Genomic DNA, 1,138,350 nt, shown 5'->3' on the forward strand with positions numbered 1-1,138,350 from the left:
TTTATCTTCTTGTAGGACCTTGCCAAAAGCTGCAAGAAGCAGCCAGCATAACCCAATATCTTCAGTGTTTCTCACCATTTCCCTTCACACTGTAGCCTCACTAGGCATGTGCTTATGTTGCAGCCTGGCTGGGTCCGAGGACCCAGAGGCAGTCCTGCAGGACCAGCCAAGAGGATCCTTGGCTTCATGCAGGATGGAAATCAAACATGAGCCGAGGGAGAGTGAGAGCAGAGTTTATTGAGGACGTGGAAAGAAAGTACAGATACAGACAGAGCATCTGAGAGACTTGGAAAGGAAAGTGACTCTCATCTTTGCTCAGAGGCTGGGGTTTTACTGAGGATGGTGGTCTGGTGGTGGTCTGGTGTACACGTCCTCTCAGGCATTCAGGAACACAGTCAAGTGTTTAGGTGTTTTCCATAAGTCACTTATGCCCTGGAGCCAGGGGTCTTCATGAGTCAGTTGTCTTGAAAAATGTTCGTGGTGACCCTGCCTGGTCACTCCTTAGGTGTTACCTACTGTGACGGAAGACTCCATATAAATCGTTAATTCCTTGACCTTTACAAGGAGGACCTACTTCATCTGTTTTATAAGGCTTGTGTAAGGTGGGATGTAGGTCCTAAGCAAGAATGGAATCAAGAAAAGGAGGAAATAAAGCAGTTTTTCATGGGGTCCCTTTAGTTTCCCTGTTGGAGTTTGAATCTCAAGGCATAAAAATCAAGAGCCTGAAATAAATGTCTTGTCACTACCTAATAAGTGTTACCAAAATCCCAGCCTCTAATAGAAGGCCCCACCGCCCTCTTGACTCCATCATTCTGTATTTTCAGATATATTATTTGTGCTGCTCTGTTTATTTCAACTAAATTTAAAAAGAATGTGTTTGGCTACAAGAACAGAAAAACCTGAAATGCGGGCCTTAATAAATATGTTTTTTTTAACTTAACGAGAAGTCTGGAGGTAGGTGGTTGCTGGGTAAGTTTAGCATCTCTTTGCCATCAAGACCCCAGATTGTCATCTCCTTCAGTTTTTGGCCCCTTCCTCATGCTCACAAGATGGTAACCACAGATCCAGGCACTATATCCTCACCTAACCATGTCCAAAAGGCAGAAAGGAGAGTCGCATAAAAGTGTTCTCCTTGTGTGCCTCCCACCTCCTGCCAGGGAGGAAAATTCCTTCTAGAGTCCTCCCAGTGTAACTCTGTCAGCACTACTTCAGTGGCAAAGGAGGTTTAGAACATGAGTCTCTGGCATTTTCACTCTTTAGAGTGGGAGAAGGGCAAAACGGAAGGGGGATTTGGAGGATAGCCAAACAGCAGTGTTTGCCATGGGGTCATGCCTATTGATCTTAGTCCTCCAACCTCCAATTTGAAAATAGAGATGAACCATCTGTTTTCCCTTCCTGGGGAGTAGCAAGTTATGAATAAATTATGCGGCCAGAGCCCCAGAGAGTCCTTAAAACAAAGTACTGTCAATCCAAGGCCCTCATTTCATTAAACCCATATTAGTTGCTATTGCTCATTTGATGGCATCTGATTGTTCCCTAGGATAAGAAGTATTGGCAATATAGGAGAAAGGAGAAAATTACCTCAAATCTACTCTATCACCTCCGCACCTCTCCCCAATGCAGAATAGTCATGGGACCCCCACATGCTGCCGTCGTTTCTGCATAACCAGCAAGCTAAGGCTACAAATTCAGGGCGGGGGATTGACATGTTCCAGAAATCTCTGTGCTAGAATCCTGAGAAGGCCATTGGAGAGGGCTACATTATCGATGGAGTGAATTTAGCCACCAGTGATGCAGGTGGGTTATTAGGGAGCACTGTGCCATTATATGTCCCAGAAATGACACCTTTGTAAAGCTGCCCGTCCTCCTTCCTGCCCACAACACTAGTCTCAGCTCACTCAAATTTCATCTTCCCAATTTTCTTAATCTTTGGAGTTTTTTTTTTTAATCTCAGGATTCTTAAAGGGTTTGAAAGCAGTTCTCTGGCTTTCTTGAATGAAAATAGCTAAATGTATTTATTTATAGTTTAAAATATCTTTGTGTTGTTTTCTTATCAAAGTGATTTCAGTGTTATGTATTTAATTTGTGGTTCGTTTTGTCTTGCCTTGTAATCTTTTACTTAGAGAACTGGCTCTTCTTATCTGGGGCACAGTCTCTAGCCATCATGATGGCTCTTCCTGGGACAGTCCAGATCTTTTTTATTTCAGGAGAGCAATGGAGGGCCCAAAGCCAGATGCCCCTCCACTTCCCTCCTGTTCTCAACTCAATTAAGAAAAAATAAAGGTCACTCCTTCCAAAAAAAAAAAAAAAATCCTTTCTTTTTCAGAAGACACTTCCTTTGGCAGTAGGCCTGGCTGATGGCTGATCATGGACCCACAATGCTAAACTAGAAAGCTTGAACATGGAAGAGGCCTTCAGAGGTGCCCTGAAGAATCAAATGTAGTCATGTAATCATTACCGTCACTTCTGACCTGAGTCCTTGCAGTTTGCCCAGACTTCCTATGCCAAAGGGTTGGGACCGCACAGACAAGAGCTCTGCACCCCTGCACTTCTCTCTCTCGTGGTCCACCTACCACTCTTGTTTTCCCCTTTCCTTCTCAGGTCCTCATGGCTTTGTTGGCCTAGCTCAACTATATCTCTCTGACACAATGTGTTTCTTGCTCCCTAGTGCTTGTGGGGGTGGGGGGCTGGGCACACACAGGGGCCCCCACCAAGTGATCACTCTAGGCTCCTAGGGACCCATACTGCTCTGGTTGGCCTATCAGCTTCCCCAAGTCCATCACTCCAACCCAAGAAAAGGGATCCTAGCTGTGAAAACTTCCTGGATCTTGGAACTTGAACTGGCTTCCTCAGGAGTTTATTGGATTTGGTCTACATCTTTCCTGAACCATGGTCAGTTCCTCTGCTCCTCACTCATACCCTAGCCAGTGCTGTTCTGAGTCCCAGAAATAGAAATGCTGCATGCCCTTCATGCCAAGGCCATCCCAATGGGCTCTTACCTCCATGGGCTGCCAAGGCTTGCTTGTGAGCCCTGATTTGATAACTGGTTTCCAAGAGTGCCAGTAGACTCACAATACCATCAAAACGGCACAGCCCTGAATCCATTAGTTTGAAAGGTGAAATACAAGGAATTTGCTGCCCAGATGTCAACTAGGATCCTTGTGCCTTTGAGATTCAATAACACTGGCTTTAAGGCACAGTGAAAAAAATATGGGCCCTAAAACCCATCTGCCCAGATCCTACAACTGGGTACTCTTTTTACTTACTATGTGATCTTGTGCAGATGGCTTAACCTATCTTTTTTGTCTGTAAAATAGGCATAATAATACCTTTATAAATGTGGGGTGACAATTCGATAACTATTGCAAGTAAAGCATTAAGGAGAGAGCCAGGCACACAGTGTTACTGTTAGCTCTGCCTCATGAGAAAGAAAGACCTTGTGAGTGAGGTTACATTTCTTCTAGTAACCATGGCTCCAAATTTCTGCTGTAGCTACAAGAGGCCACGTCCAGGGACTGTCTGGTCATCTCATGCTCTCTGGTTGTCTTCTACACTGCCACGCCTATGCTCCATGCCACCTGGATTTCTTTTGTGCCTGATAACCTCTGATCTATAAGGCTGTGTACGCAGAGGACTTCCTGAAGTCTTAGGGCAGAGAGGGGGATTTATAATGCAGTGCTACACAACCTACATGTAAATATCAGATAGCCAGTTCTGAAAAGTTCTTTCAACTCCACAGTTCCCAGTCTCCAGCCCTCTCCCCATCTCTTTACTGAGTGCCTCTTTTCTTCACTTTGTTTCTCTGTGTGCCTAGGGCAAAGTCCCTGGGTCTTACCTTCTGCACGCAAAATTCCCAGTATTTTCTTGAACAAAGATACTTCTGTTGTCCTAAGGGGAACTCAAGTTGTAGCTTTTTAAATATCAAAAATTCCCCTCTTTATATGTTGATGATGATAACTAGTTGTGACAAGTAAAGATTTAAATGGTAAGCACTAATAACAAAATGGCAACTAACAACTACCATTAGCATGTGTTTTACAGTTTACAAAGCACTTTTGAATTCTTTATTGTCTCATTTGAATAAATTTCCTATTCTGTTTATGCCTGGAGGGTTTACGTGAATAAGGGCTTCATACCAGAGGAGAAACACACACAAGTACCCATAAACACATGCATCCATGCACATGTGGACTCTGTGATGCTCACATAAAGCCCCATGAGGGACAAGGCCCCGATCAATAGATAGACAAAGTCACTGGTGCAGTGTCTATTGATCCCAAGTCCAAGGCTGGAACCCCCTGACACCGTAGGCCACCACAAGAGCTATTACAACTCTGCTCTATTAGTGGATACATGTATTGAATTTTTGAAAATTCAGAGAACAGATAGGCTCATCTTCCTCTGAGATTATTGGGTCATTTCTCAGCATGTCTGCAGCCTGAACAAGAGTGAGGCTTTGATGAATCACACTCAGCATCTACAGTTCAAGCAGGAGAAATCTGAAGTTTGAACAAAGATTTAAGTATTTCCAAGTACACAGCCTTTCATCTTTAAGGACTAATTCACAGTGTGCATTTTACACATCTTTATAGGGTTATGTTGCCATTCCTGGACCCCTATTTCTTAGCAAATGGGGGATGGAGTGACACGTATAAGTGAATGCGTTCAGTGGAAGAGCTTGCCTTGACGTGTATTTCACTGGGAGAGGCCATAAATATTTTCCGCACATGTGTCTGTATCCGTGTGATACTTCATTCTGGAAAACAACAATAACAACTGCATCGTTAAGCAACAGAGAAGCTAATGTGTCAGCTGGCCTAGTGGGAAAGACAAACAAGGATCGTCTTGTCAAGTCGTAAAATGGATTGTGCTTTGGCACAAGCTACCTGCTGTTTCTCTGTTCCACAGTTCAAGGACTCGAATTTAACCTGTGGCTGTAACACAAGGTATCACCGTGACCTCAGGCCGCTGACCAGCTTCCTTCTGCCCTCAAGGGCCTCTGCCACGGCTGGGGTGGGAAGTTGCTGGAAGTCTGCAATGTGGACCAGTCATTGCCCAGGACTTTTCAAAGTGTCCTGAATGGAAATGGAGCACAATGATTTGTCAGGCCTGTCGCTAAGGTCTTTGCCACCATCAAAGCTTTTAAATATTGTAATTGCTGATCACCTCTCAGCCTCCAGCATTAGATCAAAAACTCCAAGCAGAGACTGCCCTATTTATCTCCATATATCCAGCATCTAACACAACGCCTGGTATGTAGTAATTAACTAATAGGTTTCTTGATTGAATAGATGAATGGTCCTGTGCCAACAGGACAAAGGAAGTACTTTTCGTCTGAACTAATGATTCTCTTATGACAACGCTCAACTCCCCCAATTTCCTTTGAGTCACTTCATGGCTCTTGTGTTGCATGTAGGTAATGAGTATTGAGAACATTTACACTTGATTTACTCTCTCCTGCAATCAGGAGACGATGAATAATCCTACCATAAAATCAAATAAAAGGTCAAAGAGAGGTATGGTGGGTTGGGAGCGTGGGAGAAGGGATGCCTAAGCTTGTCCTGAGGCCAGGTTTGATGGAGATGTCTAAGCATCTTTAGCTGAGGTAAGAGTTAGTGGCCCTTAATGCGTGGGGTCAAGGGTGCTAAATATCCTCTAACACTTGGGTCAATCCCTCTGATGAATACTATTCTGCTCAAATGCTATTTATGCCCAAGAGGGAAGTCATCTTTTACATTGTAAGTTAATTTAATTTCTGGATGTGATGTTTCTTTTTTTTTTTTTTTTAAAGATTTTATTTATTTGACAGAGAAAGAGACAGCGAGAGAAGGAACACAAGCCAGGGGAGTGGGAGAGGGAGAAGCAGGCTTCCCGCGGAGCAGGGATCCTGACATGGGGCTTGATCCCAGGACCCTAGGATCATGAACTGAGCCGAAGGCAGATGCTTAACGACTGAGCCACCCAGGCGCCCCTGGATATGATGTTTCTTTCCTTCCTCCACCCTTTCCTTCCTTCCCTCCCGTCTTTCCTTCCTCCTTCCAATACTTATTGAACATCTACTACAGGAAATGTATGGTGAGCATTATGAGGATAAATCATCCATGGACTTGGCCTCAGGGAGCTCAGTCATGCAAGGGAAGACAAGACATGTGCTCGAAAAAACAAGAGAACTAGGCAGAAAACCATAACTGGAGAGCAAGTAAAGGGAAAGTGTTATAGGAGATTGGAAGAGGTGTGCCTGACGTTTTCAATGAAATGCGTCTTATAAATCAAGATCTGGTCGTGTTGTATAAAGCTTTATGGTTACAAAAGTCTCTCCTATATATTTTCTGGTTTTATTAATCCTCACAATAACCCTATAAAGGTACTTACTTTGCTCTCAGATTTATTCCTCATTGGTTCTCTGCTCTGCTCTGTACTGCCAGGGCCCTGACCCTATAGGCCATGCCCTCTCCCTTGTTAGCAGGTTCCAACGTGGGGGGAGGGGAGGGTTGGCTAATGGGAAGCCCTGGTGGGAGGTGGGGGCTTCTCCATTTAAGCAGTAGGTGGCTGTTCCTACTCTGGGGCTCCACCTCCCACCAGACATGCCTTCTGTGTCTGGACTTGAGAACTCTGTATCCTTGCCCTTTTCTCTTCCTTATGTTAAAATCTGTGGTTTACCTTACATGGTAACATCACTTGGGTCTCAGAGCCTCCAGCACCTAAGTAAGCAATTCTTCGCATTAAAATCCCTTGGTTGTAAATATTTCAGGGGGATTGTGTTTTCCTAATCAGATTCTAATTAGAAGGAAAACATTATTTTTTAATCTTTAGAGATAAGGAGAGAAGAATTAGATGACTTTCCCAAGGTCAACCAGGTACACGAGGCAAAGCCCAGGCCTGGCCCCTGACTAAATCCACTGCCTGTCCTGCCTCCCATAGAGACAATAGCAAAGAAAAGTTATATAAAGAGTTTACCAAGGTCATATGAAAGACATATCTGATTGGTTTCTACTGTGTGCTTTAAATTTGGAAGAGCTTTAAGCTTGTATGATATGGCCTTTGTTTTCATTTGTTCTTGAAAAAGTTAACATACTGGCCAGATTAGGGGAATGCACACAAATGCTCATGGACATTATTAGCCTGACATTCGACAAAGTTGTTCATGATAGCCTGGTGGAATAATGCATGTTGGTACAGCCACATGGATGGGTAAAATGACGCAAGATAAAAACCAGTCCTCAGAGGACTTTATGCTATAATATAATATTGTTATGATTATCTTGATTATTTCACCTCAAAAGAAAAAAAAAGTAAAAGTCATACTGAAAATGCTCTGGCTTTAGAAAAGCTTTTATACACATATGAATCAGACATGTTACTATATCCTGGCTATAAGAATGTTTTAATTCTCATTGTCACTAAATTAATGACTAAATGTGGGGCACCTGGGTGGCTCAGTCGGTTAAGCATCTGCCTTGGGCTCAGGGCATGATCCCAGGGTCCTGGGATCAAGCCCCTCATTGAGCTCCTTGCTCAGCAGAGAGGCTGTTTCTCCCTCTCTCTTTGTCCCTCTCCTCTTACTCATGTTCTCATCTGCTCTGCTCTCTGTCTCTCAAATAAATAAATTAAAAAATCTTTTAAAAATTAATTACTAAATGTTACAATCACTTAATCAATTGATTTAATAATAATGAAGCCCTGTTCTCTGAAAAGGCCTATGAGGAAGGGCCCCAATCTGCAGTATGGGCCTTAAGGGAAATGGGCCAGTGGGGAGCTGGCCCTAGAGAGATGGACAGGAAGGGGGGCTCTGTAAGAATGCTCAGCTGGGGGTGCTGCTGATTCAGAAGGCTCTTTTGGGGTGGGGGCTGTTTGTTCAGGTGATGCCATGACTCGACTCCTTTTATTTCTCCTATAGAATAAACAACTGAAAATAGGAATCCAGAAGCATCATATCACAGTTCAAGAATGGTCACTTACACCACATCCATCAGCCAGCAAATCTATTTTGTCTTGAAGGCAGAGAGGGAGGAATAGGAGAAAGGCATTTGATGGTGCTGTTTCCTTCTTTGCACATGAAACCAAATAAATAGCCTCTTTTCCTTTTTCATATGCATGGTATTGAAGGCTAAAGTATCTGTGTCTTTCAAATACTGTGTGATCTCACTTATATGTGGACTTTAAAAACAAATCCCAGCAAACTCGTAGAAAAAGAGAACAGATCTGTGTTTACCAGAATCAGGAAGCTGGGGAGGGGGAATCGAAGGAAGGTGGTTGAAAGGTACAAACTTCCAGTTATTCAGTAAGTAAGTACTAGGGATGTAACGGTACACCATGATGACTATAGCTCACACTGCTGTATGACATACAGGGAAGCTGCTAAGAGAGTAGATCTTAAGCATTCTCGTCACAAGGATATTTTTTTTTTCTCTTCTTTTTATGGGATCTATATGAGATGCTGGATGTTAACAAACCTTCCTGTGGTAATCATTTCACAAGTTACATAAATCCAACCATCATGCTGTATACCTGAAGTATATACAGTCATGTATGTCAATTATTTCTCAAAAACACTGGGGGAAAATGTATCCACTTCTTTGAAGGGTTGGGTTTGGGTAAATTCGCATATAAATCCCAGTGATTCTCAGTTGTGGATCCTCGGACACATACGACAATCGTGGAATCATTTTTGTTAGACTCAGTGGCTGAAGCTGTTTGGGGTGCATGTCATGTTGGTTGTTAGGACAGTTCCACACAACAAAGAATTGTCCTAGAATCATCCCCCTGCCCCTAAGTGGAACATGTGGTCATCTTATGATTGTCCTGTTAAGACCATACAGGTGAGACTACATTCCTTGTGAAGCTGGGATTGGGATGTCCCCCTAAAAGAGAAGGGCCTCCCAGATACTAAGTTTTTGGAGATGAGGTGATTTATCAGGAAATATTCTCATAGTTCTTCAGGGCAAGACATCTAGGAGTATTTCTGTTTAGAACAGATGTGGGACCACCTGCAAGAAAGAGTCAATGTGGGATCATATTGTTTTGTTGCCTGGAGGGGCCAAGAATCCACAGCAGAGAGAACTTGTGAATTGGTGGAGTCATCACCAAATTCCTTTGGACCGTGGAAGGAACAAGCTGGCCTATTTCGTCTAACTCAACTGATGAAAGCATCTCTTCCATATTGTTCAGGTTGGTGGAAAGTGAGTCTCTCTTCGGTGGGCATATTTTAGGGGTTTCAGCAGCCCCTGACATCTTGGTGGTGATGGCAGTAATGCAAATGAAAGAGCTCCAAAGGAAGGGAGATCCTAAGGAGAGAAGAGTAAGTCATTCACCCTTTCCCACTCAGGAAGTCTCCTGTTATTGCCAACTTTGAAAGATGGAGGTTTTATTATATTAAGGAAATTATGGCTAGATGCTCATCAGTACTATTTCCTCTTCCTGGGCACATGGAAAGACTATGTTTCCCAGCAGTTATTTGGAGGCCATGTAACTGATACAGCCCATAGGATGTGGGCAGAAGTAATGTAGGCCACTTTCAAACCTGGCTCATAAAATCTCCTGTGAGAATCTTGGCTCACTCTCTCTGTGCCCTATCCACCACATGCATGGTTTAGAGATGGAAACCAGCCCAGTTCCCTGGGTAGTGCATAGAGGCAAACTGCCAAGGAGAGTTGCCCAACCAACACTGGACCAAGACATGAATAAGAATTACATTTCTGCTAAGTCACTGATATTTGAGGGTTTATTTGTTACAACAGCATATCCTAGTTTATGTACAAAAATGTTGAAAGAGCACTAATCAATGAACTGTTGCCTATTATCTGGAGAAAGGGGTACGGTGGTATATGACATGGCTCTGGCTTTGCTCTCTACCTGTTAATGATCTGGATGAGGGGGCACCTGGCTGGCTCAGGCAGTAGAACATGCAGCTCTTGATCTCTGGGTCATGAGTTTGAGTCCCACACTGGGCATGGAGCCTACCTTAAAAAAGAAAAAAAAAAAGATCTGGATGAGGTAGTATGTTGACGAAATTAGAAACTGATAGGCAACAGGAAGGGATACCTTGTGTACCTGATGGTAACACAGGAATCTAAAAAAATAACTAAAAAATGTAGAATAATGGGCCAAAATAAAGATAAACTTTTATACGGCCAAATGGAAATTCCTACACTTATATCCAAAAAGTCAATCTTACAAGTATAGAATGGATGACATCTAAAAAATAACTTCAAGTTTTAACATGACAGTAAGGTCAATATGAGTTAACATGATAAAAGTATACAACATAATCTTCAGCAATCTTAAAAGGAATACAGAGTCTGAAACTGTAGATATAAGTCCCATTCTATTTTATACTGATCAGATCAATACTACACTCTTTAGTTGCCTCAGATTAAATTTTAGGAGTATCCCCAAAGAAAAACAGTCACCATTATGTAGAAGTTTGAATTAATGGTATGAGGAATGATTGACAGGACTGGACATGTTTACTCTGGAGAAAACTTACAGAGACCTTGATAACTATCTAAAAATTATACATTTTTGAGATATAATTTATGTATCATAAAACTCACTTTTTAAAATTATGTAATTTAGTGATTTTTTTAGTATATTTATATTTTGAAAATATCACCACTATCTAATTTCAGAATATTTGCATCACCCCAAAAGAAAACTCCATATCCATTAGCAGTCACTTCCTGTTTCCTCCCCGCCATAGTCACTAGCAATCACTAATCTACGCTTCTGTGTATTTGACTATTTTGCACATTTTATGTACGTGGAATAATATAATTTATTGTATGATGTGTCTAGCTTCTATCACTTAGTAAAATTTTTTCAAAATTCATCCACTGTGTAGGATTTACCAATATTCATTGCTTTTTATGGCTGAATAATATTCCATTATACGGATATACATTTGCTTATCCCTTCATTAGTTGATGTACATTTAGATTGTGCTCATCCTTTGGCTATTGGAAATAATGCTTCAGTGAACATTGACCCACAATTTTTTTATGACATATGTTTTTAGTTCTTTTGGGTATATACTTAGGAATGGAAATGCTGGGTCATATGGCAATTCTGTTTAATGTTTTAAGGAACTGCTACACTGTTTTCCAAAGAAGCTGCACTGTTTTACATTCTTACTAGCAATGATGATGACTCGAACTTCCCACAAACTGACTTATCATTGTCCATTTTTAAAGTTATAGGCATTTAATGGGTATGTAGTATCTCACTCTGACTTGATTGCAGTTGCCTAATTAACGATACTGAAAATCTTTTCATGTGCTTATTGGCCACTTGTACATCTTCTTTGGAGAAATGTCTATTCAGATGCTTTCCTATTTTAAATTGGGTTGTCTTTTTATTGTTGACTCACAATGGTTCTTTCTATATTCTGGACATTAGGCTCTGATCAGACACACAGTTTGCCAATATTCTGTCCCATCTTGTGAGTTATCTTTGCAATTTCTTGATAGTGTCCTTTTAAAAGTTTTCAATTTTGATGGAGTCCTATGTTTTTTTTTCTTTGATTGCTTGTGAATAGCAGTAGTGAGATTGGACATCCTTCTCTTGTTCCTAATTATAGGGGGAAAGCGCCTTCACTGTTAAGTATGAGGTTAGTTGGGGGGGGGCTTTCCCCTTAGCTTTATTGTAGTATAATTGACAAATAAAAATCGTGTATATTTAAGGTATACAATGTGATGTTTTCATATACATATACATAGTGAAATGATTACCACAATCAAGCTAATTAACATATCCATCACCTAACACAGGTGAGAACACAAGATCTACTCTCTGAGCAAAGTTTAAGTATGCAATACAGTACTCTTAACTATAATCACCATGCTGTGTATTAGATCTCCAGAACTTACTCATCTTGCACAACTGAGCTTTGTATCCTTTGACTAATATCTTGGCCATCTCCCCCATCTCCCAGATCCTGGCAACCACCATTTTACTCTGCTTTTATCAGTGCAACTTACAAAAATTTCACATACAAATGAGATCATGCTGTGTTTGTCTTTCTGTGTCTGGCTTATTTCACTTAGCACAATGTCCTTCAGATTTATTCATGTTCTCATAAATGGCAGGATTTCCTGCTTTTTAATGGCTGAATGGTATTCCATAACAAACCAACCAAACATTTATTACACACACACACCCACACACACACCCACATGTTCTTTATCCATGCGTCTATCAAAATTAGGTAAGTTTCTTGAACTTGGTTACTGTGAATAATGCTGCAATAAACTTGGGAGTGTATACATATTACTTCAAGGTAGTGATTTCATTTCCTTTGGATATATACCAAAAAGTGGGATTGCTGGATCATATGGGGGTTCTGTGTTTAAGTTCTGAGGAATCTTCATACTGTTTTCCATAGTGGCTGTACCAACTTACATTTCTACCACCAGTGTGCAAGTTTCCCTTTCCTCTACATCCTCACCAACACTTATCTTTTACTTTTTTGATAATAGTAATTCTAACAGGTGTGAGGAGATATTGCATTGTGGTTTTGATTTGTATTTCCCTGACGATTAGCACCTTATCATATACTTGGTGGCCATTTATATATCTTCTTTTGAGAAATGTCTATTTATGTCCTTTGCCCATTTTTAAATTGGTTTATTTGGTTGTTTTGCTATTGAGTTGTTTGAATTCCTTAAATATTTTGGATATTAATCCCTTATCTGATATAGGATTTGCTAATAATTTCTCCTGTCCTTTAGGTTGTCTTTTCACTCTGTTGATTGATTCCTTCACATTGCAGAAGTTTTTTAGATTGAAGCAATCCCACTTGTCCATTGTTGCTTTTGGGGTAATATCCAAAAAAAAAAAAAAATCATTACCCAGACCATTGTCATGAAGATTTTTCCCTCTGTTTTCTTTTAGTGCTTTTATAGTTTTAGGTCTTACATTTAAGTCTTTATTTTTAATTGATTTTTGTACATAGTATGAGAAAAGGATTCAATTTCATTCTTCTGCATGTGGATATCCAGTTTTTCCAACACCATTAATTGAAAGGACTATCGTTTCCCTATTGTGTGTTTTTGGCACCCTTATTGAAGATCAGTGACCATAAAGAGTAGATTTATTTCTGAGTTCTGTGTTGTGTTCCATTGGTCTGTATGTCTGTTCTTATATCAGTACCATACTGTTTTGGTTTCTATAGCTTTTATAAATTTTGTAATATATTTTGAAATCAGGAAGTATGATGCCTCTAGCTGCATTCTTCTTGCCTCAAGATTGCTTTGGTTACTCAGGGTCTTTAGTTCCATATGACTTCTAGAATTTTTTTCTATTTTTGTGAAAAATGCTGTTGGAATTTTGATAGAGATTTCATTAAATCTGTAGATCACTTTGGGTGGTATGGACATTTTAACAATATTAAATCTTCCAATCCATGAACAGGGGCCATCTTTCCATTTGTTTGTTTCTTCTTTAATTTCTTCTATCAATGTTTTGTAGTTTTCAGTGCATAGATATTTCATCTCCTTGGTTAAATTTATTTCTTAAGTATTTTATTCTTTTTGATATTATTGTGACTAATTGTTTTCTCTTTTTTAGCTAGTTTGTTCTTGATATATAGAAATGCAACTGATTTTTGTATGTTGTATGTTTGTATGTTGATTTAGAATCAAGCCACTTAATTAAATTCATTCATTAGTTCTAAGTGTTTTGGTGGTCTATTCAGGGTTTCCTATATAGAAGATGATGTTATCTGCAAAGAGAGACAATTTTACTTTTTCCTTTCTTACTTGGATGCCTTTTACTTTTTTTATTTTTTAAGATTTTATTTATTTGACAGAGAGAGACAGCGAGAGTAGGAACACAAGCAGGGGGAGTAGGAGAGGGAGAAGCAGCCTTCGCACCAAGCAAGGAGCCCGATGCGGGGCTTGATCCCAGGACCCTGGGATCATGACCTGAGCTGAAGGCAGACACTTAATGACTGAGCCACCCAGGTGCCCCTATTTATTTTTTCTTTGCCTAATTACTCTGGCTAGTACTTCCAGAACTATGTTGAACAGAAGTGGTAAGAGTGGACACCCTTGTCTTATTCTTGATTTTAGAGAAAAAGTCTTTAGCTTTTCACTGTTAAGTATGATATTAACTGTGGGCTTATCATATATGACTTTTGTTATGTTGAGCTACATTCGTTCTATATCTAAGTTTTTATCATGAATAGATGTTGAATTTTGTCAAATGCTTCTGCATCTATTGAGATGATCATATAATTTTTATCCTTCATTTTGTTAATGTATCATACAGATTGATTTATGGATGTTGAATCATCTTTATACCCCTGAAATAAATCCCACTCGATCACACTATATATGATGTTTTGTTGAATTTGGTTTGCTAGTATTTTGCTGAGGACTTCTAGCATCTATCTTCATCGGGAATATTGACCTGTAATTTTTTTTTCTTGTAATGTCCTTGTCTGGTTTTGAATGCATATGTTGGAAGAGAAGAAAGATCTAAAATCAATCATCTAACATTCCACCTTAGGAAACCAGAAAATGAGGAGAGAATTAAATCCATAGCAAGCAGAAGAAAAGAAATAAGCATTAGAGTAGAAATTATTGAAATTAAAAACAGGAAATCAATAGAGAAAATCAAGGACACCAAAAGCTGGTTCTTTGAAAAGAACAATAAAATCCATAAGCTCTTGCTAAGAAAAAAAGAGATGGGGCACAAATGACTAATATAAAAAATGAAATAGAGGATATGACTACAGATATCACGGAAATTAAAAGGATAATAAGGGAATAGTGTGAACAACTGTGTTCACAAATTTATAGCCTAGATGAAATGGACCAATTCCTTGAAAGACATAATCTGCTAAAACTTACACAAGAAGAAATAGACAATCTGAATAGGCCTATATCTATTTAAAAAATTGAATCAATAATTAACCTTTCAAAATAGAAAGCACCAGGCCAAGATGAGTTCACTGGTAAATTCTACCAAACATTTAAGGAAGCATCATACTAATTCTCTATAATCTCTGTCAGGGGATAGAAGCAGAGGGAATACTTCTTAATTACCTTAAGGCCAAAACTAGACAAAGACATTACAAGAAAATTACAGACCAATCTCTCTTATGAACATAGACCCTTCTGCTTTTGGGTCTCCTATTATGCATATATTGATGTGCTTGATGTGGCCCACATTTCTCTAAGTCTCTATTCATTTCTTTTTAAAAAGATTTTATTTATTCACTTGAGAGAGAGAGACAGAAAGAGCACAATCAGGGGGAGAGACAGAGGGAGAGGGAGATGCAGACTCCCTGCTGACCTGGGAGCCCGACATGGGGCTCGATTCTAGGACCTGGAGATCATGACCTGAGCTGAAGGCAGACACTCAACCATCTGAGCCACCCAGGTGCCCCCTATTCATTTTTTTTCTATTCTTTTTTCTTTCTATTACTCACACTGGATAATCTTCATTGACTTACCTTCAAGTGTGCTGATTCTTACTCTGCCTATTCAAATCAGCTGTTGAGCCCCGTACTGAAATCTCATTTTAGTTTTTCTGTTTTTCAACTCTAGAATTTTGTTCTTTTTGTAATTTTTGTCCTTATTGATATTCTCTATTTGGTGAGACATCATCCTCATTCTTTCCTCTAATTCTTTAGACATGGTTTCCTTTAGTTTTTTGGACACATTTAAAATACCTAATTGTAAAGTTGTTTTTTTTTTCTAATTAAGTGCAACATCTGGGCTTCCTCAGGGACACTTCTTATCGCTCTCTTTTTTCCCTGTTTATGGGTCATGCTTCCTTATTTCTGTGCATATCTCATAATTATTTGTTGAAAATTGGATGTTTTAAATAAAATGATGTGGCAACTCTGAAAATCAATTTTTCCCTCCTACTTGAGATTTAGTTTGGTCTTGTTGCTATTTATTACTTATTAAGATTTATTTCTTTTAGAGGGGAGAGGGGCAGAGAGAAAGGGAGAGATAATCCTCAAGCAGACTCCCCACTGACTGTGGAGCCCAATGTGGGGCTTGATCTCAGGACCCTGAGATCATGACCTGAGCTGAAACCAAGAGTTGGATGCTTAACTGACTGTGCCATCCAGGTGCCCCTGCTACTTGTTATTGATGTTGCTTGTGTATATGTTCCCTGACTTCTGAACTAATTTTGTAAAGTCTATATTTTTTTGTTATGTGTGGCCATGAAGTCTGTTCAGTTAGCTTAGTAGTGAGTTAAATGGTGCTGGGGAAGTAGGATGTACATATAGAAAATAAAACTTGACTCTTACTCACACCTCTCCCAACCCCCCCAACAAATCAATTCCCAATGGATCATAGATCTAAGTGTTAAAAAGATAACATAAAGATTCTAGAACATTGGATAACATCTACATGATCTTAGACAAAGATTCTTAGAATAGTAAAGAAAGGTACAAACCTACAAAAGTTCATGTCAACTTATTTTACCATATTCAAGAAGAAAAGAAAAATATGATTATCTCAACAGATGTGAAAATTCAACACTTTTTCAATGAAAAAACAAAAAACTCTTTGCTAACAGAATAGAAATGAATAGCACCACAGATCAAGTATACTTATATATGTAGGTCATCTCTAGACTCCCTCTTCTATTTCATTGGTTTGCTTATCCTAGCTCCAATATCACACTCTCTTAGTATTTAATATTCAATATCCAGTAGAGTAGGCACTTTAATATTTTTGCTGGTTAAGATTGATTTTTGATCTTTTGTATTTCCACATAATATTTAGAATCACCTTGTCAATTTATACAATAAGAATGGTTGGGATTTTGTTTTAGATTGCACAGAATTACTAAATCAGTTTAGGGAAATTCACATCTTGACAATATTGAGTCTCTTAGTATCTGTACGTGGTATATATCTCTCCATTTATTTAGATATTCCTCAGTTTCCCTTCAGTAATAATTTCATAGTTTTCTATGTAGAGGTCTTGCTTATCTTTTGTTACATTCTTTTCATAGATATTTTATGCTTTTGGACGTTATTGCAAGTGGAATCCCTTTTAAATTTTATTTTCCTTTTTCTGGGGGTGGGGCTGGTGTAAAGAAGTATTAATTGGTCTATTAGTCAGAGTTCTTCAAAGAAACAGAACCAATAGTAGAATATATATATAGATACATATGAGGAGATAAATTTTAGGAGTTTGCTCATGCTGTTAATGGAGGCCAAGAAGTCCTTTCATCTGCTGCCTGCAAGCTGGAGAACAAAGAAAATGGGTGTTGTAATCAGTCTGAATCTGAAAGCCTGAGAATAGGGGGGCCAAAGGTGTAAGTCCCAGTGTAGAACACAAAAACCGGAAAACCAGAAGCATTGATGTCTAAGGGTAGGAGAACATGGATGTCTCAGTTCAGAGAGAGCAAATCTGCCTTTCCTCCACTTTTTTTGATTCAGGCCTTCAAAGGATTGAATGATGCCTGCCCTTATTGGTAAAGGAGATCCTTAAGCAATCTGATTCAAATGCTAATCTCTTCTGGAAACACCTTCACAGACACACCCAGAAATAATGTTTTACAAGCTATTTTGACATCCCTTAGCCCGGTCAAGTTGACAGGTAAAGTTAACTATCACAATTGGCATACTTGCCACAAAGACTGCATCTTACAAATATGATTTTAATTTTTAATAGAATGCATTTGTACTTTGAACTTTCTACACATATAATCTTGCCTTCTGAAAAAAAAAAGAAAAAAATGTGAGAAAAAGTTTGTTTTATTTCTTCCTTTCTAAAACTCACGTATTTCCTTTTCTGGCTTCATTGTACTGGCTAGAACGTGTATTAAAATATGAATTTAAGTGGTAATACCAAGCATCTTTGATTCATTTCAAATCTCAAAGCCAAATCTTTAAAAAAGTAACCATTAACTGTGATAATAACTGTTGGTTTGGATAGATAGTCCTTTATAGATAAAGGATATTCTCTTCTATTCTTTGTTGACCAAAGGGTCATGTGTTTTTTTTTTTCCCCCCAGGAAAGAATGTTAAATTTCTGCATCTGTTGAGATGATCACATTTTGTCTTGTTTTGTTTTGTTTTGTTCTCCCCTCCAGGTCTCAGATATTTATTTCCATAACCCCTTGGGAAAAACAGTAACGAAGTCTGTTACATCTTTATAAGTGAGAAGGGTGTACCATACTTTAAGCATACCTGTTTAAAGAACTGCAACAAGTTACAGTATATGATGATATCCTAATTTTGAAGTTGACTGTTAAACTGCTAGCCTTTTATAATAAGAGTCTGCACCAGAGGTTGCAAACTGGTGACCTACAGAGAAAATGTGGCCTGCAGTGGTTTTGTCTGGCCTATGGTAGTTTTAACCCACCCCCATCCCACAACACACAGTTTGTTACTAGATACACAGAGATTTTACATTTACATCCGTGGTTTCTGCCTTCTTACAATAATCAGCTGGAGAGTACCCCTTTCTGACAAAAGAAAAGCATTTGTTCTTTAATTTGCCGTTGATGTATAATGACATACCAAATATCTACTTCTAATTTTTTGTACATATTGCATTCTTGGCAGACTACTGGCCATTTCATGAAAATGTTTAGTAAGTAAACAACATAAAAACATCTACATTTTACACTGCTCTAAAATGCTGGAATATATGATACCAAAATAGAAAAGGTAAATTAAAGGGGGTGGCGGGGCTGGAACTTGGAACTTGGACTTTTAAGATTCTAAAGCAAGCCAAACCATAGAAAATGTTATATGTAGTTTAGAAAATGTTATATGTGTACAACACAAGGTGGACCCTGAAGCTAACTTGAATATCAGCAGTTTGTAAGGGAAAATAAATATAATATTTGAAATCATATGAAATAATACGAGGTAATTCACATCTTTCTCAGGTCAGACTACACTAGCCACCTCAGTACTACAGATGCTTCGTTCATTTCAGCCGCCCAGTCCATGAGGCCCTCACAACATCCTAAACTGTTAGAGGCCAACTCTTGGGTTGCTATTAAAAAGGATCGCGGGACATTAAAAAAAAAAAAAAGAAGAAGAAAGTAAGAAAAGATTACAGGATGTTTATGTTTTTGGGGGAAGTCATCACCCAGTTTACAAATCACATAAATGGGGAGAGCCACCACTTCCCTTCCTGGATTACGTCTTCCAGGAGTTTCTAGCTTTTCTGCATCCCTCCATTCCAACATTCCAAGAGTTTCAAAGGGCTGGGTAGGGCATGAAGTAAACAACAGATGGCCACCTCCACTTGAGGCCTGACATCCAGCAACAGGTGGGGTGCCCAGAATCCCGAAGTCCCTTACTGTCGGTGCGGAAGCCTGCTCCTCCGAGCTCAGCAACTGCAGGGAGGACACTTGTCGGTGGTTCAGGAGCCACAGAAGGCTGTCTGGTCCTTCAGATTAGTCACATTGGGCCATTCCTCGAAAGCTGTCCAGTTGGGTCTGTGTTTCTGTAGCTGAATACTGCGGAAATGCCTCTGAAGGCATCTGTCAGACCGCCACTGTGAGGGCCCACACAGCAGTGATCTTCAGCACTTCCGGCATCTGCAGGCAGCCCAGCCCCCAAGTTACGACACAGAAGACCGCATCATCCATGCAGTTGGTCACTGTCTCCGCTGGAGAAGTCAGGAGAGACGCAGAGACAGCCAGACCAGCTGGTTGGCTATGATTTAGACCTGGAAGTGCCCGGCACTGGCCAACGTGGGAGGCCGGCTCTGGTCGGCACCTGTGTGTTATTAACCAGCCGGCAAGGGAGCACTCTGTCCGCAGGTGCTAGAGATGGAGTAGGTCTGCGGCTGCAATGGTGTCAGGGCCCGCGCACGGCGCAGGCACTCCAGGCCGATGTAACGCAGCCCTTGGCGGGCCCGGTTGCTCCCCACTATCAACTGGTAGTCGGCCAGGCCAAGGCGGCCCACGCCAAGTTGCCAGGGCCTGAAGCAGCGGGTGGCCCAACTCACCGCTGCCCACCACCAGGCGGCGGTCGCCTGCATGAACATCCGCGCATGCCCAGTGCAGGCAGGGCTAGCTGGGGGCCTGGCTCAGTCTCAGTGTGAAGGCAGGCCTTCCGGGGCTGCTGCGACACCCGAAGCAAATGGCTTCGGCGTTGGTTCCGCCTCCGGCGTTGGTTCTGCCTCCCGCTCAGGCTGCGGTTCTTTTAAGAGACCCTACGGGAGCCTCTGTCTCAGGGAGTTCAGTTCCTCCTCAAGCGCCGGGCGACTTCAGCTTACAAGGCGAGTACTTCTTCCGTGGTAGCCATGACTGTCTTTTCTGGAAGCTGTCAGTACCCTGATTTCTAAAAATTATGCAAATGAACTAATACGCTGTTACCAGATTACATCACTTTCCAGAGTTAGAGTAACATGACCTTGCAAACTAGTAAATGGCTTGACAAAACAAGAGTACATTAAGTCCTACATATATATTTTTGTTTTTTAGTGAGTCCACATCTCGTGTCTTAGGTGTAACATTGGAAAATTTATGGTACACTTAGGATGCTTGACCCACCATATCCTAGTTCGGAGTACACTCTGTCTTCAAAAGTGACGTATTCAACAGCATTTTAAATCGAAAGAGAGAGTTTGATGAGGTTTGAAAACAAGCATGTATTGAACCAATTTTAAGACAAAATATGTCAATTGTTTACAGCTTTGGTGGGAGAAGGAAGGTACAAATTCAAGGTACATTTTTCCTCTACCTTTAATATGTTTTGTACTTGAAGAGTGCAAAAGTTTTTAAACTTTTAAAAAAGCAAAATCAGCAGCCTTAATGTATTAAAATATTAAGTGTACAAAAAATAATGGAGAAAGAATACTGTAAAAAGATACTGATTTTAATAGAAGAATATGGAGAGCTTCTATAACATTCTGCACAGCCAGTTTCTTCCACAAATTTTCAGTACCCATAAAGATAAGCATAGGATACTCATATCCAAATACCCGCTGACCACAGCTCTCCAGTAAGAGCTAGCATACTGGATGGAAAGCAAAATTACTGTCTAATAATGTTCATATCCATTTCGCTAAGCAAGTCCCAAGATGTGGAGATTCTAAGAGGGACGAAAGACTGAAAAAACATACAGCAATGGGAAATGTCAGGAACAGCAATCTAGAAGGATAGAGTAAATGATTTGGCTTTGAGCACATTTCAGGTGTGCCTGACAGATCCAGCTTTGACTATGGGAAAGAGGACCCATTTTCATTAAAACCCTTTCCCCTGTGGGCTCTCATGATGAGCTTGTTAATCAAAGCTGTAAGTTCTTTAAATGATCAATAGTTCCTTAAGCCATGAGCACGTCACCTGGAAATAGATGAGCTGCTGATCATGCACCTGGGAGCAAGGCTGTTTTTATTCAAATTGGTTATTTTATACTTTATTAATGCATTGGTTTTTGAGTGTTAAAACATTATTATCTGTCTTAAAATTAAATTGTTCATGGTGTGTTATCCTTTCTCTATATTGCTAGATTTGATTTGCTAAAATTTTGTGAAAGGTTTTTGCTTTTATGTAAATGTGAGAGATAGACCTCTAATTTTCCTTTATGGTAATATCCTTGACAACTTTTGGTTTCAGTGTTATGCTTTCCTCATAAAATGAGTTGGAAAGTATTCCCTTTTAATGCTCTACAGAATTTGTCAGAATTTATTCCTTAAATATTTGATGGAAGTGACTGGTGAATTCTTTTGGATCTAGGATTTTCATTGAGGGAAGGCAGTTGATTATGGATTTATTCCTTTAATGGATAAGGAACTATTTGTAGTTCTATTTGGTTTTAGTAAGTTGAGCTTCCCTTAGGGTCTATATCATCTAAAATTTTAAATTAATTAACCTAAAGTTATTCATAGTAAGCTATTATGACTTACAGTTTTTCTAATGTAGGACTTATAATGAGGTCTCCTTTCTAATTTCTAATTTTTGTTTGTGTTTCACACACACACACACACACACACACACACACACACACACACACCATACATGTCTTGCCCTGGGCTCATCTTTAACAGGCTGGCCAACTACAGCTTTGGGCCAAATCTAACTGTGTGCCTATTTTGTACATTGTTTTATTGTGACACAACCATACCTATTCACTTATTATCTATGGCTGCTTTCCCACCACAATGCCAGATAAAAAGATGAACAGAGATCATAAGGCTTGCAAAGACTGAGAAAAGAATAGTCTGGCCCTTTACAGAAAAGGTTTTCCTACTCCTGTTCTATGCTATTAGTCTACTGAAAGAACTAACTTTTGTCTTTGTTTCTCCTTTGTATGTTTATTTCAATAATTTACCTTCTTGCTTTTATTACTTTCCTTCATTTGCCTTTTTTTAATAACTTCTTGAGTGTTTGCTCAGATACATTGATTTTCAGTCTTTCTTTACTATTAAGTGACAAATTTCACTCTACACAAAGCTTTAACTGCAATCCACAAACTTATATGTTTCCAATACCATTTAGTTCAAAATATTTTCTAATTTCCATTGTAATTTCTTTTTTGATCAATGGGCTATTTAGAATTGGATTTTCTAATTCCCAAACATATTTTCCAGTTATTTTTTGTTAATCATTTCTAGATTAGTTTCACAGTGGTCTGGCAATATAGTCTGTACAGTTTTATTTCTTTGACATTTTTGAGACCCTTTCTATGGCCCAGCAGATCGTTAGTTTTGGAAAATAATATGTGTGTACTTGAAGACCATGTGCATTTTGAAATTGTTATGTGCAATGTTCTAAATATGTCAATTGGGCCAAATTTTGTAATCCTCTTGTTTATATCTCTGCCCTTACTGATTTATTGTCTGCTTGTTCTTCAGTTATTGAGAAAGGTATTTTGCAATCTCTCATTATGACTGTGAATTTTTCTTAAAGATTTTTTTATTTTTATTTTTAAGTAATCTCTACACCCACCATGGGGCTTGATTGAACTCACAACTCTTGTGATCAAGAGTTGCATGCTCTACCAACTGAGCCAGCCAGGCACCCCTATGACTGTGAATTTTCTACATGTCCTTTTATTTCTGTCATTTTTGCTTTATATATAATTTGCCTACAAATATAGATTAGGTACATAAATTTTTAGGATTGTATATTGTCCTGGTGAATTGACCATTTGATCTTAGAAACATCCTTGTTTGTTTCCAGTGACGCTTCTCACCTCAATGCTTACCTGTCTGATGTGCAGCAAAGCTATAGCAGCTTTCTTTGCTTAGCATTCAAATGGTCTGTCTTTTTTATTCTTTACTTTCAATATTTAAATGGTCTTATAGTTGATAACTGCTTTTTATAAGCAGTATATGGCTGGGTTTGATATTCATTCTACAAATTTTTGTGTTTTAATTATTTAGTATAGATGTACTGTATTTACTGGTGTGTCTCAATGAAAGCTATTTTCTCACCTGCTATTTCTTTTTCTAACTTTTATTGATGCCTTTGAATTATTTCTGATAATTCAAATTTTCCATAATATTTACATATTCTACTGTTCTTTTAGTGATTGTATGTATGACATTAAAAAGTAAAAGAAATTAATGCCTTTACCCCTCCTCAGGTAATATAAGGACTTAACATACTTTAAAGCCCCTTAGCCTCTCTACTAACTTATATGATATTGTTGTTTTATATATTTTGATTCTATATAAATTTGAAATCCTAGAAGATATTATTTCATGGAATCTATATTCTTTTACAGTTACCCATATATTCACTAGTTTTTATTACTTACACTAGTCGTTGTTACTTTTAGCATCTCTTTGCTTCATTGAGCCTAAGAACACTTCAATATTTCCTGTAGAGTGAATCTGCTGTGATGAATTCTCTCAATTTTGTTTGATTAAAAATGTCTTTATCTTTTTTTTTTAATAAGGAGAATTTCTCTTTCTGCTTTTATAATTTCCTCTTTGATTTTAGTTTCAGAAGTTTTAGTGTGGTATATCCAGGTATGGCTTCCTTCATCTTTCTGTGGTTAATAGAACTTCTTGAATGTGTTGGGGATCAAGAATTCTGTCCCCTCAATGTCCTTCTAGCTGGACTAAGAATCAAATTGACATGAGACATATAAACAAAGAGAAAATCAAATTTAATAGCATACCTATGGGGAATCCACACAAACATGGGAATTCCAAAGAGAGTCAGGCGAACTGAGGTATATATGTCATTCTGAACCTAAGGAGAAGGGAGTAGGGGTCTGGGACTTGAGAGGAAAGGAATGTAATTCACAGGTGATAAAAAGAAGAGCAGATGTTTGGCAATTAGCTGTTTGTCCTGCCTTATAGATGGGTCACTCAGATAAAAATTTATCTTTGTGATAACGCTTATACTGGAAAGAGCCTTCACTTTAGATTCTTCTATGTAGTTAAGGGAGAAGCAGAAGTTTCTCTTGAGCCCACAGGATCTCAGTTGCCTTTAGCTTAAAATAATATGAATGCCAAAGTGGCACATTTTGGGAAGACCTGTCCCAAATCCCTTCAAATTTGTGGCATAATACTTGTCTTTTTGTCTGTTTTGATGAACATTCATGGTAATTATTTTTCAATTTTGAAGATTCAGGGTCATTATTTCTTTATATTGTTACTTTTGCTCTATTTTCTCCCTCTGAAACTCCAATTATAGGTATGTGAGACTTCTCACCAAATTCCGTATAATTCTTTAGATACCTTTCTGTATTCTCCATGTTTTTACCCGTTTTTGTTCAGTCAATACATTTTATTATATTTTTTTCGTTTTATTTTATTTCTCACCATGGTAAGTGAAATCTTTAATCCCATCGCCTATTTCCCCCACCTCTCCACCCCCCAACCTTCCCTCTGGTAATAATCAGTTTGCTCTCAATAGTTAAGAGTCTGTTTGTAGTTTGCCTCTCTCTCTCTCTCTCTTTCTTCCCTTGCTCATTTGTTTTGTTTCTTAAATTCCACATATGAGTGAGAGAATATGGTATTTGTCTTTCTCTGACTGGATTGTTTCACTTAGCATTATACTTTCTAGCTCTATTCATGTTGTTGCAACTGGAATGATTTCATTCTATTTCATGGCTGAATAATATTCCATTGTGTATGTATACACACACAGCATTTTTTTTATCCATTCATCAATTGATGGACACTTGGGCTGCTTCCATAATTTGGATATTGTAAATAATATTGCTATAAACATAGGGGTGCATGTATCCTTTTGAAGTGTTTCTTTGTATTTTGGGGGTAAATACAGGTAATGTGATTCCTGGAACATAGGGCAATTCTGTTTTTAATTTTTTTGAGGACCCTCCATACTGTTTTCCACAACGGCTGCCCAATTTGCGTTTCCACCAACAGTGCTAGAGGATTCCTTTTTCTCTACATCTTTACCAGTACTTGTTTCTTTTTTTTATTTATCTGGTTATTTGTTTTAGTCTTGTTTTTGATTTTAGCCATTCTGACAGGTGTGAGGTGATAGCTCAGTGTAGATTTGATTTGCATTTCATTTCCCTGATGATCAGTGACGTTGAACATCTTTTCATAGCTGTTGGCCATCTGGATATCTCCCTGGAAAAATGTCTGCTCATGTCTTCTGCCCATTTTTTAATTGGATTATTTCTTTTTGGGTATTGAGTTGTATCAGTTCTTTATACATTTTAGATACTAACCCTTTATCAGAGATGTCATTTGCAAATATCTTCTTCCATTAAGTAGGTTGTCTTTTCTTGATTGTTTTCTTGATTGTTTTCTTTGCTGTGCAAAAGCTTCTTATTTTTAGTTCCAGTGGTTTATTGTTGCTTTTATTTCCTTTGCCTCAGGAGATCTTTCTAGAAAGAAGTTGCTATAGCTGATGTTGGAGAAACTGCCTGTGCTCTCTTCTAGGATTTTTATAGTTTCAGGTCTCACATTTAGATCCTTAATCCATTTTGAATGGATTGTAAATGGATTTTAATGGTGTATGATGTAAGCTAGGGGTCCAGGTTCATTGTTTTGCATGGGGCTGTCCAGTTCTCCCAGCACCGTTTGTTGAAAAGGTTGTCTTTCTCCCATTGCATTTCCTTTCCTCCTAAAGATAGGCTTATTTGTGGACTTTCTATTCTGTTCCGTTGATCTGTGTGCCTGTTTTTGTGCCTGTACCATACTGTTTTGATTACTACAGCTTTGTAGTACAACCTGAAATCTGGAATTGTCATACATCCAGCTTTGTTTTTCGTTTTCAAGATTGTTTGAGCTATTTGGGGTCTTCTGTGATTTCATATAAATTTTAGGATTGTTTGTTCTAGTTTTGTGAAAAATGTTGTTGGTATTTTGATAGGGATTGCATTAAATCTGTAGATTGCTTTAGGTGGTATGGACATTTTAACAATATTTGTTCTTCCAGCCCATGAGCATGGAATGTGTTTCCACTTCTTTGCATCATCTTGAATTTCTTTTTTCAGTGTTTTATAGTTTTCAGAGTACAGGTCTTTCGCCTCTTTGGTTAAGTTTATTCCTAGATACTTTTTTTATTCTTTTTGGTGCAGTTGTATATGGGGTTGTTTTCTTAATTTCACTTCTGTTTCATTATTAGTGTACAAGAAATCAACAGATTTCTGAACACTGATCTTGTATCCTGTGACTGTACTGAATTCATTTATCAATTCTAGTAGTTTTGGGAGGGAGTCTTTAAGGTTTTCTATATATAGTATCATGTCATCTGCAAATAGAGTTTTATATCTTCCTTACCAATTTGGATGCATTTTACTTCTTGTCTCATTGCTATGTCTAGGACTTCCACTACTATGTTGAATAATAGTGATGAGAGTGGACATCCTTGTCTTGTTCCTGATCTTAGGGGAGAAGCTCTAAGTTTTTCCCCATTGAGTATGATGTTAAGTGGATTTTTCAAAAAAGGACTTTATTATGTTGAGATATGTTTTCTCTAGACCTACTTTGCAGAGGGTTTTTATCATGAATCATTGTTGTACTTTGTCAAATGCTTGTTCAGCATCTGTTGAAATGATCTTATGGCTTTTATCCTTTTTTTTTTTAATTGATGTGAGGTATCGTGTTGATTGTTTGGTGAATATTGAACCACCCTTGCATGGAGGGAATAAATCCCACTTGATCGTGGTGAATGATTTTTTAAATTTATTTTTGTATTTGGTTTGCTTTTATTTTGTCGAGGATTTTTGCATCTATATTCATGAGAGATATTGGCCTGTAGTTCTCTCTCTCTCTTTAAAAAAAATTTTTTTTTTTTATTGTGGTGGCTTTCTCTGGTTTTGGAATCAGGATGATACTGGCTTCATAGAATGAATTTGGAAGTTTTCCTTTCCCTTATATGTTTTTTGGAATAGTTTGAGGAGAAAAGGTTTTAACTCTTCTTTAAGTGTTTGATAGAATTAGCCTGTGAAGCTCTCTCTGGTCCTGGACTTTTGTTTTTTGGGGGTGTTTTGATTATTGATTCAGTTTCATTACTAGTGATTGGTCTGTTCAAATTTTCTATTTTTTCTTGCTTTAGTTTTGATAGGTTATATGTTTCTAGGAATTTATCCTTTTGTCCAATTTGTTGGCATAGAGGTTTTCATAATATTCTGTTATAATTGTTTGTATTTCTGTGGTGGTGTTATTTCTCCTATTAGTAATTTTATTTGGATCCTCCCCCCCCCTTTTTTTAGTGAGTCTTGCTAGAGGTTTGTCAATTTTGTTGACCTTTTCAAATAACTGTCTCCTGGTTTCATTGATCTGTTCTATTGTGTGTGTGTGTTTTAAAGATTTTATTTATTTATTTATTTGAGAGAGAGAGCACAAGCAGGGGGAGCGGCAGAGGGAGAGGGAGAAGCAGGCTCCCTACTGAGTAGGGAGCCCGACTCCGGACATGATCCCAGAAGGGATCATGACCTGAGCCGAAGGCAGATGCTTAACTGACTGAGCCACCCAGGGACCCCAGAGATTTTTTTCTTGCTTCTTGAGATAGTCCTGTATTGTTATAAACTTTTCTCTTAGAACAGCTTTTGCTGTATTCCAAAGGTCTTGGACCATTGTATTTTCATTTGTGTCCATGTATTTTTTTTTAAAGATTTGTTTATTTTAGAGTGAGAGTGCACATGGTGGGAAGGGGCAGAGGGGAGAGGACAGAGAGAATCACAAGCAGACTCTAAGCTGAGCATGGAGCTCGACTTGGGGCTTGATCCCATGACCCTGAGCTGAAACTAAGAGTTGGACATTTAACAAACCGCATCACCCAGGCGCCTCTCCATGTATTTTTTGATTTCCTCTTTCATTCTTTGGTTGACCATTCACTGTTTAGTAGCATATTATTTAACTTCCACGTATTTGTGTTCTTCCCAGATTTTTTTCTTGTGGTTGATTTTTAGTTTCATGGAATATGGTCTGAAAAGATGCCTGGTATGATTTCAGTCTTCTTGAATTTGTCAAGACTTGTTTTGTGGCCTAATATGTGATCTTCTGGAAAATGTTTCATGTGCACTTGAAAAAATTGTGTATTCTGTTGCTTTAGGATAGAATGTCTTGAATATGTCTGTCAGATCCATCTGGTCCAATTTTTCATTCAAAACTACTCTTTTCTTGTAGATTTTCTGTTTGGATGATCTGTCTACTGATGTAAGTGTGGTGTTAAAGTCCTCTACTATTATTGTATTACTATTGATTACTTCCTTTATGTTTGTTATTGGCTGCTTAATATATTTGGGTGCTTCCGTGTTGGGTGCAGAAATATTTATAATTGTTATGTCTTCTCGTTGGACTCTTCCTTTTATGATTATATAGTGTCCTTCTTTGTCTCTTGTTATAGTCTGTTGTAAAGTCTATTTTTTTCCTATGTAAGTATCACTACCCTTTCACTACCATTTGCATGATAAATACTTTTGCATCCCTTCACTTTCAATCTTCATGTGTGTTTAGGTCTGAAATGAAGCTCTTATAGGCAGCAAGCATATAGATAGGTCTTGTCTTTTTATCCATTCTGGTACCCAGTGTCTTTTGATTCAAGTGTTTAGTCATTAATATTCAAAGTAATTTTTGGTAGGTATGTACTTACTGACATTCTGTTGCTTGTTTTATGGTTGTAGTTCTTCTCTTTTCCTTTCTTTTCTTGCTCTCACCTCTTATGCTTTGCTTGTTTTCTTTGGTGATGTACTTGGATTCCTTTCTTTTTATTTTTTGCATATATATTACTGATTTTTGATTTATGGTTACCATTAGGTTTGTGTATAATATCTTCTGTATATAGCAGTCTATATTAAGTAGGTCATTTAAGTTTGAACCCATTCTTTACTCCTTCCCTCCCCACCCCATGTTTTAGGTATGTGGTGTCATACTTTAACATCCTTTTATTTTGTGAATTCCTTGACTAATTTTTACAGAAATATTTATTTTTACTGTTCTTGTGCTTCCTAACTTTTCTTACTCCTACCTTCTTCCCACTCAAAAAGTCTGCTTTAATAGTTCTTGTAGGGCTGGTTTAATGGTCATGAATTCCTTTAAGTTTTGTTTGTGAAACTTCTTCTCTCTCCTATTCTGAAAGATAGCCTTGCTGGATAGAGTATTCCTGACTGCAGAGTTTTTCTTTTCAGCACTTTGAATATATCCTGCCTCTTTTTTCTGACCTGCTGAAAAATTAGCTAATAGGCTTATGGGATTTCCCTTATATGTAACTGTTTTCTTGTGCAGCTTTTAAAAGTCACTACTACTTTTTGGCATTTTAATTACTACATGTCTTGGTTGTGTACCTCCTTGGGTTGATTTTGTTGGGGGCTCTTTATGGCTCCTTGATCTGGATTTCTGTTTCCTTCCCCAGATTTGGGAAATTTTCTGTTCTTTCTTTCTTTTTTTTAAGATTTTATTTTATTATTTATTTGAGAGAGAGAGAGAGAGAGCATGAGCAGGGGGAGGAGCAGAGGAGAGGGAGAAGCAGACTCCCCACTGAGCAGGGAGCCCGATGTGGAGCTCAATCCCAGGACCCTGTGATAATGACCTAAGCCAAAGGCAGACACTTAACCAGCTGAACCATTGAGGTGCCCCATCTGTTACTATTTCTTCAAATAAATTTTCTCCTTTTTCTCTATGTTCTCATACTGGGATCGCTATAGTATGAATGTTGTTACCCTTGATGGTGTCACAGGGTACTCTAAGTCTGTCTTCATTTTTTATTATTATTTTTCTCTCTCCTGTTCAGCTTGTTTTTCATTATGCTGTCCTCCAGGTCACTGACCCATTTTTCTGCTTTCTCTAATCTGTTTATTCCATTTAGTGTATTTTTAATTTCAGCTACTGAGTTCTTCATCTCTGATTATGTTTTTTTTTTTTTAAGACTTTATTTATTTGATGGAGAGAGAGTACAAGCAGGGGGAGCAGGAGTGGGAGGGAGAGGGAGAAGCAGGCTCCTGCTGAGTAGAGAGCCCGACATGGGGCTCAATCTCAGGACCCTGCGATCATGATCTGAGCCGAAGGCAGATGTTTGACTGAGCCACCCAGGCGCCCCTTATTTTTTCTATAAAACACGGTAAGGATCTCATTGAGGTCGTCCACTCTTTTCTCAAGTCCAGTGAGTATATTTATGATCATTACTTTAAATTCTCTATGAGGTATATTACTTATCTGTTTTGCTTATGACTGTTGCATGATTTTGTACTGTTCTTTCATTTGGCACATATTCAGCCTTCTCATCTTGTCTAAATCTGTGTCTGCTTCTGTGTAATAGGAAAGTCAGCTAAGTCTCCTGCTCTTGAAAGTAGTGGCCTTATGAAGAAGAGGCCCTGTCGTGCAATGTTCCCTGTTCACTAGAACCTGGTGCTTCAGGAGTATCTCCTGTATGTGTTGTCTGACCTTACTGTTGTGGCTGAGCCATGTTCTGTCTTTAGTCCAGTTGTCTGTCATGGTTCTCTTTGCCTGTTGTGGGCAGGGTTAGATCCCTGTGTTGTTAATGGGCCAGTCTGGGCCTGCCTTGGGCTTTAGTTGAGTCAGACCAGTCATTTGCCAGAGTTGTAGTAGTTGGAGTTTCAGGACACTTTCTCTGTGTTGTCCCCTGAAAAACTTTCATTGGTGGGTGGGGTCTCAATCACACCAGGTGTCTGCCCTCAGCCTACTGCTGGGTCCGCTGTTGGACTGGTGTATGTGGTTATCTTCTCTCCCGGGGGCAGGAGTCACTGTGGAATGGTGCTTGCCTCTCTTAGGGCTGCTTACACAGTATCAGACTTGTGCTGCCACTTTGGATGAGCTCTGGCCAAGGCCATATTAGAGGAGGCAGGTCTCTAGGCGAATGTGGGGGCATGTGGTGTTAGCAAGGTGTGTGCAGGTCTACTGTGAGAGGGGACCCTGAGCTACTTTAGAAAACCGCTGCTGCAAGCAAAGCTGGAGTGAGCAGATCCACAGAACAGTGCAGGTGTGGGGCACACTGTGTTGACAAGTTTTGCTGGGTCTGTTGCAGGAGGAGATCTGGAGCTGAGGCCTGGCTGGAGGAGCTGTGTCTGCAGAACGCAGGGGCAGGGTGTGCTGTTACTCAGTTAGGTGGAGGGTGTTGGTGCTGTGCTGGGTGCTGCAGTTGTCTAGTTATACCAGCTGGGGGGAGGGGGAGGGAAATGGAGCCTGCCAGCTTTTTTGTTTTTGGAGAAGTCTCCCAATGATCCCTGCCCCTCCAGAACATGTTTTGAGATTCATAAATAATACCACAATCATTTTTAGGTCACTTTTATAACCCCCCCAAGAAACCCTGTGCTCCCTAGCTGTCATCACCTAATCTCCCATCTTGCCTACCTCTAGGCAACCACCAGTCTACTTTCTGCCTCTATAGATTTGCCTATTCTGGACTTCTCATATAAATGGAATCTAACAACAGTATGCACTCTTTTGTGGCTGGCTTATTTCACTTAGCAAAATTTTTCAAGATTCATCTGTTATTCCATGTATCAGTGCTTCTTTTTATTTCTGAATAATACATTATGTAAATGTACCACATTTTATTTATCATGCATCTGTTGATAGATGTTTGGGTTGTTTTAGGTTCATTTATTGAGTTTCAAATTTCACTATATTTTTCAATTCTATTTGATTCCTTTTTAATATTGTCTAGTTTTAACTTTTATTTGTTTCATGAACATATCAATCTATGATATCTACAATTTCTGGATTTTTTTGTTGCTCTGTTTTTATGGTCTATCTCTCATTTTTTCCTCTCTAGTCTTCTTATATACTTAGTCATATTTTATTAAGTGTGAGACATTTTGTATGAAAAATGGTAGAGTTGATTTGTGGATCTGGATTATGCTGTCCTCCTTCAGAGAGGATTTATTTTGCTTCTATAAGGCATTTAGGCTAGGGAACTGATCACCTTAATCCAATCAAGCTGGATTTAAGTGTTTGTGAGGTATGGTCTATTTCTGGTTCACCCTTAAACCTTGGGCCTTTTAGGCTTCCAATCCTGTAAGCCTAGGATGTTTACTGGAGTCCCTCTTCCTTAGTCATTTCCAAGTTTTGACCCCTCAGCTTGAGACTGCTGTAGCTCTACTCTGTTACTCAGGCTCTTAGCTGACACTTTCACTTTCAATGTCAGTAATACCCATAACTATAAAAGTGACCCTAACTTTACATTTAAAAATTTTTCTTCTCTTGCATATCTTTTCCCTGCAAATTTCATTTTCTTGGTAGGTCTCATGTCTTTTTTATTTCCCCTGAAAAATTTATTTATTTATTTTTTATTTATTTGAGAGATACAGAGAAAGAGCAGGGGGAGGGGCAAATGGAGAGGGAGTCAAGCAGACTCCCTGCTGAGCGAGACATGGAGCTGGATCCTAGAACCCTGAGATCATGACCTGAGCTGAAATTAAGAGCTGGATGCTCAACCAACTGAGCCACCCAGGTGCCCCAGGTCTCATGTCTTTAAAAATATTTCTTTTAATATATTTTATCTAACTTTTCTGGTTATTCACAGGTAGAAGGTTTTTATAGTCTAGTCAGCCAATTGTGGAAGCAGAAGTCTACCCACAAATTTGTTAAGAATCTGTTCTCTCAAGAATCTGGTAGAGCAAGCATTCCTACACATGGCTGATTAGAATATAATTTAGTATATCTTTCTAAAAAGTAGTGTGTCAGTTAATCCATGGTCTTAAATTATACTCTTTCACCCAGCAATTTCAATTTTGTGAACAAATCAGAAATTATTAGAGATGTAGAAAAAAGATTTTTATGTAAGGATGTTCAGTATAACATTTAATAGATAAAATTGGTTGTAAACTATGCAGTGATAAGGACAGTAATTAAATTATGGTACATTTATAAGGTAGAATATGTGATGATTCAAAATCATGTTTTGAAAAGTATTTACTGATATGGGAAAATAAAAGGTAAATAAAGGAGAAAACAATATTTTACTTTTCAAATGGCATGATTTTAATTTTTAAAAAAGGCATGTCTTCAGAGATAAAATTCTAGAAAGATGAAAAGCAGTTTTTAATTTGCTTAACTCAATGGGAAGATTAAGGTTTTTTTTTTTTTAAACATGTTTTTATTTGTCAGAGAGAGAGAGAAACAGCAAGCACAAGCAGGGGGAGGGGCAGAGGGAGAAGCAGACTCCCTGCTGAGCAGAGAGCCCGATGTGGGACTCTATCCCAGGACCCCAGGATCATGACTTGAGCTGAAGGCAGCTGCTTAACTGACTAAACCACCCAGGCGTCCCAGGGTTTTTTGTTTTTTTTGTTTTTTTAATGGATTTTTCCCCATGTTTATTGAAATATAATTGATATACAGGACTGTGTAAATTTAAGGTGTTGCAGCAGAGTAATGACTTGACTTTTATATATTGTCATTTGGGTACCACAGTGAATGTAGTTAATATCCATTATCTCATATAGATAAAAAAAAGTTTTTTTCCTATGATAATAACTTTTAGCATCTAGTCTCTTAACTTTCAAATATACCACATAGCACTGTTAACTATGGTCATCATGTACATTACATCTGAAGGGTTGTTTTTTATATTTTCTTTATATGTTTTTGTGTTTTCAAAAGTTTTTTATGTTGAGTTTGTACTATTTTTTATAATCCAGAAAAAGAATCACAAAAAAATAATCCTAAAGCTCATCTTTAGTAGATTATCTAAACTGTTTCTTTATCACAAAGTGTTTAGCAAGCTAGAGATTCTTTACAGTTTAGAGATTTAGTTCCTATATTTCACACTATGATTTTAAGACAGAGACACTTGGAGGCATCCACCTAGGAGGTCATTGGAGAGGTGACACTGAGCATCTTAATGATGTTCCAGGGAACAGTCTGCTTCCTGGCTCTAGTTGTCTTTTCAGTAGTTGGTAGCAGTTTCTAGCCCTTACAGCTTTGGTGGTCCTCAGAGTTCTAGTGATTGAATCAGTTCTTTATCTATAGAAGTAGAATAGATTTTTTATTTTGTTTATTTTTTTGGTTTTTTTTGAGATTTTATTTATTTGAGAGAGAGCGAGCGAGCAAGAGAGAGCACAAGCAGGGTGAAGGGCAGAGGGAGAAGCAGACTCCCCGCAGAGCAGGGAGCCTGATGCGGGACTCGACCCCAAGACTCCGGGATCATGACCTGAGCCGAAGGCAGTCGCTTAACTGAGCCACCCAGGTGCCCAGAATAGATTTTTTAAAAGTCTTTTTCATTATGGAAGGAATGTATCCACCCAGATTCTATTAGTTAAAATTTTTGTTTTAAAAGTATCTGATGGCACTCAAGAATGCAAAAGTATATTTAAAAAAATAAAAGCATCTGAGTATTATTAGGGGAATTCTCTTCTTGAGAGCTCTCATAAAAAACAGTTTTTTCCCTGTTATTTATAGAGTAGGTCATTTGTGGAGGGATCTTATCTTCAGAGAGGAAGGCTGAAGAGGGACGATTTTGTAACTTGATGATTGTACAGCATCTCCATATGGGATGTTCTATTTCACATTCTTGAATTATCTGATGCCTTAGTCCATTTGGGCTGCTATAAAAAAGATACCATAGACTAGGTAGCTTGAACAAGAAACATTTATTTCTCACAGTTCTGGAGGCTGGAAAGTCTAAGATCAAGGTGCTAACAGATACCGTGTCTGGTGAGAACTCACTTCTTGGTTCATAGACGGCCGTCTTGCTATAACCTCAGGAGGCGGAAGGAACAAGAGAACTGTCACGGGTCGCTTTCATAAGGGCATTAACCCCATTCATGAGGGCTCCACCTTCTAAAGGCCTTACCTTCAAACTGGATTTTAGGACTTCAGCATAGGAATTTGTGGCCAGGGGCACAAACATTCAGTCAGTAGCATCTGGATTCTGTTATATTTCAAACGTTGATGAACTACCCCATCACTCCTCTTTTGTCTCTAGCTTAGTTTCAGAAAACTGCAGAACCTATTTTGTTTATTGCTTCAGGTATGGATGGCTTGGGAACTTTCCCAAGTTTTTCAGTGATCATCTTGGCTAAAAATTTTCCTGATATCCCCAGGACCCTGAATTCTGCCCTCATTAATGAAATGCCTGTTTTCATATTTAAATTTGGCTTGTAAGGGTAAGGCCTTTTTGATGCAGCTAGGGGGTCTACTACCCTGAACTGTCACTCAGAAGCATATTTCAGTTTTATTTGAAAGCTTTTTTTATGTGTATTCCCCCCAAAGCACCTTAGCTGAAAATCGTATTTTGGTTTAGAGTTTTATACAGACCAATGTCTCTTTCTTGTTCCTGTATTCCAATAAAATTGTGTATTTCATTTTAACCTCAATCTGCCTGTGCTTAAAATATAAAGTGGACATCTCACTTTCTAGATAGTGATCTTTTCTTTCTTCCTTCCCTTCCCCCTTCCCTTCCCCCTGCCCTTCCTCCTTCCCCCTTCCCTTCCCCCTTCCCTTCCCTCTTCCCTTCTGAGAGAGAATGAGAGATAGAAAGCACGAGAGGGAAGAGGGTCAGAGGGAGAAGCAGACTCCCCGCTGAGCAGGGAGCCCGATGCGGGACTCGATCCCGGGACTCCAGGATCATGACCCGAGCCGAAGGCAGTCGCTTAACCAACTGAGCCACCCAGGCGCCCTAGATAAAATCTTTTACAGAGACCTTTTTATTGGTTCCACAGCTCAATCCTACCATATATGCCAGTTTATCCTATTAATCCTTAGCTGCAAAAATACCAGAATCATTTATGAACTAAAGTTTGTTTTAGCTCCTTAGTTTTTTATGAGCCTTCTTCATGTTATTTTCATCAGCTTTGTTGCTGGGACTTCCCTTTCTCTCTTCCCTCTCCCACCACCTTTGTCTCTGGGTGGGGGAAGAGTGTCAGACTGTAAGAGGCTATGGGACTGGCTACCTGTTGCAGCCCCTTGGTATTTCTTGGTATCTCTTGGTGAAAAGGAGAGTGAGGCCTGCGAGGAAGAAGAGTGCCTCCTGGCCATTTCTAGTGGGCCTCCAGTGATCCTCTTTTGTTGTCAGAGGCTCTCCTGTCTTTTCTAGGGAGGAATATCCTGGGAGGCCTTCTCTTGCTAGGTTAGAGATTAGGGGTTCTGTGTTTGGGTGGCCTTCCTCTTTTGGGTTGGGAGGATGCGAGATGCCTCACCACTGGGTTGTTCCTCAGGTCCTGAGTTCTCAAATCAGCTGGCCTCCATACCACATTTTGCTCTCCTCGGTGCGTCTTGCACCATTTTCAGGATTTATATTTGTGCTTAGTAGGGAGGTGTCAGGAGAATGGGTATACACCATCTTGTCTGAACTTTTTTTTTTTTTTTAAGATTTATTTTAGAGAGAGAGCAGGGGGAGGGACAGAAGGAGAGAAACCTGAAGCAGACTCCCCGCTGAGTGTGAAGCCTTGACATGGGGCTTGATCCCAGGACCCTGAGATCATGACCTGAGCCAACATCAAGAGTCAGCTGTTTAACCGACTGACCACGCAGGTGCCCCTGAACTGTTTTTAGCTGTATAAAAGATTTTCTTTTATTCATACTTCTTATTTATAAAATGGCGCCCTATTCACAGAGACCTTATGTGATGTTCATGTCAGGAAAACTCCAGGACTTGTTCTCTGCTCATATACAATAGCAGTGATTGGGTTGAAATGCTATAGAACCCAGGAAATAATTGCTTGGACGAGGTCTTTAACTGGGACTTATGATGTCTTAGAACTAGGTTCCCGATTTCATACTCATATGGAGATTTAACATCATACTCATCAGCTGGGCAAAAATGCTTATTAAGTCATTTGGAATTAGGGGCTGGGGAACTGATGCCATACTTTCTGCCCTTTCATGTTAAACAAGGATACATGCAAGCTGGTTGCTAGGTCAGGGGTCTTTATTGCTTGAAAGATCTTGCCTCTCCTAGGTTTTTGCCTCCCAACACAAACGTGGCTGTGTCCAGGATTTTATTTCCCAAAGCAGGGATCTCAAGTTAAGCCTGGGCATCACAGCCACTGGGCTTCCAGAATGTGCGGTGGCACCTGGAGGACTGATGGAACAGAACTGATAGCATGAGGCATCTCCTGGGAAAGAACTTAAGCCAGAGCCACTGCTGGGGTTCAGGTAGAGGCACGTATTTTTCTTGACTTTTCTCTTTCCTTCACATTCCATATCTGACTCATCCACAAATCTCGTCAACACTACCTTCTAATATATCCCAAATCTATCAGCTTCTCAGTGTCTCCATCGCTGTCTCCCTGGCAAACCCCCCTCACCTCTCAGTTTACTGGCACACTAAGTGCTCTCCTCTCCCCTCTGGCTCCTCTGCCCCAGAAATGCGAGTCAGATGGTGACTCCTCTGTTTAAATCCCTCCAGCATTTTCCATCTCATTCAGGGCAAAATTCAAACTTCTTCAGTGGTCTCTAGGGCCCTCCACAATCTAGCTCTTGGTACTTCACTGACCTCATTTCCTTTTTCTTTGATCCCTGCTCATTCCTCTCCAGCAATGTCAGTCCTTGGGCTTACCAAGCACTCTCCCACATCAGCACCTGCACACCTAGAATCCCCTCTGCCTGCAGCACTCTTCCCCCACATATCTGGGTGGCTCCCTCTGTAACTGCTCAAATGGTTCCCCTGTCGGGTCATTGCTGCCACTGTGTATAAAACCTCCACTCCGGGGTTGCTCTTAATCTGTACTCGCCTCTGTTTTTCTTCGTAGCACTTGTCATCACTTCACATAGATATGTATTTGTCTCTTTACTCCTTCTGAAAATGTAAGCTCTGTAAGATATAGGATTTTGATGCATTTCTTCTCTATCGCCAGAGCCTAGAACAGAGCTTGGCAGGTGATAGACATTCACGGTTTAATGAATAAATGAATGAGTGAATGAATAGAAATGACCTGTACATCTCTTCAACGTGGAATTGGGAAGCCTCCTACAAGAACTTGTTATAAAGCAATAGGACCTATAGAGTTTGGGGTGCCTGGGTGGCTCAGTTGGATAAACATCTGCCTTTGGCTCAGGTCATGATCCCAGAGTCCTGGGATCAAGCCCTAAGTTGGGTTCCCTGCTCAGTGGGGACTCTGCTTCTCCCCCTCCCTTTGCCCCTTCTCCCGACTTGTGCTCTTTCTCTGTCTCTCCTTCAAATAAATAAATAAAATCTTAAAAAAACAAAACTGCAGAGTAGCTGAGAAGGGTAATTCTGAAGACTGAGTAATGATTATCTTTAGACCCAATACCCATTGGATACATGTCTGATTCTTGGAAATTTGAAAGGTCCATTTCCTGAACTGTAAATTATGGATGCCAAAGAACACTGCTGTGGGGCTCCTGAATAGAGAGGACTGTTTCTCCCTTTTGCCATGTACTAGTTTCATATTTCTTTGTAATATACTACTAAAATTTAGCAGCTTAAAACAATACTCACTTATAATCTCAGAGTTCTGTAGGTCAGACGTCCAGGCAGGCATGGCTGGGTTCTATGCTTAGGGTCTCACAAGGCTGAAGTCAAGGTGTCTGGCCAGTCTGGATACATACAGACTGGTTGCTAGGTCGGGGGTCTTTATTGCTTGAAAGATTTTGCCTCTCCAGCAATGTCAGTCCTTAGGCTTACCAAGCACTCTCCCACCTCAGGACTCTGGGGAAGAGTCTGTTTCCAAGTTCATTCAGGTTTTGACAGAATTCAGTTCCTTGTGGTTGAAGGTCTGAAGTCCTTGTTATCGGTCTGGCTGTTAGCAAGGGGCCACTTTTAGTTTCTAGAGGGCACCTGCGTTTCTCCCCCTGTTGCCCCTCCATCTTCAAGCCAGCAACAATATATCAAATCCTTCTTGTGTTTCATCTCTCTCTGACTTCTCCCTGTGCCATGAGCTGGAGAAAACTCTGCTTTTAAAGGGTTCAGTAGGTTAAATTAGGCCCATCTGGATAATCTTTCCTTTGCCATATAAGGTAACAGTCGCAGGAGTGACATCTCATCATGTCTGCAGATTCCACACACACTCAAAAGGGAAGGGACGCAAAGGTGACAGTCATGGTGGGTCATTCTTAAAATTCTATCTAATACACTCATTTCACTGCACATCTTAGCATAGCTTAGTACTGAGAAGTGTTACCTGACAGAGGAGCAGTGGTACCCAATGCGCTTCTAAGACAAATAATGGGACTGGTGGGGACCGTTTAGCCTTGACAAATTCTGGAGGGAAATGGGATACTTCTGGGAATGGCAGTATCGCCTAAGCCTGGCGGACCCGTGGCACTAGCAGGAACAGACCTACCCTGTAGAGACCTGTGGAAGGACTTGAGATGCGAAGAATTTCTAAAGGGCAATTGATCCTGCAACAGCAGATGGGGGCCACAAACTAACCAAATATGGGTCATTACTGTTTGGGTGACTGTGTTTGTGTGCATAGGATAGTGAGGATTGGGGAAATTTTCCTCTGGTCAGAGCAGATGGTAGTAACTTACTCTGATGGGGTCTTGAAGATCTAATGTTTGACCTTCCATGGCCTTCTTTTAATTTCAAGATTGTAACCTGGTAAGTAGCTAAGCCAGAATTCAACTCTAGGCTGTCAAACTCAAAAGCCAGTGAGTTCTCTTAAGCCCTCTGCCAGGGACGGGAAATGTGTCGCACATTTGCTGTGACTCACTACTCCCATGTCCTGCCTTGGGCTGACCACACAGACCTGCCTGCTGAGACCTGCGCAGTTTCAGAATCATCAAGGGCATCAAGGGTATGCTCTCAATCACCACTGCCAATTAAACAGAATTTAAATCCAGGACAGAACTCATCTCCCATCTCTGGACTCCACTGTACCTGAAATTCCAGCAATCTTAGAAACATAAAGATTTCTGCCTATTTCTTGTGCTGGCTACAAAATTGCGTATTGTAAATGTTAGAGGAACACCTCGTCTCCATTGTGTGCCATTAGCTGACTCTGACTAGAGAAGCGGAAGTGAAAAGAATTGAAATCCTTTTTTTTTTTTTTTTTTTGTAAGGCTATTACTCAAACTTGTATGAATTCTGGGATTCTCCCCTCCTAGCATTCCTCTCTTCTAATGAATGGGAAAGGAATTAAAATGATTAAATGGCAGGAGTATAGACCCAAAAAGGATATAATAAAGCCATTTGTGCTACTTAACCTTCTTAGAAGGAATGGATGATGTTAACATCAAGAGGCTGTGCTCTGTTCCCACAGAAAAGCAGGGCGGCCTTGGGAGAGCTGTCGGGAAGCTCAGGCTAATGGGAGATACTGGGAGCTATGTATTCTGTTGCCAAGAGAAGCAGAGGGGTCTCTTGGGTAGTGCAGCAGCTCTATTTGGAGCTGGGAAGTAGAGAGGGCTACTGGAGCCTTGTGTCATCCTGTGGTTTGGAACTCGAGAGTTTACTTTTTTATATTGGCATCTCTAGAATGGACCTACACGTTGCAGCCAGCTCACACACTAGAGATCAAGTATTTCTTTCCGGTATTTCTAGATTTAGACAACTGAGACAAAGAGAAAAACCATGACTCAGTCTAAAAGAGTAAATAGAGGTTACCCTTAAGTTGGCCTTCCAAAGCCCAATGATTTAACCCCTACATCTTCCCCGGTACTTCTCATGATCTGGGTGGGAGCCTGCTGGCTACATGGCTTTCTGCGTGGTGTTTCTCTCTTCCTGGTCTGCTTTCTCCTAATTCTTTTCTGGCTAACTCCTTTTCCGTTCTCCTATCTCAAATACCCCAGTTACACTAAGCCTGCCTACAGCCCTGTACTTGGGCTCAGTTACACTTGTGGTTACTATGTAATACTGCTTACTAAATCATTAGTTAATTGTGTCATTTTTTGTGTAACGGGACTGTAAATTCCTGGAGGGCAGGATTTACCTCTTTCTCCATCACTGCAATATCTGCAGAGTCTGACTCAGTCTTTAATACGCAGGCTGGGACTTAGTAAATATGTGTTGAATAAATGCTTGAAAGAACCAAAAAATGAGGACATGACCTTTGGGGCACTAGTTGTGATGAAAGCATGCAGCAAGTGGGTTTTATTTTTCGTACACCTCCCTTTCAGTGTCTCTCTTCCTGACAAACATCTACAGATTCTGGGCTAATGTGCATAGGGCTTAGCTCTCAGTAGGCTGTTAGGTATTTCCTCAGTTAAGGAACTGAACTGACAGTGACCAGGTCTATTTTAAGGTGTTTTTGGAGAATCTTAAAAAAACGTTTCTAAGTTCCAGTTGCTTGGAAGATTCTAAATTGGTAATTGAGGTGCTGATCTAGGAAATGTCATGTGCTATAAGGAGATTCTCCCCAGACTACTAAAGGAATCTCCCAAATCAGGCCACATGGCAGATGGGGGTAGGTGAGAGAGAATTTCTTTTGTGGTGGTGGTAGTGGAGGGGGTTGAATCAGATCCACTGTTTGTTTTTAACAGAAAATTATGATACTCAAAAATGCCTGATGAGACATCTGGCATTTTAATGACGTCTCTAGCAACTCAATAATATGTTCCTTAGAGGCAAGGGTTCTATTGATTGTTTGATGGGTGTGTGGGTGGGTGGTTGGCTGGTTTTCTTCTGGTCAAATGCTCAACTTTTCAATTGCCTAACAGAGTCATGAGACTTCCATTACTTTGCCTGAAGTGGGTCTTTCTGGTCAGAATTAATCATGTGTTCCTTGGTGCTCTCAGAGCAGTTGGTAGACATTTTCTTTTATTCTGTGCTCTCTGCAGCCGGCAGTAGGCCACTTGGGACAGGAAGCTGGTCACCCAGATTTGTTTCCAAGCCTTAACCACATGGTTCACCAGTCAGTCCTTAAGACAGGTCTGTTGATTTAAACTGAATTGAATATTTTAAAGTAGTTACCTGGCCTGGTTTCTCCATCGCTACCAAGCCTTGACTGGCCATGGAGAACCAAGTGTAAAACATTTGGCCCCCTTTGTCTGTCTCACTCTTTCTGGAGAGTGTCCCTTCATCTTCCTTCCCTCCTTTCTCTGCTTTTCCTTCTCTTACTTTTTTCATCCGTCCCTCTCCATTTCATCCTGCCTCTAAGCTTGTTTCTCTCTGCACGACTCTCTTAACCCTCTTTGTCTCTTTCTCTGCTTCCTCCCTTCTCTCTGCCATGTAAAGGTTTGTAGGTTGTTAACTGCACAAGGACACCTTGCCAAGAGGAGAAATGAAGGTGGAAATGCATCTTATACTCTGCTTGCTAGGGCATAAGTGCTGGCATGGGGCTTCGTCATGGGACGCATCTTGTTCTAATTCACACAAAGGCATTTTTGGGGGGCTAACAGCAGCTTTTTCCTCCCTTAGAATATTCCCAGGGGAAAAACAGTCCTTTTTATATTTTTCTTTTGACCCAGGCTTCCTCTGACTCTCAGTAGGAACCTACATTGCCCTCCTTCTCCTGCCTACTGACCAAACCTGGGCAGATTGGAATTGCGTTTGTATCACAAACATACGATTAAAAAGTGTTCCTGCACTCTTTTAGTGCTTTCGTCTTTTTTTCTGCTGATCCTTTTTGTTGGGATGCGAGTCAAAGAGCTGACCTTTCAATCATTTGCTTTAGATGTTTAGCTCTCCTTTTCTTTTCTCAGCTGTCTTTACGTTCATTGGCAGTGGTGGTGTTTCTTTAACAGTGGAGTTCGTCTCATAATCTCTGACCAGAGACATGAGGATGGGATACCTTTGATTATGCAAGCTGCCAAACAATCAGAAAACCATGGACTTAGTTCAAGTTCTGTGAATGCTCTCGAGATTGAGGTCCATTTCTAATTTTCCTTTGTATCTGTAGTGCCTGGCACATTGCTTGGCACATAATAGGCATTCAAGACTCCTGAATGCCTTAATAAAGAAATGGATAAGTAAGTCTTCCTCTGACCACAGGCCACCTGGAGATTCACCCTGGCACTAAAGATAGCTATTATAAATCCACATCAAGGTGGGTACATTGACCCTTACATTTAGTTGACCCAGGCTACAGTGAGATAATACCTGTGGTGAGATGCAAGCAACAGGAACCTACTGAGGTTAAGTCAGTTAAGAAATAGAAAATACACAGGGAAAGGCAGGGAGACTGGAAACCAGCTCACTGGCCATGGAGCAGGGCCTCATGCCAGGTCACTCAGTTAGGAGAGCAGGAGAGATTTTTCTTTGATCTGCTTTATCACTGTGGTGACAGCAAGTTTGGCCTGCCTCTGCTGTCCCATTGACTGACTTCTTGCTCTCTTCCAATTTCACAGCTTCTGCTTGGTGCCTGGTCTTGGGATATATCTCAGCGTCTGGAGTCCTTCCTTTCTGATGGCTCTTTCGGTAGATCCCACTGTCCAGCTTTTCAAGAAGGGCTCTAACTGGATTGGCTGGCCACATCCAGCAGAGGCCCCAGCACAGTGTGCAGAGAGCTTGTACTAGGCCGCATCAGGGACAGTGCTCCATATATGGCGAGCCCCTCAGACAGGGACTATGGGGGGGTAGGTATTCAAGGCTTGCCAGAAAGGGCCAGAGTGCATGGCCTACATGCTTCACGGGGATTACTGTTGTCTCTTGAGTGTCAAACCACAATGTTTTTTAAGGTTACAGTCATAAACTATTCAACACTGGCCCATTTAGTGCAGCTTATCCAGGAATACTTTTATGGTACCATATACAAATCCAGTATGGTCCTGAACCTTGTGTAGTCAGCAAAAGGACAGTGGAACAGGTCAACCAGTTGAGGGAACATCGTGGATGCTCTCAGCCAGTTGGCACTTGTAGGACCTAGCTTTCCTTGGTTTATAGTCACTTTTGCTGGGATGTGATTTTTCTTTATGTCACTGACTCACAGTGCCTGACAAAAGGTGCTATAGGTGCCTCAGAAGTGCCAAGGGGGAGAGTACCATACTGGAGTGTTTTACTGAAATCTGAGCCTCCTTCAAAAAAACAGCTCAGAAAACAGAATGGGGCCATTTGATGTAATGAAAGGAGGACATCATAAAAACTCACTGAAGCCTGGGAGGACTAACTAAAGAATATATAGAATTGGAAGAAATGGTGGTTGGAAGACTTGTCAAACCTCGGGAGATTTGATGAGAAGAGTCACCAGCTCTTTAAGCATTATGCTGTAATGCCTGTGTACCTCATGGATTCAGTTGGTGCTTCTATTTGGAGGAAGGCATTATCTCAACCCCTGCGCCATGCTGTTTCCCAAGAAATGAACACATGACAATCACCAGGAGAAGAGCCCCGATCCCTCTCCCATCCTCACACAACTGGCACTCACTGGCATTTTCTCTGTCAATGTGAGGAGTACACAGGGCTGCATCTGTTCTCTTGTTCCACAGTGAGTGTCGCCATGAGTTCAAATACTGTTTCCCTTTTGGAGACTTGGCAGCTCGCCCAAGCCTCCTGCCTGGGACTGGGTAGGGGATTATGGAGGGGCTGCCCAGGTCATTGTCCTTGTCTCCTTCAATCTCTCTTTTTAAGCGGCAGACTCAGTCACTGGCGCCATCAATCTAGCACATTTCATAAACAATAAATTCATTTTAAAAACCTGCCACTGAGCAGCCATCTGTCTCCATTTTTGTCAATCTGCTATTATAATAATGCTACTGTACTGTGAGGTTGTCTTTCACTAAAGACTCGTTGATCTGAAGGCAAACATGTTAAACATGGAGACAAGAGCTATGGGCCAGCTGACAGCATTTCCACCCACTAGCCTTTCATCACTAGAGCCTGGAATTTAAATCCTGCTTTTGACCCAAGGTGATGATATTGATGGTTTCTATATTTTGCTGTGCTTGATTTATATTCTTTAAGATTACAAAGTGTTCCAGCAACCTGATTTATTACTTATTAGGTAGAAGGCAGACAAATGTTATTACTGGTTGAATATTGCTGGTGGATAAACTGAGGCACAGAGTACTTGAGTGCCCAAAGTCAGATAGCAAAGGAAGAGAAATGGGAATATATTTTGGAACTATGATCTCTCTCTTGAATAACTGAGTCATCTTTTGTTGTTGTTTTTTCTTGTACCACTTAAGCATTTCACAAAACCACTACACATGGACATTTTGCTCTCCAGAGGCCAGTGTGAACATAGAAAAGAGAATTGGAACTAGCTCTGAGCTGAGTTGTAAGAAGAAGCTGACACCTGGATCCCAAGCCAGTTTTTAATACATAACACCCTAAAATGTATTTTTCCAGCACTCAGGACCTCTCTCCACTAATCATTTTTATTAGGGAGAAAACATTAAACAAAACCAAAAAAACCTCAACAACATAAAACCTCTGAAACCAAGCCAGGGATGCAGACAGCACTAGGAGGGATTGTAGGCAGTGGAAATCCCACTTGCAAAGGAAGCTTGTTAACTTATGCTCAGTCCCCACGTGCCTGTCTCTAGATGGAACATTTGCAAGAGCTCAGTGTGTATTTTCATGTGCTTACCATCAGTGAACACACTTAAAAGCCATTTGGGATCATAGAAGAGTTTTAGGTGGGAAGCAGGTTTTCAGAGCTCTTTAAAACCACATTATTTCCATGACTGTGCCAAACCTTACCTGTTAACATGGAGACTTACCTAAAATAAGTGGGATCTAATTCGCAAGCATGGATTTCAAGGAAGCCATACTGTTTTGCTCATTCCTGCAGCATCATGGGCTGTCACTTTTCTGAATGTGCTTGGCTTTCAACACATTGCTTCTAGTCTTTGTGCTAATCCTCTTTGTGCCTTTCAGGCTGCTTTGTTCTTGTCTTTGATGCATTGAGCACAGCGCCTCCTTCCTGCTGGAATTGAAAGGGCTAGCTTCCCTTTGAGCATTCCCTGGATGCTAAGAACAACACTGCTGCCTTATTCTTGTTTCATGGGGTGATGATGGTTAATTTTAAGTGTCAACTTGAATAGGTTGTTGCGCTCTGTCTAGACTAGTGCACTAGAGTTTGGGGAAACGCTAGTGTGGGTATTGCTGTGAAGGTATTATTTAGATGTATTAATGTTTAAATCGGATTTTCAGCAAAAGCAGATTATTATCCATCCAATCTGAAGGCCACAAGGGCAAAGACAGGTTTCCCAAAGAAAAAGAAATTTGCGTCAGGACTTCCAACATAGAAATTCTGCCTGAGTTTCCAGCCTGCTGGCCTGTCCTGCAGTTTTTCAGTGGCAAAACTGCAAACAATATCATCCTGAATTTCCAGCCCATTGACATGCCCTACAAATTTTGAATTTGCTAGCCTTCGTAATTGCATGGACCATAACTTAAACCAGATCTGCTTCCCTCTTCCTCTTATTCCTCTCTTATATATATCTCCTATCTATTGGTTCTGTTACTTTGGACAACTCTGGACCACTAGGTTAATACCAAACTCTCATTTCTTTCTGTCCAAAGGACTAGCAAGTAATTAAAGCATCCTGGAACTTGTCCGGTCCTGCTTCATAGTACTGTGTGATCTTGGTCAAGTCACAAACATCTCTGTGCTTCTATTTACTCGACCTTTAAATAGGAATAAAGAGCCTTTCTGCATTACCCCTAGAGCAGGGTCCATACAGAGTTGTTCTGAGTTTTCATCGTGACTTATTTGGAGCCCTTGATGTCCTACAAGTGAAGGAGGGGATCTCCTTAAATTTCTTACAGCAGGAATCCACTTAGACGGCACCAACCTTGACCTCCAAATGGATCGGTACATCTACAAAAGGAAAATGGCATCTACACCATAAATCTGAAGACGGCCTGGAAGACGCTCTGCTGGTAGCTCGTGCCATTGTTGCCCTTGTTGCCACTGAAAACCCGGTGATGTCATGTCACATCCCTCGGAATACTGACGAGCGGGCTGTGCTGAAGTTTGCGGCTGCCCCTGGAGCCACTCCTGCTGCCAGCTGCTTCATTGCTGGAACCTTCCGTCCATAACCCGATCCAGGCAGCCTTCCAGAGCTGAGACTTCTGGTGGTTCCTGCTCCCAGTGCTCACCACCATCCTCTCCAGAGGCATCTCAGGTTAACCTGCCTGCCCTCACTCTGTGTGACAGACTCTCCTCCACCGACGTGGACGTGGCCGTCCTGCGCAACCACAGGGAGGGAACTCGGTGGGTTTGAGCAGGCAGAGGCCGGCTGGGAAGTTCTGCGCACGTGTGGTCCGGGTTCCCGTGAGCTCTGGCGGGAAGTCACACCAGCTCTCTGCTTCCGCAGGGATCCTGAAGAGACTGACAAGGAAGACCTGGCTGCTGCTGGAAAGGCTGTGAGCAAGGAGGAATTTCAGGCCGAATGCACAGCCCCAGCTCCAGAGTTCACTGCTACTGAGCCCGAGGTGGTGGTGGGGTCTGAAGGTGCACCGGTGCCCTCCGGGCGCTTCGGGCCCTTGGTTCCCTGCTGAGGGCTGGTCTGCAGCTCCCACTGCTCAGGCCTGAGTGTGGGGACGACTACTGACTCTAAACAGAAAGTAGAAATAAGGTTGATGGAAAATAAACAGCTTCTGAAAGCTGCTAATTAAAAGGAAAGAGAGTATTTGCTGTTGGTTATTGTAAGGGTGTACTTGACACATGGCAAGCGTTATATGTTTTTTAGATGAATATCACTGTTGATCTGGTGTGTAGGCATATAGTCATGTCTGTGTGTACTATTGTGGGAGGAGGGGTGGGGGAAAATGTGAAATGCCTTTCATGGTGTTCCCAATTTTTTTTTTTTTTTTTTTTTAAGATTTATTTGACAGAGAGAGAGACGGCGAGAGAGGGAACAAAAGCAGGGGGAGTGGGAGAGGGAGAAGCAGGCTTCCCGCAGAGCAGGGAGCCCGATGCGGGGCTCGATCCCAGGACCCTGGGATCATGACCTGAGCCGAAGGCAGACGCTTAATGGCTGAGCCACCCAGGCACCCCGTGGTGTTCCCAGTTCTCTCTGTTTTTCCTGAAGGAATGCATTTGTGTGGTGGTGAAGGAAAGAGCCTGAGCATTTGAGGGTCGATAAACCCACCTTCACATCCTGGCTCTCCCATCCGCTAGCTTTATGATTTAAAACAAATGATATACCTTTTTGAGACTCCAGACTTAAGACTCTTAGTTTGACCCTAGCTCAGTAGGAGTGGAGGTCTTGAAGTGGGCTCAGCTGAGTCCATAGAGAATCCTCCCTGAAGGAGGAGGAACTGGAGGATGCATGTTTCGATACATTTCCCTGGCTCACCATCCTGGGAAGCAAGACTTTTGAATGTGATGCCATGACATGCCATGGGAGTCTTCCCCAATTTTGCCACTAAATGTGTCCCAAATTGCTCAAGATTGGTTGTCATTAAAACCTGGAGAATGTACTCCCTATTGGAAGCCCAATAAAGAGCTCAAAAGCCTGGTGTGTAGAGTGGCAGAAGATATTAGGGGGTGGAGGACAAGTGGAAAAGATACAGAACAGCTGCCAGATTAGGGTCTTTGATGTGAAGTTCCAACTGCACACGAGGGCTTAGAGGGAAGCTCAGGATGTTACTTAGAGGGAAGCTCAGTGGTATCCATTTTTCACACACACACAAATTAGGATTTCCTTCCCCACCATACTTTAGAGCAGTGGTTCTTATCCAGTAGAGATTTTGTGCCCCCCCCCCCCACCAGGGGACATTTGGCAATGTCTGGAGTCCTTTTTTATTTTCACATCAGGGGTGGGGGTTGTCATTAGCATCCAGTGGGCATCTAGAGCTGCTAAACATTCTACAATGCACAGGACCGCCTCACAACAAAGTATCCAGCTCAAAATGTCAAAAGTGCCCAGGTGGAGAAATCCAGCTCTGGAGGCCCTCCCTCCCTAAAGGAAGGAGAAGCAACCCTAGTATATACTGTTAGACTGGTGGCAATAAAAGGATAGTAATCATATTGCTTTTTCAGGAGAACAGGAGAGTCAAATATATTTTGGATATTTCCTGCAAGCCAAAGTATTTCACTGAATGCGTGGTGTGGTGCTGCGGGTGCTGCTGTACCAAACCAGACATTAGATCATAGAGTTGGAAATGATTTGGGGACCAGTTCACCTCATTGCCTCAGCACAATGGTGAAGTAAAGCCAAGATGGATTCCATAACAGTAAAATAGCTTCCCTGACAAAGTGACCTTGTTTCTCCCGTTCGGTTGGTACCTTCTGTGTGGTCTCCTGTTGCTCCAAATTTTATCTCCCCAGTTAGAGGGCAAGCTCAGTGCATCCAAGGGCTCTGGATTCTCCCTTTGTTGGGCCTCCTGCCATTCCTAACAAAGGGCAAGCCTTCAGGAAAGAAATGTTTAATAAAGGAAAGTCACCGCCTAGCTTAATGTAGTCCAACAGGCTGACAAACTGAAAAAAAAAAATTAGGACAGGAAGAAGAAAACCATCCTCAGTGATGAATGTTCTAAAATTAGTGTCTGCAGTACAGGTATTGTGTCTCCTCAGAATATTAATATGCCCTCAGTGGAATACATCACCGAGATTTCACTGGAAAATGAGAAAGGGCAAGGGAAGAGTTTCAGACTAGAAGGATATTTTGAATATCTTAAGTGATTGAAATAAACAGATTAAAAAATGAATTTATTATGTTCAGGACCAGATTAATGATAAGGCAGTAAGTTTTCGGTCATCTTTATGGTGGCAGATGGGAAAGCCTGAGGATTCTTGTGTCCCAGAGAACTGTTCATCAGAATATTTTCCAGATTCTTTGGGTTACAAGGGAGGAAAAATTTTCTAAAAAAATGGTATTTCCAATATACTCTGTTAAGAAGGTTGTGACCCACTCAAGATCACTTAGTGGCAAAGCCAGTACTAAAACAGATTTTTTCAAGTATAAGACTGTCAACATGTGCTGCTTCACTTGCCATTTGTCATGGTGTCTGACATTCCACCGTTGGCAGGTAGGGAGATAAAAAGATGATGGGAGTTTGGAAGCAGGCAGATATGGATATGCATCCCAGCTTTGGTGCTCTGCTCTCTTTCTGTGAAGCTTGCTTAACTTTTCTGATTTTGGTTTTCTCATCTAGGAACAGAGAGAATAATTACCATGAGCAGTTTATTTATCTCTACCATGAAAGCTTCTGGGTCTCCTAAATCTCTCTATTGTAATGCAGTTATTACAAGGAGTTTTCATAACTTAGACTAGTGCTTCTCAGACTGATTCAGGAATAGATGTTGTGTAAGCTGTGTTTGAGAGTTTTCTGTGGTTAATGTGTTTCATGATTAAATTAGTGTGGTAGAGAACAATTAAACCAGGGTGAACAGACATAGGAATTCTCGGAGTCTTTAATAACTTAATGAGGACTGTGACTCACCTGAGGAAATAATAAGCAGCATTTCACAAATCTGTATGACCACAGAATTCTTTTTCAGTGGAACATCTTAAAACATCTGTGGGACGCTGGTTTCCAGAGAAGATAGTTTAGGAATTATGGTAGGTTGATTATATTGATGGTCCCATTCCTTGTTTCTGGGCTCAATCATTAACTTATTTTGGCCAATCAGTTGTTAGCAAGAGTGATGCACACAGAGGGTTGAAAAATACACTGAGGCTTGCTCTCTTGCTGCTCTTCATAATCATGATCTTAATCATACTTTCTTCTTTCACCATCAGAATCACGACCTTATGCTAAGTCTAATCTCCTGGAAGGATGAGAAAAACTTGTGGAGGAGAGATTTGTCATGGCTGAGGTCACTTGAGACATGCTTGCCCCAAGCCAATCACCACTGGAAACATCCCAGCTGACCTAGAAAACATGCAAGTGAGCCCAACCAAGATCAGGAGAAATTCCCAACTTAAATCACAAACCCACAAATCTGTGAGCTAAATAAATGATTGTTGTTTCAAGCCATTCAGTTTTGGGTCATCTGTTATGTAGTGTTATGTGTGGCAATAGAACACTGATACAGAAATTGGAATGGAAACTGATACAGAAGTGAAGTGTCCACACTTTGGTCTCAACTATTCATTTTATTCCTATATGCAAAATATACTTCTTCCCAAGATCCCTAAAGATCCCATCAATCACAACATCATGCTCAAGGTCCAGGATCTCAACATGTATTAACAGATCCAAATGTGGCTCTTTGGACGCAGTTCCTTTGAGTTGAAGATCTATGAATGAAAAAAAACAAACAAACAAGCTATTTGTCCCCAAACCTAATAAACTGAGGTAAGAAAGAACAGGATAATTGTAGTACACTATTATCCCATTTAAAAAGAGGAAGAATGGAATACACTTATAAGGCACTAGTTTATAGTGACTCTGAAGTCTAGCCTTGCAAATGCTGCCGGGACTGCCAATTCAGAGGAGTGGAATGTTCCTTGATCAGGCCTCATTTCTCCCTGAGAGTGACTTTCCAGTCCATTGTTTTGTGTAGCTCTGTGCTCTAACATCTGGGATATCTTTACTTTTCTACCATGCCTAGCCATTTCTGTGTGCTTTGGACAGTATTCTCAGTCTGCTTTTTGCTTGTGGAAATGGAAAGCCTGGAGGTTTTCTTAACAATTTTGACAATCTCAGTTTCTTTTAGTATAAATTGGGGAGACTTTTGGCAATACAGTACCCTCAAACTTTTTGTGGGTTTCTTATAAATTGATGAGCCAAAAGCAACACCTACGATACTTTCAGAGCTAGATCTCAAAACTTAGTCACATATTTGGGCAAGTCAGATTGCTGTAGGACAATGCTCTTAAGATTTCTAATAGCCTTTTTGTCTAGCATAAAGGATCTGCTAGGTTCTTCTTTCTTTCAGAGGTCATAATAAAAAGTCTTAAAAATATTTGATTGGATATTTGCCCCAGGATGTATTTTACTTTGAGAACTTTTGCTAACTGGAGGACTTCAGATAAACAATTTTATTTTCTAGCCATGAGGTCCTGGCTAGGATAAGATAACATTTTATGTTATCCTATAACATGAGATAAGAAACAATTTTATTTTCTAGCCATTATAGTCCCTCTAAATTTGCTTACACACTGCTCAGTTACTTCTCTAAACCTTCTCTTTGTTGTAGAACCTTATCGATATGCAGGTAGTAAGAGCCACTGACACTGTGAACATTCTGCCTGGAAATGTTACTGCTTGAATCCCAAACTTCATTAGTACATTTTCTATCTTCTGAATGATCACATGAGGTAGTTTTACCATTGTTTTCTCTGCTGCTATATAACCCATGTCATTTTTTACATCCTTCTAGAGTAGTTTTCTTACTGTTTTTCTAGCCTCTGTCCAGTGCCTTGTCTCAAAGCCAATGCCACATTTTTTAGTTTAGGTTGTTACAGTACCCTGATTCTAAATGATTTCTGTGTCAGTTATCTGTTGCTGCAAATAATGCTATATAACAAGTCACCCCCATATTCAGTAGCTTAACACAGGCATTGATTTAACTCACAAGTCTATAATCAACAATTGAGGATGAATTGTACTTCCTGTCTTTAAGATGTTCTCTTGAAAGATCAACTGGCTTTCAGCTGACGTAGGATGACCTTGGCTTGGGCCACTTGCCTCAACTGCATAGACTGTTCATTTTCGGATGGGCTACTCTAGTGTGTTCTCATAGCAGTGTCACAGTGCAAGAGTGTCCAAATGCAGTCATGCATGAGGGCACGTGGAAGCTTGCATGCTCTTGTCAAGCTTCTTCCAACATCTCTTTTGGCCAAGGCAGGGCAAATGACCAAGTCCAGAGCTGGAGTGGGAGGAGATTACATAGTTATAGAGAAAGGGGTATGAGTACAGATTGGCCATTAAATGGGGCCTGTTAATAATCTCCATCTACTATAGGAATTATTTCTGTGGAAGTATTAGAATCTCTTGAGTTACAACCTTGCTCCAGTGCCTTCCTGGAACAGGGCTCACTGATGTCCTCAATGGTTAGCTGTCTCAGGTTCTTTGCCTTTTCTGGCTCTTTCATAAATTTGTTTGGAATATTTCTTGCTGGTATTTTCAAAGTAAGTGCCATATGTTTATTACCTACAGGGTTGAGTGGCACCTTCTCTTATTTGTCATAAGTTTATCATTCTCCTTGGAAGAGTATATAGCTGATAAAAAAAAAAAAAAAAGAGGGAAGAACCTGAGGGGAAGAAATGGTTTCCAAAAGCAGAGGGGTTTGAGTGTCAATGAAGTGAATGTGTATAAATGTGGCTACATGTGTGTGTACATTTGCATTGTGTGTACACAAATATCTGTTAACATGCATGTGTATGAATAGATAATATCTGTACACCTGTGCATAGTGCATGTATATATGCATGGGGTAGGTGTTCCTTTCCAGTCTACTAAAAATACCCCTGCATTTGATCTGATAAATCAATGAGACAGTGAGATGAGTACTCATGAGGCAAAGCCCAATGGGAAAAAAAGGAAATATGAAATAGGAATCAAAAGGGTTATAAGAACAAAGCAGGAGTTGAGGGCTCCTGCACCCCACCCTACACTTTAGGTTTGAGAAATTGCAGATGGCAGTTATGAGCAGTTTCTCATCCCTTCTCCCCTTCTGTCCTTCCTTAAACCTGGGTGCTAGGGAAATATGGGCAATACATCTGTGTTGTTGCCCTCTTGTAAAGTAATGTGAAACAGAGTACCACTAGATAGATTTTATTTCTCTGATTTTTCCATCAAGATGTCCCATCATTATTGGAGATAGAAGATTGGGAACAAGATATCTAGTCCTTTCTCTGTCTCAAGAGTGGGATATTCTATTTCCTCTGAAATATTTTATATTTGAGAAAACACACCAGTTTTGTCTTCACCAAGACTCTCTTCCAAGAGGCCTGTTTTGAGTTAGGAACTTTACTGGTTATTCATTCATTTCATGAGTCCCTCGAACTTCCCAGTGAGGCCACGGGAATCTGGAGTTCTGCATAGTGCACTGGACTCTTGGGACTGCAGGAGATTTCCTGTTATAATGTATTAAGATACTTGTTTTTCCAGGGAGGACTCAGGAAGGTGGTTCTATTTGATGTGTTAGTGGTAACCTCTCAGGGAAATACTTTTCAGTTGGCAGTGGCCTGTGTGAGGCTATGAGATTGAAAACTTGCTAGAAGCGTTGGTAATCTTAGATAACCTAGTAAGACCTAGTCAGTGGATAAAATTACAGGCTATGAGATAGGTATTACTACTATCCCTATTTCAGAGATTAAGTCATATGATTACTCACTTGGGAAGAGTAAAATGCTCTTGAATACCTCACTATAGTGTCTCTGTGACCAGGTGATCTACCCCTTCCATGACCAAAAGTCTGGAAGCTTCATTGACCAGCCCCTAGTAATAAGCAGCAATGCAAAATACTTGACTGTAGACTGGCAAGTCTGGATTTCACCGTCTCGCCTTTGCTACCTACACTTACCAGGCCCAGCACCACAAAGCCTATTCTTTGGCATGCCTTGAGCCAAAGTTACTTTTATCTGCTCAAGGAACAGATGATGAGGTGGCAGAACCTTATTTAGTCACTGCTCAGCTTAGAAAGTGACAAATATCCTAAGAATTCATAGCACTTCCTATGTGAAACTTGATTTACTGTGATTGTAAGTCGTAAAAATGATGCATGATATGTTGATTTGATGTAACAATCAATGTCTGTTTAATAAACGGCCCACAATGGTTTTCATACATTATCTCCACCTGAAGACAATGTTTGATTTTCCAGCCCATACCTCACATTCTAGCTCAAAACATACTAGAGAAACAAATCCTCACTTATGCATAAACATATTCAAAGGCAAAAGATTTATCTATTGATGAGAGCTTCAAATTGACCAATTTTTAGCTTTTTCTTCTGAAAATAAGAAAACGTTCCAAAAAGAGATTGCTACCAGATGTAGTGGATTACACAGCACTTGCTTAGATATGAAAAACAGATGAAATGGAATATTCTGGTTTCTGATTCAGCCCAATTCTTATCTACACATAGCTCTTCTTAAGTGAACTTGACAGTGTTGTGAGCTGATATTAAGATAGACGACTTTAGTAAACAAGAAAAAGGGTTTCACTCCCTACAATAGCAAATGGGCTTTATAATAGAAATTTCTTTGTGCAGGGGAAGATATTACAATTTTCAACACACAATAAATATATCTGCTAGACAAAAAAAATGCATTTCATTACATGCAATGCACTTTCTATTGTACATTAACCACTTTTTTGCTTTGTGTAGAAAAGTACCATTTTCTACTGTAAAATGTCTGCAATTTATTTTTATGAGTCTGTTTTTCCTATGAAGTAAGAACATTCCATTACATAACCTTGTACTGATAAATGTACATTATATAAGAGGTGAAATGTGCAGTATAAACATCCAAGCTTTTATTGTTTGGGTGTCTGTATAGTTCTGAGGGCAGACAGAGTTAAAATTTTGGACCAGAGGAGCTAATTTTATTAATAACCAGCCTGTAATTACTAGGTTTACTGGAGTCATTTACTTTGATACTCTCAGCAACCATAATGGATACGTATGTTCTCTAAAATACTATTGCATGCTTCAGCTACACCCATAATTTTTCCTGATAATATCTCTGCTGGGTTAAAAAAACATAATTAATACTTTATTTAATCCTTGCATACTCTATACCTAGTTGACCATCATTCAAAGTGGCACTTGCCCAGAGCCATAAAGTTTCTTCACAGTTGAAGGTATTTGACCCTGATTGCTGTTTACTGGAAATATACCAAATAAGTAAAAATGGAGCTGTAACAAAGAATTCCTGCTCTCCATTTTCTCTGTGCTGAGGGTCACAGTGACTTTGACTGCCCAGTGGCCTATAAGAGTTACAGAAGTTTTTGCAGTTTAGAGAATTACAGTTATTTTGCTTATGTCAGTTTTATACTTGCACATATAAGATGGACTATTTGTGGGGATGATGCTTGCCTTAAACTTACTTTATTCTTATATTTAGAAACTTAAACATTGTTTATCCCTAAGGACAGGGTAGCAGGGGAAAGAGCTTGCCTCCTTTGCTTAGTTGGGATGGTGTATCTAAAGTACAATTTTTGAAGGAATCAGTGTCTTCAGTTGGCCCGGCTCTGTTAGGTGCTATATGCATACGATCTTATTTACTCATCACAACAATCCTATGAAATAGGCTTTCACATTTAGCATATCATGAATCTGGGACTAGCGCCTCACTGGGCAGTAAGTTCCATGCCTTTGTCACAAGCCCAGTGAATGTTGGGGCTGGGACTCAACTGCAGCACAGCCTGGATATTCTCCTATGTGGTATGAGCAATTTCTAAATGTTCGAAGCCCAGAAATGAAAAAGAGAATCCACTTGAAAGCCAAAGAAGAAATTTTGAGGTGGTGGAACGAAGATACAATATTTCTAGTGATCTAATATATAATTCACTCTAATTTGTTTAACTCTGAAATGTTCGTGTTTGGTGTGCTATACTTAGAAGTACAGGCCTATTTGGGAGATACTGTGGGTTCAGTGCCAGACCATGGTAATAAAGTGAATACAGTAAGTCAGGTGAATGTTTTGGTTTCCCAGTGCTTATGAAAGTTATGTATACACTATACTGTAGTCTATTAAGTGTGCAGTGGCATTATGTTTTAAAAGAAATGCACATACCTTAATTAAAGATACTTTATTGCTGAAACAGGCTAACCATCACCTGAGCTTTCAGCAAGTCATAATCTCTTTGCTGGCAGAGAACCTCTTGCCTCCATATCGATGGCTGCTGGGACTGATCAGGGTGGTTGTTGCCCACGGTAGGGGTGGCTGTGGCAATTTCTTAAACTAAGACAATGAAGTTTACCGCATCCATTCACTCTTCCTTTCGTGAATGATTTCTCTGTAGCAGGTAATGCTGTTTGATTCTAGGACTTCTATAGGACTTCTTTCAAAATTGGAGTCAATCCTCTCACACCCTCCCACAGCTTTATCAGCTAAGTTTATGTAATATTCTAAATCCTTCATTGTCATTTCAACAATATCCACAGCATCATCACCAGTAGTAGGTTCCATCTTAAGCACCCATTTTCTTTGTTCATCCATAAGAAGCAACTCTTTCTTCATTTGCTCTTTTCATCATGAGATTGCAGCAATGCAGTGACATCTTCAGGATCCACTTCTAACACTAGTTTCTCAGGCTCTTGCCTCCACATCTGCAGTTATTTTGTCTGCTGAAGTCTTGAACCCCTTTAAAGACATCCATGAAGGGTGGAATCAGCTTCCTCCAAACCCTTGTTAATGTTGGTATTTTGACCTCTTACCCTGAATCACAAATATTCTTAATGACCTCTAGCGTAGTGAAACTTTTCCAGGAGGTTTTCAATTTACTTTGCCCAGAACCACCAAAGGAATCACTGTTTATGGCAGCTATCACCTTATGGAGTGTATTTCTATTTTGTAGATTAATTTAAAAAATTTTAATTCTAGTATAGTTAACATGCAGTGTTATATTAGTTTCAGGTGTACAATACAGTGATTCAATAGTTCTATACATTACTCAGTGCTCATCATGACAAGTGTGCTCTTAATCCCCTTCACCTGTGTCACCCATCCCCCCCCACCTCCCCTCTGGCAACCATCAGTGTTTCTCTATAGTTAAGAGTCTATTTCTTGGTTTGTCTCTCTCTTTTTTGTTTTCCTTTGCTCATTTGTTTCTGAAATTCCACATATGAGTGAAATCATATGATGTTTGTCTTTCTCTGACTTATTTTGCTTCGCATTATACTTTCTGGCTCCATTCACGTTGTTGCAACTGGCACGATTTCATTCTATTTTATGGCTGAATAATATTCCATTATATATATACTCCATCTTCTTTATCTGTTCATCAGTCAATGGACACTTGGCCTGCTTCCATAGTTTGGCCATTCTAAATAATTCTGCAATATATAGAGGGGTGCATGTATCCCTTTGAATTAGTGTTTTTGTACTTTGGGTTAAATACACAGTAGTGCAATTACTGGATCATAGGATAGTTCTGTTTTTAACTTTTTGAGGAAGCTCCATACTGTTTTCCAGAGTGGCTGCATCAGTTTGCATTCCCACCAACAGTGCCTAAGAGTTCTTATTTCTCCACATTCTTTCCAACACTTCATATTTCTTTTTTTTTCTGAGCTTTAAATTTTTTTTAATTTTTATTGTTATGTTAATCACCATACATTACATCATTAGTTTTTGATGTAGTGTTCCATGATTCATTGTCTGTGCATAACATCCAGGGCTCCACGCAGAATGTGCCCTCTTTAATACCCATCACCAGGCTAACCTATGCCCCAACCCCTCCTCTCTAGAACCCTCAGTTTGTTTTTCAGTCCATCGTCTCTCATGGTTCATCTCCCCCTCCGACTTACTCCCCTTCATTCTTCCCCTCCTGCTATCTTCTTCTTTTTCTTTTTTCTTAACATATGTTGCATTATTTGTTTCAGAAGTAAAGATCTGTGATTTAACAGTCTTGCACAATTCACACCGCTCACCATAGCACATACCTCCCCAATGCCTATCACCCAGCCCCCCCATCCCTCCCACCCCCCACCACTCCAGCAACACTCTGTTTCCTGAGATTAAGAATTCCTCGTATCAGTGAGGTCATATGATACATGTCTTTCTCTGATTGACTTATTTCACTCAGCATAACACCCTCCAGTTCCATCCACGTCATTGCAAATGGCAAGATCTCATTCCTTTTGATGGCTGCATAATATTCCATTGTGTATATATACCACCTCTTCTTTATCCATTCATCTGTTGATGGACATCTTGGCTATTTCCACAGTTTGGCTATTGTGGACATTGCTGCTATAAACATTGGGGTGCACGTACCCCTTCGGATCCCTACATTTGTATCTTTGGGGTAAATACTCAGTAGTGCAATTGCTGGATCGTATGGTAGCTCTATTTTCAACTGTTTGAGGAACCTCCATACTGTTTTCCAGAGGGGTTGCACCAGCTTGCACTCCCACCAACGGTGTAGGAGGGTTACCCTTTCTCCACATCCCCGCCAACATCTGTCGTTTCCTGACTTGTTAATTTTAGCCATTCTGACTGGTGTGAGGTGGTATCTCATTGAGGTTTTGATTTGGATTTCCCTGATGCCGAGCGATGTTGAGCACTTTTTCATGTGTCTGTTGGCCATTTGGATGTCCTCTTTGGAAAAATATCTGTTCATGTCTTCTGCCCATTTCTTGATTGGATTATTCTTTGGGTGTTGAGTTTGATAAGTTCTTTATAGATTTTGGATACTAGCCCTTTATCTGATATGTCATTTGCAAATATCTTCTCCCATTCTGTCGGTTGCCTTTTGGTTTTGTGGACTGTCTCTTTTGCTGTGCAAAAGCTTTTTATCTTGATGAAATCCCAATAGTTCATTTTTGCCCTTGCTTCCCTTGCCTTTGGCGATGTTTCTAGGAAGAAGTTCCTGTGGCTGAGGTCGAAGAGGTTGCTGCTTGTGTTCTCCTTTAGGATTTTGATGGACTCCTGTCTCACATTTAGGTCTTTCAACCATTTGGAATCAATTTTGTGTGTGGTGTAAGGAAATGGTGCAGTTTCATTCTTCTGCATGTGGCTGTCCAATGTTCCCAACACCATTTGTTGAAGAGACTGTCTTTTTTCCATTGGACAGTCTTTCCTGCTTTGTCGAAGGTGAGTTGACCATAGAGTTGAGGGTCCATTTCTGGGCTCTCTGTTCTGTTCCATTGATCCATGTGTCTGTTTTTGTGCCAGTACCATACTGTCTTGATGATGACAGCTTTGTAATAGAGCTGGAAGTCCAGAAGTGTGATGCTGCCAGCTTTGCTTTTCTTTTTCAAGATTCCTCTGGCTATTCGGGGTCTTTTCTGGTTCCATACAAATTTTAGGATTATTTGTTCCATGTCTTTGAAAAAAGCGGATGGTATTTTGATGGGGATTGCATTGAATATGTAGATTGCTCTAGGTAGCATTGACATCTTCACAATGTTTGTTCTTCCAATCCATGAACATGGAATGTTTTTCCATTTCTTTGTGTCTTCCTCAATTTCTTTCATGAGTATTCTACAGTTTTCTGAGTACAGATCCTTTGCCTCTTTGGTTAGATTTATTCCTAGGTATCTTATGTTTTTGGGTGCAATTGTAAATGGGATCGACTCCTTAATTTGTCTCTCTTCTGTCTTGTTGTTTGTGTATAGGAATGCCACTGATTTCTGTGCATTGATTTTATATCCTGCCACTTTACTGAATTCCTGTTATGAGTTCTAGCAGTTTTGGGGTGGAGTCTTTTGGGTTTTCCACATAAAGTATCATATCATCTGCGAAGAGTGAGAGCTCGACTTCTTCTTTGCCGATTTGGATGCCTTTGATTTCTTTTTGTTGTCTGATTGCTGTGGCTAGGACTTCTAATACTATGTTGAATAGCAGTGGTGATAGTGGACATCCCTGCCGCGTTCCTGACCTTAGGGGGAAAGCTCTCAGTTTTTCCCCATTGAGAATGATATTTGCTGTAGGTTTTTCGTGGATGGCTTTTATGATATTGAGGTATGTACCCTCTATCCCTATACTCTGAAGAGTTTTGATCAAGAAAGGATGCTGTACTTCGTCAAATGCTTTTTCTGATCATATGATTCTTATTCTTTTGTTAATGTATTGTAGCACGTTGATTGATTTGCGGATGTTGAACCAACCTTGCAGCCCAGGAATAAATCCCACTTGGTCGTGGTGAATAATCCTTTTAATGTACTGTTGGATCCTATTGGCGAGTATTTTGGTGAGGATTTTTGCATCCATGTTCATCAAGGATATTGGTCCGGTAATTCTCCTTTTGATGGGGTCTTTGTCTGGTTTGGGGATCAAGGTAATGGTGGCCTCATAAAACAAGTTTGGAACTTTTCCTTCCATTTCTATTTTTTGAACAGTTTCAGGAAAATAGGTATTAATTCTTCTTTAAATGTTTGGTAGAATTCCCCTGGGAAGGGTATCAACTTTTCTTTGAATACTTAGTAGAATTCACCTGGGAAGCTGTCTGGTCCTGGACTTTTGTTTACTGGGAGTTTTTTTGTTTTTGTTTTTGTTTGTTTTTGATTACTGATTCAATTTCAGTGCTGGTAATCAATCTTTTCAAATTTTGTTTTTTTTCCTGATTTAGTTTTGGGAGGTTATATGTTTCTAGGAATTTATCCATTTCTTCTAGGTTGTCCAATTTGTTGCTATATCATTTTTCATAATATTCTCTCACAGTCTTTTCTATATCTGTGTTGTTATTTCTCCCTTTTCATTCCCGCTTCTATTTGAGTCCTCTTTTCTTTTTTTTATGAGTGGCTAAATGCTTATTTATTTTGTTGATCTTTTCAAACAACCAGCTCCTGGTTTCATTGATCTGTTCTATTGTTTGCTTTTTTTTAAATTTCTATTTTGTTTATTTGTGCTCTAATCTTTATTATTTCCACAAAGTATATTTCTTTTTTTTTTTTCATTTCACAGGAAACATTTATTGAAACTAATGTATTTCAGGGACTTTAATCAATTCTTCACAAAGTATATTTCTTAATAAACCTTGGAAGTCAAAATTATGCCTTGATCCATGGGCTGAAGAATGGATATTGTGTTAGCAGGCATAAAAATAACATTATTCTTGTTGTACATCTTCATCAGAGCTTTTGGGTGATCAGGTGCATTGTCAATGAGTAGTCATATCTTGAAATGAATCTTCTGAGCAGTAGGTATTGACAGAGAGGTTAGAATATTTAGTAAACCATGTTGTATACAGAGGTGTTGTCATCTGGGCTTTGTTCTTCCATTTATAGAGCATAGGCAGAGTAGATTTAGCATAATTCTTAAGGGTGCTAGGATTTTCAGAATGATAAATGAGCATTGGCTTCAACTTTATGTCACCAAATTCATTAGACCTAATAAGAGTCAGTCTGTCTTTGAAGCTTTGAAACCAGGCATTGACTTCTCTCTTTCTCTTATGAAAGTCCTAGATGGCATCTTCTTCCGATAGACAGCTGTTTTGTCTACACTGAAAATATGTTGTTCAGTGTAGCTACCTTCATTAAGTGTCTTAGCCAAATCTTCCGGATAACTTGCTGCAGCTTCTACATCAGCACTGCTGCTTCACCTCATAGTTTTATGGTTATGGAGATGGATTCTTTCCTTAAACCTCATGAACCAACCCCTGCCAGCTTCAGACTAATTCTGCAGGTTCCTTACCTCTCTCAACCTTCCTAGAATTGAAGAGTTAGGGCCTCACTCTAGATTAGGCTTTGGCTTAAGGGAATGTTGTGGATGGCTTGATCCTCTACCAGACCACTCAAACTTTCTCCGTATCAGCAATAAAACTGTTTGGCTTTACCATTCATGTGTCCACTGGGTTTTAATTTTCTTCAGGAATTTTTCTTTTGCATTCACAACTTAGCTATTTGGCAGAAAAGATCTAGCTTTTGGCTTGTCTTGGCTTTTGACATGCCTTCCACACTAAGTGTAATCCTTTCTGGCTTTTGACTTAAAGTGAGAGACATGCAACTCTTCCTTTCACTTGAACACTTAGAGGCCATTGTAGGGTTATTATTTGGCCAAATTTCAATATTCTTGCATCTCAGGGAATAGGGAGGGAGATGGGGGAATGGACAGTTGGTGAAGTAGTCAGAACACACATAACATTTATCCTTTAAGTTTGCCATCTTAAATGGATACAGTTTGTGATGCCCCAAAACAATTACAATAGTAACATCAAAGATTACTGATAACAAACATAATAATAATGAAAGGTCTGAAATATTGTGAGAATTACCAAAATGTGACACAGAGACATGAATGAGCAAATTCTATTGGAAGAACGGTGCCAACAGACTTGCTTTACACAGCGTTGCCATAAACCTTCAATTTGTAAAACATACAGTATCTGTGAAGCACAGTAAAGTGAAACACAGTAAAATGAGGTGTGCCTGTATAGTTAATTCAGATACTAATTGAATATTCATGTTAACCTTTTACCATTTTGATATAAAGTGAACCAAGCTGTAGAATTTTAAGCATCTCTAACATCTCTGTTTTCTCAGTTTATGAGAAGAAACTGAGTTATGGTAAAATAGTTCTTATGTTCTCAGAATAAAACATCTTTCATTGAGTGCAACAAACAGAGCAGCCATTTTTAGTAAAAGGATTTAAAAAAAATCTCCAAGTAAAACATCCCCAACCCTTACTAAGGAAAAAACAACTTGTTGCATATCACATTTGTCGCATGGGTATTTGTTTAAACAGTCTTGTTTTTTACACAATTACTGCCAGCTTTTTCTACTTTTGTCATTTTATTTTCATCACCCTTGATGAAAATGAGTTTATCCAGATGGAAACAAGTTTCTCTATACTTTCAAATGTTGGTTTTGATGTGGTATTTAATAAAAGTGTTTAAGTATTTTTAAACATAGACAACTGACTTTTCCTTGCTGCATTAGGTAAAGGATGCCTAAGCCAGAAGGAAGAGTTCTCACACAATGGCATGTTATTTAGCCTCAAAAAAGGAATGAAGTGGGGCACCTGGGTGGCTCAGTCATTAAGTGCCTGCCTTCGGCTCAGGTCATGATCCCAGGGTCCTGGGATAGAACCCCACATTGGGCTCTCTGCTCAGCGGGAAGTCTGCTTCTCTCTCTCCCACTCCTCCTGCTTGTGTTCCCTCTCTTGCTGTCTCTCTCTCTCTCTCTCTGTCAAAATAAATAAATAAAATCTTAAAAAAAAAAAAAAAAGGAATGAAGCTCCATACATGCTACAATGTGGGTGAGCACCGAAGAAATCATGCTGTGAAAGAAGTGAGACACAGAAGGACAAATACCGTGTGTTTCTATCTCTATTCTAGAGAGCTAGAATAGGCAAATTCAAAGAGACACAAAGTAGAATTGAGATTACCAGGGGCTGGAAGGAAGGGTGAGGGGAGTTATTTTGTTAATGGGTACCTTAAAGTTTTTTAGTAGGGACGATGATGAAAAATTATAGCGGTGATTGGCAGCATAACTTTGTAAATTTAATGTCGCTGAATTGTACAATTACAAATGGTTTAAATGATAAATATTATGTATAGTTTGCAACAGTGAAAAACATTTTGAAAAAGAAGGTAAGAATTCTGGAAAGATCTTACAACTGAGGACCAGAAAGTTCTAGCCTCTATTACTAGACCCGATGCCTGATTATGTTCTGGTTCAGCAAATTCAGAAAGTTTCTGTGTGGGCTCCTTCTTTTATTCATTTGGTTCATTCCATTGGTAAATATTTATTTAAAAATAAAAAGTCACGATATGTCATATTAGGCTAAGGACTGGAAAGGTGAGTAAGGGAGCCTACAGGACATGGGAGAAGACAGCCATATTCACATATGATTAAAATACAGTAGAAAGGCTGCAGTAGAAATGCAATGAGTGTGGTGGGAACACTGGAAAAGAAGTTCCTGAGGGGATCAGGGTGCATAGAGGAGTCAATAATTTATCTGGGTTTGAACTTTGTTGAAGGAATTGGTTGCTTTTTGTATTTTGGTAATATGCAGTACACGATCACTCACATTTTTATGCCTTGGGATCTTGAATCTAAGATATTTGCAGGCTTTTCGAATATTTTGTGATTTTTTTTTTTTTCCTCTAAGGGTACCAGCAAACTGTTTCCTGGTGGCATGAAGACATGTTGGTTTGTTCTCTGTTCTGCTTTCTAAAAATTATAAGCAAAACAACTTTGAGAAATAATTCAAAGTGAATGAGACACGTTCAGATCTCTCAAAGAGCTTGTAATCTAATAGGGAGATAAGGTAAAGACAGCTGGATGGTAAGTGTCTTAAGAAACAGTCAGTGTGGCAATAATACAATAATAGTAGGGGACTTTAACACCCCCCTCACTGAAATGGACAGATCATCTAAGCAAAAGATCAACAAGGAAATAAAGGCTTTAAATGACACACTGGACCAGATGGACTTCACAGATATATTCAGAACATTCCATCCCAAAGCAGCAGAATACACATTCTTCTCTAGTGCCCATGGAACACTCTCCAGAAAAGATCACATCCTAGGTCACAAATCAGGTCTCAGCCGGTACCAAAAGATTGGAATTATTCCCTGCATATTTTCAGACCACAGTGCTTTGAAACTAGACTCAATCACAAGAGGAAAGTTGGAAAGAACTCAAATACATGGAGGCTAAAGAGCATCCTACTAAAGAATGAATGGGTCAACCAGGAAATTAAAGAAGAATTAAAAAAAATCATGGAAACAAATGAAAATGAAAACACAACAGTTTAAAATCTCTGGAATGCAGCAAAGGCAGTCCTAAGAGGAAAGTATATAGCAATACAAGCCTTCCTCAAGAAACAAGAAAGGTCTCAAATACACAACCTAACCCTACACCTAAAGGAGCTGGAGAAAGAACAGCAAATAAAGCCTAAACCCAGCAGGAGAAGAGAAATAATAAAGATCAGAGCAGAAATCAATGAAATAGAAACCAAAAGAACAGTAGAACAGATCAACAAAACAGGGAGCTTGTACTTTGAAAGAATTAACAAGATTGATAAACCCCTGGCCAGACTGATCAAAAAGAAAAGAGAAATGACCCAAATCAACAAAATCATGAATGAAAGAGGAGAGATCACCACCAACACCAAAGAAATACAAACAATTATAAGAACATATTGTGAGCAACTCTATGCCAGCTAATTAGATAACCTGGAAGAAATGGGTGCATTCCTAGAGATGTATCAACTACCAAAACTGAACCAGGAAGAAATAGAAAACCTGAACAGATCCATAACCAGTAAGGAAGTTGAAGCAGTCATCAAAAATCTCCCAACAAACAAAAGCCCAGGGCCAGATGGCTTCCCAGGGGAATTCTATCAGACATTTAAAGAAGAATTAATACCTGTTCTCCTGAAACTGTTCCAAAAAATAGAAATGGAAGGAAAAGTTCCAAACTCATTTTATGAGGCCACCATTACCTTGATCCCAAAACCAGACAAAGACCCCCTCAAAAAGGAGAATTACAGACCAATATCCCTGATGAACATGGATGCAAAAATTCTCACCAAAATACTCGCCAATAGGATCCAACAGTACATTAAAAGGATTATTCCCCACGACCAAGTGGGATTTATTCCTGGGCTGCAAGGTTGGTTCAACATCCGCAAATTAATCAGTGTGATACAATACATTAATAAAAGAAAGAACACGAACCATATGATCCTCTCAATAGATGCAGAAAAAGCATTTGACAAAGTACAGCATCCTTTCTTGAACAAAACTCTTCAGAGTATAGGGATAGAGGGTACATACGTCAGTATCATAAAAGCCATCTATGAAAAACCCACAGTGAATATCATTCTCAATGGGGAAAAACTGAGAGCTTTTGCCCTAAGGTCAGGAATGCAGCAGGGATGCCCACTATCACCACTGCTATTCAACATAGTACTAGAAGTCCTAGCCTCAGAAATGAGACAACAAAAAGAAAGAAAAGGCATCTGAATCAGCAAAGAAGAAGTCAAACTCTCACTCTTTGCAGGTGATATGATACTTTATGTGGAAAACCCAAAAGACTCCACCCCAAAACTGCTAGAACTCATAACAGGAATTCAGTAAAGTGGCAGGATTTAAAATCAATGCACAGATATCAGTTGCATTTCTATACACAAACAAGACAGAAGAAAGAGAAATGAAGGAGTCGATCCCATTTACAGTTGCACCCAAAATCATAAAATACATAAATCTAACCAAAGAGGCAAAGGATCTGTACTCAGAAAACTGTAGAATACTCATGAAAGAAATTGAGGAAGACACAAAGAAATGGAAAAACGTTCCATGCTCATGGATTGGAAGAAGAAATATTGTGAAATGTCTATGCTACCTAGAGCAGTATACACATTTAATGCAATCCCTATCAAAATACCATCAACTTTTTTAAAGAAATGGAACAAATAATCCTAAAATTTGTATGGAACCAGAAAAGAACCCCGAATAGCCAGAGGAATCTTGAAAAGGAAAAGCAAAACTGGTAGCATCACAATTCCGGACTCAAGCTCTATTACAAAGCTGTCATCATCAAGACAGTATGGTACTGGCACAAAAACAGACACATGGATCAATGGAACAGAACAGAGAGCCCAGGAATGGACCCTCAACTCTATGGTCAACTAATCTTCGACAAAGCAGGAAAGACTGTCCAATGGAAAAAAGACAGTCTCTTCAACAAATGGTGTTGGGAACATTGGACAGCCACATGCAGAAGAATGAAACTGCACCATTTCCTTACACCACACACAAAAATAGACTCCAAATGGTTGAAAGACCTAAATGTGAGACAGGAGTCCATCAAAATCCTAAAGGAGAACACAGGCAGGAGCCTCTTCGACCTCAGCCACAGGAACTTCTTCCTAGAAACATCGCCAAAGGCAAGGGAAGCAAGGGCAAAAATGAACTATTGGGATTTCATCAAGATAAAAAGCTTTTGCACAGCAAAAGAGACAGTCCACCAAACCAAAAGACAACCGACAGATTGGGAGAAGATATTTGCAAATGACATATCAGATAAAGGGCTAGTATCCAAAATCTATAAAGAACTTATCAAACTCAACACCCAAAGAACAAATCATCCAATCAAGAAATGGGCAGAAGACATGAACAGACATTTTTCCAAAGAAGACATCCAAATGGCCAACAGACACATGAAAAAGTGCTCAACATCGCTCGGCATCAGGGAAATCCCAATCAAAACCTCAATGAGATACCACCTCACACCAGTCAGAATGGCTAAAATTAACAAGTCAGGAAACGACAGATGTTGGCGGGGATGTGGAGAAAGGGGAACCCTCCTACACTGTTGGTGGGAAGGCAAGCTGGTGAAACCACTCTGGAAAACAGAATGGATGTTCCTCAAACAGTTGAAAATAGAGCTACCAAACGATCCAGCAATTGCACTACTGGGTATTTATCCCAAAAATACAAATGTATTGATCTGAAGGGGCACAGGCACCTCGATGTTTATAGCAGCAATGTCCACAATAGCCAAACTATGGAATGAGGCTAGATGTCCACCAACAGAGGAATGTATGAAGAAGATGTGGTAGATATACACAATGGAATATTATGCAGCCATCAAAAGGAATGAGATCTTGCCATTTGCAACGACGTGGATAGAACTAGAGGGTATTATGCTAAGCGGAATAAGTCAGTCAGAGAAAGATAAGTATCATATGATCTCACTTATATGAGGCATTTGAGAAACAAGATAGAGGATCATAGGGGAAGGGAGGGAAAAATGAAACAAGATGAAACCAGAGAGGTAGACAAACCATTAAGAGACTCTTAATCTCAGGAGACAAACTGATGGTTGCTGGAGTCGCTGGGGGGGTGGTGGGATGGGTAGGTTGGCTGGGTGATGGACATTGGGGAGGGTATGTGCTATGGTGATCGCTGCGAATTGTGTAAGACTGATGAACCACAGACCTGTACCCCTGAAAAATATAATACATTATATGTTCATAAAAAAACTAAAAACAAAACAGTGTGGGATTGCTGTGTGGAGGCTGGACAAGTGACTTCGGGGAGGATGGAGCAAAGCTTTTTTGGAGGGGTGTGTTTGCATTTTCCCCTTAAGGCTCTGTAGAATTGTGGGAAGTAGATGTGAGTAAGGTCATTTTATTTGGATAGACAAATATGAGCAAAAGCAGAAAGGCAGCAAATACTTAGTCCTATTCAGGGAAGCGGCAAAAAAGCAAGCCCGAATGGCCCACTGGGGCCAGGTTACGAGGATCTCCAAACTTGCAATGTTCTGCTAATTCTAAGAGTCCATGATTTGTTACTAGTAGATTTGGAAGAGAAAGGCTAGAGCCGTCACAGCCATGGTCATGTACATGGGATAGCAGAGAAAAATGAGAGCAACAGCAGTGATGCAGAAGCACTGGATGGGCACTGGGCTCCTGGGAGGGGTGGGAATACATTGAACTAGAAACATGACAGAGTGAGAAGAACATGTTTGGAGTCAGTCAGTCATGGGTTAAAATCCTGTAATCAACATTTACTGTGTAGATTTGGCCAAATTAGAACTGCTGAGCCTCATTCTCCTTGTGTGACAAATGGAGATAAGAGTGTCTTTATGTAGGATTGTCTTGAGGATTCAAGAGAATGGGGTGACACACATATGTAGACTCCAGATGGCCCTAGGTGATCCCTGGGGTGCCTTCTGAATCTGAATGTCTGTGAAATAATTTAAAAATTTTTTCCTGCAAATATGTTATTCATGTAATTGAAGCTAAAATATATAAATCATATATTTCTAGACAATTAATATAATGAATTTCAAGTATCAATGAAAACACCACAGCCAAAATAGATTCTCCTGGTGCAGAAACTTATCTCTGGGAATTATTCAAATATTTTGGAAGCTATGTTAACCATTTCGGTCCTGTACGTTGCCATTCCAGGCTCAGAACCGTGTGTTTAGGATACGGTGTTTTCTCGTCAGATCTAATCTAAGGTCCATCTCATTCCTTTTCCTCATGGGAGCTCTGAGTTAGGGTTTTACTCAGTGAAATGTATCCTTCTACTAAGGTGGCTATGGGCAATACTTGAAGTGTGAATGTACTTTGCAAACCTCTCCCATGCTTTCCATTAGAAATAGTCTAGATTGTGGTACTTTGTATCCCTATTAGACTTTCTGTCTTTAGCCAGTTTACAGAAATCCTTTTCTTCTAATTATTCTTCAGGCGAACCTCTTAGGTTTTCTGTTTGATGATGACATTATTTGTAAATGAGGTCACCTCCTTTCTGACGGTTGGATCCTTATTTGTGTCTCCTGACCTAGAGACAAATATGTCAGGATGATGATGGTGGTGGCAACTGATAAGATGGTGTTGGAAAGGCCTCTAGTGTTTCAGTACTGAGTGTGACATTGACATTTAGTTTGAATTCCATAGCACCCTTGTTCTATCTTTCCTGTCCCTTGGCTCACATTATATAGAAACTTGGGGGAAAACGTCTTTTTCCCTATTGAACTCTGAGCCCATTAAAGACAGGGTCTTTACCTATTCATCTCCATGTTTGCAGGATTAGCACTGAGCCTGAATAAAACATGCAGATATTTATGGGAGGCATGAATAAGTACCTTAATTTATCAGGGCTCAATAAAAAGATCCTGAAGACAATAATTTCCTATTACATAGGAAATTATAAACATCTTTTCAGAATTTTGAAGAAGATGCACTGTTCAGCAGTCTTCCTAAAAAATGTTTCATTTAAAATTAATATCTTAAATACTTGTCTTTTTTGTGATTCTTATGTAAGAAAGCAGGAAGGAGATATAGTTTAAAGTTCTATCCTACTTGTAATTAAAAGAAAGTGAAAGCCCAAATTCTGACTAAATTGTTGGCTCAAGTGTGAATTCTTTAATTCCTTTTCTAACTTGCATGTTTTCCAGCATACGTACAAATAAATAAACCCAGGAATTAATAGTAACTAATTGGCTATTTTGTACTTACCTATGCAGACAAAAAACAAAGGTAATATTTATGTTGATTGTATTTAGATCGAGGTGTTGGTATTTTAAAATGATATATATACCCTAATGCTGTATAATCTCCTCTTCTTGGTACTTCCCACTTTAGTTTTTACAGATTTCTGTTTGAAATTATATTTTGTCTCAATGTCCTTCATGTAGACAATCATTTAAAAATGGTGGGATATGAGATGGGACTGAATAATGTGAAAAATACTTCTTAAAGGTGAAGTGAGGTATATCAAAGAATAATTTGCAAAACCTTTATGGCAGAAGTCATATTTATTGAAAAAAATTAATATCTTTGCTATAAAATTTATAACAGGAATATTTACTGAATGTTTATTTTGATGCATAAACCTGAATATTACATACCAAGTACAAGACAGTAGCACTAGCTTTTCCTTTATTTACATTTTATGAAAATCGTTACGCAGTCCATGTTAAAAGAACTTATGATGGAGAATTGTTACATTAGAAAAATAATATTCTTGATAAAGCATTCTCAAGGAGTCCAAGGAGTCCAATCTTTTCTGCCTCTTCAATAAGGCAAAAAGTCCCTGGAATAACATATAACTTAATTTACAAAATACAATAAATGTTCAGACACATATTCAAGTTTTCTTTTGGTATGATTTTTCCTCACTGTAAAATTATTTTTTATTTTTATTTTTGTTTTTTACTAAAACAGAAAGACTTTCAGGAAAATGTCATTGAATGATTTCAGCTATACATTACATATACAACTCTGTAGCCTAGCGACAACCATTGCTACACCGTCATTAACTTTAAATATTTTGCTGGGTGAGCTATTCTCAAATGTAGCATATTTTAAGATTTTGCCATCATTATGACTGTGGAATCGTTGGTGTTCATAGGAAACAGATCTGTCACAGTATGAAGCTTTGTTTTAGGGAACTGGTACACAATCACATTTCCACTCACAGGAGGACGCCACAGATGTAACTGAAGTCAGGCCCCGATGGCTCCACAGGGGCCCCAGGCCGGACCAACCCCAGCTTCCAGTGCTCACGCTGCACAGCCCTGGCCCTGTCAGGCGGTTTCGTTTCCAGAGATTTGCTGGGTCTTCACAGTTAAGTTGTTTTAATTCCTTCAAAGGCACACAGCTTCCACCTTTTTTCCAACGTTGCTCCCACGCCTGTGAATTCCTGTTTAAACATGCGTGGAAGCCTCATCAGAAGCATTTCGATTTCGTTTGCAGATATCTGTTAGAAAGGAAGAAAAGTCACTTTTGGGAACAAGACTCATCCGCAAGGAGGCAGGGGGTTGGGCAAGGATGCACTTTCCCAGGGAGATAAATGACATTACTTGACTCTCAAGTAATGTGCTGAGGAGAGGAGCGCTGGTCAAGCACTGGAAGTGACTGTCCTGGTCTCTAGCAGTTGGTGGGGCTGGGCAGGCAGGAGACAGAGGAGCGCGAATCCCAGGCTCACCTTCCTTTGGATGGCTAGCCTACTGGGTAGTGCCTTGCGTGAACAGCACTCCCCACCTTGATATAAAAGGAGGTGAGAATGGGTTTTAAGAGGGCTGAGCGCAAGTTCATCACCACTCCTGGTGCCCTCATCCTCTTCGACTAAGGGCAGTGCTTTTATCTAACTCAGGGAGGGCCAAAGGGCATATGGGCAGATTTCTGGCCACCCTAACTTCTCTTTCTTTAATTTTCACAGAGACCAGAAGACCATAAAGGTTTAGACCGAAATGAAAACCCAGAACCTACAACCATGAAAATCTCAACATCCATTCTTAAAATCCAGGTAGTTTTTTTTTTTTTTTAATTTTTTTAAAGTTTTATTTGTTTAAGTAATCTCTACACCGCATATGGGGCTCAAACTCAGGACCCTGAGATCAAGAGTTGCATGCTTTTCTGACTGAGCCAGCCAGGCACCCTTCCAGGTAGTTTTTTATTTTTTTTTAATTAAAAAAAATTTTTTTTAAAGATTTTATCTACTTATTTGAGAGAGAGAGACAGAGATAGCAAGAGAGAGCACTGAGCGGGGAACAGAGGGAGAAGCAGGCTCTCCACTGAGCAGGGAGCTCAACACAGGACTCAATCCCAGGACCCTGTGGTTATGACCCCAGCCAAAGGCAGACGCTTAATTGATTGAGCCACCCCCCCGGTAGATTTTTAATGCAGTTTTTTTTTTTTTCTTCTACCTATTTTTCTTTATTACATACATTTTTATACCAATAATTCATTTTACCTTAAATAAAGGACAAATCAACCATAATCCTTCTGCTCTAACACAGCCATTGTTCTCATTTTCCTGTCTTTGTTTCTTAGTCCATGTGCTTGCGTGGGGATCTCATATAGCAAGGTGGCTAAGATCCTGGAACCAGGGGGGCTAACATTTTTGTTTGAATCCTGTATCTACATTGCTATGAGCTAAATGACTCCAGCCAAGATAATTAGTCTCTCTAATCCTCAGCAAATGGGAATAACAAAGTGTAATAAGGATGTATGAAGACTACTAGCTTAGCATAGATTTGGTACATAGAAAGGTTTAATGAATCAGACCTATTATTATTTTTCATGGTACAATCACTGGATAGATACCATTTTAGAGTCTAGAGTTTCCATTTAACATTTAAATGTTAAACTTATTTAACATTTATTTTAAAGAGAGACCAGATAGACCAAGAAGTCAAATCAGCTTTTCATGTCATGTTCACATGGAAAAGATTTCACATATTCAGTATCAATTCACATGATATATTCAATATTCCAAAAAAACCAAAAACAAAAACCTTTCGAGGCAGTCCTGAAAGTTGAAATAAATTGCATTCTAAAATTTTCGTGTGAATTATTTTGAAATCTGAATGCATTTTCCCACAAATCCATGTTAAAAGGATTATTAGATTGCCAGGTCAGCCCACAAAAGCCTATTCAACAGATGATTAAAAGGTTCATGTGATTTTGAAACATTTCATTTCAATGAGCACTGTGCAGAATGCCTTCACCAGCATCCTAATTCCATTGTCACAACACTCCTGTGAGATACATGGGGTAAAAATGTTAGGATGTATTTTCGTTTTATAGCTAAGAAAACAGAGTGAGCTACAGAGAGTTAAGTGCCTTTTCAAAGTCAGAACTGGGAAAGAACCCACCGCTTGTGCCTGGGAACTAGGCATTGGTGTGCTTTCCGTGCTCCGCGTGATTTCAGCAAGCCGTGGGTGAAGAACCAGGAGTGTAGTGCTTTCTTTCGAAATACCAGTCACCTGGGGTTCCTGTTAAAAAACTCAGATTCCCTAGCCGCTTCTCTGGGGACTGATTCAGCTGATCTGGGGTGTAGCTCATATACTCTATTTTTGATAATCACCAGGTAATTCTTAAGATCAGGCATATTTGGGTTAAGAATGGGATTTTAAATCAGACAGGCTTGGATTTTAATCTGGGTTAGGCCAACCTGTGTAACCATGGGCAGCTCATTTAAGAGCTGTAATTCTCAGTTTCTTCATGTGTATAATAGGAGGAATCTCTCAGCCTAATCATGAGTATTATACATAAAATGTAACACGGTGGCTGGCACGGGATGCTTTCTCTCTCTATACATACTAGGCAACCGCTGACGCAATACGACGCTCTGTTACCAAACTTTCTGTGATAGGGGAGTCAAGCTCTGTGCCCCTAAGCCAAAGCGAACAAATACAGAAAAGCGTGTGGTCAAACCCAGTTTTCACTTGGTCCAGAAGGCAGTTTTCTGAAGCCAAGTTATCGTCTTCGCCTCCTTTCCTTCCTTTGGAGGAGGACAGCACAGGCTGTCTGCGGTGGGCTCCAGTCTCCAGTCAATTCAGGTGATACTCCTGAGAGAAGCCATCCTGCCCCCGATCAGGCCGAGCCACAGAGAAGCTGCCAGACCCCCAGCTTAACAGCCGGCCCATCCCAGGCTTGTTTCCAGGATAACCATCAGCTCCCTTGGAAAAGCAGGGAAAGGAGCTTTGTAGTGTTCTTTAGGAAGGAGAGAGAGAAGCTAAATTCTTGAGGGTAAAACAAAGGTCTAGTGTGAAGGTGACACCTATCTACACAGGAGACCAGCTGGGGTCAGGGCAGGCGGCGCCACCCAGCAGCCCCGATACAGAGAGGTGTGACGGCTCGGAGTTCTGGAAGACCTTGTCCTTGGCAGACGTTTGCACACACTTTCGTTAGTTCTCACTATACTCTCACAAGACAGGGAGTAGTTTACAAATGAGGAAACTTGAGGTCCAGACAGATTAGGTAACCCAGGCACTAAGTGTGGAGCTGGGCTGCAGATCCAGACTCTGTGGCCTTATTTTTGAACACTGATGCCACATGCCACGGGGCTGGGGACTGTGGAGTGAGGACTGGGAGTAGTGCTCTTGGTCACTGTCTCCCTGTTGGGGGACGGGGTCTGTGTACTGGAGGGCAGGTCTGTGATGACTAAGACTTTAGAGTGACGTCAACATCAATAACAAACTGAGAATTCCCAACTCGACCAGCTCATACACATTCCAGTGCTAATGCTTGGGTGCCCCTACAGCAACCCTTCACCAAAACAGCAAGCAAACCATGGGGAATCTTGTTTTCCATGATGTCTTTTGACCCGAGACTAGGCTTGAACCACAGAGGAAGCTGGAGTAGCATGCTGGAGGAGAGAGATAGCCACTCCTTCCTGAGTCCTCACTGCACTTTAAAGCCCATCCTGCACTTTAAAGCAACAAAACGGGGGCTCCTGGGGGGCTCAGTTGGTAAGCATCTGCCTTCGGCTCAGGTCAGGGTCCCAGGGTTCTGGGATCGAGCTCCGCATCGGGCTCCCTGCTCTGCGGGAAGCCTGCTTCTCCCTCTCCCACTCCCCCTGCTTGTGTTCCCTCTCTCGCTGTGTCTCTCTCTGTCAAATAAATAAGTAAAATCTTAAAGAAAAAAAAAGTCTTAAAAAGAAAATAAAGCACAAAACAAATGGCAACCAGCACTCAGTAGCACTTGCTGTGTGCCAGACACTGTCGTGAGTACTGTTCATATAGTAAGTCATTTAATACACAACGTAATCCATAAAAACCCATGTTACAGAGGGTAAAACTGAGGCACAAAGATGGTAAATAAGTCACCCAAGGTTCCACAGTAGTGAGACTGGGATTTGAAATTTTTATGATTAGTTTGGATGACCAATTAACCATTCCTCGGATTTTGACAGAGCCAGAAATTAGTATAATGGAAATGAGTGTCCTCAAAAGTAGTTAATGCTAATAAGTTTCCGTTGGTAGTGCAAGGTAACCACCTGAATGTGGACAGGGATGTGGCACAATTATAGAACAGACCACCTCAAATGAAGTCCTCTCTGAAATCTCCATTTAATAAGGCTCTAAGATGAATTCTAAAGCATTTCCTTGAAGATGTTTTGTATCTCATGCCGGAAGAAAGATCAAGGAGAAATTGCTTTCAAGTTAGTTTGATGATTTTTAAAACTTTCTCTACCCTGACAAAATACCTTTGATGATATATCACATTTTGGGATTTTCAAAACAAAGAGAATTGAATTTCTCTCTTTTTTTTTTTTTTTACCCTATGGCCAAAGAGTTTTCACTTTACAAATATTTTCATTTACTTTATTTCTGTTTTCTCCTCCTCCTAAATAGTCAGCTCTTGTAATTTTGCCTTGGCAATATCCTTTATCTTCCTACTGATAATTTCTTGATTTTGAGAACTGAAAGAGTCCTGGAGTGCTCACATAAAACAAAGCAGCCAGACCTTACTGGCCGAGCTCAGAGTGAGATGTACCCCTTCTGTCATCAGCTGTGCAGGGTTCCCTTCCCCAAATCCATTCTGAGGTCAGGGCTTCTCTCTGAGCACCTGTCTGTCCCCGATGGAAGCCACTGGGAGACAGGGAAGGGTGTGCTTGCCCAGCGGGTGCGTGGAGGGGCTAGAACTCGGTGCAGGGCTTTCGATGCCAAATCCAGCCCTGCTTTCACAGCACATGGGTGCTGTCAGCAGAATCTAATACATGTGGTTAAGAGACTTCTGTGCAGCATTGCTATCTAGGTTAGAGACATGTGCTGTGCCTGTAAAATCTCACTTACCGTACACCACGTATTTGTCGCTCTAGAAAGTGGGGAAGATTGTCATAGATGTGATGCTTTTATTACCCGCTTACTCAGCTGGCTGTTGTTTCAAGAAATGGGTGGTCTGTGTATTTTCAATCTTTGATGTTGTCAGTGGATCCCTGGCCACCCCTGTTTTGTTTAACATTTTCTAAGTCTGACATCTATTCTTTTAGAAAGGATTGATTTGTTCTAATTAAGAAAGAAAAAAAAAAAAAGATGAGAAGGGATAAAGTCTCCGTGTAACCAAGGGGCTTGTGTGCTGGTAACACTGCAGAGGTAATTTGTAAGATCTGCTTGATTTATTCTCTGATTTGCTGACTCCAGCCCAAGCCCACTGCCTCCTTGCCAGGCCTCTAAGCATGTATATAAATTGACACAGCAGACATAAATCAATTTTATTATGGGGATGGTTGGCTCCATGTCCCATATCGGTCAGGCAAGAGAAGCCAAGTGATGAGGGGTTCTTGTTTGAGGCACTGAAGAGACCTGGCATAGGCTTTGTCAAGGCTGGAGAGTCAGAGAAGCCAATTGCAAAACCAAATTTCCTTCCATAGGATCAACTGTTGGCTTTTAGTGCACATTTAAATCTTGTTCATTCTTCATATCCCTGGGCAACACATGGCATCAGCACACAGACACCTTGCTTTAAATAAACTTTTGCAGAGAGAAATGCGGAATATGGATGGGGAAAGAAGGGAAGGGAGGGAGGGAGGAATAAGGAAAGAAGCTAGACATAAATGGAGGAATTATAGGAAGACCGAAGGAACGAACTAGAAAGAAGAGGAACAGGGAGGGAGGGAAGGAGGAAGAAGATAAATAGAAGGAAAGAATTAGAAGGAGAAAAAGAAGGATCTGGATGGAAAATGAGAGAAGGAGAGAAGGGAGGGGAGAAGTGGGGAGATGAGGCAGCGCTGACGACAGTGCCGCAGAGGGAGGTGCGAGAAGGAGCACACACTCAGACTCAGAGCTACCTCCTGCTAAACGTGGGCTCACATGACCATCACCCTTTTCCAACTTCTGTCTCACTAAAGATCTGCCTGCCTGGTATAGCACTTCATTAGTTCATGTCTGATTATCCAGGTCTTTCATAAATATCCTGGCATTTCCTGAATTAGACTACAAACTTTTTGAGAGTAGTGTTCTGTCTTAGATTTCTCTTGTGCTCTAGCCATCCCTTGTTCTTCCCTGGTCCCTAGGACAGTGCTGGGTTCATGAAAAGTAGTGAATTATCCCAGTGTTCACTGGGTCCCTGGTAACCCTGTCAGTTTCTCTTGCTGTGTGTAAGCAACTTCCTTTTTATTCTTTATGTAGCCAAATGAAAGTATTGTTACGGTCAATGCTTCATTTATCATGTGCTTTCCAGAGGTGTTGTCATATCTAAAAAACACACTCATTATAGCCTAAGCAACAGAAAACTCACTTACTCATTAACATACTATGACAGGTGGTGATTTAGGAGAACACTGGAATATACATAATAATGAAGATTTTTCGGAGGTGGGGAGCCTTACAAACACCACTGAAAACATTTCATCTACCCTTAACTGCCTAACTATAGTCTAGGAAAGAATGCTCTCCAGTTATGGCCAGTTTGAATCTCCTTGGAAGTGACCAGATATTTTAATTTTGTGTTTCCAGTGGTATGCTTTTAGTACAGACATGCAAATGGCTTGCCCTTCTGGTGGGAGATGTACACATGTCTATGAGCACCCAGGCCTGTCAGTGAACAGTGGTATCATGTCAAAATGGCAGGTCTTTGTAAATCCTCCAGTATCAGCGGCCATATTATGTTGAATCTGGTTTTCAGAATCAAATCTACTTGGTGGGCCTTGGGAGGAGGCTATACATATGTAGAGGGGGCAGCCAGACACACCTGGGAGAACTTAAGTCCTAAAGAATACATAAAGTGGGGGAAGAGCAGAAGAATCTCTCCTCTTGACTGTAAGGCAGGAAATCCTCATCTGCTAATGCTCAACTCAATGTGACTTTCTTGCTGCTTAGGGTCAGGGAGTGGGCTTGAAGGGCTCTGGGCTGACCTGGGGGGGTTCTCTGTACTGACTGGAAACCATTTCAGTATAGTGCTGCCTGTTTTGAAGAGCTTACCTGCCTGCACCCAGGGCACAGTTTTTGATTCGGCAAAGTTTTAGGAAGCCATCTCACCCCACCACCCTTCTCCTGCCTTCCTCTGAGTGAACCTTTGTGATGTGGTCATATAATCACCCTCTGCTACAAGAGGGCTAAGTGAATGAGAGGTGGTGGTTTAGGAGAGGCTGAGAAGAGAAAAATATGCAAATATCATTATCAACAGCAGGAATAATATTTAACTGGAAAACGGCCTATTGCTGGGCTCTACAGTTTTAGGAGCCATGTGCAATTCACATGCCCAGCATAATTTAAATTAATTCCTGGCTCTCCTTCCATTTCTAATCATTCTTATACTCATATGTGGCCTTTGGGGAAATCCTAATAAAATCAGCTCCATTACAGGCTGGATTGATTGAGCCTGCTTTCCTTGCTGTCGTCAGCACTGGGGTAGGCAGAATCTAAATGTTATTTTACAGTTGTCGTAATGATGATGTTGTCTGATGTCAAACTGTGCTGTTCTAACCGGAATTTTAAAAAACCCATCCTACTAGAATCAGCGAACCCTCTGTGTCATGGAGGCTAAACTGAATCCATAGCCTTTGTGCAACATTAACCAAAACTTGGTGGGGGGCCTGGTGACACCCACCTCCTTCTGATTAACCAGAGGCAGGCGCACCGGGAGAGCCTTAGCATCAGTGGGCTGCTGGTGGCTCCAGGATTCAGAGCCTTCTGGCAGCTGATACCAGGACAAGGCCCTAGTGGGTACTTAAAGGGCAAACCTCTCATTATTTTGTTTTCTGCTTAAAGCCCTGAGGATATGGAATTCCAGTGTAGAGCAAGAATTTGGTCTTTGGATTAAAAAGTCTAAATATCCTTTCAGCCTCACTGGGATAGAAAGAATATTTGGTCTAATTGCTGGCACCTAGGAGTTTTAGAGCACTTTTTCTATAAATTTTTACTTCAGGGATGAGGAAACAATTTGACAGCTCTACTAAGCATTTCATTCAGGAGATGGAGGGCTGTCTGGGGAAGACCCTGTGTATTTCCTCTGTGAAGGAAATGCTTTCTTCATTATCTTCTAAAATAAAAGTACCAGTCTGAGATAAAATGGAATTTCCTTTAACTGAATCCCTTCCAGAAAGGCCGATCACCTATGGCCGGGAACCAGGTGTGTGAATTCTCTCCTCAGAGACTACTGAGGGAGACCACACAAATTTTGCCTGAACAAATGGATGATGGACACTCTGTCCTTAGGGTAAGAATAGAACACGATAATCCATTTTCACCCCCACCAGGTGATTTTACCGCCCCCCAACACACACACACACACACACACACACACAAACTCACGTATGTACTAAAACAACTGCTTCCCAACAAAAGCTTCCCACTTGGGATTTCCAGGAGGGGAAAGAAAGCAAACAACAGTACAAGGGAAGGATAATAGCAACGATAGGAATAATTTCTTGAGGACTCATTCTATGCCACGCCACACTGGTGAAGGCAGTATTTCATCTTTCAGGCAAAGGTAGGGTTAATATTATAAGAATGAAATTGGTGAGGGTAAAAAGCAAAGAAGCCCTTTAAGGAAGCTTAATTTCAACAAAGTAACATTCTATAGCTCATCCTTCTCATTTTATCTGAGTTAACATAAGCATTTTCTATCCCTCCCTGTCCATGTGATTGGAGGCCACAAAGAAGACAATAACATGAGCGTGAACTTCCAGAATCTTATAATCTCCTCATTTCCTCTCACTCTGTTTTGGTCTACCCTATTACCAGCTGCAAGGGAAGAAAAGGGCATGAATCTCTGTGACTGAAAAATACTTTTTTGTTCCAGATGATTCTCTCAGAGGGGAAGTATAAGACCCATTAGAAAGGTTAAGCAGTTGTGGGATCATGAATCGGTAAGATCATTTGACTCAAATTGAGAGCACAGTGTAGTTATTTAATTGATACTGGCCATTGAAGATTTAGAATGGTTTGTATGTGTGCAGTCAGGGTCACAGAACTACGGGCCGGGGGCCTGGTCCTACACATTTCATGTACTTCGCTGCGCTCTACGCAAGAGCTTATTTCCATTCCCCCCACAGCAGGACATCTAACAAGCTACCCAGCGGTCGGCTTCAGTTCTCTGCTTCTGTGTCCATCCCTTTGCAGGGCTTCCCCAGCAGTGCTGCTTAATGACATGACTTTATTTCAAGAAGGGCCCCTCTCATTGTTCACTGGATTTTGATACATAAATTGATACACACCTTGAGCTCTTTTTGTCCTTTCTCTTTTAGAATGCAAATACTGCAGTGGGTTAGGAGCATAGCTAATTTGCAGACAAGGCAAACTGAGCCCTGGAGAAATGAAGAGTGACGTCCTGACTCTGGGTGTCTCCCTTGGGGGGCACCGCTGAGAATAACTTTGCGGTCATTTTTTCCATTTAGAGAATAATGCTGAAAAACAACCATTAATAATACATTTTCTCGAGAGTCGTATCAGATCTTTATGTTATTTGAGGTGATTTTCCCTCTATCAGGTGGAGGCCTTACCATAGAATCCTGTGAGAATATGGTCTTCGGACAATGCCCCATTAGCCACCCTGACCTGATTTCTCCCTCTTTGGGGAACTTTCAGTCCAACCTGTAATTTTCAGTCCCTCATATGCTTTTCAGAGTAATTTGGCATCTGCTGAAAGTCACTGTCATTTTAGATAACTGCTCTTCTTTCTATAAAGACAAAAGCAAGTGAAAAGAAGACAGCTATCTGCCCAAAATGGAGGTCCTTGTGGAGAAGTACTGATAAATCTCCAAACGCCATTATATCCCCGATGCAGCTCACGCCGGGTCCACCTACAGCCAGCAATCAACATGCTAAATCTTAGCAATGCAAGTCCCCTGGAGAAAAAGAATGTACCTTGGAGTCCAGCTGCTGCATGTATGACCAGAGATACTCTATATTGGCTCCAAAAGGGTGGACGTGAAGAAACGTTGATATGATGCCTGAATTAAAGAGACAAACATTGGACATTACTGAAAGGCAAATAAGAGTCTGAGTCCAATAATGTCATTTAACCCCAGTAATGGTTTCATCAGGCTGAGTTATGGTCTCACCATTTTTAACAGCACTCAACAAGCACTCGGTAACAGTCCATTCTGAAGACAGTCATAGTAACGTGGCAAACAACACTCTAGCTTCTGGAATGGTAGTGGTTAGAAAAGCTAGACTCTGAGACAATATATAGATGAATAAAGGTATTTCTAAACAAAGACTCTTGGAAGCATTTCAACTACCAATTTTATGCTTGATTTACCAATATAAAATTGTAGTTTTGGGGAGGATAAAATTCTCTTTTCTTTCCCTCAGTGGACTGTGCAGCATGAAAATGGCTCATACAGCTGTGTCAGAGATCACATGGCCTCTGATTTCCCTGATAATTACAGCTGCTAGTTATAAAAAGTATTTAATCCATATTTCTCCTAACTGCCACTGAAGGAAGCCCAGGTCCTTTCTGGAACCTTTATTTCCCCCTGGTTTTTGCTGTTTAAACAGAGCCAGCTCACGCTCTCCTCCCCGATGCTGTAATTTACAAGATCGTTTTAAAAGGCCCAGGAATGGATGGTTTGGCTGGAGTCTGATTATAAATCGGAAGTCTTTTCCATTGTGAAATCAACTGTCAGCATTGTACTGACAAATGAAAAGGTGGGCGTTTGTGTCAGGGCTGAAGTAAAAGCATTCCCTTTCTATCCTCCCTGCTCCTATATCCAAAATCAAGGCTCCAAAGGCTGGATACAGCTGTTTGTTAGGAAACTGTTCAGACTGACTTTTTATTTTTTTTATTTTTTATTTATTTTTTTATTTATTTATTTGAGAGAGAGAGAATGAGAGATAGAGAGCACGAGAGGGAAGAGGGTCAGAGGGAGAAGCAGACTCCCCGCTGAGCAGGGAGCCCGATGTGGGACTCGATCCCGGGACTCCAGGATCATGACCTGAGCCGAAGGCAGTCGCTTAACCAACTGAGCCACCCAGGCGCCCCCAGACTGACTTTTTAGTTCTAAGTAGGATTCGAGATGAATTAAATCTGAGGATAAGCCCTCACATTGTTTATTGGGCAACTTTGATGCTTGACAGCCAAAGGTCAAAGGAAAGACACACACTTGTCTGACATGCAAGGGCAGGCCCTCAAGGAGCACATCGTTCTTGTACGAGGTCATTCTGGGAATTGCAGGGTGACCTTGGGTTGATCTGGGACAGGGTCTCGTGGCCTCCTGATCTCCTGTGTGATGCTTGGGATGCTCTAGGATGACTGTCAGTGTTTCAAGGAAAGCTCCCAGTTGAGCCTTCGTCTGAGGACGGAGAACTGAAGGGTCTAGTCCTCGCTCTCAAAGGCCTGTCCTCAGAACACTGCTTGTATGAGGTTTATACTGGTTAACAGAGAAATGAGGAAGATGGAAATAATTCATTATTTCTCCATAATGCCAAAACCTTAGTTTTCAGAGACTGACCCCATTTTTCTTGAGATATAAAGAAGTACCATTTTATTCTGAGATTGTTCTTCCTTTTTTGCTAAAATGCCCTTTGATGAAATAATGGCCATGGTAAAAGGTACTAATGGTAGTTTTAATATTTTTAAGTGGCAAACAGCTATTTTAATATACTTAAGTGTTTTGTACCCCTCTTACCACTTTATCTGTTAGTTTATATTTTAATTTTACAGACCTGGCAACTACTTCCCTGTGTCTTTGAAATTCTCAAATCCGGTGAGGTGGCACCTGTTACTAATGAGTTAAAACACAGAAGCTCATGAAGGACTTACTTTAAAAATATAAGTTAGAAGTATTTAAACAATAACACATATTTGCATTTATTAAGTGGGAGACAGGGGGCAGAATTCTTAAGGGGAAAGTCCTATTGCAGGATGGTGAATGGGGTTCTCCCTGCTGTCCCAGGCTGAGGACAAGTGGTGCTACGTCCACTAGTTTCCACAGGGAGCCTCCAACAAATGGTAGGCGGGACCTCCCCCCATTAGAGGACAAGGGGGAAGAATGAGTAGTCACCCCTGGTGACTTTGTGAGAAGGCCAGGCGTTCCTTTCTTCTGGCACACAGGTTCTCCCAGGCAGGGAGGGGGCACTCCAAGAGAGTGGCTCCTAGAGCCAGGAGGGGTGCTGCAAGACAGGGACAGTAGTCCCTTCCTTGGTTGGACATTGGCTTAGGCAGCAGACTGACTGATCAGCCTTCGGGGTGACAAGGATGTGTGTGTTTCCCATGGGGCGCAGGGGCATCTTAGAAGGCAGAGAGGTTTGAGCAGTCTTATGAGTAAACTACCCCAAGGGCACCAGCAAATAGAGAAAGACATTCTTCATATTAAAATCTCTACTGCACAGAGACTCCTCACCATCTCCTAGATAACCCACAGCTTCTCCTATAAATACCCATGGGAGTGTGATGTGAAGTTAAATGTCTTCGGTAGAATAAATAGAATGAGTCAGAAAAGGATTGGGGTGGGGGGTTTGGGGAAGAGGTTGATAACTTTTGGCCTAGGAGATGAAGTGCTGAAAGAGGAAATTTAGGGATACCAGTAATGAGAGGACCCGGAAAGGCTGCTCTTACTGCCTCTGTGAGGTTGGCAGCCCTCTGTATACATGCTCCCTCACTGGTTACTCTCCGAGCCTCAGGCCCAGCATTGGGTCTGTGCCCCCAGGGAACTCTGCCCTGACACAGTCTGTGCGTGTTCTGGTTCAGGATTGGGAATAGTTTACATTTACAATAAATGTGTGTTGAATGAATTTACCTTCTAGAAATAAGACCAGCTAGTATACTTGCTTAACAATTTCTACTGTTCTATAAATAAATGGGGATAAATAAGAACCTTAAAAATTGCACAGGACTAACCAGTGATGTGTAGTAGTCTTTCAAAAATCAGGTAACTTTGAGGCATTTTTCACTGGTAATTCCTGCCCTTAACTCATCCACTTTATGGATTCAGGACAGAGCAACCTGAATGTTTTGGGCATGGAAACTTTACTGAAACTCTTTTGCTCATAAAAGTAAAAAGAAAATGCTTATATGATTTCTATATATTTTTCTAAAATCAGATTAGAAATCCTGACCTAGACGTGAGTATCTTCCCTTAGGTAGGAGGGTATTCAGAACCATCACTGTGGTAGCTGATATTAATAAGCCATTAGCTTTTCTTTAAGAAAATTGAGCAATTGCCACTAGATCCATTTGGGGCCAAAGTATGTAGTTAAATAAAAACAAAAATAAATAAAAAGCCTTTATTTGACAGAGAACACAAGCACAAGCGGGGTGGGGGGCGGCGCGTGGCCGAGGCAGAGGAAGCAGCAGGAAGCAGGGAGCCTGAGGCGCGGCTCCATCCCAGGACCCTGGGATCGTGACCTGAGCTGAAGGCAGACGCTTAACCGACTGAGCCGCCCAAGTGCCCCCAAAGTAGTAGTTAAATAAAGGCTTCCAAAGCTTTCCCTATGGATGGCAACTAAGCTCTTCGGTATTGCCAGAGATAGAGCAGAAACGGGAAACAACAGTCACAGTCTCCCAAGTACTGCGCCCCTCCTCTTCCCTCCCCACACCCCTGCCGCTGCCCGTCACAGTGTCCTCACAGAAGCATTAGTCATGGCAGCTGAGAAAATGTAGTTTCTAAGCCCTGGCTTTGGGTTGGATTCATGGGCGGGGTGAGGTGGGCTTCCTGAATAATCAACTAAAGCCTCTTTGTAGCTCCTTTAAGAGAACAGGGCTATTTCCTGAGAATGGAAAGAAGGACAGGTGTAGCTCATAATCTAATGAGCAGCGCTGCAAACCCAGAAACTGCAGACTATTTTATGGTCCTCTGGGAGGGGCCTAAAAGCTTGGTCAAAAACACACCAGCAACTGAGGGTGGAGAACTTAGCTGTAACTGGGCTGGTGGGTCTCCAAAGGGATCGACTCAATCATTGGTCTTGGCTGTTTCCATGGAGAAGCAGAAGTCTCCATATTTAAGGATAGGTTTCCCAACCAGGAAAACACAAGGGTAAGTAGCTAATTTAAGAAAATAAAAAGAGGAATAGAGGAGGCTGTCCATACTCTTGAGCTTTAAAGCTGCATATTTCAGGGCCTTAAAAACTGCTTTAGAAAGACATACATATAGACAGACCAGCTCTGTGCAACCCGTGGCAAGCCCCTCATTAGGAAGGCCCATTTAAACAGGCATGTAAAAAAGCATTTTGAGCTTTCTCCATCAAAATCATTGAGTTTATTCCCCTTTTTAGTCCTAAGACCAAAGAAGCAGCAGCATTTAAATTAGCTAGATAGTGCTAGATTTTTACTGCTTCATTCACTCCTCTTTAAGCATTTCCTTAGCAGCAGTTAGGTGCTGGGGACATAGCACTGCACAAGACAGACAAGGTTCCTGCTCTGGGGGAATTTATATTCTAGGTAAGTTACAGAGGTAAACACAAAGATTAAAAATAAAGGAAATATTTTCAGGTAGTGGTAAACAGAGTGAAGAAAACGCAACAGGCTCAAGCTTGGTGGAGTGCTATTTTATACCGGAAAGTGGAGTGAAGGTAGATTTTCCTGTGTCAGATGGGAAGGAGCCAGCCACAGACAGCCTGGGGAAAGATTATTCCAGGTACAGTCAACGGAATGTGCAAAAGACTTGAGGTGGAAATGAGCTGGCCAGAACAAACTTGGCTGGAGAGGGGTACAGCATGCATTTTGGAGGTAGGTAGGGAGCCAGACCACTTAGGGCCCTGTATGACAGATTAAGGGGTGTGGATTAAATTCTAAATACAGCAGGGAGCCAACATTAGAGTTCTAAGTAGGGGCATGATATGATCTGAATTATGTTTTTTTTTTAATTTTTTATTGTTATGTTAATCACCATATATTACATCATTAATTTTTGATGTAGTGTTCCTGATCTGAATTATGTTTTAAAAATTTCATTCAAACTGCTGTTTGGTGAATAGATGAAAAGGAAACTGGGAGGCCATTCAGAAGTGTCTGCACAAAACCTGAACTGAAGTGGTAAGGAGTGATCTGGACCAAAGAGTAGTGGGCATTGAAGGTGGAGCTGGTGGAAGGCATGCGAGTGGTAAAAGGCTCGGGAGGAGGAGTCCTCGGTATTTGGCTTGAGCAACTGGGTGGTAGCATTTTCTCGGCTGGGAATACTAGGGGAGGAGCATGTTAGGGCAGAGAAAAGGGGGAATCCAGCATTCCGTTTTGGCTTTTTAAAATTTGAGATGTCCATTAGCATCTAAATGGAGATACCAAACGGCAGTTGGAGATGGTATAAATTTGGGAGTCGGTGGCCACCAAAAGGGACTCGACGCCAAAGTGTACTGTTCATTGAGATTATGCAGGTAGAGAAGAGTCCTCAAGACTGAACCCCGAAGAAGCCCAAAATTTAGAGGTTAGAATGAGGAAAACTCATCAAAGGGATCTGAGCGGGAGCGATCAGTAAAAAAGAATGGTGGCATGACAGCCGAGAGGCGGCATTTCTGCTCAGATGTGAGGGGCCCACTGTGTGAGGTGCACGTGACAAATGGAGGGCGTTGGCACACTGGCAACGTGACATTCTCTGGTCACGCTGACAGAGCGGCTTCAGTGTGAGGGTGCCAGCCATCCTGGAGTGGCCGGGGAGGGAGTGGAGGCTGTGAGTGTAGACAGGGCTGTGGAGAATTCTGCTTGGATGGGGAGCAGGGAGATGGGCTGTTGGCATCAAGACAAGTTTTCCTTTTCTTTTGTTTTCAAGGTATGCGATAGTAGAGCTTGTGTTCATATGCTGAGGGTCTGAGCATCTGCTTCCTTGTAACATCACTGCCTAAGGGGCAGTGCAGCTTTCCTGATGGTGCTCACAGATTACAGAGTAGTGAGGTGAAGAAGACCATCTAATCAGACCTCCTAACTTTATTCAGTATGAGGAATTAGATCCACAGTGGATCAGGGATTTGCCCGGTGAATCCAGTGCCTCCATCTGCCAGTACTCAGAATGGGCCTCCCTTGCTGAGGGCCGTTCAGAGATTATCAGGTACTGGGGTTTGTCACAGGCAAATCCGCCCCACTCCCATCTTTTTCTCTGATGGAGTCCTATTTTAAAAAGTTTACTGGTTACCTGTTGAGAACGAAATATCAGTTTATACATTCATTTTGGTCAGATGGAATCCTACCAGAATAGACTCCCCTTCCTCAGGCTGCTTGGGGTTTCACTCCAAGTCCTGGCTGAGATTGGCTTTCCCTACATCCACACTGGCTGATGGTCTCCTGGGCACTTCAGAAAACCCTGAGGCCTGGCAGCTTGCTGGGGGGAGAGGGCTTCCCAGGGAGTTCTAGGAACCTCAGCTCTGCAGAGGAACAGCTGTGTCTCTAGATGGTTCTGTCTTGCTGACAGCCAACAGAGGCCTGACCAGAAGCCAGCCTGAAATGTTCTTGCCTCTTGTTGCAGCCTACAAGGCTTCATGGACACTGAACCTGAGAGGCAGCCAGGAGCATGCCCTGTGAAATCTGGGTTTCTCACTAAAGCCACGAGCCTACAGTTTCCTGTGAATAGCTGCTGAACGCTAGAGTGTTTATGGGAACTGGGGAGAGGCAAGGCTGTGAGCGAGTGCTAGAAGGCAGACCCAACACTGTAACTGCTCTCGTGCTTCTCAGTGCGCTGGGATTCTAAAAAGCTTTAATTTTCCAAAAAGCAGTTTGTTCCACTTATCTGGTAAGTACCATACTTGATCTTGTACAGTTTTTTTTTTTAATTTAAAGAAAAAATTTAAAAATGTCTGTCAGTCTTATTTTAACTAACCCCCTGAGACTATATGTGGTCCCTTCAGTACTTTGTTCCTTGTGTCTGAAATGGCCTTGACAACTCCCTTATCTCTTTGGAGAAACTATTCTTCCTTTAGGACTCATTTGACCGTCCTTTCTTCTAACAAACCATCTGTAGTGTAAGTAGCCCTTTCTTGGGTTTCTGATTTTAGTACAAACCATATTTCGTCATTAACTGCTTTCTTTCTCACTAGTCTATGAACTTCTTGAGGGAAGAGATCACCTGATGACTACCGTCGGTGACCACAGGTTCGGGCATATGATAGGCAAGTAGTTCTCAGAACATGGTCCCATTAGTGCCTGTTTGACTATCACCTTGGATGTCAGTTTTAGAATAAACACAATCTGTGTGTGGGTGGTGGGGGGCAGAGAGTCTACCTTTTTAACAGGCTGCCCAGAGGATTCCTTTCCACAATGAAGGCTGGTAATTTTTATAGTAGGCTCTTGACAAATGTTTGTTGATTTATTGATATGGACATTTGTGTCTTGGAAACAAGATTTAGGTCAATGACTCATTCCTTATGGTCAGCTTTCAGAGAAGCACATATTTCCCAGATTACTTTGTTCAGGTGCAGCCTAAATATAGCCTCAACTCCTTTCACTGAAAACACCAAAACGTCACCATTTAACCTTCTTTAAAAGTGTATTTCTCTATAGTCCATTCATCTGCTTCCTAACACCTATGTATTAGGGGGAACGTTTCTGTTCAGATAGACTGGTTGTGCACAGATGCATGAACTGGTGGTAGTGATGGAGATGGGGCGGGGGGGGGGGGCGTTACGGGAAGCAGCGTCGTGGTTCCCTGTAATATGTATGTCCTGATCTGCAGAAGGGTCAGAGTCAGGGTGATCTGTAAAGAAGCTTGTCTTATCATTAAGAATTTGCAGAGGGTTTTCAGGGGTCTGGGGAAGTTCTGAAGCACAGATACTTTATAAAACAGTTGTTGAGAAGGTTTTGACTATATCTGGATGGGATTTGGAGTGATGACTAGCATTGACAGGGTGCCAATCAGGGCTGTTAGGATTGGAAATCTACTTTATTAGAATCATTTAAAAAGAAAGAGAAGGTGGAGTGATCAGACCCAGAGTTATACTGTTGGCATCTCTTCTGAGCTATTTGCCTATCAATAAAAATTCTTTTGATCCATTCTTCATAATAATAGCTAGTGGTTTCCAAAGCTTTGGTACTAAATCAAAAGTATTGTCTCATTCTATCCCATATAAGGTCAGTACATGCCAAATCCAATGTGCAGGCCAAATGTGAAGAGGACTAGGAGTTCGGGCTTAGATGCTAGGCAACATCAGGCTGACCTAATATGTAGCTACCGTGGAGTTGTGAGCTATAAAATAGTCCCCTGTATTGCCCTCCATAATCATGTAATTCTGTTAGGTCTAATTACATGTTAACCTGTCTTTACAAGGATTGATTATAAAATAATCCAGAAATCATAATAAAAAAGTCCTTCCCAAGGGCCCGTCTTTTTAGCTGAGTTGGAATATAGCACTTGGTCCCCGTTAATTGTCAAGCGGAAAATTTAGCAGAATGGTTGAACTCACAAGGGACTCAGAATCCAAATCTGCAAAACTCCAAATAATATCAATGAAATCCCACTGATCTTCTGTTATGTATCTACCTTATATCTTAAAGACTCCAGTTTTATAAAAAGGACATGAGAAAGAATATATACTTTTGCCCAGCTAGATTAGTGTCACAAATAATCACAAATAATTAGTATTACTTGTTGTTTAGGAAGTTCTAGCCTCAGTTTTATGTTCTCTATATATGGAATCTATTTGAATAGCTTATTTCTCACTCCCTGCTTCTCTTCCAGGAAATCAAGATTTATGCCACTGTGCATTTTTATATAACATTTGTGTATCCCAAGAGGGTGTTATCTGAATATATTTGCATATACTATAGGTACCCAGATGTGATAAAGATTTTGCTAATAAGTATTTCCAATTCAAGGGAGATTTTTGCTATGCTCCTGGCTTTCTTAGGCTGACTTGGAGCAGGCCCACTATACCCTATATCTATATAGGTTTAATTATTCCATGGGAAGATTCTGGGGAGACTGCAAAGAGTATTCCCGACCTCTCCAGATATATCAGAAGTCCAGGGGACTCCCAGAATCATTCTACCAAGTGTTCTTCAGAAAAGAGTATCCGCAGCACCAGAAACTCCTTTCTCTGTCTAGCCTGATCCAAAGCAGTTTGGAATCCATATTCTGTCATTCTGTCCCTGTCACAACATTTAACTAAATTCCAGAAGCTGCAGGAGAAGTCTTTTTGGTCTCAGCATTCAGGTTTCTACAAAATATGGATGGCCAAACTCACTTAGCAGAGAGGCACACTTACCGGCAGGATCCATTTTGCCAGTCTTAGAAACTCTTTTCTACCTTGTCATTCCTCTGGATGATTACTCTCTCTCTGACGACAGAAGTATAAGTACCTCAGTATTTGGGGGGAGGGCGTGGGTGGGGAGCACATCTGTTTTAAAATTTCCATTAAGGTAGATTAAGATAAAATATCAAGGTAGAGAGGTAATGGAGAAATGAAGGGGGAAAAAAACCTCCCAAGTTTATTTTAATCAAAAACTTGAGTCTTTAGCCTCCCTTCTCATATATTGATCAAAAGAAGTGTCAAATGCTAATATTGGTAAACCAGTTCAAAAGACCAAAAGTGAGGGGAAAAATCCTGGAAAACAGAGTTGGTTGTGCCTGCTTCTTATTGAAGATTCCGACTAAATTTTTTCTTTCTAATACACTTTTGAATTTTCTAATACTAAAGACCTCAGCAGAGATAACTTGTTATAAATTATCTACTCCGATTAACCTGTGTTGTGTAAAGCAGATCATTTCTTAAATTTTGAGGTGGCTGATTGAAAAAAATGTGTGTGTGATGAATAGTAATTATTTAGGAGACATTGTAAGTGAACTGTGTTCTCCAAGCAGAACATACAAGGAGAAGCAATCTTTATGAGAGGCATGAAATTTAAAAAATGGAGACTCACTCCCATTTTTTTAAGCTTCAAGTGGTCTGTATTGTTCATACCCCAAAATCATGGGGGAGATCACAACTTTGTCACACTGAGCAAAAGAGAAACAGTTGTCAGGGTTTGACACATTTTCCAATAGAAGAAAAATCCAGTTGCCAACTACATACAGGTTCATTTTGGGTTCCTGGAACTGATAACACATCAGCATGTCTTATGAAACTTTGTGCATGGCACGTTATTACAGCTGTATATCATCAGAGAGAAAAAAAATAATTGGTTTTCCTTGGAGTATCTCTAAGTTGATGTCATATTCAATAACCCTGTAGTTGAAAAATCTATATATGATGGATGAAGTTTGGACTATCTTGAATTTAATTCCTCCTCTGCCAGCTTCTACAGGCCCTGGTGTACCTGTCATTTTGAGGTGAGTGCATGCATTATTTAGAAAATGTAACCAGGTGTTACTTCTGCCAGAATACCAACTATAGAAGAACAATTTGTCTCACATGTACAACAGCCTCATTCTTCACTCTTAACTGTGCCAAGGAGGAGCCAATTTAAACTTGGAACCCCACACCAGGGTCAGTGCCAAGGCATAGCTTGAATGAATGCTGTGCATCACAGAGTGAGGAGGACAACTTCTCCTTCTCTAGAGAGGACTTTGGAGACAGCCCTTAAACATACCAGCTTTTAAAGTGGAGTCCCAGGCATGTCACCAACATAACCTCATCAAGAACTCTTCCTTGTGAGAATAAGTACTACTTCTGGATCTGCTCATGAGGACTCTCAAAAAGAGACCAGTTAGAGCTTTGACTCTGGTCCAGACCACCCCCCGCCAAGAAAAATGACAACCTAGATGTATTTTGTGGGGCAAATAAAGAACAGTAAATTTTTTCTTCCTTTCCCCTTCCTTTGTGGCCAGCTTGTTTTATTTATGTTGGTTAAATGGATCCAAACTTGGGCAGGGAAGCCTGGATTAGTCTAGCAGTGGTAGTCCAGATGTCCCTATATCATCAGCATTACAGGGATGACCTCAGGATGCAGCCTCTCTTGAGTCTGGGGATCTGGCTTGATTTGGAACTTTTGGACTGGACGCAACCTGGCCTTCAGTTGGAAGCTATGTGTCCAAATTTTGGAATTCAGATTTGTAACATGTGACATGCAAATTAATCCGTAGTCTTGTAATCAGTTTTATGTTGTACAGCCAACTAATATACATGGTTACAAAAGAGCAAAACCCCTTAGTTTGTCCCTAATTTGAAATGTAAGTATAATATAATCTTGACGAAGTTAATCTCACTTCTGACCAGAAGGCAAAGCTGTTTCAATTGTTAACAGGTTCGAGGTGAATTATTTTAATATTATTTAAGACAAAGGATGAGGAAAACAATTTCCTTACCAATTAGCAGAGCTTCTTTCTCTGATTTTAAGCCTTGGCTTCTTTTTTCAATATTGTTCTCTCGGTCTTGGTTGACCAAGGCGACTGTCAACACATTGATTTCCTGAGGTTAAAAAACAAAAACCATATAGGCATGCATGTAGATTTTGTGCATTTCAATAAAAGCCACCAGGTCTTTATTAAAAAGAGGTCATCACTTCCATTTGTAATTGAATATCAGCTTTTATAAGTAATTGGTCTATGTGCCCAACAACAGAAAAGTAATACTAAAACTTAGGTTCCTAGCTACTACTCCCAGCAAACCAGGTAACTGCAAGAGTGGCAAATTTGGCATAAATTATTTTAGGTTTTTGTCCATGTTTTGATTAAGCTCTGTTAGCAAAAACAATTTGATTGTAGCTACTTTAACATGTTTTTATTTCAAATATAAAAAACTTCCCCCAAAGCATGTACAAACTGATTTATATATCTATGCTAGTAACTTGTATGAGTGTGTGGGGAAATAGGGCCTATTTGGAAGGTGAGATAGGATTGTTATTAGAAGTGTTTATGGTGAATGAGTATATGTCCTTATACACAACTGCAAAAGGTAGATAAAGGGTGAGAAATTCCTTTCTTTGGAAACTAAAAATAAAGAATTGTACAACAAACCAATAACATGTGGAACACTGAAGTTGAACTATTTTTAGTTCTTTCTATGGTCTTTTTTATTTAGAAACAGAGAAAAACATTTAACTCATTCTCCCAGACTTGTATTAGGACTCAAAATGGAGAATGATTTAATAGAAAATCAAATGTAATGATCAGAGATGTTCATATATGGGTTAGAATCATTAGGGTAGTTGAGTTTTGGAGGAAGATTTCTCACTGAAAGATAGGTCTCAAAGAAGGATGAGCATATTGAGCAAAGAGTTAAGGATACTCCATTAGATGATGCCACAAATCTAGAGGTTAGTAGGGAGGGACAAAGGAGAACTTAGAAGGTCTGGGCAAAAGATTTGGCAGGTGTTACCAGGACTGGAACTGGTTATAGATATCGATCTCGTTAATACAAATCAATAAAATTGGCCAGATAAAAGAATATAGGAAATTGTTGGGAACATGTTGAGCATGTAAAAAGCACAAAGCCCCTCTGAAGTCATTCAAATAAAAGAAAAAAATAAAAACATCAGTGTACGCCAATCACAAAAGTTCTACAAGCTGAATTTTAAACTACGAGCTGCTCCTTTGTAGATCAGGGGTAATGACAAATTGCCAGGAAAGAAGGCTCTGCTAAGAAATTGCAATTGGCAATATTTGGTGAGCGTTTTGGAGGTTCCTCTAAAGGTCAGTCTTACCTGCTGAAGACAGAGTAAGGGGTGAAGATGGGTATAAGGTAAGGAATTAAGGGAATCACAGTGATGTGATAATAGACCAGAGGAAGATGCTGGTTGGCTAAGAGGGTACCACTGAGGCCTGAGGCTGATAGCAGTAGTGTGCCCATGAGGACAGGGGTCAGAAAGGGTTTAAGGAATGGTCCATAGCAATGCTGGAGCCGGCTGGACATAAAAGACCATTAGAGATGAAAGATGCTCTTACACTTCCAAAAAGGGATCTTGGGAACCAGCCCCAGGAGAAACACAATCCAGAATTTTAAAACCAAATAAACCCAATGATTTATGTAGATGAATTCAGAAGTTACAGGAAAGGTATAGGAATTCCCTCTGTGATGAAATACCAGATGGATGTATTTTAAGGGCTAGAAGAGGTCTAGGAGGAAAGAGATGGAAAGATATTACCTAGGATGATGATGGTATCATTTAAGAAATAACGAACCCAAAAAAGGGTGATCTGGGGTGGGGAAGAGCAAGATGGCAGAGGAGTAGGAGACCTAAATTTCGTCTGGTTCCAGGAATTCAGCTAGATAGGTAATGGTTCAAACCATTCTGAACACCTATGAACTCAACAGGAGATCAAAGAAAATAGCAGCAACCCTCTGAACAGAAAAGTGACCACTTTCTGGAAGGTAGGATGTGCAGAGAAGTGAATCCAAGGCGATATTCGGGAGGATAGACGGCGGGGGAGGGGGCCTTGGTCAGCCGCTACCAGCAAGTGATAGAGCAATGGGGCACAAAGTCAGAACTTTTAGAAGTCAACTCCACTAAGGGATGTTGCTCCAGTGGCTAAGCAGGGGGTGGAACCCTTGCTGGGACAGTGTGGTCTCAGGGTCACAGAAAGACCGGGGGTGCCTGAGTGCGGCAGAGCTCCCAGGTATAGGAGCGGGGAAGCCGGCTGCAGAGACAGAACCGAGGAGCAGGCTCTCAGCTCAGGGTGGCCATAAACTGTGATCCGCGGCACAGTCCGGCCACTGCTCTTCCAGCAGGGACCCAACAAGTGGCAGATCCAGGGAGACTCTCCCTCCCCCAGGAGGAGTGGCACGGGAGCACACGGCAGGGATCTGCTGGATTTGGAGACTCCACACGGGATCGTGTGCCAGAGATAGATCACAGGCCGGGTGAGTGTGGCTGGAGACCGGGGAGATGGGAGTGACTGACTGCTTTTCTCTGGGGGCGCACTGAGGAGTGGGGCCCCGAGTTCTCGGCTCCTCCGGGATGGAGACTGGGAGGCCGCCATTTTCACTCTCGTCCTCCAAAGCTATACGGAAAGCTTGCAGGGAACAAAAGCTCCTGAGAGCAAACCCGAGCAGATTACTTAGTCCAGACCTGGCAAGGGCGGGGCAGTTCTGCCTCCAGCAAAGACATTTGGGAACCATGGGAACAGGCCCCTCCCCCAGAAGATCAGCAAGAACAGCCCACCAAGACCAAGTTTACCAATCAATGAGAATGGCAGAACTCCAGCACTAGGGGAATACAGGACATAGAATTCATGGCTTTTCCCCCCATGATTCTTTAGTTTTTCAAAGTTAATTTTTTTAATTTTCTATTTTTATTGAATTGTTCTTTTTCCCTTTTTCAACCAACCTCTTATCAATTCCTTTTTCTAAAATCTTTAATTTTCATTTTTAGAGTGATATCCTATCCCTTCATTGTATTTAACCTTATACACACACACACACACACACACACACACAAGCTTTTCTCTCTTTAAAATTTTGGGATACAGTTTCTTCTGACCAAAATATACCCTAAATCTCTATTGTATGGCTTTGTTCTACTCTCCTGCCTGATCACATTTTTTTTTTCCCAACCAATTTATCAATTCCTTTTTAAAAATCTTTTTTACTTTTCATCTTTACAGTCATAGTCCATATCTTCATTGTACTTATCCTTATTTTTGTATATATATGTCTTTCTTTAAAAATTTGGGAGGCAGTTTCTTCGAACAGACCAAAATACACCCAAAATCTAGTGTGTGGCTCTGTTCTATTCACCAGCCTGATGATATTCTTTTTTACTTTTTTCCCTTTCTTCCCCCCCCCATTCATCCATTTTCCTCTGGACAAAATGACAAGATGGAAAAACTCACCTCAAGAAAAAGAACAAGAGGCAGTACAGACGCCAGGGACCTAATCAATACGGACATTAGAACGGTGTTGGAACTAGAGTTCAGAATGATGATTTTAAAGATACTCCCTGGGCTTGAAAAAAGCATAGAAGATACTAGAAAATCCCTTTCTGGAAAAAAAAAAGAACTAAAATCTAACCAAGTCAAAATCAAAAAGGCTATTAATGAGGTGCAATCAAAAGTGGAGGCTCTAACTGCTAGGATAAATAAGGCAAAAGAGAGAATTAGTGATATAGAAGACCAAATGATGGAGAATAAAGGAGCTGAGAAAAAGAGAAACTACTGGATCACGAGGGCAGAATTCGAAAGAAGTGATACCATAAAGTGAAATATTAGAATAATTGGGATCCCAGAAGAAGAAGAAAGAGAGAAGGAGGGGCAGAAGGTATATTGGAGCAAATTATAGTGGAGAACTTTTTTAATTTGGGGAAGGAAACAGGCATCAAAATCAGGAGGCACAGAGAACCCCCCTCAAAATCAATAAAAATAGGTCAACACCCTGACATCTAATAGTAAAACTTACAAGTCTCAGAGACAAAGAGAAAATCCTGAAAGAAGCTCGGGGAAAAGAGGTCTGTAACCTATAATGGTAGAAACATTAAATTGGCAACAGACCTATCCACAGAGACCTGGCAGGCCAGCAAGGACTGGCATGATATATTCAGAGCACTAAATGAGAAAAATATGCAGCCAAGAATACTATATCCAGCTAGGCTATCACTGAAAATAGGAGAGAGAAAAAGCTTCTAGGACAGACAAAAACGAAAAGAATTTGCAAACACCAAACCAGCCCTACAAGAAATATTGAAAGGGTTCCTCTAAGCAAAGAGAGAACTTAAAAGTAACATAGACCAGAAAGGAACAGAGACAATATACAGTAACAGTCACTTTACGGGCAATACAATGGCTCTAAATTCATATCTTTCAATAGTTACCCTGAATGTAAATGGTCTAAATTCCCCAATCAAAAGACACAGGGTATCAGATTGGAAAGAAAAACAAGACCAACTGATATGCTGTCTCCAAGAGACTCATTATAGACCCAAAGACACCTCCAGATTGAAAGTGAGGGGGTGGAAAATTATTTACCATGCTAATGGCCATCAAAAGAAAGCTGGGGTGGCAATCCTTATATCAGACAAATTAGATTTTAAGCCAAAGGCTATATATAATAAGAGGTGACGAAGGACACTATATCCTACTTAAACAGTCTATCCAACAAGATCTAACAATTACAAATATCCATGCCCTTAACATGGGAGCAACCAATTATATAAGCCAATTAATAACAACATCAAAGAAACACATTGACAATAATACAGTAATAGTAGGGGACTTTAACACCCCCCTCACTGAAATGGACAGATCATCTAAGCAAAACATCAACAAGGAAATAAAGGCTTTAAATGACACACTGGACCAGATGGACTTCACAGATATATTCAGAACATTCCATCCCAAAGCAACAGAATACACATTCTTCTCTAGTGCCCATGGAACATTCTCCAGAGTTGATCACATCCTAGGTCACAAATCAGGTCTCAACCAGTACCAAAAGATCAGGATCATTCCCTGCATATTTTCAGACCACAGTGCTTTGAAACTAGAACTCAATCACAAGAGGAAAGTCGGAAAGAACTCAAATACTTGGAGGCTAAAAAGCATCCTACTGAAGAATGAATGGGTCAACCAGGACATTAAAGAAGAACTGAAAAAATGCATGGAAACAAATGAAAATGAAAACACATCTGTTCAAAATCTTTAGGGTGCAGTGAAGGCGGTCCTAAAAGGAAAGTATATAGCAATACAAGCCTTTCTCAAGAAACAAGAAAGGTCTCAAATACACAACCTAACCCTACATCTAAAGGAGCTGGAGAAAGAACAGCAAATAAAGCCCAAATCCAGCAGGAGAAGAGAAATAATAAATATCAGAGCAGAAATCAATGAAATAGAAACCAAAAAAACAGTAGAACAGATCAATGAAACTAGGAGCTGGTTCTTTAAGAGAATTAATAAGATTGATAAACCTCTGGCCAGACTTATCAAAAGAAAAGAGAAAGGACCCAAATAAATAAAATCATGAACGAAAGAGGAGAGATCACAACCAACACCAAAGAAATACAATTATAAGAACATATTATGAGTAACTATATGCCAGCAAATTAGATAATCTGGAAGAAATGGATGCATTCCTAGAGAAGTATAAACTACCAAAACTGAACCAGGAAGAAATAGAAATCCTGAACAGACCCATAACCAGTAAGGAAATTGAAGCAGTAATCAAAAATCTCCCAACAAACAAGAGCCCAGGGCCAGATGGCTTCCCAGGGGAATTCTACCAAACATTTAAAGAAGAATTAATACCTATTCTTCTGAAACTGTTCCAAAAAATAGAAATGGAAGGAAAACTTCCAAACTTATTTTATGAGGCCAGCATTACCTTGATCCCAAAACCAGACAAAGACCCCATCAAAAAGAATTACAGACCAATGTCCCTGATGAACATGGATGCAAAAATTCTCACCAAAATACTAGCCAACAGGATCCAACAGTACATTAAAAGGATTATTCACCATGACCAAGTGGGATTTATTCCCGGGCTGCAAGGTTGGTTCAACATCCGCAAACCAATCAATGTGATATAATACATTAATAAAAGAAAGAACAAGAACAATATGATCCTCTCAATAGATGCAGCAAAAGCATTTGACAAAGAACAGCATCCTTTCTTGATTAAAACTCTTCACAGTGTAGGGATAGAGGGTACATACCTCAATATCATAAAAGCCATCTATGAAAAACCTAGAGCGAATATCATTCTCAATGGGGAAAAATGGAGAGCTTTCCCCCTAAGGTCAGGGATATGGCAGGGATGCCCACTATCACCACTGCTATTCAACATAGTACTAGAAGTCCTAGCCACAGCAATCAGACAACAAAAAGAAATCAAAGGCATCCGAATCGGCAAAGAAGAAGTCAAACTCTCACTCTTTGCAGATGGTATGATACTCTGTGTGGAAAACCCAAAAGACTCCACCCCAAAATTGCTAGAACTCATAACAGGAATTCAGTAAAGTGGCAGGATATAAAATCAATGCACAGATATCAGTTGCATTTCTATACACAAACAACAAGACAAAAGAAGGAGTCAATCCCATTTACAATTGCACCCCAAATCATAAAATACCTAGGAATAAATCTAACCAAAGAGGCAAAGGATCTGTACTCAGGAAATTGTAGAATACTCATGAAAGAAATTGAGGAAGACACAAAGAAATGGAAAAACGTTCCATGCTCATGGATTGGAAGAAGAAATATTGTGAAATGTCTATGCTACCTAGAGCAGTCTACACATTTAATGCAATCCCTATCAAAATACCATCAACTTTTTTAAAGAAATGGAACAAATAATCCTAAAATTTGTATGCAACCAGAAAAAAACCCCGAATAGCCAGAGGAATCTTGAAAAAGAAAAGCAAAGCTGGTGGCATCACGGTTCTGGACTTGAAGCTCTATTACAAAGCTGTCATCATCAAGACAGTATGGTACTGGCACAAAAACAGACACATGGATCAATGGAACAGAGTAGAGAGCCCAGAAATGGACCCTCAACTCTATGGTCAACTCACCTTCGACAAAGCAGGAAAGACTGTCCAATGGAAAAAAGACAGTCTCTTCAACAAATGGTGTTGGGAACATTGGACAGCCACATGTAGAAAAATGAACCTAGACCATTTTCTTACACCACACACAAAAATAAACTCAAAATTGATGAAAGACCTAAATGTGAGACAGGAATCCTTCAAAATCTCTGAGGAGCACAGGCAGCAGCCTCTTCGACCTCAGCCACAGGAACTTCTTCCTAGAAACATTGCCAAAGGCAAGAAAAGCAAGGGCAAAAATGAACTATTGGGACTTCATCAAGATTAAAAGCTTTTGCAGAACAAAGGAAACAGTCAACAAAACCAAAAGACAACAGAAAGAATGGGAAGAAGATATTTGCAAATGACATATCAGATAAAGGGCTAGTATCCAAAATCTAACTGAAAGTATATGGGACCACTAAGCCAGCCCTGGAAGAAATATTAAGGGGGGGTTCTATAAAGGGAGAAAGACCCCGAGTGATATAGAACAGAAATTTACAGAGACAATCTATAGAAACAAGGTCTTCACAGGCAACATGATGACAATAAATTCATATCTTTCAATAATCACTCTCAAAATGAATGGCCTAAATATTCCCATAAAACGGCACAGGGTGCAGATTGGATAAAAAGACAGGACCCATCCATATGCTGTCTACAAGAGACTCATTTTGAACCTAAAGATACATCCAGACTGAAAGTGAAGGGATGGAGATCCATCTTCCATGCCAACAAACCTCAAAAGAAAGCTGGGGTAGCAATTCTTACATCAGAAAATTAGATTTTAAGCTAAAGACTGTAGTTAGACACACAGAAGGACACTATATCAATTCTTAAAGGGTCTATCCAACAAGAAGATGTAACAATTGTAAATACCTATGCCCCCAGCATGGGAGAAGACATCTACATAAGCCAACTGTTAACCAAATGGAGTCATACTGATAACAATACATTAATTGTAGGAGACCTCAATACTCCACTCTCAGCAATAGACAGATCATCTAAGCAGAAAATCAACAAAGAAACAAGACCTTTGAATGACACACTGGGCCAGATGGACCTCATAGATATATACAGAACATTCCATCCTAAAACAACAGAATACTCATTCTTCTCAAGTGCACATGAAACTTTCTCCAGAATAGACCACATACTGGGTCACAAATCAGGTCTTGACCGATACTAAAAGATTGAGATTATTCCCTGCATATTCTCAGACCATTACTGGAACTCAATCACAAGAATAAATTTGGAAGAAATTCAAACACTTGGAAGCTAAAGACCACTCTGCTCGGTAATGTTTGGGTCAACCAAGAAATCAAAGAACTTAATTCATGGAACCAATGAGAATGAAAACACATCAGTCCAAAACCTATGGGATACTGCAAAGGGGGTCCTAAGGGGAAATACATAGCCATCCAAGCCTCACTCAAAAAAAAAAAGAAAAAAGAAAAATCCCGAATTCACCAACTAACTTTACACCTTAAAGAACTAGAGAAAAAGCAACAAAATGATGCCTAAGCCATGCATTAGAAGAGAAATAATTAAGATTAGAGCAGAGATCAATGAATTAGAAACCAGAAATATAGTAGATCAGATCAACGAAACTAGAAGCTGGTTCTTTGAAAGAATTAATAAGATCGATAAACCACTGGCCAGACTTATCCAAAAGAAAAGAGAAAGGACCCAAATTAATAAAATTGTGAATGAAAGGGGGGACATCATGACTAACACCAAGGAAATAGAAACAATTATTAGAAATTATTATCCACAACTATATGCCAATAAATTAAGCAACCTGGAAGAAATGAATGCCTTCCAGGAAACCTATAAACTGCCATGATTGAACCAGGAAGAAATTGACAATCTGAACAGACCAATAACCAGTAATGAGATTGAAGCTGTGATCAAAAACCTCCCAAGAGTCCAGGGCCTGATGGATTCCCTGGGGAATTCTACCAAACATTCAAAGAAGAAATAATATCTATTCTCCTGAAGCTGTTTAAAAAAATAGAAACAGAAGGAAAGCTTCCAGACTCATTCTATGAGGCCAGCATTACCTTAATCACCAAACCAGGCAAATACCCCATCAAAAAGGAGAATTTCAGACTGATATTCCTGGTGAATATGGATTCCAAAATTCTCAAAAAAAAAATCCTAACATTAAAAGGATCATCCACCAAGACCAAGTGGGATTTATCCCCAGAAGGCAAGGGTGGTTCAACATTCGCAAATCAGTCAATGTGATAAAACACATTAATAAGAGGAGAGAAAAGAACCATATGGTCTTCTCAATTTATGCAGAAAAAGCATTTGACAAAATATAGCATCCTTTCCTGATTAAAACTCTTCAGAGTATAGGACAGAGGGAACATTCCTCAAATTCATAAAATCCATCTATGAAAAACCCACAGCAAATATCATCCTCAATGGGGAAAAGATGAGAGCCTGTCCCTTAAGATCAGGAACGCATCAAGGATGCCCACTCTTGCCACTAATGTTCAACATAGTACTAGAAGTCCTGGCAAGAGCAATCAGACAACAAAAAGAAATAATGTGTATTCAAATTTGCAAAGAAGTCAAACTCTCTCTTCACAGATGACATGCTACTTTATGTGGAAAACGCAAAGACTCCACCCCCAAATTACTAGAACTCATACAGCAATTCAGTAATGTGGCAGGATACAAAATCAATGCACAGAAATCAGTTGCTTTCTTATACACTAACAATGCATCTCTAGAAAAAAATTAGAGAAATGATTCCATTTACAATAGCACTAAAAACCATAAGATCCCTCAGAATAAACCTAACCAAAGAGTTACTAAAGGATCTATACTCTAGGAACTACAGAACACTCATGAAAGAAACCAAAGACACAAAAAGTTGGAAAAACATTCCATGCTCATGGATCAGAAGAATAAACATTGTTAAAATGTCTGTGCTACCCAGAGCAATCTATACCTTCAATGCCATCCCAATCAAAGTTCCAATGACATTTTTCAAAGTGCTGGAACAAACAATGCTAAAAATTTGTATGGAATCAGAAAAGACCCTGAATTGCCAAGGAAATGTTGAAAAAGAAAAACTAAGCTGGGGGCATCACGTTGCCTGATTTCAAGTCTATATTACAAAGCAGTGATCACCAAGACAGCATGGTACTGGCACAAAAATAGACATATAGACCAATGGAACAGAATAGCGAGCCCAGATATGGACCCTCAACTCTATGGTCAAATAATCTTCGACAAAGCAGGAAAAAACATGCAATGGAAAAAAGACAGTCTTTTCAATAAATGGTGCTGCGAAAACTAGACAGCTATATACAGAAGAATGAAACTTGGCCGTTCTCTAACACCATACACAAAGATAAGCTCAAAATGGGTGAAAGACCTCAATGTGAGACAGGAATCCATCAAAATCCTAGAGGAGAACATAGGCAGTAACCTCTTCGACATCGGCCACAGCAGCTTCTTTCAAGATACATCTCCAAAGGCTAGTGAAACAAAACCAAAAATGAACTTTTGGGACTTCATCAAGATAAAAAGCTTCTGCACAGCAAAGGAAACAGTCAACAAAACAAAGAGGCAACCAACAGAATGGGAGAAGATATTTGCAAACGACACTACAGATAAAGGGCTGGTATCCAAGATCTATAAAGAACTTCTCAAACCCAACACCCAAAAAACAAATAATCAAGTCAAAAAATGGGCAGAAGACATGAACAGACACTTCTCAAAAGAAGACATACAAATGGCTAACAGACACATGAAAAAAATGTTCATCATCATTAGCCATCAGGGAAATTCAAATCAAAACCACATTCAGATACCACCTTACACCAGTTAGAATAGAAAAAATTGACAAGGCAAGAAACAACAAATGTTGGAGAGGTTGTGGAGAAAGGGGAACCCTCTTACACTGTTGGTGGGAATGCAAGTTGGGACAGCCACTTTGGAAAACAGTGTGGAGGTTCCTCAAAAAATTAAAAATAGAGCTACCCTATGACCCAACAATTGCACTACTGGGTATTTACCACAAAGACACAGATGTAGTGAAAAGAAGGGCCATATGCACCCCAGCGTTCATAGCAGCAAAGTCTGCAATAGCCAAACTGTGGAAAAAGCTGAGATGCCCTTCAACAGATGAATGGATAAAGAAGATGTGGTCCATATATACAATGGAATATTACTCAGCCATCAGAAAGGATGAATACCCACCTTTTGCATCAACATGGATGGAACTGGAGGAGATCATGCTAAGTGAAATAAGTCAAGCAGAGAAAGTCAATTATCATATGGTTTCACTTATTTGTGGAACATAAGGAATAGCATGGAGGACATTAGGAGAAGGAAGGGAAAAATGAAGGGGGGGGTATCGGAGGGGGAGACGAACCATGAGAGACTCTGGACTCTGAGAAACAAACAGGGTTTTAGAAGGGAGGGGGGAAGGGGGCTGGGTTAGTCTGGTGATGGGTATTAAGGAGGGCACGTATTGCATTGAGCACTGGGTGTTATACACAAACAGTGAATCATGGAACACTACATCAAAAACTAATGAGTGTATGGTGATATAACATAATAAATAAAATAAAAAACTTTTCAAACTCAACACCCAAAGAACAACTAATCCAATCAAGAAATGGGCAGAAGACATTAACAGACATTTCTGCAAAGAAGACATCCAGATGGCCCACAGACACATGAAAAAGTGCTCAACATCACTCGGCATCAGGGAAATCCAAATCAAAACCTCAATGAGATACCACTTCACACCAGTCAGAATGGCTAAAATTAACAAGTCAGGAAACAATAGATGTTAGTCAGGATGCAGATAAAGGGGAACCCTCCTACACTGTTGGTGGGAATGCAAGCTGGTGCAACTACTCTGGAAAACAGTATGGAGGTTCCTCAAAAGGTTGAAAATAGAGCTACCCTACAACCCAGCAATTGCACTACTGGGTATTTACCCCAAAGATACAAATGTAGGGATCCGAAGGGGCACATGCACCCCAGTGTTTATAGCAGCAATGTCCACAATAGCCAAACTATGGAAAGAGCCTAGGTATCCATCAACAGATGAATGGATAAAGAAGATGTGGTATACACGTATACATACACACACACACACACACACACACACTGTAATATTATGTAGCCATAAAAAAAATGAAATCTTGCCATTTGCAATGATGTGGATGGAACTGGGGGTATTATGGTAAGCGAAATAAGTCAGTCAGAGAAAGATAAGTATCATATGATCTCACTAACATGAGGATTTTGAGAAACAAGACAGAGGATCATAGTGGAAGGGAGGGAAAAATGAAACAAAACCAGAGAGGGAGACAAACCATAAGAGACTCTTAATCTCAGGAAACAAACTGAGGGTTGCTGGAGTGGTGGGGGGGTGGGAAGGATGGGGGGCTGGGTGATGGACATTGGGGAGGGTATGTGCTATGGTGATCCCTGTGAATTGTGTAAGACTGATGAGTCACAGACCTGTACCCCTGAAAAAAATAATACATTATATGTTAATAAAAAAAAAAAGTGATCTGTTCACAGCCTGGATGCTAACTGGAGCCAAGTGAAATTACTGAGAAGAGTTTAGCAGACAACAGGCCCACATTAACTGACAAAACTGAGTGGTGTCCTGGAGCTGTCACACAGTTGAGGATCCATGTTTAGTACAGGAGATGGACCACAGAGGGCAGGTGGGACATAAGGAACCAGCAAGAAATGGCAAGGACAGAGCAGACGGAGACCATTCAAAGGTGTTATTGGGCACTTGTCTCATATTCAGAGCTGGAGGGGGACGTTGAGCAGGTCCCAGCAAATTCTACAAGGAGCCAGATAGAGCCTACCACTGACTGTTACTCTGATGATGATTTAGGCTTGGGTAAATGAGAATGGAAAGAGATGAGTCCTAGGAAATATCTTTGAGACTGAATATTGTCGCATGTGGTGTTCTCCTACATGGTCACTGTCAGTGACTCTGGAGTGGACACACCTCTCTGCAAGGCTTCAACGACAGTCCACGAGGCCTGGGCCTGACAGAGACCGGAGCTTTGGCCATGCTTCCGTCTTTGGATACCACTGTGGGTTCTGCCCAGGGTAGATATGCTGCCGCTGTTCTGACTCCTTCCCTAGGGAGAACTGGGAAGTGGTACAGGACCTACTGAAGCTGATCAGGCAGGCTCCAGGTAGTGCTTGCAGCTGTAATAAGCTGGGTTCAAGAATCTGCAAAAGGGGAGCTGTCATTTCTGTGCCAGTGCAAGGGGTATCCAGGCAAACTGAGAGACCTGGGTCCACAACATCATCAGTAGAGTGGACCAGCCTGTGACCACTCCAGAGCATTACTACTGACCAGGTGCCCTGGAGCCTAAGCCTGTCACTGGCATGGTATGAAAGCTCAGACTTGGAGGTTCTGGTCCAAGATGGCAACAAAGAAAGACTCTGAATGCCCCTCCTCCAGGGAACACACCAAGTTAAACCTATTTATAGAACAGTTCCTCCTGAAGAAGAACTAGGCGCTGACTGAACAGCTGCCGCATAACAAAAGAGATCAGTAAGAGATAGGCAAGGAAGGGGGCCCTAATACCCCATGCTGGGAATGGCAGTGGGGAGGGAAAGTACTGAAGCACCCGGAACAGATTCTTCACAAACTCGGCATAGAAAAAAACGATGGTTTAAAAGAGTGACTAGCATATAAAAGAGCCAGCCCTTGAACTCCACCGAGTGGTCAAAAAGCTGTGGGAACACTCTCTGGGTCAAAGAGACTGGAGAACAACACAGTTTATGCTCTCCCTCCACCTTAAAAGCACAGACCAGATCCGGGTCCGGTCCCCATAGCTGGCTTGGCCACCTTAGCAAGCTCCAGGTCCCCTAGGCAAACACCAGCCTCAGATGCTGGGGCACAGAAAAAAAAAAAGCCGTGGTTTAAAAGAACATCTAGCCTATTAAAAAACCAGGTCTAGAACTCTGCCAAACGGTAGGGGTACTGCTGGAGTGCTCTGCAGGTGGGAGGGGCTGATAAACACAGTCTACACTCACTGCCCTTCCCACACACCTTGACAGCACAGAATGTTGCACAGTCCCGGTGGCCTACTGGCCTGCTGCCTTGGTGAGCCCTGGACCCCTAACCCACACCAGTACCAGCCAGCCCACCAAGATGGCCACAGGGCAGTGCACACTGGGACACCGTTGGTTAGCACTCACTACAGCTCTAGCCTTCATGACAAAGTCACAGGCAGAAAGCACCCCAGAACACTCAAGAGGCCCACACCACTTTGGCTTCAGATGGCTTGCTAGGGTGCCCCCAATGTAGAGTGCTCCAGAACCTTTTGGCTGACATCTGCTTGAGACCCAACAGCCCTGCCACGGTACCCTTGTCATGAAGTACCCCAGGAACCCCCAGCCCATGCCTCTATCAGTTCCAGTCATCCAACCAGGGCACCCCCTGTACAGAGCACCCCAGAACACTCTTGCCGACACTGGTCTTGGCTCCGGTTGCCTGGCCAGGGAACCCCCTGCACTGAGTACCCAGAGACATCCCAGCTTGCACCTAATTCAGCTACAGCTGTCCTGCCAGGTTGCCCTCAGTGTGGAGAGCTCTGGGACAAACTGTCTTGCAACTGCTTCAGCTGTCCTGTCAGGACATAGTTTGTGTAGACAGCTCAGGGACCACACCATCCCATGCCCACTTTAGCTTCTACTGTCCTGCTAGGGTGCCCCCTGCCGAGAACGCCCCAGAACCTGCTGGCCTATATACCCTGCCTCAACTCCATTTACTCCTTCAGTGCATCCTCTGTGCCAAGAGTCCTGGAACATCCCAGTTTACATTCACTTTGGCTTCAGCTAGCCTGCCAATGTGCCTTCTGTGCTGAGAGCCCCAGGTCCCCCTGGCTTATACCCACTTTAGTTTCAGCTATCCTGCCAGGGCAGCCTCTGGACAGAGAGCTCAGGGACCTCCCAGCCCACACACTGCCTCAGCTCTAGCTGCCCTGCTGGGGCACCCTGGCTTGCACCCACTTCATCTTCAGCTAGCTGGTCAGGTTGCCCTCAGTGTGAAGAGCACCAGGATACCCCAGCTTACACCCTTTTTAGCTTCAGCTGCCAGGGTGCCCTCAGTGCACAGAATCCCGGGACACTCTGGCCTGCATCCACTTCATCTAGCTGTCCAGGCAGGGTGCCTGCTACGTGGAAAGCACTGGAACCCACAGCCCATGCCAGCCACAGCTCAAGCCAACCAGCAAAGGTCGCCAAGTACACACAGTCTACCCAGAGGATGACCATATACAAGATGATTCCTTCAAGTTTAGGAGAAGTAACTGTTCTACCTAATCCACAGAAACAAACACAGAAAGTTAAGCAAAATAGACAAATGGAAGAATATGCTCCAAAATAAAGAACAGGACAAAACCTGAGAAAAAGAACTAAGTAAAATGGAGATAATCTTTATGATGCCTAATAAAGATTTTAAAGTAATGAACATAAACATGCTCACTGGGCTGGAGGGAAGAGGAGAAGAATTCAGTGAGGACTTCAATAAAGAGAAAGAAAATACAAAAAAGGATCAGAATTGAACACAATAACTAAAAAAAACAAAGTAGAGGGAATCAACAGATATCGGATGCAGAAGAATGTACCAGTGAGCTGGAAGACAGGGTAATGGAAAGCAAACAAACTGAACAGCAAAAGAAAAAGAATAAAAAAAAAAAAAAAGAAACCAGTAGGTTAAGGGATCTCAGCATCAAGCAAACAAACATTTGCATTATAAGAGTCCCTGCAGACGAAGGGAGAGAAAAAGGGGTAGGAAACTTATCTGAAGAAGTAATAGCTGAAAACTTCCCTAACCTAGGGAAGGAAATAGACATCTAGGTCCAAGAAGCATAGAACATTTCAAATAAGATGAACTCAATGAGGTCCACACCATGACACATAATTAAAATGTCAAAGGTAAAGATAAAGAGAATTTTAAAAGCAGCGAGAGAAGCAAAGTTACCTACAAAGGAAAACCTGTAAGACTATAAGCTGAGTTTTTCAGCAGACATTTTGCAGGCCAGAATGGAGTGGCATGATATATTCAAAGTGCTGAAAGGAAAAAACCTGTAACCAAAAATACTCTACCTGGCAAGGTTATGATTCAGGTTTGAAGGAGAGAGAGTTTCCCAGACAAAAGATAAAGGAGTTTAGCACACTAAGCCTCATAAGAAATGTTAAAGGGACTTCTTTTTTTTTAATTAATTAATTTATTTTATTATGTTAGTCACCATACAGTACTTCATTAGTTTTTGATGTAGTGTTTCATGATTCATTGTTTGCTTATAATACTCAGTGCTCATTGCAATATGTGCCCTCCTTAATATCCATCACGAGGCCAACCCATTCCCCCCACACCCCTCCCCTGTGAAACTAAATGGACTTGTTTAAGTGAAAAAGAGATGGTCAGATGAGATGTAATAAAATATGAATAAAAAGATATATAACAGGATATACATAAAATATGGAGAAGGGAGTAAAAAGGGAAGAGAAGGGGCGAAAAAAGTTTTTTTTTTTTTTAAGAATGTGTTTGAATTTAAATGACCATCAGATTAATATAGACTGGTATTTACTTAGGATGTTATATATTAACCTCTTGGTAACCACAAATCCAAAACCTGTAATAGATACACAAAAAAATAGAGAGAAGCCAAACATAACACTAGAAACTCATCAATCACGAGAAAAGAGAACAAGAAACAGAAGAGCTACAAAAACCAGAAAACAAATAACAAAGTGGCAATAAGTTCATACCTGTCAGTTACTTTAAATGTAAATGGCTTAAATGCTCCAGTAAAAAGGCACTGTGTGGCACAATGGATAAAAAAACAAGACCAACTATATGCTGCCTATAAGAGACTCACCTCAGACCTAAAGACATACAGAGTGAAAGTGAAGGGGATGGAAAAACATTTACCATGCAAATCAAAGGAAAAAACCCCCAAAACTGGGGCAGGCAATACTTAGACAATAGACTTGAAAACAAAAACTTTTAACAAGGGACAAGGGCATCCCATAATGATAAAGGGATCCATGCAAAAAGAGGATATGACAATTGCAAATATCTATACACCCAGCACTGGAGCACTTAAATACATAGAGCAAATGTTAACGAACATAAAGAGAGAAATTGATGGTAATACAATAATAGTAGGGGACTTTTAACACTCCACTCACATCAATGGATAGATTATCCAGGCAGAAAAATCAATAAAGACAAGTGTCTTTGAATGACACTTCAAACCAGATGGACATAACAGATATATACAGAATATCCATCCCAAAACAAGAGAATACATATTCTTTTCTTTTTAAAAAAAATTATTTATTAGAAAGAGAGCGCACAAGCGTGCACAAGTGGGGGGAGGGGCAGAGGGAAAGGGAGAAGCAGACTCCCCACTAAGCAGGGAGCCCGATGCGGGGCTCGATCCCAGGACCCTGAGATCATGACCTGAGCCAAAGACAGATGTTTAACTAACTGAACCACCCAGGTGCCCCATATGCATTCAAGTGCACATGCAACATTTTCCAAAATAGATCACATGTTAGGTCATGAAACAAGTCTCAACAAATTTAAGATTAAAATCATACTATGTATCTTTTCTGACCACAATGGGATGAAATGGGGAATAAATCCCAAGAAAAACACTGGAAAAAACAAACACATGGAAGCTAAAAAACAAACACATGGAAGCCAAAAAACAAACACATGGAAGCCAAAAAACAATGGGTCAGTGAAGCAATCAAAAAAGAAGTAAAAAATTACATGGAGACAAATGAAAATGAAAACATATAGTCCAAAATCTTTGGAATGCAGTGAAAACAGTTCTAAGAGGGAAATACAGTGTACAGGCTGGCCTCAAGAAACAAGAAAAAGGCTAAATAAACAATCTAACCTTACATCTAAAGATTAGAAAAAAGAAGAACAAAGCCCAAGGTGAGTAGAGGTATGGAAATAATAAAGATCAGGGCAGAAATAAATAACATAGAGACTAAAATGAATGAATGAATGAATGAAACCAAGAGCTGGGTTTTTTGGAAAGATAAAGATGATAAATGCTTAGTCAAACTCATCAAGAAAAAAAAAAGGACCCAAATGAAGGAAATCTGGTGAGAGAGAAGAAAGACTTAACACCACAGAGAGAAAAGGTGATTAAGAGAATACTATGAAATATTATATGCCAATAAATTGGACAACCTAGAAAAAAATGGATAATTTCTAGAAACAAAATTACTAGTAACCAAAATTGAACTGGGAATCAAGAAACTACCATAAAATAGAGGTCTAGGAGTGGAGGGAGTCACAGATGAATTCTACCACACATTTAAATAAGAGTTAATACATATTCTCCTCAAACTATTCCACAAAAATAAAAGAGACAGGAAAGCTTCCAAATGTATTCTATGAGGCCAGCATTGCCTTGTATCCAAAATAGACAAAGACACCACAAAAAAGGAAAGCTACAGGCCAGTATCCTTGATGGACATATATAAAAATCCTCAACAAAGTATTAGTAAAACACATTCAACAATACATTAAAAGCAGCATTCATGAAAATCAAGTGGGTTTACTTCAGGGATGCAAGAATGGTTCAATATTCACAAATCAATCAACCACATCAACAAAACAAAGGATAAAAATTATAGAATCATCTTAGTAGAAGCAAAAAAGCATCTGACAAAATTCAACATCCATTCATGATAAAAATTAGGGAACATATCTCAACATAATAAAGGGCATATATGAAAAACCCACAGCTGGGGCATCTGGGTGGCTCAGTTGGTTAAACGTCTGACTCTTGATTCTGGCTCAGGTCATGATCTCAGCATCATGAGACTGAGCTTCAAATCAGGCTCTCTGCTTGAGACTCTCCCTCTGTCCCTCCCCTGCTCTCTCTCTCAAAATAACTAAATCTTAAAAAACAAACAAACCCATAGCTAACATCATACTCGATGGGGAAAAACAGAGTTTTTCCTCTAAGATCAGGAACAAGACAAGGATGAGACAAGGATATCCACTTTTCCCAGTTTTATTCAACATAGTCCTAGGCAAGCAGTCAGTGAAGTAAAAGAAATGGGCATCCGTACTGGTAAAGAAGTTGAACTGTCACTATTTGCAGATGACATACTACTATACATAGAAAATCCTAAAGACTCTACCAAACACTACCAGAAGTAATAAATGAATTCAGTAAAGTGGGAGGATACAAAAGTAATAATCAGAAATCAGTAGCACTTCTATACACTAATAACGAAGTAGCAGAAGAAATTAAGAAAACAATTCCATTTATAATGGTGCCAAAAAGAATAAAATACCTAGGAATAAACTTAATCAAGGAGGTGAAAGACCTATATCCTGAAAACTATAAAATATTGAAAGAAATTGAAGATGACACAAATGGAAATATATTCCATGCTCATGATTTAGAAGAATATTTTTTAAATGTCCATACTACCCAGTGCACTCTACAGATTCAGTGCAACTCCCATCAAAATACCAACAGCATTTTTCACAAAACTAGAACAAATAAAATGTGTGTGGAACCACAGAAGACCTTGAATACCCAAAGCAGTCTTGAGAAAGAAAAAGCTAGTTTTATAATTCCAGATTTCAGGATATACAACAAACCTATAGTTTTCAAAATAGTACTGGCACAAAAACAGACATATAGGTCAAGGGAACAGAATAGAGAGCCTTCAAATAAACCCACACTTCTATGGTAAATTAATCTATGACAAAGGAGGCATAAATATACAGTGAAGAAAACAGTCTCTTCAATAAATGGTGTTGGGAAAATTGGACCACTTTCTAACACCATACACAAAAATAAACTCACCAGTGAATTAAAGACCTAAATATGAGACCCGAAACCTAAAATGTAAAAATCCTAGAAGAAAACACAGGCCGTAATTTCTCACATATCAGCCTTAACAACATTTTTATAGATAGGTCTCCTATGGCAAGTGAAACAAAAGCAAAAATAAACTATTGGGACTACATCAAAATAAAAAGCTTTTGTAGAGTGAAAGAAACCATTAACAAAACAAAAAAATGCAACCTACTGAGTCGGAGAAGATACTTGCAAATGACATATCCAGTAAAGGCTTAATATTCCAAATATATAAAGAACTTCTACAACTCAACACCAGAAATCCTCTAAATGGTCCTATTTAAAAATGAGCAGAGGACCTGAATAGTCACCTTTCCAAAGAAGACCTACAAATGGCAAATACACACATGAAAAGATGCTCAATATCACTAATCATCAGGGAAATGGAAATCAAAACCACAATAAGATATCACCTCACACCTGTGAGAATGGCTAAAATCAAAAACACAAGAAGCAGCAAGTGTTGGTAAGGATGTGGAGAAAAAGGAACCTTCATGCACCATTGGTAGGAATGTAAATTGGTACAGTCACTGTGGAAAACAGTATGGAGATTCCTCAAAAAATTAAAAATAGAGGGACCTCCGGGGAAGATGGTGAAGTAGGAGAATCCTAAGCTCACCTTGTCCCACTGAACAACTAGATAATACCCACATCAGTATAAATAACCTGAAAGATGACTTGAAGATTGGCAGAACAGACTCTCCACAGCTAAATGAGGAGAGGGTGCCACATTGAAGAGGCTAGGAAAGACAGAGACATGGTTGGGAACTAAACAGACCCATGATACTGTATGCAGGAGGGATGGAGGGACACTGTGGGTGTGGAGAGGGTAGAGAAAAAGACTATTACACTAGGCACCCCAGGCACAGGGAACTTGCACAGGAAAGAAGAATCCCTACAACATGGCTTTGGAAACCAGAGGGGCATATTTTCATAAGTTCTTACAATCAGAAAGACTTAACACCTGAAACTTTAAAAATCAGCGGGCTCCTCTCTGGGAGAGCCAGAAAGGTGAGAGGAAACTGAGTCCATGCCCTAAAAGAGACAGCATAAAAACAGCCCTGCTGAGATAGAGCACACAAGCAGTAGTTTGAAAAGTGCCTGGGGTATATGAGGGAGATTTGCTTACTAATCTCAGAGCATGTGCTGGAGGGGCAGGGATCGCTGGGAGACTTCTCCAGAAATAAAGGAGCTGGAAAGTACTATTGCCTGCCCCCCACCCCAGCCCCCGACACACAGACACCTGTGGAAACCATCATCATGCCTAACTCTCCACCTAACTTGCTAACAGTGCACCCCACCCCTTGTTCTCTTGAGGACATGCCCCCTCCAGCCAGGCCTCTGCTCAGGTCTCCTTCCACAAGCAGACCTGGGCATACCCAGTTAATATTGCTTTTCCCTGCCCCAGCTGTTTTCTGCCAATCAGGTCTCAGCCCTGCAGCAGGGGTTTTATAAAGCAGGTCTAGGTTCCCTGCCACAGTAGACCCATGCATTTGTTAACACCACATGCCCCACTCTGAATTATCCTGCAGATATGCCCCTTACAATACACCCTTGGTCAGAGCCCATTCAAAGCCATGCCACAAGCCTGGCAGTGTGTAAGCACTCCCAACAGGGGTCTGCACCACTCCAGAGTGACTCCTGCCCAGGGGAGAGTGGAAGATAACCACACACAGCAGTCCAACTACAGCCCCAGCAGTGGGCTGGGGGCAGACATCTGGTATGACTGCAGGCCCCACCCACCAATGAAAGCTTCTCAGGGAAACACCCATAGTTTGGTGCTACTGCCTCTCTAGAAAACACCTGGTCTGACTCAAGTCCAGGACAGGTTCAGACTGGCCCACTAACAACATAGGGACCAAACCCTGTTCACAACAGGCAAAGAGACAGCCATTGCAGGTGACTGGACTGACAGCATAATGCAGCTCAGGCACAACAGCAGAGTGCACACAACACACATAGGAGACACCCCTGAAGTTCGAGGTTCTGGTGAAGAGGGGACACTGCACTTCAAGGCACTAAAGGACATCTTCATCAGGCCACTACTTTCAAGAGTAATAGATGTAGCTGACATTCCTAACACAGAAACAGACACAGAGAGTCAGACAAAATGAGGAGACAGAGGAATATGTCCCAAATGAAAGAACAAAACCATAGCAAGAGAGTTAAAAAAACAGAGATAAGTAACATACCCCATAGAGAATTTAAAGTAATGGTCATAAATATATTCACTGGACTGGAGAAAAGAGTGGAGGACCTCAATGAGACCCTTAAGAATGAGACAAAACATAAAGAACCAAACAGAGATGAAGAACTCAATAACTGAAATTAAAAATACACTAGATGGGGAGTGCCTGGGTGGCTCAGTCGGTTAAGTATCTGAACCTTGATTTCAGCTCAGGTCATGATCTTAGGGTTGTGAGACTGAGCCCCGTGTTGGGCTCCATGCTGGGTGTGGAGCCTGCTTAAGATTCTCACTCCTTTTCCCTCTGCCCCTCCTCACTGCTCGCCCTCCCTCCCTCCTTTCCACCCTCTCTCTCTAAAAAACAAAACAAACAAACAAACAAAAAAACCCATTAGATGGAATAAACAGTACACTAGAAGAAGCAGAAGAATGGATCAGCAATCTGGAGGACAGAGTAACAAAAAGCAATCAAGTTGAACAGGAGAGAGAAAAAAATAATAAAAAATAAAAATGGACTTAGGGAACCCAGTGACACCATCAAGCATAATAACATTTGCCCTATTAGGGATCCCAGAAGGAGAAAAGAAAGAAAAGGGGGCAGAAAAGTTATTTGAAGAAATAATAGCTGAAAACTTCTCAAATCTGGAGAAGGAAACAAATCCAGATTCAGGAGGCAAAGAGACAAAAGTCTAGGACCAGACAGCTTCTCAGGTGAATTCTACCAAATATTTAAAGAGTTAATACCTATTCTTATTATACTATTTCAAAAAAACAGAGGAGGATGGAGAGCTTCCAAATCCATTCGAGGAGGACAGAATTACCCTGATACCAAAACCAGATAAAGACACTACAAAAAGAACTACAGACTAGTATCCCTGATGAACATAGATGCAAAAATCCTCAACAAAATATTAGCAAGCAAATCCAACAATAAATTAAAAAATAATTTCCCATGGGAGAAAAAAAAGCATTCACCATGATCAAGTGGATTTATTCCTGGGATGTAAGGGTGGTTCAATATTCATAAATCAATCAATGTGATAAATCAATGAGAGAAAGGATAAAAATCATATTATCATTTTCAATAGATGCAGAAAAAATACCTGACAAAGCACAACATCCATTCATGATAAAAGTCTTCAACATAGTAGGTTCAGAGGGAACATACCTTAATGTAATAAAGGCCATATATGAAAAACCCACAGCTACCATCATACTCAATGGTGAAAAACTGAGAGCTTTTCCCCTAAGATCAGGAACAAGAAAAGAATGCCCACTCTCACTACTTTTATTAAACATAGTACTGGGAAGTCCTAGCCACAGCGGTCACATAAGAAAGAGAAATAAAAGGCATCCAAATGGGTAAGGAAGAAGTAAAACACTCTTAGCAGATAATATAGTACTGTGTACAGGAAATCCTAAAGACTTAAAAAAAACAAAACAAAACAAACAAAAAAACCTACCAGAAGTGATAAATGAAATAAGTAAAATTGCAAGATACAAAATCACTATACAGAAATACCTTGTGTTTCTATACACTAATAATGAAGCAGCAGAAAGAGAAATTTAAAAAAAAGTCCCATTTACAGTTGTGCCAAAAAGAATAAAATACCTAGGAATAAATTTAACCAAGGAGGTGAAAGACCTGTAATCTGAAAAGTATAAAACATTGATGAAAATAATTGAAGATGATACAAATGGAAAGACATTCCATGCTCACGGGTTGGAATAACACATATTGTTAAAATGTCCATACTACACAAAGCAATCTACAGATTTAATTCAATCTCTATAAAGTAGCAATAGCATTTTTCACAGAAGTAGAGCAAAGAATCTTAAAATTTGTATGGAATCACAAAAGATTCTGAATAGTGATAGCAACTTGAAAAAAAAGAACAAAACTAGAGGTATCGCAATCCCAGATTTTAACATACACTGCAAAGCTGTGGTAATCAAAGCAGTATGGTACTGGCACAAAAACAGACACATAGATCAATGAATAGAATAGAGAGCCCAGAAATAAACCCACAGTTATATGGTCAATTAATCTCTGACAACACAGGAAAGAATATCCAACGGGAAAAAGACAGTCTCTTCAACAAATGGTGTTGGGAAAACTGAACAGCTACATGCAAAAGAATGAAACTGGACCACTTTCTTAAACCACACACAAAAATAAACTCAAAATGAATTGAAGACCTAACTGAGATCTGATACCATAAAAATCCTAGAAAAGAGCACAGGAAGTAATTGCTCTGACATCAGCCTCAGCAACTTCTTTCTAGATAGATCTCCTGAGAAAAGGGAAACAAAAGGAAAAATAAACTACTGGAACTACATCAAAATAAAAAGCTTCTGCATAGCAAAGGAAACAACAAAACTAAAAGACAGCCTACTGAATGGGAGAAGATATTTGCAAATAACATATTGATAAAGGATTAGTATCCAAAATATATACAGAACTGATACAATCAACACCAAATAAACAAATAATCCAATTAAAAATGGGCAGAAGCAATAAACAGATATTTCCCCAAAGAAGACCTCAAGATGGCCAACAGACACATGAAAAGTTGCTCAACATCCCTAATAATGGGGGAAGTGCAAATAAAAACTACACTGAGATACCACCTCACACCTGTCAGAATGGCTAAAATCAAAAACATAAGAAACAACAAGTGTTGCTTAGGATGTGGAGAAAAAAGAGCCCTCTTGCACTGCTGGTCTGAATGCAAACTGGTGTGGGCACTGTGGAAAACAGTACGGAGGTTTCTCCAAAGTTAAAAAGGAACTACCCTATGATCCAGTAATCGTGCTCCTGGTATTTACCCCAAAAAACAGAAAAACACTAATTCAAAGGGATACGTGAAGGCCTATGTTTACTGCAGCATTATTTACATTAGCCAAGATATGGAAGCTGCCCAGCTGTCCATCAACAGATGAATGGATAAAGAAAAACTGGTGTGTGTGTGTTTGTGTGTGTGTGTGTATACATACATACATACGTATATATATACAGACACATATTTACATATATGTATATGAATATATAATGGAATATTATTCAGCCATAAAAAATGAAATCTTGCCATTTGCACCAACATGGATGAAACTAGAGAGTATAATACTAAGCAAAATAAGTCAAAGACAAACATATGATTTCACTCATGTGTGGAATTCAAGAAGCAAGACAAATAAGCAAAGGAAAAGAGAGGCAGACCAACCAAGAAACAGACTCTTAACTATAGAGAACAAAGTGATGGTTAACAGAGGAGAGTGGTGGTGGGAGGGGAACAGGTGATGGGTATTAAGGAGCGCACTTGTGACGAGCACTGGGTGATGTATGGAAGTGTTGAATCACTCTATTGTACACCTGAAACTGATCTAACACTGGAATTAAAATTTTTAAAAGTGAAATAAAATATTAACTAAAACAAAAACCAAAGTAGTATATATGCAACACTGATTCCCTCTTTCCATGTTTTCACTTAGTGCCTACAAAATGATATTATCATCCAATATTTGTCACAAGAGCTCCATCATCATGACTGGGTAAGGTAAAGGGAATACAGAGAGAACGTGGAACTAAATAATTTCCCAAGCCAAACTTTTGTTGCATTTCAGCTAAGCCTGTTTTTCTTTTCAGCCATCTGATAAATACTTATGCTATATACATATATTACGTGCCTACTATATGCCAAGTAATGCTAACTTGTTAAGGGTACGGACTCCAGAGTGGCAAAGGTGTGTGCTTACCCTGGGATCAACAAGCAATTGTTTTATGAAAGGCCTGTAAGAAAACTCATAGGAAATGTTAGTAGATGAAGCTGGAGAAGTAGGTAGGTCATGAGAGGGAGTTTGCATTTTACCTGGAAAGCTTAAGTAGTGAAGAGTGTTCAGCACAGGAGTTACATGAGTGATTCCTCATGGTAGGAGGCAAATGAAATTTGAGGCAAGGACGCCAGGTTGGAGTCTACTGCAAATAGTCTGTTTATTATTTTTCATGATAAGGGTTCAAAACCAAGTCAGTGGTGTTCAGAGTACAAAACGTAAGAGATATTCAAGAGGCAGAACTAAAAAAACATCTGGTGAGCTGGGGGATGAGGTCAGTGTTGAGGATGAGTAAGTGCCTTGGCGAATAGGAACATAGAGAAAGAGGCAAGGATGGGAACCTCAATGAGATACCACCTCACACCCGTCAGAATGGCTAAAATTAACAAGTCAGGGAACGACAGATGTTGGCGGGGATGTGGAGAAAGGGGAACCCTCCTACACTGTTGGTGGGAATGCAAGCTGGTGCAACCCCTCTGGAAAACAGTATGGAGGTTCCTCAAACAGTTGAAATTAGAGCTACCGTTCGATCCAGCAATTGCACTACTGGGTATTTACCACAAAGATACAAATGTAGGGACCCGAAGGGGTACGTGTACCCCAATGTTTATAGCAGCAATGTCCACCATAGCCAAACTGTGGAAAGAGCCAAGATGCCCATCGACAGATGAATGGATAAAGAAGATGTGGTATATATACACAATGGAATATTATGCAGCCATCAAAAGGAATGAGATCTTGCCATTTGCAACGACGTGGATGGAACTGGAGGGTGTTATGCTGAGTGAAATAAGTCAATCAGAGAAAGACATGTATCACATGACCTCACTGATATGAGGAATTCTTAATCTCAGGAAAGAAACTGAGTGTTACTGGAGTGGTTGGGGGTGGGAGGGATGGGGTGGTTGGGTGATAGATATTGGGGAGGGTATGTGCTACGGTGAGTGCTGTGAATTGTGCAAGACTGTTGAATCACAGATCTGTACTTCTGAAACAAATAATGCAACATATTTTAAGAAAAAAGAAAAAGAAGAAGATAACAGGAGAGGAAGAAAAGGGGAGTATGTCAGAGGGGGAGACGAACCATGAGAGATGATGGACTCTGAAAAACAAACTGAGGGTTCTAGAGGGGAGGGGGGGAGGGGGATGGGTTAGCCTGGTGATGGGCATTGAGGAGGGCACGTTCTGCATGGAGCACTGGGTGTTATGAACAAACAATGAATCATGGAACACTGCACCAAAAACTAATGATGTAATATATGGTGATTAACATAACAATAAAAAAATTAAAAAAAAAAAAAAAAAGAGAGGCAAGGATGGGAGATGATGCATCCAGTTTTGGAAATGCTGAACTTAAGTTTTCTATGACATCTTGTCCAGATACTAAGATACATCTTGTCCAGAGAAAGTAGGATATAGAGGTTTTTGAACTTAGAAACAAGGCCCTGCCAGCTCTTTTTGTGGGCTATTTTTCAGATTTGTGTGTACAGCCAGCAACCCTGATGTCTCCTTCTGGAACAAAGAAAAGGCTTGCTTACTATTTGATATAAAAGAGGTGGATTTCCCAAGCTCAGTGTTCCTCTCCTGTCACATGACCCATTGCATGTGCTTCCATCTGGGCGCTTCTGTCAGAGGATGATCACCTTGTAAGATCCATGAGGCTAAATCTGGTGAAGCTGGGATGGCTGTTTGGTAGCACACAATAAAACCTCAAATGGGCACTGGCCAAAATCTTCTCTGAGAACAACCGATTACATTAGGGACCAACTGACCATAATATTAAACACCAAGAGAGCACATTTCAAAAAAATGATTTCAAGTATGTCAGGATATAACCAGTGTATGCTTCATCTCTTAACTCTGGAGAAAACATGAAGTCTATCTCTTTGCTTATGAAGTTCATATTCTCTACCCAGGATGTCCCAACTTGTCTAGTTAGTAATCAGGGACACTTTCTTACTGAGCCACTGGATCATAAGTTAGAAAGGCTTTGCCCCTTTCTTAAAAACATCACTGCCCTTCTTAGTCCTTCTCCTCCCAAATCTCTGGAAAATGGAAGGAACTTTATCAGAATGGGAAAGTTTCATCATTAAAAACATAACATTCTGAAGACTCTTTATCTTTTATTACATTAAAATCCTTTACCCTGATGATGTAATAAGCCCTGAAGAATTGTGTGTCTACTAGAAATTCTGGAGAAGGTGTTTTAGTTGCCTGGAGCTTGCAAACTGGATGTGGATAAGAGGAGATGGAACTGCGAGGAAGTTACTACGGACAAACTGTTAACGGTGTATGAGAAGGAAGGGACATTAGGGTGGGGATCAAAAGTTTCTTCACAGTGAGATCAACGGGATTATGAAATAATATTCCAAGGGAAGTGGCGGGAACACCATTCCCTCGACACAGTAAAAGCACTCCAGACTAGAAAATGCTTGAGAGGTAACAATTCTGCCCTTGGCAAAGATTATCTAACAGATCTTTTCTCAGTCTACCTTTTAACTCTAATTTCTGTGATACTTAGAAGGAATCATTAAAGAGCTGGAAGAAGAGATTTTTCAGTAACTGGAAACTAGATATCACAGACTTTTTCCAAGACTTCTTAAAGAGTCAGCTACTTGAAGGCAGAAATTTCCCCTCTAAGAGTCCTTATCAGTTACTTTGAGAAATGACAAAACTAATTTATCCATTTAGAAAAGCTCTTTCTCAAAAATTTACTGACCCAGAATCATCTTTGTTGTCGTTGTTTTGTTTTTGTTCCTGTCCTTCCACCAAGCCCCTAAGAACCAAGAACATGGCTTCCCCAGCTTCATCGACTCCTTCGGTTATTCCTTTCACTTCATTATTCCCGCAACCTCCTTAGCTTTAGTGCTATTTCCTTTCTACTACAAAGCTGCGTGAATAGGTGGCATATACTCACTGTGTCTACTGCCTTCCTATCTGAAAGCTCAACTTTCTCATCAATCTCCCCATTAACTCTCCTTTGAAAGATTTTCAGGGACTGAGGTTTCTCAGTCTCTTGCCATGTGATATTTGACATCATTGACGTCAGCCCCTCTTAAATCATCTGTCTCACTTGCTCCTGTTACATAAAAGGTCCTGGTCTTTTTCCTCCTAAATTTTGTTCAGTATTTACTGGCTTTTTAATTCCCTCTGCTGGTCCAGGACATAAGGAGAAAAAGGTTACTTTGTTCTTCTTCCTCTTATACTCTAACTTTGGCATTTGCCAGAATTCACTCACCACTCTTTCTTCTCTAGTCCCTTTTACCAGAGATCTTTCATTCTCATGGGTTCAACTATCATCACTCTTAGCTCTCTGCCTTCTGTTCCTTATCATCAGCTGACCACTGGGCTTGTCTGCTTGAATTTACCACTGCCCAGTTTGAGTTCAGAGTGAGAGGTGACCATGAGGTGGCACAAGACACACCCCATACTTGAGTTTTAGCCTTGACTCTTCACCTGACACATGCTTGACCTTGGGCAAGTTACTCAACCTCTTCAAGCGTTAGCTCACTTGTCTACAGAGGAGGGTGCTGGCTGGAGCCAGTCATCTTTGGATAATGCTCCAGGGAGCCCCATCAGCTCTACAGAGGTGATGCAGAAGGTTTGAATTCCCACTCCTTGACTGCTTTCTTCTGTTTTAGATACAGGACTTCTGTGTAAAGCTTCATTTAAGGAAATTTCCTAATCAAAAAAAAAAAAAGTCTGAACCTAGGTCCTGCCTAATGTGGTTCTTCTAAAATTCTCTAAAATCTAATTCATCTCACCTGTCAGACTATTGCCTCTTCTAACTTTCCCATTTCTATTAGTAGCACCATCTTTCTTCCACTTGTAGGGGCTTGAAATATTCATCTTATTTTGATTTATTCTCTCCTACTCCCTGAGGGCTTCTAAGACCTCTCTAGATCCAAATCCTGTCAGGTCTCTGTGAAATGTCTCCCATGGCCCTTCCCCATTTCCACCACTGGCACTCCGCTACAGTTCTGCTAGTTTCTTGCCTTGATTGCTGCAAGAACCTCCTACTTGGTCTCCTCCTCTGGTCTCTTCCTCTTCCAATCTACCTTACATGAGATTACCAGACCAGTTTTCTAAAATGCCACTTTCATCTTGTCAATCTCCAATTTAAAACTTGGATGCTTTCTGATAACCTGTGGGAAAATGCCAGATCAAGCCTGGCATTTCCGGCTCAATCCTACCAAAATAGCCTATCCCCTGTATATATTATGTTCAGGTATGTTCTCAGACAACCTCATCCCTTTTACCACATCTGGCTCACATTATACACACATTATATCCAAGTCCCATATCTTTCAGAGGCCTTTCTTGCAGGCTATTTGCAAGTTTTTCTTATCTTCACACATTTCCTATGTCACTTATGAGGCGGTTGATCATTTACACAGTTGGATAGAACTAACTCATCTGTGTTTGGTTCTTCACTAAAACTGCCAACTCCTTTAAGGAAGTCACCATTTCCAAGCCAGTGAGGCAGTGTGGCCAAAGGAACCTATGTTCTAATTCTGTCACTATTATTTATATTAACTTTAGACTCAACTCAGCTTCCTCTTATGTAAAACTTGGATAAGAAGCCAAGGTTGCTGCAAAGGCCAAATGTCCTATGTGAGACCATGCTTTTGAAAACTGTGAACTTTGAGGAAGATATTGTGGCATCATTTTTTTTAAGGTTTTATTTATTCATTTGACAGAGACACACAGCGAGAGAGGGAACACAAGCAGGGGGAGGGGGAGAGGGAGAAGCAGGCTTCCCGCGGAGCAGGGAGCCCAATGCGGGGCTCAATGCCAGGACCCTGGGATCATGACCTGAGCCAAAGGCAGACGCTTAATGACTGAGCCACCCAGGCGCCCCTGTGGTATCATTGTTATCATCATGATTTACTTGTATTATTCTCAGGGCTGACTGGATACAGATCAGGCGCACAATGCATACCTGGGTACTGAATCCCTGCAAGAATTCTGTACAAGACCTTGAGTGCAATTCTAGGAAAACATATATGCAGAAGTGGTAACTGTGACAGTGTTCAAATTGTGCATATTTTCTATTTTCTAAATGTCTGTGGCTGTGTTAGTCTTCTGCTATCCTTATAATTTAAAAGAAAGAAAAATAAGCCAGTGACATGCAGATGACATTTGGAAGAGCTATATGCAAGTACAGCCAGTAGCTGACTACTTCACTGAATACCACCCTGAGTAGATATCCCCACCCCACACCAAATAGGGAGACCTCCACCATGTGACTCCTCTGTGGCACTCTGAGGGCTGATGGCCTCTATGGCTACTAGTCCAAGGTGAGGGGGACTGTCATCAAGATCCGCATGGTACGGATTCCCCATGTCACCTCCCACTCTGCTGGCACCACACCATAAGGCCCCCATTCCTTCCCTGCTTTCCTTGTTCCACGGCCTTGTTTTGCTGTTTGCTCTACTGTTAAAATTCACACTGTGTGAAGTCAGGGGCCCTGGAGACCTTAGTTGAGATGCTAATCAGCTACTTCAATAGGCTTTACTCACATTTTTTTTTCAAAGTACCAAAAGTAATCCATCAAATGACATGACAGTCTCCAATAACTGTCAAGCTATTCCTTATAAGATTGCAGCTGTGGTCAGGGGAGGAAAGAGAGTGGAGATGCCTTTCACACTTTCCTTCATGAGCCAGTGACTGACCCATAGCAGGTGCCCAGTAGCTGACAGATGAAGGAATGACCCTAAGTGATGGCCTGGAATAGTAGGAAAAATGATGGGTCTGAACACAGAAGACTGGTTCTAACTGCTACTGACCTGCTGTGTACCCTTGTTTTATTATTTCCGTTTGTAAGAAGTGAGATTTGAGGCCCATGATCTCTTCAGTGCCCTCTTGCTCCAAAATTCCGTGCCTGCTCTGTGCCCTTTTCCCTGATTTGGAACTTCCCTTCCGAATAAGGCAGCCGACTCAGTACAGACGCTATGTACTTACCCTGGAACTCAATGGTAGTAAGAATTAGAAAGGAAAGAGGAAGCAGAGGGAGAAACACAGTGAAAAAGCAAATGGATGAGAAAAGTACTGATGAGAATGAATAACTAAATAAGCTTCCAACTTTCTTATGGTTCAAAGAAAAGTAAGAATGCATCCGTCTCCAAGAGTGAGCAGGATCTCAGAAATTTTCTGTGGGTAGGAAGCTGGAAGGCCTCACTAATCTTCCCAGTTGCTGAAGCTTGGTACCATCAGTCCCAAGGGTCATGGGCTCCCATGGCCCTGTGCCCTTTTCTCAGAAGCCTCTGGTGTTCAGGGTCTGCGTGAGGGGAGCCTCAGAGAGACCACGTGGGAGCGGACATGTCGGGCTCCTGCCCTCAACCGCAGCACACACAGTGCAACCCCATTTTACGTGCTGAGATGTTCCACCTCATTGAGATTCAACTGCCGGAGCCGGAGTACATGTGTTATGTCCTTAGACAACTCCACGAACTGTGTTTTCTAGGATTTCCAATTGCAAAGATGAAGATAGGTGAGAACTGCTTACAGGTTATAAAAGGGACCTTTTTAAGAAAGACAGGTGAAAGCTCAGGGTGGTTTAGGTGCCGGAGGCATCCAGATATAGGATTTCTCCTGGAAGTCTTCTTTTCAGGTCATTCTTGGTTATATTTATTTAATAAATACTTAGTGCTTACTGTGTGTAGGGAGTATTGTAAGAGCTTTATGAATATGAACTCATTGAATCCTTATAACAGCCCAATGGGGTATTATTGCATTCCCATTTTACAAATGAGGAAAGTGAGGAATACAGAGGCTAATGACTTGCCTAAGATCACACAACTAGTAAGAAGCAGATGCCATATTTGAACCAACGCTGTCTCACTCCAGAGTCTTAACTACAGTGCAAGGCTGCCTCTCTTAAATGCCCTCCTGGCACCTATTACAATCCTTGTCAGTTGAAAAATGCCTGCTGAACACCAGGATCAAATCCTCTTCTGAGAGCTGCCTACAGTGCTCGCCCACTCGGAGCCAGCACTGGCCCTTGCACAGTCATGAAAGCAGAGGGGAGCAAGGCAGAAAGCCAGCAGGGGCCTGGTCGAGAGGCAGTGTTAGCAGGGATGAGACCTGGCAGCTCGCTATTGTTAGATGGGGACAGATTTCCTTTGGACAAGTGTGCCTTATAACCATGGCCTGTGTCACAGGTAGGAATGCCAAAGGCAGAGTGCTGGGGCCGGTAAAGAAGAAGATGCAGCACACATGCTCTCCTGGTTTGGAAGATGTAGGGGGAAGAGGGCCGAGGTCAAAGCAGCACTCCAGACCAAGGGAAGGCCGCATGCAGGACTAGCTAACAGGGGAAGAGGCTCAGGCAGGGGGACCCAGGATGGAGCTCCAGCCATACCCCAGGTACATGATCATAAGGCCGAACCACTGAGGTGGCAGGAAAAGAGAGAAAAGGGGGGAGACACAGAAGCCATTCTAAAGAAAGGAAGGACAGATTCTGTGTGCGAAAGAAAGCAAAGAGGAGAGTTAAAAAATTTTTTTTAAACAAGCCTGGATGACTAGCAGAATAATTTTACTAGAATCAGCACAAAGTATGAGAAGTTCAGGCTCCAATAATTTAGAAATTCCGGATGTGAGGTCTTGGAAAGGCAGCTGGAAATCTGGCGCACGAGCTCAGGAGAGCGGTTGGGCCGGGAATGACCTTCCAGCCCATTTTCCATCTCTCTCCCTCCTGCACAGTCCCACAGCACCCCCGTCGTCCCAGTGGAAGTATTACCAGTGCTCCCTGTCACCTCAAGAGTTGCCTGGACTTCGTGGGACTGCTCTAGCAACAAGCATTTCTCTGCATGGGGACAATGTCCTTGGTACCTGGCGGAGTCCCTTGCACATAGCACATCTGCAACCAGTATTTTGGAAAGATTAAGTAGTAGACTCTCAGTAATGTTTGTTGAATTAAATCAATCGAATGGATCTGTTACTACACAGAGAGGATAATCATAGGTGAGACCGAGTGCCAGTGATAGGATTTGGTCAGGACCCCACACAAGCAGACCGTGAGGAGCGTACACAGTGGACAGTGAAAAGACCGGCACACTCACTTCGGCTGTTTTGCATTCTTTCGGTTCCTAAATGCATTTGCTGAAACATCATTTTCAAATAAGATCATTTCTTTACTATCAGGTTGAAGAAGGTAAAAAAGTTAATTTTTAGTTTATATCCATTATTAATGCTTCCAATATGTTTTTAATTTAAATATTAACTTTTTTTTGGAGACCACTATAAGCTTATAACTTTGTTCTTTTCCTTTCCTTTCCAAAATTGAAGACCATTCTCCAGTTCACTTTAATTCTTAGTAATAACCTTTCTTGGTTTTCTCATTACAAATCTAATATATATTTTTTTCAGTGCAGAAAAATCAAAATATAAAAAGAAAACAGAAATTAACTGAAACTTGCCTGTCCAGATATAAGCACTCTTAATGTTCAGATATTTACCTTTTATGTTTTATATATATAACCCTCCCCCCCACAAATACAGAACATGATATACACACACACATATACTTATATATTGTTATTGTTTGGTTCTTAATGAAAAATAGGAATCCTTCCACATGCACTTTTAAAAGAGAACAGAGACTTTGACAGGAAAGACTAATTTCAGTTTTGTAATGTTTCCCATTAAATAGTAAGAGCATCACTGCTGTCTGGATCATAATTATGGCTATGACAGTTCACACCATGCTTAAACTGTGCTCTCAAGCTGGCAAATGAATGACTTTCTTTTGGCATAGTCTTGTGACAGTCCTGTTAAATACACATGATCTAAAAATGAGAAAAAATTCCTTTGTATTCCAGTAACGCCATTCATTATTCAAAGTGTATGTTGTAGTATTTTGAGTTTTCCTATGTGCCATTTCTAGATGTTCCCAAATACACTTGATCTCAAACACAGCCTTGTGTTTCTCTTCAGTATGTAAAAAATGTAACCCACACTGCGATACCTACGCAAGTACAAACCCTTCACAGCCTGTGGAAGTACGGACATGAAAAATCTCCTTAACCAATAAAAATGGAGATGCAAACAGAAGAGACTAAAGTGAACTACTTTTAAATATATGTATGTGCATCCAGAATTAGTTGGTTTGATTTATCTCGTATGATACTGACTCTATTGCTGGTAAAGATTAATTGTATTATGGTGCTCTTGGCATGTTATTTTCCCAGTCCATTTCTCAGTATGACATTTCTTATTTTTCTCTGCTACGAAGCACCCACTATCATAATTTTCACCTGCTGAGTTTACATTACTAATGATAATATTAAAATTCAGAGGTTTTTTGACCTTTATAGCAGTAAATTAGGTCCTAAGAATAATGGGGATGGGATGGGATGCAATCTGATAAATGAGGAAGACATTTAATTATTATTAAAGTAAAATCAAATTTCACAAGGTTGGCCAGGCACACTATGAGAGCTCAGTAAATGTTAAATAGTCTCCCCTCCCCAACACACCAAAGTCCAGTTCTCTCCTCTGTGTTCTTGCAGACACAACATGAGAGATATTCCAAGAACTGTGTCTGGATTGCTGGTGCACGGTGGATGTGTCACAGGAAGTCCTCTGACTAACAAATAATATAAATAATGGTCATGACGATAATATTAATATGTAGCCCTTGCTGAACGCTTGGTAGATGCCAGATGCTGGGACTATTATTATCCCTGCTCACAGATGAAACAACTGAGGCACAAATATGGTGAGCAGCTTCCTAAGTTCAGGGACCTGGAAAGCAGTGGGTCTCTAAGACTGGGCCCCAGGCAGTCAGACTCCGGAGCTGTTAGTGTGCACTGCCTTCTGTCTGAGTCACCTCTCAGGGAATCACAGCTTCTCCACTTCATTCAGGCCCCTCGTCCGCCCCAAGCCCTCTTCCTTACTGAGAGCCAGTCTTTGGTGATTTCCCTTTTTTGTCAGATGGTGTCTCCTCAGTGGGCCACGTGCTCCTTGAGGACAGTGACGGGCTTGACGGCATATGTTCCCCACACGGCATCTGTGTGCGGATGGACATGGCTGGTTGTGAGTCCGCTGTCTTTTGCGTACTCTCCAAATGGATGTGCTTTCTTATGAACCCGAGTCTGGCAATTACTAATTGTACAGTCTTTTCTTTTTGAGGGTCGGATGGCAGAAGGGTTCAACATTTGGACGAAATGAAGTCCCTAGACGCCTCGGTTCAGCACAGTTTGACTGGCATTTATTGGGCCTCCACCACACTTACATTCATCAAATATTTTTTAAGCATCGACTCTATGGTAGGCTTTGGGCTAGACAAGATTCACAGATGACTGATAGTAGTTCCTGCTCTTGAATGTAAGCATCCAGAGGATGACAGGCATGTAGAAGATAGTGAAATATGGTGTGACCTAAGCTGTGACAAGGCTTGGCCTTGGGTGCTGTGGAAGCCCAGAGCAGCACGTGATCTGGGTGGGTGGAAAGCAGGTGGCAGTCATGCAGAGTGTGGCCTGGCATCCTGCGGGAGCTTGTCAGAAATGCAGATTTGTAGGGCCCAGCCCAGATCTGCCCAATCTGAAACTCTAGTATTTTAAGAAGCTCTCCATTAGATTCTGTTGCTTGCTAAAGTCTGAGAACTACTGCCTTCCAGAATGTAAGACTCACAGGCACACAACAATTAGGCAAGAAAACACATACTAAATTAAAATCCATAAAATAAGAGTTAGGTGAGGTAACCCCTACCACCTCAGTTCTAACTTTCACAGTCTACAAGACTTCTGTACACATCTTTTTTTTAAAATTTATGTATTTAGAGAGAGCATGTGAGCAGGGGGGAGGGGCAGAGGGAGAGAGAGAACCTCAAGAGGACTTGGCACTGAGCCTGGAGCCTGATGTGGGGCTCGATCTCACAACCCTGAGATCACGACCTGAGCTGAAACCAAGAGTCAGATGCTTAACTGACTGAGCCACCCAGACGCCGCTTCTGTACATCTTAATGTGAAGTGGAATGGAATAAGTTTACCTTCAAGATCACCTGCAGATAATACACACAAGGAAGTATGTGCAGCTCTCACCTAACCAGGCCAAGCAGATTCACAGAGCTGTCCTAGGTTGCCACAAATTCTATGGCAATTATACCATCAGTCGGTAAGTATTTTAAATGTGCTACAAATGTACCCACCTACGTAGGCTCATCATTATCGTAGGTTCTGTAAGGCATACACAGATCACCTGCCATTAAGGCACTTATGCCTGAGTTGAGGCGACAGGCCCATCATGGGTTGTTCAGAATGTTTGGAATGCTGATAAATACCACGGGAATATGGAAAAGATGCTAATTGATTTGGGCTGATCTTAGGATAAGGCCCCAAGAAATGGGAATTGAGCTGGGCTTAAACACAGATGGAATTTGCATGGCAGGCAAAACGTAGCTCATCAGCGTACACTGAACAGTCTGGAACTTGTCCAGACAACGAAAGGCAGTCTGTAATCTCATGGGGAAGCTGACATAACAATAAAAATGATGGTGATGCTGAACATCACAAGCCACAAATCTCCCCTATAAGGGCAATTTCAGGGCTGGGAAGGCTGAGGTTTATAGGATTTTCTTGAAAAAAAAAATCAAATGAACAGAAATCTGAAAAAAAACGATGAAATGTTCCAAGGCTGGTGAGTCTCTCCAGGGGAACCTACAGAGTTTTTGGAGAACGGCTGCCATATACCTGACCAGGCGTTCCTTGCAAGTCTCTGGGGGATGGGGCATGTTCATAAGCAGGCCGCTGCCTAGGTGGGGGACGGCAGAGACCTCAGTGCTCCTGCCAGAACTACTCCCTCATTTCTTCAAGCAAAAGTCCCCCAGGCTTTCTATAATGAATCTAACCCACGATGGCCTCTTCCTGCGAGCACCAGCTTGCCTCCCCAGTTCAGCTTGTGCTCTGCCCGAGTTAGGAGCACATGGAGGGAATTCACACTGAGGTTTGGTTTGCAAATTCTGAAATTCTGTGGTACCCTAAGTTAGATTTAAAGCCAGAGTGTGAGTTTTGCAACCTGCCTGGAGGTTTGAATACGATGCTTAGTTACCGGTGGCTACCAACAGGACCTCTGGCGCCTGGGAGAGCAGCTAGGCTGGGAGTCCCTCTGGGCATGTGCGGGGGCTGGGAGCATGAGGGGAGCCGCACTTGGCCGGCAGTGGACTCGCAGCGCGGTGGATTGCCACCTATTAGGCCCTAGAGAGGGAGGGAGGGAATGGAGAGAGGGTCTCCATCAAGGCTGGGAAGAGTTTTGAGGTTGAAGGATTAGAACACATTTCACCTGATTGTGGGTAGGTTGAACATTATTTGTTCCAAGTCCAACCTTTGTAGTTACCCCCAGGAAGCCCACTGGTATTTTATTTGCAGATTAACATCTGAGCTTTCCGCTTCCAATTCAAGAACCTATTTTTGGATAACGTTTTCATGAAGTGCGTATAGTCGTGCAGGCAGAGTCGGCTAGCAGAGCCGGCAGGGGCGTGTGGGCCGGTGAAGGGCGCCGCTCCGCTGCCTGCCGGGCCTGATTCAGAGGGGTGGCTGGCAGCAGCAGGGGATGGAACAGGAAAACGTCTTGTCGCAGCCCTTCCCGCCCCTCTCCCCTTTTTGCTTCTTCCCATCTCTCCACCTGCTTTTCTTCTTTGTCATCTTCCTACACATTTCCTCAAAGAGATGCCACAGTCCAGTGAGTTATGTGGCAGTATGATGGACGAGGTCTGGAGACGAGCAGTGTGTGTGGAAATGGGGAAGGCCCACCTGGCGCTGTGTCACAGCGCCCCGGGGAGAACCCAGTGTCGCAGATGGGGCGCTGACCATCTCTGGCCCCCGGGCTGGCTGCTGGGCTTCTTACCTCTCCCCTTCCTGCTCTCCTGCGCCATTTGCACAAACTAGGAGTGAGGAAGTCCCGTAGAACGTTTAATAGTCTAAGAGTCTCCGGAGCCGGGTGGCTCCACAGGAACATGGGACTCAGAACGGACCTTTCCGGACTTGTGACTCCCTGTTCCTTGCTCTTTTCAGACCACTAATCTTGGTGCTGTGTCAGCAGGAAGCGAAGCTGGTTGAGTAAAGGAGGCTCCCAAGACTCTCCCTTACTGTCTTTGTGAGGCACTAGAACAAACCTCGGCTTCTGTTCACCTTGTCGACTCCTGGCTTTTACCCACAAATGTTCCCAAACTTTCCCCCTGTTCATTTTTGATCAGCAGATCGGGGAGCACTAAGTTGTAGAGCTGTGATTAGGCCCTCTGGGTTTCTTTGACTTTAAAATGATGTTGCTTGCAATCAAGTCATGTCTGTGTGCTTATGCACGCATCTCTTGTTGATGGTTTGGGGCTTCCATGTATCTTCTTGGCCATATTAGAAATAAAAAATTTTCTATTTGGGATTATAACTCATTTTGTTTTTAATTGATCACTCTTCTCAATCTCATGCATTTTTCTCCAGAGGGTGGACAAGCCTCACTGGGGTAGGGGTGGCCTGGTTCTGTGAGCCTGCGTCTGGGGTCCCCCCCAGAGGACAGGCTCTGTGTTCCTGAGACCACCAAGAAGTCTGACCTGCAGTTCACAGCACAAAAACCCAAATAACATGTCTTGCTATTATTTTTCTAAATTATTCATGAAGTATATACAGCTTGCCTTTCTCTTCAGAATGCAAATATTCTTGGGAGTGTTTTCTCTCCTGTTGAGGAACTCAGTAGCCTCTCTATGTGGTAACATCCAAACGTTAGTATTGGCTGTGTATTTCACCACTTACCATGTCCGTGTTGAGCTCTAACAGTTTTAAAGAATCTGTGCATCTCCCACCATCCCTAAATCCCAATCAAGTGGGAATCTTCACATTTAAAAAGTGCTAGAACGGTAGGGTGAATTAACTAATACATTGTTAATGTTCACTGCATGCTGTCCATGACAGCAAGAACAAATATTTTGAAGTCCCATGGCAGGAAATGATTAAAACAAGAGCATATCTGTGGCATGAAGTATTAGGTGGTCATTAAAACTCATGTCAGAAAAATACTTAATACAATGGGGAAAGGCTAATAATTTATAAGGGGAAAAGCACAGGCTGGAAAACTGCCCATGTGATATGCTTCAAGTGAGGTGGAAGTGTGTACGTGTGCACACAAAGATGAAGGAGTTACAAACAAGTGGAAACATGAATTTCTCAGTGGTCAGACTGCAGGTCGTTTTCTTTTTCTTTATATTTTTCTGCATTTTCCAAATTTTTCATAAAAATAAATGGTGCTTTTACTTTTTAAAAATTTTTTTATTGTTATGTTAATCACCATACCTTAGATCATTAGTTTTTGATGTAGGGTTCCATGATTCATTGTTTGTGCATGACACCCAGTGCTCCACGCAGAATGTGCCCTCTTTAATACCCATCACCAGGCTAACCTATTCCCCTACCCTCCTCCCCTCTAGAACCCTCAGTTTGTTTTTCAGGGTCCATCGTCTCTCATGGTTCGTCTCCCCCTCCGACTTACTCCCCTTCTTTCTCCCCCTCCTGCTATCTTCTTCTTTTTCTTTTTTCTTAACATATGTTGCATTATTTGTTTCCGAAGTACAGATCTGTGATTCAACAGTCTTGCACAGTTCACAGTGCTCACCATAGCACATACCCTCCCCAATGCCTATCACCCAGCCCCCCCATCCCTCCCACCCCCCACCACTCCAGCAACACTCAGTTTGTTTCCTGAGATTAAGAATTCCTCGTATCAGTGAGGTCATATGATACATGTCTTTCTCTGATTGACTTATTTCACTCACATAACACCCTCCAGTTCCATCCACGTCGTTGCAAATGGCAAGATCTCATTCCTTTTGATGGCTGCATAATATTCCATTGTGTATACATACCACCTCTTCTTTATCCATTCATCTGTCGATGGACATCTTGGCTCTTTCCACAGTTTGGCTATTGTGGACATTGCTGCTATAAACATTGGGGTGCACGTACCCCTTCGGATCCCTACATTTGTATCTTTGGGGTAAATACCCAGTAGTGCAATTGCTGGATCGTATGGTAGCTCTATTTTCAACTGTTTGAGGAACCTCCATACTGTTTTCCAGAGTGGTTGCACCAGCTTGCATTCCCACCAACAGTGTAGGAGGGTTCCCCTTTCTCCACATCCCCGCTAACATCTGTCGTTTCCTGACTTGTTAATTTTAGCCATTCTGACTGGTGTGAGGTGGTATCTCATTGAGGTTTTGATTTGGATTTCCCTGATGCCGAGCGATGTTGAGCACTTTTTCATGTGTCTGTTGGCCGTTTGGATGTCTTCTTTGGAAAAATGTCTGTTCATGTCTTCTGCCCATTTCTTGATTGGATTATTTGTTCTTTGGGTGTTGAGTTTGGTAAGTTCTTTATGGATTTTGGATACTAGCCCTTTATCTGATAGGTCATTTGCAAATATCTTCTCCCATTCTGTCGATTGTCTTTTGGTTTTGTGGACTGTTTCTTTTGCTGTGCAAAAGCTTTTTATCTTGATGAAATCCCAATAGTTCATTTTTGCCCTTGCTCCCCTTGCCTTTGGCGCTGTTTCTAGGAAGAAGTTGCTGCGGCTGAGGTCAAAGAAGTTGCTACCTGTGTTCTCCTTTAGGATTTTGATGGATTCCTGTCTCACGTTTAGGTCTTTCAACCATTTGGAGTCTATTTTTGTGTGTGGTGTAAGGAAATGGTCCGGTTTCATTCTTCTGCATGTGGCTGTCCAATGTTCCCAACACCATTTGTTGAAGAGACTGTCTTTTTTCCATTGGACATTCTTTCCTGCTTTGTCAAAGATGAGTTGACCATAGAGTTGAGGGTCCATTTCTGGGCTCTCTATTCTGTTCCATTGATCTATGTGTCTGTTTTTGTGCCAGTACCATAGTGTCTTGATGATGACAGCTTTGTAATAGAGCTGGAAGTCCAGAATTGTGATGCTGCCAGCTTTGCTTTTCTTTTTCAAGATTCCTCTGGCTATTCGGGGTCTCTTCTGGTTCCATACAAATTTTAGGATTATTTGTTCCATTTCTTTGAAAAAAGTGGATGGTATTTTGATGGGGATTGCATTGAATGTGTAGATTGCTCTAGGTAGCATTGACATCTTCACAATGCTTGTTCTTCCAATCCATGAACATGGAACGTTTTTCCATTTCTTTGTGTCTTCTTCAATTTCTTTCATGAGTATTTTATAGTTTTCTGAGTACAGATCCTTTGCCTCTTTGGTTAAATTTATTCCTAGGTATCTTATGGTTTTGGCTGCAATTGTAAATGGGATCGACTCCTTGATTTGTCTCTCTTCTGTCTTGTTGTTGGTGTATAGGAATGCCACTGATTTCTGTGCATTGATTTTATATCCTACTACTTTACTGAATTCCTGTATGAGTTCTAGCAGTTTTGGGGTGGAGTCTTTTGGGTTTTCCACATACAGTATCATACCATCTGCAAAGAGTGAGAGTTTGATTTCCTCAAAGGTCAATGGATGCCTTCGATTTCTTTTTGTTTTCTGATTGCTGTGGGTAGGACTTCTAATACTATGTTGAATAGCAGTGGTGATACTGGACATCCCTGCCGTGTTCCTGACCTTAGGGGAAAGGCTCTCAGCTTTTCCCCATTGAGAATGATATTCGCTGTAGGTTTTTTATAGATGGCTTTTATGATATTGAGGTATGTACCCTCTATCCCTATACTCTGAAGAGTTTTGATCAAGAAAGGATGCTGTACTTTGTCAAATGCTTTTTCTGCATCTATTGAGAGGATCATATGATTCTTGTTCTTTCTTTTGTTAATGTATTGTATCACGTTGATTGATTTGCGGATGTTGAACCAACCTTGCAGCCCAGGGATAAATCCCACTTGGTCATGGTGAATAATCCTTTTAATGTACTGTTGGATCCTATTGGCTGGTATTTTGGTGAGAATTTTTGCATCCATGTTCTTCAAGGATATTGGTCTGTAATTCTCCTTTTTCATGGGGTCTTTGTCTGGTTTTGGGATCAAGGTAATGGTGGCCTCATAAAATGAGTTTGGAAGTTTTCCTTCTATTTCTATTTTTTGGAACAGTTTCAGGAGAACAGGTATTAATTCTTCTTTAAATGTCTGATAGAATTCCCCTGGGAAGCCATCTGGCCCTGGGCTTTTGTTTGTTGGGACATTTTTGTTGACTGCTTCAATTTCCTTAGTGGTTATAGGTCTGTTCAGGATTTCTATTTCTTCCTGGTTCAATTTTGGTAGTTGATACATCGCTAGGAATGCACCCATTTCTTCCAGGTTATCTAATTTGCTGGCATAGAGTTGCTCATAATATGTTCTTATAATTGTTTGTATTTCTTTGGTGTTGGTTGTGATCTCTCCTCTTTCATTCATGATTTTGTTGATTTGGGTCATTTCTCTTTTCTTTTTGATCAGTCTGGCCAGGGGTTTATCAATCTTGTTAATTCTTTCAAAGAACCAGCTCCTAGTTTCATTGATCTGTTCTACTGTTCTTTTGGTTTCTATTTCATTGATTTCTGCTCTGATCTTTATGATTTCTCTTCTCCTGCTGGGTTTAGGCTTTATTTGCTGTTCTTTCTCCAGCTCCTTTAGGTGTAGGGTTAGGTTGTGTATTTGAGACCTTTCTTGTTTCTTGAGAAAGGCTTGTATTGCTATATACTTTCCTCTCAGGACTGCCTTTGCTGTATCCCAAAGATTTTGAACCGTTGTGTTTTCATTTTCATTGGTTTCCATGAATTTTTTTAATTCTTCTTTAATTTCCCAGTTGACCCATTCATTCTTTGGTAGGATGCTCTTTAGCCTCCATGTATCTGAGTTCTTTCCGACTTTCCTCTTGTGATTGAGTTCTAGTTTCAAAGCAGTGTGGTCTGAAAATAAGCAGGGAATAATCCCAATCTTTTGGTACCAGTTGAGACCTGATTTGTGACCTAGGATGTGATCAATTCTGGAGACTGTTCCATGGGCACTAGAGAAGAATGTGTATTCCGTTGCTTTGTGATGGAGTGTTCTGAATATGTCTGTGAAGTCCATTTGGTCCAGTGTGTCATTTAAAGTCTTTATTTCCTTGTTGATCTTTCGCTTAGATGATCTGTCCATTTCAGTCAGGGGGGTGTTAAAGTTCCCCACTATTACTGTATTGTTGTCAATGTGTTTCTTTGCTTTTGTTATTCATTGCCTTATATAATTGGCTGCTCCCATGTTAGGGGCATAGATATTTACAATTGTTAGATCTTCTTGTTGGATAAACCCTTTAAGTAGGATGTAGTGTCCTTCTTCATCTCTTATTACAGTCTTTGTGTTTTTTTTTTTTTAAAGATTTTATTTATTTGAGAGAGAGAGAATGAGAGACAGAGAGCACAAGAGGGAAGAGGGTCAGAGGGAGAAGCAGACTCCCCACTGAGCAGGGAGCCCGATATGGGACTCGATCCCAGGACTCCAGGATCATGACCTGAGCCGAAGGCAGTCACTTAACCAACTGAGCCACCCAGGCGCCCTACAGTCTTTGTTTTAAAATCTAATTTGTCTGATACAAGGATTGCCACCCCGGCTTTCTTTTGGTGTCCATTAGCATAGTAAATGGTTTTCCACCCCCTCACTTTCAATCTGGGGGTGTCTTTGGGTCTAAAATGAGTCTCTTGCAGACAGCATATTGATGGGTCTTGTTTTTTAATCCAATCTGATAGCCTGTGTCTTTTGATTGGGGCATTGAGCCCACTTACATTCAGGGTAATTATTGAAAGGTATGAATTTAGTGCCATTGTATTGTCTGTAAGGTGACTGTTACTGTATATTGTCTGTGTTACTTTCTGATAAATGGTGCTTTTAAGATAAGAAGCATTCATATGTATGGATATTGGATCTACTTGTTACCAGTTTTCCATCTTAAACAATTGCTTTTGCTTCTACATCAGCTGGGATCATTCAACCTTTTGGGCAAAGTACATTCGGTCTCCAAAATCGAAAAATTTGTTTCAGATCTTGGCTGCAGCTATCTAGGCAGCCATGTCCATGTCAGGCTATTTTACATAGAGCTGAAATTTAGGTCCCTTTTGCCTATTCTTCTCTAACCTGTTCTGGTTGGAAAGAAGGCATTTCCACTTCTCTAAACCCAACCCGTCAGCTTTATTAGACATGTGCTTATCCCGTTACCTGCTCCAAATCCATTAAGCAGCTACTACCGAGTTGACTCCTATCCTGAGAAAAAGGACAGACCCGTAGCCCCCAGCTCCAGCTGGGGAAATACACTGTCGGTTGGGAGTGAGGAGCTTTCTAAGACAACTTCTCATGTGTGTACTGGAAACAAAAGCACCGACCATGAAGCCAGCCTCAGCCTGTTTTTGATGGCAGGAGCTGGGGCTCTGTGAGCCAGAAAGTGGTACAGGGCCTCTTCCAGGCATCGGTCCCTTTCGAGAGTGCAGGGTTGGGATGTGTTTGGGGTTGTTTTTAGACAGAATTATGGATTTCATGGTAATAGCAGGACATGTCGTTAATTCACAGCAGAAAACGTGGTAAGGCTGCTGGGGGTGTGGGTAGGAGGGGTAGAGGACGGGGAAGGGGGCACCAGCAGGAGAAAAGCAATGATGCTGCCGGAGCTGTAATTTGAGGAGAAGACCAAGTTCTGGATGTCAGCATTTAGTATATGAGGAGAGTCACATATTACAGGGTAAAGGAAATTTTCATCCACGACAAGTCCACCTTCTTGATTTTTAAACATCTACCGAGCAAGGGTGACCTCAGGCACCTACATATGTGGGTCCATCTTTCCCTGAAGAAAGACAAAGTGGCCACTAGTTTTCTAGTTGAGCTTCTCAAGCGTCCTAAAGCTCCTTATATATCTATGTATCACATCCCATTCCTGTCAGAATCTGTTCTCCATGGATCCAATCCTTCCGATAAAGGGCTCATCTCCAGAGAGTTACTGGAAACGTGCAAATAAGTTACCTTACCAAGTCTGTGATGCCCACTGTGATACTAACTTGATGGTGGAGAGTGAGGCCTGCTAGAAGGACACAGAGGACAAGCAAGTTTTGGTAAGGGTGGGGCGCGTGATAGGAGGTCAGCTCCACCTGGGCTAGAACCACGTTGACATGACTCACCGATGGATCTCCAGAACCTGGCACAGCCTCTGGCCTGTGGAAGGCCGGGGTAATAACAATACCTAACAGGTACCAATGGTGTCCACACCACTAAGCCATGCTCACAATAACCCTGTGAAGCAGGTGTGATTACCTTCATTTTAGAAATGAAAAAAATGTTGGTGCAAGGGGGTAGTTATCATTCAAGGTTTCCTGGACAGTGAGGGGCAGAGCCAGGATTGAGGCCAGGCCGCTTGGTGCCCAGACCTGATCCAAACCCCTACACTCTGCTGCCGCCTCCCTCAATGACTACTTAATTAACAGAGTGAAAAGAGGATGGCAGGACAAAGTGGAAACTCCGTAAGGCTGAGGGTGGCTGGACACGGTGAGAAGAGAGATTCCCAGGGCTGGAGGAACTGTGACGTCTGTAGTCTCACTCCCCAGTCCCGCTAGGCGCATGCTCGCCAGGTCAGAGGCTCATGTTGCCCTCATAGAGCCTGTGGGATGAGGTTTGGGAAGAGCGAGTCCTTTCCTTGTCTGCTCCCCTCCATTTCCAGGTTGGCAAGGCCCCCAAGAGCAGGTGGCAAGTTGTTATGGGAAGAAAGGATGGAGCCCAGTTATCTTTGCCGTTTGAGAGTACGGGCCCATTTTCCCATGGGGCTTTTTTCTTTCCTGCCTTGTTTACCACATCAGTGTATATTTTTACCTCTCCTGCTCGCCAGCCTCAAGGATGAAAGCCACGTTCTGAAACTGGGCAAAGGACCCAGCTCTTGCAGAAGTTCTGCCATAGACATCATTAAAATACATGGTTAAGAGTGGCTTTCCGCTGCGGGGTGCTAAACTTGAAGAATGTTCTTCACACAGTATCTCTTCTCTACACTCCTAACATCTTTACTCCGACAGATTTAAAGACAACTCTGAGGATTTACTTTCTTACAGAGGCAGCGTGAAAAACTGAAAAGTCTTTTCTCTTTTATGTTTTTGTTTTATTGTTAGGTGGGAAGGGTGTTGTACTTGACAGTGGGAAACTTCTCTTTACATGAATTAAGTCTCTTTACAGGTTGCAAATGATTCCTCTGACCCCAGTATGTGGGCCTGAACTGGGCAACCAGAAGATGTGGTGTCGCGGCTTTAGTATAGCACACACAGCGCAGGAGCAGTGGAAATTCGTGGAAAACTTTTAGACCAAACTGTTTATATACTGCAGGCTTCAGCTGCCACTTTACTTGATTCCTCCAACTTCCTACATTTCTCGCATCCTCTCCCTTCCCCTCCACGTTCTCACCAAACATTCACATGTAAGGATCACAGGTGGGGGGATAGCTCTCGGAGGAAGGTCATAAAAAAGAGATGCAAGATGAGCACAGATGATCTTTTTTTTTTTTTTTAGATTTGGGTATCTGTTATGCATAATTACCAGGGGCCAGGCTAGTTGTTTAGCAGTTCTGGGGATTACGAGATAGCTCAGAGACAAAAATAAAATTCATAGTTTGCATTTTAGGAAAGGAAATTGGGTCTGGCATAACTGAAATCTCTAAATGAACTATGATCAAGGCTAGTGTTAAACTCGGCTACACTTAGAAGGTTGGACTGCCCAGCTGTCATTAATGTATCCAGTTCCAAACAGAAGGAAAAACCTATTTAAATCAAAAATTAATTAATCAAAAATTAATTAAATCAAAAAACCTTTGCAGGTGATCTCAGTTTCTGGCTCTGATGGTTTTAAATCAGACCTCAGAAAACTTTTCTCATGTGCATGAGCTTGCCGATCTTGTGATAGGGGATAAGGGTAGGTTTTGTATGGCGCTTCAGTTTGGGGACCTCAGGTGGTGTTGGTCAGACACTGGTTGCTCAATAAAATGTAAAAAGAGGAGAAAAATAATAGTAGCACACCAAATCTAGGTGTGGTTAACATCCCATCAGCCTGACAACTCTTGGGACTAAGGCAACAGAGTTAGTAAATTTCAAGACTAGACATATTTTTTATGGGTCCCTTCAGGACTACTAATGGATACCATAAGTGGGCATCTGCCACACCACATTCTAAATGCTAAACAATTCTGTAAATCTGACGCTCCCTGCCAGACTTGATGACACAGCTATTAATATACGGTATCCCCCAGAAACAAATATAAAAGATGCAGAACAAGATTTACGGGCATGTTAATTACAGCATTATTTATAAGAGTAAAAAAATGGGAAGTTAAATGCCTAACACATAGGTCTGTGGTTCAGTTATTGTGTATCTACATTATGCAGTCATTAAGAATCACGTCTTTGAGGAACATTTGGTGACAAGAAAATATTTATGATATAATGAGAAATCAAAAAGGTACAAAACTGAAAACAATATGATAATATTTATTTATGGGTTTTTCCCTCTGGTCATATATATGCACATGACTGGAAAGGAGGAAAATAAAACATTAATGGTGGTTATCTCTGAGTAATGAGATACTAAGTGCTTTTCTTTTACCTCTGTATTTTTTTTCTGTAATTTTCCAGTTCCTTACAAACTACTTCCTTTACAATAAAATGTATTGTTTTTAAAAAGCACTTGTCAACTGTCACAAGAATATCCAGCTAAGCCAGGACCAGTCCTATATAATTGTTATTAATAAATAATATATAAAATTTCTGCCCATGTGAATAATTATAGTGAAAAAAAAAATCTGTATGTCTTTGTCAGTAACCTCTGGGTCAGAGGCTTTAAACCTCATGATCTGCATTAAAATTCATCCTGTCAAAATCCCGCCTTCCACATTAAATACTATTTATGTTGTTAAGTAGAGAGAGGGAACTGGTATGTTGAGTACGTAGTCTGAGCCAAGTGTTTATGTACATGGTTTCCCTGAGCACAATTATGGATGGGGAAGGTAAAGTTCAGAAAGGTTGAATAACTTGCCCTGGTCACATGGCTATTTGGGGGTCAAAATGGACTCAAAACCTCTCAGTCTGGTTTGAAAGCCTTGATTTCTTCTACCACTGCAGAGCTGATAGAAACTTTAGATGAGACACAGACTTCATTGCAGACATTTAAAAATATCTCCACAAGATATTGCACAAGTGCTTCTCATATGTGGCCAAAAAAACTAATTTTTGTTTCTTTTCATTCACATCACCCCAGTGAAGGTGGTAGGGAAACTGCCCAAGGGAGACAACACTACAGACAAAACAGAGAAAGACAAGTGAAGAGCCCACCTACTGGGAAACCTCTGAACGAACAGGCAGTGATTATGATGACTACCCTCACCTTCGGGCCGGTGAGGCAGTGGCCACCAGTGGTGACCAGCAAGTGTGGCTGGGCTCGATCTTCCACAAGTATCTCACCCACCTCTGGTTACGGTGCTGCTCCTCCCTCCTACTTGGCCTGAACCCCATCTCCCAACAGTCATTTCTTCTGCTGATTACAAAGCCCACATCCTGCATTCCAGAGAGGAGTTTTTCAAAGCTAAAAACTTTCCTTTAGGAAGGACAAAAGAACTCAAAGATGATCTTCCACTTTTTTCATTTAATAATGAATGGCTTTTGATGTTTCTCAAAATGAGAGCCTAGGGACTAGATATTGTCGTAGGCTTATCTTCACAAGTATCGTCAATTTAATTTAACCAACAGATGAGCTCATAATCATAACTAAATCCTGCTCAGAATGTCAGTTACAAAGTAATTCCATGTCCATTCTCTCATTTGCTTCTCACCATCAGCCTTATGGAAAGAAAGGCAGGTAACTCCATCCCCATTTACAGACCAGGAAACTAAGGCATACTGCCATTTTGGCTGGCTTGCTGGATTTGACGGAAGGCACAGAGGGACTGACTGAGGGGAGAGAATGTGAAGGTTCTGGTTGAGAATGTGGCAGCAGTGTGTCACTGGAGGACAGGACCCTGGAAAAAAGCTCTAGGGTAAGGATGGGGCTTATGAAATATTCAAGTGGGAAGAGAAACTACTTAGGTAGAAATATTGCCTGTGGAGAGCTCTGTATGAATGGCTTCCTCCTCTCCTTTTCTACTTTCTCAGTCCTCTCCATTCTTCAGAGCCAACCCAAATCTCACAGCTCTGGGAAGCCATTTTTTTTTTTTAAGATTTTATTTATTTATTTGATGCACACAGAGAGAGAGAGAGAGCGCGCGCGTGCACAAGCAGTTGGGAGGGGCAGAAGGAGATAGAGAAGCAGACTCCCAGCTGAGCAGGGAGCCCGATGTCAGGCTCAATCACAGGACCCTGGGATCATGACCTGAGTTGAAGGCAGACGTTTAAAAAGACAGCCACCCAGGTGCCCCCCGGAAAGCCATTCTTAATTATCCACCAGAAAGAAACCATAGTAATACCACCTTAAGGTTTTCACATGCCTTCGCTCATTACAACATCGTGACACATTTCTGAGGGTGGCTTTGCTATCTGTTTTACAAACAGGAATATGAAGCTCAGAAGGGCTCACCTGTCCCCAGCTGACACGGGTAATAACCTGCAAAGTCCAGATTTCAAACTACATCACGTCATAGCTGCCTCACCTTCCTGTACACTTATCACATCTTGTATATCACCCAAGTGTCCCCTTATTCCTCTACTCAGTTTTAAGTTCTTTTCTTTTTTTTTTTTTTTTATTTGACAGAGAGAGACACAGTGAGAGAGGGAACACAAGCAGGGGGAGTGAGGGAGGGAGAAGCAGGCTTCCCGTGGAGCAGGGAGCCCAATGCAGGGCTCGATCCCAGGACCGTGGGATCATGACCTGAGCCGAAGGCAGACGCTTAACAACTGAGCCACCCAGGCACCCCTCAGTTATAAGTTCTTTGAGGGCAGACGGCAAGTCTTATGTTTCTTTGTAACCACCCCCACTGCCAGCATTTAGCAGAGGTCCATGTACACAGTAGGTTCTCAATAAACGTCAGACATTAAATATATGTTTGGTAGGAACAGTAGTTATTAAGAGGGATTTTTTGGTACTTTCTATGTCAGGCTTTCTGCAGTATATAATTAAAACAAGAGTGAACATGAAGTATATAATTTCTCCTAGCTCTAGCTTAATCAGGCATTCATTACCATGTCTGATTCTGTGTTATATGAAAAGAACTGCTTAGTAAGCATTTTCTGTGATGGGGATAACCAAACACATACAGATTATCAGAGAGATTTTCAAAAAGACAAAAGCAAAACCATCAAACACAGGGAGGGACAATGATCTGCATGGCATAATATTTCACCTGGGACAAAGGACCTTCCAAGGCAAAGAGAGTACTTGACTAAGGTTGGGCAACTGGATACGCAAGGAACACTGAGATAGGAAGTCGGGGTGCTAACTGGGATCTTGTGTCAAGAAGATGGATGCACCACACTACTGCGTCAGAAACAAGAGAGGCAATGCTTTCAAGGGCTTTTCTGAGAGAAGGGGTTTGCTCTGAAACCTCTCCAGCATAACAATCATTTCATTACCATCTTCAGTGACAAGCAAACTTAATAAATATACATGCAATATACAACTTATTACCTTGTTTGGTCTCGTTCCATTTGTCCTCCCAACCCATCATTAGTATATAGCTTTGAAAATATAAAGGGCTCAAAGAAATTCGCTAAGATGAGAATTTTAACAATACAGATTGGCTCAAGTACCTTGAAATTGACGTTCGGTAATCTCAGCTAATAACAGCAGTGCCTGTCTACCATATTTTATTGCCAAACCATTCATAGTAATCTTAATAAGCCACTGAGAGGCAGGGCTTCTGACTTCCTCGGTGTTATAAATAAAGTGCCACATACCTGTGGGCATTCAACCAATATCAAGAAACAAGAGCAAATATCAGGTTAGTGGTACCTACATTTGTGTCCTCATGGCTGTGGCCATTGGTCTCGACCATTTCCTTGGTACCTTTTAACTGCAAAAGAAAAAACAAAAACAAATAAAAAATCCCAAATGAATAAGCAAGCGTATCTGTTAAGTATATATCATCCTGTTAACTCTGATTTATCTTGAGGTCACACTTTATAAAACTTGCGAGGAAAAAAAAAACAGATGGAGCACATAATTCTAATGAGTCTTATTGAAACCAGTTTGAGACCAATATTTTATAAAACTTGATGGCTGGCAAAAAATAAATGGGTCTTGATCATTATTTTTTAAATAATGAGATTAGAAAGCAGTTCCATAGGCATAAAATGTATAAAATTGGTTCTTAAGAATAACAAATGATTTCATTTCCTAGTTGTATTGCTATTAATTTCAACCCTGCAGTGTTTGCAAGTTGCCACCAGCTAAATGATGTTATAGAAACGATTACTCGTGAATGATGTATTTCCGGTTGTTCTAACATGCCGCAGGGCTACTCGACATGTCTTCCTTGAGAACATATTTGAATGACTGGCATTGTTTCTGGAGGCCTAAGAAAAAAAAAGATGATTTTCTTTTTGTAAAGGAAGAATTGGGGAAACATTTCCTTGGTCACTGAGGCATCAGAAGAAAAGCTATTTCTCAAATGAGATTTTTAACAGTGAACATTTGAAAACAGTCCTCTATTTACTTTCTCTCAGAAGGCTTAGGAGAGATCACTTATCAGGAGATTTCTGGAAACCTTTAATTGGCATTTTATCCTCGCCCGGCTCGAAGCAGACATTTGGAAGCAGAGAGCAAGGGCAAAGGGTGAGCAGACCTTGCAGCGGCTCACCAGTATTTCTTCCTGGCTTATTAGTGCTCAGGAAGCAGCATCTTTGTCATCATCTTTTTTTATGCCGAAGATAAAGTATTCAGGGCAGGAAATAAATGCTTAAAGTTGGAAAGAAAAGAAGAAAATAAATGTGGCTATACTGACAATGTGTCTGATCCAGAATACTTACTGGTTCTTTCTGGTTATTTGTACATACTAAAATGAAAGCTTCTTCTTTTCTTTTCTTTTTTTTTTTTCTTAAGACAATGTCCAATTCTCAGCAAGAAAGCCACATGCTCTCCATGCCATGAAAGGGGCTTTGCCAAAGGAGGGGTAACAAGGAGAAACTGAGGCTGGGGCAGCTGACTATGGACCAGAGGCTCTTTGGCTCATTTCCACATGGCTCCCGCTTGAGAAACAAGAATTCTGCCCACTGGTTTTCAGGGCCCCCTCACTGATGTTTCTGCACACAACAACTACAATGTGTTACAGACATGAAAAGCGAACGAGCCCCACAATGATAGCAAGACCAGCCATTATCAGAGGGCACAGAAGGACCTAAAACCCTCTCTGTGTTCCTCGCGGAAGGTTTCCGCTTGCAGGTGTTCCTCACATTTCTCCTCACCAACCCTCTCTGCTCTGCTTCCCTGACACAACGGGGAAGGCCTTGCTATCTTGCCATGGAAGTAAAGGATCATGTCGTGAAAGCCAGTTCCACCTTTACAAGTTTACCAACACAGACAAGCTCACTGCTCTCCTCCCTAGTAAAAAGATTCCATCCCGCTACTCCATGTCCTCCTGTCTTGGAACACTCCCGTGGGCTCTCCTCGTACTCCCTGCCCACCAGTCCTGTTCCCTCCCCTGCCCTCTTCTGCCAGAGCCACGGCAGGCCACCGCTCCCTCCTGCACCTGCAGGCTGGCCGCTGCTTTGCCCTCACTGGCCTCTCTGCCTGTCCTCTCCTCTAGCTGCTCCTCTCCTCCAGATGGAGCGGAGTGTCCTGGCTGATGATACCTGGGCTTGTGAAGAAGCTCCAGATGTCAGAGGCTGCCACCTTTGGAAAAGAGGTGAAGGGCAGGAGCCAGTGGGGCCTGAAGCGACCGAGAGAAGCTGCATCCTAGCAAACAAGGAAGGCTGGGAACCTTCTGGGGAGTCTAGGGAATAATCCTGCCTCCCCTGATGGGGATGGGGCAGGGCCTAATGATGGTAAGTGTCTGGCCTCATGACCTGTTCTTTCTTTTAGGATTCTCATCAAATGGCATCATTTTGAATAGCAAAGTACCGGGTCTTCAGAAAAAGGTGTATCTTTTCCACTGCGTGCGTGCGTGTGTGTGTGTGTGCGTGTGTGTGTGTGTGTGTGAATGATAGCAAAGCTCTAGGCGCATGCAGTCATACTTTCCAGGAGTGATGCTACTTGTTTAGGCCCTGTCTATGCAGGCACCGAAAAAGTGTTTAGATATGTAGTTACTCTACATAAGTCCAAAGAAAGCCTCACGGGACAATGCTCACAGAGGTATAGAGGTGCGTTTTCAAGTGTATGTCTGTGTGCGGGTGGCTGCCTGCAAGGAGATGGAAGGAACGTGTCCACTGTGTGCTCCCAACTGCAAGAATGACAGGGGCACCCGGCTAGGGGCTCCCGGGAAAACAGCCTGGGGGCGGCAATAGCAACCAAATGCGTTTGCTTGCAGTGTGTCACTGGCCTTCTCAGACAGACGTACTTTTGATGTCTTTGCTTGAAAAGAGCTATCCCATTTAAATGAGCACAGCAGATCTAAAAACGATTCCTTCCCAGTCGTATTTTCTAGCTCTTTAGTGATTTTAGTTGTTCTGGATCTTCTTCACGTTCCCCATTTTTTTTTTAAGTAATGGAGATGGAGTGCAATGTTGCACTACAGCCTGTGTGTGCACTTTCTCCTCTCTAAAAATGCAGGCCCTAACAAGAAGATTCCGGTGCTTTCTGCAAACCTCAGAATCTCTTTTTGTGATGGGGGCTTAGACCTCAAATCAAAATACAGGCAGAGCTCAGAGGTATTGTGGGTTGGGTTCCAGACTGCAATAAGGCGAGTCAACTGAACTTTTGGGTTTTCCAGTGAATATAAAAGCTAAGTTTTCACTATCCTGTAGTGTGCAATAGCATCATGTCTAAAAAGACAATGTACAGAAAAGATCTGAGTCATCTGGAAAAAGGAGAAATCCACCCCTCCCCATCCCAGCAAATCGAGGAGAGGGGGGAATGGCGGGGGTTGGGGAGGAAGGAGGGAGAGCACAGAACAGCAAAGCTCAGAGTTCTGGCTGATCAGGAGCAAATTTGGACCAAATCAGCGCTACTCTTCTGGAAGTCTTTCAGTCACGCACAGGAGGAAAGCCCAGTGAGTTTAGGGGCTCCTAGCTAGCCGGCCACTGCGAATTCAGTCAGTAGTTTTCGTCCAATCGTACGTCACCCAAAATCATACAGATTCAGCCTCAGTCTACATTACTCAATCTGTCCTAATCACATAATCACCAGTCTCAAAAAGCATTTTCCTCCAAAGCTTATGAAGTATCCAACATCACCACTTTTCACTCACAAGTCACCTAATACTTTCAGGGGAAAGGAACGAAAACTGTATTTTCCTGCTCCTAAGCCACAAAGATCTAAAAACCGCTTGTAAAGTGACTGAGTCACAGCTGGCTATATTCTCCCGATGACATATTTTCAGCAATATCATTTTTGATGTTATTTATATGGTACAAATAACCTTTGCATAAGCCACTGTGGGTGAAAAAAAATGTAAAACAAGCTAAATTTGATTACCCCAAAAGGTTGGGGTTACTCTGTGTGATTTTTTTTTCCCCTCCTCCCAATTACCATTCATTCCATCGTTGGCAGCATGGGAAGGCCAGAAATAGGAAAGCATTTCAAGAGCTCTCCTGTGTAGATACTGGGCTCAGATTTCACTCAGATTTCCCCCTGCTGCTGAGCAATCCATCTTACGCTGTTGTAAGACAATACTTCCAAATCCACTTATCAATGTCTGGCCACACTTCAGTATCAAAGAAAGCCGGGATGAAATGGTCAGATTTACAAACTTCATAGAAAAGGTTTGTTGCTCACTGTGGTTATTAGATAAGTGCCTTGATGCACGGGGATGATTTTTCTTTTTTTTTTTTAACGTCCCTATGAATCAGTCATTCCTCTTCATTTGTCTGCCTGAGTGCCGCAGGTGATGCTAAATGCATCTTCCTCGCTGTTACACTTAAGGGGAAACTAGCTGCTTGCTTTGACACACATCCGCATCTCCGATACTTTAAAACTTTATTTTATTATTAAAATAAATACTATTAAAAATTCATTTGTCTTTTGGAGTAAACTTTCACATGTCACTGGAGGGCTTGGGTGGTCCCCATCGGGGAAGGAGGGAGAAAGCTTACGAATTCCACGTAGTAGTGCTGCCGCAAAGTTGTGACGGGGCACGGGTGGATCAGACAGCAGATGGACTGCAGAAACAGCTGGGCGCCTGTCGGGCAGAAGGGGTGTATGTGCCCAGGATGGAAATGGTGCCCGAATCGGAGCTGCTGCCTCAGCTTACCTGTTCCTGGAGGACTTTAAGTAATGCCTGCGTGTGTGACTGTTCTTCCTTTGCTTGTTCCAGTTCTGACTTTTTGTTGTTTAACTCCTCCTGGATGGTCAGCAATTGCTGTCAACGTAAGAACATTTGAGATAAGTAGGCTGGAAGGCCAGGTGACTGTAACATTCCAATGCATGAGAAGATTTTTGCATGTCTTAATAGCTTAATCCAATAGCTTTGCATGTCTTAAAGCTTAATTAATTCAGTTAACTTTTGTGCCCCCACCCCCATGACTTAGTGTAACAATATTGCAGGGTTTTTTTTTAATATTTTATTTATTTGCTTAAGAGAGGGGGGAGAGAGAACAGAGGGAGAGGGAGAAGCAGGCTCCCCACTGAGCAAGGAGCCCAATGCAGGACTCCATCCCAGGACTCCGGGATCATGACCTGGGCTGAAGGCAGACACTTAACCGACTGAGCCACCCAGGCACCCCAATATCACGGGTTCTAACACATTATTAGGTTGTCGGGACCCTGCTGCACAATAAAACAAGTTTGTGCTAAGAATCTGTGAAGCCACCCTCAAAGTCTTTGGAATAAAGGCGTATTTGTAAAAATATGTGGAATAGTGTTGACAGACAACAGGTTTTGATAGATGAAGAAATTACATAATAAAAAAAAAACTGGATGTGATTCGTCAGGTTGCCCAAAGTCACTTCATTTGACGTCAGACAGGAGGGCTGGCCTTCCAGCAGTAGCCCTGCAGAGCTACTTGACCAAGTGGCTGGGACTGCAAAAGACCCTTTTCCTTTCTCTGTTATGATGGTGATGTTTTATTAGATCAGCAGGACTGAAGTCCAAACTGCAATCAATGTATCAGCCGAGAAAACTGCTGATATAAGCCGTCAAAACACTAAGCTATGGCCTACACTGCTGTTTTTAAGCAGGGCCCCTGAAGGGATTTTTGTAAGCCTTGCCTTGAGCTTCCCTGGCCCTATCAACTCATGCTGGGGCTTACCCCTTGTCTGCTGCAAGCACTGTGCTGCCTGGCACGAGTTCTCTGCACCGGGGTTTTATGTTAATATACACACATTCGAGAGGCTTCGCAACGGGCCGCAGAAACGGCTATATCGACTCCGAAGATTCTCAACAACACAGGGCTAGTGTGAACAGACAGAAGAGCCTCCCTTCCGCTGCCGCCCGTAACTAGCGCTGCGCAAGGGGCAGTGTTAGCGCATTCCTGCCGCGGAGGTAGTGGTCTCCAGCATCAGGCCTGCTTCTCTGGGGCCCGCCGCACAGCAGCCTGGCCGCTCTTAATACCAAGGCCGGAGTAAACCCTGGTGCTGGATTGCTGACACTTAAACCCACCAATTGGAAGGATTAAGTTAAATATTTAAAACCTCGTTTGGGGGGATATGGGGAGTAGGCAGCACTCAGAGAAACACGCTGTGCTTTCCCTTGGGCTTGCTTCTTCTGTTCCCTCCTTTGGCACTGGATAGACATGTAGGAACCTACTTTGGTCCCCTCCCCCACAACCCAGCATAAACAGTGATTTCCTCGCAGTTTCCTAAACTCTGGACCTCTGGTTTCACCACCTGCGCACGTGAGACTCCCATGTGAGGTGATACACACATCCTGCACCAGCTCCCTTAGCACCGTATGTGATTTAATTGTGCATCATTGATTAAAGTACAGAAACCAGAGAGCCCATATTGTACTTTGGCACCGTGACAAGTACCTAAAATGACTGCTTCCGAAGTGTGGGGAGGGACTCTGCTCCTTCGCTCTCATTCATGACTGGCCCCCGGAACTGGTCCCCCGGGGGGGGGGGGGGGAAGGCAGCGGCAGTGGGGGGGGAGGGGGCGGGGGGTGGTGGGATTGGGGGGGGGGGGGCTGGTGCTTGGACTTCGATGATGCCCGGGGAATTTTTACATATCAGACAAGTTTCAAATCCAGTCCTTAAGCCTCCTTTAAACAGGAGCCAAACGAAGGGCAAGAAATCGTCTTCAAAGGTAGGTCGCTTATGTCCGTTCACTGCAGCACGCGGGGCCACAGGATTCAGCTACAGCTAGTGTCCAGCAGAAGGGGGTTGGCTCGGTCAGTGACGGCCATCTGTACAGCGGGACTCCAAGCAGCCGGGGAAAACCACAAACATCTCTGCGCACGGAGGAAGCACACAGTACACTGTGTCCCCCACGGAAACGGCAGGTTACAAAAAGGTCTCACTGAATTTTGCAACACGTTCATAGACAAGGATATGGATACTTTCTACGGGTGAGTGGGTTAAGGATCTTTAGGTAATTTTCTGGTATGTCTGTAAGGAGCATATGCTGCTTGAGTAATGTTATTGCCGGCACTGAATAAATAAGAGGGGAAGTGAGAATTCTATTGGAATTTGTCATTTCATCCACACATTGACAACACCGCTTTATTCTATTGAAACACACACACACACACACACACACACACACACACACACACACACACACACACTCCCTCCCTGGACCTCATTTCTCACCGAGGCTTCTGTCCCATTCCATTCTTCCTGGGAATCACACTTTTTATTATTTTTAATTGTACTTATTTTACTTTTTATTTTTTAAAAACTTATTTAAGTATAGTTGACACAGGATGGTATATTAGTTTCAGGTGCACAACATAGTGATGTGACAATTATATGCCTTGCTCCATGCTCACCACAGTAAGTGTGATCACCATCTGTCATGATACGGTGTTGTTATGATATTACTGACTATATTCCTTATGCTGTACTTTTCATCTCTGTGGAATCACACTTTTTAAAATAAAATGTCTTCTCTGTCATCCCCACTTCCTTCTCCTACGTAGGCAACTACTTCCAAGGGTTTCTATCTTTTTTCTTGGAGTGTGTTTTTCTAAAATATATACTGTTTTCTGAGGATGCCTTTTTTGTGATTTTGTCATATTTCTTGTTATTTATGTTTTTACTAAGCACTATTTTTTAAAGACCCATCCATGTGAATATGTACATATCTAACCTGTTGCTTCCGAGGGCTGCGTAATATCCTATGGAGTATGTCCACCCAATTATACCTGATCCACTCTCCCAGAGAAAGCCACTCAGATGACCTGTGGTTCTCACCCTATCCAAGGTTGCAGTGGAACATGCTAGTGCACGTTACCTTACGGACCCGCAGGAGGATCTCCCTGGGATCCATATCCAGCGGCGGAACTGCTGCTCCGGAGGGTGTGCCTAAGATGTTAAGTTGCCAAACCTGCCCACCCACCGGGGTGTACAAGAGTCCCTCCCTGTGCCCCACAGCCGCACTAACACTTAGTGTTACCCACCCAGCTTTCTAATATTTGTCAGAGTTCTCATATGTCTAATAATATAGAGATTCTTCATTAAACCTTTTTGTACTTCTCTAACTCCTTGTGATTTTAAATATCACATCATATGCTTGCTAGCTGCTGAGGTTTATTTACACTTCTTAAAAGACTATTCAAGGGTAGTGGTCTTAAATATGGGAATCTTTTTTGAAGATTTTATTTATTTGTTTATTTATTTATTTGAGAGAGAGAGAGAGAGAGAGAGAGAGAGAGAGAGAGAACCCTAGCAGGGGGAGGGGCAGAGAATCTTAAGCAGACTCGCCACTGAGCCCCACGCGGGATTCGATCTCACGACCCTGAGATCATGACCTGAGCGGAAACCAAGAATCAAATGTTTAACCTGCTGAGCCACCCATGCCCCCCAAATATGGGGAACTTTTCAAAACAATACTGATTCCTGGGCCCTCAAGAAGACCAATTAACTCAGAACATCTAGGCAATGATACCTTAAAAGAAAACAGCAACAACCACCTTAATAGATAATTCTAATGTGCGACTGGGATGGAAACCACTGCTTCCATGAATGCTCATTTAAATCGCATTCTACTCCAGCGTGACTTCCATCCAGAGTGCCCTACTCACACTGTCCTCACTCACCGATGCTTTTCTCCTGGCCGGCCAGTTTGCCAGGTTCTTTTCTTCCTGCTCTATGCCTTCTCCAGGGGATCTGTTCACTCTCATGGCTTCAAGGGCACATCCCACATGCTTACGCTTTACAAGCGTGACTTTATAGTCTCTGCCTCATTCCTGCTACCCACTAGACCCTTAACTTTCAGTGTTTCAAGCTCTGCCTACGATACCTCCCTTCCCTGAGTCTGCTCCCCCGGAATCCAGAGTTAAAAGATTGAAGTCCACCCCTCTGTAACCTCTCTGCCCATTCCTCTGCCTTTTCTCCCTCCATCCTCACAGTCATAGTTAAGGCAACCCTTTCCTCCCCTCTGGGTTTGCTTGTTCCCCCAGTCATTCACCCTACACTCCTGAGAGAACCAACCATCGAAAAATTCAAGTGCTCCTGTACTTAAAAAATATTACTGGTTCAGCATTTTTCACAGAACTAGAACAATGATACTAAAATTTGTAGGGAACTACAAAAGACCCCAAAGAGCCATAGCTATCTTGAGAAAGAATAACAAAGCTGGAGGTATCACAACCCCAGATTTCAAGACCCACTACAAAGCCATCGTAATCAAAACAGCATGGTACCAAAAATAGACATACAGATCAATGGAACAGAAGAGAGAGCCCAGAAATAAACCCATGCATAAATGGTCAATTAATCTACAACAAAGGAGGCAAGACTATACACTGGGGAAAAGACAGTATCTTCAGTAAATAGTGCTGGGAAAACTGGACAGCTATATGCAAAAGAATGAAACTGTATCATTTTCTTAGACCATACACAAAAATAAATTCAAAGTGAATTAAAGACTGAAATGTGAGACCTGAAACCATAAAACTCCTAGAAGAAAAGGTAGGCAGGAATTTCTCTGACATCAGCCATAGCAACATTTTCCTAGATTTGTCTCCTCAGTCAAGAGAAACAAAAGCAAAAATAATCTATTGGGACTGTACCAACATAGAAAGCTTCTGCACAGTGAAGAAAACCATCAACAAAACAAAAAGGCAACCTACTGGATGGGAGAAGACATTTGCAAGTGATATAGCTGATAAGGGGTTTGTATCCAAAATATATGAAGAACTTACACAAGTCAACGCCAAAAAATGGTACTCCTGAAACTAAGGGAACACTGTGTGTCAACTATACCTTAATAATAATTTAAATATACTTTTGGTTCCCCAACCTCTACTAGATAAAATCCAAACCAATGATCTCATCCTTCCCTGGATGTGCCAGGTCCTTTCCTGACTCCGTGCCAAGCTCACTACCCAGAATTCTGCCTGGCAGATTCCTATTCATTCTTCCACTTAAAGAATGCTTTCAGATGAGCACCACCCATATGATGACTTTATAAAATAGAAAACAGCCACATCCAATAGGGAGCCATGACTCCTCACTAGGGCACACAGTTAAGCAGTGAAGCGGGGGCTCGATTTAATTCCCACTTGCCCATTCGGCCTGGTGCCTTTGTCTGTGGCAGCACCTGCACAACCACATGCGGCATCCTTGGGTTCTTCTGCAATAAAGACCTCCCTCCCTCAGTCACCCAAGCAAAGTTAATTGTCCTAACTTCTATGCTCCCAAAGCACTTAATATGCAATACTACCTTTCATAGGTATCTCCCTGACTAGACTATATCCACCAGTGGTAGGGTCAATAAGTAGGGCATCCCTAACACATAGTAGGTGCTGTATGAATGAATGAGTAAAGAAAGGAATAAATGCTTGCTCTGGTTTACCCACTTCTATGGGATTAAGCCAAGATCCAGTAGAAAAAAACAACAACAAAAAATACACACACATAGACAAAAACCAAAACAACTACAATAACAAAAACTACCTGAGGCTCTGTCACTGGGCGATTCATTGTTGTAGACATCGGGACACATGGGGGACACATAGGGAGACATATGGAGCTTTCTGAAAAGAATAGCAGTTCCATGGAAGACATTTTCATTCATGACTCCGGCAGTCCCAGATCTCCTCCTTAATCTAATGGGGATTATTTCTTAAAAGGCTAAGGCAATCTACTCATTGAATGTGTAATTCTGTAATTTCTCCCCTGTGTTCCATCAAAAAAAACAAAACAAAAAAACACCACTAGAGGAAAAATAAAATCAACACCCGCTAGACTGTTTTCCAGATTCTTCCAGATTAATGTTTTCTTTTGTTTACAAAGCATAAACTCGTGAATCTAATATTTACATATGCAAAACGGTGGTGAGTCAAAACTGCTATTCTTCATTTGACTAGATGTCCTGTAAAAACAACGAGCTAATCTGCCACTAGATAATTTAAGTCAGCCTTTCTGGTTCTTCTTCACTTGAAATGTATGAGACTGTCATCTTCTTTCTAGTTTGAATGTTTAAGTACTAAAATACCTCAATTACAGAAGTTCACAGTCAGCTAGAACTTAATCAGAAGAGTCTCTCGGTTGGATTGGCTGACTGCAGCATAATTTTAATTTAACACTGGAGAGTATGACATTAAACAGATGCACTATTACATTTTTTGGTGGTTACAATTGAGTGTGTTCCACTTAGACAATTATCCATATGCCAATCAAGAGCGAACACTCTGGCAGACAATAACAGGTAAATAAATGCCGTACCTGACACATCTTGGTATTTCCAGGCCACTGATTTAATAGGATCATTTGTAATGTTCTTTGGGGATGTAGACTTCAGTGTGTAATGGGTCTTTCTCTCTGACAAATTCAAAGAGCATTACAAATGTTATTTGGAGCCCCGGAATAAGTGAGGTCACATTTCCATTTCTACAGATGGGTGAATCATGGGCACACAAAGGTTAAGTCATGTATCCAAGGCCACACTGTCTGGGAGAGACCTACCACTTGCATGTCTCAATTTTCCTGCCTCAGACCGTGGTTCCCACCCTGACACACCACACACCGCACTGTCAGTTGAAAATGGAAATCAGGGCATGCCAAACTCGAAATCCTCCTAGCAACAACTTCTACCTAGGCATTCACCGTTTCCACTTAAAAGCGAGGTTGGTAGAGACATGCTTTTGTGTATACTTCTGTGAACCCTGTGATGCATTTAACTTCGCTTTAAAAACTGCAACTCCCGTCCTTGTCTTTTTTCCTTAAATTTTATAATTTTGCTATCAAGGTGAAGTTTTGCGATAGCTAGCAGATTAGGTAAGGTTAGATTCCCTAAAAGTCACAGACAACAGAGTAGATACTCTATATGTAAAGTATCCCAGCAACATCCCTTGATGAGCTGACACTCAGAGAACTGTGGTAATAGGAATCTCTGGCAGAATTGGTGCGCGGCTGGGGGATGGAGGTGAGGGTTAGCATAAAATTGAGAGAACCCATAAATAGCAGACTGATTTGAGGACAGCACAAGATACTCTAATAATGGCTACAACTAGTAGAGTTTCCCTAGGAGATTTTGGGGGATCAGTTTAGATATTAGGAGAATATCGGCTCAGGGGGTCCATTTTGAATCAGAATTCATTCTATTTATTAGAAACAAGCCACTGAATATTCATGCATAAAAGTCTGGAAATATTTGAACCCACAGAGGGTCATCAATTTAAATCTAAATGTGTTTTTGCTCTTTTGATTCAGCTTTAATAAATGTTATTCCATTTCCATAACTTTGCTATAAATTAGATGCCCTACTCAGTGGGTTATGCCTTTGAGGCCAGTAAAGTATCTCCTAAGGAAATGAGGTCCAGGGCCTTCCAAAGGCTGTGGTGGATGTGACTGTCTCTGGATCAACTGATCCCAGCAGGTGTTTTAATATCTAGGCTACATGGCAACACCTGCGAGCCTCCAGCATCACCCCATCTGTGCACCTGGTCTCCAATCTGATTTCTCTGGCTATTTTAGCCTGCAATCTGAAGCCCACCTCTGGCCAGCTCTGCCAGACCCTTGTCACCTTGTCCTGCGGTAAGGAGACAGGATGCATCCATTAATCTTTTCTCCCTTGGCGAGATCCTGCTCCCCAAACACAGTTTACTGCTTCTCCCACCCCCAGTACTCCCCACACCCTCCCCCCTCTCAATCCTGTTTTGGTTCTCACTGATTTCAGAACCACTTAGGAATGTTAGCCATCAGTCCTGCTGATGAAGTCACCTGTGCCTGCCTCTATCTATCACTGTGAATCCTGAGCCAATCCCTGATTGTTAGGGGAAGTTTGAGATGCGGAAAATCAAGTGCCTATGATCATAACAATAAGAACAAGGCTGTGCCTGAAGGCAAACACATCTCACCGTATTCCTGACAGAGGAGAGAAAGCTGGCTCAGGGGAAGGACAGTCACTTACCACCTGGTAGCAACAACTTTCACTTTTCTCCTTGGGAAAAAAAAAGATGGAATTGAACTAGCCTGAATTTTCTTGTCACACAAGGTGGTAAGACGACTCAAGATCTATTCTGGTTTAAAATGTCATCTGCTTCCACCTGGGAATGAAACTGTGCTTCGATTTATGGCAAGGTACGAGGGTAACCAAGCCTGTGGCCTGTTTTATCAATCGTGGTGCCTCCCTCTCTGCCTCCAGCACAGTGACCCCTGGGGGAGAAACATCTCTAGGAAAGAGCTCCACCGTTCAGATGACTGATAACAGGAACACTGGATCATAGAAATGAAATTGTGCTCTGAGCCTAATATCCTATTACACCAGGCTATACATATTTAATTCCTTGGGTCTTTCCTCATAAATCAATTCCTTCAGGCCTTAATCTCGTCAATATCTTTTCTGATATTGAATTTTAAATGCCATTCTCATTGCTAGGCAGAAAGGCAATCTCATGCTGGTGATGGGATCGGGCTTCATTTACAGCCAAGAGATGCCTAGAGTGTGGCCCTATTCCCCGACACTGCTTTTAAGATCCTAATGTCGACCAGAGCCAAACAGCCCAAGCACAGGCCTGACTGGGCTTGCCCTCTCAGAGGTCAAGACCATGAACTGGGGTCATGACTATCAGTATCCTGGGAGCCTGAGCCAGTTCTGAGAGACTGATGGGAAAGCGAGCGTTTTCAAGGGCTTGGGGGGTTGGGTCTTCAAGGGGGTGTCTGAGACCCTGAGGCATGAGGCACCCGGGCCATCCACCCAGGGCAGTGTGCTCTGGCAAAGATTCCTTTCTCTGAATGTATGAGTAAGGGTCTGACAGAAGGACACACACAGTATGCCAACATCTGAGCAAGATCTCACAAGGCACGGGTGGAGGGTGGGCACAGGCTGTGGATTCTCTAGAGGAGAGGAAGTACATAACCCCAGAGATCAGGGGTGTTTCCAGGCTCCCAGGGGCTGGCCCATAACGCTGGGATTTCCCCCGCTGTAGAAAAAGGGGAAAAAGTCCACAGATTTGTAAGTCTTGCAAAATTTCCAAAGGGAAGGAGTGATAAATAGAAGACTTCACCAGTGACTAAGAGGCTGGGGAACACGGGGAAGCACTGAGATGCAGAACTGGGGGCCTATGTCTGCAGTCTGTGGTGGGATATCAGGGGCCAAATCCCAAGAGCTATCTGCCTTAGGGCAGGAAATAAGTGGGGGCAAGTGTTCGAAATTTAACAATAAAAATCTAAAGGATCCATTTATCCATTTATTTTCACTGTGTACCAGCAATTCTACACAAAGTCAGTGATAAAATACTCCTCTCTGACAAAAAATCCTTTGTTGATCCAAAATTACTGCTGTTACTATTAAGATCTAATATACGTGGTAATCTTCAAATTAGCACATTTTCATTACTTACCCTTTAACAAACATATTCTGTGCGGAAACTAATTTGGAAAATGTCCAGTTTCTGCTCCCACTCCCAAGCCTCCCTGCCCCCCACTCCATCTCACGCACAGGACTCAGCCACACACATTGGCTTCAGAATCCCTGGAGCTTGCTTTAGACAGTGTCTCCAATCCCATTAGCATTACGTGTATTCCTACATTTGCACAGTAGATTTGAAATAAACCAAGATAGTGCAATTATTGCAAAGACTAAGAACTATACAACCTGAGCTACTTCAATTCATTCCACAGGACCCGTGAAAGAGTCTTTAGGATTTTAAACAACAGAACTTGGTGAGAACCATGAGTGGTATTATTTTTGGTAAATGAAAACTTTAGCTTCTATGTTAAGTATTCTTACTGAATTACCATATTTAAAAAACATGGAAATGCATTCTTTTTAAATTGTTTGCTTTAAAACTAAAGGACGAATAAAGAAAATGTTACATCAGTGGTACAACTAATAGTTGGCCTCAACTGAAACTTTTTCATTTGGTTTTAATAAAATTCACTCATTTACTGGATAATTATTTACATCCCGTGTACCGTAATCAAAGGAAAAAGGTTCAAAGTGTTACTTGGATTAAAAAACCTACCAAATAGACAGTAGCGATTTTTTTCCCCTTTCATTGTACCATTTTAGTTTTTCACATAATTATATGTGAAAATCAACAAGAAAATGTTAATGTCTGCATTTCTTTCCTGGTTGTTATTATTCACTTTATTTCATGATTATTACTGAAAATAATTATGTCATTTAGAGGAGGATGTTTTAAAAAAAATCCTTTCTGAGTTCAGATTACACTAGGCACCTTGCTGGCCAGCAGCCCAGTATCTGGGCAGGAGAGGGAGATCATGACCTTGGCTCGCTAGGTGGGGGAGAGGAGGACAGGTTTCATCAGACATGGTTTTTAGAGACCATTTCTTTCACTTGAATATCCTTCTGGGAGGGACTTGTATTAAAAACAGACACTTTTTGGCATTTTACAATCCAGTGGAGTTACTGGTTGTAATACCCTATATCTTAATAAGGCAACATTATTATGAAAAAAATATACATATATAGACAAGCATTGGTGAAAAGGCAAAAAATAAGTCACTGGTCAGCATTTCAAAGGCTAGCATCGTTAGTTCCCTCACTGTGTGACCTGTAGACTACTTTTCTCTCGTTTCCTTTTCTCTCACAACTGTCTCCTGAAGAATAGTTTATCATTTGAAAAGCAATACATCAATTAATTTCTTGAATACTGAATACAGGAAAAGCAGATGCAAAAGTGGTTTGGAAGGCTCTAAAACCTATTTTCCTTTCTTCACATGATTTTTCTCTTTTTTTTAAATATTTTTTTATCTATTCATTTGAGAGAGAGAGACCACGCCATCAACAGCAGAAGTGGGGAGGGGGAGGGGCAGAGAGCGGGAGCAGACTCCCCACTTAGCAGGGAGCCCCACGTGAGGCTCAATTCCAGGACCCCGAGATCATGACCTAAGTCGAAAGCAGACACTTAACCAACTGAGCCACCCAGGTGCCCAAATTTTTCTTCTTTAATAGTGTGATTTGCAGGCTCATTTCAGCTTTCTGGGTTTCACTTTCTTCACATGTTAAATAAAGACAACAGTACTCACCAGTAGGATACTATGAGACTAAAGAATATCCATTAAATATGTAAAGCTCCTTGAATGGCAAGGAGTACGAAGTTAAATCAAAGTGCTACTATTATCTTCTTTGCTGGAATGGAGAGACTAAAACCCAGCAAGGTCAAGTGACTTTTAACTTCCGGAGTGGGCAGTCCTGAGGATTAGTATTCAGAGAGAAAGGGCTGTGATTCAGCCCCACCCTAGCCATGCTGGTTGCCCTCCTTAAGCCAATTTTCAAAACACAGGGCAGCCAACTTGAATTAACACTGTTCATGGAATTCACAAGGGAAAGGTGTCAAATGCTTTGCCGAAGTAGGAGTGTATGTCAGTGATAATTCTCTCCATTGCCTTTGCTGGCAATTCCACTGCAAGTGATAATCCAATTTGCTGGGATTTATTTATGCCTATCACTTTTTTTTTGCAATTATATGAGGTGGTCATCACCCCGGCCTCCGGGCACATGTACAGCTATTAATGTAGAAATTTAAAATATTAACATGCTTTCCAGTCAGGTTGGCCCATTTACTTCAAACAAGAACTTGATTGAACAGCTGGGTCTTGCACTGGGCCCCAAAGGCCAATAGAGATTTGTTCTTTCTTTGCAGGGTTTATAACCCAGTCATATCAGAGCTTAGGCTAGAAAACCCTTTATGGGTGACTTTTGACCGAAGTCCTGTGGCCATCTTTGGAGATGGCTTATACAAAGCGATCTGGGCCTCATTCAGTTTAGCTCCTGGAGAGCCAAACCATGCTCCTTCTAGATTCATTGACATCAGACGTTACCACCATCACTGACCTCCTGGATTGCAGTTTTAGGAAAGCAGCTTTTGACTTAATGGTTATGGGATAAGAACATGTGTTTGGGTCTTAAGAGTTACTTGAATCCTCATGGTGAGAAGTTGTAATGATCTGACATGTTCTGCAGAAAAATGAAGTGGGAGAGTAGAGCGATAGGTTCTATCTCTGCATTAGTCCTAGATGACTAAGGATGGAGAACTTTCTCTGCTGTGGGCCTAGAAGGCCTCTGCCACATACATTACTTACCTGCTAGTCACCGCTGAACTTTAATGAAGTGAATTAATTCAATGATTACAATATTCCCACGTCTCCTTTGTTAACACAAGTTACCATTTCTTTACAACGAGGAGAGCAGGACATCTAGGGGCATGATGAGGGTGAAGAATAGCCCCTGAACTTACTAGCACTTTGAATCTTTAGGTGCCACTGGGACAAGCTCTGCAAATAAATGGGCACGGTCATCTATCACCGAAGAGGTGGGAGGCAGAGGAAGGCTGCTCACTTCCCCAAAGTCTCCAAGTTATTTTAATACATTTAGCCTGGTCTGCAAGCCCACGTGTTAGGTGTCTCACTGTAACTAGCACCTTTGGCGATCTCCAGGTTTCCGCCATTCCCTACTCCAGGGCTGAGCCCTGGGGACACAGGTGTGGCACAATGAAGAAAATTTCCCTGAGGGGATTTAACCACCGCAGGTGGTCCGTGTGGCAAATCCTCAGCCCTCAGCTAGCTCAGGTTTTCTCTGTCTCTGGACTGCAGGCTGTCTTAAAGGTAAAAGCAACAGCAACAACAGAAAGCCTCAACAAATCCAGTCACTGTGAAGTGTGGCATGTAGTCTCGACACCTGGGGCTGAACTCTAGCTGGTAAAATAAAATACAGCACCACCCATCTTGCCTGGATCTCAAAAGTGCGGACAGAAAATTACCATTTTAAACCAATCTTCTCTGCTATGGAAACATTAAACATCGGGAGGATTAAAGAAGCGAGCTGAATTACTCAGACCCTTTACAGTGAATGGTGTTAGCATGGCCCTGAATGATAACAGCAAGAAAGGCTCCCAAAGTATACAAATGAACAGAAATTAGAGCTGTAGCTTTATACTTAATATCAGCCTACCCCTTGAAGTGTTCCTCCAGCCTCAGCAATCCCCTCACTCACGATCGGCGACTGCACGCACTCTAACATTACTTGTGCAATCAGGCTACCCGTGTCCTTTTAACGAAAATTTCCATCACGGGTTTGCCAAAGTCAGCTCAAAGACCTCTCCTGACACTGATGGCACAGAAAAGATCATCACCCAAGATAAAAAGCTAGTTGAGTGAGCATCCTAGAAACACGGGATCATACCAAGATTAGTGTTAATGACTTTGAAAATTTTTCAAAAGGAAAGAATAGGGAAACCACATTTTTATGGTCTGCAGGTAGACTTTGGGCAGTAATCATTTTTCTGCTTCCAGATGACAATTTAAAAATGTAAATCATGATACAAAGCAAGTCATATAAAGCAGTTAAATCTAGCCCAAGTAATTATATCAAGATTAAGAAAGATTATAGTAGGATTACTCGGGGAGGGTTAGAAAATAATCACTTGTTTTGCCACTGAGTTCATAATCAGTGGCACTGTGGATAATCTTCAACCAGATAAGAAAGTTCTCTTTTAATCCAAGTTCTTAAATCTTCATTTTTTTCCTTTGGTTGTGTTAGTTTTAAATCATGAATGGGTATTTTCTAGTTATTAAACTGATTATTCTGGTTCAATCCTGTTAATGGGATATATTACATTAATAGACTTTTGACTAATAGACTTTTGTAAGGTTGAACTAACCTTGCCTTCCTGTGATAAATCCAATAGGGTGGTTTATAAAATACCAAATTAAATTAGCTTTTTAAAAGGAATTTTAAATCCATGTTCCTGAGACTGACTTACAACCCCCCTGACTGCCCCCCCTTTTTTTTTACTGTCCTTGCCCCTTTTTGGTATCAAGTATCCTAGCCTTATGGATTGGTGGGGACATGTTTCCTTCTTTTCTGTTCTCTGAATGAGTTTGTAAAAGATTGGCATAATCCTTGAATGTTTAGTAGAACTTGACTGTAAAGCCATTTTGGGTCTGTTGCTCTGATGTTAAGATTTTAATAATTTTTTTAAAAAATATTTATTTATTTTAGAGAGAGAACATGTGTGAGTGGGGGTAGGGTGGGGGGAGGGGGGGAGGGAGAGATAGAATCTCAAGCAGACTCCCCACTGAGCATGGAGCCCAACATGGGGCTCAAGCCCAGGGCCCTGAGATCATGACCTGAGCTGAAATCAAGAGTCACCCAGGTGCCCCAAGATTTTAATGATTTTTAATGATATGGCTCAGGCTTTCAATTTCTTCCTGATTTAATTTTGATAAGGTATTTTTTTCCTATAGGAATTTATCCATGTCACCAAAGTTTAAGAATTTGTCATAAAGCTATTTCTGATTTTCTCATATGTCTGTAGTTGTACCTCATTTTAATTTTTAATATTGTTTCTTTGGTCCTTCTCTTTTTTGTGATCGATATGACCAAAGATTTTCCATTTTATTAGTCTTTTCAAATAAACAGCATTTAGCTTTGTTGATCTTCTGTACTGCATGACTGCTTGCTCTTTTAGTCATTTCTATCCTTGTTTTTATCCTTCCTTCTTTGGGTTTATTATTTTTTAGAAACAGTTGGATGGGGCGCCTGGGTGGCTCAGTTGGTTAAGAGACTGCCTTCAGCTCAGGTCATGATCCTGGAGTCCCGGGATCGAGTCCCACATTGGGCTCCCTGCTTAGCAGGGAGTCTGCTTCTCCCTCTGACCCTCTTCCCTCTCATGCTCTCTATCTCTCGTTCTCTCTCTCAAATAAATAAAATCTTTAAAAAAAAAAGAGTTGGATGTTTACTCCTGTTTATGCTTTTCTTTTTCCCTAAACCATGCATTTAAAAAATTTTAATTTTTCCTCTAGGTTCTGTTTCAGCTGCATCCCACAAGTTTTTTTTTTTTTTTTTTAAGATTTTATTTATTTATTTGACAGAGAGAGAGATAGTAAGAGCAGGAACACAAGCAGGGGGAGCGGGAGAGGGAGAAGCAGGCTTCCTGCCGAGCAGGGAGCTCGATGTGGGACTTGATTGAGGACGCTGGCATCACGACCTGAGCCAAAGGCAGATGCTTAAGGACTGAGCCACCCAGGCACCCCGTGCATCCCACAAGTTTTGCTATGTTGTATTTTAATTATCAATCACTTGTAAGTATTTTAAAATTATATTTCTGATTTCTTGGGACTTGTGGGTTTAGATTTGTGCTTTTAAATTTCCAAATACATAGGCTTTATCTTAGTTATCTTTAGTGACACTGATTTCTAACAGTTTTGTTGTGGTCAGAAAATATGATAGCACTCCTCTGAAATTTGTTGAGATGTGCTTTAGGATGTAGCATAAAATAAATTTTTGTAAATGTTCCAGGTATATTTGAAAAGTACAGTTTTTCATTTATGTCCTACCTATCAAGCTTATAGGGGCTGAGTTGTATGGAAATGCTTCACAGACTGCAAACATTGGCAGCAACAGCAAGAGGAAGGGAGCAGCAGAGCTGCTTAGAAAAATATTTCCTGACATATTTTAGGGTCTTTCACTAAAGAGAGGGGTGGGCATGTTCCCCATTGTCGTTCCAGTCTCAATATGTCACATAATGTCACCTTCAACATTAGGAAGAAATGTTAAACACGATACTGCCTGGTTTGGAGGCTTCTTCCCTATGGTTTCTCATCTGTAGTTCCTTAATAAGCATGGTACAAATCAAAATATCATCTCCTAGGACCCATTAAAGCTGTGAGAGCTGGGCGCCTGGGTGGCTCAGTTGGTTAAGCGACTGCCTTCGGCTCAGGTCATGATCCTGGAGTCCCGGGATCGGGTCCCGCATCGGGCTCCCTGCTCGGCAGGGAGTCTGCTTCTCCCTCTGACCCTCTCCCCTCTCATGCTGTCTCTCTATCTCATTCTCTCTCTCAAATAAATAAATAAAATCTTTAAAAAAAAAAAAAAAGCTGTGAGAGCTTTCGGACCGTAGAAAGATGTTGTCTGCACGGAAATACTTGTGACTGCACACACACTCAGTCAGCATGAGTGGAAACTCCGTGCTTACTGCCCGGGGTTGGAGCCATTCTCTGGGAGCCTGGAGCCTCACTGGCCATGCTGGAGAGAGCTCAGGGACTAGCCAGCTCCCTGGGACGTACAGCGCTGGCAGAGAGCATTCATGACCTCTAAAGACAGAAGGACTTGATCAATCCTAATATGTCAACAAAGACTTCTCAGAAGGCCAGTTCTATTCAGTCAGTGAGATGAGATTATGACAAAGGGCTTGGTTGAGAGTTTTCTGTTACACAATAAATTGTGTGCAGTGACTAAAGAATGTGTTCTTTTCTTCATTCATTTATTCAGATGGTGGTTGGGGAGGAACTACTACATTAGCCCTAAAAGACTGGTCTCTTAGGTGCTAGCATTAGTTTCAGCTGTGATGTCAGAAGAAAAAAGAAATGAATACTCATTTAACCTGTTGGGGACAAAATGGCCCCTGTGCCTCAACTCATTTTTCAGGGGCATGGGAGACAGATAGATACAAATGAGTGTAAAAGAAAAAGGTTCTCAGAATGTAAGCAAGTAGGGGGAGGCAGAGTGAGGACCCAAGAACCAGAAAGTGGGAGCCCTGGGCAGCGGAGGGGACATGGTGGCCATGGGGCACTTAGCTCAGTGACTTAATCTGTCCATTTGATTACAACTAGGAAGTAATGCTGGACTAGGGGGGGGACTCACTAATGCCCTTCCTCGTTTTAATATTCTGTATTTTATGGTTCTCTTGCTGTAACGATAGTGGTAAAACTGAGCCCATATCCAGTCCAGATTTTGTATCTAAAACAGAATCCCCATTATCATCTTATTCTATCTTGCTTTTTTACCATGAGTAGACCCCACAGCCAAAGCAAAGCATGGGTTTTGCATGAGAAATGGCCAGAAAACTGTGGACTTAAAAGGAAGCCAGTCAGTCATCAACTGGGCAGAAAAGCTGACTGGAAAGACCAGCCTAATGACCTAAGACCTGAGGGCCCACAGGGGAAGGCTCGGACCTGGGAGTGCCCCTTCAATGACCTGGCGATTCTCTGAAATCAATTTGAGCTCATATCATCAGATGTAGAGTAGCAAAACTACGTTATGCCCCCCCTTTTCCTTCTCCCCAAATGATAAATAGGAGGATCACTGGGGGGGGGGGAGGATTATCTTGTAAAGAGAAAGTCAGCACCACAGCTTTTTAATGGACTTTAGTTAGGTCATTACCAAAACCTTCCTGAGATAAATTGTGAGTAGCACAATTTAAGAAATACAAACCCCTGGGGTCACCTGTGTGGCTCAGCTGGTTAAGCATCTGACTCTTGATTTCGGCTCAGGTCATGATTTCAGGGTTGTGAGATTGAGCCCCGTGTTGGGCTCCACACTCAAAGCAGAGTCTGCTTGAGATTCTCTCTCTCCCTCTGTCTCTTCCCCCCATTCATGTGCACGCTCACTCTCTCTCTCCAATAAATAAAATCTAAAAAAAAAAAAAAGAAAAGAAATACAAACCACGGGGGAAGAAATATCAGCCCAGGAGAAAAGAAGACAAGGTGTACAGAGAATTGGTGAAGGACGAAATTGCAGGGTACCACTCTGTGTTTAAATGGTTGAAATATGTATAATGCACTGGCTCAGGGAAGGACTTACTCAAGATAAAATGTAAATCATGGGTGAAAATACACACCTCTAACATGGCGAGTGAGAGTCCCCCTGTGCTCGCTAATGCAAGTCCTCCGACTGGAATACCTGAGCAATACCTGGTTTCAATGAATTAAGGTGGTGGCGGTGGCAGACAGAAGAGACAGAAGGTGTAGGCATGGGGGAGGACAGCAGAATAAATTAAGAGAACAAAAGGAAGAGGAAGAAAAGTGATAATACAGCTCTGAAAAGTCACTCTGCTTTCATTTATAAGCACTACTTGTAACACCCCTTCCTTGCAAACCTACAACCCGGGTTCAAATATCCTCTCTCCTTTTCTAGCTTCCCACTACTGCCAGAAAGCTGTTGTGGCTGTTTACTGTGTGTGTGTGTGTGTGTGTGTGTGTGTGTGTGTGTGTGTGTGTGTGTGTGTTAGAGAGGGAGGGAGAAAGGAGGCAGCACAGACACACACAGAAAGCACAAAAATGGGAGAGGTAACCACAACCCTGAGGACTCTGCATCAAGGTAAGAGCTGAGCAGGCAGGGTCTTTCCAGCGATCAATTGAATGAAGTGAGTGGTCTATCAAGTGAGGGCCAGATTGGGCACTAACTTTGTTTACGTTTCCCTTGATGACTATTCAGGGTGCTTTGTTAAACAGAGGAGAAAACACAGTCTTTAACTAACCGTCTAAGATCTCGGAGCTGAATTCCCAATCCCCCACTTTGGTGACAATTCCAAATATGTAAGCCGACCGAATGTGGCTGTTGCGCTGGTCAGTGGGCATGATCTGGGGCATGCTTACCACTGGCTTTGTGTGAGTGCTTTAGAGAGGAAGCCTGAAAGGACGGAAGTAAATGTTAACAACTGTTGTATCTGGACACTAGGAGCGATTTCTGTCTCCTTTACGTGCATCTTTTAGGTTTCCAAGTTTGCTGCATGGAGCGTATATTTTGTGAAAAGGAAAATAAAACAAAAATTAAAATGACAAACCTAGACCCAGAAAAACCGCAACTCCCGCCCACGTTTGTCTTCCTCGCTCTTTATGCTCGCCTCAGATAAAGAGGATTTTTTTTTTCCCTCTGACTCATTCCTCTCCTTCCTTCTTTGTCTCTGTGCCGTGTTGTCGTGTCCACCAGGATTCTCCCCGCGTTCTCTCCTCCGCGCTCCTTTCTGAGGAGGAGGAGGAGACTGGCTGGTCTTCCAGCCGCCCTCCTGTTTCCTCTTCTCACCAGCTGCACAGAGAGAGCCCCAGGGCCCTGTTCCCTCCCCGCGCTGCCCAGTTGGAGAGCCCGATAATGACAGCAGTCTGGCCGGGAGCGTGACACCTGCTGTATAGAGGCCGCGGCAGTGTGTGCCGGCCGGGTTTGGGGTGCCGTGGGCAGGGCAGGAGGCTGCCTCTGAGTGTTGGCAGACCTCAGAGAGACGTCAAGGCCAGAGCACGGGGATTCATTTTAGCATCCATGGCCGGAGGGGGAGATGACAACGGGTCCGACGGATGGAAAGGCCAGTGCGTGTCTGCCGCCAAAGCCCGTTTTGATTTACTACATTTAAGAAAAGATCCATTTCACTATAAATCTGGTACTCTTGGTGTCATAGGGCTTTGAAGTCAGGAGGCAATTTCCAAAGGAGGTGGTGGAAGAGAGGGTCGTTCAAAGGTCATCCAAGGGCTGCAGCTGACAGTGGTGGGAAAAGCAGAGTTGCTTTATCCTGGGGATGGCTGCAAATCTACGGGAGATTCGCTAGTTCCCATGGCAGATGTCGGGGAAAGCAGTCAAAGGTAGAAGCCAAACGATTTTAAATGGTCTGCAGGGCAATGTCATTATTTCTACCCCTGGCTCCTACATTGATTCGGCTGCTAGCCTCATTATTTTTCCGAAGGGATGATTACTAATGAGGATGCATTTGATGATCGCATTAATTAATGGAAGAGCAGGGTAACTAATTATGAGATGAAGCCTCCCATAGTTAAATTTTATTAGGGCTTCTTCTTCCCTTCCCAGAAGTGAAGAGATTTATTTTCCAAGTTCACATTTAATAAATAAAAGCCCCATGTATGTTATTTTCTTTTTGCTAGCTCTTACTCTGCTAACAGGAAGACCCAATCCAGGGCTACGACAGAGTCGGAAAACAGGCAGTGGGTTCTTGCCAGTAATATTTCTAGCAATCGACAAGCGTAGAAGGGCCGACCGAGCTTTCTACTCTTCTGCTCTGCTGACGACTACAGTTCTGGAGCACCACTTACAGAGTACCCTGTGGACAGCTTTGGAAGAACAGACAGAATGCCAGGGTTGTGACAGACAGACCTGGGTTGGCGTTCTGAGTCTGCCAGGAACATGCTGTTCCCTGGGAGAGCCACTGGACATCTCTCGGTCTCCATTTCCTACCTGAGAAGCTGAGATAAGCACTCAGAGTTCAAGTGCTCCTGAGCTGTGAGCACTGGGGGCAGTGATGTGAATCAGCAGTGGGGATGGGCCTTGCGGGGCAACAGCGGGGGGCCACCTGCTATCAGGAAACTCCCACTTGGATGTTCCAGGCTTGCTCTGCAAATCCCGTGTCTTCTCGTAAACCTCTCCATTTCTTCATATTTTTTTGTAAAATGGGGCATTCACGCTTTGTGTAACAGCTGTCCAAACTGTTCATATACCTGATCCCATTTGATTGCCCTGACTGAGGGTGGTGCACCTGTTGTCCACAGGAAGGGCCCAAGGTTCAGACGGGCTGACTGATGCAAAGGTGTACAGAATATAGGCTGGAGCCAACTCTTCCTTCTGCTGGTTCAGGGTTTTCATTTCCTCGTGAAAAAGCTTGGTGCTGCTCAGCGGGCACAGAGGTGGTTAGTGATCTCCTTCCTTATCTTATGGTCTCTGTCCAGTGAAAATGGCAAGATACCCCGTGGCCCATCCTCGTGTGAAACTGCTAAAAAAAAAACTTAAGGAGGTTTCCCCTCCCTTATCACTGCTTCCCGTTTTTGTATCTTGTCCAGAGTCAGATGGGAATGTGCTTTTAAGACTTCCCGACCCCGGTGTGGATGTCAGCTATGATTATTTCGAACAGGTCGGGCTTTGTAATGGCAAGTGTTGGGCCAAGAATCAGAGAATCGGTTTCTTTTCTTTTTTTTAAGATTTTATTTATTTTTCAGAAAGAGAGAAAGAGAGAGCACAAGCAGGGGGAGTAGAAGGGAGAGGGAGAAGCAGACTCCCGGCTGGGCGAGAACCCTACGTGTGGCTTGATCCCAGGCCCCTGGGATCATGACCTGAACCAAAGGCAGATGCTTAACTGACTGAGCCACCCAGGCGCCCTGGAGAATCGGTTTCTATTTCTGGTTCCAAATGTACCTAATGACCCTCCAAGAGTCTCACACCGAAGTGGGATGCACACACTCTTCAGATGTGCCAGGGACTGCAATCTGCAAATGCTAGAAAACACACATGCTCCTGGTGGGAACGCTATACATGACTTTTAAGAGCCTCATGAAAAGTGTCACTGAATTATAAATGAGGATTATCATCACTGTCTCATGGGCTGCTATCATAATGCATCACCCCAAGACACTTGGCTAAAAAATGGGTAGGGGATGAAAGTACACGCTCTGGGGAAGTGAAGTACCAAAAAAAAAAAAAAGGTAAGACAATAGTGGACCCCAAATTTGGCTGTGGTGAACCTTGATGTCCAGGCCTCAAAACTTTTAAAAGCCATACCATCTGAGAGATATGTATGTTTTATACGCTTTCTGATTCTAGTAAAATGTCAAAGACTTTTAACATGAAAGTGGGCAATGTTTTAGGAGTTGTTTTCTATTCAGAAAGAAAAAGATGTCAGTGAGGAAGTTGAAATAGAATCAAATCAACATAGGGTGTGTCTCTGTAGTCGTCACTTGTCTAGAGTCCAGATTTGTATGTGTGTGTTTATGTACATACATATTTTTTGAACTTTTTAAGATTAAAGGTTTTCTACTTACACATGAAAGTCTAAAAAAAAGAAAGTCTCTTTCTCTACACTGTAACAATGTGATTGTCTTTTGTTGTTGTTGTTGTTAATAATGTGATTTTCTGGCCCTGTCCAGTGATAACGAATTATTTTCTGCACTGATGTTCTCATATATTAAAGATATTATGATAATGTTGTTAAGGGCTTCTTCCTGAATGAGGAAACAACCAGATCATGATGTATGTGCTATTTCTTCCTTCTAACTGGCCATTTTTGAGGTTCATAAACCCTACTGAGAAGGAATCCCCATAATACGGGCGCCTGGGTGGCTCGGTTGGTTGAGCGACTGCCTTCGGCTCAGGTCATGATCCTGGAGTCCCGGGATCGAGCCCCGCATCGGGCCCCCTCCTCAGCAGGGAGTCTGCTTCTCCCTCTGACCCTCCCCCTTCTCATGCTCCCTCTATCTCATTCTCATTCTCTCTCTCAAATAAATAAAATCTTAAAAAAAAAAAGGCATCCCCATAATACATTGTAGCTGAAATTCCAAACTAATCAACCCTTAGTTCACTTGTCTAAATATTTCATAAAACCTCTTAAAATAGAATTTATCATTATAAAAATGTTGAATTTCTTCTTTTGGAAAAATGTCTTTTTCCCTTTTTCTTGTTCTATGTTTATGCTTGTGTCATTTTCCTTATTTTTTTTCTAACTGCAGAAGAACTGTTCTTCCCACTGGTCTTCCGCGACCTCTCCATGTCCTTCTCCCTCCCTCAAGAACAGCTGCTATTCTTCTACTCTGTGCACAGCCATTTGAGCTGATGTTTGCTCCCCCCCCATCCCATCGGGTCTTTTTCTCAATTCTCTGCTTCTTTTACTCCTCTAGGACAAAAAAAAACAAAAAACAAAAAACAAAAAACCAGAGTGGATAAAAAGTTAACCATTTCTCTATCGTTATTCCAGATTTCAGCCTCTTCCTATTTGTCTCCCTTTCCTTCAACCTAAAACCCTCCTAATTTGCGTATCTGCCCCCTTGTCCGGAAGCAGCTATCTTTACTCCTAAACATGCTGCTTTAAGTTCCCATGTCCATTCCTCTTAGATATCTGTAAAATGTGCCCGCTGTTCTTGCTTTCCCTATAGATTTCTGGACAGCCGGAATAATTTGCAATACCCTTCCCCTGTCCACCTCACGGGCCCACATCTTAACCAAGAATTCATGAGGGGCGCCTGGGTGGCTCAGTCAGTTAAGCGTCTGCTTTCGGCTCAGGTCATGATCCCAGGATCCTGGGATCGAGTCCCACATTGGGCTCCTTGCTCAGCAGAGAGCCGGCTTCTCCCTCTCCCTCTGCCACTCCCCTGCTTCTGCTCTCTCTCTGTCAAATAAATAAAACCTTAAAAAAAAAAAAAGAAAAAGAGAATTCATCAGAGGACTAAAGTTCAAAGCCCCTGAAACAGGTTCTTGTTCAAGATGTCAGACACAGAACATGTGTGTCTGCTCTTTGGTTTTCCTTCCTCTGGAAACGCAATTAAGCTGGCTGTCAGTGAATACACTTAAAAGAGCAGAAAGAATGGGAAGGGACTTCCAGGGAGCTCTCACATAAGACAGATTCTGGCATTTGTGGGAACCCCAACTGTTCCGCAAGTGAAGCCTGGCAGTCAGGGCAACACCACATGGGGGGAGGTGCCGTGGCAGGGAGAGGTAGTGGGGAGGAGAGCGGGACCCAGGATCGAGCATGGTCGCCCCCACGGCTCCCCCGGGAAGTCATCCCGACCTGCCAAATGGAAGCACACCAGCCAACACCACCCCATGAGAAGAAACCTGCAGCAGCAAAGAGACAGACTGAGACCCAAAACCAAAGACCCAATCCTGAAATAAATAGAAATGACTCAGGAACAAACAGAATTTTAAGCATCCTAATTAGTATTCTCAAAAAGATTTAAGAAGATACTGAAACCAAAAAACTAAGAGTGTACAAAGAGACAATAATGAAAGAAGACAAAGAACACTTGGAAATAAAATAACATGATGATCAAATAGAAACTGCGGTGGAAAGGATAAAAGATAGAGTTTAAACAGATTAACAGGAGAAAAAAAAATGGTAACGAGCAGGTAGCATCAGCCTCAGAAAGGTCCGTTATCTGACTGGTGGGCATTTCAGAAAGAAAATAAAAACGGAAAACAAAAGTGAAAAATTATTAAGGAAACAGAGACACTCCTGTTGCAAACTCCTGCTACATCTGTCTGTATTCTTTGCCTGCCGAATTTTTCCCAGGTTCTTCCCAGCACCACCTCTTGAAGCCTGCTGGGCTTCCGAGGATATTTGTAATTTTTAAGGGATGTGCTTCTTATGTTTCAGAAGTAAACTTTGTTTTAAATCCTCTGAAATTTTCTTGGATGTGCTCATTTTACCTGTCTTTCCCTAAAATTTTCTAATGGTCAAAAACACCACCATCCCCACCGCAGTGGCCTTCTGCCCCACGGCCATCAACACCACCACCTATGGCACCATTCCCGCTGCCAGGATCATCATCCTGGCTTTGACATGGATGCATAAGACTTTACTGCATGGGAACGTGGGAGAGGAAATGAGCACAAACCTTTCATTGTCTCTTTTCTTTCTTTCTTTAATGTATGTACTTATGTATATTTAGATTTATTTATTTATTTATTTTAGAGACAGAGAGCGAGCAAGCTGGGGGAGGGGCTGAGGGAGAGAGAATCCTCACGCAGACTCCCCACTGAGCACAAAGTCTGACGTGGGGCTTAATCCCAGGACCCTGAGATTATGACCTGAGTCAAAGTCAAGAGTTGGCCGCCTAACCGACTGAGCTACCCAGGCGCCCCTCATTATCTCTTTTAAAAAGTACTTACTAAGCAGCTGAATAGTTTAGAGAGGATTTCAGACAAGATGATTTACTTATGTGGTCAGAATCACTCACTGATGTCATTTCAACACACTTTCATTTATTTCTTAATATCTGTCCCAAAGATGAGTTCTTGAGCAACATTTGGCAACGCTAGCTGGGGCTACTATATATTTTAAGAAAATAATAGTATTATATGTCTCTGTCTCCTTCTGTAAAATTAGTCTAGATTAGTGAGGTTTATAATACATATACAGAAAAATCATACAAATATTCCTTTTCCAGCATAAGGAGAAAAACATTTGTCAGTTAATTTCTAAAATGCTGTCAATTATAATAATCCTCTTTTCCCCAGTTTTGTCCTGATTTTGCTAAATAAAAGTTGTCAAGACAGCTGACTAGCCCTGGTCTTTAACTAATGTCAAGCCAAGAGTGTTAGAAATCCACTGCTCTATATGGGCCAATGGTTTACTGGCCTAAAGACAGCTGGTCTTCAGATGACATTTGCTAACACTATTAAAAAGCATTGGCTCAAAGTATTTATGAGGGACCCTTCTGACATAATCATCATCAGTCACACAGTTTTATGATCAGCAGCTTATAATGGGATCCTGTTGTTATATGAATATTTACCAGTCCTGTCAATATGTTTTACAAAAGGCTTCAAAAGGAATTGATTTTTAAATTGGTTATTTAAAAATATGATATATTGACCTATCCTCATGAATGAAAATACAAGTACTATTTAAATTTAGGTGTGGTTAAAACCATAATGAGGCTAAAAAAGATAAAACAAAACAAAACAGACCAACCTTACCAAGCGCTGACTGACAAGGAGACAGAACGACTGGAATTTTCCCATATCCCGTGGGAATGATGATGGTAAAGACACTTTGGGAAACAGTCCAGCCATTCCTTAAAAAAGTTAAACATACTGACCATATGCCCCAGCAATTCTAGTCCTAGGTATTTACCCAAGTGAAATGAAAATTTATGTCCAAACAAAAAGTCTATAAGTGAACGTTTGCAGCACATTTATTCATCTTAGCCCCAAAGAGGAAACACCCATATGTACATTAACTGGTGACTAGATAAACAAATTATGGCTCTTCCTTACATTGGGATACTATTCAGCATAAAAAGGTATGAACTACTGATACATATGGCGAGGGGACGTGGGGGAATCTCAAAATCATTATGCTAGCTGAGAGAAGCCAGACTCGAAAGTTCATTCTATATAATTCTACTTATATGACATTCTGGAAAAGGCACAACCATAAAAGGTAGAAAACAAATCTGTGGTTGCTGGGAGTCGGGCTGACTACAAAAGGGGATAAGGGAATTTTTTTGGGGAGGTAATAGAACAATTTTATATATTGATTGTGGTAGTGGTTTCACGAGGGTATCAATTTGTCAAAATTCATAGAACAGCAGCCCTAAAAAGAATATTTTTATTATATGTACATTTTGCCTCAATAAATTCAGTGTGATGATTGGAAGATAAATGAGATAGGCATACCCTTTCCTTGTATACTTAAAGATACAAATGAAAGCCAACAACCTCGCTCTCCTTGTGGCAGAGACAGGTTGACTTCATTGCCAGCTTAAGATCAGGTAAAGGCTCCAGTGTTACCATGGATACAAGCTATTATTTCCTTTTGTGTAAAATCTCTAATATTAAATGGTGACTTACATGGACTATAGGGGTAGACTCAGAAACAACCAGACAAAGTCACCCAAGGGTTTTCAGCCCTAGGACCCCTGCCCATAACGTTTCCTTCATGAACATAAGAGAAACTATAATGTCAATGAAGATATCTTTAAGGGATTAAAAAAAGAAAGGGTAAAAACTTTTTGGCTAAACTTGAGGGCAGTTCTAAAAATGGCACGCTAGCGTTAAGGCTGTGAAAACTGTATTTTCTTTTGTTTGTTACAGAAATAATTTCCCATAGATCAGTTGCTAAAACAACAACATGTGGGAGGCGAACCTCTCCTCTAGCAGTTGACTTTCCTGTGAGATCAGGGTTTTCTAATTAAGACAGTGGATAGTGGGCAGATTGAGAGTAAATTTGAAAATCAGCAGAATTCTTTGTGGTAGGGCTCAGATTAGCAAGGTGTGGTAATTTATTCAAAATGATATGAAGGTAAAAATTGACTCTTAAAGGGCACTTATTTTAGAACTCTATTTAAGATGTGTTGCCACAGAGACTGCCATGCATCCACCTAATAACCACTAAAAATTAAAATCATAGCTGCTGCCGCCGAGTGAGTGCTTCCCACATTACTAGGAGGAGCTACACATACCTCTAGGACGTAGCCTTGCTATTTATGGTCCCCAAATTCGGAGCTCCCCGCAGGCTCCATGCTAGTCCTTCCCTCTGTGCTTCTGTCCATTATTCCGACATTTAACAAATATATTTACCTACCATGTATCTATTAGTGATTGAATTATGTCCCCTCAAAGTTTCCATGTTGAAATCCTAGCCCCCTGTGCCTCAGAATGTGATGTTATTTGGACACAGAGTCATTACAGGTCTGACTAATTAAGATGAGGTCATCCTGGAACAGCATGGGCCCTTCAGTCCTATACAAATCGTGTCCTTATAAAAAGCAGAAATGTGGACGCTGACACGCACAGCGAGAGCGCTATGGGATGATGGAAGGCAGAAAGCAAGGTGATGTGTCTCCAAGCCAAAGAACACCGGAAGCTAGGCGAAAGAACGGGGAGCAGGTTCTCCTCACAGCCCTCAGCAGAACCAACCCTGCCGACACCCTGATCTGGCACTTCTCACCTCCAGAACTGAGACAATACATTTCTGTTGTTCAAACCAAACTCTACGGAAACCAAATCCCACAAAACAAAACAAAACTGAAGTACGTTTCCTACTGACAAGAAGATTCTGCAAATGTCTGAAAGGCTGCCGCAGTGCAACACCTCCTTCAAGGGACTGGGGGTCCGTGGTGACTTCCGGCATTGCTCCTGTGTGGACCCCGCACGTCTCTCACCCAGGACCCGGCGCCAACCCCCTCGCATGCTCCTCCCTCACTGAAGGGCTCACCCCTACCTCCTCAGACTGCTCTCAGATTCAAATCTTTGAGCACCGTCCCAGTTTTATCAACTAGTAAAGCAACTGGGGCGATCGTTCCTACAGGAAAAGAAGGCCCATTGCATGAGGCATGAGATGGTAGCCATGGTCTGGGGGAATCGACAGACAGACTCCGTGGTCTCTGGGGGAATGGAGAGACAGACTCTGCTCCTGGCAGAGGCGCCGAGGCACAGCCAGCATCGGGGCATATGGACAACCCCAGGAGCCTCGCAAAGCAGCTGTTACACCCATTTCCAAGCACGGGGACCTGAGCGGCGACTGTAATGACATTTTCCTGGCTGGCTCTGACCTCTGAATCGCACTGATTTGTCTAACACACACTGTGAAACATCAACCAGTTAGGACTCAAAGCCAAGACTCAAAAATTGCTTTAAAATGGCAGGAGATGGTTAAGACATAATTTCTGTGACTTGGTCATTAACTTGTTTATATCCCGGTCTGCACATCTTTTTTTTTTTTTTTTTAATACCCTTTCCTCTCAATTATTTTTCCCTGCTTGGCTAATGTTTCTGTAGCAGTTACCTCTAATCATTAAGACACTTTTGCAGGGAATTCATGCTCCTGATCTTGGAGAGCAGTCAATATGGATGGGGGAATTAAAACAATATCTTACTCACTATGTAGTTTAGTTGCCCATCATTCTATTTACATTTCCCTTGTTTAAATAAAAACAGGGCTTTTTTTCCCCCAGAAAAGAGTGGTTAGGTTTGTACATTCCGACGGGTAATACAAAATACCCACGTGTGATGATAACTTATGCTATATTGTTCTAAGGTAACTCGAAGGCTCAAACACCGTAAGTCTATCACAGTCACTTGATGTTTTCAGAACTCGATCCCGCTATGAGTCTTTGATTCTGTTCCCCGACTGCTGTGCTGGGGTCTCTCGTCCCCTCAACCCCTCACCCCCACAGTCTGTGCTCCTTCTCCTTCCTCCAATGCCCCGCAGCTCCTGTCTCTTCCTAATGACTTCCACAGACACATCTTTAGCTTCGATGTGGGAGGCCGAAGTCTGGCGCCCCTTCACAAAAGCACAGACACCACCCTGTTTCCAAACCTGCGCATTCTGCTGCTTCATCCATTCCATCAACAAACATGTCTTAACTATGCACGGTAGTGTGTTCGTGAAAGCCCGCTAGATCCTCCGTGTAATCCAGAAGAAGTGAAAACAGCGGAGTTTACCTTTACACGGAGCTTGGAACGAAAGCCCGTCAACATGCTTTTAACTTAGAAGTTCTCAGAGGGCAAAACACTTGCGTCATGATCCGCAAGGATTTTCTGACCATTTGCCACGAGGCTAAATTCCATCCACAAACCTCTCCACCTCCTAGATTCTCTTCCTTAGCTTCCTATCTCGAGGGTGTATTTCTTCAACAGATTTCTTTGGCTTTGATGTTTCTCCACATTCTGCCTTTCTGCACCCATTAGCACTTTCCTTTCCTTGCAACCGAGCAACCGGTTGCCCGTTCTCCTCCTTCACCTTTCCCGGCAAATGGCTGCCATTTCACTTCCACTTAATACACACGTCCCTTTCCCTCAGACAGAAGAGAAAGAAAAAAAAAAACAAAAAACAAAAAATGGGGCCCGGGTACCTGCTGCATGCCTTGCATGGTCTGCTGCAGGAACTGCAGCTGCTGGTCCTTGGTGACGGTTTCCTCTGTTCGAAAAAGCTGTTCCTTCTCTTGTTTCAGCAGCTCCACCTCATTCCTGTAGGCATCCAGCTGCCAACGGAGACTGTCGTTCTCCTCTTTAAGAGCATAGGCCTGAGCGGCCAGGGCTGAAAGACAAACAGAACGAGCTCCAGTCAGTCACCTTCCTGCATAGATGGAGGGGAGGCCTTTCGTGGGAAGGGCAGTCTCTCGCCCCAGCTCGGAAACAAAACCCAAAGGCCTTGCCCCGGGGCTCTGCTCTTGCGTTTGGCGGGTATCACTGCTTTCGGCAGTTTTATCTATTCTATTTGGGGAGGAATGCTTGCTGGGGGCACAGGAGTCATTCCTTCCAAAGTCCTGTCTCTTGACCTCTCCCCCCAAACCCCCTCTCAGAAGTCGGCACGTGTGGCTAGGTGGTGACAGTGTCGAAAACTCCGGGCAACAATAGTACCCACCCTAGTACTGTCTCTACAGGCTGGCGTGGCGGCTCGTGGGGCCACTTTCTTTCCAACCGTCCCACAGGTTGAGGCCTGCAGCAGCCTCCCAGACAAGGAAGGAATCGACAGGCCCGCCATTCCTCCCTGCACGGCTGCTGGGATGCTTCGCACAGCTTGTTTGTTTGCTCCTATCAGAAGGGTAACTTGGTTCCATTTGCTTCACCCACAGATTAAAACTCTGCTTCCCTACAAGGCTGAGTGTTTACTCGAATACTCCTTCCTGAAACCTAAAACTCTCTAGGTGCAGATCCAGACCTCACACACATCTCCATCTTACCGAGAGACAGAGACCATTAATGCAGGGTCTTCCACATCTCAAAGTCTCAGAAACAGCAGAGACTGAAGAGAAGAGTGAATGGTACAGAACAACACTGAGGATGGTTTACAGCTTATTGCTTTGTGGCCTCTCCAGGGTAAGAACAGTCGGTTAGACGCCCACCATGTGACGACGCCCACCATGTGACAGGCACTGGGCCCAGAGCTTTGTATGGACTAAGTCACTGCATCCCCCATCAAGCCTGCTCTTAAAACCCCTCTTGACAGATGACAGAAGTGAGGCATAGAGAAGTTACAGAACTTCTCTCATCCCACAAAATAAGTAGCAAGAACAGCCTTGGGGTGCCTGGGTGGCTCAGTTGGTTAAATGTCCAACTTTTAGTTTCAGCTCAGGCCATGATCTTGTGGGTTGTAAGATCGAGCCCTGTGTCAGGCTCCTTGCTCAGTGGGGAGTCTGCTTGAAAATTCTCTCCCTCTGCCCCTACCCCCACTCATTCTCTTTCTCTTTAAAATAAATAAATCAATCTTAAAAAAAAAAAAAGTAGCATGAACAGTCTTCAAACCCAGTCTTCAAGTCGCTGGGCTGTTCTGCCAGTCCGGATGCATGTAGTTCTTACCAGGCCATTTGAAACTACTCTCGAATTCTCTCCTCCACTCCCCTACCAGTGTCCTAGACTTTCTCCCCCACCCGCAGCAAATTCACACTCTACTGTTGTAAGCAAGACAAAAGCAGAAAAGAAATATTAAAACTTATCAGAAACTTCTTCAGAGAAGAGGCTTCCAGTTTGTAAGGCCTACTGTACGGCAGGTTCTCAGTGTGTGCTCATTTCCACCTCTCACCCCCCAAAACCAATCAGAGAGCACTGGAGGTCAGCCCCCTGCATGTTCTACCTTCACATTATAGTACACTGACAATCGATCTTCACGGAGGTGCTCTGAGACCCCAGTGAATTCTCTCCTCAAATAGCAAACATCAAATTATGTTAATAATAGTTTTATAGTTGAGTGGTTTATGGTATTCTGCTTTGCAAAATGATTATGTATAGTACCCACGGAACGACTAATCAAATAGAACATGCAATTAACCAGAAAATTCCCTACCTCAAACCATTAGGGATCAATTAGTCAACAAGCATTTACTCCATACAGACTCTGTGCCCAGGCCTGTCTGGGCATCTTGGATCACAAAAGGAGGAGCCAGAATATGTCTCTTCTCTCAAGCAGCTCAGAATAGCAGAGAAACTGACACATTTGTAAAGAAACTAACACATTCCAGGGAAGAGAGAACAGCCTGATGCCTGGCATATAGTAGGCACTTAGTGAATGTTGGCTGGATGAACAAATAAATGAGCAACTTTGTGTCAAGGGAATACATCCTGTAGGAGCTCAGAGAAGAGAAAGGAAATAGCAGACCAGAAAAATAAAAGAGGGCTTAGAACGCTGGAAGTCCAAGGCTGGGGAAGGACATCTCAGTCCAGAGCAAGAGCATAAGCAAAAGCCCAGGGAAGAGAATGGGAGGGAGACTATTTGGGGCAGGAAGGAGAGAAGCTCGATCCAAAAGGCAAGTGTTGGGCTGGAGGTGATGAGAAAAAGGTGAGCCATGGCAGGTGATGAGAGGGGCTCGGAAGTCAGGCTAGAGAGTTCGATTCAGTGTGGCGGCCAGCCGAGAACCACTCCAGGTGCCTGGGCAGCGTAAGAACACGATGAAATTGGTGATTTAGTAAGATTAGTGTGGCAGTGGTTCGTGGAATGAACTGGAGGCTGAAGAGAATGAATGAAGGAAATTGTATTCGTGTACATGTGTGTACAAAACCAAGGAGCAGCCAATTTTACAGTTTCCGGGGACTTGTAAAATCAGAAAGGACCCAGAGTATGGCCAGGAGCATGAACTAGTGCTTTTTAACATCATACAGCCCAACTTCAGATCTTGTCCACACCCCGCGACACCAACTCCTGACAACTCAGTTTACCAATCCACGAGGAAATGGTTATGAGGCATCATTTGAGAGGGATGCTGTAATAGGGCAAAATTACAGAAAATGCAAATGATGGAAAAAGTGTTGGCACTACATAAGCACATTACTACATTTAGTAGCATTCAAAGACACTTAAGTCATTTCCTTAGGAAGCTCTATTTGGCCCCTTTTCAATTTAGAGTGGCATTTTTATTATCATAACTGATAGCAGGTGTTTGTGAAGAAATCGATTAGTATGCAGGGATGGAAATTACATTTTCCAAATGAATTGCATAGTCTGCAAGATACGCTGAAATCTGTGTAGCAAAATGCAAGCAGCTATAAAGCATGTGCCAGCAACATTATTTAAATAAATTATTTGAATGTAAATACATATAGGAAAGTGCACCATCCATTATTTCATGGGCTCTCTTAGAAGCTTGTGGAATGGCACTTCTTCTTGGCTGAGCCGAGGGACCACTATTTCTGCCAAGCAAGAGACAATGCTGTTTGCGTTTCTGGACTAGGAATGTGATATCATTATATTAAAAAAAAAAAAACAAAAAACCAGCAGTTGTTAACTCTGTAACTGCCCGCCCCAATCAATACCATAGCCAATCCCATCAACGTTTTTATAACTGAGGCATATAACTAATTTACATTCCTGATTAAATGATTTCAAGCTTGATATTTGAAAAAAAAAAGGTTACTCATGGCAGCAAAGTGGTGATTTCTAAAGGGTGAGAAATTGTATATTGACTCCACTTAACTTCAGGCCACCTGTTTGTAAACATTATTCAGTGTCATGCCGCAGCCCTGAATGCACCCTTCAGATGAGGCTTCCTGGAACATGCTACATTATGTTTCTAGAAGAAATAAAACCCTGATAATTCCTAACTTAATATCATTTTTTCAGTATATTAAAAACTCAGAAACTTGAAAGTTCCACTCTTTCATTTCTCTCTCTCTTTTTTACTCTTTAGTTCTTTCTGGGACATTGCATTAAACAGTTTTGAAAAATGTGTAATCAAGCTTCCATGATAAAATTTACCCTTGAGAGACCGCATAACAAATTCACTATTCAAATAAGTGTAAGGATTAAAAATAAACTACAGTATGCATCTTTTTATAAGAATCCCTGAGGATTGTACTATGTTCCAATAAATGGAATATTTAGCTAAGAGCCTCCACATGTGGATTACCAATTTTCAATAATAATAAAAAAAGAATACAATAAGACTTGAAATGTAAACTACTCTCCTGAATATAATTAAATCTTCCTTTGGTGATTACAAAGGTGCTCCTGAATCCAGTGGTGCCTCTGGATTACCATTAGTTCATTCACCAACCATCAGATTATTGAGAAGCTCTGCGCAAGAAACTGTGGCATGGGGCACCTGGGTGGCTCAGTTGGTTAAGTGTCTGACTCTTGATTTCCACTCAGGTCATGATCTCAGGGTTGTGAAATCGAGCCCCTCATGGGGCTTTATGCTCAGCAGGGAGTCTGCTTGAGATTCTCTCCCTTTCCCTCTGCCCCTCCCCCCTGCACACAGGCGCATATGTGTTCTCTCCCTCTGTCAAATAAAAAAAATAAAATCTTAAAAAAAAAAAAAGCTGTAGCATACAAAAGGGGAAGGCCAGTGCAGTTGTCAGTTTATACTTGCTCAGATCTTAGAAAACTTCTGTTACTGGGGTTTTCTGATTGGATCGAAAATGAAGTAACAGTGTAAGAAAAACTCTGCTAACCAGGATTAAATTACATTTCAAAAATTAGCACTGGACTCCTAAAATTACCAAAGTGACATTACTGTAGGAAAATTGATCCAAAGATTAAATTGCACTGCTGAAAGGAGAGGTTTAAAGGTATTACAGCAGTTTGCTGTACCCTTTACTGGATTCTATATAAACCATTATTCTTTATAGTAATTATGGTCAAAGTGACCTCTTCTTGTCTCCTGTATTACTTACTGTGTTTCCATGGGAACAGTGGCATGCTTAACTTCTTTAAGTAAATAATCTGGTGAAAGCCTGGAAATCTCTCTCTTACTGCCTAAGCCAGCCTCAGAAAAATAATTAGCACTATATGAAGAATGTAAGTTATTTTGGGTTATGTCCCAGTAAGCTGACAATATGTTAATATCTTTTTCATGCTCAGGCAAGATGTAACTAAATAACAAAACACTTTAACATATTATTTCTAATAATATCTGGATTTCTCAAGAACTGTTCCTCTCGGGGTCTTTGGGGAACTCTGTGTTTAGCATTCTTCCCCCGCTCTGCCAGGCATCCTCCTGGAATGCCTGTGGGGTGCTGCTCAAGTATGTGTTTCTTTCCCACACGCAAAGAGTCTCTTCCAAGGATTTCATCAGCTGCTGCCCAGCTAGGCAGTTGTGCTGATAGGTCCAGATCACAGGATGATGTGGATGGATCCAAGACCCGAAGATATCCCCACCATATCTGTTGCCTACCAGCCCCTGTGGGCTGGTGACTTAGCCACTCCCCAGGCTCCACCTGACCCTCTGCATGCCACCTCTTCTAGCAGGCTGCCTGGGGGGCAGGGGGCTTGCAGAGACAGCACACTAGGTACCCAGAATCATGCTTTTCTTGGCTTTGTGCAGTGCTGTTCCTGAGAGGTGACTGCCCCAGAGGCTGCCACGGAACTCGTTCTCACCAGTGGGGCACGAGGGAGTGAAGTGTGTCTTCTGAATAATCAGTCTCTTCCCGCTGCTGGAATGGGCCTGGGTCTCTGAATTACCCCATGGAGGAAAGGGGCCCAGAGATCAGCAATATCTGCTTTGAACTCTTCTGTGCTCAAGAATAAAATTTTTGTTGCTGTTAAGCCCCTGAAAATGTGGGACTTATTTACGAAATAGCTGGTGCTCCTCTAATCCCAGTAATGGCTTGCATCAGGATCCCCTGGTGGGCATGCTGAAGCCCAGACTTCTGGGCCCTACCTCCAGAGTTGGCAATTTGGTGTGTCCGGGATAAAGCCTGAGAATCTGCGTTCCTCCAAGTTCTCAGGTGGTGCCGATGCTGCGGGGGCGAGGAGCCCATTTTGAGAACTGCTGCTCAGACCAGCACTCACTCTCTCACTTGGTTCCTGAATTGGGGCGATGCTTGGCTTGTCATTCTGGTTTCATTTCTTGACCTTCGTCTGTGTGAGCCCCAGCTCCATGCTCTGCACTGGGGAGGGCTGTCCTGCCCCCGCCCCATCCCTATGCCCTAAGCACCTCGTTATGGAGTGAGGGCGAGAGTTCTCCTTTCCCCATTTCCCCCAAATAAAAGTAGCAACACCCCAGCAGCAGCAGCGGTGGTGGTAATAGCTAACAATTCTGACATGCCAAGCCATGGGCTAAGCATATTACCTGCACAACCTCCTTTCAGCCTCACAAAAACATGATATAGTGAATACAATTATTGTTTCTATTTTACAGGTTGATGGAGCTGGGTTTGAGAGACACGGCGGGTTGTGCAGCTGGGCAGAGGTGCAGGGTTTATACTCAGCAAGTGTGACTCCAGAACCTCTGGTACTGGCCTGGGGTAGCTTAGGTGCAGTTCAGAGCTGGAGCTGGAGAGAGGGGGAAGCCAAGGATACCACCATAGTGGCAAATTTGTTGCTAAAAGAGAAAAAGCATTCCATTTGTGGCCCTGTTTGGGGAGTGTTCTGCTTGAGCCCCTATTTTAAAATAGACACACATGCATCTTCTGCAGGAGAATCCCTATGGGATGACCCATCTGGCACCCTCTGGGCAGTCTTGAGGCCTGACTCAAACCACGTAGGGATCTTCTTTCTGCTCTGTCTCTCGCTCTCCTCTGAGATGGCCATGCTGATAGTCGCTAACTGCTGAGCTCCTGAACCTCAGTCAGTTAATAAGGCTCCATTAAGAGAGCTGTGTCCAAACCACTCATGCTGATCATGGGATTCCTCAAGGACCAAAGTTAGATGCCTCCCCCATCCATCTGACCTCACCTATGTGCACCTTTAGTTAAGAGTATAGATGGTGGAAAACCTCCCTTCCCGCAGAGTCCTGTCCCCAAGACTTCCTCTGAATGGGCTGAGGAAGCCCCAAGGCCCAGGCCGACCCTCAGCGGACCAGGGGAAGGACTGGGGTCCTCCAGTGTCCAGGCATGGAGCTGAAATGCACCGTGGCCGCCCGCCACATGGCCAGGCTCCTGCCAGACAGCCTCCTATGGTCCCAACAAACTGTGATCGATCTGTTTTTCCATAACACCTGTATCACCGCGGAAGCAGCAATCTTCCTCAAATTGCTCATGGAAATTCCTTCTGCTACATTTTTGCAGGATTATTATTATTACAACTTAGCATTGACATAACATTTTATATTTGCAGTGTGCATTATAGTCTGCACATTAGCTATTATTAGGGAGAGCTAAACAGAAGCACAATGCGGTGTCTATTTCCATCTTTGTGTGAGGCCAGTGGAATAAGAGTAATTTGGAGAGTGCAGTAAGCTAGATCCTGTTATTATAATGGCTTAAATGTGAGTCTGGAGGCACAACCGGCAGCAGGTGACTCAGGAAATAAAAAAAAAAAATCCTCTGTTTGTCCCTGCACACAGCTCTTCCTAACGAAGGGGTTTACGGCAGCAGCAGCGGCCGTGAGGTACCGCTGGTGCAGAAACTACTGAGAATTCACATCATGCCTTCCTGCTTTGCCACCGACCTTATAGCCTCTGATATCACCCCCAACTCCCCCTCACTGTCCTCAGGGCAAAATAAGCGAAGGAAAGAGGCTTGCCCACTTCTTTCAATGGCAGGCGAAGTCTGCCATTTAAAATACTGTTGAAGGATGCTCTGTGGCCTGAGGGATGCCTTTTGAGGCCTCAGGCAGGCACCTATCAGCAAACCCCGCAAATCTTAGCAGAGCGCCTACTCTGGGCTAAGCACAGCCCCGTCTGACCTCAGTAGCTCCCTGCCCAGCTGTGAGAAGAACCACTCCCTGTGTGGACGTGGTGGCAGCCAGAAGGGGCTCTCCATACCACAGGGTGTGGAAGGAGGCCCAAAGGAGAGGAGGGTTGGGAAAGGCTGCTGAGAGTGCCTCTGGCTGGGAAAGGCTGCTGAGAGTGCCTCTGGCTGGGAAAGGCTGCTGAGAGTGCCTCTTTCCTGAAGAAGGTGAGGCAGGGGCCTTCAGGTCAGGCTCACACATTGCTAAGCTGAAGGGAAGCCTGAGTAGAGACGGCTTTCACAAAGGACCCAGCAGTCTCTAGGAGAAGGCACCCAGGCAGCCAGGGCTGGACCAGGGGGAGGGAGAGAAGAGGGGGCTGGGATGTTGGAGGCCCAGATCCAGGCAGCAGGTGTATTGAGAGGGACATCGCCCCACCACGACTCTACCTTTTCTTTTGATTAAACTTCAATTTTCTTTTTCACTTCCAATCCCTATGTTGATTTCTAAGACTCAGGGCCACATTCCACCCCCCCCCCCTTAAAGGCTTTTATTATTATTTTTGTTAAGATTTTATTTATTTGAGAGAAAGAGAGAGAGAGAGAGAAATAGCACGAGTGGGAGGGGCAGAGGGAGAGGGAGAGAGAATCTCAAGCAGATCCCATGCTGAGTGTGGAGCCTGACATGGGGCTTGATCCCAGGACCCCGAGATCATGACCTGAGCCGAAACCAAGAGTCGGATGCTGAACTGATTGCACCATCCAAGAGCCCCACCTTCTGAAGTCTTTAAAGATTCTTTTTTAGAGCAGTCAGACTCAGACCAAGATAAATCACACAATAACACAGGTGTCTGGGGGTAGTCACCCCTCCCTCGGCCGTGGCCGCCACCCTTTCAGACAGAGCGCCTCCCTTGGGGACAGTACTGTACCACTGGGTTTTGCTCTGTGCAACTTCACCCTAACTATCAATTGGTCTTGTCCAAAGAGAGAAATTTTAAACAGCAACCCTTCCCTTGAAGCAATTACCATGTGGGGACCATTACCACTTTTTCTCCACCAACATGCGGATTCCTTTCCCTTTTAACAAATGGTCATTTCTAATTTTTTTCAAGAAACCTTCCTCTCGAGAAGTGATGATTTCCTGCTCCTACTAACAGCCTCTCCCCCAGACACACAAACACACACCCACATAAAACATACCCACACTCTGAAATGTGAAATGAAGGTCAGCCAGAACCTAAACAATGTTCTCAGATCTAGGCAACATCTTGGGCAAAGAATAGCAACTTTTCCCACAGTTTTTATTTTTATAACATCAAATACTTGGGATAACAAAGATGAGTTGTAAAGAAACCTTTTTTCTCCCCTCAGTTTTTATGCTTTATATAAACTTTATCCGGTCTACTACGAGAGAACCAACACGTAGCTCTTAAGCTCGGGGGGAAGTGGAGGCTGGTAAAGGCACATCCTCTCCACCATCCTGGTCACTAGCATTGAGATTCATTTATACCCACGTATTTGTGCCTGACATTAGGAGAGAAAGAATCCCATCCTCTCTAAATATATCACCACGGCAGAATGACACTGGTATGAATAACTAAGGCCAATATTCCTCAAAAGTTTGTTCCACATGCAGCCTTCATTTGTCCCACTTTGGTAACTCTTAAATGAGAATTCTTGGACCCATCCCAAACCTTCTGAATCTGAGCGTCTGGAATGGGCCCTGAGGACGTGCACTTCAGCCACTTTCTAGGGTGGGTGGAGTGCCTGCCAAAGTTTTAGAACCACTTCCCTGGCTTTTTAGGGACCAAATCCCCATTTCTTCATGCTTTCTTCTTTTTTCCAGTCTTATATTTTTCATTATTTTTTTGACACCTGCCTTCTCTAACAGCTTTTCTGTTCTTAAAAGGACCTTCCCCTGTCCAGCTCTGACCATCCAACATGGCCGTCCAGCCTCTCTGCCACCTGCCTTGCCTTCTCACATTTCATGAATCTATCTACCTGCTCCTCTCTGAATGCTACTTACTGCCTCTCCCGTGATGATAGTGTGACTGAATGCTTTCATAAATCCTCCAGGCAGTGTCTCCAAAACACATTTTTCTGATCTACTGGATGTTGTGTATTACTTTTCTTCGTAGCCATATTTCTGGAGAAAGTTCCAGCTGCAGCCGGTCTGTGGCTTGCACCCAGGAGAGGCCCAGCTCGACGTCTGTGCTCTGTGGGAACTAACAATCCCTGACCGGGCCCTCAGACCAGCTTCCCCCTGAGGAGAGGGGGCCCATCCTTTGTGCGTGCTCTCCCCAGACTCATCGCTGGATCCTCGGAGGCTTTTCTCTTTGGCATGGGGCCAGGCATCACTGCTTCCTTGTCTCACCCCTGATGGATGAGAAAACAGTCCCTGGCTATTCTCTTAGAGTCTGAGAAAAGCCGAGACTATGTTCCTGGCCTTCATCACATTTTTCTGCATCAGACTACCTTCATTTTTTTTTCCTTCCTCCCAACTAGCCTTTTTCCCACTAGCCGAAGGATATGTCACATGTTCGTCACATGGATGTGAGGAGGGGGGTTGCCCGCCTGTGTCGTGCATGCCATACTTAAACTAATAATTGAGCTCCCATTCATTTCTTCTTTCTTCGGTCCTTTATCATTGCCTATGTCAGTCACTTCCTTTCCACTAAACATTTTTATCTTTTACTTCATTTTTATTGTCTTTTCATATTTTATTACCTTACCTCAACCTTTTTTCCCTTTCTTTCTTACGTATTATTGACAGACGTCAATCCTCATGTTACATACCAGTGTTTCTCAAGCCTCTGTGCTGCAGAAATACCTGAGCAGTAATTTATAACTTACGTGAGTGGGACTGAACTCCGAGGCATTGCTAGGAAAGCTTCCCACGTGGAGGCAGGGCTGTGAACCACTCATTTACACCTTCTGTTATTGCTCCCCAGTATCCATTCTCCACATGGCCACGGTACCAGGTATTTGCAAAATGCCATGGAATACCTTACTTGGTTATTTCTTACAACCTCAAGTGAACTCTCTTAGGATGAGTCTTATGTTACTACTGAGAAGGCTGAGGCTCAGAAGGGACCCATCGTTTGCCAAGCCACACCAGAAACAAAACTCAGATACCTCCAGAGGCCTCTGACCTCATCTGGTTCCAAGTTATTCTTTACTATATTCAGTCTCTTCCAGGGACTCAAATTCTCACTCATGTATCCATTTCCTCAGAGCCTTTCTGGTGATTTTACCACCCAAATGACCCTCTCATCCAAAAAGCATCAAGGTGAGCTTGGCCTTCCTTAGGCCCAGGAAGTAAGAAGGAAATGTGGAAGGAGGCCTTCCAAAAACTCGTTTTCAGAACTCTTAATTTCTTCTCATCCATTCAGATGGTTCTAGTTCACATTCTTCAACTGGACACATCTTCTCATTACTTTTTTCATCCCCAGAGCTTGGGTGCTACAAAATCCTGTTTCGACAAACTTTTCATTCATCTTCCCCAAGTCCTTGGGCAGGGAAAAGTGCACATATTTTAAAAAATGCCTAGATGGCTAAATTATAGCAATTTTTCCCTGGGAGAGAGTTGTTCAGATATTAAAACCCTCTGTGTATTGAGTATGATAATTTTTCTTATATCCCCACAAAAAGCAGTTTTTGCTTTGCTCATTAAAATGATTTGTTTTCGGTTTTTGATGAGTGTAATTTTTCAGGTAGCAATGTTTTATTCTTACTAGCAACTCTTTAAAAACCCTCTGCGAGTGCTGAAGCCCCAGTTAAGCACTATTAATCAAACACTAAATGCTTTTAAACAGCTCTACCCCTTTTTCTAATTGAGAAATAGAGCTGTTTGGGCAAGTTTATGAGGTGACTTTGATTCAATTAAAGAGGTCAGGGATGGAACAGACTTCAAACTCATATTCAATGATTTTAAAGAAATGACTTCCCTCCAATTAAACAGGAATTAGCATGAAATATTTTGTTTCTGAAAGGTTAAAATAATTCCTCTGAGAAACTAGCTCTCTTGTTTGCTAGCTCTTTATTGAACATGAGAGAGAAGGCGCCATGGATAGTTTTATATAACGTGCTCTGTTAACTTGGTGCTGATGATCCGGCATCAATTATAACATTCCTAAGAGTCATAAATGTTGCATTGAAGGGGCAAAGAGTCCAATTTAAGTTTTAATTTCTATTTCAAAAGCCCAAAGACCCAACAATTTTCAATCACTAAAAAAATCAAGATACATTTTCCATCTGCGTTAATTTCAACATAGTTCTAGGGGGAAAGGTTTCAAATATTACCTAATTTCTTTGCTATTCCTCATTTTAGCTTCATCCCTCACCTTGCCATAGTCCCCCATCTTTTAATGACCTGAAAGGACATGTCATTCTTCCTGTTCTAAAAAGTAACACATAGAGTCTTTGTTGTAGAATTATGGAAGCAGGATCCTGCAGAGGAGGGAAAAGGGACTGACATGTGTGGTAGTCTGGGGACTCCAGGGTATTCTTTTTTTTTTTTTCTTAAGATTTGATTTATTTATTTGACAGAGAGTAAGAGAGAGAGCACAAGCAGGGCGAGTGGCAGGCTGAGGCAGAGGCAGAGGGAGACGCAGGCTCCCTGCTAAACAAGGAGCCTGGGATCATGACCTGAGCTGAAGGCAGACGTTTAACTGACTGAGCCACCCAGACTCCCCATCCAGCAGTAGTCCTGAGAACACCGGCCACGTTCTTTTGTGTCCCTGCTCCTGTCAATTTCAGAGGGTCGTGCAGAGATTATACACAGGAGGGAGGCAAAGGGGGTAGGACAGAGAACAAGAAGGGACTTAAACCCACATTCCTCTTACGAGATTTGGAGCAAGTTGGTAAACCTCCATTAGACCTCAGGGTCCTCATCTAAAAACATGGTCAGTACTATAAAGATTAAATAGATACTAGTTGTGGGGTTTTTTTTTGGGGGGGGGGGGTAGTGTCCTAAACTGAAAAAAAGTCCTTTAACAGATTAGAAATTAGTTCTTCCTAGTTCGAATTTCCTATCCCATCATTCCACACATTCTTTTTTTTTTCTTTAAGATTTTATTTATTTATTTGACAGAGAGAGACAGAGAGAGAAGGGGAACACAAGCAGGGAGAGTGGGAGAGGGAGAAGCAGGCTTCCCGCGGAGCAGGGAGCCCGATGCGGGGCTCGATCCCAGGACCCCGGGATCACGACCTGAGCCGAAGGCAGACACTTAACGACTGAGCCCCCCAGGCACCCCTCCACACATTCTTGTTCGCCTACTATGTACAATGCCATATGCTGGCCATTCAGAAAGGAAAGGACCTCAGACTAGTCTTTAAGGAGCATACGGGGTGCAAGATCCTCCCATGTCATCATGTTTCCACTCTTATTTGCTTGAAACAAAACATAAACCAGGGATAAGACAGAGTTAAGATGAACAGATTTATACAATCTTTTCACAGATAATCTCTGCTCCCATAGTTCTTTATGTCAGAGTGTACCTGCTCACTTAGGCTCTAACTGCTGAGGGTACTGGGGGCAGACACTGTATGGACCCATGACCCAGGCCTATTCCAGGAAAAGGAGAACTCTGATCATGTGCTACGACAATTCTTCAGAGTAGATAAGCAACACTCTCAGAGCAAAGACTGAGTCTCAATTAGTCTTAAAAAGGACTTTGCTGATTTTTCCCCTTAATCTGGCACTGAAAGACAAATACCATGATCCCAAATACATCATAAAAATTCAATGAATATTCATTTTATCACTGCTTTGTACTATGACATTGCTTGAGATAATTCACAGAGGCAAAGAGCTAATAAGGATAGACAAATGGATGGCTTTAGGATACTCAGATTATACAAACTACACTACAAAAGTCTGGGTATGGCAGGTGGAGACAATTCTTTAAAAACTGATAAATCACTAAAAGAAGAATAAATCTTATCCTACCTCCACAAGATTTGCCAAATTGTCACTTATGTTGTACCTGAAAACTTGTAATGACAAAAACTACCCGATATAAACTTGCAGAATTTATTTGGTATTTCAACTAATTATTGTTTTGGGGGTAAAAAAAAAAACCCCACATTTTTCTCATTAAATTAAAACATGGGATGGAGAGGGAGAAGACATATTACTTGTAAGATCTCTACTGGATCAAAATGTCCCTGAGTCTGTGCATCTCATTAGGATTGATATTATTGTAGACGCTGTCCCTCAGACTTCGAGATTTATTAAGCAGTACATCTCATAAAAAAAGAAAAAAAAAAGGCCCCAGGAACAAGGAAGCTGGGACAGTACTTCAATAAGTCTGAAATTAGATAGAGAGTCAATAAACTGGTGATCTTCTCGTTGGCTTTCCCAGCCCTTGGGGATGCAAAGGAAATATGGGATGAGATGGGAAATAAAAGGGCTAATATTGTAGCTCAGATCATTCTAGATCAACGATCAAGTCTGTGCCTGTGTTTTGAGAAGTACCTCAATTTTTCTCTTCACTTGTTTGGAGAGTTTGGGAATGGGAAACAGAATTGGGACAGTATGTGTGGTTCACCAAAGAAAATGCATGACAGGGCACACAGCTCCTTCCCCAATGTACTTCACCTCTTCAAAGCATTTCTTCTTCTTCTTGCCTGAAGCCACAGAACAGATTGCTTTTGAGGAAATAAGTATCACTCAACTAGAAAAGAGACGGTGCCAATTTCCTGAATATTTTTAAAAGCTGGCATTTCTGTTGGAATGGGTTTAAGAACAGTTTGCTGGATGCACTGCCTATGTTGAAGCCAATCTCTTTCTAGTTAGTAGAAAATACAGAAAATAATGGGAAGACTAAACATAAGCCCCAGTCAGCGTTGTCCAGAGTAATATTTTAAGGTAATAAGCTCTCCAATCTACCTTCGCCTCCCAAGTGGCATCATGGTGCCGTGCACATTGCAGATGTTGATTTTATTTGATAACTGACTCTTATGATGCCCCTTAAGGCATCTGAGGAGTTTTCTTTTTCCCATTAAACTTAGTGGTGGCATATGAAGGTCACTAACCTGGAAAGACGGAAACTAGCACTGAGTTCTAGACTTTCCACTTGCTACCTTAGGGAAATAATGTAACTTCTCAACATGTGACTGCACATTCCTATCTGTAAAAAAAAAGAAGGTGGTTGTACAAGATGATTTCTAAGGGTTTCTTCCACATCTGAAGAGACTCATCATTGCCACTCCCTGTGGGTGCAAATTCAACATGGCTGCCCGGTTTAGAACTTGAATTATTTCTTGACTCTTAATTTAATAGTTATGAAAATATGATCAGCCCTTGGAATAGGAAATTGTTAAGACAATATGGTCTGGAAATTAAATGTGGAAATTTCCTCATGTAAAGCAAAAGAAGGCAATTCAATAAACTTCCATCATCTGTTACTGGTTACTATTTGTTACTACTTTTAATTTTCCTGTATAATTGGAAATGGTTAGGTATTCCCCAACCAATGTGAATTTCACCACAGGTTCTCTTAGGTAATTTTAAAATTAATATTTATTGTAGTTTAATTATTAAAATAATACAGGTATATTTTGTGGAAATTTTTGAGATGCACAGAGAAGAAAACACAAATCACCTGTAGTTACACCATCTAGAAATAATCACTCTGAATATTTTGACCTATATCCTTACATATTTTCCCCTAACATACAAATTGTGAATACAATACATATATAAACCACTTGGAATGATCCATACATTGATTTGTAACTGATTTTTATCACTTAGCAATATACTGAGAACCTCTCATGCCATGATATAGTGTGCCAGAGTAAGATTTTTCTCAAGGTTGCTTATGGATATGTAATTAATTAACCCATATCCCAGTGTTAGATATTGACGTGTTTCTAAAGCAATTCTACTAACTGAAAATTTAGATAACTGCATCAAGTGGCAATGATGCATGTCCCTCAAGTGGAAAGCAAAGGCCTCTGGGACACAGCAGCTTTGGAAGTATAGTGGGCTCATTAAAGAACCTCCAACACCCTACCTGAAGCACCACAATGAATACATTCCATCTTGCAACTTCTGCTCCGGAGGTGTTTCTCCCTATTTCTCTGCTACTCCTGGGGAATCCAAAATAAAATTTCCTTTCTTAACCACTTCCCAGAAGGCTGAAGACATTGTGTCCTGGAACTGGAGAGGAGTGGCTGAGCCCTAAGTCCCTCCCTGGTATCAAGGACATTCACCCAAGGAAAAGAGAAGAGTCTCTAAGCTGTTTAGACATGGGAGAGCTTACTGTAATAATAATTTGAAAACTGCTATAAACTTCAAAGTCTAGGGGCTTCTAAGTATAAGTATCATATCATGCAGGTGGAATTTCCAAGAAAGGGAAGAGAGTAATTACTTCTTTCAGTTACTTTTTTCATTAGCTATGAGGCCCTCAACTGTGTATGGCTTCCTGGAATTCTACAGGATGTCCTCTTGTTCTGGCTTGCTGTATTCATGCAGTAGACCTAGCATCGTCAGGTCTTTGATTAATGAAGCTTGTGGGCAACAGTGTTAGGAGTCAAGATATAATAACTATGTCACCAACTGTGTTTTGATGAAAAAAGCAATATGAAAACATAGGAGAATTAGGACAATGATGTTCATAAATAGTACATCAGTGCTAAGAAGCTGGTAACAGCATATGTTTTAATATAGTCTGGTATTGATTCTTTTGGCCAATGTCCCACTTTAATAGTGTTATAGTCACACTTTAAAATTTTAGATGGAGAGGTATAGAAGAAAAATCAATAGATACTAACTTTCCACTACCAACCAGTCTCATATCTATAGCCTCTCTGCCACACTCACATTTAAGGGACCTAAAAGATGCTTTGGGGATGGCTGGTCCAGTTATCAGGCTTTTAATAACCTCAAGTATCCACTCTGACCACCTCAAAGATTATAGCTTAGACTCACAAAGATTCATGCAAAGAAGCCTATGATCCAGAAAAGATAATCACTCATTTTCTCTATATTTTCTATTTCATTGACATTAAAAAAGGAAGCTTTAAAAAAAAAATTCACTGTTACAGAAGGAGAGCTGTCTGAAAACAAAATCATGTAGAATTATTGTTTCTGAGACTTAAAAAATATATAGATAAGTACTTCTATAGTTGCACTGTGCAGGAGAAAAAAAGATTAAAAAACGAAACCATCTTTTGTAGTATTATAACAGTTTTCTTCTTTCATTCTTCTTAATCATTAGATTTTCCAAAATGACCAAGTATAATTTTTATATGAAAAAATTCATATAGGGGCACCTGGGTGGCTCAGTCATTAATCGTCTGCCTTCGGCTCAGGTCGTGATCCCAGGGTCCTGGGATTGAGCCTCGCATTGGGTTCCCTGCTCAGCGGGAAGCCTGCTTCTCCCTCTCCCGCTCCCCCTGCTTGTGTTCCCTCTCTCGCTGTCTCTGTCAAATAATAAATAAAAATCTTTTAAAAATAAAAAAAACCAACAGATTTTATTTCTAAAATGTTACATGCTGCTGGAGGGCAATGAGCTGATCTACTACAAGTATTTTCTATAAGCACCAACTAGAATCAGTTGATTCTAAGGGACACTTGACAAATTGTCAGTGTTGAAAAGGATAATCCCCGTTTCATGATCAGAAATTCCTATTTATTATTTACAAACTAAAAAAGGAACAATTAGGAATAAACACTACTAAGGAATTCTTTCTTATGTTTAGAAAGAAAAAAAAAAACTTACAAACTTACCCAGATTCTGTCATCTAAACTCCCTTGAAAATATTCTGATTTTTTCCAGAAGTTGTGCAAACCACACTTAAATTCCAACAACACTGTGTTAATTTTGCTCAAATGAAGGCTGAAAACATATTTTAACATCCTGTTAGGATGAGATACTAAGAGTGTCGATAAAATGACACTAAAATAAATGTAAATTTAGATTGCGGTTACAAGTGGCTGCCTGACTCCTGGAAGATGTTAGGTTGCTATAGTATTTTCCATAGCAACTTTGCATCTTCTTACATAAATATTCCCTCAGAGTCCTTACAGCCTACTGAGAAAACAGGATTAAATCTACTCTTCTAAGGAATGATCCTGCATCAGACCTTATCAGAATGAAATGCCCAGAAAACATAATAAACTGCAATCTATGGCGGTGCTTTGGCAGGTGAGAGGTGTCGGGGCTGTGGGCTGTGCCTGAGCGGCTGTGTGGCGACCTTGGGCTGCACGCTGGCTATTTGTCTACACCCTGCCCAGGTCCTGGGCTCTGCAGTTCTCCCTGTGTGAGGACGGGCTGTGAACTTCCTCACTTTTCTCCTCTGCCTGCCAACTGCCCATGAGCCCAAGCCCTTCACCAGGCCCCAGGGGCTTGAGCCACTAGGCAAGAAGCCAGAGCTTAACAGAGCCGCAGACTGCTTCCCAAATGCAGCTAGACCCTGTGCGAGGCTGTCACATGGGAAACCATTAGGAGAACCACCCCCAGCTCCGAGCTAGCATGCACCAGGTGTAGACTCTTTGAGATCCTCAGTGAGGGTTCTACTGGGTTTTGCAGGCGTGCAGCACAGTTGCATGGTTAGAGTATCGGGCAAAATCTCTGGTCTCCTAGACCCAACACAATTTCAGCAGAACAAATCAATTTTACACAAAACACATGGTTAGAGAGCATTTGTGCCTATGTGAGAGATGTCAGGAATATGACATTGCCAGGTACTATATACAAATCAGATTATAAGGGGGCTAAGCTTAAAGAGAGCTTAGGCTTCAAATGTGACTTTACAAAACACACAAACAGTCTTGTTGGACAGGAATGCTTCTATTACAAAGGAATCCTAGGCTCGAGGATCAACTTAATAGCATCTGTCTCTTGCATTTAAAAGGTAAGGCAATTTACAAAAAAAAAAAAGTATTTCTACACTCTTCAAAAACATGTCCTTTATGAAAAGGGAACTGTAACTGCACATGAAATCAGGGAACTGAAATATCTGAAATAAACATTTGTTTGATTTCCTTTGGTAAGATTAGCAAGATTTAAAAGGGAAGGAGGTTGGGGGGTGGGCAGCCAAAGCCTAGGCATCTTGAGAATGAAGTTCTATTTCAAGAGTTCAAGAATGAAGCAGGTTGCTCAGCCCACATCATAAGATTTCCTTCGTCATCTTTCAGCCATATTAGTTTTAATTAATCACATTTCTTTGTTTGGCACTTGGATTCCCAGAAGACATTCTGTTGTGGTTGAAAATAAAAGGCTCATCTTTAATTCAGTGGTAGCTGATGGACACACGCCGCTGCTCTTTCTCTCCTTTGGTTTGTCATCACATGTGAAAACAGAAGTCTGCTAACAGATTATCCTTCCACGCTTCCTCTCACCACTGGTGCCCCTGCCTTGGGGGTCTGCTGGTGCGGGGAGTTCAGCACGGCTGTGGCCTCACCAAGTCATCTCACTTGTCATGTCTGAGCACTCTTTTCCCTCTGCTGAGTTCCGAGCAACTCCAGAGTAAGCCTGCTTAGATCACATGCAGTGTTTCCTAAAGGCTTCTACCAGCTGTGGGTGACATGGCCCCCTTCAGTGGGCCCCCATGAGTAGGCAGCAGGACCCAGCTCTGGTGTCCAATGGCTCCTTCCTTCTGTGCCCAGGCTGGTGCCCAGGGCAGCAGTAATCCTCTTCTCAGGCTTGTGACAAATTGTAATCTGTCGGGCACCCTTTATGTCTTTCAAAAACACTCTTGTATAGGAAATAAACTAAAGCAGAAAAAACAATGGCAGTCCCAGTGTTCAAAGAGATCAAGGGGAGGGGCGCCTGAGTGGTTCAGTCGGTTGAGCTTCTGATTCTTGGTTTTGGCTCAGGTTATATCTCAGTGGGGAGGCTGCTTCTCTCTCTCTCCCTCTGCCCATACCCCCCGCCTTTAAAATAAATAAGTAAATAAATAAATACTTTTTTTATTTTTAAAGATTCATTTGAGTGTGAGAGAGAGAGCACGCGAGAGTGCAAGAGCAGGGGGAGGGGCAGAGAGAGAGGCAGATTCCCCACTAAGCAGGGAGCCCTATGTGGGGCTGGATCCCAGGACTCTGAGATCATGACCTGAGCCAAAGGCAGATACTTAACCAACTGAGCCACTCAGGTACCCCAATAAATAAATAAATCCTTAAAAAAAAAACAAAGAGGGGCACCTGGGTGGCTCAGTTGTTAAGCGTCTGCCTCCAGCTCAGGGCATGATCCCAGGGTCCTGGGATCGAGCCCCACATCAGGCTCCCTGCTCAGCCGGAAGCCTGCTTCTCCCTCTCCCACTCCCCCTGTTGTATTCCTTCTCTTGCTGTGTCTCTCTCTGTCAAATAAATAAAAAAAAAAATCTTAAAAAAAAAGAGATCAAGGGGATAGTCAGAGAGAGCGTAATTATTATTACTATTAATTTTTTTAACCTCAAGCTTTCAGCTACATGTAGAATTATTCAGAAAACTGAATACTGCTGATTCCAACTGAACTTTATTGTGAGTCCCTAATTTGATTCAGTTAGCTGAAAGATTCGGGAAATCCTTGCTGGACGTCTTATTGAAATTAGAAAAATAAATCTGTACCTACATGTGGTAAGTTTCCATGGCAAATCAACAACCAAGAAAACACTTTTCGTAATTAAAGGAGTATGTGCTCCTATAAAGAGCTCAGAGTTTAAATGAGGTGTAATCAAAATCCAAGAACACTTGTTTGTGAGTTATGAAATGTTTTAAGGGTGGTCTATTATGAAAAGATATTTTAGCTTTACTCTTCTAAAATTTGTGTTCAATGTACAATCTATACTTACCATATACTGGATAAGGTGCATACGCTAGATAGTGATATTCATTTTGGTTTATAGTGAATTTAAAGCAATGGCTTTAGAACATATTTGGCATTAGGCTTTTAGGCATTTAGGCACTGTACTTTTATTGACTTAAAATGTATATTTCTTTTTTTTTTTAAAGATTTTATTTATTTATTTGACAGAGAGAGACACAGCGAGAGAGGGAACACAGCAGGGGAGTGGGAGAGGGAGAAGCAGGCTTCCCACGGAGCAGGGAGCCCGATGCGGGGCTTGATCCCAGGACCCTGGGATCATGACCTGATCTGAAGGCAGATGCTTAACGACTGAGCCACCCAGGCGCCCCCAAATGTATGTTTCTTCTCTTCAAAAAGTATCTCACACTCTTGAGGGCAGGACAGACTATGTCTAGCCCTCTCCATATCTCCTGGGCTTACAGTGCTCTGCGCACAAGAAGGGCTTGACAAATGTTTGTTAATAATTAGAATGATGCTGAGCGTCAGCTCTCTGGGTCCTAGCCTATTCAGCACGTGGCACTGGATTCTGAATGCGTAAGAGTTTTGCACATTTTGGAGAAATGAATCATCCTTGTTTGAACAAGCTTCTTCGTGCTTGCCATTTAAATTTAGAGCAAATGTTCTCAGGGTTACACCCTTCCCATCAACTTATGGGACAAAGGCATCAAAAAGACCAGAAGAAGGCGAATATGCAATTGAAGTCAACAAAATTCACTTACTTGGTGAAAGGCCCAGGGCCAGGTGCTGGAGGGTGACTAAGGCAAGCAGAGTACACAGTGACTGAGCACTTACTATGTGCTCGACACTGTAAGTACAGTTGGGAGGTCTCTACCTGCACGGACTCCACAGTACTACACCTGATCGGGTTCTGCCACCCACACGAGGCCTTACACTCTGGACAGACTTCCTCTTTTCCTCCCTTTTCTCCCTGTGCACTTCTGCCCACCCCCACTGCCAACCTGGAGGAGGGAGGAGAAGAAGGAGCAATAGATCTGGCTTTTAAAGTTGGGCTTAATTCCAGTAAGAGGCAGACTTTGCGGCAATAAATGTGAATTTTTATCAAAAATTATCTTCATAGGCTTTGGAGCAGGATGCCAATCTTCTTGAATGAATGCTTTGATAAATCTGTCTTGAGTTTCAAATTTATTAACAAAACTCATTTTCATTTTTATCGGCATCTTAGTTTTGCTCCAGCAAACTCCGTTTCCCCCTTAAGAGTCAACTGATAAGGAACAGTGAGCTGCCTGCCCAGAATTAGATGGTAGTGGTGACAGTAGTGGAGAACTCTCTAGCCAAAGACACACTGCGGAGTTATTACGTGTGGTAAAAGGCAAAAGCACAGTGAAATCTTCTTCATAACCACAAAAGCAGAGATATGCTAAAAGACACGGATTTAAAAAATAAATAAATAAATAAACCCAAGCTATCACATAAGTCCTCACAAAAAAATCCTGTCTCTTCTAGAAACCAAAGTCGACTCTCTCTGCCTCCCCCTCAGAAATAAAACCCATGCAGGTTGGTCTCTGCTCTAGGAGGAAATGAAGAGCAAGGGAGGCCGTGGTAGACCCGCCTCACGCATCCTACAAGGAGGTGGCCTTGCCACAGTCCTCTCGGGCAGGAGGCTCCACGAAGGATGTTCTCCCCTGGCATTCCCAAGAAGTCTTGGGTCACCCAATGACTGGGAGGTTGGAGGCCAAAGCTCACTGTTTGAGCAGACAGGAGGAGGGCAAGAGATTTTTTAAAAGAATAGAGGCGTTTACTTCTAGGTGCCCTCGGCAATTGCCGCCAGTGAATCAGAGCACTAGGTTTTGAGATGTCTGCTCCTGGGTGATGGACAGATGCCAATTTGCACCTAAAATGAATGCGGAGTTGCCTGATGATACTGCTGAAAGGTGTGTTTCCCTCAGGTTGCAGGGCCTCAATCCCTCCCCTTCCAGCAGCCGTTTGCAGGGATCCAGCGGGAGCTTGGTCAAAGGACCAGATGGGAATTCTTGCTGTCAAGTGGTGTCCCCGAATATGTTGGGCTGAAAGAAAAACAGCTTCCAGCCTTTTGGCGGGATCTTCAGGGCCCACTGGAATAAAAAAGGTTAGCTGCTTTCCTTCCCCTCTAATTGGTCCTGAGCTTTCCCCCATAAACCACATGTTGCGTTCTCTGGTCCATCTCATTTTTGAAAAGCACGAAAAAGATTCTGAACTCCTGGGAACCTGGCATTTGAACTCCAGTTCTTCCATCTCTTTCCCCGGCACTTGGTATAGAACATGCTTGGTGCTGTGTTCATTCATGCCGCTGACCAAGGAACAAACCTGGAGAACTCAAAGTTCAGCTCCTGCTTAGGCTCTTACCAGATGCCTGGGGGAGAAATCAACAGAGATCTGGGAAAGAGGCTCTCAGTGAAGCTTCCAGAGAGGATCTCGTGTCCCTGCTGAGCAAACAGGACTTTGAGTTCTTCCGCAGCAGAGCTCAGGGACTGATCCTGGGGGTCTGGGCTTGCTGCCATGGTCTATAAGACTTCCCCATTGGAGCCGACTGTTCTGAGTCATTCTTATTCTTGTCCTCTTCCGAGCAGACTATGAAATTATACACATTCCTTACTTGGGAAATTGATAACTTGTTTAAAAAGAAATATCACCCCCAAATTAAAAAAAAAGCCACGGGTTCAAATAAGAATTTCTGATGGATTCCGTTCTTTTCTTCTACACCTACCTTGTAAGAATGTTAAAGATCCAAGTTTCATGTAAACTTGCCCCTCATCTAGAAACTTCAAAAATGACGAAAGCTTTCTTGAGAGGAAAAAACAATTATTTATTTATCGGAAGATCTCATTAAATTTAAGAAATTCACATTAAAACTCGCTCTTTTCTTTTGATAAGTGAAGGTTTGCCGAATAGAGATTGCTGTCCTCAAATAAGCAAGTCCAAGTCCAATAATCAAGCAGTCCTGAGAAATTTCATATCTACTTAATAAGAGACATACATTGACACATAAATGTAGGTTCATTTTTCAGACAAAGGATGTATGGCTTCAAAAAATAGTGGCATGGTGCCTGCTTTTATGCTAAGCTTCTAAAAGATTTAAATGAGTGGAATTTGAGGATGAAAGGGAAATTTTCTAAGGCACTGGTCCTGAAACTTTAGTACGCATCAGAATTTCCGGGAGGATTTAAATCACAGATTGCTGAAACTCACACCCCCACCACCTCTGCCTCCCCTAGAGTTTCTGATTCCTTAGGTATTGAGTAGGGCCCGAGGATTTACATTTCTAAGTTCCTAGGTGATGCTGATGTTGCCGGACTGAGGACCACACTTTTAAGAACCACTACTCTAATGAAATTAAAGTCCCTTCTGTATCTGCCTGGTGCAGAGCATTTTCTTGTGATCGTCATTTACGCCCCTGGCCCTCACTAAACCCTGGAGAAACAGAGCACTCTTACCACTTTGCAATCTTGCTGACCTGAGCATGTTGGAATCTTGGTTTTGGCTTCTACAAACATATCAGCAAAGATCCTCTGTTCCTGTTCTTGATTTTGTTAAAGAGCCTGAGATGGGTATTTTAGTCATGGGTACATAAGAGGAGACAGGTCAAATCTAAGCAATCCCTCTGATTTCCTTTTTTGGAAATGGTGGCAATTGTGGTCCTTCCCAGGCCCCTTAGACAACACTCTTCCTCTCAGACAAGCAGTCTCCTTGGTGTCTCCCACATCTAAGTGAGCATTTATCGTGCCTGCAATACTGAGAGATTTACATCTAATTTGAGGAGAGAGATTTCAATCAGCCTCTTGGTTCAGGCAGAGCACATAAAGCAAGGTCCTCTCTCAGCTTCTCTCCTTTTTACAACTCAAGGAGTGATACTCCTTTCTTGGTACCAAAAGGGGCCACCCCTTTGATTACAGGTTAGGCAACGTTTATTGGAAAACTATTCTAATTCTCCAGCACATTGGCTCAGAGGCTAGAAAGCTTCTTCTGGGATTAAACAATTCCCACGTAAGAAGTACACTGACTGAAACCAAATTCTATGTGTATTTCAGCATCAGTGGTGGCTGCCACGCTCTGGAAAAGGATTTTTATGGGAATAGGCAAATATCCCTGAGAAAAGTACAACAGCCCCAGATCTACGGATGGAGAAACAACTGGAGCAATTTAAATCATCATGTTCCTAAGAAGGAGTTTAAAGTTCTATTAATAAAAGGTAGAGTCACTCAAAGATGAAAGTTTAGTGTAACTCAAGTAAAAGTGAGTTATGCGGCCATTCCCAATACCTACGCCCCATCTGAGATCTGGAAGAGCGTGATGGTGTCTCACAGGGGTGCGCGTGTGGCAGTCGTCAGCATTACCTGATTCATCGACTCGCATTTTTTTAGTAGGGCTGTCACAATTCTCATCATCTGACATTTCCATTTCTTCTTCGCGGCGGATGCCCATGAGCTGCTCACTTTGAGCGTTCCGGAGCTCCTGAAAGCAGAAGATAGGAGGATGTCAGAGTCACAGACACACGTCAACATACCTTTTCCCAGTGGTCTTTTGGTGTATTCCGACTGACATATGAACGCTTAGAATCTGAATTGTTTCCCTCCCAGACACTGCCCCGTGTAATCTGGAATGAAGTTCTGAGGGGTGTAGGGAGTGGAAAGACCCAGGGATAAATCCTGGCTCACCAATGACTAGCCAGGGGGTCTTCAGCAAATTATTTCATCTCTTGAGTCTCAATTTCCTCATTTGCCAGAAAGGGTATAATAATATCACCTAGTAGGATTCCAGAGAAATGCCTCTTGCCATGACCGGCACACAAGGAGGGACTCTGAGCTAATGATAAGAAACATGCACGATGGCACTTATAAAAGGCCTTGTTGACCACTGACCCACTGTGTAAATTCAGGAATGTTTCTTCATCTCTCTTAACCTTGATTTACTCATTGGAATACTGTGATGATAACAGTTTTGAAGATCAAATAAGTTAATGCATGCAAAACTCCTTAGCATTACGCTAGACACTTGGTTTGCTAAGTTGATAACGTGGACCACTGGAATTCTTCATGCAAAATAGTGACCCTGCAGGGTGCCTGGGTGCCTCAGTCGGTTAAGGTTGAGCATCTGCCTTCAGCTCAGGTCATGATCCCACGGTCCTGGGACTGAGCCAGCATGGGCTCCCTGCTCAGCAGGAGGGTTTGCTTCTAACTCTCCCTCTGCCCCTCCCCCCACTCATGATTTCTCTCTAATAAATGAATAACATCTTAAAAAAAATAGTGCCCTTACACTGTGTGTGCACGCCCCTGTGTGATCATATGCACACACCATTCAGACATCCAAATGGCAAAATGCAAAAGATGCTGGAGGACAAAATAAAACCGATGCCTTCTTTTTGGTGTTTCACATCATCATGTAACGTTTAGTGTTTTTGTTGTGATGGTTGTTCTGACATCACTGAAAGACCGTAGATCATATCGTACTTTGTCTACTTACTAGAGGAGTGATTGCAGTCAAAGAGTGTATGTGAAAACTCACTGTAAAAAGTAACGAGTCACAATAAAGTTTTTACTCCCTTACCTAAAAATCAGGACACTCTAATTATTCATGGTAAGTAATTACATTATTTTGTATTACTGAATATTGTGTATTTGTGAATCCTTATCAATTCTGTTCTCTCACATGTACTGTCCTCAACAAAACAAAACAAAGGAGGGGAGGGACTACATTATTCTTTTTCTCCCTACTGAAATTGAAGTCTCTAAATAAAAGCCAAAGAGTTAAAATAATTTTGCTTTTAATAAATCTCTGAATAACAATAAAACTAAATTAGAACACCTAATGTATTAATGGCATGATTTTAAGCACAGTTCTAGTGCCCATTTGATAGATGTGCATATTTTATGGTGTTATAGGTTCTCTGAACTCTCCTCTCTCCTTAGCTCACAGATTTTAACTGTAGTGGGACAAAAAGAAAATTCTGTATTGCTAGCAGTATTTGCACGGTCAACTCTGAACCCTGGGAATGAGCACTGCAGATAACAGGGAAAGGGGAGGGAGGGCAGAGGGTCAGGGTCCCTGGGAGAGGGACGCCCATCACAGGGAGTCTTGAGAGGCCACGGAGGTGATGGGCAACGCCTCCTCACTTGGCCACACCAGCCAGTGGAAAGAGGTGCCAACTCCGCTGTAAATAACACCAGTGGCTCTTGGAGGCGGATGTCACGTGATTAGTGGGGATGCTTTTAGGTTGTGTACAGCTAATTTTTCTACTGACAAAGAACCCTGTTCCCAAAAAGGTGGCCTGAAAATACTAGAAACAAGGAAAAGTCAGGTGGAAAGAATAAAGAAGGGTGAAAAGGTCTGTTGTTGAGCTCCCACAACGAATGACAAACTGTCATACTGTAACTATTCAGTGGGGAAGAGTGTTGGAAAGAAAAAAAAAATTGGAGGGGAAAAAAAAGCCGAGGGTGTTTCCACAGGGTGCCTCTGGTTCAGCAGTAAATCGCTTGTACACTCTCATAAATCTGTAAAGGTGTTGCAGATAATTAACAGATGCTGTACATGGGAACGCAGAAAAAAATCAAGCCAATTATCAAGCTTATACGCAACAGAGAAATCATCCACAATGTTAAATTACCAACTGGTATTTAATCAATTAAGCGACATGTAGGAGAGAAAATCAAAGGTAATTTAGAATTCTATTTCCTAGAATATCAGAAGAGGTGGTAGGAGTGGCAGAGAGGCACAAAGGCCCTTTGCAGGAGCACCTTTCAGGACTGCATGCATCCATTTCTACTGCGCCGTGTGTGCACTGAGCAAAGCAAGCAGGCTTCCTTGGAACAAAGCTGGAAGCTTTGCATGCCCTGCTCAACAGCGGGGACCACAGCCCCCGTTCCTCCGTTCCTTCGGGGGACGCAGGGCTAGGGGCAGAGGACCAGGCAGGTGGGAAGCGTGATTTAGATCAATAATGGATATTTTCCAACACTCACATACTAATGGCAGCCTTTTTATGCCCAGATCATTAGCATAATGCCACTTGCCTTTCCCTTAACATTTTTTAATTATGTTTGGTGTTTATGTGAAGGAAAAAAAATAGATAAACAATTTATAGACCCATCGTTCCCAAATCTGAATCACAGTTTACGGATTTCAATTTGTGTTTTCATAACCCTTGATTTGTATATTTCACCCTAAATGAGGACTCTCTATCCTCCCGAAAATCAACCTTGACTTAGGGTCTCGATTCAGTGTCTGAGAGAGCAGCAGGTAAGCACCCTTTGTTTTTCTGGGCCCTGAAAAATTAAAGAGAAATCTCACTTCCTCCTTACTCATAATCCTGAGCATAGGAACAGAACTACATCAGTCACCAGCCACCTTCTTAAGTATTTGTGAACAAAATAAAAAATGTCCTTCTTAACAATAAATTGCACTAGCATTTTAAGTGTCCCATTATTGTGAAGTCATTCAGTATTCGCTATAATAAGAGTGATAATAAAGAATTCATTTGGTATTCATGTGGATGTTACATCTAGTGCCATTGGTATTCAGCTGTAATTTAGCATTAGTTAATCGGCACTTAAAATGCTACCCAAATGATTGATATTATAGTACTTTGTGGTTCCTCAAACTCCATATACAACACTTATTTTACAAGTGTAAGCCCAAATCATTAAATAAACAAACCTTACCTTCTATAAGTTTGGGGATTTTGAAAGAGGGGAATATCATTTAGAGAACTTTAATATTAACATGCTAGAGATGGAAAGGCATCCAAATGGAAAACATTCTCTCATTAAAAAAAAAAAACAAATAAGCAAACAAAGATAGTATACTTACTTTTAAGTGACAGGTTCAAAGCGTACACTACACTGTGGAGTTAAAAATAACAGCTGTACGACCAATGACTAATGACACATTCTGGTCTTTCTAGGTGGCAAGGAAGGTCAAGTTCTGGCCTCTTTCCTTGGGGGTGGATACTCACACTTCACACATGCATTGCTGCAGAAGGGTGGACCCTGGCTAGCCTGGACATTTGCGCCCCCGGGGAAAGACACTCTGGAGAGAGCTGTTACATACCCGGCTGGCTAGCACAGGGGACTAAGGCATTGTTTACGATGGGAAGGCACAGAAGAAAGGCATACTTGCCATTTCTAGCCCAAAGAGCAAACCATCATCATCACGTTGCAGAACACTGGAAAAAAAAAAAACCCTCCGTATTTATTTAAAAAGCCAGTTTTCTATTTTACATTACACTTTTCTTCAGAATAGGCAGGCAAAGTGTCTTGGCTTATTTCCGAGCTCTTTGCTATGAATGGGAGAGATGCTTTTCTCCCTCTGCAGGGGTAGAAAAGCACTCTGTTTTCTAAGCATTAAGTCAGCTGCTCTTTTGGATAAGGCACAAATCTGAGCTGGATTTGGGGCTGACAGTGCGACAGGACAATGGCACAACAGCTGCCCGTTATAACAAAAACCCGAAATGTCTGCAGCCACACTATTCTCTGCCAATCCAGCTGTGTGATGGCGGTTAAAAAGTAATAATAAAATCACCAACCTCAGAATGCTTTCGCCAAATGTCTATGTTCTTGCGCTGAGCTTTCGAGAAATGGTCCCAAGCTTTTTGTCTGGTAGAAGCGTTGAAAACGGCCACAATCTGCTCAACTTTGGTGAACAAGGAAGTCAAACAAGACAAGTAATTTATGTTGTGATCACTATAGGGAAGCAAAGCAAAGACACTAGGAGTCTATGGATGATGTCACAGTAGAAATAACATCATCAATATCCATCCAATTTGTGCCTTTTTGTACTTACATTTTAGCAAGGTTGGGGAGGTCTCCCTTCAAGTCTGTCTCCATAACTTTAGGTTAAAACAAATTCTAGGTATGACTGGAAAGAGTTCATGGGCATCTGCTTCCAAGCATTCTGCAGCTCTTGTTTAAAAATGTGACTTGGTATGTCTATATACCTAGATCTATAGATATAGATCTGGCGTTGGCATACAGATACAGATGTATGGATAAAGTAATGCCTGGGTTGGGGGCTTAGAGGTGAAGCCGGGGTGGAGTGGCTGAATGAGGAAGAGCCAAACACATATCTTTTTCTTTTTTGGTCTCCATCTCAAGGACTCAATTGCGCCCTCTGAAGATATTACTATGTCCAAGTTCCAAGCTGGGGCAATGAGTAGTTGCTTCATATTGCCCCTCAATCTCAAGAGCCATTTTTACTCCTCGGCTCCTTTCTCCTTCCCGCCCCTCCCCCTCCCAGCCCCTGCACCCAGTGCAGGCAGCCCTCCAGCCTCCACTTCAAGACAGACCAAGGCTCACCCAACCAGCTGCACAGGCTTGCAGATGGAATTTCAACACCATGTGGCGCCCTCTGTAGGTCATCACGACCACATACCATTCTGTTCTGCCATTTTCACTTTCATAAGGCTGCCCTCCCAAACCTCTTGAAGTCCTAACTCTCTCACTTTGACTTCATTTAGTACTTTTGTACATTTAGTATATTTAGTACACTCCCAGGCAGAGTGCTACTGGAATGATGAAATGTTGTGGGGCTGTGAACAAAAAGCTATATAGACAAAAGGATGAGCTCTTAGGAGTGGATATTAGGGGTGGGGCCAACCAACAGCAGATCCAATCTTGCTTAAACAGTTATTGATCTAATAAGCATGGGATTAAGGAAATTATAGCACTGAATTAACCATATGATTAAACCTGAATTTTTGAATAGTTAGGAAGGCACAGTTAGAATTAGCTTCTCATGGATGCTGATACTCTATCTAACATAAGTTCTTAAGTGATTCCCAAGGCTCTATTATAAAAAAAAGGGCATCAAAGCTCTTCCAAATCTTCCAGGTGTCCAAAGTATGGCAAAGAGTAATAGAATAATCCCCACAGAAGAACAATGGCTGGTGCCACAATTTTAAAAAGTAGCCCACAAAATAAACAAGTATGTGATGGAGCAGAGGAGGAAAGTAGATGCTGTTCACTTACCATATCTTATAAGGCTAATGAGCAACCACTTCCCAATCAATGCAAAATTCTCACAGAGGCTTTGATGTTTATTCTTTTCTACCTTGAGAGAATCCCAACTCCAAATCTCCTTATTTATCAAACTTTATCATCAGGTCACATGATGAACTGGTTGCACTCAATTTGTAACAGAAGGATGTGCTATCACCTTTGCCCACACTCTCCATGCGTACATGTGGCTCCCTTCCCCGACCTTGTCTGGAGGAAGTCACATATTGTGCTGCTCTTAGTGCTGACGTTCACCTGACCACCAGCTCCCAGGCCTCTGCTGGGCTCCACGGCAGCACAGTGGGTGGAAGAGGACCGGTTTGACCCCCTGCCCGGACTTCCTGTTGTTTCGTCTGCATGCAGGCTGGGGTCATGGCGGACTGTAAGCTACCTTCTGCATGGGCAACACAGAGCAGTCAGCCCGATAGGCAGTGGTGAAATCCACGGTCAGGTGAGATTATCTGGCAGGGGTGGTAATCGTGAGACTGTTAAAGAGTAACACACCCCCCTGCTTTAAGAGTAGAGCTTCTTAACAGGCATCATTTAGAAAAGTGAGAACTGTGGTATCCACAGGGGAAGAGGCAGTAAAGATTGAGGCCGAGTATTTGGGTGGTGATAGTCAAAATGCTGCCATCAATCAAGAAAGGCTGTTAATAAAGGGGATGCACTAGAGAGAAAATTCCCTGTTCATATGTGTGTGTGTGGAGTAGGGGGAAGGTAAGAGAGACCAGTAATACCTATGGAAGCATACAGAAGGGAAAGCACTTAGAAGAAAGACCCAATGGCCAAATACCACACAAGTTCAAGGGTAAACACAGATCCTCTAATATCTACTCAAGCCATATACCACTGCAGATATTTCCTGTCTGAGGCAAGGTGCCTCGTTATTCAGAACATGTTGTTACCAGATCCCAGGGCATACTTTCAGTTCAACCACCCATCCATCCATCCATTCATCCTTTCTCACAGCAAATATCTGAGATCCTCTAATTACCAAGCACTCAAATGACTGCTAGAAATACAATTAAGACAGGGCTTGTCCTTGGTGAGATCACAGTCTCTAGGGAGAAAGAAAGATAAGTAGTTAATTACCCTATGCAAAAGAAGTATGGATGATGGTATGGGGACACAGTAACTAACTCAGTAGGTGGAGTCAGGAAACACCCCCCCAAAGAAGGCATCATTATTGCTAGGTCTTAAATGACGAATCAGTGCTTGCTCCCCAGTTCAAAGGATGGTATGGAGTCATGAAAGGACATTGTAGGGTCAGGGCAAATGCTGGGTGAGGATGGATCAGGAAGGACAGTGGATCCTAAGCCACTGGCGAACCTTATATTGTAGCCCTAGGACACACAGCTGAGTAGGATTTGTTTGGGAGAAATGATGAAGGCTTGAGTTAAGACAGAGCACAGAAATAGAAGCAGGAGCAAGGAGTCATTTGATGGAGCGAGTTGACAGTACACGTGCCTGACTTGCTATGAGGAAGGAGAGGGGGAGACAAGGATGTCCCCGGCTTGGGAAGCACACCAGAGACTAGGAGGACAAGCACAGGTGGAAGTCTGAGAGAGAAGGTAAGGAATTTGCTCTTGAACATGCTGAATGTGACATGCCTGAAGGTCACCTAGAGAGAGCTGAAGCACTTACTGGGGGTTCAGAAAGAAGTCTAGACTCAAAAGACACAGGCCTTAAATTTCCTGGACTATTCTCAACTTCAGGCAATTGTATTCTTTTCAGTACGGTTATGAATTAAAAGCAAAACTAAATGTGGCTAACTTTATACTTCTTAGTAAGTTTTATACTTTCTCCACACATATTAACAAATAATGAAGAACCCCCCAAAAACCAAAAACTGTGGAACTCAGCTTAGGTTTAAAAAATACTCTCACAGTATTTCCAAGGCCCAGTTTACTTCTCTCATGTCTGCACAGACTGCCCCCAACCAGCCATCTGTCTTGCAAATGAAAGTTCTTGGGCACACAAAAGGACTCAGAAAGAGTGCCTGGATCAGTAGGAATTCATCATCATTAGGGAAAAACCACCTCAAAGAGTATGCTTTAATGAATGTGATTCAAAGACAGCAGATTTTCAAAATCATAAATCAGGATGACTGCTGGTGGTGATGTCATAAATAAAGACCATTCACTTTTTTTTTTTTTTTATATAAGATTTTAAAAGAGAGCACGCACATGAGTGGACGGGGCAGAGGGAGAGGGAGAGAGAATCTGAAGCAGGCTCCAGACTCGGGGCTCAATCTCACGACCCTGAGATCAGGACCCTGAGATCAGGACCTGATCTGAAACCAAGAGTCGGAAGCTCAACTGACTGCACCAACCAGGGTCCCCAGCGTACACTCTTCATTGTCTCCAGCAGGGAACACCAAAGAGCAAGTCCATGAATTTGACCACCACTCACTACTTCCGGTATATAATTCACACTACTTGTCCTATATACAATAAAACTACAAGTGGTTACTAGCTAAATTGAATGTTTAAAATTCTACCTAAGGGGCACCTGGGTGGCTCAGTCGGTTAAGCGTCTGCCTTTGGCTCAGGTCATAATCCCAGGGTCCTGGGATCAAGTCTCGCATCAGATTCCCTGCTCAGTGGGGAGCCTGCTTCTCCCTCTGCCTGCCGCTCCCCCTGCTTGGGCTCTCTCTCTCTGGCATATAAATAAATAAAATAAAAATAAATAAAATAAGCTCTCTAGGAAGGAGCAGAGCATCAAGCATAAAGCCTCAGATTTCAGGGCTGCACAAGGCTCCTGAACTCTGAGCTCTGGGCAGAAAAGCCTTGGAAGCAACAGGAAGGTTAGGCTCCTCTGAAGAACACAAACCCAGACCTTTCTCTTCCCTGTCCTCCTGTGTTCTTCCTCAGAGTCCCTGCACTTGTATGTTGTGCTCCAGCTAAATAGCTGCAAAAGAGCCTTCAATCCCTTCAGTGGCGCAAATATCTGGAGAAACTAAGTCCTTGCGGGCAGAAGGCTTAACTAAATAAAGCATCTCAAGCAAATCTTCCAAGCTCAACTTTTGTTTTTAATGTTATCTGGGCTCATCATAGAGCCTAGGTCTCTAGGGTTCTGAGGAAATTTGGTTTTCCTTTAAGGGATAACATTTTTCCACATCCTCCATGGAATAGCTCAGAAAAGATGTTCAAAGAAAGGCTCATAACTAATGAAACAGTTGACCTCCCTTCCCTGGCTTGTTACTGTTGCTTTTAAGTCCTAAAAGCTAGGGTAGAATTGATGAGTCTTGGCTCCTAACTGAAGAATTATAACGGAGGAAATGCAGTAAGTGATTCAGGCTCTCAGGACACCCCGAGGAGCAAGACAAAACCAGAGGAAGGAGCAGTTAGTGTTAGGCACAGACAGGGGAAGCTGCAAGAAGAGAGTCCCAGAGAGATCCCTGCCTACTCACTCTGGGTCCTGAGCACAGAGGAGCCTGCCAGTCGGCCTGGCAGGAAGCCCAGGACATAGAGAATTAACACGGTCAGACCCATACATTAGGGAGGCATGGACTGGAATTTCAAGTTGAGGAGGAAAAAGGGCACTCCGGGGTTTTCTCTGGAGATGAGTGAAAAAGACTATTGCTGCATGACACTGTGAATCCATTACAGTCCCGTTAAACCTGAGGCCACAACACCATGGGCAGGCGTCATGTTTCTTAACTTCTGGCTAGATGAGGCCAGATAGTTGCTTCTTTTATGGGGATGGGGATGGAGACAGAAAGAAAGAGAAACATGGTGATCAAATTATAAAAAAGAAAGAAAGAGGATGTTTGTAGCCAATTTTGAGTAAGCAGGGAATGGTGATATGATTCAAATAAATGGTAAGATATTAGGCGGATGGTGCCTTCTTAAGCTTTGTATAAATCCTGATACATTTCAGAAGCTGTAGATCCCCTTATTAATGCATCTATTCAAACATTTTGAGAAGTATCAAAACAAAAATCTATGAGAATATTACAATTTTAATGGTTCCTTACAATATGCAGCTTTTATTAGGCTTTTAAAATCCAGTAAATCCCCCTGCCTAGATTATCCCTATTGACTAAATAAAAGTAATAGATGTATATAAGAAAAAAGGGATGAAACAAAATGTAAAAGGCTACCTTCCCGTCCTGGCTCCCTCCCATCCAGTTTCTCTCTTTAAAGGTAATCACTTTTAACAGATTCTAGCATCTCCAACCAGAGAAAAACCTTATACATAAAGTATAGACTGTGTCTATTTTTCTACATACAACCTTTCTTTCTTTACACACAAGTGCTAATACTATATACACTGTGCTCAAACTTGTTCTTTCGCACTTAACATATCTTAGAAATCTACTGATATGCATGCGAAAGGCACACTTCATTTCATTGTGCTTCCCTTTATTATACTTCACAGATAACTGTGGTTTTTTTTAACAAATTGAACGCTTGTGGCAACTCTGTGTCCACCAAGTCTACCAACATCATTTTTCCAACAGCATTTGTTCACTGCATATCTCTGTGCCGTATTTTGGTAATTCTGGCAGTATTTCAAACTTTTCATCACTATTGTATTTCTTATGGTGATAGTGATCAGGGATCTTTAATGTTACTACTATAATTGTTTTGGGGGGCTGCAAACCATACCCACGTAAGATGGCAAACTTAATCAATAAATGTGTGTGTTCTGCCTGCTTCACTGACTGGCTGTTCCCCCATCTCCCTCCCTCTCCTGGGGTCTCCCTAGTTCCTGAGACCCAACAATATTGAAATTAGGCCCGTTACTAACCCTACAATGGCCTCTAAGTGTTTATGTGAAAAGAAGAGCCAATCAATGCAGCAAACTTCAATGCTGTCTTATTTTAGGAAACTGCCACAACCACCCCAGCCTTCAGCGAGAACCAACCTGATCAGCCAGCAGCCATCAACAACGAGGCAAGACCCTCCACCAGCAAAAAGACTATAACTCGCTGAAAACTCAGATGGTTAGCATTTGTAGCCACAAAGTATTTTTATTTTTATTTTATTCTAATTTTTTTAGAGAGGGAGAGAGAGGAGCTTAAGCAGGCTCCTTGCCCAGTGAAGAGCCCGACATGGGCTCTTCCATCTCATGATCCTGAGATCATGACCTGAGCCAAAATCAAGAGTCGGATGCTGAACCGATTGAGCCACCCAGGCACCCCAGCCACAAAGTATTTTTTAATTAAGGAATGTACGTTGTTTTTTTAGACGTAATGCTGTTGCACACTTAATAGACTACAACAGTGTAAATATACCTTTTACATGCACTGGGAAACCAAAAAATTCATTGGACTCACTTTATTGTGATATTCACTTTATGAGCTCGCAGTATCTTTGGGGTATTCCTGTATTAATAAGGCTGCAATGAACATCCTCAGACATATCTTTTGACATTTTTATATAAGTATCTTTATAAGAAATTCTTAGCAGTGGAACAGATAAAAGAGTATCTGAATTTTAAATTTTTGAGAGATATTGCCAAATTGCACTCCAATTTCATGCCCACTAAGTATTTTTCAGATTAACTGGAAGTTGGTACCTTTTGATGCCCTTCACCCATTTCCTGTACCCCTACCCTCTGCCTCTGGCAACCACCAATCCAGTGGACTGTTTTAACAAGCTGTCCAGGTCATTCCAATGGTGAAGCTTGAGAACCTCTCATTTAAAACATTATCCCATTTAAATTTCCCAACAACTCTCTGGGGCTGGTGTTTCCGTAATGCCCATTTCACAGATAAAGAAACAGATTCACGAAGAGGCAGAATTACTTGTCCAAGGTCATATACTTAGCAAGTGGTGAAATTGGGAATGGAATTGTATCCGCTCAACTTCAAATAACATATATCTGACCCTGGAACAATGCGAGAGTGAGGGACACTGACCCCCACCCCTACCCCCATCAAACATGGCATACAGCTTTTGACTCCCCCAAAACTTAATAGCCTCCCATTTACAGCTTACAAAACAGCTGATTAACACAAAGTTTGTATGTTATATGTATTACATACTCTATTCTTACAATAAAGGAGGCTAGAAAATCATAAGAGAAAATACATTTACAGTACTACTGTACTGTATTGAGAAAAATCTGTGGACCAGCATAGTTCAAACCCATGTTGTTCAAGGGTCAACTGTATTTATAAACATTCGTATATGGATTTATACTATGGGCCAAAGTATCATGAGTACTGCGGAATGTATCATGCCAGGCACTGTCCCAGGCGCTGGGGATAGGGCGATCCAAAGATGCTGCTGATTCTTGCAGCCCTGGGGGGAGACAGCCACAGACAGGACTGAGTCACAGGAGGAGAAGAAGCCTGCAGAGAGCACCAAAGGAGGCAGGAAAGGCTTGAAGGACCCCTGGGCCAAAACTTTAAGGCATGTAGAATTTTCTAAAAGGCAGAAGCTAAATAGTTGAGATTGTTATGGGGCAGGAAGCTGACTGACCTGTTTCCAAAAGTATACCGAGGAATCTGAAAGGCAGTGAAGAAGAAACAGTGTCTGCAAAAGGGCCCCTATTTCTTGTGTGTCTACCAGACTGGAACTGACTTCCCTCCGTGTGTGCCCTCAGCACACAGTCATCTAAAATCCACTCCGCCCTACTTTTGTTCATCACTATTGTTGGATAATAAACCTCAGCAGGGGAAACCTGAGGAGGTGGGGCCCGGCTGAGGGAGTGCTTTTAGGAATGCGACACTGTGGGGCTGCATGTAAGCATGAGCCGGGAAGGAGAGCGGGGAAGCCCTTGTTGTGGGTAAAGTCTTATAGCTCCACCACAAAGCAACCGTGTGGCCTGAAGAAAGCCTCTATGTTTGAGGCCCAAAGCAAAGGGGGATGGACGAGCCATTTCTAAATATCCACCCCAGCTCTGTGATCCTACAGAAGACGGGTCAGCAAGCTTTTTCCGCAAAGAAACAGGAAATATTTTTGGCTTTGCTGGTCATACAACTACCCTGCTAGAGAAGGTGTCTACAAACCTAAGCAGTTTATGTCCTTAAATAAAAGTGGCTACTCTTTCATGATCCTCCCTGGGCACAGTTTTCCTTTGCTTGAGCACAGACACCAACTTGTACTTCCTTTCTCGGTTGCACAGAAGAGTCCAGAACACATCATCTCTGCGTTGAAGTAACTATACCCGACACCTCACTTTTCCTCAGATCTAGTTTGAAAGTGTCTTGGCTTTAAAAAGTTCTTGTGAAAAAAAAAAAATGTTTGCATGCGGATTCTTCCCAAAGTAGCTCGGAGACAACTTCCTCATAGCCTGTCCCTGCCTCCTATACCCCCTCACACACACCCACCTTCCCACTTGGCGGTGGCTGCCATTGCGGTCCCTGCAGTGGGCTCGTATAAAGACAGCAGGCTTTCATCTCTAGCTCCCAAAAGTTCTGTCTCTTCTGAACTGCTGTGCTCTTCACTCAACACATACTATGTTAGCTCTTGAAGTCTAGCCTTCCACAATTCCTTATTATTCCAGAGTGTAAGGCTTAATTTCTGTCTCTTATTTTGCTAGCAGTAAAACATTTCTTTTCATGTCATTATCGTAGTGGTATTATTTGGCTCAGTACCTATATTTTCAGTGAGACTGAAAGGAGAGAGACCAAAAAAGGCTCAACTCACATCTGGCAAGCTTCCAGTATTCTCTCCTATTGCTTTTGGTATCCTGTGAAATAGGAACTTCTCTGTTCATTCCTGATTTGAAAGTTTTTATAAAAAATATTTTCTCTGGACATTTATTCCCTGAGAGCAAATAGGTATTTTTTTTTTTAATGAAAATAATGCTTCCAGAACTTAAAACACTGGCAAATACAGCCATCGGTATGATTTGGAGGAGAAACAGAAAACCTGCCGAGTTGCTAAAGCAGTTAAGGGGAATTTTTTTCCCATGGATGAACGATAGCAATGACGACCACAGACACGGAAAACATTTTAACACTTCATAAAATTCCTTTCCGACAGCAGGAACATAGAAGCCAAATTTCCCTTGGCAGAAATAAAAAAAAAAAAAATGTTTAGCTGAGATGTTCTTAAGAAGTAAATGGTTTCAGAAAGAGCTTTTCAGGCAGAAGAAATGTGGATGATGACACCCATCTGCCTGAAAGGGGGGGGTCACGGTCCACAGGAAGATCAGAGACCCCTCATCTGTCACTCCAGCGCTCTGCGCACTACTGGGTGCTTAACGGGGGCCCAATAAATATTTGTGGATGAATTTCATCATTTGTTCAAACACCTGAGGCTTTTACGATTTTAGTCAAGAAAACAGATGAGGACGTGACAGAGGAGGCTGGTTAGGGAAGGCGCAGCCTCCCCAGCAGGAACCCTGACCTGTCTATAGTGAGCAGCACCCAGCAGGGTGCCACGCACATGCTCTCAGGGTTCAAATGTGGCTTGAAATTTGCAGTGCTGCCCTGCAGACACGACCTCCAGAGCGAGGCAGAAACAGGGCACACGCCTGGGAGGATACCAGATCCACTGTTCTGTGATCAGCTAAGGAGCTCTCGGCATCCCGGCTGGGTCCCGGTAGAGAGGCTGGCTCTGTTTCAGATACTCAGAAAAAAAAGGATCAGAGTCATTGACATGATAAGGACTGCAGAATTTTTGGGATGGCAATGGGCTTTAGGGGCGGGGGTGGGGTGGGGGGTGGCTGTCTGGTCAAACTCTTCCACTTCCGAACAGATGGGGAAACTGAGACTTGGGATGCTCAGCAGACTGTCCTAAAGTCACCTGGCTAACTGATGGTCGAGTCGGGATTAGAACCAGGATCTCTTCAGGCCCAGTCAACGGCCTCTCCTCTGTTTGCCCTTTTTAAGATCTAAGACGAGGGTGGCGTTGTTGCCTATCATAAACGTACAAAGCAAATTTGCATGGTAGTTCTAAGCTTTCCCATCTCCAGGTTAAAGTAATATTAATAAGAGGACTGGGATAGCACTACTGCAAGGTTCTCAGTTGAAGAATATTCTGCGTGTTCTACTTAAGGAGGATGGCATACTGGAGCAAAGTCAGCTGAGATCATGGTTTATTCAAAAAGCCCAACATTTAGAGTATAAGTCTTGCAGTTTCTAGGCTCTAGCCCAATTTCCGATACCACATTCATTTCCATCTATGATCGTTGACCAGCAGCCAAGAGTTGTACTGAGGTCTCTGATAGGCTGCCGGGAATTGTGCCAGACCCGGGTGGGGTGCAGGAAGGCGGGAAAGGGGACCAGTAAATGGCCTCTGTGTCTCTGTGTAGCCTAAAGTCTTGTTAGAAGAAAAAATGAAGACCCCACAACCTGATGCACATAAGATAATGAGGAAAGAATGAAATGCTCAAGGGGGTAGGGGCCGTGTTAATAAGCATCGTAGAGGGGGGCGCCTGGGTGGCCCAGTCGGTTAAGCGTCTGCCTTTGGCTCAGGTCATGCTCCCGGGGTCCTGGGATCGAGCCCCGCATTGGGTTCTCTGCTTGGCTTTGAGCCCCACATCAGATTCCCTGCTCAGCAGGAAGCCTGCTTCTCCCTCTCCCAATCCCCCTGCTTGTGTTCCCTCTCTTGCTGTGTCTCTCTCTGTCAAATAAATAAATAAAATCTTAAAAAAGAAAAAAAAAAGTGCCGTAGATGGTAGGAGAGGGGGCCAGGGCCACGAGCTGTACCAGGAGCATGCGTGACCGAGGCTGGGCTCCGGTTCGGAAGACACTTGAGGCGAGAGAGCTAGCGTAGGCACCGGCATGGGGGGGAGAGAGGGCAGTGCTAGAGGCAAAGGCTTCACTTCCTAACCAGACAACAGCATTTACATTCCATGTGAAGCCAGCGCCGACTACCACCCAACACTCCTTCAGCTCCGCCCATATGCTACAAATTTACAGCTATAATATTCTCCTCTGCTCATTTTCACTGTTCATAAACACACACATAGGCAAAGCAGTAGAGAGGTAACCATACAGTGGGCCAAGGGTTCTGATCTGCCCCTAAACTGCTAAATGACCAAGGCCTGTCACGTCTGCTCTAGAACTTCTGTGTCTTCTTCTCGAAAATGAGAGGCTATGAAACAAAAGATCTCTGAGGTTCCCCTCCCGCCCTGACATTCTACAGTTTCTACTTTCCAGTCCTGCTCATTGTATTTACGGCACGTGTTCTTAAAATTAATATTAATCAACCCTTCTCACTGCTTTCACAATTGCCTTTCCCCCACGTTACTCCCTTACTTCGCTTCCCTCTTACTGGGAAGCGTGTTGGGGAAGTACCAAAGTGGGGATATCATGCAGTGTTTAAATGTTCATTAGATGAGTGTGTGTTGTAACAAGGCATGCACAATTGATCATCTTGGCATGCATATTAATAATTGAATGCTGTGGTACATGCTTCCTGAACTTTATAAACGGCTCCTCTATGAGCTTTGAAATGACGAGCTTTGCTCATAACTGAAAAACTGAAAGTGGGCAGACCTACGGGGAGTGCCTATGAAGTATACAGTTTTAAAAAGCAAAGAAGATCAAAACCCCAATGTCTCTAGGTCAGGAGAACTGGGGAAGTTTCCTGCCAAATGGACAGGTTAAGAAATGACATAAATATGAGTCACGGATGACCTAAGGATAAGATGACATAAGAGTGAGATGATTCACCTGTGCTGACATTTTTTTCTCTTTCTTCTATATCTAGCAGATGAGATCTACCCAGATGGCCGGAAAAGACGAGAGAGCCCCAGCTGCCACACCGGGATAGATGGCGTCCTCAACTAACATCTTTCGTAACTGCACATCCGTGGTCAGAAGTAAAAAATGATCCCGAACAGAAGTGAATGGATGCTGAACTCCCCAAACTCTTGGTTGGGTCAGGTGCTGCCCCTTGATGCTTAAAGCCGAGGCTTAGACAGAAACTATGCTTCTGGGGTGAAGACCAGAGATATGAGAAAGGTTAGAACTTAAACAAATGTTTGCAGGACTGAACATCAACAAGGCTGGAAGGTAACTACTGGACCTTGATGTAAACCTTGAAGTAAATCACAACCTTTTCTTTATGTTATTATTCATGGCTCTTGATTTCTGTTCCCCTTTGAGCAAATGCTATCTGCTCAGATAAGAAAGCAAGGACAAATATGACAAGCAAAGCAAGGATGGGTGCATCTTATGCTGTTTAATGGACTAACACTTAATGAAATTTCCTTCTCCTGTTACCAGTAACATCTATCTAGGGACCCAGACTTTTTTACCATGCTTGGAGCTTTGCAAAAGTATGCCTGAACTTTTCTGGAGGTTGTCAAATGAACCCTCCCTTCAGGACACCAGGCCAGCCCTACCTGCTGTAATAAGCCAGCTCATCAATATATTTGCTTTCAAATTGCCTCAGAACAATTTCCTGACCCTCGTGGCTTTCCAACAGAGACCATCATGGGATGTTATGGAGAAGGGTGCTGGCGCTGTGGACATCTTTTATGAGGGAGGGTGCACTCAGGGTTACTGCCACACAACCAGATCTCCAGCCCCTTAGGAGAAAGAAAACTGAGATGCCATTCCTGAATTTTCGTGCTTAACAATCATGATCTAATTCTAAATGAGAAAGCTGAAATGTGATTCCTGCGGTGTTTTCCAGAAGTATTAATGTGGACTAACGGGGGTGTGGCGGGTTCTGCTTTTGGAAAATGCAGTGAGTGTGCCAATCACTGTGGACTTTGGCAGTCATTATGTTAGAAGCCGCCCCATGTACTGATGCCAAACTCACCCCACCATACTAAAGGGAGCTGGGATAAGTGCAAAATGTGGTTGAGACAAACAGACGTAACTGCATCAGACATGAAAAGAGATGTATTTAAAATTCAAAGGGTGATAAAATGTGCACACACATAGCAGCTTAGCCAGGTTACTGCTACCACTGTCATGACGAATGGTAGGCTTTGGTTCCCCTTTGCAGCTGGGGAGTAGTCCTTTGTAAAAGCACATAGGAAAGAATGGAAAATTCTGAGGTTTTTCAGTAAGACATGCAACCTTCCTGTTCTCCCTCTAAGACTTAATTCCAGGTCATGCTCACATTTAAGGTCTTTCCCATCTTGAAGCTGTCCCGAAGGGCCTTAGCTATCAAGGCACACGATGGCCCCTTAGGCCCTCCGTGGCTGGGATGGGCACCACAGCACTGTGGGCTGTCAACACCAGCTGGGACTTTTCACCTTCTCTGCTGGCTGCTGAAACACTTCCCCAGAAGCAAAGTACAGGGCTGAGGGGGGTCTCTCACACAGCAACAGGTAGATGGGAAATGTGGTTACAACTGAGAAATGTCAACATGAGTTTTTCTGTTGACTCTTCCATGCTGACCCCCTAATACCCCTAGCCTGCTACCAGGGGTCTGGTAGAGTACAGCAGTTGCCAGCAAAGGCACAGCCAGTGAGCTTTCGGATGTGCTGGGTCACACAAGCAGAGTTGAAGGGCCGGGCCCCCCGGACCGTGCTGCCACCCACACCAAACCACTCTCAGAGGGCCCTGGGAACTTCTGAATTGTCTCAGGCTTCCTTCCTGCCATCCTTCCTATTTACTCATGTGCTCACTCACTCATCATCCTGAGTCTATGTTCCAGACACTTGGTATGCGTGCATGACTAATAATCAGGAGCAGACAAATCATGACATCACTGCACATTTTGGTAAGTGCTCCAAAGGACCTTGAACTGGGTGAAGCTACTGGGGAAGGGTGAAGCAGAAAGGTCTCCCTGAAGGGTGGGCTTTCGGCCAAGACCACAAAGGATGGGGAGGATTCATGCATGCAGGATGGGGGGCAGGGCACATCAGACAGAGGGACAGAGGTGCAAAGGCTCAGGGGTGGGAGGCGGTTCTGACAGGCTCCACAGCGGGGAGGCACCACGTGTCAAGGGAAAACTGATGCTAAAGAGGCAGGTATGGAGAGCTTGTAGTCTGGGGAGAGTGAATATTATTGTAAGTGCAGTGGGAAGCTACTTGAGGGATTTAAGTGGGGAAGCTATGATGTGAATTATATTAGACGATGTGTGAAAAATAGACCGAACAAGAATCAAAGTGGAAAGGGAGGGACTGTATACGGCAGAAACTGCACAAGGCCTCCCGGCAGCCCTCCTCCCCTCCTTCCTTCCTGTGAAAGCCCCAATTTTATTCTGGGAGCAACGGGCCCACCCCAAAAAAAGGGTATTTCCTGCTTTCCTGGTAGCTAGGCATGGACACGTGTAATCATTCCGCACGAGACGTAAACGGAAGTCTGTTGAGGATCTTTGGGCAAGCTTTGCTTTCTTGCTCTAAAGGCACAACCCTGTCCTCTGCTTTTTCCCTTACATGATTCAAGCGTGTCAACAAAATGATGTGATGGCAGGAGCAAGAGCAGTCGTTTTCGACCGTCACCTAGGAAAAGCTAATAGCCTCACAGACACCTCAGGCCTGACAGCCCCGCACCCCTGAACCTGTGCCAATACATACCTACGGCCAGATTTTACCAGGTATGAAAAGAAAAAAACCTCACTTTTTTAAGATACAGTTGGGTGGGGTTTTCTGTTACTCACAGGTGGACACCAGGCCTAACGGACGCACCAGGCCATTGCCATAGTTCAGGCAGCCTGCCCTTGAATGCTGGCAGTTAAAATGAAGAAAAGTGGGTCATTTTTGAATGCTGACGCAATGGGACTTCCTGATGCCCTGAATACGGGCTTTGGAGGAGGGAGATGATGAGGGTAAAGATTACTTGCAGGATTTGGGTCTGAGAATTCCTTAAAATAGGAAGGAAAAACCTAAAAAGGAATGGGCTTGGAAATTAAAAGCAAGAATTCCATTTCTGATATTTCACAGTGGAGATGCCAACGAGGTATCCAGAACAGGAGTCTCCACTCCATTTTTGATATTTCACAGTGGAGATGCCAACGAGGTATCCAGAACAGGAGTCTCCACTCCTAGGTTTCCACGAGGTGGACTTCCCTCCAACCTTCCCGGTCCTACTCATGCCCTCCGCTCCCTCCTTCCTGGGGAGGGAGCCACCAGCCCGCCTGCACCCCTCCTCATCCCCCCCTGCTCCTCCCCTCACTGTGCAGCGGGGTCAAGGGCTTCAGGGCTGCCTGCGGCCAGATGCTCCCCCTGGAGGCCGCGCAGTAGAAAGCCCACTGTTACAGCCGACCTCAACCTCCCGTTCCAGTTCAGCCTTTATCAGTAATCAAATGCTGACATTTGGATCCTGCCACGTGCCAGACTTCTTCATCTCTCTCTCCTGTGGTTTGAAACCGAGGCCAGCTCAGCCCCGCATCATGTCAGGCACGTTGCATTCTCTCAGCCACAAGAGCTGGGCCTCTTTTTAACAGGTGCTCCTCTCAAGGGATACGGCCAAAGGACACCGAATTTCTCCCCTATTCTAATGCGTGGCTGTCTTTCTACCTTCATTGTTAGGGTCAAGGGTTGAGTCTTCCCTGCCAGGTGGGACTGTGAAGTCACAGGAGTGAAAATGTTTTTAAATTGATGCTAGTGAGCAAAAGTTACCCAGTAATATCCCAGCGTTCATGCACTTGGCAGGGACTGTATCATTAGAGTTGAGTGGCCTTTCCCTCTCTTCCTTTTCTCCATTACCAAGCCATCCTTACCTCCCCTCCACCCACTAATCCATTCCGTGCTTCCCTCCTTTTAAAGGCGGAATCAATACTGGTGTTCTTTACCCTATCCCTAGTAACCCTAACCTCAGAACTGCTGGGTGTACATGGGCCAGGGAAGGGCCATTCCTCATGACTGGGCATCAAGGGAAAGTGGTCTGATAATGGTCTGATGAGACAGCACTTCTGTTTTTCCTATTCCTTTTCTATAAAGACAGGTGCCCAGGTTGGTCTCCTACTGGATATTTGGCCACTTACCAGAGTTCATGTTTGCGCATTTCTTATATATCTTATGCTGTTGCAAAAAATGGTCTTCTTACAACAAAGTCATATAAAACACCTTTCCACTTGAGAGCCTGGTTTTTCATGTCCCTCTCTCTTCCCATCCTAACAGATAGATCCATCATCCCTTGGGTTTACACTGATGAAAGAGGCGATCGACATTTTGGCACACTGTATCATTGAAAAAATCCCTCATTCTCAGAATGAATATGTAAATCTCATACGTCACCATCCCACGTGGCACCCTGCACCTGGTACCGAATGGAGCGGGGCATTGTTACACTGTCATTCGATGGCTTTTACCAACAACAGGAACATCAGCAACCGCAATGCATTATGCCACTGTGACGTTAACTACAGACACAGAGTGCCTGGAAAGAAAATATATGCCCTTTTTTTGAATAGAGCCCTGGGTAATTACCCTGACTATTGTTCTATGAGTGAGCCTATTTACACCCCTTCATCAATTTAGGGTCTGGACATGAAAAATCGCCAGCATTAAGCAATTAAGGCAATTTGCTTTCCAGATGAAAAAAGGACAAAAAAATAATACTGTAGAAAAACCTGGACTTCTGAGTTGCCCATGATGACAGCCAAAGCTCACCTCAAATAAAGGATCCTGAGGAGGAGTTTTTCTGATGGTGCCTTCATCCTAAACAGAGCTCAAGGACAATGTGCTCGGGGTCTGCTTCCTACTGTCGGCACTAGGAGGACATGCAGGTCACGTCCTGCATGGTAAAGGGCAGCCACCCCACAGGTGCCCTGCAGGTGCGGTGTGACCTGTGGTGGGTCCAGCAGGCACAGAAGCATTTGGCTGCCCTGCCCCGGTGGCCGGGTTTGGTGTTCTGAGGAAAAGCTACAGAAACGTTGCTCACCTTGAGAAGTAAGCTCTCAGGGCAGGGTCCGTGTTCCTCCAAGTTGCCACAGAACATGAAATAGGTAATGAGGTTTGCCATTCAATATGGAGTAAAATGGGAAATTACTGAACTACTTACCCCCAAATGAAAACAAAAATTAAATGAATGCAAAAGAAAAGGCAAAATCACAACAAAAACAGATGGCCCCCAAAATTTTACTTACATTGAGTGAGGATTCCAGTTAAGGCATTTTTAAAATTCTCCTTGGCCTCTTCCATCTCCTGTTCGTGGGTGGCTTTTTCGTTCATCAGCCGGCGGACGTGGCTGTTGGCTGACTGCACCATGGAATAGAACTGGTTTGCGGAACGCCGATTCACCTCCCCTCGTTCGATCCAGGAAAGGAGCACTGTGATAGCCTCTGAAAACTTGCTATCATCTGGAAATGGAAAACCACCAAGTACAAATCATGCCAAGGCAAGACAATGAACTTTACTTTGGGTTCTTCTCAAAAGACAGAACACAGACCATCTTCACGGATGCATTTTCCAAACTTGACAAATTAGCTTTCCTAAGACTAACTGCTCTAGCATTGCTTGGTTTCCCCTTCTGCCTCTAATTCCATGGTGCCATAGAGCCATCCAAAAAACAAATGGTGGGTCACTCTCCCATCTCCGAACCAGGTGAGTTCAGTTTTAGATTTGTTCTGGGCATTCTTGGTAACATGGTATGCCAAACCCTGATTTCTCTTTCTTAAGACTGGCTTGAAAAACAGTCATTAACCTACCTATCTGGTCTCCGCTTCTTTATTCTTTCATCAGATATATTACACAATACAAGTTTTCTGACTTAGAGTCAGCCGAGTTAGTGTCAAAATATGGATGACAGATTAAACTATTTTAAAACTGGATGTAATGGAAGATACTGTTCCCAAGGCGGCAGTAGGAATTAGTCAATGCTTTTTCTACTACAGTTCAAAACTAATTTCATCTTAGGTTTAATACAACATATTTAATTAGGCTGAAAAATAGAATATTTCCTTCTTTTCAACAAGAGGATTTGTTATCTGGGTGGTCAGTGTTTTCTCTGGAAGCCATCTAGAAGCCTATTGGAACCCATTTGAACTTGGTTTGAGGTATGTATGGGGGTTGGGAGGATGGAGTGGGGAATGAGGTTCCACCTGTAAATAAGTGATGGAGTTTATTTGAAAGAAACGAAATAAACTTGCCTGTTTGGGAATGGTTACTAGAACAGACCTGTGTTGCATGGCTTAAAAGTAGGAAAAAAAAAAAAGCAAGTTTGACGGTAATTAAGTTAATTGAACTGGTAGTTGTATGTCAATTATCACAACATTAATTGATCCTACTGCTGAAGGCTCACTGCATACTTCCCAGGCAAACTTGAGGGGAGACGTCTTCCACTTATATTTTTCTACCCCTGGAAAATGTGACTTAAGAAAAATATCCTATATTTTTCAAGAAAACTATGTAGGCTCTGAATTCTAAAAATCAGGAGCAAAATTAAACTGGAAAATTCAGATTCTTACTCATTTATTTGATAAATACCGAGTGCTTATTATGTTCCCTCCACTGGAGGAACATCAGAAACATTCTTATGCATTGTGTGTGTGCGCGCGCAAAAATTTTCTGTTATTATTATATATTTTTGTATATTATATATTGTTTATACACACACACAGATGACTGGACAGAGCATGATGCATATTCGGCAAAGGAGTTTTTTTTTTTAAAGATTTTTATTTATTGAGAGAGAGAATATGGTAGAGAGAGAGCATGAGAGGGAAGAAGGTCAGAGGGAGAAGCAGACTCCCTGCTGAGCAGGGAGCCCGATGCGGGATTGGATCCTGGGACTTCAGGATCATGACCTGAGCCGAAGGCAGTTGCTTAACCAACTGAGCCACATTTTATCTCACTCACCAGATGTTTTTTAATCAACCGCTGTTGTTGGTATGTTACACATCATACAAAACCTTCATTCTTGGGGCTCTTTGTGAATTTCATAGCACAGGATAGAAATATCTATAGTACCTTTTCTGCCAGAGGCCCCCTCCCAGACGGGACACAACTTCTTTGCTGTGGCTGTTGCTTGCCCAGAGGTGTGTGCACTGAATGAAGGCAGGATCAGCCTGACCCAGGGTGTGTGGGGTGCGCTCTGCTTTCTCCAACGTGGAAGCATCTATCAAACGCACGCTACTGATCAGCACCCAGCCAGGCCCTCCCCCACTGCGGCAGGGGCAGCTGGAGATTGGGGATCAGAGCCTTTTTCCAGTGCAAACCTGCCCCCTCCACCCTCACACCTTCACCAGAGGAGTTAAAGAGGCCCCGGGAACGCCCACAGGGCACCCCGCAAAGATGCCTTTCCTCGAAAATCTCAAAGCACAGGCTCAGAACACACGCGTGCAGTCTCACAGCTGGCTCATCCAATTTTGTTAACTCTGGAATTTCAGTCTGAGCTCAACCCTCTGTGAACTCCAGCTGCAGTGGTTTCTTATCTCATTTCACGGACCAGAGCGGCTTGTGTAAGATAAAATCCATCATACAACTTAACATTAGTTCAGCCCATGGAGAGGCCGATAATTTAGCATTATGTTTGTGAGAGGCCCACTGTGACCGTTACAGTCAGAATAAATTTTGCCTCCTGCACGCACTCTCTACCTCTCTCCCTGCCAATATATGTTAGGGGAATGGACCTCCCAAAAGACAGCACGAATAAACCTAACGCTGATAAGAAAGCTTCCCCCCACTTAAAAAATAACAACAATAAAAAAGAAAACACTGACTCCATGTACCATTTTTACCCTTTGCTGTGACTTTCATCTCTGTATAACACAGAGCAAAGAAAACCCTTCACGATTTTGTTGTTGAGCTTACTAGCAGAGAGAACAATGTTGTTCTATCTTTCCCTCCTATTACTGATTGTTTTTCCTTCTCTTGCTTGTGGTCACTGAGTTCATAAATACACTGACTTACTGTGAGGGAGAACACACTTCAATTTTAAAAATGTATGTTTGCTCAAATGATCTGAAAATCAAATTTTCTTGTTCTTCACTCCTAGATGGAGAGCCTAAGTTCACCAGCAGATCATAGTTATTTGATAGTTTTCAGAAAAAGAAAACAGCAGTTTTAGGATTAAGCAATTGGAAATACATAATTTATTAAGTGAGCCAGCAAGAGACTTGCTCACATTTTAACAAGGGTTAAAAAATAGGTAACAGAAGTAATTGTAGGCAGAATTCCATTAGCTTAAAATAAGTATATACTTTTGAAAACTCCCAATTTCATCCTCATTTCTGAACTTTCTAAAACTGCCAGGCCAATGTGAAATTGATGTACTGACATGCAAAATAAATGTGAAGACATTAGTTAAGGAGCAATTGGTAAGTTTGGTCAATATCTGTTGCTATGTAAGAAGTGACTTCATATTAAGTAAGAGTAACCCAGCAACTCACTCTGAATGGCTTACAGGAGCTATTGGGAGTGGTCATTTTCAATATCCAACTGTAAATTCAATTTTGTATTCAGTGGGAAGATCACTGAGAAAACAGAAGACAATATAGAACTAATTTAAATAGGATTTAGATTGCAGCATTATTAAAGCTATTCATGTGAAAAGAAATTAACACTGCTCATAAAAATCACATCAAAGATGCAGTCATAAAAATTCCAAATACTTTCTGTGAACAAGCTTAGGCATAACTCTGAGCATGGGTGCAGTTTAGAAACTAGAATGTGCAGATGTGCTTTTTCCACATTAAGAATTGGGAAGATCGGTGCATTAAGGAGTGACTATGAACCATTTGCTCATTAAAAATTGTGTAGTATTTTCTAATCAGGGTCTTCGGGATGTCACACCCAGGTTACTGCACGTTTACTCCGTGGCTTTTCTTGATTTGCATTTTCTTCTTCAATCCATCCCTCCCCCATTCCCTTATAGCTCTCCCCTTTGTTAAATAAATACCAGGGCCATGCCTTTGCCTGTCTGTGCACTCATCCTAGGAAGGAGCATTCAGGTTTCTGGTCCACCCGTTGTTTCCCTCAAGATTCAGTTTCAGTGTCTTCCATGAAGTCAGCTTTTCTGTAACCCTAACATGAATTAGGTGTCCATTTGCTATGTTTCCACAACTCCCCACATAACCTGCTACTAAGACATTAGTCACTCTATACCGTAATTGCTCATTTATGGCTCGGTCTCCAGTTTTGAAGGGCTAACATGAGAATAAAACTTCCAAAACATATTTCAATCTTCTGGTCATTTCGAGTTTTTCTCTTTGCAGTTTATATTTGATTACACTATTTCTAATAGGCTTGCAGTGATTAGTGCTGAGAGCCACAAATTCAGTGGTCAGAAGTTGGGAAACATCAGATGGGAATAAACACTTCAATTTTGTGTTAAAGAGTATTTTCACAGTGTCTCTCAGAGATAAATGTTCTCCTGGCAGTTAAGCTAGCTGGTCCTTTACCTTTCAGGCCTCTGAGGTCGTTACCACTGGCAACGAAAGTTAAGAATGATGTCAGATAATCACAGAGAAGCAGAACTTTCTGCAGTAAGGCACTAACTAACCAGCTTGTCAAATGACTCAAAAATCTTTTTGAAGGCATTTTTAATTCTGGGAAAATAATGACCAACTTTAGTTTTGTGAGGAATAAATAATATTATAATGGCTAGCATCCCTCAATGTCACTACCTAAAGCCATACCCATCTCATTTCGTTTCTGTTTACTTCGGACTTTATCAACCTCTCTCCCTCTCTTTCGTGTTTCTTGGGCACCTGGCACATAGTAGACATTTAAAAAATTGCACATGGGATAAATCTTTGCTATTCAAAGACTTAAAGCTTGAGCCTCACTTGGGAGCTCCTTGAAAATGCAGACTCACACTTACCCAGGCTTCCTGACTCAGAATCTGCATCCTACTCTAAGTGACTCATTTGCACATGAGAGTTTCGGAAGCACTGGAAGAAATCAGTCAATGAAAACCAGGGAAATTGGCTGCGAGCTCGTCTAAGTTAAAAGATAACAAAACCCTGAAATGGAAAGTAGCCGCTGAGATCGTGGAGAACACTGAAAGGATTTGATGTGATTCTTATGAGCTTTGCGAATCCCTGTTCCTGACCTCCCCCACACCCCTTTAAGGAATAGCTGCTTTAACACCTGCCATCCCCATCCAGGAAAAAAAAAATGTCCATGACTTGGAAATGGGCATAGAGACTACTGCAGATCCTTTCAATGAAATGCTGGCCGTGGCCTAGAGGACCCTCTCCACTGGCCTCCAGCCCCCAGAATTATCTGATTCTACAGGGGAGTGAATCTTTGTTTTTGATCAGGCTACCTTACAACTCTTTAGGGACAGAACATAAATTGTGGAGAACTGATAACAATGCAAATAATTCTCCATAACAATGTAGATGAATTTTTGTCCAGTAGAAAATATAAATTGTTACAGAGCAAATTCTCTTTTGAACCGGTTTTTAACGTCTTACTGATTCTCTCGTTAAATGAGTTAAATAAAATCGCTGGCACATGTTCATGTTATATTTGTAAGTCATGGTTCCACTGCCAGAATATCCTTTAGCCACCCTTGAACTGGTGCTGTTCAAAGGCCAGGCCCGTGCTGCCGTCATGTCTGAAACCCCAGGGCCATGACGCAGAGCCAACGGACTCAGCAGGTGGACACATGAACTTCAATCAAACTGATGAATAGATAATAAAGGGGAAAAGGACTCAAATGGGTAGGGAATTTTTTCTCCCCCTTTGTGTATGGAGGGAGATCTGGCCTTGATTTTCAGAACAATAGGTGGATGAGAGCCAGGCCATGAACACTGAATATGAAAACTTAGGTGGGCTGTAATACCCTTATTTACGGCTGGGTCTATAAAGGAATAACAGGAGAGGAGATTAATGTTTGAATAAAATGTCTTGAGAATGAGGTAAAAGGAAGATGTTCTACAACACATTTTTCCCCCTAAAATGGGGATACACACACATGTACACACACATACAAAGATGAATCGTGTGGATGGTGTGTCGATCTAGCTATCACTGATTTCTGGTTTCTATGATAGCTGGGAACAGCTTACAGTGTAGAGTCACATATTGACCCAAGCAGAATGGGATTCCAGGAGAGCCAAGCATTATTCCTACAACATCCCTAAAATTTCACTATGTGTCCCTCAACATTGGACATCCCTAAACAAGTCTCCAGTTTTTGGCTCCTCAATGAACCATTAAAAGGGATGTAACCTTATCTATCCTCCAAATTACAGGTAGCAGGAAAGGTGATACAAATGGTTGAAGCACCCCTTTCCCTCCAACACACACACACACAAACACACACACACACACACACACACTCCCCCAACTCTGTAGTACCTGTAAAAATTAAAAAAAAAAAAAATTAAGGGGGTGGGTGGCAATATGAAAATGCACCAGTTATTCCTGCTTTTGGGTCAAGCAAAATGTTTCTAGATGAAATGGCCTATCTTGCCTCTGTGAAGGTCAATAACGCCTAAGGAAGTGATTCTCAAACAGGCTCCTGCGCTTCTCATTTCCCTTGCCCTGAGAAGGAAGCCTGGCTTTTAGCTAATGGAACTCCCACTTGGCTTATAGCGCTATTGATTTTTACTTTCTCGGAACCATAAATATTGACAACCGTCTCAGCAAAACGCCAGCACCACTGCTACCCCCCTCTCCATCGTCTGGCAGGCTGACATAGGGCCATTCTGTATGCAAATCCTAGTCTAGCCCTCCGGAAATTAGGAATGCTGATCCCAGGAGAACTGAATTCATGATGACACGCCAGGGGGATCCCAAGGGCACTGCTTCAAAGCTTTGTCAAAACTTCACCTGATGCAGAGAGAAACTCTTCATTTCATCACATAATGAAAGATTACGTGAAGCTTTTCCAAAGGGGGAAAAAGTACACAAAAACTTTTAAATGCTCTTGCCAGGAGAAATCTCCAGTGAATTAGGATATAATCTTTCTCACCATCTAATCAATCTCTTCCTTCCACAGTCCAAACACAGGGCTCCTCCAGGGGTGGATGGTCTGTGTTAGACACGCTGAAATTCATTACCTCATCTGCCTGGTGCTACTGTTTCCAATAAAGTGTAATTATGGTGTTATTGAGCTCCTTCTCACTTTCTCAAAGCCATGCTATAAACTTTGGGTCTGTGAGCAGTTACTTCCCAGTCAGTCTTCATTCATTAAGTGGAACTGTCTCAGAACAATGTCTATTTAATCGGCATGGTGCCCGCTAATTTTCTTTTTTAGAATTTGTATTAACGTAACCAACACCGCCTTAAGACACTGCATAATTACAACTTGACGTCTCCTGCGCCTTCAAGAAGGCCCAGTGGCCACTGGATCTGGGGTTAGCTGGTCTCAGGAGATCCGCCCCCTCACCCTGCCGCTGGTCCAGCTGGGTTCCGGGTCCCTCCTGGGATAGCTCGCTGCACTTTTCACACACCACCACGGGAAGTACATGGTACTTAGTAATTGCCTCTACTGCGCTAGAAGCCTAAAGTCTGTGAGGTAGGGGTGCGTGTGCTGTTGCCCAACCCCCCCCACCGCAGTGCTTCTTAGCACAGTTCCAGATATATGGTAAAGAGCTCCATAAATATTTGCGCAATGCTGGCGCATCACCCCCCCACCCCCCCCCCCCGCCACCTCCCACCACCTCCCACCACGTCTGGTGGCACCAAAGGCCAGAAATACAACATGCTCAAAGCTCCAACTCATTGAGGAAGGGAGAAAGGAATTAAGTATTTACTATGTGCAGAGTTTTAACACCAGGCAGCATGTAGAGGGCCTTGTGGGTCATAATAAAGAGTTGGCTCGTGCAGATTTTGCTAGATAGAGCTGATTTTCAAAAAGAAAACTGCAAGAACAAGTACAATGTAAAACAGGGAAAAATGTTTGTAATAAACCTAAGATAGCATGATTTCTCATGGGAGGAAAAAAAAATCAAATTCAATTAGGTATTTTCAGATCGTATTTCCATCATCTTTTTTACTCAGGCTTCTTTACCTTGGGTTTTGACTGCATTTTTTTGTTTTTTTATCCCTACATCAATAAAGTCATCTTCAGGGAAGCAGTTTCCTTGGCCCCTTCAGTCTGGCTTTGCAGCATTATAAGGAGCATGGAGTAGATTTCCTCTCTGAGGCAGCCAATTTCCTACGCAATTAAATGCTGTTTATATTCCAAACTCTGAGCTTGGGTTGAAATTCTCAAGCTTGGTATTACCTGACTGGTTGCCTGCACTGTATGCCTAGCTAGTTCATTCTACTGTAACTGCCATCTCTTAAATTTTCCAATCTGTTCTCTCAACGGATCACACAGTACTTGGCGAAGGTGCAGCTCCTAAATTCTTCAAATTATACTCATCTATATAAATATATATATTTTTGAAAGGGCAAAGCTTGCAAATTACTTCACCCAATTGACATCCCAATCTGTGACCCTCCCACAGCAAAGGCAACGCCATGTTCCTCTTAAGTGCATAGACATTTCTGTGCTGGTTCCTTAAAAAGAATAGGAGGAGGCCAAACTTTTTGTGAAATCCCTCCAAGAGGTCACAGAACCAAGGTGCCAGTTTTTGTCATGTCTAAGTGGAGCGTGGAAGCCGATAATGCACAATGTGCAGGATATTAAAGAAAAAACAACTCGTTGCAAAATCAACATTCCTGGTTGAGGATGTTGCTCTTTCTCACTCTGGCCACTCCTTATGATTTGTAGCCTGAATGGAAAAGGAGATCATGCCTGTGTTTGCCTTTCATGTGTTTTTTGTTAAAGGGACACCCATGGCTTATGTACTTATGTCTGTAAGACAGGCCCTCCCAGAGCAGCGGAACATGGGCCGTTGGCAAAAAAGCCCTCGGTAGTTACAGTGGGGAGCTTTCAGCCACAACGGCAGCTGATTAGGGGCTCCCAAGGCCTGAAAAGGGCACCAGCGCTAGAAGCAGAAGTTCTTTTTAAAAAGAATTCTCTTTTAAAGAAACATAACGTCAACCTCCTATCCTCCTAAAATAGGTTTTGGGCAGCTTTCACACATTTCATTTAGTGAAAGCATCCGATCAGTTTACACGCTGCCAGCAATATACTAGCTACGCTCTAAAACACGCCAAGGATCAATCACATCTCTTTTCTCATCAGAAATCTTTAATGGTTTCTCCACTGCTTATGGAGTAAAACCCAAATCCAGGGGCAGCTTTCAGGGCCCGACCATCTGGCCCCGAAATGCTCTTCCAGCTCCACCTTGCTCTATAAACTTCCATGCCGGTCTCATGTGCGCTGGAACAGGCCCCTTGCCCTTCCCCTCCTGTGCCACCTTCCTCTCTGCTTCCTTGCATCTTTTTTCCTAGGGCTCCGGCCTCTGACCGGCATGTCTTTAAGGCCCTTCTTCTTCTGGGAAAGAAAAACCTTGTTTATCCTGCACAGTTCTCTGTGAAGATTTTCTCGATACCTTCATCAACACTTGCCCCCGTGTTCCCAAAGCACGTTGCTCCTATGTTGCTTGACAGTCATGCCATTGGCTTTGTACTACCTGAGACACCTGGGTGTGGCCAGCCACTCTAACCTGATGCGCCCAATGGCGCGAGGAAGGTCTGACCATCGTTTGCCCGTAAATGCAGGTGCTGCTCAGATTCCGTGACTCTGCTCAATAGTAGGAGAATTCACACATACACGTGATCCCGAGGTAGAATCTGGCCCCTCCCTCCCCAATCATCTGCTGTTCACTGGGGCAGGTACTAAAGCCTCCATATGGCTTTATCCCCCACTGCATCAAACATGTGAAAGGAGCACAGCAAACTTTAAAGAAATGAAATGTACTCCTTTTTATTCCTACTTATTCTGTAGGTGTCAGCAGTGTCCCTTCAACGCCATCTCTGAAGGAAGGGATGATCCCTTTCTGAATTTCGCTTCTACCCTCCACAGACCCCAGCGCCATTTCCCATGTGTATGAAGGGAGGCTTTGAGAAGGGTACAGGTAGGTGGAAACTCCAGGAGCTGGAGGCACACACCAGGACCCGCCTGCCCACAGGAGATGCCAGCCTCGCTCAGTCAACACACGTGCGAAGACAAGAGCCCGCTCCAGGGCTACTGCGCATGACTCACCCACCCCTCTTTCCACAAGCCGTGGTGAGTGGCCGTACACGCGCGTGCATGGAGCACAGCGGCGGGAAGGGGCAGGGCTCTGTCCCGACAGCAGGAGGAAGCCCAAGCGGCCCCTGCGTCCGGGTGACCTCGCCCGCAGGCACTCAGCACGCGGAGGGACGGAGACGTCTGGGTCGTTGTGGGGTGGGGTGGGGTGGGGTGGGGAGGGGGGGGTGGATGGCGGAGCTTCTCTGGGAGCGGGCCGTGCCTCCCGCTGGGGCGGAGACGCGCGGGCAGCCCCCTACCTTTCAGCTTCTCGGCCAGCAGCGCTGCCTCGTGCTCCGAGTAGTGCATGATGGCCGGCGGCGAGGGCGGCCGCAGCCGGTCTTCCTCCAGCTTGCGCCGGTGCCGCTCCTCGCGCGCGCGCATCCGCTGCTTGCATTCCCACTCGTAGAAGTCGTCCCTGGCCTGGGCGAAGTCCACGTGCAGGCGGCCCGAGTCCTTTTTGTCCGTGCTGGACCCTAATCGCATCCGGTAACCTGAAAGCAACGGAAAGGCCAGTGGCGTCACAATGTCACCGCCAAGATGACCACACCGTTTTGTCCAGGCCCTCAAGGCACCCTGGGGGTGGGGGAAAGGGGGCTTTCGCCTATTTCTTTCTTTCTTTTCTTTCTTTTTCTTTTTTTTGCCCAAAGAGGTGGGAAGCAATTACCCTTCTCCCCAGTGATAAGGAAGTACTGCCAAGTTCAGCTTATTACGGATTTGGAGATAAACACACTTCTGGGAGGTGTCTCGGACGGGTCACCTACCCATCTTTCAAGCCAATGTTACTAAGAGGATGACCTCAAGAACCAGGGCACTTACCATAACTCTTCCCTCTGGCTTCCAGGAAGCTCGGAAACAAATTTGGCATGTAGCATTTTCCCCTCTCTGCCTTTCTATGGCCGTGGTGTTATATTTTCAATTTACGGTAACTCTGTTGCATAACTGTTCTTAAACTCTTTTTCGAAAAAGGCAGAGTAGGGGTAAATAAAGAATATCTATGGTATTTAAAAAGACCTACAAAGTAAATTCCACAACACCTCACTCACAGGTTATTGCTTCATTCCCCTAGAAAATGCTGCTCCATTCTCTCTCAGCAGCTGCAAAAGCCACAATTACCAAGGCAATTTTGCAAGGCTGTTTTATTTCCACTTATCCTCTGGGGCACACAGGAGAATATTTTACCTTCAATCAAGAGGCCTCACCGCTGCCTTCTTGCAGCCCTGCAGCACCTCATCTGGCATGCGGCACCACACAAATTGTCCACGCAATCTTTGAAGGCCACGGGAGCCTGTACAAGAGCACAGAGCTGGACCAAAAAAAAAAAAATGGGCCTGGAAACCTTTGGGGGATTTACTGCGAGCTACCCAACTTATAAAGATGATGTGCAGAAACCTGATCTGAGAAATCAACACAAACAGAACTGAAACCAGATAGCCAGCCTCACTTCAAAATGAAGAAGGCTTGGCTTTGAGGCTGCTCTTCGGTTTGGGGTACTCAGATTTTAAAAACATAAATTCAGGTCCCAGCAGGATCACAGCTGTCGGGGTTGCCAGAGGAGAGAGCAAAATGAGCACTTTTGCCATGTAGGGGCTTTGCAAATGAGATACCACTGTGAGATGGTAGGCTGCACTACACTGATGTTCAAGATCTCCGTGCTAGATTTCAATGGATTATCTCGGCATTTGGGTTGAAACTCCGCTGAAAAATCCCTGCAGAGGCTGACTTCTTCCCTGTAGGGCACTTCACACCTTTGAGAAGTTACAAATACAAGACAGATCTCACATCTGATTCCTGTTATGCCCTTCTCACTACTAGGTTTAAGTGATGTTCTCTAAAAATAGGAAGATAACAACAATACCTATCAAAAACGCAAACATCCGATCACATATGAGCAGAATTCATGCTAAAGCAGAGCGTATCTTGGTTCTGGGCCATAGAAACTTAACAAGTCAGCAGGCCATGGTGACATACACTAACAGCTGAGCAGGCAATGCCGCCTAAGGCTGCCCAGCGGCCCTAACCGGCCAAGCATCTTTCTTCTGCTCGTGTCCAGAGCATCACTTTTCAGATATATCTGGTTCCAAAAAGTACCCTCTCGTTCACCAAAACATCATTAAGGCCTTAAAAGAGATCCTGATGAGGCTGAGTCTAAAATTAGCTTGGCCTTCAACTGTGAACACAGTCCTAAAATTAGGCCTTCCAGCTGGGTATGGGCTTGTAGGAGCTCACACACAGGATGGGCAGCCTTCCTTCCCTCCTGCCCCTCCAGTTAATCAGTCTTTCAGATCTTCCCTGGACTGATGTACAACCTCCCCAGGGTGGCTGATGGCTGTGCCACCTGGAGGTGAGGCCTTTGCTGTGGGTACCTGGCTCAGAAGCAGGACCAGGATCCTGGTTGGAAAGAGCCTAGCGTCAAGGAATAAAGACAGGAATACCTTTCCCGTGCCTAAATTTGGGCCTATTCATCTTTGGCAATATCTCACGGGGTTTCTGATTGTGTCTAAACGTTGTGTTACGTTGGAGCTGAAAAGCACTTTTGATCTACTCTAACCCTCTCGTTTAATCAGGTGGAGTAAAGAAATAGTTTTATGGTTGAGCCGTGGTTACAGTCCAGGTTCCCTGGGGCAGGTCTGTGAAAAATGAGAATCAGTCTTTCTTTACCATCTTCAGGATATTTGTGTTAGAAACATCCATTTGCTGAATGGTTCCTATTGTTGCAGGTGCCCTGCTAAGTACTTAATATCCATCATTTTGATTCATTCCTCATAATAATCCTATGAGTTAGTACTGTTACTACCTCAGTTTCGCAGATGAGAAAATGGAGGCCAGAGAGAGGTTATCTTGCCTGAGGCATGTGAGACCCAATGCCACGCACTCGACAGAATCCCCAACTGTGTAATAGATTACTCTGATGCTAAAGCCCAAGAATACATGACAAGTAAAACACATAGCTATTTGTGTGTTGTAAAATATTTTTTCTATGTTTCGTCTTCCATCTCTATTTTAGAATGCTTTCAAGTCCCCCTCCCCCCCCTTTGTAAGGTTTTATTGGAATAAGGGCTTTAAAGTTCTCCGTAGCACTACCTGGGCTCAGGAAAGTTGCAGCAGTGCTGGAATAACCCCAAGGCTTCTGGAGTTTGCAGGGAATTCCATGGCAATAAGAGCTGCCTGCAGAAAGTAAGTAAGCCTGGCAGTAGCATTCAGAGTTGTTGTGTTTTTTTTCTATTCTTTTCTCACCTTCCCTCATTAGCTTTGCCTCAGAATAGGGAGGTGGTGTGCCGAGTGACAGACCGAAACATGCAGAAGGAGAGCATGAGGGAATGGCAATGAGTTGATTCTAAGCGCACATTTCCCTAAGACCACATACCAATACCAGATCTATAGTTCTCAAATTTGGCAAAGGCCTCGAGGACAGCCTCCGTGCACTTGCCCCAACACCCACAGGCAGCACTGGGTCTAATTTCAACATCTGTAAAAATCTCCCTATCAGTTGGCACCAGAGAAGCAGGTATCCTGGGGTAGGCCTTCCCCTCTAAATGCACTAGCAATTGGGCAATGATATCAGGCCTTCCCCTAGGACCTACGGACTACTTTCTGCAAGGAAACTGATCTTGATTTGGTACCCTGGGGTCTAGAAAGTGAACCACTCTGAAAAACTGAAATTATGCCAAGAGAGTATTTTATTCCCCCAGGGAATTATATCCAATAATAATAATGGTCCTCAGTATTCATAATATTGCTTTTTATCTAATAAGCACTTGAGAACATTAATTAGAAACTCGATGGAATTCCTGAAGACTGGTAGTGGGAAACCCTTCCTGCCGTGAGGTGCACTCACAGACTTAACATACAGCTTCTGGCAGCCAGGGCAAAAGGCAGAGGTCCTCCTTTTCCATCCCCAAACTGTGAGGACTTTATTGTGCGTTAAGGCAAAAGGGAAATAAGCTCTTATTAACATCACAAAACATAACAAAAATGCCTCGAAAACCCCTTATGTAATGCAAAGTACCGGAAAGGTAAATGGCTTTGTCAACCATGAATTCCTCTGCAAATCGAATGTGACAAAAATTCTTCTTGCTTTTCCGAATGGCTGTAATATCACCGCACTGCTCAAAGACTTCTTGAATAATTTCCTCAGTAGCATTTTCTGGTAATCCTCCAACAAACACGGTCTTACACCCAGGAGGTCGTTCTCTTGTGGAAGGTGGTGGAAGATCTAATAGTCACAACAGAAACAGAGGGGTGTGCCTTTTATTTCGTTGCCCTCTTCCTGGTTCACCTGGCGAAAGTGAAACCTGCAGAGTAACTTTCTCCACTCTTGAGTCGTGATACATGTCTTCACCGACTCACACTGATGTTTTTACTTCCTCTCCCCTCCTCCTCCCAACCTTTACTTTCTGTGGTCCTTTCTACACAGGGTGGCTAAGCTTGTCCCTGAACAGAGATAAAGCCAATGTCAGCATAATTTCATTTCCCCTTAATAATACAGAAGCCCAGAAAATGGGGGAAAAAAAACTTCACAAAGTACAAAGCATGATGAGGTGACAACATGATGGAAAACTTGGGCTTGCTATCTGCTTTGTCTTGCTGCGGGATAACGGATCAGCAAGGCAGAGAACAGGACCTGTAAACATGTGTAGTACTTGCTGGGCTGGGGAAACACCGGGGCCTGAAAATACCACTTTTTTTTTTATTATTCACATTTAAATGAGCCAACGATTACATTTGGGGGAGGCTGTAGGAAAAGGTAAAAGGTACACTGTCACAACATTTTACCTAGTTTATATGTAGATTACTAAAGCAATCTCCTGAAAAGTCCACTTCAAAAAGGCAACACTGATTAATATGAATAAAAAAAAAAATTCTAGCTATTTAAGCCCATAAACTTAGTATCTGAAACTAAATTAAAAAAAAAATTCTGGCTCATTTATTTCATCAAATGTATGTTTCCTTCAAGCAAATGCCATTTGGCCCAGAAACTCTGAGATGTGGGCTCCCCCCAAAATTGCTAACTACCAAATTAATTCAATTTTCCATCTAGCAAAGCACATTTCAGAGTTTTTCTCCCACATTTGTGAAGATGGATAGAAATGCTCACATATTTCACACTATGTTCTGCAGCAACTGCTAGACTTCATTGCATGCAAAAAGATTCTTAATGCTGGGGATGTATCCCCACATCACATATACTGGCTTCATGGTGTCAATTCAGCTCCTGGATAGAACACATGGACACAGCCCCATACATTTATGCTAATCTAGAGACAAAAGCATCATGTCGAATGGATCCCCACTTTGTGCATCCATGTGGAAGAATTTTCAGTCACATCTGAAAGGGCACGCAATGCTACATAAAAAAAAAAAAAAAAGAAAAGAAAGAAATTTAAATTGAGGAGCAGACAGTTCTCACAGGTATCACTTACTTGGATTTTGAGGGAAAAGAGTACAACTTTTGCAGTGGATTATTTCTTTGACGACAGCCACTTCTGTTGGTGGTGGGGGTGGTACAAGCCCCAGGCCTGGTATCATTGGGTTAATGGGGGTGATCCCAGTCATCATGTTGAGGCCTGGATCAAAGCCTGGGACACAGATTGAGTCTGTAAAGTACACAAGATAACATTTTGGCTGGAGGATCTTGAATCAATTTTCATTGTTTTTTTTGCTGTTTTCCTGCAAAGATTATTTGACTTTACGCTTTTTTTTTTTTTTTTGGTTAGGAATTTCTCCCGGCATAAGATGTAGCATTATAGAAAGCTATTCCAGAAAGACAAAGAGAAAACAAGATGAACTTAAAACTACATGAAAAGGAAATTATATCACTTAAAACATTAACATGGCAGAACAGAACACAGCATATTAAAGTGGAAAACCATGCACCATGAAGCTTTGTTATTGTTGCGAATGTGATTCTCTGTTTCTTAACATCGGTGTATTGTTTACGCTCGCTGCCTTATGACCCAGAATGTGGGAAGAATATCATTTAACACTGAAGTGCCCTGTGAATCTAATTGTCAGTCTGGTTTTATCAAAAGAGCCTTCTTATCCAAGCGACCTAGATTTGGAAGAGTTCAATTTATATGTGCATACTTTATAATGATGCATTCAGGTCCAACCTAACCTATTTCCCCCAGGAAATATAAAACAAAAAATGATTACTATGGTTGGGTTAAGTACATGCAGGCACACAATTAGCTGTATACATTTCTGCATTCCATTGGATAATCACACTTTCTTCCTATAATTCAATCAACAAATAAATAATTGAGCAACCCTCCTGAAATCTTTATGCCCTATTATTTAAAAAAAATTTACACTCTGTATAAAAAAATGAAAGGGGCCAAAAGAATGGGTTTTCCAATATAAGCAATGAATTGTTTTTTTAGTGTGGTAATGAAACAAGTAATTTCAATGGTGATATGCAGGGATTTACTTTTCCTAAGTAAGTCAGATTTATTTACAAGCAGGGACTGTTAGAATACTGTACTGCGTATCTAAGAGTAGCTGGGAAGGGACCCCTCTCCAGAGAGTGCTTCTGTTTGCAGAAAGCAGACATTCTCACTGCTGGTGGGATGATGTTCAGGTAGAAACAGCACAGATACCACCAGGAGTAGCCACGGTGACCCTCCGCGACTCCTTGGCAATGAACTTCCTTTTCTTACTCTCCTATCTTTCCTCCCTCTTCCTCCTAGATCATTCCCATTCCCCCCTCCCAGCCCCTCTGCTCTGTGGCTCTCATGGACAGCCTCTGCCTCAGCCCAGGCGCGGCTTACCTGTGCTGAAAGGTAGGAGAAGCCCAGAGGCCAATGAAGTGACAGGGATACCCTTTGTTTACGAAGACACTCCAGAGCATATGAAGCACGGGCAAAAACTTTTCCTTTCTGGGAAAAGGCTTATGATAGCTTTCCCCTATACCCTGGATATTTCTGCTCTTCCTCTTGGTTGAACAGAATAAGCAGGGTGATCCTGATCTATAAGCCCAAGAGGACTGCTGTCCCATTTCTTAGGAAATCCATCTAACTTGAGAGTGTACCAGCATGACTTCAATAAAATGAGGTGGTTTTTTTTTTTCAATATTGGTTTTGTTAAAAAAAATGTAAATATAAATGCCAAATATGCACTCTCATTCAAAGGAGTCACCTTGACATTCTAGGTACTTCCTCTGTAATTATGGTTCTCAGTTTCTTCATCTGTAACATGGGACTGTTAGGCTGAATAATCTCTTGGGGCACAGTATTCCAGGATTCTGTGCTGACATTGCTCAAAACAAGTGATATAGAAAAGACATAAAAGCTGGGAAGTGACAGGGACAAGATTCACACTTTGGTTATTCATTTAAAATCCTCATAAAGTTTCACAGGTCTTATTCTCATTTTACAGATAAAGAAACTGAGGCATAAAGCAGTTGAGTAGAATCCCCAACATCACAAAGCAAATGGCAGTGTCCACCCCAGGGCCTTGGTCTCTGGCTCCATATGTAAACATGGCTCTTTTGACTACCTTAAAGTCTCACGTAGAATGACCCGACTTGATCATTCACCTGATACATGTCACTACTAAAATTTTACTCTGCTGTTAAAACAAAATCAATACATATCTTTCTGATCTAGACACCAAGTCTAAAGGGGGAAGTTCCAGAACAGAATGGCTTTCAGTGTCATCAACACTGAAATAACAGATTGGCTTTCAAGGTGAATATATTAGAAACTGAAATATTGGTATGCATATGCCTTTATTTAATCTCATTCCATGCATAAGATTCATCTGTTTCTTTCCTGGCCTGGCCCTCATTGTTGTTTGCCAACACAGGCTGATTTAAGGCTGAAACTGCTCAGGACAGCGAACCCTGTGAATTACAATAACCAGATGTTGCCCACAAATGAGATGAGAAGCCCAGCGCTTCCATTCTCTTTTAGTTGTAACAGACTTCTGTTTCCTTTCTGAAGGCCAAATAAATAAATACATCTTTAGAATGGGGACAAAACACACTACTCCTGAGCAAAATATTTTAATATAGAGCAAGGGTTACTTTGCTTTTTCCAAGACATCAATATGAAGAGACTCTGAGGTTTAATGAAATCTGCATGGTGAGTGCAGTAGCTTGAAAAGAGCTTAGAAAGGAATTAACACTTAAATTATGTTGGACCTCAAAGGATCTGAGATTTAGTATTTGAGAAGAGGAAGTAGGGAAGGATTAGACTTTTATTTTAAAAATAAGAACCCATTACTTTTTAACAATATATGAACAGATGGAAATTGTTTTCTCAAATAGCACAGGAACCTATTATGTACTAACTCATTAAAGCAAATGCACACTTTTTGGGAGTCTGAGAAAGACACATGCACAGGAATACAAAGGTGAGGGGAGAATGCAAGTTCGAAGAGTCAGCTCCTGGTCTTGCTTTTAGAAAAGCTGCCCCTGTGAACTTCAGAGATAATGAGTTATAATTCCACTCAGGGAAAGGAGAAAGAAGGCTTAAATTGCAGCAAGAAAGAATCCAATTAAGTACAGAGTGGAACTTTTCTTTCAGAAATTGTACTTAGGGTGCCTGGGTGGCTCAGTTGGTTAAGCGACTGCCTTCGGCTCAGGTCATGATCCTGGAGTCCAGGGATCGAGTCCCACATTGGGCTCCTTGCTCAGTGGGGAGTCTGCTTCTCCCTCTGACCCTCCCCCCTCTCGTGCTCTCTATCTCTCATTCTCTTTCTCTCAAATAAATAAAAATCTTAAAAAAAAAAAAAAGAAATTGTACTTAAACAAGAGGAACAGTTATTTATTTCCAAGACTGCAGCCCTGTTCAGCTTCCCCCCTGTGTCACAGACCATGAGGACAGAGGCACCAAGGCCAAAGCTCAGCAAGTATTTCTTTCTCATTGGCTTTTCCCAACTGGACAAGACACAACCAGAAACAAAAAACCTGCTTCCTGATTCATACGTAGTCTGGTGTTGTATGAGTTAGATGAGCAGGGTGCAGAGGGCAGGTTAGGGTTTTGTGTTCAGGACGTTAAGAGGCATGACAGTTTCTTTCGTTCATTCATTCAGCATTTCCTGGGCACATACTATTGTCGCGATATGGGGTCAGGAACTGTAATATTGTCCCTACTTAGGGAAATCACTGTGTTTAAGGAGAACATGAAGGATGGGCACCAAACTGAGCGGAAGAGTTGAGAAGTGTAAACTGAGGCTCACCGCGTGGCCCAGGAAGAGACGGGCCAGGGACAGCCTGATAGGCCTGGGGGACTCCAATCAATGTCCATGCTATAGCATGGTGAGCATAAGACACTGTGACCAGTGTCCTGAGGGGCCCTGAGAATCAGATTAGAGGAGAAGGGATCTTGTCATTCAAGCTAGTGCGTTCTGACTTTATTCTCACCGGGATGGCAGCCAGCGAAGGTCAGATGTGCACTCTGCTGGGCAGAGGCCCCCTGCTGGCTGTGCTGCCTCCCACCCCTCCTTCTCCATTGGTCTACTGCCCGAGCAGTGGCTGGCCCCCTTTATGCCCTTTCCCATCAATGCCTCACTGAAGCCTAATTATTGGAAGTGAGAACTTGACCCCACTTGGAAGAAAGCCAATAGAGGTCTGTCTCGGTCAAGGCCGGGCCTAACTAGCTTAAGCATGGGTGTGGATGCTGGGCTGGGCTGAGGTTTGGAGGACAGAGGTACGCTGTCAGTGCCAGGAACAAGAGGGGCCCAGAAGGCAGGGCGCCGCGTTCCTAGAGAATAGTAAGAGAGAAGAGGCAGTAATCAGGCCAAAGGTTAGCAGTAGGTCTAGTCCTGGGCAGAGATCCTTAGCAGCAGACAAAACACAAGAGCAGGGAGGCCAGCTTCGCTGGGGGACTGCGTCGGCAGGTCATTGGGCCTGAACCACCCTGATCCAGGTTCTGACTCAGTCCAGGTAGAAGTGAAGTTTGGCAGCAATGTAACAGGGTCAGAGGCTGAGAGAAACTGACAGTCGGGGAGGTTACCTGAGCTAGGACTCAGGCTGGAGAAGCAAGATAGGATCCAGACACCAGAACCAAAGCCTAGGGTTTATGGAAGGAGGCAGACACCCCAGTTATCAGTCCTGGGGCCTGGGTCACAGCCTGACCTGGGTCAAGCCCAGTTGGATGCTGAGTCTTAGAAGACAGGGCCCCAGGGCCCCTTCCTTGTACCTAAGGCCCAGACGGGAACTTGAGTCCAGGGAGATGCCAAGCTTCTGAGGCCCGGGGCAGAGAGACAGGCTAGAGGGGCTCTAAGAAACATGTAGAAGCTCCTCTCCTTTCTCCAGAGGAATCACTGCCTCCAAATATGATCCATCATCACTGGACAGAGACACTACGTCGTGATACATGGGCACATTCTGTTCACTGCAATCGACAACTCTATTCTTCTGCAACGTCAGTTAAATTCACAAAGTAAATGCTTTTCTTTTCATTCCATGTCCTTCTTTTCTCTAATATTCTTAAAAATCATTTCATGATCAACAAAGGAAAGCGGTTTTTAAAAAGGTAAACTCGAGCTAAAAGGATCTGGGTAACAGCTGAGGGACACTAAGGCTGACTAGTCCCTTAACCTGTTTGGGCTTCCATGTCTTCTTCAGGTAAATGTGAGCATAAATACCAGACATACCACCTCCACAGAATGGGAGCCTCAGAGAGCACAGTCTGTGTGAAAGCAGTGTATCAACGTGTCAGGAGCCTAAATCTGCAATCAAATGTACCTGTGATCAGGCCTTGGGTCTCCCACACACTGACTGTGCAACCTTAGGACATTGAGTCTTTCTAATATCTGCAAAATGGGATAATCATATTTAAATTTTAATATTCTTGTGAGGATTAAGTGGGATTTAAAAAAAAAATCTTAAGTGTTTAACATAACGTTCAGCACATGGTCAGTACACAACACATGGTAGCACTTATGTGCAATGTTAATAAATATGTATTTTATGTATAATATTTATGTAACCTTATATAAATGTTATTAATATTGTAGACACATAAAGGATCGTGATGATGATGACGAAGTATTTCTTTTGACAAACATCTGAGTGCCTACTAGGTGTTGGATGTTCTGCTAGGTACCTTGCCCATAAAGATATCATATGAGTCCCTCCTTCAATGAAGTGACAGTCTGGCGGTAAAAACTCCTGAACAGAAAATGACAATACAGTATGACAACTGTTGTGAGACATTTAAATAGGAGGTGCTAAGCACAGAGAAGAGGGGCACAGGTCTGGGATACAGGTGTGATGGTTTGAATCGTGTCTCTCTCAACAGAGAGGCTGAAGTCACGACTCTCCTGGTACCTGTGATGTAACTTTATTTAGAAACAGGGACTTTGCAGATGTAATCAAGAGAAGACAATGTCATACTCGATGAGGGTGGACTCTATCTAATATGACTGGTGTCCTCATAAGCAGGGAAGAGACCTAGGTGCACACAGAGAAGGCCATGTGACAAGGGAAGCAGAGATTCAGTTATGTAGCTGCAAGCCAAGAACACCAAGAATTGCTAACAAAAACCAGAAATGAAGGGAAAATCATGCAACAGATTCTTCCCTAGTTCTGTCCCAGAGGGAAGACAGCCCTGCCAACACCTTGATTTCTGACATCTTGTCTCCAGAACTGAGAGAATAATGTTTCTGTTTTAAGCTATTGCTCGGTTTGCAGTACTTTGTTAAGGCAGTTCTGGAAACTAATACAAGGGGACAGGGTCATGATAGGAATTCTGGGGGGGGGGGGTGACAGCTGACCTGAGTCTGAAAAAGGATGACTTCTATGGGTGTGTAGAGAAGATATTCTTGGGGCACCTGGGTGGCACAGTCGCTTAAGCATTTGACGCTTAGTTTCAGCTCAGATCATGATCTCAGGGTCAGGGGATCAAGCCCCGCGTCTGGCTCCACACTCAGCATGGAGTCGGCTTGAGATTCATTCTTTTCCTCTCCCTCAATCCCCTCTCCCACTTGTGCTTCTCTTTCAAATAAATAAATAAATCTTAAAAAAAAGTATTCTCAAAATATATTTATTAGAATCAAAAGATATTGCTAAATGTTCTCTTAGAAGAAATGCTCAAAACCAGTTCCCTGGAGGCAGGATCGCTCTTACATTTTCCCATTGTGAAAAAACCCAACCTTGAAGATGGCTACATATTTATTAAGAGCAAATCAACCTCACAGATTATAAGTTAACATTATAGTGTACTTTATAAATGAATGCCTACAAGTAGAATCTAAGAAAGTTAACATGATGCTTTTGTGATCTTTCTAAAGAGATCCAAAGGTGGTGAGGTACGTTTTCTATTTAAACACAAGATGTATACCCAAGGTGAGCTCCTGGAGCCTGGCTGTGCTCACGGTGTAAACAAAGACCTCATGCCATAAATAAAACCCTCTGTCTCCTTTGACTGGGGATATAATGCTGGCAGAACGGGGGAATGCAGCCGTCGACAGCTATTTTAAGTACTGTTGACTTGAGTGGGGAGATTTGTGTCCATGCTTAAGATCAGGCATCCTGCTAGCTTCACCACTGTGCATTTGAGTTCCCCAACATCTGCCCATCCTGCCTTCTAACGACAGATTATTCGCTACTTCCCAAGGCAGTCCATTCCCTTTTCTAACAGTTTCACAGCGAGAAATTTACCCCTCCTCTGTTGCCTCAGGACCTGATATCCTGTACTAAACCCATTGTCCTTATTCTGCTCTCCTGGGCTATTGTCAGAAGCCTGCTTCTCTGTCCTAGCACTGCTGGTCAGCTCCACGAAAAGAGCCCGCAGGAGTACCTGCGTCTTCTCCAGCTCGGCCTCAGTGGCACTGCTTCCCCTAGCCCGTCCACAAGTGACTTCCTCTAAAACCCACCTTTTCTGCAGTCTAGGGGAAGCCCCAGAAATAGGCCCTATAGAATCTGACCTATAGGATTAGCAGTGCTTTTGACCCTTCTTGATTCTGAAGGGTCCTTGTGGCTGACCTGGTACATTCTGACTAAAAAACAGTGGCCACACTCAAATGCTTGCTTTGTGCCAGGCCTGCACTGAAAGTGTCACATCAGCTTATTGCATGCATCTTCCTGGCAGTCCCATCATGGAGTTGACATGCATCAAATGATCTCCTTCGACTAAAATACCTATGTTGTGTCTCTGCAGGACGCTGTCAGGCAACTTTGAGGTTGATGTTTTAAAACTAAATAAAAGAGTTCGCATTCTCAATTGGATTTTCCACAACGTTTTTTCTTAGGATTTCCTTCTGTCTTGAGTTTTCCCTCCTTGGCCCTCAACATCTATACAATGGCAAGACAACTCTTTTTTTTTTTTTTTTTAATTATGTTATGTTAATCACCATACATTACATCATTAGTTTTTGATGTACTGTTCCATGATTCATTGTTTGCGTGTAACACCCAGTGCTCCATGCAGTACGTGCCCTCCTTAATACCCATCACCAGGCTAACCCATCCCCCCACCCCCCTCCCCTCTAGAACCCTCAGTTTGTTTCTCAGAGTCCATAGTCTCTCATGGTTAAGACAACTCTTTCGTAAGTTCCCACTGCTTCTGATTTCTCCTTGCAGGTCAGACTCAGCCACAGAAGGAAAGAAGACCCTCTTAGACAACTCTATAGGGACTCCTCCCACCTAACGTTTACTTCTCCCGAACTCTTGTTGATTTCTAGTTCTGAGGGCCAAGGCCACATTCTCTCTGCACGGGGGGTCACTCTGAGTTGCTTGGGTTGGAAGCCATGCTAAGTTATTTGCTCTGCTGTGTGGCCTACTGGCACGCTCACGCTTGTGTTTACGCGTGTTGGAATGTACTCCACAGCAAACTGCTGAGGGCCCAGGCCCTCTGCCCTCTACCTGGACAGTGAGTCACTTCAGGCCTTGCCTATTTCCTTTTTTTTTTTTTTAATATTTTATTTATTTATTTATTTGAGAGACAGAATGAGATAGAGAGAGTACATGAGGGGGGGGAGGGTCAGAGGGAGAAGCAGACTCCCTGCTCAGCAGGGAGCCCGACGCGGGACTCGATCCCGGGACTCCAGGATCATGACCTGAGCCGAAGGCAGTCGCTTAACCAACTGAGCCACCCAGGCACCCAGGCCTTGCCTGTTTCTTTCAATAATGCTTCCACTTCCTCAGTTGCTGGTTTAAAACCTTGGTAGGCAACCACATCCGGTCACATCCAAAACGTTTCAGACAGACCTAGCTTTGAAAAGGTCTCTCCATTATCGCGTTGGTTCCCGCTGCTATACGGGTTCTTATTAGCTCTCATCTGGAGGATTGCAAAAACCGCTCTGTATGCCCAGAGGCTGCAGCTTCTGTATCTCCCCACTCCGTGCCCTTCTCACACCCCTGAACCTGGGAGCAGCCAGCCGTGCCCACGGGAGACCCATGAGAATAGGCCCTAATTGGGGCCTCTAAATTACTTCTTTCAAACTTCTTTTCACTTCCCCGTCTCATTAGCCGATGATTAATTTTCTCTCTGTACCATGTTATGTGACTTTGTCCGGCAGGACTGTTACATAATGATAGAACAAAGAGGACTGAGTAGGCTGTTGGTGTCCTCTGCTTTGAACCCACTGACAGCCTTATGGCACAGAATGTAGCGGCAAAACATGGTGGAATCGTGGAAAATGGTTTTGAATATTCAGTCAAGCATAAAAGCAGCACTCTGTAATTCTTAGGTATCTACTATATCCATTTATCTATCTTTTTAAGGATAGGGACCCTCTGAGTACATACTGAAACACTAATTTATGTCAACACATTTCTTTTTTTTTTTAAGATTTTATTTATTTGAGAGAGAGAGAATGAGAGATAGAGAGCACGAGAGGGAAGAGGGTCAGACGGAGAAGCAGACTCCCTGCTGAGCAGGGAGCCCGATGTGGGACTCGATCCCGGGACTCCAGGATCATGACCTGAGCTGAAGGCAGTTGCTTAACCAACTGAGCCACCCAGGCGCCCTGTCAACACATTTCTTTCTGGCTTTAATGCCTCCTCGCTCTGCAGAGCTATTCTTCTTCGAAGTCAGGCTGACAGCCTGGCATCATACTGATGGAGAGCCCACTGTAGTCAGTGGTCGTGACTGCAGAGGTGGTATTCACAGCGTGTGAATGTCTACACAGGGATCTTCCCTTTGAAACCTGCATCTTCCCAAGATAATAATGCAAGGGCTAACATTTTGATTTTATTTATCCACCTTGGTTTTAGTTTACAAAGACATCGGGGAGAAAAGGAACATCTCATAAATTTAAACAAGAACAAAAGAAAAACTTATTCAATATTTAGCTTCAAAGAAAACATGCACATCATATTATTTTAAACAATTTATGTAAGTTTCAATTTAAACATACTGCTTGAAGGGGCTGAAGCAACACAGAGTTGGTCTCTTTAAATAAGATCAGCATATAGCTGTCGGCTGGGAGAGAAAATAGAGCCTTGTTTAGAAGCAAACACATCATGTGTACTCCTAAAGGAAACTTCAGGTCGTGTGTTGTTTTAAAATCACAGACTGATCTAATATTAATTTAATTTTTCTGCTTAACTGTGTGGGCAAGGACAACCAGCTGGGAAGAAATAAGAGTTGAAGATGGAAAGAAAAGAGACATCCAAGGGAGAGACAGCAACAGAGAGAGAGAGAGAGAGAGAGAGAGAGAGACCATCAGTCCTGGACTCAAGGGCAGGCTCACTCTCCTGCCCAGTGTCCCAGCCTCTTTACGCCTCGGATCTTAATCTGCCAAAAGAGGATTAAAAATATATCTACGTTGATAGGCTTGTTGTGAGGACTAAGTGAGTTAAATATATAAAGGGCTTAAAAGAGTGCCCAGCAGAGGAAGTACTCCATACATAGTAGCGGTCATTTGAACTACGAATATTGTATTTGTGCGTGTACCTGTATGCATGTGTGTGCTACACAGTGTACGGATTCAATATTACCTTAGTGTCCTTCCTTCTTAAAAAAAGTGTATCCAATTTTCTGTTGCCTTCTAAATTAATGTTTTATTTTCTATTCTGACTTCAAGAAGCAATTCTTTGGGTGGAAATCAGGAGGGTCTTCTAGATATAACTAACGAGGCAGTGCCATATAGTTTTGCCATAGGAGGAATTTCTCCAACAGTTTAATATTAGGAGAAAAAAAACCCCAAAAAACAAAAGACTCCCCTCTATCCCCAAAGGCCCAAGATGTTTTTCAGTGTCTGGAAATGAGAATTACAGAGTTCAGAGCTGTTTCCTCTCTGCTTTTTCTGCCAAGAAGATTAGGTTTTATACCCAGTTCACCAATTGGGCTCACTCATGTTTGGCATATCTGTTTTCCCCCTAAACTTAGTTCTTCTATTGCAATCCTATTGTATTAATTTCAGTGAATATGTCTATGTTATTAATCTTCTTTACACACACACACCTTCTTAATAAATTAAAGTCAAGCAGCACCAAATTTTAAAAATACTTTCTTACATCTGAGGCCCTGGCCAGATTTAGTTCTTTATATGTTGATATGCATTTTTTTAAGATTTTATTTATTTGACAGAGAGAGACACAGTGAGAGAGGGAACACAAGCGGGGGAGTGGGAGAGGGAGAAGTAGGCTTCCCGCTGAGCAGGGAGCCCAATGCAGGGCTCGATCCCAGGACCCTGGGATCATGACCTGAGCCGAAGGCAGACGCTTAATGACTGAGCCACCCAGGCGCCCCTGTTGATATGCATTTTAATTTAGAAAGAATCAAGGCCAAGTCCTACTCTCTAATAGCCTGACATTTCTGGCAAACCCCCTGAGTAATTCCAGTAGATAATTTTTCAGAGAAGTAAACAAAGGTGGAATGGTTCAAGTACCAAATTTGGCCTCTTTGGGCTGAGTATAGCAGACTTTGAGAAGCGTTTCTCAGTGGTTTGGAGTGGTAGTGTCTTCCCCCACAGGGCTGACCCCTCGATTCGAAAAACTCAAGAGAACTCATTTCCCACATGAAAAACATACCCCAAACATTGTTTTTTTCCTGGAGAGTGTAAGGTTAAAAACAGAAACTATTACCCAGATTTTCATTTAAAATTCATCTATTTCCGTCCAGTTGTCAATTCAAAGAATGTTTTTGTTCTTTGTTCAGGGATCTACATCTCCTTCTCGTCCCCAGAGGCATCCAGTTTTGAACTGTTACCTTTATGCAACGTTTTATTTTCAAAATCCTTTTTCAATCTTTCAATAAGCTAGTTTTCATCACATCTCTCCAAGGTCCCCCTACCCCCAGCCCCACCCACTTTGCAGGTGAGCGAGGAAGTGGAGGCTGGGGAGAAAAGAGACGTCTGTCAGCAGCATCACTGGATCTGGAAGAGAGGCAAACCGTGGTCCCCACCATCCTGGCTGTGATGAGAGCCCACTGGCCTGTGCTCTGCAGGCACGCATGGCAAAGAACCAGGATGCACCCTATCTGGGCTTTCGTCCCATCCACCTGAGGTTCCTTGTCTCCCATGTAAGGCTAAAACCTTCCATGCCCACTCTGCACTGTTATTACAGATGCCAATTATTTGGTGGGCATTTGTATGCAAGCAATTTACAAATGAGGAAATCAATCAATACACAGATGTAAATTATAGTTAGGATTTTTCCTACTGCAAAGGTCTCCAGGGCTCCACAATGGTGCTAAGTGCTAATTTTGTCAGAAAGAGAATTCAATATATTATTCTGTATATTATTTCGCTTTGGAGTATACACAAACATGGCAGGAGGGAGGGGAAGGAAGAGAGGGAGAAGGAGAGGGAGCGAGAATGGGTGTGTGTGTACGTGTGTGCAGTATATCCTTGCTCTTCTCATGGAACCCACGGTCTCCGTAAAACTATGCCATTCTCCATGTTAGGGTCATCCACTAAGTTTTATAGCTGAAAAAACTGAGGAGCTGAGTGGCATGCTGCCCTAGGTCCCTCTGAGGTATTCGCTCATTCCACATTACTAATCATCTACAAAGTTGCTAAGCAATGTGCTAGATGCAGGGGCCACGGAGCCAAGTCAGGATCCGTGGCCCAACGTGCACAGTACACTGTGACACAGACACACGGGCACATAGCAGCATTAGAAAGTGGCAGTGAAATTCAGGACGCATAGTCAGCACCTGTGCCATCAGCTCGAAAAGAGCTTGTCCAAGCTCTGAATTACAAGTGGCCCTCCTCATTGAAAGTATCTCTGTAGCTGAGCCACTGTGTCCTCAAGCCCGAGCACAGAGTACTTTGTAAATACACAGCCAAGTCAGAGAGCAGCTGTTCCTTGGGACTGGGGCCACGCTTCCAAAGGCAGTCATTTTTACTGCATTTATCAAATGACGTTTTGAGGGCAGAGGACTGTTGGGGTGTTTTATTTCTCTTCCTTTGGCTATATCATTACATATTTTTCTCCTCTCCTTAATACTGAGAGCATTCTGGGTCAGCAGGCTTTCTTCAGGCTACGTTTACATCAGAAGTGCCCGTGGTGTGGAGGTTACAAGGTACAGATTTGTCAGGGACAGAGTATAAGGCCTCCCTAATCTAGATCTGCTTGTCACTGAATGGGGGATTTACATTTGCCAGAAACGCCAGAATGGACATGTTAGCTTGGGCATTCATACCCTTAGTCAATTAGTGTTATTGTTATTTTTTACTATAACAATGACAGATCGTTACATTTTTTTTTTTTCAAATACATTTGGAAAGTCAGTCAAAAGAATTTGAAAACCTTATCACAGGTAGTTAACTTTCTTCCATCACAGAGTGATGGGACAGAGGCATGAGAGATGTGAATAATTTCAAGCAGAAAGTGTTTGTTGAACAAACAGAGCTAAGTTTAAATAAAATAAGATCGAATAAACTGGCAGGATGTATCCAGTGTGTATCAGAAGGATTTATCTTGGGGCCTTTTCTGCTCAATATCTTTATTCCATGTTTTGGACAAAGCACTCTATGACATGGTCATCAAATACTGTCTGTCATCAGCAGGCACTTACGCTCAGGTGTGCGGTAGGTGCTGGGGATACAAAAAGGTTGAAGAAAAATGTTTGAGCTTTGTGCTTCCAGAGAGACAGAAACTTTCAGAGAAAATCAAAGTGACAAATAAAAAAAATACTCGTACCCTAAAATGAATGAAAGGGCAGAGAGTATGTGCAGAGCTCCTGCCCGACACACTCACAGTGGATTATGAAGAGAAAGTCACATGTGTAAGAGGCAAATCCTAATCCTTGAGGAGGATGTCAGAGAAATCTAGTCCTACAAAGTGTCCCTCACACTGTCCCCCTTTGCCACCATTTGTCAAGGGACTATGGCAGGACAGCTCTGAATTGTTGTCACCTCAAGGAGCAGAGGTATGAGCTAGGAGGAAGCAGGTCAGACTGACTCCGCCATACCTTTCTGAATCTGGGTACCTGTTGCCCTGCCTTACCCCTCTCCACACCTGGGCGGGGCTGGTGTGCCTTGCATGGGCCTCTCCCACGGCTGTTGGTACCAGCTCCCATGGACCCACTTCACACCAGCCCAATGGGGAGGCTTCTTTCGCTGTGATGATCACTACACCCGTTCTCCCTTCCCTGGCACCTCACAGTGGAGTCTTTGGGCTCCCCTCCCTCATAGGCAGAGCTCAGAGGTATGGTCCTTTCTTTGTCCCAGGTAGACTGCCCTGTGAGTAAAACTCTGTTGTTGGCTGAGCACTGAGGAATCCAAATGGATCATGGAGGAAGGTTTGGGAAGGGGAAGGGTTCCCATTGCTACTGAGTATTCTAGGTGCCAGGCAGGATGCTAGGCACCTTCACATACATTACCCCACTTTACCTTTACTACCACAGTGAGGGGAAAATTAAGGAATGGAGGAAATTTAAGTCATGTGGTCAGCTAGAAATGTCAGAGTCTGAACTCAAACCCAGGTGAGTGTTATTGCAAAGGTCTTTTTGTCTCATCAGGACTGTCAGTGACAAATCCCTGAGTTGGATGGATTATGGGTCTACCACTACACAGGAGTGACCTTCAGCTGGTAAACATGGGTATGGACATATCACTGTTTAAGGCCGGCATCTATCTGTTCTGTTTGGTCAGTGCCCAAGTCCTAGCAATTGTTAAATATTTGGGTATCACTGTTGCCCTTATCAAAATGAAATATGTGGCAAATAACAAATGTTTGGCCGCTACTTCTGGCAAGGAAAGAGTAACAGCTCTCCCACCTCAAACAGCCAAAAACCTAGATAGAATATATGAAACATGGTTTTCAGATATTGGATCTCAGACAATGCAAGATAATGATTCCTGAGAGAAGAAGAGAAACAAACAAGGGGAGCCATAGGATTGCCCAGCCTAGAGAGATTATTGCCAAAAAAGAGTTTCCAGGCTATGGCCCAGGGAGGAAGAACCCCAGAGGGGCCTGGCAGTCTCCCCGATTAAAGATATAGTCGGTAGTTTGAGAAGGCCAAGGTCACTAGAGTGTGCAGGGCAGAGTACTTGAGAGAACTGCACGCACACATTCATGTGTACACATGTGAGCACACATGTACATACACACAGCTCAGAGATTTAAAGCAGAGAACTAATCAGTGTTTGCATGTGAGGAAACTATGCAAGGCTGGGGGAAGAACCACCCAAAGGGATTATAGGAACACTTCAGAGAGATCACAAAAGCTAGGAAGGGTTCATGTCCCCTTCAGCTGGAATAGAAAAGTCTCCTAATTCATGAGGTATTGTGTAGAATACTCATAATGGTACTGCCTCAGTAGTAGGGCAAAATTAGACCTAAACGCTGCTCTGGTCTCTCATAACAAAAAAGCAAGCCCCCAAATGTTCAAATTCTTTCTAGTAAACTTAAATCTGTCCTATAATAAGCCTCAAGAATTTTTTTTTTTTTTGGAATGCAAAAATATCCAGCACCTAACAAGGTGAAATTCAAGATGTCTGGCAACCACTGAAAAATGACCAGGTGTGATAGGGTCATTCCTACACCTGTGACTATGTTACTATGTGGCAAAGGGGGATTAAGGCTGAAGACAGCATTAAGGCTGCTAATCAGTTGACCATAGAATAAAGATACACTACCCTAGATTATTCCAGGGAGCCTACTATAATCACAAGAGTCCTTAAAAGGGGAGGAGGGAGGCAGGAGAGACAGAGTGATTTAATGTGAGAGCCGTTGCTGGCTTTGAAGATGGAAGGGGACCACAAGCCACAGGATGCAGGCAGCCTCTAGAGGTTAAAAAAGGCCTGGGTGGCTCAGTTGGTTAAATGTCTGACGCTTGGTTTTGGCTCAGGTCATGATCCCATGGGGTCATTAGATGGAGCCCATACACTGGGCTCTGCACTCAGCGGGGAGTCTGCTTAAAGATTCTCTCCCTCTGTGCCCCCTACCATGGGTGCGCACTCTTTTTCTCTCTCTCTCAAAAAAAAAAAATAAATAAATAAATCTTAAAAAAAAGAAGTTAGAAAAAGCCAGGAAGCAAACAGGAATACAGAGCCTGGAGCCTCCAGAAAGGAATACGACCCTGAGGACATCTTGACTGAGACCAGTGAGGCTTTCTAACCTACAGCGCTGTAAGATACTAAATTTGTTTTTGTTTTTTTTTTTTAAAGATTTATTTATTTATTTGAGAGAGCGAGAATGAGAGAGAGAGTACATGAGAGGGGGGAGGGCCAGAGGGAGAAGCAGGCTCCTCGCCGAGCAGGGAGCCCGATGAGGGACTCGATCCTGGGAGTCTGGGAACATGACCTGAGCCGAAGGCACTTGCTTAACCAACTGAGCCACCCAGGTGCCCCACTAAATTTGTTTTTAAGTCACCACGTTTGTAGTTACTAGTTACAGCAGCAGTAAAAAAAAGTGACCCATAATAAGGAAAAAAATAGAAACAAAACATAAATGACACAGATGACAGAATCAGTAGACAAAGATATTGAGATAGTCGTAACTGTGTTCCATATATCCAAGAATGTGGAAGAAAGAGTGAACATGTTAAAGAGATACATGGAAGACTCAAACTGAACATCCAGAGATGAGAGCTACACTGTATGAGATGAAAATATACTGCAAGCAATTAGATATTAAATAAAAAATTTAGTGATAGTGTAGACACAGCAATAGAAACTGTCCAAAGTGAAACGCAGGGATAAGAAATGACAACAGCAACACCAAAATGAGCATAAAAAGATCTGTAGGAAAACTATCAGCAGATTAAAATACTTGTAGTTAAATTCCCTGAAGAAAGGAGATAAGGTCAGAAAAATATTTGAAGAAATAATGGCTGAATCATCCAAATTTGATAAAACTATAAGCAGATACAAGAAGCTCAAGAATGTAAGGCACAAGGAACCCGAAGAGAACTATAACAAGACATATCCATGATAAGTTACTTAAAACCAGTAAAAACCAGTGATAAAGACAAATTCTTAAAAGTATCCAGAGAAAAAAGATGTATTATGTGCAGAGGGGAAAAAAAGATAACAATGAGAGCAGATTTCTTGTTGAAAATAATGTAAGCCAAAAAACACCAGAATGACACTTACAAGGAATTGAAATTTAAAAATATGTCAACCTAGAGTTCTTTAACCAGTGACAATGTCCAAAAGTGCAAATGACGCCAAGAATTTTTCAGACATAACTGAAAAAATCGATCATCAGCAGACCCACACAATAAGAAATATTAAAGGCAGCCCTTTAGGCAGAGAAAAATGATATAAAGTGTAAATTTTAATCTTAACCTATGCAAAGGCATGAAGAACAGTGGGAATAGTATGTCATTCAACATAAAAGACTTTTTGTTATTTACTTAAAAGATAATTGACAGAAAAAGCAACTGTATTTTGGGTTTATAACATATGTAGAAATAAAATATATGACAGCAGATAACATGGGACAAGAGGGGGAAATAAAATTATACTATCTATGGTTCATATACTATACATAAAGTGGAAAAACCAACAAAAGAGATTAAATGAGAATCCTACAAGATAATTCAAAATAAGGCACAAAAATAGAAAAGTTGGAATAAAGAACAGAATAGGCAAATAAAATCAGCTAATAAGACTTATTTTAACCCAATCATATAATCATACTAAATGTAAATAATATCTTAATTAAAAGGCAAAACTTACTAGATTAGATTTAAAAAGACCCAACTACATGCTGCCTATAAGAGACCTATTTATTTTATTTTTTAAGTTTTCATTCCAATAGAGTTAACATACTGGAATTGGTGTTGTATTAGTCCCAGGTGTACAACACAGTCATTCAACAATTCTATATATTACTCAGTGCTCATCAAGATCCCCATCACCTATGTCCCCCATCCCCTCCCCCACCTCCCCTCTGGTAACCATCTGTTTGTTCTCTAGAGTTAAGAGTCTGCTTCTTGGTTCGGCTCACTCTCTTTTTTTTTCCTTTGTTCATTTGTTTTGTTTCTTAAATTCCACATATGAGTGAAATCATATGGCATCTATCTTTCTCTGACTGACTTATTTTACCAAGGGAACACAACAATGCCAAGCATTTATGCACTGAATAATACGTCAAAATATATGAAGTAAAAACTAAAAGCACAGAAAAGTAAAATAGACAAATCCACACTAACAGAGATTTCAATAACCCTTTCTCAATAATTGCTAGGACAAGTGGACAAAAAATCAATAAGGATAGAGAAAACTTAAATAACACTATCAACCATTTTGACCTAACTAACACTTAAGGAACACTTCACCCAGCAATAGAAGAAAACACATTCTTTTCAAGTGTACAAGGTACATTTACCAAGACAGGCCATATTCTGGGCCTGAAGCAAACCTCAATAAAATCACAAAGACAAATCATAAAAAGTGCAGAGTATATTCTTGGACCACAGTGGAATTAAATTAGAAATTAGTGACAGAAGGACATCTGGAAAAATCACCAAATACTTGGAAACTAAATAACATATTTCTGAATAACCTGTAAGTAAAAGAAGAAGTCAAAAGAGGAATAGATAGTACTCTTAACTAGACAAAAATAAAAACAGCATACCACAACTCAAGGGAGGTGGCTAAAGCAGTACTTAGAGGGAAATTTATGGCAATAAATGAATGTATTAGAAAAGACTCTCAAATCATTGACTCTGCTCCTACCTTAAAAAACTGGAAAAAGAAGAGCAAATTAAGCCTATTATAAGCAGAAAAGGAACTAGTAAACATAAGAGGAAGAGTCAATGAAATATAAAACAGAAAAATTATAAAGAAATTCAGTGAACCCAAATGCCAGTTATTTGTGAAGATCAATAAAATTCCTAAACCTCCAGTCAGCCCTAGGAAGGAGAAGAAGAAGACAAAAATACTGACAGTAGGCATGGTAGAGGGTACGTAACTACAGGTACTATACCAATTATAGGTATAAAGAAATACTGGGAACACATTTATGTCAGTAAATTTGACAACTTAGATGATAGAAGAGAGTCCTGGAAAGACACAAACTACCAAAGATCACTAAAGAAAAAATAATCTATACAGCCCCTATTAAAGAAACGGGATTTGTATTAAAATCATACCCATAAAGTTCAATCCCAGATGATTTAACTGCGGAATTTTACTCTAGTAGAAATTAAATATTAGAGAAAAAATAGTAGTTATTCTATTATACAAACTCTTCCAGAACATTGAAAAGGAAAACGCGTCCCAATTTTTTTATGAGGCCAGCATTATCCTGATACCAAAACCAGACAGAGACATTAGAAAAACATTATAGACAGTATCTGTCATGAACTTCCATGCAAAATTTTAGCAAATTGAATCTCATGATCTCCATAAAGGGTAATATATCATGATCAAGTAGAGTTTCTCCCAGGAATGCAAGATTGGTTTAACAACAACAAAAAAAATCAGTCAATGTAATTTGCCGAACTGGCAGACTGAGAAAGAAAAAAACACCCATGATCATCTCCCTAGACACAGATAAAGCATTTTTAAAAATCTGATATCCATTCTCTTAGAAAGCTAAAATTCGAGGAAACTTCCTCAACCTAATAAAGATGATGTACTTAAAACCTACAGGTATCCCCATATTTAATTTTATTTTCCTAATAAGATCAGGAACAGGGCAAGGATATCCCTTTCACTATCTGTTCTGCTGTCAATATATTTGACAACATGGATGGATTTTAGAATAATTGTACTGAGTGAAATGGCCAGATATTGAGTATATTCCATATGATTTCACTTATATAAAATCCTGGAAAATGCAAAATAATTTATAGAGACAGGTAGAAGGATCCAGGATTTGCCTGGGGAGCTGAGTAGGTGGGAGGGAGAGATGACAAAAAGAATAAGAAAACTTTTTGGTATAATAGATATGCTCATTATTTTGATTGTGGTAAGCATTTCACGAATGCATAGATATGTCAAACCTTATCAAATTATACAGTTTAAACATGTACAGTTTATTGTAAGTCAATTATAGTTTTTGAAGCTATAAAATACAACAAATTCTTAGGTCAATGTAAGCCCTGTCAAGGTGAATCTATCCAAAGTCTTGGTCTCAGCCAGGGAATGCATTATAGGAGGGCATGGCCGTTCTTCCTGATGTGAACTTAAAAACATGAGTTGTGCATATGTAAAGCTTTTTAGTGTCCCAACAAGAGAGAAACTTAATAGATCCTGATTTAAACAAACACAGTCAATTTTATAATCTCAGAAGTCAACAAGAAGCAGACTGGGAATTATACATGAAGTGAGCAAAATTTGGCATGAAACATGGCTCCAGACCTCAAAAGGTTGTGAAAATTGTAGATGATTTGGCAGGGTGAGATTAATTCTCACTCCAACTCAATTTAAGAGAGAAAAAGGTTCCCAGGCAACATAAAATCTTGCAGGGTTTTACATGTCACTGTATGTTTGATTTTACTCCACAGAAATCCTCCCAACTTGTTCAATTTCGGGACTTCTCCTTGGAGCTATGAGCAGAATAAGAAAAACACAGATGGCTCAACCTCACCATAATCATGATTCAAGGCAAGCAAAGACTAAGCTGTTTGTATTTCAGATTAAAATAGAATTGAGGAGAGAAACATCATTATCTTGGGTGCTAAAAGGAGTATTAAGACGAAGCTCGTTTAGATTACTAATATTGCAATATTATTGTTTGAGGTTTACAATCCATTGGAAATCTATATATCCTTCTATTGCTTCTGTTAGAGTTAGTATTTTAAATAAATTCTACATGCTTAATAAATAAGGTCTATTTATTTACTCAAAGGCGACAGACCCTCTGGTACTATCAACAAAGGCTTCCCTCCTGCTCTCCTGCAGCTCGTGTTTCTAGGGCTGCAATTTCAGAAAACCATTTGCGGCAAAACAAGAAATGACACCATTACCATCGACAGGAATTCTCCTGGCACTGTGGAGATTCTTTATTGAAAGAAATACAAAGCTCGTTTGTTGTCAGCAGAAGGCATGGATTTTGTCTGGCAGTGGCTTTGCTCCTTACGGACACCACTCTGCGGGTTAATGACACTCAACTCTGGGCATCTTCCTTCTTCTCCTTCTAGCAGGTGTTTTCATGTCTGAGTTAAATGTCCCAGAACGGGATGGCTGCCACTCTAGGGGGCAGCCCAGCAACACATCGGGAGACTGCTGGGCAGGGGAGCCGGGCGCTGGTGTTGGCGTCCCAGCTGTGCCCCTCACCACCAGTCCGTCCCGGGAGAGATTCCTCAGCCTCTCTATGCCTCCACGTGTTAACCATAGCACCTGTTTCACAACTGTAAGATGCTTAGGAAAAGGCCTGGCACAGACACAAGAAAGGGAAGCAATTATTATTATTAACACAGCTTTGCTGACATGACAGCAGTTGGGGAGAATGGATTCTAGTGGCACCTCCAAGCTGCCTGCTCATGCAAGCACAGGAGGAATAAGAAAGACGAGTGCTTCCTCCACCAATGCAGCAAAATCTTCTGGGAAAGAGGACTGTACAAGCCCAGAATATCAAATAATAATTACCTAATGCCACCACTTACTGAGCGCCTTCTGCATAGAGTCCAACGTATAAAGGGCATCACAGACATTATCTTATTAATTTCAACAATGACCCCATGATGTAGATGACAGAACTCCCATATTCCAGGCAAGAAAACTGAGGTCCAAGAAGTCAAATAACTGGCTTCTGTTCACATGGCCGGTGAGAACATTTCTGCACAGAACCGTCTGGCCCTTAGCCCATGGTTTTTCCACTATCCCAAGTAGCTGAACTTTTCAATCCAGAAAGTGGTGGCATATTCTGAGCAAAGGCATTCAGGAGGAAAACACATCTGTCAGGAGGTGGAGTTTCCCACAGCACCCAGGCTTTCTGAAATCATTAAAAGGACGGCAGTCTTAAGCACTGCTGGGAGAAACACAGTTTCCTTGTCACCCGCGAACATGGAGATAACAATCACCATTGCTGGGTCATCTCTGTGTGTCAGGAGAATCTACTTGAAATGATAATCAAGTTTTTCCTGGTTTGTCCTTGGTCCCTACCTGGTACCATAATTCAAATTAGGCTGTTCAGTGCTCCCTTCCTCAGAAAAGGATATTATGCAGAAAGCACAGAGAAAAGAAATGTGTGGCTTGTTAGCAGTGAGGCATCACAGGGGCTGGAAGGGCCTGAGGCATGAACAGCTAGAGGAAGAAGGTGTCCCTGCTTCCCAGATGGGAGGGAGAGATTCTCTGAGGGCTGCTTAAATGACTACACTCTTACAAACATTTGGAATATTTCATGAATAAAAATTAGAAAGTAATTACAAGCAGGAGAAAATTTCATTTCATAATATCAATAGGCTCATAACTATCAGAATATCCTCAAGATCAATTTTTAAAGAAAACTTGTAATTAACTTTTAGGTTAAGTAACAATTCCGTAAAAGCACAGTAACCTAAATTAAACTCAAAGCATTACTACTAAAAATATTTCCAACATACACCATGTATAAAGGACAAAATCTTCAATATATAAAGGACCTTAACAAGTCAAAAAGAAAAAAAAAAAGAATGCTTAAGTAGAAAATAAACAGGGAGGGGCGCCTGGGTGGCTCAGTCAGTTAAGTGTTCAACTCTTCATCTCAGCACAGGTCTTGATTTCAGGGTTGTGAGTTAAAGCTCCACTTCAGGCTCCATGCCCAGCATGGAGTTTCTTTTTACTTAGAAAAAGAAAAAGACAGGGTCGCCTGGGTGGCTCAGTTGGTTAAGCAACTGCCTTCGGCTCAGGTCATGATCCTGGAGTCCTGGGATAGAGTCCCACATCGGGCTCCCCACTCAGCAGGGAGTCTGCTTCTCCCTCTGACCCTCCCCCCTCTCATGCTCTCTCTCTCTCTATCTCATTCTCTCTCTCAAGTAAATAAATAAAATCTTAAAAAAAAGAAAGAAAAAGACAAAGACACGGAAAAAGACAAGGAAAAAGCGAAAAGAAATGAAACAGGGAATTCATGAAAAAAGAGATATGGTCAATTAAGATTTGAAAAGGTTCATTTCTATACACTAACAACAAAGTCACAGAAAGAGAAATTAAGAAAACAATTCCATTTACAATTGCACCAAAAAGAATAAAATACCTAGGAATAAACTTAACCAGGAGGTGTAAGACCTGTACTCTGAAAACTATATAACACTGACGAAAGAAATTGAAGGTGACACAAACAAATGGAAAGATGTTCCATGCTCATGAATTGGAAGAACAAACATTGGTACAATGTCCATACTACCCAAAGCAATCTACAAATTCAATGCAATTCCTATCAAAATACCAACAGCATTTTTCACAAAACTTAAACAAGTAATATTAAAATTTGTATGGAACTACAAATGACCCTAAAGAGCCAAAGCAATCTTGAGAAACAACACAGCTGGAGGCATCACAATTCCGTATTTCAAGTTATACTACAAAGCTGTAGTGATCAAAACAGTGTGGTACTGGCACAAAAACAGATAGATCAATGGAATAGGATAGAAAGCCCAGAAATAAACTCACATTCATATGGTCAATTACTCTATTAATTTTACAAAGGAGGTAAGAATATATAATGGGTAAAAGTTTTTTCAGTAAATGGTGCTAGGAAACCAGGACAGCTATGTGTAAAATAATGATACTGGACTACTTTCTAACACCATACACAAAAATAAACTCAAAATGGACTAAAAATCTAAATGTGATATCTGAAACCATAAAAACCCTAGAAGAGGGCCCAGGCAGTAATTTCTCTGACCTCAGCCAAAGCAACATTTTTCTAGATATGTCTTCTAAGGCAAGGGAAAACAAAATAAATGATTGGGACTACATCGAAATAAAAAACTTTTGCATAGCAAAGGAAATGATCAAGAAAACAAAAAGACAACCTCCTAAATGTGAGAAAATATTTGCAAATGACATATCTGATAAGGGGTTAATATCCAAAATTATATATGCAACTTATATGCTAACATACAACTTATACAAGTCAACAACATAAAACCCCCAATCTGATTTTAAAAATGGACAGAGGAACTGAATAGACTTTTTCCAAAGAAGACATATACAGACATGTGCCAACAGACACATGATAAGTGCTCAACATCACTAACCATCAGGGAAATGCAAATCAAAACCACAGTGAGATATCACCTCACACCTGGTTGAATGGCTAAAATCAAGAAGATAAGAAACAACAAGTGTTGGCAAGGATGTGGAGAAAAAGGAACCCTCGTGCACCACTGGTGGGAATGTAAATTGGCACAACCTCTGTGGCAAACAGTATGGAAGTTCCTCAAGAAATTAAAAAAATAAAAATACCATATGATCCAATAATTCCACTATTGCGTATTTACCCAGGAAGAAGTTAAAACACTAATTTGAAAAGATATATGTACCCCTATGTTTACTGAGCATTATTTACAATAGCCAAGACATGGAAGCAACCTAAGTGTCCATCAATAAACAAATGGATAAAAAAATGTAGTACATATATACAATGGAATATTACACAGCCATAAAAAAGGATGAGATTGTGCCACTTGAGACAACATGGATGGACCTAGAGAGTATTATGTTAAGTGAAATAAGTCAGATGGAGAAAGACAATACCATATAATTCCACTCATAAATAGAATCTAAAAGAAAATGAATAGACCAACAAAAAGCAGAATTAGAACTATAAATATAGAGAGCAAATTGATGGTTGTCAGAGGTGAGGGGGGTGGTAGGTGGGGGGTGGGTAAAATGGGTGAAGGGAAGTGGGAGATACAGACTTCCAGTTATGGAATAAATTATGGTAATAAAAAGCAGAGCATAAAGAATACAGTCAATAGTCAATGACATTGTAATAACGATGTAATGGGACAGATGATAGCTATACTTGTGAACATAGCATAATATATAAACTTGTCAAATCACTCAGTTGTACACCTGAAACTAACATAACATTGTGTGTCAACTGTACTAAAAAAAAAGATTTGAAAACGTTCAAATAAAAGCCAGATATTTTTTACCCATCTCATTAGCAAAGATTGAAAACAAAGTAATAGCAGTTTTAGCAAAGATCTGAGGAATCGGCCAACAATATGTGTGGCTAAGTCAAGTACTTCGCATCTACAGAATATTTACTGACATGAGAAAATTGGGTCCTTTTCTCTCACTGGTAAGAAAAAGTGATAAGCCAAATTTTTAGAATTAAACACATGTGTTCTTACATTCACAGAAAAGCGACTTGAAGGAAATACATTGATATAAATAGTGGTTATTTCTGTGCCTTCAAATTACAACAATTTTTTTCCATCTTTAAGATGTAATGTATTAAAATTATTTCAATAAAATTATGCTATTAAGACTTTCCTCTGTACTTTCCAAGTTCCTTTTTTCCTTTTAACTCTATCTTTGATGGGAAATGGATGAGTCTGAATTCACATTACACATCCCTCCTTGTCATTACCAAGACATGCTGATGATGCATAAAATTTCTTTGTAGCAATGTTGTTGTCTTCCCAAGAGGATTATTTAAGATTGGATAGGTAAGTCTACTGAAAAATTTAACTTGATATAAAGTAATTTTTAGAACTCTAAGTCTAGTTCAGCATTGGCAGACTATTCTATGATAAAAGAATGAAGAGAACACAAATTACATTACTATATTAACAAATTATTTTTTCCAAGAAAATGCAATGCTTACTAGCTGCTTCCCATTCAATAAATCTATAACTGGCAAAAACTGATTAAAACTAATTTTCACCAAAGAATATTAATAAACCATTTTTTATCATCCATCGTTGACTTGGAGGTAAAATTTTTAGCTTTTTGTTTGGATAGTTAAAAAATTAGAAATAAAATTACTTGTAGGCATTTTATTTATCTATTTATTTTTTAAAGATTTATTTATTTATTTATTTATTTGACAGAGAGAGACACACAGTGAGAGAGGGAACACAAGCAGGGGGGTGGGGGAGGGGAGAAGCAGGCTTCCCACAGAGCAGGGAGCCCGATGCGGGGCTTGATCCCAGCATGCCAGGATCAAGACCTGAGCCGAAGGCAGACGCTTAACAACTGAGCCACCCAGGCACCCCTACTTGTAGGCATTTTTAAAATGGTACAAGAACATGGTGTCTTGGTGATTTGTTGTGGGAAATGAACTTTGAAATTTCACTTACTTCATTTTATTTTTATTTTTACTTTAAATTCTAGTTAGTTAACATATAGTGCAATATTGGTTTCAGGAGTAGAATTTAGTGATTCATCATCACTTACTTTAATAAATAGAAATTCTCCATACTGTTCCTTTAAAATGTTTAGAACTGATTTTAACATATTTTAGTTTACTCATTGCAGTAGCTTTTCACCATAAACTTTCAAATTCCTACCAGGAATTAGAGTTCAGATATCAAAACTTGCCCTGATAATATTAACTCTACAAAAAGCTTAGATAACACCTTTAAAAAAACTAGAATGTTAAAAAGTAAACCCCAATGAATTTAGAGGAAGGAGAAGAAAAGCATATGAAAGTTTGAGAGTCCTCTAAAGCTAATGCTCCAAGGATGCTCCCCCCCAACACACACACCCCCCAGCATATATTATTTAGTGTCTTCTGTGTGCCAGGCATTGTTTTAAGAACCGGAGACACAACTTGAAGCAAGACAGACTTGCTGCCTCCATTCCTGGAAACTCGCCTCCTAGCGGGAATCAATGGGACATGAACAAGCCAAAAGGAAAGCAGTTACTTCCTAGGAGTGGTAAATGCCAGGGTAGGGATGTAAGAGTTACTTGGGGGCTCGGGGAGGAGGGAGGAAGCCACTTGGCAGGTCAAGGAAGGTCTCTCTGCAAACGAGACTTTTGGTTTGAGCTTCTAGTAACAAGGAGCCGGGCTGTGAGAAGTGGCAAAGTCCAGGTGGGGAGGTTCTGGGCAGGGGGATGGGAAGAGCAAAGCCCCAGGTGCAAGAACAAGCTTATCAAGTTCCAGATATAAAAAAAAAGGCCAGTGTGGATGAAGCCTGGTGGGCAAAGATTATGCTGAAGAGATGTGATCAACAGCAGGGAGCAAATCATGGTTTTGAACAATGTCCCAAGGGCCTCCTCATCCCTACTATTCAACTAGATAATCACTACCTTTTATGCCTATTGACTCTGCTTGAGTGATCATTCAGAAGTGTTTTAAGGTTAAAGAGAAAGATTTGAAAACCCCTGTAAATAGTTTTTAATTCTATTCTAATTGCTAGAAGACATATAGACACATATACTCATATACACATATGTATGCACATCTGTATACACAACTATATAAACACAGTTCTAGAAACATATATGCTATAAATGTGTGTGTATATGTGTGTATATATATATACACATGTGTATACACACATAAACACAGACATATAGGTGTTTGACCATTTGATGAGGATTCATATCAGATAATCAGGGGCTTAGGAGTCACAGTACAGGGGGGAAAATTGAACATACATGGTTTGGAGATACTTTAAGCTGGGGAGGCAAAGTTAGCCATAGGTGGGTAGAAGCTCTTCCCTAGCTGGAGAAGCTCAGTATGTCAGTGAAGCCAGAGATTACTGACAAAAGACACATGAATGACATGAACAGGTATATTCTGAAAATAGCAGAGCTGGAAAATGCTAACATTAGAGATGGAGTCAATAATAACAATGAAGGCTGCCAGGATCAAGTGGATTGGTGTCGCTTAAGAGACATGATCCATCATAGAGAAGAAATTCAACCCACTGTGTGAGCATGCTTACAGTATTTTGTTTGAGGAGAAACTAATCTTGTTCACTGGAATATGCTAGAAGACTAAACAAGAAGAGACCATTAGGGAAAGGTACTGAAAAAGCAAACCAGAATGATAAAAAGACAATAATGTCTGAAAGCAAAGTATAATGATAAATTTGATCTGCCTGTTCAGGGTCCTAGGAACGGCTTATACTCTGTTACTTTTTGGAGTGAAATCTGTTTGGAGTGAATTCACAGTTCAGTGCAACTGATAACATTAATTAGGCTCCTCTTTGTGGCTAGCACTGTTCTAGGAAGTGTCTCCTTAGAATAAAACCTACTGAAGAGAAAGGGCATGGTGTGAACATCACCTCCCAGGTGGTGTATGCATTTTACAAAATCTTAAAAGCAAAGCAAATAACAGAAACAAATTGACTACAGCTCAGGGTCAAACCATATGGGAAGAACAATGATTGCCTTGGGGTGGGTGGGAAAGGGCATCACTGACGTTGGCCAGAGCTATCAGGGAAGGCTATTAGGATGACGTGGGACTTGAGGTGCCCTCAGAGAAGCTGGTAGAATTTACATAGGTGGGGAGGTAGGGGAAGGTGTTTCTGAATCATTAACAGCTCAGCAAGAACAGTTCAATCTGATCCAACTGTGGGCATGGAAATATTGCCTAATTATTAACCAGCAGGTGAAAGAACAGAAAATAAACCTCTGGTGTCACTGCCAGGCTTCCATCTGGCTACAGGACCATCAGGAGGCCCTTTAAATTATGGTTTCTGGGCAATCAAAAGGCAACATCTTTCACTTTTACTAAATTAGCAAAAATAATTTCAATAACACCCAGAATGAGCAAGGATGCTAAAATCAAAACATTGAGGCACCTCTGAATATTGTATATATGAATATATAGTGAATATAAATTGTAAAACTCTTTTGAAAGTAATTTTGTGATGTCTCAAGAGCAACTGAAATGGCCATATCATCTGTTCACTGGAAACTGATCTTAAGGAAATATTCCAAGTGGGAAATAAAGAAGCAAAGATACTCAAATGCAGAGTTATCCATACAATTGCAAATTGGGAAGAGCTAGTTCAAAGACTACCAACAGAGTAGTCAAAGCAACGCAAAGAGACGTGTGAGGTCATTTTTCACCCATGGAGGTAGAAAGATTAAACCCATTTAAAAATATCCACTATTGGTGTGAGGGTAATATGGGTTTAGCTTTTGTAGAAGACAATTTGGCAATATCAAAATTTTCAATATACATTCCTCTGAGTCAGTTCTAGAAACTTAAGAGAAGGTAAATGATCAGGTAGTTAAAATGCTTAAAGTGTGTAAAGGACTTTATTGATCCCAAGGCATCTCTTAATTTCCTGCTTTAAATTTCATAATACATAACACACTTGATCCTTAAAAGAAAGAGTGCAATGGATATTATCAATAGGCCAGTTTTCTAACAGGGAAACTGAAGGTCACAGAGATTAAGGGACTTACCCTTACTGGCCCTAAGTTCATACGCCTAGCAAGTAAAAGTCAAATCTTTTACTAGTTTTCCATGATGCCCATGGTAGGAATTTCACAAGGCTAAATGCAATCATCTTGTTTATGTGAAAATCTCTCTTTGTTCAGGCGTGGAACTGCATTTCATGGAAGCAAACCACAGGGGTCTGGGGGAAATAATGGTCGGGCTGGCCTCATCTTTCCTGCAGGATAACAAATAACATTGCTCTCACCGCATTCTGGAAGTGGGGTGGGGGAGGCCTGAGGGAGGAGGTGGGGAGAGAGAGAGAAGTGATTTGTTGGTCCTCTGACTTAGCCTGTGACCTGGCAAGAACAAGCAAAAATAACGTATATGCAAATATAAGATGCAGTGTGAATGCTTAAAAGGAGGCAAGGCCTGGGAGAGCTGTATTATTCAGGAGTGTGGCGTGTATTTGGACAGCAGGTTCCAACAGGGAGGGGAGGCATTATGATTTCACGTCAGGAGAAATAATAACTCTCCTCCTTTCCAAAAGCCATGTGGACCTCAATGGGTTTCACAATAATCAATTAATTAACCAAAGTAAATATTTAGAATGAGTTACAGCACAAAGAGATGAAATGAAGGCAAATAAATGTGCTTTAGATATGGAAACTTCACCCTTTTGGAGGAGAGATTACTCAAAAGGGAGCAGTGGGGTTGCACCAGATGGCTGTGCCCAATACTATCTTCTGTGGACTCATATAACTGTTCTCTTATTTATCGAGGAAAATGCCTGCAAAAATCCAGCAATTATATACAAAATTTTGGCAAGTACAAGACTGTGTCGATCAATAATGTATTTCATTTTGAGTTTTTTTTTTTAAAGATTTTTTATTTATTTGACAGAGATAGAGCAGGGGGAGTGGGAGAGAGAGAGAGAAACAGGCTCCCGGCTGAGCAGGGAAGCCTGATGTGGGGCTCAATCCCAGGACCTTGGGATCATGACCTGAACCGAAGGCAAGCACTTAACGACTGAGCCACCCAGGCACCCCTCATTTTGAGTTCTAAAACCCTCCCTCTCAGAGGCTCCTTATTTGATCCAACACCAAGCGTTCACTATCTTTCTACACTACAGCCTCACTCTGTGTACTTTGGACAGAAAAGCTTTACCCAAATCAGGTTTGGGATTCTTTCTTTACTTTTACACCTCCACATACTCTTTCCTTTCTGAGGGACTATTTCCAAGAGTGTATCGTCATGTCCCAGTTTGTCTTCATTTTCTCTTGAGCCCAAATCCCCAGCCCCCAAGTACCTCTCAATTTACCTGCTCCATTTCTAGACGAATATCTTCAAAGAGCTGACCCTATAAGATGTTTTACCTTTCATTTATCATTATTCTTTCTTTTTTCCTTCCCCTGCCCTCTATTTTTTGAAGGGGGTTTAATAGTTGGGCCAAATTTAAGTATGAAACAAAAATGACAAATAGTGAATCCAATAATATCACCAAGGTACAATTATTCATAATAATCTATTTTCTTTGTGTAGCCCTGTTTGGCTTTTCACAGGGCCTCCTTAAACACCACCTCGCTTGATCCTTAAAGTATCATTCAGTCTTTCAAACCTGGTTTCCATGTTCACAACTCTCCCCAAATGACCTCCCCGCTGTAGTCTTTTTACTTGACTTCTCAGAAGCATTCAATCCTGCTGGCTATGATGTGCCTGAGATATTGGCTTGCACGATATTGCACATTCATGTTTTCCTTCTAATTTTCTGGCTGCTCTTTGTTTTCAACCCCCTCTACGGTTTATCCCTTTTCCCCAAACTTTAAATGCTAGAAACGCTCAAGCCAGCTCCTGCACCCCCTCCCTCTATTCTCTTCGTGCCACTTCCCTCATATGCATGGTGTAGAACATTCTACATGCTGACGAACACAGATACCTCTGCGTGTGTATATGTCCGGCACACATGTCTCTCACGCCCGGCCCATATATCCATATGCCTGCTTCCCATCACCACTTAGATTTCTCATGGGAGCACAAACCTGAGATGGATAAATCCCAGTGTCTGATTCCCTGTATTTGTTCCTCCTGTGTTTTTCTCATTTCATGAAATGCCACCACCATTTGCCCAGTTGCTCAAGCTAGAAACACGAAATTTATCTTGATTCCCCTATCTCTCCCACTCCTCTCTCATCTAATCACAAAGTCCTTAGGACTCGACCTCAAAAATATATCACAAATCTGTCCTCACCTCTCCAACCTCACTACCACCCCCCCCTACCCAAAGCCACACCCATGTCTGTGCACGGACTTGTGCTGCCTTTCTGCTGACTCCCTTGCTCCCACTTCTATCCTATCACAGATCCTTTCTCTCTTTTTAAGATTTTATTTATTTACTGAGAGAGAGCAAGATCGGGAGTAAGAGAAAGAGGGAGAGCACAAGCAGAGGGGAGGGGCAGAGGGAGAGGAAGAAGCAGGCTCCCCGCGGAGCAGGGAGCCTAAGGAAGGGCTCAATCCCAGGACCCTGGGATCATGACCTGAGCCGAAGGCAGACGCTTAACTGACCTGAGCCACCCAGGCGCCCCGATCCTTTCTTTTTTAACATTCAAATTCAATCACGGAATCCCTCTGTGGAGTGAGTAATGAATGAATGACCTACAGTTAATCTTAGAATTAAGTCTGAACCCTTTCTCAGGACCCACAGGGCCTAGAACCACATTGTTAAACACTTCTTACAACAGTCTCCATCTCTTCCACTAAACTGACCCTAAAGTCATTCTTCAAGCAAGTCAAGCTCCTTCTGCCTTTACCATCCTCTTGGACACTCTTTCTTCTACCCTTTTCCAGCGCTGGCTCTTTCTCATCCTCAGCATCTCAGCTTGAGTTTTGTCTTCACAGAGAAACTTCTTCTGATCATGTTAAGCTCCATGGTGGATTCCCCCTTTGCGCTCTATCATTGTGGTATCCCACTAGTTCCTCAGAATGGTTGTTAGAATTTGCAAATTATATCCATATTAATGTGTCTGTTATCAATCCCCACCATCAAAGCATGAGCTCCATGAGGCAGAGGTAACTTTAGTTCTCCTAGTGAAAGGTGATCAACAAGTATGGGAGGAAAGAAGGAAGGGAAGAAGGGAGGGTGGAGAAAAGAGAGGGAGAGAGAGGGAAGGAAGGAAGGGAGGCAGGGATGAATGGATGGATGGGTGGAGGGACCGAGAGAGCATAAGGAAAGGATGGATGACTGAACATGGTCTCAAGGGGAAAAGAAAGTAACAAGAATGAGAAATGAAACAAGGAAAATTAAGGAGACGGATTATAAATGTGAAGAAATAAGCACGGTTCATTAATTTCATCCGTATCTCGGTTGCTGTGCGAAATTATTAATAGGCTTTTCCTTTAAGGTACACACAATTCTGATGTAATGTATGGCGATTAACGTAACAATAAAATTTTTTTTAAAAAAGTACACACAATTCTTATAGTAAATGATGAAAACTGTTAAGTCTTCCTGTTAAATCTTCCGCATAAGCAGCCAAGGTTAGAGCTTCCTTGTTTTCCCTTATAACCAGTCATTTTCATTCAATGAAAAGGATGAGGGCCCTCCCAAACCTGGCATGCTCTTCATCACACCGGGAAAGGAACTGGCAAGAGTCCCTGAGGTATTCCTCTCAAGCCTATCAACAATGGAGAGAATAGTCAAGGTACGTTGTTCTGTAGAACTTAACCAGACCATCTCTGGACCTCTATCTCCTCATCCGTAAAATAAAAGATCCGGTGTTCACAGAAAGACTCCTTCACACTTAACCTGGTGTTGGCTGCTTGGAGAACTATGCTGAGATATAAGGACAAATCCCACGTCAGTAGGAAAGAGAGCCCTGACAATCATGTTAGCAATGTTTGCCACGAGTACGGGAATAGTATAAGACACACTGGCCACTGCAGATGTTTAAATGAAATATTGTATCATATTTAAATGAAATATTTAAGGTTTAATGAAATATTTCCCTGTATTTTCCTTCTAATTTTCTGGCTGCTCTTTGTTTTCAACCCCCTCTACGGTTTATCCCTTCTTCCCAAAATTTAAATGAAATATTATATCTGAAATCTCTCAGAAAAATTACACACTAAATACCAGAACAATATATTACTATTTAAGTGTTTTAACTCCCAAATCTTTTTTCTACTGAGTTGGTGCTATCATCTTCCCATCCAGTGGCCGCCATATTACAATACATTTTTAATTATCCTCATTTTGGTTATTTTGCCCCAAGTCTTGTTTTCAGGTTCTCATTAACAATGACTGGAACAAGCTGGGCCTTATTTACTTTTCCTTCCTAAGCATGGAGCCCAGCAGGAGGCTGTTTAAAACAGAATACTTAGTTTACTCATTCAAAGAAGGATCCATCACACACAGACTGAGCAAAGCATGGCACAGATGTTACACTGGCTCTTTTCCTTGGTTTGAGCACACACTTCCGAGAACACCAACAGCTTTGCAAAGAGAAAGGTAGGTGAGAAAACGAGCATTTCTGATTCCTTCTTACTCGTATTTTTTCAAAGTCCCCCAGTTTTCTTTAAAGAACTATGAATTCATAGATCAGATTTGGAATGACAAATAAAAACAAGCAAGACCACTCATTTGGGATTTCAGATGGTCTTTAGCTATGCCCTTCCAATGCTAGAGTGACTAGCATCCAGTTAATATCTCGAGGAAATAAAGCAAGATAATAACTTTTAACAGGAACCACAGGAAGAGTATCTCTATAATTAAGGTAATCTTTTTTGGTGGTGATGGTGTTTTTTGTTTGTTTGTTTGTGTGTTCTTTAATGGATCCAGAGAGCACCTGCAGAGTTAATCACACATATAGCCACTTGAGTAATGTAGGAGAATCATTGTAAGGAACTTTAATCTTTCTAGGCTTTGAAAAAACAAGATGCAAGAGAGGGAAGGACCTACTCCTAACAGTTTCAAGGCCTTTGACATAGCAGTGGTATCCGCCGAACAGCCAGTAACCGGAAGCAAACATGAAGATGAGGAGGAACGTACATGCTATTCATTTGGAGCGTCTCCCTTCAAGTGGGCTTAGGAAGAGTGTGAGGCACCTCATATCAGACGTTTTCCTCTCAGTGGAAGGGCACGAGTAACAGCACATCTCCAGGGCCCTGGCACTCTATTGCCCTATGATCCTGGTTGCTTTTCTGCACCTGTATGCCCTTCCTGGTCTTCTCCAGCCAGTCAGGGCCTGGGGCGCACTGGGCTCCCCTCCCTGCCCCAGCAGAGCCTCCGGCAGGCCTCTGCCCTAGCTAAGTCCCAGCTAGGATGACACAGAGATCCAGACAAGGATGAAATCATCGTCTTCCTCTATTATTTCTCTAAATTGCTTTTTTTCCTACCCATGACTAGGCAGTATTTTCTCACAGCTGGGGATGAATAAATTTTCAAAAAGATGTTCTCAAATACATGGTTTCCAAGATAGAGGCCGCTAAGTTTTTGAAAATATAAAATGAGCATTTTTGAGTGATTGCACAGCTCATAAAAATGTCTCTGGTTAGAACCTCGTCAGCTATGATTCACTCTGTGCGAGGGTCCCCTGTGGAGACTTTAGTTGCCTCACATTAGAGCGTCGAGGCCTATTTTTCCTGCTGAGATAGAATAAATGACTAGGAGGCATTAACTGATGGAGGTCACAAGAGTCCCATCCAGGGAGGGGAGGGATATTTCTTTAAAGATGCCCTTGTGGTTGGAAGACATAATAAACTTGAAGACTATAGTATATCTCCTTCCCTTTTAGAATAAAGTATCCCTTTGCCCCATAGGCATAAACTTTCTAAAGTAAAACTTCAAAGTCAAAACTGTAACTTCTATGATAAGAAGCAAATGCTCCTGACAAAGAGGAAAATACAGTTTATCATAGTTCAAGAATTTGTGTCTCAATGCCCAAGATATCTTTTGCAAGATAAAACCTGGTTAAATGAGATTATACACAGTGCTTGAGCACAGTGGATACTCAATATATGATTTTTAAATTTGCATCTGTGGTTTCCATTTAGGTACTTTCAGTCTCAGTGACTTCTACAAAAAAGCATCCTTCTCCCCTGCCCTACTCTTCCCTAACCGTTGTCCAGTAAGGAGAAAGGAAACTAATCCATCTGGATCCCTACAGTTATGTCCCACACTTTACATCACCAGATTCTGGAAGCTGCAACAATTCTCTGGTGTTGATACTATTATGTCCCTCTTTATAGACAAACTCAGGGAAGTTAAATGTGATTTGCCCAAGGTAACATGGCCAAGGGGAAGAGCCTAGACTCAAAACCAAGACCTCAGGCCCTAAAGCCACCATCTGCCTCTTGCAGAGACAGTTCATCAGTTTCTAGGGAAAAGAATTTTTCTTTTGCAGATACCATGGAAGGGGTCCCTATTTATTGCTGTTACTGGCTAATGCCCTTTTGTCCTTCATACCTTCCAACCCTTCGAAATCCCTGCTTGCCCTCATTAGCTCCTTTCATCCTGCAAACCGCTCTGTTTTCAGTGCTCTACTCCCAATTTTGTAAGACTGTGTGGCCCAGCTCCCACCTGCTCTGGATTCTCTACTTCCCAAAGAAGGAATATTTAAGTTGACCCAAGTCCACCTTATCTGTATTAATCACTGAGAAGTTCACAGTTCTTTTTTGTCCTTTGGGGAAACTTTCTGACTTCTTTTTAGGCTGAAATTTATATTCTCCCCATATTTATGATCATTTTTGCTTACTGACATTAGCTAGAGGCACGTCATCCACCTGGTCTTATTCATAGCAGTCTACTTAATGTTACTAAGTTATTCCTACTTTAGTAAGATTCGAGATCACTGGACTCTAAGTCCTAAACTCATGAGGCTTAATGGAAATCTCTGGATTTTAAGTACAATAAAAATAATATGCATAAAGATTAAAGATTGATCTTTTTAATTTCAATGTGATATAAAAAACTGTCTATGATGACTACTACCCCTTCCCCCCAAATGATATCTTTCCACCTATTTATTTTTAAAAATAAAAGTGTAGGGGCACCTCAGTGGCTCAGTCAGGTTAAGCGTCTGGCTCTTGATTTCATCTTACTTAAGGTCCTGGGATCAAGTCCCAAGTTGGGCTCCAAGCACAGAAGAGAGTCTGCTTGAGATTCTCTCTCTCTTCCTTTGCCCCACCACCCCCCTGCTTCATTCTCTCTTGTGAGTACTCTCTCTATAGATAAAATAAATAAGTAAATCTTTTAAAAATAAATAAATAAAAGTGTAAAGATAGGACAGGCCTGAGGCAAAAATCTAGGAGGGTTTTGCTTCGGTCATTTTCCTCTAAAACTTGATATAGTAGAAACAGATTAGGTGCACAGACCTGGATTTCAATTCCAGCACTGCCTCCTTCTACCTGAGTAACTCTGGGTAAGTTAATTAACATCACCCAAGCTCAGTTCCCTTATCTATGAAATGGGGTTAATAATATTTTGTTAACAGAGGATTAAATGAAGCAAGATATTCAGAGTATTTGGTACATATTAGGTGCTCGTAATTGGTGGGTTTATTACCACCTTTTTCAGCATTCCTAGAAGTCGTTCACACCATAGCCTTGGATTTAGTTTATGTCCCTAAGGAATACACACATTTTTTTTTTTTTTTTTTAAAAAAGACTTTGTCTAAAAACTTCTGCCTCCAGCTACGAAGGGATAGAATTTATCTTCCTGCCTCAAGCAACTTAAAAGTCAGACAAAATACATGAAATGACAATTTCTGGGCACTGGACAAGAGCAAGTACAGAACAGTGATTACTGAGAGAAGGGAGACAGTTGAAGTAAAAGCTGTGATTCTCCCGGTCTACTGTCTATAAAGTTTCCAGGATTTAACTCAAGGAAGAGAAACCCAAACAGAGTGTGAGCTATACCTTATTCAGTGTTCGGGAGACCAAGGCACCTGCAAATGCCAGGGAAGAGCACTGCAGAGGAAGGTGCCAACCAGATAGCTAGCTCCGAAAATCTTCAGAGGGTTCCCCTCAAGTCTTTGGCTGAGGATTGAGCAGGTGTGTGAAGGAGGTACCAAGGCTGAGGCAAAGACCATAGGAAAGGGGCAGGTGGAACTGTTTTCTGAGCTCACAGAAGGCCTGAGAACAGATCAAGCTTCCAGTAGCCAGAGAGGAGAAACTTTGCAATATACCACTTTGCAGTATGCAGAACTGTCTTGCCTCAGAAGTGGGACAAAATTATTTCTAGTCTATCAAAAGTCTGCTCTGGATCCCCCTACCCAGGCATAAAAGCAAGCCTTGAAGGAATTAAACTGTTTCTAAGGAACTTAATGACATCCCAGAACAAATCTCAAAAATATTTAAAGGGATACCCCCAAAATAAATAAATAAATAAATAAATAAATAAATAAATAAATAAAAATCAGCATCTAACATTGTAAAATTCACAATGTCTGGCATCCAACACAAAATTAACTAGGCATTCAAAGAAGAAGAAAAATATGACCCATCATGAGGACCAACAGAAAGACACTTAGGAACATCGCAGATAACAGAATTAGTAGGTAAGTGCACTAAAACAGCTATCATATACTCCGTATGTACAAGAAGGTAAATGAAAGCATATGCATGACAAGGAGAGACAGGGAAAACACATTCTTTAAAAAGAATTAAAAAGAAATAATGTGGAAAGATAATGCTCAGTTATGGGAAAAATAAATCACAGATATCAAATAAGGGAGCTCATGGTTGTGGCTCCCCTTCATATCTAACCATGATTAAAAACATAAAAGTTACACTTTAGAACAGTCTAAGGGCCAGCTAAAAGTGACTTTTACAAAATTTATACATCTTTATAGAGTTATTTACATAAATGCATCAAACCATACATTTATTCCACAATATGGTTATTGGGCACCCAGCTCTGTGTTTGATGATAGAGGAAATACAAAGATGAATTAGATGTGGTTCTTGCCCATATAAATGTGCAACCTACCACAGTCTATTAGATAAATGATAGCCTAATTATATAAGTGCACAATGCAATATATCTACCACTCAACAACATGATCTGTAACACAGAGTAAATGATACGGCTACAGAATAAAAGGAAATAAAAGGAAACAAGATATAGTTGAAGAGAAGTCACTACACAATTACTCCATATTTACACATAAAAGGCCTTGACATTAACTCAAAACAAAAATCGAATATATAGTGATGTGTGTGTGTGTGTGTGTGTGTGTGTGTGTACACACACTGGATAGGAACATACAAATTAATTTTAATATAGGAAATTAAGTGTTTGATTTTTCGTGCTGTTTCCAGTTGCATTAGAATGGAATGTCTACTAAGGGGGCAGGATACAATCAATTTTCCATTATGGAATGCAAGTATTTCCCTTTAGCTCATGTTGCTGTTAAAGATACCAAAGCTTCTCTATTCCAGAGGAAGAAAAGGAAACCAAGAAAATTTGGGAATGTGTGTGTTTGTGATGTATATGTATATATACACATTATATACTTGTATGTAATATGCATATATTTAATATATCTATACATGTGTAAGTACATTCAGTTATTTAAAAGTATTTTCTTTAATTTTAGTCTAGTGGGCAAGAAAGTGACTAGCGTAGGTCAAGAGGCTAGTTGGGTAAGTTGAGCAGCACATATACCAGAGTATGACAGACCAAATAAAGATGAATCTAATCCAAGAGATGGAAACTAGTATAAAATTTTTTTAAAAATACATTTGTTGTGGCCTACACAGGAAGAACAAAACTATACATTCATAATTCAGAAGTCAATCTACAAAGCAAGTAAATTTATGTGCCTCATTGCATGGAAGAGAAAAATGACTATATTTCAAATGACTACATCATGTTAAGCAAGCATTTGAGAAGGACTTTTATTTTATAACATCTCTAGCCAACGAAGATACAGGTTGTTGTTAACTTGTGGAGAGTTATTTAAGGACAAGCCTTGATTTGTTTTAAGCAATGCCAATTACCGTATATAGCACACAGCACAGGAAGAAGCAAATATTTTTTGGAAACAACTTTCTACAAATTCTCTCATCCCCAGAAATCCTGTAGGCACACGCGTCATGTACTGATGGGATGTAGGATGAGAGCTCAAGGAGGGCAGCCACGTGCACCCCCAGTGCCTACAGTGATGTCTGACACATGGGAGGTGCTCAGTACTCCAGCTCCATGGGGGTATATCCAGGCTATATACCTCCCTAATCTCTTTCTGGACTCCCAGCAGCCTTCTGGATGTATGCCGGACACCTCTCTTGCCACCCAACCTGCCAACCCGACCCCATCTCAACCACCCCCTCCTGCCCACACCGTCCCACGTTCACTTCCTTGCAGCAGCCGAGCTCCTCCTGCCCCGGGCTTTTGCACGGCGCATTTTATACTTTTAGAATTTCTCATCTTCCCTGAGTGAGGACAGAGAGGAACTGTGGCCCATCCCAGCCTCCCCGTGAGTTTTAAAGCTCATCTCTTCTCAGGTGAAATAGAGCTCCTGAAGAAGAAACAGCAAGGTGTGAACCCAGGGACAATTCAGAGTGTTCACATATCCTTTAAGAGGGAAGACATCTTTTATTGGCTCCAAGTTTAGATCCCCCTTCTCTTCCTGTTCTTCCCTCCTGCTACCTGGTAAGCTCTAATTCATCCTTGGGCACTTAGCCCAAATATTTCTTCTTTAGAGGAACTTTTCTGAACACCCTCCAATACCTCCAAGCCAAGCTGGGCTCCCCATGGCTCTTTTGCAACATTTTGCTGTTGTAATGAACCAATCCTTTACACAGTTGTTTGAACAACATCTGCTGCTTTAGAAGTATGAATGCTCTACAGGAGTGTCACCTGCCTGTCCTGCAAACTGCGGCTTCTCTAGGGCCTTGTAAAATATGCTGTACATTGTGAACCTTCTGTAATACTATGGAGAATGAATGAATATACTGATGTACTGTCCTAACGTCCCGGGGAGAAAAGGGTAAATAACTGTGGGATGTGTAACTGAGCTGTCAAGAATACACAAAATCAGGTGCATAAATTGTGAAATGTTAAGTCGAGGGCCTCTTTGTTTTCTGACATTCGATAATGGAAAATCTTTCAGCAAGATGGAAAATAAAAACAAAAGAAGACTCTGAGCATCATATTTTCAAGAGCCTGGCTGCTATGCACCAGGCTTAATCACACCTGTGGTCGGAGAGGGCCACCATTAACATGTGAAGGGTCGAAAGAAAGGAAGCTTGCTGGTTCGAGTATTACTTTCATCTTAAAAACAAGTACGTGGGATGGTTTACCAACAGATCTGAGCATCTCTATAAGCTGATGAGATGGTTTCAGGCACAGATTCTTAGATTACATGTTTTAAATCTCTGACTGCTTCCCTCATTCCAGACCTTGGAGTCCACCAATGGGCAGGCATCCAGTGGGTCAGGAGAGGAAACAGATGAAGCAGATATTTGGAGACTCAGTTGGGGGTCAGACTGACACCTGCGTGAGCTGCTGAGGGCTTATTTATCATTTCACAGCAAAAGCATGACCTGGGGGGAGAAGGGAGTCCGTGACCACCCATGGGCTAGGACTGCCAAAGGCACATCCCTGCTGCCCCTTCTCTCATGAACTCTAGACCCTCATATCTTACTGTTCTTTAAACTCGACACATGCAAAAATAATCTTGCCGTCTCCCCCCACCATTTCTCTTCTAGCCTTCTCCATCTTAGCAAACAACCCCAGCATCTACACAATTTCCAAAGCTAGACACCAGGAGTCACTGCTGATTCTTCTCTCCCTTTATATTCTATGAGGACTCGGTCATCAATTCCTGTTGTTTCTAGAATTAAACATCTCCTGGGTCCCTTTGCTTCTCCCCGTCTCCACTGTCATGATTATTACTGATTGCTGTCATTATCCCTTATCTGAGTAACTGCTACAGCCCTCCGTCCGACCTCCCTGCCTCCTACCTTTCCACTCTCCATCCATTTTCTCTAGGACTTAACAAAAGTTCTCTGTAAAAATGCAACTCTAATCACGTTACTCCCTGCTTAACACTCCTCGGTGACATCCTATGGCACCCTTTATCTGCTAGTGGCAGGACCACTCATCATGTTGATTTGTATTAGCTTATTTACTCTTCTCTCTTTCTCCCACGAGGCTCTGAAAGTTCTATGTCTCGTATTCCCAGCATTCGGCACAATGTCTGGCTCAATAAATCCCAGTTAAGAGCAATGCTCCCGGAGATGAGAGGATTTAACACACGCCTCCTCATATTTGGGCATATTAAAGAAGATCAAGGTGTTCCTGGGAGGATTAAACAACCCGAGAAGGAAACGAGAAAAAAACCTTCTGAGCAAGCAGAGAGGAATGAAAATGAGTGGAAGCCTGAGTGAGGACAGAGAGGAACTGTGGCCCATCCCAGCCTCCCCGTGAGTTTTAAAGCTCATCTCTTCTCAGGTGAAGTAGAGCTTCTGAAGAAGAAATAGCAAGGTGTGAACCCAGGGACAATTCAGAGTGTTCACATATCCTTTAAGAGGGAAGACGTCTTTTATTGGCTCCAAGTTAATCCCTGATAAGGCAAGTGGCACTGTCTTGAATATAGTCTTTCTGCAGCTAATAGGGAAGTGTGGTGCATTTTGGGAACATGTATTTGAAATTCAACAAATGGTATGCCATGAAATTTGGTGTAAAAATCTCTATGTCAATCAAAGTCAGTAACAGCTAAGGAGAGGCATTCAGATGGGACCTTCTATTGACAAACTGTCCCACACAAAACCAAAAATAATACTCAAACCAGCAAACTTCCTTTTAGTCCCTCCACATATGAATGGTGACACTTCCTGACATGGGCGTGATTGTGGGGATCCAGATAGCCTGGTATATGGTAATTAGGAAAGAAAATTTCAAAAAGTTTAGAGAAAAGCAAGGTATAATCTCATGGCCAGAGAATGTTCAGGAAGTATTACCAATTCCCACACAGGCCCGAGCAAGAAACTTAAAACCTGGGGACTCAGCTCGACTCTCCCAATTGGTGATTAGAACTTTGGAGAGGCCAGGGTGGACAGGAAGGGAGCAGCTGGTCACACAGATGGTGTCAAAGCTCATGATCTGATGTTCTGGATTTCGGCTGATGACACCTGTGGTGGGGGCTCCTGGAAAGTGAAATGTATCATAGAAAACTGGGAAGAAGGCTTCAGGCAAATTCCTGACCAAAGTGAATTGTTTTGAACCTTGAGATTAGGCAGTAACGTTGTCGGTGAAACCATAAACAAAACTGTAAGCTAGATCATAGGCAGGATATCATAAATAGCATAGGAAGGAGGATGGTAGTGGAAAAGGATGTCCCAGATGATGGGAAAAATCTGGGTTACATGGCTATTCTAGTGTCTCATGAGATGACAATAGATTTTTTTTTTTAAAGCTAAATTAAGTTTGGGGAAGTCTACATTTTAGATACTCTCTGAAACTCTACATTGCATACTAGCGTAGTTAAGGCTTTGAGAAAACCCACAAATAAAGCAACCTATCTGTTTTAAGCCCTGAATTTGCCATCGCAGTTGGGCCAGGTAAAGACGTACAGGATACCCACTCTACCTACCAGCCATGCGGCACTGATGTTCTAACAGACCACTTTAGAAAATCTGGATCTGTCTGTATCAACGCACAAAGTATTGAAATGCACAAAAATTAAAAATTTCACAAAACTCAAAGTATGGGGAAGAAAATAAACATGAAACAACACAAGGAGGTAAATGTTATGTTATAGATAAACCGAGATGCTTAAGTATGGGACGTAGGGCTGGAGTAAAACAATATAATGGTATGTTTCAGACAAAAGAAACCAATTCAGTGTAATGATACTAAGCAGCACTTGATAGGAAGAGGGTAGGCAGGGAAGTTGAGGACAGGGGGCACAGAATCATGGCGGGCACATGTGGGGAATGAGAAAGGGGAGGAAAATGGAGAGGGTGTCGCTGGGCGAACCACAACAGCACGTCCGAGAGGAAAGGCGCAATGCAACCCCGGGCTAAGTGATCCGATCTCCTGGGAAATCCTTTTTGATAAAAATCAGAGGAGATAAAAAAGCTGTGCCTTCCTTTGCTGATAATTTTAATCTCTCAATAAGCCCCAGGAGTAGGAAGGCATGGGACTGGGTGTCAACTGAGTTTTAACCAATTTGGGAGGAGGGGTTTGTCATTTCGACATACCGGAAACTCTGGGAGAAGGCCAGGTGCTCGTAAAATCCAGCCTCTCTCTAATCCTGTCAGAGACAGTTTGGCCGAGATGTCTTGGGAGGCAGGCCACACTAAACAATCTTTACGCCCCTTCCAAGACAGCAGGGCCTATGTCTCACATCCCGCAGGCACCCGGGAAACTTGCAGACGCGGCCCCGCGCAGACGCAGACACAGACAAGAGCCCACGCAGGCTGCGCAGACGTGGCCCCACGCAGACACAGACGCGGCTCCACGCAGACTGCGCAGAAGCGGCCCCGTGCAGATACAGACGCGGCCCCATGCAGACACAGACGCGGCCCCGCGCAGACTGCGCAGACGCGGCCCCGCGCAGACACAGACGCGGCCCCGTGCAGATACAGACGTGGCCCCGCGCAGACCGCGCAGAAGCAGCCCCACGCAGACGCAGACGCGGCCCCACGCAGACTGCGCAGAAGCGGCTGCCTGCGGTTGTGTTGAAAGCAGCAGTGACCACAGGGCACGGACACTACGAAGAGCACAAGATAAGTCATATAATATAAATACGTGATAGAGCTATCAGAGCTGAAACAGTGTGGTGCTGGGACAAAAACAGATCGGTAGTACAGGCAGATACTTCCAGAGTAGATTAAAATACACATTAAGAATGGAAGGTCTGATCAAAGAAGGAAGTAAGCCTATGGAGGCACAGAAGATTGGGAATACCTATCAACTTCTAGCTTGGGCTAAGCCTTTCGGTAGTTAGAAATGGAATAAAGAATTCATCAAGGAAAAGTTAAACCTATTAAAAAAAAACAAAAACCAAACAGCATTAAGGGGCAAGAAACAGACTAGAGGAGTATTTTTAGGAAATAGGAATGCCAAGGATTAACATGCTTAATTGTTAACCACCAAACGTAAACCAAAAACAAAACTCCACCAAGAACTCTGTGTGATAAATGGATATGGTATGAAAGTAATCTATTTACAAAAGAGGAAACATGAATGGAAGATAGGGAAAGTAAATAATTTACAAAAGGTAGTTATAAAACAATTTAAGGCCAAATAATAGGATGGCATCTTTGCATATCAAATTAGTAAATAAATATTAAATACACAAGTAGATTTTGGACATTAACTGCCCAGTATTTCACTTTAAAATGTTCATTTCTTGTGACCTACTAGTTCAACACATAGGAGTCTATCCAAGGACAATTAATTCTATTTGCTGAAAAGCTCTATGCATGGAAATGTTCATGTAATATTATGTTTTTTAAAAAAAGAGCCAAACAGAAAGAAGGAATAAGTTAATATTTAATGAATGCTTACTACGTGTAGGTACTATGTGGTTATTGCATGTAAGTTATTCTACTAAAATCCCACAACAGTCCCATGAAATAGACATAATCATCATTTCACAGAAAGCTAAAATGCTTCTACATGCTTCAAGAGATTAAGTTCTCCAAAGAAACTTGGCTAGGAAGAGTAAAGCAATGGAAACAGCCTACATGTAAACACTGGAATGGTTAAATAAATTGGAGATTCCTTCAATGGATTAAATTTCTTAAACATAAAACAATAAAATGGAAAAATAATTTAGGATAAGGTGTTACTAAAAATGCATCATAGAACAGTCTGTTTTCCATCCATGTGGATGGAAAAAAGACTGGAAGAGAACACACACACACCAAGCGAATAAAACTGAACCCGACCCTGAGGCAGAGTCAGCCGGCAGCCCTCGGAACAAAGCAAAGTGCTCTTACACTGGCGGAATGCAGACATGATGAAGGGGCACCCAGGAAGACCCTGAAAGGCTCAAAAACAGTTTAAGCAGTCTGGCTAATCCGGGAGATAGAGAACGTAATTCAGGGCAGATACGGTAAATCTTCTCTAACGAGCAGGGCTGTAATTCCTTTCATGGTAAGTTGCTGGGAAAATCATAAATTGGTCATGGTTAAAATGTCAGAAGACTCAAAATCATAAGAAAAAATAATGAATTATTGAGGTTGTGGCTTACTCTGGAAGTTAGACAACATTTTCTGAGAGAAATGGGAGGTGGAGACAAGAGTAATTTCTGCTAGATGAATATTTCAATTAGGCAGTTGGGAAAATTTAGGTGGAAAAATACAAACCTTTGTTCTCAAGTTAGTAGAAGGAAGTATCTGTCTGGGTTAAGCTTTAGGGAAAAGGGAGTCTGGATAAACACATGCTCGAACCAAACCATAGAAAATGTCACTTATGTACATACATACACGTCATGCACCAGACTAATCCTCAACTCCACGTAAATTTTATAATAATTTGGAGAATTTTATAAATAACCTAAGTATAATGCTTTGTAACTCAATCTTTTTTTTAAGATTTATTTATTTAATTTACAGAGAAAGCACACATGCCCATGAGATGGGAGAAGGGCAGAGGGAGAGAATCTTTAAGCAAACTGGCCGCTGAGCATGGAGCCCAATGCGGGGCTTGATCTCATGACCCTGAGATCAAGATCTGAGCTGAAACCAAGCGACGCTTAACTGACTGAGCCACCCAGGTGCCCCTGCAACTCAATCTTTGACTTTCCTTTTTCTGTCTCCCACTTTACTCTGCCTCCTGTCTTCTCTCCTGTTCTTTCTTATTATATGAAAAAATAAACCATATGTAAATACATATACATATAGGTATACACACATGTAATTTACTGTAACTAGTTTAGAATTTTCTATCTATGGCCACTATTAAAAAGCAACAAACCAACCAACCAAATATGCTTGGGCAACTCAGCATCAAATACATAGGTATGTGGGTGTAGAAACAACCTCTCCAAAAGCTATTGGTTTCTACCTGGTGTGTACCGTCTACCCTCATCTAACTTGATGGGCAAAAGTGAATTGTTCTTCTGACTTTAAAACAATGACATAACATATATACTGACTGTTGCCTTTCCATTGCAAATTCCGAGAGGGCAGGGACTACACCTGCTTTGTTTACAGCTGGAGGCCCCACACCAGGACAGTAACTCAGTAAGTACTTGCTGAATGAACTGATGAGTGAGTGAGTGAATACTGCAAATCTTAGGTATCTTCACAGACAACTTAAGTCCTACCTCCCTGATAATATCTTCTCTTAAAGCCCCAGTGGTTCATCCTTCTGGAAATTACTACATTATTAGCCTGTGCCATTACTTAACACCTGATTCTGCACATTATTTTTATTGCTGTTTTTTGCTGCTCTGTTTTGCAATTTAGGGAGACACAGTCCTCAAAGACACACACACACACACACACACACACATATTCTGTTTCCCAAAGTACTTGTTATAGGGCACATGGAAAATCCTGAATAAACATATATTAAATGAACTGATGAAATCTTTTAACTGGCCTTCTACTTTGTGACATTTCTAAACATTTTCTGTATTGGATGCATTGTATTATGATTCCAAAGTGTGATGGGAAAAATGTAGAATATGAAGTCAGCTGAATTGGGTTTCTAGTTATGCTCCGTCAGTGCTGGAAAAGCCAACTAAAGGCTTGTCCTCTGTTTCCCTGTCTTTTACATGGGAACATTAACAAATAAATAAACAACATCTCCTTGCCTCAAAAAGATGACTGTGGAATCAAATGGCGTAATGTATGTGAAAGAGTTTTGCGAATTGGAAAGCAAATGTTAGCTCTTCTATGTAGCAATTAAAAATATGAACTTGATATTGCAATGCTACAGAAAATACATGGCTTTTTTCCGAGAATGGTTATTAGGTAGGAGAGTGAGGTGATGAGAAGAACCTCCAGCACAGCCTGCCAAACATGCCCCTGGTCATAAAGCACAGACTCTACTCAACATTTTCGTGTGAGGGAGATGACTGGGCCCCCGTCCCCCACACCCTCTGGCACTGCCACAAATCCCTTCAAACCCAAGCTTACCGGACACGAGCTGCTGTCCAGGCAGCCCCACGGGAACCATGCCCAAGTTATTCATGGCGGTAGCCCAGGCTGTGGGATCTGTCACGGACATGTTGAGCTGCGTGGTGTCTATCGCTATACTCCCCAAACCATCGGCTGCTGTGGGGAGAAACAAACCATGACTTCCAGTCAGTAGGTGAGAGCGTTTGTTTTAAAGGAGAGCACACATTTCTGGAGACGTGAGACTTCATTTAGCACATTCCCAAACCACACAAAAATAAAGCACTGTAATCTACAGCAGTGTTTTCTCCAGACGTAAACATGAAAGAGTTTCCAAATACATTCTGGGAGGAAACTTAATGACATGTAGTGTGTATTATACACAGCATGCCATTAAGAAAGTACTCCTGGAAAAACAAAACAAAACAAAACACACAAAACAAAAAAACACCTGAAGAACTGCTGCTCTCTCTCAGTGAAAAAACATTAAGTTCCAAGGTTGAGAGGCAAAGCAGGACCACTCCTTTGGTAAGTCAACTGGCTTAGTAGACTAAAAATAAATACAATCATCTGCTTCTGAGGAGAATTCTGGAGCAGGCACACCTTTTAACTAATTAATAGAATCTTTAAGGGCGCCTGGGTGGCTCAGTTGGTTAAGCGACTGCCTTCAGCTCAGGTCATGATCCTGGAGTCCCAGGATCGAGTCCCGCATCGGGCTCCCTGCTCGGCAGGGAGTCTGCTTCTCCCTCTGACACTCTTCCCTCTCGTGCTCTCTATCTCTCATTCTCTCTCTCTCAAATAAATACAATCTTTGGAAAAAAAAAAAAAGAATCTTTAAAAACATTGTCAAGTAGCCAAACTGGTCCTGACTGAATTCATTAGTGTTATCTTGTAACATTCTTTCCCTTCTAAGCTTTCTGGATCATTACATTAAGGAAATGCAGGTGTCTGCCTAAAATGACTCCTCCAAAATATTTCTTCCAAGTTCAGACTTTCATCAAAACAAAATAAGCCAATAAATAATATTAAAAACAAATAGCACAGAGCTTTAAAAAAAACTCAGCAAAATATGTACAATTTGACTTAATGCTTCTGGATGTACACTAGTTGTACGGCCTGGTTTCTATAAGGATCCCAGGTTCCCAGGTCAATGCACCTGTTCATGGCCGGGCAAGCTTTTCCACTAACTCAGAACACCTTGCTGTATCCTGTGCTGGCCGCCCCTGACATTTACCTGCAGCCATCATCTGAGGAAGCTGCTGGGGACACCGGGTGATGCTTTCAACGCCACCTGCATCTACTACTGAATTAGGAGCATCCTGGGCGGCAGGAACGCTCTGATGGCTGAGTGCAGGGTCCCCACGGATGTCATCGGATTCTGCAAAAGGGGAAAGCGATGTGGTGAGTGATTGTGACAGTGACCTGAGGGAGGCTTCGAGGACAGAACTGTTGTCTAGGCAAAAACAGACAAGCGACAACGGACAAGTTACGGTCACAGAGTCACGGGCACGGGGCCCAGAGCAGGAGCTGCTTCCGGCACCCCAGCAGCTGGGTCCTGCCTGGGTTCCCAGCTCTGGGTGCTGGGCAGGTCAGCTGTCGGCTCACCTAGAGCCCGGCTGCCTGAATAAGCAGCCCCATGCGCGAGTGAGTGAGCAAGCGAGCAGCTAGTGCCTTGCCTCCTCCTGAAGACACATCACAGATGGGGCTTATCAGCCCCTGAACAGCCTCTTCCACATACTACACATCAATGGAGAGGGCAGACTCAGGGCTAAATATGATTTTTTTTAAAGTTAAAAAATTAATTGATGTTATTTTGGAAGACGGTCGTCTGTGAAATGTATTCGGAGAGGGAAAAAATAGGGAAGGAGAAGAGAAAGGCAAGAAGCTCTTCGCTGTGAGGCTGGTAAAGGAGTGCACCCAAATTACAATAGTCAGGAAAGGCAAAAGGAAAGAATGGCAGGCGGCTCAGAAAAGAAGATCGAGAGGATGTTGAGGCAGCAAAGGAAACACAGTTGTTTCTTTTAGTTCTATGGAGATAAAGTGAACAGGGCACAGTTTGTTTGGTCTGAATTTTCCCTGGAGTCTCACAGCGCGCGCGCGTGCACACACGTGCGTGCACGCACATGTATTTTTATTAAACTTTTCAGAGCACTTTTCTAATAAAAACAAATAACAATAAAACATTAAATAAAGCTGCAAAGGGTCCCTTTATTGCACACTATTTATAAAATGCTACGCCTTCTCTCCATTCTTAAAAATGCGAAACCACGGAATTCATACCTACATATTTTTTCATAATACATATTTTAAGTGCACTTTCACCAGTTCAAAACTGAGAGACAAAACACACTGCTTACATGTGTGATCTGAGGAGATTGAATTTTAAGCAGATTTGATATAACAATTGAATTTAATTTATTTAGGTATAAACAGAAATTTTTTTAAAGATTTTATTTATTTGAGAGAGAGAATGAGATAGCATGAGAGGGAAGAGGGTCAGAGGGAGAAGTCGACTCCCTGCTGAGCAGGGAGCCCAATGTGGGACTCGATCCTGGGACTCCAGGATCATGACCTGAGCCGAAGGCAGTCGCTTAACCAACTGAGCCACCCAGGTGCCCCTCAAACTTAGAAATTTTTTTAATCCATATTTCTGCCAAAAGATATTGTAGAATTCGAGGTTATGGCCCATTTGTGCATATCTAGTGCAAAGTTTGGCCCTTTTATGGTATGCTCTCTTATTTCTTTGATTCTAGGTACCCGAATCAGTACTCCCTTTGAACACTATACTGTCAAAGAAAACTCACTGCCTTTTGAGTATGAGTTTAGTTCAAATGGAAGCTCAGATTTCAATGTTTCAAGGAGAGGTGAATAAAATGAGCAAATTGTTTCCATGGTCTCCACAAACCCCTAGTGTGAGACCAGAGGGCATGCCAGATAGTGGGGAAATTTTTCCAATTGTTTGTCAGCAAGGTGAAATATCATCATGCAATAGAAAACAATTCAACTCCAGGAGCAAACTGCACTCAGGACAAATGTTTTATACCTTGCAATTAAACTCTACTACCCAAACGAATTGAGAACTTGCTTATCTATGGTGAATCAATTATCTTGGGCAATGGATGCTGTCGGACGACAAGTCTCACCATAGAAAATCAACTCAGTAACATTAAGACATAGCTAACCTAAATGTGTGCCCTTTGGCTACCCACACACCAGCTATATTTCTATGATGAAACTTGAAAGCACTTTCCCCTCTCCACCTCCAGCCAGTTCAGATCACCACAGCAGAGTCTGGCTACACTGTTCATTCTTAGGCTCAAATGGCCATGTAGTAGAGTCATTTCAGATCATTGCAAGTTCATTGTTTGTCTTCCTTTATCTTCCTAAATGAAGTTTAGTTGGCTGGCTTCCTTCCAGCTTGGGTTCTCCCCAGATGGGCATTAATCACAACTTTCTGTCCAATGAGTCTATGGTTCTGGAATATTACAGCAGAGAACATCCCTTTACTTTGTAGACTTTACAACTTGTACCTGACCAGCCATATTTCACCTTGACTCTTTGCAACAGTATTTTAGGGATGGTGTCAGCTTTCCATGGCTCCATAACTGTCTGTTCTGATGGTAGTTTTTTTCTTTAGTGATTATGGTGTTACAAAGGGGCATCAAATGTCCCGGGGGCCCATAGCGCCTACCCACACTTTCATGCCCATCCTAAACGGATGCTGTTTCATTGAGAGCATCATTGAAACAAAAACAAGCAAAACCCCATTGCTTTGTTGGCAAGATGTGGTTTATAAACCTGAATGTATCCCCTACGGAGACTCTGTGACATTTCTTACATGTCTGTAATCTACCAACCCAATGGTTTCAATGTCATACAACTTCATGTCACTACTGTGTACCCAGAATGGTAAGTCTAAAGTAAGTTCTACAACATCTTAGGCATATCCAAGAGTCTCAAGGATGCCATGAAATTCTTCTAAAAATGTAAATTTCCTTGATGCTCAGACGAAAGATATTTTTAATTAATTACTGCCTAGTAATTTATGAATAGCGGCAATTTATGAATGATTTTCATACTCTACTAACATCTATCGTTTCTATTGAATACCTGCCTCTTTAGATGACTCAAAACCATAATGCCTAATTTATCATTCAAATCAATTTCTCTGCCTTAGTGTTATTTCTAAACTATAGAAAAGATTAATATTGTTAATGGTGTTTATTTACACACAGAGATGCGGGGAGTTAAAAAATTATAGCTAATAAAGTACTTTGAATATAGTAAGTGCTAATTATTACTTTATTTGGAAGTGTAGTGTTTCTATTAAGGTACCTTGGGATCTTACTGTTCTACTGGGTAATTATGCAATTAATTCTAAAACAGTAACACTTGATATTTCTAAAAGTAAGCATTGCCTTAGTTTTCTATTCCACACCTAAATGGTAGCAGAATGTTTCTTCATTTTCTACAAATCCTTTATAAAATAATATAATGTGATTTAAAAGGTGTATGATTTTTTTCCTCTAGGTCTTTTTGTGTCTATGCAACTACGAAAGCTTTCAAGAGACTGATGACCAATTATGAAATTGGCAGTTTGAATTTATAGCTTTTAGTGCGATAAGATCATCACAAGACAATCAGATGTACAAAATGCCAAAGATAACAATGCAGCTTTATCTAGGGTTCAACTGAACTCTAACCCGTTCTTTGTTAAGGTACATTCAAGTACAAAACCTCATACTCAATTTAGTAACTGTTCAACAAGGATCTATTTATGTTCAGGATTTCACTAGGCTATATCAATGGGGTAAATAATTTTTGAAACTCACCAAGCCTATGCAAATACTATGTTTCCCCCTTCCATCCTCAAAAACAAACAAACAAATAGCAGGGGCTTAGCTCACTGTAAATAACACAACTCTTGCTAACCCTGTCCAACTTTTACAGGTCCCAAGGATACATACATGCTATGAATAATAAAACCCATCTGTAACTGTCTACAAAGCATAGATTGCTATAAAATGGGGGGGAGATGAGTTAAGTTTTGAAAATTCTCTTTCTTTTTAATTTAAAAGAATGATTTTGTTTGATGTTAAGTCCTCAGGTTCATGTCAACTTCAATAGAAAAATAATTATAGTGAGAAAATCATATTTATTAATGTGTTAAGAGTTGATTCCAAAGGAAACTTATTTCATATGACATCTGAATTTTATTTTATAGGAATTATTCATTAGCATTATCATGGCTTATACTTATAGCAAAAAGAGAAATGCATTCCTATCCAAAGTTCCACTTTTCTTTTCCAGCATGAAGAAAATATTTCACTTTGATGTTCATGTAATCAGTAGTATACTCCCGGGGTTATAGAAATGTTCCCTAGCTTAAAAAAATACAGAATATTGTTAAAGAGATGTTATGTATTAACTCCATGATTTTTAAGCAACTGTATGAATAATAAGGGAGACATTTCTGCTTCCTATAATGGTAAACTAAGTAGTTCAGACAATTCTCCCACTGAGAAACAACTAGAAAAGCTTAATGTCTTTCATCTGTTTTATAAAATTCTATTATTTCTTCAAATAATCCCAAAGGACACACTCTAATTACTATAGAGGGCTACTAGGCTTCTAAGGAGAATGGGCCTGCCACGTACTGGGTCTTAATGTTTTACTAATCTTGGAAATGAGTAGCATCTGCAAGTTTTGAGGCAGAGTGGAATTGCTTTGCAAACTGTGGTCAAAGAGGACCCAAAGGCTAAGCGCTCTCAGGGGAAAGAAAGAAGGGATCTTGGGGACCACCCCTGAGAAAAAGGCACTTCGGACAAGAGAAATGACTGAAGCAGATTTTCAGGTGGCTCATTGGGAAGTACATAATGTATATAAGCATTTTCTTGTCCCCTCTATAGAAATGCCTGTAAAGTCTACATGACCCCTTAATTCTTAGACAGCAGTAATTTTGGGGGTGCTGGATGTGCTTTAGGGGAGCAGCTGATAATAAAGATTACTTAAGGTACCACATGATGAAGCATGATAACATTTTCAAATCTGTTAAATATACAGGATGTTGGTTATGAATGATCAGTATCTCCTGATTAGTAGGAATGAAAAGATTAAGGTTTTGAAGAAGAGATTTAGATTTAACTGGATTTTATGAAGAATTAGATTTTATGGGGGGATTTTTGATGAGAGAATTGTAAAGTCGGAATATTCTACCAAAGAAAGATACAAAGATCCTTCTCAGTGATGGAGAGAAAAGTCACCTCTTGGAGATGGTTATAGGCAGAGGCTGGAACTGGGCAAAGAGCAATTCAGGCAGAGCTAAACCTTACAGCACGTTTTGGCAAAGCCATGAAATCAAAAGGTCTTCTTTAATACCTAAACGGTTACTCATATATTTATAAAATCACTGAACTCTCTTCAAAAGTGTCACGATTTGACATACACAGTGGCACGGTGCCCCTGAGGAGAGATGCCATTCCTATAGTTCGTAGTTTTCTGTTTGTTCTCTAAACGAGAAGACAAAGGAGCCATGGACTCCCTCTGCTGTGCTCCTATAGCTCCCTGGACCTTTATACCAGCATTTGTGACTTTGTATTCGAATCAGTTGTTTATGTCCATGTCCCTAATAAACAAGTTTACAATGATTAAGGAGACTAGTCATCTTTGCTTACCTTGCAGCAGCAAACATAGGACCCAAACTGTGTCAGATGTCCATGTGTTTACCCTCTCTCTCTATATATATATCTATATTTATAGATATCTATTAACGAGGGGGATGAGTTGACCCATTATATGTAATTATATATGTCATGTGTAATACAGAGTTATATAGATTATATATAATAGTTATATAGTAATTTATATGTAAATATATATTATATGTAAAGTTATAATGTTTATAAATTTATAAAATATATTTAAAGCAATATATAAATTGTATGTGTATACATATATATACACACACACACATATATGTTTTTCAAGTGAATTCAGTCATAGAAGGAAGGAAGGAAATTAAAAAGATAAATAAAATGAGGCGGAACTAATAAAGAAGCAAAGGGATAAATTTCAGTTCCAGGATCCAATTCCAAAGGCTGGAGGTTTGAAAGCTAAGGAACACAAAAGGGGACACTGCTTTTGGAAACTAGAACACAGACAAATTTAAAGTGTCAAAGGAAGGCAATTTAAAAAAAATGTTAGATCCTTCCAGATAAGCTTTGGTGCACTTAACAAGTCATTCTCCAAGATCTAAGATACCACACCTCCCTGGCAACCAATGTAGGGTCATAATCAGGTTACAGTGATGCTCCTCCTTGGTGAGCCTTCTTGCGGTTATTCTTTGAATGAGCTGAAATCTATAAATAACAGCATCCCCAAACCCAGTAAGCAGGACATTAGTGTAATAAGGGCATAGAAGTACATATATGCTAAAGAAGTGAAATCATTGGAAGAAAGGAAAAATTTCCTTTTGGCATGCACCACAGAGGACAAAAAGCAGGTCTGGCCATTTCTCAAACAAAATGCTGTTAGGGATTTGTGATTACATCCTCCATTTTTCCACTCTGTCTAGCAGCCAGTTTTAAACTACAAATCATTGTCCTTCCATCTTAGGGAGGACATGGTTACTGAATGGATAATAAAGTTTTACCCATGACATGTCAGTTTTCAAAGAATTCAGTGTGGAGAGAGACAGAGAGCCAGAGGGAGACAGAGGGAGACAGAGAGAGAGAGAGAATATGAATGAGACTAGAACCAGAAGGGCTTCTTCTAAACTCATGAAATCAAACAAAATTACCAAATTTGCCAGAGACAGCTCAACCGGCACAGGCATGAAAATCAATAAAGCCAATTATCCTCTGACCAAGAAAAATACAATTTGGCATTACATTTATAAGTGTAGACGAATGACAAAAGTAAAATGATTTTGTTTTCAGGAAACCTACACTTTTAAAAAAAATATTACATTTTATATTTCTAAATTGAACAAAATAATAAAAAAAAAGGCTTGAGACCTTAGGGAAAAAGTATTTCTCTTTCCATTTAAAAATGGAAAAGAAAATATGACGAGACGCTACTGTGACAATATGTAATTTCAAAGTCTTTGTACAGGCAAGTTTTAAAATACAGGAGCTTCCACACTTAGATTATTTCAGATTTTCTGAGAAGGGCAATATTACACCTGAAGGCTGTTTATGAAACATGTAATGGGTCAACTCATACCTCTCGTTAATGGATATCCACCAACCACATGCACAATATGCTGTCATACGTTGTTTCCTACCTTCCAAAATACACCTAGCACAGGGAATATTATCATTGCTGACTCTGCTGGTGAGTGAATTATTAAAGGAAGGAATCTCATCCATAAACATAAGCCAGGGTCCATTAACACCAGAAGAGTCTTACTTTAAGCAAAGCTTTTTCTAAGTCCCTGAGGATTCAGGACAAACACACCCAGGTTCATAGAACATCAAGGTTCAAGCCCAAGATTTCATTAATTCCAACTTCTCCCAGATGTGGAAGTCCCCAAAATGTTTCTGGCAGGAAACTGTTTCAAGACAGCCTTGCCAGTTCACACGTTCTCCCTTCAGCTGAGTGTGCTTATCTGGAAAATAAAGAGCTCAGAGCTCTGCTCTTCAACCCTGCTTCTGTAGCCACATGTGGCCCCAGGAAAGGGACTCTTCTATCCCCTGAATAGGGGTGTTGAGGCATAACCACCCACCACGTAAGTCACAGACAAGTTTATGAATGTAAATAAGGACAGATCAGAGAATTGGTGCTTCCCTTCACCAGACAAGTTGGTCTCCCGTTTGCACGCTCTCTGTTCTCCTCACATTCCCATTCAAACGGTTGAGACTGAGCAAACACAATGCTGTAACTACACAGAAACTTCCCTGGGGATGGCGGAGCGATGGGCTGCGGAGAAAGAGCAACAGAGAGACCAGAGGAAGGAGTCCTTCTGAGAGAGAGGTAACACCTCCGAAATAGACTTTAGGTGGATTTCAGGCTTCAAAGAAACAGCCCTCAAGGTGTGAGGTCTATAAACCACGGATTCAGCCACCAATCAAAGTAATTTTTTATGCATGTATAGTGTATATGCATGTATATGGCATATCGGTCACAGGCTGGTCTTTTCGGCTGCACTTATACACAGAAAACAAGTTCTGTAAACATTATTATTTTCTTATATAAGAGAAGGCTGCAATATCCTTCTATAATTTGTGCTGTTTTGAACTCACTTTTTTCATTATGTACTCATTTTACACCTTGCCCCAACCATGAAAAACGTATTAAGCTACAAAGTGGAACATTTTAATTGTAGCGGGTGACTAACCGACCCTTACACGGCTGCAAACTCTGGTAAATGAATTATCTGTTTTCCAAAAAAGCCCTGATTAGAGCTCTCTAATCTATGGAAATCTACTTGCAATAAAATCCAGATCAGACCCTAACCAGCCTGAGCCAGTTGCTCATCCTGATTAACATTTCTCCTCATTGGGTCACAAACAAGGTATTAGTTATTCTTTAAACTAATGTGCTCTTAATGATGCCTTTGCAACACGATGGATGAAGTATTAGCCCTGCAGTCATGACCGCCCCAGGATTTACAGATTTAGCAGGACACCTCACCTCCACTGGGGTACCCTGGGCCAGAGATCTTGTTTTCTCTTCCCCTAAATGACCACACACAGCCCTTGTTTATGGTCTGAAACCAGTGAGCAGGCTGGTGGGGGCTTTGGGTTCCTAGGGAGAGTCCTTTTCACTTTGTGGGGAGTCATAAATGCTGTGGTTACCTCACGGGGGTGGGCTAGTTGGAGGAAGGCTAACTCCTGGGGCAAATGAATGTACTAGAAAGTTCTACGCTGGCAGGGAGCATTCTGAGGAAGTGGGTCAAACCCTGGGTGCCACTGACTGTGTTCACCAAGCTTCAAATGGAGATGCTCAGATAAGAGGAAGGCCTTCAGGGCCTGAAAATATTCAGGTTCTTGAGACTGGAGGTTGGAGGGTATACAGCAAGGTGGCTCTAACCTCTAGGGATGTTTGTGATTCAGAAGCTAATAGAAAGACTGTCTTGGTTCTTTCTTGGTGAAGGCTTTATTCTAACTGCTTTTGGAGGTCAGGATCATCATCAGAGGTAAGGACTTGGCTGCACGTAGTGATCTCAGCGAGGCCTTTATAACACACAAAACCTCCATGGAAGCTCCTGCCCCGAAAGGGGGGGGGGGGTGGGATAAGGGCAATAGAAGGTTCCAGCGCTGAGAACCAGGCTGAAGGTCACTGGAAAATGCTGCTGCCACGGCTGTAACTCGATCTCTGCTCTCTATCTCCGTTACAGATTTCCATACAAGGGTGTAAATGTGCTATCCTCCACCCTACCTTCTCCCATTAATACTCGTTCTCCCTGTCAGTAGGAGGAGATACGTGCCTCTTAAGAATGTCATACAGAATCCTTCCGTACAAGGGAATGGCATTTGGAGCACTAAGCTCTTCAAACAGAATCTCTTTTTCTACTCCAATCTTCCAGAGCAACAATGCATCTGCCCTGGGAAAGTAGCCTAGTTTTCTAGCTGTGGCTGTGTTATCAATTATGTACTAAAGGCATAGTCTACCATAATGTTGGAAAGCTGAAAACGTTTTGTGTCAACATACAGTGAAACATGCATCATCAAAACCAAATACTTATTTAATGAAACATCAGGAAATTTTGTGTTATGACAACTCTAATTATCACACTTATTAGTCATATAGACATCATTATAGTTGAAAATCATTTGTAAGTGGGGCTTTCTCACGTTGCAAAAAACTCCCGAGTCTGCACCATTATGGAAAATTCAGAGCTGGTTTCAAATGAGAGGAGTCACTTGTAGGCAAATAATTTCAAAAGCAGAATTACAGAAGTCCTGTCCAAAAGTCCTATAGACATAATATCAAACATCAGATATGAGTGCGTTTTGTGTGTTCAGTGCCATGTGGGGTGGGACCTCCAAAAGCAAAGTAAAGCTGTCGCCACTGGAGTCTGCAAAAGTTTTTTTTTTTTTTTTAAGATTTTATTTATTTATTTGAGAGAGAGAGAGAATGACAGATAGCACGAGAGGGAAGAGGGTCAGAGGGAGAAGCAGACTCCCCGCTGAGCAGGGAGCCCGATGTGGGACTCGATCCCAGGACTCCAGGATCATGACCTGAGCCGAAGGCAGTCGCTTCACCAACTGAGCCACCCAGGCATCCTGGAGTCTGCAAAAGTTTTAAATGGCTACCCGGAGGCACTGTCTTCTTCCTGCCTATGATGTGTGCGATAAGTAAGGCTCTATTTTCCCCTTAAATTTGCCAACCTCAGTTCAGGATCAAAGGCCATCCCCAGTTATTTCTTCACAGACAATTTATGTATAATCGGGGGGAAGATGGAGGAGGGGAGCAAAGACTGACCTGAAGAAACAGATACGAGAGGAAAACATCTGGCCTGTGGTACTGAATGTAATTTCAGGTTAGCTTTAAAGTAATCACATTTATTTATGGTTTTATTATTTATAAAAAAAGAAATTATGCTGAATGTGCTTTGTGGGAATTACAGAACGTTGCTATTGCTACCGTGGTTTATTATTTTCACAGCAAGATGGCTTAAACCCAACCTCGACAAATATTTTAAATGAATCCCCACTAGCACTCTCGCACTTTTTTTTCTTCTCAGTCTTAATGAAAAAGATATTCTGCTCTTCAAGTCCTCTGATGTTCTTATTCTTATGCAATTCTAAATGTTATGGTTTGTTATAATGGTTATTGTAAAATAACGACAAAGCAAATGCCCATGTGGCGGCTCAACAGTGCAGTGTACATGGGGGTGTTCGACAGGGGTGTTCGACAGGGGCAGCGGCTGCCAACTCCAGATAGTCACCAGGCCTTGACCATGAATGCAATAAAAAAATGACATTATGACTTGCATAATCAAGGAGACATGTGTTCACGTACTTCTCCAAAGGATCAACCTGACACAGTCGCTACGACACAAAGCATTTCAATTAATAACTGACCAACAAGGCTGACATCACTGGGAGACACATAATCAACACGAAACTAAATGCAGCATCCTTTCCAGGCTTCTCACAGTACAATCTCTGAATACTAAACTCTTACTAACAGGAGACACAATCTTCATCCAAATACATGCCCCGAACCCTTGCTGCCATTCTAACCTGTGGATGCCACGGTCCCTTTTTCTCTGGTAGCAACATTTGCGGTGGTGGAATGCAGTGACACAGTTCTTTCCAATCTGAGAATGAACGTCAATATAGGTTTGGTAGATGGAAATGAATATTCTTAAAAGGACACTTTTATTTTCAAGGTATTATTATTAACACGAATACGTTCAATGAGTTCAGGATGCAGAAGTCTGTAAGGTAAAGGGAGAATGTCATTCCCTCCACCCTTACCCCAGAGGCACCCCCTGGGAAATAGCTTCTTATGTAACAGCCCCACGTCTTTGATCTTATGAAAAATCAACAACCACCTATGAGATAGATGTTATTAGCAATTTTTTGCAAAAGATGAAAAGACTCAGAAAGTTAAGACTTTGGCTCATTTACCCAAGGTCACAAAGCTAATGAACAACAGAACACCAAGCTCAGTTTGTTTCAGCCTGGGCCTCTGTCGTTATAGATTTGGGGAACTGAGGTTTTCTCCAACAAAGAGCCAGACAAAGAAGCCCTTCTTGGTCTGACTGGCTCTAAAGACACATAAGTCTAAGGTAAAGGGTTACTCCACTCCCCGGGGGACACATTCACTCAGCAGATCTTTATTAAATACTTATTGTATGCAGGCAATGTGTTTGAGATCGGGAACATAATGGCGAGCAAGACACACACACAATTGTGAAAGAGTTTGCAAAATAAAAAAGCATTAGCAGACTAGAGCTTGCTGTAGTGTGGCAAACTAGATACTCCTAGTGGTGAGGGAGCAGAAGGCAAGCCGAGGACAAAGCATAACTGACACCCTGCAAACCATCCCCCTCCCCCCCACACACTCCTGGGTGGGATCTGTGTGACGTTCATCCAGGAAGCTCCCAACTGTCTTAATATTAATGCCTTGCTAAAGGGAAAAACAACCTGAACTTGACAATGGCAAGGCCTCCAGTATCCTTTGAGTCTTTAACATAATGAAAATCCTTTAGAAACCTCCCTTTTCCTTACCTCCCCCAACTCCCAAGCATATAATCAGAGCCATCCCTCATAACCTCGGAGCAGCAGCTCTTTCTGCCCATCTGTCATGTCCTTGTGCTTTAATAAAACCACCTTTTTTGCACCAAAGATGTCTCAAGAATTCTTTCTTGGCCGTTGGGTCTGGACCACAACGCACCAAACTTTACCTACATTCCAAAACCACATCACTAGGAGCTTGCCTATCATAAGAAAATAACAACTAGATTCCAGATAGAATTATTCATTAGTGTATTGCTAGGCTTGCAGTAAGGAAGGACACTCACTAAGATTCCTCCCTTCACCCCCTCCCCACACTCCCCAAGAGACAGGTAGGCTGAAACCAGGAATTGCTATGAGAAGCAAGTATACATGAAGCCAGAGTTGCTGGGAGGGAAAATGCCAGTATCAGCTTTGTGTTAGGAGGCAGCCTGCCAAGGCAAGGTAGAGCCACAGCCCAAGGATCCCAAGGTAATCAGGACCCAGAAGCTTTGTTGTCTTCGCATGGCCCTTCCCCCCGATTCCCAGTCAAGTTGACCCTTGTACTTCAATTAGAAAAGTAGGCAAGGGAAATAATTTGAGCAAATCGGAAATCGCTGCTGGAAAACATCTCAAGACCAGTGCTTCATTGAGAAGCACATTTTTCTTAAAGAGTATTAACTGTGCATTTAGAGAAAAGGAAATGCATGAGACATTTACCTACAGTTGACGTGTAGCCTTATATATTTTAGGTTTTATCAGAAAGTCTCACAGATGTCTTGGCCCAAACTGGGCTTAACTTTGTCCAAATGCATATATTGAGGGTAAGTCTGTGATTGGAGCTGAGAACGTGGTGTAAGCATCATCACCACCAAAGATGCCCGTAACTGTTAGCCCTGTGTGAGTAAGTCCTATGTATAATGTCCAATTCACCAGCTCCCCCACCATGCTTTTACTACCTAATGAAATACCATACTGAGAGAGAAGGATGGAAAGATGGAAAGGCTGCTCAGGGCCATATGAATGGGAAGACTGGGCGGTAAAGTCAGGTTACTATTCCTTTCCTTACCCGCTTTGTGCTAACTCTCCCTCTCCTCCTACTTCTCCTACATCTACCTGAGGTGGCGTCTCTAACACAGGCTACCTCGTTACCCCGGCAGCTGGCTACAAGGCAGGCGGGAGGTCCAATTCTCCTTTCTGCCTGCTAGCATAGAACAAGAGCTACAGAAAAGCAGGAGCTGAGTAAACCAGAAATCCCAACGTCTAATCCCTGGCCCAAGGGATCACTGACATACTGGAGGCGCTGGAGGCATGAGGATCTATGTTACTGTGGGACGTGCACCTGAATCAGAGTCCCGCCATGTGCTTATCAGGATTATCATCATTGCGGCAGTTACTTTTCAAATCAGCAAAGATAAATTGTCACCCTGAGCGTGGAGCTGGGGACCTCCCTCTCCTACAAAACCTTGCAGGACAGTATGGCTTTGTTATATGCAGTTACATATTCTTATTTTATATTCTCTGCTTGTTTTCTTGCATTTGCATTTTCTTTTTAAAAAATTATCTAAATTCAATTTAGTTAACATATACTGTATTATTAGTTTCAAGGGTAGAATTTAGTGATTCATCATTTGCATATAACACCTAATGCTCATTACATCAAGTGCCCTCCTTAATGCCCATCACTCAGTTACCACATTCCCCCACCCACCTCTCCTCCAGCAACCCTGTTTGTTTCCTGTAGTTAAGAGTCTATTATGGTTTGCCTCCCTTTCTGTTTTCATTTTATTTTATTTCCCCTTCCCTTCCCCTATGTTCATGTTCTGTTTCTTAAATTCCACATGAGTGAGATCATAATGGTATTTGTCTTTCTCTGACTGATTTATTTTGCTTAGCATGATATCTTCTAGTTCCATCCACATCAAGTTTTCATTCTTTTTGATGGCTGAGTGATATTCCATTATATATATATATATATACACACATATATACATACACACATACATATATATTCATATATATATATATATACACACACACACACATACATACATATACACACACACCACATCTTCTTTATCCATTCATCAGTCAATGGACATCTAGACTCTTTCTATTTTGGCTGTTGTGGACACTGCTGCTATAAACATCAGGGTTCATGTGCCCCTTTCAATCACTGTATTTGTATCCTTTGGATAAATACCTAGTAGTGCAATTGCTAGGTCACAGGGTAGCTCTATTTTTAACTTTTTGAGGAATCTGCATACTGTTTTCCAGAGTGGCTGCACCAGTTTTGCATATTCTTTTTATTTATTTTTTTAGAGAGGGAGGGAGAGAGAGGAGAGAGAGTGGGGGGAGGAGAGAGAATCTTAAGCAGGCTCTACACCTAGAGCGGAGCTCGATCTCACAACCCTGAAATCATGACCTGAGCCCAAATCAAGACACTTAACCAATTGAGACACTCAAGTGCCCCATGTATTTGAATATTCTTGACCCAAATCAGTGAAAGCTTCTAAACAACAGGGGCTCACCATGGAGGCTAACCAAAAGCATTGCTTGTCTTGTCCACTGCTGCCAACAGCATGCACTGTACTAACAAGCCAAGTGTGACTTAGGTCTCACTGATGAGGTGGACAGGCATTAACCAAGGGCAAGCTGCCGACTCTTCGGTTTCCTCCCCTTATCTGAAACAATTGACCAGCTCTGAGTTAATGGCACATGGAAAGTTTGCTGAGAGGGAGAAGTCAGTGGCTGTGACAAGATATTGAGGCTAGCAGAAGGCTGTTTTCCCCGTCCCTTCACCTGCCTACACTGAAACTAAATTAGGAAACTGTAGCATATTTGGTCAGAAGGTCTTTCTATTTATATTCATAATTTCTTTTTTTCTTTTTTTTTTTTCCTTTTCCCTCAGAGATATGGGTGTTTTAAAATTCCGATCAGAATTGGCAGTGGGAAAAGAGCTGCGGAAATAATGGTACTCCAGTACTTCTGTGGCATATTCACAAACCCTATGAATTTTTAACGAAGGAACAATATCCATAATTAGATTGGAAATGAGGTTTTCTTTGTAGGCACGCTTATGGTAAGTGGAGTATGAGTGGATTTTACTTTATATTCAGTAAACGATACCAAGTGCAAAAAACACCACGATTTAATAGAAAATAAAAGCAAATTGTTGATTGTTCACAGATCTTTTTTTCTTCTCCTAGATTTACAGAAGTGTAGCAGTTTTTAAAATTGTATTTTACTTTATTTAAATGCCAATGTATGCCAAGAAACTCAATGGTACAGAAAGTCATTTTCAAAGAGTCATGACCTTAAAGCTCTCCTTTTGTTATTATACGGAGAAGTTTTTATTTGTGTAATATATTTTATTTTTAAGATTTTATTTATTTGTCAGAGAGAGAGAGCACAAACAGGGAGAGTAGCAGGACAGAGGAAGAAGCAGACTCCCCGCTGAGCAGGGAGCCCGATGCGGGACTCGATCCCAGGACCCTGGGATCCTGACCTGAGCTGAAGGCAGACACTTAACTGACTGAGCCACCCAGGTGTCCCCATGTGAGGTATTTTAAACCATAAAAAAGAATCCCTAATGTATAACTTTGGGGGGAAAGATATTAAGCTTCCCCATTTGAAAACTAATCCATCTCAAATGAATTTTAAAAAAATATATTAAGAGTAAAGAAGGTAAGAAAATAGACTGGGGTAATGGCGACTGAGTTTGCATTTTGAGGCTAAAGCTGAACTCTTGTCTTCATATGGTTCAAGTTCCTAGCATCACAGAATCATACACAAACAGCTTCCGGCACTCTTGGATGGCTTTCAAGGTCCTCTGGAATGTGCCTTCTGGTCTACCTCTGCAACCTCAGTTCCTACGGCGTCCCCTCTCCCAGAGCCCCCAGCACACAGGCCTCGTTACTCTTCCTTGAGCCTGCCCAGCAGCATCCACTCTGGGTGACTGTGCTCTTGTAGTCCCTGTCCCACCCCCTGCCCTCTTCTCTCAGTCCTCTCTCTGCTGAAATGTCCATCCTCTGCAGACAGGCCCTCCCTGACCTACCCAAAACCAGTTCTTCTGTCCTTCTACCAGCTTTGTTCTTCTCCATAGGATTTCCCAGTATCTGAGGCTATATTACATAATTATGTCCTTGATACGTTGGTCTCCCATAAGCACAGGCTGACTTAAAAAAAAAATTATGTTTTTCCTGCTAAATCTCCATCAGCCCAAACAGTGAGCGGTACACAGTAGACATACATCCTCCTTTCCCCCCAACACAAATTCACTGGATAAATGTTATGATTGTGTTTGTGTACACATACATACACAGTATTAATCGGGTCTTTTATTTTCTGTATTTCCTGATGCTTTGCCCTCTGTAGCCTTGCTGGCACTGAGGGCTAGCCCACCCTAGAGACCACAAACAACTCCCCTGAGAGCACACTCTTCAAATGCAAACCTGCCAATCCAGAGCTCCTCTCTCAGTCATCTCTGTCCTGGGGGCTCACACTCCAAACCACCATGCCCCCCGCCCTCATAGCCCCAGGGCCAGAGCCTGCTCAAATTATTCCAACTAGTCAATCCTAAACCTGCTGACTCTGCTTCGCTCCTTCCTTCCCTCAGAAACCACAATAAAGCCTCTCGCCTGCATTTTCCCCTTGCCCCCGCTCATCCTGACTGACCTGGGTGCCTCGCAGTGTGGCCGGGTGGCATGTACTGCCCACCCTCTTAGGAACTGTGAGTAACAAAATATCTTTTCAATGTACTCTTTCTTCTCTTGATCTCTTGGCTGTGCCAAACCTAAATAATAATAAAACCTAGATTTTAAAACGTACATATACAAATTTGCTGAATGACTCAAACAAATGAAGTTCACTGTCTCATCAAGGAAAATGACATGACCATGACCAGGAGGCACGGTTTTCCTGGACTCATGAGAAATAAAGTATCTGTGATGTTTTAAAGATTTATGTGTAATTTAGCCCTCATCTTGGCTCTGAGATTAATTTATGAATTGTTTTTGTGGTCATTATTGTTCAATTTTACTTTGACCCTCAAGCTTTTTTTTTTTTTTTTTTAAGATCTAAACACCACTAACTCAATGGAGCAGCCCTGCCTTGTTCTTTTTTAAAAAGATTTTATTTATTTATTTGAGAGAGAGAGCGAGAGCATTTGGGGGGGGGTAGGGAAGGGCAGAGGCAGAGGCAGAGGGAGAAGCAGGCTACCCGCTGAGCAGGGAGCCCAATGTGGGACTTGATCCCAGGATGCTAGGATCATGATCTGAGCCGAAGGCAGACGCTTAACCAACAGAGCCACCCAGGCGCCCCTGCCTTGTTCTTTATGTCAGACACAAATAATTAATGTTAGACACCAAATACCAATAAACTGTCACTAAAGCACACACAAGTTTATTCTCTTTAAATTTAAGGAAATAATAAGTCCTACCCATAACTTTCTAAATTATAGTAAGCTTTAAAAGTAGTGAGGACACATTTCCATAACTTGAAGCACTCAGTGAGTTTTTCAAAGAACATTAGAACACAGTTGTTCTCTTCTCATTCCAAAAAAATACAGTTCATGTTGTTCCATGGCCCACTGGTCAGATGCCTCGATGTGTTCTGCTGGCACACCCTCAGGCAGGGGTAAGCCTGGGCCTGACAGGCGGGGCAGCCCCAGAAACTGATCCTGGGAAAGTGACCTTTGATTCACCCTCACAGTAAGCTCAGAGAAATGTGCTGGGTGGTCACCCGTTCTTTGTACCTGGTGAAGGAAAGCCTGAGTCTGCAGCACAGGAGGGATGGGCCAAAAAGCTATAAAGATGGCCACAGGAATGGCAAAAGGAGCTTCTAGAGTGAACTGAAGGGAGCCTAAGACCTGTCAGTTGCTGCCTCTGGCACACAAGCCTTCAGTGGAATTTGATAGCTAGGGAAGCTTGCTCTCTACGGGGGAAACTGCCCCAGAACCTTCCATTCTATGCAGCTGTCTTCACGTGGTCAGACTCATGCCTCCTCTACTTACGTTACATCGCTCTACATAGCCACGGCTGACACCCACATCCTCCCTAATAGAAATACCTTACCCTGCTTAAGGTATTAGTAATAACAAGAGAATGATTTTCAGCAAACTTCAAAAAGATCTTAAAACTGTTCACGTGCTCTGAAAACATGCTTTCCAAATCTATGCGAGGATTAAGGATTTACATCAGAGGAGACAGGAGCGCTCTCTCTTGGGCATCAGCTTTCCTTTCTCACCGGTGGTGTGCATGGCGTCCCAAACACTGTCCTCAGAGCCCCTGTCCTCCCTTCTCTTCTCTACGCATCTGTCCTTCCAGGCAAACATGGAGGCCCACCTCCTCCGTGAAACCTGACAAGATCAACCCTTTATGGCTGCTTGCTCCCTCCAGCTCAAAGGTGGTATGTCCGGGGATTTAATGTGAGTCGTGAAACCATTATTTTAACTTTTAACAGTTATGTTTACTTTTAGCCATATGAAATTGATGTTTCTGTGGATTAAAAAAAAGGTCAAATATTGTTAGTCTCACATAGTTCAACCTCACATGTGTCAGGAAAAAAATGTATTAGCAGAAAACTGTATGATTTTGCTGATATTATTGCTTAGGAAGAGACTAAAATAGATACTTCATTGAGTTGTGTATAAATAAGTAAAAAATGTTCTGATGGTACAGACATGGCAAAACGTGTTAAGCTGGTATCCACTATCAAACGGCAAACAACTGCATTTTGACAACCAGTGTTCCATATGCCCCTTTGGCCATTTCACATGCCCTATTTTTTGTGGTAATCTTCTCTGTGTGTCTATGCATTTGTGTTTTCTCTCCAACTAGTTTCCCAGATACTCAAAGGCAGGGAGTAATCTGAATGATCAACCTCTCGGCATAGTACCTTGTATACAGCAGACAGACCTATCCTATGAATTGTCTGTCTGGTCACTTATGATGGTCTCACCAGGAAAACACCACTTGTTCTTCTTCTTCTTTTTTTTTTTTTTTAAGTAGACACTATGCCCAACGTGGAGCTTGAACTCATGAGTCTGAGATCAAGAGTAGCACGCTCCACTGACTGAGTCAGCCAAGTGCCCTATTTTCCTTCTTGTTATTCTAAAGCTGGAAACCGACTGGCCATGCTGTTCTGGCCACGAAGTCTTAGACTTTCAGCAACTTAAAACTGAGGACTTTTATCAACATGTCATGTTAGAAACTGCCAAGAAGTGTTGAGGGGCAATGTGGTCTATTGGACAGAACATGGGCTGACCATCTGGACTCGCTCCATTTAGCAGCAGAGTATGCATAGTTTCCTCTGCTTCTCCATCCCAACAGACAATGCCATAAATAGGGAGGCAGGGAGAGACTATTCCTAACTAAGCCAGTTCCTCCTATGACATGCCCTTGGCAGCTGTCTTCTCTGCTCAGCTACTGACCATAGTAGCCAGCATTAAGTTCAGTTAAATACTGTCCTTTAAAAAATGATGCCTGGGTCTTTTGAACTGTGTGGGGTAATTATGGCTCACATGTTTCAAAATGTTAACTGATGTCACTCATACAACCTCTATACTTCACTTCTCTTTTAAAAACCCACACAGAATATTACATACAGTTGGTATTCTGAAAGGTCTTGTAACATGCTTCTTTCAGGTACAGTGACTAAGAAAAAAATTATGCCTACTAACCAGTCTTATTGCCATTCATAGAATGCTATGTCTTTATAATACCTAGGAGGTCAGTCACAAAGATGTTACAACCAATAATACTTTAAAAAAAATTATTGTAGAAATGTGTGGTGAGGAGAAAAGAAAGATTCATTTCATCTGGGGTGTCAGGGAAGTACCACAGAGAAGAAAACTGTGGGCTGAGTCTTGAGGGATAAAAAATACCTCAACAGGAAGAGAGAGGGGGAAAGTGGCAGCTCAAGAAGGGAAGGATAAACCTTAATGTGTAAAATCCAGAGTGGTGGAGGCCACCGAAAGGACAGGGTTGGGTCTCTCTTCACTACTTTATATTTAAGCAGAGTTATTCAGATTATATTGGTCTCTGTATCTACGGAATGACAATGGTAGTTTGTATTCCCTAAAATGTTGCTTTGAGGAAGATGTCAAGGAATTTAAATTCAGGCTTCCTAAGTATAATGTTTTCTTACATAAAGATGCTAGTTTACCAACTAGAAAACTGAAGTAAGCTTTTTTATAAAAAGACAGACTGAAGAGATTAGGAAGGTCTTGAGAATATAAACATACATTTACTCACCAACTCATGAAATACTAAAACTAGGGTTTTACTGCTCCAAGAGTAAAAGGAAGCATTTTAGTAGAAAGAAATTAAAGCACATTTTTACAGCATAGAATGTAATCTTAGATTTCATTAACCAAGAGACCAAAATATACACAACATATATATTTTAGGAGAGTTTTAAATAAAGTCATGGAGAGTAGGTTTATAATGATTTAGTTAAACCAGGTTAGGAATGGCAGGAGTTTGTTCACAACCTTTGAGGACAGGAAAAAAACCATATAATGGCCTTAATATTGACCAGTTGTGCAAAAAAAAAAAAAAAAGTCAGTAACAACATGAAGATGACTGGATTCTTAGAAGAAAGTTACTGTACCAGCCTGCTGTTCACAATAGTGAGGACAGAGAACATTAATTCTAATCGGATCCACCGCCATTGACTTGTGAAAAACATTTGGAAACTTCAGCAGAAATCTAAGTATGCTATGAACACAGAGATATCAACTCTAATAGAAAAGAGATTCCGAAAAATAAAATTTTGATCATATAACTCTAGTCATAACCTTGGTGAAAGAAAAGGGGATGCTGCTACAGAAATCGCTAAGCCTTTACAAGAACTGCTCTGGTGAATTCTGGTTCTACAAAAACGAGAAGCAAATGGTAACAATGACACAGAAGTAAAGACAATCACAAAAGTGAGAAGAATTCTAAGATGAATGCTAGAGAGGCCTAACCCCAGAAGGACTAGAATTGAACATTTTGAAAAAATACCAAATGTAGTATATAGAATATATTTAAACATATCTGAAGAGGAGGCACAAGGGCAAACAGAAATACTCTGGGGCAAGGCCATTAACGATGTACAACAAATATGAAAGAATTGTTCGATTCCCATTTTGTGGGCCTCCCTCTGAAAGCAAACAATCCAGCGTGGACGTAGAATTTCAGCCTAGGTGGTAGTAGGAGTGGAGAGAGGGAAGACAGCAGAGCTATCTTCAGATAATCCCAGAACAAGAAACAGATGTGACACTGAATCTGGGAACCAATGGGATAAGATACTAGTTAAGTACTACCCACTTTTCTTTCCTGCAAATCTGAGTTTGTAGCAAGTTTATTAAGATTAGGTCGTTTGTAGCAAGTTTATTAAGATTAGGTCACTTGACCTTGAGAACTCAAGGCAACATTGAAACTGCTCACAACAACTACCGGAATTCCAAAGAATGGGGTCAGCTTTGGAATGACAACTTACCAGCTTGGTGACTCAGGGAAAAAAGAGAAAGGGTGAAGGTAATCTTCACATATTAGAAGGAATATAGAAGATGGATCAGATTAGTTAAGTGATACACCAAAGAATGGAATGAGGACCAGTGGGAAGGGATAATGGCCAACCTGCTTCAGGTTCATTCATTCTTTTCCCCTTTGGCTCAGTGAATATTCAGTTAACTCCTATTGTGTAGCACTGGTTTAAGTTCTAGGCCAACAAAAAACACTCCATTGAAGACTGGCCCAGACAGATAGGGCAATATACAGGTAGAGAGAGAGAGAGGGGGAGAGAGAGAGAGAGAGAGAGAGAGAGAGAGAGAGAGAGAGAGAGAGATAGCCAAATGGGTACTTTAATTAAAACACGGGTTAATATAAAGGACAGAGAGGAAGAACCAATCAACTCTCCCAGTAAAGTGATCTTAGATTTTCTTCATGGATGGTTGAAGGTGAAAACTGGAGGGGTATTAACAAGAAATAAAAAGTGTTTCAGTCATCAACGACACTATGAGCAAAGACACTCCGGTGAAGAGTACACAGCATGTACAGAAATGAGTGTCTTTGTTTGGCTGTGGCTTCAGGGGCAAATGGTGGGGTAATGATATTGAAAATATGGGCAGGGGAATGCTAAGGAGTTTGATTTCCATAGGCGACGGGGCCCTAATAGAGTATTTTAAATTGGGAGTGACAGGATCAAATTTGTAATTTAAAATAATTCTTAGAGTGATATACAGGGAAAAAGCTTAAAGAGGTTAACCTGTTCTGACATAATCACTAGGGACTAGGCAAGATATGGCAGTGGCAGAGGAGATCGTGGGAGTAGATGAGAGATATTTCTGCAGACAGGAAGATAGGACTTGGTGAGCAACTGGAATATGGAGGTAATGGTGCAAGAAGGTAATATTCAAAAATGATTCTCAAGTTTCTGGCTCAGGAGACTTGGTGAATAAAAATAGGGGATTACAAGGCACAAGAACAGTTAAAATACGAGTTTAGCGTGGAAGGAGGAAAATGTGAGCTTCTTATAGAGCAATCAATTGCTTCCATTATTGAACTTCTATAATATCTGCAAGCATGTTGTCCCCCAGGCAGATATCTGATTCTCCTGACTGCTACAGAGCTAGTCTCTGTGCTTGGCACACAGTGATTCTTGGCCTTTGGTGGACATTGGAATCACCTGAGGAGGCTTTTGTAGCTATATCTGGTCTCCACCCTCAGATTTCTAAACCCTCACTGGATCTGATGTGAGGTTCCAGGCATTTTTTAAAACAGCTCCAAAGGAGATTGGGATATGCACCCAAATCTGACAGCCACTGGAGGATATAGTCAATAAATAACTGCTTCGTTAATTTTTTTTTTTTTTTTTTTTAAAGATTTTATTTATTTATTTGAGAGAAAGAATGAGAGAGAGAGAGAGAGAGAGAGCGCATGAGAGGGGGGAAGGTCAGAGGGAGAAGCAGACTCCCCGCTGAGCAGGGAGCCCGATGTGGGACTCGATCCCGGGACTCCGGGATCATGACCTGAGCCGAAGGCAGTCGCTGAACCAACTGAGCCACCCAGGCGCCCAACTGCTTCGTTAATTAAAAGAAGGAGGGGAAGGAGAGGATTCCTGAGGTTTTCGAAGAAGCAGCTAGTTGACCTACACTCACCTGCATGGTGTTGTCTGAAAAGTATGCAACGTGAAATTTCATAGTTTCCAATCTTAAGGGTTCATGAATGTGATATTACGGTGTCCCTGGCTTTGGCTCTTGAAGACAGAGCACTGGCTGAGTGATCCCTGGTCTGCCTCAATGAATCTTTTTCACATCTTTCTCCTGCATTATTAATGGCCATCCTGCCTTAACTTTGTAACATTTTATTTACTTGTCCCAATGCCTGTCTCTTCTCCTAGACTGGAGTTCCATGAAGACAGGCGTGCTGTGTTGTGTGTCGAGCATTTATCCAGCAAAACCTAGGTGTTCAGTGAATAAGTGAGAAATGAGCCAGATTCTTCTTGTGAAAATTTTTAGGCTATATTGTATCACTTTCAATATGCCTATGGACCTGTTCATGAGTGTATTATAGACCCAGAAAACAAGTTTCAGAAATAATAAAAAACACATACAGCAATGGACAAGACATTTTTATATGTTTTTTACATCAAGGGAACACTTTGCCTCCAAAACTTTAAGGTTATATAACATGGCTCCCTACAGAAAATAAATCAAATTAAAAATAGGGAATAAATATCTAAAAGGATGAAACAGGCCCAGGTGTTTAACCTGAGAAATATTTAAACCGTGGTCCTATTCCTTATCTAGATCTAAGAAGTCTTGGCCTCAACGTCTGATTGACCTGGGGCTTTCATAACCATTATGTGTTAAGGATCAGGTCTGACAATTAGGTACAAAACAAATAAATGAATGAAAGGATGGGAAGCTCAAAGTTTATCTTAGCGGCACAAAGAAGTAGAGACAAGTGGCTGATGTGAAGACCCAGAAATGTTAAAAATCCCTATACTAATTGTGATCAATATGCTTCTATACATTTGAACAGTTAAATATCGGCTGAAAGTACTTACTACAGTAGTCAACTAACTCATAACATTTTTTGACATTTTACTGCCCTGGGACTGAATGGGAGCTGTTTTCTTTTTTCATTTTTTTTTTTTTTTTGCACAAAAATGATCAATATCAGAATTCTACTTTACCTACACTTAGCCAAGCACTTACAACCTGTTGCCACCTTCACATATGTCAGCTCCTGTAATTGTCACAGCAGCTCAACAGATTAGGAAACTAGAGATCAGAGTGCTCTGATATATGCCTGAAACAGGAAGACCATAAAAAGTGTCCGTTATAATAAAAAAATCACTGAAGCATCATTTTGATCCAGGTGAAAATGTATATTCTATGTATAAAAGCACAGTTTTATTAAAATACTAAGTAAAAACCTCAATTATGAGAACAATAAAACACTATGTTCTAATGATATAATTTGGCTTCCTAAGAAGAAAATAGCATTGTTTCAACTGACGGTACCAAAAAGATGTTAAAATCAGTAATAAGATATACTGACCTCTTATGTCCTTTGACCTGAGACACTGAGAAGGGTATACCACCTCTGTGGTCTTCTTGCTAAAATTGTATAACCTTAATTTAATCAGAAGAGAACATCAGACAAACCCATATCAAAGACATCCTGCAAATAACTAACCAGTACTCTTAAAAAAAAAAAAAAATGTCATGGGTATGAAAGAAAAAGAAAGAAGGCAGAACTGTCCTATTCATTTTTGGTATTTTTGGTGTATTCAGATCATCAGTCTGGAGACCAGCTGCCAATACACAGTATTGGAAGTATAAATGTAGGGTTAAGAAATTGGAATAATTCCCTATCACATTCAGGATATTAGCTAAACTTTATGATGCAAACTTGTTTTTATATTATTTGCAATCTTCCCTAAACAGTTATAATCAAAAGATGATTCTCTGTTAACTAGAAACTCCGGTTAACGAATTGAAAACGACTTTACACTAAGCTAAATTTATAGATGTCATTTCTTACAAAGGCTCTATGTCTTTTCCAAATCAGTTATCTGAGCTCAGATGATTAGAATTAGGATGGCTATTTCTATTGTCCTAATGGGAAAGCAGACCTACAAGGGAAGTAAAACAAAAAAAGGCGGGTGTGGGGTGTGGGGTGTGGGGTGTGTGGGGTGTGTGTGTGTGTGCGTGCGTGCTGGGGATTGAAGCCAGGAGGAAGGAAACACTATTCCCTTAAAACATATTCTTTAGCCTGTGAATACTACTAGATGCTCCAGGCCAAAAGTGAGCAGCTTGCTTCTAAACAGATTTTAATTTTTAATCCAGTGGAATAGGTCAGATGCAGCTCTCCCACCTGGAGGCCCTGGCCCAGAACCTTCCTGCCCCAAGGCAGTACTGCAGGTCTGCTAGTAATGGTCACCTTTGGGTAAATGCAATCTCCTGGCAGCGGCGTGGCTCTGGGGGCTCTGATCCCAAGGAGCAGTAATAAAAGTTGGATGAGATCTCACAGTAGGGTGGGGGTTCTCTCCTACGATATTTTTGTAGGAGTGAGAAAGGACATAGCCAATCAAAAAACATTTTTTAAAGGGGAAGAAGGAGTGGGGATATCTATGTTTGAAATAAAATTCTAATAAAGATCAGCTTTACTACTTAATTAAATTTAGGTAGAGGCATATATGTTGGTCCAAACATGATATTCAGGAGACAAATCGTCTGACAGGGAAAGATCTCCAGGGGAATCAAACATCTAAATGTAGGGGGCACTGAACAGAGCAGTCCCCAGAGTGTCCAGACATGGAGCTAAAACAAGCAAGGAGGAAAGGAATCGGACCAATTCCCAAACTTTTCACAGACCTCAGATTAGCTGGGTTTTAGTGCAGCAGGTCTCAGCTGTCCTTGGAAATGAGAACACATTTTAAAAGCTGCATTTGAATTTTAAAGGTAATCAACACTTCTGCATTGTTTACTGAAAAAGGTCAACACGCCCATGTCTTATTTATGCAAGGCAGAACCTCAGTCTAAAAGCACTTGGTTTGCCACATGGCATTTGCTGAGAATGTGTTAAATGCATAGTTCCAGAAGCGAGAATATTATTTCTCAACTCAGTGAATGCATTATTAAAGGACCGCTGCTGTGTCCTCATGGGGAGACGGAGAAGAGGCAGGCGGTGACCCTGCGTGCTGAATGCAAAGGGACACTGACTGAGTCACTCACTATAAATTCACAGCCACAACACCAAACCCACACGACTCCGCCCCTCTTCAGTTCCCTTTTGGCCAATTTAGAAAAAAAGAAAAATGGAAACATTTAAATAAAACCCATCTAAAACTTCAGTGCCAAGTGCACTGTCTTTAGTTCTCTGGACAAGTGTCTCATGGAGATTTGTGCCTGGTGTCCTTTCCCATATTTTGGGAACTGCATGAACATTCGCCATCAGTCCTCAATTCTTCCTGCAGATCAGAAGTATAACATACTGACTCCTTCCAGTAAGATTTGTGTTGAAATCATCAAATGCCCACGCAAGTAATTTTTTATTAACCGAACCTGAAATAATACATGATACATACCTATTTTATGACAATGAGAAGAGTTATGCACTGTAGTTAGCCGAGAGTATCTGTTGTATAAATTAAAAATCTTCTTAGAAGTAAGTCCAGTGTTTTAAATAGACTATGGAAAAGCATGAAATTAATCCCGTGTGAGTTTTGACTGGAACACAGGTGAGCCTTTACATTCTAGGAGAAATACTTCTCTGCAATAGACAAATTCCCTGATAAATTCAGAAATTATCCTTTTTACATAAATACTGTTCATTTAGAAAAATGATCTCTTTAAACTATTCTCTTAGTGCATTTTTTATACATAATTTGATGTATAGATAATAGATTTACATATAACTGTTCCAGTATACATCTTCTATATAAAGCAGAGTGAATCTGTGACAAAAATTCCTACCCTATTCTGGTGTGGGGAGCAAATAAATGACCAGTATCCCCAAGAGCATGGTGCCATATGCCTAGTTTTATGTAACGCTTTCCTCTTAAAAATAAGAATATAAAAAAACTCGTCTTTGGGAACTTCAGGAAATTTCAGAAGACTATGGTTTTTACATTACACTTTGACTGGATATATTTTCCTCAACCTCAGAATTCTTATATTAAAAGAGCTGATGCTGACATAATGTGGTCCAACGCCATCCATATGTATAGAACTCCCAGTGCACATCATCCACTCTGCTCTCTGCAGGTGACACAAGATGAATCAGGCACCACAGTCCACCAGTCCTGCCTTCCAAGAGCCCACAGCTGGGCTGGCAGGACAGACAGCTGGATAACTGGGGGTAAAGGAATGGAACTATATTCCAGTGGTGTGAAGAAAATGCTCTGGCAGCTTAGAATAAAAAGCAAGGATTCAGGAAGGGGACATGGGAGTAGGGAGGGCAGAGGCTCAGCAGAGAAGATGACATTTGAGCTGGGTCTTAAAGGATGAGTCAGATTAGACCAGGCAGACGGGAGCATTCCACGTTGGAAAAAACAATTCAGCCCATGCATGCCAAGTTTTAAAAATCAGACTTTTAAGAGTGTTTTACTTCAGGCAGGCCTCGGTGGCTCAGTCGGTTAAACATCTGCCTTCAGTTCAGGTCATGATCCCATGGTGTTGGGATCGAGCCCCACATTGAGCCCCATACTGAGCCCCGCAACGGGCTCCCCACTCAGTGGGGAGTCTGCTTCTCCCTCTGCCCCTCCCCCTGTTCGTGTGCTCTCTCAAATAAGTAAATAATTTTTTTTACAGTGTTTTTCTTCAAAAAGATTTAAGTTTGCAAAGCCTAACATGAGATAAGATCACAGACTGGATGGTTTCTTTCTCACCAGCCTGCCCTTCTCCCAAGAACCCTAGATGTTTAGTAAGGCCGTGTAATTATAAGGAGCAGAGAACTGAGAGCCCCTTGGTAGGAGCAGAGAAACTGAGAATCCTTCCGGAACTGAAATAAGACTGGGAACCAGCACTACAGGCCTGTGAGGACAAGTGCTCGCGCTGAAATGAGAAAAAACATACTGCAATGATCACGCCTTTTCGGTCTGCTTAAAATGCAAGTTAATCTCTTTAAGAAAGAGGCCCTGCCAAGAAAAAAGCCTGCAAAGTGTCATCCACTAAGGGGTCTGTAAGAATTCTGCTCTGTGCTAAGACCTATTTATTGGTCAGAAGGGAGGAGGGTGAGGAGAAATCAAGAATTTCCTTTCAGTGACTGAGTCACTCTGGTACTTGAGTGCAGGTGAAGGCTGGGCTGCAGCCTTCCTGTTTTGTACTATGCCCATCTTCTGCCACAGAGGGAAGGGGGAGGGGGAAAACAAGGTCGGGTAGTCCTGGAGAGGGAAAGGAGGTCTGGGAAGTCCCTGTCCTCAGCTGGGTTCTAGGCACCGGCTCTAGGCCCTGAGGATTCTAGGGCTCAAGGGAGGATGGCTGGTTAGTGGCTGAGAGATGAAGAGGGAGACAGGACTTTGATAGGCTTCCGTAGTGCCTAGAAGCTAGCCAAACCAGAGGAACATTCAGTTAGCTAGAACCTAAATATAACAGGTAATATTTTGCTTATCCCTATTTTATAAAATGAAGTTCATCCATTCATATTGGTATTATTTTCAAAGGGGTACATGTATGTGTGAGTGTATGTGTGTGCACATGAGAGAGGTTAAAAAAAAGAGAGTGAGTGTCTGGATTGTGTACATTGTTTATGTTTCTTTGGGCCATCTGTAGGTAGAGTCAAGTTGCAGGAAGGACACATTTAGGATGCCTCAGAGATGTTTTCTTTTATTCTTTTATTATTCCCCATATGAAAGGAGGCGGCTTCTGAGAGGTGCGTGATTGGCCCCTGAGCCCATGGGGCCCCCATGCCTCCTCCCCGGGCGTGCAGGCTATGGGGCACGGTGCAGGGCTGCTCTAGGCTCTCAAGGCTTGGATTCTGGCTCCCAGTTTTGAGGGTCTGCTGCTGACTCACTGCATGAACTGGGGCCGGTCACAGTTTTCTCAGGTAAAAAAACGCAAAGCCAGGGCTTGGATTTTAGAGACTTTTCATGGCGGTTTCTTCCTGAAGTGTTCTCTGATTCGGTAGCACAATATGATGTTCTAAAGAGATGTTTTCATCCTTCCGGGTTTTACATACTCACATTCAAGAGCCACCGTAATAATAACAATGCCCCACCTAGTGTCCAAACGGGGAATACTGGTCCAGGATTACACAGTGGGGAACGGCTCTCGGCCCTCCCTGGCATGCGGGCGCAGAATGGCAGTTGACAGAACGGATGCCTCCCCCCCCCGGGGGGGGTCTTTATATCTCACTGACCCAAGTTGGTGACAAAGGAGATTTTTGAAAAGGCTGGGTTTTACAACTCTTAAGGGTGATGTACCACGCTAGCACAATAAGACTTTTATTAAGGTTGCAGAGAATGATCTTTCCTAACATTTTTACTGGCAGCGATGGCCATGAACATAAAAGAGCCTCAGGTGGCTGGAGATCAGAAGGCAGCACCTTGCTGATGGACAGTGAGAAGGGGTTCTGGGTGTGCCCCAAGCAACCCAGCCACGTTTTAGCATCTTGCTGAGATTTTCACATACAGAACCTGTGAGTCTGGCAGGGTTTCAATTCCCTCACCTTTCCCTTTTCATTTCTTTCCTTCTAAATGCTCTCACACAAGGAAAATGGGTCTGATCATTAACAGCTAACCACATGCTCTTAGAACTTCCCACATTCCTTACCACTCTGTCCCTCTTCCGACTTAAGGCCACCCCACAGCAAAGAAACCACGGGAAGGAATGAACACAAATACTGGGACAATGCATCCTCCTGTGTTTGACTCTCCTGTGCTGCTTTTTCTTCACTAAGTGCAGGGGCAATTGAATTTTTATATTGCCGTGCAAAAATCGCTGCATTTTGGGACCTGCCTCCCTCTCGGAAGCCAGGTCAAGTATTCCATGGAATACTTGTACAGCGTCTCCTGCATGCCACACTGTCTTCATGATGTCTGGGCTGAGAGAACATAATGAGCCCAAACTCGGAAATTCTCCATCATGCTGCCCATCCTGCCCACAGCATTGTGACCTAGATTACCGGAAGCACGTTTCACTTCTTGTGACCAAGTTCGCAACGGCAGAGATTTTTCTCCTTGTTTATTATACTTAAGCCTGCTTCTCCTGATTGTTGAACCCATCCCAGCAGCTGCTTATCTTTCGGAATTCTGCAATGCTGACCAGGCTGACAGCCGGAAAAACTCACCTGCCTGCTGACCGGCTTTGATCTCTTCTTACTAAACTGGTTGCTTCTCTGTGACCTCCCTCACCAGTCTGCCTTCCGTCCTTACCTTCCAGTCAATCACTTGGAATTGTATGATTTACTAGCCCAATGCGACTTCTACTCATCCCTGAATCTGCCTCCACGTGATCCATATTTCAAAACTCACTTGATTCCAGGGTGTCTCAAATTGTCCTTAACTCCCTCATCACACATTCCATATACCTGCTCCATGATCTTCATGCTCATCCTGAGAGCAGCATGCCCTCTGACTGAGTTCAGAGTGATGATTTCTGCTCAGTTCCACTGATCTCAGTACAGGTCTGGTGAGCTGTGGTATTCTTGAGTACAACTATTACCTGGTAACCAGTGACTCAGGAGGCTCAAACAGAAAACTGGCAAATGAGATTTGCCTTAGAGGGCCACCAGAACACAGTGACCATTGATAAATACTGAAGAAAGAAGACATCTGGAATATTTACTGAACATCTAGAATGGTGCCTGGTACATGATGGGGATTCAAAAAAATTTTGGCAAGTTATGTATGGGTGTCTTTTAAATAACAAATTGTAAATGTTTGGAGCTATGATTGGATATTGTCAGCTCCTTCTGGTTAAAGAATCTATCTGATTCATATTGATATCCCCAGGGCCCAGCACAGTGCCTAGTACATAGTAGGGTGATAGATATTTGTTGAATTAAAATGACTTTGTTGAAAAGAGTATGTCAAAGGTACTTCCGGAAGATGTCTAATTTCCCAGGAATCTAGATGCGGTAGGACAACTTACCACGTTGAGACAAAACTATCAGATTGGTTGGACCCCTAAATCTACAATATTCTTGAGGGACTAGAGCCTGTGACTCTACCAAATGGGTATGAACCACAACAAGGGAAGAATAGGAACTCTCAGTGACCTAATGTATATTCCCCTCCTGCCGGGAGCCTCTGCACCTTCAGGTTTGTCCTGGGATGCAAGACATCCTTCTGGACAGCTACTAACTCATAAGCAAAAATAGGAAGCTGGGTTTGGCCATGCATCTCTTATGTCTGACACATGGATGAGCATGAAACAGCCAGCTATGGGCCCTCTAATGGAGCCCAACACAGTTGTCAAAACAGATGGATGGCAAAAGGCCAAGAATGTAACGCGCTTAGTGAATGGTGTAAGGCTAAGTGGTTTAGGACACTTAATTTTTTGTTATAGTTGAAGCTATCCAGAAATGTAGGGAACATTATACTTAGGTCATTCAAGGGTGCAAGATTTTCAAACTATATTAGAATGTGTTAGCACCCATTTCGCATAAACTATAAAGCACCCATTTTTAAAATACTCATAGCAATCAATGCTTTTAATTGAGCAGAAAAAACATATAGAGATATAGAAATATTTAGTCCGAGCTGTGGTTCCTGACAGTCATCTTCACAGATAAATTTCCACAATGGATGTTTCAATTAAGACAGTAATATTTATTGAAAGGTAAGCCATAAATGCATAGCCACTTGAAACATTATTGAACAGAAGTAATTTATACTGCAGCTGGTGTACTGCATTTGAGCCCTGCTTTGATTTTATCAGCATTTGTCAATTAATCAACGTGAACCTTGTAAAACATGTTCTCTTATTAGTGGAAACAAGCAATTGCTTGCAGACTTTGAAGGAAAGGTCATTTAATAATTTGCTAATTGTGCAAAGATAGATTTAAATTTAAAAAAGAAAGGCAAACTCCCATTACCGCTGTGCATAAACGCGACTTTAAGTTTAACCTTGCTCCCTTAAATGTGGTCCATGGTTCCATTTTTGTTTTCATTTTTAACTGAATAGCAGAAAAAGATTAAGACAGAAAAAAAAGTAACCTCCAGATTTTAAATTTATTTTAAGAAACTTTTTGTTGTCACCTTTCCCATTTCAAAGGAGTTGCTATCCTTGAGGCTACGGTTCTCAACAAATCAACTGTATTTTCTTGGCAAAAAAAAAAAAAAAAAGAAAAAAGACAAAGCAAAAGAAATAGAAAACAGCAGCACAAAAGAGCCATACAGTGGCAATGTTCTGTCTCCTTCTTTCTGTTTTGTTTTTTTATTTGCCTCACCTCATCCTTCATCCTGCTAGATGAGATGTCAGCCCCTGCTTCTGACGGCTGGTTCATTTTAAGTTCAGTGAGAAAGAAGCTGAGTCAAGTTCTCCCCGGCAAGCCCCACACCAGCACACTGGCCGACGCCCCCCACCACCCAGAAAGTGCTTCAACTTCCAGCGCCACTAAGTGCTCAGCGGTCACCCACGGGGACGCCACCACGTTTAAAACAGGGAACATACCTCGGAGAGCAATTTCTACACCGGGGTCTGCAGGGCTAAATCGAGAAATCCGCACCATCTTAGAAGTGTCTGTGACACCGAAGATGAGCTCGCACGCTCTGAGGCCTTTGTAAGAGAAAGAATTTTGTACGGAGTTTACAGAGACAACATCTGTGGAATGGAGATGGGTCTTGCCAGACCTGGTCTGGGCAAGCTACTTTGCTGCATAGCTCCTTTTATAAGAGCTACGAGGCCTGGGCTGCTCTCTGCCTGCTCAAACTGGCTTATCAATCCATTCCATTCCGTTCTGTTCTCCGTTCTAAATAAGTCATTATTTCAGGCACATTTCCCTAAGCAGATGCAAACACTCTTTTCCTGTGTGAGATTCCCTTGGGCGAATTGGGCTTCTTGGAAAGGGGTCAAGGAGCAATCAAACAAAATACCTACTGAGAAACAAGCCTGTGGTTTCAGGGGATGCTGTCAGTCACACAGGCCAGGAGTCAAATTTTAGACACTGTGCGGGCCGCAATCTTGAGTGTGATAGGGCCGGTGATGGGGAGCACACTGCTGCTATCTGCAGCCAAAGTTTCTTTTTTGGTCATAAGCAATAGGTTTATTTTTTCCCCCAGCTTTATTGAGGTAGAACTGGCAGAAACAATTGTATAAATTTAACGTGTACATACAGTGGTGATAGACAGATAGAGAGATAGATAGCGAGGGATGACCACAATAAAGTTAGTTAACAAATCTATCACCTCACACAGTTACCTTTCTGTGTGCCTGGTGAGAAGGGCTTATGTCTTAAGGAAACAAAACTGATAGTCTTAACACAATGGAAAAATTTCCTTGTCTAATATTTCTAATTAAATGCTGCTAATCAAATTCTAATTTCTTAATTAAACTGTAATAAAAACTTTTATAAGGGAAAAGTTATCATTCAATTGCTATCTTCTGTTCTCATCATCTTATCTAACAAATGTGGGCTATTTCTGAAATAAATACTCATTACATTTCTTTTTTCTTTGAGTCAGAGGGAGAAAAGTACCTCTGATGTTCTTTTAATATTTCCTTTTATTCACTTCACCTTCAGTTAGCTCACTTCCATATATCAAGATTCTTTTCCAAACAGGAGAGACAAGACGCACAGGCAAAGGGGGGCAGGCAGGTGGCCCACCTTCAAGAAACAGAAGAGCTGCTCCCAGGCAGGGGTTACTTCCACCTAAAACACACATACCATATTACGAAGCCACCGGCAAAAATGAATGGAGGTGGATGGCAGGTTTTCATTTGTTTTCCTGACATTCTGTAAATAAATGTGTGTGTTTCAACTCAAACGGTTCCATTATCTTGGAGGTCTTAACCATTTGTAATAGCGGTTTCTGAAGTGTTCAGAGCCTATGCTTGAGGAGTATTATGGGCATTCAACGTAGTCATGCTACCTGAAGCAGGTTTACAACTTTGTTCATGGTTATCCTTGATCATCTCCATTTAAAAGTAAGTTCAGGCTTGTGACGTGGCTGAAGCATCCTCTGATGTTTCAGTTTGTTGGTCAGCGCCCCCCCAACACCCCCGAACATCTGGCTCTGCTGGGTACCCTCACACTCTTCACATGAAACTACAACTGGCAAGGTCAAGGCAGGGGGCGGGGGGCGGGGGGAATGGTGGCCAGCGGTGCTAAACTAAGAAACATGTTTAAAAAAGGGCAGCCTTGTTTGAAAATGTACCCGGGATTTTGGTTGTCTTCAGGTGTGATGAGGCCAGCATTTTAGGAGATGCTTGCCAATGAAAAGACAGTCTGCTATGTCCAGTTCCCAAGAGGAGGGGGGCGTGCAGTGCCAAGATGGCCTGGAGGCACTGGGGTCAGCTGGAATCAGAGGGGATAAGGGGGGAACATGGCAATTAACTTGTTTGTGGTTTCTGCAGGAAAGGCAAAGCAAGGCAAGGCAAGAGGTTTAGGATTGGCTAGTTTGCATAATTTCAGTGGGTTCTATGGTATACAGTTGGTTCCTAACTGTCCAGTACCCTGGCCCTGAGGTGATTTAGGGCAGGGGGATAATATTCTGGACTGCAAGAGCCTGATAAAAGGAGGCGGGTGGGGGCATAGACTCAGGATTGCTTGACATCAAAAGGGTGTTCCTAGGCCAATTGAATTAGCTAACCCTGCAAGGACAGTGCCTTCCCCAGGATCTGCGAGGCCCTAAGATGTCCAAGTATCATAAAATACAGACAACAAAAAACAAGATTAATACAACCCTGTTGGAAACACTGCCATAAGAAGCATAAAAACGAAGTTTCTCAGACTCCACTGTGCAGAGAAATCACCAGGGTATTCTGTTAAACTACATGCTGATTCATTAGATCAGGTGGGGTTTGAGACTTTGCATTTCCAATAAACTCCCTGGTGCTGCTGGGACCACACTTTGAGAACTCAGGGATAAGAATGTCACTATAAGTCTGCTCTGGGTCACCTTCTGCAGGGAAAAGGGAAGGACTTAACATTTACTGAACCCTGCTGTGCACCAGATACTGCTGGGCACTGGATATTCAGACTTTATCTTGTTTCATTGGGACAACACCCTTGGCTCATAGCAAAAATTATCCCAATGTTATAGGAAAGAACTGAGGCTCCGGGTGATTAAGTCACCTGCGATGGGTCACTTAGCTAAAAGTAAGAAGTTATAAATGTATCTGACCTAAAAACTTTTTTTTTTTTTTGATCCCACTACAACATCAGTACAGATGGTACCACTCTGATGGAAAATAAAAAGTCTCGGCTGATAAAAGCTTCATGAAGTATAAAGTCCATGGACTTGAATCATGGGGCACTTACAACTTGACTTTTGAAAAGAGGGGAAATTCTAAATGGTGTTCATCTCAGGACCAGAAATAAATGGTGCTGACTAAATAACTTATATTTTATTATAGCCATTCGAGAAACTCTGCAAATGGGACTCCCTCTGAAACTAGTGTTTTTATTTTAAGAAGTGACGCATGTACATGGTAAGATATATACAACAGAAGTTACTCTTCCTCCCAAATGCCCTTAGTTCTACAGCTCAGAGAGAACTATTGTTAGGTTTGCGTAACCTTCTAGAGATTCTGGACAAATAATAAGATTCTATGCAAATAACTCACTTTTTCATACTAATTCATTCATACAGTAATTTTAAGGCACTGCGGGGCGGGGGGGGGGGGGAAGCAGTAAATAAAACACACAGAATCCCTCATGTACCTTACATTCCAGTAGGGAATACAGATCATAAACAAGCAAGTAAAATAAATATATGGTATGTCAAATAGGGCTAATGCTAATGGAGCAAAAGCGGGAGAGGGGATGCTTGTGATTATCAACGCAGTGGTTAAGGACGACCTCACCGAAACAGTGATATCGCAGTAAAGACACGAAGGAGATCCTTCTGTTCCATGCTGACTTTTCCCTGGTACGTGTTAAAGCTCTCACCGTATCAGAACGGAACAGGTCTACCTCATTCTCTTTAGTGGCTCCACAGTATGCCACTGTTTGCATATAGGAATGTTCTAGATTAATCCCATTGTGTAATTTGTTAAGATGATCAGTTAGTGGTCATAAAAAGATTGGGGAATGTGGCATCGAACCTGATGAAGCAGAAAGGGACTTCATTCAGCTGGGTGTGAGAAGCTGTGAATGTAAGTAAGTCCCAGTGTGCCATTTGCCCTGCATGCTCATGTTATCACTGAGTATTCTCCCCTTTCCTGCCTCATCTTAGCCTATGCTACTGTCCACCAGGCACAGGGTGATGTCTAGAAGCTCCTCTAGTGGCGGGGGGGTGTCAAGGCGACATCCTGTTTGCAATTTTCCTCAACGCCAGGCTACCTGGAGTCCTTGCAGAGTCAAAGAAAAACTTCGCCCCTCCAGGTGACAAGCTTTCTACATCCCCCACAAAGGAAGCAGAAGCAAACATTTTAGGGAGCAGTTAACCCTCTGGGCTCTGAAGGCAATCTTCCCCTTTAGGAGAAAGCATATAAGCTTCCCTAAAACAAAAACAAACAAAATCCGTACCTTCCAGGGCGCCTGGGTGGCTCAGTCGTTGAGCGTCTGCCTTCAGCTCAGGTCATGATCCTGGAGTCCTGGGATCGAGTCCCACATCGGGCTCCCTGCTCAGTGGGGAGTCTGCTTCTCCCTCTGACCCTCCCCCCTCTCATGCTCTCTCTCGTTCTTTCATTCTCTCTCTCAAATAAATAAAATCTTTAAAAAAAAAATCCATACCTTCCAGTAATATTTATTTATATGGATGCAGATGTTTAACTCTGCGCCGTATGACTGAACAGATTCCACATTTAATGAAAGATTAATTTATTCATTTAATTATTATCTGAGGCAGTACCTGGATTATGTCAGCAATCTGCCAAGCTCTGTAGGAGGAATAAATATCAGTGCAATATGGCTCCTCCCCCTGTCACCTTCTAGCCTTTTAGCAAAGACAGAACAAGAAAAAAACAAAACAACATAACCAAACACAACACACCAGGATTGTGGCAAGTGCTGCCAAAGGCAATACAACAAGGATTAAAAATGCTCTGATCTGGCGCCCCTCAAAGACCCTTCAGAGAGGAATCTGAGCCAAGATACAAAACGGGTAAAGTGGAACAAGGGGACTCTGGGACTGGGTGGGTGTGTGTGTAGATACGTGTGAGCGGAAGGTGAGCAAAGGCCCAGGTAAGGGGGGGTACAGATGCTGCATGGGAGTGTGCAGTGGCTCTGTAGAGCTTAAACACCGAATGTGGGGTGTGCTTGTGGGTGACGGGCAATGTTGCTTGGAGTGTGACCAGCAGAGGGTCCAAAGGCCCCTACTTTGTTATTAGATGTGGGATAAATAAATTAGTTCTGAAAGAGATCCAAAAAGGCACCATCAGCTTCTTCCTCTTTTTTTTTTTTTTTTTTTGGTGTATGGGCGCAAGAGAGGGCTGTACACTTTGGTTTTACAACCTCTATTTCTAATTCCAGTAATTTTTAAAACCTACTTCATACTTCTCAAAATAATGTATGCCTATAGTTTAAAAAAGCACATAGTATTATTATGGTAGTATAAGGCCTATAACTAAAAACAACCATCCCTTCTGTCACCTGTCCCCACCACCTCTTTCCTGCTCCTCTGAGGACATGTTTTTTGGTTTGCTTTATTATGAAGGAGAGTTATTTGCCAGAGTGAGCTCATTATACAGGTAAGTCTTTTGCCCCACCCAGTTAGTTACTGTCAGTTTGGTAAATCTATGTGCTTGTCCAGAGGAGAGAGACTAACCAGTAACTAATCCATCCCTCCCCACAAGGTGGGTGAACCCTGCTATAGGAGAAAAAAACTACTTTTCACTTCCAATTCTGATATTTGGTTCCATATTTTTAAATAATTAGTACATACTGATATTTCTCAAGTCACTGTTTTTAGAGATTATCTTCTGTCTCACTAGGAGGCAAAGAAAAATTTAGCATCCTTGTACCATCACCACCTCCTAACAAGCTTCTGCCCACATCTCTCTAGTATGTTAAAGTAGCGATTTGGGGCTGAATCAAAATTCTGTGTTTAGATTGTTATGACTACACAGTAATTATTTACTATCAAGCCACATAGTGTAAGAAAACACTTCCTATCTTGTACAATATTTAGTTTTTCCTTTCTTCTTTTTTTTTGGTCCATTAATAACTGCTCCTGAACTTTCCATACAAACTATAAAAACCCTATTAAAACCATTTTTTTTCCCGATGATCAACGCCATCAGTTAATCTGTCACATCTATTCTTCCCTGGAGGAGCCTCCCATTGAGTTGTCTGGTCTAGCGGTTTCCCAGGCCAGCGCCCACCTGTTGTCCTGGGGCTTCTTTTTAACACCATCTTGCGAAATCCCTGCGCCTCTCGCCTGTGTTGGGTCCCCCGTTTCCTGGATCCCATGGCTTCCTCTTTCTTGGATTACATCCTCATTTTTGTAGAGCACATTCTCTAGTAGCTTCCTGAGAAAAGGTACATGGGAGGTAAATTCGTTGAGACCTTCCTTGAGCATCTGAAAACGTCTTCATTCTACTCTCACGCTTGCTAGTTAAGCTTGTCATTAAATCCTAAGTAAAAGGGGCGCCTGGGTGGCTCAGTCGTTAAGCGTCTGCCTTCGGCTCAGGTCAGGATCCCAAGGTCCTGGGATCGAGCCCCACATTGGGCTCCCTGCTCGGCGGGAAGCCTGCTTCTCCCTCTCCCACTCCCCCTGCTTGTGTTCCCTCTCTCACTGTGTCTCTCTCTGTTAAATAAATAAATAAAATCTTTAAAAAAAAAAAAAAATCTAAGTAAAAAGTCATCCCCCTCAGCATTCTGAGGGCCGGACTGTCTTCTAGCTTCCAGTGTGGTGCTTGAGGAGTCTGATATCATTGGCATTCCTGATCTTTTATATATGACCTGTTTTATTTCTCTGGAAGGTTTTGGAATCTTCTTTGTAATCCCTGGTGTTCTGAAGCCTCAAACTAAAGAATCTCAATGAGGATCTTTTCTTATCCATTGTTCTGGACCCTTCAAATCTGGATATTCCTACTGTTGTTCCATTTTGAAAATTTTTCTTATATTATTTTTTAATAATTGTCTCCTCACCATGAACATAGGTTTCCAGTCTTATAAATTTTTCCCGGGTTTTATGTACTTATTATGTATTCTACTCTGGTCTAGTTTGTTTATCCAGAGAATTTTAGTTGATCCAAAATCAACTACTAACTACCTGAAAATTGCTTTCAGGGAGGATGTTGCCCAAATCATTTTAACTCTCCATTATTTTCAAGGGAGCATCATGCAAAGTGAGTTGAACTCCTCTAAGAATTTATCTTTATAGTGTCTCATTATTATCTTGGCTCCAGAAGTTTGGACCAATAATCAACTTGAGGCACATGCCACAACAATTTCTTAGTACACAGGAAGGAAGGAAAGAAGGGAGGGAGGAAGGGAAGGGGGGAAGGAGAGATGGAGGGACAGAGTGAGGAAGGAAATAAAGAAACAGACATCAAGAAAAGAATTTTAAAAAATAGTGAGATGACTGGCCCAAATAACTATCTTAAGAAAAGCTGTAATTTTATTAAATAAGAGAAGAGACTGCAGAAAGTCATCTGACTTTAAAATAACTCTAAACAATGATGACTCACTTGGAAGGCATTCAAGTAATGAAATCACTAAATGTTTACTGTGAAACTCCATTCATTCATTCATTCAACATGTACCCAAAATTCATATAAAAAACACCATTATCCAGCAAAAACAATCCAGATAAGAAATTTTCACAACTACATGCCCAGATTATCTTCCATTTATGTTCTTGTCCTTTTACTGCCCTGAAAAGTATCTATTTTTGGTTTCAGAATGCATGCATATATGTATGCACTAATGTATATTGTATATATTCCTTTACCTCATTCCCTAAATAAATTTAAGTCTGCTTACTGGTTATCCTTTTAATATATTTTTATTTTTCCTTAGTACATTTCTTACAAATCTGTCTACCTGAAATTATGCAATTCTCTCTATACTATGCCATAACTCAATTATGGGCCAATAATTTTTTTAAAAAGTAAGTATGTTGTCAACAACAATGTCTCTAATGCAGCTGTGATCATATCTTAGAGTTTGATAAGATGAAAGACTTTGTAGTCAGACTGACCTTGTTTTAAATCCTAACTCTTCCACTTACTGAGTGTATGATCTTCAGAAAGCTCACAATCTCCCCAGTAGGAAAACAGACATAATATTATCTATTTTGCAGGTTTTTATGAGGATTAAATCACATAATGCATATAAAGAGCCTGACATATTCTAGGTGCCCAATAAATAAAAGCTATTAAAATCAGAACATAAGAAGACACCTTTAACTCTCTAGAAGTACATCTTTTCTAAGTAAATAGTTTTCAGTTCTGTTCTTAGGAATCACATCACTGGTAAGCTTGTCCACTGGAAGCAACTTGTGAGTTACTGAGGAGAGATGGGGATAAGTTCTTATAGGCAATTAGGGAAAGCAATATAAAAGTGGGGGGAAAAGAGGGAGCCTGAAAAAAAATTAAAGGAAATATTTGACTCTGGACCTTAACCTTTTGGGGACACTGTTTATTTAACAGCAAAATTGGGAGGCTGGATGAAGTTCCTTGAGATATTGATAAAGAGTTCTAAGGTTAGGTAATTTTGAAATATGTGTTCATCTCCCTCATTCAAGGACTAGTTTGGTTTTGTTATACCTGGTGTATTACAAACTTATTTGCCCACAGATCATCACCACTTTTTTTTTTTTTCAGGTACTACTTATTAACATATTTTGGAAAGGACAATGAGTTGACCTGCAGCTTCCCATTCTATAATGTTTCTCTGAGTTTTATGACCTCAGCTAAATGTTCTGGACAAGGAAAACATAATGTGTCAGAGGTTTTATTTATTTATGATTTCTCCTACAGCAGCACACAACTTTTATGGGAGAAAGTCTATCATGATTTCAAGGAAATTTCTAAGTACAGGTTAACATCTCATCTGCATGGAACCATCAATAGCTCTGATCACCAGTGCACTGACTGAACCACTGCCAATTCAGTGGATTTGATTTGGTGATGAAGATAGTCAGATTACTGGGACACATCTGGCAATTGTGGCAATCAGTGAATGAAATGAATCAACAGGGTAGTGATCGGACTGGTTGCTCATGATCAACAGGACCTGGATGGAAAATGACTGTGGGATAAATGAATCTTTAGGCAGGACCACCTCGTGATACCAGAAGACTCAAATGGGCATTTCATGGGCATAATTCTTAATGCTACAATTACAAATTAAACTGTTGAAATGATCTGTTACTAAAACACTTTCACGGGACATCTGGGTGGCTCAGTCGTTAGGGGTCTGCCTTTGGCTCGGGTCATGGTCCCAGGGTCCCGGGATCGAGCCCCGCATCGGGCTCCCTGCTCCGCGGGAAGCCTGCTTCTCCCTCTCCCACTCCCCCTGCTTGTGTTCCATCTCTCCCTGTGTTTCTCTCTGTCAGATAAATAAAAACTTAAAAAAAAAAACCCAAAACAAAAGCAACACTTTCACTTCTTCTCTCAACCTACCAACATTACTTTTATCTGAAAGGAAAGGGCTGTGTTATATGTTGCTGGGAATACAAGGATATATAGCAGGAAAGAGGCCAAAGAACCTATCAAAAAAGTATACGGGAGCCAGATGCTCTGTCAGTAACTTTCCATGTAGCCTTCAATAAGTCTTTGTTTTCTTACTTGTAAAAATAACTATCCTCAAGGATAGCTAAGTTGATTCTATTTACAAATTTATTGATTCTATTTACAAATTTGAGATTTTCATTTAATGCCTTCTTACATTATAAAATCATTCTTAATTTATCTACATAGCAGAGATAAAAGTGAATGAATATTTTGATGTTTTAATTAATTACATGAAATAAACCCCCCTCCTTCATCTTAATTACAGGAATTCCAACATAACCTGTTGCTATGTTTTCCCTTTTTTCTCCTGATATGTCTGTTTCTCCTCAAGGCTGCTAATAACGTTTTAAAGTGTTCTAATTATTTCTATCTTTTCATTAAATACTCTGCCTCAAAAGCATACTTTTCCTCCTTCTCAAAAGGAAATTTATCAAAAAAAAAAACCCAAAAAACAAAAAACAAAACATTGTAGAATCCAGAGAATGAGTGTGTTGGTAGTTAGGTGGCCAATCATCCTGGTTTGTCTGGGACTGATGGGTTTCCCACTGTGAGGGCTCTCCAGGCTAAAACTAGGACAGTCTCTGGCAGACCATAACAGTGGGTAACCTTGGTTGGTAATCTGAGCGAGAACTGGATGCCTGCATCAGAAAGTTGCAATTTTAATCCCCCTATTAGAAGTTCTCTTCTTTCATTGCCAAACAGCTGTAGTAAGCAGTCAGACACCAGATGGATGAATGAATTTAATGACCTTTAAGTTTCCTTTACACCAGTGGTTCTCAATTCTGGCTTCTTTCTAGAATAATCTGGTTAAGCTTTTTAAAATGATATTATTCCCTGACTTGGTCTGAAGGTGAGTCCCAATCATCAGAATATATATTTGAAATTCCCCAGCTGATTCTAAGGTTACCGTGGGCTAAAAAACACTACTTTGCATACATTCTGAGATTCCTACTATAGGTCTAATAAGAGCCACTCAGAGCAAGGAAAAATCTACTTTATGGGCTCTGACTTTTTAAATATTACATGCAAGTTTCCATTTCACAGTTCAAACAAATGAGAACCCACAAACTGACTTTACATTTATTCACCTAAGGATCATGATATAGATGTTTCTGTCTTGTCATATTTTCATTCTATCAATCACCACCATCTATTGACTTTTTTTGTGTGTGTGCACAAGATCCTGTATTGGGCACTGTGGGGCCACAAAGGTTTAAAACTCAAGTTCTCTGCCTTCAGGGAGCTCACCGTGTGACACATGAAAGGTGACTAAATGATGGAGCCAACGACCTCAAGAGGAGATCAAAGAGGAAATGGCTGTGGCCAGAGACAGTTGGGAAATCTGCACGGGGCAGTGGTAGGTAGGGTTTAAACAAGGCCTTGAGGACTGAGTGGAATTCCAGTTAGAACCAGGAAAGGCATCCCCAGTAGGGAGAAAAACACTTTTGGGGTAGGTAAGAAGCAGATATAAATATAATAAAAGTAAAATAAACTAATGAAAATATATACACATTCTACACAATGCAAACCATATCTAGGGAGGCACGTAGCTCAGTATAAGACCAACTATTGAGCAAGGGGGTCATAATTACCCAATTATTTTTTTGGTGATGACCACCCATGACACTGAAAATGAGAACTGGACTGGTGGATGAAATAGCTGGTTCGGGACAGGCATAAAGACAAGCTTGGGGAACAAGCCACCAAACAGCAGTAGTGGAAGTCCCTTCCCTCTCTTGTGCTAGGCCTACTGAAGAGACCTAACTGCCCAGACATAAAGGCAAATGCTCCAGCAGTCACTGCCAAACTCTTGAGGTTCCCACCCTAGCCAATCAAATGATTATTTAACGTTGAAGGAATACAGTTACAATAGAACTCATGCCAAAGTTACGCATTAGTTGTCATGTTATATGATTATCAATCATTGATTTTCAATTACTTTTATAATGCAATGGCCTTTTCTCTGGATTTCAGGATTAAAGCACTACTGTTCCATTTGCCTTTGCCTCCTAAAATAGTTAAATTTCCTATTTATTCCAATATCTGGTCTTCATGAGAAATATTAAGTAAATGTCAATGAATGATCTGGGTATGCATCATCTCAGGAAGTCAGTTGGCAAAATTAACATTTAGAAGTAGGCACCACTGGTTATTTCACACATTATTAACTTATATTACAATTCAAATAAGCTTACAGCTGGCACACACAAAAAAATCTCTTCTGTAAAGTGATCTCAAACATAATAGGCTTAATCAGAGATAAATTAAATTAGGCAGCCATGCATACTACAGCATATTAATTCTGAGTAGTTATTAAATACATTTTCTGTTATCAGTAGTGTGAACAACATTATATGCAAACAAATTCTTCAAGAGGGTAGCGAATAAAGTTTATGTCTGGGACGCTACGTGCCTCACATTTTCCCATGCCTTCTTATACTGTTAAATAATCTTTTCTGCTAATAGTGGCACTAGGTTTAGTTCCCATAAACAAGTCAAATTTACTCCCAGACAATTAAGCAAAAGAACAGCAAACAAAACTGCCAGGGTGGTTTTGGGTTTTTCCAAAGGGAACTTTTCTACCTTTCTAGGCAATTTTTAAAAGAAGGCAGTAGTGAGGGACAGCTGGAGTAAAACTGTCCAAAGTATAAGGCAATGAATATTCATTACGTTAAAAATGATGCATCTCATTGTGTGTTTTGGGTCACCTGTGTTGCCTGAGAATATCCAAAGAAGGAAATTATTAAGGTTCAATGCTATTTCGTAAATAAGCCTACCATTCTTCTCTCTTTCCTTAAATGGTTGTAATCTAAGCCATCAACTAGCACTCAGATTCTGTAAGCTAGTATACAGTGCTTTTGTGAAAGAAAATAAAAAGATATACCTAAGCCTTTATATACACACATGCACATGCACACCCTCCCTTGATCGAATTCTGCCATATTATCTTGTTCTTTTATTAATCAATAAGGCCCTTTAATTTCTGCATCCAGAAGCAATGCAAGTAACTAGGCATGACCACCCTCCCACCCCCAAGTCGGAGAACAGCATTCTACACTCTTTGCACTTTGCACATTTAAAACTCAATGTAAGGTGACAAGAACATTAAGCTGCCCAGTGAGCAAAATGTGAAACTAATCACTATCTGTTCCTATCCGTGGGTACAATAATTGGCAAATTAAAGTGCCTGAGAAGAGTTGGCCCACTTGCATCAAAAAACATCACTTTAAAACGGCTAATGAAGATGAATGCATGCAGCCATCTTTACCAACAACTCCTCCAAACACCAGCAGACTGAAAAGGCGACATTACAGCACCCATTTAATTTACTGTAAAGTACACACCATGTAGACTTTTTGTTATTTAAAGGAGCAAAATCCAAACCCCTTCAATATGTTTTATAAATATCCTGGTGGAATTAAGCCAGTACTTACTCTTCAAGCCCCAATGCTTTTCTTTTCATGCTAGAAAACTGCAATCAACTTGCCTACTAAAATGTTGAGTATGTACCTTTATAACAGCTAGATTCAAATAAAGATAAAGGCCACAAAAAAAGGAAACAACTTAGTTTTAGTAACCTTGCTACTGTCCATTCATCCATCCATCCATTTATCCATTTATGTGACATGTACTGAATACCTACTTTGTCCTAGGCACTTCTTGATATTTGGCACAAAGAGATGAATGACTTCTCCTTGGGGGGCTTGTCAGCCACTGGAGGAAGGCTGCACAGAAACAGACAGTGAAGAGGGACGACATGTTATTGTGGAAATACTTCCAGAGCACCTCACTCCCCTTAGAGGCTTTGGAGAGGAGAAGACTCTTGAGCTGAATTCTCAGATGTTATGGAAGGCATAAAATGGAGAAGTTTTGAGGCTGAACAAACTTGAGAAAAATCTTCTAAGCTGAAAGAACAGCATGGGCAAAATCAACACAAAGGTCGTGGTCTACTTGAAGGAAAGAAATTGCCTTCAGAATATATGACGGAAATAAATACAGGAGGCAGGAGATCAACAGATGATGAGGAGGAGAGGAAGGCAAGAGTGAGAATACAAAGGGCACCAGAAGGCGTGTCAGGGAATTTGGGTTTAATTCTAGAGGCAGTTGTTTGCAAATCACGGGCGGGCCAGACAACCCTAGAGCGCTAGGGAGGGAGGGCGTGGAGGGAAGGGGAGGCCAGGGAGTCAGGACTCTGGGTCCCGCAACTCTCCTTGAAGCACAGCAGCTTTGCTAGTATCTGTTTTATATTGGGCCTTCTTAATTTTTCAAATAACTTTGAAAATTTGAACTAGTTTTAGATTTACAGAAAAGTTGCCAAGATGGTAGAGAGAGTTCCCGTAAATGCCTCATCTAGTTTCCCCTAATATTAATCTTTTATATTACTGTGGCACATTTGTCCTAACCAAGACACCAACACCGGTACACTGCTATTAGCTAAACCCCAGCCTTCATTCCTATCCCACCAGTTTGTCCACTAACGTCCTTTCTCTGCTCTAGCTGACCCAGGCCAAGACACCACAGCGCGTTTCATCATCATGTCTCTTTATCCCTTTTGATGTGTAACAGTTTCTCAGTTTTTCCTTGTTACTCGTGACCTTGACAGTCTTAAGAAATGTTAGCCAGTTATTTTAGAGGAAGTCCCTCACTTTGGGTTTGTCTACTGCTTTCCACACGACCAGACTAGGGTTACGGGTTTGGGGAGGAATACCGCAGAAATAAGGTATATTTTCCATCATGTCATAGCAGGAGGCGTATGGTATCAACAAGACTTACACTTGTGATGCTAACCTTGATGACTTGTGTTTACCAGGATTCTCCTCTGGAAAGTTACCGTTTCTCTTCTTCACAAATTCTCTTATTGGGAGTCAGTCACTAAGTTCAGCTCCCACTGAAGGATGAGAGTAAACTTTACTTCCTGGAGGGAGCCATATCTGCCCATGTTAGGTGGAGTTATTTTATAAGGAAGATTTGTCCCTTCCATTCCAGTTATTAATTTGTTCAATCATTCATTTATATTAGGATGAACTCCTATATTTTCATTTTCTACTTTCAACTGTAATCCAATACCATTTTATCTATTTTGTTCCTCAAATTGTTCAAGCCTTGGCCATTGGGAACTTTTGTAGGTCGGCTCTTATATCCCTTTGACATGCCCCCATTCTTCTGTTTTTTGAGTGCTTTATTGCTTTAGGGAATACCAATTGTTCCAGGTTTATATTCTATTTTTACTGCCTCAGCCCTAGAACCAGGCACTTTCTCCAAATATTCTTAGTTCCTTTTACTGGAGCATGATGTTTAGAAACAAGTATTTGGGCACTGGTGTGCTAGCTGCTACTGGGGTAGCACAGCTCCCAGGCCCTGTCAGCAGGAAGAGCTAGAGAACGTATGTAGATATTCAAGCCCAGGTATACACACACAACCACAATTGTTCCTATACTTGTCCATCTGTATATATATTAGCTACATGTGAGTTCATATTTGACATGTCCAACCCTAATCCAGCACTAAGGGGTTCATTCCAGCCTTCCCTCCTTACTTATCTGCAAATGCCCTGGCAGGGAGAAACCTGGCTCTCACCATCCATTTACTGTTGTTCAACTCCAGGATTTGAACCTTCTTTTTTATTTTTTTAATTTGTTATGTTAATCACCATACATTACATCATTAGTTTTTGATGTAGTGTTCCGTGATTCATTGTTTGCGTGTAACACCCAGTGCTCCATGCAGTACGTGCCCTCCTTAATACCTGTCACCGGGCTAACCCATCCCCCCATCCCCCACCCCTCTAGAATGCTCAGTTTATTTCTCAGAGTCCATAGTCTCTCATGTGAACCTTCTTTTGAAAACAGATTTCCACTACTTTAAAATAAGAAGAAAAGGCATGAAAATAAACATTGTAAGAGAAGGTCATTAGGTTATTTTATGTATAAAAGTACCATAATTATATTTGTAGTTTTAGAAACACTATCCTGAGATGAGTGAGAGATGGCTCAAAGAGGGCTGAACCGTGAGGCAAGGATGCTGTGATTCTTCACACGGGAGGGTAAGGACCTGCCATAGCTATGGGAATAAAGAAGAAGCAATCAATGTGAGAGAGATTTTAGAAGATTAAAGCATAGAAGTGATTAGATGTGGAAAGTGAGAGAGAGAAGTCAGAGATGAATGTGGATTAAATAATGGGGTACAAAAAAAATAAATAAATAATGGGGTACACAGTGTGCTTTTATCTGAGTTAGAAAAGACACTGGGAAGAAAGGGTTTGGGAAGGAAATAACTACGTCTGGGGCCTTTTAAGTGGCATATCCATGTGGCCTTGCTTCAAAGGCTTCCTGGAATGAGGTTCGGATTTCAAGAGGGTTGTCTAAGCTGTAGAAGTTAATTTCAGGGTCTTAAGCCCAAAAAGGAAGATGGAAAACCTTGGGACTGGATGAAAAGGCCAGGAATGTATGAAGAATAAAGAATAAAAGATCAGGGCAACAGCCTATCCAACATGAATACTGACAGATACATGCTGAATTCTAATACAAGGCATAGAAAATGAAAAGGACTTTTGAATTAGATAGTATATAGTGCTACAGAAATATAACAGCATTATTTTTTTTATCATCATCACTGTAATTGTTCTATTTTCACCAAATCATTTCATGTTTCTTATAGGCACACAGGAAGACTACAATCCCCACTAACCCTTGCATTTAGATGTAAACGTAACTAGTTCTAGCCAAAGGAATGTGGATTGCCACATGCAGCCAGAGCCCTGAAAATCTCCTGTGGGATCCTTTACTTCATTGTCTATCCCAGGGTCTATTTCATTGATATTGGGTACAAGATAAAGTGAAATATTCAAGAATAAAAACTGTATGAGGCACTTAATGGATAAAGAAAAAACTTTTGAAAAAATTAAACATCCATTTATGTTAAAACACTAACCAACTAGGAATGGAAAAGAACTTTTCCAATCTGATATAAAGCATCTCTGAAAATCCTACAGCTAAAATCTTATTCAATTTTTAATACAATAAAAGGGTGCTCAGGAAATCAGGAGCAAGGCAAGGATGCCCAATCTTACCACTTTGTCCAAGGAGATTTGAACCACTACAATAAAGTAAGAAAAAGGAATAGAGGATAAACATTGGAAAGAAACAGAACTGTATCTATGTGCATATATTATATTTAAAAATCCTATGAAATCTACTAAACAATAATTATAGCTAGTAAGTAAGTTTATAAAATCACAGGGCACAGTTTTATTTTTATACTGAGATATAATTCCATACCATATATTTCACCCTTTTCAAGTGTATAGTTCAATGGTTTTGGATATATTTACAAGATTGTGCACCTATCATCGCTGTCTAATTTCAGAATATTTTCGTCACCTGAAAAGGAAACCTGTACCATTAGCACTTACTCCCCATTCCCCCAAGTCCCTGGTAACCACTAGTCTACTTCCTGTCTCCATGAAGTTGCCTAGTCTGAACATTCCACATAAATGGAATTAGGTAATATGTGGTCTTTTGTGTCTGACTTCTTTCCCTTGGCAATCTGTTTACAAGGTTCATCCACATTGTAGCATTTATCTGTATCTCATTCCCTTTTTTGGCTGAATAATATTCTGTTGTGTGCATATGCCACATTTTGTTTATCCATTCATTAGCTGTTTGGGTTGTCTATATTTTCAGCTATTAGGAATGATATTGCTATGAACATTTGTGTATGAGTTTTTGTGTGAATATATATATATATATATTTTAAGATTTTATTTATTTGGGCGCCTGGGTGGCTCAGTCGTTAAGCGTCTGCCTTTGGCTCAGGTCATGGTCTCAGGGTCCTGGGATCGAGTCCCACATCGGGCTGCTCCCATCCGCGGGAGGCCTGCTTCTCCCTCTCCCACTCCCCTGCTTGTGTTCCTGCTCTCGCTGTCTCTGTCTCTGTCAAATAAATAAATAAAATCTTTAAAAAAAAAAGATTTTATTTATTTATTTGCAAGAGAGAGTGCACAGGAGAAGGAGAGAGTGAGAGTACAAGGAGGGGGACCTGCAGGCAGAGAGAGAAGCAGGCTTCCTACTAAGCAAGGAGCTAGATGTGGGACTCGATCCTAGGACCCTGGGATCATGACCTGAGCTGAAGGCAGACGCTTAACCAACTGAGCCACCCAGGCGTCCCAGTGTGAACATATATTTTCAGTTCTCTTGGGTCTATACCTGAGAGTAGAATTGCAAGGTCAAATGGTAATTCTATGAATAACTTTTTGAGGAAATGCCAAACTCTCTTCCAAAGTGGTTGCAGCATTTTACATTCCCACCAAAATGAATAATGGTTCCAAATCTCTCCCTCCTCACCAACACTTAGTATCATCTGTCTTTTTTATTTTAGTAATCCAAGTGGTATTTTATTGTGGTTTTCTTTGTGCTTTCCTAATTACTAATGATGTTGAGCATCTTTTCATGTGCTTATTTGCCATTTTTATATCTTTGGAGAAAAGTCTATTCAATAATTTTCCCCATTTTTAAGTTGAATTATTTGTCTTTTTATTGTTGAGTTGTAAGACTTTTTTATATGTTCTAGATACTAGATATTTACCATTCATAGAATTTGCAAATATTTTCTCCCATCTTGCAGGTTTTCTTTTCACTTTCTTGATAGTGTCCTTTGAAGCACAAACGTTTTTAATTTTAATGAAGACCAAATTATCTTTTTCTTTTGTTATTCATGCTTCTGATATTATATCTAAGAAACTACTGCCTAATTCAAGGTCATGGAGGTTTATACTTATGTTTCCTCATAAAAGTTTTATGGTTTTAACTTTTCCACTTAAATCTTTGATTCATTTGGAGTTAATTTTTGTGTATGGGGTGAGTAACGGTCCAAATCACTGTTCTGAATGTGAAAATCTAGTTGTCCCAGCACTATTTGTTGAAAAGACTATTATTCCCCCATTGAATTGACTCAGCATAATTCCTATAAATCAATTGACCATAGATACATGGGTTTATTTCTGAACTCTCAATTCTATTCCATTGACCCATCTGTCTATCCAATCTGCTGGTACCATATAGTCTTGATTACTGTAGTTTTGTAGTAAGCTTTAAAATCTGGAGTGAGTTCTCCAACACTCTTCTTTTGCAAGATTGTTTCGGTTATTCGGAATCTCCTGTATTTCATAGAAAGTTTAGAATCATCTTACAAATTTCTTTTAAAAACTCAGCTGAGACTAGGGACTGCTTTGAATTTGTAGATAAAGTTGGGGAGAATAGAATTATATTATTATCTATAAAAATATAGATTATTATCTATATAATATAGACTATATTTTGCGATATATTCATACATTCATAGATTGCCATCTTAACAACATAAGTCTTCAAGAACATGTGGTGTCTAATTATTTAGGTCATCTTTTTTTTCAACAATGCTTTTTTAGTGTTCACTGTCCATGTATTATGCTTCTTTTGTTATGTTTATTCCTAATCATTTTGTTATTTTTGATGCTATTTTAAATGGAATTGTTTTCTTAATTTCATTTTTAGATTGCTCATTGCTGGTGTACAGAAATATATCTGGTTTTAATATACTGATCTTTCCTGAAGCCCTACTCATTGATTAGCCCCAATAGTTTTGTGTGTGTGTGAATTCCTTAGGATTTTGTCTATATAACACTGTGCCATTTGTATACAGAGTTAGTTTTATTTGTCCCTTTCCAATCCAGATGCCCTTTATTTCTTTTCTTCTTGCCTAACTGCCTTGGCTAAAACCCCCAGTATATTATTGAACAGAAGTGGCAAGTGCAGATATCCTTGTCTTGTTCCTCATCTTTGGTGAGGAACTTTTTCAGTCTTTCACCAATAAGTATGTTGTTAGTTGTGGGTTTTTCATAGATCTCCTTTATCAGGTTGAGAAAGTTTCTTTTTTTTCTAGTTTGTTGAATAGTTTTATCATGAAAGGTATTTGGTGAAATGCTCTTTCTGGGTCTACTGAGATGATCACATCGTTTTTGCCCTTTTTCTATTAATATGGTATCTCACATTGATTAACTTTTGAATGTTGTACTAGCCTTACATTCCTGAGATAAATCCCACTTGGCCATGGTGTATGAGTCTCTTCACATGTTGTTTTATTCCTAAAGAATATGTGTCTGGGGGTGCCTGCATGGCTCAGTTGGTTAAGTGGCTGCCTTTGGCTCAGGTCATTATTATGGGGTCCTGGGTTTGAGCCCCACATCCGGCTCCCTGCTCAGCAGAGAGCCTGCTTCTCCCTCTCCCTCTGCCTGCCACTCTGTCTACTTGTGCTCTCTATCTCTCTGTCAAATAAATAAATAAAATCTTAAAAAAAAAAAGAATATCTGTCTGTAGCATTCTTATATTTGTTTGATTTTGGTACAGGATAATACTACAATTATAGTTTTATATATTAGCAGTAAGCAATTAGGACATAAAAAATTGAAATTTCACCTAAAATATTAAAAATACTTAAAATTCTTAATATGAAACAAGAAGCATATAATAATTTTACACTAAAAACTACCAAATATTGCTGAGAAATATTTAAAAAGACCTATATAAATGGAGAAAGAATGTATGCTTATGGATTGGAAGGTTCATTATTGATGATATTCAATTCTTCCCAAATTGAGGCTTAGATTCAACATATTCCCAATTAGAACCCCACTAAGCTGCTTATTTTTAGAAACTGGCAAGCTAATTCTAAAATGTACATAAAATTTCATAAAAACTAGGATATCTAAACCAATACTGTAAAAGAAGAACGAAGATGGAAGGCTCACACCATCTGTTTTGAAGACTTACTATAAAGCTATGGTAAACAATACAGTGTGGTACTAGCATAAAGAGCAACAAAATCAATGGAACAGAATAGAAAGCTCAGAAATAGATGCACACTTATATGGTCACTTGATTTCTGTGAATAGCGTCAAGGCATTCATTCCATTAGGGAAAGGAAAGTCTTTTCAACAAATGGGGCTAGAAGAATTTAATATCTTATAATATAGAAAATAATAAACCCAACCCAGACCTCACATAATACACAAAAGTTAATTCAATATGGATCATAAATCTAAACATAAAAGCTAAAACTATAAAGTTCTTTAAGGAAGCCATAGATTTGGGTTTTTTTTGTTTTTTTTTTTTGCCTTGGGGATAAAGTTATTTTAGGATGCAAAAAAACAATATCCATGAGAGAAAAACACCAATAAATTACATCTCTCAAAATTAAAACTTCTGCTCATCAAAAGACATCACTTAAGAGAATGAATAGGCAAGCCATAGAGTGGAATTGTTAAGAAATGGTTACAAAGTTTGTATCTGATTTTATATATAGTAAACCTCAAAAATAAAAGTACAAACAACCCAATGCAATATAGAGATGGGAAAATAATTTAATGCCATTTTCTGAAGGAAGATATATGAAGGCCCAGTAAGCACATAAAGAAGGTTTCCAGATATGAATCATTAAGAAAAATACATATTAGATAACAAGGTAGTACCACTAAAAACCCATCAGAGTGGCTAAAATTCAAAAGACTGACAACACCAAATGTTGAGAATGTAGAACAACTACAACTATCATATACTGTTTGTAGGGATGTAAAATGGAGCAACTGCTTTGGACAAAGACCTGGAAATTTTTTGTAAAACTGAATATGTACATATGATGACTTAAATTCCATTCTTTGATATTGACCTAATAGAAATGAAAGCCTATGTTTACCAAAAGATTTGTTCAGGAATGCTCATAATAACTTCATTTATAAGAGTCAAACCTGCAAAGAGCAAAGGTGTCCATCCATAGAAGAATGGATCAACGAACTGTGGTATACTTATAGAATACAATTTCAGTCCACAGGAAATAGAAATTCATTGCAAAGGAAACAGTCAACAAAACCAAAAGACAACCTACAGAATGGGAGAAGATTTTAGCAAATGTTTTATCAGAGAAATGTTAGTATCCAAAGTCTATAAAGAACTTATCAAACTCAACACCCAAAGAATAATCCAGTCAAGAAATGAGCAGAAGACATGAACAGACATTTCTGCAAAGAAGACATCCAAATTGCCAACAGACACGTGAAAAAATACTCAACGTCACTCGGCATCAGGGAAATCCAAATCAAAATGACAATGAGATACCACCTCACACCAGTCAGAATGGCTAAAATTAACAAGTTAAGAAACGACAGATGTTGGCGAGGATGCAGAGAAAGGGGAAACCTCCTACACTGTTGGTGGGAATGCAAGCTGGTGCAGCCAATCTGGAAAACAGTATGGAGGTTCCTCAAAAAGTTGAAAATAGAGCTACCCTATGACCCAGAAATTGCACTACTGGGTATTTACCCCAAAGATACAGATGTAGTGATCTGAATGGGCACTTGCACCCCAATGTTTATAGCAGCAATGTCCACAATAGCCAAACTATGGAAAAAGCCCAGATGTCCACCAACAGGTGAACTGATAAAGATGTAGTGTGTATATAAATATATATATATATATATACACACACACACACACACACACACACACACACCATGGTATATATATACCATGGTATATATATATACAATTACTCAGCCATCAAAATAATGAAATCCTGCCATTTGCAACAATGTGGATGGAACTAGAGGGTATTATGCTAAGTGAAATAAGTCAATCAGAGAAAGACAATTACCATATGGTTTTACTCATATGTGGAATTTAAGAAACAAAGCAGAGGATCATAGGGGAAGGAAGGTAAAAATAAAACAAGATGTAATCACAGAGGGAGACAAACCATAAGAGACTCTTAACCATAGGAAAAAAAAACTGAGGGTTGCTGGAGAGAAGGGGAGTGGGGAATGGGGTAACTGGGTGATGGGCATTAAGGAGGGCACGTGATATAATGAGCACTGGGTGTTATATACAACTGATGAATCACCGAACTCTACCTCTGAAACTAATACACTATGTTAATTAATTGAATTTAAATAAAAATTAAAAATTTTTTAAAAATTAGAAAAAAGAAATGCACTGATAAATTCAGGAACAGAGTCATCTCAAAAACATTATATGTTTGAAAGAAACCTGACACAGAAGAGTATGTGGTGTATGATTCTGTTTACATGAAGTTCTAGAACATAAGTGATTTACTCTGGGTGGTTGAAGAGGGCTGGGGATTTGCTGGGAAGGGGTATGAGGGAATTTTCTGATTTGAGCACATTTGTCAGAACTCACAGAAATGTACACTTAAGATCTGTGTATGTTATGTAAATACAATTTTGCCTAAAAAAAGAATTATAAAAAAAATCACAAAGTTTGAATTCTAGTAATGATACATAAGCCAAAATATTTGGGGAAATGGTAGTGATGTCTATAACTTACTTATTAAAATGTATCCAAAAAGAAGATGGATTCGTGGATGGCTAGAGGGGTGGAATGATAGTGGTGGGTATATGGGTGTTCACTATACATTTCTTTCAACCTTTCTGTATGGTTAAACATTTTCATAATAAAATGATGTAAAAGAAAAAATTCTTAAAAATGGAGTCTTTCACAATAAATAATAAATGACTTAAAAAAATCAAAAGAAAACAGAAAGCAATACCAGCTCTGTAAGATACTAGCCATGTGAATTTGGCAAACTATTTAAATAGTCTAGGTCTATATTTCTTTATTTATGAAATGTAATGTGATAAATAATACCTTCTATACAGGATTGTTAAAGGACTGTACTTGCTCATATATGTAAAAAACAGTTCCTGGGATAAATAAGCACTGAGTAAATGTTTTAGCTACTATTTTTAGCGAGCATAGAGTGCCTGTGGCCATAAACACACAAAAATAAAATGTCTCAAAAACAAGAGGAGGACAATGTTTGCACATTTCACGAAAGCAACTGTTATGCTTGTTGCATAGATAAAGTCAGATTCACTGTCATTTTTTCCTTTGCATGAATGTCATTTATTAGGACCTCAAAGTGAATGAGCTAGTAGAAAGGAAATACTATATTTTTGAAAACCCATAAAGCGTATTTTTAGAAATGGTATTTCCTTGACTTTAAATTCCAGGAAAATGCTAACACACGGCATGAAGCATGCTGGGCCCAGAAAAGCAAGCCTGCCAGATGCCACAGCAATAAATAGAGTGAGTCCTTGGAGAGGAAGCATAAAGCGAGAATATGTAGCATTATGTCTCCCAAACCCTTCCCATCTGGTACTTAGCCCACTGAAGTCATGGGGTTTTTGGAAATTCACCCTTGTAGGCCACTTTTAATTAATTTTCTTATTTATTTGCTCAGCAAACACTTAAATCACAGCCTACTTTTGGCACAGTTCTATGCATTGCCCTCCAAGACCTAACCAAAATGAAGCTGGGTAAGGTAATCTTAGGAAAAAAAAGTTCTAAGGGCAGTAAAAGAAGAGAATAGTACCATTTACACCCCACCACCTCTTTTTTCAAGATTCACTTTAAAAATACAATTTTAGCATTTTAAATCAATAGATGAAGCAACTGCATGTCTTCCTAAGTTACAGAAATTCTCAGACAGGAAAGACGGCAGCAGAATTTATGTGGGTTATAGCCTACTTTGCTGAGAAGTGTGTAAGTAAAAATACGTTTTTATAAATGATATTTTCTATTGTGCTTATAAACATCATTTTTGTAAATGGATATTGTAAATGCAAGTGGAATTTCTTCATGTGATATCTTTTACTAAATTGAAATGTAGTAATGTTTCTAATAAGAAAACTGACCTCTAGAATGCTGAAAATTTTCATCTTATTTTGACTGCTGTTTTGGGGGTTGTCAAATATATATACTTATGATAATTCCAAGAAACTGTGATTAATGGATTTTTACCCAGGATTTTAACACAACAAAAGAAATTCTTTTAAATGAAAGGAAAAGTACATTCCATTCCCTCAACTCATCTTTATTTTGGGATTATACTTTCTCTGCTAAAATTTAGGATGGAATTTCTAACAGTGATGGCATTGTTCAGTAAATAGCACTCCTTTGTGTGTGTGAAACATTTCAAACGAATGGAAATGGTCTCAGACTTTTTAATCTGGAAAACTTTCACCTATAGTATTTGTTCAAATGTTGTCCATATTTTCAGGGAAGCATTTAGAAAAACGTCTTTCTCATAAAAATATGTCATTCCCTTGTGTCTATTTAAAAAGGAACTCCCTCTCCTACCTCCAGTGCGGGGGCACACACACACAAACCCAACGCTATCAAGAGAAGTTAAAGATAAAATTAAAGAGACACTGGCTGCACGCCAAATTCTGGGATAATAGGGAAGAGAAAGCTGGTTGGCAGTCACCTCTCCCAGCTCTTGTATGTTCCTCCCACTTATCTCTCCTGGGCTGGGGGGCTGGGATGTCCATACTCTATGACCTCTTTCTTGAGTGGAGACACAAGCTGTGAGTCTGGTGTCCCGTGCTTTAATATCTTATTATTCCTCACCTCGAGTGAAACCTTACTGTTGAGGGGAAATAAAATGTTATATGTAAATGAAAATAGTCACTTGGAAATCATCTTTCTGGGTTTCATCACCAATACGCCTGTAATTTTAAAACATCCTTTTAATTTAAACAGTAATAAATTTGTCAGGCAACTATATTAGGAGATCTGTACTCAAAGTTTACCACTGACTTTAGGTTATCTACTGTTTTCTAAATTAGTACACATTGCTGGGGCACCTGGGTGGCTCAGTTGGTTAAACATCGACCTCCCGCTTAGGTCAAGATCTTGGGGTCTTGGGATGGAGCCCAGCAGTGAGCTCCCCACTCAGCAGGGAGCCTGCTTCTCCCTCTCCCTCTGCCAGCCCCCGTTTGTACTCTCACTCCCTCTCTCTCTCAAATGAATAAATAAAATCCTAAAAAAATTAATATACATTGCTCAGCATGGTAAAAGGCCAAACTTTTGTAATTCCTCCCAGTGTGGATCATCTTAGAATAAAATTATTAGGAGGAAGTTAGGGATTCAAGAAGCGGGATGGAGACAGTGTTTGTTGGAGATTTTTACTACCGTATTTACTTGAGAGGGTATAACTAGCCTTGGGATTAAACATCACGTAATTCCAACAAGTGTGTTCTCTCTGGTTCACCCAGATTAGGGAGATTTCCCCATGTTAATTTTGTCTCTTTCACAAGCATCCTTGAAATTCTTTGTTCTTCCTTAATTATTTATGTCTATATCTCAAGTAGTAAGAGCACACTTGAAATTTACAATTTTTCTGGGTTCCTAACACTCATTAGTTTTGTTTTCTGCCTAGACTTGTTAAACTAATTTTGTCTTCAACACTTTTAGGAATAATGCATTACTTATCTTTACATTTTGCATAGCTGTTTCTGTACTAAAGAATCCAAATTTAGGTTTCAATTTACTCAAAATGAACTTGCTGATCCTCAGATCTGAATCAAAACCCAGATTGATTATTTACTCTTTTCCATTCCACTTCCAATGTTAACAGATACTTTCTCAAATTATATTTGAAAAACTTACAATCCAACATCATGACCAATTGTCTTTCTGCCAAGCCATTCTTTTCTTTAAAAAAAAAAAAATTCTATGGACTCTGATATAAAAGAAAAGGAAAAGGAATATAAAGGGATGACAGCAGGCCTATTAGTACTGGACACATTTCCTCATTTTCTTCTGCGGCTCCATCTCAGCTGGTAGCAGAGCCCTGCTGTCCCCCTCCAGCTCCTGGGAGAATCAGCCTGAAGAGGAAGGCAAGGAAGGCTACCGATCTGGTGACAATTAGAGCAGAGTCCCTGTGCAACACCTTGGAGGCAGACAGATGGACAGAGCAGATATTTTATTTTCTAAAGTAAGATCTGCCAAAATGAAGAGTGTGTGATTTGTTGGAATTCGACCACACTTATTAACAAATATGCCAAATGAGACCCTGGGGCCATCGGCAGACCTATCATTACAGTGGGTACTGAATCATAATTTAATGTTAGAAGATAGCCCTAATGATCTCACATTGAGAATATTTGCACTACCAGAACAAGTTCCACTTAAAAACATGTGTGAGTTAAGATTGAAAGCATTTCTCTGCTGATTCCAGACATACAGCAAAGCCCAAATGTGGCGGTAAGGCCCAGCCAGCAGTTATAGGTAATGTGTGCAAGAATTCCTGACAGAAACTCTATTTTCTGAAGACTTATACTCAGGTACAAAAGTCTGCTGAAAACTAAACTTGGCCCAAACCTTAGCTTAGTAGAACTCCATCAAATACAGTGAAAAATAAATGTTGGGTTGGGGGGAACCCTACAGACTTGACTTTCAGAAAAGACCACAGCATTGCTTGCAAGGGAGACCAAAGGAACTTCTCAATACTTATTAATCTTTTTATATAGAAAATTACATTTGGCAAGTGGTAAAATAATTTACAGTATAATAATTTCCAGCATCTTGAAGTTTTCATCCTGAATTTTTCAAAGTTGCATTTTTTTTTAGTGGTGTCAACTGGGTCAGCCCACAGTCACACACAAAAATATGACTGACCAAAAAAAAAAAAAAAAAGGCTTTAATCCCTTAGAATAACAAAACAGAACCAAATATGAGAGTAGTCCAAACTCTAATAAATACAGCTCTTACAATTTTAAGGGAGTAGACGCTTGGTTTGACAGCTCTAAATAATCTGAGAACCCTGAAACAGAGACTTTAATTCTAATAACTCTCAAAAATTAATGCTCTCAGTTAACTCTGATCTTTCATTTGTTTTTATACCTCAGTTTTCAATCACAGGAGGTCAAAATGTTGAAACTAAGCTTTCTAGTAGATGAAAGATGATTACTAGGAAGGCTAAAATACCTCCAAGTCAAATGACCACATAACCTCTACAAATATTTATTACTGTAACCTCTACAAATATTTATTACCTTGTTTATTTATTCAACCATTCAACAAAGATTTATTTAGCACACGCTGGGCAAAACAGTCACAAGATAACCCTAAAATCTACTAAAACAGTACAAATATATATTCCTTTGAGGATTTTTGATAGTACCCCTTTTTTTGAGGGCAGCAGACACTAAACAAATATTTAACTTTAGATCTGGAAATTTTTAACATTATATCTACCTTTTTAAAAATCACACATTTTTATAATGTTGTTATAAAACCAAGAGATGAAAGGAAACGTTTGCTTGCTCCAATGAAAAAGAAAAGGCTTCCCAAACTAGGGGACCCTGGGATGGTGGAGTGTGAAAAACTGTGCAAATAGACTTTAAAAACTATCTCTCGTGGATGCCAGCTGAAGGTCAGAGTCTAAGGGTTGGAAGTAATCCCTTCTTCCTTCTTGCATTCTCTCTGTCTTTGCTCTATTTCTTCTGTCTTTTCTCACCGTTTGGACGCAATTATCCTTTGAGTGAGTCCGAACCGGCAAAGCCACATTAGAAAATGCCCTTCGGAAAAATCAGGAGGGAAGGATGAAGGCACATCTAACAGTAACAATGGAACAAGGTAGAAAAGTTTGCTGATAAGAAGAAAGAAAAGGTTTTGTCATAGAATTTAAAGAAGAAATATTTCCCAAGGGCCCATTCAGTGGCAGGCAGGACACAGCCACACCACGTAGGAAACCCCTATGTCCACTGTGAATGATAAAAAGATGAAAAAAAAAGAAACCTGGTAAATGCTCTGTTGTGAGAAGGTAGATATACTTTATTTGGGAGACTACACAATAATTAACTACTAAGAATGTGCCAGATGTCCATATACTAACATAATAAAAAAAAATGTTGAGGAAAAACAAGTTGCAAAGTTACAAATTCAGTATGATCTCATCCATTTAAAAATAATACTCATATATACACACACACACACACACACACACACACACACACACACACACACGGAGATACAGACTTATATTAGTTATGGATACATATCTATATGTCTACATCTATCCCTCCATAACCAGTATATATAATATGATATAATATAATATAAATGGAATAATATACAATAATTTTATTAGTGTTTGTATTACTTCTGGGGATGGATGAATAAGAAGGAGGGTGATTTTTTTTTTTAGCTTTAAAAAAAGAGATCCAGGGCGGAATTGGTGCCTTCTGCAAGATCGAAATCATGGCAGGTCCAGAAACTGATGCTCAATTCCATTTCACTGGTATCAAAAAATATTTCAACTCTTATACTCTCACAGGTAGAGTGAACTGTGTACTGGCCAAATAAGGAGGAACTGCTCTGATGATCTTATACTTCAAGTTAAGGTCTAAAAAAACACCAGCTGTGAAAGCAACATAAATGAATTTAACCTGTACCTCATCTGTTAAGTTCCCATGCCTGGAGAAGCTAATGTCAACTCATCATGTGATACTCAATTTGTACAATAAATTATGAACCTGGAAAAAAAATCCAAAGCAAATATGATAATATAAATATATTAAAATATGGGGGTGGATATATAGACTTTTTCATTTTCTGTAGGTTTAAACCACTTCATAATAAAAAATGTATTTTAAAAATTGTGTGGTTTAAAAGAAAGATATGTAGAAATTTAGGCAATCAGAATGAACTATTTATTCTCGTAAGTCCAATTTTCTTACTTTTGAGCCTAGAATATACAAGGCTGATTATTTTCCATCTTTAGCAAGAGGAACAATGGAGAGTTAATGTAGAAGAAAAGACTGTCCTTGATATGATAAGTCAGTGGCACTTTTGGCAAATGGATGGTAATTTCCAGATGGAAGTGAATTGTCTGAACATAATTATATTGAATCCTCTAGCTTTAAAAGAGTGTTTCAATCATATACTATCCATGTAAGTCACTCTTTTCTTCCTTATGGGGTGTGAATGTGAGGTTTAAGGGATGGTTAATGGATGCCACATTTTCATTGCCACTAAAAATATATAATTAGAGTCTGGATTTGGGAATAACAATTTGCACATTTAAAGTATTGATTAGCTGTTCAAGACCACACTTGACTTTTTTTTTTTAACCCCTCACAAAGACTTCCTGTTCTTTCAAAATTACCATTAAGCATTTTCCTAATGTAAACCCAAGGATCTCACTAGGTACTAAGGTCCTCTAGCAGGAAGGAAACCTGCAAATATTTTATTAACTTTGGATCATTTGCAATTCTTGGAATTAATAGCAAAGAGCCAGAGGGTTTTTTTTTTAAATCATAATGGTAAATAAGCCTGAAACATTTCACTTGTGAGGCAAGAGTCACGAGATATATTGTTAAATATGAGGGGTGAAAATATATCACAGACACAAGTGGTATTACACAGAATACATTTTTCTGAAAAAAAATAGTCTCCATGCATGAGGATTAGATATATACCCACAATAAGAGGGCATATTGACCTATAATTTTCAATATTACATCCTTGTATTTTTTATTATATGCTATTTTTCAGCTAGTAGAGGAACATGGTCTCATAAAGCTAATATTTATTCTTCCATGTTTATAGAGCTAGTAGTGCATTTCAGGAAATGAGAAACACTGAAAAGTCAAATATAACTTGGTGTCTGGTACACAAAAGAAGACAGAACGGGAAAATCACCATGTTTAAAAAATCTGGCTGAGGAACTCAGTCATAAAGCTTTCAATAATTAAATAACATAAGATAAAGGAAGCCTTTGATGCTATAATTTCTCTCTTCATACATGTAAGCCTTTTTAGATATGATAAATCTTCTCATGTAGGAATCCTCATTTTACTAGAAAACAGAGTCCTCTAGTCCAGTCCCTATTTTCAACTCTGTACTTACCATGTGCATTTTGTAGAAGGTAAGGCAGATATTAAGTATAATCTATTATAACAATCCAGATACTCCTACTTAGAATTGTATCTGTAAGTCATGAACACTTCTCATTTTGTTAATAAGTAACTTCTGTACTAGGGAATTAAATGATTTCTTATGTTAAATTAAAAAAATTCATAGTGAATGAGATTTTGTTTTTCTATGGAAAGGTACCTATATTATGGTAAATGTCTCAAGAAATCAGAGCCTTTTTAAAAAATATTTTAGAGAGAGAGGGAGAGAGCTCTACCTATTATGTATTACAATATATTTCTAGGATGTGCTTTTTTTTTAAAGATTTTATTTATTTTAGAGAGAGAGAGCACACACGCACACGTGAGTGAAGAGAGGGCAGAAAGAGCGGGAGAGAGAGAATCTTAAGCAGACTCCCTGCTGAGTGCGGCACCCAAAGAGGGGCTCAATTTCACTACCCTGAGATCTTGATCTGAGTTGAAATCAAGAGTCAGATGCTTAACCGACTGAGCCACCCACGCGCCCCAAGAAGTCAGAGCCTTAACAGACTGTCTGTGGGAGAAATTTGCCAAAGCTCAAATGTTTTTACATTCTTTCAATTTACAACTTTCCTTGAGACCTTGGAAGGATCAGAAAGATAAAAGTCATCAAGTCATTTCCTGATTCTCTGCTTGAAGCATGAAGTAGGAGCCATCAAAAAGCAAGTGAGGGAGAAAGGAGAAATGTTGATGGAGGGTGGGTGAAGCAAAGGATATTGGATTGAAGGGAGGGAGAATTTCAGCTACAACCAAGAACCCTTTAACCTCCCCAAAAACTGATCCTCAAATTTCTGAGGAAGCCCATGACATGGAGTAGGGAGTTGAAACTAGGGTACATGGTGAAAAGCAAGTGAAGAAATATTCCTTTGTTACTTACCTTTTTCAGTCTTCCCTCAGATGTCAGCTTTTCTACTCCTTTCTTGGTGACTGAGCTAATACCTTTGCAACATCAACCCCACTATTTCCTCTGGGGTCTAGGTCCTCTCTTTTCCCTAAATCCTCAGAGCTGTCCTCTCTTTGCTATTTTCCTGCACTGAGTTCTGACACTATCTTTCCCAGAGCCATGTTCCCATATCAAACAGCAGTGATGTCCTTTAAACACCAAACCAGAAATTCTAGTTCTCCAAAAGAGCATTCATATATGCATATTACTGTTTCTGGACAGTTGAGAAATAAATGTAAGCCCAGAATAGAAGTATGATGGAGTGGGAAGAAAATGGTACCTAGTGTTAAAAACTGGGTTTTAGGCCCAGCCCCACCCTTCACTCAACTCTGCCAGTTTCAGCATCCTCAATTCAAAGTGAGGAGTTTGTAGTCTGGGCCTCACCCTTCAAAGTGAGTCAATCAGGCCACCTGACAATGAAGGGTGCAGTAGGAAAACTGGAATCTAGCCCAGCACTGCGGTGAAATCTACTTTGATTTCTCAGTAGAAATAAAAGAAATAACAAGAAAACCCACAGAAAAGGGCCATTAGGGGAGAAAACATTTGTCACTGTGGACGGAATCAAAGTCCAACCAAATGAAATAAATGCCTGTGGAAAAAGACATGTCAATCTAGGGAAAGTACAATGTTCCTTCTCCCTTGCTCTTCATTTAGTTTTTGTCCACTCGGTGGACTAAGCTTTACCCCCTCCCTTGTTTATTTCCCATCTATGAAAGACGCATGGGTTGAATTCAGCCGTTGGGTAGGTCTTTGTCAGAAAGTACTTTCAAAATAAAAGTATTTTACTTGGTACTACCTCAACAGCAAAATATGTCTTCCAAAATAAGATGCTTGTTTTGCTAGCAAGATTTTCTTATTGAGTAAGCAACAATATTGTTAGCAATTTTTCAAGCTGTTAATATATATACATATTAAAAAGCAACAACAACAACCCTGTTCTATCATTATAAATCACAGGGTGAGTACCCCTTGGTAGAACTAAATGAAAACATTCTGGCCACTGAGGATTTCTAATTTAAAACCTGTCATAATAATAATGCTAGTTGATACCGACAAATGCAAATTTGATTTTTTAATGTTTCCAAATATAATTTATCCACAAGGTCTCTAACTATTGAAAGTACTTAACAAAATCTGATATATATTATAGATACTCAATATAAATTTATTGAATCTATTCCGTTAGAATTTATGAATGAAAAGACAAAATTTGTTTTGAGCCAATGTGGGGGATATTATATTTCTAATATCCTTGTAACATCCTACAGAGCATACAACAATAAGTATGAGAAGTAGCATATCAAATTTCTTTTCATTTGTATCTATTTCCCAATGAAATCACAGGATTATAATCTGTGCATAATCTACCCCAGAGTTCTTATTACAGTAGAGTACAACTATGATCCATTTTTAAAATATCCCTCAAAATTAATAATATCTTCACTAAGAGAAATAAAAAATATTAACACAAACCTTAAGACCTCCAGCAGATCAGAAGACAAGTATGTTCTCTGGGTACCTGGTTGAGACCATGTATTCACAAAAGTCTTTTAAATGGAAGCTGTTCACAAATGGCGTCCCATGGAAGACAGTGTGGCTCTGACATGCCAGATGCTTCTGGAAAGAAAGAAAAGGACGCTCTTAGGAAGTATCCAAGTACCATTACTGCCAGTCTCAGCCATCATGGTCTGTACTAGCACCTTCTGCCATTATTAATATAATGGTATTCATTTCTGTTATCTTCTTACCCCTAAAATCGTATTCATAAATGGCAGGGTAGGACAATAATCTCTCAGTCCTGTATATAAAAACCTTTAAAGATGAGGAGTACTGAAGAACTGTGCATGGGGGGTGAGCACAGAGACAGGAACTGGTATTTATGGAGTACCTACCAGCACAGCAAGGCGTTGTGTATATATGGGCTCTTAATCTGAACCACGGGCCTGCCATGGGAGAGTACTGGCTCCATTTCACAGATGAGAGAAGTAAAGTATAGACTCCTGAGGTCAGGCTTAGAATCTGAGTCTTGCAAAGCCCAAAGGCTTTAGGGCTGGCTCTTTCCCTCATCTCACTCTGTGGCCTATGTGATTTAGAAAAATATTTCACAAACAGAATTGACAGGAGAGCAGACAATGCTACAATTTATTAAATTAATTCAAACATCATTAATTTCAGACATTTTCTTTCCTGTTTTGCTTTAGTTTTATGTATAATCTGGTCTTAATTCAGTCACAGAAATACAGATCCTCAGTTCTAAGCAGGGCAGTTTGTCGCCCATCTTTGTTCTTTGGGCAAAGAGAGAAAACTCACTGGAGACTCTGTAGCCCCCTTGTGAAGACCGCCATGCCAGTTTGTGTGCTGTTTCCATCAAGGAGAGCAGCGCCATCCTCTTCCTCTGCTGCCTCTGCCTAACCCACTGTTCCTTCCCCGTGACAGTGAAAGGGAATCCTGACTTTTCCTGAGGGTGTGCCTGCTACAGTTGGGGAGGGAAGCCACACCGTCTGTGGATCTCTGAGTGCTATTACTGTATCTCCTCGTGGTCATGTTCATCTGAAGGTGGCTGGGCAAGCCTCGGCAGGGCACCATCTAGATTTCCATTCTCCTTGTTCATCAAATAGCTGTATGTTTCCGGTTGCCCCAGTGCCAACACAGAGAGCCCCTCAGCCTACCCTCCACCAGCTGTCCCAGCACCTCCTCTCACAGTGTGTTTCAGGGTCACTGCACACCAATTAACCACTTCAAAATCTCCCTTGAAGTTCCAGCTTTTAATGCCACTGACTTCTGAGTATTGGGGACTTTTAGTTCATATCCACACTGCATTTGGGAAGCCCCTCAGAAAAGCTGGAGAATGATAGAGCAGGAAAGTCACATATAACTGTAAAAATTTTATTTTATTTTATTCTATTTTATTTTGGGAACAAAAGCTTAAGTCATGAATAAAGAAACGGGAAAACGAGAGATAGCACTTTCAGAGTTCTATAGGACTGGAGCCTGGGATTATTACATGGGGGGAAAAAGAAAAAAAGAACAGAGCCAAACAGAGCCAGTTTATCTTTGCATAAAAGAAGGAGGAAGTGCTTGACAAAGAACTGGGAAAAGAAGTATTTGGACCATAGGATCTAACCTAAATGACAGGGATAAAAATAGAAACTCTTCTTAATGCCTTGTATACTAGCATTGTTTTCTTCATATCACTCAAAAGCAAAATTTCAGGTGATATGCCTAAACCTGTAGACCCTGCTTCCCATAAAATCCAAATGGCAGTTTTCAAGTATTCACTTGGCTCATTTGTTGACTGCTCATTTATTTATGAGTCAATCAGTAAGTCATAAAACTCCAGGAATATGGAAACAAGGTAGTCCACCCCTCAAGCCTGTTAACTTTCTTGCAGGGGTATGTGAGTAGGATGTCAAAAGTTATAAGAAGGGCATACTGATAAGTGTTTGAAATAATGGGGTCTGGACCAGACCGCCTAAGGGTGCTCTTGTTTCATCACTCACTGGCGATATGACCTGGGGCAAAGTATTTGACTCTTTACCCTCAGCTTTCTCCTCTGCAAAATGCAGAAATGGTATACTTCCCCTGCAGGTTTTTGTGATCATGAAGTAAGATAACCTAGAGAAAGGTTTGGCACAATGAGTGGCAGGTAGTAAGAACCCATCAAATGTTAGGGAGGAGTAATATGATTGCCACGTAACAGACCATGATGATGTCAGGAAGGCAAAAAGAGCTTCCAAGCTTTAGTGAGTTGGAATCCTCTCTAGAGGTAGGGGATGAAGGGAATCAAGAAGGCTGCCATGGGAAAGGTAGCATCCAAGATCAACCATAACTAAACAAGCACAAATGACTAGGCTTTTACAGAAATCCTCTGAAGATAATTGAAAAGCTAGAAAATGAGCTACTTTAGGGGAAAAAAATAGGTCCATGAAATTAGACATTATTTCCCAGGATTTGGTGTGAAAGTAGGTATCTGCCATAACAACACAGTCAGGGAATCATACAAAGAAGAAAATCTGTATTTTGCTACTAAGAAAGATACAGTATCTCACTGAATCCTGTTTTATTCAACCATAATCCAAAATGACACCATGGCTTTTAATGGAACTTGGCAAGCTCTAGACACACCACTTTTAAACTTAGCTTCAAATTTAAATCACAGGGCTTGTGACTCAAATCTCCAATGTGAACTTTACAGGGTATTGTTCAAGAAAACATGTCTGTCACTGTGCAGAGAAACTATACATCCTTTTATTCCAGGAAGTATAACGAACAGATGTACTATATTGTTAGAAGCAGAGAGCCACAGAAGGATTGTGTGACTTTGATTCTCTAGAAGCAATGAAAAAAAAGACTGTGTTTGATTTTGCATCATTCATTCAGAAATGTTGTCTTCTTCCATTAATGAACATTCCTATTCTCCCCTATTCTGGACTTTATTTAATTCAAAAGAAGCTTAGCAGGAATCCCATCATTTATAGATTAAAAATGTAGTCTCTCTGAAGTCTCTTTTCAAGGGCTTACTGAGCCATGCTACTTTGTCCTTGCCAGACACATACAATATTGTACTAAACAGAAGAGCTAGAAGCACACAGTGGCTCGGATTCTCCCCATCCCCACCTGCTTCCCAGCCCAGGGAGGTCTGCATTAGGAGAATGAATCTGCAAAGCTCCTGGTAGCATTGTTCCCTTCTTCATCCCTTCCACTGGATAGGAAATCCTACCATTGCTTCTTCCCATTCATCCAATTCATGATATTATACTGTATGTACTCTCCTAAGCTTCTAGCTGGTTTTCCTTCTTGTAGCTCATCTTGAAAACAGTCCAAAGATCAGTCACCCTCTCTGACTGGTCTAGGGTGGTGACAAATATTTGGAAGAAAAATTAATGAATGACTACATAAATGAAATGAAATGAAATCCTAATTATGTATATCCACTACTGAAGAGCCTACAACGGTGCCCTATTGTCTAAAGGATCGGATCTAAGTTCCTTATTAAGAACACTGTTCCCACCACTAACTTTAAAAACAGATTCTTTCTGACCTAAACCCTGGAGTCAAAAAGGAATGGTTTGTTCATCATATTACAGTGAATCTCAACTAGGGGTATATGACAATCACCCAAATCTTCTGAATTGGACACAGTGGAGGAAATTTTAAATTTTTAAATTTTAAAAAATGCTCTGCAGGTGATTCAGACATACATCACTTGTTAAGAACCACTGCTGTGCCTTCTCTTCTGTGTACCAACCCGCCTTTCAGAGAGTACTAGAAGCCTCACCTTCTTCAGTGAATCTTCCTAGGCCACAACAATATTTCATCCCTCTTCTAGTTTCTCACTGTAGAGTTAAAATATTTTAAGCTGGAAAGGATCTTCCATTGATTCTCTTGCTTAACTAGATACCAGTATCACACCCTTGTATAATCCCCTTCTCTTCCCCACCTTGGGTGTGGGCTAGATTTAGTGACTTCTAATGAACACAATACGGCAAAAGTGATGGGAAGTGACATCTCTCTTGCCCTCTGACTCTGATGATAGCCACTGCCTCATTGTGAGCTGCCCAATGGAGAGGCCCATCTGGCAAGGAACTGAGGGAAGTTTCCAGCCTAAGGCTTTCAGTCCAACACAGGAGGAACTGAATCCTGCCAACCACTGAGTAAGCTTGTTAGAATCATACAGTATATTATTCTTTTTTGTCTGGCTTCCTTTGCTCAACATAATGATGATGATTTATTGTTATTTTTAATCTATTAGTTAATCCATAAGAATTACTCCATTGTGTAAATGTGTGGTATTCCATTGTATGAAAATACCATGATTTGTTGTCCATTCTTCTATTGATGGACATTTCAGGTTGATCCAGTTTGGGCCATTATACACAAAGCTATCATGAACATTCTTATTCAAGGTTTTTTGTAGAAAATAATCATTTTCTCATGTAAATAGGCATGAGATTGCTCAGGCATAGGGCAGGTACATGTTTAAGTTTCAAAGGAATCACCAGTTTTCCAAAAATGGCTTTTCTATTTTACCCCTCACCAGCCCTGTATGAGTCTCTGCATTCCCATGTCCTCATGAGCATGTGGGGCCATCAGTGCTTTTATTTTTAGTTATTCTAGTGGGCATGAAGTAGTATTTAAATTTCCATTTCCCTTATGACTAATAACGTCCTTATTGCAACTTCAAATGTGTTTTGTACATTGTATTATCTTCTGTGAAGGTTTTGTTCAAGTCATTTGTCCTTTAGGGGAAGGATGTTCTTTGTCTTTTTAAATTAAATTGTAAAAGTTTCTTTATATATTCTGGATTCAATTCCTTTATCATATATATATATATTGCAAATTATTTTCCCAGTCTGTGGCTTCTCTATTAAAAATGTTCATGAGCAGGAGTTTTTTTATTTTGGTAAAGTCTACTTTAACAGGTTTCATTTCGACAGTGTCAGGGCTTTTGGTACCCTAAGATATAGTTATCTTTCTAAAAAATACTCTTACAGTTTTTTTCTAGAAGCTTTACAGTTGTTTTTATATAAAAATCTATGATATATCCTGAATTAATTTCTGTGTGAGGTAAGCATTAAGTTTCATTTTGTTTCAATACAGCTAATAAATTGCTCCAATACCATTTGTTGGTAAGTTCCTTTATCCCACTAAATTGCTTTGGTGCCTTTGTTGAAAATCAATTAACAATATAATTTCTTCTTTCCTGATAGTTGATTCTGTTCCACTGATCCACTTTTCTATCCTTATCTAATACCATATTTTCTTAATTATTGATGCTTTTATATAAATCTTGTAATCAGGGAGTAAGAGACCCCCAGTATTGACATTCTTTTTTAAAAAATGTTTGACTCAGTAAAAAAAAAAAAAAAAAAAAAGAGGAAAAAATGTTTTAATCCTTTTAAATCCTTGTATTTCCATAGAAATTTTAGAACTTGTCAATTTCTATCAAAAAACCTTTTGGTAGAACAACAATAAAACCTTTTGGGACTATGTTACATCTGTCCATTATTTTGGGAAAAACCAACATTTTAACAATGCTGAGTCTTCCATTCTAGAACATGGTATATATCTCTCCACTTATTTACATCTTCTTTAATTTTTATCACAAATGTTCTATAATTTTCAGTGTATAGGTCATGTACTTATTTATTTAAATATATTACTATTTTATGGTTTTGATACTACTATAATTGGTATTGCTTTAAATTCCACTTTCCAATTATTTCTTAGTGTATAGAAATAGGACTGATATTTTACATTGACCTTGTATCCTGAAACCTTGCTAATAAATTCAATACATTTTTGCTAAGTTCAAATAGGTCTTTTTAGGTCCCTTTGGACTTTCTAGATACACAATCATGCCATTTGCAAATAGAGACAGTTTAATTACTTCTTCCTTTCCAAACTGTAAGCTTTAAAAATTTCTTTTACTGGTTAATTCTATTGCATTGGCTAGGATCTCCAGTACAGTGTTAAACAGAATTAGTGAGGGCATCCATGCATTCTTCCTGATTTTGGAGGAAAGCATTTATTGTTTCAACATTGTGAGTTGCAGATTTTTCACAGATGTTCTTTATCAGATTAAGGAAGATCCCTTTTATTTGTAGTTTTGCTGAGAGTTTTTATCATTATTTGGTGCTAAATTGTGTCAAATGCTGTTTCTGGGTCTATGGATATAATCATATGATTTTGATCCTGTATGTGGACTGATTTTTTAATGGTAATGCATACTTAACATACTTGGAATAAATTCAATTTGGTCATGACATATCATTTTTTAAATATATCACTGTATTCTATTCCTAATTGTGGGTCAAATATTTTTGTGTCTATGGTCATAAGGGATATCAATGTGCAATTTTCTTTTAGAGTGTTCCTTATCAGGACTTAGTATTCAAGTTATGCTGGTCTCAGAAAATGATTTGGGAAGTGTTGTCTTTAACTCTATTTGTTTCAGATTTATATTATTTCTTCTTTAAATGTCTGAAGGAATTCAGTAGTGAAACCATGTGGATCTGAATTTTTCTTTGTGGGAAGGCTTTTAATTATAAATTCAATTTATTTAACAAATATAGAGCTATGTCTGCTTTCTATTTCTTCTTGTATCAATGTTAGTAGATTTAATCTTACTAAACAAGAAATTTATCTATTTCATCTAAGATGATTTTGTCTCTTACTGCTTCTCACATCATAATAACAATTCCTGAACTTATGTTTTTTCCTTTCTATTTCACTTGACTAAACTATATGCATCTTTCCTGGCTTTCTTCTTGACATATTTAGCTAAGTGTTATTTTTCCTTTTCTGTAAGCTTCTCTAGCCCTTACTGATTTAATATTGTACTGCTTTCTTTTTTCTTTATCTTTCATTAGTTTATTTTATCTCTGAAAATAGAATCCTTGAGGGCAGAAATTACTAATTTCGACTTCATTGTTCTCCATAGCATCAAATATACTTGTTTAACATTAAATAAATACTATGAGATTATTGATTTGTCCATTCTGTGGTTTACTCTAAACATCTATTGTGGATAAGCTTGGAGTGTATTACAATGCCAAGGAGCCATGGAAGGGTTAAAAATAATGATACTAATAAAAATTATTATTCAACATGTCAAAAGGCAGAGGAGCCAACCTGAAAGAGTTCCCAGTGGCCAATATAAGAAACAGAATAAATAATGATCACTTTAGACTATGTAACCAAAAACTAAAATAAATACTCATGAGTCCATAATGGTATTAAAATGATTGAATAAACAAATAAATGGGAAAAAAGAGACAAGTCTTCTTACAGAATTTCAAATAAAAAATGTAGAAGGAAGGAGGGAAACAGAAAGTAATTAGAACACTCAGTAGTAATTGCTACAGACAAGACTTAATGATGAATACTAAAATTAGTGGGCAAAAACTTGAAGAAGAGCATGATAGTTAAATAGCCTCTAAGTAGCACCCCTAAAATATTAAAATTACCTTAGTAGTTTTAACATAATACAAAATATTTTGATACTCTTCTACCCAGGAGATGTAACTTAATTTCTCTCCAATTGACTGTATGCTAAACTTAGTAACTTGCTCTAAATGAATATAATATTGAAAAAGAAAATAGTAACTGTGAAGGCATTGGGCAGACATTACCTCAAATGATCAAGGTTCATATCATCAGTAAAAGTCATGTTGCTATCATGTGCCTTTGCTATAATAAGAAGGGTACTTCATCTCTGTGGTATTGTTTCCTAGAATCCAAAACTCTAGCTTAATCATGACAAAACATCAGGGGAAAAAAACTGAGCAAAATCCTACAAAATATCTGACTAGTACTCTTCAAAATGTCAAGGTCATGAAAAATAGGAAAAAACTGTGGAACTGTCACAGATTGGAGGAAACTATGGGGACATGATCCCTTGGTATCTTAAGATGGGATCCTGGAACAGAAAAGGACAGAAATGAAAAACTAGTAAAGTCCAAATAAAGAATGGAGTAGAGGGGCACGTGGGTGGCTCAGTCGGTTAAGCATCCCAACTCTTGATTTTGGCTCATGTCATGATCTCAGGGTCCTGGGATCGAGCCCTGGGTTGGGCTCCCCACTCAATGGGGAGTCTGCTTGGCCCCTCTCCCTTTGTCCCTCCCCCTGCTCATGCTGTCTTTCTCAAATAAATAAATCAATCTTAAAAAAATAAAGTATGTAGTATAATCACTTGTACTGTACAATATTAATTCCTTAGTTTTGATAAGTGTACCAAGGTTACATAACCATGGCACAGGTACCATTAGGGGGATCTGAATGAAGAATATACAGAAACTCTCTGTATTATCTTTCTAATTCTTTGGTAAAACTAAAATTATTTCAAAATGAAAAGGTTGGTTTTCTTTTTAAATTTTTAAAAAACATCTATTGAATCAGACCACATATATATGTTTGGATTCACTGGAAGTCTGTGCTCCTTGTATTTATATTAATAATTGAATTTATGCTCCCTTTTGTGAAATACAGTCCAGATTGGATTTAAAACTAGACGTAGGGGTGCCTGGGTGGCTCAGTCGTTAAGCATCTGCCTTTGGCTCAGGTCATGATCCCAGGGTCCTGGGATCTAGCCCCGCGTCAGGCTCCCTGCTCAGCAGGAAGCCTGCTTCTCCCTCTCCCTCTCCCCCTGCTTGTGTTCCCTCTCTCTCCGTCTCCCTCTCTGTCAAATAAATAAAATCTTTAAAAAAAAAAAGTCCTAACTGAAAAAAAAATAAAACCACACATAAACAATTTTAAGAAATGGGCTAAACAAGAGTAATTTATTAATAACATCATCAGTAATAGCCATAACAAATATATCCAAGATGACACAGGATACCATTAGAGAAGTAAATAATAAAAGTCAATATCCAAAACCACTCTCTCTCCAAAAGTCAGTGAGATAATACTGATTCTCTCAGGAAACAAATAAATAAAAGAAACTTACAGATATCCTTTGGTGAGGTAGTACCAAAATATTTTACATTTTAATTTCTCAAGCAACTTAAAAAATATATGAAATTTATACTGGTTCTAGATGTTTCCAGCTCAAGAAGACAAATTGATCATATGGTTTATACCATGCCTTCCCAGGTTCCTATTAATATTAAAGTCAAGAAGCTGGATGACCATAAACCTATAAAACCAAACACAATAGGAATGGGTGAAACAATTCAGCAAAATCCTAGATGATGGACTTGAACAGAGGACTAATAAAGCTATAACCTAGATACATGTAGGAAGAGAGGATCATCAAAAGAATCCAGAAAGTTGGAGACTAGTGCCAAGAAATAATAAGCTTTCCAACAAACACCATAAAAAGCAGGATGCTAGACTATAATCTCTCATGATAGAGTCCCCAAATTTTCATTCTTAAATATAACTGGATAACTGTTGACAGACATTTGTAAAAATGTTGTAAAGATAAAAGAAAAATATCTACAACAAACACACACACAAACAAAATGACCTTTGAGGAAACCTGAATAATCTGGGGAATAGAACTTTAAAATCTAAAAAACAAGAACAAGACGCTTAAAGACTGAGCCACCCAGGCGCCTCAAAGCTTGTAATTCTTTTAACTGTTTCTGTGTTTATACTTTTGTTAGTGCCTTTAAAGTTCTAAATATATTTGTAATATTGGCTAAGTCAAGTATGAGTGTGTGTGTTTATAACCACCATTTCCTGATTTATGAAATTTAGATATTATCTGTTTTAATACTGGGATTTATAAGAAAATATATATTTGGTCATCTGATTGACCAAATATATATTTCTCATATGTGTTTGGTCTTTGTACATGGTTCCTGGCTCACAACTCCCAAAACTCTTGGAATTTCCTGAGCAATAAGAGCAATAGGAGTGTCTTTGGTTATAATATTTGATCTTTTCCTAAGTTTCTGAAATCTGCTTCATATCCATAAAGGCGAAATGGGTGTCTTGTTATTCTTAATAACTGGGTTTATGTGAATGTGGTGAATTTTGAAAGCACCTGGGGATAGGGGCTGGTTGCGAGGGGAACCAACCATAAATAGAAGATTGGAACTTTCATTTTCACCCCCTGATTTCCTGGGAGGGGGCAGGGGCTGGAGGTTGAATCTATTGCCAATGACTAGTGATTCAATCACTCATGCCTATGTAATGAAGCCTCCATAAAAACCAAAGGATGGGGTTCCAAAAGCTTCCTTATCGGTGAATATGTGGAGGTTGGGGAGAGTGGCACACTCAGAGAACATGGAAGCTCCATACCCTTTCCCCATACTGGGTCCTCTCATCTCTTCCACCTGGCTGTTCCTGAATTATATCCTTTTATAATAAACTGATAATCTAGTAAGTAAAATGTTTCATTGGGTTCTGTGAGAAGTTCTAGCAAACTAATCAAACCCAAGGAGGGGGCCTTAGGAACCTCTGATTTATAGCCAGTTGGTCAGAAGTACAGGTAACAATCTGGACTTGTGACAGGCATCTGAAACCCAAGGAGGTGGTTGTGAGAACCTCCAGTCTGTGGGTCTGAAGCATAGGTAATGACCCAAGCTTGCAACTGTCATCTGACATGAGTCAGGAGAAGGTAGTCCTGTAGGATGGAACCCTTAGCTATAGAATCTGATGCTATCTCCAAGTAGATAGTATCAGAATTGAGTTCAATTATTAGACATCCTGTTGGTATCTGAAAATCCTTTGCTGGTGTGGGGGGGAACCACCCTCCCCCACTTTGGAAACTGAGTCTTAGGACACAAAAAGATCTGTTGACTTACTACCATATAGATAAGGATCTAGCTAGCTTATTTGTACTAGCTGCCTATTCTCAATATACTCTTTTTTTTAGTTCTCTTATTACCTGTGTTCCTTAAAATAATATACTTATTTCTTTTTTTAAAAAAAGATTTTATTTATTTGAGAGAGAGAGCACGAGCAGGGGGAAGGGGGAAAGGGAGAGGGAGGACCAGACTCCCTGCTGAGTAGGGAGCCTGATGCAGGACTCCATCCCAGGGCCCTGGGATCAAGACCTGAGCAGGTCAAAGGCAGATGCTTAACTGACTGAGCCACCCAGGCGCCCCTAAAATAATATACTTATTTCTGTATCTCTAGCTTATTAACTTTAGACATTATCTAATGCTTTCTTACATAGCAAGATGAGAATATTACCCTTTCCATAACTTCTTTTCTCTTTAATATCTTCTAGTTTCTCTCACTTGTACTGTTAATTCTATATTTATATTCTATTTTTAGCCATATTAAGACTTTAGTGTTTTGTCTGGAGATTGATTCTAAAGCTTGAAAATCAACAAAAAATTCTTATGAATATGTGTCATTCTACTGCTGATATAAGTAGTATACTATGATTACATTGCCTTATATTGTATAGCTTTTTGTTTTCCTACAGTTTCTAATTGCTTTTGTTTTTCCTTGTATAATCTGCCTTTATGTTATCATTAAGTACTTTCAACTTCTCAGAAAGTAGAATGAAATCTTTGGAATTCCCCCTTTTCCTGGATACCTCCTTCTGACTCATGGTGGAGCAATTGCTACCTAAGCATCTTATTGGGCACTGATCTTTCCTGGATCCCTGTCTTCCTCTCTCTCACTTTAATCCCATGTGCTGCTGAAGCCTTCTTAGGATGCTTCCTGAAAAGGGCATGTAGGAGGTAAATGTTCTGAATTTCTGCATGTCTGAAAATAACTTATTAATGTTTTGACTAGGTCAAGAATTATAAGTTAAACAATTTTTCTTAGGAACTTGAGAGACATTGCTCTGTTTTTTAGCATCCTTAATATCCATTTAGTATTATTGATAAGAAATCTGATTCTTGTCCTTTGAAAGTTACTTTCCCTGCCTCCATTTTTAGTCACTTATCTTTAGGATCCCTAACTAATGCATAACTGGTTATAGTTCTTTCCTTGACATGCCTTCTTGAAGGGCTCTTTCATTCTGAAAACTTGGGACTTTTAGTTATGGGAATTTCTTTTAAATTATTTCTTTGATTATTTTCTTTCCTATGTTTTTCTTCTTTGGAAGTCTCTTTGGAATTCTTAGTAGTTGGGCCTTCTAGTTAGATTTTGTTCATCTTTTTTCTTTTCCCTCATGTTTTCCATTTCTCATTTTTAAATTTTGGGAGGCTTATTCAAAATGATTTCCTTACCTTATGTTGATTTTTAAAATTTTTTGGCTATTGTACTTTTAATTTTCTAGTACTCTTCCTTATTTTCTGTTCCTTTTTTTAAGAATCTTGTTCTTGAGGCACCTGGGTGGCTCAATTGTTAAGCGTCTGCCTTCGGCTCAGGTCATGATCCCAGAGTCCTGGGATCGAGCCCTACATCGGGCTCTACTCTGTGGCAGACAATATCACAGAAACAATTTAGAACACATGACAAAATAGCCTACTTCAGCTTATTAGGCGCTGAAGATATAAAATGTTTAAAACATTTGTGAGAAATACATGAAGTGAGTAAATGCCTATTCTTCATGACTCTCCACGATGATACCTAACACATATTACAGAAAGGGGCACATTGGCCTCAATAGCTCACTAATACAGTAACAGAAGACTCCTTAAATTGGAACCATCCTGGAATGTTCTGAGCCTGTCATTTATTCCCTCTGTGACCTCCAGTGAGCCAGGTGACAAACTGCCCATCAGAAGGAGGATCTGGGAGCCACATCCCCAGCTTTCATTTCTAGGACACAATACCTCCACCATCAAACATGATATAGCTCAAATGACTTTAGGCATACTATGACACCCCAGAATTTATGTCACCTGAAATTAGGGATGTACCTGATATGGCATGAATTTGAATTTTCTGGATGGAAAATTCTTTGAAATTTCTTTGAAAAGAATTGAAAGTGAAGTGGGAAAGTTTAAAAAGAGATAAATGTCAAAATAAGAAAGATTGTAGAGTCCGAGGATGGTATTCTCATTCATCTTCAAATTTTCTTTGCTCCATGTTTAAACATTTCAAATAAAGAGTTTTCCAATGTCATTCGATACAGGCAAACATCTGAAATTCAACAGCAGACTTTGAATACTTCCCATCTTATAGGAGCTTTAAAAATGAATGCTGGCTTGCTTTTCCTAAAGAAAAAAAAAATATATGGGCTTTTATCCCCCTTCCTGAATTAGAATTTTCCAGCTGCTGCTAAGTTTCCAGATGTAAGTTCTCAGAGTTGGACAGTCCTACATCTAAATACTCCTTTTTAGCAAAAATTAGGTCCCAGAGAAGTTCCTAAGTTGTAACAGACTTCAGCTCTCTGTTGGAAGTCATTATGGAAATAATTTATCTATACATATATGCAGATATAACTAGAAGAGGAAAGTCTCCATAATGTTTTTGTAATAGAATAACAAAAAGTAAATAATCTATAAATGTTTTCAGATTGCCTTGCTGTGAATGAAATCAGAGCTTCAGGCGACTTCAGATCACACCATGTGAGCTTTCGCAAGCCTTCCTGAAACAGGAAAGGACAAGATTTTGCTGCCCTGCCAGCCTACGTTGTTGTTTCTGACCCATACACATGTAGCAGTCCTTGTTACTATTACAATTACTATGCAATCCTTTTAAGTAAAGTTCCGTGAGAACAAGGACGTTGTCTCATTTACTACTATGTTCCATAATCTAGGAGAGTGTCTGACATAGAATAGGTAATTCCATAAATTTTTCAAATGAATAACCACCTTATAATTTTACTGTAAAGAGCAAAGGAACAAGTTCAGGTGAAAGTGCTTCGCAAAGTCTAAAACATTCTAAGACATTAGTTATCATTGTTGTTATTCAGCATAATCTAGGTCCCCCCGGGAACAGCTCCTACAGCTCTGACAGCCATTCCCTGCACTTTGGATCCTACTACTGGGCAAAGGAATTAGACTCACCTACAGGTGAGAGGCAGAATAGCACGGTCTTCAGAGGATAAACGCAAATGCCGCCTCTACGACTCACTTATTGGCTGAATGACCTTGAACTGGTTATTTAAACTCTATGCTTAGTTTGCTCATCTGCAAACCAGGCGCTGTGCCAGGGCCGAACTAATAGGGCTGTTGGGAGAATTAGATGGGTTACTACAGGTAACTCATTGAAAACAAGGCCCGGTGTACAGAAAGCACTAAGTACCGCCTCAGAGCAGATGCTACTATTGCTGTTACTATAGGGATTCAGAAAACACAGAAGGAAATTCAGTAATGTCCGTGCTGTGATTTTCTTTTAAACTAATGCCATACAAGTTTAAGGACAGATTTTTTTCTTCCTGAATTCCTCTGAAGTTTCAGTGTGATGTACTATTCTTCTACATATTTAGCTCCTTCAAGAGCCCCGTGGAGCCTCAGCTCAGTAAGTTATATGTTTTGGGAAAACATGGATATTAGCTGAGGCATTTAATCACAAAGAAAGCGTCAGGGTCTCTATTCACTTTTGGTGGGTTTTTCCAAGCACATTGCTACATGTGTTTTCACTTTCATGAAGGCCTCTTAATGTGACTTGGACACTACAAGCTACTTTAAACGTAAAACAGTTTTACTTTTGATTGAGACTTGCTTTAGGAACATTCTTCGTGTTGGTAAGCTCACATGTTTTCAGACAGCAGCTTCATTCAGAAGAGCTTAGTTTATTATTATTGTACACATGACAGAGCTTGTACAGTTATATTTATGTTGACTCTTTGCTCCATTAGTATTGAAATCCAGATGTCAGCTTACTTCAATGTAAACATATCAGATTGACCCGAATTTTTTTCTCTAGCATTTAAAAGGAAAAGCCCAAAACAAAACAACACACTATTTCTGAACCATACTCTGTGCTCTGAGAAAGACCTTTCCATTACAACATCTAAATTAGGTCAAGGGGTTCTCCTGGGGAAAAAAAATAAGTAGTTTGCCAAAGAAATTCTAAAATTCCCAAAGTAAAGCATAAAGCAATATGCCATTTTACTGATTCTTGTTTGTTCTTTTATAGCACTTTGGGAAATGTTAGACCATTGGTCTGCATCATTTCACCTCCTTGTAGGGGAAAAACTGTCAAGAGCAGCTGTTGCTTCAGACTTTAATAATCTTCCAGGTTCGTTCTAAGAGATCCAAGAGGACATCACCTGAAATTCCCTTTCCACAGGTGATCATGCCAATACCCTAGTGTAAAGCTTAGTAGTGTGTGTGTGTGTGTGTCTGTATGTATATATTTACATATGCATATATAATATACATAAGGTATTATTTATTTATGTAGAGCCCAGGAAGCTACTTCTAACTTGCTTTCCTTCTGACTGTACTATACACTTCTGATTACACAAGACTATGAGGTTCTTGTACCATTTTGCATATTTTTATCCCAAAATTCAAACCTATTTCATCCTGAGAACAAAAGCTGGCAAGAAGCACACAAGTGATGAGTGAACAAAATGCAATAAAAAAGCAACATACTGACATGGAAATGTCATGTGAGCTGCTGAATGGCACACAGCTCCAAAGTTTACCAAAATATTTTGAAACACTTTGCCAATGAGCATATAATTGACTGAAAGACTTGCCAGCACCATTCTAGAGATGTCTAACATACTATATGATAAAGAAAATCATTTACAAAAAAATTAAATGTTAGAATACATTTTTAAAGAGCTTCCAAAACCAATGTGTTTTTCCCCCCATTTCTGGCCAAGAAAATAACTTAGATATCAAGCTTTCATGTTTTCATGTTCATGTTTTACTTGCTGCCTATCACTTGCATTCCTGCATGACAGTCAAATAAATCAGTCAATCAACCTGTATTTATTTTTGAGAATCTAATAAGTACAATTTCCCTAGCTAAAATTGTTATTGGTAAGATCCTGATTCATGAGGCCAGCATCTGTCCTTTATGAGCCTATATTCTTCCATCCATCCGTCCACCCATCCATGCATCCATCTAACCACCCATCCATCTATTCATTTCTCTAACAAGTATTAGTCAAGTATATCTAAGATGTATCAAGCATTGTGCTGGTTGCCAGAGAAATAATGACAAACAAGAGGGATTCCCTGCCATTGTGGAGTCTGTAGTATAGCTGGGAAGATTCACTCTGTGCTAAGTGCTAAGATAAAGAAAGAACAGCCTGCTAGATGGGGAGTACAGAGAAAGGTCATAAAGGATTTCTGAAAGAAATAGCATTTGTTCTGAGGCTTTAAGAACTTTAAGTACTGGGTCAGAAAAAAAATAAAGAGAGTTAGGGGCCAGAAGGAACAGCACAATTTAATGGCCCGGGGGGGGGGGGAAATGCAAAACATTAAAAAAAAACAAACTCATAGAAGGAAGGGCTGGTGTACAGAGAACAGGAGAGAAGTAGCAAGAAATAAGATTGGAGAGATGGTCACAGGTTAGGACTACTCCTGTTTTTCTGAGATTCATCCTCTGCCCTCAATCCCTCTTCTCTGACAGTTTGTCATCTTAATAAATATTGGATAAGATGACTCTAATGATACACTCTTTAGTAGCAATAAACAATGCAAGTGTTATTCCAGTATTCTTAACACGAACCTCTCCTTGCAACCCAGTGAACTGTCTATAACTAAACACAAGCCACTCTCCACCCACTCCACCAGGGAATTCTGGAGAGCTTTTTAAGTGACAGGTCAAGCATTATGGCCACATCTCCATCTGTGATTTACACTTCCTTTTTGAAACTTACCATAATGAGCAAAAATAACACAAAACTAATGAGTACTTTGAATGTCAATAAATAAAAAAGGAGAAGCATCACCAATACTCCTTTACCTTCAAGTAAAAGTTCTTTCTTGGCTATTGGTCACAGTTTGAAAAACAAGTTTTCAAAGAAAAAAATAAAGATCTCAACACTATAATTTGCCATTAGTTTATTATATAAACAATGAAATGCTTTCAGAGAAAACATCAAAACCTTTAACTATAAAATTCATATTAAATGCAACACTTGTTTATATTCAGACACGTTTATACAGACATTTGTATGTGCATCTATTTCATAACAGGCAGTGAGAGGAGCAGTAATAATTAGCTTTTATCCTTGTGGGTTAAGTCATATTCACCTCTGAAGACAAAGAGGCAATTTTGGATTTCAGCTCTTTCTCTTGTTGGATTCTTTTAAAATTAAAGTAGGAAAAAACGTGATTCAAATCAGTTTTACATATCCTAATTTCCAACTGAGAGTTTGTTTTTAGTACTAAATATTTTGTTTCATAATAGTAAGTTCCAATGGGTAGCTGCTAAATTCCCAAACCAGAAGCAACTATATTTCAGGAAAACATTTATATCTAGCACCAAATTTATTTTTATCTTAATAAATGATAAAATGTCTCTCCTATCCTTTTGTTTTCTCAATCCTCTCTTCTTTTCATTGTGGCATGTAAACTTGGAGCTATAGCCAAAGACTTCAGATGAGAGTCAGTACTCACTGAAACAGCTAGGCGGGAACATGGCAGCCCCCTTCGCCAGTCAACCCTCCTTGAGCTCTCCCCACCCAAGTTCTGGGTTCTAGCCCCACTCAATCCAAACAGCCTGTTCTAATTAGCCCTTCCACAACCCAGTTGTCTAAAATGATATGGCAAAATCTACCAGCAGGCCCATTTTGGCTCAGTTCATAGAACTCTCTTACAACCACAGCTGTCTAATACCTGGGACTGTTTACTTCATCAAGTAGTAACTCCCCTCACCTGTGTCTGCTGAGCACCAGCCTATTAGCTGGATAAGAATCAAGATGCCATAGAAGAGACATGTGGTTTCCATGGAGGAAAGTAGCCAGAGGTCCAGCTTCAACCACACCCCACCTCCCCAGTCCTAAAATAACCTTGACATCAGGATGGAGGTTTCCTATCTGCCCAGCTGTGGGTTAAGGGCCCCCTGGTTCCAGTAACAAGATGACTTAACAGTGGTGCCTTTCAGACACACATCTTATTTCATCTTCACAGCAGTGCAATGATATTATTCCCAAAGAAACAGATGCTCAGAGCATTAATTTACATGTCCAAAGTCACACAACCAGGAGTGGGAGAGCTGAAACCAGAACACAGGGTCTTCTTAGTCCCTGTGGGTCACATGCTCCAGAAGCACAGTGGCTCAGGAAATGTCTCAAAAAGATTCTGGGACAGGCTGCATGAAAATCATCATGGGTAATTTTAAGAAATGCATATTCCTGAATCCCAGCCAAGAGCTATGAATTAGATTCTTGGGAGGTAGGGCCGAGAATCTGCATTTCAATAAGCTCTCTAGGTATTTCTTTTTCACAGGAGAGTCAGAAAACTGCTAATCTAAGTCTTTTCTTCTATCTCTAAACTTTGGAGGGTTAGCTTTTCATTAGGGACACTCCTGGGATTTTTTTACTCACCATTTGAGTATGTTTTATGAACAAGCCACAGCCCTGGTCCTCCTAGTCTCACATTTTGTTATTTAAGATACTTATATAGTATTTACTACATGCTGGACCCTATTGAATGATGATTAAATTCTCACCACAACCTTATGTGCCAGATAATAATACTCATGGTATAAATGAGGAAATTTATGCACAGAGAGGCTAGAGTTTCTTGCCTCAAGGGTCCCAAGATGTGATCCTAGGCTGTCTGGCTTGAGGCCATGTGTCAACTAGTACACTGTGCTTCCCACAAAGAGCTAAAGTTTCCAACAAAGATTTACAATTATCGTATGAAGTGCTGGAAGAACATGGCTTCCCAGCCCTTGGATTTGAGCTCTGTGCAACGGCGTAGAGTTCCTTCACGATGTCCTCTTGCTGCATATCCTTGTGCCTTCACAAGCTCTGCTCTCTCTGCTAACATGCCCACCACCCCTTCTGCTCAGGGCTCATTCCTCCTCGTGTGACAAACCTAGATGCTATTGCTGGATGTCCAGGATGAGTTAGATTCCTGTCTTCTTCACTCCCAGGGCACAGGGCTCTCTGGCCTCATGGCGTTAATTACCCACAGCTCTGCTCCCACCTTCCACAGGAGACTGTGAGCCCCTGGAGGGCATATGTTGGGACTTACTTATTTTCTGCTCCAGGTGTCTAGTGATGAGAAAGTGCTCTACAGATGCTTGCGGCATAAATGAACGGTTGTATACAATGTAAGGGAGGGTTATTTGCTTTATAATAGAATTTACCAAAGGTTTCCAAACCCCTGTGTTCATTTACATATCATTAATTTCTGGACAGAAACCCCGGAGGGCAGAAAGTTAAAGCCACTGCCAACTGGAAAGCAATCCAAATTCCAGATAAAATGTCTCTGAAATTATAATTTAAGTCAGTGGGAAATCTACTATTGATCTATGAAAATGTGAATTAGACACAGGTTTTCAGGGACACTCCTATTACAAAAAGGGAGGTGTACACATTAAAGCGTGTTGGCTTTGGTGCTATAAATGTGTAAGCAGATGGGGGAAGTGAAGCTTGGCTTGAATTCAGTCCTTTCCTCTCCAGCTGGCAGAAGGCAGAAATTTTGACAGCTCTGCTCTCCTGACTACTGAAGAAGGATCAAGTTTCCCTGCTCTGCACTGACCATTGAAGCGATCTGGGGAAAACAAAATTCTTTCACACAAGAAGAACATAAGGAACAATGGGGCAACTGCAATACTTTGGTTCTTCAGCTCCTGCTTCTAGAAAAGTCTAGCTGGTGTTTTATCTGACTTGTCTCTAAGTGGCCCCGTAAATCAAACAGGATAGTTGAAAATGTTCTACAGTCTTAAGGTAAGAATTTCTTACATGCCCAGAAAGCCACTGGAGTTATAATTAAATTCCTCAAACAAGCAAAGCAGCCCCAAACATAGAATATTAGCTTCCCCATCTTGTGCAGCTGACATTCTTGAGATTGTATACATGCTAAACAGACTCACTGACATTTTTCTTCCTCTAAAAGAGAGTTAGACTTTTTCCCTCACATCAAAGAAAGTATATCAAAAAATACAAAACGTAATTTGTGATTAGCAGAAACAAACCATATTAATTTTTCCTTCTAAACAATACCCTAAGAGGAAAGCAGGCTAAACCCATTATGCTAATTCAGTGATGGAGCACTCAGATTACACCACAAAAGTAAACAATGTGCTTCAGATAAAACAGACTACACTGCATCTCACAATTATATTTCATGGTAAAAAATAGGTTTATGAAGCTTTTGGCCTGGTGATTTAAGGAAAATGCCCTACACGCTTCATGTGAAACATGCAGTTCTGTGAAACCCATTTTTGGAAATAAAGTCCAGTCAGTGTTTTTGACCAAAACTTTAGAAGTGAGTGTCTCCTGGTCAATGAATGCAGCATTATTTCCCTGCAAAACTAATCCTATGGGACAAGTCAGGAAGCCTCGTGCATGATCAGAGAGAGCATCCCCAAACAAAACCAATGGAAACAATGCATTCCTCACCAAGGAGAACTCATCAATCCTATGAATAAGTTTTCCTTTTCTTTAAAATGCCTTTCCCCTCCCTTCATTCAGTTGGTCCTCAGGAAATACGTTATGAGAACTGATGTAAGTCAACCTGATCATTCCTCCATATGAGGTTCCTTCTGGTAGGTGAGACCCAGACCCAACACACGTTCTGCACATATTAGTGAGCAGGAGTGAAAACAGTTATGCCAATAGCTCCATGAGAAGTTCCTCCTGCTGCGGGCGCCTGGGTGACTCAGTTGGTTAAGCGACTGCCTTCGGCTCAGGTCATGATCCTGGAGTCCCGGGATCGAGTCCCACATCGGGCTTCCTGCTCAGCAGGGAGTCTGCTTCTCCCTCTGACCCTCTTCCCTCTCGTGCTTTCTGTCTTTCTCTCTCTAAGAAATAAATAAAATCTTAAAAAAAAAAAAAAAAGTTCCTCCTGCTATTTTCAGCGTTCCATCAGCATTTTGGATGAAAAGTTCAGGGCAGACAGATATGATCTTCTAATGCAACATTTTGCTATCTCTTTTAGTTAGTTTAGGACAGTCTTGTATACAGGATGGTCCAGAACTATAAACCTATGGTCATCTTCAGAAGTGGGTTCCCCACACTTGGTTAACGAGATCTTGCTCATGCAATGGTACAAAATCCACAAATCTTGAATTCCATTCATTTCCACCACTCTGGGAAATAATAATTCTAAATCTCCCTTGTTGATCAGAAACAAAGATCACTGAAGTATTTATTATAACCATCTCATGAATCTTTCAAATACTAGCTAAAGACCCTGAACTAAATATTCTCAATTAGGTGTTGCAGATATTAGTTTGCCATCTTTGAGATGCAGATTAATTCACATGCAGCACACATACCCTACAGTGTCTACACTGAAGAATTTTAAAGTAAATTACAGAAAACATAATCAAGTGAAATCTCCATTCATTTTAACATCCTTTTTATTAAATTTAAGACTGACATTAGTGATTCTAGGCGGTATAAAACAAAACTCTCCCTTACTGAAGTCAAGAATCCTTGCTAAGTCATATTTCCTTTTCACTGAATAAAAATGACTGGGGGCCCAAAGAGAACATGGGTGGAACACAAAAAGCCTGGGTACTAGTTCTACATATGCACATAACCATGTGAGTCCTTTTAGTTAGGAGCCTCTGTGCTAAAATTTCCCTAAAAGGTATTGTCAGAGCAACTGAGATGCACATTAATTCATACCAAGACAAGTGTAACAGAATAAGTTAAATTTAATAACATTACTTAACACACGTGTTTCTCCCAATCTAACCATCTACCCTATATACCCACCTCTGACCCATTAGCCTACAGCACTGCATTAATCGTATGCCAAGTTAAAAAAACCTTATGTGCCTACTAATAAGGAACAGAATATCTGGCCTAAGAACAAAACTTCAACCTATCTCCACAGCCTAATTAGCTACCACTTTGACCATTTCTTCCCATTTCCTGCCTCTGTACTTGCCTCAGCTCCAGCTGTTCCTAGCACCTGAAATGCCTTTCCACGTACTCTCCAGGGTCTCCCTCTAACTAGCTCTGAGACTGTCATAAATTCATCTCCATTTCCCCACAGCACCTAGCAGAAAGCCTATAGTGGGCACTTGGCTGGCAGCCAGATAAAGTGGGCTGGGGAAAGCAAAGACCAGGAGACCCCAGACCACAAATCAGATCCTCAGAGCAGGCCTTAGGGAGAGAGAAGGTAGTTAGTCAGCAAGAGGAAGCAGAACCAAGTCAAGGAAGTCCAAGGAATCCTTCATCCCATGTGATTGGGCTTGTACCTTAACCCACCTGCTTGGCAGTCCCAGACTCATACCCAATGCCCTTGTCTTCTATACAAGCCACCTTTTCTCTCCATGCCCTTCACTTAGATGAGAGGAATGGATCCATACTTCCAGTGGGTTCAGTGTTCCTCCTAGGCCCCCAATGATATGCACACCATCACCATCCCTGAAATTTACCCTGCCTTTTTGAGCGCCTACTCATGTGTCTGCTTCCCCACTGGGCTAGGAGCTTCCCGTACGAGCAGGGACCTCATTTGTTTTTGTGTTCTCAGAACCCTGCAGAGCACTTAGCCCATAGTAGATGCTTTTTAAAAAGTTCATCAAATAATTGAACAAATAAGTGAACTCTAGTTTAGAAATGTGACCGTGCCTACTGACAGACTTGTCCCCTGGCTTAGCGATCTGATTTCATCCCACTGACCCTGGACTATACCTATCCTCTTACTAATTACCCGATAGCAGGTCAGAAGCGAGTTCTAGAGCCGCTTCCCCATCAACCTTTGCTGGAAGGCTCTTCACTGGTATTGTCCCTAGCTATTCTTTAGATTCCCTTACGTATAATGGTCACCCTGCACACACACGGGATCTTGATGTTCCAATTATCTTACTAGTGAATTACCTAAAGTAAAAGGCAGTTTTTTTTATGTTATGTTAATCACCATACATTACATCATTAGTTTTTGATGTAGTGTTCCACGATTCGTTTGCATATAACACCCAGTGCTCCATTCAATACGTGCCCTCTTTAATACCCAACACCAGAATTTCATAATGACAGTTGATTTAAATTCTTTAAAGTTCTCTAATACCACTACTGTGGTCTGAATGTTTGTGCCCCTCCAAAATGCGTTAAGTTGGAACCTAATGCCCAATGCGATGGTATTAAGAGGTAGGGCCTCTGCGAGGTGACCAGGTCATGAAAGGCAAAGCCCTCATGAATGAGATTAGTGCCCTATCAAAGAAAGATCCATTGCGCCTCTGCCATGTGAGATTAGAGTGACAAGACAACAGAAAATGGGCCCTCACTACACACAGAATCTGTGAGTGCCTTGATTTTGGGCTGCCCAGCCTCTAGAACTGTGAAAGAGACATTTCCGTTGTTTATAAGCCTGTCGATGTTCTGATATTTGTGCGATGGATAGCAGCGGGCCCCGACTAAAATAATTACTAACAAATACTGACTTAAATCTCCTAGGTGAAAGAAACTATGCAAGAAACTAGCTGGGTGGGGTCTAAAAATGATAAGACGTCATTTTTCTTTTCACAGGGCTTTGTAGGTCAAGGAAGCGAAAGAAAGCAGGATGCTCTGTGAGCAGGACGAGGCCAGGGCGGGCTCCGTGCCAGGATCCCCACATCGTGGCAGGAGGCTCACCCCAGGCACTGACCATCACTCTTTAAAGGTGATCCTTTCATGAACCCTCTTCTTCTTTAGACATCAGGATAAAAAACAAAACAGGACAGAACCAAACTAAACAACAATTTACTAAACTAAGACAGCTAATAAATATTTTAAGCTGCTGAAAACTTTTCAGTGTGGCATTTCCATACCAGATAAAAAAAGAAAAACACTGAGCGGGTGAAAGCAGAGTTGCTCCTTCGCCACAGAGGAGCCCCAAACAGCCAACTGCTGCGGCAAACACCTTGGAAGACAAACAGTGACAAGGGACCACATGTAAAGGTGAAGGGCACAACGATGTAACATGGCAGAGCTTCATGCAAAGATAATCTCTGACCGTGTCTAACTGCGTATACCCATCCTTTAGAAATTAAGCTTTAAAGATCTAGTATAAGAATTCCAAACTACCACATTTCTTTTCATAGACACGTTATATTAGCATAGTATCTGAACTTTAGCCAAATTAAATGACTTTTTCCAACACAGAAACCTACATTTTTTCCCCTTTATTATCTGCAGAGGGTTTTCGCATCATTTCTAAGCTCAACGGGAGATCTTTCCTACTCAAAAAAAAAAAAAAAAGTCATATTAATTCAGGGAGTTGAAATATAAAGGCTGCACCTACTAACCACAACTTAGAGAGAATGCAGCCATTCCCTTTCTCTCACTTATAATCATACCTGGTAAGAGAAAGAGAGGGAAAAGCAACTTCCTGGTTACCTTATTTAATTTCTACAACTCTGTAACAGGTTTAACTATCTTCATTTTAACAGATGAAGGAAGTGAGGCTAGAAGAGTAAGCTGTCCAAGGCCATAGGGCTAATACAGAGTGGAGTTAGGACTCACATCCCGCCTTCAGTCCAAAAACTCTCAGGTCCTTGTTCACAAGGGAACAGGAGCCAAGCACCTTGCCATGGTTGGTGGATGATGTAGGAAACAGGGAGTGATATAGTGTGTATGGGGATTAGCAATAAGGCTATAATTATACCTATCAATGCCACTTTTATTTTTATTTATTTATTTTTAAAGATTTTATTTATTTATATGACAGAGAGAGAGAGAGAGAGAGAGAGACAGTGAGAGAGGGAACACAAGCAGGGGGAGTGGGAGAGGGAGAAGCAGGCTTCCCGCTGAGCAGGGAGCCTGACATGGGACTTGATCCCAGGACCCTGGGATCATGACCTGAGCCGAAGGCAGACACTTAATGACTGAGCCACCCAGGCGCCCCAGATGCCATTTTTAAAAACGGAATGTGATGTCAAATATCTCGTTGTAGAAAAACATAACTACTCAGTTAATTTGGCTCTCTGAAATTACTCGGGCTGGCAGATGTGGAGAGAAGGTGGGTCTCCTTCAGAAGAGCTTACTCATTCACTCTGTTGCTCCCCATTGAGCCCCCAGCTATAGGAACAATAGCTCACTGATTAGAATGGGAAGAAGGGAAGGAAGCTCTTGTGTATAAAATTCTAGGAATTTGGTAATGTATGTACACTTTGCCAGAGACAGATTTCCTTAACATAGGGATACATGAGAACAATTCACTGTTTTCCAAACAAACCCCAGAAGTGCATGCTCTGGCCCACTCTTTCCTTTGGAACTGTGTGGAAAAGCAAATGTAATTTGAGTTTTGCCTAGATGTTTAGGAGGAGGTACAGTGACTAGTACAGGTACACTGTCTGAAAACAGGCTTTTTCTGTAAGAGAACAATTAAATTCCATATTTTATAGGTACATTTTGAAAGACACAAATCGATAAACTCTAGTGTTTTACTGACATGATCAACTGAATAATAAAACATTTAGCATCGATTTTAGAACAACGAGATTTCCACCCTTAGAAGATGCATTCGGGTACAACCCAGTGAAATGATGCACGCTATGCGGGATCGTACAGGTTTTGCACAGAGAAGCAGTCAGGATTGTCTCAACACTGCCGCCGGAGGCTCAGCGCAGTTAGCTTAACAACTGATCTGGGGCCGGTGCTCCACTTGCCCCAGGAGCAGTGCCCAACTTCTCTTCCTCAGGAGACCTGCAACTACCCTCACCCCCACACGGAGGGCTGTAAACTTTCCCTAAGCCCCATACAGCTTGCTCCCAAGTTCAGTGCTTTGGTGCCAAAGAAGCACTTTGTCCCGGACGCCTACAAGGCACTCTTATGTGCCCCCTCCCGAAAAGGAAGGACAGAGAACAGGGTTTCCCTGAGGAGCCTTGGCAGGTTATCAAGGGTGGGGGGTGGCTAAGTACACCTGTGGCCTGAAGGTCCAGCCTGCACCAAAAGATACTTTCCCCTAAAAAACCATTGCTTGGGGGGCACCTGGGTGTGGCTCAGTCAGTTAAATGTCTGCCTTCGGCTCAGGCTGTGATGCTGGGATTGAGCCCCGCATCAGGCTCCCCACTCAGCGGTGAGTCTGCTTCTCTCTCTCCCTCTGCCCTTCCGTCTGCTCATGTGTGTGCTCTCTCAAATAAATAAATAAAATCTTAAAAAAAAGAGAAAATATTGCTTAGAACAAACATGAATAGAAGTTTGAGTATGAAGACTGAAAATATAAACTTTCCACCACCACATTTATACCACATTATAATGATTCATTTGTAAGCCTAACTCCTCTACCAGGTTACAAGCTCCCTGAGTCTGGGACTGTGTCCTCAAGGCCTGTCCACTGTTTGGCAGATAGTGCAGGCTCACTACATGCTTGTTGACTATGAGAAAAACATAAATGCTGCAAAGGCAGGAGAGTTGCCCCAAATGAAAATTTGAGTTTTAAAGCCGATGTGGCATTGAAGTATTCATGAGTGCACAGAGACTGATTTGTATAGAATCATGAATAGTATCAGATCCTAAGTATCTGAAGATTTGTGGACTAGAGGACTGGAGCACAATTGTGGAAGTCAAATGGGTCCACCTGCTAAGACAGAGATTGATGCTCAAAGACATAGACCTCTCAGTCACATCCAGTTCCTGAATGAGGAGGAAAAACTCTATTTAGAAATAGGGAAATTGAAGAAAATGAGTCTTGCATTAACTAGATTCAGATAATTCAATATTTTCACTACTAAATCACAGAGATCTAGATTACTAGGGAATAACAATTGCTTTGAATTAAATATCACTCTGGGTAAGCCAGTGTTGGCTTAATGAGTTTTTTGTGTACCGGGTTTAATAAAAAATTGTATTAGTATTTTCTTACAAATATGGTAGAGTTGATGAATTACTCATAATGAAGGAAATGAAGGAAAATAACCCTTAATCCTTTTTAATAATTCCCTTGTTTCAAAATAGAAATTTATCCTTAAGCATATAGAATCCTTGATGATACAGGCCCAGAGAAATGAAGTGATTTGCTACAGTCACATAGCTAATTAATGATGGAGGTAGCTTAGAATGTAAGTCTCACAACTCTGTGTCTGGGACACTTTCCACCACATCAGTGGTTTTCAATTAGTGCTCCGCAGAGCCTGCTAGGCATCTGGACAGCGGGGGCCTGAAGGGCCCAGTTCCACTGTCTGTCTCATGCTTTCTGCTTAGGCAGACACATTGGGCTTTAGTGCATAGGTATCCAGATTTGTGGATTTTGTGCTATATATTAAAAAAAAACTACATACAATTATGACCAAGTCATAAAAGAGGGGATATTTTATTTAAACATTAAAACAATTTTTTAAGAAGAGATATTTTAATACTAAGGACTTTTAGAAGGACAGAATCTCAATAAATGGAGATTCTTGATAAAACATAATGCTATCCCATTTTTCTCATTTCACTGAGGATCACAGAAAAAAAAAAGTCAATATGGAAAGTCACTTTTCTATGGACCTGAATTTAGGAAGCAATGGTTTGCAGAAAGAACATAGTAACAGGGTATCCTTAGGTGAGTCATTTTGATCTCCGTCTTTTATCCACAAAGTTCAGTAATTCCTGACCCAGCCACTGCTAGGGTTATTCCTTCACACACACACAAAAAAAAAATGGACTTGGTTATTCTCAAAATGTGGCCTCAGGACTCCCCGCATCAGAATCATGTGAGGAACATATTACGAGCCCAAGTTCCTTGGCCCACCCTGGATGTGGTTCTCAGGAATGGGGTCTAGTTCTAAGGAACGCTGGGTTCTTATTTTTCAAATGATGGCTGATAAAATCTGCTCCAATCTCCAGAGAGGCTGGTGGTAAGATTACAAGGATAAAATCCCTTTGAGAATCCGCAGCAGCTGTAACAGCGGAAGAGAGGAGAACAAGAGCAAGCAGGAGGAGAATAAAGAGCATATTTGAAGAAGGCAAATCACTTATTTTCACATTCTGTGTTCCCATCTGACAGACAAGGATTGTGAACAGGACTGGGGACTTTTTAACCCCCTTCTCAGCAGCTAAACTATTTTCAAGCACTATCTTTCAAGGAAGCAGTATCTTTGGATGAATGCAGAGCTACTCTGATAGAAGTGACCAGGAGCCCTGTCCCTTCTGCACCCCCTTCTCAGATACCCTCCACCCTCCAGATGACCTGTGAGGAACCCCCCACACGAGACAATGACAGAACAACCTGATCTTTGAGATATCATTCTGGCTCCAGAGGAGGTAAATCGAGCCACGGAACACCAGTCATCAAGCAATGCCACTGGTCTGATGATCATCAGCACAGAACAGGTCGCCACTTAATCACCAGATTCAGCTTGACAAGGGATGCAGGTGTGCAAGGGAAGTGGCATGGTACACCACAAACACAGTCAAAAGATATTACCCTTAACTTTTTTTTTAACCCATTACCATTCTTAACACAGACGTTCTAACCAAGTATTTTGCCCCTTTTCTTTCTTCACAGTACTTATGGACTCTGTCTCTTCCTTTCCATCCTCCAAGGCTACAGCCACAATACAAATCTCTAGAAACTGAGACACTCAGCTGCCTTCCCTACATTGTCCCAGCCTCCAGACCCCTTAGGTAACCACAAGCCTTCTTTCTAACTCATTGTCTTGATAATGACAAACTGTGATCCGGCTTAAGTTCTTATCCCACAGCCTTCACAGAGATACTTCAAACTCACCTGCCAATTGCCCACATTCCCTAGCAGCTTTCATTGACAAGCATCTTTGCCTAGTGCTCTTACTGAATAATTAGGCTCCAGCCTCTTGTTCCCCACCCTTGACATGTGTTTCACTTTGGGTCCTCATCTTGGCGGACAGAAGATTCCACCATTCACCTAGGTGAGGTATTGAGGTCAAGTCTTTGGATTCATTCTTGACACATTTGCTTCCCTCATATCCTAACCAGCCCGAGTCCTGTCATAACCATGAAATATGGCCACTTTCCCCCTTAGTCAGCTCACTCTGCTCCAGCTTCCTAGATTCCTTGCTGTCCTCAAGGACACCAAGCCCATTCTAGTTTCACAGCCTTTGCACCTGCTTGTTCCTCTACCTGGAACACTCTTCCCCCAGGTACCTGCATAGACGTATCATTCTTCTCATTCAGGTTTCTGTGTAAAGGTCATCTCTTCAGAAAGGTCTTATAGCTAACCACCCTGCTTAAGACAGTGCTTCCATTCCTCAGTCTTTACCCTGATTTATTATTTTTTTCGTAACATTACCACCTGAAATTCAATTATATATGCTTTAGTTGATATGTTTATTATCTGGTTCCGCTCTCCTGAGTTATTGAGCAACATGAGTTCTGAACTGTAACTTTGTTTTTAACCCAGTATCCCTGGTGTCAAGAATAATACAGGGCACTTAGAGGGTGTCTGATACATATTAGAAAAGAAAGAAGGAAAGATTTGATTTTGTTCTTAAAGCCCTCATTTCATCAACTATCTAGTCACACTTAATGTCAATGTACATATATTTAAAATTTTTTAATTGCGGTAAAATACACATAAAATCTATCATCTTAACCATTTCTAAATGTACAGTTTAGTGGCATTAAATTGTCGTTCACATTGTTGTGCAGCCATCACCATCCTCCATCTCCAAAACTCTTCTCATTTTGCAAAACTAAAACTTGATAGCTATTAAAGAACAACTCCCCATTTCTCCCACCTTCAGCCCCTGGAAACCACCATTCCACCTTCTGTTTCCATGAAGTCGCTTACTCTAGGTACCTCATACAAGTGGAATCATGCAGTATTTGTTTTTTTGTGACTGGCATATTTCACTGAGCATAATGTCCTCAAGGTTCATCCATGTTGTAGCATGTGTCATTCTTAAGGCTGAACAATATTGCATTGTATGTACAGACCACGTTTTGTTTACCCATTCAACCATCAATAGACAACTGGGTTACTTCCACCTTTTGGCTATTGTGAATAATGCTGCTGTGAACACGAGTGTACAAATATCTCTTTGAGACCTTGCTTTTAATTCTTTTGGATACATACCCAGAAGTAGAATTGCTGGATCATATGGTAATTCTATTTTTACTTTTTTTGAGCATCTGCCATGCTGTTTTCTATAGCAGCTGCATCATTTTATATTCCCACCAGCAGTGAACAAGTGTTCCATTTCCCCCCATTCTCACCAATACTTGCCATTTTCTGTGTTTTGGATAGTAGCCATCCTAAGGGGTGTGAGGAGGTCCCTCATTTGGTTTTGATTTGCATTTCTCTCATGAATAGTGATACTGGGCATCTTTCATATACCTGTTGGCCAGTTGTACATTTTTTTTAAGTTTTATTTATTTATTTATTTGAGAGAGAGAGAGAGAGAGAGAGTACAATGCAGTGGGAAGGGCAGAAGGACAGGGACAGAGAGAGAGAGAGAATCCCAGGCAGACTCTGCACTGAGCATGGAGCACAATGTGGGGCTTGATCCCACAACCCCGAGATCATGACCTGAGCTGAAACCAAGAGTCAGATGCCTAACCAACTGTGCCACCCAGGAGCCCCTGTATATCTTTTTTGGAGAAATGTCTCTTCATGCCCTTTGCCCATATTTGAAGTTGGTTGTTTGGTTTTTGTTCTTGTTGTTAAGTTGTAGGAGTTCTTTGTATATTCTGGTTATTAATCCCTTATATATGATTTACAGATATTTTCTCCCATTCAGTGGGTTGCTAAATAATGTATATTTTTAATTCCTTGAATTTTTTGGTGTCCTCTTAACCTGTCCATTTTATTTTGGGTGGCAAACTCCTAGAGAGATGGTGCCCTGGTTTGACCCATGCAATTCTTAGCAAACAATGCTCTATGCAGGCTTTCTGAAGATGATTATGAAACAATGTAAGATACTATTTGGTATCACTTTTCTTTCAATAGTGGCCGACAAATGGAAGTACAACTGTTAATTAAAAGCACATAATGTTGCCTGATTATGAATAAAATGTCCCCAGCTCACGAGAGCATAATTCCTAGAGCATTAGTGAAGAACTAACTAGCTTTATTAAAGATTTGGAGGACTAGTCACTTTTTCATCATCCTTTAATTGAAACCTCTACATCTTGCACTTGAAAGCCTTTGTTTCTTACCCATTATTTTCACTCTTTATTCTGTCTTTAAAAAACCAGGATGAAAAATTAAAAAAGCACAAAAGTTTTTAAGTGAGCTTTTCATGCTCTGTAATAATAGAACGGCATAGTTTTTTAAAATATTGAAAAAAACCCATAAGATTTTAATGTTCTTTGAAACAGAAGGCCAAGAAGAAAGAAGAAAAAGCAGTTTGGTTAGCAAAACATTTTGGATTTAAAGTTCTTTTATAGTCTAAAATAAAATTGTATTAATATACAATTTCTTTCCACCTCCCTACCTACATTAAATTAAAGATAACCATAGTGCAAGGGTACCAGCTCAAAGCCCGAAAGCAGAAACTCATCCAGTTATAGCACACCTTATTTTACTTTCTTCTGCACTTGAAATAGTTATTTGCCCTCAGTAAATGGCCCAGCAAGACAAGCTCCCTCACCCTTGGTTCCTTTCCCCTCCCAAAGACCCACATGTGAGCGACTCATGTAGTGCCAGACACTCAACAGAAGTTTGTGAAATAAATTAATAATTTAAATCCCTCAACCAGGATTTGTTGGGTATTACGTGCCAGGCTTCATGCTGTGTGCTGTCCAGTCATGGTGTCACAAGGCCACACGCAATTTTTGTCACTTCGTGACCACTAAACTATTCTACACTCGATTCCACATTTCTCCCCCTAAGCCCCCAGTTATGGACTTTTTCTCCTCCAAGAATTACTGTATGTTACTTAAGGAAAGGAGAACTTGCTTGGTATTTTTTATATTGATTTTGGGACTCACATCTCCAAATTCTTTTATACAAGTAGAGTTTATTACATAGCTAATTTCAGTCCTGCTGAGAAGAAATCTAAGAATAATATATTTTTTGTCTCATCTTCTGTTATTGAATGTAGCCTGATGCATCTTGCAAGGAGAAAAAACTGATACTATGTATGTGATAAAGAGTATGAGTGATAGAAAGCAATAAGAGAGCCAGCTAACTTTCCACACCAGAATTATTATTTGTATTATTAAAATATAAAGACACCTGAATTTATCTTTTCTGTTTATGCTGTTTGGGTCTCATTAAGTCTATGTTTCTGCTTTCTTCTCAATATTGTTTTCCATATTTCAAACATCTAATTAAGTAAACAATGCAAAGTGAGATGATACACTGTTTGGAAAACAATAAAATTATAGAGTAGATAGACTTCCATTATAATCCAATTTTCACTTTGTCATAATTTTCCAAAAGGGTTTCCTTTGGGGCTGAAACTTTCTAAGCTTGATTTTGGCTCAAAACCGAATGTCTTGATTCCCCTGAATTTGGAAAAGGAGCTCTTTTTCTGTTGATCACGTGAGTTTGTTTCTTATAAAAATAGATCAGGCTTGGGAGATAGATCTCCTTTTGGATGATTTAGCCTCTGACAGACTTCAGAAGCCCCTCTCCTTTTGAATTCTTGGGCACTTAACATTATTAATCAAGGCTTGCAAGTGGTACAGAAGATGATGACATAATGATGAGATGGCGTTCTTTGCTCAGTCTTTGCCCAGGCCTGCCCTTTGCATAATGTCCACCCTAGTACACACCCTTTCTTAACATAGGAATACATACGTACTGTCTTATTATAGATACTCAGAACTGTTAGATCAAACGGAATGTGTATTTTATTATTTAAATATTTTATTTATTTATTTGAGAGAGAGCGAGAACACATGAGCATAAGTGGGGGAGGGACAGAGGGAGAAGGAGAAGCAGACTCTTTCCGCCCTGCGGAAGCAGGGAGCCCGATGCGGGGCTCAATCCCAAGACCCTGGTATCAGGACCTGAGCTGAAGGCAGATGCTTAATATATGCTGCCAAACTATCTTCCAAAATGACTGCATGAAATTGGTATAATTTCACCTAATGTACATACATGAGAATACCTATTTCCCATATTCACCAACACTGAATATTATTCTCTTGGATAAGAATTTCTTCATTGTTATTTTCATATGAAATCCCAACACTGTGATGAGGCTGCTAACATAAGGCTCTTTCTTAGGTTGCTTCTAAGAAAAATAGAATTTTTTTCTTTATCCAAGGAATTCTGAAATTTCACCAAGATACACCCTGCTATACATTATTTTTCTTTCATTGTGTTGGAAATCTGCCAAGCCATTTAATCTCAAAACACAAGTCTATCTTCCACTTAGAGAATTACCTTCTGTCATTTCTTTGGTAATTTCTTTGAATATTTTCTTATCTACTTTCTCTGTCCCCTTCTAGAACTCCTAGTCAATAAATGTTTGACCTCTTGGATTGATTTTCCGTGCCCCAGTTTTCTCTCCTGTTTTCAACCTGCTCTCTTGTTGCTTTGTACTTTGGGAGGACAGCCTGAGGTTCCCAAATCACTGTTCTGGCATTCAGCATTTTCATTCTATTCGTCAGCTGCCCCACTGATTCTTCTAATTTGGGGAGTTACACATATACCAGTATCTCCTTCTTGTTCTCTGATTCTACCATTTCCATTCCTTTAGTTTTAAGTCTACACAGGATCATGTTGTCTTATACCTGAAACAGATCTTAATGAGGCTAGAGTATGCAAAATTTGACTCCCAAACTGTGGGTACTCTAATATGGCATTTGAGTGTAGGATGCTTCATACACAAATTTGGGGGTGTTGCTTAACATTATTGTGTGCTTACCGATATAAAGAATTATAGTACTACGAATAATAGTCCATATATGTTAAAAATGTCCTGCCTGTCTTATTTTGTATGTATTAGCCCATTCAATCCTCATAGAAACTCTGTTATTTCTGTTTTACCGATAAAGATATTGACTGAAAATGGCTAACTAACTTTCCCAAATGATACTATTAGAAGTGGAGGCGCCAGGTTTAATCCCAAGTAGAGTAACTCCAGTGCCCACTCAATTTAAAAAGCCAATATTCTAATAATTGTTTGCACAACTATTAAAACAGCAAACTATTAATGTAGCTGTCACACTAAGCTGTCCAACCTGGAATAGTCTTGAGTTTAGACGCCAAGAATGCCTCTGACTCAGGATCCCTCTGAATCAATTATTAAAGCTAGGATGACTCTCCCGTGTGTATGTTATGTTTTAATATTCATCTAATATTTCATGTGGCCTGTGAGCGAAGGCTATCTTGGAGCAGACAGGAAATAACTAAACAAAGCATCCTATGTTCATACTATTTCAAACAATACCTATCAGCTTTCATAAATCGTCTATTTCAATGGAGGTAACAAGCTTGACATAGATATTGTTAAGAACTGAAGTACATAATCAGAGTAGACAAGATGTCTGGGGGATTTACCTTGTGATAGACAGAAAGAGTAAAATTTCTCCAAAAGAACTAAAGCTCAACAAAGGAAAGGTGCTGCCATTCAATTATTTCTTACTTATCACTTCTGATTGGAAGCCACCTGGGAGTAACTGTGCAGAGTCTACCTGTGTTAAAGTGCCCTCATCTAGAGCTGATCATACAAGTGATGCTAAGAAGTGAAAATTATATGGTTTTAGCGAATGGTTGTAGCTGAAGGCCAACCAGCAGAAATCTCTCCTAGGTAGACATAATGCAACACCAGAATTTAAAAATAGTTATCTTTCCATATTAACTCTAAGTTGTGTGTGGAATAAACCAGGTTGGGAATGATTGAAAGTTAAAAAAGTATAGTTATAACAACAATAACATTAAACCAAACTGCCTAAATGGAAGTATCTTTGGCTATTTTTATATCTTTAAGAACAAACGGAAGCTTGCTAAATCATTAAAATCAAATTAGCATAATTTAGGATCTAAAAATTATTAGAGTGTTAATGTAACGATTATATTTCTTTAAACCTAGTTAATGAAAAATCACCATTTACTTCCTTTTAGAAAGAAATTACATTAACTGATATCATTGGCTACCATTGAGATTAGCCAGTTCATCTCCATATGAGCCAAAAATTTGTACCAGTAATTAGAATGCTAATATTTTATATTAATTATAATGAAAGCTTCTTGGTCATATACAGTAATAAGTGGAAAAATTAATTTTCTACTACTCTATGAAAAGGACTCTTCAAAATATAAATACAAATGAATAAAAACAAAAATGAACAAGAAGTAAAAACAAATAAGCCCTAGAGATCTGTTGTACAATATTGTGTCTATAGTAAACAACGCTGTGTTGTGCACTTAAAAATTTGAGAGGGTAGATCTATGATAAGTGTTCTTATACCACAATAAAATTTTAAAAAACAGTATTATTAGGGTAATGGGACTACAGGAGGTTTTGTAGTTTGCTTTAATTTTCAAAACACTTGATTTCTAATATGTTCAAGACTGACTAAATAAATTTGTTCCCTTACAAAATATTTTCTATAGGAGATTCTATGAAATAAACAAGAAGAGGAAAATTAATTACCCATAATTCTTCTATCCTGAGACATTATCATGGTTTAACAGTTTAATATATACCTTCAAGTTTTTCTATGGACTATAAATATTTTTACTAAAAAAATGGAACACTTCTGTCACTTTATTACTGAACAATGCACTGTGGACTTTTTCCGGCAATTAAAAGTGGTGTTCCATAATAGCAATTCTCAAAGTACAGACTTCAGACTTCTAGGTGTCCCTGAGATCCTTTCTTTGGGTCTGGGAGGTCAAATCTATTTTCATAATAATATTAAAACATTATTTGCCTTTTTCACCATGTCGACATTTGCACTGATGAGTCAAATGGTGGGTAAATGGTGGGTAAAAACGCTATAGCCTTAAAAAGAATCAAGGTAGTTTTTGAGTTCTGGTGCACTATCAAAGAATAATATCCACAATTAAAATACATATTATAGTGACATATATATTTGTGGACCTGGATTCTTTTTATTCTTCGACTGAAACATATCAAAACAGATTGAATAGTGAAGAGGGACAAGAATCCGTATGTCTTACCAGTCAAGTAAGATATTAAAGAGATTTGCAAAAGTGTCAGAGAACACTAACCTCACAAATATTTTTTGTTTTGAGAAATACATTTTCCAAAAAGTGTTATTTATGTTAGCAGATAACGTGTTTGCTGTTTATAAATGGATAAATACATAAACACATTAAAATTTTCTATGTAATTTCTAATACAGTAAATATTGATAGATATAAACTGCATGAATGAAAGCTATTTGGAAACTTCAGTAAGCTTTAAGAAGTCTTGAGACCAAAAAGTTTGGGATATGCTGTTTTATAACAGGACTTTTATCAAAAGTATAGTGGTCTTTTTAGTGGACATGCCTTAATTTAACTCCAGAATATGCAATTCTTTTTTTTTTTTTAAGATTTTATTTATTTATTTGACAGAGAGAGAGCACAAGTAGGCAGAGTGGCAGGCAGAGGGAGAGGGAGAAGCAGGCTCTCCGCTGAGCAGGGAGCCCGATGCGGGGCTCAATCCGAGGACCCCAGGATCATGACCTGAGCCGAAGGCAGCCGCTTAACCGACTAAGCCACCCAGGCGCCCCCAGAATATGCAGTTCTTGAAAGCAAACACAACCATGTAAATCCTAAGGGCCAGTAAAAGATATGCTCCCAGTGAGTAAATGATTGAGTAATGCTCAATTGGGTTAAATCCTGACCACCCTAGTTTTGCTCCCTTCCCATCCTCACTGCCTCTCAGTCAAATCACTGGCGATCTGCATGGTCCTAAGGGAGTTGGAAGTATTATTTAATCAGCCTTTTTTTTTTTAAACAAGGTTAAGAATATATTTATAGTAGTTAGAACTCATGAACCGGTTTATTTCATAAATCTGGATTTTCTTAAACCAGGATTATCTACACCAATGGATGGATTTTTAAAATTAACCTAGGATTAAAAACAACAAGTCTGCCCAGTGTGAAAGCATACAAATTCCATAAAATGTCATTCTCTCATGTATTAATATTACTTTTTAATGAATTAAATATAGAGAGAATTAGCCTCATTACACTCAAACAGTCTCTGGGGGGCTTACCTAAATAACTTTAAACCAGACTATACTCTCTGAAACATCTTCTGCCGTACTTAGGAATGTCCATTGTCAGAGAGGCTCTTGAATACCCGTTTTAAGTAGTCTAGGGTATCAGTGCCAGAATGCTAAAGAGTAGAACTAAATGACAGCCACAGCCACGTAAGGTTCTCAAAGTGTGGACACTGGAGTGCAGAGCCTGTATTTTAGTGCAGAATGAATACGGGAATCTTTATCAGTGATTTTCAAATGCAAAAGCTGACTTTTCTCTCCAAAAATCTACACTGGTTTTTCCTATTTTTTAAATTAAAACCCTCCCTCCTGGGGGTGCCTGGGTGGCTCAGTAGGTTAAGTGTCTGCCTTCGCTCAGGTCATGATTCCAGAGTCCTGGGATGGAGTCCCGCACTGCACTGGGCTCCCTGCTGAGCAGGGAGCCTGCTTCTCCCTCTGCTGCCCCTCCACCCCCGCCCTGCCCACCCATGCATGTTCTCTCCTCTCATTTTCTCTCTCTCTCAAACAAATAAATTTAAAATCTTTAAAAAAAAAAAAACATACCCTCCTGTCCAACATACCCGTTCTATTTTATGACTTAATCACAGACTTTGGGTCCTCAATAAATGGCGATTCTGAAGAAACGCAGGAGTGGGATATGTAACCATCCACGGGACCCTCTTCCCACCTCCCACTGGACCTAGGACACAGGCTTGCATTCTCAAGACTCAGCCTAGTATTGCTGCAACCAACGGATTACACTCTTGCCCCCAGTATAATATGCTTCATCCATGGCCTTATTCCTCAATATCAACCTTTTCCTCTCCCGGGATTAGAAAGTAATTTTGGGGGGACAAATTCTTGTCATTTTCTTGGGATAATGTTTTTGCCTTCTCTCATCTTCTATAACAGAAGGAAAAAAATAGAAAAAAACAAAAATCAAAAAATTGTTCCCAACCCCATCCCCTAACCCCTAGAGTGTGAAGACAGTGGTACCATCACAGAGGACAGTAAATGTACCTAAGGTAGATCTTCCAATGAATGGATCTTGAAGGTGATGCTGTCATAATATTCCCAGATGACCATAGTAGGAATTGGTCCTTCTCAAGTAGAAGCCTAAGGTGGCCTTCTAAGGCCAGCACTTCTAAACTGGCAACAATTTTGCCCTCTGGAGACAATTTTGGTTGTTACAACTTGGGGGGGGGGGTGTCCCACTGGCATCTAGTGGGTAGAAGTTAGGGATATTGCTAAGCAACCTCCAATGCAAAGGACAGCCCCCACAACAAAGTATCATCCAGCCCCAAATGTCAATGGGTTAAGAAACGCTGCCCTAGTCTAATGTCAAACACACAGTTCTGGGGGCCATCTATATAAACGGGAACACTGCTTTCATTATTCAATAGTTCATTCAACTATTTGCACTTTTGTACCATTTTCATTATTAGAGATGTCCGATCCCCAGCTCTAACATTTATTAGTTGTAAGACCTTGAACAAGGAGCTTAAACTCTGCACTTTATATATGAATGTTAAAAAAAGAATGCCTCCACACAACTGTTGTGAAGACTGCATTAGATAACACGTACAAAATGCTTAGTGATAAATGTTAGCTGCTCCCACCACCACCACCACCATCATCATCATCAAACACTTATAACTGCTAAGTGCCTGACACTATGTTTGAATCTGAAAATACATGAATGAATAAAGACTTGGAATCTATCACTAAGGAGATCACAGACACACAGCTAAGCAAAAACGCAATCAAAAGACATATCTCAAAGTTCTGAAATCCTAAAGAATTGTCCCCAAGCAGGGGGTACTTCTCTGTGCCCCTTGACTGCTCAGTGAGACACACCTTTTCATTCTCCATTAGTCCCAGAGGAAGCCATGCTTGTTCTAACTGGGCTTTCTCATGTTCTGCTTCTCTGCTACCTCTCCCTCCCATCAGAACCCCAGATTCTCTGATTTGCGACCTCAGGTGTTTTGGTGAAAAGTTATGCTCACAACAAAGAGCAAGTAGCAAGGAAGTGGAATGATTTCCCATGGGCCTCCAAAAAGGGGAAGGTGGGCAGGGTCACCATGTTCAAAATTCAAGGGTCAACATTTCAGCCCAGGAGGGGCATGTGGTCAGCACGTACCATCAGGCTACCTGCTTTCTGTGGCATTTTTGGTATGTGTCAGCCAGAAACTCTTAATTTAGCAGAAATGAGTATCTCTTAAAAATTCCCCTGGTTAAAAAATTCTTCCTAATTTATTTTCCTTATTGTATCAAGTGACTTTTACTTATCCCTCTTATACCACCTGATACAGCTCTGCTCCTTGCTCTGTGCAAGAAAGTTATAATTTGCACATGCACATTATAATTTGTAACTGTACAAATGACTGCAGTGTCACATTCACTAGAATAATGACCTGTAGCATAAATAAATGGGGGTTGTAAGGAGGCTATGTGCCTTGCGAGAATATCCTTTAAGCTCTGCAGTTCAGAAATGAAGTTCTGTCCTGCACCATTCTACACATTCAGCAGCAGGAAAATTACTTGAAAGGTAAAAGCTCTATTTAGAGGCTGTATATATTTTTGTTGATTTGGATTAAGCCCAAATGATTATTTTTAAGTTAATATAGAAACATTGTGGAAAAATGAATCATGTTTTAATTGTTACAATGCTGCATCATTTACTTACACTAGAAATGATTGGTGAATCTGGTTTGCGGGTACGTCCTAAACAAGCCAATTAGTACACAGATTAACCTCTGTAATCACTCTCTAGCCAATTGTTTTCCATAATTTTTTCCATAGAATTTGTTCGCACTCATGTTTCTTAATGAGACAGGTAACTAGCCTTGTATTTCAGGAATTTGGTTTTCTAGCATAAAAAAGTTTACGTTATTTCCTTTGGAGAAATTTATTGCTGATTTACTTGCATGTAATACTAAAACCCTCTACTCTGCTAAAAGGCTTCAAACTATAAGAGGATACAAGATGGATAGCTTTTGGACTATTAGAAAGCAGAGAGTTTCACTTAAAAAAAAAAAAAAGAACTCTCCATGGTTCCAACTCTGTAAACCCTTCTTTAAGAAAAAATACACATTCCAAACCAGAATGATAAAGGAAGCAGAAGTATCTGTATGACAGCCTTCCTCCTTCAAAATATATCATCGCCTTTTATAACATCTAATATTCCAGTCACTTACAATTTTATATGTTCAGGAAGGAATATTTGTTAAGATCTAACTGTAAAAAGCACTAAGGTGTTCTCTTTTTTTGTTGGGACAGTCCTAGAATTTACTTATTTATGCCCCATATCTGAGCTGAAGCCCTATGTGTGCTCAGGAGTCAGGTGTATCTGTTATCTCTGGAGGACCGAGAGGTGGATTCTCTTTGAACTAACCTACAGAAGGAGGAGCTTCCAAGGATAAAAATGGAAGGGAAAGTAGTGACAAGGAAACAATTTTCTTCTAGGACAAGGAACCATGATACAAGAGAAAAGAAGCGATGCTGAGAACCACAAAATGTCTGCTCTTTGAATATGAGGAGACTGCTCCAGCAGGCATACAGGGGTCCTAGGTAGGGAAATTGCAATGAATTAACAGGAAAAAATAAGAGTGGTTTATCTGAAATCTCAGCAGGGCACTAGAAGATATTAGTGGCATTTGTCCAGTTCCATTTCTAAATTTATGACACTCACTGTTGGGCTGCACCTAATTAATGCAATTGCCAGTGTTAATATAGGTTTTCCCCACTATATGAAAGTAAAGCATTCCCCTGAAAACTTTCCTGAACCAAAATGGTGTAAAGCAAAGAAGCATTTACCATTAATATATATGGAAAATTTTTTAAGCATTCCCAGACCCAAATGCTTTTCTGATACTTAAGGACACATCTTGCTAACATATGCACAAAATAAATCAAGATAAAGCACAGATGCTTACAGACAGAGTTCAAAGCTTGATGCTGAGATGCTGAGCACCGTTCCCAAGGAAGGAGCTTGGTGGGGGGCCACTCTGCTTGGGGTGCGTGCTGCCCCAATAAGGGCTTGCTGTAGAACAAATACTGAATGCTATTTTTCACTTTTCACCTTTTTATGTAAAGGCAGAAATTCTCTTTGGATTTTTTTTTTCAGTTAATGAAAACAGGTAGTAATGTAATTTTTTCCCAAAAGTGAAGTGGAGTAGTGTGAACTTAGGAAAAGTGGGGGATACCTGTCTAGCCCTAGATGTGAGGTTCTGTCACCCCTGGATAGGTGTCAGTAGAACTCCCAGTTACCAATGACATTGGGGCCACATGTGAAGTCACAGTGACTGGAAACCTCCCCTAGGATGAAGGGGGAATCGACTTGCTGGTAAGCCGCAGTAATCAAGAGGACTCACTCACACACACATGTGACACACTCACTGAGACCCCAAAGCTCTCTGGGAGGGACCTGCGAGAGCTGGCTGGAGCCAAAGAAAGGCTGTGGTGTAACTTTCGCTGTGATTTGTTTTTATTCCCAGGATGGAGCAGCTTGGGAAACACAGGAAATGTGCAGAAATAGTCATGATGACTATGACAGTAGCTACTTTATTTTCCATGTTGTTGTCTGCATTGTTTCTGTGAAACAGGACAACTGTATCAAAATACTTCAGTGGAAATTAATACACACACAAGTTAAACTCCATGACGTGAGACACAATATCCAAAAGTACTGAGCCAGGTGGAGGAAACTGCTGAGAATCAGTGTTCCCTCTACCTCCTCATTATGATGCACCACAGACAAGAACATTTCCTGGTTTATTACCCCTTGTCCCCAAGGAGTAGAAGAACTAACTTAGCCTCTGGCCCCCCGATCATACAATAGCCCTATCTCTTTGCATTTCCTTCGCTCTGGACCCATCCTCCAGGGATCTATGACAGCTCCCCATCCTCTCAGAATTAGCTGATTTCTCTCAGCTTTTCCTAGGGTTTGACCTTGACCTGTCTTCTGGACCTGGCCTGCCCTGCCAATTCTGCATTCCTGTTTACACTGGTATTCTTTTGCTTAAGGGAATGCCTAACTTAAAATGATATCAATATATTTAATCTATTTACCATCTTTATAGGCATCCTTTATGGTTTCAAAAATAGTAAGATATTTCTTTCATTGTTCCTTTATTTCATCAATTTTTTTTTGACAAAACCATAGAGAAAATGAACAACTAAATGTGGAGAATGGCACAGCACAGGTCAGAATGAGGCCACAATGACTCCTGACAGGAACACAGGCTTTAATTGTAGATTTGGGGTGCGCATACATAAACTATACTGTAGATTCTGGTGTGGATATCCTTTTTGGATTAAGAAAACTTCCTTTTCTTCCTGGTACACTAAGAATTATTATCATGAACTAATGTTAAATTTTAATAAATACTGTATCAGTATATAATAATCATATGATTTTTCTCCTTTTATATAGTGTGGAAAATTACATTAAAGCAACCTTATGTCTCAAATCAATTTGCTCATGTAGGTGTACCTTGAGTGGTTCAATTGGTTAAACATCTAACTCTTGGTTTCAGCTCAGGTCAGGATATCAGGGTTGTGGGATTAAGCCCTACACTGGGCCCGTGCCCCCCACTCAGTGCAGAGTCCGCTTGTCCCTCTCTCTTCCCCTCTGCTGCTCCTCTCAACCCCACAGTTGTACTCTCTCAAAAAAAAAAAATAAACAAAATCTTTAAAATCAATTTTCTCAGGTATTTTTTTAATATATTGACAATTTGCTAATATTTTCTTCAGAAATTTATACTTATTAAAGTTGTTGATAATGTCCTCTTACTATATTTTCAATGTCTGCAAGGAACTATAATGATATAGCATCTTTTATCATTTCCATTGCCTGGTTATTTAATCTTTTTTTCTTGTTTCAGGTTGCCAATTTTTTTTTAAATGTTTTATTTATTTATTCATGAGAGTCAGAGAGAGAGAGGCAGAGGCAGAGGGAGAAGCAGGCTCCCTGCCCAGCAGGGAGCCCGATGCAGGGCTCCATCCCAGGACCCCAGGATCATGACCGGAGCCGAAGGCAGACGCTTAACCATCTGAGCCACCCAGGTGCCCCTCAGGTTGCCAATTTTAATAGACTTTTCAAAGAACAAAATTTTGGCTTTGATGATGGTCTCTGCTATGTATTTGTTTTTTGTTTTTTAATTTTATTTTCTGCTATTCTCCTTTTTTCTTACTTCTACTTTCAGTATATTTTTCCTTTCTTTTTATAAATTTTTGAGATGGATGTTCAGTTCATTAATTTTCAGTTTTAACATGCCTTTAAGGCTATAAATTCCCCTCAAATATGGCTTCAGTTGCATCTTATACATTTTGATATGTGAAAATTTCATTACCATTCAGGTAAAAATACTTTCTAATTGCAATTGTGATTTCTTTTTTGACCCTGTATCTATTTAGAGGAATAATTTTTTTTTAAGATTTTATTTATTTGACAGAGAGAGACACAGAGAGAGAGGGAACACAAGCAGGGGGAGTGGGAGAGGGAGAAGCAGGCTTCCCGCTGAGCAGGGAGCCCAATGCGGGGCTCGATCCCAGGACCCTGGGACCATGACCTGAGCCGAGAGCAAACAATTAACGACTGAGCCACCCAGGTGCTCCTAGAAGAATAATTCTTAATTTTTAAATATGGGAATATTCAAGATTTTACTACTATTCTCAGTATTACTATTGCTGATTTGTAGCTTAAGTGAATAGTGATCAACTTTTAATTATTTATAAAATTTTAATCCTTTCAAATATTTTGAGACTGGCTTTTTGATTCAGTATCTGGTCAGTTGTTTTTTCTTTTCTTTTCTTTTTTTAATACATATATGTTCCTTATAAACTAGGCAAAAATGGTTTTCTGTGCTTGTTTTGTGTTCAGTGTTTTTTATGTGTCCTTAAGTAAAGTTCGTCATCATATAGTTTAAACCTTATAAATGCTTACTCTTTTGTCTCTCAGCTTACTGAAAGAGATATATCATAATCTCTTACTACTTACGAATTTTTATATTTCTTATCTTAGTTTTGTCAATTTTTAAAAATTAGGTCATATGATTGTCTAAAATTTGAGGATGATTATAACTTCCAGGTGGATTAATTTTTACCAATGTAAAATATCCTCAATATATCTGATAATACTTTTTGCTTTAAAAAGTCTTCTTAGTATTAACATAGCTACCACTGCTTTATTTTGGGGGGGCGGGGCAAGTGGAGACATTGGTATTTGCATTTTATTGGGTTTTTTCCACTTTTTTATTTCCAACCCTTTACATTCTTACATATTGATATATTTCTTGGAACAAGCATTAAGTTGGGCCTTATCCAACCTGATAATCTTCGTCTTTTAATTAGAGCACTATGTCTATTTACAATCAACAACCATTGCTAATATATTTAAATCTAAGTCTGCTACTCTACTATCTACTTAGCTTCTCTGAACATCAATATCAACTTCAAACATAGGTCTTATGAGAATTAAACAAAATTTAAATGAGAAGAATTATACAAGTGCTTCAAAGACTACAACGTTTTAAACCAAACTCAGTATTACTAAATATTCTTCCCCTGAAGATTTTCTCAAAAAAACCCTGTAGGCTCTTGAATGCTGCTTCAGAGAAACCTAAAAAATACATCAAGTGATGGCAGCGTCATAAGAATATACCCACAGCCTCCTAATATGACTCCTTCAGAAGAAACAAAGCTCATGATGTTTGGCTTGGGCAAGTATGTGGGAAGGCTCTGAGGAGGAGAGGGACTCAGCGAGTTCAAGGAATGGAAAGGAGGCCAGTGTGGGAAGAAGGGGTGACTAGTGATGGGGACATAGTGAGATCCTGTAGAGCTTTATGGGGTTATTGACGGTGTTAGAAATGTACTTCCCAGTATATAGGACAATGTGGTCGGACTGATGTTTTTAATAGTTTACTTGGGCAGCTGCTGATTAGAGAAGGCAAGAATGGAAGTGGGGCGGGGGATAAAGTAGCCATTTCAGAAAGTCTCCTGAAGACATCCCCACCCTCCACAAAATGAGGTGGTATCTTTGACTTGAGAAAGAGAAGCAGGTGGACTTAAGGTTCTCTGAGAATCAATAGGACATAACAATGCCTCATGTGGGGAGTGAGGGACAGGGTGGTGTTAAGGAGGATATCATGGTTCTGGCTCAAGCAACACACTGATGGCAAGTGTTTGTAGTGAATTTATATTTACAATGAAGTCTAACACTTAGAGACCAGTTATCAAATCTGCTGCTTATTATCTTCTCTTCAATATCTTATTTCCATCATTTAATAAATTTAAAAAAAATCTCAAGCTTGTGAATACCTCTCATAGTTCCACAAACTCCAATCTCTCTATAATATTTTTCCTTTGCAGCTTTTGTGCTAAAAAGGATTCCAAATAAAAGTGAATGGTGCACCACATACTATACTGTATTAATCTTCTCACAAAAGACACTATAAGGTTTGGCCAAAAACCCTCAGTGGTTCAGACCAGGTTAACACTAACTCAAAAAACAAAACAAAAAAAACCCCACAGGTTCTATTACATTTTTCATGAGAAAACAAAATACTCCAATACAATTCTGATGGAAGACAATCTGTTTTTCCTCAACGCAAAACTTTAGTACCATTACTTTCAAAAGAAGCATTTCTATTAAAAAAACCAGCATATTTGTAATTGAAATGATAACCCTCCAATCATTCACTGGGCCTGGATTTCATTTAGGTTTCTAAGTTTGACCTCTCTCTCTAAAATAAAAAGGTGAGTTCCTAATGGAATTGTAAGATTGTTGAGTGACAAAGATTTTCTTCTTTTTCTAGTTATAAAAGTTATGTTGAAAAGCATCCAAAATTAGGAATGTTTTCTCACAATTAGAGAAGTGTCATTTACTGGGGAAAAAAAAAATCCCTTCAACAATCATAATCTGCAGAGCACCAAGAATGAACGGGACACTCTCCCCATTTGCAAAAAAGGAAGGGGACAGATACCAGTGGTCCCTGGTGTTTGAAGCCCGGGTCTATGTGGATGTTGAGAGGAGGGGCACCTGTGTTGAACATGGATAGGAATGTGGAACAATGAAGGCGGGGGGTGACTGCTGTCAGTGTTTCTATTTTTACTAGGGATGTTTCTCTTGGGGTTGAGGGATAAAGAGAGGAGAGGGAAAAAAATTGAGGGATTAGACAGAGCTTTGTTTTTCAAACATCATGCTGTGAGCCATCAGTGAGTAGATCGGGACCAGAATTTGTTTTATTAGCTAGAATAGAAGATACCAGAGTATATTGTCTATAACAGAGGTAATATTTCATTAGACTCTGTTTCACATCTATGTGAATATATTTTTGGGATTATGTAAGTATGTATATATAGATTTGTCATATAAAATGTTTCCGACTCTACAGTTTGTAGTAAAAATTAAATCATTGAGCTGTAGTATTTAAGGTTCCCTGCCTTTTCCTTCTGACCAAAAAAGGACCGCTATGTTTAAAGACTTGTTCATTTTTTACTTGGGCTTTACACCTTCAAAACAAAACACAATGTTTTCCTTTTATTTCTGTTTCCAATAATGGAACAAAGACAAAAACCTTGCTTCCAACTTTTCAGAAATTATTTCTTCTTTGTCTCATTCAATGTCATAGGTTGATTCTCTGTTAAATTGTTCTCAAATCCCTCAGCCACACAGGATCACTGAGCTTTGAAAAGATTATGAAGATCATCTCTTACCTTTGCTTATCTCTTTTGTAGATGGTCTTAAAAACTAGCATTTGAGCTGGCTTCATTTAAAAATACATTCCTATCTAAATTATTGTCCAATGGGGAAAAAAAAAAAAGGGAATGAATCAGAATAGCTTCCTTGCTGTATAAATTTGGAAAGTTATTCATCTTCTCAGCCTTAGCTTCTTTGGCTGTAAATTAAAGTTAATACTATCTCCTTAGCCAGATTGTTGCAAGGAGTAGAGATGATTCGTGCAAAATGTCTGACAGAAGTTAGGCATTCAATAAATGACTATTTTGAATTATAATAAAAGGAGAACTCAAGCACACAACTGTTTCTTATCCTTCTCATATATAAATAGGCATCTTGTTCTCTGCCTTCCTGAAGAGCATATTTCATCTCTTTTCATCCCGAGTGTGACACATGGCCTGACACACAGTAGATGCTTGATCAAAGTTGACAGAATTGAATTAAGGAAAGGTGCTGTTGTGTTTTCTTGATAAGAGAGTATACTTATTGCAAAATAATTATAAAAGCCAATCTTTACGCACATATTAGCTTGTTGATTTTTTGGACTGGGAGTGTAATCTCAATAGGAAAACACCCAAATCCCAAATGGCCCAACTACAAAGGGAGCCAAAGTCAAGTTTCATCAGGTAGGCTTCATCTTCCCTGACAGGAATTTAAACGCATCTCTCCACTCTGGGAAGAAGCCAGTAATTGAAAGCACCTGCCAGTCAAGACAAGCAAAGCACCTAGACTTGAGGAGACTGTGATGTTTTTGCTTATCTTCAAAAGGGAAGAGTGAGCTGATAAGATATAGAACAGTCATTTTGGTCTGAAACAAGCCTACAAAAAACCTTATTAAATAGAGACCAGTCCTTATTTTCTTTTCAAAACTTCCCTTCTTCTGATCCCATCTATATAAACACACCTCACACCCATACACGTGCAACCCCTGTTCTGTGCTAAATCCTTAGTCCCTTGAGGTGACAGGACATCTTTGCACATGTGACCTGCTGCCCTCACCAGGGGTCCACTCTCTCATGACCAAGCTATGTCCAAGAGAGGAGGGGATCATGCTGTTCCACATTTCTTTCTCCTTTGTCATCTCAAAGGAATTCCAGATACCATTAAAATCAAATGTCTGTGCCTCTGAATAAAACAGGTCATATATGTTTCAGTAAATGGGACAGTCATCTCTAAAGGACTCCTAGGTGTATGAAGCTACCGAGTTTTCCCATCCTACCATCTTCAAAGTAACAATGAAAATGCAATTCTTATACATCTAGCCTTTCCAGCTGACCCTAGGGTGGCATTCACCGTCTATTCTGCCATTAAACTGCTTCACAAAAATCATCTTTTTGTCAAGTTTCTGTTTCTTCTCTTACACACATGAATAATAATAATTCATCTCTTTAGACAGTGTTCGGGTGGGGAGGATGGAATGTTCGGGTGGGGAGGGATGAAAGGGAATCCTGTGGAAGGCCTCTGTCAGCAGCCTGGTCTATAGGCCCCAAGTCCCTGCAAAACGTCCACAGTGAATGCCAAGCTCTTTCCCAGAACCTGCTTCTCTTCCTGCCAGGTGGCATGATCACACATTTCATAAAGCAAATCCAAAGGCCACAGATGGAGAAATGGCAAAAAACATTCAAGGACTTGTTAATTTTCAAAAACTGACACATGTGCTGTGTACCCACGTGCAGGTTCCCTGGGGGTGGGGAGAGGGCGATCACAGTTTGCGTCTGGAAGATGCTTCAGGGGAACGTGTACTCCCCCAGGCAAGTGACACACATTTCATTGTTAGCTTCTACTGTTCTCTCTCCTCTTTTACCCAGTAAAACCTACCACCTTGTCTGAGCTACCGGGACCTCTGATAGGTGTGGGGTGGAAGGAGGTGGGAGGGGGTGCCATTTCAGGTGGCCAAAATTTTCCCCATAATGGCAAGGGGCAATAGAACTGTTTATGTTTGGTACATATATAATAATGGATCAGAATTCAAATAGATCTAGAAAACTGAAATGTTCATTGTTAACTGACCCTCTATATTGTACCAGATGATGCTTATTAAGGGCTGGGAATACAGTGATGAACAAGGTCCCTCCCTCATGAAACATGGATTCTAGTAGGAAGAGATGGAAAACTGACAAGCTAAAAAATAATTTTAAATAGTGATAAGTGCTATGAAGAAGGTAAAACATGTTCCCTGTGTAGAGTGACTGAATATGGATGGGGGTAATATTAGGCAGGTTTAGAGAAGGCCTCTTGGAAGAGCTGCCATGTAAGCTGGGAGTTGAAGGATCTGAAGGAGCTGCTGAGATCAGATTCTGGTCAAGAGCATCCCAGGTAGAAGATGCAAATAGCCCATGGTGGCTACGGAGGGGAGGCTGGTGGACCCAGAGCCTGCTAACGCATGGGCAAGTGGCACGAGCAGAGGTCACAAAGCAGCAGGGCCAGATCCCACAGGGGCTTGTGGATACTGGGAAGGACTTCCTGTCACTCTAATAGCAAAGGTAAACCAACTGGAAGGGATCTAAACCGAAATAAACACCCTCTGCCTCTTCACGGCATGTCTCCAGCTCAACACTGTCTAAAAATCCATGCTTTTCAGGCCTCTGCAGAATCAAGAGCACAAAGATATATTCCCCATATTCCCAATTTCTGTTTTATCATTATTGGTGACTCAACTGAGACTAAATTTTGATGACAAATTGCTTACAGTTAAATAAACCTATCATTAAAGAGGACCTCTCGCCTACCACTATGCTCTCATTCATCATTCTTATACTTCACAATGACTTTTTTTTAAAGATTTTATTTATTTATTTGAGAGCGAGAGAAAGAGAGAGAGCACGTTCAGGGGTGGGGGAGAAGCGGAGGGAGAGGGAGCAGACACCCGGCTGAACAGGGAGCCCGATGCTGGGCTCCATCCCAGGACCCTGAGATTATGACCTGAGTTGAGGGCAGACACTTAACCAACAGAGCCACCCAGGTGCCCCCCAATGACTTGAACAGCAAGAAAGAGGAACCAGAAAATAGTAAACCTTACAAATGAATCTAACTTATCCCTCTCACCACATCCCTGAGAATGACTTGCCAAGTCCCATTGTCACACTGAATTCCCTGGAAGTGAGCGCCGCGCCTTCTGCAAGAGTTTCTGAGGCATGGATAATGTAGGCTGGGCTAAACTGCTTTTCTTCCCATATGAGTTGTCAACATCTCCCTTTGGACCAATCAAGGATTATTGTTTCAACAAGGCATGCAAGCTCACTGTTTGTTAAGCTGGCACAGCCAACCATTAAATCATACAAGAGGCAGGCCTGGTCCATTCTCTTGCCTCTGACCTGGATCACAGTTAGCACCTCCAAGAATCCCGCCCCAAGTCCACAGACCCACTGGGGAGTAAGGCTCTTTAGTGAAGTCTGAGTTTTGTTTCCACGAGGAAAGATGTCTCTAACAGAATCAACTACTTTCGTCAAGTTAATGTTCTTAAGTCTATATCTGCTTTGGTTTCCTTAATGAAAACTAACTAGAGACAAAAGCAAGGAAGTGGTTTCAGACAGCCAGAGAGCCCCTAGAAGAAAACACTAACTTAATTTGTACTGCCAGATAAATGACAAGATATGTGTACAGGGGAAGCCAACTTTTAAAAAATTCATTAATGATGTGTGAAGATAAAAGTTATCTTTGATTGAAAAAGGTAACTGATAAAGACATCAAAGAGATCTGAAAGTGCACTTGCTAAATGATCAGCAGATAAGACAGAGGTAGGCACAATTTTGGTTTACTTTGGTGTGTAGGTAGAAAGGGAATGCCATTTTGAAATGGTGGTGAGCAAACAACTCAGGAAATTTTACTATTCGAAATGACTAGTTTAACAGTAATGATCAGACAGTATAAAACCATGTTCTTGCCTAAATGCATCTGCATATCTTCAGGTGACTCATAAAAGAGACGATCTCCTCAGAGGCATTTCTGGAACCTGGGGATTTCTGGTGCTGAGATTGCAAACCCCAAAGAGAGGGAGGTCTGGGACTCTATGTGCTATTGGCCAAGGCAGGAATGAACCCAGCATGGGCATGCAAGATTGACCTCCCCCTGCTGGGGGCACCATGTCCAGAAACCTAAATCTTCCCCACCAAGAAGGTGGCTAGAGAGTCTATAAACACACAAAAAAACACTTTACATAAAATTAACGGCTTTCAAAAATGCCTAAAATTTGGGTAAAGTCTTCTTTTCTTTTGAGTGTAACTGATATAAAATGCTGCTCTGAAATCAGATTTAGAATGGAGCTTAATTTTCTGATTATTTGAACATATATTAGAAAGAGGAAGAAATAGGTTTCCCTTTCAGAGGAAACATACTTATTTAGAAATTGCCATAGTTTCTTTTTAAGTGAAAGCAAAACAATTTCTTAAAAAAAAAAATCCAAAACACTTTATTAGAACTCTTCGGGTTTCAAATGACAGAAACCCAACTCAAGGTAGCTAACATGCAAAAGGGAATTTATTGGTACCTTTAACTGAAAAGTCCAAGGGATAATGCATTCAGGTACGGATAAATCTAAGTGCTTAAATTATATTATCAGAAACTTTCTCCATCTCTTCATTCTGCTACCCTCTGCATTGGCTTCATTTTTAAGTAGGTTATCTTTAATAGAGACAAAATGACTACCAGAAGCCCTATATTTATGTTCTATCACTTAGCAACCTAAGTTAAAACAAAAGCAAAAAGGAAAAATACCTTTTTCCACAAATTCAACAAATGTTTTAGGATTGGGTCTCACTCATCTAGCTTAGTTCACCTTCTCTATGGCAGGGGGAGAGAATAATACTCTGAACAGTCGAGTGAGTGGTCCAGGGCGTCTATACTCCCACCTTCTAGCTGGAGGATGAGGGTAGCACCAGTTGAATTTCACAGATTAAGAAGAGACCTGGTTCCCCAAGGAAAAGTTAGGTGCTACTACCCAGAAAGGAATGTACACTGCTAGGTGAGACCAACAGGTATTTACCATATCATGTCCTTGCTGTTCGCTCCATTTGCTTTCTTCCCCTCCTCTTTTCATCAAAAGCCTATCAAACTGAGTTCAAATATTCCCTTCTGCAAAACTCTCTCCCCAAACTCTGCTGAAATATTCACTTTAAAATGGTTAATTAAAATGAAAACAAGATATCAAAAAGACAGCTGTACCTCCATGTTCACTGCAGCATTATTCACAATAACCAAGACATGGAAACAACCTAAGTGCCCATCAACGAATAAATGGACAAAGAAGATGCGATACACACACACACACACACACACACACACACACACACACACCCCACAATGGAATATTTATTCAGCCATGAGAAAGAAGGAAATCCTGCTATTTGTGACCACATGGTTGGACCTTGAGAGCACTCTGTTAAGCAAGGTAAGTCAGACAGAGAAAGACAAATACTGTATGATAAAACTTACAAATGGAATCTAAAAAGTCAAACTCATAAGAACAGCAAGTAGATTGGTAGCTACCAGAGGTGGGGTGGAGAGCGGGAGACTTGGGGAGATGTTTAAGGGTACTAACTTGCAACTAGTCTATAATAAGTCCTGGAGATCTAGTGCAGAGCATGGTGATTATGGTTGACCATACTACATTATACACTTCAAAGTTCTCACCACAAAAAAGAAACAATAATTATATGACAATAGAGATGTTAGCTAACACTATAGTGGTAATCACATTACAATATATAAATGTATCAAAAAAAACACATTGTATACCTGATACTTACAAAATGTTACAGATCAATTATATCTCAATAAAATCAAAGAAACAAAAAAAATGTTAAGACCAAACAAACCAAAGTCTCTCCTCAGATTCTTACCCTTTGTCTCAGGGGGCCCTTTCTGGTCTTTCCACAGACTCTGGTGATACCCACTATCGCTGAATTTACTACACTTTGTGAAACACTCTGTTTATGTGTTTGTCTTAAATGTAACAAATTCCCAAAAGACTTTTTATCATTGTCACCTAGGACAATCCTTAGCACAAAACGGTAAAAATTTATGGAATTAGACTATTGTTGCCAGGGCAGTTCTTCTCTTGAAGACTGATTGATTGGTATATCAATCAGTCTGCTGTAGTATCAGAGACACTGAATTTTTCTGAAATAACAATGAAATAGTCTCTAGCAAAGCTTCCATCTTTAGCGTCTCTATCTTGTAAACAAAATTTGAAAATTCAGTTAAGTGAGAAATGCATTTTTACCTAGTCACTAAAGCCCAAACCTGGACAAGAACAGCAAAACATTAACACTACAGTATTTTAAAATAATTTATTAGGAAGTACTAGACCCTGTATTCAATACAAAATCTAGTAAAATAATTTTAATTCATCTCTAACTCCATTTATATTTTCAGTTCATACCCTGACTTCACAAAAGCAGAAATTTTGTGTTTCACTGTGAGGAAAGATACCTCCTGTAAAAATAGCCTATGGAATAGCAATGCATGTTATTTTTAACATTACTTAAATTCACCATTACTTAAAATATCACTTCATTAAGCAGATTCTAGAGGATACGCCTCTGCATCCCGCAAATGTGTATGTGCTCTGAGCCTAATTCCCTTATATGTCTCCTCCTCAGTACCTGATGAAAATGATTACTGTCTCCCAGTAACCCAGTTCTAACACCTCAGACTTCAGAACCATCCACTTCAAGTGGAACTCTAAGAATCAAGGCCTCAAAGCTCTACTAAATCCCACTTTCAGATCCCAAGGCACTAGGTGCAAGGGAAAAGGAAACTAACACTGACTGGGAAAGACACAGTGCTGGACATCTTACGCACATGTGAAGTCCACCATATGCAAGGTTTCATCCAACATGGTGTCTTCCTCCAGAGCTCATCATTGGCAACCACTGGTCTCATGCTGGAGGGATAATGGGCTGTGCAGGACTCCCAAAGGATGGTACAAATAGGTGGAGAACCACATTTGCTGTCCTTTACACAAGATTTAGGGGCATTTGAAAGAGGACTTTTGCCTACATATCTTTATTAACTTGTACCTGATTACGGATGAGGTACATCTAATCCCTAATTGAAATGAGATGCAACTCCAATGCTCAGAGCCTCAGTCAACCATCACAGAAACTCTGAGAGTTAAATTATTACTGGCTAGTTTATACATGAGAAAATGGAACCTCAGAGAGGTTGAGTAACTCTCCCATAATTGTGTGCTTTAAAAAATACAGTTCTCCTTTCAGAGATTCTAAGAGCCATATTCAGGATGCTTGTGCTACCAAAAGAGACGCACTTTGTATTGTGTTAAAAAAAAAAAGTGTTAATCATTTTGGTGATGAACCTTTAGAGGTATCACAACAGTAATTTAAACCATCATTTTATCCTATTAAGGCAAGGGTCTCAAATCACAAAATATGTACCGAATTGTTTAAAAGTTTAGATCATACACAACCCATATTTAGATCAAATCCCTAGTGTAACTATGTTTTTGCCCAGCAACACCTTTCAAATACTCTAATAACCCAAGAGACTTTAGAAAAAAACAACAACACTTCAGATAACTCTTAAAAAAGACACACAATCCTAAATTTAATTTCACTTGGCTTTTAAAAATAAAATAAAAATTGCCGATGCTATCTCCTCAAGAGATGCTGTTCTCAAATCCTCCTCCAAGCGTAACACACCTAACACAGAACACAGCTGACATTTGCCCATGGTGAGACCTCAAAATGTACCCATTAAATCAAGTTTGGGGGGAGGGGGCAGTTATTTATCGTCTAAAAATTACACGACATATTTCTTTTCCAGGAAGCTACTGAACTTTTAAAAGCTATAAACCTTCTTTATACACCAAAAATACTTTTTTTAATCTTAAAAGGTACATTACAGTTGGGTCAAATTTGGTCAGAAGTTTAATAAGCCGCAACAGTCGACTGCATTTGATAAGAGGATGGCTGCAGAAGAACACTGAACACCACTCAGAGTGCACACAACCCCATCAGGGCCCAATTCCCCATGAAACTGTCCTAGCCTCTCGTCTCCTTCCAGGGAGGTGCTCACCAGGGCAGGAAGGGATGACCCCAACCCAACTGTGTGTGGGCACCACCTCACACAAGGGAAGACTGTGACTCAATGTGTGTACAGTAGGTTCGGTGTGTTTAGTTTCTCTTCATGAACACTTAAATCTACACCCTCCCCGCAACTGCTTCTTCAGTTTAGAAAACACTGATTTTATCAGGAGCTGGGTTTTGTTCTTCACACCTTTCTCTAGTGGAATGTTCTGCTGCCCTGCTCTGGTGTCTGCCTGATGCCCCGGTGCCTGAGGGGTCTGAACCTCTGCCAGGGGGGAGCAGGGACCTTTAGCCCCTCCACCCGAGAGATTTCTGACCTCTTACTAACCTTCACTGAGAGGTTTTGCTTAAGAAAGAAAATGCTGAAGTATTTATTGGCAGCCTCAACGTCACCATGGGAGGCATTCTCTGATGTCATGCCAGGGGAATACCAGGGAAGCCACATACTGATTGCTTTTTTAAATTCCTAGAAGCAACAGAAAAGGGCTCCCTTCTCTGCTCTTGCAGGTAAACAGCACATCATCACAGATTTATTAACCAAAAGGCTTTTAGCTAAAAAATGAAGCCTTTTTTACCAGATTCTCAGCAGTTTTCACCTTCTTTCACTCCAGGTCTTATTTCCTCCCTTTTTCATTCTCATTTATGCAGCATTTTAGGGCCAGGGGGGACCCTGAAGTTTAGAGAATTCAATTCGTGTGGATGTACTTTCGCCTCCCTTTGTTTCTCCCCGCATCTCTCTGTGCTGCAGCTTGCTTCCCCTCCTCTCTGTAACTGTTCTCCCTCCTCCCATGTGCTCTGAGATTGCTTTGTCCACAGGGGAGGTAGAGGTAGGATCATGGCCACTGCTGGTTATGAATGGTAGAACCAAGACAAGCCTGACACCAGGGTCCAGCCAGTGTCATGAAGGTCCAGCATCAACACACCTGACCTCATAGTCCTTCACCTGTATTAACACATGAACGTAAGACTAGGCACTCAGTTTTCCATTAACAAATGAAGAACTTATTGTTCATCCAGTAACATATATGAAGAAGATCATTTTCCTTTAAAATGGAAACACATTTGTAGGAGCATTAAAGGGAGGGCCTTCATTGGTCACTGACACCTTATTGTGAATTAGTTTAATCATAGTACTTTTTTTCTAATTTAGCCAGCTATAATAAGAAAAAAAAAATGGGAGTTTATAAGGACACTGAGGAAAAGAAGCTAATGTTGGAGCCTGGGATATTTTGTAGGTAGGCAGGTGGAGGTGTGAAAGTGGGGGGTCGAGAGGTCCTAAAACAAAATGGGAACTCTGTGCAGTCACAGGTAACCTGGGGATTGCATTAAACGACACCAGTGCATTGAGGACACTATGGGCACCTGAAGACAAGTAAGAAGGGACCCTGGGAGGTAGGAAAGACATATAAAAATGAAAGATGGCAATAAAATTGTGCATAAATATTACTATTGAGCTTAGGATCATACGGTTGCAGTTAGAACATCTATATATTGAATTGGGGAAGCTTGCATTGAGCAATCTATGAAGAAGTCATGGCAAAAGTTAGTAGTGAATGTAGGACTACCACCATTCCACAATTATTTTAATTTTCCAAAACAAAACAAACACCAAAAAAAAAAACAAAAACGCTACCCCATAAGATGGGCTGGACTTGACACTTGGCTGCCCTGATGACAAGGTCTGAAGAGAAAGTCCACATTTCGCTGGGGTCAATGTACTTATTGATTCCTTAAAACTGGCTCACATAAATATATCTGCCTCCTTCCTTTTTGATGTCATTTGTAAGATTCAATTTTGCTTTGGTTTCTGGTTTTACAAATTGCTGGTTCCTGCAGATAATGACAAGTAGAGGGATTAAAGGAAGTACCGGATAATGAACAAACAAAAAGCATGGCATAAATCAGGCACACAGTGATATTTACTTAAGGCAGATATATTGAAGTATTGGTTTGTTGTTGTTGCTGTTTACATTCAAGGCCCAGAATACTGTGGGAAAGCACAAAGCATTTTCTAAGAGCGTCAATGCTACTTGGAGAGAATATAGATAATTATAAGTGGGTCCTGGATAATGAGACATTCTTTGTTATTTCCAAAGAGATTTCATAATCTCTGGAAATTCCAAAGGGATTTTTCATCTTTTCCAAAATGTATATGGAATGACAAAGGCAGATGTACATGAGGATCCAGTTACACATCTAAACAGAAGGAACAACACACATCAAAATAGGAAGCAACATTACTGACTAAACAGCAGTCTTGGTGGCGATACTATTTCTGCCTACATTTACCTCAAAAGAAATCCTTCACTGGCCTGTATGTAATTGCAAATGATTTTTAAAAAAAGGAGTTACATCAAAAAATTGTTAGAATAAAATAATTCTGTAAAGTCCCAGGATACAAATACAACATACAAACAAAAGTTAGCTGCATTTCTATATACTAACAACAAATTATCTGAAAAAGAAATAAACAATGTCATTTACAATAGCATCAAAAATAATACTTAGAAATAAATTTAACCAAGGATGTAAAAAATTGAAAATTATAAGACATTGATGAAAGAAATGGAAGAAAACACAAATAAATGAAAAGAAATCCCATGTTCATTGACTGGAAGATGTAATATTGTAAAGATATCAATACTACTCAAAGTGATCTACAGATTTAACACAATCCCTATCAAAATCTCAATGGTATTTTTTTGTGGAAATGGAAAACTTCACTTTAAAATTCATAGAGAATCTCAAGGAACTTTGAGTAGTCAAAACAGTTAAAAAAGAACAAAGTTAGAGGTCCCACACTCCCTGATTTCAAAATGGATTATTAAGTTATAGTAATCAAAATAGTATGGTACTGGCACAAAGACAGACATATAGACTAATGGAATAGGAATAGAGAGCTCAGAAATAAACCTTGCATACACAGTCAAATGATTTTCAACAGGGGTACGTAGACCACACAATGGGGAAAAGATGGTCTCTTCAACAAATGGTGCTGGAAAACGGGTTATTCACAGGAAAAAGAATGAGACCAGACACCTATGTTACACACTCACAGAAATAAACTCAAAATAAAGACTTAAATGTAAGACCTAAAACTATAAAACTACTTGATGAACACAGAAAGTGTAAAGCTCCTTGACACTGTTCTTAGCAACAACGTTTTGGACAAGCAACAAAAGCAAAAATCAACATCAGACTACAAAGCTTCTGCATAGCAAAAGAAACAATCAGCAAAATGAAAAAGCAACCTCTATATTAAAAAACAACAACAACCAACAGAATGGGAGACAATATTTATAAACCATCTATCTGAAAGTATCCATAATGTATAAGGAACTCATATAACTCAATAGGAAAAATAAAATCTGATTTAAAAATGTGTAGAGGACTTGAATCGACATATTCATACAAATGGCCAACAGACACATGAAAAGGGGCTTGAACTCACTGATCATTGGGGAAATGCAAATCAAAACCACAATAAAATATCACCTCACACCTGTTAGAATTGCTATTATCAAAAAGAGAAGAGAAAAGTGTTGGCAAAGATGTGGAGAAAAGGGAACCCCGGAGAACTGTTGGTGGGAATGTAAATTGGTACAGCCACAAAGGAAAAGAGTATGGAGGTTCCTCAAGAAATTCAAAAGAGAGGGGTGTCTGAGTGGCTCAGTCAGTTAAGTGTCTGCCTTCAGCTCGGGTCATGGTCCTGGAGTCCCGAGATTGAGCCCCGCATCGGGGTCCCTGCTCAGCGGAGAGTCTGCCTCTCCCTCTGCCCCTCACCCTGCTCGTGCTCTCTCTCTCTCTCTCAAATAAATAAATTTTTAAAAAAACTTTACAAAAAAAAGAAATTCAAAATAGAACTACCATATGATCCAGCAATCCCACTTATGGGTATTTATCTGAAGGAAATGTAATCACTATCTTGAAGAGTTGTCTGCACTCCCATGTTCCTGCAGTATTATTCACAATAATCAAGACAGGGAAACAACCTAAACGTCCATCAATAAATAAACAGATAAAGAAAATGTGATATATATAAAATTGTATATTATATATTAATATATAATATAAAAATATAATATATTACTTATAAATGTATGAAATAGAATATTATTCAGTCATAATGGAGAATGAAATTCTGCCTTTTGTGACAACATGGATGGACCCTGAGGGCATTATGCTAAGTGAAATAAGTTAGATAGAGAAAAACAAATACTGTATGTTCTCATTTATACATAGAATCTAAAAATGCTGAACTCATAGAAATAGAGAGTAGAATGGTGGTTGCTGGGGGCTGGGAGTGAGGGAATGGGGAGATGCTGGTCAAAGGGTACAAACTTCCAGCTATAAGATGAGTAAGTTCTGGGGATCTAAAGTACAACATGGTGATTATAATTAGCAACACCATATTAAATACTTGAAAGGTGCTGAGAGTAGATCTTAAATGTTATCACTACCTAAAAAATTGGTAATGATGTGAGGGGATGGAATATTAATCTATGTGGTTATTACTTCAAAATATATATGCATATCATGTAATCATGTTGTATACCTTAAATTTACGTATGTTATATGTCAATAATATCTCAACAAAGCCGGGGAAGGAAGAAAAAAAAAAAAAGTCCTATCTCTATGGTGTTTTATAACTCACGAAGTAATTGGATATTCATTATCTCATTTGGTTCTATATATATAAAAGTATAAATAAAACTATAAATATATAGTTCTAGAATAAAATTATAAATATATAGTTTTGAATCTATAGTTCCAAAATGAGGAAATTGATGTCTAAAACAACTGTGTCACCACTACAAGGATAGGCAATGACTTGTTACAAAGCCAGGAACCAAACTTGGTCTTCTGACTCCCAGCCCAATACACTTTCTGTTACACCAGCAATGTTTTTCTTATTTTCAAAACCAGGCTAACTATACCTTGAATGATAATTAAGACTTCTAAGATATTTGGAAAATATAAAATAGCTTTATGTATAACAAAATGATGCTCACATTATATTATTTTTCTACCCAAGAGCTCAAGTGTTAAATGATGTTTTCCTATCCATACGTGTCTTGAGATACTAAATTCTAAAAAAAAAGAATCTAAAATAAACCTGAAACCCACTAATACCCCAAAGCTTTCCTAAGTAAAAAGAAGTTAGGATCAAGGAGAGAAGCCATAGAGGAAAAGTGCTATTATTCCAACATCATCCTAACTGTGTCCCAATAATCATACAAAAGACAACTGCCATTAGTAGTATATGTGTCCTCAACCACTGGTGTTCTCAACACTTGCCTCTTTGCATTGTACCTACCTTTGCTAATCTCACAGTTCTATACAATACTTCTTTACATTATATATAGTACTCTATTTAGACATGTTGACTCCACTAATTAGTCTATAAATACTTGACTTTTACCCACTGCTTTGGTAAGTGAGATAATTGCAGAGGAAAGGCCAAAGCATTTATGGTCAATCAGATGACGAGAAAAGGAGTATGGTCTTTCAGCTAAGTTAAGTGTAAAACATTATGTGGCAAGGCAGAAGCTATTAGCAAGATCAATATTTCTTCTAGTACCTTAATAAATCATTATATCAAAGCTCTGACACAGGATGGAGAAAATCTCAGTCTACCTACATGGAAGCTTCCTAAATGGAAAATAAAATTCCATTTAAATTACAAAGACTTAATTGGTATACAAAGGAAATGACAAGTTACAAAACCAGTCTCCAAATTCTGGATGTGTTAAGACTTTTTGAATCATTAGTGCAGGAAGAAAGGAAGAAAGACAAAGAACATTGCTACTCTCTGGGCTGCACATTTATAATTTGCAACTGGTAAATATGTATGAATCTGTTCCACTGCAGCTTGGGATGACATACTGCTTTACAGAGATAGCACAGAGCAGAGAAATCAAAGTAGAGGAAGGTTCAGCAGTTATAACCCACCTCCTCCCACATTTAACAGTTTCCAATCTTCCCAAATCTCTCCTTACTTAAAATACTCTCCTTTGGGGATGGTTTCCTAAAATGAAAAGTACTTTGATGCCAACGGACGTTCAAAGCATAGCAAAAAGCATCCCGTGGTGAGCTCTAACTATATCACGAGGCATAAATAATAGTATTTTTTCCCTTAATGTCTCCCATTCTCTTTGATGATACTTCCAGGAAGACAAGCAAGCAATTAAAAAAAGTTACTAGACTTAGTTGTCCAATTGTTTTAATTCTAGAACTCATTATTTTTCTTTTCTAATATGTTGCAAAAGATAAAAGAAATGTTTTGCAATGATCAATACCAGAGAACATGACGCTTTCCCTTAAGGACACTATATTGTCTTATTTATAGAGATGATAGTCAATATAGACACTATTTTAACTCCGCTACAACTTTTACTTATAATGTTTAATTTAAAATATATTTTTTTCTTATAAGCTCATACTACTTTACTGTAACTCTTTCAACCCTCATAGTAAGTTAAAGCTATGAACTAAGAGGTCACATCAGGAAATTTGTTTATAAAGGTCACAGCTAGCAAACTGGCAACAAAAGGAGGCAAGTCTTCCTAACATCTTTAAATATTTATTCATGATTGATTGATTCTTTCATTCAACAAACACCAGACACTTAAATATCAGACTCAGGTTTGATGATAATTATATCAAAGAAAGTTCCCAGAAGGTTCTACCCTCAAAGAGCTTGACGATCGAAGTGGATACATAAGGTACACAGCACTTAAAAAGTTAGATGGCACTACAAGCTTTAAATTTTAATACAAAATAAGTTGATTGTCATTAGCACTGTATATAATTATGTGCCAAGGAAAGGTTACACTTAAGATCTGAAGAAGTCTCTACTGGCAAGAGTTTTCAGGGAATAGACTAGATGAAGGGTGATGGGACATGGGCAAGACAGGATTTGAGTAGGTGAAAAAGAAAATGACAAATATTCCAATTAGTAGGAAAAACAACAACAAGGAGGTGACAGCACACAGCCTGACATGAAAGCAAGAGACAGTTCCCACAGCAGATCAGTGGTGGGTAAGGGAGAGAAGTCCCACCTCAACAATCAGGAAGGATAGTGGCAGGATTGCATGAAGCTCAAGGTGGGAAAGTTTTTACTGAAGGTGGGAGATGAAATGGACAGTCAGGAAAATGTTCACACCATTTCCAAGTCCGGGAGCATTTGGGATGTAGGAATTGTAAAGGAAGAATATCTTCTACATACGGGGCATGGATGTAAGAGGCACATTCCATTCATGGCCAGAAGATGATAGGAATAGATAGAATCTATAAAGAAGTCTTTGCCTCTCAGGAAATCTGCTCTCTATAGAAAATAGGTTCTAGAAGACCTAGGAGTAAGCCACAGTTTCAGGGAAGGGGCATTGGGAAGATGGTCCTGAAGAAACTCCCTGACAGAAACAGAAATGAGTGTATGAGAGAGGACCACCTGTCTGGGAGGGCTTCCAGGTCCTGAGGGGCAAAGATGGCAGAGACAAAGAGCCTGTGGCTTTGACCAAGCTTATGGTTCTGAATGGAATCTGGTGCCATGCAGGTTTAGGAGCTTCACTCCATGCTAGAAGCTTCTAGCAGCTTAAGGAGTTGGGCTGAACTGGAAGATTCATTTTGTGGCTCAACATAGAAAAAAACAGGAATGATGAGAAACAAAGTATGGGAAATTTGTTGGTCAGAAAGTCACAGTTGATGGGGTCTATACTACAAGCTAGAACTGAAAGTCTTCTACACTCACACTTATCTCCTGCCTGAGGAAGTTTAAGCAAATCTAGGCCTAGTATCCCACTGTGGTAAACCACCATGAAGAGAGGAATTGGAGGACGTCCCGTCCATGAGAACTGCACCGTGAGCCCATGTTACCTGGAAGGGCTGCCTCTGTGGTACATTCTGAAAGCTGGGGAACCAACATGGTGCTGAGTTGTCAAGAAGGCAGCATCTGCCAGTGTGGGCACATCTGGGCAGAACAAGAAACATCTTTGCTAGGCTTCTAGTTAGCAACTGCCCTGTCCCTTCTCCATAAGCACCTCTCTGACCACTGTCAGCTTTTCAGTAGAAAGGCCATCAGCTGTGGTGTTGATGACAGGGCTTGACTGGTTGGAAGAATTCTGCAGTCTTCAGTGTGAACTATGCCTCTGGGTGTCCTTGTTCAAGTGGCAGTTAATTTGAAAACAATTAGCTGGCTGCCCACCTTCTTTGAGGTGTAGCAAGGCTAGGTGGGCTATTGGCCTGGACTAAGATTCCAGCACAACACTGAAGGAGCCAGAATGTTTCCAGGACCGGTCCAGGTTTGGGTTGGCATCAGGGGAAGTGCGGCATTTCCATCACGGATCACAACAAATTAGTCACTGATTTGCGTTAGTTGCTCTGCCAAGTTTTCATTTATTTGTATTTGCCTCTACGATACGGAGATACGTCTACCTTTCAACACTAAATAGATCAATTACTCATTATTATTCATTCTTTTTCTTTTCTCCCACTCTTCCAGGTAAAGGGTAAAATGGATCATTATGGCAAATTATAGATAGGAAATCAACAATTGAGACAAAGACGAAAGAGAAGTAGATTTTTATAAGAAAGCTATTGAATTTGTTTTAAAAGATATTTTCATGTGGCAGACTTCCTTTTATCAGCTGGTCAATATGGTGTTTGGGAGTGAGAGATCCTTTTTTTTTTAAGATTTTAGTTATTTTTTAGCAGAGAGAGAGAGACAGCGAGAGAGGGAACACAAGCAGGGAGAGTGGGAGAGGGAGAAGCAAGCTTCCCACTGAGCAGGGAGCCCGATGTGGGGCTCGATCCCAGGACCCTGGGATCATGACCCAAGCCAAAGGCAGACGTCCAATGACTGAGCCACCCAGGCGCCCCGTGAGAGATCCTTCTGATAAGAGTATTTCTTTTCTGCCACTTGAATGTCTACTTCTAACCTCAAACCACACTCACTCTGTCCCCTTAAAGAGGGCAAAAGCAACATGAGAAAACACATCTCCTTTTTCAGTCTCCCTATTCTGTGACCCTCAGTTTTCTGCAAACCATTTGTCTTCCACAACAAAAAAGGTGCCACAAGCAGGGAAAAAATATGTTCCTAGGGACTTTCTCAGTTCATTGCACCACTCACTCAGCTAAATCTGGCAAACTCACACACATTTGGCCTACTGGCGAGTCTCAATAGAATTCAGCTGTGCCTGCACAAGGACACAGTGGGACAACATTTAGTCAGACACACCCTCTGGCTTGCTAATTCCTCAACTGTGCTGCAAGGGTCACAGGCCACAAAAATAGCCCCTCCAAACACATGCACCCTTACTTGGCATTTTGATAGTTGTTTTTTTTTTCTTCTCTCATTTTCAGTGTTTAATTCTCTTCTTTTAAAACCACTTTTTGGGGCTCCTGGGTGGCTCAGTCGTTAAGCGTCTGCCTTCGGCTCAGGTCATGATCCCAGGGTCCTGGGATCAAGCCCTGCATCGGGCTCCCTGCTCCGCAGGAAGCCTGGTTCTCCCTCTCCCACTCCCCCTGCTTGTGTTCCCTCTCTCGCTGTGTCTCTCTCTGTCAAATAAATAAATAAAATCTTTAAAAAAAATAAAATAAAATAAAACCACTTTTGTCTTTTGGCTCTTTATAAATAGCACTGGAGTCCGGTATTCTGTGCACAATCTTACTTTCTGCACAACATGGAAGAGAGTACAGGATTCAAGGGGACTTTGAATCTATGGACCCCAAACCCACTGCTGATTCTGCAGACTTAAGCCTTGCTGTCTCTCAGGCAATTGAGATGACTTCTTTATATATATATGTATGTATTTTTATTTGTCAGAGAGAGAGAGAGAGAGAGGCAGGCAGAGGGAGAAGCAGACTACCGGCTGAGCAAGAAGCCCAATGTGGGACTCGATCCCAGGACCCCGGGATCATGACCTGAGCTGAAGGCAGATGCTTATCCCAAATCATACATTTCCAAAACTATGAAAAGGAGTTACAAGAATCATAAATGCAGAGAATGTGTGGAATTTCCTCCTTCATGTCAGTTGTCAAAGGTAATACAGCAGAAAAGGAACCATCCAGAACAGTGGTGACAAAGTCATGGAGGAAGATAGCAAAAGGCATGGTGTTCATAATTTATAACAAAGAAAACTTTAGTCTTAAACAGGAATTACAACATGCCAGGAGCATGGACCACAAGGAAAGTTATCTAATTTTTCAGGCTAACTCACTTTTTAGAAATGCCAAAACATACTCTCCTTTGGTAAAGGCCTTTAGATATAATCTAACTAGGGCTTTTCTTTAAAAGTAATATAAGAGTAAAGCAAAAGTTTCAATGAGCTCAAAAGATGAAGCAAGAAATGTGGGCTTGCCTTTCACCACAGTCCCACTTTTTAGAGCTAAGAACCATAAACAGTTTAATCTACAGCCCATGCACATAAAAGTGTGCATATCTGCATATTTATACATGTGCATGTTTGCTGGTATATGCTTAAACTATAAGAAACATGCTATCTTATTTAAATGCGCTCAACTATATATATAAAACTCCAAAAGCATAGTTCCATATCATTTGCACAGACTGACTTGCTTTTGTATTTATTTACTTTAAAGATTTTATTTATTTGTCAGAAAGAGAGAGAGAGAGCGCGCGTGCACAAGCAGGGGGAGCGACAGGCAGAAGGAGAAGCAGGCTCCCTGCTGAGCAAGGAGCCCGATGAGGGACTTGATCCCAGGGCCCTGGGATCATGACCTGAGCCAAAGGCAGATGCTTAACCAACTGAGCCACTCAGGCATCTCTTGACTTGCTTTTTTAAATGGCTAAATTGCATTCTATTGAACAGGTCACTATAGTACCTATATCCCTATTGGTGTATTTTTAGGCTACTTCCAACTTTTAAATGTTACAAAAGAAGATGCAATATGCTTTCCTATAGTGACAGCTACATATCTTGTATAGATAGGACTAAAACTCCTCCAAAATATATTTTGCCAGCTACACTCTTTCCAGCAGCGTTAAAGCTCCTTGCTACCACTGGAGAGTACCAGCTGCTTAAATTGTTTTCAACTGGCAAGTGAAAAATACTATCCTATCTTTTTTTCTTTCATCATTAATGAGGCCATGTTTCTGAGAAGCCACTGTATTGTTCTTTGAACTGACCATTCTTTACTTATTTTCTTCTACTAGGTTGCTACTGTTAATTGATTGATACAAATGAGCCACATGTTTAGCAAGGAAATTAGCCCATCATCTATCATATGTATTGCGAATACTTTTTCTAATTTTTCATTCATCTGTTGTTTTTGCTTTTGCATTGGGGTGGGGGACAGTCTTCTAGAAAAGACGACATTTTAAACAATACATCCATCAGTAACTATAAGACATAGATAGCATGATGCCAACCATGACCTGCTCTGCTTGGGTATCACACTTATCTTAGGTACCAAGGGCACCAGGACTAACTGGTGGAGACCCCCCTCAAGTTTCACACAGTCACAGAGCCACTTATAAAGTATTTATTCTCACCTGGAAGCCTCTTGCCTTATTCAGAAGTCACTCAGAAGGCAGTAAACAAAATTTCTTTACTCTTTTGTTTCCCCTTTTCCCTTACTAACAATTCTAGGAGGAGTAGAGGAGAATATAAAGAGTGCAACCAAAAGAAAGATCTAGAAAATTATTTCACTGATGAAAGAATTCGGCTAATTCCCAGGATTCCTTTTGCATGTTCACAGTGATTGCCCCAGACCTTATGTTTTGGGGGTTTTCATCCTACTCCTTATCATGATCAGTAATGTACATTTATTGAGAATGTCCTCTGGGTAAGGGCCCTGACAGACTCGCCCCTAGCACACAAAGAACATCAGGGCATAACCCCAGCCAACAACGAGATCGTCCGTACTTGTACAGATGGGGAGCCAGCTGCAAGGTGCAAATCCTGACACCACCCCCCTCCCAGCCCTCCTCAAGCTCAATCGTTGAATTATCCAGAGCCAGTTAAACTCTCAGGGCTCAGAGACAGACAGGTATGGTGTGGTCAGAATAATTATAGCAGCTACATTACAGGACTGCTGTAGAGTAAAAGGAATTACTCAGTAGAGCAGTGCCTGGCACATGGCCAGGTTTAAATAAATATGTCCCCCAAATAATAATTAATACAGAAAGCAACATAAGTGAGAGTGTGAGAAAGTCCAATAAGCCTTACTTACATATTATGGGACTGCAGAAAAGGGAGCCCCGAAGGAGCAGTCAAGAAATGCCACTGGGGGGGGGCGCCTGGGTGGCTCAGTCATTAGGCTCAGGTCATGATCCCAGGGTCCTGGAATCAAGCCCCGCGTTGGGCTCCCTGCTCCACGGGAAGACTGCTTCTCCCCTTCCCACTACCCCTGCTTGTGTTCCCTCTCTCACTGTGTCTCTCTCTGTCAAATAAATAAATAAAAAATCTTAAAAAAGAAAAACCCACACTTGTCTTTAAAAAAAAAAAAAAAGAAATGCCGTTAGGTAAAGTCAGGGCATCAGCAGGAATGGCCTAGGATGAGCAAAGACAACTGTGTGCTCCACAGGTGGGGAAGGCCACTACATTACTGCAGCAACAATGAACACGCTTGTGTAACAGAGGGTTGCCTCTGGACAGAGGGAGGAAGTAACTTTCAAAACATAGACTGCCAAGGACTTAAACATCAAGCATCTCTCAAACATCTCAACTCTGTTTGTTTAATTAAGAAAATGTTTACTTGTTCTTTGCTCTCAATTAATAAACTGAATCAGCTGGTATCACAGAAGTAGAGCTGATCCCTAACTTAAGAAAGGAGAGCTGAGATCCGAAAGTTTATCTCTAAGGCAGACATTTGGAAAAGAGAACACCTGCCCCACAGAAACCCTGTTGTAGAGGATGGAGAACTTTCCAGGCTAGTGCCTGCAGTCCCGGACGAAGAACACTGCTAAGGCAGAGTTGGAACACTATCATCCCGCTCATTCATTCGTTCCTTCCTCTGTTCATTCCACATCTGATGAACGCCTACCACCAGTGCCTCGTTGTCCTAAGAAAGGGTTGACAGTCATGAGCCAGGAGAAGCAAGGTGTCTACTCTCATGAGGCTTGTATTTCAGGGTGGGTAAGGGGGGCGTCAAGGAACACAGAGCATAAAAATGAACAAAGAGGTGAAGGAGATTACTTCACAGCATGAAAAGTGCTACGAAGAAAGTAGAAGCAAGTATTGTCAAGGGGCGGAAGGCCACTCCATGTGGAAGAAGTGACACTGAGGTGATATTTGAATGATGAGACAGAAGACAAGTGGCAGTAAGTTCCACGCAGAGCGAACAGTGAGCACAAGGCCGTGGGGGCTGGGAAAAGCTTGGGGCGTTCACAGAACAAAATGGCGGCCAGTGAGGCTAGAGCAGAGGGAGGAGGAGGAAAATGCCAGGGGCAATGCTTCCTAAACAAGAAGGAATTCTGAATTCCAGCTTTGGACAGCAAACACACACCTCCTCCTTCCTTCTGCCGACTGCAGTTTTTGTTGGCAGGGCCAGCCAGAGGTTGGGCAGCTCCTCAGCTGTTGACAGAAAATGCATGAGGTTGGGGACCTCAGAAGCTCCCATCGTGTAAGGCCACGGGGTCCAAAGAGAATGGTGGGAGGAGAGTGAAAGGCTTGGGTGAGCTAAGACTAACAAGGGGGTAGCAGCTCCAATATCCACAAAGACACACTCTGGGGAGTGAGGGTAAAGGGACCTCCATCCCTCTCCAGCAGAATTTTAGCGTATCTTGTTTAGTTAGGGGAAAGATTTATGCCTTTTGCTTACCTATTTTGTCTGTGAACTTCCAAATTAGCACGTTGGACAAAATGGGGAATAGTGGAAATTCCAAAGCTGAGCTATATGCTAACCCAGACTAGGGGAACGAAGACAATTGCTGGTTTACCACCGCCTTTTAAGAATTATAAAACAAAAAACAACAAACAAACAAACCATGCCATCCTAGTAAATGTCCCTTAGGATCACTCTGAAAAGCAAAACAAAATCAGTGATGGATGGAAAAGGAGTCTCATCTATTATGACAATTTTTCCAGAGGTTTTTCTATTTTATTTGTTGTCCTCACTTTTCTTTTTTTATTTTTTTAAAGATTTTATTTATTTATTTGAGAGAGAGAAAATGAGAGATAGAGAGCACAAGAGGCAGGACGGTCAGAGGGAGAAGCAGACTCCCTGCTGAGCAGGGAGCCCAATGTGGGACTCGATCCCGGGACTCCAGGATCATGACCTGAGCCAAAGGCAGTCGCTTAACCAACTGAGCCACCAGGCGCCCTATCCTCGCTTTTAAATGCTTAATCTTTATAATCACCATGCATATTATAGTATCAAAGTAACTTGTGACTGATGATAATTAAGAATAGGAAATTTCAGAAATGCTTGTTTTCCTAAGCCAAGTTTCAACTAAACATTTTTGCTACTAAAATTATGCTTTCTTATACAAATGTTGAATATAACTAAGTTGCTCTGGAGATATTAAAGTTTACATTTTTTCTCACTTCTTTTTTTTTAGCCTGGATTAATATGCCAGTTTGTATTTGACACTAGATTTCTTTATTCTTAGAATAATGAGACCACATTTCTATGAGGTCATACTGTTTTCTTGAAATGGATGATTATTCCACAGTCATAAGGGGTAAAAACTCAGTGAACCTAGCCACAACCATCAGTGTGTAGGTCAAAGAATTTTATACTTATTATATCACATGAATTCTATTCTACTACTATTTCTAAGGAAGATGAACACCCATGGTGAATAAATGTATTTTATTTCTGGGTTTAGAATATACAAATTGTTATTCTCAATGGCAACAGCATATCTATCTTCTGCTAGAATGTGATTTTTTTGAGGGGCACCTGGGTGGCTCAGTCGGTTAAGCATCTGCCTTCGGCTCGGGTCATGATCCCAGGGTCCTGGGATTGAGCCCCACATTGGGCTCCCTGCTCGGTGGGAAGCCTGCTTCTCCCTCTCCCTCTGCCTCTCCTCTGCTCGAGCTCTCTCTTTAATCTCTCTCTCTCAAACTAATAAATAAAATCTTAAAAAAAAGAATGTTATTTCCTGTTAAAGTCCTTTTATCTGCAGCAAAACAGAGGAATATTGGTTATTTGAGGAATAAAGTATTATTTCTGAAAGACAAAGAGCTAAGACTAGAAGCTAAGAACTCTAAGAACTTAGTATTATCTAGATTGGCATCATTTGACAGTAGAAAAATTATAAGACATTGTGTCTACTCTCAGAAGAGTATAGATCTTTCAAAAGCTTAATAGCTTACTGAACTGTATTTGTATTCTAAATCAAATGAATTTAAATGTTCATATGTGTGAAAATGATTTTCAAATTATAAAGTACTGTAAAATGTAAGGGCATGCCGTTATTATTACTGGAGGTGTTTTATTATGCCAACTATTATAATGAAATTCTATCATTATCTTTTCAGTGCTCAGGCCCAGAGCATCTTAAATAAGAATGAGTGGAACAGTTTACCCTCCTGAAATTAGAGATAGCCAATGGAAAATGTTATCCCATCCAATAAATCAATTTGTGTCTTCCTAACCTGAACAAAGTTCCTTACAGTCAATTTCTATTTGGTCTTCCCATGAACTTTTTAAAACTCACCAGAACAGATGGAAAGAAAAATACAACTAACACTTGATAGTGTAATGAGTGGCCTGAAAGCCTGGAGTAAAAACCACATCATAACCAAATCCTTATCAGGAAGGTCAGTATCAGGGCATATTCCTTACACTTAACGCTTCGGAATTATCAAAGTAACATATCTGAATACAACGTCAGCATCAAGTGCTTTTCTCCATATCAAAATTCACTTGTAATCTTTCTACCTCTATTATTGTTTTAAAAATCATGCCATCTTCAGTCCAGAGTTCTATCACTTTTATCTAACCTTTAGATAATAGTTTTAAATGTTTATATGCTTCAAAATGGACACAATTATATCCATTAAATTAAAAAAAGATTAAAGTTGACTAAAATAATAAACATAATTCCTAGAGTTAATTTTACCCCTGTCTAGACATGGCCCAATGATTAATTCATTTTTGTACACTTAAGTAGGAAAAGGAGAATCATAAATGTCCCTAATTTAGAGGAGAGAAACTGAGGTACAGAGGGATCATTTAGTACTTAATCTACATGTCTACTCTGTTCCCTTCCCACATTCAGACCTGCAAGGAAGAGAAACAGAATTTATAAAGTAAGATTTGTAAATCATGATAACATGAGTCAGGGTACAATTATGTAACTTTAAACATCGTTGAATTTAACAAGATAGAAACCCAGAGCTTGGTATTTATTGAATTACTTACATGCCTTTTCCTGGTTTCTTGTTTACAATAGATTTTATGGGAGGATATTTCAGTTTGTGACTTCTAGCCAGTCTGTTCTCTAATGAGACTACAGCCTGTTTGGATTTTAAAGCTTTCTGACATTTAAAAGTGTTTACTTTGGGTCTCTAAAAGCCACAGAAAAGCCTTCTCTACTATAAAAATGTTGATCTGCTGCACTTTCAAAACATAATATGAAAAACCCCGATGTGATAGATCTTTCTTTGTGATAGAATAACTTTTTTCAAACCTTTGACAACTGGCACTATTATTTATAAACTTGAGTTAAATCGGATAGTATATGGCTACAGCCACAACGTTTTGACCAAAAGTGTCAGGTAAAGGCTTTGCCTCCAAAGGTTAATCCAGAAGGCATTTCCTCCTTCCCTGACCTGCACGAAGCCTTCTGAAACAGCTTGCATGTAGCACACGGCCCGTGGAGAATGACATGCACTAAGAACACCCAATATATGAATTTCAGCTTCAGCTTTTAACAGCGGAGAGTTGTGCTCAGCAAACATGTCAGGGTGCCTTTGGAAGAAAGTCAGAGCCTCCTCTGGCCATTTCTGTCACCAAGAAAGAGAAAAACCATACTTTAACCAGACCAACGTCATCATGATAACCTCCTCCCGGAAACATTTTGTTAGATCTGCCCATTCTACCTAAGCTTCTAAGGGTCAAGTCCAATCACAAGCTGGGAGAAGAGAGAGCAGCATGAATAAGCAAGAAGAGAGCTCCTAAAATAATGCACCCGGTTCCCAATCTAGCCTTAGCCACTCTTTCACCCAGAGCAAGTCCTAAAACTTGTGTTTTTTCTGGGTCTGCCAAAATTCAAGTTCCTTCATTAATCTGTTGATTTCAGTCCATTAGTATAATTATTATTTTCATCACTGCAATCATTAAGTTTTTAAAACTCATTGTATTGATGAGACTAGACACAGAAAGGCAAACAAACTTCATTTTGAAAGCCAATTTTGATCTATTAGCAGTGGCTAGCTGTCTGAACTAAGAAGAATTCTGAGGCTGGTATGATGGGAAAGTGTAATCTAATGATTTCATGCTATCCATTATGGATACAGATCTGTCAAATCCCCAGGACTCACAGCACATGTAGGTAATCAATAAATGTTTAGTGAAACAATGATTTTATGCAATGTGGCTGAGGTCTCTTTGTCAGAGAAGCTTAAAGCGCGTACACACGCGCACACACACACACACACACACACACACACACACCAGACAGTAAATAGCTGTATGCCCTTAGGTATAAATGTATTCCTTCATTTATTCATCCACTCACTTAACCTTCCATCTGAAATACTTCCATAGTTCCTTAAGGAGTCTTCCTGCCTACACTGTCACCCCTTCCTAAGCCACACTGCTATTAAAATGATCTTTTTCTATAATATTATTAGATCATGCTTGCCTTTCTCATCCCTGGCTCTTCATTCTCATTGGGCTCTCTTATGAAGTATGCCACCCAAGCATATAAAAACCAGCCATAGCAGACAGATAAATAAATTGGGTGATGGATGGATGGCTGACAGGGAGGGGGAGATGGAGAGATGGACAGACCCCAGATATTCAACCAGGACACCTTCATTAGTCAATTTACCAATTACTCTCTGTTTTCTGTTTCCCTGAATCCCCTTGGCTTTGGCTCACAGATCTTCTTAAAAGCTCTGATTTCATTATAATCCATGGGCTTGGGTAAAAGACACTCCCAGAAAAAAAGAAAAAAAAAAAAAAAAGAAGAAGAAGAGTTCCCTGGCATTTCCGCATGGAGAGGCATATTGAAACAATGCCTCTTCCTTTATGAAAATCTTTTACGTGCGGTAGAAAGGACAAGCTCCCTAGCAGTGCACAAACCATCCTTCTCCGTCTGGCCTTCGGTGCTCTGGCTGGGCTTCATCTGCTGCCAGTCCTCATTCCCTAAGAATGAGCCCCACATAGCCCCCTGACCACATCATGATGTTTCTAGTTCCAGGTCTTTTTACAGGTTGTTTTTGTTTATTCGTCTGCTGGACAAACTCCAGCTTGGTTCCAAAAACCCAGTTCACAAATTACCCCCACATCACACCCTGGAAAAAGCTAGTCATCCCCTTCTTTAGGTTAGCTAGCTCTGTACCTCTCCCATAAATATTTCATCATTGCACCAGTCACGTGCTCTGTTAATGAGTTTAAATTAAGATCTGAGAGCTGGTCAAGAGAAGGAATTTTGCCTTAATTTGTCTCTGTTCTCTTGGCACCCAACGCAGTTTAGGACACACTGACTATAATGGAGGATACCTTCAAGGTTTTCAGTTTAGGAGGAAAAGGAAACAGTTAATGACATTCACTGAGAAATGGGATGAAAAACAGAAGCAGATTGTCTTATGAGCCGTAATTTGTTTCATGTGCAGATGTGTGTAAATTTTGAAGCCCCAGTAAGATGTGCTCCGGAAGAAACCAAAAGAAAGTCAGGAAGTCTGGGCCCAGAGCTGGAGAAAGGGGTGGGAACTGAAGGTAGTGGAAGTCCTGGGTGGATAAGGAGGACCTAAGAAAAGACAAAGAAGAGGTAAGGAAAGAACCCTGCAGGAACGCTCTAGAGAATAAGATACCAAAGAGACTAGAGGCCGGAAGGAAGCCAAAGCCTGGAAAATTTAAGTAAGAAAGGATTATGTTAGTGTCTCATAATGATGGAGGGGGATGAAAACCAAACACAGATGGTGGATTGGACAACTGAGAGGAGAGAGTACAGGGAAAAGTGAGACATCACAGAAAGCAATTTCAATGGAGGGAAAGGACCAGGAAAAACCAGACTGCAGTTGGTCAGAATGAATGAGTGTCTTTCATCCGCGCTCATTACAGAGATCAGCAGTCTGGATGAAAGATGGCTTGAGCAGGAAGCTGCCGGTGGCCTCCTGGGTGGGGAGCAGAGGGAAAGAGGGAATGGAGAGGCCTGGAGAGAAGGAATTAGCAAATGAGCAAAGCGGGAAGGATTTTACTTTTCCCACTGCAACGTGTTTCATATTTTATATTTTGGGCAAGATGTCCTTAAGAAAATGGTTCCAAAGTTCCTACTGGGGATGAATGCTTAGCCTCCTCCCCTCCCCCCCTTCCTTGTGCTTCCATAGAAGGGAGAGAACATCAACTTCACAAGAAGATATAATCTCTGCCTTCCCACTCACTTCTTCCTGGGAAGGAGTAATTTATCTGATTTTTTAGTTTGGGAAAAGGGAGTGAGCTTGTCCAGCTCATCACCCTTTTCCCTTAAATTAATAGGAGGCACAGGTCCTTCTAGTTCATTATGCTTTCAATAGCCTGCCATGGCAGAGGGGGGCGGAGGCTGTCTAGCTCTCCCTGTACTTGAGGGGTCAGTTTTTATCAGAGGGGCTGTATTAAGAAGTCCGTGTGGTCTCAGATGTAAGCCATATTCTCCAGTTCAGCAATACTGGTAATAAACCTATGGTGTGAGCTCCATTCATCTGCCTCCAGCATTTGCTTCTCAACTAGCTCTGAACTCAAGGGGGAGAATCCACACCGTAAAACTACAAAGGAGATTATTAAAGAAGAGATACAGAAATACAAGGGCTTCAATTCGCTGTTTGACATTTGAAGGGGTGAAAGTGGATAATCTCTAAAGTACCTTCCAGCAACCTCTATACTGTGCTTGCCCATGTGCGTATCAGACAAGTAAGAGGAACCATGAGTCAGAAACATCTCAGAAGCAAAAGGGAGTATTTCAAGTAGAAGCAGGTGGTCAACAGTGTAACAGCAGTAAAGTCTCTTGGGACGAAGACAATTGAAGAGACCATAGGGTACCTTATCAAGGGCCTTCTCTGAGACAGGAAGAGATCAATACAGTGAAGATGTATATGCATAAATAAAATAAATAAATTGTATTTATATAAATAAAACATATATGCACCGATAGACATACAGACAATGATATAGACAAACAAAACATTTTAAAAAAATACAGAATCAAGCTGGAGAAAATTCCAATTCCACCAGCTGGAATTCTACGCTTATATAAGCTTCTTCCTCAACTAGATGATAAGACTTTGTACCTTTGCCCCTAAATTTTCCCAGAGAAAAAATAAAGTAGCCACAAAATGCTTAAAAGCGAATGCTAAAAACTGTTTGGCTCCAAGAACAGAACAGCTTTTAACCAAGCTGAAGACAGTAGAATATTATTTTGCTCTCTTGTCCCAAGGAAGCTCTGAGACCTTTCCAGCTGCAGCATTCCATATACCAGCGCTTGAGGGGAGGAGGGTCTCTAGGCTCTGAGCTCAAGGAAAACAATGATGATCCTGGGCAGGTCATCGCACTCCTGGCTTAAGGACTAATGGATTTTATCTGATTCATCAGTGAGCACCTCAGGGAACAAAGTAAGCAGTTTTTGGTTTTGGGGGTTTTTTTGTTGTTGTTTTGTTTTTTTTCCCCTGTTGCTGCTGTAAACAGAAATCTCACTCAGCCTTGTCCTGAATTCTTGCACAGGAAATCTCTGCTCACCTGCCTTTTGAGACACAGGTCTCCAGCAAGCACTCTCCAGAGGCAGAAGTAAGATGTGTTCCGTGCGGTGCAATCAGTTGCTATGTGTTCCATTGTGGCAACCAGGATTCACAAGGGCAAAGCTGATCCACTGCAGCTTTCAGCTATAATCCCCCCGGAATCTGGTCCTGCTGTTAGAGGGATAATTCTCTGGTTATCCCTGAGGCCAGTTCTTACAGTTTTCACAGAAAAATCACCTCTTGCATAAGACATGAAATTTAAAATCATCCCTTCACAGATATCACTGAGTCACTCCATTACCTTTGGGACAGATATAAATTATGCATTCTTTGATTCTCTTTAAAATTTTAGAGGCACATGGGGACAGAGAAGGATCTCATTGGTACTAAAAAATATAAGGCATTCCAGAAAGAAACAATAACTTGTGTGATATTAACTGCTACTACGGCTCCAATTCTCCCTGCTTGGTCAAGGAAATCACAGAAAGCATGAAAAACTAACAGCAGGCTTGCATGCTAATGACTGCTGGTGACAAGGACTCATTGAATGTCACTGCTTCCTGTCCTCATGCTGCTCATTTTTCTTATCTCAGTGACTTCTCCTTTCACAAGACTGTTGTACCCCTATGAATTAGCGTCCTTCTGGGTGTCTGCAACCAAGAAGACACTCAGGAACGTCTGTGTCTGAACCCCATGCACTCTTAACGCCTCTCCCTTCCCCCCAATTCCACTCCTTAATATTGAGAGAACTATTTGTACCATGGAAATGGTGTTGTATGAATCCCCTGCAGCTAGTTGGGTTTTTACCTCTAGATGCTGCCAAGGCTTGCTATCATACATGTATTCATATTTCAAAGAGGACATGACATTTTCATAATTAGCATGAATAAAATGCAATGGCTGTTACTGCAAGAATAAAGAAATTCGTGTGTTCTCATGCTCTGCTGCTACGACGACCTATTTCACACCAGCATCTGTTCCCTACTGATGGACTATTCCAGATGTGAGCTCCCAACACAGCCCTGCAAGAATGTTACCCACACAGACATGGCTACGGATGTTTCTTTCCATGGTCCACATTCAATATTAACCTCACTTTGTCCCATTATTATTCCATTAAAGGAACATTCCTTAAAGATTCAAACCCACAGTATACCATTTGCCTCAGACGCCTGATAACTTTAAGACATATATCAGTCTTGCCACAGAAGTTACTTAAATTGCTTGGTCCTTACAGCTGCTGATGAGAGTTTGAGGAGTTCTCTGACTTACGGGAGAAGTGAGACAAACTTCAGTATCCTGCTTTAAAGGCTTTCCTGAAGCAAAATGCACTGAGCAATATTAATTTTTCAAGCTAAAAATTAGAGGTATTTGAAAACTATTGTTCCCCCAGACAGAAAAGAAAATTGCTGTTGAGAGACTAAAATGTGTACCCACTGTCACCAAAACATATGCCAATTCTACACAAAATGCCTTTAAGCCCTTGACCTAATGAAGTTAGTGACAGGATATGGATGACTAGAACAGAAAACGAAACTCAGGAAGAATTTTGTTCACGAACTGCCATATTTCTCCTGTCTTTTAACCAATTTTCCCCCTCAAAATTAGAACATGGACTGCAAATCTTCACGGCTAATGCTGCATATGACAGGCTAAGTGCTATTTAAAATGTAATGTTATATGTTTCAATCTGGTAGAGAAAAACAAGAGCCCCTGTGAAGGACTTTCCAGACAGGTAGTGGTCTTAAAAGGTTATAAAGATGCCAATCAAGACAGTGAACCACAAAACAGCTTTCCCCATCCAATTAGAAAACATGCAATATTGTCACCGAGTTCTGCAAATGCAAGAATCCTTTCAGCCTGAGCACTTGCTAGCATATTCCCACTCTATTAACTTGACCTCCAGTGTACAATACATCATCACTTTCTACTAAAATTAATGCTTTGGGTTAAAGTCAGTGCTTAGAAGACATTAATGAAAAGGATTTAATGGGTACCTCATGCATGCTATTTCCCAAGTTTCTAATCTTTTTCATTCACTGTAAACCAAAATCATGAGAGGTGGAAGGACATTCAAGAGTTGTAACACTTCTGCTGTTGACTAAAACATACACTTTGGTTTTCAACTTTAATCCCAGCCAGGGAATCTGTGCTAGCTAAACACTGTCATGCTTGACTTCTCAGCAAAGAGAAACCACTGCTTTCCTACAAACATACTTTATCATAGTAGGGGACTTTCTCCCTCAAGAATTACTGCATAGGATTTACACAGATGCACGACAGAGACACAGGGTGTGGAAAATCCAGGTTATTCAAGATAATTCCACAATGATTGGCCACCACGTTGACAGACTTAACTACATTATGCATACACCTACTTGATGCCCTAGAAACTAGATACCATATTGAAAAAGGATAGAAAGGGAAATGGGCCAGTTAAAGCTGTATGTTCTTTCTCCTTCCCTCATGGAAATTTCTGCAGAGTAGGGTCTGAAAATAGAGACAAGACTGAAAGTTTGCCAAACTTAGACTGTTTTCATAAAACAAACAAGTGAATCACAGGTAACTGCACTACTGCTATGTTCTTCCCCTCTCCCACCTCCGACCCTGCCTCTCCAAAAATGGAAAAATACATCAGCTCCTCTCTGGATAGACGCAAGTGACACAGAAGACTTCAGTAGGCGATAGTCAGTCCACATCTTCCAATCATCTGAAATCAGCTTTATTCAACTATTCCTAAGAAGTGCCTCTGCCTTCCTGTTGAACCATCACTCTTGAAACTCTTCTCGAGAGGCTCATGTTACAGGGTGTGTTTACACTGTGGTTACTAGCAAGTAACCTGCAGCTCAAAACTGCAGGACTAGGCTACCAGAAGGATAAAACACAGGTTCCTCAGGAACTTAGCCAAGTGCCACCCATGGTTCTCTTCACCCAAGGAGATGCCTGCCTAGCCATTTGGAATTTTGTGCCAGTTTCCTCATCTATAAAATCAACCCACACAGGTGGCATGACAGTCTGCTATGGTTACAAGGCATGAGGAATTAACCTTGATTGAATCCAGAGGGTAATGGCCTGGGCAGGGGAGAATTAAGAAAGCACATCCTAGGGGTGCTGGGGTGGCTCAGTTGGTTAAGCATCTGACTCATGATTTCGGCTCAGGTCATGATTTCACGGGTCTTGAGATCGAGCCCCACATCAGGCTCTGCGCCCAGCAGGGAGTCTGCTTGGGATTCTCCATCTCACCCTCTACCCCTCCCCCCATTCTCACACACTCACTCTCTCTGTCTCTCAATTAAATCTTTTTTTTTAAAGAAAGCACATCCTAGAAATATATTGTAATATGTAAGTTCCTAAAGACTACAAAGAAAAAAATGGAATAATTTACAGTCCACTGAAGTATATTGACCTTGTGGTCTAATGGGAAACTTGTGAGAGAAGATAATGGAACACAAAATATTTTCTTCAGTTTGAAAGACAAGTCAGAGAAAAAATGTTAAGAAGGAAGAAAACTCAATCTTAAAAGCAGTCAGGGTAATTCTCTAAGAATTGCACATCTAATCCAAACATTTCTCTACTTAGGCTGGCCCCAAATCCTTAACATGAACTGTTGTCACAGGATAATAGAAGCTATTTAAGGGTTTTAAACTGGGAGAAGAGGGAAGCATATAATCTCTCCTTCTGCTTGTAAGACCCAATCCACTTGTCATTCAGGTTACTGCTTTCTCTAGGAAACATCCCCACACCTCACCGTGAGATCAGGGACCTACGGTATGATCTTGTGGGACTCTGTACTTGGTCTTCATATATATCACGCTTGTCTCATTATTTTTCAGTGTCTCTCTAGCCCCCCAGTGATCTGTGCTGTCCAATTTGGTAGACACTGGCCACATGTGGCTACTGAGCACTTGAAATATGGCTAATTCAAACTGAGATGTCCTTTTGTGTGAAACACATATCATATTTGGAAGACTTACTATGGATTTCTCCAGACGGAGTGTAGCCCTGCTGCAACCTTGATTTCAGCCCAGTATTCCAACCTTAGTAATGTAAGAGAATAAATGTAGGGTGTTTGAAGCCACTAAGTTAGTGGTCATTGTTACGGCGGTAAAAATAAACAAATACATGTAGCTACTAGAAGGTTTACCTATGTGGATCCCGTATTATTTCTCTTGGACAGCTTTGGATTCAGTCATAAACTCCAGGAGGCCGGGCCACGTCTGTTTCGTTCACTGCTCCATGCCCTGCCCCCAGCACACTGCCTGGCTCATGCTGCCCAATCCAAAATCGTGGGAATAAATGAAGCAATTAAAACAAAAGCAGTTCCTCTCCTCTCAGAAATGAGTAATCCATTCATTATTCTAATAAACATTTATTAAGCACTTACTCTGGGCCAGGTACTATGCAAGGCACTGAGGATACAAAAATAAACAAGAAGTAGTTGCCAGGGGCTGGGCGGGGGGAGGGATAGGGAGCAACTGCTCACCGGGTATGGGGTTTCCTTTGGGGATGATGAAAATATTCTGGAACTAGATAGCAGTGGTGGTTGCACAACACTGTGAATGTACTAAATGCTACTGAATTGTTCACTTTAAAATTTTTTATTGTTATTGTTGTTATGTGAATTTCACCTCAATAAAAAAACAATAAAATAAACAAGAAGATGACAAGGTGCCCTGGCCCCTGACCTCAAGGATCTCAGTGTAGCCCAGGACTGTATGTTTGTAAGTATGTGCATGCGAGAAAGCACTAGAGGTCTGATGCCACGCGGCCATATCCAGGACACAGCTGCTTCGGAGGGAGGCCAAGGGCAAGGAGAAGCATATGTCTAGATAAGGAAATGGGTGCCAGGAAAAGCCTGAAAACATGAAATGGGGGCTGTTTGAGCTAAATCTTCAAAGATGAGTAGGGTTGAAAACACATAAACACAACCATGCAAACTATGGAAGGAGGACTAAGTCTTCCAGACAGAAAACACAAATATTTATAGCATCTCTAGATAACTTTTAAACTCCTGGCATTCTTCATCAATTGACAACTGTCTGCTTCCATGTCCCTATTCTAATTGAGAGTCCTTACAGAGTAAAGCCTTAATCCTTAAAGTCACAGCTACTGTAATTACCCACAGTCACAGAACCTATAGAGCAAAAGCCATTTAATAATGGGAAACGATAAAGAAAGGGACATGGAAACCAGAAACTTCATTGACTCTTTGGGCGATCCAATCAAATGTACATGTAATATATAATTAGAGACAGGAAAGAAAAGAAAAAAAACAACTAGTTTTGCTCAGAGTTTGTCTGATTACACAAGACAGTCATTTGAAACCATCCGGCTTCTGAAACAAACAAGATGTATAGACCTAAACCTAATTTAGGAAGTACACTAAGAAGTTATCAAAATCACAGGATAGACATCAAGGTAGATGAGGCCTCTTGGCTTCTCTTCTGGTTGGGAAAGATTTAAATACAACCTGGGAATATCAATAACAGGTATCTCAACTAAGAGCTGACTCAAACTCAACTGTATTCTGGATAAAGGAAAAGAGGTAAATTGGGGAAAATGTATTCTATTTATGCTGTAGGAGGATTTTATTTTATTGTCAAAATTTTTGACACATTTGAAAACTTTTACTTCTAATTCTTAATAAATGAAGTAATACCAAATATTTGTTCTCAGTTCAAATGTTAACTCCTCATAAAGTAGAATACCTCCTATCAAAAGTAGAATCTCTCAACAGTTCCAGTCAAATCACTTTGCTTGATTTCCCTCTGATCATTACGTGATACTTTCTGGTTCACTATCTGTTTACATCTGCCTCCCCTCTCCAGAATGTAAGCTCCAGAGGGCATGGCTGGTATGTCTTATTCCCTGGGTCATCTGCAGCATCTACAAGGGTGCCAACCCTTGTAGATGCCCACTAAGTACCTACCTTAGTAGGTATATTTGCTGAATGAATAAATAAACAAGAAATTCAAATATCACTCCCTGATTTAATTCCACATCCCATCTCTTCTCCCCAATGATTTATAAAACTTTATAACTGAAATACTGATTAATTTTATATCTATTCTATAGACCATACTAGATGTACTGAATATTATAGGGTCAATTAAGAGCATGGGACCAGAAATTGTATGGCCTAGATAGAAGTCCGAGTTCCTTCTAGTTGTATGGCCTTGGGTAAACTACTTAGCCTTTCTATAACTTGGTTTCCTAACTGGTAAAATCAAGTTATTAATATTAGCTATGTCATAAAGTTTTTTGAAGACTAAAAGTACACAGAATAGTGTACTATTCTGCACTCACTAAATATAAACTCTATAATGGGTTGAAGTCACAGAGGTAAGAATAGTGTTTAACAAAATGTAGGATTTTCTAGCCCTAGCAGGTGTTAGGAATGAGTTAACTGTACCAGCAGTGTTCAGAGACTTAAGTATCCACTTGATTGCTATATTGAAGAGAGGATTTATGCATCATAAAATCATTTATATTAGATAACTTTTAATATCACCCCTCCTTCTCTTCCAAACCTAAGATCCTATGGTCGTGACTAACACTATAAACTGAAATTAAGAAGTATACAGCACAATTCCTAAATGCAAAAACAAGGAGCATTTCAGCCTCCTGTACCCAGCATATGCATTTGTACTATTTTCACAAGAGAGTCAGTCTCTTCTCTGGACACAGGCAACTTCCTGTTGACCTCTGACCACTGACATCTACATTACTGATCTCCTCATGAGACCACATGGAATTCGAGATGGATGAACACGGGAACTGGAGCTCAGGTGTTCTTGGAGACACAAAAAGTTTGGTTTGCCCAGAAAGCTCAAGTTAAAGAAAATTAAGAGTAAGCCTGAAGGAGAGAAGCTGCAAATGAGCTAAAAAAAAGAAAGAAAAGAAAGAAAAAGAAACGCTATAGTTCTTCATAAGAGAGTAAAATGTAAATGTAGCCAAATCCAAAGAAGCCCATATCTTGATTGCAGACAGAGGGATAGGAAACTGGAAACAAGCTGACCTTTCCAAAGAAGCCTTAGCATGGGAAAGAGTAGCTTCCAGGGGCCACCAATAGGAGTAGCACAGAGGGTGGGGGGGGCATCAAAAGCTAAGTATACAGGGCATGCATCCAGATTCAAGGGGCTGGTGGTTGGGTTTTCTTAAAGGAAGGGGAGACCTGAAAAATCTAAATCCAGGCTCAGAGTGAAAGAATGAATCAGTGGGCTTCTTTCAAATTTGTGGTATCAGGATATAACCCGGGGTACGTCCTTGAAATACAGAAACCCCTAAATTGCCTGCTACATCAGAAAAGACCAATTAAATAGCATTCTGCATTAATTTTTATGTGAAATGGATTTTTATCATACTCTAGTTGGCTACAAATACAGTCTATGTGTGCTTAGTCAGCTGACCTTCAGCTTGTTTTTATTTTTTTTGTAAATGAGAATGGACCCTTTTAGCACCAAACAAGTAATGTTACGAGCATTCACAGACATAGTATAACTTAATCCTCTCCAGTGGTAGATTTAGAGCAGCTTCTCTGTGAGGTATTTTCAAGTGCTGACCAGAATAGCTGTACCAATAATGCGTTGTTCCTGTATGCTCAGGTGAATACCTAAAAATACACACTTATTCTCCTTTCTATAACAGTGAAAGTCATTTTCAGTGACCCTACAAAGGACTTTGATGTCAGTGTGTGTTAACCTCAGCTAAGCTGTTTCAAATCCTACACACACATTGGGGGAAGGGGAGGGGCTTCTTTGAAAATTCTGATGAGCTAGACAAAAGTTGTTTTGAAATTACTCTATTTCTTTCACATTGTTTGCACACAATTTTTATTTTTATTTTTTATTTATTTTTTTTTTTTTAAGATTTTATTCGACAGAGAGAGACACAGCGAGAGAGGGAACACAAGCAGGGGGAGTGGGAGAGGGAGAAGCAGGCTTCCCGCGGAGCAGGGAGCCCGATGCGGGGCTCGATCCCAGGACCCGGGGATCATGACCTGAGCCGAAGGCAGACGCTTAACGACTGAGCCACCCAGGCGCCCCTGCACACAATTTTTAGTAAGCTCATCTTCAGCTCTAAGAACTTCAGATTATTTTTATAGGTAAGGTTCTACTCTTTATCAATGGTGTGCTGATTTTTTTTGTGTGTGTATATATGCTATATGTACAGAAACTTGCTTGAGTATTTAGGAATTTAGTTTAGAACCTTGAAAAGTTTTAAATGTATATATGTTATTTAATGTACCATGTTTACATTTAAGAACTTGTCAATTTAATATGGCTTGCCCTTTGGGAGATTAATTGCAGCAGATGGTAATAAAAGTTAGGACTCTGTGTTGAAATGTGATATACAGATTTATTTTAAGGCTATTGGAAGAGTTAGTTTATTTGGTAGACCTTGTCTCTTGGACCCAAACATAGAGAAAAATATTGGAAAATAATTTTAATAATCTCTGATTCCTCATGGTTCCTTCTGGTATCACTATTTCACTGGTCTCAGCCAATCCCCAGGGAGGAAAAAAAAAAGAAAGCAAAAAATAATTTCTTTCATACACAATTAAAAATAATTTAAAAAAATTTTTAAATTTTCTCATAAGTCATATAGAACTATCATATAAATGGAGGAAAAAGGTTTAAAAAGCATATTTTCCAACCATAAGTGGTTCTAAATTATAAATGATAATGTCCCTAGTATCTTAGTGGGTGTTTTTGGTTGTCACAATAAACTGGAGGACTCCACTGGCCTTTACTATGTAGGAGCCAAGAATGCTAAACGTCTTGCAGTGTACAAGACAGCCATTCACCATGGAGAACTGCCCCACCTAAAATGTCCCATTTTAGGGGACACAAGGAGAAAATATAGAAAAATATAGAAATAGATAAAGAGCAGAAAATTATCTCCTTCAGTTCATGATAAATCAAGTGGACACAAAAATATTTAATGATACATATCATACCATAATACCATAGATCTACCATAGAATACCATAATTAAAACTGTAGATCTACTTAATATATATCATATCTGCACCCTGGAAACAGATTAAATATCTTTCCTTTCCAATATCTGTCAAACAGGCACAAAATTCGACAATGTATTATGCCACAAATAAAACATCAATATATGCCCCCAAAACAGGCAAGTAACAGAAAACATTCTCTTATCACAATGTAATAAAACTATCAATTACTCACAAAATTAGAAAAAAAAGTATGTTCTGTCTTCTGAAAATTTTAAACCTGTTTCATAATTCTGGGGTCAAAAAAAGGAGAGCATCTAGAAAACAGCTATGTTAAAAAATCCATGGCATAGCTAAAGTAGTGCTAAAAGGAAAATTCATAGACTTCAATAGTTTATTAAAAACAAGGAAGAATAAAAAATAAATTAAGCATCTAAGGAAATTAAAGGAAACAAAAACCAAAGAAAGCAGGAAAAAGGAATTAATATACATAGTATAAATTAATTGGAAGAAAGGAGAGTAGAGGATTAGTAAATCAAAAAGCCGGTACTTCAACTGTTAGCTAATCAAATCAAGGGGGATGACAAAGGAGACCAATTCAATTATACAAAATAAGAATCAATAAGAGGCAAATAACACCAATATAGAGGACATTTTAAAAAATCATAACAGATTTCTTTGCTCAATTCTGTACAAATAAATTTCAAAACTTGGATGACAGAGATAATTTATAGAACATATGGTATGCCAAACTGCTTCCAGATGAGAGAAAAGACCTAATCAGACAATTACCATATAAATAAAGGAAGTTGCTAAATAATTACCACCAAAACTGGGAAGACACACACACACACATACGCACACAGCTTAGATGGCACAACTTGCCAAACCTTTAAAGTACAGGTTAATTCCGTGGCACCTGGGTGGCTCAGTTGTTAAGCGTCTGCCTTTGACTCAGGTCAGGATCTGAGAGTCTTGGGATCGAGCCCCGCACCCTGCCCAGCGGGAAGCCTGCTTCTCCCTCCCCAACTCCCCCTGCTTGTGTTCCCTCACTTGCTGTGTCTCTCTCTGTCAAATAAATAAAATCTTTAAAAAAAAAAATACAGGTTAATTCCAATACCATTTAAACTCTTACAGGGTACCTGGGTGGCTCAGTCATTAAGCATCTGACTTTGGCTCAGGTCATGATCCCACGGTCCTGGGATCGAGCCCCACGTCAGGCTCCCTGCTCCGCAGGGAGTCTGCTTCTTCTTCTGTCCCTCCATCCCGTGTGTGCTCCTGCACACACTCTCTCCCTCTCTCACAAAAATAAATAAAATCTTAAAAATAATTAAAAAAAAATTAACTCTTCCGGAGTTTACAAAGCAATAGTAACAATGATACCAAAACCTGACAGCACCAAAAAGAAAAGTATAGAGCAAACTCAGTGAAGAATAGCAATGCAAAAATCCTAAGTTAAATATTGACAAAGAGAATCCAATTTAAATAATAATGTGCCTGACCAAATGGAATTTATTTCAGGAGTGTAAAGAATAAAAATTTTGAAAAACAAGATAAAAAACTTAAGAAAAAATATGTCAGCACCAAATCCCTCACTAGGACGTTCAATGCCTTTGAGAGAGTATGATCGTTTTCATTTCCACATTAATGCCACCGGTCTGATGACAGCGCCATTCAGTCTCCTGCGTACTTATGCCATGTCCTATCTCTTGACCTCTGCCAACTTTGCGTCTTTGTTTGGAATGTCATGAGCCCAAACTTGCTCCCAGTTCTAAATGTCCTATCCCCCCATCAAAACCAAATTTAAATACTAACTCATAAGAAAAGCTTCCTTGATTCTCCCCACAATCAGAAACTTCTCTCCTTTTGCTGAACAACTGAAAAGTTTTCTCCTTCTCTCTTACGGCACTTGTCGCAGTTAACCCTGTATTACAGGAATCCACGTGAAGCACTTCTTCTCCTATTAGACTAGAAATTTTTGGCCTAAGGGCCATGTCATATGTACCTTTGCATTCCAATCACTGCAAGCACAGATCCTTCCACACTTTCATGTTTTGGTGTACAAATGCAAACAACCAGGATATAAAAGCAAGAGCAAGCTGAAGACTTATGGGTAGTGGTTTTCCTGAAAATGTTACTGCATGTGCACAGAATGAAGAGGTAGAATCTGAAGATGAGCAGAGCAGTAGCTACGCCAGCCCCACTTGATCATCCCGCAGCCGGAGTCAGGGCAATGCACTCTGCTCCAGCCTGAGAAACTCTTAATTACCCTCAGCCAGACAGTAAGCGAACAGCAAACAGCTACTGCAGAAGCCGGAAAGCAGCTAGAACCATCGATGCAGGGCAGGGAGGCAGCAGTGAGGAAAGAAGTCAGGATGGAATGGTTGGTTTCATTGGATTGTTGGTTTGAAAACAAGTACTTCATTTCACGCACACACACCAACCCCACCACATATACGCTTCCTCTTCATATTTCATTTTCCTGAAGTCCAAATATTAACCTGTGTCCTAAAATTTCACTGAAAATGTATAAGCTTGTGAAACAGTCATAATGTCGAGTTTCAAAATGTATGTGTAATTTGTTATGCATGGCAGGGTCAACAGTCCTAACAAAATTGCACCAGAAGGTTTGCTAAGAACAGAATATTAAACAGAGCAGAGACTATGGGATTTAACATGAGAAACTGACATTAAGTTAAAATGGCACAAAAAGGCCACATTCCAACCACTGTTGATAATTTTTGAGAACTGGACTTTCAATATAAACCTGTTATTCTGTGTACAATTTCAAAAGCAATGAAAGCCAATGAAATGACAAATTTCTGGTTCATTCTGAATACAAGAGTTACAGTTTATTTTAAGACCATGTCAACAAAGAAGTTGACATAGTTGACACTTTCCTGTAGGGAAATCTAGCAGTTACTGTTCCCCCCCCTTCTCTTCATGTTGCTCCATCTTTCCTTTGGAATGTGCCCTTCATAGATGTTCAAGACATGTGCCCCTGGTTTTCCTACTTCTCTAATGCTCCTTCATCTTTGCAGATTCTCCACCTGCCCTGAAATCTCAGTGGTTGTCAGGCCTCCATACTCAGCTCTCATCTCAACCCACGCTGCACACTTTGCCATTTCAGAGCTCACTGCTATTCATGGCTTCAACACTAAATGGCAATCAAAGTCTTATGCCACCAAAATCTATCTCTGCATAAAAATCATATACCTAAGTGTCCCCAGCTCATCAGCCTCATATGCATAAACTATACTCACTTTCTCCATCCAAACTGGGAGAGGTTGAAGGATGTCAAAAATGTCCACGTCCTAATTTCCAGAACCTTTGGTTATGTTACCTTACATGGCAAAAAGGATTTTGCAGATATAATTTAGTTAAGGGTCTTGAGATTATCCAGGGGGATCAAGGTAGTCACAAAAGTGCTTCCAAGAGTCAGTGTTAAGAGTGATTCAGTGTGAGAAACACTTGACTGGCCATTTCTGGCTTTGAAGATGGAAGGGAACATAAAGCAAAGAATGTAAGGAGCCCCTAGGAGCTGGAAGAGGCAAGGACGTATTCTCTAGAATGTCAGGAGGGAGTGCCACCACGCTATACTGATGCCTTGATTTCGGCCCAATGAAACCCATTTTAGACTTATTATCTCCAGAACTGTAAGATAACAATGCTGTGTTGTTTTAAGCCACTAAATTTGTGGGAATCTGTCACAACAGCAATAAGATACTAATACCACCAATTCTCCCAATTGCCACTCTGCCACATGACTTGCCAAGACCTATTGATTCTTCCACCTAAATCCTTTATGTTCCCTGCCACCCATTTGTTCTTATCTCCAAGGGTACTCCCCAAGAAGGAAATGCATCCTGTGAATTTTGGCTAGTCTTCCTGTGTCTACTCAGACCACTGCCTCCCCCAACCCTAACTTGGGTGAGATCAGTCTTCGAACTGTCTCCAGAAGATCTTTTCTAAGACACAAATCTGATAGTCTCAAGCCAAATGGCTCACTATTGACAACAAAGTGACAATAAGCTTCTTTACCTGATAAAAGGGCCTTTGTGTTTTGACACCTACCTAACTATCCAATTTTAATCTCTGTCCTTTGTCCAAACTTGGTGCTCTACCCAGTGCTCCATTCATACTTGGTACTCCATCTTCATCCTATATAATGTTCTCACTACCTGTCTAACTGGCAAACTCCTACGTATCTTTTAATACTGAATCAATTGTGTCAGCAAGCTCTCGAGAGTGAACTCCTTGAAAGCTAGGACCCCTCTCCATCTCTTTCCCCACAGTGCCTAGCCCAGCCCTCACTGTGAACAAACAGAAGGGACAAGTTCTCCCTTCACATGACCTCTGGCATATGCCTGCTCTATCTTTCTCCTAGTTTTGGCTCATATTTGGCTTTGGAATTACTTTGAGAAATAACTCAGTAAGACACCATGCCCCCATATGCCTATATTTTCAAGGAGCAGGTGCTAGATTTGGGAATCGGTACTAGAAGAACCAGCCCTGGTTCATTTAGGACAAGAGGCACCTGTCAGTCCCAATTCTGCTACAGATGAAAACCAACTCAAAACTCCTCTCATGCCAACCCTTCACTTTCCCTTCTTGGTGATAAAGAATTTCCACTTTCAGTTTGCAGCATAGTAAATTTTTGTACTTTCAAATCATTCCTTTACTCTGGCCCATCTCCAATTTCATAATATTGTGTTTAAAATATGGAGATGAAAATTAGACTCAAATATGGGCTTTATCTACGTTGAACACTGTGAGTGGATTATTTTATGATTCTTGTGTGTTACATTCTGGCTAATGCAACCCCAGATCATGTTCTCCTTTTTGATAACAGCCCTATATATTGCTGACTCATATCCTTGAGTGACAGGGTGAGAATGGCTTTTTGCCTGCAGAATACTTACATGTCAATTCCATTCTTTATGATGGCTAGGATAATCTATCAGTATTTTTTCCCAGAAATATAAAAACCTCACACTCTTGCAAAGAGCCATCTAGTGCACTGACACTATAGCTCATCTTGACTCGATGTTCCAATCTATAATTGAAACCATTAGACTCAAATCAAAGCCTCACAAAGTTCTGTAGCCATTTTCTTCATTTTTAAATATATGTTATATATTTACGTGGGTAACATTTTAGTTCAAAATAAAAACAAATACACTATTCCTTAACTGTCAGTTTAGAAGCCGTACTTCATTTTAGAAGCCATAAACACCAGAAATAATGAGGTAGACAGACCATGTGGAAGTAGTTTCAGGGTCTATCCTATGATTCCATTAACTTCTGTGCATTTTTTTTCTTTTAAATCTACAATGAGAAAGACACAGTTGAGAGCAGAGGATGCTTTTTAAGTTAATCTGCCTTTTTGATAAAGCAATGGAAATGGAGGCTCAAATTATGTTTCTGAAGTAAAATGGGACAAGATAAACAAAAAATTTCATCTCTAATTGGCTCCTGGAAAAAAAATCTCAATGCAGATTAAGTATGTTTCTATTAATTTAAGTAAATTAGTTCATTTTAATTTCTCACACTGATGTGATAAAATTGAAGCATGCACATTTAAATTTTTTTGACATACTTTAAAGACAGATTTAATATTATCTCATTAAAATGGATATATAAATGAGTGGATTTGGAATGGAAAAATCTGGATCACAGTCTTAACTCATTTGTTCACTATCAGATCAAAAAAGTCCCATCACCCCCTCTAGATATCCGTTCCTTTTATTCTGTAATGGCAATCAGTAATCACACTCACTAAGTTTACACCTTGTCTTTATTCCTCTCTTGTGAGTATGGCTGAGAAACCCATACTACACACTTAAAGGAGTGAAGACTAATGTGAAAATGTGAAGCTGTAATAGGGACCAGTACAGGCTTTAGAAAAGGACCCAGCACTCCAATGTGGAGAAAGTGAGGTTGAAATTAGAAGCTGAAAGCTTTATTGCCCTCCATTTCTTATGCTTCCTAGAGACAGGGCTTCTGAGCTATAGTTTCCTCATCAATTCATCACACTGATGGCACCCATTTCAAGACTTTGTTCTTACAGTGTAAATTCTACTCAGAATCTTAAAAAATAAATCAGGGTTACTCTAATGATACAGATGTGTGGATGCAGGATCTTGCTCAGTCTAACTCAGCCTCAGATCCACATATACCAAATCTTAAAATACTGAAGTCTCAATGTATTTTAACTTTGTGCCCTTGTCCGATGTGGAAAGAGGAAGTGGTATTTTAAACGCAAAGAGCACTGTGCCAGACTTGTATTTCCAACTGTTGCTGGACTAAATATTCAGGAAAGCTATCCTGTCAAAAAACACCTACATGTTGGATAAATTATAACTAGCTTACATATAAACACATTGTTGAGCTCTTGAAAACAAGGGAAGCTAATAAAAAATGGGATCCACAAACTAAAATCATAATGGTACGAAAACCCTGAAGCCAAGGCTTCCCTGAGGACAAGTGACTAAACCAGGCACCCACAGTGTGGATACTGATGGGAGAAAAAGAGGGCTATTAACCCTGAGACTCCTAAATTGAATTGTACTTGAAGGAACCTCACCCTCAGTGTGTGTGAGGATGAGAAGCTAATAACCTGCTGCAGAGGAAACAGATAGAAAGCCTACCTGTTCCTGCCTATTCCCAGGATAAAAAATGCAACAATGAATATAATAATGTAATAGTCTTCCCTTAAAATCTACACCAGAAGACCAGATCTCACATGGGTGTGGTGTTCAAATATACATTACTTTGGCTGTCAGGAAAACCACAGGCCAAACAATAAATAAAATAAAAGCTGCCCAAAGCACTCCCCAAGGCCCAGCTGAAGAACTTTCTCTATGCTGGAGAAAAACCAACATCCTTAATGCTTTAGTCATCTCAGGCTGCCATAACAAAATACTATGGACTAGGTGGCTTAAACAACTGGAATTCATGTTCCCATAGGTCTAGAAGCTGGAAATCTGAGATCAGAGTGTCAGGATGGTCAGGTTCTGGCTTGCAGACAGCTGCCATCTCATTGTGTCATCACATGGCAGGAAGAGAGACAGCGATCTCTCCCTCCTCTTTTTATAAGGCTACAGTCCTATCTGGTTAGGGCCCTACCCTTAATACCTAATTTAACCTCAATTACCTCCTAAAGTTCCTATCCCCAGGTACAGTCACATTAGGAGTTAGAACTTCCACATATGAATGACCAAGACAGATTTCAGCAGTGAAGGCAGGAAGGAAGGAAGAAAGGAAGGGAGGGAGGGAGGGAGGAATGAAATCCAACTTTGAAAAACTCAAATGAAGTCCATCAACAGATCATCAAAAACATTTAGAATAGTCATACAATAGACTATCTCACAGCATGAAAATTAATGAACTGTAGCTACATTAATCAACATGGATACATCTCAGGAAAATAATGTTGAGTTAAAAAAAGCAAAATAGAGTTGACTCTATATAAACTTTGAAAACCTCTAACAATATATTGTGTACAGACACATGCATGTGTAGTAAAATCCTAAGACAGAACACTGTAATCACAGAGTGGTTTGGTGGGAGAGAGAGGCGAGAGAAACAAAGAAGGGGAGACAGGAGGCATTTGATTTACTGCTGATACTCCGTTTCTTCAGCTGAGTGACATATGCACAAATACTGTTTCATTCTTTTTTCATAATGTAAATATATGTGATGTATTTTTCATTATATGTATAAAATATTTCATTAAAATTCTAAAAAGAGCACCGGGGAAGGGGGTGAGCAGCAAACTCTGAGCAAATCTGGGGACCTAACCAGGTATGTCTTTGGTTTCCTCCCACTGCATCTCTTCTCAACCTTAAAAGCACATCTAATAGGTTCCACCCACAAATCCTGCCAAAGGATTATGTGATAATCATGGTTTGTGCTAATAAAAGTTTGAGGTAACTCTTCCAAGGGAATCTTTGAAGTCAAAAGACCAGCTTGAGCTTTGAAGCGCTCCCCATCACCTGGCCATCTGCCGGGTGTCACCTTCCCTCTGCAGCTCCCACCACCACAGGGCTCTCAGTGGAGGGGACTGGAGGATTGGCCGGCAGACCACTTCAAACAGCTTCTTGGAGCCGAATCGAGATTCGAGCTAATTACTCCTAATTATCACAACTCTCTGTATTTTTTACAGTATATGGTCGGCAAGTTTTTAATCACTCATCTTAGTGGGAAAAAAAAGCCACTTGAACATCTTTTTGACTAGATATAAAATATGAAAGGACTCTAGGAAAGTGTACCAGTCCAACTTCTTGTAATTTGATTACAACACAATTATTGTTGTACTTTTTAAAATAAAAACAAATATGCAGAATGGAAAAAGAAATGGTAGGGAAAAAACATAAACTACTGGGCTATTTGATATATTCTTGATTAACTTTTCTATTTAATAGAATATCAATATCTATGAGTAGTTGATTTACATTAATGAATCAAAATTATTTTGGTTGGATTTTCATTTTCATATAAGAATGCAAAACTTATTGGTATAAATTTTTCTATGCCGCAAATTTAATCTTAATGAAATATACTAAGGAAGGGAGGAAAAGGAAGAAATTAAGACTTTTGCTAAAAACAGCCTACATGATTCAACTAAGCCAACTTGTGCATTGATAGCAGACTGCTATCCTCCTCTGCAGTGGAAAGGTCCTAAAAACACAACTGTTTACCACAAACTCTTCCAAAGTCAAATTTGGATCTGATGAAGTCTATGATTATTCAACATTCTGAAAATCGATCTCAAATAGTAGTTGCCCATAATGATTTCTTTACCATAGAAAAACATTTGCAGAAATTGTTAAAGTTCAATTTAATATTCTGTATCATCAAAGTTTTCAAAAACATCAGTAGCTATCATTATAGTTATTCAGTAATGATACTTGGCTAGTGTTTCATATATTAACAGAATAAACAAATAAATAATTTCATATATTAACAGAATAAATGAATAAGTAATTCCAAGAATTGCTAGTATAAAATTTTTGCTAATAATTATTTTAGAAGAGAATAACAGTCTAGAGTCTAATAGAGACTGTGTCCTAGAGCGACTTCCAGGGAGTCTATTTATCTTCCTGTAGCTTTTGTGGATTACTTCATTGGCAAAAAACAGATTCTCATATTTTGCCCTAACTGCATGCCCAGGTCTACACACATCCAGGGAGAAGGACCAAAATGAAGAAATGCTTCCTTAGGCTTACCTCCTGATGGGATCAGAAATAAAATTTTTGAGGGATGGGGTAGGTAGGAGAATCTGAGGGGTGAGTGGGAGTCTGAGATTACAGGAGGAGGCCCCTTCCAGATCTTTGGGGGCAGCTGCAAATTCCCCAACTTCTCTCTCTTGGTTCCCCTGCCTGTAGTGAAACCTTTAAAATAAAATAAAACAAAAAACCTTCCACCGTTGCCTGGGAGGTGAAGGGAAATGAAGAGTTGCTCCTTCAGAGAGTGTTCCCTACTCAGCAGGGATCAGAATGGGTGTGGGGGATGGGGGCAACCTCACCCATGAGGACCCACTTGGATTTGCAATTCTGGTGCTGTCCTCCACTGCCCCCAGCATACACAGAGACTCCTTCTGAAACAACTCATCAGCCTTCTCTCAGGAGAAGGTCTTGGACTATTTAAAACTCAACTCATAGTGAGGATGCTCAGTATATATTAGTTTTCTTAATTCTTCCTCCTCCTTTTGTCAAATCAATGACCTATTTTGCACAGAGGAGGGTTAGTGAGTTGAAAAGTGCACCAAAACTGGCATTTCAGCCAGTTGAATCTATTGGATGTTTGGACTGGAGTCCAGTCCTCCTGTCTTCAACAAGGTCAGCCAGGAGTTGTGCCCTGACGTGCCCTCTTCTCTATGACAGCTCCATCCACACCAAGGCTCATTTGTGCTTGGGTGAATGAAAATGTGTGGAATTGCAAGGAAAGAGGGCAGAAGAAATTCTCCCGATGCACAGTCTGCTCCTTCAGACAACTCTTCTCCCTTGGCAATCTGGAATACGCTATCCAGAAGTGTGGAGAATTCTTTGAGTAGGGGACTCTTATTGTCAGCAAGTGAATGGCAGCCATGAAAACAGCAACTGGCCTGGGTCTACGAACAGAGGTCAAGTACTTCTTAGCTAGACTGTGGTGTTAATAGTAGAAATAAAGATTATTCTGTACACGTACACACACACACACACACACACACACACACACAATTCCTCAAAATAGTATCTTCATATAAGTAGAGTTACATTTGTATAAAACAAAGTGTTTGAAAATTACAGGCAATGTAGCAACAATTCCTGCATTATCCTTTTGTTTAGTTAGCACTTTAGTTCACAAGGCTAATGAGTATTTTGTTTAAGTTGTAGGCAGAGGCTGACATAGGACCCACACTATCTCATCTTTGGCTCATACAGTAGGTGGTTGGGGTATGCCAGGCACTGTCCTGCCTTCTGTTTATTATCTAACTGAATTTTCACAACAACCTTGGGAAGCAGGTATTATTATGTCCATTTTACAAATGAAGAAACAAACGTTGAGAGAATTTAGATAACTGCCCATGGTCCCACAGCTATTAGTAGAGTTAACATTCAAACTCAGACTTATAAATCCTATACTCAAGACTAAAGCACTATTCATTGGGAAACGGTGCACATGGTGAACATGGAGGTGCCCCTTCCAGTCTCCCTTTAAGAGAAACCGCTGCAGGAGCACAGCTGATGGAGAGTTACTATCGCTTTGTATGCACCATGGCTTTCCTCTGAGACCATGGTTCCCTGGGGCTGAGCATGGGGCGGGGGGGGGGGTACCAGAATTGGCCCATTCCCACCAGACCCTGGGATTGCCTCTGAAGCTGCACTATCCAATTTGGTAGCCACTAGCCATATGTGGCTACTGAACACCCAAAATGTGGGGAGTGTCACTAAGGAACTGAATGCTTATTTTTATTTCATTTTAATTAATTTAACTCTAAGTAGCCCCAAGTGGCTCTTAGCTATCATGCTGGACAACACAAACATAAAACATTTCCGCCATGCAGGAAGTTCTATTAATCTGCACTGCCCTAAAAGGACAACTTTTGCTTAGGGAGATCATTGGGGTGAACTCTGCGCAGACCCAAAAGAGAGGGAAAAGAGACTTCCTTCAGAGGCGCTTCCTTTTGAGACGGTGAGCAATGGACACTAGGAAGGCTGTCAGGGGAAGAGATCAGGTGATCCACCGGGAAGGTGGGTGGAGAGCAGAAACGGAGCCGGTGGCAGGGCATGGATCTCAGATGACTCAGGGATGCCCAGCCTTCTCAGGCTGGACCCATAGCTGAGGACAAAGTGGTGCCACAGATAGGGGAGAGTGGCATTCCCCGTCAGAATGGGGATTTTATGTTGCTGTTGAGTGAGATGGAAAACTAGGGCCCAAATGAGCAATGGTTTGGGAAGAATGGAGTTTACAGAGTAATGCCCCGTAGGAGTTTTTACATTTTCCTCCTCTTCAGTTTCTCCTATGCTCTTCTTTCTCCTTGATTATCTGACTGATCTCCTTATTTAAAACAACAACAACAACAACAAAAACCCTTAGTCTCCCTCTTTTTCTTTTACCCTTCAGTCACCAGAAAAAATATATAACTGCAATAAATATTTTATTTCTTCCACATATTAGACTTTTATGTTCATTGTTCTTCACACAGATTAATTGAACATTAACATTTTTGTTTCTCAAGAAGAGCTAACTACCCCTTTAACATGTATTATGGCCCCCAGTTAACATTCCTTTATAGGGTCACTGGGTCAATGGCAAGCGGAGGCTACAGTGTTTTACTTTCATCAAAGGTATTTTCATAGGAAAATATAGGCTAACATTAGTTTTCTTGTGTAAAATAAAACACTAGTGAAAATCAAATATAAAATATGCATATAAAATTTCACTTACTGAAGAGCTATAATCAAGGCAAAGGGTTTTTCTTAAAACAATCAACTTTACGAGTTACCTGCAAATTAGTGTCTGTTTTTTTCTTTACTGTAGCCCAAATGGGTTGCTCTTATTAATGGGATCTATGAGAATGTGTGGAATTAACGAATTCAATTGGAAAGGCAACAGAGTGTTCATATATAGCTTGAAAATACTGATTTCAGAAACACAGATGTTCTACCAAATCCTCACTTGCTTACTCTCAGCTAAATTCAACCTCTGAGCTTTAAAAAGTTTTTCTAAACTGTTAAGGACAAAAAAATGAATAAATAAATGACATTATACATTCACATCTGGCTCTGTCACCATTTAGGGCATGCTATTACACACATTAAACATCTGGGCAGGGGGAAAGGGTCTATTTGGGAGTTTTTGGCTACAATGACAACTGAAGTGCACTGTCTCTCAAACCACTCGGTCTCTGCTCATCTACTTTTGACACCACTGTCATCTTTTCATTTTTATTCCAAAAGCCTAGAGTAGGTGCCACTTTAAATCAACAATCATCACCGTAAACAATATTTATGTGTGGAAGGTAAGTTCCTAGGGGATGTTTCTCTTGCTTCTGCACTAGTTTAATACTATTGATAAGACAAATCCCTTCTATTTGCAGCAATGCAGTTAAAATAATTTGGGTTTCATGGCTTTTATACATGGAAGTCTTCTATTTCTGAGTCAAGGGATGGTTCCTAGTGAAAAAGTCTTTTTTTTATTTTTTATTGTTATGTTAATCACCATACATTACATCATTAGTTTTTGAGGTAGTGTTCCATGATTCATTGTTTGCGCATAACACCCAGTGCTCCATGCAGAACGTGCCCTCTTTAATACCCATCACCAGGCTAACCCATCCCCCCACCCCCCTCCCCTCTAGAACCCTCAGTTTGTTTTTCAGAGTCCATCCTCTCTCATGGTTCGTCTTCCTAATGAAAAAGTCTTAATGAAAATGGTGAAAATTAGCCACCGTTATTTTTCCTGTGAAGAAGCATCCCTTGGGGATGTTCAAAACTCTATCAACATTTTAAACAGCATAGAATATGGTCAATCATTATAGCTTCCATGTATTAATGTTTCCTATACCTTGAATGTATAATGCACCTTGGACACGGCATTTTTCCATTTATTCTTCAAAACTCAGTATTATTATTTATACCTCACAGTTCTGGAAACTAAACTATGGAGAAAGGTACGACAACATTCACCCAACAACTATTTCCTGAGTGCTCACTATGTGGCAGGCTCTGTGCTAGGCACCAGAAGCATTATATCCTATCCCTACCTACAGGGGGCTTATCATCCATGGGCAAGACCTGTCTTGTCCAAAGGGAAACAAACAGCTAGGGAGGAACACAGGCAGAAACAGAATCTGAGTCTGACTTCAAAACAAAACACAAACCTCAGGTCTGACTGACTTCTATACCAAGAGCTTCAGAGTCGTCTTTGACTCACTTCTTCCTGTCACACTACACATCCAATCCACTGAGGAAATCATGTTGGCTCTGGCACGCAATAAGCCCAGAAGATGACCACATCTAACCGCCCTGGTCCAAATCACGACCATCTCTCACCTGGGCTACTTCATGGGCTCTTAAAAAATCTCCCAGTGTCTAGCCCTTTCTCCACTTATTCTCAAGAGAGCAGCCACCCGGGACTTGCTGAAATGTTCACTCACAGTACGTCACTCTTCTGCCCAAGACCCTCTCACATGTCACTCAGAGGAAGAGCAAAGCCCTAACTAATGTACTGCAGGCCCGGCTCCGGGTAGATCTGTTTCATGTCGTCTCCTGCCCCTCACTATCCCTGCTCACTCCTGTCTGGCCGTGCGGGCTTCAGGGCTTCCCCCACAGAATATGTCCGACACCTTCGCACTTCACGGCCTCATACTTGCTGTTCCCTCTGTCTGGAACTCGCTTTCCTAGATGTTTGCGTTTGCTCCCACACTTCCTCTGGCCTTTACCCAGCGAACCCATCTCTGCAGGGCGTTCTCTGATCACCAGCTTTAGGACTGCAAACGCTTCCCTAACATTCCCTATCCTCCCCTCCCTGCTTTATCAGCCTCCATAGTACCTATCCCCACCGGACACGTTACACATTCTACTTATTTACTCTGCTTATTGGCTACCTCTCTTAAGGCTCTCCCCAAATCCAGATAGTCTGAAATCAGACACTAATAATTAGCCCCTTTCCCCCCCTGAGACTCAAATGCCTAGCATAACACTCTCCTCCTAAAAATATATGGCCCTCCCTCACACAAAAAAATATGCTTCATGAAGCAGAATTTTTGTCTATTTTGCTCAGAGCTTTCTCCACATGACCTATAGTGCTTGGTACATTGTAGGAGCTAAAAATTTGTTGAATGAATTAATATTTTACTGTATCTCCTATATGCAAGCAGATTGAAAGAGCACCAAAACTCTAAAATGCTATTTTCAGAAGTGCTATAAACACATTCTGTGGTTTAAAAAGCTTGGCCATTTCCCCGAGCCTATTTCATCTGTTCATAAAGGGGACTTCTCGCCACCTGCATGGCTCATGAACAGAAGATAACAGGGATTGCTAGTCTCTGGAAATACTTCTAACTGACAAAAGGCAAATGGTAAATTTCAAAAGGCATGACACAGCTGGTTTTCATTTTTATTGTAACTTGCTAAAACAAATATTAAACTGTAGGTGATAAGGAGTCCTATGTATAAAATTGTAGGAAAAGTTTTGAGCCCCTTTAAAAATACACCGTTTCGAATGTGAAACCATTTTTTTTTTTTTTTAAGGATTCCAGGAGTAGTTTAACAGGAGTTCTGAAGGAAACACCAAGCTGACAAGGACCTACAGAGGAAAAATGCTATTCTCTCTCTCACACTAAGGACAGCTCTGTGGTAAGTAAAATGTTGCTATCAGAGACAGAACACTGTTGACCCACTTAAAAGTATTAATAGGATCTTGACTCGATTTAACTGAAAACACGAGAGTGTTAGTGAGCTTACAGAATACCAAGCAGGCGGTCAGAATTCTGCTGAGAAGGTGGGTGAGTCTGTAATGAAGATAATAGAGTCAAAGTACTAGACTAACTCGACCAAGAGTATATAGTCTGTGCTTCTTGTGTGAAGAACTTCCTTTCTTAGGAATAACATTTTTTCTTTTTCCTTACTTTGGAGTTACCAATATACCCTAAATAACTAATTTGTAACTATATAGCTTATCAGTAAAATGTTCCTTATAATCTCCCTTACTTCTCAACCAGTATCAGTGGTAATAAGTTAATACATTCTTGGCAGCAAAGCTACCAAAAGTTGGTCTGGTCACAGAGACAACTCTGGCCCAACAAATGCATCACACATATTATTTCATATGACCTGGCCAATAATCCTGTAGGGAAGATACTAGAATACTCATTTTATAATTAGAAAAACTGAAGCTCAGGGTTACAGCTCACCAGCTAGGGCAAATGTGGTCACTGAAATCCTAGTCCATGGACTCAAGAACCTACTGCTTTCTACCCCCTAATTTTCCTTCTTTAAGGAGAATTAGGTCTCTTCAGGGATGCATGTTAGGCGTAGGTAGAGATGAGGATGCCCTGGCCAAACTTCAGGTAGAAGTATCTTATGAAAGGTCTGTAGTCCTTGTTCCTAACTTTTATCTGGCTAAGTCCCACCTTGAGCTTGAGGTATTATATAGACTTGGGCTAGCAGCTTCCAAGGCAGTGAGCTAAGAACCATGCAGGCAGAGGCACGAGTAGGAGAGCCTCTGCCTGGCACATCTGATGCAGAATGGTAGAGAATAATTCCTTCATGGGACACCACCCTGACAATGTCTTCCTTTGTTCAACATTCCTAAAAACTCTTAGAGGGGCGCCTGGGTGGCTCAGTCGTTAAGCGTCTGCCTTCAGCTCAGGTCATGATCCCAGGGTCCTGGGATTGAGCCCCGCATCGGGCTCCCTGCTCCGCGGGAAGCCTGCTTCTCCCTCTCCCACTCCCCCTGCTTGTGTTCCCTCTCTCACTGCGTCTCTCTCTGTCAAATAAATAAATAAAATCTTTAAAAAAAAGGTCTTAGAAACATATCCTCTTCATTACTAAAGGCACTTCTATAACTGAATCCTTAATTCAATACATGAAAACGTCATCTTATTTTGAGGATTGAGAATGGGTAGGAGTATGGGTAGGGCGAAATACCATTTCTGGTTGAGTGCCCTGGTAATGGGAATACTGGATTTTAAACAATGCAAATCTCTTCCCCAAAACCTTAAATTATTTCTATTCTGTTCAGTGTCACAAATATTCTACCTTCTATGTGAAAAACATTGTGCTAGGTGTCAAAGATATAAAAATGAGTAAGAGATGATTTCTTACCCTCAAGGAATCATCGGTCTAATGAAAAAAAAATGGAAATCTTTCTCAAATACATCTTACTTATATCTCCCTTCTTTAAAACGGTATATTGAATATTATATTGAGTATTTCTTTGGTGACTTAGGGTCAGCATTATGAACATCAGCTGATGTCCTGGGCCACGTGATAGGCACAACTATAGTTAGCAGCCAGTGGGCTACAGACACTAAGGGCTACTGATCGTAGAAGTTAACCAAGAACTATTAACTATCACAGTTACCTACATTGGTAACTCCAACAGAAGTAACCAAGAACTATCCATCTGTCCTCTGCCTTCTTGAATTGGGCAGATGGATGGACCGACAGATAGATGGATGGAAGGAACAGCAAACAGACGGATACCAATACCTCTGACATCACTCTGCTTTCTGGTCTTTTCCTGTTTTTCCCATCCCATAGATGAACTAAAGACCCGCTGTATGGCCAATGTGCTTTGAATAAGTATAAAATTGCCTTTAGTCACCACTGAGACACAGGTAGTGGCTGAAGCCTTCTGCTGAGCACCCTTCCTTCCAAGTGACCAGAACTGGCCTGTTATTTCTTACGGCTAGGGCTCTTCTCTGACTGTAGTGTCAGCTCCCCACCTCCCTTTTACCACGTGGATTTCCAGGAGGCTTGCACCAGCCCTTCTAATCTCTGTCCATTACTGGGCAAGAACCTACTGCTCTTTCTACCCCCTAATCTCTTCAGGGATGCATGTTAGGCCTAGGTAGAGATGAGGATGCTCTTTGTTCTTCTCAAATGGCAAAGTGCATTAAATGCCTAGCAGAGAGCTGTCACAGAGCAGGTGCTCAGTAAATCCAAGGACCCATTTCCCATTCACAGGCCAATCTTTGATCTGACGCTGCCCCCCAGTCTCTGAGTCTTTCAGGTGATCAAACTGATACATATAGATACTGCTCCTCTTTGTGGTCACCGAACCGTGTGGTCACAACCCATCACTTTTTATTTGTGCATATCTGTGAACAAAATTTTCTGTTTTCTCTAACCCCTGCATAAGACAATCATTATGCTTATAATAACTCATTTGTAGCCATGCCGTCTGATAGCTGAAAAGTGCCTTGTTGTTTTCATAAATTGTCTCCACCCGGTGGTTTTTATTTAATAAAATAGTGATGTTTCTGTTATTTATATTTTTATAAATAGTTTGGTTTTGGTGATAACGAATAACACTGGGTCTCAGTTTGTTAGCATGAATATGCAACTCAAGCTTTCTAGAAGCAGCATCACCACCATTCCAGGGCTGATTCCTCTCATCTAAGGATGGCAAACCCACAGAGGAGATGAAAGCCGAAGGTTCACATCTAAAAGACAAAGCAATCATAAACTGTGGTACATGTAGCATCTGATTATTTCTCCTTATACAACTCTACACTTGCAACTGAAAAAAAAGCTCTTATTTGTAACATAAACCATGTCATGAAATCCTTTTATTTTAAGCTCTTTGCAGGCTCTCATTAAAGCTAACACACATATTATAATAGCACTAAAAAGTGATAACTATTACATTACTATGACACAAAAATTAATGGAAAGTGCCTCAACGCAAATAAAATGACCATAACTAATACAGAAAAAATATTACTCCATCACACTCTTAGGGACTTCATTTATGTCAAGATTTTTCCCATCTCCTGTTCATCCAGATAAGAGCCAGATAAATTCCATTCGCTGATCCAAACATATCTTTCCTAGTGGCATTGTTTTCTCAGGAATTAACTTCCTATGATCCCCCCGCCCCTTTTTTGAAATTTTGCACCCTCTAGTAAGTATATGAAAATCCTAGCATTTCACTTCAACCCATTTCAAATTCAAATGGCAGAGTTCCAAATGCTGAGAACTGCAAAGTACCCATTCTTAGCACATGATATCAACCATCTGCCCTGGCCATCGGGACAGAGTCCAGATATTTCTCCAATGTCATATCATAAAGGCAAAGTGCTCTTGGCATTTAAGTCAAGTTTTTGTAAAATTTGCAGGTGATACATAAATTCTAGCCTTCTCAAACTGGAACCCATCTCACATGCATGTGAGTACTTTTCTTGTGCCGTGTATTCAACTATGCATGCATGTACTTGCTCACACATGTGGCTCTGTCTCTCAAACACACACACACAATCTGCCAGACAGAGACTGAATCATGTGAGTGTCCCCAGAAAGGCTCCTTTGGTAACCATTCAAACTGTTATTTTTAAAGTATTACTAAACATTTATTAAGTGGAACTGGGGGAAAGCTATTTTTATTAACGTAAGTGTGTATCTCTTTATGGTTACTTAATAGAGTTAGTTTGCATACTAAATGAACTATCACTTTCACATGCTTCAACCTCTGTAATTTCACAATTATTTGGTCTCTCATTACTGGACAGAATTAGTTATTCATACTCACCAGGGCAGTGGTAATGTATAAGATATAAAGTTACAAAATGGCTTTCAAAGTTCTTTTGTTTCTAACTTTCATGTTGTCAAAACATTTTCCACTTTTCCATGGTCCTTTTTTTCAGTTCAGCTTTCTTTTGTGATTTACCAAACCCAACAAATTCTCACAAAGCACATTAACAACTTTTAGATAGTAAAAATAAATGAATGGTAGGGTGACTGTAGTTACTAATACTGTAATATATATCTGGAAGTTGCTAAGAAAGTACATCTTAAAAGTCTCCATCACAAGAAAAAAATTTGTAATTAAATATGGTGATAGATGTTAACTAGGCTTATTATGGTGATCATTTTGCAATATATACACATATCAAATCATTAAGTTGTATACTTGAAATTAATATGTTACATGTCAATTTTATCTCAATAAAATGAAATAAATGTTAAAAACTAAACCACTCATTTCCAATAAACAGACCTATATAAAATATCACTCAGTATAAGAATTTCAACTGACTATGAATTGCCAAAATCAAGTGATTCTAAACTAGTATAGTGGTGCGGCTTACCATAACACTATGCAAAATATTCAACAGAGACAATTCGGCAATGCCAAGAATTTTTTGTTATTGTTATGAAAATATTCAATAGACATACTTCAACAATGGCAATAATTCTTATTGTTATCTTGTTCCCCACCCCTATGAGAGAGCTGGAATAAATATTGTCTTACCAATTGCCTGAGTGTTACATGTAGAACCCAAGTTAACAAGCGCCATGTTTACCATCTATACTAATGATATTCCACGGTCTACAGTGATGCTGGGGGAAGCTGCTATTCCTTAATCTAGCTCTGTGCGTCCAGACCCGCACATGCTTCCACAGACCCATCTGTTAGGCATCAAGAATTACCATACTTAAGAAGAATTATCCTTCAGCCTAAATGTTTAAATGTTAGATGCTAAATGTACATTGAAGGATTTGAAGCAAGGAACCTGCAAATATGACTCAGTCACACATCTGGTCCAGCCCTGTTCGGGTGTCGCAATGCATCAGTCATTTTGGATTTATTCATAATGAGAGAAATCAAGTCACAGCCCATGTGGTCTCAAAGGTCTACTTAGATGATGATGAAGACCTATGATACTCCCTGAAGTATGGCAGATTTTCCAACCTTATTAAGAATATACGTTTCTGACATTTTAAATATCTTAAGTCAGTGATTTTAGCCACTTGGGAAAAACAGTGTTGCAGCATGTAATTTAGGTTATTTCAACAGAGCCAGTCCAATCTTAAATCATCATTTCTAATGCATCCTGACAATGCTACTTTTACAAAACCACTTTGTAAAGCAACCACAGAATGTGGCTTAACAACCAATACTTTGTATAGTCTGCAAAACAAGTAAACCTCCCAGCAGTTGGAAGCTCAGCCCAAAGGCCTGGGCTTGCCCTGGCATGGGACCTTGCTCTTCCTCATGAGTTCCGGCAATATCACCTTGCTTGCCAGCCTCATGTACTGGCCTCATAAACAGATTCCCTAAAAGATCTCCAAGATTCTTTTTTTTTTTAATTTTTTATTGTTATGTTAATCACCATATATTACATCATTAGTTTTTGATTTAGTGTTCCATGATTCATTGTTTGAGCATAACACCCAGTGCTCCACGCAGAACATGCCCTCCCCAATACCCATCACTAGGCTAACCCATCCCCCCACCCCCCTCCCCTCTAGAACCCTCAGTTTGTTTTTCAGAGTCCATCGTCTCTCATGGTTTGTATCCCCCTCCGATTTTCTCCCCTTCATTCTTCACCTCCTGCTAACTTCTTTTTTTTTTTCTTAACATATATTGCATTATTTGTTTCAGAGGTACAGATCTGTGATTCAATAGTCTTGCACAATTCACAGCACTCACCATAGCACATACCCTCCCCAATGTCTATCACCCAGCCACCCCATCCCTCCCCACCCCACTCCAGCAACCCTCAGTTTGTTTCCTGAGATTAAGAATTCCTCATATCAGTGAGGTCATATGATACATATCTTTCTCTGATTGCCTTATTTTGCTCAGCATAACACCCTCCAGCTCAATCCACATTGTTGCAAATGGCAAGATCTCATTCCTTTTGATGGCTGCATAATACTCCACTGTGTGTGTGTGTGTGTGTGTGTGTGTGTGTGTGTGTGTGTGTGTGTGTATGTATGTATGTATATATACACCACATCTTCTTTATCCATTCATCTGTCGATGGACATCTTGGCTCTTTCCAGAGTTTGGCTACTGTGGACATTGCTGCTATAAACATTGGGGTGCCCCTACCCCTTCAGATCCCCACATTTGTATCTTTGGGATAAATACCCAGTAGTGCAATTGCTGGATCATATGGCAGCTCAATTTTCAACAAAAATTTTTGAGGAACCCCCATACTGTTTTCCCAAGTGGTTGCACTAGCTTCCATTCCCACCAGCAGTGTAGGAGAGTTCTCCTTTCTCCACATCACCGCCAACATCTCTCGTTTCCTTACTTGTTAATTTTAGCCATTCTGACTGGTGTGAGGTAGTATCTCATTGAGGTTTTGATTTCGATTTCCCTGATGCCAAGCGATGTTGAGCACTTTTTCCACACGTCTGTTGGCCATTTGGATGTCTTCTTTGGGAAAATGTCTGTTCATGTCTTCTGCCCATTTCTTGATTGGATGATTTGTTCTTTGGGTGTTGAGTTTGATAAGTTCTTTATAGATTTTGGATACTAGCCCTTTAACTGATATGTCATTTGCAAATATCTTCTCCCATTCTGTTGGTTGTCTTTTGGTTTTGTGGACTGTTTCTTTTGCTGTGCAAAAGCTTTTTATTTTGATGAGGTCCCAATAGTTCATTTTTGCCCTTGTTTCCCTTGCCTTTGGCGATGTTTCTAGGAAGAAGTTGCTGCGGCTCAGATCGAAGAGGTTGCTGCCTGTGTTCTCCTTTAGGATTTTGATGGACTCCTGTCTCACATTTAGATCTCTCAACCATTTTGAGTCTATTTTTGTGTGTGGTGTAAGGAAATAGTCTGGTTTCATTCTTCTGCATGTGACTGTCCAATGATCCCAACACCATTTGTTGAAGAGACTGTCTTTTTTCCATTGGACATTCTTTCCTGCTTTGTCAAAGCTTAGTTGACCATAGAGTTGAGGGTTCATTTTTGGGCTCTCTATTCTGTTCCATTGACCTATGTGTCTGTTTTTGTGCCAGTACCATACTGTCTTGATGATGACAGCTTTGTAATAGAGCTGGATGTCCGGAATTGTAATGCCGCTGGCTTGGCTTTTCTTTTTCAACATTCCTCTGGCTATTCGGGGTCTTTTCTGGTTCCATACAAATTTTAGGATTATTTGTTCCATTTCTTTGAAAAAAGTGGATGGTATTTTGATGGGGATTGCATTGAATGTGTAGATTGCTCTAGGCAACACTGACATCTTCACAATATTTGTTCTTCCAATCCATGAGCATGGAACGTTTTTCCATTTCTTTGGGTCTTCCTCAATTTCTTTCATGAGTATTTTATAGTTTTCTGAGTACAGATCCTTTGCCTCTTTGGTTAGATTTATTCCTAGGTATCTTATGGTTTTAGGTGCAATTGTAAATGGGATCGACAACTTCATTTCTCCTTCTTCCGTCTTGTTGGTGTATAGGAATGCCACTGATTTCTGTGCATTGATTTTATATCCTGCCACTTTACTGAATTCCTGTATGAGTTCTAGCAGTTTTGGGGTGGAGTCTTTTGGGTTTTCCACATAAAGTATCATATCATCTGCAAACAATGAGAGTTTGACTTCTTCTTTGCCGATTTGGATGCCTTTGAGTTCTTTGTGATTGCTGTGGCTAGGACTTCTAGTACTATGTCGAAGAGCAGTGGTGATAGTGAACATCCCTGCTGTGTTCCTGACCTTAGTGGGAAAGCTCTCAGTTTTTCCCCGTTGAGAATGATATTAGCTGTAGGTTTTTCATAGATGGCTTTTATGATATTGAGGTATGTACCCTCTATCCCTAAACTCTGAAGAGTTTTGATCAAGAAAGGATGCTGTACTTTGTCAGATGCTTTTTCTGCATCTTCTGAGAGGATCATATGATTCTTCTTTCTTTTGTTAATGTATTGTATCACATTGATTGATTTGCAAATGTTAAACCCACCTTGCAGCCCACAGATAAATCCCACTTGGTCGTGGTGAATAATCCTTTTAATGTACTGTTGGATCCTATTGGCTAATATTTTGGTGAGAATTTTTGCATCCATGTTCATCAAGGATATTGGTCTGTAATTCTCCTTTTTGATGGGGTCTTTGTCTGGTTTGGGGATCAAGGTAATGGTGGCCTCATAAAATGAGTTTGGAAGTTTTCCTTCCATTTCTATTTTTTGGAACAGTTTCAGAAGAATAGGTATTAATTCTTCTTTAAATGTTTGGTAGAATTCCCCTGGGAAGCCATCTGGCCCTGGGTTTTTGTTTGTTGGGAGATTTTTGATGACTGCTTCAATTTCCTTAGTGGTTATAGGTCTGTTCAGGTTTTCTATTTCTTCTTGGTTCAGTTTTGGTAGCTGATACATCGCTAGGAATGCATCCATTTCTTCCAGGTTATCTAATTTGCTGGCATAGAGTTGCTCATAATAGGTTCTTATCATTGTTTGTATTTCTTTGGTGTTGGTTGTGATCTCTCCTCTTTCATTCGTGATTTTGTTGATTTGGGTCATTTCTCTCTTCTTTTTCATAAGTCTGGCCAGGGGTTTATCCATCTTGTTAATTCTTTCAAAAAACCAGCTCCTCGTTTAGTTGATCTGTTCTACTGTTCTTTTGGTCTCTATTTCATTGATTTCTGCTCTGATCTTTATTATTTCTCTTCTCCTGCTGGGTTTAGGCTTTATTTGCTGTTTTTTTCTCTAGCTCCTTTAGGTGTAGGGTTAGGTTGTGTATTTGAGACCTTTCTTGTTTCTTGAGAAAGCCTTGTATTGTTATATACTTTCCTCTTCGGACTGCCTTTGTTGCATTCCAAAGATTTTGAACTGTTGTGTTTTCATTTTCATTTGTTTCCGTTAATTTTTTCAATTCTTCTTTAATTTCCTGGTTGACCCATTCATTCTTTAGTAGGATGCTCTTTAGCCTCCATGTATTTGAGTTCTTTCTGACTTTCCTCTTGTGATTGAATTCTAGTTTCAAAGCATTGTGGTCTGAAAATATGCAGGGAATAATCCCAATTTTTGGTACTGGTGAGACCTGATTTGTGACCTAGGATGTGATCTATTCTGGAGAATGTTCCATGGGCACTAGAGAAGAATGTGTATTCTGCTGCTTTGGGATGGAATGTTCTGAATATGTCTGTGAAGTCCATTTGGTCCTGTGTGTCATTTAAAGTCTTTATTTCCTTGTTGATCTTTCGCTTAGATGATCTGTCCATTTCAGTCAGGGGGTGTTAAAGTCCCCTACTATTATTGTATTGTTGTTAATGTGTTTCTTTGCTTTTGTTATTAACTGCCTTATATAATTGGCTGCTCCCATGTTAGGGGCATAGATATTTACAATTGTTAGATCTTCTTGTTGGACAGACCCTTTAAGTAGGATATAGTGTCCTTCCTTATCTCTTATTACAGTCTTCGTTTTAAAATCTAATTTGTCTGATATAAGGATTGCCACCCCAGCTTTCTTTTGGTGTCCATTAGCATGGTAAATGGTTTTCCACCCCTCACTTTCAATCTGGGGGTGTCTCTTTGGGTCTAAAATGAGTGTCTTACAGACAGCATATTGATGGTCTTGTTTTTTAATCCAATCTGATAGCCTGTATCTTTTGATTGGGGCATTTAGCCCATGTACATTCAGGGTAACTATTGAAAGATATGAATTTAGTGCCATTGTGTTGCCTGTAAGGTGACTGTTACTGTATATTGTCTGTGTTCCTTTCTGGTCTATGTTGGTTTTAGGCTCTCTCTTTGCTTAGAGGACCCCTTTCAATATTTCTTGTAGGGCTGGTTTCATGTTTGCAAATTCCTTTAGTTTTTGTTTGTCCTGGAAGCTTTTTATCTCTCCTTCTATTTTCAATGACAGCCTAGCTGGATATAGTATTCTTGGCTGCATATTTTTCTCATTGTAGTGCTCTGAATATATCATGCTAGTCCTTTCTGGCCTGCCAGGTCTCTGTGGATAGGTCTGTTGCCAATCTAATGTTTCTACCATTGTAGGTTACGTATCTCTTCTCCCGAGCTGCTTTCAGGATTTTCTCTTTGTCTCTGAGACTCGTAAGTTTTACTATTAGATGTCGGGGTGTTGACCTATTTTTATTGATTTTGAGAGGGGTTCTCTGTGCCTCCTGGATTTTGATGCCTGTTTCCTTCCCCACATTAGGGAAGTTCTCTGCTATAATTTGCTCCAATATACCTTCTGCCCCTTTCTCTCTTTCCTCTTCTTCTGGGATCCCAATTATTCTAATGTTGTTTCGTCTTATGGTATTGCTTATCTCTCAAATTCTGCCCTCATGATCCAGTACTTGTTTATCTCTCTTTTTTCAGCTTCTTTATTTTCCATCATTTGGTCTTCTACATCGCTGTTTCTCTCTTCTGCCTCATTTATCCTAGCAGTTAGTGCCCTCATTTTTTATTGCACCTCATTAATAGCCTTTTTGATTTTGACTTGGTTAGATTTTAGTTCTTTTATTTCTCCAGAAAGGGTTTCTCTAATAACTTCCATGCTTTTTTCAAGCCCAGCTAGTGTCTTTTTTTTTTTAAGATTTTATTTATTTATTTGAGAGAGAGAGAGAGAGAGCACATGAGAGGGGGAAGGGTCAGAGGGAGAAGCAGTCTCCCTGCTGAGCAGGGAGCCTGATGCGGGACTCGATTCTGAGACTCCAGGATCATGACCTGAGCCAAAAGCAGTCGCCCAACCCACTGAGCCACCCAGGCGCCCTAGTATCCTTAAAATCATGATTCTGAACTCTAGGTCCAACATCGTACTAATGTCCGTATTGAGTAGGTCCCTGGCAATTGGTACTACCTCTTGTTCTTTTGTTGAGGTGATTTTTTCCATCTTGTCACTTTGTCCAGAGGAGAATAGATGAATGAGAGAACAAAATGCTAACAGGGTAACAACGTCCCCAGAAAATATACTCTAAACAAATCAGAAAAGACCTGAAACCAGGGGAAAAGAAAGGGAAAGAAAGGAAAAAGAAAAAAAAAAAAAGAAAGAAAGAAAAAGATAAAAACAAACAAAAACAGAATAAAACAAAAAAAAAACAGAACAAAAAAACAGAATATGATCAAATATGATTAGGCTGGTGCATAGATCAGTGCCACACACTAGATATTGGGCGTATTTTGCTCTGTTAGAACGAAGTGCCTCCCAAAATTTTAAAGAAAGAAAAACATATATGTACAAAAATAAGGGTTGATATGATGAAGGGATGGAATATAATTGTAAAGATGAAAAGTATAAAACGTTTTATAAAACGAATTGATAAGTTGTTTGAAAAAAGAAAGAAGAGGATTTAAAAAAAAAAAGGGAGAGAATGTGATCAGGCAGGAGACTAGAACAAAGCCATATACTAGAGATTTAGGGTATATTTTGATCTGTTAGAAGAGACTGTATCTAAAATTTTAAAGAGAGAATATATATATATATATCTATATATATATAGATATATATATATATATATGCCAAAAATAAGGGTAAGTACTATGAAGGGATAGAATATGACTCTAAAAATGAAAAATAAAAATGTTTTTTAAAAAAGGGATAAGATGTTGGTTGAGAAAGAGAAAAAGAAAAATTTAAAAAAAAAGTTAAAAAAAATTAACTTTGAAAGACTAAAGAATCATGGTAAAAAAGCCATGGATTCTATGTGCAGTATTCCCCTAGCACTGGAGTTCTGCCATTCTCATTGATCGGTAAACTTGGTCTTGGCTGGCTGTTCTTGCTAATCTTCTGGGGAGGGGACTATTTCCGTGGTTCCTAAATGTCTTTGCTGGAGGCGGAATTGCCCTGCCCTTGCCAGCCTCCGCGCTAAGGAATCTGCTCAGGTTTGCTTTCAGGAGTTTTTGTTCCCTGCAAGCTTTTGGTACAGCTTTGGAGGACGAGAGTCAAAATGGCTGCCTCCCAATCTCCACCCCATAGGAGCCAAGAACTTGGGGCCCCACTCCTTAGTGCGTCCCCAGAGAAAAGCAGTAAGTCACTCCCGTCTACCCGGTCTCCGGCTGCACTCTGTGCTCACCTGGCCTCTGACCCGAGCGTTTCTATGTCTGGCACCCGACTCTGTGTGGAGTTTCCAAACCCAGCAGATCCCTGCGGTGCGCTCCCACGCCGCTCCTCCGGGGGGAGGAAGGGGAGTCTCCCCGGATCTGCCGCTTGTTGGGTCCCTGCTGGAGGAGCAGTGGCCTGACTGTGCTGCAGTTCACGGTTTATGGCAACCCCGAGCTGAGAGCCCGCGCCTCGGCTCCATCTCTGCAGCCGGCTTCCCCGCTCTCATACCTGGGAGCTCTGCCGCACTCAGGCACCCCCGGTTTTTCTGTGACCCCGAGGGTCCTGAGACCACACTGTCCCGCGAGGGTTCCACCCCCCACTTAGCCACTGGAGCGACATCCCTCAGCGGAGCCGACTTCTAAAGTTTCAATTTTGTGCTCCGCGGCTTTATCACTTGCCAGAAGCACCCGAGGGTGGCCCTCTCCCCCGCCATCTATCCTCCCTACTATCACCTCAAAGTCACTTCTCCACACGTCCTACCTTCCACAATGTGGTTGCTTTTCTGTGCAGAGAGTTATTGCTATTCTTCTCTTCGATCTCCTGTTGAGTTCGTAGGTGTTCAGCATGGTTTGATCCCTATCCAGCTGAATTCCTGAGACCAGACGAAATCTAGGTCTCCTACTCCACCTTCTTGCTCCCCACTCCAAGATTCTGATGTCACATTCAGGGTAGACACTTTCTTTTCCTTTTTTCCCAATTCTTCATTTTTTTCTTTTTAGTCATTCATATCCAGTCAATCAGTGTCAATAGCTATCCTCACATATGAATGTTAATACTCTATTTTTAAGAATTCTGGTATTTTGTTTTGTAGGGGAGGGTGACTATAGGAAGGCAAGCCAAAGAAAACCCATTTCAACCTCTTGAAGCTGACCTCTGTGAAGCAGTGAGAGAGAACAGGCTAATGTCCCATACAGGCTCATTTTGAGTAAGACAGTGTGTATTACAGCCAGGAAGGGCAAACAAAGTAAATCTCAGTGGCCGAACCAGTTAACAGTAGCAGAAAATGTTAGAAGTGAAAACACAAATGTACCCCAAATGGATTACACTCATACTCTTGCAAGGTACTAGTTCAAGAGTATTATATTTAAGGTACATCACCTCACACCTGTTAGGATAGCCATTATAAAACATAAACAAAATAGCAAGTGTTACTGTAAATGAATGTAAAATGGTGCAGCTGATGAGAAAAACAGGATGCAGTTTCCTCAAAAGATTAAAAACAGAACAACCGTATGACCAAACAATCCCATTTCTGGGTACATATCCAAAAGAACTGAAATCAGGATCTCAAAGACATACCTGCACACCCATAATGACAGCAGCGTTATTCACAACAGCCAAAAGGTGAAAACAACCTAGAAGTTCGTCCACAGATGAATGAATAAAGAAAATGTAGTGTATACATGCAAGGGAGTATGACTTAGCCATAAAAAAGGAAATCCTGAGACATGTTACAACATAGATGAAACCTGAGGACATAATGCTAAGTGAAATAAACCATTCACAGAAAGACAAATACTCCACAATTCCACTTATAATGAGGGATCTAATGTATTCAAACTTCAAGGAACAGAAAGTAGAATGGTGGGAGCCTGGGGGTAGGGGGGGAAAGGAAATAAGGGAGTTTCAGAGGGTACAGAACTTCAGTTTTATAAGATGACTTTAAAGTTCTAGAGATCTGTACAACATTGTACAGAGTTAACAATACTGTACTGAACACTTAAAAATGTGTTAAGAAGGCAAACATCGTGTTATAGGTTTGTTTGTCACCACAGTCAAAAATACATGGATCAGCTCTCCTAGGGATGAAAAGTATCAAAATTAGGAGCAACAGGGCACTGCGTGCTTTTCCTAGTTTACCCTGACAGTAACAAGTCCTATCTCTGTGATGGCTGGAAAGTGCCTCCTCAGAGCTCTGCACCCCTGCACGGCCCCACCAAGAATGTGCACTTAGCTTCACAGCATAATGAGTGCAACATCAAAAACACTATGCAAAGACTTTACCGTGGTGCGAGGAACCTCGGAAACACTGGACACAGTCAGCTCCTAAGGGTAATGCCCAGAAGAGGTCACAGGCCACAGGTGGGCCAGGCTGCCTGTGGGGAGGGCTGCCCCTATACACAGCATGCCCTAAACCCTGAAATGGAAGCAACCACATGCGTGTGACCAGAGTTGAACGTTTCTGAGTCTCTTTTTCTAACTGTTAAATTCCTACAAGATCTCCCCGCTTACCTTGTGCTTCTCATGGCAGGATGAAAATGACAAGAGTCTGCCTGTCTTGTTTACTCATAAACACTTGCTCAAAGTAGCGCAGGAAGAGGCGGGTTCTTTCTCAGCACTTGTGCTCACTTTCTGCCTCTCATTCCTCCTCCACTCACCCACTGCCTCGGCTCTGTCAGTTGCTTCAAGTAATCCAGGTCCTACATTTGTGTTCACAGTTATGTACTCATCAGCTGTCCCTAAGAACCATTAGACTGGAACATTCCCTGGCAACTTACATGTTGAGGGCATGGAGGTACCCTCCCGCTTCTGATGAGGGGATGCTGCAGACAGGTTAGAAGGTGTGGGGCCTCAGTACACACCAAGTGTGGTCTGCAGACCAGCACCAGAGCCATCACATGGAGCGTGCTAAACACGCAGGGTGCTAGACACCATTCCAGACCAACTGAATCAGAACCTGCATTTCAACATGCTCCCCACGTGAACTGAATGTTAAATGTACATTAAAGTTTAGGAAGCTCTGAAGTAAAATCTGAATATATTTTGAAGCCAAATTTTAGAATTCAGGGGAGGGGTGTAGTTTCTATAAGTGTGGGGCTATTTCTAGAATAAATAAATAAATAATATTAATCAAATACTTATTTGTTCAATGAATTATCTACTTTAAAATAGGGGAAATAAATAAATCCAATTATTCTATGTATAGGAACTTAAAGCATCGATAAGCTTAACAACCTTCTACAATAAGACTTAAATATGTATTCTTTTCCTTTGTATTTTAATGAATCTGTCCATAAGACATCTTCATTAGTAACAAATAGGTGTGTTATCATAATTTAACAATATTGAGCAAAAAAATCCCCCCAAAAGGGAAACAGGGCATAAGAAAAGAAAGCTTATGTGTTTAAACAGGTGAATTTAACATGAAGTAAAAGGAACTTAAAGTGCTAGGACCCTCCATTTCTACATGCTTTTCCAAGGGCCAGAAACTAACATTGTATTAAAAATTTTGTTCTTTTTCTTAAAGGCAGACTAAAAAATTATATACTATTAAAAATTATAAATTTTAAATTTTAAATTATATAAATTATAAATTAAAAATTATATAAATTAAAACTCCATAAAACCTGGAACCATCCCTGGTCTAATTAATTATGAACTCTTTTTAAGTTTGGAATATACCATTTTTTAGGTTCTTTCAATATACTAGAAAATATTTAGATTTACATCATGATCATTCAACCTATAAATGAAAATACTTTACTGAAGGATGACCTAGAAATAATTCTGCTTATATGTAAGAGTTCTTTGTAAGATTGTAAGATTCATATCTTTCAATGTTATCTTGTAACACCATTAAACTTAACAAATACATGATTTATATTTCTCTCTTCCCTTATTTTTCTCCCATTTTAACTAAAATCCCTGAATATTGCTGGGGAAGGAAGATAACTCTAAGAAATATACAAAAATGCAGTTCTGGTAATTTTGTTTACTTTTGTTTTATTATTTTCTTCAGGTATTACAAAGTCATACCTACCTGTGCTTTCTTGCTTTTTTTAGAAATACAAAAGGTAGGGGTGCCTTGGTGGCTCAGCTATTAAGCATCTGTCTTTGGCTCAGGTCATGATCCCAGGGTCCTGGGGTTGAGCCCCGCATTGGGCTCCCTGCTTGGCGGAGAGCCTGCTTCTCCCTCTCCCACTCCCCCTGCTTGTGTTCCTGCTCTCACTCTCTCTCTCTCTGTGTCACATAAATAAATAAAATCTTAAAAAAAAATACAAAAGGTAAAACTGAAAAGAGAAAAAAAATCCACACAAGAACTGAGATAAATTCTGCTAACATTTTAATGACTAGTGTCTCAAATTACTTAGATATAGATGTTTTTTAAAATGTGATTTTGAAGGGCGCCTGGGTGGCTCACTCGTTAAGCGTCTGCCCTCAGCTGAGGTCATGATCCCAGGATCCTGGGATCGAGCCCCACATCGGGCTCCCTGCTCAGCGGGAAGCCTGCTTCTCCTTCTCCCACTCCCCCTGCTTGTGCTCTCTCTTTCACTGTCTCTCTCTCTCAAATAAATAAATAAATAATATGATTTTGAGTGTGTATATTTAAGTGTGTATGTGAATGTGTTTACATGAGTGAACAGACCTAAATTGGTATTTTACTCACCAAACTATTCATATTGCATTCCACACAAAGAAAAATAGCCCTGCCTTGTATATCTAGCATATTGATACATACTCCTTATGTATCATTATTAGTTAATCTCTTAATGCTGGGTATTCAGTTTTATTTCTGATTTTTCATTTCTATAAATAAAGCTATTATGAAAATCACTATAGATGCTTCCTCTTACACTTTTCTCACTCTATGCTTAGGACAAATTCCTTCAATATAAATTGTTAAATAAAATGTTTATTTTACACATTACCTGTTTGCCTTCTGAAAAGGTTTATCATTTACAGTCCCATCAAAAGACAACTTCGTTTAAAAAGTCTTTTGCCATTATGAAAGTAAAAAAATATTTTTGTACGTTCGTTTTTAAAACTGCTTTATTAAAATAAAATATGCATACAGAATAGTATACCATTTAATGAACTATCACAAAGCAAACACACCCCTGTACTACCACCTAAGATATGGAACATGAGCAGGATCATGGAAGCGTCATGCCCCCTGTCAGTCACGACTCTACCCTTCCTCTTGAAAATGAACCACCCTCCTGACATTTAACACTGCCGACTGGTTTTGTAAATTGCTTCTTTGGCTCAACATTATATCCACAAAATTTATCCATGCTGCTCCTTGTATGTATAGTTCACTCACTTTTGTTGCCATGTAGTAACTAATTATGCAAATACACCACAATTTATTTTGCCATTCTCTTGTTGAGGGGCAGTGTTGTATCATTTAATGTAGTTTATATATTTGGACACTGCTGTTTTAGTCATACAGAAGAGTAAACTTATACATATTTAATATATATATTAAATCCGTCAATCTTTTCCCTTTGTGATTACATTACTGGTGCTATGCTTTAAAAAAACTTTTCCTACCACAAGATTATGAAATGTTTACCTATATTTTCTTCTAATATTTTTTTTCATTGTTTACATTTATATCTTCATGTCATTGGAATTTATTTGGATGTAAAGAGTTAAGTAGTTGTATGACCATTCATCCTCCCTCAATGGCTAGGCAGTTTCCCCAAGATCTTTTATGAAATAACCTATCTTTTCCCCCTACTGTCATAAAATGCTTCCTTTATTATATACTAAATTCCCAATATATATATATATATATATATATACTTGAGTATCTTTCTGGATGTTCTGTTATTTTTCTAAAACATGCTAATATATTCATCAATTAATCATATAAGTACAAAGTATAAAATTCAAGAGGAACAAAAGAGCATATAAAGATAGTAAACAAAGCTTCATTCACACCTGCCCAACAGACACATAGCTCCTCTTCTCAAGTTCAACCATGGTTTTGAGTCACTTGTCTACCATTCCAAAAGTAATCCCTGAATATAAAAATGTAAATATACACTCTTGGGTATATTAACAAGTCTTGAAAATAACATACCAAAGCATAGTTTTGGAGTGTGCATTTCCATATGAATCAATATACTTGTGCTACCTCATTCTTTCTAACATCTGCATTATATGAATTTATTTAAAACCTATACCCCCTGATGAACTAAAACATTCTTTGTAATCTTTTGCTATTACAGTTAGACCTGAAATGACTATCTATGGCTAAATCTCAGAAGTACAATTCAGGATTAAAGTGTATATGTATTTTTAAAACTTTATTTTGAAATAAGTATAGATACATACAGACATACACTGTACCTTTTACCTAGTTTCCCCATCTTGCAAAACTACAGTATAATATTACAACCAAGATATATTTTTACTGAAACAGTTAACATACAGAATTTGTCCATCACAAGAAATGTTCCTGTTGCCCTTATATAGCCATACCCATTTATCTCTTTCCCTTATCCCTTTGTTAGCCCCTGGGAACCCACTACTCTATTCTCCATTTCTATAATCTTGTCATTTAAAAAATGAACGTTACAAGGATGCCTGGCTGGCTTAGTCAGTTAAGCATCTGCCCTTGGCTCAGGTCCTGGAATTGAGCTCCGTGTCAGGCTCCCTGCTCAGTGGGGAGTCTGCTTCTCCCTCTCCCCTGCCCCGCCCCCACTCATGCTCTCTCTTGCTAATAAATAAAATCTTTAAAAAAAAATAAAAAAAATAAAAAATGAATGTCACATAAATGGAGTCATGCAGAATGTAACTTTTGGGATTGGCATTTTTCACTCAGCATAATTCTCTGGGGATTCATCAAGGTTGTTGCCTGTATCAACAGTTCATTCCTTTTTATTGCTGAGTACTATTCCATGGCATGTATGTATCAAGGTTTGTTAACTGTATGGCCTTTGAAGGACATTTGGATTACTTCCAATTTTTTGGCTATTACAATTAAATATGTTATAAACATTTGCTTATAGGTTTTGCTGTGATCATAGATCATTTTTCTGGGATAAATGCCCAGTAATTCAATTGATGATTTATATGAAAATTGCAATGCTTAGTTTTTTAAGAAATTGCCAAATTGTTTTTCCAAAGTGGCTGTACCATTTAACATTCCTACCAGGAGTGTGTAGGTGATTCAGTTTCTCTGCAACTTTGCCAGCATTTGATGTTGTCACTAGTTTTTATTTTAGCTATTCTAACAGGTTTATAGTGATATGTCTTTGTGATTCTAATTTGCATTTCCATAATGACTAATGATGTCCAACATCTTTTCACATGTTTATTGACCATGTACATATTACTCTTTGGTAAGATGTCTCTTCAGGTCTTCTCCCCATTTTCTAATTGGATTGTTTTTTATTATTGACTTTTGAGAGTTCTCCATATATTCTAAGGTACTAGTCTTTTCTCAGATAAGTGGTTTGCAAATATTTTTCCCAGTCTGGAGCTTACATCTTCCCGATACTCTTGAAGAGTAAAAACAATTTTAGTAATAATTAAGTCCAATATATTGATTTTTCCTTCTATGAATCATGCTTTTGGTGTTGAGTCTAAGAACCCTTGTCTATTCCTAAATCCCCCAAATTTTCTATTTTATTCTAATAGTTTTATAGTATTAAGTCTATGATCCATTTTGAGTTAATTTTTGCATAATGTGTGAGACTGCAATTGAGGTTCATTTGTTTGTCTATGAATTTCCAACTGCTCCAGCACAATTTGTTAAAAGGGTATCTATCTCCACTGAATTGCATTTGAACCTCTGTCAAAAGTCAGTTGTGAATATTTGTGTGGGTCTTCATCTAGGTTTTCTGTCCTCTTCCATTGATATATATATCTAAACCTCCACCAATACTACAGTTTTAATTATAGTCGTTATATAATAAATCATGGAATCGGGCAGACTGATTCCTCCCATTTTATTTTGCTTTTTTCAAAACTCTTAAACTATCCTAGTTCCTTTGCTTTTCCATATAGAATTTAGAATAGTCTTGTCAACATCCACAAAAATCTTCCTGAGCTTTTGAAAGGAAACTGCTATCAAAACTTATATATCACCTTGGGGAGAATAGAGATCTTCTATTCCATGAACATTTCCATTTATTTAGAACTTTTCTCTTTCATAATAACTACGTAGTTTTCAGCATATAAGTCTTGTACATGTTTTGTTAGGTTTATGGCTATTTCTCTTTTTTGAGCAATTGTAATATTGTATTTTTAAATTTCTGTGTCAATATATTGCTAGTAAACAAATAAAAGTGATTTTTGTATGTTTAGCTTGTATTCTGGGACCTTGCTGAACTCACTTATTAGTTCTGGTTTTTTTGTTTTACAAATTCTTAGATATTTTGTGTACATAATCATATCATCTACAAATAAGACAGTTTTATTCCTTCCTTCTCAATATGTGTGCCTTTTTTCCCTTTGCTTGCCTTATACTACTTGCCTTATACTACTCTGTTATATATGAGTGCTGAAAGCAGGTATCCTTGCCTTGTTCTCAACCTTAAAAAGAAAGCATTAAATCCTTCACCTGTAACTATAATGTTATTTGTAGCATTTTTTGAAGATTGTTATATATTGAATTGAAGAAATCTCTTCTATTCCTGAATTTTTATGAAAGTTTATTGTGAATAGGTGTTGAATTTTGTCAAATGCTTTTTCTGTATCAATTGATATGGTCATGTGTCTTCTCTTCTCTAACCTGTTTGTATAGTGGATCACATAGGTTGATTTTCAAATATTGAACCATCCTTGCATCCATGGAGTATATCCCACTAGGTTATGATTTATATTTCTTTTACATATTGCTGACTTTTATTTGCTACTATTTTGTTAAGGATTTTTGCATCTCCATTTATAAAAGATATTGGTATGTGGTTTTCTTTTTTGTACTGTTTTTCATATTAGGGCAATACTAGCTTCATCTAATGAATTGAGAAGAATTCCCTTCTCTTCTATTTTCTGGAAGAGACTGTGCAGAATTGTTATTTTTTTTAAGTGTGTGATAGAACTCTCCAGTGAAACCAACTGGGCCTGGAGATTTCTTTTGGGGAAGTTTTTAAATTATGAATCCCATCTCCTTAATAGTTACAGGGCTATTCAAATTATCTACATCATACTGGGTGAGTTGTAATAGTGCTTTTTGAAGGAATTCATTTATTCCATCTAAGTTGTTAAATTCATGTGGGTAAAATTGTTCATATTACCTTTCTTTTTGTGTCTGCAGGATCTGCAGTGATGTCTGCTCTTTCAATCCTGTTATTAGTAATTTGTGTTTCTCTTTGTCAGTCTTGCTAGAGGTTTGTCAATTTTATTGATCTTTACAAAGAATATGTTCTTTGTTCCATTTTCTCTACTGTTTCCCTGTTTTCAATTTCATTGATTTCTGATTTTATTTTTATTTCTTTCTTCTGATTGCTTTGGGTTTAGTGTGCTATTCTTTTTATAAGTTCTTGAGGTAGGAATTTAGATTATTGATTTAAGACATTTCCTCATTTTTAATATGTAAGTTTATTCCTATAATTTTCCTCTCACAACTGTTCTGGCTGCTATCCACAGATTTTGTTATGTTGTATTTTCATTTTCATTTAGTTCAATGTATTTTTTAATTTCCCTTGACACTTCTTTGACCCATGGATTATTTAGAAATATGTTGGTTAGTTTCAAAGCATTAGATCATATTATCTTTCTGTTACTCATTTCTAGTTTAATTTTATTGGGGTCAGAGAACATACTCTATATGGTATCAACTCTATTAAATTTGTCAGATTGTTTTATGATGCAGGATGAGGTCTTTCGTGGTGTATGTTAAATGGGTACTTGAAAAGAGTGTGTACTTTGCTATTGTTAGGTGGAGTGTTTCATGAATGTCAATTAGATCCTGTTGGTTGATGGTTTATGAATTCTTCTATCCTCACTGATTTTATGTGTAGTTGCCTTATCAACTGGAGAAAGGGGTGTTGAAATGTCCACCTATAATTATGCATTGTTGACTTCTCCCTTCAGTTCCATCAGTTTTTACTTCACATATTTTGTAGCTCTGCCATAGAGTGCAGTTACATTTAGGATTGCAATGTCTTCTTGGTGGACTGACCCTTTTATATAATGTCTAGCTCTCTCTCTGGCCATTTTCTTTGTCTACATTATCTAATAATATAATCTTGTATTCCTTTATTGTTTGCATAATATATATGTGATTGCATGATTTTATATATATATATATATATATATTCCTGTACTTTTTACTTTCAACATGCCTCTATTATTATATTTGAAGTTTCTTATAGAGAGCATATAGTTGGTTCATGTAATCCACCCTGAAAATTTATCTCTGATGTTTTTAGATTATCTGCATTAATATAATTACTGCTATATTAGGGCTTAAGTCTGCCATCTTATTTTTTATTTTCTGTTCTATTTTTTATTTCTGTTTTTTATTATGTTTCAAGTGGATTAGATGGTATTGTAGAATTCCATTTTGATTTATCTAGTGTTTTGGAATGTATCTCTTTGTATAATTTTTTAGTGACTGCTCTAGGTATTACATATATATATAACTTATCTATTTTTACCAGTTCATGTGAAGTACAGGAAACTTACCTACTTTTATGTCCCTTTCCATTCTCTATTTAAAATATAATTGTATTAAATATTTCTTCTACATTCATTTAGAATCTTCACATCAGACAGTGTTATAATTTATTTCAACCACCAACTATAATTTAGAAACCTCAAGAGAAGGAAGGTCTAATGTATTTACCCATACTTTTGCCTACCATGTTTTCTTGATTTCCTAGAGTTCCTTTTTTTGTTGTTTCCTTTCTGTTCAGAGAACTTCCTCAAGCCACTTTTTGTTTTTAGGGAAGGTCTGCTAATATCTAATTCTTTTAGTTTTCCTTTTCCTGGAAATGTCTTGTATCTTCTTCATTCCTAAAGGATATTTGCACTGGGCTTAGGTTATGGGTTCATAGTTCTTTCAGCACTTCAAAAATATTGTGCCATTTTCTTCTGGCTTCCATGGTCTCTGGTGAGAAATCTGCTGTCCATCTGTTTGTCTCCTATAGGTAAGGTGTCATTTCTCTTGCTGCTTTCAAGTTTACTCAACAACAGTTTCCATAAATTATAATATGGCTTGGTGTGGATTTATTTGTTTATTCTGTTTGGGATTTTCTCAGCTTCTTGAATCTAGGTTTATACCTCTTGCCAAATTTAGCAAGTTTTCAGCCATTGTATCTTTTTTTCCCCCCTATTATAATTCCAAGTACTTTTTTAGCACTGTTCTCTTTCTCCTTTCCTTCTGGTACTTCAATGGCATATATATTAGATTTCTATTATAATCCTACAAAGTCCCTGAGACTGTGTTCCTTGATTTTTTTATTCTGTTTTCTCTGTGCTGTTGAGATGGTTTGTTTCTCTCATTTTGTCTTCCACTTCACTAGTTCTTTCCTCTATCCCTTCCATTCTGCTGTTGAGCCCATCCTTATTTTAGGTTTTGTATTTTTAATTCTAAAAATTCCCTATGGTTCTTCTCCATATATTTCCTTACTGAGACTTTCTATTTCTTTGCTGGAGCTTTCTAATTTTCCATGTATTTCAAGCATGTCTGTAGTTACTTGTTGAAGCATTTTTATCATGGGTGCTTTAAAATCCTTCTCAGATAATTCTGACAATCATCTCACTGTTGGCATCTCTTGATTATCTTTTTTTCATACAATTTGAGATTTTTCCTGATTCTTGGTATGAAGAGGAATTTTCACTTGACACCTGCTCTGAGACTCTGGGTCTTATTTAAACTTTGTTTTAAGTGGTCTTCCCTGACACTGATCTTATAGAGAAAGGGAGGATAACACCTCATTATTGCTCCATTGAGACCCAAGTGGGAGTTTCTCATTACTGCTGGTCACAGTTGAAGGTTCTGTCTCCGTATAAGGTCTCCTAAGACACTGAGTTGGGATTAGCTTCATTATGACTGGGCAATGGTGAGTCTTTGCTAGGTCTCTTCTGTCACAATCTCAGCAGGAAGAAGGAGGGATGCCTAATTTTTTCCAAATGGAGATGGAAGTCTAGACTCTCCAAGTGATCTCCATTGATAATGCAACAAAGAAGGGAAAAGGAGCAACTTATTACTGGTCAGTGGGGATGAAATTCCTGGCTCCCTGTTTGGTCTCTGACAGCACTTCTTTAGGAGTATTGTTACAGCCTCTAGTGGGTGAAAGTCTAGATTCACCACTCTGCCTTTCCTGGCATGGATCATGGTAGGGCTAGTTTTTTTTCTGTAGTGTTTGGAGGAGTAAAGAGGTTATTGTATAAAAGTGTTCTGTCTTATCTGCTATTTCTTTCCTATCTTTCTGGATAAAAAGAGTAGACTTCACTGTGATTTCTTTTTCATCTGTAGCCACTAGCATTCCATGTTGCTGGCTTCTTTAGTATTCAGTCTTGGATATATGAGACAAGAAGAAATTTAGAGAACACATCACTGGGTCACTTCTCTGGTGTCCTCAACCAGTCAGCCTCCTTGTCTCCACTTTTCAGAACCTTGTGTTTGTCCTGTATATAATATCCATGGTTACAGAAAGATTAACTCCTGGTGTACCTCAATGTAGTATATGATAAAATATTTGCTCACAGTAAAATATTTGGGGCAGAAAAAAGAAATGCATAAAAATGTAACTCCACATAATACTATTTAGCTATAAACTGTTAAATTTTCTTTGGATTATTCCACTCTAGTTTCTCCCTATGTACTTTTTTCCCCTTCTTTTTATAAAATGGGCTCATACTATAAATACCTTTTGAACCTTGCTTTATTCACTTAACATAATAATGTGTTTTCCCATTTGGTTAAATGGTCTTTAAAAACATGAGTCTTTAATGGCTGTAATAATATTCTACCTTCATGAAGGTGCCATAATTTATTTAAACATTCTTCTATTTGAGGGTAAGCTTCTACATTGTTGCCATTTTTAATAATGCTGCAATGCATATTATTTTACATAAATCTTTGATTTGTTTTTTTCTTAGGACAGACTGCTAGAATTTGGATTGCTGGATTGCAGCCACTGGCAGCACATGGCTCCCTCCTAGAGCAGGAAACACTGCAGTGGGTCAGGACCAAGTTCACTGCTGGCCATGGCACTGAAAATTCTGTATCCTTCTAGCAACACACTGTTGGGGTTCCCTTCCAAGTTCTTTCCTGTGCAGCAAGTGTGGCCAGGCCAGCCTGAGGCTCCTCCAACTTGCAAAAAGATTTGCCTCCTCTGCTCCTTAGGAAAGCTCCTAGGAACTAGGGAAACTGAGTCCAAAATGTGTGCTTTCTCTAATTTGCATCCTGCTTCTTTCCACCACTGGTGTAATAAGGACCAGATGAGAGTGTGAGTCAGCAGAAACATAAGACATTTTCTGCAGGAAGTCCCATCTACTAACTTATGTCAGGACAAATAAGAGAGTTTCCAAGCTATAAGGAAACAGTATCTTTAAAACAAAATTGGGAATACAATAACTATACATAAGTAGTCTTTTATTATTTAGTTTTCTTTTTGGGGGGTGGGTGGGAGTCAAATTTAGAAACTCTATGGTTTCACACTACATGACTGTAATGGTATCTCTGATCACATTTTGCTTTCAATAAGGCACTTTTGAAGCTGTTTTCTTTTCCTTAATAAATCTAGTAAGCTATTTAATTGTAAAAATGTGGCTTGTCATATACTACTCTCTAGAACAAGAATGTTTTCTATTGCCACCACCACAAATAGCAGTATCTTTACACAAAAGGAACTCTCATCTGTCAACTAACTTTGAAACACCCAATTTCCATCAGCTGTTTGCTCTTCTTGGAGCAGCCTTAGCAGGGAAGGATTTACATTTTATTTATTCATGCTCTGCTCATTTTTCTATTGAGGTGTTAGGTTTTTTTTTTTATGGATTTGAGAAATTCCTTTAAATATTGATGATATTAACCCTATGTCTCTCATATTTGTTGCAAATATTTTTCCCAGTTTTCAATGCCATCTGCTTTTGTACCTGATGCATTTTTTTTTTCTTTTTACCATTCAGAGATGTTTAAATTTAGTATGTTAATGTGTCTTTTGCTGTAGCATTTTTTCTTTCTTATAGTTTACACCTTCCCAGGTCCAAAATCATATGTATATTAAGGTACATTTTATTCTAGTTTTACTGTGGGATTTTACTATTATAATTATGATTTTAAACAAAATATTTTTGAGAAATCATTGATTTAGATGCTATTTTATCATATACTAAATTATTTCATTTATGGGGTATTTTATAGCCCTTTTAGTTGTGCCACTGTGCTGTCTGTTGATTCTTAGACTGTTTCCTGGGAGTGTACTAAATATCCTGAATATTCTTTCTTCTACTGCCGTTGACCTTTTCTTTTCCTCAAAAATCTTAACTAGTTCACCCATTTATTCTTCTAAGTGAATTTTAGGATCAACAATTCAAAAGAAAAATTCACTTATATTTTAAACATAAGACTTAAACTGTAATTATTAAAGAGGTCTACACTAGTAGACACATAAAAAGGCATTCAATTTTATTACTAACCATAGTATAACAAGTAGATAAAAATTTTGAAGTTTGATAATGTCCAATGTTGTCAAATATATGGGGAAAATGGGCATTTTCATAGACCACTGATGAGAAAGGAAATTGGTAGTTATTTTAGAGGAAATCTATATCTATCAAAATGCAAAATGTGTGTACTGTTTTTTGTATGTTTGTTTGTTTTAAAGATTTTATTTATTTGACAGAGAGAGAGCACAAGCAGGGGGAGCAGCATCAGAGGGAGAGGCAGGATCCCCGCTGAGCAGGGAGCCCAATGAGGGGCTCAATCCCAGGACCACAGGGTCATGACCCGAGTTGAAGGCAAACACTTGACGACTGAGTCACCCAAGTGCCCCAAAATGTATATACCATTTGATCCAACAATTCCCCTTCTAGGAACCTGTCCCACAGACATTCTTACACATGTACACAAATATATAAGGCAGTTCCTTGTACCATTGTTTGTAATAATCCCATATTGGAATTCACATAAAAGTCCACTTATACGGGAATGGTAATCTATAATAGAGTATACATACAATGGAATATTGTACAGCTATGGAAAAGAAAGAAGCATACCTATATGCAATAATATGGAACAAAATCTCTGAGCTATATTAAATAAAAAATAAGTTCCAGAGCAAAATATGACCAACATAATGCTGGTTATATTTTTAAGGCTCTGTCTTTGTGTGTGTAGGCAGATAGGTTGTGTGTGTGTGTGTGTGTGTGTGTGTATAAAAGTATTTGGAAGGACAGACCCTAAAAGGGTAATTCTATTTAACTTTTAAGGAGGTAAGTGAGGTTAGAGAGTAAAAAGAGATTATAATTTTTAATCTAAGTATTTCTATATTAATTATCCATTACGTGCTTGTATTCATGTACAACTTGCGTGTTTTAAATAAAAAAATTTTGAAAGCAACACATATGCATTATTAACATTACCTTTTCCTGGACCATCATTTTGGGTGTCTTTCTGTTTATTCACTCTTGAACTAGGAGAAAGTTATCCATACTTGAAGTTGGCCAATAGATAATACATGTAACTCCTGGCTGGCAAGGCCCCTTGGGTGGTAGTTTCTGAATCCCCTCTGAGTCCTACCCTGTGGTGCAAGCTGGCCTGGGCATGTGGGTACTTAGCTAGCATTCATCGTGGACTACCCTAAGTGACCAAGGTAAGATTTTTTTTTTCCTCCATCACTGCATATTTCTCTACCCCAAGTCCCACCAAAGAGTACCAAAAAAGGCATAGTCCATGCACTCATGCTAGACAAGCTCTTTCTGCCTTCACCTGCATAGTCTCAATGGTGTGTTAGAACAGGGAGGGGACTTTACCACCTGGGATGGATTTTATTCTTCCCTTCCAGCACCACCACTAAACAAGGAGGTGCAGCCTATGAAGATATAAAAAATTAATGCAGAGGAGAAGATCTGCTTCAGTATTTTGTACGTGTCAGAAAGCACATGACCTACAGGAGACAGCTGCTCGTTTTCTACTGGTACAGAAATCCAATATTGGCCAACGGTTTTTATTCTCAATTCAGCTCCATCAGCCTTGTAATCAGTGGAAATTCCTCCAGGAATCCTGCAAAAGGCTATCAGTCTTATTTTTCACTGGTATTATGTTTTTACCTTTTTCTGTGTCACCATGAGTATTTAAATGCAAAGTTGGGAGAGGCTGATTCAAGGCCTATCAGCCAGATGACACCATAAACATGTTCTTTTGTAAATAAAAGTAAAGTTCAAAACACAACATAACAATGCTAATAGACAAAAGAGGCCATAAGTACAAAAGGTGTGTCTGTGGACAAACACAACCCTTAGAACACTTTTTTAGGGGCGCCTGGGTGGCTCAGTTGGTTAAGCGTCTGTCTTCTGCTCAGATCATGTCACAGGGTCCTGGGATTGAGCCCCGACTTGGGCTCCCTGCTCAGCGGGGAGTCTGCTTCTCCCTCTCCCTCTGCTGCCCCCGCTGCTTGGGCTCTCTCTCTCTCTCTGTCAAATAAATAAATAAAATCTTTTTAAAAAAAGAAGGGAGAACACTTTTTTACCCAGCGGGTGTATCTGCCACTTACTAATCAAGCTTGGTGGCTCTCCAAGGTATTAATTTTTGCAAGAACTAAATATCCATGTAGTGTGTAGAGTGTGTGTGTGTGTGTGTGTGTGTGTGTGTGTGTGTGTGTGCATGCAGAGAACAGGGAAAGGTTTGTGGCCACTGCTCTGAAGATCAGAAGCAAGAGGAGAAAAAGGAGTGAAGGGGAAATCAAGGGACACCGAGAGGCTGAAGTCTGAGCGGAAATAAAGGTAGAAGTGGGCATTAATAGGGGATTAATGCCTGTGAAGCGATGAAAAGGACAGAGTCCAAGAAGGGGTATAAGAGAAAAACTCAATCAATTATCCGTGGTAAATGGAAGCTTTGCTGGAAAAGACATTCAGTTTAATTTCTGGGGGAACTTAAAACTGGTAATTTAGTGGCACCAGAAAATAGTAGGTAAACATGAAAGCTGAGGCAATTGATCACAGTTATCATTTCCACCGATAAGCATTTCTTTGTTTGAACAAATGCCCACTATAAATAAAACAAAGTCACAATGGAATTAATAACCTGGCTTACAGTGATTTTTCCCAGTAAGAAAAAAAACGGGGAAAAACTATAATGTAAAAAGAGGGAATATATGATTTTTTTGGTCTTCTGACAGAGATAAATGTGCTAGAAGGGTCATCTTCTACTTTTTACTTTTAATGTAGAAATACATTCTTCCTATAGTTCATATACTTCCTATAATTTCTACATGTGAGAAGTGAGTATTTAAAATTATCCAATATCAGTAAAACAGGATCAGAGTTTTGTTTGACCTTGTCAGCGACTCCTAGCAAGATAAGGCAGCAAAGGAGGGAACCCTGCGCTGGACTTGCAGTTGGAGCAAGGGTGAGAGCGCTGGCTGGGGTAGACAAAGCATACTGTGCACTCTGACTTCAACTCAGGGCAGAAAGGAAACGAGGGGGTGCCAGGACTCAGGGCGATACGCTCCAAGTGGGTCAGGATTCCTTGGAAGGCCTCTTGCAGTGGTCGGCAGACACTTATCTGTCAACGGGGGAGGCGGCAGAGGCCTGTCTCTGGGCCGCACTTGTGGGCTAGCACAGCCCCAGCAGGGTCACGAGTGTAGCCAGCGGAATGAGGCAGGGCCTCAGTCCTACACAGGAAACCAGTCGGCTGAATGAGAAGAGAGTTCCAACCCGGACCGCATGCAAGCTGCCTGAAGTTTCCAAAGTCAGGCACAGAGGTCTGCTGTTACTAAGAGGCATCAAGAAGGGTTAACATCGAACGAGAGGACAATGGGTCCTGAGCACTGGAAACCATGCCCAGGGTCATGCAAGTCATAGTGACACAGAGCAAACACTGTAAAAGAGTCTCCTATTATTAACAGTAGCATAACACCACGTCCAATTTCAAACGACAGAATATTCTCAAAGGAGAAATTCTGCATTTAAAGTCTGTGGCTAACACAGTTTCATGGAATCATGGGAAGAAGACTATGGGAGAGCAGACAGACCAGCAGCTCAGGCTCCCAGGCGGCTGCCATTTGTCCAGGCCCCTTAAACTCTGAGCATCATCAGTTAACCTTCCAGGGCCTCAGTATTCTCATCCCAATAGTTTCCATGGCCACCTTGGAAAGTCTTGTTGAAGCCCATGAATCTTTAGTATGAGGCTCCTATTACAGATATTCTTAGTTAAAATTATCCTATATTGTGACATTCCCACTTAATCAACAAATCTAAAGAAAATAACCACACTCCACGATGGATGTTCAGAACATGCCAGCTTCTGTCACCAAAGCCCTTTAAAAAGTAGATATGGTAACAAGCAAACCACAACCTTGTAGACTAATAATGAAATAAATTGTGTTCACCCTGGCTATGTGCAGTCTCTCTCACCTTTCTGTGCCTGGGTCAGCCTTCCCTGGGGCAAGAGCTGGTGTATTAGGACTGGCTCTGTCCCACGGCTTGGGGCCATCGGTCCTGTCTCCCCTCTGCCTGCTGGGCACAGCTGTGGTGAGGCTGGGCAGCTGAACAGTGCTGGCTTTCATGAGGAGGCAGAAAGGAGAGAGACTGCTCTTAGAGGCACCCAGAATGTGGCAGTTGGCTGAGAATGAAGGATGGGGAGAACAGAGCGTCTCGTTCCCCCCCATTAATGATGGCAACAGGCCCACAGGTGTGCCAAGGCAACCCAATCAGAAAGATTTCTCAACAAGACCCAAACCTCCTGGCATGGGTTTCTCACAGTTCCCTCAGGTCAGTGCTATTTCAAACACAAGGGAAGACCTGACAATCAGGCCTGGACGGCTACATGACGAATTTCCCAGGCCTAGCTCAGTCATCATTTCACCACGATCTTGGCACCAAAGGGGGAAGACTGGAAAGAAAGGGGCAGGGTGAGGACAAATTATTATGGTCTAATTTTATAGAGAACAGCATCAGCTTTCTAATGGTGCTGCTGGGGAACCCTACTTCATAAAGCCCAGAGTACTCAGCTCACAGCCCGTCATCAAACGTTTATGGAATCCCAAACCTGGCATGACACGCATATCTGGAAGTTATTCAGAACCAACTTCCCAAGAGCTCAAAATATTGCACACAGGTATTCATTTTTATTAATCTACTAAATCTTCACAAAGTTCCTTTCCCTTTGGATAGAAATGAACAAAAAGCAGGGCTAATCTCTTAAATGAACAAAAAGCAGGGCTTAATCTCTTTTTCAACTGGCATAGCACGATTTAAAGAGAATAGACAATCTACCACAGGCGATACAGAAAGTTAAGGAGGATGCTCAGAAATACTGGTCCCCAAAGAAGAAAAAGAAAATCAATAGCACATCCACAAGCCTTTGTCCCTGAAGCTCCGCAGACCACAAACATCCAGGAGGGGCCAGGCCTACCCACAGCCCCTCCTAGTCTCAGCCACCAATGAAGGAGGAGGCCTGTTCAGAGCATGTATGGATTAGGTTCTTCTGACCTCAGTGGGCAGTTTCCACAGGTGAATTCAAGTCGTTTAAGAACAACACTAACAAATGCTCACTGAGAATCTCTGCTTTATCTACAGAGATTTTCGAAAACACTCTTCATCTCCTGTTTCTCCCCACTCTTAATAACGGTCTCCACTGACACTTCCAGTGTAATCCGTCTCTAATGGCTCTTCAACAAATAAATCTGAAAATGGTAGGCACGTTTCACCTCTGTCCCACCAGGATTTCACAAGGTGGAGAATGTGGGTTTAGTTTGAAACTCATCATTACAAAACCATCCTCACCTGGCAAAGGGAAAAACCCCAATCGTAATTCTCTGCTGAGAGTCATTAGACAAAGCCCAAGAAAGAACAGGGAGAAGGGGTCAGAGGGCAACTCTTCAACTTATAGAAGCAGAGTCCACTTTGTTCAAGTCTTCCGCTAACGAGGATATATATGGAGTAGGAGATCGTTATCATCACAGTTTCATTCTACAAAACAGCACTGCATTTGCTCATCTTTCTGGATGGCCATGAAATAATGGTACATCTTGTAAATATAGGTTGGTTACTTCCGAGAGGCGGGTAGGAATTAATTTTAAACCTATCACATAGTTTCAAGTTATTTCCCATGAGATTTCATACCAGGCCACAGCACTGGAAGTCATAATTTCCATATTTATTGGAAAGAGCATCTCAGCCAAAGTGGTGCATTGTATTCTCACAGTGAGACCTCACCGGGGGAAATAGAATTAACTCACACTATCATCCTAAGTGTCTAGGGCCTTTTTCAAAAAACTGTAACATTTGACCTGCTGATTCAGAGGAAGTTTCTTCAAATCCACTGCACTTTAGCAAAAACTGTAATTGGAGGCACTGATTTTAACCTAATAAACTTCTTTGCCAACCTAACCAAAAGAGTTGAAATCTGTGTTGTGCAAATAACTATTTTTTATTTTTGACCTATATGTCTCCCAGCATTATTGCTTAGCTGGGTCTTTGTTTATCTATTGCTATATATTTTATGCTCCAAGTTTCACAATCTGTTAAAATAAATTTTTATATGAAAAAATCTGTTTTTATGTATTTTATATATGAAAACCACATGTGCTCATGTGTGTGTTTACATGTGTCCGTGTGTGTCTACATGTGGGTAAGAGTGTACAGGCTCACATAAATTCAAACTGCAACGAAACAGCGGATGAATAAAGAACACCCTCCCACCCTCCCTCCCTCCTTTCTTTCCTTTCTTCCTAGTAGGCTCCATGCCCAGCATGGAGCCCAACCCGGAACTTGAACTCACAAGCCCGAGATCAAGACCTGAGCTGAGATCAAGAGCTGGATGCTTAACCAACTGAGCCACCCAGGCACCCCTGGAATGCTATGTATTTCACATGTAATGTATCTGAATATTAGATTTTGAAACCACTGATGGTTGTTATTAGGTTATTAATTCATTGAGGCTTCCAGCTCAGAATACAACTATCTACAAATTTGGATTTTTTGTTTTAGTTTCCTTTGTTCTAGGAATATTAATACCTTTTTAGAAACTACAGACAGCACAGAGTGGGCATGAACATTAACACATTCACCACAAAAAATTGCAACATACACAAACTCTTTTATGAAGAGAAAAAGTTTGAGAAATTAGGTAAAATTAGCTAAAGAGAACAAACTGGCTATTATATAAAATTGTTAAGCACCCAGTATTTTCTTAAAAAGATTTGCACAAATACCATAGATTGGTATTAGTCTTAGATCACCAGTACTGATTCCTTCCATTCATGCTCATTAATTGATCTTTTAATCAATTAATTAAACTGAAAATAAACAGCATTGATCCAGACAGTCTGAGTTAAAAGCAAGCATTAACCTTTGGGGTTAATAACAGTACTCTCCATAATATATCCTATGGTAGTTTAGGAATCCGATTTATGTTTTTAAAAATGCCATTTACATCTATAAGTAGTTTATTTAGAAAATTTCCAATGCTGTTTTAAATAAAAATCTCTACTGTTATTTTTTGTATAAAATATTTTGTCAGTGTTGCAAAAATAATCTTAAAATACTTTCCAAAAAATTATTACATTCAAAGTAGAGTATATACCCTCTAAAAAGAGAGTATTTGTTTTTATTTTATCTCTGAGTAGTTGAAACCACGCAGTATGCTTATTCCCACGTCAAAATGTCATATTTCTAAGGAAAACAAATGAAATTTTCATTAATCACATCTACTTCCACAGCTCCTTAATTCCAGGATGTGTGTTATCTTCACATTTAAGGTTTTGGGGTTTTTGGTTTTTTTTTAAGATTTATGTATTTATTTTAGAAAGAGAGGGAGAGAGAGTTTGCAGGTGCACACGCCAGTGGGGGTAGGGGCAGAGGGAGAGAATCCTCAAGGAGACTCCCTGCAACCCGAGGCTGGAGCCTCATGCCTGTTGGATCCCAGGACCCATGCGATCATGACCTGAACTGAAATCAAGAGTCCCACACTCAACTGACTGGGCCACCCGGACACCCCCGCAACCTAAGCTTTTTGAAAATGAGATACAACTTCAAATGATATCTAGACTTAATGTGGGTATGCTCTTCTTTAAATTCCAAAACACTATGTTGTGTCTAGCAATCCATAGACTATTGTACATGAGAAAATACACAACTTTCCCCATGACTTTTCTACTGCAAGGTTCCGCTAGATACTTACTATACAACAGTGTCTTTAACACACAGAAATCCCTAGAAGCAGTTTGATGATGGGCCTAAGACCCAGAGTCAACCCCCCATTTTTCCTTGAGAGGAAAGGTGGTGGCAGCAGCAGACACTAAAACGAATAGAAAAGTGAAATGTTTTCTCCAGCACGCTCTTCAGCAAGCAGTAGTCATGTGACCCTGTTCTGGCCAATGGAGAGAAAGCTGGGTCGTAGTATAGTTCCAGGAAAGCCTGCATTTAACATAAAGAGAAGAAACTTGGCTGGTATGTCCCCTTTTCCTCCCTTCTCACTGTCTTACCTTTTAAGGATGATGGTACCAAGGCTTAGAGAGGTTAAAATAACCCCCTCAAACCAGGCAGTTGGTAAGTGGCAGAGCCACAGGCAAATCAGCCTCAGGGCAGTAAGCCAATTCCTTAGGAGCTAATTTCTTTACAGTGCTAAAATGTTAGTCCAGTGATATGCATGAAGCAACTCAAATTCCATCATGCAATCCTCCATATAACTACTTAAATATAAAAACAGCACTTTCAAATAGGAAAAAGTCTGTCTCTACCCACTTACCCACCTACCAAAGAAAACCTGCCCAGAATGGTCTGTCTTGTTGGAGGAACCCACTCTCACTGCCCGCTAAAATTCTGAGACCAAATAAGCATCACTGTGTTCTTTGACTGAAGCAAGTGAGATATTTTATTATCTAAAATGTCAATCTTTTAATATGCCTCCCAATTACTTGCCTGATCTAGAAAACACACACATGCACACACAGTCTAAAGTAAAATCAAGAAAAACTAAAGCAGAAAAACTTTCACCTTTCAGTATTTTTAACCACAGATCATTGATCCTGCCTGGGCCAGAGAAAGTAAATAAATTAGGGGATCTGTTAATAAATTGTATTTTTTATTACTGAAAATCATTTCCCTTGTGCCCCCATTAAATACTATTGAACAAATATTGAAAGAATAGAGATTTGGTGGGATGTTTGGTCAGGAAACCCCAGGTACCTTGGACCCAATCTCAGCAGGGCTGAAACTCAATTCTCAAGTCTTTCTGCCTCCAAATTTGGCTTTAAGACCTCAGAGATCCTGAGTCCAGAAAGGAAAACCAAGGAAAACCCCATTGCTAACAAGAAACAAGAACGAAGATCATTGTCCAAATTTGGTGAGCACCTGCTGTGAGTGAAGTGCTATCCTAGAGATGATGTACACAAGGATATACCATATTCCCGCTCTCAAGGCCCCTGAGCCTCTGTGACCATTGTGTGATTTAAATCAATTCAACTGAAATCAGAGACACCATCAGTGATAGAACATTTTTTTAAAAAAGTGCCTCTGGAAAAAAAAAAAAGTGCCTCTGAAGATATCCCAAATTAAAAAGAAGCTGACAAACCCCTAAAATACAAATAGTCAAGATAAAAATGATCAGAATTATAATGGTCACAATAACATTTATTATTGAGCACTTACTATGTATTAAGCACTATTTTAAATGCTTTTCCGCTTTTAATACAAAACTAGAGCATTTAGATACTAGTATCCTAATTTTACAGATGAATAAACAAAAAAGATTAGAGCATTACTTAATAACTTGCCCAAATTTACATATGCTAATAATCACTATGCAATTCAGCCTCCAATTTCAAAAGATCCTGCTACTACCTATAAATAGTTTTTAAAAAAGGGATAACAACTGTCACACACACACAGAGTTTTATCTGTCTCTATGGGTCTGTTAATTTTGACTATCTCAAAATTTAATCATATCAAGAAAAAAAGCTAGGACCTGGAAGCTGAGAAAAATACTACCCATTCAGAATTGTCCATTTGTGGTAAATAAATAAATCAATAAGGTGAAGAATACAAACACTTTAAACAAGAGAGTTTACAACACATTATGCTTTAATTAATTGTGAACTGGAGAAATTATTGGGAGGAAAAGATGGTATTTTTAGAAAAGCAATTAAACTTAGCCTACGGGTGTCACTGACAATAAGGTCATCGCAACAAAAAGTATTTTCAAAGTGATAGAAGCAGATCTTAGGGCAGAGACACCCAGGAGATGGCCAATATAGAATCAAAGACCAATTTGCCCCAATGTTCAAGGAAAAGAAAGTATCGACCTCATTTCCCCAAGATTCCACTGGGATTGGATGTCTTTACTTAATTAACTACTCATGAATGATACCATCTAAAAAATGCTGACCCTGCAGCTTTGTGCAGATAACTTGCTGTAGCCTCAACAACTCTGTTTATTGAAATATCCATTTTCCTGTCTAATAGAGCCCAGAGTTGAACTTCCTCCACTTGAGCTGATCTTCTACTTCTTCATTTATGCTACAACTGCATTTGTACTGGAAGGTGTGGGATATTTGTGTCCATTATTATATACAGTCCAAGGCAAAGAAAAATATAAGTAGAATATGAAAAGGAAGAAATACTCCAATTTCACCATCTTTCAAAGTAAAACAGTTGTAATTATGTAGGAAAAAAATACCTGTAAAAATTAACTCGGTTTGTAGGCAAAGAAAAATTGCCACAGATTTAAATGTGTACATGTGTCCTGTCTCACCAATGTGCATGTTTCCCTACCATATCATAGTGTTCTTGAGGGCAAGGGTTAGATTCAGAAACCTCATCTCACATGGGATGCCAAGGCCTGAGGGTGGGCACATAGCTCGTGTCCCCATGGCCTACGTTCTGGTTGTAAATGAACTGAGGAGAGAAGCTAATGATCATGATCAGTTTAGTTACTACAGACCCAGCACAGCTCCATGCCCATGGTACGTGCTTATTTAATATGAGTTGGACCAAACAGAAATAACGTCATCATCCAGTTACTTCCATTAACAACCAGTTGAGACTAGTTTTGATGTAACTTGCGAGTTGTTCATTTTTTTCTCCCTTAGAATAGCTACTACCTCAAAAGTTTGGGCATGTGGTAATATGTACTTAGCTAAAAAGAAAGATTTGACCAAACCTCTACTAAGTAAAGCCCTTAACATCTATAGAATCTGAAGACACACTGAATTGTTTAAATATGATAGTTCCCCCTTATCTGCAGTTTTCCTTTCACTGGTTTCAGTTACCTGTGGTCAACCATGGTCCAGAAGCAGGTGGTCCTCCCCCTGATGTTCATCAGAAGGTCATCAGTGCCTAACACTAGGTCACAATACCTATGTCATTCACCTTGCTTTATCACCTCACATCATCACAAGACAAAAAGGGGGAGTAGAGTATAATAAAATACTTTGAGAGAAACCACATTCACATAACATTTATTATAGTATATATTGTTGTAACTGTTCTATTTTATTATTATTGGTAATCTCTTATTGTGCCTAATTCATAAATTAAACATTATCATAGGTATGTGTGAATAGGAAAAACACAGTATAGATGTATAGGATTCAGTATTATCTGAGGTTTTAGACATCAAGTGGGGGTCCTGGAACGAATCCCCTGCAGATAAGGGGGGGACCATGGTACACACACACATTTGGTATAAAGGCTGTTCTGATCATATAATGCTTTTTTCTACATTTGGCAGTGAGTAGAGATTGACACATTAGGAAGGGTTAAGTGCCTTATCATTTATCTTCCATCATCCCATCTGCTGACAAACAACTTTCCCCTCTCTTGCTTCCTATCTCCTCAGTCTTGGCTACCTCTATATTCAGAACATAGTAGCTATTTGTTTTAAAAAGTATAGAATTTTACTTAACTCTTTTCTGCTCATTGTGTTTTCTCATTCCATTCCCATTGCAAAGCTCTTAAGTTGTTTGTTGAATCTAAAATCTCTCTCCTACTTTTCACTGGAGAGATTGATTAAATTGATAAAAATAGAATCCCAAATTGTCACAGCTCTTTTAGTCATCTTAATTAATTGTAATTAGTTTTTTAAATATTCAGCTCCTGATTTCCCATAAAACTGAGGGCATCACACACATGTGAGCTGTCATTATTTCTTAATGCCAGCACTGGTGATAGAAAGGTAACCGTCCATTCTTCCCCGTGGTCTCTCATACTTTCAACCCTGATTAGTATGTGTGTGGCTGGTAAATAATTGAATTAATTTTATAGTGAGTGACATATTTTGAAATCTGCAAAGCATCTTATTCTGGGAATTAAAGCCAACCCTTGCTTTTCCCTAGGTAGCTCTCTGTACGCCTGCAATAATAAGTTGGAGCAGATTCTTGACTTTCCCATTAGCATCTAGCAATTTACGAGCTTTTGATATCCATGGGATGATTTTTAAAGGATGATTTTAATTCCCCAATGTGCCTAGATAACTAGAAAAATAATAGACAATAAATGAGTACTTTAGAGAAGGAAGTTAACTAAAAATTTAAAGCTTCACCCAAGCTGAAAGTAATCAAAAAAAAACTTTGTAATGGTCCTGAACTGACTTCAATATTCCCTTTACATTATTAAAGGAATGTATGAGCTTTGAATAACTTATTTCATTTAGGCTGCACAAATATCCTACGAAGCAGTAGTCATTATCCACAATTTTTGGATGAGGAAATTGAGGCTCAGATATGGTAGGTAAATTACAGAATTAGGAATTAGCAGAGCTGGAGTTCAATCCAGATCCAGCTGCATTTAAAGCCATGTTCATAGCACTACACCAATTCCCAGGCAGAATGTGGGTCCTTGAATTTCCTGACATTTACAGCATCATGTAGGTCCTTTTATCAAGTTTAAATCTAAAAATATTCAAAGTTTATCTCATGGATTTCATTTGGGTTCAATTTATCCCCAACTACATACTAAGTAGGCAATGATAGGTCTATAATTTTTAAGCATGACCAAAAATAAAATTTAACACATTTGGGGGATGAAAAAAATCAAATATAAAGAAACTTGTACATCAAATAATAATACTCCCAATAAGAATCTGCCTAGAAAATTTAGTATTGAAATCAAAGAAAAAGCATGTGTTATTCTAAGCAAAAATCTTTGCATAAATTCCTATCAGTATCATACATTGTCAAAGCATAAAATTCTTACTTTTGTTACTCCTGTAACCAAAGTTGATCGAAGAGACAATCAACCATATGCCCTCTGCACACTCCACATAAACACCTTTTAATTAAAATATCACTTAATTACCAATTCATTAGAAGTTCTGAATTCCATGGTAATTATTTAAGCAACAAGTTTGGCTGGATCACCATCCTAAAATACTGAGTAGAACTCACTAGGCGAAGAGAATTAGAAATGGATTTTTTTTCCTCAAACAGAATTCAGATTATATCCACTCACAGATACAATTCTGTACATTTAAAGACAAATACCTTTCATAGGTCACTATTATGAATTCAGAGGGTTATGTACTAGTTTCTAATGGGAGGCTTGGCTACTTGTCTTGTGACAGCTTTTATTCCAGACTATCTTTTCAAGGATGTTTGTGAAGCAAACAACCTGGAAGGATGAAGACAGTATCTCCCTCCAGGAGTGGACAGATTGGTTTCCTGACCAGGATAATAAAGGCTGGGCACGTTTGCCAGTAGCTCTTTGTAAGACTGGTGATTTCCTAAACTCGGTGTTCCTCAGCTGTGACACAGACCCACCTCAGCCTGCTCTGCATTGCTCCCCTGGGAGCTGGGGGACAAGGGAAACCAAAGGGAACAGAAAGCTGCATTGTGAGGAATAAAGTCCTTTGCGTCTGACCCAGGAGTTTCATGTCTTCTGCCAGCATATATTAAATGGTGGCAGGCTCACTTATTAGCTTACAAGCAGGGTAAATTTAAAAGCTTTGCAACTCTTGACAGTTGTGTTATTACTGATTATTTGAATAAGTATTTTAAGAGGCTCACTAACTCCAAGGTAAATTCTTGTACCTCCCTCTGAAGCCTTGTGCTCAATTACATCAAACCCACTAAAGAATTCCACTTTAATGCAAGAAATTCTTGGAACTGTCTGGCCACACTCTAGCTATTACAATGAGGGGGGTGGACACAAGTGGAGGAGGCCTCCCCTTCTGACGACCGCCTTTGGGTTAATAGCGCCATCAGGACCATGGGTCCATACACTAAAGACAAGCTATCCTTCTTATGCCCTGATTGATGGCATGCTTTCACAGGCTGACCTGTAAATCCCTGCCATCAATCCATCTCTCTCACAGAGGCCACAGAAAGAAGATATCATGTCTTGCTCACACTCTCCAGTTTGCCTCCCAGGGCAACACAAGCCAGACATGTTTTGGGTGCTCATACATACTTCTTTTCCTCATGTTGTTGTTTAGGCACATGAACAGTAATAACCAATCTTTACAGAGTACTTCACAATAATGTATTTGATCTTTCTCCCACCCTGGAGATGTAGACACACAGAATTTGTATTTTTTTCTCCACAGAGGCTCAATGAGTTGACCCAGACCTAGATCTGGTAACTGACGAAGCAGATACATAAACTCAGGGCTTCTGACTTGGTTCTTCTGTATCATGCCAGTCTTTGTACTTCCTGAAACCCAGAAGCCCAACAGATGGTTCAGCCAGTTGTATAGCAGATAATGCCCCTCACCAACCCCTCAACAGGAAATGCCTGTGAGCTGCAAGGTTGTGTATCCTCCCGGGCACAGACAGCATCTTCACATCTCCCCACTGCAAGTGGCCATGCCTGACAGAGTAGGGTCTTCCCTACACTTCCAAGACAGAGACCATAAGGTCCAAATGACAAGCAAACCTGCACAGCCGCACAGAAACTAAGGCTCTGCTCCCCAGCACCCACCTTTGTCCTCTCACGGGCTCCTTGGGCTACTCTTTAGCCCCATGAGAGGCAGGAGAGTACAGTGGTTAGGGAGCAGAGTGTAGAGCCAGATGGCCTGGGATTTTGAATCCTGGCTCAATCACTTATTAGTTTGGGGTTTTAGACCATTTATTTAACCTATTTGTGCTTTAGTTTCATCATCTGTAAAATGGGGACAATAACATACCTATATTCTGTAATACTGTTATAAAGATTACATAAATTAAATAAATACTCCAAACAGGCCTGTACTCAATAAATATTACCTGTCACCAGTGTCACCTGTTATCACTGTCACCACCACTACAGCTGCTCTGAGGCCCCTTTGGACACACTGATCCCATTCTGGTTAGAAACCCAATCTAAGATCTAACTCGCAGGCCTGGTTCTGAATTCAGGTGAACTTCTCCAGGTCTCCCAACCCAATGAAACAGCAATCTAGCCTGGCTCACCCTGTCACCAGGAACAAAACTGTCAAGGAGAATATGATAAGCTCCAGAAATATTTGTTGAATAAAAGAGTTGGGAATTCTTTCTTTCACAATATATATTCTGGAAGAGAAATGAGACTGTCCCTCCACCTCTCTTGTGAGTAAATCTGTGTGGTAGACAGAATAATGACACCTCCTTCCCCCGACAAGATGTCCACATTGTATTCCCTGGAACCTGAATATGTTAACCTAATGTGGCAAAGGAGACTTTACAGGAGTGATTAACATTAAGAACACTGAGATGAGAGGTTTTCCCAGATTATCCAAACAAACCCAATTTAATCACATGAGTCCTTAACTCTTAGCTATAGAGAATCAGAGAGATGGCAGCATGAGAAAGACTCGACCACCCTTACTGGCTCTGAAGATGGAAAGGTGTCCCTAACCAAGGAATGTGTACAACTTCTAGAAGCTGAAAAAGGCAAGAAAACAAAATTTTCCCTGGAGCCTCCAGAAAGGAAAGCCACCCTGCTGACCCCTTGACTTTAGCCCAATCCCCCTTGTGTTAGATTTCTGACTTTCAGAACTTCAAGATAATAAGTCTGCATGTTTAAGTCACTAAGTTTATGGCAACCTGTTAGCACAACAATAGAAAACTAATATAATCTCTTTGCATTCTTCTATCAGGGGAAGACCACTACCCAGTTTCTGGGCACTGTCCTGTGAGGTTAAGCAACAGAAAAGCACATATTTACCCACTAATTCATTCATTCACTGATTCACTCAGTGAATTTACAGAGCACCTCCCATAGGCTAGGCACGGTTCTATGTGCAACAGAAAACAACAGTAAACTAGAGAGTCTTGGTTGTCTTCTGTTCTCATGGAGCTTCTGTTCCAGGGGTAAGAGAGAGAGACACTAAATAGGCCAATAAATATATAAAATAATTTTAAACAATGATAAGTGCTGTGAAGGAAATAAAACAGGGTGATGACAGGGAACACAAGAGACAGAGCTGGGGGGAAAGGAAATCGAAGGCTGGGCAGGAAGAAAGCTCTTTAAGAAATGACAATTTAGCTGAAATCAAAGAAGTACAAGAAGCCTGGAAGACAAAGATCCAAGTCCACTCCTGAGCCAGTAACCCATGCCTGACCTCGCCTTCTTAAGCGTACTGTAAGAGATGAAATACCCACTTTGAGAAATTGACAGGACTTCTTGCTCCGAGGGAAAGTGCACTGTGTGAATTGCTACGTTCATTTTCCTGTCCTCACTCTTCACAAGCATGACTTTTAAGGCTTTATTTTTTAACATATTTTATGAGTAGTGTAAAGGTAGCACTATCCCAGAGTCCCTGGATATCATTCTCCATGAGAGCACTGAGTGCTCTCCTTCTGTGAATATGGATGTGGTTAGAATATGGATGTGGAGACAGCTAGATTGCTGGTTTGTGATGGATTTCCCAGGGGCTGGTGGCTGCCTATATCTGGGACACTGGCCCCAGGACTAAATCCATCGCTCAAGTTCAGACCGAGATGGAGAGCTACAGCCCGTGCAGACCATGGCTGGCTCCGTGGTACACTTCATTATGACAAAATATCAAAGTACGTAGGCAGTGGGCAAATGTATAAAATCCTCTCTCCTATCTATCCTGTAGGAATGATGATGGTCTTTGATATCTAAAACATACAGACACCAAACAAGTCACTCGATTTTCCTATTACATAATGTCTTGCTCGGACATCTATCATAAAACAGTGAAAACAGCTCCAATTTTGGTTAAGGTTGTCACAGTGTCATTAATAATTTCTCACAACTGTTCCCTTCATAGATTCTTTATGAAGGTCAGACTAGAATGTCCAAGTAATCTGCCCCAACCCAGAGTTCCCAGAGTGGTGCAAATGACCTCAGCACCCCCCCCCAAGAGCTTCTTCCACATATATCTTCCCATTAAGAAGATGACAAAGCCAAAGTACATAAAATCAGCCACTTGTAGAGCTATTCACCATTTCTGTCGTTTTATATGGTAATATGATGAACTTACAAAGAGACTTTATATTCAGTGAGAAGGCTTTTATGTTAGGGGAGTGGGGTGCAGAGACAACAATTCATAGTGATAATTCATTGATCTGAGAAGGGTGCCCAGGTTTTAGAACCAGAATATCTGGCTTTGATTTCCAACTCTGTCATATAATAACTGTATGACCTTGAACAGGACACATCTCTGACCAAGCATCAGTGCTTTTTTTCCTCTATAAATTGAGGTCAAAAGCAACATCCTTATGTCTGCTTCAGAGGGTTCTCACAATCACAAAATGAGACATACCTGGTGAACTATAGAACATAAGTATAAACTGAAAGTGCCCCGGGGGCCTCCTCACTTATGGTGCTTCAAATATGTTGATTTAAGGCAACAGACTAAGTTCCAATTCTCTACACTGCACCCGCAATTCCTCTCCTCAGTTACTCCCCCTGGGATCCCCTGGTGGTGGTGGGAGTGGATGTCCACCACACAAACAGACCTAAGGCCTGCCTCTTGACAGCCTTCCTCTTCTTTGCTTTTCCTCTGTTCCACTGACCTGTCACTCTGCCATCCACAAGTCACAGTCAACACTGCTGACAACATTCTCTGGGCAAATAACTTCCTCTGAAACACCAACCTCAAGGCCCAGCCATCAGGGAGACCATTTCTACTCTTGGGCCTTGCTCTTGCAAAAAAAAGGGCCACCAAAAAAGAGCCATTTTGCCAATCAGTTCTTTGTAGGGGGCAGCAAACGTTATCTGTTAAGGGCCAGATAATAAATATTTTAGGCCTAAATATTGTCTCTGTAGCACATTCCTCTTTGCTTTCTTTACAGTGCTTTAAAAATTTGAAAACAATTCTTAGCCCTTTGTCCTTACAAAAACAGGCCATAGCCTGGATCTGTCCCAAGACTGGAGTTTGCTGATCCTGGCTTTATGCCACAGCCCTCATTCATGCCATAATATACTTGTTTTTGTGGGTTTGAGGAGGAGTCTGTTCTTGGTAAGGGGAGTTGAGGGGAAGTTAGTTAGGTTAGAGAAGGTACCTGGAACCACTGTTCCCTCAAACATCCAGACCCTGTAGCTCAGTCTGCTCCACTCTGGCAGATTTCTTCACTCATGGCTTTCTCTCAGGGACCCCGTCACTTCCCTCGACCCAGTCTCTTCTGGGGAATCCTAAACCATGGGAGAGATCAGTAGATCTGTGAACTCCAAAAGGGTTCAGTTCTTACACTCAGGGCTTCTGAGCTCTGTGTAAATCAAGCATGTAGCTTCCATGTCCTTAAACATTCTATGACAGTTAGAAGCCACTCTGCTCACGGCACATGGGACCTTGTAGTTGGAGCTACCCATGAGATAATCCAGCCTGGTGAAAATGCATCTCTGAGCCACCCAGGATATTTTACACTTCTATTAGCTGCTATGTTATGCTCATTATCCATGAGCAGGAGGAGGGAGGGGAAGTGAGGAAAAAGAGAGAAATGAGGAGGAATGGAAAGAGAAACCACTGTAGAATATTTTATCTGGATGTTTTAATTATCACAAAATTATCTTTACTTGGCACTTATATCCAATTTATCAAACACAGTCACATAATTCAAAAGCAAAAGCAGGGTCCCCACCATTCATGGTTTGTAAAGGAGAGGGAGTAGATTTGGTTTTCCTTTTAATGGTTTCCCCTCTTAACAGAAAACTTCACTTTGTTTCTTCTTGATTTTCCAATATATGCCATAAGTCAAGGCTTCAAAAAGCTTATAGGGTGCCCAACTGCAAATGATGTAAATGATGCCCTTTCAGCTCCCAATTGGATTAGAAGACGGTATCCCTTCTGTTCTGTGTCTCTGTACATTTGGCTAGCTGACGGTGCCTTTGTTGGTGAGGACTGGGGGTTGGAAGTCACCCCCTCACCTGGCAGATCCAGCTGTGTCCCAGGACACACATTTTGGTGAGCAGAGCCAAGACAGATTCTCATCCCAACTCATGTCCTTTGTCAGGCTGCCCAGTAACACACAGAGACCCTGCCTTGGGTCTTGAGTCCAAGTCTACAGACTGGATGAATCGAGTTCATTTTGTGCAGCTACGGGTACAATGCTGACACAGAGGTTAATGATGGTATTTATGGTGGGGGTGGTCCCGATAAAACTTTTCAGCTAGAGAGTCTTTGCTCATTATCATTTAAGAAGGACTGATTTTGAAAGGGATGAAGAGAACTCAGGTCAAGTGGTCCACAATGTTGACAAGGTGCAGGAGGAGGGTGACTAACAGTCCATGAAGATGTGCCGCTCAGATAGTACACAGAAGCAGACTCCTGAAGTTGAGAATGGATGTCTGCTCCCCACAAGGGATGCTGAACCATCAAGAGGTCTAAACTGAAAGATGTTCTTCAGTAGTGGGAAGGAAGGTTCATGAAGTCTTGTTTAAGCCAGACAGAAGAGGTAAGTAAGCAGCTGAGAAGCTACAGGGCCAGTGAGAAGATTTCACGTGTCCAAAGGGGAAAGAACAGAACATGGTAGGGGCCTGGAGATGTGCAAGGGAGAGGCAATCCAAAGCCGCCTGGGAGCTGCCTGGCAGAACCCCGTGACAGACTGGAAGGGGAGACAAAAAGGTCATGGTCGAGTCAAGGAGGACTGGAGCTCCCTGCCTGAGGAAAGGACGGATGGCTTGTTTAGGTTGCCAAGACAACAAGCCTAAATGGCAGCCAGAGAGGCTATAGAGTCTCTCTCTGGGATTCTCCCCTTCTTGGTGATGAAGTGCAGAACTGATCTTCCATTTAAAAGATGCCACTGTGTTATGTGAGGGGTGTTCATCAGCTGACACGACTCACCCCCAATTGTACCAGAATGCTGCGGGTTGCAATCATGCTACAGAAACACATGGTTTCCAGCACTGTTAATGGAAACAAACATCTGCAACACTTCATCCAAGCCCATTCACAGGAAAGATAAATAAATAAAAAATAGTCTAACTTTTGGCATGATGCATAATTTCTTTAAACACAGAGAACTTTGCAGAGGAGATCTACCTTTCCAGGAGAGAATGCACTACGTATTTCTCTCTGGAAACTAAAGATACTACATATAAATCTGAAAACATATATTTCTTCAAAGTATTAATTTTTAAAGCAGCCAAAACTGCTAACAACCAGGGAAAGCACCAATTTATAAATTATGTTCTCAGCATATAGTATACATTGTGAATTTGCATGCATATTAAATGCAAATAACCAGGAGAGCATAACATTAAGGCTTTAAATTTATATGTGCAAAAGACAGTAAATTCTAACATTAAAATCCTTTCCAGAAAATATTAACTCCCCAAATCCCACGTGATCGTCACAGGGCCAGCAGAGCAGTCTCACTGCCGAGCTTGAGGAGTCCTCAACCTGTAACACCAGGCCCACCCCACCTGCCCGGCAGAGCGGACAGGATCGTTCGGCAGCGTGGAGGACAGAACAAAGTACTGGCTGATCTTAATTACAGCAGAAAAGTTAATGTTTCCTCTTTTAAAATTTTTTAATTGAGATATAATTAATATATTTCAGGTGAACAACATAATCCTTCAGTATATGTACATATTGTGAAAAGATCACCATAATTAGTCCAGTTAACATCGCTACACATAATTACAAATTTTTTTTCTTGAGATGAGAACTTTTAAGATCTCCTTTCTTACCAACTTTCAAATATACAATACAGTTTTGTTAACTATAGTCACCATGCTATACGTGACATCCCCAGGACTTCTTTATTTTACAACTGGAAATTTATACCTTTTGACCACCTTCACCCTTCTGGTTAAATAGCTCCACTTCTGTGAAGTGCAGAATTTTCTTGAAAATTTCCTGATACCCACTTAAAGAATTTTCATGGTTCAGTCTAGGAAGAATGAGGGTGAACTGCATTTGTAAAAGAGGAGGGGCTCATGGAAATCTCTCCAGCAGTTGAACATCTGCTCGGCCACGCTGCTTTGGGGGCTTGCCTTGCTGTGTTTTTATTGTGAATTCTCTGTGGATGCTCAGTCTTGGGGGATGGGACCGTCCCTTAATTTATGACCTAAAAGCCCTATTCACACTATCGGCTCTAATGAAGCAAATATCTAGTTCAAGTTTAGATCAAACAATTTTACGGTTTTACTGCCAACGCTGACCACTCCTTCTCTGGCTTCTTTTCTCCCTTGGCCTTCTCACAAAGCATTCACAATGTTTGCTTCCAAGCCTCTGCTCTTCCCTCTCCTCTCTGTGACATGGAATGCTTTATCCACACACCCAGATCCAATTACTGTGTATGCACCAAAGATCCACAGGCCTGTGTTCCCTTCCCTGACCACTAACTCTTAGCACTCTCCTTGATTTACTGCTGCCTGGAGGGTCCCCTGGGAGCTGGTGCAATTAGGGGAAGGGTCGGAGCGCCTCCAAATGAGAACTGATCAACTTAACAAACTCCTATCTTTTGCAGTCTCTTCCATTTCCACTACTCCGTGACTTGCAAGCTCAGAAGAGAACTGACACATTCCAGAAAGCATTTGGACATTTCTTCTGCATACCCTGCCTTTTCTTTTTCTTTCTTTCTTTCTTTTTTTTTTTTTTTTTTTTTTTTTTGGACTTGTAGGGACAGGAGGAGTTCTCCAAGGCAGGCAGGCCAGCCTTGACTGAAACTTACCTGTAACTTCTCTTTCTCTTCTGTCTTCTCTGTGGATCTTGTCACCAAGTCCAACCCCTTTTCCTTTTTCCTTCCTCAGAGGCAGTCCTCCTCATCATGCACCAGCCTTCTTCCTCTTCTGAGTTATTTTATAACCCACAGCAAGAACCAATCTCCCTCAAATGGCATTTTGATTATGTCACTCGCTGCCAAATGTTTCTTTTGAAATTAAATTTCAACCCCAGATTTAAAAGTCCACCAGCTGACTCCTTCTTGCCCTGACTCTCCTCCTTCCCAGCTGGGCCCTTCTCCCTTGCCTTAGACCTATCTGCAGCAGCCTCTGCTCTCCGGACAGGGGGGCCAACACTTCCGTCCCACCATCCCTTCCCATAATATGTTCTTGTTCTCCTTTGCATCTCCACTCAGAACGGATTCCTCTGCTCATCATTCAGTGGGCAAATTCAAGAGCTGATGGGTTTCCTTGATCCCACATCCCAAAAAACTAACTCACCGTGTTTTCCCACCATTTGATTCAGATCATACGGCCTGGACTCACACCCAGCTCACATCCAGGAATCCTGGGGCAAAAAGTTGGTAACTATCTGAGTAATCACTATCTTGACTTCATCCAAAAGCACCCCTGTTTTTACCATTCTCATAATGAAGTCTTAAATGAGAAACCTCCCCCAAATTTCACCTTTCTTCTTGACAAATTCTCTTAGATATATAAACCTACCGACACAAGTATTATTAGGCCAGCATATCAGAATACATTTCCCATTGTGATGTATGCACATGTTACATACAGGTATAGATATATTTTTGGAAAATTGTTTTTTAAATATTTAATAACCATTACATGGGTAAAATAATACTCTGTTCCTTATGGAACGGTGAAAAGTCATTCTAACACTTTTTCCAAGTATTTGCAATTGTAATCAGTAATGTGGGCAGAAAGAATGCCAATGTTTTTCAATCATCACTCGTAAAAATGTAAATTTTTAAAAATTAAGACTCTAAAGTTCACCTGAATTAATCTACTGCTAATGCAAGCCGGGACTATTTCCTAGGATTTTGAGTGGCTTAACATCATCAAGATATGTCACAAGCTCCCTCCAAATTATTCATTGCACACCATGCATTATTCTGAACCTCTCAGAAGATGAAACAGGGAGAGGCAATGAGAGTGTCTGAAGAACAAAAGGAAAAATGAAGCACAGGGACCTTAGGCTAAAAGTATAAAACCCTTGAGAGGGTTTTAAGGACATATTAGATGTCTGGAAAATGAGAATAAATCAGCAGACCCATTAACTGAGCAGCGAATTAAAGCGCCATTGTTTCCAATTTCAGCCTTGAATATGGAGGGCACCAAATGGACTGCGCTCTCTGTCCCCTCTGCATTAGGAGAGAGAGTTCTCCACTATGTATTCTCAAGTGCCTTTCTTCTTTTCCAGCTAATTTAGTGAAAGAGTGACTATCCATTTCCTAACACTTCTCCTAAAACATTATCGCTAACTTCCCCAGGACAGCAGGAAAACAATCAACTGAAGATTCAAAACATAAGCTATATTCCCCATTAATTTCAACTTCTCTTTCCCCCTTTATTAAAAAACTGAAGTTTGCTATCTTCAGATGTGCTGTTTTCCCTTAATTTTTGAGACATAATGGTGAAATACAGCATATAGATAATCCACAAACTGCGTCGCCTCTAAAGTAGACCGTATTTCACAACTGCATACATTTCACTGTCTCATCTCATGAAAACAGAGTTGAAAGCACTTCTTCCCAATGCCTTGATAAGACAAAAGGTCTGGAAGATCGAATAGGAACACATGAGAGATGTTCTTTTAAAATTAGTTTGTGTTTATACCAATTGATTCATAACACGGTTTCAACTATTATGTCATACTGGGTCCAGAGGTTAACTGCTTTCAGTTCTCTAAGTAATTATTTTGGACTCGGCTTCCACATCTGGATATCAGCACTCTCCAACTAGTAGCTGGTCCTGACACACTGCTGTGCCATGAATGGGTTCCAAGTTTGCCACGTGGTATTCACACCCCCTTAACCCCAGGGAACCTGGGGGGGCCTGGGGCACCTGGCACCTCTGGACAGGTGACAACTGGCCATCAGCTTTGCTGGAGTCCAAAGGCGTAGTACTTCCTGCTCGGCTGAGAGGCATTTAAACATGTCCATGGATCCCCACTTTAACAGGCTGCTACAAAAGGCACCCCTGCCCTTCATGGAAAAGTGGCCCATGAAGCTGCTGAAAGAGGCTGGGGAGGGGGACCCAGTGGGCAAAGCTACAGATGGCAGCTCCCCAAATTCGCTCCATAAAGGTTTCTGATACCTCTTTCCATTTGGGGCTAATATGCTCTTTCATTGGCAACCAAGCTACCTATGGGGTGCTTGCTCTAACACTGAACATACATTTTGCCAATCAGGGCCTCATCATTATTTTTAATTACTTCATAGGAAAAAATTCAATGGGGACTATCAGAGTATTGCATTTATATGGTAACGAAAAGGATTAAAGCTATTGATTTTTTTAAATTTTAACTTCTGTAAAATTTGGGATAGTGATGAAATGGCTTGAAAATTTTTTTTAAATGACTACTTGTGTAGTATCCAACAATGACTAACAAAAATTTAGTTAGAGAATCATTAAAATCTTGATAAAGAAGCGTGTTTAGCTACTTTAGGCATATATACAATATTTAAAAAGTAATGTTTATAAAAGCAAGCTCAGGTTTCTCATCAGAAAAATCTGAAAAGAGGTGTGCTTGGGTGGTTCAGTTGGTTGAGCATCTGCCTTTGGCTTGGGTCATAATCCCTGGGTCCTGGGATTGGCCCCGCATCGGGATCCCAGCTCAGTGGGGAGTCTGCTTCTCCCTCTCCCTCTGCACCCCCTGCTTGTGCTCTCTCACTGTCAAATAAATAAATACAATCTTTTAAAAAAAAAAAGAAAAGAAAAAGAAACAATCTGGAAAGATTCTATCTGGAAGTTTCATATCTATACAATATTCTCCAAACGGATGTCCCAAGCTTGCTACGTTATTAAGTATTAGTTTCTATGTGTGCTATAATGAGGCAAAATTGATAACTGATTTAAATAACATGCTTATAGTACCACTTCTTGGTTTTTCCATTTCAGGTACTACCTATTGGTTTCCCAGTGAGGAAGATGAGGGTTAGCATTCTTCACACACATATACAGGCCCCATGTCCCCATCCTCTCAGAATTCTACCCCAATTTTGGTTACCTTAAACATCAAGTTTTAAGATCACTATTGCCATGGAGATACCATTAGTAGTTGAATCATGTAATATTCTATGATTACATTTCATTTCTTAACGTTTTGTCTTTCCTGGAGTTAATCACTGTTACATTTAATTTGGGTTTTCTTTTTTTTTTTTTTTTAAAGATTTTATTTATTTATTTGACAGAGAGAGACACAGCGAGAGCAGGAGCACAAGCAGGGGGAGTGGGAGAGGAAGAAGCAGGCTTCCCACAGAGCGGGGAGCCCGATGCGGGGCTCGATCCCAGGACCCTGGGATCATGACCTGAGCCGAAGGGAGACGCTTAACCGACCGAGCCACCCAGGTGGGTTATTTTCTTATATACTTATCATGAGGTTATCCCCACAGCTTCCCCAGACTTCCAACTCTCACCTTCACACACACACAGGAAGTGTTTTATCAGTTTCTCCATCTTGAGGAAGTCTCTCCTGAACCTCTCTCCCTACCCCAGCTTAGATCAGAGGATCAGTAAGTCCCGTTGCACTCCTGGCTCTTGGGTTGGTCCTGTCTCTGGGATCCTGGGTCTTCTGATTGGCTCACCCTGTCATTTACTGGAGCACATCATAATTTTGTAAATTTCATGAAAATGTATTGGCAATATCTTTTAATTGGAAACTCATATCTTTGGTTGTGGAAAATTTTGTTAAATTATTTCTTTGATAATATTCTATCCTCTGTTTTCTATATTCATTCAATCTGGTGTTACTATTTTTGGACATTGGCTGTCATGGACCAATCCTATACATTTTCTAGCTTTTTATATTATTTTCTCCTTTTCTTTTCACTCCACATTCTAGGAAATTTGCTTAAATTTGTCTCCTAACCCTTATAAATTCTATTCCTGTTTCATGGTTTTAATACACATTTTATCCCTCCGAAGATACAGATGAATTCTTTTTTAAGATTTCTTCTTCCTGCAAAGGTTGTTTCCTCCAAGATGCTTTTTTAAATGTTTGCCTGTTTTAGTTTCTATCTCTCATAATACTTTTCTTTTTTTAAAGATTTTATTTTTTTATTTGACAGAGAGAGACACAGCGAGAGAGGGAACACAAGCAGGGGGAGTGGGAGAGGGAGAAGGAGGCTTCCCACGGAGCAGTGAGCCCAATGCGGGGCTCAATCCCAGGACCCTGGGATCATGACCTGAGATGAAGGCAGACACTTAACGACTGAGCCACCCAGGCGCCCCTCATAATACTTTCTTAAATGTCTGATGATCCTTGGCCATGTGCTGATATTTAGAAGTGGGGAACTAACTAGAAAATCAACAGTAAGGTTGGAGGGGTTTATTGTGTAGGATTGTTCTAGTTAGGCCTCTTCTTTGGGGGAACCCTTGCTGTCAGTATTCTCGAGTTTTATTTTGAGGTCACACCCCCAGGGAGGTGTCCTGGAGCCTCCTTCAGGTAGGGTATCGTCCTGGCTGCCCTCAGGCTGTGTTTCTCAGGATTTGGGAAGTCAATACAATCTCCCTGATTTCAAGACTATATAACACCACTTTAAACTTCTCCTAATATCTGCAAATCCAGAAGCCCATTTTATCATTTCTACAGGAAAAAAAAAATCTCCATTCCTCTGTTGGAGGGGAAGGGGGGCAGTTATCTGCTTGTACACAGTTGGGGAGCAAATACTCTTAATGTTAACCCTATCTTCACTCTCGTTTCCAAGGGGTTCTTGTTGCTGAAAATTCCTGAGCTTCTGCAGGTTTCACTAGTGTAAACTGGGCTCCTTCTTCCTTTCTCCTCTGCCAGATTAAAATTCTGCTTTTTCAGGGCCACTCCTTAAGCTACCACTCAACCATCTGTATCCCAGATTCCCAAATGCTGTGGCTGTCACCTTGTTTCTTTGTTCTTATAGGGATGTGCCTTAAAAAAAAAAAAAAAAATCCCTTAAAAGTCATTTTAATGGAGTTTCAGGAAGGGCCAGGAGCTAAACAAAACATGTACTCATCTTTAATATGAAAACTATCACTCTTCATCCTTTCACATTGAAATGGGCATTATTCAATTTTTCTTCCACATTAAGACAGTGAGGTCCAACGCTCAGGAGGAACAGGAAGTAGGGAAGATAGCAATCGGGGTTTAGGTGGAACTGAATTCGATGACTGCATGCTCTTGTAAATGAATGTATCTCATTGTCCTAACAATGTGTTGGGCTCTGTGGGAAATAAAAGTATGTCCTTATTTCAGAACAGCCTGTAAAAATTCTCAAAAAGGTTAACTATCAAAGAGGTCCTTGAATTGGTAATTAACCAAAATTAGAGTATTCAGAGGGAAAAACCACCAGGCAAAAGAGTGTAATAGTCAGAGGCAAGCCCAATGGAGGAAAATGGGCTAAAACTCAGCTTTAAAAAATAAATGTTAGAAACATTTCTTTTGTGAAGTTTGCATAATGTGTATTAGATATAAAGTGATCAATTCATTGAAGAATGAGACTTATTTTATGCAGACTAAGATTGCTGGCCTACGGGGAAAGAAAGAAGCTCTTCTGCTTATAATACAGCTGCTTTAAGTCTTTATTCTGTATTTTTCACCATAGTGGATCATAAAACTTTGAAATAATTTTTTTAAATACTAGTTTAGTGCACTGAAACCTTATGAAAAGAGATATAGTAAAAAACATATTTTTTCAGTGATGTTCTGGTTTTGAAGTTACAGTCTTCTACAGATTGAAAACATCATCATCATTATTATTATTGAAATAACTGCAGGTAAAACAACTTTGTTGTTGTGCACCAGCAACTCTTTAGTCCCTAACGCCATTTATCCCATTGAAATAATTGTCTTTACAGCACGGGTTCTGATAATGCACAATTTTAAGGAATATAACTCTTGCCTGAGGCAGAAGCGGCTCTTAATTGGATGCAGACAGCTAGGAGAGGAAGGACTCCAAGAAGAATATTGCACATGTTCAAAAACTAAGACAAATCTGTCCTCCCCATCGGATCTGGGTAGGAGGCGGTGGGAAGGGAAGTGTGGCTGAGAGGTGCAGATGTCTGAATGTAGAAGCTTCCCAAAGCCATAGAGTGGGGAATGAACTCAGAAGTACAATGAGCCCAGCGGCACCTGGGTGGCTTAGTTGGTTAAGCATCTGACTCCTGGTTTCGGCTCAGGTCATGATCTCAGGGTTGTGAGATTAAGCCCGGTGTCAGGCTCCACACTCAGCAGGGCATATGCTTGAGATTCTCTCTCTCCCTCTCCTCCTGCCCCTTCCCCCACTTGTGCATGCATTCTCTCTCTCTAAAAAGTAAATAAATAAATCTTTAAAAAAAGAGAAAGAAGTACAATGAGGCTGTAACTTTGTAGACAAAGAGGAGACCCCAAACAAGACGTAATTTCATCAAAATGAGGTTTCAAAAAATGTTATCTGCCAGTACACTATGGGGCAGAAAGTCTAGCCACAGAAAACAGCTCAGACCCGAAGTCATGCAGGGATCCCAGGTCATGTGAAGCTGGCCTGGATGGCTTGGCAGTAGAAATGTGAGAGACTCACTTCGGAGATCAATGAAATTGAGGGATCCACATTTACAGTACTGCGGATAGAGTCCAGCAAAAGGAACGGACTGAATTAATACTGACAAAGGGGTTTACACTGAAGTTGTTTTTAAACTAAATACATGGTATCCTTTGGTTTTTAATTCAAGAAACATTTACTGAGTATCTACTATGTGCAAGGCATATAGTCTTTTCTCATCATTTGTCTCATTATCTTATAAGCCAAATGTAAAAAAAATCCAGTTAATTGACTTCACAGACTGATTGATGTTCTTCTGTAAGAACAACAGATTGATTTTTTTATAGACAGCAATACTAATTCTTCCATTATGTCCTCCTCTTTCTGTGCACATGGTCCAATCGACTTTAGGGCCAACTCAATACAAACAGCAGAAGAAAGGCATTAAGAGAACAAGGTCCATTAGACCCAATATTGCCTCAATTACTTTAATTCCATTATTCCTGTTCATATTACTTCTTTAATCAATATCTCCTTTCAGTTATTCATGTTTACCCTTTTCAAAATCGCAAGTAATAGGATTATGGTCTTTTGAGCTCAGTAGCAACAGACTTTCATAAATATATTTCTGAATTTGTGATTGTCTCCAGATCTGCAACTGAGGAGTCTTAAATTGAATCAGGTCTTCCAGAGGCCCTCTCATATAAAGATGCAGAGCATCTTAATGCAATATAGGTGCTTTTACCTGTTAGGCCATTTGTCACTCCCTGTCAAGAACACTCACATATGGTTTAATGGCTTTCTAAGTTTCTTCTTCCCGTGTCTAAGCTCCAGGGTCATGTAACTAGTTTTCAGAATGGATCTCTTTTCTGTACATACTCCTGCTTTTCGTTGCATGTAATCCTTCTACCTTCCACTGACAATTACTCTGCCCGGCAAGAGTTTCATCTGGACATTACATTAACCACTGCCTCTTCCAAATGACAATCAATCCCTCAGTTCCACCTCTGTAAGAGCCTTACAAATTAAAGGAACGCTGTTCCTCTCCATTCTTTTAACAAACATCAATGCAGTGCCTACTAGATGCAAAAAAGTTGCTCTTTTGGCTTGAACAGGATACATAACAGGCAGGTGGCCCTTCTCTACAACACACAGTAGTCCTCCAAAAGTGTTGTAAATAACGTGGGATTTAAAGAAGCATGTGAAATTGTGATGTGAGGAGTCCCTCAGAAGTTCTCCTAGAGTTCAGAGGGGGTAAAATTACTATGAGCGGAGAAAGGCTTCATAAAGGATATGAATTTGAGTGAGATCTTGAAGGATGGGAGGATTTTGAAAAGTGAAGCCAGGAAGAGAAAGGGACAAATTGTGAGTGAAAAGTAATGCAGCAAATCTAGCTGGGGTCAATGATTTTCAGAGTAAATCCAAGAGAGAAATGGCTGAGATCCTCAAGGGACGGGTAAGAAAGGCCTGACTTCCCCTGGGAAGCAATGAGACCAGGGAGGAGCTTGGCAGGACATAAACTCTTCTTAACAGAGCCTCATCACCACGTGCACAATGAACTGAAGGCAACTGCAACTTGCAGACATGAGACAGGAAGGCAAGCTCGGCAACATGTAAGGGGACCTCCAAGATGTGATTCCTGCCTCCCTACCTAGCCCCACATCCTCTTTCCCACTTCCTGTTCCACCAACGCCCAAACGTCAAGGAAGACACACCCTGCTCCGCATAGCTCTGCTCTGGCTGCCTGCCCTCTGTCGCCTTTGGTATGTTCTCTCTCCACCACACCAGTCCATCTGGCAGTGTTCCACTCCTTCCAATTTCCAAATGCTAACTTCTCTAGAAAGCACTTCCTGACTGCCCCAAGCCAAGTCAGTTGCTCCTTTCCCATGTGTAAGGTATACCTACTATGTAGCTCGATCAGGGCAATGGTTTCTACAGGATCCTCTCCCAAACAAATTATAACACCCTTAATATTATCCCCAGAGCAAATACTGGCACATGTGGGAAGGACAATACATGAATGAATGAATGAAGTGAATAGTCGTATGAACAAACAAAAGAAAAAGAAGACTAGAAAGGGATGGCCATAGATGAAAAGGAAAAGGAAAGTAAAAATATGAAAGAATTATAGAAACCGAATAGCTTAGTAATAACTAAATGTAGGGTAAGCAAAACAAGGAGAACACCAAGCTTCTGAATTCTCTGCCAGAAGCCCAACACTCTTCTTCATTGCTTTTACATTATCAGCTTAGAAACACTGAACATAAACTCATGGATTTAAAAGAAATAAAGAAGGAACCACCAGGAGACAGAGGCAAGGAAGAACCCAGACAGAACAAACACTAAGTTTCCTATTTTAACTTACTCAGGTGCAAACATTTTCTGAGAAAGTCTGATGTATTCTTCATTCAAAGTACAATTTCGTTAATTAGAATAGTTTCCATATATCATAAATACACTCTAATTTCAGAGGCATAAAAAAACTACCATGTTGACTATTAACTAAAGGGACACAGAAAATCATTTCCCCTTTGTAAAAATCAGAGTTTAACAATGAATGTTATTATCCATTCCATAAAACTCTTACATCTGAATTTTCAGAAATCTAAGATTAGTGAAATTAGAGAACACAAAATGGAAGTGGGGAAAAGACAAAGCAACAGTAAGTTAGTTTTTAGTTTTCAGAGCACCTGAGGTTTTATTTCTCATATATTTTCTCTTTAGTAGTAGAAAAGTTTTGGTACACACAAAATAACCTATTAAAATAGGATTTATTAGAACGTTATAATTGTACTAACACATACTTTAGAGTACACAAGATATTTAAGGAGAGTTTAATGACCAAAATTCAATTGCTCACTGAACTCTACATGTAATTGTCAAAGGCCTATTCCATTATCACTCAGACTTGATCATTGTATGACAATATAAATTGGTTGTTTTAATTATTATTATTATTATTTTTTATGTAGGCTCCACACCCAGCAGGGCCTGAACTCATGACCCTGAGATCAAGAGTCGGACGCCCAACCAACTGAGCCACCCAGGCACCCTGGTTCTTTTAATTTTAATGAAGCCCTGTAGACACTCTCACAAACCAAACAAGGAGATCCACATGGTAACTTACAGAAGGTCTCTAATCAAGGGTAGTAGGCTGTTGAACAAAATGGAAAAGAAAAGTAAGCAGTGGAGGCACCAGGATGAAGTTATACAACAGTACAGAGCATCTGGTGGAACCACGCCTGCAAGCATCACACACTCCATAAATATTTGTCATTTGATTTACCAGTTTTCTTCGGACTAATGTCGGTGTGAAAAATGGTAAATGAATTTTTATTTTCATTTTCATTTTCTACTGCCTGTCATCATCTTATAAATCCATGCTGTCTAGGCCAATGCTATCACTTAGCCATGGCACAGGCTGCAGCCCCATCCCCAGGAACATGAAAGCCTCCATGGGATTGAAAAGATTGTAAATAAATTATTCCAGCCCACCTGCTGTGCAGTTTTCTGGAAGGCTAGGGCCTGAGGCACTCAGTCACTCATAGATCTTGGCCTGCCAACCTGTAGCTGAAGCGAATGCACAGGCTCCTAAAGATGCTTAATTCACCCCCGGTGGGGGGGGTGGGGGCAGGGAGGTATCCCTCCTGGCCTCTGACTTCTTTCAACAGGAGGCTTCCTTTTGGTATAAAAAGATAATCCTTTCCTGGAAGTAAGGGAGACATGGCCTGAAAGCTCTATCCTTACAGGAAACAGGGGCTTTCTAAATAGACATCTCTAAAGAATGGGTCATTTAAATGTTCCCTGGAGACCAGGATCCTCATATTTGATCAACACTCAAATCTAAACACTCAAAAGAGAACTTCTAATAATTTTGAGCTAAGGAAGCATAGAGGGGGCAGATGACACAAGAGCAGATCTGTCTCAGGATAGCCTTCATGGATTAGTGCTAGGGAACAGAACGTTACATTTAATAAGTGCAAGGCAATGCGGCAGGGAAGGAAGAATAGCCCGATTAAGTATGATTTAAATAGTATTGAATTAGCTGAAAAGATATCTTGATGTACTGATAGGGGCAGTATGTAAATTGGCAGTTCAGCCTGAAACAAGGAGGCACGACTTGCTCGCACAGAAGGCTCTATTTTATAAAAAGGGGAAATTTGAACAGAGAGACAGACACACATTTAAGGAAGACAATGTAAACACCCAGGGAGAAAGATGGCCATCTTTACACCAGAAACAGTGAAGGCTATCAGAAGCTAGGAGAGAGGCATGGAAGAGATTCTCCCTCACAGCTCTTAGAAGAAACCAACCTCACCAACACCTGGATTTCACACTTCTGGCCTCCAGAACTCTTACGATGATAAGTGTCTGTTGTTTAAGCCATTCGCTTTGTGCTACTTTGGAATAGCCACCAGAGGAAACAAATGTAAATTGGGTCAGGAAGGAAGCGAGGCCAATGACAAAACGGGCAGTCAACAGAATTCTCTCAGTGGGTCTTCCTACAGATGCTTTGACTCAGTCAAAGTGGACAGGTTCAGTCACCGGACCACAGATCACCACCTTCCACAGCAGTTCCATAAAGGCCATCAAAGAAAAAGATGATTTATAGCCTATATAAAGGCTGACCCAATGGGAACTGTTTAATATGCTAAAAAGATGATTAGAAAGAAAACTGAAGCAATAAAGGTTAATGGAAAATTAATCTTGGTGACCTATTTGGGCAAATCAAAGTCGTGGGACATGCATTTATTTAAAAGGAAAATGCAAAGAATATTTAGAACGGCAACTCCAGATAAGGGGACAGAGATAAGATTTTAATTAGAAGAGTTTCAATATTCACATATTTACATAAATGTTGAAAAGATAAAAGCCTTCTGATAGGGTCATAAAGATGAACAATAGTAATAATTCTACATTAACTCTGCAGAAAATGGAAAGAGAGTTCCAGTGACTAGTCCTGTCTCCCCACTGGCTGTTTACGGAGGCCCTGTTGCAGGTGCTTTGCAGATGCTCCTCAAATGCAGGCTAGTTCACCGAGCTCACCTAGGACAGGCCCTCTGCACCCCAGGCAAAAGTGAGTGAAACACACAGGAGAGAATGATGTCAGTGGTATAATTAAGCTGAATCACCTCTCCTACAGCAACAAACAACATGCCATTAGTCCTACTTGTCACTCCCTGGACACAGCATCCCTTTACCTGAGCATGGTGAGCTCTCTCTCTTCCACGTCTTACAGATATGATATCATGCTGGTTGCAAAGCACTTGTAAAATAAAGGCTACCTTGTTAGAAGAAACTCCAAACATCAGAATGAGAGAGCTGTTTGAACGTATGAAGCAGACGCGAGGTTTCACTTGCAAAGTTTGAGCTGAACACTGCCCTTTCTTATTTCTAGCCATTCTACCTGACCGCCCCTGTAGAACGTCTCTGCATGGTCCTAACCTGGTAACAATCAATAAATGTGAAGCTCTTATAAACACAGCCCATGAACTGTCAATCTTCCAAAGAATATTTCTGCTTTGAAAGTAGTCCTTGTTGCCAAAGTAACTACATCAGGGCCAATGCTAGAGCCAGGGCCTCCCAAATCTAAGAGAGCCTAAATAAATAAAGCCGTATGTTAATCAAAGGCAGTACAACCTAAAGTATCATTCTAAAGCAGTTTTGGGGGCTGACCAGTATAGGATTAGCATGTTTTAAATGTGGGAAAGACTTCTTGCAAATTTCTAAGATGAAATAACATTTAGATACTTATAAGTTTCTCTCAGAAAATCTGTTGTGGTACAAACTATAAAAATGCATCTAGACATTTTCATAAGATAAATCCCAACCTTATTTTCTAGAACGTATCTTAAAGTCCTATTATTCAGGCTGGATCTGTGCACCAGCAACATCAGCATCACCAGGGAGCCTGACATGCCACACCTGAGAACCTACCTGAGATCTAGAGAAATGGAATCTGCATTTTACCAAGATCTTCAGGGGATTCCCATGCACGTTAAAGTCTGAGAAGCATGGTTCTGAAGTGCATTATGCATCTGGTCTGTGATTACTAGAATCACAAGAAATAAGTTGCCTGAAACTTTTAGACTGTCCTCGGTGTCCAGGAGTTAATGAAATCACAATCCCTTTACTATAGTTGCTCTGAATCTGGGAACCTACTAAACTCCCCAGAAACCACTTCTACTGCCTACATCAACTTTTCTTTTCCAAAACATGTATGATAATTGTAAACTACTATCTAAAAGCATAGCATTAGTCTAGAAAGATTCTGTTTTATAGTCAAAAGACCAGCATCATAGGCCATTCATTCATTCTATAATCAGTTAGTGAACATCTACTTAGGTGATCTATAATAACCAACGTTGTGCAAAGAGCCCAAAGTCTACTGGAAGGACAGAGATTTCAACATTGAATTGTAGGTCTAATATGGAAAGGTCAGCACAGAAAACCAGGCTGCAGAGGTGGGCACTGGTACACACTTGGAAAGCATCTGACCCAAACCTGGAAAACTGAAAAGGCTTCATGAGCTCAGCTTTGAAAAACAAGAAAAAGATGAAAGATTTTTCAAGAAGCAGCCCAGCTATAGGCACAACGATTGTGGTGCTAGGTCATGGCGAGTACATAAACCAACAATGAAAGAGTCAACTACCTCACTCAGAAAAAAATATTGGATTGTGATTTTATAGGGTTTTTTTAACTGCTTTGAATATTTGTATGCATGAGCTATAAATGTGGCGGCCCTCAGGAACATTATTTCCCTTTCAACTCTCCTACCTGTAGACAAGGAGGAATGGCAAACATCAAATGCAAGAAGCACTAACTCAGAAGTCTGTGCAACACTGAAAGGGGGCAGGGACAACAGAACTGTGCCTCCACATTTGCTATTTGATCACACAGTGTCAATGGAACCACAACCATCAGTTCGGGGATCATAAAGAGAATTGCATTAAAGTTAATACAAAAGTCAGGAAATGTCTTAGGCGAGGGACACTGGCTATTTGGCAGGTGCACCGCGGGGAGCAACTGAAGGCTCTCAGTGTGACCACCAGGGTGCACACCCCTCTCTATGCCTAACTCTTCTGTATGCATTTAAATAGCTCTCATCCTGTCTCCTTCCCCCTCACTTACTTGTGTGCATTTCTCTCATTCATGTTCCTTCTCCCCTAGTACCTCCAGGTGCCCTCTGGTCTCTAATTCAACTTTCATCTTTTTCCTTTCAATCTGCCTGCTTTTCCGCACCTCCTTCTGTGAGAAGGAGATACGGAACAGAGGCAAGGACAACCAAACATCTTTCTACTCTCTTCCCTTGATCTCTCTTCCCTTTGCTCCCCCAATATCCCCACACTTCTGTTCCCCTCTTCTACTCTCACTTTCCTTTCCTAGAGTGGCTCTCCGTTATCAGTATGTGGCCAGTTCTCCAAAGCACAGAGCTTAGAAATGATAGAATTGCTGGCCTCCTCTACAGTTCCACTGTCATACTTGGGAGTTCCCAGATTCTCCTAAGCTGCCAGGTCAACAGTTGAGAAGAAAAACAAACAAACAAACAAAAAAACGCTTTAAAAATGTAGTAGTTTAGCATTTTCTTAGTTGTAAAATGTAGAACAACTGTGGATTATCCAGCTGCTGTGCTGAATGGGTACAAAGCTGTAAAATATACTAGGCCAAAGGGTTTCATGCTATCCCCGGTTCTCCTTAAGTGCACTCCCTCCAACCCACCATGAATCCAAACTTTTCATTACTCTCCTCCCTCTCTGTACAGATCCCCTAAACCCTCCTGGAATGACTGAAATGTGCCTCATTACCAGCCCAAGGAAGACGAATGACACAGGTCAGAGGTAACTGAGTGCTTCTTGAGAAAGACACAATGCGGCACACAAAAAGGCTCATTTAATGCCCCATCAGGAAGCCTTACAAGTTACAGCTTAATAAATATATGAAGATTATCGTAACACAGAAAATGTCTAGTACCGCTTCCCACGTGAAATGTACTTAGAGAGAGCTCTACAGAGCAGGCTGTTGATATGGCAATCTCATACATACTCCTCAAATTGCAGAAAAGCAATTTGGTTTTCTTTAGGCATGTCACTCTATTTTCAACCCCTGTGAACTATCGGCAAAAGTCTGTAGACAAATCCCAGGCTTTTATCCCCGTCCCTAGATGTAGGGGATATGCCCCTCACATATAGTATATGCTTCCAAAATATTTGGTGAATGAATGAGTTAATTAAACAATCAACTGACCAATCAATGTAAGCCTAAAACACAACAGAATTAAGTAGCTGGAGGAAAACACTATCACACGCTAAAGCACTTTGAAAAATTCCCAGGTTTTGGCATTGTCATCTCATCATATGGTCAACATAGGGTCTTGGATGTAACTCACTTCCAAGATGTAGTATAGAGAAGAGGGGCTGATTGGGCGGGGACACTGAGCTGTCCAATGTGACCACCAACATTCTAACAGCAAGCAAGCAGATATAAACTTTAAAAAACGGACAAATTTCTTAAAAAAAAAAGTTAGCTTGGAATAAATTAGTGAATCCTTCCATGTGTTCCCATGATACACACCCTTTTACTACTGATGGTCTCATCACACCATTACCTCTCCTCAACAGTTTCTGTGTCACACTAGGGAGTGAAGACCTGGGCATAGCCCCCCAAGATTTTCTAGGCAAGCCAAGAAAGCTCCAGAATGGATTCACTATAGGCTGTGATCCTATCTTGGATAAGGGGAAGAGGAGACATGACAAGCTGAGCTATGTCTAAAGAGTCCCCATCTCCCTGGATTCACCTCAGAATGCAGGGACCACATTAGCAGTTCCCCAGAACAGGGACTGCCAGCCACTACTTATCAATCAAATAGGAGCTAGAGGCAGGGCTGGCCTAGCCCACAGTGGTGATTTGTTATATCTTGCTCTGAATGTCTTAATAGTTTCTTAAAAATATATTTCATTATATATAATCTACCATGCTCCAGAAACTGGAATTTACTTTCTTCAAGTTAAAAACTGTAAGAAGAAAAAAAAATGTAAGAAGTTCTTTTTAACATTAACCCATTGACATCATCAGGCTGAGATGGTCACCCCTCCAGAAAAGAACTCCTCAGAAACCCATCTAATTTAATCACACAGGAAGAACCCCTGTGCTAACTTTCAACTCCATTGCTCCCTCAGACTTGAGTCAGTTTTAATAAATGCCCTGCACTCACGTATGAAAAGAAGGATTTGACCCCTTGGAAAAAAAACTTTGACAGCTTTAGGACACACGTATTTTAATTTAAACCTGATCCAGAGTAAAGCATCTAAATGACTCATCAATAGAAAAATAAAAAAAATATTTTAAAACAATCCCTAGTTATTACTTACATTACTACCTCTGCATATCGTGAGACCCAGATTTGTTACCATTCAACAAGCGGGATTTTCTAGTAATAAGGCACTGAAGAAAAGATAGCATGTTTTAACTCTTTTTACCCCCTCAATTTCATTTTGAGCATTCCAGCAATCTAGTTTCCTAGCTATATAAGAATCCCAGCTCTATAATTTCAGTCGTATCTATACAGTATGATAAGCACTTCCAGAAAGAAAAAAAAAAAATAGCTGTACTCGCCGTCCGTACTCACTACCTTAAGTTCTACAGCTATGTTTTTGCACTGGGGCCTTAAGAAGGTCAAAGAGAAGGGGGGAGGAATCTGATACCCCCCAAAGCCTGTTCTGAGTGCCTTCTCCCCCTGTGACTCACATGGTATCTTTTCAACATCAATTCTCTGTTCAGTTTCACTGGTACCTCAACATCTTTGGATTCCTTCTACTCTCATCTCAAGAAGCTAGTACCTTCGGAATGATTAAAAAAAACAAAAAACTACTTCCTTCCACAATATTTGTGTGCATGTGTGTGTATAGTGTTCATCTGTCATGTGATTTCCACATCTGAACTTAAGACCAAATAGTCAAATAGTGCATACCAAACAAGAGCTACGGAATGAAAACAGGTCAGTGAAGGCGTACCCCTTGCCACCACTGCCACTATGTCCCTGAAGGATAGAATCTGGAAAAGCTATTTCCCAGTCCTTGATCCAGCCAAGCCCTCCATTAAACAGACCTTCCAGACAGAGGAGACTGGGTGAACGCCTCTGTAAGAGATCAGCACATATTTTCATAGTTTACAAGGATAAAGAAATTACAGCTTTAGTCATTCATGAATAAAGCCTCTTTAACATTTTAATGAGAACATTAAACTCAGCTTCACTTGGTTTGGCCTCCCCAGAAAGTCTGTTAGCCTAAGAGAAAGTTTCTTTAAAAGCAGTAATGAAATTGCAGGCCTGTCTGTGCCCCACAGGGCATGACTGGGCCACAAACACTGGCGACATTATTTCCCTCCTGAACAAGCCTATATATTTTGATAAGACTACAGTTTGGGAAATGAGAGAAGGCATCTGAAGAAATACCCTCCTCTCTGCAGTATTTGTGTGCTTGTGTGTGCGCAACTCATTTTATATCTGACTTGTCTCCTAATTCGCTTTTATGTTATACACAGCTTTGACTACAGTGTGTGACTCAATAAATGTTCAATCATACTTTTCTGCTACTTTCCCTTAATCATTTTGTACTGGCTCTGTTCTCTTTTGCAATGTGACTGATTCCCACCAAGGCTACCAACTGCTGTTCGCCTGGAGACCCATTAAATTCAGCAGACAACCAAGGGAGCTTCAGAAGCCAAAGGTGAACAAGAAATCATTCTCAGACTCAATGACTTAGCATGAATGTCTGCCTCTTCTCCTGAACAAAACCTGAAGCAGTGTAAGTGAAAGAGTTTGTCACTTGAAATTGAGAAGAGACGAATAAAGCCAAAGGGGCTTCATCTGCAGGTAATGCATGACATTTACTGAACACCCACTGCAGACTAAGAACTATTCTAGGTCCTGGGGGTACAGTCAGGAATAAGGCAGACAAGACCTCCATTCCCACAGAGCTTAAGATCTAGCTGGAGAGACAGGTAGCAAACAAACAAACATCTTAGAAGGTAATAAGTGCCACGAAGAACATACAACAGGGTGATGTGATAAGACAGGCTAGTTAAATAGGGTGGACAGGAAAAGCCCCAGCAGAGCAAAAGCTCTAGCAAATCCCTGAGGTCATGAAAAGACACGGAGGAAACTTAAGTGCATGTTACCAAAAGAACATAATCTGTACAATTCCAACTGTGTGACATTTTGGAAAAGGCAAAACTCTGGTGGAGACAGTAAACAGATCAGTGGTTGCCAGGGGCTGGGGGAGAGGAAGGGATGAACAGGCAGAGCACAGAGGATTGTGTACAGTGAAACCATTCTGTACCAACACCACATAACAGTAGGTATACGTCATTATCTAGTTGTCAAAAGCCGTAAGATGTACAACACTAAGAGTGAACCCCGAATAAAACTACAGGCTCTGGGTGATAATGACATGTCAGTGTAGGAGCACCAACTGTAACAAATGCATCGCCTCAGGTGTGGGATGTCCATTGCAGAGAGGACTGTGCATGTGGTGCGGTAGGGGACAGGAAATCTAGAACTCTCTGGACTTCCCGTTTCGTTTTGCTGTGAACCTAAAACTGCTCTAAAAAATAAAGTCTATTTTTATAAATCCTTAAGGTAAGAAAGAGTGCGGTGTGTGGAAGAACGAAAAGAATTTCAGCTTTGCCAGAGTCTAGTGAGCAAGGCAGAGAGGAAAGACATCGAGGTGAGCCAAGGAGGTCATGCTTAGAAGTCTGAGTTTCACTTTAAAAGCACCAGGAGTGGGGCGCCTGAGTGGCTCAGCCGTTAAGCGTCTGCCTTCGGCTCAGGTCATGATCCAGGGTCCTGGGATCGAGCCCCGCATTGGGCTCCCTGCTCCGCAGGAAGCCTGCTTCTCCCTCTCCCACTCCCGCTGCTTGTGTTCCTGCTCTCGCTGTGTCTCTCTGTGTCAAATAAATAAAATCTTAAAAAAAATTAATTAAAAAAAATAAAGGCACCAGGAGCCAATGCCTATTATTAAGCAGGGCTTGTTTTCATGTGTTTTATATTTCTGAAAGGTCACTCTGGCTACTGTGAGGGAAAGGGATCACAGAGAGGCAATCAACAGAGGCTGATGATGGTGGTCTGGTCGAGGGCGGGTTTAAAAAGGCATCTGAAAGAGGAGCTGACAGGATTGGTGATGGAGAGACTGGATATGGGGGGTGAGGGAGAAAGAGAAGTCAAAGATGATTCTGAATGGGAGGAGACAGCAATTCCTGAGATGGGGGAAGATCCCTGGGGAACTACCTATGAGGACCACACAAGGCACCACGTGCCATGTGGCAGACCTACGGAAGCCGTGGGAGTGTCTGCATCCACCAAAGAGCTCAGGTTCTGCTCGTCTGATCCCTGCCTTCATGGGGAAAGCAAATGTCTATGTGCGAGTCACAGACACACATACACTCACATATCCAGGTGGATATATGTAAATATATATAATGCTTAGTAAATGGTTTCTGCAATTTAGAGCCAATGTAAAATCATTTCAGAAATCTTTCAAGGACTGAAGAGAAAGATTGTTGTTATTCCCATTAACTTGTAAGGAAGCCGAGGGCAAATAAGGTGAAGGGTCTTTGCTGAAGGCCACACAGCAACTGACCAGCAGAGTGGAAACTAGGAGCGTGGTTTCCTGGCAGGAGATCACACCATACATACATCACACACTCCTGTATGTCATCCGGAATGTGCAGGGAGCGCTGCGGGCACTGTTCTCCACGTGAGAACACACAGGCTGGATGAGGGTGGGGGTGCTGCCGCCACCTTGCCTGCAGCTCATCCTGTCTAGATGCTATTTAAATAATCTAGAAAATGTGGCTGACAAACTAAAAAAAGTCAGTAACACGAAGCAAACCTTACATAGAGCAAATCAAACACTAAAGTGAAACGTGACACAGATTTTTTTTTTAAGATTTTATTTATTTATTTGACAGAGAGAGAGACAGCGAGAGAGGGAACACAAGCAGGGGGAGCGGGGGAGGGAGAAAGCAGGCCTCCCGCTGAGCAGGGAGCCCGATGTGGGGCTCGATCCCAGGGCCCTGGGATCATGACCCGAGCCGAAGGCAGACGCTTAAACGACTGAGCCACCCAGGCGCCCGTGACACAGATTTTTAAATGGACATTCAAAACGACAAACACCACAGTCTCCCATGCACAAGCTCTTCAGAAACCCTCCCCGAGGTTACACAGATGGATCTTCCTCATAAATGCGAGAAACGCATGTGCCCATGACTCACTGGCGTAACATTATCTCCTCATATACTTCATCTGGAATTCCTTTCTGTTCCTCAGGTTTCTCAAAGAGCACCAACAGCCCCAAACAAATTTTAGGAAAAGGGAAAACAAAAACACTAAATCCAAAGACCTGACAGGTCTGGTTTTTGTACTGTTACTTAAAAGAGTAAAATGCAGCCAGGTGAAATTACCACTAAAGTAAGTCACATCATCTTTAAAGAAGACAAAACATCGGAGAAAGGACCAGGAGGCCTGGACATGCTGTTTAGTCTGCATACTACCTATACAAGTTTTAAAAATAGGCTTCATTCCGCCAGGCTCTCCCTCAGAAGCTGTGAGGACTCCCACCTCACAACATTTAGAAGTCTGAAAGGGAAACAGTGAGGGGGTGTCTGCCTCTGTGTTTGTCCCTGTGAGTCATACATTCTCTGTTCTTACTGAATGTGGGTTGTTTGTTTTCTTGTTGATTTGCAGACTTCCTCTCTACTGCTTTTCTCTAATAATGTTTTTCCAAAGGACCCCTCCAGAGCAAGCACAGCCCCACTAACGGACAGCATGGCCACAGTTAGTGGTACTCACAATAACTAGAGTGAGAACACCCGAAGAAGGGGGTTCAGAAGAAAGAGTTCAAGACGCTTGGTCAGTTATACCCTGAGAAAATCGTTTTTCAGGGCTAAAATCATGTATAAAGGTGGGAACCACTCTCCTCTGCCACTGATTTTCTTACCAAATGCTTTAATGAATGTACAAAAGGGATATGCTCTCAGCACCCACAGAAGGACAGTTGACACTTGCCCTCTTGTTAGATAAACACTCTGGTGGCTCACTCTAAAACTCCCCGCAGGCTCTCACCAAGCTTCCATTCACATCAAGATCCTCCACCCAGGCCTTATCTATTCCTGTCCATTCTGCTCTATGGAATGCTTTTTACTGCATGGACACAAGATCTCATACCATTCCATTTTTTTTTTCTTTTTGGGTAGGATGGTAATGGAGATTTGCAAAGAGAATTCAGGAAAGATGGATGGCAAGAGTCAAGGCAAAATGGGGGTAATTCATAAGAACCTGACTCAGAAAGCCTGTCCTAGGAAGAGCCTAAGCCAGTGATCAAGATGGAGGCCTGGGGAGTGCAGACAAATACACCAGTAGTAGTGAATGGAAAAAGCCATGGATTAGAAACCAAGGAGGCATGCAAGGTAGTGCCACTATGAGACATCTTAGAGGCAACTCCAGGGGCCAGGAGCAGATGCTGCAAGGATGCCAGTGGCACCTGTTATGGGAAATGGTGAGGAATTGAGCACGCAAAAATCAGGTAAATATTGATATTCTTTCCCCTTCGTAGTCAAAACCACCTCTTTCCATTTATTTTTCTATAGCCTTCCTTCCTTCACCGCCTGTGCGCAGTGTTAAATGTCCTACTATCTTCACATGACACCTGAAATCCTGGCCTATTATCATAGTGAGAATCCTATGAAGATCTGTGCACATGCACACACTGTAACTTTCCTTGCAAGGCACTTTTCACTGCTATTGTGTCATTTATTCCCACAACACTATGTGATATAAGCACTTAAATAAATCAATCTAGGCCCAAAGAGATTTATCTTGCACAAAAGTAAAAACCTTCATTCAAACCCAGATCTTTTTTTTTTTTAAGATTTTATTTATTTATTGAGATAGAGAGAGAGTGTGTGTGCATGTGTGTAGGCAGGGGCAGGGGGACAGAGAAAAAATCTGAAGCAGACACTGTACTGAGGGCAGAGCGGACATGGGGCTTGATCCCACCACCGCAAGATCATGACCTGAGCCAAAAGCAGAAGTCAGATGCTCAACTGACTGAGCCACCAGGTGCCCCCAACCCAGATCTTCTGACGTGAGATTCTGTGCTTCTAGCATATGCTGCTAGTGTATTTCTTGTTCTCTAACTTTATGCGCTGTAAATTTCATTAGTGTAGACTTCACTGATTCAGAACTGGTGAGGCAATAAAATACCATAATTTGATAACCCCCTTACTTGGAAATCTGGATGTGCTACAATAAGTGTTGTGCCTACAATATAGGTACAGGACTTTGGACGGTGAAGCTATCCTGCACCCTGAAGGTGCAGAAAAAGAAAGCCTGCCTTTGTTTAGTCGATCTGAGCAAATATCACCAACTTAGCACCAACATGCAATTAAAAAAAAGGGGGGTGCCTGGGTGGCTCAGTCTGTTAAGCATCGATTCTTGATTTCAGCTCAGGTCACAATCATCTCAGGGTCATGAGATCGAGCCTGCTTCGGGCTCCATGCTGGGCGTGAAGACTGCTTAAGATTCTCTCTCTCCCTCTTCCTTCCCCTGCACCCCTGCCCTGTTTGCACTCACTCTCTCTTAAAAAAAAAAAAGATCTAACTACAAATGATATAAGTCTGTGCTCAAGGCTAATCAATGCTTTTTTTTAATTTCAAAAAAAAATCCCCCAAATATAAAAGGTATGATCTTAAAGTAACAGCAGTGAGTCTATAGGCTAAAACAGAAAACCACCACCTCATATGACTTTGTCAAGTACCTTATTATGTCTTATTTTATCCTGTAGTTCAAATTTTCTCTTAATTCATATCTGCCTTTCCTTAACAAGTCCAGCATAAGGTTGGTTTTCAAATATTTGTTGAATGAGATGGAAGGGCACATAAATGAAGTAATTCATGTATCCATCAAGCTATATTCCATGTCAGGTGAAGAGTGAAATGCCACTTGAGTCAGACACAGCAGACCAAACCTGAGCTTTGCCATCACGGAGATCCAGACTCAAATCCTGCTGTTTGACAACTATACCACCATGAGCAAATTCACTCACCTCTTGAGTCTAGGCTTCCTCCTGAGCAAGATGGGGAGAACACTGAGCATCATGCAAGAAACTGGTGCGCGAGTAAATGACGTCACAGATTTTGGCCGCTGTCTAGGCTGAAGTTCCTGCAGCTTACTAATCCTCCCCTCTCTCTCCCACATTTAGTGTGACCCCTGCACACCAGCCTTCATAATAGTGCTTCTACACACAAAGCCCTCTTGTAAAGCTAATGGCTAAACATGAACTTTATTTACAATGATGGTCAATTTCCCCGCCATGAACATCAAACTTTTCTATTCATGGTCTAGAGATAAGTTGTGCATAACTGGTGTTCAACAAATTTTGATGCCTTTTGAGTAAATATTCCAGAGAAGTGAAGCTCACCTTTTATACACCAATACTGTATCTCGAAAGCTTTCTAAAATGCACTGTGCACTTAACCACTTTGCTAAAAGAGCAGCTTGAAAGAACTTTAACCTTTTTTTGACTCGGGGTTTATTGACATAAACTTAAGACAGCACTGGAACGAAACATTTTAATTTTTTGGAGGCTTTCTAAGTTCATACATTTGCTCATACTAAATATTCCCAGATTCCTACACTGCGATCATTCCTTTCATTTCTTCCTGTGGTCAGCAGCTTCATCTCCTGGGAAGTATGAGACACTGTGGAATTTACAGAACAAAGTCCTTGTCATCTTGAAAGAGTTCACCAGGAATCATTCTCAGATATTTCTCATCTGTGGCCTCATGAACACATATTTGGTAAGAGATATATTTCCTAGTCTAAGATGGACTGGTCTATCCCTAATGTCTTACACATTATAAGGTACTCAACAAACAGTAATAAAATGAATTAAAAGAGTTAACACTATGCAACCTTTGTAATTATTGTTTTCTATTTGAGACTTTGCTGTTCTAATCCACATCTAGGTCCCTTACCCGTATGGTTTTGTTTGTTGTTTTTTTTTTAAAGATCTTATTTATTTATTTATTTGAGATAGCACGGACGTGAGAGAAAGAGAGCGAGGGGCGGGGGCCGAGGGAGAGGGGGAAGCAGACTCCCCGCTGAGCAGGGAGCCCGACGCGGGGCTCCATCCCAGGACCCTGGGATCACGATCAGAGCCGAAGGCAGATGCCCAATTGAGTTACCCAGGCACCTCTGGGGTTGTACAATTTTATCTGCAAAATAAGACAATTGGGTTAAATTATCCCTAAGGTTCTTTCCAACATTAATCTCCCATGACTTTATCCTTCTAGGCACATATATTTGTTCTATGTGATACAACTGCTAGAAATCTGATCACCAGATAAGTGAAGCCTTAGAGGACATGGTGAATAAACAATGCATCCTTTGCCCTGTAATCCAGAAACCCTAGAAAGCGGGCACAATCCTATACCACGCAGCAAATATAGACAGAATTAGCTCTCTTACTCATTTCTCCCACCATTAATATCATATATAGAGAGTAGAAATATTGAATTTGGAATGTAAACATATTGATTTTTGTGTATGTGTCAAATGTTCATAAGTGAAAAACCTAGTATTTCTCAAAAGAAGTCAACTGCATCCAGGCAAATAAAACCTTAATGTAAATGTTTTTCAAACAACTATGTCTAGGGCTTTCATTGACCCTTTGTTCCAAGCTATTTCTTCAAATACCACTTGGTTCGTATATTAACTTAGCAGCTACATTTGTTTAAATAATACTATAGATTCACTACTTGCACAGAAATTCAACTTCCTTAAACTACAGTCTAACTTTATTAAAACCAAAATTTCCAAATTAAAGGAGTTCATGGGCTTCACACACGAAGGAAGTAGATGTAAAAGTCAAACATTTATCCACAAACACGCTTGGGAAGGCACTGTGAATACAACTTCTCCCCTGGAGGCCTGAGGCAGGGAAGCCGTGGACAGCTCTCTCTTCCAGGCAGGATGGTGTTCCTTTAATCCGATTCTACATGAATTCAAGGTATACTTTCCTCAAGCACTGCACCAAATTCTCAAGAGAATACAAAAAATGAATAAAATATATCATCTCTGCCTCAGAAGAGATGCAGCGAAGCCAAACATGCAAGAGCAGTAACACTGCCCTTAGAGGAGTGCCTAGGATAGAATCCCAACTTTTCCAAGACTAGCTGTGAAATGTGGACAAGTGACTTTACCTTTCAGATGCAGCGTCTGCTGGGGTAAGGGTTACATAAGTCATTATGCCTAAGGCATTAAGAACAGTTCCTGGCACACAGGAAGCCCTCATGGTTAGTATCATCATCATGATTGCCATAATTGTCATCATTGTAAACATACAATCCATGAGTGAAAATTTTTCATTTTTTTATTTAATAAAATTAAAGCTATAACAAACTCTAGGAAATGGGGGGGGCAGAAAAACCATTTTTTCCCACAAGATGCCTCATTATCCTCGTGTCTTCCGGACAAATCCTAACTACACCTACTTCGCAGAGAGATGTAAAGATGGCGGTGAGTTAGAGTGTGAAGAGAGAGTACAGAAACAAAGAAACATGACAAAGAGAAGAGAAAAGGAGAGAGAAAGGGTACAGATGGGGGGGCATCTCTGAGTTCTTTAAATATTTATTTTTATTTAAGGGGGGTGCAGCAGGGAGGGGCAAAGGGAAAGAGTCTGAAGCAGACTTGCGGGGAGCCCTACACAGGGCTCAATCCCCACAACCCTGAGATCACAGACTGAGCCACTCAACTGACTCTGCCACCCAGGTGCCCCACATTTCTGAATTCTTTAAAGCCACCAGATAGACAGGAGTTGAACTGGAGAGAGAGAGAGAGAGAGAAGAGGACATTAGCTCAGCCCTGCTGGGACTTTTTCCCTCCTCTGCTTAGAAAATCCTTCCTCAAGGATTGAACTACCTCACTTAGCTTTTCCTTACCATTTCCATGCATTTCTTTCCACTGTTTACACTTTGTTTCACAAATTATTGGCTGTATAAAGGACTTTAGAAGTCACCTAATCCAATTTTCTTATTTTATACATGAGAAAAGCTGAGGGCCAATGAGACAAAGTCATTGTCACAGGTGGTCCAACTCTAAAACGGCACAAAATTAAAATGGGGCTCCCTGTGCCCCAGACCTGGGTTGTCTCCCTTCGGACAACAAAAGGAGTACATTTACTGAAAAGCAGTCTGGCTGACCCTTGTTCCATTTGGCAGACACACAAATTTTTATCTTGGGAAGAAAATCTTGAGAAATATTTTTAAATGAATTGACAAGAATCATACTGTTTTTAATTCAATAGACATGTTTTATTATTAACTTCATTGCCTGCTAAGCCTGAAATTAGGTTTTTCTATGCTTGGGCAGGTCCTGTCTAACCAATAACAGGACAATCAGATTTCAATTAAACAGATATTCCCACTTGGACCATACACATAAACACACACACACACACACACACACACACACACACACACACTCAAGAGGCACTTACTCAAAACAAAGTTTGAGCCCATTCTCTTGTCATTCTCCTGGCCTATGTTTAGGAAAAGAAGATATCAAATATTTTAGATAAGGCTCTCCTAAAACAGAAATTTCAAATCATTTATTTTCCAAAAGAGGAACAAGTTTCTTCTATTGCTCCATATACTATTTCTAATCCAACAACAAAAGGCAGCCTGACCACAGCCTTCAACACACTTTCACATCTGGCTTCCGAATGTCGTCAGTATGGTTTGCCCAAACCAGGTCAATCGTCTCCTAAATATTCAATTTCCTCACTCCCAGCTTTCAACTCCACAATGGAAGACTGAAGCTCTAAAGAGTCTTTCAATACCTTTTAATAACATATTTAAAAATAGATGCTACATGTATTTTCCATTGTTTATCTCAAATCTTCAAGTATCTGGCTAAGACAAACACTTTTAAATGGTGGGGGGGGGGTGCTTTCTCTTTCCCCTCTATCAGAGTAGCATCTTCTCTCCCATTTGCTTCACTGCGTGGGGTTTCAAAGGTATGATGTCACTGTGATTAAGGGAAAGATTCAGGCATTCTTCTCACAGCTGTTTAGACTACAGGAACATCTGAATCTGGGCCACCAAAAATAACTCCGCTCTGCTGTCTAAATAGGTGCTTACCTTCAGTAGACTAGACACATATAAAGCTGATTTATTAGCACTGTGTTTGGTAAGTATTATTTACATGGATCTATACTCTACTACTACATGTTTTCTCTTTCTTTTCCTTTCACAGTAGATACAGGCTGGCCACCATAGGTGGTGGCAGTTGTAGTTGCCATTCTCACGCATATGAAATTCAACAATAGGAAAAAACAGAAGCCAACATTACAAAAACAACTGCAGAAATCAAACACTCAAGCTCAGGAAGAACTGAACCAACACTTGAAAGTTTCCAAGGAAGGAAAACAGAAGTTGCTGTATCCTCCTACCCTGCATGCCAACTAGCAGTGGCCGTTCAGTCTCTCCAGATGCCTCGTGAAAAAGAAACCCACAAATGTAACAGGAGCTGAGATCCTGGGGGAGCCAATTAGATTTAAGCTGCTTTCAAAATTCTGTAAAAAAAAATGGATTAGAAAAGAAACTTGGCGCTTGAAATGACATTCTACGTGTTCTGCTTAGGGCCTGTGGAATACTACTCATATAATGACTAGTTGTCATGCTTATAAAATAAACCTGGGGTTTTTAATATAACGGAATAAAGTCATTAGCTGGTGAAACAAACCTAGCTTCAGAGGAAGAACGTGGCACATCAAATCTAATAGGTGCCTCAGACTTCATCTTTGGATTTATCAGGCAAAATATGACAAATGAGGCCAAGGTCAATGGCAGATAACTGCAGAGAAACTCCTCCAAAAGCTGCTGTGTACTCGTCTGAGGTTCCTGCAATTGCCTAGCAAAGCTAGGGCAGGGGAAGACCTGTAAGAAAGGAGGGATATTCAGATTTCATGCCCTACCCACAATACAAGCTCAATGGCCTTTTGATAACCCATGGCAGGAGAGGGGCTGGGGCTGGGGAAGAGGAGAAGCTCTCAGAAAAATGATAAGTGTCTCTGCAGAGGCAAAGTTATCTAGAGAGACTGAACTGTCACTGCTAATAGACATGCCGGTTAGGAAAATGCAGCAATTTTTTTTTTTCCCTTCCTTAGAAACTTTCAAGTCTTGGTTCAATTCTTCTCAGGTTAAGCGTTCGATTTTTGCAATTGTTTTTGTACATTGGGTTCTGCTCAGCTGGGTTTCAGCTGTTGGTGGGAAAAAAGGACCTGGTGTCCCCTGACTCCTGGATCTCTCCAGAGCTCACTATGCTAATTTGATGGCTATTTGTGAATCAGGTATAACCTTTCTTAATTAGATGTGTAGCAGATGTGTCAAAGACAACAGAATCAGGCAAAAAGATAGTAAGACTTAAAAATAACCAACTTCAGTTGGGTTTCTGGGATAGTTTCTCTTTCAAAGATGAAGTAGCCACAGATCCATCTCCAAAGATGACTTTGTAAAAGCAGACTCTACCCTGAGATACTCATTGACTCCTTTACTTCTTTATTGCAACATCAAAGTAACTGGGTCTAAGAAGCCCACATAGAGGTAAAGGGAAACATACCCTCTTGAAAAACATTCCAGGGTTCCTGGAAAAGGATATGCTTTTGTTCTATGATGTGGTGGAATGTTTCAGATACATTACCTCAATCCTTCTCCTCCTAGGAGGGATGCTTAGTTCATTGTCTCTGGTGACAAATATGGATTGGGCACCTAGTCTGTGTCAAGTACTGAACCAGGAAGGACAGGAGAAAAGAACTCATATTCTGCCTCCACAGAGACTGCTCTAAGCTAATGAAGATGTATATGTCTCTTGGATATCAGCCTTAGCAACATTTTTCTAGATATGTCTTCTCAGGGAAGCAAAAATGAAAATAAACTACATCAAACTAAAAAGCTTTTTTTTTGCACAGAGAAGGAAACCATCAACAAAACAAAAAGACAACCTACTGCATGGTAGAAGATATTTGCAAATGATAAATTCAATAAGGTGTTAATATCCAAAATATATAAAGAACTCATACAACTCAATATCAAAAAAACCCCAAATAATCCAGTTAATAGGCAGAGGACGTGAATAGACATTTTTCCAAATAAGACATACAGATGGCCAACAGACACTTGGAAAGATGCTCACCAACACTAATCATCAGGGTCATGCAAGTCAAAACCACAATGAGATATCACCTCATACCAGTAAGAACGGCTAGTATCAAAAAGATAAGAACAAATGTTGGTGAGGATGTGGAGAAAATGGAACCCTTGTGCACTGTTGGTAAGATGTCAATTGATACAAGCACTACAGAGAACAGTATGAACATTCCAAAACCTTAAAAATAGAACTCTGTATGATCTAGAAATTCCACTTTTTTAAAATTAACATATAATGTATTATTCGTTTCAGGGGTACAGGTCTGTGGTTCATCAGTCTTACACAATTTACAGTGCTCACCATAGCACATACCCTCCCCAGTGTCCATCACCCAGCCACCCCATCCCTCCCGAAAAACAGAAACACTAATTTAAAAAGATATATGCACCCCTATGTTTACTGCAGCATTATTTACAGTAGCCAAAGTATGGAAGCAACCTAAGGGTCCACTGACAGATGAATGGATAAAGCAGATGAGTTGTATATACACAATGGAATATTAACCATAATAAAGAATGAAATCTTGCCATACGTGACAACATGGATGCACCTAGAGAATATTATGCTACATAAATCAGAGAAAGACAATACCATATGATTTCACTTATATATGGAATCTAAAAAACAAACAAACAAACAGGAAACAGAAACAGACCCATAAATACAGAGAACAAATTGGTGGTTGCCAGAGAGGAAAGGGTTAGGGCAATGGGCAAAATAGGTGAGGAGGATTAAGAGGTACAAACTTCCTGTTACAAAGTAAATAAGTCATGGGATGAAAAGTACAACACAGGGAATATAGTCAATAATATTGTAATAAGGTTGTATGGTGACAGAAGGTGACTATACTTATGGTGTTGAGCACTGCATTAATGGATAAACTGCTGAACCACTGTGTTGTACGTACACCTGAAATTAATGTAACTCTGCATGTCAACTGTATTTCAATTAAAAAATGTACATGTCTGTGTGTCTGTGCAAGGGGCAACTCACCTTTCAAAACTGATCTGTTTCAAGCTCTACCTTAAATATAACCTATTCCATGAGATTGTTCTGAGGTCCTAACCAGAAATAACATCTCCCTTACTTGAGCTCCTATATCTTTTGCTATTTTGTATTTTAGCCGTTTATATAACCATCTTATTACCCCCTTAAATTCTTTAAACACCTTTATTTTAATGACTGGAAAAAATGAAGTATGTCAGTATATGTCAAGTTCTTGAATGCATGATAAAGACATGTGTCTTCAGTTACCGAAGTCAGAAAAGACTTCACCCAGTCATACTCAATAGGACCCTAGAGTTGAATCATCAAAGTGAAGAAGAGCGTATCTACATTAAAGAAGAAAATAAGCAAAAGCCCGATGTCCTAGGATGTCTCTTAACACAGACATTTAAAATGTAGCAGGTTCTGATGACGTTCTGAGTGGCCATAAGGGGCAATCAAAGTCCTTTTAAGATGGGATCATCAATCCCATGATAGCACTCCTACTCCACACCAGTGACTGGGGAATAATAGTATCTTTGTTTCTGAGGCCCTGGAACTCCTCTGAGAACCATCACCCTGCAGAGAACAGGTAATCTTCAGAAACAATTGAATTCCCCTGTTTGCATTTACCACACTGAATGATATGACCTCTTTGGAGAGAAGGAAGGATTAAGAACCTAATTAAACCAGCGCTCTGTTATGCACAACAGCTACAGTCAATCACAGACAGTGACCGGCTTTGTCTTTCTGTGGACTTTTTGGAACAATATTTTCCCTAGATAATTACAAAATGGGAACACATACATTGTATCAGCCAAATCCAAACATTTCATGATCATAACTAAATAGTATCCATACAAATATTTGAGCTTTGGAATGGTTTTCAAAGAAAAAGCATCTAGAATGTCTCTTTAGAGCTGACAGTCTTTAGAAATTACTGTTCCTTAAGCACTTACTTTCTTTTTGGCCTCATTGTGTAAATCAGGCTGCTACTCCTCAATTTCCCAGGATCCCCAAGGTCATTCTCTACGTGTTTGCATTAAACGCAACTTGGTGCCAAGATTCTGCCTCAGCTTTCATATTCGCTTGGATGACCCTTTCCCACACTGAGTCTCTTCATACTTCCCTACATCCAGATCTAGTTGATCTGCATTTTCTGCAAAAAGTTTCACTTCCTAGTAACTGCAATCGGCCTCTTGCTTAGTTTCCTTCCATTCCCCTGGGTAGGTCCCTGCCAGGAAGGCAGAGAGGAGGAGCTTTTTGATGCTAATGAGGCCTCCGTGCAGGACTCCAAGCTAATGGTGAAGAGCCCAGTATGGTATTTCTCTAGGGAGCCCAGGTGAATGCAAGTGTAAGGGCACAGCTGAGAGTCATTTGAGCACCTTGCTGTTAGCCTAAAACAGGTATTCCAACATCTAAGCAGTGACCTGTAAATGGCTTACACAATGAAGAAACGAGTCAGTGTACTTGGCAATTCAGACCCGAACTACATAAGGTATTAATTCAAACGGAAATCTGAGAACTGTTAAATGGTGATTAGAACTGTTAAATGGTGAAAGATTTCTTTTCTTTGAGGTGCCGGCGGTAGAATAAGGGTTCATAAATTATGGACATCTGAATTCTGCTGTTTTTCGTCATTGTGAACTTTTAGAGGACCGTGAGGTCCACATTGAGACCAGCTAGTCTTGCCTCCTGGGCATTATGGGGAATGAGAGCACCATGGCCTGCTGAGAAGCATACCCATTACTTATCAGATTAGCCCACCTATGGAATTGAAGAAACCTGCTGCAGCCCTTTAGAAGACCTGGGGGGTGGGGGAAGATCATCACATGGCTTTAATCACTGAGAAATCTCCTAAAATAAGTGAAGTGTCAGCCAACATATACCAACCAAGGAGTCAAAGTCACATATGAGAATTTAGGGTAATCTTTCAGCAGCCTCTTGCCACTGTCATGGTTGGAATGACAAAGGAAAATTGTCTGACATTCTAAACAGAGAAGAAACATAGGCAAGGCTTCCCTTTAGGGACCTAATGACAAACCTTTAAGAAGCTCTTAGGATATAATACCAGGAATGTATTTACATTATCTCATTTAATCCTCATACGATCGTTTGAGTTAGATGATAACATTAATATTCTCATTTTTTTAAAGATTTTATTTATTTATTTGAGAGAGAGAGAACGAGCAGGGGAGGGGGGACGGGGTGGGAAGAGCAGACTTCCTGTTGAACAGGGAGCCCGATGCAGGGCTTGATCCCAAGACCCTGAGATCTTGACCTGAACTAAAGCAAATGCTTAACCACTGAGCCACCTAAGGTGTCCAATATTCTCATTTTTAAGATGGGGGAACTGAGGCTTAATGAGCTTAATTAAGTAAATCATCCAAGTCTCCCCAATTAATAAGTGGCAAAGATGGGATCTGAATCCATGCTATCAATTACTAACACTATCAGTGACCAGGGTGTTTTTCTATCACAATTCTGTGAGCAGAAAAAAACAAGAATTCCCCAACAACAGCAACCACAGGACTCCGACAGGAATAAGAAAGAGGAAAGAAAGAAAAAGAAACCCGAGGAAAACACAGGATTTCTGCAACCACGCTGTCAGTCCATTTCTCCATTATCTGGCTTCACAAGGCAAAAGGAGATTCTGAAGTTGAAGCATACAAACGTTTGCCCACGAAGACAGGTTTGTTCTTAGCCAAGTGAGTCGTCTGTTAAAGTTTACCACATAGACTCAAACCTCACTCACATGGTATCATTTGTATTCAAGTATGATTTGTCCCATTTGGCTTTTTCAAGTGGTCAACGCCCAGGAACCGAGTTTTTCCTACTGTGTCTCCTCCTTGGGGAGGCTGGGGAGGGGTGGTGACATCATGGGAGCAATATCTGTCTTCTCTGCTATGACTCAACTGAATATCTCAGGTCAATGCTACTGCTAGTCCTGCATCGATGCATGAATTATTCCATCTGCCAAGCAAACTCCCATGGAAAACAGCAAACTATCTCCATCCCAGCCCTGAAGGACAGGGGGAAAGGCAGCAATAAGGAACTACTCAAGCAAAACTATACAAGAGAGGTGAGCTTTACCCACTCCCTTCAAGCCTCACCCATAAAAAGTGTACATACAACATTTCCATTTCAGATTGCCAGAAACAGGTAAAAACAGAATTTGCTTCCTCCTCTGTGCTTTCATACTACTCTGTACAAATTGCTAAATTATAGTGCTTACCATATTGTCCTGTAATTATATTTTAAGTGTCTGCCTTCCCACTAATGTAATAGCTCCCTTTTCCCCCTTAATATCTGTATCCAATGCATCTGGTATCAGGCAGAACAAAGATTTGTTAAACAAACAAATGAAAGATTGAATGTAACAATGAATGAATAACAACTTGCTCAAAGGCTCTCTTTAGGGCAAAAAGAAATGTTCTCTTTACTCTTTATGACAGAAGATGGTTGACACTCTCACAATTAGACTGAGGGGTAGATCATGCCTGTTTGTAGTATTAGGTTTCCAGAATGTTTTGGCACTTACTGAATGTGTGTTGTGTGTGTGTGTGTGTGTGTGTGCATACTCCAGGCTCCTCTGCTCCTATATTCTATAGAATTCATCTCTCCAACCAAGTCTACCTATCTCATAACTTGCTCCCTTAATCACTGGTTTTCTTTGAACTTAACTAATTCAATTAGAATCTTTACTCAAAAAAAAAAAAAAAAAAAGCATTCTTACTGTAAGTTCCTGGAAAGAGGAACGGGCAGCAAATGTGAGCTGGTATTACCCCACATTGCTGTTCCACAATCTGCCAGCCATGTCCCAAGTATGATGGATGCTGGATATTCGGCAAGACTCAATACAGACACGGCCCCTCCTCTTGCAGTATTTACAGTCAGCAGGAAGAAGAGAGATAAATAATAAGGCAAGTAAGTATAGTAACTGTAATGACAGAGGAAACACAGGGTGTTATGGGAGTATATGGGAAGGAGATCAGACCTCATTTGGAAATCAGGAAGGGTCTTCTAGACAAAGTATTTTTATGTTTTGGCCTGGGCAGATAAATGAGACTTAACCAGGTAAAAGGGGAATGTGGGAAAGAGAAGGCCCAGAGACAAGGGAGAACAAAATGCAACTAAACACTGAAAGAAGGTAAGATGGCGAGGGTTTAAGTGAGGAGGCAAGGCTGGGCCTCAGCTATTTTATTCTAAGGGCAATGGGAAGTCACTGAAGGACTTTAACCAAGGTGGTGATATTTGAACCTGAGTTTAAAGAGAGAGAGACTTGGGTTGTAGGTAAAGACATATAGATTTGAGAGCTGTATTAGTAGAGTAGGCTAAGAGTATCAATAAATGGATCTTCAACATTTCCCTTGTAGCAAGATGACTTTGGCTGCCATATGGAGAATGGACTATAAAACTGTGAGAGGACATACACAGAAACTTCAGCAGTCCACACAAGGACAGGAATGACTGTGGAAATGGAAAGAAGTGGATGGGTTCAAAAGAATATTAAGAAGACAGAATTAACAGACTTCGGTAATTGACTAGACCAGGGTTGGCAAAATTTTCCATAAGGGTCAGATCAACAAAGTTTAGGCTTTGCCAGCCATATGGTTTCTGCCACAATTACTCAACTTTGGTGTTTTGGTGAGAAAGGGGACACAGACAATATGTAAGTGAACAAGTGTCACTGCATACCAACATTTATTTATAAGAAAACAGGCAAACGGGCCAAATTTAGCCTGAGACTGAAATTTGCTGACCCCTAGACTGAGGGATGCAGCAGTAAGAGCAGTCAAAAATGACTCCCAAATATGTCAGTTGGTATCCGGTTGGCTGGGCTTACTAGTTACAGAGAAAGCAACAGTGGAAACGGACGGGGCCAGAGAGAGGAGGACAGTTGTCAGTCAGGTTTTAGACAAGGTGAGTTTAAGATACCTGGGAGACATCACTCATGACATGTCCAATAAACAGAAGTTTGGATCTCAGTTAGGAAAAAGACCTGGGCTCTAGGTAAAGACATACAGGTTTGGGAGGTGTCTTATTTAGGGCAGACTCAATGTTATTAACAGACCACCAAAAATCAGTGGCTTTAGTAAGAAGTTTCTCCCGTGGTGATACAAGGAACTCAGATGGGGGTGGGGAGACAGTCATTCCAAGAGCCTGTCCAATAGCAGCATCCATCCCACTTAGCCAGAGGAAGAAGGTTCAGAGAGGAGCACCTGTAGGGCTTTCTACGGGCCAGCTCTAAAGAGGGCACGCATCACATCTACTCACATTCCCCTGGAGAAATCTCACTCACGTCGACACCTACCTACAAGCAAGGCTGGGAAATACACTAGAGCCATGTGTATCTAGGACAAGGGTAGAATGGATTTTGGTGGGTAGCTATCAGGATCCACCCCAAGAGTCAAAACTACTCAATAGGCCAGGAAGGCACAAAGATGAATAAAAATGACTCAGACCACTGTGAAGAGTGAGAACAAGTTCAGAGCTCTGAAGAATGCAAATGTTAGAAGATGAATTGAGGAGGAAGAAGATCTGGCAAAATAGAAGAACGACAAAATGAAAATTAAACTGGAAGATTGTGTTAGGTATTTAATGAACATAGGTAGAAAGTGCACATTTAATTATTAAGGATTGATTCCCATCACTGACAAGCTGACACTTATTGGATACCACTGATACCATAAAAAAATGGTGTGAAATAGGAGCTAAATTGCATTTAAGAGAAAATGACAAAATCAGCTCCTCAAAAGAGCCAGATATTCATTACCATTCAGATGGACTGCTTTAGGGCTATGCATTGCAATATTCATTTTTTTATTCACTTTTGTGTCCATAAATCAACCTACATAAGATGTATATTCTGCATCAAAAAATTTTTGTGATCTTATACACACATGAAGATATTAATATAAATATGAATATATAGCTGTATATACATACACACTCACGGGATTCATTACCACAATGCATTTCTGTTTTGCTTCCACTTTTTGCAGTTCTCCATGCTCTCTGCTTTTGCTCAAGGCTTCTCCTCCAACTCCCAGCCCACCTGTTTGTGTATCTGTTCCTGGCTTCCAATGAGAAGACCAAGAAAACAGGTTGGATTCCACCCTGGTAACACTTAATGCACCAGGCTGTAGCTTAAACACACAAAAAATTCCAGGCCAGAACATTCATGCCCCCTTTCTCAGCAATTCTGAGTCAAGTGGACTTCAGCTAGGAAGAGAAGAACCTGAGATTTTGCAAAGCTATTGACCAATCTACCCTCGTCTCTCTCTTTGGAATGTAAAGTCTTTGGGGTAAGGAAGGGGATTCTGAGGGTTTTATATCTGGAACACTCTGTTTTTGGCAGAACAGCCAGCCTTGCTTATAAATAAGTTAAAAAAAAAAAAGACAAGCAGATTAAAAAAAAAAATGATCTGCCTAGGAGGTACACAGATTGTAAAGAAAACAAAATTAGTAACCTCTTCTACTTGCTCAGCATAAATTATTAGTGTACTCAACCTGACCAAGTGACTATTTATAAGCCTGACCTCGAACATCATGGTGTTCAATAAATATAAATTGAGGATGGTGACTATGCTACCCATATTTCCTTACTTAATGACACACACTTGGCAGTTCAGTGGCACAAATCTTATGCATTTTATTCTTCCCTTACTGCTCTTCACATTGTAACTCAGATCAGGCGTGAATCTATTAGAAATAGTCTTCCAATTAGCAAAATTAATTCTTCCTTTGATTTGAGAGAGGCCAACTAGTGTGTACAAGCAAAGGAAAATTTCGCAAGGAGCATTTCTTCCCTGGCTTCTGTGAGGAGATTTTCTGTCAGCTCCAACGAGTCTTTCTTATGGCTACTTTTACAGGGTCATCATTATTCAAAGTCAGCTAGCTTCAAATATCATCTGCAAAGCATATCTAGAAATTTAGCTGCTGATGCAGATAATGTATGAAACAGAAACTGCAACTTGTCTCACAGTGACTAGGTTAAATATGTAGCTTAAAAAAAAAATTCTAGGCTCCTAGCTTGTCCACAGGGGAGGTAGAGCAGAAGGGCAGGAGCTCACCACCACGACGTGTATGTAACCTGTGGAAAAGCCAGAGGCATTGGTTCAGATAGAATCTGGGAGTGCAAAACTCACAACATGAACACTCTGTCTATGGCCTTCAAATGGCATACGTTGCTGGAGGCCCAACAGTTTTGTTGGGTCAGATGGTTCCCTCATCTCTGTCAGTCTCCTAAAGCCACCAAGTTACTCTGCCAACACCTCCTCTTCACAGGACAGTCTTGTCTCCTCTGCGTCTAGAAACCTGAGGCTACTCACCAATGCTGGGAAAACTGGAGCCACTCTTCAGTCTTCCAGTCATCCACCAGCCTTCATGCAGCTCACCAAAACAGGCCTCTCATTGGGCCCTCTTTCCTCCCTCTGTGATGCCACCTTGGTTCAGGTCCCTGTCACCCCTTATTTGGATGACTACAGAAATGTCTAGTGGTCTCCTCACCTATAGGCTGATTTCTCTAGGATAGATCGTACCTGTGAAAAGAGAAAGAAAATCTCCCTAAAACTCAAACCAGACAGTGTCAGGCCTCGGCTTAAAACACTTGAACAATATATTGCCATCTGAGAAAAATCTAAATTTCTTACATAGTTGAAAGAACCCTAAGCATTAGGCACCTGACCACGGCTACAACTTCATTTCTCATGACATCTGCCTCATATTTCACATAACATATACACACGCGTGCACACACACACACACACACACACACACACACACACACACGTCCTGCTACTTCTCACCTCTGAGACCATTCACGCTAACATCTCCGCGTGGAATGCTCTTCCCCATTACCCCAACCTGACCCTCATTTGGCTTACTCCTGCTACCTCTTTATAGTTCATTCAAGGGTCACCTCCTGGAAGACTTAGGAATCATTCTCAATACTCCTCAAATATTCTCCACCTAACTCTGTGAGGCAAAGTTAGCCCTGCTCCATGATCAAATGTTTTTGCATCTCTGAGTTAGTATCAAGGTAATAGATCTGTAGAACAGAACAGAGGAAGCAGAATTAGATCCAAAAACCCATGGGGACTTTGTGTATGCTGAAAGTGGAAAAGCAGTAGACTCTGAAATACCAGTGCTGGGGTAATGAGTTAAACACGGAGAAATTATAATTTTGGATCCTTACCAAGTATCTGCCCCCAAATTAAGTCCAGATAGGTTAAATATTTAAATGTTAAAAAAGTCACAGAAGAACAAAAGGAAAATTCAAGGGATAATTTCTATAATCTTAATGGAAGAAGATGTTTCCAAGTATGATTTTAAAGCCAAAAACTATAAAGATTAACACATTTTGACTAAATAAATAAGTAGCTTTTCTGGGGGAAAAAATACTATAAATCCAAAAGATTGATCAACAAATTGAGAAAAATCCATATTTGTCCCATTGCCTGGCACTTAATTTATTTTAAAGTAAGTTCATTTATATGACAGAGGGTTCATCTCCCTAATATATAAAGAACTCTTGTGAACCAATACAAAATACAAACCTTCTATGAGAAAAAGCAAAATAAACAACATGAACAGGTTCACAGAGTGCCTCTAAATTTATGTAAAATTTTCACACTCCCAAATCAAGGAAATTTAAATTTTAAGTAGTATTTTGCATATCATAATGACAAAAATTTAAAAAATACTCTGTTACTAAAGGTATGAGAAAATGGGCACTGTTAAATACCATTGATAGGAGAGCCCTGGGAAGTAGTTTAATAGTGAGTATCAGAAAATACGACCCAGAATTTTCACCAGAATTTATCCTAGAGAGTACCTTAAATGTCCATCAACAGGGAGTTGCTTAATAAAATATAGTGGATCTTTAGATTGTAATACCATATATCCATCAAAATGAAAGATATATGCATATTTAATTTAATAGAAAGCTGTGCATAACATGTTACAAAAGCTTCTAAAATTGGGTTAAAAACAATGTACCTCTGTTAAAATATATTTATTTATAAACACAGAAAAAAAAACAAGCACACACTTGGAAGGATATTTATCAAAATGGAAATAATCATTATCTCTGAGAAGTAGGACTATACATTTTTTCTTCATACCTTTTCATATTATCCAATTTTTTTTTACCATGAACATGTGTACTTTTATAATTAAAAAATTACCAACAGTACAACTGTTTCCGTTGTTGAAAAAGAAAGCATAAAATGGAGAAAGAAGACAAAAACAGTGTTCATGAATGGACTGAGGAGCAGGGTCACATGTCTAAAAGCACAGCCAGTGTAACTAACGCTCACAACTGCCAACTAGGAGCTGGGGTTCATCTGCTACAGGTCTGCCAAACCCAAATAACGAAATACCAAAGGACCACCGAAACCTACTGCCTGCACAACGAACACTTTTCCGAATCTTTCTCATACACAAGCCATCAGCTATTCTGATTCCAGTGAGCATAAAAAAAAAAGGATGAACTGTTAATTTTTATAATAGAGGAGGTAAGGCTAATTTCCTCTCTCCCTCTCTCTGACAGTTTGCCTATTTTTAGCCAGAAAAAAAAGCTGAAAGACCTTTTGGCTGTAAGGATAAACCCATGAATAGGTTACCAGAACATGTTGCAAGTCTTTACATATGTTCCTTTTTTCTTTTTTTAATGTCTATGATTAGCTAATAGTTCTCACAAAACAGATGGAAATCAGAATATGGTTAGAAAAATGCAACAAACAAAATGTCAACTAACTAAACTTTAAAGTCTACAGATTTTATTACCCAATATTTAAGTCCATCATTTTAAAATGGGGTCTTTCAACCTTGGGGAGCAGGACAAAGCTAGGAATTCTGACTGGTCTTTCTGAAAACAAAAGAAGTAAAGGTTATTTATAGTGACCTTTTAATGTTTACCTTAGAGCTGGCTAATCAGATGTAAATTGTCACCCATGGATATGCATAATCAACTTTATTCCTTTTGCTAATTGAGAAACAGAGCTGTTAATGTCAAAAAAAAATTTGAAAAATGCACCAAGCTTGCTCAGTGGAGCAAGTTCTTTATAAAAGTCAGAGTTTCCATATGGTAAAATCATGGAAATTAGGCTAAGGGGAAAAAAAAAAAAACACTAGGAAAGACTAATTTGTTATTGAACTAGTCTGTGCTGGAACAAAATCAGTCTTAACGACCCTAAATGTGAGATTTTTTTACCACTTTTATGTTCAAAAATAACTCCGTCAGCTCTTATGAAAAATCATTCCATCACCTTACTCCAAAGTTCCTCTCATGCTGAGTTTATGCTTTCCAAGCTGGCTGTGGCTCTGGCTTAGCAGGCATGCTGTCAGGATACTTACTTACCTATGGGACTTGGTTCACACAAGTCAGCCCCTTCCCCTTCTTGAACTCTCCTGACATCTTCTAGTTTCCTTTAAAACTGACTACCAATAGGTACATGAGTCTCACTTCAATTGTGTAGAAAGAGAACAATGTATTACCTTAAGTACCACTTCAAGATTGCTTCCATTTTTATAACACCGGCAGAAGTATGTATCATTTCAACTTATTGATGATGTTGGAGAAGATTTGGCTGAAGCAGTGGCTAACCACAAAGGAAGGCCCTGCCTTCTCCTAGTCTAAGACCCACTTCTATAGACCCTTATTCACTGAGTCCCCTGTTTTATGAAACCCAAGGGTTCTTCTTCTTGAGACAGTCCTCATTAATGAACATTCTCTCTTTTGCAACAGCTTGAGTAAAATCTTCTCCTGAATAGTCTGGTACATTTTGTCTTTCACATGGTGCATTTAAGAAATTACAGGCACCCCTAACCATAAGCCCCAACCATTCTCCTTTCACAGGGATGACCAACAACCACTCTGTTTTGAGTAAAGAAAATACAGGAACACAGTAAGCCGATCACAAGCATTAATAGCACACACATCTATGCACTATTTAAGGCACTAGAAGGCAGACAAGGTGAGGGGGCTTTATCCTAAGCAAGTCCAGACTTCAAACTAAGAGTCATCAGGCCTCCTTGAGCAATATGTTCACCACACATATCTCATATGAACTATATGCCCTTCTGAGAAGATAACATCATTAGTGGAATAAGCATGTGTTTTGAATAATGATTCCTTCAGTCATCCCCACCACACACTATGAAATCCTAAGTGGGTTAATTTCTCTGAGCCTTCATTTCCTCATCTCATCAGTTTAACCAGTCAGAGGGGCCCACCTTGGTTCAATGAAACATATTTAAACCCTTTCTCCTTCTACCTTTAAATTCTCTAATCCTCTCTTTTTTTTTTTTTTAAGATTTTATTTATTTGAGAGAAAGAGGGTTGGGGAGAGAGCAAGTGAGCAGGCAGGGGGAAGGGGCAGAGAGAGAGAGAGAGAAGCAGGCTCCCTGCTCAGGAGGGAGATTGCCTCCGGGCAATCCCAGGACCCCAAGTTCATGACCTGAGCCGAAGGCAGATGCTTAACCAACTGAGCCACCCAGGTGCCCTTCTTCTTTTTTTTTTCTAATATTTTATTTATTTATTCATGAGAGACAGAGGGAGAGAGAGAGAGGGGGAGAGAGAGAGAAGCAGAGGGAGAAGCAGGCTCCCAAGGAGCAGGGAGCCCGATGCGGGACTCGATCCCAGGATCCTGGGATCATGACCTGAGCCGAAGGCAGACGCTTAACCATCTGAGCCACCCAGGCACCCCTTCTTTTTTTTAATAATAGCTTTACTGAGATGTAATTCACATGCCATGAAAATTTAACCATTTAAGATGTATGATTTAGTGGATTTTAGTATATTCAGAGTTATGTAACTATTACTACTATCTAATCCCAGAACACTTTCATAATCCCGGAAAGAAACATCATACCCATCAACAGTCACTCGCCATACTTCCATCACAACCCATGGCAACCACTAATGTACCTTCTGTTTCTAAGGATTTGCCTACTATGGACAATTCATATAAAGAGAATCACCTCTGTGGCTGGCTTCTGTGAAAGAATTCAGTGAATGAGCATAATGTCTTCATGGTTCATCCTTGTTGTAGCATGTATCAGTACTTCATTCTTTTTATAGTTGAATAAAATTCCACCATATGGCTATCCCAGTTTTTGTTTACCCATTCATCAGTTGATGGACATTTGGGTTGTTTCCAATTTTTTAGCTATTATGAGTAATGCTGTTATGAACATTTGTGTATAGGCATTCGTGGGGACATATATTTTCATTTCTCTTGGGTGTACTACCTAAGAGAAAAATTGCTCCATCATATTGTAACTGAATGTCTAAACTTTTGAGGAACCAAACTTTTTTCCAAACTAGTTACACCATTTTCTTTGCTTTTGGACTTCTTTTGGTTCCTTCTGTATCAGCTTTCTGGTTGTTTGAGCTCAGCTGGGAAAATAATTGGGGTGATTATAAAGACATTTTCTACAGTATGGGCAATTTTTACCCATTGCAGGTAAACACAAACACAACAAGGTGGTTGATGTGAGTTTGGGGAAAACATAAAGCAGTGCTACAGAGCACATAGAATATCCACGGCAGGCAGTGCTGATGCCTGCAGTGCAGGAACCAACTTAGGAAGTTCTGAGAGGGTTTTGATACAGTTTAAATTTTTATGCTCTAGACTTATAATGGTAAACCACATAAATATAAGCACACCCATATCTCTACTTCAGTTGCATACAATATAAACAGAAAAAATACAATAGGAACATAAATAATGATAAATATGGTTTTTTAAAAAACTAATATATGAGAGAATAATTCCAGTTAGGCACATCAGGGAAGATTATTTTGAAAAGGAAAGCATCTTAACTAGCTGTTAAAGGACAACCAGGTTTTAAAAAAGCAAAAGTGAGGAGAAACTGCATTTCAAACAGAAGCAGTAGAATAAGCAAAAAAGTACAGGGTGAAGGAATAAGAATGAGGAGTTATAAAAGCACAGGAAAAACAACAAAGAAGAACTGATGTTTTGGCAATTGGCTAAATGTGAAGTGAGGTAGAAGGTGCAGTAAAAGATGACTCCTAGCTGCAGCAAAAGCAGTTCTAAGAGGGAAATTTGTGGCAATCCAGGCCTACCTCAAGAAGCAACTACCTACCTCAAACAACTTAACTTTACCCCTAAAGGAGTTAGAAAATGAAGAACAAAAAAAACCCAAGACCAGCAGAAGGAAGGAAATAAGAAAGATGAGAGCAGAAATAAATGTAGAAACCAAAAAGTAATAGAACCAACAATGTGGGGCACCTGGGTGGCACAGTCAGTTAAGCATCTGACTCTTGATTTTGGCTCAGGTCAGGATCTCAAGGTCGTGAGATCAAGCCCCACGTTAGGTTCCACACCCAGCTTACAATTCTCTCTCTTCCTCCCCTCCATCTGCTCATCCCCCGCCAAACTAGAACCAATCAATGAAACCAGTTGGTTCTTTGAAAAGATCAACAAAATTGGTAAACCCTTTAGCCAGATTCATAAAAAAAAAAGACGAGAGAACACAAATCAACAAAATCAGAAATGACAGAGGAGAAAGAACTGACATCACAGAAATACAAACTGTAAGAGAATATTGTGAAAAATTATATGCCAAAAAATTGGACAACCCAGAAGAAATGGATAAATTCCTAGAAATATAACCTACTGAAACTGAAGCAGAGAAAAATAGAAAATTTGAACAGTCCGATTATCAGCAATGAAACTGGATCAGTAATCAAAAAACTCTTAACAAACAAATGTCCAGGACCAGATGGCTTCACAGTTGAATTCTGCAAACACTGAAAGAAGAGTTAATACCTATTCTTCTCAAACTTTTCCAAAAAATAGAAGAGGAAAGAAAGCTTCCAAATACATTCAATGAGGCCAGAATTACCCTGATACTAAAACCAGATAAAGACACCACAAAAAGAAAAGAGTACAGGCCATTATCTCTAATGAACAATGATGCAAAAATCCTCAGCAAAATATTAGCAAATTGAGCCCAATGATACATTAAAAAATCATTCACCACCATCAAGCAGGATTTATTCCCAGGATGCAAGGGTGGTTCAATAATCGCAAATCAATCAATGGGATATGTCACATCATTGAGAGAAAAGATGAAAACCATATGATCATTTCAACAGATGTAGAAAAAGCATATGATAAAGTACAATATCCATTAATGATAAAAACCCTCAACACAGTAGGTTTAGAGGGAACATACCTCCACATAAGAAAGGCCATATATGAAAAACCCAGAGGGAGCATCATACTCAATGGTGAAAAACTGAGAGCTTTCTCCCTAAGGTCAGGAACAAGACAAGGATGTCCACTCTCACCACTTTCATTCAACAATGTACTAGAAGTCCTAGCCACAGCAATCAGACAACAAAAAGAAATAAAAGGTATCTACATGGGTAAGGAAGAAGTAAAACTTTCACTATTTGCAGATCACATGATACTGTATATAGAAAATCCTAAAGACTCTTCCAAAAGACTACTAGAACTGATAAATGAATTCAATAAGGTGGCAAGATACAAAAATCAATGTACAGAAATCTGTCGCATTTCCATATTCTAATAATGAAGCAGCAGAAAGAGAAATTATGAAAACAACCCCATTTACAATTATGCCAAAAATAATAAAATACTTAGGAATAAATTTAACCAAAGAAGTGAAACATCTATACTCTGAAAACTATAAAACTTCAATAAAAGAAACTGAAAATGACACAAAGAAATGGAAAGATATTCCGTGCTCATGAAGTAGAAGAATATTAAATGTCTATACTATCCAAAACAGTCTGCAGATTTATTACAATCCCTATCAAAATACCAACAGCATTCTTCACAGTAGAGGAAACATTCCTAAAATTTCTGTGAAACCACAAAAGACCCCGAATAACAAAAGCAATCTTGAAAACAAAAAACAAAAGTGGAGATATCACAATCTCAGACTTCAAGTTATACTACAAAGCTGTAGTAATCAAAACAGTATGGTACTGGCACAAAAATAGACACATAAATCAATAGAACAGAATAGAAAGTCCAGAAATAAACCCACAATTCTAAGGTTAATTAATCTTCAACAAAGGAGGCAAGAATAGGTAATGGGAAAAAGACAGTCTTTTCAAAAAATGGTGTTGGGAAAACTGCACAGCTACATGCCAAAGAATGAAACTGGACCACTTTCTTACGCCATACACAAAAATAAACTCAAAATGGGTTAAGGATCCTAATGTGAGTCCTGAAACCATAAAAATCCTTGAGGAGAGCACAGGCAGTAATTTCTCTGACATTACCCATAGCAAAGTTTTTCTAGATAAGTCAGGCAAGGGAAACAAAAGTAAAAATAAACTATTGGAACTACATCAAAATGAAAAGCTTCTGCACAGCAAATGAAGCAATCAATAAAAGTAAAAGGCAACCTACTGAATGGGAGAATATATTTGCAAATGACATATCCGATAAAGGGTTAGTATCCAAAATACATAAAGAACTTATAAAACTCAACACCTTAAAAACAAATAATCCAATTAAAAAATGGACAGAAGACATGAACAGGTATCTCTCCAAAGAAGACATCCAGATAGCCAACAGACACATGGAAAAATGCTCAAGATCACTGTCAGGGAAATACAAATCAAAACCACAATGAAATGTCACCTCTTACCTGTTAGAATGGCTAAAATCAAAAACTCAAGAAACAAGTGTTGGTGAGGCATGGAGAAAAAGGAACCCGTGTGCACTGTTGGTGGGAATGAAAATTGGTGTAACCACTGTGGAAAACAATATGGAGTTTCCTCAGAAAGTTAAAAATAGAACTACCATATGATCCAGTAATTCCACTATTGGGTATTTACCCAAAGAACATGAAAATAGCAATTCAAAAGGATATATGCACCCTTATGTTTATAGCAGTATTATTTACAACAGGCAAGATACAGAAGGAGTCCAAGTGTCCACTGAATGACAAATAGATAAAGAAAAAGTGCCGCCCCCATACACTGGAATATTATTCAGCCATGAAAAAGAATGAAATCTTGACATTTGCAACAACATGGATCGATCTAGAGAGTATAATGCTAAGCAAAATAGGCCAGTCAGAGAAAGACAAATGCCATGTGACTTCACTCATATGTGGAATTTAAGAAGCAAATGAACAAAGGAAAAAAGAGAGAAATCAAAAACCCAGACTCCTAACTATAAAGAACAAATTGATGGTTACCAGAGGGGAGGTGGGTGGGAGGATGGGTAAAATAGGTGATGGGGATTAAGAGTACTTTACCGTGAAGAGCACAGAGTAACTGCTGAATCACTATATTGTACACCTGAAACTAATGTAACACTATGTTAACTACACTAGAAAGAAAATAAAAATAAATAAATATTCAAGAATAAATTTTTTAAAAATCAAAATTAAAAAAAAAAAGAAAGAAAATAACTCCCAGGGTTTTGGCATAGAATAAAGGATAGATGGTAGTGCCATTACAGGAAATAATGGGAAAGCCTACTGGAAGAACTAGTATGAGTGGGAAGGCAGAGTCCAATTTCAGACACACATTGAGCTTAAAGTACCAGAGGAACATAAGTAGATGGGGTCCACCAGGCAGATGAAAATACAGAGTTGGAGCTTAGGAAATTTTTCCTAATGGAGATCATTGCTGAAGCCTTCAGAGTGGGTGAAGAGGGAGGTGGGGAGAAGGGCCTGTTTTAACTCACACCCGAACAGGAAACAGTCCACTGGGAGAGCAAAGGTGGCCAGGACTAGGTAGGGCCAGAATTTGGGAAAGTGACTGAACTTCAGGGCTTAACCCTGATGTTGTTCAACTACCATGTTCTAAGGGACACAGCAAATTCAGGTTTACTCAGGCCAATGCTTTAAGTTTAATCTAGCTGGCCAGGCTCAACAGTAGGCATTTCCCATCAGAGAGTTTAGCCATATGGGAACAGATCCCCTGCCACTGACTGAAAAGCAGAAAGGCAGAGTGCAGCCTCTCAGAACAAGCAAGAGCTGGGTGAAATATCCAAGTTCCATCCAAAGGGATGGGTCCAACAGAGGCTCTGGTTCACACACAGAAGGCACAGATTCAGCAGCCTCTGGGGTAGGGATACAGTGCAGTGTGGATGTGGGTAACCACGACTCACCCTAACACCTGGCCTATTGCAGAGCAAGACTGATTTGGGGCCCCAGAGGTTACTGGAAATGAAGCTCCTATTGTTCTTTCTGCCCTGCTCAGGAAAGGCTCAGAAAGCAAGTAAAGCTGAGCTACAGATGCTCAGTTAGGGTTGAGTCAGGGTTGAGGGAAAGAACCATAAAGAACATGCACATTTGGCAGGGCAAAGAAGGAAGAGGGAGAAAAAAAGACAAGGCAGAGAAAACATTCAAACCACACTGTAAAGCAGTAGAGTGATGGTAAAGCAGAAGAGAAGCAGACTAGAGAAATCCGAGGAGGAGAAGATTTGGAAGAAATCCATGGGTCACCAGGGAGCCCTACTGATCTCACTGGTTTTCACCAAAATTTTCACTTCATGTCAGTGATGTGCTGTCACAAATAATGTTTTGTTGGTTGGTTCATTTTTAAAAGCTCCCCTTTTTGTTTTTGGCAACCATTATTTAAGACTGGGAAGTCCTATATAAATAGCTTTCAGTAAACATATGCAGTCTTGACCAAGGAGCTATCTTAAGAGCCAAGAAAAGATCAATAATAATATAAAATTGGAAATACAGGCCCTAATTCCTAGAGTAGCCGGCAACGTATCAGAACTTCTGTAGAATGCCAAGTCACAGTGTAAATAACAAAATGTAAAACTTGGTGGTTACAAAATAGATGGTGAACAAAACCTTGGACAAACTATATTATAAAAAGGCACCTTTGAATATTTAAAAAATTACAATTTTAATACAAAACAACATACTCATAAAACTGAATAGTTGGGTTTTTTCCCCTTGTATTTTATTGAGGCAAAAAGTAAAACAAAAACTATCTTAACACCAAGACCAAAAATAGAAAATTTCAATCAACACCGCACTTTTCACAAAATTATAACAGGCTGAAAGCTGCAAGTAGCACATGTCAAGTCTTTTGCACATTTCACTAAAGATATATTTATTCAAAACAAAATGTCTCCCAATAATCCTGCTCTAGAAGGAACATGAGTCATCCATGCTGAGAAGCTCTGCTCACAGTTTTAACCTTTTGGGGAAAAAATGCAGAGCTTCCAACCCATACACTAGTAAAGAGACCTGTGAAAAACAATTTCACGGTTTTAAAAAGCAAGACTCTTTTTGGCACTTTGAGGCCTGATATCCAACATTTCAGATACAGAAGCAAAGAACTCATTACTGCCTTATAACTTGGGAAGCAATTGCATAATGACTCATTCTGGAACCCATACAGACACAGGGACAAACACCACAAAACTCGTCAGGGAGAAAAAAAATCCCAGTGGGTAAGAAATCACCATAGTCCCTCAGAACCTCTATGTAACATCTCATGGAAAAGCCTGGTGACCCCTGACATCACCCCAGGGCATTGGTTTAGAAAGGAGTTGATGGCAGAATGCCACCTCTGGAATGATCAGCAAACCGAACAAATCACTTCACGTTTACACACAGTAGCTTCTGGTTCAGTTTTGATTTGAGGCTCTACAGAGGAATGAACGAACGCACACACACACACACACACACACACACACACACAGTGGCTTCTGGTTCAGAGTTTTGATTTGAGGCTCTACAGAGGAACGAACACACACACACACACACACACACACACACACACACACACACACACACACACACACACACACACACACACACACCAGGGCACAGCAGCAAGGAGATTTGCTTTCTCCTTCTCTGATGGAGAAAGTACCCCAGTACAATAGCAGTAGCTAGAGGGGAGATATGCCCCAGAGCTTTCTTAAAGTTACTCCTTTTCTGAATACTAACGAACTTTTCTCAGGCTTTTTGAATGAGCCGAAAACCAGTTTTGAAAGATAAGATATTAAACCATTTCTATAGGGAATAAGAACACTGGAGATTATTTACTTTGCTGTAATTACTCTGGCACATAGGGAGATTAGCTTTCAAATGCTACTAGGTTTGCATACAGAGATTTCAATAATGAAGAAAAATTAGTTCATGTTTTGAATATTTAGGGGCTTAAAGTATATATTACTACTAAAGAGCGAACACTGGTTAATACCTGTGCAGTGAATAATAATTACGAAAACCATTAATTGTTCCTAAGTCTGAACTTCTTTCCCTCAAAACAATCACTTGTTTTTAAAAAGCACTTGATTTTATTAGAACCAATGGTAAACAAAAATGTATTTTTATATTCACAAATGAGTGCAAGTTTCATAAGTCAGATTTTAAACCAGGAAGCAAGGCAGTCAACAATCTCATCCAGTAAGGACAGAAATAAATTCTGCTTTTGAGCTAAAAAAATAACCTTTAGCAAGAAATAAATGAATTTTAAAAATTCACTCTTTACTAGGATATTTTCTCGGGTTTTCAAGATTATTTGTGTCATGACTTTAGCTGAGACAAAATATATTGCAGCAAAGGCTCTGATAGCATGTCCCGCTTTGTAAGTTCTAGCTCATCCCCTGCTTGTTATCTTTTAGGTGAGGAGGAATTTAGATTGACAGTATTTGCACAGTTGTTTTTTTTTTTTTTTTACTTTTTATTTGAAATAATTATCAACTCACAGAAGATTATAAAAATAGTAGAGAGTCCTGTGTACCTGTAGCTCAGCTTCCCCTAAACGGTAACATCTACAGTACATTATCAGATCCAGACAACTGCATTAATATAATACTCTTAGTCAGATCTTATTCAGATTTTACCAGCTTTACCATGTGCTTGTGTTTGTGTTTGCATGTAAGTTTCTCCCCTGTACAGATCCATGTAACCTCCGTGCCAATCAACATACAAAATTCTATCCCTACCAAGGAACTTTCTTATCTGCTCCCCTACCCCATCCCTGTCCCCTGGTCACCATTAATGTAATCTCCATCTCTAGAATTCTGCCATTTCAAGAATGTTATATAAATAGAATCATACACTACATAACCTCTTAAGATTGGCTTTTTTCTCCCTCAGCATAATTCCCTTTAGATCCACCCAAATTGTTGCATGTATGAATAGTTTGCACTGCTTTTTAGTGCTTTAAAATACTGTTATCATTTTCATCATAATACAAACTCACTGGGTACAAAAATATAATGTTGGATTTTCAAGGATTGACAAATAACACTCTGAAGTTCCAAACAAAATAAGAAGGCAAATGAAGCAGATAAATAAGGGATAAAGATATCAGTGTTTTACTATTCAATCTGATTGGAGAACATGGCTTTATTTATATTTGCTGTCAAAAGGGCTGGCTAACATGCTACTGAAGGATTAAATTTATCCACTGGCATAGCTAGAAAACTACTGGTAGGAGATTTCAAAGTGGGCATGCCCAGTTCCTAACAAACCTCTCAGAGAACTTCAAACCCAGCAGAAGAATAGGTGAGAAGACACAGTGAAATGGGTAGCGTTCCTCCCAAATTTTTCCTTCCTCAAGCAAATGTACAAATATACACTCCTCTATAGATACACGAGTCTGGAATAATTGTTCCCACCCAACAATTTAACTTCTTTCTCTTGTTCCATTCACTTTCTTTTGACTTATCCTCTTCACTTATGGGTAACCAGAAATGTGGTTGCTCCCCTGAGTAGAGACCACTTATCAGGACTATAAATCCAGGTAGCTTTGGATGGTATTATCAGTTACCTCTTTTAGGCTTCTCTGGGAATGTTACACATATTTCTTCTACTGTCAAAAAGCCCAGTGATAAGCCTATTCTTAACTGAGATCTATAGAATATCTCAACATTATTTCTCAATAGAGTTTTACTCAGTAGCTGAGACACTCAAAGGAAAACTTATAATAAAGAGGTGATATGCTAGGAGTTAAGAGAATTTACTTTAAATTTAAAATGAAGACTGTTTCATCTTCCCTTTATGTTTATTCAAAAAGGAATCACTGACTATAAAAAATACACTATGTTTACAATTCTATATTGGCCTTTCTTTAGAAGCTGTTTCTTTATTAGTTTCTCAGTTTTACATTTTAAAAAATGACCCTGTATCAAATGGAATATATTTTATTTTTAAAAAGCTATATACAAAACGGTAAACTAATAGCAAAACGGTTAACTATAACAGGCTATTGTATCCCTTCCCCATGCTCAAACCTGAAGAAAATATCCTTGAGAACAAAGAACTAAAATTCTACAATACCAGAATGACAGGGATGGAGAAAAATACCAAAGGTATATGTACTGTTGTACTTTTCTTGCTGGGAAGATCATGGATAACAATTAAGATATTGATAAAAAAATGAAAAACAAGTTAGGGAAAATCATCTAAAGAATAAAAATCGAGTATTTTTAAAACAAATGAAAGAAAATTTGATATACTCAAAGGAAATTAGAAAAGAAGAGGGGTAAAAACAAAAAGAAAAAAAAACAGTAAATATAAAATGTGCATATGATGGCAGAAATAAGTCCTGCTATAACAGTAATTAAAATCATTACAAATAGTTTAAACTCAGCAATCAAGACCTTAAGAAGAGTTCTGACTTCTAATAGTGGTGGAGTAGCTTTTTTCAGACTAAACCTCCTGCTGAAAATAAGTACAAACTACACAAAATATAAAGACAACTCTTTGAAGGCACTGAACAGAAACCAAACAAAGAGGAGAGCTGACCTTTGGAAGAAAGAAACCACACCGGTAAGATCTACTTTTATACATCTTTTCCCCTAGGGCAGTGTAGATAGAATTCAAGCAGAAATCCACAGTCTTATTAACCTGAGGAATCAGAGAACAGAGTCTGAGGCTGATAGAGCACTTCAAAAAGTGCCCAGGGTTGGAATGGGGACCCAGGAAACAAGAAATCCATAGAAGGAAAACATGAAACCTATAATCTGCATATAAATCCTTGGCTGATTACTTAATTGTGCATGCATGGGGCAATACTTCAAAGAGCACAGGAGAAAACCAACCAATGGAACACAGAAAGAACCAAATAATCGATTTTGACAGCTGCTCATCTCAAAGGAAACAAAATTTGCAATTCAAGTCCTGCTAACTTAAGTGGGGCCTGGGAAACAACTTGGGCTTTCCAGTGACACCACAGAAGGGTCACAACTTAGAAGAAAAAAAACTATGGTCCTGTTTATCCAATTTGTTCTAGGACTAAAGGCAAAACCAGAATAGACCTAACCTAACAAAGCCTAATACCAAACCTCCAAAAGTTTAATGTGATTATTATGAAACATAACTGGCTGCTCCAACACAATTTTCATTCATTTGCAATACTGTCCTCAGAAGTATTTAGAGGAAAATAACATAATACAGAGTGTCTACAACAGATCCACGGTATTAGTATGTAACAAAAATCCACTAGACATAAAAATACGTAAGAAAATGTGACAGACAAGAGAAAATTCAGGCAACAGAAACAACTTTGATGTTGGAATTAGCAAACAAAAAACTTTAAAATAACTATGATAAAGCTGTTACAAGAGCTGTAAGAGAATTGAGGTCTAAAGAATGGATGGGGGGGATGCCTGGGTGGCTCAGTTGGTTAAGCGACTGCCTTCGGCTCAGGTCATGATCCTGGAGTCCTGGGATCGAGTCCCACGTCGGGCTCCCTGCTCAGCAGGGAGTCTGCTTCTCCCTCTGACCCTCTTCCTTCTCGTGCTCTCTATCTCTCATTCTCTCTCTCAAATAAATAAATAAATAAAATCTTTAAAAAAAAAAAAAGGGCGCCTGGGTGGCTCAGATGGTTAAGCGTCTGCCTTCGGCTCAGGTCATGATCCCAGGGTTCTGGGATCGAGTCCCGCACCGGGCTCCCTGCTCCTTGGGAGCCTGCTTCTCCCTCTGCTTCTCTCTCTCTCTCTCTCTCTATCCCTCTGTCTCTCATGAATGAATAAATAAAATCTTTAAAAAAATAAAAATAAAAAAAATAAAATAAATAAATAAAATAAATTAAAAAAAATTAAAAAAAATAAAAAGAATGACTGGATGGGGAATAATAGGAAAAGTCTTTCCTATTATTCCAGGAAAGCTGTAAAAACAGGATACATAGAAATCCTAAAATGAAAAACACAATATCTCAAATTAAAACTTTTAATAGATGGAATTAACAGCAGATGGGCCACAAAAAAGAAATCAATAAACTTGAAAAGAGGTCAACAGAAATCATCCAAACTAAAGCATAGAAATCAGAAATAAATACATTTATTATTATTACAGAGTCTCAACAGACTGAGGGTAATCACAAAGTAGTCTAACAAACCTGTAATTGGAAATCTCAGATGAGCAAAAGAGACACATTGGAACAGGAAAATTATCTACAGAAAAAACACTGACAGAAAATTTTACAAAGTTTATCAAAAACAACAATGGTAAATCAACACAGCTTGAAAAAAAATATATTTACAATATAAAAAAGCAAAATGAATGAAAAACAGTCTACACACACACACACACACACACACACACAGGAAGAGGAGAGATAGGAGAGGAAAGAAGAAGAGAGGAGAGAATGATAACACATCTACCGTTAGAAATAATGAAGGCCAGGAGACAATGGAATGACATTTTTAGAGTGCTGAGAGAAAAACAACTAAAATTCTGTATTTGGGAAAAATAACTTTCAGTACATTTCATTTCAAATATGAAGGCAAATGAAGTTGCTTCTAGATAAGCAAAAACCATTTACAGCAGATCTGCATAACAGCAAAGACTAAAAGAAGTTTTTCGGCTAAAGAGAAATAGTACTGACATCATTTGAAATATTATATATTGGATATTGAAATCTATAGAAAAGAACAAAAAGATTGAAATAATTAATATATGGATAAATATAAAATACTACCTCTTTAGCTTGATTTTTAAGTCAGTTCACTAATGCAAAGCAGTAGTATTATTCAATAACAGTGATAGCAACATTTCTGTGTTAAAACATATAGAAGAAAAATATGAGACATCAATAGCACAAAGGCAAAGAAGGATGAAAATAGAAACATACTGTTACAAGGTTCTTCCATTCTATATGCATTTTATAACATTAACTGAAGGTAGTTTGTAATGAGTTAAAACTAAATATTGTAATCTCTAGAGCAATCTCTAGAGCAATTATTAAAAAATAATTCAAGAGATACAAATAAAAGAAAAGCTATTAAAAAAGAATGGAGATGATAGATGGATAGATGATAGATAGATTTAAAAAGAAAATAAAAAGCTGTTTATGCTTTACCAGGGCATTATTTAATTTATAGGTGTTCTCCAAATTTGTTTCTCTAAATCTCAGACCTCTTTAGCAGTAAATGTTTCCATTTTCACTGATTACAGCTGGGGAATAGATAGGACTTCCAATTATAAGTTTTCTATCACTTAAAAAAATGAAAATACAAAGTTGAGGGTATAAAATGGGATGCCAAAAATATTCAATTAGCTAAAAAAGGACAAGAGGAAAGGAACAAAAAAAACATAAGATAGAGGGAAGAAATAAAAACTAAATAGCAAGGTTGCACAAACACAAACATCAATAATTACATTAAATATACATAGAATAAATCATCAAATTACAAGGCACAGACTGTCAAACTAGATAAGGAAGCAAACAATTGCATGCTCTATAAACAAGATGCACTTTAGATGTAAACACACAGGTTGAACAAAAGAATGGAAAAAACATACATCATGTCCTATGACACAAAAGAAAGCTAATGTGGCTATATAAATATCAAACTACTTTAAGCCAATGGATATTACTAGATAAATAGAGTTATTTTAAAATAACAAAGGGGTATGACATAGAGGACCACTTCATTAATAAAAAATAACAATCCAAATATATATGCACTTAAGAGTTTTAATATACATGAAGTAAAAAACTGATAGTATTTAGGAGTAAAATGGAAAAATTCACACATAACTGGAGATTTATGAAATCTCTCAGGAGGTGATAAAAATAGAGAAAAAATAGTATGTAAAGTTTGAACAACACTATTTACCAAACTTAACTTAAAATATACATAGAATACTAAAGTCAACAACACAGAATTCACACATTATACATGCTTGTCAGTTACCTTAAAGAATATTCAATACAATATACCATATATTAGAACATAAAACAAATCTCAATAAATTTTGAAATATACAAAATATGTATGATACTTACATAAAAATATTTAAAATAATTTAAATTAGAAATCAATATTAAGTGGTCTAGGAATTCAGATCCAATTATTTGGAAATTAAGCAACACCCTTTTAAATAGTTGAGTCCAAGGAAGAAATCATAAGAGAAATTAGAAAAATACTTAAAACTTTATAATAATGAAAACAACATATAAAAATTTGTGAAATTAACTGAAGAGTACTTAGAGGAAAATATGTAGCTTTAAGAAAAGCTTACCTTAAAAAATAATAATGGTTTAAAATGAAATATCTATGCTAAAAAAAAAAGCTAGAAAATAATTTCTTAAAACTAAGGAACTGGCTACCCTCCCTAGAAACTGGGGAAGCTAGTAGATATACCCCTCGCCTTATCCTTCTAGCCAGTTCCAAGTCACTTTTATCACCCTAGAAAATCTTGTACCCAAGTCTGGCACCTTAACTTTTGTGGCTACTGTCCAGGGGACAGAACCTGGATCATCTGACTCTGCTAGCTAATGGGGCTTGCATTCATGAGTCCTATAGGACTGTAGCAAACAAAACAGTAGTTATTAATGGGCAACAGAAGCACCCCTACTCCCTGGCACTATACACTTGGACCCAGTGCAGAAGGAGCAGGCAAAAACACTCATCTGCTAATTTGTCCCTAGAAAGGGCTTAACTATATACTTTCCTAGCTGCTACCTGAGGGTCCAGCTTTCTATCAGCTTCCATATAAGTACTGAATGTTGTTTTCCCCTTTGGGACACTGACAAGTCTTGGTACACCCTCAACTGCTGGGAGACGAAGAACAAAGAAGGCAGCTTGGACAATCACAAAGGTTTAAGACACAACAAGGAGCTTGGGCCAGGCTAATTGACAAGATTCACCTCTTACACAAGACCACTCTTTCAAGACTAGGAGAGGTGGATGCTTCATTTAATGTGCAGAAACCAGGGCACCCAGCAGGCTCAGTTGGTAGAACATGTGAATCATGATCTCCAGGTTGTAAGTTCAAGCTCCACATTGGGTGCAGAGATTAGTTAAAATAAAATCTTAGGGGCACCTGGGCAGCTCATTTGGTTAAAGCATCTGAAGCCTGATTTTGGTTCAGATCATGATCTCAGGGTCATGAGACTGAGCCTCACATCAGGCCCCATGATGAGCATGGAGCCTGCTTAAAATTCTCTCTCTCCCTCTCCTTCTGCCCCAATCCCCCAACCCTACTCACATGCTCCCTCTCAATAAATAAATAAACAAACAAACAATCTTAATGTGCCAAGGAGCCAAGTAAACTGAATAAACATAAAAATATGTTCCAAACAAAAGAATAAGATAAATTTCCAGAAACAGATCCTAATGAAACAGAGATAAGTGATTTACCTGATAGAGTTCAAAATAGTGGTCATAAATATGCTAACCAAAGTCAAGAAAGTAATGCATGAACAAAGTGAGAGGTTCAACAAAGACAGAAAGTATTAAAATGTGCCAGAAGAAATCACAGAACTGAAAGATACAAGAACTAAACTGAAAAATTCAATTGAGGGGTTCCATGGTAGACTAGATCAAGTAGAAGAAAGGATCAATGAACTCAAAGACAGGGCTATATAAAACACAAAAAGATACAAATTGTCTCTTATGGATATACAAGATAAAAAGATATAAATTGTGATATCAAAAACAAAATGTGGGGAGTGGCTGAAAAAAATGTAGAGCATTTGCATGCATTTGAAGTTAAGTTCTCATTAGCTTAAAGTAGACTTTTATTTTTTTTTAAGATTTTATTTATTTATTTGACAGAGAGAGACACAGTGAGAGAGGGAACCCAAGCAGGGGGAGTGGGAGAGGGAGAAGCAGGCTTCCCGCACATCAGGGAGCCTGATGCGGGGCTCGATCCCAGGACCCTGGGATTGTGACCTGAGCCAAAGGCAGACACTTAATGACTGAGCCATCCAGGCACACCTAAAGTAGACTGTTTTAAATATGACATGTTTTATGTAAGCCTCTGGTAACTGCAAAACAAATACTTACAGTACATACAAAAAATAATAATAAATAAAGAGAAAAGAATCGAAGTAAACCACTACAGAAAATCATCAAATCACAAAGGAAGAAAGCAAAAAGGAATAAGAGGAACAAAGGAATCACAAAACAACCAGAAAACAATGAACAAAATGGCAATAAGCCTATACCTATCAATAATTAAATTTAAAATGGACTCAATTCTCCAATTAAAAGACGTAGAGTGACTGAATGGACCAAAAAAAAGAAGAAGACAAAAAAAAAAAAAAAAAAAAGACTTAACTATATGCTGCCTATGAGGCACTTATTTCAGCTTTAAGGACACATAAACTGAAAGTGAAGTGATAGAAAAAGATATTCCATGCAAATGAAAATCAAAAGAAAGCTGAGACAGCTATACTTATATCAGACAAAACAGACTTTAAGCCAAACCTGTAAGAAGAGACAAAGTCATTATATAATGATAAAGAGGTCCATTCATCAAGAGGATATAAACATTAGTAAATACTTATGCACCCAATAGAGGCGCATCTAATTATATAAAGCAAGAATTAACAGATCTGTAGGGGGAAACAGACAGCAATACAATAATAGTAGGGGACTTCAATACCCCTCTTTCAACAATAGATAGATCAACAAGACAAAAAATCAATAGGGAAACACTAGCATTAAACTACACATTAGATCAGATGGACCTACCACTCATAGAACATTTCATCTATCCAACAGCGACAAAATACATTCAAGCACACATGGAACATTCTCCAAGACAGATTATATGTTAGGGCCCAAAGCAAGTCTTCATAAATTCAAGAAGATTGAAATCATATTAAGCATCTTTTCCAACCACAATGGTATGAAGCTAGAAATCAATTACGAAAGAAAACTGGAACAAATATGTGGAGACTAAACAACATACTAGTGAGCAACCAATAGATCAAAGAAGAAATCAAAGGAGAAATAAAAAAAAAATCTTAAGATAAAGAAAAATTGAGACACAACATACCAAAACTTACAAGATACAGCAAAACAGTTCTAAGAGAAAAGTTTACAGCAATAAACGCCTTCATTAAGAAAAAAAAATCTCAAAACACAATCTAATTTTGCACTTCAAGGAACTAGTAAAAAGAACAAAGTAAGCCCAAAATTTGTAAAATAAAACATATAACAAAGATCAGAGTGGAAATAGAGACTAAAAAGTAATTAAAATGAACTGGTTTTTTGAAAAGATAAAAAAAATAGACAAAATAGAGCTAGACTCACCAAGAAAAAAAGAGAAAGTACTTAAACAAATGAAATTAGAAATGAAAGAGGAGACATTACAACGGATATCATACAAATACAAAGGATTGTAAGAGACTGCTATGTACAATTATATGACAACAAATTAGGATAGTCTAGAAGAAAGGGATAAATTCCTAGAAATATACAACCTAATAAAACTGACTCATGAAGAAACAGAAAATCTGAACAGAACAATTACTAATAAGGAGACTGAATCAGTAATTAACAACCTCCCAACAAACAAAAGGTCAGAACCAGATGGCTTCACTGGTAAATTTTACCAAACATTTAAAGAAGAATTAATATTAATTCTTTTCAAATTCTTCCAAAAAAATGGATGAGGAGGTAACATTTCCAAATTCATTTAACAAGGCCAGCATTACCCTGATACCAAAGCTAGACAAGAACACTACAGGAAAAGAAAATACAGGCCAATATCCCTGATGAACATAGAAATACAAAAATCCTCAAAAAAATTAGCAAACTGAATTCTACAGTACACTGAAAGAATCATACTACGATCAATGGGGATTTATGCCAGGAATGGAAGGATGTTTCAAAATCCACAAAACAATCCACATTAACAAAATGAAGTATAAAAAATTATATCTCAACAGATACATAAAAAACATTTGAAGAAATTAAAGATTCATGATAAAATCTCAACAAACAGTATAGACAGAATATACCTTCATAATAAAGGCCATATATGGTGAGCCCACAGCTAACATTATACTCAATGGTGAAAAGCTAAAAGCTTTTCCTCTAAAATCAGAAACAAAACAGAGATTCCTACTCTTGCCATTCTATTTAAGATAGTACTGGAAGTCCTAGCCAAAGCAATTAGGCAAGAGAAAGAAATAAAAGGTAACTAAATTAGAAAGGAAGAAGTAAAACTGTATCTATGGATGATATGATATTATACTGTATATCAAAAACCCTAAAGACTCCACCAAAAAACTATGAGAATAAATGAATTCAGTAAAGTTGCAGGATAAAAAAATCAGTATATAAAAATCAAGCACTTTTCTCTACATGAACAATGAAGTATCAGAAAGAAATTAGGAAGACAATCTCATTTACAATAATATCAAAAAGAATAAAATACTTAGGAATAAATTTAACCAAGGAGATGAAAGATCAATATACTAAAAACTGTAAGACATTGATGAAATAAATTGAAGAAGACACAAATAAAAAGAAATTCTGTGCTCATAGACTGGAAGAATTAATATTGTTAAGCTGTCCATACATTTTACAGATTCAATGTAATCCCTATCAAAATTCCAATGGCATTTTTCATAGAAATTTTTAAAAATCCTAAAATTTGTATGGTACATGAAAAGGTCCTCAACATCACTAATCATCAAGGAATGCAAATCAAAACCACAATGAGATGTCTTAGAATGGCCAATGACTAAGAAGACAGGAGAAAACAAATGGCGGCAAGGATACGGAGAGAAGAGAATCCTGTACACTGTTCTTTAAGATTTCCTCTGTAAACAATCATGATGTTTGGAGCCAAAGAAACCATTTTACTTCACACACACACACACACACACACACACACACACACACACACACACAACTACTGTAACTCAAAAATTCATTTAGCAAGTTGAGTTGATAGTTGCTACATAAAACTCAACTCTATACACCAGCAATGAATAATTGGAGATGAAATTTGAAATAACACTTATAATAGCATCATAAAACATTAATACTCAGGAATAAATATAATGAAAAAATATGCAAGACTTCCATACTGAAAAACCACAAAATATTAGATAATAAAATAAAGACCTATGTAAATGAAGAGATATTTCATGTTGCATGCTCATGAATTGGAAGTCCCAATAATATTAAACTGTCAAATTACCCAAAATTGATCTATAAATTCAATGCCATCCCAATCAAAATCTCAGCAGAATTTTTGTGGCAATTGACAGCTATTTCTAAAACTTGTATGAAAACATAATGGATTTACAGTCATCAAAATAATCTTTAAAAAGAACAAAGTTGAAGAATTTACAGAACTTGATTTCAAATTTTTAAAAAACGCTACAGTGATCAAGAAAATAAGGTACTGATGTAAGGATAGACAAATAAATAAATGAAACTGAATAAAGAATTGAGAAATATATGTGGACATATGTGACCAATTAATTTCCAGTAAAGACACCAAAAGAATTCAACAGAGAAAGTAGAATCTTTTCAACAAGTGATGTCGAAACAGCTATAAATCTGTAATGAATAAATGAGCCAAAACATATAGAAGTAATCCAAGATGCTTCATAGACCTAAATATAAAAACCAAAACGGCAATGCTGTCAGCTGGAAATACAAGAAAATACTTTTACGTCCTTACAATGACAAAAAATCTTTCTGCACACAAACCCACTAAGGATTAAGCAAAAATTTCATCAAAATTAAAAATTCTGTTCTGCAAAAACAGCATTAAGAAAATGAAAAGGCAAGCCATAGATAGGAAAAAATATTCAAAATATACATACCTGACAAAGGACTTGTATCCAAATATATTTTAAAACTCTATAATTCAATAATAATAATAAATAGACAATACAATAAAAATGGACAAAATAATTAAATAGAACCTCACATAAGAATATACAGATGTTAATTAGCACAGGTAAAGATATTCTTTTAAACATCTATTAGATGTCTATTAGACATTTTAATACAATTTAAAATCACAAGGAGACCTACCTATTAGAATGGTAACTAAAAATGACTGAGCATGTGAGCAACTAAACTCTCAGACATCACTGATGGGAACATAAAATTGTATGACAACTTTAGAAAACCATTTGGCAGTTTCCTGTATACGTATGTCATGACTCAAAAATCCTTTCCTAGGTATTTACACATTTCTCTCCTTTCTCCCCTCAAAAAGAGACTGCACACACATTTATAGCAGTTGTATTTATAAAGCCAGTTAATCAAAACAACTAAAAATTCCATCAGTAGGCTGATGGACGGACAAAGTGTGGTATATCCATGCAACCAAATATTGCAGAGCAATTAAAGAATGAGCTGCTGATTCTGACAACAATCTGGAGAAGTCTCAAAAGAAGCCAGACATGAGTACATAATGTAGGGGTGCCTGAGTGACTCAGTTGGTTAAGCACCTGACTTCAGCTCAGGTCATGATCTCGGGGATCCTGGAATCAAGCCCCGCTTCAGACTCCCTGGTCAGTGGGGAGTCTGTTTGTCTCTCTCCCTCTGCCCCTCCTCCCACTCATGCTCGTGTGCACTCTCTCTCTCAAATAAATAAATAAAATCTTTAAAAAAAACAGCACATAATGTATAATTTCATTTATATGCAGTTCTACAACAGGTCAAACTAAGGTAGATTGATAGATACGAGAAAAGTGATAGTATCTGTGCCTCACAGCAGGGTATGAAAAGCGACCGGAAAAAGGCACAAGGGATCATTCTGGGCAATTGGAATTCTCTATACTTTGATTGGAATAGTAGTTACATAGGTATATACATTTAGCAAATTCATCAAACCTTCCACAAAACTAGTGCAGTTTATTTGTGTTAGTCTTATCCTCCTCACCAAAAACACAAATATTCCCTAAATGACTTTAAAAGGCAAGCAATATCTTGTCTGTAAGAATCACAATTTTTAAAAAGGGATAGAAGCAAAAGGGTACCAAAAGAAAACTAGCATTAATAATATTTGGCATAAAATAGAATTCAAGGAAAAATCACAAGGGACAAAGAAATTACATATTAGTAAAAGGAACAGTAGGTTAAAACTATAAATCCATCAGGTACATGAATGCACTTAATAATTTTGCCTCAGAATATACAAAATAATAAAAGGAAAATATGGAGAAAAGTGGATAAATCTTAAATCGTAACTGTGATATTAACACACATTCTCAGAAACTGATGGATCAGACAAGGTAGCTAAACAATAGAATAGAATTAACACAATGAATAAACTGAAATTAACAGATTTAGATAAGATGCTGCATGAAAAAGAGAAATGTGCATTTTGTAATGTAAATCAAAAATTGATTTTGTAATATCAAGAATAACAAGAAACAATAAATTCCAAAGGGTAAACATCATATAGAAAATGTTCTGTGACCATAATATGTAATAAAATCAGAAAATGATAATAAAGGGGAAGCTAAAAACAAAGCAAAACAAAACAATCTATGTCCGGAAAATAAATAATATACCATTGAATAACCACGATAGAGGAAATCTTAAAGGAAATTATAATTTTAAATATGTTTTTAAGCCAACAAGAAATGCTGAAAGCAAACAAATTAAACATTCAACACAAGAATCTGAGAAGAGCAATTAACAAAATGAAGAACTCAAAGAGGAAATAAGAATGATAAGGGCAAAAATTAATGCAAAAAACACTTATTTGTAAAGGAAGGAGAAGGAAGATGGAAGAAAAAGGGAAAGAAGATGATTAACAAAACCAAAGCTGGTTGTTTGAGAAGATGCCTAAGTTAAATATGTCTCAGTCAAATCTGAATAAGATAAAATGTTGGCTAATTGAATCTAAATTTAAAAAAGAAAAAAAAAGAAATCACAGATTAACAAAAAAAATAGGGGTGGAGGTAGACAAAATGGGTGAAGTGAGTCAAAAGGTCAAACTTCCAGTTAAAAAATAGGTAAGTCCTGGAAATGGAATGGACAGCATGGTGACTATAGTTAATAATATTGTACTGTATATTTGATAGTTGCTAAGACAGTAGATATGCAAAGTTCTCATCACAAGAAAATAATTTGTAACCCTGTAGGGTAACAGGTGTTAACTGGACTTATTATGGTAATCATTCTGCAATGTATACAAACATCAAATCATTATGTTGTACACCTGAAACTAATATGTTACATGCCAATTATACCTCAAACAAATAAATACATACATATACAACTACAAACAGAAAAATTTAAATGAGGAAAAATATTTGTCAAACATTCTTGAAAATATTAAATGTCAAATTGAGATGAAGTAGACTTGACTTAAACAATAACCATTTAAAAATAGAAATAACAATAATTTTAAAAATCTCTTCCACAACAAAAAAGAACTGATAATTTCACCAAAGAGCTCTACTTTCAAGGAACAGAAAACTCTTACATAAGTTGTTAAAGTATACAGGAAAAGAGGAAAAGCTGCTCAACATACAAGGCAAGAACACTGGCATCTTAAATATAAAACCTTATAAGGGCAAAGCAACAAAATTCACTAATCAACACAGATGCAAATATGCTAAAGCAAATATTTGCCAAAAAAATCCAACAGAATATTAAATAAATAAGGAGGAGTAATGATGGTCAGATACAGTTTATCCTGATATCTACACATATCATATGTCTAAAAAATAAATATCCTAATAATTCAAGGATAGTGTGACATCAGAAAGTCTACTAACCTACCACATTAACAGATTAAATGATAAAATCACACAATTATGTCAATAAATGCAGAAAAAACATCTTGAAAAATTTTAATAATGATTCATATTAAAAATTCTCAGACTACTAAGAATGAGGGTAACTTCTTAAGTTTATATATCAAAATTTACAGCAAGCATCATAATTGAAAAACTTTGGACACCGAATGCTACCTGCTCTTGCTACTTCTGGCAAGCATAACGAGACAAGAAGACATCAGAGGTGTATGACTGAAGGAGAGAAAAAAATCTGACTGGCAGAACTTATGACCATCAACATAGAAAAGTACCACAATCAATAGATAAATAGAAAATGTGAGCATCAACATAAAAAAATAAAATCCAATGGATAAGAAATAAAAGAATCAATATGTAAGTAGATTAAAAATAAAAAATACTGGGGCGCCTGGGTGGCTTAGTCGTTGAGCGTCTGCCTTCGGCTCAGGTCATGATCCCAGGGTCCTGGGATTGAGCCCCGCATCAGGCTCCCTGATCAGCAGGAAGCCTGCTTCTCCCTCTCCCACTCCCTCTGCTTGTGCTCCCTCTCTTGCTGTCTCTCTCTGTCAAAAAATAAATAAAATCTTTTAAAAAAAATAAAATAAAAAATACTAAGAAATGAGAGCAAGGTGGGTACATTCAAGATTGGCTTATAAAAATCCACATTGTTCTAAAAATAATAACCAAGTAGAAAATATAAAAGAAAATAAGATACATGCAACAGAACAAAATATCTTTAAATTAACTTCAGAATGCACAAGACCTCTATGGAGAAACTGTAAACCTATGTTGAGATTGTCTATAATGGACACAATGAATTAATGGAGAAATATTCCATGCATAGGAAAAACATTGTTGTTAGCCTCTGATTTTTTTTTTTCTTTTCCTACCACTACCCTCCTTCACCTCCTTCTGAAGCCTCAGGGTCTAGTTCCAAGCTGATCTAGATATAAGACAATGAGCATTTAAGTTCCCAATGGCCACCCTTGCATGAGGATCTGGAGCTAGTCGCCCTTCCAGATACTGGCTTTCACCAAGATTCCTAAGAAGTCAGATGTCGTCAGTAGTGATAATTGTGTTCAACTTCCCACCGAGTTGTAGTGCTCCACACCTACCCACGGGTGCACGCAGAAGCATGCATTCATTCACATACACATGCACACACGTGTTCAGGGTTAGGTCTGGGCTTTGGTTTCTATGACTTTGTCTTGCTCTAGTCTGCCTTTCAGCCTGGGAGCTGGAGCTGTTCAATGCAGCGACTTAGCATTCAGGCTCCCCAAACCAAAGGTAATGACACAGTGGTTGAGAAGCTGTGAGATAGGGAGAAAATCACAAGTGAAAGAAGTAGAAACTAGAAATGCACCAAATCCTAAGGCATTCACAGACAAGACGTCGGATGTAAGCCCCCACCACAACGTAAGGAAGAGGACCCAAACGCAGCTTACCAAGGACGGACCGCCTTGAAACATGCGACGGTGCAACCAAAACTCTGAGAGACAAGTTAGAATCCTCGAAGGGCTTTCCACACCCTTTGGCCATGGACCCAAAGGGACCATACCACATCACAATCCTAAGTCTGTCCAGATGAGTAAGTCTCCTGCCCAATTCTGAGCTCCTGTCTCAGGCTGCTGGAGAAGGTATCAGAACTCACATGCTATCTCTGAGACAAGATAAAGGCAACATTTTAAAACTCACTGGAATTTTCACATATAAAGAAAGAAGCCTACATCATGTTCACCTCATTCTTTCTTCAAGCAGATATATTTGAAAAAAAAATCAAGATTTATATCTCTAACTGTAATCATTCTAAAAGCAAGACAAGAGAATTAACGATGTTTCATTTTTGGCGGGAAACTGTCTAAAGTTAATATACTTACATTATTACTGAAAAATCACATATGTAAATCTGATGTTTCTCTTAGGACTATGTTTGCAGATTTATAGGCCCTATGCAATATAAATGAGAATAAAGAAGTAAGATCTTATTCAGTGATTCTTGTGCCACACAGAGTAAATGTTCTATTAACCTACCATGTTCACTTTGCTCAGGCCACCCTGGAATCTAGCTGCTCCCTGAATTTGAGTTCTGTACTTCCCTCCCGCCATACCTTAGCACAAGTTTTCCCTCATGGAGAAACCCTTTTAATGCCTCTCTTTTTTTACAGAGATATAATTGGTATATAACATTATACTAGTTTCAGGTATGCAATATAACGATTTGATATGTGTATCTTGTGAAATGAACACCGCAACAGGTCTGGTTAACATCTATCACCAACAGTTACAAAATTTTTTTCCTGTGTTGAGAACTTACAAGATCCACCCTCTTAGCAACCTTCAAACATACAATACAGTATTGTTAACTGTCATCAGTGCCCCTGTTTATCAAAGCAGTCTCTCGATGGCTACTCAAACGTCACCTTCTCCCTGAAACTTTCCAGTCTTACCAGGTGCCCAACCTGTAGAGCTGTCTCAGCTAGTGCTCAGCTTCCAACCGCCTTGGATTAGGTTTATCTGTGTCTTGAGAAGGCAGGGCCAGCATTATGGATGTACGACATGTGAAGTCACACAGAGCCCTACTCTCAGAACAGCCCACACTTGGTTTAATGCCTATCTGTCAACATCTTCAAATTCTCAATAATTTTATCTTTGAAACTGCATGTTATAAGTGAAATCTGATGAGACAATGTGTACTCCCATAGTTCCTTTCCACCTTATTGCATGTAGCTTTCTCGACGCCCCATGAGAACAGAATTCCAGGAGACCCACAATGGGTGAGAGTTTAGCAAGACTCCAGACAAGTACAAGGTAACTGTGTTATGTTTATGACTGAGTAGTAAGTAAGCAGACCCACGGACAGCCCCGGATGGCCATGCTTTCCATCTGAACCAGAACTTGATTTGATTACAGAAAGAAGCCAACAATGTTCTAAATGTTAGCCAACTATTTATGCTGAAAATAATGCCATAGAAAGAAAGCGAAAGAGAGGGTAACCCATAGTTTGTTTTCCTTCCAGTTCTTCCTTATTTATCAGTAAGCCAAAGTAGAAAATGTAGGTAGGATATGCACATATCAAGAAATGAAATAGGGGCACCTGGGCGGCTCAGTCGGTTGAGCAACCGACTCTTGGTTTCGGCTCAGGTCATGATCTCAGGGCAGTGGGAGCATGCCCGCATCAGGCTCCACACTCAGTGGAGTCTGCTTGAGATTGTCTCTCTCCCTCCCCCTCTGCCCCGGCTGCTCGTGCACTCTCTTGCTCCCTTTCTCTCTCTCCCCCTAAAATAAATCCATCCATCCACACATACATATATATATACATACATACATAAATTTTAAAGGCAATAAAATAAAAACAACCAAGGCAGTTTTGCGATGTTTCAACTGTTCTGGTAAGAATGGAAAACATATGAATTGCATAATTTCAGTAATTCCACCTACAAGTTTAGTGACCTTATATTTGCACTTAAAACCAGCACTGCACAATATAATGATGAATGGTAAAGTTCATGCTAATAATCCAAATTTTTAATCATTCTTTATTTAGAATAACATTAAATAGCAAGGAAAAAAACAACATAAGAGACCACAAAAGAAAGAAAAAAACTTTGTACTTTACACCTTTAAAGGCCCAGTTCTCCCTGCTTTTCTGAACAAGGGGCCCTGCATGTTTAATTGCTCTGGACTCCATAGCCAGCCGTGCCACTAAGACAAAAGTTCCTTAGGGGCAGGGGTTCTGCTTTATTCGTGGCTATATGATTGCAGCACCTCAGCTACTGGGTTGGGTTCATTCAGGATTCAATAAACATTTGTTACATACAGAATGTGATGGGTATAATAAATAACAAAAGACCATAGGGTCCCAAACTAGGAAAACAATAATCCTACTCTCTACTCTGTGCATCACAGACAATACCTCAGGTACTAAGCTCAGTACTAGGGGCCACAATGGAAAAGGAATTTAGAGAAAAACTCATCAAAAGGTACTGGGTTCACATTGTTTTGGCATCCTATTAGCTATATAACCAAAAGGAAATTAATTAATCTTTGTGACCCTCAGTTTTTTCTTTTGCAAAATATGGATAATAAGGTGTTAAATAATACCTAGAAGGAATACAACTACTGACTTCTAGCAGCTGAATGTCTGCCACAGGGAAAACAGAAGAAGGTCTAAGAGTGACAGGTAGGAGCACAGAAGGGACCACGGGAGAGGAATGTGTAAGACAGAGAACCAATATGGGGAAGTTTCCGAAGGAGGCAACATGGACCTGCCTGGGGATAGAATAAGCTCCCAGTCCCTAAAGAGGAGAGAAGTATTTGAAAAAATCTTTAAGAAACATGTAATGTCTGATAAAGACTGGCCATTTTATAAAATAATGATGATAATGATGGTGGCAGGTACTGTTTGTTGGTGCATGCTAAATGCCAGACACTATGAGAAGCAGTTATCTTATTAAATTATAACAGCCAATCCATGAGGTGGGTGATATTCCTCTTACAGCTCTTACTCTCACTTACTCTTACATAATGTATTCAATGTCACAAAGCTAGTATGTTATGAAGCCAGCCACCTTTAACTGAATTCTCCTCAAACTCTGAGATTCAGAAATTTGGGGCAACATTTACCCAAATGCTAAAGGAAACAAGAATCATTACAAATTCCATGTCTGCATGTAAAAGACTCCTAGAATGGTCCCTTCAACTTCACACAAACATGACAATATTCATCTGAATCCTTATGAGACAACCTAAAAGATACACTAAACCTGTTAGGGAGAATCACATCCTTATAAAACAGGGCTCTGAAAAATCAAGGAGCCAGGAAAGGTTCTCTTTCCTAGGGCATCATCACAGTGACCGAGTTTCCAGGTTTCCCCAAACTGTTCCTCCATCTGGACAAACCAGAGGTTCTGGAGTTCTATCACGATGCAGAAGATCCCTAAACACGGCCTCAGCCTCCGCCTTGGCAGAGGGAGTGAGAGCCTGGGCCTGCCAGACAGCAGCTTTGTCCCATTTTAAGATAGGTTTTGTAGCTTTTTATACTTAAATATCTTGAAAACCACTCTAGGGAAGCCATACTTGGCACTTGGAAGTCTAGCAGGTGTGAAATTCTCTCTGGGTGGGATACTGTTCACTGTCTCTAGCTCGTCTCCTACCACTTCAGCCCAGAACATGACTGAAATCAACATCTGTAAAAGCAAAGCTGGTATTCTTGTTTAAAGGCTTCCATTTTCTAAAAATTACTCAGGAGCCATGTAAGTGCTCTGTATCCTACCTGTTAGGATTGTTTTGAAATGACATCACCACAAATTTCAACTGGAAATTAAGAATTGGAAGACAGCCGACTCTGCTATTCCTAAAAGTACTTTAAACTCTTAATCTTCTTATATTCATTTCAAGTAGGTAACAAAGCACTCTGTGAGTACAAATGCATTTTTAACATACTTTTGCAAAAGCAAAAGCCCAGGACAAAGTGGGAGTCATTGGAGGTACTCAGAGTTAGAAATAAGTTGATACCAGAGCTATAAATGGGATCCAAGACTCTTACCCAGGTGTTGCTCTCCTTCCAACTAGTGGTGGCGCTTTAAACATCTATACAAGTGTGCAGAGGAAAGGAAAAAAAAGACAAAAAAGGAAGGGGAAAAAATATACATATGTAAGAAAGAAGAAATGGACCAAGTCTTCAAGGTACAACTAGGGAAAATAGGAAATGAGACTCCTGAATGTTTCATTAGGATAAAAATGTCCAAAAAAAAAAAAGAAGCTTTGCCACCAAAAACAGTTATTCTGGGCTATCTGATCAGCAGTACAACACCTTATCTCTCCACATCACTAGGCAGTTTTTATATTTGAAACTACATAATATATTACACTCTAATACCTATCTGCTTTGAACACAGTAGAAAAACACCTACACAGCATAAATCATACATGACATCACATTAGGTCTTTTAAATAATGCTGTGAACACCGGGAAAAGATTCTAGGGACCCATTTTTCATGTTCTTTTTGCTACTGCCCAAATGGAAGTGCCTACTTTGCCTCTCCTTTAAATTACATAATCAAATGTATACAAAGGATTTCTCATGCATGAAAGGAAACACATGCTTCTGCACAAACAGGAATGGCATATCTATCTTCCCCAGGACCCAGAATGCCAAGTTCAGGCCTGATCTATCCTCTGTGTACTGAGACCTGTATTATGTCTGATACCTCGTTTTTCCTTCTGTCCTCCTTTTGACATCTCTGTTTCATCAATACCTCTAACCCATGGAAGCAAACGACAGGAGAGGGAATGAATACTCATAGCACATGTGCACCCTCTCTCCTTGGCAGCACTACCGACCACACTGATGAAAGCATCTATTTGTCTGTACCTGAGCACAAGGACTGTTTTATTCACCTATGTATCTCCCCTAACACAATAGTAGAAACCCAATAAATGCCAAATACACATGCAAAGATTAAACAAAGCCCGTCAAGTTTACCTTTGTATTGTAACCCTGGTAATAGATTTTGGAGGAAATTCAACTTAAAAAAAATGAACTTAAAGATTCTAGGTTGTGGGGCGCCTGGGTGGCTCAGTCGTTAACTGTCTGCCTTCGGCTCAGGTCATGATCCCAGGGTCCTGGGATCCAGCCCCGCATCGGGCTCCCCGCTCAGCCAGAAGCCTGCTTCTCCCTCTCCCACTCCCCCTACTTGTGTTCCCTCTCTCGCTATCTCTCTCTTTGTGTCAAATAAATAAATAAAATCTTTATTAAAAAAAAAAGATTCTAGGTTGTTTTTAATTCACAATTATCTCATTCATCCTTCCTCAAAAAAAACCTCCTCTCTCTCTCCTCCCCTTCTCTGTCCCTCCCCTTCCCTCTCTCTTTACATACACAGCTTCTATTTAAATCTATGCATGAAATACACTTTTACACTAGTTATTTAGTTACCCTGCTTCATCTCGCTATGAATGCAGCACATACGAGACACCCACAAAAGCACAGTGACCCACCTCTGTTACTCTCCCCAGGAGAGCACAGAGCCACTGGGACAAGGGGAAAGAGACAGCATGACTGCCGCCACCGGAATACTCTGCTGTCTGACTCAACAAAGCTAAGGTAACATTCTCTTGCATACCAGGAATGCAAACGTTATTCCATGAGATGTATGTCCCAACGTCCTTGATTGTTAAGTTGTAATTCTAAAGCATTTGACTTTGGCAGGAAAAGATGAGCTAAGACTTTTCGGACTGGTATTTAAAAAGCATGATGGAAGCATTTTATTCTTTAATTCTGTTTTTATAAGGAAGACAAATAGGGTCTCCTTTCCCATTGGTTAAGTAACAGATCAGCCAATCACTCTGAGCCTGATAAAATGACTATAAAGCACCCTGCTCCCTTGAAATGCTTGAGTGTTTAGGGATCAGGCTCCAGCTTACTGGGCCTTTCTAATCACCTCCAATCTAAAGCATGGAGGCTTCAGGAACCACACGTAGTGATGTTATTCTCATGCTGTGAGGTGTCCCAGACAGAGGGCTCCAAAGAGCTAAACACAGCATCAGCCAGAGTCATGCTCCTCTCCCTGAGACCAAGCAGCGAAGCATAGCTTTTATCTCCAGCGTCAAATTTGTCTTGCAGAAATCTCTGCAAGAGGAAAGACTGCTACTCTCTGCTGCTCATTTTTCCACAGGCACCTTCTGTTCCCGACCAGCTACAAGCCACTTCAAGGCAGTTCTGATGTTCCTAACTTTCTTGGTGACCAGATACTGTCCAATGATGACAATATTACTTTTCAAAGCAAATAAAGGAAAGGTAGTTTTTGAAGCAAACGTAGTCATACAACAAAGCAATGAAACAAGGTATGGCCATGCAACAGAAGAAATGTAAAACCACAGAAAAGCACACACCAAAGGACAAAAAAAATCTGAAGGTTTTCAACTCTGACTTTTGTTATGCAATTTTTCATGTTTCAACTTTAATTATTCAGTGACCATTCTGTGATCTGCATGAGTTCAAAAAGTAACTATTGGAGAACACCTGAATCATCCAACAAATCATAAACACGCTCTAAACAACCAAGAACAATGAGAAGAAGTACTGGCTTCATGGGGAAGTAGAAATTGTCCTCTCATCAGAACTCAGCCCTTAAGAGACTGAAGAAACAGGCTGCTTCTTTTAAGCAGACGTGTTTGGACTTGGCCTTCAAGGCACACCCTGAAGTTCTCTGTGTTTCCATCCCCTGCGTGGGTGTCAGTCCTGATGTTCCAGCTCTTTTCTGGAGCACTTTCACTATCTGAGACTCCAGAGCAAAGGCAGATGCCCCCCTGATCATTTTAATGGACTCAAGTTACATCCTTTTTTTATGAGCATTCTGTGGCTATTTACATGTGTTAAACCAGATGGGAATGAAACAACAACACTTTCTTGCAAACCCAGCAATAATGGGTAATTTTCCTCCACCACCACACACACACACCCAGTGGAAGCTCTGCTTTGCAAGGACACCCAGGACCATGCCATCCCTACTCTCAGTAGACAACAGATTAAACAATCTAGACATAGATTAAAATGAATTCAACCCATGTTCTTTTCTACTTGACTGGCAGGCAAGATAACTAGGCTGTCATTACAAAGTTGTTCTAGAAAGTTTGTTCTAGGTATGGGGGCCTCCCGGGGTCAGGGAATTCACCACCAGGAGAACAGGATGGCAAAAGATGGTACTGAAGTCCACACGTGGCTGCTGAGGAGGAACAGGGGAGAGAGGAAAGACAGAAAGAGAAGAAGGGGGTGGTGTGAATTCAGTATTATGCTAGATGGCCTCTCTCTACTCTCCGTCCCATCCTCCCTTCCCTATTGCCCCCACCTTCAATCAAATGCATGAAATCATTTGACAAATATTACCAACTTTGAGGTTTTTTTAAGACTTTGGCTGCTAAAATTATTGCCATTATTATTAGGCATTTGCTTATTAATGCTTTCATTTTAAAGAAATAAAATCTTAAGGTCAGCTGTAGATGCAAAATAACTATATTAGCATCTCTGGTATAAATACTAATATCACCAATCCAGAATAAGAAATCATTCTAAATTTAAAACAAAACCTCCCTCGACACTCATTTCTACTACAGAACATATCCAATAGTCTAATATACTAAAGGCCATGGCACCAGCTGCCAGAATTTAATACCCTTTGGGCTGTTATAAACCCAATCCCCCCTCATTTCTCTGGCATTTAATGCTCTATCCCTTCAGTGAACATCCGGAGAGCTTGGGCAAAGATAGCATTGTTTCCCACGAAGTAAGGTTACTGAGATCAGTGGCTCTCTGGGAAGGTAACAGACTCTGAGTAAAATAGGAACTAATAAATTCATTTGAGAACTACTAGGTAAAAAAAAAAAACACATTTGCTTATAGGAGAACTTCTTGGAGAATGTGAGATGCGTTGGGAGTTTCTAAGAGAGGGCAATAGTAAGTAGTTTCTGGCTTATTCTGACTTACCGGACCACGAATTCCTTTAGGGGTTACATATAACTGATCAATGTTTTATAGAACAATGTTGAAGACAAAATGGGCCACATAGTTACAATCCAATCGTACACATTTGTAAAATATTTTGTCTACATTATTTTATGTAGGCAAATGAAGGTGTGGGGAGCATCATCAAGAGTCTGAGTGACCAGGAGAGGAAGCTGGAGGGAAAGAAATTTTCTTCCCTTTCTTTGGCCAGGGAAGCTCCCAGTGAGTTCCTGGACACACAGTTGCCTTCCAACTCAACTTGAGTCCCTCTTTCACCTTTATTTATTCGATCAGGAATAATAATCATAATAACCACAAAAGCCACTGACTTAGTCCAGACTTTTTGTTTTATACATGAGAAGATTGAGCACCAAAGAAGTTATCTACTTTGCCTAAGGTCATTCAGTGAGAAAGCAGCAGAACATGGAAGAGAAAAATCCAATATTCTACCATATCCAACATTCCCCAAAATTGTATTTACTCCAGATATACTATAAATATAATTATATATGCTTAGATAAAGTAGACAATCTAAATATCTATTTAACTCAGATTAAAATGCTACTCTTTTGATTAAAGTACAGTAAAACCTCTTAACTATACTCTACAAATTTGGCATTTGGGATAATGCAGCTAGGCCTAGGTAAACATTGCCCTTTATTTATGAAGAAGATAATGTAAATATGATCAGCACTGGAAACATTTAATTAATATATGATAGACAAAAGATTTTTCAAAAATCTTAACAGTAACCCACCAGAAACTCAAGTTTTTACCATCTATTTGTTAAAACACTTTTGTAACATTGTTTGTGTTATTCTTATCTTGATAAATAAATTGGCACTAAAAATATTCTGAGGACAGTCTTAGGTAAACATGTATATTCTCTGCTGTCTCTCCCTATCACCTTCCAGAAGTCGTTATTTTGATCCAAGTGGAATCTTTTTTTTTTTTGAGAGAGAGAGAGCCAGCCCGGGGGTGGGGGATGGCTAGAAAGAGAGAGAGAGAGAATCTTAAGCAGACTCCACACTCAGCACAGAGCCTGACATGGAGCTCGGTATCACGATCCTGAGATCATGACCTGAGCTGAACCCAAGAGTTGGACACTTAACTTACTGAGCCACCCAGGCGCCCCAGAAAGTGGAATCAACCTTTAAAAGTTAATATATTAAAGGCTTTTTCTGACCTCGGTGCTTTTACTCAGTGCTTTACCCTCATCCTCACCTTCATTCTGCAGGATTCAGCTCAGGCATCACCTCCTCCAAGAAGCATTCCCTGGCTCCCAGTCTGGACCACAGCTATCCATTCTCAGTACTTCTCTGATACCTTGTAACCTGTCACCACTCTTTAACATGGCTTCTTAACTCTCTATGGTGTGTCTCATCCTTGAGGGCAAAAGCAGTACCTTACTCATCCGTGTCTGCCCAATCCTAGTACAGTGCCAATTATATAAAGGTGATCAGTAAATGCCTACTGAATGAATAAAATGAATAATCAATTATGACAAACACAGACCCACCAAGCCCACCTTGTGTCTGAGTTCCTCCCCACTTCTCAGAACCCCTGCCAACTTCTAGGCAATGGTCCTGGGTAATCATATCAATTTGCCATACACTAGAGATTACTCTAATTTAAACTTCGCTAATTTGGCTGGCCTTTCCAAGTCAGTTTTAATTAATGAGTTTTTTCTCTGTTGAGATATTTCACATAGAGTGTTTTTTGGACTGAATGATTCCGATATGTACACCTCATTTCTCTATTACTTTCCATGGACAGTAAATACAGAGTTTACAATTTTTTAAAAATTCCTGTTATAAAGATATTCCTAGGCAGAATATTATAGCCACCTGTTTGCACTCAATCATAACTCCCTTGCTCAGCCAAACCTTTCTAAGCTTGGTTCCAGTCCTATTTTTTTTCTTTCTTTGGGAATAATTTGAGGAAAAAAAAAATCCACTTTGCCATTTTGGAGTGAGAGGCGATTGAAAATGATTAAAACATACTTTACATCAAAGGTGTAACTGCTTTTGGCTCAGAATAACCAACATAATTCAAAACTGCATTCAAACTACATTTCAATTTAGTACCTAGGTTAGTCTTCCTTATAAAATCTGTCTAACCAGCTTAAAGCAAAATAAAATATTTTCAAGCTAAAAAGGACTAAAGCTATCACTTCTGAGTAAATGCAATCAGCACATTTTAGCAGAACATCATGATTATTATAAGACATAATAATAATAAACATTTCTGCCGCTGGGGTCCTCCATGCTGCAGAGAAAAGAAAAGGAGCTTACCCCATGGGCTTGTAGTCTGAATTAAACAAGGAAGATGAGCCACACAAGTTTCACAGGTAAGAGTTCATTAACATTTTATCCCAAGCAGAGAAGGAAAAGGGAAAGAAAATTAAAATCAATATTAGCAGCATCAGAATTCACTTCAAACCTTATAGGAATCATCTATAATATGAATATAATTTAAGAGGCTCACACCACAACCAAGCCTAGCCTGATACTCGCTTGCTCTTACAGCTAACCCTGATAAAAACAGCATATGGGCAAGGCGGATTCTCGCAGAGCCTCACACAACCAAGGGCAGACCTGCCTGGAGACACAGGACACAGACCTGCCGGGACACACAGATAAGATGAACTCCAGGGACCCACTCCTGTATTACGACTCAATAAAGTTCTCTTAAGTTTTTTGTCTTCCCCCTCTCCTTGTGACTAAGCATCCAAAGACAGAAAACAGTGAACCTCTATCTACCTCTTACGGAGCTTATTCCTAAGTATGCACCCTCAAATCCTTATTAATATTCAAACTGGTGGATAACAATTTAAGCCTCTAGAATTTACATCCATTTTCATAAAGTTAGTTTCATTTTCTACCAAGTCACTGGAACACATATACCAAATAAGGATGAATGCCCAAGCAGCCCCCTACTATTTAAAAAAAATTAGGGGTGCCTGAGTGTCTCAGCCGTTAAGCATCTGCCTGTGGCTCAGGTCATGATCCTAGGGTCCTGGGATCGAGTTCTACATCGGGCTCCCTGCTCAGCGGGAAGCCTGCTTCTCCCTCTCCCACTCCCCCTGCTTGTGTTCCCTCTCTCGCTGTGTCTGTCAAAAAAAATAAATAAAACATTTTTTAAAAATAAATAAATAAATAAATAAATAAAATTTAAGTCAATTAGTTTCCACTGCTAAGCACCAAAGAACCAATACCAAACAGGTGCCCTTAAAAAAAAAAAAAAGACAAATGTGCTATTAGATGAAAGAATACTAAGATGTATTCACCTTAAATCTTACTCCAAGATTTTCATGAGAATCCTCAAAAGAATTAAGTTGGTGGATTCAAAAAGCTCAGAGGGTGAAGCATAGGTTCGAACAGCAGTGCCTACTAATTTGTTTTAGTTTATTGGCCTTCAGCACTCACTGGATCCTCTCTGGCCTTCACCCTGCCCAGGAAGGCAAGACAAAGCAAGTTCCCCACCTGTCTATCAGGCTCTGGATGTGGCAAATTCAGCAGCCAGGCTACTCACAGTGACAGCTCACATCACGAACAGAAATTAGGTCTAATTGCACAGGGGCACAGAGTAAAAGCCAGCCCATACCCCACAGGCTGGGCCAGTCACGAGACACACTTCACTATTAACTAGTCCCTTCCTGAAACCCTCCCTCCATACCTGGTAAAGGGTAAACCTCTCTGCAAACTGCACATTTGTACCTAGATGACCAGACCCCATTCTGCACAAAAATTTTATGTATTGTTGGGGATGGGGAATAAAAATATAAGAATTTCATACATCCTAAATAATTGTATACTATCTACACAAGGGAGCAATAACAACAACAAAATATAATAAATGGTATGTAAAATACCTTTTGTAGCAAGAAAAGAGCAAAGATAGCAATTGCTATGTAGAAGGTCCAGTAACTGTGACTGGAAAACACCATCAGCTCAGTTATTTTCCACACAAAGGGCTGAAAGATAATAACTTCTATGCACAAACGAGTCTTGGGCTTTGCAAACATGTCAAAAGCATCAAAAGGCATTAGAGTAAGCCACATCCAATGTGGTGATTTATCCTTCACTTTGTCTGAATGTTCCAAAGAAACAGAGACCCAGTTTTTCAATGCACCCAAAGCACTGTCCTTTAAAAAGTTTTCTCATCTTTCCTTTTACCAGAGACTTGTTTTCCAACTTCAATTGTTTGGATTACTGATCTTCAGGCTGACCCCTCCCCAAGAGGCTCTCTGCATGTTAGACATGAATAAAAGCTTCAGGGTTATTATAGGCTGAATTGTGTCCTCCAAAATTATATGTCCAAATGTCCAACGTCCCCCGAAATGTCCAGTACTGTGATCCTGACCTTATTTGGAAACAGGGTCTTTGAAGCTGTGATCAAGTTAGGAATGAGGTCATTCGGATGGGCTCTAACCCAATAAAACAGACACCTTCATAAGAAGAGAACAGACATGTACACATGATGGCAGCGTGCCACATGACCACCCAGGGAGAGGCTGATGTGCACAGCACATGCTGAGGAGGGCCTAGCATTGCCAGCAAACCATCAGAAGCTAGGAAGAGGCAAAGAAGGATTCGCCCCTACAGGTGTCAGAGGGAGCATGGCTGACCAATCCCTTAATTTCAGACTTCTGGCTCCAGAACTACAAGCTGGCAAAATGTCATTTTAAGCTACCTTGTTTGTGGTTCTTTGTTACAGCAGCCCTAGGAAACTAACGCAAGGGTCATCTCCTCCATTCTTTTACCTTCCAGCTGGACTTCATGAAAATTAATCCTTACGGGTAGACTAAGTTGAAGCCATAGAACACCCCTGTAAACTATCCCAATGGATAAGATCCCCTGAAACTGGAAATTAGTATCCATAACCCAAAGAGAAATGAAAACACGTTACTGCAACCCACCACCTTCAAACCTGAAAGTATCTCTGGAAACTCTGCCCTCCTCTCCTAAGGGAGTAATCCTGGAGAAGGCAATGAGGCAAATCCAGAAGCACCTGCAGTCAACTTCTGACCCTTGTTATTTGCTTTTCAGAATGCCCAGATCTAAAGGACCTTTAGTAACTTGATGTTCTAGCATGTGCAGGTATGAGCACATAGATGATGGCAGCTCTGTATCATTTTTTTAAAATATTTTATTTATTTATTTGAGAGAGAGAGAGAGCACAAGCAGGGGGAGCAGCAGAGGGAGAGGGAGAAGCAGACTCCCGGCCGAACAGGGAGCCCTAAGTGGGGCTCGATCCCAGGACCCTGAGATCATGACCTGAGCCAAAGGCAGACACTTAACAAACTGAGCCACCCAGGCACCCCATTTAATGCAATCACAGCAAGTGCAACCAGCAACAAGGAAAATGGAACATTCCTGTAGAAAAGACTATAATAATAAAAATGTGATGCAAAGGAGATTCCAGTTTGCTCTGTTTGGAACAAAGATATATGATATACATTCATAAGGATAGAGGACAGCTCTGGAAGAATCAGAGAACTTATTGTTAGAGCTAGTTATATTTTTAGAGATCTCCTATCATAATTCTACAGATGAGAAAAATCATGTTCAAGGTATATCTTTAGGACACCATTGCCAACCCTGGGCTAGGCAGACTTTATACCAGGCTGCAATCAGTCTGCTTCTCTAACTCCAAAGAAGAGAGTGATAGTTATTTGTTCATAATATGCTTTTAGATATCCCAGCTAAAGCCAATTTTGTGTTAGAAAGCAAGCAAGCAAGCAAGGCCTACCATTTTAAAGTGGAAAATGGGTTTAGGAAAATAGAGAACATATTCCTATGCTATAAAAATCAAAATACTCATTGTTGAAATGTATCAGAAAGCATGACATTTAAGGTGACAATCTAGTAACTGAGCCTCTAAAGACCACAATTGCAACTTGGCTTTTCTGAACAGGCATAAAAAATTCCTTGCTTCTATATATAACAAAACAATAATATAATCAATAAAACACATTACAGTATTTACCAAACTGAAACAAACAATAAAATTTACTACCAGTCATTTTAAATAATACAAATATTTGTGGAATTGAGAGGCATGAAAGGAAAAAGCAAACTTGGATCAAAAATAAAATGTAAAAGATGAAAGGCCATGGAAAAAAATAATCCACAATCTCCCAGGTGGAAGGACGGTTAATACACAAATATCTAATCGACCAGAATGTTGTTCAACGTGAAGGCTTAAAACAGCATAGAGCTTCCTTTTAGTACTGACCACGTGCCAGACAATGATGGGAAGAATCCTCGCTTCCTCAGCCTTCCCGTAAAAGTACAACATTATAGAAGGTAAAGTGAGCAATAGAGAATGATGATCAAAACCCATTTTCAGAACTAACTCCTTCCATTTTCCTCCTTTTATTGATTTTTTTTTAAACCCACTTTGCACTCTCTCAGTCAGCTTGGTTGCAGGGAACATCATTTAATGTACCTTATTGATTCAATCATACACATTTATACTCGCGTAGAAACTTTTGGTACAGTGTATGTATTAATCTTTTAATTATTAATGTAGGCCAGGAAACCTGAAGAGCTTTATTGTAAATATTTTTTATTTCTCAAATTATGGCAAGAAAATTATCAAAAATTTTCAGCACAGTAGTTTTCTTATAAAGTGCTTGTCAACGGGTTATGTTTCAGAGGTGCAGTCAATAAGAATTTTTTTCTCAAAGTCAGAATTACAACTCATTGGATGAAAATATGTTGTTGTTGTTTTAATTTCTAGAAATATTACTGACATGCCCTTAATTTGTTTCTGGGAATGGCAAGCAAGTGTTCCATTTCAGTGTAGCCATATTCAGAGGACACAGAGCTCATCACAGGGAGCATAGTTTTTCAGGCAAAATGGCCACAAGGTTAAGATCCTGTGCTAACAGTTTTAAAGTGGCATGTATTGTCTGGTGAACTACCTGAATACATTTGCCTTCATTCTTAACATTTTGTCTCTAGTCCACAGTATGGCCCTCTACTCCCAGGTAAAGACTCATTTTCACCCAGATACCTGGTACTGGGTTAGAAACAGACATTGGGGCGCCTGGGTGGCTCAGTCGTTAAGCGTCTGCCTTCGGCTCAGCTCATGGTCCTGGGGTCCTGGGATCGAGCCCGGCATCGGGCTCCCTGCTCCACGGGAAGCCTGCTTCTCCCTCTCCCACTCCCTCTGCTTGTGTTCCCTCTCTTGCTGTGTCTCTCTCTCTCAAATAAATAAAATCTTAAAAAAAAAAAAAAAAAGCAGACATTAAGGGGACTGTCTGAATGGGAAACTCTGCAGACCCAGCCACAACGCTATAATGAAAGGTGGTTTGGGGGGCCTTTCACAGGAATGAAAAGGATGGTGCAGAGCCCTTACTGAAGACCGTGGGAAGCAGCAAAGTTTCAAGCTGAAAAAGAAATGGAACAGTGGCTTGTCATCCTTTCCTACGCAAATCTTCACCTCTCCCCCAAATCCCACTTCAGGTAGTTTTACATATCGTCAACTTAAACTTGGATGAATCAAGTGAACCAGAAGATACGGTCCTAATGCAGGCCACATCTAATTTCACTCTGCCACAGATTTCTGGTGGAAGGCAGCCTTAGACTTAGAATTTTTTCTTTTTCTGAATGTTGACCAACAAATATTTTCCCCTTGCACCTTGCACTTGCCAACATCATGGCAACAATGTGTGCATTAAAATTGAGTATAACCCCTAAGAAACACCTCCAGAATCATGGATCAAATGTGAAAAAAATAATTTAAATTTGTATTGCTATATTTATGCCATTGTCCTTTCAATTTCCCCAGTCCTAGAAAACAGTAGGAAGATCTGCCACTTTTGGCCTAATTGTCCTGAAGATTAACAAAGGGTTACATATCTAAGAGTATTCATAGTAATTACCAGACAGCCTGGGCACTGGACTAGCGACTGATGCAGATTTCCTCAAGCAAATGTTGGTCTGGACCTGTGGGAAATCTCTGCACTGCTCGGCGGTGACAATGGATACTTGAATAGTCTGATGGGTTCTACTCTCTTCTGAGCTTCAATGTTCTGAGCATGGAATGCTCCTTCTATTTGGCTCAGACCTTTACCAAACTATTCTAGATTGGAACCATTCCACAGAACTAATCTCACTGACCAAGGACACCACCTATTTGCATAACTTATATACATTACCCAGAACACATATCTAATATATTTATATACCATGAGTGAAAAGCAGGATAATATATTCAACAAGAAAGGAGATGAGATTTGTCCTTCCAGAAAGGATCACTTGATTTAAAGGTCTGGTATCCACAAATATCAATGTTATCAAGCAAATCATAATTTGCAAATATCAAGAATATACATTGCCTTTTATTAGTTAAAATTCATGTATAGCTAATTTACCAATCACACTGAAAATACAATGGGCCCTTACACAGCAAACATACCTAAGAATGTGGGGGTCTAATTCTTCTGCTCCACACCCACACAGGGAATCAGCCTCACTTGAACCAATTTTGACTGGAGAACTGGGGCTGTGATTTTAAATCATTTTTCTCTTCCTTCTATAGAATTCTTTAACTTAAACCTGAAAGCATCCCCAATTAGTTTCCATGAAAATTCTGTGTATTTTAAATAAAAATGTGTAGGAAATGTTATCAATAAGATGGTATTTTCCAAATATTAAAGCACTGGGAATACTATATTATTTTATATTATGAACACTTTCAAAAGCCTTTTTACCCAAGCTCAGAGAGCACACAGTATATGATAAAACCTAGAGGAAAATAATCTTACACATTAGGCCATAGTACTTCAAATATGAGTCTTTTAACAGTTTTTCAACATTACAATATGTAGTTATACAGTCAAGTATATAGTCAAACAATCCAGTAATTTAAGCAACACCTCTGTGACATTAAATGAAAAAGAAAAAATACCTTATACCAAAAGTATCCATTCTGTGGTTAACTGCCTTTTCCAGGTGTCATATACAGAATTACAATGGAACTAATTCTTAAGTTATCAATTAAAAAGGTTATTCGATTAAATAAACTCATTTAAATGACCCATCTCTCATCCACATTTAAATAGAAACAATGCTTTCATCTACTACATTTCAGAGAAATGCCTTCCAAACAATATCCTTTAATTACATACCATTAGAGGTATTTAAAAAAAAAATAGAGTAAGTTTAACATTCAACAGATATACCAAGATGGAAACTGATTCTACTCGGGCTATGTCTGCTCAGTTCCTTTTCATAATACCTGGTGAAAACAAGTATATCCTGATGACTGTTTGCCTCAAAAACTCAGAAACCACCTCATCTAATCATACTGGTTTTGCTAATCAGTAGCTTAATTCTTAAGATGGTCCACATTCACCCCGACTGAAGCTAAAAAAGGAAGAAGCATTGCCTTTAACCCAGACCTTCAGTGCGTTAGTAGTCCTTCCATCCTATCTCTCCTCTGAACCTTCTTCTAAAGACCCTCACCCTCCATAACCATGGTGTAGTGAGTGTGCCTTTTATGGGCCGTATTCACCATTTTGAACTTTAACCAATCTTCAAAAGCATATTTAAAAAAAAAACAATCTATCCTATCTTCCATTTCTTCTGCCTCCTACTGTTTCCTAGGTTCCAACCAGCTAATCAGATTAGTTGATTGACAATTGTTCACTAGCCATCATATAATGATTCATTCATTCAACAAATACTCACTGAGCACCTACTATATGACAGCACCCTTCTGGTGCTGGGGACATACTGGTGAATGATATCAGACCAAAATTCTTGCCTTCATGAGAGACTAACACAATACATAAATAAGTTAATTGATTAATAATAAATACACATGTATGCATATATGTAAACATATATATTCAGTTCAATGGCTCTGAGAGAAATAAAGAAAAAATAACATAAAAGGAGAGCTGTTGCGGTGGAGGTGCATTTTAAGAGATGGTTAGATAAGGTATTGGAGGGCTCATTGTTTTTAAAGCATCTGTACTGAGATACAATTGACATATATTAACTCATTTACAAACTGTACAATTCAATAGTTTTTAGTGTATTCACAGAATTGTGAAACCAACACCATAGTCAACCTTAGAACACTTCCGTTACTCCAAAAGAAGCCCCATACCTCTCAACAGTCACTCCCCATCCTCCAAACCCCCAGCTCTAGATATTACATTCTCTGTCTCTGACATACTACTACATTCTCTGTCTCTATAGATTTTCCTATTCTGGACATTTCCTATAAATGGCATCATGCAATATATGGTCTTTTGTGATTGGCTTCTTTCACTTAGGTATCCCTAAACCCACAAGCTTCATCCCTGTTGTAGCATATGTCAGTACTTCATTTCTTTGTATTGCTAAATAATATTCCATTGTATGAATATACCATATGTTGGCTTATCCATTCATCAGGTAATAGACATTTGTGTTGTTTCCACTTATTAGCTATTATAATTAATGCTTTTATGAACATTTGTATACTAGTTTTTATGCAGACATATTTTCATTTCTCTTGGGTAAATACCTATGAGTAGAAATGCTGGGTTACATGGTAACTCTATGTCTAACCTTTTGAGGAGCTGCTCAACTATTTTCCAAAGTAGCTGAACCTTTTTATATTCCACCAGCAGTATATGAGGGTTCCAACTTCTCCATATTTGGAGAATATTGTAATTATCTGTCTTGTAATTATCTTTTTGATCACAGCCATCTAAGTTGGTATGAAGTGGTATCCCATTGTGGTTTTGATTTGCATCTCACAGATGACTAATAATACTGAGCGTCTTTTTTATGTGCTTATTGACCATTTGTACATCTTTTTCAGAGAAATGCCTATTCAGATCCTTTGCTCATTTTTAATTAGGTTATGTCTTTTTATTATTGAGTTTGTAAGAGTTCTTTATATATACTAGATGCAAGTCCCTTATCAGATATATGATTTGCAAATATTTTCTACCATCTTATGGGTTGTCTTTTCGCTTCTTTATGATGTGCTTTGAAATACAAACATTTTTAATTTTGATGATGTCCAAATTATCTTTTTTCTTCTGACATTTGTGCTTTTGGTGTCATATCTTAGAAAGTGTTGCTTAATCCAGGATCATGAAATTTACACCTGCATCTTCTTCTAAGCATTCTATAGTTTTAGCTCTTACATCTAGGTTTTTAATCCATTTTGAATTAATATGTGTACCTGGTGTGAGAGAAGGAGGTGTAACTTTATTCTTTTGCAGGTAGAAATCCAGTTGTCCCAGCACCATTTTTTGAAAAGACTATTCTTTCCCCACTTAACTATCTTGGCACCCTTGTTGAACTAAGTTAATTTTAACAGGATTTGTCTAGCTGCTATATTGAAAATATACTAGATGAGCAAGAGTAGAAACAGAGAGCAATTAGGAGGCTATTGTCATAACCAAGTAAGAGATGATGGTGGCTCAACCATGAGGGGGATAACAGAAGTGGTCAGATGTGGTCAAATTCTGGATACGTTTTGAAAGTTGAGCTGATAGAATCTGCTTAGAGGGGCGCCTGGGTGGCTCAGTTGGTTGGTCGACTGCCTTTGGCTCGGGTCATGATCCTGGAGTCCTGGGATCGAGTCCCGCATCGGGCTCCCTGCTTGGCAGGGAGTCTGCTTCTCCCTCTGACCCTCTTCCCTCTCGTGCTAGCTCTCATTCTTTCTCTCTCAAATAAATAAATAAAAAATCTTTAAAAAAAAAGAATCTGCTTAGAGATTGAATGTGGATATGAGAAACATAGGGCTCAAAGTTGACTCTGATATTTTTGGTTTTGAAGTAGGACAGACTACAATTTTGGTTTGAGGAAGACTGACTTGATCACCCAGACTGCTGTTTTGAAATTAGATAGTAAAGGGATGTGAATAGAAGTAGAGGGATCAGTAAGAAGGCTATGGTGATAATCCCTCTTCAGAATTTATTTGAATTGTCATTAGTACTTCTTAAGAGACACGGTGACAAAACTCAAACAATTAATTGTCATGACTACAAATCTCAACAAAGGTCAGTAGAGAAGATATTATAGGCTTGGTGGGATATTAGGCACCCTTCAAATCATACTCCTCCCAGACCATTTTCACTGGAAGACAAGAAAGCCTCATTTCCTATTAACTCAGAAATTCTTTCAAGCAGATTTTGTAGTAGACTCTGTCATAGGTACAGCTCAGGGGGTTCTCAGGCGTAAATCCTCAAGTTCTATTAAAGCCTCTTGAGAAGATGGTCAGGGCACAACTAAAATAGCTCATACCACTGCACTGGGAAAAAAGCACTGCCGCTCTAGTATCCCTTGAAGAGACTTAATCTTCCTCCCCTGGCCTCAAGAGAGACAGATGAAGCAGGGTAAGTCCTGTAACACACAGGGAGGAAAAAGGAGCATTTAAGCTGTCTCTTTCTGCATAAAAACAGGGTGATTTTCTTCTGGATTTAGCAGATTTCCATTCTCTTCTTTCCTAGACAAGATTTCCGTGTCGGTGAAAATGTACCGTCCACGGGGCACAAGGAATAGCTAGTGTCCCTTTTAAGAGAAAGGATGAGACTTCAAGGCTTCTCTAAAAACAGGTTCTGGGCAACCCTGAACTAGTTCTGAGAACCTGTTATACAACAGACAAAAAGAGCTCAGTTCAAGATCCTAATAAGCCCCTCAAGTCATTTTTTTTTTTCAGTGAACCACAGCTAATGAGGAAGCAGTGCCTCTCAGCACTGGAGATATTCAAAGAAAAGGAGGCCAGGGTACCATGTCAAGGATTTCCAAGGCACACAAAGGAAAACGTAAATCTGTCCCCAGGCCTGGAAACAAGACAAAGACCAAGCGGAATCCTGGAATAGGCTGCTAATCAGTTATGTGTAGAGGAATGGAAGACATGTGATGAACCACTCCAAGAACTGATAATAAAACAAACAACCCAAATGTAAATATGAAGACTATTTGCTTCAATTAAGTCTAAGCTACAGAAGTGTGAACTTTAATATTTCTTCAGTGTACAGCTCTGCCAGTGCTTTCACCCTTATTAAAGTGTGTTTATACAGGGTTTGGCTTTTCATCTATTATGGAAAAATTACATCTTGCCAAAAGCACTACAGAGGCCTAAACACAGTAAATCCTCCACCGACCTTGAACCCAATCTAAAGCAAATAGTCACTCTCCTTGGTGCTGAACTGCCTAACTAAAGCACCGCATAAATGGCTGTGAATATAAATTACACCTACAATGCGTCTTAGCACTTATAGATTACCAACAGGGCACACATTTTTCCAGAAGGTAGTATTTGTAGAGGCACTGCAACATGAAGAAAACTCTTAGGGAGATAATTGGGAAGGCACTCCTTCGCAAATGATGGTCATGTATTTATTGAGCACTAAGAGTGTACTGGGTCTTGAGCCTCACAGAGGAGGGAGGTAGCAAGGCTGCAGACACCTCTGGTCAGAAGGTTTCACAAGAGTGGAGAGAGAAGAAGCTGCTTAACAAAGGATATGCAAGAAGAGAAGCAACTGCAGTAGAAAGCCTGAACTGGTAAAGCATCATGAGACAGGTAACAGAAAGCAGAAGAGCAGAAGACAAAAACATCTGTCAGAATATCAGTATAATGGAAAATGACATTTCCATTAGAAACACCAAGAAAATTTATCAACATGGAAAAGTGTTTATAAAATGATGCTAAATGAAAAAAAGGCAAGATATAACATGATAAATACACTGGGATTAAAATAATGTATACAAAAAGCTGAAGTATGGAAGGGAATAAAGAAAACTTAAAATCACTAGATGAGAGGTGAATTATGGACATATCAGTTTACTTTTGAAATTTCCTTTAATCTTATTGTCAAAACACATATGTACACATACACACTATATTTTTATAGGCAATTAGAGTATATGTGAATATAATGTGAATATTCACTGCAGCTCTGTGATGGTAAAAGATACACAGCTCAAATATCCATCTATAAGGGACAGATTACATAAGTCCTGGCCTAGACATAAAACGATCTCCTATACCACTTTAGGGGTGCCTGGCTGGGTCAGTCAGTAGAACTCACTACTCTTGATCTTGGGACCATGAGTTCGACCCCACATTTGGTGTAGAGATTACTTAAAAATAAAAAAATCCTTTAAAAAAAAGATCTCCTATACCACTTTAAAAATTGAGGTATATCTATTCCTATTGACATGAAGATAGGTCTATGAATTATGGCCAAGCAGTATTTTAAAAAAGCAATTTGTAGAAAAATTTGCATGTTATAATGATATTCATATAAAATAAATATATTAATACATGTGGGTATATACTCAGGAAAGACTTTGGAGTAATAGACCCTAAATGCAGGGAAAATTAAAGGATCGCATATTTTCATCTCCTACATTAATCTATTTCTGTAATGTCTGCATCTTTGTAACCTTGCATTGCATGTATCCTTGGAAAAAAACATTTTAAAGAGTACAAGTTGAATTAAAAATTTTTGAAACAATTAGTATATGGGGATAAATTTTAGAATTTATCTTTGAGAAATGAGGGGTAAAATCTAAGAGGAGTTTTGAAGAGAAGAGGGTGGATGGGGATAGAGCAGTATATAGAAAGAGTGTAACTAAGGGAATGAAAATAAATGTTCATGCTAAGCTCTAACATGGGCAAGATTTACCCAATGACCTAAGTTGAGGGATAGCAGAAATGAGAAAACCATCTGAACAGAAAGTTAGGAGAAAGTTTTTGACAGGGTACAAAGGATTCACTGTTCCTCCAGAGTCCTGAGGAAAAGTGATGGGGAATTTCAGAAAGGTAGAAGGGAAGAGGTGGCAAAAACATGGAAAAGAGAGGTTGAGAATGAATGGGTGACAGTGAATAAAACAGCACAGAACGGAAGGAGAGCAAACAATTTACAAGGGGACTCGTAACATTTGGCTGAGTTACCAAAAGCCAGTCAAGCACAAAGTAATCTGGCTTCAAACCCATTAACCTGAAACCTGCTTTCTTGCCTCCACATAGCAATCTGAACCTCAAAATGCAGTTTGTCTGCCCTTAACAAGTTCAGCAAATTTCAGTTGAAAATCACTGTTCCTATATATCACTTTAGTCTGTGTCTCCAAGTCTCAGATGTTCCTGGGAATTGGGGCAGCTAATTTGTTCAGGCTGGAAGAGCTGACAAACAATGTATTTGGTACCACTCAGTACAAAAAGTAAAATGATTGGCTCTACTATTTACAAGCACATTAAAATGACTACATGCTTCAGATTCCTATTCTAAAAAATGGGTATAATTTCAAAGAACTGTGAGATTCAAATGATAGACAAATGATAACTCAGTGCCTGGGACACAGCAGACACAAAATAAATATTTCTGAGTGAACAAATGAACCGATGTAGTGGGTACTGTACAGTACTATTACCGTGCACAGAAAGACCGTATAGGAAAGGTCAAATCCTGCTGGATTCTATCTCTGCAATAACGTCCAGCCACCTCCTTTTAACATTAAAGTCTCCCATTTACTGCTTCTATTACTGTTATTGGCCTTCATAAGCAAACTTCCTAGGCATCTGTAACCCTTTCTCAATTCTGAAAAGTGTATTTCTGTGCTTTTTGCCTTCTCTCTTTAGAACTCTACAATCTAAAATGGTGACGGCTGTGTCCTTATACTTCAAGAGCAGGCAAATAACCAACTAATACTATAAAGCCATGAAGAGAAGAAAGTATTTCTAAGCCTTCCTCAGATCCAGGGCGAACCTGCTGGTGCCACTCTGTATGTGGTGGCAGTGAAGGGGATCCCAGATCATCTGGCAATGTTGAGGCAAAACAATTTTGAGGTCCTAGCTGTGAACAGCACATCAAAAAGGATACCTTTTACTTAAAAGACCTAAGATTAAGCAATACTCTCTAGACTAGAGTTTATTCATGTAGGTCCATAAATCCCAAAGAAGTCCATGGATAGAATTCATGAAGGTACTTACACTCAGATGGGAAAACATTACATCTGTATTTTCACCAACTTCTAGCTAAAATTTAGCATTTGCTTCCATTATGAATTTGGGCAAAAAATCATGGTAGTATTAGTGGTACTTCTACATTTGTTACAACAGAAGTGATAGATACTTTCATATCTCATTGTAATTGTTGCTGATATTTCAAAATATCATCTATATCATCACTTATAACCAGTTTGAAATTATAGTGGTCATTATACCCACTGCTAGACCGAATGCAATGTGTTAATTAAAAAAGCATATGTGTTACTACAAAACAAATTTGTTTTAATAACTTAATAACTATAATTGGGACAAGACTGTAATTCATTCAAGGTTCAGAATTGGTTCCTTCTCATTTTATGTATTTTACTTCATGCATTCACATACTTGACTATGTCTTGAGAAGCAGGACACAGACTCCACCAAACTATGAAAGATGTCCATGACACTAAAAAGGTTAAGAAAACCTGGCTCTAGGTTTTCAATTGTCCAACAATTAAAAACATTACATAGGCACCAATCCCATTGCTTCAAACAGTTTTAAATGTGAAGACAAATACATTTGAGAATCTGCTACCATTTCGAGATGTAGGGGTTATTTATACTGACTAAAAAGTTTAAAAGCAATGGCATGAATTACATAATAGAGCAGCCTATGAATGAAACAAGCCCATTTGAATTCTTTTTATTACCTTTAAGTAAGTATAGGGTTAAAAACACAAGTATTTGAGTCAAGGACTTGGCTCTGAATCCTATTTCAAATTTACTATCTGGCTTTGGGCAGGCCAGGAAACCTCTCTAAGCCTCATTTTTCTCATCTACAAAACGTGAATGATAATACCTGCCTCAAAGCATTATTAAAAGGATTAAACAGTACAGCAAAACACTAAATAATACATGAAAAGTACTTAGCACAGTACCTGACATAGTAAGCACTCAATAAATTATAGTAATGGTACTGCTTTATTTTAGTTATTAATGCCATTTAAGTCATAATTTATATTGAGTCTTTAAGATGATTTCTTTAAAAGATTATATAATTAAGAGGCAATATAATACACTGCTTCAGAACACAGACTCCAGCAACAGACTACCTGGGTTTGAACTTTCCTCCACCATTTACAAGCTGTGTAACTCTAAGTTACTTAATTTCTGAGATTCAGTTTCCAGATCTGTAAAATAGGAAAAATTACAGTATCTACCTAAGATATTTGTTACAAGGATCAAATTAGTGACCATATGTGAAGCGCATTAAAAAGTGCCTGGCACACAGTAAATACTTTGTAATTCTCAGCTATTATTGTCACTATCAATAGTTATCATATAATGGTTTCTCATCAGGTTATGGTCAAGAACTCTTTCTCCCTCTCATCTGAATTTCAGTGAAGATTTATTATAAATGAAGTAGAATTAGTCCCATTTAAAGGAAAGTATTTACATGACTATATTTTGATGTCAATAAGAACAAGGCAGGAACAAATTCAGCTACAATTATGTCCTAGGGAGGATAAGAAAGACCTCACTTCCCCTGGTTTTGTAACCAAGTCAGAGCTTATGCAAGATTCTTCAAGGTTTGAAATACTTCTTTTATGGCAACAGATCTGTGTCATATAGGGACAAACATAACTTTGCTTCTGTACCTTTAAACAGGTGCAGAGAAGGGCCTCTGTGGCCCGGGCTGGAGCTCACCTTGGAGAAAGGAGCCATGGAAATGCTGGGCTCAGTGACTACAGCAAGGGCCCTGTCAGCATCACGGGAACAGAGATGTACCTGTTTCTCAGCAGGGGACAGGCCTTGCTCCACCTGGCAATTAGTAGGCTTTGACTTAATTTAAAATCTACACAAACCACTGATCTGAGAATGTGAGAATGTGACTGGTGTTATTTTCTTAACTAAGAGTAACAGTAAAAACAACAATGATATTAACAAACATATTCACTTCTCTCCATCTTTTAAGGTAGTTGAGTAATTAGTAACTCAACAATTAGTAATCACAGCAAAATTATAAAGCAGATAAAATTACTCTCACCATCATTTTATTTCACTGTTTTTTTACTTAAGATCTTTAAGAATTCAGGGTTCTTTGCCTGAATATAATACTAACCCTCCCAGCATGGAAGATAAAGAATACTAAAACCAAGTTATGGTACATATGGCAATAATTCTAACATACAGTAAAATTAATGCTCATCACCATCCCCAATACCCAACAAAAATGTAAGTGCTAGATCTGATTTTTTTTAAATGATCAAAAGATTACTAAACCACCAGTGTTAAAAGTCAGAGGCAATAAATCTTTAGTTTTTCCCCAGATGCACAGAGGTATCCTTTGGAGATTTAGCTTTCCAACACATATGGCTAAAGATCTGTTCCCAGGAAGAAAAAAAAAAAACAAGAAGTTTTTCTTACCAGGAAAGCAAAATTTGGCATACTCTGGATTTAGTGACCAGAGATTATCAGGTAGTGGAAATACTTACAGTGGAATCAAGGCAGATTAGGGGGGTTCTCCTCTTTAATGCTCTACTCATGCCAGTATCATTATTTCCAACATCCCTTAATGGGGTCCAAAGTAAAACATTCCAGCTGAGGGATTAACAGCTGCCCTTGCAATGCTGACTTTTAATACCACAAGGAGCTTTCAAAGCACCCCAGGGAGAGGTGGGCCTTGTCTTTAGTGCTTGGACCACTGGAGCTAAACCACACTGAGATGCCTTCCAAATATCCAGGCTGCTGAGCTTGGTTCTCAACTCCATTCAAGTGATTCTGCAGTGGAGCACTTTGACAATTTAGATGAAGGCAAGGCATCTGATCTGGAATCTTTGGTCAAAAGATTCCTTGGAAAAAGGATTGGTGAATGTGCCTTGGAAAAAGATTGCTGAATGTGCCCTCTACATCAGCAAATGGGGTAAGGAGAAGACAGGAAAGAAAGTCAAGAATGTATATTGATGTGTATGCATTCACACAGGTGGCATTTGGTACCAAATTTCTATGTGATCAAATTTCTTTCAGGCCCGTTCAAAATAAAATATTTTCATTGGAAGTGTTCATATAGAACCTTCAACAATGGAAAATTCTCTTCTTATTTAACTAAAATCCTACCTATCTTTAATTATCATAGTTAAGTGCTCATTCTAGTATGAGAACAATCTTTCTTAAAATAAATACGGCTTGTCTCTGCCCAGATTGAACATCTTAAGTGGCTCCCCTGTGCCTACTAGCCAAAATCCTAATACTGCAGGATGACAAGCAAGACCTAATGGTCTGGACCCTACCAACTTGTCTAGTTTCACTTACCTCCATGGCTGCTGTGGGCCCTAAATCTTTTTCATATAAACTAAAAAAAAGATGCTCAACCTCTCAGAAAGTCCTCAGATTTTTTTGCCATGCTCCTTCACACCTCTCAGCCCTCACCAACACTAGCTCTATACCTGGAATATTTTGTTTTTATAGCAGTTCTGACAAATGCTTATTCTTCTTTCCCAGCTCAGCAAAGATCACCTCCCCTGTAAAGTCTTTGCCAGCTCTCCTCTCCCAGGAAAGACTGACCCACTCTTTTATGGCCACAAAATGTCTTGTCCATTCCTGCCCTCCTGCCCACCATAACACTTTACTGTACTATTTTTAATAGCCTTATGGAGAAATCATTCAAATTCAATATACTGCACATTTTTAAGTGTATAATTTGATACGTTTTAACCTATGTTATTCCTGTGAAACCATCACTACGATAAAGATAATGAACATATATATCCACCTCCTCTGAGGTTTTTCACCTTTCCCTCTCATCCTTTCCTGCCTTTCTCTATCCCAAGGCGAACACTGATTTGCTTTCTGAAACTATAAACTCATCAGCATTTGCTATAGTTTTAGATATAAGGAATTGTACACTATGGACTTTTTTTTTTTTTTGCCTTGCTTCTTTCACTCAGCATAATTATACTGAGATTCATCCATGTTGTTGCATGAATCAATAGTTCCTTGGATTTTATTCCTGAGTAGTTTCAACATAGATATGGACATGCTGCAGTGGGTCTGTCCTTTCCTCTACAGATGAACATTTAAGTTGTTTCAACTTTCTGAGTATTACAAAGTACGATGCTATGAACATTCATATATAAGTCTTTGTACAGACATGTTTTCTTTCCTCTTGGGTAAATATTTAAAGGTTAGAATGGATGAATCATGTGGTAGGTGTATGTTTAATTTTTAAGAGACTGCCAAACTACTTTCCAAAGTGACTGTGCCATTTTACATTTCCACTAACACTGTATGAAAGCTCCATTTCCTCCATATCCTCATCAACATTTTATATGGTTAGTTGTTTTAATTATAGTCATTCTAATATGTCTATTATGCTATCTCATTGGAGTTTTAATTTGCATTTCCCTAATGATTAATGATGTTAAGCATCTTTTCATGAGTTTATTTGCCACCCATATTTCTTCTTTGGTGCAATATCTGTTCACATGGTTTGCCCATTATTTTGGAGGGTCCCTTGTTTTCTTATTAAGTTTTGAGAGTAATTTATAAATTCTGGATGCAAATCTATTATCAGATATATTTGCAAATATTTTCTCCCAATCTGTGGTTTATGTTTTCATTCTCTTCATAATATCTTTTGAAGAGCAGAAAATTTTAATTTTGATAAGATCCAATTTATTAACTTGTTCTTCTATGGACTGTGGTGTTGGTATCATATCTAAGAAATCTTCGTCCAACTCAATGTCACAAAGATTTTTTTCCTATGTTGTTTTAAAGACTTATTTATTTTAGAGAGAGAGAGAGAGAGAGAGAGAGAGAGAGCATGCGTGAGCAGGGGCAGGGGGAGAGAAAGATAAGCAGACTCCCCACTGAACAAGGAGCCTCCCCTTGTAGGGTTCCATCCCATGATCCTGAGATCATGATCTGAGCCAAAATCAAGGGTCAGACGTTTTAACCAACTGAGCCACCCAGGTGCCCCTCCTATGCTTTTTTTTTTCTACAAGATTTATAGTTTTAAGGTTTTACATGTATGTCTACAATCTATTTTGTATTCATTTTAAAAATATACTATAAGGTATGGTTCAATATTTATTTTTCCCCTTATGGATATCTATGTGTTCTGGAGCCATTTGTTAAACAATTCTTTCTCCACTGAAATGACTTTTCACCCTTGTCTAAAATCAATTGTCTCTATATACATGGATCTATTTCTGACTCTCTCTGTTGTTCCAATAATCTATTTGTCTATTGTAACACCAGCACCTCACTCTTTATTACTGAGCTTGAAATCAGGTAGTTTTAGTCCTTCAACTTTGTTCTTTTTTTTTTGAAGGTTGTTTTGACTAGTCTAGGTTCTTTGAATATCTTTGTGACTTTCTAGATTTCTCTTGTAATTTCAAATACTGCTGGCATTTTGATTAGGGTTGCCCTGAATCTGTAGATCAATTTGGAGAAAACTGACATCATAACAAAATTGAGACTTCAATTATAGCTCTCCATTTATTTAGATCTTCTTTTTCTCCACAATATTTTATGGTTTTTCAGTGAAAAGGTTTTGCACATCTTCTGTTAGATTTACCCCTAAGTATTTCATATTTTTGGTGCTAGTGTGAATGGCATTTTTATTTTAATTTCTTATTGTTCATTGTTAGTATATAGTAATATAAATGATTATTGTAATTTGATATGCCATCCTGGACTCTTGCCAGAGGACACTGGAATTAAGAATTAAGATTAACATCTCAATACCTAGAGGGACAAAGGAAGTTGATTACAGCTACATATAGGAAAAGCTGTGCCATGAAGATATTTACATTTGCTAGGGGAGAGAGGACAAGTACAGATACATCTTCAACATTTCTGTTTCTATGTTTTTGGCCTAGATGGTTTGAATGAGTCTTTGAGCTCACTAGTCAAATAGTACAGGAAAAATTCTACTACTTAGTGCATATAGTCCTTCCTACACAGTTTCTGAAATGTGAGAGTATAATCCCTTGCCACCGAAGAGAAACCCCAGGGAGACCAGCAGCAATAATGCTTCATCTTCCTTTTGGTCTTGAATCTTTTAGGCTGGTTTCTGCTTCTTTTTTTCATCCTGATATGACCAAGTTTCCTTAATAGGAATCTAGCCCTTACATTTCAGAACTGGGACTTAAACTGGAGTATTTCCTCTATGTCTCTACTTGTGTTTTGAATGATTAGTCTTGGGTTCCTGATTCTAAATCGTACATATTAATTCATGTTGACTACCTGTATAACCAAATCTGCTTATATTTTGTTGCCCTTACATCCATAAATAAGATGCTTGCTTCACAATGCAGCATATCCTGTTTGCTGCACTCATTCTCCTACACTAGAAAACTCGGAGGTCACATGCTTCTCCATCCTTCATATTGCCAGAACTCTATCTGCTCTGCACATAAAAGAAAGGATTCTATTGTTAACAAACCCCAAAACACAAACCACTTCTCTATTCCACACTGCATAGAAAACTTCAAAGCATGTTCCTAAGTGAAAGGATTTTTGGCTGAATATGAGCATTTTCAGCTACCCCCGTGTCTCCAGATGTCCATCGCTGTCAAAAGCATCATCTTTGAGTATGAATGACACACTGAATGAAGGGAAGAGGGAAATAGAGACACCAGGGGCACTGCATACAGAATTAACATCAAAGAATGAAGTCTGGTCAGAATTCCCTAATCCTGCCTTCTCTCTCTCTATGTTGACGTAACAGTCATTCAGGAGGCCTCTGCCGCCACCACTTTAATAAGGGCCTTGTACCCCTGTGAGGTTCTAATGTCTCTTACATTCATGCTCCCTCTCTGGTTATAAATCATTACCTGTGGACCCTAAATCTTTTTCCTATAAACTAAAAAAAAAATATTTTTATAACATAATACATTTTTACAGCATAAGAATAGAAAACCCAATTAAACCTAAATAAAAAAAACAAATCATCATTAAGCTTACCAGTCCAAGATTACAACTCCTAACATCTGATAAGTATTCTCCCAGACTTTTCTCCTCTGCTACAACATTTTCAACATTACAAAAGGAAATCATAAAGTTATCCACTATTGTCTTCTAAGTTGTCGATAGGTAATATGGCAGCAAGACATGTTGATTACTTTTTGGTGTGACTTAGCAAAAGAAGTCACGTGTTACAGAGAGCATTAGGGCTTCAACCAAAGCTATAAAATAATTAAGGTGTGAGACCTGCACTCCCTCCAGCCAGCCCAAGCAGAATTAACTAGCAAATGGAGAAATCTCCGACTAATTAGAAAACCAGAGCCAGAACACTGTCACTCAGCCAGGTCACGTGAGACACCTGTCCACAGACAGAGTTCTCAGCAGCCTATGCGTACAGGTGGTTGCACACTTGGGGCTGGGAGGGTGAAAAGAGTTGAGGCCATGGCATTACTAGTGAGAAGAAGAAAAGTGCCAGATGTCCAGAGAAAAACATGTATGAGGTGGGAGATTCAACATATCATTTGCCATTTTTATGTACATCCCTGTCACTCACTGGCCTAGAAGTCCTCAGCACATATGTTATTCCTCCTTTATATCCCTAGTCCCTGGCGCTTAGTAAGGATTTGCTGAATGAATTTAGGGGCTGTCCCAGAAGCAGTTGAGTTGAAAATGATTAGGCAGAAATTAGTCAATGTAGCACATTACAAAAAAAAAAAAAAAATGGAACTATCATCTCTAACAATGACTGTCCCATTTTGATTTAAATGGAAGTAAATCCTGTGTATGTTAAAGGTAAGTGCTGGTAAATAAGCTGGAAAATATTAGGGCTCTAAGTATCCTTAATTCAATTTCTTACACACACACACACACCATTTTCCAACTCCCAGTCAAATATATTTTCACTAACGCACAGTTTCCAAGGTTAATGTGTGTTATGAAGGGAAAAAATGGGTGAAAGATAATTATACAAGATGCCTGATATGGTGTATTAATTGTGAGAGGGCCCCCAATTCCCCCAATGTACCCCCATGCCCTTTGATATTTGACTTTGCAGCTTCTCCCATCAAGAGGTAGACAGAGTCTATTTCCCCACTCCTTGAATCTAGCTTGGCTTTGTGACTTGTTTTGAGTAACAGAACACAGGGGAAGTAAAGGTGCACCAGTTCCAAGATCTCAAAAGACCTTCTGTGCTTCTACTCTCTCAGAACTCTGTCACATCACCAAGCTGGCCTCCTGGATGAGAGGCCACATGGCTGGCCATCCTCGTTACTCCAACAGACAGCCAACCACCAGCCCTGGGACCATCCAGCCCTGAGCCGTGCTGCCCTGAGAACAGAGGCAGGACATTTCACCAAAGAATTTGGAAAAAGCAAATTAAAACCGCAATGAGATATCACTAGATACCTGTCAGGTAGCTAAATTAAAAAAAATAATGACAACACCAAATGCTGGCAAGGATGCAGAGAAAGCACATCACTCATACATTGCTGATGGGAATGTACAAGGGTACTGCCACTGTGGAAAACAGTTCGGCAGTTTCTTATAAAACTGAACATAAAACTACCTACCAATTGCACTCTTGAGGATTTATCCCAGAGAATTAAGAGCCTGGGACATGTTCAAACTAGAAACCTATACATGAACATCCATAGCAACTTTATTCATAGTAGCCCAAAACTGGAAACAACCCAGAACTTCTTTGACAGGATAATGGTTAAAAAGCTGGACTACTCAGCAAAAAAATGGAACAAACTTTTGGTAAACACACCTTAGATGAATCTCCAGGGAATTATATTGCATGAAAAAAAGCCAGGCCCAAAAGCTCACATACTGTATTTACAGAACATTCATGAAATGACAAAATTATAGAATCTGGAAAATAGATTGGTGGTTGCCGGGGCCACTATGAGGAGGGGCAAGAGAGGAGGTGGGTGTGGGCATAAAAAAGAATAGGGCAAAGTGGGGGATCCTCACTGTGGTGGAAATGCTCTATATCTTAACAGTATTAGTCAGTACCCGCGCTGGAACATTGTACTATAGTTTTGCAAGATATTACCATGTGGAGAAACTATGTAAAAAAAATGAGATCTCTATTATTTCTTATAACCACATTTGTATCTATAATTATCTCAAAATAAAAAGCTTAATTTAAAGCTAACTACTTGAGGGGCGCCTGGGTGGCTCAGTCAGTTAAGCATCCAACTCTTGGTTTCAGCTCAGGTCATGATCTCAGGGTCGTGAGATCAAGCCCCATGTCAGTCTCTGTGCTCAGCACAGAGTCAGCTTCAGATTCTCTCTCCCTCCCCCTCTGACCCTCTCCCCTTCCCTCTCAGCTCTCTCTCTCTCTGTCTCTCTCAAATAAATAAATAAAATCTTTAAAGCTAACTACTTGAATGGCTTTGGGCAAGTTACTGAACTAACTTGTAAGCCCTGGTTTCCTTACCTGTAAAACAGAGATAAAATAGTACCTATGTAATAGAGCTTAAATTAGATTAAAAGAAATGATATTTATAATATTCTTACAGGATGATTAGTATTCAATAAACGTTGTTATTGATAATATTAGTAGCAATAGTAACAAACAGTAACAAAAATAATAAACAGAATCACAAATAAAGATGTCTGTTTGAAGTCCATTCAGATTTTGGGGGCATGAAAGCAAGGCAATAGTATCAATTCATGTTGTCAGGGTGCTAACTAGAAAACAGACTTAGAGCAAGGAAAAGGAGGCTGTACTTGCTCAAGGACCAGGAAACAGAGAAAGGTGGCTCTATTTTAGGAAAAGCTATAGAATGGAAGAAAACATGTGTCAGAAAATTAAATAAATGAAAACCTGGGCTGGAAATTGATTAGTCTCTATAATATGCCTAAAGATATATAATTAAACATATACCCCAAGAGTCACAGAATCTTGGAGTTAAGTTAAACTTATCCCCCATTTAACTTCTAAATCTCTCCAGCTATTCTGAAATAGTCCCTAAAATGCCCAATAAGGAAAACGTCTCACTTAAAAAAAAGTGATGGAGATGACGGAGAAGCCACTACCTATCACAGTAATTCTAAAACTCTAAATCAGAAGTGGACATTCCTAGCTGCACATGAGAGTCATCTAATAAGCATTGAAAGTAAGAATTAAAGGTTTCCACAGATACAGCATTTTATAGCACCTTGGAATGATAAAGAGGAATGGCTCTTCTGTATGTGGATATAAGCAACCCTTTAAGATAACTACTTCTTTGATGGTGTCTGAATCCAGCTAGGGTACAGGATAATCAAGCTGCACTATATTTAGGTACATCCATCCATCCATTCAACAGACAATCACTGACCATCTTCTATGTGATGGGTACCATGTTAGATGCCGGAACTACAACTATGAACAAGAGTGACATGGTCTCTGCCTTCATGAAACTTATATTCTATCAGGAGAGTAATATAATTGCTTAATCATTCATAAAATGTACAATGATGGGGATTACAGAGGGACTTTGGGAATACCTCACTGGATGCAGAAGCATCCACTCATCTGAAAGGCTTTCAACAGTGTTTAAGACTCTCCTTCATACAAAGATATACTGTGAAAACATAGTGCAATTATTTACGTGTTCGTTCATTTATTCATTTTTGCCATTTAGATAATGAAAATAAACACCTGATTTATCTGTCATCATCAAAGAATATTCTGATCTGTTTAGGTGTACTTTCTAGACAGTGGAAAACCATCACCCTGGGCTAAAATTTTATTTAAAACTTCTAAAAACTATATCCTAAAATGAGCCACCATGCATGGCTCTGCATCACTAAAACAGACAAATGATTGTAATTTACTTTCAATGGCCCCTGGTGACATTATGAATGTCAGTACCAGGTACTCACTTTGAACTCTCCTGGGTGGAGAGGACTGGAAGTCTCGCTGCATACTACAGCGGGCTATCTGTGAATGTCCCCCCTGCCCTGCCCCTGGTACATCAGCATGTTTGCCTCCCACTACACATCCCCAGTGCAGGGAGGCTTTGTTTCCTTTAGGGCCTGGTAACTCTTCTGGCTCTATCCATACTGCCTGCCTCTACCATCATTCCTTCCCTCTAACCTGCTCCCTTTGCTAAACTGGTCTCCTTCTTTTTATAAGCTAAATCAAAAATGGAAATTTCCAAGGGAACCCAAACAATGGGTACCATATATAAATTTAAAGTAAAAAGATCCTTTGCCCAAAACAGAGTTAAATGCATCAGATCTGTAGAAAAATTTTTCAGGGGGTCCACGGGATACTGTGCTTTCTTTTTTTTTTTTTTTTTCAGGATCCTGAAATTTTCTAGAGCATTACTGTAAAAAAAAAAAACAAGAAACAAAACACTCTCTGCCTGGCAGAGAGTGTTATGTCAATTATGATTATATAACATTTTCCCTACAAACAGTTCAAATATTTGTACAGTTACCTCATTTATTTTCCCCAAATTCCTGAGATAGAGAAAAAGGCCAGCGTAATTATTAATACTTGGAGAGAGAAGCTTGACTACCAAGATTTGAAGTGAGTTGCCCAAAGTCATAGAAAGAGGCCTGAGGGTCTGTCTTCCTGCCTCCTCGCCTTCATTTTCTTTCAAGGAAAGAATATTTCCAGAGCAGAAATGCCCACAGGTACCTAACTTTCCTCTGAGATAGAGAAATTGAGGTTTAAAAACAAAACAAAACAAAAACAAGTTCCTCAGAACTAAGATCATTAAAAAATATTTTAATAAATGCTTTCAGTCTGAAGGAAACCACATTTCATAGGAAAACTAATGGAAAATACTTAAAACATAGGAAAGTACTCTCATCTTTCTATACCACCACATGAACTTGTCACCTTTCCAAACACCTTGAAATTACTTCAGATAAATGCAGTAACTCTCAGAGCACATTTCACATCGTTAAAAAATAAACAAAAATATTCTATATATATATAGATATATATAAATATATATAAAATATATATAAATATATAAAATATATAAAACTACACACTTTCACAGAAATGACTGCATTAGCGTGTTACAAATATCAACTCCCTGCCCACCATCTTCAGATGTCTCCTCACTTGAAGGCATTAGACTGGGCGGTTTTCAGATGAATTTCACTCTATTAGGACCTGCCTCTTCTTGTTTTTCAACTAGAGGGACCCTGGCCTCTTCCTCCTCATTTATGTCTGCTGAAGCACCCAGGGTTCCTGCTATATAACATTTTTAAGCCTTCACAATGTTCTCACAGCTTTAAGCCAAGTCCATGTCACTTTCCAGCCTCAATTAGTAAAATACTACAAACTTTTACAAAAGAGAAATTGGAAACTTTGTTCCATGTGGTCAGCGGAACAGGAAGAGAAACAAATAAAATTAAAAGCAGTGTCCCTTCCCTTCTCTAAATCATGCTGTCTCCTCCTGCAAACCTAATTAACACACATCTCCCTTTACTTTTTGTACACCTAACGTCAAATAAAGCTGGACTTACTGGTGCAAGTAGAAGAGTCATGTTTAACGTGCCTGGGTGTATCTGGGATGGATATAACTGCTGAAATCTATCTTGAGGGATAGCTCAGTGTAGGCAAAAGTATGAAGAATTCATCAGGCAACATCTCCGTTAGGTGAGAAACTCATAAAGGGTGTCTGGGGACAACTTAAGCTTTGTTACCACTTCAGTCTCTCCTTCTTACAGTGTGCTCCCTGTTCTGAGCTCTGGGAAAGATGAAAGCTACACATGTACCCATCTGCATTTCTTCCATACATACCTCCCGTCCCATACGCCCTGGATTCCCCATCCTGTCGACAGCCTACCGTTGAGAAGAATGAAGAGAAGGTGGCCAGGTAGCTATTACTCACTCTACAGGTCATCCATGTATCAGGGTTCTGTGATAATTGGGGGTAGCTAAGTTGGCTTTAACTATCAGAATCTCCATTTTCTTCCTTATCAACTTCCTCACCTGTTTCATGAGCCATGGGATAAAATCTCAATTTAACTCTCTAGGACTGTTCCTATGTCTTCGAAGCAGTAGTAGCTCTAGTAAATACTGAATTAGACAAAACAATATAAAAAGAAAAGTGGAGGGCTCCCTGGGTGGCTCAGTTGGTTAAGCACCGGACTCTTGATTTGGGCTCAGGTCATGATCTCAGGGTCGTGAGATCGAGCCCCCGTGAGGCTCTGTGCTCAGCACGGAGTCCGCTTGAGATTCTCTTCCTCTCCCTCTGCCCCTCCCCCCACTTGTGCTTGCTCTAAATAAGTAAACAATTTTTTTTTTTAAAGTGGAAGCACAACCTGGATCTCTTACCTCCAACAGGAGTAAGCCAGTGGTGTCCATTTTCACGAGATGAAAATTAATAATCTGGGGCAAGCACTAATTTGTAATCCAACAGTCCAAAAAAGGCACTGTAGGTAGCTGACTATGGATTTAGGCAAGATATTTACTCTCTTACTATTTATAATTCAAAACAATACTTACACTATACTTAAAGTCAGAAAATATTTTTAGGAAAAGAGTGTTGCATAATATGAAGGCTGTGAAGTAGTACATGAAATATTTATTCAATATTTATATTTTTGTTAATGTAATGAAGGTGTCAAAGTGATGATTCAGTCAATTCTCAATTATCTCTACTAATGGAGTTGATCAATACAATAGTTTAAAATGGCAGACCATGTAGTTTAACCATGGCTAATAAATTCACTCTTTATTATTAATATATAGGTGCACTGAACAGCTTTTAAATTTAACAGTTCATCATTTCAGAGTAGTTGAGAATCTTAAAGGGTCATTTTATCCAACCCTCCTTATTTTGCACCCAAGTGAAGTTAGGCTTAAAATGTTTAAGGGACTTAAACATTTGTTAAATGGAAAAGCTGGGCCTTAATCTAACTATTCCAACTGACATCATGAAGAGCCAAGAGGACCATATTCAAAAGAAGTCTGAAAACCAACTAGCTGCCTTAGTGTCTTCCCTCCCTAACCCCATCCTTTGTTCAACCCTCAGGACTTCCTTCCCAAAATACCAGCAGCAAAATGCCTACTGAGAACCTCCTATGTATAGTCTCAGATTTATTTGATACTCCAAATTTAAACAGGACCTAACATCCTTTTATTCTTCCATGGTTGTTGAGTGTTACCTTCCATGAGGAAGTAATTTGCGGTATGACTTAAAGAAAACTTTATTGAAAATTGCTAGCCTACAAATAAGCAAAATGCTTTATAAGTCAATAATGTAAAGAGTGATAATAACTTAAAAATAGAACGAAAACACAATCTAGAAGTAGAGAGTTACATATATTATCACAGTATATAAGACTCGGAGAATTTGTGTCCTAAACATATGAGAATGTATCCTGTTCTTGAAGAATTTCAAAGATTCCACAGCTTTTCACAACATTCTCTAGCAGCACATTTTAATGTTTACCTCTGTCACCACTGTCATAAAACACCCATTTAAAACCTGCCTACTGCTGCTTAATAGGCATAGTGTTTATTTTAATTTTGCCAAAATGAGATCAGTGAAGATAGAAACATGTGCCTCTCAGGTATCACACAGTATAGAAGAAAAAATTCCCAAAACCCACCTCTCCTTAATCCCAACCCACACCATGAACTATCTATGAAAACATTTTTAAACATAAAAAAATTAAAGTGATTGAGCAAGTTAGACAAACCCTTAGATGTTTGTGAAAAAGAACAGAAGACCTTGTATTCCTCATAAACCCGGCTGAGAAAGGAGCTCCCTTATAACACTACAACCAGGAACCAGGATAATTACAATAGAAGTACTTTATTTGAAATCATGAAAAGAGTTACACTTGATCTTCTTGTTAGCAGGGGCTGTGCAGACAGCAACATTTACTGTGAAATGTAAGGGCAGATAACAGCTGATTTGAAAGGGGATTGTGTAAATCTAGTTAAAGAGCAACTTTAGAAGATTATTTTCAATTACTGAGATAACATCATGGCTCTCAGGAAAAAAAAAATGGAAAGGTTTGTTCTTTACACCACATACAGTGTACAAAATCTAACAAAACTGCCTGCTTGCAAGCAATAACATCAGCCAGCTACTAATATGCCTTACCTCCACTTTACCCGCCTTCTTCAAGTCATTTTCAATTATTTCTAGCACTTACTCAGCTTTTGTGAACAAAAAGTCATTTTCAACCAGAGAAACAACTTCAAAAAACCAAACCCTTCCAAATAATTACTAAAGCCTCTAGATTTCCAAGTGCCAAATACACATAACTTGGGAGACCTCCAAACTAGGGCTGGGGTCATGCAGCAAAAATGCACCTGTCTGTGGTTGATAAAATGGCATTTGCTTTTCCTGTCAGAACATTTAACTGAGACCATCTGGGCCTCAGTCCCCAGTCACTTCACCTTAATACATAGGAGGACACACGTATTCATACACTGACCAAAAGATAAGCTACACCTCTCAAGCCACATGAGATAACCTTGTCACATGAAACCCCTAGCTGTCATATTCTTCCAACATGGCTTGCGTAGAGGGTGTCAGTGATGTATTTAGGAAAAAAAAAAAAAAAAAGAAAAGAAAACCTAAATAAGCAACAAAGAACCTAATGTAAAGGAGAAACATCATACTAGGAAGCAGAAAACCCTGTCCCTCCCTGGCTCTGTCATTTACAAGTTATGTGACCTTTCCAAAGCCTCGTCTCCTCTGCTTATTCTCAATGCTCCAGCCATTTCATACCACTCTCCTTGGGCACACCGTGCTCTTCTGTGCCTCTGTGCCTCAGCTTTGGATGACCTTCCCTACCTGGAGAACCCCTCTGAAGCCTAGTTTAATTCTCATTTCTACAAATGGTACTCTCAGTTCCCTCATCTGAATGAAACGCACCTTGCTGTGGGAACTTTGAACACTATCTGCAACAAAATGCTGACCACACAGCCTTATCTGTGCCTATCTATCTATTTCCTCTACATTGTCTCTGCTCCTCAAGGGCAGGGAGCATCTCATCTTTGTACATTCAGAACTGTCAAACATTGAGAAGCACTCAGTACAAGTTTGTGAAATAAAGGATCAATGAAGGGATGAATAAAAAAATGCATCAAATTTCATCACCTTTATTTTTTTTTTAAGATTTTATCTATTCATTTGAGACACAGAGATACAGAGAGAGAGAGAGCATGAACAGGGGGAGAGGCAGAGGGAGAGGGAGCGGCAGGCTTCCTCCTGAGCCAGGAGCCCGATGCAGGGCTCGATCCCAGGACCCTGGGATCATGACCTGAGCTGAAGGCAGACGCTTAACCATCTGAGCCACCCAGGCGCCCCCTCATCACCTTTAAAACAGGGATAATAGGGATGCCTGGGTGACTCAGTCAGTTAAACGTCTGCCTTCGGCTCAGGTCATGATCCCACGGTCCTGGGCTCCCTGCTCAGCGGGGAACCTGCTTCCCTCTCTCCCTCTGCCTCTCCCCCCGCTTGTGCGCTCACTCTCTCTCTCTCTCAAATAAATAAATAAAATCTTTTTTAAAAATAAATAAATAAATAAAACAGGGATAATAATGGTTACCCAGTTCATTCAGAAGTCATGATAATCAAAAGATGAGCTGGTGCTTTCACTGTTAGGCGCTCTATAAATGTAGTGACCATAATAAAGATGGTAATATTAAAAAACCACAATGTACAAATATAGTATAAGGGTTTCACATACAGTAAAAAAATCATCTATATATACCATATACCTAGGCTCAACTCAACTTTGATTTTTTTTTCAGAAAGGTAAATTAAAAATTCAGCAAAAAGGACACTTCACTTCCAAAAACTCTTCTTATGAACTAAAACCAAATATCAAAAATCAGAGAATCACTTTACATATGGTTCTCCTATTAATTATGCACATTTTTCCTCATGGATGTGTGAGTAGACACAGATTCCGCTCTGTGATATAAACTGAACACTGCATATTCCACTCCCATGCTGCCATCTCAAAACATTTTAAAGGCAAAACTGCATTTCTCTGGAAGAACAAGTCCATGATGCACTAAAGGGTTGAGGCATCTCTTTAAAGAGAAAAAGATAACTGAGGGATTTTGAAAGTGAGCAAAAGCAGGATTATGATCTCATTTCAGCTGTAGGTAACTAAGGATGGTATGTTAAACATTTCTCTTCAAACACCTCTGTTCTTTCTAACCAAAGTACTCTCTCATCAGAGAGAAAGAATCCTCACATTTAATCAAGACCACTGCTGTAACAATAGTAAGTTCTAAAGCAGTTTCATGAGTTTGAGGAAGCACAGCATCCATCCTAGCCATGCATTTACTCCAAAATACCATGTCTGCTCAGGCCCTAGGACAATGAGGCATTATCACTGGAATAGCTCAATTGTAGAAATACCAGCTTTGGTACACTGAAATCTAAAAACTATTTAATTTATATGTCATGATTATTTTAAGCTGACAAATAACTGTAAAATTATGTTCAAGTCCCACTGTTCCCATTATGTAGAAGACCTAAACAGATCTAGTTCCTAAACGTGTACACACAGACAAGGTCAAGCTCTGGCCAGTCCAAATCCTGCAAGAGAGTTAAACTAATCTCATCATCAGACAGAGGATGGGAACTGAGAGTTCTCACTAAAAGGATGAAAAGGCTGTCCCAGCTGCAAGTTATCATAAGCTAGTTGGCCCATCATCTGCCCGGCTACAGCTGTATCCAACTCAGTTCACCCAAAGAGATTCACACTCTCATGGTGCCAAAATGAGTGTCTCTCTTTTAAAAAAGAAAAAAAAAAATGCCCAATTGAAAATAACTCTCTAATCTGCATCCTTTCAATAGAACTGAAGTGCACTTCACCAACACAGAGCACGGGCATCTTGAATTAGCAGAGAACTATTTTTAACACATGAAGGATAAGATATGAAATTAGTTTCACGGGGAATGAGAACCTTGGAGATTATTTACTTTGCCTTAATTACTTTGACTCACCATTAATTTAGCTTTCCTAGGGTACTAAATATTTCATGCTAAGATTTTGAGACTAAAGAAACTTGAGCACAAATTTGGAGCTTTGGAAGTCTGCAGCAGCATCTTCAACACTGAGGCACGGATGCCCCCATTGGGCATCGAAGTCTACTCATGTCACACTGCTCAATGACATTTTCAGTTGCTGTTTCTGTATTGTCTTAACCCTGGGACTGGAAGCTCTGCCCTGGCTATACAGGGAGCCAAACTTTATTCAGCTTCTGTTTAACTCCTCAGCCAATAACATCACTAGTGCTCACAGCTACTGTCGAGACTGCCAAATAGGGCAAGTAGCAATTGCATCGAGCCAAGGAGAGAAAAAGTTTAGACTGCACATTTAAAGTTTTTAATGATCAGTGCAATTGGGCAACGGAGTCAATTCCCAGTAAAGGTGACTAAGGAGACACGAGAGCAAATATTCTGTAATGGGTTCATTACAGACAGCATCAGTGGGGAAGAACGCACTCGGTTCCCACTAAAGCACCTACAGTGAGCAGGGTCTGCCACGGACAGCTGGGCATTTGCCAAGGCCCTGTACTCTCCCCCATGGCTCTTCATCAGTGGTCCACTGGCAGACACCACAAACAACGGGGCAGCACATAGCAGCCAGCAGGAGCCCAAGGACAGCAATGCACTTGTTGCCAGAAGCAATCCAAGACTCACTAGGACCACTCAATCTGTCAGTGCCCTCCAGCTCCACCTAGCATTCAGCCATTTAAAGAGGGGGAGGGTGGTGAGAGGCTGAGAGAGCTGGAGCTCTCCTTTTGGCCCCTGCCCACAAAGAACTCTTCCTTATTCTAACTGGCAGAAGAGCCGACCCTGTGTTACATGATTCCATTCCTGTGAGTTGAAGCCATCACTTTTCTCCACTAAACATGCTACACCCTAACACTTTCTTTTTTAATAGAAATGTATTTTTGCTCTTTAGTTATAAGTTGCCCTTTTTTCTTCTTCTTCTTCTTGATCAGGATATTGTTTGACTTCATTGAGCCCTATCCATCTAGTATTCTCAACCCAAATAAACAGCAGCCAAGTTCACACATCTCCAAAACTCTACCACTTCCCTACTTTGTAATAAAAGTGCCAACCTGTATGTTCACATTGGCATGTGTGGCATGGAAATAGGCTTCCATGATACACATTTCTAATTTAACAATAATTTCTACTTCTTGAGCATATTCGTAGCTTTAGAACATGCTCCTCCTGTATACCATACACTTTATCTTATCTATTTTTACCATTTGGCCCCTTTCTTCATGTCCCAAGCTCATGGGAGTCCCTACTTGCAGCATCCACAGGTTAGCCTGCTCCCTTTGTCACTATTAGTCCAACTTCCTTATTTTCTAGGTCATACACCTCATTTGGGCCATTTGAACTTTGGGCTCACTTTTATCATTTACAATTTTAAGGTGAATCTCTTCAATGCCATCTTAATATTAACACTAGACACTATATTCCTTCTTTTGTATCAGTTAAAATAAAACAAAGCAAGTTGTTATTAATAATTTCTATATGGGAGAGAAGGAGCATCGTAAAGCAAACTGTGGTGAGAAAACGGGTTCAGAATTCTTGCTGCTTCTACATACTAGCTATGCAGTGGACCAGTTAATCTTTCTGAGTTTCGGTTTCCTTTTACTATTGACATAAAAAAGGTCATTATGAGGATTAAACAGGATGGTATCTAAAACTGTGCCGAAAATACTCAAAACACGTTCTCTATAACCCTGAGATTTTCTGCTATGTTTCCATTCAAATGCTCTTCTCATTCACATTAATAAAGGCCATCCTGGCAAAGAGCATCTCTCTGCCATCGGTTCCCTGAAAGTGTACAATCCATAAGCTTTCCCATTCACTTCCTCAAAAGGATGGCCAAGGTCCTGCCATCCCAGAGATCACTGATTTCTAAGTTAGCTTTTTCTACCAAATTCAACCGTAAGAATTTCAGAAGTGCTATAGTTGAAAGTGCAGACTAAACACATGAGTGGCTACCATCTCCCAGCACTTCCAATTATGTTTGGCTGGTCTTTATAACATGCACGGAAATGAGGACGTAGACAATACCGAGTAACTCCAGAGCACATGCCAACGGGAACATACAGGTTGGCACTCAGGGGCACCCAGTCTATTCCGGAGCCATCACTCACCAAACAGTAGGCCTGCAGCTGGTAGAATACATTCCTCTCTATCCTTCTTTCTTTTGCCTTCCTGGTGAAACATTTTCCACACAGAAGCTTTGATTAACCCCAAAATATGTCATGTCAAATTTTCCTTGCTCAGAGAAATTGTGACACCTGAAATTCTGCTTCAATTCTGAAGTCTCTACTTAAAGATTCAGAAGCAAAAAGAAAAGAAAAGAAAAGAAAAGAAAAGAAAAAAACCTCACAAAAGGCAGTTGAGGGATTTCAAAATATAATTGGCAAGAGTGTGGTTTTACAGTTTAGATGGCTTATGGCAATTAAAATGTAAAATGGGCATATCTTTGATCCAGCAATGCCTCTAATAAGAATTTATCCAAATGAGATGACTGCACAAGAATAAAATGTTATATATGCAAGCATGCTTAGAGCAGCAATAATTTATAGACTGAAAAGCTGGAAACTTAAATGACTATCAGGAAACCCAAAGTAAAACTCCAAGAGAAGCCATTAGCTACCTCCTCTATAAGCTGTTTCCTCCTTATTTTCTAGCAGAGCTCTGAGTTTCCTATTCATGAACTTTGGATGGGACTGGCATAAACTTCTACTCAAATCAGAAGCAATCAGAATAATGCCATTCCCTTGGTCACATTACCCAAGATGGTCCAAGTAGAAGGAGCCTAGGATTTTAGTTCAATGATTGACAGAGGGTCTCTATTTCTGGATAATGGGCCCCTAGAGCTGCAGCTATTTTGCTACCATGAGGAGCATGAAAAAGAAAATTATAAAGAAAAAATTCCTAAATCCTGATTAAATCATGTCTGAAGCCCCTACCCACTGGATTTTTCAATATATTCTTATTATTTAGTTATAATTCTTATTATTAGTTCATCCTGGGATTTGTATTAATTGCACGAAAAGCATCCAATAAAAACATTCAGTCATTAAAAAGATAATATATATTTATTGAAATGGACAGTTGCCCACCACATGCTATTAGAAAAACAAGCAGGTTGCAGAATACCACATACAGCAAAATCCCATTATTGAGAACTTCATCTGTACATGGTGTGTGTGAGTAGACATAGACACACACATATATAACGAGAAAGAGAGAAAGAGGGCTATACTTGGAAGAATTTTATGAAAATGTCAATAAGGGCTAACTCTAGTATTTCTGAGGAATTTTACTCTCCTTTTTATATTCTTCTATAGTGTGTGCTCTTGTACAACGACATGCATTTTTGTGGAACAGAAAAATTAAGCTTCAAAAAAACCGCTGGCTATTTACTGATTCTGTTTGTCTTCAGTGTAAAATAAATGGACAGCTTTGCCTCAGATCCCTCTCCAAACTTAAGTGGTCTAGGGAAAAAGATCAAAGCCAGTCAGGCACTCAAAATATTATTTCATTAAAAAATTCTATGATGAAGCAATGAAACCACTTTAAGGTCTGAATTGTACATGCTGAAAAAGAAACACAGCCAGAGGTGCCAGAGTGTCTTTCTAAAAGACTGGAAATAACATTAATCAAAAAGAAACATCTTATAGAAGCTAAGAACTTCATATTCAAAGAGAGAAGGTGCCAGGAGAACACCATGCACGGCTGCCTGCAGGAAGGGCTGGTGCCAAGGAGGCCAGTTAAAAGCTACACAGGGGTGGCTGGTTTGGGGTGCTGTTATGCCGGGTAGACTAGAGGGCTTAGCTCTTGACTGCTGCTGGATATTCACACCCGTTTCTCATGGAGACAAGTCCCCAAGGACCTAACACAGCTCCTTAGCAGGAGCCTTCTTTCAGTTACTTTCAGATCTCTAAAGGTCATAGTTTCAAAAACAACAGAAAACTAGATTCTCTGTGACCTCTTTCAGTTCTAAAATTGTAATTTAACCAAACATATTACAGAAATGGTGGCAGGGGAGGGAATTACTTGGATCAGATAGAAACACCTGATGTTGCAGACTCCGGCTAGAAGTAACCCAGTAACTACCTCGAAGATGTAGTACGGGGTTAGAAAAACCTACCAGAGGCAAACAGAAACCAGAAGTCAAAAAGAAAAACTGTGATTTGTTGATTGGTGATTTTTACTACAAATCGAAGGATTTTCTGACTTTAAAGTCTCAAAAACCTGGCTTCTAACATCAGTTAATTGAAGTGGACATCTCCCTAATAGGAATCCCCGTAGATACAAGGTACCTGCAAAAATACTAGGACGGTTTGTTTTATAAGTTCATTTGCAGCAGTTATAGGTTTCTTTTACAATAAATGACTATACTGTACCTACATTATATTTCATGATAATGCCATTGTTCGCAGTAGTCACCACTTAATTCTGGGAGAGTCACAATACTCCAAGAAAGAAAAGAAAAAAAACAAACACCACCCCATAAAACTGTCTATATTACATATTTATCTTTAGGATCAAATTAAAGTTCCATCTCCCCAAAAGCACCCATCCCACTCAAAATTATGAGCATACACTAGGTTATCCATTTGGCTCTTCTCTGTTTCATTCGCATTCATCTCTCTTTAATGGACTGTTGGCAGCCTGCAATTTTAAAGGACACCAGAATGAGAAAGAAGACAACAATTGGTGGCTCTCAAACCTCAGTTCCAAGAAGAATCCTTTAGGGCCCCTCTCTAGTCCATTTGCATCAGTACTTTGAGGTGGGCTTCAGTATCTATACTTTTAACAAGCAGCCTACCAGATCTAAATAGGGGATGGACTACTCTTTGGGAAACAGTGATGTAGATAATTACAAGGTGACTAAGTCACTGAAACAGATAATCAAACTTGATTACATAGCTCCATTTGGATCACTGCACTTTTCTCCATATCAATGGTCTCTATTCTTGTCCCTTGTCCAGGAAGCCACCACCACCCTCTGTCTCTAGACTTGACCACTATTTCCAAGTCTGTTGTCTTGCTTCCACTCTTGCCCTCTCCATCCCCTTCTCCAGAAGCTTACCAGAAAGATCTTACATACTACAAGTCACACATCACTCCCCTTAAAACTCTTCAATAATAACTGCTTAATGGTGATGAGGTTTCCATTTGGGGTGATGAAAATGTTTTAGAACAGATACCAATGGTGGTTGTACATCATCATGAATGTACTAAACAGCACTGAATTATTCACTTTAAAATGGTTCATGTTATATGAGTTTCATCTCAATCTGAAAAAAGAAAAACCAAAACCAAAACTAAAAAAAAAAAGCCAAAAACCTTTCAATAGCTACCTACTGCACGAAGGATAAAATCCAAAGTGCTCAGCATGGCCTAGTAGGTCTGGCATAATCAAGCCCTAAGCCACAACTCAGCAGCCTCATTCCCAGCTACGGTCCACCCTCACTCTCTGCACTTCACCCACACCAGCTATCTTTCAATGGCTCCAAAACCCAAGCCCTACCTCATGTGTGGGATTCACAAATGGGACTCTCCATCTAGACAGCCCCAATCATTCTTCATATCTTCTATCTTTTTTTTAAGATTTTATTTATTCATCTGAGAGAGAGAGAATGAGAGAGAGAGAGCACGAGAGGGAACAGGGTCAGAGGGAGAAGCAGACTCCCTGCTGAGCAGGGACTCGATCCTGGGACTCCAGGATCATGACCTGAGCCAAAGGCAGTTGCTTAACCAACTGAGCCACCCAGGCGCCCAATCATTCTTCGTATCTTAAAAATTATTTTCCCTATAAGCCTTCTCTGATTATTTCAACCTTTCTACACCCTTTTAGAGAAACCAGTTCTTTTCCAAGTTTTTATCAAGAGTTCCAATTATAGAATTATTTTGGGGTTCCTTAATACCCTCTCCAGTAAACCGTGGGCTCCCAGAAGGGCAGGAACAGTGATCATTTTTGTTCACTGCTATATTCCCAGCACCTAGCATGAACTTGGCACAATACCCATTCACTGGGGACAAGGAATATGTAGCACGCTTTCCTCCAAAAACATTAAATCTCTACTACAGAATGAGTATCAAGCTAGGTCACAGTATTATGTGAGGTTTAAAACACATATGTCAACATTATTCTTTTAATGACTAAATGAGAAAAATCACAAACTACTTAGGGCCAACTCAACACAATAAAGCACACCAACCAACGCACAGAAAACAATTTCTCTCACTTCTACAGTGCCTGCTCTGTGCTTCTTGATGGGTTCAGGTCCCTACCGCCCAAGAAAATTCCATTTAAAACCTCTCTCCTGGGCACCTGGGTGGCTCAGTTGGTTAAGCGACTGCCTTCGGCTCAGGTCATGATCCTGGAGTTCTGGGATCGAGTCCCACATCGGGCTCCCTGCTCAGCAGGGAGTCTGCTTCTCCCTCTGACCCTCTTCCCTCTCGTGCTCTCTATCTCTCATTCTCTCTCTCTCAAATAAATAAATCTTTAAAAAAATAAAATAAATAAAAAAATAAATAAAACCTCTCTCCTCATGCCACTGCACATTACTGAGCAATGAGGGAAAAAACAGGGACTCTATCTTTGCAGAAAGATGCAACTGTGGTGAGTAAAAGACCAGGATTCAGAAGGATGTCATGGGAAACCATTAGCTGCTCTCACATAGGCACTACTTCCCAGAGTAAAAAGTGTATGGAGTACTCCCAGGGAAAAGGGACCCTGAACCCAGCCAGTTCTGAGAGATGACCAGAAAAGGGAAATAGATGAGAAACTCACATAAGAGCAGGCGTGATTGGTGTTTTGTTACTAAACAAACTGTTCTTTAGTGATTATAGGTGAGCAAGTGATTTCTTTTTTCCAGTCTTGCACTTGTATTAACCAGAACCCTAATGTGTCCATGAGGCTGAAGTATGTCTCAATTACTTACCTTCAAAGCTTATGTCCATTTAAAATAAGCTTATTTCTTTTCCATTGTCAGCCTGCCCAGAGCCACCTAATCTACAATTCTCCTGCCCAGCACTCACCACTTCTGATCATTATGGAGAGCAGAGGCAAGCCAGGAGCCTTACAGGCAGCTTCCAAAGAGATCTATCTGTTCATAACTGTGTGTGCTAGCCCACTAAACACTCTCCAGCCCGTCCACTGCAAAGACAGGAGAACACCAGGACCTGAACACATCTATAGCCCACAGTACAGGCTCCTTTTCAATATGTAAATTCTTCTTTAGCCAAAACTTTGGATTTTCCCAGGCCCTAGTCCACCGTCCCAGTAGTGGTTTGCATGGCTGTCCATTTAAAGACCATCCCCATGTGTGCTGCAATGCCTAAAGGTACTGTTCGTGGCCCCGTAAGTGAGGGCCACCTACAACTGTGTTGTGTGTGTGACCTTCTGGACATCTCAGTCGGAGAAAGCTCGAAAGCTTTTTCGTTGCTCCAACTCCAGCTCTCTCTCAGTTGGGGACACCCTGGAGAAAGACAAAGCTGGGGGCGCCTGGGTGGCTCAGTCGGTTAAGCGGCTGCCTTCGGCTCGGGTCATGATCCTAGGGTCCTGGGATCGAGCCTGGCATCGGGCTCCCTGCTCGGTGGAGAGCCTCCTTCTCCCTCTCCCTCTGTCTGCTGCTCTGCCTACTTGTGCTCTCTATCTCGGTTAAATACATAAATAAAAATCTTTAAAAAAAATAAAAAATATATATATAAAAAAAAGAAAGAAAAAGCCGCCTAATGCACCCAGCTATGAGACCAATATGGTTGCAACCAGCAAGACTGCCCTCCAACAAGGGGAGGAGCAACCTGAGTGGTCACTGCACTGTCCTAACACCTTCCCCTAAGCATACTAAGTTTCTCTTTCATGCCCCTTCCTTAACGTGGCATCTGGCCCTCACGGTGGCTCCCAGCTTTGCTTCCAATGACAGGGCTTCTAAATGTGCTTTAAACTCGAAGATTCTACTGAGTCCTGTTCCCTTCTCACAAAAACATTGTTATTCCCATTGTTGCCATTGTTTTTGTTACAGAATCACATATGCTTCTATAGGAGATGAGCTGGAGGGGCCAATAATACAGATACACAGCATCCTTGGGCAGGGAAGTGAAATGCCAGCAAAACTAAATCCTAATATAGCAGACATATGCCCCGTAAACCAAAGTACATTCAGGAGTGAGTCACGAGACCAATACGTGAACATGGGCATAAGGGTATTACACATGGAGATGAGGTAAGTACTGCTAGCAGAAGATAATAGGGAAGGCTAGTAAAAGAGGGGCCCCAGGACAGAATTACAAAGACATTAGGGAAGGTTGTCAGAATCCCAAATATATCAGACAAAAGGAAACCAGTGCTGGAAAACCAGAGACTGGGAGCGGCTGAATAATCGGTAAAGGGACTGGGAATCTAGGTGGGAGAGGTGAGATTACAAACGCAGGTGCTTTCTACCCTGACTGGAGCTAGCAAGATTTTTCCAGTGGAAGAAGCCAGAATAACAGAAGAAGAAAACCCCGTCAGATTTATACCATTTCCATACTTTAAGGAACTGCAAAATCTCTAACTAGGAAAACAGAAATCTCTTCAATTATTTTTTTACAAGGGAAATTTAATATAGAGAATTGGTTACTCAGGTGATGGTGGAGCAGAAAGCCTAACAGGATAGGGAGGTAGTTCAAAGATCAGCAAGAGCAGGAAGCTGCGACCTCCCCAAGGCTGAAGAGACGATAGCAGGAGGTTATGTGTCTGGAGTCCATGGGCCAAGGTCGCTTGCAAGCAGCGAGAACCAGAGCCAGTCTGTCAAGCATGAGTGGTACTCTGGCGGGAGGGATTCCGACTACCAGGGGTGCCACATGAAGCTCAGGGAAAGGAAAAAATACCCTGGCTTTGCCCTTCGCCCTTCCCTCTCTCACCAGTGTCTCCCACAGGCTGAACACGGTGAGCCGGCCAACTCAGAAATCTGAGAGAGCAGACTGAGGGGTGAGCCCGCTCCAACACAGGGAGGAGGAGGGGAGGGCCAAGAATGCGAGAAGAAAAGGACAGAAACTCTAGTACAAGGAAGGTGACGTACAATGAGATTTAATAAGCAAGCATTTTTTGCAACAGACATACTTTTAAAAGTTTGCTTATTGCCATATAATGGCGCCAGTAATGAAGCGGTCACCCAGTAACAAAGTGGAAGCTATACCATGGCCTACTGACCTTCCTGCCATGTTGGGTGGCCCTGGATAACACTCTCGAGAGTCCCAGAGTTAGAAGGGGGTTAGGGAATTTATTCTCTAATGCTCTTTCTTCAGTTACAGGTAAGCCAGGACTAGTCCAAACAAGCAAATTTTTTTCAAAATTTTCAAATGAAAAAGACCCTTACTTTTTAAAGTAAAAAATATCATAGGCATTGAATAGAAGAAAACGTGCATGCACATGTGTGTGTGCACACCCAAATGATTACAAGTAAAACTGGGGAAATCTGAACAAGATTGGTGGATTGTATCAACCAATATCCCAGCTGTAATACTGTACTATAGGTCTGCAAGATATTATCACTGGGGGGAAATGGGTAGAGTGTACACAGAATCTCTGTTATTTCTCACAATTCCATATGAATCTAGAATGATCTCCACATAAAAAGTTTAATTTAAAAAAATCATAAATATGTGCATAATATTCTCTATTAATAAGGCTGCGTTCCTTCCATTGTGTTTCACCCATGGTGTCTCCAGCCTCCTTATGCTCACATATCCAGTATTTCCGCTGCCATGACTCTGTTCTGTTAAGCAAGGCCCAGTACGCTCTTTGCTGACCCATTCTACTTCTTATAATTCAGTCTTCTCCTTGTTATTGGTTCAGGGCTACTTTTGCAGAAATATGCTGGTGTCAGGTTGCTCTTGTTTGATTATTCAGCCTTTGCATTTCTGACTACAGAGCCAGAGTGTTAGTGTTTATATATGGGACAATTAGAAGGCTGCCGAATCTTATTTCATATCATCTAACAAGCTTTAACCTGTTCATTTCATGATTAAGCATTTAATTCAAAACAGCTCTCTTGACGGATTTATCCTTTCCTTTTCTCCCACCCTCTGTACCCTTTGATCTCCTTTGGGAGCTGGTGGCCTAAGAACGGGCAGGAGAAACCGCAAAGAAAACCCTGGCATTTTGACAGAGCAAGAGAAAAGAACCAGCCCCACCCCCAGCTTCCACTCATTCACTTAGCTAAAATACAGGCTATCAGAGAAGCAGAGAAAACAATAGACGTAAGTACATGCTAGGTCTTCCAGAAACCAATGGTGGATGAAAATCACCTCTTGCTCAAGAGTATGGGGGAAAATCACTATTCATCACAAAATGGACACGCGTCACATGCATCTCTGCAACTCTCCTTCTCTATATAACTCCACAGATCCTTCCTGTAAAATATAACTTTCTTCCTTTAATGATCCAGCAGTGAATTATTTATATTCTTCAATTTATCTTCCTGTCTTCTTTTATTTATTCCCAGACTTGTGTTACTTAACTCTAGAAAGCCTGACCAAGGTTACAGGCAAGGCACAGGAGTCTCTGTCCTTCAGGGGGACCAAGCCTAATGCACAGAGTAGGGCCATGGTGCACAGCAGAGCAATGAAATCTCATTTTTGGAACGGCAGCCGGAAAAGTGACCACACACTGCCGGCCTCCATGTCGTGACAGCTTTCCATCAAAATCCATTTTGCATCCCCACAGCTACAACCTTCACTTTGGCGGGCATCATTGCCTGCCTGGGCACTGCCACCTCCTAGCTGATCTCCATGCTCCTGACTCTTCCTCCGTCAATCCACTCACCACACATCTGCCCGCATGACCTTCCCAAGATGCAAATCAAAAATGACGATGCCTACATCTTAATCCTTCAGTGGCCCTCTATCATCACCTGAGACCAGGTCTCCCAAATTTGCCTCATTATAAAAAAAAACAGTGGGGGCATTAATAAAAAATAAAAATAAAGCAGATTCTTCCATATCTTATGTTGGGTTCCTCCAGAAACAGACCTTGCAACAGAATTTAAGTGCAAGTTATTTATTTAGAAGAGGATCCTTGGAAGCACTGACAGAGGAAAGAGACAGCCAACAAAGCACAGATACCTAGCACATTGCCATTATGGCAGATTCACCAGGGAATTTGGGGACGTAGTGCAGAACATGTGTCAGCTATTGTACCAGAGGGTCCAAAACGTTAGTGTATTACCTTCCAGCTCCCTCTTGTCATTGGCATAGGTCCACTGAGGCCATTAACTTCACTGCCCTACCAAGCTGCCCTACATGCGGGAGAGAAAGCCTTCAGGCAGGGAACGAGAGCTGCTTGCAGAAGAATTTTGCAGACATATACTGGAGCAGTGACCATTTGGGTAAATTAAGTATGAAAGTGACCATGTCTGCTCCCACAGGCCATGTCCCTGAAGATTCTGATTCAGTGGGTCTGGGGTGGGACCCAGGAATCAGCAGCATAGCAAGTGTTTCATGTGATTGTGCAGAACAAGCAGATTGTAAAACACTGACTAATATCATTACGCTCAAAAGCTTGTTTGGGTTCTGCTAGGTCCTCCATTGTCTGTCTGCTGTTCTGCTTTCCAGACCTACTGACCCTCCTTCACAGTCACCGTTAAACCAAACCAAATTTGTGCATTTCCCTGCAAACAGCATATTCTCTTCCATGAGCAGGAACTGTGCCTTAAAAATCTTTATCATCACCAGGGCCAAATACTGTACCATTCATATAGTAAATGCTCAATAAATAATTTATTGTTAAAGAAATAATCCTAAAAGAAAATAGTATAATATTATTTAAGTGTTCCCTGGACAAAACTACCTTCCCTATGCATCAAAATAGTAGGTGCAATTTTACCAGTGAAATTAAACAAATATATATTGGCTAATGTTTGCAAGACACTCAGGAATCCCTCCAGAAAAGTACTATAACCTTTTATCAGTATACAACTTAACATCTTTTCCGCCCCCACAAGGGGAGTCCTTTAACAGAGATGGGCAAACAGGGGACATGATTTGGTCCTTGACCACTGGATATGGTGCCTGCCTCTCTCCAACTTGGTGTGGCCCCAGGTTGGACATAGAGAGGTGTTTTTAAAACACATGGGAGGACTACCTCTCCACTTTCACAAAAAGGTGAATACAGGAAAGCAATCTGCTGAAGCTTTGTTGATGCAACACTATTAATGAATCCCTACAAAAGAGATAAATAGGTAGTGGTAGAAAGGTGAAGGATGTTTAGGACTAATTGGAAGCATGTCAAACTTTACCTACCTTGTGATTCTGCCAGGGTTGTCCATAGAGACACTATCACTCTCCACCTATTTCCAAAGATGGAGCAGGATAAAGAAGAAAGTCTTGTTTCAATGTCACTGAACTCGGGATTATGACTTCTTTCAATGACCAAAAATTTGGTACCTGGGATCTAGATGGTAACTTTGGGCTCTACCTCTTACTTGCAAGTGTTGCTGTTCTTTTTAAGCTACTAAAGGTGTTCTCTTGCAAATGAGACCAAAGCAAATATCTGGCCACTCGTAGTCACTAAAGACCTCATCCCTGGCTTTTTTTCCCACTGTTTGGGATGTTAACCACAGCCTCTTGGCCACATTCCAGTCTGGATAATTACACTGGGGCTAGCAAACTTCACCTTCCAGCTCCAACTAAATAAAGTATTCCTTTGGACTAGCTGCCATAACCTTTGTTCTGCTGCTGTGGGCTATTAAAGAGCTATTCTGTACTTAGGATGGCTGTATTTGTGAAAAATCAATACCCCTGGTATAACTTCCTGCACTGACAAGAAGTATATTCCACAATATCTCACTGGCTAAGTTATTTTTTTAATATAGTGCTAGAAACAATTAGAAAACTAGAGTAATTTCTTCTCCATCGTCTCAACTTTTACTATTCATACAGATAGAGATTGAAATGTTTGCAACATTATGTAAAGAAGGAGGGCAGGTATATATTCCACAAAACACACAATGAATGTCTACCACATGCGAGGCTCTATTGTAGGTACTGGGTATTGCTGTAAAGGCTGTGGGTTATGTTCTCAGCATAATTTGAGAATTTTCCAAAGGGAATAATTCAATTTAACTCTTCCTTTGTTACTGTATTTCTGAATCTGAATATATCCACTTAATATATCAACATTACCATGCACAGGGCTCCCAATAAAAACACTATTTTCACCCACTCTTAAAAGGGTCTAACCAGACTGGGGCAACCTGGGTGGCTCAGTTGGTTAAGTACCCACCTCTTGATGTTGACCCAGGTCATGATCTCAGTGTAATGAGATTGAGCCTGGTGTTGGACTCTGCACTGGGCATGGAGTCTGCTTGGAATTCTCTCTCTTCTCTCTGCCTCTCCCCCACCCCCCTATCCCTCCTTGCTCTCATTCTTCCCCCCCAGAAAAAAAGTCTTAAACTCAATGTGTATGTAGGTATGTGTGTGGAAGGATATGTGTGTCTAAGAATGAGAAAATATGCTTTCTTGGCTAGCTTGGAGGGTAACAAATACTGCTTAGATATATATTTATTTATTTGCTTGTTTTTTTAGCAATCATCCTACTTGTGTGGGTGAGAGTTTACAGGTTATAATAGCAGAAGCAGACATAAGGAAATTGAAAACGTAAATATCTCTTGTTTAAAGCTTCCCTTTACTATATGAAAAAAACCATAAATCTAGTGTTTAGTGTTCTATTACAAGGATGAAAACAACAGAAGGGGGAAAAAGTAAGTATCGTGTGTTTGTATATTCACATACACATATATTATCTTGTACATGGAGATTGGAGAGAGAAGTTAAATATCAAAATTCCAGTAGGTTAAATTATGGATGAACGACAGAATATTTCACATCATTCCTCACAAAGAGAAATGGTTCAGAAATTAAAAAAAAAAAATAACCTTAAAATTCAGATTAATCCTAGAGGATCCAAAACAGGTACTTGCCCTGGACAGACTATAACCAGACTGTGGAAAATGGTTTTAAAAATCAGTGAAGCTCACTTGAAATCTGCCAAATTATTATTCTGCTTGAAAATCTTCCTAGCTAGAACAAGTTAATAGCAGGCTTCTAAAACTAGGTTAAACATGCTGTAAATCAATTTATTCCCCCCCTACAAATCTGCTAAAGTACATGCTTTTCTGGTGAAAATGGTTCTTCAGTGGTACTTAATACTGTCACTTTATTGTTTCTCCAACCAGTACACTTCAAGTTTTTCTAAGTTGTTACATTAAAGTTAAATGCCTATCTTTGACATAAATAATAAACAATGAAATACATTGTTTAAAATAGCGGAAGGAACCTCAAAATGTATCACACAGGTAATACATAGCCTAAGTTTAGAAGAAATGATTAATAATGCATATGGGATCCAAGTTTGCCACCCAATAATTTATTCATTATCATTTTATTGAGTTAAGAAACAATGGGCACTATTACCATCTCTCACAGATAGATGACTCGTCCTCCACCAACATGCTTCAGGTAGCACCTTTGGCAAGATGGCTTTGATAAAAGACTGAAATGAATACTATGCAGAAACACAGTCTGTCCCATGTACTTTAAAGAGCCCAAATCACTACACCCACGGTATGTCTACCACGTTGCCGTTAGAAGACCGGAATGGGTGATTAATTAGCTGTAATGTTTAAACTCTCGCTGGTATAAAAGCCGACCAACACAATCTTCAATCTTATCCCCATTTAAATTTCCCACAGAAAATAATGGATCATTAAAGATTACACAAAGGTGTAAACAATTACCAAAGCAAGGGACAGGGCTTTCCCAGTTTGGAGAAAGAGGTGGGAGTCACAGGACTTCCATAGATTGGAGGCAGAATACATGATATACAATGCATCTTACACCATAATCTAGCCTAGTGTCAATACTAAATATTTATTCCCAAATAGAACTGTATTTTCTAAGTATATTTATTAGGATAAAAATCTTTTTTTATATAAGTTTTATGTAACTCAAGAACAAGAATAATTCCAGGGAGGAAATGGAAAAAATTTCCAAGTGTGACCCAAGGAAAGACATTCTGGAGATGGCTCAGTCACCAGGGTCAAGACACATCACCTCACTGTGCCTCAGTGTCCCATAAAATGAAAGAGTTAGGCCACAGCGTGAATCTCTAATTCCCTGCTAGCAGTAAAATCCAGCTACCTATTTAGGTATCATAGAGAACTCAAGTTTTTGTAAAATCCTAGGAGCACCTGACGGTAGCAGAAAATGTGTTTACGGTGTTTAATGACTATAAAGGGAAGAATGAGAAGGGTCTAAACAATCCTCTCAATCTTGCATTTTTCAGTTTAGACTAGGCTTAAGAGGGCAACTGAAATTAGATGCTTCATTTCATCCCACAATAACAATATAATTCTTATTATAATAAAAATTTTAAATACTCTTTTTAAAAACATCCCAAAAAAGAAACAGCTTCACCTTACTCAAATGAAACTTAGAGCTGTCTCACGTGGAGGGTTTCGGTGCTTGAGCTACAGTATGGGTGTCAGGATGTGGAAGCAGCTGTCACTGCTTTGTTTTTCATTCACAGTAGGTGGTTGCCAAGCAACAAAATACTATTGTCTGTTTCCATGATCTATTGGCCAATTCTACTGGTGATAATGCTTTCTACAGTTTAAAACAGGGCCACCGTTTGTACAAGCAGAAATGAGAAAAATTTTTAAGAATGACAACATATATATAAATAAATACACCGAATGTACCCCCAAATTATATATATATATACATATATAGCTACGTGTGGATATACATACATATATTTTGCATTTATGCATATGTGTGTGTGTGACTATATACATTCTTTTTCTACCTACCTCAAAACCTATCTAAATTTGAGAGCTCAAAAACTAGACTCTGAATCCCTTGAAGGCAAATCAAGGCATGACCTACGGATATGAAAACATAGTAAGAATTATATTTTCAACAATAGCAGTAATTTCCAGTTTGCCAGATGTATCAAATCTGTCCCTTGAATACAAAGTCCTACAGTCAGAAAGCAATTCTGTCTACTTACATAAAAATAATAATAAATGGAAAGACTTTACTATCTACTTTGGAATTACCTAATATATTTAACATACTGTATGACTATGCGCTACCACTGTGTACAAAGATAATAACTGAAATAGGAAAATTTGGTTGCTGTTTACACCCAAGAATCTTAAAATACATTCATTTTTAAAATAATTGAATTGTTCTCCCTGGAACAGCCTCATGCGATTCCCACTTTGTTTTGATATGGGTCCCTGGGGAATAACAGTCCTGCTATGTTATTCTTGCATATTTCACTACTCGCAAATAAAATAACACCCAGTGTACTCAATATAAAGTTGTCAACATTAACTTGCATCAGTTGCTGTTTGTTTTGCATTGACAAGGCTTCTAAAGATAAAAATTACAATATTCTTAGATGTACAGACACAACATCAAAACAGCCTGAAGGAATTAAAGCTTGAAAATGCTAGAGGCAATCACGTTTTGAAATGAAGAGAAATCAGTATCATTTATGCATACATATATATTTCTGCAAAGGACCTAAATAACGCCAGAACAATCTTTGGATTTTATGCAATGCTCATCCGTCTTCTTTCACAATATTTCAAAAGCACTTTGCCTTAACTATTTAGTGCATCCCTCTAAAAGAACTTTTAAAATTCACTTTTTGAAATTCATTACCACTTGCAAATCTATATATTACAAGAAGCTGGAATAAACAAAATCCATTACATGGATTGACATTATTAAGAGATAAAGTCTCATATCAAAAGGACAGCGCCAGCAAAACAGAAACAGTGTGCTAATAATGAACTAAATATTATCCAAAACTACCCCGTTCTGGGACAGAGCCTTCTTCAGCAGAACCCACCCACCTCCCGGGAGTGCCCATCCGACTTTCTCCTTCACATTTCACCCCACAAATGACCCACTTTTTCTTCCTCAGCTTCCCAAGCTCGCCCACCTGTGTCCTTCCTTCTAACAAGGAACAATTTCCATCCCACTTTCTCCATCTTCTTCAGCTCTCTTAGCCACCCATTACTTTCTCCAAACTACTGGACTCAAACCTGCAGCCCAGTTTGCCACGAACCTCCGCATACGCACTTGTTTCCCTCATTCTCCTAGATATGCTTTAAAAACATCTACCACGGAACAAATGCAATATTAGTAAAAGCAGGGGTACAAGCCAGTTTTTGTGTTGTTTTTTACTTACAACAGTAGAATGTTGAGAGATAGAAAGGGAGAAAAGCAGGAGTGTATTTGGAGGGAGGAGGATGGGTGAGGGACTACACACAGCGGTGTAGACGCGGGGATCCTACAGACCCAGCTTCCCCACCTGTCGACCCCACTTCCCCCATGTGCGCGCCGCGGGATGACAACCACAACACTCCAGAACCACCCCCCTCCGGAAAGGAGGCGGGGTTACGCCTTCAGCCAATCAGAACCCGCGAACTCCGGGTGTCCAACCTATGGGGTGGCCGTGGCCCTGTAGGGAGGAGGACGTGGGGTGGTCGGGGAGGGGCCGCGTCCGTGGGAGGCGCGCACGTGTCGAGTCCAGGGAGGCAGGGAGGCGGAGAGGCGGCAGGCGTCCAGGACCTGAGGCGCGCGCGGGCTCTGCACCCTGGCAGCCACCGAGTCCAGCTGCCCAGTGCCTCCTCTGCCTTGGACTCGGCGGTCCAGGACGTGCTCCCGCCAAGGAAGACACGTCCAAGGTGTCCGAGTTCCCCGTGTAAGGGGACAGTCACAAATAACAGTACCTAGCGCAGAGGAGAAGGCGAGTGAAGTTTCCGGCCCGCACCACAGCGGAGTCCGCCAAGACAGTGAGGACAAGGGACGCAGGGCGGGAGGGTGACAATCGGGAAGGCAGAGGGCAGCGGGAGGGCTGCGCGAGCAGGACGCGGTCCCAGGTGCTGTGCAGGGGGCGGCGGGCCGCTGGGTGCGCTGTCCAAGGTAAAGGGGAGGTGGGAAGCGCGCGGCGGGCGCGGAGCTCGGAGCCAACACCGGCTGGCGGCGGCGGGGAGAGCGGGGAACAGCAGTCTGGGGCGCCGGGCACCCCCTGGCTCGTAAAAGTGACAGTGCTGGAACTGGGATAGAGCGGGGAAGGGCGCGGGGGACTGCGCGGAAGCCCCCAAGCTTCCACGCACCCCTCCCCACCAGCCTCACCTCTAGCTCCATTCCCCTCCCCCTCCCCGGAGCCCACTCCCCTCCCAAGCCTCTGTCCCGGGGCCGTGGCGGGGGCGGGACCGGGGAACCCCGGCTCCAAGCCCGGACACCCCAGAGAGGCTGCGGGCCCCGGAGCTGCTTGCTTACCTGGAGCCGCGGTACAGGGAGCGGGAGCAGCCCGCCGCGCGGAGCCGGGAGCCGGGCGCTGGGCGCGGCGCGGCTCCTCCTAGCCTCGGCGTCCTCCTTCTCCGCTTCTCCCGGACTCGTCCCGAGCACGAAGCTGCAGGACGCGGCTAGGCTGCCGCTGCGGTTCCCTCTGCTGCCTCCGCCGCCGCTGCCGCAGACAGAGGACGCCCCGTGGCGACTGGAAGCCTGTGTGAGTAGCGGCGCCCGAGAGAGTGGGATCTGGTGGAGACTCCGCGGCTCGGGGCGCGCGGGCGTGCGCACGCGCGCCTGCGAGTGTGAATGTGTGTGAGTGTGCGCGCGCGCGCCCACGGGGTGGGGGAGTCGCGAGGGGAGGGGGAGAGAGGGCAAGAGATGCTCGTAGGGACCGAGGCAAAATTCTTTGCCCCCGGAAATCCGTAAAGCCGGAGAAGGAGGATCGAACACGCGTCTCGCCGAGGGGGAGCTGCCCGCGGGGCGGCGGCAGAGGGGGGAAGGGAAGGCAGCACGGCACGCGGGCTCCGGATCCGAGCGGGTCTGAGCCGAGCGGAGCGCGCAGCCACGGATGCAGCAGAGGCGGTGCCCGCAGCCCTCGGTCGCGCTGCCCCCTCTAGGGAGGGGCCGAGCCGCTGGCTCCCGCCACCGCCGCCGCTGTCCCGACTTCTTGGCTGTGCGCGGGGGAACAGAAATCAGGACCCCACGGTTGCCACTGCAACCTTGGAGTCTCTCGGCCCACTAAGGGGCCGAGCAGAGGACCCGGGCGCACGTGGCCGACTACCGGCTGGAGTCCGCGTGTGCAAGCGCTGCGGGAGTGGGAGTGGGCGGTGGGCCCAGCCCACCGACTGCGGCCCACCGGCTTTTCTGTGTAGGGATGCAGGGCGGGGAGCAAGAGTGAGGTCTGTGGCGGGTGAGGACAGCTTGCACGGTCCGGAGGAAGGGAGGGCGTTTCTCACTCCCGGTGGAATGCTGCCTCTTTTTCTCCCCGGAGGCCACTTTTCCTCAAAGTTAATCCACTTCCCAGGTAAAAGTGCCGGTCTTTTCTTTGTTCGGATTCAGCTAACTGTGCAGGCAGCCGAGCACTGCCTCTCTAAAGTCAGGCTCCGCCAGGAAGCGGCCCGTGCGGCCATCGTGGGGCTGCTCTTGGCCTGTTAAACCCCACCCTCCTTCGTTCATCCAAGCCACACTGTTATATACCTTAGAAATAAAAATTTTAAACACATTACACGCCCTTCCTCCTAAAAGACATATCATCCTAGCAGTATTCTTTTCCATGCTTATTTTAAATTATAAGTGCAATTTTATTCACCCAAGAATTTCTTGAAAGATCATAAGGTCTGAGTAATACTTGAAAATACCCTTCTTGGCAGGATTCCTTTGCGCAGGGTTTGTGTTTTGCATACTTTTGCATATCCTCCAGTACTTAGTACAGTACCACGTACATTGTGTGTTTTCTATAAATGTTGAATGAATGACATTGTTTTCTAGCTTCACGTATCCTGAAGGCAAAGACTTGGATGCTGGGAAACTCATTACCATCCCACTAGGCTTACTTGATTTTAAAATTGCACCATTTCCCTGTGTGTGGCTATTTTCCCCTCTGGCAGCCAGAGCCCCAGTGTAAAAAAAAACTACAGGAAATACTGACCCATTGTGCAGCCTTACCAAAGGGTGCAAGAAGAGAGCACTCTGCAGGGAACCCAATGGGATATCCTGGGTGTAAGAAGTCTAAAGCATGCTTTATTTCAGTGCTGGGGGAATCTAACCTCTTAAAATGTGAAAGTCACTGTTCATTAGCAATTTATAATTTCCCTTTTAGAACAGCAGGACAGGAAAAAAGTTTTCAGAGAAATGCATGTTTCTACTAGCTTGCCAGTTACAAGCTTTTCTCTTGTAAAGAGATTTACTTGGTGGACACTGGCCAATATATGCAGGGTCACCCCATACTACTATTTCTGGGGCAGCACCAAGCCCACATCCTTCAACCTTGGTATTTTTACAATCATCGTCGTAGAGTAAAAGTCCTCAATTTTACATCCCATGCTAAATTCCAGTTCCTTTGAACTCAGGCTCTTCTATGAGCTGCTTCTGTCTCCACTCATGATATCACAGCTTTGAAATATGACTGAAATAAGGTGAAAATTAAAATGGGCTTATTTGGGAGCTGCCAGTGTGTTCTCTAGTGGGGGTCCCTTTAAATAACTTCTGTCCCTCAGTTTACAGTCTTCTTAGGAGCCATGTGTTGTGATAAGGAATTCGTATGCTTTTTTATGTTGAACGCAAATATATGATATTTAAAATTTTAACTTGAAAGGAAGCTCTAGAACTTGCAGGGGAACAGAAAAACTCTGACACCCCTAAATAGATTCTTGACAGCCAACCTTTAAAATAGGCATGAGGTAAAATCTTCCAAAATAATTTTAAAGCTTTGTTTTCCTTAGAAAGTTGCCTTTAGGCTTCCCAAGTGCTTGTCTTACTGCGTGGGACAGAAGAATGTTACAAAGTTTTAACTTCTCTGATGACCACCAAAGGGGGCAGTCTTATCTCTCTAAAATTAAATACATTTATAAGAAACCAATATTTAAAAATAAGAATGTAGCCTTATAGCAATCTTAATTTATGTTAGTTTAAAAGATAAACAATAGAAGGGATAACAACGTAAGATGTATAGTGTTTATGACCCACTTAAAGATAAAAGTTTGGAGGAACAGCTAGAATTAAAATGCTATAAATCATAGGTCCTCAAGATACTTAAACACTAAATAATAATAAAATGTGCTACTAAGAGATTCACTGTTACATGTTATTATAAATTGGACTGAGAATCAATAGCATATTCATAAAGGTCCTATTTTTCTTCCTAAAAAGGCCTTGCTCCTTAACATAACTGCTTTTTTCAATTTGCAGCAGTGCAATAAACTAGTCAAACATTAACTTTCTTAAAAACACAGTATTGGGGAAAGGTGGGGTATGCAGAGAAACACTTTAACCTGATTTGACCACAACTCAGTAATCTATTTTGTCATTCTAAATGAAAAACAAATGTTTTCTACCTCTGAACTGGTAAATCTAGGCTTAGGTGAGATGTATCATGAATTCCAAAGTCAACTCCTCATGCTGGGAGCAAATTGCCCCAAATTCTCTGAAGTGAGGAGGCAGGAACCGTTAGCTGAAGTGCTGCTGTTGATTTTAGTGGTTGTGAGCACGCATAAGGAGACAGATAATTTCCCCAATAATTAGGTCCTAGATCACTTAGTCCATTAGAGTTTTATATGATAAGAATCCTTGACCTGCACCTGGACACAAAGTGCCAACTTGGTACACAGAGTATAGCATGGGAACAAGGAGAAGGCTCACGTTATGCTGTTTGCATTCACACTTTTATACATTGCTTTATTCCTGGCATTACTTAGGGCACCTTAATTATGACTAAAGATCAAGCATCTTAGGAAAGTCAAAAATCAGAGAAAGAACCAAAAAAAATCAGAGAAAAAAGCAAAGTAAACAGGTTTTTGTCATCATCAGTGCGGACATTTAGGGTACGGGTGAATATATGAAATACCACTGGTTTTTAATAGTTTATGATAGAGTTATGGATTTCTTGGAAGCTGAAGAAATCTATGTATCCTCTCCTCATGAAAGTGAACATTTGAAGATATAAAAAAAATTTTTTGAATAAAATTTCAGGAGTTAAAGGAATCCCCTCTGAAACTGAGGTTAAGAACCCCTGTCTAATATACATCCTTTGCACATTGACATTTATAGCTACAGAGAGATGAATTGGTAGATTTGCTAATATCCTCACTTCTATTTTTAATCTGATAATTTATTTGATTGTTAACACCAGAAAGATGCATAAGCAAATCAGTAAACCAAACAAGTATTTATTGAATACCTACTTCATAATCAATTCTGTTTCTCATGCTGTGGTTGTTACCAATAAAATATAAAATACAATCTATCTCTGCCTTTAAAGGGCCTACAGTCTAGCTATCATTATTCTTAGGAACAAAAAAGTAAACATAAGCATAATTTTAACACTTGACCACGTACAACAAACCTCAGTTTGAATTACCAATACAACTTACTAGGCCATTTGTTAAATAAACCATTCCATTGAAAATTGATTATTAGTTGCCAATGTCTATATGCATGTTTTCGTATTCATATTCCATAGTACTAATCATGTAGATTATTGCATGATGTATAATGTAAAAAGCTAGTTTATTGCTGTATTCTGAATTTTAGATTAGAGATGTGAAGAAAATTATTGACAAGAAATACAGACTATGTTGGCAATGGCAGCTATGGATTACCTATCACAGGATCCCTGGGCAAAGTGGAATTGATTAGAATATACTAGAGTTCATATTTGCATTCATCAAAGAATTAGTAGGGGCACCCATGTATTTGAGATTTCTAGATCTACAAAGACCCAGCAGTCTATTTTTGGAGAATTTTATACAATATTTCATTATAAATTATAAATAAATATAAAATGAATATTATAGTATTTATCATTTAACATAATATGTTAATGTAATATTTTATTAAGTACTTTCCTTAAAATGTGTTAAATCCCAGGACCCTGGGATCATGATCTGAATTGAAGGCAGGTGCTTAACCCACTAAGCCACCCAGGCACCCTGGTTAATATAACTTTTAAAAAATACAGCTCCTTCACTCAATTCATGACAAAATGATGAAGAACAGAAAAGTAACAATCCAAAGAAACAAGAAGTTTTCAGTGGTTAAGGCAGTGTTACCGTGATCTCCCCTCGCACTCATAGGGTGGCATAGACATAAAGCCAGTCACAAAATTAGAGCCGTGGAAAGCCCAACCATCCATGTATCTAAAACTTTACATAGCCTGCCTCCCCAAGGACCCCAGAGGCTTCATGTGGGGAAACCAAGACTGTCAGTCATATCTTTCTACCTTTCCAGAGGCTTAGTGTCATATAAAAGTAGCACTGGGCACCACGTCAAAAGATCTCAGTTCAATCCTAGTTTGGCCAACAACTTGCTGTGAGACCTGGGGCAGCTCACTTTTGGAGCATCAGGTGGTCCTCCTGTGTAATGTAGACTGTCTGATTCGTTAAGACAATTACATGAAATAATGTGAGGAAGAATCCCTCACATTGTAGGAGCTAAGTGACTCTGTGCAATTTGGGATCTAAATAATTTATATATATATATATGTATATATATATATATATATGGCAGAAAATTGGAACATGTACATTAAATGAATGGGAGGCTCCCACAGAAATTCTGGAAGCTTTTGTTAGATTATAACTTAAATAATGTTGAACTGATTTGATGATTCCTGGGAGTCCCTTCCAAGGATATTTTAGGAAAACCACAGACAACCAAATGTTGGCAGAAACAGACACATGCAGAAAATTGTGGGTTCCGTAATTCTAGAGGTGCTGTAATTCTATAAATTCTGCTATTGCAAAACCCAAGCTTTTGTGTTCATTTGTTTTTAATTAGTCTGTTTTTTCTGTCACACCGATTCTGCCTCCTCACTGTTGCTTTGCCCTGCGAATATAGCTATGCGAACATTTATTTTACAGATTAATACCAACAGTAATTTTTTTAAACAAGAATAATTCACTGTTTTCTCCCCCTTAATTGTAAAAGCAGTGTGTGTGCTCATTGGGGGAAAAATAGGCAATGTAGAAATGTATAAAGAAGAGAAAAATTGCTGTAACATCACCTCTCAGGGACCAACCACCATTACTATTTTGGTATATACCCTTCCAGACATTTTATTTGCATAGATTTATTCTTTTAAAAGTCATTCAAGTCAATGTTCAGCCATTTAAATGCATACTAGCATTTTAGTAAAAACAGTTAAATAGTTTCACAAAAAGGTTCAAATGTGGAGTTTTCTTCCCTTTCCCCTTCTACTCTTTCTTTCCAAGATGGGCCCTCAGCTCAGCACATCCTTTAAACAGGATTTTAACTAGGATTTTAACTAGTCATCTTTGGAAACTTCCCTTCCAATTTCCCCACTTTCACAACTTCTAACAATGAGTACTTCTTAATGACCCTTTAAAAACTTAATCTCACCTTGAGCTGACATGATCTGGAGTCACAAGCACTGCCCCTTGGCCTCTGGCCATTCTGTGGGTGCTTTGCATTACTTAGCCTCCACCCCCAAGATGAGGTCCAGCTCTGACCTTGGATCTGGTACTGCATTCCCTGATGGAGCAAAAAAGATTCTTGGTTTCAATAAGTAACCAGAGTGTTCGTTGGTGTGACCATCTACCGGTTCTACAGAAGGTTGGCGTAGTGGTGAATTATTTGAGTTCATGTTTTATGTCAATTGCTGCGGGCAAAACTTGGGAAGTTGGTTTTATTTTGCTTTTAAGAATCTATAAACAGTCCTTCACAATACAAATGCTGGCTATAATTCCAATAGAATCTCCAACTTTAGCAATTGAGCCTGTTTACTCTTTTACCCAGAAGCTATGGTTATTAATGAAATGTATAACAATGTTTGTTTATAATTTTGTCGGTTTGCTAGTTGTACAGAGAGCTTCAGGTTTCCAAAGTAAAACAACCACAACCCAACCTGTCCGCCTGCAAATCCAAGAGCCCAGGACTTCCAGTGCCACTTCTTAAAATGAGAGCTAAAGAACTAACTGTAGGAAGGAAGGAAAAAAAGAAAACAAGAAAACAAGGTGAGATTAATTACATACAGGAGTTCTCTGAGGAATATAGACCCTACATTGTGAATTATGAAAGTTTTAAGTAAGTAAGTTACAACATCGTATGTCCAACTCATAAAAGAAAATAATGAGATAATAAAATGCAACATATGAGACAAGCTATAATCTTGGAAATTGTATACAGGGAATAACAATATGTATTAAAAAGTTTTCAAGAATTGATAACATGTCTCCAGCATTGATCAAAGGAGAGAGCCATCAAATTTAGCAAATTAGAGAGTTTCAGCAACTAGAAAGGTATACTCTTATTGCACAGGATCACTTATCTCCTTTCCTGTGCTAGATGCCATAAGATGCCAAATTCACACCATTAAATGTGAAAGGTGAGGTGAGGGAAGAAACAGAAAATCTGAGATCGGGAGAATGAGGCCAGTGCTCCAGAACCAAGTCCTTGAGTGTGGAATATGTGAGTGCTCCATGTGATATACGGCTTGGTCGAAGCTCAGAGACGGATGCTGTGCACCTTCAATTTGTTTGACCCATCCTTAAAAATCAGTCTTTAAATTATTATAATAAAAACATATTTGACCAGAATAAGAAAAGTGGAAATAAGTACAAAAATCGTTTTAATTTAATTACTTTCTGCTAAAATATGGTATGCTTCATATCCTTTAACCTAAACTTCACAAATTAGAATCACTAGAGTAGTTTTTATAGTTAGCATAGAAAAGTAAAAATATGTGATTTAAGATCAGATAAAGCTAGATTTAAATCATAGTTTTGTCACTCTGAGTGAAATTAGGTAAGTTTCTTTAACCTCTTTAGGCCTCCATTTCCTCATCAGAAAATAGGGATAAGTTAATACCTGTTAAAATGTTTTGTGAAGATTAATGAGACAATACTCAGCATTTCCTTTCCTAATGTTGACATGCCCCTGGGGGCTACTGAGGGTACATAGAGTTTACTCTCTGTGATGGTTAATTTTATGTGTCAACCTGACTGCACCATAGGGTACCCAGAGATTTGGCTAAACATTATTTCTGTATGTCTATGAGAGTGTTTCTGGATGAGATTGGAATTTCAATCAGTGGACTGAGAAAAGCAGATTGCCCGCCCCAATGTGAGTGGGCATCATCCTATCTGCTGAGGACCCGAAGGGAACATAAAAGCAGAAAGGAGAATTTGCTCTCTCTGTTTGACATTGGTCCTGATTCTCAGGCCTTTGGACCGCAACCAGAACTACACCATCGGCTTTCCTAGGTGTCCAGCCTGCCGACAGCCAATGGTGGGACTTCTCAGCCTCCACAATCATGTGAGCCAATTCCTTCTAATAAATCTCTTTAAATATGAATATTGGTTCTGTTTCTCTGCAGAACCATAGCATACCTTCCTCCACCACTAAATGGACCTTTGCTTTCCCATGTCTGCTTTCTGATATTTCTTCAAGATGTCAGCTGTCTCTTCTTGTTTCTATCAGTTACACTAATCTTAGCTTCTTGTCTGCTCCAAAGAGAATTCCATTGCACAGACTTGGAAATATATGTTTTTCACTACAGTCTTTTTTTACTTCAGACTGTATTCTAAATATATAAAGTATTATTGGGGTTTGGTTTTTCAGATACATTGATATCTGAAAAAGAACAACCCAGCAGAAAAGGCATACATCTGCCCTTCCTCCTTCCTGTTCAACTCTACACCCCTCATATCATACCATATATTCACCCTTGTAAATCAGTTTCTTGTGATTTCAGCTAGTGTGAATCAGTCCCTCAGAGCCAGACCACTACTCAGCTTTTTTGCAACTGCAAAACTGTGGACCAAGCCCCAAACCATGAAGATTTCATTAAGGGTTACATCCTGTGTGACCCAGCCTGAAACATTCAGTGTTTCATATCATAAAAATCATAACATGAGTTTTTGAAAATTAATGAACTCAATTCCGTTTTCTTTTTAATTTTTATTTTATTATGTTATGTTAGTCACCATACAATACATCATTAGTTTTTGATGTAGTGTTCCACACTTCATTGTTTTCGTATAACACCCAGTGCTCCATGCAGTATGTGCCCTCTTTAATACCCATCACCAGACTAACCCATCCACCTCCCCCGCTCCCCTCTAACACCCTCAGTTTATTTCTCAGAGTCCAGAGTCTCTCATGGTTCATCTCTCCCTCCGATCTCCCCCCTTCACTTTTCCCTTCCTTCTCCTAATGTCCTCCATACTATTCCTTATGTTCCACAAATAAGTGAAACCATATGATAATTGACTTTCTCTGCTTGACTTATTTCACTTAGCATGATCTCCTCCAGTCCCATCCATGTTGATGCAAAAGTTGAGTATTCATCCTTTCTGATGGCTGAGTAATATTCCATTGTATATATGGACCACATCTTCTTTTTTTTTTTTTTTAAGATTTTATTTATTTATTCATGAGAGACAGAGGAGGAGAGAGAGAGAGAGAGAAGCAGAGGGAGAAGCAGGCTCCCAAGGAGCAGGGAGCCTGATGCGGGACTCGAACCCAGGACCCTGGGATCATGATCTGAGCCGAAGGCAGACGCTTAACCATTGAGCCACCCAGGCGCCCTGGACCACATCTTCTTTATCCATTCGTCTGTTGAAGGACATCTCGGCTCTTTCCACAGTTTGGCTATTGCAGACATTGCTGCCATGAACACTGGGGTGCTTATGGCCCTTCTTTTCACTACATCTGTGTCTTTGGGGTAAATACCCAGTAGTGCAATTGCTGGGTCATAGGGTAGCTCTATTTTTACCTTTTTGAGAAACCTCCACACTGTTTTCCAAAGTGGCTGTACCAACTTGCATTCCCACCAACAGTGTAAGAGGGTTCCCCTTTCTCCACAACCTCTCCAACATTTGTTGTTTCTTGCCTTGTCAATTTTTGCCATTCTAACTGGTGTAAGGTGGTATCTCAATGTGGTTTTGATTTGAATTTCCCTGATGGCTAATGATGATGAACATTTTTCATGTGTCTGTTTGCCATTTGTATGTCTTTGGAGAAGTGTCTGTTCATGTCTTCTGCCCATTTTTTTGACTTATTTGTTTTTTGGGTGTTGAGTTTGAGAAGTTCTTTATGATCTTAGATACCAGCCCTTTATCTGTAGTGTCATTTGCAAATATCTTCTCCCATTCTGTGGGTTGCCTCTTTGTTTTGTTGACTGTTTCCTTTGCTTTTTCAATTTCTTTCTCATATTTAAGATACTACTCCAAGAGTTAAGCTTTCACATGCAAAGTGTATATATTTATACTTCTTAATCTGTGGTATAGGAGGGATTTAATCAAAGTATAAAGAAGCATTTCTTGACAAAGAAAATGATTCTATCCAAATTGAGTTAAGAAAGACAGTGGGATTGTCCTCTTTATATATGTGCTTGTACACACGTACATACATACGTACGTATAGCTATATATGTACACACACACACACGTATATATCTTTATAAATGGGTCTAAATAAAAGTATTTATGCATAGTACTTTCTAAAGCCAGACACTGATGATCAACTAAGTACTCTTTTAGTCAGATGATTCTCTGATGCTATAGAATAGAAAAATCCAGACTAGGATGTTATTTTGATACATTTTAATAGTTTTATTTCATGACAATTATAGAAGGAAAAATGAAAAGAAATGGAAATTGGCCTTTAGCAGCTGTTTTAGTGAGATAATCTCCATTTAGATTTCTAGAATGGAGACAGTAGTTTGGGAGAGAAGAAACAAGATTTTGTTCTAATTGTGGTAAAAGATCTTGTATTAAAGATCTTGTTCTTATTGTGTGGAGAGAGAGAGAGAGAAAATGATATGCTAGGCTACCTGCTATGGACTGAATGTTTGTGTTCCTGCCCCCCAAAATCCACATGATCCTAACCCCTAAAGTGATGGTATCAGTATTAGGATGTGGGGCTTTGGGGAGGACTCACCTATTAGGTCATGAGGGTAGAGCCCTCATGAATGGGATTAGTGTCCTTACAAGAAGAAATAAGAGAGCTTCTTTTCCACTCTGTAAGAGTGAGAAGGAGATGGTCATCAACAAGCCAGGAAGAGAGCCTTCGTCAACCCTAGGATCTGCAAGCACTCTGATCTTGGACATCCTAACCTTTAGAACTGTGAGAAATAAATGTTAGTTTAAGCTACCCAGTCTATGGTATTCTGTTATAGCAGCCTGAACTAAGATACTACCCCAAGAATTACTGTAGTAGTTGTGTTTTACCTTAACTGCCATGTAGTAATCTGTTCTTGGACTAGAAGACTGTTAGAATTTCCAGGGAATTATTAACGTCTTGCTAACAACCTTGCATAATTATGTGAATGTGTATGTGTTTTACTGGTATAGACTTGTCATTAATATAGTTAACTAGAATCTTGTTTCATCCTTAACATGGAAATGTCAATTATGACTTGGGTTTGGCTTATATTTTTCTAAAGCCATTTTTACTCTCTTTTCAGATTTCATGTTATACATGATTACCTGTAGCTAGATGCAAATAAAATAGATGCTTTAAACTTTTTAGTGAGTCTCACAACAAGGCTCTTTTTTTTGAGCATATTAAACATATGCAAGAAATACGTTCTATACATATGCAGAATCACAATCACAATTAAACCTTCACAGTTTAATCAACATCCCTCAAGAAGGCAGTGTTTGCCCAGAACTACCATTTCACGAAATCCTTCTAATGACTGCATCACTCTGGAAACCAATGCAATTGACTTGTAAATTCTGCAACTGGAATAAGATGAGGGGTATGAGGGACAATGCTTCCAAATTCAATCCATGCTTTGAATTTGCTTTTTAATTTATTTTCCAGGATTTTCTTTTTCTAGCCTGTTGTAATGGTACTTTATTGTAGACTGTTGGCTTATTTATGAGGAATGAAGATGGAAAATAGACCCTAGTGCCAGAAAGCCTGGGTTCAAGCCATGGGTCTCCCACTTACTGTCTTACTTTAAGTAAATGATTTTACCAACTCTTGCTCCGTTTTTTCATCTCTAAATTAGACATAATGGCAATGCTCATCTCACAAAGTTATTAGGAGCAAGATGAAATTTTTCACATAAAAATTTTGTAAAATCTAAGGTATCGTGTAAATGCTGAAATATTTGGGGGTTATTACTACAGTTGTTACTATTTTAAAATATTAATATTTTCAAAGATAGTAACACAGTCAACCATGAACTAATTTATTTGGCATAGTTTCTAGAGCAAAATAAAGAACCCACTTGCAAAGTGAGTCGCTGTTCATCTCACACCCCTGTTTTACCCAACTACGGCTCAGAACTAGTAAGGTGTTCAGTACATCATGCTATTTATTCCCTTCTTTTAAATCAACTTTATTTCTTCTCAGTCCTCCTGTACCTTTCTTCTTGTTTCATGTTGTAGAGATTTTTTTTTCCTTTGCAATAAGCAAATATCCTAAGAACTATGAAAAACGCCCATAGTACCTCCCATCTAAGAATCACGTGGGCCCTTTATAAACACATTAATGATCATCACACAACATTGTCTACCTTGAACGTTTTCATATCTTTTTATCATGCATGTCTGCCTCGTTTAAAATCACAGGGCAGGAACTCTGTCTAATTCTATTTGTAAATCAGGGAGAGAGCATTGTTGTTCAATAAATGCCAAGAAGCAAGAGCATCCATGTGAGGTGAATAGGTGGAAATTATTATTTCTGTGTATAGTGAGGTGAAAATAAAATGGGTCCTTTACAATTTTCAAAGCATTCTCCTATTGATTATCTCGTTTGTCCATCACGCTGACATTGTGAGGAAGCTAGAGAGGGCAGTTTTGCTGTTAGCCTCCTTGTCTGAAGGCAGAACACGAGACTAAGAGGTTAAATGCCTTGTCCAGGGCCCCCTGGCAAGTCCGCAGCACAGCTGGAGGGGAATTGGAACCCGTGCTCTCCTCACCTGATGCTGTAGGGACTTCATAGCTGGAACCATGACGGGTCTGGGAGTATGTCAAGAACATCGAGAAGCTTAACTATTTTCTTCCCCTTGCATTTCAACACTTAACTCTGACCCTGGCTCGCACCAAGTGCTTAATAAAGAGTTTGTTTAATTAATTAATTAATTAATATTATGGATATCCTATCAGCAGGACTCAAGGGTTAATTATTGCATCGTGACATCTTTGCTGTGTAGCCTGCTGCTCAACCCACAAAAACCATTCTGTATGGCTAATTTTCTGTTGCTGACCCTTGTGATGCCAGTTTTCAGGACTATTTTCCAGTCCTATCAATTCTCCTGCTAAGTTGCTACCTCTGTTCAGTAGCTCAGGCACAGAGCCACTTCTCTAGTAGACCCAACTATAACCTGCAATATGCAATAAATGGAAGGGCCTTAAAAAGTGTAAGTTTAACTTTTCATTTTATGAAGGAAATGTGTGATGTGCTTACTGCGAAAATTTTCTGGACCATCCAGAAATCAGAAAGTGATACCGGGACACACACAACTTATAGTTGAGAGTCTGCTATGAATGCCCTCTGTTCATGCTAATGGCATATGCAAGTTCTAAGACATTTGTGTGCTATATTGAGCTTTGGAAAATTGTTGGGCACACAGGTGTGGATTGTCAATAGGTGAGCTGGGGAAAAGTAGTAATGAAGAGAAGGGTGTGAGAATGGCCAAGTGTTTAGTGGCTGCTTTTCTTAGATGGGGCAGGAGATGTTCCGTAATTCAGTTAGCTAGCCCAGATTTGAGCTGAAGGAATTGCTCACGTAGTAGTTGCTGGAGTGTCCTACAACCCTCAAAGGTACTATCCAATGACAGTGTACGTGTTTGATATGTATACTAGCTTAGAGACCAAGTCATTATCCTCAACATCCTTTCTATGTGTGCTATCACTTTACAGATGTATTTTAGTCATTTAGTAGCATCTTGGCTAATTATCTTTCAAAATGGTTCATCAAGGAAGTCAGTAGTTGAGCTTACTAAGTCTTATTTCTTAGAATCACAATCAATTCAACAGACTACCAACCCTTTCTCACCCACACAGACTCTATTAAACACACGTATTGTTGAATTACAGCTAACGTCATGTCCTCAATTCAGTTTTTCATTTTCCAGAAAAAGCCACGAAACTTCAAGCTGTTTCTCTTAGAAGAAAATCTTATTTAGAATGAATACCTTATGATAATATATTCTAATACCATTTTGAATAATTATAGAATATACAACCCTGGATTCATTAAAACATCCAGTATCAAAATGTGGTAGTTCAATTTTATTAACCCCTTATTAAAGCCATCTGAGACTTTAGGTATGTTCCCAACTTATCCTATCAAGTGAGGGGTCTGAGAGACAGGCAGAGAAAATGACAGGGGAAAGTGGGTCTCAACTCCTTAAGTCCTCTTTATTGTGCTTGACCTTTAATTTCCATATACTTATTAGTCACATATTAGCTAATGTCTCTGAACAGGGCAAAAGAATATATACACACATACGTATTGACATGAGCTAAATTAACAAGCCTAGATATTTAACTATCTTAACCTATCCTATTCGAAGTAAAGCATAGAAAAATACTTTTAGGAATACTCAAGTAGGGGAATTCATTTTTATTAATAGGAATGAACAAATGAAGAAACATAATAACACCTTGCTCTTTGCTGTTCTGTTAATTCTACAGTATATATCACTATATTGAACACACTTTATACAGCGTTGTTTTTGTTAAATATCAAATGTATTAATAGGTGCTTTTAAAAGTGATTCTGGGGGCGCCTGGGTGGCTCAGTCGTTAAGCGGCTGCCTTTGGCTCAGGTCATGATCCCAGGGTCCTGGGATCGAGCCCCACATTGGGCTCCCTGCTCGGCGGGAAGCCTGCTTCTCCCTCTCCCACTCCCCCTGCTTGTGTTCCCTCTCTCGCTGTGTCTCTCTCTGTCAAATAAATAAATACATAAAATCTTTTTTAAAAAAGTGATTCTATTATTTCTTCTTAAAATTGTGTTTAAAAATAATTATTAACTAGTTTTTTGTTGTTGTAAATCTATATTTTTGCATATGAAGTTGTTTAAAGACTCACCTCTGCTCTAATTTTTAATCGAGTATTGAGCATCTCCTACATTTCAGGCATTGTGATGAAATACACCAATCACTTCCTGTAAGGCATATATTATTCTCATTTTTTATAGATGACAAAGCTCTGCTTCAGAAAGGGTAAGTAAGTTTCCAAGGTAAGAAAACTAATAAGGGTTAGTATCTACCTAGGAATCCACAGTATATCCTGTGGGCTCTCAAATTTGAAAACCATCAAGTTTTAATATAGATGTACTTACCAGCACACATACTTATATACAAGCAGAGTAGGATTCTTTCCTTTTTAAAAATAGTCTTGGCATCTGAAACACAATTGCATTGGAAAGACATGAGCATTAGTGGTGAACTTCTGACATTTTGGTATATACCTGCCTTGGCTTAACTTTTGCAAAATCTTAATTAACATTAGGCCAACCCTTAATAAATCATCTTTGCTCATAGTAAAATAAATATGATTTGTGAAAGAGACAGTTTTTTTAAACAGTTGTGTCATCAAGTATAAAAACTACCAGTAGATTTAATAAGCTATTTCTATACTGAGAGAAACCCTTATTATGCACTAAGAATAGACTGCATTTGGGGATACTATAATAGATGGCAGAAACAACAATTGAAATTCTGAATACATTAGAACCACAGCATGTTGCAGACCAATTAAAATTGACAACCAAGTGAAGCAAATACACATGGATAAATATAGAAAATTCAAGTTGTTGTGAGGGTGGTTCCCCTCCCCTATGCCTTTTCTCTTTTCTAGGTGTTATTTTTCTTTCTTCTGAATATTCCAGTTCATTTTGTTAATCTTTTTCTGCTTGGCTTCTGAATTTTAATCAAATTAAATGCTTACAGATATAAAATTTTAATTCATAGAGTACCTTGGCACTTTGATGTATTTGGTGCCCTGATGTTGGGAAACTATCACTAACTAGAAATACTAGCTTTTGTAGATAATATATAATTTTCATAATCTTAAACCAAGATGGGAAAAATAGATACTGTGCTAAATGTTTCAGCTACATGTTCACCTTTCTGTATTAAATTACTATTGGCAGCTGAGTAGGAGATTACAGGGTATAGCTGCTTTAACCTTCAGCAGTAAATGGTGCTTGCTGAATTGCCTCCATGTGCCTCCAAAGCCCAAGAAGCTTAAAAATACACGTTTGATGCTGAAGATGAGAAAACACAGTAAATTAGCATCACTTGGGGTGGGGGGAGAGTTAAGACTAACTATTTTGCTAATGGAGATTATGGAATTTATTTTTCTGAAGTTCTTGAAAAAAGTTTTGCATAAGGCCTGCCTGACTCTAGGAAATTAAGTTTGATATAACAACATAAACAATAGCACTGCTTGAGTACCTACTATGGGTCATGCATTGTACTGGATGCTTACATTATCTAGTTTCATTTTCATGATATCCTTATGGACATCATGTGATTTGGGGTACTATACATGTGATTAAAATGATGCTCAAAGAAGTTAATTCTGTACCCAGGGTCCTATGATTAGAGGTTGTACGATCAGGGCACCACACCAGTGCCCCTTCTGATGTCAGTGACCTATTTACATCAACTGCACATTAGTTCTTTCTCATGTCAAAAAATACAATAAAGTATTTATTCATAAATGTATCATAATGTTTGGGGGGAAAAAGTTGTCAGAGGACAGCTAGGTACAATCCTAATACAAACAAAATGTCATTTAAACACAGGTGCAGTTCTGGCCTGAAGTTGATTTTAACCTACATCTTTTTTGAAGAGAGAGCATCTGTAATGTATATGGGGACTAGCGGGGGAGGAGAAATGCAGCTGTCTTAGCAGCACTGAAAGAAAAGGAGCAGGTTAAATGCTTTCTACTCTCAGGCAAGATTAATAATCCTTAAGTACTGTTCTGTTTAATAAATTGTGACAGAGTTACTCAATGTGAGTCTGGAAAAGGACATAATGATTGGGCTCCTTGTAAGTAATGCTCTTTAAAAATGGAGGTTGGATTTATATTATTGTAAAAACAAATAGGTTTGGGGTGAGGGGAATGTTTCCTTACTGAATTTACTTGTAAAAAAGTAGCAAACAGTGCCATCTACTGGGCTTTCATGTTCTCTTTGTTGGAGGTTTTGCAGACGATCATGGGATTGGTGTGCACATTGAACACACACACACACAACCACAAATAACACAGAAATTTAAAAAGTCCTTTGTTATCCGTCATGAAGATTGCAAGAGTTTTTTAAATGGCTGTGTTTGTTTCTTTACTAATACATTCTAAGTCATTTTCCTATTGGTATTAAAAGAAATATTCAATAAAAATAATTGCCTTCACAGAAATCTACTTTGATTAAAAAAAAAAAATCTTTCTAGAAGGAAAGTTAAATGACCTTACATGGAAGCATAATCAAATAAAAATTGAGAAAAACTTCCACAGGTTTGTGAAATAATCCTTCTCCTCTGCTCAGCTGACAATTCTCCCATCCATCCTCAGTCTGATCTACCTCAGAGGCTAGCATATTACCTTCTTTACAAAGAAAAGGTGGAAACGAGGAACATTTTTCCTAGTGAGGAGGCTCAGAGGTATGGACACATGCTCATTTTATGCTACCCACATGGAGAAGAAGGGGTTGGATGTGTTGCCCCCGACACTTTCCCGGGGGTACTCAGCGTGCTGGGTCAGCTGGCTTCTCTCCCAGCCAGTGCAGTCATTTGTGCACCAGATGGCTTGTGAGCCACACCCTGGCAACATGCCAGCACAGAGTTTCTTGAATTGTGGTCTTCAAACCACTTGTATCAGCATCATCTGGGGAGCTGGTGAAAGACACAAGTTCTCATCCTAGTCCTAAGACATGCTGAATCTTAAACCTCTGGTCTGGCACCCAAATGCTTTCACTTAACAGATTAATTCTTATGCACGTTGGAGTGTGACGATCACTGTCTAGAACCTTGGGATTCTTTACTCTGTAGCTTTGGTGGTGCCTAAGATCAAACTACAGGTGGGTAAGCCTCCAGTGATTTCCTTCTAGGCCTTTTTTCAGAGGACTGTCCTGGAACAGTATGTGCCTGAACATCAGCACCATCGGTGGTACTTTTAAAAGTTGTACATTCCTGGGTCTCCTCTCAGTGATTCTAATTCACAGGGTAGCCCCCTAGGCCATACCAATGTACGCAACATTCCTGCTGCTCTAGGGAAATTCCAGGACCCTACAAAGTTAGTCCTCAGGAAAACTATGCAGCAGACAGCATGTGTTGGCTGTCTCCCCATAGCCTTTTGAGTGCACCCCTTTCTCTTGGCACCCTGCATCCCCTGTGGGCCCCTCTTCTGTCTTTTAGTCCTTAGATTCAGATTCCTTTCATTCATCCCATTCTTGATGGCAACTAACCTCTCCTAGATCGTTAGCTTTTAATGAACTTACATGCCACAGGATAGCCATAAAGTCTAGGAACAAGAATTATTTTGTCAGGTATTGTGATGTAATAACCATAAACCATTTATTTTATATACTAACTGTTTTCAGACTCGGTGCTGTTCCTTTAGTTAAAATGTCAATTGCTTTGACTTGCTAAAGACTTCCAGGTTTTTATGGTGATGGGCAGGTGTGGATCACAGAGCACACTGTGAATGGTGTGGCTGCGTAGACAGAAGCTTGGTTATCCAGCCTTTTGTGGAAGTATGCTCACATGAGGTATTGCCTATCCTGGCAAGGCTGGTGCACACCATGGAGGCAGTGGGGCCTCTTGAGCATCGGCAAAACATTCCTGTCTAACCTCCCCAACACGCAACAGTGACACCAGGGAAGATATCCCGAGAACCACGAACTCCCTCTTTCCACTTATCCACAGCCAGTTCAGCCATCAAACCCAGCCCAGGTCTAAACTCCTATGAAGGCTTCTCCTAGGTTAGCCCTGTCCACAGCTCTGTCTTCCTTCTCTAAAACCATGGTACTTACGGTCTGAGTCACTACATGACAACTAGTTACAGACTGTTTTTAAATAGCTCTTAAGTTGTGAAGAAGAAAGGCATAAAGAAGAATGATTTAAAAGTGAAAATTTGCAAACCAAAAAAAAGTGAAATTTTACAATGATTAGTAAGGAATATTATTATTACAATGATCTTTCCAGCTCACTGAAAACATGCTCATTGGAGGCAAGGACCATGTCTTATATTTATTTGTATCTTTCATAGTATCCCACAAAGGCCACGTGATTAATAAATAGTTCATGCAACTTTTTCTCTCCTACCCTTCCTCAGGAATAAGACATAAATAGCAATTTTTTGAGTTCGCAAAGGCTCTTCTAATGTAGGGTTTCTTTGCTGTTCTGCAGATTGGTGATTACAAAGTCACAGCAGGACGTGTCTCAGATTAAGAGAATCTCTGGACATGATTATCTTTTCATTCAAGTTCAGTCCCATCCCAGACCAAGTCCTTCTCGCTTAGTGGTCTTGGAAATCTATGTACTTCATTCAGCCAAGCTCTCTTCGGTTCTCCCCACTATTCCCTTTATACAGAACTGCTCCTGAGGCAATTCCATTATTATCTAAGCAGAACTTTTGTCCTCTTCCCCAGGGTCTTCCACAGCCGGAAGACACCCCCATCTCAACCCTTGTTGGTTTACCTTTTCCAATGGGTCACAACTCCAGCTACACATCAGAAACATTGGGTAACTTTGTAGAATGCTGATTCCCAAGCTTCCTAAACAAGTTTGATTTAATTGGTTTGGAGTGGGGCCAAGGATTCAGTATTTTTTTTTTTAATCTCTCAGGTAATTCTAATATGCAGCCAGAATTGAGAACACTCCAGTTTTCTTATGCTCAACTAAGAAGTTCCTATTTTGCTTTTATCCCCAAATTTAGGTCAAAATTCCTGGCTTCAGGTTTAACTATTGAAAATTAATAAATTCAAGTATAAGCATTTACAAAAAGTTAACAGACAGTGATATAGAGTATCTCTACCCTACTTATATTACCTTAGGGAGGTAACTAGAATCTTCAGATATTTTAAAGGTTTCAAGGCAAGGGATGTCCCAAATGGGTTTAATAACTACTTAGTTAATGCATTAATTATGAAATGGTATGACATGGAAAGCTCTGGTTAAAAACAAAAAACAAAAACAAAAACCAAGATCTCGAGAATTTTCACCAATACTCTCTTTCCAAGCATTTCTCCCAGTCTTTAATGCTGGAGAAATTAAGGAGTCAAGAGATGTAATTTTCTGTGAGGAGAGGGTTGCCTTGAATGGAATGTGGAAACATGACTCCCCCTCAAAAGTGCTGCCCAGTGGGTGATGTTGCCAGCTATCACATCTAACCCAATTTACTGCCCACTCGGTGCACTGTTTCCAGGATTTTAGATGTTAATTACCATCTAGTACAATAGCATGGGATATTTCTCAGCCCATCACTATGCTTTGTCTGGCACATAAGTGTCCAGGGGATATGTGAATGGCTAATAAATATATGTGTGTAATAGGTTTCACTAAAATAAAATGATTCATATTTGGACAAAATGCCCACCTCCATCCATTTGAAGTTGTTTTATTTAATTTTATTCTACACTATTGGATCCCTAATATTTCTGTCAGTAATCAACGGAAATGATGATGGCTTAAAATCTGCATGTTTAACATTTATTTTATCGGGAAAAATTAGCAGATCTGAAATACATAACTCATTTGTAAAATGCATTTTTGAACATATTCAAAGACTGAGAGTTTTTAATCTGCCATTTTCACTGAACAGGCATTTATGGATATATAGGGAACTTGGAGGACAATTATAAAGGAACTCATAACCAATTGAGGGATGAGCCTGAGAACAGTAGTATGAAATATTGACTGAAATTGTTGCAAAACTATGTCATCCTCCCAAAACATGTGCTGGGACCTGAGAACAGCCATTTCTGTTTCTGTCCCACCTTCCTTGCTTTTTGTTTCTTTTTTGAGACTTTTAACAGATTTGCTAGGTTTAGGTTTGTTTATGATTTGTTACCTTTCTAAGGATCCAGAGATGTGTAATTGAAAAATCAAAAAGATTTGACAAGTCAAAAAGCCAGAGTGAGAGGCAGAACATATAGATGTGTGATTCTGGAGAGACTCCCAACCATGCTGCCTTCTTTTTAATTTGCAGACCCATTATGTAGGTTTATTTTCTTTGTTCTCTCTTTCCCATTAACTAAACATGTCAAAGTTGACCCAGCAGCATTTAATAGCTCTTTAGAGATAAAGAGGAATCTAGTGACACAACAGCATCATACACTTTTAAGTATTAAATTTTGCTCTTTTAAAACTGTTAATATTGGGTAAAAATGCCCAGCTAACAGTTTTTCCTCCCTAACACGGAGTACAAGGCTTTCTTGCTAACCGACTTGAAAATTATCAGAGAAGATCAATGGAACAGAAAGTTGTCAAAACATGATGGTCCCCTGCTGCCACAATAAGGACAAGATAAAATCTAGAAAGTGGATGGTGAACAGAAGCCAATTTTGTGACAATTAGTGATTAGCAATGACTTGAGGATTTTGAGCTACTACTGATCAATTAACAAAAGAAGAAAGAGGGAGGCCAGTGGGAGGAGAGGGGGGAAGAAATCTCTTTCTCCATACTGCTCTACTAAAGAAGACTGGTTTTTTGTTCTTGTTATGAGGGGCCCACATGTTTTTTTGAAGTTGAAATAGATTCTGGTTGGAAACCGCTGTGCTCTCTGTTCCTGCCTCTCCCGTGCCATTTATCATATTTTCGCTTCAGTTTCAGTATCTGTGACATGTCTTATATCCTCTCCAACTTCTTAAACCATGTAGTCTTCTTTGAATCCTCATGGCCCCTGTATTCAGTAGGAGAAGTATGAATGTTTATTGAATGAATAATTTTTTAAAAAGACTGTTTTTAAGCCCTTGAATGAGAAACCAGAAGGTACTCTTCATTAGATACTATAATTTCCATTGTTACAGATTAGTTAGAAAGTAAATTGTACATTCAGCCTCCTATAGGACAATGGCAATTGACTTATCCTTTCTGCAACTCTTTCAGGAAAGTCCAAGGAAATTTATTGTAATGGGCAATGACCTGGTATACATTAATAGATGATTAGGGCCATATATTACACAATTCCAAAGGCAGCATTCATATAGGGGACTTATCATTTTAGCAGGTGTGGCCTCAAACCATAAACACAGAAATAAATATCCATTTATTTTCTATAACTCAACTTAATTTCTGACTCTAGACTTCCTATCATTCCTGCTTGGAGAAAAATTTAACCCCTGCCTCTCTTGGAAGCCTCCCCTGCCCCAAATATGTCATTGTTCTGGGATTTTGTACATCTCTGAGTGAACTCTACAGGGGAGCCTGTTGTAGGATACCTTCCAAATGACCCCCTTACCATCCCCTTACCATCCTGTTGTAGGATACCTTCCAAATGACCCCCTTACCATCCCCTTACCATCCTGTTGTAGGATACCTTCCAAATGACCCCCTTACCATCCCCTTACCATCCTGTTGTAGGATACCTTCCAAATGACTCCCTTACCATCATCCCCTTACCTCTCTCTGCTGGGGTCCTGTCACTGTGACAGGACCCCAGCAGAGAGAGGCTGTGGGTGCACCACTAGAGGGTGGCAGCTGCAGGGGATGGTAAGAGGTCATTTGGAAGGTATCCACTAGAGAATGATGCAGGCTAGAATTCCTTGAATGGGGGCGGGGGGCGGGTGGTATTTAAATAATCTGCAAATATAACTTAAGGGGAGAGTCTACATTTTAAAAAAATACAAACAGCAACCTCTGAGTAAATAGGTCTTTGCTCTTTCTACTCAGCCCTCCTCCTCCACATTGGGGTGGGGAGGAGAGGTGGCAGCTTTGGCAGTTGGAGTTTAGAAGACAGCAGTAGAAACAGCCTGCATGTCCACTCCTGGGACCCAATCAAAGGCTGGAGTCAGTCCTCATTTGACAGGAGAAGAGAAGCTTTAGTCAAAATAGGAAATTAAAGCTAGACTTATACTTACCTAACGATGAGACTATAGCTGTGGTTCAAATTATCCAGAAATGCTATAGGATCTCTCTGAGATGATGTAGGGAGGAGACACCCACTGGAACATGGATGAAGACAGTGGTTTCTCGACTGTATCTGACAGGATTCACACTCATTTTCTCATTCCACATGCTTTGTCCCTTCCAGTCTGGTGGCCCTCTCATGCTTCCATGCTCTCCTTCCTTTGACAGTCAGAGCCGCTCTGCACTAGGGTCTTCTGCCTCCCTAGATGTTTCCAGAAGGCTGCATGTGACTCCCTCTCTGGGGAAAGCCCTTTTCTTCCTTCTACTTTTTTCAAATTTTGCTTCTGCAAACATTTTCTCCCTAATGAATCCTCTATAAACAGTGTAAATTCCTCTATGGGCTTAGTTTTATTTTTAGAAAGAAAAGCCAGAAAGGAGAGGGGCTACTTTACTTTCTACACCTGAGGCAGAAGAGCACAGAGCTGGATATTGGCTTGAATATGGAAAAGGGTAAGGGGAAAAATTAGGTGAGAAAAAAATACAAATCATACATAAAAATATTATCCAGCTCCACTTTGATTTTGGGTGGATTTTAGTAATCCTTGATTTGATTGAATTTTGCTATTGGATGCAGAAGACAAATGTGCCAATCACAGCATATTTTATACCTTGATATGCTTGCTTCTTCCCTTATGCTTTATACGGACTGTGTAACAGAAGCATCAGAACATGGTTGTTGAGAGCACCTGGGTCCAAATCCTGGCTAAGCCATTATGTCATTGTGTGACCATACAAAGTTACCTAGCTTCTCTGTGCCTCAGTTTCCCCACATATGAAATGAGAATGATTATATTAATAGCATTTACTTCATGGGGAAGTTATAGAGTTAATGTTTATAAAGTGCTTATGAGAGTGTATGAGACATCATAAATGCAAAAGAAGTGTTTGTTGATGATAATTTGCTTGTTCTTTACATTCTAGACAGGGCAATGAATTTCTACATGTGTAGCATTCCTTAGTTGGACAACTCAAGACTTCCTTGAGTCCCCAAACTAACTCATTCTCTTAGGGGTTCCCTGTATTACTTCTTCAGAGCACTTGCCATCTTTACAACTCAATAATTAACCTTGTAGTTATTTAACATCTGCCTTCCCTGCTCAATTATAAGCTCCATAACTTCCGAAACCACATGTGTTTTTCTACAGTACATCCTACTAACTTGCATAGAGTGGCTGCTCATAAGTATTTTTGTTAAATAAATGAATCTGTTGAAATGTTAGGTGTGGTGGGAAGTATGGACCAAAAGGTGTGGCAGCATGGGCCAGACCACCCATCTAGCTGCTTTGTATGAAGAGCCGGGGATTTGGGTGGAGGCAGGGGTCCGGGAGTAGGCCTAAATTCAGTTGACTCCTGAGACCCCTTGCAACTCATGCAACTGTCCAGGGCTTTTCTGTCAGTCAGCATGGTGTTATATCTGACCTGCTGTAGGTTTAGGGGATATAGGATATGTTCTGGCAGGTTTTATTCAAGCATTTGTCAAAATAAAATTTTCCAGGCTATTTCTTTTTACTTTCAAGAGGCACGATAAAATGGTATCAACTCATTAGCTACTTTTAGAGCTATAAACAATAAAAACATCTGAACTCAGTTTTGGGCTCTAAGAGATAAACTTGAAAATTTAAATTACTACCTCTTCATATTTATTGAATATATTTTTAAGACTTAAGAAAGAAAAAAACTCTAGGTTGCATGAAAGCCTTGGCTTGTTCCAAAGATAGTAGTTTCCAGTTTAACTTAGACGAATGAGTAGGTCAGCTGAGGATTGCCTGAGGTAAAGGGAATTACATTAATGGTTACAGACAACACTGATTCTTACAGCCTTCATGTTTTGAAAATCTTTATGATGGAATAATAGTCATAGAACATTATATAAAGAATCATGGCGCATTATGATTTCATGTCCAAAACAGCAAATGAACCAATGGTGCAGACTCTCAGGGATACATTTCTCTACTCTCCTTGCACCAAGCAGCCCTTCCACTCCTACCCAGCCTCTGAATCTCAGTATATCTGATTCATACACTCTCTTTTACCCCTTCCTCAAAGTAGTTAGAACTGTGTACTGTGGTCGTTCCTGCACACAACAGCTATGGTTTGAAATATCCAATCTTTTCCTTTCCTCTTCATCCAAATCCTGTCCATCATTCCAAAGATAGTTCATGCTCTTTATTCCTCTGAAAATTTGTGAAACATAGTGATACTTCATTATACTCACCCTTCCCCTGTTGCTCAAGTGATTCATCTGTTTCATGTCTTACTGGCACAACTGGGTGTGAGATAAAGGAGAGAAAGAACTATGTACTGCACATTATATTATGTTGCAGAGAGATGCAGTTAGTAGATATACAACTGTTGAATAAATGATCCAGAGTTTTTGAATAAATAGCTCAGAACTTTGGAATATTTAATTAAATCAAGTTACATGTTTGTGTGGTACCCAAGCAAATGTCTAGTATTTCTTAGGTATTCAATAAATATTAGCATTCCACTTGTAATCTGAGATATTGAATTTAATTTTAAAATAAACCAACAAACCAAACTACTTCCCAGGTATGTTTTGAGTTCAGCCTTATCTTTTATAACTTATATATTTAACACTATACTACCATATTGAGAATAGCTATTTAGGGGCGCCTGGGTGACTCAGTCAGTTAAGCATCTGCCTTCAGCTCAGGTCATGATCTCAGGGTCCTGGGACTGAGTCCCACATCGGGCTTCCTGCTCCACGGGAAGCCTGCTTCTCCCTCTCCCACTCCTCCTTGTGCTCTCTCTAGCTCTCTCAAATAAGTAAATAAAATTTTTTAAAAAGAGAGAGAAAGAATAGCTATTTAAAATGATGACTCTGAGATAAAAATCCATAATTATTAAGAAAGAAAAGTTAAAATGTGTTTGATGTACTGAATTTATTTAATCCAATTTCCATCCCATCTTTTGCTGTGCCTCCTGATCCTAGACAACAGAACATAGTAGAATAAAAATAGCAAAACTGATTTTAGTAGGCTCACCATGGATTTACACTAATCCTTATCACTTAGATCATTAATGCCAATCTCATTTTTTCATAGATTTATAGACCATTTCATTCTCCTCAAATGTGCTAACTCTACACTGTCACCTTCTGATCCCTCCTTTTCATCTAAACAAGAACTCCTTGCATTTCCTTTCTTCTCTAGAATTTCCTTTTCCTTCTCTGACTTATTTCATTTAACATAATACTCTCTAGCTCCACCTACATCATTGCAAATGGCATTCACTCACATGTGGAATTTAAGAAACAAAACAAACAAGCAAAGGGAAAAGGAGAGAGAGAGAGAGGCAAACAAAGAAGTAGACTCTTTAACTATAGAGAAGAAACTGATGGTTACCAGAGGGGAGGTGAGTGGGGGGATGGGTGACACAGGTGAAGGGGATTAAGAGCACACTTGTTCTGATGAGCACCGGGTGTACGGAAGTGTTGAATCACACTGTATTGTACACCTGAAACTAATATTACACTATATGTTAACTAACTGGAATTTAAATAAAAACTTAAAAAAAATTTCCTTTTCTTTTAGTCTTTCTCAAATTTCCTTTTCTTTTAGTCATTCTTTTTTTTTTTCCATTCTTTCTCAGAAGTGATCTTTCTCCTCAAGGCTACCCCCTTCCTCTCTGCCCTGGAGCCTCTTCCCACCCGGCCTACTGGGATCCACTCCATGAATTACAGTCACAGTCTTGTATCTTCAATGTTGCCCTTTTCAAGAGATCTACAAGCATGGTCAAATTTCTCAGACCTTAGAAAATCCTCTTCTTTTTTCTTTTTTAAGATTTTTTATTTATTTACTGTTGCACACATGTGTGTGTGAGAGAGAGAGAAAGAGTGAGAGAGAGAGGGTGGGTGGGGGGAGGAGCAGACTCCCCACTAAGCAGGGAGCCATATATGGGACTCAATCATGACCTGAGTCAAAGGCAGATGCTTAACTTACTGACCACCCAGGCGCCCTAGAAAATCCTCTTCTTAACCCTTCTTGCTACCTTATAAATTATTGTTGTATTTCTGGCTTTTCATTTACTATCTTGTTTCTCAAAAATGCAATCAACATATGTTATCTCTGTTTATCTGTGTTCTTGTTTTGATGCATGGCATTCCTCCAGTCCTCACACCTGAGGCCACAGATTCTAGTCCTAAGGGGTGAGTTTGTGCTTAGATTCTAGGTTAAATCTAGTCATAAGGAAGCAACTATCACCCTTTAGATTCCCAGTTTTGAATCTCTGTGTCAAGTGCCCCAACCTAGAAGTAGATTCTGCTTATATCACTACTACTAGAATTTACTGAAGCCAATCATCTGTCATCTTCAAGTTCTGCCTATTGCTGACCCCTATTACACTCCTTTCTTCTCCTTTCATGTTTGGACAAATAGACATCAAAATGTTAAATTCATTATTGATAAAGGTAATTGGGAAATGTGTCTGTAGATGTTTGGGCAAATAGCTTTACTGAATGGAACTTTGTCCTATTATAGAAGCCTAGAATGTACCCTCTCTGCACTTGGTTTGCAGGCTGGCTTAAAGCAGAGTCAGGAGCTAAGCCTTCTTCCAAATTAATAAAAAATAAGTCACTCATCTATTGGAACGAAAGATAAGCTAGAAATGTTCTTCCCATAATTTTCCATGCCTGGAGAATAATTAGATTGGACATTCTCTTCCCTTTATGGAAATATGAGTCATGGGCAGTAAATGTTCCACATCACCCATCTTCTGCCTCCTCACTGGGGCTTCTCCTAACTCCTGCTATGCCCCAGAAAGCTTGTCTAATCTTAGCCACCGCGCCAGCCCTGTTGCTGCCAAATACACTCGCTCCTTAACCTTACACACTGTGATTTCTGCCTCAGAAATCAACCGTAAGATCTTAATTACTTAATCTGGTCACACCTTTTCAGTCCTTATCTTCCTCTGAATTCTCAGCTCTAAAATTTTGATCACTTCCTATTTGACTGTGGAAAAGAGGCAAAGATCATGGCGTCATGCATTATGCTTTTGTACACTAAGTTTCTTGTATAATTGCCGTTGTTTCTAATCAGAAGAGAATTCCCTTAATTATCATGTCCCTCTATTGTAGGCTTTTCTAAAAATCAACATTCATGTAAAAATGACTTTCAACTGATATAATGGAGGGATAGGAGCTTTGGAGTAAAAACAGATCAGAGGTTAGGTTTAAATCCCAATTCTGACACTAGTTATATGACTAGTATAGACTAGACTATTGCTTCAGTAGTTTTATTCATAAGTTGAGAAATTTATGAAATAATTAGTACTAATTTTATTAACAGTAGTTAATATATACTGAATACTTAATTTTAATCTCTAAAAACTTTATATACATTATCTTATTTAACTCTGCAAGTCCATGATGTAAATCCTTGTATTATTCCCACTCTACAGATTTAAAATTGAGACTTAATGATGTAAGAAATTTGCCCAGTCACACCACCAGTCAGTGATAGTTTCGAACTAATCTAGTAAAACACGTATTAGAACTCAGGCCTATATAACTTCGAAGTTAAAGCTCTTCACAATTGAGTTTTTCTTCTTTCCCTATACTTACTGTGTACAAAGACCTCCTATATTTCCTTGTACAGAATATGAAGTCATTCGATAGCTAGCTATTATCATTATCATCCTCATCTGCAGTAGGTTGTCACCATTCCTATTAAACAAATGATCACATTCTAACTGGGCCAGCAGTCCTCTTGTAGTCCTTTATCAATTTGGTTTATTATCATGTTTCTGCTGACAGGGGTCAACTCTTTTTCTCTGAAAACCTTACAGTGTTATTCATGTACTAGAAGAAAACATGGCATGTTCCTTTATGAGCATAGGGAAACGTTTCCTTTGACACGAAATACAGGAGCAATAAAGAAAAACATTCATAACTTTAACTACATAAAATTAAACAACTTTTGCATGGCGAAAAATAAGTACTATAAACAAAGTAAAAAAAAGAATGATGAACTGAACTAAATATTTGCTCTTGGCATCACAAACAAAAGATTATTCTGGCATCAAGACAGACATGCTGACAAATGAAATAGAATACAGAGCCCAGAATCAAACCTTCACATATATGGTCAAATGATTTTTTACAAGCGTGTGAAGACCATTCAATGGGGACAGGAGAATCTTCAACAAATAGGGCTGGAAACTGGATATTCCTATGCAAAAGAATGAAGTTGGACCCTTACCTTTCATCAAACACAACAGTTAAGTCGAAATGGAGTTTCGCATTTCATGTGACATCATTGCACACTAGGCTGGCCGCTTCCAGAACCCCAAGCAGATCTGCTCTTACGATGGCCTCACCATCTGGGAAGAGCGAGGCCAACCTATCGCTGGTGAGGGATGAAAGGAGCCGGCCAACCCCCTGCTCATCTCTGAGCATGGCCTCAGCCTCTGGTTTGTGACTGTTCTCCCAGCTGAGCACTGTCCACTTCCAGAGAGAAGGGAGGGAGGCCCTGCTTGCCCAGTCCTAGGAGAACTTGGGTACAGGGTGTGAAGGGTCGCTATGATGTTCCCTTGGCAAATTAAAGTTTTATTTTCATATAAAAAAAAAGTGACAACCTTCCAAAGATTGGAAGACCTAAATATAAGAACCAAAACAATAAAACTCTTAGAAAAAAATGTAGAGGAAAAACTTCATGACATTGAACTTGGCAAAGATTTTGTGGATAAGATACCAAAAGCACAAGCAAAAAGAAAAAATTAATTGGATTTTATCAAAATTAAAAATTTCTGCACATTGAAGGACAGAGTGAAAAGTCAACTCATGGAGTGGGAGAAAATATTTTCGAATTATATATCTGATAAAGGATTAATAATCTAGAATATATAAAGAATCCCTACAACTCACCACGAGCAAAAACAACTCAGTTAAAAAAATGGACAAGGACTTGAACAGACATTTCTCCAAAGAAGGTATACAAATGGCCAATAAGCACATGACAAGATGCTCTACACCACTAATCATTAGAGAAATGCAGATAAAAACCAAATGAGATATCACTTTATGTTCATAAGGATGGCTATTATAAAATAAGTGCTGGAAGATATTGAGAAATTGAAAAACTTTGTGCATTGCTGGTGGGAATATAAAATAATGCAGCTGCTGGAGAAAAGGTATGGTGGTTTTTCAAAAAATTAAGCATGGAATTACCATATGATCTGGCAGTTCCACTTCTTAGTATATACTCAAAGAGAATTAAAAGCAGGGACGCAAACACATTTGTACATAAATGTTCGTAGCAGCATTACTCATAATAGCAAAAAGGTAGAAAAAACTCAAATGTTGGTAGAAGGATAAATGGGTAAACGAAATGTGGTGCATATATACAATGAAATATTATTCAGCTTAAAAAGGAAGGAATCCTGACACACACTACAACATGGGTAAATATGACACTATGCCAAGTGAAATCAGCCTGATACAAAAGGACAAATGGCATATGATTCCACTTACATGAGGTTCTGAAGGTAATCAAATTCATGGAGACATAGAATGGCAGTTGCCAGGAACCAGGAGGAGGAGGAATGGAGAGTTATGGTTTAATCAGTACAGAGTTTCAGTTTGGGAAGATGAAAAGTTCTGGATATGGTTGGGAGTGAGAGTTGATGGTAACAGCACAACAGTGTGAATATGCTTAATGCTACTGAACTGTACTCATAAAAATAGCTAAAATGATAAATTTTATGTTATATATATTTTACCACAATAAACAACAAAGGATTTTTATTGCTTATATGAGGTCCCAAAAAATTGAGAAGAAAAAGCCATCAACTCAATTTTTTAAAAGGGAAAACGTAAAAAGAATTCACAGAAAAAGAAATGCTTATGGCCTTTAAACATATGAAAGATGCTCAAATTCAATTATTAGGGAAATGTCAATTAAAATGCATTTATATAAAAGTCCACTCTCCTATCATGTGGGAAAAAGTCCAAAAGCTTGACAATGTAGTCTGATGGCAAGACTTTGGAGAAGCAAGCAGTCTCATATGTTGTTGTTGATGGGAATACAAAATGGTTCAACACCACAGAGAAAAATTTGGTAATATCAAGCAAAATTATATATATGTATATATATATCCACATATATGTAAATTATATATAAAATTCAACTTGACAATTCCACTTCTAGGAATCTATTCCAAAGATATGCTGGCTAAAACAGAAAATGACATTTTTGGGGCACCTTGGTGGCTCAGTCGGTTAAGCATCTGACTCTTGATTTCGGTTCAGGTCATGATCTCAGTGTTGTGCGATCCAGCCCCTCCTCAGGGTCCTTGATGGGCATGGAGCCTACTTAAGATTCTCTCTCTTGGGCGCCTGGGTGGCTCAGTCATTAAGCAGCTGCTTTCGGCTCAGGTCATGATCCCAGGGTCCTGGGATCGAGTCCCACATCGGGCTCCCCGCTCAGCGGGAAGCCTGCTTCTCCCTCTCCCACTCCCCCTGCTTGTGTTCCCTCTCTTGCTGTCTCTGTCTCTGTCAAATAAATAAATAAATAAAATCTTTAAAAAAAAAAGATTCTCTCTCTCCCTCTCCCTCTAAAACCTCCCCCTCCTCTGTCTCTCCCTCTCTTAAAAAAAAAAAAAATGACAGGGACACCTGGGTGGCTCAGTCAGCTGAGTGTGGAGTACCCAATTTTGGCTCAGGTCATGGGTTGTCAGGGTCCTGGGATTGAGTCCTGCTCTGGGCTCCATACTCAGTGGAGAGTCTGCTTGAGATTCTCTCTTCCCCTCCTTGGCCCCTCCCCCACCCACATTCTCTCTCTCTCTCTCTCTCTCTCTCTAAAATAAATAAAATCTTAAAAAATGACATTTTCACAAGGAGACATTCATTACTGTACTATTTACAGTAGAAAAAGATTAGAAAAAACTCAAATGTTCATTAAGAGTTGAATAAGCTATACAGGGAGGGTAAAAAAAAAGAATAAGTTATGGATATCCATTAGAATGGAAAGCTATGTAGCTATAAAAAATAAATTAGAAAGACTACATAAAAAGATTGATCTGAAAGTATATTATTGTTAAAAATAACATCATTTTTATTTTGAAAATAAATATTCATATTAATGTGATTTAGCAACTAAGATTTTCAGCATCAGAGGGAAAAAATACGCATATGAAACTGAAGGTGTTAAGTAAAACTACATATAATCAATGAGTTGAAAATACAGTATAAATTCATGATATTTTTTGTCCAAAAATACTGACATCTCATAATTCCGCCCACTGAAAAAGCGAGGAACAATGACAACCCAAGTTGCCCTTGTAAACTTAGGTTGCATTATTATAAAACAGAGTCTCAAATATAGGATGAAATAGGCTTCTACAAACAGCTGCTCAGACTATATACCTTAAGTATCAAATTCTGGTCTGCACCTTTCACAGGACAATGTCAAGGCAGAGTGTAACCAGAGAGATATGACTAGGATAGTGAAGGAACTTGAACTTACATCATATGAGTTGTTACAAAAGAACGGGGGATATTTAGTCCAGAGAAACAGTAGTTGGGCTGGACATGGGCTAAATATTCCTAGCTTCTTGAAACACGATCATAGTGACTTTTTAAAAAATGTGGTTAAAATATATTGTTCGTAATGTTTTGCAATTTACATTTTCTCTTAACTCAGTGAATTCATACTCTTGGTAATATGCATATTAATAAACACTTTTTCCAGTATTTAATAAGGTATATTTGGCCTTTCTTTTTTTATTCACTCCTCTCTAGTGCCCACCATTTTAAATAGTGGTACATTTTAATTCAGATTCAAAGAATGCTTACAATTTCAAGGACTTGGGAGAATATCGAACTTATTTGCCGAAATCATGATGTATTAGCAATTACAATAGTTAATATCACAGAATACATATTTTCCCTTTGGTATATGGGATATTAAACCATGTTACTATGGCTGCTTATCAGCTACTTGGTGCTTTTCCATTTTTCTATGTAGGTTATTTTTCAAATAACCCTGGTTAAAGCAGCCATAATTGTACTAAACGGTATCTGAAAATTAAAGCATCTGGGAAACATCCTAATGAAAGCTCAAAACTCCCTTAGTACGAGGAAATTAGCACTCTCAAAGGCCTAATAAGCATGGTTAAGGATACCTCTGATGCCAAAACTCTGAAAAGCGCTCAAAACCCCTGTGCCACCAGCTAATGGAATATTGTAATTCTAAGGGAAAAAAGTGAAGAATATTTGAAAGTGATTAAAAAAGAGGCTATTTTCAAGGGTTGTTAAAAGTAATATAATAGACTTAGAAAGCTGGTTTCCTGAAAATGATTTTGCTACAAATGTAATTAGGAAAGATATAAAGTGTAGTATTGATAAAATTACATTAAAATTATAGTTAAACTTCATAATTATGTATAACCCATATAGAAACAATAAAAACAAAGTGAAATTTCCCCAAATTCTCCTAAATATGCATTAAATTTATGATTAATGTACAATATTCTATTAAGAGAAATGTTCTGATTTCCATTTTTTTCATTTCCAATTTTAATACAGATTTTCTTTCTATTCCCATATGGTCTCATTTGTTGAGTTGTATTTTCATAAAGCTTATTATAGCTTTCTTTTCTAAAGGATAGAACAATTTACCTAATTTTTCAATATATAAAACTTTAAAAGCACTGTTCAAAGTATTTGTAATTAAAGAAGACAAAAACCTATTTCTTGTGGCTTGCTAATAAGCATGTTTACTTTCATTAGAGCTAAACTGAAAGTATAATTTCATTTTCTAGAAAAACTTTTTTTAAAGTTTTGTTATTTATAAATATTCACACTTTGATTTAAAATCATAAAAGTAGATTTTGGAATAGTCATGGAACAACTAATTTTCATGTTCTTTTATAAATGATAAATGAATTATCTGTTATTTGGTACCAACCAAATAATTCCATGACAGACCATTTATAATAAAGCCCAATATTTAAAAGTCTAAAATTATTTTAAATACTTTATTTTTTTTTAAAGATTTTATTTATTTATTTGACAGAGACACAGTAAGAAAGGGAACACAAGCAGAAGGGAGTGGGAGAGGGAGAAGCAGGCTTCCCGCTGAGCAGGGAGCCCGATGCCCCGATCCCAGGACCCTGGGATCATGACCTGAGCCTAAGCCAGACACTTAACGACTGAGCCACCCAGGCGCCCCTATTTTAAATACTTTAAACAAGGAGCTCTACATAAATTCTCTTAAGTTGTAAGCCAGTATTTATTTTGATTCAGAAATCATGATGTAGATTTCTTAATACTTCTAAGCTGTGGCATTACAGAGAAATTGAGGCTGAAGGGCGAGTTGGAGCTGACTCCTGAATGTAGGCGTGAGAATGTTAAGGCAAAGAGAATAGTATATGAAAATACATGTTTACAGAAGAGTTAGAATTTTGTTTTGTCTGGAGTATAGGGTTGTTAGGTTGAATAGAAAAAAATGAGGGTAAACAAGCAGGTTGGGACAGATTTTTATATGTTTACTATTTAGTGATGAAAGGGATTTTGTGTCCATGGAAAGTTTTTCTTTTTTCTTTCTTTTTAGAAGAGGCATTACATGCTCAGTGTTCACTCAAAGAAGAGAACTCAAGCAATAGCATTAATAGTAAGACTAGAGCCAAGGGAGACTGAAAATAGGAATGTTGGGAGATACTGATAACAAGAATAATGGTTGATTATCTTATTCACTAATACATTCAACATATATCAAAGTACCTTTTATGCATGCCAGGTATCTGCTAGCTTGTAGAGATGCAAACAGGAATAAAATAGAAACTTTCAGGGTCTGATGAGTGGAAACAGTCACAAGAACTTAAAATGCTTTGCAGCTCACTGAAATGTCACCTCCTCTTTTAAGCCTCCCTGACTCCATTTGGAATTAAGTGTTCCCTATTTTGTGTTTCCACAAGGTTTGGTTTATTGTTTCTATTACAGGATGTTTTACATTGTATTTGATCCTATTATATATATATCTCTCTCTTGCTAACTAAATTGATCTGAATGGAAAGAATCATGTCATATTTATTTTTGTAGATATCTAACACAGAGAAGGTAGAACTTGAAAATTGTTTCTTTGCTATCAGTTCAGTGTTTTGAGCTATAACACATACCAGTCAGCTTCTTTTTAGACTACATCACAGAAATGAAAATCTATATTCAAGTTTTACTCCTATTACTGGGCCCCACTTCCATAAGTGTATGACATTTTGCAGTAGTTTTAAATTATTCATATTATCAGAAGTTTTGAGGACCAGTAACATTAACTTTAAAAGTATTTTGAGGTTCAGAGCAAAAAATGTTATATTTACTTTAGCTTAAGATAAAATAATTTTCACAACAGCAATAATTGTTTTTGAGAATTATTAATTTTATATTTTAAATGTTACTATGGTAAAAATACCACAAAGATATTATATTATTAGCAATAAATACTCTCAAAGTTATTATAAATTTTAAAAACCATGATGACAGATGCTGTGACTTTCATATTTGTAATGTTCTGTCTTGTAGATCCATATTTCCTTGTAGTTTTCTGAGTTAATTACTCTTTTAGAGGGAGAAGGGGAGCGGGGGCAGAAGGAGAGGGAGAGAATCTTAAGCAGGCTCCAAGCCCAGTGCAGAGCCTACCCGGGGCTCCATCTCAGGACCCTGAGATCGTGACCTGAGCCGAAATCAAGAGTCAGATGCTTAACCAACTGAGCCACCCAGGCACCCTGATGAATTAATTACTCTTGATCTGGCAACAGACTGTTATTCTAGTGTTCTTGAGCTGTAGGTAGGATAATGAATGATTAGAAGGGAGAACTGCTAATTTTAAAAAATGGAAAAGATGGGAAAGAATGACTTGAAAGAACCAGAATGATTATATAAAGAGATAGGGTCTGTGGAATGAGCACACATAATTTATTCCTGTCCCTGTCTTGTCATTTGGTTGGGATGAAAACAACGAAGATGTTTCCCTTAAATATCCCCCTTTTGTCTGGTTGCATGAGTCTTCTAATACAACTGTATGAAGTCATATGACCCTAACACAGTTGAAAAAATAGCCTAAACTTTTAAATTAGGATCTCAGAATCAAGATTTATTTAATAAATTATTATATGCAGCAACATGGTAGTTCCTAAGAACATTAACATCAAAAAAGATAAATGCAAAATAATGATTGAATTAGTATATTTGGAGACTAATAGTGTACTTTTATATTCACACTAAATATGTGAAATAAAGTTTGTACCTTTTGGCTTGCTTTTTATATTTAAGCAAATAAATAATATCAAAATTATACTAAATGGGACAGTGATTAAATTTCAAAGGCATAAGTTTCTCCTCGCCCACCCAAATTTTTCCCCCTGTTGCTGCTGCTGCCACTGGGACTAGAATTGATCTGGAATGAGCAGCAGGAGTAAAGTAATCGTCATCTCTTAAAAATAGATTTCAGTGTGTGATTATTTTTGCAAGGGGACTTACTTTGGGATTCCCAGAAGCAGACTCTGAGCAAGTAATTTATCACTGAAGCCCTCCCAGGTGAAATTGGTAAGGGAAGCAAGACTCATAAGGAGAAAGAAGTCAAGCAAGGCTGCAATATCACGCAGTCTTTTTGAGGGAAGCAAACCTCCCACAGGAAGTCTTAGATGAGAGTTATTGGAGGCAAAAGAATGCCTCAATTGGGAGAGGGGTGCTCAAAAAGGATAAAAAATATATCTGAGAGGATCTGGGCAGAGCCCTGACCATGTCCGCTACACTGTGTTTCTGAGAAAGCTGCTTTCTGTGAGGCATCTCAAAGAAAAGTTAGATTCTCTTGCATTAGCAGTTATAAATGAAGAGATTGTTTTCAATGTTCGAGATCTAACTTAAGGCCATGGATTAAACTTTGGCGTTACAACAAAAAATGACAACTGGAGCCTGAAGATGATACAGCTGTGGCCCTGCAGAGACTGAAACAGGTGAGCTCTGAATGAAGACATGGCATTTTTTTTCTTTTTTTTTTATTATGTTATGTTAATCACCATACATTACATCATTAGTTTTCAGTGTGGTGTTCCATGATTCATTGTTTGCATACAACACCCAGTGCTCCATGCAGAACGTGCCCTCTCCAATACCAATCACCAGGCTAACCCATCCTCCCACCCCCCTCCCCCCCAGAACCCTCAGTTTGTTTTTCAGAGTCCATCATCTCTCATGGTTCATCTCCCCCTCCGATTCCCCCCTTCATTCTTCCCCTCCTGCATTTTTAATGGAAAGAAATGTAAGAAAATGAGAGAGTTACACTAGTTATTAGAAAACTATGCAGGGGTAAATTATACTGACAGATTGAGACTGAAAGGCTTGGAAGATGAATAATCCAAATTACTGAAATATTAGAAAAAGACTGCAACTTTCTAGAATAGTGAGTGCTTTATATAAATCATTATGAACCACAAATTAAAATAATATCAACATTATCTAACAACCCAGCAAAGTTAATGTTATACCTAAGGGATGGAAGTGTCCCCAAAGGGGTCTCATTCTAAAGAATGACAAACACTTGAGGATGGCTCTACAGTCTCTGTGGAAAAGGTGGATGAAGAGAAAACTATGTGATATTTTCAGTCAAGTAGATGTGCTGACATCTGGCTGGATCACTGCACATGAGTTAGTTAACATTAGTCACTGAAGACAAAACAACTCATGCAGATTGCAGGTGTGCTATTTTTTTGCCAAGAAGCACTGTGGGCTCAAGGAGGCATCGTCTTAAGAACACCTAAAGAGCACCTTGATGAAGCTTCTTCAATACAAGCACACGGATTACATTTGTCTTACTCTGTCAAATAATGTCACAGGGAGTAATAAGTAATAGTAGATGAGGTGGACAGTATGTCTTGACTTGAATATTTTGGACAAAAAATATTTGAAAATGTATCTTAGATTGTCAGTGTATTATCACTGTCTCTAAATGACCTTGTGCCATGTGGACTGAGCAGTATTGGAAAACATGTGTAATTTATGTGTTTTATTCCAATTTTGTCATGATTGTTATGCCAGAGAGCTTTCTGGGGAAGAAGCCTTTTAAAACTATTTACCACATGAGCTCTGATTTTGCTTTTGGAATACATCATTTCATTAATTAAGGGATTTAAGTTTCATTACTTCATGTCTATCTTCACAAGATTGTGTAAAAAGCTCTGTCATTACCAAATCACATACTATTTTTATTTTTCTAAAGATTTAGATCCCAAAGCCATCATTCAAATGGAAAATTATAGAAGAGAAGAAGCAATTTGAGCATCCCATTCCTAGCTATGTATTGAGTAAAGCTATCCTGCTCTTAGCATCTTTTTCAATTTATTTTTCCTGGTTTTGGTCATAGTTCAGTAACATTCGGGGAAAGTTATATGATAACTAATGTGATATAGAAAACCCATTACTCACACTGCCAAATTTATCAGAAAAGAAAAAACTCCTTTCCTTAGACATACATTATAAATTCAAATAAACAAATATAGCATATGTTATTTTTGACAGGCATATAATTTTTAGCTCCTGATCATTAGCTTTAGTAATCATTAACTTAATGAAAAATAAAATATTTATAATATTGGAAATATAAGCAACAAATCAAACAGTAAAGCTACAAGTTCTTCTGAATCTACTGATTTCTCCTGCCCCCCCAAAATAGTCCCAAATCTCCATAACATTAATATAGACTTTAATGATTTTTATATGAGCAATGGATACCATGTTCAATGTTAGGTGATATAGGAATTTAGGGTTTTTATTGTGATCACCTATGTGAACTTTAAAAGGTTCCAAAGCAATATTTATAAGCAGGATTCCACTTTCCTTAGCCAAAATGTTATACTGATACTGACCCTTCTGTAGTGTTAACTATGCATTTGAGTACTTTTTTAAAAAAGACTTTAATGTTTTTAGAGAAGTTTTAGATTTACTACAAAATTGAGAGGAAGGTACAGAGATTTCTCATAAACTCTTTGTCCCTACACATGCATAGCCTCCCTCATTATCAACTTCACTTACCAGAATGGTACCGTCATGTCATAATCACCCAAAATCCATTGTTTACCTTAGGGTTCACTCTTGGTGTTATACTACCTATGGACTTGGATAAATGTATAATGACATATATCCATCATTTTAATATCATGAAGAGTATTTTTTGCTGCCCTAAAAATCCTCTGTTCTCTACCTATGCATCTCTCCCCTACACCCCCAGCCCTGGCAACACCTGATCTTTTTACTGTCTCTGTAGTTTTACCTTTTCCAGAATGTCCTATAGTTGGAATCCTGCAGTATTGTTGCCCTGTCGGATTGCCTTCTTTCACTTAGTAACATTCATTTAAGGTTCCTCCATGTCTTTCCATAGCTGATAACTAATTTCTTTTTAGCACTAAATCATATTCCATTGTCCGGATATGCCACAGTTTATGTAGCCACTCACCTACTGAAGGATATCTTGGTTGTGTCCAAACTTTGACAATTATAGATAAAGTTGCTATAAATATCTGTGTTTTTGTGTGGACATCAGTTTTTTAACTCCTTTAGATAAATACCAAGGAGCACAGTTGCTGGATTGTATGGTAAAAGTATGTTTAGTTTTATAAGAAACCACCAAACTGTCTTCCAAAATGGCTGTACCATTTTGTATTCCTATCAACAATGAATGAGGGTTCCTGTTGCTCCACATCCTTATTAGCATTTGGTGTTGTCAGTGTTCCTGACTTTGGCCATCCTAATAAGTGTGTAGTGGTATCTTGTTGTTTAATTTGCATTTCCCTAGTGACATATAATGTGGAACACCTTTTCATATGCTCTTTGCCACCTGTCTATCTTCTTTGGTGAGGTGTCTGTTAAGGTCTTTGACCCATTTTAAAAATCTAGTTGTTGAGTTTTATAAAGAGTTCTTTATTTTGAATAACAGTCCTTTATCAGATGGATCTTTTGCAAGTATTTTCTCCCACTGTGTGGCTTGTCTTATCATTCTCTTGTGACAGTGTCTTTTATAGGACAGAAGTTTTTAATTTTAATGAAGTCCAGCTTATCAATTATTTATTCTGTGGGCTATGCCTGTGGTTTTGTATCTAAAATGATAATACCGTACCCAAGGTCATCTGGATTTTCTCCTATGTTAGGAGTTTATAGTTTTACATTATATGTTTAGGTCTATGATCCACTTTGAATTAATTTTGTGATGGGTGTAAGATCTATATCTAGATTCATTGTTTTGCATGTAGATGTCCAATTGTTTCAGCACCATTTGTTGATGGGACTATCTTTGCTCCATTGTATTACCTTTGCTCCTTTGTCAAAGATCAGTTGATATATTTATGTGGGTCTATTTCTAGGCTCTCTATTCTGTTACGTTGACTTATTATTTCACTAGTACCACACTATCTTGATTACTGCAACTTGATAGTATGTCTTGACATCAAATAGTGTCAGTCCTCCAACTTTGTTCTTTCTCTTCAATATTGTGTTGGCTAGTTTTTGGTCTTTTGCCTCCTCTATAAACTTTATAATCAGTTTGTCAATATCCATGAAATAACTTGCTGGGATTTTGATTGGGATTGCATTGAATCTAAAGATCAACTTAGGGGGCTCCTGGGTGGCTCAGTCATTAGACATCTGCCTTCAGCTCAGGTCATGATCCCAGGGTCCTGGGATCAAGCCCCACATCGGGCTCCCTGTTCTGCAGGAAGCCTGCTTCCCCCTCTCCCATTCCCTCTGCTTGTGCTCTCTCTCTCTCTGTGTGTATCTCTCTTTCAAATAAATAAATAAATCTTTTTTTTTTTTTTAAAAGATCAACTTAGGAAGAACTGACATGTTGGCTATATTGAGTCTTCCTACCAGTGAACATGGAATATCTCTCCATTTATGTAGCTCTTTTTTGATTACTTTCATCAGAGTTTTGTAGTTTTTCTTATATTGATTTTGCATATATTTTGTTAGATTTGTACCTAAGCATTTCATTTTTGGGGGTACTAATATAAATTCACTTGTTCACTACTGGTATATAAGAAAGCACTAACTTTTTTATATTACCCTGCAACTTGCTATAATTGATTATTGGTTCCAGGAGGTTCCCCCCCCCAGTTATTTTGGATTTTATACCTAGATGATCATGTCATCTGTGAAGACAGTTTTATATTTTCCCTCCCAGTCTGTATATACTTTATTTCTTATTCTTGCCTTATTGCCTCAGCAAGGGCTTACAGTATGGTGTTGAAAAGGAATGGTGAGAGGAACATCTTTGCCTTGTATCTGATCTTAGTGGGAAATCTTTGAGTTTCTTACCATGAAGTATGATGTTGGCTGTAGGGTTTTTTGTGTTTGGTCTTTATCAAGTTAAGAAAATTCCCCTGTAGGGGTGCCTGAGTGGCTCAGTCGTTAAGCGTCTGCCTTTGGCTCAGGTCATGATCCCAGGGTCCTGGGATCGAGCCCCGCATCGAGCTCCCTGCTCAGCGGGAAGCCTGCTTCTCCCTCTCCCACTCCCCCTGCTTGTGTTCCCTCTCTCGCTGTGTCTCTCTCTGTCAAAAAAAATAAAAAACAAAATCTTTAAAAAAAAAAAAAAAAGAAAATTCCCCTGTATTCTTACTTTCCTGAGGTTTTTTCCATAAATGGGATTTGGATTTTGTCAAATGATTTTCAAATGCATCTATTGATGTGATCACATGATTTTACTTTTTAAAATCTATTGATATGGTTTATGTTAATTGATTTTTGGACATTGAGCCAGCATTGTGTACCAATGATAAATACCAATTGGCCATGGCATATAATTTCTTTTATACTTTTTTGGATTTGGTTTGCTCATATTTTGTTGAGGATTTTTGCATTTATGTTCACAAGAGATATTGGTCTGTAGTTTTCTTTTTTTGTAATGTCTTTATCTGGTTTTAGTATTAGGGTAATGCTGGCTTCACAGAATGAGTTAGAAAGTATTCCCTTTGCTTCTATCCTCTGAAAGAGATTATAGAGAATGGGTATAACTCTTAAATATTTGGTAGAATTTACCAGTGAACTGGGTATTTACCCCAAAGATACAAATGTAGTGATCCGAAGGGGTATGTGCACCCCAATGTTTATAGCAGCAATGTCCACAATAGCCAAACTATGGAAAGAGCCAAGATGTCCATCAACAGATGAATAGATAAAGAAGATGTGGTATATATATACAATGGAATATTATGCAGCCATCAAAAAATGAAATCTTGCCATTTACAATGACGTGGATGGAACTAGAGGGTATTGTGCTAAGTGAAATAAGTCAATCAGGGAAAGACAATATCATATGATCTCACTGATATGAGGAATTTAAGAAACAAGACAGAGGATCATAGGGGAAGGGAGGAAAAAATGAAACAAGATGAAACCAGAGAGGGAGACAAACCATGAGAGACTCTTAATCTCAGGAAATAAACTGAGGGTTGCTGGAGTGGAGGGTGGTGGGAGGGATGGGGTGGCTGGGTGATGGACAATGGGAAGGGTATGTGCTATGGTGATCACTGTGAATTGTGTAAGACGGATGAATCACAGACCTGTACCTCTGAAACAAATAACATTATATGTTAAAAAAAAAAAAAAAAAGAAGGTAGTAGGAAGGGAAAAATGAAGGGGGGGAATTGGAGGGGGAGATGAATCAAGAGAGACAATGGACTCTGAAAAACAAACTGAGGGTTTTAGAGGGGAGGGGTGTGGGGGGATGGGTTAGCCTGGTGATGGGTATTAAGGAGGGCACGTACTGCATGGAGCACTGGGTGTTATATGCAAACAATGAATCATGAAACACTACATCAAAAACTAATGATGTAATGTGTGGTGACTAACATAATAAAATAAAATTAATAAAAAAAAGAATTTACTAGTGAACCCACTGGGCTTTGTGCTTTCTGTTTTGGAATGTGAATTATTGATTCAATCCCTTAAAAAATATAGGTCTATTCAGATAATCTGTTTCTATCATTCAAGGAATTAGTCCATTTCATCTAGGGTATCAAATTGTGGGCATAGAGTTGTTCATAGAATTCCTTTATTATCCTTTTAATTTCCGTGAGATCTATAGTGATGTCCCCTCTTTCATTTGTGATATTAAAAATTTGTGTCTTGGCATTTTTGTCTTAGTTAATCTAGCTAGAGATTCAGTGATTTTACTGATTTCTTCAAAGAACTAGCTTTTGGTTCGTCGATTTTCTCTACCGATTTTCTGATTTTGATTTCATTGATTTTTGCTCTAAATCTTGTTCTTTTCTTCTACTTACTTCAGAAATAAGTTACTTTTTTCCCCTAGTTTCCTAATGTGGGAATTTAAATGATTAATTTTATTTTTTTAAAGATTTTGTTTATTTATTCGACAGAGAGAGACACAGCAAGAGAGGGAACACAAGCAGGGGGTGGTGAGAGAGGGAGAAACAGGCTTCCGACGGAGCAGGGAGCCCAATGCAGGGCTTGATCCCAGGACCCTGGGATCATGACCTGAGCTGAAGGCAGACGCTTAACGACTGAGCCACCCAGCTGCCCCTAGATGATTAATTTAAGATCTTTCTTCTTCTCTAATATATGCATTCAATGCCATAAATTTCCATCTAAGCACTGATTTTACTGCATTCCACAAATTTAGATAAATTGTATTTTCATTTTCACTTAGTTCAAAATATTTTAAAATTTCTTGAGATTTCCTCTTTGATCTATTTATTGAAAAGTATGTAATTTAACCTCTACCTATTTGGAGATTTTTCCATTTATGTTTTTGTTATTGATTTCTAATTTAATTCCATTGTGGTCTGAGAGCAGATATTTTATGATTTTTACTCTTTTAAATTCATCTAAGTATGTTTTATGGCCTAGAATTTTGTCTATTTTGGTGAATGTTCTATGTAAACTTGAGAAAATGTGTACTCTGCTGTTGTTGGACGATGTAATGCATGGGTGTGAGTTGTATCCAGTTGATTGATAGTGTTGTTGCATTAATCTGGGTCCTTACTGAATTTCTGTCTGATGAATCTGTCCATTTCTAATACAGTGATATTGAAGTCTGCAACTATGATAGTGGAGTTATCTATTTCTCCTTGGCAGTTCTATCAGGTTTTGCTTCATATAGTTTGATGCTCTGTTATTAGATGCATCCACATTAAGGATTGTTATGTCTTTTTGGAGAATTGACCCCTTTATTACCATGTAATGTCCTTCTTTATCTCTGATAACTTTCCTTAAAGTCTACTCAGTTATGAAATTAATACAGCTACTCCTGTTTTTTTTTTTTATTATTAATGTCAGCATGGTATATTTCTCTATCCATTTACTTTTCATCTGTATGTGTCTTTATATTTAAAGTGGTTTCAGGGCACCTGGGTGCCTCAGTCAGTTAAGTGTCTGCCTTCTGCTTGGGCCATGATTCCAGGGTCCTGGGATCGAGGCCTATGTTGGGCTCCCTGGTCAGCAGGGAGTCTGCTTCTCACTCTCCTTCTGTCGTCTCTCCTGTCTCTCTTAAATAAATAAATAAATAAATAAATAAATAAATAAATAAATAAATAAATAAATAAATATTAAAAAAATAGTGGTTTCATATAGGCACCATATAACTTGTGTTTTTTTGATCCACTCTGATAATCTCTGTCTTTGATTAGTGCATTTACATCATTGACATTCATAGTGATAATTGATATAGTTGGATTAATACCTGGCATATTTGCTAATATTTTCTGTTTGTTGCCCTTGGTTTTGGTTCATAATTTTTGCCTCTCATTCTTTTTCTGCCTTTTGTGGTTTTAATCAAGAATTTTATGTGATTACATTTTCTCTTCTTGGAGAATATCAGTTATACTTCTTTTTAAACTTTTTTTAGTGGTTGCTCTTGAGTTTGTAATATACATTTACAACCAATCCAAGTCCACTTTCAAATAACACTGTATGATTTCAATGGTAGAATAAGAATCTTATAATAACAAAATAATTTTCATTCTTTCCTCCCATACCTTGTGTAATTGCTGTCATTCATTTCAAATATAGAAGCATTAATATTTGTATATACATAAGCATATATATGAATACATTGTTCCTAATATTAGTATTTTGAACAAATTGGTTTTTTTAAAGATTTATTTATTTATTTATTCATAAGAGACAGAGAGAGGCAGAGGGAGAAGCAGGCTCCCTGCTGAGTAGGGAGCCCGATGTGGGACTCGATCCCAGGACCCTGGGATCACGACCAGAGGCGAAGGCAGACGCCCAACCAACTGAGCCACCCAGGCGCCCTATTTTGAACAAATTATCTGTTAGATTAATTAAGAACAATAAAAGTAAAAGTTTTCGTTTTACCTTCACTTATTCCTTCTTTGATGCTTTTCCTTAAATGTAGATTTAAATTTCTGACCTATATTATTTTTGTTTTCTCTAAATAACTTCTTTAACATTTCCTGTGAGGCAGGTCTACTGACAACATATTCCCTCAATTTGTCTGAGAAAATATTTCCTGCTCCTTCACTTCTGAAGGATAATTTCACAGGGTACAGAATTCTAGGTTGGTGGGCTTTTCCACTCTCCAACACTTTAAATATTTCACATCATTCTCTGCTTGCTTGCATGGTTCCTGAGAAGTCAGATGTAATTCTTATCTGGAGGTAAATCTCACAATATTGTGGGGACCTCCCTCTGACTGGGTTCCCCTGGAGTTTTTAACTCTTAGAGTTGTCTACACCAAGACTCCAGAAATTTTATCAATTACAGTTAGGTTTTGCTATCCTAACACTGTTTCCCGTGGTGGTTTATGAGTCTCTGCTCTGGTCACTGTGACTTCCTGTATTTGCCTACCTGTCTCTCCAACTTCAGAGACAGTGGTTTTTCCTCTGTCCTTACCTCTCTTAGGGATCCAAGAGGAGTTATTAACTTTTCAGCCTATCTCACTTGTTAGGATGGTGTTGTGACTTATATGTGGAACCCCCCTTTTTTAAAGATTTTTTGAGAGAGAGAGAAATGGGAGGAGTAGTGGGGGAGGGAGAGGGAGAGAGACAGAAGCCCAAGCACACTCTACACTGAGTACACAGCCCCACACAGGGCTCGATCCTACGACCCTGAGATCAAGAGTCAGATGCTTACCTGACTGAATCACCCAGGCACCCTTGGAACCTGTTTTTTAATCATAAGATTTCTCTCTTTAGTTAAATTCATCTTATGCCTTGTAATCTATTAAAAAAATTGATTAAATATACAAATAATTATTTATTCATAGTAAAATTGAGGCTTGCCTTGGAATCATTTCTTTTTTTTTTTAAAGATTTTATTTATTTATTTGAGAGAGAGAGGGAGAGTGAGAGACAGCACAAGAGGGAAGAGGGTCAGAGGGAGAAGCAGACTCCCCACTGAGCAGGGAGCCCAATGCGGGACTTGACCCCAGGACTCCAGGATCATGACCCGAGCCGAAGGCAGTTGCTTAACCAACTGAGCCACCCAGGCACCCGCCTTGGAATCATTTCTTACAGGGTATTTTATGTAGCTAAAAAAATAGGGCAATGAATTTCAACTCTGATCCTGATGACTTATGTGATAAGATCTTAAGCAAGTTACTAAGCCTCAGTTTCCCCATCAGTAAATCAAGGATAATATATACTTTAAGCCATTATTCTCATTATTCTGTAAATGAACTAATGTGTACAAATTGCCAAATAGGACACAGGGTAGTTACTCAGTCTGTTATTAGTGTTGCTATTTCACATCTGCAGTGTTTTGGAAAATAGCATGGTTAATCAATTGAGTGGAAGAACATAGCCTAACAGATAACATATAGATCATTTATATTGGCCGTGACAGTGTCCATGATGGCTGCTTTGACAATGGAAATCACCGCTATTAAGATATGGCTTAAAAGCAGATATCAATTTCTTCACATTGGTCAATTATAATTTGCCCATAGATTGCACATGTAGTAAGTAATATTTTGATATTTAACTATAGGTTTTTTCCCTCCTACTGCTTCCTTGCATTAGTTACCTTTTCCTGATCATTTAGGTAATAGAACCTAGCAGGCTGGAGTCATGACAGACACTACTCAGAATTAAGTCACTTAATCAGTTTTGAGCTTCACATTAAGCTTTTTAAAAATTCGCAGTAGAAACAATATTATTGAAATCATAGCTTTACTTTGCAGAAAAGGGCCATTTTGAGAGAAGAATTTGCTGAGCCCCAAAGCACTGAGATACTTGAATGACTCATTTTATACCAGAAATCTGAGTAAGGAAGAATGCATGGGTAGAATAGCAGGCCCCAAAGAGGTAAAATTTGGCCTGCATAAAGAAAAAGAGAATTAAATATGACCAGAAGAGGCTTTGTGATTGGGTAAGGAGGCTGACCCCATTGACTAGAGAAAACTACTGCAGGTACAGCATAAAGGTAATGCTCAAGACCAAGAAGATGGATTACACCTCTGCAGAGGCCAGTGAGAATGGCACTTGCACCAGGACCCTTCTCCTGATGACAAAACAACATGAGTGTACCTTCCAATCCCTGCCCCAGGAATTTAGGTTACTTCCAGGAAGAAAATAAGAAGCAGAATTCTGAACTGAATGATAACCCAAAAGAGACTGAATTTTAAGACAAAAGTGTATGTGACAAAGGCCATTAAGCAGAAGAGCTCATATTCTAAGCTAGGTTAAGTTCTGGAGAAATTTTTAAAATTAATTCATTTTCTAACTTTAGAGTTTGTGACCATGTTGAGATATCACATCCACTAACTATATGATCAGCCTTGACGATACCCCAAGCTTTAGTTCTTCTTGGCTAATCTGAGAGCGTCCATCATCTGAAATGATTTTCAAGATTATAAAGAGCAAGGAAAGGAAAAATGTTCTTGTTCAAATAATACTTTCTTCTGTCACAAAATTTTAAATAGGTACATGTATTATTATCATGAGTATTTCAGAACACTACAGTGAAAATTACTTTCTCAAATAGGCACATTATCTTAAACAGATTAAACCTATTTTTGTTATATCTTAATTGAAAAATAACTTTCACAAATATAACTCAAGGAGTTAGCTATCAGGTACAAATATTTTGAAACCTATTATAAACTTAAAAAGAGTTTAGAAAACTAGAATTTTTCTTTTATAAACTGTAAATAAATTTATGAAGTATAGTTATAAAAATAGCCTTTTAAATATGTGAATTAAATTGAAATATTTTTATACAATCAGCCTTAAAATGTTTCAGCCTCGTCTTCAGCTGAGCATAGTGGGTACTCTCTACAATCTGTACGTTTAACCATTTTTATTTGTAACTGCATTTCTGAGTCATGTGCCAAAGTTGATTGTGTTACAGCAAAGCCATTTGAAGTGTTAGCTATAATAGCCATGTTAATTCATAATAGAATTATTAATGTTAGACATAACAAGATTATTAATATCAGGTTTTATATCAGCTATCCTCTTACTTAGTCTTAGTCATGAAGAAAGGTGAGGAGAAAATGAACTTGAGATACCTTTTTGATGTTGTTGTTTTGAAAGCATTAAATCCTAAAAGTAAATATTTAAAAACCATTATCTTCAATAATATTTTTTCTGTTCCTAAAAATTTGATTCAGTGGAGCCATGAGAAGGAGCACTTTTATCTTAATATGCACAAGTTAAATTTTGAAATGTTGTCATGGAAATAGCATACAACTCTCAGTGAGAAAAAAATACACGGTAGTCTACACTCATTAACATTTTTTTTTAAGAGCTGGTATTTACCTTATAATGATGTTATAACTTCAAATTTTTCACAGAATAGTACAAAAGAATTTAAAGAGAAAAAGTAAACAAAACATTTTATGCCTTGCAACACTCTAAAACTGTTATCTAATAACAAAGAAAAAATGATTGTTACCTTCTGAATAAGATAAAAAGTAAAATACCTGAAGCACTGAACATACAACATTATTGTAAATGTCATTATTTATGGACTACCGTGAAGACAGTGGTAAAAAAGCAAGTTTTAATAAAAAGCTTGAAACAGAATCATTTAAAATATCTTAACAATTTAAATCATTGTAACTTTGTGTTTCTTTTCTTCTACATTTTTACTTCATATGATAGTGAAGGCAACACGTTTATAAATAGGCATTCATAAATAGAAATATATCTTACATACTCGAAATATTTATACAGAGTCTTCCACTAGTCTTCTGTAAGCATTCCTATTGTCTATCTACTGCTATCAATTGCAGGCTTGGAAGGCACATTAGCAAACAGATTAACCGATTAAAAAAAAAAAAGAGAAAATGTATCTGTTATTAAAACAGACCTCTGTTAGTGGATGCTGGTTAAGAACCCAAAGAATTTTCTGAACCTTTTGTCCTATCATTTTTGTTGGCATAGTCTGTTCTACATTGCCCTTTGGCCATGTTAATCTTTCATTCCAATGCGTTTTCTTAGTTCAGCTGCAGTTTTTTCCAGTTGGTGAATGTTCCATTGCCATTGTCTTTTATTTGACTGAAGCTTGTTCACCTGACAATGCAAACGCTTAAGAATTGCACCATATCTCTTATGTTGCACCTATTAAAAGAAGAGTACATGTCAACAGGGCTTGAGAAGGGTAAGTAGTAAATAGCCATAAAGGATATTTTGACTACTCTAAAGAAAACACTTGATTAGGAATTACTCACTGTAAATGATAATGGTAATAAAAATAAACAGGTAATACAGTTAAAAAGTTAAATACAGTTAAAAGTTATTACTTTTAATAACTTTTATAAAATATATAAATATATAATTATAAAATAAATACAGTTAAAAAACAGTAATAATAACTATTCAACACTTATTACATGTTAGATACTATACTGAGAGTTTTTTAGATATAATTAAATTCTTATAATACCATATGATGTGGTAGATATTATTATCTCCATTTTTGTACAAAAAAATCTGAAGATCTAAGAGTTTAAGTAATTCAACCAAGGCTTCATAGCTAGCAAGTGATGGTGTTTGAGATCTGAATTCAAGCAAAGCATCTGTGATGGAGTGCCTTCGAGTTATCAAAACAGTTACCAGTTAGGAGAAATGGTTTCATTCCCTATATCCAGTGGTTCATTGAAACATAGACCCATCCATCTCAAAGATCCAAAAGATCATATAGTCCATAATAATAAGTAGAGCAGTATATTTATGCTGAGCCAGACAGTGCTACTACACTGGAAGGCAATGAAGCACAGTGGAAAGTGCAAGGCTTTTGGTGTCAGGCCATGAGAAAGTAGAAAGGAAAAAATTCCTAATATTAGTGTTAGCTATACAAAAAATACCCAATCTTCTAAGACAGCTTTATTGAGATATAATTCACATATCATACAATCCATCCTTTAAAGTGGACAATTCAATGGGTTTTAGTACATTCAGAGTTGTACAACTGCTACCACAATCAATTTTGAGAACATTTTCATTACCTCAAAAAGAAAGATAGTACCCATTAGCAGTGACTTCCCATTCCCACACCCCCCGTCTTAGCACTAGACAATTACTAATCTTTCTCTTTATATAGATTTGCCTATTCTGGATATTTCTTATAAATGTAATCATACAGTACATGGTCTTTTCTGATTGGCTTCTTCAACTTAGCATAATCCTTTTAAGGGTTTACCATGTTGTGGCATGTATTAGTACTTCATTACTTTTTATTGCCAAATAATATTCCATTGTAGAATAATACCAAATTTTATTTACCCAATTCATCAGATAATGGACATTTGTTTCCAGTTTTTGGCTATTATGAACAATGCTGTTATGAACATTCATGTGCAAGTTTTTGTGTGGATTTATATTTTCACTTCTCTAGGGTCTATACCTAGGAGTAGAACTAAGATCATATGGTAATTCTATGTTCAACCACTTGAGGAATTGCCAGATTATTTTCCATAGTGACGGCACCATTTTTACATCCCCATGATTCCTGTGTGAGGGTTCAAATTTCTCCACATCTTGAATCTCCTCTCTGCTTTTCCCCCAGCAAAGGGTACTCCCTGTTTCCAAGCTCCTACCTCAGCATGGCTTCTTTACCTTTATTATGCCATGGGTTCTTTCAACAGTATGGTGAAGAGTATGGACTCCTTAGAATAATGTTTTTAATGCATCAAATAAAACATGCACGATTACAAAGGAAATCAATTATATTGAAACACAACTCTGCAGCAGTAGCAGAGGAACAGGGACCAAGACACTCTAAGTATTCTAAAGTACTGCTGTAAAAATGAAGTGAAAACTTGTCAACTAAAAATTCACATAAATTTCTATAAACTTTGTCTTTTTAAGTCTCCAGTTTTTCTTAATTCTGTAAATTCAGATAATTCATTGAAGTTGGTGAACCAGGCCTACTGGTATGTTGGCAAAATAAAAAAATGATTTGAAAAGGATTAAAATTAGTTTAAATTGAAACATATTAGATATGAAGCTATATTCAAAAGATTTTTTTAAACATTGAATATATTTCTATTTAAAAATATATATTCACTATATATATTTATATATAATATATATTCATTGGTATATTCAATAGAATATATTCATAGGGAGAGTATAATAACTAAATATGCCCATACTCCTGTTCATAGAATATACTCATAGAAATAAAATAACTAAAACAAATTTTTGGTTAATCAATACATTTGGTCAGTTTCACAGTAGCATATCTCTAAAATTATTCTTCAATAGTTAAGCTATGAAACTAATACACAATGGATCAGAGTAGAGATGTGCAAAGTCCCCTTAGGGGGACCCCAGATCACCAGTCAGAGCTAGATGTCACAGAAGATATTGATGTATCTAAAGAAAGAATGTATCTAAAGAAAGAATATCTTCAGAAGAGGTTTTGTGAAGAATGTAGTACATACACAGGAAGGTGAAGGAGTCATGCACTGGTAGGGTCTATTTATCTGACACAAGTATAACTGTTATGGAGATTGGCTTGAGCACCCAGAGCCAGAGGCCAAGAACAGTCAAACTCAGATGACTGACTTGATTTCCATGCTCACTAACTAAAAACTTGTGATAATTTGGTTTCTACTGTAGTTTCCTTATAAGGAAGAAGCAGCACTAATGACTGACATAAGTTATCTGGTTTCCGTGAGAGTTTTATTATTGTAAATTAATAAACTGGTATGAGTTTTATACATCAGTTTCTTGTGAACTCTTCTAGCATCTCTCCATGTCTACTGAACACTGGGACACTAACAAGATTAAGTTTCTAAGTTCACAAGGCTAAAAGGCAGTTTTGACCAAAAAGTGACTTTATTTTTTTTCACATGCCAATATTTCATTTATCTTATTTTGTTTTATTTGAATTCCAGTTAACATATAGTGTTATATTAGTTTCACGTGTATAATATAGTGATTCAACAATTCGATATATCACCCAGTGCTCATCACCACAGGTGCAGTCCTTAATCCCCATCACCTATTTCACCTGTCCACCCACCCACCTCCCCTCTGGTAACTAATGGAATTTAATAAAAACTTGAAACTAAACAAACAAAAAAACCCAAACACAACCAATTAAGACATCACATCACACACACACACACACACACACACACACACACACACACACACCCACCCCACCATCACCACCACCACCACCACCAACAAATGAGCAAAGGAAAAAAAAAAACAAGAAGTGAATTTATAAAGGCAAAGGTCGCATTGTGAGCCTTCTTGAAAGACAGGCATTTGTTCAGCCTCTACTGGTTACATTCAGACTTTGATATGTGTCTTAATATTCAACCTTGAACATCTGTAGGCACTCAGGATGTAAATGGTTCTGTCTAGAACATAACTTTTTGCCTCTAGGAAGTAGATGGGCTACTACTCTCATTAATTACTGTTGCTGGCTAGGCAGAACTAAGAGCAATAGTGAAGGAGGGGTGGTGCCCACAAAACACAGTGGCAAAAAGAAAGCAAAGCCCTGTATAAGCCAAATCTCACCTCATTTCACTACTTTTTTTTTGTTCCCTCCATTCTAGCCACAGTGTTCTTCTATTCTCTAAGCCAACATATGTTCTTATCTTAAGACCTTTACACTTGCTTTTTCTTTTTCCTGGAAAGCTCTTCCTCAGATCTGCATGCCTTGCTCCACTTCTTTTAGGATTTTGCTGAAAGAGACCTACTCAGTAAAGATTTTGATGGCTGCAAGATCTAATATTTCACCTTCTCTCTCCCTGCAATACATGTATTACATATTCCCTTCTCTGCTCCATTTTTTTTTGTTCTTAACCCTATCCTTAGCTAACATGCTGTATGTCTTACACATCTTGTTTAGGTCTGTCTCTCCAACTAGAAGGCAAGTTCATGAAGACATATATTAGAAAGGGTTTTATGAAGAATGTAGCACACACATAGAAAAGTGAAGGAGTCACGTGCTATTTTATTCACCACTCCATTGTCAGCCTAAAAAGAGTAACTAGCACATAGTATGAGCTCAATAACTAAGTTGAATAAATTACTGAATAAATATATGAATAAAATGAGACCGCTTTTGGAAACCAAATGACTGCTACCCTACTTTGAGAAGAATGTTATATAAAATATATTACTAAATTCTGTATTGTTCAGAATGTAACAAAGACTCCTAAAATGTCACTGTTTTACCATGGAGAAAATGCTGCACTTAAGAGACTTGGAGCTCACTGGTTGCCATTTGAATATGTCCTGTAACTTCTCTTCTGGTTGTTCAATCTAAAATTATGGTTAAACATATTTATGGAAGTATAAATACATAGATTTTTAAGGCTATGGTTAAATGACTTTTGACAAATGTATACACCCATGTTGTGTGTGTCAGTATTTCATTCTTTTTATCGCTGAATAGTATTCCATAACACGGAAATTCCTCAATTTGTTTATCCATTCTGTTTTTGAGGGACATTTGTAGTGTTTCTCTTTTGGGGCTATTATGAATAAAGCTTCTGTGAACATTCATATGCAAGTTTTATTTTAAGACATATGTTTTCTTTTTTCTTGAGTAAACACCTAGGGATGGAATTGTTGAAGCATACAATAGGTATGTGCTAACTTCTTAATAAACTGCCAAACCATTTTCTAAAGCAGTTGCACCATTTTATAATCTCACCAAAAATGCAAGAGATTTTCAGTTGCTCCACACTTTTGACATTTGGTATTATCATTCATTGTAATTTTAACCTTTCTATTGGTTGTGAAATATCATACTGTGGTTTTAATTTTCACTTCCTTGTGGTTAAAGATGCTGAGCATCTTTTCATGTACTTACTGTGAAATTTGTTTATATCTTTTGCCCATTTTTAAAATGGATTGTTAAGAGTTCTTTATATATAGGCCTTTGATATGTCTTCTCTCAGCTATATGTATTGCAAATATTTTTACTCCTGTGATTTTGTCTTTTCATTCCTTTTTTTTTTTAAGCAGGGGGAGGGGGTGGTGGGTGGGCATGGAAGGAGAGGTAGAGAGAGAATCCTTTTTTTTAATATAAAGATTTTATTTTTTGACAGAGAGAGAGAGAGCGAGAGAGGGAACACAAGCAGGGGGAGTGGGAGAGGGAGAAGCAGGCTTCCCACTGAACAAGGAGCCCATGTGGGGCTAGATCCCAGGACCCTGGGATCATGACCCAAGCCGAAGGCAGACGCCTAATGACTGAGCCACCCAGGTGCCCCAGCAGAGAGAGAATCTTAAGCAGGCTCCCTGTTGGGGGTAGGGCTCAATCTCACAACCCAGAGATCACAACCTGAGCCAAAATCAAGAGTCGGATGCTTAACCAACTGAGCCACCCCAGGCACCTCTATCTTTTCATTTTCTTGAGAGCATCTTTTGAAGAATGAGGTTTCAAAGTTTAAGGTCCAATGTATCAATTTTTTCCATTATGGTTAGTGCATTTTGTGTTCTAAGAAATCTTTGTTTAACCCAAATCTTAATGAAGATATTCTCCTATGGTTTCTTCTAGAAGCTTTACGGTTTTAGCTTTTACATTTAGATCTCTGATCTACTTCAAATGCAGTGTTATGTATGTTGTGAAGTAGGCACAGGGGTTCATTGTTTCCAAACAGATATCCAGTTGTTCCAGCACCATTTATGATAAGGCTTTCCTTTCTTCATGGAATTATCTTGACATCTTTGTCAAATTAACAAAGTGTGATTGATTTTTGAACTGTGTTGTTCCATTGGTCCATTTATTTATTCTTTCACCAATACTACAGTTTCTTAATAATTGTAGCTTCATAATAAATCTTAATATCAGTTAGGGCAATATTACAACTTTATTCTTTTTCAAGTTTGTTTTAGCTAGCTAGATCCTTTGCATTTGTATATCAATTTTAGAACAGCTTGTAAATTTCTACAAAAAATATCTACTGGGAATTTTTTATGGAATGGTGTTGAACCTATAGATTATTTTTGGAGAAAGTTGACACTAAAATATTGAGTTTTATAGATCATGAACATATTATATCATTCCATTTATTGTTCTTTAATTTCTCATTAATATTTTTATTGTAGAAGTTTTACAAATTTTTTTCATTAAATTTCTTAGCAAATATTTTATGTTCTTTAGTGTCAATGAAGAGTTTTATTTTCTTCATTTCACTTTTCAGTTGTTTGTTGCTACTTCACGGAATCTATATAGAATGGAAATAGAATAGAAAAAAATACGATTTTTTGTTTTAACCTTTTATCCTGTGACCTTACTAAATTTACTTGTTTATTAGTCTTTTTGTAGATTCTTTAGGATTTTCTACATAAGCAATCATGCTGTCTGTAAATATAATTTTACTTCTTTACAATCTTTATGCCTTATTTTCTCTTGCTTTATAGCACTGATTAGGACCTCTAATATGTTTTAGGTAGGATAATACATCTTTGCCTTGTTTCCAATCTTTGGGGGAAAATCATTCAACATTTTATAGTAAATATGATGTTGTTAGCTGTAAGTTGGTTTATAGATGCCCTTAATTAGGCTGAGAAAATTTCCTAGAATTCTATTCTTAATTCGCTAAGAGTTGTTATATGAATGGTGTTGAAATTTGTCTAATGCTGTTTCTGCAACTATCAAATTATTTCTTTTTAACTCCTTCGATTTTGTTAATGTACCGAATTACATTGTTTACTCTTTGAAAAGTGAAAATCAAAACACTCTCTCTCTATATATATATATAGGTAAATACAATAGACAAATGGAGAGGTCACAGCTAATGGGTATGGAATTTCTGTTTTGAGGTGATGAAAATTTCTAAAATTAACTGAAGTAATGGTTACAAATTATCTGTGAATATACCAAAAATCATTGACTTATGCACTTTCAATGGGTGAATTGTATCTCAATAAAGTTGTTTTTAAAAATCAGAATAGTGGTAGCCTAAGGAAAGGGGTACAAAAGAATTCCCTAAGCATGAATGGGCAAGTTTTACATCTTGATCTAGGTAATGGTAACATGGGTGTAAATATATATCATAGTCAAAATTAATCAAGCTAAACCTTTTAATTTGTGTACTTACTCTTATAATTATACCTCAATGAAGATTAGAGTAAAAAATTAATAGGTAATCTCAAATTCCTTTCCAAAATACTTTTTACCAATTTACATTCATACCAATAGTATATTAAAATTCAAGTGCTCCACATATTGCCAACTATAATATTGATAAACTGAGGGACTAAATATGGGACCCCATTGTGGTTTTAATTATTAGTCGGTTATTATTAATTAGGTTAGTAATTTTTCCCATTATTTTTTGGATATTCATGTTTCAAAAAATAAGACTTTTCATATCATATGCTCAATGTTCTACTGGTTTGACATCTTATCTCTTAGTCACTTATATAAATCACAAATACCTTCTCTCAAAATGAGTTTTCTCTTCTCTATTGTTATGGTGCATTTATTATTAATAATCTAGAAATTTATGATATTGTCAAAAGTAATATTTAATCATGCAGTTTGAGTGTGTGTCTTTTAAAAGAAATACTTCTCTGACACAAGTGGGTAAGTTTGTCTCCTATATTGTCTTTAATCTTCCTGGAAATGGTTATATGTGTGTATTATAAGACAGAAATACAATTTTATTTCTAAATTTGCTTTATTTTTCCATATGGCTAACCTATTTTGTTTGTACCATTTATGATTGATTATATCTGTATTCTTATTTCTATTTCATTAATCATTTTATTTCTATTTTAATGCCACTGATAGTGTCTATTTATAATTTTATAATAAATCTTGATCTAGAAGGTAAAAAAATAATCACTTATTCAGATTACTAGAAAAATGTAAGATAAAGTAATGATGTTTCTTAGATAAATGTTTTGTAAAGGTGAGGATTTTTATCTTCAAATTCCTCAGATGCTTTCTTATTGTGGCAAATTAGCCACAAGCAAATTAATCACAAGTAAATGCATCTTTTTAGTTTTCAAATTAATGTCTTAAGGGTGAAAATTACTTGCCCTCAACAACAGATTCTTTTCCATTTTTGTTCTCCATTCATTTAATAATGACCATAGAAATCTACTAGTGGTACCCCAGGGGCGCCTGGGTGGCTCAGTCGTTAAGTGTCTGCCTTTGGCTCAGGTGATGATCCCAGGGTCCAGGGTTCGAGCCCCACATTGGGCTCCCTGCTTGGTAGGAAGCCTGCTTCTCCCTCTCTCACTCTCCGAGCTTATGTTCCCTCTCTCGCTGTGTCTCTCTCTGTCAAATAAATAAAATCTTTAAAAAAAAAAAGTCTACTAGTGGTACCCCAAATTCAATCTCACTTTCAGTTTTGCATATCAGGTTTTTTAATTTTTAATAATAGAAAATATAAAGTCAGAGAGGTTTAGAATACTAATGACTTCCATTGTCTCTTACTCTATTTTAAAGAGTTTCTGATGTCTCTCTAGTAATGGTCATCCTTTTTCACTTGATAATCTCTGCTTTCTAGACATTAATTGAGAACCAAGGTGTTGGTGGAATAAGACCTATAATAATTCTAGGCCACATTTTAATAGGAATGAGTGCTTGCTTTGTTTGAATACATTCCACATATTTAAGTATCTAAATGAGGGAGTTATCTCTATTAATGATTTGAACTTTACTTTTTATAGTTCTTTTTTGTTCTCTAGCTGTTTTAGAAATTGAGAGTAAACTATGTAAATTATAAATATGGTATAAGCTTAAGAAATACCGTAAAACATTGAAATCAGATAATTAAGACTTACCTCTATTTCTTTTCTTAATTTTTCATGTGTCTTTTTTTCTTCTTCAAGAAAACAAGTTTTTTCAGTGATAGATTCTTTTATAGTTATAATTTTATCCTTTAACTTTGTAATGTCTTCCTGTATGTTTATAAAGTTTAAAATATACAAGTCAAACAATGAATGGTCAATATAAGTCCAACATTTTCAGTATTTCTATAATTTAAAAAAACTAACCATCACATTTAATTTCAGTAAACAGGATTAGAATATTATTTTTATAGGTACAAATAAAGAACTGTTATTCAAACAAATAAACCTTTGATTTAAAAACTTAAAATTAATAAGTGCAAGTAAGATATAAAAAAAAGTGGTAGTCATGTCATACTGGCCATTGCCCAGCAACAGTAACTCATAATATAGTATATGTTAATTAAATTGAATTTAAATTAAAAAAATAATAAAAATAAAAATCTTAAATTAAAACTAAGAAAAGCGGTAGTCATAGGGGCAATTGCCCAATAACAGTATAAAGGATACTTTTAAATTCTCTAGCAAGAAATGACAGATATATTGAGTTTATATCTCCCATTGTCTTCAAAAAATAGTATTAAAAATACTACATAGTAGTATTTAAAATTTATTTTAAATTTAAAGTATTTAAAATAGTATTAAAAAAGAAAAATTAATAAGGTACAATTATTAATTGTTATTGTTTATATAATAGCATTAAGCATACAAAATTGATTTGAATTGGTCAGATCCATTAGCCTAAGAAGATAGGGCTTCAACATTTTTGTGAGTCACACTTTCTGAAACAATGGATTAATTGTTCACTGCAATTTTGTTTGACCATCTATTTTTATTAATCCACTGAGGATTTGAGAACAACTCCCTTATGTCTTTGTACATTTGGTGTAGTTGTTACATAACCCATGTATTTAAGTTTTTAAAAGTTGTGAAAATAGTTTCTGACTCTAATTAAGGCAGCTATGGACATTTTATTAATGATAAATGTATTACTAAGTGTACTTGCAAAAAAGGAGTAATAGAAAAAGTTATGATAAGTGGTATTTCAAACCTGTACTTGTTTTATGCGATTTCCTTCTGGATTTTGGAGATTTTGCATAAGTTCCTCTTTTGTTGTTTTTAGTTTTTTAACAAGATCTCGTTTTTCATGTAGTGCAGTCATGAATGACCATTTGCTTTCTACTTCCCCCAAACTATCTTTATGCTCTTTTATTTTTGCATAATATTCATTATATCTTATCATGTGTTCCTCAAAGTCTTCTTGGGCTGCTTCTATGTCAAATTTAAGCTTGACATTTTCTGTATGTAAGGATTTGATTTGAGTTTCCAGGTTCCCACACTGAAGTTTGGCATGCTCTATGGCAGCATCTTGCTGATAAATCTGCCTTTCTGTTTCTTTAGTTTCTGCAGAGACAGATGCTATTTGTTTTTCAAGTTTATGGAGTTCATTCTGTAAAATATTTCAATATTATTATTATTAATTCATGATATTCAACATTAAGAATGTTATTGTTTTGATCCATAAGTCTGTAGTAAAATCACAACATAAAAAATACATATTTATCAGATATAGAAAAATTGATATACAATAAAAGGAACCATTCAATAAGTAACAAAATTATTTTATAATGTTGAAGGGAGCCCAGAGTTATATATTTCTTACTTTTTAATGTTCATCTAATTCAAAATATTAAAATTTTATCATTTGTACCTACAAACTCAACAGGAGATTGAAGAAAAGAATAGCAGCAACTCTCTGAACAAAAAAGCGACCACTTTCTGGAAGGTAGGAAATATGGAGAAGTGAATCCGAGGCGATATACGGGAAGACAGACCGCAGGGGTAGGGAGCCTCCATCAGCCCCTACCAGCGAGCAATAGAGCAGTGGAGCACAAGATCGGAACTTTTAGAAGTTTGGTTCACTGAGGGACGTCACTCCAGTGGCTAAGCGGGGGATGGAACCCTTGCTGGGACAGTGTGGTCTTGGGACCCTCAGGGTCACAGAAAGACTGGGGGTGCCTGAGTATGGCAGAGCTCCCAGGTATTGGAGCAGGGAAGCCGGCTGCAAAGACGGAGCCGAGGAGTGGGCTCTCAGCTCGGGGTGGCCATAAACCATCATCCGCGGCACAGTCTGGCCACTGCTCTTCCAGCAGAGACCCAACAAGTGGCAGATCTGGGGAGACTCTCTCCTTTTCCTCCCCTGGGAGGAGTGGCACGGCAGCGCACTGCAGGAATCTGCTGGGTTTGGAGACTCCACATGGGGTCGGGTACCAGAGATAGAAATGCTCAGTCACAGGCCGGGTGAGCACAGAGTGCAGCCAGAGACCAGGGAGACAGGAGTGACTGGCTGCTTTTCTCTGAGGGCACACTGAGGAGTGGGGCCCTGAGCTCTAGGCTCCTCTGGGACCAGAGACTGGGAGGCCTCCATTTTCATTCTTGTCCTCCAAAGCTGTACAGAAAGCTTGCAGGGAACAAAAGCTACAGCAAACCGGAGCAGATTACTTAGCCTAGCCCCTAGCAAGGGCGGGGCAATTCTGCCTCAGGCAAAGACATTTGAGAATCACTGCAACAGGCCCCTCCCCCAGATGATTAGCAAGAACAGCCAGCCAAGACCAAGTTTACCAATCAATGAGAATGGCAAAACCCCCACACTAAGGGAGTACAGCACATAGAATTCATGGCTTTTTCCCCCATGATTCTTTAGTCTTTCAAAGTTAATTTTTTTAATTTTATTTTCTTCTTTTTCTATTTTTTTAGTTGAATTTTTCTTCTTTCCTTTTTCAACCAACAGCTTATCAATCCCTTTTTTAACATCTTTTCTAATTTTTCATTTTACAGTCATATTCTATCTCTTCATTGTATTTAACCTTACTTTTTGAATATATATAAGTTTTTCTTTAAAATTTTGGGATACAGTTTCTTCTAACAGACCAAAATATACCCTAAATCTAGTGTATGACGTTGTCCTAGTCTCCCGCCTGTTCACAATCTTTTTTTTTAAATTTTTTTCATTCTTTTTTCAACCAACTTATCAATTCCTTTTAAAAAATCTTTTTTAATTTTCGTCTTTACAGTCATATTCTATCCCTTCATTGTATTTACCCTTATTTGTGTGTGTGTGTGTGTGTGTGTGTGTGTGTGTGTGTGTGTGTGTATTTCTTTCTTTAAAATTTTGGGAGGCAATTTCTTCTAACAGACAAAAATACACCCAAAATCTAGTGTGTGGCTCTGTTATTTTCACCAGGCTGATCATATTCATTTTCCCCCCTTTCCTTTCCCCCGGGTTTCAGGTCTCTTCTGATTTGTTTAGTGTATATTTTTCTGGGGCCTTTGTTACCCTTTTAGCATTTTTTTAGCATTTTGTTCTCTCATTCATCTATTCTCCTCCGGACAAAATACAAGACGGAAAAACTCACCTCAAAAAAAAGAACAAGAGGCAGTACCGATTGCCAGGAACCTAATCAATACAGACATTAGTAAGATGTTGGAACTAGAGTTCAGAATGACGATTATAAAGATACTAGCTGGGCTTGAAAAAAGCAAAGAAAATACCAGAGAATCCCTTTCTGGAGAAATAAAAGAACTAAAATCTAACCAAATCAAAATAAAAAAAGGCTATTGATGAGCTACAATAAAAAATGGAGGCTCTAACTGCTAGGATAAATGAGGCAGAAGAGAGAATTAGTGATATAGAAGATCAAATGATGGAGAATAGAGAAGCTGAGAAAAAGAGATAAACAACTACTGGATCATGAGGGCAGAATTTGAGAGATAAGTGATAACATAAAACGAAACAACATTAGAATAATTGGGATCCCAGAAGAAGAAGAGAGGGGCAGAAGGTATATTGGAGCAAATTATAGCAGAGAACTTCCCTAATTTGGGGAAGGAAATAGGCATCAAAATCCAGGAGGCACAGAGAACCCCCCCAAAATCAATAAAAATAGGTCAACACCGCGACATCTAATAGTAAAACTTACGAGTCTCAGAGACAAAGAGAAAATCCTGAAAGCAGCTCAGGACAAGAGGTCTGTAACCCACAACGGTAGAAACATTAGATTGGCAGACCTATCCACAGAGACCTAGCAGGCCAGAAAGGACTGGCATGATATATTCAGAGCACTAAATGAGAAAAATAGGCAGCCAAGAACACTATATCCAGCTAGGCTGTCATTGAAAATAGAAGGAGAGATAAAAAGGTTCCAGGACAAACAAAAACTAAAAGAATTTGCAAACATCAAACCAGCCCTACAAGAAATATTGAAAGGGGTCTTCTAAGCAAAGAAAGAGCCTAAAAGTAACATAGACCAGAAAGGAACAGAGACAATATACAGTAACAGTCACTTTAAAGGCAATACAATGGCACTAAATTCATATCTTTCAATAGTTACCCTGAATGTAAATGGGCTAAATGCCCCAATCAAAAGACACAGGGTATCAGATTGGATAAAAAAGCATGACCCATCGATATGCTGTCTGCAAGAGACTCATTTTAGATCCAAAGACACCGGCAGGTTTAAAGTGAGGGAGTGGAAAACCATTTACCATGCTAATGGACACCAAAAGAAAGCTGGGGTGGCAATCCTTATATCAGACAAATTAGATTTTAAACCAAAGACTATAATAAGAGATGAGGAAGTACACTACATCATACTTAAAGGGTCTATCCAACAAGACGATCTAACAATTTTAAATATCTATGCCCCTAACATGGGAGCAGCCAATTATATAAGCCAATTAATAACAAAATTAAAGAAATACATTGACAATAATACAATAATAGTAGGGGACTTTAATACCCCCCTTCACTGAAATGGACAGATCATCTAAGCAAAAGATCAACAGGTAAATAAAGGCTTTAAATGACACACTGGACCAGATGGACTTCACAGATATATTCAGAACATTCCATCCCAAAGCAACAGAATACACATTCTTCTCTAGTGCCCATGGAACATTCTCTAGAATAGATCACATCCTGGGTCACAAATCAGGTCTCAACCTGTACCAAAAGATTGGGATCATTCCCTGCATATTTTTGGACCACAGTGCTTTGAAACTAGAACTCAATCATAAGAGGAAAGTTGGAAAGAACTCAAATACATGGAGGCTAAAGAGCATCCTACTAAAGAATGAATGGGTCAACCAGGAAATTAAAGAAGAATTTAAAAAATTAATGGAAACAAATGAAAATGAAAACACAACGGTTCAAAATCTTTGGGATGCCGCAAAGGCAGTCCTAAGAGGAAAGTACATAGCAATACAAGCCTTTCTCAAGAAACAAGAAAGGTCTCAAATACACAACCTAACCCTACAGCTAAGGGAGCTGGAGAAAGAACAGCAAATAAAGCCTAAACCCAGCAGGAGAAGAGAAATAATAAAGATCAGAGCAGAAATCAATGAAATAGAAACCAAAAGAACAGTAGAACAGATCAACGAAACAAGGAGCTTGTACTTTGAAAGAATTAACAAGATTGATAAACCCCTGGCCAGACTGATCAAAAAGAAAAGAGAAAGGACCCAAATAAATAAAATCATGAACAGAAGAGGAGAGATCACAATCAACACCAAAGAAATACAAACAATTTTAAGAACATATGAGTAACTATATGCCAGCAAAGTAGATAATCTGGAAGAAATGGATGCATTCCTAGAGACGTATAAACTACCAAAACTGAACCAGGAAGAAATAGAAAACCTGAACAGATCCATAACCAGTAAGGAAATTGAAGCAGTAATCAAAAATTTCCCAACAAACAAGAGCCCAGGGCCAGATGGCTTCCCAGGGGAATTCTACCAAACATTTCAAGAAGAATTCATACCTATTCTTCTGAAGCTGTTTCAAAGAATAGAAATGGAAGGAAAACTTCCAAACTCATTTTAAGAGGCCAGCATTACCTTGATCCCAAAATCAGACAAAGACCCCCAATAATCAAAAAGAACTATAAACCAATATCCCTGATGAACATGGATGCAAAAATTCTCACCAAAATACTAGCCAATAAGATCCAACAGTACATTAAAAGGATTATTCACCACGACCAAGTAGGATTTATTCCTGGCTGCAAGGTTGGTTCAACATCTGCAAATCAATCAATGTGATACAATACATTAATAAAAGAAAGAACAAGAACCATATGATCCTGGGGCTCCTGGGTGGCTCAGTTGGTTAAGCGTCTGCCTTCAGCTCAGCTCATGTTCCCAGGGCCCTGGGATCAAGCCCCGCATCGGGCTCCCTGCTCGGCGGAGAGAATGCTTCTCCCTTTCCCTATGCCTGCTCCTCTGCCTGCCCCTCTGCCTACTTGTGCTCTCTGTCTCTCTGTCAAATAAATAAATAAATAAATCTTAAAAAAAAAAAGAACCATATGATCCTCTCAGTAGATGCAGAAAAAGCATTTGACAAAGTACAGCATCCTTTCTTGATTAAAACTCTTCACAGTGTAGGGATAGAGGGTACATACCTCAATATCATAAAAGCCATCTATGAAAAACCCACAGTGAATATCATACTCAATGGGGAAAAACTGAGAACTTTTCCCCTAAGGTCAGGAACACGGCAGGGATGTCCACCATCACCACTGCTGTTCAACATAGTTCTAGAAGTCCTAGCCTCAGCAATCAGACAACAAAAAGAAATAAAAGGCAAAGAAGAAGTGAAACTCTCACTTTTTGCAGATGATATGATACTTTATGTGGAAAACCCAAAAGACTCCACTCCAAAACTGTTAGAACTCATACAGGAATTCAGTAAAGTGGCAGGATATAAAATCAATGCACAGAAATCAGTGGCATTTCTATACACCAACAACAAGACAGAAGAAAGAGAAATTAAGGAGTCATTCCCATTTACAATTGCACCCAAAACCGTAAGATACCTAGGAATAAATCTAACCAAAGAGGCAAGGATTCTGTATTCAGAAAACTATAGAATACTCATGAAAGAAATTGAGGAACACACAAAGAAATGGAAAAACGTTCCATGCTCATGGATTGGAAGAGAAATATTGTGAAAATGTCTATGCTACCTAGAGCAATCTACACATTTAATGCAATCCCTATCAAAATACCATCAACTTCTTTCAAAGAAATAGAACAAATAATCCTAAAATTTGTATGGAACTAGAAAAGACCCCGAATAGCCAGAGGAATGTTGAAAAAGAAAAGCAAAGCAGGTGGCATCACAATTCTGGACTTTAAGCTCTATTACAAAGCTGTAATCATCAAGACAGTATAGTACTGGCACAAAAACAGACACAAAGATCAATGAAACAGAATAGAGAGCCCAGAAATGGACCCTCAACTCTATGGTCAACTTATCTTCGACAAAGCAGTAAAGAATGTCCAATGGAAAACAGACAGTCTCTTCAACAAATGGTTGGGAAAATTGGATAGCCACACGCAGAAGAATGAAACTGGACCATTTCCTTACACCACACATAAAAATAGACTAAAATGGATAAAAGACCAAAATGTGAGACAGGAATCCATCAAAATCCTAGAGGAAAACACAGGCAGCAACCTCTTTGACCTCAGCAACTTCTTCCTAGACACAGCTCTGAAGGCAAGGGAAGCAAGAGTAAAAATGAAATATTGGGACTTCATCAAGATAAAAAGCTTTTGCACAACAAAGGAAAACAAGTCAACAAAACCAAAAGACAACTGACAGAATGGGAGAAGATATTTGCAAATGACATATCAGATAAAGGGCTAGTATCCAAAATCTATAAAGAACTTATCAAACTCAACACCCAAAGAACAAATAATCCAATCAAGAAATGGGCAGAAGACCTGAACAGACATTTCTGCAAAGACATCCAAATGGCCAACAAACACATGAAAAAGTGCTCAACATCACTCGGCATCAGGGAAATCCAAATCAAAACCTCAATGAGATACCACCTCACACCAGTCAGAATGGCTGAAATTAACAAGTCAGGAAACAACAGATGCTGGCAAGGATGTGGAGAAAGGGAAACCCTCCTACACTGTTGGTGGGAATGCGAGCTGGTGCAGCCACTCTGGAAAACGGTATGGAGGTTCCTCAAAAAATTGAAAATAAAGCTACCCTATGACCCGCAATTGCACTACTGGGTATTTACCCCAAAGATAAAAATGTAGTGATCCGAAGGAGCAGATGCACCCCAATGTTTATAGCAGCAATGTCCATAATAGCCAAACTATGGAAAGAGCCAAGATGTTCATCAACAGATGAATAAAGATGTGGTATATATATACAATGGAATATTATGCAGCCATCAAAAAATGAAATCTTGCCATTTGCAACGACGTGGATGGAACTGGACGGTGTTATGCTGAGTGAAATAAGTCAATCAGAGAAAGACAAGTATCCTATGATCTCACTGATAGGAGGAATTTGAGAAACAAGACAGAGGATCATAGGGGAACAGAGGGAAAAATGAAACAAGACAAAATCAGAGAGGGAGACAAACCATAAGAGATGCTAAATCTCAGGAAATAAACTGAGGGTTGCTGGAGTGGAGGGTGATGGGGTGGGAAAGAAAGGGTGGCTGGGGGATGGACATTAGGGAGGGTAAGTACTATGGTGAGTGCTGTGAATTGTGTAAGAGTGCTGAATTACAGACCTGTTCCCCTGAAACAAATAATACATTATGTGTTAATAAAAAATTTTTTAAAAATTTTATCATTTGTGTTAACATTTATTTGTAAAAGTTACTCTATAATCATTTAAATAATATATTTATGGACATCAGAAGTACTCACTGAAGAAAGTTAATACGATAAAAATGATAAAGCCCTAGGGTAAAAATCAAAAGGTCTGGGTTCCAGGGCCTTACTGCCATTTACTAGTTGGTATGATCATACATAGCAAACTTAATTGCCCTATCCAAATCTCACTTTCTTCATTTGTAAATGAGTATAAAGATGTCTGCCTTACCTCTCTGGGACAGTTGGCATTTCTCACCAGCACCTCCTTTTTAAAACCTACTTTTCACACCACCATTCTTCTCTGGTTCTCAGATATCTGAGCATTCCTTCTCAATCTCAATTGTTCCTTCAAATACAGGTCTTCTTCAGGGTGCAATTATCATAATTTCCTCTGCTCATTCTATGTATACTCCTTGGGTAATCTTATCCATACTTACATATTGAGCTACATATATGCTGATGATTCACAGAACATAGTGGCTGTTGAGTCCTACACCCAGGTGCCACTGGCCATCTCAAATCAGACCAGTCAGACTAATCCTACTCCCCTTCCCATCCTGTTCTTCCTTGCATTACTTATCTATTGTCAGAACCATAAGACCTCAGTGACAATTAATATTTATTGCTCACAGGAGTGAGAACAGTTGGAGTTGGCCAGATGTTGACACTGGTTAGATTTGCTCAAATGTCTGGGCTTGACTGGCTGTAAGATGGTTTGGTTTGGCTGACTGGGTGGCTGTGGTATCTTGGCTTTGCTTCATATGTATCTTATCCTCTAGGGGGCTAGGTTAGGCATGTCCTCAAGATGACAGGAGATGCAAAAGAATGAAAGTCCAATTATGGAAGAGCTTTTTCAAGCTTCTATTTATAATACTTGGTAATATCCCAGTTAGTCACATGATGAAACTCACAGTCAAAGGGTAGAAGTATGATCACCTACTGTAATGATACATGGCAAGGGTGTAACTATAGACAAAGATGAGGATCTGGGACCAAAAATGCAAATTGCCACTCCCCTAGTTTCCCAAACTAATTAACTAATGGTACTACTTTGGGAGCCAGCCTTAATTCCTTCCTTCTATTTGCTATTTATATCTCTTCACCAAATTTTATAGATCCTCTCACCAAAACAACTCTGCAGACCATCATCCATTCTTTTTTTTTTTTCCCTATCTAGTATAGCATTCTCTTTAAATAAATTTATAATTTTGGGAAGGAGCAGTGCATTAAAAAGACAGACCCAGTTATCCTTTTCCTGGCAGAGATGAGAGAGAAAAGTACAACATGCTGATGAACCTCAATTTTTATCTCCAGCTCTGAGATTTCAAATGCCCACTTGACATTCCTCTTTGGATACCCAATAGACATCTAAACTATTCATGTTCAGAAAAGAATAATCTATACACCCAACATGTTCCTCCCCTAGTCTTCCTGATTTCGATAAATTGCACCACTTTACACCTAATTAATACTCAAGATCTACAAGTCATTCTTGATTCTTCTCTTTACCTAATCCCCCCACAACCTACTTACCAGCAAAGCTTGATGGTTGGGCCTCCAACATAAAATCCCAAATTGACTTCTGACCAATTTTTGTAGTGTGGCCTGCCTCCTGCCTGGTCTTCTTATTTCTATTCTTCCCTCTCTCCCACAATCATGTTCCACATATTAGATGGAAGAATCTTTCAAAAACATAAGGCCTATCTTATTACCTCCCTGCTCAAGACCTTCCAGTGATTTCCTATTGCAGTAATAATAAAATTTAAATTCCTTAATGTGGCTTATAAGGTCATATATCCTCTAGTCACTATTTACTGTGCCATCCCTCTCATGTTTTACTCTCCCCTCTTCCAGCCTCCTTTCTGTTTATTAAATATGCCTAGTGCCTTCTCATTTGAGGATATTTGTAATTGCTCTCTCAACCTTAGGACTTCTCTACCCCTAGTTATTACCTGTTGGGGTCTTTGTCTTTCACAATTCAGCTATATTATTACTCTTCAAATAGTCTTCCCTGAATTAAAATATAAATTAACCACCTATCTTTCTCCTTGAGTTACTCTCTACACATTATTGTATTTCCTTTGTAACACATCCGTTAATGGAATTACCTTTTTTGTTTATTTCTTTATTGCCTGCCTCCCCTGACTAGAAAGTAAGCCCCATGGGTGCAGTAACTTTGTCTTCTTTACCATTATCTTCTCAGTGTTTAAAATAGTACTTGGTAAAATGAAGGTGATCAATAAATATTAAATGATTGAATGAGTGATGCACAGGGACATAGGCACGGCCAGCTAGATCAGGCTATTGACACTATTGATCAATATGGGGAAAGATGGTATTTCCACTGATTTGGTCATCATCTCTTCTCTCTCCTGGACTAATGTAATAGACTATTAATGTTTCTCCCTGGCTTTAGTCAATTCCTCCTTCAACCCATTTCTACCCTTTCACTAGAATTTGTTGATGCTGTTCTCCTTCTCCTCATGCCAAAGCCCTCCTCCTCCTTTTACCCCTCCTCTTTTCTTCTTCCTTCCCTTCCTCTTCCCCTCTCCTTTTTTTTTGTTTATAGATTTATTGATGTAGAATTTACATAAACTGCACATATTTAAACTTTACAACTGATGAGTTTTGACTTACTTTTATGTTCATGAGACATCACAATAAAGATAATAAACATATCTATTACCCACAAGTTTCCTCCTGCCGCTTTGCAATCCATCCTTCTCTCCCATCTCTCCATTCCCAATCATTCATTCGCTCTCTATCACTAAAGATAAGTTTGCATTTTCAAGAATTTTACAAAAATAGAATCTCACCATATATATTTTTTTAGTCTCACCACTTTCACTCAGCATAATTACTTTTAGATACATCTGTATTGTTGTATATATCAGTGGCTCTTCCTTTTTATTGCTGAGTAGCATTCCATTGTATGGATATACCACACTTTGTTCTGATGGGTATTTGGGTTGTATGCAATTTTCCAGTGAGCATACACTTTCATTTCTCTTGGGTAAACAAATATCTAGAAGTTGAATGGCTGAGTTATACAGTAATTATATCTTAATTTTTTAAGAAAATGTAAACTGTTTCCAAAGTGCTTGTACTGAACATCTGTGAATAAAAAGTTTTACTTCCTCCTTTCAATATGGATCCCTTTTATTTATTTTTCTTTCATGACTGCACTTGCTTGAACCACCAGTACCATAGAAATAACAGAAGTGGTAAGACCACATATCCTTGCCTTGTTCCTCATCTTAGGAGAGAAACATTCAGTTTTTCACCATTAGGTATGAAGTTGGCTATAGGATTCATAAAGGGATGTATATGCCCTCTTTTAGATTAAGGAAGTTCTACTCCTAATTTCCTAGAGTTTTTATCATGAATGGATGTTGGATTATGAAAAGTATTTTTTATGCATCTATAGTTCTCTTTCTAAAATATAAATGTAATCATTTGCTCTCTTGCCTAAAGCCCATCAAAATCTTCCCATCACTTTTAGAATAATGTCCAAGTTTCTTAATATGCAGGTTAGTAATGTCCACAATAGAGGCATGAACACAAATTTAACGCTGAAGACGGAATGATCACAAAGCGATATTTCAGTTGAGTTTAAAAGAAGACAGCTGGAGTTCACTTGAATATTGGGTATCTAGGACAGGTTTAAGGGTTAGGGGGTGAGGAGGATGGTATTCCGGACCTCAAAACATACCCTGTGCTATACTGCCACCAAACTACATATACAGTTAACCCTTGAGCAACACAGGTTTGTGCTGCATGGGTCCGTGTATAGGCAGATTTTTTATATATATAAATACACTACAGTACTGTAAATGTATTTTCTCTTCCTTATAATTTTTTTTAAGATTTTATTTATTTGAGAGAGTGAACACGCGCGCGCGAGAGAGAGAGCACAAGCCAGGGGGAGAGGCAAAGGGAGAAGTAGACTGGTGAGCAGGAAGCCCAATGCAACTTGCAACTCAGGGCTTGATCCCAGGACCCTGGGATCATGACCTGAGCCAAAGGCAGTTGTTTAACCAACTGAGCCACCCAGGCGTCCGCCTGTGATTTTCTTAATGACATTTTTTTCTCTAGCTGACTTTATTGTAAAAATACAGTATATAATACATGTAACTTAAAGATCTGTCTTAACTGACTGTTTATGTTATTGTTAAGTCTTCTAGTCAATAGTAGCCTATTGTAGTTAAGTTTTGGGGTAATCAAAATTTATATGTGGATTTAACTGGGCCAGACGTTAACACTCCTAACCCCCACCTTATTCAAGGGTCAACTGTAGTTCTATGAATGTATCAAATGCTATTTCAGGCCTCTGTGAATTCTCTCAGAAACCTGTTGTCCGGAATACCATCCTCCTCACCCCCTAACCCTTAAACCTGTCCTAGATACCCAATATTCAAGTGAACTCCAGCTGTCTTCTTTTAAACTCAACTGAAATATCACTTTGTGATCATTCCATCTTCAGCGTTAAATTTGTGTTCATGCCTCTATTGTGGACATTACTAACCTGCATATAATTATTTATTTCGTTGTCTCCCTCTTCAATAGATGAGTGAGGACAATGTTTGGCAAAATGCTTAATAAAAAGTAGGCCCTCAAGGGGCGCCTGGGTGGCTCAGTTGGTTAAGTGGCTGCCTTTGGCTCAGGTCATGATTCCGGGTCCTGGGAATGAGCCCCACATCGGGCTCCATGCTCAGCAGGAAGCCTGCTTCTCCCTCTCCCACTCCCCCTACTTATGTTCCCTCTCTCGCTGTCTCTCTGTCAAATGAATAAATAAATAAAATCTTAAAAAAAAAAAGTAGGCCCTTGATATAAGTGAAATAACCCCTGTGAAACTCATTGAAGACTGAGAAGGTTTACAGAAAATTTCTTCATAAGAAGCTAAGACATTATTATTTTTATATTATATTGTCTTGCAAAAAATGTATTCTTTTCTAAAAGCGACTATGCAATGCAAATATTTATGAGATCCATATTTAGTATAATTATTATCGTCACAGCTCTGCTGATGCATTAATACCTAAAGCCAACATCAAAATCTAGCTCTATATTGTCCACCAGGGCCCCAGCAGGATTCTTTACATATATTTACAAATATTAATTCATTTAATCCTCATGAAAACCTTGTAAGCAGGTCATATTATTATCTCCATTTTACAAATACCAAAACACAAGCACAGAGAAATTAAACCATGGCACTGAAAGTGGCAAACCTTGTCTTTCAAACTAGGTAGCCGGGCTGTAGAGCCTAGTCTTCACTTCTATGATATATTTAATAATAACCTTTACAAAGCACAAAGTAAACATACCATTTCCATTTTTGTTTCTTTAGCTATATTAACAGAGTATAGTTATATCTAATTGTGCTGCATACAAAAAACAAGTATGGCTTCCAGATTCCGCACAGTGGAATTATGACTATATTATGAAATATAAGGAACACAAAAATGTTTCTTACCAACTTGAAATGTTCACTGACAACTAATAACTCAAAAGCCATGGCTTTAAAAACACTGGCTTAAAAACTTAACCTTCCTTCAATTTAGCATTTTAGGAAAAACTATCAAATAGAAGTGAGTTTAAAATAATTCTATGTGATACATTGGGTTTTATATGTACACACTACAGTTGTAAGGACATTGCTGAATCCTTGTATACTGGGTGTGTGAAATGTTCCATGAAACTAGAATACTTGTACAGACTTCACTTTGGGATAACATAATAATTAAGAAGGAGTAAGCATGAAAAACAGGAGTTTCAAATAGCCTCCCAAGTTAAGTATCCTTAATAACTTCCCTATTAATAATTTAATATAGTTCTGAAGATAGTAATGACTCATTTAAAAGACTATATGAAGTAGATTACCTGCAAATGGAACAGAACTTTTTTGTTTTTTTCTATTTCTGATGTTTGTGATTGTTGTTGCTTTGCAACTTGTTCTACAGCATCAGTTAATGAAGATGTGCCTTGGTTAGCCAGAGCTGAACAAAAGAATAAAGTATATAAAAAAATGAAAGTTGCAAATACTCTAAGAAAGTTATTGTTTCTTCACACATAGTCATGAAAAATGTGATGTTTCTCTAAATAAAGTAGATTTAGGGTTGGTAATATTACCTTTCTGACTACAAACAAAACCAAAATCAAAAGCCATATTAATACACAATTCAGAATTGCCTACTGTAATGTTATACCTGTTCCTGTATGGAACAGGATAAATATTTTGATAGTCCTCATTTTTTTAATCCAGACCACTTATACATATACATAATTACAGTGCTACCATAATAACCATATAGCAATTATAGTTGATGAATTTTCAGTACAGGCCTGCATTTTTAGGTTGTTATGCCTTTTCTAAACACCATGTAAGTTTCTTCCTGGAGAAATTTAATAGCTTCCCTCTATTCTATTTGGCTATACATGTTAACACAATTATCCTATCATACTACCTTTTTGTTGCTGCTTATCTTTTAATTATTTATTTAAGATTGCTTCATTACCTTCTTCAGGAACTCCTTGACTCTTCCTTTCTTTGTTGCCTGACATTCTACTTTGTCTCTTTCTCCCTTTTTTGTTCACCTTCTTTATGCCTACAAAATAATCAATATTGACAAATTTTCACTCTTCTTTGTTTTTTTTTCCCCCATCATTTATCCTGGTGATACTGAAAGCAAATTCACTGTCAAATACCTCATAGGGATGGCAATGATATTTCATCATTGTTCCAAGAATTAAAACACAATGGTTAAGTCAGAGAGTTTTATAGAGAAAATAGAACTGTATTTGAATCCTGGTTCTCCTACTTTTTAGCTGTTATGATTTTGAGCAAGTTTCTTAACCTCTTTGATCATCAGGGTCCTCATCTGTAAAACCTCCCAGGACTGTCATAATAAAGTAATATACGTAGCATGCTTAGCATAGTACCTTACATATATAGTGAGTAATTCATTACTATGGACTCTGTCTAGGGTTTCCTTTGCTAGTTCCTCCTCAGCGTCAGTGTCCCAGTGCTAAGTCTTTAGGCCTCTTCTCTAAACTGACTCTTCAGGTGATGTCATCTAGTTGCATAGCTTTAAAATCCACTTACAGGTTTTATCTTATTTATATCTCTAACTTGAACATCCTTCTTGAGCTCCAGACTCATTCTAAATTGCCTACTTGGTATCTTGACTCGGATTTTTAGAGTCATTTCAACTTAATACATCCCAAACTGAACTCTTGATGTCTCTGTTCACTCCATCACCACCACTAAACCTCCTCCTTCATAGTCTCTTCCTTTCAATAAGTTACAAGTTTTTCTTGTTCAGGCCCAAAACCCTGGAGACATTAGCAAGGAGGTCTCTAGAAGAGTGTAGAGTCCATGGAAATTCAACAAGACTTGCCCAAGATAATCATAAATGAGAGCTCATTGTTGATGTTTCATAGGCCCTTTGGGAAATCCTTTAAGACATTTTCCAAGTATATGGCCCAGGACTTCTCCCCAATTGTTTACTCAAAGGACAAACCAGAATCTCGACTTTTCTCTTATATGCTGCATGCAATTCTTTTAGCAAAACTCATTGGTTCTACGTTTAAATTATATTAGAATCCACTCACTGCTTACCACTTCTAAATAGTATCTTAGTAGAGAAGCCTTCCCTCATAACCTTTAAAACAGGACCTCTCCTCCTTCATTCTCCATTTCCTTACCCTGCCTGATTTTTTTTAATAGCGTTTGTCACCACTGATATTTTATATACATTTGTTTCTTTTCTATGTCCTTTTACTAATGTAAACTCCACCAGGGCAGAGACCTTAGAACAGTGCCTGGCACTTACTTAATAGGTGTCTATTTGTAGTCTATCTCCACTCCAATTTACCCTGTTCTAATGATAGAATTATGCTCCTAAAATACTGTTCCCACCATGTCAACATCACAGCCAATCTTTCAACTCCATCATAGATGGCATCTTCTTTAAGAAGTCTTTCTTGATCTTTCTTGGTAGATATGATCCTTCCCTCTCTTTAGTGCAATTGTTTCTATATCTCTGTAACAGTTTAGGTCATACAGTAAGATAGAGCTAGCTTTGAACTCAGGTTGTACCACTTACTACTTTATTAGGTAAATTCTTTCCAAGCTGGGCCTAAGATTCTTTATCTATAAAACAGAAACAAACACCAAAAACTAATGATGTAATATATGGTGATTAACATAACAATAAAAAAATTAAAAAAAAAAAGAAACAATAGTAATACCTGTCTCATTAGGACTATTGGGAGGACTACATGAAATAATGCATGACAGCATTTAGCAAATTCCTGCTACTCAAAAGTTTTTGTTCTTATTATTTCCATTACTTTATACTATATTTCCCCATTAAACTGTAAGCTCCAGGAAGACAGATATAATGTCTTATACATTTTTGTATTCCCTAAAAAATTTGGTTTAGAAATCTAAAAAATGAAGAAAATTAGATTTATATAACAAAAAATAAAATAACTGATACTTCTTGATCTTTATTTCTGAAGCAACATAAATTGAAAAACTCTTGGGTGACATTTATTTAAACCAACTATTTGTGAAAGGATATCTACTTTATTTTTTTTTTTAAGATTTTATTTGTTTATTTGACAGAGAGAGACACAGTGAGAGAGGGAACACAAGCAAGGGGAATGGGAGAGGGAGAAGCAGGCTTCCCGCGGAGCAGGGAGCCCGACGCGGGGCTCAATCCCAGGACCCTGGGATCACGACCTGAGCCAAAGGCAGACACTTAATGACTGAGCCACCCAGGTGCCCCAAGGATATCTACTTTAAAATTGGGAAAGTTTTAGGGGCACCTAGGTGGCTCAGTTAGGTAAGTGTCTGCCTTTGGCTCAGGTCCATGATCTGGTCATGGGTGGGACTGAGCACCAAGTGAGGCTCCCTGCTCAGGGGTGGAGTCTGCTTCTCTCTCTCCCTCTGCCCCTCTCCCCGCCTTCCCCATTCGTGCTCTCTCTCTCAAATAAATAAATAAAATCTTAAAAAAAATAAAATTAAATTGGGAAAGTTTTTGTTTTTTCTGGATCTCTATTGTAGAATGGACAAAAGATAAAAATGAAAACTACTGCCACCTACTGATAATTCATTACAATTGGTTAAATCAATGAAAACAGAGTTTAGACTAGACAGTATCAAACTCTTTCATTCAAACCATATATGTAGGTACATATAATATGCAAGGTATTGTGAGGAATATAAAGATGAATTAAGTGACTCTGATTAAAAAAATATCTACAGTATTCCATAGTAAATGTCCAATTTACATCTAAAACACATTTAGAAAAAATATTTTTAACTAAGAAAATTAGCTTTACAGAAAACAATGTAATGCAGATACTATATTAAACTACCATTCTCTTATAATAACTATAGTTAACATTTATTGAGTACTTATAAGTAACTAGCATTTTTCTAAGTGCTTTCACATGAATTATCTTCATTTTCCCTCAGAGCAATCCTATAACCTAGATATTATTTTTATTAATATTTTGTAGATGAATAAACTAAGACTTGGAGAAATTAAGAAATTAGCCAAAGGCCACACATCCAACAAGTAGGAAGGATGGAATTTGAAACAATTAGGATCCAAATTAACGTTTATTAGGCACTTCATATGTACTAAAGCACTGGGATAAGCATGATTTGTGCATTATCTCTTTTCCATTGAAGAGGCAAACCCCTCTATTTGACCCTTGGGAGAATTTAAAAAGGCCATGGTTCCAGCTTTTGGAAACTCATCATCTGGTACCTCCTCCACGTTAATGAGCAAAATAAAGCAAGATTGTCAAACTACTCTGGGGCTTTTGAGAGCTTTTAGCTTAGAAGAATTAAGAGGCAATTGTACATGTGCATCCATATCACATAGGCACTGTTTTTGATTCTGAATGGGAAAAGCTATCACGTGAACCTGCTAGGTAGTTAAAGTAGTTAAGTTTATAATTTCATTCTACCCCTTTAGAATAGATACTTTATCAGAAAACAGATAATTTTTCCTTGTGTGAAACTGTTTTCTAAGGGGGGTAAACCTGACATTTAACTGAGAAAGCTAAAAATTAGCCTAGGGCAAGATGAGATAAAAGAGTTCCTTGGTATCAAGCAAATTTTAAATTATGGTCTATATTTGCCATAAGCATGATGAAATCAAATTTGAGTGGTTCAATTCCAACAAGATAATAGTGGGGAAAATGTGACACACTGTGCAAATGAGTAAGAATAAGACATATTTCAGGTAAAAAAAGACCATAAGTGTTTTCAACCACATGTTTTCAAGAGAAGTTACAACATTATCAGAGTCATCCAAAGGATTTAATTCACTGAATCATTAAAAATTTATTCATACCTGTTATATACTTGTGTGTTAGGATCTGCTAGGACTAGGTATTACTCTCTTCTTTGACCAGGCAGTGAGATTAAGGTTTCAGGATGCTGAAAACAAAATAAAACAAAAACCCAGAGGATTTGTACTGTTCTTTAACTTCCTATCAAAGACAATACAGACAACAATAATATATTATCCACATTGCTTCTAGCTTTCTACCAAAGGTGAGATTTCTCTGAATGTTCTGATAGTGCTGGACTACCAAATGTGTCCTTTTAAAGTGTAGACATACAGAGACTGATCAGCAGCTTGAATCCAAGCTTTAAGGGATGGCTAGGCCACTGTTTCAAATAGAAATTCTAGGCCTATGATGAAATCCAGTCATAACCTACCTGCTTGTTTCATTGAGAACAGTAAGAAGCAAGGTCTTCTGTTACTCTACAAGTAAGCATGATTTCTAAACCATAAGGAGCTTGTAGTGGGTTGAATGGTGCCCGCCCATAAGTCTATATCCTAACCTCCAGAACCTGTGAATGTGGTCTTATTTGGAAAAATAGTCTTTGCAGATGTAATTAAGTTAAGTATCTTGGATGAGATCATGGTGGATTTAGGGTGGGCCCTAAATCCAATGACAGGTAAGAGACTGGCTATGTAAAAAGTGGTCAGACCATATATAAATACAGCACTTTCACCCACAACCTGCAGCAACCAATTCAGGAAACCAATCTGCTATCTATAGTAACCAGACTAGGAAGCCATACGGCTATCTATGTCAGACTTGTAGGAAGCCAGATCACTATCTCTAATAACAATTCCAGAAGCCAAACAATAAGTCCTATAACAATTGGCCCCAAATGACCAGTATTTGATGAATAACTAACAGCTTCCCTAATTGGGGCCAATCAGAGAAAGCCAAAATGTACACTCTTAACCAATCACATAGGAAGTCCCGCTTCTAGTTAGCCTACCTACAGCTTCCCCATGCCAGTAGCCTCCAATCGGGATATACCTGAAGATTTCCCCTTTTTCCACTATTAAAGCTTTCCTACTCTGCCAACACACAAGTGATGGTGGCTGACTCCCTTGCCATAGCAAACTCTGAATAAATAATTCTTTGCTTTTTCTCATATGGCTGGTCATTATTTCCACACAGTTGTTTTTATAGCAGAAAGGCAGAGGGAAATTTGAAACTCAGACACACATTAAGAAGACCATATGAGTATGAAGACATAGAGTCCCAAGTCACACAGCTATATACTATCAAGTTCATCCTTATAAAGTGTACACTTCAGTGTTTAATTGACTTTTTCAACTTATTACTAGGCTATGGGTCCAGACTGCATCAATGAGGGTTTCTTTTGTATGAACAAAATGCTAAGGAAGAAGCAATTAATTCTGCCTGGTGAGGGAATGGGGATCCAAAGAAAGTTATGATTGAGCTTGAAAGATCTTAAATAAGTAGCAGTTAGGTAAGCATAAAGAGAAGGGTGTTCTAAGTAAAAGGAATAGCATATGTATAGGGTAAAATCTCGTAGCTCATCCAAGAAACAGCCTCCAGTTTGAGTGGCTTGGAAATGAGGCAGTTGTTTTTCAAACCTAATTATGCATCTGAATCATCTGTATAGATTAAAACAAAATAAACAGCAAAGAAAAACATGCCCAGACTTGACTCCCAGAGATTCTGATTCAAATGTATACCAAGTGGAGTCCCTAGATTTAGTTTTAAGTTCTGCTTGTAGTTCTGATGTACAGCCAGGAGAACCACTGGAGTGGGGTGAATGGAGATGAGGTAAGAGAGTTAGATGGGGGTAGATAGTCTAGGAAAAAATGGTGAAAGGAAATGCTATGTAAATACAACACAATGACAAACTATCTCTTCCCTGCCAGCTTTCCTATTTTGAAATATTTTTAAATTTTTTACTGCCACTATTGTTTCATGAAAGAAAATGAATTCCCATCATTGTCTATAAAAACAGGGTTGTACCTCAAAAGATCTCTATTTTGCTTAAGATAATATTTAACATAAACAAACTCAGAGATTGCAGAGTGTCCCTTCTGATCAGGTGTACCATCTACCGCTCAGGGCTCTTAAATGCCCCACAAAAATCATGAAAATACAAATTTGGCAAAAATATCTGCCAGGGATACTGAACAGCATGTTCCTATTCTGGGTTGGTGATCCCATTACCTAGTCAAATAGAATGGAAGCACTTGCCCACCTCCAAGTGCTCTTCTAAACTCCTAGATATCTAGGACTCTTTCTCTTTCAGGCAAAACTTCTTCAGCATTTACGGTCTGAGCAACAGTAAAGACAAAAGGGACCTCTCCTTCCACCATAACCAGTTCCATAGGAAGCATCCTTTCTCCTACTCTTCAATGGCTGAAGAGATTGTCCCTTTATCTTAGCATCTGCCCTCCATGTAGTAGTAGCTGTTCGCTATTTCTAAATAAATGTTATACTCTTTGAGGTTAGACAAGGGATGCTAATTTATCACAATTCTAAGAGTTACTGTCTTCTAATTTTCTCCTAGTGGCACAGATTTTAAACGGCCATACAAGACTTTGTCAGTACAAATAAAGGAGCTATAAAGAGTGTTGGTCCAGTCAGCAAGATGGAATCCGCAAAAAGGCAAAGGAAGGTTCAACCCAAGTGTTTCTGGGAACAACAACAACAAAAAAACCACACTGTAAAAAACACCAAGAACAACAAACAAACTCCACCCAAGGAGGCCGATTACTTGAACCCTGGATGGGGGGAACTGCCAAGGGCTAACACAGGCTGGTTCTCGGGGTTGGGCTCTGGTGATTAAACCGTGTCTGACCCACACTGCTCGTCCTCAAGCGCTGGGGAACGGGCTTGGGGAGAGGGCTTCCATTCGCAGAAGGGAATCTGCCATTTGTTCCCCGGGTCGCTCCCGCCGCCCTGCTCTCCTCAGGGGCCCGCCCGCCTTCCCGCCGCCCAGCCCCCCTCACTGGCTCGCTCTCCTGCTGCCCTGCTCCCCTCACCCGCCCATCAGCCTTCCAGCCGCCCTACTCCCCTCACCCGCCAGCAAGCCTCTCAGCCGCCGGGCTCCACTCAGTAGCCAGCAAGCCTGCCAGTCGCCCCGCTTCTCTCACCTGCGCGCCCGACGTGCCTCCCCCACTCAAGGGCCCGCCTTCCGCCCCGCCCCCGTCACGGGCCCGCCTCCCTCCCAGCTTCCCTCATGGTCCGCCGCCCCGGCCCACGCCAGCTGACCCGGCTGGCTCCTGCCAGAGGTCTCTGGTTCCTGTTTCTCTAGTCTCGACCGGGCGGCGGAGGACGGCCTCGACTGGCTGCGCTGACCCGGAATTGCTGAGGCGGCTACGAAGGCCGGCGCTCGGCTCCTCCCGGGCTTTCCCCGCGCTTCTTGGTGCCCAGCCCTCTTCCCCCGAACTCGCTCGTGCCTCCTTGCGGGTCTCCGGCCTAACCCAGCCCGGTCCTCCGCAGTCGCGGAGCCCCAGCCGTCGTGCCCACGCCAGGCCGGGCGCCCGTGGTCGGTCAGCGGTGAGGTGGGTGAGGTGGGGCAGGCGCTGCTGCGGCGGAGTCTTGGGGTCGGGCTTAGAACTCCAGGTGCCACGCTCGTGGCTTCCGGGTTCCGTCCAGGCTCTGGGCGTGGGGTGGCGGCGGCTGAGCGCCGAGGAGCTCGCGGAAGACTGAGAGTACAAGCCAAAGCGGACCGCCGGCAGGCGGGACGGGGAAAACTGCCTGCGTTGTGCGTCGGTGGGTCAGAAAGTCCCAAAGGGCCGGGGTGGAGGCGGTGGAGGCGCGGGGGCTGGTGGGGGCGCCGGGGCAGGTGGGGACCGAGCGCAGGACCGGGCGGGGCGGGGAGGACAGATGCTTTTAGTGGGCATTTCCCAAGGCAGAAGGGAGTATGGTCGTCACCCCCCTCGCTGCTCTCGTTTTTCAAAATTGGCGAAATGAACCTCAGTGGGAGCCCAGTACCGTACGGAGTGGAGGTTGGGAGTGGCTGCAGGAGAAAAGCGTCCCGGGCCAAGGGGGTCACCACCAAAGGCGGCCCCTGAAGAGAAACCGACTGCCAGGGCGGGGGGGGGGGGGGGGGGGGGGGGGGTTGGTGCTGGTACGGAGTAAGGAAGTAGGTGGGTAGCACGTCTGATCCAAATCGCTCACCTGGAGTGCTGTGTAAATCCTGGAATCGTCTCAGCTTTTATCCCCTTATAAAACGTAAATTTTAGGTGCAGCTCCATTAACCTATTGAAGGCCCCGATATTTCATATGAAGGATATGACCCAACATGCCAGTCATGTCAGGATTAATGATATACATATAAGATAAATTGACACCCTGTAATTAAAAAGCAGAACTTTGTCTAAGTTAATAAGTAATTCCCTACTTAAAATTTGCTGTATGGAAGAACATCACACACACAGAGTAACCGTTGTTCTGCTGGAAAGATGTACAAATCACTTTCATAAAACGAATTAAGAGATGGTTCCACTCTTATGGTTCTCTTAGGACAAATAATGGACTATCTTTGCTTTGAATCGTCCAGATCTACTATTTTGTTACGTTTTTAGATCAGTGAAACTTTTTTTTAAAAGGTAGGTACAAATTTGTAACTATGAAAAGATTGATATAATTTTGCATTCTTAGGCTAATTTTTCTTTATAGGTGATTTCTTAGGAGGTACAGAAATCTTTGAAGGGCTTTGTACGGTATTGAAGGATGGCAGAAGCAGTGTTGATTGATTTCTTTGGTTTGAAATTTAACTCTCAGAAAAATAGTCATCAGGCATTACTGAAGACATTGAATGCTGTCAGATACCACCATGCTGCCAAGGCCAAGTTTCTTTGCATAATGTGTTGCAATAACATCAGCTGTGAAAGGGACGGTGCACATAATAACTGTGAATTAGAAGCAAGCAATGGATTATCAACTCTCTTGAGAGAATTTGAGACTGTTAGCAATCCTAGTATGGCCGCCTCCTTGTATACTATTAAGCAAAAAATTGATGAAAAAAATTTGAGCAGCATTAAGGTAATTGTACCCATGCACCGGAAGACATTACTGAAGGCTTTTATTGATCAACTCTTCACCAATGTTTACAGTTTTGAGTTTGAAGACTTACAGGTGACTTTGAGGGGCGGTCCTCTGAAACAATCCACTGAAATAAGCATGATCACAGCTCAAGAAGTAGAAGCAATCCAGAATGAAATACAAACATATTTGAGAAGTCTGCCAGCACTGAAAGGAGAGTTAACCATTATCACATCTCCTTTGATCTCAGGTATGTTAAACATTGTGTTGTTTCTACTGTATACATGAAAAAACTAGTCTTTCTTTAGAGAATGTTCGCCTTTTTTTCCCCTCCTTTCTTTTGTAGACTATAGGTTTATGAGCTCATTGGCATCAGTTGCACCATGGGAGTGTGAGGGATGTCAAGGGATATCAAGGGATAGTCCCTTCAAAGCCACCCTTCATAAATAAATTTGTTTTATGCAAATTCAGTTTTAAGACAAATCCCCCAGCCTTCCTTTAAAATGAGATTTATGACCCTAAGCATCTCCTATTTAGAAATTTTGATACCTTAACTCATTGGCACCTTCACAGAAGAATGAAATTTTAAAAAAGTCAATCTTATTTCTTGGTTAAATGATATTTAGTGTGGGCTATATGCTGTTAGGATTAACAAAGACGAAGGGGACAGAAGATACTCTGAAGAGCAATAATCCCATGCGGACGGTAAAGAAAACACAAAGCCATATGTAACAAGAACACATGAGGTACACAGTGCTGTAGAAATTGGAAGCCAGAAAAACATGCAGCTTGAGGTGATCATGGAAAGTCTTAGTGAGACACTGGGTTTATAACATCTTACAGTCTTTTGTATAGCGTATTTTTAATCTTTATTACTTCTATTCAACAGATATTTTCTTACATGGATTTACTACAAGAACAGGTGGAATATCTTACATCCCAACTCTTAGCTCATTCAATCTCTTCAGTAGTTCCAAAAGGAGAGATCCCAAGGTGGTTGTTAAAGAAAATCTGCGTAGGTTGGGAAATGCTGCAGGATTTAACGTGGAGAAATTTTACCAAATAAAGGTAAAATTTTGTTTCATGTTTTAGAAGCTCTAAAATATATTCCTGACTGTGCTAATGACTACATGGACTTTAATCAAGCTATTTAACTTTGCATCTGGTGTTTTATCTAAAATTTCAGGATAATGCTTATGGTTGTTTTTCTTAGATCTATACACTATAGCCTAAAAATCAATTCTATGATAGATATCTTTCACCTGAAGTTCAGTATATCTAAAAGTACAGTCAATTCTTATAGTACCACTGCCCTTTTTGATTTAGAAGGAAGATTCCAGAATGGTGGGAAAGGCCATTATTTTCTAAATCAACATTAGGAAGAACTAGGATCTCTATTGATGCTTTGTTTCTTACAGAATTCTAGCTTTATTTGGGTCAGGGAAAGTAAAAATATCTTTAATTTGGTAATTAATTTAACTTCTTTCCATAAATACTACTTTATGGAAAGTGCTACAAGTAGAGATTTACCCATCTGTAGTAGGAGATATTTGTGATGGACTTTATTAAATTGTTGAGTGTTAAAGTCTGTTTTCCTTTTCACAAAATATGCAGAGATTATAATACCAAAAGTTAAATGACAAGTAAATTTGGTATTTTACCATAGAAGTGATATTTTTAATGCTTACTAGTAATATTAAACTAGTTATATAATTTTATACAAAATGAGTATTTTCAGAAAAAGCTTATGGTATAAGAAATTCTTCTTGCAAAATATTTTTATCACACATCTTTGGTATTAGACTGATCATGCCAGTGACGTCTGGATTATGGGAAGGAAGGAACCTGAATCTTATGATGGAATCACCACAGATCAGAGGGGAGTCACAATAGCAGCTCTTGCTGCTGACTGTATACCAATTGTTTTTGCGGATCCTATCAGGAAAGCATGTGGTGTTGCTCACTCTGGTAAGTATATTTAATTAAGCATTTAGGATTTTACCAGTTTTGTAGTATAGGAAAAATTATAATTTCTTTCTGCTAGGCATGAACAGTTAATTACTTTACATGGTATTAAGTGTAAAAATAGGGATAGAGCCAGGATACTTTTATTATAGGAGCAGATAAAAGCAGTACCTAAGTCATTTTATGTGAATCAGAGTAGAATTCCCAAAGGAAGCAATACCCAGGCTGATTCCTGAGAAATTTGTAGGACTTGACTAGGTGCCAGGGTTTCTCAGCAGGGTCGCTATTAACATTTTGGGCAAGATAATCTTATATTGCAGTTTGCTTGGCTTTCAAAATTCCTAATGCCAGTAGCACCCCCAGTTGTAATAACAACAAAAAAAGCGCCTACATGCTTTTTATAGCACTCCAAAGGGAGTGGTACTGCCTCTGGTTGAGAACCCTTGAAGTCTAGGCAATGGGGAATAGGAAGATAAGGCATGTTGGAGAAAGGTATTCATGAAGATGAAGGTGCAGCAGCATGTGTAAAGAGTTAAGAAGCAAGATATGTTTGGAAAACTGCATTTAGTTTAATATGTTATAGTCTAGTGCCTTTATTCTGTATAGTTAAGAACAAAGGATTTTTAAATGTTGTGTTAAGGTATGGAATTTTGTTTTCTGAAGGTATTTTAAAATGCTATTTGGATTATCCTGTGGTTATGACTTTGTGAAATGAGGGATCTTTTAGAGTTCCTTCTGCTTGTAAATCTCTGACTTTGCTTTTTAGACAAAAGATAAATAAGGAAGTGGCATATTTTTTTTTGATCTAGCTAAACTTATAGGATTGGATAACTAGCAGTCAGATTTATGATTTGACAGTATCAAAAAGTTATTTAACATTTGAGTCTTATTTCCTAGATATAAAAAGAGAATCTTATTTGTTATTTCTTAGGTTTTGAAACATTATTTTTAAATACCAAAGATTAAAGCTGTCAAAATGAAACATTCTTGAATAAAGTTAAAGGTCTGACACTTTATGATTTTTAAAACTTGTTATAAAGCCACAGTAATCAAAACAGTATGGTAATGGCCTAAAGACAGACATATAGACCAATGGAATAAAAGAAAGAGCCCAGAAATAAACATTTGCATATATGATCAAAAGATTTTTAACAAGGTACCGAGAGTATACAGTGGGGAAAGGACAGTCTCCAACAAATAGTGCTGAGAAAACTGGATATTCACATGCAAAAGAATGACGTTAGATCCTTATCTTACATCATATATAAAAATTAACTCAAAATAGGTTAAAGACCTGGCGCATGGGTAGCTCAGATGGTTGGGCATCTGTCTTCAGCTTAGGTCTTGATCCCAGCGTCCTGGGATTGACCCCACATCAGGCTCCTGGCTGGCTCAGCAGGAAGCCTGCTTCTCCCTCTTCTTCTGCCTCTCCCCCTGCTTGTGTGCTCTGTCTCTCTCTCTCTTCCAAATGAATAAATAAAATCTTTAAAAAAAAATAGGTTAAAGACCTAAATGTAAGAGCTAAATCTATAAAACTTATCAAAGAAAACAAAGTGTAAATCCCTGTGAACTTGGATTAGGCCATGGTTTCATAGAAACAGCACCAAAAGCACAAGAAACAAGAATAAAGACATAAATTGGAATTCATCAAAATTAAAAAACTATGCATCAAAGGACACAGTCAACAAAGTTAAAAGGCAACCCATGGAAAGGGAGAAAATATTTGCAATTCATATATCTGATAAGGGGTTAATGTCCAGAATATATTAAGAACTCCTACACCTCAACAACAGAAAATATCCCAGTTAAAAATGGGCAAAGGGCTTGAATAGACATTTCTTCAAATATGATAAGCAAATGGCCAGTAAGCAAATGGTGAAAAAATGCCTAATGTCACTAGTAATTAGGGAAATGCCATCAAAACTATAATGAGATATCACCTCACACCCATTAGGATAGCTAATACTAAAAAAACAAAAAATAACAAATGTTGGTGAAGATGTGGAGAAATTAGAACTCTGATGCACAGTTGGTGGGAATGTAAAGTGGTATAGCTGCTATAGAAAATAGTATGGTGGTTCCTCAAAAATTTTAAAATAGAATTACCATATGATCCAGCAATTCTACTTCTGGGTGTCATTCCAAAAGAATTGAAAGCAGGATCTTGAGAAGATACTTGCACACCCGTGCTTATAGCAGAATTATCCATAATGGCAGAGAGGTGGAAGCAATCTAGGTGTCCATGGATGGATGATTAGATAAGGAAAATGTGATATATACATACAATAGAATATTATTTTAGCATTAAAAAGGAAGGAAATCCTAACACCTGAATGAAGACCTTCAAGACATTATGCTAAATGTAATAAGTCAGTCATAAAAAGACACTGTAAGATTCCACTTATATGAGGTATCTAAAGTAGTCAAATTCATAGAAACAGAAAGTAGAATGGTGGGTGCAGGAGTGCTGGGAGAAAGTGGTGAGGGGGAATTGTTATTTAATGGGCATAAAGTTTTAGTTTTGCAAGATGAAAAAGTTCTAGAGCTTGGTAGCACAACAATGTGAATATATTTAATACTACTGAAGTATACACTTAAAAAGAGTTAAAATGGTAAATTTTATGCTTTGTGTATTTCCCCCCAATTTAAAAAAATGTGAATAAAAAGTGAAGGAGAGAAAGAAGACTAACATGGTATAATCCCAGTGGAAACTGAAAGTGTAGAATATTTTTAAAGGAAGTGGAAGGGACCTCCCATTAAGTATCTCTCCCATGTCAGATGCTTTGCAAAGTGTACCTCATTTAAAAACCAGTGTTTTAGTTAATTGATTACTTAGCTTAATTAATTGATTTTGTGATTCATTTGCTATTTCTGACTTTGAAAAAAAGAAACTGACTCTGCTCATTTTTAAGTTAGGTATAAATCAAGGTGAAATGTTATGTTTTAACATCCCTTATCTCTTTTTCTTCCTATTTACCAGGTTGGAGGGGTACTTTGTTAGGTATTGCTATGGCTACAGTGAATGCTATGATCACAGAATACGGCTGTAGTTTGGAAGACATTATTGTTGTACTGGGACCTTCAGTAGGACCTTGCTGTTTTACTCTGCCAGGGGAATCAGCAAAGGGGTTTCATAATCTTGATCCTGAATGTGTACGGTTATTTGATTCACCAAATCCCTATGTTGACATTCGTAAAGCCACCAGGTATGTTTGATTTCATTTCAGAACTGCAAGTTTGGTTATTGCTTATTGTTTCTAAAATGAAAATTATTTTAGACAACAATTAGTAACTCCAAGAAAATTTGAGGTGGCAGATAAATAAGTGGCTGACATACACATATATACAAAAACTTATTTTGATTATGAAATATATTCTCATTTAAGTTTGACTAACAAATTTTCCTGTTATCTCTTAATTGACTTTAAAGTGAAAGAAGATATATTTGGCATATAGTTTTGAGAGATCTACTTAAACTTCATATAGAAAAGTTGCATGTACTTCATAGCCCTTCAGCTAAAATCTCTAATGTAATAAACTATCAGGAAGATGATATTTTAAAATTATTCTCTAATTAACTAGAGGAATATATTTCTTAGCAAAAATGTTAGATAATATAAGCACATAGTCACTTTCAAGCTTTCTATGGTCCCTTTCAATTTTGAATTATGAAGTTTTGCTATTAAAAGCCATTATTTGTCTTTTCTAAAAAAGAAAATTGATCTGAATTGTGTTTCTATTCGTCAACAAAACCTTGCCCAGATTCTGCATGATTTAGCACATAAGTAGAAAGGATTGAAGTTGATTCTTAAATGTAACTTGTGGAATTAGTATCACTAATTTATAGTCATATTTTATATTGTAAAGTATTTATGGAGAAGCAACTTCTCTGTGAAAAATTTTTTAATAGGAGGACAAGAGATGGGAGGGCCAAATGACTAAAAAGCATGCTCTGTCCGATCTGAACCAAATGAATCTTTCTGCAAATACCCTGGTAACTTTAGAAGTTTCTTCTAAATAAGTACTTGATTTTGATTATAAAATTCTGTACCCACGTCATGTCTGCAGGACAATATGGAAGGTTTTACAGTTCATATATGAACTTAGATTAATGGTGATAAAATCTTCCATTTCCTGACTTTTTCATGTTTTATATCTGAAAACCAATTTGCATTGTTTCAAGCAAATCTTTCCCAGAATTCTTTTACACCAGTATTCATATGTGTATATTTTTTATTGCTTTGGCTATTGGTAAAATAAAATCTTGGTATCTTTTGACAAATCTTTATCCTAAGGATTCTTCTAGAACGGGGAGGAATTCTACCACAGAATATCCAGGACCTGAACCAAGATCTTAACCTCTGTACATCCTGCCATCCTGACAAGTTTTTCTCCCATGTCCGAGATGGCCTTAATTTTGGTACACAGATTGGCTTCATATCAATTAGAGAATGAGGTACAGTAGGTTCTTTCTCTCCCTTTACTTCTCTTCTTCTTCCTCTTTCCACCTTTCTGTCCCCTCATTTTAAAAAATAATTATATTTAACTTTACCCCTTTATTCTTAGAGGAAGAATTAAGTTTCTACTTTTTAGTGAAGGAATAGAGGTAGAAAAGTTAATTTTTAGGGGCATGCTCTAATATAAAGAATAGCCACTCCTTTTCCTATTTAATGAAGAATAATCAAGCCAGCATATAAAAATAAAATAATTTATTTAAAAAATCCTGTATGTATACCATTTATCACCTATGTACTTGACATCAGTATATTTCCTATCATAACATCTTTATACCTTTTTTCTTCTTTTGATTTTTGAGAAATCTTTTCATAAAGATTCTAAATTCTAGGATAATAAAAAGTCCTCACATATCCAAACTGGCTTGGTTTTCAACTAGATTTGCAACTGCTTATCTATAGCAAGGGTTGGCCAATTTTCTTTAAAGGGTAGATAGTAAATATTTTAGGCTTTGTGGTACATACAGTCTCTGTCTCAACTACTTAGCTTTGCCATTATAGAGCAAAAGCAGATATAACAACACAAACAGATGAGTATGACTGTGTTTCAGTAAAAGTTTATTTATAAAAAACAGGTGAGGGGCCAGGCAGGTTTGGCCCACAGGCTATAATTTGCTGATACACGATCTATAGTCATTAAGACTGAGTATAATTTCATTAAATTAGTATTTATTTCAGATGTTTTTTTAGAGTTATACAAAAATATTTCATGACGGTGATTTAGTGCTGACCCTTTAGCATATATCTAATTTTCCTTAAGTTTACTCTTAACTGAATTAATATTATTTTTAATCTTCACAATGTCTTTAACTCTTTAATATAAAAGAGACTTTAGTAGGCTTAATGATCCTTACCTTGATATTGTAATAGCACTAGTAAGGGTCTTATATTTGTTTTCTATGTATTTTTACAGATACTTGACTGGATTTTTATACAACTATTTCTTGCCTCCTTCTAAACTGATTACAAGAGAGAAATTTAGCTGTTTGATTTACTTAAAACCGAAAGGATTACAATGGATAACTCATCTTTAGGTATATTTTCACTATTATCCAAAGCCAAATGACTTTCACTTGATTCTAGTAAAATTTAGGTGAGGATTATTCTTAAAGTTTGTTCTGTTTGTTATATAAATCAGAAATAGGTCTGTTCAGTTCAGTATTTACTGGGTATGCCCTATTTGTCAGGCATTGTGTGAAACGTAATTCAATTCACTTTGAATCAAAGTGAGTAAGACCTTTTCTCCTTGAGTCTAATGCAGTGGAGGAGATAAACACTTATAATACTTTAATTTTGATAGCAGTGGAAGAGTACAGAGGAAGGAAGTGTCAGGAAAGGGCTGTAGAGAAAATGATATGTCACATGGGCCCAAAAGATGTACAGGCTTTTGATAAATGAAGAACAACCATAACAGGTGGAGGGAACACCATGTACTAGGGCGTGAAATTGAAAGTGTAAAACATGTTCTAGAGAGAGAAGGGTGTAGGCAGAGGTTACCAGAAAAACAGGTTGGGAAGGATTAGTCAGTCTCAAATGCCATGTCAAAGAGTTTAGAGTTGATTTTCTGGGTAAAGAGTAGGCATAAAAAGTAGGGGAGTGTTTTTATTTCCTTAGTGTCATTTGTAACAGGATGGATTTAAATTGTGAGAAACCAAAGCAGAGCGACTTTTTTAAGAGGCAAAATACTTTAAAAAAGAAACAAGACCGTGGAATTAAGATGGAGGAGAGTAGATGAAGAGACATTTCATACATGGAATCAGTAGATCCTCTTAATAGATAATGAAGATGACAGATGAGCAAGAGTGGAGAAGTCATGGATGACTCCAAGATTTCTGCTTGGTTGACTGTTAAGAACAGCAGTAAGGGGAAGGAAGATGTTTGGGAAAAGGGAGAAAAATAATGAGTTTGACATGCAGACTGAAGTATATCCAGATGGAAACTATTTGGTCAATAACTAGAAATACAGACGTCCCATCTTGGTGGGAGCTGGGAGAAAGATACAGATTTAGAAGTTGGCTATGCAGATATGAGGCCTGAGTCCATTGGGGTAGGCTGAATCATCTAGACAGAACTACAGGGTGAGAAAAAGGAGGTTCAAGTGTGAAACCTCATACAACACCTACGTTTGAAGAACAAGAAGCTGAACTAGTAAAAAAAAAAAAAAGATGAATCATTAGAAATAAGGGGGGAAAAAACAGAGTATACTTATTTTGAAGAAAGTAGCCAGTATGAATGTGAGAGGTACTCAGAATTTCCAGAGATACAAGGTACAAGAAATTTTCAGAGAGAGAATAAAAGGAGGACTGAGAAGGAAGCCAGTGGATTAACCCCATCAAAGCTGTTCTACAAGCAATGGGGACAGAGTCTGATTTCAGTGCATTGAGGAGGAGGATGCATAAGTGTCTACTCTTCTTTGATAGTATTTACTAGAGAAAATAAAGTACTGGGGTTGTATCTCAGATCAGTACTTTTAAGTATATTTGTAGGCTGAAGAGAGGAGTCAAGCTGTTTTCACTTGGGAGAAAATGGTGTGACATAAAATATATGACATGTATTTTTAATGTGAGTAGTTACATTTCACCTTAAAAATTTATCTTATTATACATTTGTTTCTAACTGAACATGTAGTAGAATAATGGAAAATTACATTTGTTAGGTATTTACAAAGGACTTTTACATACATTATCTCATTTTACCTTTATAGCTACTCTGAAATACATAGGTCAGTTGTTACTCTTTTTATTCAGGTGAGAAAACTGAGTCTCGTTGGAGCTTAAAATCATATAATTTATGGTAAAATAAGATTTGAACCCATATCTTGTGACTTGAAATCTCATTTCAGATTTTATAGTTAAAGCTATCTAAGTTAATTTTTATTTTCAACTTTTTGTTAATAATCATCCATTCATACATTCAGCCAAAATTTTGTTGAGATACAAGGATAGGTTAAAAACAATATAGTCGTAGCCTTTCAGATGTTTAATATCTAGTGAAAGGTGGAATCAGTAAACCAGCAGTTTCAATACTGTGATTTATGTTGTACAGCTGTCACAACCTGATACCTTATTTAGTTGAATTCTTCTATGCAACTCGGAGCTCAGTGTAAAATTTAAATAAAATACCTCATTTCTTCCAGTTGGTGAAAGGCATTAAACACAAAGCATAGGACGATAATTTCAGACTCATGCAAAAAACTTTTCTGTTTAATGATAATTATAAAGAATAATTTCATACATTTAGAAAGGTTGATAATTTTCCAATTCTGTGCATTATTTTTTTGAAGTTTACAAATTTACAAGAGTATTAGGTGGCTGGGGCACCTGGGTGGTTCAGTCACTTAGGTGTCTGCCTTCTACTCAGGTCTAACCCCAGGGTCCTAAGATTGAGCCCCATGTTGGGCTCCCTTTTCAGTGGGGTGTCTGCTTCTCCCTCTGCTCCTCCCCCTGCTCGTTTGTGCTCGCTCGCTCTCTCAAATAAATCTTAAAAAAAAAAAGTATTAGGTGGCCATATTTCACTTTATGTACCAAAATATTCTAAAACCAAATAAAAATTATATTTGATTATCTGTGATTTTAGATTATCTGCTTCAGAGTATTTAATGAAAAGTCTCCTTGCTGTTTTACTGAGTGAAACATATTTTTTCAGTAACTGAGAAACATAATGACTAGGTTATTAAATCATCATATCTTATTATCTCTATAAGATCTCTGTCACTCTCAAGCATTTATATATAGGTTTCTGGGACTTTGGGGGTACAATCACAATGATAATTTTTATTTTTAGTAAGTTTTGTTTTCAATCTAAGCACTGCTACTAACTGCACATAGGAAATATTGGTTGTCGTTTTATTAAGAAGAGGAATTAAATTTGTAAATCAGATGAGAGTTCATGACTTGATTATTTTGGAGGTACTAAGTATCAAACTAAAATTTAATTGTAATTTTAAATTGTGAATAGTAGCATAGTGACTAAATATGCTATACTACAGTGCTTTATAAAACAAAAAAGTGATCTTTCCACTAGGAGGCAGTATTTCTACAAGTAGCTCTGCTCTGTTTCTTGATACAAAGTTGAACCAATCCATTCTCTGTATTTAGTTATACCAAAAAAAAAAAAAGAGGGACATTTAAACTTAATGAATGTATTGGTCCTACTTTATATGCAAATATCTTGTAGTTCAAGTATATAAAAGCATTTAGGAACCCTGGAACTATCTCACTTCTACAGAATCTCTAGTAACTCTTTTTCTGGAAGTAGATTTTTGGGGGAAAAATTCACAGAAGCTTATTCTGTGACACATGACAAAAACATAAATAATACCCACGAATTCAGAAGCTGAAAGATAAGATGTCAGTTACATATGAATTACATCATTTTATATCCCAAAGTGGATTTGATATGGTTTTCCCTTGGTTGTCCTAAAGTTATACTTAGAACATATCCATCCTACTTTTTTGTGAACTCTTAGAGAATGCCACCAACCTATAGAAGTTCAGGACTTTCAAGAAAGCACTGCTCAGTTATCTATGTGTTTGTGTGTGTGTATGTGTGGATCTGTGAGTGTTCATGCTAAATGGCAAGCAAGAAATCTGTATGTTATATATGATACATAGCCTCTTTGCCCTAAATGTAAATTCACACAAAACATATTGGATGCAGTCGAATTAGTAGATTTCTTTCTATAAAGTTTTTGTAAATTGTGCAGTAAAGAATGGGAATCATGGTTTATGTGCTTACTGTATATGTTTATGGGAACTGTGGTCTGGTGCACCTACGTTTCCATTGTAGGCAGTGTTCTAAAACTTCTGATTTCGAAGATGGGGCAGCTGCTGCAAATAATGCATTATTCTGTGCTAGATATTTGCTTAGTGAAGGAATTAGAATCTGCCAGTACTGCTTTTTCCAGGTTAACACATTCAGTTTGGACTCAGGATGATTGCATGTCAATTTTGTGGAGATAAACTTTTCCTACTCTCCTTAGATGCATTTTTTTTTTTTTTAATGGAGAAATAAATGCTTACATCGTATTTCCTGAGTCCTTGTGCCAAGTGCCGGTGGTAAACTATGTCTTTTCTTAATCTGGAGCAGGCTTTTTGTTTTATTTAATTCTCAGAAGGCTGGGGTGTTCAGTTATGTATTTTATTAACCAACTAAAATTTTCAGCAGACTCTTTAGCTCAGAATGTCACATTCCTTTCTAACAACAACAACAAAAAGAGTATTCTCATTTCATGAGAAACATTTGTGGAAAATAGATTTGTTAATGGTAACAATTGAGTTTTCCATTTTCTTAATTCTTTTGCATTGCACATTGCTTCAGTTTATATCTTACACGTACTTCCCTATTCCTTTACTTTCCTTAAGTACATTTTAGAGTTATATTTTCTTATCCTCCATCATCCTTGTTTTCATAATTGATGTTTCGTATTCATAAGGTAACTTAATTCTTTCAATTTTATACTTTCAAGTACATATTCAGACTTGGATATAAAAGTTCCTTGTTGGACATATCCTGTGGGCCCTTAAATTAATATCCTCCAACTTACCATTTTCCCTCCAAAATTTGTTCCCCTCTCATGTTCTATCTCAGAGAATGAAATCATTTTCCATGAAGTTGCCCATCCAAAAATCTTAAGAGTATTTCTGAATGTCTCCCTTTCCTTCACCTCTTCTTTTCCTATGCTTCTACTTTTGTAAATCTATCATCCATTCCTGTGTCTCCGTCAAAACTGCCAGATACTCAGATCATTATGTCTCATGTGCATCATTTGAGCAGCCTTCTAACTAGTCCTTCATTGAATCCCTTCTTTCACTGCTGTTATTGATTATTCTAAAATGCAAGTCTGGTCATATTACATCCCTCTGAATTATTTTATGGTTTTTCCACTGTCTCCAAGATAAAGACGTGCTCACTGACTTTTATAAGTGCCATTATGATCTCACCCCTGCTTACCTTTTCAATTTCCACCACTCCGCATTATATCTATATCACATATTCTAGCCATTCTGCATTTTTTTTCATTTCCTAGAATATACATTAAGCTAGGTCAGACCACAAAGGTTGGTTTGCATTCAAAGATTGACTAGAAGTCAAATTAGGTTTAAGGTTACTTTCACGTAGGCTTTCTACTGAATTAGAAAACAAGCAACACCAAGGACATATAATATAAACACCTAGGTGGATGGAGATAGCACTCCAGTGTCCCCCTAGTTCCTTAGGGAGATATGACCAAAATTCAGTTGTCACTGTAGTATATATTCAGTGAGTGGTATGCCAGTCATATATAGAAACAGCTCAGTAGTTTTTGTTCCATTAGGCAGGGTGAGGGGCCATGTTAATGTTCAAAGTCTACCTTCTGCCATATAACAAAATTTTGCTGTATCTAAACGTGAATAATTTTTTTTGCCATGTCATTGGGTTCACAGCAGGTCTTACCATTATTTTTCATAGTGGTGATTTATCTTGCCTCCTGGCTTTGTACCTATTGCTGGCTCTGTGTGCATAGTTCTCAAACTCATTTTTCTTGAACAACTCATAACCATTCTTTAAGGCTCAGACAAGTGATCTCTCTTCCAGAACATTTTCCTTGGTCATTTTCCTCACTAGCATCCTATGCATCACTTTTTATAGTCCTCAGTGTACTGATTTTTAAATGTTCTGTTTACTTGTCTACTAGTAAGTGTAAGCTCTGTCAGAGTAAGGACCAGGCCACTTGTCTTCATATTTTTAATATCTGGCAAAGATTAACACATTGTAATCACATATCTATAGAAGGAAAAAAGGGAGGGAGAAGGGAAGGAATCTTTTAATGATCCAATACAAAGTCCAAAGATAAAGATTATAAACCATTTGGGGGGGGGGGGAGTGTGTGTGTTGTCATTTTTTACCAAGTAGTTTTCTATCTTCAATATTTAGTTGAATTTAAATAATCATGATACATTGTCTTTTTAAAGAAAGAACATCTGTTTTAAAGTGTTCAGCCATGTTTCTTTACAGAGAACATCTGTTTAAAGTGTTCAGCCATGTTTCTTAAAAACATTGGAATTTCTGGTTTCCAGTTTGTATAATAATATAAACTTTAAATTATTGCTTTAAAATACATGTCTTCGGGATGCCTGGGTGGCTCAGTTGGTTAAGCATCTGCCTTCTGCTCAGGTTACAATCCCAGGGTCCTGGGATTGAGTCCCACATCGGGCTCCCTGCTCAGTGGGGAGCCTGCTTCTCCCTCTACCTGCTGCTCCCCCTGCTTGTGCTCTCTCTCTGACAAATAAATAAAATCTTAAATAAAATAAAATATGTGTCTTCTATGGGAATGCCGTATGTTAGAGACCAATATGTATTTTGCAAAACTTGATTTTTTTCACTCCTGTAATAATATATTTTAATATTTATTTTATATTACACAAGAGCCATGGTCCCTGACCCCATGGCACTTACTTATTTACATCCTGTTAATGAAATGAATACAACCATTTAATCAAATCACTATGACAGGGATCCAGAGAGTAAAGGTCAAATAGGTAGGTCTTTTCCATGAAAATGAAATAGATTTTCAATAGCTCTCTTGATATTTGAAAGTAAAATAGTAAAATTGTTTTCTTTTGTTTTGGTAGACTCTCTAGAGTCTTGTTTTGGTGGACTCTAGAGCAGTAGTTCTCAACCTTGGCTACATGATTAGAATTACCTGGTAAGCTTTAAAAAACACCCAAAACCAGGGGTACCTGGGTCGCTTCTCGGTTAAGCATCTGACTCTTGATTTCAGCTCAGATCATGGTCTCAGGGTCATGGCATCAAGCCCCATGTCGGGCTCTGAGGTCGTATGGTGGAGTCTGCTTGGGATTCTCTCTCTGCTCCTCTCTGTTCTCCCCACTTGTGCTCTCTCTTTCTCTCTCTCTCAAATAAATAAAAATCTTTAAATAAATAACACCCAAAACCAATTCAATTAGAATGACAGGTGGGAGTGTTAGGACCAGGCATCAGTGCATTTCAAAGCCAACTGAGAACCACAGGTCACCAGGTACTTGTTTATCCTCATTTAGTTGAATTTATTTAAATAATTATATATTAATGCAGTATAAAGAAAGAATGTTTGCAATAGAGATCTATCTTCGGGCTTTCAGCCATTTTTTTTTTTTTACCCGTCATTAGTCTTTCCTGTTTCCAGCTTGTAGTAAATTTGAGAATATTGAGTCCAATCTGATCTAAATTTAAAGCTTTTCTTCCCAACTTGGACCAGACAGGCATTGCTTTATCCCTTTGGAAAAAGGCATAGTTCCTTACCACTTATTATATTATAAAAGTGGTAGATTCCCGAAATTCAGTATTCTTATCCTAGGACATAAACTTGTGTACACAAGAATATACCTAGGTCCCTCTCTGGTGCCCCCATGGGACTTTGGCAGCTAGGGAAACTAACTCAAATGTAGTGTTCATCCTACTTGCTAATTGTGAATAATGAAGTCTTTTGTCCCTGACTCAGGTATCTCATGTCTTCTGCCAACATCCATGAAACAGTGATAGGCTGTTTATTAGATAATTTATTAGCTTATAAGAAGGGTTAGATAAAGAAATTCCAGACCCAACAAAGAAGAAGCTCATTTGTTACTGGGCTCCCTATCTAGAGGTGTTCATAAGTGGATGGATAAATCCCTTGATGGGGATACTACCTAAACATAGCAAGAAATAAAACCCCAGACTAGTTTTCCTTGGACTTCTAATGTCATTACAATAGAATGAATTTTGGGGCACCTCAGTGGCTCAGTCGGTTAAGCATCTGCCATTCAGGTCATGATCTCAGGGTCCTGGGATCAAGCCCCCAATCAGGCTCCTCGCTCAGAGGGGAGTCTGCTGGAAGATTCTCTCCCCCTCTCCCACTGCCCCTCCCCCTGCTCATGCTCTCTTTCTCTCAAATAAATAAAATCTTAAAAAAACACAATAGCCTGAATTTTATTATTCCTTTTAGAAGACCTAGTAAATAGGTTTAGACTTGTCTACAGAATACCAGAAGATTCTTATGGAGTTATCCAATGAGAAGGATATTGTTGTGCCCCTCCAAGTTGAACCACTAGGAAATCCCTCCAGAAACATGACCTCAATACATAAATGATCCAACTTCCATCCATTGTCTCTGTATATCTCTACTCTAATAAATCTTTATTCGCTTTCAGATGAAGGGAAACTCAAGATTATTATGCCAAAAATATAATTGGTTCTAGACTTCATATCAAAGCTCTTAGCACCCTGGCAGTCAAGATTTGAATCTCTAATCTGCCTTGAGAACCCTCTTTCTGCCTTATTGTGTGTTAAGTTTTATTGGAAATTCATGGACATAAGTTTCATTAGTATTAATGAGACTTTTAGCATCTAACGCAGAGGTAAGAACACTCATAATACTTTTCTCTCATTGCCGAAAGCCTCTGATATTGTTTATCAGAATACTTTGAAAATGTATATTAAAATCTAGTCTGGCATTCTAAGAGTGGTGATTCAAGTTTGGATCACCTATGATATCTGGCCTTCACTGAGCATAAACAAAGCTTTAACACTAGCATCATGGTCATAACCTCTTAATGTCTTCCTTTGTCTTTCCCTTTATAAATGTTTTGTGTGTTATGCACATTCATCCACTGGGTGGCAATATATACTCAAGAATGTGTACTGTTTCTAGTACCCTGTTCTTCTCCCACCACCCCCCTTGTAACTGAATTTAAGATGTGAAACTTTTTTTAACCTGAAAAATAGCCATTGTATCAAATCATAAACAGTTTTATCTATATTCAAGCTCCTACCCAGAAGTGACTACAGAGATTTCAATAATGTTAATACTTCCTGCCATTGACTCTCAACCACATTCTGTGTCCTCCCAATATGTTCACACACACATTTGCAAAATAGATGATCCTTCATGGTCTTCTTATCCCTCACCATTTTAGAGTTGTTCATACCTCACTTCTTAAACACACACATGCCCTGTCTGAATTCCCCTATTTTTCAGTTCCAGTAGTCTTAGTATCCTCTTATTTCTGTGGTTCTTGCATGACAATGGACTTTTCCCTTTTTCCACATACACTTATTCAAAACCAAATAATATAATGTTAAGGGATTTTTACATATCATCAACTTTGACTACCTAATTTTTTTTCCAGATGAGCATACTGAAGTCCCAATATAAAGTCAGTAATGTTAGTGCCGGACACAACGCTAGAGATCGTCTACTTAGAGAGTCTACAGACACCAGTGTTGAGACCCAGATATCTGGTGACTTTCTTAGGGTCATCTCACAGGTAATAATGTGGAGCTGTATGTTTACTGTCTCGATCCTCAGGTCAGAGCTCTTTTCACCACAGAGCTTTGTCTCATTTAATCATTGATTTATACATTCAACTCATATATCTATTCATCAGAAAGTGTTTAAGTAGCTGCTCTGTTCCTGGAACTGTGCTAAGGTTTGCAGGTACAAATTTATAGTGACACCACTTTAAAGAGCTGAAGCTAAAATTGAGTAAACTGCCACCAGGTGGCATAAGCCCTCAGACTGGCAAGGACATTTATAGGTAGTTTGTAGGTAACCATTCAGTTTTCCTTCTTAGACATTTTTTTCAAACTCAGATGATGAGAACTGGTTTGAATGTGCAATCAGACTTGTTTTCTATTAAGGTGCTGCCGATCTGCCAGCCTTCCAGGCACAACTCTTTGTGTTATTTTTCTGTTTCATTTCATGTTTTGCTCATTGACTCACTGCTTGTTCAAACTGGTTCCTTTCCTCACCTTTAGCCTCTTTATAAAAACCTGCAATTTAGCAACCTCAGAAAAACAACACCTTGGGCTAGTCTCCGCCTACTGCAAGTTCACTGCTACTTCTGAGCCTTTGTTCCTGCTGTTCTCCTCCCTGAAATTCCTTTTCTTGTAAACTCATCATTGACTTACCAGTATTCAACAAACATTTGAGTGGTTATTATGATGATGCTGATAAACTAGAAGACAAACTGTGTACTCTATTTCCATACCAGAATCTGCTATGTCCCTTTCTACCCTTCTAAGAGTAAAGAAGATCCAGTTGGTAAAATGGGTATATGAACAAATAGATTGAAGGCAATTACCAGGACTAGTGATGACCAAAGTATCAGCCTTGCAGGGGTGGTCAAGAAAGAAATTGGCCCTTGAGTTAGGTCTGGAGGTAACTCAATAGTTTAAATGGATACAGAGTCAAATATGGTTTTATTTATGAAATGGCATGGTATTTTAAAGTCTGACAATTTTAGCATGGTTAGAAGCTATGATGTATAGGTAAATGGCCAAAGTTGATTATTAAAAGGAAAGGTAGGGACCAGATTATGAGGGTCCTTGAATGACATGCAGGGAAGTTAGGACTTTATCCTTGAGGCATTAAAAGTCATTACAATATTTAGGAAGGGGGATGACACAAATAGATTTGCATTTTAGAAAGATCATCCCCAACTCTGTATGGCACAGATTGGAGAAAGGTAAGGCCAGATATAAAGCAACCAGTTAGGAAATGACCATAGTACCTGGGTGAGGATGCTAAGGCCTGAGCCAAGGTAAAAACTGTGCTTAAGGAGAGGCAGGGATGGATCTGAAAGCATCAGCAGAATTTGATAATATGATATTGTGATTTATAATAAGAAATATATATTTGATCTTTGTCCCCTTTCCTGGCAGAGAGCTCCTAAAACCCATGGAATTTTTTAAGTAATGAGAACCAGAAAGATGTCTTTTATTATGTTAATGAGGTGGCTTTTGGAAAACTGTATAACTAAAGGATGGAGGCTGATTACCAGGAGAAGAAGGAAATGATCAGAGGTTTGGAACTTACAGTCCCACCCCCTGACCTCAGGGGCGGCGGGGAGAGCATCTAGGGGCTGGAGGTTGAATCAGTCACTGATGGTCAATGACCAATGATTTAATCAGTTGTGCTACGTAATGAAGCCTCCATAAAAACCCCAAAGGATGGGGTTCTGAGAGCTTGCAGGTTGGTGAACACATGGAGATTTGGAAACAGTGCTCTAAAGAGTGACCAGTATCTGGAAAGTCAGGCCGTGGGTGAGGAGAGTAGCATTAGGAAAGACACCAAGTTGGAAGTGACCTCAGTGTATTCAAGGGAGATTGAGGACCATGGCCTATCTTGACTTGTCTTTTGACTCAGAGCGGCTGATAGGTTGTATGTCTCCTATTTCTGCTTTCCCATATCCACCTCTTCTTCATGATTCACTTTATTATTTTTCTGAGTTATAGTGAAGATTTCTAGTTGTATGGTTTCCATGATTTCTTTTTCCATTTCCTTCCTGGCTTTTTTCAATTTGCATTTCATTCTGAATTTCTGTTTTTCTGGCCTTCATCCTAAAAGTTTTGCTAAATTTTCTATTTCTAATCACCTTAGTTTCTATTTTTGGTAACATTCCCATTTGCCTCTGAGGTCCACATGCAGCCTTTTGAGGCAATGTAGTTGAAATTCCCATTAGAATTATGTAATAATGAGATATTCTTCTAGCATATTTTCAAGAGCTGTGGACAAATAAACATGTGGCACTGAAAAATCCATCATGTGACAAGGATATGTATTAGTGCCTCCTGCACAGTAGACATTTGATAAATCTTCCCAAATGAATGGATTTTACATAATAATCTGTCAATAAAAAAAGAATACATTGTTTTGGTGCACACTTTGCCTAGCACTTTTTACTATCAGAATAAGTAATACCATAGGAGGCTCAAGGAATAAGCAGCAAGGCCATGGTTCTTCTGGATATGATTTCCTCTGTCTTCTTCAGTCAAATCAAGCTGACTTCTATGCTCTGAATGGAGGTGAGGGTCAGGGAACTGGTGTGTCAACCCCCTTCTGTCCATTGGGCCCTAGCTCAGGGATCTGTATGAAGTATATCAAAATACTAGTCCAAGTTGCTGATGTCTACTTCAGCTATTTGTTCACAAATACAAGTTCTGAAGGCTTTGAAAACAGTTTGTTCTTTAAACTTTGTGAGCATTCCTTTTATAATTTGTTTACACTGTTCAGTGAACAGGCTACTGATGTCTCTGTTAGAGCAAAATTAAAATTCAACTAGGCTCACTTTGATGGTTGATCATAAATTCCAGATAAGCCAATTCCAAATTAATGATACTTTATTATCTAAATATGTACATGTATATACATATGTGAATTAAGAATGATAGCAATTTGGAACTGGAAGGAAATATAAAGAATTCTCTTTAAAGCTTACGTTTTACAGATGAAGAGATTTGTGACTGGTAAATTGTTCTTTTTTCTTGTTCTCAAGAGACTAGTTCTATATTTAAACACAATCCAGAAATAACCTCTTTACAGATATAATTTGCTTTGATTCCATGACTCTCTCAGAGCAGGTTACATGTTATGTAATGCTCTTATTTTTATTAGCTGTGTCTTATCATCTCCTATAAGTCTATAGGAACTTTGAAAGTAGAAATTTTGTTTTATTTTTGCATTTCCCACAATACCTGCACCAGTACATCCCACATCTGATACTGGATTGAGCATGAAGCCATCTGCAGGCAGCCATGGTCCTACACTGAAATTAAGGAGATAGGCATTAAGGTGGTAGGTCTCCTGTGGGCTTAGCACATTTTCTTTTGCTTCAGAACATCTGATAGTTTCCCTGGATAACCTTGTTTGCTATTTAGAGACCTGTAGTGTATACTCTTCACCTGATAGTTATAAAGCTGTGTCCCTACACTCTGGCCCTCCCATCCCATTGTTTCCTCACCCTAAAACCAACATCTGCATTGGGCTGGACTGGATTTCCCATTCCCTGGTTTGGACACAAATTAGAATTGCTACCACTACACAGGGTCCCCTTCCTTGTGCCCCTCAGCTCATCCTCCTTCATCCTGGCATGCTGAATGTAACTCAGGCATCCTGCCTATAATCCCACTCTGAGAGCTAAAGCTCTTGTTTGTCTATCACTGTTACATAAAAGAAATTGGTGTTGAACAATTTGAAAGAATTAATTTTGTCATTAATTATTCACTTGACAAATATTTACTGAGTATCTAATATATACCATACTACATGCTGTTCAGGTGCTAGAGATACAACAAGGAACAAGACCAAATCGCTGCCCTCCATGGAGTTTACGTTCTAGTCTAGATGGAACACGATAAGCAAGTAAATGAATAGATATATAAAGTTGCTGCTAAAAAGTAAGTGTTGTGAAGAAACAAAGGGAAAGAGAATAGAAAATGACATCATTAATCAAAATCACTAACATGAAGGAAATGCAAATCAAAACCACAATGAGACATCACCTCATGCTTGTTAGAATGGTATTATCAAAAAGACAAGAGATAACAAGTGTTGGCAAGGATGTGGAAAAAGGGAGCCTTGTGCACTCTTGGTGGGAATGTAAATTGGTGCAGCCACTGTACAGAATAGTAGAGAGTTTCTTCAAAAAATTATAAATAGAGCCACCAAAACTGAGTGACTGAAGCCACAAGTGAGATGCTCAGTGACCATGGGGCCCTAAGGACAATCTCAGCCAAACTGCTTCCATTGTGCGAAGATGGGCTTTATGATGGGCTGAGAAGTGGGCATAGAGCCACCATATGATCCAGCAATTCTACTTCTGGGTATTTATCTGAAGAAAACAAAAATACTAATTTGAAAAGATAAATCTACCCCTGTGTTCCTTGCAGCATTATTTATGATAGCCAAGATATGGAAACAATCTAAGTGTCTTATCAATGTCTGACTGAATAAAGAGGATACATAAAATGGAATATTACTCAGCCATAAAAAGAAGGAAATCCTGCCATTTGACATGGATGGACCTCAAGGGCATTATGCTAAGTGAAATAAGTCAGAGAGAGAAAGACAAATACCATATGATCTCACTTATATGTGGACTCTAACTGCCTCCCCCAAAAAAACAAGCTCATAGATAAGAGAGCAGATCAGTGATTGCCAGAGGGAGGTGGGCAAATGAATGAAGATAGTCAAAATGTACAAACTTCTTATTATAAAATAAGTAAGTCCTGAGGATTTAAAGTACATTATGGTGACTATAGTTAGTAACACTATATTATATATTTGAAAGTTGCTAAGAGAATAGATTTTAAAAGTAATTCAGAAAAAAATAACAGGAGGGAGTGCTATTTTAGAAAGAATGGTCAGGGAAGACCTGGACTAGAGACATTTTGGAATCATCTGCATAATGTGTTACTGAAAGCCATCCATCCATAGGACAGATGAGTGAGATAATGTAGAGAATAAATATACTTAGTGAAGAAATGTCTGAGGACTCAGCCCTGGGCATTCCAGCATTAGAGGTGAGGAACTGAGGAGGATTCAGGAAAGAAGATCAAGAAGGACTAGCCACTGAGATAGAAGGACAGGCCAGCAGGAGAGTAGCGTTCTGGAAGTCGAATTGAGAGAGTATTTCAAAAAGGAGGACAGTCACCTTAGACCAAGAATCGACTTGATTTTGGCAATTAGAAGTTAATTGGCGATCAAGGAAATAACTGTTTTGTTGAAATGGAGGGGACCCTGATAGGAGTCTGCTCAAGAGAGAATGAGAGAAGAAATGGAGAGTGAATATACACAGTGCTTTTGCAGCACATTGCTACAAAAGGAAGCAGAAAATGGCAGAACCTAGAGAGAGCCGTGACCAAGAAAAGCCTTGATTTTTCTAAAACGGGAGAAATAAAATACCATTTTTGTGAGCAGAGAACAAAGATGCAGCAGAGAGAAGCTGATGATGGCAAGAGAAAGGGGTTATCATATAAGCAAGAGGCAGATTCAGTGTGCGTGCAGAACACATTTCTTCCAGTAAAAACAACTTTCAGCCAAAGACTTAGGGCATTGCCAAAGAAGGCAAACAGACAATGGTAAATTAATCATTTTGGCAAGTGTGCGTTTCATTTCTTCTCTGTTTTGATTTCTCATCATTAAATTAAGTGAATAAGTGAAGTTACACTGGTAGTGAGAATGTTGATATACAGAATTTTAGACAGTGACCAGTCAGTGAGGTCAGTGGTTATCTTAGTGAATTATTTGTAGTGTCTAATCCTAGAATAATTTGAGATGTACACTCTCCAGTGTATGGTAATCTGTCACATCACATTATTGTAATTAGACCCACATCATTAAAGCAATAGCAGCTTCTTTTTGTAGCATGTCTGCTAATGGGGCTTTAGTTTTCTTGAGGAAAGCCTCAGAGAAAACCCAAATGGGAAAAGTATGACCCTATGAACAGAAAATACAACCTTTCCTGTTTGGGTTTTTCTCTTTATAATGCTTCAGTTCTAAGTTCTCAGGCATAAATAGGGGTGGAAACTGACCTAAAGTCCAATGTACTTTTTACCAAAAAAAAAAAAAAAGAAGTATTCTACAGGATGAGAAATTCAAATGAGATAAATAAGAAACAAGATTTTCAGGACATCAGTTGTGATCAGAAAGAGGGAGCACCCTCAATGACTATAAAACCTTAATTAAAACAGGTGTGATAAATTCCTGTTAATGTAAAACTAGAGACTTAGATCTAGAGAAAGACAATAAAGATCATCTATTCTAACCACTTTATTTTACAGATTAATAAACTCAGTGACCAGGTGATTAAATAATTTACATGAAGATGCAGAGGTGATTATTTGGCTGTGTTGGGTGAGTTTTAAAAATTAATAAAAAGAAAACTAGAATAGTAATAAAATAATAATAATAACATTTATTGAGTGCTTTCACATACCAGGCACCCTGCTGACTACTTTACAGTCATAACCTCAGTGAAAATTTCCAGCAACTGTATGAAGTGGAAAGTAGGAGATTTCTTAACCAAAATGCTGCTTAATCGACTTACCAAGTTCACTACTTATATCTCTATTACCTTCTCTTTAAAAAACTGACTGACGCAGGTAGAATGATGAATACTTTAGGCTGGTTAAGTCTTTTTCAAAAGATTTCTTTCCATTTATCTAATCTGTAGTCTGCAGGCACAATCTACATTGGTATCAGTATCACCTGAGAACTTGTTAAAAATGCCGATTATCAAACTACGCCCAGACTCCAAGGCTTGATACCAAGTGTCTTTCATCCTTCTTGGACTAGTAGCTACTCAAGGCATACTTATCTTACGGTGAAAGGCAGGAGTTCACGAGAGCAAGCCCAATTGTGCAAGTATAGTTCAAACCTCTGCTCATGTCATGTCCACTAACATCCTGTGAACCAAAGCAAAACAAAGCAAATGGCCAAGCCTAAATTTAAGGGGTGAGAAAATACGCTCTTCTCGTTCAGGAGAGGGATGAGGATGAATATCTGATAAACAGGGATCTAATCTACCATCTGAATTTAAAACTGGTATTTTCTTCTTTACAAAAATAATGTTTAGTATGTTGTTATCAAAAGCAGTGCAAATAGTTGACTCAGTACCATTTAACAAATATTTATTGAGTGATTTTTGTTTGTTGGTGTGTGTTAGGTATTCAAGAAATAGAGATGGATGAGACAGTCCCTGCCCTCAAGAAGCTCAGAGACTGGGGTGCCTGGGTGGCTCAATTGGTTAAGTGTCTGACTCTTGATTTTGGCTCAGGTCCTGATCTCAGGGTCATGAGATCAAGCCCTATGTTGGGCTCTGCTCAGAGCAAGATCTGCTTGAGATCCTCTCCCTTTGCCCTTCCCCCTACTCACATGTGCTCCTGTGCCCTTTCTCTCTTAAATAAATAAAATAAATCTTAAAAAAAAAAAAAAGATAGTAGGAAGGGAAAAATGAAGGGGGGGAAATCGGAGGGGGAGATGAACCATGAGAGACTATGAACTCTGAGAAACAAACCGAGGGTTCTAGAGGGGAGGAGGGCGGGGGGATGGGTTAGCCCGGTGATGGGTATTAAAGAGGGCATGTACTGCCTGGAGCCCTGGGTGTTACACGCAAACAATGAATCATGGAACACTACATCAAAAACTAATGATGTAATGTATGGTGATTAACATAACATAATAAAATTTAAAAAAAAAAAAGCTCAGAGACTAACCTATAAGCAAATCAGAATTTCGTGTGATGAATGCATCAAAAGCATTTACAGCTCTCTAGGGTTGGTGTTATTGTTTTCATTTTCTACATAAGAAACAGACTAAGAATGGTTAAATGATTTGTACAATATTATATAACAGACAAAACTGAAATCCTACCCCTTTTTAGGGCAGAGGATTAAAAACCTAAACTTCCTGTCATTCCACATATCTTTCCTCAGAAAATGAACACAAAAGTGATTCCGTCTGATACTTCACTTGGCGCTGAATCCTTGTATCCTTAAGGCAGCAAAAAACCAACATCTCAGTGAATTGAACACCCTGATAATGGATGCAGAATGGATTACATACGCTTTCTGCTGATTTGTAAATCTTCCTTTTTTACTATTTGACTTAGATTCTTCATCAAACTAACCTTTATAATATTTAAATCATAAGTCTGATTTGCATACCTAGCCTGGGCTAATAGAAATCTGGGCTAATAGAGATTTAAAACTTTGGTCAGTTTTAAAAATATCTGAGTTACAGGCCATAGTCTTTTAGTGGATTGAATTTTTGTTAATATAAGCTATTTTGATGATAAAGGGAAAACTAAATGGACCATTGGGACTTCCATTCCTGAGAAGTAAAAAGGATTATGGGCAGTAATAAGGTATCCTGAGGACTGAAAGGTATGTATAATTATGACTTTCAGCCCTGTTAGCCACTATGAAGCTATTACTATAATGTTCTATATCAATATTTAATAGTGTGTAATAACAGTTTCAATATGAAATGGCTCTTCGTATTTGTTCAGAAGAATATCCATGAGCTAATGTTTGCAGAACATTCACCATAACCCTGTTAAGGCAAATTATAGGTACCATGTTATTGTTCCCATGTTAAAAAAAGAGAAACCAGCACTTCACTAAGGTAAAGTAACAAGTCATTGGAAGAGTCCAGTATAGCACACGAATCTAGTGACTACTAGCCTGGATGGTAGACTTTTGGCTCTTGAAACAACACTTTTGGGGAATGTTAAGGGCACAAAAATAAACCCAACCACTAAGGCTTAATTTTATGTGGCCTGTCAGAAACTAATGAACACATTTAATGCTTGGGCAAGAACCAGGATAATTATGAATATTAGAAAGGATAAGGAAGCTTGGTGAATCAGAAGAATTTTTCTATGCCATCATTTACACTGGAGGATGTTTGTGTTCTGTTCATTTCTTGCAGTGAGTTTCATGTTGGTTATTTAGGGTCTGAATTTTGGTTCACTTCAGTTATAGTTAATGTAATACTAGATGCCAACATTTATTACTTCAATTTTCCCTCTTCTTTCTCATTTCCCAAGCTTGTCAGCACTAGAGGGAACCCTTCCATGATGCTTAGTACTGAAAGTCTGTCTCAGTACTGAGAGTTTCTTATACAAACAGAAGTCCAGTCAAAGCTGCAGACATTGTTTCCCCTTCTTGATGACTGAGTATTGGAGCTGAGTTGGCCTGTTCTTCAGGGAGTACCCAACTATTTGATCTGTTAGAAAATATGCATGATTATGACCTCAATCTTTTTGTACTTGTTGAGGGCTGATTTGTGACCCTGATCTATTGACGCCTGATCTATTCTGGAGAATGTTCCATGTGCACTTGTAAAGAATGTGTGTTCTGCTGCTTTAGGATGCACTGTTCTGAGTATATCTGTTAAGTCCATCTGGTCCAGTGTCTCATTCAAAGCCATTGTTTCCTTGTTGATCTTCTGCTTAGATGATCTGTCCATTGCTGTGAGTGAGATGTTAAAGTCCCCTACTATTATTGTATTATTATCAATGAGTTTCTTTAAGTTTGTTATTAATCAATTTATATATTTGGCTGCTCCCAAGTTGGGTGCATAAATATTTATAATTGTTAGATCTTGTTGAATAGACCCCTTTCTTATGATATAGTGCCCTTCTTCATCTCTTATTACAGTGTTTAGTTTAAAATCTAGTTTGTCTGATATAAGTATGACTATTCTAGCTTCCTTTTGATGTCCATTTGCATGATAGATGTTTCTCCATCCCCTCACTTTCCATCTATCTTTGGGTCTAAAATGAGTGTCTTGTAAGTAGCATATCGATGGGTCTTGTTTTTTATCCATTCTGATACCCTCTGTCTTTAGATTGGAGCATTTAGTCCATTTACATTCAGAGTAATTATTGATAGATATGAATTTAGTACCATTGTATTACCTATAAAGTTGCTGTTCCTATAGAATGTCTCTGTTTCTTTCACTTTCAATGGACCTCTGATAGAATCTGGAGAATAGTGACAAGAAAAATATATATACATCATCTTAACTTCAGGTCTAGATACTCAAAGAATTTTTTATTTACAGTGGGCAAATATCTTTGGAGAGTTTTAGGAGCTATTCCCACCTGTGTACATTTGAAATAGAAATGAGGTCTCAGGTTGCTTGTACCCACTGAGAGAATATTTGTTTACACAAAAGGGAGGTGAGGTGATGGCATGAGATTTTTAGAATGACTTGTCCATGAACATATGTGAGCAGGCCACTGGTATAAAGAACTAGACCCATTAGGAATCAATATATTTTCTTTTTTGTCTTATTTTTAAAAAGGTAAGTGGATAGAAAAACTTGTTGGCCCTCTTTATTTGGATGAGAAGGTAAACATTCTCTCATCTTGGGATAAATTATTGGGAAAAGAGTAAATGAAAGAGAACAATTTGAGATGGGAATGCTTTAGCCTATCTTTATGACAATAATGGATATTACTTCATGTCAGTGCTTGAGATTTTCTTCAGCCTGCTTATAAGGGCTGGAATTTATCAATTCAGGCATTTCCATGACACCAATTTGATATGTCTCCATCTGAATTTCGCATAGTTGCTTCTAGCTCGAAGGTAATTTTCCTGGCTTTTTATATATTAAAAAAAAAAAAAAAGGTTAAAATGGCAAAAGTTTCCAAGATCATTTCTACCTTTTTTTAGTCTCTTTTTTTGGTAAGACTACATTACTTCAGTATTCAGTTGCCCAATTAAATGATTATATACTTAATAATCCCCATGAGTTGCAGAATTATGGTTTTAAAAATTAAATCCTACAGACAACTCATGTAATTTGCCCTACCATCTTTTAGAAATTAGATCCTTTAAAAAAAAACCCTGCCATTTTTATCTCCCATAGAGATTGAATTACTTGTGTTCACTTTTTGTTTTAAGGCAGACTATTCAATTTCTTTCAGGCCATTGATTCAATCATTATATTCTCTATGATAAGTATGACTCAGCTAAATTTATTATTATGACTTTTTGAAAAAAAATCTTTATTTGGAGAATTGGATTGGTATGCTAGTGCCTTTCTTTCCTGTGAGGAAGCCTTATTGCTGTTATTTACCAATTTATTTGGACATCTCTAGATATAATTGAATTGTTTTATGGTGGTGGGACTTCTCTTTCCTTTGGACTGACACCTATTCTGTGCCTCTCCCTTTCTGTACTTTTATCTAGTCATGATTCAGATGGTATTGACCGTCTATCTTTAGAAATCAAGCAGTATTCAGGTGTGATTCACATTTCTTTTGTTCTGTAATAGGGAAAGCAGAAATTACTATTTAATGAAGAAGTGTACAGAAATGAAAACTAGAGGTTGAGATGGATGAGCTGTTTTTCAAAGTGCCTTCAGAATGCCAGTATCAGGGCCAGAAAGCAACTTCTTCTCTCTGATTTCAGATCCTAGATTTGTTTATTGGCTTTGTTGTCTCTCTTCATTGACCAGTCTCTGAGACAGAACAATGACTGAGAAACAAAAGGAAGCTAGTTTAGATATTCTGGGTCAGATTTGACCCTAGGAACTCATGTCCTTACCTAAGTTGTTGAAAACTCATTGGCACTCCGAATGAAAGGCATTAGAATTTTTTTATCACTCATCCATTAATTAAATCAATATGCATTACTGTTTACTAGGCCAGGTACTGTGGATATGCAGAGATAAATACACATAACAGCTTCCATTTATTGAGCAAGCTCTTTTCTAGGAACTTTTCATATCCTCTTTCTAATCCTCACAACCATCTTTCAAGAGAGGAATTGTTTATCCCCATTTTACAGATGTGTAAACTGAGACTCAGAGAGATGAAGTGACTTGTCCAAAGTTACACAACTAGTAAATGGCTGAATTGAAATTTTAACTCAGGTCTCTCTGACCCCATACTCATTCTCTTTCTCTTATATCACATATCCTGCTCATTAACTCCTCCTTCCATGAATAGGGCTTTGTCCTTAACTTTAAAAGATTTATAAGTATCTAAATGTTTCCATTTATATGAAATGTGCAGCAATGGCAGATCTACAGAGACAAAAAAGAAAATTAAGATTTGCCTAGGGCTGGGGGTAAGGCGGTGCAGAGTGACTGCTAATGGTATGAGATTTCTTTTTTCAGTAATGAAAATGTTCTAAAATTGTGGTGATGGTTGCACAACTCTGTGACTATACTAAAAATCATTCAATTGCATACTTCAAATGGGTGAATTGTATGATATATGAATTAATCTCAATAAAGTTGTTATTTTTTATAAGGTTAACAATATAGTAAAGAACACAGGTCTATAAACAGTTAACATGATACTGGGAAATGTGAAACAGACATGAACAATGCACTCTGGAAACTCAGGGAAAGGTGCAGCTGTTAGGTCTAGGGGGCTGGAAGATGGCTTTATGAAATAAATGCATTGGAACTGAAACTGAGAGCAAAATTAGAATGTTATAGGCAGCAGAGACTAGAGGCTGAGAAAATAGCATGGGTAAAGTCACAGGCAGGTGCAAGGACTGGATTTTTCTGGGATATTGATTGGCAAATCATGTCAAATCATCAAGTTGGAAGTTGGTGAATGGTGAGTGGGGAATACAGAAAGAAAAGAGTTTAGAAAGGGATCTATTTGGAAGGTCTTGAATGCCATGTTAAGGAGTTAGGCTTTATTCTATACACTATAATCTTTTTCATGGTGGAAAAGAGTAAATTTTTTTAAAAAAATTTTCAGCTTATTGGGGCACCTAGGTGGCTCTCTCATTTGAGTGTCCAACTCTTGATTTTAGCTTAGGTCATGATCTCAGGGTAGTGAGATCGAGCCCTGCCTCAAGCTCCACGCTGGGTGTGGAGCCTACTTAAGATTCTCTCTCTCCCTCTCCGTTTTCTCCTCCCCCTGCTCATGTGCACTCTCTCTCTCTCTCAAATAAATAATCTTTAAAAAAATTTTTCAGCTTATTGAGGTTTAATTGACAACATTGCATGTATTTATAATGTACAAAGTGATGATTTGACATACATATACTCTGTGAAATGGTTACCACACATCCATCACCTCACGTAAGTAATATTTTTTATTTGTGTGTGGTAAGAATGCTTAAGGTCTATTCTCTTAGCAAATTTCAAATGCATAAGGTAGTACTATTAACTATAGGCACTGTGCTGTACTTAGATACCCAGACTTACTCATCTCATACCTAAAGGCTTGTACCCTTTGACCAGCATCTCCCCATATCCTCTACCTCCAAATCCCTGGTAACCCACCATTCTAAAGAGAGTATATTTTAAAACTAGATCTGAACTGACATTTTTCTATATGAGAGTTCTACTTTCAGCAAATCAGTACCATACATTAAACTAAATTAATGTTGCAAATTTGAATTTTACTAATTTTGTTTTAATATGTATAGTATATAAGTATAAATTTCTTTTGGTTTCATAGTTGTATAAGTGTTTAAGTGTTTAAAGTATAGGGAATTTATATATAGCCCCACTCTGTACTAGGGGACACTACTCTTTCCTTTTATGGAGTGCTGAGAATCTGTACCTAAATCTCAGCACTACAGGTACATTAGAGTTTTCATAGAGTAACAAAATAAGGGGCGCCTGGGTGGCTCAGTCATTAAGCATCTGCCTTCGGCTCAGGTCATGATCCCAGGGTCCTGGGATTGAACCCCACATCGGGCTCCCAGCTCGGAGGGAAGCCTGCTTCTCCCTCTCCCACTCCCCCTGCTTGTGTTCCCTCTCTCACTGTGTCTCTCTCTGTCAAATAAATAAAATCTTTAAAAAAAAAAGTAACAAAATAAGACTATCATAGTTTGTTCCAATTTTAGTATATGTGCTGCCGAAGTTTGTTAATACAAACATAAGAGGAGGAAATTTGACCGGTTAAGAAATGAAAATTTAGATAGTTGAACCATTTGGAGTAGTACTAGGCATGATCTTAATGTAGGATGAAACCTTTGATATAGATTGTATTCGATGACTTCAAACTAAGTAATATTGCTCTAGTCACTGCTATGGGTAGCATAGGGAATGAATGGGTAAATATCCAGCAACTTTCCCCCCTTGTCTATTCACTAGATTTAACACTTTGACAGACTCACTTGACAAAAACAGATTGGTTGATCATTTAACCCTTTTACAAAATGGAAGAAAGGAAGGAAGGAAGAAAGAGAGAGAGGAGGGAGGGAAAGTGGGAGGAGGGAAAGAATAGAAGGAAAAAGAAGATCTTCCCAGTATTTTAACTAATAGGCATTGGGAAGTAGTAATCCTTTTTCCTTTCTTTGTTTCAAAGAGACTGTTGTGACCTTGAATACAAGCTCAGGGCCTATTTTCTGGTCAAAAAGATATAGGAACTTTGAAAATAAAACAACAACAACAACAAAGAACAAATTTTCCCCCCATCTCCTTCTATATTTCAACTCTGCAAATTATTGTATCATGATGACTTTCAAAATAATGCAAGAAACAATGTTAGTATATTTTATCAAAAGAGACCTTGTTAAAACTTGAAAATTTCTAGATAACTTTCCTAGATAACTATATTTTTATGATTCTTTAAAACTTAAAAATTAAAGCATTAAAAAATTCAAACGTTTATATGTTCCTTATTGTCAACATGGGAACTTCTTTCAAGATACATCTCCAAAAGCTAGTGAAACAAAGGCAAAAATGAACTTTTGGGACTTCATCAAGATAAAAAGCTTCTGCACAGCAAAGGAAACAGTCAACAAAACGAAGAGGCAACCCACAGAATGGGAGAAGATATTTGCAAATGACACTACAGATAAAGGGCTGGTATCCAAGATCTATAAAGAACTTCTCAAACTCAACACCCAAAAAAGAAATAATCAAGTCAAAAAATGGACGGAAGACATGAAAAGACACTTCTCTGAAGAAGACATACAAATGGCTAACAGACACATGAAAAAATGTTCATCATCATTAGCCATCAGGGAAATTAAAATCAAAACCACATTGAGATACCACCTTACACCAGTTAGAATGGCAAAAATGTACAGGGAAAGAAACAACAAACAAATGTTGGAGAGGTTGTGGAGAAAAGGGAACCGTCTTACACTGTTGGTAGGAATGCAAGTTGGAACAGCCACTTTGGAAAACAGTGTGGAGGTTCCTCAAAAAATTAAAAATAGAGCTATCCTATGACCCAGCAATTACACTACTGGGATTTACCCCAAAGACACAGATGTAATGAAAAGAAGGGCCATATGCACCCCAATGTTCATAGCAGCAATGTCCACAATAGCCCAACTGTGGAAAGAGCTGAGATGCCCTTCAACAGATGAATGGATAAAGATGTGGTCCATATATACAATGGAATATTACTCAGCCATCAGAAAGGATGAATACCCAACTTTTGCATCAACATGGATGGAACTGGAGGGGATTATGCTGAGTGAAATAAGTCAACCAGAGAAAGTCAATTATCATAGGGTCTCACTTATTTGTGGAACATAAGGAATAGTATGGAGGACATTAGGAGAAGGAAGGGAAAAATGAGGGGGGTATTCAGAGGGGGAGATGAACCATGTGAGACTATGGACTCTGAGAAACAAACAGGGTTCTAGAGGGGAGGGGGGAAGGGGGATGGGTTAGTCTGGTGATGGGTATTAAGGAGGGCACGTACTGCATGGAGCCCTGGGTGTTATACGATCCATGCTGGATCGTGGATCACCACATCAAAAACTAATGATGTATTGTATGGTGACTAACATAACATAATAAAATTAAACCAAAAAACAAAAACAAATCCAGTAAAGAAGAAGGTAAAAGGAATAGGAGGGAGAGGTATTTTATAATTATTCAATTTTTACCAAAAAAATTGTTATCTGTACTCATTTCAGATGTTCCTCTTTTATTTTTATTGGTATATCTGACTCCCTTTTTGTCACTTTTTACCTTCCTCATTTTCTATCTGCCTTTCTCCTTTTTATTTCTCTTTATTTATTGCTTCCTCTCTCTCTCTTTTGCCTCCTCTTCACTCCCTTTTCTCCCTTTCCCTGCTTAATGGACCATACTTGGGACTAGAGGGAAATTTTTTTTTTTTTAGTTTTAGTTTTTTTAATTTATTTTTATTATTATTATGTTATGTTAATCACCATACATTACATTATTAGTTTTTGATGCAGTGTTCCATGATTCATTGTTTGTGTATAACACCCAGTGCTCCACGCAGAACGTGCCCTCTTTAATACCCATCACCAGGCTAACCCATCACCCCACCCCCCTCCCCTCTAGAACCCTCAGTTTGTTTTTCAGAGTCCATCATCTCTCATGGTTCATCTCCCCCTCCGATTTCCCCCCCTTTGTTCTTCCCCTCCTGCTATCTTCTTCTTCTTCTTCTTTTTTTTTTTTTTTAACATATAATGTATTATTTGTTTTAGAGGTACAGATCTGTGATTCAACAGTCTTGCACAATTCACAGCGTTCACCGTAGCACATACCCTCCCCAATGTCTATCACCCAGCCACCCCATCCCTCCCACCCCCCATCACTCCAGCAACCCTCAGTTTGTTTCCTGGGATTAAGAATTCCTCATATTAGTGAGGTCATATGATACATGTCTTTCTCTGATTGACTTATTTCACTAAGCATAACACTCTAAGTAAATTGGGTGGTTTTTTGAGGCTTCAAATCTAGTGGAATTTAATCCTTTTAGGAAGAGAGTATCAGTTCTGGGGATGCTACTAGTTGGAGTTTCTGGTCCTCACTGTCGTGACTTCCTTCAAAAAGCCTCAGCTTCATTTGGTTTCTTTCTCTTCTTTCCTTCCATTAAGTGACTCTCTCTCATGTTCTCATTCTAAATTCTAAGAAAGGAACTCAGTTTGGGCTTCATCGGTCTTTGTTTCAACTTGCTTAGTTAATGGCGAAGAGGTAACACGGTACTAATAGAGCAGCAGGGGTTGAGGGTGAAAGGCCAGTCATAAAGAAGGGGCGGGGACTCAGCAGATACCCTGAAATTCATCTACTTCAGGATTGGAGTTTTCAATCATCCACTAATTAGAGACAGGGCATTGGTGATTTATGAAAGAGTCTATCTAAATTTAAAAGAATCACAATAATTGAGTGCCCAGGAGAACTGGAATTTGAGCGAGGTAGGAGCTGTATGCCTACATATGGTCTGCAGTTGTAGATCAAAAACAGCCCAACACTACTTAAGTAAGGAGTGAATGGTGGAGGTTCCATTTCTGGCAGTATGACTGAGAATTTTCCAGAATTCATGAAGGCCATAAATCCTCAGATTTAGGAAACATAATGGGTCCCATGCCAAAAAAACATAGTAGACAACGTTATAGTGAGACCACAGAACACCAAGATAAAGAGATTTTTGAAAGCAATTAGGGACAAAAAATTAAAATATGTAAATCAGTTACAAAAGGTAACTCTTAAAAAGCTGTGTGCGTTTGGAATTTTAACTATGAATTCAGTTTCTTTAAAAGATATAGATAGGGGTAATCTAGGCTAGCTAATTCTTAGGTGAGCTTTGGTTATTTGTGTGTTTAAAGGAATTTTTCATTTCATCCAAGTTGAGAATTTATTGGCATAAACTTGTTTCTAATTTTTCTTTTAGTGACTGTTGGATCTTTAGCAAGGATCTTTCAATCCTGATATTGGTAATTTATGTATTTACCTGACCAGTCTAGCTAGAATTTATTGATTTTATTAATTTTTTTAAAAGAACTGTTTTTTTTTGTTTGTTTCACTGATTTTTCTCTATTGCTTTTCTGTTTTCTATTTCATTGATTTCTGTTTGTATCCATTTAATTCCTTTTTTATCCTTATTTTGAGTTTAATTTGCTCTTCCCTTTCTACTTTCTTGAGGTGCATACTTTAGTTATGCTGTTTGAGCCCTTCTACTTCCTAATATAAGCATATTATGCTATAAACACTTAAACAACTATATGACGTTCCTAAGCACTCTTTAGCTGGATCCAGCAGATTTTTAAATACTGTGTTTTCATTTTCATTCAGCTTAATTTTTTTTTTTTTAAAGATTTTATTTATTTGACAGAGAGAGACAGTGAGAGAGGGAACACAAGCAGGGGGAGTGGGAGAGGGAGAAGCAGGCTTCCCTCGGAGCAGGGAGCCCGATGTTGGGCTCGATCCCAGGACCCTGGGATCATGACCCGAGCCAAAGGCAGACGCTTAATGACTGAGCCACCCAGGCGCCCCTCATTCAGCTTAATTTCTAATTTCACTTATGATTTCTTCTTTGATCTATGGATTATTTAAAAGTGTGTTGTTTAGCTTCCAAATATTTGGAGAAATCCTGCATATATTTTTGTTATTGATTTTTAATTTAATTCAATTGAAGTTAGAGAATATACATTATATTATTTCAATCTTTTAAAATTTATTAAGACTTATTTATTGGTCCAGAATGTGGTCTAATCTGGTGTTGTGGATTGACTTGTGTCCCCCCAAAAGATAGTTCAAGTCCTAACCCTGGTCCCTGTGAATATGACCTTATTTGGAAATAGGATCTTTGCAAATCTAATGAGGTCATACTGGATTAGGGTGCCTATATCTCAATGTCTGCAAGAGAACAAATTTCTATTGTTTTAAGTCACCTCTGTCAAAATCTTTTAAAAAATTTTTAAAAATAAAAAATAAATAAATAAATTAAGTCACCTAGTTTGTGGTTTTTTTTTTTTTTTGGTAGCCCTAGGAAACTAATACATCTGGTAAATGTTCCATGTACATTTGTAAAAAAAAAAAAAATGTGTATTCAGCTGATATTGGATGAAGTCTTCTGTAAGTATTAATTGGGTCCAGTGTGTTGTCAGTGCTGTTTAAGTATTTTACACATTTAAAGATTTTCTGTCCACCTCTGTCAGTTATTGAGAGAGCAGTCCCATAGTGGAATTGTCTATTTCTTTTTCCAGTATTATCAGTTTTTGCTTCATGTATTTTGAAGTTCAGTTAAGAGGTACAAACACATTTAGAATTGTTATGCCCTCTTCGTTCTGCGTGGAGCACTGGGTGTTATGCACAAACAATGAATCATGGAACACTACATCAAAAACTAATGATGTAATGTATGGTGATTAACATAACAATAAAAAATTTAAAGAAAAAATAAAACATAAACTAGTTACCAGAGGAAAAAATTAAATAAAAAAAAAGAATTGTTATGCCCTCTTGATGAATTCCTTCTCTGTCATTATAAAATGACTCCCTTATCCCTGCTTATATTTTTTCCTTTGAAATCTACGTTATATGATATTAATACAACTACTGCAGATTTCTTTTAATTAGCGTTAGCATGAACTGTCTTTTTAATCCTTTCACCTTTAACCTACCTGCTTTTTCATATTTAAAGTGGGTTTCTTATAGAGAGCATATAGTTGTTTTTTGATATCTGATCTGACAATGTCTGCTCTTTATTTGATGTGGCTAGGCCAATAATATTTGATATAATTAGTGCTATTGTTTAATTTAAATTTATGCTTTTTTTCTATTTACTTTTTATATAAGATCATACTAAGTTACAAATTTGAGAAAGCTGACAAATACCACAAACATCAGGAAATCCAGAAATAAGCAACATGTTTTTAAATAAATGACTGCCCAAATATATTTGGATTGCATATCCTTTTACCCTTTGATTCTTCATAGGACAATAACTTTTACAATATTTTCTATAGAAATAATAGATGATCCTCTCTGGGTAATTAAAATTATTTTTCTTATTGATAATGTTTAAAACAGTTTATTTTATTTTTACAATTCATTATAGGAATGATCATATACATTTTTAATGTTATCAAATTTGGAAAACCTCAGTAAAGTTTCTTTCATATATAATTTTAAAATTCGGAGGAATTTTCCATGGACTAGGCTCTGGCTCCAAACATTTCATATCTTATTTGACTTAGCATAGTGGCTTCTGGGTCCATCTATGTTGTTGCAAATGGTAGGATTTCCTTCTTTTTTAAGGCAGAATAATATTCCATTGTACATATATACCACACTTTTTTTTTAAATTCATTAGTCTGTTGATGGACTTTCGGGTTGTTTCTATATCTTGGCTATTGTAAATAATGCTGCAATGAACATGGGAATGCAGATGTGTCTTCAAGATCTTGATTTCAATTATTTTGGATACATATCCAGGAGTGGGATTGCTGGATTATATGGTAGTTCTATTTTTAATTTTTTAAGGAATCTCCACACTGTTTTTCATAGTTTCATCTTTTACCACTGTCAAAAAAACCATTTGCCAAATTGACCTCCTGCCATTCTCTAAATATTGCCCACTTTCCAATCTCTGGGCTATGGCACAAGCTCTGGACATCACAATGTGTTCTCTGAAACATCTCTAGATCTGCTTCTTATCCTTCTACTCATCCATCAGCAGTCAGCTCAGTGTCATTGTCACCCAGTTTCATTCAGATGCCCCTCTTTTATGCTCTTATAGAATCCATATCACACATTTGTCTTTCTAACTAGACCACATGCTTCTAGAGTTGTTCCTTAATGCCTTAATATATTTTCTACTATAATCACTGATTATTTTTGCATTCAAACAAAATAAAAGAATTGTAAGGGAATACTTATTGAGTGGATTGGTGAATTGAGCTGCAGAAGAGAATGGTATGGAGGGGTAAGGTGAGCAACTGATGAATGATGGGTCATGATACCTGTTCCCAGGGCTTTCATGGTAAAAGGTTTTAATGTTCATCTGGTGGAGATTGCAGGGAAGTAGACTTCCTCTTGATATAAGAAAGATGAACAGAATTGTCTGAAGAAAAGGTTACTGGGTAAGGAGGAAGTAAATGAGTCACTTCTGGGTCTATTTAGAGAAATGTTATACCGTCTGTTTCTGATAGAATAATTTTTCTGTTGGAGGAAGGAAGTCAGCTTCTTCTGGAGGGTATGCTCTGGCGTACATGAAAGCATTTCCTGAAATGTGGCAAATTGTCAGTCTGGCAAAGTGAGAAGGGATGTCAATTACAGGGTGAGAGGTGACTAGCACCACTGAGAATTAGGAGTGACAACATAAAGTGAGCTCCCGGGACACTTGGGTGGCTCAGTCGGTTAAGCATCTGCCTTGGGCTCAGGTCATGATCCCAACCTCCTGGGATCAAGCCCAGAGTCCCCACATTGGGCTTCCTGCTCAGCGGGGAGTCTGCTTCTCCCTCCCCATGCTCTTGTGCTCTCTCTCTCTCTCTCCCTTTCAAATAAATAAATAAAATCTTTTAAAAAACCCAAAAAACTGAGTTCTCATGTCCTGACTTAGCCTCAAGTGGTCCCCAGGAGTATCTGATAGGTAAAACCCTGCCCCTTCCAACACACACACTGACCTGTGGATCCAGGAAATATTACAAGCCCAGGAATTCCATCCTTTGTTAATGTTAATCAAGAATCATATACAGTATGAGTTCAGAAATACCAGAATTTACAAAGTAAGAATGTTTCTGTCTCCAAAAAATTCCATTTTTTGGAATTATCTGCCAATGGGAAGCAAAGAAACAACCAGAGAGGAAAAGCTTTGATTCCTCTTTTTTTTCTTACAGATTTTCTGTGGCTAGCAAACTATGCTTATCAGTTCCTTGGTGTTGACAGTGTTGACAGCAAAATATCACACAGTATCTGCCAGGTAGCTGTTGATCTGTAAATCATCCACCTTTCCCAGATTTGTTACATTTGGAAAGATCCTAAGGGGCAGCATCCTTCTTGAAGTTGAAAATAATTGCTTATCTTTATAAAGGTAGAGAGAGGCCTGAGGGAAGGAATAATGGGAATAGATACTAGCAGTAGTGGAAAAAGGGGAGAGTGGTTGGGGAAGGGGGGAGCTTGCATTTTAGGGGCAGACTGACAGTTTGCAAAGTAACATTTTCTTCAAAAATCCAACTGAAGGCATTGACAAGTCTGCACATCCAGTCCTGTTGGCTGGTCTTCTATAGCAGCAGAGATGGGAGATGAGGACAAGGCTATGTGAATCCTGGATGCGGGAAGGATGTTCCCGTGGTGTGCCCCATGGGACCTTTTGCCTTCTAGCTGACAGCATCACCTATTTCAAAAAAAATAATTTTGTGTGTGTGTGCTTCCAATCAAGAGTGAAGCTGAGAAATTTTCCTGACAGAGTAGAAGTTGTAACATGCATGGTCTGTTAGATTTGCTTTCTTTGTTCAGTGAAACATAAAGTCACTACTCTACCAACAAACCTAGAATATTCTCTTTCTCTCTTTCATGCGCACACTCACCCCTACCTCCCACGTGCATGCATTTGTACACACACAACCACCTTATTACTTTAGAGTCAGGTCTCTTTCTATATGTGGTTATAGTTATAGATAGAGTCTAGTTTCTCTCTCCATCTCTCTCTCTCTTTCTCTAATGTTTCCTAGATTAATGGCTAACTTTCCACCTACATTTGGCACTTTCAGGGCCACCCTAATAGGATGAAGACTTTCTACCATTAAGGATATTTGAAAGAAATTTGCCACCAGGCCTAAAGGGAATACCAAAAGTTCATTCCAATTTTTTTGAGCAGGGATTAATTGCATAAATCAGTGAAATAAGTGACAGTTTCACCCAATGGCTAATTTGAAGGAGACAGAAGCACCTGGAAGTACAGAGTTTGGTGTGCTTGATAAAAACAAAAACAGTCTCCTTAGTTTATAATTACAGCTTGTGTTAAAGGTTTCTTCTTTTGTGGAGATGTTGCCAAGGCAATAGCTTGGCAATCTTCTACATGGCTGCTTTTCACATTAATCCACATAGGCTCCCCGGATATTAATCTTTATAACACACCTATGCAGTCCAGAAGGGCAAAATACATTTTGTAGTCTGTTTTTCAGAGTAGGGAAAGAGCATTAGAAGATAAGGTTTTCTGGTCTCCTTTCTCCTTTCCAGGACATGCCATCAGAACCAGGCCATGAATTTTGAAATGGCCTTAGTACCTCAGTGCAGGTCTATGGTGAAAAGAGAACAGGAGACCTTAAGAACATGCAACAAACCAGATCAAGGACATAGCTGATGGTCAGAGCTGAAAGTTCAGCTACTGAGACAAGGTGAAAGCCAGGAGGAGGAAGCCCAACAGGAACCAGAGCCAAAAGTCACAGTTAGCAAAGCTCAGGGCCAAAGCACAAGAAAGAAACCAAAGGAGCAATCAATCTTGAGCAGGATTTAGAGTTGCTAATAATGTGTTTGGATAATTCACAAGAAATGGGGGCCATTTTGTGTTCCCTCTTTTCTCAGTTGGCTCAGAGATACAGACAGATTAAAAATGTGATTTTTGTTGATGAAATAAATTGAGGGGAATCAGAGACACCTCGGGAGGAGTAACACTGAAGGAGTTACCACTACTAAACATTATCCCAGCAGTGTACACCTGGGAAACCAGAAACACACCAGAATCTGTGGCAAACCCTTGAATCTCACTTGCCTAGTGACTGTGCTGGGGTTAAGCCTCCAAAATATGGAGTTGATTTATTCCGGCAGCTGAATGTACTGGCTTTCAAGTTTCAAGGAAGGGAAAACTATGGACAGAATGAAATTCTAAATTCACACACTCCCAGTTTATAACCTATGGCCTTTGTTTGCTAATTATGTTCATAAAACATATAACTAGCCACTATTTTACATTGTTTCCATAACTCTCTCTAAAAGAAGACGTCTTTTATTTCTGAGTAGCCTCTGACAGCAGGGCAGAAAAAAGAAGGCCATGTGGCCATAACTTCCACTCTTGTGTCAAGGAGAAAGAACCTCCTGGGGACATGCCATTGCTTCATGTTTCTTTAATATTAAATCTAACAAGTTCTGTGTCAGGTTTAAATCCCCAGTCTGGCCTCATCCCAGAGGAGGCCCAGAGCCTGTCAGGTCTTACAGTGACCTGCCTTTGTTGATTGATTCTGCTCATTGAAATTCAGCAGCAGAGGAAGAAGGTGCCTCCTCCCTGCAGCCAGCTCCTCTCCCTGAGCAAACAAGACTGCGGCTCAAAGGCAATGTAAACCAAGATTTCTGTGGCCAATTTCAATACTCAGTTCCTCTCTAAAACCAGTAACTAGACCCACACCAGAAGGCAGACATACCCGTCTAGATAAAGAACGTATTTATTTAGGTTCATGCAGAAACCAAAGAATGAAGAACACGGTAGATGAGAAAATCCTATCCTGGACCTTACAGCTGAGCTGAGAGCTATTTCATGGAGCCTGGCTGACCACTTCAGCTTGCTTCTGTACACATATAATGCCTTTTAGACTTTGGCATGCCTTGCGTTTTCAGTTTGATTTTGGCATTTGCTGTTTGCATAGATTTTTCTTCCTTATATTTCCACATATCTCATGTCATTATTAAAAGTGTGTTTTGGATAGACTGGTCCTAACAATTGAGTAAAAAATTATGGCTCTGAAGAGTATTATTTTCAATAGGATCTTATAAACTTCACTACCTGGAAATCAGCTGGCATCTAATATATCCTTACATATCTATATATGTCACTGTACGTAGATATACAGATAGTTCTACACATAAAATATTAAGTATATATGTGTTTTTCTTTAAGTAACTGTATGTAAAATCTAACCTCAGTTCCACTTGGCTTGAGCAATAAGCCAGCATCTAGTTTTTCATCTAATTGGCAAATCCACATAATTAATTTAAAGAATATAATTTTTCCTTTTGTTTTCTTTAAAATATAATTTGAGATTGGAGTAAAACAGAGTATATATATTAATGGAGGTTCTTTCTTTCTTTCTTCTTTCTTTTTTTTCCCCCAAATATTTGTTATCCTGCAGATGACATACAAAAAAAGGATGACCTTGAACTATTGGGTTGTGACTTCTCTAGACCTTTATATTCTGTCTTTGAGTTACAACAAAAAGAAAGAAAAAAAGAGAAAAAAAATGCACACAAACTCCCAATCTAACAGTGAAATCGCTCCCTCAAATAACACTCCATAGATTATCTTTGGTTATTTTGATAGGCATTATAATTAGTTTTATTTTATGTATTTTTAAAGATTTTATTTATTTGAGAGAGAAGAGAGAGAGCGCGAGAAAGAGAGTGCACACACCAGTGGGGGAGGGGCATAGTGAGAGGGAGAAGCAAATTCCCCACTGAACAGGGAGCTGGACATGAGGCTTGATCCCAGGTACCCGGGATCATGACCTGAGCCGAAGGTAGACGCTTATCTGACTTAGCCACCCAGGTGCCTCCACTATAATCAGTTTTAAACTCATTCATTCAGATTCAATAACTATTGTGTTGAGAACCTACCTACTACATGCCAGACAGGTAAGGTGTCTGTCCTTATGATGTTTAGTTTTAATTGAGGGAGATATTTAATAAATGAGAGAACATTTTTTAAAAGCAAAATAATTTCAGATAATGACACATGCTTATAATTAATTCTATGATGACCTTTCCAGATACCCCTTTAGGTCTAATGTTCTTAGACATTCCCGTTGGGAATGCAGTCAGCCAACAGCCCTCACTTCCCAGCCCCCTCTGAGAATTACCTTACCTAAAGAGAGTCACCTTGCTCAAGGTCATGTTCCTTTTCTAGGGTAGTCCATATCCAATAACTGGTCAACATGGAGGTATAATGGATGGACACCCTCATCTTAGCTCAGAACAACTCTAAAGGTCCATACCAGCTTTCTGTAGGGTCGGCTGAGGCTTTTGTTAATGCATCATGGCCCAACTTTTTCCTCTGCCCAATCCTATTTCCTTTCCTTCCGTAGACAAGGACCCAAGAGCACTCCCTAATAAACTTCCGATTACTAATCTCTGCCTCAGTCTGCTTCTTGAGAGCCCCGACCTGCAAAAGTAGTATCATCATGGGACTAAGAAACCAGACACTAAATTAGAATTTGGCATAAGGAACCCAAAGTGCTCAGGGACCAACGGCCCTTTTGGTATCAGAAGGGGATTGGATGACTATTACACAATGGAGATAGGGAAAAGTTTATTTGGCACCCAAGTGATTTATTTAGGTGCCTCTTGGTACGCCTTTGCCCAATTTTGACATTAATAGATAAGTTCAGAAGCCACAGTCAGAGAAAAATGTAGTAACTTGGAGCTCAGACCCCTCAGGTCTAAGGGTCTTGTCATGCCACCAGGTAGAAACCTAGACTTGTGGAGATGCTAGGTGAGGTTGGGGAAGATATAGAATAGAAAGTAAGTAAGACAATGAGTTTCACATGTGATCCTAAGGTTGGCTGCAGTGGCTGGGGCTGTATTTCATTCCAGTAAATCTCTGTTAAGTTTCACCTGAGAAAGAGATACACCAGCATCCTAACAAAGCTGCTTCCAGATTGTATACAAAACAGTGGATTTAAAGGGAGACTCTGGTGAACTCTGTGCAGTGCTACCCAAACCTCATTTAGTATAAAAAAAACATACTTCTGCAGCTCTTTGGGGTGCTACAAACAGACAGTGTTAGCTGTCAGCTTTCTTTGGGAATTGTCTCAACTGAAGAGAGCCATTGTGTCTCCTTGGGGCCACTGGCAGCCAGTAATTGGTTGATGTGGGGATATAAAAATGTGTCCCCCTGCCTTGCTGATCTATCTCTAAAGGGCCATTGCAGCTTCAGAGCTCCCTGTGGGGTTGGGTGAAGCCTTTGTTGAGACTGAACTTGTAGCTCAACTTCTCCCTTTGTCCAAGCCTCTTATTTTCCTTCTCTTCATCAGATGTTGACCAAGAAAATCTCTAATAACTTCCTATAAGCAAAGCCACTGCCCAGTCTCTGGTTCCTGGGGAACCCAACCTGCAACAGTGCTATGAAAAAAAAAAAAAAAAAAGAAACTGTCTTTTGGAATAAATTTCAGTACCACGAGGGGCTGCTCTAGTTAAGATGGTCAGGTAAGGCTCTTCTGAGAAGCTGATATTTGAGCTATGTGAATGTGAGAAAGTGCACAGAAAGAATTGAGGGAGTAGCATTCCAGATGGGGACACATGAAGACCTTGAGGTGAGAATGAGTTTGACATGTTCCAGAAAAAGAAGGAAGGCCAGTGTCAACTCAAGCATGGTTAATGAGAAAGAGGCTGGTAGAAAGAGTGGATGGATCATGGGATTTGATTTTTATTCTAAATTCAATGAGGAATTATTAGAAGTAACTAAAAACATCACTTTGACTTCTGTGTAGTGAATGACTTGTAGGAGTTAAAGAGTAGAATAAGAAAGAATAGTGAATTATGAGACCATATAGTTACCCAGGAAAAAGATGGGGTTTTTTGGAGGAGGTGGTGATGGTGAAGTGTGGTTGACTTTTAGTATATATTTTGCAGGGGAATCCAAAAGAAGTTGTGATGGATTATATGTAGAACAATGAAAAGAGAATAAAGATGACCCTTAGGACTGGCCTGAGCACCTGGGGCAGTGTCACAACTCGGAAAGACTAGTAGAGGACCATGTTTGGAAGAGGAAATTGAAAGTAACCTGAGGTTGTATATGGGTTTGATATGATTTCAAATCCATTTATTTATGACAAAAATAAAATTGTTAAGAGTAAAGTTGTCTTTGCTATAAGAGTAAAGTCCACTGTGACAGAGTGTTGTCATCCCCTCTGTTGCCGGTGATAAGCTGAGCTGCTGAGGGGTGCCCCTGGGGGCTCATCAATAAAAACATGAAGAAGCACCTATGGCAAGGGGACATTTAGAGTATAAAGACTGAGGGTTTGTGAAGACTATCCAAGAGGTGTTTATTAGCTCCTGCCAGTAAAGACAACTCTTCCCTGCAGTGGTGAAGACCATGGAGTGGCCCTCAGAGATCTTCTTGCAGGACAACACCAACACCATGGCCCACATTCCCTAGCAACATGCTTTAGCAACAGGGGACTCTTGGCACTAGCAGCTGGACATCAGGTCTCCTATAAAGGGTACACCTCAACTAAACTTGGACTTTATTCCTTTCCTATTCCCTTGCCTGGAAAAATAATGTGGTTAATCTGTCATTAGCTTGGAGCATAATACTTCTTTATTGGCTTATTAAGAGATATTATCCTGTTTGCTATTGGCTTGTGGAACTTCTCCTGGAGAAAAGGAACAGATTCAAAGGTTAGATTACACAATTAAGTAGTGAATTAAACTCTGTCAACACTTTCAATCCCTGTGTACCTCAGTTTCTTAGTTTTCCATTCTCTCCGAGGCACCTATGAGATTTGGTAGGCCTCAATCTGAATTATCTGTAAATTGGTTTATATTTCTCAGAGATTCTGCGTTTTCAGCAACCTTGCAGTGACACTAATGCTGTGGACATTTTGAACAGCAAAGATTCCAGTGAAAATAGCATTGTTGTGTCAGACCCAGCTTTGAATGATTTTCCAGCCAATTATTACTTGTATAATATTGGGCAAGTTTAAATCTTTTCAGAGCTTTAGTTTCTTGTAAAACCAGGAATAATATACCTACCTCATAAAGTTTCTGGGAGAATTAAATGATGTCATGTCTCTAGAGCATAAGGCAAGCAACCCAGTTCCTTACTCACAATAGGACTCACTAATTAGTTTACCACTTTCTTCCTCTCAAAACAGGCTGTATATTCACAAATTATATTAAAATTTAAAAAAATCATTATAAGACCTTTGGCATTCAGGGAATTAATATGTGCAGTTTTGACTATTGCTAAGTAATTCCAATAGTCCAAATAATGTAATAGTTTGAATTTTGCCGAGGTACACAATTGGATCCTACATATGGAGAGGAGGCTAGTTGGCAGGAGTGAGTCACATTCTTCAGGTGGAGCCTATCCAATGCCAAACATCCTCATCTCAGCTTGACTTTATGGTTCTTAGCTCATCTCCCCATCCATGCAACTTCTGTGAAGCAAGGAAGTCTGTATTTTATGGAAAGTGCCCCTGCTAAACGAAGAAACAGAAAAAAAACCAGACAACTAAAACCAACTAGGGAATAAAAACAGTGTTGGTGGGGTGCCTGGGAGGCTCAGTTGGTTAAAATTCTGACTCTTGATTTCAGCTCAGGTCATGATCTCGTGGTCATGGGATCAAGCCCCAAGTCAGGGAGATTCTCTCTCCCTCCCCCTCTGCTCCACCCCTCACTTGCTCAGGCTCTCGCTCTCTAAATAAATAAATAAATAAATAAATAAATAAATAAATAAATAAATAAATAAAATCTTTAAAAACAGTTGTCATGGTGTGAAGAGAAAGTTAAGCAATCTAAGAAATAGATGCTGCTTATATAGAGAAATAGATGTTTGGGACGCATTATTGAGAGGGAATGCTACATTGGCAGTGGCTTGGATCCACGATATGAGTGTTTTTACCATGTGCTCCATAAAGAAAAAAGGAAAGGCAATTCGCAAACTATTTCAATAAATTTTCCAGACAGAATTCATACTGTTATCTTTATAAATGAGTCTAGTCTTCTATTTATAGAATTATAAAGGTCTTAAGGGATCAATTAAAAGTTTTTCATGATACTTGACTGAACCTCACAGGAAAAATTCTATACTATAAATGGAATCTGTGATTTGAGGAGTTTGTAAATGTCTCAGGACATATATATTAAGAATGTCAGGGTCTGCTGTGATTATTTTTACTACTACCACATAGTTCCTGTAAATTGTAAAATGCAAATTATTAACTGCTGGGTTGGTAATCAAATCACATTGTAAAGAGAGAATTTGCATCTTTAATTTCCTATTTTACAATAAGGCTATGGCATTTGCCAATAGATAGTCAATACCATGTACACAAGTGTTCATGCTACCAAGTACACAGACAAATAAGACATGGGTCCTGCCCTCTTTTGAGGAAGGGACACACTGGCTCCATGACACAAATATAACCCTTAGAATTGGGAGGGTAAATTATCTTGGGAAATAATATTGGGATCTTGCAGAAAGCCATGATATTGGTGCATTTAAATAGCTGTTAATCCCCTGGTAATCATCTAGGGAGAAAAAATGGACCTGTCATTTATTATGATACTGAAAGCACAGGGCTAGCTCTAAAAAGTCTGACATATCCCAGATGTGATCAGCAAATCTCAGCACTTTTGATCTCTGTGAAGTCACTTAACTTTGATTGGATACTCCTTGTGGTAGGTAGAGCTAACACATCTAAAGATAGATATATTTCCATTAAAAGTGATTTTTACACTCACATCCATAGAAAATAGCAGTCTCATTTTCATAAGGCTCCAAGCAGTCTCAACATTGTGTTCCTTTCATTTGAACTTTGTAGTGTAGAATCAATGATCCTCCATTCCGTTGTTGTTTGAAGAATCTGAGTTGAATTCTGTGGACCAATTAGGCTATGTTGCAAAAAGACTGGTATTTCTTGGGGAAGGTTTAGGGTAGTCAACCACAAGATTGATTAAAATTCAACTGGGCACTAATTTCTTCATATTATCTTCTGAAATCCTAATTTAAAATGCAAATACTACAGGGAGGGTAATATATTAAAAGGCATTAGGGAGTAAAGCTATCAAGAGAACTCCCAAGGCCTATTACCATCCTACTTCTAATGACTTCCACAGAATTGTCACTCATTCTTAGAAGTCTTTTCAAGAATTCATTTGGAAGTCTTATTGGAGGAGATTTCCTGATCTCTCGAGAGGAGGTCCTACTGTTATTGCCCCAGTGAGGTGGGGGAGGGAAAGTATAGTGTGGTATTCAAGTAGTCTTAATCAAAGGAGGGAAATAAACTTTTGTTGAGGGTCTCCCATATACCTGGTTCTGTTCTGTGTGCTTAGAATATGCCATTTCATCAAATCTTTCTCCAATGCCATTATGCCACTAATCACCATTTTATGAATGGGAAACTGAGGCTATGGTAGGTTAAGTAACTGTAATAAGGAACTAGTAAGTAGATTTTGGAGTCAAGCTTGACCTACCTCATTTCAAAGCTCATAAACCCAAGAAAAAGGAATCTTACCCATGGAATTTTTTTCTATAACATTTTGGTTCTCTTCCTCACCACCCAAATCTACTTGACTCTGACTTGTTTTACAGAGGAGCTTAGAGGCTCCTTAAAGAGAAGAAATGTAGGTTAAAATGTAAAAACACTATTCTGAGATCTCTTACTAAGTAGGACTGAGGTAGCAATGGAAAAAAAGGCCATTTCCAATGTTCTGTTCTGAATAAGCACCTCATTTTTTTTTATATTTAGAATGTTTAAAAAATTATCTATCACAAAGTTGAACATAATCTTACCATATGACCTGTACCCCCATTTGCCCAGATGAATTGAAAACTTATGTCCACAAAAAACATGCACAGTTGTGTAACTGTTTATATCAACCTTACTCATAATTGCCAAAATTGGAAGCAACCAAGATGTAATTCGATAGGTGAATGGGTAAACAAATTGTGGTACATCCAAACAATGAACTATTACCCAACAATAATTTTGTAAAAAGTGCTATCAAGACATGAAAATACGTGTAAGGAACTTAGTGAATATTGCAAGTGAAAGAAGCCAGTCTGAAAGGCTATATCCTATATGATTCCAATTATATGACATTCTGAAAAAGGCAAAACTATAGAGAGAGTAAAAATATCAGAGGCTGCCAGAAGTTTGAGATGGGGTGCAATAGAGGAGGAGGGAGGTGAATAGGGGAGAATACAGGGCATTTTTAGGGTAGGGAAACTATTCTGTGTGATACCGTAATGATGGATGCATGACATTATGCATATGTCAAAACCCATAAAGGGCACCTGGTTGGCTCAGTTGGTAGAGCATGACTCCTGATCCCAGGGTCATGAGTTCAAGCCCCACATTGGGCATGGAGCCTACTTAAGATTAAAACACCATGAAACTGTACACCACAAAAGGTGAAGCCTAATGTAAACTATGGGCTTTAGTTAATAATATTGTATCAATATTGTTTCATCATTTGTACTACATCAATGAAAGATTTAGTATTAGGGAAACTAGGTGGAAAGATGGGTGTCTTGGAAAGGGGGTATATGGGACTCTCTAGTACTTTCTGATCAATTTTTCTCTAAACCTAAAACTGCTCTAAAAAGTCTATTTATTAAAAAAAAATTATTCTAGAACTGTCTCGTTCTTCATGTATAGATAGAGAGAAAAGAAGAAATAAGAATAGTGTAAAGGAAAGAAAAAGGTAGAAAAATATGAAAATTACAAAAAGATAAAGAAAATGGAATTTATGCCACCAGAAAAAAAAAAATTTAACTTATAGTCACCCCCCCACACACCCATTTTCTTTTCTTTTTTTTTCTGGGGGGATTCTTTAGGTGAAGAAGAGGACTTCAGCAAGCTTAGAATGTGGAGTAAGATGACAGCATGGAATCTTAAAAATAGTCTGTGCACTTTCCGCAAGAGCAGCAATTTTACTTAGGGCTGATGGAAGGTCAGGATATCTAGAACATTAAGCTTGAGATGGTTAAACTCTAACTTCTGAATAGTTGGGGGAAGAAGGTGTTTAGTGTTGTGACACTGAAAAACTCATGGGCTGAACAACTGGGAACCTGCTTTCAGCTTGGACTCTAAGAGTAAATAGAGCGCACAGAGGTTCCTGGAAACCGGGGGTAGTAGCAACAGGGAGACCCTGAGTGAGGTGAAGGAGCTTAAAAAGATGTCCCCCAAACAAACTTTTCTTTTCTATTGCGGTATATCATATATATATGTGCATTAATCTTAGGTGTGTAGTTTATTTAATTTTTATTTATGAGCATTCCTAAGGATCCACAAGCCAGATCAAAATACAGCACATTTCTAGGATCTCAGACGGCTTCCTTGTGCTTCTTTCCAGTCACTATTTCTGTCCTCAGAGTAATTACTATAATTTGTATTACTAAAAATTTATTTTGCTTGCACACCTCAGATAAATGGAATCTTGCTATATGTACTCATTTGTGTCTAGCTTCTTTCACCCAACATAAGTCTGTGAGATTCATCCACATTGTTGCATTTAATAGTGGCTTGTTCTTTTTAATTGCTACTTCATATTCCATTGTAGGAAAATACCATAGCTTATCTATTCCATTGCTGAGGAAGATTTGGGTTGTTTCCAGTGTTTTTCTTTAATGAATAAATTTGCTATAACATTCTCGTATACATCTTTTGGTGGATGTATGCATACATTCCTCTCGAATGTATATATTACTAGGAGTGGAATTAATGTGTCATAGATACCAAAACAATTTTCCAAAGTGGTTATACAATTTAAATTTCTGCATATGAAGATTCCAGTTGCCCCCCTTTATCACCTACTTTTGCTATTACCTGTGTTTTAAATGTTAGACATCCTGGTGAGTGCACAGTGGTATTCATTCTGGTTTTAATTTGTATTTGCCTAATGAGTAATGAAATTGAGCATTTTCTCCCAAATAATTGTTGCCCATGTGGATATCCACATTTATAAAGTTCTTACTCTAGTCTTTTGCCCATAAAGTTTGGTTGTCTACCTTTATACTATTGATTTGTAGTTACTTATATATCCTAAATTCAATCCCTTTGTCAGATATTTGTGTTGTAAACATCTTCTCTCAGTCCGTGACTTGCCTTTTAAGTCTTTGATTAATAGAAGTTCTTAACTGTGATAAAATTTATTTTATCAATCTCTTGTTTTATAATTAGTGCTTTTCTTATGCTACTTAAATCTAACCCCAAGTTCACAAATCTATTATTCTGTTCTCTTCTAAAAGCTTTATATTTTACTTTTAGCTCTATAATCCATATCTAATTAACTTTTGTATATTCTGTGAGGTAAGGGCCATGGTTCATATCCTTCCCGCAAACGGATATTCAATTAGTTCAGCAATATTTATTGAAAATTCCAGTCCTTTCCCCCTAAATTACAGTAGTGCTTCTGTTGTAAATCACATGACTGTACATGTATAGATCTTTTTGTTTATTCTACTTTTTCTCATTGCTTTGTCTATCTTTATGCCAGTAGTACACTACCTTAATTATGAAGCTGTATAAAAAGTATTTATATCTTGCAGCACCTGGGTGGCTCAGTCAGTTAAGTGTCTGACCCTTGATCTCAGCTTAGGTTTTGATCTCAGGGTTGTGAATTTAAGCCCTATATTGGGCTCCATGCTGAGCCTACATTAAAAAAAAAAGTATTTCTATCTTGTCTTGGCTATTCTCAATGCTTTGCCTTTTCATATACATTTTAGAATCAGTTCTAATTAAGCTCTTTTTTCTTTATAATTTCTATTTTTTATATTTAATTTTACTTTTAATAAAAATTACTTATATACACAGTTTAAACAGCTTTTTAAGTCTCAAATTGCTCTATAAGGCTTCAGTAAAAAACGGTGGTCTCTTACTTTGCCTCTTTCTACTCCATTTCAAGGTGCAATCCCCCTCATCTTTTAGTTTCCTTCTTGTATTTAATTTCATATTTGTCAATAATATCCTTCTAGTTTTATTACTTGATTTTCAGTGTTAGATATTATCCACCAACTTCCTACTATGGAAGATAATTTAACTCTCACAGTTTTCTCAACATATTTTTTTAGATCAGTATTCATTAATTACATTATTATTCTCCTGTAAATATTATTCACAGCATTTTTTATACCTGTTTTCCCTAGACTAATCACTTCTTTTCTTCAATTTTAAATTTTATGTGCTGTTTACTACCATTAATTCATTCTTAAACTTTCTGCTAGAAATACAAATCTCCTCTGAACATATTCAATTACATCAGGTAACCTATCATATTATATTTTTTTTTCTTGAAGACACATCTCTTGTAACCTTCTATCCTCCCTCAAGTCTGGACTGGCTGTCTAGACCTGCCACACAGATGTTGCCAAAGAATCTTCTTTCATTACTATTTTTGAGATTTCCTTTGCCTCTCTCCTATGTTGGACCTTGGACCGTACTGTTTTCTAGATCCCATGTCTTCATCTTTCTTGGTTTCCTCTACTGTTTTGATGGAGCATACCTTATAATAGCTTCTTAGGAAAGAGTTCATTGGACATATTTTTTTGAGAACTTGCTGTCTTTATTCTAGTCTTGTAATTAATGGATCATTTGACCAGGTTGGTTGAGTGAAAATCATTTCCATCAGGAGTTTGAAATATCACTCCATTATTTTCTAGATTCTGATGTTGCACTTTATTTTGCAGTTGCTGTAATAACATGATGTAATCAATGTTAGTTTGATTCCTGCTCTTGTATGTTTTTCACTCTCTGGAAGGTTTTAGGATTTCCTTTTTGTCCCTTAGCTCCTAAAATTTCCAGACTAAAGGAATTGATATGGATCTTTGCTCATGTATTGTGCTGGGCATTTTATGGGTCTCTTCCTTTGCAAGATAATTTTTTAGTGCTGACACATTTTCAAATTATTTCTGTAATAATTTCTACCCCTCTGTTCTATTTTTTTCTCTTTCAGAATATTCCATTCAAATGATGATGGACCTCTGGATTGATCCTCTAATTTTATCATTCTTCCTATTTTCTATCTCTAAATAGATATGTCATACTTTCTACTTGACTTAGTAAACTTTATCTCATATTCCTTCAATTCAAATGTTTGTTTCTGCTGTGTCCTCCTATTCCCAAGAGTTTGTTTTTGTTCAGTAAATGTTGCTTTTTTATAGCCTTCTGTTCTTGTTTGGTGGATGCTATATCTTTTTCATTTCTCTGAGGATTATGAGTATTAATTGTTTGTTTATTTGAAGTTTTCTTCTGTTTCTTTCAATACCTCTTTTCTGGTTCTTTTTTGTTTTGTTTTGTTCAATGCCCTTTATATCATAGGTTTTTTTCATATTCAGTGTTATTATTGGCTGTGTGCTCATATTTTAGGCACCAAAAAAGGTTGCTTAAAAACTCTGAATGAGTGGATAGGCCTTGTTGAGTAGTGGGCTTCACTCTAAAATAATCTGGCTGAGGTGTTTTCTTAGAGGATCCAGCTGTCAATATCAATGCATCTTTCTGCTGGCTCAGGTTCCCTAGAGGTGAATCCTCCATTTTCATGCCTTAAGGTTATGAGTTCCTGCCAGTTTCTGGGACTAAGTGGAAGAGGCTGGGGCAGATGTGGAGGAAGTTCACCTCTCAGAAGTTTCATAGTTAATCTATTCTCCCTGTTTTTAGTACATTTCTTTTGTATTTTGTGGCAAAGTAAGGCTGGAATCTCTCTGGTTCAGTTTCTCCAGTGAGCAAACCTTTTGTTTGCTTTCACGGTGGGAGAAGAGGTGGTCATTTGGCTGAACAGGCTGGAGGAGGAGATCTATGAGGTTGTTTCTTATACAGATTATCAACTAAGCTTCTGGCTTTCTTCCTCACTCTAACCTCCACTTTCAGAGGTGATTGACACCCGAAATACCCAGGCTTTCTGTGGCTTTAGGACATGCATCTGTTTGTTTCTGAAGTTACCTTGAGGTTTCCCCACCTCAAACCACTTCTGGGCTTTTTCTAGTTTCCTAAGTTAGTAACCACTCATCCATCTGATTTTCAGCTTTCAAAATTTTATTGTCATTTCTTTTTCCATTCTCTTTACACTTGTGGATGTATATATCTTAACACCTTTACTGCCTTCTTAGTGAGGTTTCTAGAGAGAAAATAGTAAATACTTGTTCAGTCTACATTTTAACTGGAAGCTAGTTAGTCAGTATTCAAAAATTCAAAGTCAGCTCTTGCTTGAAATCAGAGTGACCGGCTCTTGAAGTCTCGGAGACAGAAGTAAGAACTGCTACTTTTCCTACTGTTGTTCTAATAGCCAATTGATAAAGAAAAATACCTCTATTTAGCATGTCCCTTTGGGGAATATGATGGAATGGAATGGGAGCCAAGATGGATCATTGCCAAGGAGACATTTGGGGGCTGGCTTCTCTGGTCATATTTAGGATCAAATCCCCACAAGAAGGTGACAGCATTATAATGTAAAACTGCTGTTCTGGAATTGTTAGCTTGATTATTACAGGGTGAATACAAAAGAAATAACAGAATATAATCATTATTGAACACATGGTCTTTATTTAGGAATGATTATTTTATTCATTTGTTGCAAAGATGAGAAACCTAATTTGGAATATCAATGGAACATTCAGATTTTATTTACAGGAAGTTCTTCAAGCATTTGAGTGTGCTTTAAATATTCTCTACTTACAATCTGAGTCTTCACAGAATTATTTCCATATTTTACAGATAAATGTCGCTTGTGTTGCAACAAGTCATAGGTGACGATTCCAAAAAATACACATTCTTGAGAAACCTAACACTAATTTGTGATAATTTTTTTTCCACTTTGCTTTGTGCAGCTGGAAAATTAGACTGCATTTTTTTTAAAGGAATGAAATAAATCTTGGCAATTGGAGCTTGGTAATATGTGGCTCACATGCCATCATTTGTGACTTGCACAGCCTTGTCTCAGATAACTGCTTTATTAGCTTCCATCATCATGGAAGATTTATTTCCCATCAATAAGGGACAGTCTTCCATTACCAGATTTAAATGCTGCTATGATCAACATTACACAGCCAGAAAAATTAGAAGATAGGAAGAAAATATGGCAAAGTATGTTTGAGAGTTGTAAACTAATAGGGATAGTCATAAAACTCCTGTAAGGAGACTTCAGAAACTTGAAATTTTTCAGGTATCTAAATACGTGGAACATGTAAAAGTGCAGAATGTAGAGAGTGGCTGAATGAGAATTATTTCAGACATGTGACCCTGTTTGTAGGAGTTTGTGAGTAAAAAAAAGGAAAATGAATGGAATTACACTTAATTAGAGGGAAGGAGATATATGAAGAGTGTTGAGTGAGTTGGAGAAATGCCTGGACACTGAAGAATGTCTTGAGTGTTGTGTATGTATAGTGAACTTTTTATAAAGTGAATGAGAACTAAAGTTGTAGCAGAGAAACTGACAAAGTGTTGTGGAATTTAGAGTTTGGGGCTGATACAATACTTATAAAGCTATGACCCATGTGGTCGTGTTCCTAAGCAGTGTCACATTTACAAAAGCACAGCACAAATAGGCAGTCCAAGCTGTAATATGGTTCTCAAAAATATTTGAGGAAGTCCAAGTATGTGATTCAAAGCATTTCTTACTAAAGTCCTTCTCTTTTCTAATCTGCAGCACCCAGCTCCCAGGTGGTTATGTATGCAGATCAATAGACAAATGTTTTTATTGAGCAAGATATCTAATAAACAAGAATAGAACCTGTTTGGGGCTATTACTAGTAGGATTTTGAGAAAGATATTGGTATAAATATTGCTCAAGTAGCTTGTAGAGGTCATAGAAGCCTGGCCATCCTTTACTTTGTATCTAGCCAACTTTAAGGGAAAAGTGAGCCACCTGTGTTCCTTGGCCTTCCCATGAACGGTTTAGAATTCTGTTGGTTGCCATGCTATATCCTATATCTTTGGATAAAAGCTTTGCTGATATGACTAGGTTGTTACTAAGACAGTTGTTTTGACCCAAGTCCTTCTTCTTGAATTATTATCTGCTCAGGAAGGAGACTAGATGGAGGAGTTTAAAGAAGAGAAATGTTTTTTGAAGGGGCCATAAGTCTCTGTTGTGTATGCCCATGTAAACCCCAATGCATTGGAAAAAAAAGATCAAGTTTTACTTTTTTATTAATAAGATGCCTACTAGTGCTGATTGAATCATTCAAATCTGCACTAAAAGCAGTGATTAGAAATATTCCTGTAAAAATAAGTACATTTGAAACAAAGCAATTGATTTAATAATTCAGTTTAAGTAAATGTTATCCTTGATAAGTAATAATTGTGAGAAAAGTTTAAGTTTGCTTATCACAACAGACTAAAGGACAGATCCATTTCATTAAAAAATATTTTCCCAGATCTAATCCCATAAAGTCATACATGATTAAAATTTGGATAAAAGTCAACATCAAAAATTATCCTGTATTTTAATTTTTCACCCTTGAGAAATCTTAGAGTAGATTTATGACTCTTTATAAAATCAAATCAGAAGAATAACTATTCATTAAGGACATATGATGTGCCAGGCTTTGCCATAAGTCCTATGGGAGGAACAAAGGAGGTTCCTGTCTTCTTAAAAGCTTGTAGAGGAGAATTGTTGAGGACTAAAAGTTTAAATAACATCATAAGACATAAGTAATACTTTAAGACCACAGTGGAAAAGAACACACAAGGGCAATTATCAATACAAATCAGACATTAAAATTCCTTTGGGAATCAGTAATTCAACTATCTGACTAAAGAACAGGATTTTTGAAAAATGGTTCAGGAGACAAGCCTAGAAAGATAAATTGGGTTAAAATTATGGGCTTTAGATGCCAGGCTAAGGTTTTAGAACTTGATTTTATAGGGAAACCATTGAAAATTTTAATTCTAACCTTAAGTGCAGAAATGACAAAATCAGAGCAGCATGTTAGGGAGATGGAGTTATCTCAGTTATATGCAGACTGGACAGAGAAACTTCAGACACTGAGATGGACTAAAAGGATACTTCCCTTTTTCAGATTGTTTAGGTCACTCTGTGGATACAAGATGGAGCTCCCACCATGCAAAATTTGATTTGGATGTCTAGACTGATGATGCCACACACACACTCTAAGAAGGTATGAAAAGGTTTACTACTCACACAATGAGGCTTTCTAGGGAGGGCAAAGCAAACTCCCAAGCAGGTCCACAAGGCTTAGGAGAACAGACAGGGGGGACCACATGGATTTTTATGGTGGCTGGAGTATATGGCTGGAGTGAGTATTTCCTTCCATGTGCTGAGGCTTGCATGGTTTGAACTTCCCGCTGGTGCCAAAGGAGGAAGCACCCAGACTTTCTTATCAGCTTGTCCAGATATGGAGCAGAAGGAGGAGGGGAATGATGTGGCTTCAAACTGTCAGCAATCAGAAACCAAAAATGGAGTCAGACTCTTTATTACAGATACATAGACTGATAAGAGTGATAAAGTGCTGAATGAGGGTGCTATGTTAATATTATAAATGAACTATGAACTATAAGCCTCCATCTGTTAGAACCTGCATTATGGAGGCAAGTCTCTGGGAGAATGGATTTTAATAAGCATGTGGTTATATAATATTCAATTTACAAGCCCACTGAGGGCTTTTGGAATGTTGAGGAGGTCTCTGGGGCCTTGAAATAAATATCCCAGCAACCCTTGACCTTTTGTTCATTGCATAAAAAAAAAAAAAAAACTAAACTAACATATTGCTTATGTTTTGGAGAAAGATTTTTAAAAAGATGCAAAGCTAAATGGAGACTGAGTGCATCTGAGATCAGAACTATAGATTCTATTGTTCAATAAATCAGTCAATTTTGGTTTGAGTGCCAGTTACATGTTGTCAATGTGTGTGTGCAATAAAAATCATCTAGGAAACTTGTTTAAAATATCCATTACTGCCCTCAACCCAGGGATTCTGGATGAAAGGTCTTGGGTGGATCTCAAGAATGTGCCTCATGACAAAAGTTTCTGATACAGGGGTTGACATGCCTCATTTGAGAAACATTGCTTCATTGTGTGCCCAGTACTATACCAGATATTCCCAAAGCTTCAGGCAAAGTCTAACACAGTCCCAATCCATGACAAGTTGACTGCTTTGCTGGCTCTTTCCTTGCCTAACCCATCTTTTATGAGGTTTGTAAAAGAAAAAATAAAAGCCAAAATTGCAATTCTGTTTAGTTACTGTTCAGGATTTAGCAGTGCTTGCGTTCTTACTATGCCAAAGAGCTTTCTGAGCTTTTTCTAATTTCATTTTCATAAAGTCAACTAAATTACCACATTTTAGTGTAGAAAAATTGAAGCCCAGTAAGATTATGTGACTCAGTAATACAGCCACAGTGGTAAAATCAGGTTTCAAACCTAGTTTTGTCTAAATCAAACTTGTATTATGAACCATGACATCCTATTACTATAGGAGCCTGATGTTACCTTGCAGCCCCACTTGAGTGATGATGGGGATATCCTGGCACTCAGGGAAGAATTAGGCAGCTGCCCATTTAGTTTTTTCATATATTGACTGTAGAATAACAAATGTTGGTCTGACGTCAGAATAAAGCTTCCTCATTGGCTGACATCTCAACCCTTCTGTGGGTTTCTGGAAGACCTGAGATTTGTAGGTAGCTTACCTGTAAACACAGTTTATCTGGTTCAGAATAGCACTTTTAGGACCAGGCATTTTTAAGAGACTGTGAGGATCTAGAGTGGCTGAAGGAGAGTGAGTTGGGGAAAGGGGATATGACTTGGGGCTAGGGAGAAATGTAGAGCCCAGATCATACAGGACTTTTGGGGTCATGGTCAGAAATTTAGTTTTTATTATCAGTAGAGTGAGAAACAAATGAAGTGTTTTAGACAGGGGAGTTAGTGGTCTCATTTTATATCTTTTTTTTTAAGATCTTATTTATTTGAGAAAGAGAGAGAGAGATTGGGGGGAGGGGGCAGAGGGAAAGGGAGAAGCAGGCTCTCCGCTGAGCAGGGAGCCTGACACGGAGCTCTATCCCAGCACCCTGGGATCATGACCTGAGCTGAAGGCAGAGGCTTAACTGACTGAGCCACCCAGGCGCCCCTCTCATTTTATATCTTAAAAATAGTCTTTTGGTGGCTATGTGAAGAATGGATGAGAGGGAAAAGAATTGAAGAGGGGAGATGAGCAAACAAAACTCCATTTGCCTGAGATCATTTGAAATCCATTTATCGCTGAGGATTTTTGTGGAGGGAGTGGGGGAGGGTAAAAGAAGATGGATTATGGCATAACCAGAAGACTGTTTCTAATTAAATATTCCAGTAAACATTTTTCCTCTCTCATATCTCTCTCCTTGATCTTTGTTGCCTCTCTTCCTCCTGGTGCTTAGCCTTTTTGCTTCCTGAATATTCGTCCACCTCTCTCCCTCTGTGTCTATCTTCACCCCCTTATACAGAGCAGTTTCACTCCTGCCCTGCTATCTGCTGGCAAGTTACAACCTGTGCGACTGGTTTCGTGAGCAGGCTGGATGCTAGGGTATAATCCAGAAACAACTTTTGCTCCTCTTGCCGTTCTATTCAAATGCCATGGTGTCTCCTTTTCCCCCTTGATGACAACCACAGATTCCTAACAAAGGAGTAAGATGGGATTCTCTCAGCAATGGTGCAGATCTGCCAGGACTAGTGAAAAAGCATGATGTGGAAAGAAACCAAGAGGTAAAGGCCACTGGAAGTCACTCAGAAATAAGGGACTAGTGGGATACTCAAAAGACAAAATTCCTTCTGCAAAGGAAAGTAAATGGCTAACCAGATTAAGATCCCTACAAAAGTAGGCCCTGCTCAGCTTCAGTTTCAACAGCTAGAATTGGAGATGCAGATGCTTTATTATTAATGAGGTTGACCTTTGTATGTATATCTGCATCACTTAAGGGTATTGATCTGCTAATGATTTTTGATTCGAGGAAAACTGCTTTCATCATTTACTCTGTTTAGGAGACTTTAATTGCCGTCTCTTCAGTGTCCTACTTCCCCACATCCATGGGTTTCAGTTCTCTTTCTTAGGATTAATGAATGAAGATAAGAGCTTAATGGTGAAAAGGATGCCTGCTGATCTCCGACCAGATTCCTCTCTTTCTCTGAGGATGATTCAGAAGATAGGCTGGGCTGTGAGCATGACCACAAGCTGACTGCCTGAGTCAGTAGTTCAGGGTGAGAAGTGAGGACGAGAGTAGTGATCTTTGATATGTGGAGGCATATTCCTGATCTTCCCCACCCTTGACTGGCTTGGTAACTCATACACTCTCAGGAGCTCCATCAAGTGAGAGGAGGCCTTTGCTGGCTTCTGTCTTACTGGAGGAGAGGTCTGAGGTGAGGCACAGATGGATTCTTGCAATACAGCCAAACAATGTGATTCTGAAGATTTAATGAAATCACTTTGTTAACTGTAGAATGTTATATAAATGTTACTGGATTTAATTTTAATTTTCTGAGCTGCTGGTCCGTAAGACTTAGGACTATTAATGTAATTGAGCACTTAATTATGTAATTGAGTATATATAATGAGAACTTTAGGTCATTGCTTAGAAATGATTGAAATGTATGCTTTAAGTGATGATTTCACATCTATGTATTTGAGCCTTTCATAAGTGTGAGTACCTTATGTGCATGGGTGTATTTGTATGTATAGTGTAATTTTTTTCTTCTTTTCTTTTTTTTTATTATGTTATGTTAATCACCATACATTACATCATTAGTTTTTGATGTAGTGTTCCATGATTCATTGTTTGCCTGTAACACCCAGTGCTCCATGCTGAACGTGCCCTCCTTAATACCCATCGCCAGGCTAACCCAACCCCCACCTACCTCCCCTCTAGAACCCTCAGTTTGTTTTTCAGAGTCCATAGTCTCTCATGGTTCTCCTCCTCCAATAGTGTAATTTTAATCTTAATGTTTGTGAAGAGCAAAGGGACTTGAAAAGGTTTGCAAATAAGAAATTGTAATGATAGAGTTTTTAAAAAACTGACTTCAAAATGGAAATAAATGCCTTTTATTTCCTTCTGATTAGAAAAATTTAAAAGCCTATAAAAATGTCCGGTAATTCAGACAAGTGTAAGGAGAAAGTTAACAATCATCTATAATTCTATGGTAAAGACCTGTAAAGACATATGGTAAACTCCTGTTAACACATAAATGTATGGAATAATGTATAAAATAAATCATGGATGGGCGCCTGGGTGGCTCAATTGGTTAAGCATCAGCCTTTGGCTCAGGTCATGATCCAGGTGTCCTGGGATTGAGTCTGGCATCGAGCTCCATGCTGATCTGGGAGTCTGCTTCTCCCTCTGCCCCTCACTTCACTCTCATGTTCTTTCTCTCTCTTTCAAAATAAATAAATAAAATCTTAAAAAAATAAATCATGGGCATTTTCCCATTTTAATAAACATAAATCCTACATCATAATTTTTTATAATTTATTTTGAAATAATTTCAAACCTAAAGACCGCCATATTTTCTTTGTCCAGATCCCCCTAGATTAACATTCTACCCCTTTTACTGCTCCATTTCTCTCTATATCTATACACACATATGCATACCACATACATATATATGTATATATATATATATCTCTCTCCATTGTCATTAGTCTTTTTCTGACTCATTTGAGAGAAAGTTGCAAACATGATGCTCCATCATTTCTAGACCCTCCAGTGTGTATTTTCCACCTCTACCCTCAAAAAAGGAAACTTTTCTATGTTTCTGCCATATAAGCTGCTGAATTAGGAAATTAATATTGATGCAACACGACCCCTCAAACCATAGACCTATTCACATTTCCTCAGCTGTTCCCAAATCTCTCTTTTTTCTTCTGATGTAAAACCCAATTCATAATTATGTGTTGCATTTAGTTGTTGTATCTCTTTAATTTCCTTCTCTCCGGAACATTTCCTCACTCTTTTCCTGTATTCTATGGCCGTGACATTTTAAATTCTGTATCTGTATTTAATTCTGTATTCATTCTGTATGATGTCCCTCAGCCTGGGTCTGTTCAGTGATTCCTCTTGCCCAGAGTCATGCCATGCATTCTTGGCAGCGATTCCCTAGGGATGCTGCTAACAGTGCTCCTCACAGGGCACCCCACAGGAGACAGTGTGATGTTGACCCATTCCACCATAGTGAAGTAAACCTTCATCACCTCATGTGGCAGGCAGACTACTGGCTCCCAAAGATGTCCTAGCCCTAATTCTAGGAACCTGTGGATATGTTGCCTTAAATGGCAAAAAGGACCTTGCAGGTATATTTAAGGTTAAAAACTTTGAGATGGGAAGATTATTCTGGTGGATAACCCAGATGGGTCCATTCTAATCCAATGAGTCCTTTATAAAGACCAGAGCCTTTATTAGATTGGAGAGAACCAGAGAGATGGCAGTGTGAGAGAGACTCAATCCACCCTTGCTGGCTTTGAAACTGGAAGAAAGAGGCTCTAAGCCAAAGAATTTAGGCAGCCGATAAAAGCTGAAAAGACAAAGAAATGGATTGTCCCTTCAAACCTCCAGAAAGGAATACAGCCCAATAACAACTTGATTTTAGCCCAGTGACACTTCTGTCAGACTTCTGACCTACAGAACTGTAAAGATAATAAATTAGTATTCTTTAAGCCACCAAGTTTGCGGTGATTTGTTACAGCAGCAATTGAAAATGAATATACTTGGTCAAAATGTCATTCTTGGTTGAAAGCCACTAATTGGGCTTATCTGAGCATAAGAGGGCATTATGAGAACGTCATAGTTCTCACAGATTTGATTTTAGGCTTGAGAACAAGGGCTTAGCAATGGTCAGAAACCAAGGGAGATCTGAAATGCCAAGAGATAGGGAAGGGAAAATAGTAAGTTTCAGTCTCTGACCTTACCCCACCAAACCTATGCACAATGGGTAATGACAATTTTCCAAAAAATTAGGAAGGAGAATAAGAGCCTAGATCATTAAAAAAAAGGAATAAAAGAAAAAGAAAAGAACAGATATGTACTTACCAAAAGAGTTTGTATAGATTTTATCCCAAAGACTTTAGAGAGGTTCTGGGGGGCCTTAACCATTTTGTGACTTTACTCTGTAAAAATGAAGTTTTCCACCCAGCTTCTCTCAAAATATATGAATTATAGTTTTCTAGTTTTTAAATGTAGCTTCTGATTTTCTTGAACTCAAGTTCATTAAAAGTCCAGATCAGTAGCAATCCTGATTACTTTTGAAGTCCCCTCCCTCCCTCCCTCCCTCCCTTCTTTCCTTCCTTCTTTCCCCTTCCTCTTCCGTTCTCCTCCCTCCCTCCCTCCCTCCTTCCCTCGTTCCCTCCCTCCTTCCCTCTTTCCCTCTGTCCCATCCCTTCCTCTCTTTCTCTTTCTCACCTTTATTATGTTGTTCTTTTTTTGGCTTTGTTACTTTTTTTCTGGTCTTTTCTCAGTCTTCATGAAAAATAGTGCATATTTCTGGGAAGTTCCCCAAACATGCGTTGCAGATTTTCCTGCCACATCTTGTACTTATTGCCCACTCTGCCTGAGTTGTGCCCTCCCCTTCTATGCCTGGCAAACCACCACTTATCCTTCACTACCAAGGTTAAGTCTCTGAAGTTTCTCTAAGTCCCCCATGGTAGATCGTTTTCTTCATAGAGGCATTATTGTACCTTCCCTGTTTCTCAACTGTAGTACATACTCAAATTCTTTCTCTCTCTTTCTCTTCTTTTTATTCTATCAGACCTTAAGCTCCTTTTCAGAAGTTACCCTCAGTGGCTTTGCATTATGTTTGGCCCATGGTTGATATTGACTGAGTGGATGAGAGACTGCTAAGGACCCTTTCTGAAATCTACTAAAGTTGGTATATCCTCCTAGCAATCTACATATGCAGTTCATCATAGGACTGTAAGATGTGTTTCATAGAAGAAGAAAATGTTTTCATTTATGTATACCCTGCCCCAGGCAACAGATCTAAGCAAAGAGTCACAGAAAACAAAGTGGGTGAAAGGGAGGCAAATAATTCTGAAGTTGATTACATTTTTCCATAGAATCCCAATTCTTTAGGATTCTTAAAAGGGTAAATACATTTAATATTCCACACACCCCCCACCGCCTTTAAGAATCACTTCCGTAGAGACTAGGGTAGCTGATGCAAGTATGCTACTAATCTCATTTTTGTTGTGCTGTTGAGGCATGGGAACAGAGACTGTGAGTCCTCCTCATTCAGATTTTAATGTTGAACAGAACCTTCTGGAAGAATCTGAGCACAGGAACTCTTACAGATAAGGGCTTCAAGAAACACAGAGAAGAGTGGTCACAAGAGCATCAAGAACTTACAAAACTAGAATTAACCTGTTAGTGCAGTGACTGCTTATAGAATTATAGAATAAAATAAAGTTTTAGAGCTGGAAGGGACTGTCACAAATATTTACAACAGATTTTTAACCTATCAATTGTAATGAATTATGGATTGACCTTCTTGATGGGCTGCCATGTTCCTCTCACCTCGCTTTCCTGGTACTGCCACACGGGAGCTTCCGGTGAATCACTGTTTTAAAGGCTGGAGCAGTGGAGTCCTGCAGCAGCCTGCTCTGCCCATGCTGAGGGTAGATCCAAAAGATGAAAACAATGGAGCCCTAAGGAGAGCCCATCCCCATTCTTAAGGTCATTTATTTGCATATTATTTATCCCTTGTTTTATTCTGCAAATTATTTCAGATTGTCTCTGAAAATATATTTACAATGCTGCAGGATAACTGTGTAGAAATCAGAGGAAAGGAAAAATAAGGAAAATAAAGTAAAACCGGAGACAAGATTAATATACAAAATACTTGAAATAACAGCCTGAAGAGGGTTTCAGATTTGGCTCTGAGCTTCCTAGTTGCCAAACAAAATGAAACATAATTGATTATAATGTTTAGAGTGTCTAAAAATGAAAACAAATCATTTTTTCAGAGATGCATTGCTCTTCCCGATATTGAGAGCTGGCAGAAACATCTCCTATAACTTCTCAAGCAGATCAACAGCCTTAACAATATTTCTGCAATAAATAAAATGGCAAGTTTAGAATGACTTCCTCTTATTACTTCCCTGTATGCAAGTTAAAGGCAAAAGGCTGAAACATAGTTTGCATATGAGGGACCAAAAAGCAATGAAATCTAAAGCAATTTTTTTTTTCTCTTTAGCTCTTCTAGATAGAAGAGAACCCAATCTCCAGGTTACTGATAAGAGGAAGTTTCCTAAATATATTTAGGGAATATAAGGATTTTAAGGAAGGGCAGGATTGACTTTTCTGTATGAAATTTTACGAGTATTAAGTAAGAGGTCTAACCAGGGAGTGTGGCTGCCTGGGTGGCAGCCTCACCTTCACACAAGGGTTGATAAATCCTTAGGTAGGGCTAAGAATTTCCCCAGAAAATTAACTAATTGTTTAGCTAATTTAAGTAATTTAATTAACTAATTGTTTCACTTCACCATACAATCTAGAAGTATTATGGGATAATACATGCCCACAGAAATTTTAGCATCATGGAAAATGTTACAATTAGGTGATATTAATCAACTGAAGTATCCATTAGAAAACCAAAGATAGTCTAATTTAAAGAACTAATATAAAACACTATTTAATACAAACTAACTAAAATTTAGAGTTTCTGGCCTCAAAATGATGGATTTTAGAATGGTTGATGTTCATTTATGAATTTCATTCTGTTACTAGGAGCAGTTGTCTGGTTTATGACACTAAACTATGTCATCAGTTCCCACCTATGATGAAAGAGCTTGTGGCATACCTGTGCTCCCACTGAAAAATTAAAAACCATTAAAAAATTATTTTTGAAGTCTTGCAAAAGCAAGCAGAGCTTAAGGTGCTAAGATCCCAGAGAAAAGGGAATAGCAGAGGGAGGAATTGACTTCAGTGTCTGCTTTTCTCCTTGGGTGTTTGCTGATCCTTGGAGTGGAGCAAGAGATGTGAATGTGGGCAGAGAGCTGCAGCCAAGAGGCAGATGATTAAATAACTAAAAATAGTAACTCTTGGGAGAAATATAAATATGGAGAGATAACTATGTGAAGAAAAAGTGAAACAGAGGCACATAAAAGTCACTAATTATATATCAATAGTCAGCCAGTATACTGATATGTGTGTCTTGCTCTGGGCAGAGAAGTCAGTCTCCCCTTCCTATAGGATTATTTTGCTCTCCTGACCCACTACTGATGTGTGACCCACAAGAGATTGCAACCTCTGCACTAGGATGCACTCAGTATGTGGTTTGGGAGGTGGATGAGAAGCTCCTCCCCCCGCAGGCACCTGCCTAGGGCACTGGGGTACTGCCAGCCCAGGATGGGAATGCCACCTCCACACCCTATCCCAAGATGGCTGATTCTTCTGGTGTCTAGGCTCCAGAAGGGGCCGGAGTGCAGCCAGAGTCCTGGGAAAGGGCAGGAAGGGGAGGATGGGAGTGGCCTGAGGCATCAGGGAGTGGAAGAGTGGGTGGCTGAAAGGAGGGAGAAGAGTTGAGTTGGGTGGGGCCTCTCATGAGCCAAAGCTCCAAGCCACCAGCACATGCTCCATTGTCTCATGAGACTTCATTTTAAAAAAACACAAATTCAAAGATGAACAATTTCAAGATGACAACCACAGAACATTAAGCCCCAAGTACAGGGCCAGTGAGAGTGTGGGGCTCTGAGAGACTGCATTGGTGGCAAGTTCATAAAGCTGGCCTTGTTTGGAAATGTGTTAAAGGTCATGGAACCCAGTCATCATCCGTTGTTTCTGTTTTCCTCTTGTGCCAAGTTCTTTCCTGCTTCAGCCTTGATTTTTGATGTATTCTACTTCCATCTTAAACACAGCATTCTTTTTCTTGCTAGAGATTAGCTTTAGCAGTTCCCCATGTCTGAAATCTTCCACAGAAAAATTAGAATGGGTGTACTGCAAATTTTCAGGGATAATGCATTGGTATTCTTAATTTAAACAGAAGCAACAACAAAAACCATTTTTGCTGATTTTAACTGGGTTGGGTTAATTTTGTGTCTATGATTCCCCATCCTTTCTTTATTTTGATCATCAAAGGCAGTATTTTATTCTCCAAGGGACCTCTTCCGACATACTAGTTTTCGTGGTTTATTTTGAGTGGAAAATTAGAATCTCACACTGGTTTCCAAGTCTGGGTATGATGAATGAGAACATTGTAGGTTGAAGGTCTACTTGGAAAAATACATTTCAAACTCCCAAAGAGGTGAATATGATTGTTTCACATGGTTGTTTTTATTTTGTTTTCAAGATTTCTGATAAACAGTGGAGCCCAAAGCCAAATAATCCTACTAAAAACCCTTGGGCTAAGATTGACTAATTCCTATAAAGCTGTTCTTCTACAAACTTGTATGATATTCTTACATGGGCAACCAAAACAGGATCTTGAAATTATACCTTCTCATGGCACAGCTGAGACACTTCGTTTCCTGGCTCTAAAGCAAAATATAATCTTAACATGTGTCCAGTACCTCTTAAAATATACTGTGACTCATCCCCCAAACTCCAGGCCCCATATTCCTGCTGTAAATTTGATGTCTAAATACAAATTGAAGTCTCAGGGGATGTGAGCTGGGTTAGAGTTGAGCCATACTTATCATAAGCAATTTCCATTTGTTTTCCTTATCTTTATGAGAGATTTCTGTCTTCTTCAACAAAACTGGGTTGGAAGTATTAGTGAGGAACCCAGCAGTGTAGGCAATGTAATAGGGAAAAGAAGCCTTTGAGGAGGGAATGGACCCACTGAAGGCCAGCAAGATTGGACACGAAGCATATAAAACTGGACAGAGCAGTTTTCTGCAGGTTTAACCACTTCTGGAACTCATTCTCTAGCTCCCAATTTCTCCTTGCTAACAGCCTCCAAAAAACACTTTGTTTCTCTGGTAGAGTGCATTGGTTGGGGGCAGTAGCTGAAATGATGTGGTATGGGGAGGTCATGCTGATAGGAGGAGAAAGCAGTTTTGAAAGGGTCAGCTGGTATGCCCTGATTCAGTGTGATGCTAGAGAAGGCTTGTATTGGCTTGAGAGATGATTGTTCAGGATCCTGGTAGCTTGAATATGGGCATGCACATTGGTATGTGCTACAAATAACCTCCCTCATCCCACCCACCAAGAAATGGTTTCCCAATAGGACACTGTCTGATTTTAAGCTTATACTACTTTCTAGATCTGTTCTCTGGCTTCCTCTGATTGCTTGTGGCACTTTCTCCGGCCCTAATCTCCAGGTATCATTATTATTTATGTACCTGCTTCAATTCCTGGCCGCATGGACCATAATGTCTGGCATAGAGTAGATGCTTAATAAATGTCTGTTGTATCAGGGGACCCATAAAAGGCACAGTTTTCACACTCACATTAAAACTAAGAAAAGATACATCTTCATCAGCAGCAGTTTTTTAAATCCCTTTTCCACTTTTTAACACTTAATAAGCATCCATAGCAATGTGCTCTGTCCTGCGGGATTTACCAAATAGTAGGGCATTCTTCCTTTCTTTAAGTTCACAGTTTTCTGGGAAAGACATATCCAAATAATCACACTACACTTACATCTATGTACAGATTTCCCCACTATCTGAAAGTAGAGCCTTTCTGTGAAAACTTTCCTAAGCTGAAATGGCATTAAAGCAAAGAAGCAATTACCATTAATTGATATGGAACCATTTTTGAGCATTCTCATATCCAAAAAATAACCCCACTTGGGCTTTTCTGATACCTTTTCTGATCTTGCTAACAAATGCCCAAAAGAAATCAAGATAAAGGACAGATGCTCACAGAAACTCTTTAAAGCTATTACATTTTGATGCTTCCATGCTGAGTGTAGCTCCTGGGGAAGGAGCTGGGCAGGGCCACTCTCCTGGCTGTTCTAGCCTACATTGCCTCCATAAGGGCTCGCTGCAAAACAAATGCTGAATACTATTTTCACTTTTTGCCTTGTTTCCCAAAAGTGCAATTCCTCTTTGGATTTTTTGGGGGGTATCGAAAACAGGTACTAAGGTAGGTCTTTTGTAAAAGAGAAATGACTAACACAAACTTTTGAAGAGTGGGGGGTACCCTGTATTAATAATAAAGTATGAATAAAGATAGGAATATTCAATTTTAAGAATGAGTGTGTTAGAGTATGAGTGTGTTTTTACAATGAGTGTGTTCAGGATCGTTTTCAATAACATAAAACTTGAAACATTGTAAATATCAATCAGTAAGGGACTAATTGAATAAATTAGTCTGATACAATAAAATGGAATAGTATACAAGCACTAGAATTAGGTAGACTTATATATACTGATATGGTAAGAATCTCAAAGATATATTTTTCGAAGGAAAGAAAAGCACAATGAAAATTTGCATGTATATAATAATCCTTTATTATTAAAAGGACATACATATTTATATGTTCATAAGAATGCTATTATAGGCATACAAAAATTTGTTAAAGGAAACCCAGGGGGTTACCTTTGGAAGAAATTGTGGAGAGGTAGATTTTTTTGTATTTTTGTTTTTATATTTATATATTTCAATTCTGTATTGTAAATTTCAGTGGAGACTATGGGACATTTTTGCTTTCTTCTTCATACTTTTCTATAATAAATAACTCCTAAATATTCTTTAGAAAAAAGTGAGGGACACTATTAGTATGTGTTTAAGTTTATATAACCATTTGGTAATATTTGTCAAAAATTTATCAAATATATTTATCAAAAAAAGTGCCTACCTTTTGTTCCAGTATTTTGACTACCAAATATGTATCCTGCCAATATCCCCAAACAAGAGCACAAAGGTTTATGTAAAAGGATGTTTGGAGCACCACCTATACTAATGAAAACCTGGGATAAAATACCCATCAACAGGAGATAGGTTAAAAAAATTATGGTACATCTAAGCAATGGCATAACAGGCAGTGGTAAAAAAAAATTATGAAATAAATAAAAACTTGAAAAAATGCTCATGGTTGCGAAGCAGTATAATACACTCTCATTATAATAACAAAATGTATTCTTATATGCAATGGAGTTACATCCAATGAGAGATGCTCAGTTGAGATAGCATCAGTCTATAGTAAGACTGAGGTCCACATTGATACCATTCATACAGATTGTTTCTTTGATTATATACCCAGGCAGTTTAAAGTCAAATCTGCATTTGTGAGCACTAGAATCACACTCAGCGCCATGAGGTGTTCATGCTCCACAGGCCTGGAAACTTAGTTCTCCCAACAGACAGTAGAATCATGCCTTGCATACCAGCCTCTCTCAAGACTTTGTATTCATTGAGTAGAATAGTGGCCTGAACTTCTCTGTTTAGATTGCTTTCTTTTTGTATGTTTCTCTCTGTCTGTTTCCATGTATTTTTTTATGTGTGCATGAGTAAGTTATAATGCAACTCAATACACAAACATTCATACACTGAAGAAGATCTAAAGGGCTACCCACCAAAGCATTAACAGTTTATTCTGAAAGGAAAGAGGTGGAGATAGAAGAAGAGAATATTTTTTCTTTGTGCCATTTATATTGTTTGAATTTTTGAGTGTGTATTATTTTATGCTTAAAATATCTAAAATGAAAATTTTTAAATTGGTATGGTTAACACAAATTCAAGGATATGTGAGGGGGCATGAAACAAGAGTTTGGATTTGATCCTGTAGATAATGAGAATCACATGGAGATTTTTAACCTGAAGAGTGATGTGATTTGATCTGTATTTTTGGGAAGATAACATATAGGACTGAGAACTATAGGTGGCACCGGTGAGAGGCAGACTGAGTTTGATGGATTAGTTCTCTTCTGGTCTTTATACAACAAAAGTGTTTATCTAGTTTTGGATAGAAATAACTTGTACTGGGACGCCTGGGTGGCTCAGTCATTAAACATCTGCCTTCAGCTCAGGTCATGATCCCAGAGTCCTGGGATCAAGCCCTGCACCGGGCTCCCTGCTCAGAGGAAAGCTTTCTTCTCCCTCTCCTACTCTCCCTGCTTGGAGTTCCCTCTCTTGCTGCCTCTCTCTCTGTCAAATAAATAAAATCTTAAAAAAGAAAAAAGAAATAACTTGCACTAGGAGTTCATAGGGTGTGATACTCAAGTCTTTGCATGTCTATACACATAGGCATACAGTCCAGACATTGAGTCTGTTCTTTTGGCTCTAATGTCATCCTCATTTTGTATCCTGCCAATCTTTAAACATTCACAGGTGTCTCGGGTAGGGGGAAATTCAGTCTGCTTCTGAGTCATATGGGTGGACCAAAAGTGGTTAAGGGTAGAAAGCTCCTAGTAGAGGTTGGCTTTGCTGGAAATACAGAGATGGAAGCTTCCTGTACCTAAGGTAGTCAAGAATGTCAGGGATGGTCTAGGCTGTACTCAATGGCAATGACTTCCAGCCCGCTGACCATGTCCCTTTGAGTTATAATGATTTCAATTCCTTCACATGGTGACATTCATGTAGTACTAATCTCCTTTAGGCACGTTCAGATGAAAATCACTGTGTGAATATAAGGTGGATGAAAGCCCATTGGGGTACCAACCACTCTTTTTGAAGCACCTCATGTGGAATGAGATGACCCAGAAACCCTCCAAAAGAAGAAGAGTCAGGCAGGGAGGGGACACACCATTTGTATATTAATTTGACTCCAGAATGTTGCCCGCTCTTGTTGGTAAACACTGAGTGCTATCCAAGAACACGCAGTGGGGCTGGGTGAGATCCTCTTTGTTGACAGAACCCTGTCCTAACCTCAATAAGCCTTTGAGGGAAGGGCACTTAATGTCCATACTCAGTTGAGATAGCATCAGTCTATAATAAGTCTGAGGTCCACGTTGATACCATTCGTACAGATTGTTTCTTTGATTGTATACCCAGACAGTTTAAACGACTGGCCTTCCCAGGAATGATGGGTCAAGACCAGTTCTAGAGTCTTTCCCGACCTTATTTGGTACCACCATAAATAGATCTTTCCAATTCATTCATTCGTTCATTCATACACTTATCTTCTCTACAAGTACTATATTTACTGAGTGCTAATGTGGGTCAGGCACTGTGTGAGGCCTTAGAAATATAAATATGGGCAAAGAGAGTCATGGTCTTTGCCCTAATGTTGCTTAAAGCCTAGAGGAGGATTGAGATATTAACAAAGTAATGATATAAATACAAGGTCGTAACTGTGATAAGGCAGTGATGGAGTGGTACAGGAGAGGTTATATAAAAGAAGAACCATTTGGTCAGGAAATTCTGGGAAGGCTTTCCTGGGGGAGTGACTCTGCTGAGCTCGTCCTTCAGGGGTAGAAAAGCCTGGCTTCCGGCCAAGTTGATCTACTTCCTACCAGAAAAGGGGGAAGTCATTCTAAAAAAAAGAGAGAAATAAAGGAGTCCTGTTATACTATAGTTCTAGTTCAATGGGGCTTACTCAGCCATATTCATGTAACTGAGGGCTACTCAAGTGACTCTGAAGGACAAAAAGAATAAATAGAAAGCAAACATGTATCCTGTATATTTATTAAAATGTTGCTTAATATTTATATAATATCACTGAAGGGCATAGTCCCTTCCTGACATCTGACTCTGTGGGACTAAGAAGTCAACCATTTTCTACCTAGTTTGGGCACTTTTATTTCCCTCTGAATGTTTTGTTCAGTAGCCAGCCTATTAAAGCTTGTTTCTAATTTTTCAAGGTCCTTCAGGATTTTGATCAGCAAGTATTTCTTTTCTCCTCATAGAGACATGCTGTAAGTTGTCTACAACTAGAACTGATTCAGTTATTTAATTATAATTCTGAAGGAGCTTTGAGAGGTAAATATAGTTGTCACATGACAAATTATGCTTTCTGGAATTCCCAGGTTGGAATTTCCAGTCACAAGCAAGGGTGCTATTTGGCATTTCTGGACAGAGAGTCTGACTAACAAGCTCCCTTCTCATGAACTAGGAGTGCCTGTTGCCTGGCATTCATTATTAGCAGTTGGGGGACTGTGCCCCACCAGTGATGTGTTGCAAACTTCTCTTTAGAATTCCCCCAGCTAAGAGAGGACTAATGAGTCACAGTGTTGGGAACTACATATTTCAGGCAACTTGATTTTCAGGAAAATTTGTCTGGCTCAAAAATCACAAAAATTAATAAATTCTATCTATTTAGAAAGAGGTAGAGGGATGTGCAGGTGTGGAGAGATTTAAATGGGTACAAACGTACATACAGCAACTCCCTATTCACCAAAGAGACCCATAAAAATGAAGGCTTCCAGGGCAAATGGATGAAAAGGATTACAATTAGTTTGAAATGTTAACATTTTTTATAAGTCATTAGATGCTGTATAAGAGTCACAATGCAGTGGACTCACAAATTAAATAGGATTGACTGGGAGTAAAAGAACAAATTAAGCAATATAAGGGAGTGTTCAACTGTTGCTAAGAAACTAACCAACTCTAACACATAGGGGTAATTAAAGATAATCCCCAAATAATGGAGCTTATTAATGTTGCAAACAGGAAGAGACAGTCCAACTGTATTTATTTAAAATACATATATTTTATACTTAAATTGTGTATTAATTTTTTATATCCATTATTCATTTTGAGCATCATCATTATGATCCCTTTTTTACATGTTGATATGAGCTTATTTCTCATTTCTGACTGTAAACAAAACATGTTTACCATGAGTAATTCAAAGAGATAGAAGGAGAGACATAAAAGAAATTCACAGAGAAATCCCAACTGAGATCATAATTGCTAAGAATTTTGTCAACATCCTTGCAGCCACTTTTATGTAAATATCAGTAGGTAGCAGTGTAATGATTTTGCATTTGCTGCAAGGTTAAGACATCATAGTATATGCATAGTCAATCTCTTCCTCCTACTCCCTGGGAAGAAAATTTTGTTCACTTGGTATTTTCTTCTTTCCCCACCTTATTATTCAGATTATGGTAATCACTGAAAAGAGAACCAAAGGAAGAGGAAAGAGGGACAAAAAGATGAGTGATTGATCAATTTGGGGGCATACTTTGTGGTTGAGACTAGGAAAAGGCTGTTGAGGACAGAGAGTCTTCAGCACATTTCTAATGCTGAAATGTGTTAGAGATAAGAAGATGAAAAAGGTGGGGTACAGAGGTTATTTTAGGATGTGGTGCTGTGGGTTAGGAATTATATGTTCCTTAATGTTTTCTGAAAGTTAAGAGCAAAGACTAAAATTACTTTATAACGCCTTTTGGTAGCTGAGCTGTTTCTGTGAAGGCAACACTGCTGAGGTGGATCACAGCAGGATCTGGGATTTACATGATTTACACATAAATGGGATTATATTAACTACACAGCTTTGTAATTCCTTTTCGTTAAAAAATATGTCATGGAGTTTCTACTCAAGTCAACAAGTACAAATCTCCATGATTCTTTTTAGTAGGTGTACAGGTTCTCTTGTATGAATATACCTACCATATCTTTTTTCACTAGTCCCTTGTTGGTAGATGTTGAGGTTGTTTCTAATTGCAATGAACATCTTTGCATACTGATGTGGCTATCTCATTGGGATAGATTATTAAGTATAAAATTTTCTGTATAAAATGATATATACATTTTGAGTTTTACTACATAGGATCAACAGAAAGTCATGCTAATTTATATTCCCACCACCGAGTGTAAAATTCCCATAGCCACACATAATCTCATTCTTACAATTTATTAGTTGGGGAAGATAACTTCAATATTGAAGCCATGTATATGAAGAAGCTGAAACCCAGGGAGGTTAAGGGACTCTCATTTAAGGTGTTAGAACTGAGATAGTTCCAGACTTTTGGCCTCTCTAGAGGTGTCCTGTGCCTGGGAGAGCCAAATGACAACAATGTCTCTTAGGCCACATGGAAACTAATGCTGCCCAGAGGGTAAAGGAAGATACTTAAAACTGGCAAGTGAAACTAATTTCAGTTCAACTCATCTGTTTAACAGGGGCACACACACCATGGTATTGAGATGACATGTGTAAAAGTACTTTAAGTCACTAGAGATTGAGGCACCATTGGAGAAAATAACTACCCCCTTTATCTGAAGAGTTAGGACTGTGTGCATTTCACTAATAGAAAGAAATTATAAGCCTTTGCATTTCACCTTGTATTTCAATGACATTTTTATCTTTGGCAACCTGATAGCAAAATTCCCAGTAAATGAAGCATTTATTATAAAAGTGCTGACAGGGTCAGTGCCAATCTGGACCACTTTTCCTTGCGATACCCTGATGATTAAAAGACAAAATGTCCAATTCTGTACCATCTTGTAGCAAATGTGCTGTAGACAGTATCTTCCTCTGTAAATCCATGTCCCCAGCTTGTGTCTGACCTTGGCCCAGGAGCTCTGCTGACTCCATGCTTATTTATGCTCATTTTCTCTCTAGAAAAGCTGGTTCAGACAGCCTTCTCTGAGTTTATTTTACCAGCTCAGGTCCTGCTGGACTCTTAAGGATTTCAGACACCAGAACAGCTGTGTTTAACCTCGTCTGTTAGTCCCTGCCCAAGAAACCCATCTGAATTGGCAGTGCTTCTCATAACACAAGTGACACCAAATTACAAATGGAAAAAGTGTCTGGGTTAAAATAAACTGTCACCAGACAAAAGCTTTCCTCCCATTTTCTTTTTTTCTGAACTGGCCTTGATCTTATTCTTAGATGAGATTTGTTTTTCTAATCTTTTTAAAAGCTCTTATCTCAGAATTTCTGATCAACAGTAGGAAGGGGGAACAGTTATCTGCTTGTAGTAATAAAGATCCAAATCTAATTTTGCAGTTCTGCCTTCTAGTTTGAAATGGAGTAGCACAAAAAAAGTAAATTGTGGACCTTGCAATTGGAGCATGTCTTGTGTTGCCTGGTTACTGGGGCTCTCTGGAGATTAGATTGTCAGGATATTCAGATGCATAGAAAAGCAAACAAAACTCTTACCTCTCTGGTACTACCTCTGCAGGGACAGGACAGCCTCTAAGGTTGGAAACCTATGTAAGGGGGAAAAATTGTTTCTGTTAGCAGAGCATGATGAATAGTAATTATTTTCAACTATGTCTTCCCTAAAAGGTGGTCTCTTATCTGAGAGACATGGTCAGTGGGAAGTGCCTACATTCAATATGATGAATTTCATATTACTTAATTCTAGGAACCTTCAGATGATTATACACAGGCCTACTTTTCTTCAAAGTAGAAGAGAGCAATCTGCAAAGTAAGAGAAGAAGGTCTTGTAACTCACTGGTCTTGAAAGAAGTAAAATAGAAGCAGGCTTTTAACTATCCCTAAGGAGGGCACTGTAGGATTTGTGTTGGAAAGGGATCGGAAGACCCAGGAATGACTAGCAGGTCAGAAATGTAGCCAGGCACCAGTTCTCTTCCATCAGCTAATTTAAAACTAAGCTTCTGCCAAATGATATTCTTAGCTCAACATCATCATTCCTCTGTGTCCTGCGTCACAGGAGAGACATTCAGAATGTCTCTTTTCTGAATCCTTTTCCAGTAGAGTTCTGGGTTAAACCTGCCAGTGATAGGAACTTAGGTGAGATTTGGAAGGCAAAAGAGGAGAAAGTAGTTTTCTTATGACAGCCATCAGTAGGGAGCTGTGATCATCACTGATGGCTTCCCTCAGCTCTGGGGTTCCTTTAGACAGGCAGCTGAGGACATCAGCGGTGGCTTCCCTGTGATCACTGTAGGTGTTCTAAAGCGGCCTCTTCCCTTGCCCCCCAGCTCTTCCAATGGCATGTGAAATTTGAAATTTCTATATTAACTATCTCTTCACTCAGAATTTATACAGTCACTTTTTCCTCCCCAAATAAACCTGAATGACACAAGGCTTAGGCACAAAGGCCCAATACTTTGGTCAGTTATATTGATAAATTTGAATTTTGATTAGCACCAAATTATGACCAATATATGGCTTACAGATATAAAAAGATACATATGGTATAATTTCATTGTAATAATGTTCAAAAGCAGACTGATTTGTGATATTGGAAGTAAGGATAGTGTTGGGGAGAACTGAGGGGTTGGTAGTTGGGTGGGCCATGAGGAGGTCTTGGGATGCTGGTAAGGTTTGATTTCTTCATCAGGGTGGTGTTTAGTTGATTGAGTTCTTCTTTGTGATAATTCTTGAGCAAGATAATGATGATTTATGCATATTCTTTGGAGATATTAAACTTAAAAAAATTTATCTAAAAATTTAAGGTTTGTAGGAAATTTTAGTTTTTAATGTCATTCCTAAAATGACAATTTAATCATTGAGTGCATTCTTACTCTTTGATACAACTGAGGCAGCAAAAAACCCAATGGCTTGCTCAAAGTCTGCCTTCAAGTCCAGTTTTCTATCCATTTATAATCTGGTTTAATGAGAGAATTTTTAAAAATCAGGTTTTCCTAATTGTCTTTTTCCCCCATTTTTTTTCTAATTATAGTAAAATAGAAATAAACTTTACATAAAAAAACAGATGAGGAATCATTCCAAGCTGATTTGTCATCTCAGACATTACTTAAAAAATATAAGTCCAGTGAAAAGGTCTATGGGTAATATTGGTAGAGAATGTGCCAATCTTGCCAAGGTGTTTAGAATTTAGGAGTAGGAGGCAGAGAAGCTGCTTCAACAATGGATCATTGTGAATTGGATGTAGCTCTAAATCAAGCAAAAAACACATACTGTAAAATGTCACCAAGAAAGGTAAATTGGATACTGCTTAAAAACCTGTACTAATTTTGTCCATTTATCCATTTCTCATAGTTTTTTTTCTACCTTTGTGCCATCTAAATAGTCATCTCTTAAGGCTTGAGATTCCTAAGGCTTAATGTACCCAGTGTTAATTTCCCTGCCATTCTTTTTTTTTAAATTTTTTATTGTTATATTAATCACCATACATTACATCATTAGTTTTTGATGTAGTGTTCCATGATTCATTGTTTGTGTCCCTGCCATTCTTGCCCTGAGAATATGTGCTGACCTATAAATGCCCACCAAGTGAACCCTGTATTGCAAGGAGTTTCACCAAAGGAAGGCTACTTCCCTGAGAGCCAGGAATTTCATAGTTAACAAAGGATGAGAAAGTTCTTTCTACAGAGTCTTCTTCCATGCTGCCCCCTCACAAGGGCCTAAATTGTAATATATCCTAGGACATTCTAGTTTCATTACAACATACATATGGCTTTGAAATCTTTTAACTCATTATTTTCAGAAACCAACAATATAGTGTATGCTTTTGAGATTCTCAGAGTTTTCTAAGCTCGCACCCAGCACAATTCAGAAAAGACTACTTCTCATAATCTATTTGTTCCACATGTATTTGTTGAACTTCCATGATATACCTGGCATTGAGCTAGGTGCTGAAGTCACATGATAAATAAGATGCAGTCTCTGACCCCAAGAAATTCATGACTGGTTGCAAAACAGTCATACAAAATAATAGTTTAGGTACAGGAATGCATTTTGGTACTCATTAAAGCATATCACTTCTATGAGTTTTAAATTCTGTTTTCTTGATAGCCCTTTTCTGGTGAACTTCCAATATAAGGCTCACTGTTATTTTGGGTAAAAGGTTGAAAATTCATCCTACTTCACTTCATTTAAAAGTGCTAAATGTGGGTATAGTTTGGGGGCATTTCAAGTTCAGATGATGAGAAGAATATACCTATAGGAAATAGGCTGTGATTTCTTGCTTAAAATTGATACTGATTAGAAATCTTGGGAGGAGGGAATTTTGTAGCAAAAAAACTTCTGTAATAGTTACTTGTACACTGTTTGAGAAGGTTCTAAGACATACTGATGTTTTTTTTTAAAAAAAAGGTCAAATATAGTGTTGAGTATTTTTAATTGTCGCCTTTTTTTTAAGATTTTATTTATTTTTTTATTATGTTCTGTTAATCACCATACATTACATCATTAGTTTTTGTTTTGTTTTTTTGTTTTTTTTAAAGATTTTATTTATTTGACAGAGAGAGAGCACAAGTAGGCAGAGAGGCAGGCAGAGGGAGAGGGAGAAGCAGGCTCTCCACTGAGCAGGGAGCCCAACGTGGGGCTTGATGCCAGGACCCCGGGATCATGACCTGAGCCGAAGGCAGACGCTTAACCAACTGAGCTACCCAGGCACCCCTACATCATTAGTTTTTGATATAGTGTTCCATGATTCATTGTTTGCATATAACACCCAGTGCTCCATTCAATATGTGCCCTCTTTAATACCCATCACCAGGCTAACCCATCCCCCTACCCCCCTCCCCTCCAGAACCCTCAGTTTGTTTCTCAGAGTCCACAGTCTCTCATGGTTCGTCTCCCCCCTCCGATCTCCCCCCCTTCATTTTTCCCTTCCTGCTATCTTCTTCTTTGTATTCTTTGTTTCAGAGGTACAGTTCTGTGATTCAACAGTCTTACACAATTCACAGTGCTCACCATAGCACATATCCTCCCCAATGTCTATCACCCAGGCACCCCATCCCTCCCCCACCCACCACTCCAGCAACTCTCAGTTTGTTTCCTGAGATTAAGAATTCCTCATATCAGTGAGGTCATATGATACATGTCTTTCTCTGATTGACTTATTTCACTCAGCATAATACTCTCCAGTTCCATCCACGTCTTTGCAAATGGCAAGATTTCATTCCTTTTGATGGCTGCATAATATTCCATTGCATATATATATATATATATATATATATATATATATATATATATATATATATATACCGCATCTTCTTTATCCATTCATCTGTCAATGGACATCTTGGCTCTTTCCATAGTTTGGCTATTGTGGACATTGCTGCTATAAACATCGGTGTGCACGTACCCCTTCGGATCCCTACATTTGTATCTTTGGGGTAAATACCCAGTAGTGCAGTTGCTGGGTCGTAGTGTACCTCTATTTTCAACTTTTTGAGGAACCTCCCTACTGTTTTCCAGAGTGGCTGCACCAGCTTGCATTCCCACCAACAGTGTAGGAGGGTTCCCCTTTCTCTGCATCCCCGCCAACATCTGTCGTTTCCTGACTTGTTAATTTTAGCCATTCTGACTGGTGTGAGGTGGTATCTCATTGAGGTTTTGATTTGGATTTCCCTGATGCTGAGCAATGTTGAGCACTTTTTCATGTGCCTGTTGGCCATTTGGATGTCTTCTTTGGGAAAATGTCTGTTCATGTCTTCTGCCCATTTCCTGATTGGATTATTTGTTCTTTGGGTGTTGAGTCAGATGAGTTCTTTATAGATTTTGGATACTAGCCCTTTATCTGAGATGTCATTTGCAAATATCTTCTCCCATTCTGTCGGTTGTCTTTTGGTTTTGTTGACTGTTTATTTTGCTCTGCAAAAGCTTTTTATTTTGATTAAGTTCCAATAGTTCATTTTTGCCCTGGCTTCCCTTGCCTTTGGCGATGTTTCTAGGAAGAAGTTGCTGTGGCTGAGGTCGAAGAGGTTGCTGCCTGTGTTCCCCTTTAGGTTTCTGATGGACTCCTATCTCACATTTAGGTCTTTCAACCATTTTGAGTCTATTTTTGTATGTGGTGTAAGGAAATGGTCCAGTTTCATTCTTCTGCATGTGGCTGTCCAATTTTCCCAACACCATTTGTTGAAGAGACTTTTTTCCACTGGACATTCTTTCTTGCTTTGTCGAAGATTAGTTGACCATGGAGTTGAGGGTCCATTTCTGGGCTCTCTGTTCTGTTCCATTGATCTATGTGTCTGTTATAAGAACATATGAGCAACTATATGCCAGCAAATTAGGTAATCTGGAAGAAACGGATGCATTCCTAGAGATGTATAAACTACCAAAACTGAACCCGGAAGAAACAGAAAACCTGAACAGACCTATAACAACTAAGGAAATTGAAGCAGTCATCAAAAATCTCCCAAAAAACAAAAGCCCAGGGCCAGATGGCTTCCCAGGGGAATTCTACCAAACATTTAAAGAAGAATTAATACCTATTCTTCTGAAACTGTTCCAAAAAATAGAAGTGGAAGGAAAACTTTCAAACCTGTTTTATGAGGCCACCATTACCTTGATCCCAAAACCAGACAAAGACCCCATCAAAAAGGAGAATTACAGACCAATATCCTTGATGAACATGGATGCAAAAATTCTCACCAAAATACTAGCCAATAGGATCCAATAGTAGATTAAAAGGATTATTCACCATGACCGAGTGAGATTTATCCCTGGGCTGCAAGTTTGGTTCAACATCTGCAAATCAATCAGTGTGATACAATACATTAATAAAAGAAAGAACAAGAACTATATGATCCTCTCAATAGATGCAGAAAAAGCATTTGACAAAGAACAGCATCCTTTCTTGATCAAAACTCTTCAGAGTATTGGGATAGAGGGTACATATCTCAATATCATAAAAGCCATCTATGAAAAACCCACAGTGAATATCATTCTCAATGGGGAAAAACTGAGAGCTTTCCCCCTAAGGTCAGGGACACGGCAGGGATGTCCACTATCACCACTGCTATTCAACATAGTATTAGAAGTCCTAGCCACAGCAATCAGATAACAAAAAGAAATAAAAAGCATCCAGATCGGCAAGGAAGAAGTCAAACTCTTACTCTTTGCAGATGATATACTTTATGTGAAAAACCCAAAAGACTCCACCCCAAAACTGCTAGAACTCATACAGGAATTCAGTAAAGTGGCAGGATATAAAATCAATGCACAGAACTCAGTGGCATTCCTATACACCAACAACAAGACAGAAGAAAGAGAAATGAAGGAGTCGATCCCATTTACAATTGCACCCAAAACCATAAGATACTTAAAAATAAATCTAACCAAAGAGGCAAAGGATCTGTACTCAGAAAACTATAAAATACTCATGAAAGAAATTGAGCAAGATACAAAGAAATGGAAAAACGTTCCATGCTCATGGATTGGAAGAACAAATATTGTGAAGATGTCAATGCTACCTAGAGCAATCTACACATTTAATGCAATCCCGATCAAAATACCATCCACTTTTTTCAAAGAAATGGAACAAATAATCCTAAAATTTGTATGGAACCAGAAAAGACCCCAAATAGCCAGAGGAATGTTGAAAAAGAAAAGCTAAGTGGGTGGCATCACAATTCCGGACTTCTATTACAAAGCTGTCATCATCAAGACAGTATGGGGTACTGGCACAAAATTGTCACCTATCTATTATTAGACAACATTTCAGGGCAAACAGCTCAGAGCATGGAAACTTAAGGGTAGCTTTTCCAGACTGTGAGTTTCTGTATCTTCCCAGAGCAGAGAAATTCTATCTTAAAACAAGAGATACCTACTTGCAGTTATTCCTGATTTGTTGTTGGGGAGATCAATTATCTGCCAAATGTGATCAGAGACTTGAACCAGAAGAGATTGTCAGTTGCTCAAGATATCTTTGACTTTAATTTTATTGCCCATAGGTTTAAATGAATCAGGATTTGGTTAAAAACTTTGCTGCATGATTCTCCTTCAGCCTGAGGGAAAAATCTGGTGATGAATATTCAAAAGACCAGGGATCACAAGTAATGTGACTTGGGCTGGATGATGGGAGTGCAGGCAATGAGATTGAAGTGGAGGGTGCCCATCCTGTGTTCATGGGCAGCCTCTGCTTAACTGTGACCAATCACTATATATGGAAATGTAGGCCTAGTATGTTCAAGAGAACCTACTCTAAAGGGAAGCTGGAAATCTGCATATTTGGGGGGATTTCCCTAATTTTTAATGGTTGTCAGTTAACACAAAAACTAGAAAAAGAGAAAAAGAAAAGATGTGTGCCTCCAGCTACACTATGGAAAACTATGAAAGCCCTTGGCTCTCATGGTAACAAAAAGAAAAATCCATACAAAACTTAAATCATACTTTTCTATGGGGCTAGCAAAAAGCAGTGTAGACACAGGGAAGCTTTGATGAGCAGAATTGGCTCAACAATTCTCCCTCCAAACCCAAATTTGACTGAGAAGGCAACAGTAAAGAAAAAGATGGTAAGCAGAAAGGAAATAACATATTACCTTATGTTCCCATGGTAATTGGATTCCAGGACCCTGAGTGAGTTGAATCTAAATGTGATGCCCCCAAATAAATAAATAATAAAATAAAGGTGAACCCAAAATACCTTCAACTGCCGCCAACCTTTCTTATAGCTCAAATATTGAAAAGATCAAAAGGCAGGGGCAAGGAAGTTTGGATTGTGGTCAACATGAGTTTTCATCGGAGAAATGCAAATTGAAACCACGGTGAATGAGATACCATTTCATACCCGTTAAAATGGCTAAAATTAAAAGTATGGCATCAAATGTTGGCAAGGATGTGAAACAGCTGGAAGTCTTACACACTGCTGGTGGGAGTGTAAAATGGAATAAGTACTTTGGAACACTCAGTGGCAGTTTCTCATAGTGTCATGTATACCTATCTATGAAAAAGCAATTCTGTTCCTATGTATATACTTAAATAAAAAATTATGTCCTCCAGAAGACTTGTAACAATGCTGTTCTTTGTAGCAACTTTACACATAGTAGCCTAAAATACTCCTGAAAATAAGAGGTGTTATTTCCATCAAATTCCACCAACAAAAGAATATATAAATAAATTGTGATAGCCACACAGTGGAATAGTATTTAAAAATAAAAAGGAGCAAACTACTGACATATGCACCAACAATATGAATGAATCTCAAAAACATTATATTGAGTGAAAGAAGCCAGACACAAAATAGTGCATATTTGTAAATTTCATTTATATGAAGTTCAAGAATACCAAAAACTAATGTATGATGATAAAAATAGTAATAATGGTTGCTTTTGCAAGGAAAGGTCAGGTTTTGACTAGAAAGGGACGTAAGAAAACTTTCTGGGGTAATGGAATTGTCAGTATTCAGTGTGCTTAAGTATATGCATTTCCTTTTGTAAAATTATATCACAATAAAAAATAAAAATCTAAAATAATAGCAATCATAATAACATGTGGACCAAATAGAACAGTTTTATGACCTGTTTCCACCTGAGTTCAGTCTGGTCACTGAAAGAGCCCTGCCGGCAGGCACCAACCCGAGGATTTATGGATGGAAGAATGGCCAGTAACCACTCCTCTAGGCTCAAGAGAATCTCCTTATTGTGTGGGCTACTAAGAGATGCTCAGAATTTTTCAGCAAGAAGATGCATAGGCGTGATCACAGCTTCTGGGTCCCTTTCTATCCCTAGCTTGTGCTCATCACTTCCCCACGGTTGTGGCCTCGACTTGAGAATGAGGCTCTCTTGGCTTTCATCTCCCCTGGCTTGGTTTCTGGGTTATGATGCTCTCTTGAGCAGCCTGTTCCTGTGTTTAGCTCTTCTAGGATGCTGCCTAACATCCACCATGTTTATCCTGAAACAGTTTGCTTGAGTCACAGCCAAGCTCCTCTCTAAATCAGGAAGTCTTCACCTGAGTCTGACCTCTAATGGATCTCTGGATAGAATTCCAGAACTTGAAAGCGAAAATTGCATCTTTATTTTACTAATCAGTGATGAAAATTTGCATTTCCTTTCATTATGAATGTAAGCAGCAAACTATAATAATATTAACAGTACCTGTGACCATCATGACTAGGAATCACAGGTAATTTATGTTATGTTATAGCTATGCAGGTATCTCAAAATATTGTTAATGACCATCACTATTTCAAAATTACGGTAATTATACTTGCCACAAAATCTTCTATTTAGTGAATTAATAAAGATACATATATATATATCACTTTAAAATACTTAGGGACATCTGGGTGATTCAGTTGGTTAAGTGTCTGCCTTCAGGTCAGGTCATGATCCCAGGGTCCTGGGATCAAGCCCCACATCGGGCTTCCTACTCAGTGGGGAGTCTGCTTCTCCCACTCCCTTTTTCTGCCGCTCCCCTTGCTTGTGCTGTCTCTCTCTCTGTCAAATAAATAAAAATCTTTAAAAAATGAAATAAAATAAAATACTTAGATAACAATTTCAATATAATTGCTTTCCATTGTAACACTATGCATTTTATTTACGCGTTTTCAAACATTTCAAGAAGAGGTCTGTATTAGTTTTCTATTGCTGCTGTGAGAAGTTACCACAAACTTAGTGATTTAAAACAACACAAATTACTATTATATTGTTCTGTAGGTCCCACTGGGCGGAATCTGACATGGGTCTCACTGGGCAGAAATCAAAGTGTCAGTTGGGCTGTGCCCCTTCTTCAGTGCTGGGGAGAATCCGTTCTTTGCCTTTCCCAGCTCCTAGAGGCTGCCTGCAGTCTGTGGCTCAGGACTTCCTTTTTCTATCTTCAAAGACATGTTTGAGTCCTTCTCAAATCATGTCACTCCAACCTTCCCTTCCACTTCCCTTTTCCACTTAGACTTTTGTGATTACATCAGACCCATTTGAATGATCCAGAATAATCTCTCTATTTTAAGGTCAGCTGATTAGCAACTTTAATTGTCCTTTGTCATGTAACAACATATTCTTATGTTCTAAGAATTAGATAAGGACATCTTTGAGGGGCAGTATTCTGCCTGTCATAAGGTTCATAGATTTCATCAGACAGCCCAAGGTGTCCATGGTATAAAAAGTCTAACACCGTACCTAAAACCTTGTCTGACTCATTTTGCCTGATACAGGCTGTCCTCCTGAATTGTGCCAGCCTCACTTTGGGTACCTCTGTAGCCAGTTGGTCAGAAACCCTGTGAGAGGCACATCCAGACCAAATCTGGGGAAGCCTAGAGTCTGAGAGAGGAAATTACATGGACTTCAATACAAAGGGTCCTAGCCAAAGTGTTTGGGAGCCCTTTTACTGTGGGTAACACTAGGGAAATGGCCCAGCTCCCTGCCTGAATTTTGTTATGGCCAAGGCAAGACCCTATTCTGGACTTGTGGATATTACAGGGACAGGGAACATGGATATGCCTCCTCCATTGGCATACGACAAACTTGAGACCCCTGTGAGCTGTCAGAGATCCCAGATCATGGAGCAAAGAAGGGACTGGAGGTCTGAAGTAGGATAGACTAGATTTCTGAACTTTCTGTTGTTATTGGACCATAAAGTCTTAACCTTTGCACTCTGAGGATTTATATGCTAAATTGAGTAGAAGGATATCCTGGTTTTATAGAAAACCTTTCAAGTTGAAAATAGTTATTAAAATGAGGAGAGCACATGGTCCTTCAAACTAGAGCCTTAAATGATAGCTCAGTAATACCCTTAAGTTTCATTGCCACCTAAGCTTCATGAGAATATAATGGCCTTAAAGATATGTTATCCTGTATTTCTTTGCCTGATGACTTTAATTGTTATTTTCCTCAATAAAATTGTATGCAATGCAGAACTGTCAATCATCGTTGGTCTAAAAGTGAAAAATACCTGGATTTAGCCTTGGTTTTACCTCTAGTCAGCAATATGATGCTAGCGAATTATTTAATGTCACCTGAAGAGCTTATTAAAAATTTAGGTGCCTGGGGCATTAAGCACACACTTTTTGAATCAGAAATGTCATTGAAGAGCACTGTATATTGAACATCTGTATATTGAAAAAACACCTGATGATTCTCACCATCAAAAGACCACTGTAACTACATTCTGGTAGTGGATGTGTTCACCTTCCTAAAAAAATCACCAGGAGTCTTTGTGCTTAAAATAATAAGGCATCAAGGGGTCAACTTTGATTTTGCTTCTGTTGGTGAACAATTAGGTACTACAAATGGCATTTTCTTACAATGATCTCTTTAATAAATGGCAATTTTTTTTCTTCGGGCAATCAATACTAGGTATTAGTTTGCTTTTTATCTTGCATGGATCAGGAATAAAATTAAGTTTGAAGTCTTCCTCCATGAAAACAGGTTTACCAAATATCAATCCTTTTAGCAAACCATTGATTTAAATTGCACCTTAATATTATTCTTCCATCTTCTAGATTAGCTAGAAGATTTTTGTGAGAATAAAAATCTGAAACCTGAAGGAAGGGATGAGGTGGGAGGGAGACAAATTCACAGGTTTAGCAGATAAGAATTGGCATGCTAACCCACATCTGTAGTGTTTCTTCTTCTTCACTAAGGTTAAACTAGAAAATATTATTTCTCCAAACATTTCTCCTGATCACTTTTGTATGATTATCATTTACAAACATCTTGTGCTGAAAGTCTGAACCCAGAGAATTGACTTCATTTCTGGGCTGTTGATTGAAAGAGGAAAAGTATGCCAAATGCCATAGGTACTTTCATCTAAGGACACTGATTGCATCCTTTTATTTTTCAGCTGAAGAAGGAAAAACAAGAGAAATATGTGAAATGAATTTTTTCTAAGTCTACCTCATGAGCACACATGTGCATAGTTGTGCATGCATGTTCATGTGTACATACCCACGAACATGAACAAAGTTCAGGTTAGCAACCTCCAGGTTACAATGTGAGGCCTATTTACTCTGACAAGTGAGTGCATAAGGATTCAGGGCAATGGCTGGCAAATTGCCCTATGTTCTTTTCTCTGATACTAGCCTGGCTGGTGTGCAGCGGCCCTTGGGAAGTACTGTTACAGGTACTGAAATCAAGCCCTGTGAAGCCTGTCAGGCTGATGGATGGAAATGAATCTCAAAAGTCCATCAACCCTGCCTGTCAAACACCTGCCAAGCGTCTTCAAATGGACGGCATGCCAGGCTGACTCAACAAAAAACTTAGCATTGCCTGGCAGGAAAGACTGCTGGAGGAAGTGAAGGAAGACAGAAGGGGGGAAATAGCACTGATTTTACATGGGAAGAAGAATCTGTTTGACTTGTTAGGTCTGATTTCTGTGAACAATCAAGGCAGTTTTTCTTGGTCTCATCTTAGTTACTTCTGTGCCATGGGGGGAAAAAGGCAGTAAGTGGCAAAATTAATTTTCATTATAAATTGATTATAATTTTTTCTTTCTAGAGATTCTTCTGACTCACAAAGCATGTTATATAGCCATCTGTTTTCCCCTAAAGATGAATTCTGTTAGATTTATTCATTTCTGTCTCCTCAGAAGTACCAACATTGCCAGTAGTGGGTATCTGTGTGTGTGAGGGAGAATGGAGAGGGAGGGGTGGGTATTTGGTGGTTTTTCTTTTTCCTACAGGTTAAGTTTTGTGTCCCTTGAGGGAACCCTTGAAATTTCTTTTGCTTTCTGGTCTCCAAACTCCAGTATCCATTCTCATGTAGGACCGGATGCTGTGTAGAAATCAGAGCTACCCTGGGGGCTTAGATGGGAAAGAAGCTTTCACAAGGTGGTACTGAAGAATTGATTTAAATGAAAATTTCAAAGGAGGAAGAAGGTCTGGGTTCTCTTCTGGGTTGGCATTGTTTTTAGAAGGTACTTCACTTATCCAGTCAGTTTTTATTTTTTATTTTTCTTAAAAAATGGAGAGAGCAGTGCATTCTCCCTCTTTTTGAAAAAAAAAAAAGAGGCAATAACAAATGATCATAACCATCTTCTGCTTTTCTACTTTCTGGTTTCTCTTTTTTTACTTATTTCATACTCTTAACAAAAGTCAAGTATTCTCACCTCCTTTATCCATTTATTGAAAAGTTTCGGCTAATGTCTGAGTAGGGAAATTTTTTGCATACCTGTAGTTGGGGGCAGTGGGCATGACTGGTGGATTTGGCTTACAGTTGTCTGCTCCAAGACTATCATCTGGAGTGGGTTGTGTCTGAAGAGGAGGGAACCTATTTGCGAAGTGATATAATAAATAGCTTATAAGTCTTTCCTTTCATCTTTTAGTTTTAGCCCCCAAGGACACTGCGCCCTCCCATTTTCTATACATGCCTGAACCAATGAACTCCCAGATCAGAGTGAGCAACAGAGGAGTTGCATGGTATCTATGCATGTACCAAGCTTTGGAGTACCTCCCAGCCCACACTCCTAGAGACAACTAACTCTACTCCCCACTCCCAATAAAACCTAGCATTGTGTCCTGTGCAGAGTAAGGACTAAACAGTGTTGAGTCAATGAGAAAATGGATGAAAGAGTGCATTAACTTGTTTATAGTGCCTCTGCTCTACTGCTTTTGGTTTGGGTGAAGATGAGCCAGGAGAACATGCTCCGGCAGCAGATGGAAACCAGCAGGCATTTTTTTTTTTTTTTAATATTGTAGAGAACAAACCGGGGGATCTGAGGCAAAGCCCTCATGTGAAGCCCCTGAGTTCCTTGGGAACTGATAATGATGAGGTTTAGAGGTAAGATCAGTGGTCCAGAGCCCTGAGAAAGGAGGGTTCTTGGGATCCCAGGGCTCCTCAGCTCACTAGCTTGGAAATCCTTAACAGCAGAATTAGTAGTCAAGTGGGCAGTAGGTCAGAGGAGAAGAAATTCTCAGTTCCACTCAGGATTTGGAGGTGTGGTTTATGGAAGAGACTTCTTTAAATAGTGAAATGATAAAGAATGGTTGTTACTGTATGTTTGACTAGAGAATTCTTTTTTTATTAAGATTTTATTTATTTATTTGAGAGAGAGACAGCGAGAGAGGGAACACAAATAGGGGGAGTGGGAGAGGGAGAAGCAGGCTTCCCGCCGAGCAGGGAGCCCGATGTGGGGCTCGATCCCAGGACCCTGGGATCATGACCTGAGCTGAAAGTAGCCGCTTAAGGACTGAGCCACCCATGCGCCCTTGACTAGAGAATTCTGTGGGCTCTCCCTGAGACATGGATTTGCACTCTGGCTGTGGAGATAGCAGTGCCAGGCCCAAATGGAGGTTTCATTCCCAGAAACGTGAATTCAAGTCTTGTAATAGCATGCAGTGTTCTAACATGTAACCTTTGGACATTGCTGCTTGGATATTTCCTGACCTGTTCTATCTCATTAAAGGTAGGGGCCTTCAGGATTATCTGTCTAGTAGCTCCTTGCCTACTCACAAACTCCCATGGGCACAAAGTCGCTTCTGTAATTTCTGTAGGAAATATATGAGCAGTATGACAGTCAGCAACTCACCATTCTTTGGAGGTTAGCGATGTGGAAATACTATCTATTGTTTTTACTATTTGAGTTGGAGAGGCATCTGAGACTCTATAATAGGCTACACAAAATGTAACACAACAGAGGAACAATTCGTCTTTCAAGGATATATTTGCTTATCAACTATCTGGAGGGGCTGTGGGTAAAAATCTCTGTTTTGGACTTCCATCTTCTCCAGCTAAACACATTTTTGCATGCTTAGAGCAGCTCACCCCCTTGTGCACATTTAAGTTTTAAATTTAAATTTCAACACTTAAAACTTGTCCTACAGCTTCTGTACTGCTTGAGATATTTTCAGAAAACCCCTTTATTTATCTTTTCACTTTGGTTGGCTTTGCCCGAGCTTGTTTGAAGCCATAATAAACCATATATGTGATCTCTGTTTCTTATTTACACACTATCATGTCTCTCCATTTAGGCTAACCTTTGTTTCTGTCCTGGGTGGGCAAAGAAGTTTCTTTGATTTTGCCCTGATCTGAGAAGCATGTTCTGTACATGGCAGATGATGTTAATGGCATCGATCTATAAGGTGAGGGGCAGATTTAAGTTGGCAGAGAAAAAAATGAGATGTGAAGTCCTGAAAGGTGTGTGAAAAAAGGGCAGAGTTACCTGAATGGACTACATTCCCTTTCAAGTTCCTTGTTCAAATGTAATAGAGAACAGTGGTGATTCAGTGCATTAGCATTCTCCCATTTGATGGATATTTAGCCATTTCCTGCTCTGGGCTCTCTGTCCAGCTCCTGGAGGACACATGCCCTGCAGACTTCAAGTTTCAGTTAGAGGGGAATTACGTCTCAAAAAAATATATATGGTTTCCAGAAATATAACTAAATAAAATCCAGTCCTGCAGGCAGGAAGAAAGGCCAGTCTCCTGATGCTTTAGTTGAAATAGCTCCTCCAGCACACGGGACATATTTTGTTCAGTTCTTTCATGGAAGACAGATTGGAGAAACGAGAAGCAGTTGAGTTTGAGAAATTAATTACCGTATTTGTTTTTTTTAATTTTTTTATTGTTATGTTAATCACCATATATTACATCATTAGTTTTTGATGTAGTGTTCCATGATTCATTGTTTGTTCATAACTACCGTATTTGTTAAATGCTGTAATGCTTTCACTGTAGGATAAGATGGACATCATCTGGGGATGAGGAGCTGAGAGACAGCATGGTTAGGGGAGGAAACAAAAGCAAAATATTCTTGAGTCAGTCATTTAATCAGAAAGCAAAATATTCTTGAGTCAGGCATTTAATCAGTCCTCCTGGACAAAGGACAACCTTGTGTTACAAGCATTCAGGGTTATAAGTGAAAGATGTGTTCATTCCACATTCTCATGTACACCAGGGGCATAATCTGACCCAGATGTAACCCAACCTGTGAATAAAAAAGGTGCCTTATAACAGGATTTAATTGTACTTGTCTGGAATTTTGCCCCTCATTCCTGTTGTGGGATTTAATTAATCCTTACCCAGAGGTCAGTCACTTCAAGACAAATGCCATAGAAGGGCAAAGAATTATCTTAATGTGGGTTACAGTTAGATGCAGGCTGTTTTTATTTTATTACTATTATCAATTGTTTAAAGAACTGTGCTGAATGATTTCATTGTACGTGTGCCTTGAGGCTTTCTAAAACAATTTGGAAAATACATTATCAAATAAACCACAAGATTATTAAAATGACTTTAAACAGTATGACCCCAATTTTCAGCAGAGGTTGTAATACCCATATTTACTCATATTTCATCCACTGTTATAATTATTCACACTCCACATTTTGAGGACAGAATTTATAGAAATTTGTCCCCACCTAATTATCTCACCCTCTGCTTTTTTCCTGTTTTCTTTTTCTATGAAACAATTTTCTGGCTTCTAGCAGGAGCCCACAGGGGAACTTAAGAACTAGAGGCTGAGTGATCTAGATGAAAATACCAGAATCACTCCTTCACGTGCTTTCCTTTCAATATATCTAATGTTTTTCCCACCAAGGAATACCTTTTGAAGAAAATAGAGTGGGTTTGTTCTCACCGCGTTCAGCAAAGGATTAAATTCAAGGTTTCTACCTACTGTTCTTTTATTGCCTGTTTGTTACCTGTTTCTGTCCCCAATTTCCCTGAAGCATTAGAATTTGGGCTGGAACCTCTGGTAACTGCCACTGAACAAGGTTAGAAAGGAGTGAAGTAAGAAACTTGTGGACATCTGCATTTGGTTCCAACCCACTGTGATCCTAGGGGGTACAGGAGCAGATCTGAGGTGACTAGCCTGAAGAGGTTGCCTGGTAACCTGTTTTGGACCTAACATAATACAGTATTAAATATGAAAGTTGAAGAAAAAGACATTTTAAGTCACTTTTAATCACTTCATTAATGTATTTTCTTCTCCCTCTTTTCTAATTTGTCTTGCTTTTTCACCTCTCTCCCATATTAATCATCATTAGGTGTATTTCAAATCAAGATCTCTATCACAATCCCTCCCTCATATCTAGACAAAGTGTTGGAGATGGGGTGATGGTTTGTCATGAAAACCTAAAATAACTTGCCTGGCTACGTCGCTAGAATAGAAAAGAGTACTGGGTTTATAGTCAGACCACTGGTGTTCAAGTGCTCGCTTTGCTACTACAAATAACTTAACCACACAGTTTATTCAATTGCAAAATGGGTATAACATGATACTTAAAATCTCTATTTCACAAGGACTTGGTGAGGCTGAAGTGAGATAAATATTGTATAAAATTTAACATGGAAATACATACTATATAACATTGTGTTTCAACTATATTTAAAAAAATTAACAAAAAAATACATACTATAGAAATGTAAAGTACAGTTCATGGTAAAGAGTGGTGTCATAACCTGATCTTGTGTTTTTTGCTTGTTGTTTGTTTTTTTGTTTGTTTTTTCCATTTACCAAAAAATAATAATAGCCAATATTTGTTTCAAGCACTGTGCTAAGTGGTTTGCACGTATTTATTTATATAATTTTTGGGTATTATTACATCTTCATATACAGATGAGGAAACAAAGACACAGAGAGGTAAAGCAAGTTGCCGAGGGTCACAGAGCTGGTCACGGGGGCCTGCAGTGGGTCGGTTGCATTTGTCCCCTAAAAACATCTCCAAGTCCTATCCCCTGGTACTTATACAAGTGGCCTAATTTGGAAAAGAGTCTTTGCAGATAGTGACCCTATTTTACAAAGGGCCTTTCTATTAAGTTGAGGATTTTGAAACAAGGTAATTCTGGATTAGGGTGGGCCCTAAGTCCAATGTGTGTGTCTTCGTAAGAGATAGAATGGACACACAGAGGGAAGAGTACTATATGAACTTGGAGGCAGAGATTAGAGTGATGCAGCCACAAGCTTACAAATGTCCAAGGCCACCAGAAGCTGGAAGAGGCAAGGAAGGATTCTTCCCTAGTGCCTTCAGAAGGAGCACGGCTCTACTGACACCTTGATTTAGGACTTGTAGGGTCCCAAATTATAAAAAGGTACATTTTTGTCATTTTAAGCCCCCCAGTTTATAGTAATTTGTTATGGCAGCTGCAGGAAACTATTAACGGTGCCCCAAGATTCAAAAAGTGGGAGCCTGATTCCAGAACATGAACACTTGATTATTTTCTTTTCTTTTGCTTTTTTTTTTTTTTTGAAATGTAAGTGAATTAAGGAAGGAAGGAAATTATCCAAGAGAATGTGATATGGGTGTTTTGGGAAATTGAAATGGTTAATTGTGGGAGTGTGCTCTTGTACAAGCTGAGATGTTAAAATCATTGCTATATAGGCATGGGGCTATAGGAACTCTTAGTTTTTGAAAATGTCTGGTCCAGAAATTGCCTAGAATAAACTTAAAAAATAAAAATTAAAATCACTTTCACAAAATGATGGTGATTAACATAACATAATTAAAAAAAAACAAAATGAGGACATAGTGCAGTAACACTGAGCAAAGGTAGCACTGAGCAAAGATAAGCAAAGTTACCAACAAGTAAACCCAGTAAAAGCAGAACGCAAGAACTTTTTACCTGGTGAGCTGAGGTTGTCAGTTTTGGATCAGTATTGTCTCATGTACTGAGAGGAAAAAAATGATGTTCTTAGAGGTATTGGGTTTCATGAGCCAGACTAAAACTTGTGAACCATTTATCATTTCCTAACCATGGCTAATGTAAATTTGTGTTCTATAAAATATTCGCTCCATTTTCACTCATTTATAAATACACTGTTAGAAAGGTTTTATTTTATTTATTTGTTTTTATTTATTTTTTTATTTTTTATTTTTTTTAAAGATTTCATTTATTTATTTGACAGAGAGAGACACAGCGAGAGGGGGAACACAAGCAGGGGGAGTGGGAGAGGGAGAAGCAGGCTTCCCGCAGAGCGGGGATCCCGATGCGGGGCTCGATCCCAGGACCCTGGGATCATGACCTGAGCCGAAGGCAGACGCTTAACGACTGAGCCACCCAGGCGCCCCTATTTGTTTTTATTTTTAAAAGATTTTATTTATTTATTTGAGAGAGAGAGAGGATGAGCAGGGAGGGGGGGAGCTGGCTCCCCACTGAGCAGGACCCTGGGATCATGACCTGAGCCAAAGGCAGACGCTTAACCGACTGAGCCACCCAGCCGCCCCTAGAAAGGTTTTAAAAATACAATTCGTTAAAGGTTGAGGAAAGCTCTGGGTGAAGGCTGCCTCTCTTTTGCTGGGCCTCTCGGACATCAGCTTTGCACAAGGGCAGCCAAGCTAGGCAGCTCAGGAATCAACTGTTGTACACCTCCCTCATCTTTCTCTGAGACCAAAGAGCCTTAGGAAGTGAGGAAGTGAGCCCCGTAGCTGGGACCCCAGTCCATCTTTGGAAGCATCTGGAGCAGCTACTAAGCTTTGTTTTTTTTTTTTATGCTAAGTAAAACTGAGTCAGTGATAGAAAGAATAAAACCCCTTTTGACCAGGGCTTCATCCAACTCTTCCCAACTTGGTTACTCTTTCAGGGCTGATGCCCTCATCTGGAGCAGCTGCTCTGTGATCACAGAAATCCCATGCTGTGTCCTTTACCCACAAAGTGCTTCTCATCCTCATCGTTTCCCATTATTCTGCTATTTTCAACATTTCTGCATTTCTTCTTGTTTCTTTTGCATTCAAGACCCTGCTCTTGGCTTCCAGTTCTTGGATGTACCATCAACAAAGGTAGCAAGGTAACTGAGTCATACAAATTTGACCCACGAATTAATTATGTATTCAGTAGGAAGGCACTCACCCTTTTCTTCCAGAAAATAGAATTTTTTTCTGATGACACGTCTTGCTCCAGTCATTGTCCTTTCTCCTCTGTGTCCTCTCCACCAAGCCTAGACTCCTGACATCCAAGTAAATCCAGAGACGTGGCTGGAATCACTAAAAGAGTTATTACTGTTTGACTTGACAGTCTCACTACTGTCCATTGAAACATTACCGGTAGGTTCAGGTGACAGCTGGAGAACATAGCAGAGAAAAGGTTTCCATTATCAGAGGCCTCAGTGATATGTTTTCACTATCAGGGTTTGGAGGGCCTGGAAACGCAAATAGGTTGAATCTTCATGAGGTCAAACATCAATTAAGTCTCTCAGCGCATTGTAAATGCCATGAGCTTGCCAAGTCTCTTGCACAAAATGTTGCTATTTTGGGGCATCTGGGTGGCTTAGTTGGTGAAGCGTCCGATTCTTGAGTTTGGCTCAGGTCATGATCTTAGGGTCCTGGGGTCAAGCCCCGAGTCCAGCTCCCAGCTCAGTGGGGAGTCTGCTTGAGATTCTCTTCCTCTGCCCCTCTCCCAACTTGTGTGTGCTCTCTCTCTCAAATAAAAATAAATAAATCTTTTTTTCAAATGCTGCTGTTTTTCTCTAAAGCAGTTAATGTCCTCAGCAGTAAAGCTGAGCAAACTCAGTTTGCTTTTGTGCCTTATCTGGGGATGGGACTTGACCTGTACAATCTGCAGAGGCCCAGATCGTTGGGCACAAGGCTTTCACTGGTTAAAGCTCTAGGTGTCTTGCAGGTTGGAGCCATTCCCACAACCCCCCAGCTGACTCTTGGGCTCTGGTAGTTAGGTGTGCTGTTCATTATTTCCCACTGGCTTGTCCCCTTTCCCTGCCCCAGTCTAGAGTGAGAATGCACGCGTGGGGCCTGGGCCTGCTCTCCTCTGCACGGCCGGCGCCTGATCATTCCTCAGAGCATTTTTTGCTAGGCCAAAACAAACACAACACAACAAAACAATCGCAATACCAAAACTCAAGGAAGCATAGGATAAAATGATATATGTGTGTAATCAGTCCTTAGATCTTAAGGGTGTTGCAAATTGAGCTCCTCTCCTGTTTTCATGTCACTTTTGAAGCTTTTGTGCTCCAGTCTGTATTCATTTAGTTCTGCCCCCTCCTTGAGGTTGGAGCTTAAGCTCTCAGCTCTGACTGGTAGCTGTTCTGGAGATATTTCTCCTATGTAATCTGTCATCTATCTATCTGTCTATCTATCTATCTATCTATCTATCTATCTATCTATCTATCTATCTATTTTTATCCTTTGTTTAGCTTCAGAATTCTTTTGTGGTTCTCTTGATCAGCACTACTCCTTACTCTATCTGTGCAGTACCTAATGTTTAATAAATAACTTTATAACTAATACTTTGTATGGTAGTGGGGTCATCTGTTCCCCTTTATTTGCAGTTGCAGCTAAAAGTAGCACCTAATATAGTAAACATTTCTAGCACAATAGTCTGCTTTCACATCATTTTGTCAAAATTACTCTCCTTGAGTGAGGTAACCAAGGCAGGTTTTTGTAGACCATCTATTTGTTGTCACTGCTTCTTTGAAGCATCTTTATTCTTGGTCCTTAGACATCAAAATACTTTAATAATTTGAGCTATCCTAAGATATTTAAAGCACCTTTTGTTCCGGATTTTTTTTCCCAAGTTAAACTTTTCATTATTGACGTATAGTGCACATACGACATTATATTTGTTTCAGCTGTACAACATAATGACTCAATATTTGTATATATCACAAAATGATCACCCCAATAAATCAGTCATCACACATAGTTACAAATAGTTTTTCTTGTAATGAGAACTTTTAAGATTCTTTTAAGTTTCTCTTAGAAACTTTCAAACATGCATATAGTTATTATCAACTATAGCCACGTGCTCTACATTATATCTCCAGAACTTATTTATTTTATAATTAAAATTTGTACCATTTGACCTCTCTTCACCCATTTTGCTCATTGTCTATATTTTTAAATATACATATATTCCAAACAGACTGGTTCCAAACTGACCATTTCATCACTTCACAGGTGTCTCTGTGCCTGATGCTTATCCCATATTTTCCATCTTGGCTAATAATGTTCTCATCTGGCCTGCACCAAACTAGAAATGTCATTGTTATTTTCAACTATTCCCTTTTTCTTTAACCTGCCACATTCCATTTATGGCCAGTCCTGCAGATTTTGCTTTTAAATAGTCTCCATGGGGGTCCTGGGTGGCTCAGTTGGTTAAGCATGTCCGACTCTTGATTTCGGCTCAGGTCATGATCTCAGGGTTGTGAGACCAAGCCCCATGTTGGGCTCCTTGCTGGGCATGGAGCCTGCTTAAGAGTCTCTCTCTCCCTCTCCCTCTGTACCTCCTCCCCCGTCTCTCTCTCCCTCTCTCTAAAAAAAAAAAAAAAAAGTCTTCATGTTTGTCCCCGTTTTCCAAGTCACTGATCCTGCCTTGGTCTAGGCCCTCATCATGCTCACCTGGACAAGTGATGGTGCCCTTGCAGCCTGTCTTGCCACCCACCCCATTCGTGCCTCCTCAGGGCTCTGGTCCTATTCATTTATAATTATTTTGTGCCTTACTTCTGCTGTTTTCTCTGCCCTCAATGCACTTCTCATCTGTAAACATCCCAATTCAGAGTTGCTTCAAATCCTCTTTGGAATATGAGAAGATAGGAAAACAAAAGAAAGCAAGCAGCACAGACAACCCAAGAACAAAGAAGTCTACTCGTTCTTCAGAATTGGGTTCCAATGCTGCTTTCTTGGAGTCCCCTGATCCCATGGGGCAGAGCAGGCAGTTTCTTCCTGGTGCCTCGGCAAGACTGTCAGACACTGGCTGCTTCTCTCATGGGCTTAGGAGTTTGTTCACATTGCAGGACGGGAACCATGTCTCACCCACCCTTCTGTCCTTCTTTTCCAATCTGTGGTTCACAGGTCCAGGTGGGCAGTTCCTGCTGTGTCCAGGGTGGCCTCCATTTGACTAGCAGCTGTCTCTGCTCTCTGGAGGCTCCTCAGTGCCTAGAAGACAGATGCATTTTCCTGTATGAGACACAGGTCCTTCCTTGTAGACTCCAAGCCATGTACTTTCTTTTCTTTTCTTTTCTTTTCTTTTTTAAGATTTTATTTACTTATTTGACAGACAGAGAGCAAGTGAGCATACATGCCGGCTCGGGGCGGGGGGTGGGGGGGCGGTGGGCAGAGGGAGAGGGAGAAACAGGCTTTCCCCTGCAGAGGGAGCCTGATGCGGGACTCGATCGCAGGGCCCTGGGGTCATGACCTGAGCCGAAGGCAGATGCTTAACCAACTGAGCCACCCAGGCGCCCCAAGCCATGAACTTTCTGTTGCCATATTGTTACTTTACTGGAAATTACCATGATTCCTGACTAAAACACCCTTGTTTTCTCCAGAATCTGTTCTGTGTCTGATATGAGCATAGGTTCTTGCTCTCTATCTACTATTGCAATTTGAGGATTTTCTGGGTGAGCTTGTTGAAAATGCAGATTTCTGTGGCTTGCCCCCAAATATAGTGATTAATATCCCAGTAAACTGTGATATATGCTTTCACATCTGGAGTAGGGAACAGTCATCCATCCTTTGCTTCACCAGAGAACCCCCATCATTAGCTTTACTCTGATTGGCACTACTCACCCCCAAACCAATCCTGATGGCCAAGGTGATGTGTGGGATGTAGCCATCCAAGCTGTTAATTTATCTGCATAACTTAAAACAAAGGGCTTAACATCTTTAATCAACAGACAGAATCTAATTGACTTTGTGTAAGCATGGTAAAGAAGTGATAACATTTGAACCCCTAAAAAAGTTTAAGAGGAAGAAATACAATTGGTTCAAGAGTAACCATACATTTCCATGGTAGTGGCAAACAGCCAGAATCAGCCTGCCAGGCCACACAATTTAGGGGCCTTATGGAATTATATTTTGTTGAAGCTCCACTAAAATCTAGAACAGCATTTGTCAAATTGATCACAAGGGTCATAGGAGGTGCTCATGAGAAGTATAGATTTCCAGATTCTCCCTTAGCAGTTCTAATTCAGTAGGTCTAGTGAGACTGGATATAAAATATAAAAATCTGTATTTCTAATAAAATCTCTGGGTGATTCTTATAATCAAGCAAGCCTGGGGAACAGTGTTCCAAAGAAAGAAACTGAATTACTCTGTGGTAGAAAGAATAAGAACACATCAAGACCCAGGGAGGGCTTTAGCACAGATACTGATTAGAAGGTACAAAATCCTCAGGAGGCTCCCGCTTCCTGAGTGTAGCCCCTCTCCACACACACACTAGTTTCAGCCCAATTTGGTCCAAGAATTTGAAGTCTCTTTAGGCTTAAATCAAAGCTCTGGGATAATTGCTCAGACTTTCAGATTTTTCCCCTTTCCTTGGAACTCTCTCAAAGGTTGTATTTGGGTAAAGTGGGAGAGGTGTGGCTCACATAACCTCAGGGCATGGGGAGAAGGGGACCACTGGCCTGGTGCTGGACCTTGAATGGGCACTGGGCATCACCTGCGGAAGGGGGTTGGGCCTGCTTCATTGTTGCAGTCTGTGGCCAATGACTTCCTGATTTTTTTTTTCTTGACTTGTTCAGGCCCAGGACTTCTCCTTGCCAACCCTCCTGCTCTTGGCTTTCCCTGACACATAAATCACTCTGAGTCTCTCCACATTTGGCCACTATAGCTTCTGTGGGATTATCTGTCCTGCCTTTACCCCAGCCCCATCGTGTCAGGCCCTACAGTTCTCAGCCTACTGTCTGTGCTACACAGAAGCTGCAGGAGGTTTGGGAACATCATCAAAACCCATTTTCTGCTTAGCCATGCTCTCCATCCTCTCCACCATGATGGGCCTCTGGGAGGGAAAAAGGTAGGGAGCAGAAGCCTCTCTGCCCCTGGTGCTTCCCTTAGCCTGTCCAGGGCACCTTCTAGCTCTACACTGAATTCTCAGGGTGGGAACACCAAGTTATGACTTCCCACTGTCTCCTCCCGTAGACCTTCCCACACCTCTTTCACACGCACGCTCTCTCAGCTCAGCAAGGGTATGGATTTTCTGTGACATTCTCCTCCTGTTTTCTCAGTCCTGTGTTTATACAAAACAATGATTGTCTCCTCCCAGTCAACTTCTTTAATTAAATGGGGCAAAATTAATTTAGGAAATCCTTTCCCTGTGACAATGCTAACCTCTCCAGCTGATTGTCTTGCTGCAAAAATCCTAACTGGACTATCGGGGAAGTTTGTCAACTTTTCTGTAACAACCTCACCAGCCCCCTCTGCCCACCAGCCCCCCTCACCAGCCCCATCTGTGGCCTGGCGGGGCACGGGGGGCTAGTCTGGCCTGAAAAGGGGAGAAGGTCATCATATATCAGAAAATCTAGTAACAGTTTAAAAATACTATCTGACTATCCTGATGTAATAAAAAATAAGTTCTTCTTTTCAGTTTGCCCTCTCAACTAGGCAACTTTTAGTTCCCATAATCTTCATTTGATACCAGTTTCTGAAATACTTTGATATCAGATTCTTTAATATTTCCTTTTTTTCTCCCCAAAGAAAATGTTTTAAATGTGAGACCACAATAAAGATGATCTGAGTTTTTTTCAACAGTGGTGGAGTAGTGAAAAGAACACTAAATTTGGAGTCAGGTATCTTAGGTCCAAATCCATGCCCTTCAACTTCTGGGCTTCAGTTATAACATCTCTGTTTTGGGATAATGAGGAACCTTTTGGGGCAGTTGTGAGAATTATTTGAAATGGTGGTGTGGATATTCTTTGAAAACTTTAAATCATGTTGTAGGTGATTTTTTAAAATAATAAAAAAATTAAGTTCTAGTATATGTATGGTTGTAAAGTATCAAGTCCATGGGTATAAGTAAAGAGAATCAAACCTATGTCTTGGTTTCCACTGTTCTGTATCAGCTTCCTGGTGCCAAACCACAGGCGTCTTTAGGACCCTCATGTCTGTCTTTAACTGCCTGGAACACCCTCACTGGAGAGGTCCTAGATTCTCAGCTCTTCTTAACTTCCTTTATATAATAATTACCTCTCTATAGACCATTTCTTGGCCAAAAATAGGTTCATCCAGTAGATCAGCTTTTTAGGAATCTTTGGTTACAAATGACAGAAACCCTATTCAAATGAGCTTCAGCAAAAGGTCAGGAATTACTTTCTCATGTAGCCTGCTCCGCCCCCCACGCCCCCCACCCCCGGGCCTAACCAATCTGTCCACACCTCTACTCTGCTTCCGTACAGGTCAGACACCCTCCTTGTAGTGACCCTGACGTGTTCCATCCAGACTTACAGCTCCTAAACTTGCAACCCCAGGTGAAAAAGAGTTTCTCACTCCCGGTAGTTACAAAGAATGTCCACATTTTCCTAACGTGTGTCTCCTACCCAACTCTAAGCCAATTATTGTGGCTAGGAAAAATAGAATGAAATGTGATGCTTTAGCTAGCCTGGAGTAGCAGCAAAGTATGCCCTGACAGGATTTTCTGTGAAAGGCAAATCAAGGTTGTATTACCACAAGGGGGGGGACGAACATCAAGCAGGCAAAAATAACATGCCAATAAATCTTTTTAAAGAAAAAGGCAGGGGGTGCCTGGGTGGCACAGTCAGTTGAGCGCAGGACTCTTGATTTTGTTTCAGGTCGTGATCTCGTGGTTGTGGGATCTAGCTCCGTGTTAGGGTCTGTGCGCTCAGCTCAGAGTCTGCTTGGGTTTCTCTTTCCCTCTCCCTCTGCCCCTCCCCCCTGCTCTCTTTCTCTCTCAAAAATAGAAGAACCCAAAGATTCCTCATTATCCTAAAACAGAGATGTTATAACTGAAGCCCAGAAGTTGAAGGGCATGGATTTGGACCTAAGATATCTGACTCCAAATTTAGTGTTCTTTTCACTACTCCACCCCATTGAAAAAAACTCAGATCATCTTTATTGTGATCTCACATTTAAATAAAATAAATAAATCTTAAAAAAACAAAAACAAAAACAGATGCTACCACACTGGCTAACATATAAAGGAACCTGGGCCCATGTATTGCCCTTTCCAGGGTATTTAGCCTTTGAACTCCATGGAAGTGCATGGGTCTCCATAGGTAATTTCTGCCCCATTAGAGACAGACAGGGGAAGTGGTCTGAGGTCCATAAGCCCCGGTTTCCCCAGGTGTAGAGGTAGAAATACTTTACCCACAAGAGTGGAAGGTATTCATTGTTATTCACTATGCCTTCTTATTCATCTTTATGTCTAACCACTAGAAGACGCTTGGTACATGATTGGAGTCCATTACATGTTTGCCAAATGAATGGATAAATAAGTGAATATATCTTTATTGTAAGGATTTGAGATTTCTTGTAATAAATTTTTCAGGTCCTCTAGTGTTTCATTTACTTTAACTTTCATAAGGTTTTATGTTGATGTATTATGTCCCATGCTGAACATCTTTATGGTTATGTAATCTAATGTTCCAGAAAAATTAAAGCATTAAAATAGTCCACCACTGAGACACATGCAGTTGAAGGAAAAAGTTCAAAGGTAACAACAATAAAACTCCCATGTTGGGAATAATATTATTTGATTTAGCCAATAGTGCTATGGTTTTGTTATTAATATCATTGTTTTCAGTTTTTAGTAAGAGTTGTTATAGAACACCAACATCAAATATATGTTTGCTGCAAAGTACCACCTCTCTTAAACTGGATTTGCTTTCTTAGATTTCGAAATTGATATTAAATTAAGGCGAGATCACTTTTTTAACTTATTTTTTTTACTAATTTCAGAGGTAGAATTTAGTAATTCATCAGCTGCATATAACACCCAGCTCATTATGTCAAGTGCCCACCTTAATGCCCATCACCCAATTATCACTTCCCCCCATCCACTTCCCCTCCAGCAAACCTCACTTTGTTTCCTAGAGTTCAGTGTCTCTTAAGGTTTGCCTCACTTTTAATTTTCAGATTGCCTAAATATATCCTGTAGCAAGTTGACTGTATCAGTTATATATTGCTTCATAATAATCTATTCTAAAATTTAGTTGCTTAAAACAACAATAATTTATTTTGATCATAAATCTGTAATTTTGTCAGGGCTCAGCAGGGACAACTCATCTGCTTAAATGGGGGTCAGCTTGGGTAGCCTGACTGGGGGCTGGTGGATATACTTTCATGATAGCTCATTCACGTGGCTGGCAAACTGGTGTTACCTACTAACTAGAAGGCTAGCCAAGACTATGGACCAGGGACCTCAGTTCCTCTCATGTGGGTCTCTTTATGTATTGTTTTGGCTTCCTTGTACTGTGGTTTTGGGGTCTCATATATAAGCATCCCGATAGACAGGAAGTGAAAGCCCACTATCTTTAAGATCTAGGTTTGAAACTAGCATAGTACCTTTCTCTGAATTCTGTTAGTTAAGCAGTCATAAAGCTCCAGACTTATGGAGAGGAGATATAAACCTACATTTCCATAGGAGTGGTGTCAAAGAATTTTATAGCTATATTTTATAAATGCCACAGTGATCTGAATGTTGACTCTTGCCCATATAAATAAAGCTTCACTGATACACTGAATTGTAATAATATAATTTGGTAAGACTATAAGAACTAGTTCAGCTTCTTAGAATATGAGACATCTCCCTTTGATTCAAGAAATCTGAATCTGGTTCTTGTTCTTGAATGAAACAATTCCCAAGATGCATACACTTCCCTTGGGACCTGTGTTAATTAACTCTCATAGGTCAAGGTGGTCTTGATCACTGTACTCAGCTGGAATTTGGCTCATGGTTATAATACCATTTGCTGTAGATAACCTGAGAGCTCAGATTGCAGAAAGACTTCCAGCCAAGCGATGCCTACTCTTCTTATATGAGAAATAGCCCCTAACTTGGAACACTTCAGTTCTTGCCAGAAAATTGTTCAAAACAATTCAAACGTGAACTCTTTATGGTACCTGTTTGCTTGAGTTATTTGGGGTGTGGTTGGGTAAGCATAAAGTGAACACACAAACAGCTTCCTGAGAAAAAACAGTGGGACTATTCAGAACATTCCCAGGAAACATAACCCTTTTTGTAATGTTGGATCTCTTCCTGGGAAAAGACTTCAGAGTTCAGATAATCTGTGTTTCACCTGCCAGGGAATTATGTCAAAGTCAGGAGTACCAAACAGACATAAGAATGGGACATGGGGGTAGGAGAGAATAGGGGTATATTTCTTTGTAACAACCAGAAAAGTTTAACATGTCTTCCTGGTATGTATATGTTTATCTGCCAGGCAAAGGTGTGTAATGGATTTGGGAAATATTTTCTTGAGACCCAGTATGATCTAAGATATAATAGAAAGAAATGTGCCTTTTTATTTTACTCTTCTTGCTATTTCTCTACTGCAAAGATTCCCTCTAGGGGCTTCCTTATGTTGACAGAAGGCAGTTCTGGTCACTGTGTTTGATTAGCACCTGGTAGCCAGACCTTGGAAATACTGCGGTCCTAGTGGGGGATGAAGGGGGCTGAAGAACAGTGTGACTATTGTCACTGGCCTTTGTCTACTCCAAGATTTATACAACTAGGGAGGAGTGAAATCCTGGAGACTTGTTTCACAAATGGAACCTTTCATTTGTCAAAAAGATATGTTATTCTGAACATTGAGTAGGTAAAGTTTTCTACATATATATATAGGAAAGCACTACTCGGTATGTACAAATTGCCATCCCCCAAATTTGGCCAAGATCAGATAATACAGATTTTGACTTCTTATCCACCCTTTTCTCATGGTTTGACATTCCCCTGGGATGTTCTATTCTTTGAGCACAAATTTATGCCAACATTTCTAGAAAAAAACCTGTTTGCTCCCTTGTGTGATGGTGGTGGAATGTCAGACCCTCTGAAAAGGTAGAACACAACTTTGTTATAGTTTCCTTTCAAGAAACATCCACAGCCAGTTTGTCAAGGGAACTGGAAAGAAATCTAGGTTAAGATTATTGTTAATTGGTTTTTAATTAATAAGTTAGAAAAACCTATAATTATGAGTAACTAGTTCTTGGAATCATACCAAATTTATTTAAAAACAAGAAGCAAATATTCTTATTACCTTTGAAACATATTGTCCCTGTATCTTCAAACTTGAATATACTTTGAATATACCTCCAAAGATTTCTTATATAAACTAATTTATTGTATCTGCTTTTAACCTTATGCATTTCTTGTGCTAATATATTTCTGTTTTAATCTGCTATTATTATTTTAAATATCAGATTTATTTCGTTACTGTTTTGTTATCCCTGTAATATGCCTATGACACCTGTTGGCTTGGTCACTGGGTTTTCTTCTTCACTATGTTAATATGGACACATAAGACCCAGAAGTTGCATCTTCAGGTTAGTTGGTCAGTCTTCTCAGACAGAAGGGGACATTTCTCTTCTCAATGGGACATAAAATTCTACATTTTTTTTGCTTCACCTCTTGTTTCAAATATGTGTCCTATGCTTTAAGGCTTTAGATTTTTTTTTTCCGATTTTCTCTAGAAGACCACTCCTTACTTTATTTTCCAAATCTCCTTTTTCATTTTATCTAGAACATCGGATGAGAGTTCTGTCTTCTTCATGGCTAGTCTCTCCATGCCCTTCTCTTTCTTTGGTTTATCCTGGTTGTCTTCCATATACTTTTATTGCCTTCTTAAACTGGGTTGTTCAGGCCCAACTCTTTATGAATCCTGAGTTGGTGCCTTCTGTCTCTTTCTTATAGCAAGGAGGTGTAGAATCCCTGTAGACATGGGATTGGGGATGACAGATTTATATTTATTAAGAAATTGGCTGACAGGATTGCAGGTGGGGGGGCCTGCTGGATTACATCACAGGTGTTATATATCAGGCAAATGTGAATTCTTTCAAGGAAATTTGCTTGTAATGTCTATAGAAAGGGGGCTGCTGAGGTAAAGGGCCCCATGATGAAAATGCTAGATGAATACCTACAGAGGATAAAAGAAAAGGACTGTATTCCATGGTTAAAAAAATCTAGAGGGGAAAAGACTAGTTATCAGAGGAAGAACTTGAACTAGGGTGGAGGTCAAGGGTGAGGTGAGGTGATAGTGTTCTGATCATAAAGCTTGGAAGATGGAGCAAATTGGTACTAGTGATACAGAAGGGGATTAACACTAGACTCACACAAAGGAGAGTGTATCTGGAGTCCCACAGAAAAGAGCATCTCTAGAATGGGAGCAAGAGGGAGGTTGAAACTGGAGAAAGCCAGACTTGGGAGTATGCTCTGCAGACTCAGCAACCAGCTGCATACTTGTAATTTAAGCCTCCGGGTAAAGTTCATCACCTGAAATAACAAGGCCTCTAAAAGAAAGTGAAGTAACAATGTAAAAGAGTTGATGTTTGAAGTTGAGTTTTAAGCCCTGACTATGCTCTTAACAGCTGGGTAGTCTGCAGAAAAGGGAATTTGGGAGCTCAGTGTTTCAAGGGGTCCTAGGCACATACTGTTCATTATTCTTTCATTTCTTCATTTTGCTGCATTCTCTGCCCTGAATCACCTATAATAATTAGAGGAATTCTTGCATTTTTCTTCTGTCTCCCACTTGTTAGGAGTGGGGACATTGTAAAGATTAAATGACATATAGTATTTAGAAGTGCTCTGTGAGCAGAGGGGCACAAAAGCTGAATATGCCCTATCTCAATTGGGATTGGTTTTCTAGGATGTCCTAATGCCCTGAGTTCTCACTCTTTGGTTATAGTAAGACAAAGTAAACCCTGAAGGTAACATCATTTTTGGTTGATATATTTTTCCACAAACATTTCCTGAGCCTGCATGAGGCATTTGGACCTGTGTTAAGTAATGGAGCTACAAGATGAAGACCTGAGCACATCTGCAGGGGAGGCTGGTAGAAGTCAATGCAATCTGCAGGCTTTCTTCAGGAAAAAAAATAGATTATGTTACTAATAGAAATTTAAGCATAAAAGAGAAATTTTATTCAGAGTGAGAAAACAAATTCCAACAAATTCCAATTTTAAAAATCTGCCAAATACCTCAAGTATCATACAATCCGGGAGGGGGGTGGTGGTGGGCAGAACCAACATAGTATTTTTATTCACTAACTTCATAACAAATTTCTAGTACATTTTCCCCTATATATTTTGGCTGTGTACTCTTTGATTGCCTCTTCATATGACAATTTTTATAACCATTTTTCATAGAGAGACAGAAATGTAATTCAGTATTTCCTCTAGCATAGTTCCTTGAACTTTGTTTTTTTATTACTGATAATTTTGACTGGGTGCGATTGAATCATTCACTTACAATTCTATATATTTAAAAATTGGGAGAAAGTTTGGTACATCTCAAACCTTGTTTCACCTGCCCTCATAGTCCCAGTGCCCAGTGTGGCAAGCTGTTCTTACTGTGATGCAGAAGCTTCTGACCTCCTTGCTTCTGAGTGTCATGGTGCAGGGTGAGTCAGCCCTGTGGGCAGTAGGAGTATTCCTGGAAACCATTCCTACACCAGGACAGCTAGTGTCACTTGACTCTACATATAAGTGTTTATGAACCATATAAATACATCTGATGAAATTCAAATAAATGTCTCTCTAACTCAGCTCTCTGACCTGGAACCCCGAAATCCCCTCAACTGCTCTAAACTACTGAACATGCAAAGTAAGTGGGGGCAGTCAGAGTGGCAAGAGACAGTTAACTTATTACAATTAAAATAGATTATATCAGCAAATTTACAAGGACATATGTCCTCATGAACACATGAGGCCCAGGGCCTTCGCAAATAAAGTGCCCTGATGCTTAAATTTTATTAACTTCCATGTAAATCCACCTCTGAGGAGGCAGAGAGCTAATTTGAGTGGGCGAACAAAGACTTCATTCACAGTGGTATCAAACTTGGAGCTGAGTCTTGAAAGATCAGAAGACCTTTTTCAGGTCAGTAGGAATGGCCAGGCCTAGTAGGAGGTGCCAGTAAAAGAGACAAAGAGATGGTGGAAACAGTGAAAGAAGGAAAATCAGGTGAGAATGTTACATTTGAAGAGTTTTAGAGAAAATTTCAATAAGGAATGGTTAAATGCTATATTGGGTCCAAGAAGACAAGAACAGGAAGGAGTCTACTGGATATGGCAATTAGAAACCATGTGGTGACCTTTGCCACAGCAGTCTCAATGATGTGGTGGGATTCAAGGCCTAATTTCAATGGGCTGAGAAGTGAATAGATAATGAGGAAGCAGACATCATGATTCTATTCCTTTAAGAAGTGTTCCTGAGAAAGGAAGAAGAGACCATGTGTAGTTACAAGAAAATTTAGAGGTGAGGGAATCTTCATTTGTATTATTATTTTTTTAATTAAAGAAGTTTGTGACCAAGCATGTTAAAAATGTCATGTGGGGCAGGGGTGCCTGGATGGCCTAGTCAGTTGTGTTGGACTCTTTTTTAAAAAATAGTTAAATTCAATTAATTAACATACAGTGTATTATTAGTTTTAGAGGTAGAGTTCAGTGATTCCTCAGTCTTAAATAACACCCAGTGCTCATCACATCCCATGTCCTCCTTAATGCCCATCACTCAATTACCCCATCCCCTTATCCTCCTCCCCTCCAGCAGCCCTCAGTTTGTTTCCTATCATTATGAGTCTCTTATGGTTTGTCTCCCTCTCTGATTTCATCTTGTTTTATTTTTCCCTCCCTTCCCCTATGATCCTCTGTTTGTTTCTTTTTTTTTTAAGATTTTATTTATTTTATTTGCGAGAGAGAATGAGAAAGAGAGAGCACATGAGAGGGGGGAGGGTCAGAGGGAGAAGCAGACTCCCCGCTGAGCAGGGAGCCCGATGTGGGACTCGATCCCGCGATTCCAGGATCATGACCTGAGCAGAAGGCAGTTGCTTAACCAAACCAACTGAGCCACCCAGGCGCCCCCTCTGTTTGTTTCTTAAATTCCACACGAGTGAGATCATATGATAATTGTCTTTCTCTGATTGACTTATTTCGCTTAGCATAATACCCTCTAGTTCCATCCACATCATTGCAAATGGCAAGAATTCATTTTTTGGATGGCTGAGTAGTATTCCATTGTGTGTGTGTGTGTGTGTGTGTGTGTGTGTGTGTGTGTGTGTGTGTGTGTATACCACATCTTCTCTATCCATTCATCTTTCAATGGACATCTGGGCTCTTTCCATAGTTTGGCTATTGTGCAGTTGTGTCAGACTCTTGATTTCAGCTGAGGTCATGGTCTCAGGGTCATGAGATCAAGCCCCCATGTCGGGCTCTGAGCTGGGCGTGGAACCTGTTTAAGATTCTCACTCTCCCTCTGCCCACCTCCCCCCTTGCTCTCTAAAAAAAAAAACAAAAAACCCCCAAAAAAGTCATGTAAGGCAGTTGGTAAGTAGAGAGTATTTTCCCTGGTCTCAGCAGAGGGCATGTGGTCTCCATCGGTTCATAATTTCACCCACCTGCTTCTCAGAACGACAAAATTCTCTAGAATAACTTACCAACATTAACCAACTGAGCAAGTGGGCAAATAGGCAAGTCCTTGGAGGAGTCTGTATGTTCTCACCTCAGCATTACAGGCAGTAACCCACACCTCAGCCCTGACTTACCATGCCACATATCGAAGGTACTACTGTTTGTATTCTGTTTTCCTCAGCTCTCCCATTGTCCCATCTCACCCTGCCCCCCAGTCCTCTGTCTCTGTCTCTCCCTCCACACCCCTTCTTTTGGTAATATGAAATATTTCCCATGCCATTACTGTTCTTCAGAGATATAGCTTTGAGAGGCTGCATAGTGTTCTGTAGCATGGATTAGCCATTACTTATTCTAAATCTCTTGTTGGACATTTGGTTTGTTTCAAGATGGTTGCTCAGTTATCTAAATTTCTGTGTACAGTAGCTACTTACTTCCTGAGGATAAATTTCAAAAAATTTCAAGAAATGGAATCTCTTGTACAGAGATATGCATGTTTTTATGGCTTTTGATACATATTGCCAAAATGCTTTCCTGGCTTCTCAAATGTTTGATGATAATGAAGCACTGAGAGACCATAAGCATTTGCATTTGGTGAAACACATTTGAATAACACAGTAATATGGAAAAGCTGAAGCAGTCATGTGATGCATTTGGGTAAAAACTGGAGTTTTGTTTTCTTTTGCTCATATTTTGAATTTACTCAGTAATGGAGAACTGACTTCCACATTTTCCACTTACCGTGAAAATATATTAAGATTAAATTAAATTGCTTAGGACTTGCCATTGGATTTCTCTGATTCCCAGACTGTGGTTACTGCCCTGACTGGTCAGCCTGGGGTGAAAAACACTTTCTGGCAGTCAGCAGGCACATTATGCTGGGCTCTAGAAACATGAGAAGCAACATGAGGAAGGCTTTGTCCATGAAATAAAAACTGGAATGGTAGATGCATAAGGGGCAGCCAGCCCAGAACAATAAACCTAACCTCAGGGAGAGGCTAAAAGACCTATCTCCTGCTTAGCACCCCAGGAGGTCCTGAATCCTGACCCCTTCCTTCCTGATCATTCCCTGATCCCCAAGTTCTAGGATCTTGCTGAATAGCCTGGGGACAAATGAGAAGCTACAAACAGATCTTTCCAGAGGCTTCCTCTCAGAAGTTTTTGCCAAATTTCTGGGAATTTGTAACAAGCTTGGGCCACAGAAAGCCTGGGTGATCCACGAATGCAAATATATCACTAGGGGAAATCCAGCTATATTTTTTAACAAAAGCTCCTTTTAAAAATGTCTTGGTTTTCAAAATGCTGCCTTTTCAAATGCTGCCTTTTCCAAATTACACTTATATAGTGGCATCAAACAAGAAAGCTCTTTGATAAAATTCTGCCTTTTTTTGGAAGAATGGAGTTGAGAAAGATGTGGGTGGGAACCACGTTTGGTCATAGCTCCTTAGCTACTGAACTCTGATCATTCAGGGGAGAAGGGGCAAGACCATTATGCCACCAATTAACGGCCTCAAACTGAAACTTGCTAATAAGTCATGTCTCGTCTACTCCATTAATGATCAGTAAATGATTGGAAGCCTGGCCAAGAGGCCCAGAGATCAGGACAGAGTATTAAGTAACAGCTGACACTGTCAACTAAAAATAGTGCTTTGGATTTAAATGAATGACTCAGACTTGATTTCCTGTGCTTGCCTCAGATAATACTGTACATGGGAGGAATCTTTTAAAATGTTTTTCTTTTATGTGAAAGAAGGGTTTTATAGCAACCATCTGGGCAGTGAGCTCAGACTCAGCTCTGTGGGAGATGGGTGCACCCAAACTTCCACCTCCAAGGCCCCGGGGCCACTTGGCACTGTTGGCCTCCTAAGCACATCTGTGTACTCAACTCTTCAATCCGGGTCACCAAAGAACAAGAGGATGGCTCAGGAAGTTATGTTAGTTTTATATCATTTCCAGAAACTTCTCCCTTTGTACTCTTCCCATAATTCTCCCCCTTCATAAGATGGGAGCAGTTAAAGGGTAACTAGTCAATGATGAATGACACAAGCTAAACAACCCTGGACACTCCTCAGTAGAGATAGTAAACAGAAGAACCAAACGTATTTTCCAGCATATGTCATACGCATAATGAACTTATGCATATGTTGGTGAAATCAACCAGATAATTTTTAATAAAGTCTATAATAAGACATACATTTGTTGTTTATTGCAGTTGAATATTTTTTCATCAAATTTGCTTATTAGTATTGGCTAATCAGGATTGCTTGATGTGCTTTTCCTAATTTCAATCAGTATCACTATTTGTCAGGCCAATGAAGAATGTTTAAGCTACTTATTCTCAAGATTTCTGCCACTATCAGATGTTTACCCCTTGAGTTTCTGTTTTATGTGCAAGCTTCTCCTCCCCTCAGATATTTTCCCACCTCACAGCCAATCACCAGATCCCTTATATTGAGGAAACATACTATTTGTCTACACTCCCTGCCAGGCTGTTGGTGTCTTAGGTACCTCCTACCCATGAGAGCAGAAAATAGAGCCTGGGGAAAATTATGTGAGCCAGCTTTCTACAGGGATTGCAGGCCAACAATGTCTGTTCTGAACCCAGTTACCAGTTCCAAGAGGGAAGGCACAGGAAAGGGACACCACACTGAGAAATCTACTGGAGTTGAAGCTGAGTAGAATGATGTGTAATGAGATTAAGAGTTTAGACCATGAGGCTTCAGGAGAATTCACTGAGCCTGGGAGTCACAGCAGCTTTATGGCAGCGTCATGGGCCTCAGGCATAGGTGTGGGAGGGGTACATAAAGAGTGGACACAAAGCAGGCACAGCTGTTGGAGACACTAGAATTTAGAATGAGAGCCCCTAACAAAATTTTACTGAGTTTCCAACCTACAGACCCCAGTCTAAATAAACTGGACTCTTCATGCGATGTGCAAGGAGTGTGGTAGGTCTGCAGACTTTAGGATGCATTAGTAGCGTCAATAACTCCACCCGTTCCTGGTCTCACCATTAGGCTGAGGTGAGTGAGCTGTGTAAAGCCTTGTGAGGCTTTGGGGCGCCTGGGTGGCTCAGTTGGTTAAGCGACTGCCTTCGGCTCAGGTCATGATCCTGGAGTCCCGGGATCGAGTCCCACATCGGGCTCCCTGCTCAGCAGGGAGTCTGCTTCTCCCTCTGACCCTCTCCCCTCTCGTGCTCTCTATCTCTCATTCGCTCTCAAATAAATAAATAAAATCTTAAAAAAAAAAAATAAATAAAGCCTTGTGAGGCTTTGTAAAGCCAGTGAGCTGTGTAAAGCCTTCCCGAGGTCCAGAGGTCCTTTGTGTGGTGACTGGGTGCTCCATAGGAAGGGAACAAAACCCTTTGGCCTTACTTCTTTGTGAACCTTGTTCTCTGCTCTCACTCTCACCCAGGACATCTGTCATCAGACTCTTCCAGCTCCTGAGCCCCAATGTTAAGACCTACAGGAATCCCTCAAGCATGTCTGCTGAGTGGCCTGTCTCTGCAAGTGAGGCCGTTGCTTGCCTATTAGGGTTTGGGGCCACTCTTGCCCTATCTAGCCTTACCAGCCCCCGAATGAAGACCCTGCTGCTGACACCACCTTGTTCCAATGTCATTTGTGAATCTTTGCCAACATTACAGAGCCAGAGCTTGAGCCATGTGTAGCAAGCACAGCCCCTCCCTGGAGGCTGTCCCCTCCTCCCCAAAGGAAGAAGAGTGGACAGTTATGCAAACAGGAATGGAGACCATATTATGTGCCCCAGGAAGGACACACCCCTAAGAAAGAGAGATGGCACTCTCTTATTATAGGGAACAGCTGTGATTCAACTATCTTTCTCCATCTGACTAAAGGCAGCTATAAGAGCTTCTCAGAGGGAAGGGAGAAGGAAGGGAATGAAGCAGGGAGAGAATGGGGCAACAGGCAGGGCATCTTGTTATTGTAGAAGTATCACAGAAAATGACAATGCCTGGAAAAATGCAAATAAGGCAGCTTGTACCATATGGCTCAAGGCAGCAATGGGGGTCAATGATGGGTTTCTTGTTTAAAAACTGACTGGTGGGGAGTTACAAGCTTGTAAGTCATGTAATCTTTCAATAGGCTGGAGGGTGAATAGGTTACTTCTAGGGATTTCACTCATTCCTTGAATTCTTGTCTTGGTGGATCTGTGATAAACTGCTGAATTACAGTGCCAGGCCGGAGCTGCAAAGTAGCCTAAGTAATGATAAATGAACATGAGGGAAGACCCAGAAAAGGGCAGGATGTGAGTGTTCTGGCACCAAAAGTAGAGCTTGCAACTCAGATCCTATTATTCTGTCGGTTTTTACAAACTCACAGCTACCTTGTCTAGTTGACACCTTGGAATTTCCCTTTATTATAAACTCTCAAATGATTCTAATCATTTAAAATCTAAAATCTGTCATATGACAGAAGCAAAGGAAGTAGATGCCATCAAAGAGGAAGAGATGGTGAGGGAGCAGAGGAGGATGAGAAAAGAGCATTGGGAAAACCCAACTCTGAGGGGATCAGCTGAAGACAAAGACCCTGGAAGAGGAAGCAAAGGAAGGAACTGAAGAGAGAGCCAGCAGAGAGCATTATGGAGGCCAAAGGGGGAATGTGATAACAGGGCTTACAAACCCAAGATGGCAGAGGTCTATTAGCTCTCTGGCTTCATCCCCTCAGCTCTCTCCAGTGTGCTCGCCTCCTTGCCCGTCCTTGAACACTCAGACATACCTCACCTTAGGGCCACAGGGCTGGCTATCCCCTCTGCCTGAAACACACTCCCTTAGATGGCCACATGGCTTCCTCTCTCACGTCCTTCCAATCTGCTAAATTGTCACCTTCTGAGTGATCTCTAACTGACCACTCTTTGAACACTGAAGCCTCCCAATACCTGTACCTCCCTGACTGCCTTACCCTGCTCTACCTTCCCTTTTTTTCTTTAGGACTATTTAATATAGCAAATAATTTACTTGCTAATTTGTCTGTGTAATAATAATAATTTGTTACTTATGTTTTTGATGTCTGCCCCCACAGTCTAATAAAACATAACCTTCACAAGGGCAGGAATCTTTGTTTTATTAACCTATCCTAAGTATCTGGAACAGTGCTTGGTATAAAGAAATACTCAGGGACTATTTGTTGAAGAAATGAATGAGCAGTGTTGGACAGTGCTGGGAAGGCAAGGAGAATGGGAAAGGCTACAAGACTGATATTTTTGGAAGTCCTTGGCAGCCCTAGTGAGAGTAGTTTCAGCAGAGTAATTGGGAGCTGGGTAAGTGGGACAGGGTAGTAGAAATGGAAGAAGCAAGAATCATAGAGCAAATTAATATTTGGACATAATATTTAAAACTCCAGAACTGTAAGTAGCTATTAGCTCTTTCTGATGCTGGTATTAAAAAGACAAATCTAAGGCACACACTTGGTTGGAAATCACAACAGGCTGGCGTGTGTTTAGTTGCAGTTTAGAGGGTGGGATGTGACCTGCAGTGTATCCAAATCCATGTGATAATGAGCTGTTCTATAAGGGATGTACACAGAGTGTTCAGCATGACCTATTTTAAGACAATCCAATTTTTGCAAAATCCAAACCTACACATCACATGCGTTAAGGGTGATGGATTTCAGACAGAGATAAGAGAGGAAGGGGAAGCAGGAAACGGGGAATGCAGCTAGGGCTCCACAGAAAGCACAGGAAGAAGATTGTAGGGAGAAGACACCCCCCGCTGGGGGAAGGCGACAGTCTGGGCCTGCCCCAGAGAAAACAACCCTGTCCAAGAGGCCGCCGGGGAGGAGGAGGCGCAGGGAGGAGGCCATTCTCGGAAGTTAAGACAGCCAGAGGGGAACAACAAGCTCAATTATAAAAAGATCTGCAGGAAGAGGATCTGCTGGAGGAGGGAGTATTTGGAATTTGAGACAGTGAATGAGCCAGAAATCAAGGAGTCAAAGAGGATAGGGAAAGAGAAAACCCTGAGGGCAGCCAAAGGAGGAGTTAAAGCCATTTCAAGAACATGCTCTGAGAATAGGAGAATATGCAAGGCCACAGAGAGAGCTAAGAGAGGAACTTGAGAAATAAAACAAAACAAAAATAAATAAAAGGAAGGGAGTAGAAAATCTGAGTACCTTTTGTAAGAGAAACTGGAAAGTGTTGAAGTGTGTGTGGAATTTGTTTGATGGTGGGTCATTAATTCATTCTGGTGTGCCATGCATTTGCATATGTAACATATAAATACCTTGTGAGGGTCAAATGAAGAGAGGTGGCACCTAGGAGGGGGAAAGGATGTCCAAGTTAGTGTTTGAGTGTAGAGAACCTGGGAAGTAGGCTCTCTAGAGTCCATTCGTTACCTGGTGGACACTGGAGCCTTTGGGAAAAATTCACAACAGTTTTCCTATCTGGGATATAAAGCTTGAGTACCAGGGCTAAACCAGCTTACTGTTTATATTAGTGAAAAACCATCTCCTCTGATTGACATCAGGAGTAGGTAGCACTTAAGCAATTGTGGGGCTGGTCCCCCTGCCTTAGGCCTCGGCAGGCTTTGCTTAACAATGATCACACAAGAATAATAGTTAACATTTATTGTGGGTTCCGTGTCATGCACTGTGCTAAGCTCTTTATAGATAGTAGATCTCTTTGCAGATTCCATGTTTGCCTGCTCAATAAAATTTATTTGTGACTCCAAAATCACAGGCTTTTGTGGTCGGTCTTTTGTGGTCATTCATAGAGAAGTACAGAGAAAAATTTGAGTGCCCTGGCATGCATGTGTGTTCCTAGCTGAGGTCAAATTGGGTAAAGCTATCACATTGTAAGAAAATATCTTTTTGCTGTCTATCTAGTGCCATGTTTTCACATTTTTTGTGTGTGCTTTTTGTTGGTGGTTTTGCTGTTTGCAATGGCCCCCAAGTGTAATGCCAAAGTGCTGTCTGGTGTTCCTCAGCATGGGAAGGCTGCAATCTGCCTTAGGGAAATATAGGTATGTTAGATAAGCTTCATTCAGGCATGAGTTATGGTGCTGTTGGCCATGAGTTTAATGTTAAGGAATCAATAATATATATGAAATAAGGTATCTTTAAATAGAAACACACATAAAACAAGGTTATGAATTGTTCAGTTGACAAAAATGTGACCAGAGGCTCACAGGAAACTAACTTAGGGGCAGTGGCTCAGTATTTGCTATTTAAATAAATGTTTATGGGTGACTTTATAGAACAGAACTACCACAGATAATAAGAATTGATTGGACATTACTTCACTTATAAAGCAATGCTATAGAGGCCATATTTTACAAAAATTCAGGTCTAGAGGAATTGTAGTCCCAGAAATACTGTGTTCAAAGCCATAATACTGTCAAGGAAGTAGAACCCAGCTCTGCCTCTATCTCCAACTTGTAGAAATTGTGCTATTCTTGTGTGAAGGTGGAAGCTGAGGGAAGTGTGGATTTTCTACACAAAATTCATGAACAAACATGAACCAACCCAGGAGTCTCCTAGAAATTGTTTAATGGGAATTTAAAAGAACTGGAATTTCTGAAATCACAAGTAGATGAAGAACCAGGAAATTATTATTTGTTATTGTTACCATGACCTTAGTTTATATTCCTGAATGTTATAGCCTGGAGAAACTGGAGGCTACACTTTGAAGAGAGTGAAACACTATAGAAATATGTGGTACATTAGGAAAACACTGAGCTGGAAGCAAGAAGTTCTAGTCCTAGTTCTGATTCTGCCAGGAACTTGCTGTGGGGCTTCCAGAAGGTCCTCTTCGTAGCCCCACATCTTTGCTGCTCCACCAGCAAAATGAAAATGTTGGTGGACGATTCCCTCTGCTTTTAGTTTTTATGGTATGAAAACTACATAGCCCTGGATGGCTTTTAGCTAGATGACTGTAAGTCCTATTTTGCCTGGAATAGGCTTGGTTTATTCCTTTTGTCCTGGTACATTATTTATTTATTTTTTGCTTGCCTTATTTTTATTTTTTATTTTTATTTTATTTTATTTTATTATGTTATGTTAGTCCCCATACATTACATCATTAGTTTTTGATGCAGTGTTCCATGATTCATTGTTTGCATATAACACCCAGTGCTCCATGCAGAACGTGCCCTCTTTAATACCCATCACCGGGCTAACCTATCCCCCCCACCCCCCCTCCCCTCTAGAACCCTCAGTTTGGTTCTCAGAGTCCATAGTCTCTCATGGTTCGTCTCCCCCTCCGATTTTCCCCCCTTTATTCTTCCCTTCCTACTATCTTCTTCTTCTTCTTCTTTTTTTAACATATAATGTATTATTTGTTTCAGAGGAGCAGGTCTGTAATTCAACAGTCTTACACAATTCACAGCACTCACCACAGCACATACCCTCCCCAATGTCTATCACCCAGCCACCCCATCCCTCCCAACCCCCCACTCCAGCAACCCTCAGTTTGTTTCCTGAGATTAAGATTCCTCATATCAGTGAGGTCATATGATACATGTCTTTCTCTGATTGACTTATTTCGCTCAGCATAACACTCTCCAGTTCCATCCACATTGTTGCAAATGGCAAGATCTCATTCCTTTTGATGGCTGCATAATATTCCATTGTGTATATATACCACCTCTTCTTTATCCATTCATCTGTCGATGGACATCTTGGCTCTTTCCACAGTTTGGCTATTGTGGACATTGCTGCTATAAACATTGGGGTACATGTACCCCTTCGGATCCCTACATTTGTATCTTTGGGGTAAATACCCAGTAGTGCAATTGCTGGGTCATAGGGTAGCTCTATTTTCAACTGTTTGAGGAACCTCCATACTGTTTCCAGAGTGGCTGCACCAGCTTGCATTCCCACCAACAGTGTAGGAGGGTACCCCTTTCTCCACATCCTCGCCAACATCTGTCGTTTCCTGACTTGTTAATTTTAGCCATTCTGTCCTGGTATATTATTAATAGCATCTTTCACTCTTCAAAGTATGCCAATTTGGACAATAAATTATACAATTGTCTTGTGTTTAACCAGTATTTGTTGTTTGTGTGTTTTCTTGGCTAGGTCAGATACAAGAAAGTCCCTGCCCTTGCCTTGGTGGAGACCAGATGGGGTTACTTCATCCAGATAGAATGGCTTCTTGGCATCTGGTTGTTGACTTCCTTGGCTTCCACTTGCTGCCAGGTTCGTGGTCCATGTAACCTGGCTTTTGTCTCACACCTTGGGTCTTTAATATGAAGACCCTGCTGCTTAAGCCAGGAAAAATTGTTTTGCCTTTTGCCTCCCCGCCCCCCTCAACTGTATCAGCTGAACTGAGGATAGGAAGTCTTTAATATGAAGAAAAAAGTAATTTGATATAGTACTGCCAATTCAAGGCCATAGTATGTCACAATACAGTCATTCCTTATCCTATTGGATTTGATGCCTTTTTAAAAAATCAAGTTACTTATAGTTGTAATATAATTATATGAATGTTGATTGAGTATAACACAAATTAATTAAAAGTAATAGAACTAAAAAAGCTAGATTGAGAAGGAAAAGGTTGAAACAAAAACTTCTGAAAGTCTTTTGAGTCTTTCTAAATGTACTATTTCATCTTCTTGTTCTAACATAGGAAAATTGCCTGAGTCACAATACAAAAACAAAATCAAATCTTCACTTTTAAACAAAACATTATATTCTCCTTTACCCATTCAAATTCTATAGAAATAAAGCATAAAAAATAAAGTAAAATAATTGTACCTTATTCTTTTCAGTGGGTTAAAATGCACTATGGAATTTTATTATAGGTACTATTAATTTGCTTAACGAAGCATTTCTTCCCACATAGTGAAATACAAACTTTAGTGTAGACCATATTAAATAATGCAAAATAATCCTAAATTTTTGGAAAGTTTGGAAAGTTATATGATCGATTATTCTAATTCTTTAATCTGTGTTTCTGGTTCAAACTCTCCTTTTCTAATTTTCTGGGTAACTTTCAGCTATTCAACCCAGAAAATGGAATATGTTATTGATTAAACAAACATCACCAAACTGGTATATTAATAAAAACACTGTGTTTTCATGCCGCTCAAGGGTTAGAAATAAACGATTTCTCAGTAGCAATTGCTTATTTTCCAAAAAGACCTATCATTCAGAAAGGAGCATTAGAGAGAACTTGAACTGGCCACAAACCCAATCAACTAACTTGTGTCTGCTATTACAACCTTTTGGGACAATGTTGAGATGGGTTACTAGCTAAAAGATCATATTCCTTGGAACTTGCCAGTCAGAAACTTAAATGGCAGTCTGTGCCCTCGATACTCTGAAACGAAGATGTTGAAGTAGCCCCATGCCCTGCCACAGTGCTTCTCCATGGTCAGGAAATGGCCTGAGGAAGGCCCAAGGCCTGGCAGGGGCTCTGCTGGTCTACGCCCTAAAAAGGAAGAAACCACCAGCAGCTTTTATCAGGTTTAGTTCAGAGTTTAAAATATCATTCCCCTGTCTTTGCCCAAAAGGGGCAATCTGATCTTATGAGCAAACAGCGAAAGGCATTTTGTATTTAAAAAAACACACACACAATAAAACCCTGTTTGTTGTTGGTTTCAGTATAACTGTTTCACAGTTATCTTAATTTGAAATGCTATATGTTGTTAGGACATTTTTCCTTTGTTTCTGAGACATGTATTAAGTAAAAATCTTTTATGATGTTGGGCATTTATGCTTGATCTGTTTTCTGTTAATAATCTCATTTGATTATGAAAAACAAAAGAAAATAAATGTTGTTTCTGCCTGGTATCTGGTTCAAGATATTTGACTTTTAAATGTTGGCCTAAAGAGAAGAGAATGCAGTTGCTATTTGCTGAGTCTGGAACTATGGAATTTGCTATATGTTTTCTGAACTCATTGGTACTGCTGCCTACTTGTTATCCATTCTCCTTTCCAGCCACTTTCTCATTCTTTGAAAATTTCACCAGCCTATACCTCATTTTGGGCACAATGATGTGCATAGTTTCGTCTTTCTCTTTTATCCAACATTTTGGATAAAATAAAATTTACATAGAACCAGTTCACATCTCGAACCATTGACAAAGATTGACTGGTCCAAGCCCAGAGATACAGACCATGTTTAAGACCAAGACAAAAAAATCGAGGTAGGGGCAAATCCAGGCTCAGAGCCAAGAAGGCCACCCGTAGACTTGATGTGATGAGGCAAGTTGTGAGTTACACCCCATAGACTCTGCTCTAAGTTCAGGGATGTGTTTTTCATCCTGTCTTGGATTTTCTACTATGAGCAGGTGTCTTTGAGCCCACCTCAGGTGAGCCCTCCTAGTGGGAGTAGGGGGCCAGAGGTGTTCTCTGCCACTGACTGGAATAGAACAGGTCCTAGGAATCTTTGAGAGTTTTTGCCCTCATAACTTTTATTTTCCCATGATTAGAAACATGTAATTCTGTTTAATGGAAATTAGGAAAGAAAAAAAAGGTGAGTAGGAAGTGTTTTATACCAGGTGTGGACCTTAATAGTCACATAATTGTGAGAAGATGCTAGGAACTGAGAATACCCTGTACAAGGAAAAAATAAAAGCGAATCCTCTAAAACATTCCTGATGGACCCAAATATATTTAAGTAACAAAAATAAGAAGAGTGCCTTTTTGGAATCACAAAATTGACAAATTAATCAAAAAATGGATTCTGTGCTTACTGTAAGGTGTTGTTAAATGGAGTGGGGGAGGGAGGAATGGGGAGAGAATTCATTGAATGAGTTTGGGGAGTGGACAAGATAATTTTCCTGACTGGAAGGAAATTATCAAGGTGAGAGGCTTGGGGGGTGAGGGGGGGAAGAAACATATTTTGACCAGGGTTTTTCTTCTTCCTCAATGATCTGGCCTTGAAAAGACAAATCATAGAGTAGGAGAGAGAGGGAGAGAGATGGGTAAATAGCTCTCTTTCAGAAAAGGTGAAAAATGGCAAATAGGGGGAAAAAATGAAACCTGCAATAGCTTTCTAGTAGGAGGACAGAAGGGGAAACAGTAGAGAGAATTTCATCCCCAGCTACTGGAGGTCCCAAGAGAGGATCAGGATCTGGGACATGATCATGATTAGCAAGTGTATGTGATGAATCAGAGGGGCCCCAGGAGGGGAAAGGAAAGGAGAGTTGATCTTCTTGCAATAAGGGATGACTGATCATCATTGAAATGTAATAAAGAGATTACATTATATTTAAGGGTATGCCTTGAAATTTTATTCTGTATTATATTGTGTCTTATATTTGTGAAATAATTTAATATAAAAATGAAATTGCTTTCTATAATGTATTTTTTTTTTTAATTTTAAAAAGCATTAACTAGCTGTTTTTCTTCTTCTACCAGTTTTTCCTAATTAAGGAAAGCCTATCTGCAAACCCTCTCTTCCGGGAGGAGACATCAGTTTTTATGTGGTGGCATGCACTATAATCTCAGATTGAGTGCACAAATAATCAGCCCCCATAAGACTGGCCTTGAACATCTATACTTATTAAGTGATGGCAAATGTTAAACCTTAGGAAAAACAAATACCCACTTGGATCATCATAAGGGAAAGAATACAAGCTTTGGAGTGAGAGAGATCTGGGCTCAAATCCCACCTACAGAGTAACCAGCTGTGTCCCTGTAACCTCTGCAAGCTTAGTTTACCATCTGTATTGACTATAATTCCTAATAAGCTGTACTGTTGTAGGAATTAGATGTAATATATTCAAAGTGCTAACATAGTGGCACACAGCTTTAGGACCTTACTAAGAGCTCATTACTGTTACTACAGGATACTCTAAGACCGTTCATATTTTAGAACTGTGGATACTAGCTAGATATGTTTAAAATACTATTAAACCTGATTTTAAAAGCCCTTTAATCATCTAAATATAAAATCATAACACAGCTTTCTCAAAAATGGTTTTTAGAAATACTAAGTGCTACAAAATTTCCCTTTAAGGTAGATATATTTTTAGCCTCACCTGGAGTGACCAACTGGCCTGGTTTGCCCTGAATTGAAGAAGTCACTGCAATGTGGAAATTTTAGTACTAAAATTTCAGGTGAAGCATCATGAATTAGTCACCCTAGTCCTGCCTCACAGGTATTTGGCCTTTTCACTACAACTGAGATTCTCAAAGTGGAGTCCTTGGGTCAGTAGCTTTACCTAGAAACTTATTAGTAATGCAAATCCTTGGGAACCAACCCAGACCTACTGAATCAGAAAGTCTAGGGATGGGGCCCGCAATCTGTGTCTATATAAGTCCTCTAGGTGATTTTGATACATGTGGTAGGCTAAGGTTTGAGAAACCTAGGTCTATAATATGTCACTTTTACTAGATTAAGACATTTTATAGAGAAGACTAAAAAGAAGCAAGTTATTAAGACTATTTCCACTTCTTTTAGACATATGAGTCAAAATTTTCATAGCTGGTAGTCCCTGTTATTAAAATTCCCCAAGTTCTCTGAGGAATAAGGAATGAGCAAGAAGAAAAGATACCACAGCTATCATAACAGTTCAGCTCAGGAAGGAAGTTGTATCCTGTTAAAGGTTGCAAACTTTTGAGGGAAGTTTGCTAAGGAGAGTGGAATTATGCAAACTAAAATGCAGGTTATAGTCACCTATCACTCCTATCCTTGCAAGATGTCACTCAGTCAGTATCCAGGAGTGGGGCTAGGGCGGGAAGTGTGTGGGTAGGGCTAGATAATATCTCTGGAAGCCTTCCAAGAGGCTTCCAAGCACCCAAGAACCTCCCAAACTAATGCCATTTTAGTTCCTCCAACTACCACACAAGTCAGTTCCTCAGGAAAGCTCGGGTTACTTTTGCAAAGCAAACCAGGAGCATTTGCATAATCCTCCATCACTAAGTATGACTTCAAGTATTTGACTGTCTAGGACAAAATTGTGCAACAGTTCCTTTTATCCCATAATATTGGAATCTTCATAATAAGCCTCTTAGCAGCTAACAGAGTTTTCTCAGTAAAGGGCTACCTCTTTTTGTGGGGGACGGGGAAGGGTAAAACAAAACAGCCAACTGATATCATAATGATAAGTGTAGATGATTAGTAGAACAAATGGAAATCTTTTAAACTCTAGTTGTCACCACTATTCCAATGGGATGGGAAGCAAATGGGACTGTTAGCAATTGATCAAGGTGATATGACTGGATTATTTTTCATTGATTGCCTTGATTTTTGCATAAAAATATGACATAAGTACATATCATGAAATTTGCCACAGATCCTAATTTTTCCTCTAATCTGAGGCCTACCCATGTCCTTCTTTCCTAAGAAGGATGGTCTCTCTTTGACCAGGGAGGAAATCGACTGTATCTTCCTCAATTAGTATACCTTCCTCTCTCATCCCACTGTGAGGTCCTAGAGGTCAGTCCTTTTCTTGCTAAAACCAAGGAAGGCAAATGCCAAAGTTGTTGCTGGAGTGCTGCTAGCCTTTGTCTCAGTTGAAAGCATATGTCTTTTCTGTTATGCTATTGAAATGTTGGAAATATTTGAGTCAGAAATATGATATCACTGGCTTTATAACCTACTTAAGACTTTTAGGTCTTTCTGTTTGATCCTTGTGAGCTAAGCTGTGTTCCAGGCAGGCAATAGTCAATGTCATTACTGTGCCAACAAGTCAGTTCAATTAACAATCTCAGAGGCAGTCATTAAATAGACAGTGGGTAACCTTCCTACAGTTTCATGGTATTTTCCATTAATTACTAAAGAAAAATAGATGTTGGAATTTCTTCACAATGAAATAAGCTAAGCCATACTATAAACCTTACAGATTGGAGATACCCACAGCTTGTTGCTCTAAAAATTGGGAATGGCATCTTTACTTTGTTTTAAAACCTCAACCCTGGTGGCAGTTCAAAAGTTATGGCAGACATAATCCCTATGCCATTTTAGGAAGGATGGGTAAACATTTAGTTATCGACCTTTAAGACTAGAAGGTATGGCTACAGAGGGTGGAATTTGAGTCTTTATAAACATTCCCTGTTTCTGTTCAATTCTACTTTTCCTAACCTTCAAATGGGAGGAAGGCAAGGGCCATACCTTTGTGACTCTTCTTAAGGAATAGGGTTGATTTTTGGACAGAAAGATGGACTTCTGAGGGTGGTTGAGGATGGGCTGAGAGCACAGAAGAAACCAGATGGTGTGTCTCCCTCCTAACTATTAGACTCTTCTCCATCATTGGCTCAGGGTCCACAACACTCCATAATTCAAGGAAATGAAGTTGTTTTTCTGTTATTTCTCTTTTCCTTGATCTGGGATCAATGCAGGAAGAAGTCAAAAGGTGAAGAAAAGGTAGAGAATTCAAAGCTGAGCAAGTTCATACTGTGTAGAATCACCACTGTCTATATCCAAAAAAAAGGGGGACCAAAATGCCCTAAGTGATGCTCAGCTCAACCACCATCATTTCCTATCATTGTTAGCATATCCAAGCTCTAGCTTTGAGGCAGGAATCAAGCAGAACCCCTCCTGGATCTGTCTTAATGAGTATTTGCCTCCATAAAGCTCCACTCAAGACTTGGTCACATCCTAAGGTACAGCCTTTGTAAACTCTGTGATAGAGGGGCCCTGTAAAGTTGGGTCTTCTGACTTGGCCTAAGCACAGGGCCTAAAAGCAGAACTGCCAAGATCTGCTTGCTGGGCCTAACTACTTATTGACTCCAATGTCACACATCAGTTTGTTACTTTTAGTTACAAAGGGAAAGAGAATCATGCTGCACATCAGTGACAAATGTTCAGCTCTCATCTGTCATCTGTTGTTTGCTTGTTTGTTTTTGCTATCTTTCTACATGAGAAGACATTTAATCATGGACCCACTGGGAAAACAGCATTGGCCTTCGAAGGCTGAGATTTTTAGCTCTCTTACCAGAACAAATGTGAAAGAATGGAATAATAAAATTCAAATGATATTGAGTTGCTTTAAATCTAAAGATATTTTAGCCCTTTCTCACTGTCTTTAGGTAATATGGTATGCAAAATGAAGCCAAATTAATAACTTTGAAGTCTAAAAGGTTTAACTTATTTTACATGTTCAAATTTCTACTTTGTGGCTACTTTCAAGAGCCTAATTATTATGCTCCAATCATATGATTAAAAAATTACATGCTGCTGAAAACAATTACATCAGATGTTTCCAATGGGATAAATATGCTCAAAGATTTAAGATATGAAGACCAAATTTACAGAAGATACTAACTCTGTGAGACTTCTTATTTGCCCAAATTTAGTTTTATTACCAAAACCTAAGAGATAATATAAGAATAGAATTAAATCTTTGCAATGAGAGATTACAAGATGGAAGAGATATATTTATATTTATAGTAAAAACAAGTCATAAAAGTTGGATTGTGACTAAGAGGAGAAAGGGGCGGGGGGCGGGGGGTGGGGAACTGACAGTCGTTAAATGCTTACTGGATGTAAAGTGGTTTAAATACTTTATCCCATTTAACTGTTAGGCCTGTCCTGTAGTGGGCATTAACATTCCCACTTTGAACTGAGGTAATTGAGAGTTGAAGTTGGGAACTGAGACAGAAGAGACAGAGAGACGGAGATAAAACCAATAGTTTTCATACTGATAAAAATGACTGCAAAGCACAGCTCTACCTGTGCAGCTAAATGGGCTTGCTTTAGTCAATGGACAATTAGATCTAAATTCTTGCCCTCCTGGTTCCTGAATCAGCAGGACCATCCCAGGGCCTTCCCCTCCAGGGCAGAGAGTGCTCTGGAAAGTTTACCATAAAAGTGAGGAGACAGTGATTGGGCTGGAGAGAGGTACGGGGAAGGAGAAATCAAATTGTGCGGCCAAGTGCATTGGGTTCTTTCTCCGCTTCTATATCAGAGAGTTTGTTCCTCTTCCTCTAAGAAGGGCAGTGAAGGAGGTAGAGAGAAGCAAAGATATTCTTCCCATCGTTTCCCTCCTAGAAAGTGAGTGGAAATCTCTTTTCTAAGGAAACATGAGGAATGAAAAAATATTGTCGCTTCTTCAAGCAAACTCCTTCACCACACTGTTTCCGGGGACTAAGGCCCATGTATTGCTACTGAATTGTGCCCAGGGACAACATTCCAGTCTCTTTTCTCCATTCTAGGGGTGGCAGTGTGGCTTGGTGATTAAAGGCATGGGGTACTGAATCACTGACCTCATTTTGAATGCTGGTTCTACTAGTTATAGGGCCTTAAGCAAGTTTCTTAAATCTCTCTAAACCTCATTTTTCTCAGTCAAAAATGAAAATAGTTATCTCCTCAGGGGGTGGTTGTGACGACAGTGACTAATACTTAGTATGTATTTTATATGTTAGCCAGCTATTGTCCTGGACATAATTTCTTCTAAGCAAAGCCTCTAGCAAGCACATAATGAACTAATTACAGGGCCTAGCTTAAGCTCTGAGAGGTCATTGCTTACAGTATTTCACTCTGTGGTAGATAGGAAGAAATGAGGTAACAAGTTTAGACCAGGGAAGGCATAGGAAAGGTGAGCTGTGTTTGCCAAACAACCCCCTAAAATGCTCCTTCCACATTCTCTCTCTTGGATATTGTAGTTTTTTCTCCTTTCCCTCCCCTCCTTGCTTCTGCCTGTCCATTCCCTCTCCTTCCATCTCCTCTCCCCCATCCTTCCCCACTCTTTTGCCTCCCTTTCCCTTTCCAGGAAGCTAAATTCCAGATTTAATAACCATTCATCTCATCCAATTCATTAAAGCAATGTCTCCCATTGTTCCTTCCTGATTTAATTATTGTAGGATCAGAATGTAACTTTTTCCTTTGGAAAAAAACAACACACACACACACACATAAAAATTCAGAGACAAAATTTTGGGCTAATTTCATTGTTATCAAGAGAGGGAAAGGAGGAGACTCATACAGAAGAGACACTGGGAGGCACTGTGTGGTTAAGCCTGGCAGATGCTCTTGTTGTTGGTCTTAGTTTGAATCCAGACTTGAAAACCATTTTGTTTGTTTGTTTGTTTGTTTAACAGAGACAGAGGGAGACGCAGTGAGAGAGGGAACACAAGCAGGGGGAGTGGGAGAGGGAGAAGCACACTCCCCACTGAGCAGGGAGCTCGATGTGGCACTTGATCCCAGGACCCTGGGATCATGACCTGAGCCGAAGGCAGACACTTAACGACTGAGCCACCCAGGTGCCTGAAAACCATTATTTTCTAAAAGCCTTGAGAGTTTGGGCCCACAAAAGTCTATGTGAAGCATTACTGGTTTGGAAAGAATTTATGATTTTCCAGAACTAAAGAAAAGTAAAGTTTCAACTGCTACCTTTCCTGCCCTACTGTAGGATATCTTTGTTCTAGCATTGTCTTGGACCAATCCAAGCTGTTTAGAAGAGTAGCCATTTATAATTTCTTTCCTCATTAGCACTTCAAGTCTAGAAGAAGAGGAGCTCAAAGTAGCCAAAGGAGTTTATCTCCTCACCATAGCAGGCTTTGAGGTCTGCTTCTGAGTTAAATCAGTGTCTTCTGGAAGACCCCCTACAGATAACTCTTAAGCATGACTAATAAAAATAATTTATCCTCGACCATCAAATAGGGAAACAATATACCAATTTCATTATTATACAAGCTTAAGTGACCAAACACAGTCTCATTGTTTCTTTGGAAATCATGTCCTGCCTAGTTTCTTAAGGATACAAGTGTGAAACAGAGGAAGAGAACAATTACTGTTTAATTCCCTGGATTCCAGGAACAGAAGGGACTGAACTAATATTTAATGAGCACCTGTTGTATGCCACTTGCTTTGCATATGTTATCTCAGTTTATCCTTGCAACCACTTTATAAGGTAGATACATTTTATTCCCATTTTAAGTGAGGATATCATGGCTCACAGCATTTTGTTAAAATACTACAGCCAGAAAGTGAAGGGGCCAGAATGTTAACACATGTCTCATTGATGTCAAAGTCCATGTGCTTCCCAGGGTGAAATGGTGCTCCTCAAAGCAGAGTGGAGTCTGGGCTCCAGTCCTGAGCTTGGATTTCCCAAAGCAATGAACACCTTCTCATAATTCATAGCAAAAGCCCTTCCATTTACTGTAGTTGAACTATTTGCAAAGTTATCAGACTGGGCTCAATTGTCCTATGTGTACATGTGCTGGTGCAGCTGAGAAGATGAACAGGTTACTGAGCTTCTTCCATCCCAGAATGTTCCTGAAGTCTATTCCTTTCTTTGCAGCTTGAATCCTGCATTCCAAGTCTCAGACCAAGCTTGGATTTTCTGCCTTAGCAGCAGCCCTTTTGCTTAAAGTGAGATGATCCCAGCTCTGATCACTGTACACTAGTTTCCTACTCCTTCTTATGCACAGCCATGTATAGCTGTTTAAAAGTCCTCTACCCAGGAGTCCTGAGTGTTTGGACAGTCTCACTTGGGATCAAGCCTCTTCAGTAACATCAATCAGGAGATTCTCAGTGTATTCATTCCTAGGATTGTTGTAACAAATTACCCCAACCTGGGTGACTTAAAACAATAGAAATTTATTCTTTCAAAGTTCTGTAGGCAAGAAGTGCAAAATCAAGATAGTAATGGGGTCATGTTCCCTCTGAAGGCTCTAGAGAAGAGCCTTCCTTACCTCTTCCTATTTTCTGGCAGTCCTTGGTTTGCAGCTGCATCACTCCAATCCCTGCTTTTTCCCTGTGTCTCTGTGTCCCTGTCTTTCCTCTTACAAGGATATCAATGGATTTAGTGCCCAGTCTATTCCAGTATGACAGGATCTCAACGAAGTACTTCCACAAAGACCCTATTTTCAAATAAGGTCACATTCTCAGGTTCCGGGCAGACATAATTTTTTGGGGGAGGGGGGCACTTTTCAACCCACTATATTCAGGGACTTTACTGATCCTCACTCTCTGCACAGATCCACCATACAGGTTCGCCTGGTGGTGTCAATGCTGACAGCAAAGCTATCATTTGTCCTGGATTCCAAACTGACTCTGAAAGACCCTGGGAACCGTATTAATATAAAGTACTATTTCTTACTGTGGAGATTACAACAGAACATTCATGGCTCCTTGCTTGTTATGAAACAGGTGATAGACTTAACTTGCTTTGAAGACTAGAACATATTTTACGATATCTGATATATGGTTCATTACACTTTAAAGCAATAGGAAAAATACCCTAAAGATGTTGAAAATAAGGCATAAAGCTCATATGGCAGTCAAAGAAGAAAGACATCAATTTAAAAGATGACAGAAATAGCTTTTTAAAAATTGCCTTGACAAAAAAAAAGATAATGAATTATAAACTGTGCTTGCCAAAGTACAGCTTTCATAGACCACCATGTATATGGTATTTTTTCCAAGTTGAAAATGAATCAGGGGGTTGAAGTCACTTGAAAGAAAGATTTAAAAAAAATTCAAGTTACATCTAAACTGTAGCAGTTCCACCCACCCTCATATACAATGCCAATGGAAATTCTGACAAGCTGGTCAACACATGTCTAAAGTCAGAATCAAGGTTCTGTACTATACAGCTGAGTTATATTGGAAAGAAAGCAAGGACACTTTGCTTATTATCCTCCATTAGCCAAGCTAGATTTATAGCTCAAAACAGCAATCACAAAAACCTGGAGAACAGACTGGGAGCTTGGATTGATGCAAATCACTTCAATTCAAATAAACCTTAAGAAGCTTGCTGGATATAATTGTTATAATAGCTTTAAAAATATCACTTCACCAAATGTTTTTTTTTTTTTTATCTGAAAAGAAGTGAGCCAGACTGGAAACAATCTGGAACATTCTACTTTTGCTATTTTTACCTTTTTCCATAAGAATGGGAGGGCTCATAATGAGGATGTACAGGGGTCTGGGGAGAATCTGTCCCTCTCTTAATCTAGAGATTTGCAAAGGAATGGGAGAAGCAGGTATTGCTAAACAGGCAGAGGGCACGAACACCTTGAAGCCTGTTTTAAAATTGTGCACACTCTTGGATTATTGAGCTTGTCTAGCAGGCTACAATAATGCCTTAAACAATGTTTGTCAGGAAGGAACATAGATTAGTTGACAGCACAAACTTGAGAAACAGACTTGTGAGTAATTTCCTCCTATGTGTCTCTGAGTAAAGAAATTAATTTCTCTGAAACCAGGGCTTATGAGAGTATTACATAAAGTTGGTATATGGCTTGAATACAAATGATACAAAATGAATGCCACCTAGTAAGGATTCAATAAATGTTAGCATTTACTAGAAACCCTTCTCTTATTTGTTTTATTTTACTTTGGGAATATACAGAGGCTACTCTTTAAAAAGACTTCGTTAACTCAAGCACAATGTAAAACTCTGTCTTTTCAGTGGGATTTGTACTGCAAAATGCATAGGCATGTTGCCCAGAGGTTTGTGTTCCTGGTGGTGAGGTACCTTGAACTGTTATGTAATGGGAAGTGCAATGAATCCAGAATTAGCGAATCTGCGCTGGAGTCCTGCTGCCACTAACAAATCAGCCCAACCCCTTTGGGCCCAATTCCTCATCAGTAAATGGAGCCCTTCTAGCTCCAGAATGCTAGGTCCATAGCTATACCTAATATGACAGGTGAGCCTCTAGAGAGAGGCCAGGTCAGAGACCACAGAACTGAAATGAGGACAGATGGCCATTAGGGCTAGGATACAGGTAGAGTAAAGTTTAAGGAAAAAAGGAGGAGAGTGAAAGAAGAGGAGAACCAAATGGTCATCCCTATGAGGGGTAAAGAAGACAAACAAAGGAGGAAAAAAGAGGGAGAAGGGGAAGGAGACCGGAGAGAAGGAACAAAAAAGAGGAGGGAGTAAGAATCTCTGTTCTGCTTGGTTATGTCAGTGATTAGCAAGAGCTGGATCCTTACAACCTGAGAGCTCAGGGTTGGGGCTGAGAGTGGCCAACTGCCAGTGTGAGCAGTCCCTGTGAGGTCAACATGGTTGTACCTTTCCTTTACAGGAATTCAGATGTGGAGATACCAAGCTTGTCTAAAGGGGTAGGTGCGGGATCAGATGGGAAACAGGACAACCGTTTGAAACCTTCTTAGAAAAGGAAATGGAAAACAGGGGAGGAAATTATTACAGAGATAATCCAAGGAAACTTCCCTGAAGTGAAGAACATGAGAATTTGGACAAAAGAGTTCTTCAAGTCCACAGCAGCATGATAAAATGAAAGAGACAGCACAGCTCACAACATCCTGAAATGTCATTACATTCGGGAACGATAAAACATACTTAAATTTTCAAGAGGAAAAACAGGTCACATGACAGGCTGGGACTTTGAATGGCATCAGTTGTTAAGTAATAACACTGAAAGCTGGAAGACACTACAACAGTGCCTTCTCTTCTGCAAGAAACTAATTTCTGACCTAGATTTCTATACCCAAACAAATATTTAATTAAGCATTTTCGGATGTAGTCCATCTCAAACATTTACTTTCCACACACGGTTTCTTAGGAAGCAACAAGATAATGTGCTCTACATTATTAAGAAAGAAGGAAGGGAGGGAGGGAGAGAGGAAGGGAGGAATAGAGGGAGGAAGGAAGGAAAGGGATAAAGGAAGAGAAGAAAGAAAGACATTGATTTATTGATTCAGGAAACACGGCTCAATCACAAGAGAGAAGCAAAGGGAATTACCAGCCTGTTGGTGAGGGTAAGTCCTCAAGGATCATAGAAACAGTGACGATTGGAACCAGAAGATAAAGGACTGCAGGAAGGTTGTGGGAAGGAAAAACTGAAACTGATAATCACCTGATGCATCTGATCACATTGAGCGGCTATTTACAGTTCAGGTGGAGGTTTGGAAAAGAAATTAATGAAAAGTAAATAGAAAATAGAATAAATACAAAGCATAAAAATAACACATGAGAGAGGGAAGAGTTGCCTAAGAAAGAACAGAATCATACTAAATTACATGGCTCAGCTCTGAACATTTGTATTGTCATAACAATATAAGCATTAAATACTTAATCAAAAATTGTGGTATGACTATTTTGAGGGGACGAATAAGGGGAAGGTATGTGTGTTGAGAGTGGCTTAGGAGAAGTAAATTCTCATACTCTAATTTGGGAATTCAATATATAGTAACTAAATGTTGGAAAACATCCAGAAATAGATATAAGCATATTATAAAAGTAGACTTCAAAGACCAAATAAACAGAGTTAAAAGAGTTAATAGTGGCTATCCCCGGGGAGCAGGAATCTGGGAAGAAACTTACGCTTTTTTCATTGTTATTGTTTTTAACCTGTAGTAATATTTGAGTTTTTAAATTTTATGCATTGATCACTATAATGAATATAAAAAATAAATTTAAAGTGTATTTGGAATATAGAGAAAAACATACCTCACTGTGATGACAAATGTGGAAACTTAGAAAAATCCCTAACAGATAAACATTGTATCTTCACTTTACCTGTAAAGAAATTGAGGCCCAGCAGAATTGTGCAAGTTCACATAGTTACCAAATGACAGAGCCAGGGACTAAACCCAGTCTTTTTGATTTCATATTCAGGCTTCACAATATCTTCCTGCTTCTCATTATCTTTTACCTTAAATTTGCCACCCTGCTTTAAATATCACCCACACATTAGCAAGTAAAAAAACCTGAATATATAAAATTACATCCTTCATTAGTCATGTCTGAGCTAACTGAACAGAATCTAATGTTATCTTAGGTCTCATTTATACCCTCAGTTTGGTGACACCCTGGGGAACAGAGATGAACATTCAGGTGGGTAGTAGGTACAGCTTTGGGGTCTAAAGCTTTTCCTAACAGATAAATATGCTTCTTATTAGATCATCCCAAGACACAAGGAATGGATTTCATTGCTTTACAAATGTTCTTAATTTGATTCAGTGCACCTGGGAAACAACATTTCTATTTGCTCTAGAGACATGATTGCATTAAACCTTAATGATGTACCAGACATGGGGTTAGACAAGACTATTTTAATTGAGTGTCAACTATGCTCTTGGAGCACTTGTCTAGATTTACTTTTTCAAAAAGCTGTAATCTTTGGTGAACTCTCAATTCCCTTCTGTTTAGTTTGATAGAGCCCCTGATAATACGGACTTCTTCCACAGCACAAGGCTTCACTAGCCTTCTCCTTGGTAACCAGATAGCTTTTGTCTCCTTCAGCACTAGTTCCTGGAAGTGTGATGTCGGCAATTTTCAGAACTCAATGGCAGCTCCATCCAGTAAAATAGACAAAATCTAGTTATGTCAAAATTGGACCTTGCCTGAAGTAGGATGATTGGTTTTCATTCTATATATTATATGAGCACCCAGAAAGATGGTAAATGTCAAGATGTTTCTTAGAAAACTTTATAAAAAGAATTAATAGGGGAAATTTAGACTGAGTTGCTATGTATCCTATCAGTTTGATCTTTGTAGTCTAAGTCCTTGGGTTTTAGGTTTATGAGCCTTTGGAATTTTATGCAAAATGAACACGAATGTGCATTTTGAAAAAAGATGTTCCAGAACCTTCGCCAAAATTGTAAAAGAAGTTCATAATCCCCAAAACATAAAGAATCATTACTTTACATAAAGAAATGAAGTCCATGTGGAATTCTTTAATTAGATTCTTCTTGGTAGAAATCTAGGATTTTTAAAATAGGTACTAGTAGATTTTCGAGAGATAGTATTAATTATGCCCTCTATCATTATTATTCAGTTCTTTCCTATTTCTGGAATTATGAATCTCAAAATTCATCTACAACATATTTCATGTCCCCTTTCACCTCACCCCCCAAATTTCTTTTTTTCTAGCTTTTTTAAAATGGTAGGTAGGCATTCTATTTATTTTTTTGAAAAATTCTATATTTAAATTCAGTTTAGTTAACATATACTATACTATTGGTTTCAGTGGTAGAATTTAGTGATTCATCAGTTGTATATAACAATCAGTGCTCATTACATCAAGTGCCCTCCTTAATGCCCATCATCCACTTACCCCATCCCTCTACCCACCTCCCCTCCAGCAACCCTCTGTTTGTTTCCTAGAGTTCAGTGCCTCTTATGGTTTGCCTCCCTCTCTATTTTCATCTTATTTTATTTTTCCCTCCTTTCTCCTATGTTCATCTGTTTTGTTTCTTGAATTCCATATATGAGTGAAATCATATGGTATTTTTGTTTCTCTGACTGACTTATTTCACTTAGCATTATACCCTCTAGTTCCATCCACATCTCTTTTTTTCAAGCTTTTGAAGATTCATATGAGATTATCAAAAATAGTACTTTTTGTTGTGGCTTCCTAATTAAATTTTCTACTTCTTTCTCTGGTTGCATACTGAACATATTTAATAGAAAAGGAAAGCATTATATTCAAGCATTATATTATTTGGTGATGTCATTAATGTTGCCTTTTCTCATCTTTCTTGTTTCATTGATCAGAAGCAGCTTTTCTGCCATCTCTGCTAGAGCGCTCAAAAAACACTTTCCGTTCAGCAATTACAGATAATATAAAGAGCCAATTCAGCAATAGGTGGCATTTTGCACTTTCTTTTTAATATCTAAGAGATTTCATCATTGTTAAATTTCATTTCTAACAACCTGGAAGCATCACATAAAACTTCAAAAAAGATAATGTAATTGATTATTCTGCTTAATTAATATTTTCCTTTAATATTTTAAAGATAAAATATGGAATAGCTTATATTACTAAGAAACACAACACATACTCTCGGAACCTTAGTAATCTACTGAAAACAATCTATAAAGTTTAAAGAGAGATGATATGTATGGTCAAGTCAGATTTTCATCAGGATAGCAGATGAGCCTCCACACTGTGGAATCACTCTTTTGCCTTTCCATGTCCAGAAACTAAATTTGAACAGTGCATCTAGGCTTATTGGTTTCTTAGGTATCAACTCATGTTAACTGAATTAATGAGACATTAAAATATAAATCAGATGCAAGTGTATTTATTGGCCAGAAGCAGAACATATCTATCACTGTTTATTATACTTCTGTCTACTACTTTTTATACTCACTTCCAGGAGTCTGGGAAACAAAAACAACTAACAGTTGAGAGCAGAGTGTAGAACTACAGAGTGTAGAACAGAGGAAACTGGCTGTAGGAAAATGAACAATCTTGCCTCCACCAAAAACAGCTCTCAGAAATGAGTGGTTTTATAATTGCCTTGGTGACTCTTGGGCCAGATCTCCTGCTTTTGTAAACTGAATCTGCCACTTTGTTGCAGTTAACTCTTATGTGAGATATTTAACCTTTTTTGCGCCTCATTTGGTTTCATTTGGTTTAACTTTTAGTAGGGGAACAATAGTATCTACTTACTTGAAATAAGATAACAAATGTAATGAACTTAGTATTGTGTTGGTACATAGTTAATAAGTTACATCTATAGACCCTTTGATTAATTTCTTTTTTCCCTCTCACCCTTACATGTTTTCCTTTCCTTCCTTCCCTTCATTCTTGATAAACTACATCAATTTTTCCCTTAAAAATAAGAGATAAACATGCATCTGAGAAATATTTAGCATTGTTTTATACATATGGTTAAAAATTTTAGGGGTGCCTGGGTGGCTCAGTCGTTAATCATCTGCCTTTGGTTCAGGTCATGATCCCAGGGTCCTGGGATCGAGTCCTGCATCGGGCTCCCTGCTCAGTGGGAAGCCTGCTTCTCCCTCTCCCACTCCCCCGGTTTGTGTTCCCTCTCTCACTGTGTCTCTCTTTGTCAAATAAATAAATAAAATCTTTAAAAAAAAAAGAAAATTTTACATAAATGACATTGTGCTCTAGATCTCATTCTGTTTCCTACATTTCTCATGTTACTATATGAGAATTTAATTCATTATCTCTGACTGTTACATAGTATTCTATCATGTCTATAAACCACATTTTATGTATTTATTCACTTAGTGGGGGATACAGGTGGCTTCCATTTCTTTGCTACGCCCAAACAACTCTGTGATAAAGAAATAGGTATGTAGTTCCTTATGAATGTGTACAAGCTTTTTTCTGAGGTACATTTCCAAGGGCAAAATTGCTGAGTCATAAATGCATATGCAGTTAGATTGTTGGCTTGGAAGGACAGCACATATATTTTTTTGAGTTTTAATTTTAATTCTGGTATATTAGTTTCAGGTGTACAATATAGTGATTCAATTCCATACAATCCTAAGTGCTCATCATGATAAGTGTCTTCTTTATTCCCCATCACCTATTTCCCCCATCCCCCACCCACACCCCCCTTGGCAATCATCAGTCTGTTGTCTATTAACTAGTTAAGAGTGTGTTTCTTGCTTTGTCTTTTTTCCCCCTTTGCTCATTTGTTTTGTTTCTTAAATTCTACATATGAGTGAAATCATATGATATTTGTCTTTCTTTGACTGACTTATTTCACTTACATTCTACTCTCTAGCTCTATCCATGTTGTTGCAAATGCCAAGATTTCATCCTTTTATATGGCTGAGTAATATATAAATCACATCTTCTTTATCCATTCATCTATCAATGGATACTTAGGCTGCTTCCATAATTTGACTATTATAAATAATGCTGCTGTAAACATACGGGTACATGTATCCTGTCGAATCAGTGTTTTGTATTCTTTGGGCAAATACCCTGTAGTGCAATTATTGGATCATGGGGTAGTTCTATTTTTAAATTTTTTAGGAACCTCCATACTGTTTTCCATGGTGGCTATACCAGTTTGCATTCCCACCAACAGTGCACAAGGGTTTCTTTTCCTCCACATCCTTGCCAACACTTTTGTTTCTTGTGTTTTTAATTTTAGCCATTCTGACAGGTGTGAGGTGATATCTCATTGTGGTTTTGATTTGCATTTCCTTGATGATCAGTGATGTTGAGCATTTTTTAATGTGTTGGCCATCTGTATGTCTTCTTTGGGGAAATGTCTGTTTCATATGTTCTGCGCATTGCCCATTTTTTAATTGGATTATTTTGGGGGGGTGTTGAGTTGTATACGTTCTTTATATATTTTGGATACTAACCCTTTATCAGAGATGTCATTTGAAAATATCTTCTCCCACTTAGTATATTGTCTTTTGGTTTTTTGATTGTTTCCTTTTTTATGCAGAAGCATTTTATTTTGCTGTATTCCCAACAGTTTATTTTTGTTTTTATTTCCTTTGCCTCAGAAGACATATCCAGAAAAATGTTGCTATGGCCAATGTCAGAGAAATTACTGCCTGTGCTCTCTTTTAGTATTTTTATGGTTTCAGGTTTCACATTTAGGTCCTTAATCCATTTTAAATTTATTTTTGTGTATGGTGTAAGAAAGTGGTCCAGTTTCATCCTTTTGCACGTTCCTGACCAGTTTTCTCAACATCATTTGTTGAAGAGACTGTCTTTTTCCCATTGCATATTCTTAGGACAGCACATACCTTTTTATACTTTTCCAGGAGAGTAGGAAGGGGGATGGGATTGGAGATGGAGATGAAGGGAAGAGTAATAGAACAAGTCAAGGACTTTCTTCAGATGGATGCTAATAGTGGGCGTTGGACTAATGAGCATAAGCAATTCAGTCCTATGTGTCTGAGGTCCTTAAAATTGAAATAAAAAAGACTGTGGCTCAATGCATTATCAGTATAAATACAACACCTGCTGCTATAGCTTAGCATTGTCATCTGTGCTACAGGGCCAGGATGCCAGCTCTCTACTACCTTATGAAGATGCTGCAGAAAGCCAATAGATGATGTTTGTGAGGTCCTTAAAACTCTTGAGACTCAGCTTCTATATGAACATTACAAAATTATTCCTCTGCATAGAAAGCTCTCAGAATCTTAATTATAGATCTATTTGTTAATCAACATTGAAGATAATTGCTCCCAATTAGCCTATAAAGATGTCTTATAAGTGTACTCTTTTGACCATTTCATCCAATTCAAGATTGGAAGGGGATTAAGTTATAAAATAAATAAATCATGAGGATGAAAAGTACAGCATAGGGAATATAGTCAATAATATCATAATAACTTTGCATAGTGGCAGAGCGTAACTACACTTAACATGGAGGGCATTTTGTAATGTAAGTAATTGTGGAATCACTAGGTTATACATCTTCAATGAATATAATATTATTTGTCAACTACACTTCAATTAGTTTTTTTTAATTATACTCATAAATGGCTATAACATTGAAAAAAAAAAGGAACAGAAGGTCATTCAAGTAACTGACTCTGCAAAAAAAATGGAAATAATTAAGCCTTTCATTTTCAATAGCACTTTTGGTTTTTCATAGGTCCAATGCTAAATGACAAATATGACAGCCTTTCATATCTGGATGAGGTGATTATTTCTTCAGGAACTGAGGATAGACAGACCTGGAAAAGTGGTCATAGTGGTTTTCTTCAGAACTAATAAGAGAACCAAGTGAAAGAGATGAATCTTCTCTAATACATGTCCAACATGTCCATAGGCAGCTCAGCCCTTTAATTCAGAGCAGATTATTTTAATTTTTAATAGTTTAGGACATAATAGACAAGTTAATTAAATTAGCTCACTTTGTTCAAACTATTATAATATTAATCCATTGTTATTTTTGATAAAGCATATCACTAAAACTTTTTTTACAATCTAGAAGCCAAGAGTACACAATGGAACAACACATTTAGAAGTAAACACCACCGCTAAATTTTTAAAACCTTTCCATTTTATTGAATTGAGTTTTATTTAAAATTTTTTCTCTCCCTTTATCTCTGTCATTATTGTGTCTAAAATATTTGTATTCCTCAAATCTGTTCTGTGTATGCTCTGTTTAGAATATTTAAACATACAAATTTTATTTTGATAATCCATACAAAAATTATCCCATGCATTCCAGATAAAAGAAATTTAAAATGTAGGTTACAAAAGGTTAATTTTATGTATAAATACCATTCTTATTCAGTTATCTTTATCCAAGAAAAGCAGTTCTTCACCTGTAAATCCTTTATGAGAGTTAACTGTATGTATACTGGAGGTGAGGGAGGGGATTTGGGACAATAATTTGTGGTTAAATCCAATCTTTTAATCCAGCTCTTGGGAGTTGCCTGTGAAACCCCTGTCCTCAGAGCTTTGCTTCCTTTTAACTCTAATTAATTATATACTTACTGATTTAGGGAGCTGGAACATTCACCTCCCCACATAAGGCACTTCCTGAATTAGAATCCTCTTAAAGGGATGTTTGACATCTCACATAGCCCCAAGCCTTTTAGTAGCAGGTAATCACTGGTATAAAAGCACCAGTTAAACCTGATATTCACCTCTGTTCCACATATACATATGTTTACATATCCACTATTGTTTATCTGCAGTATAGCCTCATTTTCCAAATCTAATCTAGACTGATCCCCTTTTCCAGGGCAAAAAAAAAAAAAAAGCAACTTGTAAAGTAATCTCTCCATCATAACCCTCAAAGAGTATCTTCTGGGCTTGAAAGTATTCGAGAGGTCCTGTGTGTTGGCTCACACAGCTCGAAAGGAAGTCTGCACTGAATTTACCTCCCCGGTCCCTCTGTTACACCAGAAAATACATCCCAGAACATTCATCGATTGTCTTCATTCACTTCTCTCCTGCCTTGTGTCATTTAACCCTAAGAAGAGATCATACTGTTCAGAATAGACATACCTTAATTCTGTACTTAAAAATTGGAATTTGACACAAAAATTTACTTTTTATAACTCTAACAGTTCTGGTGGACGTTGAGAGAAGGAAAAGCTTTATATTTTGTTTTTTAAGTATGATCCAGGTATTCTCTATAAGCGAAGCTTTGACAATCACCCACTCACTGGCCAGTGCTCCACTTTGGGTCATCTGAAGTTGATTACCACCATCCTTGGAGGATGGTGTAAAATGCCGGTGAAATCGTGAACTAATTCAATGACATGCCCATTGTTCCACTCATTTAGGCAAGTGGGTTTCTGAACAAGGAAGCATTTCACGTATTCCTGACCATACTAAATTAACTCAGGAAATGTAAGGATTAGACCCTTTGTTGTTTATCTCTACATCTCAGCTGTCATCCTGGGGCGCAAGACCCCCCAGAATCTTTTTGATCATGAGAGAACTTGTGACCATTCAGAAGAAGCTAAATTAACTATTGTTAGGTCACAGGGATTTGGGAGCTAGAGAATATTCGGTGGTATTTGTGGTATTGCCTTTGTAGAACTGATATCCTTAATTATAGGCAGCAGGTGGAGCTCTGAGTGAATGAATGACCTTTGAGGGCCAGTCCTCAGGCTAACTTGGTGTTATCACAGCTTCAGGGCAATCACTGTCCGTCAGCTCCAGGTCAGCCTGCAATGCTGGCCAGGGGCCTGGGTTATTGTAAAGATGCTGGCTCAGCTTGAAGGCCTAATTTCCCTACTCCCAAGCACAGATAAACAAGGGAGAGGCTCCTTGCCTTCTTGAGTGTTAAGTACTTGAACCCTGACAGAAACTCCCATTTCCTGGGTTTGGTAGAGCTGGGAAAGAAAGGAACTCTGGAATATAAGACACCGAAGACTCAGTGCCTGTTGAGGATAAGAAACAGGCCAAGTCACAGGAAGACAAATACTGCATGACTCCACTAATGTGAAGTATCTAAAATAGTCAAATTCACAGAATCAAAAGTGGAATGGTGGTTGCCAGGGGCAGGCGAGGGGGAGGTTGGGTGTTGCTAATCAGCGGGCATAAAATTTCACCAAAGCAAAATGGATAAACTCTAGAGAACTGTACAACATTGTGCCTGTACAATACTGTACTATACATTTAAACATTCGTTAAGAAGGTTGGTTTCATGTTAAGTGTTGATATCACAATAAAATAATATATAGAGCCTAAAACAACAGAGCCAGATTTGTCGATACTTACTTAGTATCCTTAATGTAAGAATCCTTATCAACCATTCTAAAAGCATGACTCAGGCTTGGGGAACAGAAAATAACAAGAAAGATGGTTCTCTTTTCAGAATAAGAATTCTCTGCCTTCAGAGAGTGCTGGATGCTTCTTTAGCCCACATCCCTATTGTGAAATGCTTTTCTCATCTACAGAACACTGTGGTTTACAGTTTACCTGAAGCTTGTTATTGTTTCTCTACCTAATAACCCACTTTTATGATTTCTTCTGGAAGAGCTGCATTGATGGAGATGGAGTGTAACACCTGAAATAATAGGATTTTACAGGAAATAATGTAAATGAAAATTTTTGCCCTTAATGACCCATAATAAAATGCTCTTGTTACCAAGCTCTGCAGGCGAACCCAGTGCAGGTTGCCATGGAAACTCCCAGCTGCGCCTCCACACTGTTGCTTAATGATCAGTGTGATGTCAGGCTCTTGAGATAACCACAAGCTTAGACAAATCTTTACAGCCACAGTGACAGTCCACTCGGGACTTCAGTTATGTCTGGGTGAGGGCTCCTGCGTCCAGGTATAATTAAAATACATTCAGACCTATGATTGGAAATGCTTTCAGCAGAGAATTAGGTCACCTTTTAAATTCTCCATTCACTTTCATCTCTCCACATGATTGCCCAGTTGGAAGTGAGCCAGAAACAGGGTAGCCACAGTGCATTACGGAAGATGACACTTTACATGCCTGTGGCCAGGCTTTACCCTTTGCATGGGTGGGCGAGTGGCTGGTCCACCTGGTACACACCAAAAAAGACATCACGAAGACCTTTTTGTTCCTTCTTCCCATGTTCCCTGCATCTACCGTCCACCATGACTGAGCCTGAAATTCTATTACTCATTACTTTGATTTAGACCACAAAGTCAGGCCCTTTCACCCAGAATATAATTCTCAACATTTATTTATTATCTAGAAGGAAAAGAAAGGCCCTAGGGAATATGTCTTTTTTCTTCCCTCCTTTTATTTCCCTTTCTCCCTTTCGCTCTCTCTTAAAACTGTTTATTAGGTGCCTATTATCTGCCAGGCAATTACCAGAAACACAAGGATGAATAAATTTCAATCCCTGCCTTCTAGGAACCCACAGATTATTAGACAGGGGCGTGGCATATCAGCGAATGCATAAGCTAAAGAGACAGAGGTGTCCACATGGCGCAGATGGATAAATCTACCTGAGGGAGAGCAGGACAGGCTGGGAGATGAGGTGATGTTTGGGTTAATTTTGAAAGGAAATTAGAGGGATTGAGCGAGCAAGGTAGAAGGGAAAAATGGGAGAAGAGTTGAAGGCATGGAATGATCTTGGATATTTGGGGAATTATAAGCAACTCAGAATGGTTAGATTTTTGGCCATGAGAGCAGTCAGGGAATGGCATGCATTGCGTGTCAAAAGCATGTCAAAGAGATTGACTTTATCTTGCAGGCAAGTAGGAGCTACTTAAGGTTTTAGGGAGAGAAGGCAGAGAATTATAATTTTGGAAGATTATTCTTCCAGAAAAGAAAAGCATGAACTGGGGGAAACATGGGGCATTTAGAAAGTTATTGAAATAGTGAGACTATAGAAGATATCTGCTGCATTTTGTCTTGTTTCATTAGGGATTTTTGGGGGAGAGGGCTGTCTGGCATCTGCCATTTTTTAAGAGAAGTGCCCTGTCCTCAACCCCTGGCCCACGCTCACAGGAGAAGTGGATATATGACCAAAACTCAGCCTATTATAGTACTGTATCACTGTTCACTGTGATTGGCCCAGAGGTAGTCACATAATCCAAACAGCACCAATCAAATTTCTCTTATGAAATTTCATTTATAGACTCCTGGACATAGGATTATTTTTCTTTCTTTCTTTGTTCCTCAAGATGAAAGGATGTATCTTTTGGCTTCCAGAGGTCATTTTCCTGCTACATGGAGAGGGCTTTCTGATCATTAGGCTAATACAGGAAAATGCACTAACAGATGGGGAAACAGATTTATTGACATTATTTGAGACCCTAGAATCTAGGACAGAGATCCAGCTGTGTCTAAAGTCAGCATACCCTGAGCGAAATATGTCAATCAGAGAAAGACATGTATTATATGACCTCACTGATATGAGGAATTCTTAATCTCAGGAAACAAACTGAGGGTTGCTGGAGTGGTGGGGGTGGGAGGGATGGGGTGGCTGGGTGATAGACATTGGGGAGGGTATGTGCTATGGTGAGTGCTGTGAATTGTGTAAGACTGTTGAATCACAGATCTGTACTTCTGAAACAAATAATACATTATATGTTTAAAAAAGAAGAAGAAGAAGAAGAAGATAGCAGGAAGGGAAGAATAAAGGGGGGGAAATCGGAGGGGGAGACGAACCATGAGAGACTATGGACTCTGAGAAACAAACTGAGTTCTAGAGGGGGGGGGGTGGGGGGATGGGTTAGCCTGGTGATGGGTATTAAAGAGGGCACATACTGCATGGAGCACTGTTATACGCAAACAATGAATCATGGAACACTACACCAAAAACTAATGATGTACTGTATGGTGATTAACATAACATAATAAAAAAAATAAAGTCAGCATACCAATGGACTTTCCAGTTACACACACCAGTAAATTCTGTTGGGCTTGAGTAAACTTGAGTTAGTTTCTTGTCACTTGTAACTGAATGTTTCTTAAGGAACCAGATAAAAACGATGAGAAGCTGAATAGAAGCTGGACAGGCTGGAGAGGCGGAGAGGGTGGTTTCAGTGAAATTAACTTCAGTGAAGTTAATTCAAGGATTGGAGAAGTGGGCTGAGTGAGAAGTGCTAACAGAGGTACCCACAAAGTCCTGGGGACACAGAGGTTGGACCCATCAGCCATGGACCACCAACTCCTGCAGGGAGCTGTAAAGCTTCTGCTTTGGGAAGTGGGTTGGTAAATAACATTTCTTCTTTTGATGAAGACTGTCTTTTTTGGAGTGGCCTGATTTATAGGAAGTTTAATCTTATATTGAGTTGATTCTGTCTTCATGTCTCTCACTGGACATCGTGGTTCTATTTGCCAGGTCCTTACAGAATATAGTGTCTCCTATAGAAAATCCTTCTCATATTTTAGTAAGACATTTGCATGTCTCTTTCATCTTTCCCCTCTAGACATCCTGTCTCTAGTTCCCTTCCGTTGTGCTTCATGGGACACAGTTTGGGTGGTTTTTAAAGTAGCAGTTATCAGTATATAAAGTTACCTTATCAACTATTTGTTTATCTTCTCTTTTCACTAAATAGTCATCTCCGTGTCAATAGGGATGTGAATGTCTTGTCCATCATCTATCCCTAGCACTGAAATCAGCGACTTAAACAAAGTAGGCACTAATAAATCTTTCCTGGTGAATAGTTTCTGGTTCATCAGTGAATCTCCTGTTTATCTATGGCCCAGCTAATATGAAGTGTCCAGTGCAAAGTACAATACTCCAATATCAGTAGACCCATTCCAGAATGGAAGGGGATGGCTGCCAATTTTGTCTGGATCCATATATGCATATGATGCACCCCAACACTGCACAGGATTTGGGGGAACTACATAATATCGTTATCCTATATCAGTCATCTAAAACCATTGCATCTTTTTTTAAAAAGATTTTATTTATTTGAGAGAGAGAGAGTGAGTGAGCACAAGAAGGGGGAGGGGCAGAGGGAGAAGGAGAAGCAGACTCCCCACTGAGCAGGGAGCCCAACTCAGGGCTCGATCCCAGAACCCTGGGATCATGACCTGAACTGAAGGCAAACGCTTAACTAACTGAGCCACCCAGGTGCCCCCCATTGAGTCTTTTTAATGAAACAGTTGCTAAGCGTATCTTTCCATTCTGTAATGGCATTACTAGATTATTATATTTTTTTGTCCTTAGTTGAGACTTCACATATATCCCTGCTAAAATTTAGCCCAGTGAATGTCTGCATGGTTTTTGCTTGTGATTCTGTTGTCCAGACTTTAGTCTCCAGGCTTTCTATCATCGGCATAATTAATGAGTCTAACTCTAGGCTCCCAGAGGTCAGTCAGGCTTTCTGCATCATCCACTTTGCTATCTCCAAATCCTAGCACATGGCCTGGTGTCCATAGCATACTCAGTTAAATGTTTACTGGACAAACTCAAAGATATACCTTCTCTATTTTTCAAGTTTTAATTAAAATGTAAGAAAGAACAGATATTGTAGCTTTCTTCCAAAAACATCCTTCTTTTGGTATCTATCTTTCAATGTCTATCAGCCCAAATATATTTGGATTCAGCTCATTTTTATCCTTCTTTTTTTTTTGTCATAAAGAAAGTTTCAGGATGTTTTGCTGTCATGAAGATACACTGCACTTACGCTATAGAAACAATTTCAATGGAAAATAAGTTTAGACTGACATAGCTTGATATTAAGGAATCTATACTGGCTTCTGGTGATTGCCAGATCCTCTTCTATAGGTGCCTCATCCTCCCTCTGTGGGCAGAAGATCCTGTAAACCCTCTTGTGGACACTGGAGGATAAGAATTTATAGGAGTAAATGGTGAAACTGCATTGACCTTTCAGGTTGCTGCAGCAGATCAGGATTCGTGGGGGGAAGCTGGAATAGAGAAGCAGCGACAAAAACTGCAGAGGGCATATTTTTAAAGCCTATTGTTAGACTATAGAATTTTTCATTTTGTTTAGAAAAACATCACACGTGCAGTGTCTATTCAAAATGTACCCATTGATGCTTGCAATCAGGGATGTTCAAGATTTTTTCCTTTCCTTAATATGAGAATTATTTGTGGCGGACAGTTCATCCTAGATTTGGGCAAGAGGATTTGAATGGAGAAGGCAGGAAGTTGGGGTGGGAGCTTACTGTGCTCTACATTCTAGGTCTAGGGCCCTATTTGAGTTGAGTATGTTGGTTAGGTAAACAGTATTTTCTCTCTGTGCCATAGTAATGATTCTGGAACACTATGAAGGGCTTTTCTTAGATCTCGATATCCTTTAAAAACCAAAGAGCATATGACAATAGGCCAAGCCAATAGCTCCTTTTGATATAAAACAGCATGGTCCTTCTGTATCAAGTGCTTTCAACCAGAATCCACTGGCATAAAGAGTCACATTTCCTTGAAATGTGCAGGACATTTAATAACAACCACAGTATCTCCTACATGATTTATGGCTGCCTCTTCTCTGTGGGTTTTGGCAAGAAGAAGGGAATTCAGATTTGGCTATATATGGGCCAATTCAATAGGCTTGTAGCTTCATTTTGTTCAAGCTAATTTGAGGAGGCTGTCACTTTCCTAAAATCTGTGGCAGTTAGCATGATTACTATCACATCTCTACTATCACATTCTTACTCTCTATAGGCTATAAATTAGGAACAGATAAAAATGCAGACAGATTACAGAGATGTTATTTTTTCTCATATCGAGATGTTTTAGGCACTCTTAAGTGGTTAACTGAAAAATGTTCACCAAACTTTATTTTTGGCTTTTTAAGGCATAAAACAGTTTCTTTTCCCTCACCCTCCTACCCTCTTTCTTTCTCTTCAGAAAATGCTCAGAAAAGCATGAGCATTTTAGGGTCAGAAAATCATTTTAAAGCAAATTTACTAAAATGAGCTAAGTGGTAACCTCATAGTCTTAAAGAGTCCCTGCCTTGTTCTGTGTGTTGAATCGATTCCTGGAAACTGACTAATCTGTAGGAGAGCTATTAATTATGTAATATTTCGCAGTCCTTTTGGGGACAGGGACTGAGTTTAGCTAATTCTACGAGTATGGTCCTTAATGGTACCAAGTGCCTCAATGTGTCCTATTTGAATAAAAATGATAAATAATAATAATAACCCCATAAACATTTGTTGACTGATGCGTTTATGGATTCAGTGAAGTCACTCTTGGTTCATTATGCAACTGCTTCCCCATTTCTCCACCAGATGGCAGAAGAAGGGCCAGATTATTGAGTTTGAGATATCTGATTCTTACATATTAAATATGAGATATTATTCAGAGGTAGGAAAAAAATGCTGGAGTATATTGCTATAATTTTATTTTTATTATACGTACTACATGGAAATATCTTGAAATAAAGAAAGGATTGTGAAGAATTTAGGAGGTTAAAAATTAAGCCAGGGATTATGGACTCAGGAATGCATTAATATTCTTTCTGGTATCCTTATAAAGTGGGCAATGGGGACAAGAAAATTACTCAGTGAAGGTTTTTCACCCATGTTCTTCCCTCTGCACTTGGAAATGTAAGTAGGAAAGATGTATGGATATAAGATATGTTGTCTTACCCTTGTTGCAATGGCTCTCGGCCTTACAGGAATTACATTCTCTACTCCTAAATAGGGTTAATTTCGAGGATAAACCCTTAAAATTCATCTCACAGGAGAGTTAAAATGTATGAGGAAATAAACAGGGTTAGTCAGGGACCAAGGGCCATCAGCTGACAAAAGGAAAGGTTTGGAATTTGTACAGCCAAAACATGTTTCTCATCTTGGCACTTTCAAGTATTGCCCATTTTTTTCCCCAGTTCTTAAACTGGGAAAAATATTTTATTATACCTATATAGATGTATTTAAAGGGGAGACTTGTAAAAGACAGTGTGTTTCAACTAGAAAAAAACTTCATTGACCTCCATTCTCATTGGCATGTCTCACCCATATCTGAAATCCAAAGCATTGCTCATGATTTATGTAGTCTGTCTTTTGAGATAAATGGCCATTAGACTACAGTTTAGAGAGAAAGGGGAGTTGTTTAAAGAGACTGTTTTGAGAATATTCTTTTTAGGTAATAACCTGACTGCTAGAAATGGAAAATTAACTTCAAGGCAGTGGTTCTAAAATTTTTAAATCCATATGTGAGAAGAGTATTTTAAGAAGCACACACATATTTATGACATTTTATTGCTCAGCCACTCCGTTTTCTGAGGCTTTGGCTTTAACCTTTTCTAGTAACCATGGCAACAAGGACACAAATACATCCATACCATGCACTGGATCTATGAGGAAGAATTTCCAAGTGTATACATAGTATGAATATTTGACCTAAGCATCGCAAAGAGAATTTAATGTAATTTTAAATATAGTAAATTGTCTGAGTGAGTCATAAACTGGAAATAGTGTACATGGCTAGGAAAATGTAGTCTCATAAATGAATCAAGGGAAAACAGTGTTGGATTTCTCCTTTCTAGAAACTCCATCTTGCCTTCCCACACCTCCTTTGCTAATGTAAAGAATGTCATGGGAAACTTGAAGAAAATCATCCTAAAACTCAATTTTTCTCCTTTTCAAAATCCAAGCCTAAAATAAATGATATATTTTTAGGCAAATCATAAACCTGTAATCTGAGACATTGGTCTTGCAAAAACACTGCACTTCCAATTACTGGCTGTAAATTGCTTTCCTAAATACCCTTCTAAAATATTCACTCTGCGTTCTGAAGGAAGAAAACAGAGGCTGAAATTTCACCCCTCTAAGCTTCGACTACTGGCTAGGGTGCTCCTCACACAGAATCCTGTGAAAGCAGGGATGCGTGCATAGATTTACAGTGGAATAAGTTCTGTCCTGGACTTGGTATTGAAAGTCTTGGGAAGAAGCAGATAAGGATAATATCAGCAGTGAGATCCGTGTGCACTGGGGAGGTTTCTTGGGTCAGGGTGAAGAGCCGCAGAAGAGAAGCAGGGAAGTGTGAATTTCAGAGACAAAAAGAAAAGCCCCTGCAGGGAACCTTGAACTGATGCTTAATAAATGCTTTTTGATTTGACTGAATGATCAAAGTGTGATGTTAGTGTCAGGCAGTCTTAGCACTATCGCCTATGAATGCCTTGGGGAATCCAAATCTTGGTTTACTTTGGCGAATCAGACTGTCCTAAGAAATGCCATTCCCCTGGGCTCTATGTGAATGAGCAGCGACACTTCTTGCTTGAGCCACATTTCTCCACAGAAAGCCTGTATTGAGGACTTGCCCTGTGAAGAGCAGTTTGGGGTGTATTTTTGAGATTCTTCTGTGGGGGTTGCTGCAACTCAGCACCTCAGTTTTCTGATGTCTAAAATGAAGATAAAAATAAATTAATAATAAGTAATAACATTTATGCACAAGGTCTAACTCATAACATTGTGTGATGCTAAAGAGAAGATTTCACACAGCCACTGTAAAAATTTAAGGTTGTTTTCATCAGAACCTTCTCCTGCTAGCATCCATTAAGGAGGTGGCGTAGCTGAGTGGAAAGAATGTTGGCCTGGGAGGCCAGAGAAGCAAATCCAAGTCCCAGCTGGGCAGGGACCAGCTGTGAGACCTGACAAAGCCTCTCAGCCCCTCTGTTGTTCAGTTGTCTCAATGGCAAAATTAATATGCTGATCTAGAGGATTGTCTACTTAATATTTATTATTCTAGAGAGAATTAAAAAAGGGATTGAGAGCCCAGGTCAGTTTTACTTCTGACTTCCTTAGATAGTCTTCTAGACATCTTGAAATGGGGGGAGGAATCTATATTCAAATTTTCCATTTGGGTTTGAGAAATCAGAATAAAAGCTAATACATTATACATGGCCAGAAACATGGCCCTAGGGTGGGAAAGAGAGGAAGGCAATTGATATACAGCAAAGGCCCACCCCATCTCCTCTCTTGACCTACCCTGGCCACACACATCTCTCCAGATGAACCATGTGAGATGACCAGCAACCAAATAGCCAGGTGCAAAAAGAGCGTGGGGATGGAGAAGGGCAAAAAGAAAACAGGTTTTTCTTGGCCCGGGGTAAATAGGATTTCTTTGGTATTGAATGGAAAGAATAAGCACTACTATTGGTTACTCAAGTTTGGCTCTTAAAACTTTCAACACTCGCAAGACTTTTTCAATTGAAAAAAAAAGAAGTGTACACCTACGCATATGCCTGCATATACGTATTTACACATCATATTCCACATAAGAATCCCACAAAAGGGCTCATGTCCTCCCTAGTGGCCCCTGGCTCTTACTCTTACTTTCTATATCTTACTCTTTGTCTTTCACCACAAGGCATAAACCCGGTGAAATACAGAGATTGGAAATGTGCAGAACTCTATTCTAGATGTTCTTCTTGGTGCAAACACTCTCTTCGCCCCTCCCTCTGCTCTAGTGCTCCCACCACTACAAGAAGTAAGGACAGAACTTGAGAATTTTAACTATTTGAGAAATTGTAAACACCCCAATTTTTTACATTTGATACCGTTTCTATGACAGATTTTTCTTTTCAGGAGAAAAGAACATTTCTAAAAGATCAAAATTAAATCCCTTTCAAGGATCAAAAAAGATCGTGGCTCTGGGAAAGTATTAAAATGGAATAACATTATATGTATCTAAAATTGTAACATTTATGAAATTCCTAAGCACTTCAAATCTGCTGAGTTTAAAACCCAATTTTCTCCTTGTGTGTTTCTTTCTATTGGCACAGACAAGGCAAATATCTCTTTAGCTCTTCAGTGATACAATAACATTTGGATTCATTGAAGGAAATCATTACTAAGTGAGGTCTTTCATGCTGAAGAGGTAGGTGATCGCTATTCTGACATAGAACAGAGAAGCTATATCTATGTGTGTATATATAAATTATGCATACTTATATTATTATATGTTAATATTACATTATTATCTATACAAATCCTTATTCAGACAAAATTCCTCTTTGCCTCCCCCATATTATTCTCCAGTTACTCACACAAGAATGTTACCACCATCAATCTATTTGCTAATTCTTTATATAATCTCAATATCAGTTTTGGTTTTCTTTCTAGAAACTATTGTGAAATGTTATGTGATGGATTTTAATTCATATCTGAAAAGGATATTCCTCCTTGGCCAAAATAAATAGGATCAGACACTTTGGGGAGATCTGGTTGAGAATACATAGGAGGCTGCCACCACAATGCACACACACACACACACACACACACACACTATGTTAATAGCAACAGCGAAAACAGCTCCCTTCTCTTCAGTCCTCATCTTGTGTTTCTCTTCCTGGTCTGCCACCAGTGCAATTAGAGATAAGATAAGAGAATGGGATAGAATAAGAATGGGAGAAAATTCCCATTCTTGGTCATATTCTTATATAAAGCAGCCCAACATCAATTATAAACAACTTTGAATGAGTTTACCATGGTCTCTGGCCCTGATTAAAATAAAAAAAAAAAAAAGACAAATAACTTGTTCTGAACCACCTCGTCTCTGAGAGGGACACAGGAATGCTAGGAGAAAACACTGTGAGAGTGAAGAGACCATGGACGGCAGGAAGAGAGAGAAGAGGTTGAAGAAGAACGTCATGGTATCATATGGAGCCTAACAGAATGGGCTCCTTCACGGATGCGCGTTTTGTATGCCTGAGTCACTTATTTCATCTCTATGATCCTCAGGCTATTCACCTGCAAAAAGAATAAAATATCTACATGACTGGATTGTTTTAAGGATTATGTTAAATTATAAAGTACAAAGCATATCATATAATTGCCTTAAAATAATCTATTTTCATTAATTTATAATTTCCCAAAGATAACAATTATGCCCATAATCATGGAAAAAGTTTGAAACATTTCCTGTTTGAGGAATGGTAACTAAAAGAATTTCTTTTTTTTTTTTTAAGATTTTATTTATTTATTTGACAGAGAGAGAGACAGTGAGAGAGGGAACACAAGCAGGGGGCGTGGGAGAGGGAGAAGCAGGCTTCCCGCTGAGCAGGGAGCCCGATGCGGGACTCGATCCCAGGACCCTGGGATCATGACCTGAGCCGAAGGCAGACGCTCAACGACTGAGCCACCCAGGTGCCCCAAAATTTCTTATTCTAAAAAAATTGAACATCTGGAGGGTAAGTATCTGTAGAACAATGTGTAACATAAATGCCCAACAATAGAGAAACAAAAAAGCAAAGTATGGCAGGTTTATGCTACAAGAGACACATTTAGATAGATTTACCATGCAAACAGTAACCATAGAGAGCTAGAATGGCTGTACTAATATGAGACAAATAGACGTCAAGACAAGGTATACTCTTAGAGAGAAAAAAGCAATGATAGTAGTAACGATAGTAATCTTAGTAATGATGAGAGGGAAGCAGGGGGATATAACAATTATAAATGTAAAGCTCCTCATGACCAAACCACAAAATACATAGAGCAAAAACTGACAAGACGATAGTAGAAATAGATAAATCAATAATTACAGTTGGAGATTTAAATACTTCTCTCTCCACAATTGGTAGAACGAGAAAGAAAATCAGTAAGGAAGATTTAAACAATATCAACCAACTTGGCCTAGTTGACCTACATAAGCACACTATCACCGAACACAGGGCACACATTCTTTTTAGGTGCATATAGAAAATGTCCCAGTATAGATCTTAGGTTAAGTTCATAAAACAAATAATAATGAATTTAAATAGACTGAAGTCATACAAAGTATATTCTCTGATTCCAGTGGGCCTAAATTAAAAATCAGTAACAAAAAAAAAAAAAATCTGGAAAATCCTCAAATAATTGAAAATTTAACAGCACACTTCTAAATAACCCAGAGGTCAAAAAAGAAATCACAAGAGAAATTAGGAAATATTGTGAACTAATTAAAAAACGAGAACAAACAATATCTAAGCTATGGAACACAGCTAAAATAGTGCTTAGAGGGGAGCTTATAGCTATAAATGGTTATATTAAAAAAGAAAGATCTAAAGTCGATAATCTAAGTTTCTATCATAAGAAGCTAGGAAAAGAAGAGCAAATCAAACTCAAAGGGAGTAGAAGGAAGAAAATAATAAAGATCTGGACGGAAATAAGTAAAATAGAAAATGCAAAGCAATAGAGAATTTCAATTACATTAAAATTTGGTTCTTTGAAAACATCAACAAAATCGATAAACCTCTACCTAGCCTGACTAAGGAAAGGTAGAAGCAGACAGAAATTTCCAAAATCAAGAATAAAAGAGACACATTAACACAGGCCATAAAGAGATTAAAATAGTTATAAGGGAATATTATAAACAACTTTATGCTAAAAGATTAAATAATTGAAATGAAACTAATTGACAAATTAATAAACAAATTCCTAGAAGGACACAAATTACTAAGACTCATAAAGAAATAGTAAATCTGAATAGATGTATATTGAATAAAGAAATCGAATTCACAAAAATCTTTCCACATAGGAAAGCCAAGTCCGAAATGATTTTACTTATAAAATCTATCAAGCATTTAAAGGAAAAAATAACACTAATTCTACAAAAACTCAGAAAATAGGGAAAGGAATACTTTTTCTACTTAATGAGGCCAGTACTAGCATGATATCAAAGCAAGACACATATCACAAGAAAAATAAATTACTAAAACTATGGAATAATAACCTCCATGAGTCCAGACACAAAAATTCTTAGCCGAACATCGGCAAATCAAAATCATCAATGTATGGAAAGGATTATAAACAATGAAAAAGTGGGATTTGTAAGAGTAAAGTTGAAAAATCAATCAATGTAATACACCATATTAAGAGGATAAAGGGCAAAACCCAACTCAATAGAGACAGAAAAATAATTGAAAAAAAAAGCCAATACCCATTCATATTAAAAATTCCCGGGGCACCTTGGGTGGTGCTTAGCAGGGAGTCTGCTTCTTCCTCTGCCCCTCACCCTGCTTGTGTTCTCTCTCTCACTGTCTCTCTCTCAAATAAATAATAAAATCCTAAAAACAAAACAAAACCTCCCAACAAACTAGGAAAAAGAGAGAAATTACTTAACTTAATAAAGGGTATCTATAAAAAACTCACAGTTGGTATCACACTTACTGGTGAAAGACTAAATTCCTTCTTCCTTTGATTGGGAAAATTTACTGTATTGAAAGCTCTAGCCAGTGAAGTAAGGCAAGAAAAAGAAACTAAATGCATATAGATTAGAAAGGAAGAAATAAAATGTTTTATTCACAGATGAAATGATCTTTTGTGCAGAAAAATCTAAGGACTCTAAGAAAAAGACTAAACTATTAATAGAGTTAATAAATAATAAAAGACAAACTATTAATAGAGTTTAGCAAGTCATAGGATATTAAATGAATATTCAAATGGCATTGTGTTCCTGTATACTAGCAACAACAATCTAAAATGTAATTAATACTTAATACTTAATAAAAATGCCATTCACAATAATAACAAAAAGAACAAAATACTTAGGAATAACTGCTCTGGGGCACCTGGGTGGCTCAGTCATTAAGCTTCTCCCTTCGGCTCAGGTCATGATCCCGGGGTCCTGGGATCGAGCCCCGCATTGAGCTCCCTGCTCAGTGGGGAGTCTGCTTTTCTCTCTCCCTCTGCCCTGCCCCCCCACTTGTGCTCACTCTTTCTCTTGCTCTGCACTCTCTCTCAAATAAATAAATAAATAAATAAATAAAATCTTTACAATAAATAAATAAATAAAATCTTTACAAAAATAAAAGTAAAAATAAGACTGCTCTATACATTGAAAATTGTATTATATTACTGAACGAAATGAAAGTAGACCTAAATAAATGAGAAATATATTATGTTCATGGATTATAAAACTTGACATTGTTAAGATGTCAACTTTTCCCAAACTGATCTAGAAATTCAAAATAGCCCCTACCAAAATCTAGCTGGCTTCCTTTATTAAATATCAATAAGCTGATCCTAGGATGTATATGTAAATGCAAACAACATAGAATAGTCGAAACAATTTTAAGATAAAGGAACAAAGTTAACTCAAACAGCTTGATTTCAAAAGTCAACACAAAGTAATAGTAGATAAGACAGTGGGATATTGGTGTAATGATAGACAGAAAGATCAACAATGCAGAATAGTCCAGAAATAAACCCTATATATATATATATATATATATATATATATATATATATATATGTATATATACATATGGTCAATTTATTTTCAACAAATGTGCCAAGGTAATTCAATGGGGAGAGGTAATTTTTTCAACAAATGGAGCTCCATCCATTTGCAAAAACAAACATAAAAAACACCCCCTCACCAAAAAAACCTCCCCAAACTTTAAATCAATTATCATAGATGTGATGTGAGAGCTGAAACTATCTCAAAGAATACACAGGAGAAAAATGTTTGTGATTTTGGGTTAGTAAGTATTTCTTGGGTATGACATCAAAAGCACATCCATTAAAAATTTGCTAAATTGGACTTCATCAAAATAAAAATTTTTGATCTTCACAAGTTATCACTAAGAAAATAAAAAGACAGAGACTGGGAGAAAATATTTACAAAACATTATCAGATAGAGGACTTTTATATAGAATAAATAACTTTTACAACTCAATAAGAAGACAAATAACTCCCTTTAAAAATGAGCAAACTGGAAAGAAAAAAAATGAGCAAATGATTTGAATATACGTTTCTCCAAAGAAGATATACAGGTGGCTAATAAGCATATGAAAAGATGCTCAATGCCATTGTTCACTAGGGAATGCAAATTAAAACCACAAGATACCATCTCACAACCACTAGAGTGGCTCAACTCAAGAAGACTGAAAATTCCAAGTGTTGGTGAGCATGTGGAGGAAGTGGAACCCTTATATATTGTGGTAGGAACAAAATGGTGCAACTACTTTGGGAAAAGTTAAATATAAACTTACCAAACAGCCAGCAATTCCACTCCTAGATATCTACCCAAGAGAAATGAGAACATATGTCCACATAAAAACTTATATATGAATGGTCATAGTACTGTTACTCACAATAGCCAAAAAAAGGCAGTGTCCATCAACTGATGAATGCATAAAAAATATAGTAAATCCTGACAATGGAATATTGCACAATAATAAAGAGGAATGGATTACTGACATATGTGACAACACAGTGGAATATCAAAAACATAATGCTAAATGAAAGAAGCCAGATACATTAGACTATGATGATTACATTTATAAATAATTTCTGAAAAAGACAATAGTGCCTGGGATTAGGGAGAGAGCAGGGATGACTGCCAATAGTTCAAAGAAATTTTTTCAGTTGATGGAAATGGGCTAAAACTGGATTATTTCTGAATTCTTATAGCATCTTTTCTCATACTCATCCAAACCTGGAAACAACCAAGATATTCCTCAATAGGTGAAAGGATAAACAAACTATGGTACATCCATACACTGGAATATTATTCAGCCATAATAAGAAATGTGCCAATAAAGCACAAAAAGACATGGTTGTATCTTAAATGCATAGGGTTTTATAAAAACAGCCAGTCTGAAAGTGCTATATACCATACGATTCCAACAATGTAACATTCTGGAAGAAGCAACACTATAGAGATAGTAAAATGATCAGTAACCAAGGGTTCAGGGGTGTGGTGGGGGGCAGTGTTGAATATGTGAAGTACACAGATAGTTTAGGGTGGTGAAATTATTCTGTATGATACTGTAATTGTGGATATAGCACTATGCATTTGTCCAAACCCACTGAACTTTATAGTACAAAGAGTGAAACTTAGTTTATGTAAAAGTTTAAGAAACCATTTAGAATGTCAAGGGATACCAGGGAGGAATGTAGACTATCAAAAGAGAATTCAACTGTGTTACAGTGTATGAAACAACCTAAGGGAGGTGGGGAAAAGTTGCTGATTTAAGTAATTTAGGGAATGAGTGGAATCCATAAGATTTAAAGGCAAAAGAAACTGTACATAAGCACTGTACTCTGGTTGGTAAGGTTTTTCCCCATAAGGGTATGGCTTAACAATTCTGAAGCTACTATACATATATACTGAAATTGAACAATCAAGTAAACTGATAGCAGATGTTGAGAGCCAGGTTTCTGACTGTGAGAGTGAAAGTTTACAAATAAACAAGAGGAGGGAATCACAATGATCCATGTGATAATGGATTAGGGTTGGAGATATCAGTAGAATTCATGTTAGTTTAGTATAGATAAAGATGGGTTAGCCCGGTGATGGGTATTAAGGAGGGCACGTATTGCATGGAGCACTGGGTGTTATATGAAAAAATGAATCATGGAACACTACATCAAAAACTAATGATGTACTGTATGGTGACTAACATAACATAATAATAAAAAAAAACGGAAAAAATGCCATTGCCAACTTTCAAACGCCACTAGCGAATTATTAAAGCCATTACATTTCTAAGGGCTTAAATTGTCAACAAATATTTTCCAGATTAAAAAAAACCCACAAAGATGGTTATATATCAAAATATTTTTAGATATGTGTAAATACATGGATTAATACATACACATATATTCCCTTGTTCTGTCAGCTAGAAGGTCCCAGAAACATCAACACTCCATAGCAACAAGCACAGCTACCACACAGATCTTGGTTTCTCCAATATTATTCTCCAATAAGAGGAGCCAGGACTCCTTGGAGAAATGGCTGATTCTGGGCTGAGAGAGGAAATGAGACTGGAATATCTTATAGTGCCAGGAAGTGTTCAAAAACCGGAAACCAAAACAAAGTAGACAAAATCCCATAACGAGGGAGATACTACAAAGGGATACAGGAGCCAACAGGAGTTCTTTCTGTTGGAACAATCTGAGCAAAAACTCAAAGAACAATCTGGGCAAAAACTCAAAGTAGTATTGGATTATAATCCAAAGTATGAAATAAATGTCTATGTGTCCATACTGATATAAATAATTAAATAAATAATAATTGGGATGGAGAAGAAATATCTCCCACACATAAGAATTCCAAATAATTTATGTAGATACTCCATCCTCAAGGAAGAGGGGCATAACTCCTCATTCCTTGAGTGTGGCTGTGTAGTCTGCACACAGTGCCTTCCTTCAGAAGAGTGCAGTGTGAAAAGGAGGAATAAAAAAATAACTTCACAGTACAGAAGCCTGACAAACACTGCCTCATCCAGGGGATCAAGGTGAAGAGCAGCAATGATAAGTCATGTTGGCAGAATGAACCCTTAATATGATATGATGAAAATGGTACTTTGTCTCTGTGGTCTTTCTCTTTAAAACCCAGTCTCACCATGAGAAAAATCAAATTCCAACTAAGGGACATCCTACAAAATATCTGACCAGTACTCCTCAAAACTGTCAAGGTCATCAAAAACAAGGACAGTCTGAAAACCTGTCACAGCTAAGAAGAGGCCTAAGGAGACATAATGAGTAAATGTAATGTGGTGCCCTGGATGGGACCCTGGAACATAAAAAGGACATTAGGTAAAAACTAAGGAAAATGAACTAAATTATAGACTTCATTCAATAATAATGTTTCAATGTTGGCTCATTAGTTGTAGCAAATATGTAAGAAGTTAATGACAGGGGCAACTGGGTGTGGGTTATAAGGGAACCCTCTGAACTACCTTCACAAGTGTTCTATATATCTAAAGATGAAAATTCTCTCTCTTTTCTGCAATATTATAGGACTGATCAGAGAAGATCTATATAGAAAGTCTGGGATAAAATTAACTGATATCACACAGATAACGTTCCAGAAGAATGTGTACCATTGGCTCTGTGCTGGGTAGTGCTAAAGTGGCAGCTAGAAAAGGTTTAGAGTTAGCATTATCATTGTTACATATTTGGCAGAAATCTCCATTATTAGCAGCTGAAAAAACATGATACGGAACTCTTGAACAGAACTGAAAAGGAAAACTCAAATTCTCTCAACCTTGTTTTCTGTATACAGCTGACATCTCCTATGGAACAAAGAGCTGGATTTTTCTTTTTAGAGCCTGCAAGGGTTGTTTCTTTCAGGAAAATCTAGCCTTTATAACTGTACAATGCTTTCCAATGCTCAAAGCCTCCTTAACTCATTAGATGCCTAAAAGGACTTTGTAAAATGAATTTTATAGTTATTATCTAGAGAAAGAAACAGTTCAGAGATGGTAAGTGATTTGCTCCAAATACATATTTAAAAAGTAATGGGATTGGAATTTAAACCTGCTCTTGGAAATTAAAATCTAATACTCTTTCTGGGGCACCTGAGTGGCCCAGTTGGTTAAGTGTCTGCCTTCAGCTCCTGTCATGATCCCAGGGTCCTGGGATTGAACCCCACATCAGGCTCCCTGCTCACTGGGGAGTCTGCTTCTCCCTCTCTCTCTGCCTCTCCCCCTGCTTCTGCTATGTCGCTCACCCTCTCTCTCTCTCTCAAATAAATAAAATCTTTAAAAAAAATACATTGAAAAAAAATCTAACACCCTTTTTACCACTAAATGTGTCTTGAGAAAGCCTTGGTCCTGTTCTTTGGCACATGTCAGCAGACAACAGGCATCTATAACAAGATGTCACCTGTTGAGTGAGAGCACCAAAAGTGGGCTTTGGCCTTCTAAATGTGCACTGCTACAAATAACTGGGAAATTCTTCTGAGCATCACCAAATCTCAAATCCAGTCATTTATTTTCTGTTTGCCCCGCAAATGCTTTCACTGTCCCTGCTTCCTATTTGAGTCTGATCAGAGTTTTAGGTCTCTGATTCCTGCTCAGCTGGTAAGAAGTTGCTCTATGCCTTAATTCTGCTTCCACAGTATAATTCAGCTTTTTTAAAAAGTTATCTTTTTTTGTGATAACGTTTAAGTTCTACTCTCTTAACAAATTTCAATTATATAATACTGTGTTATCAACTATAGTTACCATGTTTTACATTAGATCCTCAGACTTTATTCATCTTACAGCTGAAAATTCTGCCTTAAACTTTTTACTTACCTGTTTGATGCTGAGACTCTGATCCCTGTCCCTGTCCCTGTTTTGCCTTGGTCCTTGGTCCTGGCCAGGAGTGACACATGGCAAAGAGTATTAGACTGTTATAGATGACCCAAATGCTATTTTAAATAGGCTCTCTGAACGATTTTTAAAGGTTCACTGAAAAATGAAGTACTTAAGAATTCACAGAGTTATTATGAATATCTAATTCTACCCATCTCTCTTCTCAGGGAGATAGGTCTTAATATGTATCATTTCACTTGAAGGAGATGAGGAATTGGGTCATTATTTTCAATCTCATAGTAATATTTCACTGACCTCTAAAAATACCTACTATTAAGATGGTGTGGAAACTAACTCTTTAGCTGAATCAGTCTTGAATAGAAGAGAGGAATAATACTCTATGTTGGACGAACAAGCTTTTCTTCAGAATAGGTTCTTAGGCTTTAATAATCTAACCTGTTCAGGTACAATGGGACGCCCAGAGATGTATTTAGTTTCTGTTCTTTTGGGGGTTATTGGCAGAGATTTGCATTTCCCACAGTGGTGTGAAGGGCCTGGGGAAATAGAGTTAATGACATTTGAAGTTAGTCTTTTAAATCTACATAGAGAATGAGATTTCATATTGGATCATTCCAGTACATTAAAACTCATTTCATTTGTGTTGCTTGAGTGCTGACTGTTCTCCTTGTGCAGTACTTTGTCAATTCTCATTGCCTTTTGCCACTAATTCTGAACTTGAATCTATGTCCTCTTGGAGGACATAGAGCTTTATATAGAAGAGTTTGCAGAGCCAGTGGTTTTGTCTCCATGTTATCATCACTGAATGGCAATGTTCTCTTACCTCAAGAGGCTGCCAGGTAGCCTTGGAAAGCGTGCTGGGAGGGCTGAAGATTTAGAGCAAGGAGGGAGGGAGAGGGTCCAGGTATAGGTGTTGAGAAGGCTCATCTGGCAGATAGAACACTGCTTCAGAGAGTATGGAAATAAGCCACAGACATGGAGAAATGGAGATTGGAAGTAGGAAGAGTGTGTCAAAGGGTAAGGAACTCAAAGCAAAACAGTAGGGCAACTATGAGAGACAGGCAGAGAGGGGCAGGGAAGACTGAGGTAGGAAGAGATACTCAGAAGTCCACCCAGGCAGAAAATATAAAAATTTTGTTAGCAAGTAGCAAGGCTTCATCTCTCAAATCAAAATTCGAAAATAACATTCTGGTCTCTGACCAGTCCTTATGGCTAGGGGATGAAGAGGTGGGTAGGCAAGATCAAGGCAAGATTTGGTACGAGAGACAATGGCCAGAAAATCGAAGAGGGGTTACCTGGGGCCATGGGGGTAGGAGAATGGGGAGTTAGTTTTTCATGGGTACAGAGTTTCAGTTTGGGATGATGAACAAGTTCTGGTGAAGGATAGCAGTGATGCTTGTACAACAGTATGAATGAATTTACAAGGTGAATGGACTGTGCACTTCAAAATGGTTAAAACGGGAACTATCATGTTATGTATATCTTACCATAATAAATCAATTTTTTAAGAAAAAAAGAGACAATGCTAGCCTCGGGTTTCTAGTGCAGAAACTCAGGCACGGGGGTGAGGGAGAAGCCCATGTTTCAGAACTGGCCCATGAGGTGGAGACTAGTTCTAGACAGAAAGGCCTCTACACAAGGTCAGAGCTGGACTGGCAGCACATATGACTTTGTGTGGAGATTCAGGGTGTGTTCTGGAACATCTTGCTGCTGTTTAAGCCTGGGGAACGGGTGAGCCTGAAACTAGGCTTATGTAGTCTCATTCATAGAGGGAGAGGAAGCCTGAAGAGGGCAGATATTGAGCAAGACTGATCCATGTTGGTTTGTTGTGATCTCACTGTCATGATCTAAAACCCATGTTGTGAAGGACAGCAAGAAACATCAGCCCTGAGGAAAACTAGCCCCCACTGAAGGAAATAATGTGACAATGAACAGAGTGGAAGGAGGATACAGAGTTCCTAATATTTTAGGCCAACTAACTAATTGGTAGACAATTCTTCTTTTTAGAGAACTCTATGCCTTTTCACTAATGAATTCATGTCCCCATAGAGCCATAAAGGATGAGAATTTGGCCCGAATGTATACTTAAATCGGATCGCCTTATAAGAATGCTTTAAAAAATAAAATGCAACCACCTGTGACCTATTAAGACTGTTAATGTACTCATTGACATAAATACCTGAAGGGTTTCTACAGCAGCTGGAACATGGCTCAATGACCTTTTGTGTCTGCTTTTTAATGTACTTCCAAAGTGACTTCATAAAATTGCAGCCACTCCCACCAGTGGGACTGAGGTTTTATTCAAATCCCTGAGAACTCATCTTCCACCACTATTGATGTCAGTGATTATTAATGTTGCCCCTATGCTAAGTCTCTTGAGGATAAAACTCAAATCCCAAATAAGTTACTGATTGAGAGACAGGCTTAAACGAATCAAAATCTACATGTGCCTGGCCACAATGCTCACAAGATGGCATTTTTCTAGCTCTACCTTCACTCACTCCATAGAATCTTTAGCTCCCAGAAATTCTTCCCATTTGGGTCCTAGCAAGGCCCAAATTCTTCCCATTTGGCACTATCCGAGGGTTCAAACAACTAAACTTCTTTGTCCTGATGGGACCCCATATGTCCAGCCTTCCATGGTGCTGCATCTATCTCTCCTGTGCCTTAGGTGAGAGGTTGGCCTCCACTGCCCACAGAGAGGCTGATTGTTGCAGATGTCTACAGCAAGGCTAATGGTGACCAAGGCAGAGGGAAGCAATGTCTGGACCACTGCTGATCCTGTACTCTCCTCATAACTGCCCTTCTACTCTGTTCCCTCACCATTGCCCTTGAGCTTTTTTCATACTCTTTCAGTCAACAGATGTTTACTGAACATCTATTATATGCCAAGCATATGGCTCATGGTTCACAATTATGTGCAAAACAAGCATTATGACAAATTCATAGATGGACAACTATCTATATGAAATGCTAAGAAGGAAATAGTTGAGGTGTTGTAATAAGGACCAAGAGCTGATGAAGTTGTCAGGAGGTGGCCTCACTCAGGACATGACATGTAACTTGAACCCAAAGGATGAGAAGGAAACGAGGAGATGGGTGAAGAGTTTTCCAGGCAAAGGGAATCACAAAGAGCATAAGGAAGAAAGCATGGTACATCCAATGACCTAAAATAAGCTTGGAGTGAGCATGGCTAGAGCTGAGTGAGAGAGGCAGAGTGGCAGGAGGTGGGATTGGAGCAGTAAGGAATGGCTAGGCTATGTTTGGGTTTTTGGGATATACTGGGATAACCGTTAAAGAACAGAGCAATGGGATAGTTTTCTTTACATTTTGCAAAGATCATCTTGACTGCTCTGTGGGGAATTAGTAGTCACTTAGCAGTTTAAATAGCAAGTAGAAGGGAACAGAATGCAAGCAAGTGGAGCAGACAGGCCATGATTTGCAGTCATCCAGGTGAGAAATGATGGTGGCTTGAAGGAGGACAGTGACATTGGAGATGGCTATAAGTAAATGGAAGAGGTATTCTGGAGGGATTTGCTGGTAGATTCAATATGGAGATGTGGTGAAAGAGAAGAGTCAAGACCAACTACCAAGTTTCTGGGCTAAGCAGCTAGATAAATATGGGTGTGTTTATTAAAATGAGGAAGATGAAGAACAGACTTCAGAGGGGGAATCAGAAGTCCGCAACATATTCAATTTGATGTGCTTATGAGTCACTCAAGTACAGCATTTGCATATATTCATTTGTTTATTTAACAAATATTTTTGAGTCACTGTTGTGCACAGGAACTGGGCCAGATTCTGGAGTAAAGCAGTAAACAAAACAGAGATGGTCCTGACCTTAAGAAATTTGCAAGCTAGCCGGACAGACACTGGCAATAACTAAGCATGATGTAGGTACTGATGCAAGAATCCCCAGGCTTTGAAAGGGAAGCATGAGGAAAGCTGACAGTCTGCATGGCTAGCAAAAGCTTCCTAAGGAAATGAGATTTAAGCTCAGCTCTGCAACATAAATGAAATTAGCTCGGTACAGAGATGGAGGAAGAGTTTCAGGCAGAACATGTGTGGAGCATGTGTAGAGAGGCCTGGAGGCAGGAGAGATTAGGTCTTCCCAGGAAAGAGTCTTGTAGTACTGATTCTTTCCCCAGAGATTCTCTGTCCTCATGAAAACAGCTTGTAGTGGCCTGGTTCCCCCTATCCTTGGACATGCTGGAATGGCCATAGGGTCCCCACAGCCTGTACCCAAGCCAGGACTCCTGCTACATACACTCTGGTTAAAAGATCGAAGCTCATTCTTGCAATCAACAATTTCCGGAGCTCTTAACTATGGACTGTGGAGCCTTAGATGAACTTCCTGCCTTTAAGAAAGAACTTCTCACTCAGTAGAGGAGCAAAAAGTGTTACATGAACTTCTTGCCTTTAAGAAAGAACTTCTCACTTAGTAGAGGAGCAAAAAGTGTTACATTGAAATGATGTAAGGAACAATGGGGAGATTGAACAAGGAGTGACTCACTCCCTGGGGCCACAAGAGAAGACGTCACTGAGTGAGAAGAGGGAGAAAGAAAGAAATGGGAATACTCACATTGGGATGAGCACATGGAAAACATGTGTGAAAGGAAGAATTATGTGCTGGGGAAATGGCAAGCAATTTGGGGAAACAAACCATTCTTAAGAACTTGATTTATACAATGAACATAAATAATTTCCTCTCTCACATACATTCTCTTCTTCCTTAGCACTCAGTACACTTCTCTGCATTTAGCAATGGCTGTGATTTTATAATTGACAAGTTTCTCCAAGGAGAGAGCCTAGCACTGAAGGCTAATGAAATTGTCCCGTGCTAGTGGTCATATGGGTAAAGGAAGGAGGAACCCCCAGGAGCCAAGCTAAAGACCTCAAAGCCTTATTTTTCCCTTGTCCCATTTCGGTCACCTTCACAGGTAGTAAATAGGATAGAGACCTTCTCCTTATCAGGAAAGACAAGCCATTCACTTAGCAGTTCCTCTGTCCCCATCCCCACAGAAAGAGGCTTTGGTGGCTCTCCATATTCCCTACTCCCCGCCCCCAATACAGCCTCTATGATTTGGAAACGTTCAAGCACAGCCTCCCCCCATAACTGACTGGAAAGATCAATTTGCTTGTGGCTATTTCTTAATTAAGGTGGCATTACATAAAAACAGATTTAGAAATCTCAGTAACTCCAACTTGTTAGAAAATGAAGATAAGAAAAAAAAGTGGGAGTGGGGAGAATCCTAGAAGGAGGAAATGAATCTATGTGAGAAACAACTTCCCAGTGAGTCCCCCTAGGCATCACAGCTTTCAGACGTCAGCCTCTGGGACCACAGCTGGGTGATAATTAGGAGCCGAGCAATCTTTCTGAAAGGAGAACAAGATGGAACATTATTAGGTGAAGTGTTTTTTCTCCCCTTCCTTTCTTTTTTTAACTCAAGAAATGTGTTGCTGTTCCTTAATAGCTTTGAAAGGCAGGAACATTCAGCCTGAAGATAGTGTGTTAAGAGCAGCAGAAAACTCACACATGGGCTTTCTCATGTCTGTCCTGGGAAGCGTCTAGTCACCTAGTCACTTAAAACTGGAAACCCTCCAGGGATTGTCAGAGGCTGTGGAGAAGGAAAGAAGGTAAGAATAGGTGGAGCAAGGAAAATTTTAGGCAAGTGAAACTATTCTGTATGATACCCTAATGATACATGACATTATGCATTTGTCAAAATCCATAGAATGTACGATACAAAGACTGAACCCTAATGTAAGCCCTGAATTTTAGTTAATACTAATGTATTAATATTGGTTCATCAACTGCAACAAATGTGCCACACTAATGTAAAATGTTCATCGCAGGGGAAACTAGAAGGAGGAGAGGGAGTATATGGGAACCCTCTGTACTTTCCGTGCATTTTTTCTGAGAAATAGTCTTGTCTTTTTTTTTTTTTTTTTTTGGAGAGAGAGCGAGATAGAGAGGGAGAGTGCGCGCATGTTGGGTGGGGGTGCGCCGAGGGAAGGGGCAAAGGAAGAGGGAGAGAGAGAATTTTAAGCAGGCTCCATGCCCAGTGCCGATCCTGTTGTGGGGCTTGATCTCACGACCCTGCGATCGTGACCTGAGCCAAAATCAAGAGTCAGATGCTTAACCGACCGAGCCTCCCAGGAGCCCCAAGAAATAAAGTCTTTTAATTGAAAAACTTAAAATATTCTGAAAGTGAATCACTGAATCTGATCTCTTTTACTTCATTCAATATTCTAGGACATTTATTGAATTTCTAGTATGTACTATTTCTTATTTTAGGCACTCAGGAGTTAACATTTAATGACACAAAATCCCTGCGCCCTTGGTATTTTATTCTGGTTGGAAGACAGACAGTAAATAAATGCATAAAAACACAAATCATGTCAGGCAGTAAGAGCTATGGAGGAACATGAGTCAGCACAACACAATGGCAGCCAGGCAGAAGCGGCTGTGTTTTAGGTGAGGTGGTCAGGGTAGTGCCCTCTCAGAAGGGACATTTGAGGGGAGCCTTAGGGAAGAGAGGGGGGGAGCCATGTGGGCTATGCACAGAGAAATCCTAGGAAAAGAGGAAACAGCATGGGTGTGTTGGAGGCTGGGGTGGCTGGAGGGTAGTGAGGAGAAGCTTAATAGGCAAAGAGGCCGAGGTGATGGCTAAGGGCCAGATCATAAAAGGGCCTCGTAAGCCATGGTAAGGACTTTGGATTTTATTCCAAGCGTGATGAAAAGCCATGGGGGGAGCAAACCAAATGTCCATTGACAGACCAGTGGATAAACAAAATGTGGTATATACATTATAAGCAGAATGTGGTATATCTGCAATGGAATATTATTCAGTCTTAAAGGGAATTCAGGCACATGTTACAACACGGATGAAGCTTGATGATATTATACTTAGTGAAACAAGCCAGTTATGAGAAGACAAAAAACAGTGTGATTCCCTTTACATGAGGTCAAGTCCATAGAGACAGAAAGTAGAGGGGTGGTTGCCAGGGGCTGGGAAGAGAGGGCAGTGGGGTGTTGTTGTTTAATAAATACGCAGTTTCAGTTTTGCAAGATGAAAGGAGTTCTGGAGAGGGGTTGCACAACAATGTGAATATACTTAACACACTACTGAACTGTTCAAACGAGGTCACAACTTCTGTCTGGCTGACAGCAATTCTCCTGCCATGATTGTTCCATGCATCTTGATCTCAAACACGTTAAAATGTAAGGAGAAAAGTATAACTGTATCTATTCCCTAAGGCTGCTGTAGTACATTGTCACCAACTTGAGGGCTTAAAACAACACAAATTTCTACTCTTTACAGTTCTGGAGGCCACAAGTCCAAACGGTCTCACTGGGCTGAAACGAAAGCCGCATTCCTTCTGAGGCTCTAAGGGAGAATTCATTTTCTTGCCTTTCCCAGCTCTGAGTGCCGTTGTCCTTGCATTCATCGGCTCGTGGCCCTCGCCTTTATCTGCAAACCCAGCAGCATAGCATCTGTCTCCGTCATCACATCACCTCTGTCTCTGTAGTCAAATCTCCCTTTGCCTCCCACTTACAAGGACACTTGTGATTACATTTAGGGCCCAGCTGAACACCCTGATCCATCTTCCCATATGAATATCCTAACCTGAATCACATTTGCAGAGCACTTTCTGCCATATAAGGTACATTTACAGCCACCAGGGATTTGGGCCTGGGTATCTTTGAGAGCCACCATTCAGCCTATCACAGAATCTCAGACTTGATGAAATATGGAGATGCTATTTATTTATTTATTTATTTATTTAAAGATTTTATTTATTTATTTGACAGAGAGAGACACAGTGAGAGAGGGAACACAAGCAGGGGGAGAGGGAGAGGGAGAAGCAGGCTTCCCGTGGAGCAGGGAGCCCGATGCGGGGCTCGATGCCAGGACCCCGGGATCATGACTGAGCTGAAGGCAGACTCTTAACCCACTGAGCCATGCAGGTGCCCCTGCAGATACTATTTAAAGCCACAGTCTGGACGAGATGATCAAGAAAGTGAATATGGATAAAGAGGAGTCCGAAGACTTGCCCCAGTGGACTGCAACATCCAGAAATCAAGAAAAGGAAGGGAGGAGGAAGGAGAGGTGTCTCAGAGGAGTCTAAGGAGTAACAATCTGTGAAGTCTGAAACAAAGTAAACAATTATTGTGTCCTACAGCCAATTAAAGAAGGTTTTTTTAAAAAGTAGGGAATTATCACCGACATCAAACGCTGCTAAGTAAGATGGAGATGTGTTGACTACAGGATTTGATGCCTTTGATAAGAATAATCTGAGAGGATGGGTGTTCACAAGTCTGATCGGCTGGGGTAGGCTTAAGAGGGAATGGGTGCAGAGGGGGTAGGAAGAACAAGCACACAACACTCAAGTTTTTCTATAAAGAGGAATGGGTCATAGTGAGACAGTTGATGTTTTGCTGTGCCTTCATCGTGGAGGGGGAAGGAGCAAGGAAATTGAGTAGGAGATAGAGTGATTATAATTATGGACCAGGAATCCTAAACCCAGTGAGGCAGTAAGTTGAGGACATGAATGAGGTGATGAACAGTGGTGGTAAGGTCAATAAAGTAGATGTTCTTGTTTATGAATTATCGTCAAAGTTGTGGTACCATAAAGAGTACACTGATCAATGTCAAGGTCATTGTGCCACAAATTAATTCTGTCTTTCCAATCGCTGAGAACAAGGAAGGCTGTATTGGAGTCTCATTGTATTCAAGTGATAAATGGAATACAAATCATAATTACAAAAGCACTCATTTGATTTCCTTTTTTCTCAACCTTATAGAGTTTGGTTCTTTTCTCCATGAGAAATTACTAATAGCTCCTGGGATGATTATTATGAACTCTTAATGAAATCATCATCTAACCCTTTGTTAATTTTACATGACTCTTTTGATATAAAAATTGAAAGTTTGTTCTGAAGGAACCTCTAAGGCAAATTGTCTTCCACGTAAATGTTACATGATAGTAAGTAACTAAATGGACATTATTATCCTGATGATTTTGAGAAAGAGATTACAAGAATACCAGTTACTTATTGAGACCCTATTTATGTCTTATTTTGCTAGGATATTTCTTTTTTTTTAAGATTTTATTTATTTTTTGAGAGAGAGAAAGAGAGAGATGGTGTGTGAGAGAGCATGGGGGGAGGAGGGGCAGAGAGAGAGGATGAAGCAGACTCCCCACTGAGCAGGGAGCCTGAAGCAGGGCTTGATCCCAGGACCCCAGGATCACGACCTGAGCAGAAGGCAGACACCTAACCTACTGAGCCACCCAGGCACGCCTTGCTAGGATATTTCTAACCTATGCAACAGCTTTGCAAGTAAGTATCATGATCCTCATTTTACAAATGAAAAATCAGAGACTCGGGCAATGTGACTAAGACCACATAGGTAAGAAGTGACAGAAGCCAGGAATTTGAACCTTGGTTACTATGATTCCAAGATCCCTTCTCATTCCTCCTCATATCACCTGTTTGGTGAACTGTAACATCACTCTCCAGTGGTTGAGCATTTTTGTTGTATGAGGGCAGGTGGGTAGTTTGCTGGATGTTGATAACCCAAATAAATGGTCCGGAGGTTGTGTTTGTTCATTTTTTCCCCTCATCCACTCATTTCCATAACTGCTCTTACTATAGATTGAGCACAGAATAGCACTTTTCCATCAGTGCTACCATGTGATGCGGTCTCTCATATAACTGATGCAGCTGTGATTTTTTTAATAGCTGAGGAAAGGGGGACACTCAGTTCTGCCACTTTATTTTCAAAATTTTAGCAGACACAAGATAATTAATAGCACCTGCCTTTCAATCAACATCTTTGAACAAGTTACACTGAAAGACCATAGTGCTACCTGATAAATGATAATATTTTTAGAATGAAAAAGATACATTCTAAAAATAAATAAGCTATTAATGGTTCTCCTCCTCCTATATACACCCACACTGACATTGCAGAACTTGTTTTCCAGTATCTTTCCCTTTGGTTTCAACTAACATCTTGCTGGTAATATGATCTCATGGTTTATTTCTTTCCTCCTATCACTTGGTTTCCAGCATGATTACAATGTAGTCATCCTTTAAAAATGTGGTTGTCAGGTAATAGGTGTCCTAACTTCATGTTGTTATTTTACTTGGCAGAAATATAATGATTCTTTGATATCTAAGTATTTTTTTCATCAAAGGGATATTTAGAAGTGAAAAAATTTAAAATACTTTAATCTACATATTTGAGAATCAGAATAGCTTATATCAAATCAACTCTCCCTCTGATAACCTCAGTGAAAGCTGGACAAATACTAAAATGTAGCTATGTGAAGGCACTAGAGAACAATCAAGGGGGAAAGGAGTAGGGATAAATATTCTGAAAAGGAAGAAAATGCAATGAGACAATTTGACATTCTCTGTTGCTTTTCCCCCTGGAGACATTTTGCCATTGCAAAGCTGTGGAGGGTGAAAAAATTAGAAGACAAACATAATGACACACAAAAGAGGTTAAGAGCCGAGCAAACTTTTGTTGCTATCATGGTGCTGGGGAGACACAAATGGGAGTTCATGTCCCAACCAAGGATGAGCTGCCATGGTAAACATTCTACTCTTTTAGTTGAGACCCATGAAGAACTACCCGTGGAAAGTAAAGGCAAACTGGAAATAGACAAGCCCTCACAAAATATGAAATTCAACCTGATTTCTCCCGATAGCCCATTGAATCAAGGTTGCATGTTCCCACTCTAATTGCCTGCCAGAAGAAAAGTTAACGTTTTATGGAAGAAAACAATGTTGCAAGATCCTCTACAGTTTTTCATAGGTAATACTCATTTGAGCAATTAAAAATCCCTGGGCATGCCTGGAGACCAAATAACTGGAAGTCACAAGATAAAAAGAAAGTGATAGAAATGGGTCTACAGGCAACCAAGATATTGGAATTATTTGAAGGAAACCTCCGATTAACTGTAATTAGCAGTTTTGAGAAAACCGATACAAGCTGGAGAAAAGGAAACTGGAGTCTTTAAGTAAAGAATTCAATAGAAATTGTACAACTGAAAGATAACAGTATCTTAGATTGATAACTCAATAGATGGGTTTAGTAGAAAATTACAGCAGAAGAAGGAATTAGTGAACTAGAAAATAGGTACGTGAAGGAAAATTCAGCTTGAACCACAGAGAGAAAAGACCAAAAATACAGAGAGTACATAAGGGTATGTATGTATGTATGTATGTATCATGCTGAAATATAGTGGGAAAAAGGGCTAACACCTGTGATGGGGTTTACAAAAATAGAGGAAAGAGAAAGAGGACAGGGACAGTATTTGAAGAGATAATGACTGAGAATTTACCAAACCTGATGAAACACACCAACCTGTATTCAAAAAACTCTAAGAGCCCTAAAATTATTAAATACAAAGAAAACCATCAGTGTAGTACAATGTACAATGTAGTCAAACTGCTGTAAATAAAAACAAAAACTAAAATAGTTTAAAAGTAGCTGGGGGGAAGAAAAGACATTACTTTCAAAGTAGCAATTACAAATTGATTACTTCTCAACAGAAAATAACAGAAGTCAGAAGGCAATTTGGTAGCATCTAAAAAGTGCTGAAATAAAAGCCTGGCAACCTAGAACACTATTTTGAATGAAAATGTTATTCAGAAATGAAGGAGAAATAAAGATGTTTTCATACAAACAAAAACTAATTAAGTACCAGCAAAACTACACAATAAAAAATATTTAAAATAATTCTTCAGGAAAAAGAAAAATGATTTTAAGTGAAATCACAGAAGTGCACAAAGATGGGAAGAGTGCTAGAAAGGTGAATATGTGAGTAAATATATTGGCTTGTATAAAACAATAAAATAAAACAATAATATAAAGATAATGTCTTCTGGGGTTGAAAATGCATGCAGAATTAACACACATGACAACAGCACAAAAGACAGTAGGGAGTAAATGAGTTTAAAGTATTCTAAGTTTGGGCGCCTGGGTGGCTCAGATGGTTAAGCATCTGCCTTCGGCTCAGGTCATGATCCCAGGGTCCTGGGATCGAGTTCCGCATTGGGCTCCCTGCTCAGAAGGGGGCCTGCTTCTTCCTCTCCCTCTGCTGCTCCCCCTGCTCATGCTCTTTCACTCTCTCTGTTAAATAAATAAATAAAATCTAAAAAAAAAGTATTCTAAGTTCTTTGTATTATCTGGGAAGTGCTAAAAAATGCTAATTTTATTATAGACAGTAATAAGTTTAGTGTGCATATTGTAATATCTAATCACTAGAATAATAACTAACAAACTAATGGGGGAAATCAAATGATAAAAATACTTGATTACTCCAAAAAAAAGGGTAAGAGATGAGAAATTAAGAAATGGTGGATTAATTTAAAAAATAAGAAGATGAAAAAAGAAGCTTGGTGATTACAAGGAATAACATAAAAAAAGACCACACAGTCATACTGTAGTTAAATTTCAGAACATCAATAATCAAAGAAAATCTTAAAAGCAGCAAGAGGAGGGAGACGTTATGTACAGAAGGTCAGATGTAAGAATTATAGAACTGTTTTTAGTATCTATACAAGCCAGTAGACAACGGATTGAAACACCAAAAGAAAAAAACTTAAAAGTTGTCTAATTAGAATTCTATATCCAGGAATACATCTTTGAAAAATTAAGGTAAAATAAAAAAAAATTTTTAAAGGAAAAGTTGAAAAAATTTAGTGCCAGGGGATCTATGGTATAAGAAAGAGAAGTGAAAGAAATGGAATTAGTTGAAAATTTGGATCTCCATTAAAAAATGAAAAGTGTCAGAAATGGTTGTTATGGGGGTAAATATAAAACATTTTTTCTCATGTTTTTCTATTTGAGGTAATTGACTATTTAAGCAAAATTAGTAGCAGTGTTTTGTGGGGTTTACAATATGTAGAAGAAAAATTGACCACAGCATAACACAGAAGATGAGAAGAGAAAGTACTCTGTTGTAAGGTTTTTATTTTTTTTAAAGATTTTATTTATTTATTTGACAGACAGAGACACAGCGAGAGAGGGAACACAAGCAGGGGGAGTGGGAGAGGGAAAAGCAGCCTTTCCCGCTGAGCAGGGAGCCCGATGGAGGGCTCGATCCCAGGACCCTGGGATCATGACCTGAGCTGAAGGCAGACAATGACTGAGCCACCCAGGTGCCCCTGTTGTAAGGTTTTTATACATTAGGTAGCACTCCATTATTTAAAGGTAGAAGGTGATAATTTAGAAATGAATATTAAAACCCCAAGAATAATTGCTAAAAAATATAAAAAGAATATAGTTAAGAAGACAATAGTGGATAGAACATGGAATCATGAAAAGTGTTCATTCCAAAAGATAGCAGGAAAAGAGTAAAAGAAAACAAAGAATCAACTGAAAAATAGAAATTAAATATCAAATGGTAGATTTAAATTCAACTGTATAAAAAATTACATGAAATTTAAATTGTTTAAATGCTCCAATTGGAAGGTAGAAATTGTTAGATTGGACAGAAAAACGAACTCACTTATATTAACATCAGATAAAGTTTATTTCAAGACCTATTATCTGGAATAAAATAATGCATTTCATAATGATTAACAAACTGATTAGGAGAGCATAGCAATTATAAATGTGTCTGCCTCTGTTATAGAGCTTCAAGATATATAAGGAGATAGCTGAGAGAACTCAAAGAGAAATGAACATATCCACTTGTAGTTGGAGATTTAACACATTTCCTTCACTAACTGGTGGACTAAAACTAGACAGAAAATCTTAAAAATATAGGAGATTGAACAACACTATCAACCAGCTGATACAATTGACATATGTGGAACTTCTACCCAACAGCAGAATACACACTCTTTCCAAGTATGCACGGAACAATCACTATGATCACACTGAGCACTGTTGAACACATCTCAGTACTGGGAAAATAGTCTACATCGTGCAAAGTGAGTTCTCTGCCTACAATGAATTAAAACAAAAATTAATAACAGAAAGTTATCTGTAAGTTGTCCTTGAGAACTGAAGATTAAACAACATACTAGTAATTGATGAAATCCTAAAGTTTTATATTATTGGCCAGGGTATCTTTTTTTTTCTTTTCAAGTTTTTAAATTCTATTTGGTTAACATACAGTGCAATATTGGTTTCAGGAGTAGAATTCAGTGATTCATCACTTACGACACCCAGTGCTCATCATATCAAGTGCCCATCACCCATCTAGCCCATCACCTTAATGCCCATCACCCATCTAGCCCATCCCCCACCCACCTCCCCCCATCACACCTCAGTTTGTTCTCTAAGAGTCTTTTATGATTTGTTTCTCCCTCTCCCCCCCAATATTTTTATCTGTTTTTTTCTTAAATTCCACATGTGAGTGAAGTCACATGATAACTGTCTTTCTCTGACTTCTTTCACTTAGCATAATACACCCTAGTTCCATCCATGTCATTGCCAATGGCAAGATTTCATTTTTGATGGCTGAGTAATATTCCATTGTATATAGATACACCACATCTTCTTTATCCATTCATCAGATGATGAACATTTGGGCTTTCTCCATAGTTTGGCTATTGTTGATAATGCTGCTATAAACATCAGGGTACATGTACCCCTTCGGATCTATTTTTGTGTCCTTTGGGTAAATACTTAGTAGTGCAGTTGCTGGATCATAGGGTAGGTGGTTCTATTTTTAACTTTTTGAGGAACCTCCATACTGTTATCCAGAGTGGCTGCACCAGCTTGCATTCCCACCAACAGTGTAGGAGGGTTCCCCTTTCCTGCCACCTCGCCAATACTTGTTGTTTCTTGTATTGTTAATTTTAGCCATTCTGACAGGTGTAAGGCGATATCTCATTGTGATTTTGATTTGTATTTTGTCCAGGGAATCTTTAATTTTTCCTTACAACTAAAACAATCAAGTTAGAAAATATTGAAGCAAACTACTTCTGAACACATATTTTAAATTGTAGAGTTTAAAATATCTGGAAAGCATTGTGGAATTTGAAGAATGTGAGGAAAATAAGAAAATGAAAGGATATTACTCAAAGTGAGTATTATCTCCCCAGAGCCAGACATAGGCCTTCCTCCATCAGAGAGAGAGCTTCCCTATGCGGGAAGTATGATAGTTCTGGGCTATAAACACTCTCCACCTGGAAGGCACCCATCTGATATTAACTAGTAAGTAAAAATTACTCTTGTCCTTTTCAAGGGTAAACTCTAGCTACATTGGCCTCCTTGCTGTTACTCAAATAAGCTGCACAGATTCTTGCCTAAGGCCTTTGCACTGGCTGATCCCTCTGTCCAGAACATTTGCCTTCCCCCATACATTTGCAGGGCTCATTCCCTTGCCTCCATAAGTCCTTGCTCAAATGTCAACTTCTCAGTGAAACCTTCTCTGAGCCATAACCTATTGCCTTCTCTGATTGATTTTTCTACCTAGCACCCCCAGCTAAGTTCTTCTATTTAGCCCTTACTTAATTTTCTACCCGTACAAAAAGGTAAGCTTTAGAAGGGCAAGAATTGTGCCTGATTTCTTCACACTATATCCCTAGTAGCTAGAATGATGCCTGGCACGTAGTAAGCCAAGTTGCCTTTGCACACACTATTCCTGCCATCTGGAAGTCTCCTTCTTACCATTCAGGTTTCAGGTTAAATACCACCTCCTCAGAGAGGTCTTCCCTGGCCACACAATTTAAAGTACCCCCCATTTCATCCTTCTTATTTTTCTCCCAATAATACCCTTTTACATTCTTTCACATGTTTATGCATTCCCAAAATTATCTTACTATTTCTTTACTTCTCTATTGTCAATTTCTTGCTGCTGTAATGTAGAGGACAGAGTATTTCTCCACCTTGTTCTCAGCTGATCCTCAAACCTAAGATGGAACACTGCCTGCCACAGAGTAGGTACTCAATAAATATTTGATGAATAAATGAATGGGCTTGCATCTTTTGTGCTTTTCATTACTTTTGCTATGTTGATTATACTAACCAACCTTTAAATCTTACTTTATGACTTTTTGTTCTGAGTAATCTGGCCTGTAGTTTCTATATAAAACATAGCCTCATATGGTAACCCAGTGTAAAACACTTCAGTCTTAACATAAACAACAACAATAACAAAATTCTAATTTGAGAATTTTATCCAACTACCATGGGGCTAATAAAGGTAAGTTCCTCCTGTTCAACCTCCTGCCGTTCTATCCACAGACATCCTATTTCTATGTCTTTTACCCTTCCAAGCTGAATATACTCAGCAGCAAAAGTAAAATCCTTTAATCTTTCATTTTGGGGCCCATGTTTGAAATGGATTAAAGAGTCAAACAAAATTAGTTTCCAAACCTTCAATTTTCTGGGCCCACAGGCCTCTCCCTCTCACTCAGAAATGAAGGTGGCTTTGAGCCATCTGTTACTTTGCGTGGAACATTTCCCTCAGCTGTCATTGCTGATTGTTCCATTTCTTTTTTTATAAAAGGAGAAAAAGAAAGAAAAGAAGAGAAAAGAAAAGAATAAAGAAAAGGAGAGAAAAGAGCCAAACACACACACACACGCACACACACACAAAACCCAACCTCTGCTGGCCACCCGCATGCACAGCTTTGTTTACTGGTCCTCTAGTTTCTTGTTCTTTCTTCTAAATGAAGAAGCTTCATTTAGCTGACAACAGCCATTTCTCATAAACCCCCAATTTAAGCAAGAGCCAGAGTGGAAAATTGCAAAACAGGAAGTTGGCAAACTGCATCAAAGCAATGCTATTAGACATGTGAGTGAAAGACCCTTTATGATGCTGGTTCTTGGGATGAGACCTACAGTTCTATAGGGGGTGATTTAGGGCTTTGTGTGCAGGACTCCTGTGGGAACTGGCTCCTCTTCATAGAGTTACATAGATCCTGAAGATGTGTGTACCTACTGGCGGTAACTCAGGTTGTTTTGAGGGGTAGAAATGCTGAGTAAAGGTAGCGTGACCATGTGTCCTGATCTGTCAGCAGGGACAGTCTCCTATTATGCCTATTGTCCCAAAGTAATTATTAAGATCACCTCTTTTCTCTCTCAAAAGTATCCCTGTTTAAATAATCAATCATAATGTCATCCTAACTAAAGATCAGTGTGGCTGATGAAGCAATAAAAGACTCGTGTTTTCATCTGTGGTGGATTGCAGACTTGTTTGGATGGCAAAGAGAAATCTTGCCAAGTTTCAATGATGTGCAACCAAGCACATCTACTGATTGAACTTTGGCTGCCTGGGATCTTGGACAACCCATTTCAGACTATTTGAATCCAGACTTCCCAGCTTTGGTGTCTCAAAAACTGAAGGCAACCAATCCCAGAGAAGCATTACAATTTGCCTCATGAGCCACCCAGAAAACTAAACTTAGACTCTTACTTGGTTACTTTCTCCTTTTGGATTATTATTGAACCATATGCTGTCCAACATGGTGGCCCCTAGCCAGAGATGGCTGTTGAGTGCTTGAAATGGGCTAGTTCAGACTGGGATGGTTCTAAGTATGAAATGCACGGTGGAATTTGGGGACTTAGTACAAAAAAGGTAAAATATATAATTAATAATTTTGATATTGATTAGATATTAAAATATTGATATTTTAGGTACATTTGGTTACATAAAATATATTATTAACATTAATTTCACCTGTTTCGTTTTTACTTTTGTAATATAGCTACTAGAAAATTTAAAATTACCTGCATGGCTTATTTTTCTATTAGACAACACTGATCTAGCTCTTTTAATTTCTACCCAGGGAGACCCACTGAACTGGAACTAAGAAAAAGATTCAGCTTACTTCAGATTGCTATTTGGCAATCTTTGTTTCCCTTGCATCAGGTATTTACTAACACTTCCAGCCTTAAGTGAGATGACAAATATTAATTATCTACCACAGGTAGGAACTCATTAAATATTAACTCAGTTCTCCTTTCCTAGAGCAAATGATTTAATCTCTCTTAAACAAGCATAGTTTTTGCTACTTAAAGCACACCCTTCCTATATAATCAGTAAGGAAAAAGCCGCTTAATATGAATTCATCTTGTCAATCATTCATTCATACTCCCTTACTTCAGCGTCTATTACTAGCAGCGTTTTTTATTTGTACCTTATATTTATATATATTTGCACCTATTATTTATATGGGTGGAATGTGAAATACACCTATGTTCTCTTAGTAAAAGTTGCTGAAATTATCAAGTTGGCTAAGCTGTGAGTGTGAAATATAATTCATAGTCAGTGATTTGGGTGAAATTTACTGAACTAAAGAGCATAGATAAGATGCAAGTTTTATTTCAGGAAGAGAATGATGAATTTCAGGAGAAATGGGAAATCCTTTCAATATGTACCCAATAAAACAAAACCTATATACCAGGTCTGATCAAGCAGTTTATTGTCAACAGGTTAAAGATTTTGGATTGTATTCTAATTGAAATAGAAAGCCAACTTACTTTAAGAAGAGTCCAACTTATTTAAGAAGATCGCTCTGGCTAATATTTGGGTAATGAAAAAAAAACATTTAATAATGAAAGTGGAGAGGTTGGCTAGAGAGCTCTTGCGATAGTCCAGGCAGGAGATGATAGCAGCTTGGAGTATACACTACAATAAAAATAATTTAGGGGGAAAAAGCATGAAAAGGAAAGAAAATCCCATAACTGTAGCAACCACACACAAAGATAACACTGAGGAATATTTCTTTCCGGTAATTTTTCTACACATAATGTTTGGCTTGGGTGCATTTATACTTTATATGTAATTCAGAACATAGGATTTTTTCATGTTATAAAATGCTTTATAAATATAACCTTTCATATCTACATAATATTTTGTCAACAGATAACGTTGGCTATGTAACTATCTCCTGCTAGTGGTTATTTTAGATTGCATAAAACATTATGCTATTTTAAGTTACATTAAGTTTTTATTAGCACATTCTCACTATTGAATGTCAAAAGTATAATTACTAGTCTAAAGGTGATGAACATAGAATGATTAAAAGTTACAAAGTAATAAAGTCAGAATAAATACATTTTACTTTTGCTACAGGTGAAAGTGTTAAAGTTTGTAGTTTTGTCTGAGATATAGCTGATGTCGATTTAAGGAAACTAGCTATACAGATGAAAAATTAAACTTCTTTGGATTCTGCATATTTAAAATCTGAATTAAGAGCCAGTAGCCACTTGAACGAAGTTTCAGGACACTATTTGACTTTGCACTGGAGGCACTAGGTTCAAACACCGGGAACTAAAATCTTAACAGAGGCATCTGGATGGCTCCATTGGTTAAGCATCCGACTCTTGATTTTGGCTCAGGTCATGAACTCGGGGTCGTGAGTTCAAGCCCCAAGTCGGGCTTCGGGAATCTGCACTCAGTAGGGGTCTGCTTGAAATTCTCTCTCCCTCTTCCTCTGCCTGCCCCCTGCTAGTGCTCTCCCTCTCTCTTTCTCTCTAAAATAAATCTTAAAATCTTAACACAGAGGGAGAAGGTGTCTCCTTTTACCTCTTATACTTTTCCCTTTTTTTCTTTATTTCTTTTACTTTAAGAGAAATTGTTAGTAGACCCCAAACAACTCACAAAACCCAAGTGTCTTATTTTTCTGTTGTAGTTTACATCTTTGGCATTTGTTCATTTTCAGCATATTCTGACATTCTGCAGTTGACACGTCTGTGCCCATGACTGTAATGTTCTTTTGTCCGATGCAGAGGCTCCCTGGTTTGCTCACAGCGAGGTATTTAAAAGAGCTATTAAATTTGAAGATGACTTACTTTTTCCTATGAAAAAGATGAATGATCCAAAATTGCTTACCATTTCTACCACGACAAGTGGCTGATAGTAAGCAAGCTAGCTGGTATTTAAAAACATGAACACACTTATTTTAATGAGGAATGAAAAATTAATTGCTTTTGAGGGAAGTATGAGCAGTAGAGAGAAAACTTGAAAAAAGATGCTTGTAAATGCTCCCAGTTACATGATCTTGATGCCAAAAACAGTATAGAAAACCTATTTTTAAAAAATCAATCTGCACTATTATAAAAACTGAAGACAATTTTCTAATCTTTTAAAAATCTTTTAGACTGAGAGTGCTGGTAGATTTTCGAACTCATGTTTTAACAAATAAAAAGTGTAGCACCTTTCAATTTGTGGCAAAAATGGACTGATATCAGGGAAGGGCAATGGTAACAAGGGACTCTGGAGACTCAGGGAATTATTTCCATTCATTGGGTCCTAGGAGTGTCCCACCTCCCTACTGATCATCCTAATCATCTAGTCCATTTTTAAATATGAGATTATAAGAAAAGTGTGTAAAATTCAGGGTGGCCAGCAATTATTTTATGCCAAACAGAACTTTAGTTAATAAATAAAAATCAAATGTCTGTCTCCATTTGCATTTGAAAAACTAAATCCCCTTTAGCTGTCATTGTCTATTTGTAAATCTGTTCCTGATTCTACTCTGATGTGAGAATTGGTATGAAGTCCTTTTTATGAACTCTAATTCTTTCACATTCAGTCCCCAAAGCAGCCAGAGTGCTCAACTTCAGTGATATCAATTTTCATATTCAATTAATATCGGTATTCTTCTAAAGAACTTTTATTTACTTGGCTGTTTCTCCTTTTTCATAAATTACACTGAAGAAAAAAAATTCATCTCTGCATAAGCAAAGTTTGTGTTAATCTATCTTTCTGTCTAAGCATTGTCTTTCAACATTAGCTATAAATTGCTTTAGTCATTTCAAGGAAAAATGCTTATTTTTCTGTAATACTTTTCGGATACATTTAAGCAAGGACTACTGGAATATTAATGCTTTGATCCCAACATGCTTCACTTGGATGAGTGGGCATCTATTTCTCCTATTTTTATATTACAGATGAAAAAGCAGAAGTACCCTAGTGATGAAGGGTTTACCCAAGCTTCACAATGAATGGATAGCAGATTTCTCAAATGGAACCCAGTTGCTGTGTTATTTAGGCTTTCCTGATATATAATACCTTTTAAGGATTTGTGATATATTGTTTTACTTAATTGCTTTTAAAATTTAATTTCTATATGGAAGATGGACTGTTGGTTTAGAACATAGGCATAACAAAAGTCAGTAATGAATGGCTGTTGTCTTTTATAAAACAGCCCTTTTGAGAACCTTGATTCAAGGCAAATATTATAGTAAAGATTATGCTATTTACAGTCATTTATTACAGTTAGGAAGTCCTGGCGTCAAATTTGACTTATATGGATTTTATTGGCAGGAAGGAGTTGGTTTAATTGAAAAAGTTTCTATGGGGCACCTGGGTGATTCAGTCAGTTAAGCATCCAACTCTTGATTTCGGCTCAGGTCATCATCTCAGGGTCATGCGATCAAGCCCTGCATCGGGATCCATGCTGAGCATGTAACCTGCTTAAGATTCTTTCTCTGCCTGGACGCCTGGGTGGCTCAGTCAGTTTAAGCGACTGCCTTCGGCTCAGGTCATAATCCTGGAGTCCTGGGATCGAGTCCCACATCGGGCTCCCTGCTCGGCAGGGAGTCTGCTTCTCCCTCTGACCCTCTTCCCTCTCGTGCTCTCTATCTCTCATTCTCTCTCTCAAATAAATAAATAAAATCTTTAAAAAAAAAGATTCTTTCTCTGCCTTTTTTTATGTTATGTTAATCATCATACATTACATCATTAGTTTTTGATCTAGCGTTCCATGATTCATTGTTTGCGTATAACACCCAGTGCTCTGCCTTTCTTTCTGCCTCTCCCCACCACCCCACCCCCATTCACACACTCTCTCTCTCTAAAAAAAGAAGAAGAAAAAGTTTCTATTTTAAAACACACAAGAGTTTTCTGTTATCTGGTTTTGAACATGCAAGGCTTATGATCTGTTGCTCCTCTAATGTTTCCTGCATATACTTGATTTTATTAAATTTAGTATAACAAGAGCAGAGATTTCAAATTAGAAAGGTACGAGGATATCACAATTATTTGAAGAGACATAATTGTAGCAGTTTTATATTAACCTATCCTGAGACATAATCTTCTACATTAAGTGATTTCCTGTTTTTAAGCAAAGGCCCAATTCTTAAGCTGTCCTAAAGGAATCAAAACAACACATTTATATTAAGAATACAACCTTGACTTCATGAAAGGGTGTCAAGCTGTGTAGCTTCAATGCTCACTGAGTCTAGAGCACTGAGTACCTATATTTCCATCAGGAGCTATTTGTTCAACACGGATGTGCCTGGAAGTGTACTGGGTACTGTGCATAATGCACGGGAGATGTGCGCTGGAGGGTGCACATTTTATCTGAGCATCAGTTTTAACTCATGAAGTAGGCTCATTGAAACGGCATCATTTAAATCAGAAACAGACTCAATCCAGTACAAAACTAGCTACAAAGGCTTCTCTGCTTCATATTTATTTTTCAAAGGGATATTTTTGAGTGTGAAATCAAAGGTCCTTCTTAATGTGAGCATCCTGCTACTCTAGCCTCCTCCCTCAAGGCATCGTACCCCTAACCTATGTCCCTACTTTAGTGTTTTCTCAGTCTTGTCACGCTTCAACACACTGCTCATTCTCGATTCACGACATCCTTTTGAAATGGAATTCCTATGGCTCCTCCTTCTCCAGCTCTGCCTGGCAAATGTCTATTCATCCTACAACTCAACCTTCAGGTAAGCCATGAAGGCCTTTCTGAAACATTTTTCCTCTCTATGCCCCCAGGAGAATGTACCACTCCCTCTGTAGTCGTCTGCTAAGGCTGCCATGACAAAAAGTACCACAGCCTTGGGGGCTTAAGCAACTGTAACTGATTGTCTCACAGGTCTGGAGGCAGAAGTCCAGAATCAAGGTGCTGGCAGGGTAGGCTCCTTCTGACGGCTGTGAGGACAGATCTGTCCCAGACCTCTCTCCTTGTTCTTTTCCCCCTGTCTCCCCACACTGCCTTTCCTCTACATGTGTCTGTGTCCAAACTTTCCCTTCTTACAAGGTCACCAGTCATATTGGATTAGAGCCTATCCTAATGACCTCATTTTAATTTGATTACCTCTGTAAAGACTCTAACTCCAAATAAGGTCACATTCTAAGATAGTTGGGGTTAAGACTTCAACATATAAATTTTGGAGGACACAATTCAACTTATAATATCCTCTTTTATTCCTTTTCTCCTATTTGTGTTGTAATAATTTTTTGCACGAGTGTATTTTTTTTCTATCTGACATCTCCCGCAAGGTCATAAGTCTTTACAGAGTGGGAACCATATTTGATTATTATCTGTACGGCTGATCTAGTGTAATTCCTAGCTGAGAGCCTGCTTCCTAAAGTCAGCTGGTTGGTTTGCTGATGGAATGATACATAAGCAAAGATGCAAAATAATAGTAGTAAATATCCTCCCCATTGAACTTATAGAAAGAACTGAAGAAATGGATGTCTGGAATTCCACATTTACCTTTCTTATAGGTCTGTCTTTCTCATCAGATTGTGAATTCTTTGAGGACAGAAATCATGTTTTATTCTTGATTACAATGGAAATCACTATATTGGTGGCTTATCTTATATCCAAGCTACTTCTCCATTTCACAACTAGAAACTAAATTTCACTGGGGGAGGCAATGCATCTCAGGCTTCCTGGCTGGTTAGTGAGGGTGTGTGTTGGAGTTCTGGCCAAGATGTCAGTGGAAGTGTGGATGCGACTTCCAGGAAAAGAGGAACAGAGTAACTGGCCCATTTTATTTTTTGCCTTTGGCTGTTTCCCTTTTTCTTACCAGAACACAGGGGCAATGCTCAGAGGTGAAGCGACCATTCTGTGGAAAGGTAAATAGCACAGAGTAAGAATGGCTAAGTGAAAGGATGGAAAATATCTTTACTTCACCTCAGTCTTGAAAGATGTTTCCTTAGTATAGGATTCTAAATTAACATTTATATTCTCAGCTCAAACAGATGATTATTGCCATTGTTGCTTTTGAGAAGTTAGCCACTGCTCTAATTGCTTTTACTTTGTAGTGCCTTCTTGCTGACTGCTTTTTCTTTTTTTAAAAATCTCTTTGTCTTTGGTGTTTTGCTTCACTATGATATGCTTAGATATAAACATTTCTCTTGTTGGGATGCCTGGGTGGCTCAGTCGGTTAAGCAGTCTAACTCTTAATTTTGGCTCAGATCATGATCTCGGGGTCCTGGGATTGAGCCCCATGTCAGACTCCCTGCTCAATGTGGAGTCAGCTTGTCCCTCTCCCTCTGCTCCTCCCACTGTGTACTTTCTCTCTCAAATAAATAAGTAAATAAAACCTTTAAAAAACAACAAAATACATTTCTCTTGTTTATCATACTTGTGACTCATTGGCCTTCTTGAAAATGGGTATCAAAGTCTCTCAGCAATTAGAGAAAATTCTCAGCCATTATCTCTTCAAGTACTGCTTTTTTCCCCATTACCTTGATTATTGCCATCTGAAACTTTAATTAATGTATGTCAGACATCCCTATTCTGTCCTCCATGTCTTTAACCTCTCTTTCATATTGTCTATCTCTTCAGCTCTCTGGGCTGTATTCTGTATAGCTTCTTTAGCTATGTCTTCTAATTGACTTCTTCTTTATCTGTGTCTGTCTCATCTGCTGTTTATATTGCCTTATTAATTTCAATCTGTATATTTATGACTTCTAGAATTCTTGAAGTTTTCTAGTAATTTTTTTGCAAATATATTTAGTTCTTCTTTTAAAATTTCTTATTCTTGGGGCGCCTGGGTGGCTCAGTCAGTTAAGCACCTGCCTTTGGCTCAGGTCATGATCCTGGGTCCTGGGATCGAGCCCCGCATCAGGCTCCATGCTCAGCAGGGAGCCTGCTTCTCCCTCTCCCTCTGCCTGCCTGCCTACTTGTGATCTCTTTCTCTCTCTCTGTGTCAAATAAATAAATAAAATCTTTTTAAAAAAATTCTTATTCTTGTTCATATCCTCAAACTTTCTTCTATTTCCCAAAACATTAAATACAGTTGTTTCTTTTCTATATTTAGTGCCTGATAATTCCAATATATGAAGTCTTTGCAAGTTTGAGTCTCCTGTTTGTTTTTGCTGGTTTTCACTCACAGTGTCTTGGTTCCTGTGTGTCTTGTGAACTTTGACTGTAGTCTCATCATTTTTCTTATACTGTTTCAGTGGGAGTTCTTGAAAGCCTGGATTGAAATTCCTCTAGTTGACCGTTGAACAATGCGGGGGTTAGGGGAGCTGACTTCCTGGCACAGTTGAAAATCTGTGTATAACTTTGGCTCCCCCCAAACTTAACTACTAATAGTCTACTGCTGACTGGAAGCTTTACTTTAACACATATTTTGTATGTTATGTGTACTGTATACCGTATTCTTGCAACTAAGTAAGCTAGAGAAAAGAAAATGTTACTAAGAAAATTATGAGAAAATACATTTATGGTACTGTATGTATATTTATTGAAAAAAATCCATATATAAGCGGATACATGCAACCTGGGTTGTTCAAGGATCAACTATATATTTTCAACTTGATGTTTTTTAAAACACAAAGATATCATGAACTAGATTTCTCAAACCCACATGACGTCAGGCTTGTGGCTTTAAACTCTCAAGAGAGATTACCCTTATCTCTTACCTAACACCCAGAATTAGCCAGGTGAATGGTCCCTTCTGGGGGCACTGTCACACTGAAGGTATAGTGCTTTGGATGCTGGCTTTATGTTGAGTGTTTTTTTTTTTTTTTTCAGTGTGTAATGTCTTTATTTTTTAATTATTTAAACATTAGATGGTACTTTTCTTTTTATTATGTTCAGTTAGCCACTGTATAGTGCATCAATAGTTTTTGATGTAGTGTTCAATGATTCATTTGTTATGTATAACACCCAGTGCTGGTATTTTCTATTGGCTTTAGCTCCTTGTATGAACGTTAAATTTTACTTCCTGGCTCCTACATTTCATCAAGCAGTAACTCAAATTTTCCAGGGTTTGGTAGAAGAAAACTCAGAGAGAAAGACAAGTTTGGCCATCTCTTGCTCCACAGGATACATGTTTGCACTTTGTCTTTTGAGTCCTGAGTAGTCCTTCTTTATGTACAAGTTGATACATCTTGTATTTTCTCCAACATTCTGGTTATTTCAAGTAGGGCATCATTCAAGTTTACCTATCTCCCATACTACCATAAATAGATATAAAAATAATTGTTTACATTTGTGAAAAATTTGAGAATAAGCTGAATATCTACCGTTAAAAAATTGGAGGTATGTATACACCATAAATGTCATGAAGCACTACATGGAATGTCATAGATGTGCATATACTGACATAGAAATATCTCTAACACAAACTTTAAATTAAAAAAAAAAAGCTAGTGTACAACAGTATGCGTAATATGATTCTGGTTATGTAAAAAATAAGAACTGTATATGCTTTTGCAAGGAAACACTTTTTGTTAAATGAACAGAAAAAGATATAGATGTTTACAAGCTAAAACAAAAGGAATTTTTTGTAGGTTTTTTCTACTTTTAAAAAGTGAGAATATATTCTTTCACTACTTTGGTTTACTTGAAAAATAAATACAAGTTTAAAGGAATAAATGAGATAAGACATCTCAAGCACTCAGTAGAGTGCCTGACACATCATAAGAATTTAATAAATTTTCACTTACATTATTATTTTCATTTAAAAGTGAAAATTAGTGTTGGGGTATAGCAGGATATAATGGCAATTTGTGATGTACTAAAAATCAGTAGCAGACCTTGAATTTGAAACTTTATCTTTTGATTAAAAATACTGATCTGCTTCCAAACTATAGCTTATAGATCACTTACTTCACTTGCTACTTTCAGATATGAATAAGTATTATTCCAAAAAATGAGTTTAAAAAATGTGATCTGTGATCAAATGAGTTTTTAAAATGCTAGGTTATCCAAAGTACAATAGTTTTGCTTCTCTGTTTTGTTTTTAATGGGAGGAGTTGTCAAAGCTGTAAAATTCTGTTATGCATTGTGAGTCTCAAAAAGGGAAATCTTGTGTGACACATTCCCCAAACTTACTGAATTCCAGAATCCCTTCTCTGAAACATCTCTAGGAATTTCTCTTCCCTGAAATTCCTTTTTGGAAATACTTCACTGGAGCATAATACAGGTTACAAATATCATAATATCCATTTACTGGCTCTGAACAAATTGTGAGTTTTTACAGCCAGGTTGTCATGGTGCTTAATGGACAAGGCATTCTCTTTTATCCTTTAATTTGTCTAGAACAGACTCCAAGTATAAACACTGATTTGTTTTGTAAGGGAAGGCAAGCGACCTTCCCTGTCCATGCCTCATGCTTCTTTGGATTAGCATTGACTAATGGGTGGAAATACGACGCATCTAGAGCTGTTTCTTGGCAAAATAACCTAAAGCCAAACAACAAAGGGCAGGCATGGAAAATCAGAGAGAAGAACGAGACCCTGATGTCCTTATTTCTTCTGTTACCACACACTCAAGCACTTTGCTAATTGGGAAAATTACACTGCCATCTGTAATTGGATGAAAAAGTATTTGCTGTACATGCTTGGACTGCATAAAGGAAAACTCTATGAAGTCAGAAGATATCAAAACAAAATATGAAATTGCTTAGCTGTAAGCTATTAATAATGAGTGTATACACGCTAAGTATCTCCTTCCTCCACTTTTTACATCTGCTAATTGCATTACATTTGCAGAGAGCTATTGTCTTCATCCCTTTGAAAATAAGCCATTCAAATTTGTTTGTTCACACAGCACCAACTAACCAAAGGGCAGGCATGGAAAAGAAGAGGAGACAGAACAAGACCCCTGATGTCCTTGTTCTTGCTGATTGTTAGCACCTTCAGATACAGCCATCCCAAGAGCACAAACATTTGAAGAAAGACAAATTACAAGCTGGAGATGTACAATGTGATTTAGCAGGAAAGGAATTGCTTCCCTTTGTAATATCAGGGGTTAGCATAGTTTTGCTTGTATAGTATGTTAACGGGGCTTGACTTAGATTATTCCAGATTGTGGAAGCAGGGAGTCCTTACCTCCAAGAGCTGTCTTCAAAGCCAAAAACCCTCTCCTCCTTCTAGAAGGGGAAATCTCTTTGGTGACATCAAAAGAACTTCCTTACTCTAATCTGTAGAGAAGTTGAATTGAATGGGAGCTTCTCCACTGCCTGGAATTAAACTATGACTTTTTTCTTCTCAATTATGAAAAAACAAAAAATCGATGATGTGGATTTCTAATTCTTCAAGCATGAAAATGCTAACTAAATTCAGTATTTCTCGACCCTTGCCTCTGAGTGGATGTGATGTATGGAGGGAACTGAGAGGAGAAGGAAGTATATGGGTTACTGTCCACATCTAGAAAATTCTCGCTTCTGATAAAGCTGAATTTGATAATTGAATTAATAATAAGGAACAGAGCCTGGAATATGTCTTGTACTGCCCTACATTTGTGAAAATTTTTCATCTGTGCTTTCTCCTATCCGTGAAAGTGACAGTGAGAAATGGCTGTCCATTAACACAAAAGCAAAACGTCATAATGTAGTAGTGATGCTTGAAGCTTCCTGCAATGCTGGAATTTTTAGAAATCATTAATAATAAATTACCAGCAATGCCAAGGGAAGCTGATAGCATTTCTCTTTGGTAGGTAAAACTCTCCTTTATAAAATAATAATATCCTGGGTCGTATGTCACAGCCTTCAGCAATTTTCTTAAAGTTATTTTAATTTAACACCAGAGTTACCAACATTGAATTCATTTTACAGATGGAAAAACTAAGACTATTCTATCAAATGATTGATTGTTCAGAATGAATCAGAGTATTTCAACTGAGATCATCAGCTTAGCTCCAGATTTAAATTTAGGCCTCTAACATATTTGTTAATATGACAGGCACAAGTAGAAGTCATTGGTTCATGAGTTGGGGTTGGAGTGGTGATGGGGTTCTATTAATTACAAACTCCGGGTCATTTATTTCATCCATCAAATTCAAGAATAAGCAACAACATGATAAATGATTAAAAGGTAAACTTGGCCCATATTTCCCAATATGTGGTTGGGGGCCATAAGGGGAGTAAGCAACTGTTCTCTTAGAGAAAAGGAAACAAACACAAAGCTTGCAAACAAGAAAGCAAAACACTCAAGTCCAATACCCTTGTTTATCAGCTCATGAAATCCATATTCAGTTGTCAGTGTGTACGAGGGGTCCAAAGCAAGGAACAAGTTCAAACATGCTCTGAAAATCTTCCCTCCTCTCATTTCCATCAATTCCACTCAGCAATTATCCAAGAACTTGATGGCTTCCTTCAAATTACAGAGTCTAGAGGAAAACAAAACAGAAGTAAAATGGCCTAAGTACATCCAAAACCCAGGACCCCCAGAAAAGGACCTCATGTAGGATAGTTCTTCCCCGTGCTATCATTTGAGACTTCCTATTTGTAATATGCCTAATCAGTCTGTTGAAATAAGGACTGGCTCAAGCTCTTGCTTCTTTTGTCAGAAGAAAATTGATAAGAAGGTGAATTCTGAGATATAAGTGGTGTGACTTTAACCAGGACACCTCCCATCTTTGGATTTGTTCCCTTTATGGGTAACAGGAGGTGGGGAGGATTAAAACCAGGATTCCAAATCACAGACCCTCCAGCAAGCCCTGGACTACCTGATGGTTTAAGTGCCTCTATGCTTCAAAATTCTATGGTGCTTTTTGGTTGAGCCGCATTGGTAAAAGTCATTGACTCTTTGACCTGGTTCCAAGCTGCATGTATATAGCCTTTTATTTTATAAATTCCTAAGATGATGGTCCACAAACAAATCAGAAATACAGAAAACCACATAAAATAACAAGTTCCTGAATATCTACCATCTTGGGCAATTGGCTTATGTTCATAGTTTGTGAAACAGCTGTAAATCATCGGTCTCTTAACTTCTTCATTCAGTCACAAAGCTCAAGATTCTATTCCACGCAAAGAAACAGATCTTCCCTCCAGTTTGACAACTGTTGAAACTGTAGGCAGACTGAATAATAATGATTTAGGACAAAACCTTAAAATTTAAGCTGCCTTAAAGAAGAATACATAATTTAAACCTCATATAATCTACTAACCTTATTCCAGTCAGATACATAACCAAACTTCTTATCAGACCTTAATAGATAAAGTTCAATTTCTTTTAAGTTAAGCCTCAAAAGAATTAAAGGACAGATGAGGAAGGAGGGGGAAAATGTGTTGAAAAAAAGGCTTGATACGCCCTCACAAGTTTAGTGGTCAATGCTGAGAGAGAGAGAGAGAAAGAAAGAGAAATAGCCATGAATATACATTTCATTTTTCTGGATGTGAATTAACTGTACAGGCTGTCATCTTCGCTGTGTTCTTCCTCATGGAAAAGATTTCAAAACAACTTGCCAACAGGATCTCAGCTGCCTTGGAGCAAGGGAAATGGCATCTCCCATCCTGGAATTCTAACAGGAAATTGCCTTGAAAGAGTTGATTGGGCTCTTTCCCATGACACCTGATTCATATCCTTGACAGATTTAATTCTCAATGAAGGCGGAGCTCATTAATGTTTCTCTGAAATTGCCCTGAAATATTGAGAACCAATTCTCCCAAACTTGACTTGCTCATCCTTGTGCAGCATTTTTAAGAAAAATGATCCTGCCACATTAAATGGCCTTTGACAACCAGAGCCAGGAAAGTTCTCTGACATATTTGGACTCTAACTGTGGTCAGGGTCCAACATCCTGCAAGCACTCCTGGGGATCACAACAAAGTTTCCATCTTTTCTCTTGTTTGCATTACTTCCTGGGAAGGTTCAAATTAGGCAAATGTCAATATTTTGATGCAGTGACATGATAAATATTCACAGTTAGGACTTGGAATTGCATTTTTGAAATGGTAGACTGCAGGGGGTAAGACAAGCAGATAAAACAAACTGAACACCACAAAGAAAAATCAATTAAGAGCCTTGAGGAGACATTCTACAGAATAATCTCTAACAAAAAAGCCCTCAATCTCAAGATGTTCAAAATGGAATTTATGGTCTTCCCTCCAAAACCTGGCCCTCTTCCTGATTCTTATCTTGAGGATGGCATCCCTGTCGGACACCTTTGCACAAGCAAAAACCCAAGAAGACATTCTTGATGTCTCCCTTGCTCCCAGTCACCATGTAGAATCCTTCACCAAGTCCAGTTGCTTTTTGCCTCTTAAATGTCTCTTGAATTTGACTCCTCTCCACCTCCACTGTCTCCACCATCATTGCTCATCTGAGGAATGCAGAGTTGTTTAGCCTTCTCTGTTGACTCTGACCTTCTACAATCCATTCTCATGCCACAGCTAAAATAGTCTTTTTCCAAACTTAAATCCAATGACAATATAAACCTGCTTTAACACCCTTGATTGCTTTCCACTTACTCTCTGGAAAAAGTCCAAGATCCATAACATGGCCTACAAAGTACTCAGCGTTCCAGCTTCGCCCACCTCACAGGCTTGATTTTGAGCTACTTTCCTTCATTCACTGTGCTTCAGTCACTTGGGCCTCCTTCCAGCTCCTCAGACTCACTTGCTTCCTCCTACCGGGGAATTTCTGCAGATGACGTGATGCCCACTGTGTCAACTCTTTGCCTCACACTTCCATTTCTACTCACCTAATTCACCCTTATACATCTTTTAGATCTGAAATCAAGTGTCCCTTTTTTAGGAGAGTCTTTTCAATTCCCTCAGTTCAGGTCATGTTCATTGTTAGAGAATTGTCATCCTTTCCTGCAAAGCACTCAGCCAATATGCAATTTTACGTTCATTCCTGTGCTTATTTGATTACTATTTGTGTCCCTTACTCTAATTCAAGTTCAATACCACAGAGACCATGTCTGATTTTTCTCACAATTGCATTTTTTGTTCTATCAGTTTCAGTGAGAAATATGCTTAAAAGCTTCCACTGGCTGTGGATTTGCTTATTTCTCCTTTAAGTCTATCAGTTTTTCCTTATGTATTCTGAACCTACATTATTAAATGCTACAAATTTAAGACTATTCGACTATTCTATCATCCTAGAAGATTAATCCTTTTAGAACTTTTAAATGGTCCCTATTTGCTGTACAACTTACTTTGTTTGATACTAGTATACCCATGCCAGTGTCCTTTTGGATAAGATTTGTAGCATATGTCTTTCCTTATTCTTTACTCTTATTCTTTCCGTATCTTTGCACTTAAGGTGCTTCTCATGTAAGTAATATACTACTGGGTCTTGTTATTTTTAATGTAGCCTGACAATATAAATCTTTAAAACTGTTTGCAATTGTTAATTATATTTAAACAAATATAATTGCTGAAACACTTGGGTTTAAATTTACCATCTTGCTATTTACTTTTCTTTTTTTTTGAAGATTTTATTTATTTATTTGAGAGAGAGAGAATGAGAGAGAGAGCATGAGAGGGGGGAGGGTCAGAGGGAGAAGCAGACTCCCCACCGAGCAGGGAGCCCGATGCAGGACTCAATCCCAGGACTCCAAGATCACGACCTGAGCCGAAGGCAGTCGATTAACCAACTGAGCCACCCAGGTGCTCCACTATTACTTTTCCAATTTATACCACTTATTCTATGTTCCTTCCCCCCTTACCTTCTTTTGTGTTTATCAAGTAGGTTTTACTACTCCATTTTTTGACGTTTTGGCAGTTACAAAACCTTTTGGCATTCTTTCAGAGGCTACTTTAGAGATTCAACATGAATCTTGACTTTATTAAAGTATAATTTATAAAAGTATATTTTTATCAATTCCTGTACAATGAAAGGACATTTAAACGCTTTGACTTTACTTATCTTCATTCTGAATTTTGTGCTATCATTGCCATTTATTTTAATTCTACAATATTTAAAACCCCATGACATTGTTAGTATTGTTCCTATGTAGTCAATATTTATTTAGATTTACCTACACATATCTTTTCCTTACTATTTGTTCTTTCCTATAATTTTTGCTGTCATTTAGCTTTACTTTTTTTCTGTCTGAAGACCTCTTTTGTGTATTTCCTTTAATGCAAGTATCGATGATGAATTCTTCCAGAAAATAGAGTGTTCAAGTCTCTGAATTCAGCTAAATATTTGCAAAAAAAAAAAAAAACAGAGAAGAAAGGGACTTGTTGAAAGTCTAGGAGAAAAAATGGAAGGAGCTCCAGTAGATAAAAGAGAGTTCCGTGACATGTCAATTTTTTTTAAGTGGGCAAGACTTCACTATAGTGTCTAGGGATGCATATTTAGATAATCAAAGTATAAATACAAGAAAGCAATTACAATAAAAGTGTTAAAGGGTAACGGTTGCTTTTAGGGAAAACGGTGCAATGTGATTGGGATAGCACACAGATGAGGTTTCTGAGGGGCTGGTAGAGTTGTATTTCTTTATGGTGGTTACAAAGATGTCAGTCTTAAAAATCATGTATTAAACTCTACATTTGTTTTGGGTGGTTTCTGTGTCTGTGTTTTATTTAATAATAAAAAGATAAAAATAAAAATACACTAAAATTTAGTAAATTTTATCTTCAATATTGAAGGACAATTACTATAATATTCACTTGGAAGGGGTATTTTGCACCTTAGAACAGTACACCAATGTCTTTGGCTTCCATACCTTGTCTTAAGAATTCAGCATTAAGTCTTGTTGTTTTGATAATATGCTTTTTCCTCTAACCACTTTTAACATTTTTATCTTTGTCTTTGGTTTTCAACAGCTTTATTATGGTGTACCCTGCCATAGTTTACTTGTGTCTATCCATCATGGAAGTCATAGGGTTTCTTGTGCATATGGCTTGATGCCTTTCATCAGTTTTGGAAAAATCTCTTCAAATATTGCTTCTGCCCATTCTCTTTCTCCTCTTTCTGGCACTACAATTATACCTCTATATATAATAATTTACAGTGTCCCATATATCCCTTTCCTTTTTTTCCTCTATTTTGCATCCCTTCTTTTCTTTGTGGTTCAGTCTGGATATTTTCTACCAACCTACATACATTCTGGCTCATCATTTCTCTCCTCAGCTATGTTCAATGTGCTCCTAATTAATTAAAATTTAATTTTATTTATTTTCTTTTTCAGTTCTAGAATTTCCTTCTTATTCTTTTTTATAGATTCACCTATAGATTTATAGCAACCTTTTGAAATTCTCCATCTTGTTGTCAGTTTTCTTCAATATATTTAACATAGTATTTAAAATGTGTGTCTGATAACTCCAGTGTCTGTAGAGCATCTGAATCATCTACAGATCTGTTTCTACCATCTTCAAATTTTTTTTGATCATTGGATGGTCTCCGGGTATACTAGACTTTTTAAGAATTCTGAATATTGGACATTATTGTATGAAAAATTATAGGATGATTTGAGGCTCTGGGTGACATTATCTTTCTTAACAGGAGATAGTTTCTAGGTGGTTAAGCCAAGCAAATCACCTTAATCCAACCTCAGCTGAAGCTGCCTTGGGTTTTTGTGAGAGCTGGTCTGTACCTACTTTGCCTTACTCCTAGACTGTTGACCTTGACAGCTCCCAGCTGAAAGCTGGGTGTTTCTCAGTGCCCCTCCTCCTCCTTAGCAGGCCATGAACTCCAATTTTGTCCCATGAGATTGCTGAAAACTCTCTGCAGCCACTTATGATCTTGCCCATACTTCCAGCAGAAAGTAGAGCTGCATATGAATCTGACCTCCGCTCATACACCTTTGCTCTGGAATCTTGTCTACTAATGCCCTTGCTGCCTTGGCAGCTCTTGTAGTCCTTCAAACAGATTTCTTTTTTTATTTTTTTCCCAATTATTCCTTCTGGAAGGGTCTAGTCTGATAGAAACTCATCTATCCTAGTTGCAAAGAAATGTCTGTCTTGAAATGACTACTATTTATTGAACATGGACTCAGAGGCCCTGTCACTTTCTCACAGCACTCTGACGTTTTCCTCTGTGCTAGTCTTCACAATTTTTAATTAATTTTCTTTATGTTTCCTTGTTTAACATCTGGCTCCCCCTTCTCAGTTGTGAGTCAGGAGGCATCACATCCATTTTGTTCAACTTAGTATCTAGCTCAAAATCACCAACTCAATAACTATTTTTAATGAATAAGTACAGACTTTGGGGCTAAGAATTTTATTTTATTTTTTAAAGACTTATTTATTTATTTGAGAGAGAAACAGAAAGAGGAGGGCAGAGGGAGAGGGAGAGAGAAACTCAAACAGACTGCACTGAGTGCAGAGCCTGACCTGGGGCTTGATCTCATCACCTGAGATTACGACTTGAGCCGAAACCAAGAGTCAGTAGCTCAACTGACTGTGCCACCCAGGCGCCCATGGACTAAGAATGTTATATACATTATGTCATTTAATCCTCACCATAAGCATGGGAGGCAGGTATCATTATCCCTATTTTAGAGAAGAGATAAAGGAAAATTAGACAAGTGCACCACTCCGCGTGTTACCATATATTGGATGTTCTGTAAAACTCCTCTTCTTTGGCACTTAAATCATTAAGTTTTTGCAACTGGTACATGCAGCCACCTTTTTATTTTTTAATATGCAAGCTTTTAAAGCATCGTTCAATTCCTCCTCTTCATTTTCCTTTTTCTCCTTTTTTAATATTCCACATCTTTCTTTTTGCGGCCTTTGATGCTCATCAGCATCTCATTAGCAAATGAACTAGAAAAATAAAAGATGATGAAACTCACCACAGCTAGGCAAGGTGTCTGTGCTCCAGTATGCCAAGAGAAGGGCACATACTCCCCTCCCCTCATGCCTCAGGGGACAGCTTTGGGACCTGGCCTCATTTATTTAAAACAATTTTTTAAAGTTGTTTCATTTCATTTAATTTTTTTTTAAAGTTGACTTTATTTAAGAGGAGTTTTAGGTCTATGCAAAATTAAGCAGAAAATACAGAGTTCCTACTTACCCCTCGCCATACACACACACTCACACAGAGTGGTGCATTTGTTAACTTCGATGAACCCATATTGGTTTATTCATTTTTATCCCCCTGTCTGAAACCATCTGGGATTGTGTGTTTGCTCAATTTCAGCCATCTTCTGTGAAGAGTCCTCTTTTGACCTGCAGTTAAAATGTAAAAATCTCTGCTTCTTTGTCAGCATTTATTCTGTTCCTAACATGCTGCAGGAAAGTTCAGTTACCTCTGAACTTTGGCCCTCTAGCACATTTCCGTGTTTGCATGCTCAAAACCAGGCAATTAACTTAAATACTTCATTCTTAAAGGAAATCAGGTACACTCTCTAAAAGCCATAAATGATCACACTCTCACGTTGAGTCTGAAGCCTTTGTGATGCTGTTCACATTCCCAGTGCTCTCCCATCCTGCCCACCAGACCAGGCTGTGACTCGGATCCTACCACATCCGTGAAGCCTGCCTTAACAGGCTCCATCCCACATTTTTATTTTTCTCTGTGGCACCATATCTGGTATCAAACTGTCCTTGAGAAAGTCATTAACTCCCTCTGAGTTTCAGTTCCCTCATTTGAAAGTGTGGCTCAAAACACTTCCAGACAAATTTGTAGGTAAATTTAAATGTATCTTAATGTGTCCATGCTCAACACACAGCAGATATGCAGCAGACACCAGTGCTCCTGCTCTCCCTAACTGCCCAGGTGTGTCTGGGGGGCAGGTGCACAGTGTGAGAGACAAGACAATAAAACCATATAAAAATGGGCTTGGACATAGAGAGCCCCAGAGAGTAATACCTCAGTGACATCAAGTCCTTTCCGGGTTGGTGAAGACAGCAGGTTGTGAAGTAGCTGAAGGGAAAGGAGGAGTGAGGGACAAGGGGTACCCCTGTGTGGGCACAAGGAAGCAGAGCATGAAGTAATAACCACATGCATATCTCAGTGGGGACTATGCTTTCAGCTCAGGAGTCAGAGGACATAGGTAGGATTTGCCCACATGAAGGAGGAGGGGACGGATTTCCCACAGGGGTGCTGCAGAGGGATCTATGACTCTAGGCACAAAGTGAAGCAATTCCAGGGCTCTCAGAGGACAATGAGTTGATAGCTGTGGGGGGCCCTGGAAGGTCAAGAGGAGCCTGATAGGAAAACATCTCGAATGGGTAAGAAGGATGGAATTTATCCTGCAATCACGGAGAAGCTCCTGGGACACTTGGAGCTGGCATGTGACATGACGCCTGAGACACTTAGGCAGCACAGAGGACAGTGGAGAGAGCCCGGAGTCTGGGGAGCAGGTATGAAGTTCTCGCAACAGTCCTATATGAGCTGATCAGGCCTCACCTCGAGGGCAACCGTGGGAATGGAAAGGAAGGGATTTATGTTCAAGCACTATCTTCTAAAACATTTCTATGACCTCCACTTCTTTTGGATTTTTTTCCCATCACCATTATATGACAGAGTACAGGTGTTTAAATAAGCTTTTCACTTGATGAGCACTAAAAAAAACAAAAATCTACTTAAAAGTAGAAGACAATAAAATGGACGTGGTTCTGAGGTCTTATTTTTAAAACATTGTAAAGGAATGGATTAGCAAACCCTCCTCTGCCACCACCATCAAAGAGAGATCCTTAATATGATATAATTAATTATAAATGACTTCAGAACTGGAGCTGTTCCACTCAGGAAGCAGAGAGCAGAACTATGACCACTTTTGTGATTTCTCTTCAAAGGTAGACAGGCTCCACACAAGCAGAAAGAAACATACGCTTGTTAACATTAGTGGGTGTATTGTTCCAAAATGGGCAAGCGAAGGTCACGGTGATGGGGAAATTAAGTGACCTGTAAGAGCATTGGCTGTGGCTCTGTCAGGCGAGGAGGAGAGAGAATTGGACCTGGGAGCCCTGCAGGCTTCGCCCTTGCTCACAGAACCATAGCCCGCCCCACCCTCCCTGCCCTCGGCGTGCAGGGACTGAACACAGGCCTGTCAGTGAGCATCCAACTCATTGGAGCTCCTTGGAGGAGCCTGGGGAGGAATATATTGGGGTATATCAAGAGGCAGCAAAGGATCAAAAATGGAATCATCACTTTTGGAAAAAGGCAAACATTTCCGAGGGCCAGGGTTGGGTTACTGAACTCAGAGACTTGGAATGGGGCTTTTTGGGAGTGGTCTGGAAGGAAGAGGGTCCCAGCAGGAGTGCATGCAGCACAGCCATCAAGTGCTAAGACCCCTTCTGTGCCGAGTCGGGCTCTCCCGCTGCCATCCCACCCAATTCTCCCCTCCATGGTGGATCTCAAGCCCTGTTTTATGTATAAAAACTGGGAAGCTCAGAGGCCTGCAGTAGGTCATCCAAGACCCTACATGGCAGAGCCAGGACTGAAATCCAGGCACCTCTGTCCATGGATCTTCCTCTGCCCTATTATGACAGTTACTATGATGAAACCTAAGAGGGGGAAGTGACTCTAGGCAGGGCCTGTGGTTTGTGTATTGTTAGCCTCATTTGAGACGTGTTATCTGGTCCAAAACAGGACACTCCTCCCCTTGCACCGCTCTCTCTCCCTGGCCTGTGCCTTCTCTAGAGAAGCTCTTTGGTGTGGCTGGTGGGCCTTCAGAACTCCCTGCTTCTGTTGAGAAAAACTTTGAGTGAGGAATTCAGTTGCACTTTGGACTCAGCCCTTTGACCTGGATGTAGAGAAGGAAGTCCAAATCCCTGCACCCTAGAGAGGGAAGAGTGCTGGCAGCTAAGTCAATGTGACTTTCCAGCAAGGAATGTCCTCCATTGAAGCCAGGGACAGAATCTCAGCTCCCCTGCTGAAGTGGCCTGCTTCACTTAGAAAACCAGTGCCCCCCTTCCTGGCTAACTCCTACTAGGCTTGTAGTAAGTCTCTAGAGAGGGGTTACCCCTCCAGGACATGGACCCCCCCTCTTCTGACTGGGCCCAGGGCCTCTCCTGGCGTCCCCACCCCACACTGTGTCCCCCTGCCATGATGTTGCTGTTTATGTGACTTCTCCCCTGCTAAAACTGTGAGCTGCTTAAAGTCAAGGAGACCGATCTTCCCCCTTTAAGAATCCCCAGTGCTACAAACCCTTAATAACTGTTGAGTAACTAAACGAACGAAGCTGGCCAGTCCAAGCCTTTGTGGGGAGTATAAAAGCAGAGTTCTGACCTGAAGTACAGAGACAGTCAGACACTGCCCACCTCAGATTCCAGAAACTTCTTCCCTCCTTCCTTTATCCCTCGGAGTGTGATCTTTTCCCAACCACTCCCAGCAATATCAGAAATACTTTGGGAGATCCACCTTCATCTAGGGAGTGGCACGGTACAGAGGAGCTCAGCTCCTTGCTTCATGTCCATGCTTCATTCTAGCAGGGTGCGAGCAGAGGGCCCAAACTTGGTCTTCCCAGCAGGGAGGAGGAAAAGTGCAGCTTCACATTCCCACTTGATTAGGTTTGTTTCAGGCAGTTATGGCTAAGGGTGCTCATGGTTGGGAAACAAGAATCAGAGGATGTTTCCTTTCCATTCAAAAGTGTGTCCGTCAGTGTGACCTCCTTTAGTTAATAGCAGGTTTCAGAAGTACAGGTCAGAGGTAGCTGGGGAACCTAGCACAACCCAGAGCAGATGCAGCAGAGAGTGGGGAGGCAGAAGCTGGGGAAGGCGGTTCATCTCCCTGAGTGGTATGACAAGGCAAGGGGTAAATGAGTGTGCACGGGCCTGCTTGTCCAGCCCGGCCATGCCCTGTTCAACTTTCTGCCAAGGGTCCCCTCTGTGCCATCCCCTGGGGCTTGGAGGGAGGCCAGGGGCTGCTGCAACCATGAAGGTGGGTTGTTTGCCCACTCAGCTCCTCTCCTTTATGGATCCTCACCGTGCGGGGTGCACAGCTGGCTCAGGGTGGGGTGGAGCCTCCTGCTCAGAGTTCCCAGGTCCCTGTGGGGTGCCGCCACCCTCAGCTGCCCTTTCCTCTCTGTGTGCTCTCCCTGCTTACTCTTTACCCAAGGATTCCCTACACAGTGTGTGGAGCAGTCCTTCAGAGGGAGGGTTGGTGGCCAGACAGACTCAAGGTTGCACTTAGGCAAATTACTTGTTCTCTCTGAGCTCTATTTTTTTTCTCATCTATAAAATAAAGCTAAAAAACCCACATTGAAGGCTGTCATGATGATTAAGCTCTGGTTCTCAACCCTGGCTGCACGTCAGAATTCCCTGGGGAGCCCTAAAACGCCAATACCTGGGCTCCACCCAGATCAATGAAATCAGAGCATTTGCAGGGTGGGCCCGGGCATCAGTATTTTAAAGCTCATATGTGCATCAGGCTGTGATGACAAAGTAGAGGTAAGGTATATAACATGAATGACATAATGCCTCCAGAATATAATATGCCATTAATAAACGATGCCAATATCATTATTACTCTTTCATTATTGCTGCCCCGAATCTTACCTCCACCAAGAAAAGAAATCTGCCTCTGAGCTGCTCAGGGCAGCCATAAGAGTGTCTTGAAACAGCCAGTCGGGTGTGAAGACTCCATTTCTTTAAAATATGTGCGTGTGCTCACTCATCTCCTCATGGCGTGACCTCTCCTCTGGCACACTTTATCCAGCCTGGGTCTGTGCCAATGCAAACATTTCCAGTTGAAACCCAGTGCCCTTGTTTCCAGGTGCAATGGTCTCCAGGGAGGCAGCTGTCAACTTTTGCATCCCCAGTTACCTTTGCTCTGCTATAAACAGATGAGTCATTGTTGGTCCCAGCAGGTGGATTCACATACAGTCCTGGGCTATCCTGTCTGGTGGCTTAGGCTGTTGAGACGATGCCCTTGGTGCCTATGAGGGAGTCATAAAGTTGGGCTTGACACTCTTTAAAGTTATCTTTGTTTGCTGATTGTTTGGCTAGAGGGACTGGTGTTGAGTTATTCCTGGCTTCTCTGGGGCTCTGCAATGTTAAGCGAGATGATAAGCTTAATTGGGGTGGAAGGAGGGCAAGCAGCCCTTCATTAGCTGAAGCAATGGGTCAAGCAGATTAGCTCAGATAATTGACATGGACAACCCCCTAGCTCCACTTTGGATATCAGTTCCCTTCTTTTTCCTAATCTAAATATGTTCTGGGTGTTGTTTGCAGAAGCGCAGGCTAAAGGTTAAGGTTTCTACATATCCCATCCCTATCTCGGTGGTGGTGGGAGGTGGTAGCTTTGGTTCAAAGCCAAATATTTACATTTCTCTCAAATCTATCCATTACTTTGCTTCCAAACCATCCAGGTCTGGGCCAGAATCATCAAGAGATGAGGCATCTATGCCTCCTACCAGGATCCCCACATTCCCCCTTGCCTCATGGAATAGCTAGAATGATGCTTCTAATCTCAGGTCGGATCATTTCACTCCCCTACTTGAAACCCATCAGTGATTTCCCCATCATTCCCAGGATCAAGCCTCACCCTTTGACAAGCCTGCACCAGAATCCGGCCACCGTCCACCTTGCTATCTCCTGTGGCCTCAGGCGGGTGGGGGGTGGGGGTGGGGGGGTGGGGGCGTGGGAGGTCGGGGGAGATGGCTCCTCTCAGCTCCACGCTTCTTTTCCTTCCAGGTCATGGAGCCTTCTTCTTCCACCTGCCTGGAGCACTTCCTCAAGTGTAACTAACCCTAGAATCCTTCAGTTTTCAGCTTTAACTTTACTTCATGAGGGAAGTCTTTTCTTCCTCCTTCCAGGATTTCCTGTCACATGACTCCCTCACACTCAGAGTTTCTGATGCTAACGATTCTCAGGTTTTGTCGTTACCACTTGTCTAACCAGAATTTAAGTTCCATGAAGGAGGGACCTCATCCATACCCTCCTGTGTACCCCCCTCTCTATTCTTAGCACCTAGTGGGTGTATGTAATTTAGGATGAACCCTGTTAGCACTTGCCAAAGGCAGATATTTGTCATCCTTTCAACAGGTCCACTGGGAAAGGTCAGAGCAGTGGAGTTACCAAAGGAGGAGAATATCACTCAGAGAACAAGCAAGACATGTTATCTTTTCCTACAGCAATCAAAGGGTCAATAGCTACCTATAATGTGTAAGGAACAGTGTAAGATATTTTTTCACAACTTTATTGAGATATAATTAATATACAAAAAGCAAAACCAAACCACAATGATATATATCATCTTACACCAATTTGAATAGCTATTATAAAAAAAAACAACATAAATATTGGCAAGGATGTAGAGAAATTGAGACTGTTGGTGGGAACGTAAAATGGTGCAGCCACTATGGAAAATACTGTGGACATTTCTCAAAATATTAAAAGCAGAACTATGATATGATCCAGCAATCACACTTCTGAGTATATATCCTATTAGCTATTTTAGTTATAAGAAATATGCATTTTATTGGTTTGTATTTTTTTCAAAAAATTATTTGCTAGACCATCAATAAGTGAGGCCATTGTTAACTGCTTGAAAGAATGGGCATCACAGCTGACAGTTATTTAGTGCCTATGGTGTGTGCCAGGCACAAGAACTGCATGAGGTAGACACTATTATTACTCAGTTTTGTGAACGAGGAAACCAAGAATGAAGTAATTTGCCCGCTGCTGTGTGGAGACCATATTTGAAACCAGACACTGCTATTCCAGGACAGGCACCCATTACATGGTCTCCCTGTAGAACAGCCTACCACCTTCCCAGATTTAGGGTCTCACACATTTGCAGGAAAATATCACAGGCTGAGGATGTGTAATAGATTTTTCAAGAGTAGAAGCCATTGCTCCAAGAGTTTGGAGAAAGATCAATAGATCTTTCAAGAGTTGGAGCCATTGCTCATGCCCCAGAACATAAAAGGGCGGGACTTGATTTCCTAGCTCCTTGAATTATTTCTGAAGAGTTTCCCCTGTTACCAGTGACTAAATATAGGGGCCATGAGGAGATAGAAGGGTGTTTCATTACAGACTATGTAATCTTTAATTTCATATAAAGAACCTAGAGCTCTGTGTCTTCCCACCTGTTTTAGGACCCAGAATTGTGTTGATCTGCAAGTGCCCTGTGACTTTGGAGAAGTGATGATCAATTGACACAGTCACAGGTCCCCTTGGCAGGATCTGAGGAGGCCTGCAGTGTTTAGCTGTTTCCACACCAGCCTCCTGGTCTGGAGAATTCACACAATGCTCTGCCTCTCCAATTTGAGTCAAGAGCACAATGGGAATGTTATTACAGTCCTTTCTACTTTAATTAAATTTCCTACAAGGGGCATCTGCTGGATTTTTTCTAGTTTGGCTGGCACCTCTTGTATGGTTAGGGCAGATCCACTGGCAGTGAACGGAGTTATTTGCCTATTAATTGTTAAAGACATGTAGATGCCCCGAGGGCTCAGCTGCCAATAATATTGCAATTATTACTACTTATTGGTTGGATGTCCTCTTCCCAATGCTTTGTAGGTCTTGTGCTCCCAACTTACTGGGATCATACTGACTTCCACTATTAAAATCACCTGCTCTATCTCTAAGTCTGATGACAATTCCTGTCATGATTAACACTTTCCCAATGTCTTGAACCTGAAAAATAGATTATTCTACCACAAGGAGCTAAAAAATGCTATATATAGATATAGATATCGATATCTATGCATATATACATATACATATGTATATCTATAGACCCCTTTTAACAATAGCACACTTTGATGAAGTGTCAGACATTTTATATGCACTTTCATTTAATCTCCACAATATCCTTATGCATACTTACTGTTATTGTGTCCATTGTACAGGTAGGAATACTGAACACATAGGGTTTGCTTGTTTGTTTTTATGTGACGTTTCAAATGTCACACAGCCAGGAAGCAGCAGAACTGGAATATAAACTCATGTGACTTTAAGAGCCCACATGTTTAACGACCGTGCCGTGTTATCCTTACTTCTCCTGTACTGTTTTTAACTTGAGTCGTTTTATCCATTATAGTTGTAGCCAAGAATACTTGATTGCTTGTTTATCAAAAATATGGTCCTGAGTGATTAGAATGTATTTTTCAGCACCATTCAATTTCTGTTCTACACGTTCTTGCCCCACTCCCAGCATACATACAACTATGCCCACTTATACCCCCAAAATTCAGGCATATAAACTTTGGTGCATTTTCCTTTGCATAGGATCAAATTGTTCTTTCTCATGCACAATCATTTTACCAATTCTTCCAAGGTGATCTAGAAACTATACTTGTAAGCACCTTTGGAAGTTACAGTCTTTTTTGAAAAGGGAGAAGTTTCTCTCATAAAATCTGGAATACCAGGGAAGGTATCTACAGGGTCTAGAGAGTTGGACAGATGGTGCTTGTCTCTTCAAATAGGTTAAAATAATGTCTGAAGCCTCTTAGGATTATTTCATTTCACCATGGAAACTAACCACATGACAAATTGGGTTGGATAAACACATTCTCTGCATCTCTTGGAGAAGAGGCAGTGCGATATTTCCCTTCTGTGACAATAACCAGGCAGTTGTATGTAATATGACAAGCAGGGGACCTGGGCCAAGTCTCAGCCTCGCCCCTTACTAGTCTTGCAGCCCTGGGCACATTACAACCTCTTACAGCCTTGGTTTTTATTTCTTTAGCATGAGCCTGACCATACCTGTTCTCCCTCTAGACTCTTCAAAATGTCAAATAAATTAACATGGGAAAGCTGCTGAGCATGGTGGCTACCACACACACTAGGACCTCAGGAGATGTGAAATCAAAACCTAACGTGTTAGTGAGCCTCCCTCGAGACTCCAGGAAGTGTCTAAACATTCTTCCAGTAGAATGCTTTGTTAAAATGAACACATCGCTGGGTCTCGGGTCCCCAAATTTCCAGAGGTATAGCAGAAGTGAAGTTTCAGTCACTCCACATGGAACAGCCAAAAAATGAAATGGAAAAATAAATGATTTGAAGACTGTCAGAGAAACAAAAAAGCAGTCTCTAAGAACCATTTTCTTTCTCCTAGATTTCTTTCTTTCTTCCTGGATTTGGGGGATTAAGTTATTCTTGTTTTTTTTTTTTTTTTTGAAGTTAATATAGTTAATGTTTTTACAGTCGGACTACTTAAGGTTGGAGCCGTGGGGATAATAGAGGCTAATGATCATTTGATAACTGGACAAAAGTGTAAATCATCGTAACTATTACAGAATAAAATCTACCCTCCCAGGGACAGTGCCTATTATGTGGACAGAACCCAGAGAAAACACTTTAACAGCATTGTTTGCTGAATAGAATCCCTGTAACTAAATCAAAAACATTATTTTCACGGGTGCTCTACCAGGGAATAGAAATAATTTTGTTATTACAGGTCCAACTTTCTAGAGATGATTTTGTGAATGATGATTTTTGTCTTTTAAAGATAAATGTTGGTGAATACACTGAGGAGTCAGCTCTACTCTTTGGGAACTGTGTGAGACTCAAACTCAACACCTCCATGATCTGCGTCTTTGTCGCCTGAGAAATGGGAACCTCTCCTATGTTTCTGTGTTATTGTAATGAAACAAAATTCCACTTTCTGCCAAGCTGGGTAGTAGGGTTGAAGGGGCGGACTCCACCACGTTTGGTCTTCTAGCCCTCTGTCTTCTTCTCCCTGGAGGCACTGAGGCTCCTGCTCTCAATACTCTGGACTTCCAAAGAAGTTACTTTTATTGTCAGTGGCTCACAGTTCACTAGAGGAAGGTGAAAGATGATTTTGTACCTCTGTGACTATTTTGCTTCTTGAGAATTATTTGTTTATGAAATAAAGCAAGATGGTGTGGGGGGAGGATTTCTCTGTGACAATGAAAGAGGTCCAGGATCAATGATTTTAATTGGCTGGAGCAATGCTGACAGCTACCACAGGCAGCCACTTGAGACCATTACAACTTCCCTGTGTCATTGCCTATCTAGACGTCATGGTAGATGCTAAATCGTGGGTAGATGCCATTTTGCCTTTAGAAAAAAACATCTAAAATATCTCCGCTAGTATTCATTCACTCATTCATGAAATATTAACTGAGTGCGTATCAAGGGCAAAGGCCTGTGCTAGTTGCTATGGTGATCAGAGCCAGGGTCAGGGTAAGGCAAGTGAGGCACTGGCTTGAAGCACAACATTTAAGGGGATGCCAAAAACTTAGAAATCAAGATAAATAACACGGTAATGCAATGTATTTTAAAAACTCAAAACGAATGCAAAAATCTATGATGAACAAAATGCCAAAATTTCCAATAAAGACAGAATCAGTAACAGTACTGGGCCATATCAGAGCCTGATTTAAAAGAAAAAATCTGGAAGGAAAAGGAAAAATAAAAGGAAAAATATTGACCCCATCTTTATGAAAAATTTTGATGTTTTGTTCATGGAAAAATCATGGATTTTTTTCACTAATTCTTGTTTTTTTAATGTCACATTACAACATTATTTATTTTTACTGGGTTTTTGGCCCCCTCCCCTAAATTTTCCATCTGACACAAGTCCCTTATCTTACACAGTTTCAGCCCTGATGCAGATATCAAGATCTTTGATCACTTTAAGAGTGATAAATGCAAAAAGAAAGGTTATGGAGAAATGTCATAGGAAATGAGAGGAAGAAGAGCTTATTTCCACAGTGGGGGGTGGTGGTCAATGAAGGCTTTAGATAAGGTTATGATTAAACAGGAGTTGGTACAGCCACTTTGGAAAACAGTATGGAGGTTCCTCAAAAAGTTATAAATAGGACTACCCTATGACCCAGCAATTGCACTCTGGGTATTTACACCAAAGATACAGATGTGGTGAAAAGAAGGGGCACATGCACCCCAATGTTCATAGCAGCAATGTCCACAATAGCCAAACTGTGGAAGGAGCCGAGACGCCCTTCAACAGACGAATGGTTAAAGAAGATGTGGTCCATATATACAATGGAATATTACTCAGCCATCAGAAAGGATGAATACCCACCATTTGCATCGACATGGATGGAACTGGAGGGGATTATGCTAAGTGAAATAAGTCAAGCAGAGAAAGTCAATTATCATATGGTCTCACTTATTTGTGGAACATAAGGAATAGTATGGAGGACATTAGGAGAAGGAAGGGAAAAATGAAGGGGGCGGGAATTGGAGGGAGAGACGAACCATGAGAGACTATGGACTCTGAGAAACAAACTGCGGGTTCTAGAGGGGAGGGGGTGGGGGGATGGGTTAGCCTGGTGATGGGTATTAAAGAGGGCACATATTGCGTGGAGTACTGGGTGTTACACAAAAACAATGAATCATGAAACACTACATCAAAAACGAATGATGTAATGTATGGTGATTAACATAACATAAAAAAACCCTAATGATGTACTGTACTGTGACTAACATAACATAATAAAAAATATAAACAGGACCTTATTATGCTCTGGCATGGTAGAGCATTAATAGAGAGAAAACGCCAGAAACCCAATCACACTTTTAAGTAAAGAAAGAAGCATTAGTAGGTCAGAATAAGGGAAGGGAATCCACAGGCTCTAAATGGAGAAGGTACACCCCGTGTTGATGAAAGTGTGTGTTTATACAGTGCAGGGCATGTCTGGGAGTCCTTCCTGTGGCAAAGGGGGAGGCCTTGTGAGGATGGATTCATTTTACAACACATTTATATAAACAAGACCCTTTTTTTAGCTCGTGGATGAAGACAGAAGCCAATGTGTGGAAACGAGTGAATAAATCATGCTTGTGAGTGGTGAAGGAGATCCCTTGCACCTAGAAGGTGTATTCATTCACCAAGTGATTCTTGCCTCAAGGACTGGCTTCTGTCACAGCAAGAGGCTTCTGTTGTCAAGATCTGATGAGTGTCCACACCAAGAACAAAATTCCTGATGTGGAAAACCAAACTTTTATAAGCCACAATTATGCAAACACAAAGGAGAAAGCATGAATTCAGAATCTTCTAAAAATTCATATCCAAGATGGAATCAGGGCTTGGCTTGAGAGTTTGATTTCAAATTCTGTAATGCATTCAGAATCCACCATCCTTTAGTGATCAGGTTCAGAAACAGATTTCAGGAGGTTATTTTGACCCAGTTCTCTGTTTTGAATGAGCTGAGTCGTGTGAATCTATATGGACCCAGCCCAGAGGGGCAGATTGTTGGCAGAGAGAAGGTGCTCCATATGCAGAGTGAAAGGGAGTGTTCAAGATGATTAGCAGAAATCACCTAATGCACAAAAAGTCCAACCTGGACTGTTTTGAGGCAAACAGCGGTATGGTTACCACAGCAATTATTTGTTGAAGTAATGAATAACACAAAACTTACAGATTGTATTTTTCTAAAGTCAGCTCACAGCTGTGTCATATTTAATTGGGAGGTGGAGAATTAAGCCACCTGAAAATGAAATCTATGGTATTTGATGCCCTAAAGGACATTCACATTCCGTTTCCAGAAGGAGCCATAGTTTTTGCCTTTAACTGGATAGATTTAACACCCATGTCATGAAAGCTTTTACCTCACCCAGAGGCTCTACTTTCTCAGAAAACCACATGATCCAGTGACCAGAGGAGAAAAACAGTCTACTTTAAGAATGAAATAGTTGTGGCCTAATGGGTATTAATTTGCTGACTTTCAACAGTGATAGGAAACAGGTTTGGATAGACTCCGAGGACATGAGCATTAAAAGAGAGTGTGGACATCACTTAGTCCATGGCTTTCCCCTAAGGCCAAAGGAAGTCAGCTTAAAAAGAAAACAAATTCATGAAGAAAAAGAAGCCCTACAGGAAATTGAAGTCTAGAAAATGTATATGATTTGCTTAAAGTCACACATGCATAAGAGATGGGTTTGGAATACAGCTCCTGACTCCAGGTTCCTGGCTTTTCCTGTTGTCCACAGATGGGACACTAAATCCAAATGGAGGCATTTCCCATTGCAGTGTATGTGTGCCCACCTGTTCGTGGTTTTGCTCTCCTTGACTAAGGTCAGTGCTCCCCAACTTTTTTTCATAACAGGACACACATACAGTGTTTGTGAGGCACACTGGGTTAACAGCCAGAGGCCCAGAGGCTTGGGTGTTTGGAACCTGGCCCAGATACCCTGAAGGGTGAGAAGAATATTTCTCTCCATACACCTGTGTGTAACCCATCACTGCGGGGACACAGGCTGGGAAGCCCTAGGCTCTGCAGCCCAGCTTACTACTCCTCCAGAGAAACATAAGAGAGAAAAAGACCTTGACTTGATCATGTTCTAACTATGCCTTTAGTGCCATTTTCTAGCACTTTTTCAGTAGCAAGATCTAGGCATGTTGGACAGGGCTGTGTGCTTAGCAAATTCAGCAGAGCCTTATTAGAGTAAGGCATGTAGCCATATTATTTTCACTCCCCACAATTTTCTTAGCACCTATTTGGACAATTGCCAATTCTAAAGACTGTGGTGAACATGAAGGTGAATGAGGTCATGAATTAAGTGTCTGATCAATGCTGTCAAAGACAGATCAACCAGGTGTGATTAGAGCACAGGGAGGCCTCATGAAGAAGGGACATCTGGACTGTCTCTTGGAAAATGAGTAGGGTTTCAACACGCAGAGGGGAAAAAAAATGGCCATCCAGGTGAAAGCAACAGACTGGACAGAGAATTTTCCCATCAAAGTGGGACGGTTCAAGCCTTGTTAAGGGACAGGTTTGCTTTGTGGTTTGCAAAGAAGCTGCAGTCATGAGCAGATGTACGGGTAGGTGGGGGAGGGGGCAAGATTATGGAATGCCTAGGGTGCTACACCAGGGAGCTAGATTTTCTCCTGCATTCATTCCTGAGACAAGATATTAGACATTCATTGGATGCTAGGCACAAATGTAAAAATTACGGTCTTGGAAGTAGGAGAGAGATGAAAAGAAAGTGTCACAGGTGACACTTTATTTATGACTGAAATCCACATTAGAAATAATAGCTAAAAAGTAGGGGTAGTCAACTCTATATGGAGCTTAGAAACACCTCTAGGGGCAAGGCAGGAGGGGGCATCGAAGTTTAAGATTTAAGATTTAAGAAACAGGACTGTTGGGCCAGCAACATGATTAGAGCTGCATTTTAGCAAGATTGGCCTCACTAGGTCAGGTGGTATGGTTTGGGGGGAGGAGCAATTGGAAATAAGGATCCTGGTTGGGAGGCCATTCTATTGCATGTTCTGAGAGAGAGACAATGAGGGTGAAGGCAGCAGTGATGGAAAGGAGGACATCAGTGGATTTGGCTGGTCCCAGTGTCAAATCAGATAGTGCACTGCATAGCGGCTACCTACAGCTAAGTCTGAGTCACACAATCTACCTACGAGACCAAAGTTAGGTCTGTTTCTCTACCAGCTATGTAGGAGTACCAGGAAAGGCTGATTTAATCAGACACTCCGACTCACAAAACTTTCCCCACTCTATAATTATGGACTGTCATTTATCTACTCAACCCTAGGTAAATGACTCCTCTTTCTAAATACATCCCTTTTAAGCCCTTCTCCTGGCATTTTAACTATGAACCTTGACTTATCCCTCCACTCCTTATTTCCAAAGTAAATAAATCTTTCCAAGGAAGATTTATGGGAAATAGGGTAGTGATCTTCAAATATTTTAAGACTTCACCATGAGGCTGAGATACATTTTGTGTGTGTGTAAATGGAAGAAAAAGCCTTTCTGCCTCTGACCCCAAGGGATTTGCTATACATTATGATAAAAAATCCAGTGAATCTCTCAGCAAGCAGATATGCATCCTCATACAATGTTATAGCTCAGACATGAGTGTAGAAAGATAATTTCAAGAAACTGACTTGGAGAGCAGGGACCCAAGGTAGAGGTGAGAGAAGCTTGGAGAAGCTGCTAAGAGTGTGGACTCGGGAACAGCATTTTTCTTCCTTGATGTGTGAGAAGAATGTCCCTGATGACGGGTCATGGGAAGGTGAGCATACAGGCTATATTGGAATCAGTGAGTGAGATTTGTGCCTAAAATGGTGCAATTTGCACATAGTAGTCACTCAATAATTATTTATGGAAGCAAATTTCAATGGGACAGATTTCAGATGAATGCGGAGAAAAACTTTTCAACAATCAGAGCTGTCCAACTCTGATGACTAAAGAGACAAAAGAGCTCAACTATCTTTTCCTCTCCCCCTACTCCTCCTCCTTCATTAGCAACAACAACATCGTGTTTGCAATTACCACTGCATGGGAAAGACCATACTGGAACTGTAGGGGATACAAAGTCTCAACTGCCAAGGAAATGATAATTTACTGAAGGATGGGGGGGAGGTGGGGGATGGGGTGGGGGGCAAAAGACCAGAGAACTAGAGATAATAATAGAAATCACAATGTGATACAGAAATTTCTGCTCATTTTATGAGAGAGGGCCCAAAGGAAGAATGATTCCAGTTGATTGAGAGAATCAGGAGAAAAGTTTTTAGAGAAGGATGAATAGGACCTTGAAGGATGGGTAGCATTTTAATAAAATACAGAATGCACGATCAAAGAGAAACACAGGCCCCAGTTATATTGCAGCTTGGGCATCGGGTACAGATAGTAGAAAGCTTGCTGGCATCAAACCCTAAGACTTATCAGGGGCTCAAGTGAGGTGTTCGCCCTGGATGAGGTAGCTTTTTAAGGTTCTGTTACAATGAAATGATAGTATTTAAACTGTATTTTGGGGGTATTCATCTGGCAGAAATGAAATGAATAGATTATTATAGAGAAAAGAGAAGAGAGGCAGGGAATCAAGTTGACAAGGGATGGTCCAGAAGTAACTACCTGAACTAAGGATGGAGAAGAGGAACCAGGCCTGAGAGAAGTCGTGGAACATGAGTCTGGACGACTCTAGGGAAGTTAGTTCTACGGATGGAAACAGAGCACAGAATGGAGCATCACAGAAAAAAAGAAAGGATAAAAAAAGAGAGAGTGAGAGGAACATGTGGAATTGTTCCTTTGGAGATGCTTTGAAATAGGCACCCACCATGTTTGCTTCATTTAGATTTTAAGCACGTCTGAATAACAGCTCTTTGGTACCTTTAATATAGTTTATTACAAATAACGGTGGAAGTGCTGAGGTTTGCAAATGATGTGCTGTTTTATATAAATGAGCATGGATTCAAAGTTATGGCTCTAATAAGCACACAGTATTCACTTCACTTGCATTCTGATAGGTTTTCATAAGTGGAGGAGAAAGTAATGTAGCAAATTTATCACAGCTCTGAGGACACCCAGGGGAGTGGAGTGTATCATTCACCAGAACAAAACATACTGTTTATTTCACATGTGAAAAGCCAGAGAACCACTGGTTTAAGAGATTAGAGGCTGTGAATCTCTTTGAGTAGTGTCAAAGATTAAGAAATAATCTGACCTAATCATAGGCTTCATCAGCTGTTGAGATCTAAGGGCCCTTTGTGTTCTCTTTGTCCATCCAGCAATGGCTTGGAAGCACCTGAACTACTTCTTTTTTACGCATGTGTACATGAACGATTCGAGTCTTACAACTCAGCCTGGCCCGGCATTTGATTTTTAAAAAACTTTTTTTAAATTTAAATTTTTATTATTATTAACATATAATGTACCTGGCATTTGATTTAATGTGTATGTGGATCTGGGGGCAAATTATGAATAATAGGAGCATGGGCTGTGGAGCCAGTCCTTGGTTTGAAGCCTCATGTCCCCATGTAATAGCTGCGAGAAAACACGTCAGTTACCTAACCTCTCTGTGCCTCAGATTCCTCATCTCTAAAAAGATGAGAGCCCCACCCTCAGAAGATGGAAGTAAGAACTGGAAGGGATGGGGGTTGCCAAGTGTCTAGGGGGGCACTGGCAGTAGGAGGTGCTCCTGTGAAGAAGGATTCTGTCCAGTCTCCCAGCCTGCCCCCAGAACCCAGATCAATATCAGGCAAGAAGTCACAAGGGGGATGTGAAAGCCAACCACCAGTGAACCAGGCTTGCCCAAACTGCTTACCAAGAGGAAAAGGGACTTTGACTTTAGACACAGCTTTAAGGAGAAAAATTATTTTTCTTTCAGCTAATACAAATATATTTAGTGTATGAAATGTTAGCTAAACCTACTCTTACTATTGTTTTAAAAAATCCAAGCAACTGCAGACCAGGAATTGAGAAATGCAAACTTCTGCAGACACGCTAGCTCAGTCACACTGCTTATCCCATGATACTTTCTGCTTGGAGATTAACCGTAACAGTTTCATTACATTTCACACTTTCCCATTTAAAATGGTGTGTGGCTGAGCTAGTGCACTTAACATAGCTATTTCCTATTTTGATTTCCATCTCTAGTTAAATGCCATATAAGATATTGCACTATTCCCTGTGTGAACTATAATCAATAATTACAATTTGCTGTGTAAATTTACAAGACAAGTGACCCACAAAGGCATGGGCTTCTAACCAGTTGTGTGACCTTAGAAAAATTACTTATCTTCCTTGGCCTCAGGTCTTCAGCTGAGAAAATAATGTCCCATTGTTATGAAAATTAATTGTTGGAAGGAATAAAATATGTATCGAATTTTCTAGCATAATCTCCTTCCAAGCTTCCTGTGATAAGACAAGATAATAATAATTCAGTTCTGAGTTATTAAAGCTCCGAATGTGCCAGAATTATTCTAAGTGCTTTCTACACCCTAACTCATTTCATCTTCTCAAGGACCTTATGATGACCTGGGGACTATGATTATACCCATTTTAGAGAACAGGAAACTGAGGCACAGAGAGGTTAAGAAATTTGCATAAGGTCACTTACAAGTAAAGGGGGGTGGGTCAAGTCCAGGTAACTGGGTCCAGAGATTGGTTGCATATGTCTTATGGCTTTTATTAAATTTGGGTTCATGACAACATTTTGGGATGATTCCACATATCTATGATCCCTATATTTTTGTGAAGGAAGGCAAGGATCTCTTTCAGTAGAGTCAAAGTGCTAGATAGAAGTTTAAATTTTCTTTTCATTTGTCTCTTTTCCCAGATAATACTACTGAACCCAAATCAAGTCAGTAAATGGCTGCCCAGCCCCCGCCCCCTACTTTAAATTTGCTCTTTATTCAACCAAGGCATCAGTGAAAAACAAAATCTGTCTTTTGAGTCTCAAATGAATTGCTTTTCATTCCCACCTGAGGGAACTTGCACACCTTCTGCATCCTGGATTCTGGATGCATAAGGAAGGTGTGCATTTTGATATTGATATCAATAGTTCCATTGATATATTGACTCTGTGTGTGTCATCTTATTGTCCACTGTGTATCATCTCATTGTGTATCATCTCATTGTCCACTGTGGGCTTTCTCTAACAAGTGGATCTGGATGCAGAAAATCCAGAAGGATCCCTTGATTTTCACACACACACACACACACACACACACACACACACACACACACACACACCATCTTTATATAATATATATATATTATAATTTATATGTATTTTATGCCCTTTACTTAGAGTTTATATCATACTGATGCAAACAAATAAAATAATTAAAAATGATATTATATAAACATTCTTTCCATCAACTGAGACCTAGTACCTGGTAGTTCTACAATCTCCCCTCCTTTTACCTCCACCCTCAGTTGCAAAAAGTATTACAGTTTCATTGTTTCATATAGAGCAATTCAGCCCTCTCTTTGTTCTATTTTTTCCTTCCATAACTTTTCTGTTTACATCAGGCCAGCTCATCAAGATAGGAGAAATTTTGAAGCCAGCTGCTGAGATAGTCCATTTTCACCCTATTCTGTTACATTAAGCTTGTCCACAATCCAAGGTGGCCGGGGGGAAGCATCTCTGAGGACAGCCGACCTTAACAACTAGGTGCCAAGTGCTAAGATCCCACCTTAATTCTCCTTCTTCCCGCTCCAGGCAGCTGCCTCTTGTCCTACATGTGGAAACCCCAAGAGCAGGATTCATCCAGCCGCATAACATTCCATCCCAGAGATTTCCTGCTCCTTGGCGGAGAAGCTTTTTCTTATATCCCCCCTCCTGAGGTCGTTGACTAGAGGAGAAGAGATAGGATGCGAGACAGGAGAGGCACACGGTGTTGGGTTCTCAGCACCTTGGGGTGGGAAGGGAAGAGCGCTAATGGAGGACGGTTGGGCAGAATTGAGGGGGCACCCCTGGAGGCAAGTCAGAGAAGGGATCGTGGCTGAGAGAGGCCTGGAAGCTTCTCTTGGCTATGTGCCCTACAAGAATAACTTAGAGATTGAGAATCAGGTCCAGGTCTCCTGGATGATCACTTCTGTTTTATCCTTTGCTAACCTGCAGCGAGCTGACATTTTTTCTCTCCTCTCTTCTATCTCTGTTACCTTGGGGTCAGCATTTCCAGTTAAAATTTATTTAACACCAAGCATGGGGGAGATGTCTGGAGAAGAGATTAAGAAGAAAAGCTGAACCCTACCCTGGAAAGCTTTTGGGATGTTACCCAGAGAAGCCAGCTGGTTCTTTGGGAGCTGCTGTGCTGGGCCACTTGAAAACAAGTACGAAACCCACGTAGCTCAGATTCAGTCCCAACTACCTTCAAACCAGGCTGTTAAGGAGCACACTAGGAATTAGTGATATTTCCAATTCTGCCAGCTACGTGGACTTTGGCACACAATGGGAATGTCTTGGTAAAAGTTAAAAATGCCTCAAGGAGGTGGATACTTGCTAAGTAGAAAGCCGTTCAGCCCTGCGAGCGCTGCCAGCCCCTGGGATTGCCGAGGGTCCGGGTGCCTGGGGCCGGTGCCTGGCTCCGCTCAAGTCTTCCAGCAACACCAGACTCCATGCCATCAGCCAGTTTCTCCTCATGGAAACTATTTTGCCATCAAAGAAAAATTACATTTTCCCCTCATTTAATGATGTGGACTTCTGCTAAATTAAATGCGCTAAGAGGCAGAGAGCCAACATCTATAAAGGAGAAATCTCAGACTCCTGTTTTCTGCTGATCTGTGCTTCCTTGAAAACAGACACTGGGTGGTGGAAAATGTGGTAAAAGTTTTAATGTTCCTGCTAAAAGGAAAAACACCTTCTTTCCTTTATGTTGGCCAGCCACACCTGGCAAGGCAAAGACCAGCCAAGTAAAAAGTCACTTGTGCAAAATCCAGCTGAGCTGTCAGTTGAGTTCAGCAAGCAGTGACTTGGACATAAACAAACAAAAATCAGGAGAAGGAACCAGCAGCTTAAGGGACAGTGCATTTCTAGGGTTAGAATATATATAAATATTCAACATTTTTTTGAATTGACAAGAAGTCATCCACCTTCAAAGAAATGTTCTCAAGAAAATATCCCAAGTAAAGAAAAAATATCCCAAGTACACAAGTTTATTTTATATGATATCTCACACAATGTGAGAAAATTAAAAGTACTGAAATCGTTCTTCATAAAGTAGAACATATTTGCTCTAAAATTTTCAATGTGATACTGGTCCTACATGAAGCTGAGTAGGAGAGGAGACAGGAGATGGGGACAGCTAGAGATTCCTGTAAGTCTTGTCTCTAACTGGGCCAGAAAGGAATTTATATCTCCTTTGCTTGATCCTGGGATATGTCTTCTTAGGTGGGGAAAGAAGTCTGGTTGTGGAGAAAGGAGGGAATTCTCTTAGCTTTTCTACATGGCATTACTCAAAAATTGTTTAACTTTTTTTTAAGGTTTTATTTATTTATTTATTTATTTATTTATTTATTTGACACAGAGAGAGAGAGAGCACAAGCAGGGGGAGTGGCAGGCAGAGGGAGAGGGAGAAACAGACTCCCCACTGAGAGGGAGCCTGACGCGGGGCTTAATCCCAGGACCCTGGGATCATGACCTGAGCAGAAAGCAGACGCTTAACCGACTGAGCCACCCAGGAGCCCTTAAATATTGTTTAACATTTTTGGAAACGACTAGAAATGCAGATGCTTTCTTACAGACCCTGATTATCACAAGCCTTGAGATTGAGGTGAAGAAAGTAGAGATGTTTCTATCTGTTCTCAGATGAGTGCGGTGGTACCACAGAGTTACTACCCCACCTCCCTGTCCTAACACCCAGGCCAACTTGAGATGTGTTGGAGTCTGTACATAGCATTAATAAAGGCTGCAAAAACTTTCCCTAACGTTAAATTCCTTAAGTCAACTTCTGGGCCCCTTTAAACTGTGAACAAGACGACCCTTGTTCTGAAAATCTATCGCCTCTTGCCAACACACACACATATACAAAAACACGACTGTTGGGCAAATAAATCTTTCCAGAGAAAATAGATTCCTTTCCAATTCAGTCAACTGTACTGAGCTGGAAAGGGAGAAATGTTATTTTTCCAGGATGAAGGGAAAACAAGATCTCTCCTGTTTACCCTGTCTAGCCCATTTCAAAAGAAGGTCAGCTTAATGCCTTCATAAAAAAAAATTCTCAAGTGTTGTTTATCAGAAGACACTTGGTTCCTTTCAGGCTGGGAATCACAAATAGGAGCTCTGTGCTTTTTCTCTTTGAGCTAAGATATACATGGCAGGGCTGCATTCCCTGCTGCTCTGGAGATGTCAAGTGTTGGGAGTGGGAGAGACAGAAGGTGGGGACAGAGTCTGGTGATGTGGGATTCTTTGCCATTGGACAGCATCTCTATGGCCAGCCTGTGAACCATCCAAATCACTGAGCATGAAATAATGAGCTTACAAATTGATCTCCACTTCATTCATGGCTACACACATATTCTGTGCTTACTTTTACCTATATTCCCCATGATCTGTAGACCTGAATCATCCCCTAGGAGAGTGAGAAAACAGAGTAATGAAGTGCCTCGCTGAGGAGCATGGATAGAATTTAAATCAGACACAATGCTATGTGTCCCTGGGTGTGTTCCTCAGAGCTTCCTGGAGTAAGCCTCAAGGAAGTCCCAACCATGGCTACATTAACTTGAGACTGAAGATTCCAGTTTTCCAGCCACTAAATATGAAAATAGGTATGGGGCACCTGGGTAGCTCAGTGGGTTAAGTGTCCGACTCTTGATCTATGCTTGGATCTTGATCTCAGGGTGGTGAGGTCAAGCCCTGTGTTGGGCTCCACACTGGACATGGAGCCTACTTATAAGGGGGGCGCGTAGAAAATAGGTATAACATGTAGCATATAGTTGTTGCTTAGTAAAAGTTTGGTAAATCAAGCCAAATGCCTTTTTTAAGATAATAAATCTGGAAAACTAAACTTAAAAAGAATGTTCCCACAGCATGGATGAACTCTAAGGACATTATGCTAAGTGAAATAAGCCAGTCAGAAGACAAATACTGTTTGATTCCATTTATATGAGGTGTCTAGAACAGCAAACTCCTAGAAACAGAAAGTAGAGTGATGTGGGGAGGAAGGGAGTTGTCGTTTAATGTGGACAGAGTTTCAGATTTACAAGATGAAAAATTTCTGTAGATTCGTTTCATAATAATGTGAATATACTTAACACTACTGAACTGTACTCTTCAAAGTGGTTAAGATGGGAAATTTCATGTTATGTGTTTTTACCACAAGTTAAAAAAAAATGTTCTCTACATAATTACTTCAAAAACAAGAGAATAATAGACGTAAAATGGATCTGAGAGAAGCCACCCGGTCACCCTCCCACCCCAAACAGGATATTCCATTAGATGTTGCAGAAAAAGATAATAATTTCATACATTTTCATTTGTTTAGAGTATTGGTAATACTTGTCTTATCCAGTTTGTGGTTACCGTAAGTTTATATAATTTGTATTTCTTTCCTCTCTGTCTCATTCCAAATTAATTCCAAACAGAAAAAATGGTCTGCGTGATTGCCCTGGAACGTGAGTAAGCCCCAAATGGAAAAAGTTTCCTCCCTTCTTCCCATTTGTTTCATGGCTACTGCGGTTTGGATCTTCCCAGGTCTGGGAGGGAATAAGATCTGTTTTAGAATTCATATGCTGAACCCCGAGGAGAAGAGTCAGAAAACCTGTAGCCCCTCAAAGTGCAGCCAAAACTGCTCTGTGTGTTGATTCAAGGAAGCCTTCCGAGGTCCCATTCAGCCTGGCTCAAGAAAGTGGAGGGAAAGGAGGGAGAATTTGCAAAGACCTCTTGCCAGAAGTACTAACTGCCTAATGATTGTTCCAAAGAATCTCCATTGCTAATGACTGAGGTGGGAAAAAATGCCATGCTGTTTGTTAGACAAACTCTTATTGTCTGAGAACGAGACAGAGGAACTTACTGATTTTTTAGAGAACATCTAAATAATGCAGGATTTAAAGCATTGTATCTAGACCTGTTTAATGCAGTAGCCACTAAGTTACATGTGATTTTTATGCACTTGAGATGTAGCTCATCCAAATTGAGGTAGGTTTGATGTATAAAATACACAACAGATTTTGAAAACAATACAAAAATAAAAGTTTAAATATCTTATTAATAACTTTCATATTGGTCACATGTTGAAATTATATTTTGTACATATTGAGTTAAAACAGATTATCAAAATGTTTCTGTTTACTTTCTTAATATGGCTACTAAAAATTTTAAATGACATACGTGGCTTGCATTATGTTACTATTAGACAGTGGTGATGTAGGCTATTCTGTGAAATTTAGGATTAATAAAATAATTGAGGGACACCCAGATGGCTCAGCTGGTTAAGCATCTGATTCTTGATCCCAGCTCAGGTCTTGATCTTAGGGGTCATGAGTTCAAGCCTCATGCTGGACTCCCCACTGGGCATGGAGCCTACTGAAAAACAAAAAAAGAATTAATAAGATAATTGAAGATAAGAGTCTACAATGGTATGATAAAATAATAATACTAGCCTTCATGGCACATCTACTTTGTGTCTGACACTTGATTTATATGACTTTATTAAACCCTGATAACATTACAAAAGGTAATTTTTATTAGTTCCATTTATTGAAAGGCTAAGTGTCTTCCCCAAAAGTGCATGGCTTGCTAGTGGTAGAGCTGGTATTTGAATTCAGGTTTTCTGGCACCAAAACACATGAGCTTTCCAGTCTGAAATGATGTCTCTTAAGCATTCTTTACCTCACTTTAAAGACCATGCCCAAGAAGGGTACCTGGGTGTCGAAGTTGGTTGAGCATCTGACTCCTGATTTTGGCTCAGGTCCTGACTCAGGGTCATGAGATTGAGCCCTGTGTCAGGCTCCATGCTGGGCATGGAGTTTGCTTGAGGTTCTTTCCCTCTCCCTCTGTCCCTCCTCCCACTCGCATGCTCTCTCTCTCTCTAAAATAAAATAAGTAAAATCTTTAAAAACTAAATAAGTAAATATATGTTCAAGAACATTGGCATTTGGTGACCTGGAAAAAGTAGGCATATTTTCCCACTCAGTTCCTAATGACAGCTTCAAAGTTTTGATGACCTGAAAAATCAGGTGTTATCTATTCATTCTTTTATTATTGACAAGGGGTGAATAGAAATATTGGTCCTTAAACTATAAAAACTAATAGAATTTGAGTTGGAAAAAATTACAAAATAAAGATTCCATCTTTCCTAAACACAGAAGAAAAAGAAAAAGATTCATCAAACATGAATTTATTTGATGGGGGAGAAGTTAATATTGATTGAGTGTCCACTATTCCCATCAGGTGTCTCATAAGTTCATAATTCTTAACAGATCCAGATTGGAAAACATCATCTTTATCCCCAAACCAGCTTCTCCTTCTTCTTTCTCTATCTTGGGTGCTATCACCTGAATCTACCCTGTCAATTAGGCCAGAAACCTTGTTGTTTACTCTCATTTCCTTACCCCAACCCCTTTCAGTCTTGCTGGCTATAGTACATGGGCATTCTTACTTTGCCTGAACAGTACAAGTTGGGCTTCCCAATGGTTGTGTGGGTCCTTACATAAGTAAAGAGCAGGACATAGGCTCGTATCCAGCCCACACAGAGTGCAATTCAGTTTTTGAAATTTTTGCATTCAAATGGATATAAAATTATAGCTCATTGTTATGTCAGTTTGCTGAGTTATTCATGATGAGTTAGCTTTCTGAGTGTATTGCTCTGTAAATTGCCTGTTAATAAACTTCACCCATTTTTCTATTGAGGTCACTGTCTTTTTCTTATTGATTTGTTTGATTTGATTTCTTATTTGATTTATCTTCTTCTATATTTTAGATAGGGACCCCTTATCCAGTTGAAACATTGTAAAGGCTCTTCTCCCATTTTGAAGTATGTTTCTAACATTATCCATGTTCCCTTTGCAAAGTCAAGACATCCTTAACTGTGATGTACTCTCTAATCAATTTTATCCCATATGGTTTTTGGAAGTTTTTGCCTAAAAAGTCCTCTACTGCATCAACATCAGACATATTTTAAAATAAATTTGTCATGTGTCTCAAAGATTGAACTGGAATTTTGGTGCAATTACATATATTTACTAGGTAAATGTGAGGAGAGTTGATATCTTTACAATTTTAAGTCTTCTGATTCAAGAATAAGGAATGTGCCTCATTCACTTGGGTTTTTCTATGTCCTTTATTAGAGTGTTTAAGTTTTCTCAAAAGGCTGTATGTATTCTTGGTTAATTATCCAAGATTTTTCAGTTGTTGCTACATGAATGGTATCTTGCCTTTTTAAAATAACATTTTCTAGTTGTTTGCTGTTGGAAATGCTCTCATAATTTGATCATATACCCAACAAGTTCTTACTGTCTACCTGTTGATGCTATTGGTTATTCTGAGTAGGTAAGTATATCACCTGCAAAAACTGATAGTTATGTTTCTTTCTTTCCAACTCTTTTCTTTCTTTCTTTCCTTCTGTGTTGGCCAGGGCTTCCAATACTACAGTATTGGTTGTAATATGTAGTGATTTCTGACAATATTTTTCTTGTTCCAGTCTTAGCAGGAATGACCTTAAAATTTTTCCATTAAGTAAAAATGGTTTTGGAATATAACCATCATCCATTTAAGGGAATTAAGGAAATCCTATTCTACTCTTAGTTTGCTAAGAGTTTTTATCATAAATAGGTAAAGACTTTGTCGAATACTTTTTCTGCATCAATTGAAATTATCCTGAGTTTTAAAATTTTAATCTATTAATTTTCTGTATTATGTTGGCAGAATCCCTAATGATGAACCATTAATTAGCCAAACTGTATTATTTTAAAATATATGGTAGGGATCAATTAGCTAATATTTGAGATTTTTTCATCTACTTGCATAAGAGAAAGAGATATAGTTTCCTTTCCCTTTATAACTGTGTTCATCTCATTATACCCATTTTATGAAAAGAGCTTGGAGCTTTTGGTTTTGTCTCTTCTGGAATAACTTATAATGCAGATAAAAATTTATTGTTCCTCAAGACTTTGATAGAACTCACCAGAAAAACCATTTGGGCGTACAGTTTTTTGAGAGGGGAAGTTGTCAATTGTAATTTAATTTCTTTAAAACCTATTGGTCTCTTCCAGTTCCCTGTTTCTTATGTCAGTTTTGGCACTGAATATTTTTTCCATTTTGTCTAGGTTTTCAAATTTTTAGCTCGTAAAACTGTTAATGTTTTAATTTTTTTGAAAATGTTAGCTACTGCTAAAGATTTCACATAATATAGAAAAGTTGAAAGAAGAAATTGAAAAACCCACTTCAAATCTTATGTCTCAGAAGTAATTATAATGTAAACATCTCAGTGTATATAGTTATATCTTTTATAGCAGACATTTCTCTGTATGTGCAGTTATATTATCATTAATAATAATAACAAACACACATAGTACTTGAAATTATTACAACAGATACAGATAGAAGAATCACAAACATGTAAAGACAGAAGAATGGATGCCTGAACAGCTAAATGATGAATAGATAGATAGATACCCCTGCACATATTTCTATTATAATCCTGTAACAGAGAAGCTTTTTTACATTTATTGATTACAAATACATCCCTCCCCAGGATTCTGTTTATCAAATGCATGAATGGAGAAATGAGTAAATGTGCAATGCTATGTGCAAACATTGTTCTAGGAGCCACATACATTTTATTTATATAATCCTCCCCAGACCCTTGCAAGGAAGATAGTATCATCCCTATTTTACAGTTGAGGGAACTGCTCGCTCAGGGTTTAACAAGTGACAATTGACTGGCAGGATTCTGGCATCGGATCTGTCTAACTCTGATACCCGCTCCCTTTCCACTGCACCACGCTGATAATCAGAATAGCCCAGAATAAGGGAAAGACAAAAATGCAAAAAGGCCAAGAGAAATACCAAGAATCTGCAGTTCTTTTTTTTAACAAGTGTTTAGTAGACCACAAGCCTTGGGATAGGGACTGGGTTTCAGCGACTCATAAACAGGACTCCCACATTTTATCCCTGTTAAGCGAACACTGAAGCACTTCAGTTCTGCTCTGGAGTCGGGGGGTGGGATGGGAGAGATAGGAGAAAAGACATGGTTCCCAGTGATTTCCTATGTAAAGACAGGGAAAAAGGAAGGTAAGCAATTGGGGAAGGGAGGGACAGTGCCCTGCATCCACAGGGATGAGCAGAGGAAAGGGCGCTATAGGGGACAGAAGCAGAGCTGCATCCCTGCTTCGTCTTCCTTCCAAAACAGTAGTACCCAGTTAGGTCCACCAATTAGGAAAAAAGCCCTCTCTGGGATGACCAGTTAGAAGTGTCTTCTTCCTGCTGCATGCACTACCCTGGATGCAGAGCATCAACCTGGCTGGATGACCTTGCCAGGGCAAAAGTACACCACACCCCTGCCTCCTAGGGAGAAGGTTCCTGTAAAGCTGTCCTCATCATTGCTCACTTTATATAAGGCCACTTTAACAAATCATTAGAACGGATCACAGCCGGTTTCATGGCATCTATCATTTAAGATGAACAAATAGGTCAGTAGGAAGAATTATAACCCAGTTGGGGGAGGTGGGCAGGATAGCTCATTTTCTGGTGATTGGCATATTACCAAAAACCCCAATTAAGAATGTCAGATCTCGTAACATTATTTTAAAATATCACCAATGCTCTAAAAAAACGGTATGTGTTCTGGAGGAAGGTGTATTAAAAAAAATTGGGGGGGATCCTGTTCATGTCTTTTTTTAAGTCTAATTTTTTGTTGAAGTTTAAGACATACACACAGTAAAGTACACAAACTATAAGTGTACCGGTCAGTAAATTTTCACAAAATGAGTACATCCCAGTATCAGCACCCAAGTCAAGAAACAGAATTAGTGCTAGCTTCCCAGAAATCCCTTCATGTCTTCTAAGAAGTCACGACTTGCTCTCCACAGACAGCCACTGTTCTGACTTCTAATGCCCCGGGCTTGCTTTGTCACAGACCCACGTTTACAAACTATAAATGGAACAGTATGTACTCTTTCCTCTCTGGCTTCTTTCCCTCAATCGTATATTTGAGAGAGTGATAGTTGCAGTTGCCAATAGCAATAGTTCATTCATTCTCTCTGCTGTATAGTATGCCCTGGTAAGCGTGCACCAAAAATTACTGAATTCATTCTACTCTTGACGGACATATGGGTCATTTCCAGTTTGGAGCTCATGTGAATGGTTGCCAGCCATTTTTAACATTTGATGGTTGTTAACACACTCCTGCCAAAAGTCACACCAGATGTAAATATGAAATTCAAAGGCCGATAAATTGCCCTGGCTACCGGAAGCAAACACAATTGCAAAAGAGCTTTTTTGCTGCTTGAAAAATTTAAAGAGATGGTTACTGTATAAGGCAGTTACATGCAGTTCACTGCCTAATGCTAATATTCATGAGCCAGTGAGAAGCAAATAAGGTTGGTGAATTTGCAGATAAAGACTATGGTTCTATGTGGTCTCAGCAGTGGTTGGCTATTTTTACCCTCTGCCTTTAGCAAAGCTTGGTTGAGTTTTTCATGCCATGATAATGTGACACTCCTAGGATTTAACATAACACTGTGAGGATGGACTTAAAACTCCATGAGGTAGGTGGCAAGTGGCATTGCTCCATTTCGCTGCTCTTAGGCTTTCTGGGTTTCTTCACCTTTCTCTTTGTGCCATGGGTTCCTTAGTCTGTCTGGTGAAGCCTGTGGACTCCTTCCCAGAATAGTGTTTTAAAATGTATAAATGCTGGGGACTACAAAGGCAATCAAGTATATCAAAATGCAGTTATCTAAATAATAAAAAAGCAAAATAAGCCAAATTTGTGATATAGGAATATATGTGCTTTCTTATCGAATATAGCAAGATCTAGAGGTGGGAAAATAATTAACATTGTTTTAAAGTCATAATGGGTATTTACAATATTTGATGAAATCTGTGACCTTAATATAATATTAAAATATTTTCATTTCTGTTGGTGGCAAAGTCATAGATACTAATATTTCTGTGGTTTGTTGTCCATATTTATAGTTGAAAGAAATTGTGAATTTCCATTAAAGGTTCTCATCTAAATTCATAGCCCCCCTGAATGCTATCACATCCCCTTGAATTCTATTCCCATTCCATGCCCCAGAGATGGCCCCTATGCTGGACACACATTTCTACACAGCATTAGCTGTCTGGGACCCACCAGGCCCTTTCCAGAAAGCTGGACTCTGAGCCAGTCCTACTTGAGCTGGTGACTATGATCGTCAGACTTGGCTAGTATGGCCAAACAAGAATTGACCTTGAATTTAATTGCTGCCTTCTCTTGTCAGTTCCCAGCATGACTTTCTGTTATAGGGTGAGAGACAGGCCTTCTTTTAAATGATGTTCTTACTCTTTGGAAACTATCAGGGAAGTTGAGATGATATCCAGGCATTGTTGTTAATTTTAAATTGATGCTAATCAGGTTGATGAAAGCATTGTGGTTAAGAAAGAAAGTGTTCATATGTTTTAGAGATGCATACTGAAGTACATAGTGATAAGTAACATATCTGGATTTGTGATTAAAATTTTTAAATTACTCTGGTAAAGGGGGGAATGAATGAAACAAGAGTGGTGAAAACTTGAAAATTTGGGACTCTGGGTAATGGTTGTATGAGGGCTAAACTATTTTCTCTACTTGAGTGTATGTTTAGGATTTATAATTATTAAAATCCTTTAAAAAATAGTTTCTGGGCCAGGAAATTACATAAAGAATGCTTTTTTATAGTGCTGGTTGGCTTCTTTACAATACTTATTATTTATTTCCATGCATGATACAACTGAATTGTACTGTGTCTCTTACATATGCAAGTTTTAAAGGCTGGTTTCACTCATCCCTTTTACAGTTGTTGGGCATGGTCTTGCTCTCCAAGAGTTTATATTCACGTTGGGGAGAAATCATGTATTTACATGAAACCACAGTTGGGAAGCAACATAAGACAGAGTATGGTGTAAATGCCAAAACATGTAATAAAGATGGAAAATGTGAGAGGAGTTCAGGAAAGGGGAGATCTGTGAGGGCTGGTGGCTTCAAGTCAGAAGTAGCTGTCTATCAGTCTCAGAAATTTGGGTTCGTTGCCTTTTGCTGGTTTTTTCTTTTTTTTTTTTAAAGATTTTATTTATTTATTTGAGAGAGAGGAAGAGAGATCACAGAAGGAGAGGGAAAGGCAGACTCCCCACTGAATAGAGAGCCGGATGTGGGGCTCCATCCCAGGACCCCAAGATCATGACTTGAGCCAATGGCAGATGCTTAACCGACTGGGCCACTCAGGCATCCCTAGGCTTCTTTGCACTCATTTCTCCAACAGTGTCTTTCCCTCTGAATTCCTAAAGCTCATAAGCAACAACATCCTTGCTCCCCATATCTCCCTGTCCCCTTTCCCTTAGAGGCCGTGTTTGACACATTCTGAGTCTCCATGGATGTGCGCCCTCCTGCTCAGGACTGCTGTGTTTCATTTTTCTATCCCAGATGGTGAACTACAGTCCAGATGCTAAGTACCACCACGAACATTCTTACCCATTCAATGTAGAGTGGTCCCTGGCCTTGTGTGGTGGTGGTAACAGTCTCCAGGCAGGCAGCCAGGGGACTACTATGTCGGAACCCAACCATTGTCTCAGAGGAGAGCCCCTTCTTGCCAAGTGCTGGGGAAGGGGATTCTGACCAGCAAGAAAGCTTCACAAAAATCTGCCACGAGAGGACAATGAAAGCAAAGGGGTGGATGCCTCAGCACAACAAGGGAGCCCAATCGGCAGAGCTGCTGGGGCCCTCAGAATGGGCTAGAAATGATCTCTCAGAGCAGGAGAAAAAAAAAATTACTGGGAGGCATTCAAGAAGACCTAAATCATGGATGATCTAAATAAAAAAAATTCAAATTTAAAAGTTGTTTTTTCACATTGCTTAGATCATTTAAACCAAAGCAAGTTTTTCTTTTTCTTTTTTTGTTTATCTTCATTAATTCTCATTCTGAATTATCTGAGGCACTGTGGCCAGGTTACTTGGCCAGGCTGCGTTGGCAAGGAAAGAAGGGGTATGCCCACATACCCGTGCTGCCATTCACATAGAAGCTGGAGACTGCCATGATTGAAGTAGACTTTTGATCCTTTCAGGGCTTCTTTCGTGGCTTAGAATCACAACCTTGAGGTAAAAGAGAAAACATGAAACCTGTGGCACTTAAGGGAGGTGGGATTCAAGGAATCTGTCCAGGACACACTCTCTGACTGACAGATGTGCAAAACTTCAACCCAATCAAGGAATCTGTCCAGGGCACACCCTCTGACTGACAGATGTGCAAAACTTCAACCTAAGTGGGCCATCACTCTCTGGGACCTGTCTCCCTGGTCTCCATATTGCACCTCACACCTTCTTGGGTAAGTGGGCGCCATAAGAGACTCAGATCTGTAAGACTCCATTTTATTCCACCTCTCACCTTTAAGGGGGTAAAAACAAAAGCTCTAACAACAATGATGGCATGACTTCTGCTGTTCGGTGTGTAGGACAGAAACCTCTCAAAGGAAAAGTCATCAGGGTGACCTGGATTTATGGAAGTGTCTTAGAAGGTGACCCTGATGGAAAGGTGGGAAGGAGGAAGCTAGTTCTCACTGGGGAAAAGGGCTATCCTGTCAGGAGACTCATGGATCCTTGGGTTACATATGAAACAAAATCACGTTTCCCTACTTTGGTTGAGAACCCCCTACATACACATGCCCATGTATACAAACACAATCATCCTTATTTCTTGGCTTCCCTGAAGTTCCATTTATCTACCATTACAGCAATAATCACATTATACTATATTGTTTCTGGTATACTTGTACGTTTTTATAATTAAACTTGTGAACTTTTTCTTTGTAACTTTTACCTATAAAATGCTGGCATGTGTTAAGAATTGTTTGTTGAATGACTATTTGAATAAATGGCTACTATACCTATTTGTTAACAAGATGGAACTCTGACTCACTCAGCAGAATCAAGTCTCATTTATTATCAAGGACCTGATGCCAAATTTGTTCCTACCTCTGTGCTTGTCCCTGAACTATTTAGATGAATCCTGGACTTCAGGAAGCATTAGTTCTGAGATGACCCACGCTGGAATCCACAACCCTCCTCAATGTGCTGTAGCTTCTGGCAGAGGAGGACATGTGGACAGGCTGGTGTGGGCATGTCACCCTCACTGGGTCTGGCAGAGCTGACCCGCTGCACTGTCCAATATAGGGATCAGCTTATCTCCAAGAGCAGCAATGACCTGGTGAGTAAAAGAAGTGGGCAGGCATGGCTTTTGAGTCATTTGGCAAGTGCCTGGAAGCTGATCCTTCCTGCAGCCCCCCATATTGACTTCCTCTTTCCTGTCACAGCATCCAAAATTATTTCACCGTTAGTTATTTATGTTTTGGGTTATTCCAGAGCTCTTAGTTAGTAAGTGATTTCTTAACTTGGTATCCGTGTAGGATTTTGGAATGGTGGGGGATGTAGTCATAGGTGAGGAAGACAGAGAAAAAGAAATGAGAGAGATAGAGACAGATTTTGTCCCCCTTCCAGTAGTTGTGGGTATAGGATAATACTTCCTAGAATACCCTCAACCCTTCCAAAATTGTCCAGACGATATTGAGAAGTGGTGTGTGGGGTGGGGGTGGTGGGGCGTGGAGGACTCACCACACAAATTCTTAAACACATGTTTTCTCTCCCAGCCACAGAGCACTTGAAAACTCAAGCACAGGAGAGAAATGAAAGAGAAGGGAAAGGGACTGCAGTCTTGACATGCCCTGAGTACTCACTTCCAGACTCCCCTTTCCATCCATGTAAGAACTGAAAGAGAATCATTTTTGAGATGAAGTCTAAGAACTTAAAAGGGAACCCAGGATTGTATTTTCCTGATCCCAAACTGGAATGTTGGAATGTTGGTTCAGACACATCTATAAATTTCTTTATCTGTGAAACCTTTTTTTTTTAAGATTTATCTATTTATTTGAGAGAGAGAAAGAGTGCACATGCATGCATCCCTGTGGGGGTGGGCAGGAAGGGACAGAGGGAGAGAACCTCAAGCAGACTCCCTGCAGAGTGCAGAGCCTACCCCAGGGCTCAATCTCAAGACCCTGAGATCATGACCTGAGCCGAAACCAAGAGTCAGATGCCCAACCAACGGAGCCCCCCAGGTGCCCCTAACTGTGAAGTCTTAAAAAAGGAAAATAAATTACCTTTAGCTTACATGTAATAAATCGCCTTTATTGACTGGTGGATTTAATTTTATTGACCTCTGTTCCAGGAGAGGACTGTCAATTTGGTCATCCACTTTGCCACTCCTGCAGCTGCTGTTCTTACCACCTAGACTACCACCCCGTGCACAGCTCATCCTCCACAATCTGCATTTCGTTTGCCTCCCGTGCAGGACCAGCTTGAACCAGTGATTTGTTGGGCTTTCTTTCCTCATTGTTAAGTATTCGCCTTTGTGCCCATTTTTGTATTTGTGATTTTGTGTTTCCTTTCATCAAGAGGGCCCCCATTTTATGTAAGTTTCAGTCCCCACAGAGTTGGGTCTGCCCTTTTATACATCTACTAATGCAGTGCACATCACACAGAAAATCTCAATTCATGAGTGTCCTGATAACTCTGGTTCTCGGTTAACCAGAATATTTTTTGCTTAATACTCTTAGAGGCAAGTAATGACATTAGAAGGAAAAAGCAGATGGTAGGGATTTCTAGTTTTAGAAATGTAGCAACTGTTCTACCTGGTTCCCAAACTTTTCTCCACCTGTATGCACAGAAGTGCCTGGTAACATCCAACACTTACCTAGTGTTTACTGTGAGCTGGGCACCTTTTAGTCCTCGGGGACACCGCTTGAGGTGGGTACCCTAACTGTACTCACTTACAGATAAGGAAACTGAGGCACAGGGAAGGTCAGCGAATTCCCCAAGTTTACACCTAATATACAAGGTACAGCTGGGAGCTGACTAGGACGTCAGGACCAGGATCCAGGAGCCTCACTTCTAAGCTAGATCACCTTTAATTTGAAATGATAACTCAGTACCATAGAAACAAAATCTTTACTTTGTTTTTGATCAATCACACAGAGCCATGCATCACGCCCTCACATGGTATTGGGTATGCATTGTGTGACATACAGTCCTCCAGTTAATCACCATAAGGTAAGTGAAGAAACCAAGGTCACCCAGGTACTAAGTAGCAGAGCAAGAATTTAAACCCAGGTCAGCTTGCCTCCAAAGGCCATGAACAGAAACATGAGACTCTACTGTCAATTCCAATACCTTACATGGAGATTTCTTAACCTGAAGTGACAGCCAAACTCTAATGATTCTTAATGAGTTCTCTGAGGCTAGATTGATTAATTAAATTTTCCCTCTTTGCATTTGGTCATTTATCCCTTTCACATTTGGGTTATTTATTGGTTCTTCTTAGTGCCACTTAAAAGAAATGAGGAACGAATTCCTGTTAGCCCATTTTCCAAATGGAAGAAACTGAGACAGAGAGAAGTTAAGCACTTGCTGGGATTCATCCCCTGGAGCCCGGTCCTGGAAACTTTGGCTTTCACCACTATATACCCCTGCAGAATCTCTGTCTGAGTCTATCAGAAATAGCGGGTGGCTTTCAATTTTTTAAAGTGGCTTTTAGTTCGTGGAGTAGGTGTACCAGATCTCTGTGCACAAAGGTTAATTAAGCCACTATAAAAGGCAAAAGCAACCAGGCCTTTGTCTCCAAGGTAATAAAATCACAAATGATTCCTGTTCAAAATGAAGCTTATAATAATCTGTTGCCAGTGGGCTGTGGTGCGTTTTTCTCATTTTAACAACATGTACTTCTCTCTTCGTCAGAAACATTAGGTCACAAAAGCCAATCTCATCTACATCTTTACAATGTTGTTTATCATCTTTTTGCATGCAGCAGATAGAACTGGTAATGAACCAGCCAAATTGGATCCCAGGGAGGATTTGTACTGACTTAGAATACTTTCAGAATCCATTCAGAATGCCTCTGATTTATCATTAAACCCTCTGAAGCCATTTATTTTGGGGCCAGCTTTTCAGGGATAGCACATCAATTGTGTGCCAGTTATTGGGAATTATAACACAGCTGATGAAGTGTGACAACAGAGTCCGTTGGATTTGCGGTAGATTACAGGAGGGTGTTATCAATGTCAGCGGCTATTAAGCTGAAAATGTTTCTGAGCTAAGAGAGCATGAAAATAAGGAAATAGATTCTATCCTGTCATCTGACCTCTCTCCTGTGGTCTCTGGGTTGTGGTTGATTTTCTGCTCCCACAATTCCTTTTATCTGCCTCTGCACTCTTTTTTTTTTTTTTTTTGCATCTGCTCCCACCCATTCCCTCTCTCCCTCAAGCAGATATCATATAAATCTAAGAACAAGGATGAAAGGTAGATCAATGCTTGTGGCTATGCCATGGTGGGTGGTAAATTTAGCCACACCAGACTCAGTTATGGTCAGAAAAGGGAAGGTGGCATGTAATCTGATAAGGCTTTAGCAGATCCATAAAATCCAAAATACCTCACAAACCATGAATCGTAGTCTTGTTATACTCACAACTGCATCCATTTGAAGGTATTCCAGGTCAGCCTGCCCCTTCCCACAGTACACATAATATGCTCAGGAGAAGCTCATGGGAGGGGCAGGGGTGAACTCTTTCAACCATTTTGGTGATATCATCTAAAATTAACCATGTAGGGGCGCCTGGGTGGCTCAGTCGGTTAAGCATCTGCCTTCAGCTCTGGTCATGATCTCGGGGTCCTGGGACTGTGCCCCACTTCGGGCTCCCTGCTTGGCAGAGAGTTTGCTTCTCCCTCTGCCCCTGCCCCCGCTTGTGTGTGTGTGTGTGCTCTCTCTCAAATAAATAAAATCTTTAAAATAAAATAAAATTAACAATGTACGTACTTTGTGATCCAACAATTACATTTTCTGATTCTGTTCTAAGAAGAAAGAAAAAGCCCAAGTATGTAAGGATGGTGTTTACTGCAGCATAATATTTGGTGGTTAAGATCTGGTAGCAGACAATTCACATTTCCGGCAATAGAGAAAGGCTAAAGAAAACATGGAAATTATATACCCTGGAATATTATGCAGTTATTAGAAAGAATAAGATCCATATACATGAACCTGGAAGGATGTCCACATAGATCAATAAGTAAAAAAAAAATTGGTTGCAGCCTAATGCACACAATACTATATGACCAAACTTTACATTACCAGGGCTTAGTTTCTTAAGAAAGAGTATCATCATGACAATATCATCTGTGAGTTTGAGGCAGGCTCATCAGTTTATCATATTGCAGAAAAAGTTTGAATCCTAACTTAGGTTGGTTTCAATCTAGCTAGGGAGATGGACTTACTAATATGTACATGCCCTGCCCATGTTTATATTACCTGGATAATCCTCATGCAGCAAAAATATCTTTTATCCTCCAGAGAAATCCTTTAAAGTGGGGTTCCAGTGGAGTGTTAGGTTGGGTTGTAAGATGAAAGAAAGCATTTTAGATATGCTCTTTCAAAATATGGATCCGTATGTCTTACCATAGACCTCTTGAGTTTGAATTTCCAGAAGGTTGGAGATAGGAGATGGAGAGGAAGGCCAGATGTGTAAAAGTGCTCCAGGTAATCTTGTTAATTTTTCCTCCATTTTTGATGCAATTGATAATAAAGCCTTAAAGTATATGCCCCACTTCAATTATCGAGAGGCAGCTGTAATGATGTTAGTGACAATAGCATTTACAATATACTAGACATTGATCAAAGGGTATTCATATAAACGAATTCATTAATTCTCACAACAACCTGCAAGGAAGGTGTTCATTATTATTATACCCATTTTATAGATGAGAATAGACAGAAAGAATCATGCCCATGATTATAGAGCTACTTTAGTGGTGGAGCTGGGGTTTAAAACGCAGGAAGTCTAGTTTCAGGGTCTAAATGAAGAGATTTGAGCCACAGTAAATGAAATAGGGCAGGTTCATGAGCTCAATGAAACATTTTCAAGCCCAAGTTTCTCATTTATCTTGTCCCTTGGATGAGACCTAAAGAGTTGTTCTATTTCTCAGAACTCACGTACTGCCATACTCCTCGTCACTGAACTGCCTTTACCTTTTGAATTGTTTAGTATATCTGGAGAAATGATTCTGAGAAAATATGCTTTTACCATTTTTTTTTCTCTTTTTCTTCCCTCAGTTCCTCCTCTGCCATGGAAACGGGTTCCTTTCATAAGCAGAGAACTGTACTCAATCTTCCATTAGAAGGAGGTGCAAAAATGGGCTGAAATCTCATTATGTCTAGTTCTTCTTTACCACGTTCCTAACAGGTGTCACTTTAAAGACCTGTCTTTAAAATTAGCCTGTAAGTACTGGCGTGCCTCTGAAATCACTTGCTTAGGGGAGGAGGAGGTGAAGGAGACAGGCATATCAATGTTCTTTTCTCAGCTTGTTCTCAGCCTAAAATGTGGAACTTAAGTCTTTCTTACCTTCGAGAATTATGATGTTGTGGGAAGAAAAATGTAAAAATTAAGGTCAGCTCTGTCACTTTTGAACAGTGTGTACCCTGCCAAGTCATGTAACTTTCTGAACCTTAGTTTCATCATTTGTAAAATATGACCAATAATTGCTCTCTACTTATTTCATAAGGTTATTGTGTTAATCCATATAAGAACCCAGATCTTCTGGCTTCATGTCCACTGGTGTCCATCCATGCATCCCCCGTCCCTCCATCCATCACCCTTTCATTTCTTCATTGATTCATTCAATATTTATTATACCTTCTGAGAGTTAGCTAAGTGAAAGATATATGTTAGGAGGCTGGGGGAAGAAAAGGAGAGATGAACCCCAGATTGGGAAAGGGCACTGAAGGCAGAGACAATGAGGTGATTAAGAACATAGAATGACCTACAACAGCCCATGATCCCACATTCTAATATTTTACATGCTATTCCAATTCCTCTGAGGGCAATCATTATATGTGGCACAAAAGGAATTAATTTTCAAGGTTTCCTTAAGACAGAGCCATCTTTTCTTTATCCAGGCAGGATTCCTTAGCTGGCATCTTCTATCTTAACTTTCTCCCTAGGTCCTTCTGTTAAGTACAATAACTAGTGAGCACAAGTGGACAAGGCTTACAAGTCAGGCCCGCTCCTCAGATCCAGCCATAGGAAAAGGTACCTGTGGGGTGCTTTAAGTCCATACCTGATATAAAAATAAACCTCAGGTATTACACAATGTATATAGAGATTCTACATGACCCAGAAAAAGATTTAAAAGTAATTAATAGAATGTACCTGGGTATAATGGACATATATTAACAATACTCTGAACTTATAATCCTTTTCCATGTACTGTTAGATTTATCTTTGAAGTACTTTGAAAAAGTAAAAATAATAGGACACATTACTTCACTGGCTCGATTTTATAAATAAAGTAACAGAGACTGGAAGAAATATGTGGCAGATTACACAATAAAATGAGCAGATAAGCAAGAACTAGATTTGAGGTTTCTTGGATTCCAGGGCAGAGCTGACTTCTCCAACTCAGGTGATTACTGAACACAATGAGTTTTCAAATTATGGAGGATTTCTCTTCTGACAATATTGCTGATAGTTCAAGAAATAACTCATTCATTTCTTTATCTCACACACGCTAAACTGGGGAAAGGGAATGAAAAGTATCTGGAGATGGGGATGGGGCAGAAGGCCAGAACCTCTATTGCCCTGAAAGCCACGTTCAACATCAGGCCTTTATCCTGAGGGCGATGAGAAATCACAGAAGGGTTTTATGCAGGGGAACGTCCTGACCATTTAACACCAATCACTGTGGGCCCCGGTGGGCCTGACAGTAACAGGCAAATCTTGGAGCAGGAAAATCCAGTCAGAATTATGGCGATAAAAAGCACGTGAGAGAATGGTGGTGGCAGCTGTAAGAAGCAATGGGGCTGGATCGTATCAGAACGTTGAGAACCAAGATCATGTCGTTCCCGCATTTCTCCTTCTACGATGACTGCAAATGTGTTTCCGGTAGGAAAAATCATCCCCGCTCCTTCCCCAGCCTTCCCTAGTTTCCAGTAGGGCCTGGAACATTCAGGAATGACAGAGGAAGCAGAAGGCCGGGGTCCCCTGGGTCTTGATCACAACCACCAATTGCCCAGACACCCGGATTCCAGAACCCGAGAGCCAGCTGAGGCCACCTGCACCACGTCGTGACTTCGCCAGCAACCTGCTGTCCTCGCTAACGAGATTTCGCCAGTCTCCTCACACTGAGGCCAGGCCTCTCAGCGCGGGCTGCGAGCGCCTGGGTATTTGATAAAACCCCACACACCAGGGTCCAGCAAACGCTCCGCGGGGCTAAAGACCGCTACGAGTCCCGGGCCCGCTTGCCCTCCCACAAGTCCGAGCGCGGCCCGGGGGCAGCCCCGCCCCGCCGCCTCCCGCAGCTCTATTGGCCTGTGCTCCTGCCACTCAATCGAGTGCCCGCCCTCAGGGTCCCGCCAGGAGGTGGGATCCGGAGTCTACCCGGGCGTTGGAGTCTCCTGCTGACTCTTCCAGGCGCTTGTTTGTGCTTACAATACTGGTTCCGATTCCTGCTGACTTTAACGGCCTACAGCCGACTTGCATAAACGCTTTCTCTTGGGATTCTCACCCCGTTGAGATGGACACGGCAGGGAAATGACAGCTTTACAGGCAGGAGAAGTTAAGGGTCACAGGTTGAGTGACTCTCCCTTAGAACCACGTGCTGGGATTTTAATAATGGTTCCTGACAGAACAGTGTTTTCGGCTTGGTAACATTGGCCCAGTGGTTAAACTGTTCCGAGCTTTTTTCCTCATCTGTGAAATGGGGAAAATTATAGCCACCTTGTGAAACCGGTGTGAAGAATACATAAAATAACAGGAGAAGAATCTAGCGCAAGGACTGGCCCGTGGTAGGTTGTTCGTGAATAGTATGTGTGTAGCCTCGAAAAGTCCCAGGTCTTCTGACTTCCAGTATGGGACACTTTCAGCTAAACCAGTCTCGGGTTCCAGAGAGCTCAGAGGGTTCAGGGTAATATTCAAGGGGTTCAGTGAGTTCTCACGTAGGAGAAACATCGCAGGAAAACTCTGAGGCAAATACTATTTTTACTACTATTATCAATAATATTAGAATGTATTTTTTGTCAGCTTTTGCCAGGCATTGTTCTAAGTGCTGTATGTTTAGTCTTCGCAGGACCTGCGAGTTACATCCTGTTAAAATTCTCACCTTGTAGATGAAAAACTGAGGCATAGAGAGGTTAAATAACATATTCATGTTTAAAAAGCTAAAAATTGGCAGAGCTGAGGTTTATACCCAACCAATCTAGCTCATAAAGCCGTGCATATTAATATTTGTGCTTTACACTGTGAATGACAAAATGGGTTTGTGACAAGAACTCTCTTTGATAGTGAATACTTTTGTCACCATCTACAAGATGCCTCGGACTTTCTTAAAACTCCTGAAGGGCAGGAGGAAGAAAAACAAAAGAGAGAGGAAACCTAGCCCTTAATGGTGGATGGACTACATACGGACTGATGATTAGAAACCCAAGTATAGGCTCTCTGTTTGGAATTCTGTTTTAGGTGAGCGCTCTGGACTGTCACATCCCTCAGTGTCTTCATGGAAGTGCCCACTATGGAAGAATGGCTGAATGACATGGTTGGAATGGAATGTAGCAGTCATCTTATCTGACCACACAGATACCTGCCAGGAGAGGAATGCCTCACTTCCTCATGATAATTTTGAAGACTTTCTGAGGTGATAATAATATCCAGTTACCTCACAATCACAAGGTGCACTGCAGTGACTGCAAACTCTGTGTGCCTCATTCAGCAAGTGTCACAGAACAAGGAAAAAGAAAGATTGAGAGGGAGGTGGGACCTGGTAGCTGAGAAGAGACCAAGGGCTCAAACTGAAGGTTAAATCCTGTGCAATGGGAGCAGGGATTTATTTCTCTGGAGGACAAAAAAGGACAATACCTATAGGGAAAAGCAACAAACAATTCTGCCTGGAAACCAGGTCAGAGTTCTTGCTAAAGTGACAGTGGCTTCTATAGCTGTGGTGGCCTTGAACTACACAATACCCTTCTGTTTGTCGAGGCCAGTCTTGACTCTTGCCTAATAAAAATACCCAAGGTCTTGGGCTTCCCCCCTCTCATCTGGCTTCTCCTCCACCTTTCCAGTAAGCCTGGGAAATAGGAAGTGTGAAGAGGAGCTGAATGGAGCCTAAGTTTGATGATGATATTAGATGACCTTTGAACCTGACTTAGAGGATCCTGTGTTCCCATCCCCATTTCTGTCCAGGTTTTTTTTTTTTGTGGGGACAAAAATCACCCATCTCTGGGACTGGGAAATAGCAGAGAGGTACATACACAACATCAGACAAATAGGGGTAGTGCTGGGGGTTGGATCTCTAGTGCTCTGTCAACATCCTGAGATGATATTCTGAGTGACCAGAGAAAATGCAGTCTCTCTTAAGGAGGGAAATCTAGGGCAATCCTGCTAGAGAAATATGGTTGTGAGATTTTTAGCAGTGTAATTACGCCATAGACAGGAGATGAGGCAAGACGCTGGGAGCTAGTGACACCATTTTGCTTGGAAAATGGAGTAAGGGTGGCATGAGCAATAAAGTCTTAGAGGCTGTGGATTAGGCAGTTCAGAGGACAGCTCAGGCCTGTGGGCATTGGCCCCATGGGACAGGAGCAGGGCAGTGGAGTTAAAGACCCAGGGACAAGAGCCAAACAGGTGACTCTTATTCCAGATATGAAGGGACTTCACCAACCACCATCCCACAAGCTCCTACATCCCTACCAACTGGTGATTTCTTTGTGATGTGAATAATACCTGCTGTGCTGCTTAGTTCTCATTCAAAGAATGTACATCTACTTTATTTTGTGTACATTTACTTTGTGCTGGGTTTTTATTAATTTGCTATATGATGCTAAACTTTCATAAGTGATCCTAAAACATATTATTTCTGCATAGCACTCTCAGCATTTATGATTTTAGGGAGAATGTAAGAAGCAGTGGGCTTAGCAGACCCTTCTGAATAGCTCTGAAGGTATAAGCCAGGGAGACCCAGGCCAAGATAAGGAAAACAGTTCTTTCATTTGGAATCTGGAACATTTAAATATAGACACTTTAATGGTCTGGCACCATCCTTAGCAAGTGGATTTTCTAAGTATTAGATTGACACATGTGAAGTGCTGATAGTCATTTTTGATGCACAAAAATGGTAACTTCATATGGCTAAATCTTACAGAATCTCGAATATATGAGGGGAACTTTAACTTATTTGTTTGGAGGAAAAAGACTGAGGAACTTTGAGGATCTAGATCTCTGTAGGGTGAGTGTTCCTAATTGTAAAGAATCCATTAAAAATAGTCTTGCAGGATCTCTAATTAAAAACACTAGTTTCTTCATTTACTCATTCATTATAACAACAACAAGAATCATTGAGCATCTCCTATGGCTCAGTCACTGTGCTAGAGACAGAATAAAAGGGCTTTAAGCATCTCAAAGTCAGGTGCCATGTTGTATTCATGTTCATAGTCCCCGTGTTGAGTCTAGGACAGTGCCTGGCACAAAGTAGGTGCTCAGTAGATGTTGAATTAAACAGATCTGGAATAAGCCCGAAGTTGAAATTTACCACATATTTAAAAGAACCTTTCTTTCCCCTATTCTCTTTAGTCCAAATTGATGAGATTTCAGTGTGTTCCTTGAAATGTTATGTAAGAAAACGTATACTTCAGCTTATCTCTGAAAAGAGATATAGTTATGTAACCTTTTAATGTGTGCATATAAGTAGATAACAGAAGTATGTCTTACTTTAGGGACTTTTTTTCAGTTCCTTATTTGGAATATTTATTGTATACTCTCTATAGGCAAGGCAATATACCAGGCCTGGGAACACAGTGGTGAATAGAACAAATATAGCCCCTGCATTCAAGGAGCTTAATGTTTTGTAGATAAGACAATTACTAAATAAATAATTAAATATTTTCTAATTATAATTTATATAAATAAAATGGAAAACAACATATAGATGCCATGGGATTTATAACAGGGGACGTAGACTAGTGTGATAAAGATTGGAAAGGTGCTCAATCAGAGTTTCTTTAAGGAATAGACATTTACGCTGGAATGACATGAAGAGAAAGTAAGAGTATTCTAAGCAGAGGGAACAGCATATGTGAGGTCCATGAAGAAGGGGAAACTGGCCTTCTAACACATGTGATTATGTAACTGTGACTGTATGTTGATAAAAACATCTCGTATGATCCTTATAAAGTATAATTGATTTATCTGTCATTTTAATCCATTTAATTCATTTTTAATCATTTAACCCATGAGGAGGAAACCCACTTTATTCCTTTATTGCAGCACATATTAAATAATCGCCATGTGCCTGACACTTTACCAGGTACTGGAAATTAAAGAGAAAAACCTCATGAACCTCTAGAAGTTCGCGGCCTTATGGGGAAACAGGGGAACCAATACACCATTACAATACAGTGTGGTTGTTTCTATGCATTAGGAAGAACACCCAGTGCGCAGGAAAGATGTGATCGTGTTTGCCTGGCAGAGTTAGGGGTGGCTCTCAGATGAACTAGCCTCTGAAGGATGAGGGCATTCCAGGGATGAAGAGCAGCATGTGAGGAGAAGGCATGATGGACCTGGGGAAGAACAATGAGTCATACACAGGCTATTGGGAATGACAAGGGAATGGGAAAGGAGGTGAAGTTATAAAGGTGGGCAGAAATTAGATCTTGAAGCATCTCAGAAAGTTCATTATTTTATTCTGTAGCCAATAAGGAGACTACACAGGAGAATCCATGAGACAGCGGAACCTAGACCAACTGCAAGGCTTATGACTCAGTGCTCCCCTCACTTCTTATCTTTCAGATAAGGACCACTTCTTATCTTTCAGACTTCAGCCCATAATCACCAAAAGTGCTGACTTGTGCATCAGTTCTTGGGGTTCTTGATCACCAAATCACTGGTATTCTTAGGACTTTATATTCTTACAGCCAAAGAGAACTCTCTGCAAAGACAAAAAAAAATCTCAAGCAAATAAATAATTGATCAAGTCCCAGCCCTTCCCAAACACCTCCTCCTCTCTGACCCCCTCAGTCCCCAGTTGTATAGCTAAAGCAGTAATAGCCACCGCGCATTCTGTCATTACCATCTATAGCCAAATAAGTGCATAACCACCAGAGGGCAATGAAAACGGCCATAAAGGCACAGAGTAGTAATTATTTTCGCATTAGCACCAGCCACACTAATATCAACATAGAACAATTACCATTCCTAACCTCATAGTTATGCTATCACCTCTGCGTGTCTTGCAGGAGTAGACTGATGAACAGCAGGGGAGGAATAAGCAACAATAAGGCAGTTGTGCAGTGAGACCCCTGCATCCTGACTGTGCCTGTGGGCCATCAGCCATGACGGTGGTGGAAAGCCAGTGGGAGAACTTGGTTTTGATTACCACAGATCTAGCCAGTCCCCAGGCAGAAACTGTAATTCAGCTTCCCTTTCTTTGGGCCCCCAGGAAGTGAGCATTTGAGTGGGAGCAAAGCTGCAGCAGTAATAACACAGCAGGCAGAGTCCTTTGCATTTATATCTTGTTATTCTGCCCATCACTAGGCAACCATTCTTTGTGCTTAAAACTACACTTCTTTCTATGTTGTAACACCTTATTCTTTGAAGTAACCACTCTGGTTTGCAGTGTTCTAGGAGATTTCCATTCTATTTATTTGTGTGTAGGTCAACCAGAATAAAAAACCAAGCGTTTTAAACCTCCAGCCTGATATAGGAGCTTCTCTGTGTTCTCTTAGCATCATATTAGAGCACGGATCATAAACTTCATTTACAATTGCCTATTTGCTTGTCCGTTTCTTCCTGCAGAATGAGTTCCTGGAGGGCAAGTACTCTATCTTATCTATGCTTACAGCCACGTGCCTAGCCCAATATCTGGCTCCTTGGACAATACTCCATAACTGTTCAATGGATGGATGGATGGATGGACAGAATAATGAATGTTTTCCCTGAAATTCGAGTTTGGTGGTCAAAAGTGTGATTATTTAATTTAAAGAGCAAGCCAAGCTAATTGAATAGACTTGGCCAGGAAGAATTAGGCAAAATGTAAGATAAAGAGCACTCAGCCTCTCTGACTGGGTAGGTGTGATGTGGATGAGCCAGCTGGAGAGGCAAAGCCATTTTACTCTTCTGGCTAGGAGCATCATATGACTTACCCAAGGATCTGAATAGCATAACCACAATGAGCAAAATGGCTCATTATTGCATAGACGAGGAAGGGGAGCTGTCTCCAAGTAACCATGTCTTAAGTTGGATACCCTAGAAGCAGAGCTGGAGACGAGGAGTCTTGTCTAAGTGATTTATTGAGGACATGCTCTCAGGAGAAAGGGAGTGAGAGGAGCAGAAAAAAGGTAGGGGAAATGCCAACATGTGAGCCCAGCTTGGCACTAGCTGCAGTTTGATTACCATGAGCTTTAGGATTGGTGCCATCTTAAGGCTAACTCTTTTTCTCCTATGAATCAGTCATTGACTGTGAGCTGTCCCTTGGGAGAAGGGAGCCATAACTGCCTGGGGAACACAGCTTTTGTTTCAGTGGAGGACAATTCTCTGGAGAAGGGGGCAGCTGTGAGCTGTTAGCACTCAATTCCCAGAGCTGGGGGATGGGTGCAGTGTCTGGTAAAAGTAGTCTGGGTATGGCACCAACAGCATCTATTGGAATTGGATAGTGTGAAATAATGTTGATTATAATAATCACTACCATTTATTGAGCACCTACTATATACCAAGTGCTGTGCTAAATGTTATATCTATATCTATCTACCCATACAGTCCTTAGAATTGAGCTATTAAATAGGTAATACACTACCATTTCCATTGGACTGATGAGGAAACTCAGAAAACACCATATTTCACGCTTAAAATATTTCCTTTCTGTGTCTGCATTCCTATGGATAGAACCAGGATATTGCACACCCACCTGGCCTAAATTCCATGCATTCATTCAATTCATGAATTCCACCAATGTTTTCGAGCACCTATTACATACCGCAACTCGGCTAGGCCCTAGGGAGGTATCAGTGAACTGACAGTCTTGGACCCTATCCTCAAAAGGTAGAACTAAGCCTCAGACCCAGTTCTAATACCCATGTGACCTAATTTAAAAATATTGTTTGGAAAAAAAATGTTGTTTAGACATCTGTTGTGTACATTTTGCTCCACCAGGCCTTGATCAACAAAAAATCTAGACCCCAGGCATCTGTAACAATCCCCTTGAATTCCTCACGTAAAATGCACTTCTGGGTTGGGAAAATCAGTTTTCAAGATTTGTACAAACCAAGCACTGTAGGCCTTTTTCCTGTGTGCAGAAGGATTGAGCTTGGTGATCTCCAAATCCCCTTCTAGCTCTCAACAGCCTAGATTTCCTTCTGCTCATCCACCCTGCTCTTGGCCAAATCCTTTGTAGGGGACTGTCATGGTCAATGTCACATGTCCACTTGGCCAGGCTGTAGTCATTTATTGAACACTAATCTAGGTGTTGCTGTAGAGGTATTTTGTAGATGTGATTAAGAGCTACTTAAATTGATTTTAAGTAATGATTACCTTTGATAATCTGGCTTTATCTAATCAGTTTAAAGGCCTTCAGAGCAAAATTGAGGTTTCCGTGAGGAAGAAAAAATTCCATCTGTGGACTGCAGCATCAGCCCCTGCCTGAGTTTCCAGTTTGCTGCTCCTGACTTAACAGATTTCAGACTTGCCAGTTACCCTCGTATTCCCTTAGGCCAATACTTTGAAATAAATCTTTCTCTCTCTGTCTTTGTCTCTGTCTCTCTCTATATATATGCATATGTATATATACATATATACATACATATATGTAAATATGTGTATACATATACATATATATACAAAATCTATTCTGTCTCTCTATGCATTTGTGTATATATATATATATATATGTGCACTGTAAATATATTGTAGATAGCATATGTATATAATCTTCTACTAGTTCTATTTCTCTTGAGAACTCTGAATGACACAGGGACCCCCATGTCCTTTTTTTCTTATAATAATATCTGGAGTGATCAGTCTTGTATCTTGTGGTGTGTATAGTTAAGGCCCCCATCTGTTTTCTAGTAGGCAGATAAAGCACATACTTTAAGAATCAATAATGCAGGGCCACAAAAACATGAGAAAAGTTCAGCTTTGATTCAATTAACTTGTCCAGAATTTTGCAATCAGAAAATCTAGAAGTTTTATATACATGTAGTTCTGTGTTTTACACTATGCTTGGTTTTTTAAAATTTTGGTCTATATATGGGTGGGAGGGACCATATCTTTTCATGTTAGGACCTGTAAAAGTATTTATTAAGCTCTGTGTGTCCCCGAGTAAAATGTAAGCTCTATGAGGTCAGAGGCCAAGTCTTGTTTTTTTTGAGACCCTATAGTACCTATGTGGAGCTTAACAGAGACTCACACATACAGGACATCCTGAGTAAATATATATTCATTTTGTTTTATTCTCCAGAATATGTTACCTTTGGGGAATGGGACACAGGCTCAGAGAAATGTAGGTTTGTTTGTTTTTAGGCAAATCAATGTACCATCTCCAAGGGAGAGGCTGCTTCCTCAGTATGGTTGGAGATTTATATCTGAAAAGCATTTCAGAGACTAGCCCTTCTCTTGTTTCTCTGTCCATTGGTGGGGAGCAGATGACTGATGTGCATCAAGCTTTACAAGCATTTTAAGAGAGATTAGTTTTCACAACAGCCACTTAGGCTGTCCTAAGATAGCAAGAAGCATTGCAGGCAGTGGGAGGAATTAAAAGGGACTTTTGCTGAGACTCAGTCTAGACTCTTTCTCGAACACAACCTAGAATAGTGGTGTGATGTGTAAAGAGCAGGTGTCCAATAAATCTTTGACCATGGGTTGACTGATTGTTGACCCGTGGATTATTATCACCCTTGGTGGAGAAACAGAAACCAGAGTAGAGCTATTTTTGAGGCCTCCTGGAGAGCACTTTCATTTGTCACCTTTCACAGAAATTATTTGGAAACAACATGACAGTTATTCCAGACAGATGTTTGTGTGTATGAGGTCTGAGGCTGTTGAGTCATCAGAGATACTCCAAGCAAATGGGCTATACTTTGGAGAGGGACAGATGTTCACCATTAGCTCTAGGTTGGCTGAGTTCAGCACCAGGTAGGGGTTGCTTATTGCTGTGAACACCTGACCTGAACCTTCCTCGTGGTCTGAACCTTCCTCTGGCCATTGAACAATATTCACTCTTTCTTGAACACAACCTGTAATAATGATGTGAAGGATAAACAGCAGGTGTCCAATAAATCAGTGTTCATAGGCCAGCTGAGTCTTGATCCCTGGATTATTAACACCCTTGATAGAGAAAGTAAGGAGAGATCCGTGTCCTTACACAAATATCTTCAGCTTCAAGTGAGAATTTGTCAACTTGAAAAGAGAAAGTATAATTATTTTGATCATAAATGAGGGACTGCAAGTTGAGTCCAATCTGTGATGTGAAACTTCCATTAACCTGAGTGTGCACCCTGGGGTCTCTCTCTCCCTGACCAAGGATGAAAAACAGCGTACACCCTGACATTGCAGAAACAGAGGCTGGATCTCAAGGCCCAAGAAAAATGTGGGGACGGGTTTCCAGAATAAGCAGGTTAAGGGAATCAAATAAAACATCTCTGTGTAACAGTGACCCAAACACACTGAAAAGACAAAGCCTCCATCTCTCATAGGTCTGGAAGCTTCTTCTCTGCTGTACTAATTATGCCACTTTCCCACTTGTGTCCGCTTCATGCCATCCATTCCCCTCCACACTGGCCAGAGTGAATCTCTTTATGCCCTCTCCCCACTTAGAGCCTTCGAAGTAAAAGCCCAAATCCATCACAGGTTACTCAGAGCTAGCCCCAGCCTCTTTCCAGCAACATCCCATCACTATGGCTCCCTCCACAGATACTTTGATTGTTGGAACATTTTTACATTCTTTTCATGACTCCTTGTTCTTTCGGCTTCCAGGCCTGAAATGCCCTTAGAAAATCTTTCAGAAGCTTACCAAGCCCTCCCAGGCCCAGTTCAAATGGGGGTCCCATCTCCTCAGGCTGAGTCCATCTATCTTTCCTCAGTGCTTTCCTGATCCTCTTACGCTCTCTGTACTGTTGTACTCTCATTATTTATGTAGTACCTTCATACTTAAATTCTTACCAGAGAGTGAGCTCCTCAAAGCCATGGGCAGTGTTTTATTCTTTTTAAAAACTCTCTGTGCCTCATTTGGTACTTGCCATTTAACAGGTCCTCAATAAATAGAGTTGGACAAATGAACCAAGTAATTAATCCAGCAACTTAGATCTCCAAGCCTGACCTCCTGACCTTCAATTCCTACTCGGGTATTTCTCTCAAGCATTCTCCTTTTGACCGTTGCTCTGAAAATCCATGTTCATGGCCACGTCTGATTTGCACCTCCACCTCCTATTTCCATATATTCTGTATATTTGTGGTGCCTTCCAGGCATAATCTGTACTCATATTGCAGGAAATAAGCTTCTGAAAGACTATGGAGCATCCAGCATTAAGCATTGAATACTATTTAAGTCAATGATTTGTGATATTTCTCTGTCATTCAGTTCTGTGCTCTGGAAAAAGAGATAATGGCACACAGAGTCAAAGGCTGGTTCTGAATTCCAGGAATATCCACTGTTAGAGGGGTGGGGACTGGGATCCACTCAGTGCCTTCCTGCACTTATTCTCTACCCACTGCTGGCTGGTGGCCCTCCAATACACAAGGACCCCTCTTTGGTGCCTTGTTTGGGGAGGGCTGATTAGTGACCTCCTGGAAGCCAGGTGCAGCCCTTGGGCCAAGAAAGAGGCAAGAAACATGCTGTGACACCCACCAAGTCTCCAAAGACCTTGCTTAGGAGGGGTGGAGTGCGGTGCTCTGCTCTTGAGAATAGAATCATGTGTAGAACCGAGGTGTGATTTGGCTCGAATCAACGTTCAGAACAAGCAATAACAAACGAGAGCTTTTTGTCATTGCTGTAGCTCCATGAACAAGATTATCTAAGCAATTAGAGGGTAATTGTTATCTACAGTCAGAAGGAGAGAAGTGTCAGAATGAGGCCAGCAGAGCAGGGACATGGTGGATAATTTATTAGATGCTGAGTGGCTGTTTTTCTCTCTCCAGGCCTTTGTGAGAGAAATATCCAAACACCACAAGTATATCCCCAGGGAGCCTCAGGGTGGCAGGAGCCCAGGACGTGGGAACATAATTGCCTTTTATCTGCTCTGATTCGGGCTTTCTCAAATCTTTTGGCTCCCAAGGCATTCTGGAGCAGAAGTGTTCATGATGTTCCAGCCCTGGGCCCATTGTGCCGGCGCTGCTGGGCACGAGAGAGCCCGAAGGTCTGTGGAGCCTTCCAGCCCCTTCCTCCTCGTAGGCCTCAGAGTCTATGCTGCCTACACTTCCGATAAGCTCTGACCAGGCTCCCCTCTAAGTTCTTTGGAGGCTCCAGCCTTGTCTCCTTTCATTCCAGATTGGTTTCTTCTGGGCTCCGTGCCTGTGAGAGGCTACAAGGCTAATGATAAACAAGTACTGGTGGTAAACATGAATTTTGCCCCCTTAGGAGAGAATCTTCGGGCATAAAGGCCTTTGAAGGACTCTGAACATCCACCTGTCCCCCAATCCATCTGTCCATCCATCCATCCATCCATCCATCCATCTATCCATCCTTACGTACATATATACAGCCATATATTCATCTGTACGTACATACATACAGAGTAAAGTTCTGTTGTGCTCAGTCTGCTCAGAGACCAGGGAGATTTTGTGCTGAGGTAACTCACAGCAGAGAGGAATACAGACCAGAAACCACATGAGCATCAGAGATCGTTCCCCTCTCCCATCAGCTTGGAGGCTCTAAGGAGACACGGAGATACCCACACACTCCCCAATGACCAAGCAATAGTGTATACATGAAGTTTCAGCCTCCCAGGAAGATTTAAATAAGTGAAACCTACTGTTGCCAGTGTTCGGTCTTATAAAAGACACTCTAAGACCTATGGTGACAAGAAAAAGCTGGTAATTACTGGAGGCATTCAAGGCTCTCTATCTTGTCTGTATTTTCTCACACCAAGGCTCCTACTCTCCCCACACCCCCACACTCCTACACACACACACACACACACACACACACACACACACTCACGCTTTCCATTTGCCCCAGCCATACCCAAGTATTGAGCTCTCTGACACAACGGGCTGTTTCATACCTTTGTTGTCCTGTTCTGTCTTCCAGGGCCTGGTGAGACCTCAGCAGCTCCCGGGCAGTCTGCCACCTCCATCACTGTGCCCTGTCCATGTCTTCCTTGCACAAGCACTTCAGCATGTGCATGTGATCGCAGGTCACCTAGTGACTGTGTGTGTGCAGGGCTCTCTCATCTTTGCATCCTTGGGGCCCAGAACAAAAGCCACAAAATTTTTGAAAAGTAAGTAACGTTAAATATTCAAGTACCTTATTAATTTGTTATATTTCTCTCATATTCATGCATTCATTAATTCAATTTCAGATGCTTATTGAACACCTACTATGTGCCAGGCAGTATGCTCAATCCAGCTTTCATGGTCTCTTCCCTTAAAAATACGCTAAACCAGCATCTTAAAATTAACCTTAGAGGGTTGTGCTAATAGTGTGTGTTCAAGTTTTGAGGTGAGTAGCAGAAAAAAATACCATCTTATATTTACACAAGTGATTTATATTTTTTACAAAACATTTTACCATCCTTTGGTCAAGACCACTCATGGTTAAGTAAGTAGGGTTTTGCTCATTCCCACTCCAGGGGACGATGGGAGGCAACATGTTTCTAAAATCTGAGCTGTGTGTCCTCTCTGGAGCAAACATATGTGTTCACCAGCTCCTGATGCCACTTTGAAACAGGGATGGGTGACAGATGGCATTTGTGCCACTCCAAGCTTTGTAGGTGGCACTCAGCCACTCTGCTGCATTACTACCACTTTGTACTTTTTCTTCCTTTCCCTTCTTTCTCTCTCCTATTTGTTATCTTTCTTTTCCCTTCCCCTTTCTCTCTTTCAGATGACTTTATCATCCCTTACATAGGTACCCTTAGGCATTACTTAGCATCTGACACTTGACTTCCCTTCATTCCTCAGCTGGATTACACCCAAACTCCAGAATGTGAAGTCGGGGGAGGGGAGGGACAGAACTGGTCCAGCCTCTGTGTCCCTCAGGCTGTTGATGACTCTATTCCATGCCAAACACCTTGAGGTGAATGAGCTGAACCCGCCACTCAGCCTGGGCCATCAACAGGGAAAGACCCAGGAAAGGGACAGTATGGCTTTGTCTGGTTTAAGCAGAAGAACTTCAAAGATACACTCAGCTCTGTGTAGACAAAGGCCTGGAAATGGAGCCTCGGCTTTCTGCTTAGGGTTTCACACTGTTGCAAAGTCAGGGGATAGGAGCAGAAAGGCAATGCTTGCTTTCACCCATCACATACAGAACCCCCCCCCCCCAACATTAGTTTCTCCAAACCCTGCCCGGGAACAGTGAATCTCGACTGACCCCGATTTTTTGGAGCAGAAGAGGAAAAGAAACAGCCGGCTCTAAATGTCAAGGTGAGGAGTGTAGCCTGGCTAGAAAGAGAGCCAAGAGTGTTCTATGGGGTGTAGCACGTGACTGGAATCCTCAGGCCTGGAGGGACCAGGAGCCATTTCAAGTGGGAGGTGTTGGGAATGCAAAGTCGGCTGTAGACTCAGCACATTAAAAATGTCAAGAACAAGGCAGAGAATAATGCGAGGGGAAGAGTGCCTTCTGTTTTGTGGGAGGCAGGTTACGAAATGTTAGAAGCACACGTTTGCTTTCATGTGTCTGCTTGGTTGCAAGTCCAGTCTGCTGGAACCCAGGAGAACTGATGGGAAGGTGGCATCCAAGAACCCACTCCCATTCTAGGGACTTCTGGCTCTACCTTCCTGTGCTCCAGAGATTCTCCTGCTGCTGCGTGAAGAGGAATTTACAGAGCAAGTCAATCCAGGCACACTCAACGAAAGTGAGCATTTATGGCACTGCTCATCAGGACTGAAAGCTGGTAAGGAGTAGCTGAGGCTGCACATGCTCAGAAGTCCATGTGGTTGGCAAAACAAGATAAAACAATGGGGAACCTCCAAGCTTACTTCAACGTGGCATTCTTTTTAAAGACATTGAGTTCAGTTCTCTGTTTCTCAACCATGTAGCCCTGATGCCGGGGCCCTCCTGGATATGTAGGAGAAGAGATTCTTCCAACCTGAAGAGCTCTGTAATTTATTACCACCAGAGCCACAGTCTTCCTGTTCAGTGCCCAACCAGGAAATGCACACTTGGCGCTCTCAGCAGGAACCTGTGTTGAAGGCCCCCACATATGAGGTGCTCCTGGGAGGAAGGAGCTGGGCCACTGTCTTAGGAGAACTTCTGAAACTTAGTTTCCCCACTGGTAAAACCTGAGTAATAACACCTGCCCAATTCACATCCAAGATTTGTGGGCAGACTTAAAGGAGCCCATTCATGTATCTGGAAGCACCTTCAAATTGAAGGGATGCTCATTGCTCAACGTTGGCCCATTACACTGGTTTTAGGCCCTGTGGCAGGGGTCTTGCTGTCTGATCTCTCAAAGAGATCTTTCCATCACCTTCGAGTGTGACATTCTGTCCTGGGAGGTCAGAATGTCCTTTGGTCTAGAGGAAACTAGGCCATTATTTGCCATGGGTCCAGGTGGACCAAGTCCAGGACCAGGATACTTTCAGGGGCTCTCAGAACATCCTCTGGGGATAGGCCGAGCAGGCCTTCTTGCTGCCTGGGTGGTGCCCAGACCCTCCTGGATCTTCATTTGCCTCTGTGTCAAACAGCAAATTCCCAAATCACTATACAAAGTGGTGGTTGGAGCAACGTAACTTCCCCAAAACATGGCTAGGGATCAGCCATGGTAATTAGCATGTGTCATTTAGGGCACTGGGATGTCACCAGAGAAGCACGCATCAGTTGGACCCGATCTGTCCAGCTAAATCAAAGAATGCTTGTCAGTCCCTCAGGATGGACTGCCCTCAAGGGTGAACTCAATGCCCAAGGGTTGGAAAAACTAACAATTCTGAAAGAGGACTCAAGGTTTATCTCACAAGCAAGCACTGGGGACAATGCTCAGGTCTGTAACAATGGTAACAATACCCATTGTAATACTCAGTGTGGGCTCAGCCAAGGTCCTCGGGGAGTAATAGTGTGGAGAGGGGTGCTGAGCTCTCCACCCAGGCTCCAAAAGAAAAGCTTTTATCATTACCCAGTTAAAAACAATGTAAGCAAAGCAACTCTGTGACGGAAACATGTTGATGGTGAGGGAGAGACTTGAGGGAGATTCTGAGCAGTTCCCAGAATAAATTCCCACGTAAATTCAAAGAATGCTAATGGAGAGAAGTCACTGCTCGCTCTCCTTTAAGCCAAATAATATCTTCCTGCCGGAACAGAGTTGTTCTTGGCAACTGGAAGTAAATGTGAGGAGGGAATCAAAACACGATGCCTGAGAAAGGAATCCATAAGAAATCTGAAGGCAGGGACATGGTGAGAAATAACAAAGAAAGATGAGTTGGTAGCAGGAACAAAGATTAACTGTACCAAAGGAGATGGCGCCTTGGCTCTTAGAATAGGGTTGGTGAGGCCACGTATTTGGTAGTAGGGCTGGGGCAGCCGAGCTGCAGATCCATGCATCCTTCACCTCCATTCTGAGGGCTCAGAGGAAGGTCCCTGCCCAGTCGTGGTGACCTCAGTTCAGGCTTCTGGAAGCTGAGGCCCCAGCCCCCGCTGCCTCCTTGCACCAGTTCTGGAAGGACACTCCAGGACCAAATCGGCAAAGGCTTCATCTTGTGATAGAAAAAGTCAACACAGAAGGTAGTAAAACCTGGCAGAGAGTATTCTTTTCCCTCTGCCTTCAGTTGCTGGTACGGCCTCTGGGGGACTTTGGCAAGTTTGATAAATGGCAGGAGTATTTGGAAAAATTTTTTTGCTGGCAGAGGGGAGTGGATGATTGGGCATAGACAGGCTGCTGTAGTTCTTTATACTAAAACTGTAGATGATGAGCAGAAAGGCCAGATTCCTTGCACCTCTTATCATGGCTGATATCCCAGTGCCCATGTGCAAACTCCTTAAGTATTAGCATTTGGGTACAGATGAAGTTCTCTGTGGTGGCAAGAACAAATTCATCCCGAACGCTATACATTCCAGCTAGAGGCATCAGTGTGTGCACATGAGTCACCAGGCAGAGACGGCTACACTTGCCCGACTCCCAAATCTGTGACTCACGGAACACTCACATACACAGAAGCACCTTGCTCCAAGCGGCTGGGAGCGGTTTACAAGCTGCTGGCTCATCCTCAGCATGTCCCCTGCAGGGAGAGCAAAAGGTGGGGAAAGAGGAAGGGTAGACATTTGCATTTTATGTGGGGAAACTGAGGCACAAACAAGCCCTCAAGGGAAATGTGTAGACATTTGTGAGTCAGACACTGCCCACGGAAAAGCCAAAATGAGCGATTCCGAATCCTAAGTAGACTGTTTTCTCGTGCAGCTGTTCTCACGCAGCCTCCAAACAGGTGAGCCAAAACGCGGACTCACTGTATCTTATGTTTATAAGCAATTTCCCGCCCCTCTTTCCATCTGTTATTTCTGCTCCATGTCACTGTGACCTTTTTATTGACTTTAGAGGCCTCTCGACCCTCCTTTCTTCCTGACCTGCTCCCAGTTCTGACAGGCACCTCCTTCCTGACATTTACTGCATTCTCGACCAGTACCTGATCCTCAGTGTTTCTCCCATTTTGAATCTCTCCCGCCCTTTCCCCTTACCTGTTCCTGACCCATACACCTTGATGCCCAGAGGCAGGATTGGCAATAGGGTGAAGATTGGGGCTGGAGGGAAGTTCACAGAAGGAGTATAAAATGCCCATTTTACTCATTTATTTTTGAAAATCAGCACGTTTATCGGCTGATGTTTTAGGTCAAATCTAAATATCCTCACGTCAAAATAACTGCGATAAAGTGGCTCTATTAAAATGGCAGCTTCCAAAGGACTAAAGTCCTCTTTTTCATGGCCTTGCCTTCTGTTGCGCTGTATTCTGGTGCGTGGTTATTTAGAAGAAGACTTAGCACCGGGGCAGCTCTCTCCTGTGCTCTTCCAGGGGAGGACTGTGGGAGTGTCACACATGAAACCCGTCTGGAAGCCCGACAGGATGCTTATGGCATAATGGCCACATGTTTCTACTGCCCCGTGAGGCAGCCGAGCTGGCATCAGTCCTCTCCCCAGCCTCCTTCCTGCCCCCATCCACCCACCAGCTCTTGTTGGGTCAGAAATGCACTTCTCTGGTGGTGCCAGACAGCCAGATGATGCTGGGAAAAAGAAAGAAAAAGGAAAAGCAGATTTCTAAATTAAGCACAAGTCTCATTTATAAAAATAAATAGCCACAGCCTAGCAACAAGCTGACAGCTCAGCTTCCCTTCATGATGTAACCTCTGTGGCTGGAGCCGGGGATGACACAGCCTTCAGAGGGCCCCACGCCCTGATCCCTCCCCATGCATAGTACTCACCCGGAAAGTGCTGACAGTGGCACTTTGAGGACCCAGCTTCTCATTCAAGGCCAACCAAGGGCTAGTCTCCAAAGGAGCAGAGAGGAGCCAGAGCTTTCCAAACTTAATGAAGCCCCTAAACACCTACAAACTCTTGGCAGTAACTAACACACCGGAAGCAAAAGCAGATGAACTTCTGTGGGCTGTTCCTATTGAAACAGAAGCCCCTCCTTGAGACCTTGACTTCTCCGTTCACCACTGAATGCCCAGTATCCAGCTTAACACATGGCACACACTAGGCGCTTAATAACTGGATGGAGGTATGAATGGATGGATGGGTGGATGCTGTCATCCCATCATCTCTGCCCCCCAAACTCTCTGCTCTAAATCGTGTCAACTCCAGAAGATGAAGAGAGGCATAATCTCCCAATTATGACATGTACCAAAGAGGCAGTGTTCCCTGGGATTTGAGCCAACAGCTGGGGTGAACACCTGTGAGGCTGTTAAAGGATGTAGGCTTTTAAAGTCCCAGGTGCAGGCAGTATGGTCTTCACACATGGAGAGGTGTGGGAGGTGTACTAGGTAATAATTGTCAGTTCTGGGGTGCCTGGGTGGCTCAGTCAGTTAGGCATCTGCCTTCTGCTCAGCTCATTATCCCAGGGTCCTGGGACAGAGCCCCACCTCAGGCTTTCTGCTCAGCAGGGAGCCTGCTTCTCCCTCTCCCTCTGCCTGCTGCTCCTCCCGCTTGTACTCTCTCTCTCCGTCAAATAAATAAATAAAATCCTTAAATTTATAATAATAATAGTCAGTTCCCCCAAACCTCTCATTCTTTAGGCAGCATCAGCTCCAAGGGTGCAGTATTGCTCAACAGAGAAGCTACAGAACAAAATAGCACATGAGTTTCTGGTGTTAGTCCTTTTAGGAAACAAAGTGGAGTCCACAATGCCCTTGGAGTCTCCATTGGCCAAATCTCCATCAGAAATGGACCACAGTGTGGAAGATTTAATCCCATCACCAACCCTCCCAAGTCATGAAATGATTCGGTAAGGTCAGGGTGATTCTGACAGTCCTCAGAATACAGAGCATTAAGTAATCGGAATCCCAGGAGGATCCTGTTGAGGTTGGAGGGGACAACTTTAATTCCTAGAAGCAGCATTTCTGTGAGGTTTCACATACTCCCTAGTGACCAGAGAGTGGTTGAAGATAGCGTGTCAAAGTCATAAATCACCATCTCAGAGCAGGAGCCCTAGGTTAAAAAGATCAGAGAAATTGGCCCACAATTCAGAAATCTATCTTTAGATACCCTTGTCTGGCCTGACCAGAAGCAGTAAAACCACATCTGTGTCAATAGAAAGAAGGTTCTTAATTAAGTTCAGATGTACAAGAATATATTGCCAGTCTATTTTTGGAATAATAATCTATAATGGACAAAAAAATCTAAACAGCAGCAAAAGTAGTACAGTTGCATTGGACTTCACATAAAGCACATAGCAGGAAAGTAGGAGTCCTCATAAACTCTGATCATTTCAATCCCACAGCCTTCCCAAAGCACCAAAGCTGTGGCACTGGGACATTTAGGAAAAGGGACTCCGGCAGTGGCCTGATGAGACGCGTGACCACAGGGACACAGAGCCAGCAGAGGGTAAGCATAGAGACTGATCAGGCTACCCTAAACCTACAGTGACGTCTCTTTGGTGATACTAAGAGTAGCCCTCTCCAGAGCAGGCCAGCCATCGCACTCATAACCGCGTCCTGTGCTTCAGCCTGGGAAGGGCACAGTGCGTCCCTTGGGTCCTAACACTCTTGTCCAGGGTTTCCGCTTCTGAAATGGCTGTGTAGTGATAAGATGCAACTGACCCCCATTCTCTTTAAGCATTACAGAAATCAATGAGAGCAGAATCCAAGACTTAGCTTTGTGACCTTAACTACTTGGAAACTCAGTTTCCTCATCTCTAAAATGGGGAGAGTAGAAGCTCTGCTCTCTGCCTCCCAGGATTGTGCGAGGATCAAATGAAACACTATTATTTCAAATCCTTCTCAGTCTGCAAGCTATTGTTCCGTATGATGTTTTTTTCTAAATTGTAAAGGTATACAGTAGGAAGTTTGTTTCTGATGTGGGGAAAGCGACTTCCTACCTCACAAACTTCCAGAGTGCCGTCTGCTTCTTACTGTGCCAGGGTTTGCTCCGTCCTCATCATAACCCTAATTTTTTGGCCTCTTCTCTTGGTTTCACATACCAAAGACTTCTAACGTTTGTCTGTGCATGTGTGTGTGTTTGTAACTGTTTCTCTCCCCTTATAATTCTTGAATAACTGCTAGGATTCTAGAATGCATATGAGACTTTGGGGGGTGTGCATGGTCCACCCATTCATTTTGCAGATGGAGGCCCAGGGCACAGACACTTATACACCTGTGCCCAGTCACGCATTGAGTTTTTCACTGGCTCTGTCCTTGGCTTCTCTCACAGCCTGGTGGTGTTTCCCCTCCACTGGGTCTTTGAGGGCAACAATTCATATTAGGTGCTTCCCTCCCTTCATAATAGCCACATTTCCCCCAGTTTTGAGTAACTACAACTTAAGTGAGGTTTGTTATTTAGGATATGGGGGAGGGTTCACTGAGTGACAATTCCTCTACCATCTGTTCACCTTCCTCTCCGGCAGGTGACCTTACATCTATCTAGTAAAAAATTGAGGCTATTTTGTGTGAAACTCTCCCCTGCTTTTCCTCATACCTAGCTGTCCATATGAAGAATGGTCTTTTATCCTGTGACAACTTCACATGTTTGCTAAGCCTAGGGTGACCAATGCTCCTGGTTAGCCCAAGGCTAACGAGGGAGTCCGTGGGACTTTCAGTGCTAAAAATGTCCCAGGCAGACCAAGACAAGCTGATTGCCCCGGTAGGCCCCATACCCTCTCACCTTTCCAAACAAATAACAAATAATTATTGAATGACTTGATACTAAATAATACCACATTGTTGTGTGAGATTAGAAGTCAGGAAGGAAACTAGAATGAATGAATGAATAAATGAATGAATGAAAAATTTTAAAAGATTTTTTAAAATTTTATTTGAGAGAGAGAGAGAGCACAAAGAAGGGAAATGGCAGAGGGAGAGGGAGAAGCAAGCTCCCTGCTGAGCAGGGAGCCTGATGTGGGACTCCATCCCAGGACCCTGGGATCATAACCTGAGCCAAAGGCAGATGCTTAGCCAACTGAGTCACCCAGCCACCAAAAACAAAATAATTTGTTTTTAATAAAAAGATCCATGGATGGGGGAGAGAGAGAACCAGGGGAGGATATCCTACTATCCACATGAACAGAAGAGGACAAAATTTCCATTAAAGGATTCATATAAAGATGTAGATCCCATTCATCAAGAAGAAAAACACTTGATGGTAAACAAGGGCAATCCATATTACATAGGAAAAGACCATAGAGGTGCTTCCTAATTGTTTTAATTTTATGGTACACATTTTTAAAAATTATAATGTCTGCAACATGGAGTGAACTGGAAGGAGGAGTTACTTAAGGCCAGAGGTGACCAACCAGGGGACTTCTGGACCACAGAAACTCTCAGCCCCCTTAAGGCTGAAAGGGTCAGTATCTCAGCTCACTTGTAACCCACTAACTCTTTGAACCATAGAACTACAGCATTCTGGCTGAAACTCACAGTTCTAGACTCTGCTCCATTACAAATCTGAAATCCACATTTTCTCTAGGTTTCTGGTGAAACTAACAAAACCTAGGGCAATCAAACTCCCTCTGATGATCCAATATTTCAAAGCTTCCTTAATGGGCATTTACTACAATGAGACTAGTGTGGGTTCCTGTTTACATTTCTACTTCTTTAGTCCAGGTTTATCCCATATGTACATAGGTTAAGCAGTGACCTAATGACTGGCAAGAAGAAAGTAATCCTTGATCACATTCAGCCCGCATTCAGTTGCTGACCTGAAATGAGTTTTACAAAAAAACGTTTTTTAAAAAAAGATATCGCCAACAATTTAAAAATTCAGAAATTTCTCATTAATAAATTCAGATAAACTGGCTTCCTTGAAAAATGGGAAAATCTGACAACTCAGCCACAGTTCCCCCCGGGGTCACAGTCATCTGAGACTAAGGGCCTAAACAGTGCAGTGGATAGGAGTGTTGGCTGCCAGGGTTCAAATCCCATGCCTGCTACTTACAGGTAAATTTATTCATGAATTTAACCTCTCAAAGACTTGGTTTCTCGTTTTTATTTTATTTTTTATTTTTATTTGTTAGAAAGAGAGTGCACACATAAATGAGCTGGGGGGGAGGGGCAGAGGGAGAGAAAGAATCTTAAGCTGGCTCCATGCCCAGCACAGAGCCTGATGCAGGACTCAATCTCATGGACCTAAGCCAAAATCAAGAGTTGGATGCTTAACTGACTGAGCCACCCAGGCGCCCTATGTTTCTCATTTTTCAAGACAGTGTTAAACTAATAGTATTTGTTTTTGTGTACAGAAAAATGCTTAAAACAGTGGCTAGCATATAATAATCATTCAGTAAACGTCAATGATCCCCCCCACCACCACCTCCCTTACACAGGTAGCTTTACTGTTTTTCTGAGCATAACTGTTAGCCTGGATAGTTCAACAAAATAAGTTTGGCAACTGTGGTGCCTCAGGTCACGAGGTAGTAAGTCAAGTCTACATCCTTTCCTGGGTTGATTGGCCCCATCCCCAGCCTGACACATGTCCCTTCTTCTCCAAGCTTCTCCCTCATTCGGCAGGAGCCCATAATGAAACCTGACAGCAGGGCAAAGGATACATAGCCACCCTGAGTCCTCAGACATCCTAATTAGACGTTTCTGAACAGAGAAGCATGATTTCCCTAGTTGCTTCAAGGTGTCTCATCCACTTTCTAATATCAAGTCTTTCCCAGCCATTTTGCTCCTTAGATCCCCCCACCCCCAGCACATATAAGGAGAAAATCTTTTGAGTAATTCGGTTAGCAAGTCAGTCAACAAGAAGACATGAATCCACAGGAAAATATGGAGGTGCTTTCCTCATAGAAAGTTGTTTTTAATAAACCAATTTCTGCTGCTAAGCAACCTTGATGATGCCTCTTGCAGAAATACAGCTAAAGAGAGTCCTTGATTGTCTACAGTGGATTAGGTTAATGCTCTTATGAGTCAGAAGAAGGTACCAGAGAAAGTTTAACTCAGGCTGGGATGAATGTAAAATAATTTGTAAGAAACAAAATAGGAGTGGCATGCCCAAGTAGTGATGTATAAGGCATATAGTTATTTTACTCACACTTTGGGGTGTCAGGCTTGTTTGGGGAGTTAACTGTAAAGAGCTGGATTGTTCATTCATAGCTGAGTGGATGGAGTCATAGTGTAAGAGACAGTCTCCCTGGTTCTCTCAAGAAGACTAATAATTAAAGTTGTGGTTAGATCTTACACCAAACTAAGGAGGTCCAGTGGAACTCCCTGGAAGCGAGAAAGAGCCCTTGAGGCAGATTCGATGTTGCAACCGTCAAATCCCACAGCATAGTCATTATGCTAAGGAGATGAGGTGAACTGTGAGCCAGCCAATAAGAACAGCTGGAGAGTGGTACCATTTCCGATTGCTCCAGTCTCTTGGCTCCATTTGGAGAGGTAGGGCAGGGGCAAAGCCAGTTCCACAGTTCCTTTTGTAAAATTTAAAACACTAGGTGACTACGCCTCCCATTGCTGAAAACATGGAAAATCCTCTGGCGTGATTTCCTAAGCCTCTAAATATATATTTCCCCTAAGAACTAAATGTGGCTATCTCAACAAAGCCAATCAGTTAACATAAAGAACAACATTTGGAGGGAGAAATGTTTGGAGTGGGGAAGGGGGATTTCTTAGAAAGTTCAATGACTTCTTAAAAAAAAAAAAGAAAATTCAATGACTTCTTTATAAACTTCTTTGCCATCTTTTTGATAGTGAAAGAGTCTAATTAAAAATGCCAGTATAAGCTACCGAAGATAAAACAGCAAGAAGTGTTAAGAACCGCCGGGTTTTTAAAAAATATTTTATTCATTCATTCATTCATTCATTCATTCATTCATTCGAGAGAGCAAGAAAGCACAACAGGGGAAGCTGTAGAGGAAGAGGGAGAAACAGGCTCCCCACTGAGCAGGGAGCCCGATGGGGGACCCTATCCCAGGACCCTGGGATCATGACCTGAGCTGAAGGCAGACGCTTAACTGACTGAGCCACCCAGGCACCCTGAGAACCACTGTTCTAACCATCTTCAACCCTTGGTTCTTTCTCCTTTGCTTCTGATCTCTAAAAACATCACCAAAACCCAGGACTTCTCACACCAAGTCTCTGTCTCTTACTGCTGTGTCTCCCTCCAGGCTGCTCTGTCCTCACCCCTGAACAGTGGAGTAACATCTCAAGTGGAGGTGAGAAAAATAGAGAGACTTAAAGAGATAACTGCCTCCTGAAATCCACCATTTTCTCCTTCCTGCTGGAGGAAATAAAATAAACCCATGGCACAGACTGGGTCATATAATTCTGAGTCAGTGTCAATCTCATTGGTCAGGAAGCCATTTAACTTCACTTTGCTTCAAGCTTTCCATCTATAAAAGCAAAGCATATGACTTGCTGCCTACTCATTACCCAGGACTGTGCTGGGAAGATTTATGAACAAAGGTTTAGAGAGCTCCTGGAAGGAGTGGAGAAATCTGATCACCATGTATGTTCGAGATACAAATGGAAACAGCCTTTGTCTGGGAAAATGAAAGAAGTTGCCTCCAAATCTGATGACAACTGTGTGCCATGAGGTTCAGCAGAGGAAAGGTGCGTTGCGTTGACATGGAAGTTGCCAGAAGCAATGGAGATGAGAAGTGTAAAGCAGGCACCAGGATCCAGCAGCTGACCAGCTTTCTGGGGAAGTTAAGCACACTGTTGAGAACAGTCAGAAATTCAGAAGACTTTTCCCACATAATCCCTGCTTTGGACATGTTCTATATCTTGATCAGTTTGTTGGTTACATGGGTTATCTGCAGTTTTCAATATTCATCCAACTGTACACCTAATGTGCAATGTATGTAAATTTTATCTTAATTTAAAATAGACCTATCTAATCCCACTCAAATAAATGAGTTCCCTACTGTGACCATGAACAGCTATACTCTAATTACCGATTTTTATAATAGTTCTCATATTTATATTTAACAAGATTAATGTATGCAAACGTGGATATTCATGTATATCATAATCATCAACACAGATTAAAATTGGCTATCTGCCATTCTCTAGTAACTTATTTCTGCACATTTATAATGCAGTGATAACCTTTCAAATGTCAAATGCCTTTGGAATTATCAAAAATAAAATTAAACTGTGAGCAGCAGACTTGTAGTGTTAAATATGTTTTACGATGTTCTAATTCATTAAAAATTGGTAATGCACGTGTGGAAATGTAACAACTCTATCAGAATATTGGTTTGCCCAAATGATCCTATACTCTTACTAAGCCTAGTAATAGGGTTTACAATATATATGATTTAGACTTTGAGAAAAAACAGGTAACAACAGTTATAACTGAATTCATGAATTGGTTGTTGTTTGGTTTGCTTTTCTAATAAAGGAGATAAGTCTTGCCTAAGTCACATGTGTGACTTACTGAGAACAATCAATGTTTGAAAGGAGTCTGAAGCTGGGTCCTTACTAAAGAAATATCACACTTTTATAAATCATACATACTTTTGAAATTCGAGTTTGCATATTTCCTTTCTAATAGGAACTTCAAATAAACAAAGAAATAACTAATTTGAGAATAAGTAAGAAATAAAACCCAGTAAGTTAATTTGCCACCATTTTAATATTCTTACCAATACCAGCGCAGGTTAGATCTTTAAAGGCAGTGAGGTACAGTCGCCACACCATCTTCCTCCTCATCATTACAGCTTGGGTCATCTAAGACTCTGAGATTTGCGCGCAGAAAATGTATCCAGGACTGCTCCAGGGAGTAGCAGCTGTGGGAGAGCCCAGGAAATGGAACTAGAAGACATTGAGCCCCCTGCAGTGGCAACAAAGTCCTCAGCTGATCTCAGGAGGAACTCTGAGGGTGGAAGGAGACTCTTCTGATGACCCTTATGGGGCAAAGGGAACCAGACTTTGTATTCCCACATCAACCTATCATTGAATGTGGGCTGCCCCAGAAAAGGGTCATGACCTTGAGCAAGAAATCTTCCTTTGGCCTAGGGTGCCTTTGGCAGCCAGGAGAATGAACGTTTCAGACATGAAGGGGAATCTGGTGTGGCACTATGGCATCCACTACAATCTTCATAATAGGAGTCTACTAAATGCCTGGCCATGTGCTAGGTTCTTGACCCACACTCTCTAATTATCACTAAAGTCCTATGAGGGGGAGAAATTTTACCCCTTTTTAGAGATGGGGAAACTGAGGCTTAGGAAAGCTGAGTAACTTGCTCCAAGATCACCCAGCTACTGCTTAGCAGTACAATCAGTGTTCAGACACAAGCTACATGTATCCAAAGCCCTTGCACTTGACCAAAACTGTGGATGTAGAGTCAGGAGGCTGGGGTCCCCTCCCACTGACCAGTTGTATAGTCTTCGCTAAGACACAGCTCTGAATCTCTTCTGAACCTTCAGATGGTAGACATCTTCCTGAAGCATTCAGGGACCCTCTAAGGCACCAGAAAGCAAGAAGGAAGGGGCAGCTGAGCCAGAGCTAGAGGAATAACTTCGCTATGGATCTGCTCTCCAGGGCTGGTGGTATCCAACCATCAATTTAGGGGTGTCTACAAGGGGCAGTGAACTTGCATGCCATTAAGGCTGGTGTCAATATCCAAGGAGCTTTGGGGCAGTAGTAGTGCCTGTAGTCAGACGGGTAGCTATGGGTATGGCTCTGGGTTGTCCATTCACCTGGAAGCAAGACTCCAGGCAGTAGACGGGGGCAGGGAATTCAGCAAGAGGGGGAAGATGTTAAGGATCCCAGCTGACAGGTGCCAATAGGGAGGACTCTCATCTGGCTGGACTAATAAACCTTTATCCTGGTTTACAAGGCCAAGGTGATCTTTACCTGCAGACATATTTCTCCCACCACATCTATTACTATTCCTACTTCCTGCTCGGCCCTCAACTATATTAAGCTACTTCCCTTTCTACAACATATACTATGTGCTTTCTCAGCTTCAGGCTTCTGCCTGGAAGACCGTTTTCCCTGGCTCCCTTTCTTTACCTGGCTAACTCCCACTCATCCCTCAGGACACTTCCAGGAAGCCTTCCTTAACCTCCCAAGATTGGGTTAGGTGACCCTCCTTATGGCAAGCCAGAGCACCATGTGTTAGTTAGGAAGATTATATAATGACTGGCACATAATAAATACTCTAAAAATTGTGGCTGTTAATTACTAGTATTCTTCCTTAATAGCACCTATCACTCTGAATTGGAGACTATGAATGCCTTGCCTGGGCCTAGGCCTTTACTCTATGTCTATCATGTGCCATATTGCATAGAATGCAATAAATGCTTGATAAATATTTGTTGAAACAATAAAAACCTCATTCACACAACTGGGTAAATATGGACAGGACAGTATGAAAGAGGGAGCAGGGAAGGGGGTGGGGAGGGCTCTCTTACAACCTCCCAGAGACTAGCCCACAAAACCAATGCCAGTCTCCCCCTCAGGTAGGTTTGAGCTTCTATATATGTGCTCACGACTGTGTAAACAATTGGGAGAAATCAGGCCTCCTGGCTGAAGACCCTCAGAGCCTGTAACTGAGTGGGCAGACTGGGATGGTCATGTGGGCAGGACTACTCTTCACAATGGAATTTTACCTCTCATTTTTTTAAAAAGAGGTAGTGTAGCTTATGGAATAAACATGTGGTTTGGGGTCAGACACACCTGCATTCAAATCCCTATTTATTGTTATTATTGTTTTACCTAGAGCTATGGGACAACTTTAAGTAAGAGAAGAATCTTTGGGACAAAGTTCTGAATCCCAGCTGGATCTGAATCCCAGCTCCTTCACTTCCTTGCTATGTGACATTAGACATACGTTGTAACCTCTCTATGTCTTAGTATTCTCATCTGTAAGATGGAAATAATTCTTTCTTCACAGATTATTATGAGGATAGAATTAATCACTGTAAAGTTCTTAGAACAGGGCTTGGCATATACTAAGTACTGTATAAAGGTTTACCTCATCATTCTAAGCCTCAATTTTCTCATTGGAAAAATGGATATATGTAGAACACTTAGTACTGTGCCTGACATATAGCATGCTCTCTGTCATTATTATTATTTCTATTACTATTACTTCTTTTATAAGTGGAAGATACTTTCTTAGGGTGAACTTCATTGAGTAATAGAAACTTTTTTCCTGTGGATGCTTTTGGTCTTCACTGATGATTTTGGGAGAAAAGGAGCTATTTTCTTTGTGGTTCTGAGCCAGTCACATCCCTCGTGCCTTGCCTTTCTCACTAATCCTCTGAAAACCTCCTTCATGGGCCCAGACATTCCCATGCGTACCTATTTCTCTGATATATAAGCAAAGGGGAGTGTATTGGTTTTCTTGGGCTGCCATAACAAAGTACCAGAAGTACAACAGAAATTCATACTCCCACAGCTCTGGAGTCAGAAGCCTGAAATCAAGGTGTCAGGACAGCCACACTCCCACACAGGCTCTATGGGAGAATTTTTCCTTGCTCTTCCAGTTTCTTGTGGCTTCAAGCATTCCTGGGCTTTTGGCAGAAAAACTCGAATCTCTGTTTTTGTCTTCACGTGGCCTCCCTCTGTGTGTCCCTGTCCCAAATCTTCTTCTGCCTCTCTCTGTTAAGGACATCTGTCATTAGATTTAGGGTTCACCTTAAATCTTGAAATCCTTAATTAGATCTGCAAGACACTTTTGCATTCAAAGCTACCAGGGGTAAGTACGTAGACATACCTTTTGGGGCCAACTATTCAACACACTATATGGGGTAACAGGGCCCTAATTGGGTCTAAATAGAATCTAACCCTGTTTGTTTTCCCTGTGCACTTGTTCTAGTCTCATCCATACCTCTTTAATGGTATGGTCACAGCCAGAGGGACAAGCACTATACCCCGACCAACCAATCTCCTCCTTCCTGGGCTCCACTCTGGCCCATATCTGCCCCTGTTTCCTGCCTCAGGATTCACTGTGAGGAACACACAGACATTTGAGGCTTATGTGCCTATGAAGTCTCATTCTGCTTGGCACACCCAGTTGCCTTGCAGATAGGCAGCAGAATCAGATGTCACTCTGTGACCTTGCAGTACCAGCTTGCCCCACCTGGCCCTTCACCAGGGTCACCTCGGTCACACATCAGGTTTCATAGATGAGGCCAAAACAGGAGACCCTGGTGAGCTGGAACAAGTAGAGGCAGTGGATCTCGGTCAGTTCAGGAATTCTGTTTGCACTTGGACCAGGCAAATAGGCTCAGAGAAAGAATCTGGGTCAAAAGCTTGGCAGACTGGCAGGAAACACGAGGCCTGATACACAAATTAAAATGGAGACTAGCTTTTCATCCATACAGGCCAGTTCTTAGTTCTCCAAACTGCTACTGAGGTGGGTCTGTGACATGTGGTATAACCTGTATTATAAGAGCCAACTACATTTAGCATATATTCATTGTGCACTTGCCGTATGCCAGGATCTGGGGATACAGAGAGAGATAAGACAATCCTTGTGTCTTCAAGTTCATTAAAGAATAGCAGGGGACACAGAAAGAACTAATTATCATAAAATGTGAGAACTCTATGTGCACAATGTTATAAGAGGTCCAAGGAGAGAGTAACTCATTCTGCCTTGAGTTAGGGAATGGGCCATGATGGAGGCACAGAGGAGGTAACATTTGAGTGGGATTTTAAAGAATTTTAAGGAAAATGTGGGAAGAGCAGAAAGTATACCGTCCAGCTGATCAAGTGGGTGCCTCTTCTTCCCCTCCTTCTCTTTGTTGATCTCATCCAAAACCTGGCTTTTGCATGAAAAAAACTACCTTCACACAAACACTTTTTTCCCCCAGATTTTATTTACTTATTTATTTTAGGGAGAGAGGAGGGGGAGGGGCAGAGGGAGACCGAGAAAGAATCTCAAGCAGATTGTGCTGAGCAGGGAGCCGGACACGGGGCTCAATCCCACGACCCTGAAATCATGACCTGAGCCGAAATCAGGAGTTGGACACTTAATCGACTGAGCCACCATCTATTTTTTTTGATTTAGCAATCTAGAGACAGATACAAAACCTGTCCTGCGGGTAGGCAATGCCCAGGGAAACAACCAACCAAAAAGCCTCCAGTTGTGAGGAAGTGGTTTGTTGGGTACTGGCTGAAACAATAGAGTCCCCATAACCACTACCACTGCTCTCCAGAGAGTAATAAACTTCAGGACCTCAGCATGTTTGTTTGTTTTTAAAGATCTTATTTACTTATTTGAGAGAGAGAGTGAGCGAGACCAGGAGTGGGAAGAGGCAGAGGGAGAAGGAGAAGCAGACTCCCCACTGAGCAGGGAGCCCCCATGGCTCAACCGACTGAGCCACCCAGGCACCCCTGGACCTCAGCATGTTTTAATGATGTATCACTGTTGAGATTATCTTGTGGCCTCTTTGGATATTTTTTTCTTCTTAAAAATGTTTTCTATTTATTTTACATATACTATTGTTGTCTCTAAAACCCCAAGAAGGCATTTATGATCTCAGTCTCTGGTAAAAGGTAAGAAGGCTATTTGCTCATCACTCCCTGTTCCATATTTTTCCAGTATTTAATGAATATCTCTTTGAACTCTTTTAGACATGTCTTGCAACCAACATCTTGGTAATTAGTGGTAATATTTTTAAAATTAGTAAATGGGGCATCTTCATGGAGTATTAATTTTATCTAATTATTACTGGGGTCACACTTAAGTAACCTAACTGGGTAAGTAGGTTCAAATGTATTGCAATATTAAAACAAACATGGATATATTATTCAGCATTTTATATATATATACACACATATATATGTATATCATTGATATATATTATACATATTTCATATATGTATACATATATCATATATATCAGCATTGCGTATAAAATTCAAATAAATTTTAAAATCAAAACAATAGACTTCAAAAAAACATGAAAGAAGCCAGACATAAAAAGCTACATATCACATGAATCCATTTATATGACATTCTGAAAAAGGCAAAATTATAGGGATAAAATTCTTATCAGTGGTTTCCATGGGTTGGGAGTAAAGGAAGGAAATTATAGAGGACCACGAGGAAATTTGGGATGATGGAAATGTTCTATATCTTGATTGGGATGGTGGTTACATGATTGTATATACTTGTAAAAATTTAACCAACTGTACAGTTTAAAAGGGTAATTTTACTTTATGTAAATTATATCTCAATAAACCTGACTTTAAAAAAAGTCAGTTTACTTCGGGCTCCCTTTCCAGGCTAATTCACTACTTCATCCATTCTTTCTTATCTGCTTTTAGAAATACCTGGACAGAAGAGTTTGAGAATTACCCAATTAGTGCCTCCTCTGTCTAAAAGAGGAGGGTTTGAGAGTGATTTGAATGAGATGGACCACAAGATCTTGAACAATTTAAACTTGAGCAAGCATTTCAGGAGTAGGAGATAGACGGTGCCTTCAAATATATATAAAATACCAACATACCTACATGTAATATTTTAGAGATGTGTAATTATTTATCTCAGCTTTCCTGAACTTATTTGTGAAATATTCACTTGGTGCTAAATACCAATAAGGCATTTGTATTGGTTTCTTGTGGTACAAAATACTACAGATTGGATGGTTAAAACAACAGAAATCTATTTTCTCACAGTTCTAGAGGCTAGACGTCCAAGATCAAGGTGTCAGCAAAGCTGGTTTCTTTGAGGCCTCCCTCTCATCTTGGCATGAGACGGCTGTTGTTTCCTCCTTGTGTCTTCCAACTGTCTTCCCTCTGTGTGTCTGTCTCACCTCCTCTTTCATAAGGGCACCAGCCATACTAAATTGAGGCCCATCTACATGACACTATTTTGACGTCATTACCTCTCTAAAGACCCTGTCCCCAAATCCAGTCACCTTCTCAGGGGCTAGAACTTCAACATACGAATTTAGGGGATACAATTCAGCCCATAGTAGCACATTTCCACTTCCTTCCCTCTTTCACTGTGTGCTCTTCTACTATTCTAGCCATCCCTCTAGCCATGTTATTTCTCCCAAGATTTAACTTCCTCTCTCTTTTTTCTACATGGTTACTTCCATGCTCTGGTCAAACATTTGCAAGAGATGGAAGGCAACTCAAGCTCTAAAATACCCTAAGGATGCCATGACACTGTCTGCAGGCCCAGATGGAAACGTGTGTCATTTAATGTTTTTATTTGTTTGGATATAGTCCTACAAATCTTTCCTCAAAAGGTTATGTGGAGCTGCTTTGAACTCTCAAACTATGTTGGGAATGTATCAGACATGTCCAACAGAAACTTAAGTACTTCCCACAGTGCACATAGCCATGGAGTTGCTGCTGCCACCCATATGAATGGTGAGGAATGGTTGAGGAGCACATCCGCAGCAAGGAAACAATAGTCCCATGTTTAACCCCAGCTTCTACAGCTAGCATGGATCATTAATGGTCACACAAAGGTCAGATCCTGAAGTAAATGATCTCTCAGCAGTGTAATCATTTCAAGCTGAAAATATTTCTCTTCCCACTGTAAGGCAGGGAGACTTATTGAACTTCTGGCAAAAGAAGCATCTGCTGGCTCAGCTCTCTCTACCACAAGACAATATTCCCAGGCAGCTCTTGGAGAATTGGAAGCAAGTCTCTCCTTTGGTATTTGCACGGTCTCATAGAGCAGCAAATGGAAATATAAATAACCGAGACCGTATGCATAAAAGCAGTTGATGCAGACTCTGTGCTTTTAGGTTCAACTTTTGAGCAAAATCCTGAGAACGCTTTAAAATTACTACTAGGTCTAAGAAGTGAGGAGGTGGGCAAGGTTTCATGTGAGGTATGGATGGGGATCAGTGCATGATATAAATCGGGATGGTCAAAGCTAAGGGGACCCAGATAGGAAGGAGGGCAGAGACATTTCGGTTGCAACAGCACACGCCATGAGGAAGGGAACTTAGTAGTAACCAGGGTACTGGCTACCCTTTATTGAGCAAGGCCTGTACTTGATTCTCTACATATCATGGGCCCAATCCCCGAACAGGCTGCTATTTGCTTCTTATGACCCCTAGTTCACAGATGAGGACAAGAAAGCCCTGTAATATGTAGTACACCACAGAGGTAGAACCCAGGTACCAAGGTTTCTTTTGGTTTATGCTTACAGCTCTCTTTTGCTGTCCATGATAATGGCCATGTCCTGATTCATAGTTTATTATAGTGAGCAAAGGGAATAAACTTCGAGGAAACTGAACAGTTTATTCCTAAGAGTGGTTTTAATTCTGCTCAAGTGATTTTTTTCAATTGTCTATAAAGTTCAAGGAAACCATATCACATCAGATTGTGCTAAGAGGCTGATGCTTCAAACAAGGGAACACTGTTGATTTTTGTGTTCCAAGGTTCTGATGTCCAGAGTGCACCAACTTCAGTAAAGAGTATAACTCCTTATTGAAAAGGGTGGGATTTGCCCTCCCCTGCCCCCATTCAATTCACAGCAGCTGGAAAGGTGTGGTCTCTCCAGGGATGAGATTCCTGCCTAATGGGAGACAGGACAGACTGGGTTTCTCAACAAGAAGTGCACAGATACATTTGATTCCAATACGCCCAGAATGAGTAGGGGATTGCTGTAATGGTTGATGAAATTGGAAAGGTCAGTGGGGATAATTTGGGAGAGTCCAGGAGGGAAAAAAAATTGTTGAAGGAAAGTGAGTAGAAGAGAAGAAGGAGCACTGAGTAATAGCATTTGTGGCTCAGACACTTAACAGAGCACCTAAACGTGGATGGGTAGAGTAACAAAGCTTTTGATCCCTGGGTTGGACTCTGAAACTTCTAGCTAGACCTGCCCTAACTCTGGTGCCTTGGCTTTTGAATTCCCACTGTCTGTGACTAAGGTCTTTTCTTGGGTGGGGAGGGGGTAGGGCAAATGACTAGGTCAAAAGGAAAAAGAAGGATGACTGGCTACCATTATACCTGCAACCCTGAATGAGGCCCTGCCTTCCACTCTGACTCATGCTATTGCTGTCATAGTGTCTTCGACTCACCCAGCCTAGAAGCCCAAGAATCAACTTTGACACCGCCAATTCCCTTAAGCATTTTATCTGATCTCCAACACCGAAGGGTTCTATCCCATATTATTATTAGCACCCATTCCCCTGTTCCATCCCACTGCCAATACTTTGGGCTAGGCCCTCATCCTCCCTCATTTGGACCTAGTGCCTCTTAACTGGTCTTCCTGCCTCCAGTGTACCCATTATAGTCCATTCTTTGAAACACCATCTATGTGATCTTTCTGAGAAAGAAACCAGTCCAGTCATTCCCCTGCTTCCTATTGCCAGAGTAGTGGTTCTCGACTGGATGCGGCCCTGAACTCCTAAGAACCCCAGGAGCAAAATTGCAAATTATGCTATGTGAAAGAGTCAGTTAATGATGAGCTAATATTCTGCATGCATCCCCATGTGTTCTATCCTCTTCTGAGGTTAAGTTGGAGCATGTGTCTAGTTTTATCCAATGGACTATGAGCAAAAGTGATAGTGTGACCTCCAGGTTGAGATGGGGTGCCTTCTCCATGCTCTGTCTTCCCCTGATCCAGGAACCTTGGAAGAAGTGTTCTCAGTGGCTTTGCTGCAACATGGAGTGGCTTCCCAATCCACAGTGGACCTTATTTGAGCAAGAATAAACCTTCATATGTTAAACCACTGAGATTTGGAGGGTTGTCTGATACTGCAGCTAAAGTTCTATATCTGACAGTACACCCCATGATATGGCTTATTGAATAGGAGAGCTCCTTTTCTCCTGAATGGTGTTTTATCAACTCGGTTTGGTCATATGCTGTATCTGATACTTATCCATGACTCTGATTGGAAGTCATGGATGTTGGGTGACTTTTAAAAAATGGGAATTAGTTACTTCTTAATAATTGTGGTATTTAGGAAGATTAAAAAGAAATCTGTGAAGACATGATCAATTGGGAAGACAGTATAAAAAGGGAGTCCTTAAGAGTGAATGTTGAGGACCATGGCCTAAAGGATAAAGTCCAAACATGAAGTTCATGTCAAAGCAGAGGAGACACAAAAGCCTTCCTGGCTTTATTAGTAATGGCTTCTTGTAGCCCCGTGTTTCAGTCAACCTGGACCTTGACTCATTATTCCCATGTCACACATTGCCTTTTATATGACCTTGCCCTTGTAAAGGCTAATCCTTCATTTTGAGCCTGTCCAACTCCTCCTCATCCTTCAAGACCCAACTTAAATGTCATCTTCTCCACTGAGCTCCTACATCCCTCAGCCATGACCTCAGTCATAGCACCTCATTCCTAATATTGGAGTTTTCTCTATCAGGTCTGACTCTTCACTAAAATGTGGACTTCTCCTGCACAGGTAGTGATGTAGTTATTCATTTTTCATCTCTGTGTCCCTAGGGCCCTAGAATAATGCCTGGCACACAGGAGATGTTCACCAGTTGCTTTGGGGTACCCTTCTAGGCAGCCCAGATGGGTTAGCCACACATGACGATGGATAAACTATTTATGTAAGTGGCCCCCTTGCTGTTCCTCAAGCATGCCTAGCCTGTTTTCCCTTCAGAGCCTTCACATTTGCACCCACCTCTGCCTGGAACCTCTTCTTGCAGACCTCACAGAGCTCTCTCCTTCTCATCAGTCAGGGTAGACCCCTCTTTCTTAGAGAGGAGGTTTCCCTGGTCACTTTCCCCCTCTTTCTCTTTACTCTGCTTTATCTCTTCATAGCACTCATCATCGGGCACATTATATTTTGCATTTACTCTTTGTTTGTTTACTCTTTGTCTTCCCCAGTAGACTGTAAGCTCTGTGAGGCCAAGGACTTTGTCTTGTTCACTGTACAAGACTAGTTCCTGACACACCATGGGTACTCAAAACTTTCTCTGAATAATAAATAATAAAATTGTCATACTTTAAGAAATCAAATCTGAAACCCAGCCTTACATTCTCAAGTGAAGCCATAAAACTTGAGAGCAAGAAAGGAATTTAGAAGGTTTGCTTTAATCCAGTATTTCCGTTCAGCTGAAGTGGAAACAGAGGTCTCAGTGTAGTGACTCATGGAGCTGAGGCTAGAGACCTTGTCTGATTTCTGGTTTTGACTCCTAGCACAGGGCCTTGCATGTGGTGAACATTCAGTTAATCAATGAGAGTTAAATTGAATTAAAAATGGAAAAGGCTGAACAGAGTTTGCTATGTGTACACCTTTCTGCCTCAAAACAAATTGAGCTAAAAAGACATGGATCTCTAGAGAAAGTTGCTTGCGAAGGCAGAATTGTAGCAGCTGGAGACCCAAGCTCTCACCCAGGACACATAGACCTTGTTGGGTAGAATCAAACCAGTTAACCACACAACTACCTGACCTTATAGACTGAAAGTCCCCCAAATCTGCAGACACAGATGGCATTTTGGCTGGTCACCAAAAGCTGTTAAGGGTCAATAGAGGAAAGAATCTCTCTTTTGACCCAAATACAACCAGTCGACTGCCAGGGAGAAACAAGAAATACAGTGTCAGTTCAGTATGGTAGTAGTGATGGAGATGCCCAGAAACTAAAGCTCATTCTCTCCTCAATTATTGTGCATGCTGGGTCAGTTACTAAAATTGTTGAGACCTTGTAAAATAAATCCTATAGTTAGGAATAATCAGTGTCTCATCACTAAACACATATTCAAGGACTATGTGACTTAAATTATATGTGCCAGTGGTGCAAATTGGCACCAAACAATGCCTTCCACAATTGAAGAACAAACATAATGAAACTGTAGTTTGGTAGAACCTAACAAAACTGCTCGTATTATTTCTTCCATCTTTCCTTTAGAAAAACATCACCTTTTCTATATGTTCTATGTACCTTTCAGTTTCTGCCCTCAGACAGTCAGAAATATAAAGAGCTTTTGGGCTAAGCACCCACTATTAAACAAATCAGGAGATTTCATAGCCTGACTTGTGGTTCTCTAATATGCATCCAAATACAACTAGTCCCCTCACCTATAGCCATTGCAGACAACCTCAATGACCACAGGGTGCCAACTCTGAACCTGGAGGCCACCTCACAATCCCACACCATCCAAAGAGCTTCCGCTAGTCAATTGGAGCTGACATTTAAAATGAAATGATTCTGCCTGTATTCTCCTCTAGGATTTTGATGGATTCCTGTCTCACATTTGGGTCTTTCATCCACAGCAACTTCTTGCTAGATACGTCTCCAAAGGCAAGAGATATAAAAACAAAAATGAACTATTGGGACTTCATTAAGATAAAAAGCTTTGCACAGCAAAGGAAACAGTTGACAACCAAAAGACAACCGACAGAATGGGAGAAGATATTTGCAAATGTCTTATCAGATAAAGGGCTAGTATCCAAGATCTATAAAGAACTTATCAAACTCAACACCCGAAAAACAAATAACCCACTCAAGAAATGGGCAGAAGACATGAGCAGACATTTCTCCAAAGAAGACATGCAAATGGCCAACAGACACATGAAAAAATGCTGAACATCATTTGACATCAGAGAAATCCAAATCAAAACCACAATGAGATACCACTTCACACCAGTCAGAATGGCTAAAATGAACAGGTCAGGAAACAACAAATATTGGCAAGGATGCGGAGAAAGGGGAACCCTCTTACACTGTTGGTGGGAATGCAAGCTGGTACAGCTACTCTGGTAAACAGTATGGAGTTTCATCAAGAAGTTAAAAATAGAGCTACCCTACGACCCTGCAATTGCACTACTAGGTATTTACCCAAAGGATACAAACATTGTGATCCAAAGGGGCACCTGTATCCCAATGTTTATAGCAGCAATGTCCATGATAGCCAAACTATGGAAAGCAACCAGATGTCCATCGACAGATTAATGGATAAAGAAGATGTGATACATATATACAATGGAATATTACTCAGCCATCAAAAGGATGAAATATTACTATTTACAACGACGTGGGTGGAACCAGAGGGTATTATGCTAAGCGAAACAAGTCAATCAGAGAAAGACAATTACCATATAGTTTCACTCATGTGGAATTTAAGAAACAAAACAGAGGATCATAGGGGAAGGAAGGGAAAAATAAAATAAGACAAAATCAGAGACGGAGACAAACCATAACAGACTCTTAACTATAGGAAATAATCTAAGGGCTGCTGGAGGGGAGGTGGGTGGGGGGATGGTGTAACTGGGTGATGGACATTAAGGAAGGCACATGATGTAATGAGCACTGGATGTTATATGCAATGGATGAATAACTGAACTCTACATCTGAAACTAATGATATACTATATGTTAATTAATTGGATTTAAATAAAATAAGTTTAAAAAAATGAAATGATTTCACCAATGGTGAAATGATTCACCATTCACCAGGTTTTAGTTGTATTAAGCCAGGACCTAAATGCATAAACTGTCCTAAATCTTGCATCTATCTCTGGATCATGTATTTCTGAATGAAAGTTAGTTGCCTGTCTTGCAGGATTTGTGTTCTTTCTTTTCTTCTTCTTCTTCTTTTTTTTTTTTTTGGTATATTTTTCTCCTAAACATATAAGGAATTTTTTCTCAGTGAACTGAACAATAAACTATAAATTTTCAAGTCCCTCATGATCTGCCATCTCTCACTCTCTTTTCCTATTAAACAAAGCCATTTATGTGTGGCACAGTCCCCTTAACTTGTGTCCTCAGTCTACATGGTTGTGCAAGATGCAATGTTTTAGTGAGTCACTAGGTGGCATCTAATAGAGGCATTTGGAGAGCTATCCCAGAAAGCGCATTAGAGCACTCCACAGTTCTCCATGTTGGCTGCCATTGTCTGGTGGGCGTGTTGGAGTTAATCCATTGCCATCTGTCTTTATTTTGCTAACTTACTCAGTCGGACGCCACACAATTGAGTTCTGCAAATGTCGGCTCTCCAGTACAGCAATTACCAAGTCTCTTTCTAAACAATATCACCGCACGGCATTCTTCTTGCCTTGCATAGAGCTTGAAGCACTTAGGCTCATTTTGACTTGCTTTGCTTATAGGGCTCTTCATCTTCAAAGATTAAGAAAAATTGGTCTGAACTCAAAGCCACAACAAGGCATGGCTTCTCTCTCCAAACTGAGAACATGCCAACGACATATTCCTATTATACAAAAACCCCATGCGGCATAGCAGAGGACGTGGGCTGTCTCATCCAGCCGACATTGGCACCACCACCTCCTCCAGGATGCAGACACTCATAATGCATTTTGTGGTTGTTGATGATGTTGTTATTTTAATATTTGAGGGGCTGGTGGGAGGGCTAAGGAGTGAAGCATGTGGCAGTAAGAAGAGAAGCAGAAAGAAAAAAGGAAAGAGGAGGGTGGGAGAATGAGCTGATATTTGAACGACATCCTGCCATTGCTGTTCCAAAAGAGGGGTGAGGTAATAATCTCCATAGCCTAGAAATGGTATTTGTTTTTCTATTGCTTGCTTATTCATTCCTTCATATATGGAAGACCCACTGTCTGTGTGAGGCACTATATGAGACGCTCTAGATATGGGTGGGATCAGTCACCTAGAGTCATGCCCTCTTGGAGCTTGTATCTTATAGGCAGACAGAAATTAATCAAACACAAGGGTGATGGCTGTTGTGAATGAGACACTCAGGGTGTTTCACAAGCCCAGGATGGGGGCCCTGATCTCGTGTAGGGGTCAGGGGAGGGTCTGTGAGATAGGTGAAGAGGAAGGGGGCTTTACAGGCTCATCCTTTCTGTGCTCCCATATGCTCAGTATTCTGCCTTGCAATTAGCAGATACTAGATCAGGACCAATCTCTTGGGTGACCAAGTGTCAAGTTTTATTGGGCATGGAGGGAGGAAAACCCAGCAGCATGGGAACCACAGTGAGAACACATCCTGGTCCCTGATGAAGAGGCAAGAGCTTCTCTGACACAGCACAGATTTCCATCCTCACTGCTCTGTTTGCCAGTTTCTTAGCTGTGGCTTTTTCCCCCCCTTACAACCTATTTCTTCCTTAACTACTTGCTTTTGCCCTTATTTCTCCACCAAAATAATCTGAAGATCCCCTTTCATCTTTATCTTTAAGTCCATTTTATTCCAAGTTTTAAAGTACTGATCAACCAAAAGCAAATTAAACATTAGCAGAGGAGTTTACCCTACTTTTTTGGAGTAAGTTCTTCAGATTTGATTCACTAAGTTTTAGAAAACATGAGGCAAAGGAGAGACTCAAAAAAAGGAAACCTCTGATCATGTTTATTTGTCTTCTCCATTGTATTTCTGTGCTTTTCAGAGTAACTTCCATTTTATTCTACTTTATTTCTCAGCTGTAAATAAAGCAAAGGGAGCCCACATCCTGATGCACTGGCATATGATTCAAGCAAAGGAAGGCCTACGGATCTGTAGTTTTTAGGAACTATAAGCTCCCTGAATTTTGTTATAGGTGTTGGAATAGATGGACATTTTTGTAGTTTAATATGGTCTCATTACTTACCAGTGAATGATCCAGTTTCATGGGACCTTATCCTGACAACCCTATTTGTCATTAAATATTTGAGGTCTGAGTCCTTTAAGGTCTATCTCCTGGGAGAATTGTACCAATAGGTAATTTGAAGACCAATCCCAGCAACAATAACATGGGAAGGCTTTGTTTTACTTTATTTCGGTTACCAAATTCCTCGTGGTGGTGGGGGGGCATTCTTCTGCATGGACACCGTAACCATGAAAAGTTCAGGTGGGTGGGGCTGTCCCGGGAGAGTGACTTGGTCTATGGGGTGGCTCTGGATAGAGCAGTTTGCCCTCTTGCTCCCACCTCTCTGGGATCTGCCTACACCATGGATCTGGGGAAGGAGGGGGGTGCAGAGGACAGTGGGGATACCAGGGAAAGAAGAAACATTTCTGGAGCTGTGAGTAGACACTGGAGAGATTGCCCCTTAGAGTGGCTGCAGTGGTTACTATGGCAACCTCTGAGGAGGGTACTGGAGGCCACTAGAAGCAGTTCTGAGGATGTTCTTCCATTTTTGATCTCTGATTACATTTGACTTCACTGACCAAACTCATTCTTGAGACTTTTCCTTTCTCGGCTTATATGACACGAACCCTCTTGTTTCTGCTCTTTACCCCGAGTGACCTCTGTCAGCCTCTTTTGCAGACACTTGCTTTACTCCCTCTTCTTTCACTCATTAACCATGGTCATAAAATCCTTCGTCTTAGAACCCCTGCCTTCTTTCTCCTCTCTTTTCTGAGGCATTCCTCCTTTCTTGGTTTGAACTACAAGTTGTCCAGAGAAGATACAGCTGAGATTCAGCAAAGGCAGGGAGGAAGCTGGTGTTTGCTGATTTGTTGAGTGCTTACTAGGCACTATGCTGGTCCTTGTGCAGTGAGTGCATCTATGGTGCTTCAGTCCACCCCTACAATAATGCTGCAAGGAAGGTGTGTCATCATCCTTTGTCCTCTTGTACACTTGTACCTTTGGCCTGAAATTCCTTTTCTTCCTCCCTCCTCTCATCTTCTAAATTTCTACTCCTTTTCAAAACCCAGTTCTATGACCATTTCCTTTATGGCATCTCTCTTAATTCCCCAGGCCCCGTTAATCTCCTTATGTGAGTTCCATGGCGCTAACATCATCCTTCTACTAGATCATTTACCACAATATATTACTCAGCACAGTTTGCAAATTTCCCTATCCCCCAAAATTGTCTTTAGGGTGCTAGGGAACAAGATGGGATCTTCTCTGTGTGGGTATCCTAATATCACAATGCTTGTTAACAACATGGACAGGTGCTTAAGACATCTGCATTTATCATATGATAGCTAGCCTTGGTTTGCTCTGTGTATTAGCTCAGGCAATCCTCATAATAACTCTGTGGGCTAGGTCATCATCCCCATGTCACAGATGGGGAGAGTGAGGTTTAGAGAAGTTAAAGAAATTGCCAAAAAGCACGCAGGCATAACTGGGACATGAACCAGTGGAGACTGAAACCTGCGTCCACCCTGTGTTGCACGGTCACTCTTCTGGCAGGGGTGTGTGCTGCCACCATTGTCTGACAGTCAACAGAGAAGAGCACTTGGCAAGGGCCCTGGCACAACCCAGTGCTGAATAAAGCATACATGAATTCATGACAAAGGAGTCAATGAATGAATCCACATCTATAAGTTTTTCACATAGTCCAGCGTGATTCTTGCTCATTCAACCTCCCGCTTGGTTCCCCTCTTTTATTTCCATAAACGCTCCTTCAGTCCCTACCTCTCTCGTCTCATGCTGACTACTTATAACACCTTGGTGACTCCCTCAGCCCCCAGCCTCCTGTCCCTGCACCTAGCCATTCTAAACACACCTTCTGAAAATTAATTCTCAAACCCTATTGTTGCATCTACACTAAAGGATTGATTCCAGCTTTTGACTCATGGTTAAGTAAAATCCAAGTACACAGAGCTAACCATCAAGGTGTCACCCTCCCTTACAAGAGTCATTTCCCTACACATTCCCATCATTTGAACCAAGCAATTTTGTTTACTGCCCCCCACCCACAATTTATCTGTTTCGCCTCCAGACCTTTCCCCAAACCATTCTGTATTTTGAACACCTATTATACATCGGGAACTGAGCTGGGTTCTGGGAATACAGAGATTAAAATTTCAGTCTCTGAAGCTCATAGATTAGTGGAGAGACAGCTGAAAGAGCAATTACAAGGCACTGTAATTGTGGTAGGCAAGTCACAGGAAAGCCCGGGTTGCTATGGAAACACATAGGATGTCCTCTTCCCACATCTCCAGTAACCTCATCTCTCAGCTCGCTCCAGACTCTGCTCTCCTCTCCCAGGTCACTCTTGAGGTCTGCCCCTTGTTTGCTCCCTCAGGCCCTCCTCCTTACGGATGCAGTCTGATTGTTCTTCACTTATATGTACATTTTGATTCATTCATGGCAAAAACGTATTTCTATGAACTTGGCTTCTTCAATGGGTTAACTATAATGGGGGAGAAGATAGAAGAAGGCAAACTTAAAGGAAGAGTGGTGTACCTACTCAGGGAGAATGCATATGAGAGAAGAACGGTGTAAGTGAAAGGCATGAATGATTTCTGTTGGACTCTACCCTCACTAACCCCTATGGTGTGCCTGGAAGAGAAAGTGTCACATATAACTCAAACCAGATCTACCAAACTTTGTGGGGGATCCCTTAAAGAGTAGCTCACAGAACACAGGGTGCTGTTTCTGTGCAGCTAGAATGACCATGAAGCATATAAGACACATCCTCAGTTGGGGATCTGACTCTTGATTTCGGCTCAGGTCATGATCTCGGGGTCGTGAGATCAAGCCCCATGTTGGGTTCTGTGCTCAGCAGGGAGTCTGCTGCAGATTCTCTCTCTCTCTCAAATAAATAAATAAATCTTAAAAAAAAAAAAAAAGACCCATCCTCAGAACTCTGAGAGATACTAGAGGGGCCAGGGCTGTGAAAAAAGATCAACATCCCATGGAGGATGTGGTCGAGCAAACAAAATTTGATCCTAAGGGTTGACAGTCTCATTTGTGTGCAAAGCTAATGAAGCCTAGGGAACATTCACACATAGTCCACTTGTGACTCTATAATGATTTGCCAATCGACTGAAGGGAAGCAGGCTCTACAAGAGATGATCCCAGGAAAAACAGAACAGCCAGCAAGACTCACTATGGCCTGGCTGGTCCCACAGGCTTCCCCACAATTCTTCCAGAAGAACCCTGTCATTCTAGTACGTGGGTCCCAGGCACTTGGTTGACATGAAAACATATCAACCACATCTATGGTTTAGCCTTCTTGCTCTCAAGTCTAGCATATTTCTCTTTGGCTCCAAGCCCCTTTTACTTTAGCCTTCCAAAATCACATTTTTCCATGACAGTCATCTGTCCTTTGAACCAGCCAGTCAGCAAGCTGGGGAAATCTCTGCTTTCCTCACAGTCCTGAGGTGTGGATGCTGGGAGCTGGGCTGTGGATGTTCTCCTTGCCTAGCGCTATCATTCTGGAGGCTTGACAACATTAGGCAGAGTCTCCTGCTAGCTGAAACTCCCTTGCCATGACGGGTTTCATTTTATGTCAGTAGTTCATAGGCTGAAGGGGTAGTAGGGAGAAGAGGAACATGGGAAGAAGAGAAGATGCCACACATCACTAAACTCAGCATAGCTTTGGGGCAGAGATGCAGAGATTTGGTAAAGGTCCAGAAATCCAAATGCTGGGTTGTACTTACTAAGTTTGCCTGTGTATCGAGTTAAGCAAACAGATTTCCTGTCTCCTTGACAACCAGAATACAAGCATGTTTTACCTATTATCTACCCTCTTTGCTGAAGTCAGTGAATAATTAGTGGAAAAAAACCCATAGGTGCCAGGTGAAAGAGCCCACATCCCTTAAACAATGTCTATCTCTCGCTCCTTTCTAGGCTAGGAGCTACCTACTCTACTTCATTAACATCTCACTTGTCAAATTTATCAGCCCTGCTTTTTGCTTGCTGGTGGAAAGCTAATACAGCATTGCCTCTCCCTGTCAGTAACACTATTGAGGGGCCCGATAAGAAAATTTGCTTGGAAGGTTTATTTGGAAAGTTCTGTTTATAGAGGCACACCTCAGTAGCCCTAGACACTAACTATAAAGAACCTCCTTTGTGTGGGAGGTGTATGGCCATGTTGTCACCATCTTGAACAAGAAAGCGAGGCCTTCCTCCTCTTGATGGAACCCACACTCACGTTTGCTGTCTTGACATATAAGACAAGCCACATTAGTTACAAAATGTTTGAAATGAACCGAACCCAGCGATTTGCCTAGTAAGTAGGACCATCTCAAGGATGTGGGAGGCAGCAGCCTCTAAATACTTAGGGATCCCAAGGGCACAATCTTCTGAGATAAGCAGCAACTAAAATAAAGAAGGCAGTTCTGGGAAGATGGAATCTCACCCCTCAAGTCTGGAATGCCCTTTCCCTGTGACTGTCCTCACCACCACAGCCACAAGCCAGCAGAGAGGATGGTCAGTATGAGAGGACAACATCCTGACTTCCTCCTGACTGGACTCAAAGGGCCTATGAGGCTATGTTTGGAGTGAGTCATCATCTTGAGCACACTGCACACTCACACACACCTGGGCTTATACCCACAGAGCGAGTCTTCCCAGCGTGGAGGAGGACAGGACGGAAGCCAAGTGGGGAGAGAGAAAGAATGAACATGGGTGTAGAGGCCCTGATTCTTCAAAAACAATTATAAAACAAATATGATGAGAAGATTAAAGTGAGTTGCTTCCCTCCCTTCTCTCCCTATGCCCAATCTTTTCAGGATAAGTTTGGAAACTGTGCAGAGAACAGGAGGGGCTCGTAAACACATGTAGTTGCATACAGGGTGTGTGAGTCCCCCCCGCCCCATGTAGGTCTGTATGGGTGTGCTGGTGCCTCTGGGCACGTGTATGGAAACCCACGTGATGCTGCAAAACAGAACAAGCACCACGCATGTAAGACTTAACCACAAAACAATTGCCAAATCCAACTCTGATGGGAAAAGCTATTATTTTCCAAGAGTCGTCAAGTGCCCTGTTCCCATTCCAGCTCCCCCTCTGGGAATCACCCAGTATGTTTGGGGGGTGGGGAAGAGCAGGGTAAAGTCATGACATAGAACAAAGGAGAATATCTGCCAATTGTTATAATCAACATCCTGATGGGGAGGTCACTTAGAGTAGAAAAAACAGGACTAGGGGCGCCTGGGTGGCTCAGTCGGTTAAGCGTCTGCCTTCTGCTCAGGTCATGATCCCAGGGTCCTGGGATGGAGTCCCATGTCAGGCTTCCTGCTTGGCGGGAAGGCTGCTTCTCCCTCTCCCTCTGCCGCTTGTGCTCTCTCTTGCTATTTCTGTCACTAGCTGTCTCTCTCAAATAAATAAATAAAATCTTTAAAAAAAAAAAAGAAAGAAAGAAGAATAGGACTCATTAGGAATGAGTTGGTGCTGGATCTCAGGCAGCCTTCTCAGAAAGTGTCCTGCTGGCTTTTGCAAAGAAGCAGGAATGGGCGATGGAGGGGCTGGCTGTGTGGACTGCCTCCAACCTGCCAGGGGTGCCTTAGGATGAGGTGCAGGTGGATTCACTGACAGGGGTACATTTGGAACCAATAGTTGACTTACGGCAACTGATTTGATAGTCACTGGCCTGGCTAGAACTCTTGTGCAATTAGAAGAACCCTGTACCAGGACTGCTAATTTACACAACAAACATTTCACACCTACCCAATGAGGGAAGTTTTATTCCGAATCCAACCCTTGTAGTCCCTAAATGTATCTGCTTCTTATGTTTACTTTTGCATGAAGCACCGCACTTGGCATTGGAAAGAAGCTAACGGAAATGGCACGGTCTCTGCTTTAAAGGGGTTTCTGTCCTGCTGGAGACACAGCATTGTGAAAGATTATTGAAAGACCGACTTCAGCAAATTTGGCCATTCTGCAAACATCACGGTTTTCTGGTAACTATTGGTAGGCTCTTGAAGTTAGAGGTACATGGGGAAAATATAAATCCCCTCTCCTACAACCTCAAAAGTGTTGGACTGAACCCCACCAGACAGAGACATGAATTGGCCAGGAAGCACAAAAACAACCATTCAATTCATTCAGTAGTTTGGGGAGACCCCCAGCCATCTGGTGAGCATGGTGTGTGAAAGGCTGGCATGAGGACAGGCACAGGGCAGTTCTGGGTTGGATAAGGCAACAGGGTCCTCTGTGAAGGGTAAGGACAAAAGTCCAAGGGGCTGGAGGCAGGCATAGATCTGCCACCTTCTTACGTCTTATGAAAGGGGGCGGAACATCTACAACATAGCTAACTCGTCACCAGTCTTGACCTTATTCATTGTACCGAAGAATGGATTTCACTTAAGATGTAGGGAGTGCTAGATAGCCCCCTCTGAAGAAGCTGATTCACAGTCGGGCACCTCCTGTGCTGGTTAACCATCCGGCAGGCTGCTTCCTGATTCAGCGCTCAGGCCTTCTGTTTCCCGGATTCCTTCAAATGACCTTTATGTGTCCCAAACCAGCATTCATTGAGTCATTTTGGTCTAGTGTGTTTCCCAAATGGTATGTTGTCTTTTACATATAAAATAACTGAGAGAACATCCCACAATATAAGAAACACTGTGAGAACCTGACTGTAAGGCAAAACTCTCTACATCAAGGGGGTAATTTGGAGGGAGACATGACTTATATTTGTGTATTTACTATCACATAAAAGCACCTAGTTTGTGTATGGCACATAGCAGGTAAACTCAATACATTTGAGTTGCCTTCCCTACGTCACTATCTCATTTAATTTTCATTCAAAAAACACAATGAGGAAGTTATCATTTTTATTTTATAGATGAAGAAACAGAAGTTTAGAGAAACTTGTCAAGTTCACGTGACTGCAGGTGGTCATTCTGGGTTCGCACCGGAATGCCATGCCTTTCCAGTATCAACACTGCCTCTCTAACACACATTAACTGGGCTTTGCAGAAATTGCATTTACAAAGCACTTTCACATACCCCATTTCATCAGATCCTCTGAAAAATCCTGTAACATGAGGATTATTATTTTCTTCATTTCCAAGGAGGAGTCACAGCTAGAGGAATCACAGCAATTTGCTCAGGTTTTCTGAAATGTTGAATGCGGCTGTCAGAATTTAATCCCATGCCTTATGATGTCCAAGCCTTTGCTCTGGGCGCCACACCATATGACATCTCAGCATGGAGCCTGAGGATGGCCAAAGGGCCGAATGTGCACTGGATGCCAGAGCACCCCATTCATGAGCAAGGAGGATCCAGTTGGCTCTTTGGTGTTCCAGAGCTGCCCTTTGGTAGTCCAGAGCTGCCCAGCAGCATGGTGAGACCATTTGTAATGAGAGTGATAACCAACATTTTCATAGTGTCTAAAGTACCTGTCTCATATGTTCTAATTTTGAGTGCAGCCCCTGCATTCAACATAGCATTAAAAAACAGAGCAGCAAGGTGGCTGTTTTTTTCAGGCTGAATAGGCCCAGGCTTGACTGTGTTCTTAGGTGCTGGAATCAATTCCCACATCCTGTGGAGGTCACTTTCCTAAATGACACTCTGCATTTTTCTTGCCTCACTTAATTTCGAGGCTACCTTGATCTTCCAGGTATAATTTTCTCAGGACCCTTTTAAAATAGATTTGCTGTATTTTGATTATAACAACAGTATATGTCTTTTGAAAATAATTTAGAAAACACAAAGAGTATACATAAGAAAATAAGCATTAGCAAATTTCGCATTTACCAAGATATGCTAATATCTTGCTATACACACATAACATTTCATCACATGTACATGGATGTAGGTGCCATTATTTAAGTATTAATAAAGATTTGTTATTTGGATTGTTTCCAACATATATACATTTTTTAAAAGATTTTTATTTATTTATTTGACAGAGAGAGACACAGGGGGATTGGGAGAGGGAGAGGGAGAAGCAGGCTTCCCGCGGAGCAGGGAGCCCGATGCGGGGCTTGATCCTGGGATCATGACCTGAGCTGAAGGCAGACGCCCAATGACTGAGCCACCCAGGCGCCCCTCCAACATATATACATTTTAGTGGAAAGTCCTTGAACATATATCTTTATCTTTGTATGCTTGTCTAATTTTCTAGAAATGGAATTGCTGTTCATGAGAATATAGTTTTTAAAAGTTTTTTTTTAAGATTTTTATTTATTTCAGAGAGAGAGAGAGAACACAGCAGGGGGAGCAGGAGAGGAAGAAGCAGGCTTCCCGCCGATCAGGAAGCCTGATGTGGGGCTCGATCCCAGGACCCTGGGATCATGATGTGAACTGAAGACAGACGCTTAACCGACTGAGCCACCCAGGCACCCCACTTTTTAAAAGTTTTTAACAATATTAATCAGTTACCTTCCAGAGAATTTGAATCAATTTATACTCTTACCAACAAAACATAAGATACAACTTTTCCACACCTTTGCCAACAGTGAGGATTGACGGACTTTTATTCTTTAGCAAGTGGATAGGAGAAAGCAATAACTTGTTTTTCACATTTCTCTCACTACCTATGAAGGTGGACATCTTTTTATCAGTTTATTGTCCAGTCTGGAGTGTGTTAAAAGTGAAAAGGGGCACTACCCAGAAGGGAAGCAAATGGACCCCCTGGTCACACTACTTACTGGCATTGCATTTGTTAGTTTGATAGTTACTTGTTGGTAGCTTTTATTTTTCTATCTACTTGTCTATTCTTAATGATTACATAAAGATCATGTTACAATAATAATGTTAAACTTTTAAAACTTATGTTAAATATATTTCCCCATAGGTTGTTTATTTTTATTTTTAATTTTAAAAGTAATATAAAAACAAAGGTTTTTTTTTAGTTTGTTTCAGGTTTTTTATTTAAACTTTTTGAGCCAGTTGTTGATTTACATGCAATTCTAAAAAATAATATAGAAAGGTCCCCTTTACGCTTTACCCAGTTTCCTCCAATGCTAACATCTTGGAACACTGTAGTACAATATCACAAGGAGGATACTGACATGGGTGCAGTTAAGAGGCAGGACGTTGCCATTGTCACAAGGATCCTTCATGTTGTCCTTTTATAGCCACACCCACCTCCCTCCCACCCTCCCCTTAACTCCTGGCAATCGTTATTCTGTTCTCCATTTCTATAATTTTGCCATTTCAAGAATGTTATATAAATGCAGTTGTAAAATCTATAACCTTTTGGGATTGGCTTTTCTCATTCAGCACAATTCTCTGGAGAGTCCTCCAGGTCATTGAGTGTACTGATAGTTTGTTCCTTTTTATTGCTAAGTAGTATCCCAAGATATGGAGGCATCACCCTTTCTTTCACCATTCATGTACTACAGGACATCTGGGTTGCTTCCAGTAGTTATAGTTTGGCTACTAAAAGTAAAGCTGCTATAAGCATTCATGTACAGGTTTTTGTGTGCACATAAGTCTTCATTTCTCTCAGATAAATGCCTAGGGGTACAATTGCTGCATCATATGGTACTTACATGTTTGAGTTTTTTAAAAAATGCAACCTGTTTTCCAGAATGGCTATACCATTTTACATTCTTACCAGCAATGTAAGAGTCATCCAGTTTCTCTGATGATGATCCTCATCATCATTTGGTTTTGTCACTCTTTTATTTTAGTCATTCTGATAGGTGTGTAGTAATATCTTATTGTGGCTACAATTTTCATTTCCCTTCTGGCTAATGATGTTGAGCATTTTTTTTTTTTTTGAGCATTTTTTTTTAAGAGAGAGTGAGCAGTGGGGGAAGGGGGGCAGAGGGAGAGGGAGAGAGAGAATCTTAAGCAGGCTCCACGTTGAGCACAGAGCCTGACTCATGTGGGGCTCAATCTCACGACCCTGAGATCACAACCTGAGCTGAAATCAAGAGTCGGACACTTAACTGACTGAGCCACCCAGGCACCCCTAATGATGTTGAGCCTTTTTTCATGTGTTTATTGCTATTTGTATATTCTTGGTGAAATTTCTCTTCATGTCTTCTGTCCATTTTCTAACTCAATTGTTTGTTTGTTTGTTTTTACTATTCAGTTTTAAGTGATCCTTGTGTATACTAGATACTAGTCCTTTGTCAGGTATGTGGTTTGTAAATATTTTCTCCCAATACATAGCTTGTCTTTTCTTTCTCTTAACCGGGTCTCTTCACAGAGCAAATTTTTTGAGGTTTCTGATTTAAGAAACTTTCCTTTTATATATACATTACATTTTTGGTATCAAGTCTAATACCTTTTTGCCTTGGATTCTGAAGATATTTTCCTATTTTTTTCTAGTAGTTTTATAGTTATACATTTTAGAGTTAAATTCATGATCCATATTGAGTTAATTTTGTAAAGAATGTGCAACTTAGGTTGAATTTCATATATTTGCCTATGGATGTCTAATATCTCCAGAACAATCTCTTCCTTTTTCTTCTTCTTTTTTTTTTTCACCTTTTGTCAAAAAGCAGTAGGGCATATTTGTGAGGGTCTATTTCTAGGTTCTCTGTCGTATTTTATTGATCCATCTTGTCTATCCCTTCACCAGTATCACAATCTTGATTACTGCAGCTATATAATAAATCTTGAAATCCAGTAGACTGATTCTTCTCATTTCATTCTTCTTTTTCAAAATTGTTCAGCTATTTTAAATTCTTTGCCTTTCCATATAAATTTTAGGGTAATCTTGTCTATGTCTACAAAAATCTTTCAGAGATTTTGATAGACCTGAGCTAAACCTTATAGTAGGTTGGGTGGTGGTCCCCCAAAAGATATGCCCATGTCCTGATCACTGGAATGAATCAATGTGACCTTATAAGGAAAAAGGGTCTTTGCAGATATCATGAAGTTAAGGATCCTCAGATGAGGAGATCATCCTAAATTATCCAGGTGGCATATAAATTCAATGACAAGTGTCCTTATAGGAGATACACAGAGGAGACAAATAGAAGAGGCGGGCACATTGTAACCATGGAGGCAGAGACGGGAGTGAAGTGGTCACAGGTCAAAAAAATTCGACTGCCACCAGACACTGGAAGAGGCAAAGAACAGATTATCCCCTAAAGCTGCCCTACCAGCACCTTTATTTCAGACTTCTGGCCTTCAGAAATGTGAGAGAATAACGTTCCGTTGTTTTAACCCACCCAGTTGTGGTCATTTGTTGTAGCAGCCATAGGAAACAAATAGAAAACTGTATATCAAAATAGGAGACTCTGAAAAAAAAAAAAAAAAGACTCGATCTGATTGAAACTTCTGTTTTTAAGTGGCTTTTTCTGATACTGTTCTTGCAGGAGGTGGCAGGGTTGTGGGGGATGGAGAACCACCTTGTTACTGCCAGCGGGGAGGTGGAAATCCAGGTTCCCCATGCAGCCTCTGTTGACAGTTGTAGGAATGGGTTCCTTGTTACTGCTGGGTGAGAATGGGAGTTTCAGCTTCCCTGTAATCTGCACCGATCCTGGAGGATGCTTTTACAGGCCAGGGGGGATGGAAGTCCTGGCCCCCTATTGGCCTTCTCTGCCTATCCCCCAGTGGGGGATTCGGGAGCACCTCAATACAGGCTTACAAGAGCTAGAAGTATTGCCTCTTCACATGGTCTTCACTGGCATGGGTGGGAATGGGACCACAATTCTTTCTATGGTGCTTCTTCCTCTGCCTGCCCCTCCCCCTGCTTGTGCTCTCTCTCTGTGTCAAATAAATAAATAAAATCTTTCAGAAATAAATAAATAAAACCCAATCTCAGAAGTTATATGTCATCACTTCTCTAGTATTATACTGGTCACATAGACCAACTCTAGTACCATGTGGGAGAGGAGTACACAAGGGTGTGCATACTATGAGGCAAGGATCACTGGGGGCCATCTTAGAGGCTGGAAACCACAGCCAGAGACGTGATTTATAAGTAAAACAATAAATCACTGTTTTGATATTTGGACAGTGTTTGTTGCTTCAGTATAACCCATCAAAAGCTAAGCTGATACACTTATATGTGTTTATTTATTAGGTTTTAATAGGTGTTTTTGTTTTGTTTTGTTTACTTCCTGCTTCGGAAGATGAAGAATGAATACTTCTTATACTCTCTGGCTTTCTTACCCTCCTGCTCATTTCTTGAGTGTGGTTAGGTTTTGTTTTGTTTTTTTAATGATGAAATCTTTTTTTAAGATTTTATTTATTTATTTGAGAGAGAGAGTGCGTGCATGAGCAGGGGAGGGGCAGAAGAAGAGAGAGAAGCAGACTCCCCGCTGAGCAGGGAGCCCGATGTGGGGCTCGATCCTAGGACCCCCGAGATCATGACCTGAGCCGAAGGCAGATGTTTAACTGACTGAGCCACCCAGGTGCCCCGAGTATGGTTAGTTTTAATATTACTCTTAAGTTTTTCTATCGGTTATGTGTATAACTCTAAATTATGTGCTTGGATCTTGGTCCATCAGCTTTTGACAGGATTGGCTTACTCCTCACTATATAAGATTAAGAAATTAGTGCTTTAAAGTTCTTCTAACATCATCTCCCTCTAAACTTCTGTCAGTGATACTATTTATTTTTATATTTTTAATGCCCTTTTTGCTTCCTCATATCCTTCTCTTCAAACCATGTTGCTTTCCTAAGAATTTACTTAGGGGCATTACCACAGAGTAGAGGATTAATGAAAGGTCCCTGTGTCCATCAGGGAAACACAAAAACAGTGGGTGCTGAGAGGAGCAGTGGATTTGATGTTATAAGACTTGACTCTGAGGCAGAGGACTGACTGGAATCTAGAGGAACTCCTGACCTATGGTCACATGTACTTTCTTTCAGATCCTTATCCGGGGCAGGCAGCATTTTCCCCCTGGGTCCAAAGTCCCCCAGCTGCCCCAGTGCAAGGGCATCAATCCTGGTGCTTATGCTAGGAGAGCCCCTGATCCAAATAGGAGAGTTGAGGAGAGGACAGCTGATAGAGCCTTTTTGACAACAGACATCCTTCATATCCCTCCACCTTGCCCTTGTTATGTTTCCTGAATCAATCCAACCTCCCAGGGTGTAGTTAATCCCTCTTAACTACATGTCAGTATGGAGTATCCTGTCGAGTTCTGCCCTTGGTCCCTTACAAGTTGAGGTGCTAGGGGTAGGGTCTCCAAATACTGTGCAGGACACTCAGTTTGATTTCAATCTCAGATAAACAATGGATTTTTTTTTGTATAAACACATCCCAAATATTGCATAAGACATACTAAACAATTATTCATTGTTTATTTGAAATTCTAATTTAAGAATTTTGTATTTTTACTTGCTAAATCTTGCAACTCTATTAAGGGTGGAGCTGAGCTCCCTCTTATCAGCAGGGACAGAAGCAGAGCCAAGAGCTCCACACAGAAGCCCTGACCAATCCAAGACCGTCATGAAGAACCCAAAAAGCCTGCCTATGTTAAGAGATATGTCTTGTAGAGGGGCATCCACATGGAAGTTTCTCAGAGTTTCCTTGGGTAGCTTTACCTGCCAGGCCAAAATTATCTCCTCATACCCAAATAATTCCACACCTTTTTCTCAGCCTGTATGGAAGCAGTTTGCATTCAATGTATTTGTACTTGTTTATACTTTTGTTCATGCTGTCTCTTTTTCTAACAGATCCAGATCCAATATTTAAATGGATGCCAGCTATGTGACAGCACATTATATTAGGTGCTTGGTCATATCCCCCCTCCTTATCTGCGCAAAAACCCTATGAAGGAAGCATCATTTATTATTGTTGTTGTTCCTGCTTTCCAGATGTGGAAACTGAGCTTGAAAGGGTCCCTGAAGGCCGAGGGACTCATCAAAACAGTGTTGCCTAAGGTCCCAATACTAAGAAGTGATACAGCTAAGATTTAAACTCCTTCCTAGAGATGAGCTGCTTCCTGAATGTCCTGGAGGCCTCCCTGCTTTTCCATCTCCTCCCAAGGCACCTACTGCTCACTGCTCCCACTGATACCAGTACCATATCCTCACCCCCACTGGTACCCTTAAAAAGCAGCTTAGGGGGCGCTGGGTGGCTCAGTCAGTTAAGTGTCCGACTCTTGGTTTTGGCTCAGGTCATGATCTCAAGGTTGTGAGATCAAGCCCTGCGATGGGCTTCACACTCAGCGGGGAGTCTGCTTGAGGATTCTCTCTCTCCCTCTGCCCCTCCCCCTGCTCACTTTCTCTCTCTCTCTCATAAATAAATAAATCTTAAAAAAGAAAAAGCAGAAGCTCAGTAAAAGGAGAGAAGAGGGGACATTCATTCCAACAGGATGGTGACGCAGAGCTTCTGTGACTTACTGTGAGGACCATGGGGATCAGTTCATTAGTCCATAGAAACAAAGTTGCCAAAGGTGGATAAATCTTACACTTGTCTGAAGAAGCAAATGGGCTGTGGTTTGCCAGCTGGAGAACTTATTCAACCTGTAGGGTATAATTTACATTGGCAAATACAATCTACATTCAAGCCCCTGATTTAGAAGTGAACTTGCTCCATGCTCACCTTGGAGTCTGTGCCTGTCTTCTGCAGGAATATGCATGTGTGTGACTGTGGGCACGCTGCCTTTGCTTTCTATGGTCATTTCAGTGAGGGCAGGGAGCAATCACGTCTTTGGTGACTCACTGTTTCCCTGCAGCACTAGAGCACTGCTTTGGCCAGAACTCAGCTCCATGCATGCTTTTCAGGATGGAGAATGCATGGGAAACTCACATACTTCTGTCTGCAACATTTGTGCAGCTCAACAGATTGGCAGTCCCTTGCCATCATTATTAACTGCTAGCTAACTGCGACCATTATTTTTCTTAATGGCATAAATGCCTATTAGCTTTTCGTTTTCCCTGTTGAGAAAGCACAGAGGCTTACTTTACATCCTCCCAGTTCTCGGAAAGAACCCAGAAAAGTGTGAAGAAAGGAAAACGATTTAGGGAGGTATCAGCCCTGGGGCTAAAAAATATCAGCTGGGTTGGGTCCAGCTTCAGAATTCAGTTTCTGCTGTGAAATATGGAAATATGCAAGTATTGTACCCCTTGGACTGAAGCAACATTCAGGTTCAGTCTGGTGATTAGGAAAGAGGAACGTCTTAGTCTGAAATCCTAACCATGAAAAGGCTGAAGAGAAGTTCCTCCAAAACAAATAAAATATGTATTGTTTAGGCAAGTGTTATCGTCAAATGGCATTTCGATTTGAGCCCACTCTGCTTAATGCTTTCATTTCCTAGTGTGAAGGATGAAATCAGTTCCCCCATCCCACAGGTTCCGAAGAAAGCTCCCCTTTGCAGGCTGAGATGCCGTTTTCGGCTTTGGAAGGGAAACAAATCATGTTATTGTCAAGGCTGTTATTGAGAACATCGTGCTCTCAGCCCTACTGGCTTGGCCATAGTCAAAAGACTCAAACAAAGCTGTTTGCCATGAATTTCATCATTCTGGCTTGCCCAGATGGGACCTCCCCCACCCCTACCTAATTCCACTCCCATTTCAAATGCTCCAGAATTTGTTCCAGGAACAAGTTAAAATTCTTGCTACTTTCAGACCTACAAACAATGCAAATCTTTCCTTTCCCTTCCTTGTTTTAAGAAAAGAAAATCTGCTTGCTGGATGATCCTGGGTAGTCAGCTCCAGAATATAAAGCCCCTGAAGAGAAGCAGGGGATGGAGGTGATCAGGTTGCAAGACTGGAGGATATACACAAAGTATAGGCCACTGAGCAGATACCTAATTGCCTTCCAGGGCACAGAGGCCTGAGGGGTCGGTGCTTGGCTCTGACACCTGTCACCATTGCTGAGTGGACCCAAGAGAATTTGTCTTCTCAATAAAGGCACTGGAGTCCTACCTGTTAATCTCTTGCCTTAGGGCCTGTACATAGGTCCCTTATCCATTATGCTGTCAACTTCTTCACCTCTGAGATAGAATAGGAATGGAGTGGTTGTCCTGAGGAATTGGGAAAATACAAAGAATAATGTGTTCCCTCAAACAATGTTATTTAAGAGTCCACTGGATGGGGGAGAAAATGCCTGGCAGCTTTCATTACTTTTGTTTTGAGCATTTGTGTATTTGAGCTGGGAAGGAGGGAGGGAGAACTTTTTTCTTTTTTCCTTTTGGAGTTTGTTTTGTTACTAAATTTTCTTTGCAAAATACCGTTGGCTAGAACCTTCTTTCTAAAAACATCCAGAATAAAACACAAGAGTCAGTATAGGGTAAGAGAGACTGTTTAAAAAACAACACCTTGGGGAGCAGAAATGATAAGATTTGAATTCTTGCTCAGACTCAGAGTCTGTGATTTGGGGCAAGTGAGTTCGGATCTCTGAACCTTTCTTTCGGTCCCACCTCTGGGAGATGAGTATACTGTACTAAAGCCTACTTAACAGCGTGGTTGTGAGCACAAAATAAAGTGCACAGCACAGACGCTGACATGTAGTAGACGCTTGAGAGCAACAAGGGCTAACATTTACTGAGATTCTCCATACCAGCTACCATTGTCTGGGCCTTACCTAAAAGATGTCATTTAAACCTCACTGCTACCCCAAGAGGTAGATGCTAAAATCGTCCCCATTATGTAGAAGGTTGAGGCTTAGAGGGACCCTTCTGGTCAAGTGGCAGAGGATTTGAGCCCCACCCCAGCTCTCACACACTGTGTCCTGTGCAGAGGCTGCAAGCTAGGTCCCACGAGCCAGATCCGGCCCAGAAGTGCGTATGGCTTGGCTTACAGTATTTATTAAAAAAAAAAAAAAGTAACTTCGCTGTCAACACTTAAAAATTGAGAAAGATTTCACAATTGTGAATCTTCAGCTTCTCTTTTAAAATCTGAAGCTCTGGCCACTATGCCTTTGTGTTCCCACATAGCCGTGTGTAGCAGAAGCTGTACCGTGGCTGTCACCCGTGGATGGTCCAGAGCTTGTGACAGTCCCCTCCGCTCCTCCCCCTCACACATTCTGGCTCCCAGAAGTATGGCAGTCTCTGTCCTCTCTCCCACCTCCTTTTGCATCCGTCTCCCTCACTCAAGTCAGGAAGTGATTAGGTACAGCCTGACGTCTGTCTGTGGTTCCTTTGTGGAATGAAATGACCAGTCCTGCCTGATACAGCTCCCAGTACAATGTCAACAATACACTCATGTTCCCCAATTCCTCAGGGCCTCCCCAGCGCTTCCTCTGCTGTGAGAAATCTGGAGGGATCCCGAAGCATCCCTGACTGTGAGCACATAGCATCGCTTATTTCTTAGATTGGCCTTTTCCCTCCCTTTGCACTCCTATGAAACTATCTGAACCCAGGGCCTCATCATCTCTGCCTTTCTGGTTTCTTGCAGTAACCTCTTACCTCATCCCCCTGAGGTACCCCCAACCCGTTCAACCCATTTCACACAATGACTTCATATCCATCTTCAGCAAATCTTTCATGGTCAGGGTTGGCTTCATGAACGTGAGATCTGGCGATCACACCAGACCCCACACTAAGGGCTCTCTACTGGTGTAATGCTCTGCTATCGCCATCTTGAAATTGTTTATGATTTTTGAAACAGAGACCCACATTTTTATTTTGTGTTGGGGCCCACAAATTATGTAGCCAGCCCTATTCATGTTTCAGTATGAGAAGCTTCAGTGACTCCTTAACTTAGAAGTATTTCCTCATCTTTTTTGAGCATAGCACACAAAGAACATGATAATATATGTGTCTCTAGTGGCCTGCTCCGAAGCCCCAGACCCTGGCCAGCCATAATGGGAGGAATAGATGTCATGGCAAACTGTGACCCCTTCCCAGCACACAAAGATGCTGAGCACACCTGCTAGGGAAGTTTGCAAGAGTAGGTCCTATTAGCTTTTCCTGTGTGTATCAGATTCACATGTCGAATGATCACTGGTTGCTTAATCTGTACCAGGTCATGAGCAAGTGTTGGGAATACAATTATAAACAAACCCATGCCTTATGAAGCTTAGTGCAAGTTAGGAAGGCAAGCAGTCACATAAAGAGGCCAGTGTGAAGCACTGTGAAAGAGGTATCATGGAAGTCAGGGAAGGATGCATTCATTCCTAGGGCTACTGTAACAAATTTCCACAAACCTGGTGGCTTATAGCAACAGAAACATGTTCTCTCGTCTCGTTCTGGACTATAGAAGACTGAAATCAAGGTGTCAGTGGGACCACATGCCCTCTGAAGCCTCTAGAGAAGAATCTTTCCTTTCCTCTTCCAGTTTATGGTAGCTCCGGGCATTCCCTGGCTTGTGGCTCCATCACTCGATCTTTGTCTCCTTCTTCACATGTCCTCCTCTGTTTTTCTGTTTCTTATAATGACACTTGTCATTGTATTTAGGGCCCACCTAGATAATCCAAGAAGATCTCATCTCAAGATCCTTAATTACATCTGCAAAGAGCCTTTTTCCAATTAAAGTAACATTCACAGGTTCTGGGAATTTGGATGTGAACTTTGGCAGGGGCATCGTTAAACCCACTTCGGAAAAATAAAATAAAATAAACCCACTTCGAAGGGTATATGACAGGGCAGCTAACCCCACGCTGAGGAATTGGAGAATGTCTCCTTAAAAAAAAAATAATATTGAAGCTGAATAAGCCAGAAAAAGAGGGGAAAGAAGGGGGGTGGTGGTGGTAAAAAGTATTTCAGAAACAATGTGTGCAAAGATCCCAATACAAAGTTAAGCATGCTGGGTTCCTGGAACTGAATGAAGCTAAGTGTTTTTACAGAATAATGTACATGGGAGAAAGGTTAAGAGAAGCAGCAGGAGACGTGAACAGAGCCAAATCATGATGAGCCTTGTAACCATGGAAAGGCCTTTGGACCAAGGTAACAGGGAGACAGCAAAGGCTTTTAAACAATGGAAGGACATTATCAGATTTCAAAAGATTGCTATGGCTGTAGAGTGGAGCATGATTTGGAGGGGGACAAGACTGGACCATGGAAACAGGTGAGGAAATGGTTACATAATTCAGTGTATAATAAACTAGGATACTACAGAAGGGAAGGGAGCAAGCCAATAAATTCAAGAAGATATTTAGGAGGCAGAATCAATAGGACTTGACGGCTGATGGGATTTCAGTGTGGAAGTCAAAGATGGTGCCCAGGCTTCTGACTTCTGATTTAGAGAATGTTGCCTTACTGAAGTAGGGAAACAAGAAGGAGGTACAGTCTGGGCAGACACCAGAGGGATGAGTTTGAAGTGCTGTGGAACAGCCAACTGGAGATGATTAGTGGGCATTTGAATTTAGGAGTCCGAAGCGCAGGAGAGAATGCTGGCGCTAGAAATACAGATTTGGGATCTGTATTTGAATATGAATATATGTTATGAATATGAATCATATGTTAAGTCAGGGAGTGAATGGTAACACTGAGGGAGATGGATAGAGTGAAAAGAGAATAGAGCCCAGGACAGGACTCTCAGGAGCACCAAGACTTACTCAATGGGCAGAGTATTATCTGTCTGAGCCTGAGTTAGAAAACCTGGGGAGGAGACATTTCCCATCTCCTCTGATTCTTCACCAAAACCAACCATCCAGCATCACCATCAAATGAACATTCTAAAAACCTTATTTCTCTCAGATTATAAAGTTTCTTTAAATTAAGAAGTATCTTTTTTTAGCTCAAGATATTTTTCCCCCTCCCCTGGCCCCTTTCCAGCTAGTTAGATTCTATGTAATAGCACGGCCTGATGGAACTTTCTACAATGATGGCAACATTCTATATCTGTATTCTATAATATGGTAGCTTCTTGCTGAAGGTGGCTATTGAGCATTGGAATGTATCTAGTGCACCTGAAGAACTGAACTGTTTTATTTAATTTTGATCCACTTAAATTTAATTACCCACATATGGCGACCATATTGGACAGACCTACCACAAGGGAGCTCAAAATTCACTTTCTGAAGGAACATGCCCTGAATCCTCCTCCCAAAGCCAGGCCTATCTCCCCAACTATCTGCCATCTAGAATCTTGTACTTTCATAAGGCTAATGAGGATTATAATTTTGAATAATCATATGTGTATTTACTAGTTGAATACCTGTTTCCCCTGATAAAACAAGTTCTGGGGGCACAGGAACTATGTCTGTCTTATTGACTGCTATATTTCTAGCACTTTGCAAGGGGTATGGTACTTACTATGTGCTCGATAAATATTTATTGAAAGAATGAATGAACGATAAAATGATTCACTAAAACATTATGGGATTACGTACCAAATATATGTTTATTAAAGAGTTGGCTATAGATTGTAACCATATGGTAGATGATTCTGGGAGGCTAATAGCTGTAATCTATAGAAATTGGGACTGTCAAGAGAGGGACAAATTGGACATGCTCAGTTTGGGATATGTAAAGTGTGAGGGGCCAGATCGTGTGTTTTACATTCCATTGATCTCATTGTCCACTAAAATCCCGAAAGCTCTTCCAGCTCATGATGGTATGCCGCATGCCCTCTCTCGTGCATTATGCAGTTAATAGGAAAACCATTCACACTTCTCATTAACATTTCTTCCCGAACATTACATCACCGCTCAGCCCCTTGAAGCGGCTCTAAATCCCAGGATTGTCCCAGTGCACTGGGCCCCGCTGCCAGCTTTGCATTCTCTCAGTGTTTATTTAACATCTTCTCAAAGCTCCTAATCCAATTAATTTTTAAACGGTGACTATGTCCAGGACTGTGGCACAGCACTGAAGACCTCCCTCTAGATACCAGAATGCACAAGTCAGCACTTGTTGGCTATAGCCTTTCAGTCGCCAGGAAGCCCTCGCCTGGGCCGGATTTCGAGCCAGGTCAGGAGCTCTGGCCTTACCAGAGCATTTGAGAGCTCCCTCGAAGGCTCTTCACTCACCTTCAGCTCTGGCTCCCTCTCCACACTGTGGCATCCACCTTCTCCTAACAAATACGTGGAATCTGGAAGGTTCTGCAAGCCCAGCTGAATCCAGTTCCTGCACCCTGGGACGGCAGAGGGCCAGGGCCCTTTAGCCAAGTTTCACTGCAAGCCCATGAAGGGCAGTGTTTTATACGCCCTCCATGTCAGAGCCAAGGTAAACAGGCTGAGTCCCGCTTGTCGGTCCCACTGGGGTGAGGCAGAGTGGAGAGACTGGGGAAGCCAAAGAGAAAGGAGCTTGCAAGCGATGGTTGGGAGGGAAACTTTGGCAGTCCTCAATTCGGGCCACCCTCGTGGCGGCTTCTGGAAGCCTTGAGAGGGACTGTAAGGGCTGTGCTATGATAAAGATGAGCGCTGAGAAGGTGGCCCCCAGTGGATGGATTTGATTCTGAATGGGCAAAAGAGCATTCACCTTTACTTCCAAGACATCTCAGACATGGTGAGTGTGCTCTGCGGAAAGCTGAAGGGAATGTAGGTATCACAGGGTCCCCGGTGGCGGGCAGACACCTCCCTGTGCAGCCCGAGGCCCTGTCAGACAGCTCTGGGGAGCAACCACTGCCACCTCCCCAGCATAGAGAGAAGAGGCTGTCTTCCCAGCTGCTGTACCCACCCTGGCCCAGCTCCCTGCATCGTGCCGTGGCCGGAGGGCCACCCACATATGCTCCTGCACTTAGTAGAAGAGTCGTTCAGACAAGAACATTCTTCATTTTCCCTGCATGTTACCTAATAGCTGCCTTTTAAAATGTCTTCATAGAGGCACCTGGGTGGCTCAGTCAGTGAAGCATCCAACTCTTGACTTCGGCTCAGGTCATGATCTCAGGGTCATGAGATCAAGCCCCGCATTGGACTCTGCACAGAGCATGGAACCTGCTTAGGATTCTCTCTCTCCCTCTGCCCCTCCCCCCGCTTGCGCGCGCTCTCTCTCTCTCTCTCTCAAAAAGAAAAACAAACTAAAAATTAAAATTTCTTCATAATCCTAAAAGCTACTAACAGAAGTGAAATGAACAGCTTCATGTTAGGAAAATCTGTAGGGGGTCTGATCTTAACTGTGAACTAGAGTCACAAACGGGAGCATGTGGTCATCACTCAAGGGGCTTGCTGGCAGATCAGATGATTCGCAGAAGAGAGCCACGCCGGAGGGCAAGGGCAGCTGGTGACGTCGTCAGTGGGTTCAGATTGGCTGGAGCTGAGAGGCAAGGGAGCAGTTGAAGTCCGTGCATAGTGCCCTGCATAGGTCCAAGAATGCCCGTGGCCCGTACTCTCCTGTTGTTACACTTGTACACAATTAATGGAGTCATTCAGCCCAGTCACTGGGGCCCCGCCAAGGAGCAGCCCGTGCTGTCCCCTCACAGCCCACTGGTTAGGTTTACTCTGCCGGGTTTCACCTCAAAGAAAAACATTGATTTTACAGATGTCAAACCTCGGGCCACGGAGAGATCTCAGCAATCCAGTTCTGAGGCCTCTGGGAAGCTTCTGCAGTGCCAAGCTGCCAAACCGTCCCAATTGCTGAGTTTCAGTAAACGGCCCTTTCATCAGTCACCTGTGGCACACCAGGTGCCGTCGCGCAAACTCTTTCACTTAATCCTGTCTCCAGAATTTCTTTCCCTCCTTTTATTTTCACAGGCAACTGCTCTCATTCAAGGCCTCCTGATTTCTGTATTTAACATCTATAAAAGACTCTGACTTGATTTCCCCGCCTCATCCACACAAAAGCCTGAATGAACTTGGAAATGTTATGAATCTGATCAAGTCATTCTGCTTCTTAAAGACTTTTTGTGTCCCCATGCCTTTGGATAAGGTCTGCGGTTTGGCTTGGCATTCAAGGCCCTCCATTGCTGCACCAGCCTGCCTCGTGCCCCGGGCTTCCCCATCTGTACTCACGCAGAGTGGGCACACGGCCTCACACCCCTTTATGCCTCTCTGTGGGAACATCCTCTCTGCGTGCCTGCCGGGCAATCCTGATTCGCCCTTTGTGACCTCCAGCGTCTCCCTTTTCTCCCTGGTCTTTCCAGACAATGCCCACCACAGTGGGTCTCCCCCACCCATATGCGGTGGAGTGACTCTACAGCTTGTGCCACTTTCCTCTTGTTGCACTCACCACATTCCCCTGGAATCATTTGTCTCCTTCATTTTCAGGGGAGGAGGTATCTTCCTCAGGGAGGAGAGAAGTAGTTCTTGGAGGAGAGGGCTGGAAAAATCTGACTCTTTTTATTATAAAGCACAGATCTGAATACAATTTATAAATATACACACAGGGTACCTGTGGTATTAAAATTTCATGGAGAGCAGGGGAAGATAAGGAAAAAATGTCTAAGAAGTCTCCTTAGAGGCCAATAATGAAAAATAGGTTGAGAAATACAAAACTGATTTGTTCATACATCTTACTCACCAACTGGACTGTGAACCTTTTGTGAGTCCCCAGAGCTGATAGAATGTTTTAAATAAATGTCGAATATTGAAAGCTGAATGCATGTGCACTTGAATGAATTCTCCCAGTAATCCAGTGGGGTGGTATTACTGTCCCATTTGGGGAAGATAAAGAAACAGGTGCAAAGTGCCCTTCCCCCACCTCCACGAAGTTCAGAGTTAGTAAGGGCTAAAGTAGAAACATTTCAAATTCAGGACTTCTGGAGTCCAAATCTAATGTTCTCTTATACCTTAGTATAAGGTATATACTATATACTCTTATACCTTAGTATAATTGATATAATTTACACAAAACCAGAACAATATGTTTCCCAATTTACCTTCAACATTCAAAAATGCTCTGGTTGAATAATCTAAACCAGTTTGAGTGCCCAAGAACAACCTCAGAAAATCAAGCCTGTGGTCTTGCAGACTCAAGCAAAGATGCCACAGCACTTGGTTGGGTGAGGATCGTGGCCTTCTACCTGACTCAGGAGAATCCAGAGTATAACCAGGTGTAGCCTGGTTAGTTCGTAACCCTGAGCCTTGTAGTTAATACAACTAAATTAAAATTTTAAAAAATCCAGCCTTGAGCCTCTCCTATGTAGTGAACCGAGCAGCATAGGGCTACTTGCCTCAGGAGATGAGGGTGGTGGAATCAGAAAAGAATACCTACAGATGTAATGCAAGATTCAACGAGATGACAGTCATGAGAGAGATTTAGGCAACTCTGAGCCAGGAGATGAACTATAATGGGAAATAATGAGGACGGGAATGTTATTAATAAAGATGCTTTCCTTGTTGAAAGCAAAGCAAAGCAATGTCTATAAAGTGGTTTTATGAGTAAATGTGTTGAAGCAGAAGGAGCTGACTAGCTCAAACCACTGTTTTATTCTTTCCAAGGTCAAGATGAAGTTTGAAATTGGATTTATGAGTCTGTTTGTTCAATCAAACTCCTCACTTTCCACTTCTGAGCTTATGAGAAGTGGGTAAAAATCCATGCTGAATGACAGTTCATCTGCCTAGGATAAAACCTTTTGCTTTTAACCATAAATACTTCATACATACAGGGGAAAAATGCACTAATCATAAGTGTACAGTTACTGAATTTACACAAAAAAAACCAAACCGTTGTAACAACCACCCAGATGAAGAAATAGAACATTATTGCATCCAGAAAACTGTCCTGGTTATACCATAGATTAGTTTTGCCTTTTTTGAACTTTAAAGAAATGGAATCATACCATATATACTCCTCGTGTCTGATTTCTTTTGCTCAATAATATTATCTGTCTGTGAGATTCATCCAGATTGTTGCAAGTAGCAATAATTTGCTTGTTCTCATTGTTGAAAGTATTTCATTGTGTGGATATACCACATTTATTTACCTACTCTATTGCTGATGAACATTTGGCTTGTTTCCGCTTTTTGGTCATTATGTACGGTTCTGCTATGAATATTTTTCCTACATGTTTTTTGATGAGTATGTGTGCTCATATATACCTAGGAATAGAGGGGCTAGTTCATATGGTATACATATGTTCAGATTTAGTAGATTTTGTGAAAGATGTTTGAAAAGTGGTTGTATCGACTGTATAACAATAGTGTGCAAGACTTCTAAATATTCCAAATCCTCTCTAATACTTGATATTGACTGCCTTTTTCATTTTAGCCATTCTGGTGTCCGTTTTTTAAGCTCATGATTTTAATTTGCATTTTCCCGATGACTAATATCTATTCATATGTTTGCTGGCCATTTGGATTTTCTCTTTTGTAAACCACCTTTTCAAGTCTACTGCACATTTTTCTGTTTAGATGTCTATCTTTTTTCCTATTAATTTATAGGAGATCTTTGTGTATTTTGGATACAAGTCCTTTGTCTTGTGTATAATTTGCTAATTGCTAATATTTTCTTCCAATCCATGACTTCATTTTTCACTCTTTTAAAGGTATCTTTTGATTAACAGGAGTTTTTATTTATTTAGAGGAAGGGGGAGGGGCAAAGGGGAGAGAGTCTCAAGCAGACTCTGCGCTGAGCACAGAGCTCAGCTTGGGGCTTGATCTCACGACCCTGAGATCATGACCTGACTGCGCCACCCAGGCGCACAGAAGTTTTTCTTTTTTAATGCCCTGTAACATCAGTTTTATGTTTAATACATCATAAAATTTATAAATGCTATTAAAGAAATCTTTGCCTTCCCCCTGCTCATGAAAAACAATCGTCTGATTATAATACTGAGTCTTCCAACCCATGATCTATACCTTCATTTTTTCAGGTCGTCTTCAATTTATCTCAGTAATGTTCTGTATATTTTAGTGTAAAGATTTTGCTCTCTTTTGTTAGATTTACGTTCAACTTTGGGCAAACTCCAAGTACCTATCTTTCCAGTTTCAAGAGACATGAAAAAGAAAGTCTAAAATATGTGCCCTGAATTCAGAATGCTTTGGTGCAATTGCAGAAAGATAAAAGACTGAATATTAATGAAGTAGTAATTGTGTGATGTAGGCAATGAAAAAGGAGAGAGGCAAGCAACCAAAATGGGTTGAAATTGTTGGCAGAGATGCCTGACAAGGATGTAAGAAGGTGTGAAATGGGCTTGAGGCATTGAAAGACATATGCAGAGTGGAGTGGTAGGAAGCGTTCCAAGAGAGAAACTGGAGTGAGCTGAAGTCTGGAGTTTAGAATGAACATAGCATGTTAAGGGGCTAATGGGACACTGGTTGATGAAAATGTTTACACTCTGATTCATGAGTAGTGGGAGATAAGATGAAGTCTTGAGCTGAGAGGCCCTGTTAACAACGGAAGGAAGATATTACAGTCCATTTCGATGATGGAGTTTGGCATCCTGGCCCCTGGAGGGGAGCTCAACAAGTATTTACCCTTGCTTGACACCAACTGGCAGCCAATTAAGAATTTCCTGATAGGAACTCCCACACTTTCACCCTTGAACCAAGAAGGCCTCCAATTTAGAAATGAACTATTTCTTATAGAATGTCACTTTCACAGTAGTCACTTTCACAGTAACCCAGAGCCCATGGCCCAGCCAGAAGGTTTAGATTCAGCACCTACTACCAAGTGATTTTGAGAGGGCTATAGCTGTAAAACCCAGTAGTGATGACTACTCAATGCACAAATTCTGTAGCAACAGCTGGACTTCCCGGAAGAAAGGGGGCTGGAAGTAAATGTTCAAGTCTTAGATCACTGGTTGGGTTTTTGATGCCCCATTTCCTTCCTAACTTAGGCAAAGTTAAAACCAGCTGACTTAGGGCAGCTCCAGAACCCACGGAGGCAGGTCCTTAGGCCTCCTGGGAGCTCCTGGAATGAGTAAGGCGTGGAGTAGCCAGTAATGAGTTCAAATGATAAGATTCCTAAATGGGACACGAGTATGCATTTTGCCAAGATTTATTCTAATTTTGGAACCCAACTGGAAACTTCTGAACATCATGTTCTATTTGGCTCTGACAAAACACAGCTCTGCATTGCTTTGTGTTTATTTTATCCTTCGAGATCAGAGCATAATTTATTTGTAGTTAGATTTTTGTGTTTAGCACAAACCTCCATTTAGATAGAAAAACAAGTTGATATATTTTTTTATATGTCCTTAGGGGGAAAAAGATGTACAATGGAGAAAGTTTCCACTAGAAAAACATGCATACCCAATATAGAAAATTTACGCAAACAGAAGCACCCAGAGGAGAAATATTTTATGAAGCCTAAAGTATAATGAATCCTCAAACTTGGCAAAAAACAGTAGAGATTAGATCCAGAAAATCTTCAGGACTCTCCTACATTTAGGCAGGACTGCATCTTCTCTAGCACCTCCTCCTTGTTAAAATTTCTTTCCATATTTAAACAAATATTTTGAGAAGAAATATTATAACTTCCCTTGCAACTATGTTCTCTAACACTCCAACACTATGTCTCAAACATTAGGATGTCTCCCTATCAGTACCCATTTCATCCTCTTTCCCTCACTTTTCATTTAATCTCAAATGAATTTTTTGGTATTTATTGGTACAGAACCAAATTCTCCTATAGCTAAAGTGTACTGGGGCCTATAATAAAACAAGAATTGAGAAGAGTTGGGGATAAGGTTATATTGATCAGGACTCTTTCAGAAGCTCAATATAAAATAAGACCCCCCAAAAAGGAGATTTATTGGCTCAGGTGGCAGGAGCCTTGTCACCACCTCCAGTTAGAAAGATCTCAGAGAAGGACTTTGACCAAACTGAATCATGTGCCCAAGTCTGGACTAATCCCTGTGGCAGGACCTGGGTGGTACACCCAAGTGGCAGGTGCTCACAGAAAGTGGATTTGTTTCCAGGAGAAAGAGAGATTATAGATGATCACTTAGGGACAATTATAAACTGACAAATTTGAAAGATGCGAAAAGAAATGTTTTCATAGTGTATCAGAGCGAGTACATTAAGATTTTGGAGAAAGCATCATTTCTTAAAGAAAGACAAAGGTGTTAACAAAAGAGCACTGATTACCCTTGAGACCCGCTCTAAAATGTATAGCTACTTTCACTGTGGACGTCTTATGGACATCAAGAAGGCAGAATAGCATAGTGGCTAAGAACATGAACTTTGGATACTAACTGACTCAAATTCGATCCTTGCAGTGCCAATGGCTAGCTTTGGTATTTGGGCAAGTTACTCACCCTCTTGAATGAGTAATAATAAAATTTACCTCTTGGGTTATTGTGAGGATTAAATGAAATAATACCCATCAAATGTTTGGTACAGTGTCCATCACTTAGCGATCACTGGTCCAGCTATTATTTTTTCATTATAAGCAACATAATTATTATTAATAATTATCAATTATTATTATATACAATATATTATATATAATACAATAATATAATATAATTATATTAAATAGAATAATATTTAAGTATTAAAGTATTAATTATAAGTATAATTATTAATAGTTATTGTTATTAATTATTATAAGAGTACCCAGGAATTTCAAGGCTAGAGAGTTCGAGGATGGGTGATAGTGATAATGTTCCATCTTTCTGGAATAAGAAACATCTCTCTATACATCCTCTCTATTTATATCCAATCCTATCCTTTGCCTTAAAGTTATTTAAAATCTCTTTCTTCTACCTTCCATAATTTCTCTTTTTATCCACTGAGGCATGAAACACTAATGGACCTGGGTAGGAAAAGCAAGATGATGGTGCCCTTGATACTTGTTTTAATCTTTCCAAGAGAGACTTCACAGGTAATTGAAGTCCAAGAAATTACAGTCTTAGGAAGTGTCCATGCTGTGAGCAACAAAAGATAACTCCTCAGAGAGATATCAAAAGAGTTGACCAACTTCTGGAACCAATTGGCAAAGTTATGTGTGACTGCACAAGATTGCATTGCAAAGGAAAACCTGTGAGGTCCTCTAGGAAAAATTCAAGACTGCACTTCTACCTTCTCATTAACTCTAGTATATCTTACTTTTCATAAAACTTTCCATTGAAAGCTCCAGAAACGGAGATGTCTCAAGAGAAAGAGGTTCTTTTACTTCTACTACAGCTGTCAGGGATCCCTGTTGCCTGTAGATTTAGGACTTAGAATTTTTTTTTAATCAGGGAAGAGTGTGAGACAGGAAAATATGTTACCGTATGAGTTTGACTTCCATGCTCTATTGAATGTCCATGGTAGCAATTACTCAGGATTCAGTCTTATTTTTTTTTAAAGAAAACGTTTCATAATGTTTTTTTCTTTCTAATTATGAAAGGCAGATAGAATAACACCTTATATTTATATAGAACTGGTCCTTGGAAAGTGCTATAAATAATGTAATTCTTTCTCTCTCCAGAATTCCTTGTGGAAGCAACATATTTTCTTCGCACCACTTTTATAGATTATATAGTCTGTCAGAAGCATTGTGGGGGCCAGAACCTGAGTTTTCTTTGGATTTGAAATGAGGTATTAGGTTTCCTTTCTATTAAAAAAACAACATTTCTACTCAAAAAAATAAAAATGGACTTTCATGCATAGTGCTCAAGGTAATTGCCATGGGAAAGAGCTCAGTTAAAACTTTTTGCTTTTCAAAATAATCAAATCGTCATTTTCCCATTTTCTTACAAACTTTTTATAGTCATGACGTTAATGGTATAGGTTGTATACAGATATACTATCTATATCAGAGTCATGTGCTCATAGCAATGTTAAGTCTTGTTCTGTGAAACTCATGTGTGTCCAAAGTCACAATATATTTCTTTCTGTGAGTTTCAGTGGTTTTTAATTTTTTTCTAATTGAAGTGTAATTGACATATAACATTTTATTGGTTTCAGGTGTACAACATAATGATTTGATATTTGTATACGTTGAGAAATGATGGCCACAGTAAGTCTAGTTAACATCTGTCAACTTACATAGTTATAAAATTACTTTTTCTTGTGATGAGAATGTTTAAGATCTACTTACTGTGTCTTAATACAGTAAACATTTATTTATCATTCATGTGACAGTACAGTGTGGGTTCTCCCACTCAGCAGGTGATGGCTGTCCTCCATGTAGTGATTCAGGGACACAGATCTCTTCCCATTTTGTGGCTTCACTATCCTCTAGGGTAGCGGTTCTCAACCAGTTCTAAGTAGAGGCCAGGAATATGCAACACACAGGACAGATCCTGCAACAAAGGATTTTCTGGCCCAAAATGTCAGTAGTGCCAAGGTTGAGAAATACTGCCCAAGGGATGTATTATCTTCTGCATCCAGCAAGCTCAACAGGGAAATGGAGGAACTGATTAAGCTATAACTGCTTTGTAAATGCCTTGACCTAGAAACACTAGTCACATGATTCCCACCTAAACGCAAGAGGGTCTAAGAAATGAGTTCTGGTGGGCAGCTGCTTCCAGCAACAGCTCTTTTTTGGAGGAGCAGGAATTTTTAGTGAACAACAAGCGAACTTGTCACAGGAGTCAATGGCAAGATTTGAATTGTATATTTGCCTGGCTACTCACAACACTGTCAAAGCATCAATATGAGCTAATAAAACCAGTAATATATAAATGCAATCCTGACTTCCTCCTTGGGCTCCAGATCTTCTGTCTAATGTCCTGTTTAATATATTATTAGGTGTTAACAAACAACACAGTCAGAGAATTTTTGGTCTTCCCACCAAAATTTTATTTCTCTCTCATCTTTCCTATCTCAGTGAATGATGACACTATGCTCCTCCCCTCTTTCCTACATCCTCTTCCAGTTGTTCTGTAAGTCTTTGCAGCTCTATCCCCAAGTTATGTGCCCACAGGTATTACCATGGACTGCCATTTCTAGCCTGAACAACTACAATAACTTTCTAACTGGCCTCTCTGTAACCTCTCTTTTCCTGCTACAGCCTGTTCATTCATATAACCAAAGTGTTCTTTATAAACTATAAAGATTATTTCTGTACACCTGGTGCCCGATTACTTTCTTGAGTGCCTTGGAACATGTCCAGCAAGGACCATGTGAGACCCATTTACTTTACTCCATTATTCCTCTGGGGTCTGTACACCCTCCCTTTACCCTCACAGTTCCCTGAACTTGCTACTGGCACTGGTTTGGTGGTTTCTAGATTCACCATGGTCACCTTCTTTATACCCTTCTAAGGAACATGGCACAGTATTGTAAAATGGAGGGTCAACTTGTCAACCTGGGGAAGCTAATTTGTCCAAATCCATGAACCTTACCATAGCCCACAAAACTCATCAGCATCTGGCCCGTGTTCCTCTCATCTCCTCTCTTGCTGTTCTCCACCTCTTCACTTCACTGCAGACCCTAACGTGCCAGCAACACTTGGCCTGAGAGCCTTCATGTGCCCTTTCCCCTGGGAGCACGCTTGCCCAGAAGCTTGCACACCCGCCCTCTTCTCATCATTCCAGTCCCAAGTGCTATCTCCTCAAAAATGAAACACTCCTGAAATTGCTGATACCACCCCTCTCCACCTCTCCAAACCCATATCCCAACCCCCTGTTTCAGTGTCTCCAGAACACTTACCACAGTCTGGAGCTGATACATATCACTCATGTGCTTGTATACTATTTGTCTCCCCCTGGCCCCAGAATGGAAGCTCCATGAGGGCAAGGGCTTTGCCAGTCTTGTCTATCACTGTACCCCCAGTCCTAGAACAGTACCTGGCGTGTAGGAGGGATCAATTATACTTAATACATAGTCATTGAATCATGAGCCAACAGGAACCCTGGAAGAGTAGGAATATCAGGTCTTGCTCCAGCTCTGCCACGGATCTCATAGGTTCACAGATAAGTCTCACACTCCCTCCCCTATAAACTTACTTGTCCTACCCAGGAAAAGAGCTAACCACAAAGGCCTCCTAGAAACACAGACAGGAATATCCTCAGACTTAACAAAGAATTCTCTCCAGGGCCCTCAGACTGGCTGGGTCACTTCAGAAACCTCTGTGTACTTGCCCATAAGTGCCTTCTGACCTGCTGTCCTTCCTGGTCACACACGGAATCACCATTACTGGGGGAGAGTTGGAGGCCTAGTGGGGAAAATCATTATAATTATTATTGTCCTTCCCTCTCCACACTCGACCTAACCTTTTTTTTTAATCTTTTTTCTCTGGCATGTTCGGGCTGCCCTCCCACCTTTTCTAACAGCCAAGACTGTTTTGTGCTTTTGAAAAATGTCATGGTCCAAAAACGAGATCCTCAGCCTGATACATCCCTGGAAGTTTCCCTCGGCTGGCCACCTGGCTGCTTCCTGGGGCCCACGTCAGGCTGAGACGCTGCTTGGGGTGCACACATGGGTAGCAGCAACCTCACCTTTGATGTCCTCTTTCATGCCTCTGCACTGTCCATTACAGACTGAGTTCCCCATTCCTTCCATTAACAGCTATTTACTGAGCCCTGAACTGGGCTTTAAAATGGATACAAGCAGAGGCACATTTATGTGAGGTTAATGAAACTTAAGCTACAAGACCCATGGTCACATGGGTTTTGCAAAATTTGCAAAAGTGAAATATTTTAACTGAAATCAGTTAAAACTATCCTGCTCTGACTTCCCCTTCACCACACTAACCCTTGTGCAGGGTTGCCACAGCATTTTTGGAATTCTGCTGAAGTAGGTGAGTTGGAGATGCATTTGGTTTGGATTTAATGGGATATATTTATATGGTTCACAGTCACGTCTGCACATAATGGTTATGTTATTGCTATTCAACTCGGTGTAGGATTGCTTTTAAGAAATACTCCGGGAACCCACTGCGCCAACTCATCCAGTGTCATGATAGGAAGACACACAGCCAGGTGTCATACCGTGATTTAATATGTTATACAGAATCTAAGAATACATGGGAAATGAAGGGTCACCCAGGTTTGAGATTACAAAGGCAGAGCCTGGTCTGTGGGAATTCCTCCACTCATCAGACATGTAAAATTGCATACAGAGATTTCAATTCTCATGGACATTTAGTAAAAAAGGAAGTTCTCTCTGTAGGGCACAAACTCTTATAGGAGTAGTACTATAAATAGCAAATATGTCCTTGTTGTTTATGCATCCCAACTATTTAATTTAAAATTTAAAAAAAATTGGTTTTGCTCAATCATGTTAGAGGAAAGACTTCATTATCCTTCTATTGTTTTTTCTATAAAATTATTGTCATATAAAGAGGTGATCAAAGAGTATCTAGCTAAAAATGTGTGGGAAATCTGTTATAGAGGTATGTCAGGCAGTTAATAGAAACAGTATGCTATTGAGGGGGATTGCGATGTTTGTAGTGTTTGTCAGCATTTAAAATTTTTAAAATTTATTTCTATTTCTACCCTTAATCTGAATAAATATTTAATTTTCTTAAATGCTCCCACAGTTGTTAAGCTAACTGGGTCGTCTCCCGGATACAGGACCAGAGGATGTACTTCTGGTTATTAAGGAGCTTACAATAGACCTTAAATGAGTCTTGGGTAGGAAAAGGGGTAAAGAAATGATCAGAATGCATTTGACACTCCTTCCATCTACCAATCCGTCATTCCCCTCATCTCCTAAAAATAATCCCTGACAAATTGGACTCTTAACAATCATGCTCTTGAGGGAAATGAAAGGGCTAAGTTGTGGTGTGTGTTATAGGTCAAATTTAGCAACTCTCCTCTTTCCCTTTGGCCATCGCCATCAAGAGGAAAGCCAGCAAGTGTGACAGGGCTAAACATTACTTTTGACTCAAGTGTCTTAAGAAGGGACCTTCTGGTCTTCCTGGGTCGGTCACTGTGAGGGCTGAGGCTAGCAAGTTGGTCCCTAGAAGACCCCGAATATAGTCACATCATGGTGTCAATGAATGTTCTCTCTAGAAGCCTGCAAATTTTCTTCCTCCGCGTTTAGACCACAATGATTATTCAACTAATTTCCAATCATTCCATGGATGTTTGACTTGGGTGAGCCACTTATAGCAGAATTGGAACTACAAATTGGGTACAATGCTGCCCAACCTACCCTTCAAGCCTACACAGAGCTGTTTGCAAAAGATCCGTGAAATGGAGCCAGCTCACCAATTGACTGGCAACTGTGGTTACCATGTCATAAAAGAAAACGAAGCACATCACGGTTTTCCTACAAAAATTAACCAGAAATGTAAAGGGATTAGAATCAGAACAGTATGTGAGGCAGCCAACAATTAATCATTTACTACAGGGTGGGTGAACTTTTCATTGAAGGTAACAGGTATAATTAAACAGCCTCTTGCTGAGTGGGTGTTGAAACTGAAATTCTCTAGGCCTGACTCATGGCTTTTCCACCTGGTTCCTGGCTCCTTTGGACTTGGTTGGGAGGCCAGTTGCCTCTCAGAACAAACTCTGGGAAATCCCTGCCTCAGGCCTGCCATGGAAAACACTACCAATGTTTTCCTTTGTCATTTAAAGTTTGTTTGTGCGCTTGACCAGGAGAAGCCTGCAAGCAGGTACTTGAACTGGGTGGAATGAAAGCCTAGGGATCAAATAGCGCCCTAGACCATTGTCAAGGCCAAGGGAGGGACCACAGGTCTCATCACAGAAAGTGGCTACAGCTGCACTCCAAAGCTGTCATTATTGTCTTGCCGTAACCCCTGAAATCTTGTTTATTTCCTGTTTCAAACTTCCGGAGGTGTACCACACAGGACTGTTACGAAGGGCAGTAACACCACAGCCCAGAGAGGTGGGCTAGCCTTTTGTGTTTTATTTGGGTGGTACCATCTTCAATATTAGAAAGTCCAAAGCCAGTTTGGTGTGGCAAGCTCCTTTTGATCTGTAGATATCTTCTGATCCCTGCCTCGGGGACCCCCCGCCCCCACATCTCCCCACTCCTGGGTTTCCCCCTGTGAAACCAGAGACTTGGAGATGGTCAAGCTGATGACGCGTAGGTCAGATTCAATGTTTCTCTTAAGTCTGAAATCCTCTGAATCTGATGGGAGAGGAGAAGGAAGTGAAACTGGATAGTCTAAATAATCTGTAGTTAAAGCCGAGATTTATGAGGGGAATTACTGCACAGAGCTTGGTTTTGCGTGGCTTTGGACCTGGGAGCCAGATTCTCCCCTTTGACTGCCCACATGTGTCTCTCATGGCTCCGTGGCACGACCCTTCCAGGGTGGGGGAAAGCTACAAGTGTCGCACAAGCCAGGAGCCTTGGTCCTGAACGTCTGAGGAGAGTGGCCACGCTGGTGTGTCCGGTAATTAGCATGTGGCTCTTCAAGATGAAAAAGAAAGATTTTGTGGTGGCAGGGGAGGAAGCAAAAGGTTGGAAAGAAGGAACCACAGACTGTGAGAAACACTCCCAGGGAGACCAGGCCTGGGGGAATGCAGGATGCACCTTAGACCTTTGAGTCTTGTCTGCCCCACCCACCTTTGCCCAAGAGGTAGGCATTCGAGTGGAACCATTTTCGGAGCCACAAGTTAGAATCAGATTCTATTTAGGTCAGGCCCTGCTAAAATTCATTTTGAGAAGTTCGAAGACTAGAGCAGAAGAAAACTGAAATTCTACCATCCTTACATAAACACACACACACACACACACACACACACACACACACACTACTTTATGAAGATTCAGGGCAAAGTGAATTAATATAACACACTTAAAACAGTACCTAACACAGTGGATGCTATAGAAGTATTATTTGATTTCCTGCTTTAACTATGAACAACTATTATTATTACTATTACTGAATTTTGACATTGCTTTCAAAGAACTGATTTTGGACATAGACATGTAGGTAGGAAATCCCAGCCATATTCTTGCTTTTCTCAGTAAGCACACATGAGTAGGCAAAGCAATGAGCTAAAGGAGATGGTGTACCTAGTGTAGAGCCCAGGGGCAGCTACGTGAAGGCCGGGCAGTGGGAGGCACGCTGAACATGGGATTAAGCCTGACGTACTGCCTGTGTGAAGTGCGGCTGTTGGCCTGACTCCCCACTGTAAGGGAAAGAGCCAGAGAGAGAGAGGCCAGGATCTGAACCCTCACCTGTGAATTACCTAGCTGTGAAAATTATGGAGTACCTCTGAGCCTCTGGTTCCTCTTTTACAAATGGATACGATTAAACCACCTCCCAGGGGAGGAGCAGAAGACAAAGTGACTACGTGGGGATCAGCTGGCTTCTGCCTCTCACAGTATCTAGAGGGTTTTATTACCTGGAGTTTATAATAGAGCAAAAGTAATTATGAAAGAAAGGCAAAAATCCACACTTTGGAATGGCATCTAACCAATCGACTCAACAGGTAACCAGAGCATAAACGAACACATACAATCTGTTACAATTCATATCCACACCTAACTGGAGAGTAAATTATCCTGGTGGGCTTTTTTTTTTTTAAGATTTTATTTATTTATTTGACAGAGAGAGAGAGTACAAATAGGCAGAGCGGTAGGCAGAGGGAGAGGGAGAAGCAGGCTCTCCGCCAAGCAGGGAGCCTGGCACAGGGCTCGATCCCAGGACCCTGGGATCATGACCTGAGCCAAAGGCAGATGCTTAACTGACTGAGCCACCCAGGCGCCCCCCTGGTGGGCTTTTTGATCCTCTCTCTGTAAAGGATCTCAGGGCTTTATCCAGGTGGGTCTAACTTAAAGGAATGCCTGGCCAGGTCCTTTTCCTGCCCAGATCCCTTTAGGGCCTTCCTCCATGTGTATCGCTTGGCTAGTTGTGGTCTCTGGTCTCCCCCCACCACCCCACATGTGCCCCACCAGTATCCAGCCCATGTTGGTCTGCCTGGAACCATCTCTTCCATCTAGGACAAGTTTCCAATTGCTGCCAATTCTTACTGCTTTTAGTTCAAAATTTAAGAATCATCACCTTTATCGTTATAACCATTGCTAGTCCCAAACTCATTTTTTCTCAGTAAAATGGGAATAATCTCATAGAGTTGTTAAAAATAATATTTTTTATTCAGTTAGCACAATGCTTGCCACCTGTATGTAAAAATATTTTTAATGTTATTTACAATCATCACCATCACCGTCTTCATAACTCAATCATGCTACTCTTTAAATTGGCTCCCAGAGATGCCCTTCAAAATCACCTCTAGCAGTTTCTCTTTACTTCAGAAGTTGGTTTTATGAATCGCCCCGATGTCTGGCAAGGAGAAGAGAACTTTCAAGTGGAGAGTTACACACAAAACAAAACAAAACAAAAAACGAATTCCCAAATGATGCAAAAGTCATTTACTTTATGACTACTTCCTCTGTTCCACTTGAAAACTACTCGAGTGTAGTCTCATTGCTGAATTATTTAATGACACTCAGGTAGGAGCCTTTAGGGAGTTAACTTACCTCCCAGGGGCCAGCCTGGCATATTTATCTTAAATTCGTGATGGAACTAACATAATCTCATTTTAACATGTTACCATTCTAGTCCTCTTTAGAGCTATTTAAATCCCAAGTTTAGGCAGTGCAGAGAGGCCCAGATTCAGTTCACACAAGGAAGTGGAAACTGGTAGAAATCAACGGGCCTTCTGTGGATTGGGCATCCTCAGAGTTGGTTTGTAAACAAGTTACTGCTGGGATCATGACACTTGGGATCAAGTCCCAGACCAGAACACAAGCCATTCAGCTGCAATGTAACTGGCCAGGTATGAGGTGGCCCGGATGGCACCTTGCGCCAGAGGGAGACCCTGTGCTCAGCAGACAGAACTCCGTCCACCAGGAAGAAGGGCATTAAGCCCAAGGAGGACGATTTCCTAGATGTTGCGTTAGTCTGCTCAACATCTCCCCTGAGATTAGGCAGTTAGCTTTGTTTTGATTCTGTGCTCACTGAGAAGACTTCTAATGCTTTCTTCGGTCACCCCAGGCACCTAAGTTCCCAAAGGGGTGCCCTGGATTACAGGAATGAATATTTCAGTTACTGGAATGGTAGCACCCATCTTTGGGTAGGAATACATTTGTTTTGTGGCATAGACATCCATTGTCCATGAGTTTAGCACGATGCAGCCCCTCCAGGACTAGTCAGCTCCGGGTAGACTGGCAAAATAGAGATTCAGCATCAGAAAGCTGAGAATCGAACCCTCAGTCATTGCTTTCTTAGGTTCTGTTGTGCCTCAGTGTCCTCATCTATAAAGCAGGGGAAAACAATAGTGCCTGTTTTGTATGGTTGTTGTGAGGATTTATGATTTAGTAGATGTAGATGTAGATTATTTATATGTATGTGTGCATACGAAATGATTTTACATATGGAAGAACTTAGAATGGTGTCTGTTATTCATAGCGACCCACTGAGACACTCCCCACTCTGAGTACCCTATTAGAAGCAGCCACCTGATGTCACCCTGCCTCAGACTTTCTTACATGGCCCTCAAAGTACTTACCTCCTCCAGCTATTTCTCTCTGAAAACTAGAGACTTCAAATCAAAGCTACACATAATGCTCCCTCACTGGCATGTGACCTGTGCAGTCTCATGGGGCCTGAACTTAGTTTAATGCTGGGCTCTTGCCACCTTGAAGTTCTTAATTTTTCACAAAGGGACCCACATTTTTATTTTTCACCAGTCCCTGCAAATTATATATCCAATCTTATCTCCAGGTAACCAAGGACTAGCCAAGTGGCCTTGGGAAGGCTACTCCCTTTCCAGATGGCTCTACTTTGGTTCTATAGATGTTGTGGAGACAATGAGGAGAAAAAGGAGATGAATCTGGCCACAGACCTCAGCTTGCCAATGAGCAGAGTGAAGCCTTCTCGAATGTGTAGCCATGTGTCCAGGCTACTGGTGATAAATTCTCTCTCAGGGCTCTCCATAGACTCAAAGAAAACTGAAAGAAACTCTGGATGTGCTTCGCATCCCTACCAGTTCCCCCAAATAACAAACATACTTGGTAATGCAGAGTGAAATGATCTGAGTTACTCAGAGATAGCACAGAGAGTGCCCAGAAGGGAGCTTGGTCACAGCTGGGGAACTGAGAGCACAGCTTAGGCTGGGGCCTCCCAGGGGAGACTCTTGCAGGGGAAGGGGCGACATAACCACTCAGACAAGCAGCTGAAGCCAGATAACCTCCCAGGTGACATCCATGTGAACCACAGGAGCAATAATTTTGGCCTCCAGCATTGTACCCCCGTGGGCGGGGAACCTGTCTTGGTGTTCATGCAAGATATTGCCTACTTGGGTGGGATCCCCACTAAATTCAGCAATGGGAGTTAGAGGCAGAGTGGTTTGAGGCCACTGTTACAAACTGCTCCTTCCTTGAGTTTCTAAGTTGGAGTGGCCCAAGGAAAAAGGATTCTACAAATTCTTGGTCTCACTGTTCTGGTTATATATGTACTTTGTTCATGCAGTAGGTCTGACTTTGACCCTGGAAGACAGGACTTGGTAGCCTTGAAATCACTTTTTCACGACCAGGTTCGTTCCTATCATCTTCTCGCTCCGCATCTGTGGCCCTGAAGTGACAACATAATTTACCAGTGGTTACTGGCAGCACAGATGGATGGATGAGTTTTCTGAAATGCTGCCTCAAATCTCCTTGTAGAGAAATCCATCTAAATAGCCCGTTCCCAATAATTCCTTTTCTTTGAACACTTTGGTTCACTCTGTTCTGATTTTAGAATCTAGAAATGCAGCGCAAGATATTTCTGAGCTGGCAATTTGCTATCCTGTTGCAGGAGTGCAGCAATAACCCTGGAGGGAAATTTTTCAAGGCTGCAGAGAAAACAAGGCTGGAAAAATGTTTGTTTATTGCCAGCTGTCCCCACAGCCACTTACATAAGAGCTCGTGCTGAGACAGGCTGCCCTGCCCAGACCCAGGATCAAGAGTTAGGCTCCTTGGGACCATGACAGAAACAATGTGGGAACCACACAGCCACGGCCCATGACGCAGTCCCGGAAGGAAAACCAAGTGTTGTGTGGCGATTAGTCCTTTCACAATGGCGTGATGGTTTCCTGGGGTGTGTTCAAGCTTGCGGGTGGTGGCACAGTCTGCAGGAGGGGAAAGGCTCTGCGAGCGAGATATGGCTGAAGAATGGTTCCTCACTTTCCCATTTCTGAGATAAAACAATGCACAAAACTGTGTGAGCTGAAGGGCAAAGTCAAAAGTTCAGCTATCTTCCGACCTCCCAGATCCATTCTGACTTTCAAGCTACATAAATAAACACTATATCCAAATCTGGGAGCATTTCAAAAGTGTGGACAAAATTGTGTAGATTTTGTTCAGCTGTTTACTGCAATATATACATATATATATATATATATATATATATATATATATATATATATATATATATGTTTTTCTTCACAAAACAAACATGAAAAAACAAAGTCAGCCAGGAAAAAAAAATGCAAAAGCCTTTTACAGCTTGTCTTCCCCCATGCTGTTACTGAAAAGCAGATGTGAAGGGCAGAGATGCAGGCCTGTAATCAAGCTTGTGAGGCAGCCATAAGGCAGTCTAAACTATTCTCAACAGCCTCCCTCTACCGGAGACGCCACAGCCTCTTTGTGTAGACTGCTCCAGGCTTTACGTGAATATCAGAAAAACATTTTCCATATGTTTTAACTTAACTTCTGGCTTAAACATGGGCCCATTCATCCTGTTCCTTCCTTAACAGCCTTCATGAGTAATTGTCCACTTACTTCGCTGCTTGCCATTCATACCTGGGTGTGCGTTTTTCTTACACCAGACACACCTAACTCTTAGCGTCTGTCGTCACAAATAAGGTTGCTGCTTGTTGCTTTGGAATGACAAGTTGAAACTAGCACAATCCTACACACGTAGGAGATATGCAGTCAGCATATTGCTGATGGAGTCATCTCTCTCTCTTGCTCTCTCTCTCTCCTTACGTCTCCTGCTACTTTTTTCGCTTTCCTCCCCTCCCCCTATTTTTCTTTTTTTTCTTCTCCCTCTGCTGCCAAAACATTGTGCTTACCAGTGAATCTGCTGAGTACTCTCTAAATCTCTGATTTACACCAAACAAGTAACACCATGTCCACAAAATAGAAAAACACTCACTTTGGGACCCCAACTTTGGCCTGAAACTATGTGAGTTTGGAGTCATAATTTATTTTAACCAAGTTGAGGTCCAAAAGGAGCAAAGGTAGCGAGACCCCATGGCTTACCTGTGGATTCCATCTCACTGGACCTCACACGTGAGAATCTCAGCTGCATGATTTCCTGTCCTTTCTTTCTCCTGACTCTTCCCCAAATCATCATGGACAGGCTCAACTCTGATTTGTTTAGTTTCTGATTTGTAGTCCACTTTTCAGCATCTCTAGGAAAGAGGAAAGCTGAGAAAGGTCCTAAATTATTCAGGACTCATGGGTTACAAATGGAAGAAACACATCTTAAACCAGCTTAAGCCTAAGAGGGAAATTTATTTGTTCATATAACCCAAACATTAAAAAAAAAAAAATGATTGGATTGAGGGATCTCCTCAGGACTCTCTCATTCTCTCTCCTTCTTGCTCTTGCTTAATGCCATTTTCCCAGACCAGATCCTCCATGGAGGTGGGGACATGACCATGGGCAAAGCTCACCTCCTCATAGCCTATGACCTGAGCACATAGGAGTTCCCTCCCTTTCCCCCATGGGCTGGGAAAAAATCCAAGGTTAGACGCTGATTGGCCCATTCACTAAATCTAAACACATGAGGTACATGATCGGCCATCCTAAGTCATGTCTCCCACATGGCCAGGAAGACAGCCTATGTCTGTTATCAGAAGAAGGGGGGTGGAAAGTTCTAGGCAGATTAAACAGCAGGTAATATAGCATCCGAGGAAAAGAGAGCTCTGTGAAGCCACCGGGTCTATCGGCAGATGACTCCTCCCTATTCTCACAGCCTCATACGTGAAAGTTAAATACTACATGTGGTCTAGGGGTTCTAGGACCCTTTATATGAAGATATAACAATAGTTAACATCCTACCATTCTGGCAGGGAAAATATGGGGACACTTTGTCTGATTTTCCTACCAACACCAAGAAGTAGAGATGAAATTTGGGATTCACAAAAAATTATAGACTCAGAGAATTGGAGAAGATCTAAGAGAATCTAGATGATTTCCCATCTCTGGCCAGAGCTTTACAAAGAAGGGTGATGATAGGTGGTAAAAGATCTTGTAGAGGGTCTTGCATTAGGTGGGAGGTTGGACAAAGAAACTCCTAAAGGTCCTTTAGTCTGTGAGAGGCTGTGAGTCTGTGAAGCCATCCCAACTTGAAATTGTTGAGTCTTTCCTTAAATCATTCAGGACATTTTCTCACACCCCCACTCTTACTGATTTGAATGATCAGCAAGTCTTGTTGTAGGGGATTCCATCTAGATGTCTCATATAAACCCCCCCTCTGGAAAAGTAAGCCCATACCCTTTAAACCTGGGAATTCTCAGTTCCTTAGAAACTAGCAAGTCTTGGGTGCCTGGGTGGCTCAATCATTAAGCATCTGCCTTTGGCTCAGGTCATGATCCCAGGGTCCTGGGATTGAGCCCCACGTCGGGCTCCCTGCTCAGCAGGGAGTCTGCTTCTCCCTCTCCCACTCCCCCTGCTTGTGTTCCCTCTCTTGCTGTGTCTCTCTCTGTCAAATAAATAAAATCTTTTAAAAAAGTTTAAAAAAAATTCCTTTTCTTTGTATCTTGACTATATTAACCAGATCACAGCTGAGAAGAGAAGCCTGAGGTTGAATACAGAGATCCAGAATATCTTCAAACTAACTTTTTCTGGTTATAGAGAATTAGAGAAGTCAAAAAAGCAAGAGAAAGAGTTGATCTTTGTTCTCATTTTCCTACTCCCTTCCTGTGATAGGCAGAAGAATAACCCCCAAAGATGTTCATATCCTAATCCCTGGAAACAGTGAATATGTTCTGTTATGTGACAAAGAGGAATTCTGGCTGCTTTTAAAATGACTTGAAGAGTAATCCCAAGGGCCCTTCAAAGTAGAAGAACGAGGCAGGAGAGGAAATGGAGTGATGCAGTGTGAGGAGGACTCCACATACCATTGCTGGCTTGGAAGACAGGAGAAGGGAGCTATGAGCCAAAGAATAGAGGCAGCTTCTAGCAACTGCAAAGGCAAGGAAGCAGATTCTTCTCTGGAACCTCCAGAGAGGAAGGAAGCCCTGCAAACATTTAGATTTTGGCCCCATTAGACCTATGTTGGACTTCTGACCTATAGAACTGCAAGATAATAAATTTGGGCTGTCTAAGCCACTAAATTTGTGCTTATTTGTTACAGCCACAATAAGAAACTAACACATTTCCTATTTCTTTCATGTGTCCTGAAATGTTAGGTTCTTTAGGATTCCAAGTGCCGGACTATAGCAAGACAAGATAGTTTAGCGGACAAGGAAAACAGACTTGACTCGGCTATGACTACTCTGTGACTTTGGGTAAATCAGTTTCTCTAGTCCTCAGTTTCCACATCTGTAAAATGAGGTAATTTTATTATACAGTCTCAAGAGCCGTTCTCCCTTTAAGTTCAGAGATTTCGATATCCTTGACCTTTTCTTAATGGTGTAGAATGCTCTGCAAGCCCGGGGCCAACCACTCCCCTCACCCTCCTCACTTCCCTCCCAACTTCCCCACCCTCCCAGCTCCATCACATCTCACAGCAGAGCATTCAATAGAGAGAGAAGGTCCATGGCTCTTCTGGGACCTACCCCACGGTGAATGAAGGCAGAAGTGGTAATAGTAGGTACAGTAGCTGCCCAGTTTGCCATCTGTACTCAGGCAGAAAATATCTAGAGCCAAGTAAGCACTGAGGGGGCTAATGTGCTGGAGAATTCCTAAACCCAGGTGATGACAGAGGTCCACCTGAAGGAGGGGAGACTGTGTTAGCTTCGAAGGAGACATGGGTTTTGGGTAAGGACATTCAGTGCATCAGTAGTGGAAAGAGGCAAGGCCCAGAGTGAGCTGGGCATGGTAAATAGACCAGGCTGATAAAAGAGAAGTTTTTGTAGTGGACCTAAAGTCAGAAGGACATGTTAAAACCAGATGGTGGGGGCCTTGAAAAATTCTAGGACAAGGATATGAAGACTGAGTGACCTCCTTAAGACTGTACTGCATTTTGTGCCATGTCGTATGCACAAAGCTTAGTATAGCGCCAGACATAAAATAGGTGCTCAACACAACAGGTGCTCAGTATTTGTCAAATGAATAAATGAAGCATAAATATTTTTTTGAATAGGACATTGCTATAAACCAAGATGAGTTTAAGGAAAGTAAGTGGGACCTCTGTGTGCAAAATGGATTGGAAGGGTCAGGGATGTTATGTCTGGATACCAATCAAGAGTCTACCAAACTGATTGAGGCATAAGGGTCAAGCTGGGCCATTGGGCAGTGTGAACTGAAGGAAAGAGATCCATGTGTCATTAAAACTTTCTCTAAACCAGTCCAGCTGGGAGGATGTCATTTTCATTCATGCAAATCTCCAAGGAAGGAGCCCCCCTCCACCAAACCTCATGAATAAGAACAATGCAATAACCCAGACAGGCCAGCACACGCTGAACAACATCCTCAGGCAGCAATTTAAGCATCTGTAACCCACATAGTATTTTCATTGGAAATGACCACTAATCTCTGCACAATTTTTCTCCGTATAATCAAAGCTCGTTCTTAGTTCACCCTTTCCTTCCCTCGGCTCAACCACTCTGATTCCCCTAACCACTTTCAGAGGCCCATTCACCAAGTCTTCTGGTTACTTGCTTTCTTCTCCTCTGACTCCTTTCCAACTTCCCTCTCCCTGAAGTCATTTACCTGAATCAGAAGACCAGTTTTGCTCCAGCCACATTCATCTTACAGGCCTGCTTTTTCTCTAAGTAGTTGGCAAGGAGCACAGCTCTGTTCCAGGAGGGAAACCTGGCCTCACGGGAGCATTGCAGTTATGTTTCAAGCCCAGCCAGCCAAGGATGCAGACTGTCTTGGCCTAGGGGAGCCCCCACAGAAATCAGCAAGAAGCCCACCTCCAGACAGCGTCTGGCCTCAGATCCCAGAGGAACTCACCATCATCTTCCTCTTCGTCATCCTCTTTAAGCTTTCCTATCTTTATATCAGCCAAAGCCCAAGTCGGCAAGGACAGAAGGGTAATTGATGGCCTTGAGGGATATCAAAGTGCTATTGAGCAAAACCACAACTCAACAGGCTTGCAGGTGCTTCCTGCAACAGGGAGGGAAAAAAGTGTCTTTAGAAAGACCTAAATAACTCTAGGCAGGGATGTCAACTTGACAAATGACTCTAAAGAAATAGCCCCGTTGTTCTCTGGTGTGTGATTCATCCCAGGAGGTGCTGGTGTTGGGGGCAAGGCCCAGCCGTGAGTCCCACAGTTGTCACTTGGGGCCGCTCTTCAGCTCGCCTCTCAGGAGGGATAAGAAGGCACTGTGTTGGTTCCCTTGGCCCGGGTCCTTCTGACCTTGTTCTCCAGTGGTTTTATTCCATGAATCCTGGATTTGTGCTGATTTGGAGTAAGCTGCTTTAAGTGGAGGATGGGCACCACAGAGAGACTCTCTCTCTGAGCATCAGGAGGTCTCCCTTTGATGTTAGCTCCCAGTGCTTCTTGCAATCATAGCAACAAAGACCGTGGCCTCCTCAGGACAGAACCCCCTTTCATCTCCCTGTTCTCAGTTCCTTAAAGAACTGGCTTAAGTGCTTATCGAATGGTAGACTGAATAAGTGAAAAGATCCCATGACCAAGAATCACAATAGCTAGTTTCTGGTCTTGACTCTGACAACAAGTAGCTGGGACCTTGGCCATGTGCTCAAGTTCTCTGTTCCTTCTTATCCTTGTGTGTGGGCTGAGAAGGCAAGCTCTCAAATCCCCTCAAACTCAAACTGTGAGGTTCAGAGAGGCCTGCAGGGGCTGCCTAGAGTTTACACTGGGCTCAGGGGAACCAAGGGGAGATACCAACAATTGTTTTGCACACCCAGCAGCAGTGGTAAACAAAAGTACATTGAAAACCCAGGAAAAAGGTGCATAATAATTTCAATTAGCAGGTAGGCCTGGTGGTCCTCTCTAGTGACGACAGATGTAAGTATTGTGACTAGCAAGCAGGCTGGTGTGGAGCCTTGGGCCCACACCTGACATAAATACAGCACTATCAGTCCCCCTGAGTTTATTAAGGGCTCTTCACCAAGCTGTCCCGGTCACCAGACTATGATACGTACATTCTTTGGCTTATGGTGTTTCTTCTGTGAAACAGCACAGCACATACATTGCCCAAGGAAGGCTGTCCTACCGGCAGAGGCAATTTTGAATGTGGGAGTTAGCAAGAGAAGTCTGCACAAGATGGGATGAGTGGTTTGTAATGAAATCATGGGCATGTTCTAAGGAGACTGGCCCGTGTATCCCAATAGGGAGCCCATTTCTCAAAATGATCACATGATTAATTCCCCAATGATGGTGGATGTGCTCTGGGTTTTAATGCCCTTGGTTTTTGTCAATGGCAACTTTGTTAGTGTTAACAGAAAGCAAGACAAATGCTTTTGAAATTAAGTCTGGTGGGTGCCTGAATGTAGGCCCTCCTCCGAAGATGGTTATAATCTTGAGACTGAAGAATTGAGTGAAATTGTCTTTTTTATGGAAAGACATTTTAGCAACTGGAATTAAGGGTCACAAAAGTTTTCATAAGTTTTAACAACCCCAGTTTCCCCTCTGGGAATCATTTCAGGTTCTTTTCAATAGATCACTGATGCCCCTGTTCACTGAGGCTCTTCATCCTGGAGAAGTCAGTTAGTGAGTATTCGGACTTGCCCTTTATCTTTCCTTGCCTTTGTGGAAAGTGGCTAGTTACTCTCACACCTTGGCTTGGCTTGGCTTAGGCAGGTGCTATGTATATGATCCGCCCCCCCCCACCACGAGCCCGCAAATTCATATGTTGAAATCCTGACTTCCAAAGATGCTGGTATTAAAAGGTAGGGCTTTTGGGGGTACTTAAGTCATGAAAGGGGAGCCTTCATGAATGAGAGTAGTGTTCTTATGAAAGAAACCCAGCACTCCCTAGCCCCTTCCACCAAGTGAGGATACAATGAGAAGTCTGTGACCCAGAAGAAGGCCTTCACTAGAACCTAACCATGTGGGCACCCTGATCTCAGACTTCCAGACTCCAGAACTGTGAGCAGTAAATGTTTGTTGTTTATAAGCCACCCAGTCTGTGGTATTTTTCATAGCAGCCCGAACGGACTAAGATAGCGGGTCTGACAGGAAGGGGCTTTGTTTAAGCTGTGGATCTTTGCCAGAGTCTGGTATCCTCTGGGGGATGGACAGACCTTCCCACTGCAGAGTTAGACAAATAAAAGGAAAAAGAGATACTCTTGTTCCAAGATATCAACACCTGCACACATACATACACACACGCATACACGTACATGCACATGTGCGTGTCTATCACTTGTTAGCTTGTGAGCCTGCTTGAGTTCATTAACCTTCCTGAGCCTTGGTTGTCTTGTTTATAAAATGAGGAAAATAAAAGAACCAAATCATAGTTCTGTTTCAAAGATTAATGGGAAAAAAATATAAAGCACTTACTTAGCACACGCCTGGAATATTGTAAGTGCTCAATAAATGATAGATGATTGTAATAATAACAATAATGAAATCTTCTCCTTCCCCTAACAGAGAACATTCAGCCCCTTGGCACTCTACAGAAAGTCAGAGCTGACTCCACTTGGAGTTTCCATAGGATTCACCATGAGGCAGAGGTACAAGGTAAGTTAGATAAGAAAGGTAAGCTTTCCGTATCTACTGTTACAAATAAGAATTCCTGGAAGAGAGACCATCTGCACTTGTCTGAGTTTGAGGGGACTTGTCTTCTCACTTTATAGATGAGGATACAGAGGCCCAGAGACCTCGAGAAACTGGCCTGAGTTACTAAGACCCCAAACTAGCTATCATGACTCTTGGTCCTGGGATTTTTCACTTACCCATTCAACATTTGTCAAGTACTTAAACCAGCCAGTTCTCTGAGGAGCTGGGAAAGGAAGAGTACTGGAGTCTCTGCCTTCAGAGATCTTTGTTGCTAGGATAGCAAGAAGCAGGGCGCCTGGGTGGCTCAGTTGGTTAAGCGGCTGCCTTCAGCTCAGGTCATGATCCCGGAGTTCTGGGATCGAGTCCCGCATCGGGCTCCCTGCTCAGCGGGGAGTCTGCTTCTCCCTCTGACCCTCTTCCCTCTCATGCTCTCTATCTCTCAAATAAATAAATAAAATCTTAAAAAAAAAAAAAGATAGCAAGAAGCATTGGGAGCTAAAATCAAAAGGAGAAACCCTCCAGATGCTCAGAGAGCATGTCTCCCCATGGTTCCCATCCTTGACAGAATGCAGCTCAAACTAAACCAGCACAAATCCAGAAAGCATTCTGCTGTGTGCACAGAACCGAACCAGGGCATCCACACTGAGAACTCTGCTTCAGGTCCTCATCCCTTCTGAGTCCCCCTCTGTCTCTCTGGTTGAAACTTGAACAGTTTTTTCTCCATCCAGTAGTCAAAAAGCCTTAATTTGCAAAGGACCAATAGTTTCATAATCTTACAAAAGAGCCAATATTTACCAAACACCCTCTCACTCATGTCCATATGAGGTGAAACAAAAGAAAAGCTCTAACGTCTGTTACTCTGGAACTCACGGAGTACAATCAGTTTACTAAAACCAACACCTGCAGCAAAGACACAGCATTCACCACATCAGAAGTGTGACTTTTCACACCCAGAGATGCAGAAGGCAGGGATGTCATGCTAAAGGTGACACGTGCGGTTTGGGAGTCACCCCGGATTCAAATATGAGCACTCGGGGCACAGGGATCTCCTTTGGGCTCATTTATTGCTGCACCTCCAGTACCTAGACTAGCACCCAGACATCATGGCCAATAAATGAATTAATAAATGAACCAAGTATGAACAATGGAGTCCAAGAACCATCTTGTGAGTTTGGACAAGTTACTTGCCTTCTCTGTCTGCACCCAGATTCCTCATCTGGAAAAGGATTATAATTGTTGTGAGAATTATTGGTTTCATTGTATAAATCTCCTTAAAACAGTGCTGAATATGGGTGCCTGGGTGGCTCAGTCGGTTAAGCGTCCACCTTCAGCCCAGGTCATAATCCCAGAGTCCTGGGATCAAGCCCCTCATCAGGCTCCCTGCTCAGTGGGGAGTCTGCCTCTCCCTCTCCCTCTGCCCCTCCCCGTGCTTGTGCACACACACTCACTCACCCTCTCTCAAATAAATAAATAAAATCTTTTTTTAAAAAGTGCTGAATAATGTTAAATATTTTTGAGTATAGATCTTCCCATTGATTGTACTTTTTCTTTGTCCTCACAGGAGACTGACACATATTCAGCAATTTAACAGATATATCTAAAATTTATTTTGGTCAAGTAATCATATTAGAAAAGTTCTGAAAATTTTCTTGGTTGTTGTTATTTGATTTTGTTTTGTTAAAAGGTCAGATGTCTCATTAGTGCTTGGTTTTATTCCCACTATTTTATATGAAGTGTGACTTTTACGTTCAAACTTACCTGTGCTATCAAAAGAGCCAAGTCACATTTCCACACTTTTCTTGGGTTGACCCTCTCTGACAAAACTGGGACAAGCAACCTCCTAGACCCACTGATGACTCCTTAGTAGTGAGCCCTTCATGGGAGGAAGGCCTCAAAGAGCTTTCCAGATGGTGAGCTGACCATGCCAATCTCCTTGTGCCACTCACTTAGACCCCTCCAAAAACTTCAGCTCAGTTAATAACGAAGTGTATATGGTCTGACTTTATTCAAAAAACAAAGAAAACAACTAGCAAAATGTGTGAATACCTAGTGGCTAAGATATTAGGAGTAACTTGCAGGCATGAATTCATTGAATCTTATGATATAGGGGTAAAGGCAAGTGGCATCATACTTAGTTTATTAAAGAGAAGAATGGAAAAAGTCCTTGAGAACCAGAAATGGAATCCAGCCCCTGCCTCCTGGATCTACGCTTAAGTAACAGCACACCCACCCAAAGTTCTCTACAAAGAGCCAGTGCATTGAGAAAACTGTCCTTCCCATATCCGGCTGCTGAATATTGATGTGGCCTAGGGCATTGTATTAGTAATAACAAATAGTTGCACACAAAGAAGTATAGTAGAAATAGCATGAATTTGGGACTCTGAAAGACTTGAATTTAAGTACCAACAGCATGATCTTGAACAAAGTGCCTATCTGAACATCAATTTGTCCTGTAGAAAACGGAGTCAAGGATGACACCCCAGCAGTGTTGTTATAGAAATGATGGATAATATCTGTAAGTTTCCAGAAGATTGCCTAGCTCATAAACTGTGCTTAATAAAGGATGATGATGATGATGATGATATTGATGATGAGCTTCCCTATTCAGGAAACACATTTTCAGGTTAAGCAAACACTTTGCCTTTCCCCCAGAAATGTTAGTACTTATGAAAATGTGAGGCGCTAAGATTTTACAGCTTATCAGAGCAGCTTTTTTAATTTTATCAAAATTAAATTGGCTATATTCATTTGACCATAACTTTAAATGACCCAAACTGACTATTCCCATCTAAAACAATTTTCCTTTCCCATCAGTTTAAGACAAACACACACACACACACACACACACACACACACACACACACACACACACACACACGCTTGCCCCAGCAATTCATTTCTCATTTTGGTTTGGGATGGAGCCAGTTGGTAAAAGGGTTCAGAGTGTGTTTATTGCCTCTTTGTTCTCAAGCATTTTCTGGGGCCTCCTGGCAGCTCTTGGGTCTGCAGCAAGCAGCAAAGCCCTCCAAGGTTGCAAAGTGCAGACAAATCCCAGGCTCTGACCATTGCCTAGGGTTGGCATAGAATGGCGGGAAGCCTCTCCCCTCCCACCCCAAACTCATGCTCAGAGCTCTGAGCAAACATAGGGCAGGAGCTGAGCATTTGGCCCCCTGGGGCTTGTTCTTACTGGTGTTATTTTGGAGTCTGCCATGCTGCCTCTTGCCAGGCCCCCACAGGACCTTTCCCCTTGATACTGACTGTGAAAGACTCTGGAGTCTCTGTTGCTTGGTCTCAATAAGCAGTTATTTGGTGGAATGAGCGTCTGTGTGCATGCATGTGTGCATGTGCGTGTGCGTGTGTGTATGTGTGAAGCCCATCATACCTGGTCTTCATTAATGACACTGTTGGTTGTAGATGCCGCAGATGCCCTGATTCTGGGAGGCCCATGGGTGCCTTTCCAAAGAAATTACCCAAACTGGACCAGTGCAAGCCCCCAGGCCTGAGCCCATGCAGGAGTCTTACTCTAAGACTGGAGGTGAAAACACTGCTCAGCCCAGGCTGAGCCACCCCATTCCAGGGCCCTCCACCCCTGCCATCATTGTCCCACTTGAACACGTGCTCTGGTGGATGTGTTAAAAGATAAGATAGCTCAGTGGTCAAGAGCACCACCGTTAGCCTTCAGCCAACTAAGGTCCAAACCTGGCTTTGCCATTTGGGGGAGTTCTGTGACCTTGAGCCAAGTATAAACTCTCTCTTTGCCCCGGTTTCCTCAAAGTAAAGTAAGCATAAGGACAGTAACACCTACCATGTAGTGCTGTTGTCAAGATTAAATGAGAGGGTGGGTGGGAAGGGCCTGACACATACTGATAGTAAAAAGTAGAATCAGAATGTAAATTGCTGGCAGAGTCAGTACTCCTTAGTGTTTGGGCTTTGTTTCAGTGAGTTCCCAGCAACTCCCTCAAGAGGTTAGACATAATGAGCATGAAGTAATATGGGTTTCTGTGGGAGTTGTTATGCCACCGGTACTTTTGCAGCCTTGAGAATGGTGGGATTGATCAAATAACTAATTTGAAAACATGTTTTAAGTGTCAGGCATTGTTAAGGTGTGAGTCTACAGAAATAAAAAGGCCCAGGTCACTGTCCTCAAGTTGTACACACAGGATAGGGAGAGATGGAGGCACCTGTTCAGATATTGACAAGGTCCGGGGTGATGGGCTGGGGCAGGGGTGTTACAAAGTGACGGAGGCATCAGTGGTTTCCTAGCGGGGTCAGCCACAGAGAATGGGCTTGAAGAATGAGTAGGAACTTACCCAGAAGAGAAAATGAGGATGGGGAGTCTAGCCAGAGTGAATATGCAAGGGCACAAAGCGAAGAAAATGCCATATTTGGAGTAGGGTCAATAGTTCTCTGCCGTTGGAACTCAACGGGAGGCAGGTGTCTGACAAGATAGACTGTAGGTTAATCTATTCTGCTGTAACACTTTGGCTTAGGCCACTTGATGAAATAAAACAACGATGAGATGTCATCCTGGCATGTCACCCACGCTCAGTGCCCCCTCAACCCCAGCCGCAGAGGCAGGAAGACAGCAATAGGATCAAGAGTCAAGGCTTAACTTGATTTAAAGGGTTCTCTCGGCTCTTTCTCTGCTATGTAAACAAATGTCTTCTCTAAGTGCAGTTTCTTCATCTGTAAAATGGGATTGGGTGGTGACTCTTCTTCCATTTAAGGGAACTTCATGCAAACCTCAGTTTCTCATCACCCATTGATGAAAATATTAGGGGCATTATTTGAACAGAGCAGCTGTTCAACATACCCTTCTAGAAGGTCATACAAAGTGACTTTGCAGAAATCAGCCTGACTCTTCGCACATGGTAATGGACATCTTGAATGAACTTTCCCACTCTCCTCGTGGCCCCATGTGATTTTTCTATGTCACCCTCTGCTCCCACCTGCAGGATGATGAACTATCAAACCTAAACTATTGCTTCCACTTCTGATTCCTCTGAGAAGGGGTCTCACATTACAGCTCAGAGGGAGGAAACATTAGCCCAGGTGAAAGTACTTAACTTCCTCCAGCCAGCCATCTTCCCCCACCCTTCTCTCCCACCCCCACCGGGGGGGGGTGGTGGGGGAATAAAAGAAAGAAAGCAGCTGAAATCTATCAGAGCCTTAAGTGAAGAGCCAATGGACCTATTAAGTAATCCGGCCCATCAATGAGAGTGGACTGACACAGGAGGCTTCTTTTCCATACTGGTCCTGAAAAGACCTTTTCCAGATTCTGTCAGCAGTGAAATTCTCTCAGTAACGATTCTGATCTCTGCACCTCCCAAAATCACATCTTGACTTCCTGAAACCGTGGCCAACACACTGCCTGAAAATCACCCATTGGAACGCCCTCAGGGCATTGCGGAATCTGGGTAATGGCAATTCCACTCTTCACATAAGGAGCCACAGCAAATACATGGGCACGTTCCACGCCCAAAGATGTTCCTCAGCAGAAAAGAAAAAACATTCAGTGCCCTTATTTATGACTCCTTTCTCTAAGACAACTTCAAGAATGCAGCCCATGTAGTTTGAAGAGTGGGTAAGTGGGGGGACAGATAACCTAAGTTGCAGGCAAATACTTAAATAAATACATATATTTATATTTTCTATATGTGAATATACTTATAAATTTTATGAATTTATGCATTATATAATATAAATATAAATAATATAAACAATGCAAATATATTTTATATTTATAAATATATTTATACATATTTTTTTATTTATTTATTTATCAGCAGATTCCCACTGACCCAATGGGAAGTGACCAGAGTTTCACACTGAAACCTATTCCCTCCACCGAAAAAACAATAAGGAAATTTTTCACACGAGAAAGTGAAAGATTCAAGAAGAACATGTTTTTTTTAAAACCCTAGTTAACCAAAAGAGCTTGTTCTCCTTTTTAGTCCAAACTTGCGCAAAAGCTCTTGGCTATTTGAGTGGTTGCTTCCTGATTCATGTTTGTCCCTCCCTTTTACTCCACTAATTTATTAAATGCCCACTTTGCTCTGGGAACCCAGCATCACACAAACAATGGCATGGAGAGGTCTTTAAGAAAACAGACTCAGCCAGCCCAAAAGGGCAAAACACAATTAAAAGAATCCATTCTGACGAAACTATTGTAGAAACAATGGTGCAACCAGTTTGTTTTCTTCCATTGACTTTTCCTTGACTCTGATGCTGGCCCTAAACTCACTTTGTAGTAAAAGCACGTGCCCGGACTGGAGCTTGGGGAATGGTGTGGAAAGAGAAAACAGCCTCTAAGGTCAATGTCCTCGAACAGTTGCCGGAAAACAGGGATAGTGCCCACAGGCAGTGGTGTGGTCTTCGAGTGGAACAGAGACGGCTGACGCAGAGTGGCGTGCCCAACATGACAATGAGCCCATAAACCTCCTTCTTAAATGAAGACATCCTGGAGACAACTTTGGGAATGCTAAGCAATGAAGTCCTGGACCAATATTACCTGGTTCTTAAGGAGTAGGGAAACTGCTTCCCTGGGTTACCCATAAGGCTGAGCCATAGACTGCGTGCCATCTCCCTGCTTCCTGAAGTTGGGGATGTGATCTCACTGTTGACTGACCCCCGTACACCATGTCCCATCCCCTTCTTCACTACCTCCCACTACAGAGACCACAGCTTCTCTTTCTCTTGCAACTAGACAGAGCCGGATCATCCCATTTTGCCCATAGAATGCAAACAGAAGATTGCCGGACGCTGCTTCCGGAATAAATTTTTCTGAGAAAAAGGAACAGTCTTGGTCAGTACAACCCTGCTATTCCCCCTCCGTGCTGCGGTGAATGTGCCACTCACAGGGACACAGCCACCTGACAACTGAGGTGGAATTCAAACCTGGGTCTCAGCCACCCCCAGAGCTGTTCTCCTCGCTACCATGTCCTACTATCTCCTTTTAATCACTTCTTTGGTCCACAAATTACAGCCTGCTGAAGGAGACCAAAATGCTAGGCAGTGAAGGACAGAGAAAAGTGCACAGGGCAGGGCACCTGCGGAGAGAGCTGAGCTCAAGCACGTGCTCTGTTCTGACTGTGTGGCTTTAGGTTAGTCAGTTCACCTCTGTGAGTCTCTGTGGTAATTGTGATTTATAATAACTGGGTGTTATACGCAAACAATGAATCGTGGAACACTACATCAAAAACTAATGATGTAATGTATGGTGATTAACATAACATAATAAAATAAAATTTTAAAATAAATAAATAAATACTTTGGGTTTTGTCCCATTCCTAGTATGCAGAGCTCTGAAAAACTCTATTTATAGTGTTGGGAGTCCTAAAGGTATCTCTTTTTATGTTAATGAGATGACTTTCAGAAAGGCCCCTAGGTAATCTAAGGATAGCTGGTTGCTAGGGAAGCCAACCCGGTGATTAAAGGGTGGGAACTGAAAGTTCCCACCCCCCTTACCTCCGGGAGGGGAGAGAGGCTAAAGATTGAGTTCAGTCACCAATGGCCAACAATTTAATCAATCATGCCTATGTAATGAAGCTTCCATAAAAACTCAAAATTATGGGATTCAGAGAGCTTCCGGGTTGGTGCTTGGGTGGAGGTGCAGGGAGAGTGCCAGCCTGGAGAGGGCGGGGGTGAAGCTCTATACCCTCTCCCCATGCTCTCCTTATGCATCTCTTCTGTCTGGCTGTTCCTGAATTATATCCTTTTATAATGAACCAGTAATCTAGTAAGTAAATGTTTTCCTGAGCTCTGCGAGCCACTCTAGCAAATTAATTGAACGTTAGAAGGGAGTCATTGGAACCTCCAATTTATAGCAGTTGGTCAGAAGCACAGTTGACACAATCTAGACTTATGATTGGCAACTGAAGAAGGGGGCAGTCTTGTAGAACTGAGTCTTTAACTTACCTGTGGGATCTGACATTATTTCCAGGTAGACAGTATTAAAATTGAATTGTATTGTAGGACACCCAGCTGGTTGGTGGCGGGGGGGAAACCCACGTTGGAATTGGGTGAATTAGGGTCTCATATTCCTAATTTCTGAGAACTAGCCTGGGAAACTTCTGACGTCCATTCCAGTGTTCAGTGTGGTTATGATTCTAGAATATGGACATACCCCCCACTTTTCCTAATAAACCACCATATTCTCAAAGTCCTGCTAAACCTTTGTGCAACTCTGACCCTGTGGAGGCAGCAAAGCTGATCACCTGAAACATCCATGGCTCCGTTTGAGTTTCTGCTGGACACTAACCTCCTGAGGAATTGTGAATGCGAGTCCCAAGGGTGACGTGGGGAGAACTCCCAACCACTAAAGGAAGGGCCGGATGGTGTGGTGGGATTTGTTTCCAAAGATGAGAAGTCAGAGTCCTTTCCCTACTGCAAGTCAGTTGGCTGCTCTGGCCCAGGTCTTCTTTGTAAAATCAGGATAGCACTAAAATCTCCCTTATCCTAGTTCCAGCCATGGTTACTGTGAAATCATGTGACACAAAGCACTGGGAATTCACTTCTAAAATGATAAATCCACCCCCCCCAAAGAAAAGATAAATTTGTCATTATCTAGGGTTCAGCAATGCTCAGATAGGCCTAGGTAAGGAACTGACTCTATGCCTGGCGTGAGAAAACTTCACACATCTCATCACTGCAATGCAGAGGCTCGTTTCAAGGCAGGCCGATGCTGCTCAGCTGCATTGACTTTCTGGCCCATGATAGCGGGGTCTCATCCTGGACTCAAACAAACAAACCAAATCCAAAGGCAACAAAACAACAACAAAGGGGCGAGGGAATGTGCAGAGGAATGTCTCTCTTCAGAGGACAGATGTTAAACACCTCCACATCCCCATCCCACCACCCTCCATCTGACCTCGTGGACTGTGGTGTAATCCCATTAAAAAAAAAAAAATGCTCTGTCCTCATCAAACCACCTTTCCAGTGTGGGTTGTGATTCATCTGTTTCTTTTAATAGAATGTATATTAATGCAGGCACTCTTGCTTGGCTCCATGGTTCCCTTACAGGAAAAAAAAAAAGTCACCATCCAAAAATCAAACTGAAATGACTTCAAATTAGGATAGTCAGCAGAGCAGGGATTCAGTTTCCCATTCAGATCTTTTCTCTCCCTTGGTTTTCTGGAATCTCAGAGCAAAAGGTGCTTGAGCTCTGGAGCTCCATGGGGCACCTAAAGTTTTCATGCGACAACCTATGTCTATGGCTCGGCATCATTCAATGAGACTGAAGAGGCTTTTCAGAAGCCAAAGGAAAGGTGGCCATTTTCCTTCAAGAAACACTGCTCTGTCTTATTTCCATTAGAAAAGCCGTGCCCAGGGATAATATCAAACTGATTTTGTGTTGCTGGGTTCCAATATTGATCTTTTCACTCTCTCAAAAGTCCCCATCTGGAAAATAATCTGACTGCTCAGAGTGTGTTGTTTGGTGGAAGCCGGAGATTTCCAATCCCTGCTTCTCCGAAGGCCATCTCCTTGCACAAGGAGCTGACTGCTCAAACAGCACAATGGGATTCACTAGACTAACAACAGGTGCAAGGAATCCGGCGGCGGGGTCCGGCCTGATGTGTGGTGCTGACCATTACTCCTCCTCACACCCTCATGTGACTCTGCTCTCCCGCTGTGCGCCTCCTCAGATAGTACATAGTCTTGGAAGAGCCCACCATTCTCCATGGCCACACAACTGTGGTTATTCTGGCTGCCCTGCCCCCCGTCCAGTGCCCGCCGCCTAATAGGAAGCTTTGGTCCTAACATGAACCCATTTTCAGGAGAGACACATTGTGTGCAAGAGAAAGTACACACAGTGGTTAGTGCCCCCCGGGTTCAAGACCAACTGCCTGGATTCAATCTTTTTTTCTGCCTCTTACTATCTCTGCAATTGTAGACAAATTTGCTTTTCTCTCTCGTTCCCTTAGCTGTTAAAGGACATAAGGCTAGCACAGCCCCCCCTGAGTTGCTGTGGGGGTTGAATGAGTTAATTGGCATGAAGCACTAAGAACTTTGCTGGACAAGGATGCCTGCGTGGTTCAGTTGGTTAAGCGTCTGACTCAGTTTCGACTCAGGTCATGATCTTGGGGTCATGAGATCGAGTCCCACATTGGGCTTTGCCCTCAACGGGAAGTCCGCTTGAGATTCTCTCCCTCTGCCCCTCTCCCCACCTCTCCACCCGTACATACGCTCTCTCGCTCTCTCAAATAAATAAATCTTTAAAAAAAAAAAAAAGAACTATGCTGGGCGTATAGTAAACACTCAATAAGTATTAACCATTATTATTTTTTTAATGTGGAGAAAAGAAGAAACTACCATTTATTGAGCATTGCTCCAGGCACAGTGCTAAGCACTTTACATTCATTATTTAATGCTTATAGCCACTCAAGGAGATACATGTCACTACGGGCATTTTTACTCAGTGAAGAGGTTAGGCAACTTGCCCAAAGCCACGATGCTCGTGAGCCGTACATCTGGAATAGGATCTGAACCCAGGGCTGTCTGATCTGAAATCCTATGTGGAGGCTTGTGTAGAAGAAGCAATATTGTTTCAAGGAAACTGTCACCGGAAGAATTATGGTGGTGACTAGCAGCAAAGCAAATGGCAGAGAAGGGTATTCATGTGAGGAACATCTGCTGGTGGAGTGCAGGGCTCAGCTCAGTAACTGTAGTAAGACAAATATCCTTTTTCTCAAATATACTAAAGGAAAGTGTGACAGATGCCGCAGGTTGACCAACCCAGCTGTCATCCCCAGGCCCATTTCCCCCTTTCTCACAGAATCTCAATTTTAATGGAGTAACAGTGCACCCACCCCTGGAGAATGACTCATGGTCTTCCCACTCCCCTTTGCTAGCTACTCACGTTCCTGTCCTTCCTTGCAGCTAGCCACCCAGATCAGACCGTGGGGCACATAAGGGAAATTTTCTTGAAGTCTTCAGAAAAGTCTTGTTTCTTAAAGACCAAAAATCTAGAGCCTAATAAAAAGAAGGTCTTTGGCCCTTGCCCCTTCCTTTAAGCTTAGGATGTGCATGCAATATCCGGAACTACAGCCACTATCTTAAGATCATGAAGCATGAGAACCAAAAGCCATTAACACTGAGGATGGCAAAGAAGGATGGAAAAAGCATGGAAGGATCATCAAGTGACTGAACAAACTCTGAGACCACTTAGCTCCAGACTTCTTAAGTAAGTAATAAATGTAATTATGAGTTTGTTCACTCGTAATAGTTAGTCGAGTGTTCTCTTCCTGACTGACAGAAAGAAGTGAAAGCTTAGCTTTGTAAGAATCAAACTCCTCCATCTGCAGTCTCATGATCCATGGCTTGTACCTCATTCTGCCTGATGTTTCCAAGGCTAATTGTTTACACAACTTTCCTCTTCCCCCTTTTATAGCCATCACAACCACCCCCAGTATCACCCATGACAAGTTATTTGAAGGAAGGAAGCTTGAATCATCTTTTTAGCCACTGCCCCCACTCCCCAACCCCACCTGCCATAGTGACTTACTATACTCTTCCATCCTGAATCATCCCGTCCCTTGCAGACAGAAAGGCCAGCACACACACATGCATGCACATGTGTGCACTCACATATTACATACACAGAACCACATATCGTCATGGACCTGAAGCAGGAATCGCGGGGCTACTGAGCCCCTGTTCAAGGTCTCAACATGCTAGAAAGAAGAGGGAGGGATGAGCATAAGTGTAAAGAGACTGAATGGAGGGAAAAAAAAAAACAACTAGGAAGCGTGGGAAGAGGGAGAAAAAGAGAGAAAATAAACCGACATGGCAACAGCTCAAGGGCTTGACATCAGCGAGATTTACGGCACTAATATGCCAGGCTGCCTGCCATAATTAGTTTCTGTAAAAACCGTATCTCCTAGCTCAGATTCAATTAAATCATACGCTGTTTATTTGAGAGCTTTCTTATTACGTGATGGGAGGGCTGGCAGGGCCCCAAGCTCAGCTAACCCACCTGTCCCTTGCTTGGCACAATTTATGTGTCAGTCTCACTGTTTTAGGGTGGTTGGGCCGTGAGGAGATGAATGGGTGAGTGTGTGTCCTGACAGAGACACAGGAAGATGCCACGTGACACAAGCCTGGCACCAAATGATGTTGTTTTCTTCAAAACTTGAAAAGAAAACCCACACCAGAAAGAGTTAACCCAGTGTTTGATCCAGACGTTGGTTATCTTACCACCCTTTCATGTGGAGGAGGCAAAACCAGAGTGAATTCTTCTTACAGATCATTTAAGAACAAGCGAGAAGTTTGTTAGAGAAGATCCTGATGAGGTGGGAAAGAAAAGCATCTTATTCAGGAAATGCATCTGTCTGAGATTTCCCGGTCACTGTACAGAGGTGCTTTTGACTGAACGCACTTTCTATGCCACTCTTCATCGCCTTAGAATGAATAAACAGCCCCTCAAAATGCCCTCAGTATGAGACATGTGCATGTGGGGAGGGACGGAGAGGCGAGCAGAGTCCTGGTCAGAATGAGAAAACAGAGCTCGCTGAATGACACCATGCTCAGCCACAAGCTCTTCTTCCTGAAACTGAAATCAATATTACATTAAATCTGTGTGCTTCGTCTCCACGGGTAACTTCCCAACCTTCCTTTGTGGCCAATCACAATTCCTTCACCCTCATCCATTCACTTGTGTGTGTGTGTGTGTGTGTGTGTGTGTGTGTGTTTCTCCACCAGCGAAGTACATGTTCCCCTAGGAGAGAAACAGCATAACACATCAGCTGCTCCCTGTTACTAAAGAGTTAGCAAGAAAATCATTTTTGAAAACTAAGATCTGCAGGAAAGAAGTCAGAGAAAATTCTCTGATTCTGAGACTATCCATCTCCTGCTTTCCAGCTCTGTCACCTGAGGCGGGTCTGGTAAGGGAATATTGACTTTGGGCAGAATCTGTTCTGAAATACTATTCTGAGTATCTGAGGATGCTTCTCTCTCCTTGTTCTTGTTCTGGTGAGTGATTATTTGCTATTGTCTTGATCTTCTAATTCCCTCATTTCACTTGTTTGAATCTTTCTAGGAGATAGTGATTTTTTTGTTGAGGTTGTACTTGAGACCACGACATAAAATAATAACTTTAAAAGCTTTCCAAGACTTGAGACAATAGAATGAACTTCAATGCAATTTTCCCCAAGGATATTCTTTTTTTTTTTCTTTTTAAATCTTTGTGATTCTTTTCTGCCAATGGGTGGTCCTCACTGTTCTGTGACTATCTTTAAACCCAGCTTTGCTTCTTCTTTGGCTTAACTTCTGCTCTTTACCCAGAAGCATAAAAGCATCTCAGTTATGAAAAGATTCATGGTCAAAGACAAACAACCGACTGAAGAAATATGGTATCAATTAAACTGTAACAGAAGCATTGCATTTCCTTAAGTAAAAGCACACAATCTGCAGCCTCTGAGGGAAAAAATACTAACATTACTGAGCCCTGAGCAGATGCTGGACACCTTGAATAAATTCAAACAACAACCTGCCATGCGGTTATTGTATTTCATAAGTGAGAAAGCTGGAGTTTGGGAAGATGAAGTCATTTGCCCATTAACGCAATGACAAGCCAAGACTGAACTCTTAGCAGAACTCCCAAATCCGGCATCCTGCTTACATATTGGCAGTAAAACGTATTCCCCACTACCCTCTCATACCTTCACCCTTCCACACGCCCATCCCCTCCTGAGGTGCTGAGAGCAGTGCCTGGCCAGTCCGACCAGAAGCCACAGCTGATGATAAGGGCCCCAGGAGTGAGTGCCATCAGTCATTGTCTTATGTAAACCCCTGTGGCACAGCTCATGTGCCTAGGCTGTAGGACCCCCAGCATGCTGAGTGGCCTTGGCGACTACCGCATATCATCAAGAGGAAGGGGAGATCATCATCCCTAAAGGATAGACCAGCAGTTACTCTTTCATTTTAGAATGGTATCCTATTCCACGTGGTTCTGTGCAGCAGCCTTGCTTAGTCCCTTGATGCTGTGACCCTAGAAAAGAGATCTATAACCTCTATCCAAATAGAAAAAAGGAAGGGGATTATGACTAGAGTAAGGCTGTCGGCTTCATTGCTTGGCATGGGAAGAAGCAGAGGACTGTAGTCTGTGCTTGTGTTCTCAGCTTGGGAAACACCCATATGTCAGTCATACAGCTTTTCACAAAATCAGCCTCAGATGCTGGCCCCAGCCGACCAGGGGACAGACGGTGTACTCCAGCACACTCAGCCCCGGGGAAAGAGTTACTCCTGTCTCTCTCCTAACTATGGTATTGTCCATTGCATCCCTGTGCTAATTAGGAGCACAGACTTCAGAGACAGACGGCCTGAGTTCAGCCCCCAGCTATGCCGCTTACTGGCTGTGTGACCTTGCATAATCACGTGGTGTCTCTGTATTCTCCCTATGAAATGGAGAAGGGTAACAGGATCTTACCCTAGGTAATGGTGAAGGTTAAATGAGATATTCTATGTGAACTTCTTAGAACAATGCTGACTTAAGTTAAGGCTCTTTATAATAGCTATTTCCTTTTTTTTAAACAATTCTTTTTTTAAAGATTTTATTTATTTATTTGAGAGAGAGAGAATAGAGAGCACGAGAGGGAAGAGGGTCAGAGGGAGAAGCAGACTCCCTGCTGAGCAGGGGGCCCGATGCGGGACTCGATCCCGGGACTCCAGGATCATGACCTGAGCCGAAGGCAGTCGCTTAACCAACTGAGCCACCCAGGCGCCCTATATAATAGCTATTTCTAATATAATTATTAATATGGCTCCTGATGAGTTTTAGAAAAGGCAACCTCCAGAAATCCTCCCTTAAACCCATTCAGTTCTCAAAAGTACGGAAGAGACTGAGGAGCCAAAATCCTATGGCAGATGCTCAGAATGCGAAGCTGTGTGGCAGAAGGCAAGGGGCCCTGAATTAGCCATCGTCACCTGGGAGTAAGTCCCCCGTCTGCCTACATGAGCCACAGCACCTCACACACATCACGGGACCTCCTTAGGCCTCCTTATTCCCACCTGCTATGGATAGAATTATGTCAAGCCAAAATTCATATGTTGAACCCCCAATGTGATAGCATCTGGAGATGGGGGCTTTGGGACATAATTAGGGCTAGATGTGGTCACAAGAGTGGGGCCCTCATGATAGGATTAATGTCCTTGTGAGAAGAGACACCAGAGAGCTCTCTGTCTCCCTCCATTCTATGTGAGGACACAGTCAGAAGGTGGCTGTCTACAAGCCAGGAAGATGACCATGCTGGCACCTTGATGTTGGACTTCTAGCCTCCAGAGCTGTGAGAAAGTAACTGTCTGTTGTTTAAGGCACACGGTCTGTGGCATTTTGTTATGGCAGCCCAAGCAGACTGAGACACTACCCGCACCTGAAACCAGCCATCCTTACAGCTCTTTCCCCACGTGCGAGCGCGGACAGGGGTTTGCACAGAAAGGTGAGGCTCCTGCATAAGATCCCACTGCAGAAAGGGTTTCAAGGTTTCAAAAAAAATGTTATTTAAAGACCACTGCAATATGTGATTGCAAGGATCCCTCGTGCTCTGGCAGAGCCTCTGCAGAATCCATGCATCTGAACTCTTAGTTCCACTAGCTTGGAACTCCCACTAGAAAGTAGTTCTGGTCACATAGAATACACATAGTAGTAGTTCACATAACTTAAGTTCCCATAAAACTAACGTCTTCCCTTTCTTATTTTGTCAGTTTGGTAGGAAATCTTCCTGATGTATAATACATACTTGACCTCCTTAAAAAATATGTGTGTACATGTGTGTACATATGCCTATATACTTAGCTTTCCTTGATGACATGTTGGTGTCATTCTGAACATGAATAAAACAAGACCTTCAGTCACTTTTGGGATATGCAATACTCTTTGCCTCCAGTATCTTTTGGGGTTGCTACATGACCCCCAACTCCTGTCATATTCAGTGTTATTCTCTGTGTTGGATGTGATCCGTTGCCTGCACAGCTCTGCATAATGCATTACTTCACAGAGTTTTCAGTGAGGAGATCCTCATGGTGACTTCACATCACCTACATGGAATTAAATGCACGGCCCTTTGCAGGGAGCTATGTTTCCAATGGCTCTTATGTCTTTCCCTAACTAGGCTTGCACCCTGGGGTTCCCCTCCCTGCTACAACGCGGGGTGCTGGTCACCTAAGTGCCAGGCTGTGGGCACCACTGCCTATGGAACTGCTTTGAGGGGCCAAGAACTTAGAGATCTCACAACGGATGCCACAGACAGTGAGTAAGAAGCAGCTCATCATCCACATTCTGAACACCAAGGGCTGGAGATGGAGATGATTGTCACAGGCAATTTGATGACCAAATGTGGGAGCCAGATACTGTGGGAGGGTCCTGACGTCGGAGAAGTCAGAAACAATTCTGTTGAAGGCACACATTGAGGGCCCTGACGAAGCAATAAAAAAATGTATTCTGAGTACATGGGGAAATGGAAGGATGAACCAAGAAGGTCCCAGAAAGCCTAGCGACCAGCCACCTCGGCTGCTCCCGGAGCCATGACTGGGTTCCTGACTGGGAGCCTTCTTGCACCCAGGTGATTTGGGTCCTGTTCGCCCTTTTAACAAGGCCCTGTTCAGATGAATTGTCTAAATGGTTGTTTCCATGACAACGACTGATTCTCAGAGTGCCAGAAACAGGAGGCAAAAACGATGCCAGAAACAGACCTGAAATTTGCTCCTGATGGAACCAAACTGAGAGCTCTCAGGGTGGGCGAGGAAAGCAAGAGGCAGAGGCAATTCATCAGAGCAGCTCTGTTCCCCTGCCAGCCCTTTTCAGGGAAATCCTGTCACTGTATTCCCTCACACACCTCACCGGGCTGATCGTGTTTCTCATCTGGCTTTGGGAAATGGCTTATGTATACGGCCCCGACTTGATATTTCTCACCCGCGTAAGCCTCGGAAAGGCTGCGTTGCCATTTCTCAATCGAGTTGAGCAGTCATAAAATTTCCATTGTTTTGCCACCTCTTTCTCAACCTCTACCAAGAGATTATGTATAGGGAATCTACCTCATTTCCTTTTATTTTGGTTTTGATTCCATTCCTTCTGTTTGGGAAAAGTCTTTGTTTCTTTTCAAATGACTTTTGGTTGGCACAGTGAATTCGCTTTGTGAGACTCTGTCTCAATTTCTCCCTGTCTCTCTAACGTTACTCACTTTGTTGCCCCGGAGACAAGATAAAATTCACAGCTCTCTCTCTTCTCTCTCTCTCTCTCTCTCTCTCTCTCTCTCTCTGGGCAAAACTGCATGAGATTTTTACAACTTGAAACATAGAGAAAATGACCATTTCTTAATTCCAATATTTTGTCTTTCATCTTCTGTTTATTCAGCTTAGAGCCTCAAGGTCGGGTTAAAATTAAAGTCACACTAAATGGCTCTGGTTTGTTTTCCCAGTTCCAGGAATATTTTCTTAGTCAATCCTTCACCAGGATGTGATTTCAAAAATACATTAAAAACAACCATTTATTTATCCACACACTCAGTAAATTCTGTTGAGGGTCTTCTATGTGCAGATAGTGTGCTAGATGAGCAAGACTCTATCTTTGCCCTTTAGGAACCAATTAGGCCCAAATAGGGGATGGCAGAGAAAGCAATTAGAATACATGATAAATGTTGTGACAGGAGTGTGTGACGGGTTCTCAGGGGGCAGAGGAGCTCCTGATTCAGGGCTGAGAGGAAAGAGGGAAAGGGAGGTAGAGGGGAGAGGGAGTAATCATGCAGTCCCCCAAGAGACGGAGTCGATGCTGAGCAAAGACCTATAGGACAGTGGCACTTGGACCAGTTTGGTACCCAGGGAAGTCCCCAGAGAGGTGCCCAGCTAGTTCAGGGAATGTTTATTGAATTGAGGAGTACGAGTGGAAAGTAGTCTAGGAAAGAAGAAAATATGTAAAGGCACAAAGGCAAAACAGAGCATGGGTGCTTTGAGTCCTCAGGCTATAATGCTGAGAAACTTAAGAAGCGCTGCCCACATGGCATGGTTAGACCCCTCCCTCTAAGATGACGGCGAAGAGCGCCAGAACGTCAGACAGAAGGAGCAGGCAGGGCCACAGTGAGGGCCAAGAATTGTCCTTGAAAAGCAATCTTCAAGCTGCCTACATTTTGAGAGGGTGTTTGCATTTGACACCAAAGTCCAGGGAGGAAACGTTGAAGGATGCCCCAGAGAAGCTTCCGAAGTTCACTGGTTTGACAGATGGCGACACCCCAGAGCTGCTGCTTCTGGACCTAGGGCCAAATTGCCCAGGGGTAGTGGGACAGAGATGATGCGGTGTGACAGCTGAGTCCAGCACAGAGGCCTCCCGTGCACACTGGCAGGCTTTCCCAGCTCAGGGGCTTTAGTTCAAGTTTTGATCTTCAAATCAGCCACATAAATCAGAACCCCACATTAGGGGGAAGGCAGTTTCTCCATATCACGTGAAAGGGCACCATTCAGGGCAACGTCAATAGAAGATGAAGCCACTGAAGGTGGGGCTCACACGGGATCCCACGCATCCCGGATGCTTCCAACTACTGCCACTCTATTTTCCCTGTGGTTCCTTGTTGCCCCCTTCTCCACAGCCCATCCGCCACTAAAACTGGACCAGCTACTGAGACATCTAGCCTGGAGACAGGGATCTACTAACTGTTGAAAAAAACCCATTGTTCATGCTGTGAATTCCAATTCTCACTCTAAGGGCAATAGACTTTGTAAGACTGTTAAGAGAAAGCATTTTATCAGGACTCTCAAAGCTTTTTTTTTTTTTTTTTTTTAACATAGAAAGATCCAAAAGCTCTTTCAGCTGGCCATACATATCAAGGCATCAGAGAAGGAGGGAGTGATATGAGAGTGATTCCCCACAGGGAGAAGAGGAACCAAGTTAGGACTGTGGCCTCCCTCCCCCAGAGGCCCCCCTCCCCCACCTCCCACTCCAGCCCTGTGGGCTCAGAACTGTGTCTGGAGGTGCCAGACAGGAACTGCAGACCAGTCAACCTGGCACTACAATGGACTCCTATGGAGACGGGAGGGGTCTGGGAAAATGAGCCTGAATGGCCTCACAGAGCCTTGCATTCCCCTGCATGCTGGGGGAGAAAAGGGGCCACCAGGAGCCCCCAGGTGCCCTGGGGAGAGCAGACTCATCTGGGGCACTGAGGAAGGCCTGTCACAGAGAAGGCAGGTAATGGATAAAACGTGAAAAGTAGAATGAGTGGACAAATGGATGGCTGGATGGATAGATGGATAGACAGACAGATGGCTTTGCAGCAAGAAGTCGGAAACCCAAGCCCAAAGGAAAAGCTGGGTGAGAAATGAAACGCCATACCAAAGGGACTAAGGATGAAGGGCTGTCAGAGGACACCCACAGGATTTCTTTCAATGATTTGCTCCTTGCTGAGACCTGTTGTTACTGAGGCAGACAGCCCTGTGGCAGCCCCCCTGGGAGAGGCCCGGAGGCGGGGGCGGGGGGGGGGGGTGGGATGTGGTGCTCTTAGGCTTCTAACGAAGGAAGCTCCTAGTTACTTGGCTGTTACTCCCTTAGGATAAAATTAAAACCCACGAAGACTATAAGAGTAGTTATTTATATATGACCCTTCTACCATATAACCATGGGTTGAAAGTACCATGAGAAATGTCATCTTTAAATCCAGAAAGCAGGGTTACATGGAAAGTACCCAAACATAATATAAAATCCTTGTTTAAAAAAAAAAAGCTATTTTTGCTAAATCCTCTAAGCCCTCACCTATTACAACCTTTTGAGTATTTACCTATAAACAAATACTAAACTCTATTTACATCCACACAGGAACTCCCCAAGGTAGTAATAACGCTCCCCAAATCCCTAGTCAAATTTCATTTAAATGGAATGGTCCAGACGAAACCATGCACTCTGTGTTTGGCCCCGACACTCTGCCGGAATTCAGTGTTCTTGCCAGAAAGCAAATATACTGTTTTTATGATTTCATCCTGAGATTCTTGTGCCACTTTTCATATTGCAATGTTCCTGAGAAGAGCCACACAGACCAGACCAGATTTGGTTTAGTTATAGACTGGCCCAGGAGGAATTTGCCAGTCTTGCCAAGATTGTTGCCTCAGTTACTGAAAGTTCCTTGTTGTAGTAAAATCCAGATTACCCAAAATGTGCAAGGAAGAGAATTGTTTTGTATTTCCGAAGTGAACCAATCAAAGGTTACCCAGCAATCCCTTTTTGTTTCGGTATTATGAAAACCTGTCCTAAAAAATAGAAGTACAAAAACAAAAATATCTCACCTCTGAGTAACCATAAAGAAAATGCACATTCGACCTTCTCTTGATGATTTAGAGTCTTGCTTGGAATAGCATCCTGAGCATCCATGACCATAGTCCAGTAACAACATCCCAGCCCATCCATCACAAGTCAGGAATAACTGGCAGGAGCATATAGTCGCTAAGAGCATGAACTCTGAAGCCAGATTGCTCGATTCACTCCTGGCTTTGCCCCTTCATAGCTATGTGATCTTGAGCATCTCTGGGCCTCAGTTTCTTTGTCTGTAAACTAGGAGACCGATAACAGTATAGACCTCTGGAGGCTGTTATGGGCACTAAATGAGTTGATGTGTGTAATGTGCTTACACCATACCAGGTGGCCTGGTTGGCCACTGTCACAACCTAGGGATTTCAGGGACTCCCAGTGGGAAGAGAGATGAGAGACCCTTCCAGTGCCTGGCTCAGCGGAACCATCGTCTCCTCGGCATCCCACTACCCTGATATCTGAAACTGGGCTGTCAGCTCTTCTCTTTCTCCACCCCCACTTATCCAAGTCCCTCTCGTCCTAAAGATGGAGATGTTGGAAGCAGGAGGATACCAATTGACCTCATAGAGCCCCCTGGAAATTGCATCTCTAAAATAAATACTGCTAACCAAGTGAGTGTAAATTTGCAAACTTAAATTCAGCTTTCCAAGAAATATCACATTTATTTATTTTTATTCACTCCAACTCTACACAGCATTCCAAAATTCAATCTTAGTGCCTCTTGAGGCTTTCTGACCTAACAGGGTCATACAAGGAGCCAACACGGTCTTTTGAAATGCTCGTGCCTGGTATTTCTTAGCCCATGCCAGGGGCGGAAGAAGCCAGTTATTACTGGGGCCAAGGTCCTCATTTCCTGGACTCAAGCACCCTGAGATCTCTCTACAACTGTTTCTGCCCAAGACCTCATTGCTAATGTGGGGTGGGGAAAGAGAGGAGGGGAGGGTGCCATGACTCAGCAGACCCACCCATCTCCACCAGTTCCCCCGTCTGGGGACAGTTTCCCCTCCCCCTTAGCTTTCACTTGCACACCCCAAAGATCCTCATCTCTCTCTGCTGCCTCAGGAGTTCATAGTCAAACGTCCTTAAATGACCTGTCTACTTTCTTAGAACGAGAAAACTGGGCTAAAATAAGTGACGCACAAGTGTCTCGTTCAAGTGCATTCTTCTATCGCAGCACAAACAAAGCATAAATATTATCTTAATACATTATCTTGAAATACAAGCTTTGTGTGCTGCTTACTAATCATTCTCATGAATACTAAATGCAGCAACATAATTCTGGTCAACTGAGGGTCCTGGTTCTTAAGGCTCTACTGACTCATGCTTTGAAGGGTTTTATTTTCAGGGCACAGCTAAGAACTCTAACTGCTTATATTTTCCAGCCAGCAGAAAAAGCTGATCTTGTTCATGAAAGAGTGACAAACGTTACCGATGTCTAATTTGGGGGCAGATATATCAGAAATGTATGTGTCTCTTTGTACACCTGGATGCCTCTCCCCAAAATGTGGGATTTCACCGAAGCGGCTTCGGCGGGCCTCCACATCCTGTCCTCACGGCAGACTGCCGAGAGTCCCACCCATCGGGGTTACTGCACAGCAAGGACGGGGCCACAGCTGCCGGCTCTCGGAGTTGGAAGGGCTCTTGCCTCCTGGCGCCACACTAAGTACATGCACGTGCATGAACCCAGGACTGGTGGTGGGAAGACAGGGGCAGGGAGGAGAACAGCCAACGTGAGGCCTTGGAGCGCTCCTCCCACCTTATCCAACAATATCATGGCTCCGGTTCATAGACTTTAATAGTCTCCAAACCAGATGCATATGCATTATCTCTTTTGATCCTCACAATGACCCAGGGAAACAAAACTGACAACTTCCTTACCGAGGAAGCATCCATGACAGGCTGAGAAGTTACCTGCCCCAGGTCACTCAGAGAGAATGTGAGGGAACTACACAAAAAAGTGGCTGTCCCAATTTGTAGGGAGAAAGATGCTTCTTCTTCCTCTTTTTTTTTTTTTTTGAGAATTTTCATATCTCTTACATCATTTACTCCGCTCCCCTAAATCTAGGAAAGCAGGAGTATCACTTCACGTCATGGGTTACAAAATGTCAAAGTGATGCTTTGCCTAGGGTGACAGAAACAGGTAGTAAACAAAAGAAGGCTCCTTGGTCTTCAAATCCTTTGCTCCTTCCCCCACCACCTAGCTGCCTTTCCGTGAGCCTTTTGCTCTATTCCTTTGGCAGTTGGCAGCCAAAGACATCATTCCCCAGAATCAGGATGAGTGCTTGGCATCAGGTGTGTATCTACTCTGCACCAGGCACTGTGCTCATTTTGCGAAAACAAGAGCCAATGAAAGATGATCCCTGACGGGTTTCCAGGACCAGCCGGGGAGACAGACTGGTGAACAAATAGTATGCTATCAGCAATGAGTGCCGTGGTGGGCATGCACAGGGGGCTCCGCATATTCCAGGCGGCGGAGATGCATTCTTCCCGCCCAGGAAGAGGGTGGAGGGGATACTGAAGCTCTCCACAGTATCACCCAAACATACAACATAAAAGCTGAAAGGACAACCACTTACCTCTAGCAGTTTGTTGAGACTAATGAAAATTATGGGGTGGAAAAGTGATCAGCTAGACTACCGATCTTTTCTATTCTGAACACTTTAATTGAAATTGTCCTGAGTCATGCTTAATAACGCTGGATATTTCTTGGAGCCATAACAGGTAAAAATCCTCAGCAGCCAAGTTGTTTATCTAAATTCATCCCGGAATGTGTGCCATGCCTGCCATGATATCCTGTGCAAGGAAAATGAAAAGGCCAAATTTAGTAGCAGCTGACAAGCATTGGGTCCGGGCGTTTCCGAGAAGCTTATGAAATTCTGTCCTGTTTACTCAAAGTCAAAAGCTCCCTTCCCAAAGCCTGTCCTTCTCACAAGGATGAGGGGAGTGCTCACCCTGGGGCTGTTACCTCCTGCAGCTTTCGGATGAGGAAATCAGACCCGCCTGCCTCGGGGTGCCCGTGGGGATGCGGAGCAGCCCAGGGCCTTTGGAGAGGCTGGTGGCTTCACCAGTGCCCTGAATGAGCCCTCCAAGCAGTGATGGGAAGGCCAAAACGGTATAGGTGTTACACGTTTACGCAGCTCCCTGGCCCTGTCCTCGTAAGCAGATGGCTTTACAGTAAAAGACCAGAGACAGAGGCAGAAGAACGAGACAGCAGACCAGCCACTTCCTAAGGTGGGGCGCCCTTTCCTAATGGGACACCACATGCTTAGTGACAGCAACCTAAGGACAACGGCGGAATTCTTCCCAGAGTAGAAAGCTGCCTCCGGATTGTTGCTGCCCAAATGAGTGCAGGTGTTCATATTTTAAACAGCGGGGTCAGTGGTCTTTTTGGTACTCATTTATTAATAAAGTCAGTTTTTTTCCTGCTGACATTCAAAAATCCTTGGCATTTTGAACCTTTTTTAAAGTTGTGGCTTTGTTCAGTAATGTTGTTTTGTAACATTTGTGGAGCTCGGACCCAGGCCACAGAGTTTTCTCCTACACTCTCAAGAGGGGATCATTCACTTCTCACCGTGTGGCCTCCCCAGGGCTACACCCACACAGGCCAGCCATCTCTTTTCCATCTGGTCAACCCCCAGGAGCTATTTTGGGTTTGGCCTGCTTTTAATCCACTTTTCCTGCCAGTGCAGGCTCAGCCCCTCTACTCTCCTGGGACTCTTTCCTCTAAGGAAACACTTGAAAAATACAGACTTCCCATAGGGCAAAAGTCAGCGCCCATCTCAGCTCAGAGTGCTCCCAGGAGGTGCTAAGTACCACCCTACGTGCCTCTGGGGAGAGACGGAAGAGGAGCTGACCTCCCCATCATCAGCTCTCACGGCTCTGCCCTCCCTCCTCCGTTCTGCCCCCAGCCTTTGGCTCCCTCCTGCAGTCTCTCCTTAGTGCGCCATGCTATGTGTCTGACCTTGGCTCGTGTTTTATTTACTCTGTGCCTGGAGCGCCAGCACATTTGTATAGCTAATTCCTGCTGGTCCATCAGGCCTCTTCCGGTCTCCAAGGTGACTTGGGTGCTCCGCTCCGACACTCCTGTAGACTTGGCCCCGGGAGGGCTATGACCCCAACCTTGTAGAGCTGGACCTTTTACTTGTCTGTCCTCGACCCCCTTGTGCCAAATCGCACACTCCTTGAGGGTAACCACTGTGATTCGTTTACCCCTGCATGCTAAGTGCCAGGCACATAGTCCATGTCCCATATGCCTTTGCTGAATTGAATTTAACTGAGCTAGAAAAGTGTTGGCAGGACAAGATGAGAGACAGGAAGAAGACAGGACTGGAGGAAGAGAAAAGAAAAAGGAGCATTTGGTGCAAAGTGAGAAGGCACCTCCAAACTCTGCCTCCACTATCATGCTTGACCTTGTATATGGACTAACGCCAAGCCGATGATGAATCAGACAGGAACGATGATACTATCTCTCACCTCCACTGCCTAGAGAAAGGCTCCCCAAGTTCATTGTCTCCAGGGGCCAAGTTAGGGAAGATCAGTGTGAAGAAGTGGGCCAGATGTTAACCAGTAGGGGAATAGTGGAACCACAGAAGCACTGTGGAGAGACTCTTACTGGCCCAGACATTTCAAATCCAAACAGCATGGGACAAGAAGAGCCAGCCCGTGGATCCAGCGTGGGTTCAGATGACCAGAGCAAGAAGCACAGTGCTCTGCATTGCAAAGGCCTAGCCTGGAAACAGAAATCATTTCCCCTTATTTTTCTATATTTTCCTGGTTTAAAATGCACTCGAAGGTGTTCTTCATAACACGATTCTATCTACATGGAACTACCATTCAGCATGCTGTTTCTATGGGGAAATGGAGTTCAAGTTCTAACTCTAAATGTGAGGATTGCCCTAGTACCTATCTTTGGTGATGACAGCATCCATTGTATCAATATCTGAGGGACAGAACTCCAACAGGGAGGCAATCCCGGGCACAGGAAGCTTGGGTTCTCTCCATACCTCTGTACCTATCTCTTTATTTCCCCTCATACTTGATGTTGCAGACATACCAAAATATGGCTCTCTTCTTTTCATCCTTGGGAGTCTCTGCTTTCCTGGACCCTCCCCCAACAAAGTTAACTGACTCTCCAGATGCTTCCAGAGCACTACGGACCTCTCCCAGCATAGTGCTTATCCATCCGCACCGGAGTGTAATTGTCATTTGTGGTTGGCATCTCCACTACACTGGCAGGTGCAGGGCATGGTTGTATCCTCAACACCTGGCCAGTGTCACACACTTTGTGGTCAGCATTGAGTGAAGGAGCAAATGAATCAATGAAAGAGTAAATGAACAGGTGGATAAAGCAAACTTTCCAGCTTAATCTCTGACCAGGTGTTCTCAAACAGATCTCCTAACACACTGTCCTATCAAAGGGCAGGAACAAATCTTGAATCTGAAATTCCTCATACCTTCAAGTTTCAATGCATATTTCATCTTCACAATAATCTCTATGAGATAGGTATTATCATTTTTCTTTTACAAAAAAAAATGTAAATCAAATATCAGAAATACTGAATAACTTGCCAAACATCACACAGCTAGTAAATGGCTGAGTCCCAGACTCCAGCACAGATCTACTGACTATAAAAACCTGTGTTTTCCCACCACACCAGACTGGTCAGAGGTTGGGGAGATCATTAATATAGAGGATAATTGTGCTGCTGCCTCCACTCTGAGCCTTAATATTCTAGGTTGAATCAACTTTAGAAGATGTCAACTCCCAGATCGGATTCTGAATCACAGCTGTTTGGTCTTTAACTTCGGGTAGAAACTTCATTTCACTAGCCTGGGACTTCTATGAGCACTGAGCCTTCCCTCCACCTGCTGTCCCAGACTTGCCTCTCCCACTTCCCATTCTCATTTAGCACATTTTAAAAACCATTAACAGACAGCCTCAAGCCACATCCCCAAATCTTCCTAATTAAAATATTAGGGCAATATTTATCATCATATTTTGGTAAATATGAGTAAGAGAGAGACAAAGAGAGGCAGAAAGAGAGAGAGAAACTGAAAGAAGAAAGCAGTCATAAACAATAGGCTCTTAAAATAACACTATTTGGTAGAGGTGTAATAATGACGCACATCACTAGAGAAAAGAACAAAATGGAGGAAGTTCTCTGGCATCTTTATACCTTATAAAATTACTGATTAAAACAATTCTTAAAGTCATGTAGTATTAAGTGACAAGTAGTTTAACTACGAGAGTATGAGTCAACTACTGCATATTCCGTTCTATTTTAGTATTGAATCCTCAGATGATTCAGGCTAACAACCATGTTGTTTCCTGAACGGATTTAAAATCAAACCTGCCTGTAGGAGAAGAGGTAGAATCACTGGACTGCAAACCAAGTGGCAGCCAGTCTTCACAAGATTCCAGTTCAGGGTCTATAAAACCCCGAGACAGCTGCACGGAAAGGACCCAGGGCTGTTCACACTGGCTGATGTGGTCTTTGAAAATGGGCCAGCAAGGCTGACAGAGACAGAAAGCAGAACTTTTCAGAACTCAGCAACTCTGCACTGTGACATAGAAAATGGACAAGGGCTGCCCTGTTGAATTTGCTAATGTGAATGTTACCACACTTAATGAAAACAGTTCCAGGTACAGCCTATGCCACCTACCAGCTCATCAAGTTTGTTTAGGGTGAGAGGCGATTTTATGTCTACCCTCTATCAGGCAGAAGGCTCATAAAAAAGCAAGTAGCATCAATGGCAAATCCAGTGGTGTTTTCAAGGGGGCAATAGCAACACACAGTAGGAAAGACAGGGGTTGTCTCTACCAACCAGCATACAAAGATGAACTTAGGCCACAGGGCTCCAGATAAACTACCCATTGCTCAAAACAAGAGGTAGTCTTTTGTAAGAGAAATATTTACAGTTGGAGAACCATAGTCCCAGAAAGAAAATGTCTTAAATGAAACTTTATGCCTTTGTAGTTTTGCACTTTCAGATCCCCAAATACTCCATCACTGTTTCTTTTTTCCTTTTTCTATCCCACGAACTCACTATCCCTCTGCAGGTTTAGGGGAAATCGAATTGCTGCCCATTCTGCAGCTGCTAAAGAAAATATATCATACTAAGCAAAAGAAGCCAGTCACAAGAGGTCCCACACTGTATGGTTCCATCTATACAAAATATCCAGAGTAGGCAAATCCATAGGGCAGAAAGTAGATTATTGGTGTTTAGGGCTGAGGTGTGTGTGGGTGGGGGGGTTGGGGCATGATAGCTAAAGAGGATGGGCTTTCTTTTTGAGGTGGTGAAAATGTGCTAAAATTAATTGTGGTGATGGTTATACAACACTGTAAATATACTAAAAAATTATATATTTCAAATAGGTGAGGTGTATGGTATGTGAATTGTAAAGCTGTTGGAAAGAAAGAAGGAAAGAAAGAAGAAAGAAGAAAGAAAGGAAAGAAAGAAAGAAAGAAAGAAAGAAAGAAAGAAAGAAAGAAAGAAAGAAAGAAAGAAAGAAAGAAAGAAAGAAAGAAAAGAAAGAGAAAAAACACAACAGCCCAAAGGCAGGAGAAGTGGTATACAAGTGCCTCTGCTCAGCCTGGAGTCTAAATTCTCTGCTTCCTTCGAGTGTGAGCATCCCCCACCCTCTCCCTCCCACTATACACATTTACACACACCAAAGCCTATACTCCAACCATCTCAAACAATTTACATTTCCACCCAGACTCCCTGCAGTTCTATTCCTTTGAGCTTTTGCACAAGCTCCTCTCTTCCTTAAATGTCTACCCACCCCATTTCCCACCAAAGGAGCTCCCATTCATCCTTCAAGAGGCTTCAAATGTCGCACCCTTCAGGGTATCTCTCCTGACCTCCCCTAGTAGTTAACAGGCTCCTCCTCTTCACCTCTGGAGGACTGTTCTACCCGTGGCATCTGTATTATATGGTAGGGCATTTGTCACAAGGCACTACAACCTATTTCAATGTGCATGGCATCCCCAATGAGACCACAAGCTCACGGAGGATAAATACTATATTTTATTCATCTTGGTATTAACAAAACCTGGAACAGGGGGTATCATACAGAAGGCATCTGGTCAGTATTTGCAAATGACCCAATAGCATGGAGATGTGATGCCTCCAGACACAGGTCATGGAAAGATAGATAACCAGAAGTAACTCCTAACTCCCGTTGACAGTGGAAACATTAATGGCTTCTCAAAGAAAGTGTCTGGGTGCACAAGTCCACCCCAAGTGGGAATCCTGCCCACAGAGCTCCAGGGACCCTTCTGATGCTTGGACAGTATCCACATCAGGAGGGAGAATGCAAATGGAAGGCAGACTGTGTGGTCAGGGAGAGACAAAAAGAGCTGTGAACACAAGCAGAACTGCAAAGCAAGCCTTGGGGGTAACAAGCCAAATAACAAAGCAGTTTGCAGAATGTTTTCTAGGGAAACCAAACTCCACAGAGACTGCTTGATCAGAATTGTGTTTAAAATGAAATTTGAGCATTTGCTGATGTCAAGTCTAGAAGTTTCTGTACATAAAACAAGCATCCTGAACAAAAGAAGCAGCCAAACTAGGGCTGACGAGAAAGGACAAGGGTGTATGAAACATAGAGGAGGTCAAGTGAGCCTGAGAGAAGAGGCTAAGATGTCAGAGGGCCAGTTTCTACATAAACAAAGCCAGAAAGCTATTAATTGTATCTGTGGATTTTTATGTATTTATGTTAATGGTAATGGGTAGACTTCCTAAGTGTAAGTTCATTCATTCTCCAAAGTCATTATATTGGCCTCATAGAGTCCTGAGTTAAAGATGTCCCTCTAGGTCTGATCAAATATGGACAGAACTTGTTGATTCCTATGCAACAGTGGGAGCTCTAGGAACTTCCAAAAAAAAAGAAGGCATTCTAGACCCTAAGTGTTAACTTGACCTTATTATAAATTAACCTTATTATATTGCCATCTAAAAATAAACCAATAAAAATGTAGATGTGAACTCTTTATGCTTGTAGCTCTAACACAGTTTGAAAAGCAACACAAGTTTACAAATTAAATGGAAATAATACCTCAAAGGTCAATAAAATTCAAATTAACCACATTAAACTAATGGCACCAATATGTTGAGAAAATTGGCCAGCCACATGCAGAAGAATGAAACTGGACCATTTCCTTACACCACACAAAAATAAGACTCAAAATGGATGAAAGACCTAAATGTGAGGCAGGAATCCATCAAAATCCTTGAGCAGAACACAGGCAGCAATCTCTTCAACCTCAGCCACAGCAACTTCTTCCTAGAAACATCGCTGAACGCAAGGGAAGCAAGGGCAAAAATGAGCTATTGGGACTTCATCAAGATAAAAAGCTTTTGCACAGCAAAGGAAACAGTTGACAAAACCAAAATACAACAGGGAGAAGATATTTGCAAATGAAATATCAGATAAAGGATTAGTATCCAAAATTATAAAGAACTTATCAAACTCAACACCCAAAGAACAAATAATCCAATCAAGAAATGGGCAGAAGACATGAACAGACATTTCTACAAAGAAGACATCCAAATGGCCAAGAGACACATGAAAAAGTGCTCAACATCACTCGGCATCAGGGAAATCCAAATCAAAACCTCAGTGAGATACCACCTCACACCAGTCAGAACAGCTAAAATTAACAAGTCAGGAAACGACAGATGTTGGCGGGGATGTGGAGAAAGGGGAATCCTTTTACGCTGTTGGTGGGAAGGCGAGCTGGCACAGCCACTCTGGAAAACAGAGTGGACGTTCCTCAAAAAGTTGAATATAGAGCTACCATATGATCCAGCAATTGCACTACTGGGTATTTATCCCAAAAATACAAATGTATTGATCTGAAGGGGCACAGGCACCTCGATATTTATAGCAGCAATGTCCACAATAGCCAAACTATGGAAAGAGCCAAGATGTCCAAGATGAATGGATAAAGAAGATGTGGTATATGTATACAGGAAATATTATGCAGCCATCAAAAAATGAAATCTTGCCACTTGCAATGATGTGGATGGAACCAGAGGGTATTATGCTAAGCGAAATAAGTCAATCAGAGAAAGACAAATATCCTATGATCTCACTGATATGAGGAATTTGAGAAACAAGACAGAGGATCATAGGGGAAGGGAGAGAAAAATGAAACAAGACGAAACCAGAGAGGGAGACAAACCATAAGAGACTCTTAATCTCAGGAAACAAACTGAGGGTTGCTGGAGTGGTGGTGGGTGGGAGGGATGGGGTGGCTGGGTGATGAACACTGGGGAGGGTATGTGCTATGGTGCTCGCTGTGAATTGTGTAAGACTGGTGAATCACAGACCTCTACCTCTGAAACAAATAATACATTATATGTTAATAAAAAAATGTGTGTAAAAAAATTAATGGCACCAACAACATTGTTTGGTTGAAGTTACTTCATAGCACAAATGTGATGCTGGCGTTGTTCTGATGCTGGCATCTTTGAGTGTGGCATGACTGTGCCACCTTGTGCCATGGGATGACTCAATTCTCCCACCATTTTCCTCCGTTTAATTCGATGCTACACCTCCATTCATGCAAAGCTTCGAGATGGCATTTGCCCTTCACTGGAGTGAATACAGTCATAACTGTGGGCGCTCCAATTATACCAGCACGCTAGTGATAAGTTCATCATCCAGTTTCTCCAGCCATTCAATTAAATGTACAATTTTAAATTATTTTCGTATTATAAAGGTTAGACTACTATAAATTATTTTTGCCTAGAGAATCTGTGGATTCCTCCTGAGAAACATTCTGTTAGATGAACCACCAACCAGGCCACATTCTCCTATCTGTCAAAACGGTCTGATCACCCCTTGTGCCCAGTGACAGATGGTTCCAGTCACCAGGAATCTTGAAGTGACAGTAGTCCCCCATCCAAGACAGGGTCAGGATTTAGAGTAAAACACCGAAATGGATACATTCACAATGCATTTTCCTCCGGAAGTTACCAATGGAGGGAAGAATTCCCAGGAAGGCAAAGGGCAGAGAGGAAGACCCACTTCCCTCCTCAACAGATCCTCCCCAGGGCAGCTTCTCTCCCAGGTGAGATCACCTCCTCTGACCCCCATTCCCCACTGACCACATGTGGCTGTGTCTCCCAGAAGTTAAGTGACCAGCTAACAAAGCTCTGTCAACCCATTAGTTGTTTTACAACTGGCTTGTCTTGCTTTGTTTTTGTTTGTTGTTGTTGTTCAGCTGTGGTAAAATACACATAATATATGATTGATCCTCTTAAATATTTTTAAGTGTACATTTAGGTAATTAAGTATCTTCAGATTGTTGTGCAGCCACTTTCTAGAACTTTCTCATCTTGAAAAACAAACTTTATACTCATTAAACATCCCATTCCCCCTTCCCCCTAAGCCATGGACACCACCATTCTACTTTCTGTCTCTGTGAATTTGACTACTGTAGGTACCTCATAAAGTGGATTCATATAATATTTGTCCTTTTGATATTGGTTTATTTCACTTAACATAATATCCTCAAAGTTCATCTATGCTGTGTATAGACCTGAATTTCCTTCCTTTTTATGGCTGAATAATCCATTATATATATATCCTACATGTTGTTTATCAGTATATCCATGGACGGACATTTAGGTTGCTTCCACCTTTCAGCTATTGTGAATAGTGCTGCCATGAACATGGGTGTACCTTATTGTATTTTTTTACTGAATTGGCTGGTTATTTGGGTTCTATCATATTAACCTCTGAGTTTTCTAGATTTCTCAATCTCCTTTTAAACCTGAGCAGAGCTTTCCTCTGAGATTTGGTGCCTTTTTTTCTCTTCAGTGTACAGTTTCATGCGCTTTCTGCCTCCAGGCATGGGCACAAAGCTTCATGGATGATAGCTCGCAATGGCTAGACTCCAGAACATCCTGCAGGAACCTGTAAACATGTGCATAGACAATGATATTTGAATCAGCTTCCCAGAGGAGGAGAATGAAGAGGGGTGTCATTCTCAGCCATCAGCCACGGGGCTTCCCCTCAATGTGGTAGGATCCTGGTGTATATTCAGAAGGACCCTGCCATGGAGCTCTGGGAAGCCTCCTCTCTCACCAGCCTTCCATTTCTGGGATTTCACAAATGCTTCAGTGGAAGCTACCTCTCTTATAAGTGATGAAGGCAATCCGAAGTTAGCTGAAATTATAGGTGGAGGCTGTCATTCATCATGACGCCTTTCCTGGGAGGGACACATGAAATGTGCTATGACTTATGGAGGATCACTTAGAATGCTACCATCTAACAGCTGCCACACATACACGTGCATACACACACACACACACACACACACACACACACACACACTCCACAGAAATTGGGTAGCTAATGTCTACAGCTTGCTGACCTAAAATCCATCCTTCCAGACTCAGGAGCCATGCAGAAATGCATCTTAACACAGATCTCTTTTCTCCTGGTCAAAAAAAATAACTCCCACAGGGCATATTTGTTCCTGGTCTCATGAGAAGACATCTTCCCCACACCACATGAGAACTTATGTTTTCTCAAAAGGGGAGAATTCAGAGGTGTCTTCCCTCTCCGGGTCAATAGCTCCATGAGGAGCCCCAGGCCTTTCCTGATTACCAGCTGGTCTTCTCTCCGTGTACACCTGGCACCAGATGGAGGAAAGAATTCATAGGAGGCTGAAAGGTAAAAGGTGGGAGTGTCAGCTTCTTAGCATACTTCTTTGATGGCACTCACCTGCTGAGAGGAGGAAGCGAGGGGCAGAGGATTGAGCCCTGGGCTGAGAACCCTAATAGAAGTCTTGGATACCAGGGCGGGCCGCTTCCTCCTTTTGCCTATGTTGTGAAGCTGGTGTGAGGGCCACACACAATTTGTAACAATATTTTGTAAAGGCTAATATGCTTTACAAGTGGAAGGTATTGTTGCTTTATAAAAAAGAAATAAATAAATTTAATACAAATAATTTCCTGCTTTGAAACATTTTGTTCACAATTTTAATGGCTGCAAGGTAGGATTTGGTTTTAGGAAGGAGCAAATGATTATACAAACCACCAGCTACATTCCCCCAGGCCTGAATCATGTCCAGGATCAAAGGGCTGATTTAAGATCAAAAGGCTCTGCAATCCAGAAACCAAGCCTGGATCTGCCTCACCCTAGTGCTCCTAAAGGGGACCAGCTCCACAAAACAGTAAATATTCCCTCCTCTTTGTTCTCAAGTGAGCTTAGTTTCCACTTTTTTTTTTTTCATCTGCATGGCTTACTTATTTTATAACTGTAGGTTTGTACCTCTTAATCCCCACTACCTATTTCACCCATCCCCTCACTTTCCTTCCCCTCTGGTAACCACCAGTCTGTTCTCTATGTTTATGAGTCTGTTTCTGTTATTTTATTTGTTTGCTCATTTGTTTTGTCATTTAGATGGCACATATAAATGAGATCATATGGTATTTGTCTTTCTCCATCTGACTTATTTCAGTTAGTATAATACCTTCTAGGTCCATCCATGTTGTATGCAAATGACGAGAGCTCATTCTTTTTTATGGCTGATATGATTCTATTGTATATATACATATATATATGTATATATATGTATATATACACACACCACCTCTTCTTTATTCATTCATCTCTTTGATGGACCCTTGGATTACTTCCATATTTGGCTATTGTCAATGATGCTGCAATAAACAAGGGTGTATATATCTTTTTGAATTAGTGGTTTTGTTTTCTTTGGCCAAACAGTAGTGGAATTACTGGATCATATGGTATTTCTATCTTTAATTTTTTGAGGCATCACCATACTGTTTTCCACAGTGGTTACACCAATTTACATTCTCACCAACAGTGCATAAGAGTTTCCTTTATTCCACACCCTTGCCAACAGTTGGCATCTCTTATTTTTTTGATACTAGCCATTCTGACTGCTATAAGATGATATCTCACTGTGGTTTCGATTTGCATTGCCCTGATGATTAGTGATGTTGAGCATCTTTTCATGTGTCTGTTGGATCTGTATGTCTTTGGCAAAACGTCTATTCAGGTCCTCTGCCTATTTTTAATTGGATTATTTGGGGGGGTTTGGTGTTGAATTATGTAAGTTTTTCATATTTGTTTGATATTAACCCCTTATCTGATACATTATTTGCAAAATATCTTCTCCCATTCAGTAGGTTGTCTTTTTTTTTTTTTTTGTCACAAAAGACTCTGAATAGCCAAAACAATCTTGAAAAAGAACAAAGTTGGGGCTATCACAATCCCAGATTTCAAGATATACTCTCAAGCTACAGTAACCAAACAGTATGGTACTGGCCCACAAACAGACACATAGATCAATGGAACAGGATAGAAAACCTAGAAATAAACCCACACTAATATGGTATTAATTTGCAATAAAGGAGGCAAGAATATACAATGGGGAAAAGATAGTCGCTTCTATAAATGGTGTTGGAGAAACTGGACAGCTACATGCAAAAGAATAAAACTGGACCACTTTCTTACATCATACACAAAAATTAACTCAAAATGAATTAAAGACCTAAATATGAGACCTGAAACCATCAAACTTCTGAAAGAAAACTTAAGTAGCAATCTCTTCGATACAGGCCTTAGCAACATATTTATGGATGTCTCCTTACGCAAGGGAAACAAAAGCAAAAATAAACTATTGAGACTACACCAAACAAAAAGCTTTTCCACGGAAAAGGAAACCATCAAAAAACAATAGTTGCCACTTTTATCTCCTTCCATACCCAGGAAGCAATGAATGCTCACAGTGCTTGCTCAGGACAAAGTCAGAAGGGAGCAGGGCAGACAGATGACCAGACAGATGACCTAGACAGATAACCTAACCCACTCATTGGTGGGTACAGAAGGAAATACTCTTTACCTTATACAGATTTCTCAAAATGATCAATGGAAATATCAACAGAAATGATCAATGGAACAGGAAATATCACCATTAGAAGAAAATACAAGTGTGCCTTTCCTATTTTATCATGAAGCTCTAATGATAAAAATTCTATTAAAAGTAATTTTGCATAAGATCTCTGATTAGAATACATTTCCGTCCCTCTCTTTCACCCCCCCATTGCAATGCCTTCTACTTCTCTTGGAAAAATAAAAATCTTAGTAGTTTCTTCCAGTTACTCATTATTCATTCCCCATCTGCTAAGCAGTGCCTTCTCCTCATCTCCAAATTGTAAACCCCAACATTCACCTGACTATTGGGATTCTACCCCACTAGTTAATTAGGAAGAATATCAACAAGACAGAAACTTCCACCCTGAAGGATACCAGTCTCAAATATTTCTAGAACCGCAGGGGAGATGGGTTCACTTCAGGGGTGCTGCTACTCTCTGGCCAGGCCCCTGCTGCCCTTCTTAGCCTCTTATAAGTCCACCACAGCTGTTCCAAGCTACTCTCCCTGTGTCTGCTTTGTGCCACTGACCCTGGTCACATCCACACTGCAAAGCTCTGCACTGGCAATCACGTGAGGCCGCTTGGCCCTCACTGCCCTGGAGCCAAGCTGAGAGGTGCCTAGTCAGGAAACACCCTCCTGCCTGGGCCAGGTTGCCAATCCCACGGCTCTTCTGGTTCTGCCCCTAACCCTCTCTCAGGAGCTCAAAAACCAGTCTTATCCGAATGTCTAACTGGAATCTAACTATGAGGAAACAATCAGAAAAAACCCAAATGGAGGATTGGTAAAGCAACTGGCCTGGACCCTTCAAAAATCTCCATGTCATGGAAAACTACAAAAGATCAAGGGGTCTGTTCTCTAGACTAAAGGGGACCAAACACACATGACAACTAAAGACAATGGATGGTCTTGCATTAGGTTCTGGAATTTGAAAATATAATTTTTTTTTAAAAAAGGCAGTGAAAGACCTTAGTGGTTGAGGAAATTGAGGAAATTTGAATGGAGCTGCATATTAGATAATACTGTTGTATAAATATGACATTACTGAGTGTGAAGGTAGTATTGCAGTTACATTATATAGAATAGTGCCCCTTTTCTTAGGATTCAAATGATGAGGCACTTGGGGTGGAAATCTCAGGCTGCCTATAACTAACTCTCAAGTGCTTTGGCAAAAATAAAACACCTAGAGTATGCTGCACACACAGAGAGAGAGAGAGAGGAAGCAAATATAAAATGTTAACGCTGGTAAAGCCAAGTAAAAGGTATATGGTATACTCTCCTTGAAACCTTTGCAAGAGTTCACATTTTTTGTACTAAAGTATTGAGGCTCATAATACCAAGTAGAGGAGACAGACATTTTGCATTTCTCTACTACCCATATTTCTCTCCTCTCTCTCTAAGATGCTCATACACTAAACTTGGGGGAAACAAAATAAAACAACTCACACAAACAGTTCATGAGGCAGATACGAGGGGTGGGTGTTAGCTGGTCAATAGCCCATTTATCCTTCAGATAGACATACTCTGAATTCCAGTTTGAACATAACTAAGATGCCACTGCCTTTGTAAATAATGGAACTCATTAATTGTATCCATTTAGGTTTATCTCTACTGGCTGACACAGGATGGGAAATGATGATGCTGTACAAATGCCCAGAATTCCAAAAGAGAACATGGAGCCCAAAAACATGTCTTCTCTAAAGTCTTCTAGCCGGTCTGTGCCTGCTGCGGGATTCAGTTTCTTTTTCACAGAATCAACCCCTTATTCTTGATGGCTCCAGGCTGATACAATATTCAATGAACACAGCATTAAATATAGGTAGAATTGAGTTTTCATGAGTCCACTTTCGGGATTAACTCAAATTCCTCTTTCTCCATGGATTTCTTCTTACTCTGCACTTTAAAAGCACTTCTGAGGGGCACCTGGGTGGCTCAGTCGTTAAGCGTCTGCCTTCGGCTCAGGTCGTGATCCCAGGGTCCTGGGATCGAGCCCCACATTGGGCTCCCTGCTTGGCAGGAAGCCTGCTTCTCCCTCTCCCACTCCCCCTGCTTGTGCTCCTGCTCTCGCTGTGTCTCTCTCTCATATAAATAAATAAAATCTTTAAAAAAAATAAAAAAATAAAAGCACTTCTGAGTATACTTCTATTACAACTAAGGCAACTGGATTTCTGACACAGCTCTCCTTCAAAAACTGTGTCTGTGGCTGGACATTGTTGAGACCACATGATCCAATACTGGGCCTGGAAAATGCAGGAATTATTACATGGTCCCTTGTGTTATAGTTGTTTGTGTTCAAGCCTTTCTCCCGCAGTTGACCATCCATTCCCTCAAAGGAAAGAATAATGTGTTCCTCTTCTTTCTATCTCTTGTTCCCATCATGAGTGATTCCAGCCACTGCCTGCTGCATTTTCCCACCCATAGGCTGAGCATGCTTACAAGTCGCTTTGGCCGTCTTAGGAGTTTCAGGTTATATGTCCAGCTCCCTGCTGAGCAAACCCTTTTTCAGGCCCTCCAAGTACTTCATATCCACGCCTTCCCCCACTTCCTCAAAATTCTGTTCTCTCTCTATACTCCCAGTCTCAGCTCACCAAACCTTCGTGCACCCATTCAGCCAAGCCGCAATCTAATTCATCCTGCTTTTCCTCCCTTATCTTCTCTCCGTTGGCCAATCCATCATGAAATCCAATTGCTTCTTTGTTTCCTAAATAGCCCTTAGACTCCTCTCCTTCTCCCTACTCCACCCTCCCGTCCCTTTCTCAGCTCAGGAGCTCAGCTCTCTCACCTGGACTATTATGCAAGACTTAGACAGCCATGCCACTCATCTATTCTATTCGGCAGTCACCCTCAACATAAAACCATTCCATGACTTCCCAACATGACAGAAGAGAGTTAAGCTCCTTGCTTGGCCTACCAGTCCTGCACAAACTGGCCTCTACCCTTCTAATTTCCTCTTCTGCCTCTCCCTGCCTCACTATTCACGCTCTAATCTTGCTAAAGCACTGATAGTTCCTAACAAGCATTCTGTGGTTTCAAGTTTCCCTGCTGTTGCTCACACTCTTTCCTCAGCCTGGAGTTTCTGTCCATCTTTTGTTGACACAGCTACCCTTTACTCACCTTTCAACACGCAGCTCAGCCTCCATCACTTTTTGAAGCCTTCCCAGAAGCTCCAGGTTAGGGTGAGTGCTCTCCTCTATACCTCTAAAGCATCCTCTGCATACCTCCTTTGGCCATAGCCATATTATAAGCCATGTATGAGTCTGGCTCCCCAACAAAAACCATAAGCTCTTAATGTGAGGGACTGTGCCCTATTTTTATTTGCCACCAAAGCAACTAAGCACAGTGCTTAGAAAATAGTACATGTTGTTTAAAAAGCACTAATTACTTCCCATTGTGACTAGCACAGAACCATGCTACAGTAGATGCCCATTGGATGTCTATAGATCTTGTTTCCTGGGATGGAAGGCAGGGAGGAGCACAGGGCACTTTTCATCAGAATCCCAGCTGATGGGAGGGGTGGGGCTCCGTTGCTTTTCCTAAACACTTTTCTCCAAGTCTGCACCTTTTCAACAATCATGACATGATCATTGAGAAGCCTGTGGTAAACAGACATTAGAAGAAGCAGTGCAGGGGCGCCTGGGTGGCTCAGTTGGTTAAGCAACTGCCTTCGGCTCAGGTCATGATCCTGGAGTCCCGGGATCGAGTCCCACATCGGGCTCCCTGCTCAGCGGGGAGTCTGCTTCTCCCTCTGACCCTCTTCCCTCTCGTGCTCTCTGGCTCTCATTCTCTCTCTCTCAAATAAATAAATAAAATCTTAAAAAAAAAAAAAAAGAAGAAGCAGTGCAAAATACCTGGTCAAAACACCAAGGACCTGGCTATGAGGTATGAAACAAAAATGGTTTAAAGCAAGGACCCTTTTTTCTGTGTTCTGTGCCAGACCAACCTTTTGACCTCAGCCTGTCACCTCTTCTTCTCTCTGTCCTCAGGAGTTAAAACCTGCCACACATCTGTATTTTGAGTTTCAAGATTCTGTTTGCCCATATTTATTCTGCCATAGTGTCTGGAATCCCCATTTCCACACCCTCCAAATCCATATTCCCTAAAATTCACCGCACAGCACTACTACCTATTTTTAAGTGTCTCTGAAACATTTTCTCATCATGTCCTTGCCAGAATGGCCATTGCCTCTTTGTGTTTCATCATCCTAGAACCCAAAATCATGGCTCATTTGATACATACCCTATATACTTGTTCACCTGTTTGTCTCCCCTATTAGGACTATAAATTCCTTGAGGCCAAGATATATGTACCCTCGGGTCAACAAGCCTAGCCCAGTGTTTGGTGCTATCCATGGCGCATACAGCTGACTGACTGAACGTTCTCATATAAAGAAAGCAGAGTCCTGGAAGAGTAGGGATGATACACTTTGATGATGGAGAAGGGGAAGTAATTGGGAGCTAAGTGGATGGATCGAGCCTCCTGTGATGTGATGCCTGGCAGGGGTATTAGGGCATTAGGGCCACTTGGGAGTGGGAAGAAAGAATGGGGGAGAAAATTCCCAACAGACTGAAAAATACTTTACCATGGTGGTACTTATACGCCAGGCCCTTTACCTGCCAGTTCAGGAATCTTCTGGGAGTTCCAGAAAATTCCAGAATCTAGAGGAATTACATATGCAATTATTATATTTGTGTTTGGGCCTGTCAGTTTGGTCTCCCATTATAATGGAAAACCTACACCAGCTAAGACCACAGCTTTTGTGTGATTTTAATTCTGGCCACCCCTACAGAATGCTTCCTTAGGTGCCCAGAGAATGTTTGATGACTTGTAGACCATGTTCTTTGACATTGAAATAGTCCGTAAACATGGGAGTGACTTCAAATGAGTTTTGACTAAGTCTTAGGAAAACAATCTCAGTCAGATTGTATTCATTTAGTTTTTTGTTCACATTCCACCACCTCCAAGATGTCACAGCCTCTTCCTGGATATGCTTCTAGAAGTCAGGAGCACATTTACATGGGAAAGAGTGTTGAGTGAATGAGGCTGAGCACCAGGTGAGCAAAAGCATCCCAATGGCACTTCCCAACGGGGGTCTTGTTGTCATCCTAATATGTTGTGCGTTTTAAAGTCAGCTCTGTCACACATACAACTGTCACTTCCTGTATCTTTAAGTCAGTTGGGGTCAAGCTAATTAATACAACAGAACTGTAGTCTTCTCATCTAAAACAAACACTTTAAATGAACCAAGGAAGCCACAGTAAGAGAGTCCAGACTTGCCAGAAGAGCTCATATGCTCAACAGTAAAAAGTAGAGGGAACTGTAAGAGGTATAAAGATGCAAAGACGTATTCATAACACACATAAAATGATAGCCAATGTCTCTTGAACATCTGTTAGGTGCCAGGCACTTTTTAGACATTATCTCACTCAACTACACATAACCCTACAAGATAAACATAATTAATCCCATTTCACAAATAAGAAAATTGGACTCTCAAGGAAGCCAAGTATTTTGGCCAAGATTTCTCAGTTGGAAAGTAAGGGAGCCAAGAAACACACTCAAGTCTTACTGATTTCAATTCAGTGTCCATTAGGCTGTACCAACTGTTTCCCACACACATAAGAAACCAAGAAACCCACACAGAGTGTCATCTCCACCAGGGCACAGCCAGAAAACAGGAACTTCACTAGTATTTTAACAGAGAGAATTTACTACAGAGAATTGTTTAAACAGGCATTGGGGGACTGAAAACGCAAACAGGGAACCCTGAGGTCACAAAAGCTGGTAACTGCAGGAAGGAGGCAACAAGCATCTCTAGGGCTGTAGGAACACAGAGAGGGGACTGGGGGTGGCAGACCCTAGAAGCTTGGAGACACACCTGGGGAGCTAGGCCAGAGACTTCTGAGGATGGGGCACTGCCTGGCTGGGGCTGGTCCCTCAGAACACGCACGTGCCATGGGGCTGCTTTGGGGAATTCTGAAAGAGGCTGGAAACTGCAAGTAACTAGAACCTGGCTGTTTCCAAGGTGAAAAGTCACTGATGGGGATGTTGACAGGAAAAGCAAGCAAACAGGGCAAGTAACTTCTCCCCTCCTTGTGTCACCCTATCTCCCTGCCATGTCACTAACTGGCAAAGGGGACACATCGTTAGCAAAGCCCCAGCCCCAGCCAAGGGAACAGAGTACAGGAGGTGGGTTTGGAGCTGAGAGAATGGGCTGTTAACCAGCACAAGTGGATTGTGTGGAAGCACCAATGCAAGTGACTGGTGGTAAGGGAGATGATAATGATCACTATAATAATACCAGCTGCCATTACTGGGCATCTACTATGTGACATTCACTCTATTCTATCCTTTCCACACGTTGACTCCTTTGGTCCCTGCAACCTAGGAAGGAGGTACTATTGTTTTACCAATCTCACTGATGCAGAAACTAATATTTAGAGATGCTAAGAGCCTTACAAAAGGTTAGGAAGCAGAGGGGCCACAACTCAAAACCAGGTCTATTTGGAAGCCAAAACCCTGCTATAATCACCCATATTTGTTTGCTAGGGCTCCATAACAAATTTCCACACACTGGGTGGCTTAAAACAAGAAAATTTTATTCTCTTATAGTAGGAGGCCAAAAGTCCAAAGTCGAGGTATTTGTAGAGCATGCTCCCTCTGAAATCTGTAGAAGACCATCCTTCCTTGCCTCTTCCAGCTTCTGGTGGCCCCAGGTGCTCACTGGCTTGTGGCCGCATTGCTCCGATTTCTGCTTCTTTCTTGACAAGGCTTTCTTCCCTCTGTGTGCCTCTGTGTGCCCGTGTCTTCCCTATCATCTCTTATAAGGACATTTGTTACTGGATTTAGGGCCTTCCCAGGTAATCTAAGATAATCTCATCTAAAGTTCTTTAATTATATCTGCAAAGATGCTTTTTCCAAATAAGGTCACATCTGCAAGTTAGGATGTAGACTCATCATTTTGGGGGTCACAATTCAACCACTATACCACCATACCATGTAAAATTACTCCTTTACTTTTGAAAACCATGTTTGCAAAACCATTTAAAATGAAATCTGTATTCTTATAGCATTTTCAGATTTTAAAATTACATTTTGTGCTGTATGTAGTACTTTTAATAATTGGTATTCCTGTTCCTTTAAGCTTTTCTCTCTCCCTAAAGATATTTTCTGCAGCTCCTATCATCCAGAACAGCCACCCTGTATATCTTCGCCTCATCAACTCTTGATCTCATTTCAAATCTCATCTGGAAATTTCCTCCCTCCTCTCTTTTCCGTTCTTGACTGATTTCTTTGACTTGACTTTTGTTCACACTGGCTTGGCAATCCCAGAATTCAGTGGACATACCTGGCCAAAGGAGTGTTATTTTAGATGAGGGTATTTCCTCATCCACAGGGCGGAACGTTCCCAAACTTTTCATCCCTGGATCCAACAGAAACCCACCCTCTTTCCCCAAGCCTCCACTCCACATGCCAGCCTTGGGAAGGGAAACTTCCCATGACAGTATCTCTTCTTGATTGGAAGGATTGAGTGATCCATTTTGCAATTCACCTGGTTGAGGACATAGTTTAAAAATTTATGTACCTTGGAGATATGCTTCTTATGTGTGCGTGAAGGGCAAAAAGATTCCTCAAAGCAAGCAGATATTGGGAAAGAAAGGTGTATTGTGCCCTTTTGCTAAATAAAATATGTGAGCTGAGGCCCCCTTGTTGCATCAAAATTAATGAAATGTATTTCATATGCCTGGTTTAAAAGAATAAAAAGACAAGATGCCTTTCCCTCTCATGGAAATATGTCAGACCCACCTTATTGAAGTCTGACATATTTGCTAGTGAATATTTCCAGCACACCAAGCCACTATATCTTTTAAATTTAATTCTGAGGTTCATAAATTTTGCTCCCTAGAAGCAAAGAAGATGAATATTAGAAAGCAAAATGTTGAAACTCATCCAGGGTTTTTTCTTCAAGTGTCTCAATATCGAAATCATCACTATGTGTTTAAACTTTAATTTTCAGAAAGTATTTCCTGCCTCCACAGACATGGATATTGATATGACTACACTGTTTCTTCCTCTTTCCCCCCAACATACTTGGAAACATTTCTTCTGCAGGTGGGGTATGTTTTTGGCATTCACCAAGATAATTTCTCACATTTCAATTATTTTCCTCAAGTTCTTCCTTTTCTGTAGGTTCATATTTTGCTTTTTTTTTTAAGGCAGTATATGGAAAAACAAATGGATTACTTAAGACATGCTACCTCTCTCCTTCTTTATGACCAGGAAAGGACCAAACTCTGCCCCTTCCCTCATTCTCCTTGGATGGAAAAGTCATTATGCATTTGATTCCTCTTCTCGAGGATTTGGAGTAGTAAGAGTAATACCAGGTTTGTCTGCCTCGTGGTATTACTCTACAGCTACGTCTCTTTGGGGTTTGGAGGCGGAAAGGTGCAAGTATAGAAGAGAATCACGAAGAGGAGGACTTCATGGGAAACTTGCCCCACAGATAACCATGGCTCCAGATATTTTTCAGATTCATCACTCAAACCTAGAACATCTCCCAAGCCCCATCACTATATTCACCGAAGATGTTAATTGATAAAGTAAACCATGAACTCTATGGTTTGTTGAAAGTAGGGGCAGAACATTTTTCTAGTTCCATTTCCCAGAGATCATGGACCACGTGGGCCTCTGGTTCCCTTACAAGGACCTCAGGTCCCATAGGAATTAGCAGTTGGCCAGTCTACAGCAAAACAAAGGCTCCCTACAACCAAGTTTATATTCAGCCTTATATCTTTCAGTGACTGCAGCTGTCAGAGATTTCATAGTCCTTATATAGCTCCTCCATGAAGCAAAGGGGAAGGTGGAAATCTTAGTTCTCCTTTGGTGAACCACCCAGTTTTCTGTTCACAGCCTGGCTACTCTTTCCACAGCAAGTGTCTTGCCTAAAGCTCCAGTCAAACCAACCTGACGCTGCCATAGCTGAGAACAAAGGTATGAATGGGTAGTTTGTGAATTCTGTAGATGGTTTTAAGGTGAAAATGGGAAATGGAGAGAGAGAAAATATTCTCTGTTCCTCACCTGGAACAAAATTTTAGTCCTTATGGTTTCGCCACCTGAAATGCCTCCCTGTCTTCTCCACCTGGGGTACCTTACCACCCTTCAAAGATGTTTGACAAATGTCTGTTGGCAGAATTAATGATAGTGAGATGTATAAGCCTTTAGTTTTTAAGGAACACCACAGGCTTCTGAGAAAAGGCAGGAAGATGTGGGTGTATAACCGTTGGCAGGAAAGTGGGACAGGGTGGTGAGGCCACGGGTTTTATTTAGGCTTTTGTTAGGTTTGAGGGATTCCAGAGTCTCATCTAGGCATCTCTGGTCAGACACACAGAGAAGAGAAGGCCATGTAAAGACGGAGGCAGAGGTTGGGGTGATGCAGCTAACTGAGACAAGGAGCGCCAGGAACCACCAGAAGCTAGAAGAGAGCGTGGAACAAATTCTCCCTCAGAGCCTTCAGGAAGAAGCAACCTTGCCGACAACACCTTAATTTCAGACTTGTAGCCTCCAGAACTGTGAGAGAGTACATTTCTGTTGTTTTAAGCCATAAACACTGTGGTTATTTGTTATGGTAGCCCTAGCAAACTAACATAGACTCTTGCCTAGAGGGTCAGAAAGTGTCTGGTTTAAAGAGTACCAAGGGATGTGGACTTATTCTGACTTCTAATGGATTTAATACAATTTCTTGAAAAAAAATTTAATGAATACCAATTACGTGCCAGTCCCTGTTCTCTGCTTTTAGTCCAGTGGAAGCCATAAACCAATAACCATGTTAGTGAATGCCTAATTACAAAGGAGATGAGTGCTCTGGAGGGGAGGAGCAGGTCTTACGAGTGAACGCAATGAAGGAAACCAAGCTCAGCTGACAAGTCAATGGGAGTTCTCTGAGGACGTGAATGGGAAGACACAGGACTCAGGCAGGGTGGGTTGTGGCCTTCTGCTTCCCGTTCAACATTGAGTGGACAGTGGGTGCTTTTCTGGTCAAAGCGAATGCACGTTTCCATGCTTTAAGGAATGCTTTGTGAGCTTCCTGATACCTTGGTGGCTTACTAAACAGAGTTTGGGATTTCTGATTTGAGTAACAGACTGTGGGAAAAGGGTTCACACCCTTTTTTTTTAGCCGGTAGATTCAGTCCCCTCCTGCATCTTCATCGTCATCTGTCCTCAATGCTAAGTGTTTCCCTTAGTTATTAAGACATGTGATGGGGGTTGGGGGAGATGGGGTTCCACATTCAAGTAAATTTTAAAAGTTTATTAAACAAAAAAAAGATGTTTTTTTTCTGTAAGTCTTCTTACAACCTTTCATTTGCTGACTTGCACTGTGCAGCTCCACATGAGTGATATGATATGCAACATCCCCTAAATCTTTGGACCCAGAATCCTTTCATCACAGAGCAGCTCATGGGATTAGTGTTCCATGGAACCCATTTTGAGGAACACTGCCTCAGGGCAACTGTTGAGTTCCACAAATGGTTGATTTCTACTTTCCTTCTCTTCTCTTTCTTTCAAGGTGCCTTTCAACAACCCCAGAAGAGAGCTGAGGATCCCTTCCCCAGGAGACCCTGTCCAGGACAGCCAGATCCCCCTGTTGGTCCTCACTGGAACACAAGGAGGTGTGGCCACATCCATAAATGAAAGACATCTTCTAGGTGGTAAGTGTAAAAGGAAAAATGCAGGCAGGATGCTTCTGCCTTTCTGACTGCTTGTTCCTCCACACACCCTTGACCATGTACTCTTGACTACTATTCTCGTGAGTAGAAGGTCCACAAAGGTGTTAGTAGAAATATGGGTAAAAAATAGAATCTGGTGACCGGACATTCCCTTTGCATAAGACAAACCAGTCTCCAGGCAGAATGGCCTGCGATTGTCACCTGTGTTCTGTGTGATCTAAAATCTCATAGCATTGACCTGTTGCATCCTGGGAGATACAATTACAAGCATTGAATTCGAAGAAGCAAAAAGCATTAAACAATTCCATAACCATAGCAATAGATACACACTATTATATGTCCTGGATCCATTTCAGTTTCCCCTAGCAGCCTCTCAAATGTCCTCATTTCCATGCACACGCCATCAGTGACTCATCACTCTTTTGCACTGTCTAACAAGGCATAGGACTTCCTTGTGCTGCAGTCCCTCCATTTGCAACTGGGACAAACAGCTTTATTGCTGTTGTATGTTCAGGGCGCCTGACCATAAAGTGCAGTGGAATCCTCATGGGTGCGTGTGTACATATCTAAATAGTGCTATGCAGGAGCAGCCTAGTCTAACAACAAAGGTAAATTACAAAGAGCATCAGCCAAGTCGGGAGTCCACCCGAAGATTAGAGATCATTGCAACTTTTTGCATTAAAACCTGAGTAACACAGCCTTCCTCAGAGAGAACGTGCTGCTTATTTAAGGGTAGCTTGGCATTCACAGGAAAGATAGGGATGGCAGGTTTGAATTTTGGATGTGCAGCTGATGGTTGCACATAGCCAGGTGTCACTGGGCATCTCACTCTTCTGTAAAATAGAGTTAAAGACACCTTCCTGGCAGGATATTTGTCAGGAGTAAAGATAAACATGCAGAATCCTTGGAACATAATAGATACTCAATACACAGAAGCTATTAAACCTCCCCTATATTTATTGCATCTTATTTGCAAGCTACTCCTACCCCCCACCACACACACCTCCCCTGCCTCCATTAACTCAAGGCTTTCTACAAATGGGGAAAGGTTCACCAGAAGCTGCCTATTGGGCTTTACCCTCTGCATGGTTCATTCATTCATTCATTCAGGCAGTATTTCTTGAGCACCTACTACATGCCATGCACTAGATCTGGTTGCCTTCCAGCATCACCAATGTCCACTGTTAACCAGACCCACCTGCCCCCTCACATTCTCCTCTCTTCACTGTTCCCAGGTGCATCCTCAACCCTGAACTTCCCTTAGGTCGCCTGAGACAGTTGTGTGGACTGGGCACTACACAGCGTTTGGGGCAGCATCCAGATCATACTTCTGCCTTCTTGCTTGTCCTCCCTGCCTACATATACCTAGGGAACCTTTCTGATGTTATGCTAACAAGCATAATTAGCACAGTAAAATTTAAGAACCAGACCAGGGACCATAGGGAGGAGAGCAAAGGCTCCTTCTGAGTGTGAAACCTGGCTCCTCCCATCATGTAGATCAGCATTCTGGCTTGGAGGTCACAGGCCATCTTAACAGTATTCATGGTTACAATCCTAAGCATTTGCATTTTCCTTTAATGTTCAAGGGAATCTTATGGAAAATGCTATCATTTCCATTTTACCAGTGAAGAAATAAGATCTGAAAAAAATAAATAATTTGCCCAAGGTTTCAAAGCCAGTGAGTAGCTGAGCTAGGACCAAAACTCAGTTCTTCTGACTCCCATGCCTGTTTCTTCATGAGGTTGGTGGTCCAGCAATGCTGTCCAATAGAATTATGTGTTATAATAGAAATGTTTCATATCTAACTTTACTGGATTATTATTGCTGCAGCAAAACAGGACATAGCCTGGTGTCCAACAGGATAGGAATGGTTGACAAATTGTGAAATACTGAAGGGTAAAGAAAATAAGTTGGATATTGATCTGGAAAATCTAGAACAATGACATATCAAGCTGTGAACAATAAAGACATTTGGTGAATAGGGTTGGAAAGAGATTCTTTCATTTTTACTTTAATATGTTTTTTGCATAGTTTGACATTTTTACAATAAAAATGTATTTTCTGTTATAACAACAACAACAACAACAAAAATGTTTCATATCTGTATTGTTTAATGTGGCAGCCACCAGCCCAATGTGGTTATTAAACACTTGTGGCTAGTGCCACCAAGGAACCAAACATTTTTCTTTTACTTTATTTTAATTAATTTAAAGGTAAATAAGCCATATGTGACTAGTGGGTACCATATTGGACAAGGCAGGTAGGGCTATAGTGCTAAGCCTGAGCTACACAGAGAAGGCTTCCGGGTCAGTCACTTTGTCTTTCCATAGGCACCATCCCCCAGAGCCATCCCTTCCCCATTCCAAGTCCCAGGCCCAAATGAACTCATTCAGGAATAATTATCAAGTATACCCAGACCCTTCGAAGAGGGAACTGACCCTAGCGATGGTCAGAACCCACAGGCTACCCAAATGGTTTGATAACAGCTGGGCCCAAAAGGGCCAGCCCACTGGATGATCACTTGCACCCCACTTGGGGCCTTACTTTTCCCCATCAGTCCCTTACCCCCAGGTCATAGCTTTGAAGTCAAAGACGAATTCCTCACTGTTCAGCCATTGTCACCGGTTGGAAATTAATTAGCTTACCAGCTACCTCCCTGGGTCCTAAAGGGAAGCAGATCCCAGGAATGAGAGACAGGCTCTGAGAGAGAAAGAAAAGGCAAAGTGGCATTACCTAGGACAGAAGCACAGATGAGAAGTCCCCGGTGGAATCCAGTCCAGTCTTATTTTCTTTGGCCTATACAAACTATTAGAAAAAATGTTGAAATTAATCGGATTTCCAATATTTAAACACAGTGAGATTTCAAATAAAAATGCATTTTCCCACTCCTCCCGGAACCTTGAGTCCCCTTGTAATGCCCTGTTTCATTAGCATCGGTCACCCAGAGCATTAGCAGCTGCTCTCTTGGGATGGACCAGAAGCTGTCCAGTCCTCTGCCGCACCCCCCCCCCGTTGGGTCCCCACCCACCCTTCTGTACTCACGTGGATGACCTGGCTGCGATCCGCAGCCATTTGTGGTTGGGATCCCAAAGCAGGGTGCAGGCCCCGGCAAGGTGCCTCTGTGATGGGCTGGGAGAACATGACAGGGCATCTTGGTATCTGGAGGCCCCGGGGGTGCCATGGGGGAGAGGACAGACAAAGGCCCCTCAGGAGGAGGGCAGGAGGGAATGAGGGAGGGAGGGAGGGAGCTGGAACACCCTAAAATGAAATGCCACAACCTCCACACTCCGCCTCCCCGCTAACCTGCATTGATATGTGCCAGACGGTTCTTGGTTTCTTTGGTTTCTTGGAACGGCTTGATCTTCAGCCCCCAAAGCTTTTTTCCTCTACTTTTTTACAGCACCTGGAACAATGCCAACCACACAGAAAGAACTCGAGAAACTTAAGTTGCTCCCAACAAAATGCACTCAATTCAGAATGTCTCCATCAGACCCCACGCACCCCCCCACCCCCCAACCCCCATTGGTGCTCCCAACTGTCATTGTCCCTGCTGAGCCCTTCTGTAGACTCCGTCCTGCTTAAGCTCACACTGAAGGTCTATAGTCACTCCCCACTAAGCTGGGGTTCCTACCTCAGGCTTCTATCTGCTGTGGCTCACCCACCCACGTACCAGCACAACAGAGGAAGCCATTCCCTCAATGTGGTCCGAAAGCTGGGCCGGGAATTGGTATCCAAGCTGTGACCCACTCCATGATTCTAAAGCTTTTCCTCTCCTTCTTTTTGTAGTTCAGCCTGCTCACTTGAGATTTTCTCCAGATGGAGAAGAGAGGAGGGAATCTGGGAAGGTCGCTGGACTGTAAGCTCTTTGGAAACAGGAATTTCGCATCTTCATTTGTGTGTCCCTTGCTTTTTTTCTCCAAGTAAAGCTCTGAGAGAGGAAAAGTGTGAGTAGAAGGAGGAAGAACGCCTACCCTAAAGAGGGGATCAAGGACGCAGGTTCAACCACTGCTATACCTTCTTCTACCTACATTAGGTAATTCACATAATAGGAGCTTCTCCTTCCTGATCTGTGAAAAATAAACAATCATATGTACCCTGTTGTTGATCAGTGCAATCCTAGGTAGTAAGAATGTCACCTGGCAGATAAACATTTTTAAGAATATTAGCTCAGTGATCCTGATCCTAGGATCTTGTTTTAAGGAACTAATTCAGCAGAAACAACACTATTCTATGCATCAAGAAGCTTATTTGGAATTACAGTTAATAATGGAATATTTAATGTCATCTAGCTGTTCACAACAGGGAAATAATTACCCCTGTATGACATTAAAGCATGATAGATGATTTTTCATTAATAAAAAATGATATATATATGAAGATGATCTAAATACACAGACTCTATCATCCTCAATGCTACTATGCTTTTAAAAACAAAATCTGTCCATATTGCTGCTCTACTTAAAATTATTCAATGGCCAAAAATTTAAGAGGTGGCTTGCTGAGTTCATGTTTATGTAATATGAGAAACTGCCAAGCCATTTCCCGAAGCAGATGTACATTTTGGGTTTCCCATCAGCAGTGTCTGAGAGTTCCAGTTTCTCCACATCCTCACCAGTATTTATCATGGTCAGTCTCTTTAATTTTAGGAATGCCAGTAAGTGTTTACTGGTATTTTATCGTGGTTTTAATTCATATTTCTTGATGACCAATGATGCTAAATGTCTTTTCATGTTTAGCTTCATAGTTATTTACCCAAGAGAAATAAAAACACATGTTTACAGAAAGACATATGTACATGAATGATCATAACAACTCTATAATAGTCCCAAACTGGAAACCCAAATATCCATTAACAGATAAATGAATATACAAAGTGTTGTATACTCATACAATGGAATACTACTCAGCAATAAAAAGGAATAACGCTCTGATCCACCCAACAAGGGATGAATCTCAACGACATTCTGTGGTTACCTGGTGCTGGGATTGAAGGAGGTCATTGACCGAAAAGAGGCACAAGGAAATTTTGGGAGTGATGGAAATTTTCTATATCTTAATTGGGGCAGTGGTTACACAGGTATGTCTGCCCAAACTAATCAAACCGCACACTTAAAATGGGTGCATTTTATTGTATTTAAAATACCTCAATAAAGATTTATAAAGAAAAAAATATTCCGTTGCTCCTCACTATGTCAGAATAAAGTAAAAAATACTACTATTACACTCAAGGTCCTTGATGATGAGCCCTCTCTATCCTACCAACTTTGTTTCCTGCTAGAAGTCCAGGTTTCTTGCTCCAGCACTGAAATACCTACTGCTTCTCAGTCACCATATTTTCTTCATGTCTCTGTAGCTTTCTAAGTGCTGCCCTCACTTCCTCACCCCCTGCCTCCTCGTGAGTTGACTCGTTCCTACTCATCTTGCAAGATCAACTCAAGCCTGCTTGAACTTCTCTCCAAGGCTGGATGCAGTACCTCTCTGATACCCTCTCACAGCATCCTGTATAGACCTCTAGTCTGCTGCTCTCACTGTGGTATCATAGCTAACATTTTTTCTCTCTCCCTTACTGAGCTCCAAGCATCTTAAAGCTGGGCTCTGTCTTATTACATTCTGAAGCCCTAGCACAGAGCTTGGCACAAGTGGCTGCTGAATGTTGAATGGATGAATGGATGAACAAATGCCCTGGCTACCATCAGAAGGACCCAGTAAGGATCAAGTAAAATAAGAGGTGAATCCTTGCACTCTGTTACTTGGGCATTTGACTTGACCCCATAATCGAGTTGTGCAGCTAAGTCTATACCCTCTGAGAACCTCCACCAGGTTACTCCAGCCAGTAAAGAGAACTTCGCCAGTTGCTATCTTGGGATCAGGATGACAGACGTTCCAAGATGAGAAAAGCTCCTGAGCTCCTTGAGAGGTAATCAAAAGAAGCTTGCCTCTAGGAACTCATGGAGCTGACAGGTGGTGGCTGCATTCCGTCCATGGGGTAGCACCCCTCAAACCACAGCTATTCATTTCTATAACATTTTCCACTATTCCACACAACACTTGTTCACTGATACATGTAACCTAATTATATTTGCACTTCTAAGAACATCTGTTTTAGTTTAATGTACACTCTTTCATTCCTGAACATTCTGAGCAGTAAGCGTCACCAAGACGGCCAAGCAGACGCAAGACAGCATTGGCCTCATTGAGAGAGACCCCGTTGGCCATTTCCTTGATGGCGCAGCGTTGGTGCAGGCTGCTGTGCATGATTGGGATCCATTTTCTTCACCTTCATGGAGCTCTAACAAGAAACAGCGGGAACTCCGCCAAACCCCCCTCCCTCTCATCACCTTGCTGCTTCACCAACATCCCCTCAGCACCCAGTTCCATTCTGTCAACACTGCCTCCAGCTTAATGAAGAGCGACAACCAACCTAGGTGTCATTTTCTTGAATGAAGGGAACGGAGGCCTTTTATACCCTACTATCATTCCTTGACCTCCTACTTGTGTTTCACGAGTGCTATTCCTTCTGTTTTGGCTAGAATTCATCAGAAAGCCATCTGGCCTCTCCTGCACAACAGTCACTCCTGGTCTTTTTTACTGCCTGACACTGAAGGTTAATGTGGCAAGGTAAAGGTCAGTGAAATCTGTCCACCAGGTCAGTGTTCAAAGGCAAAGAGGGAGAGTCCGGGAAGGCTGGTGAGAGGGGAGAATGGTGTCAAATGCAGAGTTGGGTCCCCCTATCCTTTTGCAAGTCACGAGGAAAGATTCCTTTGTTCATTTATGTATTCATTCTTTCAACCTGGCTAGATGTCGCAAAGTGGCCTTGTCTCCAATGTGGGCCCAGAGCTCTGGCTCTGTCAGGGACTCCAAAGCTCCCCAACACTGCCCTGAGCTTGCCCTGGAGAGGAATGTTTTGTGGACATCCGAATCCACCAAGAGCTTAAAGATGGTGCTTTTGGGAAAGGGCCAGGCGACGGAATGACCATTATCAGCAATCTCTTCTCTGAAAACATCTGAGCCATGGGAACAAACAACCTAAGTCTCTCATACCGCAAGAGAAGGAAAGCGGGGATTGGAATGTTTGTTCATATTATCCTAAAATATCCAGTGAACCATGACCTAAACTTTACACCTCAGGCAAACTGGGAATTGCTTTTTTAACAAAGTGCAGCTTAGAAAACAACCCGCACACGTTTTGTGTCTTGGGCCAGCCCCAGAGAGATTTCTGGCAGTGTTTTATGGGTGACTAATACTCAAGTTAAAATCAACACGGGTTTTCCAAACACAGTGTCTCTGAGGGCAAAGGGTGGACTTTTCACCGGTCTGCCATGACTTTGCTTTGCCACATGGGATCTGGGAAGAAGTTTTTTTTCTGGGCATACAACAGAGCTTTGAAGCTGCTTGTGAGTATTATGGTCTGATCTAGGTTCTCTCCACTTCGTTTGTTGGTGTATCTCTTGTAGAGGAGGACCAGAGAGACCCTGTACAGCATGAGACAGGAAGTGCGCTCGTTTATTCCACAAACACCTGTGGATCTCCTCCCTCCCCGTGGGGCCACCGGGGAACACCAAGATGACTAAGCCCCAGTTGAATGAGGGCAGATAGGAAAACAAATAATTAAAATAATGCAGCCAAGTGCTGAATAAGGTTTGTACCAAAGGCCGTGGGAACACAAAGAGGGAAGGATTAATTCTGTCAGAGGGAGTCAAGGAAGCTTGTGGAGAAGGTCACTTCTGAGCTGTCCCTTAACTGATGAGTTGGAATGTTCAGGTGAGAAAGGCGAAGCCCGGCATGAAAGCCCCGTACGAGTGCGGTGTGTCTGAGGAACAGGGTAGGTGAGAGTAAGTGGAAAGGGCATGGGGCTGATACACGGGTTGGGATCAGGTGTGTAGGCATGGATGCCGCACTACAGGATCCAGACTGAATTCTTTGGGTGACACAGAAGATTTTCAGCATGAGTATGATTTATCAGATTTTGCAAAGATATCTCAGTCAGCTAGTAAAGGGGCACATGGAGCAGGAAGGTCAGAGGCTCCTACCATAGACCAACTAAGAGAAAATAAAAGCTAAAATAAGTTCACTGTCGTGAAAATGGAAAGAGGAGCCAGGCATGTGGCCCTGGAAAAAATGGAGTCAATGGCATTTGGTGGCTAATGAGATTTGGAGGGTGAGGCAGGAAGTGGGGGGGTCCAGGGGGATTCTGAGGTTTCCAACTTGGCCAACTGAGTCCATAATAACTGGTAACTGAGCTAGGAAACTGAACACAAGAGGTGGAGAAATTAGTCCCTGCTCGTCCAAATGTTTAGTGTATAATAGTAAGATATGGAACAGCCTACATAAAGGTGGTTGCTTTCATAGAGACACAATTTTTAAATCAACTGCTATAAAATTAACACTTTCCTTTTATTGTGGGTTGGTGTTAGACACACGTTCTTCAGGGAGACGAGTGAATAGAGTGTTGATGTCAGGCCTTTCCCTGTCCTAGGCAGTGCTCCCCGGGGTAACAGGCAGTGAAGAAGAGCAAGAGCCAGGCATTCTCTGTCTTCCTCACCATTGCCGTGTTTGTTGAGTGCCTAGGGCATGGAGGTCACTGGGGAGAGTCCTGAGCTGAGAGGCCAAGCCCTGGGGGGACAGCTTGGGAGGCCCAGGAGCAACTGGGGTGCAATTAGGTGCAGTATTTGCACCAGAGCAGATGGCAAGGGCAGGGATGGGGGAGAAGCACCGCAGGAGTGGCCGTGGGACCTCAGAAATACTTCACTTCCTTCTCCCTCCAGTCAGAGCAGCTCCAGAAAATGGCAGCTCTGAGCCAGGAGGCTGATTGTCACTCTGCATAATTAGCCACCCTGGTTGACCACGTGCCGGGCACAGCCTGGGCTACAAGTAAAGAGCAGTCCCTGTCACATAGGAGGCTTCAGTTTGAGAATGGGGAATGCAAATATCTACGTCGAATGAGGGGAACACAGAAGGTTGAAGCCAGAGATTAGGAGAGGCTAAGGAAATGTCCGTCAGAGTCCTCCTGAAAAGAGAGGCTTCCTGAAAGCTGTGAGCTGCTTCCTGTGTAAGGAGCAGGGGTGAAGGCACTAGGTTGGTGCAGACCTGAGAGATACGCTCCACCTTCCCGGCGGAAGCTGAGGCTGGCAGGGTGCGGGGCAGGGAGGTCCCCAAGGGCCTGGGGCAGGAGGTGGAGTTGCCACTGGGGAGCCATTCAAGGTTTTTGAACAGAGGTTCCACTTTTGGGAATGATCATTTCAGCAGTTGTGTCTGAGATATGCAGGCTGGGGAGAAATGAGAGATGAGATGGGTTAGGAGACCACTGGAATACGAAGTAGGAATCTGACTTTTATTAAGGCAAGCACTGAGCTAAAATATTTCTACCTAATTGTATAGGATCGGGATTATCGCTCCCATTCTACGGTTTGGTGAAAGTGAAGCTCAGAGAGTTAAGAAACAGGCCTTTGTAGGTGGCAAAGTTGATTTGCAGCCAAGTCTGTTGGACTTCCAAGCCCAGCTTCGGTCCTGTGTTGGAGGCAGGTCCTGGCAAGAATGGAAAGGACAGTGATTTTCAGCCCTGGCGGAGTATTAGCTTCACCTGGGGAGCTTTTCGAAATCATGATGCTCAGGCTGCACCCCAGACCAATTAAATCAGGTCCTCCAAGAGTGGAACCCAGACATCAGTATTTATTTAAAGCTCCCGGATGATTCCTGTGTGCCCCTGACTTTAAGAACCCCTGCTGCACTCTTGCTGCAAAGGGAATATTTGATCAGAGTTGCTAGCAAATGTAAAGGCTGGAAGAGGAGAAGGAAAGAAGGTGACTTTGAGATTTTTCACTTGGATAAAGTCTAAAAGAGATGCTAGTGGGGAAACAAGGAATTTATGTTTATAGTCCTTTACTTCTTACCCATATAGTGTGATGTCCAGTGGAAATGCCCAACCGATGCTTGCCTTCAGGGGCTTCAGAGGCGAGACTGTATGAAGCTCAGCACCTCAGCACGGTGGTGTGTGGGGCCGGCTCACATCAGCCTGGGAGAGCCAACTGCGACATTTTCCGACGTTGTGCAAGCCAGTTATTAATACGGCCATCATTAAAAATCAAATCATAAAAACTTACAATTAAATAATCTTACAAACAAACATAATAGCTCCTCAAAACTCATCCCTTCCTAATGACTTTACCACACTCTACTTTTTTTTTTTTTAATCTGTGCTCTTGAGGTTATTGACATTTATTTAAATACATCTGTATGGTGAGAAAATTCTATAACGGTGTCTTATGTGCATCTCTCCCCAACTCCACAGCCGTGTGGATAGCTTGAAATTGGCCATGATGAGGAGTATTTACATCGTGAAAATTGGCAAAAACTATAAATTAGGACTGCCCCCCTTCCCCAAAGAGCCAGTTGTTAAACATTTCCCAGCACACCACGACCTGAAACCGTATGATGGTCTATGCAGAAAGGCCTATGTGGGAGCGTGCGAAACAAAGAGAATGAAGTAGAAACTAAGACCTCACAGATGAGGGGGAGAAATCAATGCCAGAAACACTTTCTAATGCTGACTGATATTTCCCCACACACAAGCTCTTTGCACTACTCAGGTCCTTTGGGATCGCTGCTATTCCAAATAAACCTATTTCATTTAGCTCCATGAATAAGAAACTTCTAGTCAGAGAAGATATATTTTATATGCACACATAAAAATACTCTGTTTATATAGCACTTTCCTTTTAAGGAGCTCACAGCAATTACACATGTTCTCATTATTCCTAGGAACTCCCTGGGGAAGTGGCTAGGTGGTAGAGGAAATAGGAAGGAATGAAAAAAACTGTTAAATTAGAAATCAGGGCATTACCTAGCCTGAGTACTATAAACAATCTTTCTTTTCCCGGTTCAGGAAACCCTGACTTCAGATCTTTAAAGCATCCTGCTTAAGAAGGTTCTAGAATTGGACTCGTATCCCTGGCATTTCCCCACGGGCATGGCTATGGAGACCTCCCACTCTCTCCCTTCTCTCTTCCTCGTTTTTCTGCTATTTTGGCCCTACCTCCTAACTTGGGCCAGACGGGAGTTTAGAGTCCAAGCCTGGCGGCCCCAGGACCCCAGACAGTTCACCAGGGCCAGCCGCAGGAAGGGCAATGGGCTCCGGGCAGAGGCAGTGACGGGCACTGTATCAGGAGACCTTCCCACGTGACTCGCTGTCTCTGTGATGCCTGTTCCTGGGCTCGGTGCCAGTGACACAACTGTCCCCTCTGCACCAGCTACTTTGTCCCACCGGGGATCCTCGCGGCTCCTCTGCCTTTCCTCAGCACGTCCCTGTGAGGAGCTGGATGATTCCCAATCGGTTCTCTGGAACCCAAGTCAGGGTAACTCTAGTGCCAGCATCTTGCTCTGCCACAGAGCAGTGCGGACGAGGTGCTGCTGATTAAAACTGGAGGAAAGAATGAACCGAAGTGCATGGGTGTCCAGCACAGAGACAAATCGAGAAAGGCAAACCAACAGAGAACCGAGAGGGGCAGAGAGTTATAGAGGAATTTCTCAACGGAGATATTATTTTCTTATGAGTAGCTGTTTCAACTAAGAATTTCACTATTTGTAACTGGTAGATATTCCTGATGGGTAACCTTGGGCTCCGCCCAAGCCAGACCCACAAGTGGCAGTGTCCCCTTCACAACTCCTCTGGAGGCAACCCTGAAGGAGGAGCTATGGGCCGAGAGCACTGCCTTTGGCTTCATTGGTCTTTGGCCAAATATCACTGGCTATTCAGATTGTGGACACCCAGTCAAGTCTGAAGGAGAGACCCAAGATTCCCAACAAAGACTTCCTAATGGCCGCAAAAATGGCAGCCAGTCTCCTGCTGGTGCACTCCCGGGCTCTCCCTCACACCAAGTTGTGAGGTGCTGAGGAGTTCCCTGAGACCTGAGGGCCCTCAGTCCCAGCTGGAGTGGCCTCGGAAGCAGCCAGTGGTCCACACCAGCCACACAACACTAACAAGTCAGTGAAGTGGAAGCAGCACTAGCTAGGGAGGCAGGGGACAGGCTTTCATCCGCCTAGCTCCTCAAGGCTTCCGGGGAGCTCAGGCCGCTCATCTGTGAGACGCCAGGGTGAAAGTTGTCATTCATTCCACAGTCACGTTCCGAGCACCTCCTGGGTGTCGAGAACTGCGTTGGGCTATAGAAACAAAAAGCCAGACCGCCCGCATGGACCCAGGAGACACCAATGAGCCTTTGGGCCATGGTCTCTGAGGGCCCTTCCATCAAATGTTCTCTAAATAATTTCACAGTGGCAAAAGGGCTTCCCGAAGTCTCCTGAACTGCTGAATGCAGCCCCTCCTGAGTGAGAAGAATCATGTTTTATTTGTTTGTTTACATTTGGGTTCCCCAACTGAGCTACTTGACACTTGCAGTGTGGATGTCTGAAATGTTAATCGAGTCTCACCACAGCCCCTCGAGAGGTAGGTGCTGCACCATCTGCTTCAAACAGAAACATGCTTTAGGCTCCTGTCTGCTCAGGGCACCAGATGCACTACGTCAAAGAGGCACAGCCCAGCTGTCCAGAAGCTTCTAGAAACCCTGGAGCTCTTCCACATAAAGGACAAACAAACAACTGAACAAACTCCGCTAAAATGGTGCTGTCAGACCAACAAAGGGAATGCAAACGAAGAGCCAGCGAAGAAGGAAGGTGGGGGAGGGGGGCAGCCAGAGAGGGATCGATGAGTTTGCACAGGCCAGACAACGGGGTTGGGGGTGCAGGGTCACTCCCTCTGGCTCACTGGTCCAGGGTTGCCAGGGTCTTTTGAATGGTGGACAAAAGAGGATAGAGGGAAATGGGGTGGGGACCCAGGATAAGGCCCCGCGGTGACACTGTGTCCCAAGGGCTTGGGGACATGGGTGCAAAGTCACAAAGCCAGGGTAAAACCTCTCCAGCACTTCACTCTGGCTCCTTCCACAATCCCTTTTGCCCCCCCAGCACCCCACCACCACTCCCTTCTCCCCCAAACATCTTACACAAGAGCCTCCTATTGTGTTAATAATATCGGGGGATGGGGGGGAAGTGACTAAGGCTGGGGTATGACTAAGGAAAGTAAAACTGGGAAGGGAGTCTCAAAAGCTTGCCCCCCCCCCAGGTTACTTGGCTCATTCCCTGATTCCGTCAGTTCACAGACTCTGACATAAAAGGCAGGAAGTTACATACACTAAACAAAGCTCCTTAGATGTCAGGAAATTAACCTGGGAAATCAGAGCCAAGAGCGATTAAAGGCGCTGCACTCAGAGTTCAAAAACCACGATGGCGTTCGATCAAAAGCTGTTTGCTGGGCACCCCAGGCTCAGCTCTGCCCAACTGCACATGCCGGAAAACCTGGCCCCAGGGCCCGCACGCCTGTGTGCTGGGCATTTTCTAGGCCCCGTGACTTAATCCTCACTCAGATCTATGGCTTGTGACTCTTCTTGCCCACAGGAGTTTGGATGCCTGCCCTTGGCGCTCAGTCCCAGAAGAGCGGCGGGTCTGCCTGGCTTCCCCGGGAGGGAAGATCACACACCTCACCTCAGAGGGGGTCCAGCATGCGGTCCCCTGAGGAAACAAAGAAAGTCCTTAAAAGGAGAGGAATGGGAGGTAAACTGGGGAACCTGACCCTCCCAGCTAAGACAACAAAGGCCTCGTGGAGGGTGGAAAGGTCAGACCAGAACAAACCATAGAATTGTGAGAACCATTATTTATGTCCACAACAATAATAATATCCTTTTGAGTCTCGTCGGCTTCATAATCTTTACAATTAAGGGGTTGGACTAGGTGTTACCATACCTTCTAGTTACCATATTCTGAAATTCTCTTTTTTTTTTTTTTTTTTTTTTAAAGATTTTCTTTATTTATTCATGAGAGACAGAGGGAGGGAGAGAGAGAGAAGCAGGCTCCCAAGGAGCAGGAGGCCCGATGCGGGACTCGATCCCAGGACCCTGGGATCACGACCTGAGCCGAAGGCAGATGCTCAACCATCTGAGCCACCCAGGCGCCCCATATTCTGAAATTCTTAAATAGCTTTAACATTTTACATCACAATGAAGTCGTCAAGGGATTTGCACACCATTTCATTTGTACCTCCAGCACTGGGCATTAACCTCTTGTACAGAGGAGCAAACTGAGGCCCCATAAGGCCCAGGGGCTTGCCTGATGTCACCTAGCTGGCAGAGAGCAGAGCCCGTAACAAACCCTCATTGTGGTGGCTCCTGGGTCCATTGCCCTACAAGGGCCATGATGGAAAATGACACTGTCCCCAAAATGACTGAAAGTACATTTGTAATCACAAGCTCAGGGAGGGTATGAGGGAGTCCTTTTCTTATTTTTGTTTTTTATTGGAGTGTAGTTGACACACCATATTCAATTCGTTTAGGGTGTGCAACTGAGTGATTCAGCAAGTGCATAAATTATGAAATGTTCACCATGATTAGTGCGGTTACTCTCTGTCACCACACAATGTTGTTAACGTGTTATTGACTTTATTCTCTATGGAAGGGGGAGCCATTTAGTGTGCCAGTCTTCTGGGACATGGAACACTCAGAAATGTCCCACCCCATGATGGCCTCATCATAGTGTAAAAACCTCCTTTTGAATCTACAGAGTTAGATTAGTTGGATTAGCTGGAAAGGAAACTCTAAGAGAAGTGTAATTTGTTTGTTCCTCACTCATGACACCTTCAAGAACCGGCCCTGTCCCCCCTCTGAATGGGGTGACCCCACACCACCCTCGTCCAGAGCTGGCTGGACCAGGGAGAATAAGTCAGAGCTGCTCTCCCATAGGACTGCCATGGACACCTAGAAAGGGCTCTTAAAGCATCTGTGAACCTGAAGCTATTCAATCACTATATTAATCAGCATTCTCCAGAGGAGCAGAAACAACTGGATGTATGTGGATCTAGAAAGAGATTTATTATAAGGAATTGGCTCATGCAATTATGGATGCCAGCAAGTCCCAGGATCTGCAGGGTGAGTCAGCAAGCTGGAGCCCCAGGAGTGCTGATGGTTTAGGCCCAGGCCACAGGTTGGCAGGCTCAAGACCCAGGAAGAGCCAGTGTCCCAGTTTGAAGGCTATCAGGAAGGAGGAATTCTGTTACTTAGGGGAGGGTCAGGGTTTTGTGGTCTATGCAGTCTTCACCGGATGGGTTGAAGCCCCCCCAAACTGAGGGACACAATTTGCTTTACTGAGTTTAATTAAGATTAAATCTTAATCTCGTCCAAAAACACCTTCACAGAATAATATCTGACCAAATATAGTACTCCATGGCCCAGTCAAGTTGACACATAAAATCAACCATCACAATCGCATAGAGAAGGGCCAGGTGGGCAGTGGGAAGCCAGAGCCCAGGCGAGGCCAAGAGAAGAAGCCCAGGGTTACAGGAAAGCCAGCTAAAGAGAGGAAAGTGGTCATTCTCAGTGAGGAATTGGGATGAGGGGTGGAGAGGGTAGATACAGCCTGGAGGCCTTTCAGACCCCATGGGAGTCCCCTGTGTCTGTCCAGTCCCCCCTCCTTAACCGAACTGGTTTGAGTGGGTTTCTCTTTCTGACAACAAAACCACCTGTGATTAGAACGAGCACACTGTGAATGTCTTCGAGTTTTACTAGGTCGTCCCATTCTCCCCGGCTTTAGACCCGCCATTAATCAAGTGATAAACCATCTTGCGTGTCCGGTATTGCCATGTCACATGACCCTGTACCCTTGGGTCGTGGATAATGTACATTTGTGGTTTTGATCACGTACAAGCCCCCACAAGCAGGTGAAATAAAATGTTTTATGCAGTTCGGGTTTGAACGAGGTACTTTGACCTGTAAGTCTTAGGGACAAAGAGAGTTACTAGCTCGTGAGAGATGTCATACAGCTGCTCAGCATCCATGTCACAACGCAGTGTTACTGTTCTCGATTCCCTTTTCGTCAAGAATTTTCCATATATTAGAGAGCTTCCTGAATTTAGGAATGTGTGGGGGCCCAGGCTGAGTCCCTTCCAAATGTCATAGGTCGACTGTACACTGTCATAAACATCATTTTTTAGAAATCTCTGTCAATTCTTTTTTTTTTTTTTAAAGATTTTATTTATTTATTTCAGAGACAGAGAGAATGAGAGATAGAAAGCATGAGAGGGAAGAGGGTCAGAGGGAGAAGCAGACTCCCTGCTGAGCAGGAAGCCCGATGCGGGACTCGATCCCGGGACTCCAGGATCATGACCTGAGCCGAAGGCAGTCGCTTAACCAACTGAGCCACCCAGGCGCCCGAAATCTCTGTCAATTCTACTATTAGCTCTTTGGAAGCTGGGCCCCATGCCTAATGCAACTTTGTGGTTCCTCTACCTAGAACATAGTACCTCGGACCTCATAAGTGCACAACCCATTTTTAAGTGAGTTCTCTCATTTAATTCTCGCAAGACCGTGTTATTCTCAGTTGTGTTAATCAGCTTCAGCTAAGTTACGCGGCAATAACTGAGACCCCACAAATCTCAGTGTTCACTGCAGCCAAGTTTCATTGCTCATTCATGTTACGCATGCACCCGGGTCATCTGCAGCCCTTCCCGGTCCTGTTTCCCCCGGAACCCAGCGACAGAGAGAAACAGAGTGGCAGACCACACAGTGTCTCCTAAGGTGTCTCGACACCAGTGGCATGATTCACTTTTGCCAGCCAAAGCAATCTCCCAGCCAAGCCTGGCATCAGCGGGGCCGGGATGGACAGCTCTTCCACAGGAGGGCGGGGATGCCAAAAGTCACATGGCTACGCCCGGCACTGTGGGGCCAGGATGCATAAGACTTCCCCTGAAAGACAGCAAAATTATCAACACTGATACCACAGAGCACACTTCTCCCCAAACAAACAAACAAAAACTGAGGTGAGGCAATTGCCTGATCAACCATCTTACTAGTGGCAGACGGAGTATTTGAAGGAAATCTTAAGCTTCCAGATGGCAGTTTCCTTCCATTACGTCACAGCTGTTTCCGGGTCTTCCTCTGGACAGATGCACCTCCAAGGACCCGATCTGTATCTTGTGCCACTCTCCAGGACTGTTCGCATCAGGTTGTCACACTAAAACATTGAGTATTTTATTCATAAGGATCATATGTCCAGGGGAATCCGAGGGAGCCAAGGCAGACAAAACTAGCAAGCACCAATGGAGAACCAACACTTGAATTCTCCATAAATTGAATCATTTAAAATTTCTCTTAGTTTAACCAAAGCAAAGATAGAAAGGAGGTGGCGGCACCTGAGAAGGACAAGATGTGGTCACCCTCTAGGGTGCAAAAGAGAAGAACGACAGGGTGGTGTCTGCTGGGTCCCTCCGGCCGTTGGTGGATTCCATCCTACAATCCCTGGAATGAAGGGTCTGGGAAGCACGGGGCCTGATGCCGGGGAAGAGCAGGGTGCCAATCATTTAGAAAGGGCCTTAACCGTGGCCTGGTCAGCATTCCCAGACTTAATGATTCCCATCACCACTAGCAGCACCCATCCCAAAAGGCACCCTGGCAGCTCTGCTTAATGATCTCTTTGGCCAGTGAGTAGTTTTGCTCAAGGAAAAAGCCTGACTGCACACAGGTTCCCGAGTCTAGCAAGTAAGTCAGAATTCACTGTTGTTTTTGTTTTTGTTTTTGTTTTTGTTTTTGCACAGGTGACACGTTTGGTCTTCTGATGGTACTGGTTACACAAAGTTCGGTGCTGTAACACTTAGCAACAGAATCTACACGGATACCTGTTCCCTAGCTCTGCCAACATTTGTAAGAAGCTTGGGTTTGATTCCAGTACACATGGTAAGTCATGGATCCAACCTGCCCAGTATGCATTGAGCCGCACAAGTGTTCAGAAACAACTACCATCCTGGGTGTTCTTCCGAAAGAACATGCAGATAATGCTGCCCTTCTGCCAAAGTAAAGCCTCCTTTCCAACCCGTACCCCTCTCTGCCCTCGGTCCAAACACCCAGCAAGCTCAAGTGTGTAGGAGCTGTGGCTGGCTCCGTGCCATCCTGGGACACCCATACCACTTCCCCCAAGTTCTCCTCCGGTGTGCTGCTGCACAGGCAACCCCCGGGGACTCTGAAGGTAGGAAGGCTCAGTGGTAAGAAAGCTCTCTCCACAGCAGCTGACAACTCTACACTGCTACTAAGCAATCTGCAAGCCTTCCTTTCGAGAAGGACGTCTCAAAAGACAATCCAGAAAGCAAGCTCAGAATTGCAGCCCAGCTGTGGGCCACAGTGTGGCCAACATAGGGACTCACGGGCATAACAAATACAGCACTTCAATATGCAATTAATTCATAGCCTAACTTGCATCTGTGAACCTGGGCACAGGGTAATGCAGAAGGAAGTCCCTGAAAGCATCCTCCAAAATACCCAAAGTTGCCATCCCAGGGTTACTATAATTTCACTACTGTGCAGGCATGCTGATAACACGCAGGCCAAAGGACATTAAAAAGGTGAATGTTAATATAATGATAATGTTAGTGATAGTGTTAATGATAAATATTAATGTTCAAAGGGGCGAAAAAAGATGACAAAGGACTTTGCAGAGCTATGGCCTAATAATAAACCAAGAGCATTTAGCAGCCAACACAGAAACACAGATTGACAGCTGCAGGTCCACTGAGGTGCTGGGGTCTCTCTCAGAACCCCTCCACCTGTGGGTTCACATCGCCTAGTTGCTGGGGTTTTGGCTCCTAGCAGCTGCTCCCAGCTGCTCCTTTCTCTGGAGGCTTGTCTCTGGCTGACCAGAGCACCTCACCAGAGAGATAACTACACCCTGCCTCTGGGGGTGGCTGACAGCCCGTGAATGATGAAGACAGGGACCCAAAAGATCAGGCCCCTTGCTTCAAGGGGGGGACAGCTCTGCAGTGTATGAAGACACCACCCCACCCCCAGTGACTCACACCGAGGCTAATCTCTTCACCGGCTTCTCTCCCCACTCCCAGCCTGCTTCCCCCACTCCCTGGCATATTCTTCCCAAAAATGTCTCGTCAATGAATCACATGTACCCAATCCCTATCTCAGGCTTTGCTCAGGCTTTCCCTCCTGCGGCGGCACAGGTGCACGACCAGGGCCTTGCCGGGGTAGCCTGTGAGCTCCTCCACCAGCCACCTGTTAGCCCCCCACCCCTGCTAACTGCCTCCGCTCCGCCCACAACTGTCCCCTCGCTGCTTCCTCACTTCTGTTCCTCCGCCGTGGAAGTTGCTCTCCCGTAGCCATCGCTTTCAAGATCTAACTCGAGATTTATTTTATTCCACCACCTGCACCCCCCTTTCATGTGCATTTGTAAGCACTTAAGACAGTTGCCAGAACGTGTACCTATTTTTCCATCTTTGGGACAATTAGATCAGAACTTGATCAAATAGATGTTGCCACTTTCAGAGTACTCATCTCGAGGGATTAATCACTTCCTCCAATACAGTCACAGCCCAGCCTAATCTAGGGACGCCACTTCTGAGTTTGCCTTCAGAGTATGTGTCATACTCTAGTGAACACAATAGCTGACAGCAATTCTCCGTCCTTTGAATTTTTAGGGAATCGTTCAGACCCATGACCGGTGGTTGCGGGTTAGTGAGAGTATGTATATATTTTGTAATTCCACAATTTACACGCCGAGGGCTGTCCCTTGGAAAAGAATATCCTTTCTCCCACAACGCCGCCCTACACCCAACCAATCCCAGTGACAGCAAATATTTGCCCTGTGAAAGTGATTTTTCTTTCCTTTATGATACATTTGGATTCACACCTGATGAGTGAGGTAAGTATTGATTCATTCATTCAGCAAATATTTGTGAAGCACTTTCCACATGCAAGCACCGTGCTACAAGGCTTCCACATCAAAGAAGATGGTTTTGACTCGCGTGGGGCCTAGAGTCTACTTGAGGAAAATACAAGTAAGTGGACAATATTTTGAAGGATGATTAAGAGTTTGCTAGATGCAGAAGTTGTTGGGGCATGAGGGGAGGAACTAGTTGTAGGAAGGCATAGATAGTATTCTTGATCTGCAAGACCCCTCCTGTGAAGAGAGGATTGGAGAATGAACACAGAGGTGAGAGGCACTCAAGTTGCTGAGTGGCCAACAAGGGCTGATCTTGAGAGTAATGGGGAGCCACTGAGGGTTAAGGCTGTGATAAAAACCAACAACCAACAAAGCAAAACCATATCATGTGACTCAAAACTCATGAAACAGTTGTAACGTGTGTGCTCAGTACTTCTTTCTGGGCGCTAGCCTGGTTAATCCCCTTAACTTCGAGAAAGACACGTTCTTGAGCCCACTCCACAGATGAGGAAACCGAGACCAGGGAAGTTTGGTAACTTGCCCAAGATCACACAGCTAGTAAGTAGCAGAATTGGGATTCAAACTCTGTCTCTCTACACCTCTCAAGTCCAAAGCCCAGAATGACCCCCTAAAAGAAATTCAGCAAAAAATATGAAGATACATCATTTCAAAGGAAACTTTGATTTCTGAATAAATGTACCATGTTCAAGCACAAATCAAAGCACTGGAAAGTTAGACAATAACATTAAACCACTTGATACCTATTTAACTAGCAGGAAACATTAATAATCATGCATGATGCCATCTAATTTGTGTCACTCAACTGTCATTAATATATTGATGGTCATATTGTAGATTTACATAAATCTTTTAGAAAGCAATATAATAATATATATTAAGTCATAAAAGTGTCCATCTTGCCGGGCGCCTGGGTGATTCAGTCGGTTAAGTGTCTGCCTTTGGCTCAGGTCAAGATCTCAGGGTCCTGGGACTGAGCCCCACATTAGGCCCCCAGCTCAGCGGGGAGTCTGCTTGTCTCGCTCCCTCTCCTTCTTCCTCTGCCCCTTGCCCTGCTTGTGCTTTCTCTCTCAAATAAATAAAATCTTTAAAAAAAATGTCCATCTTCCTTTATCACCTCAGGAATTTAAGAAAATAATTCAAAAGTAGACCCAAAGTTTATCATTGAAACTACTTTTAATAGTGCAAAATGGAAAACACCTTAAATGTGGAATAATAGGACAATAGTTTGGTAAAACATTATACAACACCTCAATGGAATATTCCATAGTCATTTAATATGATCTTTATGGGAATTACATTAACACCATGTGACTGTCACCTAAAAAGGTAGAATACAGTACATTATTGACATTTATGAAGAATATGGCCTAATATCTTTGCAAATTCCCAGATAAGTGAAAACCATTGTAGCATACAATTTCCTCCTTTAAAATGCAGTACCTAAAAATGTTAAGTAACCCCTTAAGACCCTTAATGTATCCATGAGCTCAGAATTTGCTTATAAAACTGTAAATATAAATTCTGCCAATAAAACAAACTCTAGACTGCATTATATCATATTATTAGCGAACTTATCCAAATTTACTGAAATCTGCAAGGAAACAACCTCTTTATCATTTCAGGAGAGTTCCCTGCAGCCTTCATATGCAACACAAAAGCTATATTGAAAGGCTCTCCCAGCAAGGGTGGGCTGGGCTTGTTCGATCCCCGTGGATTCCTACCTTCTCAGACGACAGTTTTCAAACCCAGCCATTTCAAAATCAAACCCCTGCAAAATGACAAATCATTGCAATCTTGGAAGTTCTAGGCAAATAATTGAAACTAAGAATGTCAAATTCAAGAATGTCAACAGTATACTACCATTCATAATCACAAATGCGTTATGATTACAACTGTTTGAAAATGTAGACATATAGCCAATGCTGCTTGGAAATGCAAAAAAGACAGTTTCATTTAGGTGAAAGAATTCCAAGTAATATTTTCCTTTTAAAGCATTTATTAAGCATTATATTGTTGCTTTACAAAAAGTAAAGTTCACACAACGCTTTATTACTCTACAGCCAAATTCTTCTAGGTTGCACTCCATTGCTTTTAGCTCGTCGGTATTTTATAGTTTTTAATGTGTTTGCAGGGCTTTAGGGTTACAATAAGTAGGTCAAGACTGGAGAATTAGCAGGAACTCGCCACAGAACTAACCACATCATGCTTCCTATGGCATTTAACTCGTGTCAAAGGCAAGAGTGTCTTTGTACCCATGAGCAGTACAACAAAACCTCACACTTGGGCTTCAAAGCTGACTCTGGGTCACTCAAATAAAGGAATGTGCTTATGATTCCTGAACCCCCGCTGATTGATTTGACGGGAGCTACACGTTACATGGGGGCTCTGTCTACATGACTCGGGGAGAAAGAGAGGAAGGGAGGTAAACAGAAATTGGGAGGGAATCATGCTGTATCCAGGCTAACAAGCATTGCAAACCAGTTTTCTTTTTCTTGTTTTCACAGCTCCTTGTGTCGATCTCTAGGGGTCATTCTGTCTGTCGCATGCAAGTCACCAGAGACGGAAGGGGTGGGGCAGGTGGGGCAGGGGAGAGAGGCTCGGCCTACACATCAGTACGTGAAACTTCCAGAAGCCGGACCTGATGTTCCTCCGGGGGACTTGGCCAGACAGGAGCGTCTAGCTGCAAAAGCTAGAGGGGACAGAGAAGGGAAAGCCAAATGTTCAGGTGCATAAACTTTGCAATTTGTAAAAACTCATTGTTTTTTCACCTAGTATAAAGAAAAATTAATAATGCAGAGAAAGAAATTCTGGTGTCCAAGGATAAACTGAAAACAGTCTAAGAGAAACACCAGTAACAAAGATTAGTGGGGATGGGGACCAGCAGAAATTAGCGTATTTAGCTTGGATCTTGAAAACTGTGAATTCTCTGTGAAATCCAATATCCACTTTTTGACGTAATGGAACTTCACAACATCTTTAAGCCTTGCATTTATGCATTTTTCTTATCGACCAAACAAATCCAATAGAGAAATGGGGTGAAGTCTTAGACAAGAAGAAGAGGGGAGAATGTTTAGTTATGCAAGACGGACGAGTTCTGGGGGTCTAACGCACAGGGTGTGATGATAGTTCACACCATATCGTATGATTGAATCTTCTAAGAGGATAAATCTCAAATTAAGTCATCTCACCACACGCACACACACACAAATGGTGACCGTGTAGAGGTAACTGTCACCTACGTTAATTAGCTGCATTGCGGTGCTCATTTCATAATGTATGTGTATATCAAAGGATCAAGTTGTACCCCTTAAATATATACAATTTTGTATATCAATAATACCTCAATCAAGTTGATTTAAAAAAAAAAGAAGAGAGGAGAAAAGAACATTTAAAACATTTTAGGAGTATTAACACCTCATTCTTGACCAAACTCTCTACCACTGCTGGAGTGCAGGGCAGTGAAGGAAAAGAATGAAGCAGGGAAGGTAGCAGCTCAGAGACCTCAGGCTTCTAGAGCCAGTACGCGCCCCCCATCCCCTCCCTCACTGACAAACTCAACCAGTAGTGACTGTCCCCACTGATCAGGCACAGCCAATCCTCATCCCACTGACTCCTCGGATCCACCGTCTTACAGATGAAGACCTGGGAATGCCAACAGGTTAGGTAACCCACTGCAGAGTGCAGCAAGCGCCGTGGTCGACTCCCTGGCAGCCCCTCCACACTAGTGTAAAGCAGTCAGGCTCCCATGATCCCCAGCCAGGAGCCACTTCAGGAATGTTTCTGAGGCATATTTCTGCTGGCGATCACCGGGAGGAGCTTCTCTCTCTTGAGATACCATCCCAGGCAGAGGAACTCTCTCTTCATCGTTGGGCAAGGATGTGATGCCTCTTCTCCCCAGCAAGCATCACTCTTGGGGTGAGGGGAAAGACAGCAAAGATCCTAGGTGGCATTACTGAGATGCCAGCACCGCCCCCCCCCCCGCCCCGCCCAGCCAACCCCACCTCTGCACTTCACGGGAATGAGATGATAAATTTCCTGAGTGTCTACACCAGCATGAGTCACATGCGATATCCTTTTCATCAAAAGCATCCTGGCAGATGCAAAAAACCAGAATCCCAAATCAGGTCTGTCTGATGACCAAGCACCTACTCAGTCTAAAAGTTTTCTAGTCCAAGACGCTGTTTCTGGGTGTCAAGTCTTGAAGGGTCTCCAGCCCAACAAGTGTGGTGTCGCTGGAGTCAGATTAAATCCCAGCTCTGCCACTGATTATCTGTGCAATCATAGGCAAGTTACCTCTCTTATGTCTTCTACCTCGTCTGAAAAGTGGGAATAATATTAGTGCTTGCTGTAAAGGAAGTTTAAAGACCAAAGGACATGGGGCACCTGGGTGGCTCAGTTGGTTAGGCGGCTGCCTTCGGCTCAGGTCATGATCCCAGGGTCCTCTGCTCCCCCTGCCTCTGCTCTCTCTCTGTCAAATAAGCAAATAAAGTCTTAAAAAAAAAAAAAACTAAAGGACATTTCCATACAGTAAGTACCCCATGCCTACTAGCTGTCATGAGAAAGGGGGCTTCATGACTTTTGGCACCTAGGTTCTTTATAGAAATTTTATGTTTTATTTTATTTCCCCTGATATATGAAATCGGTGTCATAATTAAAATAGTGTTTCCTTAATGTCTGTCCCTCTCTGAGCTTTCAGCTTTTTAATTAGTGACTGTCCTCATTCTTTTTCAAGAAAACACAACATCATTAAACAAAACATTTAAAATGTCACCCATAGTATCACGCCACCTAATTAAACTATTCTTGTTCCTTGATATTACCTCTGGCGTGTAATATTTACATATCCACAATTTACAGCGAACATTCTACTTTGCTATTATTTTTACTTAAGTCACAGCACATTTCTCTGTATTTCTATATTCTTTATAAATATTCATTTTAATAGTTTTATGATATTGATATAGAGTATTTCACTGAACATTCTCCTAACATTGGTATTTTGTACACAAATTGCTTCCTTATTTTTCATCTTAAAGATAATGCAGCAGTAAACATTTTTGTTTATATATTCTTTGATTTCTGTGAATTTTTCCTTAAGAAAAATTCCAAGGAGTAGAATTACTCTGTCTTGGGTATGTATTGTCTTTATGCCTCCTGCTGTATAATTCCTTCCAAAAAGATTGTTCCAGTTTGCAACTGTAAAGTTTATCTTAACTAGTCGAGACCGAAATTGAGTTCCTCTAAGCAGTTACTTGGTTTGAAACATCAGAGAAGTCTTTGTACTTTGGTGAAATTGGTATTTTGATTGCCTTGCCATGGTTTCAAGCTTTATAAGTCAAGTTCTGCTTTCTTGCTTTGAAAGTTCCCCCTTGAACCAATCAGTCTTTTTTTTCCCCCATAGGCCATGAACTTTTAAAAGCTTGTCTGCTTTTATCTCCCTGTCTCCCTTCATGAATCTAATTGGATTGATATAGACCCCCAAGGATTTGTAAATGGCTCAAGGACACCATTTTAAATGGATAATCTAACCCAACTTCATACTTCCTGTAAAAGGTACATTTTTAGTCTGGAAGTGAAATGGTACAATCACTTCACCCAGATGGAGTAACACTGATTTCCCCAGGTCCTTGGAAACCCAGCGACAACTTCGTGAATACCTAGGACGTTAATTGGTGAAGTAACTAAGAAAAATGCGCCCCACGCAGAGTTTAATGTGGATCCTTCCTCACTCCTCCATATAGCAAAAATAACTACCCTACTTTTCCTCTGGAGCATGGAAAGTGGTTTTGACTACACCAGGATGAGTCTCTTAGGGGTGTGTATATTTCTCTGGTTTGGAGTTTACCTGACTCATGAGCAGACACCTCTCAGTCATAGGCAAGGCAGTTAACACAGCCCTCGATGCTCCTAAAGGGACTTTGTCTAGCTTGCTGTGAGGTCTTTCTATTTTCTCATGTTTCTAATGATGATCAACCCTAATCTAAATGCAGACACTACCACACAAGACACTGTGACTGGTTCTAGAGGAGTCGTTCAGATGAGGCAGAGTGTGCTTGTGTTCGTTTCTCCCCCTCCAGACTATCATACACATGAAAACACATCATTTAAAAGTTCTGGTAGAATGCCCAAAGTATGTCTAGAGACCTACTGGAGTTACAAATGCCAGGTTAAGAAACACTTCAGGTTCAAGGATCTAGACATTGTTTTTCTGTAAAAGGTCAGATAGTAAATATTTTAGATTTTGAAGCCCAATGGTCTTTGTAGCAACTATTCAAATCTACCAGTACAAAAACTGCCACAAATGATTTTAAACAATAGGCACTGCCATGTCCCATGAGACTTTATTAACAAAAAGAAGTCCTGGATTTGGCCCCAGGGCCAGAGTTTGTCAATTTTGATCTAGTATGTAAATGGTGAAGTGTGAAGAACACCTACCCAGCATCTCTGTACTCTTGCTTTCTGCAATATGTGTTTGCAAGCCCATTTGTTCATTTCATCTATGTCTGTATTTGTATATCATGGGATTTAGGATGTAGACATTGATTCATTCATTCAAACCATGTGAATTTTTTTGCTACCTACTATATGCTGTCACACTACAGTGTGGTCCTTAATTTAGTCCTATCTCTGTCTGTTAAATATAACCCAAGACTGCATTTTTTAGTGATGTAGGTAGAATTAGTTAAGAAAATTAAAAGCTGAACAGTAGCGAGCAGTATAAATCAATTTTTAAGAACTTCTGATGAATAATTAGATCCAGTCTCTTCTTTGAGATCTGAGCAGATGGATTGGAATGGCTTCTCTAGGGATCAATGAAGAGTTGAAGGCAGGAAAGTTATCGGATGTAGGAGAGCATACTGAGCTCGGAGCTAGTGACCGGTACTGCAAATATTTAACTGTGTGATCTTTCCTTGGGCAAGTTGTTTAATTTCTCTGGGACTCAGTTTGCCCTTCAATAAAGCAAGGGATTGGGATTAGGTTCACTGGAATAGATGAGTCCCAAATCTGCTCAAGCTTTGAAACTTTAAAGTTTTGTGCCAACCAGCCTATGCTGAGAGGCTTCCATTATGCCAGAAAACAAGCAATTTAGAGAGATTTCTTCCTTTAGTAGAGCTCGAATACACATCCTGTGAAGGCCCCTCATTTGACTGTCACCTAAAACTAGGACATTGCATTCATCTTGGGAACCACGATGATCATGAAAATGGACCTGGCTTAAAAGTCTTCCACCCACTGTGGAAAGCAAGCATGCCCCCGCCAACTGCAACCCAAGGCAGAGAGGGGAAATGGAGGCACATGCCATGGGAGTGGGGAGAGGAGGCACAGGACCAGCCCAGAAGCAGAAGCATTAGAATTGGGCCCTGTGGGGTGAGCAGATTTTAATAAACCTGAAAGGGGGTCAGTGTTAGAAGGTTTTGCTAACAGAGGGTAATTCAAACGGAGAAATACGGTGGGAGAATGGAGGCACCATCCCGAGCCAAGGTCAGAGTCCAGTCGCCTTGTGAGTGGGTGTGTTCACTGAATCCCACTTCTGTTCCTACTCATCTCCAATGGTTCAGCAACAGTAACTATCACAGCAAACAGGCACGGAGGAATTTTTCATTACGCACCAATTTTTTTTGTTTTTGAGTATGACTTTTTGGTTTACACCTTTCAGTTGGCTGGTTCTTCATGATCATGGATCCATGGTTTCAAATAAAGTCAGGTTAAAGTGGAACTATAGTGACTATGGTAAATTCAATGACTCCAACAGAGACGAGGAATCATGTGGACAAGTGAAGTATCAGAAATGTAGGTACACGAGTCTACTAATAAGCCCAATATTGGCAATTTAGTTTCAGTAAAACATCACCTAACATATGAAATGAATGTTATTAATTTGAATGATATTGATATGTCTTATTTGTATTTAATTAGATTTTTAGTGGTTGTGTAACAAATAGAAGCATACAGAATATATGTCTACTTTCATATTTTTGCATTTTTATACAACCCCCTATAAAAAAGAATTTGAGTCAACACTTGGAGTCTTTTAAAAGAATTTTTTAAAGGTATTTATTACTCAATTTTTCTGGATATCACATTATATGAACTTAAAGTTTATTTCTTCATATATCAAAAGGAGATGGTAATTGTTTATTTTGCGGGGCTATTAAGAGGATGAAAAGAGTTCTGGAAAGTTTAAAATGCTCTGTAATATCAAGGAGATAAAACAGTATTTATTACAAAACAAGCACGAGGGAAAAACCAAAACAGCTGCCCGGTATCTACTTCTCAGTCTACATAATCAGGACTCTTGGCAAAACGGTTTTTATGGGTAAAGAGTAATGGCTTACAATTTCGATGTGTTCCTTGGGGAGTCCTAGACATGCAGCAAAACTCTACCTGCCTGACTGAATCATTATCCCTGTAAGTTCAAAGACACTCATGAGTTAATTCAGGGCTCCTTTCAGCCCTTTGAAACAAAACCCAGCCCAGGGTAAATGCAGAGGCCGGCTCATGAAGCTGAAGCTTCGCAGAACGGTTTGCAAGCAGCTGGTGACAGAATGTATCTTGAAATCGAAGCTGGAAAGTCTTTTGACCGAGGCAGGTGGGCAAGATTTTCTATAGAACATTCTTTTGCATCGAGGAATCCAAATAGGAGGCATGTCATCAAACCCTCAATTCAAGCTGGGCTCAGGGAGATGGGTGCATACAGGAATCACAAGGCAGGCGTGTATCCAACTGAAACTATGGAAGACAGCGATGGGGCTACAGGATTTCCGCATGAAATTGCTCACTGATACCCATGCACTAGTATTTACTGAAGAGAAGTGGATCACTGCCACCAGTGGAAATGAAATTTGGATAAGTCAAGAATTAGCTAGTAGTTTCCGGAGTTTAAAATTTTATCTCTAGCACCAATGTGGCAATTCTTTATTCAAGGTGAGTCAATCCCCATTTCTCAGGTGTCCAGGGAATGACTGGTACTGAAGTTTTTGACTTCCAGTTGCCCTATTTCAATGACAGAGACATTTTCCTGGCAGACAAAAGTTTTTAGAGTCTCCAAGAACTTTTTTGAACTTCACAATAAGGTGGAATTATAATTTTTAACTTGAGATAGATACCTCTGAACTATTATGCTGGGGACTTTGTTCCAAGTCACTGAGCAACATCAGTCCTTTTAAATACTTTCCTTCATCCTTCTCACATGCCTGACAGCTTGCTCTATAGCTGATACACTTTCCTCAGCCAATGTGCTCTCCCTGTTCACTGCTGGGGCGAGTCTGAGCACCTGGACCGCCTGAGTTTGTCAGGAGCTGTCTCTTCTCCACCTCTCACTAGGGCCAGGGTCCTCTTGCCCAGGTTGGGTGAGAAGTGATTGGGTTTCACTCCTGGTACCAATTCTTGTGGGTTGGTAGTAATACCGGATTCTTCCAAAGCAGACTTGGAAATGGGGTTTGACATACAGGGTATTTATTAGGGATCAACAGCCGTGGAAGTGAGGGGGGAGGGGGTAGGACTGGTCAGAGGGAGAAGTCAAACCAATACATGCCCAATGAAACCTTGGCCACACCGCAAGGAGCTCAAGAGTGTACATGACCCATCAGGGCTATCTCACATGGGGCTGAAATGGGTGGGTCCCCATACCCCCACAACCAGTCAGTGGCTAGGCTGCCACTGGATGAGGCAGATCTGAAGCGATGGAGGCCTGAAGACACGGAGAGATGGGGAACGAGTCGCTCCTGTTAGGGACACAGCAGATCCTCAGCATCTCTCTCTTCAGCTTTCCCTACCTAACTTCTCCTACCCACAGTCACCACATCTGTGGGCCCCCGTGGCTCACCTAGGGTCATGACCCAGACCCTCCTCTCTGAGGACTGTGAGTCCCCACTGTGGACATTCTCTCCTCTTGGGCCTCTACTCCAAGCATTAAAATTTTGCTGTCAGGTCATCCTTTTCTAAAGTGAGATTTGAGTTTTTAAAATCCAGTTTGAAAAAAGTCAACCCTTAAAGTAGCATCGTGCCCCTGAGCCCCTTCCAACTCCTGCAACGATCCATATGTGTGAGCCTCTGCACTCCCCTCTAATTGTTTATTCCCAGGCGGGCCCAGCCCTTTCCACCACGGGCTCAAAGGAGGCAAAAGAAGACCCAGCAGGATATGAAAAGAACTATTTTCACTCCGGAGAACTGGAGAAACAAAAAAGCTACCTGCATAGAAACTCACAAGAAATCCTGTAGAAGCTCTCTCATCATGAAAAATGTCTCATTCATTTTAGCCTTAAAATAATATTCCATCAGAGTAGTTTATGGGAACAGTCCTTTATTATCTTTGAAATGTCTTTCTAGAGCACTGTGATATCTCAGAGTCCCCCCATCGGCGCTTTGAGGGAGGTATCATTATTTTGCCACCTTTTCAGAAAAAGAAACAGAGATTCTGAGTGGTTCACTTTTTAACAGCCCATGTGTGGAGGGAGTCTGAATACAGAGGCCTTGCAATCTTCTGGGGATAGGGCCAGAAATCTTCTGTGCCCTCCTGCCGCCTCTGCCTTGCAGGGCCGGGGTCTCATCAGTGGCCCTCCAGGAGAGGAGACAGTGTAGCGCCCCTCTTACTTCCGTCAGTGCCCTCCAAGGGCCCCCCAACGAGTACAAAATAGCATACTTGCTTTGGGAACCCAGCTTTGCCCAGAAGTGACCTCCATGCCCCTCCTGTGTATTGACAGGACCTCTCTTGGGGTTTCACAGCCAGGATGTACAGGCCCGTGTGACGGTCCCTGCGCGGGTGAAGGCTTGCGGGAGCTGAGACCGAGAGCTCTCTCGATCCCACTCCTCAGCCACAGCCCACTGCCATGTAGCTGAGAATTTTCTCAGGAGACAGAACTGTTCTTACCTTGCTTCTGTCCTTCCCACCTTCTTCCTCAGCAGCTCAATAAGCCCCGATGGCTCTCAGAGGCTCCCCACAGTTCTGGAGAAGTCCCAGCTGGGAGTCCGACATGCGCTGCTCAGGTCATAGGCACAGAAGGTCTGGAAGATGACCGCCTTTTTCAAGGAGACCTCTCCCACGCCTCCGGGGGCCTCAGTCCCTCCGTTGCAGCCCAGGCCTGTGCCTTTGCACTTTCTTCACTGCTCTGATAAACTGCGAGTTCCCCTGGGAGGAGGTCTATGTCACAATTTTATCCGCCATTTTATTTTAAGATGAATACATTTCAGAGTCTGCCCTGGGGATAGTTTTGACAGGAAAATGCCTCGTGTGTGGAACTGCACACTCCCCACAGAACAAGAAACGCGTTGTGGGGAAAGGCAGAGCCGAGAGCTGTCGGAGGCATGGGGTGTCCCAGGCGGGAAGGACGGCCCCTCTGTCCTGTTTGCTGCAGGAGTGGAGTTATCCTGGGAGGACCGAGCTGCCAGGGCTCGGGCTTTGCAAGCAACAGAAAACTGGGTGGGCTGAGCTCAGCGGAAAGGAGTTGGTTGGGAGGGTGTTGGGGAGAAGACCGAGAATAGTGGGTCTGAGAAGCTGAGCGAACCGTCAGCAACCCACCAGGGGGACGACAGATTTAGGAGCTCACTCTGCAAAGTCACGTGAGGTCCCCAAATTTCTGCACACATCCCTCCCCTGCTGCTGCCGCCTCCATCCAGAACATAGTACAGGGGAGAAAGCCCCCCCCCCCCGAGCGCTGGGCAGTGTCCTGGTGGCAGGGGTCCCCCAGAGAGGGGAAGCTCTGTTCCTTAGGTCTATTTAAGAAGAGGAGCTTCCCTGAAGAAAAGCTCCACCCTTCTACCAGACCAGATGGATTTTAATCTCCAGCACAAGCGGATTCCAGTATAAAGCAGTAGAGATGGTGCAGATTTAAAATCAGACAGAGGGGCTCAAATCCTGGCTCAGCCACTTACTGGCTGCATGACCTCAGGCAACTGATTTAACCAGTGAGGGTCTCAGTTTGCTCATCCATTAGAGGAGGGTAACATTTTGTACCTCACAAAGTGGTTGGGGAGAGTTAAGAAAACAAAAATATAAAGCAGCTGGCCCAAAGCATGCATTTGATAAATGCTCTTTCTTCTTTCCTCCCTCCATATCCCAGTTCTCTGTGTGTCGTTGGCCCATCACAGGTCCAGCCTGGGGCGCAGTGAGAACCGTTCTCCACAGTGACAATCTGTCTTGCTAGGCGGAGGGAGCGGGGCGGAGCGCGCATCAGCATTTCTGCAGCAGCCGAGGACTAGAATCTAGGACTTGGACCCCAGTGGTGCACAGGGACGCTGTATGACAACCTGACACACACCACCCCGGGGCCTACCGGAGCCAAGAACACGGAGAACACCCACCCCAGCAGCCCCGACAGTGAAGGGCACTCCAGTCCAAGTTATGTGGCTCTGTGGAGTTGACCATGTGAAACTCGCCTTACGAAAGCAGAGAAACAGGATCAAAGGGGGCACCTGGGTGGCTCAGTCGGTTAAGCATCTGCCTTCGGCTCAAGTCATGGTCCCAGGGTCCTGGGATCCAGCCCCACATCGGGCTCCCTGCTCAACGGGAAGCCTGCTTCTCCCTCTCCTCCCTTCTCGTTCTCTCTCTCTCTCTCTCTTGTTATTTCTCTCTCTCAAATAAATAAATAAAATTAAAAAACAAAAAAACCAGAATCAAGGAAGAACAGTCTTTTCCTAGTCCAGCATTCCTAACTATTTAAACCAAACAAAATATCTACTTTTTAATTTTGTAACCTGGAAAATGTATTCTCTTCCCACTGGAAAGAAAAAGGCATTAGAGAAAAAAGACTCCCTTTCACATTTTCTTTATGGGATGAAAGTCTGAACGTTAGTACAAGCAAATAGAACGCTGAAGAAGCCCCTCAAAGGCCTCTCTAGGCGGAACATGCCTGGGGAGAAAACCGTGTCCAAGACAATCTACGTGCCTCAGGTTTGAGAGCGTCGTGGTCACACCCCAGCCCTGAAGTTAGACGAAATATTTATATGTCTGCAGATTTTGACTACAGTCCTGATCTCAAATAGTCCATGCCGTTGCCCCACAAACAAATATTTGCCCAGGTGATAAATTTGAATTTAGAAAATGCGGCTGGGCAAACATGGGCTTAGAGGCCCCCTCAGTCCCGGCTTTAACTGTTACGCCTGAAAAGCTCCTTGTTGAGTCTCTTAGTGTGTCCTCTAAGTGCTAACAGGACGCCAGCACCTCACCTTGGAGGCTGCTGCTTTCTCCAGAGAACTGGAGGCCTAGGCCTTTTTTTCAAAAACATACCATGCTTGTCTACGAGAATGTTAGTAGTTACTGGGCCCCTTAAAAAAATTTCCAACAGACTAAACCTCTGGGAACACTTAGTAGCAGTTTTTCTCTTGGTTTTGCTGTTTTGTTTGTTTTGTTAATTCTCATACCCAGCCTGTTGGGTCCTGTCATGGGAATAAAAGGCGGGGGAGGGGGCTTGCAAAGCCCTCTCCACTCTCAGGTTCAAATGCCACCAGGCCCGCCAGCCACTGGGCCCCCACAGCCTGGATCGGGATTAGCTGTTCAGCTTCTAATGGCTGAATGGCTCCCCTTGCAAGACTCAGTTCTCTTATCTCAAAGCTATATTGGTGCCCATTTCTTTGAGAAAACTGTCCTTTGCCAAACCTTCACACACAAGTACAAATTAGTTTACAAGCGCCTGGGTGGCTCAGTCGGTTGAGCGTCTGTCTTCGGCTCAGGTCATGATCCCTGGGGCCTGGGATTGAGTCCTTCATTGGGCTCCCTACTCAGCTTCTCCCCCTCTCCCCCACCACTCGTGATCTCTCTCTCTCTCTCTCAAATAAAAATTTTTTAAAAATTAGTGTACCCAGTTACCCTTCATCAAATACTATTTGCTTCAGTCTTCTGTTTTATCCTCTTGTATAAATGATTTAGCTTTCATTTGAAATATCATTTACAATTTCTTTACCAATTTGATGAGGATGCTGTCTCCGGTATGCTTACCAGCAGTAACAATAGAAGCAAAATAAAGTGAAGTGGGGCCTAAAGCTCTCTCTCCCTCAGCCTAGAAGTTTTCATTTGAAGTACCTTATCATCCTGGCCAGACAAGTGCTTGCTTAGTAACTCCCCTTATCAATGATTTAGGTTTTCTCCTGATTGCCTTGTAAGAAGATAGCACCTCTGGTACTTTCTAGTTCTTCCTTTCCAGCTGCAATGGGAAACGATTTTATAAAAGGTCACCGTCCAGAAATACATTCTCATTTATCAGCACAGCCTCTCACTAGCATGCAACCGGATTGGCGGTTGTATAATAATTACTGTTATGCTTCCAACGGTGGTTCTCAAACATTAGAACACATCAGAATCTTCTGGGGAACTTTTTCAAAGTTCAAAGTTCAAAGGCCCAGGCCCTATCCTATTTCAAAGCGCCCAAGGCTCTGTGTTCTCTCCTCAGCCACCAGCGTTGGAGGACCACTAGCAGAGTCCATGCACTTGCTACAGGACACACTGAAGCTCTCAGGCTTGCCGATGCCCATCAAAATCCCATCAGTGCCCAAGCTTTAGAGGAGACTTCTCCAGTGCTTCAGCGCCACCCCGGACCCAGGCAGAAACAGACCCCTAGAGGCCCACATCTGCAAGCCACGGCCAGAGATGGGCTCTGATGACAGTGTTTGGGCCGTGGCTCCCAGGTGACACATTCTACAGGAGAGGGACATCACGGAGAGCAAACAAGGTCCGAGGCTCACTTTCTCCAAAGCTGAGATTTCAGCTAGGTAATGAAACTCATTTTGCAGCCAGGCTGGGAGACCCTGAAATTCACTGCAAAAACAAAACCGCCCAGGCATTGTCTTCTCAGCGGGCTCTAGGAGCTCAGAGGGCCATCTCTGGAGTAGGTTAAAGTACAGATCTGGGGGCATAGACATGACTTGAAATTCTGTGACCTTGAGAGAGAATCGGGCTGCTTCCTGGAATGGTGTGGAACATTTTCTCCCTCCTATGGCACTGGATCAAACAGGCCAGTACAACAGAAATGCAACTTCTCTGGATACACACAAGAAATTGAAAATCTAGAGAAAGATGATGGAAGCAGAACATACTCTAGACCCTGACAGAATGTCTGCTTCCACGTTAATCTCCCACCACAAAAAGAGCAAACTGATCCATTTTTTTTTGCTTTTTTTTTTAAAGGAAAGAAGTTCACTATAGGTTTTTTTGTTTATTTATTTTTAAGATTTTTAAAATTTATTTTGACAGAGAGAGAGAGAACACAAGCAGGGGGAGTGGGAAAGGGAGAAGCAGGCTCCCCACCGAGCAGGGAGCCCGACGCGGGGCTCGATCCCAGGACCCTGGGATCATGACCTGAGCCGAAGGCAGACGCTTAACAACTGAGCCACCCAGTCGCCCCACTAAACTATAGTTTTAAGATGAGGTGCCTAGGGACACCTGGGTCGCTCTGTCGGTTGAGCATCTACCTTCGGCTCAGGTCATTATCCCAGGGTCCTGGAATCGAGGCCTGCATCGGGCTCCTTACTCAGTAGGGAGCCTGCTTCTTCTTCTCCCTCTGCTGCTCCCCCTGCTTGTGCTCTCTCTCTCTCTCTCCCTCTCTGTCAAATAAATAGATAAAATCTTTAAAAATAAATAAATAAAAATTTAAAAAAAAATGAGGTGCCTAAAAAACAGGTGTCGTCCTTCCCTCAGCTGGAAAGACCCATGGAGCAGACACTCACCACAGGGCTCATGTCCCAAGTAGAAGCACCTCTTGACCTCCTTGGCATCTTCACAAATCACAGGAAAGAGAGCTTTGTAGAGTAGACCAAAAAAAGAAAAAAAAAAAAAAACCTGGAGTTACTGGCAACTCTGTTCAGAAATGACCAAGACCCTAGACTTCATTTCCACACATTCAGGAACCTCTGGGGTAGAAACTCATACTGATGTCATAGCAAGAACCTGGACTCCGGAGGTTTCAACTTTGCACAATGGAAATAAAGCTTTACGACAAAGTCTAGAAGTGGTTGTCCTGTATGAGTAACACTTATATAAGCATTATCATTTACTGTTTCACAACTAGAGAAGGAAGAAAGACTGACAAGTGGAATGTTGCCCATCAAAATATAGAAGGAATGGGCTTTGGATTCACACAGAACTGAGTCTGAAATCTGGTTTCACCACCTTCCAACTGTGTGATCTCAGGAAAAGTTGTTTAGCTTGTCCAGACCTCAGTTTGCTCATCTGTAAAATGAGGCAGTGAAACTATCTGCCTCATCGGTGGTTGGGAGGATTAAATTCAATGACATGATGCTTGGAACATGGTATCCGCACAAAGAAAGTGCTCAGTAAGTGTCAGTTGCCATTTTGGATCTATAAGGAAACAAGATCACTTTATACTTTAAGCAAAATTCTCAAGTCATTGGAAAGTTGGTAATTGTAAGAAATAAAATAGAATCATGGAAGGTGGTGAAAGTATCCTACTTGTTATCCTGTCTAAAAATAAAATGTATAGGGAACTTAATCAATTCTTTCCTGAGTATCTGAACTACGTGCCCAGGACTATGCTTGGCATTACTGGGGAATCAAATATGGTCCCTGCCCTAGAAGAGGTTACACTCCAATTGTGTGGACAAACCATACAAGCCTCTAATGGTACAAAGAAAAATTAAGTACAAAACCAAATGATATGTTCAGTGAAGAAAGAATGAGAAAAATGAGATCAGTGCCAGCTTGGGAAACACTTTTTGAAGGTAGTGGGTTTGGCGGAGGGCTTGAGCCGTAATTAAGATGCCTCACATCTCTGTTCTCATCAGTCACCATGGGACATCCAAGTCTCTAGGCCATGCCCATCTCCTGGACAGGTCTGTACACCCCCACGCCGGCTCAGTCTCACCCTCCTCCTACCCTACCAAACTCTTGCCTTGTGCACTCGGATCTCATGATGTGAAACACTGACATCTAAACAGCCTATCTGAGAGACCTTGTCACTTTCTTGCCCCAACTATGCCTAGCTCCCTCCTAACGAGGCCACTTCTCCAGCAGCCCCCTCAAGGAGCAACCCCTTCTTGCACACACATCCCCACCAAGTTCCCTGCCTGGCTGGGGTCCTCGGAGACTCCTCCAGCTTCTCCTCGCAAAACTCCAGTGAGTCTAATGCACATACTCTCAGAGCAGACTCCCTTGTTGTGTCACCTGCACACAACCTGGGCTCATCCCCACTCCTTGAAGATTCTAGCACCAGGAGGATGGTTATTCTCAACATTTCTCCTGTGGTAGAACAGTGCCCCTCTTACACACACACACACACACACACACACACACACACACACACACAAAGATGTCCATGTCCTAATCCTTGGAACCTGCAAATATGTTAACTGGTGATGTGGCCTGAATTGCATCTTCCTCAAATTCCTATGTTGAGACGCTAACCTCTACTCCTCAGAATGTGACTATATTTGGAAATATGGCCTTTCAAGAGGTGCTTCCATTAAAATGAGGCACTCAGGTTGGGCTGTAATCCAATCTACCTGGCATCCTGAAAAGAAGAGGAAATTTGGACACTCAGAGAGACATCAGCGATGTGCACACTAAGGAAAGACCATAGGAGGACACGGCCATCTGCAAGGCAAGAAGAGAGTCCTCAGGAGAAACCAAACCTGCCAACATCTCGATCTTGGACGTCTAGCCTCCAGGACTGTGAGAAACAGATTTCTGTTGTATAACCCCCAAGTCTGTGGGATTTTGTTATGGGATCCCAAGCAAGCTAACCCACATGGCAACGGAGAATTAAGGTTGTAGATGAAACTAAGATTGCTAATGAGCTGACCTTAAAACAGGGAGATTATCTTGGATTATCCAGATGGGCCTGATCATAACAGTCCTTAAAAATGGGAGAGGGAAACAGAGGTCAGAGTGGTGCCATGAGAGAAGGACACAACCCGCCGTGGCCAGCTTTGAAGTGGAGGAGGGGCCACAGGCCGAGGGCTGTGCAGGCGGCCTCTAGAAGCTGAAAAGGGCAAGGAAACAGAGTTTCTTCTGGAAACCCCGGAAAGGAGCACAGTCCTGCCAACACCTTGATGAGACTTGTGTTGGCCTTCTACAGAAAAGTAAGATAATCAAGCGACCGCCTTCGGCTCAGGTCATGATCCCGGAGCCCCGAGATCGAGTCCCGCATCGGGCTCCCTGCTCGGCGGGGGGGTCTGCTTCTCCCTCTGACCCTCTTCCCTCTCGTGCTGTCTCTCATTCTCTCTCTCTCAAATAAATAAATAATAATAATAAAGTAAGATAATCAATTTGTGCTGTTCAAACCACTACATTTGTGGTAATTTGTTACAGCAGCAAAAGGAAGCTGACACAACTCTGGTCAGAAGCCCTGGAGATTTTAACATCCGGGCTAGAGTAGACACTCCATCCAACACCGTCCAGTCCCTCTGTGCCATGGGCTCCTCTCCTCCATAGGCCCCGTTCCCGCCATCTTATCACAGCCTGTAACAGCAAGCTGCCCACATCTCACTTTCAAGCACCACACTCTCCAACCTCCATCTGTTGTCTTTCAGCCTCACTGCCTCAGGTCCTGAGGCAAACTCCAAACATCCTGTAGCGGCACTCTCTCTCTCTCTCCCGCTCTTCCCAGCTGAGGGGCGTTGGCCATAAACACGGCCATCCCTTACATGCACACAGCCTTGCCATCTTTACTTGTTTTTCCCCCTTTTGTACTCATATGGAAGCACCAAGCCCCAGAAAGATCCCACCCTCCACTTACTCCCAACCTGTATCCACACATCCAGACATGGCTAGAGGACAACATTCCGCCAGGCTCCATGGTCTCAGTCTCAAGCCATGACTGATAATCTCAAAGGGACCTTCAGTGCTGCAAGGCAATCCTACCACATTCCCCTCCATTCACTCTCGCATTCTCCAGGATGCGTATCTCATACCCGAATACTGACCTTGAAACATCACCTCTTCTAGGAATTCCTTCTGACCTCTTCCCTGGCAACCCCAAGGCTGCCTGAAGTACCTCTCGGCAGGGGTCTTAAAATATCCTGTGCCTATTATTGCACTTACTGTCTTGGATTATAATTACCTGTATACTCACCGATTAGTGAGATCCCTGAGGACAGAGACCAGGTGCTTTTCCAGGCCCTTCAGGAAGCCTGGTGTCCAGAACAGGGCAGGTACCCAGTAAATGCTCGGTGAATGGATGAAGAAATGAATGAATGAACCAACAAATAAAGTGGAAGGAAAAAGGCATGGAGCGAGCCAGGTGACTTGCTACATTACATAGTAGTTTTTTTAAACTCTGAACCACTTTTTCCCAAAAGAACAGAAGCCAGAGTGGCTGGCTGACCTCCCAAGGCCATTAGCGCACTGGGCAAACATCCTGAGACAGCCGTTGGAAAGTGAGTTGGATATATTTGTTTAAATCAGGATAGATTTCATTTGGAGATATTCTCAAGTCTGGAGCCATGAAATCTTAGAAGAGGATGGGGCCTTTGAGGTCATTTAATTTCATGCTCTGAGCTTGTCTGGCCCGACCTGAGGGGTGACCTTGGCTTCGGAGCAATATTGTTTGCTATTTTGGTGGATTTGTTTTTATATCAATTATTTTGAACTCAAGTTGTTTAAAGCCCGAAAAAGACGCTGGAAAAGAAAAATATTCACCTTAAAAGAGGCCAACTGGCCACTTTCACACATGTTTCCGGATTTGAAAAGTTAACACAGAACCAAAGGGAATGGAGAGATGTGTGAACCAAAGTCAGGAAATAAAGGCCTATAGGCTCACGTGTGTACTTGTGCAAACCACTGAATCTTACTGAGGTTTCGTTCCAGACAATGGAGGTTACTGTACCTACATTCTCCCCCCCAGACCTGACTGCGTTAGGTCATGCCTGTGACCACACTGTGCTCCCGGGAGAGTGGGTATTAGCAAAAGATACTGTTGTAAATATTCCAGCAACAGTGAGAAACGAATGGTCCCTTCTTGTAATTTTTTAAAAATCATAAACCACATGATTTGACCCAGCCAAGTTGTGAGAAATGCAGCTAACGATCCTCAGACTTACAGGATAACAAATGGAAACTTCAGGATTTTGGCTGCTTTTTACTAGAAAGAAAGTCAAATGCAAAAATACAGAACACACAATTTCTCTGAGCCAGGGCTTCGAGCTTTTCTTGGTGAACGTCTATTTGTTAGAGGGGAAAAAACAAAACAAAACAAAACAAAACAAAGCAAAACAGAAAGAGCAATGTGTATTCGGCACCAACTAAGTGCCAGGCACCGTGCTGCGCCAGGCGGAGGTAGATGAGGAAGACGAGTTACAGCATCTTCTCTGGAGACACAGGGTGATGGGTGGGGGGAGACACACATGTAAACAAGTCACAAGGACGACAAGCACTCCCAAAGAGCCACTGTGGGAATGTGGATGCCATCTGTTAACATTTCTAGTCCCCCTCCCAGGCAGGGGCGGGTTGGTTTGGTCAATAAATGCTAGAGAAAATGATACAGGCAGAAGCATTTAACTGCGGTGACTAGGGACAGTATGAGCTGAAATTCAGTGCCACACTGAGCCAACGCATGAGGTCAGCCCCTGAGGAGGGGCCCCCAGACCCACAGCAGACTGCCTCAACCAGAGCTCCACTGATGCTGTCCAAGACCTGTGAAGCATAGGGAGTGTTTGCTCTCCCCCATCCTGACTGCAGAGGGGGCACCGCAAAGGAGCGTGTTTGAGCGAAGCTCCTCCACGCTCTGGGGCAGGAAAGGGATGGGAACCAGAACCCTAGCGGAGGCACCAGCACCTCGGCAACTCGTGCTGCCTCTTTTGTCTTGTTCCTGTGGTTCAAGGCCCTACGAGTTTCTTCGAAATCTGCCTGCATCATGGACACTCCGCATTCCTGGGGAGCTGCTTCTGTAACATTTGGTGGGAAATAGGTCTTCACATCCTGAATCAGAGGTACAAAGAACAGTCTTCTCTTCTTGAGTCCAAAGACCCTTATAAATTCAAAAGGCAGTGACTCCATCCATGGCAAATTTGAACCTAACGGCATTCTTTTCAGTTATAAAGATAAGAGGATGTAAGAGTTTAGTGGCTTCCTTGAGAGATTTCTCCTTCACTTACCCAAATATGGTATCTTCAGAAATCATCGTCTGGAGAAGTCTGGAACACTATGTATATCCCTTTCCTTCAGGAGTTCAGAACATCCCTAAGGACAATGGGAAGACACACAACAAGCAGGCTGATCCATTTGCAAAGATGTCTCCACTGGACTACTAAACCAAAGTGTTGGGAGCCCCTGGCGTGTTACATATAGGGCACAAAGCAGTATTCGACAGAGTAAGATGACTGGTTAAATACAACACATAGTTTTTAAAGGTTTATTGAAATATAATTTAGATATTATAAAATTGACCCATGTATAGTTTGATTATGAGACAACCCATCCAGCTGTAGAACCATCACCTCAATCCACATCTGGTGCACTCCTATCAGCTGAAAGCTTCCTCACACCTGTTTGCAGCAAATCCTCGTTCCCATTCCCACTCTCAGCCTACAGTTTTGCCTTTTCTAGAAATTTCATATCAATTGAGTCATGCAACAGGGACTCTTTTGTGTCTGGCCTCTTTCATTTTGAGTTTCACCCATGTTGTTACATGTTTTAATAGTTGATGACTTTTTACTGCCAAGTAGTATTCCGTGGTATGAATATATCACATTTTGTTTGCCCGTTCAGCAGGTGATGGACATTTGGACTTCGGGCTGTTTACGCATAATGCTGCTCTGAGCGTTCATGCACAAGCCTTTGGGTAGATATTATCATGTCTCTGGAGTAGATACCCAGAAGTAGAATCACTGCGTTGTAAGGTAAATTTATGTTAAGGTGGTTTTTTTGTGTGTGTGGGTTTTTTGGTGTTTTTTTAATGGGCTCCGGGCCCAACATGGGACTCAAACTCATGATCCTGAGATCAAGGGTCACATGCTCTACAAACTGAGCCAAGTACGCTCCCCTTAAGTTTAAGTTTTAAAAGACAGCCAAACTGGGAGCACCTGGGTGGCTCAGATGGTTAAGCGTCTGCCTTCGGCTCAGGTCATGATCCCAGGGTCCTGGGATCGAGCCCCGCATTGGGCTCCCTGCTCCGCGGGAAGCCTGCTTCTCCCTCTCCTTCTGTGATCTCTCTTGCCCTCACTCTCTCCAAATAAATAAATAAGAATCTTAAAAAAAAAACCAAATAGCCAAACTGTTTCCCAAAGTGACTGTATCATTTTACATTATTACCAGCAATGTATGAGGGTTTCAGTTTCTCCACATTCTCTCCAAAACTTGGTATTGTCAGTCTTTTTGATTACCGACATTCTAGTAAGTACATATTAGTATCGAATTGTAGTGCTTTTTATATCTCCCTAATCACTGATCATGGTAAGAATCTTTTCATATGCTTCTTCTTGTCTTTGGCCAGTCACGTGTTTTCTTTGATAAAATGTCTATTAAATATCTTGCCTATTTATTTACTAGATAGTTTGTCTTATAGTTGAGTTGTAAGAGTTCTTTTTATGTTCTGGATGTAAGTCCCTCATGAGAGACATATAATCTGCAAATCTTTTCTCTCAGTCTGTGATTTGCTTTTCATTCTCCTAGAAATGTTATTCAAATTGTCAAAGTTCTTAATTCTGATAAAGTCCACCTTATCCTTTTTTTTTCTTTTATGGATTATACGTTTGATGTCATATTTAGGAAATGTTTGCCTAACCCAAGGTTGCAAAGATTTTTCTCCTTTGATTTTTTTTTTCTAAAGGTTTTATAGTTTGAGCTCTAACATTTAGATTTATGATCTATTTTGAGTTAATTTTTGTATATAGAATGAGGTAAGGATATAAATATTTTATATTTGTTGGTGTTGTTTATTGTGCATGTGGATATCTGATTTTTCCAGTACCATTTTGAAAAGATTGTTCTTAACTCCATTGTTGAAAAGACTGTCCTTGCTCTTCTGTACCCTTTTCAAAAATCGATTGGCCACAGATGTGTGGGTTTATTGCTGAACTCTAATATCTACCATTGACCTATGTGCTATCCATACGCAAATGTCACATGTATTCGATTACTGGACCTTCACACTAAGTTTTGAAATCAGATAATTTATGTCCTCCAACTTTGTTCACCTGATGAATGGGCAAACAAAATGTGATATATTTATACCACGGAATACTACTTGGCAGTAAAAAGGCATGAACTATTAAAACATGTAACAACATGGGTGAAACTCAAAATGAAAGAAGCCAGACACAAAAGACTCCCTGTTGCATGACTCAATTGATATGCAATTTCTAGAAAAGGCAAAACTGTAGGCTGAGAGTGGGAATGGGGACGAGGATTTGCTGCAAACAGGTGTGAGGAAGCTTTCAGGTGATAGGAGTGCACCAGATGTGGATTGAGGTGATGGTTCTACAGCTGGATGGGTTGTCTCATAATATAATAATAAACTATACTTTGTTCTTCTGTTTCAAAATTGTTTTGGCAATTTTAGGTCTTTTGCATTTCCAGATAAGTTTTACAATGATCAAACACTTTTTTTTTTTTTTTTTGAGCACTACAGTTTCTACCTTATGGAAACAATTCTGCATTTTTTCCATGTCTTTTTTTTCTGAGAGGTCAGAATTCAATCTGGCTTGAACAAGAGAGATCGTCAATAGTGTAAAGTGTTTAAGATTATGCCTAAAGTCCAACAGGCGCTAAAGACAGATGAGCACTTCTCCCTTCTCTCTTCCACACCCTTGCTTGCATTTCCACCAGAAGGTGGGAGTCAGAACAACACAGGTTTAGATTCAGCTTCTATAACTTACCAAGTGGACCATCTTAGGCAATTCGCTTAACTTCTATACAAATACGTATGTTGTATTTGTCCCATGCTTTAGAAAGCTTTACATAATATAAACACATTTAACACAAACAAAAAATGTAGTAAAGAAACACACGGCCCCTCTGTCATCTGTTATGCAGACCTGGCATTTGTCGGTGGCCCAGCATAACCTGTCACTAACTAAACCATTCTCATAGCCAACGCCACTCAGGCCCCAGGGAATCACTCGTCCACACTTCTTGCCCTTTTGTCCTTGAAACAAAAGGCAACTGCAAATGCTGTGAAGGTTTGTGAGTTGAGCCACTGCCAAGGTCAGAGGTGAACACTGCTTCAAAGTGCCCAGCATTTTTAAGTGAGAGAAGCATGAAGGTAAAAGACAAATTAAGTTGCCAAGCCCTTCCTTTCAGAGAGCATGGATGACATAAATTAAATATTGCTTCACAGTAGCGCCAGACGGCTCATTTGTGCTCCAGTGCGTGCTCTCAGGCACTTGCAAATTAGCAGGGCATTCACAACATGCTGACAGAAAAACGTTTTGCAATATTAAACAGCTCATATTACACTTAAATTTGTGTGTTGATTAATATGCACATGACATACATAAACCATGATAACAATTCTTTATGTTGGCAACTAAAGAGACATATAACACTAGAAATACAAACAGATTTGTTTCTTTATAAAATATTTAACAGGACTCAAATATTTGAAAAATTAAATTAAAACTCAGCTCCATTTAAAACATTTTGATTTGAAGTCCCTCTTAATTTTAATTTGCCTCTTAATTGTAAAAGGTAACTGTGACTATTTTAGGAGAAAAATAACTATTAAAACTGTATATAAAATAATTATAAATTTTCACATTTAATACAATTCATTTTTTACTTCATCACCTTCAAATAATTACAATGTATTTTAATCCTGCATATCTTTATTATCAAGTAAGCATAAGTGATATGAAAATCTTGAGCCAAAATAAGGCAAGAAAAATAAAATGTATCTAATAATTATATAATTTATTATGATTTAGGCCTCTACTTATTATTTATCCAAACATTGCCAGCTCATCAAAAGATCACCCAGACATGTACGATAACAATTAAATTCAGTCATCGTTAATATTTTGCTAACTATCGGTCAAGTAAACACTATAGCCTTACATGTATTTTTTTAAGATTTATTTATTTGAGAGAGAGAGAGAGAGAGAGAGTACGAGCAGGGAGGAGAGGGAGAAGCAGGGTTCCCAAGAGCAGGGAGCCCTGCTGGATCTCAGGCCCCCGGGATCATGACCTGAGCCAAAGGCAGATGCTTAACAAATTGAGCCACCCAGGCGCCCCGCCTTACATGTATTTTTAAGCTTTGTTGCTGTTTTGCATGATAGGCAGACATAATGTATTTTATTTACCAGTTTGCTAGCGCCATTGCTGAGCTTTCTGGACACAGATGTGCGGGCTGTGATTCTCCACCACAAACTCTCGCTCTGGCCCCGTGGCTGTTAGAGTCGGGCCTGCCTAAGCAGTTCAAACAATCGAGGCAGGGAATGGTAGTGGGCCCGGGGCGTGAGCACCCCTGAAGGGAGAGGAAGGGAAAAGGACCAGCGGGCTCTTTCTGCAATTTGTTGTCAGGGAAATCTGTCTCTCGTCCCCTTATGAGACCGAAGACCTCCCAAGGTTGCACTGAAGAGGCAAAGTCAAGGCCAAGGAACATCGATTGGTGGGCCACAGAATTGCCAAGTCCAGCTGAGTCCGGGGATAGTCTGAGAGGCAGGCCTAGGCCAGGGCCTGGAACTTCTCCAGGGCGTAAAGTAGAGGGGAAATGCCATGGCACCCTGTAAATGAGGAGGCTGAGGTCTGGCAGGTGCAGAAATCCAGGCTGAGGATGAGCCCAAGGCGGGTGGGGGCATGCGATCAGAAGGACAGATGGAAAGCTCTGAGAAATGACTTCAGATAGACGCACACCTCTGGAAGAGCAGAATTTGCTGGGGTCAAGGTCCAGAGGAGATTTGCCTTACATAATGACTAGAAGCCGTTGACTGGCCCACGTTACCTGATGATGGCAAAATTGTCTGCTCCTGCTGCCAACAGTGGCCAATATCCCTTCCTCCAGCGGGAGCCCTTCATCCCCAGCAGGAAACCCACATGCCGCCCTGGCCCCACCCTGCCCTGCTCTCCCACCTCCCAGCTTCATCTCCCCGCCCCCAATTCCTGGTGCCCCACTTGACGCTGAGGAACACCTCCCCATGCTGCTCCACACCCACAGGCTCTTTCCCACCTTGTCATCCCCTGTCTGTTCCTGGTGGAACCTCGTACACCTCCCAGACCCAAAACAGTGCTACCCCCAGCCACTGCCATCCCACACTGGGGCTGTGGCCTTCTGTGGGCTCTTGTCACACAGGATGGACTCCTGTGTCCTGGCCATCCTTTAGCGGATGGAACAGGGTCTGTCCCCAGTAAACCCGGAGCATCGGAGGCTCAAGGACCCTTCCATCTTTTGTTCCCAGCATCAAGCATAGTGCCTGGCACATGGTCAACATTCAATAAATAGTTATTGCATGAACTGAACATAATCTCACTTGAACTTCATAGCACCAGGTAGAAATTGACATATTATTATCTCATTTATATGGGAGAAAACAAAGGCTTAAAAAAGTTAAGTTCTCTCACCAGGGATGTTGGATTAAGTCTTCTGATGCCTAAGGCTTTTCTACTAAACTGTGAGTGCTAAATTCAATGGTGCTTTTTTTTAAATTTTTTTAATTTAAGGTGGTTTCTGTAGCTGTGAATTCTGTTTGAAGAACAAGGGAACAAGTGGTTCTCAACTTTGAAACTTTGGAGCAATAGTTATACACTTTGGAATATTCCTTGGCCAATGAGAATCGTGTTTGAACCTTCCCTTTGCATAAAGTTGAGTTGGTATCTTTAGTTGAGAAATAATTACATAGTACAGAGCACTCAACCCACAAGAGTCTTTGTTGTTGTTGTTGCTTTTACATCAACCCTTTACAGGAAGCTGGTTTTCACCCAGGTAACCGCTGCAAAATATTTATCCAGGTAAAAGAAACATTCCTCAGCCAGTCAGAGGCATCTCTGTTGTGTGACCTCACCTACCTCATTACCATTTACTACCCCACCAGCCATGCAATTACCTCCAGTAGGGAACACATCCTGTTTCCGCTTGCTCAAACTCCCAGACGAACATTTTCTCCGACTTTCCAGAACTGCGCTGGGAAGTCTGAGACAGGAAAATAAGTGGCCTGACTCTTGAAGCTCAAAACCTCTGCCTCCTAGCATGTTGGGGCACAGACAAACTTAAAACCATCCCTGAAGAGTTAGAAGCACAACTAGTGCGGTCCTTGACCTTCAGGGTGCCGCTCACTGAAGGAGGACGTAGCTCCAATCAGGGGCTAGTAAACAATGCCCAGGGGCTCACACAGGTGCACTTCGTCCTGTGATCCCTCCCCAGCACTCCCCATGAGCAGACCTGAAAAGCAGTAACAGTGCCAGAACATCAAGGTGGAGCCTTAGCATGAAGGACACCAGAGCCTCCCATAAGCTAATTTCCTCTCCTTCCGCACAACATAACAGACAGAAAAGGCTAAGGAGTTCCACAGGGCCTCAAATACCAGCCCTGCCTCTCTGTAGCGGTGTGACCTGGAGCAAATTATTCAACTTACCAAGCTTGCTTAACCATTTGTAATACATATTTTGTAATTTGTACTTAAGGATAATAGTATTTACCTCACAGCTATTGTGAAGATTAAATAATACAGTGTGTGGAAAGTGAGGGGCACAAAGTTCTGGCACCGAGCTGGCCCATCACCAAACCCTACTTTCTTCCCTCTTTCCCACCCCAATCCCTGGAAGCTCAGAGAACTATAGCTTAATCATCGTGAAGGAACTTGAAGACTGGCGAGCACAAAAGCAGGAAGTGGAAATTCAGGTCCCCGCCAGGGCCAGGCAGAGGTGTTAATAAATTAGATATCCAGTGTGCTGACATGGGGGCTATGACAAACAGGAGAAAGTGTGCCTCTTGGGATTATCTTAAATACATAGGCACCTGACCCGGTATTACCAGAGCTTCAGTATTTTTAAAGGTTTTATTTGTTTATTTGAGAGAGAGAGAGAGAGAGTGTCGGGGGGGTGGGGGAGAGGGACAAGCAGACTCCATGCTGAGCACAGAGCCCAATACCGGGCTCGATCCCAACAGAACCACCCAGGCACCTCCAGAGCTTCAAATTTTTAAGAGAAGCAAGAACCCAAGATATGTATTGAAAGTTTTAAAAATTGAATCAAATTAAAATAAGAAATAGTATCTTGCAGGTCAAATAAAATACGTTCCCTTGATCCTTCACTTTACCTTCTCTAATTCCAGGTTAAAAACACAAATGGCCCAGTACGTTATATAGGGAACTCGGAGACCAGTACAAATCCTGTGGCACTCATGTCGTTCACTGTGACCTGTAATCCCAGATATAAATCTAATAGTTATCACACAAATAGCCAACATATAATGGGCTCTTACTGTGTGCCTACATTACCTCACCTAATCCTACCTAATAGGGCAGGTGTTATCACGGTCATCATTTTGCAGATGAAAAATGCAACTCAAGAGAGAGCTGACTTTCCCAGGATCGTCTAAGCAAATGTGTGCTCCAAAATCCCAGTTTCCTCAACACTACCAGGATCTAATGCTTAAGTGAACTTGAAGAGTTAAGGAAGAGAAGCTCAGGGAGAATCAGAGCCAACAAGTCACGGCTTCCATGTCTACGTCGACACTGTGTGACATAGATTCTCAAGAGACATGGGAAGCAGAATGTTTTCTGCCAAGGGCCTTTGGCTAGAGGTATTTTCTGTCCCACAAGCTCACCAGGAAGAGTGGCTCCTGAATGTAACCAACCAATAAACAGAAAGAAGACTACACTTAAGAAAATTAGGGCCAATATTGTTATGGCCACATAGTCCTGTCAACTAACAGGATGTGGGTACAGAAGCAGTCATCAGACTCAGAGCATGACATATACTCCACACACACCACAGGCCACACCCTGGCCTGCCCACCCCCTCCCTGTCTGCCTCGTACACTCAGGTGAGGATAGAGGGTGGATGGTGTGAAGCCTCAGGAGATCCTCAGGAGAGGAGATCCTCAGGAGAGGCTTCACACAATCCCACTCATCAGATTTGCAAGATTTGGATAAGTTTGACCAAGTGTTATCGGAGGTGTGGGGGAAATGGGAATACTCATACGTGGCTGGTAAGAGTGTAAATTAATTCAAACATTAGAGAACACTTCATAATGTTGCAGATGCACATGACCTATGACCCCGCTGTGGCATCCCAGGTATTGATCCTGGAAGAAATGCCCCTTATGTGTCCAAGGAGCTACATAAGAAGGTTTACTAAAACATTCTAGGTGATAGCCAAAAACAGGGGAAGTAATAGATTTCATGCCATATCCACAGGATGGAACACAATGCAGAAGTTGAAATTAATCAACTAGATTTTTATAAACCAACATGGTTACATCCTAGGAATCTAACATGAAATGAGCAAAGAAAAGTCACAGCATGAGAAGTATAACAGTCACCACCTCTCTGCAAATATTTTTGAAGTACACTATTAAGCTATGTTAGTAGGAAAAGCAAAAAGACATGAATTGGAAGATGCACACTAAATTCATGACGGTGGTGGTGTCTGGGGAAGGGAAACAGAATGGGACTGGAAAGAGAACAGAAGGAATTTGGACATTTCTGAAGCAAGTATGATAAAAAAAAAAACAGTGCATCTATTCCTTCTGGCTGGTGAACACAGGGTGTTGGCTATATTGTTGTTATTTCTGAACTTACAAACTTCTCATTCAAACTGATAAGGGAAATGGTATCCTGAAAAAGCCCTGTACTGGAAAGCAGCCTGCTCCAGTCCACCTGCCGCACACCGTGTCCTCCTCGAGTCCTTGGCGGATGGCTCCCTCTCTGACAAGGGCAGCATGAGGAGTGCGTCTGCAGGCAGATGCCTGAGCAAGATGGTCACTTGAGTCTAATCTCATTCTGGGGTCAGTCATCCCGTGAAAGTCTAATGTGATTCATGATTTTAAAAGGAGGAACATCCAGCTAGGACACACAAGGCACCAGCCAAACATCTTCCAATCTTACAATATAGTCAGAGGGAGAGTCAAACTTCTTGACAAGTCCACATACAACAAAACCCAACGTGACATTATAAGCTTTGGAATCAGATAGACCTGGATCTAAATTCCAGGATTATTATTTTCCAGTTTTGAATCATTTGGTGGAGGGGCACCTGGGTGGCTCAGTTGGTTAAGCATCTGCTTTCTGCTCAGGTTATGATCCCAGGGTGCTGGGATGGAGCCCCGGGCTCCCTGCTCAGCGGGGAGTCTGCTTCTCCCTCTCCCTCTGCCTCTGCGCCTCCCCCCTTGTGCACGTGCTCGCTCTCTCTCTCTCTCTCAAATAAATAAATAAAAATCTTAAAAAATATAATAAAATAGAATCATTTGGTGGAGTAACTTATCTGTGTCTCAGTCTCCTTACCTGTAAAGTGAGGAAAAAAACCATCTTCCTCACAGGTCTGTTGTGGGGATTAAATTAATGAAGAAGGCATGTCCTTACCATACCATATTTTATTAACTCGAAGTCACATTGTTTCCCCCACTTTAAAATCTCTGAAATCAGGTCCTGCTAACAATCTCCAATATCTTAAAATTATAATTGGTGATAAATTTTTTGTTATTTCTTTTCTTTTCTTTCTTTCCTTCTTTTCCTTCTTTCTTTCCTTCTTTCTTTCTTTCTTTCTTTCTTTCTTTCTTTTTCTTTCTTTCTCTTTTTTTTTGAAAGAGAGAGAGAGCAAGCATTGGGGGGAGGTGCAGAGGGAGAAGAAGTGTCTTAAGCAGACTCCACCCTGATTGTGGAGCCCAACGCAGGGCTTGATCTCACAACCCTGAGACCACCACCCTGATGTCATGACCCCAGCCAAAACCAAGTTGGGCGCTCAACTGACTGCACCACCCAGGCACCCCTTTTTTTGTTATTTCTTAAGCCCACATAAAGATAGCAATGGGGTCTTAGGTTCTGCTGTAGAAGTTCCTGACCTTTGGGTTTCAAATGGTAATTATGTGTAAATCAAGATAAATCGGTACATTGTTAGGCTATTAGCTAACCTATTTTGCCAACCCTAAGAAAAGTGCTAAGAAGAACATACCTCATTTTAAACAGTCCTCCCAGCCTCCTTAGAAATATAATCAGGTTCCCTCCTGGCACTAGACAGATTATCTTTAAAATCAGTCAGTGTATTTCAGCCTACTTTCTGGATCTCCTGCAGGACTGCTGGAAGGACAGACAGGCATCTCAGAAGAAAGTGTTATGTGCACAGTAGCCATTGCAAACGAGCCCCAAGCTCATCTTTTCAAAAAGCAACAGACATATTTGCTAAGCATTTCTGAGAGATGAGGGGAAATTTGGAAAATTTTTGAAACATAAAAAAATGTAATTGGGAAATAAGGAATAAACCCTGGAGAAATGTATATAATAAGAACACATATTATGCTTCATATTCTTCAAAGATTTTTCATCCATTTAATGTGATTGTCACGACAATTTCATGAATTAAGAGAATAAATATTATTATATTATTCTTGTTTTACAAATCAAACAAATGAGGCCTAGAAATAAGTGGTTTTTTAAGATCATATGGCTAGTCTATAGACTAGGAGTAGAACCCAGATGTTCCAGTTCTCGGTCTAACTTCTGTTCTGTCAGCTCTAAGAGCAGCCCAGAAGAAACCACTTACAAAGATTTTAGTCTGTGATCTGTGATAATGGGCTCACATGCCAAATATTTTATTAGATTTCTTGCTCTTCTGATCCTCCTCTCAACCTATTTCATAAGCAATAGCAGAGGAATTACTTTTCTTTTTCTTTCTTTCCAACTTATGAACACACATGATCAATTCTTCAAAAACATTTGGCAGTGTGTAGTGAGAGAGCCAAAGCCAACCTAGTCACTGTTGTCACATCCCAGCCTGGCAATTCGCCTGTGTCTCTGGGCACATACTGAGGAGATTACTGCTCCACTCACAGTGTCCTTACAGCCCTGAGTGAACTGCCCTGTCCCATTAAGCTGAAGTTTCATCTCTCCAAGATGTCAACTTGATATCTTCTTTTCCATCCCGCCTCACTGTCAGCAAGACAATCTGTGAAACAACACATCAAAATGGAAATTGAGCCTCAAAAATGCTGTCATAAACATGTGTCAAGTTTTTCACGTGGTAGATTTTTTTAAAATACAGCTCAGATAGGATTGGGATATACGTAATCAAGAATACATCTGTGTTTTTATTTTTGAACTAGAAAAGTGAGATCCCAAAGGTTTTTAATGTAGCGATTTTAATCTTCAACAAGCTCGTTGTTATGGCCCATCACTAGTCACTAATTCATTATTTTCATGTGCAGGAATGACACAAGAAGATTAATTTGTACGCTGTGGAAATTCCAGTCAAAACAGTTGGTTGATAATAATTACTCCTTTTCACTGAATGCCCTACTATGTGTCGAGTGTTGTACTCTACTTGAGGAGATTAAGTATTATTAAACTGGTTTTACAACTGATAAAGTCGAGGTTTAGAGACCTAAGTAACTTGCCCCAGGTCTCCCAGCTCGTAAGTAGAAAGCCAAGGTTTGAACTTTAAGCCTATCCCCTTAACTACTCTGATAGGAGTTTAATTTGACCTGAAGTTTTCTCTTTAAAATGGTGTTTAGGGCGCCTGGGTGGCTCATATGGTTAAGCATCTGCCTTTGGCTCAGGGCATGATCCCAGGGTCCCGGGATCAAGTCCCGCATCAGGCTCCCTGCTAGGCGGGGAGCCTGCTTCTCCCTCTGCCTCTCTCTTTCTCTCTCTCTCTCTCTCTCTCTGACTCTCATGAATAAATAAATAAAACTTTTTAAAAAAATAAAAAAATAAAATGGGATTTAAAGATTTAGAATTTGGAATTTCCATGGGATGTTGAGTGGCTCTTGAAATAATCCTATTAATATTAGTATGTTTTGGCTTTCATATATTCAGTCAACTGATACAATTTCTTTTCTTCTTCTTGGTCGTGGGGATAAAATGGTAATAGCAGATATGGTATCTGTCTTTATGGAGTTACACCCCAGAGGGGACACCAGCTGCTAATCAAATACTCGCACAAGTAAATGCCAACCTACACTTCAACATGCCACACCACATTTAATCTGATAAAGGAGGTGTATGGTACACATTCAGGGGGACCTCACCGAGGCCCAGAGGTTATGACAGGTTTCAGAGCAGAAAGTGTTGAGATTCACAACCTATGAAGTACAACACTTGGTTGTTTGTCGCTCTTAAAGCTGGGGAAACAACAGGAATGACAACAATTAGAATTTCCAACTGAGTCTGGCGGTCAGTGCTTTCAAGCTGAATCTCCTGTGTCACAGGAAGGCAACCAAGTGTTGCGCTTCATGGGTTGTGAATGCGTACCATACACCTCCTTTAACAGATCGACAGTGCTCAGTTCCCAGCTACTCACGTTTATACTTTCATAGTTCTCCTCGACTCGGTTCTCCCCACTATCCTCCGTGTCCGAGTCATCAACAGGATGTGCTATTTCAAACATACTCGGGTTCAGCTGAGAAAGCTGGGGACAACGTCTTTCGCGTTACGAGGATACAGTGGAATCAAGGCCTTCACCAGCAGTGGTGGAGTTGAACAGCAGTGCAGGTTTAGGGGATGCTTGGATTGCAATATTATATATTCCATTTGAGGCAAGACATTTGAGTGATAGTAAAATATCCAAGGGGAAACACCTTGCAGACTGGGGTGGGAGATAAGAACAAATGATAAAACTGAGTCTCAGACTAGAATTTATCTGCATTCAGTAATAATAACTCTTTATGATTACATAACCATCATCATCATTTCACATGGCGCTTACTCCACGTCTGCACGCATATTAAGATTGTTGGAGTCTTAGAGTAAACCTGTGAGGCAGATATTATCATTTTTGTTCTACAGATCGGGAATCTGAGACACAGAGTTCAAGTGACATGGCCAAGGGTCAAACGCAGGCAAGCTGCCCCCAAAGCCGCATCCTTAACCATCAACCTCCTTACATAGCATTACACGTTACAACGCACTTGTACACCTACCCCACGCTTATTCCCCACAGCATGCTCTTCCCCGACAGAGGAAGTATTGTTATGCTTAGCTTTACAGAGGAGAACACAAATGCCTGCCCAGGACATAGGGTTTCAGGACCTAAACCCGTATTTTCTGGTTCCAAATCCAGTGTTTTTTCCACTGCCCTTGAAAGCTCATGGGCTCCCGCCTTAGGCAGCACAGAAGGAAAAGAGGGAATTCTCACTAATGTGAAGGAGAAAAGGGGGAAGTTGTAGGCAAAGAATGAAAAGTCAGAAACAGAAACAAAGCCTAGAAAGCCAAATAAAGATATTTTCCCTTCTAGTAAGAATCTCACCAAATTGTGATTGATGGCTGCCTGTGGGCAAAGGGCTATGTTCAGTGGTTAATAAAAGCTTGTCCAAGATCAGATGCAATGGTAAACACCCGATTCTTGTCGTCGATGAGTTTGCTCTCTGACCCGCTGGGAAGTATGTCAGGCTTTAAACACGGGTAAAGAATTTTTTAAGACAATTGTACTGCAGTTTGAGTGACTTGGAAAAGAGTGGGAGGGTTTCAGAGAAGGAAAAGTTACAGGCTGAATTGTTACAGAAAAGTTCCAGAAAATGCTTCACGGGGAAACATGGGTCCTGAGCATGCTACACAGAGGGATCCTTCTGTGCTCTTGCTCTTCTGTTTATCTTTAATTACGCCTGCACATTTGTCTTGAACCTTTCTGGACCAAGACGGCAGAAAACAAACTCATATCCCTTCCTCTAGCCTTCCTCTATCTCGCCAAAAAATGAAAAGAAGTGACAACTTCTCTACACACAAGGCTGAGGTGGTTACCTGAGTGGCCTGTTCCAGTTCTAGAAGCTCTCCTTCCCATGCCACAAGAATAAGTTTTATTTACACTCTTATCCCAGAGGAATTTGAAAGTGTTCTGAATGCACCCCAAGGGCCACCCTTCAACCACCGTTAACTAAGTCAACAGTCCCTCAAGGAAGTAATTTCCCTTTTAGAAATCTGCAAGCCCCACCTGTAGCCAAAGAAACATGTGATTCCTATTTCCTAAGAAGAAACTAACCCAATATGGGCAACATTTGCTAAAGTGGTTTCCTTATCACTGTAACCGAATCTCAAAAAGCCAATCTCTTAACAAGGAACCCAGTTGTAAATCTCTCCAGGTCCACCTGTGTGAAAACAGATGCCTGAAATAAAGACCAGAAGTTTAACAACTCCCTTTCCCCTTGATGTGAAATCCCATTGCTGCTATTGAGCAGGATTTATAGACATTGAGTCAATTAAAGGGAATTATATGCAGCACCTAGAACAGGCAAATTCATAAAGACAGGAAATAGAATGACAGGCAAATTCATAAAGACAGGAAATAGAATGGTGGTTACTAGGGGCTGGGGAAGGGGGAGATGCGGAGTTGTTTTTAATGGGGACAGAGTTTCAGTTTGGGAAAATCCAGATGTTCTGGAGGCAAATAGCGAGTTGGAGCACAACCGTGGGAATGTACTTAATGCCACAGAACTGCACACTTAAAAATGGTGAAAATGGTAAATTTTATGTTACATATATTTTGTACCACGATTTTATTTTTTTTTTTTTTAAGATTTTATTTATTTGAGAGAAAGAGCATGAGCAGGGGGAGAGCAGAGGGAGAGGGAGAAGCAGACTCGGTGCTGAGCAGGAAGCCCGACACGAGGCTCGCTCCCAGGACCCTGAGATCATGACCTGAGCCAGAGGCAGACGCTTAACCAGCTGAGCCACCCAGGCACACAATTTGAAAAAAGGAATAAAAGATATTTGTTTCAAAACCTAGAATCTAGACTCTTCTCCTAATTACAGTGACTGGGGCAACTGCCACCTTTTTATGACAAACCGGTTTTTAGTAAACTATTTTTAAATATAATAACTGAAGGGGAGGGACACAGTAAGGCTTTTGAAGAGCATAAGATGAAGAAAAGTGAAACTGTTCACTAGGAGCCATCATGTGAGTAGTTCAGGTGCGCTACCGGCTCCTGGATTATTCAAGGAACCACTCAGCCTGCCAGATGGTCATTCAGCAATCTAAGAGAAGCGCATTGAGGCTTGAAGCCAATTATTACCTCTTTAAGGAAACTAAGACTTCAAAACTACATTTCAGTACCTGGAATAGGCAAATTCACAGAGACAGAAATAGAATAGAAGTTACCAGAGGCCTGGGAGAAGGGGAATGGGGAGTTCTTGCTTAGTGGGTACAGGGTTTCTGTTTAGGATAATGAGAAAATTCTGGAAATAGTGGTGATGGTTACATAACATTGTGAATGTACTCAATGCCGCTGAATTGTACATTCTAAAATGGTTAAATTTGATGGTATGTATATTTTCCCACAGTTTTTTTTTTTTTTTTAATGTTAGGTAAACCATCCCAGCCCCTTGAAATAACAATAAAATGAAAATCCTTTCCAAGAAAGAAAGAGAGAGTCCTAAGGAAAAAAACTAATAAAGAATTGGTAGTTGGTAGACAGTGGGAGGAAAAAAATCTATATTTCACAAGAGGGCTCCTATGGGCGTGAGACAGCACTTAGCCGGTCTACTCTGCAGACCTCTATCAAGGATCTTTGGCTGGCAAGGCCCTGTTCAGCCGAAAGTTTTCCAAGTGGCCCAGTCCCTCTTTCTCTGCCCTCCTGTCCCCTCCCTCCCGCTCCTAAACTATTCAGAGCCCTACCCGGTCATTTTCTTTCTTTTAAATTGGCAACCGCCCACGTTGGATAAACAAGACACACAGGACGGAGGGGGTGGCGAGGCGGAAGCACATTTCAGAGCTAAGAAAACAAATAGCCAGTGAAGCAGAAGAAACCACAATTTAACTTAGACAAGTTCAGCTCTGGAAAGAAGTGTCAGACGAGTCAATTATTTCCAGATCCCTACAGGCCAGGGATGGAGAAAGCCAACCATACCATTTGTCGGAGTGAGTTCCTGCGGGGTGGAGTCCAAGTCAGAGGAATGGATGGAGAGAAACAAGAAGGGGAGTTAAGGTCCCTTTTCATTAAGTTGTCACCGAGAAAGCCAAGTCTGTAATAAAGCTTGTTGGGTACTGATTAGACTCTGTGGGTTTAGGCAGGGGAGGAAAAAGGATAAAATAGCAGTCATGACATGACACCTTCTCCCTGACTCTCACTGGAGCAAAGCAGGAGGATGTGGACCACACCAAGCACAGAGGCCACAAAGCCACACGGCCACACACTGAGAGCTTCCCATGGGCTGCTCAGGTCTGAGCATCTCAGGAAGGTGAAAGAAGCAGCAGGAGCCAATACAGACCACAGGCAGGTAAATGGGCTCTGCCTCTTTGGCATTCTTAGCCATCGGGAGAAACACCCGGACTGACCTTGCCCTTCCATGAGCTCTTCACGGAGCCATGAGCACAGAGGCAACTTAGAGCCTTGGGGAAAAAAAAAAAATCAGTTGTGGTTTACTGTAGATAGAGTTGAGTAGGGTCCTGCTTCTCAGATTAACAGAGCTGTAGAATGAACTAGATGAATTGTTCTTTTAAGCCCAACCTACTCTTTCGGCAGGTAGCAGTATAAACGTGCAGCCCTTTCTACTGCATGGAGTTCAAATGCGGGATGCACATTCAGGCAATGCTGTTTTTAACATAGGCCGACTTTGCTGATCGGAAGTATGCTGCCTGCATGTCAGTGCCTTTGAAACAGCAACTGTGCAGAATGCTGTGAACCGCAGTGCAGGGAAGGTGACCAGAGAAAGAGAACACAGATCATGCAAATACGAACCATGTGGACACACTGGCAGAATATCAATTATAACAAAAGATAATCCACAAAAGGGGCACCAAGGCACTAAGTGACCAGGGAAGACATGTAGGTGGAAAACAATTGTGGGAGTTTCCTGGAGAACTAGGCTTGCCGGTAAAATTGTGAAGTTTTCTTATTAAAAAACAGAGACGCTAACATTAACTGCAATTGATCTGAAAGAAACATATTTGTTTTCCTTCAAAACAAAGGAGCAGCAAAGCCTTCAGCCCATCGGTCACATTTCCTTCCTTCTGGACTTTGCTCCTTTCATTGCCGAACTCTGTTTATGGCTTTTACTAGGGAATGATGACTAGCCGTGTCCAAATGAAGTAGTTTATTTATACGATGTGCCTTACGTATTGTCCAAATGAACAGAAATGAGCTCCAACCGCCCCCCCCCCACACACACATATGCTTAAATTCTTTGGGTACAGTTTTTGCACATGAAAATTACCTGCCTCAGTTACAGGGCACCCATCATGATGAATTTTCCTTTTTTTGACGTCTGCTTTGCATCCCCATTAAGGGGGGAGTTGAACTGGATAATCTCCAAGGCCCTTTTCAACCCCAGAGTCCCATGAGTCCATGCAGGAGGTGGGATCATGGGCTGTGAAATGGGGATCTCTGACAAAGAGTGGCGAGGCCCGGCCACCCGAACCCCGACCCGATGCCACCACGGGTGTACCAGGAGAACCCCCCACTGGCAAAGTCACGGCCGTCACTGTGGCCAATGGGAGTGCTAGCGGTGCAGGTTGGGCATGTCTGGGGTTTTCTCAGTTGTCTATAAAATGTTTGGCAAACAGGACTGCAGGACGCATTCCTACCACCATCCGCCCCAACCCCCTTCTGACCAGATTGTTGTCCCATAGAGAAATTCTGTAGCAGTCACCAACTGTGTGCTAGTTTCTCAGCTGTAAACCTGGAATAATAATAACATTGACCTACCTCCCCATAGTGGTGTGGGGATTGACTAATTAAGCCCGGTAAAACGCCTTGCAAACTGGACAACAGAACTCTCGGCCTATCCGTCAGAAAGAATCCACACCATCCCCTCGGCCGGACCCAAGGGTGATGCTGCGGCTCTTGTCACTCTCTGCTGGTATTTTGTCACACTTGGACAAAGGGCTCTGGAGTCAAAGGGCAGCTTAAACCACACACCCAGTAGCTCGCTCAGAGGAATTCCTGCAAATCCGCTTAGTGCTGATGATGATTGCCACATACTCTGAATCACTTCCTTTCCTCCCCCAGACTGGCTTTTTCTCGATTTCTGCTCCTGGATGAAATGGGTGTGCATGTGGGTGTGGGAGAGTGACACTGCCTGTGGCCCTAGGCTTAACTTCCAGGTGACACGGTGGTTCTAATGCTTCCGCCGCGCCCCAGAGAGGGGTCCCCTGCAAAGCTTCCTCTTCTTCTTGTACCCCTTTCCTAATCGTGGTCCAGATTACACTTGGGATATTCAACAACTTGAGGGCAGCCCCTGCCTGGCTTGTATTTCCACCCAGATGAAGCCGAGGACACCACCGCGGCCCAGGGCCCTCCAGAGACAAAAGCAGGCAGGGACGTGGTGGGATTAAAAGCTGCTGTGGTTTCAGAGAAAATAGCTCCATGCAAACATCCGGGCCTTCCGCAGATAGTTTCCTAATCCACACATATCATTGCCAATGAGCTCTTTGCAAAATCCTTTTAAAGTATATCAGATGTGACAGGTTTCCAGAAGCTGGGATCCTGCGTTTAATGTGCTGACATTCAGAAAAGCCAACAGCATTCCTGATCATTCACAAGGCTCCTTTCAAGTGACTTTGGGATGCAGTTATTGAAAAGGCTGGACTTTTCTTTAAATCAGACCTGGCAGAGATTAATAATAATAATAATAACAACTGTAAAAAGGAATAAGTGAATTGGATGAGGAAAACATGAATGTTATTTAAAATGGTAATTTAACTTTTAATTTAGATCAAAGAAAAGCAGCAAAGACAATTAAGTGAGGGCTTACATTGTTATCTGTCTAGGACAGCGGGGTCACAACTCAGAGTAGGAACCTGTTTTGTGCACCTAACACAAGTTGACTTGCACTCTGAGTGAATGAAATGCAAACGAGATAAAACACTGAATAGATATTTATTGTAATTAATATCCATACCCCCCAAATCCTCTCAGTTTTCCACTATCCTTTCATTCAGTATCCACTGAATACCTAATGTTTGCCTTTATGATAGCCCCTGGGAATGCCATGAAGAATATCCATGGTCTATGTCACGAAGGAGCTAATAGTTTATGAAAAGCAATTTCTGTGCAATAAGTATTGTTCATAAATATAAGTCCTCTTTCTCTAAATTGTTTAGAGCATTATACTAAATATAAATGCCTCCCGACAAATAATGAAGCTTAGAAAACAGAGCAATATTATCATTTTTTTAAATTTAAGTCTTTCAATAATTCACCATTAGAAAGGTACACTCTTTAAATCCAGAAATGGTCAAGAATATTGCCTATCTGTCCATTTTCTCCTCTAGTCCCTATTGGGAATCACAGACCACAGAAAGAACTAACCTTGATTAAAGAGCTAGCAAAGCTCATTAACTACTTAGTGGACAAATTCATGGCCTTGGCCACATTAGCATAGCACTCAATCTGACTAGTAAATATAAAGAAACGAAAAGAAGCAATGCTACTTACCTAGGATTGTTTGCCCAATGCCATACAACTAAGAAATAATAGACTGAACACACCCATATACATTATGGAAGGAGTATACATTGATATAACTTCTCTGGAGGATAATTTGGCAATATCCATTACACATTTAGGTGCATAATTTTGGGTCCAGTAATTACACTTCTAGCAAGTTCTCCAACAGATATATGCATGCATATTTGCAAAAAGATATACAAGACTGTTGATTGATTCATAGTAGCAAAAAAAAAAAAAAACCTGGAAATAATCTAAATATCCATCAATAAAAGGTTGGTTAAATCAATTATTATATCTCCATACAGTGGAATACCATGCAACCATTTTAGAAGAATGTAATAGGTCTAGATATAATGATGTAGATCAGCCTCCATGATATACTATCAAGTGAAAAAAAACAAAAACAAGGTACAAATCATATTGAATAAAATGGTACTATTTGAGATTTTTAAAGGGGGATTAAAAGGATTTTGTAAAAAGCATAATTATACATAAATAAACATACATACATGTGCATATATAAAATCCATTATGCATACATGCTTGAATTTACATAGAAAGACACAAAGTGTTTGCTTTGAACTTAGGTCAGGAATGAAAAAGACCAACTCTTCTCTATATGCCTCTGATATCGTAATACTTGAATTTTTTTCAGATTTTAAAATAATTAAAAAGAAAAAAAAATTACCTGGAAAGATTGTCCACATGTCCTCTCAATTCAATGGCTTCTTGTGTTCATCCAGAGTTACCATGGTCAGCAGTATTTAAGTATCTCGGAGAAGACTCCAAATTATCTGAAGCAGGGACTATTTGCTCATCATCTTGACCTTCCTTGGGCAAGTTACTTAACTTTCATAAACCTGTTGTCTCAATGGCGTACAGAGATATAGTGGTAGCTGGCATTTATTACATGACAACCATGGGCCCAGTGCTTTTAACATGGATCGTATCATCTCATCTCAAAATAATCGTGTCTAATAAACATTATTGCTATTCCCATTTTGTGGATTAGAAAAGAGACAGATCACTAAAGTAGTAAGTGGAGGGCCTGGGATTGGTCTGTTCCCAGGGTCCGTGGACTTGTAGGGTTGTGTAAGAAGTGAGAAAGTATAGGGAAAATACTTGGCAAGGTCTGGCTCTTCAGGAAGTGCATAGGAAATGTTAGATATTATCACTCGTGTAGTTTCTTCCCTGCCAGGAAACTCTTCCAGCCATTAAAAACATGCACCCAACTGAACTGAAACAAGGTGGCTTTGTCCTGAAAGCGCTGTAGCAATCTTAGCAAGGGCATGGTCATGAGCCAACCCGGGAGCTCCAACATGTGCAAGCAGCTCACATCTCTTCAGTGGGGAGTGGATTGCCATGGGAAGTCATTAGGGAAAGTACTGTAGCGGGGTATGTGTTTTCCCCTTGGGATATGAAGCTTTGACTGCTATTAATAACAGATGTGGCCAGCCAATTACAGAGTGGAGTTGGGTAATCACATCTTGCATTTTAAGGCTTAATCTGATCACCTTTGGGGT

The 1,138,350-nt window shown here is 40.4% G+C and overlaps 3 protein-coding genes, 2 long non-coding RNA genes and 1 pseudogene across 23 annotated transcripts; 3 read left to right on the top strand and 3 right to left on the bottom strand.

Moving 5' to 3' along the window:
* Positions 1 to 71,299: 71,299 nt before the first annotated feature.
* On the bottom strand, positions 71,300 to 627,082 carry ENOX1 (ecto-NOX disulfide-thiol exchanger 1). Of its 6 annotated transcripts, none has more exons than XM_027591384.2 (18): positions 626,965 to 627,082; positions 353,805 to 353,948; positions 334,247 to 334,328; positions 327,244 to 327,390; positions 288,881 to 289,024; positions 287,668 to 287,805; positions 240,422 to 240,595; positions 239,008 to 239,214; positions 235,259 to 235,492; positions 225,067 to 225,279; positions 207,697 to 207,803; positions 203,516 to 203,633; positions 178,701 to 178,885; positions 149,319 to 149,426; positions 144,930 to 144,986; positions 92,986 to 93,088; positions 81,689 to 81,774; positions 71,300 to 71,850 (listed from the first exon to the last, which is right to left on the bottom strand). In XM_027591384.2, the coding sequence occupies exons 4-18, from the start codon at positions 327,329 to 327,331 to the stop codon at positions 71,719 to 71,721; spliced, it is 2,094 nt and encodes a 697-aa protein (XP_027447185.1). In that variant the 5' UTR covers positions 327,332 to 327,390; positions 334,247 to 334,328; positions 353,805 to 353,948; positions 626,965 to 627,082; the 3' UTR covers positions 71,300 to 71,718. The 6 variants fall into 6 exon arrangements, with proteins under 6 accessions (XP_027447185.1, XP_027447186.1, XP_035582802.1 ...); XM_027591385.2 differs by lacking the exon at positions 626,965 to 627,082 and adding an exon at positions 538,564 to 538,661; XM_035726909.1 differs by lacking the exon at positions 626,965 to 627,082 and adding an exon at positions 501,256 to 501,429.
* On the top strand, positions 72,035 to 81,610 carry LOC113920951. The gene is made up of 3 exons (XR_003519448.1): positions 72,035 to 72,150; positions 72,313 to 72,399; positions 81,510 to 81,610. It is a non-coding gene; the product is annotated as an uncharacterized LOC113920951 (long non-coding RNA).
* On the top strand, positions 349,695 to 349,871 carry LOC113920949 (annotated as a pseudogene).
* Positions 627,083 to 674,485: 47,403 nt separating the features above from the next.
* CCDC122 (coiled-coil domain containing 122) lies at positions 674,486 to 707,360 on the bottom strand. Of its 8 annotated transcripts, none has more exons than XM_027591397.2 (7): positions 707,107 to 707,157; positions 704,011 to 704,096; positions 700,153 to 700,242; positions 699,518 to 699,633; positions 686,004 to 686,396; positions 684,941 to 685,057; positions 674,486 to 676,291 (listed from the first exon to the last, which is right to left on the bottom strand). In XM_027591397.2, the coding sequence occupies exons 3-7, from the start codon at positions 700,196 to 700,198 to the stop codon at positions 676,142 to 676,144; spliced, it is 822 nt and encodes a 273-aa protein (XP_027447198.1). In that variant the 5' UTR covers positions 700,199 to 700,242; positions 704,011 to 704,096; positions 707,107 to 707,157; the 3' UTR covers positions 674,486 to 676,141. The 8 variants fall into 8 exon arrangements, with proteins under 8 accessions (XP_027447198.1, XP_027447197.1, XP_027447195.1 ...); XM_027591396.2 differs by lacking the exon at positions 707,107 to 707,157 and adding an exon at positions 707,225 to 707,360 and having other exon boundaries at positions 674,488 to 676,291; positions 685,998 to 686,396; XM_027591394.2 differs by having other exon boundaries at positions 674,488 to 676,291; positions 685,998 to 686,396.
* LACC1 (laccase domain containing 1) lies at positions 707,238 to 828,393 on the top strand. Of its 6 annotated transcripts, XR_003519444.2 has the most exons (9): positions 707,238 to 707,517; positions 708,638 to 709,253; positions 709,893 to 710,071; positions 710,806 to 710,971; positions 713,949 to 714,174; positions 715,264 to 715,424; positions 716,396 to 716,516; positions 765,144 to 765,242; positions 826,708 to 828,393. XR_003519444.2 is itself a non-coding variant. In XM_027591390.2 (7 exons), exons 2-6 carry the CDS (start codon positions 708,692 to 708,694, stop codon positions 715,421 to 715,423), a joined length of 1,293 nt encoding a protein of 430 aa, XP_027447191.1. In that variant the 5' UTR covers positions 707,238 to 707,517; positions 708,638 to 708,691; the 3' UTR covers position 715,424; positions 716,396 to 719,045. The 6 variants fall into 6 exon arrangements, 4 of the variants coding, with proteins under 4 accessions (XP_027447191.1, XP_027447193.1, XP_027447192.1 ...); XR_003519445.2 differs by lacking the exons at positions 765,144 to 765,242; positions 826,708 to 828,393 and adding an exon at positions 733,714 to 733,858; XM_027591390.2 differs by lacking the exons at positions 765,144 to 765,242; positions 826,708 to 828,393 and having other exon boundaries at positions 716,396 to 719,045.
* Positions 828,394 to 886,466: 58,073 nt separating this feature from the next.
* LOC113920950 lies at positions 886,467 to 908,697 on the bottom strand. 2 transcript variants are annotated; one of them, XR_003519447.2, is made up of 3 exons: positions 908,372 to 908,697; positions 903,942 to 904,096; positions 886,467 to 886,676 (listed from the first exon to the last, which is right to left on the bottom strand). It is a non-coding gene; the product is annotated as an uncharacterized LOC113920950 (long non-coding RNA). The 2 variants fall into 2 exon arrangements; XR_003519446.1 differs by lacking the exon at positions 886,467 to 886,676 and adding an exon at positions 896,737 to 897,354.
* Between the last annotated feature and the right edge of the window lie 229,653 nt (positions 908,698 to 1,138,350).

The sequence above is a fragment of the Zalophus californianus genome, chromosome 3, assembly GCF_009762305.2.
Source record: "Zalophus californianus isolate mZalCal1 chromosome 3, mZalCal1.pri.v2, whole genome shotgun sequence".
NCBI lineage: Eukaryota > Metazoa > Chordata > Mammalia > Carnivora > Otariidae > Zalophus > Zalophus californianus.

Bases quoted from the DNA above. Each gene is read 5' to 3' on its own strand.
- ENOX1 (XM_027591386.2), bottom strand. From the start codon at position 327,331: ATGGGATCCAGGAAACGGGGGACCCAACACAGGCGAGAGGCGCAGGGA. The intron at 235,493-239,007 runs GTACTTTGCATT...CGTTGCTTTCAG, and splicing joins CAAAGCCATTTACCTTTCCG to GTTACCGGATGCGATTAGGG. The intron at 71,851-81,688 runs GTACATTCTTTT...CCTTTCTAACAG, and splicing joins TGCAGCAGCTGGACTCCAAG to ATATCTGCAAACGAAATCGA.
- CCDC122 (XM_027591396.2), bottom strand. From the start codon at position 700,198: ATGTCAGGCAACAAAGAAAGGAAGAGTCAAGGAGTTCCTGAAGAAG. The intron at 699,634-700,152 runs GTAATGAAGCAA...TCTTTTGTTCAG, and splicing joins TCAAGGAGTTCCTGAAGAAG to CTCTGGCTAACCAAGGCACA. The intron at 685,058-685,997 runs GTTTGAAATACC...ATAAACATACAG, and splicing joins ATCGCATAAAACAAGTACAG to GAAGACATTACAAAGTTAAA.
- LACC1 (XM_027591390.2), top strand. From the start codon at position 708,692: ATGGCAGAAGCAGTGTTGATTGATTTCTTTGGTTTGAAATTTAACTCT. The intron at 710,972-713,948 runs GTAAGTATATTT...CCTATTTACCAG, and splicing joins ATGTGGTGTTGCTCACTCTG to GTTGGAGGGGTACTTTGTTA. The intron at 714,175-715,263 runs GTATGTTTGATT...CTTTATCCTAAG, and splicing joins GACATTCGTAAAGCCACCAG to GATTCTTCTAGAACGGGGAG.